Source organism: Cervus elaphus, chromosome 14, assembly GCF_910594005.1.
Source record: "Cervus elaphus chromosome 14, mCerEla1.1, whole genome shotgun sequence".
Lineage (NCBI taxonomy): Eukaryota > Metazoa > Chordata > Mammalia > Artiodactyla > Cervidae > Cervus > Cervus elaphus.
Window position 1 is genome coordinate 41,345,908 of NC_057828.1, and position 1,153,433 is coordinate 42,499,340.

A 1,153,433-nucleotide genomic window follows, 5' to 3' on the forward strand; every position below is an offset into this window, starting at 1 on the left:
ATTCTGTATAGCAATTATCCTTCAATTAAAAAATAAAAGTTAAAAGGAAGAATCCAAGAAAAAGAAAGGATGTGTGCAATGGGAGTAGTGGGTAGAGAAGCAAAATAGAGTGTGTTCTCCTAAACTGAAACTGACGCTGATCTTTTTTTTTTTTTGACCCTGATCTTTTGAAACATGATCAGGTGCACTGTTCTCCCTGCTTCTCAGGACCTGCATGATCTCATACATGGCAGCTCTGCTTCTCTTTCTGTCAGCTCTGTTCTCTGCTTCACCAGCATCTTCCTGCTGACTTCAGCTTTCATCCGGGCAACCAGGGTCAGCCCAGGCCTGAGCCCACCTCCTACATAGTGCCTTTCAGCTCTGCTTTCTGACTCAGCCTCTGTTTCCTAGACCACGTTCTTGAGAGATTTGACTGGTTGATCTGTTTCTCTCAAGCCAACCATACCAGTCAGAGTTTGTCCAGTAGCCTATTGAAGTTCTGCCCTTGAGACAGAAACTCAAATTTAATCCATTTAATTATGTTTTGTAGAGGGGAATGAGGGGACTATTTAGAATAGAAAAGCCTACTGGCCAAAAAGATTTCCTTAGAAGGAGACGTGTGTTATCAAGAGATAGCTAGCAGTTCTTGTTCGTTAATACCTTTCTCACTGTGTTTAGATGATATTTATTACCATGGAAGTAATCTTGGAGAGATGGGGGCTATGTCCCCACTTAGCATGGAGGTCTTGACCCCCAAGGAGCCTCCCTGCACATGCGCAGACAGGGAAGTTTTTCTTGACCTCAGGAGTGGTTATCTTATCTCTACTTCAGCAGAGCTTGGCTTCTGCCTCTAGCTTTGTCCTTAGAGCGTCTGGATGAGAACAGAGCTTCGATTTTACTCAGCTTGACAAACACCAGCTGGGGCCCATCTCCCTCCTACTTCAGAAGGAGAAATGGTGGGACATTCATCTAATAAATATTCTAGGGCCTTCTGTGTGCCCAGCACTGTATTAGACATGGTACAGATATTTCAAATTTAGGGGTTAAGGAGGAGACAGAGACAATTTCCTGATGACTTTGACTTTCCTTCTCACTCACAAAGAGGGGGAAAAAATCAGGTACCCAATAGCCAATAGAAAGAGCATTGGTAAAACAGACTTTTATGAGTTTGGGGGGACTCTACTTATTATTTACATTTTTCTGTAGGAAAATGCTGAATTCTCCTGGCTCACATCAAAGACAAAAACATGCTTCTTTTTTGTTTTACGTTTATTTATTTTTTTATTTTATTGAAGTATAGTTGATTTACAATGTTGTCTTAATTTTAGGTGTATAACACAGTGATTCAGTTATATATGCTAAAAGTTTATAAACTACTAATGGTGCATAATCCACTTGTGATCTTTGGGGTAGAGTCAAGGTGGTTCTTGGGTCTATTATTAATGAAATAAACAGTCAGTACTCAGTGGAGGGGGGATGAGAGTCTCAGGGAGCCCCGTGCTGCAAGAGCAACACATCAGACTGAGCTTGGTGTGTAAAAACACATGAACAAAATCTGTGGGCTTTTGAGAACATTTACAAATAGATAAAATGTTGCCATTTCTCTCTAAACAGTACCTTTGTACATAAACATATTTTTACATGTACCAGCTCATTTTTGTCTTGAACCTTATGATCATCCTGGTAAGTGCCATTAACCTCATCTTACAAAGGAGGAAACTAGTCAATCCATGAATGGGTTACAAAGTCTAGCACCAGCTTTGCGCAGTGGCAGTATCGTAGCCAATGAGGTTTATCCGAGGCGCGATTATTGCTAATTGAAAACTTTTCCCAATACCCCGCCGTGACGACTTGAAATATAGTCGGCACTGGCAATTTTTGACAGTCTCTACGGAGACTGGAAAAAAAAAAAAAGTCTAGCACCACTGCCCACCCCCCCACACCCCACTAGGGCATCTTCCATGCTCTCCTATGTTACTGCTCACCCCCTGTTCCACTTCATCAAAATCATATTAAAATTAAACAATTTTAGCCCTGATCTATATTAAGTTTATACTGATTTTTCCTGACAGGTAATTAATACATATAAACTTTGTTTTCACAGAAAAGCGGAACATTTTCAATAGACAATGATAAAATGTTATTAAAATATTCCTATTGTATTACTTTTAGTCTAAGAGTGGAAGACTAATCATCAGCCTGAACTGGTTTTAAGTGATTACTAAGTAACTTAAAATTTTATTTAACGTCTTCTAATCTTTTTATTATTCCTTATATTTCTGCTCTTCAGGAGTCAGTGCATACATGCTCAGTTGTGTCTGACTCTTTGTGACCCATGGATTGTACTCCCCCAGGCTCTTCTATTAATGGAATTTCCTATGCAGTAATACTGGAGTGGGTTGCCATTTCCTTTTCCAAGGAATCTTCTTGACCCAGAGGTCAAATCTGCATCTCCTGCATCTCTGGCAATGGCAGGGAGATTCTTTACCACTGCACCACCAGGGAAGCCTTAGGAGTCAGTATATTATAGCAAAAGGAGGATGAGACCTAGATATCTCCACACTGTCTGTTCACTCCTGTGTCCCTGGGACACTGGTGAATTGACGGTGCCTCAGTTTCTCCAGACTTAAAATGCTTCAGAAAGTCTTTTTGAAGATCATATGCCAAATTAGACTGAAAGCCTTTAGAGCATATTATTAGGATCTTTAATGCTGGTTATTATTCATTTGTACCTCTAGTGGAGCAAGGAGACCCCATAAGGATGGAAGTTTCTCTTGAATTCTTTTCATGAGACATTGCTGGATGATACAGGAGAAAAGAATCATTTCCTACTAAAATGGCCCTGATCACACACTAGGTACAATCATCTTTCAACCACCTTATTAGATGCTTAGTAATTTCCCCACATGACTTTTGAATAAATTCAGTTTCTGAGTCTCAAATGAAAACACATTTGGAGCAAAAGGGAGTTGGTATGTGCACCCAACTCTTCCCCAGGGTCTGGGCTCCCTGAGTGACTGGTTTACTCCTCATTTGAGTGAAGTTAAGTAAATCTACCAGTCAATAATTCATCAGTGTACTAAATGTACTAAAGAGGGGGATTTCATTACTGGAATATTTTCAGCCATTTGTTTCCTTTTTGAATTCTTTTAGTCCACAGAGAACAGAAAATCTCTTTCCTGCCCATCAGTTAAATCCATGGAACAGATTTCAGTAATGATTCAAAGGGTTTTTAATTAAGAAATTATTGCAATCTATTTTGTTTTTAAAGAGGGAACTATGATCTCCCACCAGCAAAACTGAGAGATGAGAGAATGCCACCATTCAGGCAGGCACCACATTCAGTTACAGTAGGCAGTCTGGGTTTAAGTGAGGACAGTTTGTCCTCTAAAAGCTCAGTGCTGGTAGGGTATATCCAAAGTTTGGGTGGAGGGGGAGGGAGCTCAAAAGAAAGAGCTATCTTCTTTGTGGCTTTTTGTCCTTTATGAAAGTGAACAAGCGTCCAGTATGGAAAATTAGGAAATGATAGTATGTCAGTGACCCCTAAGCATCCTTCTGGGAATGCTGTGCCTTGCAGATTATCTGTGGATGTATTTCATATCCAGCGAGCTTCCTAAACAAGCTCCCAATCTCTCAGGAGTCTTTTCCACAAAATCGAGCTAGCCTATGGTCAGGGAACTCAGAATGATTTTGCTATTAGTACCAGCAAGACTGAATAAAAAGGTAAATCTGCTAAAACAAAACTAAACATGAAAACCAAGAACATAGTGCCATCCAAGTTAAATGTAACTTTGCTTTCTTTCTTTTTAAGAGCTTATAATCTTTTCTATCATTGCAGCATTTGATATTGATTCTGCAGTCTTTCTGAAATATTGCTTCTCTCTTGTTGCACTAATACTGACCTTCCCTGGGTCTCCGATGACCCTCTGATTGCTCCTCCTCTGCCTTAGCTGGGTTCTTGCCTTCCTTTGTTCCATATCTGTGGGTATAGACTGCAAGTTATCACGCACTTTACATTTTAAGTAGTAACTATATCTCACCTGCATTGAGTTTCTGCAATGTTTCAGACATTGTGCTGTGTACCTTACACGCATTGTCCATTTTAACCTCACTGATGCTATCCAGCAAGGCAGCTCTTCTCACTCCCAGCTTATTGGTGAGGAAGCTGAGGTTCAGAGATGACAAGAAATTTGCCCAAGGTAAACAAAGGATTTGAAGCTGTGGAGCCAGGATTTGAAAAGATGACCTTCTGGCTCTTAACCTCCTGCTCATCCCCTGCGTCGTGTGCTTGCCCTGCCCCTGGGCTGTGGTCAGGCGGTGGGATTGACTCCACAGGCCATTGACCTAGGCGCTGTGTATGCAGCTATGGGCTCCCCAGGTGGTGCAGTGGTACAGAATCTGCCTGCCAATGCAGGAGACACAGGAGACATGGGTTCAATCCCTGAGAGGGGAGGAGCCCCTGGAAGAGGAAATGGCAACCCATTCCAGTATTCTTGCCTGGAGAATCCCAGGGACAGAGGAATCTGGTGGGCTACAGTCTGTGGGGTTGCAAAGAGACTACAGAGCTACTGAGCACCGCACCGTGTGTGTGGCTAGGGGCAAGGGAGAGGGTGTGAGCATAGACTTAACTGAACAGACGAAAAAATTAAGAGGCAGTATCTAAGGTCTATTATCTTTTTTAAGATGGAAAAACACTTGATGTGTTTATATGCTAATGGGAAAGCACCAACAGGGCAGAAGGGCAAGTACTGACGATAATAACAGCTGGCCCTTATTAAAAACAGCCGTGTTCCAGGGGCCAGGTTAAGTGCTTTAGCAGGATTACATCACTAATCTTTCATAACATACTTATAAAGTAGGTACTGTTATTATGATATTTTACAGATGAGAAGAGTGAGACTTTGTCCTAGATCACCCAAAGAGGGTGATTTAAACAGAGGGGGATCTGATCCACGAGGCTCAGGAATGCAGAGGTAGATACCTTCCCTGGTACCGGAGGCAAGCTTCTGTTTAAGAAGCACTCAGTAAATGCCAAGACATTATTTACATTACTTTGACACTTAATGATACCCCTCAGGGTAGGCAGATAAATACCTCCATCCCAATCCTCATATTAAAGTGAGAAAATTGAACCTCTGCGGCTAGTGACTTGTTCCAAGTCTTCATCTCTTCTCTTTAAACACACTGTCATGAGTGATGATAAATGTAGGGCTCTGCATCCTCACTTCATTATCAGTATTTGTTTCCAACACTTCTCATCCAGGGAAGGGGAATGAGAATTCCTAGCTCAGGAACTGATGTTCTTGGAGCAATAGTTTAGGATAGTTTGGCTGCACTACCCTCTTAAGAAGGTTTGACTCAACTGTTGGAATTGAGATGCTCCTGGCAATTGTATCTTCGCTTTTGACAGTGGAATTCTTTATTTGAAACTTATTTTATTGAGATAGCAATGTTGTGTTAATTTTCAAAGTGATTCTGTTATATATAGATATATATGCTTTAATATTCTTTCTATGTGGTTTATCACAGGGTATTGAATATAGTTTGCTGTGCTAATCAGAAGGACCTTGTCGTTTATCCATTCTATATATAATAGTTTGCTTCTGCTAATCCCAAACTCCCACTCTACCCCTCCTCCTCTCACCTCTGGCAATCACAGTCTGTTCTCTATGCCTGTAAGTCTGTTTCTGTTTCATAGATAAGTTCATTTGTGTCATATTTTAGATTCCACATATAAGTGATTCTAAGATATTTGTCTTTCTCTTTCTGACTTACTTCACTTAGTATGATAATCTGTACATCCCTCCATCTAGGTTGCTGCAAATGACATTATTTCATTCTCTTCTATGGCTGAGCAATATTCCATTGTTTATATATACCACATCTTCTTTATCTATTCATCTGTAGATGGAATTCATAATCTACTTTTAATGATATAGGTATGGTGCTGTTTATAGCACTCATTTCACTCGATAAGGCAACTGATTTTATTTTTTTCTAAAAATTGCAATGCACAGTATATTTCAGTTTAATCATAAGAAGTTTCTGGGAATAATCAAGAGGTACTAAATAACCGAAAAAATGTTGAAAGAGTATAAGAAATGTAACATAAACTTTTGATGAATGAGAAGCTTAGAGAAAGAAAAAGGATCCCGAGTAAAATAGCCTGCATGCTCTTAATTTTATATTTAGTTGACCAGCAACTAATATCTGAAATGTTTATATTGGTTCCCATTTTCCAAAGCACAATCTCATATATACCTCATTTGCCCTTCACAACAACTGACCTATCAGTTAGGAATACTTTCATCTACAAATAACAGGGAACTTGGCTTGAATAGATGGAGCTTGTTTTTCTCATTTAACAAGAATCTGGGAAGTGGCACTCTGGAACTGGTGTGGAGCCCAACAAGGATCCATGTTTCTTCTACCTCCCACTTTACCAGCCTGAGAAAAATGTTCGCCTCTCACCCTTACAATGTGACAGTTGTTCCAGGCATCACATTGTAGTTCAAGGCTGGAAGAAGGAGGGAGGGAAGGAGCAGGTACCAAGTGCATCTTTGCTTTCATTAGAAAAGCATAAACTTTCCCACTGGCCTTTCATTGGCCAGAACTGTGTCACTCAGCTGTCCTAGCTGCAAAGTGAAAGTGAAAGTCGCTTAGTCATGTCCAACTCTCTGCTACCCCATGGACATGTATAGTTCATGGAATTCTCCAGGCCAGAATACTGGAGTGGGTAGCCTTTCCCTTCTCCAGGGGATCTTCCCAAACCAGGATTGAACCCACGTCACCCACATTGCAGGCGGATTCTCTACCAGCTGAGCCTCAGGGGAAGCCCAAGAATACTGACGTGGGTAACCTATCCCTTCTCCAGGGGATCTTCCCGACCCAGGAATCAAACCGGTGTGTCCAGCATTGCAGGCGGATTCTTTACCAACTGAGCTACTAGTGAAGCCCTAGCTGCAAAAGAGAGTGGGAAATCAATTATTTAGCTTTTCCAGCTCATTTCTAGTGAAGGTGAGCAAGAGTGAAGCATTTTGACAAGAAAGTCTGGGTAACCAACCATAGTGTGGGCCACATAGTATTCTGTACAGATGGGAAAGCTAGCATCCATGCTTATCACTCAAGCTGGGGCACAAATTAGGTGGCCTGGTCTCAGCACCTAATTTCCACTCTACTCCTCAGTCTCTCTAAATTCCTCTTAGGAAGAAGACAATACTTAAAAGTGTAGAGCAGCGGGAATATATTCTAAACCGATCAAATTCAAACCAGTAGCTTTATATCAATGTAGTAAATGATACATTTATCATTGTTGCTTAATAGACATCATTATTATTCTCTTTTCATAAATGTGTGTAACGACTAAGGTTTAAGGATATTGATTGAAGCATTGATTAAAATGGCAAAACACTGGGGGGGGGAATCCTTAATTTTCTTTTTAAAAATTTGTATTTAATTACTTTTTTAAATGTTTAATTGAAGGATAATTACAATATCGTGTTGGTTTCTGCCGTACAACAATGCAAATAAGCCGTAAGTATATACATCCCCTCCTTCTTGAGGCTCCTTCCCACCTCCCCCAGCTCCCCTCTAGGTCATCAGCGAGTGCCAGCCTGAGCTCCCTATGTTATATAGCAGCTTCCCACTAGTTATCTACTTTACACATGGTAGTGTATATACTGTCAATGCTATTCTCTCAATTTGTCCCACCTTCTCCTTCCCTCACAGTGATCACAAGTCCATTTTCTATGTCTGCATCTTAATTTTCAATGAGGGCATTGATTGAAAAAAGCATATACCATAAAGTAGAACAGTCAGGAATAAAGTTTCAGAAGAATATTAATATTTACAATATTTTATCATATGAAAATTGAATTATAACATTGTATATTTAATGTGATGCTAAGTTTATAAACCTATGTTTTATATATAAAAGCTAGACATATAGCAAAATGTTCATAGTGATTATATTTAGGTGATGAGATTATATGATACTTTGGTTTTTATTTTTAATTCTTTTGTAATATAATTTAATTTTTAAAAGCCAGGCTATTGAATGTGAATCACTATGTTGTATACCTGAAACTTACATAATATTGTAAATCAAGTATTCCTCAATTTTTTTTTCATTATCCTCAATTTTAAAAATATTCTAGACTTAAAAAAATAAAAGCCAGCCTATTGAAGTATAATTGACACACAGAAAAATTTACCCTTTTTATGTGCGTGAGTTTTAACAAGTCAATTGGCATGTGTGCTTTTGAGATTACCCATGTTGCTTCATGTATCAGAAGTTCATTCCTTTTTATTATTGAGTAATATTCCACAGTACAGATGCACCATTATATGTTTATCCTTTTACCACCTGGTAGACACTTGAGTTGTTTTCAATCTTGAACTAATAGTAATGTATTAATTTACAAATACTGCCATAACAAAAGTACCATGGACTGTGTGGCTTGAACAACAAAAGTATATTGTTTAGCACTGAAAGAATGACAAGAGAAAAAGAAATTCGCCAACTCAAGGAAATGAAAGGAAGCTTGTTTCCTGAGAAGACTTCTGAGGAATTGAAACTGTCTTTCACCTTGTACAGATTTGAGGGTTGAATTGATACTACCTGAGTGGTCCAGACGGAGAAGGCAATGGCACCCCACTCCAGTACTCTTGCCTGGAAAATCCCATGGACCGAGGAGCCTGGTAGGCTGCAGTCCATGGGGTTGCTAAGAGTGGACACGACTAAGCGACTTCACTTTCACTTCTCACTTTCATGCATGGGAGAAGGAAATGGCAACCCACTCCAGTGCTCTTGCCTGGAGAATCCCAGGGATGGGGGAGCCTGGTGGGCTGCCGTTTATGGGGTCGCAGAGAGTCGGACACGACTAAAGTGACTTAGCAGCAGCAGCAGAGTGGTCCAGAAACCCCACAAGGGGAGAAATAGTGTAAAAATGGATTCCTCATAATATTCTTAGAATGCTTGGCAGAAATGTTGTAAAACCAGAAAGCAGTTTCTATGGGGTTCCCGCAAGAAAAAATATCCCTCCTAAAGATAATTTACCAGTCAGTTCTCAGTTCAGTCGCTCAGTTGCGTCCAACTCTTGGCGACCCCATGGACCGCAGCACGCCATGCTCCCCCGTCCATCACCAACTCCCAGAGCCTGCTCAAACTCACGTAGGCAGAACCCTAGGTCCACTGCAGATGCCCAGGTTGTGTGCTGCACACAGCAGAGGCACATGCACATTGATGAGAACGAAGCTCCTGGGGCTGTGTGTTGTGGTGGCCCGAGAAATCATCTATCATCAGCAAGAACCAGCAGGCACTGCAACAGGGGGAAGCAAGCCCAAGAACTTCATACTATTGTTTTAATAAATTATGACTTAACTAAAAATATGTCTTAAAAAAACAAGTATTGTAAAAATAATTGAAAACTCAAAAGACTGGAGATCTTAAGAAAATACCAAGTTATTACTTTTTCAAAAAAGGAGAGGCAGATTTGAAAAATAAACATAACCTCTAAAAAATGACAAATATGGTCAAACTAAAACCTGAAATATATAGGTTAAATAGCAATCAGATATAGATGAAGAGAAAGCTGATGAGCTGGAAAGCAAATTGGAAGATATTCCAAGGTGGGCACCACAGAGAAATAAAGAGATAGAAAATAAAAGTGAAAGTCTGTCAGATGTCTGACTCTTTGCGACCCCACGGACTATATAGCACATGAAATTCTCCAGGCCAGAATATTGGAGTGGGTAGTCTTTCCTTTCTCCAGGAGATCTTCCCAACCCAGGGATCAAACCCAGGTCTCCTGCATTGCAGGCAGATTCTTTACCAGGAGCCACAAGGGAAGCCCAAAAATACTGGAGTGGACAGCCTGTCCCTTCTCTAGTGGATCTTCCCAACCCAGAAATCAAACTGGGATCTCCAGATGTGGCTTCTTAGCAGTTTTTTCACGATAGAATAGAGACTATTATAAGGCAATAATTTCCTTAGTTTTCTTTATTTGGGGAACTAAAAAAAGAAAATAACCTAGAAAAAATGTCTCCCAAAGAAATATGGACTAAGAATATCAGATTGCAACCCCATGAAAGGGCCTTTTATTAGAGAATTAGAATTAATAGCACTACAATATTGGAAAGTAATTAGCCTCCAACTAATAAAAATAAATGGGAAAAAAAAAAGAATTAATAGCATGGTGGTTTTTCTTTACATGTAGTCCCTGCATCTTAATTTTTTATTTATTAAACTTTTTATTTTGTATTGGAGTATAGCTGATGAATGGGCTTCCCAGGTAGCTGAGCTATAAAAAATCTGCCTGAAATGCAGGAGACCTGGGTTGGGAAGATCCCCTGGAGGAGGGCATGGCAACCTACTCCAGTATTCTTGACTAGAGAATCCCCATGGACAGAGGAGCCTGGTGGGCTTCAGTCCGTGAGGTCGCAAAGGGTTGGACATGACTGAACGACTAAGCACAGCACATAGCTGGTGAACAATGTTGTGATGGTTTCAGGTAGACAGCAAAGAAACCCAGCCATACATACACAGGTGATTAAGTGAAGAACATAGTTGCTGTGAATATAGTTGCTATAATTAGGACAGACAGAATTTATATTTAGGCATTTGATATCCAAACTCTAAATGGAAAAAGTTAAAAAAATTTTATGGGAGAATGGGAGAAATGGTAGTTAAGTGATGATCTTTAATGCTTGGGTTTAATGTGAGAAGAGAGCCTAAGTTGTACCTTGGTGAATAAACTTCATCTTACTCCAAATATTTATTTATATTAAGCAAAATAGTTACAGGGAAATGGGAAAGTTATGCTCATATTTGTACTTTTTGTTATTAAATCACCCTGATTATTACAGTCACATCTGGAGCAAGTTTACGATCAGGGACTCCTGCCAAACACTGGGATCCAATGTTTACTTGGCAATATCAACTATAATCACAAGCAGAATGCCAAGAAGGAAGTCATCAATCTTTTCAGAACTGACTTGTATTTTCAGTTATTACAGTACAACAAGTATCTGATCACAATTTCCTTCATACATAATATAAACTATTGATGGTTGGACCAAGGCAGGAGATACTTAGGATGAAGGCTTTTTGTAAGAAACAACATATTTACAGACATAGGACTGGGCTGCTTTTGGAAGTCATCAAGCAAAAATGGCCTTCAACCAAGCTTTCTTGGAAACTAAGGAAGGAAGAAATCATTCCAAATCTTAAAAGTAGATTGGTAAAAATGTTAGCAACGTGCTTCTGGAAAAGCTATTTTCTCTCCCCATCACCTCCCCTCTTAAAGTAGGGCATACTGTTCAGAATTCGAATCTGCTGGCCAAGTTTCTAGGATAAACAAGACTTTGTGGTGCTAGAATGAGCCCTGTCTCGAAAGCTGACTTAGTTTGAAAACAGGGGTAAAGGAGAGGAAGAGGAGCTCTTAAATGAAAAGGGATATGGAATTTAAAATTAATAATACCTGGATTTCATTCCTGGCACCAGTATTTCTCCAGGCGCTTTTGGACATGTGTTATAAAATCTGAGTCAAGTTGGCTAAGCCCAGACCTGGCTGTAGATCTGAAGAAATCTCAAGTTGAAAGCCATCAAGAAGTGGGATTAGGGCTGAGGGTATAGAGATGAGTTTTAGACAAGAACATAATCTTTTGGGGCGAGTAGGATAATATATACTTTGGGGAAAGCAGGATAATATATTCTTTTGGGGAAATGTAATCTCTTTAGGAAAGGCATAGGAAAACTTATACTACTTAAGATACAGAATAAGAAAAATGTTCCATTGAATAAATCAGATAGAAGAGTAGGATATTAAGTACCAGCAATGAAAGAGAAGAAAGAAAACAACTGGCATTTTTCGGTGTTGTTGTTGTTGGCTAATATTTGCTTGAAATAGAGGATTTTAAAACTTTTCTTTTAGTTCTGCCTTTACAATGATGAAAAGGCCCCTTGATTCCATGGAAGATAAGCAATAAGCATTTCATCTTAAAAAAAGTTGACAGGTTCAGTTTAGCACTTGTCAGTAAAATTGAAGGTTAAAAGGAAAAAGTTACAAAACCATATTTCCCCTAGCTTTTTAAAATAAGCCATTGTTCATTGAGCTACTGTTTTTTAATTAACAAAATTCTATTTTTTATAATGCAGAAAAATATACTTTTTGTCAGCCTCAGGTCCATCCATGATGCTGCAAATGGCATTATTTCTTTCTTTTTAATGGCTGAATAATGTTCCATTGTATATATGAACCACAACTTCTTTATCTATTCCTCTGTGGATGAACATTTAGTTTGCTTCCATATTTTGGTTGTTGTAAACAGTACTGCAAAGAACATTGGGGTGCATGTATCCTTTTGTATCATGTTTTTCTCGGGATATATGCCAGGAATGGGATTACAAGATCATATGGTAGCTCTGTTTTTAGTTTCTTAAGGAACCTCCATACTGTTCTCCATAGTGACTACCAACTTAAATTCCCATCAACAGTGTAGGAAGGTTCCAGAAGGTGAAGTCTTAACCACTGGACCGTCAAGAAGGTCCTTAAGATTTGCCTTCTAATTACAGTAGAAATACAGGTAAGCTTATTTTCTTAGCTGACATTCTCAAGAATAGAATGTTTGTGACAAAGTGACGGGTATTGAAATGTTGCATATAAACACCTGGACTGTGCCTGGCATGGCTTGAGTACTTAAAAAATATTAGTGATGATAACGATGGCCCTGAAGATGACAGAAAGAGAGAAGGGATGGGAAGAGGGTGAGAGGGAAGGAGGGAGAAAAGAGTGAGAGGATGATGAAGACAGAGCATGTGCTGTATTTCTCATGCTCAGAAATGTGTGACACTTGAGTAACCCTGGGTCAGAGCCCGTGACCAGGAAGAAGACAGTGGAAAATAGGGCAGTCAGGTGGGCATAAAAGAATTTGATGGGTATTTCTTCAAAATATTGGTGTTCTTCGTTACAATGATCTCTAAGGTTTAATTCCTTTACACACAGGGCATTTTCTAGTCCCAATTAATATTGACTTGGCTTTGTAGGGGGAAAGAAAAACAGCTATCAGACATGTTGGATTTATTTCCCGGGCAGATTGAAAGTAGATCTAATTATTCACTGACTCAGTTAATGCTTTACACTTCCTCTTAGTGTATTTAGATTCTCTTGATGTCCACACTCATTTTGCATATAGATTCAAAAAGTATTTATTGGATGTAAGGCACTCACTTAAAAGTAGTGCCATTTTTAAGAATTCCATTTTATTGGTGAGGACACTGAGGCACAGAGCAGTTAAATAATTTGTAAAGATCAGAAAGTTATTAAGTATTGAGTTGAGATTTAACCCTAAGTCAGATCTGTCTGCCTACAGAGCCAGTATATTGAACCACTATATTACAGTTTCTGCATAGGCTATCTTTCCATGTTATTATAATATTTTAGTATTCTTTGAAAATGCCAGTGATCATATAAAGTTTTTGATGACTGCAAAGTAAAACCAAATTAATATGACACACATATGTCATGAATCAAATGCAAAATACATTCAGAAAATAAACTAGACTCTGCACTGAATAGTGTGTATGCAGTTTAGTGGACTAAAGAATGAGATTAAAAATGACAACATTAAAAAAAAAAAATGACAACATTTTGATAGCCTTATAGATAAAGCTATTTTTTTACTTTGTTGCAAAATAATAGACTTAACTGGTAACCCAGTTGGTTTCATAAATATATGGAAGACACAGGGTTTGGGCGGAGAAAATGAATAACTCGTAACAAATCTGTTGTTTTGACTAAAAAGGAAAGCAAAGTTTATGTACCACTGAGGAGGTGACAGTAGTTGCACGCAGTTTATGAACTTTACTGCAATGAAGAGTCTTCTGATGCGAATGTTGTCCTGTGCATTTAAAGAAGAGGTAGGAGACTCAGAAAATGTAACCAAGTGATTAAGCTAGTTGGGCTTCCCTGGCGGCTCAGACAGTAAAGAATCTGCCTGGAATGCAGGATACCCGGGTTCAATCCCTAGGTTGGGAAGCTCCCCTGGAGAAGGAAATGGAAACCCATTCCAGTATTCTTGTCTGGGAAATCCCATACACAGGGGAGCCTGGCTGGCTACAATCCAGGGGGTTGCCAAGAATCGGACGCGACTAAGCGACTGAGACGCACGCACAAGTTCAGCTAGTTAAATGAGTAGGTGAGTCTGGGATTATCCGCACATGTGAGCACAGGTCTTCCTGCCATCCCGCAGCTGCTCCTCATGAACTGTGTGCTTAAAACTCAGCACAGGCGAACCACAGCTCCTGAGAGACGGCAGACAGCAAAATTTCTCCTCACACCTCTCTGGTCTCTTTTCCTCTATCCCTCCTTTTCAGTCCCTGAAGCCTCTCAGCAGCATCCTGCTGCTCGCTTATCAGAGGTCAAGAGTTCTCGTGGACTTCCACTTGAGTCACCGAGGTTCTGAGGTACAACCCTTCAGAGAGGTCTCAGCAAGGTGACGCCATCTTGGTTTTGCATCATCCGAAGAGAAGAAAAGGGGCTCACAGCGTGGCAGCAGGACCTTGCCATCTCGTCAGGCTGTAGATGTGGGTACCGCTCTATTGATTTGAAATTGTTGACGTATTTTCTTCTCTTTGGTGAATAGCTGTTGCCCTGAACCTTTGAGGGTCCCGCCCTGATCCTGGGCCCAGTCCTCTCAATTATTTTTCAACATTTTGAATTTTTTGAATATATTGTTCAGGCTAGTGTGTTTAATTCTTTTAGCTAATGACCAAATTCTAATAAAATAAATATAATGAGCTTTGCAGGTCACACCAAGGTGAGTGGAATATTAAGACAAACTTGCCAGTCCCATAGGATAAATGGCTCGTAACTAATGGGTATTGATTTCAGAGGAGTGGGGTAGAAATAGGGCAGTAAATTCTCTGCACTTTGACATTGATGATGATCATTCCCACTCCTTATCCGTGCTCCAAAGGGCAAGGTGAGTGGAAAAATGAGAAAGAGAGTGCCTGGCTACACAGGGTAGTGTTCAATACATATCTGTGACTGAATACTGAACTGCATGACAAGTAGAAGAACCACCTCAGGATATTTGTTTTTATGAGGGTTAAACAAGATAATTAATCAATTATCATACAACAAATGTGAAGCAATTGCTCTATGCCAGAACTAAAATCAAACTGTAATTTTGGTGATTCTGCACACAAGAGAAAAGCTCTTATAATTTGCATTTAAAACTGGCAATGCACATAGAGAATAGACTTGCGGAGATAGTGGGGGAAAGAGAGGGAGGGACGAATTGAAAGATTAACATTGAAACATAGACATTACTATATGTAAAATGGATAGCCAGTGGTTTATGAGTACCACTCAATTGATTTGAAATTGTTGATATATTTTCTTGGCTGCACCAATTTACATTCCAACCAGCATTGTACAATGATTCTTTTTCTCCACATCCTTGCCAATACTTCTTACTTGTGGTCATTTTAGTAGCCATTCTGACAGATGCAAGGTAATGTATCATTTGGTTTTGATTTACATATCTCTGATTAGAGATATTGAGCATCTGTTTATGTGCCTGTTGGTCATCTGTATGTCTTCTTTGGAAAAATGTCTCTTCAGGTCTTCTGCTCATTGTTTAGTCAGGTTGTTTGGTCTGCTATGCAAAATCTTTTAAATTTAATTAGGTCCTACTTGCTTGTCTTGCTTCTGTTTCCTTTGCCTTAGCAGACAAATCTAAAAAAATGTTGCTATGATTTATCCAAGGAGTGTTCTACTTATATTTTCTCCTAGAAGTTTTATGGTTTCTGGTATTACATTTAGGTCTTTAATTCATATTAAGTTTAGCTTTGTATATGGTGTGAGAAAATGTTCTAATTTCACTCTTTTACATGTAGCTGTCCAGTTTTCCCAGCACCACTTATTGAAGAAACGGTCTTTTCTCCATTGTATACTCTTGCCTCCTTTGTCATAGATTGATTGACCATAAGTGCATGGATTTATTTCTGGACTTTCTATTCTGTTCCATTGTTCTGTATCTGTTTTGATTACTGTAACTTTGTACTATAATCCGAAGTCAGGGAACATGATATCTCCCTCCAGCTCTGTTCTTCTTTCTCAGAATTGCTTTGGCTATCAAGAGTCTTTTGTGTTTCTGTACAAATTAAAAACTTTTGTTCTTGTTTTGTGAAAATGCCACTGGTATTTTGATAGGGATTTCATTGAATCTGTAGATTGCCTTGGGAAGTATGGTTATTTTAACAATATTAATTCTTCCAATATAAGAACAGTGCATCTTTCCATCTATTTGTGTCATCTTCAATTTCTTTCATCAGTATTTTATTGTTTTCCAAGAAGGTCTTTCACCTCCTCAGACTTATTCCTAGATATTTTACTCTTTTTGATGTGATGGTAAATGCCATTGTTTCCTTACTTTCTTCTTTCTGATAGTCTGTTGTTAGTGTATGGAAATGTGACAGATTTCTGTGCATTAATTTTGTATCCTGCAACTCTATCAAATTCATTGAACTCTAGTAGGTTATTGGTGGCATCTTTAGGATTATATATGTATACAAACAGTGACAGTTTTCCTTCTTCCATTTTAATTTGGATTCCTTTTCTTCTCTGCTGTGACTAGAATTTCCAGGACTATGTTGAATAAAAGTGGTAAGAGTGGGCATCCTTGTCTTGTTCCTGACCTTAGAGGAAGTCCTTTCAGCTTTTTACCACTGAGTATAATGTTAGCTCTAGGATTAACATATATGGCTTCTTATTATGTTGAGGTACATTCCCCTGTGCCCACTTGTTGAGAGTTTTTTTTTTTATCACAAATGGATGTTGAATTTTGTCAAAAGTCTTTCTGCATCTACTGAGATGACCATATGGTTTTGATTCAATTTGTCAATGTGGTTTATCACATTGCTTGATTTGTGAATATTAAAAAAAATCTTTACATCCTTGGGATAAATCCCACTTGATTACGATTATGATCCTTTTAATGTATTGTTGAATTTGACTTGCTGATATTTTGTTCAGGATTCTTATGTCTATGTTCATCAGAGATACTGGCCTGTAATTGTGTGTGCGTGTGCGTGTGCGTGTGCGTGTGTGTGAGACCTTTGTCTCCTTTCAGTATCAGGGTGATTCTGGCCTTATAGAGTGAGTATGGAAATGTTCCTTCCTCTGCAGCTTTTTGAAATGGTTTGAGAAGAACTGATATTGATGCCTCGCTAAACATTTCATAGAATTCAGCTGTGAAGCTCTCTGGCCCTGTACTTTGCTTGTTGGGAGAGTTTAAATTACTAATTTAGTTTTATTAATGGTAATTGTTTTGTTCACATTACCTATTTCTTCCTGGCTCAGTCTTGGGAGATTGTACCTTTCTAAGAATTTGCCCATTTCTTTCAGGTTGCTCATTTTACTGGCATATAATTGTTCATAGTAATCTTATGATCCCTTGTATTTCTGAAGTATCTGTAACTTTTTAATTTCTGATTTCATTTATTTTTTAAAATTTTTATTTCTATTTTTTGGCAGCACTGGATAGTTCTTCATTACTGCACACGGGCTTTCTCTAATTGTGGTGAGTGGGCACCTACTCTTTGTTGGGGTGTGCAGTCTCCTCATTGTGGCGGCTTCTCTCATTTAAGAGCATGGGCCCTAGGCACATGGGCTCAGTAGTTGTGACTCACAGGCTTAGTTGTTCCACAGCATGTGAGATCTTTCTGGATCAGGGATCAAACCTGGGTTTCCTACATTGGCAGGCAGATTCTTAATCACTGGACCACCAGGGAAGTCCCTAGTTTCTAGTTTTATTGATTTGGGCCCTCTCACCTTTTTTCTTAATGAGTATGGCTAAAGGTTTATCAACTTTATCTTTTCAAAGGACCAGCTCTTAGTTTCATTGATCTTTCCTATTGCTTTTAAAAATTTCTAATTTTTTTCTGCTCTGCTCTTTATGATTTTTTTTCTTTATGATTTTTTTTTCCTTCTACTAATTTTGGGTTTCATTTATCCTATTCCTAGTTCATTTAGGTATAAGATTAGGTTGTTGTCTTCAGAATTTTGTTTCCTGAAGTAGGAGTATATTCTTACAAAATTCCCTCTTAAAACTGCTTTTGCTGAGTCCCATAGGTTTTGGACCTTTGTGTTAATTCTTTTTGTCTCTGGTATTTTTTGATTTGGTTTCTTCAGTGATCCATTGGTTGTTTAGTAGAATATTGTTTAGCCTACGTGTGTTTATGCTTTTGGCATTCCTTTCCTTGTAGTTGATTTCTAGTCTCATTGTGTTGTGGTTGGTAAAGATGAATGATATGATTTCTATTTTCAGAAAGTTACTGAAACTTGTTTTGTGGCCTAACATAAGATTCATCCTGCAAAATGTTCCATGTGCTTTGCAAAGAATGTGTATTCTGCAGCTTTTGGATGCAATATTATATATATATATTAAGTCCATTTGGTGTAATGTCTCATTTAAGACTACTGTTTCCTTATTCTTTTATTTTTGTCTGGGTGATCCAGTCATTGATGTGCACTCTGCTCTGCTGTGGTCACCAGAGCTATATGCTCTAAAGGTGCCCGCTATGTGGGCTGCATGGATCCTTCTCTTGGGGCAAGCTGACTACTGTGGGTGATCTGGTAGGCATGGTTGGCTCCCAGACCAGTTGGTCGCAGGCCCTGTCTTGTGCAGAGGGTGCAGCTACTGACTGGCAGGGCCAGGTCACAAGGTGGCTGGCTGTGGAATCTTGCGTGGGTGCAGGGCTAGTGCTGCCCTACTGGTGGAGAGAACTGGGTTCTGAAGTATGTAGGTGCGGGGCCAGTGTTCCTGGATCTAGTGTCATCCTGCTAATGGTTGAGGCTGGTTCCTGACATGGCTAGCTGTGGGGTTTGGGGTGTCTCAAAGCTGGTGCTGGCCCACAAATGAGTAGGGTGGGATCCTGCGGCAGCTGGCTGAGGGATCCAAGTTGTCTTACAGCTGGGTTGACCTGATAGTGGGTGGGCCTGCAGCCTGGGGAGCCCTCAGGTGGGTGCTGACCCACTGGTGTGAGCTGGGCCCTGCCATGCCAGGCTGCAGGGCTATGGTGGTCTTGGGGCTGGTGTTCACTGGTTGGTGGGTGGGCTAGGGCCCAGGGTGTCTGGTTCCTGCCCACTGGTGTGTGACGTTCCTGAGGCTAATGCTGGCTCGCTGGTGGGCAGAGCCATGTCCTGTGGTCCTGCCAGTATATTTTGGGTGGGGGACTAGGTCCTGGGCCCTGTGCCCTCTGGTGGCCAGCACTGTGTCCTAGACAGGCTGTGGGCTCAGGGAGTCTTAAGGTACTTTCCTGCTGGTAGGTGGAGGTGTGTCCCCACCTGGCTGATTGCTTGGCCTGAGGTCTCCCAGTACTGGCGCCAGCAGGCTGGTGGGCAAGGCCAGGTCCCAGTGCCAATTGGCTAGAGGGAAGACTCCAAAATGGTGCTTGCCAGCACTAGTGTCCTGTTAGAGCCAGCTGCCAAAAATGGATATTTCCAGTGTCTGTGTCCCCAAGGAGAGCTCCGGTAGTGTCTCCCACCTCTCCAGAAGGCTCTCCCAGATAAGCAGGGAGGTCTGATCCAGGTTCCTTTCAAACAACTTCTGCCCCAGATCCCAAAGCATGTGAGATTTCTGTGTGTGCTCTTTAAGGCTTGTTTCCCACAGCCTTCTGGTTCTCCCAAATGTCAACCCTACTGGCCTTCAAAGCCAAGCATCTGGAGGCTCATCTTCTTGGTGCAGAACTCATGGACTGAGGAGCACAGTATGGGGCTCAGACCCATCACTCCTTGGGGGGAACCTCTGCGGCTGTAATTATCCTCTTATTTGTGGGTCGCCTACACAGGGCTGTGGGTCTCAACTTACTGAAATTCTTCCCTTCCTACCCATCTTGTTGTGGTTCCTTCTTTATAACTTTTCTTGGAGATGGTCTTTTCTGCTAGATCAATAGTTCCTCTGTAAATACTTGTGGTTTTGGTGTGCCTATGAGTGGAGGTGAGCTCGGGATTTTCCTACTCTGCCATCTCAGCCGAGGTCCTCTAGAATATTGGATAAAGTCTGTATTCAGAAGTCAAGCAGGAGACATAAACTTGGGATTCATCAGCACATAAATGTTATCCAAATTATGAGATTAGATAAGATTACCAAAGGGCATATGTGTGGTTCAGACCAAGAGTGAATCCTGGAGCAGTCCAATGTTAAAAGTCCAATGTTAAAAGCAATCAGTGAGATAAGAACAAACCAAGCCTAGGTAGCAAGCATAAATGAGAAAAGAGCAATCAGCTGCATCAAACGCTGTTGACATGCAGGGAAGGGGCTGAGAGTGGACCTTCAACTTTAGCAATGCAGAGGTCACTGGTGACTCTGACAAGAGCTTAAGTTAGGAGGCAAAAACTCTACTGAAGTATTTAAGAGAGTGAGTGAAAAAGAACTAGAAATCATAAGCACAGGTATTTTTTCAAGGACTATTGCTATAAAGAGGAGCAAAGACAGGCGGTGGAGGCTACCTGGGGAGGAGAGGCGTATGTTACAGGGGATTCCAGGAGGATGTGCTCATAGGCTCCATGTGCATCTTTTTACACATCCTTAGACAAGACCCAGTCTTTTTACTCAATACACATGGTGAGTGCACTGCGCCTGGCCCTGCTCAATTATGCATCTGGTTACTAGTCAAACCTCTTCTTACACCTGCAGCTGAAAAGCAAAGTGCTGTTCACTGCCTCACAGAAGTTTCCAGCATTGGATAGGTATTCATAAAGTGTGACTGTTGGATTCAGGGAGGATCTGACCTCCCTGCCTGGTTCTCTCATACAATGACTGGTTGGATTACATTAAATACCATCATTCTCAGAATGCACAAACCCAAGTCCTTCCCATCTCCATTCCTGACCACAGTCCTCTATTTGTAGAGACTATACATTTCTGGGTACAACGTGCCCCCAATATCACCCCCTCCCACACCTTTCTGGAGTATGAAAGAAACAAACTTTAGTTTCTGGGTGGAGGGAGGTTGAAGAGAATAAACACTGCTCTGCTGCTGCTAAGTTGCTTCAGTCGTGTCTGACTCTGTGCGACCCCACAGACGGCAGCCCACCAGGCTCCCCCATTCCTGGGATTCTCCAGGCAAGAACACTGGAGTGGGTTCCATTTCCTTCTCCAATGCATGAAAGTGAAAAATGAAAGTGAAGTCGCTCAGTCATGTCCGACTCTTAGCGACCCCATGGACTGCAGCCTACCAGGCTCCGCCATCCATGGGATTTTCCAGGCAAGAGTACTGGAGGAACACTGCTCTAGTTGCCTCTAAAAGCAGCTCATGCAGCTGAGGGGTGGGTGCCAGGTTTTCTGATTGGAACACCTAAGTGTAAGTGCAAGAGAAATTTGTCCCCCCTTACTCTCTTTCAAAAGCATGAGTATTCCAATTGTTTTTTTCTGCAGTTGAGACTCAGTAATTTTACACTGAGACATTCTTAGCAGATTCTGTCAATAGGTTGAGCACTGCACATGGTTTTTGGTGACAGGACATCTTCTATTTATTTTTCCTCCATGTACCTTATTGGAAAACTGGGATGGACTAAACCAGGGTGAAAGTGAAAGTCACTCATGTTTAAGAGTGTACTGATAATGAGAAATTTCAATTTTTTTCCTTCTCAGTTTGTACATGTATAATCATTTCCAGGATACCCACGTGTCTGACTCTTTGCGACCCCATGGACTATACAGTCCATGGAGCTCTCCAGACCAGGATACTGGGGTGGGTAGCCATTCCCTTCTCCAGGGGATCTTCCCAACCCAGGGGTTGAACCCAAGCCTCCTGCATTGTAGGTAGATTATTTACCAGCTGAGCCACCAGGGAAGCCCGAATCAGGTTAGCCAGATGGTATTTCAAGTAAGTTACACTATGAAGTTAAGGCAACAGGTAACACATACTGAATAAGCCAAAAAGTGCTTAATTTTGTTTTCTATGAAATAGTTTATTTTACTGTTTACTATGGAGGGGCTACAAATACGTATCTGACAGGAACACCGAGGACTAACATTTGCAACACTGGTGAAAATGGATATGAAGACTTGAGAGTCTACAGCAAAGGGTGCACGCCATTTACATTGCTCATCTCCCACCATACATCTGAAAACATCAAAGGCACTTATCAAAATGATTAAATAAAGGAGTGTGGAATTTAAAACAATGACATACCCCAGGCATAAGATCAAGTGCTTGAGTTTTCTTAAGAGTTTGAGTTCTGACATTTGACTGATTTATGCAATTTACTTTGTAGCCCTAAAATATTTAATAGACGGTCTGATTTCAAGACCTTTTCAAATGAAAAGAACCTAATGAAATAATGTAAAAATAAAAATTTTTCTTTACCCATTATAAAAGAGCACTACAATCTCCTGGTAAAGGCAAAAGACCCACAGTTATGGCAGTCATGTCACCTCTGCAGGGAGGACCATGGGCGTTGACGCTTTATCAACGGGCACACCGGTGTGTCTGTGATTTCCTAGGCACACTCATCTAGCCAGGTGCACGGCACTGGGCTGGGTGCTGTGGGGACACAAGCACGATGTGATCTGTGTTTTCCCAAGCTTGTGTTTATCCCCTTCAATTGGGTTGGTCATGCTTTCCCTTCAATTCCTACTGACCTGTTCCAAGCAGCTTCTTAAAACAGAGGAGCCAGAATAAAAAGATTGTGTCCCCTATGGCTCCATTTGTCTACAGTATGGGAAGAACAGTGGATGAATTGAGAAGAAGGGCACCTTCCAGCTCCTTCTGACTCAGTATCTTCACACAGCCTTGTGGCAACTTCCTACACAAATATGAGTACTCTACTGCATTCTAAAACAAAAGTGTATAAATGCATTTGGACTGATTTATGTTCTAACTCCTCTCTCACAGAAAAATAAAACTGACTTCAATGAGTCCAATCACATTTCCACATGAAAACACACAATCAGACTGAGAGTTGGTTTTCCTAGACTTAGGAATACTGACTCAATAGTTAGCTTCTAATGGCACTCATTCTCAACATGAGAAAACAATTTCTAGCATATTTTTTAATCTTAGTATGCATACACGTAAGTGTAGAGAGTGTGGATAAAAAGGCTGACAGGCCATCTAGCATGTTTAAGAGTGTACTGATAATGAGAAATTTCAATTTTTTTCCTTCTCAGTTTGTACATGTATAATCATTTCCAGGATACCCACGTGTCATACAAAATTGAAAGATGCCCAATTCTGCTATAAAAAAAATGCTAAAGTTATAATTTTTTAATGCAGAGTGACTGCACATAAAGACTATATAGAAGCCACCCACAGGAGTGCTAACAGAAGGTATTTCTGAATTTGACGTGTACTATTACCCATCCTCCATTTTATAATGTTCCATTCTCACTACTGAACTTCTCTTTAGTCAAGAAATCCCCAAGTTGATAAAAACCTGAGGGTGATTTCCAGTGAGATTTATCAGGATAGAGGAGCAAAAAGACCACAGGTATTACTGGATCATATCTGTAGGAAAAACTAATTAATTAGCATTATCACAAAACTACTGTAGGGCAACAGGTTTCAGTAGTCAAACATAAATCACAAGGGTCTGTTTCCAGCATTATAAAAGGGGTGACCTGATTTCACTGGGGTATCAACTAGTATTTACAAAGCTACTTGGAATTTTTCTCTTGCTCTTCATTGTTGTTAAGTAATGAGAATTTTGATGATGGGGAAACTTCATTTTTCAAGTGTAGGATGATCTGAGCTGAATGAGAAAAAGAATGATTAAAGGAGGGAAGGAAGGCAAGCCTGGCATCAATTTGAACACATTTTTCTTTTTCCTAAGGCGTGTGTCTCCAAGGTTATGATAATAATGTCATAAACATGTCAGTCACTTTAAGGGTCTTAGTACTAATGAAGACTGAGAAGGATGAAATGATAAACTGAGCTACCACTAAACAGGCTACCACTAGTACAAATCCCTAAGAGTAACATATCCACCACCAGTATTCTCAGCAGCAATATATTTAAATACAAAGAGAACTACATATATATGATATTATCATATAAATATTTCCTTTTATTTTTTCATTGTTAAAATTTTTAAAAATTTTGTTTTTATTTCTTTAAAAGCATACTTTATTAAAGAAACACTGGAAATGTGGATTCTTTTTGAGAAATAATCATCTTCACTGATAGATGATATGAAGAAACCAGATTTCTATACTAACCAATAGAAAATTAACCACTGGTGAGTTTAGTTCCAATCCCAAATGAAGGACACACAAAATAAACATGTTAGGACTGATTCTGTACACTCAGTTAAAACAGTTCCATTCCTGAACTATATTAGCTACTGAAATTCTAAAAATGCTCATTTTCCTGGGTATCCTCTTTTGTCAAAGGGTTTAGTATTTACTATGTTATTTACAGTAACTGACATTTACAAAGGATGGAGAAACCAGAGCACACACTCCATAGTATGTAAGACCTTTACCTCTTTTTAAATGTTCTTAGTGGACTATAATGCTAAGCAAATATATTTAGACCTTCTAACTTGCAGGTGTATTGAATATCTCTTAATCTGCTTTCTCCCTTCAAATGTCTTTTCATTCTAAAGAGAACATTTTTGTATCTTAGTACTAATCCTGTAGAATTAAAAAAAAAAAAGATCCTATGTTTCATACATTTTGAATGAAAACAACCAAAGAAATAAACCCTGTATGGACTATTTTTTTTCCTATTTAAATACTGCTACTTTCTATTAACACTATTTCAAATTTAGAGTTACATATACATTGTGAAGACGTCCATGTACACAAGTCTCTATAGAACCTCCAATTTTATTATAAAACTTCCTCACACACACTAGAGAACTATATTTTCACTTTCACATGTTTAAACAACCCAAGAAGGTTGGCATATTTTAAAGTTAACACTTTTTATCATTATAAAAACAGACTGAGATTAATGGTGACCCTAGCATTTGGTTACTGACTGACTGATTAACTAGGCTCCTGACTTCTTCTTATTACTGGCTAATTTCACATTTGATTTTATGTATAACCTGTATTTCCCAGGAGATAATCAGGGAATGCAAAAATCAAAAATCCTAAGCAGGTAATTTTGCTACTTTAAGCATTTCTGGTAAAATAGCTAGTTGAAGTTAAAGAGGAAAGCTACTAACAAACAGAAAATTAAGGGGACAAGTTACCTGTAGATTTCATTCCTCACATTAGGACTGGTCCTCCTTATTGGAGGCTAACTGAAAACAGACTGGACCATGACTTTTAGCTGTATGTTTGGCATTTTCAAATACTCCAATGATGCTCTTCAATAATTTTATTACCTCCAATTTATGACGCCATACTACGCTTTTCACACTTTAAATTTCCCATTTCCATAATCCAAATGTCAAAAAATTACTACACATTCCCTTATACAATCAAAAATAGGTTTACTGGAATGTTTTCAGTTATAGCTGAAGGCAGCAACATTTATAACATTTAGCTTTTGTTACATCTATAAACATGTGAACATTGCTTGCAAAGCAATTATTAATATGAAAAGAATCTTGCAAATATCGATGGAATGGTTACACACATCTTTCAGCATAATGATCTGGTACTCTGCAGAGGCTCCCTGACCACCAGCCTGATCCCTACCTCAATGCAATAAATTCAGTCCTTATGCCATTAAAATAACAGTATGGAATACCCTTATCAGTGTTTAACTATATATATACAACAGTGAATTGGCAAGTATCTAGTTTCAAATTAGACCCTTGGAATATGGCAAAATCAAGGCTGGTTATCTTTGCCTCAAACATAATTATTAAAAGCAACATTTTGTTGGAAGGGAGGGAGATAATTGGACATTCTCAATGCTCCAATTTGAAGTGATACTTGCCTCTTAATTTCTTGAAAAAGAAGCTTTGAAAGTTATATACATGGGTTTCATTTAAATTATGCAGCAACCTTTTATTATTATTGTCCCAGATTTTGTTTAATGAAGATCTGTCGTCAAATCAAGTACGGTATTTCACAACTATAAGAACTGCAAGAGAAAAAAATGGAAAAGAAACATCAAAATCGGATTCATACGCTACTGTGAGAAACAATATTCCTAAATGTAGTTTCCATTGTGAAAAGAAGTAAGTAACAGGGACAATTTTTATCTGAAATGATAGATAACACATGGGAATGGAGAAGCAAAAATGAGACAACCTAAATGTCTAATATTAGCATTTTGATCAAATAGATTAATACAAAATCATAGTATAAAGAGGCTAAAACATTTACTAACATGGGAAAATATTTTGAAAGTATTTACTAGAAAGTATACATATGATTTTAGTTTTTGAAAACATGTTTATATATTATTAATAGGAAAAGACTTGAAGTATATACAATAGTTATATTAATAGTAGCTATCTCTGTGTGCTAAGAGAATGGCTGGATTGTATTTTCTTCTTTATGCCAGTCAACATACCACTGGTTGTTGGTACTGGCAGTAGTTATGTTCTATAAAGTCACCACAAACACTGAAAGAGTGGATACTGAACCACTGTTCTGACGGCAAATAGAGGCTTAAATTCCTGCCAGCCTCTGTCTACAATGTTTCTGACAACCAGTGAGTACATAACCTTGTTTTATACGTTTCTGGGTAGAGACACCTTATTTACTATACAGTGCTGACTCATTAGCCCTGAACTCATGGCCAACAGGACTGTCATGTATGCCTGAACGAAGCTTATCTAATACACATATTTCCTCCACAAGGCACAGTACAGCCTTGTACTCAGCAACACTAGACGGCACCAGAGCACCAGTACCCCTGGGGGCCACTTGAAACAGCAAAACCATTAACAAGATTGACAGAAATGTGAGCAGCGTGGCACTGAACAGACTCTGAAGGGCACCTGTTTACTTCATGAGGTGGGACTGAGGCAGAGCATGACATCAGACATCAGCTGGGAATATGCACATCAAGAGATCCAAAGTTTTCACCTTTCTGACTGCAACTGCCAATGACTCCAAAAGCACTGGGGTAAATGATCAATGCTAACTAGTAGATGAATTCACAAACACAGAATCCACAAATTATGAGGACTGACTGTCTTTCAAACAAAAAAATTTTTTTTTCTGTTTAAAAGTAGTATCACCATGGAATTTTTCAAATGGTTATTCTGAGATACTTTCCGGATCTTTATAAAATCCCTGTAAACACAGAGCAAGAATCTTGGGGGAAAAGGAGATATTAAAAATGATCTGACCAGAAAAGGACAAATATATGATGTAACTTATATGTGGAATCTAAAAAGTAATACAAATGAATCTACATCCAAGACAGAACCAGACTTACAGTCATAGAAAACAAACTTCTGGTTACCAGAGGGGGAAGAGAGGGGGAAAGGACAGATTAGGAAGTGAGAGTAACAGATACAAACTACTAAAAACAGATAAGCAACAAGGACCTACTATACAGCATGGGGAACTATGTTTAATATCTTTTAATAACCTACAGTGGAAAATAATCTGAAAAAATATATAACTGAATCACTTTGTCATACACCCGAAATTAACACAACCAACTATACGAAAAAATTTTTTTAATGATCTGACTTTAAAAAGGATATTAAGGGGGTAAAAAGGAAGGGCAAGAGTTATGCTTCAATGATGGAAATGAAGCTCAAATCCAAAACAAAAATTATCATCTAGAGAATTTATCTGTATTTTCTTCAAACACAGTATTATGAAATGAAGCTGCCATACCTAAAAGTTAATAATAAATAGACAATGAGTGTTATGGTCTTGAGTGTAACAGTAGCCATATATGGCCTCAAACAAATCATGCAGCCCTGTCATTTTTGTTGAGAATCTGATGAAAGATAAAGACTCTCACTATAAAAACGTACATATGCATACTCATGTAAAATTTTATATACAGTTTATATGCATTTTCAGAGTTACAGATTCTAGGTTAAGAGCTCCTGTCTGGGGCCATAAATCATTACTCAACCCTGACATCAATAATACTAGTCAACTGAAAATACATTAAAAAGAAAATTTTTTAAAACTTCAAATCAAATAATACTCCTCCAAATTAATAATCCAGTAAATACTTACTGATAATCACTAACAAAAGGATAACAGCAACCAAAGCCATGATAGCTTTTATCTACAACACACAAAAAACAGAAAAGATTAATGTTTCACTTCTTAATAAAGAGTATCTGTCATTCTATTTACCACATTACACTAACTCGTCAACAATCTCCTTCTAAGAAAGGTTTCCAAATTTTTTTTCATATAAACTTGATTATTTGCATCTTTCTGAAATAATCAGAGTTCCCCAAATTTGAGAAGTTATGCTTGTGTAGATTTTACTGTTCAAGGCTACAGAGTAAACAGTAATAATCAAAGCCTTCATGGGCCTGGTCTTTTTGTCTCTGATTTCACACATATCTCTAATGTAAGGCTAGGAAAAGAACAATCTTTTAGCAACTCTGTCCAAAAATGTCAGGATATTATGAATACCATTGGCATCCAATAGAGATGGTTCAATATACATAGTATAAAGCATTTCTTACAGAAATTATTCTCAAAGTATTAATATATTGGAATTCTGTTAGTTTGTGCTCCCCTTATTTTCTTAGCATTTTTATCTCCATTTTGAGGAATATAATTTAAACTTTTCATGAATAAACCTCATTTAATAAATAACTTGCCTAAGAGCATTCTGTGCATCAGTTTCACAGATAGGAGAAATCTTAAGATTAGTCCTTAGGTACTTAATATTTTAGGTCCACATTATCTCTCTCTATAAAATTGTCACATTCCTCATCTAATCCTACAATGCATAAATTATAAATTGACTAGATTTGAATTCAAACAAAAGTGTTGTTATCATCAACAATTTTCACAGATAATAGATTAAAGATGGTTCATTCAGAAAAAAGGTACCCAGTTGTTATAAACACATGAAACATTCCGGTGGATATTACAACTAGCAACTAGAAGTACCTAATGAAATGTTTCTAAGATAAAAATACTGCTGACATTTTAGTGGCATTATATTCATGACAAGAACAAAGTGACCAAGACAATACACGGAAGCTTTGCAATTTGAATAGCAGGGACCTATCACATGATAACCAAAAAATGTATACACAGACTCAGATCAAATGAATACGGGTACATTTTCAATAGGTGTCTGGGTCCACATTACACTATAAAGTACTTTAGTGACAAAAGTGATCCAGAGAATATATGGAAGCTTTGCATTTTTTTTAAACCTGAAAATATTTCTAAAATAATTTCGAATTTTACAGTAGCTTTTCAAATTTACTAAAAATACATATTAATTTGCCCTATTAATTTGTGCTAGGCTTAACATTTAGAAGGTTTAAATGGAAATATTAATAACAATTTTAAAACACCTAAATAAACAGTTTCTAACACTGGCCAGGAAATGTTTACAACCAAAAATGGCAGTATTCACACATGTTCAAAGTGCACTTCTTCCAAGCGACATGGACAAAAATCTGTTTCTCATTAAACATGTTTACTTATTTATGTTAAAAGTCAGGTTTATTGAGAGATACTTTACATACAATAAAACTCACCCTTTTAAAGTTCATTTTGATGCATTTTGACATCTAGTTGTCAGCCATCACCATCGCAGTTGAACGTAAGACACTTTCATCACTCAGAAAGTGCCCTCATACCCTGCTGTAGTCAATCTCTACTCCTCGACCCTTAGCCAGTGGCAACCTCTTATCTCTTTTCCATTTCTATAGCCCTTTACTTAGTCCTTCCTAAATAATAAGTTAAACCAGAAAATGGCAATGATGTAGAGACTATTAAAAAATATAAATTAAAAATATACTCTAATTTTCCCACTTAAAAGCATGCTATTTATTTGATCTGGACCCCATAAAGTACAAAATGAAAATCTTTAGCCATGGTTAAAAAAAGCTACACAAAATGTACATTATCATTTTATTAATGGCCACGTGAATGAGTCATGTGTATGTATGGGGAGAGGAGGTTAATGGCTTGTCGACCTTTTGTTCCACCAAACTAATTTCCAGAACAGAACATTTGTATAGAAATAAAAAATTTACTCTTTAAAAAAACCTAGAAAATTTAAATTCTGGACAAGAGGAGCAATGAAACTTGTATCTTCCCCTAAGTTCTATTTCTGAAAATAAGAGGATTCAACAGGTACACAGACAAAAAGAAGTAAATCTACCGAAACTCTTGGAAGAAATCCTTAGCATACGTCAACATCATGTTTTGAAAGTTATTCCTAAACTGGAAAATGAGAGACTTTAAAATGATACAAAGTATCAGGAGGAAGAAGATGAGATATGCTCATGACATGAAATTTTCTAAAAAATCTTAAGAGAAACATTTTTCTGCTTGATAAGCAGTAGCCATACTTGATTTAAGAAGTAAATTCATTTCCATAAAATGTTTTGCAGGAATATATCAGCATATAATGATTCCTAATTTTCTTCTTGTTAAAATGTTTTACTTCTTATTCCTCTTATCCAAGTACTAACCATGCCTGACCTTGCCAAGCTTCTGAGATCAGGCAGATTGGTTCAGGGTCGTATGGCAGAAGACTCTCTAGAATAATGAGGGACAGTGGGACTTTTTTAAGCCCCCCCATTTGCCATATGAATTCTGACACATTCAACTGCTTTTATTTTTTTCCTCCTTTCCAAAAGAAAATTATATTTTTCTCTAGCTTGCATTCTATCTTTTAAACATCTGTATGTAATGGTATAGGTTGCTCCAAAAAGGTACTAATAATAAATTATAAGTTAATATTTCTTATAAGTCTAGAGGAAGCTAAATTATTAATAAAATGTGGGTTACTCTCTACGAAGAAACCCATGAAAACAACCTTTCAGGCACTGCTTGATTCCTTGAGTTATTTCTAACCCAAAAGATATTAATTCGACAAATATTCAGAGTTCCACCGTGTCTCAGGCTCAGAATATATAATAATGAGCAACAGAGTTGTAGCCCCTGTCCTTACAGAGCTTATAATCTAGAGGCCCTTTTTCCTTCATGTCTTTGACCACCACTGGATATGCTGATCAACCTATCCAACATCTTCTGATTTACTTACTTTGCATCCACGCCACCACATTTGCCTTCGAAGTTGTTTGGATCTGTTGCTAAAAGCAGTTGCATTATCCGATAAGCTTTCTATATCACATAGAGGATGGAGAGAAGGATTAAACGACATAACAGGATTCTTTTATCTAGTCACACAAAGACAAGAAAATATTAATTTCTACTTCTGCAAATTTATTCCCCTTTAAGCATGAAAACAACATCTTTCCTTTCCTCCACCCACAAACTCTGGCATTCTGTATTCTTTAAAAAAAAAAAAAAAAGGAAAAAGTGGCTGCACATCAGTTTGCTCAATCCACTTTTTTTTTTTTTTTTTGCTCAATCCACTTTTATGATAAGAGTAAGATAAGACTTCTAGGCCCTCAGTGCTTTCAATAAACATGAATTCTGTTAGAAAATGCTCCTTAAAAACTCAAATACTTGGCAGAACTATAGAAAAACTCTACAAGTGGAGAAGGCTAAATTCTTAGATTATATCAAAAGTGATTCTGAAGCAAAATAGTACAAATTTTAAAAGTGGTTAAATAATTTTTTTTGTTAAGTAAGTCTGTCAAGGATTAATCAGACAGTCATTCAGCCATTCATCATTTAAACAATACGTGAGTACCTAATAAGTGTCAGGAACTGTTATAAGAACAGAGACTAACATCTGTCAGTAAAGAAAGGTTACTAAGTCACCAGACAAAGCATAAGATAAAAACACTGGATAGGAAAAAAAAAAAAAAAACCACTGGATAGGGGGGTGGGAGCTAAGAAAAAGAAAAAAAACCACACTGGATAAGTTTGAAAAGTTTGAATACAAGTGATTAGACCTATTTTCCATGAGATCAGGAGAGATACAAAGTACATCAACATAACAGGACAAAAGAAAAAAATACTCTAATTCTTTTCAATAATGAATTTTAATTTTTTCATTCTCAACTGATCAATTAAAGCAATAATACGACAATAAGATGTTTCAAAGTAAAGGGAGCTAATATATACAACTTAACAATGAAGTTTCAAACAACCCAACTGAAAAATGGAGGAAGACCTAAGTAGAAATCTGACTTGTGGTTGCCTAGGGTGGGCAGTGGGTGGGAGGCAGTGGGAAAGGATGGATTGGGAGTTTGGGATTAGCAGATGCAAAAACATTATATATAAGATGAATAAACAATAAGGTCCTAGTGTGGAGCACAGGGAACTATAATCAATATCTTGGAATAAACCATAATGGAAAAGAATATGAAAAAGTATATATATGTGTATATATATAAATGCTGTACAGTAGAAATTAACACACAAATCAACTATACTTGAATAAAATAATTTTTTTTTAAAGTAAAGGAAGCTGAAGTTAAAACATTAAAACCATAAATACCATTGTTCCTAAGACAAGATTTCTAAACTTTGGCTAGAAAAATGGGAGAAGTACACTATCAAAATACAGATTAAGAATTTCAAGAAATATATGAGGTATCTGTACCTGATTTGTCCTGTAGTTCATCTAGTCTCTCCCCTCTTTCTATTACCTTTGTAATATTTTCTTGCATGACATCAATGACTTCATCCACCTGATTCTGAACACTAGTTTAAAAAAAAAGATAAAAAAATAATGTATTCTTGAGAATTTTACAATTTTTGAAAATTTCATTAGACACTATAGAAAATAACAAGTTCTCAGAATCATTCAAGTCTAAAGTTTTTAAGTTTAAGGCTTATAGCAACATTCCTTCCATTTGTGGGCTTGAGTACTCAGGAAATTAAAAGACAACATAATATAAATAAAAGTAATATTTAACTTAAAGGTAGTTTATTCTTAGTCCTGTTTCTACAAATTAAATGCATTGTCAGAAAGCTCAGTAACTGCCTATTTGGTTCATTTTTGTAGCCCCAGTACCTGTTACACTGCTTGGGACAGAGTATGCACTTAAGACTTATCAGTTCAATAAGTGAACAATTTGGGTTTAAGTCCTGCCAAGCACATCCAGCTACTTGAGAAAGAGATATAAGGCAGTGAATGTAGAGATCTGCATTTAACTATAATGGAAGCAGAGCTATTCTTCACCAAGGACCAATCTTGAAATTTCTAGGTAGTTATCTTCCATCAGGTGCAAGAGACAATAGCCTAAATAAGGCCCAGCAGGGTGGAAATGGACAAAATGTATGGCAGCTCCTATAGCTATTCTTTATATCAATATACCTACACTACATGTGATTTTAAAACAAAACCAATGTAACTGAAGGAATCATTATGATCCCAGAATCCCTATAAGCAAAAGACTCCATGGATATAGACAGATTAATTGGTTGACAGATACCAATTAATTAATTAATTGGTATCTGTCATGCAGCCTAGATCAATCCAGCCTGGACCAGAGACGCCATCAACATCCTGGTGCTAAGTTTTAAGGGGTTAAGAGTGAATTGGCCATAGTTAAAAAAAGAAAAACGTCATGAATGGTGGGAAATTTCTAGGCTAAAGGAATAAGAGGAGGGGATATTTCAGGAACCAATGATTAACTGGATATGGGTGAAGGAGTTAGGGCAAGAAAAGGGTAGAGAACTTCTAGATTTATAAACTGAGCAATTGAGTAAATATAGATGATGGTCACTAACTGGAAAAGAAAATTAAGGACTCAAAGGAAAAGCAAGTTTTTGAAGGAAGGGGTGGAGATTTATCTTATTTCCAGTTAAAGAGTCATGCGGTAGAAGAAAGGACACAAGAGAGAACCTACCCTCGAAAATATAAAGGAACGCAGAGAGAAGACATTTTAACGTGTCAGACTCAAGAGTCTGACAGCACTTGAGCTCCCGAAATGTCTAATTATCACCACTATAGGGAAGCTGCATGGTGTAGTATAGAGAGCCCAGGCTCTGGATGCAGACAGATCTGGGTTTGCAATTCAGTGTCATCACTTACTATGTATGTGGCTCTGCAAGCCATTTTGCAAGCCTCTTTGAACCTCGTATTTTCTCACCTTTAAATACAATACAATATTGTAAAGTAAAATTTAAAAAAATAAATAAAATGATGATAATCTTTCCCTTATGAGAATTATATGTGACAGTGTTTTTTAAATACTTAGCATGGTTCCTATTGTTTAGTGTGTGTTTAATGTCAGTGTTCTTCCATTAAGAAAACAAAAAAGTTCATGCTCTGCTACACACACTCATCCCTTATTTTATTTTATTTTATTTATTTATTTTTTTTTTAAATTTATTTATTTGGCTGTGTAGGGTCTTGCTTGCAGCACATGGGCTCTTTTTTTGTTGCTCCTCATAGTACATGGACTTCCTTGCCCTGGGGCATGTAGGATCTTACTTCCCCAACCAGGGATTGAACCCACATCCTCTGCATTGCAAGGCAGATTCTTAACCACTGGGCCACCAGGGAAGTCCCATCCCTTATTTTATAAAGCAAATATTTATTTGCATAGGTAACACCCCATCTTGTGGCCTCTTAAGGTACTGCTGACAAAAGAAGTTTAAAAGGTATGTTGTATTTTTGCAGTTTTATACATTTGCTGTTCATCATGGAACATTCCTTGGGGACCTTATAAAATTAAAACTGTTTAGACCAAGGCTATATATAGTTAGGAGACTTTCTACCCATGGAAGAAAATGTCTACAATTCACTAGAGTGACATTTATAATGCTATTATTTAATTTAAAAGCAAAGGAAACATTCTAAAGAGAATCATAAATTTTTATATAGGCATGTGAATATTTAAGATCTTTCCCAAAAATATTCACTAAAAAGTGACACTGGAATACTAGCAAATCCATTAAAAGGACCTACTGTATAGCATAAAGAACTCTATGCAATATCTTATAATAATTTATAGTGGAAAAGAATATGATAAAGAATATATATACTTTTTCAGATCATTTACATATATATATATAACTGAATCACTCTGCTGTACACTGTAAAACAACTATACTTCAATAAAGGAAGAAAAGGGACACTGGGCATTTTTTGTGGAATTAATGTTATCAGTATGTCAGTCAAATTTGAACAAAGCAACAATGCTGCTGATCCACACCTTGTATGGAAATGTTACATATTAAGTGGTAATAACACACCTTAAACTCACCAGTGCTAGCAATTTTAGTTACTATTCATAAACAAATGCCAGGTACTTGTCCTTGGGCAAGTGATGTGGCATGTTATGCTCCATGATTTTGGGCCATTTCGGACACACGTTTGAGTCATGCCCTGGTTAGATAAGTACTCATGGGGTTGTGCCAATAAGGTTTCAATTGTGTGTTTTGATGACTGATCACCTTCTAAGTAAATCTGATAAGCCTTCAGCTCTAGAGAAAGAACTCAACCGTCCCTTACTGTTCTAAAATTCTGTGATCAAAGTTATTGTGATAATTTACTATGCACATATCCATATTCACATGTATGTGTGCTTGGCACTTACTAATACAGACACAGTCTGCAATACCCACTATTTACAACCAACACTGGCTTAGGAGTTCAGCCAGAAAGTCATACTGAGAAGATTCACTGGGCCATGCTCAGTACCAGGCTCAGTCTGGGGAAAGATGGCAGACAGGAAATGAAGCATATTGGCAGGGAAAAAACAGATGTGTCACCAGTGGAGCCCTCTTCTCCAAGGGCAGGTGAGGTATACATGTGGGTGGACAGAGAAGTCGCCCCGGCTCAAAGAAGGAAAACCTCTCTGCCATGGCATCCTCGCAACCTTGAATGTGTTGTGGTACTTCCAGAACATGAGAGGGTGAGTGACTTGTGAGGCCATCTCTTACTCACCTCTCCATCTCCCTCTGGAGACTGTCATGAGACAGTCTGATGACACATGAAGCTTTCTGCAGGATATATCTGCAGACTATAAACCCCTATAAACCTGGGCTAGAACTGGCTCCTTTGTAACAGGGTATCTCACATCTCAGACTGCAGCCTCCTATAATCATTTTTGGTGTATAGGACAAGAACCCAGGGAACTGACACCTTCAGTTTCTCTTCCTTTGACAATCTATGTGAGTAATGAACTGTCTGGATCTAAGTGGCTCACTGTATCTTGACTGTCGAAACATCCCTTGAAGCAGCAGAGACTCTCTTCTGCTGGCCTCAAAGAAGCGAGCACTGTGGGTTCTACAGCTGCAAGGAAGTGAACCCTAACAACAACTACCTGAATTTGGTCAGGAGCTTCAGATGAGATCAAAGCCCGGGCGACACCCTGACTTCAGCCTTGTGAGACCCTGCACAGAGGGCCCAGCTAAGCAGTGACTGAACCCCTGACCCATGGAAAATGTGGGTTGATAACTGTGTGTTGTTTCAGGCTGCTAGGTTCAGGGTAACTTGTTATGCAGCAAGAAAAAATGAAGACATCCCATTTAGTATACCAATTTGTTGCTACCGTGATTCTGTATTTCAGAATCCATTAACTAGGATTTGGCTAAGTGTGGGCCTATTTCTTCATTCCAACGGCTCTGTGACTAAAACCCAAGTATCTCATCAATAACTTGACACCATATTATAGCACCCTTCTCACTATGTGCCATCTACATCCAGACTTAGGGGAGCAACTACCCTTCCTCAGATCTTGAGCCTGGGCCGTTCGGTTTATCTTCCAGTTTATCTTTTATAGGTGGGTAATTTTCCAGGGCTGTTTCACTTCTCCAGTTGCTCCTGCTCCCTTCTTGTCTGGACTCATATACTTCTTACATCAAATACATTCACTATAGCATTACCCACCATCTACCACCAATAATATATACAGAAAAGCTTTAAACTGAAAATTAAGGAGCCATAAAACTTAGATCAGGGCTTCCCTGGTGTCTTAGTGGTAAAGAATTCACCTGCCAATGCAGGAGACATGGGTTCTATCCCTGATCTGGGAAGATCCCACATGCCTCAGAGCAACTAAGCCCATGCACCTCGAGAGAAGCCACATGATGAGAAACCTGCACATCAAACTAGAGTGGCCCCTGCTCACCACAACTAGAGAAAAGGCCACAGAGCAACAGAGACCCAGCACAGACAAAAATAATAAAATTATTTAAAAAAAACTTAGGTCAATAAATGGGTTAGGATAAGTAATAGAAACGAATAAATTCTGGAAGTATATAAAAAAGATACTGTACTTCAGAAAACTAAATCTATTATGTTGCTTTTATTATCATGCTGAAAATGGGAATCATGTTATAGATTTAAAACCAAAATAGACCTTGAGATTATGCTAAATAAATGAATTTGATATACAGAAATAAAAATCAACAACCAGGAACTGCATTTCCTTAGCTATAATTAAGAGGTAGCTCTGTGAAAATAAAAAGAATGACTGGGTTTTTACAACCTAGAATATCAGTTTACATCAAGGCTCAGCAAATTTTTTCTGTAAAAGATAAGATAGAATAGTTTTTAGATTTTGTGGATCATAAAGTCTCTTGTCACTACTACTGAAATCTGTCATTATAGTCTGAAAGCAACTAAGATAACAGGAATGGCTGTTTCAATAAAACTTTATAAAAACTAGCTTTGGCCCATAGGCTGTAGTCTGCCAACCCCTGGTCCAGGTACAAATATGATAATCTTTTAAACAAATAAGTATCTCACAAACTTACTGCTTAATTTTATCATTTCTGGGTCCAAATCTTGGTCCAGATGGTCCTCTTCTGAAAAAAACCAAAAAACACCAAATACAATTAATAAGGAGAGCATTAAAACAAACAGCAAAGCAGAAAATACACACACACACACGTTGAATTCTAAACATGGATCATTCATCGTAAGGAACCAGATTTTACTAGTATTGATAGGACTTATCAATATATAATCATGCCTGTACTTCACTGATACTTAGTACCGGCTGTCACAACCCAATTCTTCTGAATGTTATCAGTTTCAATATAATTCTTGGTTACCACAGATATTCTAATCATTAAACTCTGAAATACCACAACAACCAAAGTGCTAGGGATTATGAATAACTTTATGATCAATTATAAAATCTGCCTGCAATGCAGGAGACCCCGGTTCCATTCTTGGATCAGGAAGAGCCCCTGGAGAAGGGATAGGCTACCCACTCCAGTATTCTTGGGCTTCCCTGGTGACTCAGATAGTAAAGAATCCACCTGGAATGCAGAGACTTGGGTTCGATTCCTGGGTGGGGAGGATCCCCTGGAGGAGGGCATGGCAACCCACTCCAGTATTCTTGCCTGGAGAATTCCAATGGACAGAGGAGCCTGGCGGGCTACAGTCCATAAGGTTGCACAGAGTTGGACACGACTGAGCGACTAAGCACACAGAACACTCTTAAGTCCAGTTACCTTGAATTTAGGCTCTAGTGAAATGCTAATTTTCAGGGATGAATATAGAGAAAAATCCATTCAAAGCAAAGTTGTTTTTTTTTTTTTTTCAAAACAAAGTTTTTTAAAGTATGTTTTTTGATTACTCATCTTAAACTTAGCAACATAACTAAAGGGAAATGTAGGAGTCTATGAAAATATTAACATTTCTCAAATTATCTCTCCATTAGAGTCAAGTGTTGTATCATTTAAACCAATCCATTTTAACACACTGGAAATAAAAATTGGGGGATATTTTAAGTACTTTTCCTTCTTCTGATGATAGAAAATAAGGTATAAACCACAAAACTCAAAGAATAGGTTCTGACCAATTAAACATTAATTTACCATTTTCCTCTATGCCCAGTCCTTGGCAACCTCCATCCTACTTTGTATCTCTATGAATCTGACCACTGTAGGTATCTCAGATAAGAAGAATCATGTGAAATGTATCCTTTATGAACCACTTCTTTCATTTAGCATAACGTCTTCAAGGTTCATTCATTTGCAGTATGTTTCAGAATTTCCTTTTTAAGACTGAGTGCTATTCCATTGTATGTGCATACCATATTTTATACATCTATCCATTGACAGACACTTGGGTTACTTACACCTTTTTGCAATTATGAATAATCCTGCTATGAAAGTAGTGTTGACTAATCTTTAAAAATTATTTCGGAATGTTACTTGCTTTGTTCCCCTTTCAGTGCACAGACAGAAGCACCGTGTGTGGGAGCTGACTTTGAACAAGTGTGCCAGCTTTGTCAGCAGGCCCTTTGGACGTTGTACACCACTGTTTGGGAGTAAACCTCCAGTGTACACAGCTGGCCTGAAAAGTTTGTTTCTTGCTTACATTCAGGTAACCACTTATTTGGCCAAAGCATCCGACCTTCTTTTCAATGAGTCCTTTGTTCACAGGTAGCTATTGCTGCAGTCTAAGGATTCTCACTGAAATTGGCACTGTTAGCAATTATCTTTGTGACTCTGGAAGTTTTGTTACCTACAGGAAATATTCTTCCCACTTCATCTGACCTTCCTGCCAAAAATGATACTATCTCCTCTTAATGGACTTGCTTTCCCTCCTGTAGGCTCTGTTTGTCCATTGCCTCATGGCTGACAACTACTTTTATAAAGTGTTTTTTATTTGGGGAGGGGGAAGTCTTTACAAAAACAACATTATAGCAGAGGGAGGTAAATGCTTCCTCCCAGGCCTACCCTGCTACATCAACCTTCAGAGAAAACTCCTGCAACAATATGTCATCCTTCCTGCCTTTGCAATTAAAACTGAGGCCCTTTCTAATTGTAACTGCAAAGGATGGATCAAGTAAATTAATTCTGACAGAGCATCAGGGCAATTCAATGGGGACAAGATAATCTTTTCATCAAATGGTGGTGGCACAAATAGCCATATGCCCCCTGGCCCCCCCTAAAATTATCCTTCACTTTACCTCAATTCCATATATAAAAAATTAATGTACAACAGATTATAGACCTAAATGTAAAAGCCAAAATGTTAAAACTTCTGGAAGAAATCAGAGAAGAAAATCTTAGAATCTTTGGGTTTGGCAAAGATTTCTTAAATAAGCAAAAACAATAAAAGAAAAAATTTAATAAACTGATTAAAACTCTGCTCTTCAAAAGATAGTTATGAAAATGAAAAGATTAAATTACAGACTAGGGGTAAATGTTTGTAAAAACATTTCTCTGATAAAGAATTTGTAAAACATATTAAAAAAAAACCTCCTACAACTTCATAAGACAAACTCAGAATTGGGCAAAGGATTTTAACATATACATCATGAAAGAAAACATGAAAACCGTAAATACGCACAAAAGAAGTTGTTTAGCATAATCTGTAGTTAGGAAAATGCAAATAAAAACCATAATGGCATACCACTATACACCAACAAGAGTGGCTAAAATTAAAAGACTGACTATACACAGTGGCGATGAGGATTTGGAACAACCAGAACTCCCATACAATGCTGGTGGGAACATAAAGTGGTACACATCACTTTGGGAAACAGCTGTAAACATATACCAGCCATTTAAACATAAATTTTATGTTATGTATGTTAAGTAAACATACTTACCATCCTAAGTATTTACCCAAGAGAAATGAAAGCATAAGTCCACACAAAACCTGTACACAAATGTTTACAGCAGTTTTATTTATAATAGCTAAAAACTAGAAACATCCCAAATATCCATCAATAAGTGAATGGGTAAGTGTTCATATAATGGACAACTACCCAAAAATAAACAGAGACAAACTACTGATACATGGGACAGCATGGGTGAAACTACTAATACATGTGACCGCAAGGGTGAATCTCAAAATAATTATACAGAGTGAATGAAGCCAGTAAAAAAAAAAAGGCATACTGTATGATTCTACTTATCAAAAAAATCTAGATGATACAAACTACAGTGATAGAAAGCAGACCAGTGGCTGCCCGCTGACTGGAAAAGTGACAGATTACCAAGAGGTTTGAGGAAACTTTTGAGGTGATGGCAATGTTCATTATTTGATTTTTCTGATGATTTCACAGGCATACAGTGGATATGTCAAAATGCATATTGTACCATTTATATGTATTTTACTGTATGTCAGTTACACCTCAATAAAGCTGTAAATCAAACAAAAATAACTTACAGAAAAAAGTCCTCTTCTTCGTCTGAATCATCTTCTAAAAGATTTCTCTGCCAAAAAAAGAAAAAGACTTGAGTTTTCAGATTCCCAGGGGCTTACAAATTGTCAGGGACAGCGCAGTGAAACAATTTCTATCCTGGTGAAATTTCTTAACTCCACGCTTCCAGACAGAGGGAAGGGTAATCACATGTGCTTCACCAGAAGCTAAAAGATAGGAAACTTCAGTGCAGGCTTTCTAAGAAAATGCTTGTAACACAGAATCCTCTGACTGACTGACCCCAAGGTAGAGAGAGGTCACTGAAGCTGATGTGGGAGTAAGGAACGCAGGCAATCAGGAAGGAGCAAGTCCTTTCTCCTCCCTCTGCCTTCCAGTATCTATCTATTTACAGAACCTAAGGAGTCAGGAGGCAAAGGAGAAATGTACTGCAGTTGCAGAGTCCAACTCCAGCATCAGAGAGAGGAGTATATACGGTAGGTTTTGCAGCTCAGAGACAAGGCATAACAATTGGCACCTAATAGTGACTCAGCCCATGAACAGCCCTGTACACATATTTGAACTTCCAAACAAAAACAACTTTATACTTTTACCTTATAAGATACAACTATTTTTCTTAAAATGAGGAACCTTCTCCCCCAAAAGCGAAGATATAAAGTTCCAAAAGGAGGCTAAAGAAGAGCAAAAACGAAATCTTTTCAGCATACAAGACCTCCAACAGTAAATACTTTGTAGGTAGAATGGTGCCTCCCCACAGATGTCGACGTGCTAATCACGGAAACCTTGACTATGTTCCCTTGCATGGTAAAAGGGACTTTGCAGAAGCGATAAACCAAGGATCCTGAGGTGGGAAGGTCAATATGGATTAATCATGTGAGGCCAGTCATCAGAGAGTTCTTAGAAAAGAGAGACGCAGGGACTTCCCAGGTGGCTCAGTGGTAAAGAATCCACTGGCCAATGCAGGAGACAAGGATTCGATCCCTGGTCTGGGAGGATTCCACACGCCCCTGAGCAACTAAGCCCGTGTGTCACAATTACTGAACCCATGGTCTAGAGCCCATGAGCACCAACTACTGAGCCCGCATGCTGCAGCTACTGAGGCCCATGCGTTCTAGAGCCTGTGCTCCTCAAAAAGAGAAGTCCCCACTTGCTGCAACTAGAGAAAGCTCACATGCAGCAACAAAGACTCAGCAGAGCTAAAACCAAATAAATAGATAAAAGTAAACAAACAAACTTAAAAAAAAAAAAGGGAGGCAGAAGTGAAAGAGAGGCAGGGGACACTGGAAGATGTTACACAGCTGGATTTAAAGATATAAGAAGGGGCATGAGCCACACAGGGCAGGCAGCCTCTAAAAGCTGGGAAAAAGCAAGAAAACAGCCTCTTTCCCAGTCTCCTGAAGGAACACAGTCCTGTCAGTGCCTTGATTGTAGCCCAGTAAGATCCACTTTGGACTTCTGGTCACTAGAACTATAAGATAATAAGTTTGTGTTGTTTTAAATTTGTGGCAATTTGTTACAGCAGCCATAGGAAGCAAATACACCACCCGTGTACCTTTTCTGAGAAAATTACCCAAGGAATTACATTGGCTAAGAAGAAAATTCTATCAGAACAAAGATGGAGATTGATATACTCAGTATGTCTAATAAAATATGTGGTCAAATCTAAAGGGAAGATGATAATGTGATTGTGAACTATAATGCACAGCTATTGAAAAAGAAAACATGTAATATAAAGAAAAACTTTAAAAGAATCTCAAACTTTTCTAACAAAACCCAAAAGCAGGAAGAGGAGAGTAAAGTGGGGAAGTAACAGCAAAGTCACATGCTTATCTTGGTGGGGAGAGAAGTGGAGGAAGGGGGAAGAGGCCTAGAATGAAAAGTAGTTCAGAGGGGCACAGTTGTGAGCATGTTGACAGAAAACACAAATTTAAACATTATTGCTAACACGTACGGGTTTCCCATGTGGTGCTATTGGTAAAGAGCCTGCCTGCCAATGCAGGAGAGATGGGTTCAATCCCTGGGATGGAAGATCCCCTAGAGAAGGAAATGGCAACCCACTCTTGCCTGGAAAATTCCATGGACAGAGGAGCCTGGTGGGCTACAATCCATAGGGTTGCAAAGAGTTGGATACAACTGAAGCAACTTAGCATGCACACATGTTAACATGTAAAGTTAGTAAAAGAGAGAGAAGGAAAAGGGGAGGAAGAGAAGAAATTTTTTAACTGTCTAGTGGTCGGGCGGGTAGGGGAAAAGTAAGGAAAAATAATCAACTGAGCAAAAGAAGTTAGGGAAACTTGGGAAAACCTAAGAAATATAATGAAGGACTTCCCTGGTGGTCCAGTGGTTAAGAATCTGCCTGCCAACGCAGGGGACGCAGGTTCGATCTTTGGTCTAAGTTAGATCCCACACGCTGTGGGGCAACTAAATCCACGAAAATCAAGGAGAAGCCCTTGCTTCTTGAAGAGAAAACCCGTGTGCCGCAACAAAGAGACCATGAACTTCAACAAAGACCCAGTACAGCCAAAAAATGAATAAAAATAATATCACGAATATCATTATCTCTATATATTATTATAAATAATACACAAAGAGCAAGAAAAATGAAAAGAGGATTGCTCAATATTCATTTAACAAATATGTTTGAGCACCTTCTGTGTACCAGGCACTGTTCTAAGGACCAAGCACCAGCTTTGAACAAGAGAGACAAGGTCTGAGCTCTTAAAGAAAAATATCTGACAGTGATAAAAGTTATGCAAAGAATTAAAACAGTGATGGGATCAAAAGTGACAGGGTGACTAAATGAGATTAGGCTGTCAAGGAAAATCATTCTCAAAAGGTGAAATTTAGGCTGAGATCCAAACAATATCAAAGAGCCAACCAGAGATTAAGATGAAGAGCATTCACTGCCAGCAGAGGGACCAGCTAGTGCAGAAAATGTCCAAATAAATTAGTTTTCACAATAAATATGAATGGCCTGAATGCTCCTATTAAAAGGAAAAACTGTATGTGAAGTTCAAAAAAAATTCCAGGTAGTATCTGTTTATAAGAAATTGACCTAAAATAAATGTCAAATAAAGAATGGAAAAAAGAGAGAGATGCAGGAGATATACTAGCAAATTCTAACAAAAAGTAAATGACCGGGAAAGAAATCTGCAACATACTTTCAGACTAAAGGGTCTGATATCTCTATTAAATAAAGATCTCTGACAAACCAGTAAGAAAAAGACACAAGACAGAAAAATCATCAAAGGAGAGAAATAGACAATTCCTAACAGAAAAGAAATGGCCAATGACCACATGAAAAGATGTTCAAAATTAATAATATATAGGAAGATACATTAGTGACTTCTTTCAACAAATATTTCTAGAATGCTATTGTAGCTAATAAGTAGCAGACAATCATTACATTCATAACACAGCTTATTTGCCCTGTATACTAAAAATACAGTGTTTATTACAGTTGCCCAATGAGAAACACAATGAAAACCAATGTCTTTACACTTATCCACTGAACAGACACAAGTGCTAAGTATACATTATCACAAAAAGGGTTACGTAATACAATAAGATATCATTTCACACCTACTAGGCAGATAGTGACAAGTGTTGGTGAGCAGAGATTGGTGGTGAGGAGAAATGCGGAGAAATTATAACTGTTACACATTCCTGGGCGGGAATGTAAAAACTGTGCAGTCATTCTGGAAAACAGTTCGGCAGTTCTTCAAAAGGCTGCACACAGAGTTACTATAGTACCAGGTATTTCTACTCCTAGATACTTACCCAAGAGAAATGAAAATATATGTAATGAAATGAAAACAAAACTTGTATGTCAATGTTCATAGCAGTAGTGTTCTTCATAATGGCCAAAAAAATGTAAACAAGCCCCAATGTTCATTAACTGATGAATGAATAAAGTGTGAGACATTCATATATTGGAATGTTATTCAGCAATAAGAAAGAATGAAGTACTGATACATACTACAACATGGATGAAAACATCATGCTAGGAAGTCACTTACAAAAGACAACATAGTGTATGCTCCCATCTATATAAAATATCCAGAATTGACAAAGCTATAGATCTGTGGTTGCCTAGGGTTGAAGGGATGAGAACAGGGGTTGACTGCTAAAAAGTACAGAGTTTCTTTTTGGAAAGATGAAAGAGTCCTAAAATTGACTGTGGTGATGATTATATAATTCTGTACTAAATATTAATTACTAAAATCCACTGAATTGTATACTTTTAATGAGTGAATTGTATGGCATGTGTATTATGTCTCAATAAAGGTATTATCAAAAAAAGTGTAACAGAAAAGAGGAACACAAGTTAAAAAGTTTTATAAAAGTGATTTATAAATTCTTAGAACCAATTATCAAATGTCATGGTCTGATTAACATTCAAAAGGAGGACTCTAAACAGCCAATTTTGTTCAATTCTGGTATCTAATATCCTATTTTTACAGCAAATTGTGGTAGCAGTCAACCAACAATGCAGAAAGGAAGTGCCATTCTTTGCAGTAGAACTGATTCCGACTGCATATCTTATATTGTTGAGTATATACACAAAGTTTATTTTAAAAAGTTTACTAGCAATTTGTCTATTGGTGGATTCTATCCCCCTTCAAGCAAAACAAAAACAAAAACTGCAGAAAGAGAATAAAAGGATCACAAATGATTCCTATACTATACTTCAAGATACCTCTAAATCATAACATGTGGGACAGAAGCTCTTCGTGCGAAAAAGGAGTGTGTAAAACGAAGTCAAGTAGACTATCGGCTGTATAGAGAAGAGACATGCCCTCCAGTTTTTAGCACAATGCCTAGCATATAATAGGTAGCAATATTTATCTGTTGCATGAATCAGCAAATAAAGGAATGGCAGGAAGACAGGAAGCGAGGGAGGACTTCAGGTGGATGAATGAAAAACAACAGCTCTAATTCCTCCCTTCAATAAACCCTTATTGATTACTTATTCTAAAAGAAAGCTATCTACACTATTAGTATCAATGTGATCTTCCAAAATGCTGCATAATTTCTAGATTTATACAACTCTGCATAGAATATTCCAAAATAAACAAGAAATTGAGCATTATATAAAAGCTACTCTGGCTCTGAGGCAACTGCAGGATCAGAATTCTTTATCTGCAATTCCAAAATCTAAAAAGTTTTGAAAACCAAGAGACTTTTTAAGTTTTGGAGTCAAAACTCACTTGGGGAAAAGCTGACCTGAATTGATATTAGCTAATTTATTTATACACTTAGAATAACCAGACATTTCACTGAGAAACATTAGTCTGTTTGGAGGTGCTGCTCTAGACTCCCGCAGAAGACTCTTATAAAATGTGCACTAACTACCTTTGTAAAATCTGAAAAATTCTGAGGAACTCCAACCACATTTGGCTCCAGAATCTGAAAGAAGATATTCTGTATTTATACGAAATTCCCTTTGAAAGACTAGAAAGAAGCTGGGAACAAAATATGGTCACTAATAGAAATAGAATTTGGCTGAGTCCCAATCTAAGTAACATATACTTGCGATGGCACCCCACTCCAGTTTTCTTGCCTGGAAAATCCCATGGATGGAGGAGCCTGGTGGGCTGCAGTCCATGGGGTTGCTAGGAGTCAGACACAACTGAGTAACTTCCCTTTTACTTCACTTTCATTCACTGGAGAAGGAAATGGCAACCCACTCCAGTGTTCTTGCCTGGAGAATCCCAGGGACAGGGGAGCCTGGTGGGCTTCTGTCTATGGGGTCGCACAGGGCCGCACACGACTGACGTGACTTAGCAGCAGCATTAAGAAAACATATAGAATTCAAATATAGCCATAAACATTAGATTTTTCTAAAATTATTTACAAAGGAAAACAAATTTTGAATCTTTCCTTTTTAAAGATTAAGATCCTGAACTTACCCTCTCACTTTTCACAGAACCTGTGACATCATCATCATTTAGGTGGCGCTTGAACTTGGGAGGCATCTTTTTTAATGAGGTACTCTTCTACTTCCCCGCAGGATAAATCTTTACCACCTTAAAGAGAAAATAAATTCCATCAGATTTGAAACTTTGGGGTGCAAGCTAAAGTAGTAAAATCAGCACACAAAGCCCGATGTGATGGGGCCCCCTCCACTTCTCTGACTTCAACTGCTCTCGCTCACAGGGTCTCCGTACCAGTGACCCTGGCCTCCCTCCATGCGAGGACTCAGTACACAAAAAATAGTTAAAACCCCGAGAAAAATGGAGGTAACTTTTAGAGAGCATGTGGAGAAAATCAGTGACAACATTTTTATCAAATGAAACAGAAGACTGCACAGGAGAGGAGAGAAAAACAGGAGATTGTCCCCTTGCAAGTGAGACATCAGATGCTTAAAGATTTTAATTTGGAGTCAGAAGACAGCAAATTCTCTCACTCACTTTTAGTGAGTTGCATCAACAATGATTCCATTTCCCCATCTGTAAAACAGTTATTTCTAGGCTTATGCATGGAGTTGGGAATGGTCATATCAGATTAATACATACATGCAAAAATATTCTGTAAATTATAATGCCCTGTTCCAATGCACACCACCAGATGCTCCAAGGAAAGGGATATGCTTGCTAAGTGCTGGGTTAAACAAAATCAGGTTTTCAGTTTGCTACAGAAAGTCTGTTTTTAAAATGCTTATTTGCATTGAATTTTTCCAGGAAAATGCTTGACTATGCAACATATTCAAAATTTTCTTGAGGAAAAGCTGACATATGCAAACAAGTTTTCAGTATCTTGGACAAGAAGATGGATGAATAATGAGAATAGCTAAGGTGTACTGAATATTTTACTATGTGTTAGGCACTGTGCTCAGTAACTTAGACACATTTTTTATTCTTTACAACACTTCTTTGAAGTAAGCACCAAGAAACCAAGAGAAAACTAAGGCTTGGTAAAAGATAAGTAACAGTGTTAGTCACTCTACTGATTGAAATAGCAGAAAAATAGGCCTAAATTATTAATGACTGTGCATGATCAATTTTAGTATTTACTCAATAAGTTGTCTATCAGGTTACACAATTCTGTTCTATAAAGACCATTTCCCTGTAACAACCCAGCAGCCCTCTTTCCCTTTGCACAGAACAACCTCTAAGATCTTTAAGCATAGACATCAGTTTGGTGGTTAATATCATTCACTTAAAAAAGAATAAACAAGCCCAGAGTCCAGTTTCATAAACCAGATAAAGTAAAAATTTAAGTTGACTTCCCATCCAAACAAATTGATACACTTTTCTTTGATAAGAAATAATTTTCCAAGCCAGAAACTTAATCACTTCCAACAAAAACCAAGTACTTGCTACCTAAGCAACAGCTCTAGAGTTCTTCATTCTACAATATTTCTGTCACGCACATCCGGCATCTGACCCATTTTATTCCTCATACTTTCATTTCTGAATAATTCATTCATGCAGAAATGTTACAGAAAGTATGGAGAAACAGATGACAAAAGAAGCAACCAAAGGACTCGAGCTTTTAATTATACCTGTATTTTATTTATATTTTAAACCCTACAAAAGGGCTGCTTCAACATCCAAAAGCAAATAGCAGGCAGACTTACATAACATCTTTGTGAAACGTACAGTAAAACTACAAGTTTAACGATGAGCAAACCCAAATTCAGGGCCCATAATCCAAGAATCAGCTTCATGAAGGCACAAAATCAACGACTGACAAACATAAAAGCCATCAGCAAAGCAGCAGGCAGATTATTAACTGCACTTAATAATCAGGGCAAATGATGATATTTGCACCAGACGACTAGTAGAAATAAACCATGCTCAGAAATTAGACTTATATATATTCTCCATAGATCTCTCCTGCCCAAAATACATATAAATTCAGGTGTTTGTGTCTAGGTATATATGCAAACAACAGAACCTTCAGCGATGCATTTCAACATCACCAATACATTTTTCTAAAGTCACATCACCATAAGCTTATGCCATCATCATACGTTCACAATTTCCTGTATTTTTTGAAGAGGCAGTACGTAACATACTTCTAACCTGTTGTTTAGTAAATGTTGGCTTCTTTTTTGCTTTACGCAAACAACAAGCAAACCAAAACCCCTAGTATTTCATTTTGCAAAAAGCTTGAAATCTGTAGAGAGGGCTCCCTTTTCCCAGCCTCCGTTCCCTTTCTGATTCCTCTTCCTAAACTCTCATCAGCAATCTTGGCTGGTGCAGTTTCACGGAAATAAGTGACTTGGATGGACACAGCCTGGAGATGTTCTTCACAAAAGCTGTCAAACTGTTAACGATTCACCTCACCCTTCCGGTCATTATAAACGCAACGGGATTGGCGCGCTCTCTCCCCAGTCTTTGAATAAAGAAACAAATCCATCCCTCCAGCGAGCAGCCCTGTCAGTCAGCAGCGCCCCCGCATCAGTCGCACCGGGTCACGTCCCCTGCCATCTGCTCCTGACTCTAGCCTTTTCTACCCCAAGATACGCACTCACATTCCGGGCTGCCTCCCACTCTTCTCCTGTCTTCCCTATTCCCTCCGCTGTTGTCCTCCCATCTCCCCAGAGCACCCTACAATTCCTATTCTTCTCCCCCTTAACCGCCCCTCATTGAACACCCAGGTCCTGATCGTTCTTCCTCGGGGTAACCCGCCCGTCCGACCCCAGCCTCTTCCCACTCTGCGACCCCCGAGGCCGGCCCCTCAGCCCGACGCGGACGTTGGGGGCGGTGGGGCACGGACGTTGTCTCCGTTTCCTTCGCACATCCGCCCCTCCCGTCGGGCCCAGGAGGACGGCCGTACCTGAGTCTCCCGGGGAGCTCCCGGCAGCTCTCCGGGCGGGCGGCGCAGTACGGGCGGGGGAAGGAGTGGGAATCGGAAGAAGAGAGCGGGGAGGGGGAGACAGTGGGCGCGGACCCGGCGTCGGCCGCTCAGCCGCAGCTGCGCCCCCGCTCATCGAGCCGATCGGCCCTCCGCAGCCTGGCGCCAGGCGGAGGGGGCGGGTCCAGGCCGCGGAGATCGTCGAGGGAGTCGATTTCCCCCTCAGCTTTCCTCTTGGAGGCCGCGGCGGACGCGAAGCTTAGGCCTAGATGCCCCAGGTGATTTTATCTGTTCAGGGAGGAAACACAGTCGCGGGTTCCCGGGTCCCAGCCGAGGTCGGGCGTTCCGGGGAGGTGGAGGAAGGTCTGAGAAGTCACCCGGCGCGGGGCGCTGAAGGCCTGCTCGAGACTGGGGTTGATGAGGCGTTAGTAAGGCGGTGCTTTGTGCGGGGTCCATCCCCCGAGCTAATGCAGATGTGCCGAAAAACCGGGACGGCTCGAAGCCTGAGGACTGGCCTTTTCTGAAGGAAGGAGATCTGTGTGATCCCTTGTTTATAGCATCAGAGTTAGACGTGTAGATCTTCAGTGTTACTAATCCCGTCTCCCTATTTTAGACTTTAGGAATCTCTCGTACAAAGAGATTTCCTTGAGGTTGCCCAGCTCGTTGGACATTTTTGCGTCTAGGTAGGACTCCGTGTTCTCTGCCCAGTATGCTGTAGAGTTCTATCTAACCTAAAATGCCTGGGTCCAGACACCACGCAGGCACCGGAGCCTTATAGTGGGAAATCAACCTTGCACATCCATTCTTCTGTTCTCTTGACAATGTCCACCTCCTGTCCCCCCCGAGTTAGTGGTTTATTTAAGTCGATAGTGCCTGGGCATAGTAATCCAAAACGGTTCTAGTATTGTTTTTGTTTTGTCTTGTTTATTATGCATGCCTCCCAGATACGCCCCAGCTGGATTGTTCTTAATCTCTTTTTCTATCAATTTTTTCCCTATATGTCATTTTTACCAAATATTTTTAAGTTCTTTGTTGAATAGTGTTTTGATTTAGTGCATATTTAAGCCAAACAAACACTAAGTGAAAGATACCTTGGTTGTCACTGAGCACCGGCTGGGCTCCCTGTGTTATATATAGCAGTTTCCCACTAGCTGTCTCTTTTACACATAGTAGTATGTATATGTTAATGCTACTCTCTCAGTTCATCCCACCTTCTCCTTCCGCTCTGTGAAAAGTTTTTTATTTTTCCCCTTCTTGTGTGCACAAGCCCTTTGAGTCTGCATTAGATCTTAGGATTCCAGCACTGAGACCGGGGCTCCAGAGATGCAACTCAATCACGTCCTGAGCCAACGTCAGTTATCTGTGCACAGACGTAGTTCTACCTGCTCTTGATTTCCCAGACTGCTCTTGATTTCAGTGATTGTGTTTTTTGGTTCCAGAATTTCCATTAAAAACAGATTCTGATCCCCTGGAGAAATTCTTTTATCTTTTTGTCATTTTTTGGGAAAATTTTTAGGGGGGTGGCTGTACTGTGCAGCATGTGGGATCTTAGTTCTCCGACCATGATTGAGCCCATACCCACCCATTGAGCCCATGGAGTCTTAACCCCTGGACCACCAGGGAAGTCCCATTTTTGAATATTTGAATCAAAGACCTTGCCTGTTAGTCTAATACATGAATTACCTGTGGGCTGATTTCTATTGTGTATTTTTTTCTTGGATTTTGGTGCTATGACTCTCATCTCTGCTGGGTAGGTAAAGATGCTAAGCAGAAAGCTTCTGAAAAACAGTGATTTTCTCATCCTAACCTCCTACACCAAGTATTACAGCTTCCTAATTCAGCAAAATTTTGAGGGGAAACCATCAGGGTCCCTCAGTTCTTCCTTCCTTTCTTTTTTCTGAAATCCTGGCTCTCCAAGATTTCAGTTTTGTCTCTTGAGTCATGTGAGAATCCAAAATATAACTGGGTTTTTTTTTCTTCCCCCCCGCCCCCCAATGATGACCCTTGACCCAGGCAAAGCCCAGGTGCTCAGCCTTCTACTGAGAATCAGTAAGCACCTCCAGCTGGCCAAGGAAAAAACTCTCCATTTTGCAGTTCCCCCTGTGGAATCTTGGCCCCTCCAGCCTCGATGCTCTAGCAGCTCTTGGATTGCTTTATAGAGATGCTGTTTGTATTTATCTGGCTTTTCCATTTATTCTTAGAGAATTGGTGTGTCTCAGTTTACTCCATCAGACCTGAAAGTAGAATTATATCCAAGCACTCTTACACTACTATAGAGAGATAAGCTTACTTGCCATGACTACACAAGAAAATGAGAAGGAGGGGTTTCCAAAAGGAAGAACTTCTTATTCTTCCTAAGGCGGGTACTTAGAACTCATTACTTATTATAGACTCTGACTCGGGGAGGCGGGAGGGGGGTGAAGGGCGGTGAGCCAGAATGAGAAGATTCTGGTTTCTTTAGGCAATGAAGGCACATTCAGTCAGCATTGTTTAATCAGAAATACTTGGGTCAGCTCCCCTTCTGCCACATATTACAGAGTTGGTAGAAAGACAAGTAGGGTATCCTTTTACTTTACATTTTTCTCTCTATATATACATGTATAGGCTGTAGTTAAATCTTTTTGTGCATAATATGTATACAATTACTATTTTCCTTTATTAGACTTCTGAATGTTTTTGTGTTTTTCATTTTTAATCTTTTTTTTTTTCAGCAAAGAAAATATCACATACTCTGCTCATGCTCATTTCAAAGCCTGTAACACAATCCGTGAAGTTGGTCTGAGTCACAGTCATACTTCACTGACATCAGAAATCACAAGGGTTCCTTTATCATAGTTCCTTGCTTTAGGTGCTATTGTCACAAGTGGCATCTGAGCAGTTATTTAGAAGGAATGAAATCATGCCATCAAAATACCTCGAATAGATACATTTCAAACTTACTTCACAGGATGAAAAGTTAAAATGAAAGAAATCTTTCCGTACCAAGTTTTTAAAAATTATAGTCAAGTTTTCTCTATGGATCAAGTTGGCCTCTCTTGTTTATTCTTTACGTAATTATAGATTTAAGGCAGTACCAAAAGGAAAAATTCTCATGACCATGAAGAATCATTCAAGGCCCTCCTATTAAATGAAAGACACTGTATATACACATATACCAAAAACCTTGGCAATCTTGTGAATAGGGACCCCTTATTAATAAAATCATGTCTCTAAATGCCTCAGAATAAAATATGCAGAATTACAAAGGAAGGAAATTTATAATATTACAAAACATTTTAGAAGCAAAATTTGTGATATACAAAGATACATACTTCTTTATTAACTCAAATTTTAAAAAATCTAGTGTCAGGAGTAACATCTACCATTATTTTGAATTAGTAATGAGCATAAACAGTATTTCAGGATATCTGATTGTAATGTGATATGAAAATCTTAGTGATTTCTATTGGTGACACAGTCACTAGCACTACTGAGTGGTTTTAAGGGGCTCCCTTTATAGGTGAAAGTGAAAGTCACTCAGTCGTGTCCAACTCTTTGCAACCCCATGGACTACACAGTCCATGGAATTCTCCAGGCCAGAATACTGGAGTGGGTAGCCTATCCCTTCTCCAGCAGATCTTCCCGACCCAGGAATTGAACGGGGGTCTCCTGCATTGCAGGCGGATTCTTTACCAACTGAGCTATATAGTTGAAGGAATTAACAATTTCTGTTAAGAGATTACTGAAAATGAAGATGTAATTTCTTTCCCATCCAAATTCACAGACCCCTGAATTCTATCCATGGGTCATCAAGGGTCCCCCAGTTTGGAACTCATGCTTTAAGTATTCATCCTCTCCTGCAGAGTGGATGGTACTGAGGGTAAAAAGTTTCTGAGCAAAGAATAAACAACTGTTTCTGCTCTGATACACCCAGGCACAGAACGTTCCCCCTCCTTATTAGAATACTTCTTATTAACACGCTCATAGCTCTGCCTTGCCCAAAGTCATTGCACTATTCCTGAGAATCTTAGAGTCTATAGTACAATAAAAATAGCCTGCCCTGAAAATACAGGCCGAGTTCTTATTAAGTATCAGGCCCTATGCCATATACATTATTCACCCAATTATGCAACCCCATGAGGTAAATGTTTTATTTCCAGTTTACATAGACTCATTTGTAACTCATTTTTCATTCTGAAAAAGTATATTGAACATCTGTTGTCTCTGTTGCTAAACTAGGTGCAATGGTTTAAATACAGACACAGTTGCTGTCTTCAGACTTTATAATATAGCATGAAAGACAGGCAGAAATAAATTACATAATTACATAATGTGATGTAAAAGAACACTTGTTTTGAAAAGAATAAACAAGTGGCTGAGAATGAAGGGGACCTATTTTAAAAGTTAGGGTTGTCAAGAGAGTGGGTAACATTTAAACTGAAACCATAAGTATGAGAGAAACCAGTCATGGATAAAGCAAGAGAAAGAGTATTCCAGGCTGAGAGAATAGTAGGAGCAAAGATTATTAGGCAGGAAAATTTGGCATTTTTAAAAACAATTTTTAAATTGTGGTAGAAAATGCATGATATAAAATTCATCATCTTAACCATTTTATACTGTATAGTTCTGTAGTGTTAACTACATTTACTTTATTGTGCAACAGATCTCTAGAAATTTTTCATGTAAAACTCAAACTCTGCACCCATTGAACAACTCCCCAGTTTCCCCTCTCCCAAACTCCTGGCAGTGAAAACTCAACTTTGTTTCTATGCATTTTGACTACTTTAGATAACTCATATAAGTGGAATAATAATGATGTTTGTCTTTTCGTGACTGGCTTATTTCACTTAACACAATATCCTGAAAGTTCATCCATGTTGCAGCACATATTAGAGTTTCTTTTTTTAAAAACACTAATACTTTTTTTAAAGGTGTATATAATATCCCACATTTTCTTTATCCATTCATCCATCAGTGGATGTTTGGGTTTCTCTACCTCTTGGTTACTGTGAATAGTGCTGCTGTGAACATGGGTGTGCAAATATCATTTGGAGATCTTGCTCTCAGTTATTTTAGATATAAAACCAGAAGTGGGATAGCTGGATCATATGGTAATTCTATCTTTAAATTTTTTTTTTTTTTGAGAAACCTCCATACTATTTTCCATAGTGGCTGCACCAATTTACATTCCCACCAACAGTGCACAAGGGATCCAAATTCTCTACCTCCTCAGCAATACTTGTGAGGGCCCAGGCTGCCCAAGCCCTGCTGAAGAGGTGCATATTGCACAGGTACATGGGGTGAAGCTCAAGGTGGCCAGGGATCTGGAAGAGGGCAAGGGTCTGGAGAGAGGTCAATGTGAGCAGAATCTTAGGGATAAAGGTATATACCTAATCCCAAGCCCTAATCTACTCAATTGGGATATTCCCTCAGAAGACAGATTTCCAGGTGACTCTACTGCCTTGGGAGGGAAGGACTGGGTGGACTGGCTAGAGTATCATTCAATCAGGAGACACCTGGGAGCTCTGGTTGCTAGAGAGGCCTGGAACCCTTCAGGCACCAAAGCCAAACGGGGGCTGACTCTCACCAGTTTAAGGCCGGCACCTCATAATGCTCTTTAGGGCTTGGGCTTCTCACACCATGGAGGCTACACGGTTGGTGGGGATGGTACTGTGCAGGGCCCTGTGGGGCTCCCGGGCACAAGGCCTTTATGTGTCCCCTGTTTTTTGGATTACAGGAAACAGCCTTCATTCGCCTCCCTGACCTTCCCTGAGTTCCAATGGGCAGATTCAAGCAGTTGTTAATTAGGGAAGGGAGGGGATGAGAGACCATGGTCAAACTGTCAAGAACATCCCTGGGGCAAGGTCCTCTTTCCACATCAAGGGATATACACAATATCTTTGAGCCATACTGCAGACACTGAAAACCCCTCCAGGTGGGAGAAGTTAACAATTAATGATGGCATGCTGTCCACAGGCATGTAGACCCCAGGCCAGTTGGATCTGAAGGTTGATGATGCTCCTACTTAACTCACCACCAACCCATCAAAAGAATGTCAGTGGGCTGACCACGCCCTCTTTGAGCAATTACTATAAAACTTCTCACCGTTTTCTCCAAGTTGGGACTCAGAGTTTTGAGAGAGTTAGTCTGCTGTGGCCCCCTTTGCCTGGCAAAGTAATAAAGCTATCCTTTTCTACTTCACTCAAAACCATGTCTCAGAGATTCAATTTGACACTGGCATTCAGAGAAGCTGAATTTTCAGCATCCAGGACTGGCCAGATAGAGCACCACAGACCTGGAAGCCCTGGAAGAACCCACACAAGGACTAAAAAGGAATGTTGTTCCAATTCTGAGCAAACCACTCTCCTGTTCTCAGATGAGTCATGAATATTTCTCCCTCTCTTTACTCAATTCCCTCTCTTTTACCCTGACCCACCATAAATGTGGTGTTTCAACCCAAGTTGAGTTGAGAAGTTAGTTTCTGTATTAGCTTCCCGCCTCTCCATTCTCTGGCCACTGAATAAAGCTGTGCTATTTCATTCTCACCATAGGTTTTGTTATTGGCTGTTCAAATCTGAATGGAAAGAGAACCTTTCAGGCAGGGTGCTTTGACTGAGCTAGGGGCCAGGTGGAGTTCCATACAACCAACTCAGTGACAGCCAGGAATCGGAACAAGGCAGGTGTTAGGAGACACAGGTCAATGGAGTGGACTCTTAAGGATACAACTCATCTGCCTAATTCCAAGCCCTAACTTACACAAATATGCATATTCCCCTTGAAGGTAGATCTAGAGGAATCTGGTCTTAGCAGATTCTGGGCAGGCTAGCCAGAGTATCCTCCAATAGGACACACTGGGAACTATGTTTGCTGAAGAAGCCCAGGACCCCATCAGGCAGCACGTCCAAATGAGGACTGAGTGTCACCAGTTTAAATCTGCTGCATCAGAAGGGTTTTCAGGTGGTGGGCTGCCTTTACCCTTGGGGTTATGCAGGTGGTTGGGAACTGGACTGAGCTTTATGGGCCTGGAAGGCTCTGGCTGCCCGAGGCCAGGTGAAAGGGTACGTACTGGGCATGATCATTCAGCAAGATCAGCTTGGCCGGGAATCCGAAACACAGCAAGTGTTAGGCGTGGCCAGGATATTAATCCTCTTATCAGACATATGACTTGCAAGTCCCCCGTCCCCCCAATAGGTTGCCTCTTCACTCTTGTTTCCTTTGATGCACAGAAGTCTGGTGTAGTCCATTTTGTATATATTTGCTTTTGTTGCCTGTGTTTCTGGTGTCATATCTAAGAAGTCATTGACAAATCCAATGTCATGAAATTTTCCTCCTATGTCTTCCTCCAGGAGCTTTGTAGTTTTAGGTCTTAACTCAAAATGGATTAAAGCTGTAAATGTTATTTTTGTATATGGTGAGAATAGGGTCTGATTTCATTCTTTTGCATGTGCATATCCAGTTTTCCCAATACCAAGGAGTTTGGCATTTTTGTGGATGATGGAGCAGGCCACTGTGTCTGAGTGAGTGAAAGTTACTCAGTCGTGTCTGACTCTGTGACCCCATGAACTGTAGCCTGCCAGGCTCTTCTGTCCATGGAATTCTCCAGGCAAGAACACTGGAGTGGATTGCTGTTCCCTTCAGAGTTTGGTAAACAGAGAGAGTGGTAGAAAAGGAGATTGGAGATGTAGGCAGGGTCTGGGCCATGAAAGAACTTTATAGAACATTCAAAGAGTTTAGATTTCACTCTCAATGCACTGTGAATCTACTGGAGAGTAACATGAACAAATTTATACTTTTAAATGATCATTGTTTTCCTCAAAAAGTTAAACATAGAGTTATCATATGACCCAGCAATTCTACTCCTAGATATATATCCAAGAAAAAACATACATCCATACAAAAACTTGTACATGAATGTTCATAACAACATTATTCATAATAGCCAAAATGTGTCAACAACCCAAATATTCATCTAAGGATAAGTAGAAATACCACATTTTGTTTATCCATACAATGAAATATCATTCAACCAATAAATGGAATGAAGTACTGTTACATGCTACAACATGGATGAACCTTGAAAGCATTATATTAAGTGAAAGAAACCAGTCACAAAAGACCACACACTATATGATTTCTTTTTAATGAAATATCCGGAATAGGAAATCTATAGAAAGATTAGATTAATGATTGCAAGACAGTAGAAATATTTTGGAATTAGATGGTGATGGCTGCATAGCATTGTGAGTATCGAAAACAAAAGTATACATTTTTAAATGGTGAATTTTATTATTTGAAATATATCTCACTGGGAAAATTGCTACATATTTTTAAAAAATCAGTGTGGCTGCTGTGTGGTAAATGGGTTGAGGTCGGACAAGGGCAAAGGAGGCAGAGGGGGCCGTTAGGAAAGGATCAGGAGGCTTGAGGTTTGACTGAATTTACATACTGAGAGACTGCTAGATCTTTCTGATTCTAGATCCAATGTTCTTAACCTCTATACTACACAGTTTCCTGTAACATGACAGGGGTTAAATTTAGCCAAGGGTCCCCTTTCTGCCATCTCTCTCCAAAAATGCCCACACCATATTTCCTAAGAACATTTCTCTTTGAGTTTTCAAAACTAGCACAGCTGCTTGGATGAAATTCCCACATTCTGGGGAAAACTTTTCCCTTCTTAGCATCAGAATAATGAGCATAAAGGTATACTGCTCAAAGATGAGATGGATTAAAGACAGTAAAAAGTTTTGGCACCATTGTTTGAGATGATTTTTAGGGGCAGATCTTCCTTGCATTCTCATGGTAAGAAAAGTATTTTAGTTTTAGAAAGATTACATATAACTTCTTTGTTGCCCTAGAGGGAATTTTGTTCTCCTGGTTTTCTGGAAGTTCTCTGGATCTGAATGTTTTTTTAAAATGACTTTAGGTGGAGCACTGAAGAAATCTTTATTTATTAGATGTTGTTTTAAAATCCTTTTCTTTGGTGGTAGAAAAATATTTTGTTATGGGCTGAGAACAGAGCGCATCCAATAAAATGGGATACATGAGTTGCTCATGGTAGGTGTGCTGAGTGCTAGTTTGATGCAAAAATAATTTATTTTCCAAGGCTTTTTTCTTTTCCTGCAAGATAACTGAAATTTAGGAATAAAATTATGGAGAAAACATTAAAACGTTTCATTGATTTACAATGTCGTGTTACCTTCAGGTGTGCAGCATAGTGACTCTATACATACACATTATTCATTATTTTACCATGTAGGTTATTACAGAATAGTGAGTCGAGTTCCTTGTACAATATAGTATGTCCTTGTTGGTTATCTATTTTATATACATTAGTACTCGCTTGTTAGTCACTCAGACTTCTTCGACTCTGTGCAACCCCGTGGACTATAGCCCACCAGGCTCCACTATCCATGGAATTCTCCAGGCAAGAACACTGGAGTGGTTGGCCACTGCCTTCTCCAATAAATATTAGTGTGTGTATGTTAACTCCAAATGCTTAATTTATCCACCCTCCCCTCCCCACCACCCAGACACACACTTTCTGTTTGGTTACCACAGGTTTGTTTTCGAAATCTGTGAGTCTGTATGGAGAAAACATTTTAATGGTTTAACCTTGTAATCTTTCCCAGTTTCCAGATTGCAAAATACAAAGGCAGGATCCAAAGGGAGGGCTTTATGAGCCTTCTCATGTAGGGGTCCAATGCACAGAGACAGGCCATTGTCTTTGGCATCATTCCCTCATCTTTCCTGGCTTTCTAGTTTTCAAAATGTTATAGCCTGCTGGCCCTGAAGGTAAACAACTTGCCATGTACACTATGCCCTTTGCTTTCTCCCCATAAAAGTGGACATAAATACTTTGTAGTCCATGCATATCAGAAAATTAGAACACAGTGGATGCTACAGTGACAGAGTAGGAAACTGCCAAACAAATAAAATCCTGGGAATCAAGTATTGTACCCAGAGGCAGGCATGGCTGAATTCACTTGGTCACATATAATTTTTCATTTATTTTTAAACAACTGGAGTTTTGCCTTAGTTATGTGTGTGTATGTGTGCATGTATATATGTGTCCATCCCATGAATTCAAAGTAATAGATGAGAAAATTCTTGGTAAATTGCAAGTGATATACAACCTAAAAAATACTGTTATGATCATCCCAATCTTAGGAATCCAGTGTCAGCTAAAGAATGACTTCTCAGGTCAACAATACCTTCAAAAATGGTTGATGCCAGCTAATAAAATGGTACCACGTTATCCCAAGATGTCATGTGTGCCTTTAATTGTTCAAAGACATAGGAAACCATTTATTTCTTAACTTCTCAAATGTGGAAAACAAACCCATTCGCAAAGGAGATTTCCAGTGTAAAATAGTTTCCAGCATTATATGAGACACTCCCTGTACACCAAGGAGAAATTCCTTTCAAACAACTTTATATCCCACTCATGAAGCCTTTTCATGTTTTGGACCGCTAACTCCAGTTGGATACCACTGACAGAATTTGAGAAGGGTATGAGCCCTGGGATAGGCATGCAGGATGGGGAGACTGGCTTTTAGCTCTGGCTCTGGGTTTTACTAGTGTGCTGCTGCTGCTGCTGCTAAGTCGCTTCAGTCGTGTCCAACTCTGTGCGACCCCATAGACGGCAGCCCACCAGGCTCCCCCATCCCTGGGATTCTCCAGGCAAGAACACTGGAGTGGGTTGCCATTTCCTTCTCCAATGCATGAGTGTAGTGACCTCTAAATCCCTTGTAGCAACAGTTCTACACATAGAGACATGCCCTGTTTCTATAGATGACTTCCCCAGTCATCCAGAGGCCTAGGTGGAAGCCACTTTGAGTCCCTCAGTCTTTTTATCAGTTCAGTTCAGTCGCTCAGTCGTGTCCGACTCTTTGCGACCCCATGTACCGCAGCACACCAGACCTTCCTATCCATCACCAACTCCCAGAGTTTACTCAAACTCGTGTTCATTGAGTTGGTGATGCCATCCAACCATCTCATCCTCTGTTGTCCCCTTCTCCTCCTGCCCTCAATCTTCATTTTCACTACTGGAAAAACCATAGACTTGACTAGACAGACCTTTGTTGGCAAAGTAATGTCTCTACTTTTTAATATGCTGTCTAGGTTGGTCATAACTTTCCTTCCAAGGAGTAAGCGTCTTTTAATTTCATGGCTGCAGTCACCATCTACAGTGATTCTGGAGCCCCCCAAAATAAGGTCTGTCACTGTTTCCACTGTTTCCACAGTCTTTTATACCCTATATATGTACTTAGTCATCAAAATGCTTTCGTTCTTCATAAGAACATCTCTCATATTATCACTTCTTTTCAACTGTAACAAACCTGGTTCTCCATTGGCTTCTTGCGGCAGGACAAGTTCAGTCCAAATGCTTGGAACAGAAGAATTCTATTCTTCTCAAAACCTGACCTTCACTTTAGTTTCTAGCTTTATCTTCTGCTGCTCCCCTTCCACTGTAACCTGCCCAACCACACACTTCCTCTCATGTTTATGCTCTGTTCTTTTCCTGTTGCTACTGTAGCAAATTACCAAAAACTTGGTAACTTAAACAATACAAATGTATTACCGTATAGTTCTGGAGGTCAGCAACCTGAAAGTATGGACTAAAATCAAGGCGTCCACAGGGCTGTGCTCCCTCAAAGACTCTAGAAAAGAATCCTTTTCCTTGACTTCTGCAGCTTCTAGAGGCACTTACTTTGACTCATGGTCCTCCTCCCCCATCATCAAAGCTAGCCACACTAAGCCAGTCCTTCTCTTGCTACCACCTTATCTGGTTCTGCCTCCCTGTTCCACTTCTTCCACCTTTAAAGACTCTTGTGATTACACTGGGCTTATCTGGATAAACTAGACTAGTCTCTCTATTTTAATGTGAGCTGATTAGCTTACCCTTTGCCATGTAACCTACCATATTCACATTTGGGGAATTAGAACATGAACATCTTTGGAGGGACATTATTCTGCCTACCACAAGCTCTCTCCCATCCTCTGCCCCCTAAATTGTCAGAAGTGATTTTAATTATCTATTCCTCATTTTGCAACAATCAATTAATTGAATGTTATTACCAAAAAACCTTCTGTTTCAATTAAGTAAGACTAACCGCAAATTACACATTCAGAGGTCTGGATTTATATTTTTAGGGGAAAAAACTCACAATATTGAATGTCTCTATCTAAGCTCAGTTTACATTTTTTTTTCTTTTTTTTTTCATTTATTTTTATTAGTTGGAGGCTAATTACAATATTGTAGTGGGTTTTGTCATACATTGACATGAATCAGCCATGGTTTTACATGTATTCCCTATCCCGAGCCCCCCTCCCACCTCCCTCTCTACCCGTTCCCTCTGGGTCTTCCCAGTGCACCAGGCCTGAGCACTTGTCTCATGCATCCAGCCTGGGCTGGTGATCTGTTTCACCCTAGATAATATACATGTTTCAGTGCTGTTCTCTCAAAGCTCAGTTTACATTTTAAATCATACTGGTTTGAAAAGATATATGCACCCCAATGTTCATAGCAACATTATTTACAATTGCCAAGATATGGAAGCAACCTAAGTATATATTAACAGATGAATGCATAAATAAGATGTAGTACACACACACACACACACACACACAATGGATGGAATACTACTCAATCATAAAAAGGGCAGTGAAATATTGCTATTCGAAGCAATGTAGATAGACTTGGAGGGCATTATGCTAGCTGAAATAAATCACAGAGAAAGACAAATGCTATATGGTATAACTTATATGTGAAATCTAAAAGGTACAACAAACTAAGACTATAATAAAAAAGTAGATTCAGAGATGTAGAGAACTAGTGGTTACCAGTGGGGAGAGGATGGCGAGAGGGAGGAAAGAGGGGCAAAATAGCAGTACAGGATTAAAAGGTACAAAATACTAGGTATAAAATAAGGGACCATGGATTTGCCTGGTAGTCCAGTGGTTAAGAATCTGCCTGCTAATGCAGGGGCCACAAGTTCAATCCCGGCTCTGGGATGATGCCACATGCCAAGGGGAATTAAGTCCGTGTACCACGACTATGGAGCCTGTGCCCTAGAGCCTGTAAGCTGCAACTACTGAGGCCCACAGGCCTTAGAGCCCATGCTCTGCAACAAGAGAAGCCACCACAAAAACTTGTGCATCACAACTAGAGAGTAGCCCCCACTCACTACAACTAGAGAAAACCCGTGCACATCAATGAAGATTCAGTGCAGCCCAAATTAAAAACTAACTAAATAAGCTACAAAGATATATTGTACAATATAGCCAATATTTTACACTAACCATGAATGGAATATAACTTTAAAAAGTTGTGAATCATGGTATTTTATACCTGTAACATATAATGTTGTACATCTATACTTCAGTTTAAAGAAATCATACATACTGGTAACCACTCAGAGGATCCTAATAAAACACAAAATATTTTAATATCTAATTGGCTTAAATTAATTAATGATACTAATGACAACACACCTACTAATTACATTTCATTGGTAAAACTTGAAAGAAATGTTTTACTTATGGGTATTTAAAAAGACAGAGTTTAGTGTTATGTCTAAAGTATTTCTGCATTAGTCATCCAAACACTTTTAGGAAACTTCCCTACATGTTTTAGTTTAAAGTGCTTTGGTTGTTACTGCTTTTCTAAGCTTAAAGAAGGGAGCAGGCACACAAAGGAGATAGGTGAGTTACTTCCCCTCTGGGTCTTAGACACAGTGCAAAAATTAATTGTATTTTTAGAGCATTAAATAAGGGGCTGGAGCTTGGGCTGTGATCGAAATCACTTCTTAAGATCTTTTCCAATATCATTTCCTTATATGAAAGGACAATAGAGACAGAGGGAAAAGAAGCAGCCAAAGGTTCCTGAAGAGAATTCCAGCGGTTGAGAATACTTCTTGGTTCTTTCCTATGTCATCCTGATACTACTGGAACAAGTTTAGGTGTGCAATATTTACCGAAGCAGTAAGATTACAAAATCTTTTAAAATCTTTTTGTCCCTTCCTTAGGAAAGCCTTCTCTAGTCACCCCCTAAATCAAGACATTTCGAAAGAGATCTACTTTCGTGGACGCTTATACTTCTCCTTCACAGCACTTATCCTCAGATCCTCATTACATTTTCTTTTTTTGTAACTATTTGATGTATTCTTCCATACCGTTGTCTTGCTTACTTACTGCATCCTTAGCTTTCACCACAGTGATGGGCTCATATTACACCCTTAAAATGTTGAATCAATACTTGAGGGGAGAAGGCAGAGGCTATGTTGTTTTGTTACTTTGGTATTGGGGAAGAATTCAATAATAGTGTCCTCTGCTCTCAATAAGTGCTCTTTGAAAGAACGGACGTCACACCCCTTAGGAACCCTGCCTGCTGCCGTAGCTGAAGCCTCTGAGGCTTACCTAAGACAAGCCTCCTTCCAGCTCACCTTAAGTAGAGAAGAAATAATGTGAACTCAGCAAGTAGTACATGAAAATACATGTTTTTTCAGGTTCTCACAGAGGGCTTTTAGATAGTCTCTTAAAATTGTGGAGTTGGAAACATCCATTTTGCCTCATCTCTTAACAGCAGTTCTCAAAGTGTGGTCCCTGGGTTTCACATCGTTGGTATCACCAGGGAACTGGTTAGAAATGCAAATTCTTGGGAAACAGACCTGGTGAATCGGCACAGGCCCCTTCCTTCTAAACTACACGTTTTTCCTCTCGGAGGTCCCCTCCTCCAGGGTGCGCCCCGCCAGCGGCGCTCAGCCCTTGGGTGGCTCTCGATTAGAGAGTTCAGAGACGCAACACCGACCGAGGTCAGGAGCTCCGAGCTCGGGCGGGGCTCTCTCCCAAGGCCGGAACGTCCAGAGCTGAGAAGGCTGCCCCCGGGCGGCGCTCCCTGGGACAGCCCGGCTTCCGCCCCGCCTCCGGCCCGCGGCCCCGCCCCGTTCCGGCTCACGTAAATAAACGCGAGGAGCCAGCGACGAAGTCGCCGGTGTGAGGCGAGGTCGTTGCAGCCACTTAGGTGTCAGGGACGAAAATCACTAACCAATGAGCTGCTGGGATAGTCTGGGCAACCGACCAATCGCGAAGCCTCGCACCCGGATATGATAGCCGGTTCTGAAACCGAACTCTGAAAAAGTGTGAGGGGCTCCCCACGTGGGTCGGGGCACTGGGCGTGGATCAAGGGGTAAACGTTTATTAGAGTCAGTGTCTCGCGGGTGCGGTGGGCGTGTAAGGATCATCCCTTTGGATTTTGAGTTGGAAACAAATAAATGAGGCTGTTTGTCCGTGGAAAGAATTCCCGCAGCTCTGTCCCAGAGTCAACGTGTGGGGAAGCCCCTCGGATGAAAACACACAGGGAGCAGGAATCTTGAAGACGCAGCTCGGGTAGTGGGAATATGAATCTCTTACCTAAAAGCTCTAAGGAGTTTGGCTCCGTTGACTATTGGGAGAAGTTCTTCCAGCAGCGAGGAAAGAAAGCTTTCGAGTGGTATGGAACCTACCTGGAACTGTGCGGGGTGCTGCACAAATACATCAAGCCCAGGGAAAAGGTAAGCGCGGCCTGGCAGCCCGGTGTGTGCTCTGGAAAGTAGGAACTGAAAACAGAAATTCTGCATTTGGTAGACCGTGACAGGCGTGGGGGCCCTAACTGGGCCGGTATTTTCAGGATTTCATGCAACATTCCGGCTAAAAGGTAATTACAAAATATCCTTCTACAGGTTTTTCAGATAACAACTTCCACCCCCAGATCATTCTTGAATTAGTAACCTCACAGGAAGAATGAATTATTAAGTAGTGCAACCTCCTAGTGAGGTAGGTAGCTCCTCCTAGTGAAGAAAGTGTGCTTTTCTGTCACTGTGAATGCCCGGGGAACTGGTAGAATCCGTGGCTTTACTGATAAATTAATCTTTTACCAAATAGTTGTTGTGAGCCCACACTTTAAGGCGCTGTGCTCATCCCTTTAGCGGCAAATGCGTTGATATATAAACCCTGGGCACATTCCAGAAGTGATAAGTACAGTAATAGGTTGGACAGAGATGGGGTTGCACTGGAAGTAGGGAAGGAAGAGGGTAGGAAACGAACATTCAAGGAAGAAACTCTAAGAGCCAGATTTTATGTTGAGTGCTGCCTGTGTGTGTGTGTGTGTGTATGTGTATTCTGTCACTGAGTTCTCATAATAAATTTCAAGGTGAGTGATACACGAATTCTACAGATGCGGAAACTGAGGCTCTGAGAGCCAGTTTCTTGCCCAAGATCATAAATGTAGCAAATGGTCATGTGGGGATTTAGACTTAGGCCTACCTAGCTTAAAAGCTTATGCAATTGTCACAGTACTATGCTTTTCCAGAGATGAGGCAGAATTTTGAAGGATCCAAATTGGGAGATTGCTCTGTAGAGAGGGAGGCAACAATTTGTGTTTTAAGTTTGGCTTCAGGAAATAGCAGAATATCATGAGTTGGAACCCAAGACATGAGTGGAATAGGATTATGCCAGACCTAGTTTTTTTTTTTTTTAACTTTTTGTGTTGGGGTTCAGTTCAATTCAGTTCAGTCGCTCAGTTGTGCCCAGCGTTTTGCAACCCCTAGAACTGCAGCATGCCAGGCTTCCCTGTTCATCACCAACTCCCAGAGCTTGCTCAAATTCATGTTCATCGAGTCGGTGATGCCATCCAACTATCTCATCCTCTGTTGTCCCCTTCTCCGTCTGCCTTCAATCTTTCCCAGCATCAGGGTCTTTTCCAATGAGTCATTTCTTCACATCAGGTGTCCAAAGTATTGGAGTTTCAGCTTCAGCATCAGTCCTTCCAATGAATATTCAGGACTGATTTCCTTTAGGATTGACTAGTTTGATCTCCTTGCAGTCCAAGGACTCTCAAGAGTCTTCTCCAGCACCACAGTTCAAAAGCATCAATTCTTCGGCGCTCAGCTTTCTTTGTAGTGCAAGTCTCACATCCATTCATGACTACTGGAAAAAGCATAGCTTTGACTAGACAGACCTTTGTTGGTAAAGTAATGTCTCTGCTTTTTAATATGCTGTCTATGTTGGTCATAGCTTTTCTTCCAAGGAGCAAACATCTTTTAATTTCATGGCTGCAGTCATCATCTGCAGTGATTTTGGAGCCCAAAATAAAGTCTGTCACTGTCTCCATTGTTTCCCCATCTATTTACCATGAAGTGATGGGACTGGATGCCATGATCTTAGTTTTCTGAATGTTGAGCTTTAAGCCAACTTTTTCACTCTCCTCTTACACTTTGATCAAGAGGCTCTTCAGTTCCTCTTCACTTTCCGCCATAAGGGTGGTGTCATCTGCGTATCTGAGGTTATTGATATTTCTCCTGGCAATCTTGATTCCAGCTTGTGCTTCATCCAGCCCGGCATTTCTCATGATGTACTCTGCATATAAGTTGAATAAGCAGGGTGACAATATACAACTTTGACGTACTCCTTTCCCAATTTGGAACCAGTCTGTTGTTCCATGTCTGGTTCTAACCGTTGCTTCTTGACCTGCATACAGATTTCTCACAAAGTAGGTAAGGTGGTCTAGTATTCCCATCTCTTGAAGAATTTTCCATTGTTTGTTGTGATCTACACTGTCAAAGGACTTCCCTGGTGGCTCAGACGGTAAAGCGTCTGTCTACAATGTGGGAGACCCAGGTTCGATCCCTGGATCGGGAAGATGCCCTGGAGAAGGAAATGGCAGCCCACTCAGTACTCTTGCCTGGAAAATCCCATGGACGGAGGAGCCTGGTGGGCTACAGTCCATGGGGTTGCAAAGAGTTGGACACGATTGAGCGACTCTACCACCACCACACTGTCAAAGGCTTTGGTGTAGTCAATAAGACCCAAGTAGATATTTTCTGGAATGCTCTTGCTTTTTTCTGTGGTCCAATGGATATTGGGAATTTGATCTCTGATTCCTCTGCTTTTTCTAAATCCAGCTTGATCATCTGGAAGTTCATGGTTCATGTCCTGTTGAAGCTTGGCTTGGATAATTTTGAGCATTACTTTGCTAGTGTGTGAGATGAGTGCAATTGTGCGGTAGTCTGAACATTCTTTGGCATTGCCCTTCTTTGGGATTGGAATGAAAACTGACTTTTTCCAGTCCTGTGGCCACTACTTAGTTTTCCAAATTTGCTGTCATATTGAGTGCAGCACTTTCACAGGATCATCTTTTAGGATTTGAAATAGCTCAGCTCAAATTCCATCACCTCCACTAGCTTTGTGGAGTTGGTTCATCACTTAGCATCATAGTGATGCTTCCTGAGGCCCACTTGACTTCACATTCCAGGATGTCTGGCTCTAGGTGAGTGATCACACCATTGTGGTTATCTGGGTCATGAGGATCTTTTTTGTATAGTTCTGTGTATTCTTGCCACCTAGGCGATTTAACAGTTTTGCAGTAGTTTCAGGTGAATAGCAAAGAGGACTCAGCCATGCATATACATTATCCCATAATTGGGATATACAATACATATATACAATATACATACATTCCCCAAACTCCCCTGTCACCCAGGCTGCCACACAGCATTGAGAAGAGTTCATGTAGTTTCATATAGTAGTTTCTTGTTGGTTATCCATTTTCAATATAGCAGTGTATACATGTTCATTGCAAACTCTCAAATTATTCCTTGCCCCCATCCTTCCTCTTTGCAACCATAAGTACCTTCTCTAAGTCTATGAGTCTCTTTCTGTTTTTTAAGTTACATTTTCAACAGTAAAACAAATAGGAGATTTCAGTCGTAACTACTGTATTTGGATTCTGTGACTTTCTATCAATTCTTGAGTAGTAAATGTTTGATTCAGAGAAAAGAACAACCATGGTTAGTTTGTTCCTACACTTAATTAATAAAGGCTTGTTTCAGAGAAAAGAACAAGCCTGGTTAGTCGGCTTCTGTGTTACTTGCATTGTTATAGCTAAATGTGATTTGTTACTAGTGAGTTCTGATAGAGCCTAGAATCAACTCTGTGATGGCATTCTCATTCCTTTGCCTTGATCACCTCCATCTTGTTTTTTTTTCTCCCTAGGTGCTAGTGGTTGGGTGTGGTAACTCAGAGCTAAGCGAGCAGCTGTATGATGTGGGCTATCAGGATATAGTGAATATTGACATTAGCGAGGTTGTCATCAAGCAAATGAAGGAGCGCAATGCCAGCCGACGGCCCAGGATGAGCTTCTTGAAGATGGACATGACACAGATGGAGTTCCCCGACGCCTCGTTCCAGGTGGTGTTGGACAAGGGCACCCTGGACGCTGTCCTGACAGATGAGGAGGAGAAGACCCTGCAGCAGGTGGACAGGATGCTGGCTGAGGTTGGCCGTGTCCTGCAGGTGGGCGGTCGCTACCTCTGCATCTCCTTGGCTCAGGCTCACGTCCTGAAGAAAGCAGTGGGTCACTTCTCTCGGGAGGGGTGGATGGTGAGGGTGCACCAGGTGGCCAGCAGCCAGGAGCAGCTGTTGGAAGCAGAGCCTCGGTTCTCCCTGCCTGTCTTTGCCTTCATCATGACCAAGTTCAGGCCGGTCACTGGCTCTGCCCTTCAGATCTTTGAGCTGTGTGCTCAGGAGCAGGGCAAGCCTGTGCGGCTGGAGAGTGCCGAGCGGCTGGCCGAGGCGGTGCGGGAGCGGCAGCAATATGCCTGGCTGTGCAGCCAGCTGTACCGCAAGGCCGGGCTGGGGAGTGTGTCCCTGGACTTGTGCAATGGGGACACGGGGGAGCCACGCTACACCCTCCACGTGGTGGACAGCCCCACTGTGAAACCATCGCGGGACAATCATTTTGCCATTTTCATCAGTGAGTTGGGATTGCTCCCTCTCTTTCCTGAAGGGGGCTGGCTTACAGGGGCTGGATCTGGGGATTTGGTGGATGGGTATGCCTTGGCTGGCTTGATCTTGCAAGGGGGCGGTACTTTGAGAGGTTAGACTGGCCACGGCATAAGGAAGGGGGAGCTGCCTGCTTGAATCTGAGGTTTATGTATTCCCATCTTCCATGGCAAAGGCCTGATCAAGTGTGAGAATGGGGTTGGTCTGTAGAAGGGAGAAGTAATACAGATACATTTAGGCAGGTCAAACTGTTGTAGAGATGTTACTTTGTAACAGAGTAGTAGAAGCAAGAAGCCTTGTAGCCTATGAGCAGCATGACCTGGGGAAGTCTCTATGCTTCTCTGCAGAGTTTTTGCAAACAGGACAGAGTAGCAGCTGAAAAAGGGAGCTCTGGGACCAGGCTGGTTTCCATTCCTGGCTCAGTCCCTTCGGGATGCTACTGGACAAGTCAGTGTTCTTTCTGTGCCTCAGTTTTCTCCTCCATAAAGTGAGGTTGTAACTGTCTTCTGTAGTTGTGAGAAGCATAAAAGTTCTTAGAATAGTGCCTGGCACATGATAAGTTTTACAGACGTTAGTGTTGTTATTGAAAGGGGTAAATGATACCAGGTTCACCTTGGTAATGATCAACAGAGATAGTATGAGGAAATGCTTTCACAAGTAGAATATTCTAGACAAATGTGAAGTATTGATACGTCATGCTGGTAATTGGTTTCCTAATGTGGAATCCATTTTTCCGAGTAGTCCCTTATCCTAACTGTCCACCTAGCACAAATAGCACAGTGGATGTGAGCATGGATTCTGGGGCTGGACTGCCTGGGTTTGAGTCCTAGCTTTGCCAGTTACTAGCAGCGTGAACTCGGGCAAATACAGTAACTTCTGTGTCTTAATTTTCTCATTTATAAAATGGAAATAGTAATAATGCTTCCTGCATCTTGGGCTATTGTGAAGATTTGATTAGTTTCTGTTTGTAAACTGTTTGCAATCATGCCTGGCATGTAAGAAATGTTAGCATTATTACTATTTTTCTTACACTTGGTACTTGCCTCCCTCTCCTTACACACCCACACATTTTTCCACACTGGGTCCTGCCATGGGTCTGCTGGCAGTGGGCCTTGTGCACTAGGGAATTGATAGCCCCTCAGTAGGTCACAGTTGGAGGGGATGGCCTGAACAGGGGCTGGCTCTCTGCCACGTGGGGCATGTTGGTTGTGGGCTTGAACATTTCCTAGGACTCCCTGTCAACAAATGCCTCTTTCCAGTCCCCCAGGGTCGGGAGACCGAGTGGCTATTTGGCATGGAGGAGGGCCGGAAGCAGCTGGCAGCCAGTGCTGGCTTCAGGAGGCTGATCACAGTGGCCCTTCACCGAGGTCAGCAGTATGAAGGCATGGACAGCATCCAGGCCGAGCTGTCGGCCAGAGTCATGGAGCTGGCCCCGGCTGGGATGCCCGCCCAGCTGCAGGTAAGAAGGCTTGGGTAGCAGCTTTCAGGGTCTCTGGAGGTCATATTAACAGGAAGGCAGAGCTTGTCTTGGAAGAAGCTAGGACTAGGGTCTGTGACCTTAGACTGTTTCTGGAGGGCATATCAGCAGCTGAGAGCTAAGTGGGTAGAAATTATGTCCCAGGCAGTGAGCGGAAGGTGAGTGATTGCCTTTATTGAGACCCATAGTAGCATTTGTCTGCAGAGCCTCTTGGACAGCATGAAGGAAGTCTCCATCTCTAGCTCCTCACACTGTGGATTACTCCTAATGCACTTTGCACAGGATTTCCTTGGCCATTTTGCTTCTTAGAACCATCATTGTGTGAGGGAGAATGGGAAAGGGCCAAAAGAGCTCACCTTCATTTTCAGAACATTAACTCTGTGGGTTTGATGTTTCACTAGGAAGGAAACTGAAGGTTTTTGCCAACATGGTGATATGGTATTATCAGTTGACACTGTCTGTCTTGTGCTATCCTGGTCATAAGACAGTGTGATTGACTTTATTGCAAGGACTTTATAGAAAAAGTTTATCCCTCTTGGCAGATGGGAAAGACAACCTACCCAGAGTCTCAGTGCTCTAGTAACAGACCTGGGAATAAGAAGCCCGTCTCCTGGGTTCTTAGCCTGTGGCTCTGACAGATTAGTGAGTCTGCAATGCTTCCTGAAGACTGGGGTTAGTGTCATTAGAGAGAGCCAGAGCTTGTGGGAAGGTTCTTTTGTGAGTTTTCTCTCAAAGTTTGGAGTTCCTCATGATGATTAAATATTTTTGTAAGTCTTTAAAAAAAATTAAGTGTGGAGATTGGGAAAGGAATGGAAAAGTTTAGGGGGAAATGTATTTTTTTTCCTCATTTGTTTTTTTCCTGTTTAGTAAAATGCAGGAAAAAGATGAGACTCACTGGGGGAAGGGAGAATTTTCTTCAAATTTGGAGAGGTTGCTTTGCCCAGGGATTTTGGTACCTTTATCCCAGCTCACATTCCTTCTCTCATGGTTCTGGCCCCTCTGCAGGATTGCTTCTCACTTTCACTGTCTTGGACTCTTGAAAGTCCTTTTAGGAATTACTCTTGAGAAACTCCTGTTTTTCTTGTGGAGAACCAACTGCATTTCACTAATGGTTTGGGGAATCTTTATTCAGTTGGTTTTTGAAAAGATGGATTAAGCTTTTTGAGATCTAGTCAAATGCCCCAGAAAAGTACTTTGACGGAGTGGCGAATCTTTGGAGTCGTTGCTACACAGGACCTTGGTGTGGGGATTCCTCACAGAGACACAAAGGCAAGGGATTAGACTTTCATCTTTCTCAATGGAGCTGGCATTTCGACCACAGCTCTACTGTTCCTTCAGGTGCCCTTCCTGTCTGTGGGTGGGGACATTGGGGTCCGGATCGTTCAGCACCAAGACCACAGCCCCTTGAGCGGCGACTACGTCATCGAGGACGTGCAGGGAGATGACAAGCGCTACTTCCGGCGGCTCGTCTTCCTCAGCAACAGGAACGTGGTGCAGTCAGAAGCCAGGCTGCTGCAGGATGTGTCTCACAGAGGTGAGGCATCGTGGACGTGGTGGCGGTGTCCCTGTGGATGTGATGTGGACAACGTGGGGTGGCCAGAAAGACTTGGGAGCTTGGCGGAGTTGTAGGACAGACCTGGATATCTGTGACCAGAGGCACATGGCTCCGTGGGGCATCCTCCTATCTTCAGGGCTCTTAGGGTGTGAGTGGTGATGAACAGAAGGGAGGTCGATCTTCTCTTCTTGAGCAAAGCCTGGCTCTAAAATGATAAGGAGCGGGGTGCGGTGGTTTACCAAATAAATGTGATCATCGCCTTAATGCCTGGAGTTCAGAGACCACCTATTTTATGAGTTGCTCCATATGCATCTGTGTATTAATTCGGTAGGCCTGCTCTCCTCCTTACAGCCACCTCCTAGCACCTGGTTTAGAGGATTGTAGAGTTGGTGGGTGCCCTAGACGTCACCTAGTCCAGTGCTGTCCAGTAGAACTTTCTGCAGTGAAGTTTATATTCAATATTTAATTAAATATTTAATTTTTAATACCCAGTGAGCTGTGCAGTGTGGATGCTGAGCATAGGAACATGGCTGGTATGGCTAAAGAGCTGCACCTTTAATCTTATTTATTTCCAATGAACTTATATTTAAATGTAAATAGACACAGGTAGCCAGGGTTACAGGCTTGGACGGGGTAGATCCAGACCATGTTTTCTAGGATCCCTTTTAAGTGGTCTCCCAGGTGCTGCTCAGAAACACCCCCTTAAGGGGGAAAGCAGTCATTTGTTTCACCTGCTGTTTTCTCCGGTGTGTATATTTGTACTTCAAAAGCAATACTTGCTTATTGTAATCAGTTCACAAATCAGATGTATAGAGTGGAAGTGAATGCGCCTCCCCTCCACCTCTCCAGTATAACTTCCCAGAGACTCAGGCTTGGAATCTGAAATTGGCTCTTCTGATTCTTGGAAGTTTCCTTTGCTGTCCTGTTGGCAAGGCCATCTGGAAGGAGAGTGAAAAGAGAGAGTTCAGAACCTTATGAGGTCCTGGGTTTGCCCAGAGCTCAGGGTCAGGTGACTCTCTGCAGGACAGTTTTCTCTTGAGGGGTGTCCCCTGGTCAAGTGCACCCATGTTTGCTGGGTTCCCGAGCTGTTGTTGGGTCACTTGAGGCGCAGGTTGGTTCACCTTCGTCTCACAAAAAAATCAGTAAAATTGCTTCAAAGAAGATATTCCCCTCCAATTAGGGTTTCAAGTTTTTTTCCCCCCACTGTTGTCAGGATCCTAGTCTTCTTACCATCACTTAATTCTCATGGGAATGATTTTCCTAAGGGAGTATTGGTGAGAAGAAGGAGAATGTGTTAAAAAGTAATTTAACCTTTCTGATTGTTAATGTTAAATCAGGCTGCCCCTCACACATTGGTGCCCAATGCTGCTGTGGAGTGCAGCTGGTCCCTAGGAAAACGGCAAAACCAGCAGCTCACTGTGTCCTGGTGCAGTTGAGAGAGTAGGGAGAGGAAATGTAAAGGGACCTTTTGTAGGATATTCTGTAGGATTGCCCTTCTGTGAACATTTGTGATGTCCTTGTCCACTGGGGTGGTGTGCATTACGATCTGTGTGATACAGTTGAAAGATGGTAGGTGTTGGAGACAGGCAGTCCCACATTCAAATCCTAGCTGCACTGCCAGATTTTCTATCTGCCGAGAATTAGAATAAGAGGGTTGTTACAAAAGCTACAGGATTAAGAGTCCTGGTACGGTAACTGGCACAGAGGCAGTAATTGGTAACTTTAAGTTCTTTCCACTTAAAAATACTCATGAATAAACTCTCCTGTAAGCAGCTTTATGTTTCCTAAAGAAGTTCTAGCACCCCTCACTCAAGTATTCCCAGTGTTCTCAGTCTTTGGATGTTTTCTTTGCCACTTCCCTTTTCTGACACCCTGGCACATGTTACATGTTGGACCACCAACTCTTTGGGGAAAAAAGCCACAAATTGTACTGTTTGCTAATTTCTGTGCATGAAAATGGCCACCACGGCCAGATTTCAAGCTGCCAACACGTCGCCCGGTTCACAGAACACCTGCATATCTCACCGTTGGTTCCCGAGTCCCAGTCAGCCAGCTGCAGCACACTGCTGCTCGTGTGCCTTACTTTCCAAGGAGTGGCATACCTCACACACAACCTCATTCGTCTCTGTCTCTGATCTAGCCCAGAAGAAACGGAAAAAGGACAGGAAGAAGCATCGGCCTGCTGATACCCCAGAGGACCTCCCTGCAGCTCCGGGGCAGTCTGTTGATAAGAGTTACCTGTGCTGCGAACACCACAAAGCCATGATTGCCGGCCTTGCGCTGCTGAAAAACCCGGAGCTGCTTCTAGGTGAGGAGATCACCACAGCCTTCCACAGTAGGAAATGTGTAAGATAACAGATGTTATCAGGGTTGGCTGCTTTGCAGCTTAAGAACCATGATTACAGATCAACAGATTCACATGTATTCATGTCTTTCTTATTCCCAACTGTCTTCTGCATCATTCATGAACATCCAAGTAACTTTTCCCACAAACTCGATTTGTAATCTTGAAACAGACATATGTGCTGATAGCTACATTTTTTCTTCTATTCATTTATTTAAAAATTAGTGTAAAATTAACTACAGTTTTAAAAATTAATGTATAAAATATCTTCAGTGAAATCTATAAAATGAACGGATCTTAAGTTGTTCAGCTTGATGAATTTTTGCATATCCATATACCCCTATAATCAGATAGAACATTTAAAAATCACATTTCCGGAGAAATACCTGTGTACTTTAGGAAAATTTCTGGCTTTTCAGTGATGCATTATTTGAGTGCCAGATGTAATTCTTTCTTGAATTTCTGCTCTTAAAAAAATCTATAATATAGGTAATACAGTCATAGCCTTACCACTGATAATAGGTTAGGCTCTGACCACAGGAGCAAAAATATTTGTTTCTGTCCACTCTGTACCTGTCTTCCCCCCAAAGTCCCTGAGTATGTCCTGCTGAAATACCCTATACTCGTGATCTGTCTTGGTGCTGTGTGTGTCCCTGGATTCTCAGTTGTTACATTTAATCCTCAGGTTTCTCTTTTTGGTGATTCTTTCTTGTTTCATATCTTCTTTCATCCCCTGTTTCTCTGAACTTGAGTGTAGGGTTTGGGCTTTTGTTTTCCTGTGACTTCTGGAACTTGGATGGATTTCCTTCACTTGGTGGATGTGTCTTCTTAAAGGTAGCTGTGGCCTTTGAGTTGAAAGCTGGGCAGAGGGCATCACATCTACACGCCCTGTGATCATGGACAAGATGTTGTCCATTGTCCCTCCCGTTTCCTAGAAGGGTTTAATGATGCTGATGGTGGGGATTATTGCTGTAATGTCAGCTGAGGGCTTTGCGATGTTTGAGGAACCATAATAATAACATACTGATTGCTCTTCTGGAACTAGTAAAGGAAGGATCATGAGGCCAGGGTTGAGTTTACATATGTTAAATTGACTTCTGAATTTCTAGAAAGAGACAAGGGAGGCCAAGCCTCTAAATCTTGTATCTTCTGGCCAGAGCGAACAATCTGACTGTCTCTTTTGTCCTCCCTAAGGCTGGCGTAGAACTTTACAGTGAGCAGATGGTAACATGATGGTTTTATTCTTTATTACAGAGACCCCACTGGCACTGTTGGTGGTAGGCCTGGGTGGGGGCAGCCTCCCTCTCTTTATCCACGATCATTTCCCAAAGTCCTGCATCCATGCTGTGGAGATCGACCCCTCTATGTTGGAAGTAGCCACCCAGTGGTTTGGCTTTTGCCAGAGCGACCGGATGAAGGTCCACATCGCAGATGGCCTCGACTTTATAACCAGCCTGGCAGAAGAAGAAGGTACTACTGTTGGAGAATTTGGAGAGGTGTTGAGGAAAGATTGATCCAAGGTTGTCAGGCCTGCAAGGGCCTGTAGGATTCATCTTTAAGAGATACAAGCATCATCCCAGTCTTTCACCTGTTGATTTGTTCCCTCATTTGTTGACATATTTATTCAGTAAATATAGAGTGTCTATCATATGCTCAGTGCTGTTAGGGGTTAGGCTATGGCAACAAGTAAAACAGACTGTTTCCTGCCCTCATCATGCTAAAAAATCAGTGGGCTCCTCTTCTGAATCTCTTCTGACCCTGTGACCTTGCCACCACCTCATCATCCCAAGAAAGTCAGTGTCTGGAGCTGAGTGAGGTAAAGGAGAAGAAATGTTGGGGGTGTGTGTTGGGAGATGTGTTCTGTAAATCTTTCAGCTCGAGGTGAAGCCAGAAATGGAGTAAAACATCATTCATGTAGAGGAGTGGTTCTAAGCCCCCGGGGTGTTTGGCAATGTCAGCAGGCATTTTTTGGTTGTAAAAGCACACCCTTACCATTAGGTAGGGATGCTTCAGGCATAATAGTGGGTGGAGACCAAGGATGCTGCTAAACATCCTACAATGCACAGGATAGCTGCTGATGATAAAGAATGATCTGGTCCAAATGTCAGTAGTGCTAAGCTTAAACCCTGATGCAGGTGTTAGTGGGAATTCCAGTAGCCCTGCTGCTGCTGGGATTAAGGCTCTGTCTTTCTCTAATAATTTGTATCCCAGACTTGGACAAAAGGCATGTTAGTGTGTTCTAATAGCTCTGCTGATGCTTTTGCAACTTAATGTATAGGCTCCTGGTGACTGATGTTTTGCAGAGTGTGAGCCCCTTAAGGAGAAGTTAGGTTGGTTCAGTCCTGCATGACCCTGGGGAGTCAGGCCACCCACCCTTCCTAGTCTGCTCATTCTGTAATAGTTGCTCTGGTTCTCGCTGGGTTAGAGCATTTTCTAGGAAGGGTGTGGCAAAACGGGATGCCCAGGGTGAGTATTTTGGTGCTGGAATAGACAGATGCTGCCTTAATTGCAAAGTGAGCTGAACTCTGTCAGAGTTTCCCAGATTTGCTCTCTGAGGCTGCGGCCAGTGAGGGGGCCCAGACCCAGGATAGCTAATACATGTGAAAGCACTTAAAACAGTGCCAGGCTTGTGGTAGGCACTCAGTCCAGGACGTGCTGCCGTGGTTAGGACCTCTAAACCAGATCTGAACAGCCCTGGCCTTTGTCTCTAATAACAACCCTTCAGGCTGTTGGAGGACTCAGTGCCACACGTGGGGGCCATGGCTGTCCTTGGACTTTGATGAGCCAACGTGTTCTGCTCTTGAAGAAACCAAAATCAAACCTGTGCTATGAACAGTGATGGGCATGCTGTAGTCCTAAGTAAATATATATTGATTATTGAATAATCATTAGCACTGTCTCAGTTTGCTAAAAACCAGTTGTTCATATTGTAGGCCTACCCCTTATAAAACCTAACATTCTAGTAAGGAGTGGAACAGATTCATCATCAGTTCTTTCTCACCCATTGAACAAATCCCTTCTTTCTTGAGCCAATAATTGTTCAAGTAACTAGAAAAGATTTGCTGACTTTAGTTTGAGAATATTTTTCTCCTAGGAGGCAACGTATGCTGTTTCCAGAGTTAAGTTAAAGATACCATGTGCTGGGTCAGCCCTTACAGGCAGAGGCAGCTGCTTTGTCTAGATCAGTGGTTCTCATCTCTGACTGTTTCTCAAATCACCCAAGGAGCTTAAGAAAAGTACCAGAGGCTTCTCACTTCCTGTCCCATCTGTTCTTCTTCACCCCAGGAGATTTTAATTCCGTTGTTCAGGAGTGGAGCCCAGGTTCTCTGAGTATTTAGAATTTTCCCATTGGACTGTAGTGTCCTGCCAGGGTTGAAAATCACTGGTATAGCTGGACTCTGAATAATGATCCTGTTGGAGTGGACCCCAGAAATGTGTGTCTGTGGAAAGGGCTTTAAAATGTAGAGGAAGATGAGATGATGGCACCGTCTTAGACACGGGCACTCCCAGCAGAGCCCTGATGAGGTAACTGCTCTGGACTGTGACTTTGGTGCCCTTAGGCACCACATCCTCCATGTCATTCCTGTTGACTTAGCCAACTGTGCCTACCACAGGTCGCAGAGGAAATGTGGAGGAATGTGAATGGTGTTATTTTATCCAGCAAAAACCAGAGACTTGTCTGCTTCTCTTTCCCAGCACGGCCTCACTACGACGTCATAATGTTCGATGTGGACAGTAAGGACCCAACTCTGGGAATGAGCTGTCCACCCCCAGCATTTGTGGCCCAGCTTTTCCTGCAGAAGGTCAAAAGCATCTTGACTCCTGAAGGTATGAAGAACAGAAGGTGGCAAGGGAGAAGGGATGGGCCCTTTAGAAAGATTTTCTTTCTAATGAAAAATGCACGTTAAGTGTGTAGCTTGATTGGTTTCCCCAGATTGAACACACCCGTTTACCAGCACCCCTACAAGACCTCTTACCTCCTTTCAATAACTTGTCCTCCTCTCAAGGATAATCACCAGCCTCACTTCTTTTTCAATAGTTTTATTGATCTTTTTTTGGCTGGGTCTTCGTTGCTGCGCTTGGGCTTTCTGTAGTTGCAGAGAATGAGGGCTGCTCTTTTTTGTGGTGCATGGGCTTTTCACTGTCGTGGCTTCTCGTGTTGTAGAGCATGGGCTCTACAGCACAGGCTCAATAGTCGTGGCGCAGGGGCTTAGTTGCTCCACAGCATGTGGGATCTTCACGGACCAGAGATCAAACCCATGTCCCTTGCATTGGCAGGCAGATTCTTTGGTTTTTTTTTTTTGTTTTTTTTTTGGCAGGCAGATTCTTAATCCACTGAGCCACCAGGGAAGCTCACCATCCTCACTTCTATCAGCACAGCTTAGTTTTATCCATATGGAATGTTCTCTCTTTTCTTTCGCTCAACATGATGTTTGTGAGGTTCCCTCATGGTGTTGTATTGACATCGTTCCTTTTTTGCTCTGGTGTATCACTGGGTGACTAACGTGATTAGGTTATCCCTTCCGCTGTTGGCATTGGGGTTTTTTCTTTTCCGAGGATTTAATAGGAGGTACTGCCATTAACCAGTACTCTTGCCTGGAAAATCCCATGGATGGAGGAGCCTGGTAGGCTGCAGTCCATGGGGTCGTGAAGAGTCAGACACGACTGAGCGACTTCACTTTCACTTTTCACTTTCATGCATTGGAGAAGGAAATGGCAACCCACTCCAGTGTTCTTGCCTGGAGAATCCCAGGGACGGAGGAGCCTGGTGGGCTGCCGTCTATGGGGTCGCACAGAGTTGGACACGACTGAAGTGACTTAGCAGCAGCAACTGCCATTAACATTCTGGTAGATGCCTTTTGGTGAAGTGTGTGTGCAGATCTATTGGGCATAGATGTGGGGTTGTAATTGTTGGATCACAGATTATGCATTTATTCTGTTTGTAGATGCAATCACACACAGTGTCACAAAGCAGTTGTACTATTAGCAGTTCACATCCCTGCCAGCATGTGATGCTAGCAACCCCACGTGTCCTGGACTGGGCAGTATGCTTTTTCATCTTCAGAGCTGCCTGTTTTCAAATTAGGAAACTGAGGTAGAGACTTGCCAGAGTGACACACGATTAGACTTAGGTCTCCAACCCAGGTCTTTATGACTTAAAAGCTGGAGCTGTTAATCCGTATGTTCACAACCTCCCAGGTGTTTTGATTTGGTTTGCAAACAGTTGATTTAGAACCTTTATTGTCACAAATAAAAGTATGTGTTATATATGTCAGGAATATAATTTCTCTCTGAAATTGATACTAATTACTTGGCGGTATTAATTTCTTCTTTCTCAAAGCAATTCTTTGTGAAACAGAGGCATGGAGAATGGTCATATTTGGTAGCAGCACAAGAGAGCAAGAAATGAGTTTGAAACCTTCTTATGGTTCATGCATCCCCTAACTCCTTCTCTTTCTTCATATGCTGTGTGTTCTCGGCACAGTCACTGCTGCCATGGATGTGTCCCTTGCTCCACCTGCCTCCCTGGATCAGGAATGGCTGTATTCCTCAGAGCAGAACCTTGTCTCCGGTGTTCCCTGAACCACGGTCATTCTCTTCCTTTCTCACCCTGCAGGTGTCTTTATCCTCAACCTCGTGTGCCGAGACCTGGGGCTAAAGGACTCAGTGCTGGCCGGGCTCAAGGCGGTGTTCCCCCTCCTGTATGTCCGGCGAATTGAGGATGAAGTCAATGAGATCTTATTCTGTCAGCTGCACTCTGAGAGCAAACTCGCTACACCAGAGCTCCTGGAAATGGCCCGGGCCTTGGAGCAGACCCTGAGGAAGCCCGGAAGGGGCTGGGATGACACGTATGTCCTGTCAGACATGCTCAACACTGTGAAGATCGTGTGAGTGTCCGGACCAGGCAGCCCTCTCAGCTTCCTGCCAGACTGACCTCAGGCTGCTGGCCTGCCAGAGACTGAAGAAATACAGTGTGCATTAAGCCTCGTATTTTTCTTAGTTTCATACTCATCTATGTGCACCCTCCTGCTCGTGAGGTGGCCTGAAGGTCTGGGAGAATAAAAAAGTCTTTGCTCTGCTGTCCTCTTCAGTACTGCTTGGGTTGATCACCTTGGCTTCCTGTGCCACGTCCTTGAGTAGGTTCCCTGCTGGAGCTCCAGCAGGTGTGATGCTTAACAAGTGTGTCCCAAGCTTCTTAGGACTGGAGACACCACACGTGATTACCAGTTTGCTTTGCTTTTTCCCTCTTTTGGTCCTATAGGAACCATCTCAAGTGAGATAGACAGTAAAGCATTTTGTGCCAAAAGACTATAAATAGGGTAGCCTCCCTATAGATGCGAGATAGATTTAAGAGAGCATCTACTTTGTCTCCCTGGAGATGAAACTGCTGCTGACATGCTCCTACGTTTTAAAAATCTGGTAATGCACTTTTCTCTTTTTTTCAATTTTTTTATTAAACTTTTAATTTTATATTGGAGTATAGCCAATTAGCAATGTTGTGATGGTTTCAGGTGGACAGCAAAGGGACTCAGCCATATACATATAGGTATCCATTCTCCCCTAAACTCTCCTCCCCTCCAGGCTGCCACATAACCTGGAGTAGAGTTCCCTGTGCCATACAGTAGGTCCTTGTTGGTTATCCATTTTAAATATAGCGGTGGGTACCTGTGCATCCCAGACTTCCTAACTATCCCTTCCCTCATCCTTCCCACTGCAGCCATTAAGTTCAACCCACTCTAACTTTTCTCATAGCCCAAGCCATTTATTCTGTTCCCCCAGAGGGAGTGAATGTACCTGGCCCCATGACCTCATGTGTCAGAGTCAGCAGTCTGAAGTCTCTTCTATTGGTTTAGTCACATTTACTGAGTGGCAGCTACATGCCAGACTCACTGTAAAAAGTTGTAGTGGAAGTAAAGATGTTTAAGAATGGCCAGAAAGCACAAATTAGTAATAAAAATGAACATGTTCCAGGAACATTTCTAAGTGAGTGATTCAATACACTGTCTCATGTAATTTCAGATAAAGGATAGTTAAACCAAAACTGCATCTAACCTGAATCTCACTTGAACCAATTGAAACTATTATGCCAGTTCATCTCTTCTAATAGTAAGTAAGCCAAGACTAACTTAATAGCAGTGCTATGGGAAATCCACCACCCCAGTTCCTCTCCCCACAGGCCCTTTAAATGGACTCTACCCTTTCGAGGCAAAGCATATTTCAAAACTGTGTTGTCATCCTTACACAGTTTGCAGCTTGTTGAGAAGAAGTCCATATGTGCAGAATAATGTTTTTAGATCACATCTATTAGAAATACTAGGTCTTCTTCAGGAGAGAGTCTTCCCTGGCACCATGTAAAGGGAAGGTCATCTCCTGGCTTGCCTTCTACCCCAAGGGACTCAGATTTGGCATCCTCCATCATTTTCTAGTTTGTAAACTCACCCGGTATTAGGATAGGTTATAGAGGGTCTGAGTTGGAGGGTCCTGTCTGACTGCCCTGCAGTCAGACCACCCTCTAGTGCTGTGCAGACTTTCAACAGCACACTTGGTGGTATAGCCAAGCTAGAGAATTACCAGAATGATGACGGAGTCTCAACTATGTCTTAGGAAGAGTAGTCCAAGGAATTGGGCTCACTGGAGAGAAGCATTTGAGGTGGGAAGAGGCACTCAGGGGTGATGATAATCGTTTTAAATTTTTGAAAGACTGGGTATGTAAGACAAGTAAGGTTGGTTACATGTGTCTGTCAAGGCTGAAGGCTTCCCTGGTGGCTCAGATGGTAAAGAGTATGCCTGCAAAGCAGGGGACCTGGGTTCAGTCCCTGGTCAGGAAGCTCCCCTGGAGAAGGAAATGGGAATCCACTCAAGCATTCTTGCCTGGAAAATCCCATGGATGGAGGAGCCTGGCAGGCTACAGTGCATGGGGTTGCAAAGAGTTGGACACAACTGAGCAACTAACACACTAAAGGCTGAAGAAAGACCAATGGGCAGAATTTATAGTTGGGCATCTTTCAGCTTAATTTCCTAGAAGATTTGTGCTGACAGAGACCACTGTGTTCACCAGGACATGTGATTCAAGCTTTTCTCAAACTGTAGACTAACTTTGCTCAGTGTGGCTCGCTAAGTTGTGAGGAAAGGGTTTTGTGTGTACAAGGCAATGCCATTGGCTATATGCCATCTTTCTCTTTGGAGAGCTATTCACATTTGTGTGGGTGTATGTGTTTGTGGGAGTGGTGTTTCATTTTATTACATATTTTAAAAACTGAAGTGTAACTGACACATTATACTACTTTCAGGTGTACAACACAATGATTCAATATTTGTATATATTGTGAAATGATCACAGTATGCTATTCACTTTTGCATTGATGCAAATGGGTCTTTATAAGAATTTTACCTAACTTAGGCATATGAAGGGCTTCCCAGGTGGCTCAGTAGTAAAGAATCCGTCTGCCTGGAGAAATATACCATATTCATGGATTGGAAGAATCAATATTGTCAAAATGACTATACTACCCAAAGCAATCTATAGATTCAATGCAATCCCTATCAAGCTACCAATGGTATTCTTCACAGAACTAGAACAAATAATTTCACAATTTGTATGGAAATACAAAAAACCTCGAATAGCCAAAGCAATCTTGAGAAAGAAGAATGGAACTGGAGGAATCAACCTGCCTGACTTCAGTCTCTACTACAAAGCCACAGTCATCAAGACAGAATGGTACTGGCACAAAGACAGAAATATAGATCAATGGAACAAAATAGAAAGCCTAGAGATAAATCCACGAACCTATGGACACCTTATCTTTGACAAAGGAGGCAAGGATATACAATGGAAAAAAGAAAATCTCTTTAACAAGTGGTGCTGGGAAAACTGGTCAACCACTTGTAAAAGAATGAAACTAGAACACTTTCTAACACCATACACAAAAATAAACTCAAAATGGATTAAAGATCTAAATGTAAGACCAGAAACTATAAAACTCCTAGAGGAGAACACAGGCAAAACACTCTCTGACATAAATCACAGCAGGATCCTCTATGACCCACCTCCCAGAATATTGGAAATAAAAGCAAAAATAAACAAATGGGACCTAATGAAACTTAAAAGGTTTTGCACAACAAAGGAAACTATAAGCAAGGTGAAAAGACAGCCTTCAGAATGGGAGAAAATAATAACAAATGAAGAAACAGACAAAGGATTAATCTCAAAAATATACAAGCAACTCCAGCTCAATTCCAGAAAAATAAACGACCCAATCAAAAAATGGGCCAAAGAACTAAACAGACATTTCTCCAAAGAAGACATACAGATGGCTAACAAACACATGAAAAGATGCTCAACAGCACTCATTATCAGAGAAATGCAAATCAAAACCACAATGAGGTACCATTATACGCCAGTCAGGATGACTGCTATCCAAAAGTCTACAAGCAATAAATGCTGGAGAGGGTGTGGAGAAAAGGGAACCCTCTTACACTGTTGGTAGGAATGCAAACTAGTACAGCCGCTATGGAGAACAGTGTGGAGATTCCTTAAAAAACTGGAAATAGAACTGCCATATGACCCAGCAATCCCACTCCTGGGCATACACACCGAGGAAACCAGATCTGAAAGAGACACGTGCACCCCAGTGTTCATCACAGCACTGTTTATAATAGCCAGGACATGGAAGCAACCTAGATGCCCACCAGCAGATGAATGGATAAGGAAGCTGTGGTACATATACACCATGGAATATTACTCAGCCATTAAAAAGAATTCATTTGAATCAGTTCTAATAAGATGGATGAAACTGGAGCCCATTATATGGAATGAAGTAAGCCAGAAAGATAAAGACCAATACAGTACACTAATGCATATATATGGAATTTAAAAAAGATGGTAACAATAACCCTATATGCAAAACAGAAAAAGAGACACAGATGTACAGAACAGACTTTTGGACTCCATGGGAGAAGGCGAGGGTGGGATGTTTCGAGAGAACAGCATCGAAACATGTATTATCAAGGGTGAAACAGATCACTAGCCCAGGTTGGATGCATGAGACAAGTGCTCGGGCCTGGTGCACTGGGAAGACCCAGAGGGATGGGATGGGGAGGGAGGTGGGAGGGGGGATCGGATGGGGAATACATGTAAATCCATAGCTGATTCATGTCAATGTATGGCAAAACCCACTACAATATTGTAAAGTAATTAGCCTCCAACTAATAAAAATAAATGGGGGAAAAAAAAAGTATCCATCTGCCAAACAGGAGGTAGCTTTGATCCCTGGGTCAGGAAGATCCCCTGGAGAAGGGAATGGCAACCCATCCCAGTATTCTTGCCTGGACAATCCCATGGACAGAGGAGTCTGGCAGGCTACAGTCCATGGGGTCACAAAGAGTTGGACGCGACTGAGCGACTAAACAACAACAAAGGCATATGAATTCTGGAGGATAGGAAAGTTTGTAAAGTCAAATTCCTTCCAGATCAGGCAAGTAACAAGTGTGTGAAGTGAGCCAGGTGTAAAACAGAAAGGCTCGGATAAGGCCTACTGTGAACCAGAGAATAAATGCCCCATCGAAAGGCGGCAGCTGTTCTTCCAGCTGAGCGTTGTCTTGCAGGAGTGTTAGATCTTTTAAGAGACCTCAGAAATCCTGAGTGGATATGTGTGTGTGAATATTAAAGTGTTGGCCAATCAGAACCTGTCTTCAAGCCATATTCATCCAGTTGGCCGGTCACTTTCCACTGCACAGGACGGTCTGCGGAGCACTTGAGAATCTGGTATACATACAGTGAGCATAAAACAAAAAACAAGCTGATAGCTACCAGTCTCAGAAGTCTGGAAAAGTTGCATCCTGAGTTATGACCTACATTTTCTTCAGTGAGGCTGGTCCCCATCACCTCAGGGATAGTGTACAATTAAAGTTCCCGGTTTAAACCAGTCAGTCCTAAAGGAAATAAGTCGTGAATATTCATTGGAAGGACTGATGCTGAAGCTGAAGCTCCAATACTTTGGCCACCTGATGCGAAGAACTGACTAATTGGAAAAGACCCTGATGCTGGGAAAGATGGAAGACAGGAGGAGAAGGGGACGGCAGAGGATGAGATGGTTGGATGGTATCACTGACTCGATGGACATGAGTTTGAGCAAATTCCAGGAGTTGGTGATGGACAGGAAAGCCTGGCGTGGTGCAGTCCATTGGGTCGCAAAATGACTGAGCAACTGAACTGAACTGAAACTTCCCAGGACTATCAGAGAAGTGAATGTGAGTATATCACATGACAACACCATCACCTCCCTGACCAAGACACATTCTGCAACAATGTAAAGCTGCTGAGGCTGGCTCTAGCTACCCTCACCCTCACCCCACCATCAAGTTTTCAGTGTGTGTCTCCAATATGCCTTCATGGTTCAGCTTGGTGACAGCTACTTCTTGAGTCCCTCTTCTTATAGATAAACTAGTAGCTCTCAGCTTTATGTTGATAGCAGAATGCGTGGTCAGTCGCAAATTCGTGTCTGGCTTTTTGGGACCCTCATAGCCTGAATCCCACCAGGCTCCTCTGTCCATGGGATTTTCCAGGCAAGAATACTGGAGTGGGTTGCCTTTCTCTCCAAGGGATCTTCCCGACCCAGGGATAGAACCTGCATTTCCTGTGTCTCCTGCATTGCAGGTGGATTCTTTACTGCTGAGCCATCAGGGAAGCCCAGATAGGCAGAAAAATGGTCCCCAAAGACATCCTCATCCTAATTCCAGCAACCCGGGAACATGTTACATTACTTGGCTAGGGGAATTAGGCAGCAGAAGGATTTGACGTTGCTAACCAGCTGACTCTAATATATGGAGATTTTCCTAGATTACCCAGGTGGGCCTAACATAATCACAAGAGTCTTTAGATGTGGGTAAGCGAGGCAGTAAAGCCAAATCAGTGGGATGTGATAAATACTTGGCTGGCTTTGATGATGGAAGAACTCAGAAAGCCTCTAGAAGCTGGAAGAGGTAAGAAAGCCATTTCTCCTCTAGAAACTCCAGTAAGGAACGCAAATCAGCAGATAATTTAGTCCAGAGAAATTTCTGACTTCTGCACTGTAGACCTATAAGGTAATAAGTTTGGGTTGTTTGAGCCACTAAGTTTGTGGTAGATTGTTATAGCAACAATAGGAACCTAAGAGAGATGTGTGTGATACACGCTTTTAAAATCTACTCATTTGGCCACTCTCAAATATGCAATACAGTATTATTCCTGGAGAAGGAAATGGCAACCCACTCCAGTATTCTTGCCAGGAGAATTCCATGGACAGAGGAGCCTGGCAGGCAACAGTCCATGGGATCACAAAGAGTTGGACACGACTGAGCAACTAACACTAATACAGTATTATTAACTATGTTGTCCATTACATGCCCATGACTTGCTTATTTTTTTTTTTGACTTGCTTACTTTTTAACTGAAAGTTTATGTCTTTTGACCCCCATTTTGCCACCACTGCAGTCTCTTTTCCCCTGCCCCTCTGCCTCTGGCATCCATCAGTCTGTCCTCTGCATCTACGAGCTTGTTTTCCTGTTTTTAGATTGCACCTCTAAGTGAGACTACATGATAATTTATCTTTCTTTGCCTGACTTATTTCACTGAGCATAATGCCCTCAATTTCCGTCCTTGTTGCAAATGGCACCTCTTCATTCTTTTGTTTTAATGACTGATATTCCATCGTACGTGTGTGTGTATGTCGCATCTCTATCCTTTCATTCATCAGTGGACACAGGTTGTTCCATGTGTTGGTTACTGTTAAATAATGCTGCAGTGGACATGGCAATGCATCAGAATTTTACAAAAGCTTTCTCAGTGATAATGTTGTGCAGCCAAAGTTGAAGCCCACTGAGGGGTAGGTTCTATGAGTGGCTGTGTTCTGAGGTCAGGGGGAGTGTTAGTTGCCCAGTCTTGTCCGACTCTTTGTGACCCCATGGACTATAGCCCACAAGGCTTCTCTGTCCATGGGGATTCTCCAGGCAAGAAAACTAGAGTGGGTTGCCATTCCCTTCTCCAGGAGATCTTCCCAACCCAGGATTGAACCCAGGTTCCTGTATTGCAGGTGGATTCTTTACCATCTGAGCCCCCAGGGAAGCCCTAACTGATGGGATGTTATTCTCATCAGTGTCTATAGCTTAGCTCTGAGATGCAAGCAGAAACTGTCCCTTGGTAACTGGACTGTGGTCTCCCACCTTGTCTCAGAAAAACACCCTGTGGTTTGCCTTTATTCCCATTCACAATACCCTGATATCATGTGTGGGTCCCCTCCCCTTCCCGCCCACCCCCCATACTTAATAGTGCTGCAACTCTGACACCAACTCTGTCATACAATTCAATTCAAATCTGACACTGTCTTTCTGGGGTTAGTGCACACCACACAAGATTGTCCCCTGACCCCACTTCAGATCCCATCTCCATATTGCAAGTCCAGGTTGTCACCTATGCTTCTGATCAATTAATGAGCCTCCCCGATGGCTCAGTAGGAAACACAGGAGACGCAGATTCAATCCCTGGATTGGGAAGATCCCCTGGAGAAGGAAATGGCAACCCACTCCAGTACTCTTGCCTGGAAAACCCCGGGACAAAGGAGCCTGGCAGGCTATAGCCCAAAGGGTCGCAAAGAGTCGAACACAACTAAATACACAGGCATGGCAGTCTAATCAACTGGCTGTACACTGAGGTTCTTATGACCCTCTCCTCAGGTTTGATCATTGGTCAGAGAGCCTCACAGAACTCGGGAAAGCAGTTTGCTTAGATAACCAGTTTATTATAAAAGAATACCACTCAGAACAGCCGGATAGAAACGTTACACAGAGCAAGGTTTGTGGGAAGGCTGTGGGGCTCCACCCCCTCTCTGGGCAGCCCCCCTCCTTGTATCTCCATGTGATCACCCATCCAAAGGCGCTCAGATCCCTGCGCTCATGGGAGCTTTTGGAGCCCTCATCATGGCAGCACCAGCGATTACTAACCCTCCATTCCCCAGTGGGTGGGGGTGGGGATGGGGATGAAAGTTCCTAGCTTCTATCATATCAAGGCTTTATTACTCCAAGACCCAGGTTCTTGGAGTCTTTAATCAACAGAAATGAGTAGGAGGCCTGACGAAAATTGCAGGCAAGTCTTTACTGGAATTCATGCTGCAGCAGGAGGGAGTGAGGACAAGTAACAGGTGCCTGGCTCACTCTCCAACAGGGCAAGCTGGTCTCTTGAAGAGGGTGAAGGTTGGGGCTGATTGCGGTTCAGGCTGGAGGGGTGGCTTAGGTGGTCTGCCCACCCCTTAGTGGGGCTGTGTGCAGGAATCATGCACAGTCCCCTGCTTCTGCTCCTGGCTCAGCAGAAGTGGCAGTTGGGTTTTGGTCTTTTTGTATCTTGTTAATAATTTGCCCCAACTGCACATGCAGGCAGTTATTTTTAGTTCCTTATAGTTTCTTTGTATTCTGTTGCTCCAGGAGATGTGTGTCCAGGTGCAAGCACTGCAGTTAAGGATCCTGGGTCCCAGCCTGCCTCAGCTTGGTCTTTCTGAGGTCTAGCTCTCATCCAGGTGCCTACCAAGAGTCACCCCTTAGAATGAAAAATTATCCTACAACACCGGAGAAATGGCAGCAGTTTTAGGAACTCTATGGAAGTGCCAATGGCAACTCTATGGCAGGTCAGAGACCAATATGAGTCTGTGTGTGCTCAGTCCTATCTTAACTCTTTGAGGCCCCATGAACTGTAGCCCACCAGGCTCCTCTGTCCTTGGAATTTTCCAGTAAGGATACTGGAGTGGGTTGCTATTTTCTTCTCCAGGAAATCTCCCCAACCCAGGCCTGCATTGGCAGGTGGATTCTTTACCACGGCACCACCTGGAAAGAGACTTATATTACCATTTCACACACCTGTACACTGGTGCACACCTCAGCTCTTTGCCCTTTGAGTGGAGGACAGCAGGATGAGAAGGTCGGCTGTTCTAAGGGATGATTTCCTCCATGGAGCACAGTGGCCACTCTCTCCACTGTAACTGGGCCTCAGCGAGCATCCTAAGGACTGCTTAATAAAATCCAAAGACTTGAGTAGAGTAAGTCATAGGTAATCCAGTTTTCTCTTGTGGCTTGGCTTGCCATTTGTTTTTTTACAACTTTGTCCACCAGTAATGGTCAACAAGAAGTAGAATTCTTTTTTAAAAATATTATTTATTTTTGGCTGTGCTGGGTCTCTGTTGGTACATTTGGACTACTCTCTAATGGCAGGTGTGTGGGCCTCTCATTGCAGGGTCTTGGCTTGTGGAGCATGGGCTTAGTTGCTGGGCAGCATGTGGAACCTTCTCAGACCCGGGACCCACCCCATGTCTCCTGCGTTTGCAGGATTCTTAACCACTGGACCACCAGGGAAATCCAGAAGTAGAATTCTTTTTGTTACACTTATTTTTAATTGAAGTCTAATTGCATTACAGTATTGTGTTAGTTTCTGCCAAGCATCAACATGAATCAGTCATAGGTACACATATGTCCTTGACTCTCCCTCCCCCTTCCCTCCCCATCCCACCCTGCTACGAACTGAAAATTTTAAGTTGGGATTTTCTTTTTTATACTCAATAGGCTTTTTTTTTTTTGAGAGGCTGCTCTGTGCCAGACACCATGTTCTTGCTAAGGATCCGTGGAGGAAAGAGATACAACTTCTGTCGTTACAAGCCTCACTAACAAATTGCAACACCTGGATGAATTCTGGAACCCACGCCCTGCCTCCCGCTCCCCCATGTACTTAAAGAGTGAGGAATGTACAGAAGACGGCCAGGTGTTTGGTAAATCCTCTTAGATCCTTATTAGGACGACAGGAAAGAGTCAAGTCTCCGTAAACGCGGCCCCCCTTAAAATGACTGAAGGTGTGGCCGACTGTTTCGTTTTGGTTTTTTTTCCCCTAACTTCCGTCTGAGCTGGTTCCTATACTTCCCAGTAGATGGCGCTAGAAATCACATTTAAGTTCTGGGGTGGCTACAAAATTTCCTTGGGAGAGCCAGATGTCTTTCAAGAACTTGTTCTACCCAAACCACATTTCCTGCTTTTTTTCTCTCGTGTCTGACAGACTCCTCCATTGCCTATTTTTCTCTCTCTACCCAATACCCTACCCACTCTGCTCTTTCATCATCATTTTTTTTTTTCCCTTCCCATGGATATAGAGAGACTGATTTTTCTCCAGGCAAGGAGGTCTGCAATGGTGGAGCATTGCATAGAGGGAGGAACCTCTTTGCCCAGCATCCCTGATTTTAGAAACAATGGTTGAAAGTGGAGCAATGGGATAATTCTAACAGCTTAAAGCTAGGAAGCATATAAGAAATAAAACTGTAACAATACTCACCTGGGCATGTCAAATTTTCTGCCAGATGTCATTTCTATTATAGTAGTAAATTACTAGATGAGAAAAAGACTGGTTTAAAAAAATCAAATTTGATTGAAATAATGGTTTGGATATTTTTTAATGTAAACCTGCCTGTAGTCGGTTGAACAGTGGCTTCCCAAAAGAAACATCTAAGCCTTAACCCCTGGAACCTACACACCTGACTTTATTCAGAAAAGGGTCTTTGCAGATGTAATTAAGAATCTGGAGATGAGATCATCCTGGATTAGGGCAATTCTAAATCCTATGACAAGGCCTTAGAATAGATGGGGAAACAGATGGGAGAGGGGAGACACACAGGACTGAAGGCCATATGAGGACAGAGGCAGTTTGGAGAAATGTATCTACAAGCCAAGGGCTGTCAAGGATTATAAACAGCCAGCAAAAGTGAGAAAAGAGGCATAAAGCCATTCTCCCTCAGTCTCCAGGAGGAACCAACTGTGCCAACATCTTGACTGAGGACGTCTGGTTCATAATTTCAGAGGACGAACTTCTGTAGTTTTAAGCCACCTAGTTGTGATAATTTGTTTTGGCAGCCTCAGTAAATGAACGTTGTTGTTGTTTAGTCACTAAGTTGTGTCTGACTCTTTTGGACCCTATAAACTGTAGCCTGCCAGGCTCCTCTGTCCATGGGATTTTCCATGCAAGAAGTACTGTAGTGGGAAGCCATTTCCTTCTCCAGAGGATCTTCCTGACCAAGGGGTCAAACCTGGGTCTCTTACATTGGCAGGGTGCTTCTTTCCTGCTGAGCCACCAGTAAATGAATACAATGGTCTAACAGGGTTTTGTCCCCGCCACTCTACAGAACCAGAGATTGTTTGGTCTCTGTGTTACCCACAGATGTGTTTAGTTTAGCCTTCACAGGACATTTTATGTGAATGGATTTCTTTGGAAAATGTAGAAACTCTGATAATGCTATGCTCACATTGACCTTTGGCTAGAACTGGTAAATATCTGTCCCTTTTAGATCAGTCATATTTGCTGTCATCCCCACTGTGCTCTATCTCCCCCTCATGTATCTATGCTACATACCTGGTCTTGCAGGGATGTGAGATTGTAGCTCCTATATATGCATCAGGCTTGGTGTGTTTAAAAGATCCAGTCCTCTCCTTTAGAATAAGAGGAAAGAAGTCCCTGATTTTGCAGTCAGTGATTATGGAAGGTTTTAATAAAGCGACACAATGTAGAAGGCGGTTCTGAAATCTGGTTGCTCAATAAAACTACCTGGAGACCATTTTCCATATGCAGATTCTGGACTGAATCCCAGGCCACCTACATCAGAATCTTGGCTATGTATAAGGTGATAGAGTAAGACAGGGGTAGAGACCAGGAATCTGCATTTTTCAAAGCTCTCAGGTGATTCTTGAAGTATGAATTTCCTATCCCACTGGAGATCTTTGAAGCTTGTTTTTTAAAAAGGCTTTTCTCAATAAAATTGGAATGATTTGCAACATTTTGCAGAACTAAGGGTTTGAAATGTGTTAAATTCTTTGTATTTAAGTATCTACAAGTGAAGAGTGGCCAAACAAGGTAATTCCTTTTATTTATCTTATTTAATTTTTTTCATTTATTTTTATTAGTTGGAGGCTAATTACTTTACAATATTGTAGTGGGTTTTGTCATACATTGACATGAATCAGCCATGGAGTTACATGTATTCCCCATCCCGATCCCCCCTCCCACCTCCTTCTCCACCCGATTCCTCTGGGTCTTCCCAGTGCACCAGGCCTGAGCACTTGTCTCACGCATCCAAGCTGGGCTGGTGATCTCTTTCACTATAGATAATATACATGTTTCAATGCTGTTCTCTCGAAACATCCCACCCTCGCCTTCTCCGACAGAGTCCAAAAGTCTGTTCTGTACATCTGTGTCTCTTTTTCTGTTTTGCATATAGGGTTATCATTACCATCTTTCTAAATCCCATATATATGTGTTAGTATGCTGTAATGTTCTTTATTTTTCTGGCTTCACTCTGTATAATGGGCTCCAGTTTCATCCATCTCATTAGGACTGATTCAAATGAATTCTTTTTAATGGCTGAGTAATATTCCATGGTGTATATGTGCCACAGCTTCCTTATTTATTCGTCTGCTGATGGGCATCTAGGTTGCTTCCATGTCCTGGCTATTATAAACAGTGCTGCGATGAACATTGGGGTGCACAGGTAATTCCTTTTAATAAGAGCAGAGAAACAACAGCTAATTAATATTAGTGATATATTTTATTTATCTAGACAGTATATTCATAAAACCTTTTTTCTCTGTTTTGGTGGTGAGCGGGAACAAGCTGAGGTCCATACTGAACTGCTGATGCAACCTGCAGAATACCATATTCCAGGGATAATACTGGTTAAGTTGAGATGTAATCTACAGTTCTGAAACAACTGTTTCTAGCTTTTCTTCTTTACAATAAGGCCTGTATCTCTACCAGTCTCCTGAGGATGCTAGTAGAACCCCCTGAAGGAATGAATAAGGAAATATGAGAGTATTTAAATAAAGTTGTTACCACAATTTTGATCAAGGAAATTTACATAACTTTGGCAATTCTCCAAAGCATTGCATACAAATTCAATTGACAAATATCTTGTTAAATGAGTCTTTCATTCAATAAACATTTATTGAGTGTCTACTATGTGCCATGTACTGTTCTAGTTCCTGTTCTCATGAACTTATATGTCTGATGAAAAACAAACATAGCTCTATTAATACGTGGCAGGTGCTTTTCACAGGAAGCATGCTTATTATATGGATTATATTAACTTTTTTTTTACATTTGAAAGTTTTATCTTTATATATTTTTATTAACATATAATTGACTTACAATATTTTATTAATTTCAGGTGTACAGCATAGTGATTTGATATCCTTTTACATTATAAAATGATCACCATAATAAGTTTAGTTACCATCTATTACTTTCAGTTCAGTTCAGTCGCTCAGTCATGTCTGACTTTGCAACCCCATGGACTTCAGCACGCCAAGCTTCCCTGTCCATCACCAACTCCTGGAGCCTACTCAAACTCATGTCCATCGCCTCAGTGATGCCATCCAACCATCTCATCCTGTGTCGTCCCCTTTTCCTACCTCCTTCAATCTTTCCCAGCATCAGGGTCTTTTCCAATGAGTCGGTTCTTCACATCAGGTGGCCAAGGTATTGGAGTTTCAGTTTTAGCATCAGTCCTTCCAATCAATATTCAGGACTGATTTCCTTTAGGATGGACTGATTGTATCTCCTTGAAGTCCAACGGACTCCCAAGAGTCTTCTCCAACACCACAGTTCAAAAGCATCAATTCTTTGGCACTCACATGCCTCCTGCACTGGAAGTGTGCTGTCCAAACCACTCGACCACCAGGGAAGTCCCAGTATTTGTCCTGAAATCACTGCTTTAAGTATGGTTGACTATTGGTTATTTTTAGATACCTTTCAGTAAGTTAAAGACTATTTCTAGTTTCTAAATATTTTCAAAAATAATAAATAGATATTGAATTTTATTAAATCCTTTTCTTATATCTGAAAGTGAAAAGTATTGGCCACTCAGTCGTGTCCGACTCTTTGCGACCCCATGCACTATAGCCCGCCAGGCTCCTCGGTCCATGGGATTCTTCAGGCAAGAATACTGGAGTGGGTTGCCATACCCTTCTCCATGTATTAATTTAATTTTAAAGGCGCCTATGTCAACATGTCCTGCAGAAAACCCAACTTGACCTCTCACTGAAAATTAGTTCACAAAAGCCATGAAGTGTGATTTTCAAGTTTAATTTCTCTCAGCTGTTATTTTGTTTGTTTGTTTTTTGTTTTGTTTTATAACTTAGAATGCACAAGTATTTGTACAGATTTCTCTCTAAAGACTTTATATTTTTAATGCCATTGTAAATGGATCCTGTGTAGAAATGGGAATGATTCTCTCTCCTGTACTCAGCGGTATTTCTTCATCTTCTAAAATAGCGCTGCCGGGGGCCAGGTCAGGCCTTTCAGAAGCCCGTCAGCTTCTGCCTGGAATGTCCTTGGGTGGCACCAACTTCTCTGCTTCAACTTTGCCCTCATAGACCTACTCTCCCCTCACAAGCAAAGCCATGGCTGCAGCCTTGAGCGCTCCTCACCCATATCAGATGTACCCGGGCTCCTCAGTATCCTCTGTACTGAGGTTCTGCTGGGACCTGTATTAGACGGAGGACCAGAGGTCACCGTGCAGGCACACAGAACAGGGATAGAAACTTTGATCTTTAATATCTTCTCTCAGCATTTATCAAGTACGAGCTAAATACCAGACACCATTCTGGGGCAGTAAGATATATAATCAAGGCCCTTGCATTTTGATGTGCCATCAAATTGGGTTAGGTTGTCAAAGACCATGGCTTTGGGAGGTGAGGGTGGTGAGAAGTGAAGCTGGGCTGGCCTGTCTTCTTGCCTGGCTCTCTAGGGCATTGCTGATACAGAGCTGCCAGCTTAGGAAAATTGAAAGGAGAGATGACTGGGCAGTTTAGCTTTTCAGAAACTGTTTCTGCCCTTTTTCTGGTGAAAAAAGAGCTCCCCTAGCCAGGAATTAAGATCTTATTTGTCTATCGTTGCAAAACACAATTGTTAAAGAAAGCTAGCATTTATGTATGGCCCACTATGTGGGGGGTTCCATACAAATATGTAATTTTTAAGAAGCAGCCTTTGGGAGGTGTAATTGACAAGCCACAAACTGCACATGTTTAAATCATACAATTTAATCTTTTATAACTTGTATATACCCATGAAACCATCACCACAATCAAGATAATGACCATAGCCATCACCCTCAAAATTATTCTTCTGTCTCTTTGTAATGCCTTGGTTCTACTTCTTCCCATCCTAAGTCTTATCTTCAAGCAACCAAAGATCTATTTTCTGTCACTATAGATTAATTTACATTTTCTGGAATTTTATGTTAACAGAATCATACAGTATGTACTCTTTATTTGACTTTCACTCAACATAATTCAAGGTTCATCATATTGTGTGTGTCAATAGTTAATTCACTTTCATTGCTGAGGAGTATTCCGTTGTTTGGATACACCACAAGTTGTTTATATCCTTTCATCTATTGTTTATGTCATTTACAGTTTTAATGGTTAAAAATAAAGCTGCGATGTTTTTGAATGGACACTTGCTGTCATTTCTCTTGGATAAATACCTAAGAGTGGAATGGGCTGTGTCCTGTGGTCGGTGTATATTTCACTTTTTAAGAAACTACTAAACTTGTTTCCAAGATGATTGTATCATTTTACATTTTTACCAGCAATGAGGAGAGCTCTAATTGCTCCGTGTCTTTGTCAACACTTAAGTTTGGTCAGTCTTTTTCATTTCAGACATTGTTAATAGATATGTAGTGGTAATAGCTAATGTTGGTAAGTGTCTTTTCATTTGTTTATCTACCATACTTCTTTGGTGAAGTATCTCTTTGAATCTTTTGCCTGTTCAAAAAATTAAATTATTTTCTTATTCAGATTTGAGAGTTCTTTAGGTATTCTATACTTGTGTCTTTTATCAGATAAGAGATTTGCAAATTTTCTGTCTGTACCTTATCTTTTCATTTTCTTAACAGTATCTTTTAAAGAGCAGAGATTCTTTATTTTGATGAAATTCAATTTACTCTTTTGTGGATTGTGTTTTTGATCCATATCTAAGGAATCTTTGGGCTTCCCTGGTGGCTCAGCGGGTAAAGAATCTGCCTGCAATGCAGGAGAGCTAGATTCAATCCCTGGGTCAGGAAGATCTCCTGGAGAAGGGACCGGCAACTCACTCCAGTAGTCGTGCCCAAAGAATTCAACGTACAGAGGAGCCTGGTGGGCTACAGTTCATGGGGTCCCTGAGTCAGACACGACTGGGTGATTAACACACACACACACACACACACACACAAAATCTTTGGCTGTTAGCCCAAGGTCACAAGGATTATCTTCTCTTTTCTCTTCCTGAAGTTCTATAGTTTTATGTATAGGTCTAGGGTTTATTTGAGTAAATATGCTGTATGGTATGAAGTATAGATCCAATTTGAAAAAAATATATATATATATATATCCTGTTATTCCAGCACCATTTGCTGAAGACTGTCTTTTTCTTCCTAAATTGCCTTTGCACTTTTGTCAAAATCAATTGTTCAGGTATGTGTGGGTCTATTTCTGGACTCCGTTCCATCAAACTATTTGTCTATCTCTATGCCAGTATCACTCAGTCTTGATGAATATAATTTTATACTAAGTCATGAAGTCAAATAGTGTAAGTTTTCCAAAGCTGTTCTTTTCTAAAGTAGCTTTGGCTTATGTAGATCTTTTGCATGTCCAAATGAATTTTAGAATCAGATTGTCAATGTTCACACACACAGGAAAGTCTGCTAGGATTGTGATTGGGTTTGCATTGAATCTATAGATCAACCTGAGGAGAATTTATATAATTAAAAGTATTGAATCTTCTAATCCATGAACACAGTGTATGTATCTTTCCATTATTCAGGTGTGCTTAAATTCCTCTTAGCATTATTTTATAAATTTTAATGCACAGGCATTATATACCTTTGTCATATTTCTCTCTAAATACTTTATATTTTCATGCTATTATGAATAGCATTTTAAAATTTCAGTTTCTGATTATTTGTCATCAGCATAGGGAAATACATTGATTTTTGTATATTGGTCTTATATTCTAAAACTTTGCTGAACTTATTTACTCTAGTAGCTCCCCCTACCCCCAAATTCCATAGGATTTTCTTCGTAGACAATCATGTCACTGGTGAGTAAAGAGCTTTACTTCTTCCTTTCCAATTTTAAGCTTTTTGTGTTTTTATTGCCTTATTGGACTGACTAGAACCTCCGGTACAATATTGAACAGAAATGGTGAGAGCAGACATCCTTACCTTGTTTCTGCTGAAGGGAAAGCATTCAGTCTTCCATCAAAAAATGGCATTGGCTGTACGTTTTTCACAGATTTTCAGGTTGAGGAGTTTTTCTTCTACACAAATTTACTGAGATTTTTAAAAAATCAGAAATGGATGTTGAATTTTGTCAAATACTTCTTTAGATTTCTTGTCCTTTTTGTCTGTTAACATGGTAAATTATCAGATCTAGTCCCTTAAATCTATTTCTCACTTCCACTGTATAATCATAAGGGATTTGATTTAGGTCATACCTGAATGGTCTAGTGGTTTTCCCTACTTTCTTCAATTTAACTCTGAATTTGGCAATAAGGAGTTCCTGATCTGAGCCACAGTCAGCTCCCAGTCTTGTTTTTGCTGACTGTATAGAGCTTCTCCATCTTTAGCTGCAAAGAATATAATCAATCTGATTTTGGTGTTGACCATCTGGTGATGTCTGTGTGTAGAGTCTTCTCTTGTGTTGTTGGAAGTGCATCCTAAAGATCAGTCCTGGGTATTCATTGGAAGGACTGATGTTGAAGCTGAAACTCCCATACTTTGGCCACCTCGTGAGAAGAGTTGACTCATTGGAAAAGACCCTAATGCTGGGAAAGATTGAGGGCAGGAGGAGAAGGGGATGACAGAGGATGAGATGGCTGGATGGCATCACCGATTCGATGGACATGGGTTTGGGTAGACTCTGGGAGTTGGTAATGGACAGGGAGGCCTGGCGTGCTGCAATTCATGGGGTCACAAAGAGTTGGACATGACTGAGCGACTGGACTGAACTGATGGTGAATTATACTAGTTGATTAAAAATATCAGCCTTGGGTTTCTGGGCTAAAGCCCACTTGATTGTGATGCATTATCCTCTTAAAATATTGCTTGATTAGTCAGTGAAAATCATTTATTTGTGTCCGACTCTTTGTGACGCCATGGACTATACAGTCCATGAATACTGAAGTGGATAGCCTTTCCCTTCTCCAAGGGGTCTTCCCAACCCAGGGATTGAAACCAGGATCTCCCGCATTGAAGGCGGATTCTTTACCATCTGAGCAACCAGGGAAGCCCAAGAATACTGGCGTGGGTAGCCTATTCCTTCTCCAGCAGATCTTCCCGACCCAGGAATTGAACCGGGATCTCCTGCTTTGCAGGCTAATCCTTTACCAGCTGAGCCACCAGGGAAGCTCCTAGCTAAAGTTAATTTTTATATCAATGTTCATGAAAAATAGTCAATAATTTTCTTTTCTTGAAATGGTATCAGTGTAAAGCTCACTTTATAGAATGAATTGGGAAATATTTCCTTATTTCTGGGCTTTCCTGGTGACTCAGATGGTAAAGAATCTGCCTGCAATGCAGGAGACCTGGGCTCGATCCCTGGATCAGGAAGATCCAGTGGAGAAGGGAGTGGCTACCCACTTCAGTATTCTTGCCTGGAAAATTCCATGGACAGAGGAGCCTTGCAGGCTGCAGTCTGTGGGGTCACAAAGAATTGGACATGACTTAGCTACTCACACTGTACTTTTTCACTGTCCCTTATTTCTAACTATGTGGAACCATTTCTGCAGAATTGGAATTCTTTCTTCCTTTAGTGCAACTCATTGGTGGATTTTCTGGGTCTGGAATATCCTCTATGGAACTGTTTTAATATACATTAATTCCATTTCTTTGGTAGATATAGGGATAGTCAGGCTTCACAAATTTTTTGAGTGAGCTTTGGTAATTTCTGTCATTAAAAAAATTTCTCTCCCCTGTTTTGATGTCTCCAATTATGTATATGTCAGGATTCTTGAGGTTATTCTATAGCTCAATGATGCTTTGTTTTTTTCATTTTTTCTGTTTTACTTCTGATAATTTCTATTTTTCAGTCTTCAAATTCTCTTATTGTTTTCTATAATTTTCCATCTGCCATTGATCCCATCCACTGTATTTTTTATCCCAGATATTATGGTTTTTCACCACTAGAAGTTTGGGTCTTTTTATATCTTTTTATAGTCTCAAACATATTTAATCTTCCTGTAAGTCCTTAGTTGTGTGAAAAACAATTGTCATAATTGTTTTAATGTCCTTGTCCACTAATTTTATCAGTTGTGCTATTTTGTGGCTGATTTTTTTCCCTCCTCATTATGGGTTGCATTTTTCTGCTTTAAATGCTTGCTGATATTTGATTGGATGCTTTATGGTATGAATTTTGTGTTTTTGAGTGCTGGATATATATGTATACCTGTAAATATTCTTGAGATTTTTTTTCAGGACAAAGTTAAATTACTTGGAAACAATTTGATATTTCGGTCATGCTTTAAGCTTTGTTAGACAGAAACACAGAAGTGTTTTAGTGTAAGGTGGATTTTTGTCTTACTATTGAGGCAAAATCCTTCTGAGTATTCTAATGCCCTATGAATTATGGAGTTCTCTACTCAGGATGAAAGAATTATTCCTGATTCTGTGTGAACTCTGGGTATTGTTTTCCCTGATCTTCAAGTCCTTTACTACATACTTAAAGTGACCCAACCTTGAAAATGCTAGTCAGTTGATCTTTGGAGTCTAATCTCTGTGTCTTCATAGTTGAGCAGGCTTCACATTGACTCCATGGCCTGGGAACTCTCTGAAAACAGTAAGCTGGCTCGGTTGTGGGACTCACATCATTTATTTACCATCAATCTTGATCAGGGGTATCACTGGGCAGGCTGGCCCTGGCTGCAGCTGGAGTATTCCTTTGTCTTTAATTGCTTGATGTCTAGTGTCTTAGAAACCATTTCGTTATATGTTAATATTTTGTCTTGTATTTCAGTTGTTTCAAGTGGAAGGGAAAATTTGGTCCCTGTTACTCCATTTTATTGGAAATGTAAATCACAGTATATCACTTAATCCTAACAACCTCATTTTACAATGAGTATTTTTTTATCCCAATTTTCACACAGGAATATTTTGGTTCAGAAACGTTTAGCTAAGCTAATTAAAGGTAATCCCAGGGCTTAAATCCAGGTGTTTCTTTCCAAAGCCTGAATTCCTCTCACTGTGTTAGGCTCATGGTGTTGTCAGAACGGCATTCAGGGCTTGGATTTAGGTCAGACTCTGACTTCAATGATACCTGTGATCTTAGTCAAGTCATGAATATTTTCTGTGTCAGGGAACCCAAGGGAAACTTCCAAGGCTATGCTTTAGGCCATGACTAGCTTCTCTTCCTATAGGCCACAGTTTTCAGCCTGATTTTCTATCGCCTTTAACCCTAGCTGTAAAGTTAGTTTCCTTTAAAACTCCTTTCTCTCTCAAATGCTTAGTGCAGAGCCTGGCACACAAAGTCCTCAATACATGCTTATTGAGTGAATAAATAAACAGCTGCATGTATGATTGACTGCAGAGAAGAGTATTTCCCACTTGCTTGTCTTCTCCCAGCAACCACAGCAGGAGGGTCCCTGGACACCAGTGGAATCATTAATATCAGTGACCTCCAGAGTCTGGCTCCACTCGGTCAAGCAGGCTCTTAGCTCTCTTGAAACTCTTCCCCCATCCAGTAACATTATTTCTGAATTTTTAAGAGTTCAGAAAGGAATACTATCCAGTATTTTGAACTGTTGGGGAAAAAAGGCACTAATTATAGTTACATGAATAGAAGGTGGTCATTTTTTTGTTCCATCAATTCATGAACCAAGGCCTGAAATTCTGATTGTACTAGTTTTGGACTGTAAATGTCACCTGTCAGCAGGAAAGTCATGAAATTCATAAAAGGACTTTTTTCCCTAAGATCCCTCTGGCTTAAATAGCTCCTGCTGACCAGGCAATGGGATGAGTCAAGGCCCCTGTCTGGCACACTTGGCCATTACCAGGAGCACTTGCCTCCATGGCGACAACTCAGTGGGCTGTGGGATGAAGAGGAGGGGCCAGAATAGAAAGTTCTGCTCCACCCCCTGCACACCTCTCTGTCCTTCAGGCAAGGGACATCCCCATTTATTGCTGAATTCCACAGAACGGTTAGTCTTAGAGGCTGGCTTTTAGGATCCTTGAGAATCCAGTTGTGTTTAACTACTGTCTATGGACCATATGCTGTGTGCTCAGCTGGGTGCACTTCTCGAGGTGGTCTTTGGCTTTCTGTTTGGTAGATGGCTCACTTCTTAATTCTTCTTTCCGAGGAGAGAACACTGAGAGGAAACACGCTGGGGCCTGGGAGGATCAGTTGTGCAAAGGGACTGGTAGCGCCAATAACATAAGGGCCTCTGATAGTTGGAGAAATGCCCAGAAGTTTCTCTGCCCTTTCTGATCCCACCCTGCTCCCTACTCCCATCCCCTGAAAGGCCTGAAAATGCTACAGTGTTTGGAAATTCAATGAAGTAAATCCAATGAAACACATACTGTAAGGGCTTCAATTTGTATCTTAATTGCTTATTAAAATTCACACTTAAAAGTGGATATTTTATATGTGTTAGTCATATCTACATGTTTTTCATTTCATACTTACAGTAGTTATTTGAGATGGATGCCAGAATTTTCTTCAAATGAGGAAACTGAAAAGGGTTAAGGCATTTACCAAATAGGTTAGAAACAGAAATGTATTAAAATTCGGTCTGCTGATTCTAGCTCCAGTGTTCTCACTATCCCCTTTCCTCTCCGAGGGACCTCTTGATGGGCCAGTAACATTTGTTTTAGTTCTTGGGTTTACCTGTCAATAGTGAGCAGCATAGGTAGAAAAAACCCCACTAACATTAGTGTTAGATAAACCTTATTTTAAATCCTGGATCTATCACTTAAAAGCTTTGTGACTTTGGGCAAACTGTTTAACTTCTCTGACTCTGTTTCTTTAGAATAAAAGCACTTGCCTCCCAGGGTGATTATTTTGAATACTCTGAGACATTATGTATATAAATGCCTGGCACACAAAATGGACTGGGAGTAACTATTACTAGACATATAGTTCCCATTTCTTTCACAGTGTATCCTCTCATTCCACTTGAAGCTTCTTTCCATCAAACCATCCCTTATTATTTCAGACCTTGTGACTCTGTCTTTTGTGAGTTATTTCAGCATTTACAACCCCTGCTGTTCAATTTAACAATTAATTACTACTTTATATTCTTAGTCTCTGTCCCTGACTAGTATGGAAGCTCTGGGGAGCCACTGGACTAGGTCTGAGCTCTCTCTTTGTTCTGTGGTATTGAATACATTCTAGGTGTCAATAAATACTTGATGGAGCACAATGGCTTAGATTCTTTGGGTGGTATATCTTATAGTCACAATAGAAGGAAGAAGGCAGATTATCCCAGTGCCACTGGCTTATGCTAACATGTCCAGTTCATATCGTAGAGACTGAGAGGATAAAGGCAGCATTTATAGGTACCAGTTCACCTGTCTGATAAGTGATTTTGGTTCTGTATCATCTGCCCAGGTTGCCCAGCCCACAGTGACCTTTGCACTGTCTCAAACTGGCTGTGAGACCAAACCATGAGTTTCAGAGCATCAGACATTAGTCTTACATCCATTCTGACAATCCTTGGGTCCTTGGGCAAGTCTTATCAGCCCTCTGAATCTGTTTGCTCATTTTAAAAATGGGGATAATGGTTCTTTGCCAGGCTGTTATAAAGACAAGTGAAGAGAAAATCGCTTAGTCATGTCCGGCTCTTTGTGACCCTCATGGACTGTAGCCCGCCAGGCTCCTCTGTCCATGGGATTCTCCAGGCAAGAATACTGGAGTGGGTTGCCCTTTCCTATGAGCTTTATTAAGTGCAAGTGTTGAGTAAATGGTAATGTCCTGTAAAATCTTTTAAAAATTATTTTTAGTAAGAAGGATTTGGATCCTTGTTTTTACTGTTTTACAAAGACAGAGAAGAATAAAATGAGGTAAATAAAAAGAGAGCTAACTTGGAGGCACCCAATTTGTGCTTATATAGAGTCAGGGGGAAAAGGTGAGCAGACAATTTGGGGAAGGACACTTGAAGATACTAGCAAGTTTATGAGCCAAGTGCAGAGAAGGATCATAATCAGAAATAAAAAGGCTTGCTTTTTCAGAGGACTAGAATACTGAGAGAGTTAAGATGGTTTGGGATGTGGGGTGGAAGAGCAAGAAACAGGTATGATTTTAAGGGGTCAGAGATATAGAAAGCACCCATAGCAGGAGTAGAACCTGTGCTAATCCAAGGGGCCATGTGCCAATGATTAGCTATTTACCAAGCCTATATACACCAGGCACTGTGGTAAGTATTTTCTAGTCTGTATGATTTGATTTTCACAACAACCTCTGAGGTAGGCAATACTGCTCTTCCTGCTTTACTGGTGAAGAAACAGAAGCATTGAGAAGTTAAATCATCACAAGATCAGCTCTTATTCTTTTTTAATTTTTATTTTATTTTTGGCTGTGCTGTGTCTTCACTGAGGCGTGGGCTTTTCTCTAGTTGCAACGAGCAGGGGGCTACTCTTTAGTTGTGCACAGGCCTCTCATTGCGGTGGCCCCTCTTGCTGTGGAGCATGGACTCTAGAGCACAGACTTCAGTAGCTGCGGCACATGGGCTCTGTAGTCGTGGCTCCTGGGCTCTAGAGCACAGGCTCAGCATTTGGGGCCCACGGGCTTAGTTGCTCCACAGCATGTGGGATCTTCCTGGACCAGGGATCTAACCTGCATCTCCTATGTTGGCAGGTGGACTCATTACCACTGAGCCACCAGGGAAGCCCTCAGATCTTGTTCTGGCCTGACTGCAGATCCTAACTCACAAGCATTATGTCCTACTCTTTAGAAATTTGTGAGCTTATGTCTCCACTTAATTTGTTTTCCTCCAAATATTTCACTCGGGAATACAAACTCATTCTGTAGGTGAACACACCAGGTGTGTGGTATTGTGGTCTGGGTTGAGAGCTTCTTGCCCTGGAGAAGAAGTGGAGAAAGACCACAATCCAGGACACACACACATACACCTCACGTTGGCTGATTTCCTGGTCATTCCTTGGCAGCAAAAATTTTCCAAAGGCAATATTGGAAACCCAGATGAGCAGAGAGGAAGGGTGGGTGGACTGGGAACTGCTCTGCAGGGGCCCCATTTCTTCTCAACAGTGTGGGTCACGATCACAAGCTGTTCCCTAAAGCACATTCACCTCTTCCTGAAACAGTGCTTATTTCCAGAGCTCTGCAGGGCTTCTTCTACATCCTGACCATCTCCTGGGATGTGACCCTAATATTTCACTCTTTGTACTGCTTATTAACTGAACATGACAGCCTAGTTGAGTAGGATAGGCCTGGAAGAGAAAAGATTTTTTTAATGGCTTAAAGAATCATTTAATCTCAATACGAAAAAGACTGCTCAATTTATGCCTCAGATCTTTTCTTGAGTCACCTCTTTATGGCAATCAACTGTACCTGGTACAGAGATGAATAAGAAACAGCCCCTAGGTCTAATGTAAAATTGTAAATGTGATACATTGTGATTATTACTAGAATAAAAGTTTCAACAATTAAAGCTTCCCTCATTTAGAATAGATTACAAAGTAAAGTCATGAACTTTCCTGTCTCTTTAAGTTTCAAGCAGAAGCTGAATAACCATCTGGTCATGACTGGATTCTTGCATCAGATGGGGACTACATGACCAGAAAATAGTCTCTTGCTGGAATGCTAAGGACTATTCATGCAGCAACTACAATGTAGTGGCATTTCTGGCATCAAGGCAGAAACAACTTGGCAGATATTCCTGGTTGACTCCCCCCAATTTATTCCCTTTCCTAACTAAGAGAAATCCAAGTTTGTCCCAGTTATGCTCAGCTTAAGCTACTCAACTTGCTACTAGGGGTGACTTTGTTACATAGTCTTAAAAGAAGCAGGGGAGGGGGAGGGGGGTGAAATCTGATAAGTGCCTTTTCAGCTTTTACATTTTATCTTTTGTCCCCTCTCCAGCTTTTATTTTATGCTAAGAACATGGCTGTGATGCCTAGAGGTGGAATAGCCATTTTGTGACAAAAACCACTTTGCTAAAGATAGTGAGACAGAAAAAAGAAAAACCTGTTGTATCTGATGCCATTCTAGATACTCTACCACTCTTGATTCCACACATGGGAACTTTTAGTCATAGGAAAAAATAAACCACTATTTGGTTAAATCACTGTAATTGAGTTTCTGTTACTTGTAGCAAGATACACTCTTAACTGATATACACAATACAGTGAAAAAACATTACCTGAGTTTAAATTCTCTTTTCATCATTTATTTATGAGATATTAGGCAAATTACATGGATCTCATGAAATGTCAATCTTAAAGATCAATAATACTTATCTTACAAGGCTTTTGAAAAGATTAAGTGAGATAATATGAATGAAATTATCCAACACATTGCTTGGTACACAGAAGGACCGCAATAGATATTTCTTTGATTTTTTTTTTTTTTTTTTTTTGTAGTTGGAGATCTTGCATGTGGCCCTTGAGACCATTAGAAAAGATGCTCAGTTTATTGACAGGCAGGTTCAATAGTAAGGATGCACAACAGTCCACTTATGTGTGAAAAGAAAATATTAGAAATTCTAAATTCTATTTAGATTTGTTTGTATCTTACCTTTTAAACATTTCTACTTTGCATTTTATCTGTAAGTATAGAAATATATAATTTAAAAATAAGGAAATAAAATGCTTGTAGTGCATAATGAAAGGGGCTTCCCAGGTGGCACTAGTGGTAAAGAACCCACCTGCGAGTTCAGGAGACATAAGAGACAGAAATTCATTCCCTGGGTTGGGAAGATCTCCTGGAGGAGGGCATGGCAACCCACTCCAGTATTCTTGCCTGGAGAATCCCACGGACAGAGGAGCCTGGTAGAGTACAGTCCACAGAGTCACAAAGAGTTGGACACGACTGAAGTGACAGCATGCATGCATGTGGTGCATAATACAAAAAGGTTTGGAGACTACTTCAACCATGACTTGGGTTGCTTGTTTAGAAAAGGAAATTTCTGATCCATTCATTATGATGAGATGACTGCTTTCATGTGGTATGAACAAAAAGCAATGGGAGCACAGGGAGAGTGTATCTAGGTCTGTTTGGGGGAGGCAAGGACAGCTTCCAGAAAAGGCATCACTTAAACTGAAGGCTGAGGAATTTGCCAAGAAAAAGAAGTGTGTTCTAGGCAGAGGATTCAGATGGGCAAAACCCCAGAGCAGGAGAGCTGGAGGGCTCTAGAGACTTGGAGTACTTTGGTTTTTTTCTGTATCATAAGGTATATGGTGGGATGATCAGGAAACATGTCTGGGACCCAACCATGCCACACAAATGTTTAGCTTCATGTTCTTAGCAATTGGGAGGATAGAAGGATTTGAGGCAGATAGACACCGTTGGATTTGTGTGTTAGCTCACTCTAGGAGAAGGGAGAATACATTGCAGGAAACATCAGCCTAGAGAGAAAAGGGCCTGTGAGAAAGCCAGTGTTTTTGACCAGGTATCATGGTGTATCAAACAGAAAATGATGAGGGTCATTGAGGGAGCTAGTAATGGGAATAGAGAGGAAAGGATAGATTTGAAATATAATAAGAGGTTCATGCAAATAAGACTTGATATGCTTTGTGATTGACTGGATATGGGACTTGGTTTTTTTTGCTTAAGTAATTAGGTGAATGCTTGGGCCATTTCCCCAAAATAGGATGCTGGAGGAGGAGGCATTCTCCTGGTTCTGCCACTAGCTGTCTGAAATTGACAAGTTACTTGACCTTTTCAACTCTCATTTCTCTTCATCTATAAAATGAAATTGTTGTCAGCATTAGATATAATGGTATGTAGGATGTACTCCATCAATGAAGGCTAACAATAACCCATGAAAATCATTCTTTCAGATGTCAAAATGCATAATATTTTATTTTTCCAATTAATACATATGCTTTAGCATAGTAAAAATGCATGCATACATCTTCAGGAAGTCTTGAAATGTGTGTGTTTCTATAGTTGTATTCACTTATTTGCATAAAGGAACAGAAAGTATATAAAATAGACATAAATACTTACCTCAGGGATGGAGATGGGAGTATAGGATGTGGGAAGAGTAGATGGGACGATGAACAGAGACATGGGAACAAGATTTTAAAATGCATACCCTTTTATATTGTCCTAATTTTGAATCTTGACTGTATTTTAAAACATTAAAGTAAAACAGTTAGAATGGATAAACAAAACGTTGCTAACGTATAGCACAGGCATCTATATTCACTATCCTCTAATAAACCATAATGGAAAAGAAAATAAAGAGTGTATATATGTGTAAAACTGAGTCACCTTGTACAACAGAGATTGGCAAAGTATTGTAAATAAACTATACATCAATTAAAAAAATCCTGGGTGACTTTGAGTTCAGTCAATTCAGTTGCTAAGTTGTGTCCAACTCTTAGCAACCCCAAGGACTGCAGCACGCCAGGCTACCCTGTCCATCACCAACTCCCCGAGCTTGCTTGCTCTCATGTCCATTGAGTCAATGATGCCATCCAACCATCTCATCCTCTGTTGACACCTTCTCCTCCCGCCTTCAATCTTTCCCAGGTTCAGGGTCTTTTCCAATGAGTCTGTTCTTCACGTCAGGTGGCCAAAGTATTGGAGTTTCAGCTTCAGCATCAGTCCTTCCAATGAATATTCAGGACTGATTTTCTTTAGGGTGGACTGATTGGATCTTCTTGCAGTCCAAGGGACTCTCAAGAGTCTTCTCCATACCACAGTTCAAAAGCATCAATTCTTTGGCGCTCGGCTTTTTTTATAGTCTAACTCTCACATCCATACATGACCACTGGCAAAACCATAGCTTTGACTAGATGGACGTTTGTTGGCAAAGTAAAGTCTCTGCTTTTTAATATGCTGTCTAGGTTGGCCATAGGTTTTCTTCCAAGGAGCAGGCGTCTTTTAATTTCATGGGTGAAGTTACCATCTGCCGTGATTTTGGAGCCCAAGAAAATAAAGTTTGTCACTGTTTCCATTGTTTTCCCATCTATTTGCCATGAAGTGATGGGACCAGATGCCATGATCTTAGTTTTCTGAATGTTGAGTTTTAAGCCAACCTTTTCACTCTCCTCTTTCACTTTCATTAAGAGGCTCTTTAATTATTCTTCACTTTCTGCCATATGGTGTCATCTGCATATCTGAGGTTATTGATATTTCTCCCTGCAGTCTTGATTCCAGCTTGTGCTTCATCCAGTCCAGCATTTCTCATGCTGTACTCTGCATATAAGTACAGGGTGAATAAACAGGGTGACAATATACAGCCTTGATGTACTCCTTTCATGATTTGGAACCGGTCTGTTGTTCCATGTCCAGTTCTAACTGTTGCTTCTTGACCTGCACACAGATTTCTCAGGAGGCAGGTAAGGTGGTCTGGTAGTCCCATCTCTTTAAGAATTTTCCAGTTTATTGTGATCCACACAGTCAAAGGCTTTGGCATAGTCAATAAAGCAGAAATAAATGTTTTTCTGGAACTCTCTTGCTTTTTCAATGATCCAGCGGATGTTGGCAATTTGATCTCTGGTTCCTCTGCCTTTTCTAAATCAAGCTTGAACATCTGGAAGTTCATGGTTCACATACTGTTGAAGCCTGGCTTGGAGAATTTTGAGCATTACTTTGCTAGTGTGTGAGATGAGTGCAATTGTGTGATAATTTGAACATTCTTTGGCATTGCCTTTCTTTGGAATTGGAATGAAAGTTGACCTTTTCCAGTCCTGTGGCTGCTGCTGAGTTTTCCAAATTTGCTGGCATATTGAGTGCAGGACTTTTAACAGCATCATCATTTAGGATTTGAAATAGCTCAACTGGAATTCCATCGCCTCCACTAGTGTTCTTCATAGTGATGCTTCTTAAGGCCCACTTGACTTCTCATTCCAGGATGTCTGGTTCTAGGTGAGTGATCAAGCCATCATGATTATCTGGGTCGTGAAGATCTTTTTTATACAGTTCTTCTGTGTATTCTTACCTCCTCTTCTTAATATCCTCTGCTTCTGTTAGGTCTACCATTTCTGTCCTTTATTGAGCCCATCTTTGCATGAAATGTTCCCTTGGTATCTCTAATTTTCTTGAAGAGATCTCTAGTCTTTCCCATTCTATTGTTTTCCTTTATTTCTTTGCACTGATCACTGAGGAAGGCTTTCTCATCTCTCCTTGTTATTCTTTGGAACTCTGCATTCAAATGGGTATATCTTTCCTTTTCTCCTTTGCCTTTCACTTCTCTTCTTTTCACAGCTATTTGTAAGGCCTCCTCAGACAACCATTTTGCATTTCTTTTTCTTGGGGATGGTTTTGATCACTGCCTCCTGTACAATGTCATGAACCTCTGTCCATAGTTCTTCAGGCACTCTATGAGATCTAATCCCTTGAATCTATTTGTTACTTCTTTCTAAAATATACACATATGTTATCACCTATTCTGTTATCTCCATCATAGAGTAAGAAGCAGAAATCCCTCAGCTATGAGGCTAACATAAACAAAAGGCAAAAACTCACTCTTACATAATACCAGGGTCAAAGGGAAACCAGAAGCCTTAAAAGAAATTCGGAAGCTCATCCTTATATTGAGCTCTTGGGAAGCAGAAACTGTCTTTCCTACCTTTGTGGCTCTAGTACCCTGCAGAGTGGCTGGTACACAGTAGGTGTTCAATAAATGAGTATTAAACTTAATTGAAAAAAATCTAAAAGGGCATGTGCTTCCTTAAGAGTTTTTGTCTGGAGAAGAACTCTGAATTTTGAAAATTAAATGATGACATATACATAGAAATCGAAAAATGGTTAAGAGTAAGGAAATGAAGGACAGGTAGACCTGGGCTCAAATTCCTTTTTTTTTTTTAACCAATAACTGTGTGACCTTCACTAAATCACTTCTCTGAGCCCGTTTTTTAACCTGTAAAACATGTGTGCACACATGTATACACACACACCAGTTTCAGATGGTTAGTAAGACAACTGAATGGGATAACAAAGTAAAGGCCTTAGCACAATTCCTGGCACTGAGTAATTACTCAGTGTTGTTTCACTGAATATGTTATTTCTGACTATGATATCTACTTACTATAACAAAACTTTTGCAAGGTCAGATCAATGGTATAGGTCTCAAACTCATGAAATCTGAGAAAGCCTCAACTGAGAGAGGAACTGAGGTGGAAAAATTGGATGAGAAACTTGTCAGCAGAGGATACTTGGCTCTTAAACCGAGTTCCTTGCTGAAGCTATAACCGGAAGACAAGAGAAAGCTGACTTTGGAGCTGTGGATTCTGTGCGCCACAAAATGATTAGAGCAAAATGCAGTGTTGGCTGGTGGCCTTGTGCTTGTTATCTCAGAAGTGCAGCCCTTGCGTACCTCTATCTGATTCATTTTCAGCAATGTGCTTTTTTGCGTGCGTGGGGTGGAAAGAGGAGGGATGATAGAAGGACACTGAAGGACTCAGGGGGGAGAATATTTGAGGACAGAACCAAATAGATTTCTAGTGCTTTTTACCTCACTAATTGCCAGGAACCTGGATGAGGCAGAGCCTTAGTTTATTCAGCTTTTATGCAGCTCAGCGGACTGTTAACAATATGTGTCTGAGTCATGGGGGGTCAAGTGACTGCAGCTTCTCTGATGAGTCATTGTCTTGCTTCCACTAATGTTGATGGCCAGGGCTGACTTGTTTACTGACAGCAAGCTACAGCTGTCTGCAGGTATAGGCTCATATGCTCCAGACCTCACCAGCAGGACCAGCAGGCTCCACTGGGGAATGTTTGCACTCCTGAAATGTCCTGATGTGGAACAGGAGGCCTGTGTGATGTGATAGCGCCCCTCGCTTTGATTTGATATTGCTGTGAGCAAGTGTTTAGACTGGGAACCCAAAGGATTGAGCAGGAGGTAGAAGGTGTGAATGGTACTAATTACATTGCTCAGGATCCTAGCAAGGAAGATGGCACATTCACAATGGGCAGTTGAGCAGCACTTAAAAGAAAGATTATTTACAAGGCATGGCTTGGGTTGAGGGAAGCAGCAAGGATAGCGTGGGGTCTCTTGGAAAGCAAAAGTGGGGAGCCATTATCAGGTTGAAGAACCAAGGAGAGGGAGTGGTTACTGGAGTTGGGAGGGAGGGGAAAATGGAGAGGGCCACCAGAGAGGAGCTGTTGTCATCATTTAAGGGTCACAGTTGACTTCTGGTCAACCAATAGGAAAGGAATAAGAGAAATAAATACCCAACCTTACTCTCCTCCTGCTCTCTCTCCTTAGATCCTTCCACTGGCCAACTTTAACTGGAAGCCAGTGAGCAAGGGGGCATTTGAGGTAGGTCAGCATCCTGGGAAAGGGAGCAGGTGGAGAAAGGGGAGAGAGGATCTGAAAGGGCAAACAAAATAGTACAACCTCCTAGCTAGACATACCAGTTTCGTCTCTGGCTCTTGGTTTTGCTCATTAGTAAAATGCGGAAATCACACAATCTACTTTGTTATGAGAATGAAATGAGATAGTGTAGGTAAAAAGTTTTGAGAAGCCCCAAATGGTTTCGTGAAGGTTGACTATGAAGTTGTTGAATAGCTGCTATGTTTCAAGGAAGAAAATGTCGTAGTGACCAGAGTAATTTCCTTACTTCCAAGTTGGTTTACCAGCCCTTAATTTTTTTTTTTTCATTTTATATGGGAGAATAGTTAATTAACAATGTTGTGTTAGTTTCTGGTGTACAGGAAAGTGATTCAGTTATACATACACATGTATCTATTCTTTTTCAAATTCTTTTCCCATTTAGGTTATTACAGAATATTGAGCAGAGTTCGTTGTGGCATACAGTAAGTCCTTGTTTGTTTTCTGTTTTAAATGTAGCAGTATGTACATGTCAATCCCAAACTACCAATCTATTCCATCTCTCCCCCAAATCCTTCCCCACAGGTAACCATAAGTTTGTTCTCTAAGTCTGTGAGTCCATTTTGTAGATGAGTTCATTTGTATATATATTTTTTGATTCTGCATATAAGTGATACCATATGATACTGTCTTCCTCTTCACTTAGTATAATAGCCCAGGGCTTCCCTGGTGGCTCAGATGGTAAAGAATCTGCCTGCAATACAGGAGACCCAGGTTTGATTCCTGGGAAGATCCCTTGGAGCAGGCAACCCACTCCAGTATTCTTGCCTGGAGAATTCCATAGACAGAGAAGCCTGGCGGGCCACAGACCGTGAGGTCACAAAGAGTTGAATATGACTGAGCTACTAACACAGCCAAACACAGCATAATCTCTAGGACCATCAGTGTTGCTGCAAATGGCATTGTTTCATTCTTTTTAATGGCACCAGCCCCTCTTGAGACCCTACTAAGTTTATATCCCACACCTGATGCTGAACATGGGAACAAAGATGGGTGGGCTATTAAAAAAAAAGGTGATGACAGATACAAGGCATAGCCACTTATCCCTCAGAAGCCTGTACTATAGTTAGAAAGATATGAAGGTGCCTGTGTATGTACTCTTTTATCTATATATGGAGTGCGTAGAAAGAGATGATGATATCCATGTCTATCATGTGAATACATACACAAAATAATGCAGTCACATGTACAAAATGAAGCAATACAGTTAGAGATGACTAGAGCTGGTTAGGGACAGTCAGAAAAGGGGTCCAGAAGAATGGAGTTTGAGTTGGAATCTGGATCCTGATGTGCCAGCCTTTGACCTGTCCAGGTTGTCGACTTGTTCTCCTTCCATGTTTAGAAATAGATCTTTTCAAAAAGAGAATGAAATATTTGGGTTCTTTGACTTGTCTCTTTTGTTTCTTTTATGTTCAGTGTCAGGCATGGTATTCTGAAGGCACTCAAGAAATGTTTACTAATTGAATCAGTAAGAAATATCTGGTATTTGTGCTATTTTATTAAGTAAGAGAATGCATATGATAACAGCACTTTCTTCAGCACTGGGTTCTGAGAGTTCTTCCAAGGGTGTTTCAAAAACCACTGCATGCAAAAGAGGAGCCACAGTGAGGGAAGTTAGCATATGCTTTTGGTAAGTGATTTGCATAAGATTAGTGTGTGCATAGACTGCAATCTTAAAAAATTTCCAGGCAGAAAATGATTGCTCTCTGGAAGATGTTTAGTTTATTAAGAGCTTTATGACATGTCAGACATGTTTCCTCTATTCTTCATTTCTGGGACTCAGTAGAAAGAGATGAGTAAGGGCAGTGATAGTCTTCTCAAATAATTGTCATGTTATTGAAAAACTTAAAAGCAGTGTTTAGCCCTCAAGCACTTGTCCCATTTATGTTACTAGTCAAGAATTCAGGATGTAGGAATGAGAAGGAATGTTAAATAACATTGTCCAAATTCGTTTGTGCAAATACCAGTGGAAATGATACTGATGTGGACCTGCTCAGAAACACTGCAATGAATGCACAAAGCATTGGCACTGAGCTTTTGGGGACACAACCTGGACACCTTGGAGCCATGCCATGGCTTCCTGGGCTTGGAGATGAGTCTGTAGCTGGTAGGAGCTCTTGAAACAGGCTGAAGGTTGTGGAATAAAAGCACAGCCTGCCCTTCCTGTCATCTCCCTGAAGAAGAAAAAGAACATCACCCACCCACTCAGAAGCCTGGGGGTCATAGAGGATGTCTGTTTCACTTCCAGCTCTCCCCCAGGCTCAGGGCTGAGGGGGGGGGGGCGCTGACATCAGGCCTCTGGTGACCAGAGAATGATTTGTGCCACAGCTCCACCTAACATACAAGACTGCCAAAGCCTGGTAAAGGACCACAAGTGACCGGGTGTGTGTGGGTGTGTGTGTGTGTGTGTGTGTGTGGGTGTGTGTGTGTGTGTGTGTGTGTGTGTGTGTGTGTGTGTGTGTGTGTGTGTGTGTGTGTGTGTGTGTGTGTGTGTGTGTGTGTGTGTGTGTGTGTGTGTGTGTGTGTGTGTGTGTGTGTGTGTGTGTGTGTGTGTGTGTGTGTGTGTGTGCGCCTAAGTGGGCCCTGCCTGTTTAATTTTTTCCATTTATTTTTGTTAACACATAAAAGAGAATTAACCATTTTATTTATTTTTTAAATTGGAGAATAATTGCTTTACAATGTTGTATTGGTTTCTGCTGTACAATGCAAATCATCCATAATTATATATATATATATATCCCCTCCCTCACACCCTTCCCCATCCCACCCCTCGAGGTCATCAGAGTGCTGGGCTGGGCTCCCTGTGTTATACATCAACTTCGTACTAGCTATCTATTTTACACATGGTGGTATTTAGTTCAGTGGCATTTAGTACATTCACAATGTTGTATAACCATCACCATAATCTAGTTCCAAGACATTTTCATCATCCTAAAAAACACTCCACACGCATTAAGCCTTCACTCCCCATTTACTGCTCTTCTCAGTCCCTGGTAACTGCCAATCTGGGTTTAGTCTCTATGGATTTATCTAATCCTGATATTTTAAATAAATGGAACCTATAATATATAGCATTTTATGTCTGGCTTCTTTTTCACTTAGCATAAAGTTTTCAAGGGTCATCCCTGGTGTGGCATATATCAGTACCTCATTCATTTTAATGGCTAAATAATGTGTTTATCCATTCATCAGTTGATGGAAATTAGGGTTGTTTCCACCTTTGGTTATTGTGAATAATGCTGCTATGGAATTCATATGCCAGGCATTTTTGAATACCTATTTTCAGTTTTGGGGACTATATACCGAGGAGTGGAATTGCTTACTGGGTAACATGATGATTCAGTGTTTAGCTTATTAAGGAAAATAGCAAACTGTTTTCCATAGTAATAGCACTATTTTATATTCTCATCAGCAATGTAGGAAGATTCTGGTTTCTCCATATCTTCACCAAGACTTATTTCCCATTAAAAATTCTGGCCATCTGAGTGATTGTGTTCTTTGCAGCCAAAGATGGAGAAGCTCTATACAGTCAGCAAAAACAAGACCGGGAGCTGACTGTGGCTTGGATCAGGAACTCCTTATTGTCAAATTCAGACTGAAATTGAAGAAAGTGGAGAAAACCACTAGACCATTCAGGTATGACCTAAATCAAATCCCTTATAATTATACAGTGGAAGTGAGAAATAGATTCAAGGTACTAGATCTGATAGAGTACCTGATGAACTATGGATGGAGGTTTGTGACATTGTACAGGAGACAGGAATCAAGACCATCCCCAAGAAAACGAAATGCAAAAAAGCAAAATGGCTGTCTGAGGAGGCCTTACAAATAGCTGAGAAAAGAAGGGAAGCAAAAAGCAAAGGAGAAAACGAACAATATACCCATTTCAATGCAGAGTTCCAAAGAATAGCAAGGAGAGATAAGAAAGTCTTCTTCAGCGATCAATGCAAAGAAATAGAGGAAAACAACAGAATGGGAAAGACTAGAGATCTCTTCAAGAAAATTAGAGATACCAAGGAAACATTTCATGCAAAGATGGGATCAATAAAGTACAGAAATGGTAGGAACCTAACAGAAGCAGAAGATATTAAGAAGAGGTGGCAAGAATACACAGAAGAACCATACAAAAAGATCTTCACAACCCAGATAAGTACGATGGTGTGATCATTCACCTGGAGCCAGACATCCTGGAAAGTGAAGTCAAGTAGCCATAGGTAGCATCACTACAAAGTTAGTGGAGGTGATGGAATTCCAGTTGAGCTATTTCAAATCCTGAAAGATGATGCTGTGAAAGTGCTGCACTCAATATGCCAGCAAATTTGGAAAACTCAGCAGTGGCCACAGGACTGGAAAAGGTCCGTTTTCATTCCAATTCCAAAGAAAGGCAATGCCAAAGAAAGGCAATGCCAAAGAATGCTCAAACTACTGCACAATTGCATTCATCTCACATGCTAGTAAATTAATGCTCAAAATTCTCCAAGCCAGGCTTCAGTAGTACATGAACTGTGAACTTCCAGATGTTCAAACTGGTTTTAGAAAAGGCAGAGGAAGCAGACATCAAACTGCCAACATCCGCTGGATCATCGAAAAAGCAAGAGAGTTCCAGAGAAACATCTATTTCTGCTTTATTGACTATGCCAAAGCCTTTGACTGTGTGGATCACAACAAACTGTGGAAAATTCTGAAAGAGATGGGCATATCAGACCACCTGATCTGCCTATTGAGAAACCTGTATGCAGGTCAGGAAGCAACAGTTAGAACTGGACATGGAACAACAGACTGGTTCCAAATAGGAAAAGGAGTACATCAAGGCTGTATACTGTCACCCTGCTTATTTAACTTAAATGCAGAGTACATCATGAGAAACACTGGGCTGGATGAAGCACAAGCTGGAATCAAGATTGCCAGGAGAAATATCAATAACCTCAGATATGCAGATGACACCACCCTTATGGCAGAGAGTGAAGAGGAACTAAAGAGCCTCTTGATGAAAGTGAAAGAGGAGAGTGAAAAAGTTGGCTTAAAGCTCAACATTCAGAAAACTAAGATCATGGCATCTGGTCCCATCACTTCATGGCAAATAGATGGGGAAACAATGGCTGACTTTATTTTCTGGGGCTCCAAAATCACTGCAGATGGTGATTGCAGCCATGAAATTAAAAGATGCTTACTCCTTGGAAGGAAAGTTATGATCAACCTAGACAGCATATTAAGAAGCAGAGACTTTACTTTGCCAACAAAGGTCCATCTAGTCAAGGCTATGGTTTTTCCAGTGGTCATGTATGGATGTGAGAGTTGCACTATAAAGAAAGCTGAGCACCAAAGAATTGATGCTTTTGAACTGTGGTATGGAGAAGACTCTTGAGAGTCCCTTGGACTGCAAGAAGATCCAACCAGTCCATCCTAAAGGAGATCAGTCCTGGGTGTTCATTGGAAGGACTGATGTTGAAGTTGAATCTCCAATACTTTGGGCACCTGATGCAAAGAGCTGACTCATTTGTAAAGACCCTGATGTTAGGAAAGATTGAGGGCAGGAGGAGAAGGGGACGAAAAGAGGATGAGATGGTTGGATGGCATCACCGACTCAATGGACATGGGTTTGGGTGGACTCCGGGAGTTGGTGATGGACAGGGAGGCCTGGCGTGCTGCTGTTCATGGGGTTGAAAAGAGTCGGAGACGACTGGGTGACTGAACTGAACTGAGTGTGTTATTTTGATTTGCATTTCTGTAGTAACTAATAATACTGAGCATCTTTTCATTCTCTGTTAGATTTTAACTCAACAAATATTCTAGAGCTGTACATTTCTGCCCTTGGGTGGATCTGTACTATAATTTACATGGTAAATTCTTTCATATAGATTTCTTTAGCTCTCTTTACGTCATGTGGAGTAGGCTACTATTTGCAAATAGATCCTAATAAAAACTCCTGGATGGTGGTGTGGATATGGAAATAGATGAAGAACCTTTTCAGAAGCAATATTTATTAAAACTATGCTATTATGTGTTTCCCTGGTGGTTCAGTGGTAAAGAATCCCCTTGCCAATGCAGAAGACGTGTGATCCATCCCTGGGTTGGGAAGATCTCCTGGAAAAGGAAATGGTAACCCACTCTAGTATTCTCGCCTGGGAAATCCCATGGTCAGAGGAACCTGGTGGTCTACAATCCATGCGGTCACAAAGAGTCAAACAGGACTTAGTGACTAAACAACAACAAATGCAATTAATAGAACATTAAATTTTTTGGCTCTGAAGTTTTATTTAAAGTCTACTCTAGGAAAACAAATGAGATGGATTGCAAATTTCCCACTTCATGGGCTTGAATGTCTCTTAAAATGGGGCAATTGAAACTCATGAGTTTCAATCTTGCCATTGTTGCTGAGGGACCTCTGACATTTGACAGTACTTCTGACTTGTATTCTATATTAAGACAATCTTCTGTGCTTAATATAGAATTTCCCATTGGCTTTAGTGTGTGGGATAAGGATGAGCTCCTATAAGTATTGGTAGGTCCCTTGAGAAATTTCAAGAAGAAACCCACAAGTGAACTCATTGTGAGTTGTAAGGATCTTCCCATGGAAGCCATCCATTTCCATACATCTGACTTGGACTGGATTTCTCCTTCATTAGGGCCATTCCTTCTTTTTATGCCAACTTCTGAGGCAAATTGATAGGGCAATGTGTATCCAATTAGAGAAAAAGGAAATTTAGCATCCCTAGAATAGTTTTGTATCTAGTTTCATATCATCCCCAGAATAGTTTCACAGCTAGGTTTGTTAGCTACAAAAATAGACCTACATTAAAACAATGTCGAAAATGATATGAAAATAGAAACCATATTGTGTGCTAGTTTTTTCGATAAGTAGGTTAACTCTTTAGAATTCTTAGATTTAGAAGAGATTAAAAAAGCTAAATAATATAGCACTAAGTTCCTCACTTGATTTGGTATTGGACCAACTATTAGGGTCAAGTCTCCAATCAGACCCTGATTAGGTTTATCTTGATTGTAATTTTTTCTTATGGCTAGAGCTCAACTTCTTATCCATAACATTTATCTTTTCCTCCAAAAATGGGAATATTCTGAAATGTTTTTGAGAGCCAAGACTGAATTTTTAAAATAACTATTGTTTATTTTTAAAATTTTTGGTTGCACTGGGTCTTTGTTGCTGCCTTCAGGCTTTTTCTAACTGTTGGCAAGCAGGGGCTACTCCCTAGTTACAGAGTGCAGGCTTCTCATTGCGGTGACCTCTCTTGTTGTGGAGCACAGGTTTTAGGGCTCACAGACTTCATTAGTTGGAGCATGTGGATTCAGCAGTTCCAGCTCTTAGGTTCTAGAGCATGTAGGCTTCAGTAGTTGTAGCTTAGTTGCCCCACGGCATGTGGGATCTTCCCAGATCAGGGATTAACTGATGCAGGATCAACCCTGCATTGGCAGGTGGCTTCTTACCACTGTATCACCAGGTCCAAGACTGGATCTTTATACAAATAGCATTTCAGTCTCACTCTCAAGAAGAATGATATTCTTCTCATTTTGTCACCTAAACTCAGCTTTCTCTAAATTAATCACCTAATCGGTAGGGTCTTTGCTGGGTGCATCTTGTAGGCTGAACATGCCTGCCTGAATGGAAATTGTAAGAATAATTGTTTTTTTCTGGAGGCCAGATATGTCAAAATGATTATCTTAGTCAGGAGAGGAAATCAGATAAGGAGAACTGATGGTGTCCAGGTCATGAGAAGTTTACTAAAGTCTGTTGTCATTTTTCTGCTATGTTCTATCTCCTGTTAGCAACATATAAGGTCATTTTTCCAGAAAAATAAATCAGGTAGATAAATAATCATTGAATGAATCTGCATTAGATGCTTAGATGATGATTTTCTGTGGATAAGTTACAAGGTCTTTCCAGATATGATCATTTTCTTTAGCAGAACTAGAGACTTCATTTCCATTTCTTTGCAGTTCCCTGCTTCTGTGTTTTTATAAGTGAATCTTACCATTCCTCTGAGTCCTCAAGTGCAATCTGCAATTGCACTGATTTTGAGTTGTTGTATCTGGTCTTAAGTATTCTGAGACTGGCACATGTCTTTTAAATTTTATATTGGAGCATAGTTGATTAACAGTGTTGTGTTAGTTTGAGGTGTACAGTGAAGTAATTCAGTTATACATTATCTATTCTTTTTCAAATTCTTTTCCCATTTAGATTATTATAGAATATTGAGCAGAGTTCCCTGTGATATGCAATAGGTCCTCACTGGTTATCTATTGATATTTTAAATATAGTAGTGTGTAGACTTCAATCGAGACTGTGACATATTAAGAATATATAGTGAGATATCATTCCTGCTTCTCATTTGGATATTATTTGTTCAACAGAAATGTTGTCTTCTCCTTGTAGGATTGCAGAGAAATACAGGATACATTGTTTTGTTTTATAGTTTACCTAAGACTGGCAACTCTACTTACTGGGCACTTAGCTGGATTGTACTTCCCATTGTTCCTTACACTTGGGGCTGGCCATGGGGACTGAATCCTACCAGTGGAATGTTTGTAGAAAGTGGTGCGCCGTTTCTAGGACTGGTCCATAAAAACTTCCCTTGTGTCCTGCATGTTTTTTCCTTTTTGTAATTGGCTAGAATGGGGAAAACTTCTAGAGTGACTTTGGAAACCACATATTGAATTTAGTGGGGCTACTATTAGACTGACGGCTCAAAGGAAGACCACCCCATAACTTACTCACTTTTCTATACTTTGTGAGCAAAATATACATTTTTATTGTAATTGGATTATTATGTAGTTTGGGAATCTATGACATTTGACACATAAATAGTTTACTTGACCAATAAATATATGTAGGGGGTTAAGTAATTTTATTGGTAACTTTATTGCTAGAGAAAGAGAGAACTTAGTATGGAATAGCTAATTTAAGGTGGGAATTATTTGTGTCTTCCAAAAGTTATGTTGTAAAAGTGTGACAATAGATTCTTGCTATGTAATCAGTGACTCCAAAACTTAGTGGCTTAAGACAACAGCAATCATTTTATTGTCTCTCTCAGGTTCTGTGGGTGAGGAATTTGGAAAGGACTTGGCTGATCAGGATGTTATATATACTGAAGTTCTATTCAGTTAGTATTTAATGTGGAAACTCATCTTGTGGAAGCCGTGATTTGTGCTGTGGAGGAAAGTCAGAAAAGTAGATGGCAGACTTGCACACACAGATAGGTATAAAATAATATAGAACACCTCGTTAAGGTACTAAAATCATCCATTCAACAAATACTTAAATATCTACTATGCTCCAAGCACTCTACTAGAACTGGATATATAACTGTGAACAAGATAGACACATTCCTTTCTTCATGGAGCATACTTTCAGCTGTGTGTGCCTGTGTGTAACAGATAACAAAGAACTTAGAGTTAATTGTATAGGATATCAGAAGATAAAAATGTGATGGAGAAAAACGAAAGAGGAAAGGAAAGTAGAAATTGTGTGTGAGGCTGTACAATTTTAAGTGCAATGGTCAGGTAAAGTAATATTTGAACACAGATGTAGAAGTGAGTGGATGAGCCTGTGACCATTTGAATTGAATGTTTCAAGCAGAGGGAAGAGCAAGTGAAAAAGTCCACATGGAGGAATGTGTTGGGTATTTTCAAGGAGCATCAAAAAACTCTGTGACTGTAGTAACAAAGTGAGTCAAGGGGAGAGTTGGAATAAAGGCAGAGGGGAAGCAGGATGAGCTGGGGGATCAGAAATGAAGGGCCTTGTAGGTCTTTCAGGCTGAGTAAGATGGGAAACCAGTTGAGAGCTTTTTGAGTAAGTGGGGCATGATGGGGTCTTTGTTTAAAAGGATCAGTTTGGCTGCTGCATTGGGAATGGTTAGTAGGAAGGTTGGGATAGAAATAGGGAGGCCATACAGGAAGCTGTTATAATAATCTAGGTGCTAGATGGTGGTGGCTTAGATTAGGGTGTAATAGCAAAGATGGTGAGAAGTAGTCAGGTTCTAGATCTGTTTTGAAGGTAGAGCTAATAGGATGTCTTGATGGACTGAATACGTGGTGTGAGAGAAAGCCAGAATTCAAGAATGACTTTATTATTATTATTTTTTTTTTTTGCTTATTCAACTGGAAGGAGGGAGTTTCCACCAAATGAAATAGGTAAGAAAAAAATGATTATATGCTGATGGGAATGATCCAATAGAGAAATTTATCATGCGGTAAAGAAAAGAGAATCATTGTGACTGAATTAAGAAGAGAGTAGAATCTAGTGTGTATGTGGAGATCCTGTCTTAGGATTTTCAGTAGTCCATCTATAAAAAACTAGGGAAGGCAGAATATATGGCCAAGAAATAGGATATAATTCCTCATTTGAGAATGAGGGTGGGGAAGAAATGGAGGTCAGAGGAGCCTGGCAGGCTACAGTCCATGGGATCACAAGAGTTGGACACGACTTAGTGACTAAACCACCACCAAGGATAAAGGAGAAAATACGAAATTGGCATCTAGATGCGTGAGAGTGAACTGGCTATTGAAAGGCTGTAGTATTGCCAGGTCTATTTGAGGTTCAGAAATGTTAACATAACGCGGTTCCTTATCAACATGATGGCTTGTTTGTTTGTTTGTTTTTCCTAGCCATTTTTCAGCTTCTTGGGTGCAGGCACAGAGTAGAGAAGATTGGATTTTCGCAGGGCTGGGTTTTGTTAAGTGTGATAAATTGAGAGAGAAGCAAGAGGGTGGAGGGTATAGTAAGAGAGTGTTTACAATGACAAATCATGGCATTTAAACAGGATAATGGAAGCAAAGACATGATGGGGGTGAGGAACAGTGAACACAGATGGTAGAATTGATTGACTGTAGGTCCTAGTGGGGCTGATGGATTATTGCAGGTGGGCACTATAGATTCTATAGAATAGAGTGTGACCTGGAAAGAGAAGTGGATGGAGGTCTGAGTGTGGGATGTTTGAATCTGAGATTATGGTAATTGTAGATGTGGTGATGACAAGGGGAGATGGACTGAGATAGGGTAGAGGACAAAATAATTGTAAGAGAGAGGAAGAGCAAAGAGGACAGCGTTGAAAGTATCAACAGCATGGAATTGGAATCACTAAGAATTAAGACATGCATGTTGTTAGAGAGAGCGGCAGTGGTCTTGAAACATGAGAGAAAATGATCAAGTGGGTAGATGTCTACAAAAGGGAGGGGAGGTGATAATAGACCAAAATACAGATTCAAAGCTGGAAAATTTTAGGGAAAGGGAAAGGCAATGATTTAGAAATAGCAATGAGGAGCATGGAATATACATACTTTACTTTTAGTCTTAAGAATTTAGGTCACTTGAAGGAGACTACCACTAGAGACTACTCCAGTAATCTGTAGACAGTGTCCTCAGGGCAGAATAAGGTTTCTGTTAGTAACTTTGGAGAAAAGTTGAAGGTGAAAGAGAACTTACTGCTAATAGACTGCAGGGTGCAGAAGGCACAGTGGAGGGATTTCAGGAGCAGGAGGAGATGGAGGTAGAAGAGCTGAGCAGACTTATGAAAATAATATCGGTTCCATATTTAACATAAAGATTATCAATGATAGCATGATAAAGCTCTTTCCCTTATTTGCTTCTGACTATTTCTATGAACTGGGCTCTGCTTGCAGCAGGTAGTAGATGTCCTAGTTCTCTCCTGTCTAAAATGGACCTAATTTTTGGAACAGGGAGAAGAAGCAGATAATAAAAGAGCCCCCAGCCAATAAGACTAGACTTAACTTCAATCAATTGCCCTAAAAGGGACTTCTCTGATTTTCTTCTTCTGTTTGGATCAAGACATCTGCATAGGACAGAAAAATCTTTGAAGAGTCCATCTCAATTGCATGAAAGACTTGGCAATGGGAAACTTTTCCCATCCATGGCCATATTTAACCCCTTTGGATTGTGAGAGAAATGGTGTCAGTGGATAGAGGGCCACCACCAACACTACAGCCAGATCCGTCTCCAGTGAGCCACTGTTGAAGACTGATTTTAAAAAGAAAAATAAGGAAAAAAGAAAAAATTTTATCAGGATAGATGATAAATACCTCATCTGAAACATATGCACGCTCATTCACAGAAAACGTAATTGTTTTCTTGCTGCTTCCATGGCCTCCTTGGTGGCGCTGTCATTTTGCAGATGTCAGTGGCCTGAAGGGTCCCCGTGTGTGTGTGTGTATGTGTGACAAATTCCTGTCCTGCAGCAGAATATAAGTAGAGCATGCCCTAATGGAATCAGAGGCATCGCACACTGAGGTTGCAAACTGAGGTTGCATGAAAAGACTTGGCAATCGGAAACTTTTCCCATCCATGGCCAACTTTTCCCAACCATGAGGTTGGGATTCAGTCTTCCCAGTTGAAATTTTATTTTTCAGAACATATTTCTTCAGCAATAAGGTATTTTCTGAATTTTTTACCAATAGAAATAAATAAATTACATAAGATGCAGATGGGGTCCAAGCTGCCTATTACTTTTTATGTGATTTCTTTTCTTTCTATTATCTTAGCTCATAGTAGGCAGCATTTATACCCCTAAAATTTATGTGAGAATGAAAGGAAAACAGAAAAAAATTTTTTTTTCTTCTAGCTACTCTAAAAGAAGATTTTGAAGGTCATATTGAGAAGCCCAGAGAAGATTTTATCAGAATGACTGGTGCATGGAATAGTGATGTGGTAAAATCAAGGGTGTACTGTTTTGATTTTGTTTTTTCCAGGTCCAGCTCTGAGACCTCAAAGTATTGACTTCTCACAATGAATTGTTCTTTGGCAATGTGGATACAGGACTAATTCTTAGATCTGCAAATATTTTTTGAAGACAAGTGAGGATGCTAGCTGGAGGAGGGTCTGCAGGCTGAGAGTAACAGGGTTGAGTGGAATTCCTTCTTGAATGGTCATTACAGAAACTATAAAAGAAGCCTCCAGAGAGTGGGCATTTCTGAAGATCTTTGGTTTCAGAGATACTGTGTTACTTTGCCTACTTTTGACTGAGAATCTGAAAATTCTCAGTCTTACACAAAAATATCCTTGTGTCATGGGCTATCTTGATTCTACTTTAAGCCCTTTTCCGCTATACATGGAGAACAACAAAAGCTGTAAAGCAATTAAACTTAGTTGTAATTTCTACATCAAAGTCAATCTTGGCCCATTTTTGCCACCTAACTTACTGCTTCCTGGATGTTCTTATCTGTGAAAACTCATCTTGGTTTCCATTACTTTGTCATGCTTGATCCCTAGTAAATTGTTACTTTCCCCTACACTTCCCATTTGGTTATTTCTGGGCTCTACCTAAGAGTGAACTCCTCTACAATTCTTTTTTACCAGATGAAAGAATCCTGAAATTGACAGCCATGAATAGTAAGATTCTTGAAGGTATTTTCTCATATAGATTTTTTTTTACAAAAGTCATTTAAAAATTAATGAAAAACCTTTTGGTAATTAATAAAACATATATATAATCCCTGGAGAAGGAAATGGCAACCCACTCCAGTATTCTTGCCTGGAGAATCCCATGGATGGAGGAGCCTGGTAGGCTACAATCCACGGGGTCGCAAAGAGTTGGACACGACTGAGCGACTTCACTTCACTTCTTCACTTCTTCTTCATATATAATCCCTGTGTAGGTTTGGATAGTTATAAACATCTAATGGTGATTTGGTACTATGCAATTTATAGAATATTTTAATGTTCATAATTTATTTTATTCCACAATTGTTCTATGAATTAAAAGGAATGGATATTAATATGCTAATTTTACACATGAAATTAAGGGCAAGGAGGGTGGATAACACAGCTAGTAGGAACCTGAACCCCAGTATGCTGACTTAGGTTTGTGGCAATTGAAATAATTTATGTAAATCCATGGCTGATTCATGTCAATGTATGACAAAAACCACTACAATACTGTAAAGTACTTAGCCTCCAACTAATAAAAATAAATGAAAAAAAAGGAATAATTTATGTAAAGATAAAAGCTGTTCTTGAAAAAAAAAAAAGCTGTTCTTGTTCACAAATAGTACTTTGCTGCGTATTTTTTCAAATTTATTTTAAAATTTTTTATGCAATTTTAAATGGTACACTCTGTTTACAGTTATTGCAAAATATTGGCTATATTCCCTGTGTTGTACATCCTTGTAGCCTATCTTACACCTGATAGCTTATGCCACCCACTCTCCTACCCCCTCTTACTGCCCCTGCCACCCTCCCCACTGGTGACCACTAGTTTGTTCTCTAGGTCTGTGAGTCTGCTTCCTTTTTGCTCACTAGTTTGTTGTATTTTTAGATTCTACATATAAGTTTACCATGCATTTTTCAATATCAATATTAGGTTGGCAAATTCAGGCACTAAATTTTCCCTGTGTCAAGGTTTTCACATGGGGATCCGTGTATGCCCCCCCCCCCCCCCCCCCCGACCACCGAAGCACATGCAGGAAGCATCTCTGGTCGTTCTCAGCTCTGTGGCACTGGCCAAACCACCTGAGCTCTCTAGGGTCTCTGTTTCCTTAATAGAAGAGGGAATGGTGGTGCTATTTGACTGTTAGTTATTACTTCAAAGGCAGCTATGTTGGTCTAATGAAATATAATAACTGACATGAAAATGGTCTGAGGCTATAAAGCAGTACACAAAAGCTGTCAGTGTTGTTCATCACCACTGTCTTTGGCAAAAGGTCCAGGAGGGAGGGAACTGGGGTTCAGTTGGGCGTCACGTGTATGATCAGGGATGAACTTTGCTGAGGTTTACACTTCTGTACAACAAGAGAGAGGAGATGTGGTAAACCAGGCAAGGCGGTCTTGGGGCACTCTCACTGTGGGGTGTTTATGAGGCTCTCTCCAGTCCTGTCCCCCTGCCCCACTTCCAGACCCCCACTTCTGAGCTGGCACTACTGTAGTATTTTCTGTGCTGTGTGTGCTCAGCCATGTCTGATTCTTTGTGACCCCCTGGACTGTAGCCCGCTAGGCTCCTTGGTTCCTGGGGATTCCCCAGGCAAAAATACTGGAGTGGGTTGCTATGCCCTCCTCCAGGGGATTGTCCCAACCCAGGTCTCCTGCATTAAGGCAGATTCTTCCCTGTCTGAGTCACCAGGGAAACAGATAGCTAGTAATGGCTTAAGGTATTTTTTTTTTCCCATTTACAAGTGATGTTTTCCCATTAACATGATACTCCAAAAGTCTTAAGAATGCCTCTACATTGGCAGAATTTTGGAGTCATTACAAGTTTTTGGGAGGGGTAGGTTTGTTTTTATTTTGGATTGTGGCTATCAGTTGGGTTGTCCCCAGATTATCATGCTTTATATTACCATTTCATAAATGCCAGGGGTTATTATTTTTATTGCAGTATAATTTATATAAAACCAAGTGCACCATTTTAAGCATACAGTTCAATGAGTATTAACAAATATACAACCAGGTGATCACCATCACAGTCAAGACATAGTTTCCACATGCCCACCCTCAGCTTCACACTGCTTTCTGTCAATGTAGATTAGTTCTGCATTGTCTAGAATGTCATATAAATGTATTTATATAAAGTGTAATATTTTATGTTGGCTTGCTGATGCCATAAGATAATGACCTATGCTTTAAGCAAACCAAATTCAGTGCATGTAACTACTTTCCTACAATTGTGAATAGGTCTGCACTTTTGTGTACGGAATGAACTCTTGGCTAGTGGTAGTCTGTGGGGTCATGGTGGCCTGGGCTTGTGACATTTTTTTCTCTTTAAATCAGAGAGAAATATTTCCCCTTAAAAAATTTTACAGTTAGCTGGTTACCTGCTGTCAGTGAATGGCAAAGTTTTGGGAATAGGGGAGCTTGCAGACTGTCTTGCTTCTATTTGCAAAGGTCCTTTAACCTTCCATTACGCCACTTCTGTTTTGGATACAGCGGTATGTATATAAACCATTATGGTTCCATCAAATGGCATTTATTCAACTTTTTAAATTGTAAGAATATGCTCATTATAGAGAGTGTGAGAAATAAATAGAAAAGGACAATAATTTTTTCCCATACTTTCTCATACGGAATAACATTAAATTTCTGGGCACATTTCTTTCCAGTTTTCTTTCCTAGACATGGCCTTTTATGTAATATGATAATACATCATATAACATTTTGTACCCTGCTCTTTAATATTTCAGTCATAGTATTTCTTTGTGTCATTAAAAAGTCTTCACAAACCCCTTAAATGGCCATTTATAGCTTATGAAATATGTATTATTTTATTATAATTATATATATGCACATTTGTATGTAGGGAGAGATAGAGATTTATAATTCAATACATGAGAATTTAATAGCACTAGAGGGACCTTCACTTTTAAAAGGAATCCTATGTCCTAAAAACAAAAAAAAGGAATCCTATGTGATTCCTATTCTAACGTTAGTATATAGGGATTATATTTATAGGAGAACACAGTTATACCTACTTGATAGAAGGACGCTCAAACTGGCTACTAAATCAGACTTACTATAGAGAGTTCTCCTTAACCCTTCTCTTACACTTGCCTATTGGTATTTCTGCTCTGCATGTGTGTAGATTTAGCCATGCTTCCACGAGACTACTGGTGAGTTTCCATCTGTCGGATCTCAAACTGACAGACGTTATAGGTGTAGGATATAGGTGTAGGAGATTGGAATGTGCTTCCAGAGTTATTTTGTTTCTTGATGACAGCTGATAAAAAATATGGACAATGAAACTGGGAGTCTTTGCCCTCTCATCACCCCCCAGGCTAGAGGAGAGAAACTCCGAGAGGCATAAATGTCAACTACCATGGCTACAGTATTAAAAGTCTGTATACCTATACTGGATGTTCACTGGGTCTAATAGAACCCAAAAGATGCCCTCAGACAGGCTGATATTGCAGTAAGATCTAAAATCCATCTATGAGAGAATCTTTCGAAGGACCAGAATAGGTCTTAAATAGTACACAGATTAAGAATGTTATTTATGCAGTGATGGTCAAAATGGACAACATGACAAATGCTTAAGTTTTTATTCAGTTATGCTTCATAAATATTTATTGGCCACCAAGCTAGGCTCTGTGGGAAATATATGGAAGATGATTTTGCAGAAATGTGACTGATTTAAAAAAATGAATTCCTGAATTCATATATTGAAGTATGTGATGTTCTTTGAGAGGTTAAACATTTTTCTAGGGATGTTTTTATCATTTCAAAAATTTCTAACTCCTCTCTTATAGCTTGCCTTCAAGCTTATAGCATATTTAAAACAATATGTATATAATATGTGTATGCACATGTATATAGATATATATTTAATTCTTAAAATTAGCCAAAAGTTATTTGGTACTAAGTCCTATGAATGAGGTAGTAGATCAATGTGACTAACATTCTGTTCATCTAAGATGATGAGTGACTGTGGAAAACTGAGTTTGATATTTGGGGTAAGGTTTGTCAATTTCAAAAGAAGAGAAATGTGGTATTATTGTAGTAAGCTTGTTGCTTCTCAAAATGACCCTGAAGAAAAATATTCATTTAAATATAAGAGTTCTGAAGTGTTTATAAATAATTCTAATTTTTTAGCTAGAGAACCACACCTGAAGAAGGCTGTCAACTTTTGGAATCTTCTGCTTTGCCAAGAAGATGGCATGGAAGCAAGTGTCAGTTAGAAAGTAGGAGTTGGCATTAATTACTTGTTGCTGAAACAGGGCTGAGATATCTTGTGATACAGTCAGGAAGCTGGGGTGCCTGACAGGGCTCCCCTTTCCAGCTTTGCACTCACCCTCAAAGGTGTAGGTAGTCTTTCTGTCAAAATTTTCCTCTGCTTTTCAAGTTTTCCCGTGCTAGTTGTTTCATCCAGATTAATTTATGCAAAAACAGTGTCAAGTGTGTCTGTGTGTGTTAAATTTCTCTTGGTTGCAAGTTATTGTAGGATTGATTCTGGAAATAGGAAGTAAAGAAGGAAAGCAATTAGCAAGAGTAGTTCAGGCTGGTTTCTTGAAGTAGTTGTGTGGGGCTGACTTTTACTAAGTTCTGGAGCATAGAGATGGCATCCATCGCTTCACCATGCATGAAATTCAAATGTATATGAGGACGATAGATGTTCTTTTTAGTGCGTGTAACATTGTCTCCTATAGTGAAATGCAAGATACTTGAAGCACAGAGGAAGCAATCTTTTATACACCCCACAGCATATAGAATGCAGGATAGACTCATTAAAGCTCACCTCAACAGTCACCTCTTCACTGAAACTTCCATGACGCTCTCTAGATAGAATTACTGCTTTTCATCTCGTGTTTCTTTAACCAAACCCTGTGTCTTAGCTTGGGCTGCCATAACAAATATAGACTTGCTAGCTTAAATGACAGAAATTTATTTTCTCAAAATCCTGGAGTTTGGAAGTCCAAGATTAAGGTGCTGACCAATTCAGTTCCTGGTGAGGATCCTCTTCCTGGCTTGTAGTTATCTGTCTTCTCACTGTGTCCTAACATGGCACAGAGAGAAAACAAGCCAGCTCTCTGGTGTCTCCTAGGATTAGGGACACATATCCTGCTGGATCAAGGCTCTCCTCTTATTACCCTACTTAATCCTGATTACTTCTTTACTCCACATACAGCTACACTGTGGGAGTAGGGCTTCAGTTATGGATTTTGAGTGTACAATTTAGTCCACTGCACTCTTAGAACACTTATAACATTGTGTTGTAATAATTTATGTCCCCAACAGACTGTGGTCTTTTTATGTGTGAAGCACTGTGTTAGGCTTTGAGAATCACAAAGGTAAATCTTGCCCTCAAGGAGCTTGTCATTAACTGTATTAGCTTTCTATGACTGCTCTAACAAATTACCATAGACTTAGTGGTTCAAAACAACACAAATGTATTAACTTACAGTTTTGTAGGTTGAAAGTCCAACGTTGGTCTCTCTGGGCTAAAACCAAGGTATTGGCAGGGATGTGGTTCTTTAGGAGGCTCTGGGGGATAAAGATAATTTGTTTACTCACCTTTTCTAGCTTCTTGAGGCTGCTTGCATTCCTTGGCTTGTGATCCCCTCTTTCTCCATCTTCAAAGCCAGCAAAGTTGCACCACTCTTCTGTGGTCATAGAAGACATAGCCTGGAAAGGCTTTCTTGTCTTAAACTGGGCCCATCTAGATAATCCAGCATAATCTCCCCATCCAAAGCTATTTAATTTAACTACATCTGTAAAGCCCCACTTGGCCACAGCAGATAAGATGTTCACAGGTTGTAAGGATTAGAATGTTCCAGGGGTTAGAATATTTTGGGGCCCATTTTTCTGTCTACCAGGTTAGTGGAAGACAAAGATGTAAATTAGAGACTCAATGCAATGTGTCAAGTGTCATGTGAAGATCTATCTATCTAGGGTATAGAGACTTGGGAAGCATAGAAGAAGGTAGCTGTTCAACCAATGACAATAAAAAATTAGGCACTGAGAGCAGAAAAGAAGAGGAGAGAGGAGATGGGTTCCAGGGACATATTAGTTTGTTACCAAAGTAACTGTGCTTTTGGATCGTGAATTTTAAATCATTATAACTAGGCTCAGACACATTTTTATTAATCAATAATAGGAATAATAATAGGTTCAATAGGAACCATTGCAATCAACACATTTTTGCCAACAAGAAGTAAGTTTGTTTATTCCTATAGCATTAAAATCTGTGTTTCGGGACTTGATGAACCCTTTAAAAGTATATTCTGCCTCCTGTTGCTTGTGGAAGTTATCCCTGCAAAAAGCTATCAAGATGCTTGAAGAAGTGGTAGTCAGTTGGTGAGAGGTCAGGTGAATATGGTGGATGAGGCAAAACTTTGTAGCCCAATTTGTTCAACTTTTGAAGCGTTGGTTGTGCGATATGTGCTTGAGCATTGTCATGAAGAATTGGGCCCTTTCTATTGACCAGTGCTGGCTGTGTGTTACAGTTTTCAGTGCATCTCATCAGTTTGCTGGGCATACTTCTCAGATGTAATGGTTTTGCCAGGATTCAGAAAACTGTAGTGGATCGGACGGGTAGTAGACCATCAACCAGTGACCATGACCTTTCATTGGTGCAAGTTATGCTTGGGGAAGTGCTTTGGAGCTTCTTCTCTGTCCAACCACTGCGCTGGTCATTGCTGGTTGTCATATAAACTCTATCACTGTATGCATGTATCACACTTGTTTATTCATTCACCTCTTGATGGACATCTGGGTTCTTAGTCTTCTGATTTTAATGGGCATTTTTATACAAGTATTTTTACGGTTAGAGGGAAATTTATAGCATTAAATGCTGAGACTAGAAAAAATGAGTTCAGCAGTACTTGGATGCAATCTCAAAAATGACAGAATGATATCTGTTTGTTTCCAAGGCAAACCATTCAACATTAAGGTAATCCAAGTCTATGCCCCGACCAGTAACACTGAAGAAGCTGAAGGTGAACAGTTCTATGAAGACCTACAAGACCTTCTAGAACTAACACCCCAAAAAGATGTCTTTTTCACCATAGGGGACTGGAATGCAAAAGTAGGAAGTCAAGAAACACCTGGAGTAACAGGCAAATTTGGCCTTGGAGTACACAATGAAGCAGGGCAAAGGCTAATAGAATTCTGCGAAGAGAATGCACTGGTCATAGCAAATATCCTCTTCCAACAACACAAGAGAAGACTCTACACACAGACATCACTAGATGGTCGACACCGAAATCAGACTGATTATATTCCTTGCAGCCAAAGATGGAGAAGCTCTATACAGTCAGCAAAAACAAGACCGGGAGCTGACTGTGGCTCAGATCATGAACTCCTTATTGCCAAATTCAGAGTTAAATTGAAGAAAGTAGGGAAAACCACTAGACCATTCAGGTATGACCTAAATCAAATCCCTTATAATTATACAGTGGAAGTGAGAAATAGATTTAAGGGACAAAATCTGATAGACAGTGCCTGATGAACTATGGATGGAGGTTCATGACATTGTACAGGAGACAGGAATCGAGACCATCCCCAAGAAAATGAAATGCAAAAAAGCAAAATGGCTGTCTGAGGAGGCCTTACAAATAGTTGTGAAAAGAAGGGAAGTGAAAAGGAAAGATATACTCATTTGAATGCAGAGTTCCAAAGAATAGCAAGGAGAGATAAGAAAGCCTTCTTCAGCGATCAATGCAAAGAAATAGAGGAAAACAACAGAATGGGAAAGACTAGAGATCTCTTCAAGAAAATTAGAGATACCAAGGGAACATTTCCTGCAAAGATGGGCTCTAATAAAGTACAGAAATTGTAGGGACCTAACAGAAGCAGAAGATATTAAGAAGAGGTGGCAAGGATACACAGAAGAACTGTACAAAAAAGATCTTCATGACCCAGATAATCACAATGGTGTGATCACTCACCTAGAACCAGACATCCTGGAATGTGAAGTCAAGTGGGCCTTAGGAAGCATCACTACAAACAAAGGTAGTGGAGGTGATGGAATTCCAGTTGAGTTATTTCAAATCCTGAAAGATGATGCTGTGAAAGTGCTGCACTCAATATGCCAGCAAATTTGGAAAACTCAGCAGTGGCCACAGGACTGGAAAAGGTCCATTTTCATTCCAATCCCAAAGAAAGGCAATGCCAAAGAATGCTCAAACTACCGCACAATTGCACTCATCTCACATGCTAGTAAAGTAATGCTCAAAATTCTCCAAGCCAGGCTTCAACAGTATGTGAACCGTGAACTTCCAGATGTTCAAGCTGGATTTAGAAAAGGCAGAGGAAGCAGATATCAAATTGCCAACATTCGCTGGATCATTGAAAAAGCAAGAGAGTTCCAGAAAAACATCTATTTCTGCTTTATTGACTATGCCAAAGCCTTTGACTGTGTGGATCACAATAAACTGTGGAAAATTCTGAAAGAGATGGGCATACCAGACCACCTGTCCTGCCTCTTGAGAAACCTGTATGTAGGTCAGAAAGGAACAGATCTGGACATGGAACAACAGACTGGTTCCAAATAGGAAAAGGAGTATGTCAAGGCTGTATACTGTCACCCTGCTTATTTAACTTATGTGGAGAGTACATCATGAGAAACGCTGGGCTGGATGAAGCACAAGCTGGAATCAAGATTGCCAGGAGAAATATCAATAACCTCTGATATGCAGATGACACCACCCTTACGGCAGAAAGTGAAGAGGAACTAAAGAGCCTCTTGATGAAAGTGAAAGAGGAGAGTGAAAATGTTGGCTTAAAGCTCAACATTCAGAAAACTAAGATCATGGCATCCGTTCCCATCACTTCATGGCGAATAGATGGGGAAACTGTGGAAACATTGGCTGACTTTATCTTTTAGGCTCCAAAATCACTGCAGATGGTGATTGCAGCCATGAATTTAAAATATGCTTACTTCTTGGAAGGAAAGTTATGACCAATCTAAGCAGCATATTAACAGCAGAGATATTACTTTGCCAACAAAGGTCCATCTAGTCAAGGCTATGGTTTTTCCAGTGGTCATGTATGGATGTGAGAGTTGCACTATAAAGAAAGCTGAGCACCGAAGAATTGATGCTTTTGAACTGTGGTGCTGGAGAAGACTCTTGAGAGTCCCTTGGCCTGCACGGAGATCCAGCCAGTCCATCCTAAAGGAGATCAGTCCTGGGTGTTCTTTGGAAAGGCTGATGTTGAAGCTGAAACTCCATACTTTGGCTACCTGATGCGAAGAGCTGACTCATTTGTAAAGACCCTGATGCTGGGAAAGATTGAGGGTGGGAGGAGAAGGGGACAACAGAGGATGAGATGGTTGGGTGGCATCATCGACTTGATGGACATGGGTTTGGGTGGACTCAGGGAGTTGGTGATGGACAGGAAGACCTGGTGTGCTGTGGTTCGTGGGGTCACAAAGAGTCAGACACGACTGAGCGACTGAACTGATGAATAAATTAAGCAGAAGTACTTGTGGGACACTCAGGCAGTGAGGTCTAGGACCAATTTGGAATACAATCTAAGGCTCAGAAGAGTTATTTAAACTAGTCTCTAGTCATTATGTGTAGTTAATGCCATAGGGAAGTCCTCAGGTGGACTAAAACGTTCATGAATTAAATCCTGAGTAGTATGAGTATTTGCAAAGAGGATCTGGCCAAGGAGACTGAGAGAAGCATGACCATTTATCCTGTGTCCCCAACATAAAGCACAAGATCCTACGCAGTCACTTAGTTTGCTAAATTTAAGAGAATGGGAGCAGAATACATGGTTATTGATAGAGCCCATTGGAGGTAGATTAGGAGGAGAAATGGAATGAAGAGTCACAAACGACAGAATGAACTTGGTAGACTGAAGAGGGCGAGGGGTGCCGGGCAAGCACAACGGACTTACCTTTGCTTCTGCAGGGCCAGAAGAACCTAGGGGTTCAAGTTGTATGATTAGGTGGGGTCAGAATACACAGGGCCTGAAACGGATGTCAGATTGAAGAATTTAGACTCCAGAAGGCCGGCCACCGCAAGAAAAGCCAGGGTTCTGGAGTGGGCCGTGAGAACAAGAGGTTTCCTTTCAAGAGGTGCACTCTGGAGGCATTGCACTGGCGGCGGCAGCTGAGCTGCTGCTGCTGCCACTGGCGACAGCGCTGAGCTGTTAGCGGTGGAGTGCTTTCTACTGGACTTTGGTTTACAGTAGCTACTGAAAGGGAACAGTGCTGTCGGCTGGTGCTGCTATTTCATGCCGTTCCCTGACCAAGTGCTGTTAACACTATCTCTGGACCTTGGCACCAGACGACAGAGGCGGTGGCATGTGGCCGCAGCTGGGAGGCAGTGCGTGCGCGCTGGGCGGGGATGTCTGGCTGCGAAGCCTAGCGCACAGCAGCCGCCCATCGCGGCGAGGGCGGGGCGGTCCTGGAATCAGGCCACGCCCCCACTCGCCTGCGCAGGCGCGCTTCGGGGCCGTTGCTGTCAGGAGCGCACTAGAGGCCGAACGGTGGCGGGATCCGACGTCTGGCTGTACCCGGCTGATTGAACCCAGCGCGGCAGCGGCGGCGAGGGCGGCGCGGCCCCGGCTCCCTGCCAGGTCGCAGAGACTAGCAGGGACTAGCGGGCAGCCGGCGGCGCTGGCACAATGGGGAATCGGGAGATGGAGGAGCTCATCCCTCTGGTGAACCGTCTGCAGGATGCCTTCTCCGCACTGGGACAGAGCTGCCTTCTGGAGCTGCCTCAGATCGCCGTGGTGGGCGGCCAGAGCGCCGGCAAGAGCTCGGTGCTCGAGAACTTCGTGGGCAGGTGAGCACGCGAGGGGGAGGGTGGGAGGCGGGGGCGACCCCACTTCAGGCCGCTGGAGCGTCCACGGCAGGAGCCCGAGGCTGGACCAGGGGCTGCAGCGGATCAGAGGGAAGAGCAGCAGTGTCCGTGAGGGCGGGCGGGGTCGTCCCGCTCCGGGCATCCTCTGTCCCTCCCCGCCTGGTGGCCCTCCTGTCTGCCTTTCATCCTGCGATACAAAGCCATTTCCTCCCTGTCCTCCGGTCTGGGAGTCGGGGAGGGGGTCCGCCCCAGGATGACTTCCCCCTCCCGCCCGGTGCGCGCCAGCCCGGGGACAGCCTGAAGGCGTAGCGCTCCAGGGCGCTTCCCAGTGCCCTTTCTGTTTTCCCGGCTCAATATCCTCCTCCTTTTCCTGTCAGCCTCCCCAGGCTCTCCGCGAGGCTGTGGGGTTCATTTCCCCGCCCCTCCCCCCTTGAAGATGCTTTCCTTCTCGCCCTGGTTCTCGGCTCCTGTCAGCTGTCTACTGTTCGAGACAGTCGTCGCCTGCCCCTAGCAGGGGAGGCGGGGTTCGAGGAGAAAGAAATCGTTTGTTGTGGTGAGGCTTTAACCCGCGACGCTACCACACTGTTCTCGCTAAGGAGTCCAAGAATAAAAGGTGGTTGTGTTTGCGTGTGCACCTACTCACAGCTCCAGGCATACGTGAGAGAAACCGAGGCAGAGACTCTGAGAGGGGGGTGCGCTGGGACTTGTGTTGTCCAGGTGCCATGTCATTCCTGCATCATCTCGGAATGGACCAGCATCTTTCTCGCACTCTCTCTGCGCCCCCTTCCCCAGCATCATGTTCGATTCCCTAAGCTTTTATTTGTCCTGTGAACCTTCAAGTTAACATCTGAATTGAAATTATGGTTCCAGGTTTCGTAGTTACTCTTAATTCAGGAAAACCCAAAGAATTCATTTTTTAAATTGGGAATCAGCATCGCCCCCCCCCCACCCCCGCCCCGCACTGAGCAATGCATGAGAGATTAAGTTACCTTAACGGCTTTGCCTGAGGAGTGCAGACATTTGCTAAGAAAAGCCCATTGGAAAGCATTATGAAAGCTGAAATCTGTTTCCTAGTAATAAACTAGGTAGAAATGTACAACAGCTGAGGGAGGGGGCCGGCGACGGTACAATACAGAGACTGTACTTGACTCTTTCTGTTTGACTGGTTAGTGATTTGGAATTCATAAGGTTCGTGGTTTGTTTTTTGGCTTTTCTTTTTTGTTAGTGTTGGTATAAAATTTAGATATTCCCACATATTTGGAAATGGTAGTATCCATAAAGTGTATATTCTTTTCTCTCAGATGATGCTGCCTCTTGAGATGATACTCTTAAGGATATTTTTTTTCCTTTCTGTTTGAACTAGAAAGCTAAGAAACCTAATTTTAAAAAAAGTAAAATTGCTGACAGTTGGCTGTTATCTTTGACTAAGTCGCTTAATCACTTTTCTCGGTTTTATCCTTAATTTTAGTGGTGAGAAAAGTGATGGTAAAGCATTTTGCCTACGTCATCATAGACTTATGGTCAAGTGACAGATGAATCTGTGATTTCAAACGTGTACACAAAACAGTCACATACGTAAGGGTTTTACTTTCTTTGATTTATTGTCAATGAAATTCAGTAAATTTCAAGTGGTATCTATAGTGGAAGTGAGGTTTGGTGAGTTATTTTGGGGGGTTTACAAGCTCCAGAGCTGTTAAGGCTTTAACAGGAAGCCTTAATAATCATTTAACTACTTTTGTTTTTTTAAACAAATGCTTAAAGGTTAAAATTGTAAGTAATTCAAGTGCAATGACCATATTTTTGCATCTTTCATATATTTAGTTTGGATGAATCTGCTTTATAAATGCACTTTTTGTGCAAGAACTTTTGAACCTAATGTCAATTTTATGCACTTATCTTGATTCTGTTCTTCAGATTTTCAAATCCTGAACATAGTCACTGATGCTGTGATAAAATTCTAAACATCTTTCCTCACTAGCTATCCTCTTTCCAGATGAGAATGTAAAAAATCTGAAAGAGTAAAATATTTTAGCTTGAACATTCTTTATGATAGAATGAAAAATAGGGACATTGTAAATATTATGTACACCAGAATATTTACCAGAATACGTTAGTAATATGCTCTTTAAAACTTTACCAATAATTAAATACTATAAGAATGTCAAGTCAAAGGAAAGGATGGGCATAAAGGAAAACCTGATTTAATAAATATAGCAAGGCTTTATTATCTGTAGAGATGACACCTGCCAGGAGAACTTATATATTAGCTGAAAATTTAATTAAAAAAGTCATTTGATTTTAGTAAAGGTTTCAGTCATTGAATTATTGAGGAATCTAATTTCTAATTATAAATGAACCTTAGGGAAAAAGGAGTTCTGTATTTTGAGCAGAAAAAACTGCTCATATTGCACTGTAACCTTTGATCTTTTTATTATCCAGAAAATTTTCAATAAAGAGCATCCTTTAAGAATGAAACTTTCCTCTTTTACATATAGCTGTTTTATTTTTAAGGCTCTGACCTCTATGCAGTTATTGAATGCAGTCATAAAACAAGGGCTCATTACTTGGGTAAATTAGTAGCGTTTGTTCACCATTTAAGCTTGTCCTCTTAAATAATGATGCATTTTCTTCTTAACATTTAGCAATCCATGTTTAGTGGACTGTCTCTTTCTCTGTTTGTTTATATTGATTTTTTTGACACCACTAAATGAATTTGGATGTGAATTTGTTTACTTCATTTAACTATAACTCTAAAATCCAATTGTGGGTTGACAAGTTTTGAGACTGTTATGAATAAAATGAGTCTTGAATGAACTACTTGTTTGTGATTTTCTTGTTAAAGTGATGAATTTACATATTAATATAATGTAATATTCTTTTGGGTGTTCAGATGAGATATACACTCTCCGTGAGAGGCAGCTTAAGGTCTAATGAATAGAAGCTGAGACTCAGTGGTCTGAATATAGGGGTTCACTAGATGGTATGGGGTCTGCCCATTGGTCTGGTTTATGTGTAGAAGAATTTATTCAACTACTTTTACATCCTCCCCCTTTTTTTTTAACAGTGCAGTGAGATGATGACAATGGTCAGTGTTTATAGAGTACTTGTAATGCATCAAGTGCTATTTTAGGTGCTTTTACATAGATAATCTCATTGAATCCTCTTAACCTTCCAAAGAGGAAGGTACTCTTAAGAGTTCCATTTCACAGAAGAGGAAATTGAGATTTAGAGAGTTTGAGTAACTTGCGGAAGGTGATTTTTTTTTTTTTTAATTTGGAGTATAATCGCTTTTGGAGAAGGAAATGGCAACTCACTCCATTATTCTTGCCTGGAAAATTTCAAGGACAGAGGAGCCTGGTGGGCTGCACTCAGTGGGGTTGCAAAGAGTTGGATAACACTTAGCGACTAAACAGCAACGTAATTGCTTTACAACATTGTGTTGGTTTCTGCTATACAACAATGTGAATCAACTATCTGTATACATACACTGCCTCCCTCCCGCCTCCCCCCGCGCCACCGTCCCTCTGTAGGTCCTCCCAGACCAGAGCTGAGCTCGCTGTGCTACGCTTCAGCTTCCCACTAGCTAGCTATTTCACACATGATATGTATATGTGTCAGTGCTGCTCTCTCAAGTCATCCCACCCTCTCCTTCCCCTGCTGTATCCACAACTCCGTTTTTTACCTCTGCAGTCTCTATTCCTGCCCTGCAAATAGGTTCATCAGTACAATTTTTCTAGATTCTACATATGTGTGTTAATACATGATAATTTGTTTTTCTCGTTCTGACTTATTCACTCTATATGACAGACAAGGTTCATCCATATCACTGTGAATGACCCAATGTCATTCCTTTTTATGGCTGAGTAATGTACTATTGTGTATATGTACCACACCTTCTTCATCTATGGGTGGGCACATCCATTCATCTGTGGGTGGGCGTTTAGGTTGCTGCTGAAGTTGAATTTAACATAAAATCAATGGATCTGGGATTCAGCTTGAGGTATCTGGGCTTTATACTTGTGCTGTAAAACCTCTGGGCTGTATTGAACTCCTTTATATTGAGGTTTATCATTTTCTCTGATAAATACTTTTGACTTCTTTCTTTGATCACACTTCAAATGACCGCCTAAAATAATAAACTGCTATAATAATAATTTCATTCATAATTTATTTACATCAGTCTGTCTTGCCTCATTTCACAGAGGGTTTGAGGTGACCCCCTTAAGTAGAATCAACATGAGTTAAGAGATAAATATTTTTCTTTACTATATTAGACATTCTTGAAGGGAGCTCTAAGATGTAATTGAATTATTTATTTAAGTATATGTTGAGAGGGAATATAACTTATTTATAGTGGTGCTAAGTGAAAACTGTACTAGTTGCTAATGTGTAAATGCTTTTTAATGATATACTTGTTAGAAACATTAGTTCTTCAATGCTAATTGTGTAGGCAGAGGATTCACATTATTTTATTCTAGCCTAAATGGTAAAAGAGACTTTCAATTGTGCACAAGTAGGTTTTTTGATGAGTGGGGGTCAAATAAAAGATAAAGTGAGTATATTGAGGGGAGTTTATTTCAATGTGCAAATCTCATATAAGGTATATTTATTTAGTTGTAAAGTTTCTAAACATGGGTATGTTGATTTATCAAATTAGAGTTGTTTTGCTGGAGAACCTTAAAAGTGAGCCATTTGATGCTGTTGTTGAATAGACATGACCAGATAATTTTTTAAAAATTCAAAGTCACTTATATGTCTTAGATACTAATTTATTCTTAAATCCTTTGACTGATTTCACGAGATTTTTAAAAAATTGAAGCAGTAAAAGTTCTCTAATTGCAAATAAGATTAGGCACAGAGCATGCATGTTAGTGAACTTATTAATTCAGAAGTAGTTTTATTTAAAAAAATATCAAAGCATCTGAATTAGTGAATATTTTTCAACAAATGGCTTCCAAGTATTAAAGTTATTAGATAAATGAGTGCTAACAATGAAAATGTGATAATTGTTGAAAATCATACTTCATGGTTCCCAAGAGCCTATTTAAAGTGTCAGAAACATGAACTCTGTTTTTCCAACAGTTAATTGCTAAAACCTGAAATTACAAAGATATTTTTACAGTATTCACATTGTGCAATACACTTTTAGGTTATCACAATTCAGTTGGTAGGATTTAATTGTAACAGTCAATTACTAATAATGCCTGAGAAGCAATATACCTAGGTGAACTGGACTGGATAGGATATCTCTGTTTTGAAATTTACTTATGATTAACAGATATTAAAAAATGCACTGGATTAACTTCTTTAAAAATGAAGTTGGGCAGATGTTGTCACCCAAAACTTTGAAGGAATGGGAACTTAATAGTTAGCTATTCTAGAGAGTAGGTTCTTGGGTCCTTTACCAATGGGACATATATTTAGTAAATTGTTTGTCTTAGGCAGTTGGTACTTTGTGTTGGGCCTAATAAGTAGAGTTAAATTATGATGTTTTGCTTAAATTATGATCAATTTTAAGGAAGGACTGCAAGCAGCTAAAAGAAATAGAAGAGTTTTTCTTTTCCTCTTCCACCAGAGCCACATCAAGAGAACTCTGTGCTAGTGTACTGTGTAGAACAATCCATTTATTTTCTGGATGTCCAAAGTTTTGTCTACGTCTGCTTTGCTTTTTTCTCACACTCAGCATTAATTTAAAAATTCTGTAGGATTATGTTATAGTAAAAATGAACATTATAAAGTGGAAGGAAAAAAAAAAAAGAAGAAAAAAAAGAAAAAAAAAATAAAGTGGAAGGAAGGAGGAGGCCATTTGTTTCGCCTTACTTGTTGGCAGGCATGGATGCTGTTAGACACATTTCGTGCCTTCTGTACCTTATTTTCCCATCCCCATGTTAATAAGGGAGGAGATTCAGGGTTAGAGAGATAAGTAATTTGTGCACGGTCACAGGACTAGCAAGTGGCCAAGCAGGGATTTAGTCTTGGGTGTGATTCTTGTTGATACTCTTGAGAAATGTGGGCAAATAAAGTCAATGAGCGGGTATTATTGAGTTCTAGGTATCCTGGATAAGAATGTAGAAGGAAGTATGAATGTACAGAAGCTGATGTATATATAAAAAGAGAATTGACAGCATAAGGTACGAGACCACAACTTTCAAAGATTTTGCAAAATGAAGACAGTTGGGTATAATGAAAACTAAATGGGACAAAATAATTTATACTGTGTCAATTTATTCCTACAAAAAAGAAAAACCTCTGAAAAACTACAGTTCTGAAATTGAGTTGCGATATAGTAGAAAATAGACAGTATTGGAGATTTCAGTGTCATTTGGCAGCCAGTATAATTTTAGCTCAAGGCTGCATGCACTGAAGTATCGATATCAAAGCAGGGAGGTGGTAATCTATGTCTCAGTGTCTGACTTGACAACAAGGCATTGAATTTAGATTGTCAGTTTATCACAAAGAGACACTGTATGTTGCATAGGGCCTGTGAGAAGAGTAGCAGGAAAGAATAGAGGTTGGGGAGATTAAAAGTATAACTGGATACATTGAGGGTGGGATGGATCAGATCAACTAAGGACCTTTAATACTTAAGGGAGGCGGAGTTCTATTTTTTAAGAATAAGACATTTAGTTAAAGGAGTGGAGTAAGTGGAAGACAAAATGTTAGGGGAAATGTTCTAAAAGCAAACTTGAGAATAGAATGTATTTACAAAGGAAGGTACAGGTAGAGGGAAGTTTGATACTAAGTGATTTGCATTATTGAGTTAAACACCATTCTAGAAAATTAGAAGGTTTATTAATACCAAATTGGTGTTTTTTTTTTTTTTTTTTTGGTCAGAACTGGCTTAGTTTTTTAAAAATGAGTAGTGAAGATAGGCATTTCAGTAGGTTCTATAAGAAACTTTCTTCTGGCTTTACTTTTGCTCACTTCTTGGAGCTACATTGGGATACAGAGAAACGAGATTTGCCCAAGGTCAGAAGTAGAATCAGAGTTGAGTTTGGAACTTGGTGTTTAGAACTGGGAGCCCTGTGGCAGTTCATCATCTTCTCTTTCTCCGCTTATCGCTTTAAAGCACCTCTCCCTCATCTCATCCTCACTACCTCCTTTTCCCATTCCTTTTCATTGGACCAATCTTTCCTTCTCCTTGTTACTCCTCTCCATTACTTTTCTTGACGGTAGACCAGCAATGAATTTTTTTTCCCTCCATACATACTAGGGTAAAGAGACAGGGAACAGGATGTTTCTCAGGCTATTACACTGGTCCTAGTGGCAAAGAACCTGCCTGCCCATGCAGGAGATGCTGGAGACCCAAGTTCGATCCCTGCGTCAGGAAGATCCCCTGGAGGAGGAAATGGCAATTCATTCCAGTATTCTTGCTTGGAGAATTTCCTGGACAGAGGAGCCTGGTGGGCTATAGTCCATGGGGTGGAAGAGTTCGACACTACTGAGCAACCAAACACAACACATAATACTAGAGTAAATTGTAACTTTTGGGAAACAGATGGGCCCGGGAAAAGACTATATGAAATAGTGGATGTTTTCACACTTTATTAATATTTTCCTACCAGCTGTGCATATCTAGAAAGTCGTGCCTGGGTTGGTCACTGATTGGTCTTGCTTAAACTGGGGAAAGCTTCTGAAACATTGTGTGTAAGTTAAGTAATATAATGGAAAGATTATTATTTAAGAAGTGGGTGAGATTTTTGAGAGAAAGAATGACTTATTTAATCCAAGAATTATGATACAGTATTGCTTTAGATTTTGTCTTTCCTGTAAACATCCCTCCTGAAGATTCTCTGTTTCCAGGAGTTTAAAGTGTGTGTCTCAATGCTTCTTTGTGATGGTGTCTTATTTTCATTTCCCACAGCTTAAAGGTCGTGCTATCTTTGGGAATAACACATTGTCTAATAACACCTATTAGAAGTGAGTAGGGCTTCTGCAGCACTTTATTGTCTGTTGTTTCTGTGGCTTGAAATTGAAAAGACTAATCCGTTTAAATAATTTGATGGGTGCTTTATCTTACTTAAGATATTTGTTTTCTTAGATCCTGAAAAAGCCAGAATTTGGAAAGAAGTCATCATATTCTGGTGATTGAGGGCAGGCTTTGCTGCTAGGCATATCAGTCCCACCTCTGACTCCATAATGGATACAAACATGGCGTCTCAGCAAGGCATTGAACTTCACTGAGATTTAATTTCCTCATTTGCAATATAGAGACAGTATTCATTGTTTTATGTGCTTTTGGGTTCCAAGTAAGATGCTGTAAAGTGTGTGACCCATAATAAGCATTTAATAAGTGATTTCTATGATATTGTGATTTATCAGAAAAACATGTATTTCATCATTCACATGACCAAAATATAATTCTCAAATATATTTGGTCTGTGTTCATAGTTTCTCGCTTATAGCTTCTTAAACCCTTGGAATTTCCTAAGTTTTGAAAAAAGGTGTCTTCTGTTAGGTTAATGAGGTGACTTTTGGAAAGCACCCTAGCATGAGAGCCCTTTGCCAGTGGAACCAACCTCTCAGTCTCATCCCTGTGCCTGCTCGTCCCCCAGACCCTCCGCAATCTCTAGGGAGAGGAGAGGGGTTTGAAGTGAAATCAGTTACCAATGGCTAGTGACTTTTTAAAAAAATTTATTTATTTATGGCTGTGCTGGGTCTTTATTGCTACATGCTGACTTTCTCTAGTTATTTTGAGTGGAGACTACTCTCTAGTTGCGAGTGGAAACTTCTCTCTAGTTGCGGTGCATGGACTTTTTATTGTGGAGTATGCCCTCTAGGGCATACGGGTTTCAATAGTTGCTGCTTTTGGGTTTAGTTGTGCCATGGCATGTGGTAGCTTCTAGGACCAGGGTTCAAACCTGAGTCCCCTGCATTGCAAGGTGGATTCTTAATCACTGGACCACCAGGGAAGTCTGCCAGTGGCCAATGACTTAATCTATCACAACTATGTAATGAAGCGTCCATAAAAAAACCAAAAAGGGCAAAATTCAGAGAGCTTTTGGGCTGGCAAGCACGTGGACATTTGGGGAGAGTGGTGTACCTGGAGAAGGCATGAAAGTCCTCTCCCTTTCCCCGTACCTTGTGCTATATGTCTCTTCCATATGGCTTCCTGGTATATACATATTTATAATAAAACAGTAGTAAAATAAATAAAATGCTTCTCTGAGTTTTCTGAACTGCTCTAACAAGTAGTTTGGACCAAGAAGGAGGTCCTGGGACCATCTAATCTGTAACTAGTCGGTTAGAAACATTTCTAACAACCTGGGCTTTAGATTTGGTGCCTGAAGTTGCAGGAGAGGGCGGTCTTGTGGAACTGAACTGTCAACTTGTGAAGTCTGAGGCTTTCTCCAGGTAGATCGTGTCAGAACTGAGTTGAATTATAGGATATCCAGCTGTTGTCCAGAGCACTGCTTATTGTTGGTGTGAGAAACCACCTCCCCATGTTGAAATTGGTACTGGAACCCATTTGTTTAATGGTTATTAGTTTTAGTCTTTTATCTAGAAATGGGCAATTTCTAACTTTTTAAAACAAAAGTACATCTAGGAGAGAGAATAGATAGCGTTTAATGTGCATGGCCTGTAATAGTGCATTCAATAAATTATTGCTGTTAGTTTAAGTCTTTTGTCTAGACTGGACATTTTCTGAAACAAAAGCAAATTTAGGAAAAACAATAGATAGTAATGTCTGTTTACAATTTTTTTGTGCATGTTGGAAGATCACAGCTGCATCAAAATGCTAACTTTTAGATCTAACTTAAAGATTTAAAAATTACAAAGTTTAGTTTTAGATCTTAAAGTATATTTGGATCTTTTTAAAAGAAAGCATTACCCACATTTAGCATCACTCCAGTGTGTATTTAAACAGATACACACAAGTCCAGTTTGTATACTCTTCCCTCCCAAGAGTTCCAAAGTACTTCTCATTTATTTTTATTAATCCTTAACGGTGTCCCTGAGAGTATAGTAAAGGCATGTTTTATTAACTTCAATTTAGAAATATGGATGGTTGAACTGGAAGAAGTTAAGTAACATGCTAGGGTTTGAATGGCAAATACCAGAGATAATGAACATAGTAGAATTAATCACATAGAGATAATACAATTAAAAGGAATTTTGCTGAAATTATTTTCAGATATTCTCCTAGAGAATGAATTTTAAGCAAAGTATTTAATTCTGTGATATTGATAAACCATTCTTAGTATATCTTTATCTTTTGGAAATGTTAGATGAAGTTTTAGGCAAAGATGGAGGTAGAAGTGGGAAAAACAACTGAGTCTGACTGGTGCAGCAGGACTACTTAGCAAGAATATTAGTGAAGGTCAAGGAAGAGAAATGACCTATAGCCAAGGAATCAGGAGGTAAGATAGAAAAATAGTGTCAGGTGCTATTAGACCTTACAGAAGTATCAAACTTCTTGAAGTAGGTGTCGAAGTAATACCCAATGACTTTATTTTCAGTGGAAAGATTCATATCTTGAGTTGATTGACATTTGCACAACTTGTTAACCTCCAGTTTTAGCTCTGAGCTAGTTAACTGGTTCCATTTGGAATTACATTTTCTTTGTGTTTCTAGGTATGCCTCTATTTGTGTAAGAATAGTTTTGGGTTATCCAGAGGAGGCTTAGATCTTTGTGTGTATGTGTGTCTGTTTTTGTTTTCTAGTTAATAAAACAGAAGCCCATTATTTTCATATATTTTAAGGAGAAGAAAAGATTTGAAGAAAAAACACAAATAGAATCTAAAAAGGAGGGAGTTGTGAGTATTTGTGAGTTATTTAGTTTGAGGTGGATTTAATTTATACCCACAGTAGCTGTTCCCTGGATGTTTGTTAAAAGAAATACCTTGGATGAGCTGAGGCAACATGGTGGAAATCAAGGAGAGCTAGGGTTAGTCTGGTCTTTACTGTCATCCCACTGGTCTTCCTCCACTCTCCCTGTGTGATTTAGAGGCTCCATTTTAGTGGTCCTTGTTCATCCTTCATTGCATGGGGATCTTACTGCACAGTTGGTTGCCTTGTCTGTCTGTCCAGCCATTTGCAGTTTCCGTGAGGTCAGGAGTGCTTGCACTTTATTTGTCATCTTCCATAAACAGTGCTGGCAGGTAGTAGGAGCTATATGAATGATTTAGCTATGTGACTGTATATGTTTATCCAAGTTGAAGCATATGTTCTTCATCAATATGTTTGTTGAGCATGGGGTGGATGTTGGACTGGATGCATTTTTTTCAAACAAGAGTATCAGAGTTCCTTCCAGGTAATGATAAGTACTGTATTGTGAAACTTTTGTGTTAGTTGTATATTTGTATATGTGTACCATGCTGCAGTATAAAATGTATTTCTTACTATGGTTGTTCTCAAAATGATTGAATGCCTCTGAACTAGATTAAATCTAATGTTACTTCTAGTCATTTATTTAATTATATTTCCATGGTAGGACATATCTTTGTATAACAGAAGGCAAAATTCACAGTATATTATTTTACTGGGTGAGTTAAAATGAAGATAATTTTATTATTTTTATTTTTAAAAATTAATTGAAAAAGGAATATGCCTATGTGATTACACCTCTGACATTCCAATAGTCCATATAGTAAAAATTGTCTCTCATGAAGATTTCTTATTTATTAAGGTGTTTCATTTAATCTGCATATCTGACAGATTATTTCTGGATTATATTTTCTTTATATGATGTCTATCTGATTTTTGAGGGCATAGAGAGTTTAAGAAACTTGTCTGGTTGTAGGTAAATGATTAAACCAGTTGAAAAAGAACATGTTTGAAAATTCTTTTAGCAGATGGATTTATTCACTCACTGTGTCATTTACAGACCCCTACATGCCAGAAAATGTGAGGTTCTATGCATATAACAGCTCCTTCAAAGAACTTGGTGACTCCAAAGGGTACAAGGGTTGATATGCACAGACTGTAGTTATCAGGGTAATGAGGTTAAGAAACTTGGCTAACCACTTCAGTATTCTTGCCTTGAGAACCCTATGAACAGTATGAAAAGGTAAAAGATTATGATACTGACATATCAACTCCCCAGGTCGGTAGGTGCCCAATATGCTACTGGGGAAAAGTGGAGAAATAACTCCAGAAAGAGTGAAGAGATGGAGACAAAGCAAAAACAATGCCCAGTTGTGGATGTGACTGATGATGGAAGTAAAGTCCAATGCTGTAAAAAGCAATATTGCATAGGAACCTGGAATGTTAGGTCCTTGAATCAAGGTAAATTAGTAGAAGTGGTCAAACAGGAGATGGCAAGGGTGAACATTGACATTTTAGGAATCAGTGAACTAAAATGGACTGGAATGGATGAATTTAATTCAGATGAACATTGTATCTACTACTGTGGGCAAGAATCCCTTAGAAGAAATGGAGTAGCCCACATAGTCAACAGAGTCCGAAATGCAGTACTTGGATGTAATCTCAAAAATGACAGAATGATCTCTGCTTGTTTCCAAGACAAACCATTCAGTATCACAGTAATCCAAGTCTATCCCCCAACCAGTAATGCTGAAGAAGCTGAAATTGAATGGTTCTATGAAGACCTACAAGACCTTCTAGAAAAAAACACCCAAAAAAGGTGTCCTTTTCATCAAAGGGGACTGGAATGCAAAAGCAGAGAGTCAAGAATTACTTGGAGTAACAGGCAAATTTGGCCTTGGAGTACAAAATGAAGCAGGGCAAAGGCTAACACATTTTTGCCAAGAGAATGCACTGGTCGTAGCAAATACCTTCTTCTAGCAACATAAGAGAATACTCTACACATGGACATCACCAGATGGTCAATGCAGAAATCAGATTGATTATATTCCTTGCAGCCAAAGATGGAGAAGTCCTATACAGTCAGCAAAAAAAAAGACTGGGAACTGACTGTGGCTCAGATCATGAACTCCTTATTGCCAAATTCAGACATATTGAAGAAAGTAGGGAAAACCACTAGACAATTCAGGTATGACATAAATCCCTTATGATTATACAGTGGAAGTAACAAATCGATTCAAGATATTAGATCTGATAGAATGCCTGAAAAACTATGGACAGAGGTTTGTGACATTGTACAGGAGGCAGTGATCAAAACCATCCCCAAGAAAAAGAAATGCAAAATGGCAAATGGTTGTCTGATGAGGCCTTACAAATAGCTGAGAAAAAAAGAGAAGTGAAAGGCGAAGGAGAAAAGGAAAGATATACCCATTTGAATGCAGTGTTCCAAAGAATAGCAAGGAGAGATAAGAAAGCCTTCCTCAGTGATCAGTGCAAAGAAATAGAGGAAAACAATAGAATGGGAGAGACTAGAGATCTCTTCCATAAAATCAGAGATACCAAGGGAACATTACATGCAAAGATGAGCACAATAAAGGAGAGAAATGATATGGACCTCACAGAAGCAGAAGATATTAAGAAGAGGTGGCAAGAATACACAGAACTATATAAAAAAGATCTCCATGACCCAGATAATCACAATGTCTCACTCACCTAGAGCCAGACATTGTGGAAGGTGAAGTCAAGTGGGCCTTATGAAGCATCACTATGAACAAAGCTAGAAGAGGTGATGGAATTCCAGTTGATCTATTTCAATTCCTAAAAGATGGTGCTGTGAAAGTGCTGCACTCAATATGCCAGCAAATTTGGAAAACTCAGCAGTGGCCACGGGGCTGGAAAAAGTTTTCATTCCAATCCCAAAGAAGGGCAATGCCAAATCAAACTACCTCACAATTGCACTTATCTCACACACTAGCAAAGTAATGCTCAAAATTCTCCAAGCCAGGCTTCAATAGTACATGAACCATGAACTTCCAGATGTTTAAGCAGGTTTTAGAAAAGGCAGAGAAAGCAGAGATCAAATTGCCAACATCCGCTGGATCATTGAAAAAGCAAGAGAGTTCCAGAAAAACATTTACTTCTGCTTTATTGATTACGCCTAAGCCTTTGACTGTGCAGATCACAACAAACTGTGGAAAATTCTTAAAGAGATGGGAATGCCAGACCACCTTACATGCCTCCTGAGAAATCTGTATGCAGGTGAAGAAGCAACAGTTAGGACCAGACATGGAACAACAGACTGGTTCCAGATAGGGAAAGGAGTATGTCTAGGCTGTATATTGTTACCATGCTTATTTAACTTATATGCAGAGTACATAGTATGAAATTCTGGGCTGGATGGAGGACAAGCTGGAATCAAGATTGCTGGGAGAAATATCAATAACCTCAGATATGCAGATGACACCACCCTTATGGCAGAAAGTGAAGAAGAACTAAAGAGCCTCTTGATGAAAGTAAAAGAGGAGAGTGAAAAAGCTGGCTTAAAACGATAACCCTATATGCAAAACAGAAAAAGAGACACAGAAATACAGAACAGACTTTTGAACTCTGTGGGAGAAGGTGAGGGTGGGATGTTTCAAAAGAACAGCATGTATACTATCTATGGTGAAACAGATCACCAGCCCAGGTGGGATGCATGAGACAAGTGCTCAGGCCTGGTACACTGGGAAGACCCAGAGGAATCGGGTGGAGAGGGAGATGGGAGGGGGGATCGGGATGGGGAATAAGTGTAAATCTATGGCTGATTCATATCAATGTATGACAAAACCCACTGAAATGTTGTGAAGTAATTAGCCTCCAACTAATAAAAAAATTAAAAAAAAAAAAAGTTAACATTCAAAAAGCAAAGATCATGGCATCTGTTACCATCACTTCATGTCAAATAGATGCGGAAAGAGTGGAAACAGTGACAGACTTTATTATTTGGGCTCCAGAATCAGCGCAGATGGTGACTGCAGCCATGAAATTAAAAGATGCTTGCTCCTTGGAAGAAAAACTATGACCAACCTAGATAGCATATTAAAAAGCAGAGACATTACTTTGTCAACAAAGGTCCATCTAGTCAAAGCTATGGTTTTTCCAGTAATCATGTATGGATGTGAGAGTTGGACTATAAAGAAATCTGAGCACTGAAGAATTGATGCTTTTGAATTGTGGTTTTGGAGAAGACTCTTGAGAGTCCCTTGGACTGCAAGGAGATCCAGCTAGTCCATCCTAAAGGAAATCAGTCCTGAAAATTCACTGGAAAGACTGATGCTGAAGCTGAAACTCCAGTACTTTGGCTACCTGATGTCATGAACTGACTCATTGGAAAAGACCTTGATGCTGGGAAAGATTGAGGGTTGGAGGAGAAGGGGATGACAGAGGATGAGATGGTTGGATGGCCTCACCAACTCGATGGACATGAGTTTGAGCAAGCTCCGGGAGTTGCTGATATACAGGGGAGCCTGGCGTGCTGCAGTGCATCGGGTTGGGAGGAGTTGGAAAGGACTGAGTGACTGAGCTGAACTGAGGCTAAGAATTTTTATGCAAGGCATTTATTAGAAAGTTGTTGGCTGGGTCAGGATGATGTCTTCAAATATTTGAGGAGCCATTAATTGGAGAGGGATTAAATTGACTCTGTGTCCCCAGAAGACAGAATTTGAATAAATGGTTGAAAGTTATAGGCAGACAGATTTAAACTTAATGTAAGGGAGACTGCTCAGCAGAACAGCTAAGAAGTCAAATGAGTCACCTGGGGAGCAGTAAGTGTTCCATCCCCAGAAGGATAGAGGCTGGGGGTAAAGACTGACTGGCTTCTTGGCATGGTGTAAATGGGAAGCAGGTTGAGCCTCTTTGAAGGTTCTTGATGTTGAAGGTTCTTGCTATCACATAGTTATGTGTTTATGATTATTACTGGAGGTGGAAGTTTAGACAGAATTTGGACACCTTTAGAGGTGCAGAGTGGTCTGAATGCTTAAAGGAAAATGTTACATGTCTTTGGAGAGTCCAGGAAAGATTTCTTAAGAGATGTAGGGTTTGAAAAGGGTCTTCTTAGGTGGCACAGTGGTAAAGAGTCTACCTACCAATACAGGAGATGTGGGTTCGATCCCTGTGTCAGGAAGAGCCCCTGGAGAAGAAAATGGCAGCCCATTTCAGTATACTTACCTGAAAAATTCCATCCATGGGGTCACAAAAAGTCCAGACATGACTGAGCGAATGAGCAGGGTTTGAAATGAGCATGAGAGAATAAGACTTTGATAAGTTGAGATGGGGCCAGAAGTCACAGACTGCAGCCTTCTCTGACCTCTGGATGGTTCTCTAAGTTTAGTTCCATGCTGCTTAGCACTTCAAGGTTTATGACTGAGTTGTAGTTTTTGGTCCCTGAGGCAGACTGCAAACTTCTATTGGTATTCCCCATAGTTACTTATGCAATTCTGTTTTATATACTTAATTTTTATTGAATTTTCATGAATTGACTTGTTGGCCCAGCTTAAGATGGGTTGGTACTGGACATAAAGATCATGGCTTCTAGAAAGATATTTCTATTTTACACTTAGGAGATAACATTATGTTTGATGAACGAATGCTCTTAGCTGGAAAACTGTTAATAGCCCTTGTGCCTTAGTTTTTGAGTTGTCCTTTCTCTCACCTGAACTTTACCATTTTCTTATTTAAATTCTTTTTTGAAAAATTGAAGTATAGTTGATTTACAGTGTTGAATTAGATTCTGGTATCCAGTATAGTGAAGTGAAGTGAAACTTGCTCAGTCATGTCCGACGCTTGAGACCCCATGGAGTGTAGAGTCCGTGCAATTCTCCAGGCCAGAATACTGGAGTGGGTAGCTGTTCCCTTTTCCAGGGGATCTTCCCAACCCAGGGATTGAACCCAGGTCTATTGCATTGGAGGCAGATTTTTTACCAGCTGAGCCACAAGGTACACTATAGATTCATTTTTTTCAGATTATATTCTAAATTATTATATGATATTGGATGTAATTCCCTTCCATTTTCTTAATGATAGAAATCTACTTATGATTCTCCTATTTTGTCATCTCCCTTCTTTAGCTATGTTGGCTTAGCTCTTTCCTTTCCCATCTTTTCTTTTTTTAAACTTTTTGGCAGTTCCTTGTTGGCATGTGGGATCTTAGTTCTGCAACCAGGGATTGAACCAGCACCCGCTGCAGTAGAAGTGTGGAGTCTTAACTGCTGGACCATCCGGGAAGTTCCCTATCTTTCCAACCCTTGCTATCTGAACTCTTGCTGAGCCCAGGAACAAATATATTTGAATTACAAGGAATGATTATATTTGAAAGGCTGGTCCATCTCAGCATTCCAAAAGCAAGTACATGTGTAAATATATGTGTATGATTTTCTTGAGGAATTTGTCAAAATGTGGGTTCCTGGGTTCCATTCATGGAGACCTACTCATTGGGTCTGGTGTTAAACCAGAGTAATCTGTGTTTTTCCAAAAGCTCCTTTGGTGCTCCTGTTAGTAGCCCCAAAGTCTGGCTGCTTATCACTTCTGCAATTTCTATTATTTCTGCAGCTGTGGATAAGGAATGAAATGTATCTTCATTCCCCATCAGTACACTGAAACTGCCCTTGCCAAGGTCCCTGATCTCCAAACAGATTTACTTTTTAAGTATCTCTGAAATTCATCACCTGTTCTTCATTCTTACAACCAGTGATGCTTAATTCCTACAATCATTGACTGAGTTCAAGTTAGCATCTTTTATCTTCTGGACTACAGGGGTTTACTTAACGCTTTTCCCATCCATAACCCTTCAATCTAACTTGCACATAGCCATGGTGTGATTGATACAAAATTAAAATTAAATGGTATCATTATCTGGGTGAAAACTTTTACAATTTATTTTTAACTGAGGATAATTTGGATCCCTACCTCAAATCATATACAAAAACTAAAAATGTATAGAAGACCTAAGTGTAAAAGTTTAAACTATAAGACTCCTACAAATACAAGTGTAAATCTTAATAATTTTAGATTTGGCAGTGGTTTTTAGCTATGACAATTAAAATATAAGTGAACAAAAAAAATCGGAAAATATAACTTGTGCTTCATCAAAATTAAAAACTTTTGTGCTTTGAAGGACACTATTAAGAGCATGAAAAGGTAACTCAGAGAAGGGGAAACTTTTTTTGTGTGTGTGTGAAGTATATATCTAATTAAGAACTAGTAACCTAACAATAAGACAAATAATCCAGTTTAAAAATGGACAAAGACTGTTTACAATAGCCAGGACATGTAAGCAACATAGATATCCATTGGCAGGCGAATGGATAAGAAAGTTGTGGTACATATACACAATGGAATATTACTCAGCTATTAAAAAGAATGCATTCGAATCAGTTTTAGTGAGGTGGATGAAACTGGAGCCTATTATACAGAGCAAAGTAAGTCAGAAAGAAAAACACCAATACAGTATATTAACATGTATTTATGGAATTTAGAAACATGGTAACGATGACCCTATATGTGAGACAGCAAAAGAGACACAGATGTAAAGAACAGACTGTTCGACTCTGTGGCAGAAGGTGAGGGTGGGATGATTTGAGAGAATAGCATTGAAACATGTATATTATCATATGTGAAATAGATCACCAGTCCAGGTTTGATGCATGAGGCAGAGTGCTCAGGGCTGGTGTACTGGGATGACCCTGAGGGTTGGGATGGAGAGAGAGGTGGGAGGGGGGTTCAGGATGGGGAACACATGTACACCCATGGCTAATTCATGTGAATGTATGGCAAAACCACCACAATATTGTAAAGTAATTAGCCGCCAATTAAAATTTTTAAAAAATAAAAATGGGCAAGGGATTTGAATAGACATTTCTCTAATAAATATATACAAATGACCAATAAGCACATGAAAAGATGCTCAATATCACTAGTTATTAGGGAGATACAAATTAAAACCATGATGAGAGGTCACTTCATGTATACTAGAATGGGTATTATTAAACAAAAGATGAGCAATAACAAGTTTCAGTGAGGATATGGAGAAACTGGAATCCTCATACATTGTTGGTGAGAGTGTAAAATTGTGAAGACACTTTGGATAACAATTTGACAGGTTCCTAAAATTGAACATAGTTATCATAATATCTAGCAATTCCAGTGCTATGCGTTCACTGACAAGGATGAAAACCTAAGTATACACAATAACCTATAAATGAATGTTTATAGTAGCATTACTTGTAACAGCCAAAAGGTGGAAATACTCACAATATCTATCAGTTGATGGTTAGATAGGCAAAATGTGGTATATCCATAAACAAAATGTAGTATATTCATAAATGAAACTTTATTCAGCTATAAAAAGGAATAGAGTAGTGATACATTCTACAATGTGGATGAACCTTGACACCATTATGCTAAGTGAAAGAGGCCAAACACAGAAGACCACATAGCATAGTCTCTTTATATGAAATGAATAGGCAAATCCATATACAGACAGAAAGCAGTTTAGTGATTGCCAGGAGCTAAGGCAGGATATGGAATGGAGAATGACTGCCAATGGATATGGGTTTCTTTTTGGGGTGATGAATGTTCTGGGATTATAGTGTTGGTGGTTGGTACAATATTGTGAATATATTGAAAATGACTGGGACTTCCATGGCAGTCCATTGCTTAAGACTTTGCCTTTCAATGCAAGGGATATGGGTTCAATCCCTGGTCAGGGAGCTAAGATGCCTCATATTCCTGCCCCCCCCATACCCCAAAACATAAAACAGAATAAATATTGTAACAATTTCAATAAATTTTTAAAAAAAAGATCCACATTTTAAAAAATGACTGAATTATATACTCCCAAAGGGTGAACTTTATGGTTTCTAAATTGCATCTCAAGTAAAAGAAAACCTTCTGGTCTAGATTAAATCAGTTCAGGAGAGACTATGGGAAAGAAGGGGAAAAGAAGAAAAGCAGAAGAAAGACACTCTGCAAAGGGAGCCAAGAAGGAGACGCCAAAGAGGTAGGAGGCAAATCAAGAGGCTGTTTAGAACTGAGAGTAGTGAGTGGTTTTACTGGAGTGGTAGGAATCTCAACTTGGAGCCTACTTGGAGTGAGTTGAGAAGGGAATGGGAAGTAAGTGGGGATAATGTGTGTAGATAGCTCTTCTGAGAAGAAGCTACAAGAGGGTCTGAGAAGGACTGTAAAGAAGGCTGAGCGCTGAAGAATTGATGCTTTCAAATTGTGGTGCTGGAAAAGACTCTTGAGAGTTCCTTGAACTGCAAGGAGATCAAACCAGTCAATCCTAAAGGAAATCAACCTTGAGTAGTCATTGGAAAGATTGATGGTGAAGCTGAAGCTCCAGTACTTAGGAACCTGATGAGAAGAGCCAATTCATTGAGAAAGATCCTGATGTTGGGAAAGATTGAAGGCAAAAGAAGAAGGGGGAGGCAGAAAATGAAATGGTTAGATAGCATCACCGACTCAATGGGCATGAACCTGAGCAAACTCTGGGAGATAGTGGAGGACAGAGGAGCCTGGCGTGCTGCAGTCCATCGGATCACAAAGAATCAGACAACTTAGAGACTAAACAACAACAACAGAGAGCATTTTTGTTTGCTAGTGGGAATGATCCAGGAAAAGACATAGATGATACAGGGAAGAAAGACAGGAGAGAGGGTCAGGAAAGTGTTGAGAAAATGCAGTGGGATGGAGCCCAGAAGTTCTGTTGTGGAAAGGCTCTTAAAGAGGAGAAGGGGCGCCTCATCCACTGGGACTAAAGCATAAAGAAGCTGGTTCAGGCATAAAAGGTGTGTAGAGTTGAGAGGGGGAGGATAGGGAAGTTCCAGTTTGTTAAGATGACAGCATTAGCTCATGATAGAGTGAGGAGGAGAGGGAGGAATAGAAAGAAGAAAATGCAGGCAAAGAATATCTGAGGGAATGTGAATGTGAGTTCAGTAGAGAAATATATTCAAAATGTATGTGAAATTGGCCTTTTTGTAAGTCGAAAATAGTTAAGTGGATTCTCTAAAATGCAAGTTTTATCAAGTTACTCTACTGTTAAAATCTGTTACTCAGCTTTTTGGCATGATATACTGTTCCCCTCATGATCGGCCATCTGCCTCTGTCTATTCTCCTTTCTTGCTCCTCCTCTCATTCACTATGGTGTTTAGTCCTACTGCACTACTTGGGGTTCCTAGAATGCATCAAGCCCTTTCATGTCTCCATGACTTAACACATGTTTCTATCTACCTGGAAAGCTCTTTGGGTTATCTTTTGTCTGCCTTACTTTTCAAGAGAGAGCTTTCATCTCTTCTAGGAAGCCTTTACTAAGCTCACAGCTAGAAGATATTCACTAAATGTATGTTGAAAGACTGGAGATGCTTAGAGCTCTGTTGAACTGATCATGAGCTCTTTGAACACAGAAGAATTATCCAGAAAGACAGTGTTGTGTGCACCAAAAGCCAAGGGCTCTTGAGGTTTTGTGGCTTTCTAAGTTTGTTTCTTCATTTGCAAAGTCTATGAAGTGGGTTGTAAATGTGTAGGACATAGACTCCTCAATAAATGAGAGTTTTAAAAATAGTGCTTAAGAAAAGAATTACATGTAGCCCAAGAGAGTGTCACCATGCAATGATCACAAGGATACTTGCCTATTTAAAATGCCACATTTTCTTGGCATGACATTTAAGACAGATTTTGAAAGACCTGTAACTGAAAGCTGTTTTTCCAAAAGGTAATATTTCTTCAGAATGACTTGTAGATTTCCTGGTTTGGAGCTGTGGATGGGTGAATGGAAGAAAACATTTGGTGCAGAAGAAAAATATGTATATTTGGACCTACCCTGCAAATTTTCCATTAAGGTTTCAGCTGCTAGAGGATTAACAAGTTGTGCTAGTGAGGAGGACAGGACCTGGTAACTGGTTAAAAGAAGCTAACGGAGCTTATGCTGAGGCTTACTGGGAGGAGGACAAACTCTCAGTTGTCTATAGAACAGACAGGACTTGTGGAAAATACTAAGTGGAGGCCCCCTGGAAAAAGGAACTTTTCTATTAGGCTAGAGCCAAAAAAGCACAAAGAGGTCATAGTTTATATACATAAGATACATGCACAGAAACTTATTTGGAATGGGGTGCAACATTTATTATTGGAGAGTCATTGTGTGCCTTATTTATTCAGCATCTTTTCCCTTTAAAAATGGTATATAAATTGAATATTTGTAAATTGTTTTCTTATCAGTTTGTATTATCATCTTAGAGATGCTTTAATTTTCAGATTTTGCTCTGCAAAGATTTCTAATTTTTGCTTGAAAAGTTTTTCTTGGCATGTAGTTTGGAGTTTTAGAGTGAGAATCTTTGTGAGGCTAAATTGTTTTATAATTGATCACTCCTTAATTTCTCTTTTATAACAGATGTTTAAAATCTAGCAGGTTTTCTTAATTGGTGAGAAACATTCCTTATAAGAACTTAGCTATCATCACCTCAAATAAAACCATTTAAAATTTAGATTTATTTATATCCTGTTTTTCCACAGACGATTTGAGGCATTAATAGCTTCCTATATTCATTCATTTTTTTTTTTTTACAAATAAGCAATGCCAATATTTATTGGAGAATTATCTAGCTTACTTTCAGTATACTATCATTAAAAGACTATCATTATACTTTTTCAATATATTTTTCAATATACTATCATTAAAAGAAGGACCGATGCTGAAGCTGAAACTCCAATTCTTTGACCACCCGATATGAAGAACTGACTCCTTGGAAAAGACCCTGATTCTGGGAAAGATTGAAGGCAGGAGAAGGGGACAACAGAGGATTAGATGGTTGGATGGTATCACCAACTGGATGGATATGAGTTTGGGCAAGCTCTGGGAGTTGGTGATGGACAGGGAAGCCTGGCGTGCTGCAGTCCATGGGATTGCAGAGTTGGACCCGACTGAGTGACTGAACGGAAAAGAAAAGAGAAATAGAAACAGCAGAGGATACATCACTAAATTGGGCTTTGACAAACATCCAGATTTAAACAGTGCTGGGAAGTCCTGTGTCACAGCACATCTGGGGTCCCAATTGGGAAAGGGTCCCAGGTAGTGGGTCTACTCCAAGGGTGAGACTTCAGCATTTGCAGTTTGGGGTTCCCGCTTAAAATCCCAGGCCACAAACCGATATCATCATTGATGTTTGAGCTAATTGAAGCTCTGGCTTCACATTAATGTAGTTTTTTTGTCTTGTAAAACTTAGAATGTTGTTAGGCCTGGGGATTGGTTGGCAGACCCTCTCCAGGGATTCAACAGTCTCAAGATCCACCCCCTATCCTATCTGTGGTGCCACACAGCTTGCACTCACGGCAGGCTGGTAGTCAGGGCGGTGACAAGTCAGAGGCCTGTTCTGCTTGTTATGGTCTCTGTAGCCTGAACAAGACTTCAATTTTAACTTCCTTAACAGCAGCACAGGCCTTATGCACCATGGAATTCAGTAGTTTGGGCGCATGGGCTTAGTTGCTCTGCATCATGTGGAATCTTCCCTAGCCAGGGGTTGAACATATGTCCCCTGCACTGGCAGGCAGATTCTTTACCACTGGATCACCAGGGAAGTCCACTAGGTTTTATAGATCTTCCAGTGTTATTTATTCTTTAAAATAAAAATTATATTCATGAAAAAGAGGGTATATCAGCTCATACAAGTTACTTTCCTTGGGACATAGTACTTTGGAATATAACAGGAATGCTTGATGTATACTTCCCATGTCATCATAGAAGATACTTTTTTTAAAAAGAAAATAACTGTTTATTAGCATTTTGAGATATGAACTTAGAACTTTTGATTTTTCTAAAAGAAGCAACTCATTTTTGCAGTACAAAATACAATATAACAATATTTGTTCAGGGCATGTGTTAAGATTAGAACCCCATCTTCTGAATTTCCTCTAAGCATGAGAAATTTAACAGTCTGATATTCATACCAGGTTTTTAAAAATTACTCTAGCACAAGTGGATAAAAGTAGATTTTAGAATTATACCATTTTGTCAGTCAGTTCAGTTGCTCAGTCATGTCTGACTCTTTGTGACCCCATGGACTGCAGCACACCAGGCCTTCCTGTCCATCACCAACTCCTTGAGTTTACTCAAACTTATGTCCATTGAGTTGGTGATGCCATCCAACCATCTCATCCTCTGTCGTCCCCTTTTCCTCCTGCCTTCAATCTTTCCCAGCATCAGGGTCTTTTCAAATGAGTCAGTTCTTTGCATCAGGTGGCCAAAGTATTGGAGTTTCAGCTTTAGCTTCAGTCCTTCCAATGACTATTCAGGACTGATTTCCTTTAGGATGGACTGGTTGGATCTCCTTGCAGTCCAAGGGACTCTCAAGAGTCTTCTCCAACACCACAGTTCAAAAGCATCAATTCTTCAGCGCTCAGCTTTCTTTATGGTCCAGCTCTGACATCCATACATGACTACTGGAAAAGCCGTAACTTTGACTAGACAGACCTTTGTTGACAAAGTAATGTCTCTGCTTTTTAATATGCTGTCTGGTTATACCATTTTATACCACATCATAATATGATATAATTTACTTCTGTTCCTCTTACAGTGTATCAAATCTTTTAGAGCATCATCAGAGAAAAGTTAGCATTCACCAAGCAAACTCACTTAGGAGGAAAAACATACCTATTTTATGCCATCAAGCTTAACACTAACTGTTCAAGGAAGCAGCACCATTAAGATGCACTCATGTAGAACTTTATTTGTCTATGTAATTATTGCCTATCAATTAAGTCCCATCATTAAGCTTTTTTTCCCTTAATATATATATTTTATTGAAGCTTAGTTGACTTACAGTGTTTCAGGTGCACAGAAGGTGATTCAGTTATACATATATAATGTATTATTTTTGAAATTATTTTCCCATCATAGGTTATTACAAGATATTGATATAGTTCTCTGTGTGACTCAGTAAACCTTTGTTGCTTGTTGCATATCTATTTTTTAATTAGAAATCTAGCATTCTATTCATAATAAGTCAAACAAGTGGAATCAAATGTCATAAATTTTTTAGTTAGGCAAAAATTCATGTTTACTAAAACATACATAATATTTATGTATACATATATATGCAAAAACTTTTCTACTAGACTTGATAAAGGCTTGAAAAAGAACAAAAAATAACAAGAGGAATGGATAAATTGGAAAAATAAACTAAATTAAATGGGATCATTGAATATAAAATAGAAAAATTGAAACAAACTAGATAAAAGTAAAAGATCATCACATAGTCCAGTTGTTTTTATTTTTTTTTTCCTTTGCTTTTTTTTTTTTTTAATTTATTTTTTTTTTATTAGTTGGAGGCTAATTACTTCACAACATTTCAGTGGGTTTTGTCATACATTGATATGAATCAGCCATAGATTTACACGTATTCCCCATCCCGATCCCCCCTCCCACCTCCCTCTCCACCCGATTCCTCTGGGTCTTCCCAGTGCACCAGGCCCGAGCACTTGTCTCATGCATGTCCAGTTGTTTTTAAAGATGACTGCTCATTAGAAACATATCTGGAGCTCTGGAGAAAAAAACAATACCTGGGCATTTGTATTTCTCAAAACATTTCAAGACAATTCTGATATGCATCTGGATTTTAAAAAGTGATTACAGATTTTTCTATTAAATTGTAGCTTTGGTGATAGAGTTCTATTATTTTTCTGTTGATCAATCTTGATATAGTGGTATTAAGTGAATAATAGTTACATAATCACAATAGTAAAAGATGTTTATCAGTTTTCACAATCAGTAGCCAGACAAAACATAAAAGATAATTACAACTGCATGCCATAATGGGAACATGATTAACTTAACAATATAAAATAATTACATATAATTTGGTGGAGGGGGGGCGTCAAGCAGAGTGATGTGGTAAGTGGAAGTGCACATGTTTTCACCTACCCAACCAGTCTATGTCTTTTGGTTGGTGCATATAATCCATTTACATTTAAGGTAGTTATCAATATGTATGATCCTATTACCGTTTCCTTAATTACTTGGGGTTTTATTTTCTGTAGATCTTTTCCTTCTCTTGTGTTTCCTGCCTGGAGAAGTTCCTTTAACATTTGTTGTAAAGCTGGTTTGGTGGTGCTGAATTTTCTTAACTTTTGCTTGTCTGGAAAGCTTTTGATTTCCCCATCAGATCTGAAGGAGAATCTTACTGGGTAGAGTATCCTTGGTTGTAGGTTCTTCCCTTTCATCACTTTAAATATATCATGCCATTCCCTTCTGGTTTGTAGAGTTTCTGTTGAGAAATCAGCTGATAGCCTTATGGGAGTTCCTTTGTATGTTATTTGTCATTTTTCCCTTGTTGCTTTTAATATTTTATCTGCCTTTAATTTTTGCCAGTTTGATTACTGTGTGTCTCAGTGTGTTCCTCCTTGGGTTTATCTCGGTTGGGACTCTCTGTGCTTCCTGGACTTGGTTGACTATTTCCTTTCCCATGTCAGGGAAGTTTTCAGCTAATATCTCTTCAAATAATTTCTCAGGTCCTTTCTCTCTTCTCCTTCTGGAACCCCTATAATGTAAATGTTTGTGCGTATAATGTTGTCCCAGAGGTCTCTTAGGCTGTCTTCATTTCTTTTCATTCTGTTTTCTATATTCTGTTCTATGGCAATGATTTCCACCATTCTGTCCTCCAGGTCATTTATCTGTTCTTCTGTCTAAATTATTCTGCTATTGATTCCCTCTAGTGTATTCTTCATCTCAGTTTGTTTCTTCTTTAGTTCTGGTAGGTCTTTGGTAAATATTTCTTGCATCTTCTCAATATTTGGCTCCATAGTTTTTCCTGAGATCCTGGATCATCTTCACTATTATTATTCTGAATTCTTTTTCTGGAAGGTTGCCTATTGTCATTTCATTTCATTGTTTTTCTGGGGTTTTATCTTGTCCTTTCATCTGGGACATAAATTTCTCCTTTTTCATCATGATTAACTTTCTGTAATATGGTTTTTATTTTAGCCACTGTGAGACTGTGCTTCTTCTTGCTTCTTCTGTCTTTGCTCTGATGATGAGGCTAAGACGCTTGTGTAAGCTTCTTGATGGGAGGGACTGGTGATGGTAAAAACTGGGTTTAGTTCTACAGCTTCTTTTATAGAGTTAATGGTGAACTCCAAGAGGGTTTATGCCAAGGGGGACCTTTCTGTCCTGCTGCTGCCAGTGCCCCCGTCCCTGTGGTGAGCTCTTCCTGACCCATGCCTCCGTAGGAGGCACTCCAACACTAGCAGGTAGTTTTGGTTCAGTCTCCTGTGGGGTCACTGCTCCTTTGCTCTGGGTCTTGGTGTGCATAAGATTTTGTTTGTGCCCTCTAAGACTGGAGTTTCTTTGTTTCCCCCAGTCCTATCAAATCTTGCTGGCCTTCAAGGTCAGATTCCCTGGGGATTGCCAGTCCCTTTGTCAGATCCCCAGGCTGGGAAGCCTATCATGGGGTTCAGAACCTTCACAACAGTGGGAAAACTTCTTTGGTGGTATTGTTCTCCAGGTTGTGGGTCACCCAGCCGGTGGGTATTGGGTTTGATTTTGTCGTGAACTTGCTCCTCCTACCATTTTTCTGTGGCTGCTTCTTTGTCTTTGGACATGGGGTATCTTTTTTTGGTGCATTCCAGTGTCCTCCTGTCAATGATTATTCAACAGCTAGTTGCAATTTTGGTACTCTTGCAGGAGGAGATGAGTGCAAAAGCAAAATATGATCATTTAGTTTTATTATCAGAAAGGAGGAAGAAACATTCCTATCCATACACTTTCCTCTCAAGCTAAGTCAAGAGTATTTTCTCATATTTTATAGCAACCAGTAGTAGTTTCCTTTCTCTGTGATCTCATCCATTATCGGAGTTCAGCTTGGCAGGTGACTTTGGAATCTTGAGCCTGGATCTCATTTCCATATTGCAGATGCATGCTGAAATTTCCACTTAAATGCTCATACTTTCAGTAAGAGATTCATCATCCTCCCCAGATGGCTCATTTCCTATGTGTGTTAATGCATTTCTGTTCTCTTAATCAACAAACCTTAAAACTCCCATATTTTTTTCAACTCTCCATTCCCCACACCAGCTAAATGTGGGGCTTCTATTTCAGTGGTGCCTTTGCATTTTCTTGGTGTTTTTCCACTTTTGTGGCTCAGTTCAGAACTTATTTTCCTCTTGCCTGCTCCATTACAATAGCTTGTTTAATAGCCTCAGTTCTTCCAGTGTCAACCGCTGTCTACTGCTGCCGCTGCTAAGTCGGGTCAGTCATGTCTGACTCTGCGCGACCCCATAGATAGCAGCCAACCAGCCTCCTCTGTCCCTGGGATTCTCCAGGCAAGAACACTGGAGTGGGTTGCCATTTCCTTTTCCAGTGCATGAAAGTGAAAAATGAAAGTGAAGTCGCTCAGTCGTGTCCGACTCCTCGCGACCCCGTGGGCTGTAGGCCACCAAGCTCCTCCGTCCATGGGATTTCCTAGGCAAGAGTACTGGAGTGGGTTGCCATTGCCTTCTCTGAACCCCTGTCTAAATCGTCTTAAATACTCTTTTCAGAGTTCTCTTAAAGCATAACTCTCATTGTCACTAGCTCCTTTTCCCAACATAATAATATCCTAACTCCTTGGCATGACATTTAAAGCTTTGATGATTTGGCCATCAACTACTTTCAAGCAGAGTCTTCCATTCCTCTCGTCACACACTGTAGGTACCACTCTCCGGAATGTTGCTTTTACATGTTTCATTCTCTTGCATCATTACCCGTACTGTTTCCTCCATCTAGAATGCTTTTGCTCTTCCTGTTCCTCCCATTTTAATTCAACTCATGAAAAGTTTCCTGAGTCTTTGTCATAAACAGTGGATTGTGCTAGCTATTGTGGATTCAGAGATAAGAATGATTACTGTTTTCCTCGAAGACGTCACAACTGTTTTCATAGGCATCAGTAAGTTGATGTTTACATGTTGCTTTCTCTATGAAGCCTTTCTAATTTCCTAGCTTAAATTAACTTTACTTTCTTTCATGTTTTTAAAAGTCCTCTCTTTTTATTTTTTAAACTTTTTATACAGCTTTAAGGGTTACTTTCCATTTACAGTTACTTCAAAATATTGGCAATATTCTCTGTGTTGTACAATATATGCTTGAGTCTACCTATCTTATACCAACTATACCTATCTTATACCCAGTAGTTTGTGCCTCTCACTTCCCCACCTCTGTTGCCTGCTCCTCACCCCACTTTGCACTGGTAACACTAACTTGTACTCTGTATCTCTCACTTATAAATTTTATATAGGCCTTATCTTATGGATATTCTAAATATTATTGTTTTATATGCTTCATTATGTTATAAGCTCTGTGCATCACATTACCTGCATCCTTAGGTCCCTATGCATGACATGCTATAACTCTCATATGGTAGGTGTTCAATAACTTTTTGCAGGATTGCATACATGGTCAGTTGTCTGAGATGATGCACAGGTCCTGAAAAGTAAGTATCATTGTCTGTCAAAGTACCCACAGAGGGTATTCTTAGGGTCCTGTTTGAAAACTTGCTTTTAGGTCTTATCTTAAAAGCTTAGGTGAGTGTTAGTTTCAAAAAAGGCCAAACATTTAAAAAGTTTTCCACCATGTGTGTAACCACACATGCAGTGCAGGCTTTGAAGTCAGCAGGAACTCTACACAGCATGTGGAGAAGAGCCTGAAATAATTTGGACATGGAAAGGAGTCAGACTTTCAGGGAAGGCCTCCCAAAAGGACAAGTGAGCTGAAGATCAGGCTTGGAATGGATTTGAACCAAACTTGTATTCACATGAGAGATGATGGCTTTTCAAATTTGAAATAACTGACTAGTCTGTTGTGGAAATGGTTACTGATTAAGTAACTGAAGAATCCCTGTCTTCCTATCCCCACTATGATTACTTCATTTCATTAAAAAAAAAAAACCCTGTATTTTTTGAAGTCATTTATTTTATTTCATTTTTTATTTTTGCCTGGGCTCCATGGCATGTGGGATCTTAGTTGCTTGATCAGGATTTGAACTCCTGATCCCTGCAGTGGAGGTGCACAGTCCTAATCACTGGACTGCCATAGAATTCCCCTAAAAAAACTCAATATTTTAATATGGCTGTTCACATTTCGAGCCTTCAATATTTGAAATATAGAGGTCAAATCTGTGTTAGGCTTTACTCGGTTGTATCCATGATTCATCCACACCAGGATTCTTCTGCTAGTAGATACTGAAGTATTGTGCTGTGGGGAGATACTGGGCGCATGGCCTCATCTTCATATGTTAATCCTAAACTAAGGTTAGATGTACCTAAAGTATTTTTCATATACTTTTCATATTGTATTTTTTCTGCATTTTCTTTGAATTTGATTTTATTTAAACCTGACTTCTTTGTGGAGTAATGTATGCTTCATATGTATAATTCACTTTGGAAATTATTTTTTCTTTTTAAATTGGAGGATAATTGGTTTATAATGTTGTGTTGGTTTCTGCCATAAAACAATGCAAATCAGCCATAATTTTATATATATATATATATATCCCTTCCTTCTTGAACCTCCCTCCCCACTCCCATCCGCCCCTCTAGGTTGTCACAGAGTGCCAGGCTGTGTCATATAGCAGCATCCACTAGCTGTCTGTTTTGCACATGATTGATTATTTTTGGCTGCACTGGGTCTTTGTTGCTTTGAGAGAGCTTTCTCTAGTTGCGGCGAGTGGGGGCTGCTCTTTATTGCAGTGCACGGGTTCCCACTGCGGTGGCTTCCCTGGTTGTGGAACTCAGGCTCTACATGAGTGAGCTTCAGTAGCTGTGGCTCGCAGGCTCTACAGGGTGGGTTCAGTGCTTGTGCCACACTGGCTTAGTTGCCCCAAAGCATGTGGAATCTTCCTGGACCAGGGACGGAACCCATGTCTGGCCAGGTGGATTCTTATCCACTGTGCCACCAGGGAAGTCCCACTTTAGAAATTATTAACAGGCCCCAAATTTACATGCTTAAGTGTCGAAGGGATTCTTATCATCCCAGTGTTTGGCATTTTTGGGTTCTTACTTCATTGATTACCTTTGATCATATATGGCACGTTTATATAGTTCCTATGTGCTGTCGAAGATACCACAATTTTAAGATGCACCATTATTTTACATACAGCTAAGAAAAAAATCCACTATTATTTAAACACACACTTTCCTGTGTTTTATACTTATTGGAAAAGCTCTCAGACTTTAGAAAAATATTTTTTATCATATGTCACTCATGTATATGTAAGTTGTAAGAAGTTAATAAAATAAATTGGTTAATTATTCCCCAAACTTCTTCATATTGGCTCTAACTTGTGAATTACTCTTCAGTGCATGATTGATGTTTGTGTTTTTCTACCTGTACTGTATCATCCCCCATACTGTTAAGAATGTTGATGGTGAAGCATTTCTTTAAATAGTGCTTCTTATACAATATTTGTATATATGTGGAATCGATGGTACTGATGAACCTATTTGCAGGGCAGGAATAGAGACACAGAAAACAGACTTGTGGACATAGCGGGGGAAGGAGAGAGTGGGATGAATTGAGAGGGTCGCACTGAAACATGTACATTATCATGTATAAAATAGATAGCTGGGGGAAGTTGCTGTATAACGTAGGGAGCTCAGCCCGGTTCTCTATAACAACCTAGAGGGGTAGGGTGGCATGCGGCAGTGGGCGGGAGGTTCCTGAAGGGGGGACATATGTATACTTTTGGCTGATTCATGTCATTGTATGTCAGAAACCAATACAACATTATAAAGCAATTATCATCCAATTAAAAATTTTAGAAAAGTGCTTCTTGGTTGAACAAATGCTGATTCCTAAGATGCAGAAACTTTTAGAGATAACGAGTTTTAGATTTCTTTGGTTCACTCCCTGGGACCCACCCTCCATGGTGAGAGTGTGGAGTGGTGTCCTGAGCTCAGCTCTTGGCATGCCAGGCATCCATCTTCTCTCTGGCTTGCCCAGGCCAAGGGGTAGAAAACGAAACACCCTGAAGTACTTGGTGCCAAGCCAAGTGATTTTTCCTGTTTTCAACCTTGACACTGTAGTCTGTGCATTGCGTGAATGAGTGGAAAATTTTGAGCAAGAAGTAACTTCTTGCCAGATCTATTTGGAATGCTCAAATCCACCTCTTTAATGGCATCTTTGTAGACATGCGTAATTGAGTTAGAAATGTCATAATCTGGGCAATTTTTTCTGCCAGAAATGAAAAAAGAATTAGCTCTCTTGTAAATCAGTATGTATTGGCAACTGTGGCTTGTTTTATTAAGCAAGGAGTAGCCTCTATCTTTTGAAAAATGTGATTTCTTATTTTGTCTTTCATTGATAGAGCAATTGCAGTATGAGAAAAGACAAAAGAAACTTCCTGGTGTCCTTTATATAATTTCTCAAACTACAGTTGCAGGGGCTAATTGTTACTACATGAGCTTTTTTTGAGGCTATGTATTTGAACATCGTGTGTTTGGTCTTATGGAAAAAAAATTTGTGAATGCTTTTGACTACAAACTACCTCTTTCCCCTTTGAATTAGGGTATGTGAAAACAACTGGCACATAGCCCAAGTGCTGTTTCCTTTGTGCTCCCCTATCAGTTGCTACCCTGAACATGCCTGAGGATCTGTCATTTGCTTGCTCACTGCTTGGCTGCATAGGATCTGGCCAAGATCCTATGTTTCCCAAGATCTCCAGTGTGTGAATTTCACTCTTGCTTGAGTTTGTCTCTTCAGAGGCATTTCCTCATAAGGGAAGCAGATAGTTGTGTATGTCATTTGCAGTTAATTATTGAATTGTGCTGCTTCATTCTAGAATCCCTTTTCTTTTGTTTATTCTAGCCATGTTTTTCCTGCACCCATATCTACAAGAAACAAGCTCTTGACCTGAAAATTTCTGGTTGTTTATTTTCTCTTTTTCCATTTACTTAATTATAAATGGATTCATGTCATGAATTATAGTCATTAGTTCTCATGGAGATATGATGCTGAGTTATTATCACTAAAATATTTTACTGTCATACCTTATTTTTATTGTTTGGGAAATTAAAACTGATGCTTATAAGTGATAAATGTTTCGTGCTACCTCAGGCTAGAAATCAACTTATTAACAATTACTTTCAGTTTAATTTAACCTTCAACTAGTTAAAGGTGGAAACATAACTTTACATAGGCTCAAGTTAATTTTTTTAAAATTGTAGTTGATTTACAATGCTCTTAGTTTCTGGTGTACAGCAACGTGAATGCTATATATGTGTATTTATATACTCTTTTTCATACTTTTTTTCCATGAGGGTTTATAACAGAATATTGAATATGGTTCCCTGTGCTATACAGCAGGACCTTGTTGTTTATCTATGTTATATATAGTAGTTTGTGTGTGTCTCTGCTTAGTCACTCAGTCATGTCCAACTCTTTGTGGTCCCATGGACTGTAGCCTGCCAGGCTCCTCTGTCATGGAATTTTCCAGGCATGAATACCAGACTGTGTTGCCACTTCCTACTTCAGGAAATCATCCTGACCCAGGGATTGAACCTGCATCTCTTGCATCTCCTGCATTAGCAGGTGGATTCTTTACCTCTGTCTCCATCTGGGAAGCCCATATAGTAGTTTATGTCTGCTAACTCAAGTTAATTTTTTTTATATGGAAAGTCCTGACATGTCCTGTAATTTTAGGTACAGCAGCTCATATCTGATATTCAGCCTTCTTCACTAATCATATTGATCATAAAGCCATAATTAGGTACCATTGGTGGGAGTTACTAGAAGTGAATATGTATTAATAGTACCTAGGAAGACAAATGTGCTTTGAAGAACTATTTTTGCTATCGGTTCTGATGGCTTGCTTCAGAACCTATTTAAATACTTGTATATTTGCTATCACTATGTTTTCCATTATTATGAAAATATTAAATAGTATCTGTTTGACATAAATTGCCCCCTGTATTCCTTACTGGTTTAAAGTAAAATTGGTGGCATATATATAATTTTTGTGGACTCTTACTGTATCCTCATTAAGAAAACATGACTGAATATGTTAGGCAGAACCAGTTGAAAACTAATGTGTTTATATTTTAATTGTGAACTAGCTGATGATCTGGGAGTCTTTTTCTTATTTGGGACTTGTATACTTTTGAAGTCTCTTGTGCATTGTTCACTGTTAGGCAGAAGGTTCATGCTAGTTGCCTGAAATAGAAAGTAAAGAGTTGAGCTTCAGTAAAATGGTTTCTACTGAACACTTATATACCAATTACTTTGCAAAGCAGATTATGTATCAAGAGATATAGAATGGTTTCTGCGCTCAAAATTATATGCTATTAATAAAAGTAAAAATATCCAGTTTGCACTGGAAATTGTCCTAAGTGGTGGGGCAGAGAGGGTTGTTTGGGATGGAGGTTTGGGGTGGAGGTCAGGGAGGAATTGGTGCCCATTGTTTAGAAATGGGCAATACACAGTTGTATATTGTATTCAGTTCAGTTCAGTTGCTCAGTCGTGTCCGACTCTGTGACCTCATGAACCGCAGCACGCCAGGCCTCCCTGTCCATCACCACCTCCCAGAGTTTACCCAAACTCATGTCCATTGAGTTGGTGATGCCATCCAACCATCTCATCCTCTGTCATCCCCTTCTCCTCCAACCCTCAATCTTTCCCAGCATCAGGGTCTTTTCTAATGAGTCAGCTCTTTGCATCAGGTGGCCAAAGTATTGGAGTTTCAGCTTCAGCATCAGTCCTTCCAGTGAACACCCAGGACTAATCTCCTTTAGGATGGACTGGTTGGATCTCCTTGCAGTCCAAGGGATTCTCAAGAGTCTTCTCCAACACCACAGTTCAAAAGCATCAATTCTTCAGCTCTCAGCTTTCTTTATAGTCCAACTTTCACATCCATACATGACCACTGGAAAAACCATAGCCTTGACTAGATGGTCCTTTGTTGACAAAATAATGTCTCTGCTTTTTAATATGCTATCTAGGTTGGTCATAATTTTCCTTCCAAGGAGTGTCTTTTAATTATAGATATTGAATAGATACAGTACACAGTCATATATGTACTATGTGCTCAATTCCTGGAGCCCTAAGAACAGATGGGTATATTGCTGTTAGGGACCTGATTTTACCAAATATTAAACAATTCTTCATGAAATTCCAAAAACAAAGTACAGTCTTCTCTCAATTTACATGGTAGTTTTATTCTGAGAAAACAAGTTAAATTCTTGTTTGTATATAAAGCAGAATTAGACTCCAGCTCAGATAACTTCACTTATATGGAGGTGTAGAAGATTTGATTAGAAAATTATACAGGATGTGGGGTAGATGTTCAGTGTACAGGACTCGCTCCCTAATTCAGGATGTTTAACATTCCTGGTTCTGCAGTCACTGTGAAATATCTTCATGAATTTTCAGACTTCCCTCCCTTGACAGCCAGTGCCTTAGTGTAATATCAATCACTATGTAACTTCTGTATCCCAATTTTCCCATTTTGTTTAAGTATTTGGTTGTTGCTGTTTTGATTTTTAGCTGCCGAAGAGGATGTTTAAAATGTAATCCTCTAATAAGTCAAAGGTCATGTGTTATTTAAATATTTTCTCCAGGGAGATTAATTCTGTGGATTTCATAAGTAGTATATTCTTTATTCAATTTAGCCACATTTGCTAAGCTAGGTACCATGTAGGTCTGGGCTATGGCTTTTGCTTTTATGTGGATGGCTAATAATAGCCCATCAGGAAAATCAGTTGTGTGATGAGTGTGTGGAGAACTGGACAGATGATAAAACTATGTGGAGGGTTGAGGGAAGGTCAGGGGAAATGACAGAGATTGTTACATTTGAGTCAGGTCTTAAGGAATGAGGATAATTTTAACAGGATTTAGGAGCATACTGTTTTGTAACAGAAAGTTGAATTTCACTATATTCTAGTGTTGGAGGGCCTGTTGTGGAGGCGTGGGTTGGCAGGGGCTCACCACAGGGACAGTGGCACTGGAAGGTTCCCCTTTGGCATAAACCCTCTTGGAGTTTGCCATTAACCTTACAGCTCGGTTGCCTCAGGCCAAACAACTACCAGGGAGGGAGTGACAGCCCACCCATCAACAGATAAGTGCAATTAAAACTTTACTGAGCAAGACCCTGCCCATCAGAGCAAGACCCAGTTTTTGCCATCACCAGTCCCTCCCATCAAGAAGCTTATACAACCACATTAACAAATTGAAAGATAAAAACCATATGATTATCTCAATAGATGCAGAGAAAGCCTTTGACAAAATTCAACACTCATTTATGATTAAAACTCTCCAAAAAGCAGGAATAGAAGGAACATACCTCAACATAATAAACGCTATATATGACAAACCCACAGCAAGCATCACCCTCAATGGTGAAAAATTGAAGGCATTTCCCCTGAAATCAGGAACAAGACAAGGGTGCCCACTCTCACCACTACTATTCAACATAGTGTTGGAAGTTCTGGCCACAGCAATCAGAGCAGAAAAAGAAGTAAAAGGAATCCAGATAGGAAAAGAAGAAGTAAAACTCTCACTGTTTGCAGATGACATGATCCTCTATATAGAAAACCCTAAAGACTCTACCAGAAAATTACTAGAGCTAATCAATGAATATAGTAAAGTTGCAGGATATAAAATTAACACACAGAAATCCCTTGCACTCCTATATACTAACAATGAAAAAACAGAAAGAGAAATTAAGGAAACAATACCATTCACCATTGCAACAAAAAGAATAAAATACTTAGGAGTATATCTACCTAAAGAAACAAAAGACCTATACATAGAAAACTATAAAACACTGATGAAAGAAATCAAAGAGGACACAAACAGATGGAGAAACATACCGTGTTCATGGATTGGAAGAATCAATATTGTCAAAATGGCTATTCTACCCAAAGCAGTCTATAGATTCAATGCAATCCCTATCAAGCTACCAACGGTATTTTTCACAGAACTAGACCAAAGAATTTCACAATTTGTATGGAAATACAAAAAACCTCGAATAGCCAAAGTAATCTTGAGAAAGAAGAATGGAACTGGAGGAATCAACCTGCCTGACTTCAGACTTTACTATAAAGCCACAGTCATCAAGACAGTATGGTACTGGCACAAAGACAGAAATATAGATCAATGGAACAGAATAGAAAGCCTAGAGATAAATCCACGAACCTATGGACACCTTATCTTTGACAAAGGAGGCAAGGATATACAATGGAAAAAAGAAAATCTCTTTAACAAGTGGTGCTGGGAAAACTGGTCAACCACTTGTAAAAGAATGAAACTAGAACACTTTCTAACACCATACACAAAAATAAACTCAAAATGGATTAAAGATCTAAATGTAAGACCAGAAACTATAAAACTCCTAGAGGAGAACATAGGCAAAACACTCTCTGACATAAATCACAGCAAGATCCTCTATGACCCACCTCCCAGAATATTGGAAATAAAAGCAAAACTAAACAAATGGGACCTAATGAAACTTAAAAGCTTTTGTACTACAAAGGAAACTATAAGTAAGGTGAAAAGACAGCCCTCAGATTGGGAGAAAATAATAGCAAATGAAGAAACAGACAAAGGATTAATCTCAAAAATATACAAGCAACTCCTGCAGCTCAATTCCAGAAAAATAAATGACCCAATCAAAAAATGGGCCAAAGAACTAAACAGACATTTCTCCAAAGAAGACATACAGATGGCTAACAAACACATGAAAAGATGCTCAACATCACTCATTATTAGAGAAATGCAAATCAAAACCACAATGAGGTACCATTACACGCCAGTCAGGATGGCTGCTATCCAAAAGTCTACAAGCAATAAATGCTGGAGAGGGTGTGGAGAAAAGGGAACCCTCTTACACTGTTGGTGGGAATGCAAACTAGTACAGCCACTATGGAAAACAGTGTGGAGATTTCTTAAAAAACTGGAAATAGAACTGCCATATGACCCAGCAATCCCACTTCTGGGCATACACACTGAGGAAACCAGATCTGAAAGAGACACGTGCACCCCAATGTTCATCGCAGCACTGTTTATAATAGCCAGGACATGGAAGCAACCTAGATGCCCATCAGCAGATGAATGGATAAGGAAGCTGTGGTACATATACACCATGGAATATTACTCAGCCATTAAAAAGAATTCATTTGAACCAGTCCTAATGAGATGGATGAAGCTGGAGCCCATTATACAGAGTGAAGTAAGCCAGAAAGATAAAGAACATTACAGCATACTAACACATATATATGGAATTTAGAAAGGTGATAACGATAACCCTATATGCAAAACAGAAAAAGAGAAATAGAAATACAGAACAGACTTTTGAACTCTGTGGGAGAATGTGAGGGTGGGATATTTCAAAAGAACAGCATGTATACTATCTGTGGTGAAACAGATCACCAACCCAGGTGGGATGCATGAGACAAGTGCTCCGGCCTGGTGCACTGGGAAGACCCAGAGGAATCGGATGGAGAGGGAAGTGGGAGGGGGGATCGGGATTGGGAATACATGTAAATCCATGGCTGATTCATATCAATGTATGACAAAACCCACTGGGAAAAAAAAATAATAATAATTTAAAAAAAATTAAAAAAAAAAAAAAAGAAGCTTACACAAGCCTATTAACTTCATCCATCCAAGGGCAGACAGAAGCAGCAAGAAGAAGCACAGATAAAGCAAAACCCATAGTACAGAAAGTTAATCACAATTAAAAGCAGAAACCTATGTTCCAGATGAAGGGACAAGATAACACCCCAGAAAAGCCACTAAATGAAATGAAGATAGGCAATCTTCCAGAAAAAGAATTCAGAATAATGATAGTGAAGATGAACCAGGATCTCGGCAAAACAGTGGAGGCAAAGATTGAGAAGATGAAATAAATGTTTATCAAAGACCTACAAAAACTAAAGAAGAAACAAACTGAGATGAAGAATACACTAGAAGGAATCAATAGCAGAATAACTAAGACAGAAGAACAGATAAATGACCTGGAGGACAGAATGGTGGAAATCATTGCCATAGAACAGAATATAGAAAACAGAATGAAAAGAAATGAAGACAGCCTAAGAGACCTCTGGGACAACATTATACGCACAAACATTTACATTATAGGGGTTCCAGAAGGAGAAGAGAGAGAGAGAGAAAGGACCCGAGAAGTTATTTGAAGAGATATTAGCTGAAAACTTCCCTAACATCGGAAAGGAAATAGTCAACCAAGTCCAGGAAGCACAGAGAGTCCCAACCGAGATAAACCCAAGGAGGAACACACTGAGACACACAGTAATCAAACTGGCAAAAATTAAAGGCAGATAAAATATTAAAAGCAACAAGGGAAAAATGACAAATAACATACAAGGGAACTCCCATCAGGCTATCAGCTGATTTCTCAACAGAAACTCTACAAACCAGAAGGGAATGGCATGATATATTTAAAGTGATGAAAGGGAAGAACCTACAACCAAGGATACTCTACCCAGTAAGATTCTCCTTCAGATCTGATGGGGAAATCAAAAGCTTTCCAGACAAGCAAAAGTTAAGAAAATTCAGCACCACCAAACCAGCTTTACAACAAATGTTAAAGGAACTTCTCCAGGCAGGAAACACAAGAGAAGGAAAAGATCTACAGAAAATAAAACCCCAAGTAATTAAGGAAACGGTAATAGGATCATACATATTGATAACTACCTTAAATGTAAATGGATTATATGCACCAACCAAAAGACATAGACTGGTTGGGTGGGTGAAAACATGTGCACTTCCACTTACCACATCACTCTGCTTGACGCCCCCCCTCCACCAAATTATATGTAATTATTTTATATTGTTAAGTTAATCATGTTCCCATTATGGCATGCAGTTGTAATTATCTTTTATGTTTTGTCTGGCTACTGATTGTGAAAACTGATAAACATCTTTTACTATTGTGATTATGTAACTGTTATTCACTTAATACCACTATATCAAGATTGATCAACAGAAAAATAATAGAACTCTATCACCAAAGCTACAATTTAATAGAAAAACCTATAATCACTTTTTAAAATCCAGATGCATATCAGAATTACCTTGAAACTTTTTTAAAAAATACAAATGCCCAGGTATTGTTTTTTTCTCCAGAGCTCCAGATATGTTTCTAATGAGCAGTCATCTTTAAAAACAACTGGACTATATGATGATCTTTTTTTATCTAGTTTGTTTCACTTTTTCTATTTCATATTCAGTGATCCCATTTCATTTAGTTTATGTTCTCTAATTTCTCCACCTCTTTTTTTGGATGTTCTTCTAAAGCCTTTATCAGTTATTGTAGAAAAGCTTTTGTATACATTTATATTAATTTGTATAATATATATCTTAGAAAACTTACGAATTTTTGCCTAACTAAAAAATTATGACATTTTGATTCCACTTGTTTGACTTTGTATGAATAAAATGCTAGATTTCTGATTAAAAAATAGATACGCAACAAGCAAGAAAGGTTTACTGCATAGCATAGGGAACTATAGTCAATATCCTGTAATAACCTATTTAAAGAGGAGAATAATTTAAAAAATAATTTATGTGTGTTTGTGTAACTGAATCACCTTGCTGTGCACCTGAAACATTGTAAGTCAACTGAACTTCAATAAAGTGCCTGCTTCGGCAGCACATATACTAAAAAACTAAACTTCAATAAAAAGTACATATTTTAAAAAAGCAAAATAAGTAATTTATGGAGGAATGAAGAGATGATTCTTAGTTGGAAAATTTTTCTGTTTATTTTCCTATTAGCATTTCCTAGGAAAAGTGAAGTCAAGATGTTCGTAACTGGAACAGTAGGAGGATGGCTTCCACCAATTTTGGCATGCTGACCAGGCCCCAGTTGTACTCCAACTCAGTTTGTAGAACTATGTTGCTTTTCTCCTAGTCTCTTTCTTTAGAAAAGAGAAAATTTGGAAATTATTATCTGTTCTGAAAATTTATAGAAATTGGTACTTAAGAAGTCTCTTTCTCAATATCTGTGTCTCATTCAGGTCCAATTTGGGCAAGATGTTCTCTCTTTGGAGTCAGTTGAAGAGTAAGAATTATAGATGTATTTTTTAATTGGTAGATAAATTTGATAATATTTGGAAAGCATGTTATAAATTGGAAAGGATTACCGAAATTATTCTTCTGATGTTAAGACTGAGGGAGCAGTATAATCATAGCAAAGAGGAGCAAAGTAATTCTATAATTATTATTAGGGTCTGAGTCTCATGTTTGCCATAATTTGTGAAGACACTTGACAAACTTTAACTCACATTTTATTTATAACTCATTTTATTTATTTATAACTCACATGTTGTACTTACTGGATGTGTTTGGATATTTAAAGATATAATGGAGTAGTCCTTTAAGAAATCAAGTTGAAAATATCTTGAAAATTTTCAAGGTGAAAATATCTTGAATGAACTTTACTTGCTGTGAAGTTACTTGATCTCTGTTGGTGACATGTTTCTCATCAGTAAAATTGTATGTATTTGCCCAGTCTGTTAAGAGTTTTTTAAATGGATATACGGCGCACAGCTTGATGCCTGACCTGTTCCACATTTCCATACATGCTTGCCATAAAACATTACTATTAATGTTATTTAAAACCCCCAACTCAACAGATATTTATTAACAGCTACTATGTATCAGACAGTATTTTAAGAACTAGAGAACAAAGCCAATAAAGGGATCATAGATTCTTATTTTCTAGGAACTCACATTCTAACTGCAGAGATGGGTAAGCAATTGGTGTAATAAATAAGTAGATTATATGATAGGTTACAAGATGGGTAGGTCTATGGACCTAAGGAAAGGTGAAACAGGGCACGGGGCGTCAGTATTGTTCAGCGGGAAGAGAAAGCCTTGGAGATGACAGCGTTAATTGTGTCTCTTGAGTTGAGAATTGACACTGCAAATAGTAACATAAATTACTTAAGTTGTGAGAAACTGATCCCAAGCAAAGAACAGATAGTTTTGGGAGTGAGAAGCCTACATCTCCTAAAGAAGTATTCAATCCTTTTGTTCTGAAGAACAGTTGCTATGCTCTAGAAGCTGTGAAAATGCCAGATGTTAACTATTAGGCTTAAAACATGTGAAAAGTTATACACTTTTCCTTTCTCCAGAAAGTAAGAAAAAATAGTATTTTTTATCTTTTCAGTGACAGTAAAATAAGCATTCCTCATAGTATTATCAAATCTTTCCTTTAGGAGCTATTTCCTTTACTTCCTAATGGATTTGCCCTAATACATTATTACTGTGTTTTCTAAAGTAAGAATGTTTCTGTTTTTCTCCTGAGTGTCACTTGACTGCAGGAAAGGAATGTGAGAAGGCCTCTTATCATAGTTAAAGTAGTTATTTAAGTACATTATTTAGTACTTTATGTACAGTTCTTTTTCTGAAACTCACTTTAAAACTTAATGTAATGTGAACTCAATTTTTAAAATTCTTAATCAAATATTAGTTTTTCTGTATTTTAAAATCATGTCACGTCCATATACAGAATATACAAACACTTATGTATTTTTCAGATACGTAGGTGCTCAGACATAAACTTGGCTGCCATTTATATATATATATAGTATATAGATATGTATATATACATATGTAAGCATATTTTAGTAATTAAGTTAATTCAGTTAATCTCTTGTTTGAAAGAATTGGGAAAACCATCAGATTCCTTAAAAGTAAATTAATTGTGGCATTTGTTCAAATCAAAATAATCTTTCAGTAGTGTCTGAGAGTTCTTACGTTTCTATGTTGCAGTGAGAAGGTATACAGTGGTATAATCAATAACACTGGATTTTCAAAAGTAGTTTGAAAATTCCATGCTTTTGTCATCAAAATATGGCATTCAAATAGTTCATTACTTGGCAAATGCATATAGATAATTAGTAAGTCTGAATGACTTGCTATTCTTGCATTTATTCTGCAATTTCTAGAGTTCATGATTGCTTTGTTTGAATTATATATACTAAAGCTACTAAAAAGGCCAGTGTTATTCCCTTGGAATAAGGAAGCAATTGTATCTTTTCCTACTTGGTAGAAAGACTGTCTCTTTTTGAAGACAGGTTGGAACATAGGATGTAAAAATGACCCTTGCATAAGTTATAACTGGACTCTGAAGAAGTAAACCAAGTATTTACTGGCAATATAGAGTTGTGCAGTGTATAAGAGCATTGATCTGAACTTGAACACTGGGTTCAAAATTTTTTCTTGTTGCTTTCTAGCTGATCAATCTTGGGCAAGTTACTTAGCCTTCTGGGCTTTAGTGTCCTCATCTGTGAAATGATTGGAATAATAGTAACTACCTTTAGGATCATTTTGAGAATTAAATGAATTGGTATCTGTAAAGCACTTAAGACAGCTTGTTAAACAAATATAAAAACAGGTATCACAGTAAGTAAAAAAAATGAGTCTTTATCTTTTAAAGAAATATACTGGAATCCTTACTGGTAAAATGATGTGGTATCTGGGATTTGCCTCAAAATAATCTCATAGAAGAGTGGAACATGGGAGTGAATGAGAAAAGGGATGAAACAAGGTTGTTCATGTGTTGGTAACTGAAGCGGAATGTAGGTATGTGATTTATTATACTATTCTTTCTTATAAAAGCTTGGAATTTTCCAATAAAAAGTCAAAACAACAGAAAAGGGCACTTTGCCCCTTCCCATTTTCTTTTTCCTTCCTTCCTCCCTCCCTCCTTCCATATCACTCCTTGTCTAAATCTGGCATACCAGTTCTGTCTTTTTTGGTGTAGTTCAAATGCCACCTAGTGTGAAGCCCTTCTTGGTAACCCCAGCCCCATCCCACCTCTTTTCTGATTAATGTAACCCCCAGACCCCTCTTGGGCCCACCTGTGGCATGCTGTGTGGCTCTGGGATTATTCCCATCTGGATGTTTTTCTTCTAGGCTTAAACTCCAAGGGGGCTAGGATAATCATATAATTCCCATGGCAAACACCTCACATATCACATCTTTGTAGAACAAATAGCATTTGTTGACTATAACTGAGAAAGAATGTAAAAACTTGGTGCCACAGTTTTTACTAAGTACTGTGTTTCTGGATGAAAGATTATTAAGATTTTATAATGGTAGTTCCAAATAAAGATACTTGTGACTTTAAAGTATTTTTGTCTTTTGAAGTATTTCCTTTTATCATTTCAAGGATTTCATTTGGAAAGTTAATGTTGTCCAAGGTTATTAGCTAGCTTACAGAAATATCCATCTAATTCTGGAATATAGGGATTCTGACCTGTGTGATTCTTGTTTTCTGTCTTGTAGTCATGGAAAATAAGATTTTATTTTCATCCGTGACCCACATTGTTTTTTCTGCTTATAGACTTGAATGATACAAACAAGAGTCTGGTATGAAATTAGATAAAGTTAATGTTGAAAACCTAAATCATCAAACTTTGTTTTGTTTCTGGATAGGTCCTACAACCATAGAAATAAAATAACCATAATTTTAGTCATCTAGCTCCCCCCATGACACAGGTAAGGTTTTCTTTTGGTGTATTCTTGAAATATGTAAAACATATAAAATACATTTTGTTAAGTTAAAGTATATTTTATTATTTTAAAAATTATTTATTGACTTATTTGGCTGCGCTGGGTGTTAGTTGCAGCACATGCGATCTCTGATCTCATTGTGGTGTGCAGGATCTTTAGTTGTGGCATGCAGACACTTAGTTGCGGCATGTGGGATCTAGTTCCCTGACCAGGAATTGAACCTGGGCCCCCTGCACTGGGAGCATGGAGTCTTAGCCACTGTACCACCAGGGGACTCCCTAAAGTATGCTTTAAACCCAAAGATTTTATGTCTGTTAAACAGTTGTAACTGGAAACTTTTTTATAAAGCAGAGACTATTTTAAAGCAAAGAATTATAATTAACCTCTCATTTAAGTGTTTTAAGTTTGCTTGTTTATAAGTTGAACTTACTCAAGGTGACGATTCCATTCATCTTAGTCTTTTCTTTACAATAAATCTTTCTTGCTGAATTTATTGCCAAGTAGTGAAATTGGGTTACCTTGAATTTCACCTCAGTTTCTTTTTCATGTATTAATACATCCTCTATAGAGGTGCTAATCTCCAGTGAAATGGTTGAAAGAAGATGCTAACAGCAAAAAGAAGCACTAAGGGCACCAGCAATCTATAAACTAAATAATCATGTTTCTAAAAAAAATTAAAAGTGAGGTCATATTGCCAGCATTTTTACTCCCTTGACTTTCTCACTTGCAGTGGAGAGTAAAGAGTCTCTGACTTTGATTTTCTCCACTCACTGCTGCCTTGCCACCCCAGTGACATGTTCTCATTAACCCAGTTCCTTGACCTTTTAGCTACTGCACTAAAGAATTCAAGTTCACAAGAACTGAATTGCCTCATTCATATGTGCAAGGTTTGAATCATGGTTAAGTTTTAGGCGGGTGTCTGATTATGAACAGGCTGCAAGTGAGAGTGGGTGTTCTTTAGTGAAGATCTGTGCTTGCTAAGCTGTATCATTTCCATTCACTCCTTTGCTCATTTAGCTTTTCCGTAGCACTAAGGACAGTGATTCTCAGTGTAGGCATTGTGAAACATTATGCTATTTTTTGGCTGACTAATGAGGTTGTGAGACAATTTAAAAAAAGAGTTTTCATTTGAAAGTATGTCACATGAAATTATTAAGAAGAATGAAGGAGTAAGTATTGAAGATAAGATGTCCAACAACTTCTCCGAATAAGGATTACTAACAGTTTGCAAAAGTGTTAATGATTTTTTTTTTTTTTTCTTTTTACATAGATGAAACAAAAGGGTGTGAGAGCTTTTCTCTCTCATGCTTTCTTCGGGATAGAGACCTTGTTTCCTATTCCGCTGAGTCCTTCCTTGGCAATTAATAAAGTGCTTTGCACAAATTGAATATTCAGGAATTCACTTGCATTTGGGGCTTCCCCCATGGCTCACTGGTAAAGAATCTGCCTGCAGTGCAGCAGCTGCAGGAGACTCGGGTTCGATCTCTAGGTTGGGAAGATCCCTTGGAGGAGGGCATGGCAATCCACTCCAGTATTCTTGCCTGGAGAATCCCCATGGACAGAGGAACCTGGTGGGCTACAGTCCATGGGGCTGCAAAGAGTCAGACATGACTGAAGTGATTTAGCACACACACAGGCTTAAGATACTTGGTACTGTTGGGACCTTTCATCAGACATATTCTATCTACCTCTGTAAGTGGATTTTTGACCTTAAAGATCAAGTTCTTTTTTTAATGGAAAAAAACATAAATCTTTGAAAAACCAGAAATATCCTGAGGAAATTACCCATCTGATGAGATCCTTTGTCATTCTGGGAAATTATGCTATAACAACTTCTGTAAAAATTTCCTAAAATTTTAACATGGAGGCCCCTATATTTTCTGTCAGTGTTTTTAGATGTAAAATAAAGTAAATAGATTTCATGCTAATAATTTTATCTGCAATATTCCCACAATTTAATATGCTGTCCCCAGATCAAAACTAATGTACTTTTGGCTTATCTACTATTTTGAATCACCTGTATCATTCTTCCCATACTCAGTTGCTGACATGTATTTAGGGTCTGATGTATGAAAGGCATTGTTCTAGTTGTTCAAGGAGGCAAGAGTTGGAAGTAGTTAGGATGTCCTTTCTTTACTACAATTTTCAAACATCAAATCATAGTGAATTTGAGGGGAAAAATGACTGTTGAGTAGCTGTGTTTTTAAAATCTAGGCTTTATTTTTATTGTTACAGATCAGAGAAGAGAACAAAGAATTCTATGATGTGTGCAATTAGTGCTATCCACTGAGAGTCTATACCACTTTAGATTACTTTGGATATTTGAAATCATGAAAGCTTTCAGACAGGCGTGTGTTGGAGCTGCAGATAATGGAAACCACTCTAGCTATATAAGCAAAAAAAAAAAAAAAAAAAAAAGATCTGCTAAGGGAACTGCTGAATTGCTACCTTTATTAAGTTTAAGAAGCTGGGGCTCAGGATGTCTCTTTGCTAATTTCTGGTTTGACCACTTTAGTCACAACCAGTAGTCACGGAACAACTTTTGTCTTTTGGGATGTTCTACTTTTAGGCCTTGATTCTCAATCACACTGCTGCCTGCACTATTAGCTTCAAAGCTGTCTTCTGCTTTCTATTGGTTTGGCCAAAAAATTTGTTTGGGTCTTTCTGTAACATCTTACGGAAAAACTCAAGTGAACTTTTTGGCCAACCCAGTGGATCTAGAGCAGCAAAAACAAAACAAAACACAACGTTGAGTGCTGCTTCTCTCCTACTTAACTTGATTCTGAATTCAGGTGAAATTCAGAATGGTGAAACCTAAACTGTGTTGAGAATGCTAGTTACAAAGGAGTCTGGAAAACAAGGCTTTGGCATTCTAGCCTCTGCAGTATAGGAAGATAAACAAGGAGATTGGAATAGAAGTTGAATTAGCTGGTTGCTTTCTCTACCACAAATGCTCTTACTATTCCCTGTGATTTCTAGGAAATAAATTTAGAATTTGACTAAAGGAAATGATTTTCAGATATAGACCTATATTTTGTATTTACGTCTCCATGCAGATTTTTTAAATAGATTTTTTAAAAAAATAAGTCTTCAGAAGAGTATCTGGTAATTAGCAGTTACATGGTCAGATGTGCCAGCTGGAATCGTTGAAGTATCTATAGGTGTAGTTATAGTTTGTATTCACTGTCTTCTTGTTAGAACTTGGCTATCTTTTGAAATTGAACTTTTCCCACTGATACTTATGCTAGTGAGTTTAATTAAAATTACTATTATTTTTTGCCATAGAGAGCATCAAATAGAGCAAATACAGCATAAACAGTATTAGTTTACTAACCTCTTTAATTTTGTGATCATGATATTGAATACACACTAAGTGTAGTGTAGAATATTCAGCCCCAGGGCAAACAGTGGCAGCGGAGAGTCTGGGGTGCCTCTGTATTCTTAAGTAGAATATGCTTAAGATAAAGCTCTTTCTTTCTGGAGGAACTTAACATTTAAGGAAACGGACAATACATAATGCTTTTTGATCTGAAAATTCTTCTGTCCAGTTTTATCTTTTCATGTAGAACTGAGCAGAGAGGCTGAGGGGTGTGGTTTTCAGCCGTATTTGGGAATACTTATGTGACTGGGAAATTTTCAGATGAGATAATACAAGATTCCAGGCAGAGGGCCAGGCCGAGCCATAAGTGGCACCATAGAACCAGGCTGGGCCTGAGAGAGCTGGGGAGTCAGCATGAAGGCCATGGGGGAAACTATCGTTCTGTGTATGTCACTGAAATGGCAGCCTTTTTCATACAGTATATATGTGTAAATACCAGCACCCAGAGAGCCCTACTTTGATGTGTTGCCAAGCACCCTTGGCCTCTAGTGGCTTACTGAGCAGGGAGAAATTCCAGCCTCAGTCAGAACATCTGTTAGTGAAGAAATTTGTCCATTTCCTACCTCAGTTTCTCCAAGGAGACAGTCTGTTATCTGACCTGAAAATGTTACATACTGTTTTAGGAACCAAATCTTAGAATTTCCTAGAAAATAATGAATTTGCAATACCAATCAAGTGTTATTTCTCTTTAAATAGATTTTTTTCTGGCTTACCTAGAATTATCATTTTTTACTTTATTTTGAAATAATTTCAAAATAGAAAAATTGCAAGAATAGTATGGAAATATTCTGTATACCCTTCACCCAGAGTAACCATTTTTTAATGTTTTGCACACATATCACACATATGTGCAAAAACACTTTTGTGTATCTTTCCTAAGAACAAGGACATTCTCTTAATATAACCACATGAATATATAGTCCCTATTCAAAATTTTCCAGTTGTCCCAATAATATTCTGTAGAGCATATTTCCCTGTAATCAAGGTTCTAAGTCAAGATCACATACTGCATTTAATTTTGGTGTCTTTCTAACTGTCTAATCTGGAACATTTCCCTAGCTTTTCATTTTCTTTCATGACACTGATATTGCTGAGGAGTATAAGCCAGTTATCTTATAGACTAACCATTAATTTTGGCTTGTGTGATTCAATTTTTAACAAGTAAATGCCTTTGTATTTTAATTTGAAAAGCAGGAATACATGAGAAAGAAAACATTCACCTATAATCCTACTAATCCAAGAATATAGTTGACATTGATGTATTTCCTTTCTTTCCCTATTAATATATTTTCTAAATTATTGAGATCATTCTGTATATGCAATTTTTTATATCTGGTTTTATGAGAATTTCCCATCTTATTAAATGCTTTTTGAAAGCATATTTTAATAACTCCCTCATATTCCTTATTACAGTTATAGTGACATATTTAAATATTCTCTTATTGTTGGACATTTAAATTGCTTCAGAAGCTCAGGACATTCCCAGTCTGACTTTTGAGTAAGATTTGCTTGTTCCCAATGTGCCAGTGTACCTGTCTGTTCAGAGTGCTTGTCACACAATCTGTAGTGACAGTGTATTATCATTTTCTCAGTTTGCCTGCTGGGAGATCACAGGGAGTTGAATATAGCTGAGTCAAACAGATATTCAACTTGAATGCGTCTTCAAAGACTTATTGTCTTCCAGTCCTGTAAAAACTTACTGGACTCTGAGAGAAAGAGAAAGCTTCTGGTTGAAAGAACACCCCATAGTTTTTCAGTGGAAATAGCAGCCCATGGATTCCAGTTTGGTTCTGGTGTTCCCTCTGATGATTTGTATCAATTATGAAAGAAGCAGAGGTTGACTGAGTCTGTGGCCTCCTGAAGTGCTTTTTCCCCCTCCTTCAGAATAAAGAATATGCGTCATGTTCTCTGTGATTCTTTTGTTGACACTCCTGTCCAACCCTCCATGCTGGACCCAGCAGGGTTAATCACCCTTACTTCTGAGTTATCCATGAATCCTGTCCTTAGGTCTGTTACTGCCTGTCCTTAGGTCTGTTACTGTAAGCCCTCATGCTGTATTGTGTACAAGTCTGGCTCCCCCATAAAGTTTTGAGTTTTCTATCAGTTAAACTTTGCCCTGTAATGAACTACCGTAAAAGTCAGTGGCTTAGAGCAGTAGCCATTAAGGTAGCTCATGACTTTGTGGAATCAGCAGTTTGGACTGTGCTCAGCATGGCTTAGTTGATTTTTGCTGGGATTGACTCTTTCAGATGGCCACTGGGTTAGCTGGGGGCTGGCTGGTTGATGACTATCTGTTATTCTCTTGGGGTCTCTCATGCTTAAGCAACTTGGGCTTATTGACTCATGGCTGTGGTTTCTTGTTGATACGTGGTTGTGACTCACCTTGTGGTTCCCAAGAGCGTTAAGAGGGCAAACTCTAATGTGCATAGACTTTTCAAATTTCTGCTTCTGATACATTTGCTACTGTCCCATTGTCCAAGGCAAGTCATGTGGCTGACCCCAGGGTCAGTGTGAGAGAGCACTATCAAAGGGTAGAGATACGTGAATGAATGAGGCTGTTTCTTCAGTCAATCCACTATAAGGTCCTTGATGTCAGGGTTGAACTTACCCATCTTTCTACCCTTAGCTTGTATCATGTGTTTGACACAAGTTAGGTCCTTGGTAAAAGTTGAACTGATCTATATAGTTATCTGGCTCCTTTAGCATCTCCCCAGACCCTACAGTATAGTGAGAGCGTTAAGGCAGTACTCCTGGGTGCCAAACATTAGGAGACTGCTTCTGGCTATTGACTGGTTAGTTGATAAGGCACGTTCTAAGGAGAGAAGGTGGGTATACACTTGTTTTTTTTTTTTTTCCTAAGTCAGATTAAAAAAAAATTTATTTTAATTGGAGGCTAATTACTTTATAATATTGTAGTGGTTTTTGCCATACGTTGACATGAATCAGCCATGGGTGTGCATGTATCCCCCATCCTGAACCCTCCTCCCATCTTTCTCCCCATCCCATCCCTCAGGGTTGTCCCAGTGCACTGACTTTGAGTGCCCTGTTTCATGCATCGAGCTTGGTTAAGTCAGATTTTTAATGGAATCCTAATAACCTTTATCTTCTAGGTAAAGCATACATACTTTTATAGTTACCTTGTACCCTTAATTTTCTTAAAAAGATGTCCATGATGTTTATTTTAACCTGATTATGTTCTATAAAACTATTAGGCTGTATTAGAGTCTATTAGGCTGTATTAGCTGTATTAGAGAGCATACAGCTGTGTTTAGACCATATCCTGTAGAGTCAAAGCCTCTGAAGAAGTCTTGAAATTTCAAATAACTAGAAATTGTTCCTCCTTTAGATCTATGCACTGGGGGCCTCTGTTGTAGTCCTCAGACTTTAGCAGGTCTTACTCTGTACTTCCTCTGGCTTCATGGGACTAGGAGTTGGAGGGGTCAGGGATGTGCCAGGGGTCACATTGCCACCTAGAGATTGTATCCTTCCTCCTCCTAAATTATGTTCCAGTGACTCAGACTCCAAAATTTTCTGTTTTCTGTCTAAATGACCTTCAGTTGCTTTCAAGACCGGTGTAGACCTCTTTGCTTTTCTCCTAAAGGTGGATAGATCAAAGTATACTCCTGAGGCCTAAGAGATGGCCAAGGCATAGCATTTGCACAGTGAGGGGTTAAGGAGTGGATGGATCCTGGACACTGTGTTGGGGTGCCCATAACCATGCTTTGGAGGCTCCTGAGGGTGTGGGTTGGAACTGGGTATATGATATGTTGACAGGTTTTAGGCTAAGGGCACTTTGCCTTGAACTGCAAAGGTTGTGGGTGATCTGATCAGGAATCTTGAAAGGCTGTTTGTTGACAGTAGTGGAGTATTCTAGAGTAGCAAGAGTAGTCCTTTGTTTTTGCTTATTTTGTTTTAATTAAGGTATAGTTGATATTGTTGTTGTTCAGTTGCTCAGTTGCATCTGACTCTTTGTGACCCCTTGGAATGTATCACCTCAGGCTTCCCTGTCCATCCATTGACATGTCCATTGACATCTGGGAGATAGTGACCATTGAGTGTCCACTCTCCCTCATGTCTATTGAGTCGATGATGCCATCCAACCGTCTCATCCTCTGTTGCCTCCTTCCCCTCCTGCCTTAAATGTTTTTATATATTACTAGTATACAATATAGTGACTCATAATTTTTAAAGATTATATTCTACTTAGTTATTATAAAGTATGTTATATTCCCTGTGTTGTACAATATATCCTTGCAGCTTATACACAGTAGTTTACCTCTTAATCTGTTAGCCCTGCGCCACCCTTCCCTCTCTACTCTGGTAACCACTAGTTTCTCTTCTATATCTGTTATTTGGCTTGTCTTTTATTTATTAGTTTGTTGTAATTTTTAGATTCCACATACAAGTGATATCATACAATATTTGCCTTTCTCTGTGTGACTGATTTCATTTAGCATAAGGCCCTCCAAGTCCATCCACGTTTTATAAACGGCAAAATTTCATTGTGTTTTTATGGATGAGTAGTATTTCATTAAAGATGAGAGTACCGGACCACCTTACTGTCTACTGAGAAACCTGTTCGCAGGTCAAGAAGCAACATTTAAAACCGGACATAAAACAACTTAACTGGTTCAAAATTGGGAAAGAAGGACAACAAGGTCATATATTGTCATCCTACTTATTTGACTTATATGCAGAGTACATCATGGGAAATGCTGATCTGGAGGAATCACAAGCTGGAATCAAGATTGCTGGGAGAAATATCAACAGTGTCAGATCCGCAGATGATACCACTCTAATGGCAGAAAGTGAGGAAGAACTAAGAGCCTCTTGATGAGAGTGAAAGAGGAGAGTGAAAAAGCTAGCTTAAAATTCAACATTCAAAAAATAAAGATCATGGCATCTGGTCCCATCACTTCATGGCAAATAGATGGGGAAAGAATGGAAACAGCGACAGACTTAATTTTCTTGGATTCCAAAATCACTGCAGATGGTGACTGCAGCCATGAAATTAAAAGACCCTTGCTCCTTGGAAGAAAAGCTACGACAAAGCTATACAGCTAATTAAAAAGCAAAGACATCACTTTGCTGACAAAGATTCATATAGTCAAAGCTATGGTTTTTCCAATAGTCATGTACGGATGTGAGAGTTGGACCATAAAGCAGGTTGAGCATTAAAGAATTGATGCTTTTGAACTGTGGTGTTAGAGAAGACTCTTGAGAGTCCCTTGGACTGCAAGGAGACCAAACCAGTCAATCCTAAAGGAAATCAACCATGAATATTCATTAAAAGGACTGATGGTGAAGCTGAAGCTCCAATACTTTGACTACTTGATGCGAAAAGACAACTCACGGGAAAAGATCCTGATGCTGGGAAAGACTGAAGGCGGGAGAAGAAGGGCATGACAGAGGATAAGATGGTGGGATGTCATCACTGATTCAATGGACATGAACTTGAGCAAACTCTGGGAAAGAGTGAAGGACAGAGGAGACTGCCAGGCTACAGTCCATAGCGTTGCAAAGAGTTGGCCACAACTTAGCAACTGAACAACAACAAAAAGTATTTTATTGTGTGTGTGTGTGTGTATATGTATAATGAATATGGCTTCCCTTGTGGCTTAGCTGGTAAAGAATCTGCCTGCAATGAGGGAGATCTGGGTTCGATCCCTGAGTTGGGAAGATCCTCTGGAGAAGGGAAAGGTACCCACTCTAGTCTGGCCTGGAGAATTCCATGGACTGCAAAGAGTTGGACATGACTGAGCAACTTTCATAATGGATATACATATATATATATAGTGTGTGTATATATATATACACATACCATATCTTTATCCATTTCCTCTATTGATGGGCATGTAGGTTGCTTCCATATTTTGACAATTGTAAATAGGAGTACTATGACATTGGGCTGCATGTGTCCTTTCAAATTAGTGTTGTTGTTTTTTTTTTCTTTTTCTGGATATGTACATAGAAGTGAAATTGCTGTGTCAAATTGCAGTTCTATTTTTAGTTTATTAAGAAACCTCCAGGGATTACCCTGTTGGCCCAGTGGTTAAGACTTTGCTTTCCAATGTAGGGGTTGCTGGTTCGATCCCTGGTTGGGAAGCTAGGGTCTCACATGATTTGCAGCCAAAAAAATCAAAACATAAAAGAGAAGCAGTATTGTAACAAAATTTAGTAGACTTTAAATGACAATGGTCCACATTAAAAAGAAAGAAAAATATCTAAAAAGAAAGAAAAACTTCCATACTATTTTCCAAGTGGCTGCATAGACTGGTCTGTTTTGAATTCTAGGAGTTTTGCTAGAAATCAAAAGACTTCTGAGATGTTGTGACCTAAATACTTCTAATAGATGCTTAACTTACTACACTTTAGGGCAGTAAGTAAATTTGTTTTTTCTTTCGTGAGATCATGAGCTGAAAGTTTGGTTCCTCTTAATATGTGTCAAAATTATGAGTTTGTATTCTCTTTTAGGAAAACTGTCAAGTTGTTAAGCTACTTTTCCTCAATCAATGGTAAAATCTTTTATTTGCAGTCCAAGTAATTAGTGTATGAAGAGTGACAGATAATAATGCAGTAAGTACCAAGTACCTGAGGCTTTAGTGTTTGTTTATCAGTCAGATGGTAATTTAATGGGTACATAATGGAGGGGAATACTAGAGATTCATCATAATGAGGCATTTAAAATAGTTTTAAGAAATAGAAAGCATTTTAAGGGCAAAGCAGATATAAGAAACAATTTAGGGGACTTGGGTGACTAAAATGAATTTTCGTGATGGCTTTTATGTGTCTGCCCCTCTCTTCTGCTTCCCCCCGCCCCGCCCCCGCCAAAATTCCCATGGTCAGTCACTTTGCCTTTGTTATTTACCTTAGGATTTTAGGAATTTAGAATAGTGTAGGAGTTCTTAACAGAAGAGCTGGAGTCAAAGCTCATTGTTTCTGGCTGTGGCTTGAATTTGAAATAAGAAAGGGCAAACATAGAAGTCTTAGTCTTTATAACATGAGTATTAGATTAAGTCATTAGTGGTGAACATATGTCTAGTAATTTCATTTACAAGGCATTTGATTAATGACTATAAGCATTTCTTCAGATTTACATAGCTCTCTTAAAGTTAAAATTTTTTTTGGAAGTTACCACAGAGTTATCATCTTTTTTGGTTTAATGTTTGAAAGAGTCATTACACACCTTACTAGAAAGTTATTTCCTCTTGGTTATAGTAGAATTATATTTTAATGTGTTGTGGTTGAATAACATATTATCATCATATACAAGGGCAAGAGAAGGTAGATTTATCAGGCAATTGAATTACTGGAGATGTAATTGCTGTGAGGGAAATCCCAATTGTCTGTGGGTTATAGACAAAGTGCTTCCTATTTTCTACTGGAGATCTAAAATTGATTAGATTCAGGTCAGCAGACTTCTGCTGCTACTTAAGGAATCAGAGAATTATAGAGATAGAAGGATTTTAGAAATCATCTAATCCAACATCCTCATTTAAAAAGTAAAGATATTCAGGTGAAACTTCTCTTGTTCTAAGTTACGCTGTAGTCAGAACCCAAGAACCATAGTCCCGAGCTAATGACCATTACTTCTAAATACAGAGAGTGTCTGCTCTTTTTTAATATTAGATATACATTCTGGAGGCAATGTCTTTTTCAAATGTTTATTATTCAAAAGGTTTTTTATAATTTTCACAGATGCATGATCAGTAAAGTCAGTTGTTAGCTTGTTTTTACAAGTTCTTTGGTTTGCCTTTATTATTGCTAGGGTTATTGCAAAAGCATCCCATTCTTATGGATCCTTTCCCAGTGATTTGTGGTATCTGTTAAAAAAAGGTAAACTTTATACTTATTTTTATTATGTTTTATTTACTTTACTAAATAGACAATTCTTTCACAAAATCTCTGCTGTTGAAACATTTCTTTGATTGTAGACATATTTATGCAACCTACATATATGTATGCAACCTGTTAATATCAGAAAAAATTTGGGGTTTATTTCATTCATTGTTAATTTATTATAGCTAGATTGTTAACTTATTTTAAAGCATCATCTGATACATAGTTTTGTTTTTTTTTTCATTGTCTTTTATTTCTCAATAAGAACACGTGGAACCTTCAGGATTTATGTAAAACAATATTTACAATCTGAGTTTTAGAAGTAAAAAAGGATTGTGATTCCATTATGCTCTCTGTAACCTGTCTTGTATTTTAATATCCATATGGCCAAGAAATCCTTGGTTATCTGCCACTTAAAGTTTTTTCTTTATTTCTTAGTTTTCATTTTTTTTCTTATTCTATTTCTGTAGTTAGAAGTCAGCTACTTAATATCATTATTTGCTAAGAATTTAGAGGAATTTTTGGTTCTCTTTATGATTCGAAATATCATTTGTTGGTTAAGTGTGAAGAAATAGTAATTTTTTTTTTTTTTGCAGTAGTCCTGAAGCCAGTTTCCAGGGCTCTATAGTGAAAAGATAGTGGAGCTGGGAATAAAACCAAGGTCATATGAAATTCATTTTTTTTTAGAGAAGAGGAAATATCATTTTCCCAGAGAATGAATTTTCTAGCTATTAGAAACAATTAAGAGTTCTTAGTATAGATTATGAAACTGGCATAGATGCAAGAAATAATAGTGATGGGAAACTTCTAGCATTCCTGATGTTGGCTGAAAGTCTAATTCTGCTAAAAGAAGAGAAAGGCAGCGTAATGGAAAGAATCCTGAAATAGGTTCCAATATCTGTAATCATTAACTGTTTCCATCCATGCGGTGTAAACACCTTTCTCCCAAACTTCTAAGATTATTGTGAAGATCAAATGTGGTAAGGCATGTGAAAGTATTGAAAACAGTACAGTACAGATGTGAGTTAGTGTAGAGACAGAGCATCTGATGCATTCTTCTCTCATATTGCCAGCAGTGTCATCTCTTTGAAGGTGGAAGAAGCAGTGGAGGGAATTGTTATCCTGTATCTTTTAATGACTAACAAAGAATGTATTGATGATATAGCTTTAAATGAATTTGGGGAAAGATGCCCTTTGAGTAAACTCCGGGAGTTGGTGATGGACAGGGAGGCTTGGCGTGCTGCGATTCATGGGGTTGCAAAGAGTTGGACACGACTGAGAGACTGAACTGACTGACTGAGTGACTGACCTTAGACTATAATGTCAAGGCAAGACACTACTGGATCAGTTCAGTTCAGTTACTCAATCGTGTCCAGCTCTTTGCGACCCCAGCACGCCAGGCTTCCCTGTTCATCACCAACTCCCGGAGCCTACTCAGATTCATGTCCATTGCATCGGTGTTGTTGTTGGATGGCAACACTACTGGATATCATTTTTTAAAAGTAGATATTAAGTTTAGAGGAAAAGTAAGTATTTTGGAAGGGACTGTGACTTATGAAAATGGTTGATAGTAAAAAAATGAAATTCTGATGATTTACTTGTAAATTATCTAAACAGGAGAGAAAGGTGTGTGGGCAAGGTGGTTTATCTTAACAAAGCCAGTGATAGAGACAATTCTCTAAGCACAAAGTGTATAGAAAATATACCAAAGGGAGGAGCATGTAACTAAGGAAAATTACAAGCATAGAGTTTATTTGAAATGAAATTGGTTACTTTCCTGTAGTAGAATTAGTTCTAAAATATGCATTTACAGAACACATTTCAAAGTTAAAACAATGGCTATGGGCTACTCCTTAACTCTGACTTTCTGGAAAAGAATTCATAAGAAGAAGGTTTAGGCAGGATGGTGTCAGGTTGGCTTAAACTGAGAATTAGCTGAAGTTTATGAAAAGATTAGAGCAAACAAATGAAAATAGGCTAAAGATAGGAGAAAGGGCTTTTGTTTTTTTTTAAAATTAAAGCTTCTTCTAGATGCTAGAGAAGGGGATATAGCCACTTACTAGGGAGGATGAAAAGCCTCAAAGTTATTCTTTACTGAAAATAAATTAACAGAAACTGAGCATTTACCAGGGATAGTTGTAGAAGAAGGTACAAGATTATTACTTAATGTATTAAGTGTAGCTGCCTTGCTTGCATGGATGTCTAGATGTGTTGTAAACATCATAATCTGAGTTTTAAGCCTCAATTTGTCTTTTTCTAATTATAATTTGCCTGCCATTTGTAGCAATTTGTAGTGATATTGAACACTCGGAACTAAGATGTATGGAAAAATTAATGAGAAAAACTACAAGTATAGAAATTGCTATTCTCCAAACCACCCCAGATTATTTGCAGTAGGCTCAATGAATCAAAGAATACTCTTGGGTTCAGTTCAGTTCAGTTGCTCAGTGGTGTCTGATTCCCCACAACACTATGGACTGTAGCACGCCAGGCCTCCCTGTCCATCACCAACTCCCGGAACCTGCCGAAACCCATGTCCATCGGGTCAGTGATGCCATCCAACCATCTCATTCTCTGGCGTCCCCCTTTCCTCCTGCCCCCAACCCCTCTGAGCATCAGGGTCTTTTCCAGTGAGTCAGCACTTTGCATCAGGTGGCCAAAGGATTGGAGTTTCAGCTTCAACGTCAGTCCTTCCAATGAATATTCAGGACTGATTTCGTTCAGGACTGACTGGTATGATTTCCCTGCAGTCCAAGGGACTCTCAGGAGTCTTCTCCAACACCACAGTCCAAAAGCACCTATTCTTCGGTGCTCAGCTTTCTTTATAGTTCAGCTCTCACATCCATATATGACTACTGGAAAAGTCATAGCCTTAACTAGATGGACCTTTGTTGGAAAGTAATATCTCTACTTTTTAATATGCTGTCTAGATTGGTCATAGGTTTTCTTTGAGGGAGCAAGCATCTTAATTTCATGGCTGCAGTCACCATCTGCAGTGATTTTGGAGTTCAAGAAAATAAAGTCTGTCACTGTTTCCATTGTTTCCCCATCTATTTTCCATGAAGTGATGGGACTGGATGCCATGATCTTAGTTTTCTGAATGTTGAGTTTTTTTTTTTTTTTGAATGTTGAGTTTTAAGCCAACTTTTTCACTCTCCTCTTTCACTTTCATCAAAAGGCTCTTTAGTTCTTCTTTGCTTTCTGCCATAAGGGTGGTGTTATCTGCTTATCTGAGGTTATTGATATTTCTCCTGGCAGTCTTGATTCCAGCCTGTGCTTCATCCAGCCGGGCATTTCGCATGATGTACTCTGCATATATACAAGTCTTCAAATAACTATTTTCAAACAGTGTGGGATCTGTTGAGGGCCAGAGAAAGAGAGAGGTAGTTGAACATTAAGGATACCTTGTAGCTCTTGCCTAGAGATCCTTAATCAGACCTCTCTTCCAAAGCTGGTATGTAGTGCCTTAAAATGAGCTGTTTACTTGACTGTGCTTTCTCATTTACATTTTAAGTTCAAATTCTCTATAGTTCACATCAGAAGAGAAGAATGGAGCCTGGGTAGCAACCCCTTTTGGACATATTTAAAGCTTAGTTTGATATTGTACTATAAGAAGGTGCTAAAATAATGATCATAGTGAATCTGTTGTACAGTTTTAAAATTTGGCTTTTTAAAACTATCTTCAGTCTTAAATGGAAGTACTTAGTCTGTGAATTTGTATAGAAATAGCATTTCTAGCCAAGTAGAAAAAAAAAAGACTAGTTTGTTTCTTTTCCTAGAAAACTAACAGATGCTTTCCTAGAGATAAAATGTAATGAAATTTATTTAAAATTGAGTTGATGACTTTCCTATAGTAAAATTGGCTTTATAATATGCATTTAACAGAACATATTTAAAAGTCATAACAATGACTACCAGCTACTCCCTGAGCCTCTTGTATTAATAAGAATTCATACGCAGTTTTAGATGTCAGTTGAATTAACTTATAAGCAACATGCAATGGGGAAAGAAATTGCTAAATTGACCCTTTTTCTTTTGACTCTGCTACTACAAAATAAGTTTCAGAATTATAAAGGTGACATAGTTTATGCTAGAATTGTAACTTCCAGTTCTGTATGTGTGTGTGTGGAGGGGATGGGCGAGTATAAATCTATTTAGGACATCTCTTTGGTCTTGATTATTAGATACCCATTACATCAGCAAAAAATTGTCATGATTCCTGAAGGTAAAATAACAAAGGATATAGTTTCTGAGAGTCATTCCATGTGGTTATTGAGAAATCTAATTTTAAAAATATATTGGTTTCTGAAAAATTTCCCATACAATTGACTTTATGTGGTTTTGCAATCAAATTGTGCTGAGCTCACCAACAGCCCACCCACAAGAGGAAGAGCATCAAAGTGAAAAGGCTACAGTAGTTAAAACATCAGATCTAAGAGTTTCCCATTTAGAAAGCTGAAAGTGGCTGATGTCAACGGACAGTATTTAAGATGAGGCTAGATGCATGAATTTGGTAATCGTATGCAGTAAATATCTTCTCTCATCCCAAATTGTTTTTAAATAAACTTTTAATTTTAGAATGGTTTTAACTTGTAAAGAATTAAACTAGAACACTTTCTAACACCATACACAAAGGTAAGCTCAAAATGGATTAAAGATCTAAATGTAAGACCAGAAACTATAAAACTCCTAGAGGAGAACATAGGCAAAACACTCTCCGACATAAATCACAGCAAGATCCTCTATGACCCACCTCCCAGAATATTGGAGATAAAAGCAAAAATAAACAAATGGGACCTAATTAAACCTAAAAGCTTTTGCACAACAAAGGAAACTATAAGCAAGGTGAAAAGACAGCCTTCAGAATGGGAGAAAATAATAGCAAACAAAGCAACAGACAAAGAATTAATCTCAAAAATATACAAGCAACTCCTGCAGCTCAATTCCAGAAAAATAAACGACCCAATTAAAAAATGGGCCAAAGAACTAAACAGACATTTCTCCAAAGAAGACATACAGATGGCTAACAAACACATGAAAAGATGCTCAACATCACTCATTATCAGAGAAATGCAAATCAAAACCACAATGAGGTACCATTACACGCCAGTCAGGATGGTTGCTATCCAAAAGTCTACAAGCAATAAATGCTGGAGAGGGTGTGGAGAAAAGGGAACCCTCTTGCACTATTGGTGGGAATGCAAACTAGTATAGCCACTATGGAGAACAGTGTGGAGATTCCTTAAAAAACTGGAAATAGAACTGCCATATGACCCAGCAATCCCACTTCTGGGCATACACACTGAGGAAACCAGATCTGAAAGAGACACGTGCACCCCAATGTTCATCGCAGCACTGTTTATAGTAGCCAGGACATGGAAGCAACCTAGATGCCCATCAGCAGATGAATGGATAAGAAAGCTGTGGTACATATACACAATGGAATATTACTCAGTCATTAAAAAGAATACATTTGAATCAGTTCTAATGAGGTAGATGAAATTGGAGCCCATTGTACAGAGTGAAGTAAGCCAGAAAGAAAAACACCAGTACAGTATGCTAACGCATATATATGGAATTTAGAAAGATGGTAACGATAACCCTGTATGCGAGACAGCAAGAGAGACAGAGATATATAGAACAGACTTTTGGACTCTGTGGGAGAAGGCGAAGGTGGGATGCTCTGTGAGAATAGCATTGAAACATGTATATTATTTTTATTTATTTATTTATTTATTTTTTTGTTTTTTTCATTGATATGAATCAGCCATGGATTTACATGTATTCCCAATCCCGATCCCCCCTCCCACCTCCCTCTCCACCCGATTCCTCTGGGTCTTCCCAGTGCACCAGGCCGGAGCACTTGTCTCATGCATCCCACCTGGGCTGGTGATCTGTTTCACCATAGATAGTATACATGCTGTTCTTTTGAAATATCCCACCCTCACATTCCCCCACAAAGTTCAAAAGTCTGTTCTGTATTTCTGTGTCTCTTTTTCTGTTTTGCATATAGGGTTATCGTTATCACCTTTCTAAATTCCATATATATGTGTTAGTATGCTGTAATGTTCTTTATCTTTCTGGCTTACTTCACTCTGTATAATGGGCTCCAGCTTCATCCATCTCATTAGGACTGGTTCAAATGAATTCTTTTTAATGGCTGAGTAATATTCCATGGTGTATATGTACCACAGCTTCCTTATCCATTCATCTGCTGATGGGCATCTAGGTTGCTTCCATGTCCTGGCTATTATAAACAGTGCTGCGATGAACATTGGGGTGCACGTGTCTCTTTCAGATCTGGTTTCCTCAGTGTGTATGCCCAGAAGTGGGATCGCTGGGTCATATGGCAGTTCTATTTCCAGTTTTTTAAGGAATCTCCACACTGTTCTCCATAGTGGCTGTACTAGTTTGCATTCCCACCAACAGTGTAAGAGGGTTCCCTTTTCTCCACACCCTCTCCAGCATTTATTGCTTGTAGACTTTTGGATAGCAGCCATCCTGACTGGCGTGTAATGGTACCTCATTGTGGTTTTGATTTGCATTTCTCTAATAATGAGTGATGTTGAGCATCTTTTCATGTGTTTGTTAGCCATCTGTATGTCTTCTTTGGAGAAATGTCTGTTTAGTTCTTTGGCCCATTTTTTGATTGGGTCATTTATTTTTCTGGAATTGAGCTGCAGGAGTTGCTTGTATATTTTTGAGATTAATCCTTTGTCTGTTTCTTCATTTGCTATTATTTTCTCCCAATCTGAGGGCTGTCTTTTCACCTTACTTATAGTTTCCTTTGTAGTGCAAAAGCTTTTAAGTTTCATTAGGTCCCATTTGTTTAGTTTTGCTTTTATTTCCAATATTCTGGGAGGTGGGTCATAGAGGATCTTGCTGTGATTTATGTCGGAGAGTGTTTTGCCTATGTTCTCCTCTAGGAGTTTTATAGTTTCTGGTCTTACATTTAGATCTTTAATCCATTTTGAGTTTATTTTTGTGTATGGTGTTAGAAAGTGTTCTAGTTTCATTCTTTTACAAGTGGTTGACCAGTTTTCCCAGCACCACTTGTTAAAGAGGTTGTCTTTTTTCCATTGTATATCCTTGCCTCCTTTGTCAAAGATAAGGTGTCCATAGGTTCGTGGATTTATCTCTGGGCTTTCTATTCTGTTCCACTGATCTATATTTCTGTCTTTGTGCCAGTACCATACTGTCTTGATGACTGTGGCTTTGTAGTAGAGTCTGAAGTCAGGCAGGTTGATTCCTCCAGTTCCATTCTTCTTTCTCAAGATTACTTTGGCTATTCGAGGTTTTTTGTATTTCCATACAAATTGTGAAATTCTTTGGTCTAGTTCTGTGAAAAATACCGTTGGTAGCTTGATAGGGATTGCATTGAATCTATAGACTGCTTTGGGTAGAATAGCCATTTTGACAATATTGATTCTTCCAATCCATGAACACGGTATGTTTCTCCATCTGTTTGTGTCCTCTTTGATTTCTTTCATCAGTGTTTTATAGTTTTCTATGTATAGGTCCTTTGTTTCTTTAGGTAGATATACTCCTAAGTATTTTATTCTTTTTGTTGCAATGGTGAATGGTATTGTTTCCTTAATTTCTCTTTCTGTTTTTTCATTGTTAGTATATAGGAGTGCAAGGGATTTCTGTGTGTTAATTTTATATCCTGCAACTTTACTATATTCATTGATTAGCTCTAGTAATTTTCTGGTAGAGTCTTTAGGGTTTTCTATATAGAGGATCATGTCATCTGCAAACAGTGAGAGTTTTACTTCTTCTTTTCCTATCTGGATTCCTTTTACTTCTTTTTCTGCTCTGATTGCTGTGGCCAGAACTTCCAACACTATGTTGAATAGTAGTGGTGAGAGTGGGCACCCTTGTCTTGTTCCTGATTTCAGGGGAAATGCCTTCAATTTTTCACCATTGAGGGTGATGCTTGCTGTGGGTTTGTCATATATAGCTTTTATTATGTTGAGGTATGTTCCTTCTATTCCTGCTTTTTGGAGAGTTTTAATCATAAATGAGTGTTGAATTTTGTCAAAGGCTTTCTCTGCATCTATTGAGATAATCATATGGTTTTTATCTTTCAATTTGTTAATGTGGTGTATTACATTGATTGATTTGCGGATATTAAAGAATCCTTGCATTCCTGGGATAAAGCCCACTTGGTCATGGTGTATGATTTTTTTAATATGTTGTTGGATTCTGTTTGCTAGAATTTTGTTAAGGATTTTTGCATCTATGTTCATCAGTGATATTGGCCTGTAGTTTTCTTTTTTTGTGACATCTTTGTCTGGTTTTGGAATTAGGGTGATGGTGGCCTCATAGAATGAGTTTGGAAGCTTACCTTCATCTGCAATTTTCTGGAAGAGTTTGAGTAAGATAGGTGTTAGCTCTTCTCTAAATTTTTGGTAGAATTCAGCTGTGAAGCCATCTGGTCCTGGGCTTTTGTTTGCTGGAAGATTTTTGATGACAGTTTCGATTTCCTTGCTTGTGATGGATCTGTTAAGATCTTCTATTTCTTCCTGGTTCAGTTTTGGAAAGTTATACTTTTCTAAGAATTTGTCCATTTCATCCAAGTTGTCCATTTTATTGGCATAGAGCTGCTGGTAGTAGTCTCTTATGATCCTTTGTATTTCAGTGTTGTCTGTTGTGATCTCTCCATTTTCATTTCTAATTTTGTTAATTTGGTTTTTCTCTCTTTGTTTCTTAATGAGTCTTGCTAATGGTTTGTCAATTTTGTTTATTTTTTCAAAAAACCAGCTTTTAGCTTTGTTGATTTTTGCTATGGTCTCTTTAGTTTCTTTTGCATTTATTTCTGCCCTGATTTTTAAGATTTCTTTCCTTCTGCCAACTCTGGGGTTCTTCATTTCTTCCTTCTCTAATTGCTTTAGGTGTAGAGTTAGGTTATTTATTTGGTTTTTTTCTTGTTTCTTGAGGTAAGCCTGTAATGCTATGAACCTTCCCCTTAGCACTGCTTTTACAGTGTCCCATAGGTTTTGGGTTGTTGTGTTTTCATTTTCATTCATTTCTATACATATTTTGATTTCTTTTTTGATTTCTTCTATGATTTGTTGGTTATTCAGAAGCGTGTTATTTAGCCTCCATATGTTTGAAGTTTTAACAATTTTTTTCCTGTAATTGAGATCTAATCTTACTGCACTGTGGTCAGAAAAGATGACTGGAATGATTTCAATTTTTTTGAATTTTCCAAGACCAGATTTATGGCCCAGGATGTGATCTATTCTGGAGAATGTTCCGTGTGCACTTGAGAAAAAGGTGAAGTTGATTGTTTTGGGGTGAAATGTCCTATAGATATCAATTAGGTCTAGCTGGTCCATTGTGTCATTTAAGGTTTGTGTTTCCTTGTTAATTTTCTGTTTAGTTGATCTATCCATAGTTGTGAGTGGGGTATTAAAGTCTCCCACTATTATTGTGTTACTATTAATTTCCTCTTTCATACTCGTTAGCATTTGCCGTACATATTGCGGTGCTCCTATGTTGGGTGCATATATATTTATAATTGTTATATCTTCTTCTTTGATTGATCCTTTGATCATTGTGTAGTGTCCTTCTTTGTCTCTTTTCACATCCTTTATTTGAAAGTCTATTTTATCTGATATGAGTATTGCGACTCCTGCTTTCTTTTGGTCTCCGTTTGCATGAAATATTTTTTTCCAGCCCTTCACTTTTAGTTTGTATGTGTCTCTTGTTTTGAGGTGGGTCTCTTGTAGACAGCATATATAGGGGTCTTGTTTTTGTATCCATTCAGCCAATCTTTGTCTTTTGGTTGGGACATTCAACCCATTTACATTTAGGGTAATTATTGATAGGTGTGGTCCCGTTGCCATTTACTTTGTTGTTTTGGGTTCACGTTTATACAACCTTTCTGCATTTCCTGTCTAGAGAAGATCCTTTAGCATTTGTTGAAGAGCTGGTTTGGTGGTGCTGAATTCTCTCAGCTTTTGCTTATCTGTAAAGCTTTTGAATTCTCCTTCATATCTGAATGAGATCCTTGCTGGGTACAGTAATCTAGGTTGTAGGTTATTCTCTTTCATTACTTTCAGTACGTCCTGCCATTCCCTTCTGGCCTGGAGGGTTTCTATTGATAGGTCAGCTGTTATCCTTATGGGAATCCCTTTGTGTGTTATTTGTTGTTTTTCCCTTGCTGCTTTTAATATTTGTTCTTTGTGTTTGATCTTTGTTAATTTGATTAATATGTGTCTTGGGGTGTTTCGCCTTGGGTTTATCCTGTTTGGGACTCTCTGGGTTTCTTGGATTTGGGTGGCTATTTCCTTCCCCATTTTAGGGAAGTTTTCAGCTATTATCTCCTCGAGTATTTTCTCATGGCCTTTCTTTTTGTCTTCTTCTTCTGGAACTCCTATGATTCGAATGTTGGGGCGTTTCACAGTGTCCCAGAGGTCCCTGAGGTTGTCCTCATTTCTTCTGATCCTTTTTTCTTTTTCCTCTCTGCTTCATTTATTTCCACCATTTTATCTTCTACCTCACTTATCCTATCTTCTGCCTCCGTTATTCTACTCTTGGTTCCCTCCAAAGTGTTTTTGATCTCATTCATTGCATTATTCATTTTTAATTGAGTCTTTTTTATTTCTTCTAGGTCTTTATTAAACAGTTCTTGAATCTTTTCAATCTTTGTTTCCAGGCTATTTATCTGTAACTCCATTTTGTTTTCAAGATTTTGGATCATTTTTATTATCATTATTCTAAATTCTTTTTCAGGTAGATTCCCTATCTCCTCCTCTTTTGACTTGGTGGGCATTTTTCATGTTCCTTTACCTGTTGGGTATTTCTTTGCCTTTTCATCTTGTTTAGATTGCTGTATCTGGAGTGGGCTTTCTGTATTCTGGAGGTCTGTGGTTCCTTTTTATTGTGGAGGATTAACCCAGTGGGTGGGGTTAGACGATTGGCTTGTCAAGATTTCCTGGTTAGGGGAGCTTGCGTCAGTGTTCTGGTGCGTGGAACTTGATTTCTTCTCTTTGGAGAGCAATGGAGTGCCCAGTAATGAGTTTTGAGATGGGTCTATGTGTTAGGTGTGTCCTTGGGCAGCCTGTATGTTGATGTTCAGGGCTATGTTCCTGCGTTGCTGGAGAATTTGCGTGGTATGTCTTGCTCTAAAACTTATTGGCTCTTGGGTGGTGGTTGGTTTCAGTGTAGGTATGGAGGCTTTTGGATGGTCACTTATTACTTAAAGTTCCATGTAGTCAGGAGTTTTCTGGTGTTCTCAGGTTTTGGGCTTAAGTCTCCTGCCTCTGGATTTCAGTTTTATTCTTCCTGTAGTCTCAGGACTTCTCCAACTATACAGCCCTGATAAGAAAACTTCTAGGTTAATGGCTAAAAGATTCTCCCCCATTAGGGACACCCAGAGAGGTTCACAGAGTTACATGAAGAAGAGGAGAGGGAGGAGGGAGATAGAGATGAACAGGAGGAGAAAAAGGGGGACTCAAGAGGAGAGAGACAGATCTACGCAGCTGTCTGTTCCCAGAGTGTTCTCCATAGCCCAGTCACCTACAAGGATTCACAGAATTGGATTGGGAAGAGAAGGGGAAAGGAGGAAATAGAGGTGTTCTGAGGTAGAAAACAGAGAGTCAAGATTGGGAGAGAATAATCTTCAGTTTAAAAATAGGGCTTCTCTTCTTTTTTTTTTTGGTAAGGTTATAGTGTATTGAAAATGAAAATTAAGGAGTAGTAGAGGAGTACTGGAGGACTTTAAAAGAAATAAGAGAAAATGAAAAATAGAAAATAGAAGAGAAAAAGGAAAGAAAAAAAAGAAAAAAAAAGAAAGAAAAAGAAAAAAGAAAAAAAAAATTTTTTTCCCCCTAATTAAAAAATCATAAAAGTCTGTGGAAATGAAAGTTAAGGAGTAATGGGGGAGTAATAGGGGATTTTAAAGGAAAATAAAAGAGAAGAAAGAAAAAAGAAAAAAATAAAAAAAATAAAAAAAATTAAAAAAAAAAAGAGAAAAAAGTAAAATTATATCTAGGAGTTTCTCTGGAGCTGTTGCGGTCAGTGTGGGTTCGGCTCAGTTTCAGATAGCTCCTCGTTCCAGCTTACGCTTCTCGATATCTACAGGCCCCTCCGGTGTAGTCAGTGTTTCCTAGAGGGATTTTAATCTGTTGCACCAGTCCCTTCTGAAGCGGTTCCCTTTGTTTATTTGGCTTCTGTTTGCCGGTCTCTTCAGAGCCTCATTTCCGCCCTGACACAGGCGGGGGGAGGTGGACTCTTATTCAGGTAAGCTAGTTCCGTCGCTCTGCGGGGACGGGCTGACGCTGCAGGGAGAGGCTGGCGCTGTGGGGACAGGCTTGCGCCGCGGGGATGGGCTGGGGCTGCCGGGAGGGGCTGACGCTGCGGGGATGGGCTGGCGCTGCGGGGCGGGGCTGACGCTGCTGGGAGGGGCTGGCCCTGCGGGGGCGGGGCTGGCGCTGCCGGGAGGGGCTGACGCTGCTTTCTCCGTCTGCGCTGCTCAGGCTCCCGGCTGTTCTATATGGAGCGCGCCCCGCGCTGCGCGAGGTTCCAGCCCTCGGGTGTTCCACAAAAGCGCGGAAGGAAAAGCTGCGCCTGCTCTCTGTGCCTTCCCCGTCAGAGCGGTCCAGGCAGCCAGGGGCTTGGTGGGCGCACTCTCCCCAGGTGTGGCGTGCCCCCTCCCTTCCGCGGACCCAGTCTCAGTTTCCGCTGGCGCCAGTTGGGTGCGTGCGCCTTCTGCCCTCTGCGTCCCCAGCCCCAGTCCCCGCCCGCGCCGGTCGGGTGCCTGCGCCCTGTGTCTCGCCGCGACCTTCCCCTCCCCCCTGCCTCCTGCCTCCGGCGGGGCTGGGCCGGTCCGCAGCCTGCGAGCTCCTCTCTGGACCCTCTCGGTCTCTTTGTTCTGCGAACGGCCGGCAGTGTGTTCGGGCCGGTTAATTTACTCTCTCTCTTTTGGTCTCCCACAGTTCAAGTTGGCAACTCACAGAAGTTCCCTCCGATTGTCCTCAGGGCACTCAGGCCCGGACCCTACCCCAAGCAATGCCGCCTAAGAGCTCCCGGGACGGATCTCCGTCCTTAGCTCTTTTGTCTCACTTTTTATCTTTTATATTTTGTCCTACCTCCTTTCGAAGACAATGGGCTGCTTTTCTGGGCGCCTGATGACCTCAGCTAGCGATCAGAAGTTGTTCTGTGAAGTTTGCTCAGCGTTCAGTTATTCTTTTGATGAATTTGTAGGAGAGAAAGTGGTCTCCCCGTCCTACTCCTCCGCCATCTCGGCTCCTCCCCTCGAAACATGTATATTATTAATTGTGAAACAGATCACCAGCCCAGGTTGGATGCATGAGACAAGTGCTCAGGGCTGGTGCACTGGGATGACCCAGAGGGATGGGATGGGGAGGGAGGTGGGAGGGGGGTTCAGGATGGGGAACACGTGTAGATCCATGGCTCATTCATGTGGATGTATGGCAAAAACCACCACAATATTGTGAAGTAATAAGCCTCCAACTAATATTAATAAATGAAAAAAAAAAGAATGGTTTTAGATTTACAGAAATATTGCAGATATAGTAAAGAGAATTCTAATACACCCCACACTTAGTTTCTGCTATTACTGAAATTTTATATTAGTATGGTATATTGATATACCAAACTAGCATTGATATAATTTTTTTTTGATATAATTTTTATTAAAGTCTATATTTTTTTCAGATTTCCTTGGTTTTTTATCTCGCGGTCTCTTCTATTCCAGGATCCCATCCAGGATAGCATTCTGCATTTAGTCATTGTGTCTGTTTAGGCTATTCTTGACTTTGAAAATTTATCAGACTTTCCTTGTTCTTTTTTTTTCTTCCATCATATTGACAATTTTGAGGAGTACTGGTCAAGTATTTGGTAGAATGGCTTTTAATTGGGATTTGTTTGATGTTTTTATAATGGAGTTATATGTTTTTTGGGGAAAGAGCACAGAGGGAAATTGCCATTTTCATATCATGTCAAGGGCACAAGCTATCAAAATGACTTATTGCAATTTATGTTGACCATTATTACCTGACTGAAACACCGTTTGCCAGGTTTCTCCCTTTGCATACTATCCTCTTAGGAAAGACATCACCTTGTATAACCTACACTTAAGGAGTATAAGTTTTGTTCCACTTCCCTGAGGGTGGATTCTTTACATAAATTATTAGGAATTCTTCTGAATGGCAGATTGACTTGTTCTCCATTTATTTCATCACTAAATTGTTTATATTAGTATGGACTCATGGATATTCATTTTATACTTTGGATTACAAAACAATACTCCATTTTGTTGTTCAGTCTGTTCCCTTGGGAGCTCTTTCAGTTGGTTTCAGTGTCTCTTTGACCCATTGCTTATTTCATCTTTGTGTGTGTGTGTTCTGAGCATTCCCTTACTTTCTGCCAGTGTAAAATGCTCTGGGATCATCGTTTCCTGCCCTAGTCTCAAAGTCAGCTATTTCTCCAAGGAACCCTGGAGAATGGTATTAGAAACCAAGATATGGATGTTAGCTGTGCTCATTGCTACTGGGATATACTTGCTTCTTGGCCTTCCCAGCTGACAGAACAAGGAGATATGTATACGTGTATACTAACCTATGTATAGTATATACATATGCTGCAGTCCATGGGGTCGCAAAGAGTTGGACACGACTGAGTAACTGAACTGAACCTATATATACACACATGAATACCAATATAGATATTTTAGTGTGTGACCATCTGTATCTATGTTAAACTAAACATGGGTTCATACTGATGTCAGCTATAATCTATTATTATATGAATAATTTACCCTATTCCTCTTGCTTATTTGTAGCTTCCCCATTCCAACAATGAGAACCTTGGCTCCCCTTTCATTTATTTACTTATTTTAAGTTATAAATATATCCCAAAATCTTAAATATATAGTTATATTTTGTATACCTGGTGAACACCTTGGTGACAAAACTCTTGTAATTTTGGCAATAAAACAGTTATATTAAATGGTTACATTCATTAATCCTCTTCAAATATTTGTATTTTCAAAGAAGAGTACATACTAATCCAGATATATCCTACCAAGTGTTAAACTTTTAGGCAGTGTTAACAATGACTTAAAAACTTGTAGACAGGGTAGGGAAATCTTGCTCTCTAAGGCCAGCCTCCCTTAATGTATTATTTCTTACTTTGTTTTGAAACTTCTTAGAGTTAAATTTAAAGTTATCCTCAAGCTACATCATCTTTAGGTAACAGGATTACATTTCTTCATTCAACAAATATGTTTTTGAGCATTTTCTATAAGTGTAATACTGTTTTAGGGGCAGGGTTCCAAACTGTAGATCAGCCAGCTTCTGGGTGGCTAAAATGCTCTTGGAACCAGTGGCTCCCAGACTGCTAAATTTTAAGAGACAGTTAAAGAAAAATGGCATGGATATACTTACCACCCTTTTATTTTGTCAAATCTGACCATTAAACATGAACAACCAAACAAGCAGGACTTTGATCAGGTAAGATTTGTTTTGCCCCTTCTGAATGTCAAATTTAGATTTCTTTTTAGGTACTTTTCTCTAATTAATAAAAGCTTTTCAACCTAATCCATTTTTATTTGAAGGTTATTTTCTAAAACAACTTCAGCTATTATCCTACTCTACAGATGGCAAGGGGAGACTTTTAATGAGTAAAACAGATGTCAGAAATTTGACAGTTGTGAATAATCATGTCTATCTCTTGTCAATCTTTGGATTCTAAGTAAGGGAAATGCTTTGGAGAATCGCTTCTTTGGAAACCTAGGTTAGCACATGGTATTCCGTAGTGAAAGCTTAGTATGAATGAAAAAATGAACCTTCTCAAATCATCTTGTTCATTAATATGGAGGTATAGAATCTAGCATCAGACAAGAACTTCTTTTATGTAACAATCTGGCATTTTCTACATTTTATAGATGAACATAATAAAAGCAAGATATTTGCCCTAGTTGGTGAGTGGTAGAATTTAACCTTGATTTTCTGACATTGTCTTAATTTCTTTATAATAAGACATTATTTTAAAGTTAGTACATTTCTCATTCTCATTTTGATTTTGAACCTAGTTTCACAAGTAAGCTTTTTATTGGACATGAGAAGGCACCATTTTGTGAACCTAGTGATCCTACAAATCTTGTGCCATCACCTCTGAGACCTAATAAAGCTAAAAGAAACAAGTTGTTTTAAGTCTTTAGGATATAAATAAAAATCAAATATATTTATGAAGATATATAGAGATTTATAGAATTTAATCAAGAGATGAGCATTTCATTCTTTGAAACTAATTTTTTTCTCTTAAATATGGTCTTTGAAGAATGTTTAGAAAACACAGATTAAATGATAAGAAAGCAAAAATCACCAATAGTCAGCTGAAAGTTAACCATTTTTAACATTTTGGCATAGATTTAGCTTATAGTATACTGTTACACTATATGATTTTAAATGTAATTTATATGTTTTTATTCTATGTAGAGAATGAATTTTTTCATATTAACTATTTTGTTATACTATGAAAGTGAGAAGTATAAGAAGTGAAAGTGAAAGACACTCAGTCGTGTTCGACTCTTTGCAACCCCATGGACTGTAGCCTGCCAGGCTCCTTTGTCCATGGGATTCTCCAGACAAGAAATGAGTCCGTTGCCATGCCCTCCTCCAGGGGATCTTCTCAATCCAGGTATCAAACCCAGGTCTCCCACATTGCAGGTGAATTCTTTACTGTCTGAGCCATCAGGGAAGCCCAAGAATACTGGAGTGGGTAGCCTATCCCTTCTCCAGGGGCTCTTCCCAACCCAGGAATCAAACCAGGGTCTCCTGCACTGCAGGTGGATTCTTTACCAGCTGATCTACCAAGGAAGCCCCTTAATAGTTACTAGCATTCCATTATGTGATAAAGGGGCTTTCCTTTTGCCTCAGTGGTAAAGAATCCACCTGCAATGCGGGAGATATGGGTTCAATCCCTGGGTCAGGAAAATCCCCTGGAGAAGGAAACGGTAACTCACTCCAGTATTCTTGCCTGGGAAATTCCATTGGAACAGTGGAGCCTGGTGGGCTGCAGTCCATGGGGTTGCAAAAGGGTTGAATACAATTGAGAGCCTAAACAACAACAACAATTGTGTGCTAGGTCCCCCTTTTGCATGTTTGTATTATTTCCAATGACAATTTCACTTTAATTCTTGTTAATTCGACAGGAGATTTTGCTGTTGAGTTTTTAAGAGAAAGGGAAGATGAGTTGTGTTGTGTTGTTGTTGTAGGGCAGCGGTGCCATTAAGTGCTTGAAATCACTGCTCTGGGATTTGTTCGGTCTGCTTGCTTCCCTAGTTGGGCTGCAGGCTGGCGGAGGCCTGTTTGCTGTTAGCCCAGCTGAGAGAGCAGTGGCCTCAGTCGCGTCAGCAGGAACAGAGCCGGCTTCATCTCTGCTCTTTGTCTTGGATTTGGTGCTGGTGTGTTGTCCCCGATGCCGCCATGTGATGGCTTGTAAGCAGCACTACACACAGGATCTGTAACTCCTTTTGAAAGCTCTATTGTGAGATGCTGCTGAGTTTTAATGTAGAGGAGGTTTTTACTAGCATTTTGCTTTTGATTTCTTTCAAATGTGAATATGCCTTCCTCTAAAGAATCCTAAGTAAGGAAAGCAGCTAAAAGATGAGTTAAATTATCCTGTCCTTCAATAGAAAAGTGAGTACTCAGATTTCTTTCTCTGTTTTGCATTGTAGTTAATCACTATGAAAGAGGTGAGAAACATGAGTCGGGGTAGGAACTAGGGACGGTTTCATAAATGAAATGATATTTGAATAGGCTGATAAAGAATGGGTAGGACTGTTGAGAGCAGAAACAGATGACAAGCCCAGAAATTTGGACAGTGGAAGTTACTCAGAATTTTTTTTTTAATTCATAAGATTTTGAGAGTCTGTGATGTTCCAGGAATTATACTAAATGTTGATTATACAAGGATTAATTAGATATGGTTTCTACTTTCTAGGAGTTAACAGTATGGTTGGGAAGGTAGAAAATAGATAAGCATGTATAGGTGGCTTTATAATGTAGTTCTCTGCAAATATAATAATATGGAGTTCAGAATAGGGATATCATAGCCTAGCTTAGGCAAAGTAACAAAAAGTCTTGGAGGGCTAATACCCGAACTGAGTCTTGAAGGGCCCGTGGGCAGGGAGTGAGGATACTACAGGTAGAGAAAACTGCCTGTGCAAAAGCAAGGATGCAAGGAGGTAGACGTAATCTTCAGAACACTACAAAGAGCCCAGTGTATAGCAAAAGAGGATATGGTGAGGTGGTGGAGAATTGGCAATAAGTAATTTATGAGGGGTTGGGTTAAGACAGAGGGGGAGAAAATCAAGGATGATGTCGCAGTCTTTTACTTGGTTGAGTGGTTGGTAGTGCCATTCACTATTATAGGAGATAAAAAAGGAGAACTAGATTGGGACATCACTGTGTTTGGATTGGGACAGGATGAGTTTGGGGTGCTTGTGATATAAGTGGAAGTCTGGAGCTGAGAAGATAGATCAAGATTGCAGAGATCTGATTGGGAACCATTAGCAGGGAGTGGACAAAACCATTGAAGGAGAACGTGTGGAGTGAGAGGAGGGCTGATAGAAACCCAGGAAGGACTAGACAATGGAAGACACTGAGAAGGAGGAGAGAGATTGAAGGCAAAGCAGAAGGGAATAGAGTGAGCGAAGTTAGCTGAGAAAGCATCAGGAAAGGAGAGGTAAACCAAGGAGAGGATGAGAGGAGAAGAAAGGAGAGGAGAGAAAAGTCAGCAATATCAAGTGTTGCTGAAAGAAGCAGCAAGGTAAATTCTGAGAGTCCCATCATCCTTAGACATAAGAAGGTCATGTCCATCCCCAACTCCCTAAGTAGCCCTACCCCCAGCAACCATGAGTCTGTTCTCTAAGTCTGTCTCTTTCTCTTTTGTAGGTTCATTGGTATAATTTCTTTTTAGATTCCACATGTAAAGGATGGACAGGTACACACTGCTATATTTAAAATGGATAACCAACAGGGACCTACTGTATAGTACATGGAACTTGGCTCAATGTTATGTGGCAGTCTGGATGGGAGGGGAGGGGAGGGGAGTTTGAGGGGAATGGATACATGTATATGTATGGATGAGTCCCTTTGCTATTCACCTGAAACTATTACTATTGTAATTATTACCTGAAACTATTGTTAATCAGCTATATGCTCCAATACAAAATAAAAAGTTTTTCTTAAAAAAGGTCCTGGTGAATGGATAAGGAAGCTGTGGTACATATACACCATGGAATTTTACTCAGCCGTCAAAAAGAATTCATTTGAACCAGTTCTAATGAGATGGATGAAACTGGAGCCCCTTATACAGAGTGAAGTAAGCCAGAAAGATAAAGAACATTACAGCATACTAACACATATATATGGAATTTAGAAAGATGGTAACGATAACCCTATATGCAAAACAGAAAAAGAGACACAGAAATACAGAACAGACTTTTGAACTCTGTGGGAGAAGGTGAGGGTGGGATGTTTCAAAAGAACAGCATGTATACTATCTATGGTGAAACAGATCACCAGCCCAGGTGGGATGCATGAGACAAGTGCTCGGGCCTGGTACACTGGGAAGACCCAGAGGAATCGGGTGGAGAGGGAGGTGGGAGGGGGGATCGGGATGGGGAATAAGTGTAAATCTATGGCTGATTCATATCAATGTATGACAAAACCCACTGAAATGTTGTGAAGTAATTAGCCTCCAACTAATAAAAAAATTAAAAAAAAAAAAAAAGGTCCTGGTGATCTTGGTGAGGGCAGTTTTCAGGGTGAAGTAGATTGACTTGATTTATAGTGTTTGAGGCATGAATTAGAGGTCAACGAGGCATGATTTTAGAATAATCTTTTTCAGTTTTTTTTTTTTTAAATAATTAATTTATTTTAGTTGGAGGTTAGTTACTTTACAGTATTGTGTTGGTTTTTGCCAAACCCATCTGTAGAGAGAGTGGTGAGGGATAGAGCAGGTGGGAGGGGATGAGTGAAATAAGGATTGAAAGAGATGATGGTGCTAGTTTGCTTGTATTTTCCCCGAAAGGATGGCAAACTGGAATATTTTTTAAGCGCCATTTGAGAGGGGAGGTTGAAAATGTAGGAGAGAGTCTGAGAGGATGGAAATTGCTGAAGAGAGGTCTCAGAGGGAGGGAGGGGGATTATGAACACAGATGCATAATTGTACTGAGATCTTTCTTTCAAAAATGTCTTAAGTGATGTTAAATATACACATACCAGTACACAGACTATTCTAAGTGGGATCTAACTTTGTGTGTTTTCCTATTTCTACATCTTTACTATTTTGTACACCCCCAAGAGTATGAGATCTGAGCCATTTAGTTTTTCCTGTTATCCAGACATTTGTCTTCTCTCTAGTTTAACCTGTGATGTAAACAATTTCCCCCTAATATCTACTGAATAACCTTTGTAAAAAGTAAAGAATAAAATTTCTTGACATGTACTTCTTGACTTATTAGGGACATGCTTTCTCAAGTGGTGGAGAATCCATGGTGAGAGAACTTCATGGGTAAGGTTTTGGGAGGCAGTACTTTTTGAAAAAGTAAAGGCCTGGAAATTAGGCTCCAGCCCCAGCTCTGTCACTGGTCAACTCCTGTGACATTGGTAAGTCCCTTAACCCCTCTTTATCTCTTTCCTCACTTTTAACAGTTGAGTAGTAAGTGCCATTGTACTTACCATCTTTGCTGTTGAGAGAACTGAAGTGGATAAGATATGTATATTATTAATGATTTGAAATGTATAGAATGCAGTACACATGAAAGATGATATTATCATAGTTGTTCCTTACCTGGATAGAATTCAGAAATCTAAAAATTCAATGATCCCTAGTATTGATAGTTTAACAACTTTGTGAATTATGTGGTAGAAGGCATTTTCACATCCTTGGTTTTCCATGTAACCCTGAAAGAAGACAGCTGTAAAGAAACAAGAGGTGGATTAAATAGGCTCTGTGTAGCCATGGTGATGTAGCAGAGTTCTTCTAGAGTCCCCTTAGGTGAGCAATGCAGACTGTTGCCCAGAACCCACTTGCTTCCACACAACTCTCATAGGTTGGTTTTTTTGCCATCTACACCCAAAATGGAGTAGGAATTGCAGACTAGGAACTAAGAGGAAAGGACTGGTTAAGAGCAGGCACACTTATGGCAGGGTGATGTGACATCCAAAGTATAATGCCTCCTAAGGGGACAATAATAATAATAAAAGCTCACAATTTGTGCAGGATTATCAGGCCTTTTAAAAATCTGCTGTGGACATAGCTATGTTTTAGCTTAATATAATAGGTGATGTTTCAAATGAAGACTTTATAAAAGAAACATTTAAATACTTGATATAGTGTATGTTAAGAATGCCAGGAAAAATATCATATCAATTTTATTTATAGTTTTTCATTAAAATAAAATTTTGACAAAGTGCTAGCTGGGCCCTTTCTCAAAGGGTCTTACTCGACTATTATTTGAAGGATGCCGAAGAGTTAGTGCTCCTTATATAAATTGCTGAGAGATAGAGCTGGTTTCTATCTCTCATGTATATGGTAGATGGTATACAAAACCTGGTGATTTTTAAAGGGAATATCAAGGAAGCTTCATATAGTCAGTTCAAGTTTATATTTCCATAGCACATTTAAAAAAACATCTTAAGTCTATAGTGCCCTATAGGGTCATAAAAATGTTAGTCAATAGTCAGGATTTTTTAAGAATAAAACAACCATATCTCAGACTGTATTCTGACCCTGGAGAACATATTATCAGCATTGGAGTAGCAATTATTCATCTCTCTAAATCTGAGATACAGTGTTCTTTCCACTTAATATCTTTAATTGAAATAGTAACCTATATTAGAAATTGTTAAAATCAAATATGAAAAGTTTCATTAGATTTGCTTTACCTGTTAAATGAGTATTTTAATTATCCTTTGAGAATGGCCAGTGATCAAAATCAGTCTTCTGTAAAATGAAAGTAAAAATGTTTATTATTGAATTGTGGTAGCCCTGTTGACATTCAGGAAGAACAAGCCTTGAAACCTTGTAAGATCCCAAATTCCTGCCATGAGAAATGTTTTTATCTTTTATAAGCAAGGGTCTGAAATCTGGGCAATGGCTTAATATCAAAGTAATGACCTGAGTGTTGTTGATTCAGAAGGAATGTGTTCAGGAGTGATAATCTTTATTAAAAAGGAGAGACTATTTTTTAAATTGATCAAAGACTTAAGTTTATCATTATTTTACTAGCAGTTGGTTTAGTGAAACATTTGCTAGTGTTGACTTGCTGAACATTCGATAAGTTTGAGAAGTTGACTTGCTGAGCATTAGATAAGTTTGTGACAAAGTTGTGTCAGAAGCAACATATTTTGGTGATTGACTTATCTGCTGATGGTGACAGGTTGACAGGTGTTAGGGACTGGACATATAAAAGTACTTTTAGTGGTTAATAACTGCTTGTATTTTTCTGTTCTCTGAGTGGAAATATTATATAACAGTTATGTTAAGAAAAGTGTTTTTCTTAATACTTTTGAGTTTACTGGAAAAAAATTTAAAAATCAGTAAATACAAAGAATTTTACAAGAAATGTGAATGTACTCATCACCTGGAATTAGTAAGTTGTTAATATTTTGGCTTTACAGATGTGAATGGCATTACGAATATGATAGAAACAAATATTACATATGGTGATGTCTTCTTCGTTTCTTTCTCCAGCCCCTTAGCCCACAACTAATCACCACCTTAAACAAATTTGTGTTTGTCCTTTCAGGTTATTTTTATACTTTTACTTCATATATGTTAATAAACAAAATGCAGAATAGTTTTGTATGCTTAAAAAATCTGCATAAAAGCTATCAGTCTATACCTTTCTTTTTTCGACTGAACATTTCAACATTTGTTGAAAGTTATCCCTGTTGATTCTTCCAAATCTTGTTTATTCATTTTAATTGCTGTGTATTGTATCCCACTGTATGACTGAACCATGACTTACTCTAAGAAAAGCCTTTTATCAGGTTGAACTGGGGTGAAAATGGGGTGATACCATAGGAGAAGTACTAATTGAGAGAGTAGAGATAAAATTTTTGTGATATTGATTTTTCCTTTGTACTTGGTGCTTTCTTTCTGAATTTTATTTTTCTGGAGGTGATTTTTTCATTTAAATTTATGCTTCAAGGTAGATGTTGGCAATAATACTGACTTAATATTTTTTCTTTTCATGCTACAATATTTAGAGAGCTTTCCCAAGCATTATCTTATTTGCTAATACATGACATGAGTACTACATTGATGAAAGGCAAGTATACTGTTGCTATTTTACAAATGAGAGAACAGGTCAAAGGGGTTTAGTAACTTGTTTAAGGCCCTGGAACTAGTGTCAGGACCAAGCCCTTTCCTCCTGGTAATTAATCCACTATCCTTTATTTGTAGGACACTGTTAATGTGGGAATTGATGAGAGGTGGGGATTTTTTCTCTTTCTTTTTTAAAAATTTATTTATTTATTGAAGGATAATTGCTCTAGAGAATTTTGTTGTTTTCTGTCAAACCTCAACATGAATCAGCCATAGGTTGATATATCCTGTCCCTTTTGAACCTCCCTCCCATCTCCCTCCCCATCCCAACACTCGAGATTGATACAGAGCCCCTGTTTGAGTCTCCTGAGCCATACAGCCAATACCTGTTGGCTATCTATTTTACATGTGGTAATATAAGTTTTCATGTTACTCTTTCCATATATCTCACCCTCTCCTCCCCTCTCCCCATGTCCATAAGTCTGTTCTCTATGTCTGTTTCTCCATTGCTGCCCTGCAAAGACATTCTTCAGTACCATTTTTTTAGATTCTGTATATATGTGTTAGAATATGATATTTATTTTTTTCTTTCTGATTCACTTCACTTTGTATAATAGACTCTGGGTTCATCCACTTCATTAGAACTGACTCAAATGCATTCCTTTTTATGGCTGAATAATATTCCATTGTGTGTATGTACCACAACTTCTTTATCCATTCATCTGTTGTTGGACATCTAGGTTGCTTCCATGTTCTAGCTACTGTAAATAGTGCTGCAGTGAACAATGGGATACATATGTCTTTTTCAATTTTGGTTTCCTCAGGGTATATGTCTAGGAGTGGGATTGCTGGGTTGTATGGTGGTTTTATTCCTAGTTTTTTAAGGAATCTCCATACCGTCTTCCATAATGGCTGTATCAATTTCAGTTCAGTTCAGTCGCTCAGTCATGTCCGACTCTTTGTGACCCCATGAATCGCAGCACGCCAGGCCTCCCTGTCCATCACCAACTCCCAGAGTATACTAAAACTCATGTCCATCGAGTCAGTGATGCCATCCAGCCATCTCATCCTCTGTCGGCCCCTTCTATTCCTGCCCCCAATCCCTCCCAGCATCAGGGTCTTTTCCAATGAGTCAACTCTTCGCATGAGGTGGCCAAAGTACTGGAGTTTCAGCTTCAGCATCAGTCCTTCCAATGAACACCCAGGACTGATCTCCTTTAGGATGGACTGGTTGGATCTCCTGCAGTCCAACGGACTCTCAAACATCTTCTCCAACACCATAGTTCAAAAGCATCAATTTTTCGGCTCTCAGCTTTCTTCACAGTCCAACTCTGACATCCATACATGACCACTGGAAAAACCATAGCCTTGACTAGATGGACCTTTGTTGGCAAGATAAAGGCTCTGCTGTTTAATATGCTGTCTAGGTTGATCATAACTTTCCTTCCAAAGAGTAAGCATCTTTTAATTTCATGGCTGCAGTCACCATCTGCAGTGATTTTGGAGCCCCCAAAAATAAAGTCTGACACTGTTTCCACTGTCTCCCTATCTATTTCCCATGAGGTGATGGGACCAGATGCCATGATCTTAGTTTTCTGAATGTTAAACTTTAAGCCAACTTTTTCACTCTCCTCTTTCACTTGTATCAAGAGGCTTTTTAGTTCCTCTTCACTTTCTGCCATAAGGGTGGTATCATCTGCATATCTGAGGTTATTGATAATTCTGGCAATCTTGATACCAGCTTGTTGCTTCCTCCAGCCCAGCATTTCTCATGATGTACTCTGCATATAAGTTAAATAAGCAGGGTGACAATATATAGCCTTGACGTACTCCTTTTCCTATTTGGAACCAGTCTGTTGTTCCATTTCTAGTTCTAACTGTTGCTTCCTGACATGTATACTGGTTTCTCAAGAGGCAGATCAGGTGGTCTGGTATTCTCATCTCTTTCAGAATTTTCCACAGTTTATTGTGATCCACACAGTCAAAGGCTTTGGCAAAGTCAATAAAGCAGAAATAGATGTTTTTCTGGAACTCTCTTGCTTTTTCGATGATCCAGCAGATATTGGCAATTTGATCTCTGGTTCCTCTGCCTTTTCTAAAACCAGCTTGAACATCTGGAAGTTCTTGGTTCACATATTGCTGAAGCCTGGCTTGGAGAATTTTGAGCATTACTTTACTAGAGTGTGAGATGAGTGCAATTGTGCGTTAGTTCGAGCATTCTTTAGGATTGCCTTTCTTAGGGATTGGAATGAAAACTGACCTTTTCCAGTAGGGATTGGAATGAAAACTGACCTTTTCCAGTCCTGTGGCTGCTGCTGAGTTTTCCAAATTTGCTGGCATATTGAGTGCAGCACTTTCACAGCATCATCTTTCAGGATTTGAAATAGCTCAACTGGAATTCCATCACCTCCACTAGCTTTGTTTGTAGTGATGCTTTCTAAGGCCCACTTGACTTCACATTCCAGGATGTCTGGCTCTAGGTGAGTGATCACACCATTGTGATTATCTGGGTCGTGAAGATCTTTTTTTTTTTTTTTTTAATTTTTTTATTAGTTGGAGGCTAATTACTTCACAACATTTCAGTGGGTTTTGTCATACATTGATATGAATCAGCCATAGATTTACACTTATTCCCCATCCCGATCCCCCCTCCCACCTCCCTCTCCACCCGATTCCTCTGGGTCTTCCCAGTGTACCAGGCCCGAGCACTTGTCTCATGCATCCCACCTGGGCTGGTGATCTGTTTCACCATAGATAGTATACATGCTGTTCTTTTGAAACATCCCACCCTCACCTTCTCCCACAGAGTTCAAAAGTCTGTTCTGTATTTCTGTGTCTCTTTTTCTGTTTTGCATATAGGGTTATCGTTACCATCTTTCTAAATTCCATATATATGTGTTAGTATGCTATAATGTTCTTTATCTTTCTGGCTTACTTCACTCTGTATAAGGGGCTCCAGTTTCATCCATCTCATTAGGACTGGTTCAAATGAATTCTTTTTGACAGCTGAGTAATATTCCATGGTGTATATGTACCACAGCTTCCTTATCCATTCATCTGCTGATGGGCATCTAGGTTGTGAAGATCTTTTTTGTACAGTTCTTCTGTGTATTCTTGCCACCTCTTCTTAATATCTTCTGCTTCTGTTAGGTCCATACCATTTCTGTCCTTTATCGAACCCATCTTTGCGTGAAATGTTCCCTTGGTATCTCTAATTTTCTTGAAGAGATCTCTAGTCTTTCCCATTCTATTGTTTTCCTCTATTTCTTTGCATTGATCGCTGAGGAAGGCTTTCTTATCTCTCCTGGCTATTCTTTGGAACTCTCCATTCAAATGGGAATATCTTTCCTTTTCGCTTCTCTTCGTTTCACAGGTATTTGTAAGGCCTCCTCAGACAACCATTTTGCCTTTTTGCATTTCTTTTCCATGGGGATGGTCTTGATCCCAGTCTTCTGTATCAATTTACATTCCCACCAAAAGTGCAGGAGTGTTCCCTTGTCTCCACACCCTCTCCAGCATTTATTGTTTGTAGACTTTTTGATGATGGTCATTCTGACTGGTGTGAGGTGATATCTCATTGTAGTTTTGATTTGCATTTCTCTAATAATGAGCGATGTTGAGAGTCTTTTCCTGTGTTTGTTAGCCATTCATATGTCTTCTTTGGAGAAATGTCTGTTTAGGTCTTTTTCCCACTTTTTAATTGGGTTGTTTGTTTTTCTGGTGTTGAGTTGTATGAGCTGCTTGTATATTTTGGAAATTAATCTTTTGTCAGTTATTTCATTTGCTATTGTTTTCTCCCATTCTGAGGGTTGTCTTTTCACCTTGCTTATAGTTTCCTTTGCTGTGCAAAAGCTTTTAAGTTTAATCAGGTCCCACTTGTTTACTTTTATTTTCATTTCCGTTACTCTAGGAGGTGGGTCATAGAGGATCTTGCTCTGATTTATGTCATCGAGTGTTCTGCCTATGTTTTCCTCTAAGAGTTTTATTGTTTCTGGTCTTCCATCTAGGTCTTTAATCCATTTTGAGTTTATCTTTGTATATGGTGTTAAGAAGTGTTCATTGTTATTTGTTTCTAGAAATTTTTTGATTTCCCTTTTGATTTCTGCAGTGACCTGTTGGTTATTTAGAAACATATTATTTAATCTCCATGTGTCTGTGTTTTTTACAGTTTTTTCTTGTAGTTGATATCTAGTCTCATAGTGTTGTGGTTGGAGAAGATGCTTGATATGATTTCAGTTTTCTTAAATTTACTGAAGTTTAATTTGTGACCCAGGATGTGGTCTATTCTGGAGAATGTTCCATGTGCACTTGAGAAGAAGGTGTATTCTGCATTTGTATGGAATGTCTTGAAGATATTTATCAATAAGATCCATCTCATCTAATGTATCATTTAAGAGTTGTGTTTCCTTATCAATTTTCTGTTTTGATGATCTGCCCATTGGTGTGAGTGAGGTGTTAAAGTCTCCTAATATTATTGTGTTACTGTCAGTTTCTCCTTTTATGTTTGTTAGTGTTTGTCTTATTTACAATTGTTAATGTCTTCCTCTTGGATTGATCCCTTGATCATTATGTAGTATCCTTCCTTCTCTCTTGTAATCTTCTTTATTTTAAGGTCTATTTTGTCTGATATGAGGATTGCTACTCCAGCTTTCTTTTGCTTCCCATCTGCATGGAATATATTTTTCCATCCTCTCACTTTCAGTCTATATGGGTCTTTAGGTCTAAAGTGGGTTTCTTGTAGACAGCATATATATGGGTCTTGTTTTTGTATCCATTCAGCCAGTCTGTGTCTTTTGGTTGGAGTATCTAATCTGTTTGCATTTAAAGTAATTATTGATATATATGTTCCTATTGCCATTTTCTTAATTGTTTGTGGTTGATTTTGTAGATCTTTTTCCTCTCTTGTGTTTCTTGACTATATGAGTCCTTTTAACATTTGTTGTAAAGCTGGTTTGGTGGTACTGAATTCTCTTAATTTTTGTTTGTCTGAAAAGTTTTTTCTTTCTTTATCAATTTTAAATGAGATTCTTGCTGGGTACTATAATCTTGGTTGTAGATTTTTCCCTTCCAATACTTTAAATATATCCTGCCATTCCCTTCTAGCCTGCAGAATTTCTGCTGAAAGATCAGCTGGTAAATGTATGGGATTACCCTTGTATGTTATGTGTTGCTTTTCCCTTGCTGCTTTTAATATTCTTTCTTTGTGTTTAGTCTTTGTTAGTTTGATTAGTATGTGCCTTAGCGTGTTTTCCTTGGGTTTATCCTGTATGGGACTCTTTGTGCCTCTTGGGCTTGATTGACTATTTCCTTTTCCATGTTGGGGAAATTTTCAACTATAATCTCTTCAAAAATTTTCTCATACCCTTTCTTTTTCTCTTCTTCTTCTGGGACCCCTATAATTCGAATGTTGGTGCATTTGATGTTGTCCCAGATTTCTATGAGACTGTCCTCAGTTCTTTTCATTCTTTTTACTTTATTCTGCTCTTCAGAAGTTATTTTCATCATTTTATCTCCCAGCTCACTGATTCATTCTTCTGTTTCAGATAATCTGCTATTGATTCCTTCTAGAGTATTTTTAATTCCAGTAATTGTGTTGTTTGTTTCTGTATGTGTATTCTTTAATTCTTCTAGTTCTTTGTTAATTGATTCTTGAATTTTTTCTTTTATGTTTTCAAGGTTTTTGATCGTCTTTGCTACCATTATTTTGAATTCTCTTTCAGATAGTTTGCCTATTCCCTCTTCATTGATTTGGAGTTTTGTGTTTCTAGTTTGTTCCTTCATTTGTGTAATATTTCTCTGCCTTTTCATTATTATTATTATTGTCTTGCTTGTTGTTTTTGAGGTCTCCTTTTCCCAGGCTTCAAGGTTGAATTCTTTCTTCCTTTTGGTTTTTGCCCTCCTAAGGTTGGTCTAGTGGTTTGTGTAAGCTTTGTATAGGGTGAGATATGTGCTGAGTTTTGTTTGTTTGTTTGGTTGTTTTTCCTCTGATGGGCAAGGCTGAGTGAGGTGGTAATCCTGTCTGCTGATGATTTGATTTGTATTTTTATTTTGTTTGTTGTTTAGATGAGGCTTCCTGCACAGGGTGCTACTGGTGGTTGGGTGATGCCAAGTCTTGTATTCAAGTGGTTTCCTTTGTGTGAGTTCTCAGTATTTGATACTCTCTAGAGTTAGTTCTCTGGTAGTCTGAGGTCTTGGAGTCAATGCTTCCACTCCAAAGGCTCAGGGCTTGATTTCCCGTCAGGAACGAAGATTCCAGAAATGGTTTATTATGGCATTAAGTGAGATTAAAACAAATACCCAAAAATGAGAAACCAAAGATGAACCCCAGACAAATGGCAGTTATAAAATGAGGCAAATAATAATTAAAATAATGGAATATACCCATTTACATATATACCCATAAGCAAAATCAAAGCAGTCCAACAAAAATAAAGTACAGTAGATTGACCCAGTGAACAGAGGAAATAAAAAATTATACTTGCCAGTTAAGAATGAAACCAACTAAAGCACAAACTGGAAAACAAAACTAAAGCAAGGTGCCAAGTGGGGAATAAAGCAATGAAAGGGAAAAAGAATAGTAGGAAAAACAAACAAAGGAATAAATGTAGAAAAAATAATAATGGGTTTAAAAAAATTAAAATTAAAAAAAGAGAAAAAAAAAAAAAGGAAAACTCCACAGAACTGCAAAAGCCCAGGTAGGGGTAGAGGTTTATAATGATAAAAAATGTGACTGAGGGAAAAAAAGCTCAAAAGCTTAATTAGATTTCATAGAACCAATCAAATCGACAACTACAACAGAGGAGGGGAAAAATAGAAAAGAGAAAAAAGTTGAAAAAAATCCAAAAGAATTTATAAAACAAGTCAAAACATACGAATAATAAATGTTTTTCTTGAGTCACTGGGATCAGAGTCCTTTCCCTTGCTGGGAGTCACAGTCCCCCTCACCTCCCTAGGATGCCTTCCAACTCTGTGCTGGTTTCTGGACCTGCTGTGGGGGCATCTCAGATTCTAGTCTGGTCCTACTCCTGTGTGTTCTTGCCTCCAATGTCTGCAGCCATCAGAACTAGTGCGTTTTCTTTTGTGGGAACTCTTAATGTCCTTTTATATTTCCCATAGACACAGAGTCTGCCTAGTTGATCATGTGGATTTAATCTTCAGCTTGTACAGCTGGTGGGAAGGTTTTGGGTCTTCTTCCTTAGCCACACTGCCCCTGGGTTTCAATTGTGGTTTTATTTCCATCTCTGCATGTGGGTCATCCACTGGGATTTGCTCCTGAGGCTGCCCTGGAGGACTTGAGTCTGCCCCAGTGAGGGCCAAGTGTGGAGCTGGTGCAGCTGTTTGGGTTGCAGGGATTTTAGCAGCACCAGGTACTCTGGGGAGTTGGTGGCTAGGGCAGCAGGAAATATAGTGCTCTAGAAGGGTATTGCAACCAGCATTGGCCAATATGTTCCAGTTTTATTGCCTGGAGAAACCCCCTGACCGAGAAGCCTGGCAGGCCACAGTCCACAGGGTAACAAAGGGTTGGACACAATCGAAGTGACCCTGTGTGCATAGACACAAGACATTTTTTTGCCTGTGGCAGCTTTGCTCCAGTGAGGGTTGAGCGTGAAGGTGGTGCTGCTGCTTGGCTTGCGGGGACCCTGGCAGTGCAGTATGCAGGGACATGGCCTCTGTTGCAGGAGTTATGGCCCTTTCAGAGTTTTTTTCGAGCCTCTTGTAGCTGGCGATCAGAAGGCCTCTTTGCCCAGTCTCTTTCTGTAGCTCTGCCTGGTTCAGGCACTGAGAGGACTCCCTTGCCTGGGGTCCTTTTCTTTTGTTTGGCACTTCATCATATATAGAGGGGCCCCCCTGGGTGGGGTCCTCCTCTGTAGGTTGGTGTGTCAGGCACTTAAAGGAGCACCCTGGGTGAGGTCCTACTCTGTAGTTCAGTGCATCAGGCGTCTGATGGGCCAGCCTCTCTATTGTTCAGCTGCTGATTCTGGCATGTGCGGAGAGAGAGGCTGTGGTGATGGCTCCACCCTCTATGTGTGACTCAGCAGTATCGCCTTGCTTCCATGGCTGCCTGACTTTCCTTCACAGACATTTCCCACCACAGTATCCTTCCTCATATCCCCTCGATCTGTTTCTCTGCAGTCAACAGCAGCCCTTGCCCAGGGATTGCTCCACAATCCCTAAACTCCAGCTCCCAGCTGCTGTGCCTTCCAGGGAAGCTGCGAACCTGTCTGGGGTATGTATGGCTGCCCCAAGGACTGTCTGATTCTCGTTCCATTTAGGCTGCCACAGATCAGCTATTTCATTCTCAGCCTTAAATGTTTCTCCTCTGACTCAGACAGTTGCCCCCATGTGGGGATTGGACCCCTACTTCAGTTCCCCCACCTGCTGGGGGCAGGTCCAGTCCTACTAGCACTCCTGTTCTTCCCCCTAGTTCCTTTGTCCTACTGAGTTTTGCGTGATTCTATATATTTTTTTCTGCTGGTCATGTATTCCTGTTCACTCTCAGCTAGTGTTCTGCATGCACTTCTGTGTCTGAAGGTGTATTGCTGATGTATCCACGGTGAGAGATGTACTCCACGTCCACCTACTCCTTCACCATCTTGTTCTCCAATTTTCAAGGTTGGAGATCTTAACTGAGCTTGGAATTTGATTATTTATCTCATAGACTTGTCAATTTTGGAAAGAGGACCTTAAGTAACCTTAAATTAAAAGAAGATAATAGCTGATATTCTACATAGGTCTTTAAACACTATAAAATTTTGCTTAAAATCTATTTAAAATGAACCTAAAAATAAAACTACCATGCAACCTGGCAGTTCCACTTCTGGGTATATAGTCAAAAAAACCCCAAACCCCCACTAGTTCAAAAGATACATGCACTCAAATGTACATAGCAGCATTATTTACAATTGCCAAGATATGGAAGCAACCTTAAGTGTCCATCAATAAATGAAAGGATAAAGAAGATGTGGTATGTATATATACAGTGGAGTACTGCTTGGCCATAAAAAATGAAATAATGCTATTTGCAGCAACGTGGATGGACTTGGAGGGTGTTATGCTCAGTAAAAGAAGTCAGAGAGAGAAAGACAAGTACTGTATGATATCACCTATATGTTAAATCTAAAAAACAAAACAAAACAACTAGTGGATATAATAAAAAAGAAGCAGACTCATAGATATGGGGGACTAGTGGTTGCCAGTGGAGAGAGGGAAGAGGGAGGATTAAGAGGTACAAAGTAGTATGTATAAAATAAGTTGCAAGGACATATTGTACAACATGGGAATTATAGCCAATATTTTATAATAACCATAAATGGAGTATAGCTTTTAAAAACTGTGAATTACTATATCCTATACCTGTAGCTTATATAATATTGTACATCAACTATTCTCCAATAAAAAAGTTTAAAATGGTATATTAAAGGCAAAATCATCATAGAACTAGAATTCATTATCCATTAGATATCAGTTCATAGGCCCTGTGTTTATTGTAACTAACTGGTGCTTAGTAGAGGGATAATTGTGGAGAATATTTTATTGACCAAGTTTAGAGTCTTTCAGAGAAACAGATTTGATTTATGCTTGTAGATAATGTGACTCCATTTTAATGCTGGAGTTAAAGGATAATCCTTATATCTATTCTATAAGCTTTGTAACATATATTGTACCTAGCTATACTTTAAGGGACAGATTGGCTTCTGATATGTCAAAAATAGGGGATTATGTAATGGCCAGCTAAAATATATCTAGAATATATATGAGTGCCAACCAGGCAATTATACTAGGTGCCTATAGTCTACTTGGAGGAAAAAAGACTTAGTTACTTATATATATGTAATAGGGCAACTGATCAAGAATTCACTAAGGCATGGTAGAAAAACACAAGTTTGTTGTTTGTTCTGCAGTGTTAAAAGACACATGCAGTCTGTCCTTAGGAATGGGAATGATACTCCATTCCTAAAAATGGAATTCAGTTTTTAAAAAAAAATTATTTGTTTTTAATTGGAGGATAATTGCTTTACAGTGTTCTGTTGGTTTCTGCCATAAAACAACATTCATTAATCAGCTATAGTTATACATATGTCCCCTCTCTCTCGAACCTCTCTCCTACCTCCCACCCCATTCCACCCCTTTACGTTGTCACAGAGCACCAGGTTGAACTTTCTGCGTCATGCAGCAAATTTCCACTGGCTATCTATTTTACATATGGTAATGTCTATGTTTCAATTCCACCCTCCCCTTTGCCTGCTGAGTCCACAAATCTGTTCTCTATGTCCGCATCTCTATGCCTGTTCTCTATGTCTGCCCTACATATAGGTTCATCAGTACTATTTTTTAGATTGCATATATACGTATTAATATATGATATTTGATTTTCTCTTTCTGACTTCTCTCTGTATAACAGGCTCTCGGTTCATCCACCTCACTAGAACTGACTCAAATTCATTCCTTCTTATGGGTCAGTAATGGCAGGATGAAATGATTAGATAGCATCATCTACTCAATGGACATTAGCTTGGGCAAACTCTGGAAGAACAGTGAGGCTCAGGGAAGCCTGGCATGCTGCAATCTATGGGGTCACAAAGAAACATACATGACTTAGTGACTGAGCAACAATAGCAGTAATATTCCATCGTATATATGTACCACAACTTCTTTATCCATTCATCTGTTGATGGATATCTAGGTTGTTCCCATGTCCTGGCTATTGTAAGTAGTGCTGCAGTGAACGTTGGGTTACATGTGTCTTTTAGAATTGTGATTTTCTTAGGGTATATACTCGGTAGTGAAATTGCTGTTTCATACAGGGCTTCCCAGGTGGCACAGTGGTAAAGAATCAGCCTGCCAATGCAGGAGGTGCACAATATGAAGGTTCGATCTCTGAGTCAGGAGAATCCCCTGGAGAAGGAAATGGCAACCCATTCTAGCATTCTTTCCTGGAAAATTCTATGGACAGAGGATCCTGGCGGGCTAAAGTCCCTGGGGTTGCAAAGAGTCAGATACAGTTGAGCATGCATGCATGTGTATAGTGGGTGTATTCTTAGTTTTAAAAAGAAAACTTTGTACTGTTCTCCCTAGTGGCTATATCAATTAACATTCCCACCAATAGTGCAAGAGGGTTTCCTTTTCTTTACATCCTCTCCAGCATTTATTGTTTGTAGATTTTTTGACCATGGCCTTTATGATCAGTGTGAGGTGATGGATACCTCATTGTAGTTTTGATTTGCATTTCTCTAATAATAACCTCAGATATGCAGATGATACCAACCGAATGGCAGAAAGTGAAGAAGAATTAAAGAACCTTTTGATGAAGGTGAAAGAGGAGAATAAAAAACTGGCTTAAAACTCAACATTCAAAAAACAAAGATCGTGGCATTCAGTCCCATCACTTCATGGCAAATAGATGGGGAGACAATGGAAACAGTGACAGACTTTATTTTCTTGGGCTCCAAAATCGCTGCAGCTGGTGACTGCTGCCATGAAATTAAAAGACACTTGCTCCTTGGAAGAAAAGCTATGACCAACTTAGACAGCATATTAAAAAGCAGAGACCTTACTTTGCCAACAAAGGTTCATATAGTCAAAGCTATAGTTTTTTCAGTAGTCATGTATGGATGTGAGAGTTGGATCGTAAAGAAAACTGAGCACCAAAGAATTGATGCTTTTGAATTGTGGTGCTGGGGAAGACTCTTGAGAGTCCCTTGGACAGCAAGGAGATCCAACCAGTCCATCCTAAAGGAAATCAGTCCTGAATATTCATTGGAAGGACTAATGCTGAAGCTGAAGCTCCAATATTTTGGCCCCCTGATGCGAAGAGCCGGCTCTTTGGAAAAGACCCTGATGCTGGGAAAGATTGAACGCAGCAGAAGAACAGGACGACAGAGGATGAGATGGTTGGATTGTATCATCTACTTAATGGACATGAGTTTGAGCAAACTCCAGGATATAGTTTGGACAGGAAAGCCTGGTGTGCTGTAGTCCATGGGGTTGCAAAGAGTCAGACACGCCTGAGCCACTGAACAACAAATAATAAGCAGTGTTGAGCATTTTTTCATGTTTTATTAAAGATGGAATTCTTATTCCCAAGGAAGGTATCCGTGCTCTTGGATGGTCCTAGAATTCATGGTATAGCTTTTAGGATCATCTTGGGTCTAAAGTCTTTGAAAAAATAACTAAATCCTATTGTTGTTGAAAGAGATTGGGAAAGAAATGCCAGTTGTCTTTAGAAGATGGGCTGATACTCTTCCAGGGAAGAAAGACATTGAGTGGAAATCAGAGATAGTCCATTTTTGGGGGAAGTTGAAGCAGGTACCCTAGTTGAAGCAGTTCCTTGGAGGTTTCAAAGTGGGTATGGTTATGTAGGTACTAGGGAGGATTGAGCACTGAGACGACTTTGACATCTACAGTGAAGGTCCTCATGCCTAACTTGGTACAGAATAAGCAATGGAGGCTACAAATGGTGCTAAAGTCACCTTCCACAAGGCTGTGAGGGTTTAGACAAAGAGCATCTCTGGGGCAGGGAGGGGGTGGGGTGGGTGAGTCATCATGGGTCACTGACTACAGGCCTTGCCTTCATTTGTCTTCATTGCATCGCCTTTACTGTCTTTTGGCTTCATTGCTTCGCTTGTGGGACCTTAGTTCCCTTACCAGGGATTGAACCCTGGACCCTGGCAGTAAAAGTGCCCAGTCCTAACCAGTGGACCACCAGGGAATTCCCAGCATCATCTTTAGGGTCTGATACAACTTAAGAGGTGAAGGAAGAAAGAGCCTTTAAACATGTGCCGTGTTTTAGATCTCTCACTAACACAGCTGAATCATGGGCTTGAAATCTGAACTGACTTGAGTTTGAAAAAACCAAAAAGAAGTAATTTTTCTTGCATCTCTTATGTAGTAAAGCAGTTCATAGCTTTATATGCATGTGAATGTATATATGCATCTTTTTCATACCTCCTTAGCACTTATACATCCATCCTGACATGTCTTCATCCCTTGTTCGACTACCTGGAAAATGCTTACTCATCATTCAAAATTCATATCAAATATCAATTCTCTTTGAATAAGCAGAGAGTAGGGAGTCTAAAATAATTCTTGGCTTCCTAATTTGCAATATAGAGATAATGCCTGCCTTGATTTAAATCACAGACTGGTTGTGAGAGTTTTATAAAATGACTTACAGAGACAGAAGGTATTCAAGATTGAGGGAACCATACAAAAGCATGAGGAATTTGGTGTACAGAGAGGCAGGGCTCTAGGGAGACCTGTCTTAATACAGCTGAAGATTTATTTTTAATTTTTTTTTTAAATTTCTGGGTGTATGTGGTTGGGAGGAGAATGAAAAAAATACTTAGTGTGAAACTGGATTTAGGGGAGTATCTTGAAAATCAGGAAGAAGACTTTTAATAAAATGAAGCAGTTATCAGGAAACATTTTCTTAATAGATGAGGGAGCATTTCAAGTCAATTTAGTTTAACACAAAATTAAGTTTATTGAAGAGTGAAGAGGCCGAAGAGATAGGAAAATCAATGTGGATACAAGTAGATTGTTAGGGTAAAAATCATGAGTAAGTTTAAAAGCACAATCTCAATACTGACAATATAATGGGCTACTTTTGAAGTAGAGATTTTTAGCTTCTAGGAGATGAGTCACCTTCTAAGTTTATAGGTAGTATATGATTTCAGGATATGAGGTTGATGAAGGATGGATGTACTAGATTGAATTTCCTGGCGAAGGGACTATTACTGGATTGTTTAATCTTTTCACAATTCTGGCAACAACACAACTTTCAAAGATCAGCCGAAGAAATGAATAAAGTAACTTGTCAAACATTAGTAAGATATTTTTAGGTGCAGTTCAGTTGTACTTTATAAAAAAGTACTTTAAATTCCTTCTAATTTATTTTAAATTTTTTATTGGAATACAGTTGCTTTACAATATTGAGTTAGTTTCTCCTGTACAGCTAAGTGACTAGGCTATATGTATACATAAGAGTTTCTTTTTAAATAACTTTCTCCCATTTCAAAGATCAAGAAGCTCCTCTTCATGTTCCACCATTAACTCAGTCTTAATGAAATGATGAACCAGACTGTCAAGAAACTTTTGTACAAAATCCAGGGTCTGACATAATTCTGAATTTACTATTTTTGTTCTTTAATAAAATATACTGTGATATTATGATTTATAAGAAGTATACATTTGGTCATTCAGATAAGCAAAATATATTTGTCTTACATGCTTGGTCTACATCCACATTTTCTGGTTCACAGCTTCCAAAACCCTAGAAATTTCCTAAGTGATGAGAGCCTTAAAGATACCTTTTGTTAGGGTAATAAAGCGACATTTGGACCTCACCTAAGGATGGGGGCTGATTGCTAGAGAAACCAACCAAGTCATCCTGGATTGGAACCTTTAGTCTCCCCCTCTCCCAAACCTTGGGGGATGGGAGGGGTTGAAGATTGGAGCAATCACCAATGGCCAAGGATTAAATTGATGATGACTACACCAGGAAGCCTCCACAGAAACCCAAAAGGACAGGGTTCAGAGAGCTTCAAGGTTGGTGAACACCTGGAGACTTGGGGAGGGTAGTGCACCTGGTGTGGGCATGGAAGCTCTGTGCCCTTTCTCCACACCTTGCCCTGTGCAGCTCTTCCATTCGGCTGTTCCTGAGCTATATCTTTTTATGACCTAGCAATCTAGTAAATATTCCCTGGCGGCTCAGTGGTAAAGAATCCCAACTAAAATGCAGAAGACATGGGTTCTATTGCTGGGTCTGGAAGATCCCCTGGAGTAGGAAATGGCAACCCACTCCAGTATTCTTGCTTGGGAAATTCCATGGACAGAGGAGCCTGGCGGGCTATAGTCCATGGGGTTGCAAAGAATCAGACACGACTGAAGCAACTGAGCAATCTAGCAAGTAAAATGTTTCTCTGAGTTCTGTGAGCCCCTTATAGAAAATTAATTGACCCCAAGGAGAAGGTTGGGCTTCCCTGGGCTCAGATGGTAAAGAATCCGCCTGCAATGTGGGAGACCTGGGTTCAATCCCTGGGTTGGGAAGATCCCCTGGAGTGAGGCATGGCAACCCACTCCAGTATTCTTACCTGGAGAATCCCCATGGACAGAGGAGCCTGTCGGGCTATCGTCCATGGGGTTGCAAAGAGTTGGACATGACTGCGTGACTAAGCACAGCATAGCACAAGGAGAAGTTTGCAGGAACCTCAGTTTTATAGCAAGTTGGTCAGAAGAACTGGTAACAACCTGGACTTGTGACTGGCATCTGAAACCAAGGGAGAGGTTATTAGAACCTCCAATTTCTAGTCCTGTAGTTCAGAAGCACTGATAATAACTTGGGCTTGCAATTGACATATAAAGTGGTAGGGAGGGGGTGGGAGTCTTGTAGGACTGAACCCTTAACTTGTGGAATCTTATGTGATCTCTGGGTAGATAGTATCAGAATTCTGTTGAACTCTGCTCACGTCAGAATTGTTTTTAGTGTGTGGACGCCCTTACCTACCCTGTACACATAGGAAATTGACTTTCAGAACACCAAAAGATGTACTAATCTTTTATATTTTATGGATATCCTTTTTTTTTGGAAACTTATTTTTGGTCAAAAATTCTTTTAGGAAATGTCCACCAGATGTGACTTCCTGCGCCTTCTGTATTTTAAATATGTCTCTAATAAGTAATAATAATAGGAAGAAAAGGAGCTCACATTTATGGAAGTGCCTTATGTACTCTGTGCATATTATTTAATCCTTTCAACAACCCTCTAGAGTATGTGATGCTATTTTTCTTATATAGACCTCCACCCTGAGACTTAGAGAGCTGTTAGCCAAGGTAATGAGCAATAGAGCTGATATTTGAATGCAGGTCTTCTTGGAAACAAAGTCTGTCCATGTCCCGCTACATTGTGCTGCAAGGCAGAAATAATTCCAGGCAAGCCTTATTTTAAAACATGCCCAGAATCTGACCACCTCTCACCACCTTCACTGCTACCACCATGTTTCAACTCTATCATGTTTTGCCTCTCTTACTTTAACATCTACTGCTTTCCATACTTCTCTCTGAACCCTAGTTTATTCTTAATAGCTGAAGTGATCCTTTAAAATATTAGTCAGATCAGTAGTTCCTGATTTCATATAGAGAAAGGACCCTCTTTCTCCCTCTGACCTAATCTCTGATTTCTTTCCTTTGCTTGCTCCTTTCTAGCAGGCCAGTTACATATCTCCCCAGGATCTGCACAGCTAATTCACTCTATCCCTTCAGGTCTTTTTCTCATTGCAGATGGACTACCCTGACAGACTATTTAAAACTGGAACCCCAATGGGACTTAATATATAAAAATCTAGGGTTTTCAAGCTCTTGATGACATTCTTGAAAACTCTGAAATTCTTTAGTATTAAACAATAACCTTTTAATGTTGAAATCTGGAATTGGAATATATGTAAAATATCACAAACATACATAGTCTTAAGTGGAAGAGTGAAGATGAACCTAGTGTTTTTTCAAACATTGACTGTATCTCTTTGTTAGAGATACATTTTACATTGTGACCCAGTAGATATTTATAAAACTGGAACTGAAGTTTTATGAAATGCTTAACATTTGTACGTGTGATGTACTGGGATATTTTCTATTGATTTCTATTCCTTTCCATTATAAAAAAAAATATGTCATGATCTATAAAATCAATTTCATCACCTACTTACTGGTCAACATCCAATAGTTTAAAACATATTGACTTATTGCATCTCAAATCTCATTGACTCAGGAGAAAAGATGTGACTCGAGCATGGACTGAGAGTGAGAAGTGAAACCTCACTTTATTTTTGAGTTATTGGCATGTTGACTAATAGTGAACATATATGATATTCATATTCATGTTAACAAAATATTTAGTGGCATAAATATGTAATTAATTTAAAGTACTTCTGTTTTGTTAATATTGTGTTAATGTTAATATTGTTCTAATGTTAAAACTCTTGTTAGATGCTACTTTTATTCAATCATTCAAGAGATTTCATTCTGTCTGTCTTTTCTTCCCTCACTTCCATTTTCAATTGATTGACATTTTCTTTTCTACTTATATTGATATTGCCGTGTGTGTGTGCTTAGTTGCGTCTGACTCTTCGTGACCCCATGGACTGTAGCCCGCCAGGCTCCTCTGTCCATAGAATTTTCCTGGCAAGAATACTGGAGTGGGTTGCCGTTTCTTTTTCCAGGGGATCTTCCCAACCTAGGGAATCAAACCTGCATCTCCTTTATTGCAGGCAGGTTCTTTACCTTCGAGCCACCTATTAAATACTAACAATGAGGAAAAATATTTAATGATGAAAAAATAATTTATGCTTCATTAAAGTATCACAATAATAATTCATAAATACATAACCCTATATAGCCTATCACATGGTAAGTTTTTTAGTATCTTATTTCTGAGGACAGAAAATATTTAATACATATTATTTCTGTAATATTTTCTGATATAGTATATTCTCTAAATTTAAAACTTCCTATTATGATCTTAAAAGTAAGAAATCCATATGCCAAGCTCACTTTAATTCCTCCTATATGCAACATTCCAGCCATAATAAATTATTCAACCAATCCCTTCCTCCCTCTCTTCCTCTCTTTCTGCCTGCTTTCCTCCCTTTTCTTCTTTCCTGTAATATTTTTGAGTACCTGCTAGGTGCCATGCATGGTATTAGGGAGAAAATAAAAGACATAATCCTTTGCCTTCACTGGATTTCAACTGAATACAAATATCCCCAGTTGTGGAAGTGAAAGCAGAAAGACTTAAGATTGCTTAGAAAGCCAAGGGTGGGATTGGATCCTGTGTATCCTGATTTACTTCCAACATCAGACACTGATAGAACATTGGAAGTAGCAGAGGCATTCGAAGACATTAGTTCAGTCCTCACATTTTAAAAATGTAGAAAACTGAGTCTCTTATAGATTAAATGATGTGTTGAATTCACAGCTGGAACCTAAGCTGTTTTTTTTGACCAGTGCTCTTTTATACCACCTCCTCTCTTTTTGTGATATTATTGCCTGTCCAGATCCTATGTTGTCATATATTTTTTTATGTGGTTTGTGCTGTTAAAGACCACTTTTCACAATGCACACATTGAACTATAGGCTTTTACCATTATTGGTTTTGTTACTTGAAATTATAATTGGAACAACTAGAGATGTGTCAGTGGAAAGGCAATGAAAGAGGGCCATTAAGTGCTAATAAATGCCTCTCCTCATGGGAATGGAGGTCTTTTCTTTTCTAAGTATTTAGCTCTTTTCACTGGTGCTTTTAAGTGGCTAGAAATAACACTTGCCACACGCTTGTGGAATACTCTAGATGCCAGGGGATTCATTTCATTCTGTATTTGAAATGAACACACTGTAGTTGGAGAATGTTTGTTGGTTTAAGCTTTCATTCCATGTTTTACATTAACCTTTCTCATGGAAAGCAGTTGAACAATACTGAGAGCTCTTAGAGAATGAAGTCCTTAGATAGCTAATGACTTTTCAGGAAGCAGATGAAAAGGTTAAAGTTATAGGTGTTTATTTTGATATATTTCCTTTTCATATCACCCAGAACTTTCCATACAGTGTGGCAAACTGAATCTAGTTTCCCCTAAAGTCACATGCCTATGGCTAGCAAAAGATCATCAAAGAGACTTGTTGCTATGGAGATACATATTCTGAAACAAATTTGGATAATTAATTACTACATAGATTTCAGAATAACTACTGTTTTTGCCTAAAATAATGATACAGATAATGGTGGTGTTGATGATAGCAGGCAACATTTTTTGACCACTTACCATGTGCGAGGTGCTAGTGTACTCATTTGTGGCTGACTCTTTGTGACCCCATGGACTGTAGCCCACAAGGCTCCTCTGTCCATGGGATTCTCCAGGCAAGAATACTGGAGTGGTTTGCCATTTCCTTCCCCAGAGGATCATCCCAACCCAGGGATCAAACCCAAGTCTCCCACGTAGCCTACATTGCAGGCAGACTCTACCTGCTGAGCTGCCGGAGAATGTTACTATAAGTACTGCAGTCTTCTGTGTACAATTTCCAAATGCAGAATCCTCTGAAAAGGAAGTATTTTTGTAATTCATTTCACAAAACTTATATTGACCTAAACTCATTTACTGTCGAACTTCACCTGAGTGATGTGCGGTTATTCATAGTTTGTCTTTATCTCTGTTAGTGCGAATATTCATTTGTTTTGCAACAGATTTATTAGTAGAAAATATATATTTGATATATTAGTCTGTTTAATTTCAGGGTGCTGTTTCAGATTTCATCATACAATATAAGTTTCATACATCATTTTACTGTTCTCACATCAGAAAAAATTAAAAAAAAATTTTAAAGTTAAGTATAGATTTACCTACTTTCTGGTGTATAGTATAAATACAAATATATTTCATATTTGCCACTATGGTTTATTACAGGATATTGAATATAGTTCCCTGTGCTATACAGTAGGACCTTGTTGTTTACCTATTTTGTATATAATAGTTCCTCCCCCACCCCCTTCCCCCTTTGGTAACTATAAATTTGTTTTCTGTGTCTCTGAGTCTGTTTCTCAAATTACAAAAAAATTGAGTTATGTATCACATATGGCCACTGCAGATGAATGATTGTATTATCTCCACCCCCACCCCAACTTACAGATGAGGAAACTGAGCCACTTAGCAGTGGATTCTGAATTCAAACCCAGGCATTTTTAGTGCTAGAATGTGTGCTCTTAACCACTGTGCTATATTGCCTTAAAAATAAGTATTTAAAGACATTTCACAGGAATAATTATTATATTATTTATCTAATAAAACTCTAATAAAGATAAATTCATGTAGGAAATAAAACCCACTGACCCAAACCCAAAGAATGGACTTGGGAGAACCGAGATGCAGAGAGAAGCGCGGTTTAGTGAAGGTCTTGCAAGATCGAGTGTCCGGTGAGCAGGCACACCCAGTGTCATTACAGCAAGCAGTTTATTTCCTAGCACGCAAATCCCTCCGCAGTTCCTCAGTGGCTGACTACTGTGGGGCGAACCATCATCTGGGACTTCGTCTTAGTTTATGCTCTTCCTGTTTATGCAGAGGCCCCTTCCTGACCTCTAGTCTCCCCCCTTCCTGGGTACTTATTCCCGTTCTTATGTTTCGAATTCACCAATGGAATGAGCCCGTGTGAAACCCTAGGCATCTCTCTCTCTCCCTTTGTTTGCCTGGACTTTGCAGTTTTGTAACCCTTAAAGTTGCTACATTAGCAAAAAGTCATTATTCAAGCTAGCTATTGGTAGGTAGTTCCTCTTTCTTAAGTTAGCATTTATTCTTGAAAATGGACCATTAAACATTAATGTTTCTTATATTCAGATTTGAAAAGAATTACTCCATTAATATCTCTCTGTTCCATTTCCTATGTTAAATGCTATCTTAAGCACTAATGGCCATTGATTTTCTAGTAGATTCTGTCAGCTTTGATTGTTTTATCTTGAACCTAATGATGTTCTCCTTTGGACTGCTTAAATTTTCAAAAGCTTGTGTGCTTGTTTTTAAAGCTGGGGTCTTACAAGAAAGTAAACATTGTTGCTAAGACAAATGATACTGTGAGATACTATATACTCTAAACCAGGGTCCTCAACCTTTTTGGCACCAGGGACCAGTTTCATGGAAGACAATTTTTCCACTGACTGGGGGAAGGGGGATGGTTTCGAGGTGTTTCAAGCACATTACATTTATTGAACACTTTATTTCTATTATTATTTTATCAACTTCACCTCAGTTCATTAGGCATTAGATCCTGGAGTTGAGGACTCCTGCTCTAAATAACCAAGGAAACCACCAAGCAGTTTAGTATAGCAAATAATTTGGACAGTAAAAAAAAAAAAAAAAGTCACCTTAGTCACACACTCAGTTTACTGATTGTTGGTGGATATGTTGGTTACATATTACTCTTGACATACACAAATAAGCAATATAATCTAATGGGTATACTCAGAGAATTGTAGCTAGAGAATATAATTCTTAAATTTACTCATTAATATGCCTTCTTTAGTCAGCAGAGTTTATTTAGTAAGCAGGAATTTATTGAATTCTATGTGCTTCTAATGGCTATTTCTAGTACATCTCAGGACCTGGAGCTATTAAAAGTATTTTTCCTAAACTTTCATTGGGAATATAGTTTCAAAGGTAACTTTTAAGGTAAGAAATAGTAAATATTTATTACATGTATATTTAAAAAATATATATGCATGTTTATATATATAAAATCATCTCTTCAAGGTTGAATGCTTTTTCTTATTCCTTAGTTCTTTGATTTTTAAAGTTTTCATAGTCAATGTTATAGGATCACAGAAAAAAGTCAATTAAATGGACAAGAAAAAGCACATTTCAGGTAAGAATATAAAGTGATAGATCACATACATGGTACCTTTATGGCTATATCTTTAATATGGCTATGTCTTTATAGCCAAAAAAAGATATAGCCATGGCTATATCTTTAATTATGAATGTGTATTTTTAAAAAAATCACCCATTAAAATTGATCTTCCCATTAAATTCAGTTTTAATTCCTAGAATAGCTGACTTAATGTGTTTATGAAGTCACCATTGAGCACTTTCTTTATGCCAGGTGCTATGCTAAACACTGGCCTTACAGAAATGAGGTTCCTATCCTAGGGAACTTGTCTAGGAGAGGGGATGTGACTGGGGTTCATGGTACTCTGGGATACAGAGGAAGAGCATCTCAAGATACAGTTATATGAGGAAATGGTTCCTGTACATAGGAAGCTGTGCCAACACTGTATCCTTAAAGGTGAGATGAGTGCAGAAAGGTGCTTTGGGTAAGGGCTTCTGTGGTAAGGAAGTCAACACAGGGGTCTGAATTTAGGGTGAAGTCACTTGGGAACCATATGTTCTGGAAATAAAATGTTTATTGGGAGTAGTGGATGAAGCTTCTAGAGTGTTAGGAGAACTGGATTCAAGGACTCACTTAAAGCTGTCCTTAATGATTGAAAATCTGGTTCCTATTGGCAGAAAAAAAGAAAAAAAAATATGATGTGGCTGTGGCTCTCTGTTTTGTTCTGTGGGAGAAAATGACCTATACTTTTTGGCTATTTTTTTCTTCCAATATCTCAGAAAAAGTGAACACAGACGAGTACAGTATTGGCTAGAGAAGCTTCTACTCTTACTCATACTCTTTCCTTCCAACTCCCTGCCAAGGAACTGGTAATATGCTACACATTCAGGACCAAGGACAGTAATTGGGCCACATTTCTCCAAGTTATTCCTTAGTAGAGGAGGGGTTGAAGTGAACTGCCTAGACCAGCCTAGCCCTAGTCATTGGGGAAGTGTTCTCTCATCCTTGTTTCTCACTGGATGTGGTCTTCTACACGGGCCTTTCCCAGTCATCCTGGTGTTAAAGTTAACAGGTCTAAGGTTCATAAATGGGCTTCATGGAGAAGTGGAACAGGATGTCTTTTGGTTTCTTTGATAGCCAGGCTTTAGGCATGCCTCTTAACTTAGCCAAATGAAGGGTACATATGATCCAGCCCATGTCTCCAGAGTTGTGAAGGGAATGTACTGGGGTTTGAGGCAAAGGCTGTCTGACGTTATTTCCACAATGGAGGACAGAAAAGCCTGGCGACAGTCCATGGGGTTGCAAAGAGTCAGACATGACTTATCGTTTGAACAAAAACAGCAGGAAAGGATGACCAACAGAACTGAGTGTTTGTTTAGTTTCCTGGGTTCTTTTATTCTTCTTTGATCAGTAGTGAAAAGTGAAAGTGAAATCGCTCAGTCATGTCCTACTCTTTGCGATCCCATGGACTGTAGTCTACGAGGTTCCTCCATGGAATTTTCCAGGTAAGAGTACTACTAGAGTGGGTGCCATTTCCTACATGTTCTCAATGTGGGTAAGACTGCCCCTTATGGGTCAAAAATTGATTCTCAGAGGTCAAAAAAGTCTTTTGTTATGTATAAAGTACACTCAGTAATATACTATAGTACATCTGTGGTATTAAATTTAATGAAGGGAAAATTAATGGAGGAAATGGCTAATAAGACCATTATTAGGCCTTATTAGGTACACAATAGTAAAAAAAAAAAAAAGGTTGAGAAACACTTCTAAAGCGTACTCGCTCTCTTTTTAAAAATTTTGTTTTTAATTGAAAGATAATTGCTTTACAGAATTTTGTTGCTTTCTGTGAAACAAACCTCAACATGAATCAGTCATAGGTATACATATATCCCCTCCCTCTTGAACCTACCTCCCATCTGCCTCTCCATCCCAGACCTCTAGGTAGATACAGAGCCCCTGTCTGAGTTCCCTGAAACAAACAGCTAATTCCTATTGGTTATCTGTTTTACATATGGTAATGTAAGTTTCCATGTTACTTTCTCCATATGTCTCACCCTCCCCTCCCCTCTACTTGTGTCCGTAAGTCTGTTCTCTATGTCTGGGTCTCCAATGCTGCCCTGCAAATAAATTCTTCAGTACCATCTTTCAAGATTCCATATATATATATATATATATATATATGTTAGTATGTGATATTTATCTTTCTCTATCTGACTGACTTTGCTCTGTATAATAGGCTCTAGTTTTGGTGTCTTTCTTTTTGTTTGTCATTCTCTTTGTTAGGCAGTAGAGGGCTGGTTCAGTGGCTCATAATAACACCACTATCCTTGAACCTTTGTCTTTTTTTGCTCTGCCATTCTTAGCGCATAGCTTTCATCTTCAAGGTTTCCTTGTGCTGTGAGATGGTTGCAGGAGCTTTGCTATAATGTATAACTGACAGGGAGATGAAGGAAGAGGGAAGGGCAAAAGCTACACAACTGCTGAATTAGATCCTTTAAAGGAACTGTCTGTGATGTCTCTCAACAGCCTCTAATTACATCTGACTAAAATTTAATTGTGTTGACACCTCATTTGTCAGGGAGGCTGGGAAGTGTAGGCTTATTTATTTACCTATTTAAGTTGGGCACATTGCCATTTGCAACAAAATTGGGATTCTGTTAATAAGAAATAATAGGCAAATGGATATTGGGCAGGCAACTAATAATCTGTTTAGTTGTTCCTTTGTCATCCACTTGCACGGCAGCTACGGAGGGTAAGGTATAATCTGATTTAAAATAGAGTGACAGCTAAGTGCCTCTGCTTGATGCTAAGACTCATTAATCTGGTGCTTTAAATTCTTGAACAAACTGACTTTCTGAATAAGCAAATAAAATGGATTAAATATGAAGACATTAAGTTCTTGAGAGCATTTCCTAGTGGGGAGAACACATAGTATTTTGAACTGAGAACTGGCTTCTTCATTCAGTTTACAGATCTCTGACTCAGAAATGTTTGCATTTTGAATATTGCAATGGGAACCATTAATTATTGGTTAACTATATTTAATGAAAACATATTGCTTCCCCTGGCAGAGGGCTTGGCAGCCTACTCCAGTATTCTTGCCTCCATGGAGGCAAGAGAACTCCATGGACAGTAGAATCTGGTGGGCTATAGTCTGTGGGATTGCAAAGAGTCGGACATGACTGAACGACTAACACTATTGCTTAGAAATTTTGAGTTTTGTGAACAAAAGGTAAATTTTGAAATTTTTTAGATGTTAGTTTAAAAAAAAATGCATTGTGTTTCTTGTGTTTGGATTTGCAGCTGTTTTTCGAACAAAATGCTGGTGATGTTTATTGAATACTACAAATTATAGAGTAAATGATAGCAGCAAAATGTGATCTTTTACAAATCTGTAAGTGCAAATATTCTTACTGCGTGCCAAGAATTTAGGGAAAAAGGAAACTGCAGTGGAAAATTTCCAATTAAATGTGTGGATTTTGGCATAATTACTTCCTTCAGCAATTAAAGTGGCATTGTAGTGGCTGGCAAAGCTCCGAGATTAGGGCACGCAAACACAAAGCTGTTTTAACAGTGCCATTGTGTTCAGTGTGTGGAATACATGACCTCAGTGCTTCTTGGGGTAGGGGGTAGGCAGTATTTGGCAGTGACCTGTCTCTATTTCTCTCTGTTTTTCTCTGTCCCTCTTTTCTCTTTTCCTTCCTTTTTTCTAAAATTGGGTTATCATTTTGAAGGACCATGAGATAATTTGACAGGGACTATTTTGGAGCACATAAAATTATATTTTGAGTATAATTTTTTGGAAGAGACTTCTCTGTTTTTAACGAATGATTTTAAAAAGTATATTGGTTCTTGGATTTTTAAAAATGTTTTTTCCTTCAAATTCTATTCTGTGTCTTCAGTTATTCAGTATTATTGACCTCTATGATGTATATTTTGTACTTTGGTGAGTACTATCAGATCTTAAACATTCATAATAAAGATATTAGTTTAAATGGTCTTAGGAAGTTACTGGTAAATTGAAAGCTATCTTGCCTGTTCTTTCTGTCCATATAAAATGTCTGTTGTCTGCCTGTTTGGGGATTAGATATGGGAAAGTTTTCCTTTCATGTTTTGAATATATGGGCAATGAGAAAACATCCTCATTGAAAGCAAGATGTTAGAAAGTGTTAAAAAATAGCACTTGGGCACTGAAGGAGGCATTGGGAGGAGCATAGGGATGAAGGAGCACACACGTGAATAGACCAGTGTGACAGTGTGTATTGAGAGCCTAAGTAGAGGCCACGAACAGGGGGATTTCAAAGACGGCTTCTCAGAGAAGGTGATGTGGAGCTGAGTATTGAGGATTAAATAGGAGTTGGCTAGATGAAGAAGTGAGGAGAGAGCACCCATGAGGGAGCATGGAATGTGCCAAGGAAGGTGCCTGCAAGCTCAAGTGAATACAGAAACTTCCACTAGGAGTCAGGGCTGTTTTTTCTGCTCTGTTTATAGTTTGGGTTTCATGCTAAATACAGTGGGGAAACATTTAATGGTTTAGAGTCTGGGAATGATGTAATGGGACTTAATGTTCCTGTTGAGGTTGGATTGGAGGGTGCTCAAATTGGATGCAGGGAAATTAATTGGGAGATTATTGTGGTTGTCTGTTTGAGACTTGGAGGCACCTGAAATCATGGTTGAAATAGAGTAGAAAGGATGCTTTTAAGCCATATTAAGGAAGAACTAGCAGGATGTGGTGACCAATTTGGAGCATGAAGATAGAGGAAGATGGTGGGTGGATGATTTCCAGATACTTGGTTTGGCTGACATGTATAGATGTCACATACATGTATTGCATATCACATATCACATGGATGTTTGGCTGACACATCATCAACACGATGTGGGTTGTGATTGAGAATAAAGGAGGAGAGACATGTTGGATGGATGATAATGAGTTGAATTGTAGAGACTGATTTTGAGACATCTAAGTGGAGGTGTCTTAAAAGGCTAGTATGACTTTGGGGATACCTTTGACTTCTGATATTTAACTTATTGCTCTGTGCACTCCTTCTCAATCTCTTAGTTTGCTTCTTTCATGTGCTCATTAAGTGTTGGTATTTTCCGGAGTCCATATTAATCACCCTTCTCCACACCATTCCTACTCATCTGTTCTCTTGGCTTCAACAGCCTGCTCCATTGAAGACTCACAGATTTTTATCTCTAGACATTTATCCTGAGTTCCAGTTGCTCAGTCTAACTGTACTTGTTGTCTTAATCTAGATACTCTCTAGGTATCTAAAGATCAGCATGTCCTCATTTTCTCTCATTACTTTTATAGTGTAGCACAGTCTAATGCTCAAGAGCACAGATGCTAGAGTTAGACTTTCTAGGTTTGAGTCTTAGATCTGTCCCTTACTAGCTTTGTGACTTTGAGACGATTATGTAGCTTTTCTCTGCCTCAGGTTTTCTGGGTCCTCCCTGGTGAAGTGAAAATAACAATATATATCTCACAGGATTGTTATGAAGATCAAATGAGAATGATGCCTGGTACACGGTAAACATATCATCAGCTCTAACTAGATCTTTCTGTATGTCCTCTTCTGGTTAATGGCACCACTCTTCAGTCAGGTCCCCAAACCAGAAATGTGAAATTTATCTTAACTCCTTCGTATCAATTCATTCCACGTGAAAGCAATCATTAAGTCCTGTCAAGCGTCTGTTCTCTTTATTGTCTTCTCTCTGTCTTCACTACCTTGACTATCACTGCCTTGGGCTTGACCTTTATCATCTTCTTCCCCAGTGACCTAGACTGGTTAATGACTAGTCTCCCTATTTTTTGTCATTCCCCTTTTCAACATTCTCTGTAGAGTCCCCCTTTCCAACTCTTTGCGACCCCATGGACTATAGCCCGCCTGGCTCATCTGTCCATGGAATTCTCCAGGCAAGCATACTAGAGTGGGTTGCCATTTCCTACTCCAGGGGATCTTCCTGATACAAGGCTTGAACCTGAGCCTCCTGCATTGTAGGTAGATTCTTTACCACTGTGCCACCCAGGAAGCCCGTGACTTTTTTTCCCCCTTTGATACAATATGTAGTATTTTATGAGTTAAACATGCATACAAAATCAGCACACTGCTCTAGACATAGGATTGGCACATTGATCAAAGCGTGGCAAGTCAAATAAATAAAATGTATTATAATAGACCCTAAGGAAGTGTGTCCCACTGTTAGGTTATTTTTTAGCATAATTTTGTTCAGCAGAAGACTGTATTCTCTAGTGGCATTTACAGTTCATTTTTCAATCATGAAATTGAAATTGATCTGTAATTTGATCAATTAAAACTCTTCAGTTCCCTCTTGTTTTCATAGGAATAAAAACAAAAAACAAACAAACAAAAAAACCCTGAAGCTTCTAAAGTCTTCTCCAGACACTTCTCACCTCATCCTGACCTTTCTTTAATACTTACATTTCCATGATGTTCTGTGTTGTGTAGATCTCTCTTCCATGTCTTTATACCTCCTGATCTCCTGTGAAGTCCTTCCTACCTCATGTGTTTCTGAAATAGTTTCTGACTAGTACCCCAAGAAGAATAGATTATTCCCTATGGTGTGTTGGTCCTTCACCTTATCAATCATAGAACTTAACCGTAGAGCTTGTTATGCTTATTGTAGCTATTTGCATGTTATTTCCCACTTGCCACCTCAGCATCTACTTCTGCTTCATTTAGTATGCCAAAGCCTTTGACTGTGTGGATCACAGCAAACTGTGGAAAATTCTTAAAGAGATGGGAATACCATACCACCTTACCTGCCTCCTGAGAAACCTGTATGCAGCTCAAGAAGCAACATGTAGAACCATACGTGGAACAATGGACTGGTTCCAAATTGGGAAAGGAGTGCATCAAGGCTGTATATTGTCACCCTGCTTATTAAACTTATATGCAGAGTACACCATGAGAAATGCTGAGCTGGATGAAGCACAGACCGGAATCAAGATTGCTGAGAGAAATATCAATAACCTCAGACATGCAGATGTCACCACCCTAATGGCAGAAAGCAAAGAGGAACTAAAGAGTCTCTTGATGAAGGTATAGGAGGAGAGTGAAAAGTTGGTTTAAAACTCAACATTCAAAAATGTTGGCATCTGGCATCTGGTCCCACCACTTCATGGCAAATAGATGGGGGAACAGTGACAGACTTTATTTTCTTGAACTCCAAAATCACTGCAGTTGGTGACTGCAGCTATGAAATTGAAAGACACTTGCTCCTTGGAAGAAAAGCTATGACCAACTTAGACAGCATATTAAAAAGCAGAGACCTTACTTTGCCAACAAAGGTTCATATAGTCAAAGCTATAGTTTTTTCAGTAGTCATGTATGGATCAGAGAGTTGGACCGTAAAGAAAGCTGAGCACGAAAGAATTGATGCTTTTGAACTGTGGTGTTGGAGAAGATTCTTGGCAGTCCCTTGGATTGCAAGGAGATCAAAACAGTCCATGCTAAAGGAAATCAGTCCTGAATATTCATTGGAAGGACAATGCTGAAGCTGAAGCTCCAATACTTTGGCTACGTGATGGGAAGAGCCAACTCATTAGAGAAGACCCTGATGCTGGGAAAGCTTGAAAGCAGGGGGAGAAGGGGATGATGGAGGATGAGATGGTTGGATGGCATCACCAACTCAATAGATGTGAGTTTGAGCAAGCTCCAGGAGATGGTGAAGGACAGGGAAGTGTGGAATGCTGCAGTCCATGGGGTAACAAAGAGTCAGACATGACTGAACAACTGAACATCAACAGCCTCCCTCTAAGACTAAGATTGTTTGAATGGATCAGTTATTTGAATTAACTTATTGGAGCTTAAGAGTTATACCTCTTGGCTTTAGTCAAGGGCAGATGTTAAACATTTATTTATTGAACAGACCATCTAGTTAGTCATCATTAATATCTATATTGAACAAAAGCATGTTCATAATTTATTTGCTAAGGGCGAGAATTCTTTTAGCTTTTTGGATACAGTCATTGCTCTTTTTTAGGTTTCTGAGGGTCACTCATTTCGTAATTGAACAGTGATCATATTTCTTGGTAACTAAGTTTCTGGAAGAGCCAATAAGAAATGTTATCAAAGTGGTTCTTAGACCATAGCATGGAAACTGTTCTCTACTTTTTGTTCAGGAATCAGGAAACCATGAAAGAGAATTGACTTATTGCCTCAAGACCAGCTGTTAAGACTGTGTAGGTTAGTGCTTTGTTGAAGTGGGCTGAGAGAAGTAAGGCATTTGGATCACAATCCAAATGCTGCTATGTGGCATAGAGAGGGAGGCACTACTCCTGCCTTAAAATCTGTACAGTGCAATCAACGGTGAGGCATTCAGGCTAAAGAAGGGAGTCAGTTTAATATTACATCTCTCCAGATTACTCTTCTCACTTTAGCTTGAAGGTCCATTTTTGAGGAAAATGGTGCATAATTTATATTCACAGTAATAGTAAAGGCACCGTCACTTTTTCCTGCATTAATTCAATGAAGTAATTTTTTCATTAGATCTGCTTTCAGGAGAACCAACCACCTGAAATTCAAATGGATGGTTGTACTTAGTGATTAATGAATTATTCATGATTCTTATATCAGTGCCCTGGCTCTCTGTCGATTGAGGCTGGAATAAGGAACTGAGATTTCCAAACCAGTGCAGCTGGTCAACTTCAAGGGAACCAATCGGGTGGGGTCTCAGGCACTTCAGATCCACATTTCATTCATGAAATGTTAAAAATTGTCAAAGCTGTTTTTTGTAGATGAGAGAATGCTAAAATATAAGGGAAAACACCCCATAGCTGTATTGTAGCAATAATAATAGTACTACTTTTTTCTGTGGTGCTTTGGTTTTTAAAAATTTGCCATGTGTTGCATTTCATTTGATTTCATAGAATTATTTCAAATTAGTAGAAAAGGAAACTGAGGTTTCGAGAATTTTGCCCATTCCGTGGTAGAATTGGGGCTCTATGCGAGGTTCTCTGTGTTTCATTTGAGGGTTCAGCTCTCACAGCAGGAGTGTGCTGGGCATATGGTTTTCATGCTGCTGTATCACCAGAATGACGTGAATCTTCAGAGAACCAGGTTAATCACTCTTCAGAAGAAATTTCTCTCTGGTGCTTTGTTGCACTCAAATCCTGCTGTGAAGTCAGAAAAGACTTTGAAATGGCAGGATTTGGTTACCAAATCTTTTGACTTTTGGTGGGAATGTGTGTGTTGCAGGTAGAACTGGTTAGAGCCACGAAGTGGGTACTTGAAACCACTATTACTCTTAATGAAAAGTTCTGTTTACTTAATACAAAAGTAGAGATAAGTGTAAGCTATATCTGTTGGCTTACTTTTTAGCCAAACATATGATAATTGTTTGCTATTTAAAACGTATGATACCTTCTCTTTTGCTTTAATGATATTCAAAGGATTGTTACTACATCTACATTATAAACATATGGTCACAAGTATTAGTTGAAACAGATCCCAGCACAAAGGATTTAAGTAACTAAACCTCGTTTTTTCCTTCCTACTTTCCTTCTTCTTTCGTCTTTCTTCCTACCTCTTTCTCTTAAAGAAAATACTTCATTGACTTGTTAAATACCATCATTCAGACCTGTGTATTTTATTCTTGGCATCTGTATAACTGAAACCTCATTCATGGTCCTGATAACTCACACATGGGCCTCTGCTCTTTGCTCTGGAGTTTTGTTCTGTTTTCCCTTTATCCATTTTGATTCTCAAATTAACTTTCTCTTTTTAGGCCTTGGCACAGAGTAGGTCTGATTTTCTTAAAGTGATCACTGAAAACATCCCAAATAGCAAATATTCTATTAATAATATAGATCCTGGAGATTATTAAAAGAGTTTCTAATTATATGTGCTTAGATGTTTTTAAAAAGGCACAATGGTTGTCTGAGGAGGCCTAACAAATAGCTGAGAAAATAAGAGAAGCTAAAGGCAAAGGAGAAAAGGAAACATATACCCATGTGAATGCAGAGTTCCAAAGAATAGCAAGGAGAGATAAGAAAGCCTTCCTCAGTGATCAGTGCAAAGAAATAGAGGAAGACAATAGAATGGGAAAGACTAGAGATCTCTTCAAGAAAATTACAGAAAACAAAGGGAACATTTAATGCAAAGATGGGCACAATAAAGAACAGAAATGATATGGATCTAACAGAAGCAGAAGATATTAAGAAGAGGTGGCAAGAAAACACAGAAGAACTATACAAAAAAGATCTTCATGACCCAAATAACCACGATGGTGTGATCACTTACCTAGAGCCAGACATCCTGGAATGCAAAGTCAAGTGGGCATCACTTAGGAAGGATCACTATGAACAAAGCTAGTGGAGGTGATGGAATTCCAGTTGAACTGTTTCAAATCCTAAAAGATGATGCTGTGGAAGTGCTGCACTCAATATGCCAGCAAATTTGGAAAACTCAGCAGTGGCCACAGAACTGGAGAAGGTCAGTCTTCATTCCAATCCCGAAGAAGGGCAATGCCAAAGAATGTACAAACTACTGCACAACTGCATTCATCTTACACGCTAGTAAAATAATGCTCAAAATTCTCCAAGGCAGGCTTCTGCAGTTCGTAAACTGTGAGCTTGCAGATGTTCAAGCTGGATTTAGAAAAGGCAGAGGAACCAGAGTTCAAATTGCCAACACCTGCTGGATCATCAGAAAACCAACGGAGTTCCAGAAAAACATCTACTTTTGCTTTGTTGGCTATACCAAAGCCTTTGACTGTGTGGATCACAACAAACTGTGGAAAATTCTTAAAGAGATGGGAATACCAGACCACCTGACCTGCCTCCTGAGAAATCTGTATGCAGCTCAAGAAGCAACAGTTAGAACAGGACATGGAACAACAGACTGGTTCCAAATAGGAAAAGGAGTATGTCAAGGCTGTATACTGTCACCCTGCTTATTTAATTTATATGCAGAGTACATCGTGAGAAACGCTGGGCTGGATGAAGCACAAGCTGGATTCAAGATTGCTAGGGATGGACAGGGAAGCCTGGTGTGCTGCAGTCTGTGGGGTCGCAGAGAGGCGGGCCCGACTGAGTGACTGAACTGAGCTGACTGAGATGTTTTTAAAAGAGTGTTAGTCTTTCTTATTTTATCTGGTCCCTTCTAAATGGTTTTCTATGTGCATGTGTGTCTCTTCCTATTAGATTTCATACACCTAAGTACAGACCCATGGACACAGCATCTCTCTAGGATTTCTTAGTTTTTCAGTGAATTTTTTGATAAGTAAATAATATTATTTATTCCAGTAGAATTTTTTTTTTAAAGAGTGAAACAAATCTGTAATTTCACTGTTCTTTATTTTAGTTACATCAATGACATTTCGAATGAAACTTAGCCTTTGGAGTCAAGGAGTAAATTTATTAACCTGCGTAAGAGGCTATTAGAATTTACACTAGTGCTTGCAAAATAAATTTGCTGTAAGTGGAGGAAATTTTGCTCAATTTTATCCCTGTAATGCCCTTTTAAAAAGTATCAGTGGAGCTAAAGCCTTGGGTTTTGCAGCCTTCTCACTGACCTTTACTGGTTGTATAAGCTGTTGTTTACTGAAATCCCATCTGTGTTGAAGCTGTGTTCTGCCAAATTTCCTACAAAACTGATAGTAGTTCCATGTCATTCAGTTCAGTTCAGTCTCTCAGTTGTGTCCGACTCTTTGAGACCCCATCGACTACAGCACGCCAGGCCTCCCTGCCCATCACCAATTTCCAGAGTTTACTCAAGCTCATGTCAGTCGAGTTGGTGATGCCATCCAACCATCTCATCCTCTGTTGTCCCCTTCTCCTCCTGCCTTCAATCTTTCCCAGGATCGGGGGTCTTTTCAAATCAGGCAGTTCTTTGAGTCAGGTGGCCAAAGTATTGGAGCTTCAGCATCAGTCCTTCCAATGACCATTGAGGACTGATTTCCTTTAGGATGGACTGGTTGGATCTCCTTGCAGTCTAATACACTCTCAAGAGTCTTCTCTAACACCGCAGTTCAAAAGCATCCATTCTTCAGCACTCAGATTTCTTTATAGTTCAACTCTCATATCCATACATGACTACTGGAAAAACCACAGCTTTGACTAGATGGACCTTTGTTGGCAAAGTAATGTCTCTGCTTTTTAATATGCTGTCTAGGTTGGTCATAGCTTTTCTTCCAAGGAGCAAGTGTCTTTCAATTTCATGGCTGCAGTCATCATCTGCAATGATTTTGGAGCCCAAGAAAATAAAGTCTGTCACTGTTTCCACTCTTTCCGCATCTATTTGCCATGAAGTGATGGGACCAGATGTCATGATCTTAGTTTGCTGAATGTTGAGTTTTCAGCCAACTTTTTCAGTCTCCTCTTTCACTTTCATCAAGAGGCTCTTTAGTTCTTTGCTTTCTGTCATAAGGGTGGTGTCACCTGCATATCTGAGGTTATTGATATTTCCCCCGGGAATCTTGATTCCAGTTTGTACTTCATCCAGCCCAGCGTTTCTCATGATGTACTGTGCATATAAGTTAAATAAACAGGGTGACAATGTACAGCCTTGATGTACTCCTTTCCCTATTTGGAACCAGTCTGTTGTTCCATGTCCTCTTCTAACTGTTGCTTCCTGACCTGCATACAGATCTCTCAGGAGGCAGGTCAGGTGGTCTGATATTCCCATCTCTTTCAGAATTTTCTAGTTTATTGTGATCCACACAGTCAAAGGCTTTGGCATAGTTAACAAAGCAAAAGTAGATGTTTTTCTGGAACTCTCTTGCTTTTTTGATGATCCAGTAGATGTAGGCAATTTGATCTCTGGTTCCTCTGCCTTTTCTAAATCCAGCTTGAACATCTGGAAGTTCACAGTTCATGTACTGTTGAAGCCTGGCTGGAGAATTTTGAACATTACTTTGCTAGTGTGTGAGATGAGTGTAATTGTGTGGTAGTTTGTGCATTTTTGGCATTGCCTTTCTTTGGGATTGGAATGAAGACTGACCTTTTCCAGTCCTGTGGCCACTGGTAAGTTTTCCAAATCTGCTGGCATATTGAGTGTAGCACTTTCACAGCATCATCTTTTAGGAATTGAAATAGCTCAACTGGAATTCCATCACCTCCACTAGCTTTGTTCATAGTGATGCTTGCTAAGGCCCACTTGACTTCATATTCCAGGATGTTTGGCTCTAGGTGAGTGATCACACCACTGTTATCATCTGGGTCATGAAGATCTTTTTTGTATAGTTCTTCTGTGTATTCTTGCCACCTCTTCTTAATATCTTCTGGTTCTGTTAGGTCCATACCATTTCTGTCCTTTATTGTGCTCATCTTTGCATGAAATGTTCCCTTGGTATGTCTAATTTTCTTGAAGAGATCCCACACTGTTATTACTCACTGAATCATTAAGGAACATTTCCTGTGGTGAGGCCAGTGGTTCTCCTACCATGGTGAACATCAGTCCCCTGGTGCTTGTTAAAGAGTCTAGATGCTGCATCTTTCCCGGATGGATCCTCAGTGTCTGTGTTCAAAATACTTTCTGGTGGTCCTGGAGATACTTTTTGGGAAACATTACCATTGGTTCTGAAATTTAGTTTGAATGGAATTTTGTGATTTTTAAAATTATGACTCTTCTAAAAGTTGTGAAGCATTCTAAGTGTGTTTAAAAGCAGTGTTACAGATATGTTTATGAATTCTCTTTAACATTGCAGAATCTGTACTGAGTTATGTGGCATTGTAGATGTAATTATAAAATACTCTCTTTGCTGTAGATTTATTTATCTAGTGCATATTAGCATGCCATTTTAAAGAAAATGTTTATTTGAAAAAAATCTCCTTTTTAATAAACTCCTTCAGGAATGAAAACAAACAAAAAAAATATCAAATTGCAGTATTTTTTCTGCTGTTACTTCCTACATACCCAACATTTATCTCCACTTAGTCCATCCTAAAGGAGATCAGTCCTGGGTGTTCATTGGAAGGACTGATGTTGAAGCTGAAACTCCAATACTTTGGCCACCTGATATGAAGAGCTGACTCATTTGAGAAGACCCCGATGCTGGAAAAGATTGAGGGCAGGAGGAGAAGGGGACGACAGAGGATGAGATGGTTGGATGGTGTCACCGACTCAATGGACATGGGTTTGGGTAGACTCCGGCAGTTGGTGATGGACAGGGACGCCTGGCGTGCTTCGGTTCATGGGGCCACAAAGAGTCAGACACGACTGAGCGACTGAATTGAACTGAACCCCATGTTTTGTGTGTGACTGTATTGGAGAGAAGTGTTAGGTATTTAGAAGATACAGTTAAGTGTGCCTTTATTACCTCTTAAAATGGACAGTATTTGATGGTGTTAATATTAGTCTTGAAAGTGGATAAAGCAATGAATTTTTTAATTACCAAAGAGTTTAAGGATTAACTTCCACATCAGATGTTTTTCTAAATGTATGTTCTCTGAAAATAAAAAATAGTTGACAATACACAGTAGTCTAAGGCAAATGTTTATTAATTCCAACTAAATGAGAGAATTACATATTCCAGTGAGGTCATTATAATAATGTATGTGTGTTAATATTCAGTATAAGGACCCTTACTCACTCCTCCTTTTTTGTTTTGCAAATACCTCTTTTATAAGATGGGTCTTGCATTGAAAGGTTGAAAATTATGGATATTGATTGGTAAATTGATCAGTGATAAGAATTCCTTTAAATTCCTTAATCTATTCTTTCTTTTTCTTTTTTTCTTAGGGACTTTCTCCCTCGAGGGTCAGGCATTGTAACTAGAAGGCCACTAGTGCTGCAGCTGATTACTTCCAAAGCAGGTAACGAAAAAGGGTGTTTGCTACTTGGATGACTGTATCTGTGATACCTGTTTTCTCATTGCAGGATTTTGGGTCATAGCAGCAAAAATGTTTTGGTGATCATTAGCTGCCTATATGTTTCTCTAAAACACTCCCTTTTTCATTGCATTTTAAATTCCTTTTATTACATTTATTACATTTCAATTCCTTTTATTTCATTTATTCTCACTGTAATATATCTGTAATTTTACGGTGTGGCATAACTTCTAATACCCGTTTGGTATGCTTCCTTTCTGCGCCTATGTGTGTGTGCGTGTCTGGGAATTTTTTTAAAGTAATTTAACGTCCACCTGAGTTTAAGAGATAGACAGGATCCAGGTTGGACATTGACAGTCAGCCAGTGGCCTCTTTGCATTTTCTGAGTGAAGAGATAGGTAGACTCCACTTGGGGAATTTACACCAGCCTCCCATTTGCTCTCGAAAATGGTTATAACATCAGAAACAAGGTAAATAGTCAGTCTTTGTCTCTTGTTAACACCTCAAGGGAATAATCATGGCAAGGACAAAGAGAGGCAAAGACCCTTCTGAGAAAAAAGATAAGGGAGTTCAGTTCAGTTCAGCCCCTCAGCTGCTCAGCCGTGTCTGACCCTTCGCAACCCCATGGACTGCAGCATGCCAGGTTTCCCTGTCTGTCACCAACTCCTGGAGTTTGCTCAAAGTAATGTCCATCGAGTCAGCAATGCCATCCAACCGTCTGATCCTCTGTTGTCCCCTTCTCCTCACACCTTCAATTTTCCAGCATCAGCATCTTTTCCAATGAGTCAGTTCTTCGAATCAGGTGACCAAAGTATTGGAGCTTCAGCTTCAGCATCAGTCCTTCCAATGAATATTCAGGACTGATTTCCTTTAGGATTGAATGGTTGGATGTCCTTGCAGTCAAAGGGACTCTCAAGAGTCTTCTCCAACACCACGTTCAAAAGCATCAATTCTTCTGCACTCAGCTTTCTTTATAGTTCAACTCTCACATCCATACATGACTACAGGAAAAATCATAGCTTTGATTAGATGGACCTTTGTCAGCAAAGTAATGTCTCTGTTTTTTAATATGCTTTCTTCCAAGCTTTAAAAGCTTTAATAGCTTTTCTTCCAAGGAGCAAGTGTCTTAATTCATGGCTGCAGTCACCATCTGCAGTGATTTTAGAATCCCAAGAAATAAAGTCTGTCACTGTTTCCATTGTTTTCCCATCTATTTTCCATGAAGTGATTGGAGCTGGATGCCATGATCTTAGTTTTCTGAATGTTGAATTTTAAGCCAGCTTTTCCACTCTCCTCTTTCACTTTCTTCAAGAGGCTCTTCAGTTCCTTTTTCTTTCTGCCGTAAGGGTGGTGTCATCTGCATATCTGAGATTATTGATATTTCTCCCAGCAATCTTGATACCAGCTTGTGCCTCATCCAGCCCGACATTTCGCATGATGTACTCTGCATATACGTTAAATAATCAGGGTGAAAAGATAAGGGAGACATTACACATTTGCACAAAGTGTCCTTGAAACAAAAAGCCAGAGGTTAATTCCAGGATGTAATGAGTCTTGCTTCTCTCAGAAGCCTTCACTTCAAGATTCATCTTGACTGAGGGGTGCATGAACACCCCAGGGGAGGGTCCCAGGGTAGGTCAGGTGTGGTAAAAGAAACCAGATAACTGGCCTGACTGAAGACAAAGACCTGGAAAAACTGCCTTATAGAAATGACTAACAGCCTCTTTACTGTGCTCCTCCTCACCAGGGGGGACGCCCACACCCTTTCTCCAGGTGTGCATCTCTGCCTTGCTTCTGTCTCAACCAAACAAGCTGTTTTTCCATGTGCTCTCCCACTTGTTGTGCTGTGTCTCTAATAATAACGTTTTAACTGCATTTTCAGTTTCTGCCTCTGTGATAAATGCATTTTTCACTGGGGGCAAAGATATAGGGAAAAATAGCTTGTAGCCTCTAGCCCTTGCTGGTTTGGTGGCTAGGATTCCTGGTTTTCATCCAGGCTACCCAGATTTAATTCCTGGGCGGGGAACTAAGATCTCTCATCATGCCACTGTTCCAAAGAATAGCAAGGAGAGATAAGAAAGCCTTCCTCAGTGATCAAGGCAAAGAAATAGAGGAAAACAATAGAATGGGAAAGACTAGAGATCTCATCAAGAAAATTAGAGATACCAAAGGAACATTTCATGCAAAGATGAGCACAATAAAGGACAGAAATGGTATGGACTTAAGAGAAGCAGAAGATATTAAGAAGAGGTGGCAAGAATACACAGAAGCCCTATACAAAAAAGATCTTCATGACCCAGATAACCACGATGGTGTGATCACTTACCTAAAGCCAAACATCCTGGAAAGAGAAGTCAAGTGGGCCTTAGGAAGCATCACTATAAATAAAGCTAGTGGAGGTGAAGGAATTCCAGTTGAGCTATTTCAGTTCCTAAAAGATGATGCTGTGAACGTGCTACACTCAATATGCCAGCAGATTTGGAAAACTCAGCAGTGGCCACAGGACTGGAAAAGGTCAGTTTTCGTTCCAATCCCGAAGAAGGGCAATCCAAAAGAATGCTCAAACTACCACACAATTGCACTCATCTCACATGCTAGTAAATTAATGCTCAAAATTCTCCAAGGTGGGCTTCAATAGTACGTGAACCGTGAACTTCCAGATGTTTAAGCTGGATTTAGAAAAGGCAGAGGAACCAGAGATCAAATTGCCAACATCTACTGGATCATCAAAAAAGCAAGAGAGTTCCAGAAAAGCATCTACATTTGCTTTATTGACTATGCCAAAGCCTTTCTGTGGATCACAATAAACTGTAGAAAATTCTGAAAGAGATGGGAATACCAGACCACCTGACCTGCCTCCTGAGAAACCTGTATGCACGTTAGGCGGCAACAAAGGAGTATATCAATGCTGTATATTTTCACCCTGTTTATTTAACTTATAGGCAGAGTACATCATGTGAAATGCCAGACTGGATGAAGCACAAGCTAGAATCAAGATTGCCGGGAGAAATATCAATAATCTCAGATATGCAGATGACACCACTCTTATGGCAGAAAGTGAAGAAGAACTGAAGAGCCTCTTGGTGAAAGTTAAAGAGGAGAGTGCAAAAGTTGGCTTAAAGCTCAACATTCAGAAAACTAAGATCCTGGTATCCGGTCCCATCACTTCATGGCAAATAGTTGGGAAAAGAGTGGAAACAGTGACAGACTTTATTTCTTTGGGTTCCAGAATCACTGCAGATGGTGACTGCAGCCTTGAAATTAAAAGACGTTTGCTCCTTAGAAGAGAAGCTATGACCAACCTAGACAGCATATTAAAAAGCAGAGACATTACTTTGCCAACAAAGGTCCGTCTAGTCAAAGCTGTGGTTTTTCCAGTAGTCATGTATGGATATAAGAATTGAACTATAAAGAAAGCTGAGTGCAGAAGAATTGATGGTTTTGAACTGTGGCATTGAAGAAGGCTCTTGAGAGTCCCTTGGACTGCAAGGAGATCCAACCAATCTATCCTAAAGGAAATCAGTCCTGATTATTCATTGGAAAGATGACACTGAAGCTGAAACTTCAATACTTTGGCCACCTGATGCAAAGAACTGACTCATTGAAAAAGACCCTGATGTTGAGAAAAGTTGAAGCTGTGAGTAGAAGGGAATGCCAGAGTATGAGATGGTTGGATGGCATTGCTGACTCTTGTTGATACATATGAGTTTGAGTAAGCTCCAGGAGTTAGTGATGGACAGGTAGCCTTGTGTGCTGCAGTCCATGGAGTCGCAGAGAGTTGGACACCACTGAGCGACTGAACTGAACTTATTCATGCCACTGTTCTCTGTTGCCTTGCCAAGATCACATTGAATATCTGTGTGCATGTCGTTGACTGAAGAAAAAAACATGCACATTCAACCTAACAGTTGAGCGCTGTCTTTGTGTGTGAGTGGGATGAAAAAGAATTTCCAAACTTGAGGCAGAATGAGAGAATAAAGTTTATTAGAGTGGGAGACACTGTTAGAACAGTAGGCCAGCTCAAGGGAGTGTCGACCCCTTTCATGGGGTATTAGCCAGTTTTCACAGCCCCAGGACAGAAGAAAATTCCTACTGGAAGGGTGGCATTTGGTGATTGGTTAAGTTGCTATAAGATGGGTAATAGCTTGAGTATTTTACCTAATATATAGGATCAGGTAACTGCTGGTTTAGATTCCGAGGCTCATGGTGACAGTTGCTATGGGGCTGGCAGTTCCAGAGATTTTTGTTCTGTGACCTTGGTACAAGGCTCCAGACACATGACCTTGGTGTGCACCGAGCTCCACAAGAGTTATGTTTTTTGTTGGTTTTTTTTTTTGGTGGGATTTTTTGCGATTTCAAGCTCAAGAGACAGCATTTCAAGTATCCCTGAGATAACTACTCCAAGAGGCAAGGGGGAAGCTATGATACATAGGAATTTTGCAACAAAGCGGAGGTAGAAGGAACAAAGACTACTGTTAATAAAAGGAAACTGGATATTTCAAGTTTAAGGAATTTAGGGCTTTTCTATGTATGGCAAGATCTGGGCTCAGTGAAATAATTTCTTTGACATGCACCATAGCTATCTGGGGCCAGTATCCTGTGTTTTCACATCCTGAGTTTCCTCAGGGCTCATCTGTCCACCCTCTGGTGGTGGCTGCAATCGCTGATGACTGTGACATCCTTTGTTTACTGATATGGCACACAATATTCTATTTATCAATATGCACAGTGTGTGTGTTATTTGATCCCTGGGTTGGGAAGATCCCCTGGAGGAGGGCATGGCAACTCACTGCAGTATTCTTGCCTGGAGAATGCCCATGGACAGAGGAGCCAGGGGGCTGCTGTTCAGTGGGTCACAGAGTTGGACATGACTGAGTGACTAAGTACACACACACAATACAGGTGTATTTGTATCTATATTTATATCTATATATTAATTTGTATCTAATGTACTGTTTTGCCCCTCTCAACAACACAATAATTTGATAGGCAAATGAGCTTTATTTTTATTTTTTGTTTCTCTGTAACCAATGATGTGGAATTTTTTTTGTGTGTGTATTTATTTGGTATTTGTATTTCTTCTTTTGTGAATTGACTATTTTTATCTTTCCCCATTTCTTTTTGAGGATTTTGTTACTTTTCCTAGCAATTTCTTTGAATATTGAGATTGAAGCACTTGTAGTGTTCATGTCTCATAATTAGTAAAAACCAAGGTAGTGAAGATTTACCCTTATGTTTTCTTCTAATAATTTTATAGTTTTGTTCTTACACTTAGGCCTTTGATCCATTTTGAGTTAATTTTTATATATTGTACAAAGTAAGAACTCAACTTCATTTTCTGCAGGTATATTGTCTCAGGACCATTTGTTGAAAAGACTATTCTTTCTCCATTGTATGTTTTTTGGCACCTTTGTTGAAAATCAATTTGCCATAAATAAATGGGTTTATTTCTGGGCTTTCAAGTCTATTCAGTTGATCTATATCTCTGTTTGTGCCTGTACCATACTCTCTCCTTTTTCAAAAAATTTATTTATATATTTTCGGATGCCCTGGGTCTTTGTTGCTGCATGCAAGCTATCTCTAGTTGTAGCAAGTGGGGGCTACTCTCTAGTTGCAGTGCATGGGCATCTCATTGTGGTGGCTTCTCTTGTTGCAGAGCATGGACTCTAGAGTGTGCAGGCTTCAGTAGTTGTGGCACATGGGCTTAGTTTCCCCTCTGTAGATGGATTCTTCCCGGAGCAGAGATTGAACCATGTCCCCTGCTTTGGCAGGTGAATTCTTCACCCCTGGACCACCAGGAAAGTCCTCATTCTTTCTTAATTACCTTTACTTTGTATTAAGTTTTCAAACTGAGAATAAGTTTTTCTGCTTTGTTCTTCCTTTTCAAGATTATTTTGGCTATCCTGAGTCTTTTAAAATTCTATGTGAATGTAAGAATTGGTTTGTTTTATCCTAGCAATGCAAGATTGATTTAATATCTGAAAATCAAGTAATGTATCACATCAATCGAATGAACACAGAAGTTAGAGGATCATCTCAATAAGCTTAGAAAAAAGCATTAAAGGAGATCTACGCCCTGTCATGAAATACTTGTCAAATTAGGAATACAAAGAAACTTCCTCAAGGACATGTATGAAAAACTTACAGCTAACATTGTGCTTAATGGTGAAAGATTGAATGCTTTTCCTCTAAGACTGGGAACAAGACAAGTATATCCACTATTGTCACTTCTGTTTAGTGTTGTACTGGAAGTTCTAGCTAGGGCAGTTGGGCAAGAGAAAAAATAAAAAACATTCATATTGGAAAGGATAGAGTAAAATTATCTCTATTTGCAGATGATACAATCAAGTACATAGAAATTCTTAAGGAAATAACTAAAAAACTATTAGAACTAATAAATTAGCTCTGCAGGGTTAGAGGACACAAGATAAAGATACAAAAATTAACTGTATTTTTAAATACTTGCAATGCACAATCAAAAAATTAAAGTAAGAAAATAATTCTATATACAATAGTATCAAAAAAGAAACACTACTTAGGAATGTATTTAACAAAAGAAGGGCAAAATTTATACCCCGAAAACTACAAACTATTATGCAGATAATTTGAAAAACGTCCCATGTTCACTGATTGAAAGCCTTAATGATAAGATGGCAATACTTTACAATTTGATCAGTAGATTGAATGCAATCCCTATATCAATTCAGGGTTTCCCAGGTGGTGCAGTGGTAAAGAATTTGCCTGCCAATGCAGAAGACTCAAAAGATGCAGGTTTGATCCTTGGGTCGGGAAGACCCTGGAGTAGGAAATGACAACCCAATCCGGTATACTTGCCTGGAAAATCCCATGAACAGAGGAGCCTGGAAGGCTACAGTCCATGGGGTCTCAAACAGTTGGACATGACTCTTTGAGCAGGTAAATCACAATTCAGCTGACTTTTTGGTAGAAATTGTAGATATTTTAACCTATTTTTTAATGTAAAAAAAGTCCAAGTTTAATCCAAAGGAATGGACTCAAATGATGTCATTGGAAAAAGTAAATTGCTTATAAATCTACAATGTACCAGATAATATTTGAAGTTCTGGAAATATAGCAATGGCTAACCAAAGTCTCTGCCCCTCTGGTGATTTATAGTCTGGTTATATCATTTAAAGTGTATAGAAGGTTTGCTCTTTTTAGTTAGAAATGGAAACATTTATGTTTAACAAAAAGTGAATAGTTAGCATAATTTTTTCCTTTCCATACATAAATATTTTTTTAACATTTAGTTCTGAAATTTATTTTCATGTATGAAGAAATAATTTTTTCCCAGTCTCCTTTATCTTATATTCTATTCTCATTGCAGTCTATTTCTGACTGTCTTATTAGTTTCCACTGTGCCAACACTACAGTGTTGCACCATGTAGCATGTGGACTCTCTGTTCTCCAGCCTAGGTCCCCTATAGTGGAAATGCAGAGTCTTAACCACTGGACTGCCAGGGAAGTCCCTATAGTGTTGTTTAGCAGGTTTATAATTTGCTTTAATATCTATCAGGGATATAGTCCTCCCCCCATTATTTATGGGTTCTTTTCTGTTGTGTCAAAGTTTAGAACAATTTTGTAAAGACAAAATTATTGCCACTAGAATTATTTTAGCTTCAATAGATTCATTTAGAGAATAATTAATTTTTTTAGTTGGAGTATAATTGCATTCCAATGTTTTGTTAATTTCTACTTTACAACAATGTGAACCAGCTGTAAGTATACATATATCTCCTTCCTCTTGAGCCGCCCTCCCACCTGCCATGAGAATAATCAGTATCTTTAAAATATTCATTATTTTTTCCAATACAGGGACCATGCTATATCCTTTCATTTGCTCAAATTTTATTTTAGTAAAATTCTAAAAATATAGCATCCATCCTTTTCTAGTTAGGACGTTCATATTTATTTTGTTGGTCTTGTAGTTTGAATATGGTTTTATTCCATTATATTTTCTAACTCTTCATTGCTGATCTGAGTAAAAGCTGCTATTTTTAATTTTAATTTTTAAATTAAGCATCTTACTCTACATTTGACAGATTAAAATATTTTTAATTGATTCTCTTAGGTATGTTAGTTATATAGTAATTTCATTTGCATTTCTTAATTTATTCAGCAAGTACTTATCATGCAAATACTGGAATGGCTGAGAAAAGAGACTTATTGACCAGAATGTTAATAAGCCTTGTTGCAGTGGGGGCTTTTTGTTGAGTATTGACAGGGAAAGATGTTCTTACACGTTGGACTCTTTTCAGGAGGGACATCATGTGCTTCTTCCTTATAGCCTTTTGTCAACAGTCTCTCAATCTTGTCCCTTCTAAGCCCCTGATCGTTCTTTTACTACTTCCTGTTAATCAGTGAGGATCATACCTCATTCCCCTCCTCTCTCTTCTTGTGAAGTAGACTAGAAATTCACCCCTCATGGAAAAACTTACTGTCCCCACAATCCTTCAGGACCCTCAAAATGAGACTTTTTCATTGCAGTACTCTAGCTGATGCCAGCTGAGAACTGCCACCTCTTTTTTTTTTTTTTTTTTAACCCTAAAGGCACACTGTTCATAGGGAAGTCTGTTATGACTATAGGCTTGGCTTGACTGAAGTCTAACAAAATGACAAAAAGAAAGAAAGGAGTATATATGTCACTGTTCATGGAATTTGCTTGTGCCTTCAGATCCTAACTGGGATAAGTTCCATAAATACTATTTTGTCCTGTTAGATACGTTCATTCAACCAGTGTTTATTGAGTGATTCCTGTATATCAGACAAATACCCTCGTCATCATGGAGTTTGTTTTCTTAGAGAGAAACCAGCAGCAAGTGCCAAAAAAAAGGCCAAACAAACAGAAGGTTAGGCAATGAAAAAAGTGAGCTTTCAAACCATGATGGTATTTGTGTAGGCATAGGGAAGTTAGGTAATTCTAAGGTGGGAGCTGTTTATTTGTTTGAAGTTTAACAGAGGCCAGTAGGAATGGAGGTGGAATGAATGAAGAAGGGTATTAGGAGGTGGGGTAAGGAGAGACAGTGTTGCTGAAACAGGAAGAAAGCTGGTTGGGTAGTGTCCTGTGGGCTGGGACCTTGAAAGGGAACATGATAGGAGGATTAGAGCCTTAAAGTAGGTGCCATTGAAAGTAACAGAGAAATGATAGAGTGATTCTAGGACTGAAAACTAGGCAAGGATAATTCCTGTACTCTTGACAAGCATGAAGGGGTACCTCTTCTATTCCTCCCAAATGGAAAGAGGAAAATGTGGGGGAAACTGCAGGTAAGTCTGTACTTACTGCAGAGTCCTCCTTTGATGACTTCATTTTCTCTAGAAGTGGGAGACAAAGTATTTGCTGATAATGATTAGTTTATCTTTTTATTTCCACCAGTATATCTTTAATTTCTCTTTAATGCCCTATTACAGAACCAGGTTGTGCTCCTAGTTTGATGAAAATGCCTCTTGTGTTAAATTGTGCATATGCTGTTTGCTATTTGTTTTGCCTTTTAATACTATTTAATAGTTCCTATTAAACTATCAAATACTATTTAATGGTTCCTGGTAATGAACTATTTTATTCCTAAATTTTAAAAGATTTAAAAAAATAACATATAGGTATATAATTTTATTAAGTTCATTTTGGCATTTATTGAGATGATCTTTTAAAATACTCAGATACGTTCACCCTTGTGTGTGCTGCAGCTCAGTCGTGTCTGACTTTTTGTGACCCCATGTGCTATATAGCCTGCCAGGTTCCTCTGTCCATGGAATTTTCCAGGCCAGAATCCTGGAGCGGGTTGCCATTTCCTACTTCAAGGGGTCTTACTTTTATAGATTTCTACATTTATTTGATTATAGTAACAATTCTTTTACTGTACTGTTGAAATAGTTTCACTAATTTACTTAGGTTATTTACATTTGTCTCTATACACATCTATCTTGTAGATGTTATAGTGTTATCAAGTGAAAGCTATACTAGTCAGAATAAAAAAATTGACTAACATTCTCTGTCTTTTGACTTCTATTAGCTAGCGGGAGAAGGAGAGGGTAGGACAAACTGACAGAGTAACACTGAAACATATAAATTACCATATGTAAAATAGATAGCTAATAGGAAGTTGCTATATAACACAGGGAACTCAACCAGGTACTTGGTGATGACCTAGAGGGATAGGATGGATTGGAGGGTGGGAGGGACGTTCAAGAGGTAGGGGGTATATGTATACTTATGGCTGATTCTTGTATGGCAGAAACTAACACAACATTATAAAGCAATTATCCTCCAATTAAAAATAAATTTAAAAAAACTACCACTAGTGATGCATTTTGGTTTCTGTTTCCAAAAACCAGAAGGGCTGCTAATGTTGTTTATTACAAAGGGTTATGTCTTCACCTCAGGGGTTTAGAGACAACAGCCATGGGCGGTTAGAACCTGGGCAAGGTTAGACTTGAGACTGTGGTTGTGTGGGGTACTGAGACCTGGGTGTCATGCACATGGGAAATATTAAAAACCATGAGGATACTTAGTGTTCTGGTGCAGAGGTTTTCCTGCCATAACTAGAAACTTTTATAAAAGGATTGCTAGCCCAGGACAGTGACTGTGGAGAAAACTAACAATTTGCTTCCATTTTTGAGTGTTAATTATGTATCAGCAGTAACACTTTGAAGATGCTTTACTTAATTCTTTACTTAATTTTTACAAGAATATTCTGAGATTGATATCATGATTCCTATTTTAGAAAAAGAGCCCCAGCAAGGTTAAGCTATTTGTCCAAAGCTACACTGTTGGTAGGAGTGGGGATTGTTATTAGTATAATATCTTGCTGACACAGTTAATATTGCAGTTTTAAGATAAGAAACTTGACGTGCTTGAACTATATTTTCAGGACACACTTTAGATTTTTATCAGGCATTTTTAATGTTAAGAAATATAAATATGTGAATAATAAGTATAGAAATTGTTTGGCTAATTCATAATTATTGTCTGATTTCCAGCATAATGCCCATATAGGAATATTTAACTGTTTGTCTCCACCTGCTGTTTTGTTAGTTGCTAAACCAGGCCAAAAATTAGTTAAAGGCATTATGTCTTATTCTGTGTGATTTGTTTTAGGACAATTAGTATTTAGCACAGAAGGCATTCCAAGAAATCACTAAGTGTTATGAGAAAGGGGAGGAAAACCACCATCTCTGTAAACATTTTTAAGTGATAAAGTTATGGTAGTTTGGGTTTCAGAGAAAAGTATACCTGAAGGCGTGGCTTGGGAGGACAAGAGCTGGACAAAGCATCAGTAAGGTGTCAGGTGAGGTCTGCAATGTCAAGAGCAAGGCAGTAGGGAGCAGATCTTCATAAGACAACACTGTTTTCAGTGCCTGGGGCCTGCCTCCAGTGCCAAGCTGGATCTGGGTTATGCCAGCTCCCTAGATCAGGCTGTGTACCTGTCTTCCCACCTCTGTCATCGGGGACGTGATGGTGGTAACCTGAATTTGGTCGTGGTAGGAAGATTTATGGTGCTGTGCTGTGCTTAGCTGCTCAGTTGTGTCCGACTCATTGCGACCCCGTGGACTGTAGCCCGCCAGGCCCCTCTGTCCGTGGGGATTCTCCAGGCAAGAATACTGGAATGGGTTGCCATGCCATCCTTGAGGGGATCTTCCCAACCCAGGGATCAAACCCAGGTTTCCTGCATTGCATGTGGACTCTTTACCGTCTGAACCAAGAAATGGGCAAATGCTACAAAGCAGGACTTCCTGCACCAGTGAGCCAACTGTTAAATATTTATCAGCATACCACCGGTTTCCTTCTTTTCAACACCTGATCTTACTGTTTATTGATTAAATAGCATGTCAGACTGTCATTTATGACTGAGTGTAATATTTTGATGAACTACTGAGTATACTGAAAGTGTCACTACTCTAAGAAGTGATTCGTTTGGAGTTTAATATTCCCCCTGAAGGAGAGTTTTTTTTTTAAAGACATCAGACTTCAGATCATTCTCTGCATTAAAAGTCATTTTTAAGGATGTATATAAATAAAGCCTGTAGGTTATGGTTAAGGACAAGTGATTTTTTTCTCCTGGGAAACTTTTCTGTTAAAATATTTCTCTAAATGTTATTATAGTCCTTATTCTCTAAATGTTATAATCCCTCACTCTCCTTTGTTTCAATAACATAAATGTGAGAAAGAAAGGTATTAAAAGTCAGAAATTTTCAAACTGGATTCATTAAAGGTAATTGTTCAAATTACTGAAGCATTCTTTCTTTTGTGGAAGATTTCCTTGCTGCTTCCGTGTGTCAAATATAATAGTTAATCAAAATTTGATTTAACACCTTATAATGTGCCTATGTTTTAAAACTGCCTAAGACTACTTACAATTTATCAGAGAATTATTATTGTTCAGTATTTTGGGTCCTTGATTAGAGTTGCTATAAACAACTGTTTTAATAAAGATGCTCAGTGACAGAAATCAAGTAATTTGTTTTCAAGGCACCAGATAAATAACAGGGTGAGGTGGAGACACTTAGTTCAGGCAGCAGGTCTGAGAAGCAGCAGGAAGGCTTGTGAAGGTGGAGCATCACTGTGTTCTGAGTGATGGACTGCACACTGGGGTCCATCTTCGGGTCAGCATGGAGAGCATTATGAGTCCTGGTGGAACTGAGCCAAAGGGCATTTGAGGAGACTGCTTCCTACGTCAATAGCCAGGGAATCATTAATTTTAGAGAAAAATGTCAACTTTATACAGCTGAGATGTTTTAAAGATGTTTGTACATTAGGTAGACTTTAAATCCTGATTTATATACAGTGGCCAGGACTTGTTTTCTAGTTTCTTAAATTAGACTGACACATACTTAATGGAAACATTCAAGTACCATTTTGAATAACAAATGGTTGTTTGAAAATATTGTAAAACTACCTCTCATTTTTTTCATTTGAATATTTGAGTTTAATTAAACTTGATATTGTAGAATAAGAGAGTCTGTTTTTGCAGAGGATGAAATGTTTATTGTTTTTCATCATATCAGGTTAATCACATGGAAAACATTCTTTCTTAACTATAGGTTTGACCTTGTTCTACTATTTGTTCTACCCTATTGCTTTCTATATAATGTACAGGTTACCACATATAGTGCAGAGTCATAGTTAACATCCCTTAAATATAGTTACTCTTAAATTTTAATGTGCATAAAATAGCATGTAGATTCCTGAGCATCACTCTCAGAGGTTTTGATTCAGTAGGTCTGGGGTAGGGCTCAGAGTTCTGCATTTTAAAGAACTACTAGAGTTCTTCTAAAGCTGTTGGTCTTTGAGTCATACTTTGAGGAACACTTACAACAGTTTCATCTAATTATTTTAACAGTTGTTATCATTTCTTTATCTAGATACCTTTCCTTCATCCATATAGCAGGATCTTTTTGTTGAGGAATTGCCTATTGTTCTTTAAAAAGTTATCCGAATTTTTGGTCATGGAGTCTTTCTATAGGAATAAGCACCATGCTTTGAATGTAATAGGCATTCATTCCGTGCTGAACTGTAGCCTCCTCCTGTTGCCTGGACATCTAGCTCAGACACCAGCACACCTGGCCCTGGTATTTTAAGAACTTCAGGATCTTCAAAGACCAACAGAGGTTAAGGTTCTAAGATCTCCAAGTTGTGTTGTTAATATAATTGAGTTTCCTTCCAGGTGTAAATGTAGAAATATAAAAACCATCCAGGTGAAATCTCCACTCATCCCTTGGAGCTGGGGTCCTCCTCCTTGATTTCTGATAAGCCCAGGAATTCCCATGAAACCCATAGAATGTCACATAGTTATCAAGCACATAATCTTAATTCTGGAAAATGTAACTATCAAAAATAAATTAGAAATATTTAGTGGGGGAGTTGGACAAGAGGGGATCTTAGGTTTTCCAAGAAGTTTGATCACTGGTATAGAAGGGATCAAAGGGTTTCACTTTTCTGGAGGATGCACTGGGTTATTATTCCATGAATACTGGATGGATTATAATAAATGAACTTCCAAAAGTCCTTGGTGGAAGAACATTCTTGTTAAATGGATAGAGATGTAGAGACTGTAAACGTGTACGGTAGGGCTGTATTGAAATACCTCCAGATTTATAAACTATTTCATATTGAGGCCAAATGGTTCTCTTTCAGTGTTCTTATACACTTTTTGAGGGGGAAATAAGGTAGGTAGTACTGTTTAAGGCTTTCAGCCAGGCTTCCTTTAAATCTGGTTTGGTTGTTCTTTCAATATTTCCAGTTCAGTTGCTCAGTCATGTCCGACTCTTTGTGACCCCATGAACTGCAGCACACCAGGCCTTCCTGTCCATCACCAACTCCTGGAGTCTACCCAAACCCACGTTCATTGAGTCGGTGATGCCATCCAACCACCTCATCCTCTCTCCTCCTGCCCTCAATATTTCCTAGCATCAGGGTCTTTTCAAATGAGTCAGCTCTTCACATCAAGTGGCCAAAGTATTGGAGTTTCAGCTTCAACATCAGTCCTTCCAATGAACACCCAGGACTGATCTCCTTTAGAATGGACTGGTTGGATCTCCTTGCAGTCCAAGGGACTCTCAAGAGTCTTCTCCAACACCACAGCTCAAAAGCATAAATTCTTTGGCCCTCAGCTTTCTTTATAGTCCAACTCTCACATTCATACATGACTACTGGAAAAACCGTAACCTTGACTAGACGGACTTTTGTTGGCAAAGTAATGTCTCAGCTTTTTAATATGCTGTCTAGGTTGGTCATGACTTTCCTTCCAAAGAATAAGAGTCTTTTAATTTCATTGCTGCAATCACCATCTAAACCTTTAACAACACATATATTTCCATTTAGGAAGAAAAGTAAATAAAAGTATATTGTTTTATAAAAATAAAGAAAAATATATTTCTTCTTAACAGAAATGAAGAAATAATACATTTCAATAGGATTACCACTCCTAGTTGTGAGGTTAAGATGACTTTTGAGTTGGCAATAATTGGTTGTTTTTCAGGTCTCTATTAAAATGTTAGGGAGACGCTATTGAGGCTTCTATCTGCCTTGAGTTTTCAAAGCAAAAATTATAGTCCTCTAACTTTAGACCCTTTTGGTTTATCTATTATTTACTTTAGGCTTATGTCTGCTTAAAGTAGTTAGACAGTAGAGAGACATCAAGTTCCATAATTTTGGGACTTTTCTTTCTTTTTATTACCTTCCTTGCTCCCATTTTTAAAAAAGTGAGCTTTCTTGAATAATTGATATTGAAGACCAAAAGATAAGCTGTGAAGTTGTAAATACCTGTTCAAATCTGAGAGGAGGAGGTATGAATTATAATAGAAAGAAAATGAATAGACTTGCTTTACATCATGCTCATGGATATAGCCAACAAATGATTATTACTTAACTGCCATTTCCCGCTCTCATTTCCACCACCCCTCCACCTTGGGCTTCTAACAAAAAGAAATCTAAATCAAGCATGTCATGTGTATTTGCATTTGTTAGATGAATCAAGTAGTTTAGAATGCAGCTTTTCTGCCTACTCCTTCTCCGTGGTTCTTGTTTTACCCTTCCTACTGCCATAGCCTGCAGCCTCCTCTCTGTGTAACACTGACTTCAGTAGTTACTTGGCCCTGCTACTGTTGAGTGGTGTGGTCTCTAACTTGAAGAAACTGGTTGCTGTCTGAACAGCATAGGGAAGGTCATAGTTGAGCCACTCTGCTGGCTTGTAAGATGCTTTTGTACTAAATGGTGTTTCCTTTGCAAATGAATTAAATTCACATTAAATACTTTTTACTTGATGGTGTTAGTTGAATTTTAACAATCTCCTGAATATCTGGTGGAATTTCTTCTCATTGTTTTCTCCAAAGTGTATTTGTTTTGTAAATTTTTATCTTCATGTTTTAGCAGTCATTCATTCATTCATTCATCTGTTTGTTAAACAGATTTTAATGTCCGCAGTGTGCCACACTGAGAAGTTGCCAGTTTGTGTCCTGCATACCATGGTTCTTCAGTTTTCCTATTATTTTCATCTTGACATATTTAAAGAAACTGATTTTTTAACCTCTGCGTAAGTAACACAGTGGATAGGATTGTCTCTTTTATTTTAGTTTTTATTATTCCATTACATAGGGATTTGGGGTTAGGCAATATGTTACAGATGTTATGAAAATGAAAAGTAAGACTGAAGCACATATCTATGTAAGGTGTGTTGAAAGCATTTTGAGTCTCCGTCCTTTGGAGAGTCATTAAGGCATGGCCAAATGATTTTCTGTGTTAAATATCCATGTGCACTTGCTACTCTCATTCCTCATTAAAACTCTTTCTTGACATGTATATGATATATCTAATGCTTCATCATTTATTATTTTAATATTATTTTAACATTATTCTGCTGTACATGTATCTACTAAAGTCTGTGTTAGACTCTGTGTAGTCTTTTTATTGACCAGGTATTAGTGCATGATTCAGAATAAATACAAACATAATATAATACATATATTTTGTTTATTTTGACTCACAAGGTAGGTATAATCTTGAGAAGTTGTGTAAATTGTTCCTGGCCTTTTTTATCTTTTCATTATAGTGTATCTTTGCTAAATTGTTTAAGTGGGTGTATTCATAGTAAAAGTAAATGTGTAAAGAACACCTATTAGACAAGTGTTTAGTGAGCACCTTTTCTCTGTTCATGGTAAGCTATTGGGCTTCCTTGATAGCTCAGTTGGTAAAGAATCTGCCTGCAATGCAGAAGACCCTGGTTTGATTTCTTAAGGTTACTGAGAGGTGTACAAGAGATATTAACAGTGTGATTATTCTCACCTATCACACAATTCTTTTAATGTAGGGACTGGGTTATATGAATATAACCACCAGGTCTGAGCTACCAGGGAAGCCCACACTTTGTTTTACTTACTAACTAATTAAAAAGGACATTTATTCATATTAATATATCATCCTTCATCAACTTGCACACATTTTCTTTATATATGTGTGTGTGTGTGTGTGTGTGCGCGCGCGTGCGCTAAGTCACTTCAGTCATATCTGACTCTTTGCAATCCCAAAGGTGGACTGTAGCCCGCCAGGCACCCCTGTCCGTGGGATTCTCCAGGCAAGAATACTGGAGTGGGTTGCCATTTCCTTCTCCATATGTATGTGTGTGTGTATATATATATATATATATATATATATATATATATAACCCAGTCCCTACACTAAAAGAATAGTGTGATGAGAATAATCACCCTGTTAAATACTTGGTGGATAGTGTAATAGCAGAGGAAAAACTATGGGCTAAGAAGTTATCTGACTGAAGAAGGTCTACATATTGCAATTACCAAGTGAGACAGAATAGTGGAAATGAACATTTAGAGGCTGGACTTGGGGAACGTTCTTCATCGGAAAAGTTGGCCAGTCCTTTGCTTGGGTTGCCCCATCTTCACATTTAGACTTCTGTCATGGCATTCATCTTGGTGTGTTATTAACTGGTGTAACTGTGTCCATCCTTCTATAATGTTTGCTCCTCAAAGGTAGAGACCAGTGAACGAAGCACGTCATTCTCATTTATAGTAACCACACTTCATTTTTTGTGCTGTGCTTAGTCGCCTAGTCGTGTCCAACTGTTTGTGAACCCAGGGACTTTAGCCCGCCGGGCTCCTCTATCCATGGGGACTCTTGCAGGCAAGAATAGTGGAGTGGCTTGCCATGCCCTCCTCCAGGGGATCTTCCCAGTTCAGGGATCGAACCCAGATCTCCCACATTGCAGGTGGATTCCTTACTGTCTGAGCCACCAGGGAAGCCCACACTTTGTTTTATTCACATACTAATTAGAAAGGACATTTACTGATATTAATATATTATCCTTCATCAACTTGCACACATTTCTTATTTCTATGTCAGTGCTGTTCTTTTTCTAGTTATCCCCAACAGTAGTGACTTTTAATATTTGTATAATAAAACTGAGTTTCTTGTGGTCTTATGGGCAGAAGTGAATGCATTTATAATCATTTACATTTTTGCATAAGAAGAATTTATGATAAGGAATGATTACTACAATTTGTATTTTGCATTTTTGTTTCTCTTTTTATTGGGGCTGATCTGTTTGTATTTTTGTTATACAGTATTTGGATTTTTTGCTCACTTACTCGAGTTGAGGATACATAGGTTAAGGACTTAAAATAGAAATGCAGAGTAGATTTTGCACAGGTGGCTTTAGTATTTACTGAGTAAGCTCTTGGGGAAAGAGGTTTGATGTCTTAGTCCAGAATGTCTTCAAATGTTGCTTGCTTGATTTTGTTTTAAATGGCATAACATACCTGACAGTATTTTCTGCTTGGAGCCTAGACCTTCGATGTGTGATCCACGTTACTGTCCCCTGAACTACTGGCATTGAGTTTAACCTCTTTTTAAGGAACCATAAGTTCTAGTTGTTAAAGTAAAAATAGTAGAGATATATACCAAACTTTTATGTAAAGAAATAAGTGAAATGTGAAACTAAAACATTTAAATAATACAACCTTAAAGAGATAAAATGACAGATTGTACCAGTGCAAGGAGAAATATTGGGTAAATATTAGATTAATTAAAATGTCATTCATTCATTCTACAAATATTTATTGAGAGCTTCTCTGTACTAGACATGTAGTGATAAAGTGGGTCACCCTGATCTTATGGGGCAAGACACACAATAAACAAAGCAATATAAATTACATAGTATGTTAGATAATGTAAAGTGCTATGGAATAAAAATGCTCATGGTAAGGGGATTGAGATCACTGAGTTGCAATGTCATGTAGGTTCTGAGTGTAACAAAGCCTATGAGGAGCTGAGGGGTGAACCATGTGGCTGTTTTGAGGAAGAGCATTCCAGGCAGAAGCCAGAGACCGTGCAAAGCCCTGAGGTGGGCATATGCCTCACTTTACTGAGGAAAAGTAGGGAAACCAGTGTGGCATGTATCAGAGGAGATTCTTATTTCTATACATTATGGTTGAGGGTTAGAAGTTGATTGGTTGATTTCCTGTTTTTATAAATAGGGAGTAATCATTTGTTCCATAAGTGTATTACTGATTTTTCAACAAGTAAAAATTCAGTGACGTATATTTTAAGAAGAAATTGCTTAAAACAAGGGCTGGGGTGGGAATGCAAACTAGTATAGCCACTATGGAGAACAGTGTGGAGATTCCTTAAAAAACTGGAAATAGAACTGCCATATGACCCAACAATCCCACTGCTGGGCATACACACTGAGGAAACCAGAATTGAAAGAGACACGTGCACCCCAATGTTCATCACAGCACTGTTTATAATAGCCAGGACATGGAAGCAACCAAGATGTCCATCAGCAGACGAATGGATAAGAAGGCTGTAGTATACATACTGGAGAAGGCAATGGCACCCCAATCCAGTACTCTTGCCTGGAAAACTCCCATGGACAGAGGAGCCTGGTAGGCCGCAGTCCATGGGGTCACGAAGAGTCGGACACGACTGAGCAACTTCACTTTCACTTTTCACTTTCATGCACTGGAGAAGGAAGTGGCAACCCACTCCAGTGTTCTTGCCTGGACAAACCCAGGGACAGGGGAGCCTGGTGGGCTGCTGTCTATGGGGTCGCACAGAGTTGGGCATGACTGAAGTGAGTTAGCAGCAGCAGCAGCAATACATATACACAATGGAATATTACTCAGCCATTAAAAAGAATACATCTGAATCAGTTCTAATGAGGTGGATGAAACTGGAGCCTATTATACAGAGTGAAGTAAGCCAGAAAGATAAAGACCAATACAGTATACTAATGCATATATATGGAATTTAGAAAGATGATAATGATAATCTTTTATGCGAGACAGCAAAAGAGACACAGATGTATAAAACAAACTTTTGGACTCTGAGGGAGAAGGTGAGGGTGAGATGATCTGAGAGAATAGCACTGAAACATGTACATTATCATATGTGAAACAGATCGCCAGTCCAGGTTCAATGCATGAACGGGGTGCTCAGGGTTGGTGCACTGGGATGATCCTGAGGGTTGGGATGAGGAGGGAGGTGGGAGGGGGGTTCAAGATGGGGAACACATGTAAACCCATGGCTGATTCATGTCAGTGTATGGCAAAAACCACTACAATATTGTAAAGTAATTAGCCTCCAATTAAAATAAATAAAACAAAAAACAAGGGTTGGCAAGTTTTTTTTGTAAAGACTCAGGTATTTTAGGCTTTGTAGGACACATGGTCTCTGTCTCAACAACTGCTTGACTCTTCTATTGTATCATGAAAACAGCTATAGAAAGTGTGTAAATGGCATGGCTGTGTTCCAAGGAGCTTGATTTATGATCTCTGATATTTGAATTTCATAGAATCTTCACATGCCATGAAATAGTTCTCTATTGATTTTTTTTCAGCCATTTAAAAAATGAAAACCATTCTTAATTTATGGGCTATATAAAAACTGTTGGTGGGTTGAGTTAGATTCTAAGACCAAATAGTTTGCCAACCCCTGATTTAAACATAATTACAATTTTGTTGATTCAAACTAGTATATGATTTTATAGTGTTCAAGGGCTGTTAGTGTGAGCATCATTTATTATTGTACAGTATTTGAAATAGATTGTTTTGGTATGGGTTTATATTAAAGTTCTAATCTCCTTTAAAAGTATGCTGCATCATTGTCTGTTTTTTCAAAAAGGATGATGCACGATTGGAAAAAACATCAAATTATTTGCATTTTTGGTTCATAAGGTTTTATTTAGGTAAGAATTTATTAGACAATATACAGCAGAGATAGGTAGATAAACAGTTCAGAAATAGAATTAATCATTAGAAAATTTTGGTAAGATGACAAATTAAAATGTTTCTTAAAGGGGGATTTCAGAAAATGAATTTTTTCAACACATACTTTATTGTTAATGTCAATTTCTTAAAGATCTTAGTAATTATGAGAGGCTATTTCAAGATTTAAAGTTTGTGATGTATCTTTATTTAACAATGGAGGAGTACAGGAAGTTGACAGTAGAAGCAAAGAGAATGAACTGGTAGATGTTAGATTTTTTGGTGGTCTAAGAGTTTTCTTTTTTTTTTAATGGTTTGAAAACTACTAAAAAGTACATTTCTAAATATTTTTTATTTAGTTTTCACTCTGAAACAAGGGGATAAGATTGGGAACAATGGTAGTTGGCAGTGCAATGGTATGGTATGGTGCGTGTGTGCTTGGTTGAGTCTGACTCTATGACCCCATGGACTGTAACCCACCAGGCTCCTCTGTCCATGGGATTTTTTCAGGCAAGAATACCAGAGTGGGTTTCCATTTCTTCCTCCAGGGAACCTTCCTGACCCAGGGATCTAACCTGAGTCTCCTGTGTCTCCTGCAGGTAGATTCTTTACCACTGAGCCACCTGGGAAGCCTGGTGGAATAGTCTGCTGTTAAACTTTTCCAGTGTAGTTTCCTTTTGAGATACCATGTTTTTCATCTTTAGAAGTTCAATTTGCATTTATTAAAAATATTTTCCATTTCTCTATCATCAACTTCATGGTTTCTTCAGTCTTCTTGAAGAAAGCATATGGCATATCGCTTTGTAATTTCTGTTTCTGTTCCTCTTGAATGAATTTTAACCTGGTTATGGGTCATATTTTCCTGCTTTGTTCATGCTTGGTAATCTTGACTAGATATTGGACATGGTGAATTTCATGTTATATTGGATATTGTTTTAGTAATTTTGAGCTTTATTCTCATGTGCAGTTAACAGGCGTCCATTTGATCTTCTTGAGGCTTTCTTTTAAAATTTGTTAGTATGGGTTCAGAGAAGCTTTTAGTCAAAGGAAAACTTGACCTCATTATTGAGTTTATTTGAAGATATTAGTAAGCATTTCCACTCTTGCACATTGGAGCACGCTCTACTCTGTGCTTTTTGTGAGCTCTGGGTATCATTTTCCCTACTCTGTCCGGTGGTTCTTTCCTCCAGCCTCAAAGCTGTCCTTAGATGTGTTCACTGATCAGTACTCGGGGGACTTCTTTCAGGGTCTTGGGAACACTCTCTCTGTGTAGCCCTGTTCTCATCAGTGTTTCACACCACAAAATTCTAGCTGCATTTGCTTCCTGAACTCTTGAGTTCTGTCTTTTCATCTCAGTGAGAACATTGAGGTCTACTGGGTTCTCCTCTCTGTGCTGTTGCATTGACATTCTCTCCAGGCAGTGTGCTGGAGTAGTTGAAGCATTCACCCTGTTGATTTCTTTTGAGAAATTACTGTCTTGATTGGCTCTTGTCCAGGGTCTGAACATTGTCCTTTCCTGTATTTGATCACATTTTCTAATTGTTTAAGGTGGAGAGTAAATCTAATTACTGATGGAGGGAAGTGGAGGTGAGACTCAGTTAACCATTAAATCTGCTTGTTAATGATCAACACTGAAATCACATTGGTTTGCACTGATTATGAAAACATTGCCAGGGTTATTTTTAGGCATTGGTTTATAGCTCTCATATGATGAAAAAACCTTACAATTATACCTCCAGGTAAAAAGTTTACCCCAAACTATTTCTTTTACCTGTTCTCTTGTTTTTTGGTAATACATCTCTCAATTATGGAAACTACCAAAGAAGTATAGAATATCAAATGGCAAAAGGCATTTTCTCCCAAGTTAAAAACACTAATTTTGCTATAATCTTGATGATGCCTCCTGAGCTACTATAAGGATATAAAGTCCAGATATCTGTATGTAACAGAGGGAATTTTTACCAGGGTACAAGGTAGATGTGTTAGCAGGGGCTTTGAATTGAGAAAGGACTTGGATTTATGGTTGTCATGTTTAGAACCCCACCTTAAAATTTTACTCCATTAGACTCTGCAGATGGTTACCATTGATATGGCCATGTTTTTCAGGGGAGAGGTCAATCTTAGAAAAATATTATCAGGACTATTTATTGGTACTTGCTTTATCAGCTCTTGGCTGCTGAAAAGACTGTTCCAAAGTTGGTCTTCTAAGGAATAATGGCATGTCCAGTAGGGAAAGCTAAATTACTTCATGAGACCTCTCCTCTAGGGATTGTACATCTACCTGAAATAGGTGGCCTTGCTTCAATTCTTCTAACTAGGGTTGCAGTTAAAAGTTAGATGATACCAAGACTGAGAAGCTCACGAGGGTTGTTGTTTAAAGGTGTAAACACATTACATAAATGTGTAGATCACATCTGTAATTTTAAGTTATAAATTATTTTGACTAAATGCCTTTAGCTAATTAAACAAGAAAGGGATTATTAGAGAGATAAGAAAGGAAGCGAATAGCCCTCAGACTTAAGAGCCATCTTATATAGGCCACTAATACCTGGGGTCCTCACTTGTGTATTTCCGCAGACCTAGGGATATTAGAGGGGCTATGCTAAACTTGAGTTAGACAAGGCTGTGGTCCGTGTGATCAGATTGGCTAGTTGTCTGTAATTGTGGTTTCAGTCTGTCTGCCCTCTGATGCCCTCTCTCAGTGCCTACCTTCTTACTTGGGTTTCTCTTACCTTGGATGTGGGGTATCTCTTCACGGCTGCTCCAGCAAAGCACAGCCACGGCTTGTTACTTCAGACGTGGGGTAGCTCCTCTCGGCCACCGTGCTTGTGTGGCTTTGCGGCCGTCACAGCCGCCGCCTTTGACTGTGTGGATCACAATAAACTGTGGAAAATTCTGAAAGAGATGGGAATACCAGACCACCTGACCTGCCTCTTGAGAAACCTATATGCAGGTCAGGAAGCACCAGTTAGAACAGGACATGGAACAACAGACTGGTTCTAAATAGGAAAAGGAGTAGTCAAGGCTGAGAAATGCTGGACTGGAGGAAGCAACAAGCTGGAATCAAGATTTCTGGGAGAAATATCAATAACCTCAGATATGCAGATGATATCACCCTTATGGCAGAAAGTGAAGAAGAACTAAAGAGCCTCTTAATGAAAGTGAAAGAGGAGAGTGAAAAAGTTGTCTTAAAGCTCAACATTCAGAAAACTGAGATCATGGCATCCGGTCTCATCACTTCATGGCAAATAGATGGGGAAACAGTGGCTGACTTTAATTTTTTGGGCTTCAAAATCTGCAGATGGTGATTGCAACCATGAAATTAAAAGACACTTACTCCTTGGAAGGAAAGTTATGAGCAACCTAGACAGCATATTAAAAGCAGAGACATTACTTTGCCGACAAAGGTTCATCTAGTCAAGGCTATGGTTTCTCCAGTGGTCATGTATGGATGTGAGAGTTGGACTATAAAGAAAGCTGAGTGCCGATGAACTGATGCTTTTGAACTGTGGTGTTGGAGAAGACTCTTGAGAGTCCCTTGGCCTGCAAGGAGATCCAACCAGTCCATCCTGAAGGAGATCAGTCCTGGGTGTTCACTGGAGGGACTGATATTGAAGCTGAAACTCCAATACATTGGCCACCTGATGCGAAGAGCTGACTCGTTGGAAAAGACCCAGATGCTGGGAAAGATTGAGGGCAGGAGGAGAAGGGGACGACAGAGGATGAGATGGTTGGATGGCATCACCGACTCAATGGGCATGGGTTTGGGTAGACTCTGGGAGTTGGTGATGGACAGGGAGGCCTGGCGTGCTGCGATTCATGGGGTCACAAAGAGTCGGACACAACTGAGCAACTGAACTGAACTGAATGCTAAAGTAACGCTGATTGATAAGCATCCTTTCCCTGCTGACTTGGCTAGATAATAGGGTAACTGTGAACTTGTGATAAGTATGTCCATGAATATACTCAATACTGTGCAGTTCAGTGAACTATCTCTTACCTGTCCATTTCACTTAGTGGCAGTGGTGTGATTATTATGCAATGACATCTATTAGATGTGAGACAAGAGAACAGAGAGCAGGTTCCTGTTACTCTAATGGCAGCCTGGTGGTAGACAGCATGGTGGGTTAGCAGTTCTTGGGGTTTGTGGATCAGGAGCCTGCACTTGCACTGAGGCTTCATTTCTTCTCTTTATACTTCCAACCTTATCCTCAGCTCAAGAATTGTACTTAATAGGATTTTTGCGTGTGTGTTCGATAGGACTTAGGTTAATATCTTACGGCAAGTTTTGTGTATATGTATATTGGGGAAAGAGGTGTGCATTATCTATCAAGGCTTCTAATTTGACTAGGTCCAGGTATTTTTAAAAAGTACCCATAGTTTAAGTGTTTTTAATTTCATTATAACAGACTGAGAAAAAAATCAGTTTTCTTAGCAAATACTGGAGTCTTTATTTGACTTTAAGAGGTTTATCAATAATAATTTAGGTGTATTAATGATAATAACTTTCCTTAGTGTTTATGTAGAATTTCAAAATTTATCTAAGATAAAGTAGTAAAGTAGTTAAGCAAATTAAATTTATTTCCTTTGGCTCCAGTCTGCCATATCTACATGTATTTTTACTCCTTATGTTATGTCTCCCAGGTCCCTGAGTTTTCATATCTGTTTAGCACCTGGAAAGCCTTTCCAAGAGCATCTGATAAGTTCATTTGCACTCAGATACAAGTAACAGATAAAGTTTAAAATATTGATATCCCAAATGTCTGTGCATTTTAATAGAAAAAAGTGAGAATCCTTACATTATAAAAATTAATCTCTACTAGTGACATTTTCTGTTGGGAAGAGGGGAAGACTTTCTGTCTGTTTTTAATCTACAGGGGCTTTTTCAAGCTCTTAAAACCGCACCAGCCAGGTGGCTACAGCTGTGCTTCTGCCCAAGGTTAGCACCTTAAGGTAATTCCATCTTCAGTTAGTTCAGAGTGCTTTTAAATTATTTCTAATCTTTAAAACATTCTACTTGTAGTGAACAGACAATATTTTAATATGTTTGGCAGGGGATGAAACAAATACAACATTATAGAGAAGTAGAATAGCATATTTGAAAATACTTAGAAAAGGGTTAACACATTTTACAGACATATATTTTTTGTTGGTAAATTGTTTCAGCCCTGACAATTTAAGCAGTCTCACTAAATTTTTAATCAAAGTACTAATTTATAATGGATAAGGAAAGTAGAAGTAAACACTGAGATGTTTTAAGAATGAGCTGTGTTAAGAACTCTTATTTCTTTGAGTGCCTAAATTAAATAATAAACCATCATTTTATTTTTTAGGATTCTGGGTGTTTGAACAGGGAAGGGTAACATGATAGACTGTCAAGTGGCCAATGCCAAGGTGAAAATGTCCGCCATGTATATATAAACTCACATCTGAATGAGCTATTCATTGATCTGGTCACTTTTAGAAAAAGGAAAGCAGCTCTTCTCTGATAACACGGGGAACTGAAAGAAGTGCTGCCAAGGAAAACAGCTACTACATGTTACCGGCTCTGCCAGAACTCCTGTTAACAGGCTTCCTTAAAAAGATGCGTTTCCTGAAGGAGCCAAACTCTTAAGTGGTAATATGACCAAGACACTGTAAGTCACCCTTGTGTTTAAAACAGAATCCAGATAGAGGAAGTACTAAGGTCAAGATTTGTAAACTACAACTAAATTATGAAAATTATTCTATTTCCTAGTATTCATGCATTCAAGAGCTCTGAAAAATGCAGCATTATGTGACTTCCTCAATTATGTAATTTGTTTAAGCATATTGAGTAGGAAGTGAAAATATAGCTACCTCACTTAGATTTTATCTGTTTTTTGTATTAAAGAGGATATTCTTATTTATTATGAAATTTTCAAAAGAGAAAAGCATCAAAGTTACTAAAAACTCAAATCATGTTATTTTTGTAATTAAAGGGAAATGTCACGAATTTACTATTTCGTGAAATAAATGGCTGCTGCATTTATAAAGTGCTATTAATATGGAAATTATAGAATATATTTTTAAATATTTTAAGATATTACTGATTGCACCAGTAATGGAAGCACATTATCCTACCAATATTTGCTCCTAATTTTAGCTAAATGTGTGAATGGAAATGTTGTTTGTGATTCTCCATGCAGGGACAAAGACTAGTAATTTACCAAGGGGGTGGTGGTGAGTGTAGAACTGTGGGTTAAGGCATAAGGAAGTATGGCAAATAAGCAAATGAAAAGATGCTCAGCATCATTAGTCCCTCTAGGGAAAGGGAAATTAAAGCCAGATGGAAGTGTCACTATATACCTATTAGAATGTCTAAAATTAAAAAGACTGGTCGTACAAAATGTTGACTAGCATGTAGAGGAATTAGAGCTTTCATGCTCCATTGGTAGCTAATGTAAAATGGTACAGTCACTTCGGAAGACAATTGGCACTTTCTTTAAAAGTTAAATATATACCTGCCTATATCACCAGCCAGTCCACTCTTATGTATTTACTCAAGAGAAACAGATCCTTTTACCTTTACAAAGACTTGTACACAAATAGCCAAAAAATGGAAACGACCCAAGTTGACTTCATCAGTAGGTGAATGGATAAGCAAATTGTGGAATGTCCATACAGTGGGATACAACTCAGCAATAAAAGAGAGTAACAATGGATACACTCAGCAACATGGGTGACCTCAAAATAATTATACAGAGCCAGGGGAGGGGGAGCCATATCAGACGAGTACATATTTTGTAATTCTAAAATTCTAGAAAATAGAGATTAATCTTAATCTATAGTGACAGAAAGCAGCAGAGGTTTTGGGGGAGAAAGTGTGTAGAGGATGGGATTACAATGGGGAAATCTGGCGGGAGATAGATATGTTCTTTATCTTGATTACAGTGATGGTTTCATAGGTATATACATGTGTCAAAACATCAAATTGTATACCATAAATATATGCTATTTATTGTTGTGGTTAATTTTATGTCATCCTTCCTAGGCTAAGGGCTGCCTAGATAGCCGGTAAAGCATTGTTTCTGAGTGTGTCTTTGAGAGTGTCTCCCAAAGAGAGAAGAGTGGTTTTGAACTGATAGACTGAATAAAGAAAATCGCCCTCACCAATGTGGATGGAATTCCCCCTTCTCCCGTATTTCTCAGAACTTTGGGCTTGCACTGCAACTCAGCTACTAAACTGCCAGCTTTCCTGGCCTCCAGCTTGTGGACAGGTCTTTTGAGTCTAAATAACTGTGTGAACCAATCCCCTCATAATAAATCTTTTTCTATGTATCCTACTGGTTCTGTTTCTCTGGAGAATGTTGACTAATACAGTTGTGTATCAATTATACCTCAGTAAAGCTGTTAAAAATATTATATGTCTGTCTACCCAGTTGCTCTCAATTTGCAGCTTAATTGTATACAGTAACTGCTGCTTATTTTGTGGGTGGGGGACGGAGGGTATGCCAGACGACCCTGCTCATGCTTTGGTCTCTGTGTTCTGTTTCCCCAAAATGTTAGGTGATAAACCCAATGTGACTAATCACATATGTACTTTCCTAAAGTTAAATTCTCTTTCAGATATTGTAAACTCTACTACTCCCATGTTTGCTGAATCCTTAGTTCAAACGGTGAGAATTGGTGGTTGCTTTATTGGTTGTAAATGATCCTGGTGATTCCTCTTTCTTGTTTATTTATTTTTTCACTTGAAACATGAAGGCTATTTTGATAGATCTCGCATTTTGATCTCAAGGCTTTAACATCTTGTATCTCTACCTATTTTGATGGATGTCAGACTTGGAGACTGCTTGGTTATAAATGGTACAGTATTAAAATAGAAACCAAACTTGAAAATATTTGACATGCAATGCTTTGTATTATAAAAGCCTTATTTGTCATCTATTTGCCTTTCTCTTCCTGAAGTATGCTTATATTTGGTAAAAGCATTCTGATTTGCTGAAGTTTTATTTGTAAAGAAATGTTTCTGAATAATCAAAATTTTTGAAGAGGCAGATTTTCTGCCGAGGCAGCAAAACTTGGTGTAAGAAAATGATATTGCTGATTTGTTGTGTGACCTTGGTCAATGCGTAGCACTTTGTCTTAGTTTTCTGTTCTTTGAAATATATGTGGTTTCCAAAGCATAGTACTGTAAGCTGACATTGTGAATTTTTAAGCAGTAGTTTGCCAAGGTATTTTCTCTTTCATTACTTGGTTGCACATTCTTCACTCAGATAAGGTCTTTTGTTTCTCATATGTTGTATCTTACTGTATAGAGATGGCTTGCATGGTAATAGCAGTGATGCCTAACTAGAAAGAGGACATTAAAATAATTAAAATTTTGATGTCCTCTGGAAGTTAGTATACAAAAATCAAGATTTCCATACTAATTTAAAAGATTAAAAAATGTTTTCTGCTTCCCATGTCAACTAGAACTATTTGTTTGAAATATCACCAGATACTTCTTATACAGTTTTCCCAGTATTTGCAAGGCCTTATGGGCATATGGTTCAAGTAAAGGCTTAGCTTCTGTATTGGGGAGACACAGGGCAGAATTAGCAATTTATTGATAAGCTATGCTGTCATGACTCTCAACCCAAAAGGAGTTCAACTTGGTTTGGGTCATCAGAGAAGGTGTTGTGATCTGATCTGGTGCATACTTCAGACAAATGGAGAGAAGCTGGGGAGAGGCAGAATTAAAATTAGATCTTGAAGGTAGGATACATAGAAGTGAGTGAGGAGACCTGTCCTTTCACGTTGGTGATGAGCCTGACTTGGCCAAGTGAGGCCAGGTTAGGGAGAACATGGAAAACTTAATAGAGAAGTTTGGAGTTTTGTGGTTAAAGACAGAAAGCCATTGTAGATTTCTGAGCAGTGAAATACAATGTGTGAAAAATTTAAGAATCTCGTCTTGAAGACTGCAGCATACAAGTTCAAGAGATAGAGGTGTTGACAAGGCAGTGGACAGTTGTTTTCCCTAAAATATAAATAGATTATTTTGGCTTGCTTAGTTTCCTGGATATTGATATTTCTCCCCAAAGCCTGCAAGGTTTGCTTCTGTCTTTCCAGTCTCATTTTCTTTGTGTTGTTCAATCAGTCCTCTATTTTAGCAACAGTGGGCAGCACAGCATTTCTCAGGCTGTTCTTTCTGACTAGAATTCCTTCTGTCATCCTCTCTTTGTGATGTGCTTTTGTTTTCTGAGTCTCAGCTCTGATGCCACCTCTTCTATCACCTTCTCCAACATCATTTTTCCTTTAATGATTTTTGCTTTTCCTTATATTCCATAACTTACAGAGGCTACTCTAATAATACTGATCAGGTCATTCTGTGACTTAGTGTTTATTTGACTCTCTTATAATATCTAGTAGTCAGTGACCTTCTTGATTGCAAAGGCCATTGTACTTGTATACCAAGCACCTAAGTGTAGCTCCAGTAAAATGGTAGGCATTTTTGAAAGTGCTTCTTGACTGAATGAAAGGGTCTCTCTCTATCTTCACTGAATGTTGAATTTGAGGTCTTGTGAGATTACACCCAGTATAAACTTTAGTGGGTGAAAATGCAGTAGAAGTTCATGTTCCATGAAAATTTAATGACATGAAGTTTGGGACATGAAATTTAAATAGGTTGATTAGTAATTTTATTGGTTATTTTGAACAGAGTTATATTACAATGTGAATCATCAAATAACTTATTCAGTTACTACTTTGCTGCTGTAGAAAGCAAAAGGACTTTCTATGACTGGACTGTAATACATTTCTGTATCTTCTGTAACTCTTAGGAAATTATTCTTTCTGTTTCTCAATGTTAATAGCACTGATTTTACTGCCAGTGTATGAATAAAAACACTCTTCTTTTTACTCTTTTATTCTCTCATTCAGAGAGGTAGTTATTATGGCTTTTGGTAAGACATGGCTGATGATTTTAGCCATTTACATAATGGTCCTTTTTTTTTGAGAGAAGATTTTCAGAGCTTTAAAAGAGTCAAGTTCCAATTAAGTAAAAATTGCCATATAAAATAAGAAATGGTTGTTTATTTAATTTGTATTATATGTGGATATCTGGAGGACTAACATATTTGTTCCTTTACACTCATATCCAGTTCCTGAAGATGTATTTCTTTCATATATCATATCCGAGCTGACTGTTATCTACAGATCACAAACTTGGATGTTATTTTTTCCTTTGTAATTAATGTCATATTTATACCTTTAGTTATAATAATCACTTATGAATTTATAAGTTTAGGTGGATTATCTTGCACTTTCAGTGATACCAGTTATCTGAGATTTAAATAGATGAAAACTTAGAGAAGCATTCAGTATATCCTATGCTCAACTCTTTATTTCTATGTACAGTACCTTTCTACTTCCTTATTTTTCCTAAATTTTAACTAGAGGAATGCTAGTAGCCAGGAAGGATGTCAAGAAGATGTAGCTTGGAAAGAAACATCTTCAGGATAAAAAGCATTGAATCCCCTTGAAGTTTTGTTTTAATCTTCTTTAGGAAAGTATGGGATGTGGGGTTGGATTTCCTTATTATTGTCGGCAACATCCTTTTTAATATATTCAAGTTTTTCAGAAAAGCTGATGAAGTATGACATGCATGCAGTACATGTGGGCTTTACCCAGCACATAACTCAGAGGGACAATTGCCCTCCATGTTCTGGACATTAACCTGCAATTGATGTACTTTTAGATCACATTAGTTTTGGGGTAGGGATATTTTATTACTGATTTATATGGAACTTGTGGGCCACTATAACTGCCAAATCTTTGCTTTTCTTTGTACTTTGCTTGGCTCCTCTTCCTGTGTTATTGATTTAAGAGCAGAAACTTTACATTTATTATGATAGTAAATTTCTTTTGTTAAATTTCAATGGTGATTCCAGCCTACTGAGATAATTTGGGTCCTGATTATCTTTTCCAGTTTGGTTACAGTTTTTACTTTGTGGTTGTAATTAGCTTACCATCTAATCATTCCCAAATCATTGGGGGGGAATCATGATTGTCAGAACAGGCTGTAGGACCTTATGAAGTATTCAAAGACCTTGTTCTGCCTTACACATTTCTTAACCATCCTTGACTTCTGGATGCCTACTGATATTCCTTGATGACAAAATGGAAAATAAAGTCCTTTTTGGATAGCAAAGTGGACTGTCAAGCCTAATGCTCTTAAATCACTTCACTGCTTAGTATTCTCACACTCAAAATGCAATTTCCCTTGGGGGCACTGACATTTTATATCTGATCACCTCTCATTTCAATTAGCATGCTTACTCATTTCCTCAAGAAGCAGTTTAGTCCTTAGTGATGAGTCCAGAAGATTCTAAATCATGCCAGTGGAAAACACCAACAGTAGAAGGATAATTTTTAAAGAAAATGTCTTTTCGTACTGTGACATTTCAAGTAGGACAACCAGAATTGAGGAAACTGGGGCAACACTTTGTTATGCAATTTTTCCTGAGATAGCTAAAAATATGTTCTCAGTAGAGAATTAATGAATTGTAGTGATTAGATGTCAAGCAATTCTGTTTTAATTAGGAGTATTTAGCTTACTAATAAATGTTACCACAATCTGAAGGTAGAGAAGGTCTGTTAGGACAGCTTAAATTGATATTCTTTTTTAAAACGTTGGCTCAACATGTTACGATAAAAATTTGAAGCAAGCTTCTCTGTTCTAGTACTACTATGTAATATCAAATAGTTGCAGCTGAATGGACTCTTAGTTCTTACTCTCTTATGAGTCAATGACTTGTGAATAAGTGTTATCTCAGCCAGGGAGAAGTTACCATAAATGTATTGTCTGCATGAATGAATGGCTTAATGCCATGAAAGTTACGCATAGCTGAAACTTTAGAAAATTTGACAAATATCCATTTAGATATAAAGCATTATAAGTCTGATCATTTCAAAAATAATATAATTTTCTAAAATAAGGTCTTAACTTTCATACTGAACAATTATAAATCATTTTTTCAATAATGCTGAGTGTATTGTATATTTCAGGCTCTATGGCAAATACAGAGGATGCAGAGATAAATATGGGATAGTCTTGGACCTTATAGGAGCTCAGAGACTTAGATGGCACAAAATGGCCAATAAAATGATAAAGCTACTATCATAACCATAACAATAACCATAACTATATTTCATGTGACCACAAAGATGTATCCCATTTTATTGCACTTCAGAGATGCTGTGTTTTTTCAAACTGAAGGTTTGTGGCAAATGTGGGTGTCAAGTAAGTCTATCAGCACCATTTTTCTAACAGCATTTGCTCACTTTGTGTCTCTGTGTCACATTTTGTAATTCTCACAATATTTCAAACTTTTAAATTATTATTGTATTTGTTATGGTGATCTGTGATCAGTAATCTTTGATGTCATTATTATAATTGTTTTGAGGCACCACAAACAGTGCCCAGAGATGGTAAACTTAATAGATTAAAGTTGTGTGTGTTCTGACTGCTCTGCCGATTGGCAGTCACCCCATCTCTTTCTTAGACCTTTGTATTCCCTGAGACATAAAAGTATTGAAGTTAGGCCAATTAATAGCCCCACAGTGGCCTCTTAATGGTCAAGTGAAGGAACAATTACATGTCTTTCATTTTAAATCAAAAGCTAGAGATGATTACAGGCTTCCCTCATGGCTCAGTTGGTAAAGAATCCGCCTGCAATGCAGGAGACCCCCGTTCGATTCCTGGGTTGGGAAGATCTGGTGGAGAAGACTACCCCCTCTATTATTCTTGGGTTTCCTTTGTGGCTCAGCTGGTAAAAAATCTGCCTGCAATGTGGGAGATCCTGGCTTCAGTCCCTGGGTTGGGAAGATCCCCTGGAGAAGGAAAAGGCTACCCTCTCCAGTATTCAGGCCTGGAGAATTCCATGGACTGTATGGTCCAGGGGGTCGCAGAGTCAGAGATGATTAAATTTAGTGAGGAATGTATATTAAAAGCCAAGATAAGCTAAAAACTAGGCCTCTTGTGCCAAGCAGCAAAGTTGTAAATGCAAAGGAAAAGTTCTGAAAGGAGATAAAAAGTGTTACTCCATTGAATGCAGGAATAAAAAAGTGAAACAGCCTTATTGCTGATAAGTTTTAGTGGTCTGGATAGAATATCAAATCAGCTACCACATTCCCTTAAGCCAAATCCTAATCCAGAGAAAGACTGTAACTGTAGCTCTCTTTGATTCTCTGAAGACTGAGAAAGGTAAGGAAGCTGTAGAAGGAAAGTTTGAGGCTAGCAGAGGTTGGTTCATGAGGGTTAAGGAAAGAAGACATCTCCATGAAAATGGAAGGTGAAGCAGTAAGTGCTAATGTAGAAGCTGCAGCAAGTTATTCAGATCTGTTGAAGATAATCAATTACGGTGGCTGCACTAAACAGATTTTAATGTAGATAAAATAGACTTCTATTAGAAGGAGATGCCCTCTAGGAATTTCAGAGCTAGAGAAAAGTCAATGCCTGCCTTCAAAGCTTCAAAGGGCAGACTGACTCTGTTGTTAGGGGCTAATGCATCTGGTAACTTTAAGTGGAAGCCAGTACTCATTTACCATTCTGAAAATTCTACAGCCGTTAAGAGTTGTGCTAAATGTACTCTGCCTGTGCTCTAATAACAGGACAGCAAAACCTGTATGACAGCTCATCTATTTACAACACAGTTTACTGAATATTTTAAGCCTATTGTTGAGATCTACTGCTCAGAAAGAAAGATTCCTTTCAAAATATTATTGTTCATTGACAATACACCTGATCACCCAAGAACTCTGATGAAGATGTACAGTGAGATACATGTTGTTCTCATGCCTGCTAACATAGCATTTTTTCTGCAGTCCATGGATCAAGGAATAATTTCAACTTTCCAGTCTTATTATAGAAAAATATTTTTAAAGGCTATAGCTACCCTATATAGTGATTCCTTTGATGGATCTGAGCAAAGTCAATTGAAAACCTTCTGGAAAGTATTCTACATTCTAGATGCCATTAAGAGCATTTGTGATTCATGGGAAGAGGTCAAAATATCAACATTAATAGTAATTTGGAAGAAGCTGATTCCAACCCTCATGGATGACTTTGAAATGCTCAAGACTTCAGTGAAACAAGTAACTGCAGAGGTGGTAGAAATAGCAAGAAAACTAGAATGTGGAGCCGGAATATGTAATTGAATGGCTTCAGTCTCATGATAAAGCTTGAATGGGTGAGGAGTTGCTTCTTACAGATGGGCAAAGAAAATGATTTCTTGAGATGGAATTTTTGCATGGTAAAGATGCTGTGAAGATTGTGGAAATGACAACAAAGCATTTAGAATATTACATAAACTTATTTGGCAGTGGCAAGGTTTAAGAGGACTGACTGTGGGTAAAGTGCTCTCAAACACCGTTATTGATACAGAGAAGTGGTTTGTGAAAGGAAGAGTCAATTAATGCAGCAAACTTCATTGTTATCTTGCTTTCAAAAAATTGCCAAACCCACCACAACTTCAGCAACTACCTTGATCAATTGGCAGCCATCAACATTGAGGCAAGACCCTCCACCAGCAAAAAGATTAGGACTCTCTGAAGTCTCGGATGATGGTTAGTGTATTTCTTTAGCAATAAAGTATTTTTTAAAAATAAAACATTTTAAATTAAGTGTTTACATTGTCTTTTTTTATTCATGATGCTATTACACACTTAATACACTATAATAAAGTGTAAACATAACTTTCACATGCCTTGAGAAGCCAAAAAATTCATGTGGCTTGCTGTGTTGCAGTATTGGTTTTACTGCAGTGGTCTGGAACCAAACCTACAGTACTTCTGATGTATTCCTATAGAGGAGAGATACCTGACCTAACAACTAAGGAGCATGGGTAGCATCAAAGGAAAGCTTTCTGTTGCAGAGAAGCGTAGGCTGACTCTTAATGAAGAGAGGCGTAGGCTGACTCTTTAATGAGTAGAAGCTCGCCAGGTGAATATTGTGTGTGTGTGTGTTTAGAATAACACAGAAAAGGGATGGAATATTCCTGAAAGTGCAACCCACTCCAGTATTCTTGCCTAGAGAATTCCATGGACAGAGGAGTCTAGTGGGCTGCTGTCCATGGGGTTGCACAGAGTTAGACACGACTGAAGTGACTTAGCATGCATGCATACATGCATTGGAGAAGGAAATGGCAACCCACTCCAGTATTCTTGCCTGGAGAATCCCAGGGACAGAGGAGCCTGGTGGGCTGCCATCTATGGTGTTGCACAGAGTCGGACACAACTGAAGCAACTTAGCAGCAGCAGCAGCAGCATTCCTGAAAGTGAGTTGGAAGAAAAGCTTGGAGTTGAGGCATATAGTGAGGTTGCTCAACTATATAGTGTTTGTGTGTGTGTGAGATTGGGATACCATACATGAAGAACCTGTGGACAATGGAGAACCTCAGATGTGTCAGAGTAAGGGGATAATGTAGTCAGCTTTACATACTAAATCGGTTGCTGTGATGAGGAGGAAGAGGGTGAATTGTATGGAACACGACTCAGAGCATGACTCTGGAGTGAGTTGTTAGGTGACAAAACAAGAGCTTGGAATGGGGAAGGACATGGGATGAGGAAGTACATAGGTGGATGGAATGGTATTGGACAGTTTTGGCTGTTGTATTGGAGATGGGTTTAAGGATGCTGGTTTTATTACTATTAGTCATTATGTGTATGTCCATTAAATACCTATGTGTTCTTATGTATTATGAAACATTGTATTAGAGGGATGGGATGGAATGGGAGATGGGAGAGGTTTTCAGGAGGGAGGGGACATATATATACCTGTGGCTGACTCATGTTGATGTATGGCAGAAACCAACACAGTATTGTAAAGTAGTTATCCTCCAATAAAAAAGGATACTTAAAAAAGAGATAAAACTAAAAACAAGATATAGGAAAAAATATATAAACAGTTAGAAATAAGAGCAAGATATCCAGATTTTTAGCTTGGATTACTGAATCAGTGGTGGTGATGTCAAGTAAACTGAGAAAACTGAAGGTTTTTTCAGGAAAAATGATAACTTGAAGTGCTTGAAGCACACTCAAGCAGATGGATATTCAAGTCTGCAGTGTGGGGGAGAAATCTAGGCTGGAAATGTAGATTTGGAAGTCATACAGTTGTGTTTCAAACCAAAAGGTAAGTACAATTACCCAGGGGGAAATGCAAAAATTAGTAAAAGGGGTGTACTAGGGACCACCAGAATTTAAGTGTCAGGAGAAAAAGAAACCCATGGAAAGAAGGAACGGATTGAAAGATAGGAGGAAAACCTAGAGAGGGCATTATGGAGGAAGCCAGTGGGTAGAGTTCCATGAAGGAGGAGTGATTATCAGTGTCAGGTGCACCTGGGCTATTTACTTAAGTGAAGCCTGGAGTTGCGAGGCTCTGCTGACCTCAGTGAGTTCTGTCTCAGAGCAGTTGGGGGACACTAGTTACAGAGGGTGTAGAGGAATGTTTGCAAAAATGAGTGTCCTGAATTGAATTTTGCCTCCACCTCCACCAATTCATGTCAACCTCAGATTGTGACCATATTTCAAAATACATATGTGCAGATGTAAGCAAGTTAAGGTGGGGGATCAAGTAAAGACTTATAATGGGTCGTTATCCAATAACTTGTGTGCTCACATGAGAAGAGAAATTTGGGTACAGACACACAGGGAGAATGTCATGTGACATTGATAGCAGAGATTGGGATGATGTACCCACAAGCTAAGAATGCCAAGGATTAGGCAAGAAATCGTATGCTTGATTTAGATAGTAAATGTGTTTTTTCACCAGTTTATATGTCTGTTTTCAAATGTTGTTGTTGGGACCTCATATATCACAATATTTAAGAAATACACTATGTCTTGTAGTGTGTTTTTGTATAACACTGTTAATGAGCCATATGTACCTGTAAGAACCCAGAAAAATATATTTTTAGCTTTTAACAAAAAAAGAATGCCAAGGATTGCTGGCAGCCACCAGAAACAAAGAGAATGTTATGGAACAGATTCTTCTCTCCAGCTTTTCAAGAGAGCATGGTTGTGCTGACTTTTGGACTTCTATACTACAGAACTGAAACAATAAAATTTCTCTTGTTTTAAGCCACCCAGTTTGAGATACTTTGTTACAGCAACCTTTGGAAACGAATACAGTAAGTGATAGCTAGAGTGTGATCTAGCTAAGGGAGTTCTGCTTTTCATAGAATGGATGAGATTTGCATATTTTCAGAACAAAAAGAGTCAGGAGAATAGGAAAAGATGAAGATAAAGGAGGGGTGGGAAATGCTTGATGGAGAACCCAGGAGGACAAGGGGTCAAGGATCCAGGCAAAGAATTGACTCTGCAATGTAAACTATACTATGTGACCAAAAGATTGAAGGCAGGGTTGAGTGAGGCAGTAGTTAAGTTTGTAAGTAAAGGAACACAGTATCTTTGATGACCTCAGCTAACAAAAGCAGAAGATATTAAGAAGAGGTGGCAAGAATACACAGAAGAACTATACAAAAAAAGATCTTCATGATCCAGATAACCATGATGGTGTGAGCAGTCACCTAGAACCAGACATCCTGGAATGTGAAGTCATGTGAGCCTTAGAAAGCATCACTACAAACAAAACTAGTGGAGGTGATGGAATTCCAGTTGAGCTATTTCAAATCCTAAAAGATGATGCTGTGAAAGTGCTGCACTCAATATGCCAGCAAATTTGGAAAACTCAGCAGTGGCCACAGGACTGGAAAAGGTCAGTTTTCATTCCAATCCCAAAGAAAGGCAATGCCAAAGAATGCTCAAACTACCTCACAATTGCACTCATCTCACACACTAGCAGATTAATGCTCAAAATTCTTCAAGGCAGGCTTCAACAGTTCGTGAACTGTGAACTTCCAGATGTTCAAGCTGGATTTAGAAAAGGCAGAGGAACCAGAGATCAAATTGCCAACATCTTTTGGATCATTGAAAAAGCAACAGAGTTCCAGAAAAACATCTACTGTTGCTTTATTAACTATACCAAAGCCTTTGACTGTCTGGATCACAACAAGCTGTGGAAAATTCAAGAGATGGGAATACCAGATCACCTCACCTGCCTCCTGAGAAATCTGTGTGCAGGTCAAGAAGCAACACTTAGAACTGTACATGGATATTCTGAGAGAATAGTATTGAAACAAGTATACTATCAAGGGTGAAACAGATCACCAGCCCAGGTTGGATGCATGAGACAAGTGCTCAGGGCTGGTGCACTGGAAGACCCAGAGGGGTGGGATGAGGAAGGACGTGGGAGGGGGGATCGGGATGGGGACTACATGTAAATCCATGGCTGAATCATGTCAATGTATGGCAAAAACCACTACAATATTGTAAAGCAATTAGCCTCCAACTAATAAAAAAAAAATAAAAAAAATAAAAGGATACAAAAAAGAAAAAAGAAAAAAAAAAAAAGAACTGCACATGGAGTAACAGACTGGTTGCAAATAGGGAAAGGAATACATCAAAGCTGTATATTGTCACCCTGCTTATTTAACTTATATGCAGAGTACATCATGCGAAATGCCAGGCTGGATGAAGCACAAGCTGGAATCAAGACTGCTGGGAGAAATATCAATAACCTCAAATATGCAGAAGACATGACCCTTATGGCAGAATATGAAGAACAAAAGAGCCTCTTGATGAAAGTGAAAGAGGAAAGTGAAAATGTTGGCTTAGTTCAACATTTAGAAAACTAAGATCATGGCATCCGGTCCCATCATTTCATGGCAAATAGATGAGGAAACAGTGGAAACAGTGACAGACATTATTTTTTTTGGGCTCCAAAATCACTGCAGGTGGTGACTGCAGCTATGAAATTAAAAGATGTTTGCTCCTTGGAAGAAAATCTATGACCAACCTAGACAGCATATTAAAAAGCAGAGACATTACTTTACCAACAACAGTCCCATCTAGTCAAAGCTGTGATTTTTCCTACAGTCATGTATGGATGTGAGAGTTGGACTATAAAGAAAGCTAAGCACCAAAGAATTGATGGTTTTCAGCTGCAGTGTTGGAGAAGACTCTTGAGAGTCCCTTGGACTGTAAGGAGATCAAACCATTCCATCCTAAAGGAAATCAGTCCTGAATATTCATTGGAAGGACTGGTGCTGAAGCTGAAACTACAAAACTTTGGCTACCTGATGCAAAAAGCTGACTCATTTGAAAAGACCCTGTTGTTGGGAAAGATTGAAGGCGGGAGGTGAAGGGGACGACAGGGGATGAGATAGTTGGATGGCATCACTGACTTGATGGACATGAGTTTGAGTAAGCTCCGGGAGTTGGTGATGGACAGGGAGGCCTGGTGTGCTGCAGTCCATGGGGTCGCAAAGAGTTGGACACGACTCAGCGATTGAACTAACTACCTAATTCTGCTGGACATAGGGATGTAGGAGGAGGTTAAGTTAAAAGAAGTAGTGGAGGTTTGTAGTCGTTTTTACGGATGAGGGAGATGATCAGAACAAACTTTGACTGACAATGCCTAGGTCAGAGACCATTAATTTGTATCAGAGATGAACTGTACTATTGTGAAATAGCTTCAGATTGTGCTCAGACTCATGGTGTCACACAGACTCCTGGAGTTGGAGTTTTGTAAGATGAGTGCACTGGAGGGATAGAGTTTCAAGGGAGAAGAGAAGAGAATGTTGGTGAAAGGAAGGGTCACATGACCAGCAGTGGACTCCCAGAGTGACTAGAAAGGAAGAGCTAGAGGATAGAAGGGAGTGAAGAGGCTTTAAAGAAAGAATATATTATTAAGAGCTGTCATGATATTTGCTAAAAATACCTGCTTTTGATCCCTGCATTTTTGACAATGTATGGCTTTTGTCATCTGTGAATGTTTAACATCTCTTATACCATACTCAGGGCTTCCCTGGTGGCTCAGAGATTAAAGCGTCTGCCTGCAATGCGGGAGACCCGGGTTCGATCCCTGGGTTGGGAAGATCCCCTGGAGAAGGAAATGGCAACCTACTCCAGTATTCTTGCCTGGAGAATCCCATGGAGGGAGGAGCCTGGTAAGCTACAGTCCACCGGGTCGCAAAAGAGTCGGACACAACTGAGCTACTTCACTTCACTTCACTTCATACCGTGCTCAAAACTATAGTAAAATGGAAAATAGTCAGTATTGACAAGGGTGTGGAGCAACTGGAACTCTGTGCATTACTGGTAAGAATGTAAAATGATGCAGCCACTGGAAAACAGTTTAGTACCTCAAAAAGCATTGGATACAGCAATTCCAGTTCTGGGTTATGTATTGAAAAGGATTGAAAGGATGGACTCAAACAGATATTTGTACACCGTTATTCATTGTAGTTGCCAAAAAGTTGAGACAACTCAAGTATATGTCAACAGATTAATGGAGAAACAAAATATTGTATATAGATACATTGGAATATTATTCAGCCATAAGAGGAATGTAATCTGATACATGTCACAATATGGATGAACCTTTAAAATATTATGCTCAGTTCAGTAAGACACAAAGGGACAAATATTGTATAATTCCACTTGTATGAGGTACTTAGAACAGGCAAATTCATAGACACAGAATGTAGAATAGAGGTTAGCAGGGCCTGGGGGAAGAGGGAAATGGGAAATTATTTAATGGGTACAGAGTTTCTGTTTAGCATGGTGAAAAAATTTTGGAAATAGTGGTGATTGTTGCACAATATTGTGAATGTACTTAATGTCACTGAATTGTAGAAATAGTTACAACTACACCAATTAGAGTGGCAAAAATACACTGACATTACCAAATGCTGGAGAGGATGTGGGACAACAAGAACTCTCATGCATTGCTGGTGGGAATACAAAATAGTGCAGACACTTTTGAAGATGGTTTAGCAGTTTCTTACATAATTAAACATACTGTTACTATATGATCTAGCAATTGCAATCCTTGGTATTTACTAAAAGGAGGAGAAAACTTATTTTCACACAAAACCCTGCGCATGATATTACAACAAGTTTAATTGCCAAAACTTGAAAGCAACCAAGATAGGTGAATGGATGAATAAACCAAGGCACATCCAGATGATGGATTATTCAGTGCTAAAAGGAAATGAGCTATAAAACCATGAAAAGACATGGAGGAAGCTTAAATGCATATTAATAAATGAATGAAGCCAATCTGAAAAGGTTTCATGCTATATGAAACTATAACTATATTTGACTATATTAACTATAAATATCCTATATTTACTATAAACATGCTATATTTAACTATAACTTCTGGAAAAGGCAAAACTATGGAGAGAGTAAAAAGATCGGTGATTGCCAAGGGTTGTGGGGAGGGAGGGATGAATACAGGCAGAACACAGGATTTTTTGAGTAGTGAAACTATTCTGTGTAATACTGTCATGATGGATACATGTCATCATACATTTGTCCAGATCCATAGATTACTCTTGATTGTGTCCATTCTATGGATCTGGACAAATGTATGATGAAGAGTGATCCTAATGTAAACCATGGACTCTGAGTGATTGTGACGAGCCAGTGCAGATTCATTGATTGTAACAAATGTACCACTCTGGTCAGGGGGAGGTGTTGATGTTGAAGGAAGTTGTGTGTTTGTGAGGATATGAAGTATAGGGAAGCATCTTGTATTTTCCACTTAGTTTTCTGTGAACCAAAAACTACTCTAAAAAATAAAGTTTATTTTTGAAAAGTGATTAAAATGATAAATTTTATATTGCATACATCTTATCACACATAAACCAAACCTCTAATGTATAAAAGAGATTTTTTCAAAGCTGTTTCTTTTATTAAGGATCCTTTGATTCATGGTATTGTATCACATAATTAAAAAGTATACTTTGTATTTTGGGGTATGTGCTATTTTATTTTGTAACCAGTGAGGCTTGAATAAGCGGACAAAAGAGGGGCAGAAAGGCCTCCTCTCATTTAATCCCCTCAATAGTTTCTATTCCTTGAGAACCCCCATCATGGTGCCCTTTGGAGAAAGAAGTTGCTTGTTTTTCTGACCATCTGGTCCACCCAGACACTCCCTGTTGGAGTCCTTGCCCTCCCAAGTGTTTCTCCTGAACAACACTAAAATGTCCCTAGGTCTGTTGCTTTCCCCATGTGGCCACAACTGGTCCATGTTCAGGCATCCTGTCCTTTGCCCTGTTGGTGAGGCTGTATAACCTGGGTGTTCTACTGAGCACAGGCTTGAGCTCTCCCAAGCCTGGCCAGGCGCTAGGTTTTGCGAAGGTCCTTCACTAAGTGTGAGATATGGAAGAGGGCATCTCCCCACCCTGCCCCTCATGGCAAGGAGCTGGGGCCTGAGGGTTTGGTCACTAATTTCTTTAAAGAAATCTCTTTGCAAATGCTCAGTTAGTCTCATCATTTTATTATTATATTTAGGGGAGCTTTGGAGGAGCCCACGAGCTATCAAAAGTCATATCTGGAGCATATCATATCATTTCTTCCTATGGTATTGCTCTCATACCTGAAGGTTTCCACTGTAATTACAGTACTCTTCCTTGAGCTTACAACAACTTGGTAGGGTGGAATGAACTAGAAGCCAGAGGGAAATAACCTCAGGTCTTGTAATTATACCATTTTTTTGGTTTCGTGACTTTGTAAGGAAATCATTTAAGCTTTTTGATAATCAGTTTCCATAAAATCATTTTGAAGATTGAATGACAATGCACTTGAAGGTGCTTTGAACATTATACATATGCTTGTTGTTCTTCAGTCATTAAGTCGTGTCTGACTCTTTGCAACCCCATACACTATAGCACACCAGGCTTCTTTGTCCATGTGCTAAACATGTGCAAAATATTCTATTGTTAATTTAGAAGACTTTCTCTCTCTGCTGTGGAGGCTTCTAATGAACATGATTCTGTGATCATGAAACTCTGAATGGTTTAATTTTTCTATTGGAACACATAAATGATTACTGTATCAAGGTAAATTTGAAGTACCAAATGCAAGATTATGTTATATTGTCCAAGTGTGAACTTTGGTGGTTGTAGCTGGTGCTATTAAGGACTTGTCTCAGATTTTGCTTGCATCTTGAGTCATACAGCTTTGATGGAGGAAAGTGGTATTTCTAGTTACACAGAAATAATCAAGACAATTATTATTATAATCATGATTTTACTGGCTACATTTATATGGCACTTAGCATGTACATGGTTAACAGGTACTTGTCTAAGTGCTTTACATATATGGACTATCTGTACAACAATTATGGGGTAGCTGGTGTTATTATTAATCCCATTTTATATAGTAGAAATCAAAGTACAAAGAAGTTACAGTTCACTCAGGGTAATACTACCTACTTTCAGGGTTGTTGTGGGCATTAACATGAGATAATATGTCTGTCTGTGAATAAAAGCTTGGTATATGATTTTCAGCCATTTAATTTATTCCAAGGGTCAAAAGTTACAGTTTAACTGAGATAATAATACCTGTTTCCCAGGATCATTGTAGGTATTAACAGGAGTGAATGTGTGTTAATTTATGTCCGGACTTATGCAACAGATATGTCATAAAAATATGGGTGTAAGTTTTTGAATTCAAATTCTATTTTAAATGTGATAAGTGAAAAGATTTGGGGTAAGACGTTTAATTACCCTCCAAATTCTCTTTGGGGGTAAGTATGAATTTTTGTAGGCAGTGCATTTCCGTCTCACACAGGTACAGCATTCTAAATCAGCTTTTAAGGCTAATGATGGGTTATAGTAAAAAATCACTATTAGGACTACAGAGAGTAATATATATATATGTGTGTGTGTGTGTGTGTGTGTGTGTGTAGTGTCATGTCCACAACTATATTCTCTAAATTTTCACTGCTTAGTGCTTATCAGTGGCTCTCAATTGTTCTTTAATATCTTCTTTGAGGATGTAAACAAAGAACCCAGTAGCTTTTACCAGATTTCAGTTTGTTTTCTGTGGAAAATTCTTTCCTCAACAGGGCATAAAAATCAAATGAAGAGTTTATCAAATTTCAGCCATTTTATTACTTTATGTTGATCATAAATAAACAATAATCATAGTAATAGCTGACAGTTTTTACATTCGTAGTATGGAATGGACACTGTATCATATGCTTCATGTGCATCACCTCATTTCACATTTTCCCACAGAAAGGGGTGCTTTCTGTCTTCTACATTCCTTCATAAATGCTTTATGCTTTCATTCATTCATCCCCAAATATATTTTTATATTGGTTTGAATCCATGCCGTCTTCAGTGGAAGCTCAGAGTCTTAACTACTGGGCCGCCAGGGAAGATGCTCAAATATATTTTTTTAAATTGGGTATTTGTTATTCTTTTCCCAGCTGTTTTATCCTCAACTTCATTTTTCTGTTTCACTTTGATGCTTTTGTTATCATTTGTAGTTTTAAATGTTCTCTTTTCTCTTCTTGGCTTTCCCTCAATTCTACTTATTACTTATTCTTCTATATTTGCACCCAACTCTTTCCATAAATCTACCATAGCCTAAAAAGACCCCTACCCTTTCTAAATCCACATGGCACTAAGGTGCACCATTTATTTGTCAATTACTCATGATAGTGTTTTCTATCCTGGAATCTTATTTAAATCTTGTGCTTAATTTTCACAAATTTGTCTTCTTTCTCCAACTTGGGTAAGTTCTTCAAGATTGTGAATTATGGCTTATCACTTTTTGTTGTCTATAGTAGAAGTTGCTTAATAAATGTATTTTTTGCCAGAAACTCAACTGCCAGTTGAAAGGATATATTATATTACAGAATGGAAAACAGTCTCAGTTCTGTCACCCAGAAGCATAATGTGTAATTGAAGCCTTGCTCACTAAGGAAATAAAAAACCTCATCAGAAAAGCACAGGTTTTTGGAAGACTGAAAATAAAGTATTTTTGTGATATTAAATTTCTCACTAAAATGAATTCCGGAGAGTAATAACATACTCTCAAGCATCTTATCCAGAGCTTGTCTCTATAACTGATTAGACCAGAAGCGGGAGGAGATGGCTCATAAATTGATCCTAAAGAGATCTGCTGAGAAAAAGATTTTGCTCCATATTGTTGATTCATAGTGAATGAGAAAAAATACTGGCGATTTTCAATGCTGAAAGAGACATTCTAGGCCTCATGTGTTTTTGAAAAATACCGAATAGTAATTCAGTTTTAACTTGGAATTATTCATTCATTCACTCATTTGTTTTTTAGTCATTCCTGTATCTTTAAGGAATGTTAAAGCACTTTCTTTAGCACTTTCTTAGCACTTTCGTTATAGCATTAGAAATGAAATGTATAAACAAATAGTTCTATGCTGTAGAATGTGTCATACATATTATATGAATATTTTAAAACATGTTACTTTGGATTGAAAATCTTTAAGTTTCTTTCTACTGGTAGAATTGCATGAGTTGTACATTCACAGAGGAGAAAAACATTCCTCACAGTTAGTGGAGTGACCAAAGGAAGTTTTTGATGGAAATGATCTTTGAGTAGGACCTTGTTAGGTAGTATTTTGATAGGCACCTATTATAGTCATGGTCCACACTGTTGAGTGTTTGCTATGCCAGAGTCAGTATACTAGATGCTTTAAACACATATTTCTGTGAGAAAGAGTGTACTGCTGAGTTTATACTGAAAATTTTGTGTATTTATGTTTGTACTTTTTAGTGGGGAAAGGTTCCTGAGCTTCCAGAAACATGAACCATAATAGAGAGAGTAGCATGTTTGATTCCTGGACTTTGAGAAATGTACACATAGGTGGGTGGCAGGTGGAAAGAAAGAACTGTTGAGAACAAAGAAGCTGTGAAAGGCTGAGTATTAGACGCTCTTAAGAGGGGAGAGCTTGAAGTAGTGAGAAGCAGTCAGTGTAGGATTTGGTTAACAGATTGTCCTCCGGGGTCAGAATGTCTGAATTTAAATTCTGGACTGCTGCCTCCTAGCTGTGTGACCTCAGGCAACCTATTTATCCTCTCTGAAACCAAAACCGTTGCTGTCTAAATTAGCTATTGCATATTTGCCTAAAGTTTCTTTGGTTATTTGATTTTTTTTTTTATTTACAATGTTGTGTTACTTTTTGCTGTAAGCAAAGTGAATCAGTTATACCCATAAATATATCCACTCTTTTAAAAACTTTTTTCCCATATAGTTCATCACAGGGTATTGAGGAGAATTACTTGTGCTATCAAGTTGGTCCTTATCATCTATTTTTATATATAGTAGTGGGTATATGTCAATCCCAATCTCCCAATTTATCCCTGCCTCCCTTTCCCCCAGTAACCATAAGATTATTTTCTTCATCTGTAACTCTTCTTCTGTTTTGTAAATAAGTTCATTTGTACCATTTTTAAAGATTCCACATATAAGCGATATCATATATATTTGTCCTTCTCTGACTTACTTCATTCATTATGACAATCTCTAAATTCATCCATGTTGCTGCAAATGACATTACTATATTCTTTTTTTACGACTGAGTGATATTTCATTCTATAAATGTATCACGTCTTCTTTATTCATACCTCTGTTGATGGACATTTAGGTTGCTTCCATCTTCTGGCTATTGTAAATAGCCAGACAGTGAACATTGGGTACATGTATCTTTTAGAATTATGGTTTTCCCCGGGTTTCCCTGGTGGCTCAAATGATAAAGAATCTGCCTGCAATGCAAGAGACCCGGGTTCAATTCCTGGCTGGGGAAGACCCCCCGGAGAAGGGAATGACTACCCACTCTAGTATTTTTGCCTGGAGAATTCCATGGACAGAGAAGCCTGGTGGGCTACAGTCCATGGGGTTGCAAAGAGCTGGACACAACTGAGTGACTAACACATACACACACACCCCAGGTACATACCCTGAAGTGGGATTGTAAGATCATGTGCTAGCTCTATTTTTAAAGAAACTTCCATACTGTTCTCTATAGTTTAAAAAAAAGTGGATACTATATATGTTAAACGCTTTCATTCATTTGTTTTTTATATGTATGTGTAAATGTATATGATGTATTTTTTATGTAATATAAATTTGTTGAGACTATATAACTAGTCACTGGGAGAACTTTTATGAAAGAAGCAGACATGGCCATGCCCTTGACCTCATAGCAACCTACAAATGAGGTACCATTTAGAGAGGAGGGAACTGGGAATCAGGCAAGGTGAATGACTTTCCAAGGCACGAGATAAAGAAATGGAGAAGCTTTAAACTCAGGTCTGATTCCAGAGTCTTAAACACTCATGTTCTTGGCTACAGAATATTGTACAGCATGACTGACTCTGCAAGAACATTAGCAGGGGGAAACCTACTTTAGCGATGATTTCCATGCAGATTTGGTTGCTGAAAGAGAAAGGATACAGATACTTTGTGTGGACTCTTATAATGTTATGAAATTACTGAGAAGAGTTATCAAGTAATAGAGTATATTTTCAAATCAGGTTTTAGAATAATGGCACATTTGGATGATCAAGTAATTAATACATTGTTATTGAGATTGTGCTCTTCATTGTGATCCATGTGACACAGTCATATATGAGGACCCTCTAAATAAGTGCACATGTTTTTCAAGCAAGGAGATTTCACTCTTTTTTTTTTTTACTGATTATGCTTTTTTCAATCTTATAATTTCATCTATTTTGCAAAAGTAATTAATTACTTGCATGTGTTGAGATAATTGGTGACTATTGGAGCTGAACATTAATTCATAGGTAAATTGAGTTGGAAAAGCCATAGCTACTGAATTTCAGATGAAAACTTTGTTTTTCTTTATAGGTACCTTTCTTTTAGCATTGTTTAAACTGACTACATAATGTATTGACTTTTGCTAAGTGCCGGGTGGTCTTATGGGAATCTTTTGGGATTAAATTAAAAAATTATTTAAGGGGACCTTTAAAATATTTTAAACATTTATCTCCATTTAGATAATTCAAACACTAATTGACCAGTTCTATTAATTGAGTTTTCTTCATACTAGGGGTAATTTATAGTTCTCTCCCTCCCTCCTTCCTCCTCTTTTTAAGTTTTCAAAATGATTGGATTGGCTCTATTGTTTGAGTCATAGAATAATTTTTGCAATTTATGAAGCAAAGGCATCTTATCAGAAGGGTTACTTTGCATTTTAGTTTTATGCAGTGAATTTTGAATATTATGCCCAAGAACTTTCATGTATTCATAATTTTTCATTTGTTCTGACTTTTGTTGCAAAAATATGTGCTGTCATTACCAAGCTATCCCATACTGACTCTGACTGCTGAGTGCTTGGGCCATAGTTGACAATAAATATTTTTGTATGACTCTCTACAGCACTGAAGTGATTTGTTCTAGTGAGACAGAGTTTAGAGGTGATGTACCTCTCATTTATAAGATTATGTACTTTTATTAAAATTTAATATATCTGGCAGAACAGGCATTCATGGAAAAATGCTTATGTTTTTAGCTAAACATGCTGTGTGTGTTTGTGTGTGTATATATGCAAGTTTGGGCTAGAGGAGAAATTTTTTTTTGGTTAATAATATTGCAAAAAATGCAGTAGATAAAGATTAAACAATTAAATTGTTTTATAGAGATTGACAAACTGATTCTAAAATTCCTAGGAAATGCATAGGATCCAGAGTAGCTAAAATAACTTTAAAATAAAACAAGTTTGGAGAATGAACACTACCTGATTTTAAGACTTGTTACAAAGCTGCAATGTTCCAGATAGTATGGCGTTATACAGCCCAGCAATCCCACTGCTGGGCATACACACCGAGGAAACCAGAACTGAAAGAGACACGTGTACCCTAATGTTCATCACAGCACTGTTTACAATAGCTAGGACATGGAAGCAACCTAGATGTCCATCAGCAGACGAATGGATAAGAAAGCAGTGGTACATATACACAATGGAATATTACTCAGCCATTAAAAAGAATGCATTTGAATCAGTTCTAATGAGGTGGGTGAAACTGGAACCTATTATACAGAGTGAAGTAAGTCAGAAAGAAAAATGCCAATACATCAACACATATATATGGAATTTAGAAAGATGGTAACAATGACCCTATATGCGAGACAGTGAAAGAGACACAGATGTAAAGAACAGTCTTTTGGACTCTGTGGGAGAAGGCAAGGGTGGGATGATTTGAGAGAATAGCATTGAAACATGTTTATTACAATATGTGAAATAGATCACCAGTCTAGGTTTGATGCATGAGACAGGGTGCTCAGGGCTGGTGCACTGGGATAACCCTGAGGGATAGGATGGGGAGGGGGGGTTCAAGATGGGGAACACATGTACACCCATAGCTGATTCATGTCATTGTATGGCAAAAACCACTATAATATTGGAAAGTAATTAGCCTCCAATTAAAATAAATAATTTAAAAAAAACCAAAATAAACCCAGGAAGAAAATGTTCCACATGTCTATATTATCCACTGTGGAACTATCTCCATGGCATTTTCAGACAGTGAATACAGAATGTGAAGGGTACATGTTGTGTTGTGTGTGTTTCAACTTTCTATAGTTAGTATGTTACAGTAAAGGGACAATTTCTATTTAACCACTTTATGAACGGAAAAAATAAATAACAGACTTGTCATAGGAAAAAAAAAGATAGTTTGGCCTTGATATAAATATGGACAAATAGACCAGTGGAACAGAAGAGAGGTAAAAAATAGACCTACAGATCTATAAATAATTGATTTTTAATAAAAGCAGTAAGGCAATTCAATAGAGAAAAGGTAGTATTTTCAACAGTTTTGGAAAAGTGGCATATTCATATGTAAAAACTGAACTTCTATTTATACCTTTCACTGTATACAAAAGTTAAGTTGGCTTTGTTTCTAACAATGACCTTCAGGAATTTGTCATGAAGACATTTGAGAAGCTTACCAAATACACTAAGATATTGTTAAAATATTTAGATGGAATGATATTGCTGGCAAATTGCATGTAGAAGCTCACACTTAGAGAAAATAAATTTTTGTCAAACTTCAAATATTTCCAGCAACATTTAATTCAATATTTTTAGAATGTTTTAGTTGCATATTTACATATGTACACACACATTTATACACTTGTTCTTATATAATTACTACTTAAATTTTATTTATAAACTTCATTTCTGTGTTTAAGATTCTATGGGGAAATTTTTCATTTTTCAAATACTAGGCTTTCTGTTGTATTTTTTGTATTTTTTTTATAGCAATCCGATTACTTGAACTTTCATGACAAAGTCTAGTGATATCACTTTTGATTATAGATTTTTACTTGGCAAATCACCTTGCTTTTTTTCTTCTTAAAACAAGAAATAATGTTGAAACATTTGCTGTTTGTTAAATTGTACATTTAATTACCCTTTAATAATACTGTAATAACTCATTTATTTGGAAACCTCTTCTCAGTTTCTTAACTTAGCTGATTATCAGGAGGAAGCAAGAAGAGTCTTGGGCAGTCAAAAATAATATTACAAAATCTATGATCTAAAGCTCATTTTTGCAGTGTGGCCTTACTCTGGGCATTTCCCACCTCAGTATAGACTCAGACCATACACACTAGGTTATTGGACTTCTCAGTTTAGAATAAAATATAAAGTTGCAAGTTAGAATGGGAATATGTCTTGAAAACAGATGCCAACAGTAAGAAGTGACAGATATAAACCTGATGTAAAGGAAGAGACAATAAAAAAAAAATACAAAGGAAAAAAATTTTTAAACAAAATAACCTATAGCAAAACCCTTCAAAATAACAAGAAATATTTCAATTATGTATAGAACATTGTTTAAGGATATAAGAAACTATAGGATACATACTCAGTTTCTATAAATGCCATTAGTCACTTGCTAGCATTTATTAATACCTTGCCATTTCAACAGCTTTTTAACACTATTGCTTATTCTTTCCTTAAAACATACACTGTCCTTTTGGTTTCCATGATGCCAAATACTCCTGGTGTTTGTTCTCTCTTTGGCCACTCTCTCTCTTTTGCTGATGCGTTATCTTTTACTTGGTCTTTAAAGTTTGCATCTACCCAATGCTCCTTTCTCTGTCATTTTGTATTCTCCCTTGGGCAATCTCTTCTATGCCATGTCTTCATTTACAACTCATGCACCTAGGACTCTCATATTTATAGCTCCTGGGCTAAACTCCAGACACATATTTCTAGCTGACCGCTTGAAACTCTACTTGGATATTTCAAAGGTATAAAACTTAGTATGTCAAAAGCCATATTTAATATCATTTTCTTCTCAATACCCACAAACCTCAAGTGTCCACCAGTGTTTATTTTTGTATTCATTCACTCATTTGTTCTTTAGTTAAAAAAAAAAAACATATATATATATATTGAATGCCCAATAGATGCAATTCACTGTTTTAGGTGCTAAGAGTACAGCAGATAGTGTTTCTGTTTTCATAGAACTTATATTCCAGTGGGTAAAGGCAGGTAGTAAAAAACAAAATCTTCAGGTAATGATTATGTGCACTGAAGAACATAAATTAGATGATATGATGGAGTGTGACTGAGCTGCTACTTTTCTTCGTCTGATCAAGGAAGGCTGTCTAAATTAGAGGTAATATTTTAGGTGGGATAGAGCTACGCATGCCACAATGTGGGTGAAGGGCATACCGGAAGAGGAGCAGCTTGTAGAGAGGCCTGGGGTGGAAACAGACCTGGTGGGCTTGCAGAGCAGAAGACGGCTACTGAAGCTCAACTGTTTGTTTATTTTTGGTTTTGGTTGTGCTGAGTCTTTGTTGGTGCATGCAGGCTTTCTCTAGTTGCAGAAGGTGGGGCTACTCTCTAGTTGCAGTGTGCGGGCTTCTCTCGTGAAGCACAGGCTCTAGTGTGTGAGAGCTTCAGTCACTGCAGCTTGTAGACTCAATAGTTGCAGTTCATGTGCTCCAGAGCATGGGCTCAGTAGTTGTAGCGCTCCAGCTTAGTTACTCTGCATCTTGTGGGATCTTCCTGGACCAGGGATTGAATGCATGTCCCCTCCATTGGCAGGCAGATTCTTAACCACTGGATCACCAGGGAAGTCCTAGCAGCTCAAGTGTTTGGAGTAGAGAGGGTAGAAATAGTGTTATCAATAGAGGTAGACAGGGATCAGACTGTCTAGGACTTTGTAGGCTGGGGAGAGGAGTTTGGATATTTCTGACTTCTCTGGAAAACCTATAAAAAGTTTTAAAAAGGGAAGAGACATGATCTGACATGTTTTAGAAAAATCTCTCTAGCTGCCATGTAGAGAATGGATTCAGTGGAGCCAGAGTGGAATCAGAAAGACCAGTTGGAGGCTTTTATGGTAGTCCAGGTAAGAGTTGGTGTCAGCTTAGGAGGAGGATGGCCACAGTGGAGGCAGTAAGAAGATGTTTGGGAGAAAGGTGAGCAAGGGTTAAAAAAAAAAAGTACCTCTATTTTTTGATTTGGTGACCTGATTCAATGGTAGTGTCAATAATTGAGATGTGGAAGACAGGAGGAGATGGAGGGGATGTGGGTGTTAAAGGGGGAAGGCAATGTTTCAAGGAACAGGAGGAAAATCATGTCAGATGCTGCTGAGGTTTTTGCAGTTTTTGGCCAAGTGCTTGACATGCTTTCTGTTGGTTTCATGTTTTTTCATTTTTTGGGCTTCGCTGGTGGGTAAGATGGAAAGGAATCTGCTTGCATTGCAAGAGACCCGGGTTTGATCCCTGGGTTGGGAAGATCCCCTGGGAGAAAGAAAAGGCTACCCACGCCAGTATTCTTGCCTAGAGAATTTCATGGCCAGAGGAGCCTGGTGGGCTACAGCCATGGGATCACAAAGACTTGGACATGACTGAGCGACTAAAACATACACAATACTTATTAGTCTCTCTTGGCCCTGAAGTCAATGTAAGTGACTTTGGCTTTGTATGCTATGAAAAAGACTACCTCTTATTTCATGATTGAATTCTCACCTTAGTTTTTTGATTGGACTATCTGGATCACTTGGATCTGGACTTCTGTTTTGATTTCCTCTGCCTCAGGAGTACCAGAGCCCTGATCCTAAACCCTAGTCTCTGCAGCTGGCCTCTGAGACCTGCCTAGCACTTACCTTTAGTCTGCTATGAAACCTTGGCCCTTTTTGTTTCCACCCCTTTATTCTTCACCCTCTAACTGAGACCTCTACCTTTCACCCACTATTGGACTTCCTCAGGTTAAATGTTTACTTCTTGAGATTTCCTTTTTTTTTTTTTTTTGATTATTAAAAGAAGGACACAACTGACTTCTGCTTTATATCTGGGTTTGCATAATTCATATCTAACTTGTTTTGTTTCTTACTTAACCACAGTTCTAGGCACCTGGCCTCAATTTGGAATGACTTGAAGGCTTGCTGGAAGCATTTTTCCAAATTGCTTAATGGTATGCAAAGAGAAGTTCTTTACAGAAGAAGGAAGAAATCTACAAGTGTTTTTTAAATATGATAGGCATCAGGGAAACAAAGATGACTCAAATATAGCCTCTGCCTTTAAGGAACTATGTTTTTAAGTATAGTCGTACCAGGTGGTATTTATAGCCAGTGGATTCAGCTAGTTGCAGTGAAAACCATTTTGAGTTTCTGTGTCCCATATACTCCATTTTCATGGGAACCCCATGCTTAAAAACACTGCTATTAAAGCATTTTAGAAACAGAACTCCAGCTAAAGTATGGACAACCCTAGTTCTTAGAATAAAGATTGGTGAGAGGTTATATGCCTGTTTTCCATAATTATTCCTTTTTACTTAACCTTGATTAATTGAAACATATGCATGTTTTTCCCCATGGAAGGGGCATATTGGAAATATTTAAATTCGTATGGTCATGCTGTGCTTTTCACAGATGATTGGAATGCTGCCCAGGCACAAACCATGTCATCCTTCCCCCAAACAATTTGTCAGCTGTTTATCCTAGCATAATTTGTTTTTCATGGTCAGCAGAAGTGACAGTACTAAAATGTTTTATAGGGAAATAAAAATAAAGTGATAGCTCTGATTTTTTAAAAAATATCCTCTTTTTCCTCCCAGATCACTCTTTGATATAAAAGGTATCTTACCCTTTGCTTCAAATGTAGGCTATTTTTAACACTGGGAAAACAGGAAAGATTTTTAAAACTAGAATCTTGTTTTTTGAAACTGAAAACATACTGTGAATTTCAGGAAGATAGGTTATACTGACATGCAGTAGAATTTCATGGATTCATTATTAGGACATAGGCTATATGCACATAACCTTCATCCTTTATAGGAGCTTGTGGCTAAGAAATTTAATCACTGTCCATTCAGGCTGAATTTGGGCTGAAGCCTGGAATTGTTTGAGAAAGAGATCATTCCATGTGCCCGATTACTAAGCATTTAGAATGAAAGGAACACTGAGAACATGCCAAGAGAGCTTGTGCCATTGGAAATTACCTTTCTATGAGACAGAATTTATCTCAGGACCATAAGATGAGATTTGTTAGAACTTTAGACATATTAATTTTTGATATTATGAAAGTCTCAGAAGATACATATTTACCAGTTCTTTAAAAGTCTAACTGTTGATTGGTTAGCTAGACTGTAATAGAGTTTGGCTTGGGTGTTAGAATTTCCTTCATCACATGTGAACACTCTTCTTTAGAGGTAGTATAGTTAAATGATTCATTGCTCTTGTGAAAATCCTTTCCAAGATTTTCATTTATAATTGTGCTTTAGACAGCAGGGAAGTAAAACTGTGACCTTTGAATTCTGCATTGCTCATCAAGATTTATTTAGGACTTGTAAGATGATAAGCTGATTGATGATCCTCTTCAATAACAATTATGGGCAATTGTTCAAAACCATACAAGCCACCTTTGCTGTCCACCTATTTATAGTTTGCTAGAGGGCTGGGATTCCATAACAGGACTGGCTTACCTTGTTGCTATGAAGACTCAGCTTATGACAGTAAAATCCTGTAGCTGTGAATTGTGAATTGTTGTTATAGTTGCTGTGTTTTACTAATAAGAAAGTAGGATATGTGGTCTGACAATTATCACTGTACTATTGGAGATGAGGGGGACATAGACCTATGCGTCTCTGGACCTGGGTAGAGGATGGACTACTGGTAGCTCCCATCTGACAATTTAGCTTAGGTTTTCCCTGAGTTTTCCATCCTATCGGATGAATTATTTCCCAGGAAGCTCTTTGAGACTCATAGAAATGGGAATTTTGTGGTTTCTGCCCCTTTTGTCTTTCTGATATGCTGGACATACCTGAATCCCAGTGATGGATGCAGTTGAGACCCAACTTGACATTCCTGCTATGGTTACTATTAGGTCATTTAGGATCACTGTGTGTGTGTGTGTGTGTGTGTGTGTGTGTGTGTGTGGTATATTGTGGTAAAAATAATAGTATTTGTAGGGTTTAACTAGTGAGAATACATACAGAAATGTTTTTTTTTTTTTCAGAAATGGTTTTTAAAGGTGTAAAATGACTCAACAAAATGATAAATCCCCACTCTCACCTGTTGAATTTCACATACTCCCACCACCATCAGTTCTACCTGTTTGTGTCCTCCATCAATACTCATTATTCTGTTTCCTTTTGATTCCTATGGGATGAACTAGCATGATCCTTTCTAGTGCTTCCTATCCCCTCTTCCGTAAGACATAGCCTCAGCCCTTGTCCCTTCTTGCTTCTGCATCATCAGCTTTCCCTCAAGGCTGGATTAATAGCCTGGGAACATGCTGTTAGTTTACCCACTTTCATAAAACTTCCCCTCATAACCCTCTCCAGATGGCCTTTTACTTCTGTCTTCTCCTTTACAACACAACTTAAATGATTTGTCCACAACCAGTCTCCACTTACTCTCCTCCTAGTCATTCTAAAATCTATTCCCATCAGATTTGCAGCCAACCCACTCCACTCCAACAGTCCTTTTCAACATCCTGAAGGACCCTCAAATTGCCTGATTTTATGATTTGTTCTTAGTTCTCATCTTATGACATGTTGACAGTATTTGATGGAGTGAAAGGTCTCCTTTCATGAAATACTTTCTTTTTTATGGCTTTGAGTCACCTCTCTCTCAGGATTTTCCTTTTTTTTTTTTTTTTAATCCCCCATCATGTTGACCACTCGTGCTTATTCTCCATTTGCTGACCTCTAAATATTGCAACATACAGGGCCCACTGCTCTGACCTGTTCCTTGTCTGTCTCTCATTTACTGACCTAGTGATCTTATGCACTTGCCTAACTTTAATTCCAAATACATATATCTATATCTATCTTGGACTTATCTAGCTTAGACTTCTCCTTAGATGAAAGATTCACATATCCAGCCCCAACGCATTTTTGTGCTGAATAAAAGAAGCCACCATTTCCTCAAGCACTTGACTGCCATCTTCTGGAAAAATTTCAGGATAGATCCACACTTATCAGATAAGACAATGAGAATTGTGTGTCTTTCAGCTGCATGGTTCTCAACCATTGGTGGTGGTTCTGTTTGTCCACATGGGTGATGTGTAGTAAGCATCACAAGCTTAATAGGTCCCCAACTGAAGTTTTACATTTTATTTTGTTATAGTTGATTAACAATGTTGTGTTCGTTTCAGGTGTTCAGCAAAGTGATCTGGTTAGACATATACATATATTCATCCTTTTTTAAGATTCTTTTCTGATATAGGTTATCACGGAATGCTGAGTAGAGTTCCCTGTGCTATATAGTAGATTTTTCTTGATTATGTATCTTATATATAGTAATATATAGTGGTGTGTGTATGTTCATCCCAAGTTTCTGACTTGTTCCTCACCGCACCCCCCCCCACTCCCATATTTCCCCTTTGGTAACCATACGTATGTTTTCAATATCTGTGGGTCTGTTTTTGTTTCATAGATAAGTTCATTTGTATCTTTTTAAAACTTAGATTCCACATATGAGCGATATATGATATTTGTTTTTCTCTGACTTACTTCACTTAGTATAATAATCTCTAGGTCTATCTATGTTGCTGCAAATGGCATTATTTCTTTCTTTTTTATGGCTGAGTTATATTCCATTGTATATATGCACCACATCTTTTTTTATCCATTCCTCTGTTCATGGACATTTACGTTACTTCCATGGCTCAGCTATTGTAAACAGTACTGTTACAAACATTGGGGGCATGTATCTTTTCAAATTGTGTTTTTTTTTTCCTGGATATATACCCCAGGAGTAGGATTTCTGGATCATATGGCAGCTATTTTTAGATTTTTTAAGGCATCTCCATACTGTTCTTCTCCACAGTAGTTATACCAATTTATAATCCCACCAACAGTGTAGGAGGGTTCTTTTTCTCCACACCCTATCCATCTTTTTATTGTTTGTAGATTTTTTGATGATGACCATTCTGACTGGTGATGGACATGAAAGTGGCGTGCTGCAGTCCATGGGGTCACAAAGAGTTGGACATGACTGAGTGACTGAACTGACTGATTCTGACTGGTGTGTGGAGACACCTCATTGTAGTTGTGATTTGCATTTCTCTGATAATTAGTGATGTTGAGCATGTTTTCATGTGCTTTTTGACCATCTGAATATCTTCTTTGGAGAAATGTCTGTGAAAATCTTCCCATTTTTTGACTGAGTTGCCAAACTGAATTCTTGATTCCCAACCTCATCTTCCATACATCTTCCTTTCTTTCAGTCTTTCTATTTCAAAATTCTTCCAATTGCTGAAGTCAACCTCCTTAAAGTCATTCTTAACTTCTTTCTTTCTCTCATACCCTCCTTTAATCCATCAGCAAATACTTTTGGGTTTTCCTTCAAAATTCATTAGAATATAACCACTTCTCAGCACTGTTTATAATAGCCAGGACATGGAAGCAACCTAGATGCCCATCAGCAGATGAATGGATAAGAAAGCTGTGATACATATACACAATAGAGTATTACTCAGCCATTAAAAAGAATACATTTGAATCAGTTCTAATGAGGTGGATGAAACTGGAGCCCATTATACAGAGTGAAGTAAGCTAGAAAGAAAAACACCAGTAGAGTATACTAACGCATATATATGGAATTTAGAAAGATGGTAATGATAACCCTGTATGCAAGACAGCAAGAGAGACACAGATGTATTGAACAGTCTTTGGGACTCTGTGGGAGAAGGTGAGGGTGGGATGATAGGGGAGAATGGCATTGAAACATGTAAATTATCATATGTGAAACGAAGCACCAGTCCAGGTTCGATGCATGATGCAGGATGCTCGGGGCTGGTGCACTGGGATGACCAGAGGGATGGGATGGGGAGGGAGTTGGGAGGGGTGTTCAGGATGGGGAACACATGTACACCCATGGCGAATTCATGTCAATGTATGGCAAAACCAATACAATGTTAAAAAAAAAATAAAATAGCTACTCTGAAAAAAAAAAAAAAAAAAGAATATAACCACTTCTCAGCACTCCCACTGCTCCCACCCAGGTCTCACCTCCAGGTGAGATAATAATCACACCTTTATTATTCTAATAGCCAGCTACTTCTCTTATGCCTCATTGTCTGTTCTCAACACAGCAGTACAGTTCTTTATTTAAAACCTAGGTCACATCATGTTTCCCTTCTATCCAAAACGCTTCAAGTGCCTTTCACATTCATTTAGGGTAAAATCAAAGTCCTTAAAATGGCCCACAGGTCCTACATCGTCTGGGTCTGTACCACAGCTCTGACCTCATCTGCTGCCTCTCCCCCGTGTTCTGTGCTCCAGGCACGCTGGCCTCCTTGCTTTTCCTCCAATATGCCAAGTGTAGTCTGCATCAGTCAGTCTACCGGGATCCTCTTATGCAAAGCATGGCTTCTTGAGTCTTTGCTCAGATGTCAGTTTATCATATCAGAGAAGTAGTCTTTGATTGCACATAACAAAGCAACCTTCCTTCTCCAGTGTTTAACATCCCCCTTATTCAATTTTCTCCATAGCACTTACCTGGCACACACACATTGTTTACTGTTTTACTTCACTAGAATTTAAGCTTCATGAGGCTAGAGACTTTTTTCCTTCACTTTACTATATGCCAGCTTTCTAAAATAGTGCCTGAGAAGTTGTAGGAGCTCAATAAATATTTCTTAAATAAATAAATACTGAAATCCCTAAATCTCTTTGTGGGACCCTATATCTAACAAGATACAGAGGTTGGAGATGGTATTGCACAATTACAGTCTCTGAATTCCAAGATATAAGCATTTTCAGAAGTCCAGGAGTAAATTTAAATCTAATTTGAAAATTGCATTGATTTTACAACTTTCTGGAAGGGTCTTAGTTTCTTAAAGAGAAAGCAAGTAAGCGCCATCTAGTGGCAACAAGTGTGTTGGGCTTCCCTCGTGGCTCAACTGGGAACACATTTCTGTTACTTGAATTATTGACTAGCAATGACATCGAAAATGTAGCCCTTGATCCAGAAGCTTTTTTTAAAAAAATTATATGAACATAATAATTATGATAGCTGGAAGTTCTCAGATTTGAATTTTCCACAGGCTATGTTGAACTGAATAGTTCTTCTGTCTCCTTGCTATGAGAAAGTACCATTCTGTTTCTTCTATATAATTTTTTGACTCATGTTTGCTTTTTTTTTTTTTTAAGTTTTGTTTTCCAGAATCTGGCATTCATTGTTCCTCTTTACTTTTTTTATTGTTTTATCCTCTACTTATCCTTAAACTCTTACACTGGTACTGGCCTAGCTGCTGAATGAGTAAATAAAGTCTCTACTTCTAAGAATTTATAATCTTATAAAAACAGCACTTATGAGGGTAAACATGTAAAAGAAGATGCCAAATGATGCGGTCATCTCTTCAGGCCAGACTTCTGAAGCCTGCTGAAGCTTAATTGTTGTGTGTACTTTCACTGTTGAGGCATAAACCACATCTTATAGTTGTCTCCCTATTGGCCTTGTCATGTAGTGGGTGAAGGTTAAATATTTATGGTGGTAACGGTAGAAAGACTACCAATAATTGTCTCACCTGAGCCCAAGATATCTGGGCCCAAGATACTTAGCCTTAGTCTACATTTTGGGGGAGCATTTTTTCAGCTGGCTGTTAGAGAAATTAAACTATTTGTTAAGACTTGTTCCCTTGTAAATTTATAACATTTTTAGGTCTACTAGTATCAGTTCCCTTTTTTTTTTGAGTTGTGTTGCTTATCATTTACTGCATATCTTTGGAAGCAGATATAGAAAGGGATAGTACAATAGTTTTAAGATGCTACTAAAATTTAAAAAAATAACTAATTTTCTGTTATATAGTTATTTTAGAGTTTTTCCTTCTGCCTATAGATACTGATTTTTTTTTCCTTGCATTGCAGATAAATAGTTTCTTTGTAATATTCAGTCTTTTTTCTTGAGAAAATATCTTTTAATTGCAGAAATGGATGTGGTATTTTGAATAGTATATTTTAAAGCTAAAATATTCCATATATTATTTCCTTTTAAAAGGTAAAACAAATGTTTCTAAATCTTCTTGCTTTCCGAAGCTGTATTTACATAATTTGGCATATGTGGTTGTTGCTTGGCCACTAAGTCACGTCCGACTCTTTGTGACCCCATGGACTGCAGCACTCCAGGGTTCCCTGTCCTTCACTATCTCCTTGAGTTTGCTCAAACTCACATCCATTGAGTTGGTGATGCCATCCAACCATCTCATTCTTGGTCACTGCCTTTTTGTTCTGTCCTCAGTCTTTTCCAATGAGTCAGTTCTTTGCATCAGGTGGCCAGAGTATTGGAGTTTCAGCCTAAGCATCTGTCCTTCCAGTGAATATTCAGGGTTGATTTCCTTTAGGATTGACTGGTTTGATCTGCTTGCAGTCCAAAGGACTCTCAAGAGTCTTCTCCAGCACCACAGTTCGAAAGGATCAATTTGTTGACGCTCAGCCTTCTTTGTGGTTCAAATCTCACATCTGTACATGACTTCTGGAAAAAGCATAGCTTGGACTATAAGAATCTTTGTTGGAAAAATGATGTCTCTGTTTTTTAATATCCTAATCTCTAGGTTTGTCATAGCTTTTCTTCCAGAGAGCAGGCATCTTTTAATTTCATGCCTGCAGTCACCATCCGCAGTGATTTTGGAGTCCAAGAATATAAAATATGTCACTGTTTCCACTTTTTCCCCATCTATTCACCATGACGTAATGAGACTGGATACCATGACATTCATTTTTTGATTGTTGTGTTTTAATCCAGCTTTTTCACTCTCCTCTTTCACCCTTACCAAGAGGCTCTTTAGTTTCTTTTTTCTTTCTGTCATTGGAGTAGTATCATCTGCATGTCTTAGGTTGTTGATATTTCTTCCAGCAATCTTGATTCCAGCTTGTGAGTCATCCAGCCGGCATTTCGCATGATGTACTCTGCATAGAAGTTAAATAAGCAGGGTGACAATACACAGCCTTGATGTACTCCTTACCCAATTGTGAACCAGTCAGTTGTTTCATGTGAAGTTCTAACCATTTCCATTGCTTCTTGACCTGCATACAGATTTCTCAGGAGACAGGTAAGGTGGTCTGGTATTCCCATGTCTTTAAGAATTCTCCAGTTGTGATTTACACAAAGGTTTTGGCATAGTCAATGAAGCAGAAGTATATGCTTTTCTGGAATCTCCTTCCTTTCTCTGTGATCCAGCAAATGTTACCAATTTGATCTCTGGTTCCTCTGCCTTTTCTAAATCCAGTTTGTACATATGAAAGTTTTCGCTTCACATGCTGCTGAAGCCTAGATTGAAGGATTTTGAGCATTACTTTGCTAGCATGTGAAATGAGTGCAATTGTACAGTAGTTTGAACCTTCTTTGGCATTGCCCTTCTTTGGGATTGGAGTGAAAACTGACCTTTTTCGATCCTGTAGCCACTGCTGAGTTTTCCACATTTGCTAACATATTGAGTGCAGCACTTTCACAGCATCATCTTTTAGGATTTGAAGTAGCTCATTTGGAATTCTGTCACCTCTACTAGCTTTGTTTGTAGTAATGTTTCTTAAGGTCCACTTGACTTCATACTCCAAGATGTCTGGCTCTAGGTGAGTGACCACACCATCATGGTTTTCCAGGTAATTAAGACCCTTCTTGTATAGTCTTCTGTATAGTTCTATATAGAAGAACTTCTTTCCACCTCTTCTTAGTCTCTTCTGATTCTGTTAGGTCCATACTGTTTCTGTCCTTTATCGTCCCTATCCTTGCATGAGGTATTCCCTTGATAGCTCCCAACTTTCTTGAAGAGATCTCTAGTCTTTCCCATTCTATTGTTTTCTTTCTTTTTTTTTTTACATTGTTCACTTAGGAAGGCTACCTTATCTCTCCTTGCTATTCTTGGGAACTCAGCATTCATTTGGGTTTATCTTTCCCTTTCTCCCTTGTCTTTTACTTCTCTTCTCCTCTCAGCCATTTCTAAGGCCTCCTCAGACAATCACTTTGCCTCCTTGCATTTCTTCTTCTTGGGGATGGTTTTGGCCACCTCCTCCTTTACAGTTATGACTCTTTGTCCATAGTTCTTCAGGCACTCTGTCTACCAGATCTAATCCCTTGAATCTATTTGTCACCTCCACTGTGTAATCATAAGGGATTTGATTTAGGTCATACCTGAATGACCTAGTAGTTTTCACTATTTTCTTCAAATTAAGCCTGAACTTTGTAATAAGGAGTGCGTGGCTGGAGCCACAGTCAGCTCCAGGTCTTGTTTTTGCTGACTGTATAGAGCTTCTCCATTTTTGGCTGCAAAGAACATAATCAATCTGATTTCAGTATTGACCATCTGGTGATGTCCATGTGAAGAGTTGTCTCCTGTGTTGTTGGAGAGGATGTTTGCTAGGACCAGTGTGTTTTCTTGGCAAAATTCTATTAGCCTTTGCTCTGCTGCATCTTATACTCCAAGGCCAATCTTGCCCTTTACTCCAGGTATCTCTTGACTTCCTACTTTTGCATTCCAGTCCCCTGTGATGAAAAGGACATCTTTTTTTTTTTTTCTGATGCTAGTTCTAGAAGGTCTTGTAGAAGATCTTCATAAAATCAACTTCAGCTTCTTTGGCATTAGTGGTTGGGGCATAGACTTGGGTTACTGTGATGTTGAATGGTTTGCCTTGGAAACAAACCAAGATCATTCTGTTGTTTTTGAGACTGCACCCAAGTACTGCATTTCGGACTGTCTTGTTGACTATAAGGGCTGCTCCATTTCCCCTAAGGGATTCTTTCCCACAGTAGTAGATATAATGGTAATCTGAATTAAATTCGCCCATTTCCGTCCATTTTAGTTCACTGATTCCTAACATGTCAGTGTTCACTCTTGCCACCTCCTCTTCACCGTGTCCACTTTACCTTGGTTCATGGACCTAACGTTCCAGGTTTAGCTTCTATCAGGATAAAGTGGTGATACTCAGAAAGGACATGCTAATAGGATTAGTACGCAGGCTTTTTGTATGTCCCAGCTCTAATTTCTTTGACAGTTGGTTGCTGTTATTTGTTCTATCATTTGGAGGGCCAAAATTCTCTTTATTTAATAGGCTTTGCAGTTTAAAGACTGCTTGTAGTACTTAACTGCTCATCTGAAAATTAGCAATTTTGCACCATTAGAATTTGTACTCTTTTTAACATTTCTCAAGTGTTAACTGTGCTTTTTAGTTACTACCATGTTCTCTCATTATGATGACTGAAGAGGCAATATTGGATACTTTGACTTGTAATTAAAGAAGCGTTGTTTGCTTATAATTACTGCAAGAGTACCTGAATTTTAGGTTGTATTAATTTGTCTTTTATAGAATATGCTGAGTTTCTACACTGCAAAGGAAAAAAATTTACAGATTTTGATGAAGTTCGCCATGAGATTGAAGCTGAAACAGATCGAGTAACTGGAATGAATAAAGGCATTTCCTCCATACCCATTAATTTACGAGTCTATTCCCCACATGGTAAGTAAAATAACAAAATTCCAAATTCTTGTCCTCAAAAATTTTTACTATGTATGTTAATTAACATACATTATTTATATAAAATGGCTTTGTTTTCTCTCAAAAAATCTTGGTGTCTAAGATTGTGCTTAGGTACTTTAGTAAATGATACAATCCATACAGCTCATAGAATTATTTATGGGAGTCAGGAGGAGATAATTTGTAAAAGAGAATTGAGTACATTATTTTACAAAGTTTTCTTTATGTATATTTTAAACTTTTAGAATTCCAAAGAGGAATGCATGAAAACTTCCATTTTTAGTATCTTCAGCTTTTGCAAAAATCTTAGAGGTGCATGGTACTATGGTTGAGTTTTCTTTAATGAATTTTCTTTCAGTCCTATATATTCTTATTTATTCTCTTCCTGAAGAATCAACTGTGATTTTTTTTCTCCCCAGACTGTCAGTAAAAACTTATAAATTAGATAACCAATTCTTGGTGGGTAATACAGAATAGCCTCCAGAATGACTAAGATTTTGGTGGGACAGATTTTCATCTCTAATCTTCTCCCCAGCTCTGTTGCTTTTAAATTGAACCATGAAATGCTCAATTATGACTTCCCAAGAGGACTTGGAGCCAAGTGTATAGAAAGACTTGGAACTTTTGTGTATAGAAAGAACGATAGCTGGGTCAGGCCTGGAGTCACTGACTTAGTAGTTTCCTGGGTTTCCACAATGGGTCTGGCTGTGGAGGCTGTACACCAGCTTCATGACTAACTGCTTTCCAATAAGCTAAGTGACTTGTTGCTGTTGTTTAGTCGCTAAGTCGAGTCTGACCCTTTATGACCCCATAGACTGTAGCCCGCCAGACTCCTCTGTCCATGGGATTTTTTAGACAAGAATACTGGAGTGAGTTGCCATTTCCTTCTCCAGGGAATTTTCCCCACCCAGGGGTCAAACCCGTGTCTCCTGCATTGGCAGGCATGTTCCTTACAACTTAGCCACCTGGGAAGCCCAGGCTAAGTGACTAACACTTTGTAAATAATGCGTAATGCTTTTAAAAGTAAGGACAAACCTTACTCTGAGAATTTTTACACCATTTGAAGGCAAGTACAAGACAGACAGCATACTCACTTATTGTTCTGTGTTTGAATTATAGGCCCCGAGTTACAAACATGGCAACTCTCTGAGAAAGCTATTAGGTATGCAAATCAGTGCTTCTTAAATTATGTTAAAATGATCATTTGGCCTAGCACAATCATATCATAAAAATAGAGAAAATTTGCAAAGCCAGTTTGAATTCTGTCCTGTTTTATTCTATGCACATGTGTTGGAACTCTTCAGATACACATTATATAAAGTTCAGCTTGTTTCATTTCTATGAAAATAACACACGACTCTGCCTTGTTGATATCTTTCAGCATTGATGGTACATGTAATACTTTTTTTCCCCCTTTCCACAGTGTTAAACCTAACCCTGATTGACCTACCCGGAATTACTAAAGTGCCCGTGGGAGATCAGCCTCCAGATATTGAGTACCAGATCAGAGAAATGATTATGCAGTTCATCACACGGGAGAACTGTCTGATTCTGGCTGTTACCCCAGCCAACACTGATCTTGCAAACTCAGATGCGTTGAAGCTAGCGAAAGAAGTTGATCCTCAAGGTGAGTATGTGGCCCATTAGATGAGAGGGAATTAGTTTCAAATGTCAAGAGTTTGGGTATATTTCAAGATAATACAAAATCTCATGACTTGATTTCATTATCAGTTAAGTTGTTATTTCGTTGCTAAGTTGTGTCTGACTCTTTTGCAACCCCGTGTACTGTAGCCTGCCAGGCTCATCTGTCCATGGCTTCTCCAGGCAGGAATACTGGAGAGGGTTGCAATTTCCTTCTCTTAGGATCTTCTTGACCCAGGGATTGAATTCACATCTACTTTGCAGGAGAATTCTTTACCATCGCCTTAGGAAGACCTTTACATTAGCCATTATTAATCTTGTTAGCTCTTTTGTATTTAAGATGCTGAAAGAAAAATAACTGGGGAATATAGTCTAAACCTATACACCTGAGACTGGAGCTTGAAACAAAGCAGGTGGAAGTTCCAGGTGGCTAGATGGGGGACATGACTGGGACTCCTTCTTCAGCATTTGTGGCTTGGGAAAGCCAGAATATGGATTGGGGCTGGAATCTAGTTATAAAAGTGATACTAAAACCCCTGTCTCATAAGCCTTCTTGTCCTGAAGAGACAAGATCATGTTATCTGATTGGAACAGAGATAGCACTTCCATCAGTGGAGTCTAGAGAGTGCAGCACAGTCATATTCTTGAGAAGTCCACACTTACTTCAGCTGAAACTTCATCATTTCAGTTCAGTTCAGTCGCTCAGTCCTGTCTGACTCTTTGTGACCCGGTGAACTGCAGCACGCCAGGCCTCCCTGTCCATCACCAATGCCCGGAGTCCATCCAAACCCATGTCCATTGAGTCGATGATGCCATCCAACCGTCTCATCCTCTGTTGTCCCCTTCTCCTCCTGCCCTCAGTCTTTCCAGCATCAGGGTCTTTACAAATGAGTCAGCTCTTTGCATCAGGTGGCCAAAGTATTGGAGTTTCAGCTTCAACATCAGTCCTTCCAGTGAACACCCAGGACTGATCTCCTTTAGGATGGACTGGTTGGATCTCCTTGCAGTCCAAGGGACTCTCAAGAGTCTTCTCCAACACCACAGTTCAAAAGCATTAATTCTTCTGTGCTCAGCTTTCTTTATATTCCAACTCTCACATCCATATGTGACCACTGGAAAAACCATAGCCTTTACTAGATGGACCTTTGTTGGCAAAGTAATGTCTCTGCTTCTTAATATGCTGTCTAGGTTGGTCATAACTTTCCTTCCAAGGAGCAAGCGTCTTTTAATTTCATGACTACAGTCACCATCTGCAGTGGTTTTGGAGCTCAGGAAAATAAAGTCAACCACTGTTTCCACTGTTTCCCCATCTATTTGCCATGAAGTGATGGGACCAGATGCCTTGATCTTAGTTTTCTGAATGTTGAGCTTTAAGCCAACTTTTTCACTCTCCTCTTTCACTTTCATCAAGGGGCTCTTTAGTTCTTCTTCACTTTCTGCCGTAAGGGTGGTGTCATCTGCATATCTGAGTTTATTGATATTTCTCCTGGCAATCTTGATTCCAGCTTGTGCTTCATCCAGCCCAGCGTTTCTCATGATGTACTCTCCACATAAGTTAAATAAGCAGGGTGACAGTATACAGCCTTGACATACTCCTTTTCCTATTTGGAACCAGTCTGTTGTTCCATGTCCAGATCTGTTCCTTTCTGACCTACATACAGGTTTCTCAAGAGGCAGGTCAGGTGGTCTGGTATGCCCATCTCTTTCAGAATTTTCCACAGTTTATTGTGATTCACACAATCAGAGGCTTTGGCATAGTCAATAAAGCAGAAAGAGATGTTTTTCTGGAACTTTCTTGCTTTTTTGATGATCCAGGGCATGTTGGCAGTTTGATCTCTAGTTCCTCTGCCTTTTCTAAAATCACCTTGAACATCTGGATGTTCACGGTCCACGTATTGCTGAAGCCTGGCTTGGAGTATTTTGAGCATTACTTTATTAGCATGTGCTGCTGCTGCTGCTAAGTCACTTCAGTCGTGTCCGACTCTGTGTGACCCCATAGACGGCAGCCTACCAGGCTCCCCCATCTGTGGGATTCTCCAGGCAAGAACACTGGAGTGGGTTGCCATTTCCTTCTCCAATGCATGAAAGTGAAAAGTGAAAGTGAAATGTCCAACTCTTTGCGACCCCATGGACTGCAGACCACCAGGCTCCTCCATCAATGGGATTTTCCAGGCAAGAGGACTGGAGTGGGGTGCCATTGCCTTCTCTGTACTAGCATGTGAGATGCGTGCAATTGTGCGGTAGTTTGAGCATTCTTTGGCATTGCCTTTCTTTGGGATTGGAATGAAAACTGATCTTTTCCAGTCCTGTGGCCACTGCTGAGTTTTCCAAATTTGCTGACATATTGAGTGCAGCACTTTCACAGCATCATCTTTCAGGATTTGAAATAGCTCAACTGGAATTCCGTCACCTCCACTAGCTTTTTTCGTAGTGAAGCTTCATGGAGGAGTGCAAATGATATCCCCAGTCTGTCTGCCACAAATCTATATCCAGAAAGTTAAGTGAGGCCTCTCTTTCTGTTACAGACCTGGCTTATTTTACAAGCTTATTTTTATTAAATACTGCTTAAAAATTTCCATATGAATATTCATGAATTTATCCCAAATGAACTTCGTTTCTTACAGCTCATTTTAACTCCTGCTTTTAAAGATAGCCCATCTTTACCCCAGTTTTTTGCAGACAATTCACAGTATCTTTGCAGAGAAGAACCCTCAGGTTTGCATGGTTATTAGATCTCCACCAGAGACACACTTTTGTGTGCTGCTATCCTGAGGCTTTGGCTGGTCCTGGACATTACTGAAGCTCCAAAGGAAGAGGGTGAATTCTTGCCCCCATCAGTTCAGTTCAGTTCAGTCGCTCAGTCGTGTCCGACTCTTTGCGACCCTATGAACCGCAGCACACCAGGCCTCCCTATCCATCACTAACTGGAAAAACCATAGCCTTGATTAGACGAACCTTTGTTGACAAAGTAATGTCTCTGCTTTTTAATGTGCTGTTTAGGTTAGTCATAACTTTCCTTCCAAGGAGGAAGCGTCTTTTAATTTCATGGCCACAGTCACCATCTGCAGTGATTTTGGAGTCCAGAAAATTAATGTCAGCCACTGTTTCCCCATCTGTTTGCCATGAAGTGATGGGACCAGATACCATGATCTTAGTTTTCTGAATGTTGAGCTTTAAGCCAACTTTTTCACTCTCCTCTTTCACTTTTATCAAGAGGCTCTTTAGCTCTTCTTCACTTTCTGCCATAAGGGTGGTGTCATCTGCATATCTGAGGTAATTTTCATATTTGTAGTAAAATAATCAAAAGAGAAAAGAAGATGCTGTAGGACTCAATGCAACTTGAGTTTAAATATGAGATATAGAGACATAGTATATTGGGGTTGACAAACATATTTATTTACCCTCTCTGTCTTCCCAATTTCATCCCACTGTGATTAGAGAACATACTTTGTGTCATTTTTATCCCTTTAAATTTATTCAGACTTATTTTATGACCTCTATGGTCTACTCTGAAGAATGTTCCACGTGCATTTGAGAAGAATGTATTTTGTTCCTGCTGTTTAGTGTTCTCTTGATGTTTTCTAGGTCTATTGGTTTATAATGCCATTCAAATATTGTTTCCTTCTTGTTCCTCTGTCTTGTTCTTCTATTATTGAAAATGAGATTTTGAAGTCTCTCATTATTATTGATAAATTGTCTGTTTCTCCCTTCAAGTGTGTTGAGTTTGCCTTATATATTTTAAGACTCTGTTGTTAGTATTTGTAATAAGTATTTGTAATAAGTATTTGTACTTATTATATCTTTTTGATGGATTGACCTTTTGATCATTATATAATGTCCTATTTTTCCTCTAGTAACAATTTTGTCTTAAATTCTATTTTATTTGATTTTAGTGTAGCCACTTCAACTCCTTTGGTACCTGTTAGCCTGCTATAACTATTTCCATCCGCAATTTCAACCTATTTGTGTCTTTTAATATAAAATGTATGTTTTGTAAATAGCATATAGTTGGATCAATTTTTAAAAAGCCTATTCAACCATAACTTCCTTTTGATTGGAGTGTTAGTCCATTTCCACGTAATTACTGATAGAATTTATGGCTGTTGTTTTACTATCTTATGTATGTATTATATATTTTTTGTTTTTATATTTCTTTATTATTGCCTTTTTTTTGTTAAAAATGTGTTTTCTAAAGTACCATTGTAATTACTGTGTCATTTGTTTGAGTATTTTAAAGTTATTTTCTTAGTGATTGCTATGGGATTACAATTGACCTCTTAGTTTAGAACAATCTGGTTTAGATCAACACCAGCTTAATTTCAATAGTATACAAAATTTTTGCTTCCATAGAGCTCCAGTCCATCCCTCTCCTTTGTGTTATTATTATTATGCAAATTATCTTTATACATCATGTGCCTGTCAACACAGATATAATTATTGCTTTTGTAGTTTTCTTTTAAATCAGTTAGGGGGATAAAAGTTACAGACAAACACAAATACATTATATTTTCTTTTACATTTATTTATGTACATTTGTCCCTTGATATCCATGGGGGACTCTTGATTACTTATAATACCTAATACAATGTGATTACTATGTAAATAGTTACTGGTGTGTGACAGATTCAAGTTTTGCTTTTGCCAGCTTTATGGAATTTTCTTTGAATATTTTTGATCCGTGATTTGTTGAATCCATGGGTATAGAAACAGTGAATATGGAGGGTCAACTGTAGTTACCTTTACCAATGTTCTTTATTTCTTTGTGTGGATTTTTTTTTAATTGATTGACTATTTATTTGTGTATTTTTTTAGGCTGCATTGTCTGGCTTGTGGAATCTTAGTTCCCTGACCAGGGATCTAACCTGTGCCCTCTAGTAAAAATGCAGACTCTTTACTGGACTACCAGTATTCCTCCTTTGTGTGGATTTGTATTGCTGTCTAGTGTCTTCATTTCAGCCTGAAAGACTTCAGTTAGTATTTCTTGTAGGGTAAATTTGCTAGTGAGGGGTTCTTTTGGTTTTTATTTGTCTTGGAATCTCTTAATTTCTCTTTAATTTTTGAAGGAAAATTCTTAGTTCATGATCTTTATTTCACCACTTTGAGCATGCCATCTTACTGCCTTCTGACCTCTGTAGTTTTCTGATGAGACATCAGCTGTTCATCTCATTGAAGATCCTTTGAATTTCTTCTCTCTTGTTGCTTTAAAGATTTTCTTTTTGTCTTCTGAATGTTTTATTATGATGTTTATATGTATGAATCTCTTTGCTTTTTTATCTTTCTGGGAGTTTGTTGAGCTATTTGAATGTGCAGTTTAGTTTTCATCAAATTTTGGACATTTTCAGCCACTATTTCTTTAATTATTCTTTCTTCCCATTTCTTTTCTTTCTGAAATTTCCATTAAATGTATGTTCACACACTTGACTTACTCCTTTATTTTCTTCTTTTTTCTATCTAATCCTTGGATGAGAGGAACAATGTCAACTGACTGGTCTGAAGTTTCTTTTTTCTGCTTTCTCAGATCTTCTGTTGAATATTTCTACAAAATGTTTTTATTCCTATTATTTTAATTTCCACCTCCAGACTTTATTTTTTAAAACTAAGCTGTATATCTATATTGATATTTGGTGAAATATCATTCTCTTACTTTTTTAGTTATTTATATATGACTTCCTTTAGTTCTTCAAAAGTATTTTAAATACCTGTTTTAAAGTCTTTGTCTAGTAAGGTTGATGTCTGGACTTCCTCAGAGACAGTTTCTATTGAATATTTTCCTCTGTATGAGGCATACTTTCTTCATACATTTTATAATGTTTTGTTGAAAATGGAACATTTTAAGCAGTATAATGTGGCACCACTCAAAATCAGATTCCTCTCCTCCTCCAATGTTTGTTTTTGTTGTTGGTTGTTGCTGCTATTTGCTTAGTAATTTTCCTGAGCTAATTCTGTAAAGTCTATTTTTTGTTGTTTGTGGTCATTAAAGTCTTTACTCAATTTTCTCATTGGTCAACTAATTATTGGACAGAAATTTTTTTAAATGCTCAGAGCCAGGAAGTCTGCCAGCATTTGCTGAAGAATTTGATGGGCATTTTGGAATATGCCTTCAGTGTGCAGGCAGTTTACAGCTGTGCCTTAGTTTTCACTGTCTGCTTGTATAGACCCTTAAGGTTAGCTAGAGATGAGAGTTTAGGGCTTTCTGAGATCTTTCAGAGAATGTATATAACCCCAGGCATGGCCTGCTAGATTCTAGATTATACAAAATTCAAAGGCCTTTATGGCCATCTCGTTCCCCAAATTTTCCTTTAAAGTTTTTTGGTCATCATCTTTTTTTAATTTTGCCCCAACTGTTACTGCTGCCTGAGGCAGCTGTTATGTTAAACAATTGCCACTTATTGTTTTCCACATGCTTCCTGGGGGAAAAGGTTATTTGTACTGAGGAAACTCTGAGCCAGGTAAAATAAAGAAAAGCCCTATAAATGAGTATTTTAATTACTAGACAAGTTAAATGATTATAGTTTTCTGAAAGTGGTACTTCTGATGTATTCCAACCCCATTCTAGTCCTTCCAGTAGCTTCGGGATGCTAGTTTTTTCACTATAATTGTGGGATTTTGGTCTTTAAGTTTACTGCAGAGCTAAGGAGAGGCGAATGGGAATAGGGAAAGTTGAAACATCACAAATCTTTCTGTTTTTTCTGAGATCCAGAGATTTTGCTGAATAAATGCCCCTCACTTCATTGTAAGCCTTTGATTAATTTTGAGACTTCTAAAAAAGTTGACTTTGACAACTATTGCCTGTATTATTGTTGCTTTTATGAAGGAATGGTCTTTTCAGAGGTTCTATACCACCATTCCTTATTCTAGTCCAATATTCTTTATCCTAATCCTATGTAACTTTATAGGACATTATATGGAAATCAGGACATTTCCATATAAAAGACATTTGAATTGAGATGATGAGGGTAATCTGATTGTGACATCTGTCACCCTGTTAGTCTTCAGGATTGATTTGGTTAGGTTAAAAGTCTGTTCTCATCACTTCATGTACACCTTTCCTGAAGTTTTGCCCTTAGCTAAAGAGGATGACCCATTTAGATAATAGAGGATCATTCTTTGTTCAAGATATCTGAATTATAATCTTATCCACCAGGGTACATAATTATATAGTTTTCTGAGATATGGTCTATTTTAGACAGTAGCTACTTTGCACTGAATTAAGCCTATTTGACATAGGCTATTTTCACCTAGGCAGGATTTGGATATATTTGAATATATACTTGAGAAGGAAGTTTCTGTTGATAAGTTAATTATAAATTATTTGCATAGTGATCTTAAAAGTAAAATCTTTTTTCAAAATAAGTGTTACTAAAATGCTGAGATAGAGTTATACATGTTTTATATTAAAATAAGCTTCATGATAACTTATTCTCCCAGTATATGTGTAATGTCACAGATTTGTAGCTAGACAAAGGTTGAGCTTATCTTTTGAGTAATTTGTGAAAAATGTTTTTACTAACTAAATGAGGATTTTTAGTAAAACTTCAAGAGGAATGACTATGCTGTTTAAAAGGTCAAATTCCTAATCATCAGAATGATATCATGTTTTAATATATTTTTCCCAGTATAGTGGTCTTAAAATTTCAAAGTACTTTTACATACTTTGGTTTTAGTTTCACCAGAATATTTTGAAGTTGGTTATGGTGAGGTCCTATTTTGGGGTGAGGACATTTGTTCAGGTGATGTGTGTGCGTGCTGGCTAAGTTGCTTCAGTTGTGTCTGACTCTGTGACCCTGTGGCTTATAGCCTGTCAGATGTACGCAGTGTTGAATAACATACTTACAACCACACAGTACGTTTGTGATATCTCCTTCCTCCTCATCTAGTACTCTTTGCACTTCATCAAATCACTCTTCAATTAATTGCTTTATTAAATGATATCGTGAAAGAACACAGGGTTTTGAAACTAATCTGTGACTTCCTGGTTATATATTCTTGGGCAAGCTGTTTAACTTTTTTGAGCTTTATTACTTCAACTCTAAAGTGACATTAATAAACCTTACTTCAAAATGTTGCTGTGATAAATAAATAAATTTGTCTGTAAAGATAACTCTTAGTCTAAATGGCTAGTCAGATGCTAGCAATTATTTTCCTTTTGAAAATATTCACGGGACACTACTTTGTTAATAAATTTGTTTGTTTGTTTGTTTGCACTGCACAGCTTGTGGTATCTTAGTTCCCTGACCAGGGATGGAATCTGTACCCCTTCAATGAAAGCGTGGAGTATTAACTGCTGGATCACCAGGGATGTCCCTGTTCTTTTGTTTAGTGTACATCAGTTATAGTAATAATAAATGTATAAAACAATCAGTAGTATTCTGTAATCCAAACTGTTGCCTATAGGAATGTGAATTAATGAGGCTTGATAACAGAACTGTGAAAGAATTATTTTGAGTATTTTAGTAATGCATCATAAAAGTTAAAATAATTTAAGATTCACCAGCGAATTAGTAGATTGACTTTAGGTGAAAGAAGACCTTAGCTAGGTTGAGTCTGGGGTTGGGTGGAAGGAGGAGCATCCTTAACCTGGCTTAATGTGTTTAAGGCATTGTGCCAACTGCTCCTCACACATACAGAGTAAAAGGGGCAGACTAGGATTCTTAACATGGGTTGCTATGATTCTCACCTTGGTGACTACTTTGCATTGATTTCTCTAAGAAATACTTCCTCCAGCTATTTAGAAGTTTTACTCAGGTGTCTTAAAAATTCAGTCACTGCCTTTGTTAGCTAATTCATTAATTTGTTTTTCAACAGACATTCATCAGGCATCTATTGAGCCCAGCAAAGTGTTTGTGTTCAGTAGTGTTAATTCTACATGCTGGACCATCCTACTGGATGCTAGACTAGGTAGATGTACAGTACATATTTCTGATTATTTTTGTGACTCTTCATTACTTAAAAAATAAGCTGTTTCCATGGCATCTTCTCTTATTGTGGGATCATAAAAGCTCCCCCTGCCCCCCACCAAAAAAAAAAAAAGTTTATAGAGGACCTGCTTTATGAAATGAATACTTCTACATTTTAGGGGATGTGATTTAGCCCTCAACATATATTATTAATTCAAGTGAAATGGTAGTGTAATAACACTATGTGTCATATATTATAACCACAAGTATCTGTCAGGTAGGTAGCATTGCCCAGTTTTATGTAAGAGAAACTAAGCTTAGAGACGTATGCCACAATGTGGCAATTATACCAAAGGAGTTCTTGCATTGTTGTGAAAGTTCTAGGCCCACAACAGATTTCCCAACCTGGGTATCCAGAAAAGGAACTGAGAAACCCCAGGGAATTTGACTTTGAAGGCCAGTGGGATTTGATTACAGAACTTCCACAGAACGGGGAAACAGAAACTCTTGGAGGACACAAATAAAACCTTGTGAGCACTAGGACCTAGGAGAAAGGAGCAGTGACACCACAAGAGAGTGAGCCATACTTGCCTGTGAGTGTCCTGGAGTCTCCATCAGAGGCATGGGTTGACAGTGGCCTGCTGAGGGGTCAGGGGCACTGACTACAACAGTCCTGGGAGCCGTGGTGTGCTGGTACAAGGCCTTTTGAAGGAGGTCGCCATTACCCCTACCATAGATTGGCCTCAGGCCAAACTACAGGGAGGGAACACAGCCCCACATATTAGCATAAAATTGGATTAAAGATTTACTTTAATGGCCTTGCTCACCAGAATAAGGCCCAGGATTCCCCACAGCCAGCCCCGTCAGATCAGGAAGCTTTGTACGCTTATCCTCATCCATCATAGAAGAGTCAAAGTAAATACCACAGTCACGGAAAACTAACCAAACTGATCACATGGATCACAGCCTTGTCTAACTCAGTGAAACTAGGAGCCATGCTGTGTAGGGCCACCCAAGACAAATGGTTCATGGTGGAGAGTTCTGACAAAATGTGGTCCACTGGAGAAGGGAATGGCAATCCACTTCAGTATTCTTGCCTCGAGAACCCCATGAACAATATGAAAAGGCAAAGAGAAATGACACTGAAAGATGAACACCCCAGGTTGGTAGTTGTCCAATATGCACTGGAGAAGAGTGGAGAAATAGCTCCAGAAGACATGAAGAAGCTGAGCCAAAGCGGAAACAACGCCCAGTTGTGGATGTGTCTGGTGGCAAAAGTAAAGTCTGATGCAGTAAAGAACAATATTGCATAGGAACCTGGAATGTTAGGTTCATGAATCAAGGCAAATTAAAAGTGGTCAAACAGGAACGAGACGGCAAGAGTGAACATTGACATTTTAGGAATCAGTGAACTAATAAAATTAACAGGAATGGATGAATTTAATTCAGGAGACCATTATATCTACTACTGTGGGAAAGAATCCCTTAGAAGAAATGGAGTAGCCCTCACAGTCAACAAAAGACTCCAAAATGCAGTACTTGGGTGCAGTCTCAAAAACGACAGAATTATCTCAGTTTGTTTCCAAGGCAAATCATTCAGTATCACAGTAATCCAAGTCTATGCGTAAACCACTTATGCCAAAGAACTGAAGTTGAATGGTTCTGTGAAGACCTACAAGACCTTCTAGAACTAACACCAAAAAAGATATCCTTTTCATCATAGGGGTTGGAATGCAAAAGTAAGAAGTCAAGAGATACCTGGAGTAACAGGCAAATTTGGCCTTGGAGTACAAAATGAAGCAGGGCAAACAGAGTTTTGCCAAGAGAACACACTGGTCATAGCAAACACCTTCCAACAACACAAGAGACAACTCTACACATGGACATCACCATATAAATCAGATTGATTATATTCTTTGCAGCTGAAGATGGAGAAGCTCTACATGGCTAGCAAAAACAAGATTGGGAGCTAATTGTGGCTCAGATCATGAACTCCTTATTGCAAAATTCAGGCTTAAATTGAATGAAGTAGGGAAAACCACTAGACCATTCAGGTATGACCTAGGTCAAATCCCTTATGATTATACAGTTTAGAGGTGACACATAGATTCAAGGGATTAGATCTGATAGACATAGTGCCTGAAGAACTATGGATGGAGGTTTGTAATATTGTACAGGAGGCAGTGATCAAAATGATCCCCAAGAAATAGAAATACAAAAAGGCAAAATGGTTAACTGAGGAGGCCTTACAAATAGCTGAGAAAAGAAGAGAAGCAAAAGGCAAAGGAGAAGAGGAAAGACATACCCATCTGAATTCAGACTTCCAAAGAATAGCAAGGAGAGAGTAAAAAGCCTTCCTACATGAACAATGCAGAGAAATAGAAGAAAACAATAGATGAAAAAGACAATAGTCTCTTCAAGAAAATTAGAGATACCAAGGGAACATTTCATACAAAGATGGTGCAGTAAGGACAGAAATGGTATGCACCTAACAGAAACAGAAGATATTAAGAAAAGGTGGCAGTAATACACAGAAGAACTATACAAAAAAGATCTTCATGACCCAGATAACCATGATGGTGTGATTACTCACCTTGAGCCAGACATGCTGGAGTGCAGTCAAGTGGGCCTTAGGAAGCATCACTACAAACAAAGCTAGTGGAGGTGATGGATTCCAGCTGAGCTATTTCAGATCCTAAAAGATGATGCTGTGAAAGTGCTGCACTCAATGCCAGCAAATTTGGAAAACTCAGCAGTGGTCACAGGACTGGAAAAAGTCAGTTTTCACTGGAATCCCAAAGAAAGGTAATGCCAAAGAATGCTCAAACTCTTGCACAATTGCACTCATTTCACATGCTAGCAAGCTAATGAGAGTGTTAATAGCCTTGGTAGGGAGGTCAGAGGCCCCCAGACTGCAGAAGGAAATAAAACTGCAAGTGGCTGATGTTTTTATTATTTTCTCTTCTTATCCTGTATTGCATGGTGACACCTGGTTCCACCTTAACTTTATCTCAAACCTTGTGCTAACCAATGCATTTTTCTCATGGAAATGTCTTTTTAAAGCTATGTTGAACTCTGCATTTGTTTGGAAATCTGCTTTTCTTCAAGATTCATGTCAATTTTTTTATGGCCTGCGATGACTCACCTTGTGCCAATGTTATCTTAAAATGCATGTTGTGGGTGAGGGGCCTGGTGCAAATCTCTCAGTTTTGAGGCATTTCCTTTCTCTTAATTAGCAGTTTGCTAATAGGTATATCGGAGAAGGCAATGGCACCCCACTCCAGTACTCTTGCCTGGAAAATCCCATGGACAGAGGAGCCTGGTAGGCTGTAGTCCATGGGGTCGCGAAGAGTTGGACATGACTGAGCAACTTCACTTTCACTTTTCACTTCTATGCATTGGAGAAGGAAATGGCAACCCACTCCAGTGTTCTTGCCCGGAAAATCCCAGGGATGGGGTCGCATAGAGTCGGACACGACTGAAGTGACTTAGCAGTAGCAATAGGTATATAACTCCTTGCTAAAAACTAACAAGGAGGTATTCTTTCTGTCCCCTTCTGATGTCTATGTCAGAAGATTTCTCTCTCTTTTATACTTTAATAAAACTTTATTACACAAAAAGCTCTGAGCGATCAAGCCTTGTCACTGGCCCTGGAACAAATTCTTCTCCCGAGGCCACAAATCCTGGCGTCATTCACGGATGGTAGCAACAACCTTTCAGTAATGCTCAAAATCCTCCAAGCTAGACTTAAAAGTATGTGAACCAAGAACTTCCAGATGTACAAGCTGGATTTAGAAAAGGCAGAGGAACCAGAGATTAAATTGCCAATATCTGTTGAATCAGAAAAAGCATGAGAATTCCAAAAAAATATCTACTTCTGCTTCATTGACTATGCTAAAGCCTTTGACTGTGTGGATCACAACAAACTATGAAAATTCTTAAAGAGATGGAAATGCCAGACCATCTTACCTGCCTCCTGAGAAACCTGTATGTGGGTCTAGAAATAACAGTCAGAAGTGGACATGGAACAACAACTGGTTCAAAATTGGGAAAGGAGTAAGTCAAGGCTATATATTGTCACCCAGCTTATTTAACTTTTATGCAGAGTACATCATGAGAATTGCTGGGCTGGATGAATCACAAGCTGGAATTGCCAGGAGAAATATCAATAACCTCAGATATGCAGATGAAACCCCCCTTTGGCAGAAAGTGAAAAGGAATTAAAGAGCCTCTTGATGATGGTGAGAGAGGAAAGTGAAAAGGCTGGCTTAAACCTCAAAATTAAAAAACGAAGACATGGCATCTGGTCCCATCACTTCATGGCAAATAGATGGGGAACAAGGAAACAGTGACAGACTATTTCCTTGGGCTGCAAAATCACTGTGGATGGTGACTGCAGCCACGGAATTAAAAGATGCTTTTCTTTGGAAGTAAAGCTATGACTAACCTAGACAGCATATTAAAAAGCAGAGACATTACTTTGCTAACAAAGGTCCATCTAGTCTAAGCTATGTTTTTTCCAGTAGTCATGTATGAATGTGAGAGTTGGACCATAAAGAATGCTGAGCGCTGAAGAATTGATGTTTTTGAACTGTGGTGTTGGAGAAGACTATTGAGAATCCCCTGGGGTACAAGGAGATCAAACTAGTCAATTGTAAAGTAAGTAAATCAACCCTGAATATTTATTGGAAGGACTGATGCTGAAACTCCAGTACTTTGGCCACCGATGTGAAGAGCATCAGATAAGATCCTGATGCTGGGAAAGATTGAAAGCAGAAGGAGAAGGGGATGACAGAGGGTCAGATGTTTGGATGTCATCACTGACTGGATGAACATGAGTTTGACCAAGCTCCGGGTGATAATGAAGGACAGGAAAGCCTGGCGTGCTGCAGCCCCTGGGGTCGCAATGAGTTGAACCTGACTGAGTGACTGAAAGACGAAGCTTCGAGAAGCTATGGAACTTGCTCATGGTTATAATAGCTGGTGAGTAGCAGAACATGATGTGAGCCTACCTGTCTCTAATACCAGTAGGTGTAATTTGCCATTGTATCATTTATCTTTCTCACATCAACAGTATTATAAATACTGGAGAAAAAATTGGTTTGGAAGCATTCATGTTAACATTTGCATCTGAATGCTTCATTATTTTCCCAAAGCATTTGGTGAATATTATCTTCAACTGGTTTAATGTGATTTACTTTTCCTAACAGTTTTCAATATGGCTACATTGCCTTAACTGATTTAAAAATATTGTTGTAGTTGCTTGTTTATTTTTTTAACAAGTAGTTAATGAGCAACTCCTATATGCCATACATCAATTTGGACGTCATGAATACAGTGTAACAAACCAATGTTGGCCTTATGAAATTCACATCCAAATGGGGGAAACAGATCAACTATCCACTTGTCATAAGTGATATGAAGAAAAATAAAATAGGAGAAAGGAAGAGAGAGATACTGGGGATGCTATTTTAGTAGATGGTCCATGGAAGCAGCACAAAAGCAGAGGACTGCTCAATGAGGGAACAAGCCCTGTGAATATCTGTAGGTGGTGCATTCCAGGTAGAGGGGACTGCAGGCACAAAGGACTGCAATACAACTGGCTTGACATGTTAAGGAACAGCAAGAAAGCCATCAAGGATGGAGCTCAGAGGAAGAAAAGTACTCTCTGCAGTCAGAGAGGTAGGTGGGCCCAGATCATGTAGGGTCTTCTAGGCCATGGCAGAGACTTTGTATTTTGTTCAAAGTGTGATGAGCAGCTGCTGGAGGGTTTTGAGTGTAGAGACAATATCTGATTTATGTTTTCATAAGTCAGTCTGGCTGCTGTGAGAAGAAGTGACTAGAAGAGAGGCACAAGTATTAACAAGGGCATCAGTTACATTACTCTTGCAAAGAGATCCAGTGGAGAGAGGGATGATGTGGCTTAGAATAAGAGAATAATGGTACAGAGGGAAGAAGCTGTCAGATTCAAGATATATTTTGAAAGCAGAGCTGATGGTTTACTGATGACTTGCTGTGAGTAAAAGAAAGGAGTCCAAGTTGACTCCAAGGGTTTCAATGGTGATGCCATTTACTAAGATTGGGAATATTAGGAGAGAAACATGTTTTGGGGAATCAAGTGTTCCCTTTTGGACATATAAAATTTGAGATGTTTATTAGTTGCCTAAGTAGTGATGTTAGAGACTAGAATTCAAGGGAGAGTTTCAAGCTAAAGTTACGAATCTGGGAGATATTAGCCTCAAGGCAGTGTAGTGAGTCAAATTATATCCCCCCTAAAGATATGTCTAAGATCTAACCCCTGATACCTGTGAATGCATCCCTATTTGGAAATAGAGTCTTGATGTAATTAAGAATCTTAAGATATATATTCCTGGATTTACAATGCTTCTAAAATCCAATGACTAGTGTCTTTGTAGGGGAAGACAAAGGGAGATTTGAGAGAAACACAAAGAAGGCCATGTAAAGATGGAGATAGAGATTGGAGCTATACAGCCATAGCCAAGGAACTCCAGGAGCCTGTAGAGTTTGGAAAGGCAAGGAAGGGTCCTCCTCTAGAGCCTTTGAGGGAATGATTTGAGGGAATGATTTGAGGGAATGTACTGACACCTAATTTCAGACTTCTGGGCTCCAGGATTATAAGAAAATAAATTCCTATTGTTTTTTTTTTTTTTTTTTTAGCAACTGTTCTTTTTTTTTTTTTTAATTTTTTTTTTTTTTCCCAGTGGGTTTTGTCATACATTGATATGAATCAGCCATAGATTTACACTTATTCCCCATCCCGATCCCCCCTCCCATCTCCCTCTCCACCCGATTCCTCTGGGTCTTCCCAGTGCACCAGGCCGGAGAACTTGTCTCATGCATCCCACCTGGGCTGGTGATCTGTTTCACCATAGATAGTATACATGCTGTTCTTTTGAAACATCCCACCCTCACCTTCTCCCACAGAGTTCAAAAGTCTGTTCTGTATTTCTGTGTCTCTTTTTCTGCTTTGCATATAGGGTTATCGTTACCATCTTTCTAAATTCCATATATATGTGTTAGTATGCTGTAATGTTCTTTATCTTTCTGGCTTACTTCACTCTGTATAAGGGGCTCCAGTTTCATCCATCTCATTAGGACTGGTTCAAATGAATTCTTTTTGACGGCTGAGTAAAATTCCATGGTGTATATGTACCACAGCTTCCTTATCCATTCGTCTGCTGGTGGGCATCTAGGTTGCTTCCATGTCCTGGCTATTATAAACAGTGCTGCGATGAACATTGGGGTGCATGTGTCTCTTTCAGATCTGGTTTCCTCAGTGTGTATGCCCAGAAGTGGTATTGCTGGGTCATATGGCAGTTCTATTTCCAGTTTTTTAAGGAATCTCCACACTGTTTTCCATAGTGGCTGTACTAGTTTGCATTCCCACCAACAGTGTAAGAGGGTTCCCTTTTCTCCACAGCCTCTCCAGCATTTATTGCTTGTAGACTTTTGGATAGCAGCCATCCTGACTGGTGTGTAATGGTACCTCATTGTGGTTTTGATTTGCATTTCTCTAATAATGAGTGATGTTGAGCACCTTTTCATGTGTTTGTTAGCCATCTGTATGTCTTCTTTGGAGAAATGTCTGTTTAGTTCTCTGGCCCATTTTTTGATTGGGTCATTTATTTTTCTGGAATTGAGCTGCAGGAGTTGCTTGTATATTTTTGAGATTAATCCTTTGTCTGTTTCTTCATTTGCTATTATTTTCTCCCAATCTGACGGCTGTCTTTTCACCTTACTTATAGTTTCTTTTGTAGTGCAAAAGCTTTTAAGTTTCATTAGATCCCATTTGTTTAGTTTTGCTTTTATTTCCAATATTCTGGGAGGTGGGTCATAGAGGATCTTGCTGTGATTTATGTCGGAGAGTGTTTTGCCTATGTTCTCCTCTAGGAGTTTTATAGTTTCTGGTCTTACATTTAGATCTTTAATCCATTTTGAGTTTATTTTTGTGTATGGTGTTAGAAAGTGTTCTACTTTCATTCTTTTGCAAGTGGTTGACCAGTTTTCCCAGCACCACTTGTTAAAGAGGTTGTCTTTTTTCCATTGTATATCCTTGCCTCCTTTGTCAAAGATAAGGTGTCCATAGGTTCGCGGTAATTTGTTGTTACATTCCTAGGAACCAATTCAGATAGTGTCTAACTTCTTGAGACTAATTGAGTTGAGATCACGTACATAAATGTTGATAAAGAAGGAAACAAGGCCAAGGAAGTTGCATTGGGGCTTCCTGGTATTTTAGTAGTGGTGAAGGGGAAGAGAAACAGCAAAGGTGACTGAGAAGAATCTCGGGTGGAAACCCAAGTGAGTATTGTATTCCAGAAGCCATGTGTAAAGAGGGTTTCAGGAAAGATACTGTGATTGGCTGTGTCAAATGCTACTGAGAGATCAAGAGGGTGATTTGGTACATCAAGGCCAATTCTACTGCTCATTTTAAGGAAGCCCAGTAACACCATAAGAAATGAAACACAGGATTTGGTAACTATGGGGTATTAGGATTTCCCTTACATTGTAGTGAAGTGGTGCACTCAACCGAATGGCATAAAAGGCAGTGCATTCATATTTCTTTGCCCCTCTTACTTGGCAGTTTCCCCAGCCCTCACAGCTTGTGTTCGGCTTCAAACTTACAGTACTCCTATGTGAGGAACCAGGGGAGGAAGATTCAGTAGTAGACAGAAAATAGTCCTGAACTGTCTTTAAGTCATCATTACTTTCAATTTTTATATCTAAACCAGACTTTTATGTTCTCATCTAATGGTGATGAGGGTAGAGAATTGACTACTGGATTTGGCACATGAAAACCATTGCAGAACTTGGTAAGAAAGGTTTGGTAGGAAAGTGTTCAGTTCAGTTCAGTTGCTCACTTGTGTCCAACTCTTTGCGACCCAATGGAGCACAGCATGCCAAGCCTCCCTGTCCATCACCAACCCCCAGAGTTTACTCAAACACATCTCCATTGAGTCGGTGATACCATTCAACCATCTCATCCTCTGTCGTCCCCTTCTCCTCCTGCCTTCAATCTTTCTCAGCATCAGGGTCTTTTCAAATGAGTCAGTTCTTCTCATCAGGTGGCCAAAGTATTGGAGTTTCAGCTTCAACATCAGTCCTTCCAATGAACACTCAGGACTGATCTTTTTTTTTTTTTTTTCATTTATTTTTATTATTTGGAGGCTAATTACTTTACAATATTGTAGTGGTTTTTGCCATACATTGACATGAATCAGCCATGGATTTACTTGTGTTCCCCATCCTGTACCCCCCTCCCACCTCCCTCCCCATCCCATCCCTCTGGGTCATCCCAGTGCACCAGCCCTGAGCACTTGTCTCATGCATCCAACCTGGATTGGTGATCTGTTTCACACTTGATAATATGGAATAATCTGAGAGAATAGCACTGATCTCCTTTTGGATGGACTGGTTGGATCTCCTTGCAGTCCAAGGGACTCGCAAGAGTCTTCAACACCACAGTTCAAAAGCATCAATTCTTTGGCGCTCAGCTTTCTTTATAGTCCAACACTTACATCCATACATGACTACTGGAAAAACCATAGCCTTGACTAGATGGACCTTTGTTGACAAAGTAATGTCTATGCTTTTTAATATGCTATCTAGGTTGGTCATAACTTTCCTTCCAAGGAGTAAGCATCTTTTAATTTCATGGCTGCAGTTACAATCTGCAGTGATTTTGGAGCCCCCAAAATTAAAGTCAGCCACTGTTTTCCCATTTATTTGCCATGAAGTGATGGGACTGAATGCCATGATCTTAGTTTTCTGAATGTGGGGCTTTTAGCGAGCTTTTTCACTCTCCACTTTCATTTTCATCAAGAGGCTCTTTAGTTCTTCTTCACTTTCTGCCATAAGGGTGATGTCATCTACATATCTGAGGTTATTGATATTTCTCCCTGCAATCTTGATTCCAGCTTGTGCTTCATCCAGCCCAGCATTTCTCATGATGTACTCTGCATATAAGTTAAATAAGCAGGGTGACAGTATACAGCCTTGACATACTCCTTTTCCTATTTGGAACCAGTCTGTTGCTCCATGTCCAGTTCTAACTGTTGCTTCCTGACCTGTATACAGATTTCTCAGGAGGCAGGTCAGGTGGTCTGGTACTCCCATCTCTTGAACAGTTTTCCACAGTTTGTTGTGATCCACACAGTCAAAGGCTTTGGCATAGTCAATAAAGCAAAAATAGAAAGTGTAGAAGGTTCCAAAGCAACTTGGATGTGGAGACAGAATACAGACAGCTTTTCCAAGTTTCATTGTAGAGAGAGAGAGAAAAATAGGGCATTAGTCATTTAAAATCAGAGAATGTTTTTGAAAGATGAGCATTATTAATAGCATATTTGTGTGTTGATGAGAACTGACCATAAGAGAGATAAAATTGGTAAATAAGAATAGAAATAGAATAAATGTAGGAGAAACAGGATAAAGACAGTGTAAATATATGAGAAAAATCCCAGGGGAGTGGAAATGTTTTATGGGCACCCGTGGGAATTCTCGCCAAAGATAGAAGAGAATTAAATTGTTCCCAATTTTAAGAATAGGAAAGGCAGATGATATGGATACAGATGACAATAGCTGGTTAGATTGATTGGTGGAGAGATAGCTTTCAACATATTGAGTTTATTTATGGTAATGTAATACCCACCTCTCCTGATAGGTTCTAAGGGTCACAAAATGAAGACACTATGTTTACGCCACTGTTCAACATGACCTGAGGTGACACTAACATCTGTGTGTTTTATAGATACTGCTGTACCCTCCTTAAGCAGTTCATCATAAAGAGGCACTCAATATTTTCTGTATAAAAAGCAGAAGAGTCGGTGCCAACAATGATACTGATTTATTACTTGAACATGAGATCATTACCCATGAAGTCTCTCATTGTGCCTTTTAACTTCTGGGCACAGCGGTATTTAAGCATTACCCATCAAGCTTGTCATCTGCAATAGAGGGCTGTTCAGAGGCCTTACGAGGGAGACAAATGTGTCTGGAAATTTTTTTATGGTGATTTATTTCACAGCAAATGAATTTCATTTCTAGCATGACCAGAAGTCTTCCTGGAGGATGAAAATCACTTCTAAGAGGAGTGTTAGATTTCTGGATGGGAAAGAAGGCACCATTTTCTCTTGAGATGAAATTTGTGAATTGGTCAGCATTTACCAGGAAGCTGGAGGCAGACTTCTTTATTTGTCCAGCCTACTTCCTCAAGGTTTTGCCTTTCCAAAAGTCTTCATAATCAGTCTGGAAATTAGTTAATAGGTGATGTAAACTGATGCTCATTAACCTTGGGCAACACTTAGCAATTGCCGACACAGTTTACTTTTCTATCTGGTTATGGAGGTGCTGCTAAGTCAAACAGAAGCTTCTAGCATCCAGGCATTAAGTCAGCATTCAGAATATGATGAATATGGTTATAAAATGCACATGTAAGAGCAATTCATAGAAGAAACCTATTTTCCAGGCAGTGTCTCTTTCCTTGAGTCTATTCTCTTTGCCTCACTGGATTCCTGTTTTACCTTGAAATTTTTAACTCTTTTGAAAATGGTCACATATTTAAGCTAATACAATTGTCCCTTAGTGCTCTTGGTGGATTTATTGCCAGAAGCTATGCAGATACCACAATCCACAGACGTTCAAGTCCTTGATGTAAAATGACATAATGCCATGAATACAGTTTGCCCTCCTCACCTGCAGATTTTGCATCCACAGACACTGAGAGTCAATTGTAGACATTAAATAATTAAATCAAGAGTACAAATCCTACCTGGTATTGGTCAAATCAATTAATTTTTTTTTTATTAGTTGGAGGCTAATTGCTTTACAACATTGCAGTGGGTTTTGTCATACATTGACATGAATCAGCCATGGAGTTACATGTATTCCCCATCTCGATCCCCCCTCCCACCTCCCTCTTCACCCGATTCCTCTGGGTCTTCCCAGTGCACCAGGCCTGAGCACTTGTCTCATGCATCCCACCTGGGCTGGTGATCTGTTTCACTATAGATAATATACATGCTGTTCTTTTGAAACATCCCACCCTCACCTTCTCCCAGAGTTTAAAAGTCTGTTCTGTACTTCTGTGTCTCTTTTTCTGTTTTGCATATAGGGTCAAATCAATTAATATTTATGCATGTGCATGCTCAGTTGTGTCTGACTGTTGGGGATCCCATGGACTATAGGCCACCAGGCTCCTCTGTCTATGGAATTTTCCAGGCAAGAACACTGGAGTGTGTTACCATTTCCTACTCCAGGGATCAAACCCTAGTCTCTTGCATCTCCTGCATTGGCAGGTGGATTCTTTACCACTCTGCCACCCAGGAAGTCAGCTGTGTTATTTTTTAAGAAGAAATAACTGAGTGTGTTAACTCATGTTGAGTTAGTTTCTCAGTCATGTCCAACTCTTTGTGACTCCATGCATTGTAGCCTGCTAGGCTCCTCGGTCCGTGGAGCCTGGAGGGCTTCTTTGAGTGTTAGCTGTCCATGGACTCATAACACTTATATCAGTGTTAACTGTAGCCTGCCAGACGCCACTGTCCATGGAGCCTGGTGGGTTTCTATGAGTGTTATCTCATAGAAGACATGTTTTGAATTCTTAAGGGATATGATTTTGAGCTTATTTTTTTTTTAACATAAGTAAGATTCTTAAAATCAATTAGGTTAGCTTTCCCCCTCCCCCAAATGGAGAAAATGCTAGGAACAGAGACTAAAATGTTTATGGTCTTTGACAAAGTTGTTTTACGTCATTTCTGTTTATTCTTAAACATCTACTATTACTAGGCTTAAATAAGGAATACATTAGATGTCTACTGTAATGAAAGCAGGGATCACAGATACATATGATCTTACAGTCCTGTGTGTCAGAACTTTGATAGGAGATGTATGAAATATATCATCATAATATTATAGTCTGAAGTCTGAAAATTACAGATACATGTTTCAAATTCATGTTGCTATTCTGCATTTTTACTTGAATTTTAAGATTTTGATGCATATACAATTCAAATAAGCTTGTTAAATCTTATGTTAGAAATTAGCCTCTTTGCAAAGAGAGTAGTTCATCTGCAATTTATAAATAGGCTTGCCCAGGTGTAGAAGAAACTTCCACCTGAGCTTTAAAAATGAGTGTTGAATCTTAGAATTATATCTAAGATTTTATCTAGATTTATATGTCACATATAAAGTATGTCTAGATTTATGTATATCATAGAAAAGTATGTTGAATCTCAGAGTTGGAAACACGACAGCAGTGGGCCAGGGGTCAAGCCTGAGGTCCTGTGGCAGGAGTGCTTAGTCTGAACTGCTGGACTAATAATGTCAGGCACCAGGGAATATTAATTAGAGTGAAGTATCCCAGAGGTCCACATCTCAACACCAAGACCTGCCTCCATCCAATTGCCTGCAAACACCACTGCTGGAAACCTCAGGCCAAACACCTAGTGAGACAAGAACACAGTCCCACCCATCAAAAAAAAAAAAAAAAGACAGAAAATTGTTATAGATGAAGGAGCAAATAAATGAAAAGGAAATAGGTAACCTATCTGAAAAATAATTTAGAATAATGATAGTAAAGAAGTTCTAAAATCTTTAAAATGGACAAAATGCAAGAAACGTTTAGTACTTTTAACACACAGACCTAGAAGAAATAAAGGCTAAATAAAAAGCAATGGAAAGCATAATTACTGAAATTAAATATACTATAGAAAGAATCAGTAGCAGAATAACTGAGACAGAAAAATGGATCAGTGAGCTGGAAGATAGACTGGTGGAAATAACTGCCTATCAGTGAAATAAAGAGTGAGAAGAATTGAGAACAGTCTCAGACACCTCTGGGGCAATATTAGATGCACCAACATTTGAAGTATAGGGTACCCAGAAGAGAAAGAGAAAGGATCTAAGAAATATTTGAAGAGATATATTCAAAAACTTCCCTAACATGGGAAAGGAAATAGCCACCCAAGTACAGGAGGTGCAGAGAGTTCTATACAAGATAAACCCTAGGAGAAACACCCCAAGATACATATTAAACAAACTAATAAATACTAAATACAAAAGTATTAAAAGCAGCAAGGGAAAAGCAAAAAATAACATACAAAGTAATCCCTGTAAGGCTATCATCTAAATTTTCAGCAGAAATTCTGCAGGTCAGAGGATATACATTTAAAGTGATGAAAGGGAAAAACGTACAACCAAAATTACTCTACCCACCAAGGATCTCATTCAGTTTGCTGGAGATTTTAAAAGCTTTATAGACAAGCAAGGTCTAAGAGACAGCCTTACAACAAATACTAAAGGAACTTCTCTAGGCAGGAAATGTAAAAGAAGAAAAAGACCCACAAAACAAACTCAAAACATTTAAGAAAATGGCAATAGGAACATACATATTGATAACTACTTTAAATGTAAATGGATTAAATACCCTAACCATAAGACACAGACTGGCTGAATGGATACAGAAACAAGACCTGAGTACATGCTGCCTACAAGATAGCCACTTCAGACCTAAGGACACACATACACTGAAAGTGAGAGGATGGAAAAAGATATTCCATGCAAAAGGAAATCAGAAGAAATTAGGAGTACCAATACTCATATCAGACAAACAGATTTTAAAATAAGAACTGTTACAAAAGATAAGGAATGATACTACATAACCATTAAGGGATCAATTCAAGAAGATATAACAATTGTAAGTATTTATGTACCCAACATAGGAGCACATCAATACATAAGGCAAATTCTAACAACTATAAAAGGGGAAATTGACAGTAACTCAATAATGCAAGCTCAGTTGCTTCAGTCATGTCCAACTCTTTGTGACCCCATGGACTGTAGTAAGGGACTTTATTTATTTTTTTTTTTCTTCATCATGTTCCTTCTTATCTGTATCAAAACTCATACTGAACAATGAGTTGTGGGTTGCAAAAGAGGACTTACTTTTGCACTTGTCTGTAAGTCTTTGTCCACAAATTAAACAAAAACAAACACAAGTGCTACAGTAAGGGACTTAACATCCCACCTACACCAATGGACACATCATCCAGACAGAAAATTAATTAAGAAACAAAAGTCTTAAATGACACATTAAGTCAGATGGACCTAATTGATATCTATAGAACATTCCATCCAAAAGCAGCACAGTACACTTTTTTCTCCTAAGTGCACATGGAGAATTCTCCAAGACAAATCACATCTTGGGTCACAAATCAAGTCTCAGTAAATTTAAATAAATTGAAATCATATCAAGTTCCTTTTCTCACCACAATGCTATGAAATTAGATATCAATAGCAGGAAAAAAAACTTAACACAAACACAGAGACTAAACAGTATACTTCTAAATAGCCACTGAAGAAATCAAAGAGGAAATTAAAAAATGTGCTGTGCTGTGCTTAGTCACTTCAGTCATGTCTGACTCTTTGTGACCTCATGGACTGCAGCCCGCCAGGCTCCCCTGTCCATGGGATTCTCCAGACAAGAATACTGGAGTGGATTGCCATCCCTTTTCCACTGAAGAAATCAAAGAGGAAATAAAATAATTTACCTAGAAGCAAATGACAATGAAAACACAATGACCCAAAATCTATGGGATGCAGCAAAAGCAATTCTGAGAGGGAAATTTATACCAATACAACTGTACCGCCAGAAATGAGAAAAACATCAAACAAAGAACCTAAGCTTACACCGAAAGCAACTAGAAAAAGAACAAAAAGTCTCAAAGTTAGTAAAGGAGGGAAATCATAAAGATCAGAGCAGAAATAAATGAAAAAGAAATGAAGACAACAATAGCAAAGATCAATAAAACTGAAAAGTGGTTCTTTAAGAAGATAAACAAAATTGACAAACCATTAGCCAGACTCATTGAGAAAAAAAGAGAGAAGACTTAAGTCAATAAAATTAAAAATGAAAAAGAAGTTACAACAGACAGTGCAGAAATACAAAGAATCATAAGAGACTACTGTGAGCAACTATATGCCAATAAAATGGAAAACTTGGAAGAAATGGACAAATTCTAAGAAATAGTACAGGCTTCCAAGACTGAACCAGGAAGAAATAAAAAATATGAACAGAGCTATAAGTACTGAAATGAAAACTGTGAGCAAACATCTTTCAACAAACAAAAGCCCAGGGCCAGATGGCTTCGTAGGCAAATTCTATCAAACATTTAGAGAAGAGCTAACACCTATTCTTCTCAAACTTTCAAAAAATTGCAGTGGGAAGAACACTCCCATACTCATTCTATGAGGCCACCATCACCCTGATACCAAAACCAGACAAAGATATCAAAAATGAAAGAAAACTACAGGTCAGTATCCTGATGAACATAGAAGCAGAAATCCTAAACAAAATACTTGCAGCCAGAATCCAACAACACAATAAAAGGGATCATACACCATAATAAAATGGGGTTTATCCCAGGGATGCAAGGATTCTTTATGTAAATCAATCAGTATGATACACCATAATAACACACTGAAAGCTAAAAAACATATGATCATCTCATTAGATGCAGAGAAAGCTTTCAACAAAATTCAGCATCCATTTGTGATAAAAAACTCTCCAGAAAATGGGCATAAAAGGAAACTACCTCAACATAATAAAGGCCATATATGACAAACTTGCCGCAAACATTATTCAATGGTGAAAAACTGAAAGCATTTCCACTAGGATCAGGAATAAGACAAGGATGCCTACTCTTTGCCACTATTACTCAGCATTGCTTTGGAAGACCTAGCCACAGCAGTCAGAGAAGAAAAAGAAAAGGAATCCAGATTGGATAAGAAGAAGCAAAACTGTTTGCAGACGACATGATAGAAAACCCTAAAGATGCCACCAGAAAATTACTAGAGCTAATCAATGAATTTAGTAATGTTGCAGGATACAAAATTATTACACAGAAATCCCTTGCATTCCTATTCATTAACACCACTCACAACGAAAAATCAGAAATTAAGGAAGCAATTTCATTCACCATTACAACAAAAAGAATAAAATACCCAGGAATAAACCTCCCTAAGGAGACAAACCTAGATAGAATATTAAAAAGCAGAGACATTACTTTGCCAACAAAGGTCCGTCTGGTCAAGATTATGGTTTTTCCAGTGGTCATATATGGATGTGAGAGTTGGACTGTGAGGAAAGCTGAGTGCCAAAAAATTGATGCTTTTGAACTATGGTGTTGGAGAAGACTCTTGAGAGTCCCTTGGACTGCAAGGAGATCCAACCAGTCCATCCTAAAGGAGATCAGTCCTGGGTGTTCATTGGAAGGACTGATGCTGAAGCTGAAACTCTGTTACTTTGGCCACCTCATGCGAAGAGTTGACTCATTGGAAAAGATGCTGGAAAGACTGAGGGCAGGAGGAAAAGGGGATGACAGAGGATGAGATGGCTGGATGGCATCACTGACTTGATGGGCATGAGTTTGAGTAAACTCCGGGAGTTGGTGATGGACAGGGAGGCCTGGCGTGCTGCGATTCATGGGGTCGCAAAGAGTTGGACATGACTGAGCGACTGAACTGAACTGAACTGAACTGAACTGAAGGAGACAAAATTCTGTATGCAGAAAACTATAAGACCCTGATGGAGAAATATATCATGTACGTGGATTGGAGGAATCAATATTATGAAAATGACTATAACACCCAATGCAATCTACAGATTCAATGCAATCCCTAGCAAATTACCAATGGCATTTTTTCACATAACTGGAACAAAAAATTTTAATTTGTGTGGAAACGCAAAAGATCCTGAATAGCCAAAGCAACCTTGAGAAAGAAAAATGAAGCTGGAGGAAACAATCTTCATGACTTCACACTGTGCTACAAGGCTATGGTAATCAAGACAGTATAGCAGTGGCACAAAAACAGAAATATAAATCAATGCAACAAGACAGAAAGCCCATAGATAAACCCATAAATCTATGGGCACCTTATCTTTGACAAAGGAGGCAAGAATATACAATGAAGAAAAGACAACCTTTTCAGTAAGTGGTGCTGGGAAAACTGGACAGCTATGTGTAAAAGAATGAAATTAAAACACTTCCTAACACCATACACAAAAATAAACTCAAAATAGATTAAAGACCTAAATGTAAGGCTAGAAACTATAAAACCTTTAGAGAAAAACATAGGCAGTGCACTCTGACATAAATCACAGCAAGATCTTCTTTGTCCCACTTTCTAGAGTAATGGAAATAAAAAAAAATAAATGAGGCCTACTTAAACATAAAAGATTTGTACAACAACGGAAACTATAAACCAGATACAAAACCTCAGAATGGGAGAAAATAATTGTAAATGAAGCAGCTGACAAAGGATTAATCTCCAAAATATATAAGCAGCTCATGAAACTCAGTATCAAAGAAACGAACAACAAATCAAAAAATGCTTGGAAGACCTAAACAGCTATTTCTTCAAAGAAGACATACAAATGATCAACAAACACATGGAAGATGCTCAGCATTGCTCATTATTAGAGAAATGCAAATCAAAACTACAATGAGGTATCACTTCACACTGATCAGAATGGCCGTGATCAAAAAACTACAAACAATAAGTGCTCAAGAGCATATGGAGAAAAGGGAACTTTCTTGCATTGTTGATAGGAACGTAAATTGATGCAGCCACTGTGGAACCAGTATGGAGATTGCTTTAAAATCTAGCAATAAAGCTACCATATGACCTAGCTATCCCACTACTGGGCATATACCCTGAGAAAACCATAATTCAAAGAGACACATACCTCAATGTTTATTGTGGCACTCTGCAATAATCAGGACATGGAAGCAACCTAAATGTCAATTGACAAATGATTGGATAAAGAAGTTGTGGTACGTATATACAGTGAAATATTACTCAGCCATAAAAATGAATGAATTTCAGTCAATTGAACTGATGTGGATGAACCTACAGCCTGTTATACAAATGAAGTAAGTCAGAGAAAAATATTGTATATTAACACATATATATGCAATCTAGAAAAATGGTACTGATGAATCTATGTGCAGGGCAGGAAAAGAGATACATACATACTAAATGGACTTGTGGACACAGCAGGGGAAGGAGAGGATAGAGCGATTTGAGAAAATAGCATTGACATGTAACACTACCATGAGTAAATAGATAACTAGTGGGAAGTTGCTGAACAACACAGGGGACCCAGCCTGGTGCTCTGTGATAACCTAGAGGTGTAGAATGGTGGGGAGGGAGGCTCAAGATGGAGGGGATATTTGTATACTTATGGCTGATTCATGTTGTTGTACAACAGTTACCAACACAATGTTTTGAAACAATTATCCTCTAATTAAAAATAAAAATTCATCTTACAGGCTTTGAAAAGTTTTGTTTTGTTTTGTTTTACAAAAAATGTACTTCTTGATATGCTATTTTTGTTGGGAAAAATAACATGCAACAAAAGCATGTTATTATTTTGATTGTGAGATCAATCATGAAATTGACTTGATTCTGAAAAATTGGCTTGATTATGAAATTCATCATGAAAGATAGGAAGAATAGATTGAGAACTTGAATATGGATATAAATATATAGATAGATAAATAGAATTTTAACTCTTTTAGAAAACTTGAATAAAGGAGAAAAATGTGAAGACACTGGCAACAATGAATGTTCTATTAAAATGGAACTTGTTTTTGTCATCCAAATTTTATCAATGTGAAAGTTCACTAGATGTGTATTACTAAAACTGGCAGATTCATTTCTTTGCCACTGGGGGTCACTGTAAAGACGTTGCTTGAACAAGTCTAAAATTTCCCTTTGTGGCATTTGAATGTAGAAATTTTAATGTGGAAAAGAAGTACTGTTTATTAGACTAAAAATTATATAAGAAAGGAAATAGTGTTCTCTTCATTTCATTGCATATTACAGATATGAATCTTAGGAATTTTCTTTATATTGATATATGGATGTGTTGCTTTGCTATTCAAAGTGGAACTATTTAATTAAAGTGACTTTAACATTATAGAAATATTGTATTTTCATGTGGTCCTAGTTTTAAAATTCAAAGAAAATTAAAACAACAATTTCCTATGCAGTTTTATTCCTGAACTGTGATATGACCATAAGCTTCTAACATTCTTATTAACATAGGTGTTCTTTTAAAAGTTGCTATGGAAGCATATCCTATAAGCCATCTCCAGAGTATCTGTCCAAACCAGACCTATATATTTATCTTGTTGACAGTAAAAATAAAAATATGACCATTAAAACAAACCAAAACTCTTCTTTATTTCTCTAAGACTCTCATTCTTCCTGGCTTTCAGGATCTGTTTCTCCCTCCTTCCTCCATCTCTGTCTTCCTCTCCTTTTTCTTTTCTCTGTTCTTCCTCTCCAACATTTCTTGAGTGATTGTTGTAATCCTTGAGTAGAAGGAGAATTATTTCTTCCACTGAGACAAGAGTAAAGTAAAAGCTTTAGTACATGCAGATAGAGCTTCATTTGTATGTATCTGGAGAGGTGCATTTGAAGATTTTATTGCCTATGGGCATAGTTGTTTTTTTTTTTTCTTAAGTAAGAAACAAGACTGTAGGCTGAGAAGGAACTGGGAGTCAGGATGAGGGTAGAGGGATGGTAAGGAGGATAGGAGAGAAGGAAGTTGTGTAAGATGTTTGAGGAGAAGGATATTTTGGATAACTGCTGTGAGGAAAGAGAAAAGGAGAAAGTGGACAACATTGAAGGACTCCATTGAGGACAGATCCCATCTGCACCAAGCTTCAGGATAGCATGACTCCCGGAAACAGTCAGCAGTTAGGGATTTTGAGAGGTAAATACTTGGATTGTTTTTGAGTCAGAATTATGCAGAATCTATCAGGTGGAAGACAAGAGTTGAGGATATTGGAAAAATAATAGTGGGAAAGATGACCTGTAAAATCTTTGGAAGAAGGGAAGAAAGTGAAGCCAAAAGGACCTGTAAACTTTGGGGAGAATGAGATGGTTCAAGGATGAGGTTCTGGGTAAGACTGAAGAATCTTAATGCATTATTCATAGTAGGTGAGTAAAGGAATTGGAAGAATAAGAGTTTGTGATTATAAACAGGAATATTAGAGTTTGTAATTTACAGTTGGAGCAAGTCTAGATAAAATATGTCTAGGATGTTGTCATAGAAAGAAATTGGTCAAATGACATAGGTGAAAATCATTGAATATAAGAGCTGAGGAAACTAAATACATGAAGAGAAATGGGTACATCATCTTCACATACATTGGTATTGCTGGATAGTGATGGAATCTAAGGGTGATGAAGACCATGATGCTAAAACCTACAGTAAAGTGTGTGTGTCTGAGTATTGGAGATGGGTGTCTGGGCATTTGGTAAATGACAGCAACAAGGAAGAAAGGAAGGTGCTATAACCAGATGACGGAAGGCTTCAAAGCAGTGTTTTATGTGAAGGTAGAAGTTGAATGTAGATTTTGGTTTGAAGCAGAACTGAGGAATAAGGAAACTTCATTAACTTTCATTCTCTTTTCTTCCACTTGAGGGACATGAAGGAAAGAACTAGATTTAAATGAAGGCACAGAGGTGAGAGCTATTGTTTAGACTAGAGCATGAGTGTATTGGAGTAATATGGTAACAATAAAGACAGTTCCAGATGGCACAGTGAAAAGGATTGGCAGAAAGGCAGTAAGGGGAGGAAGTAGGCAGCATGCTGAAAGTGCAGCTGTTCTTCTGAAATAACTAAGAAGCATTCTTGAGAAACATTGCCTTAATAAATTACATTAACAAGGGCATAAGAGATATAAAAATTACATTTTAAAGCAGTACAGCCTAATGGTTAATAGCACAAACTCTGGAGCCATACTGCCTGGGCTTGAATACTGGCTCCACCACTTAATAGCAGTGATCTTGGGCAAATTTCTTAATCCTTACATACTTCAGTTTCCTCACCTGTAAAATGGGTATAATTTACCTTCTTTATTAGATTGTTATGAAATTAAATGAGTTAATATCTATATAATATTGAGGAAAGCGTTTGGCGCTTAATAAGCCCTATAAAAATACTGCTGCTGCTGCTAAGTCACTTCAGTCGTGTCTGACTCTGTGCAACCCCATAGATGGCAGCCCACCAGGCTCCCCCGTCCCTGGGATTCTCCGGGCAAGAACACTGGAGTGGGTTGCCATTTCCTTCTCCAATGCATGAAAGTGAAAAGTGAAAGTGAAGTCACTCAGTCGTGTCCGACTCTTCACGACCCCATGGACTGCAGCCTACCAGGCTCCTCCATCCGTGGGATTTTCCAGGCAAGAGTACTGGAGTGGGTTGCCATTGCCTTCTCCATATAAAATATGACATAAAATTAATATGCTTCATTGGTTAAAAAGTAGGTTTGTAGCTGTTGAGTTTCAGATTAGCAGTTATTTTTCCTTCAGGAATTTCTGTGATAAAAGCCAATAGTTGTTGGATTTTCAGGAAGTTTATAGCTATAAAACTGAAGTCTCACTCAGTGAAGTTAACCATTGCTTTCCACTTCCTTCTTGCTAGTTTCTTCTTAGGGTTACCAACATTATCACTTGTCTAAGCCTCCTTACACATTCATGATGTACACCCATAATGATGTACAAAGCCAGAGCCAATTGGATTACCTGTACAGTGGTGTGCATGGGATGTGTGTGTGTGTGTGTGTGTGTGTGTGTGTGTGTGTGTGTGTTTATGTGAAACAGTTTCTGGCAATGGTGCCTGTAGTGAACTATATAATGCAAATCATATTCCCTATTTAGTAGATCCCAGTGGAGCCGATGGACTTAATAGAAACTTTTGCTGTTGGAGAAATTCCTGTTCAGATGAAGGACAGAAGACATGAGGAGCTTGTATCTGGTTTTGGAGTTAAGGGTGACATTAAAATAGATCTGGTGCTATCAACTAGTTTCAAGTTATCCAGCTGAAACTTTAGTTAAAAGAATTTCCACACAGTTGCCAACAAAGTCCCTGCATGGTGTTCTGAACCAGAATATTTTGTAGTCAGCAGTCTGAGCTATCTATTCAGGATTTCAAATAGTTTCCTGAGTGCTATGTGCAGCATTATTAGTTATTGTCTGCAGTAAAAACCCCTGAATGAGAAAAGTAAAAGTGAGAAATATGTAATAGTCTCAGGTCCACAACAATGATGGAATCCTACTGGGCAGGCATTGTGAAGACTTCTTAGCATGGCAAAGAAAGAAGTTTCTTGGTTAAATCCTTCTAGGAGAAACTCCCTTGTCCGCTATCCATTGTTCTCCCAGGGAATTTCTTCTTCTGGGAGTACCTTCTTGGAGTTTCTTCCTTGTCCATTTCCCCGAAGTCATATGGGAAGTGGAAAAGAGGGATTATAACCTTCTCTGAAGAGGCACAGTTTTCATAGCTTGTGGTCTACTTATAAAAACTTAGGGTTGTGGACGTGTTAAGACTCTAACGAAGGCTTTTTCAGTCCAGGCTTTTTGTATCTTTGGGAATACAGTTTCTTAAACTCATTAAGGCTTAACTATCTGCTTATAGTTAATTCCATGTACAAATAACTACAGTCAAAGCTTTTTCCTAGACATAGATCTTAAATCATTTTTTGTTGTTGTTGTTTGTTTACAATTAATACTCTTTCCCTACCCTTCTTTCCTCTCTTTCAACTTATCTTTCAACTTGAAGCTATCTGAGACTATAGGCTTGAGGAGGGTGATAATGTGTTTTAAGTGTACAATTTGATCAGTTTGATATTATGTACACTCATGCAACTACCACCACAACCCAGATAAAGAACATTTCTATCACCTGTAAAGGTTCCCTTGTGTTCCTTTCTAGTCAGTTCCACCCTGTTTTCCTCCTCCTGGCTCTAGGAAACCACTGATCTGCTTTTTGCTATATGTTAGATTTGTCTTTTGAGTTTTATGTGAAATGGAATCATACAGTAAGTACTCCTGGTGTCTGGCTTCTGCTCAGCATGATATTTTTGAGATTCCTCCCTGCTGCTGTATGTTTTAGGTCATTCTTTTAAATTGGTGAATAGTATTTCATTGTGTGGTTCTGTCATATTTTGTTGATTCATTTACCTTTTGATGGAACTTTAGTTTTCTCCAATTTGGGGTGATAACAGATAAAGCTGCCATAAACATTTATGCATGAGTTTTCTATGTTCATATGTTTTCATTTCACTTGGAAAAATACTTATGAGTGGAATTGCTGGACTACTCATAAAAGCTGAGACATGGAAGCAATCTAAATGTCCATCAACAGCTGAATGCATTAAGATGTGGGATATATATTATGGAATACCACCCAGCCATAAAAAAGAATGAAATAACGACATTTTCAGCAACATGGATGGACCTAGAGAGTATCATACTAATTGAAGTAAGTCAAAAGTAGAAAGACAAATACCATATATCACTTATATGTGGAATCTAAATATGACACAAATGAACCTATCTATGAAACAGAAATACACTTAACAAATATAGAGAACAGACTTGTGGTTGCCAAGTGGGAGGAGTTGTGGGATGGGTGGAGTAGAAGGTTGGGGTTAATGGATATAAGCTATTTTGTACAGGATGGATTAGCAACAAGGTCATACTATACAACACAGAAAGCTATATTCAATATCCTATGATAAACCATAATGGAAAAGAATATTAAAGAAAAATGTTTTTGTGTTATCACAGAATCACTTTGCTATGCAGCAGAAATTAACAGCATTGTAAATCAATTATAGTTCTACTTAAAAAGAGTGGAATTACTGGGTAAGTGTATGTTTAATATTTTTAAGAAACCACTAAGCTGTTCTACAAAGTAGTTGTACAAATTTTATTCCCGGCAGCAATGTGAGTGCTTTAGTTGCTCCACATACTCACCGACACTTGATATTGTTAGTTTTATTTTAATTGTAGTCATTGTAATGTCTATGCAGTGGTATTGATTTGCCTTTTCGCTGAGCATCATTTCATGTCCCGATAGGCTACTTGTAAATTTTCTTTTGTGAAGTGTTTGTCTATTTTATTTTATTCTTTTAAATTAATTAATTTAATTGGAGGCTAATTACTTTACAATATTGTAGTGGTTTTTGCCAAACATTGACATGAATCAGCTATGGGTGTACATGTGTTCCCCATCCAGAGCCCCGCCCCCACTTCCCTCCCCATCCCGTCCCTCAGGATCATCCCAATGCACCACCCCTGAGCACCCTGTCTCATGCATCGAACCTGGGCTGGCGATGTGTTTCACATATGATAATTTACATGTTTCAGTGCCATTCTCCCATATCATCCTGCCCTCGCCCTCTCCCACAGAGTCCAAAAGACTATTTTTTACATCGGTGTCTCTTTTGCTGTCTCGCATATAGGGTCATCGTTACCATCTTTCCAAATTCCATACACATGCATTAGTATACTGTATTGGTGTTTTTCTTTCTGGCTTACTTCACTCTGTATAATAGGCTCCAGTTTCATCCACCTCATTAGAACTGATTCAAATGTATTCTTTTTAATGACTGAGTAATATTCCATTGTGTATATGTACCACAGCTTCCTTATCCATTCGTCTGCTGATGGGCATCTAGGTTGCTTCCATGTCCTGGCTATTATAAACAGTGCTGCGGTGAACATTGGGGTACATGTTATCTCTTTCAGATCTGGTTTCCTCAGTGTGTATGCCCAGCAGTGGGATTGCTGGGTCATATGCCAGTTCTATTTCCAGTTTTGTAAGGAACCTCCACACTGTTCTCCATAGTGGCTGTACTAGTTTGCATTCCCACCAACAGTGTAAGAGGGTTCCCTTTTCTCTGTACCCTTTCCAGCATTTATTTTTTGTAGACTTTTTGATAGCAGCCATTCTGACTGGCATGAGATGGTACCTCATTGTGGTTTTGATTTGCATTTCTCTGATAATGAGTGCTGTTGAGCATCTTTTCATGTGTTTGTTAGCCATCTGTATGTCTTCTTTGGAGAAATGTCTATTTAGTTCTTTGGCCCAGTTTTTGATTGGGTCGTTTATTTTTCTGGAATTGAGCTGCAGGAGCTGCTTGTATATTTTTGAGATTAATTCTTTGTCCATTGCTTTGTTTGCTATTATTTTCTCTCATTCTGAAGGGTGTCTTTTCACCTTACTTATAGTTTCCTTTGCTGTGCAAAAGCTTTTAAGTTTCATTAGGTCCCATTTGTTTATTTTTGCTTTTATTTCCAATATTCTGGGAGGTGGGTCATAGAGGATCATGCTGTGATTTATGTCAGAGAGTGTTTTGCCTATATTTTCCTCTAGGAGTTTTATAGTTTCTGGTCTTACGTTTAGATCTTTAACCCATTTTGAGTTTATTTTTGTGTATGGTGTTAGAAAGTTTTCTAGTTTCATTCTTTTACAAGTGGTTGACCAGTTATCCCAGCACCACTTGTTAAAGAGGTTGTCTTTTTTCCATTGTATATCCTTGCCTCCTTTGTCAAAGATAAGGTGTCCATAGGTTCGTGGATTTATCTCTGGGCTTTCTATTCTGTTCCATTGATCTATATTTCTGTCTTTGTGCCAGTACCGTACTTTATTGATGACTGTAGCTTTTTAGTATAGTCTGAAGTCAGGCAGGTTGATTCCTCCAGTTCCGTTCTTCTTTCTCAAGATTGCTTTGGCTATTTGAGGTTTTTTGTATTTCCATACAAATTGTGAAACTATTTGTTCTAGTTCAATGAAAAATACGTTGGTAGCTTGATAGGGGTTGCATTGAATCTATAGATTGCTTTGGGTAGTATTCTCATTTCCACTATATTGATTCTTCCAATCCAGGAACATGGTATATTTCTCCATCTATTTGTGTCCTCTTTGATTTCTTTCATCAGTGTTTTATAGTTTTCTATGTATAGGTCTTTTGTTTCTTTAGGTAGATTTATTCCCAAGTATTTTATTCTTTTTGTTGCAATGGCAAATAGAATTGTTTCCTTAATTTCTCTTTCTGTTTTCTCATTGTTAGTGTATAGGAATGCAAGGGATTTCCATGTGTTAATTTTATATCCTGCAACTTTACTATATTCATTAATTAGCTCTAGTAATTTTCTGGTGGAGTCTTTAGGGTTTTCTATGTAGAGGATCATGTCATCTGCAAACAATGAGAGTTTTACTTCTTCTTTTCCAATCTGGATTCCTTTTATTTCTTTTTCTTCTCTGATTGCTGTGGCTAAAAGTTCCAAAACTATGTTGAATAGCTGTGGTGAGAGTGGGCAGCCTTGTCTTGTTCCTGATTTTAGGGGAAATGCTTTCAATTTTTCACCATTGAGGATAATGTTTGCTGTGGGTTTATCATGTATGGCTTTTATTATGTTGAGGGATAGTCCTTCTATTTCTGCATTCTGGAGGGTTTTTATCATAAATAGATGTTGAATTTTGTCAAAGGCTTTTTCTGCATCTATTGAGATAATCATATGGTTTTTATCTTTCAATTTGTTAATGTGGTGTATCACATTGCTTGATTTGCAAATATTGAAGAATCCTTGCATCCCTTGGATAAAGCCCACTTGGTCATGATGTATGATCTTTTTAATATGTTGTTGGATTCTGTTTGCTAGAATTTTGTTAAGGATTTTTGCATCTATGTTCATCAGTGATATTGGCCTGTAGTTTTGTTTTTTGTGGCATCTTTGTCTGGTTTTGGTATTAGGGTGATGGTGGCCTCATAGAATGGGTTTGGAAGTTTACCTTCCTCTGCAATTTTCTGGAAGAGTTTGAGTGGGATAGGTGGTAGCTCTTCTCTAAATTTTTGGTAGAATTCAGCTGTGAAGCTGTCTGGTCCTGGGCTTTTGTTTGCTGGAAGATTTCTGATTACAGTTTTGATTTCCATGCTTGTGATGGGTCTGTTAAGATTTTTTATTTATTCCTGGTTCAGTTTTGGAAAATTATACTTTTCTAAGAATTTGTCCATTTCTTCCAAGTTGTTCATTTTATTGGCATATAGATGCTGATAGTAGTCTCTTATGATCCTTTGTATTTCTGTGTTGTCTGTTGTGATTTCTCCATTTGCATTTCTAATTTTGTTGATTCTTCTCCCTTTTTTTCCTTGATGGGTCTGGCTAGTGGTTTGTCTATTTTATTTATCTTCTCAAAGAACCAGCTTTTAGCTTTGTTGATTTTTGCTATGATCTCCTTTGTTTCTTTTTCATTTATGTCTGCTCTAATTTTTGCAATTTCTTTCCCTCTACTAACCCTGGGGTTCTTCATTTCTTCTTTTTCTAGTTGCTTTAGGTGTAGAATTAGGTTATTTATTTGATTTTTCTCTTGTTTCTTGAGGTAAGCTTGTATTGCTCTGAACCTTCCCCTTAGCACTGCTTTTACTGAATCCCATAGGCTTGGGATTGTTGTGTGTTCATTTTCATTCATTTCTATGCATATTTTGATTTCTTCTGTGATTGGTTGGTTATTCAGAAGTGTGTTGTTTAGCCTCCATATGTTTGTATTTTTAATAGTTTTTTTTCCTGTAGTTGACATCTAATTTTACTGCACTGTGATCAGAGAAGATGTTTGGAATGATTTAAATTTTTTTTTTTTTAATTTATCAAGGCTAGATTTATGGCCCAGGATGTGATCTATCCTGGAGAAGGTTCCGTGTGCACTTGAGAAAAAGGTGAAATTCATTGTTTTGGAATGAAATGTCCTATAGATATCATTTAGGCCTAACTGGTCCATTGTATCATTTAAAGTTTGTGTTTCCTTGTTAATTTTCTGTTTAGTTGATCTATCCATAGGTGTGAGTGGGGTATTGAAGTCTCCTACTATTATTGTGTTACTGTTAATTTCCCCTTTCATACTTGTTAGCATTTGCCTTACATATTGCAGTGCTCCTATGTTGGGTGCATATATAGTTATAATTGTTATATCTTCTTCTTGGATTGATCCTTTGATCATTATGTAGTGTCTTTCTTTGTCTCTTTAATGGCCTTTATTTCAAAGTCTATTTTATCTGATATGAGTATTGCTACTCCTGCTTTCTTTTGGTCTCCATCTGCGTGAAATATCTTTTCCCAGCCCTTCACTTTCAGTCTCTATGTGTCCCTTGTTTTGAGGTGTGTCTCTTGTAGACAGCATATACAGGGGTCTTGTTTTTGTATCCATTCAGCCAGTCTTTGTATTTTGGTTGGGCATTCAACCCATTTACATTTAAGGTAATTATTGATAAGTATGATCCCATTGCCATTTACTTTGTTGTTTTGGGTTTGAGTTTATACACCTTATCTGTGTTTCCTGTCTAGAGTAGATCCTTTAGCATTTGTTGAAGAGCTGGTTTTGTGGTGCTGAATTCTCTCAGCTTTTGCTTGTCTATAAAGCTTTTGATTTCTCCTTCATATTTGAATGACATCCTTGCTGGGTACAGTAATCTGGGTTATAGGTTTTTCTCTTCCATCACTTTAAGTATGTCCTGCCATTCCCTTCTGGCTTGGAGAGTTTCTATTGAAAGATCAGCTGTTATCCTTACGGGAATTCCCTTGTGTATTATTTGTTGTTTTTCCCTTGCTGCTTTTTAATATTTGTTCTTTGCGTTTGATCTTCATTAATTTGATTCATATGTGTCTTGTGGTGTTTTGCCTTGGGTTTATCCTGTTTGGGACTCTCTTGGTTTCTTGAACTTTGGTGGCTATTTCCTTCCCCATTTTTGGAAAGTTTTCAGCTATTATCTCCTCAAGTATTTTCTCATGGCCTTTCTTTTTGTCTTCTTCTGGGACTCCTATGATATGAATGTTGGGGCATTTGACATTGTCCCAGAGGTCTCTGAGGTTGTCCAAATTTCTTTTAATTCTTTTTTCCTCTCTGCTTCATTTATTTCCACCATTCTATCTTCCACCTTACTTATCCTATCTTCTGCCTCAATTATTCTACTGTTGGTTCCCTCTAGAGTGTTTTTAGTCTCTATTTATTATTAGAGTTATTGCATTATTCATTATTGATTAATTTTTTTTATTTCTTCTAGGTCCTTGTTAAACATTTCTTGCATCTTCTCAATCCTTGTCTTCATACTATTTATCTGTAACTCCATTTTGTTTTCAAGATTTTGGGTCATTTTTACTATCATTATTCTGAATTCTTTTTCAGGTAGACCCCCTATCTCCTCCTCTTTTGTTTGGTTCAAGGGGCATTTATCATGTTCCTTTACCTGCTGAATATTTCTCTGCCTTTTCATCTTGTTTAGATTGCTGTGTTTGAGATGGCCTTTATGTATGCTGGAAGTTTGTGGTTCCTCTTTATTGTGGGGGTTCCTCCCTTTGGGTGGGGTAGGATGAGTGGCTTGTCAGAGTTTCCTGTTTAGGGAAGCTTGCGTTGGTGTTCTAGTGGGTGGAGCTGAATCTCTTCTCTCTGGAGTGCAATGAAGTGTCCAGTAGTGAGTTTTGAGGTGTCTCTGGGTTTGGTGTGACTTTTGGCCACCTGAATTTTAATGCTTAGGGTTATGTTCCTGCATTGTTGGAGAATTAGCTTGGTATGTCTTGCTCTGGAACTTGTTGGCTCGGGTGGAGCTTGGTTTCAGTGTAGGTATGGAGGCTTTTTGATGATCTCTTGTTGATTAATGTTCCCTGGAGTCAGGAGTTCTCTGGTGTTCTCAAGTTTTGGATTTAATCCTCATGCCTCTGATTTTCAGTCTTATTCTTACAGTAGCCTCAAGACTTCTCCATCCATACAGCACCGATGATAAAACATCTAGGTTAATGAAGAAAAGATTCTCCACAGTGAGGGACACCCAGAGAGGTTTGCAGAGTTACATGCAGAAGAGAGGTGGGAGGGTGGAGATAGAGGTGACCAGGAAGAGAAGAGGGGGAATCGAAAGCATAGAGACAGATCTAGCCATTAATCAGTTCCCTAAATGTTCTCCACAGCCCAGAATACCCAAAGAGATTCACATAGTTGGCTAGAAAAGCAAAGGGGGAGGGAGGAGATATAGGTGACCTGGGGGAGAAAAAGGAGAGTCAAAAAGGGGAGAGGGCAATCTAGCCAGTAATCACACTCCTAAGTAAAAATGGGTATAGAAGATTGGATTCTTATAAGAGTTCTTTGTACCTTTGGCTACAAAATTGATAACAAATACCAAAAACCAAAGATTAAAAATCTAGAGGTTAGACTCTCAAAAATACAATATTTAAAAAAAAATCACAAAAATTATTTTAAAATATATATGAAATTTGCTTTAAAAATAGGGTCTTTTTTTGGCAAGGTAACAGTAGGTTATAAAAATGAAAATTAAAGGAGTAATAAAGAACTTAAAAATAAAAATATTTAAAAAATGATAATAGTAGAATATACTAGGAATTTCTCTGAGCTGTTGAGGGCCGTGTGGGGCCAGTTCAGTTTCAGATAGTTCCTTGCTCCAGCTTATACTTCTCAAGGTCTATAGGCCCCTTCCAGTGTAGTCAGTGCTAATGACAGGGTTTTAATCTGTTGCACCTGTAATTGCCAAAGCAGTTCCCTCTTCTTTATTTTGGCTTTCTCCGTTTGCAAGTCTCTTCAGTGTCTAATTTCCACCCTTGACACAAGGGGGCAAAGGTGATCACTCATTTAGGCTCACTTGTTCAGTGGTGCTGTGGGGAGGGAGGAGCGCTGCAAACAAATCTCACTGGCGTGTGTGGGGAGTGCTCGCAGTGCCTGGCCCACACTGGGTTTGCCCTCGCCATGTTGTTGGTGCTTTCCCTGTCCACACTGCTCAGGCTCCAGCTTGCTCTGCAGGGGAACTGTCTAAAGTGGGCCCTGGGTTGCGTGCACATCCCAGGTCTAAGCTGCTCAGGTTCAGGTTCTTGGGTTCTCCACAACGGCACAGACTCGGTTGGGCCTGAGTTTTGTGCCCTTCCCAGGTATGAGCAGCTCAGGCAACCAGGTGCTGGGTGAGCGCACTCTCCCCAGGTGGGCGGTGTGTCTTATCACCTCCCTGATCCCAGCCACTCCATTTCCTGGGTGTGCAGCAGGAGCGCCATCTCAGGTGTGCTGTGTGTTTCCTCGGGTTCTGATCTCTGGCTGCGACCCTCCTGGTGGATGTCAACTGTCCAGGATCCCAGGAAGACTTGGTTAGCAACTGGGAGCCCACTCGCAGTTTGGTAGAGGATGCCATCTCTGGTGCCGAGATTGCCCCTGCCTTCCGGCTCTGGCTATCGCCCACCTGCCTGTCTGCCTCTGGCGGGAGATGGGCCGATTCACAGATGGCTAGCTCTCCTCTGGTATTCGCTCAGTCCTTTGTTCTGTGAGCAGACCCAACAGTGCCTTAGGTTAGAGCTTTTTGTGGGAAAGTTCTCTCTCTCTCTTTCTCTCTCGCTCTCTCTTTTTTTCTCTCTCTCTGGCTATCCCACAGTTTGGTTTGCTATCTCACATTAGTTCCCTCAGATTGTCCTTAGGGCATTCAGGCCCAGTCCTTACCCTGAGCAATGCAGCCCACACCTCCCTGTTCAGCCCCTGCTTGCTGGTGGCGAACGTGAGCGTTTAGGCTACTTCTCCGCTGGGAGTTGCGGTTAGGTGTGTAATCTGTGGGTTTTTGTTTTGTTTTGTTTTTTTCCACCTCCCGGTTATGTTGCCCTCTGAGATTCCAAAACTCCCTACAGATCCACTGATGAGAGGGTTTCCTGGTGTTTGAAAACTTCTCCTCTTTCACAACTCCCTCCGCGGGACAGGTCTCCATCGCTAACTCTTTTTTTCTCTCTTTTTATCTTTTATATTTTGTCCTGCCTCCTTTCGAAGACAATGGGCTGCCTTCCTGGGTGCCTGGTGTCCTCTGCCAGCGTTCATAAGTTGTTTTGTGGAATTTGCTCAGCGTTCAAATGATCTTTTGATGAATTTGTAGGGGAGAAAGTGGTCTTCCCATCCTATTCCTCCGCCATCTTAGGGCTGGCCCCCTGTCTGCCTATTTTAAACTGCCTTCTTAGTATTAAGTTGTGAAGTTTCAAAAAATGCTGATGCAAATATGTTATCATTTAATGCAAATATTTTCTCTCAGTCTATAGCTTACTTTGAAAATATCCTTTCCATATCTTTTAAAGAACAAGTTTTAATTTGGATGATGTATTTGATAATATAATAATTTATTAATTTTTAAAATATCCACCTTTTTTTTCCCTCTCTAAGAAATCTTTGCCTAATCCAAGTTTGCAAAGATTTTTGTCCTATGCTTTCTTCTAGAAATTTTAGATTTAAATTAAGTTTAGGTCTGTGATTCTTTTTGTTTGTGTATTGTGTAAAGTAAAGTAAAGGAGGGTCAGAATTTATTCTTTTCCATGTGGATATGCAGTTATTTCTGCACCATTTACTTTGAACAGGCTTTCCTTTTTTCCATTGATTTACATTGGGATCTTTGTCTAAAATCAATTGCATGTTGTGTGTAATCTGTAACAATGGAGTCTATTCTGTCCCATGGATCTATTGTGTCTATCCCCATGCCAGTGCCATACTGTCTTAATTACTGTAACTTTATATTAAGCCTTGAGATCAGATAATGCAAGTTTTATTCATTATTGCTTTGCTCATAAGTGGTATTTCATCTTTTCATTTGAATTTTTTAATCTGCTTACCAGTTTATCCAAAAGGCTTACTGGAATTTTGTTTGGAGTGACGTTAAATTTAGTAGCTTGTCCTGTCTAAAATGGTAGCCATTAGCCACATGTGGTTATTAAAATTAAAGTTAAAATTAATTAAAACAATATAAATTTCTCAGTCACACTTAATGTCCTGTGCTCAATAACCACAAGTTGCTAGTGGCTTCTATATTGAAAAGTTCACATATAGGACATTTCCATTATTGCAGTAAGTAATTGAACAGTGTTGCTTTAGACCAGTTTTCAAAAAATTGACTTAATGGTATCTAATGCTTCAGTCAATGAATATGGCTTTTTTTCATTTTTTTATGTCTGCTCTGCAGTATATTTTAGTTTTCAGCAGATATGTCTTGCATATATTTTATCAAACTTATGCATTTTATGATTTGGGATACTATTATAAATTATATTAAAATTTTTTGTTTTCCAATTTTTTATTGCTGGTATATAGATGTATACAATTTATTTTTGTATTTTGACCTTATGTTCTGTCATATCAATTAATCTACTTATTAGTTTTGATAGACTTGTGGATTCTTTAAAATATTTTACATATATAATCTTGTTCTCTGTGAATAAGGACAATTTTATTCTTTTCTTTGTAACCTTATCCATTTTTTATTACTATTCTTGCTTGGTTTCACTGGCTAAGACCTCTAGTATACTGTTGCATTAAAGAGTGGGAATAGATAATTGTATTGACCTTTTCAAAGAATCAGCATTTGGTTTAATTGATTATATCTATTTTGTGTCTATGTTCAATTTCATTTATTTGTACTCTATTATTTTCTTACTTCTACTTACTTTGGATTTAATATAATATTCTCTCTGTAGTTTCTTAAGGCTTTAGCTTAGATAATTGATTTTAAAGCTTCCTTATTTGGTAATAGTAATATATTAAAGCTATAAATTTTCTTATGAGTGCTGAATTGGCTGTATACTCTAAATCTTGATAAGTTGTGCTTTTATTCAGTTTAAAATATTTTAAAACTTTCCTGTGACTTCCTTTTTGACCTATGGTACTTTAGAAATATGTCTAAATTTCCTAATATTTTGGCATTTTCCAGTTGACTGATACTAATTTTGGTATGATTTTATTCCTTGTAAGAATTGAGATTTGTTTGTTTTTTACCACATGTGGTCCATTTTGATATATGACCATTATGCATTTGGGAAGATGATATTCTAAAGTTATTGAATGTCTTATTCTATGCCTGGCGTATAGATATCTTCATATATTCTTATTTGTTTATTACAGGTGTGTGTGTTTGTGTGTGTGTGTGTGAGAGTTGCTCAGTTGTGTCTGATTCTTTGTGGCTTCATGGACTGTAGCCCACAGGCTCCTTTGTCCATGGAATTCTCCAGGAAAAAATATTGGATTGTCTGCCATTCCCTTCTCCAGGGGATCTTCCCGACCCAGGTATTGAACCCATGTCTCCTGCATTGCAGGTGGATTCTTTACCATCTGAGCCACCAGGGAAGACCTATTATGGGCATATCTTGAGATATTGCAGATACTGTTCCAGATCACTGCATAAAAACAAATATTGCAATAAAGCAAGTCACATTTTTTTTTTTTTTGGTTTCCAAATAAAAGTTATGTTTACAGTATACTAGTCTATTAAATGTGCAGCAGCATGTGCGAAAAACATGTATACCTTAATTTAAAAATTTTTTATTGATTTATCATACTAAACGAGGTAAGTTAGACAAAGACAAATACCATATGATATTGCTTATAAGCAGAATCAAAAAAAAGTATACAAATGATCTCATTTACAAAACAAACAGACTCACAGACTTCGTTTTCAAAAGTTTGCTTTCAAAGGGGAAAAATTGGGGAGGGTAAATTAGGAGCTTGGGAGTAACATCTTGTCTGCTAAAAAATAGTCACAACCTCTTTGAGAGTTATGTTTTATTCAGTGGAAATTTTTAGGACTTCAAGCCCAGGAGACAGCATCTCAAGTGACCCTGAGAGAACTGCTCCAGGTTGGCAAGGGGAGGAGCCAGGTTATATAGAAGTTTAGCAACAAAGGGCAGGTAGTCTGAACATAAAAAATTATTGCTAATTAAAGAAAACCAGATATCCCAAGTTAAGGAATTTAGCACTTTTCTCTGTAGGGGGTGTTTTCTATGTATTTTTTCCTTTATGTGTGTTGGGTTTTCCTTGTGGCTCAGCTGGTGAAGAAACTGTCTGCAATACGGGAGACCTGGGTTTGATCCCAGGGTTGGGAAGATACCCTGGAGAAGGGAAAGGCTACCCACTCGTTTTCTGGCCTGGAGAATTCCCTGGAGTGTATAGTCCAAGGTGTCATAAAGAGTCGGACACAACTGAATGACTTTCACTTTTTGTAGGGGAAGATGCATGAGTCTGGGCTCACTGAAATCATTCCTTTCATGTGTACCTCGGCTATCCTGGGGCCAGGATCCTGTGTTTTTCACATCCTGAGCTCACTAGAGGGAGTGACTGCAGCCTGATGGCTGTCAGGTCATGCAGATATTCTTCCTGAGTGCCCTTAGGGCTCAGGAATTCACATTTGGAGGGCTGGAATTACAGACAACTGTGACATCCTTGTTTATTCATATGGCAGGAAATACTTCATTTCTCATATATACACTGCTATATAAAAATAGATCACTAATAAGGACCTACTGTATAGTACAAGGAATTCTATTCAATATTCCATAATAACCTATATGGGAAAAGACTCTGAAGAAGAACAGATATATGTATCATAACTGATTCACTTTGCTCTATACCTGAAAATCACACAACATTGTAAATCAACTATAAGATAAAAGTTAAATTTAAAAATGCTTCATTGCTAAGAGTGCCAACCATCATCTGATGATGTAGGGTTGCCACATATCTTCAATTTGTAAAAAGGTGCAGCATCTGCAAAGTGCAATAAAGCAAAGCACAGTAAAATGAAGTGTGCCTGTATTTCCATGTTTTCTTTTCTATCCTTAAACATTTTATGCATGTTTTTAGTAGTTATTTTAACATTATCTGTGAATCCCAAGTTTCTAAGCGAGACACTGCTGACTGATTCCTACCTTTCCCAGCCCCCACATTGTGGTCACATTTTTCCTTCTTTGTGTATCTGGTGATTTTTGTTTGAATCCTGGATGTTTTGAACTTTGTTGAGTTCTGAGTTTTATTTTTTGTTGTATTACTTTTAAATTTAATTTAAAAATTATTAATCAATTTTGGCTGTGCTGGGTCTTTGTTACTGTGCATAGGCTTTCTCCAGTTGTGGTGCACGAATTTCTTATTGCATTGGCCCCTCCTTTTGTGGAGCATGGGCTTTAGAATGTGTGGGCTTTGGTGGCCGTGGGCACATGGGCTTAGTAACCTTGTGGCAAGTGGGATCCTCTCAGATAAAGGATTAAACCCAAGTCCCTTGCACTGGCAAGCAGATACCTAACCATGGGACCACCAGGGAAGTCCCTACTTTTCATTTATTATTTTTGGACCTTAGTTGACTGCAGATAACTGAAATCATAGAAAGTGAAACTGCAAATAAGAGGGAGACTACAGTATGTGGATTCATTTTCTTTAGTTTCTTCTTGCCTTAGTATGTTTTGGAATACAGATTCTCAGTGAAAGAATCACTCTTATCTAAGTATTCCAAATTATTTTTTGGAATAATTCTCCTTTCTCTCCTTTATCTTCTTTTTCCCTTTGCTGTCTCTCTCTTCTCTCCCTTTCTTTCATGAATATTAAATCTTTCAAGTACTTTGCTAGATGCTGAGGATAAACTGGTGAGCAAATAGAGTGTCTACTACCATAACAGCAGTAATTTTTATGTTATCTGTATTTAGTTAATATTTTACCTAGTATCACATGCAGTAATATTACCAGATGACTTTGAAAATGAAGACTGTGCTATTTAGAATTGTTGGAAGTAACAAGAAAATAATGTTAATGGAAAACTTATAGGAAAAAAAGATGAAACTGTTCCTATTCATCACTGATTGCTTTCAGAAGTAAAATATTCCATAGTCCCTTGCCAAACAGAAAGAAGAGCATTTACTTCCACTCCCACCCTGAATACCACCAAAGCCCAAAACAAACAAAAAAATGCATTAACTGAAGGACATCTAGTTTTCTAAGTCTGTTTTTAATTTAGCTGTATACATGTTTACACTAACTCTTCATTGATTTTGCTTTTCATTGCTGTTGTTTCAGTGTACATAGTGTCCCAGATTACTTTTCTGGCAACTGCTCATGTGGTTCATGGCTTGGTTTTGTCCCATTTCTTAATTAGATGAAACAACACACTACCTATAATTTAGTTGCATATATAAACGGAAGAAATGGTAATGTTGTTATAGGAAAATCATTGTGTTGAAAACAAACCTAGGTAACATAGTAGAATGGTATCCTGTTTGTTTTTTGGAATTATTATTCCAATCCTTGTCTAAACCTAAGAAAAATAAATATGCTTTTTACTCATTTCTTCATTTGGTAGAAAAACATTTATTGACTTCCCACTCTGTGTTTGGCACCTATAAGAACTGCTTATGAATATGTATGAAATATGTAGATTAGACATTGTCCTTATTCTTGAAGAGATCACGACTTAGAGGGTGAGAGAGGCAAATAAGCAGATTCCTAGTGTCATATAAGAACTATGATTTCAGTGTACACAGAGAGTTTTGAAGGCACAGAGAAAAAGTTCCAAACTTACATTTTTGGGAGCCTGATTTAGAACCTGCAGGAGAGGCCTGTATAGTATTTTGAAGGATGGATAGGAAATAACCAAAAGAAGAAGAAAAGGGAAGGATACTTGGAGCTGAGAAGGATAGCACTGTGAAGGTGAAGAGGCAAGAATTACTTGCTAGCTATATATCTTTGATGAGGTTTCTGTTTAGGTCTTTCACCCATTTTTAAATAAGGTTGTTTCTTTCTTCCCCTGCCTAAAGCACAAGGACGTTTCTTTTCTCAGATATTCACTGTGAGAACCTGGTTGAGCTCCTGGAGGCAAAACAAAAAAGTATGGGTACCCTCTATGACTGGGTCCCCCTGGAGTTTTTAACTGTTAAGACTGCCCACACTGAACTTCCAGAAATTTATCAATTACAGTTTAGGTTTTACTGCCTGGGTCCTTGGTTCCTGCGGAGTTATCTGCAGGATATCTGGCTTTCTGCTGCAGTAAGCTGTGGTTCTCTGTATTCACCTATCTGTCTCCAGATTTGGGGGGTGGGCAATGGTTTGCTCTGTGGCCTCACTACTCTGATGAATCTAAGCAGGGTTGTTGACTTTTCACTTGTTGGGACACAGTGGAAACTTCCAAGCTCCTTATGTGGTGGACCAGAAATCAGAAGTCCTATTAAGTAATTTTAAAATCATAGCTTTGTTATTTCCTCATTTTATTGATGATTTAGAGTGAACATGTAATGTATTCTCCTCTATGAAGTCCTTTAAGAGTTAAAGGGGATGCTATTAATAATTATCCCAGACATCAAATATAAACTGTGATATGTGATTATCCTCTTGATGTATTTATACCTGATGAGGAAACTAATGTCTCAGAACTGATAAGGGACAGCATTGGGACTTGGATTTTAACAATCCAATATTTGACTTCAGATCTGTAATACATAAGAATCAGAGTATTGAAGTGCCTTTTATGTCTTTTCTATGTCTTTGTCGGGGCTCATAAGTACCCATCATTGTGGCTATTCTTTACTGACGAGAAATAGAATTGAAATACAGTATCATACATTATTTATTAGGTCTTAATTTATTATCTTTATTTTAGTTGGAGGGCAAGAATTTTATTAAATTACTTTTTACCTTATATGTTACTCTATGTAATCTCTTTTGAACCTGGAATTTGTTCTCCTTCCCAGAATTCTGTACTTGAAAGAGACAGCTAGATAAATCTTTGATTCTGTAGAAAAATAGGCCCAGATGATGTAAACAACTTGCCAGATGCCACAGCTCATCACTTATAAAATCTAGCTAAGAATTGAGAAGCTGAAAATATAGTGATTTAAAATGGAATAAGGTTGTCCATCTTCCACACCCGACAGCCCGCAAGCTTTTGAACAAATGTATTTTTCTTTTCTAAGTCTCACTTTCCTCATCTGTGTAATTGAGAAATAATAATATCTATTTCATTGAGTTGTTTCAAGTCTATGTCTGCCACACAATCAGAACTCAGCAAGTGACTTTGTTATTACTTTTACCTACGTCTTTATATTCCCAGTGAAGTGCTTTTAAAACACTTTAAATGTTGCCTTTGAGTCTCTTCTGGTAATATCTTTTTGAGATCAGTATAGGTCTTGAGTCTGCTAGCAGGAGTTCATTGATTATGTAAATTGCCTACTTGTATAAGTAAATGTGAAAAAGGAAATAATTTCATCAGCCATTTCTGGGACATCACTAAGCATAGACTTCTCTGCCTTTTTGGAATTAGAGAGTAATGAGGAAAATACTTTAAAAATTTTAACCCTTATTTTTCATTAATGCTATAAATATATATCAGTTTAGAAAAATCAGTCTCTTTTCCTAACTCTGGATTACTGATTTCCAGAGGTTACCACTTTCAACCCTTTTAACTTTCTTTGATATTTACCTCCATATTTAAGGAGGTAAGACATAAGACAGCCTGATGTCTTATGTGTCTCGCTCATATGCACATATATTTACACACACATATATACACTTACCTCCCCAATTCTACTGATATAGCTATATCATATTTTGCTAAATGAATATTTATGATTCTGGAAATAGTATCCACAGCTGAACCATGTGTGGAATTATGATTAAATTTCCTTTCTTGGGTGATACTGCTGTCTTTGAGGTGGATAGTTGTTTCTTCGTTTGTTTGAACAGTCTATCACCAGTGCATTCCCAGCTTTCCCCACAGAAGTCTAACTCTCTAATTCCTTCAAAGCATTAAGCTTTAAGCATTCTATCACTTTCATTTTTGTTTTAATTGGTTGGGAAAATTATATTCATATCTTTGTTTTTGTCGTGGTCTAGGTGTGGGTTGGAAAAGAATTTCCAGACATGAGACAGAATGAGAGAGAAATACAGTTTATTAGAATGGGAGACGCTGTTAGAACAGTGGGCCAGCTCAAGGGAGAACCAATGTTTAACAGGGGTCCTTAGTCCACTTTTATACCCAGGGTACAAGGAGTGGGGGTCTTGCAGGTCATTTGCTGATTGGATGAGGCGTGTATACTGGGTGGGGGAAGAGTAGGGCAAATACCTTCTCCCTATGGGGTAGGAGGAGAGACAGGTTATACTGTTCAGTTAGTAGTTACAACATGGGGGAGGAAAGGACGATAAGGGTCTGGTTTTTCATTCCTGCATTCCAAGACCCTCCTTGGTTTTATCTGCTCTATTGTCCTTGGGTCACCACAGTTTTCTTACTCTAATCAATATTGACTGCTCTCCTGGCCTTAAACCATCCTAAAATTTACACCGTCCTGAAAATTTCCTTCTTTTTCTGGTTAGATTGGATTCCCTGCTTCTGGATTTCCTTCTGGATTTCTACTTCCTTGCTAGCTTGTTCCCATGTTTGGTGGAACACATCTTTTTAGTAGTCTACCCACCCCCCCTCCAAAAAAAGGAGAAAATGAGGTAAAATATTTTGAGATTTTGTGTGTCTGAAAATAACCTTTTCTCCTGTCACATTTACTGATAATTTAGAATTCTAAGCTAGAAATTAATCTTTCTCTTAGAATGTTGGAAACATTGCTCTGGTGGTTTTTATTTCCCAGTTTCTTGCTGGGAAGACTGATGCTGTGATGATTCTCAAAACTCTTTTTATAGCTTTCTTTTTAACTTCTGTGGGAGATTTTTAGGATATTTTATTTATTTTCTGTATTATTAAATCTTTTACTGATATTCCATATTGTGTGTATGTGTGTTTGTGTATGTTTTTCGTATTTTGTTGGGCACTTGATGAGTTCATTCAATCCCTAAATTCATCTTTCACTTATAGGACATTTTTTGAAGAGTATGTCTCCACATCCCCAACTCTTTCTGTTTGATATTCTCTCTCTTATTGGAATGCCAGTTATTCAGATATTGGATCTTCTGGTTCATTTCTCTAGTTTAAAACAAGTTTTTCCTTTCCTGATATCAACTTCTTTTTGTTTTCTGGAGGAGTTCCTAATTTTGTACTCCAGCATTGTTATTTATGCTCTCATACTTTTAATTTTTGGAAACTCTTTTTGTTTGCTTGAAAATTTCCTTTTACGACATTCTGTTTTTATTCCATGAATGCAATGACTTCTCCTTTCTCTCTGAGGATGTTAATATAAATAATAGTTTTCTTCTGTATTTTGCATTATCTTTGTTTTCTTCAAGTTCAGCTTTTTTTTTTTTTTGATCAGTGTGGCATGTGGGATCTTATTTCCCCAAACAGGAGTTGAACCCATACCCCTGGCATTGGAAGTGCAAAATCTTTTTTTTTTTTTTTAATTTATTTCTATTGAAGGATAATTGCTTTACAAAATTTGCTGTTTTCTGTCAAACCTCAACATGAATCAGCCATCAGTTCAGTTCAGTTCAGTTCTGTCGCTCAGTTGTGTCCGACTCTTTGCGACGCCTTGAATCGCAGCACGCCAGGCCTCCCTGTCCATCACAACCTCCCGGAGTGTACTCAAACTCATGCCCATCGAGTTGGTGATGTTATCCAGCCATCTCACCCTCTGTCGTCCCCTTCTCCTCCTGCCCCTAATCCCTCCCAGCATCAGGGTCTTTTCCAATGAATCAACTCTTCGCATGAGGTAGCCAAAATGTTAGAGTTTCAGCTTCAGCATCAGTCTTTCCAATGAATTTTCAGGACTGATTTCCTTTAGGATGGACTGGTTGGATCTCCTTGCAGTCCAAGGGACTCGCAAGAGTCTTCTCAAACACCACAGTTCAAAAGCATCAATTTTTCGGCGCTCAGCTTTCTTCTAATTCTCACATCCATACATGACCACTGGAAAAACCATAGCCTTGACTAGACAGACCTTTGTTGGCAAAGTAAAGTCTCTGCTTTTTAATATGCTGTCTAGGTTGGTCATAACTTTCCTTCCAAGGAGCAAGCGTCTTTTAATTTCATGGCTGCAATCACCATCTGCAGTGATTTTGGAGCCCCCCAAAAATAAAGTCTGACACTGCTTCCATTGTCTCACCATCTATTTCCCATGAAGTGATGGGACCAGATGCCATGATCCTAGTTTTCTGAATGTTGAGCTTTAAGCCAACTTTTTCACTCTCCTCTTTCACTTTCATCAAGAGGCTCTTTAGTTCCTCTTCACTTTCTGCCATAAGGGTGGTGTCATCTGCGCATCTGAGGTTATTGATATTTTTCTCTGCAATCTTGCTTCCAGCTTGTGCTTCATCCAGCCCAGCATTTCTCATGTTGTACTCTGCATGAGAGTTAAATAAGCAGGGTGACAATATACAGACTTGACATACTCCTTTTCCTAATTGGAACCAGTCTGTTGGTCCATGTCCAGTTCTAACTGTTGCTTCCTGACCTGCATATAGGTTTCTCAAGGGGTGGGTCAAGTGGCCTGGTATTCCCTTCTCTTTAAGAATTTTCGACAGTTTTCGACTGTGTGATCCACACAGTCAAAGGCTTTGACATAGTCAATAAAGCAGAAATAGATGTTTTTCTGGAACTCTCTTGCTTTTTTGATGATCCAGCGGATGTTGGCAATTTGATCTCTGATTCCTCTGCCTTTTCTAAATCCAGCTTGAACATCTGGAAGTTCACAGTTCACGTATTGCTGAAGCCTGGCTTGGAGAATTTTGAGCATTACTTTACTAGCGTGTGAGATGAATGCAATTGTGCGGTAGTTTGAGCATTCTTTGGGATTGCCTTTCTTTGGGACTGGAATGAAAACGGACCTTTTCCAGTCCTGTGGCCCCTGCTGAGTTTTCCAAATTTGCTGGCATATTGAGTGCAGCACTTTCACAGCATCATCTTTCAGGATTTAAAGTAGCTCAACTGGAATTCTACCACCTCCACTAGCTTTGTTCATAGTGATGCTTTCTAAGGCCCACCTGACTTCACATTCCAGGATGTCTGGCTCTAGGTGAGTGATCACACCATCGTGATTATCTGGGTCATGAAGATCTTTTTTGTACAGTTCTTCTGTGTATTCTTGCCACCTCTTCTTAATATCTTCTGCTTCTGTTAGGTCCAAAACATTTCTGTCCTTTATTGAGCCCATCTTTGCATGAAATGTTCCCTTGGTATCTCTAATTTTCTTGAAGAGATCTCTAGTCTTTCCCATTCTGTTGTTTTCCTCTATTTCCTTGCATTGATCGCTGAGGAAGGCTTTCTTATCTCTCATTGCTATTCTTTGGAACTCTGCGTTCAAATGGGAATGTCTTTCCTTTTCTCCTTTGCTTTTCACTTCTCTTCATTTCACAGCTATTTGTAAGGCCTCCTCAGACAACCATTTTGCCTTTTTGCATTTCTTTTCCATGGGGATGGTCTTGATCCCTGTCTCCTGTACAATGTCACGAACCTCCATCCATAGTTCATCAGGCACTCTGTCTATCAGATCTAGTCTCTTAAATCTATTTCTCACTTCCACTGTATAGTCATAAGGAATTTGATTTAGGTCATACCTGAATGGTCTAGTGGTTTTCCCTGCTTTCTTCAATTTAAGTCTGAATTTGGCAAAAAGGAGTTCATGATCTGAGCCACAGTCAGCTCCCGGTCTTATTTTTGCTGACTGTATACAGCTTCTCCATCTTTGGCTGCAAAGAATATAATCAACCTTATTTCGGTGTTGACCATCTGGTGATGTCCATGTGTAGAGTCTTCTCTTGTGTTGTTGGAAGAGGGTGTTTGCTATCACCAGTGTGTTCTCTTGGCAAAAGTCTATTAGCCTTTGCCCTGCTTCATTCTGTACTCCAAGGCCAAGTTTGCCTGTTACTCCAGGTGTTTCTTGACTTCCTACTTTTGCATTCCAGTCCCCTATAATGAAAAGGACGTCTTTTTTGGGTGTTAATTCTAGAAGGTCTTGTAGGTCTTCATAGAACCGTTCAACTTAAGCTTCTTCAGCATTACTGGTCGGGACATAGGCTTGGATTACCATGATATTGAATGGTTTGCCTTGGAAACGAGCAGAGATCATTCTGTTGTTTTTGAGATTGCATCCAAGTACTGCATTTCGGACTCTTTTGTTGACCATGATGGCTATTCCATTTCTTCTAAGGGATTCCTGCCCACGTAGATATAATGGTGGTATACATATATCCCCTCCCTCCATCCCATCATCCTGCCCATCCCACCCCTCTAGGTTGATACAGAGCCCCTGTTTGAGTTTCCTCAGCCATACAGCAAATTCCTACTGGCTATGTGTTTTACATATGGTAATGTAAGTTTTCATGTTACTCTTTTCATACATCTCACCCTCTACTCCCCTCTCCCCATGTCCACAAGTCTATTCTCTATGTCTGTTTCTCCACTGTTGCCCTGTAAGTAAATTCTTCAGTACCATTTTTCTAGATTCCATATATATGTGTTAGAATATGGTATTTATCTTTCTCTTTCTGACTCACTTCACTCTGTATAATAGGTTCTAGGTTCATTCATCTCATTAGAACTGACTCAAATGCATTCCTTTTTATGGCTGAGTAATATTCTATTGTGTATATATACCACAACTTCTTTATCCATTCATCTGTTGATGAACATCTAGGTTGCATCCATGTTCTAGCTATTGTAAATAGTACTGCAATGAACAATGGGATACATGTGTCTCTTTCCATTTTGGTTTCCTCAGGGTGTATGCCTAGGAGTGGGATTACTGGGTCATGTGGTGGTTTTATTCCTATTTTTTTTTAAGGAATCTCCATACCGTCTTCCATAGTGGCTGTATCAATTTACATTCCCATCAACAGTGCAAGAGTGTTCGCTTTTCTCTACACCCTCTTCAGCATTTATTGTTTGTAGACTTTTGGATGAAGGCCATTCTGACTGGTGTGAGGTGATATCTCATTGCAGTTTTGATTTGCATTTCTCTAACAATGAGTGATGTTGAGCATCTTTTCATGTGTTTGTTAGCCATCTGTATGTCTTCTTTGAAGAAATGTCTATTTCGGTCTTTTTCCCACTTTTTGATTGGGTTGTTTGGTTTTCTGATATTGAGCTGTATGAGCTGCTTGTATATTTTGGAAATTAATCCTTTGTCAATTGTTTCATTTGCTATTATTTTCTCCCATTCTGAGGGTTGTCTTTTCACCTTGCTTATAGTTTCCTTTGCTGTGCAAAAGCTTTTAAGTTTAATCAGGTGCCACTTATTTACTTTTGTTTTTATTTCCATTGCTCTAGGAAGTAGGTCATAGAGGATCTTGCTTTGATTTATGTCATGGAGTGTTCTGCCTATGTTTTCCTCTAAGAGTTTTATAGTTTCTGGTCTTACATTTAGGTCTTTAATCCATTTTGAGTTTATCTTTGTGTATGGTGTTAGGAAGTGTTCTAATTTCTTTCTTTTACATGTTATCTGTCCAGTTTTCCCGCACCATTTATTGAAGAGGGTGTCTTTGCCCCATTTTTATATTCTTGCCTCCTTTGTCAAAAATAAGGTACCCACAGGTACATGGGTTTATTTCTGGGCTTTCTATCTTGTTCCATTGGTCTATATTTCTGTTTTTATACCAGTACCATACTGTCTTGATGAGTGTAGTTTTGTAGTATAACCTGAAGTCAGGAAGCTTGATTTCTCCAGCTCCATTCTTCTTTCTCAAGACTGCTTTGGCTATTCAGGGTCTTTTGTGTTTCCATATGAATTGTGGAAGAGCAGAATCTTAACTACTAGACCTCCAGGGAAGTCCCTCAAGTTCAGTTGTATAGTGTTTACTTGTTTTAGATTCATATTAGAGCATCTCCTTGGCTGTCTGTTTATATTTAAATGTGAAATATTATCAGTTGGTGTTCCGTGTGTGTTTATTTGAATTATGGAATGATAGACTTCACAACAATAGTCCAATGTTTTATTTTCAGACTTTTCAACTTTTCAGACTTCAGTAGTCACTAGTCTAAAGCATTTAAAACCATAGCTGTTTTAGAAAGTATTAAGCATTATTTGAGAGTGAACCTGTAAGTCACTCAGTCATGTCTGACTCTTTGTGACCCCATGGACTATACAGTCCGTGGAATTCTCTAGGCCAGAATACTGGAGTTGATAGCCTTTCTCTTCTCCAGGAGATCTCAAACCAGGGATCGAACCCAGGTCTCCCACATTGCAGGCAGATTCTTACCAGCTGAACCACAGGGGAAGCTCAAGAATACTGGAGTGGGTAACCTATCCCTTCTCCAGGGGAACTTCCCAACCCAGGAATTGAACTCGGGTCTCCTGCATTACAATCAGATTCTTTACCAACTGAGCCATCAAGGAAGCCATTGAGAGTGGTTTCAGATAAAAAATAAAAACTTGTATCCAGTTAACCATGTTTAATTGAGAAGCTAAATAAATACACTAAAAAAGATGAATCAGTAGGCAAATATTGTTCATTTTATCTAATGATGGGAGCAAAGAACAAATACAGTATATCTGATATGCTACAAAAAATGTTTAGGTTTTTGCATTATTTTATTACTGAAAGGAACCTTTGATTCATGATTTCCAGCTGTTTCTTTTATAGAAGAGGAAAACTGAGACTCAGAGAGTTAAGTGACTTATCTTGAGACTAGAATCCATGGCTCAGAATTCCTATTTCAGTCTTTTTTCCATTAAGTCATATTTCCTTTTCTAAGCAACAATGAATATGTGAGACTTGTGAGTTTGTTTTTGGTAATGATGGTATCCTGTACCTAATTTTCTTCTCTTTATATTTTGATCTCAAGTGCTCAGACCTGGATCAATAATAAGCTTTGGTTTCTGACATACCCACATCACTGGTCCATGTGTAACCTATTTTTTGTTTTTAATAATGTAATGCATAAAATGAAAGCATCCATACTGTGTGGAATCCCTGAGGGGATAATTTAAATATATAATTTACATGTACATGTAGTACAAAAATAAACTCATACATTTAGAAGTATTTTGGTGAAACAGCTATTTGTTTTTTTCTCTCCTGGATCAAGAGTTATCTTATGGATGGGTGGTTTGGCAGCTCTCTGCCTCATCCTGTTGACATTTACCAGATGGGATAGTTGTGGATTAGAAAACAAAATAAGATGGGGAGGAACAGGGAAGGAACCAGAAATATGAGTGCTTTGCAATTAACATTAAGACATATATGTCTCTGAAACTTGTTGGTCTCTGCAAATTGTGTAATGTGTGGTTTGTTTGTGGTGCAGGTCTGAGAACCATTGGAGTCATCACCAAACTGGATCTCATGGATGAAGGAACGGATGCCAGGGATGTTCTAGAGAATAAGCTGCTGCCACTTCGCAGGGGTAATGTACTGTGTCCTATACAGGACTTTCTTTGATGGTGTGGCAGAGAAACAACTGGGAAACCAATGGGAGGCTGAATTTTTATGCCTCCACATTGCGAAGAATGGATTTAAGCTTAGTTAAACATTTTATGGAATGACATGGTGTTCCCAAATGATGTAGTATAATTGATCCAAAGAAAGAACTATTCCTTCAAACAATAGGAATAAAACAAGAAAAGGAAGGGGTTTGAAGGAAGGGTGTAATTATTCATCATAGTCTGCATAAATGTATTCTGTTTAAGTCCGAATTATTTACTTGCTACTGTCTGACAAAGCTGCATAGAGATTTACTCTATTTAAATGCATAGATCTTTTAAGGACAAAAGGACGTTATTTTGTTAATGCTAAAAAATCAACATTAGCCAAATCGTCCAGCCTTCATTAAATACTGATATCTCAAATTGAGTTTTGTAAGGGGATCTATTCTTCAGAGTCTTAAAATAATTTTGCTTTTCTTATTTGGCCTCTTCGAGAGCTTTAAAATTTCCCCAGAAAAAGAAACCAAAAGTGCCCCCAACTCCATAGGTGTGTGTTTTGTTTTAGGTTACGTGGGGGTGGTAAACAGGAGCCAGAAGGACATAGATGGGAAGAAGGACATAAAGGCTGCCATGTTGGCAGAAAGGAAATTTTTTCTCTCACACCCGGCTTACAGACATATTGCTGATCGGATGGGGACCCCACACCTTCAGAAGGTCCTTAATCAGGTAAAAATTGTTTTTCAAGCAACAAGAACAATTATAAAATATGTGAATGCCTATTTGAATCCATATTTCTTATTTTATACTTTTTTCTGAACTATTTAGCATAACAGTATTAATAGAAATGTTCAAAGATGAATATGGATACTTAGACCCATGCCATTAGTAATTCTAAATGACCAGAATTCACCTTAATATTGTTGAAAGAACAGTGTACTAATCAGAAATATGTATTTATTTACAAACAGTGAACAGGGGAACACATTTTAGCACATGTTTATTCATAATGTATAATTGTCTTAAGGAGTTAAACTTGTATCTCTCTGAAAAGTTGGTCTCTTGGCATCTGTTTTTTTTTGAAATGTCAGTCTGTGATGGTTAAGTTAAAATTTCTTTATGATTTTGTTTAGGATTGATTTGATCCTTAATTTCCAATCTTAAAAACACAGAAGCAATCACTGATCTTCATTCATCTAAGAAACTTTTCCAGATAACCCCTTTCCCCATAACAGATAGAATTAGGTCCTTTGCCTCCCCTCACTTCATGTATGTATACATTTCTTCCATAAAAATTTAGTGTACTTTTTTTTTTCACATATTTTCCAGTCCCTAGTAGAATCGAGTCATTGTCATTGAGTTTAGAGCCTCCACCCCAAGTTTTGATTATATTGACTCAGGTGGTGAGCAACTTTTCTCACAAAAAGTATGCTTTAACTTTTGTTTATGAACTTAAATAAGTCAAGTAGTTAACAGTTGTTCTGATTGTTCCCTCCTAGAAGTTGTCAGTAGAGGCTAACACAACAGTAGGCTACTAGTAACATTATATCTGAACCATTTAGGCAGCAATTGAAGCAGTTTTAGAAAATAAGAAACAGTAGTATACTTCTATTTTAAGTGATGTAACACAGACTAATATGAAATTTGTATTTTTCAATTAAGAGTAGATGAATATTTGGAAGCCATAAAGCAATAATATAGTTGTCATTTAAAAATTATGAACTTGTTTTAGAGAAGGAACTTTGGTTTATCATGCAAGAATCATGATATTCTATCAATGTATTTAGCTCTGATAAAACTATTTTTTGATTTCTGCTTTCATAGCTGTATTGGGCTAAGAAAAATACAGATAAACTGAAAAAATAATAAATGTCACTAAAATAATTAGAAATAATAAAGTTAGAACTATGAATACTGAAAAAGTAGAACAGGTATGATTGACCATTTGGTTATTATAGGTGACTCATAAATTATGGCGTAACTGATTCTGGTTGACTGAAAATTGAATAAATATTATACTAAAGATCTTTCATGTCCTGTATAATCAGTTTCTCTATTGCTTCAAGGATCTTCACACTGTGTTTGAAATTAGGATAATTTTTTTTTTTTTTTTGCCATGCCATATGGCATGTGGGACCTTAGTTCCCCAGCAAGGGATTGAACCCTTGTATTGGAAGCACACAGTTTTAACCACTGGACTGCCAGGGAAGTCTCCTGAAATTAGGATAATTTTATTGCTGATCTTATGTGTACCAACACGTCTGACCCCAAAGGACTCTTACTGTAGCAAAAACTGAAAGAGGACAGGAAATTTTTGAGGAATTGAAAAGAATATCATTATGGCTGGAGGTCAGAGAATGGGTTGTAAGAGATGAATGTGGAGATGAAGGCAGTGGCTGAATCCCATTGTGTTTGTAGGCAAAGTTAAAGATTTTGGCTGTTATCCTAGGAGCCCTGGGGAGTCAGTTGTTTAAGGAATCTGAGAAGGGGAATAACAGTCACATCTGTGGGTTAAAATGATTATGGTGGTTGCAGATAGGAAGATCAAGAGTAGAAATGGGGGAAAAAAAGAGAAATGAGAAGACCTCTCGCTTATGAGTCAAAGTGAGAAATGATGGTAGCCTGGTCTTGGTTAGGGCCAGTGAAGATGGAAAAGAAAGCAGATTTGGGGCATATTTGGGAAAATTGAGAACTTGGCAGTGGATGAGCTCGGGTGGGTGATGGAAAGGAAAAGTCAAGTATAACTCCCAAGTTCCAGGCTATTATGAAATCACCAAAATGGAGAAACTTCTGAAGGGAATATTAGGTACTTGATTTCAGTCATGTTGAGGTTGACACTTCCAAGAAAAGAAGTTAGGGAAGTCAGTCAAGTGGTTATTATTACTCTTAGATTTGGGGTTTGTTCTTGGGCATTGCTACTGGGAATGCAGTCTTCTCCATTCTTTTATTTTCTGCTTCAAAACCATAATGGCAACACATGCCAGGGGAATAACATGAAGAGTCTGTTGGAGGAGTGTGGCATTTCCTCGGTTCTGTCTCGTCCCATCAAAAATTTGAAGTGACAGTCCAGCATTACAGCCCTCGGACAGACTGTGTCACAGCTCTCAGACAGACTGTGTCACAGCTCTCAGGCAGATTGGTGTTACAGCTCCATGTTACACCTCAGTTTTATTTAGAAAATACAGGAAATACATCCTTGAGGTGTGAGGGCATACTGACCCTAAAGACATGAAGAGAAGAGGGGAGAGACCCCCAGCCCTTTGGCTCCTTTTTTTACATGTTTTTTTCCTCCTCCCCCTGTGCTTGCCCTATGTAAATTGGGCTAGCCAGGAGTGCTGTTTGTTCTACCTGAGGTCCTCACTCTGGTCCTCAGACCTTCCTTTGTTCTATTTTTGCAGGCTTTTCCCTTCCTTGTCTTTTAGCCGCCACCATTCTGGACTCATTTTTCCTATTCTAACTACCTAACAAGTCATAACTATGGACAAGGTTATAGGATAAGTATGAACTACTGACAATTAAATAACTTGATTTATTGCATAGGTATATTCAGATAACCTTGAATCTGCCTGCAATATGGAAGACCTGGGTTTGATCCCTGGGTTGGGAAGATCCCCTGGAGAAGGGCATGGCAACCCACTCCAGTATTCTTGCCTGGAGAATCCCCATGGACAGAGCTATAGTCCATGGGGTTGCAAAGAGTTGGAAAGGACTGAGTGATTAAGCACACAGATGGGTAAGCTCAGATAAACATAAATGATTTAAAATGGTTCTTCTGTTAGTTTGGGTCTACTTATTCCCCTTACTTTAAATTTAAAACACACAGAAGAACTATACAAAAAAGATCTTCAGGACCCAGATAATCACGATGGGTGTGATCCCTCACCTAGAGTCAGACATCCTGGAATATGAAGTCAAGTGGGCCTTAGCAAGCATCACTACGGACAAAGCTAGTGGAGGTGGTAGAATTCCAGTTGAGCTATTTCGAATCCTGAAAGATGATGCTGTGAAAGTGCTGCAGTCAATATGCCAGCAAATTTGGAAAACTCAACAGTGGCCACAGGACTGGAAAAGGTCCGTTTTCATTCCAATCCCAGAGAAAGGCAATGCCAAAGAATGCTCAAACTACCACACAATTGCACTCATCTCACATGCTAGTAAAGTAATGCTCAAAATTATCCAAGTCAGGCTTCAACAGTATGTGAACCATGAATTTCCAGATGTTCAAGCTGGATTTAGAAAAGGCAGAGGAATCAGAGATCAAATTGCCAACATCCATTGGGTCATCAAAAAAGCAAGAGTTCCAGAAAAACATCTACTTCTGCTTTATTGACTATGCCAAAACCTTTGACTATGTGGATCACGACAAACTATGGAAAATTCTTCAAGAGAAGGGAATACCAGACCACCTGACTTGCCTCCTGAGAAATCTGTATGTAGATCAGGAAGCAACAGCTAGAACTGGACATGGTTCAGTTCGGGAAAGGAGTACATCAAGGCTGTATATTGTCACCCTGCTTTTTTAACTTATATGCACAGTACATCATGAGAAATGCTGAGCTGAATGAAGCACAAGCTGGAATCAAGATTGCCAGGAGTAATATCAATAACCTCAGATATGCAGATGACACCTCCCTTAGGGCAGAAAGTGAAGAAGAACTAAAGAGCCTCTTAATGAAAGTGAAAGAGGAGAGTGAAAAAGTTGCCTTAAAGCTCAATATTCAGAAACTAAGACCATGGCATTCAGTCCCATCACTTCATGGCAAATCGATGGGGAAACAGTGGAAACAGTGGCTGACTTTATGTTTTTGGGCTCCAAAATCACTGCAGATGGTGGTTGCAGCTATGAAATTAAGATACCTACTCCTTGGAAGGAAAGTTATGACCAACCTAGACAGCATATTAAAAAGCAGAGACATCCCAATGCAGGGGGCCAGGGTTCAATCCCTGGTCAGGGAACTTGATCCCACATGCTGCAGCTAGGGCTGGGAACAGCCAAATAAATAAATAAAATAAATAAATAAAAAAAAAAAAAAAAAAAAAGCAGAGACATTAGCTTGCCAACAAAGGTCCGTCTAGTCAAGGCTATGGTTTTTCCAGTAGTCATGTATGGATGTGAGAGTTGGACTATAAAGAAAGCTGAGTGCTGAAGAATTGATGCTTTTGAATTGTGGTGTTGGAGAAGACTCTTGAGAGTCCCTTGGACTGTAAGGAGATGAAACCAGTCAATTGTAAAGGAAATCAGTCCTGAATATTCATTGGAAGGACTGATGTTGAAGCTGAAACTCCAATACTTTGGCCACCTGATGCGAAGAGCTGACTCATTTGAAAAGACCCTGATGCTGGGAAAGATTGAAGGCAGGAGGAAAAGGGAACGACAGAGGATGAGGTGGTTGGATGGCATCACCAACTCAATGGACATGAATTTGGGTAAACTCTGGAAGTTGGTGATGGACCGGGAGGCCTGGCGTGCTGCGGTCCATGGGGTCACACAGAATTGGACATGACTGAGCAACTGAATTGACTGACTCACTTTATATTTATTATTCTTTTCCCTAGATTTCTATAACTTTTACATTTCTCTTCTCTTGATTCTGAGTTTATTTCTTAAGCCATGCAAAAAGGTGATCTTTTTTCCTGTTAATTCAGACTTAATTATATTATAACAGAAAGAGCATTAGGTAGAGGGCTAATCAATCTGGGTTTATATCCCACCTTTGTTCTCAATTAATTTTGTCCCTCTTAGAAAATCTCTTAGAGAATTTTATTCATTCTAAGCTTGAAGTGTCAGCAGATGACTTCAGTGGAAATGCCAAAGCAAGTGGTTAGGTAGAGGTATCAATACCAGGGCTTTTTATATACAGCCTGTTGAGGGTGTAAGCTAGGGACTAACCACAGTTGGACTGGGGCCTAAAGATGCAGGAAAGAAGAAACACCTGTCTGAGCTATAAGAATGGAAAGGAAGTTAACAGCTGACAGGTACATGGGTATGAGCTCCACTGGTGGTGAGACTTTTGGTTCTGAGAATTCAGGCAGCACCTGTCATTCTCTGCTTCCTTCATTTGTACCACATTCTAACTTAAGGTTCCTTTTGACAGAGTAGCTGATCCAACAGATTAGTCCATACTAAGGTGTCATTAGGCAGCTTCATTAGTAACCTTAGCTGCCTTTTAACAGGGTATCCCAAATGTAAAGAGATAGTCTCAGCGAGTGACTTTAGCTGAGGGAATTTTGACCTTGGGTGTAGGAGAGAGCTGGAACTTCTTACTATCTGTCTACACAGCCAGACTTACATGTGTGTATGACTTTCTAAGGTTTTGACTGATCTGGAAAACAGTAAAGGCCAATTTTTATCTTCTGAGTTGAACTTCCGTCTCTTATATGTGTGCGTGAATTTGTTTTGTTTTATTTAGCAACTTACCAACCACATTCGAGACACCCTGCCCAACTTCAGGAACAAACTACAGGGCCAGTTGCTGTCCATAGAACATGAAGTAGAAGCCTACAAAAACTTCAAGCCAGAGGACCCCACCCGGAAGACCAAAGCATTGCTGCAGTGAGTCACCTTGCCCTTCCTTTGTTCAGCACTTGAAACTCATTTCTTCAGTTTGCTTTTTCCTTAGTCTATTTGTCATGCTAATTTCTAGGTTTTTTTCCATAGAAGTAAAGTATATGAGGCTTTGTATATGTCATAAAATAAGCCTTGAGTCTTTGTTTTCTTAAAGAATAGTTGTCGATCTTAATTCTGTCACTATAAATTTAACCAATTCCCAATCCTCTGTCCAGTTTTATTGTATTTTTCTAATTGGATTCAGTAAATGAGCAAAACCAACAGTGATAACTCAGTGGGATTGTTTGCCCTTAGTCTTTAAAAGTAGGCTAGGTTCCTGTTGAAAATGTCATCTGGATTGTGCAACTGTTTCTCTTGGTGTCACACGTACTTATTATCTTTTTTATTTCAGTCATTTCATATCATCTCTCTCTGTGTATTTTTCAGTGCAGTGAGAATCAAGGATTTAATAAAAAAAAAAAAAGTACAGACAGTAGGGCACATTTAAGTTTCTTTTTCCTATTTGGTAATGATTTTAATGTAGACCTTTAAATACGCAAATGTGAAAACTGCCAAGTGTCTTTTTACTCCTTCATGATCTTTTCTTCTTATCCTTGGGTTATTAGATTTATCCCTGAGGGTTCTTGGGTTAGGATAGCAGAGTTGTTGGAGAATTGCCATCCCCTGATGTCTTTTACCCTCATTCCTTATTTCAGCTCCTTTCAGCCTCATCTATCCTTTTATCCCTGTGCTTCAAACTGCCCCAGGTCTCTCTCCACCAGAAGACCCCCACTGACCAGCTTACATTCCTGGATATCTGAAGTCCATCTCTAAAGATGATGCTTGCCACTTCTTTAAGGCCCCTTTCTCTCTCTGCAGTCTTGTAATCAAATACCCGAATTTGGCTTTTAAAATGCACAACATAATTCCTTTTATTTGTAGGAGGATTTCTAAATGTTCAAATTATTTATGTAACATATTCAGTGCATTATCTTATATTCCTCCATGTAAAAAATAGTAAGATCATACAGAGGAAAAATTTTTTCTCCTGGATTTAACTCTCTCATAGTTTATCTTTTCTTTTTCTTCTTGGCTTTGGTTAAACTCCTATTAAAAGGCTTCAAGTTACAGAGAAAGGAAAGCTATTTCTGTTTAGGCCCTGGGTCATCATCTTAATGTTCAACTGAAACTGTTGTCTTTGTAAAGACTAGGTCTTGCCTCTTTGATTCTATTGAACTCATTACAATTTTCCACAATTAGATTCCTCTCTTGTAGGGAGCTGATTCAGCTCCGTCTTTCCTTCCTGCCTCCCTCCCTCCCTTCCTTTCTTCATTACTTTCCCTTGCCTTGCTCACATCTCTGTATTCTATTTGATGTCTGGCTCTGTGCTATTTACTGAGGATTCAGAAATGAATAAGATTTTTAACCCTCAAGAAGAAACCACAGTAGAGCAGCAGAAACAGATATATAAACAACTAACTGTTAAAATCTGATAAATGCTACATTTCTGGTAAGTATTAAATGTTAAGGGAGCCCAGATAAAGAGCAGATACATGCTAGGAAGGGTGTGAACTCACTTGAATGAGACCCTGAAGTATGGGAGGAGTTTGTCAGGTGGAAGAAGGAAGTCAAGAGAATAGTGTGAACTTTGGTACAACTTGTTCTAGTGGGCCATGTGGCTGGGGTGTAGGGTATGGGAATGGAGTAGCTGGAGGTGAATTTTCAGGGGTTTCCCAATGTTTCATACCTTTCCAGGTGTTTAAAATTAGATTAATATTAGCATGTGCATGAACATAGCTATATCCAATTATATTCTAGAGTTTTAGGCCTAAATATTTGAAGTTCCTTTTACTTCATCCATAATTTTAATGAAAGAGAATAAGATTCTGATTTTAGGTGGCTTGAATTTTTTCTCAATCTAGTAGATTTTGAATTTAAAAATAGCTTCAGTGTGTCAAAACTGAGACTTTCTAAACCTACTAGTCAGAAATACAGCTAGTCATTTTTTCTTCATAACATATTTTTTCGGTTTGTTTTTTACCAACTGCCTTGAGGTAATTCATTCCTTCATTGAACTTTCTGAGTACCTCTCATATGCCAAGCAGGGGATAATAAATCATATGCATGGTCCATGCCCTTAGGAGAGAGACTGACAGATGAGTGATGGTGATGCCCTCTGCTACGTGCTCTGCTGAAGATATGCTGAGGAAGCTGAGAAGGAGTCCTTCATCTGGGTGGCAGGGAGGGGTGGTGGTGGATAGAGTTGTGGATCATGGAAAGCTTCCTGAAAAAACTAATGCTTAAACTGAGTCTTGAAGGACACATAATAATTAGCCAGACAAAGAAGCATAAGCAGAGCAGAAAGGAAAACGAGTGTAAAAGCGTAGAGACGTGGTACTCGTGGGGACCTCCAAATAGCTTCTTTTTAGTTGGTTTGGAAGGTGAGTGGGGGTGAGTAGTAAGAGATGGGGCATCCAGGGACAGACCCTGGAGAATCTTAGCTGATGGGATCAGGAGTTTTAATTTTATTAAATTCTAGGGAGTCATTGAAAAACAAGGCTCGAGCTAGTTGCAAAGGGGCAAGGGTGGAGGGCCAGAAATTTGCATTGTTCTGGCAGAATGAGGTCTGCAGTGTTGAGGTCAGGGGAGAGAGTAGCTCATAAAGTATGAGAGCACTCTACTGGAGCAGTTGGAACACTAGGTGATAGTGATGTCACGGGAGTCCTGGCTCATTTAACTATTTTATATGAAGTTTTATTGCTTAGATGATTTTTTTAAAAAATTTAATTGGAGGATAATTGCTTTAGTATGTTATGTTGGTTTCTGCTGTACAACAACATGAAATAGCCGTAAGTGTATAGATATCCTGTCTCTCTCTCTTGAACCTCCTTCCACCCCACCCTCTATCCACCCCTCTAGGTTCTCACAGAGTGCTGGGCTGGGCTCCTTGTGCTATACAGCAGCTTCCTACTAGCTATCAATTTTACACATGGGAGTGTATTTCTAATTTAAGTATTCTAAAATACCGTTTTATAGTTGCAGCTAAATGGCAGAATGTTTATTTAATGATGCAGATACTTAAAATATATATTTTAAATGGGATGTCTGAAATAAATCTTGATCATGTGTATTTCATATAGTTACATTTTGAGAACTGACTAGGGTGCATTGTTGATTCTGCCAGTAGGTGCCACTACGAACACCAGGAAAAGAGTTATGAGGGATAACCATAGCAAATTCAGGTGAAAAAATGCGAAGCCTTGTAACTTTGACTTGAATTTATTTCTCTTTTGCAATTACAGGATGGTTCAACAATTTGCTGTGGATTTTGAGAAGAGAATTGAAGGGTCAGGGGATCAAGTAGACACCCTGGAGCTCTCAGGTGGTGCTAAAATCAATCGTATATTCCATGAACGCTTTCCTTTTGAGATAGTAAAGGTTTGTACCAAATGTTATTCTTCCCTTTTGTTTCATTTCATTTCTGTTTTCTGTTCTACGTAACTGTTCATAAAATGTTATATGAATGGTATGGGACTAAGATAATTCTTTAAACAAAAACCTCCATACTCAGGTAGTGAAATTCAGGAGGGAAGTTATTTTCTTACTGATGGTTCTGATTTTATTTAATGGAATCTAATGGTATTTCAATAATTCAACAACTACTAACACGTTCCTATGATGCTTATTTGTTGTACAATTTATTTTCAAATGTTTCTTGAGCATCTACTGTGCACCAGTGATCTTAGGTGCCAGGGTTCAAGATAGAGATACTATCTGGGGGCAAAAGACAGAAAATTGACAAATAGACAAAGTAAGAAAAAAAAATCAAGTATTATTACGTAGTGAAATATGAGAGAGAACGGAATTAGATTAACCACTTTTGATGGAATGTTCAAGCAAGGTCTCTCTGACTATGGAGCCCTTAAAGCATGACCAGAATGGCATGAAGAAGTCAGCTATAAGGATCTGGAGGAAGAAGATTGTTTAAGGCAAGATGCCAAGGACAAGGCCCTAAAGCAAGCACCTGTGTAGCGGGTGAGGAACACCTGAGGCTGGTGCAGAGCTGATGAAGGGGAGTGGGGAGAAAATGAATTCAGAGGAAGGAAGTGCCCAGTTTATGCAGAGCTTTCTAGGTTGCGATAAAGTGCTTACATTTAACAATGGGAAGTCCAGGGAGAGTTTTAAGAAAAAGTGTGACCTGATTTGGTTGGTGATTTTAAAAGACCACTGTCTGGGTTGGATTGTAAAGGGGGAAAAGTTATTTGAAGGAGACAAGATGGGTTAAACAGTAGGGCCGAAGCAGGGGTGAATCCACTTTGTGGGGGACCTGAAGTCTATACAATTTGGGGACCCCACCTTGAAGAATGCAAAATTATAAATACACAGGCACAGGGTCTTGTAAGGAATTTATGCAAGAGAGAAGTTCTGAAACTTAAACTTCTTTAGCTTTATAGTAGAAATGCCTCAACAGAGAGGCTTGAGAGAAGTGGATGGATTCATGATTTTGAAGGAAGGGTCAATAGGGCTTGGATTGTTATGGGAAATGCAAAAAAGAGAAAATTCAAGATGACTCCCAAGATTTTGACTTGCACAACTGAGCAAATGTTAGTGTCCATCAGATGAGGAACCTGATAAAAAGTTCAGTGTGCAGGTATGAACCAAGAGTTTTGTTTCAGAGATGTTAAGTTTAAAATGCCCCATAGGCAGCGAGGTAGTTTTAGGGACTATGTTATTTGTCTCACATACAGAGGCATATACTTATGTCTTGGTGTGGGAGGCAGATGGGTAGATAGAAAGTTTCATTAATATGTGTTAAAAAAAGTGACAAACTTCAGCACAGGGTGCTGTGGAAACACAATCCATGGAAATGAATCCCAGCCTGACTGTGTAAGGGAGCTTGGCTTCTGAGCCCAGAAGGTTGAGCAGCTAGTTAAGCAGGAATAGGTGAGGTGGGGCTGAGGAGGAGATTTTTCCAGACAGAAAGGGAGGAGTGGTAAAGGCTGTGGTGTGGAACTAAAGAAGTTCATTGTTCTGTGGCATAAAGTGTGAGGGGGGCGGGAAATGCACAGGCAATGAGGTTGGAGAGGCCAAATCTCAAAAGTTAGGAGCTGACCCAAATGTTCTCTTGATATCCCTTTCAGGTCTAAGCTCTATGACACTTTGATCCTACTTCCAATAAATTTAAGGTACCTAGAACTTCTGGGAAAATTTTAATACAGTAATCTATCCTGTGTAGGATTGGCAAAATATTATTAATTTCCTGTTTTAAATAAATTTTGAACTCAGGTGCTTAACATGGCCAGGGAGAAGAGACAGCCATTGTTAATTCTCAACACAGCTGGACTACTGTTGTACATCAGGTGACACTTATGTATGCATTTGTCTGTGAATACACTTACTACATTCAGCAAAGAATGAAGAATTATATATTTCAAATGAATGGCCAGATTTATGTACAGAAGACATCCTTTATGTGTAGCACTCCTTATCTATAAAAGAGTTAAAATCTGCTGCACTAAAACTCCCAGAAATCCCTAACATTCTGTGTTGCCTTGAACTTTATATAAACAGATGTCTTGACCATCTGGATTTAGGTTAGGAAAGACATGAGTATCCATTTATTAATAACGGAGTCAAGTTATTCTCATTTTTAAATATTCAACAATATTATTATTCAGAGGAATTGAGTGTCATAACTGTGGCTCATTTTGCTTCCACAGATGGAGTTCAATGAGAAAGAATTGCGAAGAGAAATAAGCTATGCAATCAAAAACATACATGGTATCAGGCAAGTGCTTCACGTTTTCCTTGTCTTCAGTTCAAGCTACTAAAAAAATTAGTGTTTATAAATGGCTAGTGAAGTAGCCTTTTCATCATCTGAGCAGAGTAGAATGTAGAGGTGGGAGTAAAAAATAAGAAATAGGAAATTCTTGCTTGAGTTCAATGATAATTTCTAGTATTGTCATATTGTCTTTTTCCACTGAAAAATCAAAAACCCTGTCTGCACTCACAGCACCATGCTCTCGACAGTTGGGGATTTACTGATGAACAAGACCTTGTTCTTCAGGGCTGTATATATATTTCAGAGGCAAAGGCCAGACTTCCTCATAAGTGATCATTACTTACACCAAGACTAGATGGATTAATTTTGACTGGATATATGGAACAAGATTGGGGAAGATTAATGAAGGTGGTTATTTTAAAGTCAAACCTTGCCTGTTTTGAGAACAAGAACGATTTCAACAAGGATAGGTATCTGTGTGTGTAAATGTGAATGTGTGTGTGTATGGGGTAGATGGCGATGCCAAAAGATGTGAGAGGTGAGAGATTGTTGAGGCTGGAGGAGCTGAGAAGGGGCTTAGAGTGGAGGGAGTAGTGTGAGCAAAGACACGGAGGTGACAAAGAGCAGCATGTGTTCATGGAGCAGGGAGCCTTGCATTTGGACTGGAGTTAGAAATATAGAAGGAGAGTGGAGAGGAAGTTGGGAGGAGAACTTGCGCCTGAATTCCCCCTCATACAAAGTGGGATTATCCTCATTTACTTTCGTTAAAGAACTAGGATAGGAAAATAAATGAATTTAAAGCACATTTTGTGAGTTCATGTTTAGAGGGCTAAATACAATGTAATGGAGCATATGCTAAATTGATTCAAGGTTAGAAGACTTAGGTTGCCTACTTCATGATGATCTTACATGAAGGAGGGGGTCCCCAGTCTATTGGTTGGTTGTGTCTCAGCTTCTGCCTCAGGGCCAGCTTGAGACTATTTGGGGAACAGAAGCTGAGAGAGCAAAACTTCACACTGAGTGAGCCTGTGATGGGTGATTTTCCAAAGGAGTTGTGACATTTGAATTTATCCTTATGGAATTTGGAAAGTCTACTCTACAAGTCTCAAATAGTATGGGTAAATATGTAAATATGCATTCATAAAGTAGAAAAGAGAAAACATCTCTAACCATCAACAGGATTTCTAAGTTCCCTATTAATTCTCTTCCCTCTCTCTCAACTCCAGAAGACATTTGGTATAGAAACTGTCTTTTTCTTTAGCTGGACAGAGCTAGTATTCACAGGTATTAGTCTGATAAATGCAATAGAACCAAATTGTGTTTTGGGAGAGGGCTCAAAAAAGTCTTTTTGCTTAACTAAACACAGTGTTTTTTATTTGACTTTTAAAAGTTCTTACTGATTACGTATTTATTGAATGTAACTGCAAAAATACAGTAAGTCAGGATTATAGATTTCTGATTTACATGTCCACCAACAGAAGAGATTGACTGTTACTATTATTCTGGAATTAATTTGCCTATAAGCTGGTTGGTGACTCAGTGGTAAAGAATCCACCTGCAATGCAGGAGCTACGGGTTTGATCCCTGGGTGGGGAAGATCCCCTGGAAAATGAAATGGTAACCCACTCCAGTATTCTTGCCTGGAGATTTGCATGGACAGAGGAGCCTGGCAGGCTACAGTCCATGGGGTTGCGAAAGAGTTGGACACAACTTAGTGACTAAAATGCATGCACACACACACAAAATGATAAGAAGTGCACAATGTCCTGAGTATAACACATGCTAATAGTGCAATTATTTAGGCTTTTAAATACACTTAATTTAAAATGTTTTGTTATCAACTGATTCTATTAGATATTTGAATAATAGAAACCACCTTTCCTCAGTGAGGATTTGATGGTCTTTTGTTCCGCTAACACTGAGTGCCAGTGATGAGCAGGGGATCCCTCCTTGTTGGGAAAACAAAGATAAATGCTCTAATGACTCTTCCTACTAGGATAGTCATAGGACCAAAATATGTGCTCATATCACTGTAGTGCAAAATAAGATGCTGGGGTTCAGAGAAGGAAGACCCAGTCAGTGGCAGGACTATAGAAGGCGAGCTGTAGGAAGTGGTTGCTTTTGATCTGGCCTTTGAAGCATAGGTGGGATTTGGACAGGCTGAAATTGTGGGAAAAGTGAAATGAACATCTTAGATGAAGGAAAAGGCATAAAATATTAGCATGAATATTTTTGTGGAAGGCAAATGGTCTGGTTTGGCTGAAACCTCGTGTGCATGAGAGGAAGGAGGAAAATAACCACAAGGAAGATTAGCGACAGACAGGGGAACAGTTTTAATGTCAGACTAAACAACATGTATTTTATTCTGTATCCAAAGTGGAGAAGTTACAATTGACAGTATAGTATGACTACTACAGTGCAATTAGAAATGGAGAAGGGCACAAAGTGCTAAGTAAATAAGAGACATAGAATAAGGCTGCTAAAAGGAAAGTGTAGAGGAAACTCTCCAAAGAGATACCATAAAATTGAGTGTTGAAGGAAGAGAGGGTAATCAAATAAGGGGAAGGGAGGAGAGTCTAGGATGGGGAGATCAGCCACCAGTGTCTGGAGCCTGCATTATCTGTGGGCATAGTGTTTGTCAGGGTTCAAGATCCCTTTTACAGTAGATTTTTCCCATTGTCCTTTTGTTTAGATGTGAGTAATCATTTTTCATTTTTTGTGAAACACACACACACACATGCATATACCTGCTTCCCTGAGCTTCTGCACAGCATTAGAAAAGCCCTGTTGTGACACCAGTTTGAATTGATTCCTGCCAGATGAAAAAGATCCTTGTTACTTTGGTTATCATTTGTTATTTTTGTAAATTCACAATTTAGGCATTCAGAGTCCCAAGCTAGTTCCACTTAACTGCTTTTTTTTTTTCTCCAGTACCCCAGGATCTCAAACTGGGAACCTCTGAACTTAGTATAATACAGCTCTCTTGGAAAGAATATGTTATATAGTTCAGGAATGTTACTGTTTCAGTGTTCAAAATATGAAGATCATTTCCTACTCCATGAAGGACAAGACGGGATTGTTTTTGGAATACTTTAGAAACAGAAATGTACATTTAGGACATCACTTCTATTGTAGCATTCCTTTGTCCTGCTATGAAAGAGTGAGATGAGACAAAGACAGTTAAATATTGAAGGTCACATTATGGGCCTTGAAAACATTTGGGAAACTGTTTTTTGGTAGTGTTAATCATCTATAGAATGTATTAAAGATATTACAAATGATGCTGTGAATAGAATTAATCACTATGTACCTTTTTAATGAGGATTTTACATGCTCAGTTTAAGTAGCATGCCAATTAAAACATTGTTAAAAGAGTACTGATTATCATTCAATTTAAAATATCTAACATGCTATTTTCTTTCTTACTTCCAGGACAGGGTTGTTTACTCCAGACATGGCATTTGAAGCAATTGTCAAAAAACAAATTGTAAAGCTGAAGGGGCCTTCCTTGAAGAGTGTAGATCTGGTAATACAAGAATTAATCAACACTGTCAAGAAGTGTACCAAAAAGGTAAGTTTGGATTATGTAACTTTCCAACCAGTTTACCCACTTTCCTACCCTGCTACATGTCTCTCTTTCACTGACCCTCCACTTTGTTATGAAGGTTTTGTGTTTGCTCAAGGGGAAGGATTGTAAAAAGTATTGAGTGGGAGTCGCTTTCATGATATTTGGGTCTCACCCATTTCAAAGAGGGTTGTTGTCTTAATCAGGTAAACATCACTTTAGAATAATCAAGTGAATGCCCTAAACCAATTTTTCCTGTGGTGCATGGTTGGGACCCATTGTTAGGGCAAGGGAATCAGTGAAATTGTATATATTGAAAGATAATTTTTCTCAGTTTTAAATGAATCCCACTGGAACCTGGATGTCTGGGAATGGGGCATTGTGGTGTAGTAGTTTAACTGGACCTTTGGGCCTGGGCCCTTATCTAGATTCAAATCCTGGCTCTGCTGTTTACTTGCTGTGTGACCTTCAGTATCATACTTAATCCTTATATTTTTGTCAATTCCTCTGTGAAATGGGATGATGATGATGATAGTTATAATATCACCTCAGAGAAGATTAAACAAGATGATGTCAGAAACCCAAGGTGCACTTAACACGTTGATTAAACATAGTAAGTTATCAGTAAATGGTGGCTAATCTATAAATGGCCATTTTTCTTAGCACCCAGTGTTCTCCTCCTTGTAATATTTATTGATGGAGAATAGTAGGTAAGAGACTTCCCAATCTGGGGCCTCTTCGCTGAGGAACATGGAGGAATTGTGTGGGACATGAAAGGGACACCCCAAATTGAAAAATGTAAGAAGGAAATCATTGATCATGTTAGGATAGGGTAGGCCTAGCCCTATGACAGTTAATGTTGTTACTTCATTTCTTGAAAGTATATTTACTTCTGATTTCATTGGTTTTGTTACCCTTCCCTTTCTGTATGGTTACTGTGAGTAATGTTCCTAAAAAACCAGTGGGAAGAATGAGAGAATGAGTATGAGTATTGGTTCCTAGTTAACTGGTGGAAAACTCAGTAGAAAAGATGTAAGTAGTGAAAGCGGAAAAGAGGCTAAACTTAGGAATTTATAATTGCCAATGCTAAGAGAACAGGAGTTCAGTGGAACTAGCGTGGGGCCCAGAAGTGGCTCCGGAGCTTCAGAGCGCTTCTCTAGTTTTCTTACTATTCTTCTACCTGGTTCCTTAGTGTTCTTTTCTCTTCCTTAAAACGGGAAAAGCCATAGGCATTAAGGAACGGAGGAAAAAGTAAATGGGGAACAACAAAACAGTCTTTATGTCAGTTCTTCACGCCAGCTGTTCCTTTGGAAACTTGAAGCCATTTAATAATACTTCATATCCCTGATATCCTTGCCTTTACCCCAAAATGTGGTCAGTCTTGTCACTTGTGCAGTATTGGTCTCCTCTGAACTGGCTTGTTGAAGTAACTGGTACCATGTTCTCTATTTAACCCCATGGGTTACTGCATACAGGTATCTTCTTCAGCCAAGAGTTTCTCTTTAGGTTGCCCATGCTTTCCTGCTCCCACCAGTAAGACTGCCTTCTTTCTAATGGCCAGTTGTGCTGTTTGTCCTCAAATTTGTTTAGCCAGCTGTCCTTCTAATTTAAATAAATTGAGTAAATAAATTGATCAAATGCAAGAAAGACTTTTGTTTCCATAAAAACTCAGCTTTGGAATGACTTAAAGGTTAGCTACAAAAGCTCTGCTTTGGACTAGGTGTAGGTAGAAAAAGGTTAAAAGGATGTGGAGAGACTTATAAAAACCTAGATGGGCTCTGCATTCAGATTATTTCCCAAGTGTCTTTAGGTTTCCTGTCCACTTTGAAGAAAGCAAAACTGGAAATCATAGACGGAGGATGTGGTTTATGTAAGACAGAAGACACATAACTCCAATCAGCAGATCCATATGCAGAGAACAGGCCTTGGCCTTACATCAAAAGATTGGCACATGTGTGTACATTTATGTTTTAAGTTATATAAAGTGTTTATGGTATGTATGAATCTTTTTTTTTTTATCATTTCCCATTGTATCCAACTTACTGGAAAACCAACAGTCCCGATGGCACAGGATGAGACGGCTTGTTTCTGGACACTTTTTGACTTTTATTCTTTGCTTTCCACCCTTTGAACCTCCCTTTTCATTAAGCTCTCTAGATCAGGCGTGGTTGTATATTTATACTGTCTTCTCAAAACATTTTATATGTTGCCTTAAGTAAAACCTAGCTTTCTTCCTGAGATTCTTATTTACCCTTCAGCTCCCTTCATTGAAGGATATTTATTGGCCCAAACTCAAAGAATCTAAAGGCCAGGATTAGGTATGACTTCTCCATTTGTGGCTTCCAAACATTATTCCTTCACCTTCCTATAACAAGTCTTCCTTCAAGGCCAAGGTGTTACCAGCTCTGGCAACCTTTTCCCTTCTCTTCATTGTCACCATCAAGTCCTGGGTGCTCCCTTGCATTCATCAAAATATTTAGAACTTGGCTTACATTTTTTCCTCTCCATCCTAAACTCACTTTCGGTTCAGGTGACTTCAGTAGAGATCATGTCCAACACCCAGTAGCTGCTATTCTTAAGAGACCTATGATCCCAGTGATCCTCCATTCATTCCACCCTAGCATCCCCACTCCCATGACCTCTTTCTGTCCTTGTCATGGTGGACAAATGTTCTACCAAGAGATTCTTCAGAAATCTCAAATTCTAAATCTAGGATTTTCAAAACACTCATTACCTTCTTTTTGGTTTTCAATTAGTTGGAAAATTAGTAGAAAACCTTAAAGGAGAATTGAAGTTTAGGATCTACTTTGCTGCTGATAAATCTAGCTTGGAAAGCGTGGCTGGGATTTGCTGCTGCAGTGGGAGCCTTCTCTTCAGGCGGTAAACATCAGAGCCCACAGCGTTGGAGAGAGATGTGCTCCCAGAGACAGCACAGCATGTTTCAGCTAACCTCACACCTATGGGCCTCTCCAGAGAAGGCCACGTTTGAGCAGTGACATACTGCGTCTGCCCCATGCAGCAGAGAGCTGTGGGCTGACATAACTCAGGTGCTCACAGGTGGAGAAAGTGACAAGGGCATCTCCCATAATACTTTCTCAAGAGGGAAGAAATGTTGGTGGGTTACCACTTTATGAGTGAGGTGTGAAGGGTGCTGGGGAGTAGGAAGAGGGGTTCTTTTCTACACCTAAAATTATGCTGCAGGCTCCCACCCTTTCAGTTTTCTCACTCCTTTACTCTCCCTAGAAACAATCTTTAAGTTCAAAAAGACTTCAGACCTCTGACTTCTGTTTTTTTTTTTTTTTTTTTGCTTTTTTTTGTTTAAGCTACCTGTCTTCTCCTGATTTTATTATATTTCCTGACCACTGTATCAGTCTACGTTCAATCAGGAGAGAGAAACCACACAGGAATTTGAACAGGAAATAGTTACTAGAAAAATAGTATGAACTGTAACAGGGGCTTAAGTAGTGAGGGATTGGCTAGTAAGAAGGTAAGAGAGGACTTCCCTGGTGGTCCAGTGGTTAAGAATCTGCCTGACAATGCAGGGGACATGGGTTCGATCCTTGGTCTGGGAAGATTCCATGTGTTGTGGGGCAACTAAGCCCACAGCTACTGAAGCCGATGTGCCTAGAGCCTGTGCTCCACAAGAGAAGCTACTGAAATGAGAAGCCTGTGCGCCGTAACAAAGAGTAGTCCCCACTCACCGCCACTAGAGAAAGCCTGCACACAGCAAGGAAGACCTAGTGCAACAACCAAAAATAAATTAGGTAATTAATTTTCAAAAAAAAAGTTAAGAGAATGGCTGAAGATAGGAGTAGAAGCTATAAGGAGCAGTTACTAAGGTGCTACCTTTAGGGGAACGCCCAGGAAAGAGGGACCCTGCCGAGCTAAGACTGGGACCTCTTGAAGAAGACCTAGATGTGGCTCATTGGATGGCAGAAAAGTGTTATGCTGCAGAATTTGCTGGAAATCTGCCCTCTGGAACATGTTGGGAGGGAAAAGGTAACCATGGGGAGGATTCTCCCTGGAGACACTCTTATGCAAATTGTTCAAGGTGAGGGCAGCTCTACCAGGGGTCTGTGACTGCCTTGCATTGAAGTAGGCTTCTATAGCCTGTCTTTTCCTCCAACAGTGTCTCTCCAGGCTCTGCTTCTCCTGATAAAACCTCTCATGGTGCCAGCGAGCAATGAAAAACTACTTTAAGGGCCCAGGATTATTTTCACAGAGAGGGCAAGAAGCTTGAATTTGGAGCTGGGAAGCAATACATTAAGAAGCAGTACATTTACCTTTTGGGCTTCCCTGGTGGTTCAGATGGTAAAGAATCCACCTGCCATATGGGAGACCTAGGTTTGATCCCTGGGTTGGGAAGATCCCCTGGAGGAGGTCCTGGCAACCCACTCCAGTATTCTTGCCTGGAGAATTCCCATGGACAGAGGAGCCTGGTGGGCTATAGTCCATGGGATCGTAAAGAGTTGGACACGACTGAGTGACTAAGCACACATTACTTTAATTCCTTTTGCATTAACTTTGCCATCTGTTGAAACACTGAGGGTGGGCAGATTTACTGTTTGTCTTTTATTTCCCCTTTCCCCAGGTTGGTGATGAGCTTGAAGATAGTTGTATATCTGTGTGGATTAGTGCCACATAATATAACCATCGTCTTCAGCATTTCATTTGTTAGTGACTTGCCGTGTTTGCCACAATAGTGATGTTAAACTTTTAGCACTCTTTTTAAGATGCTTTGCTCATCACTTTCAATAATGATTTCACAGAGAAAACAGAGGCTGTACATGGGAACATTAATTTCTAGCCCCCAAACCTATGTGTATTCCCAGTCATGCCTCTTCTTCCCCTCCTTTTCTCTGTCATGGTGTTAATCCTGACCAAGGCTGGGTTTCTGCTTGTACTCTCACCTCCTTAAGGAGCTTACTCTTTGGATTTCTCGGTTTCCTGAATCATCACCCTCTTCATCACATTTTAAAATAAGTCAGTGTATAAATATATTTATGCCTCTTCTGGCTTATAAGTAACAAAAACCTGTCTTCTGCTCTATTACTGTCCTTTTTCCATGGCCAACATTTCAGCTAAAAAAAAAAAAGTAGTTTATGCTTCTATATCTTTCTCATCTCCATTTAACTCCTTAACCCTCTAAGTTTGTCTTCAACCCACCATTCTATTGGAATAGTTATGACAAAAGTTAACCAGAGACTTGATTGCCAAATTGAATGGGCAGTCTTATTCCCAGTTGTATTCTACTCTTTTTTTGAAGATGACACCGCTCTTGTATTCTCTTTCATGTTTCTCATAATTCTTCCTCCATCTCCTTCAAGAGTTTATCCACTTTTTTTTTTCAATTATTTTTATTAGTTGGAGGCTAATTACTTCGCAACATTGCAGTGGGTTTTGTCATACATTGACATGAATCAGCCATGGAGTTACATGTATTCCCCATCCCAATCCCCCCTCCCACCTCCCCCCCTCCACCCGATTCCCCTGGGTCCTCCCAGTGCACCTGGCTCAAGCACCTGTCTCATGCATCCCACTTGGGCCAGTGATCTGTTTCACCATAGATAATATACATGCTGTTCTCTTGAAACATCCCACCCTCTCCTTCTCCCACAGAGTCCAAAAGTCTGTTCTGTACATCTGTGTCTCTTTTTCTGTTTTACATATAGGGTTATCATTACCATCTTTTCTAAATTCCATATATATGTGTTAGTATGCTGTAATGATCTTTATCTTTCTGGCTTACTTCACTCTGTATAATGGGCTCCAGTTTCATCCATCTCATTAGAACTGATTCAAATGAATTCTTTTTAACAGCTGAGTAATATTCCATAGTGTATATGTACCACAGCTTCCTTATCCATTTGTCTGCTGATGGGCATCTAGGTTGCTTCCATGTCCTGGCTATTATAAGGAGTTTATCCACTTTTGCCTGCCTCTAACCACCAGAGTCCCAAGAATTTGCTTCTGGTTTTCTTCTCTTTTCCTTTCTCCAGATGATATCTCCCATAGTTCAGCTACCACTTAAAACATTGTTGATTCCCAAAGTTATACTGCTGGTTCAAACCAAAATGGTCTACTCTACAGTTTACTGCAACTGCCTCCTCTTCTTATTTAAGGTCCTAAACAGGTCCCCTCCCCCCCCCCAAAAAAAAACCACAAAAACTAAATTACTCCAGTGACCTGCTAACTGATCTTACTACTTCTAATCTGGTCATCTTCAAATTCATCCTCCTCACTGTTATCAAAATGGCCTTTCTAAAATATGTGCACAAATCAAAACCACAATGAGGTACCGTTACACGCCAGTCAGAATGGCTGCTATCCAAAAGTCTACAAGCAATAAATGCTGGAGAGGGTGTGGAGAAAAAGGAACTTTCTTACACTGTTGGTGGGAATGCAAACTAGTACCGCCACTATGGAGAACGGTGTGGAGATTCCTTAAAAAACAGGAAATAGAACTGCCACATGACCCAGCAGTCCCGCTGCTGGGCATACACACTGAGGAAACCAGAATTGAAAGAGACATGTGTACCCCAATGTTCATCGCAGCACTGTTTATAATAGCAGTGCTATTAGCAGATAATGTAAATTATCATATGTGAAACAAATCGCCAGTCCAGGTTCGATGCATGATACAGGATGCTCGGGGCTGGTGCACTGGGATGACCCAGAGGGATGGGACGGGGAGGGAGGTTGGGGGGGGGTGTTCAGGATGGGGAACACATGTACACCCATGACGGATTCATGTCAAAGTATGGCAAAACCAATACAATGTTGTAAAGTAAAATAAAGAAATAATTTAAATAAAAAAAATATGTGCACAAGCAAAAGAACAAAAAAGATCTCAAAACAGCTAAAAAAATATATGTGCACATATTTTTTGCCTGTTCCTTCAAAATTATTTAATGACTCCTTATATCTTAAGAAAGTTCAAATCATTTATGGTTGTTTTTAGTTTCACCATTTGATCCTTGAATATTTCTCCAGCTATATCTGTTGTCACTTTTTGCTTGCTTCAGCCATTCTAAGTGATTTTTTTTATTCACAAAAATTTTTCCTGCCTTTAATATTTGCACATGTGATTTTGTTTGTTTGAAAGTCTCCTCAAGATACAGCTCAATCATCATTTTTCCTGAAAAGCTTCTGTGAACCCTGTCTTGTTCTCCATCTTCACTCCCTTCTTAGTGCTCTAATTGTCACCCTGTGTTTACTTCTGTCATAGCAATTATGATACTGCATTGCAATTTGGAATTTATTTGTTTAGGTGAATGCCTCCTGTTGCTGATGATAAGCTCCTTTTTTTTTTTCATTTATTTGTATTAGTTGGAGGCTAATTACTTTACAATATTGTAGTGGTTTTTGTCATACATTGACATGAATCAGCCTGATAAGCTCCTTTTAAAAAGGGCTGTTTTTTTGTCTTCTTATCCTTGCTACCTAATACAATGATTAACCATACATAAGAGATATTCTATAAATTCTTATTAATAATTTAGATATTCTAAAGTTATCCTGATGCTAAAGAAATCTGTACTTGGTTTTAAAGGAATATTTTATTCTGAGTTAGCTAAAATACTCTTTTTTTTAAAATTTTTTTTTATTTTTTTTTAATTAAATTTTTAATTTTTTTATTTTTTATTTTTTTTTATTTTTTTAAAAATTTATTTATTTTGTCATACATTGATATGAATCAGCCATAGATTTACACGTATTCCCCATCCCGATCCCCCCTCCCACCTCCCTCTCCACCCGATTCCTCTGGGTCTTCCCAGTGCACCAGGCCCGAGCACTTGTCTCATGCATCCCACCTGGGCTGGCGATCTGTTTCACCATAAATAGTATACATGCTGTTCTTTTGAAATATCCCACCCTCACATTCTCCCACAGAGTTCAAAAGTCTGTTCTGTATTTCTGTGTCTCTTTTTCCGTCTTGCATATAGGGTTATCGTTACCATCTTTCTAAATTCCATATATATGTGTTAGTGTGTTGTAATGTTCTTTATCTTTCTGGCTTGCTTCACTCTGTATAAGGGGCTCCAGTTTCATCCATCTCATTAGGACTGATTCAAATGAATTCTTTTTAATGGCTGAGTAATATTCCATGGTGTATATGTACCACAGCTTCCTCCTGGAGGGCTCACATCAATGAGTACTCACCAGAACTGCTTTTGCCAGTGTCTTTATCCCTCCAGTGAGCCAAACCCCCTCACCTCCAGTACTAGCAGGTAGGTCTGGCCCACTCTCTTAAAAGGTCACAGCTTTTTCTCTGGGTCCTGGTGCACACCTGTGTGTACCCTCTAAGGGTAAAGTTTATGTTTTCCCCAGTCCTATGGACGGAGAAGGCAATGGCACCAGTACTCTTGCCTGGAAAATCCCATGGACGGAGGAGCCTGGTAGGCTGCAGTCCATGGGGTTGCGAAGAGTTGGACATGACTGAGCGACTTCACTTTCACTTTTCACTTTTATGCACTGGAGAAGGAAATGGCAACCCACTCCAGTGTTCTTGCCTGGAGAATCGCAGGGATGGGGTCCCACAGAGTCGGACATGACTCAAGTGACTTAGCAGTAGCAGGAGCAGCAGTCCTATGGAATTCCTGTGATCCAACCCTGCTGGCCTTCAAAGCCACATTCTCTGGGGCCTCCTCCTGTTGCCAGATCTCCAGCCTGGGAATCCTGCTGTGGGGCTTAGGACTTTCACTCCTATGGGAGAACTTTTGTAGTGTAATTATTTTCCAGTTTGTGGGTCGCCTACCTGGTGTGTCTGGGATTTGATTTTATCATGATTGTGCCCTTCTACCATCTCCTGTGGCTTCTTCTTTGTCTTTGGATGTAGGGTATCTTTTTGATATGTTCCAGAATTCTTTCTTTTTTGTGTGTGAATGGTTGTTCAGCAATTAGTTGTGATTTTGGCATTTTTGTAATAAGGAGTAAGTGCATGTCCTTCTACTTCGCCATCTTGCAAGTTCCTCTAGCCAATCCTTTTAAAATGATAAAAATCTAGACAGGTTTTTTCTTTCAAGTATCTATTATTTTCCTTACTCCTTGATTTAATGTTCTTGATTTTTGGCCTTATTATGTCTACCTTAAACTTTTTTTACTTTGAAATTGGTCTAATTAAAGTCGTTTGTAAAGCATAATAATCCTAATTAAGGTTGAGAATGCCACACCTTAATTTACTTGACCCTTTTTTAGCACAACCCATGAATAAGATGACCATATAATTTATTGGCCAACATAGGACATTTTTGAGATTGAAATGGGGAACTGTCAGTACTTTCACTTGAATAATATGAGTAAACCAAGACTGCTTCAGGCAATCTGAAATGTATAGTTACTCTCACTGTATTGTGAATATATATATATTCTGTAAGATGGTATGGAAAAACCCAAACTTTTATGCACATACATACATATATATTTATAATCTTAAAACAGTATTTTCATTTACAATTCCTCATGTTGAATTTCTTATGTGTAAAATATTTAACTTTATTTTTCTTAAGCCACATAAATAAACATAATTGAAAAACATGGAATTTATGCATGTTCACATAATAAAGCACAAAGCTAAATTGGGGGAGTGCAACTATTTCTTGGATATGTTCTCAGTGTTGTCTCTGGGACACTGGACGACAAGACAGGGACCTTTGAGTTTTATGAGCTGTTTGGCTTCACTCCAGGGACATCTCGACTTTGGAATTTCTCTGGTGGGCATCATCTTTCAGCTGCTTTTCTCTACCTCCTCTTCTCCAGTATATCTTTGCAGGGTCTTGAGCTTCTTTGCAGGAAGCACTGAGAGGAACAGCTTGTTTTTTTTAACCACAGTTTAGCAACTGTGCCATTTATTGGCCTCGTGGGAAGCCACATTCTTGGATCACCATCATACCAATTAATTGATTTTTTTCCTCTGCTTAGAAAAAAGCTTTTCAAAGAAATAAAAAAGATATGCTAGCTGGTTATTAGAATACTGGGAAAGATTTTTCCTTATGAAGTTCTGTGAGAAGAAATGCTGAATTTTGTGGAATGTTAGGTAAGTAAATATCTGACTCTGAATACACATAACTAAGCAAGTGAATCCGAAGACCTAACCATGACTTTCAAGAACCTGCATGATCTTGCTCCTTTTCATTTCTAAACTCCTCCCCATCTCCCTCCCCACAGTCCACTCCAGCTACACTGGTTTCCTTGTTTCTTCAACAGATCAAGGAGATGTGGTGGCAGGGCCTTTGCATTTCTCATTCCCAGTGTGGGAAATACTCTGCCTCAAGATTCCTGCATGGGTCACATCCTCACTTCTTTCAGGTCTCTGCTCAAATGCCATGTGATCAGAGTCTTTCTCTGACTTTTCTACCTACAACTGCACATGCCTCTCTTTGAACACACACACACACACACACACACACACACACACACACTCATCTACTTAGCAAACTTTTTCTTTGCATCACATATGATCACATGAATTATACTATATACGTCTTTTGTTTTTGTTGTTGGACAGTAAAGGGACTTGGGGCTTGGAAAGTAGAGTGTAAGCTCCCTGAAAGTAGGGACTTGGTTTGTTAAGCTCATTACTCTAGTCATAACCCCTAAACACCAGGTTTTCAATAATAATTATGGAATCAATAATTGAATACAGAATCATGTCACATTGACTTGGTAGGCAATTATCATGTTGGCTAAAGTAGTCACTTGAGTACCTTCCATGAAAGCTTGTAGGAGGAAGGAGAAGAGCTGCAAAACATCATGCTTAAATAGGATTTTTTTTTAGGTCTCTGGATGGATCTGCTCTGGTTTTCAATCTGTACATAAAGACTTATATTTCACCTCTTCTAATGGTTGGCTGTCCAGTCAAACACTTGCTTTGCATACAGCCAGATGCCCCATTTAATGGACCATGGTACTGAGATTTCAAATCAGGCTGTGCATTAAAGTTTGAGTCATTTATTGAGTTTTATTCAAAATTCAGTGGATCAGTGGTAAAGAATCCATCTGCCAATGCAGGAGATATGGATTGGATCCTTGGGTCAGGAACATTCCCTGGAGGAGGAAATGGCAACCCACTCCATATTCTTGCCTGGAAAACCCCATGGACAGAGGAGCGTGGTGGGCTATAGTCCATAGAGTTGGACACAACCTAGCGACTGAGCATGCATGCACATATGAAATTCAGTCCTGGGACTTGGCTAAAAGTCAAGAGATAGGAATCTCACCTTTTAATTTCACAATTCATTAAAAGATTTGTGATCTTTGCAATTAATTCTTAATTTATAATTTACCCTGGCCCCTGCTTTTCCTCTTGCCTTCAGTATGATTTTTCTTGTTCCATTTTAACCACTCAATAATGTCTATCAGAAATCAATGTGAAGTGATGATGAAAACCTGATTATTGTCTTAAGATTTTTTTTTGACCCAGCACCAACCCCATTCTGAAGTTCTGTTCAGATGTTTTCTGAATAACTTAATGAGACAATGGCTCTTCTATCTTTCAGCTTTGTTTCACTCAAGGCTGGACATTTGTTTCAGTTCCTTTGTTGTTTAGTTGCTAAGTTGTGCCTGACTTTTTTGTGACCCCATGGACTATAGTCCACCAGGCTCCTCTGTCCATGGGATTTTCCAGGCAAGAATACTGGAGTGGGTTGCCAGTTTCTTCTCCAGGGCATCTTTCTGATCCAGGGATTGAACCCTTGTCTCCTGCATTGGCCAGTGGATTCTTTACCATTGAGTCACAAGGGAAGCTCGTTTAACTCCTTAGCAACTGTTAAATAACACTAGCATTCTCTTCATTTCTTTGCTTAGAAGAAATGATAAGGTCAGAAACATGAAGGAGAACATACCAAATTACTACATATGTTCTTCTTTCACAGACCCCACCATTTCTTACATTATTTGTAGAAATACTTGAGGTTTGAGATTGGAGAGCGAGCCCACTTGGAGAGAGAAGGAGAGCTAACAGCATTTCTTTCTGACTGCTTTACCCAAGGTCACCTGGATGGACTCTGGCCCTTTCCCTTTTTACCAGCTTTACTTAGATCTTCCTAGACTTCTCATATGTCCACCCCTAAAATATAAAATCATCAATAAATTTACCCTTGTGCAGTTTCTTGACCTGTTTGTACTACAGTTTCTCCTCACCTGTGATCACTTTTGTAAATGTGAATACTTCTGTTTTTCCTTTTTTCATAACAAATGTGTTGTGCCCAAATAAGTATTCTCTCATCTCCTGAATAAAGCCAATATTATGCTACATATGAGTTAAAAATCACTAAGGGTTTTGGGGGCAGATTTTAATTCACATAAATAGAATGAAACTATTGTATGCTTTTATGAGCCTGGCAGGCTACAGTCCATGGGGTTGAAAAGAGCTGGACACAACTGAGCGACTAACACTTTTTCTCTTTCACTTTTCATAAGCAGTAAAATCATTATTGCTACTCAGTTTGTAGTACATGGCCAACAGTGGATGGTTTATAGCATTTTGATCAAAACAGAGCCCATAACTTTAGGTCAGCCAAATCAGTCAACTCAGGTCATGCACATAAAAGAAATTTTATTCTATTTTTAGTTTATTTTCTCATTTATGTTTGGTATGCAACTGTAAACACATGGTTACCTAATAACCTGAGTCTTTGCTTAAGGCACTGAACTAGTTCCTCTTGAAGGTATAGAAATCTTGCCTGACCTTGTATTTGTTCCAAGAGAAACCTAATAGCATGGCTCTCATGATCTGATTAATCAATGATTAATACACTTTATAAGCTTATGATTTATTTTTATTGTATAGGAATGTCTTTCAAGTGATGTTTTTTCTTCTAGGGAAAAATGTGGTCCATGCTTAAAATTAAATTTTTATATTGATGTGTCATCAAAATAATTAAACACTATCCTAAATAATACTTAAAACATTGGATTTTATTAAAATATGTTTTTGTATATAAAAAATGATGGTACTATAATACTTTGTCTCAGAACATGTGCAATTCTGCACATAATTAAAATTAAAATGAAAACAATTAAAATTTTCTCTTAGAATTATATATTTAAATTTTTGATTCCTAAATACATATATGTTGTATTATTGCTCCATTGACTCTTCATTATTTAAGAATATGCAACATAATATCAACATAAGCTATTTAGAAGTAATTTATCACTTAACAGTTGTTCAGCTTTGTCTGGAAGCTTTATTATCATTGTTTAAGCATCAAGTCTTCTGAGGCCTTCTCAGAGCAGATTTAACAACTTACTACTTTGTGTTTCTCCTTGCTTTTTGTGAGATCTTTCTTTTGTATCACAATTATCTGTATAATCAATCTGCCACTCAAAACTGTGTGGTTTTTAGGATCAGGTGCTTTGACATAAAGCTGCCTTTTGCATGTGCCCAGTGAATGTTTAAGTGAATTATTGTGAAATAAATTTAAGAATATAAAATCACTATATCCAATAGCAAAGCCTTAATTCCTTGATCCTGTATAAGTCAATTTGCAGAATATTTAAGTAATTAATACAAGAATAAAAATCTAATGATGGTGATTTCTAGGTTAATATTATTTTGGCATATGTGATTAAAATTTTGATGACTGACAAAATAAATGTGTTCTTACAGTGGTAAGCTTTTAATTCAACATCCAGAGCAAAAGATATTGAAACTTATAATGACAAACATTTGAGAAAACTGATTGCATCTTCAGTAAGAGATATTGAAGAGCAGTGAGGGATTGAAGTGAGTGATCAGTTGAGTATCTGTTGAAGCTAGGTAGAGAGTCAGGCAAACATCAGTGAAAGGGACCCTGTTAAATGAGCTAATGAAATGGGTTGCAGAAAGCCCACTTAGAAGTCATTTCGAAGGTCAGTAGGACGTTTTTGTTTTTTGTCCTTCTTTCTATATGTATCATGAAGAATCGGAACTGGACTATTACATTTGAGGGACAGGAATTAAAATCATCATTTTGATTTTTGTGCTCCCACAACCTTTTTACACTCCTACAAACCTTTTAAGATCAAGCAGTGAGAAACCATATTAACTTCATTACTGGCTTTCAGTAATGCCTAGATCTTTCACTGATTACTGTCTCTGCTGGGAGCCAACACACGAGACCCTACTATTTGCCTTGCCCGTCAGGTTTTCTCCCCTATGGCCTTTTTAGGGGTAGGGTCTCATGTGTTGGCTCCCGGCATATCTCCCTCAATATTTCTCCTCCTTTGCCTCCATGAGGGCAGTCCTTCTACTGTGTTCTCTTTCCTTTTTGTTCCACCTAGAATTTAGGCCCATTTACTTTCAGTTATCTCAATTACTCAATTTAGACTTCCCTGTAGCTCAAACAGTAAAGATTCTGCCTGCAATGCAGGAGACCAGAGTTCGATCCTTGAGTTGGGAAGTTCCTCTGGTGAAGGGAATAGCAATCCACTCCAGTATTCTTGCCTGGACAGAGAAGCCTGGTGGGCTACAGTCCATGGGGTCACAAAGAGTCGGACACAATTGAGCGACTAACACACAAAACACATCTCAATTATACATATAAAAGTATGGCTCTGGCAGGTTCCTTTCTTGGTGAAGTTGAACTTGGAAAGATCAGGAGACACACAAAAAAATCAGCCCCCTGCCAAGGGCGGTAGGTTGGAGGATTCCTAGTTGTTTCTGCTTCATGAGATACTCTTGTCATTTTGGCCTTTCCTTGACATATTGATGTCTGCATATGAGCTTGGGGTCCTTCGTCTATCAAGTATTTAGTTTCTGAATAAATATTTATATTGCCACTCTTTGGTGTTTTAGAAATAGTCTGCTGTAATCCATTTTTCTAAATGTTGTTATAGGCATTCCAGCCCTACTCAGCAGGCCACTATTGCTTTTGCAGTCGCTTATCTGCAGGAGTGTGGTTCTCTGTTAGTGTGGCTATCATTAAAAGCAAGTGTGCACTGATAGCTTGGGAAGATGTCTGAGTGAAGAGGAGGAGCAATTGCTCTGATGGTCTAGTGCATGCTAGTGGTTAGTGCTGCATGTACCACCTAGGTTCTCATTAGTCAAGGAAAAGGACAAACATTCATCAGCTATCTCTTCCATACTTAGAAACTTTTTATAGGTCACATAAAAAATAACTTCCAATATTCTCATAGTATAAAGGATGATGCTATGAGATCATAGAACTTTCCTTGAAGAATGTTTCCAGAACTCAGAATGGAAGCTGCATTTGTATCTTGAAGTTATTCATGAAATAAGCCCTTTAAGGAGCACATATCTCAGGATTCAGCTAGGAGTCTCAGTAAGGGGTAGTGGTTTCTGGTGATCTCATGAAAAGACACTGGGCTGTGAATTTTGAGTTGAACAGGCAGCCAGGTTTCTATGCTCTAATGATGTTTTTATAAAAGTACCTTTTATTATTGTAGAAGAAATTGGAAAATGCAGAGATGTATGTTGAAAAAATTAAAATTATGCCTAAGCCCATCATTCAAAGAGGTTGTTCCTATTAACATTTTGTGATATTGATATTTGTGTAGATTCTTTTCTGTGCACAGACTTACAGGATAAGATGATTTACCATTTATATGTGATTAGTGATTACGTTGGTTCCACGAAGTAGTGCAGCTTGCTATCTTGCCAAGGCACTGGTGTACATCATGTATGCTGAAAAATCCTTGTGTTCAGTGACACCAGTAACCATGGAGCAGTCACATTTCAGGGAGACCTAGCTTACAAGTTAGGGGAAATATTATGTGCTATAGTATTACCCAAGAATTTAGGAATTTTTAAGGTCTTGGGCTATATCCTTGAAGGATATATGATGGCCTTTGACTGTGTGTTTGTGTATGTGGATGTGTGTATACTTGTGTGTAATCAGATTATGTATTTAGTAGCCTGATTTTTTTCTTCACCCAGTATCTATTTTAGACACTTTATCATGTTATTAGATATTATAAATTAGTATTAAAAATCAAATATTAGATATTATTTGGAATGGCTTATTATGTCCCATTAGTAGACCTTAATTTATTTAACATCATTGGATACCTAGGTGGTTTATAAAATTGTGTTTATTTGTCTTATTGTTGCTGTTCCAAGTAATGCTATGATGAATTTCCTTATTATTTTAGAATCCCATGAAATAATTAGGCTGATGCCTGTATGTGTCTTTAAGATTGTTGATACATATTGCCAAATTGCTTAACAGAAATATTATTCTCATTGACATCCCTTCAGTAAGTTTAAACTGTGCTAGTTTTAATATACCTTCATATGCATTGCCTTATAAAAATAATTAATAGCAATTTGACAACATAATGGTTATTATCCTTCTTTGCATTACTCTCTTTATACAGTGTGATATTTCTCCCTGCTTATTGACCATTAAATTTCTTTTTCAATTAAGTCATTTTTTTGCCTGTTTTTATGTAAGGTATTGATGTTATCTTACTAATTTGCAAGTGCTTTTTAATATAAATGGAATTAAAGTTTGCTTGTCATAAGCCATGAATTTGCCCACTTTTCTCCATTTCTATTGCTGCTGTCCTGGTCCAAGTCCCATGATTTCCCACCTGAACCCAAAATTCCTAACAGATCTGCAAGGATCTGCCTGATCTGGCCCCCGTTTACCTTTCTAGCTTTGCCTGAAGACCACACACTTGCTTGCTCTCTGCACTGAATTTCCTTTACTTCTTTGACCACTTCTTGTCCCTGTTTTTCAGCACCTTCATACCGTTCCTGTGCTTGGCAAGCTCCATTCTTCCCACAACCATCCCCACACACCTTTACCTGACTACATCCTCTTTTTAGATTAGGCTTTCTTGAATATCCTTGTATTATCCTTTTCTTCTTCCTCTTTACACTGAGAACAACTATAATTCATTCATTCACTTTTGCAAACTAAATTTTGGCCAATTACCTGAATAATTTATATGGGATAAGTGGTTGACATGTATTATTTCTACAGTTTTGCCAAAAATATGTACATAAAAGCCCATATGTTAGGGGAGAATTTTTTAAAAATGATCTCTGTGGTTCATGGAATGAATCATCCTCAAAGAGTTATAGACATGACCATGAACTCTAAAGTCCTTGGGTTGGAATTCAGGACCTCCTCTGATTTTGAACTGTATAGTCTTGGGCAAGTTATTTAACCTCTCTGGGCTTTGCTTTCCTCCTCTATAAAATGAGGTTAATAATCAGATCTATCTTTTATGACTATTGTACATTTTTGAATGAGGTAATTCATGCAGTGCTGGAACATGGTAAGCCCTCTATAAATGTTAGTCATTATCGTCCTTTTCATCCTCATTTCTGTCTTCTTCATCTTTGAACTTTATTAAGTGCTAGCTCTGTACAGCAGAGTGCTGGATGGTATCCGGGTTTCTGTTTTCTTTGTAGGGAATTGCTCTGCTGGTTTTGAAGTGTTTTATCTCAGATAATATAGTTACTTCTGTTTGTAGTTTGTGAAATCTCTTCTGTCACTCTGCCATTCTTCTTTTGGATATTTCACTTCTGCTTACAGAACGGTAATGCATGTCTTCTGGAATATAACATAACTTATCTCTTTCTTTTTTGGCAGTATAAATATTTGAGTATTAACACTGAGATCCGTTTCTCTTGATAGCTGGCAAACTTCCCCAGACTCTGTGAGGAAACGGAAAGGATTGTTGCTAACCATATTCGTGAGCGAGAAGGGAAGACAAAGGACCAGGTAAGGAGAGACCTTCCCTGGTGGGCAGGGTCCTTGTGGGAAGTGGAAGGTCTCTCCAAGGTTGTTTGGTGGACTCCAAGAGTTGGAGTATCCCTGAATGGAAAAAAAAAAAGAACTGAGAACACTACCACATATGGTTATTTTTATTTATTTATGAATATTATACATGTTTTGCTATACTAACATCTTATGTATGTTAAAAATATAAACATATATAAAGACTTTAGAAAGATAACATTTAAAAGACAGTAATAGGACTTCCACTATTTTTTCCTCAATGCTCTATGAATCATCATGTATACCCTGGGCATGTATTAATGCACACTCCATTTTGAAAACCACTAATCCAGAAACATACCACATTTTTTCTTTGAGATAGGATGTCTTAACTTTTATTGGGCACAGATGGGCACCAAAATATTCATAAATTCCTAAAATGTTTTGTAGAATGTTTAATGCTTTTATTTTATTGTATTTTTTTGCTTGAAGAGACTGGATAAAGCTATTCATCAACTTATCCATGGAACCTGTGACTAAAAAAATAAAAATGTTTAAGGATATTTAAATTATATATAAAAATTTAAAAAAATTATTTAAATATTTAAATAATTTAAAACATTAAGGATATAATGTTTTAAGCATTTCTATTTTGTAAATATTTATACATATGGTTGGTAAAGAGTGACCTTTAAATTGTCTTTGAATCTTGGCTAGCCCTACGAATGAAAGATTATTTTCAGGTGAGGATAATTCGTTAAAAAAGGACTACATGAAAATAATAGAAGCTTCTTAAATTTAGGTAGATGTTTTCTTAGTTACTTATAGCATTTTATAAAGGAAAGCAAAAAGGTTTTCAGATGCTCTTCAATTCCAGGACGCAGCTGCAAGTGTGACCGTGTGGAGAGGACACTGGCCTCCAGCCACATGTTCATCAGAGAATAACGTGTTCTTGAGCAAATCACTTCTCGGGACTGTTGTTTTCTCATGTACAGTGTTGAAATGTTGGTCTATATGATCTCTGAAGTCCTCTGTAAGTTAGAATTCTGGGATTTTGTGGTTCTTGAGTGAGTTGGAAAGGAGGAGAGAAAGAACTGGGTAAAAGGAGGAAGGCAGAATAGAAGAGAGAGGTAGACACAAACCATGCGGAGAGAGACATATGCAACATGCATAGATCAAAAGTGGAAGAAAATAGGCTTTGTGAATTAGTGGAGATAAACAAATCAATATTTAATTATGAGTCAGTAAAAACTAGCCTGGGTCCTCAGGATATACGACTCAAGACCAGGAATTCCCCTGCATACCTGATGTCATGCCTGCTGCTGGACCAAGAAACAAATTCTGGTATCAGCTGTACTTCTGACCTTAAGTAAATAAGATAAACATTTTAATTTGTATTTATTCAATGCAATTCAAATGATAATACATTCTACTTAACTCTTAGGGATCCTATGTAAAAAAAAATACCAAGGAAAAAATAGTACAATTATTATCTTAATTATCTTTCATGTTTATATCTAAATCAGTTGTTAACTTCTTGATGTTTCATGTTTCAGAGATTTGTTTTACTTAAATGACAAACTTATTGTCATGAAGACTGTGGGCTCTGGGTTCAGACTGCCTGAGTTCAAATCCAAGCTCTATCATTTTACTTTCTCTGTAAATGAACAAGTTATTTACACTTGAGTCTCCTCATCTGGAAGTGAATAATAATGGTAGTTAACTCATAGGCATTTTGTGAACATGAAATAAAGTAATCCAAATAAGGTCCTTAATTCTTCCTTAAGTCATCCTTGTTGTTATTCCTAAAGGTCTATGACACACAGTGGACATGAGAACTCTTTTTTTCTTTCTAATTTTGAGAGACTTTCTCCCATCTACCTCTGACGGAGTGATTAATTCATTCCCCAAATGGAGTTAAGGGAGGGAGCAAGCATCTCCCTTCTAAGTGACTGTCTCAGGTGGCCTGGTCTGACAGTTAACCACCTGAAGAAACTGGTGTTTGCTACCAGTAATACAGACATCTGTGGTGTAGAAAAAACGTGCATGTTTTTGGTAATGTGAACATGTCAGTTTGCATAGATTTCACATTTGAGTTCTGAACTTTATGCTGCTTGAGGGCATATGTTACTTCTGAAGTAATTGGTCAGAGAGTGACCCATTTCCTTAGGCCTCTATACGAGAACTGCTCTGAGGTATTCTTGCAGTTTTCTCAAAAAATGGAATTATTACGAGCTTCTGCTCTGGAAACTTCTTGGGGGAAAAATTCTTGAGAATTAAAATTATGAAAAACCATAAATCTATCTGTGAACTTTTTTCTGAAACAGAGGGTTTTTTGGAACTTCGATGTGTGCCTGCTGTTATTCCAGGTGCTCCCATACATCTAAATGCAAGTTGAAATGATTGACTTTGTGGGTGATTACTGCTACCAGGAGTAGCTTTACTTTTCTTCAACTAAACATTCAATAGCTGTGGGTGAGAAAGGCAGTGAGAAACTCAGAGAGTGAAAAGAAGGAGAAAAAAATGTCCTATTTTCCTTTCCATCCCCCACATGCGACCTGGCTCTTTTCCTAGGATGAACACAGACTCCCAGTTTCCAGGAATATGAATGAGAACAGCCATAGTTGCACTTTTTCTTCCACTTTTCCCCTGTGCTGCAATCCAAGTGAATGTGCGTGAACGGCCAAGATACTCATGACAGCCTTTGGCGATGCTGAGAATTATGTAGATATTTTTCTCTTTATGGTGACAACTATTTGTTTGTGCTAAAACATTTATGGTTTATTGATCCAGACTCCTGGCCAAATGGATTTGGGGGTATAAAATTTAATAGAATCTGGCCTTATTGTAGGGAGAATAGTGGCAGTGTCACAGATAATCTCATAACTATCACTCCTCCTAACTCTTTAGTTTTCTTAATTAAGTGAAGAAACAAAACTATATGATGCTATGAAAATTTTCATACAAGTATGATATCGTTGACCCAATAGTGCCTGGGTATTAGCTTTATGTTGGTAGTGGGGATGGTTTGGGGTGATTCATTTACTCTTTTTTGGTAGGCCCCTTGGGGATCACCATAATATTTGGTCAGATGGCCAACTGAGATTAGCCATAAAAGCAGAGACCAGACCATTGGGTAATGAGTGAGAAACAAAAATACTTGGCCATGTATTAACCGTATGGGAATAAATTGCTCCCTTTAAAGTAAACTGTTATTCAAGGCTGGTAGATAGTTATGGAATTTACAGCCAAAACTATTTATCAGGCATGTGTTATGTGTATCATGCTAGATTCTGTGAATAAAGTGATGAACAAGATAAGTATAATCTCTGCCTCCATGGAGCTGACTATCTTGTAGGGAATCAAAACATCAAACAAAATATAGTATAAATAATTAATCATATTTGTGGTAAACACCTCAAAGAAAAGTATAGGGTTTAATAAATAAAAATATAGCCATGATATATAGATTATATGAGAGTAAGTAGTGTCATCCAACCAGGTCTTGGGCAAGGATCAGAGAAGGCTATCCTGATGAAGCACCTACTGGGGAGCATTACATAGACTTTGCCAGTGAACTGTTATCATGGTGCTTTGATGCACTCAGAAGTCACCTTCAGTGAAGCCTATTGATCTCAAGGAGGCTTTCTATTTATTTGGATATTGCCTTTTGGAGTTGGTTGATGGGATACTTCTCCATCTTGCCTAGAGGGAGCTTAAGGAGTTAGGAGAGCAGAGGAGAAACAAGAGATGATGTTGCTATTTTGTGGCTAATGTATAGTGTCTGCAGGAACAGAGTGCTCTGAGCAGCTCCCTGTGACCTTTTTGCCATGTGTCTTTTTATACACATGTCCTTTTGAATGTTACACCTACATTTTAGAGGCATAGAATAATTCTAGGTTCTGTGTTAAGCTGGCAAAGAGTACATGCTTGTAAACTATAATGCTGTTGTCTTCAAGTGTGACTCAGATGTGTCACGTAGATTTTTTTGTTTTTGAATTTAGAGTAAAAATTATGAGAGTATAATGAAAAAAATTAGTGCAACTTTTCATTCTAACTGAAACATCCTTTTAAAATTGAATAAAGATAAATAATTTGTAGACAATTACTGAATTTAGTGTTTGAGAATATTTAAGATGGGTTTTTACTGAAGTGATTTTCTTTGACTTAATAGGTGCTGCTGTTGATCGACATCCAAGTCTCCTACATCAACACCAACCATGAAGATTTCATTGGCTTTGCAAAGTACGTGAAAATCCTTGATTGTCTTATGCATTTCTCCTGCTGGTTTGTCTCAAATATACATTATGAATTTCTCCTACAACCTCATCTTCTTTGGAGAGTACATTCTGTGTCAGGATTAACTCTGAGTCAACCTACTGAGGAGGTCCGAGTCTCATGGCCTTGGGGTCATGTTCTCTGGCTAAGGGAGCTGACTTCCTTATTGTGCAGCATGTGAAATCATATGTAGCTCAGATACGCCTTGTTTTTGGATGATGATCTGCAGTTTGTACTTGAGCCCCCATAGATAAGCAGTAACAGATGCACATTTAAAATCAGTTTGGGAGTAATTTCTCACATAAATTTGAAATATCAAGCATGGTTCACAGTATACATGCTATTTGGACATCCCTAAGTCAGAATATGGGACTTCCAAGGTGGCTCAGTGTTAAAAAGTCTGCCTGCCAATGCAGGAGACTCAGGAGATGCAGGTTTGATTCCTGCGTTGGGAAGATCCCCTGGAGGAGGAAATGGCAACTTACTCCAGTATTCTTGCCAGGAAAATCCTGCGGACAGAGGAGCCTGGCAGGCTACAGTCCATGGGGTCGCAAAGAGTTGGACATGAGTGAGCAATAGAGCGCGCGCGCGCACATACACACACACACACACACACACACACACACACACACAAATCAGAACATAGAGGCTTATTTTTAAAACTGTCTTTTGTGAACTTAGATGTAATATTTTTGGATGAACGTTCTCTTGTCTATGAAGTGTATATACTTTATATAAGCTTGTCTATTTATTGCCATTCTATTATACACGTACTCCGTTATATGCCAATATTCTATTGCTGTATTCACAGATATTGTCAGGGAAACATTTTTATTAATTATTCAAGGTTGATTATTTATTGTGTGACATTTTCAAGACCCTAAATTTACCATTTTTTTCTGCACTTCAGTGGAATCAGTTTTCTAATTGCTTTCAAAGAATTTTGATTCCAACTCTAAAATATGGTAATGGCATGTGAGTGATTTCAACTTTAAGTATATAAAATATAATTTATATAAAAAACAAAGAGGCCTATATACTGTTACTTGTACTGTGTATTCAAGAACAGGGACAAATGAAAAAAATAAAACACAAGAAAATGTAAAGCTAGACTGACCTAGTTTTGCATTTTGACTTTGAGGAAACAGATATTTAGGTCATGTGATCTAAACTAAACAGTGGCCTAAGGAATTTATAGACGTGTTTTGGAAAGGAAGGGCACAGTTATTCAACAGAAAATTGTCTCATTCTAGACTTGGCCTAACCAGTAGTGTACAGTTATTACTAGTGTCTGGTACACTAATTTTTGTTTTTGGTACATTAGTTTTTTTTTTTTTTTTGAATATTCAGAACTGATTTCCTTTTTTTTTTTTTTTTTTCAGTGGGTTTTGTCATACATTGACTGTTTTCTGTCTGTGACTTAGTGTAAAGTTGTTAGAACACAGTGATTAATGTGTTCCTTTGGACAACTGTCTTTTTAGCCACACTGCCCACTCCAGCTTCTAAATAGGTATTTATTCTACAGACATATCACACAGACCTGCTCCCCTGTCTTCTAGCCCTCCTAGCTCTCACCGTCTGAATTGCCCATTTCCTTCTGCAAGATGACCAGTGGGAAGAAACCTAGACTTTGATGTGCCTTCTTGTCCCTAGGCCTGGAAAGGGGACCCAAGAATTTCTACATGATTTTCTGCATAGTCAGTGAATACCCTGTGGCCTGTGCCCAGGCTCTACTCTAATTGCTTCAGTGGTGGTGGGGAATAAGAGCAAAAGAAAAAAAATTATCTTTTAGAGGTTGCTTAATAATTGAAAAATACAGAGAAATGCATGTAAAAATTTAAACTGACACATTCTCACTTGCTTCTTTGAGGAATTTCAAAGAAAAAGAAATTCTTGAGTCATTCGAAATAACAGGAATGCTGCCTTTCATGTTGATTTTTTATTGGTTACAAATGCCTGTTGGATTCTTATAAAAATGTAGCAGATGTAGATATAAACTCGACACCATAACTTAAAAGTGAAAAGGATATCGCAGTGCTGTTCTGTTGTGGTTATCCCAACTTAAGGACGAAAGATAGAAAAAAATCATAACCAGTTTGGAAAGATTCAAATTTTGAACACATTTTTGTAACCAGCACAACAATTTAAATTTCACCCCTATGTTCTCCTTGAAATGTTATCCCTTCTAGTACTTATTTTTAAAGATAAATGTTCAGAGTTTATATTCTCCAGTAAATTTTAATATTTTCTACCTCAGAAGCTGTTGAACTAAATTATTATATTGGTTAGGCTTTCAAAGGTATGTAATTTTACAAATGAAGATACTTCAAGCGCAGCCTTTTGGTGCAGTCTCTCTCTAATCCAGTTAACAGCCCCATTTTTCCAGCAATGAGATAGATTATGAACTTTTATGATATTGGGGGACTAAAACGAAGCATTGTTCAAACTGCTTTAGAAATCCAGCAACTTTGCACATTTCTCATCTAATTTAAACTGAACACCTAAACTTCTGTTTGAAGGGCTGGTCTGGGAGTCAGTGGTCTGAATTCTTTTTCCAGGATTTGCCGCTGATGAGGTTTGGGTTTTGGCAAGTCACTTAGCCTTTCTGTATCTCAGTTTATTGCTCTAATCAAATGGAATAATTAAAAAAAAAATCCGTGTGTTATATGCCTTTCTGGATTGTCAGAAATTGTGTGAAAGTACTTTTGAAAACTGTGGTGTAGTCTGTAAAATTGGGAAAGTGCCATACATACACATTTATACACATATATATACACACGGGGGAATTTTGTTCTACAAGATGCACAGTTTTACTTCATTATGACATTTTAATGACTGGATTATGATTGCCACTAAAAGATTTTTTAGTTTCTGATGTTATCTCCAAATGTAATATTTTGCACTGGGACTCAGAGGTAAATGTTCTTTCCTTTTGAATGCCAAGTTGGAGTACATTTCAGTGTGACATGGGATAATTATGATGATGAAGAAATGTTCATTTCAAAATCACTTTGAGGGGTTGTGGTATTTTTTGTGTGTGTGCTTTTAAAAATTAAAAAAATATGGTTGTAGCTATAAATTTTAAAGTTGGCAGGAATGCTGTTTCCATCAAGGAAGAAAAGTCCAGCCATATTTGAAGACAATTATGTAAGTATTTTTAAGTTCTGAAGATAGAAAATTAAGGTCTGGAGTTGAGGAAAATAAACATTAATTTCATGAGATTTTTAGAGATTTGCCAAAAGAGGAGGACCACCCCTCAAGATTTATAGGATGGTGATGTCCAGAGTATTTTACACATGCAGTTTTTTTTTTTTTTTCCAACTGGGATGACTTTTTGTTCTAAAAGTTACCAAAAAAAGGAAAACAAATTGCTAAAATTAGATTAACGGAAAATTAAGTCACAGAGTAGTGTTCAGGACATCTCAATTCTTCTTTCTGCTATAGAGTTTATTCTGCCATGTTGAATATATGGAACTTTTTTTTTCCATCTCCCAGCTATTTGTTAAACATGGACCGTAAAATATGTACCATGTGTAACGCGTCCAAGTAAGCACTGCTGTAGACATACTTTGGAATTTCCTGATTTCTGAAGGCTTGATTTTTCAGTTGTAATATAGTTTCTGAACCTAAAAGTTTAGTATTCCAGAAGGAAATTTTCCTCATGACTTTGGGATTTAATCTGTCATTCTTCCCGGTTGGGAAAAAAACTCCTACATTCTATTTTTCTTAATACAACATAATTAGTTTTTGTTATTTAAGAGAATGAGCTATTCTAATTATTCCTTTATTCACTTCCTCTCTTTCTCAGTAATCCTGTTGTCTGAATAGAAAGCAAACTTGATAGCTGAATGCCTTGGGGAGTGAACTTTCAAATTCTTCTGCTCTTCTCCATTTTCATGGGCACAGTTTGCCTTCAGAGTTACTAAGATTTATGCAGTCCAGTGGTTTAAGAAAAATGGGCTCCAGATACAGACTGTTAGAATAATATCTCTATGCCACAAGCAGCAGACTAAGGTCTGTTTTTCAATCTGCTGAGTAGGTCTCTCCACCTGTTTTCTCACAGTTGAAATGATAGTGTGCAGATTTCAGTTCTTGTTATGTGAGCACCATGAAAATTCTATGGGTGGTAACAATCATTATATCTCTTTCCTGATCCCCTGGAATGCCTCTGTTACCATTTTACAAAAGGAAGTATATGTGAACCTTGGTACCAAATTCCGGAACAATTGTGATCTTTCCCTTTATATTTTTTTCTGTGTCCCTAATAGATAATCTTACTCCATTATTATGATGTCTCTAGTTCCTATTCTTAAAAGAGAGTGTTCTTTCTCTTACGGAATTAAAACTTAGGTATTAGATTATAGCAAGATCCTTCTTTTGATTCCTTTGCCAATTTAGGAATTTAATGCTTGGTCGCTTACTAGGACTGTTATCAGGTAGAAATATAGGCCTGAGTAACTTAAAGGATGTTATTAATATCACTACCTATTTAAAAAAGATACAAGTTCCAGTGTTTCAAGCACTATTTAAAAATAAGTGGACTTGCACTATTTAAAAATAAGTGGACAAGCACTATTTAAAAATAAGTGGACTTGAAAATGAAATGAAGATTTCATTTTCAAACCTGTTATTTTAAACTTTTTCATCTTTAAAATGAGTCTTAGGAGGTAAGTTATCTTTCTTTTATAGGCCCCCAATTTCTGTAGGGTTTTCTTGCATAATAATTAGCCTGAAACTTCACTAAAGATCCCTCAAGGACATCAATATTATGTAGTTTTCTTCTTCCTTTGGCTTCCATCTAATTGGATGGAGCCAAGCCTACTTGTGATAGGTTGCATTCCTGGGACCCTCAGCAACTGTTTATAATCTTCTTGCTTCAATAGCCCTCCATTGTCTCCTGACTTTTCTCTCTCTCTCTTTTTTTTTTTTTTTAAATTTAAAAAACTAATGTTTGGTAACTGAATAAATATAATTACTGTACTCTGGGTCGTTTGATTTTATTTTTTTCTGTAGGGGCTTTCCTCTTTTGTGAGAATCCAGGCCCAGGTTCCTTTTTATTCTGAAGAAATGAAGCAGCTTCTGGTAGACAGTAATTTTCTACTTGAGGAGGGAATTCCTGCATAAGAAAATCAGCAATGTATTCTGTTTTCAAGCAGCATACATTCTAGGCAGCAGCTTCTGCTATATTAACTCCTGAGTCATCTGGTTTCTGTTTATTAAAGTCAGAAAAGAGATGTGTAGCTTCTTTAAATAAAGATACAGAATAACCAAGCAGCACCTTTGCTCCTCCTGACTGAAGTAGGCGTTTGAATCCTGATTCTCGGGACTGATCAACATGTAAAATAACTTTCCACCCGCTAAATGCCCCCTCCATAATGCCTGATTCTTGTCTTTGCTGGATTTTTTCCCTCCATCTCATTGCTGCAAGGGCTAGTTTTCGTTGCTGTACATTGATTCCAGTCGAAACCTGGAGTATGGAACTACTTCCCCACTCATAGTCTTCTTCCGACTTGAAGCACCCAGCAGTCCTGCAAGCTTCAAGGTAGGAGTGATGGAGTACCCACTTTCCCACAGCCACTGAGGCTAAATACTTCTCGTTGCGAAGTGGATGCCCCGCAACAATATGTGTATAGCTGGGATCAAAGCACTGCTTCTCAATCACTGATCCACCTTAATTAGAGAAAAATTGATACTTTATTGATTCTTAACCTTTTCTGAGGGAAAATGTACCTCAACTATGCAGTGGTGGTGGTTTAGTCGCTAAGTCATGTCCGACTCTTGAGACCCCATGGACTGTAGCCCGCCAGGCTCCTCTGGCCATGGGATTTTCCAGGCAAGAATACTGGAGTGGATTGCCATTTCCTTCTCTATTGACTTTTCTCTTTATGCTGTAGCCATTCCTTCTCATTTTTGTTTTGGAACTCTTTATCCTCTGATCATGGCTTAAGAACTGCTTTTATCAGTATTCTCCTGTAGACCCCTTTCTCACTCATTGCCCTGTCCCTGTCTATGTTACCCCCTGCAGTGGTTTCAGTTACCAGCTTTATCTGATTCCTCTAAATCTAGATCTCCATTCCAGAACTTTTTCTTGGACTGTTACCATATTTTACTACATCCTGGGCATCTCTACTTGTATATCCAATGGAAGCCTCAACTCAGTATTCCCAAATTAAACTCATCATTTGATATAATTTACTCTTCCTCCATTGTTCCCACTCTCTGTGGGTGGTAACTCCCAGTTGCTCAATCAGAAACGTGAGTGCCTTTCTTTACTCTTTGTTTCCCTCATCCTTATTTCCTTCCGTCTTAACCAGGTCCATATGATTCTACCCTATAATATTTTTTGAATTTGTCCATTTCTTCCCATCACTATTGCTACTACTAAAGTTAGTCTTCTTAAAAAAAATAAAATAATAAAGTTAGTCTTCTTTTGGTTGGGTTATTTCAACAGTCTTTTTGCCCCTTGTTGTGTTCTTCCTTATTCCTTCTGGGATTCCTGTTACTTTCAGAATAAAGTCTAAACTTGTTAGTGTGGTTTCCAAGGCCCTACAGAAAATGTCTTTTGCTTATCTCATCAGCCTATTCTATTGTTACTATTCCTGTCTATCCCACCCCCTAACTCTGTGCTCTAGCCAGACTGACTGCTTTTGGATTCCTAAATGCACTATACTCTTGCTGCAGCATATGTCTATGGCACACATCTTCAAATTGTCTAAATTTCCTATTGCAGAGAAACATTAAGAATCTGGTTGTAAATAACTCTGGTTGTTGTTCAGTCACTCAGTCACGTCCGACTCTGCAACTCTGTGGACTGCAGCATGCCAAGCTTCCCTGTCCTTCACAATCTCCTAGAGTTTGCTTAAACTCATTGAGTCCATTGAGTTGGTGATGCCATCCAATCATCTCATCCTCTGCCATCTCCTTCTCCTCCTGCCTTCAATCTTCCCAGCATCAGGGTCTTTTCCAGTAAGTCAGCTCTTTGTATCAGATGGCCAAAGTATTGGAGCTTCAGCTTCAACATCAGTCCTTCCAATGAATATTTAGAGTTGATTTCCTTTAGGATTTACTTGTTTGACCTCCTTGCTGTCCAATAACCTTGGTATCAAAATATTTTCCACAAAAATTTCTTAAGAAATTACTGTAAACCATGCAAGTGGTGAGAGAGGTGAGATGCTAATTAATGCAACACACCATTGGCCATCAGGGAGCAGACCTTGTTGGAGGGGAGTTAGAGACCTGCCTATAACATAGTCCTGTTTATAGAATACAGGCACAGACCCAGAGCTTGTGGAGTTCATGGGAAGGAGAGATAACTGGAGGTTCTGAGAACGCATAATCCAGAAATGGTACTGGCTTTGATTTTGAAGGCTGGGCAGGATTTCAACAGTCATAGGGAGGGGTTAAGGCTGACTGCTTCCTGTCTTCCCTGGTTCAGAGTCGATACTGCCTATTTCAGGGAGGTATTATTTAATAAAACACTTCTTTGATCATGTGACTTTCTGGCTCAGAAATTTTAAATATTTTCTGCTTCCTTCAGTGTAATGACCAAATTCTCAATAATTGGCCCTAACATAGAGTTATTGTACTAGGTGGCTTTTAAGGTCATTTACAAACCCTTCTATGGTCCTATAATTTTTGCCATAATAATTTTTCTTTGTACAGCTTCCCCACATGCCCCATCTTTCTACCTACTAGCTTTGCATATGCTACTGCATTCTCTTAGAATGCAGTTGATTTTCTTCCTCTATTAAAACTTTACTTCAAGTTTTCTATGAAAATCTCAAATTAGATCAGACCAAAATGATCTTTTTTGTTTCTGAGCATTCAGAGAAATTACCGTGTGTGATTTATTTGATAAATGGTCAAACATACCCCTTGGCACATTCTTCTATTATTATAGTCTTTTATTGCATATGCACATGGACATGGATAGAAACAAATAATGCAAAAAAATCTTTTTGAGCTGAGGTAAAAGTGGATTACTTTTCTTTGCATGCTGTTCAGTGTGCTCTTATTTTTATACAATTTAAACACCTTGTTGTATACTTTCAAAATCATTATGTCTCAACATTAAACTAATTAACCTAGTTTGTTCTCATGTGTTTTAATGTTCTGGTGAAGGCTTCCACAGTGACTTGTGTGTAGTATGAATTTATATGTTTAATAACAAATATACACACAGATGATAAGATATGGTGGTAATTATATCCCATGTTTGAAACAGAGGCACTTTTATTGGCTTTCTATTGCAGCTTCACATATTTATTCTTTCAGAGATTATCCCTTTGTTATTTGTGTTTTGTGTATGTATATCACTACCCACACCAGATAAACTGTAGGCTCTCATTACAAGGACCATACCTTATTTATGTTTATATGTTCCACAGAGTGCCTTTCAGATAATTGCTACCCTAAAGTTTTTCACTTGTGTCAAATTAAAACATTATATGTAGCTGTGTTGTACAATATTGCAGAGATAACCAGTTAAAGACCTATCACCAAGGATATATCCAAAGACTTAAATGAACTTCCACGTCCTTACATGGTTTTCTGTGAACACATTTTTAAATAAGTATTTTGAGATACTTTCAGTTCAGTTATCATTACACTCCTAAGGATTATGATAAAGGATATTTTCTAACTAGGCAGCTTATTATTTTTTTTTAATTATGTTATTTAATGGAGTAACCTTAAGTACCTAAATACATCATCAATGGCAGTATCTTTGGATTCAGGGGACCAGTTCCTACAAAAAAGATTATTTTTTTTAGGTGAAAAGTAAGGTAATTTAGTATTTGTTCTAACCCTAATATCTGAGATTAGCTTATAAAATAAATATCTTTTCCCCCTGAATATTGTTACAAGTGATAGATCCTATACATGCATTATTTAGTAGCTGAATATTCTTTCTCAGCAGAACGTCTCTTCTGGTAGATTTCATAAGCATCTGAGAGTGACTTTGCATCTCAAGGAATCTTGGATCTAAAAGGCACTTAAGAAGTGCCTAGTACAATCCCTCACTCCTTGTCTCTGTCTCTCTGTCTCTTAACACACACACACACACACACACACACACACACACTTTATAGCCAAGAAAGCCAAGAAACTAAGGTCCATTTAGGTCATAGTGTTTGCCTAAGTTAGTACAAGGAGTTATCCACAATGTATTTTTTGCTTTATATTCAGCTTCTTTTATATGATTTTAAGGAGACCCATAGATAATTTGAGGGTCCCCGATAGTTCACCTACTCCAAAGTAAACACCTGTAAGCCTGCCATAGTTTGAAGTTACCACTACCAGTCAGTGGTTTATTTTAAAACAGTTCCCCTTAAAAGAACTCCAAAACATAAGTAGATGCTTGGGAGAGATGGCCATATCCATGAAGAAGGCATGGTCACATTGTAGTAGTAGTTTTCCCATTTCTTTCCAGAAGAGAGAGGAAAGCTTGGAGGATCCTGGAGAAAGAAAGCATGGGGTCTGAAGCCCCAGGAGGAGTAGTAGTTTAGATACACTCTGTGCCTCAGGGAACGGTGGACAGTCAGAAGTCAGTGTGGGCCACAGACCCAACCTTCACCTCGTTCACAACCTCACCACAAATACCTGAGTAATATAGATGTGGATTATGAAGAGAAGGTTAGAGAGAGGTGAATCTGATAGTGATTAAGGAAATTACACATTTAACTAAAAACTAGAAAAACAAGAACTGAAGGAGCAAAGCTAAACTCTGAAATTAGCAAAGTGAAAAAGAAAGCTGCACACAAAATATCTTAAGTAATCAAATACAGTGTGGCCTTTCAGCTCCTACCTCTTCCCCTCCCTCAGGTATATGTAGTATATAGTTTTTTATGAGTGTAAGGGGAAACAGCTTAAATACATCATGGGAGATTATAAAAGATTGCCATTTTGAGCAACTGTTCTAAGTGTGGTGTTGATTTCTGATGTGTTACTGAACTATAATATCCCACTACTTTAAACAGTTGGCTGATAACCTAAACCTACCTTTTCTCTGTTTTAGACTATTTCATTGACCTCTGAAACAGCTTTTATAAACAGCTAAACAACTAGTCAGAGGGCTCAGTATTGCTAGTCTTATCAAAATAACCAAAATGAGTTGTATTGTCTTATATTGATATGTGTTTACTCATGGACTCATTGAAAGAAAGCCTTTATTCTTTTGAGAGACAGAGTAACATAGTGCCTAATCATGAGAACTCCGGAGTTAAATGTTGGGGCCATATCTGGAATCTCATCTCCTCTGTGCTTATGTCGTAATACCAGCCTCATTGGATTTCTCATTCAACAGATATTTGTTGAAGCCAGCTATGCACCAGGTAGTTTCTATGCACTGGGGTTATATCAGTGAATGAAACAGGCAAAACCCCCTGCTCACAAGGAGCTTTCATTCTAATGGAGGGAGGCAGATAATAAACACACACAAAAAAATCAGTGGAAACTATAGTGTGTTTTAAGGTGAAAAATGCCATAGAGAAAAATAAAATAGCATAATGAGAATGAGACTCCTAGAGGAAGGGAAGCATTCAATCTTAAACAGGGTGGTTGTGATAGGTCTCACAGAAAAGATAAGTTTGAATGAAGACTTGAAGGAGATGGTGTTGGAAGCCATGCAGGTATATGGTGGGAGTGTATGTGTAAGGCTGGTGGAGGAGCTAGTGTAAAGTCTTTGAGGTGGGAGTGTGCCTGGTGAGGTTAAAAAAAAAAAAAGATCAGTATGGCTGGACCTCTTCAATGAAAAAAGTGGAAAACAGGAGGAGATGAGTCAAAGAGGTGAGAGTGGGGCTCAGGGACTTTGCAGACCATTGTAAGAGTTTTGACTTTTACCCGGAGTGTAATTGTTTTGCACAGCAGTAGAGGGTTTTGAGGAGAAGAATGACATGAACCCCCTTTTAAAAGTATCACTCTGGCTTCTATGTTGAGACTAGACATTATGGGGACACATGTGTAAGCAGAGACCAAAGAGTAAGTGATTGTAATGGTGCAAGTAAGAGATAATGGTGGCTTAAACCAAGGTGGTAGCAATGGAAGTGGTAAAAAGATGGCTGTTTTAAATACATTTTGAGAAGTAGAATCAATAACATTTTTTGATGATTTGATGTGGAAGTAATAGAAAGAGGAACCAAGGATTTGGCTTAAGCACTTGGAAATGAGGAATTGCCACTAATTAAGAAGGGGAAGAATGTAGATAAAAAGGAATTTAGGGAGGATATCACGAGTTCAGTTTTGGTAGATTAAGTTTGAGATGCTCATTAGACATCCAGTTGGAAATGTTGAGTTGTTGAAAACATATGAGTCTAGTATTGGCAAGATGGGTCCAAGCTGTACTAGCACTTGTTAGCTGAGTAACTTTGGGAAAGACAGTTAGCGTTCCTGTGACTCAGTCTCTCCATCTGTTACTATTGGTAACTACCTCACAGGGTTAAAATTTAAATAAAATCACTAATACCTGTAAGTGCTTAGAACATGACATACACTCAAAAAGTGCTAACTATCAATTTTTAGTGCTACAATCTTGTATGCCTGTGGGACATCACAAATACCGTTATTAACATAGCAATACAACTTTTCTTCCTGTGGTGTATTATTTTTTTATATTTTTGATTTGTGATTAACTGGTTGGTTCTAGAAGTTCCACTAAGTTGGTTTTGCTTCCAGAATTAAACTGACCTGGATTTTTTATATTAGCTCTGCCTCAGTTGATATATATTTAATGCCTGTATTTATTTAAGTATCTGTTACTTGCTCAGAAAAAAATCTTATGAGTTTCTTCAGTGCTACTCTCCTTTGCTTTTCTCAGTGCTCAGCAGAGAAGCAGTCAGGTTCACAAGAAAAACACAATTGGAAATCAGGTAGGAATTGTTTAAAAGAATCAGTGCATGCATGCTCCAAAGAATTTGAACTAAATTGCTTGATTGACTTTTTTAACGCAAATTAATCATGTGCAAATTTTGCTGGAAATGCAGCTTTTTCTTTGTTTTGCTTTTAAAGTGTTTGGAGTTAATTGCATTTTTGTTTGTTTGCTTGTTTTGGCTATTTTATGCAGTTAACCCTATTGATTTATTTTAAATAACTTTTCTGCTATTTGCTCTGCTTTTCAAATTTGACTCCTTGTGTCCTACTTTGCTTGCTTATATTACCCCTAAATTTGATTTAACATCAAACTTGTGAGTCAGTTCAAGGTTAAAATATGGTGAGTAGTTGCATGAGCTTTCTGGTGCTGCTGACTAGTTCACACATTTGCACAGCTTGGTAACAGTGAAGGGACAGCTCATAAAGAAGGCAGCTGTTGGATATAAGATTTAATCTCTGCCACGCCAAATCATGTTGGTTAATGAAGATGTTAATTCCTAAGAAGTTCTGATCTTTTGAGTTTTCCTGTTTTGGGCTGACCAGCTGTCTCCAACTAATAGCGCTCTGCAGAGACTGCATTAACTCTGACAGTTTGTTTCTTTTATGTTTTATGTGATAATGAATATTTGCATTGTTATTTCTTTTCAAGTCAAAACAATGATGATTTTATAGTTTTCTTTTTTTTAATTCAGAGGTACAATTATTGAACAAATTGAAACCTCTGCTCTAGAATTTTTTCCATTGTTTTGAAAGGAGAAGAGGTAATAATAGACTTTATTTTAAAAACTTTTTTTTGTGAACTAAAGCATATAATTCTTTGCTATTTCAGGGAACCAATCTTCCGCCTTCAAGGCAAATTGTACGAGCTAAGTTCTGTAAGCTTTACTGTTGCTTTTTCATTTAGCTTCCCAAGGGCACAGTTTGTCTTTAACTGATTAACTCAACTAGCGCTTGCTACTAATTTTTTTAAACTTAGATTGTCTTGTCCATAACACCCTATCATTGAAATAAAAATCCTCTTAAGTGGATTAATCCCTTCACTGCTAATAACTTGCTGTGATTGAAAGGTATGAACTAGTGAATTCTAAAATGCTATAATAATAAACATTTAACACTGTGGGTGCTTTGATATTTCTCTAATTTTAATGGGCCTTAAAATAATTAAAATCATTAATGACCTTCATCTCTGTCCTTTTATGCTATGTTGTTATGAGATGTAAGCCTTTCTTTTCCCCTTGTATGATATTTCCAATAAATGTAGATGACACTTCTAAAAGGTGGGTGAATATTAAACATTTGATTTTGATATACCTGTTGATAACCCTACCCAATACCAATTACTTATATTTATTCTTTTAAAAATAGTAAAACAAAAAGCAGAATTACATTGATTGACATTTTATATGGCTTAAAGTTTTAAAACCAGATGCTATATCTTCACTTAATGGAATTATAAAATACTGTCAAATTACTAGCATAGGCATTAGAAGAAAGAAGCAATTATACTCATTTATAGCATGGGTGAAGCAGCCCTGAAGTCTTTCTTCCAGCTGTGCATAACTTGAAAATGAGATTGGAGGACGGGTGAATTATTTTTTTCATGATGTTTTGGAAGAAACAAACTTTGTAGCTAGGTATTCCTTGGTTCAAATTCTCCTCTGTCACTTAGTAGCCCTGTGGCCTTGGACAAATTGAACCTGAGTTTGCTCAATTGTGTGATGGGAAGAATAGAAAATTTCTCTGCCAGGTGATTGTGAGAACCAAAAATAACCTCCATAATGAGGTTTGCAGCTTACTAGATATATGTCCTATAAAGAGTAGAAACTTTGCTCCAAGCAAGTAGGTGTTGTTTCTTGAAACTTTGGGGAGAAAAAGAATATGAAGTATAAGAAAATTATGACTTATAAAATGAGAAGAATGAAATATTTGGAAAATTAGAAGCTATAGCATCTATTTTGTAGATTACAGTGCCCAGATTAAGTCTGGGTGGGATATAATGATTTTATCTATAAAATTTTGTTCATGGTCAGAAGCTGTATCTCATAGAAGTTTATGCTCATTGGAAAAGCATTAGTATAGTGGCATAAATGCACATTTTGAATTAGATCTGAAAGGAAACTCTGAACATAACGCTTCCAAATGCTAAAATCATGCTAATTGTGTTTCTGTGCCTTTACTTTCACTGAGTACTTCAAAGCCCATGCATTGTGAAAGTTTTATAACTCAAGATAATAGAATTGGGGTGAGTGTTATAATGGAATACAGATAGCATATCCAAAACCTCTGGGGCCAGATGTGGCTTGAAGGTCAGATCTTTCTGGATTTTAGAAAAATATTGTATATATCGTATATTATTCAATATTGCTGTGGGGTCAGAGGCAGTACTCTGTACTTTAAACACATTGTATTTCTGCAGTGAAACAAAGGATAATCACACTAAGTAGATTAAATGAAAGACATAGAAGTTTTTACATCAATTCAAGGTTTTGCTGCCAAATTTCTTCCTGCTATTGTTGTTTTAACATTTCATTTTGCTAGTAAGAGGTTATAAACCTGAATATCTTTCTTTTCAGAATCAAATCCAATAGTTAAATACAATACAATATATTTTAAAGAATCCTTAATTTTTTTCTGCTTCGTGGAAATGAACCATCATAATTTGAAACCCTTTTCTTTATGAATCTGAGTAACTGAGGTTGATTTGGATTTATATAAAAATAATTTTTGTCAAATTTGAATTTGGAATTACATTTCCGCACTTCCAACCTCCTTCCAGAAGCTCTGTTTAAAAAAAAAATTTTTTTTTTTTTTTGCTTATCAAGAAGCCCAAAACCATGGAGCCTTGGAGTCCAGCCTGCTAATTGATGTCAGCTTTTATGGTTGGTGGGACTAAAATACACTGTACTATCCTAGCAAATGTTTCATCCATTCTGATATCCACTTTGGGCTCCTGATTGTAAGAGATGGCTATGCAGAATCTGTTCTGAAATATTTTAGATGGATATAAAGAAAAGTTCCTCCTTAAAGTTTAGACTTTTTGTTTCTGTCTGCCTAGAAATTTGCTTGCTTGGAAATTTGCCTACAAGATGGTGTCAGCAAATGTATGAAAAAATAAATGTGAACACACAATTAGCCTAAAGTTGCACTGCCCAGAAATTTCAGTGTAAACTTCATTCACCTCTTCCCTCATCACATGTGTATTTGAAACATATGGGTGTCAAAAACTATGGTAGACATTAGAATGATGACTAAATCATGGACCCTACTATCAGGGAGCTCACATCCCAGTGGGGATGATGGTAAGTAAGTGAAGTCTGTCCCCCTTTTCAAGGTTAGCTCCTTCTGATACTTTATGGAAACATCAGTAAGAGGCTGGTCCTGAAGACTGAATCTAATGTCACCTTCCCTCCCCCAAATCTTGCCATTATTATCTTGTTTATTATTTTTTTATTTTCTTTCACTAGGACAATAAGCTCCATTAAAGCTGTTTTTGCGTGTATGTGACCATGAAAGCAGTGGAGTATTATTGTAAGGTTTTAAGTGCAATCATAATAATACTTTGGAAAGATCATTCTGCTTATAGTGTGGAAGGAGGCTGTTGCAGACAAAAGATTATGATGATCTAGGCTAGCTAAGCTCTCTGTACTAGGTTTGAGAAGAAGCTGATGAATTCAGGAGATATTAGGCAGGAATTTAGGATATGAGGTAGATATTAGGTAGAAAGCAAAAGGATTTGTGATGAATCAGATGTTGAAGAGAAGTCTGGAAATTGTCAACGGTGCTGTCCAGACATGTGATACAGGCACAGATAAGGTGGTGGTGCTCTTCATGGAGAAAGGAACATATTGAGGAAGGATAGTTACACTGAGTATGAGTCACTGTGGGAGACTGGACTGAAAATATCCAGTGGGAAATTGGATTAAAGTGTCTAGACTTCAGAAGAGACAGAGAACTGTTTATTCCCAAAATAGGGGACCACTAAAGATTTCCAATAGAGAACAGATATCATCTGATTTATATGTTGGAAAGATCTGTGTGTTAGCCATATGAAGTGATTTGGAGGAATAAAACTAAATATATGGAAATTGATGAAGACATTTTTTAAATAATTCAGGTAAGAAAATACAAATGTCAGTGGCAGGAGGTACCTAGGAGAAGGGTAGATTCAAAATATATTTAGAGGATGAAGAGAGTTATAAACAGTTGTGGAGTGGGGAACGGTGTGAAGTCATTCTCCCAGGCTATGGCTAAGGAGGTCTGGTGACAGGGAGTACAGATGAGGGAGGAGCAGATTTCAGTGGAGGTGAGAGAAGTGGTGGTTTCCATTTTCAGATACATTTTTTGTCCCATTGGAGATGTCACTAGAGTTTGAGGTTCACGACTTAGCTAGGCTGGAGATATGTTTTACAGTTGTCAATGTGTACATCATAGATGAAGCCATAGAAGTAGATGAGATCACCTCAGAGAATAAGAACAGAAGGAAATGTGGGCTTTAAAGCAGAGTGGAGAAAGAAGAGTTGGGACAGAGCGAGGAACTGAAAAGGAGCCTCAGAAGTGATTAAAGAGATAGGAAAACTTGGAGAATAGTAGAAGGAAAGTTCAAGGAAGAGAAAGTTTCAAAAAGGGAAGGGTCAAGTAGTATTAGATATTTCTAAGGACTCAGGAAATACCAGGGAAGTTGTCCAATGAATGGACTGGTAGAAGATCCCGTGCATCGCATGGACAACCCACGGTAGTACCAGTCCTCTTGGCCTTGTGAATTTACTTTTCTACTCCACAGCTGGGAGGTAGAACAAAGCTGAGAAAGCAGACAATGGAATTAATACCCTGAACTGAAGTTTTTCCAGGTAGGCAGCTTATAAGGTCAAGAGAGTAAATCAGTTAAAAGTTTTGAAGAAAGACAGGCTGAAATAAGGGATTATATAATATGAATGGTTTTGATAGTCAGGACATTAGGAGAAGTTAACTAACAAACAACACCAGAATTTCAGTAGCTTAGTAACAATTTAATTCACCTTGCTATAACAAGTCAATAAAACTCCTCTAGGTGGGGCTGGATTGAGGCATCCTTGCTTCACGTGATCAGTCATGGACTTTCAATTTCTTTTCATTCTTCAAATAGGAAAGAAAGAAGCCTGAGTGAGGGAGGTTTATAAGGACCAGGCTGGAAGCGGCACACATCTTTTCCATTTCCATTCCATTGACCAGAACTCAGTCATGGTCTCACCTCACTGCAAAGGAAACAGGAAAATATAATCTGAGATTGGGCCCAGAAAAAAGAAAAGACAAAAGATGATATTTATTGAAGATTGAAAGACAACCAGCAAACCAGGGCACTGTTTTTTGTGTTTTTTTTTTTTTTTTTAATTAGAGAAAATATGTACCAGAATTAAGGGGGGAAATGGTAGGGTTGGAGGTTGAAGTCAGTGAACGGGATGTCGTATCTCAAGGTTTAGGACGGAAGAGAATGCCACCTTAAAGTCATAGGTGTTATTGGAATAAGAAGGAGCAGACATTGGAGGAGAGGAATGGCAAATGATAGCTACAGATATTTGTGAAATGCTGTCTTCAGAAGGTCTGCCTAGTAAAGAGAAAGAGCGATGAAATTTTCCGGAATTGAATGTGTTAAGGGTTGGGATATATTGAGGCTAGGAGGATTGATGTGGCTTTTACATGAGCAGGAAGACACAGCTGACATGCTCCTTGGCCCAAACTGCATCCACTTGCAGTTGTACAACTAGGAAGACCTTCTCCTTTGGCAGGGAGCAGAGCAGGTTCTTACAGAGCACTTCCTAATGCCTTGTTATCCATTTTGTTTCCCACCAATGTGCCTTCTGTTACTGTAACTTTAGGATCAAGTATGAAATTTGGTTTTCCCAAACTTACAAGTCTGCTAATAACTGGATTCTCAACCTTCTTGAATTGTAGGTGGAGTTAAAAAGAACTTTTTATCAACACCCGGTCTCTTCTCTCACTCCTTTCGGAAAGCTAGTTTTAGTAGACAGTAGTTATCTTTTCCTTAGGAGCCCTCTAAGTCTAAAAAACCTCAACATACTCTAACATTCTAAAAATTTTCTATTAACATCCCTAGTTCTTCAATCTCTGTAAGTAATAGTTTGAGGCCACTGTTAAAAGAGGTGAGAGTTTAGTCAGTTATTTTGCAGGTGGGTAACAAAGATTGCCAACTTCCTAGGCTACAGAAGAGAGCTCCTCAAGCCCTCCTTCCTTCTTTGTCCTCTCAACTAATTCTACCTTTCAGGGCCTGTCACTTTTAATTCTCACACTCATGTGACTTCTTGGTATCAATATCTATATCAGGATTCTTTCAGATATAAATTTCAGAAGAACTCAATTTAAATGACCTTGGAAACAAAGGTGAATTAATTAATTTACATGATTGAATAGTTCATAGATAGAGTTAAGTACTATATAATCCATGATGCAAACAGTAATCAAGATGAACTGATTTGATACACCATGATGAACTAGACAAACTCTGGCTTTTGATTCTGCTTCTTTGCTGTTGGCTCCATTCTTCCACCCCAAAAGATTACAGTATGGCAGCCAGGATGTTTCCTTCCTAGTCTGAATTCCACAGAAATAGACGAGTCTTCCAGAATTCTCAGAAAAACTCCCTGAGGCTCACTCTGATTGAACAGGCTTGGATCATGTGCTCATTCCTAAACCAATCATGTCCCAGAAAAAGAGATGCACTGATTAGCTTAGAGCAGATCACATGGACTGGAAGTGGAAGTGATTTCCTCTCCACTTGAAGTCAGAATTATTGTGAGAAGAATAGAGAATATATCCTGGAGGAGGTGCCTCAGATATGATGGCTGCAGGTACTTGTTGAGCATTGTCTGTCTTCAGAACAATTTAATTTGGATAATGGGATTCTTGTGTATTTTGTCTTCTTAAAGGAATATAAGCCATCTGAGCCACCAGGGAAGACCATAAGATTTTTAATACCACATTATTATAACCTTATTTTTATTGATTGATTAAATTTAATAATTTTTCCAATTCATCCTCTGACTTTCTATCTCCTTCCTCCCTCTCTTTTTCAAAATAATTCTACTGACAATACAAAGTTGAGAAGTAATATGGTGCATTGATTCTTCAGAGCTGGAATTGTGAAGCCACTCTGTGACCATAAGCAAATTATTTAACGTCCCTGTTCCTCAGATTTATAATTTATAGTACATTGATAAGGATTTTAATTGCCTCAGAAAGTTTTTGTAAGTATTAAATGAGATAATACAAGTTAGGTGCCTAGAACAGAGCCTGGCTGATAGTATGTGCTATGCACAGTACTTCCTATTATTTTTGCTGCTGTTGTTCTATATTTGTATTATTCTGTTAGTCTTCAGAGCAGGTAGTAAAATAATTGCTTGTGTATTCAATTTAAACCTTTTGTCCCTTGAAAGTGGGAAGACTGTTACAAAGTAACAGTGTAATGTTCAGTTCAGTTCAGCTGCTCAGTCATGTCCGACTCTGTGACCCCATGAACTGCAGCACGCCAGGCCTCCCTGTCCATCACCAATTCCCGGAGTCCACCCAAACCCACGTCCATCGAGTTGGTGATGCCGTCTAACCATCTCATCCTCTGTCGTCCCCTTCTCCTCCTGCCCTCAATCTTTCCCAGCATCAGGGTCTTTTCCAATGAGTCAGCTCTTTGCATCAGGTGGCCAAAGTACTGGAGTTTCAGCTTCAACATCAGTCCTTCCATTGAACACCTAGGACTGATCTCCTTTAGGATGGACTGGTTGGATCTCCTTGCAGTCCAACAGACTCTCAAGAATCTTCTCCAACACCACAGTTCAAAAGCATCAATTCTTTGGCGCTCAGCTTTCTTCACAGTCCAACTCTCGCATCCATACATGACCACTGGAAAAACCATAGCCTTGACTAGACGAACCTTTGTTGACAAAGTAATGTCTCTGCTTTTTATTTATTTATTTTTTTTTTACTTTATTTATTTTTTTTTGTTAGTTGGAGGCTAATTACTTCACAACATTTCAGTGGGTTTTGTCATACATTGATATGAATCAGCCACAGATTTACATTGGTCATGACTTTCCTTCCAAGGAGTAAGTATCTTAATTTCATGGCTGCAGTTACCATCTGCAGTGATTTTGGAGCCCAGAAAAATAAAGTCAGCCACCATTTCCACTGTTTCCCCATCTATTTGCCATGAAGTGATGGGACCGGATGCCATGAGCTTAAGTTTTCTGAATGTTGAGCTTTAAGCCAACTTTTTCACTCTCCTCTTTCACTTTCATCAAGAGGCTCTTTAGTTCTTCACTTTCTGCCATAAGGGTGGTGTCGTCTGCATATCTGAGGTTATTGACATTTCTCCCGGCAATCTTGATTCCAGCTTGTGCTTCCTCCAGCCCAGCGTTTCTCATGATGTACTCTGCATATAAGTTAAATAAGCAGGGTGACAGTATACAGCCTTGACGTATTCCTTTTTCTATTTGGAACCTGTCTGTTGTTCCATGTCCAGTTCTAACTGTTGCTTCCTGACCTGCATACAGGTTTCTCAAGGGGCAGGTCAGGTGGTCTGGTATTCCCACCTCTTTTAGAATTTTACACAGTTTATTGTAGTGTGCATATCCAGTAATGGTTCATGGATTAATTTTTTTAATTGAAGTACAGTTAATATGCCTGGAGGAGGGAATGGCAACCCACTCCAGTATTCTTGCCTGGAAAATCCCATGGACAGAGGAGCCTGGTAGGCTACAGTCCACAGGGTAGCAAAGAGTTGGACGTGACTGAAGCGAATGAGTACACATAGAGTTGATATGCAATAGAAGTTAAAGTGTGCACATGGTAATTCACAATTTTTAAAGGTTGTAGTCCATTTATAAAGTATTGGCTATAGTCTGTGTATTGTACAATATATACTTGTAGCTTATTTTATACATAGTAGTTCTCTACCCCTAGACTGCCTATTTCCCCCATGATATCCACTATTGTGTTCTCTATATCTGTAAGTCTGTTTCTTTTGTGTTCTATTCACTTGTTTGTTGTATTTTTCATATTCTGCATATAAGTAATATCATATAGTAGTTATTTTTCTCTGTCTGAGGGTATTATGAAAATACCCTCGAAGTCAATTCATGTTGTTGCAAATGGCAAAATTCCTTTTAATGGCTGAGTAGTATTCCATTTTGTATATATACTACATCTCCTTTATTCATTCATCTATTGATGGGCATTCAGGTGACTTACAGATCTTGAAGATTGTTAACAATGCTGGTATGACATTGGGGTACATGTATCTTTTCCTATTAGTGCTTTTGTTTTTGTCAGATATATGCCCAAGAGTGGAACTACTGGATCGTTCAGTAGTTCTAGTTTTTTGAGAAATCTCCATACTGATTTCCAGTGTTGGTGGCTGCACCATATTACAGTCACAATAATGTACAAGTGTTCCCTTTGAATTTCTCTTATGATCAGCCATGTTGAGCATCTTTTCATGTGCCTGTGGCCATCTGTATTTCCTCTTTGGAGAATGTCTTTTCAGGTCTTCTGTCCACTTCTTAATCAGATTGTTTGTTTTTTTAATGTTGAGTTGAGGTTCTGTCTCTATAGTTCGGATATTAACCCCTTATTGGTATTATCATTTGTAAATATTTTCTCCCATTCAATAGGTTGTCTTTTCATTTTGTCAATGATCTCCTTTGCGGAACAAAAGTTTTTAAGTTTATTTAGGTCCCATGTGTTTATTTTTGCTTTTATTTCATTTGCTTTAGAAGACAGATCCAAAAAATATTTCTATGATTTATATCAAAGAGTGTTCTACCTATATTTTCTCCCAGGAATTTTATGGTTTCTGGTCTTAAATTTAGGTCTTTAAGCCATTTTGAGTTTATTTTTGTATATGGTGTTAGAGAATGTTCCAATTTCATTCTTTTATGTGCAAGTGTCCAACTTTCCCTGGAGTAGGAAATGGCAACCCACTCCAGTATTCTTGCCTGGGAAATCGCATGGATAGAGGAGGCTGGTGGGCTGCAGTCCTCAGGGTCACAAAGAGTCAGACGTGACTGAGCGACTAAGCATGCACATCAAATTTTCCTAACACTGCTTATTGAAGAGACTGTCTTTTCTCCATTGTATGTTCTTGCCTTCTTTGTTGTAGATTAATTGTGAGTGTATGTTTATTTCTGGGCTCTCTATTCTGTTCTATTGAACTGTGTATCTGTTTTTGTGCTAGTACCATACTGTTTCGATTACTGTAGCTTTGTAGTATAGTCTGAAATCCAGGAGCAGGATTCTTCCAGCTCTGTTCTTCTCAAGATTGCTTTGGCTATTTGAGGTCTTTTGTCTTTCCATACAAATTTTAGAATTATGCTCGTTCTGTGAAAAATGCCATTGGTATTTTGAGAGGGATTGCATTGAACCTATAGATTTCCTTGACTAGTATGGCCATTTTAGCAATATTACTCTTCTAATCAAAGAACAGAGTATATCTATTTGTGTTGTCTTCAGTTTCTTTCTTCAGTGTCTTATAATTTTCCAAGAACAGGTCTTTTACTTCCTTAATTAGGTTTATTCCTAGGTATTCTATTCTTTTTTGATATGATGGTAAGTGGGATTATTTCCTTAATTTCTCTTTTTGCTAGTTCATTGTCGTGCTGTGATGTGCTAAGTTGCCTCAGTCATATTTGACTCTTTGAGATGCTATGGACTGGAGTCCACCAGGCTCCTCTGTCCATGGGATTCTCTGGGCAAGAATACTGGAGTGGGTTGCTATGCCCTTATCCAGGGGATCTTCCCAACCCAGGGATCAAACCTGCATCTCTTATGTCTCCTGAATTGGCAGACAGGTTCTTTACCACTAGCCTGGGAAGCCCATCATTTAGTATAAATAAATGCAACAGATTTTTGTATATTAATTTTGTATCCTTTGACTGTACTTAATTCACTGATGAACTCTAATATTTTTCTGATAGTATCTTTAGGATTTTCTATATATAGTATCATGTCATCTACAAATAGTAAGTTTTATTTCTTTCTTCCAATTTGGATTCCTCTTATTTCTTCTCTGATTTCCGTGGCTAAGACTTTCAATACCATGTTGAATTAAAGTGCTCAGCATGGGCATTCTTGCCTTATCCTTGATCTTAGAGAAAATGCTTTCAGCTTTTCACCATTGAGTATGATGTTAACAGTGGGTTTGTCATATATGGCCTTTATTATATTGAAGTATGTTCCCTCTGTGTCCACTTTCTGGAGAGTTTTTCAGAAGTTTTTCCTGCATCTACTGAGATGATTAACGCATTTTTTTTTTTCTTCAGTCTGGTTAATATGGTTTATCACAGTGATTGATTGCAGATATTTGAATGCTTGCAACTTTGGGATAAATCCTACTTGATCATGGTGTATGATCCTCTTAGTTTAGTGTTAGATTTAGCTTGCTAATACTTTGTTGAGGATTTTTGCATCTATGTTCACCAGTGATACTGGCTTGTGATTTTCATTTTCTTTCTTTTTTTTTGGTGGTATCTTTGTCTAGTGATATCTTTGTTTTGCTAACAGAGTGATGCTGGCCTCATAGAATGAGTTTGAAAATGTTTCTTCCTCTGCATCATGGATTGATTTTTGAGTGTAGCTTTCTGAGTACAGAACAATAAAAATGCCTTTACTCCAATATTCTTGTAAGCAGTTTATAACATGTATTTTAAAATAGATGTTATGAATTTTTAGAACCAATCAGCAGTCCTTTATCAAGTTTTTTTAATTAAAAATACTTTAAAACCATTTTTTTTTTGGTAGGAAGAATTGAATAAATTTTTGCTCCAGCTCTCTTGCTTCAAGGCAGCCAATTTTAATGAAAACTCTTTGAATGCTGTAACAGGTGTTTGTGCTTTTTTAAAAAGACATAACTGAATATTTTAAAATTCTTGGAAGATTTGTGGCAAGGTATTATATATACTTTTAGGAACATAGAATGATTATCTGTATTCATTATACACTAAATAGATGTCCCTTATCAGCAAAGAAATATAAATATAATTTTTATTAGATGTGTTGGAATGCATTTTAAGGAAAACATTTCTAAAATTATGCATTTCAAGTTCATGGGAATATAATTTGTCATGATAATACATGCACATATCACAGCTGTTCTAGCATGCACCATGTTTCTAAAATGAGATCTATTGTTCTTAGCTGTTCCTATTAGGATGATATAGAGTTGTTTGTTGCTACTTGGTCTGGCAGTTGAATCTTTAAGTTTATGACCTAATTCTGCGACTGCCATTTTCCTTGGTGTATTACTGTCCTAGGGCTGCTTTAACAAAGTACCACAAACTGGGGTGGCTTAACACATCAGAAGATTATTCTCTCAGAGCTCTGGAGGTGAGAAGTCTGAAATTAAGGTGTATTTGGGGTTATATTCCTTATGAAATCTCTAGGGAAGAAGCTTCCCTCGCCTCTTCTGGCTTCTGATAGCTCCTGGCATTCCTTGACTTATGGCCACATGACTCTTATCTCTGCTTCCATCATCACATGGCTTTCTCCCAATGTGTGTCTGCCCCTGTGTCCTCTTCTCTTCTTTAAGAACACCAGTCATTGGCTTTGGATCTCACTGTAATCCAGTATTACCTTGTCTTAACTGATGACATCTACAAAGACCCTATTTCTAAGTAAAGTCACATTGTGAGTTTCCATGGACATTTTGGGAGACACTCCCTACATTCAACCCTCTACCCTTTGGCTACTTGCAGATTTTCTTTTTTCTTCTTTTTAAAATGGCTTGTTATAATAAAACATTACCTAAGATTTAGCTTTATGATATACTGTTGAACTTTAATTGTTTATTAAACTAAATTTATAATTTGGATCATTGGAACTTTAAAAGGTATTTTCTTTTTCTTTATTATTTTCACTTGATGAAATACTAATACCTTCTGCTACTGGGATAAACCAGCGCTGTTCTCTCCTTCTTCAAGGTGCCATTATTAAAATATTATTTTTATTAGTGTTTTTGAGGGTTGCTTCCTGAGAATTTCTCTATTTTCTTTAAAATTCTATTGCTTACAGGTAATTTATCATGAGGAAAAAATGAAACAGTTATCATTTTTTAATGGTAATACCCAAACTGCCTTTTTCCTTAGTCATTTTCTATGTCATCTAGTCTTCTCTCCAGTTTCACCCCACCCTCAAGTGAGGGCAGGAATGGAGTGGAAGAGGACGGCAGAGAGAAAGGACTGACATAAAGATGGACCCATGAAGTTCCACAAGTATCATGTGGAACTATAAATCCATATTAAGATCTGGGAATCTGCATTTTCAAAATGTACCAAGTAGGAAAGTTTTACTTACTAAAAAAGATGTAACAGAGTGAATGGCTGTCTACTCCCACCAATTCTGTAAAAATCACAGCAGTTAATGTTGATTACATCCGAGTGTTTCTGGTGTGGTTATAGGTACTTTACACACCTTAATTCAGTAATCCCTCCAAGCAGCCCTAAGAGGTAGGTATCGTAATTATTTCAGTTTTACAGATGAGGAAACTGAGGCATGAAGAGGCCAAGTCATGTGTCCAGTCATACAAGTTATACCTGAAGCACCAAGATTAAAATTCAGGCAGTTTTATACTAGATCTTGTCCTCTTAATTACAGTGTTTAACTACTTTTTCTAACATTGCATAAATTGCATCAACAATCTTATTTAATAGTCTCAATTACAGCGTTACATCATTTCAGTCATTCACTATTATTTTTGTTTTTCACTTACATTTTTCTTCATCTAAAGTAAATTGATCCTGAATAGAATGAACTTGGGTTTGTATGAATTAATCTTATTTAGTCATTGCAGGCTGCTATAATAGAGTAACATGGATCTGATGACATAAGCAAGAGACATTTATTTCTTGTGGTTCCGGAGGTTGGACATCCAAGATCAGGGTGCCAGCATGGTTGGGTTCTTAGTGAGGGGCCTATTCTTGTTTGTGTCCTCATATTGCCTTGCATGGTGTGTGAAGAGAGAAAGAGATTCCATGTTTCCTCTTTTTATAAGGTATTAATTCCATAGTGGGGTCTCTGTCCTTATGATCTCACCTAACCCTCATTACCTCTCAAAGGCACTTCCTCTTAATACCATCCCATTGAGGGTCAGGGCTTTAACATGTGCATTTTTGGGAATCACAAAACATTTTCTCCACTGAGTGATAAACAATGGAAAACTGTAATAGCTATTACAGTGTGTTTCCTTTTCATCCCTTAATTCTGTAAAATCTCTCTAAAGGGGTCAATCAATAGCTTATAAAATACAGCAATCTTTATCTTAATAAAATTGACAGAAGTTGGAGTCCATGAAAGCCACATTTATTGTTCTGTATCTTTTAAATCTAGACTTCTACTTGAAATAGCTCTTAATGTTGGTCTCATGATTTTTTTTTTTTCCCAGAAAATACACTGCTGTACTTACTGTGTATTTACAGCCAAGTTAGCTCTCAGTTGAGGGTTCGGGCTGAAAATCAGTGAGGAGAAAAATCCTATCTGTTCAAAACTACCTTGAAAAATCCCTTCAGTAGGCAGAATCTAGCCTTCCATTTCAGTGTAGTCTTTCCTTTGGGCAGTTGAGGCCTGGTTTTGTTTCACCAGGGAATTGGGCACTTGGGCAAACTAAGGGTTTTCCTTCCTGCCTCTTGATATCTCATAGCTACCCTTCCTTTCTCCCCGCTTCCCTCTTTTCTTTCCTCTAGTTTTGTCCTCTTTGCCTCTCTGTCTCTTTTAACATGATGTATTTCATTCCAAGTAAATTAAATGCCTGTGTGATTTGAATTCCCTGGAATTTTTGTAACATGTAAAATTTTATTGTCTCCAACTATTACTTTACTAACCACTTTAATTTCAGACCTGAATGTTCCCCTGAATTATCAGATAAATGGCATCTTAGTGTCTTCCTGTTTATGACTGTTTTCAATGTTTATGGGCATTAGGATTGTATCATTTTCTTGGTCCTGGATACGCAACTCTCACCCTTTTAATTCCCTCTTTTTCAGTCTCCATTTCACTTCTCAGAGAAGAGGTTTCCACTTTATTTCTACATAGCCACCTAGGTGGTAGAGGACCTCCACATGGGTTGCTATTAATACTATTTGGCCCAATACCAAAAATTGTTAGTTTTCTCCCTCAGGCAGGTCTGAAAAAAAAAAAAGTGAAAGTGTTAGTTATTCAGTCGTGTCCAATTCTTTGTGACCCCACAGACTCCTGGCAGACTTCTCTGTCCATGGAATTATTCAGGCAAGAATACAGGAGTGGGTAGCCATTCCCTTCTCTAGGGCATCTTCCTACCCAGGGATAGAACCTGGGTCTCCTGCATTGCGAGGAGATTCTTTACCACCTGAGCCGCCAGGGAAACCCCAAGAATACTGGAGTGGGTAGTTATTCCCTTCTCTGGGGGATCTTCCCCACCCAGGGATTGAAGCTGGGTCTCCCACATTCATTGCAGGCAGATTCTTTACCATCTGAGCCACCAGGGAAGCCCAGGCTAAACCCAGGATAGTCCCATCCAGTCCCTCCCTTCCCCAACACTTCCCATTCCATCTTTCCTGCTCCTGATTGCTGGCCTGGGGAATGCCAGTGGTTAGCTCCTGAATGTCTCACTCAAGTCTTCTATGACTTCATTGTAGTAGAATTGCCCCCATTACCTTCCCTTACCAGCTAGCTTATCATCTAACCATCAGCCATAATCACTTTAAGTAGTTAGTTAAGGATAGAGTTGTTACTCCAAAAGAGCAGAAATCACTGTTCAAAGTTTTATAGCTCTTGCCTCAGTCCTTTCCTTATGCGGACTGTATAGCTTATTTAACTCAGAGTTTCAGTGTAATATATGATTTTGAAGCTTAATTTTTGTTTGTTATAGGAGAAATACATGAACACATTTTCATTGTGAAATAAGTTATGCAGATTAAGTAAATATACCCTTGACTCTTACCCAGTCTCACTCACCTCCATAGTTATAACTACTGTTATCATTTTGGAGCATATTTATACATATACGTGCATATCCAAACACATGTACATACACACACACATAAAGACACATGGATTGTGGTTTTAAAAAATAAAAATGGTCACACATTGTACGTATTTTATACTATACTTGTTTGCTCCAAAAAGGCAATGACTTCTATCTCTTGTTCATTGTTATATCTGTAATACCTTGAACCTGATGCTTCAAGTAGGTGCTCATTAAATATATTTGAAGATGAACTTACTTTATCCTCTTAACAATATGTCTTGGAGATCTTTTCATGTAAGTACACAAGACAGAAGACAACAAAACTTCTTTTACTGGCACATAGTTTTATGATATATTCCAAAGTGTAGATGTGCCAGAGTAAATTTAACCATTCCCCTAAGGATAGGTATTTGTACTGTTTCCAGTTTTTCCAAAACAGTGGAACCAGTTTATAGACCCAACAGCTATTTTTGTATATACCTGAATCCTCAGTACTGGATAATTATGTTTTATATAATTTTGAATGTCCTGATGGGAAGAATAATACATTATTTTGATTTGCATTTCACTTATTGCAAGTTATGGGGCAGGCTTTCAAATATTTAATAGACATTTGTATTCTTTTTCCTATGAAATGTCTGATTATGTCCTTTGACTATTTTGAAGTGACTGTCATATTATTTTCTCACTGATTTTTTTATAGTCTGTATATTTTATGTGTATTATATATAGTACAAATGTTTTCTGCTTATCTATCACTTGACTCTACTGTGTAATATAAAATAAAATTTATAATTTTGATTTAGACAAATTTTAAAATTTTGTGACATTTATATTTTTTATTTTCTTCTCATAGTTTTACAGATTTTTATATGTAGCCTTATGAGAAAATTATTTTCTTGTTGATCACATACATCTTTAAACCTAAGCCACTTATGTCTATAACTTACTAGTGAATTTTTTTCATGACTATGACCACTAGAGTTCTTTCTGAATGAGCTGTTCACTCCTTTGCTTATATCCTCTTTGAAATTTTTCTTTTACTTTTTTGACTTACAACAGAATTTTTATGTAATAATGATATTGCTCTTTTACCATATTTATTAAGAAGGATTTTTTTCATTTTCTTGTGTATGTTTTAATTTTACTGACCAGGTATTTGACTAAAAGTTTTTGTAATAATATCTGTTACTCTTTTTCCTGTCATTTTTTTCACTGCTTTTATGTTTAGAAAGGTAGTGTTCACCTAGAAAGCAATTAAATATTTACCCATGTATTTATAGCATTTTTATGAGGCTATTACTACTGGCATTTGTCTCTGTAGTCCATTTGGAATTTATCATCGAGTGTGGTAGAAGTTAAGGCACTCGCTTGGGGAGCAGAGTGAGGGTATTAAGAGCATGGCTTCTGAAGCCTGACTGCCAGGCTTCAGCATCTGGTTCTGCAACTCACCAGCTGTGGGCAAATTACTTAACATCTATGTTTCTTCCTTTGCAAAAGGGATGTAACTATTGTATCTACCTGGTAGGGTTAATGCAGTAAACACATGGATTCATATAAAGCACTGAGAGCAGTGCTTTGTACATTGTAAGAACTCAATGATTATTGATAATGACAATAATAATTATTATTAAAATTTTATTTCACAGTGGTGAATGTCTAATTACAATTTTTGAATGATCCATGCCATCATAATTGGTTTGCAATACTTCTGTGATTATATAATAATGGCAACAATAGTAGTAATTGTTGCAGCTCACATTTCTTGAAAGCTTAGTCTATGGCTAGGTAATTTGCTAAGTATGTTCCTTACATCAGTGTATGCAGTTCTACAACTCTATGAAGTAAGTTCCATTATTTCTCCTATTTTGTAAATCATATAACTGAAGCTTAGGAAAATTAAATAGTTCACCATAGGTCATAGACTGGATGGGTGGCACAATTCAGTCCAGACCGTGGATGAGCTCTTATCCTAGGACCAGGATCTGGATTATTTATCTCTCTCTGTTGATTTTTGTGCAGTGATACATTTTTAAATTATGGCATATGTCTAATACATTTTAATATTTTCGAGGTCATTTTCTTTCATTACTTTTAAAAAAATGATGGTGATGGCTTTTGTTTTAAAATATACTGTGATAATGAAATTTATTTATTTTTATGCAGTTGATATTTCAGAAAAGAGCCTTGAATTTCATTGAGATGATCATGGTCTTACATACTGAACAAATTATATTATTTGTTATATTGATAGATTTATTAACCATCTTTGCTTTCCTAGTATAAGCCCTATTTGGTCATTAGGGGGTGATTCTTTTGCCATTGAATTAGTTTTCCCTATATTTATTTTAAGATTGATATATTTTGCCTCAGAAATAGTTATTTTTTATAAATGAATGAATATATTCATAAATGAATGAATAAATGAAAAATAAGTGAAAATATAAAAAATTTTATAGTAAATATTTTTCATTATAAATAAATGAAAAAAGAATGACTATGAAATACTATTAAAATTCCTAGTGAAAGAGAAATGTCACAGTGAGGAGAAAAGAAGAATATTTCATGCCTTATTCCTGATTATCTCAACTGTTTGATAAATAGGAAACTGGGCTGTTTGCTGGGAGCTAGGGAAGTGGCAGTTACCTGTTACATGGGAGTTTTAAGAAGATGGTAAAACTCAGTGTAGGTATCAAGTGGAATGTAAAGAGGAGCAAAAAGGCTTTCAGCTGTTGACCATGCTGGGGTCTCACCACCAGTTCACATGCTGGGACTCTAGTGTATAGATGCTGATTTCTTTGTTATACTGAGAACACCCTAGTCCTTTCAATTTAGCAAATTAAGAGATTAGCAATGAGTAAATCATAAAACCTCATTGTCAAAAAAGGGCCATGGGATCTTTTGTCAGTGATGATGTCCATATCCTACTCAGGTCTTTTCAGAAGGTTGCCACTGATGCACTGTCACAGAGAAAACAAATAAACCAAAGCTGAGAAATTCTTGTACGCCTTTCCAATAGAGCTCTTTGGTTTTTGTTTGTTTGTTTGTTGCTTCCCATATTGAAATCAAGTCCACCCAACCTAAGTATGTCTCCAATTCACCATGACCAAGGCAAATTTCAGTTTCTGCCGCTTGAGCACGAATCATTTCACATTCAGCACAGTAACATTACAGAACGTTTCCTGAGTCACAGTGTTTAGCCCAGGATCCTCAAAATACAGAGACATCTTTACATTCTTAAGATATTTCATTGAGAGTCCTGAGATGTATGTTCATAGAAAAGAATGCTCATGCTGACCATGTCGGTTAGAAGAGAAGGACCTGCTCATCAGCCTTGTGGGCTCCATTCTCAGCATCACTCCCAACTCACTACTTTATTTTGAGTTTCATTGTCAGGGACCTAAATGTCATAGCATTTATCCAGGCATTAGTGTAAATTACTGGGACATTTTATCATAATTAAAAAAAAAATTTGTAATGGGATAATTCCATTTAAGAATAATTTTTTCCCCTCAAAAATTTATGTTTTCTGATCTTGTGATTGGTCACTCAGTCAGTTTTGACTTTTTGCAACCCCATGGGCTGTAGCCTACCAGGCTCTTCTGTCCAAAGGATTTTCCAGGCGAGAATACTGGAGTGGTTTGCCATTTCTTCCTCCAGGTTTTCAATCTTAGGATCTCAGATTTCCCAGACAGTAGCTCTGTATGTCAGTTCACAATTTTATTTGTGCTAAGTCCTCCCCTCCTTTGTGAAGTACCTCCTTTTCTTCTCTTTCCAAGCATTTCAATGGGCAGGTCTGTAATAGCTTCATGAAATCATTAACTTTTCCTCAGAAGTAGTTAGCATGGTGTGAGAAGACTGTGATTTAATCAGAGTAGTCCCAGTAGATTAAAAGAGTTAATGCTGGTCTCAGACTTATCTGAAAAATCCTGGAAAGACAAATGTGGTTTATTTTCCTAGCCTATATTTCCTAATTATATACGTGCAGAAAATAAAACTTATCAGAGATGACCTCTTGAACAAAATGTAAAGAGAGCTTTGTAGAGCTTTAGCTAAATTAGGGAATAAAATGTCTTGCCCCCAAAGGAACTATGAGATCTCTTTGACTCAGTAACCAATCCATTCCCACCTCAGGGGATTCCGTTAGGCTGAATTCAGTGGGATGAATGTTCCCAATCCAGGAAATGAGTGTCTTGGTTTCATAATTGAGCCTAAGTTCCTTGAAGCTTTGTACTATACTCTTACCTCACTAAATGATTGGCTGAAGTTTTTGCCCTGATTCTTGTTAAGGTTATTTTCACTCTCAGCCTGTGATGGATGGTCCCTGTGGGTTAATTGTGCTATGGGCTGCCATTTGTTGGAGCACTACTTGGGAATAGCGTACATAAATAAAAATGAGCTTTAGAAATACAAATAGGAATAGGAAATTCAGTCATCATCATCATTTGTTTCTAATGCCTGTGATTGTTCTTTGTTTGCAGTATAATATGAATTCTTTATCTATGGCGTTCTACCATCCCCCAGCTCCTTTTCTGAGTTTTAATTCAAGTCTCTATTGACTTTTTATAAATATATTTTATGAGAAGGCACTGTTGTAACTAAAACATGAGTTTAAGAGCAAGTCATTTGTTTCCTGCCCCAGTTACTAAATATAATCTTCTTAATTAAGGTAAGAAATCTTTAGTGCACATTTGTGTGTGTGTGTGTGTGTGTGTGTGTTTTCTCTTCAAAAATCTTTTCCTTCTCTAGCAACCCTGTGTCTTCTCATTGACCTGCTGTAAAGTGGGGGAGGGGGAAAGGAAAAGGAGGATTTGTTTTCGAGAACTCAACTATCTATAAATGACTTCCTCTTGTTTGGTACATCCATTTGCAGGGTTTCATTTTCAAATGCCTGGTTGCAGGATCCATGTCCTGGAGGAAGGAACCGTGTCATCCTTCACCCATCCTGTGCACGTGGCTTGACCACTGCTCCCAATATTATCTCCTATCACTTCTGGCATTTTTTGTGCTTCTCCTCTTCCTGAAGTTCATAATTCATGTCACTGATTTCCGGTGCATACGGAGTCAGGTTTTAGAAATATGAGACAATTTTAAAATTACAGATGCAAAGCCTAGTGTTTGAGCCAACATCTGCAACTAGTTTACAGGATTAAGCAAAATAGCTGCTCTGGATGGCTGATATTTACCAGGGCCTCTCTATTTCCCATCAGAAATTAGAATGCCTGTTACTTATATGTTCTTAGGTTTGCAACAGAAATCAGGATTTCATCTGTTACATACCTCATTTTATTAAGTTTCCTTACCGAGTATCTTAAGTTACAGCCAATTTTCAATTAGCCATGATTAAGGAAGTCAGGAAGAATATGGGTAATTAAAATCCACAAATAATTAAAAGACTTACTTTAACCAGAATTCAACACTCTCTCCTAAACTTTTTTTGCTGAAATGACAAGCTAGTAAAACATCCGATGAGATTTTCTTTTGTTTTGTTTTGGTGCAAACAAAAAGTCTGAACACGCCACTCCCTTGCTTACAACCACTGAAAAGTACTTCTTTCCAATTAGGATCAAGTCTAAACTTTAACATCCGTTATCCATTCTCTGCCTGCTTCTAGTTCCTTCTCTTGACACTGGCACTGGTGAATTCTGTGCTCGGGCAGTAATGACCTTCAGGCAGTGTGCCCTCAGTGATCTGAACTCTTTCTCTGCTGGAGCTTTTGACGCACTCTTTCCTGTGCTTTAGAACAGCTTCTTTTCCATTTTTTTGCCTGAGTAACAGCTTTTCATTTTCCTTAGTCTATCACTTCCTTAGGAATGTTTTCTCTATCTTCTCCAGTATTTTCAGTCCTCTGCTGTTATGTTCCCAATGAGCCTGTCCTTTTCTCACTGAAGGCTTGTGTATTTTCTTGTTCAATGTTATTCTCGTATTTGCCTGTAAACTCTGTGAGATTAGAGAGACAATTGTCTCTAATCGTCATGTTCAGTACTTTAGTCTGTAACATACAATCTACTTCATGATAGGTGTCAGAACTGCTGAATGAAAGAAAGAATTGCATATTTTAAAATCTGAAGGTAAATGACCAAGTATGTAAATGATCTCTAAAAATATTGTGAGGTTAACATTCGGAAGGGAAAATCTAGAATATATTATAACAGCTTATTAACTTTGAACTTTACTTTTTATCATCCAGAGGAAAATAATTGGGTCTTAATTTATGATTGTTACTCAGAGTTGCCATTTCAGGCTTGCTTCTGGTGACTATTTAAGCTTCCCATCTAAGTACACCACTCAAAAAATGATTACATATAGCTCTAAAATGTGATTCTGATTGTAATAAATTCCAGGCTTATAAAGAAATTGATTTGAACTTGAGTAACAGAGCTAACCACAAAATTAGGCATTGTATTTGGACTCCAGCAGATGCTGTTTTTATTTTAGACGGGAGAGTTCTTCATTTGTCATCATTGGTCTTTAACTAGTAGATGTCTCCTGGACACTGTGACAGTACAGTACAGCCTGCTGCACATTGGCAAAAAGCGCCCGTTGTTGGTGTTCCCTCTGGTTTAGAACCATTATACCAATGATTTATAACTAACCTGTGATCTAGGGAAAGTATAAGTACTTCAAAGGAGAATAAAGTATGGTTTCTACTTTGATAAAATCTATCATTTATTGAACATTTACCAGATGCCAGACATTCTACTGAGTACTTTATGTACATTCACCTCACTTAATACTCACAGTGTCTATTTGAAATTGGGGCTATTAGCACCAATTCCCGGATCAAAATTGAGGCTTGATTAGATTAAGTAACTTGTCCAAGTTCATACATCTATTAAATGGCAGAACTGACAAACAAACCCCAGAAGTCAACTAAGCTATAATCTTACTGGGATAATGGGAGCAAAGCAAACACAATTGCTAGTAATTCAAAACAAGATGAGGTAAGTGCTAAATTCAGATAATAAACAAAGTAAATGTTCCAAGAAGAAAGAGGTCCATATGGGCTACTGGAGCTTTTTAAATTATTTATTAAAATAGTGTTGTGGATTAATTCTTTTTTTTTTTTTTAAAGTGTTCTATTATCCAGAAATGACTACATATATTTGTGTGTGTGTGTGTGTGTTAGTTGCTCAGTTGTGCTTGACTCTTTGCAACCCTTCGACTGTAGCCCTCCAGGCTCCTCTGTCCATGGAATTTTCCAGGCAGGAATACTGGAATGGATAGCCATTCCCTTCTCCAGGGTATCTTCCCAACCCGGGGATCAAACCCAGGTCTCCTGCATTGCAGGTAGATTCTTTACTGTCTGAGCCATTATACTTCTATCTATTACTCTTTGGTATATTTCATTTTTAAATAATCATATCATAAAATTAGCTACCACTTTTTAATGACTGTTTTGTATAAGGCAGTGTATTTATTAAGTGCTTTCTTCTCCAAACACTTTAACTGAAATTAAAGGACAACACATCATCTTGCTTCTTACTATGGGCCAAAACATCCAGGAACTTTTTAAAAACAGGGTCTCTATTTGATATATATTTTCTTCATTGGCCAATTATTAACTTTTAAAACACTTTTTAAATTAAAAAAATTTTTTGGCCATACCTTGCAATTTTTCAGATCTTAATTCCCCAACAAGGGCTTAGTTCCCTAAGCCTGTGTGCCCTGCAGTGGAAATATGGAGTCTGACCACTGATCACCAAGGAAGTCTCTAGCCAATTATTAACTTAAAATTTTTTTGGAAGAAATTTTTTCTACATCTAGAAGATGTTTTGAAGGTACTGACTCATTATATGGAATCAGAGTTGCTTGGGATACTTTCAGCTCTGTTACCCATCCATTCTAATGTGGCTGCTTCCATTCTCCATTAAGCCTCAGAAACAATGCTTGGTAAGGTTGTACAGCCAGCTTGCATCAGTGGAGCCACAGTGGTTATTTAAATATTGATTGCTTTCACACTGGTTCTAACTGGCTGCTCCCCTAGTGCCTGCCTTGCATTAGAGATGCTGAGGTTCCTTTCTCAGAATCCCTGCATCTTCCCCCTTATCCAGAAATTAAAGGCAAAGTTCTGGTACAGAATGGAACCTCCAGTACCTTACTCTAGTACTTTGACCCCTACCCTCCTTCAGATTGGTCATACTTGTATGATGCCATTTTTTTCTTGGAAAGTGTTAGTTGCTAAGTCATGTCTGACTCTTTGTGACCCCATGGACTTTGCCCACCAGGCTCCTCTGTCCATGAATTCTCCAGGCAAGAATACTGAAGTGGGTAGCCATTTCCTTCCCCAGGGGATCTTCCTAGTTGCTAATTATTTTTAATATTTTCTTTTCAATAACCTCCCTGTTACCCAAACCAGGGAATAATTTTTTACATTGAATCTTACTTTCCCTCATAGTATCACATGACCTTTTCAATCCTTTTGCCTTGTTAAAACATTCTCTTCTACTGACCTGTTTTTTCTCCCATCCTTCCAGCCACCCCTCTTTCTCCTTTGTAGGTTCATTCTTTCCTCCCCGCCATTATATATTGGCTTTCCTCAAGTTTCAGACTTTGGTCCTCTTTTCTTCTCACTTGGACTCTCACTTCATCTAATTTTTTCATACCTATGGTTTTAATCACACTGATACTCAACAATTCACAAATCTGTGTATTTGAGAAGAGCTTCTCTATAGCCAGTGGTTTATTTCACATGTTCACATCTTTACATGTTCAGACTACACTCATGACTTATCCCTTAACTAAACATATTCCTCCTACTCTCAGAGAATTTATATCCACAGTTTGTTCATTTTCAGAACATAAATCTTGGGAGCTATCCTTGAGACCTCATTCTCTGTCACTTTTCATCTTCAATTTATCATTGTCATTTTAATTTTTCTTTCTAAACAATCGTCAAATCTGTCCACTGCTCTGTCCATTTCTATCTCACTTGTCAGACTTATGATTGTCTATGACATAGGTTTCCATCCTTAGAAATCTGTCTGATCTCCCTACATTCTCTCTCCTCTCCTCTCTCTAACCTCCTTATCAGACCAGAGCTCAAAAAGGGAATGTTTCACAGTGCAAATCTTATGTTGCTGCCCTGCTTTAAACACTTCAAAGGCTTCCCATTCCTCTCAGGATAAAGACCAAATTTCTTCTTATAAATTACGTGGCCAAGCATGATTCGCCTCCTCTCCAGTCTGTCTTGCATAAGGCTTACTCTTGCGCTCTGTGCTATGACCATCCCATCCCCCACTCCAGGCCCACACCCTTCATATTAGTGCAAGTGCTAAAATCTTCAGGGAGGCCTCTTCATGTATCCTATGCAGGTCAGAGTTCTATGAACGTACTGAACCACTTTTTGGTGGCATCACCAGCCACTGCTGTAATTTTACGTTTATCTGCGTCTTTGCTTGGTATCTACTCCCTCATTTGTCCGTAAGCTCCATGAAGTTCAGGGACTGTGCCTTTTGTTGTTGTCGATCCTTGTATTTTTACTGTGCTGACCGACATATATAATTAGGTACTCACTAATTTTCTAATAAATATTGACTAAGGTGCTTTTTCTTTCTCTCTTAAAGAAGCTCTTTGGATTATTTTTAGTAAAATATTATTATTCTATTAAGACCTTGCTAATTATGTGATGTCTTTTCCTTTGTGTGTGTGTGTGTGTGTGTGTGTGTATTTTTGTCCTTGAATGTGAGAAATAAATGACAGGCTTAGTTCTCATTCTGTTTTGTATCATTTGGAATCTCTTCCACATGAAGGGTTACCATTAACTTCAAAGGGCGCTCTACACATGGAAAAGATACACAGGGGAAAAAGTGAAAAAAGTAGAGCCCTGATTTTCATCATGGTTAATGGCCTGGATCTTATAGAGGTTTAGGTGAGTAAATTCTGAGAATAAACAGCTCACTCTTAGTGAATTCTTCAGAAATAGCTGGGCATGTGGCAGAAATAACACATAAACAAACAGTTGGGAAAATTCTGGGAAACAATAAGGAGGGAAGAAATTCTTCAGGAGTAATTTTCGAGAATCAAGATAATTTAACAGCCTGGTGAGCCACAGAGTCATGCAAAATGCACTCATTATGAGAGTATGAGCTAATGCTCTGGAAGGGAGACTCAATGGAAAGGGTTTCAGGTGCTTTCTTAGGGCAGAATGAATGGAAGCTGATGGAGGTGCCATAGAGGTAGTCCTTGTATTTTTGGGTGGTCCCCCCCAAAAAAAGCCATGGGAAAGTCCTTAAGCTACCTGGTGAGGTTATTTTATGAAGCAATAACTTGGAGTTCTGCTTCACCTACAAAATTTTATTTAAGTGGTTATGGTTTAAATTTATACTAATGTTTTTAACGTAAAGGTTGATTTTTACAGACAAACCGGAAAGTTATTATCTTTTTGGCAGCTGTGTCTTCAAATAAAAAGATAATTTGATATAAATATAAATGTCAGTTTCTTATTTTCAGTCAGTTTTTATTGCATACTATTAATATGTTTTCAGTCAATCACATCAGCTCCTTATTTAAAATAGTCAAGCTTCTTTCATCATGATCAGTTCCCTTGTTACATTCCGGAACTATTTCTTTTTCTGTTGTGCTGTGGAGTTATTGCACTACCTGGTTATTTGTAGTCTGCCTCAGTTTTCCAACATGCTGAGTTCATTAAACATTAAAGGGAATTGTAATAAATTGCTTCTTTAAAGCGAGCAATAATGTGATGGCAATTTACATTTTGAATAACATGAATATTGTAGGAAAGTGTGTATTTATAGAAAAATTGAAGGAGGAAATATAGCTTTCTATCTTGCCACTAATTTTCAACCAGAGTTGACATTTTGGTATATGTTAGTATTTATCCTTATATTAATCAGTTTAATTCAGTCACTCAGTCGTGTCCAACAATTGTGGCCCCATGGACTACAGTACCTCCCTGTCCATCACCAACTCTGGGAGTATGCTCAAACTCATGTCCTTTGAGTCAGTGCTGCCATCCAACTATCTCATCCTTTGTCCATCACCAACTCTGGGAGTATGCTCAAACTCATGTCCTTTGAGTCAGTGATGCCATCCAGCTATCTCATCCTCTGTCGTCCCCATCTCCTCCTGCCTTCAATCTTTCCCAGGATCAGGGTCTTTTCAAATGAGTCGGTTCTTCGAATTAGGTGGTGAAAGTATTGGAGTTCCAGCTTCACCATTAGTCCTTCTAATGAATATTCAGGACTGATTTCCTTTAGAATGGACTAATTGGATCTCCTTGAAGTCCAAGGGACTCTCAAGAGTCTTCTCCAACACCACAGTTCAAAAGCATCAATTCTTCAGCATTCAGCTTTCTTTATAGTCCAACTCTCACATCTATACGTGACTAAAGGAAAAGCCATAGCTTTGACTAGATGGACCTTTGTTGACAAAGTAATGTCTCTGCTTTTTATATGCTGTCTAGGTTGGTCATAACTTTTCTTCCAAGGAGTGAGCACCTTTTAATTTCATGGCTCCAGTCACCATCTACAGTGATTTTGGAGTCCAGAAAAATAAAGTCTGTCACTGTTTCCCCATCTATTTCCCATGAAGTGATGGGACCGGATGCCATGAGCTTAGTTTTCTGAATGTTGAGCTTTAAGCCAACTTTTTCACTCTCTTCTTTCACTTTCATCGAGAGGCTCTTTAATTCTTCTTCACTTTCTGCCATGAGGGTGATGTCCTCTGCATATCTGAGGTTATTGATATTTCTCCCAGCAATCTTGATTCCAGCTTGTGCTTCATCCAGCCTAGGGTTTCTCATGATGTACTCTGCATATAAGTTAAATAAGCAGGGTGACAATATACAGCCTTGATGTACTCCTTTTCTTATTTGGAACCAGTCTGTTGTTCCATGTCCAGTTCTAACTGTTGCTTCCTGATCTGCATACAGATTTCTTAAGAGGCAGGTCAGGTGGTCTGGCAGTCCCATCTCTTTAAGAAATTTCCACAGTTGGTTGTGATCCACACAGTCAAAGGCTTTGGCATAGTCAATAAAGCAGAAGTAGGTGGTTTTCTGGAACTCTGTTGCTTTTTTGATGATCCAATGGATGTTGGCAATTTGATCCTCTGGTTCCTCTGCCTTTTCTAAATCCAGCTTGAACATCTGGAAATTCATGGTTCATGTACTGTTGAAGCCTGGCTTGGATAATTTTGAGCATTACTTTACTAGCATGTGAGATGAGTGCAAATGTGTGGTAGCTTGAACATTCTTTGGCATTGCTCTTCTTTGAGATTGGAATGAAAACTGACCTTTTCCAGTCCTGTGGCCACTGCTGAGTTTTCCAAATTTGATGATATATCGAGTGCAACGCTTTCACAGCATCATCTTTTAGGATTTGAAATAGCTCAACTGGAATTCCATCATCTCCATTAGCTTTGTTCATAGTGATGCTTCCTAAGGCCTACTTGACTTCTCATTCCAGGATGTCTGTCTCTAGGTGAGTAATCACACCATCAGGATTATCTGGGTCATGAAAATCTTTTTGTATAGTTCTTCTGTGTATTCTTGCCACCTCTTCTTAATATCTTCTTCTTCTGTTAGGTCCATACCTTTTCTGTCCTTTATTGTGCCCATCTTTGCATGAGATGTTCCCTTGGTATCTCCAATTTTCTTGAAGACATTTCTAGTCTTTCCCATTCTGTTGTTTTCCTCTATTTCTTTGCATTGATCATTGAGGGAGGCCTTCTTATCTCTCCTTGCTATTCTTTGGTACTCTGCAATCAGATGGATATATCTTTCCTTTTCTCCTTTGCCTTTCACTTCTCTTCTTTGCTCAGCTACTTGTAAGGCCTCCTCAGACAACCATTTTGCCTTTTGCATTTCTTTTTCTTGGGGAGAGTTTTGATTACCACCTCCTGTACAATGTCATGAACCTCTGTCCATAGTTCTTCAGGCGCTCTGTCTATCGGATCTAATCCTTGAATCTATTTGTCACTTCCACTGGATAATCATAAGGGATTTAATTTAGGTCATACCTGAATGGTCTAGTGGTTTTCTCTACTTTCTTCAACTTAAGTCTGAATTTGGCAGTAAGGAGTTCATGATCTGAGCCACAGTCAGCTCCAGGTCTTGTTTTTGTTGACTGTATAGAGCTACTCCATCTTTTGCTGCAAAGAACATAATCAGTGTGATTTCGGTATTGACCATCTGGTGATGTCAATGTGTAGAATCTTCTCTTGTGTTGTTGGAAGAGGGTGTTTGTTATGACCAGTGCATTCTCTTGGCAAGACTTGATTAACCTTTGCCCTGTTCCATTCTTTACTCCAAGGCCAAAATTGTCTGTTACTCCAGGTATTTCTTGACTTCCTACTTTTGTATTCCAGTCCCCTATAATGAAAAGGACATGTTTTTGGGGTGTTAGTTCTAGAAGTCTTGTAGGTCTTCATAGAACCATTCAACTTTAGCTTCTTCAGCATTACTAGTTGGGGCATAGACTTGGATTAATGTGATATTGCATGCTTTGCCTTGGAAATGAACAGAGATCATTCTGTCGTTTTTGAGATTGCATCCAAGTACTGCATTTCAGATTCTTTAGTTGATTATGATGGGGACTTCATTTCTTCTAAGGGATTCTTGCCCACAGTAGTAGGTATAATGGTCATCTGAGTTAAATTCACTCATTCCAGTCCATTTTAGTTCACTGATTCCTAAAATGTCAACATTCGCTCTTGCCATCTCCTGTTTGACCACTTCCAATTTGCCTCTATTCATGGGCCTAACATTCCAGAGTTCCTATGCAATATTGCTCTTTACAGCATCAGACACTTCCATCACCAGTCACATCCACAACTGGGTGTTGTTTTTGCTTTAGCTCCATCTCTTCATTCTTTCTGGAGTTATTTCTCCACTGATCTCCAGTAGCATATTAGGCACCTACTGACCTGGGGAGTTAATCTTTCAGTGTCCTGTCTTTTTACTTTTTCATACTGTTCATTGGGTTCTTAAGGCAAAAATACTGAAGTGGTTTGCCATTCCCTTCTCCAGTAGACCACATTTTGTCAGAACTCTCCACCATGACTCATCCGTCTTGGGTGGCCCTACATGGCATGGCTCATAGTTTCATCAAGTTAGACAAGGCTGTGGTCCATGTGATCAGATTGGTTAGTTTTCTGTGATTGTGGTTTTCATTCTCTCTGCCCTGATGGAGAAGGGTAAGAGGCTTATGGAAACTTCCTGATGGGAGAGACTGACTGAGGGGGAAACTGGGTCTTGTTCTGATGGGCAGGGCCATGCTCAGTAAATGTTTAATTCAATTTTCTGTTGATGGGTGGGGCTGTGTTCCCTCCCTGTTATTTATCTGGGGCCAAACTATGGTGGAGGTGATGAAGATAATGGCGACCTCCTTCAAAAGGTCCCCTGCACGCACTGCTGCACTCAGTGGCCCCAACCCTGCAGCGGGCCACTGCTGACCCAGGCCTCTGCCAGAGACTCCTAGACACTTACAGGCAAGTCTGGGTCAATCTCTTGTGGGGTCACTGCTCCCCTGGGTCCTGGTTTGCACAAGGTTCTGTTTGTGCCCTCCAAGAGTCTGTTTCCCAGTCCTGTGTAAGTTCTGACAGCTCTGTGGTGGGGCTAATGGTGACCTCCTCCAAGAGGGCTTCTGCCATACCCAAGTCTGTTGCACCCAGAGCCCCCGCCCCTGTGGCAGTCCACTGCTGACCCACACCTTCATAGGAGACACTCAAATGCAGTTCTGTCTCATTCTCTGTGGGGTCACTGGGTCCTGGTATGTACAAGGTTTGTTTGAGCACTCTGAGCATCTCTGGCGGGTATGGGGTTTGATTTCTATATGCAACTTTGCCCCTCCTACTGTCTTGCTGGGGCTTCTCCTTTGCCCTTGGACGTGGGTTATCTCCTCAAAGTTGCTCCAGAGCCACATAGCCACTGCTCCAGCGCCTACCATCTTGCTGGGGCTTCTCTGCCCTTGGACGTGGGGTATCTCCCCACTGTCACTCCAGCGCTGCACAGCTCTCACATTATAGAGTGGGTGTTTTCTCTCAGCTTAATATCAGATGATTATATCATAATCAATAACCAGTTTCCAGTTAGGCAAATAGGTTGTTTCCCATTGCTTGCTCTTAGACACTGTACTGTTGCCAACATCTTTGTATGTGCTATGAATTAAGGACTATATCTCTGAAATCAGACTACCCTGGAGACTATTTTATTCACATACTAAGGTTCTGAATTCTCAGAGTGTGCTCTGCAAAGTGGAGCAAAGTGGAAGAAAGCCTGTTGGCAGTGTGATAGGAGCCTGACTGTAGTTTTCTTATTTGTCACATAAGGAAAATAATCAGTTCAGTTCAGTTGCTTAGTCATGTCTAACTCTTAGTGACCCCACGGTCTGCAGTACACCAGGCTTCCCGGTCCTTCATCATCTTCCAGAGCTTGCTCAAACTCAAGTCCATTAAGTCGGTGATGCCATCCAACCATCTCATCCTCTGTTGTCCACTTCTCCTCCTGCCTTCATTCTTTCCCAGGAAAATTATACCTCCCTCAAAGGATTACTATGTGGATTAAAAGAAATAATACACATGGAGCTCTTAGCACAATTCCTGCACAGAGTAGTGTTTATTAAATGTTAGATATTATTTTTTGAATTCCTAGATGGTGTCAAACTGTATGCTTTACTTATTTTAGACCCTTACAAAACTCCATGCTCTGATTTCCTAGAAATTTAAATCCATGGAAGTAACATCCAAACATAAAAATGTCAGTTAGTCAATTCATTCATAGTAGTACTTTATAGAGTCTTGAGAACAAAACAATATTTCAACAAATATTTGATTACTTTGTACTTTAATTTGATTATTCTTTAAACCCCTTTATATGTGCTTTGCTTTACTTGTTTTCACAGCTTCTTTATCCCAGTCATAAGTTTGTATTTTTCACATTATGTCAGCCCACTGGTGAGACTTACCTGGGCATTGTCACATTTGCTTTCATCTGTGGACAAAGGGGCAGAGCTCCTCGCCCAGTTCTTGGTCCATCATAGGCATTCCATACTTGTTGGTTGACTGACTTGTCAAGTGTCTTAGGTGAGAAAAACCTTTGAACACTTCCCTGAATTAAACTTATCTCTTAAAATTGCACATGTGACCAGTCAGAATGGCTGCTATCAAAAAGTCTACAAACAATAAGTGCTGGAGAGGGTGTGGGGAGAAGGGAACCCTCCTACACTGTTGGTGGGAATGCAAACTAGTACAGCCACTATGGAGAACATGGTGGAGATTTCTTAAAAACTGGAAATAGAACTGCCATACAACCCAGCAATCCCACTGCTGGGCATACACACCAAGGAACCAGAATTGAAAGAAACATGTGTACCCCAGTGTTCATCGCAGCACTGTTTACAGTAGCCAGGACATGGAAGCAACCTAGATATCCATTGGCAGATGAATGGATAAGAAAGCTGTGGTACATAGACACGATGGAATGTTACTCAGCCATTAAAAATAATGCATTTGAATCAGTTCTAATGAGGTGGATGAAACTGGAGCCTATTATACAGAGTGAAGTAAGTCAGAAAGAAAAACACCAATACCATATACTAATGCATGTATATGAAATTTAGAAAGATGGTAACGATGACCCTATATGCGAGACAGCAAAAGAGACACAGATGTAAAGAACAGTCTTTTGGACTCTGTGGGAGGAGGTGAGGGTGGGATGATTTGAGAGAATAGCATTGAAACGTGTATATTATCATTTGTGAAACAGATCACCAGTCCAGGTTCGATGCATGAGACAGGGTGCTCGGGGTGGTGCATTGGGATGACCCTGAGGGATGGGATGGGGAGAGAGGTGGGAGTGGGGCTCAGGTTGGGGAACACATGTACACCTGTGGCTGATTCATGTCAATATATGGCAAAAACTACTTATATTGTAAAACCACAATAAAACCAGCAAAAACCACAATATTGTAAAGTATTTAATAGCCTCTAATTAAAATTAATTAATTAATTAAAAAAAACAAAAACAAAATAACAATCTAAAAAAAAAACAAAAACGAGAGAGGGCTGGGAGGTGGCAATGCCAAGGGGTTATGAACAGACTATTGGGAATGATAAAAATGTTACCATCTTGATTTCTAGAGATGGTTTAAAAAATATAAACATTATGTCAAAACTTAATCTGTACACTTTGAACAATGTAGTTTATAAAAAAAAAATTGCACTCATGAACCCCTTTCTTCCTCAGGGTGTGCTTTCTGTGGGCAAGCTAGCTCTGAAGTTGAATAAGTGGGAGAGTGGGGGAGGGAATGGTCCTGGAACTACACTTCTCTATTTATTTGTCTAGATTTTGCAGTCTGAGATGTCACCTTCCTCCTCCATGGCTGGAAAGAGTGAGGAAACAACAGGTGTGCTGTCTTTATCCCCCCACCCCTTGAGGGATTCCTCAGCCTTCCTCCACCTTTTATTCCATTGAGTTTAATCATTAAGTTAGCAGTTAACTAAGGGTGTTGCTAGCTTCCTTTGGGGGAAGAGATCAACAGTCTATGAGCCCTGCTACTACTTTCTAGAAGCATCTCCTCCAATCATGGCTTGTTTGGATCTTCCTCGGACCACTAGTGGAAAGAGGGTTCTGAAATGGGTCTAGATGGCACATGAATAAAGTTCAGTCCAAGGCATGGTTTGTGCTCCAGGTCACATGTTTCCTCCCTATTTTATTCCCTATTTCAAATTACGTGCAGCCATATTTTCCCCCTAGCCTATCAAAGATTCTGCAGTGATCACATGATATTGATAATATAAAGCATTATACCCAGTGATAAAATCTCAACAAAATAGATGTGTCCTCCTTGTGACTATGAGCCCCCTTGTACTATGAAATTCTCAGAAATTAAAGCCCAAAGATTACATTTCTGAAGGAATTTGCGGAGTCTGAAATAGCTGTGGAACATCATATTAAAGTCATCCTGAAATTCTTCCTTTCTGGGTCTCTGTTGCCCAGGTGGAGTTGGTGTTTTTTCAGCAGCTGTACCCTAATCTGGCCTCCATAAAATGGGTTGTTCCTTCTGGGCTTTTGAAGTTGAAATAGTCTCTTGTGTTCCTTACTTCATAAATAAAGCAAAGAGGGCACAGAAAAGATAATCCCAGTACCAGCTCTGCCACAACCAAATTTAATAAGACAGATAGATTCTTTAGCCTTTAAAATTATCTCAGATTACATTATATTTCTAGACCTTTCCCCTAGATATAGGCACTGATGATAGCAGACTTTCAGAGGTATGAATTAAGAGGGTAGACAGAGAAAATCTTGCTGGTTTTAGCCCCACCCTGCTGTCAATCAGTTTTTCTTCTAGTTTGTGAACCTATAAATGTATTGGGGAAATCTCTCTGTAAGTTAAATATTGCTGCCCTGTCCACATATTTAGTCTTGGAGAAGAAAGCTTGAAACATTGCTATTTCAAAGTTTAGGGCTTTGCAGCCATGGCAGACCTAGTCACCGGGTCACATTTGAGTTACCTTTCTCTCCTGTGAAGCGTATTTAAAATGTAATTTTTACTTCCCTTTGGGTTTTGTTTCTCTGTCTGTTGTTATATAATTTTATCTAGAAGCCTTAAGGAGGCTTTCTTCTGCTTAGATGATGAACCCAGAGAAGTTTGAGAACATGTGCTGGGATGGGAGTGTGGAATTGACTCTTGAGTCTAAATGAGCAGCAACTGTCCACAGTTCCCTTCTTGCCCTGGCCTGGGGTAAAGGGTGGCACTGAGGGCAGCTAACCTAACCCTTCCTGCATGCATATGTGCTAAGTTGCGTCAGTCGTGTCTGACTCTGTGCGACCCTATGGACTGCAGGCTGCCAGGCTCCTCTGTCCATGGGATTCTCCAGGCAAGAATACTGGAGTGGGTTTCCTTGTCCTCCTCCAGGGGATCTTCCTCCTCCAGGGATCGAACCCATGACTCTTATATCTCTTGCACTGGCAGGCTGGTTCTTTACCCTAGCACCATGTGGGAAGCCCCTAACCCTTCCTACCCCCCTCCCTGCCCCCTGAATATTGGACTGGCCAAAAAATTCATTCCATTTTATGTAAAAAATAAAGACATTTTGCTTTTTCACCAAGAAGTTAATTGAACAACACATTCACTAGCTGAACTTTTTGGCCAACCCAATAAACTAAAGCTAGAACCTTGAGTTCTCTGTGATATGTTAATATATATGAACCTCAACTGCAGTACAGTTTAAACATAGCAAGTCTAATTCTCCCTTCTGAAGTCTATCAGGCCTTTATTTAGAAAGATTTTTCTCCTTAGAGTTGAATTCTTGCCCCGGGCACACCTGTTTAGGAAAATCTCTGTTGGCCAAATTCAAGGACAAGCAGCCTATGTCCTGAGGAGGCCTGTGCTCTCAAAGGTAGGTCCCTCCTAACTAGCCAGGTGATCTGCCTGGCCTGTGCCCTTGCTGGGCCTCTGCAGTTTTGTACATCCCCCAATGTCAGCCCTGCGGTATGTGACTACTTTTATAGAAGCAGCTACTAACCTATGGTTAAAGCCTTTGGTAATCTCCCAAGATCGAAATATGAAAGTCTGTGGTTACAACCTCCACATACAGGCTGCAACAGTTAAAAACCAGCTGCCAAGCTGAGAAAAACTTGTATGGTCTACCATAACTTAAGCCAAGGTCAGAATGCCCTGCTCACAAAGTTCAAGGCCTAAAGCTTTTCCACATGGACTGTTTTCTTCCCGTAATTTTATTCCTTGTCTTGTGTTTTAATTTTATGATCCAGTGTGCCAGCCAGATGTTGAAGTCTGAAGTTGTCCCTAACATACAGATTTTGCCAACCCTGACAGGGCCTGACTTCATGACATGGAGGAACTAACTAGAACATACAGGCTCACCACTAAGGAGAGGGGTGGGCCACTCCACTCTCTCTCTTCCACTTTTTAAGTATCTGTGTTTGGCAAAAGAAGCTTGGGTCATATTTATAGTCATAAATATTTAAAGATGGTTTGCCTCAAGCCTTACAAATAGGACATGCCCTTTCAGCTTTCAAGGTCCCTTCCAGTCATATATTTATGCTCTTGTTTACTTGGACACTCAAGACAGAATTTGATATTCAAACACAGAGAGGCTGGAAATGGTTATTGTACCAAATGTTAATGGATTTATTTTGGTAATCTTACATTTGAATACCAAATTAATGTATTATATCTTTCTCTATGAAGAGATCACAGTCAATCCCACTTGTCTTAATGTTCTTCTAAAATTTTATTAGTCTTTGACTTTTCCTGCTCCTTCACTTTGTTGTTCTATTAATTTCCTTTTAGTATTCATATCTCTTGTGTTTTGACCAGTTTTCCTTAATACTTGTCTTTTCTTGTTTTGTTCCAATGTTTCTCCTTGATTTTGTGATTTTTCTCCCCCTCAGTTCTTCTGTAGAAAAGTACATTAGGAATTGCTCTTTCTTAATTCTTACTTTGATCTGTTTGTCATTGAGGGGGATAATTCTTTTGTGACCAATATGCTTCTCCCCATCCCCTACCCTAGGAGGGGTTGGGATTGGACCAGAGCTTCTTAAACATTTTTATGACAACTGCTTGCTGACAGCATTCAGCACTGAACACACTTCCATGGGGTTCCTTGTGAAGGGATGTGGGCCACGTGTACTCACAGCATGGCAACTGTAATTATAATCCTCCTTTTCTTTCCAAGTGAGAAAGCCTATTGTAATTAAAGTGACTAATGTCATAGAAAGTAAGAGACACACATAATGTCACACATAGAGATGTGTGTATGATCACTGGATCGGCAAGATCCCCTGGAGGAGGAAATGGCAACCCATTGCAGTATTCTTGTCTGAAAATCCCGTGGAGCCTTTGCAAATTTAATTTTAGCTGTTATTAGTACCTCATTGGAGAAGGCAATGGAACCCCACTCTAGTACTCTTGCCTGGAAAATCCCATGGACAGAGGAGCCTGGTGGGCTGCAGTCCATGGGGTTGCTAAGAGTCAGACACAACTGAGCAATTATACTTTCACTTTTCACTTTCATGCATTGGAGGAAGAAATGGCAACCCACTCCAGTGTTCTTGCCTGGGGAATCCCAGGGACGGAGGAGCTGGTGGACTGCCATCTATGGAGTCGCATAGAGTCGGACACGACTGAAGTGACTTAGCAGCAGCAGTACCTCATAATTTCCATAAAGCTCAGTTGACTATATCCACTGGACTGAATGATTTTTAATAAAATATCCATTTTGCTTATGGCAGTCAATACTTCTAGAAATAGTGCATCTTTGACAGGTGAATCCAGTGATGCCAATAAGATGAGGCAGTTCATTGCTTCACATCAGCTTAAATTCTCCAAACTCTATTTTTGCCTTTACCTACATCAGCAGTCCCCAACTTTTTTGGCACGAGGGACCGGTTTCATGGAAGACACTTTTTCCATGGATGTGGGAAGGGAGTGGATGGTTCCAGTGATGATGGGAGCACTGGGGACTTGCAGATGAAGCTGCATTTGCTCACTCACCACTCACTTCCTGCTGTGCAATAAACCATTATTGGCTCATGACCTCAGGGTTGGGGGCACCTGATCGATGTAGTACCTGCCTTTTTTGTTGTTTATTTTCTGCCTCTGTATTAGCTCCCTCCTGGCCTCATTTCTCTGCCTGGCTTAGATTAAATGGATGATCACCTAAATTGCTCTCTTGCTGAAAACCTTCAACATCTTTACATCCATGAACTTTGGTCACTTGGGTCTAGAACAGTGGATCAGTTCCCACTTATGTTCACTTTTTCTACATTAGGTGTGCAGAGTGCTTTTAGAGATGATAATGTAATTGCTGATTGTGGCCCTGCAGTTTATGGTCTTTATTCTCAGCTTTCAGCCAGTATTTTTAAGACCTTATGTTTTTAGAGAAGTTTTAGGTTTACAACAAAATTGAGAAGCAGAAATGGAGATTTTTTTCATATTTCCTCTGTGCTTGCACATACATAACCTCCCTCATTATCAACATCACTCACCAGAGTGGTACTTTTTTTTGTTAAACCAAAGATGAACCTACATGAACACATCATAATCACCCAAAGTCCATAGTTTAACTTCGGGTTCCCTGTTGATGTTATACATTCTTTGAGTTTGGAGAAACATATAATGATATATATCCATATAGTATCAGAGTATATTCAATACCCTAAAAATTCTATGTCTGTGTGTTAGTCGCCCAGTCGTGTCTGATCTTAGTGACCTCATGGACTGTAGCCTGCCAGGCTCGTCTGTCTGTGGGATTTCCCAGGCAAGAACAACTGGAGTGGGTTGCCATTTCCTTCTCCAGGGGATCCTCCTATGTCTCCCACATTGCAGGCAGATTCTTTACCTCTGAGCCTCCAGGGAAGTCCTAAAACCGTATATGCTCTGCCTATGTATCTCTCCCTGTTCCCACCCGACCCTTGACAGCTACTGATCTCATGGACTGTAGACTGTCAGTCTCCTCTGTCCGTGGGATTCTCCAGGCAAGAATATTGGAGTGGGTTGCTATGCCCTTCTCCAGGGGGTCTGCCCTATCCAGGGGTTGAACCGTGTCTTATGTATCCTGCATTGGCAGGCTGGTCCTTTACCACTAATGCCATCTGGGAAGCCCATTGTCTCCATGGTTTTCCCTTTACCAGAATGTCATATAGTTGGAATTATACAGAATTTAGGCTTTTTGAGTTGACTTCTTTCACTTGGGAATATGCATTTAAGATTTCTCCATGTCTTTTTATGACTTGATAGCTAATTTCTTTTTAGTGTTGAATAATATTCCAATATCTGGATGTGCCATGGTTTATTTATCCATTCATCTACTGAAGGACATTTCAGTTATTTTCCAGTTTTGGCAATTATGAATAAAGGCGCTATTTTGTTGTTGTTTAGCCGCTCAGTTATGTTCAACTCTTTGCGACCCCGTGGATAGCATCACGCCAGGCTTCCCTGTCCTTTACCATCTCCCAAAGCTTGTTCAAACTCATGTCCATTGAGTTGGTGATGCCATCCAACCATCTCATGCTCTGCCATCCCCTTCTCCTCCTGCCCTCAATCTTTCCCAGTAACAGGGTCTTTTCAAATGAGTCAGTCCTTTGCATCAGGTGGCCAAAGTATTGGATCTTCAGCTTCAGCATCTGTCCTTCCAATGAATACTCAGGGTTGATTTCCTTTAGGATTTCCTGGTTTGATCTCCTTGCAGTCCAAGGGACTCTCAAGAGTCTTCTCCAGCACCACAGTTCAAAAACATCAATTCTTTGGCGCTCAGCCTTCTTTATGGTCCAACACTCACATCCACACATGACTACAGGAAAAACCATAGCTTTGATTATTGGACCTTTTTTGGTATACTGTCTAGATTTGTCATAGTTTTTCTTCCAAGGAGCAAGCATCTTTTAATTTCATTGCTGCAGTTATCATCTGCAGTGATTTTGGAGCCAAAGAAAATAGTCTGTCACTGTTTCCATTGCTTCCGCATCTATTTGCCATGAAATGATGGAACCAGATGCCATAGTCTTTGTTTTTTGAATGTTGAGTTTTAAGCCAGCTCTTTCACTCTCCTCTTTCACTTTCATCAAGAGGCTCTTTAGTTTCTCTTTGCTTTCTATCATGAGGATGGTGTCACCTGCATATCTGAGGTTATTGATATTTCTCTGGGCAATCTAGATTCCAGCTTGTGCTTCATCCAGCCTGGCATTTTGCATGATGTACTCTGCATATACGTTAAAGAATCAGGGTGACAATATACAGCTTTGACATTCTCCTTTCCCAGTTTGAAACCAGTCTATTGTTCCATGTCCAGTTCTAACTGTTGCTTCATTGACCTGTATATAGCAGGAGGCAGGTAAGGTTGTCTGGTATTCCCATGTCTTTAAGAACCTTCCACAGTTTGTTGTGATATACACAGTCAAAGCTAGTGGAGGTGATGGAATTCCAGTTGAACTATTTCAAATCCTAAAAGGTGATGCTGTTAAAGTGCTGCACTCAATATGCAAGCAAATTTGGAAAACTCAGCAGTGAGCACAGGACTGGAAAAGATCAGTTTTCATTCCAATCCCAAAGAAACGTAGTGCCAAAGAATGCTGAAACTACCTCACAATTGCAGTTGTCCAACACACTAGCAATGTAAAGCTCAAAATTCTTCAAGGCAGGCTTCAACAGTATGTGAACTGCGAACTTCCAGATGTTCAAGCTGGATTTAAAAGAGGAACCAGAGATCAAATTGCCAACATCTGTTGGATTATAGAAAAAGCAAGAGAGTTCCAGGAAAAAACATCTATTTCTGCTTTATTGACTACGCCAAAGCCTTTGACTGGGTGGATCACAACAAACTATGGAAAATTCTTCAAGAGATGAGAATACCAGACTACCTTACCTTCCTCCTGAGAAATCTGTATGCAGGCCAAGAAGCAACAGCTAGTACTGGGCATAGAACAACGGACTGGTTCCAAATTGGGAAAGGAGTATATCAAGGCTGTATATCGTCACCCTGCTTATTTAACTTACATATAGAGTACATCATTTGAAATGCAGGGCTGGATGAAGCACAAGCTGGAATCAAGATTGTCAGGAGAAATATCAATAACCTCAGATATGCAGATGATACCACCCTTATGGCAGAAAGGGAAGAAGAACTAAAGAGCCTCTTGATGCAAGTGAAAAAGGAGAGTGAAAAAGCTGGCTTAAAATTCAACATTGAGAAAACAAAGATCATGGCGTCTGGTCCCATCACTTCATGGGAAATAGATGGGGAAACAGTGACAGACTTTATTTCCTTCGGCTCCAAAATCATTGCAGATGGTGACTGGAGCCATGAAATTAAAAGATGCTTGCTCCCTGGAAGTAAAGCTATGACCAACCTAGACAGCATATCAAAAAGTAGAGACATTACTTTGCCAACAAAGATCTGTCTAGTCAAAGCTGTGGTTTTTCCAGTAGTCATGTATGGATGTGAGAGATGGATCATAAAGAAAACTGAGCACCAAAGAACTGATGCTTTGAACTGTGGTGTGGGAGAAGACCCTTGAGAATCCCTTGAACTGAAAGATCAAACCAGTCCATCCTAAAGAAAATCAGTTTTGAATATTCATTGGAAGGACTGATGTTGAAGCTGAAGCTTCAGTACTTTGGCCATCTGATGCTAAGAGCTGATTCATTAGAAAAGACCTTGATGCTGGGAAAGATTGAAGGCAGGAGGAGAAGGGGACGACAGAGGATGAGATGGTTGGATGGCATCACTGACCCAGTGAACATGAGTTTGAGCAAGCTCTGGGAGTTGGTGAAGGACAGGGAAGCCTGGCATTCTGCAGTCCGTGGGTCTCAAAGAGTATGATATGACTGAGTGACTAAACTGAGCTGAAGTGACACTGTGAAATGTTTTAACACAGTCAATGAAGCAGAAGTAGATGTTTTTCTGGAATTCTTTTGCTTTTTCTGTGATCCAGCGGATGTTGGCAATTTGATCTCTGGTTCCTCTGCCTTTTCTAAATCCAGCTTGAACATCTGGGTGTTCTTGGTTGACATACTATTGAAGCCTAGCTTGAAGGATTTTGAGCATTACTTTGCTAGCATGTGAAAGGAGTGCAATTGTGCCATATTTTGTACATTCTTTGGCATTGCTTTTCTTTGGGATTGGAAAGAAAACTGACCTTTTCCAGTCCCGTGGCCACTACTGAGTTTTCCCAGTTTGCTGGCATATTGAGTGTGGCACTTTCACAGCATCATCTTTTATGATATGAAATAGCTCAGCTGGAATTTCTTCACCTCCACTCACTTTGTTCTTCGTGTTGCTTTCTAAGGCCCACTTGGCCTCCAAAATGTCTGGCTCTGGGTGAGTGATCACACCATTGTGTTTTTCTGGGTCATTAAGATCTTTTTTGTACAGTTCTTCTCTACATTCTTGCCACCTCTCTTAATATCTTCTACTTCTGTGAGGTCCATACCATTTCTGTCCTTTATTGATCTGAGCTGACTGTGGCTCAAATCATGAACTTCTTATTGCAAAATTCAGACTTAAAGAAAGTAGGGATAACTACTTAGCCATTTAGATATGACCTAAATCAAATCCCTTATGATTTTACAGTGGAAGTGATAATAGATTCAAAGGATTAGATCTGATAGACATAGTGCCTGAAGAACTATGGATGGAGGTTCATGACATTGTACAAGAGGTAGTAATCAGAACTATCCCCAAGAAAAAGAAATGCAAGAAGGCAAAATGGTTGTGTGAGCAACCCTTACAAATAGCTGGAAAAAGATAAGCTAAAGTCAAAGGAGTAAAGGAAAGATATATCTGTCTGAGTGCAGAGTTCCAAAGAATAGCAAGGAGAGATAAGAAAGCCTTCTTAAGTGAACAATGCAAAGAAGTAGAGGAAAATAATAGAATGAAAAAGACTAGAGATCTCTTCCAGAAAATTAGAAATACCAGGGAACATAACATGCAAAGATGGGCACAATAGAGGACAGAAATAATGATATGTGATAGTGAGCATGTTTTCATATGCCTATTTGCCATCTGCATATCTTTGTTGAGGTACGTTAATGTCTTTGGCCTATTTTTTATTGGGTCTTTTGTTTTCTTATTATCAAGTTTTAAGATTTGTTTGTATATTTTGGATAACAGTCCTTTATCAGATATGTTTTTTGCAAGCATTTCCCCCTATTTGTGGCTTGTCTTCTAACGCTCTTGATCCTACCTTTTACAGAGTAGACATTTTTAACTTTAATGAAGTTCAGATTACCAACTTATTTCTTTCACAGATTGTGTTTTTGGTGTTGTGTCTTAAAAGGCATCATCTTATCCAGGGTCATCTAGATTTTCTCCTATGTTATCTTCTAGGGGTTTTCAGTGTTGTGTTTTGTCAACCTTTTTTCTTTTCTTTTCTTTTTTTAAACTGATTCCAATTATGCTGTCTCTCATTCAATTACTAATTGTCCCAATGCTTAACACTATGCTCAAGCCTTCTTTCCAGCTTCTCATCCTTACTTTCCTGCAGATAATTCAGTCTGTTCTCTTATCAAGAGAAATGGAAAGCTCAACTATAACCTTTCTCAACCTTCTATGCTTTTCCACTCAGAGAACCTACATCTACCCTCACGAAATCTTTCAGCCTCTCAGGCTCACAAGATCAGGCAGCTTCATTCCTGTTCAAAGACAGCCCTCTCCCTGTGCTCTTCATCTCATCCACTCCCATCTTCTTTGTCATTACATCATTTTTTCTATATCTCTTACCCTGTCCTACTATTTCTCCTCAGGCAATAAGTGTATTCAATTTTTGCTCATATCAAAAACGAAAAAAAAAATCTGCAAATCAAAAAACAATAGCAACCACAAAAACAACAAAAGCACCTTCTTTGATCCTATGTCTATTCTGGTTTTAACTTGCTTTCCTCCTTCTCTAGAAAAGAGCTCTCTGTAGCCATTGTCTCCATTTTTCACTTCCCACTCACTTTTCAATCCAGTGAACTCTGACTCATCCCACCATCTCACTGCAGCTGGCATAACTAAGACACTATGATGTCTGCATTGCCCTTTACATGTCCCTTTCTGTGCTGAATCTGACACTCCTAGCCATACATTCCTTGAAATTCACCTTGCCTATGGCTTCGTTAGTGGTTTTGAACTCTGAATTCTAGATCTTTATAACTAGTCTCACACACATCTTTATTACTCAAAATAGTAACCATTACAATGAACACATTTTTGCCCATGAGAAATAAGTTTGTTTATTCCTGTAGCATAAAAATCCGTGCTTCGGGATTTGATGAACTCTTGGAAAGCATTTTCCACGTCCTCCTGGTTGTAAAAACATTTTGCCTGCAAAAAGTTGTTGAGATGCTTGAAGAAGTAGTGGTCAGTTGGAGACAGTTCAGGTGAATATGATGGATGAGACAAAACTTTGTAGCCCAGTTTGTTCAACTTTTGAAGCATTGGTTGTGCAACACGTTATTGGGCATTGCTGTGGAGAATTGGGCCCTTTCTGTTGACCAATACTGGCTGGGGGCATGGCAATTTTTGGTGCATCTCATCAATTTGCTGAGTATACTTCTCAGATGGACTGGTTTTGCAGGGATTCAGAAAGCTGTAGAGGATCACACAGGCAGGAAACCACCAAAGAGTGACCATGACCATTTTTTGGTGCAAGTTTGGTTTTGGAAAGAGCTTTGGAGCTTCTTCTTGGTCCATTCACTGAGCTGGTCATCACTGGTTGTCATATGAAATCCATTTTGCATCACATAATCCCAATCTGATCAAGATGTAGTTTATTGTTGTTGCATAGAATAAGAAAAGACAACACTTCAAAACACCGATTTTTTTGATTTGCAGTCAGCTCATGAGGCAGTCAGTCTTTTTTCACCTTTCCAATTTGCTTCAAATGCAAAATGACCATAGAAAGGTCAACGTTGAGTTCTTGGGCAACTTTTCCTGTAGTTGTGAGAGGATCAGCTTCGATGACCCTCTCGGCTGGCCGTTGTCAACTTCTGATGGCTGGCCACTATGTTCCTCATCTTCAAGACTCTGGTCTCTTGTGCAAAACTTCTTGAACCATTACTGCACTCTACATTCCATTAGCAGTTCCTGGATCAAATGCGTTGTTAACATTGCGAGTTGTCTCCACTGCTTTAAGACCCATTTTGAACTTGAATAAAAAAATTGTTTGAATTTTCTTTTTGTCTAACATCATTTCTTAGGTGTAAAATACATATAAAATAAACAGCAAGTAGTAATTCATTAGCAAAAAACATAAAGCAATAAATATTCATTAAAATGATGTATAACTTAACCACATTTATTCAAGAATGTATTCCAATATCAAATGACAAAATTCAACAATGCAAAATTGAAATTACTTTTGCACCAACCTTATATTTTCCCCAGGATTCCACTGTGAGCCACTACTATTTCACACAGTTTTATCAATGCTTGTCACTTATGTATATATACTGATGACTCACAAGTCTAAATGTCCAGTCCTAACATTTCCATTTTGCATCAGAGGTCAGGGCACATCTATTTGTATTTCCCATATGCATGCATGCTAAGTTGCTTCAGTCTTGTCAAACTCTTTGTGACTCATGTACTGTAGCCTGCCAGGTTCCTCTGTCCATGGGATCCTCCAGGCAAGAGTACTGGAGTAGGTTGCCATGCTTTCCTCCAGGGAAGCTTCCCAGCCCAGGAATCAAACTCTTGTCTCCTGCATTGGCAGGCAGGTTCTTTATCACTAGTACCACCTGGGAAGCCCATGTGTCTCCTACAGGTACCTCATATTCAGCATGGCCTTGACTGAATTCACTGTCAACTCCCTCACTTCTAAAACTTGGTTCTCTTCCTCTACTCCTGATTTGGTAGGCCCATGAGTTTCAGAATCATTCTAGAATAGCACAGTGTCCAGTAAAAATATAATAGAAGCCACATTAATAAGAGATATTTAAGATATACTGTGTTAAATAAAATCTATTCTTAATATTCATTTCACCTGCCTCATTTTATTTAACACAGTATATCTTAAATATTATCATTTTCACATGTGATACATTTAAAAACATTTAGTGAAATATTTTACATATTTTTTGTATTAAGTTTTCAAAATCCACTGTGCATTTTACACTTGTCACACATCTGAGATTAAACTAGCCATTATGGCTCAATAAACATATGTGGTTAGTGGCTACTATACAATGCAGTTCTAGAGTCTTTCCTTTCACTAATCCCCCTTTCATCCAGCCATAAGTCCTACTGATTTTGTCTCCTAGGATTTTGTCCAGTATGTTTATTTATTTTTATAAATTCATCATGACATTACTTCACACCTTGGTCATTTCTCACCTGGGTTATTTCAGCAGCTTACATAACCTAGTTTGTCTCAGGGAGCATGGAAAATTCGCTGGAATGCAGGAGGATATAATAGAACATCTAAATATATATTTTTATCTAGAAAACAAAAAACAGTTAAGATTTATTAGTATTTAAAATATATGTGTGTGTGTGTGTGTATATGTATAAATATGTGATGCCAGTACTGTCACTGTGTGACACAGAGAAGTCAATAACAAAGTTATAAATGTAACAAATAGGTTTCTCCCACAAAATAAAAAAATAAAATATTTATTTCATCTTCATATCATACTTTCAAATTTCTTTGTGTGTTTCTGTGGATGTACACAGTTTGGTAGTACAATGGTCATATATACTTAATAAATTTACATGTATACTTGAAATTTATTTTTATTTTGCCAATTTTATCTAGAATTTGGGGTCTGTTGAACTGGATTTGACTCTGATTTTATCCAACTTACCTCTCCAGCCTCAATTTCTTCATACCAACTCATATTTTTGGCATTAAGTGGCTCTTTCCTATTGTGTTCTTTTTTTGTCCTTCTTTATGGAGAACATATAAAGACAGGACTACTTCCTGGTCTAATTTGAATTCTTTTAGGCTCTTTTGAGCTACCATGTTTCCAAGGAAAGCCTATAAACTATTAACATTTTTTAAGTTGTATCCAGTACTCCTTCTCTTACTTAGCATACATCTCTTATTACACTATTATGTTGAAATTATCTCTTTATGGATCTTCATTCCCTATAAAACTATAAAATTCTTGAGGGCAGGGTGTAGCATCATCACCTTTCTCATATTGACATATGATAGGTTCTTAGCAAATGTTTGCTGAGCATGGAGAATCTATTGTTGTTCATCCAATCAACTAAACATATTTTAATTGTAGCAGCAGTGCCATAAATAGGCCAGGCACAAGCATTTAATTTGCTATATTTTATTCCTGTTTCAGTCTCTGTGCTTCCACCATCCCTATGAATCTGCAGTTTTGATTTGATTTTGTTCATTTGATGGGAGAGGCTTCCCTCTAGTTATCTGGGCTTTTGGAAGATATATTATTTTGAATAGTTTAAGAGAAGTTGAGCTTTGAGGAAACAATGCTGTTCTTACTGTAACTTGTATCTTATTTTTAACTTAGGACAAGACTTGTATTCTCCATAGGCTCATATTAAACTAAACATCTCTGCTGATCTGTGCTCTTTTGAAGGTGATTCGCAAGGGATGGCTAACCATCAGCAACATTGGCATCATGAAAGGAGGCTCTAAGGGATACTGGTTTGTCCTTACTGCTGAGAGTTTGTCCTGGTACAAAGATGATGAGGTAAGTCACAAAAATGACAGAATTTTTTAAATTAAAATGCTTCTGTTTCAGATGAATTGATTTTATTGTCATATACAGTATTGAGACTGGTGGTTTTCATTTAGTAGTTGACTTGGGATGTTTGTTTGAATAAACACTGTTTTTTCCTCATAGATTTTAAATTTTACAGTAGTTCCCTCAAATATCTTTTATTTCTTTGATGTACTCACATGCTTGTTTACCTAAAGGAATGGAGTTAGGGACCTGTAGTTGAAAACTTCCTTCTTTGTAAGAATGGCCAAGTTGCTGATATAGTGAAAGCTATTTTCATTAAATAATGTTTTGAAAATACTCAAGGTAATAGATCATCATAGAAACAAAGTTAATAGCAGTGATGCAGAGTTAATAAAGCATTTTGGAATTGTTGCTGTGACATCTGTCTCAAATGACAGGCTTTTGAAAATGTCCAAATCACTAGTCTTCAAGTGAGTCCCAGATAATTGTTTATACAAATTTTTTCTTTGAGAATTTGATATCTATGTAAAAGCATGAATTATGATAATTATGGTGTTCTGGTTCACGTTAAATGTTAATAATTTTGGTCCTGTGACTTATTACTCGTTTAAATCTGATAGTTAGAAAAGCACACACAGACGAAAATCAGTCTTACAGAGCCATTAAAGTGCTATAAAATGATACTGGTAAACTTGGGAGGGCATGGATGGAAATTCAGCAGTGTTTTGGAAATTTTACTAGTTCTGGTCTGAGGTGAGAAGTTTTTGGTGCTTTTAACGCAGCATGCAAACATTGGTTAAGAATACTCTGTGATGGCAAAACTATTTAACAGGTGAGATTGTGTCAGTTGTGTTTAACTGTAAATGGCAAGCATTTCAGAGTTAAAAGTCCTTCCATTCTTGGCTTGATAGCTTTTGAAAACACTACAAGGTACTTTCTCAAATTATTGGGGGAAAGCTTTGTGTCCTGCCTAGTTCTAAGTGCTTTGTGCACAATAGTGTGTGGAATAAGTATCAGATGACCCACCAAGGGCCACTATATTTTCTGCAGTGAAAGTGAAGTCGCTCAGTCGTGTCCAACTCTTTGCAACCCCATGGACTGTAGCCTACCAGGCTTCTCTGTCCATGGGATTTTCCAGGCAAGAATACTGGAGTGGGTTGCCATTTCCCTCTCCAGGAGATCTTCCCAACCCAGGAACTGAACCTGGGTCTCCCGCATTGTAGGCAGACGCTTTACCGTCTGAGCCACCAGGGAAGTCCAAATTAAAAGGAAATCAAATCCTATAGAAAGATCCAAAGGAAATTTCTACTCAAAAGCTTTATTTCAAATGTTTATGTCATATATTTTACTAACTTCAGTCAAACGTGACATTGGTCATGAGTCTGAGGATTAGCACTGGTTTCTTTCCTGGGCTGGCTGCTTAGATAACCCTCTTAATTCTGTGGAAGCTCCAATGTTTAAAGGCTATAGCTTCCCAGAGCTCTGAGATGCCTTCCTATATATAAACATCAGGAAATAGAAAATCTTCTTTTGTGTTCAGTTGCCCTGCTAAATCTTCTCTTAGGCACATTTTGCTTACAAGGATTTAGGGGATTATTTATGTACATTTAAATACAGATTGGCCTCTGAGTCTCTCTCAGTTTTTCCAGGGAAAGCAAAAGACCTTGCTGAAGAAGCATAATAATTATAACTAGTTTTATTTTTATTTTTTTCTTTTTATACTTATTTACTTTTGGCTGTGTCAGGTCTTAGTTGTAGCTTAATGGGCTTAGTTGGCGCACAGCATGTGGAATCTTAATTCCCCAACTAGGGATCAAACCCACATTCCCTACATTGGAAAGTGAATTCTTAACCACTGGACCACCAGGAAATTCCTAGTTTTATACTGATTAATGACTCATTTGCTTTCCTCATAGCTCAGTTGGTAAAGAATCTGCCTGCAATGCAGAAGACCGCAGTCCAATTCCTGGGTCAGGAAGATCCACTGGAGAAGGGATAGGCTACCCACTCCAGTATTCTTGGGCTTCCCTTGTGGCTTAGCTGGTAAAGAATCTGCCTGCAATGCAGGAGACCTGGGTTCTATCCCTGGATTGGGAAGATCCCCTGAAGAAGGGAAAGGCTACCCACTCCCATATTCTGACCTGGAGAATTCCATAGACTGTATAGTCTATGGGGTCTCAAAGAGTCGGACATGACTGAGCAACTTTCACTAATGACTCATTTAATCCACATTATAATCCTAAGGATAAGTACTATAATTATCTTCATTTTTCAGGTAAGTAAATGAAGGAAAAAACATAACCTTTTGAAAAAGTCATTTTTTTGGGGTTCAGTTCTTCTTATGGAAAACACTTGGTGTTGGTGAGAATAACTCACTTACCAAGGTCTCACAACTGCTTGATGACAAAGCAGAAATTTGGATATAAGCTATCTGGCTCAACCACAAATGGAGGCAAGAACCTCCAAGGTGTTGGAGTTTTCCTAGTCAACCTCGTTCCACTGAGGATTTATTAAGATGCGTTCCAGGCATCCTGGCATTGACCTTTTCATGAGTGCTAGTATCAGGAGCTCTGAAGACTCAGATTTGCTACTACCGTTGGAGTATGGCTTTAGGGGTTTTGTTGTTTTCGTTGTTTGGCTGTGTGGGTACTGAAAGAAGCCAGTTGAAAGGCACATGATGCTCTTTGCAGGGAAGGAGGAGGATTTGAGGGCTTGGTGAGCTCATGGTCACCCGTCAGCCCCTCCTCTCTGCTATAAACTCAGAAAAGCTTTTTACAAAATCTCTGCTGCCGAAGTTCTGTCATGAGCACTTGATTACAATAAACAGAAAATACATGTGTGCAGTTATAATAGTAACTGGGTGCCAGAGAACATTTTTATTAAAGGTATATATGTGAAAGGTGGTTGTGTGTGTGTGTCTTGAGAGGCAGGGATGGGTAACAATGATCCTTGAAACAAATTGGGTTGATTGAGGTGAAGAAAGTTAAGAAAAGGGTTGTTTTCCTAGTTTAGAGTAGTTGATAAAAGAGAAAATGACAGGCAAGTTTGGTGCCCTATGGAGCTAACTACTAGACTAATAATACAAAATCAGATATTAAGTGCTCTGAAGAAAATAGGTCAATGAGCTAGAAACTGATAGGAAGAGGAACCTTTAGATTGAGTGTTTGGAAAGAAGAAACACTGCAGCAAAGACTGGAATGATGAACTGTGTCGAAGATTGTATTGAAGAATCCTCCAGGGTGGGAGTGGGCAAAATGGAGGAGGGGTAAGACAGAGAAATAGGAAATAAAATCAGAGGTATCGCATCAGGCCCCACCAGTGATTTGGATTTTATCCTGAGGATAATTGAAAACCATCTGCCTGTGTCAACAGGATGTGGCCTGATTGGATTTCTGTTTTAGAAAGATCACTCTGGCTGCTGGGTTTAGCATGATGTGTGGGATGTAATGTGTATGTGGATGGAGTGGGGTCGGCAAGAAGAAAAGAAGGGAGACTAGCTAGAAGACTGTATCAGTGGTTGAAGCAAGAGAAGATGGTGGCTTGTGCTGGATGGAGGGGAGAGCCCAAGTTCAGGGTCGCAACTTGATGGGCCACATACAGCTACACTGTAGTCATTAGATACTGTTCCTCATTAAGAAAAACTGCTCAAAAAAAGAGGTAGGAAAATTTCCAGATATTAGTGCCTGACTCGTGACCCCTATCTTCAATGTTTTTGTGTCAGTGGGACAGAGCCTTATTCCCCTGGAGCCATTCTCATTTATTCCCATCTTACTGCCTCTTGGCTACCACCACCCTGGTTCTCTATTCTGCTCAGTTTCTCTTACCAGGACTTCCGACCACCGCAGGCCACCTTTGAGCCTGCTGGTGGGACAGAAGGGAGGAGTCAGCACTGTTCCTTGCTCTTCAGCGTTATTCAGTTAATAGTTATTAGCACCTGCTGGGAGATGAGGATGGAAGAGAGGGTATGGGGAAAGGAGGTCAGGAGAAATATGAGGAGGGTGGGGCTTTGAGGTAGTGATCAGTCTCTGGCCTCTTGAATTTGTTCCCTCAACACCCATCCTTTAGTAGCAGTTTTAAATGATGCTTAGATTTCATACCAGCCTTGCTCTCATAGCTTAACTATGCTTCTGGATATGGATTAAACATGTTTCTGCGGGCAACTTTGAAAACCCCAAATTTAAAATTTTCCTTTGTGATAATAAGCACGAGTTCTTACTCAACTTTTGGAGTCAGTTTGTTGGTAAGTTGAGTGTTTGTGTTTTGTTCCTCTGATATCTCTCACATCAGTAGCTACACATTTTGGAAATCCTGTTCCATGGAAGTTTTTCTGTCTCAGTAAAGCAAATGTGACCCTGTAAATATTAAGTTACATGTTTGTCATTTATTTAATAACTTACATTCAAATTAACATAGAGAATTATGGTTTGTTTCTATGGTCTTTCTTATTTCTGCTTTCTTATGTAATTAGACTGATATGTTTTCATTATGATCTAGTTGGCTGTGGAATAAATAGCATATTATGTCATATAAATGGATATGGTTTTATTTAACTTATGACAGGTTTGTAGTAAATGTAAATGGCTTATGAAGTGTACTTGTGATTAAAGAATGGTGGTTCAAACTCTTTACAGGGTGACATTAATTGAACGAAAGACCGTATAGACAATGGTGCAGTGAAAAGGGTAAGATGCTAGAGAATGTGAATTTTCTATGATTAACTGCCAGTGTTGGAACAAGTCAAACTTCTCTGAGCCTCTGTTTTAGCTTTTCAAATGGGGACTATTATTGACCAAATCACCTCAAAAGGAATTTGTACAACTCTAAGAAATCATATGTTAACAAGTGCCTTTATAAACTTTTAGGTATCACATTTATATATTTATTCTTATCATTGCAAGTAATATTACACCCTCCTACAATAATGTAGATGTGAAGAGCTGACTCATTTGAAAAGATCCTGATGCTGGGAAAGATTGAGCGCAGGAGGAGAAAGGGACGACAGAGGATAAGATGGTTGAATGGCATCACCGACTCAATGGACATGAGTTTGGGTAAACTCTGGGAGTTGGTGATGGACAGGGAGGCCTGGTGTGCTGCAGTTCATGGGGTCACAAAGAGTCAGACATGACTGAGCGACTGAACTGAACAATAATGTCATTCTTTGACTCACATGCCTTCTAATTTCCAATTTGTTGTTATTTCCTATTGTGAGATAAGATGTATGGGATCTGGAATTTTTCAGCAGAGAATGGTATGGTTCAGAGAGTAAGATGAAATTCAGATTCTATCTCTTCAGTGGGACTTTTCCATGCTGCCTCTCCTTCAGCCTGTGAGTTAGAGATGGTGATATCAAACTATGTGATTTCCTATCCAAGATGGCAGAGGCAATAGCGTGATAACCCCACGTAATAATTTTAAGCTCGAGTTTGTATGATGGCAATAGTAGGTCCCCAACATTTCCCCTGTTTTCTCCCTATCCTTAAAGTAACTATCTATCCTATCCTTAAGTTTTAGATGGATTCATGAACACCTTCAAACATCTGTGGACCACATGTTTTGAACCATTATTGTGTGTTACAGTAATGATATTTGTAATGTTACTGACAGATGATCTTGATAGAAAGGTTTCCAACCTGTGTCCCAGGCAATGTTATTTCCACTTGTAATCTTCAGAGAATCTATATAATACAACGTGCTTATGGAAAACATAATTAATCTACCTATTGGATGCTTGACTATATATTTTTTGTGCTGTGCTGTGCTTAGGTGCTCAGTTGCGTCTGACTCTTTGTGACCCCATGGACTATAGCCCTTCAGGCTCCTCTGTCCATGGGGATTCTATAGGTGAGAATACTGGAGTGGGTTGCCATGCCCTCTTCCAGGAAATTGTCCCAACCCAGGCATCGAACCCAGGTCTCTTGCATTGCAGGTGGATTCTTTACTGTCTGAGCCACCAGAGAAGCCCAGGACTACTGGAGTGGGTAGCCTGTCCCTTCTCCACTGGGTCTGCCCACCCTAGGAATCAAGCTGGGATCTCCTGCATTGCAGGTGGATTCTTTACCAGCTGAGCTACCAGGGAAGCCCATATTATCCTTTAGCATTATTAGAAAAGTGGCCCTGCACACGTTTCTAGGGGCTATGTAGGCCTCTTCTTGGGTTCATTCTCTCCAGGGTATTCTGTCATTGGGTATACCCCAAGTCAAGGAGGAGCTGGATATGGGGGTGAGGACAGAGCTGGATTTGTGGGCTTACATGTCTCATACATCCCTTGGGGTCTTGGATGAATCCTACTCAGTTCTTCTGATTTCTATCAAAATAGTAACATAAAGATATTTGTAGTACTTATATTTACTAAGGATTAGAAGAAGCAATACAGAAACTCAAACTACCTTAAGTATAACATTAGACAACCCTCTGTGCAGCAGTTTTTAACCAGGTGACGACACCCTACTTAGCAACTCCAGCCTTGTGCTGGCTCAGCCCAAGGAGGGTGCACTGGCCTCTTTCTTTTCCCCTTCCCATCACTCTACTCAATGCTGTCAGTTCGGATTGCCCCAAACTCAAGGTGTTTCCGTGTTTCCTCATTCTTTTATGTGCATCCATTCAGCTCTCCTTAGCATGTAGTCCAGCCCTCGCTTCAGTCTCAGTTTTGTATATCCAGATTAGTCAAAATACTCAACCAAGCCAAATGGACTTCCAGTTAACAAGTTGCTCCTTAGTTCTAAAGTAATTGTAGTTGTAAAAAACATCTCTGCTATTCATGAAACTCATGAAACCCAGGTTTCAATCTGAATGGTGGTCTGGATGATGATCATCATGATAATGGTTAACATTTATCATTTGTAGTTTACCAGGCACTGAGCCTAGTTAATATTTCATGTACATTCTCCATTTTAAAAATGAAGATTGAGACTCAAAGAGAATGAGTAATTTAGCCAGCTACTAAGTGTCAGTGCTATGTTCCTAATCACCTATTTCCCAACAAATATATTCTGAGCACCAGTTGTGTACCAGACACTATCCTGGTCACTAAGGATAAAGTGGTTAACAAGTTTCCCACTCTTATAAAGGATGTGTGTGCGTGTACTGAATCGCTTAAATTGTTTCTGACTCTTTGCGACCCTATGGACCGTGGCCTGCCAGGTCCTCTGTCCCAGGCAAGAATACTGTAGTGGATTGCCATGCTCTTCTCCAGGGAATCTTCCCAACCCAATCTTCTTCAAACCTGCATCTCTTGTGACTCTTGCATTGGCAGACAGGGTCTTTACCACTAGCACCACCTGGGAAGCCCCTTATGAAGGATACTTCTTGATAAAGAAAACATAATCAAGAACACCTATGAGATTCAGATTACAAACTATGAATAAAATAAATACAATGATGTGTTTGACTTAAGAAGTATCTGGGATGGGACTCACAGCTTGGAGAGGGGTGACGTTAAACTGAGTGGTCAGAGAAAGTTTGTATTAATGCCTAAGGCAAGATTGAGCCTGATGAGTATAAGAAATTGAATTTAGGCCACTGTGACTGGAACAGAGAAAAGGATTATATAAATTTTGATCCTAAGAATGATGAGACAACTTTGAAGTTTTTAAGCTGGAGAGTCACATAATAGGATTTGAAATTTTTATAGATCTTTTTGATTGTTTGTAGAGAGTGGATTGGAGGGGGACAAAGCTAGATTGGAGAGTTGCTACAAAGCTATTGTTGTGATATAGTAAGAGGTAATGGCAGCGTGGGCTAGGTAGTTTGAAAGAAACTGATAGAAATCAATGAATTTGAGGGATTTTTTTTTCAGATGGTAAAATGACAAAAACTCATTACGTGTGCCAAGTATTGGTTGATTGCTTAAGTTCCTGCTCAACTGTAAGCCTCCTGACACAAGGAGCCACTATCTTGTACCATGTTCTACCACCAGTAGACAGTACTGATAGGTGATGCTAAGTGACTATTGGTTGAGTGAAGATGTGGTTGAGCAAATAAATAAAGCACAGTATAGTTATTCATCATATCTTAGTATCTTAAGTGCCTAAACCAAATTATTGAATTACAGGGTAAAATTACCACTAGAGACAGACTGTCTTAAATTTTTCTTAATTTTCATCATTGAAGGTTAATGGGCTTTTTTTTTTCTTCTGATCATATAACTTCCTGGAATCAAGATAATTTATGCAGAAAATAAATTTCCCAATGTCATTTTCATATATTATAAATATATTTTGCATGGTTCTTTGGAGGGATTGCCTTTAAAAAGGGCAAGGCATTGGAATAAAATAGAAACTATAATTTCAAAAGGATTTTGGATTCAGATAGTTTTACATTAATACTTAAAATCAGTTTTGGAAAAAAAATGTGATGGCTTTCATTTAAAATATTCCAAAAAAAAACCCCACATTAGAATAGAATATTCTGATTCAAGGAAAAAGAGTCTTATTTTTCTTGATATCAATAAGAAAAGTGTAAATGGTAGTTAAAATCCAATTTATGAATAATGATAGTACATAGTCAATATTTTTTTCCATTTAAGTAGGCCAACATGAAGATTAAAATCATAATGGGAATACTCCTAGGGAAGTAGGGTAATTCAGCAGAAGTATTTCCAGTAGAAATGTACCAACCTTACAGTATTGAAGATAATCCAAAATTTGCATTGAAATAAGGACATTCTTTGGACTCTTCAAAAATTACAGGCCTCATTTTTGTGGGTTGATGTGTTTGGATAGCGTGATAAGGAGATTATATAATTCCCTTGTAGGGATATTTACTTAGTATTGTTTTATTATGTAGCTGTAACAGTTGACACATGTAACTTTGGTAATAGGAAACAAAGTGACAGCTACTATATCCCTGGATGGCAAAAGCTGTGAGACGGAGAAGTTACAGAAATCTTCGGCTCTTTGCATTTGCACTTACACTTTCAAGTTTCTGGCTGTTTCCTGCTAGATCTGTATGTTCCCTCTGATGAGGTCAGGATTGACCCTGTGAACGCTAGTCACACTCCTTGCTCAGTTGTTTTAGTTAGCCAAAGCCTAGGTATTTTTACTTTAAAAAAAATTCTCAATAAATATTAAGATTTAAAACATTTATGTTACTTTAAATTCTTCATGATCACAGTTATATGTGTGCTTTTTCATATACATAAGCTATCTTATGTTATGCTTTTTAATGCAGGATTATTTCATATAAACATTTCCAAGTTCTTGCATTATCCAAAGATTTATAATTTTGAAAAATAGATGGTATTATATTCAACAAACCATAATAGTAAATGCTATCTCAAATTTATTAAAAATACTTATAGACTTAAACCCATTCCCTCATATGTATTATTCATTGTACTCAGAAGTTTATATTAGAAGAAAAATATTACCCTTTCTATTACTCTTTCCTGGAAGAGTAAAAATTTTAAATGTAACTCATTTAACAGATTTACATATCTATAAATATATACATATATATGAATGTAAATGTATATATATGACATTCTTTCAAGCTAAGATAAAAAAAAATATAATACCAATACATTAACCTCCTGTTTTAAGGGAAAATTATTTGAAACATCATCCTGGAGTGGCTTACTACCGGATGAATGTGCTGGTCTGGCCTCCTTAGCTTTCCCTTGGGAGTTTGGTCGAATGGAAAGATCTCCTTCATGTTCTGACCGAGCTATTGTGTCAGTCAGAGGGCTATAAGCACTACATGGCACTGCCTTGCAGTGTCCACATGTGGACTTTTGTCAGATATGTTTGCTACAGATTATATAGAGCATTTATAATTGGGTGATTCTGTATTTTTACATTTTATATTTTGGTTATATTTTGCATTTGTTTATATTTTACGTTTTGTGAACTATTGTTTAGGACTTTATTTGCTGATCAGGGGACTCTTCTTTAAGGTAAAAACCTTCATTGCACAATGTGTTTTGCAGTTGCACATTTTAGCAGATTACATATTTCCTTAGGCCAGATTGTAAATGCAAGAATTTAGTTTTAATCATATTTTTACCTATTAGTTTTACCCAGTCACTGTTTTTATTGATGTTATTTTTAAGAAACAATGGTGTCAGGTTGGTAAAATATCACATAATAATAGAAGTTTTGAACCTGGTGGTTTTTAACCTTATGATTAAATCTTTCATTGTAAAAATGAAATATCTGAATAAAAATAGTTTGCTGTAGTCCAAAATATACATTTGAAATGTTTAGGTTTAAGAAAACTCCCAAAATTTGGTAATCTTGTGCAACATTTTTTAAAGCTTGACCAGTATGTTTCTAAGAAAGAGGAAAACTAGTTCTAAATACTGAGTTTAGTGAATCCAATCAAAGTTGACAAAATTTCTAAGTTTACCCATCTCCCTGCTTTTTACCCTTGAATGTTTGAAATATTCATATAAATAGGCTGACCCTGATCATTTCAATCCAGTTCACAGGGTGTAAACTGAAGTTTTGATATTTCCCAAAAGATATGGCAGAATATACCCTGCATATCCTTTAATGCCTTTCTTTGTTCTTTTTGAAAATAATTGAATTGCCTGAACATTTCAAGGGTTTGAAAGTTTACAGTGAATGGGAGCATGTATTCCAAGTGAATACATGTGCTTTGGCCCCTTAAATACCACCTTAAGAAATATAGTTCCTTCTTAATTAAACAATGACAATAATAAACTTATGTACATCGTGACACTTGGAAATATCAGAGCTTCAATTTCGGCTTTCTATGTATCAAAAGAAGCAATTGCTCTAGTACATTTGAAAATTATGTTGGAAGTAAATACTCTTTTCATTGTGTTTTACCCAGACCCAAGCTGGCAGAGTTTGTTAACTCAAAATACATGGTCCCTGGAGTATTATCTCGTCACTCTTTTTCTTTTCTTCCTCTTTCTCTTGAAAAGTCATGATGTATGGTTTAGTTCCAAAACTAAACTTAGTTTTGGAAGTAGAATTATTAGAATTACTTATTCTTTGTCAAGCATCAGGCTGAAGTTATATTCATTTGGGGGGTGCTGCAAAGCTGTGTACAATCAATGTCGAGGGTAGTAATTTACTGACAACAATTAGGAAAAGAGAACTATAGAAAGCACAGTGATATTTTCAGAAATGGGTTTTATTATATTTCATAAGCACCACTCACTTTACTTTTGGTGGGTTTCAATATTTGAAGAAGAAGAAGAAGAATACATACGAGTTAAGAAACCAACAGATTAAAACTCCAGGCCCCCGCGTCCCTCATTTTGGCTGTAGCTCTTGGTGTAGGTGCTACGGAGTGAGGGCTGCTCTCTCTCAATGGCTGGTTGTCACTCAGGCTGGGTTGTCATGTGACTGCCTGTCTGTGCCTGCTGTACAGGTGAGCGGATGTTCTGCACAGCAAGTGTAGACAGGCAGACACATGACAACTCCGTCCAGCCAGGCCCTTGGTTCCTTCGGGTTTCCTCTGCTCATGGGCAGATACAATCAGCCTGTTTTCCAGATTTGGTGATTTTGGAAGGTCAGGGGAAAGGGAGAAAAACACACAATAGAATTAAACATTAAAACATTATGGAGCTAAAAACAAGTTAGACTTTCGACTTTATTCAGAAAGTTACACTGATACATTTGTTCCAAATGTGCTAACATGGATAATTGACATAACAGAAAACTCACACAGACATTTTCAGGAAAAAACAACAACAAAAAAGACTAAACACACGGTTTATTCTTAAATCCAATTCATATTACTACTGGCCCACATGCAGTCAGAGTTCAGAGTAATTGAACCAGATGTTTTTCCTCTTCACGAAAACTCTGCATATTTTAAAACTGAGGTTAAAGATAAAGACTGTGTTTATACATGTTTCTTGTAATGGATAAGTACCATAACCTTGCCCATGAAAAAGAAGCTTGTCATTTACATGGAAATGGAAGCCATATTCATAATAATTAATGAGCCTAATGTATTTGACAGTTCAACCAGCGGACTTTGGTATCTGATGCTTTGACAGTGGGATTTTCACAAGGGAATGCATTTTCATCAATATTTTATTAAGCAACAGAAATTTATTTAAATTTCTCATATTCTTTTTAATGCAAAGTTTTAGAGTATGGATGTGAAAACCAAATAAAAAGCAATTGTGAGCTTAAGTTCTCCTCCTCTTAATTAACTACAGGGCTGTGCCATGAATCAAGAGGGTATAATCTAAAAGGTTGTTGCTCATAGTGATGCTCACAGTGTGTTTTGGACATGTTAGTGCAGTGCAGTTACAAAATAGTACCTTAAGCATAGAAAAGGAAACTCGATTTCATATCCAAAAATGAAAATCAGACCCTTTAAAAAATCTCCTTAAAATTCGTATAAGAAAGAGTTAATAGTGGTAAGCATACAGTTAGGAAATTTAATTCTGGTGACTTGAGAATAACTCTACTGGTTATTTTAATGTAAATAATCAATTCACATCCTTAGAGATACTTAACAAATTCCTTTGCCCTTTAAAAAATAAAATATGTAGATAGTCAAAATTCCAATAAACAGAATTTCTTAAAGAATAAAACAAAACCTTATTGTCCAAGGAGTGTGTACTTAGGGAATTTTTTCCAAAGAATTTTAAGGAAGCAAATAGTTTGTTATTTCCCTTTAATTGTAAAATTCTGTGAAAATAGAGAAGAGAAAGTTTACGGAGAACAAATTAGATTTTAGAGACTGAAAAAATGACAGTATTCTATACATCTGAATTTTTATGCAGTGATTAGATATGGTACAGTTTTAACAAAAAGTTGGTAAGTGCAACTTTCTATTTATTTAATTTCAAAAAATAAATATCAGATTGTTTCTGGTCATCACTTCTGAGTGGAAGACTTATTATTTTTTCTTGACAGAATCAAAACCATCACTAAACTTGGCTGCTACTTAGATAATTACAAGGCCAGAGTATGCAAAAACAAATACCTTAAGGAACTATTTTGTTACTGTTGCTGCCTTCAATGCAACAGAAAATATTTATGGAGTGATTCACTAACAAAGAGCATATTGGTAGAATTTTAAAATTACTGTAATTCTGTATAGCTTTCCCTCTCTCTCCCATAAATAATTTGATCCAGTTAACTCTGCTCAATTAAAGGAATGATGCATGCAACCTGAAAAAATAGAAAGAAATATTTGTGAGTTTATATTATCCTTTAATATGAAGCAATTCTATTAAAACAAGATATCCCAATATCTTTGTGTCTGAAAAACCATAACTGTTTTTCAGGGGCAAAAAATCTTGCTAAAAAATGATTTTATTCTACTTATAAGATGTTTGGACAATTTATGTTTCTAAAAAATTTTAAAAGCACAATTTTAGTAAGTATGTGGTATATGCACACCTTTTGGTTATATTGAACCTGCCTCTAAGCTTTTGTAAAAGATGGAAGGCTAAAAACATACTGTAGACTTTTTTCTGTCTTCTAAACTGTCCAGTGAATATTAATTCATTATCACTCAAAATAGTAGGTAAAATATAAAAGAACTGTTTATATTCTATACCTTCTATTTTATATATGGTCATATGCCGTTTTTTGGTCTTTTATTTATGACCTTAAGAAAGAAATGCAAAAAATGAATCCTATTCTAAGTCTTTTACAGCAAAATTAAACCAAAGCAACTCCAGGAAACTGGTTGTCACAAAAAGTCAGGAAATTCAAAACTAAGATTTAATTATTTTCCTTAATTTACTTTATTACCTCTATTTATTAAAACTGATAAAAATCCTTAATGAGAGCGCTTCAAACAATTGACAGATATTTCTATCTACATAATTTGTAGCACACCAAGGTTAAAAAAGTAGAAGAAAGCAAATAAGAAAGTTTCAATCTTTATGCAGGAATTTCCTGTCTTTTCTTAGGTTAAAGCCTGACTTCTAGTTATTTTAAGCTGGCATTTATGAGTGATGGTCTCTTAGTTATTATTTAGACATTGAGATGGGTGGGATAGTCTCCGTAGAGAGAGGAAAGTGGGTTGTTTTTAAAAAACAAATCTTTTGTAGAGTAATCAAAAGCTTTGACTTCTCTTTAGTAAGGATGGATGCTGGTGGGTAAGTGAACATTTTTGCATTACCAAATTGTATTTTCTTTGTATGTCCTGTAACAGTTTTAAGACTTCAACCAGAAAAAAGGGGGGTTGGGGAAGACGATTCCTTCATTAGGAGTTTTGTGCCAGAACTCTTTCCCACAAAGTGAAAAACTTGGGTGGTCTGTAGGGTGAGAGGTGGGGGTAGATAGTATATTTTGGTTTTTAAAAAATATAAACACAGTATCTTGGCAGAAAGCTCAAATGCCAAGCAGGAAGGACATTAAACCTATTGACAACTGCAAGAAAGTAACCCGTGTGAAATTTTGTCCCATTGTAAATAAATTTTCTTTTGGTTTTAAGATCTATGGCTTAAAAAAAAAACCCAAAAAACAGTGGGAGTTGAAAATATAAATAAACTGTTTCATATTGATTCTTTCCAATTAAGAAATGATGATGTTGAAGCTAAGGCTCTGAATTTCCTTTTCTTAGATAGCGGAAAAAGTTCTCCTTTTAACTCAGTAACTAGTCTAACTTATCAATCACCATGTGCTAAAATGCAAAGTAACTACTAAGTTCCTAAGAAGTACACTTTGGATGGGCCTTGCAAACAATTTTGTCTTTCTGAAGATGTACAATATTTAATTTTAATACTTAACACTTACCATTATTTCCAGGGGTAGTTTTAGTAGAGGATGTTCATTGTTGGTTAGTTTCCTCTGGAATAGATCCCTTGATTCCTAAAATATTTGTATATTTCCTTACAAAGTAATATCAAAATAAAGTTAAACATTATCCTAATTGCCCTGGAAATAGATAGGGTTATTTTATCATCCATATGTTTATACATGTTGGTATATATACCAGCGCATAAACTACCATCCTTCCTTTAGTTGGCAGTGGTTTATACAGTGAGCTTTTACTTTTGATTTTTAATTTAGTCCATACAATTTAAAAATACATACTATTCCTTCCCATTTGTTAAAAGCTTGCATCAAAAATAGGTTACCCGAACTCCACCGAGCACATGCAGCGGTTCCTCGGCTATGCTTTTTTCAAATTAATAATGTTTCTGCTTCTCTGCTTAGGCCAAAGACACCACCGGGTCCCCTCTGTCTCCAGACTAAAAGTCACCCTGAGGGAAAAAATAGGTGAGGAACCAGTGGTGATTTGTTTCTTTAAAGCAAAAAGGCCACTTAATATGAAAAAAGACATTTAAATTAAACATACGTGAAATGAAAGCAAGTTAGGAAATTCAGTTATTCTATGGAGTAAAAACACAAGACAAAAAACCCTCATATTTGAAAATTCTTAAATATTGCCAAAGTACTTTATCTTCTTTGGTAACTGTATCAAACAGTAAAAATATGTTTCTTGAAAAAATAAACTCCTGTAAAGCTACCTAATAGATTTTTTTGTTGTTGTTTTCCTATGTTAAAAAAAAAAAGTAGATTTAAAAAATCTTACTTGTTCTGTTAGAAATAATTAATAATGGAAGCCTCCAAGATACAATAGAAAACAAAAAAAAAAGGATGACATTACTGAATCATTTAAATGGAAGAAATCGCTGTAATAAATCCTTGCTTTTTGTATTTTAGCTAAAAATAATGAATAAAAGAGAAAACTTTTCTACCAGCTTTGGAATGATCAAGTGGTAACTTTTAAAATAAGTTCTTTCAACAAAATATAACTAGGGGGACACTTTGGTAATCAAATGTTTTGCCAGAGAACTTGTGACAATGTTTGAATTGTTGCAAAATGTATGATTTGGAAAAGGATTTGTTAAGGAATCACTATAACATGACAGAATTTAAAAGGAGGACAAAAGAGGGTACATTCACACAAAAGCCTAAAGAACAGATATTTTCATTATATGGAATTGTTTGGGGATAGATATAAATGAAGGTTAAAGCAGTAACATTTTTTTCCAGAACGTTCTTTAAGGGACCCATCTCTAAAGTTCAACATGGATCGTATTGCACGTATTGCAATCCAGACTTTCTCCATTATTCTCTCTATTGGGATTTCATTCAGCTTGAGGGTTTTCCTCCCTCCCACCTTCCTCCCCCTCTCCCACCCTCCTTCACCCCCAGGACAGCTGGAAACTGACCAAAGAAAACTTTGCTTTCGTTTACAAATTCCTTTTTTATCAGTGGGTTTCTAGACAAAGTACCTTATCATTTTAAGTGCTCAGAGAAATAGAAGCATTGTAAAATATAGCCAGGAAGGCTCAGCTGACCAGCAATTATCAACCATTCTTAGATTTTTAAAAAATGTAATACAGAGATACATATTGGAATATCTGAATATAGAGGTTTTTATTCTCCAATTTATTTGGTTGCTGACTCAATAAGTTCTGGGTTGGTGCTCTTTTCTGGACCAGTCCTATCTGCATTGTCTGGTAGGCAAAAATTCTTGGCAGCCTCTCCTTTTATTGTTAGATAATATTATTCCTGATATTTATATTATATAAAATTTAAGAAAAGCACTATTCAGATAGCATTTTAAAAATAGCAAGTATTGTTTACTTTGGGGCAAAATGGATTCAATCCTGGGATGCTAAATGTTATACTTCAGCTCTCATTCAAATATGTTTTTAAGTCTCTGGATTATCAATTTCAACAATTCAAAACCAGCCTCATTAAATTATTCTTAAGTGTTTGGCGTCTTTTCATATTTCATTTTGAAGTGGGAAAACCTTTAAATTTAAGAAAATACTTAAACTCCAGAAATTGAACAACAGCTAGTAAATCGCAGTGTACCACACATCGTTGCTCTTTTAAAAGTAAACGCAGACCTGTCTGTCACAATCCCGCCTCGGTTTCTCTCCCATGTGAAAGCAAATCGTTGGCTCCCCACCTGGGCTCTCCTGGTCACAGCCCAGGTGAGCAGTCAAGAAGGCCTTACCCACAGGTCTTCCCTCGAGCAGTCCTTTCTCGGCAGTGTCCCCGAGGGCTTCCTGGCCCCTACTGTGCAAAACCTGTGAAGAAAAACACTGGATATGAGATTCAAAAAAGGAGCAAACAAATGTCTTCCTCCTTGGAAACAGCCACTTTTGTCCCCAGCTGTCCATGGCGTTGCTCTCCCTTGCCCAGTCTAACCAATGTGCAGACTACTGTACAACGGCATTGTCCTGAACAGGTAGTCTGAACACTGGGGCGACGGAGCAGGATCTCCAGAAGCTTCCAACTATGCACTTAAAAATCCTCTCCCGGTGTTGGGGAAAAGCCTCCCTTCCTGCACCAGGGGTTGCCTTCGGCTTCCCCCCCGAATTCTGCTGCCCCGACTGAGACTCAAGGGCTGTGATTTCCAGTCTTGACGTGGCACATTTGCTGCAGACTGGGGAACTGGCAATGAATTTAGGACCAGGAAAAGGGGGAGGGCTGGGCTGGAGAGTCCATATATGGGATGATGTCACCCTGGGGAGGTTTGGGTATGCGCTGTGCCGCTGGAGAGACCGCTGGAATCGCCTGCTCTCAGACATGGGTCTGTGCATAAAATGGTACCAGATGTTTTAGTGTAATGTTAAGCAGTCATTTCATCTTCAGGCCAGATTTTTTTCCTCAACTGGGCAGGAAGTGGGCCCCAGTATGGAAAAGCTGTAAAAAAAAAAAAAAAAGTCGAGATGTACAGTTCTGCTGTGGCCAACTGAAAGTGAGTTAGTGTAGAAGTACAAATTTGCTGTCCGATCCAGGCTCGAAAAGTAATTTGAAGATAGAGGGTAGATAAAAAAGTAAACAGTAAGTTGAACACTGGAAGCCAGGGCTCATTTGGAAACCTTTTTGAGCTTTCCTGTGGTACTTTATTTTCTGGTATTTCACTCGTCAGAAAGGGCAGATAAGTTCATTTTTTTTTTTTTTTTCCTCTCTCTCTCTCTTTCCCTCCTCCTCCTCCTGTCTGTTGGATCTGTCAGCAGCTTGCAGGCTGATCTAGACTTGAACAGTAATTATAGCAACTTCCTGAAAGTGAAGCCCCCATGAAAAGTCTGGAGAAATGTTCTTTGTCATGGCCTCTCCATGAGTAATTAGTTCCACATGTGGCCTTCCTCAGCGATTTTGGCTGGCTCTCCGAACGCTGTGCTATAGCTTGACCTAAAGAAACTTAAAAGTTTTCATTTCAAGCCTCCACTATGAAATAACGACTCCGATCTCCTAACAAATTACCTCTGGTAGATCCATGCTATTAGGTACAGCACTGTTTTTTTCACTGGTAATTCCTGGGTCTGTGTTAATATTTTTGTTTTGTTTTAATGGTATTCTACTGCTTAGTTTTATCGGTGGTTAATTAAATCTGTTGAAATTTGCCAAGTACCGCTTGACCAAAGGTTATAACGTATCAGCCCGCTGGCATCTACTTTTCTTCTCTTGGTGATGTTTTCAATTATATATTCTGTTGAATATTCTGATTGTCCAGTTCTCTGACTTCCCGTCCATGGTATTCTGATTGAAGTTTGAGTTGCCTCAAACAAGAGCTTGATTAATAGCCCTTCCAGGGATCAAAATGTGAGAAAATTTCTAGATAGCTTCCAAATTTGAGTGGCCAAACTAAGAAACTTAGAATTCTTTCAAGAAGTACAGCCAACGGAATTAATTTCTACTGACTGTCCGCAATACTTTTTAGAAGCAGAAAAATCTCTCTTTAAAATATGTTGGATTGAATATTTCAGAAGGCTTCAAGTGAGAATTCTCTCAAAGCATTTTCTTGTTGTTAAATGTCTTCTCTTGAATTAACATACCGTTAAAGGGTTCAAAAGTTATTACAAGCCCTGCTCACCTAGGGAGGGAGATTAAATAAGATTAAAATAGAATTATCCAGCAGTTTAGGATGGAACTAAGATATTAGCATTAGGTACATCATTCATAGAGAGATTAAATCATCAGTGGAAATTTGGAGGGATTACTTCCTATCATTGTACTTCTGCTTCCACGCTTATGTTTTCAGGGCTTATTCCATAATAGTGATTGAGCAAGCCCAGTGTGCCTCAACTTCTTTTTCCCCTGTCATTACTTCACAGTATTACATAATGCTAGAAATATGCAAGTGTGACTGTGCTATGCTTAGTTGCTTAGTTTGTGTCCAACTCTTTGCAACCCCATGGACTGTAGCCCGCCAGGGATGGGATTTCTCTGTCTATGGGATTTTCCTAGCAAGAATACCGGAGTGGGTTGCCATGCCCTCCTCCAGGGGATCTTCCCAACCCAGGGATTGAACCCAAGTCTCCCACATTGCAGGCGGATTCTTAACCGTCTGAGCCACCATGGGAAGCCCAAAGTAATAGTTTCATTACATGTGGATACCAATTCTGTCTTTTTTGAGTATGTATATGTTTACTCACAAATCATCATAGAGGAGCCATGAGCCAGAGAGATATTAGTCAGCCAGGAATCTAGCACTCCAGGTATGGGCTTGTTGCTGTCACAAACAGTGAAAGCCTTTCCTCTGCCCTCTATTGAACAGTTTTATTGATGAAACATGCCTTGGGAATTTTTGTAAGGCTGATGAAGGGTGATTCCAATTAGTCTGCTCCATGGTTTCATCTTAGTTCACACATCTATGCTTTTTCAAATATAAGAGATATCTGTTTCTCAAATAGGGTTTTTTTTTAAATGACATTTTATTTAAGGAACTCACTTTTATACTTATTTTTACCGCTTTTGAAGCATTTTAAGTGATTTTCTACAAAAACAACTAGAAAGGTTACGTTCCACTTAGCATATATGCCCATCTCATTGGGCCTCCGAGTGAGGAAAACTTTCTTCCAAATAGTTCAACAAATATTTATTCTTGCCTACTCATGTGCTAGTCACAATGCCAGGGACTGGAATTAAGATGGAAAAGATATGATTCCTGCCCTCAAAGAGCTCACACTTACTTCTAACATTAGGAATGCTAATCTGTGACCAAGTTCAGTTGGAATAAGTCTGCCATGCCTTTATGGAAAGCCCTTGGCATTCACTTAGAAATGACCTGAGGACTTTTCTTAAAGTTATAAGTTAAATATCTAAAATGTGATGGGCTCTAAAAACCAAAGTTAAACATGATAAAGGCTTGCCTTTGAGAACTATTGTTATTTAACTCGGTTATTTCTAAAGGTATTGACCAAAGTGATAGTTTGAATCAATGGATGGTTTTGGGTGACTACAGAATTTGCTCTTTTTGAAAATGTCATGGAAAGGAAGCACTATTTCAGTTGGTTATCATTCCCAAGCCTAGCAAATTTTTATAATTTTTAGAAATTCTCAAACTAAAACCAGGACTGAGTCTTGTTTCTATGTATTTATAAAGGAACAGTGTTATTAGTATTTACAGTTAGAATAGTCTGCGACATCTAGGTATGCACACTTCAGATAGCATTTATATAGCTTTAATTTATTTGGTTGCAAGATTAGTACATGGGCATTATAAAAGTTCAAATAATAGAAAGTATGTAAGGAAAAAGTTAATAATCTTTCCCTCCAACCTCTACCCTCTCTGCTTTTTCAAATTGATGGTAACAGTTTAATGTGAACCCTTTTACCACCTTCTGAATGGTCATTTTATAGCCTCCTTATAGATGACAAAATTCTTTCATATATAGTCTATCCATTTCTTATAATAACTTTATAAAAAAGGGGTAAATATTATGATTCCCATTTTATTGGTGGTGAAATTGAGGCTCAGAGAGGTTAAGCATATTACCTCATGTAATTACAGTAAGTGGCAGAACTCAACTTTTTTCTGACTCAGAGGCTGTGCTGAGAAGCATATTGTTAGCCCACATAGATAAATTTTTCCCTTATTGAATTTGAATAGCACTTAACATCTTGTTAATAATTTATCAGTTATCTGCTGTCTTCTTTTAACTTTGTACTAAAATATTATTATTTCACATGTTTGGATTTTTCCCCCAAGTAGAATATATTAATTGAAGGTAGAAATGGTGTCTGTACTCTCTTTAACTGGCCTAAAGTAGGCCAGTCAGTAAATTATCAAAAATGAGTAAAAGTTACATGGTATGTATGTGATTTCCAATCAAACTTTTATCATGACAATAATTCAAGAATTAAAGGTATACTATTTTTTAATCTTAAATGGAAAATATGGTATAATTTTTAAATGTATGTGTATTACAGTTATGTATCAGGTTGCACTGTTCTTTTAGAAAGAATTGTGAACCTTGGACCAGTCATATTTCCTTACTTATTTTTGGCCTTCTAATCTTCTGGAAGCATCCTGTGTAGCTATCAGTCATACAATCTTGTGTGAAAAGCAGGACCTAACCAAGATGTGGTGTTTCCTCTCTTGTTGTTGTCTCCTTCCCAGTTTGTATTTGAGATAAAAATCTAGTTGACCCCAGTTCATTGCAAATTAGGGAAGATAACCCCACTTAGTTTGGCTTTATGTTGTATGGATTAGCACTTTTTTTCCTTTTTTTATTGGAGGCAATGCTGTCTTCTGGTCACCAGCATTTCCTATTTTTATCAGGGCCCAAAAGGACTGGGAGATTTGTTGTAGCAAAGCTTTCCCTTTTTCTCTCCTTCTCTGACTATCAAACAAATGGCTGCCTTCAGGTCACTGCAGTGAAGTGCCTTCTTAGCCAGAGATGTAACATCAGAGGCTGTAAAAAGAGGAGAAATAGTCCAGAAGAGTGAACAGATTTTCTTTCAACAACTGAAAAAGAAGTTAAATTAGAACACCTGTAAATCATAAGCTTAGTGCAACTGATTTTACAGTCTTCACAAAGCTTGCAAAAGGCAAAGATTGTGAGAAAGTTGATTTTTAAAACGTACATTTACTAATGCATGTTTTGTTTCGCCCGTCTCTAGAATTTCCATTGCTGAGTCTGTTTATTTAGAAATCAGCCCCTAACCAAAATCAGTAAATATTTTATGAGCATTCTTTCCTCAAATCAATTGAGAAAGATAATGTTACGTCTTTGAGTTTTACTAACCACTGGCGTGCACGGCAGCCATTTCTGTATTTAAGAAACATAATACATCCGGCAGACCAACCTTCCTAACTCTGGCTCCTTGAACACCAGTCGCATGAAGGTAAATATATGATTTATGACTCCAGTAAAATTTGAAGCAGTGTCTTGAAATCTTTAGGGGGAGGTTAAAAAAAAAGGATTGGAAAATTAGTGCTGGCCTTTTGAGGCAGATTTTAAGTGAGAGCGTACTAGGAATGCAGTCTGCTGCTGCTTCAAGCCTCGAAAGCTGATGAGCATCATCTGAATGCTATGTACTATGAACTCTCATTGAATTCCACGTTACAGTCAGACTTTAAAATGAGTATTGGCTCACTTGGACAAGAGAAATATGGTGTCCTCAGGTCACTGATAATTTTAGAATATTGACTCCTGATGTCTTTTGACATCACCAATAGTTTATTTCCTTAGTACGACTCAGAAACAAGCATGCATGGTATCAAAAAGGGGAAAATAAATCTGTGTGTGCATCACATAGAGGCTCAGAAAGCACATTTTTCAGGGGTAGAAAAAGTATCCCTTTTGTGGTTGGAAGTGCAAGTTAAGCATACTGGCTCGAAGGAAATATGTGTGTGAAGAGAGCTTTCTGCTTATTCCAGAATACCTGCAATGATGCAGTACATCGTTATAGAAGCTCCAAGTCTTTGTGATGACAGGCATACCTGCATAATACATGGTGCAATATCTTTATTATAGGATGTATAATCTTTTGGTATATTCAGAAGGGAAACACAAATAATTATATGAATTGCTAAAAGGGTTAAATGCAACATAAATCTGTTTAGTTAAAAATATTAAGCTTACCTTAACTGGCTTCCCAATTCTGTTCATTCTCCAGAGAATTTATTTAAGGGATATGTGAGACCATATTAAAATACTTCTTTTCATGAGAAGAGAAGAGAATTTACTTTTATAGATACACGAAAGCACTTGGTGTATAAATTAGTTCATGTTGAAAGGTTATTTCCATGTTGTAAATGAATATGAATCGTATATCTTTATAAAATCACTTATTTGCATATTAAGGAAAAATTGCTTCAATTTGTCATCAGAATCAGATTATGTAACTTCATTGACACTCAGAACTACAATGTAAATGTTGTATAAAAAGGGAAGTATACTGTTTTCCATTTTTAAAGGTTTGTTTTGTTTCTTTTTAATACTTTTTTTTGAGACTGATTTTAGACCAGGCCCTCCATACTAGTTTTTTACATGTGATATAATTTAATCCAACAACCCTCAAAGGTAGGATTTCTCCAAGGTTGCAGTTGAAGTGGAAGCCCCAAGAGACAGTGGAGAATAAGAGTTTTGGAACTGGAGGGTGTGGGCTTGAATCCTGACTTCACAGTTTACTATCTGGAGACCTTGGCAATTGTTTAACTGTAGTATTATGAGCTCTCGTTTCCTCATTTGTAAAATAGGGTTTCTCTGAGGACTAAAAGGGGTAATGTGTGAGAAAAACTTGGATCAGGGCTTGACCCAGACAAAGGCCTCGTGAAGATCAGATGCTGCTGTGAGGACACAACCAGGCCTCCATCTTGAATCCAGCTGTTGTTTAGTCTCTCAGTCGTGTCCGACTCTGTGACCCCATGGACTGTAGCCTGCTGGGTTCCTCTGACCATGGGATTTCCCAGGCAGGAATCCTGGAGAGGGTTGCCATTTCCTTCTCCAGGGGATCTTCCTGATCCAAGGATTGAACCTGCGTCTCCTGCATTGGCAGGTGGATTCTTCACCACTCAGCCACCAGGGAAGCCCTTTGATTCAGTTACTGACCCTCTATTCAAAACCTGGTCCTGTGACTCCAAAATGCAAGCAACACCAAGTACTGTTCAGGAAGAAAGTGTTCTTTTCCTCAAGATATTTATAATCTCATTGAGTAAATAAATCATCTTTGTGTAAAATAGGTAAAAATAGAAGAAAATAGTTGATTCTGAAAGGAAGACAACAGGATTTTAAAAAAACACTGTAGTGGGAGGGGGTCCTTAAGATAACTTTTTGGAGAATCTCTTTGAAAAGTCAGTAATGACCTTCCTCTCTTTTATCTGCTTTTATTATAGTTTTGTATGTATATATTAAAACACATGTGTATGAATGTGCAAGCATGTGTAAGTGTATGTGTGTGTGTATATTTATATACTTTGTAAATATTTATGTAATTTATAAATATTTTTGTATATCTATGTCTCTATATACTTTTAAACTAAACCAGATTTCTGTATGAGAATTACCAACTTCAAAATCAGTTCTTTTCCCATTTTAAAAGCTAAAGCATGTGAATGTTTTGTGTAATCTTAGACGTTAGTTTTAGTGCGTGCACATTTCATTATTTTTTTTGAAAACTCTGCCTACCAGAACTTTATAGCACCGGTTGAAGGTTAATAAGTGAAAATCAGGTAGGAAATGCCTTTGTCATTTTGCAAATATACTGTTTTAAGGGGATTGATTTCTCTGCAGGTGGAGCTATAGCTGATTACATTTAAAAACTGCACACACGCTTTGTGTATGATTGGTTTGGTTTGGGAAGTTTGCTCCCAACCTTCTGCCTTGTAGCAAAATGTTTTCCTCTAGTGCAGTGGAACTTTGTTTCTGTTTCACCTTAGTCTTTTCAAGGGAGAACTAGTCTTGAATTTTATTGGCCAGGATGGATTATGATTCCTTTTGAAATATTGGCTTGCATTGTTGGGGAACTAGTTTGTTTTCTTTAAGGGATCTAGATCCCACTGAAAATGTCTGGGGTGGCCTGGGATGCTGTCTGGCCCAGCGTGTGCATCAGCTCTCTGGAACCCAGGCTTAGAGTTCAACTTTGCATTTTCAGGGCCTCATGAAATTATTACTGAGAAGCTTATCAAAGAACTAAAAGAACTTAAAGTTCTTTTCCCCCAAGTTTTATAACAGAGGAAACAAGAACCAGAATAAACTGTATAAGAGGAATCTTTTGATTTTTCTGAAAATAACTGTCTTCTGCCAGTAGTGAAACCAGTGTAAAGATAACTTACTTACCTCCCTTTTTTTAAATGATTTCAGTCCCTGAAATTTTCAGTACTACATTTCAAGTGATTAGTTTTTGTAAAGTTGAGCCCCTCATTTTTTTTTTAAAAACCTTAAAAAGAACAAGAAAGTCAATGGGAGTTTATTTTCCAGCAAATTTTGTCCAGCCTGTTTTCTAAGTCAGTTTCAGTTATACCTCTGCCTTCATTGCTGTTAGTCTCCCATTAAGGCTTATACTGGTTAGGTTGAATCCAATTTGTTAATGTCCATTCTTACTTCATTGTATTATGTTTTAATTTTATTTTGCTTTGACAATACTTTGTATATTCAGACTTGTTTAGTTGCTTGCCACTTCTGTTGCATTCCTATACTGTGTCACTTTCAGTGCATTTGTCTGTTGTATGTATATGCAGGGTTTCCTGAATGTATCAACTGCCCCAGTTTTTGGCTTTTTTTTTTTTTGGTCACTCAGCTCGGCTTGTGGAATCTTAGTTCAAGACCAGGAATCAAATCCATGTCCCCTACAGTAGAAGGAAGGAGTCCTAACCACTGGACTACCAGAGAATTCCCCACTTATACCTGTGGGGAATTAAAAATAAAAAATGAATTTAATTAAAAATTCCCACAGTGTATATTTCCTTCATATTCAGTATAGGAGAGTTTTAGTGAGTTTTTGTGTATGCTGGTGGAAACTCTTTGGTAAGACCCAAAGTCTGTTAGACTGTTCTTTTTAAGATTATTTCCATAATACCTAATATTCCAAATTCCCTTTGCTTACCTACATCAGTAGAAGTTTCAAATTAACTTTGTAGTGAAACCACTAAAGCCAATTTGCTCCGTGCCTACAGCAGAAGATGTTTGGTGATTTAGTATTTGTGCAGAGTAAAAAAATTAACCGTATAAAAAAAAACTAATTGTATTTGATTTCAAATTTTCATCTTTCCTGTACAAATTCCACTTCTTTGAAGTTAAATGAAACCTTTGCTTTCTTGGATACACCTGAAGTATAAGAGAGGAGCATCAGAATTGATTGGTTCTAGTTCAGCTCTGCCATTTTCTCATTTGTGAAAGGAGAAACGGTTGGGAGGAGGTGGTTGGGAGAAGGTCTGATTTAGATGATAATGTTAAACTAAATCGGGATGTTTTTGAAGACATTCTTCAACAATTCATACAGCAGTGGTTTGGAGAATTGTGACAGCATTGCCTTGGGGCCAGGGGTTATGGCGCTGTAGCAAGTACCATTTCCACCCTTGGTAACTTTTGTGGTGCTGCTGAATATTTAAAGAGAGGAAGATCTGGAAATATTAGTTAAACTAGTCTACTATGTCAGAAGGCAGTGGAATGTACTATTGTACTATGTTATATCACCACCAAAGTGATCAAAAGGCATTCAGGAGAATAGGCTTATTATTAACTTTTGTTCCTTTCTTCTCCTTTTTCCTACTGTTCTGTCTTCCCCCTCTGCCTCTCTTCTGAGACTTTTAGCTCTCTCCTCTTCTCTCCAGCCCCAGTTCTTCCTGTTTATTTCTTTAGGAAACAAAGTTGGAATTGAGCTACCAGTGAAAATATGTATTAGATGGTTTAATGAGATTTTGTTTTTTCTCCTTGAATTTTCAATCATTTTAATTTATCCTGTGTATGCATTGCTTTAAAAAAAAAAAGTCTCCAAATCTAAATTAAATTCTTTTTATGCCCCCTGTGCCTTTTAAAATAGTCCTCCACAGAAGCAGTGACTTTGGAATCTTTTTTTAATATTAGATATCTTTAGAAATAAGAAGAGACAACAGTGAAGTTTTAGATTGATCACACTGTTTTACTTTATTTTTTTTATTTTTGTGACAGCACCGCACGGCTTATGGGGTCTCAGTTCCCTGACCAGGGATTGAACCTGTAACATGGCAGTGAAAGTACTGAGTCCTAATCATTGGACTACCAGGGAATTCCCCTTACCATTTTGCTTTAAATTGGCTTTCTCAGTTCCAGAGACTATTGCACATCAGATATTTCCTGATAACTTTATAGACCATTTCATTCACTCATCCATTGTTGTTTGTGCTCTGCTGTTACTTCTCAGACTGTTGCTTGACTTGTTCTGGTGTTTATGTCTCATCTTTTTCACTTGATTATAAACTTCTTGAAGGCAGGGTGCCACACCTATAGTTACTATGTATGCTGCACAATGGCTTTCCAAATGTAATCAGGTTAACAAAGACATATTGATCAGTCTGAGATTTTCCTGAATGTGAAGAGTCAAAGAAAGGAGATTCCTTCTTAAGTAGGAATCAAGGCAATGCCAAATCACCTTACTAGATTACATTTTTAATGATCTTTATTTACCTTTACAAAGACTTTCAGTGTTAGCTGCAATGTAGAATGCTGTAGTGCACAGACCATTTGTAATGCACTTGAGACTGTGCTTAAAACGTGCCACAAATGCTACAGATGCCATCTTACTTAAAAATCACTCATGGAAGAATATTTTAGATGAATGTCTGCTGGGAAATGACTGCCTGGAGAAATGTGGAAACCACATGAACTTCACTACGTAAAGAAATCTGGTTTCCATTTCTGCACTGAATTTTGTACTAGCAGGAAGAAGATAAGCAAGTTGTTTAAAACCAAAGTGAATGGCAAAGGGATTAAATTTTAAAATCCCATATGTAAATGTATTCTGGAATTTGTGAAATTTAATCCCATCGCATAGAATCCTTTAAGAAGGGAGAAAATATGTTGAGTCTCCCAGTCTTAGATAGCTCAGTGGAATGGATGAGTAATTTTGCTTCCTGTTGATGAGTAGTAATACTCTAACATTTGTCTCGTTGAAATTAAAACAAAAGCCTCTTTCTGGTTTTTGGTAAGCAAACATGCTTTTGAGAGTGCAAAAGGAAAGAAAACAGAAAAACCCTCTTTTTTACTTAGTTTTAGATCACCCCTTTTAGGGATGCGATAATTTTACTGTTTTTAGCTACGTAAAACTCGATATGAGTAGGTGTTTGGCCGGACTAGATGGGAATAAAAATGTTGAACTGTTTCAATGTTCAAAAAAAATATTCCGGAGGTTTTTTTTTTTTTTAGTTTTCTATTTAGTAGCCCTTATACAATTTAAATGTATTATGAAGTTAGCATTTAAGGAAGAATAAACATGATTAAGATAAAGTAGACTATGAATAATTAAAATATAAAGACCAATCATTCAAGTTGTTATTTCTGTTTAATAAATATGACCAGATTGTACACACCTATGTTTAGGAGTAACATACCTACATTTCTGAATTCAGTGGGCCTTGAAAAAAAACACCAGATCAAGATTACAAAATTAAGTTATTGTATACTTAAGTAGATTAAAACTGTTGCTTTCACAATTTAATTTCCGACGTTATGTTGGAAAGGGAGGCTCAGTTGTTTGAGGTTGATTTTATATACTGTTATTTAACATGGTGTTTTTTGCATTTTATTTCATTTTGCTTTTTACTATTTTAATTTTCAATCTGAAAACTTTTAGCTGGCTATACTTAATATCTAATACATAATTTGTCTTAGCCTACATTTATAGCCAAGGTGTCTTGTGTCCTTTGAAAGTGCCATTTTTTAGATAAGAAGTAACAATAAACGAACAGTCACTCAGTTCATTTATTTTCTCATTCATTCATTTATTCCATAAACATTTATCAGACTCCTACCATATTACAGACACTGTGCTGGAGGTGAAAAGATAAATAATAAAAAACTCATGCCTTCCAGGAGTTTGAGATGACTTAAAGGGCAAAAACAGTTGTTAAGAAGAATGATTTCAATCTTTTGGATAAATATGTATTTACAAAAATGTTCAGGTTTATCTAACAACATGCTATTATCTGTTTAAGCACTGCAGGACGAGGGTTGTTTTTTGTTGTTGTTGTTGTTCTGGAGCAAGCAGTAGAATAGTGGCTGAGTGTACAGAATATGGAGCTAGACAGCCATACTCTGGAGCTGGTTGTGTATCCAGCTCTACCACTTACTGCGCTATGTGTTGTTGGGACTATTTACTTGTCATTCTTGTTATTTGTTGTGATCCACACAGTCAAAGGCTTTAGCATAGTCAGTGAAGCAGAAGTAGATGATTTTCTAGAATTCTCTTGCTTTTTCTATGGTCTAACAGATGTTCACAATTTGATCTCTGATTTCTCTGCCTTTTCTAAATCCAGCTTGTACATCTGTAAGTTCTCAGTTCACATACTGTTTAAGCCTAGCTTGAAGGATTTTGAGCGTTACCTTTCCAGTTTTAGTATATGTGCTGCCGAAGTGAGCACTGAGCATTACCTTAATAGCATGTGAAATGAGTGCAATTGTGCAGTAGTTTGAACATTCTTTGGCATTGCCCGTCTTTGGGATTGGAGTGAAAACTGAACTTTTCCAGTCCTGTGGCCACTGCTAAGTTTTCCAAATTTATTGGGATATAGTGTGTAGCACTTTCACAGCACCATCTTTTAGGATTTGAAATAGCTCAGCTGGAATTCCATCACCTCCACTAGCTTTGTTCATAAGTGATGATTCCTAAGGCCCACTTGACTTCACACTCCAGTATGTCTGGCTCTAAGTGAGTGATCACACCATCATGGTTATACAGGTCATGAAGATATTTTTTGTATAGTTCTTCTGTGTATTCTTGCCACTTCTTAATGTCTTCTGCTTATGTTAGATCCATATGGTTTCTGTCCTTTATTGTGCCCATCTTTGCATGAAATGTTCGCTTGGTATCTCTGATTTTTTTTTTAAGAGAGCTCTAGTCTTTCCCATTCTATTGTTTTCCTCTTTTTTTTTTTTTCCCATTGTTCACTTAGGAAGGCTTTCTTATCTCTCCTTGATATTCTTTGGAACTCTGAATTCAGATGGGTATATCTTTCCTTTTTTCTTTTGTCTTTCACTTTTCTTCTTTTCTCAGCTATTTGTAAAGCCTCCTCAGACAACCATTTGGCCATTTTGCATTTTTTCCCCCTTGGGGATAGTTTTGATCACTGTCTCCTGTACTTTGTTACCAACCTCCATCCATAGTTCTTCAGATACTCTGTCAGATCTAATCCCTTGAATCTATTTCTCACTTCCACTGTATAATTGTAAGGGATTTGATTTAGGTCATACCTGAATAGCCTAGTGGTTTTCCCTACTTTCTTCATTTTAAGTCTGAATTTTGCAATAAGGAGTTCATGATCTGAGCCACAGTCAGCTCCTGGTCTTGTTTTTGCAGACTATATAGAGCTTCTCCATCTTTGGCTACAAAGAATATCAGTCTGATTTTGATATTGACCTTCTGGTGATGTCCATGCATAGAATCATCTATTGTGTTGTTGGAAGAGGGTGTTTGCTATGACCAGTGCCTTCTCTTGGCAAAACTCTGTTAGCCTTTGCTCTGTTTTGTTTTGTACTCCAAGGCCAAACTTGCCTATTACACCAGGTATCTCTTGATTTTCTACTTTTGCATTCCTATCTCCTCACCTGCCTCCTGAGAAACCTGTATGCAGGTCAAGAAACAACAGTTAGAACCAAACATGGAACAAATGACTGGTTCCAAATTGGGAAAGGAGTATGTCAAGGCTGTATATTGTCACTCTGCTTATTTAACTTATATGCAGAGAACATTATGCAAAATGCCAAGCTGGATGAAGCAGAAGCTGGAATCAAGATGGCTGGGAGAAATATCAATAAATTCAGATATGCAGATGACACCACCTTAATGGCAGAAGCAAAGATTAAAGAGCCTCCTGATGAAGGTGAAAGAGGAAAGTGGAAAAGCTGGTTTAAAACTCAACATTCAGAAAACTAAGATCATGGCATCTGGTTCCATCACTTCATGGAAAATAGGTGGGGAATCAATGGAAACAATGACAAACTTTATCTTCTTGGCTCCAAAATCACCCCGTACAATGACTGCAGCCATGAAATTAAAAGACGCTTACTCCTTGGAAGAAAAGCTATGACAAACCTGGACAGCGTATAAAAAAGCAAAGTCATTATGTTGCCAGCAAAGGTTTGTATAGTCAAAGGTATTTTTTTCTAGTAGTCATGTACGGATGTGAGAGCTGGACAGTAAAGAAGGCTGAGCACCGAAGAATTGATGCTTTTAAACTGTGGTATTGGAGAAGACTCTTGAGAGTGCCTTGGACTGCGAGGAGATGAAACCAGTAATTCTAAAGGAAATCAGCCCTGAATATTCATTGGAAGGACTGATGCTGAAGCTGAAGCTCCAGTGCTTTGGCCACCTGAGGGGAAGAACCGATTCATTAGAAAAGATGCTGATGCTTGGAAAGAATGAATGCAGGAGAAGAAGGGAACAATCAGAGGATCATATGGTTGGATGGTATCAGTGACTCAATGGACATGAATTTTAGCAAACTCCAGGAGATAGTGAAAGACAGGGAAATCAGGTGTGTTGCAGTCCATGGGGGCACAAAGAGTTTGACACTGCTGAGTTACTGAACAACAACTTGTGATTTGGGGATAAAAGCTTTCTGCATATTGCCTGGTGTTTATTAAACACTTTAATAAATGTTAGCTTCAGGGGTGATTCTCAAAGTATTTAACTAGCAGTATAGTAGGGGCACCAAACACTTAGAACTGCTCTTGGCTGTAAAACCTGATATGACCAGACCAGTGTATATGGTCCAGATCAGCCCAGTTAGCCTCTATTGTTATTATTTTTTCTACGTACTTCTGAACCAGGCTTGAGGCCTCACTCTTATCTCATTCTATGGATCATGACCTGGGACCAGACTCTGTGGAGCTCACAGTCCTGGAGTTTCTAGGTGCCTGCAAGTCATATTTTTAAAATCTTTTTAAGTAACTAGACTTAGTATAGACTTGTTTTTGTATTCCAGAATATTCAGGATGCTTTTCTTAGCTAATAATTTCTAGAAAGACACCAGAGCCAGGCCTTGAAGTCTCTATTTCTTTCCCCTAATGTTGATTGGTAATTGTAGTAGGTTTTATTCTTTTGGGTATTTTTCTCTTCTTTTCCCACTTCTTTCCATTCCTCCTTTCCTCTTCCTCACGTCCTTCCTCTCCTCCCCCTCCTTCTTATTATAATTAGAAAATAATGTCTAAAGCTAGTTGCCTTGCATTCTGTTTTAGAAAGAGATGTATACCATAAGTAAGTCTACTCTTTGCAGTAATTGGTCAATAGTTTGTGATAAGGGTAGAATGGTATAGAAGCATTTGGGGAAAATTAAAAGACACATGAGGTGCAAATGACTTTGTTGTTTTGTAGTCTAATTCAGATCTGTCATTTTCTCATTTGTCAAAGGAGAGGTGGTTGGGAGAAGGCCTGACTTAGATGATAATGACAAAATAAATTGGGATGTGTTTGAAGATATTCTTCAACAATTTATACAGCACCTGTTGGAAAAACTGTACTTGTAGTTTCAATTGAGACTTACTAGTTGCTTTGTTGTTGTTATTTAGTCACTAAGTCGTGTTGAATGAAGCCTTCTAGGCTTCTCTGTCCACGGGATTCTCCAGGCAAGAATACTGGAGTGGGTTGCCATTTCCTCCTCCAGAGCATCTTCCCAACCCAGGGATCAAACCTGGAACTCCTGCATTGGCAAGCAGATTCTTTACCACTAAGCCACTGGGAAGCACTACTAGTTGCTTGTGTGCTAAGTTGCTTCAGTTGTGTCCAACTTTTTGTGACCCCATGGACTGTAGCCCACCAGGCTCCTCTGTCCATGGCGATTTTCCAGGCAAGAATACTGGAGCAGGTTGCCATGCCCTCCTCCAGGGGATCATCCAGACTCAGGGATTGTAGCTGTGTCTCTTATGTCTCCTGTGCTGGTCGGTGAGTTCTTTGCCGCTAGCACCACCATTGCTTAACTGTAGCTAATTCACTTGCTCTCTCTGTTTCATTTTTTCCATCTATTAAATTGAGATGATGATAATAGAATCTTTTTCACTGGATGATGTGAGGATTAAACAAGGCAATATTTGTCAGGCACTTAGAACATAAATTTCAATATAGTCATTTAATTTATTATGCTTATCAAGCATTTAGGATAGAGCTAGCATTCAATAATTTTGCTTAATTTATTCAGCAGCTGTTTAGAGTACTTCTATGTGCCAGATACTTTTCTAGGCACTGGAGATAAAACAGACAAAAATCCCTGCCCTCCTGATTATCCAGAGCAATGGGAAAAAAAAAAATTAAAGCAGAAACAGGGAGCAGAAAATCTAGGAAACACATTGCAGTATAAAATAGAGTGGTTAGGAAACACAACATTGGAGTAACTATGTGCAAGTGGTGAGGGTATGAACACACAGACCGTTGGGGAAAGAGCCTTTAAAGTGGAGGGAAGAACATGTCTGGAGGTTAGTGAGCCTGGAAGAGAATGAGAGAAAGGGTAGAAGGAGGTGAAGTTGATCCTAGAGACCTGTTTAAGATCTGAGTGATGTGATGACTGGCATAAAGAAGAGGAATCAGGAACATACCAGAGGAATCTTAGAGGGGAAGGTAGGCCTTGACAATGAATAATCTATAAGGAAGTGCATGGAAAAAGGGGAACACTCCTGTTAAGAAAGGAACAAGAACATAAACTAGGGTGCAGACAGTGGAGGAGGTAGACTTGGGTTGTATCCAAGATAGCCCTTGTGAATAGAAGGTATGCCTTGGGGTAAGGAGGGACTCAGGATTGAATAAATAGAATGGTATTGGATGATGGAGCATGATGGAGCACCCTGAAAGCTAAACAGAGGACTTTTAGTTTCTGATGATTAAAAAAAATATTTCTAGTCAGAGAAGCAAATCACTGACAAAATCTTAAAGCCCAAATTTAAAATCCATGTATACACTACACTCATAAAGTTTGGTGAACTTTGTTTTCAGAGGCAAAAAATATACAATTAAAATAATAGTTTTGACATATAATATCAAAAAATTGTTATTTTTAAAAAATACATTTGCTCTATTAAATAAAAGGTTCCCTAATACTCTTTAATGTCAATGACAGTTGAAAACATCATGGCTTGATAAACTGGATATTGCTTTAGATCTGAAAGTCATAATCCTTTGTATGTATGTATCTTGGTGTTCTACTGGTTATCTTCTTTATGCCCATGATCAAGCTTTAAACAAGAGTGTTGTTTTGCTGGCTAATGTGTCTACCTGATTTCATACTTGTGAATAATGGTACAAATGAGAGAAGCACATGAGTAAAGTCATTTAAACGGTCACATGCTTCCTTTGGAGAAGTATCTTGCAATTTGAGACTCATTGGCACTATTAATTTATTTCTATCACTTTTAGCTTCCTATTCAATGCCAAGTTATGCTAAAAGGTGATAAGATAAATAAAAGGGGCATTTCTAGATGGGAAAGCAAAAACACCATGTTAGGTTCATCAGACTTTCAGATGTCCTCATTGGCTCATGTACTCATGTATTTTTCCATGTAATCTCTTTAGAAAAACAGCTTTTACTCGTGAATAAGATTCCATCATCAAATAACCTCTGCTGTTGTATTTCAGCTACAATAAGTTCATCTTACAGAATGAATTACAGTCCAAGACCGCCATGGTTAATACTTCCTGACTCACATAGAACTAAACTTGTATTTCACATACACTGGTCTTCCTTACAAATTTAGCATTGTGTATAAACATGGTACTTGATCTTCCAAAAGTGAATTCGATTCAGTTCTAAGCTGATTTTCCTGAAATGTATTTTAAGAAATAGATGATGTGCTCACCAGTTGTATGATACAGCATAGAATATTGAGACTTTTGATTCTGTTCCTGAATTCACTGTGATCCTCTGGCAAGGAATTTGGCAGTGTATGTGCTCAGTAATGGGTTAATGAGTGTCCTGCCTGTCTGAGAAATAGATGCAAAATATCAGCTAATACCCTTAATAGATTTTCACTGAGGGACTCTACACATGTATCAATCTGGTACTCACTGTAAAATGTGAATTGTTTTAAAAAATCATGACAATTACTCTATTAGTAGGTCAACAGGATCCATTAACTTTGGTTGGGGGACTGAATTATTTGCTCTTTTCATCAGTGATTTTGATGACAGAGCTCAGAATAAGTTCATTAGTCTTTGGATGACACTTACTTAGGCAGTGATGTTAACCTCCTGTATGATCTAAATACAGAGTGGCACTTGCTATTCAAACAATGAATAAAAGGTGGGATGCAGATGAGGAAAAACAATGACACAGGGCTAAAGAGAAAAACCAAGACCTCTTTGTTGCCATGGTCCATTTCTTAGCTTAACTTCAGCATTACAAGACTCTTGTTAAGAATTTTTAAGAAGTTTACCGCAACGTTAGAATGAAATAATTGAGTTGGCCAAAAAAGTTCATTTGGGTTTTTCTATTACATTTTATGGGAAAAAATCCAAACAAACTTTTTGGTCCACCCAATAATAGGGATTTGAACTGAATCAATAAGAGCATTTGTTAGAATGAAATATATCAAGAATGATATTTCCCTGCTGCTTGGCATTGGTCATATTTATGTGATACATCCCATTTAATGCCCATATTCTACGAGAGGTATGAAAAATTTAAGCAAAGTACCATAGATGAGCAAGTAAAGTGATTCAGGGTTGGAATCTGGCAAGATGGAGGGGGGGTGGTCCAGGGATATAAATTTAAGAAAGAAGGTGTTGTTTTGACTGGGGAAGAAGCTGAAAATTGACTTAAGCAGCTTAAAATTGACTTAACTGCCTTTAATAAATTAGATTTCAGTGTAAGAAGGATGTTCACCCACATTTCATCTTCCAAGGGAAAGTAAACAAAATAAATTAGTGTAAATTGCTACCAGAGACTTAGATTGAACAAAAGAAAGAACTCCATGGAATTGACTGCTGCTAAATTCTAGGAGGTACTACCATGATAAGTTATGGATTTTCTCTCTGTGATTATCTTTTACAATGAAATTTATCCATCTTGCTTTGCTGATTGCAAACACTATTTCCTAAAAACATGATTCTCTAAGGCAATGTTTTAGCTGAAGTGTATTAGCAAAGGAATTGAAAAATTATTTCTGTCTCCATTGTTTTGTTAAATTTCTTGCTGTTCATGTGCTGCTGCTTAGTCACTTCAGTCATGTCAATTCTGTGCAACCCTGTGGGCTACAGCCTGCCAGGCTCTTCTGTCCTTGGGATCCTCTAGGCAAGAGTACTGGGGCAGGTTGCCCCATGGATCCTCCGTGGATCTTCCCAACCCAGGGATCAAACCCAGGTCTCCTGCATTGCAGGCAGATTCTTTATGGCTAAGCTGTTCATGTAGGCATGGACTTATGTTTGTAAATATTTTTATAGTGGTAGGAAACAGCAATATATACAGTTATTGTGATTGAAAAACAATACATAATAGCTTGCCTAAACTCTGCTTCTAATTATTTATATAGAATTTTATGTAAAGAAAATACTTCAAACCTAGTATAATATAATGGCCTATCTATTGTTGCTTGATTGTCAGCTTTCAGATTTCCCTAAGAGAATCCATGATTTGTAAATTCAAAAAACATGACGTGGGGTCACATAATAGACATAAGGGCTGCTTTCCAATTTATTTGGCAATAAATTCTCACCTTCTGATTACTGTTAGGTAGCTTAATGTAAGATGTTATACTAACAATTACTCAGAAACACCAGCAAACGTGCCAAACATAAAAAAGATGGCTTTCTAATATATTTCTTTTGTTTAAAAATACTCCAGTCAGGAGTGAGAAAGATACTTTTTAAAAACTGTGCTCCTGCTTAGTTACTTCAGTTGTGTCTGACTCTTTGCAACCTTATGGACTGTAGTCCACCAGGCTCCTCTGTCCATGGGATTCTCCAGGCAAGAACACTGGAGTGGGTTGCCATACCCTCCTCCAGGGGATCTTCCTGATCCAGTTTTGAACCCGCATCTCCTGCATTTCCTGCGTTGCAGGCAGATTCTTTACTGCTGAGCCACTGAGGAATCCCTTTTATAAAAAAATACTTTTGTATATTTTTTGAATTTTGAACTATATGAATATCTTGCTCATTTAAAATGTTACCTTATAATATTAAAAAAATTTTAAAATACTTCAGTATTTAAAAAAAATACTGGTTCTCCCATATAATTTACTTTATTTTAACCTATAAATCTTTGCATTAGAGTATTACTCTTTTCATTGTTTTCAGAGCTTCAAGTAAGGTGGCCTGAATAATAGATGCAGAGGACATTTTGAGAATGAATACCTGTCAAATCTTTTAAGTATTACTCTGATAGAGAACCATGTATCTTTTTCAAGGCACTTAACATAAGCAAGCATCTGACATGATTCTGCTTCTTCATGTAAACAGATGTCCTTGAGACTTTATATTGAATTAACCATTTTTTCAAATATGAAAAGAAAATATAGTTAGAAACAATTGAATAGAAGCTCTACTTTCTCTTATGATAAAGGGACAAGAAGAGAACTAGCATTCTTTATTCTTTTCTTTCTTTCTTTCTTTTTCTTTTGAGACCTGAGATAATAAAATACAAGCTAAAGCAACAGGCAGTGTTCAAGGCTATGTTCAGCTTAGGGTGCTATCACTTGGCATTATGACTAGAGGACCAGAAATACCCAGATCCTCTGGAGACCGCAGCAACCACTCCCCTCGTAGTTTCTACAGCAAGAATGGCAAGAAAAGCAAAATAGCACCTCATTGTTTCTGGGGATTTGGCCCCAAACCCCAGCACAAAGAACTCTGGCCAGATGGGCCAGACCACCTATCTTGAGCAGCCACTTCTGATGTGGTGAAGCCTAGTAGCTTCAAACCAAAGCCTTCAAACCAAAGGAAGCCTCTTCTTCCTAAAGTCCATACTGCATTTTTGTCTCATCACACTCCAATCCCCTGTAAGAAAGAATCAAGGGAGAGTGATATGTTTGTGCCTGGGGGAAGTGAACCTTGGCCCTAAAGATCCCAGCTACCTGGGAGGATTTAAACTAGAGGGAGAGCCGGGAACCTGTGTGCTGCTGAGATCTCTGTTCACCCTTCAGCAAAGGTAGCTCAGTCTATCCAACTACAGCAACTCCTCCTCCTGGGGTGGTTGAGGGGCAAGTGGTGTGTGAGGAAGGTGGTGGGGAGGGTGGTCTTAAAGGGCATGTTCTCCAAAGGGCAACAGTCTTGGGGACACTGATGGTGGTGAAACGTAAATGAGCCACACTGCTGCTTTTGTTTCAAAGTCCAAGGCACACATCCCTTGTGTGCACAGGTAACTCTTTGTCCTGAGGCTGAAGACTTGGTGAAATGCAACCTTGTCATTTCAATCAAGTTTACAATTAGGCTCATGATCCTGTTTCAGAGATTGGCTGTTTTCAGTCTGTCCAAAGAAGCAATCTTAGTAAGTCTGGTTACATGTAGGTATGTGTTAAAGACCCAACTAGTCTTTAACCAGATTAATCTTTCAAAAATACAGCTTTATTGGGTGAAGGGTGGACAGGAACTTTCTGTACTGTTTTTCCAGCTCTTAGGTAAGTCTAAAATTATCTCAAAATAAAAAAATGTTTTTAAAAAGTAGAAAATGAAAGGCCAAGACAATAAATGTATTTCAGAGGGAAAAAAAGGTGAAAATATATGTCCTTAAGGGAATAAAGATAATCCTACATGTTTAATATACCAAAAAAAAAAAAATAGCTTTTATGTTGCCACACTGCTCAGAAACTTTTAGTGACTTCCTACAGTTTATAGAATGCAATTCAAATACTTCAGGCTTGGAATTCAAATCTCTCAACTTACGCCCCAATCTACCTTCCCTGGTGAAATAAACTTACCGTAAAATAAGTTGCCATCACCTACCCTGCTCTAAATTTCTAGCCAAACTGGTCTTCTCACTGACCATGGGAATTTCCCTGTAGGATGCCCTCTATCCTTCTATCTCATGAAATCTACAGCAACCCTGAAAGACATCTAAATTCTCATTTCTTCCAGGAAACCTTCCCTAAACCTCCTCAGCCCCAATGTAATAATTCGTTCTTCTGTACTTTTGAAGTGCACAGTGCTTTTATACCTTTAGTGCTTCTATTTATTAAAACTCCTTATTTTATTGTTAATTGGAGGATAATTGCTTTAAAATGTGTTGGTTTCTGCCATACAACAATGTGAATCAGCCATAAAAATACATGTATCCCCTACCTCTTGAACTTGTATCAGTGACCTTTTATGTGCCACGTACTGTGTTGAATGCTGGGAATATGAAGCAAAATTAAAATATTTTTTAAGGAAGCCTTTCTTATTTCCCCATGGCCAGCTTAGTCACAGGGGTTTGTCTTTTGGACTCCACTGCATCTTGCCTTTACTACTGTCTTACTTAGAGGTACCATGCAATGTTATTTGGTAGATGGTGTGTCTGTCTTCTCTAGACTGCAAGTACTTCAGGGTTAGGCATCCAGCCTACTTTCAATGTGTCTGTCATACTCAGAAGAGTGCCTGTAGCAGTGCTCAGAGTATGTGCACTGAGTGAGGCAGCTGGAAGGAAATTACAAGCTTGAAGGTTTGTGGGTAATCACTGGGATGATTACGACTGAGGCCCTCACTTCAGTAGGCCTTTAGCTTTTAAGCAAGCTGCTGAGAATCACATTCTTATGATTTTTTTTATCCTTTTTTCAATCAGTGTATAATTTTAGTCATGATATACATACACATATATATATGTATATATATATCATTATTAGCCTGCCCTATGACCTAGAATTTAAATATGTAGTGATATGGATACATCAGCCAGCATAAAGGTCACTTTACAAATCTACAAATATATAGACTTTTTAAATTCCGAGAATGTGCCCTACCAACTCTATAACAATCTCTAGTAACAGGTATCAAGTCAGTGTTAGAGCTGAATTCCTTGAAGGCAAGGAATCCAATTTGGATTTTAATCCATCTTTGTATCCCAAATATCTAGCACAGTCTATGTGCCTAGAACAGAATGTGTGCTTACTAAATATTTGCAGAATTAATAATTTGAATGATTACAGTTCTTCTCTCTACCCACATCATTTTTTCACAAGCCATTTTAATTTCTTATGGTTTTAACAGAGCTGCTGAAAATGGAACTTAGTAACTTGAATCTCCTCTACTCTCCATACTTTGTCCTCTAAAATCCTGAGGTGACTAGAAGTGGGAGCTCTGAGAATGAAAAGGGTGAAAAAGACTTTTCATCCAGAAATTCATTTTCAGATCTATATGAAATTGTCAAAGTCGAGTTTTTAGTTGCATTTTAAATTGAAAATTTCTCATTACTTACTAACAAAGAAAACTTCATGATTCTTTTACATAGTTGAGGCCCTCACTTATTTCTAGGAATAAATAGACATGCAGTTTAGAAGAATTTATCAAAATCGATGTACTGAAAATTTAAATCCAGCTAGTAATTTAGCTTACATTGCTCTAAAAGATCTCAAAAGAAGCTGGAGTTGAGAGACTCTAAGTTTTAAAACTTGTCTCAATAACTCATATTACCACAGTAAGATTTTTTTAAGTGCCATTTCCTACAAAGTGGAGATTAATTCCTGATGCTTTGAGGGTTTGAGTTCTCTAGATAAAAGACTACAAAGGAAAGTAGGAACATACCATCTCCGGGAATAATTATAGTCGTTAGATTTCATGGATGTTATACTCTCCTCCTGAACATAAGCACAGCTTTGCTCTATTTCGGTATAAAACAAACATTTCCTTATGGTTTTAACCTCCTATATGTTATAATTCACTCTGCAGTATCTGGCAGTGAGTGCTCGGTGAATACTTATTAAATACATGAATGTCTTTTCTGATTGTTAGTTGTTCAGATAGGTCTCCCTATCATTTTTGCCCAGTCTTTTCTCTGAGGGTTAACTATACTGCGAAGGAAAAAAGAAGGAAGCACGCCTTCTGTTTCCTCATGATGGTCCATCGCAGCTCCCTGTATGTGTTAACACAGAGGACAGAAGGAACCTTGTAGATTTTTAACAAAAGATTCAGTGATCATGGCAGGATGGATGCTTTAAACAGGGCTGAGTATACAATTGTTCTGTTATCAAGACAATTGCCTGATTGAGAAGAGCTCTCTGGAAGAACTCCAAGTATGTGTCTGGATTACCACAGGGTGCTGGAGTGATTAGAATTGCTCATGAGCAACCAGTGCCCTGGCTGGTCTTCACAAAGCAATTGAAGTATGTGGGATCCCTGAGAGACATGACTTGATTGAAAGTGTTCTCTTCCTGTTCTAACCTTCTTTGCTTCATTAGAAGTATTAAATGCATAGCAGATCTCTGCACAGGAAGCCCTAATGCAGACCTTACGTTTGTAAGGTGTCCCCAACCAACTTCGTATTGGATGGGCCTCCCACAAGTCTTACTGCTTGTAGAGACCTGCATTGATGACCACTTATAGACATTTAAAAATCAGGTTCGTTTATCAAGTTCTACAAGCCAAAATGCAATAAATGCAGGTGGATGAATCCACAGGTAGGGGTTTATGCTACTACTCCAAGAGATGCAGTTTGGCATACATTTTTGGATGAATATGGTTCATTTATATTTGAATTTCAAGTCTAGTGGCTCAGATGTTTATAAGAGACTAATAAGTTAGGGATGGTGAAACTAGAAGTGGTCTTTGCCTCTTTTTCTTTTAAATGATTATTCCTGTAGTTCAGGTTTCACCTAACTGACAAAGTTTTACCGTAATATGTCTTACTCGGTTATCGTCACCATGCAACTTCCGTTGTAAGATAGAAGTTCCCTGTTTCTGCACTTTATCTGAGGTGAAATTCTATATCAAGTGGGATTTCCCTCACTCCAAATACTTTTAAGAAAAAGAGTCTCTTTCATTTCTCCATCAACCTGAGTGGACTGAGGTTAGGCACTCCCAGCATTGAATGGGTCAAACACCCCTTTATTTGGCCGTTGGGCCCTTGGTTACTCAAATCCTGTCTTCCTAGCTACATTTCCGTGACTGCTGTTTCTCAGGAGAAAAATACTCCCTATGTAATTTTCAGGAAATCATGGAGAATCATATAATCTTTTCATTCTCTCATCTGAGTTTAAATCTCAGGGAAAACAACTTTTTGCCTAAGGCTATTTAGTTTTCAAGTGGTTTAATTATTGTCACTATAGTGACTTTTTTGGCTTGTAAACTCTCTAAATGACTACTAATGCCAATAAGCCTTGTCCAAGCTGTCCTTTAAAATAGTCTAGTTAACTTGAGTCTTGAAGATAGAAAATTGAGGTTAAGAAGAAACTTTAGAAAGGTCTGACGTGACTTGAGAGAAAACTTCACAAATAAGTCTGACTTTGTAGAAAAAGTGTGTTTGTAGCTATCGACATTATTCCATTTGCTAACTGGGTGCCATTGGACTAGTTGTTATTTAATATGAACATCAATTTCCATAACTGTGAAATTACTTGCTGTGATATTTAAATAAAATACCTTTAATTTTTTTTCTCCTTTTAAATAAATTTGACTGAAAGCTTTTATAGCATCAAAGAACTGAGAGCAAAACCCAGTAATATGTTGTTTTGTGGTATGAGAAGAAAAATCTCTTGCAACTCTGTTTATAAACTTAGTTGCATTTTTTTCTAAGTATGTTTAGGAAGCAGGTTTGGAAGGAGCTAGAAGTCCATGTACTACAAAGCAAATTACTTCTACACAAATGTTTTCAGAGGGGAAGAATTAGGCAGTAGAAGAATATCGTGTGAAGAGAAACTAAAGAGCTTTTTGGTTTTGTTTTATTTATGTTTAAGTTCATGTAAATTAAGCATTTGATATATGTTAAATGCATTATTTTTTATGTCTTCCCAATAACTGTCTCAAGAGGAGATACCATTAATATTCTCACTTGATAGATGAGGAAACAGACTTGGGAGGTCAGGTATCTTGCCTCATGTCTCACAGCTAATAAAACAGCAAAGCTGCTGTTTGAACACAGGTGTGTTGGACTTGAGCTTTTAACAGCTAATGGGGAGGGTAGAGGTGAGTGGGGCTGACTGTGGAGCTAGACTGACGCTTACTATGAGACCTGGGGCCTTAATCTCTCTGCAGGTCCTCAGTTTCATCTCTATAATGTGAATGAGTTAATATATGTAAACTCATAACACAGCACCTGGAATATAAGGACTTCATTGTTAATTGATGGTGTCATTGTTATTATGTTATTGTTGTTGTTTAGTTGCTAAGTCTTGTCTGATTGTTTTTGCAACCCCATGAACTGTAGCCCGCCAGGCTTCTCTGTCCATGGGATTTTCCAGGCAAGAATACTGGAGTGGGTTGCCATTTCCTTTTCCAGGGGATCTTTCCGACCTAAGGATTGAACCTGTGTCTCCCACTTTGCAGGCGGATTCTTTACCTCTGAGACACCAGAAAGCCCAGCAGTGTTGTTGTAACTATTTTCTAAAGATGACCACATTGGGGTGATTTATTTAGAATTCATTAATAAAACATCATAATGTTCTTGTTTGCCTTGGTTTTCTTGCAGAAAGAGCTAGGGGACATTTGAATCTGGCCACCTACCCTCACGTGAATGAATTCTGAGAGTCCACATTTGAAGAAAGCTGGTGCATTGTACCTTTTCGTAACAAATCATAAAGAAGGAAAATTGAATTTTTGACTTACTAGGGATCATGTCAGCTGTGTCTTCATTTTATGCCAAACTAAAATTAGAAAAAGGTATAACAGGTGATATTTCTACACTATTGGGAGTATAGTCATGTTATTTTGCATCTGGAATCTTAACTTCTACCCATCCTTGAATTCATAATCTCTTTCTATATCCTATATCTATATAGGATATATATATATCTATCATTCTATATCCTATATATCTTTCTATATCCTTTCTATATTCTATGTCCTGGTCAACATATCTTCTGAGAATAGAAGTTGATAGTTTTGTGCCTTAAAGAACATGCCTCCAATTGCTCTAATGAGTCCAGAGGAAGTTGTGAGGAATAGCACAGAATTTCAAAGAGAAGAGAGTTTATGACTGGTAATAATTAACTAGTGATATTGCTTCTTTCTCTCGTCCTTATTTTGTATTATCATCTTTATTCAAGTTAGGCTGTTTTGACTTTCTGTAAATAGATAAACAATAGAAAAAAAATTTTTCTCTATTCAGTATGATCATGTTGACTTCCCTGGTGGCTCAGAGGGTATAATGTCTGCCTGCAGTGTGGGAGACCCAGGTTCGATTCCTGGGTCGGGAAGATCCCCTGGGGAAGGAATTGGCAACCCACTCCAATACCTTTGCCTGGAAAATCCCGTGGACGGAGAAGCCTCGTAGGCTACAGTCCATGGGGTCACAAAGAGTCGGACATGACTGAGAGATTTCATTTTCATTTTATGATCATGTTAGTGAATAATTTATTATTTTTTATTTAAACATAGAATTTAATGTTGTAAAAGTATATGAGTAGAATATAAGAATGAGGTTACCTGAGTCAAAATTTACCACTTACGGTCAGGGGGTGACTGTGTAGGAAGAAGAGAAATAAATTGGATATGTATTTTTTCTGCACTTCTTTTTCTTTTAGATTTTTTTCAATTTATTTTTATTTGGAGAATAATTGCTTTACAGTGTTGTGTTGGTTTCTGCCATTCAGCAATGTGAATTAGCCGTAACATACATATATCCCCTCCTTCTTGAACTTCCCTCCTGCCCCAGGCCCCACCCCTCTAGGTCATCACAGAGCATGAGGCTGGTCTCTCTGTGTCATATAGCAACCTCCCACTAGCTGTCTATTTCACACATGGTAGTATATGTATTTCAGTGGTAGTCTCTCAGTTCGTCCCACCTTCTCCTTCCCCTGCTGTGTCCACAAGTCTGTTCTCCACAGCTGCGTCTCTGTTCCTGCCCTACACATAGGTTCATCTGCAATTCTTATTTATATGCCATTTTCCATTATGGCTGGACGGCATCACTGACTCGATGGGCATGAGTTTGAGTAAACTCCGGGAGTTTGTGATGGACAGGGAGGCCTGGTGTGCTGCGATTCATGGGGTGGCAAAGAGTCGGACACGACTGAGCGACTGAACTGAACTGATCCATTTAAAATTGTTGAGTGTTGGAGGAGCTGTGAACTGTAGTACCAGTGCTCTGCCAAACCTCAGCTTTTCCTTGGTGGTGAGTGAGGAGATGCAAGCATACTTTAGAAGATGTGCTCATTTCAACTCTACACAGAAGAGTTAGGCTGATGACAATATTGAACAGTGTTTGTTAAACTGACTTAACCAATATTTATTGTAGTCATCTTGAGTTGTGCTGATTTCTGTATCCAGATGACTGATATAAATAAATAGAGTATTGCCAAAAAATAATCCTGTAAAAAGGCATTTTTCTCTCTGTTGTAGAGAGTGGCCGAGATAGGGAATTATATGCCAGACACAAGAAATACTCTCAAGTGTAGATGCTTGGGATCATGAAAGAGTGTGTTCAGGGAACTTCACACATGACTAGAGAACAGCACCTGGAGCCTGGCAAATAAGAGATGCCTGCTATTTATGAATGAATAAATATTTGTTGAAGAAATAAACAGGGTGCCTTGAGAAGAATGATGGGAAACTTGTGTGGAATGTAAAGGGGAGCAGGGTAGGGAGCCTGCTAAAGAGCTGAAACTTATTCCTGCTGGTAAGTGGTTCATAGCTTGTGTGCGCGTGCTGCTCAGTGAGGAAGACCACCTTCAGAGGTGGGCTTCTAAGACCTCACTTTTTCATTTTTGCTACATCTGTGAATACATGCTATTCTGCTGGCGTCTGTCTGCTTTAAGCTGAATTGTGGATTATGTGATGCGATATAGAGAAGGATACAGTGTTGCATGTAAAATGATGATAAGCCATGGTTATAGGTGGAGGAGAACTCTTGAAGGGGTTGAGCAAGGAAACAAAGTGATCAGGCTTGTGTGTCAGAGACATTCTTCTAGTAGATGTGTGGGAGATGGATTACAGTGAGGGTAAAACTGAACATAAGGAGAATGTTTAAGAAGTGAATGTTATTTGTGTGAAAGATGATGGATGCCTGAACTCTGGCACTGACAGTGACAACAGAAAGGGAAGGAAGAGAGGTATTAAAGTTGTAGGAATGACAAACTTTTGTTGCCGTTGGATGAAGGAGCTGAGAGAGAGAAGCCTCAGGGCTGATTCCAAGGTTATTGCTTCAGCAAATGGGCAGAATGGCAGTATCAGTGACCAACCAGAAAATCCAGGAAGTGGTAGGAATGTAAGGGGTAATAATTAGTTTAGGATAAGTTGAGATTATTCACAAGTGTGTGAATCATCCAGGGAAAGATGGCCAATTCCAAATGCAGAATTTTGTCTCAAAAGAGGGCTTTTAATCCTGAAGCTAACCAGAGAGAATGATACCAAGGAATGATTTCAGGGTAAATTAAAAAGGAATAAAACTATGGTTAGATTTACTTGTGATTAAAAGTATTAAAGTTGAGAGTTTATAGTTAATAGCATTCATGTTTGTCATTCAAAGGTTTAATATTGATTACATTTGCTAGGCCTTCACTTTTATATTTACAAAATGAATATGGAAAATATACTCATCTTTACGGAGAAGGAAGTGGCAACCCACTCCAGTATTCTTACCTGGAAAATCCCGTGGACAGAGGAGTCTGGCAGGCTACAGTCCATGGGGTTGCAAGAGTTGGACACGACTTAGCGACTAAACCACCACCACCACCACCACTCATCCTTCAATGGAGACAGCTGCAGGTTAAGTCTTCTGGATCATAGGGCCAGGACCAAGCTAGCATGGCAGTATTTGGAGTCCACATACCTCAGAGGAATTCAGCGTCTTAAATGCTGAACTTGAAATCATGCTGAGGCAACAGTGGTGCCATAACCTTACGTTCTAAGAAGAACTAGATCTGTTGATTTTACTGACTGGAAATATTTTAAATGATGCAATTCTTTATAACTTATTTTCTATGGAGAATGAAGGGAAACTATTATGCTTTCAAAGATTAGAGATTATTTTCTTACAAATACTATAGTTGAACCTTAAATGAATTTGATGATTGAGTATAGAATGTGTTTTTTTTTTTTTTTTTTCTTTTTTCCTGGGCTTGAGTCCATTAACTCAGGAAGGAAATATAAATTAATGGAGCATACATTTAAGTTTTAAATACAAGGTTTTGAGACCTTTCCTGCTTAACTGTAGGTCCATTGTTAAATGAATATGCTCTATTTTGAAATAAATGTGTCCATAAGTGAGTGGAGAAGATTTGAGACTGAAAACACTTTTTTTTTCCCTTGGCAGCATCTGAGATTTGGATACCAACTCTTGATTTTCACTGTTTGCATTAGAAGGGACTGACAGGTTACACCTTGGTGATTTATCTTCCTTGGCTGACATTTTTGAACAAACCTCTTAGTGTGTTATGCTTAGAGTTGGTGTTGTGCTTAACGTTTTCTTTTGTTACTGTTTAATATTACTTGTTAGTTTACCTTGTATCAGAGAAAGAATGCTAAAGTATCCAGAAAAAGCAATGTCTAATGCTGAAGGGTTGGTAGACTCTCCTATGGATGGCACATAGACTGCAAATAGAAAATTTTGTTTTTATTTTGTTTTGTGTTTTCATAAATGGGTGAAAGCTATTGCTGTGTTCCAGTTTTATTCTCTAACGGTAAAGGTACTTATGATAAGTATTCATTATGGATATTAACAAGCATTTTCTCATTGAGATATCCCCGCAAGGCTCAAAAAGGTGCTATTTATCTAAGTTGCATTCTTTCAGGAAGAGATACTTGAATATAGTGAGATCATCATCAACTTGTTAGAAGTATGCCTTTTTAAAAAATTATCTTTTCTATAAATAAGTTAAAACTTAGTTCAGTATATTCATGTATTATTTATAGCCCATATAAATAATATACTATATAATATACATTCAAACAAATAAATATGTAAAGAGCTATAGAACTAGAACATAGTCCTATCAAACAAAAAAATTATTATATTTTTCCATATGGAGTAAATGCAATTCATAAAGCATGCAGCATTCTAATAAGACTACTGCCAGGGAATTATGTTCATAATAACAATCTCTCTGTTCCAATACCATACACTATACTGACTGCTCAGACATCTTATAAGTTGCTGTCATTTCTCACACAGGAGGCACAGTAAAGAGTATGACTGGATCAGTACATATGTATTCCCACTTTTGAAAAAGTAACAGTATTTTGACTGTGAATCTGTCCTTATCTCCTAAAGAACTAACAGTATCATATGGAAGTATCTGTTCATACATTTAATATCAGTGATGTTAGAAAAGACATGTTATTTGAAACCAAGTGAGTAGTATATATAATAAGTACAAATAAGAGACTGGAGAAAAGAAAATCCTCTGAGAACTAATAGTAAGAAAGAAGGCTGCATGAATGAGATGGGAACTGAGGTATACTTTTCTCCTATTTTATTATGAAAAAAATTTTTTTATGATAAATTCTTATTTTTTTTCATTTATTTTTATTAGTTGGAGGCTAATTACTTTACAATATTGTAGTAGCTTTTGCCATACATTGACATGAATCAGCCATGGATTTACATGTGTTCCCCATCCCGATCCCCCCTCCCGCCTCCCTCTCCATTCCATCCCTCTGGGTCTTCCAAGTGCACCAGCCCTGAGCACTTGTCTCATGCATCCAACTTGGGCTGGTGATCTGTTTCACCCTTGATAGTATACTTGTTTCAATGCTGTTCTCTCTGAACATCCCACCCTTGCCTTCTTCCACAGAGTCTAAAAGTCTGTTCTGTACATCTGTGTCTCTTTTTCTGTTTTGCATATTGGGTTATCGTTACCATCTTTTTAAATTCCATATATATGTGTTAGTATACTGTATTGGTGTTTATCTTTCTGGCTTAATTCACTCTGTATAATGGGCTCCAGTTTCATCCATCTCATTAGAACTGATTCAAATGTATTCTTTTTAATGACTGAGTAATATTCCATTGTGTATATGTACCACAGCTTCCTTATCCATTTGTCTGCTGATGGGCATCTAGGTTGCTTCCATGTCCTGGCTATTATAAACAGTGCTGCGATGAACATTGGGGAACACGTGTCTCTTTCAGATCTGGTTTCCTCGGTGTGTATGCCCAGGAGTGGGATTGCTGGGTCATATGGCAGTTCTATTTCCAGTTTTTTTTTTTTTTTTTTTTAAATATAAAAACTAATTTTATTGGGGAACTTTCTTAAACAGATTGTTATTTCTAGAATGCATGGTACGGACATGCAGTCGTAATTCAGGCTCAGGTGCAGATTCCAGGTTATTACAGTCACTTGAATATATAGATATATATCTCAAGTGGTCCTTTTGGCTCTCTCTTCCTATACTAGGTTCAGCTGCAGCAGTTTCAGGCTCCAGGGCTCAGAGATGAGTGTTGTCTCTTGAGTCAAGGACCCAGAGTCTGTTCTCTTGCTAGTTCTGAATATGTTTCCTCGTCCCTTTTCCCCCTTTTCTATCTACATTATGAATGTAATTTTAGCTTTTTGTGTTAAAAGATCACCTTCTTCCATTTTTTTACTTCTTCCTGTTGGCCATGGCTATGGAATGTAGGTGAGCAGGCCTCCTCCATGAAAGGAGATGTGTGTCCATGGAGCAGCTCTATGGGCTGGCCACAGGGCAGAGTCCAGCGCCATCCCTGCCCTTGTGGAGCTTGTGGGCTGTCAGGGGCTCCAGATTATGAGCAGTCAGGTATGTTGCTGTTGTCAGTCACTCAGTTGCATCTGACTCTTTTGCAACCCCATGGACTGTAGTCCGCCAGGCTCCTCTATCCATAGGGTTTCTCCAGGCAAGAATACTGGAGTGGGTTGCCGTTTCCTTCTCCATATTTACAGTTTTTAAAAGAATCTCCACACTGTTCTCCATAGTGGCTGTACTAGTTTGCATTCCCATCAACTGACAAGAGGGTTCCCTTTTCTCCACACCCTCTCCAGCATTATTGCTTGTAGACTTTTGGATAGCAGCCATTCTGACTGGCATGTAATGGTACCTCATTGAGGTTTTGATTTGCATTTCTCTGATAATGAGTGACGTTGAGCATCTTTTCATGTGTTTGTTAGCCATCTGTATGTCTTCTTTGGAGAAATGTCTGTTTAGTTCTTTGGCCCATTTTTTGATTGGGTCATTTATTTTTCTGGAATTGAGCTGCAGGAGTTGCTTGTATATTTTTGAGATTAATCCTTTGTCTGTTTCTTCATTTGCTATTATTTTCTCCCAATCTGAGGGCTGTCTTTTCACCTTGCTTATAGTTTCCTTTGTTGTGCAGAAGCTTTTAAGTTTCATTAGGTCCCATTTGTTTATTTTTGCTTTTATTTCCAATATTCTGGGAGGTGGGTCATAGAGGATCCTGCTGTGATTTATGTCGGAGAGGGTTTTGCCTATGTTCTCCTCTAGAAGTTTTATAGTTTCTGGTCTTACATTTAGATCTTTAATCCATTTTGAGTTTATTTTTGTGTATGGTGTTAGAAAGTGTTCTAGTTTCATTCTTTTACAAGTGGTTGACCAGTTTTCCCAGCACCACTTGTGAAAGAGGTTGTCTTTTTTCCATTGTATATTGCCTCCTTTGTCGAAGATAAGGAGTCCGTAGGTACATGGATTTATCTCTGGGCTTTCTATTCTGTTCCATTGATCTATATTTCTGTCTTTGTGCCAGTACCATACTGTCTTGATGACTGTGGCTTAGTAGTAGAGCCTGAAGTCAGGCAGGTTGATTCCTCCAGTTCCATTCTTCTTTCTCAAGATTACTTTGGCTATTCAAGGTTTTTTGTATTTCCATACAAATTGTGAAATTATTTGTTCTAGTTCTGTGAAGAATGCTGTTGGTAGCTTGATAGGGATTGCATTGAATCTATAGATTGCTTTGGGTATTATACTCATTTTCACAATATTGATTCTTCCAATCCATGAACACGGTATATTTCTCCATCTATTTGTGTCCTCTTTGATTTCTTTCATCAGTGTTTTATAGTTTTCTATATATAGGTCTTTTGTTTCTTTAGGTAGATATACTCCTAAGTATTTTATTCTTTTTGTTGCAGTGGTGAGTGGTATTGTTTCCATAATTTCTCTTTCTGTTTTCTCATTGTTAGTGTATAGGAATGCAAGGGATTTCTGTGTGTTAATTTTATATCCTGCAACTTTACTATATTCATTGATTAGCTCTAGTAATTTTCTGGTAGAGTCTTTAGGCTTTTCTACGTAGAAGATCATGTCATCTGCAAACAGTGAGAGTTTTACTTCTTCTTTTCATATCTGGATTCCTTTTATTTCTTTTTCTGCTCTGATTGCTGTGGCCAAAACTTCCAAAAGTATATTGAATAGTAGTGGTGAGAGTGGGCACCCTTGTCTTGTTCCTGGTTTTAGGGGAAATATTTTCAATTTTTCACAATTGAGGATAATGTTTGCTGTGGGTTTGTCATATATAGCTTTTATTATGTTTATGTTGAGATATGTTCCTTCTATTCCTGCTTTCTGGAAAGTTTTTATTATTATGAAAAATTTTAAACATTCAAAAGGTAAAAGAATGTTACAGTGAGTACCAGCATGCCCTTTACTACTCCCACTGGTTTTTCTTAATGTCTGCTTTATCATATGTAAGATATATTTTAATGCTAGGTAAAGCTTAGATCTAGCTGAAAAGATCAAAGTATGTTTAAGGTTGAGAAAAAGTAGGTTAGAAGATAGGTTTTGTGGTACAATCTCCTGTGATCTCCCTACACACCCTTGTATAATCCCCTCCCATATAGTAACAGGCTTGATCTGTATGGACTATGGTAGGTCCAATAAGCCCCCTCCTCTACCAGTGCAGCCCAAAGATGTGCATACCCTAATCTCCAGAACCTGCATATATGTTATCTTATATGACAGAAGGGACTTTGTATATGTGATTTGTGAATGAGTTAAGGATTTTGAAATGGGGAATATCTGGGGAATAGCTGGTGGACCCAGCTTAATCACAGGGCCCTATAAGAGTAAGGCAGTAGACTCAGTGTTTCAAAGATGATACACAGATGGAAACAAAGGTCAGAGAGGAGAGAGGATGCTACCTTACTTACTGGCTTGGGAGGAAGATGAAAAGACCACAAGCCAAGGAATGTGGGTGGCCTCTAGAAGCTGGAAAAAGAAATGGGCTCTCCTCTAGTGCCTTCAAAAGAAATGCAGTCCTGCCAACTCATTTTATTCAGTACATAATGTGTGTTAGCATCTGTGTGAAATTCTGAGAGTACAACAGTACCTTTATATACATATAAACATACTACAAGTGAAGCTGGCAAGAGAGAGAAGAGCAAGAGGTTGATCAGTAAGTTGTGGAGAATTCACAAGGACTGGGCATGAAAAAGATGAACAGAGGGGAAGCAATTGGAGAAGACAGTGAATAGTGCCAGTCATGATGGTGGCGAGAGAGAGAGAGAGAGAGAGAGAGAGAGAAGCACATCCTGGTTTACTATAGCACCAAATCAGTGTTAAGGATGTAAAAATAAGAAATAAGAATAAGTTACTGGGTTTGGGCATAATTGCTCATTGGTGAAGTTTAGGATTTCATTGTCAGTATGATGATAGGGATAGAAACCAGTTTGCTGGGGGTTAAGGGGTTACCTTCTGGAGATGAAATGGAGCCAGCAGACTCTGTCATTCTTCCAACTACCGAGGCATGGCTACATCATTTTATGTCATAGTCCATAAAACAGAGCAAAAATAGGAATCTCCTTCTAGCCCAAGATATAAGGAGTACTTCGAGCTATGGGGTGATATACAGTAAATACTGGAGTAATCAGTGTGTACTTTGAGTAGAACTAGGTTTGAGGATTGATTGCTGAAATAGTTGGTTTGTGAAGTCTACTTTCAGATTGTCACCTCTAATTTTGCATTAATATAAAGCATCCTCCATCTGGACTAGAATTTGGAATTTTTGTCTATTACTAGTGGTGCCTGATTGTCATCTGTGACCTTTCGTTCTTGTGTTATGAGGTGGAATTTGGTAATTGGTGGTCTTGCAAAGCTTTTCTGACTAGTCCTGCTGGGTCTCAGTTTTGACAGGTTGCTACTCCCATTAGGTTTTAATCAGATGGAGAATTCAGTGTGATGTTAGTATTCACATAGTGCCATTCAGGAAACAAAAATAAAACTGTAGATATGACCATGCTTTGAAAAGTTAAAAGATGCAAGTATTAAATATGTTTACCATCATTATTAAAATGATCAGATGTATTATTCTATTAAAATAATATTACAATTGCTGAAATTAAAATGTCATTGAAAAGAGATAAAGTTTTTTGCTGTGGTTTATTCATCTTCTGTCTAACATATATGAACTTTCTAAGAAAAATATGTGTATGGGTGATATTTATATATATGTTTTAATGATGCTATATTTAACCATTTGCATTTAATTTGTTTGTGGCCTTATTTAATTCTGGACTTATTTTCCCAACATAGTTTTGGAAAAAGGGATCCGATCATTTTCTAGAAATAGCTAGTAAATACTGGGTTACTATGTGAGAAATACTTCTTCATATCTCACCTCTAAATCTTCACAGTGATCTTTTCAGGAAGACTTATTATCTTTTTATATGTAAGGAAACTAAGACTCTGAGAGATTAATTAGCTTTTCACCCATGTATATGGAGAAGAGATGTGAATCTACAACTGGAGCACTACAGTTAGTTAGATATAAACTTAGGCAGTGAAGATCATTTTGCTTAGTTAACACATAATCATATCTGTAAATATTGCATCAATATCATATCATGTCTCTGAGTCAAATTTGCATTGTTTTTGAAGCAGCATTGTCTCTTTTACCAGCTCTCTCTCACCTTCAGCATAACACTTGACAGTTTGCCATGTAGGAATTTTATATATGTAAACTTGTTACTGATTAATCTATGTGAACTAATCCCAGTTAGTCTGGAGATTAGTAACCTAATATACATAAAGGATAAGCTATTATATATTTGGGGATTTTAAATAGAGAGCCGTGAGTAGAGGATAAGATAGATAGTGATGTTTTGTGGAATCCAACGTCTGTTTATACTTCATGGTTTACTGATTTTCTTGCCATCCTTTATCTTGGGCTTCCCAACCTCTGGGATCTAATGCCTAATGATCTGAGGTGGAGTTTATGTAATAGTAATAGAAATAAAGTGCACAATACATATAATGTGATTGAGTTATCCTGAAACCATCCCCCCTCCCAGTTCATGGGAAAGTTATCTTTCATGAAACTGGTCTCTAGTGACAAAAAGTTTGGGGACCTTTGCTTTATCTCATTCATTTGATCCTCACCATCACCATGTGAAGAAGATAGGCCTGATTTTTTCACCTCATTTTACTATAGAGGAAATGGAGGGTAAAGAAGGGGTGTGATTTTCTCAGGAACTTCAAATACATCTACATAAAAAGGATTTTGTTAGATAAATAGTCTAAGGACAACTGGATCCAATGTAATTGCAATACATTTTGTTGCTTATATATCTGAATTTATTATGGATATAGTTTGGTTTAGGCAAGACTTCTCTTCATATAGTATAACTGAGGAAAACAGGAGAGTATAAAAAGTTTCCTTCCTTTTCCTGCAGGGAAATCATACCACTTATTTGAGCCCTAGTTATTATCCAGAGGAAGGCTGCATATTTCTCTAGTGGTTGTATGTTTTTGTGGAGAACTGAAAGAGAAGCTGCCCATATGCTTCCCATAGTGATGTCACCAATCCTAGAACTGTGACCCAGAATACTCTGCTGAGTGATGCACATGCATAGAAATTTGTCTACCTGTGGCATGTGTTGTTTACTTGTGAGAAGGTCACTATATCTGATAGGTTTGTTTCCTTAGTCATGTATGTAACGTAAGATTACAAACAGGGATACATTGTCTAGTTACCAACATTTAAAAATCACTTTTTCATTGTCAAGCAGCATTTACTGAGTACTTACCAAGTACAGATGTAGTGCCAGGCTCTGAGGAACATAGACCTTCCTTTGACTCATTATCTAGACTGTGAAGTCCAAGCATCATGCAAGTGGTTTCAAGTTTCATTTTATCTACAGTAGTTGTTTTAGTATGTTTGGTCTGCTATAACAAAACTAAAGCCTTGGTGGCTTGTAAATAACAGAAATTTATTTCTCAAGTTCTTCAGGCTAGAAGTCCAAGATCAAGAGACAGAAAATTTAGTGTCTGGTAAGGCCTATTTCCTGATTCAAAGACAGCTGTCTTCCCTCTATGTCCTTATGTGGCAGAAGTGGTGAAGGAATTCTCTGGGATCTCTTTTATAAGGGCACTAATCCCAATAAGTCAGGTTCTACCCTCATGACCTAATCACCTTGCAAAAGCCCCACCTCCTGGTATCATCACATTGGGGATTAAATTTCAATTTTATGAATTCTGGGGGACATAAATATTTTAGTCTCTAAAAACAGTTTTGAAAACATATGAAATTTCTCAAAATATATTTTGTAGAAAAGATGCCATTCCACCATTCTAAGATAAATTTCTTTTTTCACAAAGGTGATTTTAATTGTTGGCACATTCCCAAGATAAGGAACACACTCTGTTGATACTCCTTTCAAAATGATCAGATGAAAACAAGGCACACAATGCCAAGCCGCAAACTCTCCTTTGTACTCTTGAGGAATCCTTCCTTATGCTTTAAAACAGTTGAGTTTATACATACATCTTGCTAGTAGGGCAATTCTCTGAAAGATTACACTACTTTCTTTATGTACAATGTCAGTGCCATGATATTAAACAGAAATGAAATATGTGTCTGTGCTTTCCTTCTTAAAAATGTGAATGTATTTCTCTATAGAGTTGTTTTGTAGCTGTCTTGCTCTTAAAGTAATGCCCAACTCCAGGCCTGCAGACTGCTGACACACAATTAATCTCGCAAATTTATGAATGCCAAAGCATGAAGCAAAATGAAAACAACTGGGGGAATGTTTAAGGGAAATAATTGGACTGTATCCAGATGTGCATGTGTAAAACATCACCCCTTAACTCCTCCCCCATATCCTGTCTGAAGATAGGATTTTTTTTTTTTTTTCAAAAATAAACTGAGATTATTTGAAAGAAGTTGTGATCTCTGACCAAATATAAGTAGGCAAAGTTAGACTGAACATAATCATGTATGTCCTTAGTGTCTTTGTTTTTTTTAATTAACTCATTGAATGCTGATGAATCAATTTGCCTTATGGCTGATTGTGGCCACAGTTTCATGCAGTCCATCTAAGGGTAATATGTAAGAATTTTCAAGGATGGGCAGTGAAGTCTGGTTACAAGGGAAAAGAAGTGTGAGAACATATATGTAGTTTTCATTTGTTTGTTATATTAGTCTAAAACCAACCAGAGAAGCTACAAAGCAAAAATAAATAAATAAAAGAATTTATGTCTAAGATGCTTTGGTCACTAGATAAAACACAAAAATGGAGGTAATAGTGACCTAGCAGACATGAAATTAGTTTAGGCCTCGCATTGCTGGGATATGAGAAACTAAAGAACAGGGGTGCTCTGAGTAAGAACCTTCACATGTTGGTATCTGACCATCCTATGTATCTTAAATGTACCAGAGGTGAAGCAGTAAGATACACTTTTAACTTAAATGTCAAGAAATAGTTCCTTGAAAGTATAACCAAATCCACCAATAAATCCAACTAACTTCAATAAAGGAGTTTTCTCCAGAGACTTGCTTTTCTCTTGTTCTGCATCAGAACAAAAACGAAAATGAAGTTAAATTGTCATGAACTTGTTTAGTACTCATTAAGGTAGAGCGTATAAAGACCTCCTGCTGCATGCCCCTTTCTCTGCTTTCCCAGAGACTATCCCTGGGGATTAGAATTCCCAGCCTCATGAGGCAGAATCTTGAGATGGGATTTCTGTTTCTATTCAGAAAGCAGAAACAAAGTAGAGAAACTTTAAATACCCAGTCTTTTACCCTATTTTAGAAAGGATTAAATTCTCAGTGTTTCTGCTGTGGGTGACAGATTTCTATCCTAAAGCTTCAATATTAGAATAGTATCAACACTTCATTTTGAGGATAGAAAAGAAAAGAAAGAAAGTGAAGTCGCTCAGTCATGTCCGACTCTCTGCGACCCCATGGACTTTTAGCCTACCAACTTCTCTGTCCGTGGGATTTTCCAGGCAAGGGTACTGGACTGGATTCCCATTTCCTTCTCCAGGGGATCTTCCTGACCCAGGAATTAAACCCAGGTCTCCCACATTGCAGGCAGACGCTTTACCCTCTGAGCCACCAGGGAAGCCCCATTTTGAGGATAAGCATTGATTAATATCATTCCAATTGTGCAATTATCCAATTTGAAGCCTAATTTTAATATCATCATTACTAGGTATAGTTTCCATAAAAAGGCATTAGTCCATCTTCCTAGCTGTTTTACCAGAGGAACTGGGTGGCAAAGGCATTGCCTTGTACCAGATGCCAGGATTTTAGTGGGAAGTAATGGACCCAGAGAGGGAAAGTGGAGGAGAAGATCACTTGTTTAGTAATTATATATATACATATAGTACTGTGTCTATACCATGTCTATTATTCCCCTCCAGATCATTTCCACATACTACTTGATAGTGATATATTTCAGTTAGACAGTTTGGATTTCAAAAGCAAATAATTTCTGGGAAAGTTAGATATATTGGTTTTACATATGGCTTATCAATATATAATTTCATGATGCTGAAAATTTACAATATTATCCAAAGGTTTTTCAAAACAGTTAAATTATCATAAAGTTTGATGTCTTAAGTGAGAACTTTTGTTTGGGGGGGGGTTGATGAATTTTTTTTTCCATTTATTTTTATTAGTTGGAGGGTAATTACAATATTGTAGTGGTTTTTGCCATACATTGACATGAATCAGCCATGGATTTACATGTGTTCCCCATCCCGATCCCCACTCCCGCCTCCCTCTCCATTCCATCCCTCTGGGTCTTCCCGGTGCACCAGCCCTGAGCACTTGTCTCATGCATCCAACCTAGGCTGGTGATCTGTTTCACCCTTGATAGTATACTTGTTTCAATGCTGTTCTCTCAGAGCATCCCACCCTCGCCTTCTCCCACAGAGTCTAAAAGTCTGTTCTGTACATCTGTGTCTCTTTTTCTGTTTTGCATATTGGGTTATCGTTACCATCTTTTTAAATTCCATATATATGCGTTAGTGTACTGTATTGGTGTTTATCTTTCTGGCTTACTTCACTCTGTATAATGGGCTCCAGTTTAATCCATCTCATTTGAACTGATTCAAATGTATTCTTTTTAATGGCTGAGTAATATTCCATGTTGTATATGTACCACAGCTTCCTTATCCATTTGTCTGCTGATGGGCATCTAGGTTGCTTCCATGTCCTGGCTGTTATAAACAGTGCTGCGATCAACATTGGGGTACACGTGTCTCTTTCAGATCTGGTTTCCTCAGTGTGTATGCCCAGCAGCGGGACTGCTGGGTCATATGGTAGTTCTATTTCCAGTTTTTTAAAGAATCTCCACACTGTTCTCCATAGTGGCTGTACTAGTTTGCATTCCCACCAACAGTGTAAGAGGGTTCCCTTTTCTCCACACCCTCTCCAGCATTTATTGCTTGTAGACTTTTGGATAGCAGCCATTCTGACTGGCATGTAATGGTACCTCATTGAGGTTTTGATTTACATTTCTCTGATAATGAGTGCTGTTGAGCATCTTTTCATGTGTTTGTTAGCCATCTGTATGTCTTCTTTGGAGAAATGTCTGTTTAGTTCTTTGGCCCATTTTTTGATTGGGTCATTTATTTTTCTGGAATTGAGCTGCAGGAGTTGCTTGTATATTTTTGAGATTAATCCTTTGTTTCTTCATTTGCTATTATTTTCTCCCAATCTGAGGGCTGTCTTTTCACCTTGCTTATAGTTTCCTTTGTTGTGCAGAAGCTTTTAAGTTTCATTAGGTCCCATTTGTTTATTCTTGCTTTTATTTCCAATATTCTGGGAGGTGGATCATAGAGGATCTTGCTGTGATTTATGTCGGAGGGTGTTTTGCGTATGTTCTCCTCTAGGAGTTTTGGTGAATAAATACTCTAGAACTATTTCTGTGGCAGTTTAAGGAAAAGACAATGATTCTGGGTTTCATATATAGTAAACATTATGAATTTATTTAGTAAGAGTTGTGCTTGGTCCAGCAGGTGATAAAATCTTCAATTACTAGAATGGTGAAACACATCAGTTGCTTAAAATCATTGACAATTATTTGGTAGTGCATTCAAACACTTTTCTTGTTAGAGAAGCCAAGAGCAGTGTAGTAGGAATGATGAGATTAGTGCTCAAAACAAGAACAACCACAGAAAGAGCGAAATCTGGGTTCTTGACTCAGTGGTACCACTTAGTATAGTAATGGTTTAACCTTGAATTAGTTGCTTGACTTCTATGCACCTGTATTTTCTCTGTATAATGAGATTAGGATCTCTGTCCTGTTCACTGCACAGATTGTGAAGGTCATTACTTTTATTGTGACATCCTTGCAAAATTCCCTACCCTTCCCTGCCTCCTTCACCTAAATTAGCTCCCGCTCTAGTCTTCATCTGGAAAATACCATCTGTATCTGTTTTTTGTTTAAACCAAAAAGTTAGGAGTAATCATCTCTCCTCCCCCTCATTCCATCCTTTGTAATTCATCCGTAAGTCCTGATTTTATCTCAAAATACGTCACAATTCCACTTCCTTCTTTTTAGCTGTATTGCCACTAGCCTGGCTCAGGCCATGGTCGTTGCTCATCCAGATGGCCACAGTGCACTGGCAGTGTCTCCCTGTACTCTTTCCTCTGCACCTCATCACACCCCAGAGTAATCTTTTAAAAGCAAAAACCAGATCTTTTCACTTTTTGGCTTGAAACATTCCAGTGGCCCCAGTCGTCCTTAGGACCATAGAAAATTTTTAGTTTGAGCCTCACACCCTGGTCCCTTCCTACCTCTTTGCTTTCATGAGCACTTCCTTACCTCTCTCTCTCTCTCCCCACATTAAGGGATTGCACTTTTGCTACACCTACCCGCTTTCCATCTTTTCTTTGAATAGTGCTCCTTCTCATTATTGGGCCTATATCCTTTCAAGCTTTAAGGTTCCACATAAGTGTGGCCTTTCTCAGAGAAGCTTTCTCTGACTTCTCCTTCCAGTCTAAATTAGATTTCCCTTGTCACACTCTCTCATGGCACCTTTTTTCCCCCTTGGAGCACTATTCCAATATAGAATTACATATTTATTTGTGTATTTATTCTCTGGTGCTAAACCCAGGGCATCAGGAGCCTTATCTTTATTGTTCACTGCTGAATCTGGAAGGCAGACATACTGTCTGTGTGCAGAAGGCTCTTGAATGGCATTTTGCCATGTGCTAGGAATGCAGAGTTAATTCTGCCACAGTCCCTGGCATCAGGAAACTCACCATCACTTCATGAGAAAGAAAGATGAGCATGAATTATTGTAATCCTTTTGTAGCTCAGAGAGATTTTTAAAAATGACTTTTGAGGTCAGAGAAATGTTTATTTCAAGCACTCATATAGAAACATTCTCATGACTTAAGAGAAGTCTGTTCTCATATGGGGCTTCCCTGGTGACTCAGTGGTAAAACGTCCGACTGCCAATGCAGGAGACACAGGTTCGATCCCTGGGTCAGAAAGATCCCCTGGAGAAGGAAATGGCAACCCACTCCAGGATTCTTGCCTGGGAAATCCCATGGACAGAGGAACCTGGTGGGCTGCAGGGGTGACAAAGGGTCAGACAGTACTGAGCAACTAAATGAAAACAACTTCTCAGCTGAAAGGGGTGTTAACAGTTCAGGCCATTAATCGGTTACTGCTGACTTAGACAGGGGTGTCATTATATATTTAGAGTGGAATCTACCACCAAACCAGAAAATTTGCTGCCTTGTGTTAAGTATTTCTTGCTATTTATTCTTTTCTGTGTGCAACTGTGTGTGAATGTGTATGTGTATCCATGTGTGTATGAACTTTTTATCCATAAGGTTCTGTTCTGTGAGAAGGAAAACATACTTCTTGGTGACTGTTGCTCTGGCTTTCAGAATGCCTGCAAAGGAAAAAAGGAGAATGCAGGGGGAGATGTTGTAATCTAATATGGATATAGAAATAGGTATAAAGAATATGTTGAAAGAATCATTGTCTTCCAGTATAGACTATGTATAAAGTGAGCTGGGTTAACATATACAAATTCTGTGAAATCTTTTAAAATCCTTCCATTACTAAAAGATGTTAAAAATGCTTAAGATGGGCTTTCCTGGTGGCTCAGTGGTAAAGACTCTGCCTGCTAATGCTGGAGACATAGGTTTGATCCCTGGTCTGGGAAGATGCCGTGGGACAACTGCTGAGCCTATGTTCTAGAGCCCGTGAGTCACAACTACTCAGCTCACATGCCATAGTTACTGAAGCCTGAGCACCCTAGAGTCTATGCTCTGCAACAAGAGAAGTCACTGCAGTGAGAAGCCCGTGCACTGCAACTGGAGAGTAGCCCCCACTGGCTGCAACTCGAGAAAAAGTCTGCACAGCAATAAAGACCCAGCACAGCCAAAAGTAAATAAAATTAAAAATTCTTTAAATGCCTGAGATGATCCTAAGCACACTGAAGCAGGATTTAGATGTGCAGTCCAAATTTAGCATCAATAACTTGAATTATTAAATGAAGAAAGTGGTCACAAAATAAATATGAAAGTTATTATATTTATAACAGTTTGTACAGTTTTTCTAAAACCTACTTACTGCATAAAATAAAACCCATCTGTAGAGGTATAGCTGTTTTATTTTTTTCATGATTGGGAAGCTGGTCATTGAAAAATAGAAATTTAGAATTAATTTGTTTAGTAATTGAAAACTTTGGGAATTGTTTCTTCTTCCTTGTGAACATCGCCCTCAGCACAGTATCGAGTACATGATGGGGAGAGCATGGCTATACCCCAGAACATCTCCCCAGGCTAGTTGCTGAGGGCCAAACCCCTCATTTGGAAATTCTTTGTTTCCAGTTAAACCTTGCTCTCTTCACATTGTCTACTTTATATGTCACATCCTTCTGGGAGGAGTAAGTCTGGATGTGGGAAAGGAGGAGAACATCATAGAATTTATTGAGTCCTGAATCTGGGCCATACTCTTGGCAAGTGCATTTCGCTTGCCATCTTGTGTTTCCCCCATTTTACAAAGGTAGAATCCAAGTTTCAGGGAGATTGAGTTACCCTCCTGAGTACTACTTTCCTTGAATGAACTGTAGAACTGAGAGCTGACCCCCTAGTTGGTCTGACTATAAACCTGTGTTCTCTCCTTTGGATGCTCCACATCTCCTAGCAAATTACTTCATGAGATGCTTTTCTCAACAAATGAAAATTACAACAGCAAGATCATGCTAAACATCTGGAATAGAAGCAGTTGTGGTAAAAGAGGGAACAAGAGAGCAGAAAGAGGAGGCTGGAGAGTCTTGTTACCCAGTCCATAAGGAGCAGCTCCTCTGGGCCCTACTTATCAATGGGTCCTGCTATGTGCCTCAGAGGACTCAGACAGACTCTGGAAACCAAAGCTAAAATGATATTAAAGGAGGCTCCTGATGTGCCTTCTTTACTTGCATCAGCAATGAGATTGAAAGGCCCCCTTGGTATATGAATACCTGGAGTTAAAAGACTGCAGAAAGGCATTTAGGCTGTTTACTTTAGGTTTCCTGTTTACATTTGTTCCAACTTTATTCCCTCACTGGGAAGTAAAATTGGACTGAAGAGAAAAAAGACAGGTTGACTCAAAAGGGAAGGCAAACTCCAGTTTGAAAGCAGAACCATTTTTACATTCAAGTTAAACTGTGGATTTAAAACATGCAGCTCTCTATTGGAAACCATTGTGGGTGGAGCACATTTGTAACAAACCTTCACCTAATTCATTCTATATGCTTGGCAGAAGAAAAGCAGAAATAAGAGCCAAATTCCAAAGGGTCTCTAAGGGAAGCAAGGTCACACTGTATTCAGAATTCAGAATATAGCAACCTGGCCTGAACAGAGGATTTTTAATGTGTTTGTGCTCTTAGGAATCATTCTTCTAGAATATTGTAATTGTTTAGCCATTTTATGAAGTTCTCTCATATTGCAAACACTGCTTCAGAGTAGATTAAAAAAAGACTACTAAATAATTTAATCAAGTTTAACTCAGTCAATTTTATAACTGATTTTGAAACTAAAAATAAGATAATGTGGAAGCATTGATTGATTAGTTCCACTGTCATAATAAACTTGTAGAAATATCTTAGAAGTCACTTTTTTTTTTTTGGTCTGAGGAATTTGGCCCATCCTCAAATAAAAACTGTGCTTTAATTCCAAGTGGTCTTATTATGAACAGTTATTGAATTTTACATTGTTTTATAGTTGGCTGTGCTTAATAAACTCATTTGCAAGGTAAAAGAACAAAGATGTGAGAAGCAAGGAAACCAGATTTGTTAATCAGTAACTACAGTGACTGAAGCGACTTAGCAGCAGCAGCAGCAGAAACTACAATGAAAATGGGAATAAACAAAAATGTCACTTGAACTAAGTTTCTGGGAAGATGTTCCAGAGTTTGGGGGATGACAGAACATCTTTTGGGTGCTCAGGGTCCAAAAGGGAGTAAGGACTTTTGAAGTTGTTTTTGCTTACAACCGAATTTACCTCAAAGTGCAGAGTCCATAAGAATTAATTTAAATGTCGGTTACAAATTCCAAGAAATGTGGAGATATAAACCAGAAAGACAGCGTGACCTAGAGAGCTGAACAGGGGTTTGGGAATGTGGACTCTGATGCTGCCGTTGTGCCTGTTTTTTTTTTTTTTTCTTTCTTTTTTTTTAAACTGTGAAGTGTTGAAATATAGCTTCTTTTCTTTTGACCCCCTTAACGTAGTACCAAATGCAGATAAAATGGAGCATGCTTATTTCTGTTTTTCTGGGGAATAATGTGGAGGGGCAGTACCTCCTTTTTTTTTTTCAAGTGATACCCTGAATATTCATTGGAAGGACTGTTGTTGAAGCGGAAGCTCCAATACTTTGGCTACCTGATACGAAGAGCTGACTCATTGGAAAAGACCCTGATGCTGGGAAAGATTGGGGGCAAATGGAGAAGGGGGTGGCAGAGGATGAGATGGTTAAATAGCAGCACCGACTCAGTGGACATGAATTTGACCAATCTCTGGGAAACAGTGAAGGACAGAAGAGCCTGGCATGCTGCATCATGGAATTGCAAAGAGTCAGTCACAACTTAGGGACTGAACAACAATGAAGTCTGTGTACTAGGACGTCCCTGGTGGTCCAGTGGTAGAGTATCTACCTGGCAGTGCAGGGAACACAGGTTTGATCCCTGCTTCAGGAAGATCCCACATGCGGGGGGAATTAATTAAGCCATGTACCACAACTACTGAGCCCGTCCTCTAGAGCCCATGCTTCACAACGAAAAGCCATCTGCAACTAGAGAGTAGCCCCTGCTCACCGCAATTAGAAAAAGCTGGCTCAGCAATGAAGACACGCTGCAGCGAAAACTAAATAAATAGATTGTGATTTTTTTTTAAAGTTACCTTCATGGAGAGAGCAAACATCTGTGCATTGTAATCTATTCTCCTCATATTCTTTCCATTTCTGCCTCTCCACTGAAGTATCAGAAGATCTCCCCAGAGGGACCTAGCAGTTTTATGTCATTATATTTTCTGAGGTCTAGTCTTAGTTTTGAGCAGGTCTTCTTTTCTTCCTCCTTTCTTTGCATCAGAATCCTACCCTTCTTCTGACCTGCTCTATTCTCTTCTCCCACCTGCTTTCCCTCACTAGGAGCCCAGAATGACGACTCTCCCAGTAATTTCTAATACCATTCATTCAGTACCAGCCATATGATCTTTATTCTCTCTTTACTTATTTTTGAAGTAAAATTCAAAGTAAAAAGTAAAATTTTTGAAGTAAAAAAGTAAAATTATTTTACTGCATATAATTTTACTAAACACACACACACACACATACATACCCACACACACATTACTTCCCTGGTGGCTCAGATTATAAAGAATCTGCCTGCCATGCTGGGAGACCTAGGTTAGATCCCTGGGTTGGGAAGATCCCCTAGAGTATGGAACTGCTCCCCACTCCAGTATTCTGACTTGGAGAATCTCATGGACTGTATAGTCCATGGGGTTGCAAAGAGTCAAACATGACTGAGCGACTTCCACTGACTCACTCATACATATATTTAGAATGGAGAGTAGAAATGCTACCTGTTTTAATAAAATCTTAGCATTATGACATATTGCATCAGATCCTTACAAGTGATAATTACAGTTACGAAAATCTCCTACATCACCCTTGGAAATCCTTCTTTCCCCCTCCCCTGCAGTAACCGCTGTCATTTCCAGGCATGGTTCATCCTTTACTCTTCCAAATTTTTTTTTTCCTGAGTATATATCTGATCTCTCCAGTGAGACTATAATTCCTGAGAACAGATAATAGCCTTATTCTTATTTTGGTTTGTCCCACAGTGTTTGGCTCAGTATTTACAGTCCTTAATAAATGACTATAAATGCATGCATGTCACATTACTTGGCTTAACTTTAAGGTTCTCTTCCATATTCTTGGCCCTCGAAGATAGTTTGCATCTTTTTATCAGAAATTTCAGAAGACTACTTTCTTTTCTTTCCTATTTTTTTCTCTTCTTTCCAGAGAAGAAAACTCATACTAAATTTTATATTTCTTTTGGTATTCTGTTGCTCTTCACTTTTCCCATTTCCTTGTAACAGGTATGATTCGTATCCTTGTGTCTCAGTTTGTTTCTTTGTAGGTGTGGGGGAAGTACTCTTGCTTTAAATTACCTTGAACTTTATTCAGATATCATAAAATATATATATGATTAGGTATACAAATTCATTTTTTTTCTCCAAATATTTTTGCTTTACCTTCTGTGTTTATACACTTCTAAAATACATCAGTTTGTCCCTCTTAGTAGAGTATTAGCTTATTGAATGAGTTGATATTATTTGGGGCAACTTATACCTCAAGCGAGATGGTTTATCATCCTAGGTTACAGTTATGTAAATTGAGGCTCAAAAAGGTGAAAGGAATTGCTTAAGGACATAGCTAGTAATTAGTACTAGTAATATTGAATGCTAACATCTCATACCTTTATAGCACTTACCACATTCCAAGCTCTGTTCTATGGGCTTTATGTAAATTAACGACCACATTTTGAGGCACAAATTAGTATCTTCACTTCGTAGATGAGGAAAATGAGACAAAGAGGCTAAGTGACTTGCCTGCAACCATTCAGCTAGTAAATGCTGGGTGGGACTTAAGATCCCAGTAGCCTGGTACCAGAAGCCTTGTGTTACCTCCTACTGGCAGAAACAGAATTCTGATCTCAAAAGTGAGTGTGCTTGTCATTATGCCTCCAGATACTTCTGCAGTATAATTCTTTCCCTAATTTGTTGTAAATATTTACACATCTCTAGCGTTTTGTTCTAGTTCTCATTCTTTTGGCCTGGAACATCCTTTACAAAATCAACAGCAAATTCTGATTAACCCAACAAGATCCTATTCACAATCTCTGTTACTGTCCCTGTGTTCTGAAGTTCTTTCCTTCCTCTTCCTAAATATTCTACTTTTGAACCATAAAATTACATTAAAAAATTAATGGACTTTTTAGAATAGTTTGAAGTCTACAGAAAAACTGAGCAGAGAGCACAGAGTTCCCAAATATCCACTTTCCTCACTCACAGTTTTCCATATATTTAACATCTTTCATTAGTGCGGAAGGAACATTTGTTACAATTGGTGAACTAATATTGGTTAATTATCAGCTGTATTGTTAACTATTATTATTAACTAAAGCTTATAGTTTACATTATGGTTCACTCCTGTGTTGTACATTCTATGGGTTTTGACAAATGGATAACCTCATGTATCCACCCTTACAATTCCAGTGTTGTAAAAATTCCCTGTGTTTCACCAGTTTATCTTTCCTCCACTTCCCTCCTCCAGGCCCCTGGCAACTGCTGATCTTTCTTCTGTCTTTATAGTTTTCCTTTTCAGAATTTCATATAGTTAAATCATATGGTCTGTAGCCTTTTAAGACACGCTTCTTTCACTTAACAATATGCAGTTAAGTTTCCACCATGTCTTTGTGTGGCTTGTTGTTGTTCAGTTGCTCAGTCATGTCTGACTCTTTGCGACCCCATGGACTGCAGTACCCCAGGCTTCTCTGTGGCTTCATTAATACCTTATATCTTTTTATCTCTGAATAACATTCCATAGTGTGGAGATGACACATTTTGTTTACATATTCACCTATAAAGGAACATCTTGGATGTTTCCTAATTTTTTCAATTTTGAAAAAAGTTTCTATAAACATTTATATGCAGGTTTTAATGTGAATGTAAGTTTTCAGCTCATTTGAAAATGAAAGTGAAATTGCTCAGTCACGTCCGACTCTTTGGACTGTAGCCTACCAGTGTCCTCCGTCCATGGGATTTTCCAGGCAAGAATACTGGAGTGGGTTGCCATTTCCCTCTCCAGGAAATCTTTCCAACCCAGGGATTGAACCCAGGTCTCCCACATTGTAGGCAGTTACCATCTGAGCCACCAGGGAAGTCCTGACTTCTGGGCCACCCAGGAAGTCAGCTCATTTGAGTACATGTCAAAGAGCAAGATTGCTAGATCATATGGTAAGAGTGTGTTTACTTTTATAAGAAATTGCCAAACTGTCCTCCAAAGTGTCTGTACCATTTTGCATTCTCACCATCAATGAATGTGAGTTCCTGTTGCTTTACATCCTCACCACTGTTTGATGGGGTCAGTTGTTTTTTTTTTTTTTATTTTTTGATAGGGGGATGGATTTTAACCATCCCCTTAAAAGTTGTGCAGTAGTATCTCATTGTCTTAACATGCAGTTTCCTAATCACATATGATGTTGAGCTCTTTTCATATGCCTATTTGCCATCTGTATTATCTTCTTTGGTGAGACTGTTTAGATCTTTCACCTACTTTTATTTATATGTATTTATTTAACTTCTGCAATTGCTGTGCCTGAATCATTTTGTTTTCTTGATTACTCTCATTTTATTTTCTTAATTATTGCTAATTAGGCCAGGTCAACCCCAAATTCTCCCAAAACTATAGTTGCCAATAATTATATTTTGGTTTCTGCCTCCATATCTGTTGATATGGAAAATTAGCTTTTGAAGCCTATTCTCAAAATGTTTCACCTATTTTTAAATTGAGCTATTTGTTTTCTTATTAAGTTTTAAGAATTATTTATATATTTTGGATACCAGTCCTTTATCAGATTTGTTGTTTTGCAAATATTTTCTCCCAGTCTGTGCCGTGACCTTCCCTTAACAGTGTCTTTCACATAAAAAACAATTTTTTAATTTTATGAAGTCCAATTTAGCATCTTTTTCTTTCATAGATTGTCTCTGGGTATTGTATCCAAAAATTTATAACTCAATCCAAAGTCACCTAGATTTTTTCCTAAGTTATTTTCTGAAAGTTTTATACTTTTGTGTCTTTCATTTAATTCTGTGATCTATTTTGAGTTAATTTTTGTGAAAAATGTAAGATTAGTGTATAGATGTAGTTTTTTTTTTTCATGTATATGTTTAATCATTTCAGCATCATTTGTTAAAAAGATCATCCATCCCCCATTGAATTGCCTTTGCTCTTTTGTCAAAGGTCAGTTAAATGTATTTGTGTGAGTCCTCTTCTGGGCTTTCTATCTGTTCCACTGATCTGTTTTTCTATTCTTTCACTAATACTGCACTCTCTTGATTACCATAGCATTATGGTAAGTCTTAAAGTCAAGTAGTGTTAGCTCTCTGACTTCGTTCTTCTTCAGTATCATGTTGGCTATTCTGGGTTTTTTGTTTTTCTACACAGATTTTAGAATTAGTCAATATCCACATAATAACTTGGTGAGATTTTTACTGGAATTGCATTAAGTATATAGATCAAACTGGGAGGAACTGACACTTCAATAATTTTGTTTTCCTGTCTATGAACATGGAACATCTTTCCCTTTATTTATATGTTATTAAATTTATTCCATCATAGTTTCATCTCTGTGTGTGTTCAGTTGCTTAGTCATGCCTGACTCTTGCAACCCCATGGACTGTAGCCCACCTGACTCCTCTGTCCATGGAATTCTTCAGGCAAGAATACTGGAGTGGGTTGCCATTTTGTTCTCCATAGTTTTCTTCTTATAGATCTTGTATATATTTTGTTAAACTTATGCCTAAGTATTTCTTTATTTTCTTGGTATTAATGTTGTCATAGTTCAGTTGCTAAATCTTGTCTGATTCATTGTGACCCCATGGACTGCAGCACACCAGGCTTTCCTGGTGTTAATGTAAATAATGTGATTTTAATTTCAAACTCCAGTTATTCATTCCTGGTGTGTGGGAAGGCAATTGACTTTTGCATATTAATCTTATATCTTGCAATCTTGCTCTTATCACTCATCAGTTCCAGGAGTTTTTTGGTCAGTTCATTGGGATTTTCTACATAGACAATGTTACCTGCAAACAAAGATAGTTTTATTTCTTTCTTTATAATAAATATACTTTTTGATTTCCTTTTCTTGTCTTATTGCATTACCTAGGAATTTCAGCATGATATAGAATAGGAAGGGAATATTTTTGTCTGGTCCAGATCTTAGGAGGAGGCACCTAGTTTCTCATCACTAAGTATGATGGTAGCTCTGTGATTTTGTAGATATTTCTTGTCAAGTTGAAGATGTCCCCCCATTCCTAATTTGTGAGAGTTTTGATTATGAATGAGTATTAGATTTTGTCAAATGCTTTCCCCTGCATTTATTGATATGATAATAGGATAATTTTTTCCTTTAACCTTTTGATGCAAGGGATTATATTAGTTGATTTTTGAATGTTGAACCAAACTTGCTTACCTGGAATAAATCCCATTTTGTCATGGTGCATAATTCTTTTTAAACATGTTTGGATTTGATTTGCTAATATTGTGTTGAGGGTATTTGTATCCATGTTAGTGAGTAATATTAGGCTTTAGTTTTCCTTTCTTATAGTGGCTTTATTTGGTTTTGATTTTAAGAGTAATGCTGTCCTCATAGAATAAGTTAGGAAGTGTTCCCTCTCTATATGTTTAGCAAAAGATTATAGGGAACAGATATCATTTCTTCCTTAAATGTTTGGTAGAATTCACCAGAAAAACCATCCTTGCCTAATGCCTTAATTTTTGGAGGAAGATAATTATTGATTGAATGTATTTCACAGATACAGACTATATAGGTTGTCTAATTCTCTTTGTGTGAGTTTTGGTAGGCTTTATCTTTCAAGGAATTTGCTAATCATTCAAATATTCTATTTATAAACCATGTATCTATTTTTAAATATGGTATATTTTATACTATATTAGTTTTTATATGTGTTTTCTTCTGCTAAAGTGCAAGGTTCTTGAGAATACAGACCATGTTTTTGAATTTTGCATCTCTAAAACTTGGTACAGTGACTGGACCATTTCACTAATGGTTGAATGAGATTACCTGAAATTCTCCAAGATATTAAATGGATATAAGAAATCCATACAAGAACACCTAATTATAAGAAGAAGAACAGGAGATTGTTATAGAAATGTTTTAAACATTTTCACTTTACAAAAGACTATCAGGTCCTTTTTACTGATTTAGTTCTGTGGTAAATTTTAATGTTAAACTATAGCCAATTTACTGTTTGAGAAAAGGCTGACTAATAGTGAGTCAGAGAAATCTAAAGTTAAAGGAGTTTAATCTAAAATGATGACATTTGTCTTTGGAGGAAGTATTAATAGAATTATAACAATGTGATTCACCCCTTTCCCTAGTTCTAGAAATTATCTGTTGCATAAAACACAACACATCTGAATAGACACAATAACCATATAACCTGAGCCCCACTGAGGAGAACTGATGATTAAAAATTACAAAACAGGAAGTTAGACTTATAATTTAAACTTCTGCTTAGTCTTTGGCTATGATTAAATATTATGTTTGGGACAAAAAATGAGCTGGAGAGTCACTTTAATCTCTGCTGTGATCTGCTAACTGCTATTGTGTAACTTAGGTACCTTGTGTTCCCCAAAGGGTGAGCCACAGGCTGCTTTCTCCAGGCCCCCATGTTTAGATTGGTTGCAAACCCTCAAGTGCTACATCCGCAGAGACTCAGTGTTGCATTTCATTCATGTGTTCAGGCTCTTTTGGTCAGAGAAACCAAAGCATAAACATAGTGCTGACAAGTCCAGGTCATGGAGTGGTTTTTGGTCACTGAACTGCCCAAGCAGGTTATTAGAGAACAACATTTTAGCAGTAGCAGCAAGTTGTTTGTATGATATCTGATCCCAGACATTTTGCATCTATTTAACACTGTATGACTATTTTTGAGACTTGGTGATGATTATGGTAAACAACCAGATTTCCTGGTGAAGTTGACTCTTGTGTTATTTCTCACAGAATTTATCCTAGTATTTATATGTAGTTCTTTATAGCCTTTTGTATATCAGGTTTTTGCTTTTGTATAGCAAAAGTTTGCTTCTGTATAATGGGTTTTTAAAAAATAATCCATGTGTGCTAAAAAATGTTTAGTTCCAGCATTTTATTAAATAATAATTTCGATGCCAGAATATAATATATACAGTCCCTTAGTTGCAAAACTTTGTGATATAGTGGATAATTTTTGATATATTTGATTGCTGAATTGGCTGTTGATATAGTGTATGATGTTTGCAAGGCTGCTTAACCATTTTGACCCTTAATTTCCATAACTATAAAGTGGATCAAATTGTGTGCCACATTTTTAATGATCATAAAAATCTTGGATACTTTTCAAGTCAAGTGCCTTGTACCAAGGGTTTTGTTGCCATTAAATACATATTTAGCAATAGTAAGTAAGCTTGACATGAGGCATTTAAAAAGAAACTAATTGAATTAGGGTTTGTGCCCTACATTTTGAATGCTTATGAATTTAACATTTCTCACTCTTATGATATTTGTGTCCTTCCTCTTTGGATCTCTACAAAAAAAAAAAAAAATGAGTTGTAGCCCTGTCTTACAGTTGGCCCATAAAGTGTTTATATCTTTCTGCATACTGAGGTTTTATTGTCATGAAAAAGACTTTCTTAGCAGTATGTAGTATCTCTCAGTGTTATGGTACATTTTGACAAGGACCATATGTGCTGCCTTTTATATAAATGAGCCATGTTGAGGAAACTTCACAATATAATGGCCTTTGCAGATTTATTTTGAAACTTGAAACTGGTATATGTTGTTTGTTTTATTGTTTTTAATGACACTGGGTCTTCTAGGACCATAGTTACTTTGTATAAACTGTACAAACAGTGTGTTAATTATGCTCAAAAAGAATATACCTAATAGTGTTTATACAAGACCAAGGGGACTTATATAGTGTTCCTAAAATGGCAGTATGGAGACCCAAGTCCAATTATTTCAGACTTGAATTCTTTCTACTTCAATATAATCAAATTTCTATTCCCTTCTTGGGCATTGTTACTTGAATGACTTGCAGACATCTGAAATCCAGTCCATCCAAAACTCAATTTGTTTATTTCCACCTTTACTTCCATGCCCTGTGAACCTGTCACTCTCCTGCATGTTCTGTCTTATTTAATAGCCTCAGCAGCGGCATAGTTCCCTGAAATTACAAACTTTCTCAGGGTCATCACAGTTATCTCTCTTCTATAGAATCTATACTAACTTGTCTTCAAATCCTGACAGTCCTTTCTATCTCAAATACTGCCCCTCCTTCTAGTCCTGTGACTCAGGTCATATTCTTGCCATAACTCCGCTGGACAAATAGAACAGTCTCCTGAATGTTCCATCTTCCACACCATGTTGTGATTCTTAAAACACAAATGTGATCATGTTCCTTCTCTGGGTAAAACCTCCGTTGCCCCTTGGTTCTCCATCAAAAAGAATAGTGTTTTACAAATTAGAGGTGGCAAGATATTAATGACTAATGAATTAATGTTAGTGACTTATATTGAACTTTTTAAAATGTCATAAAGAAAATAGCAGAGTGCATCATATTTTGTAATGATACTATTCTTTGAAACTCTCCTCTAGTAGTACTTATCTATATAAACATCCATGTGTTTGGGTACTGTCTTAAGATGTAAAATGTACATCTGATTGTTGATTACAGTCTTGAAAGTTTGAAAGCCATCAGTATAGAGAATAAGTTCAAACCTTTTTTCCAAGGTTTATAATTACTTTTATAATCTGCGCAGTTTACCTTCCTCCTATCAACTTCATCCAACTCTTCAGAGAAACCTGTTTCTACTTAGGAACTCACCATATTTTCTTTGCATTAGCTTATATTCAAACTAGTTTCTTTAAATTAAATAGCAGTTCTAAAAGGTTTCTGTCTCAGCATCTTTTTAAATTCTGAAGTATTCCCAAAGAACCTTTGTTTATGTGGATTATAGACTATGTCTATTGATACGTAACACACTAGAAATTAAAATGGAGAATGAAAAAAATTTAATTTCTTTAAAATACTCTAAGCCCATTATGTGTTGTCCTAAGTAATATATTTTTGTGGAAAAAAAAAAGCTTTATTTTCCAAAATAGATAAAATTAGAAGAATGACATTGTTTTGCAATATTGAAAATCTCTTGAATGTTTGGCTTGAGAGAAAACAGATGGATTCTCATATCTGCTTCTGCATTCAATCTGTGTTGCTCTGTGTTTAAATAACACAGAGGATATGTTATGTTTGAGGATATGAAGAAAATTCAGACTCTAACAGATAAGTAGTTGGAAAAGTTTTGAGTATTTTAATAATCTTTTCACATAATTGTGTAGATACTCTTCTTTAATACTACACTCAAACTCAGTGAGTGGTAATTTCTTAAGGTTGGTTGCAATGTAGATTTGAAATCATACCAATTAACTTTTCATCATCTATGACATTAAAATGTGTTGCTCTGTCTAATTTTCACTTTGAATAAATCTTTTACTCATGCATGATTTTGCAATATTATACACTGGCCATTTGGGAAATATTGGTTCTTGAATGATGTGTACATCTCCCAAATGTTCATCTACTTTGTTATACAATGTCAAAAAATCACAGTGGTTAATATCACCATGGAGTGCATCAAATAAGTCTTTAAATATTAGGGAGCTAGCAAACTCACAGTGGCAGATACAAATTTTCTAAAGTTTTAATTTTCATATAAAAGCACTAATTTTATGATTGGCAACTAATATTATGACTTGTTTTTCTTGAAATGTCATACAGTTGAATCAAAGTTTCACAGAATAGTAACCTTAGACCCTGTGATTCACTTGAATTACTGTAGTTTGTCTATCAGTGATTCTTTCAAGTAAAAGTGGTGTTCCATGAAAAGAGCATGACTCCAGCATCACACATGTGCTTTTCCTTGAAACACCCATTGAACTGCAGAATGAAGAAGTGTTTTATGTATCCTCCCCCATTTCATCACATAGAACATTAAAAAGTCACATACTGAACGGTCACAATTTTAGAAATAATTTGTATTGCTTTACCAAGGATATTCCTAAGTAAATCTGGCTCTTATTTTAACTGCAAGTGCCTGGAATTGAAGAATATGACTTCACCAAACTAGTGAAGTTTGGTGTCCCAGCCTTGATTTGTTCTCCCAGGGAACTCTGGTCCACACTTTGAGAGCTGTTGACTCAAAATTTTCCCTAAGCTCATTATTTGTTTGGAAGATTGGTCTTAAAATCTTAAGGTTCAAAAGTCATGTCATTGGTGAAGCCTCCTGAAAGCACCCCAGGCTAATATGCCACTTCTTCTGAGTTCCTGTGGTAGCCCTTACTCCATTTCCCTTTGTCCATGAAGTACTTCTGGTAGGGGCTGAGTCTTATTCCTTTACCACTCCACAATGACTGGTATATGCTCAGGATTTATTAATGAGCAGTAAGTCTGCTCACCCTGTTACACAGACTGGTTTTTATTATTCTTCCTCAAGCCTGGCATCAAGTCAGAAGGGGAATAATTACCTGCCTTCCATTTTCTGAGGCAAGCAGGAACATTTTGCCAACATACCCTTAGTGCCACTCCCATAGGCATTAGGAAATATTGATGAAATGCTTAGGGTTCCAGGGCCATGTTATAGTATTGATATCGTGGCACTGATGTAGTTAACTAACACCAAAATCAGTTCTGTTGAATAGCTGCGTGAATGAGTTCCTTGTATCCTTTGGTCCAAACCTTGATACAGGTCAAGGGATAATTTTGAGTAACTCAACCCTAACTTAAGCTATCTTTGAATCTATTAGTCCCCTATTAGATCATTTTGATGGGTCTTTATTTGAATATTTTCTTAAACTTTTATTGCTTACATTTATTCAGCATCTACTGTGTACCAGGCACTGTGCTGAGTGCTCAGGATATAAAGATGAGGAGACCATGACCTTGCCCTCAAGTGATATAGAAGGGGAATGAGAGAAATGCATCTGGATTTGGTTCTCAGATTATAGTGCTTTTATTTTCTATAATTTAAAATCTGAGCATTAAAGGATTTTTTAAAGTATGTTTTATGAATAAAAGCTAAATTGTAAAAATTGTCTTAGATGTTTCAGTGTAGATGCCCTCTCCTTGTATTTAAAATAGTTTTAATTTGTTATTCAGAAATTTGAGGTTCAAGGTCAGGCTTCTGGAATAAAGAAAATCACATTCCTTAACACATCACTTACAAAGATGTATCACAGTATCTCAGCATTAAATATAAATCTTGTATTGGATTCAGGCTTTTTAGCAACACAGAGAAAGTATATTCTTCTTTATCTGTAATATCCCTTTAATAAAAACCGACATTTATTTTCATTAAGAATTATATAGAAGGAGCTTCCCTGGTGGCTCAGTGGTAAAGAATCTGCCTGCCAATGCAGGAGACATGGGTTTGATCCCTGATGCAGGAAGACTGACCTGCCACAGAGCACTTAAGCCGTATGCCACAACTATTGAGCCTGTGCTCTAGAGCCTGGGAGGTGCAACTGCTGAGCCCACGCGCCACAGCTACTGAAACCCTCATGCCCGAGAGCCTGTGCTCCGCAACAAGATAGCACAATGAGAAGCCTGAGAACCAGAACCCAGCCTACCCCCTGCTCTCCACAACTAGAGAAAGGCCCATGCAGCAATGAAGACCCAGCACAGCCAGAAATAATAAATAAGTAAAGTTAAAAAGAATTATATAGTCATACTGCTCAGTTATTGTTCAGTCACTCACTTGTGTCCGACTCTTTGCGACCCCGTGGACTGTAGCACACCTGGCTTCCCTGTCCTTCACCATCTCCCAGAGTTTGCGCGAACTCATGTCCATTGAGTCAGAGATGCCATCGAACCATCTCATCCTCTGTCATCCCCTTCTCTGTGTGCCTTCAATCTTTCCCAGCACTGGGGTCTTTTCCAATGAGTCAGATCTTCACATCAGGTGGCCAAAGTATTGGAGTTTCAGCTTCAGCATCAGTCCTTCCAATGAATATACAGGGTTAATTTCCTTTAGGATTGACTGGTTGGATCTCCTTGCAGTCCAAGGGACTTTCAAGAGTCTTCTCCAACACCACAGTTCAAAAGCATCAGTTCTTCAGCGTTCACCCTTCTTTATGATCCAACTCTCACATCCGTACATGACTACTAGAAAAACCATAGCTTTGATTATATGGATCTTTGTCAGCAAAGTAATGACTCTGCTTTTTAATATGCCATCCAGGGTTATCATAGCTTTTCTGCCAAGGAGCAAGCGTCTTTTAATTTCATGGCTACGATCACCATCTGCAGTGATTTGGAGCCCAATACAGCTTTATGCAAAAAGTAGAAAAAAACAATCCTAGTTTGTCCAAAGAGCTTACTATTTATTTAATGAGGGAATCAGTCAGTTCAGTTTAGTCACTCAGTCATGTCCAACTTTTTGCGACCCCATGAATCACAGCACGCCAGGCCTCCCTGTCCATTACCAACTCCCGGAGTTTATTCAAACTCATGTCCATCAAGTCGGTGATGCCATCCAGCCATCTCATCCTCTGTCATTCCCTTCTCCTCCTGCCCCCAATCCCTCCCAACATCAGGGTCTTTTCCAATGAGTCAGCTCTTTGCATCAGGTGGCCAAAGTATTGGAGTTTCAGCTTCAACATCAGTCCTTCTAATGAACACCCAGGGCTGATCTCCTTTAGGATGGACTAGTTGGATCTCCTTGCAGTCCAAGGGACTCTCAAGAGTCTTCTCCAACACCACAGTTCAAAAGCATCAATTCTTCGGCGCTCAGCTTTCTTCACAGTCCAACTCCCACATCCATACATGAACAATGGAAAAACCATAGCCTTGACTAGACGGACCTTTGTTGACAAAGTAATGTCTCTGCTTTTTAATATGCTATCTAGGTTGGTCATAACTTTCCTTCCAAGGAGTAAGTGTCTTTTAATTTCATGGCTGCAATCACCATCTGCAGTGATTTTGGAGCCCCCCCCAAATAAAGTCTGACCCTGTTTCCAATGTTCCCATCTATTTGCCATGAAGTGATGGGAACAGATGCTCCCATCTTAGTTTTCTGAATGTTGAGCTTTATGAGGGAATAGACCGCCCCCCCCCAAAAAAAAAAAGTTTGTACAAGATCAAGTAAGAATTAGGATTGAGAGTAGTTCAACTACAAACTGCAGTTCTTTCTCAAGTTTGGGAAGAGAGGAAACCAAAAGTAGTAGAGGCTACAAAGTAGATAGCATAGTTTCTGGCTTTCCTCTTTGAGTTTAAGGACAGGATTCCAAAGTTAGTCCCTATGTTTTATCTAGATCATGTTCTGCTGATGTGATGCCTCACTTCACTTGGCTGTATTCACTTGGCTGGGCCACAGTACTCAGATATTTGCTTAAACACCAGTATAATGTTGTATTGAACGTATTTTTTAGAGGTTAACCGTTAAATCAGTAGGTCAAAAAAGCAGATAATCTACCAAAAAGTGGGTAGGCCCCACCTGAATAGTTGAAGTACTTAAAAAAAAAAGACTGACTTTCTCTGAGGAGGAGGGAATTCTGCCTCCAAACTACCTTTGGACTTGAGTTGCAATATAAACCTTTCTGTGGGCCTCCAGCCCAATACCCTCCTCTGCAGGTTTTGGACTTGCCAGCCTCCACAACAGTGTGGACCAGTTCTTCAAATAAGTCTCTCTTTCTGTGTTTCTGTCTGTCTCCTTCTCCCTCTGTCCACACGCGCATGCGCACACACACATACTCAGAGCCTATTCGTTCTATCTAGAGAACCCTAACCAAAGCAGATGGCTTGTCCACATTTTTGGTCTTACGTTAGTCCACAGAAGTCTGACGCTGCAAAGCCAAAGCTTAGAAATCTTAATGTAACATTTCAGATCATGGTATCGATTTCAAAGAACTTGAACGTTTGTGTGTAATAAACTATTTCTATAGAAGATTTCAGCCTTTCCTGGTGGCTCAGATGGTAAAGAATCTTCCTGCAGTGTGGGAGACCTGGGTTCCTTGCCTGGGTTGGGAAGATCCTCTGTAGAAGGGATTGGCAACCCACTCCAGTATTCTGGCCTGGAGAATTCCATGGACAGAGGAGCCTGGCAGACTACAGTCCATGGGATTGCAAAGAGTTGGATACAACTGAGAGATTAACACACACACACACACACACATGCATAGAAGTATTCAGAAGTGATGAGCGCTAGAGATCTGTGGGGAAAAGAAAATGTATCGAACTACATGGACCATGGTAGAAAGGATGGACTGGTGGGAAAAGTAATAGGAGGGAAGGCCTTATTATAAGATGGATTGTGTCCCCTCCCCCTAAACTCATGTTGAAGCTCTAACCCTCAGTACCTCAGAATATGACTATATTTGGAGATAGGGCCTTTAAAGATATGATTAAGTTAAAATGAGGTCATTAGGGTGGACTCTAATCCAATATGAGTGGTGTGCTTATAAGAAGAAGAAATTTGGACAGAAATATACACCAGGGGTGCACTCAGAGGAAAGACCATATGAGGATATAGCAAGAAGGCTGTGATGTACAGTTCGAGGAGAGCCTAGAAGAAATCAGTCCTGCTAACACCTTGGTCTTGTCCTTACAGCCTGCAGAACCATGAGAAAATAAATTTCTGTTGTTTAAGCCACCCAGTTTGTGGTATTTTGTTATGGTAGCCCCAGCATAGGAATTCAGGCCCCAGAGGTGAACAATAATGGCTTTTCAACTTTGCCTAGAATGGGGCATGATTCTGGTGTGTTAGACATTTCTGTTCATGCACAGGCCAAGTCAGTGGATCTCAAGAACTGCCTTGGCTGGGCTGAACTTGCTGGTTTCTGAGTGGCTTAAGAGGGTCGGGCTGATTGTTGCTGTTTGCATTGAAGCAGGGAGGACACTATAAAGCTATAGAGAATCTACCTGCACTGTAGGAGACCTGGGCTCAATCCCTGGGTTGGGTAGATCCCCTGGAGGAGGGCATGACAACCCACTCCAGTATTCTTGCCTGGAGAATCCCCATGGACAGAGGAGCCTGGTGGGCCACAGTCCACGGGGTCACAGAGTTGGACACCACTGAGCGACTAAGCACAGCACAGGGCGGGCGCTCCAACACCGCTCCTAGAAGCCTTACAGCAGCAGTCCTGAGTCTGCAGTGCTCCGGCCTGGCTCCTTGTCCATCTGTAGCTGGAGCTCCAGAAAACTCTTGTCAGTTCAGGCCACAGGCGTCTCCAACAGTCCAGGGAGTTTTTCAGCTTAATATTTCTGAAGTCGTTTTTTATCACCTCAAACAGAACATGTATTTACTGAAGTCTGGGTTTAAAGAGGTAGATTTATAAAATTATTGTTTTTAAATTTTTACTTGTTTCTGATTATGCTAGAGCTTTGTTCTGGCACACGGGTTGTCTCTAGTTGCAGTGAGTGGGGGCTCCTCCTTGTTGCAATGGGCAGGCTTCTCATTGCGGCGACTTCTCTTGTTGTGGAGCAGAGGCTCTAGGCACGTGGGCTTCAGTGGCTGTAGGTCATGTGCTCAGTGGTTACGGCACATGGTTTAGTTCCTCGCCAGCGTGTGGAATCTACCTGCCAGGTGGATTCTTATCTGTTATACCCACCAGGGTACTGGTATTCCCACCAGGGAAATCCTAAAATCATCTTTTAAAGCATTACTAATTATGATATGGTATCAGATAATCATCAAAAGTGCACTAGTCAGTGATTACTTATTTGATGCTTTGCAGTTTTAATAATAATTATATAATAATGTTATTATTGTAGCTAACACTTACAATATGTTTACCATGTACCAAGGACCAGTCTGAGCTCCTTACAGATGTTAATTTAGCAGTGTTTTGATACAGACTTTCTCATTCGATCCTTGTAATAAAGCTGTAAATTAGACAAGGCGTTTATTATTCCCGTTTTGTAGATGAGAGAATTGAGACTCAGAGAAGTTCAGTGATTTCCTTAAGGTCACCCGGCTTGTAAATGGCAAAGCTTGAAGCATAATGCAGTTCTTCAGATTACCAAATTAGTGCTTTTTCTAAACCATTTCTCAAATATTTCATAAACATAATCAAGAGCATGCAAGCATGCCTTTCTTTGCCTTCTTAGGTCCTGAACAGAGAAATATGAGAATCAGTAGGATAGGGAAAATGACATTTGCATCCCCAAAGGACTACTAACTTTGAGGCCTTGTAGGAAGGATTGGGAGTCAAGAACGGAGTCCAAGAAGCACACTGCCTTGCACACCAGAATCTGTAGCGATAGGAGAAAAGAATGAAACTAAGCTGAAACTAAAGCAAAAGGGAATAGTAAACCGGTACAAGAACAATAAATTATAAAGTTACTTCTGAACAAATAAGAAAAACTATAAAGGGAACCAATGTAACATGAAATAAAAAGACTTGGAAAACTTTATTTCACTTATTTGTTTCATTGGTAAGAAGAATTTGATTTACAGGAGGCAAAATTCATCCCTTCAAAAGTTATGCCTTTAAGAGAGAGAAGAAAGAGGATAACATATGTCTGTGCAAAATTTGAGTCTCTAACATACATCAGTATGTTCTTAACAGTATTAAGTATGTCAGTTTCTATACTCAAGTTTCATTCATAGCTATAGCAAAAGAGCCTCGTGAGGGAAGAGTTTAAAGCTAACTAGACAGAGCAAGAAATGGTTAAAGAACACTTGTTAAATCCAGTTGACTTCATCTGCCCTCCCTTAAGTCATAACTCCTGAGCAAATTCAAGATTGCTATTGCAGTCAAAGGGCAGTTGAGTAATCAGAGACCTATATCTTACTGTTTTCAAAAATTAAAAAATATTATCATAACACCTTTTGGTGATTTCAGTATCTGGGGTAGGATAGACTCTACCCTTCCCATAAAGATACTTAGGAAGCAAAGTAGCATTACTGCTACTTGATTAAGTAATTAAGGCTTGAGACAGATAAAAAAAAAAAAAACAACAAAGACAGGGAGAAACTTTTCTGATTATCGTCACTTGATAATTACTAGTATTTTCCATAATCTAAGCAACTCGGCTGTCTAAGAAACAAAATCCAGCTGAAACTGAACTTTCAAAAGTTTTCCTTCTACATTTTTTAAGACCCAGAGCAGGATCTCTGTCACACTCAAGTCCCTCCTGGATGTCTGGAAAAAATCTTAAGAGTCCGGGAGACATTCCAAAATATGCACAGTGACCATTGCCACAGGCGTGAACTTCTTAATGCATTTTGCAGAAATCTCCGCCACGATGAAATTGATTACTGTCTGAAAGGATTTTTTTTTTCCTTTTTTAAAATAGCAAGCAGTGAGAGTATGCCTTTTAATATTTTATTACATCCTTAAGTATCTCATGTGGACTGAAAATGACTGGAGAAAGCTGCTGCTCTGAGTTTAATATACAGTATCCAGTGTAAATGCTTTTTTTTTTTAATTGATATGTTTAGGTGAATGGAAAAAGAAAAAACTCTAGGATTTGTGAAGACTACATAACCCAAGTTGTATATTGATTGCTAAAACTTGAGTTTCTGTCCAGCTCTCCTGCTGCAGATACAGAAATAAGGTCAAGGAATAAATGTGAAGAAGTGGCTTTTCAAGGAACAGGTGGAAATTGAAAAGAAAATGGAACCTGGAGTTTTGTGAGTCTGTCTTGTAAGGATAGTATTTATGAGGATCGAGGAGGGAGTGGGAAGGCTTATTGTACTGTCTTTTACATAATCAGGATTGAATGGTTCAAGTTCTTTAATGCTATCTATTCAATGCAGTGAAGCAAAAGCGTGAATTTGTAGTTGACAAGCAGTAATTTGGGTTTTCTTCACCTAATGCAAATAATGGCAGCAGAACTGTCGTAAGGCTTCTTCTATAGTCATGTAGACAATGTCTGATGAATCAAGAGAAGGGAAAGTGCAGGGAAGATACTGGAATCATAATAAAGAATGGACAAAAGGCACATCAGTTATGAGATTTCTAATTCTTGTTTTCATGGCAGTTTCCATATGCATGTGAGAAACTGTGAGGTTGCTCTTTCTCTGGTATCAGTCATAGCTTAGCCAGACAGCAAACTAGGGCTAGTCACTGCTGCTGGAAGATTTCCTGTTGACAATGATTCATGTGAGCCAGTTGTCAGAAGTTTTGAAGTTCTTAAATAGAAGCTGATTTATGTCTTTTACTGTCATGCAGTCACTGAAGATATTTCATATGATACAAAATAGCTTTGCAGAAAGATTAATCTACTCCCTATCTGTGAACAAGGCTTTACTCAGAATTCATCTGGTCATTCACGGACGTCACATTTTCTGAGTGTTTCATGTGTATGTGTGATGAAATTCTTATACTTATGGACACAGTTTACCATAGGAGGAGGTGTGAGATGCTATTTAAGAACCCCAAATTTTATTTTATATTGTCAGAAGAGACTAAAAAGGCAGCAAAAAATTACACATTTTACTTGTTGTCTTAGAATTTATTATTAACATCACAGACTGATTTTAGTACATAAGAAGGGCAAATAATTCTAATCCAGGCTGAATACACAATTCCAGAAATAGGAGAAATAAAGAGTAGAAGGCCTTTAGATCAGTACTGAAGAGGAAAGAATTTACTTCTTTACGTCTTACCTGTATCCTTCCATATGAAATCATAACCTTTTATCCTTGGAACAAACCTTGAAGATCATATAGTCAAGCATTTTTTTTGATAGATCAAGGAAATTAAGGCTTAGAAAGGTTAATTAGCTTAGCTGCCTCAGGTCAAATACCCACTTGAAGAAAGAAAATCTGAATTTCAAGAAATGTGTTTGCAGCCTGACAAGTCCAGGATTCATTCTTCTCTTCCCACACACTGTCCCCTGCACCCAACTTCTCCCCCTGAATGAGAAGAGAGCAGCAGCAGCATCGCCATCATCATCGTCATCCAGGCAGGGCAGTGTCAACTTTTAGAGGAAGCCCCTTGCACATGAACTGACTATACTTCAGGCCAACAGAGCTAGAAATGACAGGCTAGCCTTGCTGCACTCTTTATCTGCCTCAGAAATTACTTTTGGAGAAAACACTTTGCCATGGTGAATTCAAAAGCATTCATTACTAGAGGAGGTTACAAGAACAGTGGCATTTGAGGTGCCGATAAGGTTGTTTCCTGATCTGGTGCTGGTTGTATGGGAACATTCAATTTGTGAAAATTCTGCGAGTTATGCATTTCTGGATACTTCAACAAAAAGTTTAAAAATTTTGTGGGACAACTAAAATTCATTGTTAAGGAAAGCATGTTGGCATCAAAGAAATTAAATATCACTGGAAATTATTGTATACATATTTTAAAAATTTTAAATAAAAATTTCGACAAATATAGTCATCATTTTTTGGAATGACCAGTGTTTTTATTGTAAAGCAAATTTATTTTTTCAGGTACAAACTTTCTTTGGATGCTGGATCTTTCCTTCATAATGTGTAAGTGCTTTAAAAAAGTCATTTAAAAATAAAAATCTATTCGATGCTTACCATATCTTCTCGCTATGAGAATTATTCTAAGTTACAGCTAAAATATTATTCTAGTAATTTTACTACCATCATTAACAAAGAAATGTTTCTATATGTATACAGATGTATATGTGTACCACACACACACAACACAAATAATTGAAATATGGTAAATATACCACTAAAGCTGCACTGGACATAATTGAATCTTATAGCGTTTTAATTACTGTATACTGTAGTTAATATCCTACAGATATGAAAAATGGCCAGGGACATGCATGAAGGTGAATTTTAAAGTGAATGCATGACAGTGTAGACATAGAGAAATTGCTGAGTAAATTAGAACTTATTAATTATTGAAATTCATCAATATAAAAGAGAAAATGAAAGAATACCTGAAATCAGTATATTTAGTCTTCTTTTCTGTTTCCAGCTTCCAGTGGAGGGTATATTAATCACAAAAAGGACCAAATAGATAAAAATGCACAAAGGAGACCTATGGCATAAAATGGTAGAGTAATCAGTTCCTACCTAATAAAGATTCACCTATGTTGAAAGGAATGAAATGCTATTTAGAAATCAATACCAATTTCATAAACAATATGCAAATGTTTTTATGTTTCAAATGTAGCTACTTTGTGGATATCAAGTAATTAGTACATTTAAATTGATCCTATGTGCTGGTGATATTAGTAGGCTCTTTTAGTTGTAATTCTTTCCAAGCTGATTAGGCAGGGACATTTCTACCCCAGTTTTGAGTGGCAGCTTGTATCCTGTTGGCTTTTGTGCTCAGCCACTAAGTCATGTCCGACTCTCCCTGACCCCGACCCCATGGACTGCAGTGCGCCAGGCTCCCCTGTCCATGGAATCCTCCAGGCAAGAATACTGGAGTGGGGTTCCATTTCCTTCTGGCTTTTAGAACATGTTAAATAACAATGCCGTCTGGAAATGCTGGCATCTGGTAACTTTTCTTTTAAGTGCAAACTTAAATTCTTGGTTACAGTGGTTTGTTCATTTGCCTCCGTGTCTATATGCACAGATCTCTACATGCATCAGATAAATCATACTTACTGGAAAGTAGAATGATTTCTGAATGTACATGAAACCAAAGGGGAAGACAGAATTTTCTGAGCTCCATTCTTTATTAAGTGTGTGTATTTTAGATTAAGAAGTAACCCAAAAGTTAAAAATCTGGAGCATTTAAGTTTACCAGAGCAAGGAATTCCCTGGTGGTCCACTGGTTAGGACTTTGCACTTCTTACTGCCAAGGGCGCAGGTTCAATCATTAGTCGGGAACTAAATTCCCTCATGTTGCACAGCATGGCCTATATATATATATTAGATTCTAGAGTTCTGCCAAAGTATTTATTTACAGAGGTAGTCCTTATACTGTCTGTCACAGAAGTACATAGAGTATATAATATGTAATACAAGCACAGATGACTGTATTGGTTTGCTCATTTAGTGAGGATTGTAAGAGTTTCATATATAAATATATCTGGGGGGAAAATATTCACTCTACTTATCAAAGGATATTAAAATGAGGCAGTGAGCAAAATTTGGAAGATTGACAAATGAACTGGGCTTCCCAGGTGGTGCTAGTGGTAAAGAACCCACCTGCCAGTGCAATGGGGAATTCTTGCCTGGAGAATCCCATTAACTGACCGCCTGGTGGGCTACAGTCCATGGGGTTGCAAGAGTCGTACACGACTAGCAACTAAACCACCACCAACAAATGAACTAAATAAAACCAAATGGGATAGAATAACTGCTAAAATAATAGAATGCTTTAAGAAGGATAAAATTGAACATTTCCCCCTTCAAATTGTATATATCCACCAGTGGGACTTGATAGTTGGTCATGTTTTCTTAATGGAAAGTAGAGCTTAACCCTTAAGACCTTTTGTGACACAGGGCCTGGGTGACTGTCTCATCAGAAACCTAGCCATAGAACCACTGTGAGAATGCCTATGACTTAATTCTAGTTTTGAAAAGCATTGACTGTTATAAATCCCAAAGAATTATAAAACCTTGAGCCTTTTTTCCCCTAAAATACCTGATAATTCAATTGGTAATTTACACTTAATACTATAGAGAAAAAAAAAGAAGAAGAAACAAGATCAGCACATAAAATTGCAAGCATAAATACACTTTGCAACTCTGTGTTAAAGAAGTCAAAGAATCATAGGAGGCCCTAAGAGAAATTAAGAAATTTAGCCATTTAGTTGTAAAATAAGATTCAGAATTCTAGACCTCTTCCAAATATAATCTCCTGAGTATCAACATGTTGGGAAATCATATTCCAGAATGGCTTCTCCATTCAAAGACATAATTCCCTGGGAAGATTCATGTGTATTTTATGTGATTTGGCCCTAAAAATGTTTTTTTAGAGCTTTTAGAGTCAACTACATGATAGAATTTGATGTACGTTGATGCCCTTATCAGTATTTATCTCAGATATATTCTGTTGTAGCAGTGATTATGTAGCAGTATTTATCTGAGGCATTGATCTGCTTATTCCTGAAAAATCCCAATCTTCTTCCCACCCCAGTTTTAAAAAGCAAGGCAAAAATCTGGCTTCCTTATTGGTAATGGATGCTTGAGTCAGGATCAGACAAAAGACATCAACTCATCAGATTACATCTGGAGCCACAAATTTATCTTGTTTGTCTCCAAGTTCGAAAGGTTAAAATGATTCATAGATACTCTAAGCCAAATTAGAGAAAAATTATTAATTCCTTTCAAATGTTTCTTGTAAATGTGATTTAACTCTTTGGGCAAATGTAACATACTTTTTACCTCTGTGATCACCAGTTTCTTTAGAGAAGAAATAACAGGAAACAATATATATATATATGTACACAACACATATTTGTGTGTGTGTGTATTTTTCTTTTTTTAATTTCATGCGCCAACCATACAAAACAATTGTTGGATATTCCTGTGAACTTGGTTTATGCTCAAATTTCAAGTCCAGCATAAGCTAAGTTTTTCACTTAAATACTTCCCTCTGCAGTTAGATATATTCCTAGGTATCACCCTAAAAATGGATTCTTAACATTAAAATTTCATTTCACTATTAGAAAGTCATAATTTAATTTTTTCACTAAATCCTTTCCAAGCTTCACAAGAATATCACTTTATTAATTGAAGTGACACAGCTATGATTATTTGTTCCAATGGAAATAGTCTTTCCTAGAAAAAAAAAGTTCTGTTTAGAATTACAGCCTACAAGCAGTGCCACCCGTGCCTTGATGCTTGTAGACGTTCTGACTTTGTCCTCTTGCATCTATCCTTGTAACGTCTAGTTGGCTGCTGCCACCCTTTCTTATAGGAATTGCAGTGCTAGGGGGCTATTTTCAGAAGTCCAAAGTCAATATGGTGGTTAGGAAGCCATGTGTTAGGTGTAGTTAGGACCTGTCAACCAACTATGCTTTGTTTGGTGTAGAAGTGAGTGAAGATTCAACAGGACAAAGCTTTAAATGTGCTAGAGGCCTCTTTTCCATTAGAGGTGTGTTGCCTGGTTGAATTTTGGCTTCACACTTTCCTCCTTCTCACTGCCCCTTTTTATACCACTTGTTTATTTTGTTTACATTCATTCACTATTCTTCTTCTCCTGACTAACTTTGTTTCTGAAAATTCAACTCTTATTTTAGAAAACACTATATACCAGGCAGTGTTCTATTTCCCCCATGGTTTTTTCCCTACAACCTATCAACCAAACTTTTTTCTGTACTTGACTTTTCCTTGGGAAAAAGACTGAAAGAGACAAAACTTTTCGAAGAAGTGTATGGGGTGGTCGTGGGGGAATCACGTTTGGAAACATACACCGACTTTATGTCTTCATGTTTTTTTTTATCATGTTTTAAACTAGAATGGTCAACAACTATGTATTTCCTGAATTATTATAAGCTAGTCTAATAGTGATAATATTTCATTTCATAATATTTTTGATAATCAAGTAGGGAAAATTTCTAGAGTATTTTTATTATGGACAGATTATGGACTATAATGATAACATCTGGTCATCTGAAATGATTCCTGTATGTTTGAGACATCAGAGCTATCCTTTAACTTATAAAATTTTTTTCTTTTCTAGAGACATAGTCACCGTGGCATACCATTACAGAGAGATACTTTAGTGAGCAATCAAATAGGAGAGTAAAAGGAGGATAGTAACATATTAAATCAGACTCTTAAGAAAAGCAATTTATAAGAAAATAGCTGTGTAGCTCAATCAGATAAATGGAGAGACTGATCAAAACTAGTTAATTGGATGGTTTTGGTTTGTATTAAGTATATGATGAGTTATTTTTAATGTTAGAGAACTATGCATCTTGTTACTCTAGGAAGACTAAAATTAATCTGAGTAAAGGTAAGAACTGAGCAATTGATGTAACATGTGGGTTTATTGTAACAAGTTAAAGAAGATAAATTTTGGCATATTTTTGTTGAGAAAACCTGATTTGCACCTAACATGAAGTTATTTATAATCTTTATATATCCCACTTCTTATGACTGTTCATATATTTTACTATGGAAACACTTATGTGTGGGTTTTGAAACATATGATATATACACAATATCACCTTTGTAAGTTTTGAAAAAAATCAGAATTCTGAAACATGTGGTTCCAAGAACTTCAGGTAAGGAATTAGAAACTTTTGTATAATTATCAACCATCAGGGAATTATCAACTGAAAGGAGAAATGTGCCTGAGCTAGAAGCTCCTCTCTAACAAGTGGAGTCAGTAGCTCATGTGTAAAATGGTTAAATCAAGAAGTAAAAAACATGCATATTATGTAGGGTTATGAAGCAGATGATTTAGATGAAAATTCAAATAAATTTCCCTTTGAAGTGGAGGGGGTTGGAATGAGAGACTTGCTTCTCATCACGTGCTCTTTAGTATTCTTTGAATTGTTAGCACATGCATACATTATTTAGGTTTTAACAAGTTAATCATTTCAACAAGCTTGCTCTGAGTTTGTACAACTTGTTAGGCACTGTATCTCAAAATGTAAAAATTAAATCCTTCAAGAAAAAAAAAAAAAAGAATTCTAATATGCAAACTAGAATATAAACAATGAAACATAATATAAAAAAAGGAAGTGATAATGTAGCTATATAGAGAATAGACTGACTACAGTTTCTAGAAATATGAGAGATTGTAAATAGACATAAACGACTGTGTGTGTCTATGTGTATATGAAGGTGATGGGCCTGGTGAACTGTGGGTAAGGGAAGAGGGAAATCAGACAGAGTTATCACAGTGAAGACTTGTTAGAACCCAAAGTTCTCAATCGAAGAGAGGTAAGAGGGAGATGGAGATGGGGAAGAAGAAATGGAAAATTTTACAATGGAGAGCACTTTTCCATGCTTCCCTGTAGCCAGGATAGACCAACCTGCCCTTAGTTTAGATCTCTCTTCCCTAGCAAAGAGGAAACTGGTTCAGATAGTTTGTTGTTGTTTTTGTTTTCCTGGGCAGGGTTGTGGGGGTGAAAGTCGAGGAGAGAAAGGTGTATTTTATGTAGGAAATCTATGTCCTAATTTTACTCTCAAAATAGAAAAACCCTAAGATATAAGCAAGGAAAATTTTCAGGAAACAGTATAAAGTCAACTTTTTCTAGATTGCAAATTAAATGGATGATGTAAGTGAAACATGGCTCATCTGACCAGGATCCTAAAGTAGGCAAGCTAACTAAATCTCACAGGTGATCTTTAAGGGCAGCCCTAAACCCAGAATTCATTGCACTAATCTGGCTTAAATATTTTAAGGGTGTGAACAAATAAGATGAGGTCACTGATGAGAAAGAGTTGCTTCCGTACCCATATTGGTAGCTGTAGCAGCTGTGATATCTCTTCAAACACCCACATTATAGGTTAAATCCTCAAGTTGAGGCTTTGAGTTTTAGAACTAAATAGAAAATTTTTGAAATATCAGGCTTTTGATACAGCAGAAAGGATGGCAAAGGAATTGTATGCAAAATGATTACAATGGGGAGTGATCGGATACCTTGTCAGTAAATACAAGACACAAAGACTTAATTTAAAAAATGGAGAATGAGGACAACCCTCCAAAGAGAGCTCAACAAAAAAATGCTTCAAGTCCATATAGAGTTAAGAGTGCACATGGGAATGGCAGTGGGGCCTCTGACAGGTGGCAGGGGATGTAAGTTGACAGATGAGCTTTACATTTCTTGAAGACTTTGTCTTTATCAGCGTTCACAGAAGCGGATGGGAAGGGAACAGATGTCAGAAACAGCAGTGCTTCTCAGGGAAGATTAAATGGTAGAGGAAATGGAGATCACATTACCAAATAAGACGAGAAAGGAAAGCAGTGTCTCTAAAGGGCCCTGGATAGAATGACCAGGTGGAACGTGAATCTGAAGTTTGAGGAGATATCTTACTATCATAGTAAGTGTCAGGCTATCACAGGATATACCACAATCACAAGGTTGGCATTCCATTAATTAATGATGGTTATGGGTGGTTCCTTCATTTGTTAATAAAATAGAGCCATAGGGGATAAGAAAACTAAATTATTTCTTTTCATTGAAATATAATTGATTTATAATGCATGTTAGTTTTTGGTTTACAGCAAAGTAATTCAGTAATATATTTATTTTTTCTCATATTCTCTTCCATTATGATTTATTATAGGATATTGATTATAGTTTCCTATGCTATACAGTAGGACTTTGTTGTTTATTTATTTCATATATAGTAGTTTATATCTGCTAATCCCAAACTCCTAATTTATCCTTTCCCATCCCCTTTTCCCCTTTAGTAACCCCCCATACCATAGAAAAGTTTGTTTTCTATGTCTGTAAGTCTGTTTCTATTTTGTAAATAAGGTCATTTCTATCATACTTATTTTAAATTCCACATATAAGTGACATCGTATATTTTTCTTTCTCTTTTGGACTTACTTCACTTAGTATGGTAATCTCTAGATCCATCTATGTTGCTGCAAATGGCACTAAGGAAAATTTTAATTTATATATATATTAAAATTTTGAAATGGAGATATATCTCCATTTCAGAATTGGTGGGAAATTGAAAATATTTTTGCAATGTGTCGGAACGAACTAGAATTTAGGAAGATTTGGGGTTGAGATTGGATTGGATCACAACATGTTACTTTTCAGTCATTTTTCCCCCTTCTCAATGCACTTCCTTTCTTTCCCTTTATTTCTTCCTCTTTCTCCTACTGGGACATGTGGAAATGAGAACTACCATATGGGAAGTCACAAGCAGAATTCAAAGAGAGAAAATTTATTATTAAGGAAATTGCCTATATTGTTATTATATGAGTATATATTCACTAAGAAGACAAAATTAGATTTCTGGCCCATATATTGAAGATCTTTTCAACTAAAGGAACTTGAGACTGGAATTTAAAATACTGACCTCTAGTTCTAGCTTACTCCTATTTAGCACTATGACTTCAGGCAAGTCACATGACCTCTTTCTTCATCTGTAGAGAGAAACCTGAGATAATGTCAGTAATGAATGTTCCTGATGGATTGAATACCAGAGTCTAAGTGGTGATTCTAGTTAAAGCAAATGTCATTCACTGTAATAACAGCAAGGGAAAGGGTGGCTGCAAGAAACAGAAAATTACCTTGATGAAGGAGTTCCTACATTTTTTATCCATTCATTCTACTATTTCTAATTAAACATTACTGGGGTTTTTCTATGCCTGGATATATTTTCTTCAAGATATCCACATTCCTCATTCCTTTACCTCCTTTAGGTCTTCACTTAATGGAGTTTATCATCTCATGAAGCTTTCCTTCTTCCCTATTTAAAATTGTGCATGTATACACAAACATGCATACACCACACACACACACACACACGCACTTTCTTTGGAATTCCCTATTTCCCATTTTATGCTTTATTTTTCTTCCTAACACTGCTCATTTTCTAATATTCTAAAAATGCTCTTGTTTATTTTATTTATATACCCACTGGAAAGTAAGAGAAAGACAAGGAATCTGTTTTGTTCAATGCTGTGTATTTAACATGTAAAACAGAGCTTTTCACTTCAGACCCTCACTGATGTTAAATTCTTGATTATCAAAGTGGCTGAGGGATTCTAGAATGGTTGTGAGTATATTGTTGAAATAGGAATGGAAAGGGAGACTAGGAAAGTCAAGAGTGATAATGGATCCATGACTGTAATTTTTAATGTGTTTTGAGCAATAGGATCTTTGCTTCAGATGAAAAGTTATGTAAGGGCTCTTATTTAAAAAAAGTTAAAAAGTAAACACAGACCCAGTCTGAGTGAAGCAGGTGAAAGGAATATGGCTTAGCCTGCTTTTCTCCTGCAATCTCAAGGTGGTCCCTGAAGAGTCTCTGCACAGATTTTCTCAAATTTACCTAATTTCAAAAATCACTGGGTTACTTTTTTAGAATAGGAAGGAATGAGAGTATAGCAGGAAGTCGATAAAGGGGAAGAAGTTTATATCAAGGAAGTGACAATTGGTAACAGAGAAGTGCAAGGATTTAAGAGGCTGAGCAGAGATAGGTTAGCAAAAGGTCAGTGGGGTCTAGTGAGTGAAGTAGTTTTAATGGTGGTCAGTCACTTGTACTTGTCTCCCACATGAGAAAGAAAAATTGGCTCATGGTTTGGGTTGAGAATCAGATATGTTTAAAAAGAGAAAAACAAAGCCATATTTAGGGGTTTGTTTTGTTGAATTTTATTACTGACAATGACGCCAAAGAACCAACATACAACCACTTGAACTAAATAGAATACTAACAGAGAGTTCTAAACGTTCAAACATGTAATGGAAAAAAAAAATTCCATTGGTCAAAAATCTCAGAAGAGACATAATTCACTCATTCATTAACCAGTAAACAAACAAAATCTAGAAAAAGAGGTATTCATATTCCTTGTTTTTTCATGTGAAGTATAAATTTCCTTTTCTATCAGTAGATCATAATCAAATTATCTAAGTTGTGCAACCTCTCCAGACACACCTGCAAGTTTCACTGTATACTCATTCTTTTGTGAAGGAAAAAGACTTGTGGACACATGGGGAGAAGGAGGTGAATTGAGAGAGTAAATATCTGAATATATACATTACCATATGTAAAATTAGATAGGCAGTGGAAATTTGCCGTATGACACAGGGAACTCAATTTCAGTGCTCTGTGTTAACCTAGAAGGGCGGGATGGGGTGGGAGGTGGGAGGCAGGGGACATATGTGTACCTATGGCTGATTTGTGGCTTCCCTGGTAGCTCAGGCGGTAAAGAATCCACCTGCAATATGAGAGACCCAGGTTCAATCCCTGGGTCAGGAAGAACTCCAGGAGAAGGGAATGGCAGCCCACTCCAGTATTCTTGCCTGGAAAATTCTATGGACAGAGAAACCTGGCGGCTACAGTCCATGGGGTCTCAAAGAGTTGCATAGGACTGAGTGACTAACACTTTGACTTTGACTTGATGACTGATTTATGTTGATACATGACAGAAACCAACACAATATTGTAAAGCAACTATCCTCCAATTAAAAATCAATAAAAATTTTAAATTCCTGGATATCCTTTAACTTTTTATCCATTAATCCTTACAGTTCTTTGCATTCATTAAAATCTAAATTTCTGCTGAGAACACCACATCCTCAAAACTGTATCAAATAGAGAATTCCCTTTTTTCCGTTGTTCTAGCTCTTCTTGCATGTCTCAGACTCCTCAGCATCAAAATATCCAAAATGAAACTCATGACCCCACTGAACCTGTAACTTACCTCCATTTATTATTCCCTATCTAGTGACATCACTTCCATGTTCAATCTTTTGCTCAATCCCTCTTAATCTTCTAAATAGTTTTTCAAATATACATATACTTCCTTCTACTCTCCAGCTTTAGTCCAAGCTAATGATGTCTTCTTCCTTGACTCTTGTAATAGCTTCTAACCTGTTCTACGGTCTATTTCTTGTAGACATTCTCTAAATTCTTGGAAGTCTGCTCTAGGTGTCGCTTCATCAATCACCTCTTTGCTGTTTTCACTGCCATTATATCATTCCATCACCTTTTTATCTGCGCCATTGGAGCATCTAGCCTCCCAGTTGCTGTCTCAACTTTTAGTGTCTGTCTTCTTCTGTTTACACTATATTCTAAAACCAGTGCAATCTTCATAGAGCATGCATGTTTCCCAACTACCCTATTGCTTGTTGAATTAGTGTGTGTGAGTGCTAAGTCACTTCCATCGTGGCCAACTCTTTGCAACCTTATGGAGTGTAGCCCGCCAGGCTCTTCTGTCTATGGCGTTCTCCAGGCAAGAATACTGGAATGGGTTGCCATTCCCTCCTCCAGGGAATCTTCCAACCCTATTACTTTAGCATTCTCTTCTCCAGATGTCTGTCAAAATCTTGTCCCCACTCAAGACTCTTGAAGCTTTTTCTCACCTCCCTTTAGCCTGATGAGGCAGATCTGTCCTTTGAACTCTCATAGACATGATATTCCCTTTTACCATAGACCATAGACTTTCCTGAGAGCAGAGTTCTACATTTATAGCCCCAATCTTGTACTGTCTCTTACATATGGTAAATACTAAATACATTTAGTTAATTTTAGCACATTTTGAGTAGATTTTAGATTTTGAATCTGAGAAAACAGCTAAATTACTTTATTCATTTTAGTATTCTGGAGTTCCACAGTAATCAAATGGAAGCCTTCTTGCATATGAAAGCATGGCTTCACTCTATTTGTTTCATTTCAAAGTGAGCCAGGGTCTTTTACCACCAGAGAGGAAAAAAAGGGGATTAAGCTGAAATTAATGTTTTGATGAAGATGAGGCAGATGGTAAATTGACCTGAGGGAAGCAAAAATAAAAATCAACTTGCCACATGTTAGCAACAGAAACTGTTCATGATTGATGTTCAGTGACTTGGAAATTCTCTTCAGGGCAAAATGCATTTTCATTGCTTACTCACATACATTCTGAGGCATAGATTAATTTCAAAACAAGAACTTAAAGCTATGAGGAACCTCAGACATCAGCTTAGTTTGTGGTTTTCAAACTTTTCTCTCTCCTTTCTTGCTTTCAAGCATTGGAACCCTTTATTCAATCAAAATCTTCTGTGAAATCCCATTATATGAAATAAATAAAAATAGAGTTGTTTTGGTTAAATCAGGGTTGAAGACCAGGATCCAGCCCTCTTGCCTCCGGCCTCTCCAATTTCCATGGTGGCTCCCGAAGCACATCCAAAGAAGTCCAGGAATTCTGGTGATCTAAATTTAAAAACGAATGAACAGGTCTCACCTTTCATTCCTTACTAGAGGAAACAGATTCTGAGAGATTATATGACATGACCAGAATTACAGTATTGGGCTGTGGTGGAACCAGGACTAGAACTTGGTTTCTTGCCACCCAATCCAGTGTTTTTCTCCTATTTCACCATGCTATTTTCTTTAGTAGCACATGCCTCCATTGAGTCATCTCAATTTAGTCTTTATTTTTCCCAATGGCAGCATATTTGAACAAAAAGTTCTGAAGTTTTGCTTTGAGTGTTTTGATAACTTCTACTCAACACGTTAACTAGCAACTATTATCAAATGACCATGTTACCATATTTTCCTATAAAAATGCATTAATAAGTTGGTAGCATGTAGACAGGCAATCCTAAGTATTCTGTCACATCCCAGCCTTCAGGGGAACTTGGGATAAGAAAGGTAAATAGGGTAAAGAACTAATAATTCAATTTTGAGGCCGGAATAGAAGGATTAAAAAGAGGGGAATATATAGGGCTTTTAAAGTAACAAAGGGAACTTGGAAAAGGCTTTATTAACTCCACATTTCCCAAAATGGAAAATACTTCATTAAAAAATTTGGTTTTATTGTAGTTAGAACATCTAACGTGAAATCTACCCTTTTAATAAGTTTTAAGTGTATACCAGTATTGTAAACATACAACGTTGTACAGCAGATCTCTAGAAATTATCTTGCATAATTAGAACTTCATGCCTGTTCATTAGCAATTTCCCTTTTCTCCCACCCACTAGCCCCTGGCAGCTACCATTCTATTCTCCCATTTTTTGAGTTTGACTGTTTTCCATACTTTATATAAGTGGATCCAGCAATCCCAATTGTGGATATTATCCAAAAGAACTGAAGTCAAGATTTCAAAGAGATCATTGCAGCACTATTCACAATAGCCAAGTTGTGGAAACAACTTAAGTATCCATCAATAGATGAACGGATAAAAAATGGGGTATAGAATATTGTTCAGCCTTAAAAAGAAGGAAATGTTGCAATGTGCAACAACATGGATGAACCCTGAAGACATTATGCTAATTGAAATAAGCCAGATGCAAAAGGACAGGTGTGGTATGAGTCCACTTACATGGTCAAAATACTTTAAGAACTTTGCATTGACAAAGTTTAAGAATAGAGAATTTTAAAAATTCAACATCCCACCTTCTAGGAAAAAAACTGCTATTAATCCTTCTTTTAGATACCTCTCTTTTGAATGTAAATGCATGAATTTATAGAATGTAATATAAATATACTATGCGTGCTGCTCTATAACTTAGTTCTCTCAGTCAAGAAAAATCTTGGTGCTCTTTCTACTGAATACAGATATGTTAATTTATTTCATGGTCATGCAGTGTTCTTTTGTGTGGGTTTATCAACCATACTCTCCTCACTTTTAAACTGTAATGATAATAGTACCTACTTTATGATATTGTTGGATGGATTAAATTACTAAATATATGATAAAATGCTTAGAACAATAAGCACACAATAACTGGTAGCTGTTATTAGTATGTGCCATGATTTTTTAGTTAGTCCCCAGTTGATGGACACCACAGTTTTTCAACAATAACAAAGCAAATATCATTTCATATATGTACACTGTGCAAGTACTTTTTTGGCTTGATTCCAAAAATAGAGTTACTGGGTCAAAGCAGAGATACATTTAAAACTTTGGCATTTTCACATTTCATTAATCATTCCAACCAAGGGTGTTTAAAATATCTGTTTCAGAAAGGGATATTATCAGTCTGATATGTAAATATTTACACATATGTAGCTTTAATGTGCATTTCTTTGATCAATAGTGAAGCTTGGTGCCTTATATTTTATTGACCACTTGTCTTTTGTCATCTGAGAAGTGCTAAAACTATCCTTGACCACTTTTCTGTTAGTGTTGATTTGTTCTTCTAAACAGTTTTTTGAAGTTCTCTGAATATTAATTTTTAGTCCTATATGTTCTCAATACCTGTTCTCAAATTGTCATCTGTTTTTCAGTTTTGTCCATTATTTTGTCATGAAGAAATATTTCATATCCATGAGACATTTTATAGTTTCAAGTTTTATGTCACATACCAAAAGTTGGATGTTTTTGTTTTTCACTCCAACCTTACCAGAATTATCTGTACTCTTATTGAACTTTAAGTTGTGGGAGGGAGGGTGGAAGTCAATTCTTCTAAAGTTGTTTATTCAAAAGTCTGATTTGTAATGTCACCTTTATCACAAAGTAAATTCTCAGATATATTTCACCCTTCTATGTTCTTTTCTATTCAACTAATCTGCTGGTAGACTTTTATAACAGTCATAGGATGTTTATCACTAATTTTTATATTAAATTTTAATGTTTGAAGGGTGGTTACTTCTGTTACATTTGTTATGTTTTAGAAATTTCCTGGTTACTCTCAACTGTTTATTCTGCCAAATGAAATTTAGAATCATTTTGTCGAGTTAACTCTCACAAAATTATATTGAAAAATTTCTCTTAAGATTACATTATAGGTATTTAATTTTAGGAGAATTTGCAACTTTAAATATTAGAGTTTTCTATTCAAGATCTGTTTCTCATTTTATGCACGGCACGTTAGCTGTTAGGTTTATTCTCAGATTTTCCTAGTGAATACCCTAGGTAGGTATAATTCATTTAATTATTGATTTGCAGTACCATCTGACACATTGAGCCTGCAGTGTGAATATAAATTTTAAAAAAACTTTCATCAAACTTTTAATGTTTGAAAATCCTGTGTTATAGGATAAAGAAAAGAAGTTTGTTAATGCTAGTAGAAACAATACTATTTTGTGAATAAAAATATAAACATAAAAATTTCTGTTGACAGTTGTCATCAAGGACCACTCCTTTTGCCATTTCTATTACAGAGGACAATTTTTCCAAGCAGCTCAAACATCTCTCACCTACATACAGTTTCAATTTAAAAAACAAACAAACAACAACAAAACTTGTTTGGCCAAGATTTCAGTATAAATTATTTGAAGAGTTAGGTTTTCATTATTCTCCTAGTCTTATCTAATGAAGAAACACAACTCAAGTCATTGAATATGCAGACTCACTAGGGTTGAAAAATAAATACTCTAAATTCAGCCAAACAATCATTATGCTTAATTCCCATTCATCTAACTAACAATTATTGAGACCTATTATGGACAAAGTTAGAAGTAGAAACAGTTCTCTACTCCACAAAGACTCATTATCTAGTAAGAATGACAGAGATGAAACAAGTAATTGAAATACATGTTCTGAACAATTAAACCTGATAAAATCAGTAAGATCAAATGACAATTAAAAAGCCAATGAATACTGTATATGTGTGTGTACATGCATTCGTGCATTAATAGCACTTATTTGTAATGAATAGCACACCTAGGCTGAAATATGCCTGACTAAGGCAGGTTCTGTAAGGTGTAACTGTTAAGTCTTTCTCCCACTCTACATACAAAATGTTGTCAATAACAATCAGATTAAGTCCACCCTATTTTTAAGATCTAATTCTAGCAATAACTTTTAGAATTTTAAAACTCAGATGTTTAATTTAAAAATATGTGGAGAATGATTGAGTTCATGGTACAAAAAAGAACTATTTTTAGTTCTTATTTTTTATTACATAAAATATTTTTATTACATACATATAGATAGATAGATATCTATCTATATATATGTGTGTTACCATAAAGTAGAGTATAATAAAGTAAACACACTCACACACAGAGATTGGGGTTCTTATGTAAGCTTCCAGCATCTCCTCACTAAGAAACTGGCTAGGAGAATGCCGCTTTCATTGTCCAAGTTGTGCCGATTCTTCTCTGTATGTGCCAGCGTTCTCATCCTATGATGATCTGTGCTAGGACATCACATACTTGTACAAGTTCACTACCTATGTACAGAAAATCCTCATCTTTTGCTTTTGTACATGTTTAAAGCTCCATCTCAAGTATTTCTAGAATTTTGTTTCATTCTTTACTTCCTTCTCTGGTGTAGTCAAAGCTATGAGCCTGTTTAACCGGTCATCCTGGTGATGGCTCTGCCATGTTGTGATGTTTCATGCTTGGCCTCCATTCTGAGAACAGCATGTCTGCTAAGCTCTGCCCACTATGAAAATGAGCTGGAGGTTTTGCTTTTAGCTTGGATGCTCTTGCTTTGCATCCAAGCTAAAAAAATTGCCTTTTATCCATTGGACAGGGTTGTGCATGTGATAACACACCTATGGAATTCCATTGAATTATAGACCTCTTTTCCTCACCACAGCAGGAGTTCATGGTATTACTGTCTACCCCAGTTGATTTTTGAGAATTTGACTAAAGCTATGTTCCTCCCACTTCCTCCCCACAATATATGTGCATTTACAAAAGTTTGCATAGTATTTCAGGGAATTGATCACCTTGTAGGGAATCTCCAGCACTCTAGTGCTCTCTTGTTTTCAAGAAAGGACACTTTGTTTAACGACTTCGCATCCACTATCATGTAGGACACATGATATTTGAAAAGTAGAAAAAAATATATGTACTAATAGAATGCTTTAATAAAGTTAGAATGTTCCTTCAAGTGAATGGTATTTTCTTATGCGCCATTTCTTAGTTTTTATAACAACTTGAAGGTTAAATGTCCATGGGAATATCTCTCCTAGACTGTAATGTTTGTAATATTTCTATAAAATGCCTGTAATATTTCCTCTATTTCTTCATTCTCTCTTTAACTCGCTTCAACACAGTTTAGGCAGGTTCTGTTCCCATCCTCCCCCAAAACAGCTCTTCTCATGGTTGTCAATTTCCTATTATCTTCACACATGTAAGAGCTCCAGATTAAAATATCTACCTACCTTTTGAAAAAAAAAATATATATATATATATTTGAATGCCTAATCAGCATTTAAAATTTAACTTTACAAGACAGAATTCAACCTACATGTCTCATAGTCTTCTTTGTTTTAGTAACAGGCAAACATACAAGTCCACCTTTGATTCCTTTATTTTTCTCACCACTCTCCTTACACCTAATCCAGATGCCCTGATTGTCATTCTAATACCTGGATTTTCTTTCTTGCTTTTTATTTTTCATAATATTCCACCATGCAATTTTTTTCATCCTGTTTTTCTTTTTCTAGTCATTCCTTTCAAAGTGATAGCTTTTAATTCACATTAAAGGATGCTTATACTTCCTAGAATTTTAAATATAAGTAAATAAACATAAAATATAATGTTTTATGGAGGAGGGAGAAGTCTTCATTGAGGCCTATTGTAATATCAATGTATAAAGTTGTAATAAGGAACAGATAGGTTGCAAAAATGCTATATAAACTCTTATACACTAAGAAAATCAATTGAGGTTCTTTTCATTCATTTAGACATTGATGTTATTATTATCACTACTGAAGATGAATTTAATGTATCAGTTCAATTATATTCTGTAGTTATGGCACATGGGTCTTATACAAAGCTGGGTGCTATAAATATTGAGAAAAAATAGAGTTACTTAAATAAGTCACTGCCAAGGAGGGGAGGCAGACATATAAGTAATTAAATATGACAGTGAAAGAAGTCCAACAACAAAGACATGTAAATCATAAAATGGAGGCAGCAAGAGGACTGATTGGATGCAGTGGAGGGTGTGTTCATCACCCACCTGCTCAATTTAAAAGCAGGGGCCCTTTCCTTCATTCCCCTCTATCTTTCAGTCCTCCCTCCACCTGATTTGAGTTCATGATTTGCTGACTGTATTCCAAGGTTTGTCAGACCTTTTCTGTAAGAGACAGATAGTAAATATTGTAGGCTTTGTAGGCCACATGTGGTTTCTGTCACATTTCTTTTTATAACCATTTATGAAAATGGTTTTCTCTTTTTTTTCATAACCATTCAACATGGTAAAAGTCATTCTGAACTATTAGGGCCATATGAAAATGAGCGAAGGCAAGATTTAGCCCTCTGGGCTGTGGTTTGCCAACACCTGCTCTCCTCCAAAACCTTTCCCCAAACCCAGTCACTTCCTTTTCAATTGCTATCCTGGTCTGGTCCTGGACCAGGTCTGGTCCTGTCTGTGTTGGAAAGACCCCCGTTTCTTTCCTGCACTACTGCATTCCGTCTCCTGTTTGGTTTCCAGTTCCTACTCTTGGCCCTCCCTGATTCACACTCCACAAAAAGTGGTCAAATGATCTTTTAAATTGTATGTGTCACTTCCCATGTCAAGGAAGGCTTCCCTGATGAACCTATAAAAATTAGAGTTATTAGTAACTTGCACCATTTCTGCTGTGTGTGCTGTGCATGCTCAGTTTCTTCAATAGTGTCCAACTCTGTGACCCCATGGACTGCAGCCCACCAGGCTCCTCTGTCCATGGGATTCTCCAGGCAAGAATACTGGAGTGGGCTGCCATGCCCTCCTCCAGAGGATCTTCCTGACCCAGGGATTAAACCCATATTTCCTGCACTGTGGGCAGATTCTTTACGCTGAGCCACTAGGGAAACCCAGAGTTTTTGTTATACTTAAAAACTGAGGTGTTTTTGTTTGTTTGTTTGTTTTCTTGAGGAGGGTGGATCTTGCTGTTTCTATTATAGGAAAGCAGTATAGTTCTCACCACTCTTATTTTAAGTGTGTGATACTATTTGTTAATAGTTAAAATAAGCAGGGATCTGAGATCTATCTTTTTATATATTGAAATTTAATTATTCTGAATAATGAAAGAGTAATTAAATTTAATTGTGAGTAACCATTAAATCTAATTAGAAATAACTCAGTGTTTAAGTTTAGCATGAGTAAGAAAAGGAGGTGGGGGTGGGAGGGGAGATGGGGCAGCGAAAAGGAGAGTATACACTCTGTCATCTAAAGCAGGATAAAACTCAATATTGTATTTATGTTGTTTATCTCTCTTTGGGTTGCTCTGGGTCTTTATTGGTCTGGTCCTGTCTGTGTTAACCTTTTTCTGTGTGATTAATGAGTTCTAGATGTGGAAATTTCTATAACCTCCAGTTCCTTCTATTACTTTCTACCAGCTTCTTGATGAGGTCTTTTCTTATCCTTAGCAGCTCTTTTTTCTGCTGTGTTTTCCCTTCCTCTTTCTTTGATTCACCCATTCTTTTTTTGTTAAAGGCCCAACCTTATTGTGTCTTTTCCCAGGTAGCCCTAATTCTTCCACTGCTCTATTTTTGAACCCTACAGCTCAGCATTTTACCAACCCAGCTTCTTAAAGGAAGCAGATAATTTGCAGCAAACATTAAACAAAGGTTCAATTACACATGTCAGCATGAATTAGACACATATTGTTGAGATATTTTCAAGAGTTACTCTTTTAAATAGTACCTTCTTTTTCTCAAAAAATGAAAATGCTTTTTTCATCTATTGCCCCTTTGTTCCCATAAAGTTAAGTTTATTTATTTTCATTTTTCAATTTAAGGATTGAGTTTGTGTATTATTATTCCTGCTTTACTTATAGTGAAACTGAAACACAGAGCAGAAAAACAGTCCCCACAAGGACCCTCAATATATGTTCCAGCCAAGGCTGGGCCTCCCAGGTTCTGAGGGCCAGAATTGTGTTTTTTCTCCCAGTCCTGCTGAGGGCAAGTAGAAATTAAAGCAATCCCTAAGCTATGCTCCAAGATATTTATAAGTCAAGGTCATTCGTTTGTACCTATTTTGACCATGTTACCCCTTTTAAGAGAATTACAAATATGCTTTCCCTAAACCAGTGTTTCTCAAACATGGGTAACATGCAAATACCCTTTAAAGAAAAAAAACCTCATCAGTTATGAACATAGACAAACTTTTTATTCATAATATTGCTTATGTATGAGTACAAAATTGTTTTATTTTAAATATCTACAAATATATAAATACCTTATGCTTATCATTCTAGTTTAAAAAAGCGAAGCCAATCAAATTCAAACAGAACTCTATTACCAAGAAACTCTGATTGATAAACAACATTTACATGAGATATGATGACCTTTTGGGAAACCTCATTAGCTAGTCAACAGGAATGTGCTCTGACTGCCAGGCATAGGATATTTTGAGATTAGTATACCCTGTGCTATATGACCCCACCATCCTCCTGCAAGTTTTATCCTACTGAAATGAAGCTCCATCCACCCAAGGCACTGTGATGCAACTGAAGGAATGTACATAATTGATATGTTGACATGTGTCTCTGCTCTTTTTTTTCATTAGTATTCCATAAAGTACTATCAGCGCGTATGCAAACACAGGCACTAAAATTGAGTGCCAGTGTTCACTTATAAAGTGACAATTCAGAAAATTTTTGCTAATTTTATTAAATTTGTTGCTGTTGTTCAGTAGCTTAGGCATGCCCAACTGTTTGTAACCCCATGGACCTCAGCACACCAGACTTCCCTGTCTTTCACCATCTCCCAGAATTTTCTCAAACTCAGATACATTGAGCCAGTGATGCCATCCAACCATCTCATCCTCTGTCATCCCCTTCTCCTCCTGCCTTAGATCTTCCCCAGCATCAGGGTCTTTTCCAGTGAGTCAGCTCTTCCCATCAGGTGGCCAAAGTATTGAAGCTTCAGCTTTACCATCAGTTCTTCCAATGAATATTCAGGGTTTATTTCCTTTAGGATTGACTGGTTTGATCTCCTTGCAGTCCAAGGGACTCTCAAGAGTCTTCTCCAATGCAACAGTTCGAAGGCATTAATTCTTCAGTGCTCAGCCTTTCTTATTGTCCAGCTCTCACATCCATACATGACTACTAGAAAAACCATAGCTTGACTATACATACCTTTGTAGGCAAAGTAATGTCTGCTTTTTAATACAGTGTCTAGGTTTGTCATAGTTTTTCTTCCAAGGAGCAAGTGTCTTTTAATTTCATGGCTGTGGTCACCATCCACAGTAATTTTGGAGCCCAAGAAAATAAAGTCTGTCACTGTTTCCATTGTTTCCCATCAATTTGCCATGATGTGATGGGACCGGATGCCATGATCTTCATTTTTTATTAAATACCAGCACCACATGTTATTTTTAATTCTCACAAGACCCCACAGACTCTGGGGGTCAGGAGACTAATTGGAGAAAATTACCCTAAATATACTGCTTTAAATTATGGAGAAGCAGCCAGAATTTTCTGGTCCAGCCCTGGACTAGGCAGCTCCCTACTAGGATGATTTAAGGGCAGCTCAAGGACCTCAGGCCTACCAAGTAACTAAAGCACTTGAATGACTCAGTCCTTTCAGGTAGAAGAATTGAAATACCCAGTTTAATCCAGTATTCTTCACGCTGACTGTTTGGATATTAAAGTTCCTTTATGTTTTCTATTTAAAAAATGCAAAGGGAGCTTCCCTGATGGTCCGGTGCTTAAGAATTTGCTTTGCAATGCAGGGAACATGGGTTTGATCCTTTGGAGCAACTACGCCCCATGCCACAACTAGAGAGTTAATGCCCCAAGTGCCACAACTAAGACCCCACACAGCCAAATAAATAAGTAGTTAAAATAAATAAATGAATACAAATATATTATCTGGGAAGAATTAATAACAATTGATTTTCTAGCAGGCATTAATTTATTATGAATATAATCTTGCATGAAACAAAGTCTAGCATAACAAGACATAGTAGAGGTGAGTTTGATATCATCATAAATCAGCATGTGTTAGGTATTAACATCTACTTGTATCAGCAATCTACAGTGGTAAACAGAGTCCCCACTCTTGGTTTTTAAAATCTAGTTGGTAATACAGGACAAATGGAGTGAGAGGGAGAGCTTTCTTGGAATGCAGTAGAGGGGGAAATTTACAAACTAGGCAGCAATAAAGCAGTCAATCCAGGCCATCTTGGTGTGGAACCCATAGAGAAACTACCTAAATAGAAGATGTTTGGGGAAAGAAAACAAACCTTTCCTACTTTTTAGTTTCCTAGCTTGTTTTGCTACTCTTGCTTATATTTTTTAAAGTATGAGAGTTTATCTGTATTACAGATAGATGATTCTTTAATTATGGCATTTCATTTTGGTATTTCTTTCAGAACTTGTACTCCCTCCAAGTCATTTCCTTGATCTATTTGGTGTAATCCATTGTGGGAGTGAGGGGGATGAATTAGCGTCATCCTTAGTCTGTAGTCACATTTCCTCTCTCGGGATATGGACATAGTTGGATAGTTCTGGATTGCTTACAAGCCTTCATTGAGTAAGAAAGCAGAGTTTAAAGTTGTTGATATTGTTTCACTGTTTGACATTCTCCTGGCTCAATATTATTCATGTGATAAACACATTGTTTAATGTGTGTTTAGCTCCTGAGCCTGTAATTAACTCATTTCCCTCATAGTTCTATAGTTTACAAGTGTCAATGCTTACTGTTGTAAATATGTTGATACCCACCTTACTATGTTTATTGGTGGGAAGATGATGGCTAATAAGATGATCCCCAAGGAAAGGTAAACAAATATTAGGAATCTCTGATTGCACAGACTTCTATAAGATCTCATTTAATCATCACACCCACTGTGAAGCATGAATTGTCACCAACATACAGAGATAAAATAAGCCTGGAGAAATCTGGTTATTTGCCTAGGTTCACATGGGTAGTGCTAGAGCTCAGATGTAAACCCCTGTGTCTTAATTCCTGTGTGTCTTTTCCCTTGACACATTGGTCATTTTTTCTCAGAATCTGGGGGTAGAGCCTTCTGTGCATGCAGCAAAAGCAGAGAGTACTCTTTTGATTTCTTCTAAAAGTCACTTCACTCTCTCTGTCTTTCTTCCTCCTGCTCCTTTCTCCTCCATGCTAACTACTTTTTTCTTCATCACCCTTCCCCCAGAGACCAGACTAGGAGTCATGATTAGGATTAATGGATAAGAACTATTCCAGTTCTCTTTCCCTTGTCAAAAGCCTGTTTCTGGATGGACATGCATTTGAGCTAATAGCAGTACACAGACCACCAGCTGTGCTCAGAGCAGTGCAGCCAAATGTCATCTTAGGTCCAAGGCTGCATCTCAGAAGACGTGTGGAAGGGGCCCCTCTTTCCCTGTTCCCGTCTTGAATCCACACTCCCTAGGACACAGGGAGAAGGACTCTCTCTAACGTACAGAGGACATGGTACTCCAGGCTGCTCTCCTTCATTTCCCTCAGAAGGAACCTCACTGAATCATGTTAATATCAGTGGAAAGCAGTGGGGGGACTTAGTGCAAAGGACTTCAGGAAAGCTCACTAATTCGGTTGACTGCTCAGTCTTCTTGCTTTTTTCTTAGTGTTGCCTGTATTTGAATGTTTCTTTGCTTAGATGATAGGGGAGAGAGGGCAAAATTGAGCTTTGATTTTTGTTTGTTGCTTAGTGACAAATGTTGGGAGTAAAATTTAAACCATTGAGTTCTGGGAATTGTCAGAGGATTTTATTTGTACATGCCTTCTTGACCTCCATTTTTCTCAGATAAGTAAAAATTATGCAGCATTTGTAAACAAGGTACTTTTATTGAGTTGAACTTTTACACATGTGTGGTATACTTAGCCAAAATAACACTTTTATTTAATGCAATTATACTTCAAGGGTTATGCATGTAGAGTTCTATGTGATTAATATGCACTTGAAAGCATTACAAAGTAAGCATAATTTCATAGTTTGTGGGGTTTCTTAAATTCACTTTGTAATTTAATGTGCAGCCACAGAAGTAAAAATTGAGGGATATTACTACCAGGAATTCATATCATATCATGTACCTTTTCATGTAAACTAGTCACTACTCCAAACTTGCAATTTTCTCTTTTAAAAAAATAATAAATTGTGTTACCTTGGCACAGAGAAAGAAGTGAAGAAATGAGACTATTAAGCATTTGAAATATGCTAATTTTAAAGACCTTGCAATATGTTTTGTCTTGCTAGTACATTTTTTCCTTCCTAGTAACTGAATAGATATAAAATACAAAGTCCCTATACTTAGCTTACTAGTAGAGAAAATTGAACCTATGTAGTTCACTGCAGTTAGTTTTAGAGGTAGTTGTAATAGTTTATGAGCATTCACACTGCCAGGATTTTTTCTTTCTGTTTTACTCGCATTGTTTGCCTTATTTTATTTCTTATGGAGGTGCTCAAATGCTCTCACCTACCCTTTGAATTTTCAATTTAAAGTTTCTTATACATGTTATTTCTTATATATATAAGAAATATATATGTTATATATATATACACACACACACATATATATATATATATATGGTTAAAGACTCTTTTCTTGAGTGAAAAGTCCTAAAAATTCATAACTTCATAGCCCTCCCCTTTCTCACACACACATACACTCACACTCACACACATGCTAATAATCAGTTGGTGTAGTTTTTCTTTTTTTTAATGACTATTAAAATGAGAAATGCTATTGTTCTGTTTTACTGGGTATTCATTTTTGCTAAGACATAGTAAGACATGATGACTAGATATTGCTACTGTATTTTCAGAGTTCTTAATTATCAACAACAGAATCTACTCTAGCTACTTTAAGCAGAAAAACATTAATTAAATGGGATATACTGCTCAAAGAACCTTTGGCGGGGAAAAATTCCAGAAATAGTCTGAGTTTCCAGGAATGGTTCTCCACATTAAATTTCAGAGCTGAGGTTGCCAGGGCGCTGTTGCCCCCACCAGTGTGGAGGCCTCACAGTCAGGAAGCTACCCTGTATTATACAGCCTCTGGATCCAGAGCCATGCAACTTCTGCCATGATCCAGGCCAGCAAAACCCGTGCTACAGACTCTGCCTCTTTCCTGTGTGACTCACTTCTGAATCAAAGTCTGGCGTGAGCGCATCAGATGAGTTGACACTGTCTTATCTGGAGCCCCCGCTGTAATAGCAAGGCTGGGGAGGGAAGGAGAGTTTTGAATTGGACTCAAATGTTACAAGGGAGTTGGAGTGGGTATCGAGACAATCCATTCTCAGAATCCACTTCAGTTAATAGCTGTGATATGTATAATCTCTGATGCTCTTGTACAATCCAGTTGCTTGGAAATTCTTTGTGTGAGTGAGGCTTGCGGAATATAGGATCTCCCTATAAGGTGATCAAGTAGCAAGCTGGCTTTTTCCTTGAAATTTTAGAATACAAGGCATTCTCTCTGAATCTTATTTGGCTTCCCAGAGAAGAACAGTCAATATCCTGCCTGATGGAGGCATAGACATCCATCTGGTTGCTGGCATTCTGGGAGAGGGCAGGAAAGGGGACTGAGGGATAATATTTCAGGATAAAGACTTTCACTAAATTCTCTTGTTTTTATTCCATATTTGCTGTCCCCTGGGTTCAGAACTTCGTTTGTATTATTTTTTTCTCTAGGGAAAAGCCTCTGGTCTACTGCTGGGGTTTAGGAATGGGCTGCCATACTGGGGGCGGGGGATGTCATCAGTTGTTCTGGATAGGGTTCTATCTGATCCAGTCCTGTCAGCCCTGTAACTGTATCCCTCGTGTGGGTACCAGTGCCTCCAAGGGCAAGACAGGACCCAAGTGGGTTGGCTTCTCCATTCTCTCCCTGTCTAGGTATTAAAACGAGATAACTCCTTTCTGTGAAAGAGAAAGTCGCTCAGTCCTCCTGTCCAGCTCTTTATGACCCCATGGACTATACAGTCCATGAAATTCTCCAGGCCAGAATACTGGAGTGGGTAGCCGATCCCTTCTCCAGGGGATCTTCCCAAACCAGGGATCAAACCCGGGTTTCCCGCGCTGCAGGCGGATTCTTCATTAGCTGAGCCACCAGGCAAGCCTGAAAGTTAATGAATACTCCTCTGTCTGCTTTCTCTCTTCCAAAGCCTTTGGGAAATCTCTTGTCCACTGTTTTTTCCCCTTTGGTTTTTTTGTCCTTGTGGATCATTATATTTTTATTCTTTTACTGGTATCATAGAAGGTTCAGAGAAGGGAGAGGCTGTGTATGCATGCAATCAATCTGCTATGCTTAACTATAAGTCCATGAAATTTATTCTTTAGTGCACTTATTATAATCTGTCTTTTACACTGTCAGTCTGGTATGTACAAACACTCATGAATATTGCTTTAAATATAAGGATTACTATAGAAATTAAATATAAACATTTAATAATAAAATCATTAATGTTCTCACTTTCAAATTGTGAAAGTACTTTTTTAGTCAGGGGTAAAGGGAGTCCACATTTTAAGGGTACTAGATGTGCTTGAAATTATAGGGCAATATATATATACCAAGTGCAAAAAACAAATAAAAAAGTGGTATTGCCCAAGAATGCCATGAGAATGGAGGAGGGAGCCCTCCAGTGGGCTTTTATGGCCAGACAGGCTTCCTGGAGGAGGTGAAGACTTAATTGGACTCTAAAGAAAGAGAAGGAACTAAGAAAAGAGCAGAGAGTCCAGTTGGGTAATGGCGAGTATACTTTATTTCCCTTACCCAATAGAGATATTCCAGTGTGTAGTCCCATTTAAGGATCTGAGTGCATGCAGAGAGGCAGCCATGAAGCTGATACATATAAACTGTGGAGTGTTGGGGGCCTCCAAGCAAGCCCATCAAAAGCATACATGGACAGTTTTTTCAGTGCCCAAGAGAAAAATCTAAAGAACTACTATTTACTAGCAGCATGCTGGCTCACAAATGCTGTTTACTACTCAACATTTAATTTAGATTAAAGAAGGATATTAAAGCCCAACTAAAAATATGGGTAGTTTATGAGTTTCATGCTTTGTACATCTCAGTAGTTATAACTTTTTAATAGCAATAAACACCAGATTTTAGTTTTCAACAGCATGTGGAACTAGTATTATGGTATTCTCAATATTTTATAGCCTTTTTCTTTGATATGTTGATTATTTTATAAGTCAGTCATCATCTCTTGAGTCTTTAATCTAAGCAGAACACCACGCCAGCCTATGAGGGGACTCAGGCATATGTGCATTCAGCACTTTGTAGAATGTCAATCATGCAACCAAAAATAAGAAGGAAACAGTTGCTTCCTTCAAGGGCTTGATGCTTTGATAGGAAGTCAGGACATAGTTGCAGAGTAGCAGAGGGGCAAGCTGCATAAAATGGTTAACAAAAGTAATAATAAAGGTAATAATAGTAATGGATTTGCTCTTTCCCTTAGGAGTTTACCTTGCAATTGGAAAGGCAGAGCATGCACACACTTAGGTGAAACATTTGGACACTTAGAAAATGAGACAAAGGTACAAAGTCATGTCGTACAAACCGAGCACACGAGTTCTGTTGAGGGATCAGACTTGGGTGTCAGGAATCCCAGCGATGATAGAGGAGGCCTGAGTGCTGTGGCTGGCTATAGCAGGGGCTTTCGCTCTTTTAGGAGCACTGCATACTTGAGTGAGTTTCTGGTGGATCAAAGTGCCCAATCAGGCAAGCCAGGCATGGCATGAGTGGTTTGAACTGGAAGGACTTGCTAGATTGTATCCATGATTCTGAGAGATAAGTATGCCCAGTTAGAAATCACAGGGATCTGGATGGAGCTACTTGGTGTAGGGGACTTAAGAGTAAGGCGACTCAAACTCTAGGCTGGAAGTAAGAGCAGAGCCGTGGCACTGTGGGAACATCTGGAGAATAAGGCTGGCAGGTGGACCAGATTCTGAAAGTAGGATCTGAAGATCCAGGCCTGTGTTGTTGTTGTTGTTCAGTTGCTAAGTCGTTTTTGACTCTTTGTGACCCCCAGGGACTGCAGCACACAAGGCCTCCTTGTCCCTCATCATCTCCCAGAGTTTTCCCAAGTTCATGTCCATTGAATTGGTGATGCTATCCAACCATCTCATCCTCTGTTGCCCTCTTTTCTTTCTGCTTTCAATCTTTCCCAGCATCAGGGTCTTTTCCAGTGAGTAGGCTGTTCACATCAGGTGGGCAGAGTATTGGGGCTTTAGCATCAGTCCTTCCAAAGAGTATTCAGGGTTGATTTCCCTTAGGAGTGACTGGTTTGATCTCCTTGCTGTCCAAGGGACTTTCAAGTATCTTCTCCACAATTTGAAAGCATCAATCCTTCAGTGCTCAGACTTCTTTATGGTCCAACTCTCACATCTGTACAGGACTACTGCAAAGACCATAGCTTTGACTATACGGACCTTTGTCCTTGGTCACTGCAACTACATTTCTTAGCAGCAATGTCAGGGTGAGACAATGATTCTTAATGGGCAGGTTTTCTCATAGCCCCGCTCCTATGAGAAAAGAGCTACACTTTTAAATCTACTTAATATAGTGGCCTTTGGTGTCAGAATGTTTTTTAAAGAATACCACTGACTTGAAAATAAGTCTACAAATAAGATGGGAATGGAAAAGAAGATAGAAAAATAAGACCTATAATACTTGAAGAAAAAATGTACATTGAGCTAGATAATCTTTTGCAGGAATTTTGATGGAAGAGAAGCAAGAGTGGCAAATAGGCAGCAGTATGTCTAGTGGAGGAAAGAGTTTAGATGAAGACAAGAGGATATGACTGGATGTGTTCCATGTGGAAAGTGAAAATGCATTGACTTTCCTGAAAAGCAGGAGTACCGTGGTCAGTGCAGTGGGTATGTTGAGAATTTGAATTTACTCTGAAGGGCTATGTAGTGTCATCTTGGAAAATGAGATGAGGTGAGAGGAGGAAGCATGATGAATATGTATACTTTCATAACTCTTGTGTCAGTTACTCAGAGCATTAAAGGCTTGCATTAATTTATGGGGGCATCACATTTTTCTTGGCCCTGATCCCCACCCAGAAACCCAGGATAATGTCTCCAGTTTCCTTGTTTGCAAACATTCTGGCCACAGTGTACCAGGGAAAAAAGAAAACATTGTCGGGGAAAGAATATTGATCAACATTATTGTCTCTTGAGCAGCAAGCAAATTATAATAATTGAATGTTCCACAGTATCTCATGAGTTTTCAGGATTCTGAAAAAACATTTAGAACCTCTGGATGAGGGATCTTTTCAACTTGAACTGATCTGTGGGCTACCACCCTGCTTTCGGACAAAGTTCTTGGTTGCCCCGTCATTCTGCCTCCTCCTTTAGCTGGCACCACAGTACCCCCTCTGTGGCCTTCACATATTGTCTGTGTAGTTGTGTCACAGGAATGTTCCATTTGTTGCTCGCAGAATGGTACAACACTGAGAAAGGACAAATAAATGTCAATTTTCAAGTAGGACAAGAGGCATTTAATAAATTAGGAGTATACAATATGACAAATGTGTTATAGAGAATGCACATGATATATTATTAATTATTAGAAAAGGAATGGTCAGAACTGAGAATCTTTCCTCTAGTGAGACACAGCTATCCTCCGCAGCATGAAATATTCTGCTAGTCTATTGTGGAATCTTTTTCTAATCAGATTATTTATTAGCCTGAGAAATTGCCACAATGCTTTAAAATGTTAGAGTGATCCAGTGAAGAATTATAACAAAACTCACATATTTAAAAAATAGATTTAGAACCATTATTACCTATGTCAAAGATATGCTTGATGCCATTACTGTCTTTTAAATGTATTTTTTCCTAGTCTTTTATAATCTAGTCTCTTTTATGTTCTGTCTTTTTTTAAAACTTTGTATCAGTTTGTACCTCTAAGAGTAGCATAACTGCTGCATTTTGTTTTTGTATTGTTTCGAAGTGTATTGGATTGTCACGGTGTATTCATATGTTTAGGCCACAAGATTTTTTATTAATCAAATCAAGTATATTGTTCTAGGTTAGTAAAACTTTACCTAATAAACTGTATGATATTAAGCAAAATGCTGTAAATTAATTCAAAATCAATTTTTGAGAAATTAAAAATAAGTTTTCATATCACATCTTTTTGGATCATTTTTAACATAAGACTATAGGTAGACATGGGGCTTCCCAGGTGGCTCAGTGGTAAAGAATCTGCCTGCCCATGCAGGAGACACAGAAGACACAGGTTTGATCCCTGGGTTGGGATGATCCCCTGGGGAAGGATATGGCAACCTGCTCCACTATTCTTGCCTAGAAAATTCCTTGGCGAGAGGAGCTTGATGGGCTCTAGTCTATGAGGTTGCAAAGAGCTGGACATGACTGAGCGCGTGCACACACACACACATAGGTAGACATAATGGTAAAAATAACATGGGTACAACATAATAGTAAAATTCCATCATGTTGGTGTTTTGTTTGTAATGTATCATCAACAATCAAAGTTTTGCTAACCAATATCCATATAGGCAACAGTATAATAGCTGTTAAATGTAAATAAGTTATAACACAGTCCTTACCCTCAAGAAGCTTCCGATCTACTTGAAGAGGCAAGCTGAACATAAATGGGCAGTTGTATTCTATATGTGTGTGTGTGCTCAGTCGTTCAGTTGTGTTTGACTCTTTGTGACCATAGACTGTAGCTCACCAGTCTCCTCTGTCCATGGGATTCTCCAGGCAAGAATACTAGAGTGGGTTGCCATTCCCTTCTCCAAGGTTATTCTATATAGCCTATGACAACAATTATGGAAAATTTGAAAACTATATAGAAGTCTGTGACTTGCTATAGTCAGAGTAGGCTTCATGGAGGGGGTAGCACTTCACATAAGTTTCTTGTAGAAAACTTCTTGTAGAAAAGAGACATTCCTAGCAAGTAAAAGCAATACAAACAAAGACAGAGGTAAAAATAAACATGTCAGTCAGTCTAAACTTTATAAAGTTTTAATGATCAAAAGCAATGACAGTTAAGCATCTTATACAGATTTTTTCCCATAGAATTTTAATTTGATTCTCAAAATATATATAACTATCAAATATTTTACTCAACATTTGACTTTAATTATTAGACATTCTCAAATTAATTCAACAAATGTTTATAATTTACGCTGCATAAATTTCAGTGATCACTATGCTAGCCATTATAATATATAGAAAGGGAGGAGGGAGGATTCGCAATCTTATCCTTTAAGATTTTGGTGCCTTATCATACAAGAGACCCAGGGTTTGATTCCTGGGTCAAAAAGATCCCCTGGAGAAGGAAATGACAACCCATTCCAGTATTCTTGCCTGGAGAATCGCATGGATAGAGGGGTCTGGTGGGCTACAGTCCATGGGGTCGCAAGTGTTGGACACGACTTAGCAACTAAACCACCATTAGTGAGAAAGATGCACAAGTAAAATGATTCAATGTAGTTATCAAACCAAGGCCACTTGAATATTCCCCAAGTTATAAAATTCTGTACATATCGGTCACCAAGTATGTGAAGACTTTCCAATCCTTTGCATATTCAGGAGCTATTCCTCCACACACTGAACACTTTCTTCATACTCACTATAGCTTCTTCCAGCTACCAAGTTATGTTGATGGTGCTCTGCAAGCTAGAGGTTATCAGTGGACACTTTCTGGCCCCACATCTGTCCCGTATTGATCCTTTTGTTTCCCCTCAAGGTCAGTGAACTTATACCGTGAGGCTATATCTTAATTCCCACCTCCCCTCAATATTGAGCCTAAACTCATAGTTTAATTACTTCCACCTCAGACCGCACTCTTTCACACATTAAAGCCTCCTTTCTTTGGCCTATTCTGTCAATATTTCTCCTCTTTCTTCTAACATTTAGCAAGTTATTTCAAGGAAAACACACACACACTCTCTCTCTCATATTCCCTCTCTCTTTGAACAAAGAATCTCTGTCATCTTTGATGCCTTCCATACAAATAGTACTGACTGTTGTTGTTCAGTTGTCCAGTCATGTCTGACTCTTTGCAGTCCCATGAACTGCAGTATGCCAGGCCTCCTGGTCTCTGTCCATCTCCCAAAGTTTGCCCAAATTCATGTCCATTGCATTGGTGATGCCATCCAACCATCTCATTCTCTGATGCCCACTTCTCCTGCCCTCAATCTTTCTCAACATCAGGGACTTTTCCAATGAGTTGACTGTTCATATCCGATGACCAAAATACTGGAGCTTCAGCTTCAGCATATGTCCTTTCAATGAATATTCAGGGTTGATTTCCTTTACGATTGACCCATTTGATCTCCTGGTTGTTTAAGGGCTTTCAGGAGTCTTCTCCAGCACCACACTTCGAAGGCATCAATTCTTCGGCCTTCTACCTTCTTTACAGTCCAGCTCTCACAACCGTACGTGACCACTGGGAAGACCATAGCCTTGACTATGTGGACCTTTGTCAGCAGAGTAATGTCTCTGATTTTCAACACACTATCTAGGTTTGTCATAGCTTTCCCACCAAGAAGCGGTCATCTGCTGATTTCATGGCTGTAGTCACCATCTGCAGTGATCTTCGAGCCCAAGAAGAAGAAATCTGTCACTTCTTCCACCTTTTCCCCTTCTATTTGCCATGAAATAATGGGCCCGGATGCCATGATCTTAGTTTTTTTAATATTTAGTTTTAAGCTGGCTCTTTCACTCTCCTCCTTCACTCTTATAAGAGGCTCTTTAATTTGTCTTTGCTTTCTGCCATTAGAGTGGTATCATCTGCATATCTGAGGTTGTTGATGTTTCACTGCCTGTCTTGATTCCAGCTTGTGACTCATCTAGTCTGGCATTTCTCATGATGTGTTCAGCATATACGCTAAACAAACAGGGTGACAGGAGATAGCCCTGTCTTACTCCTTTCTCAATCTTGAACCAGTAGTACTTATAACCATCTTATATTGAGAAAAGGAAAGGTATCATGTTTTAAAGTGAAGAAAAGAATGGTGCTGAATGAGTGACATCACCTTTTGAAGCTCTTGAAACTTACACAGAAAAATCTTTTCTTGATCCCCTTTTAAAAACTCTTCCTCTAGAATTTTGCAAATGCTTCCTCCAAAATGTCTATTAAAGATAAAATGTTTAAAATATCAAATTCTATTCCTTGTTTACTTACCAAAAAAAAGAAACATTCTGTACTTTTTTGCTTTTCTTTGCAAGTGTAACCTACTTGAACAATAAAATTAACTGAACATTCTGAGTTCCAAATGAAAAACCTTGACAAAAATTTTTAAATTAATGCATTTGCAAGATGAAGATGTCTCATATAAGGTATACACACATACCTCATTTTATTGTTCTTCACTTTATTGCACTTCCCAGATAATGTGTTTTTTTTTAAATTGATGGTTCATAATAACCTTGCATTGTCAGATAATGATTAGCATTTGTAAGCAATGAAGTACTTTTAAATTGAGGTTAGTAGATTGTTTTTTTAAAAGCATAATGCTATGCTACACTTAATAGACTACCATTTAGTATAAACATAACTTTTGTATGTACTGAGAAACCAAAAAAATATCATTTGACTTGCTTTATTATGATATTGGCTCTATTGTGGAGGTCTGGAACTAAACCTGTAATATCTCCAATGTATACCTATAATTTAAAGTGAATAGAATAAACCACACCTGTTGTATGAATTGAAAGGAGAGAGGGGGTACTAATACAAACAGACATAGAATTAAAACTCTGGGAAAACTCTGCACAGAATAGACCTTGAACTGGACTCTAAATAGTACACTGGGATATAGGGAGAGGTTGAAAGAGTATATCAGGCTGGGAAAGGACTTGTTGGCAAATGTGTATTTGGTTGAAATGGAGACTTCCTACTAAAGAGTAAAGGAGATATTGACAAGTCAGGATCAGACCAATTTGTAGGTGTTTTTCAATTTCTCATTAAGTTTCATGGAACTTCTTCCATAAATAATGGAGAGCTATGAATGTTTTGAAGGTCTATAATGAATTTGACAGAGTAGTTTAAGAAAATTGCCCTCTCTGGTGATGTTAGAGGAAGTACAAGACTAAAAGACTAGATAGGAGGCCATTTATAGCTTCAGGCTTGTGAGATGCCAGGGACCTGAATTAATGTAGTGGGAATGTCAAACAATGGGAGCTATGACAAATGCTTCAAACACAGTGCAGTATAGTCTTGATGTAATAAAGGAGGTGATGGAAGACAATACATCAGAAATGATAGTGAGGTTTCAGACTGGGTGACTGGCAGAAGGATAATTATACCTGATGGCAGAAATGGGGAGGTTGGAAGAGGAAGACTGGATGGCTGAGGGGAAGGAATGTGGTGATAGGTACATGGGCTCATCACTGTCAATAGAAAGTTAATGTGAGCCGCATATGTCATTTAAAATTGTCTAATGGCTGCATTCAAAACAGTACAGATGAAATTATGTTTAATAATACTTTACCTCAATATATTCAAAGTATTGTCATTTCAACATATAATTGATATAGAAGTATTAATGATGTAGTTTTCATTCTTTTTCTCATAATAAATCTTTGAAATCTGGTATGTATTTAACACTTAAAGCACATCCCAATTTGACTAGCTACATTTCAAGGACCTGGTAGTCACCTTAGCTGGAGGCTACCATATTGAACAGTGAATTATTAGAAAGTTTATAGAATTAACAAAGAATATGTAACAAAGGTCTTAATTAAGGTGGTAAGATTCACTATATTTTAGAAATTATAATTGTTTACCCTTTCTCCTCTGTTTCTTTTATTTCAACTATTTCATATTCAAGATGTTATTTTAGTACAACATCATACTTTCCCAGAAGCACCAAAAATTTTAGAGATATCCATGATATATAGCTTTGTGGTTCTCTCATTTAACTCTCCATCTGACTAACAACTTTCAACAAATTAGTCTGAATCTTCTTTTTCTTCTTTTTTTGTCAGTCTTAAAACTCTTGATTAGGAAATAATTTAGCAATATGTCCTCAAAAATCTTGGATAAATGACATTTAGTTCTTTGGAAATGAAACTACATTTTTTTATATTTCTCTGTCTGCACATGTGTGTTTTTCTCCATTGTTTAATATCTGACGTAAACTTGCTGGAGTTTTGGTCTCCACTATACGCTAAAGAATGTAGTACAAAAGAGAGCCTACTTCTATGGAAAACATGCCAAGGACATTGTGTTCCATCTTTACAATGAAATGCAGATTTCCCATTAGAAGGCAAATCCATCATTTCAAAAGGTTGAATAGGATGTGCATTAAAAAAATCCAGCTGCTTAAATTTAGGGCATTGAAAAGCATCCAATACAAAAATGTTCCCCGGGTCTCAAGCATTTTCATTTGATTATGTTTTGGGTAGCTTTTCATTCAGTCTACAATCTTGCCTCTTAGAATTGTGTCCTAAAATAGTCTACAAGTCTTTCAAACAAGTTAGGCCCAACTCTGATGCTTCATTTGCATAAATTATGTATTTTGTTATTTAGAATATCCTTGTATTTGCTATTGTTAATATCTGTAAAAGAAATATTGGAATCTTCTTACAGTGCTTTGATTTTATATATTTATTCTTGGGCTTCTCTCACTGCCATTCAATTTATGTTTTTGGTCTATTTTGTTATCTTCTTTGAAGAGCTTGCCTTCTAGGACAGCCATTTTGTCCTCCAGCCAGCTTCCTTTAGCTTCCCGTGTCACCTGTTCTTCTCTGCCTCACTATTCTAATGTGCTCTACCCAACTTTCCCCTGACTAATTTAGGAATAAGAAGAGGTAAAGGCAGTGATAGTTCTTGCAATAACATTTTCTGATGTCTGCAGACAGCATGGCCCCCACAAGCTGGCTAGGGAGCATAGAAGAATTCTACCCCACACTACTGAGTGTAGACAGATTCTCAAGGAAGAACTGTAGGAGCTGAAAGAACAATAAAGTTTATGTCAAACATATCTGTATGGTGCATGTATTTCTCATAAGCATTGATACTTGTTTATTAAGTCATGGCTAAATCTCTATGCTCTTCTCTTCTGAAATCTAGGCCTGGTATTTCTCAGGACTGTCACCTGAGATATACAGAGGACTACTGTTTAACAAGGGCTGTGTTAAAATGCCCCAAATATTGACCAGGTTTCCTAAACTTGATTATTTGGCTGTCTCCTATTATACTGATTGTTAGGTATTTATGCATGTGATAATATTGTCCCTGGGCCAGTCCATAAAGGTAAATGTTCTAATAATTCTTTGGCATCCAATATATTTAACCAAGATTGGTTTGGTTCCATTTGCAGACCTCCCCTCTCAAATGTCCATTTTCTTCCTAAAGAGTTGTTAATTTTAGAAGATAATTTGTTCTAGTTAATATCAATTCACTTCTAAAGGGTGTTTTTTCTCCCCAAAGAGTTTGACAATTTAATGGAATCTTTTTTTTTTCCTGGACCCACATTTTATTCTAGACTTGAATGAAAGAAGTATTTTCTGTGCTTTATCATAGTTTATAGGGAATATTTCATACTAGGGTCCTTGTGCTTCCAGTCTCCTGCCAGTTCTGGCTATCAAAACTGCTTAGGCTGCAAATAAAATATGAAATGAAATCCATCTGGCATTTCTCATTGAATTAGGACCAGAACATTTTTGTTAAATATTAACAGATGGCTAAATTTTTAATATCAAACTAACATTTTAAAACATCTAAGGGGACCCACATGAGGAAGAAAGGATAGAAGACCATATGTTTTCTCCATCCCTGAGCCCTTTCTTCCTCTGCACTTTCCCTTGCCTCATTCTTCTGACCCATGTATTGAGAACCATTGGCGTCTCCTGTCTCCAATGATTTTTCTTCCTTGGTGTGGTTTGGTGATGGTTTGATGGCTTAGTTGCAAAGTCGTGTCCAACTCTTTGCAACCCCATGGACTGTAGCCCACCAGGCTCCTCTGTCCGTGGGATTTCCCAGGGAAGAAAACTGGAGTGAGCTACCATGTCCTCCTCCAGGGGATCTTCCTGACCTAGGGATCAAACCCGCATCTCTTGCTTGGCAGGAGGTTTCTTTACCACTTAGCCCCCTGGGAAACCCTTGTTCCTTGGTAGCTGGTGTCAAAGTAGTGTATGATGGTATCAAAATATTGTAATCAAATGCTGACCAGCTCAGGTGATATGTGGCTGTGGGCATGCTTCAAGATCTTTTATTAAAGCCAGTTCTCTCTCTCTCTCTCAATAGGAAAAAGAAAAGAAGTATATGCTTCCCTTGGACAACCTGAAAGTTCGGGATGTGGAAAAAAGCTTTATGTCTAGCAAGCACATCTTTGCACTCTTTAATACAGAACAAAGGTAAGAAAATGAAGCAGCTTATGTCTTCACATTTTTTTTTTTTGCTTTGAATTTCTGTGTGTTCCAGGGACCATATTTGCAAGATTTCTTTTGGTCCTACCTTAAAATTTGTTAACTCTTGGGTTTTCCTTTCATTTGTTTTGTATTTTCAGCTTTTACCATAGGTTGTGGATTCAAAAGATTTAAACTTAGAAAAAGGAGGATCTTCAAGTATTAATTAACTGTTTTTAAGCAGGCACCCATGTCATTCTTAAACTACGTTTTGTTACTTTAAAGTCTTCCTTGTTTCGCATTTATTGTTCTGCACTTATAAATAAATTATTCAGTTATAATTTTTAGTAGTATCTAATGGATTAGTATCACTTAAGACCCAATCAGGTATTATGACTAAATTCTTGCATCAGTGAATAGAATTATTCATTTAAGATGAATACAAATATATTGTTCTTTACAGTTTTTCAAAACAGTCCACATTCATTGTCTGCTGTAGCAATTGTGAGGGAAACGATAGAGTACTGTGATTACCACTTCATAAATTAGAAATGTATCTCAGAGACTTTCTTAAGATGACAAAATTATCCCTGAATTTGGGGCTAATTATTGTGGAGTGCCATGATTATTCACTGAAACTAAGTAAACAAATGGAGAAGTAACAGAATTGGATAGAGAAACATAAAAAGATTACGACTAGGCAAAAATAATAAAGACCTTTTCCAAATGAAATTGTTACAGGAAAAAGCTAATTAATTTCTGTGAGTCAGTTATTAAGAAACTAAATCATTAGGTGGCAGGATCTAATTTTAATCCATCTCTCCAGGCTTTTTATCTTTATTTAGCAATGAATGAAGTTCCTTGATTAGGTTCAGTGACTGGCCCAGGGTCAATCACACAGTAAATCAAAATGGGGGGAGGGGAGAAGCCTTTTTTGTACATTCCCAGTCAGTTGCTCAGAGTGACTCATTGTACAAAAAATACTTAGAAAAACCACAAGAGCAGAATGTTTAAAGAATCAAGGGAAAAGAAAATTAAATATAACTCCCCTACCAAATACTGAGAATGAAATTTTATTGAAGTATTTTAATTTAAATACTAATTTGTTATTAGTATTATTTGAGAGCAGCTGGTGAAAAGACACTGAAAATGATAAAGGATAAAAAGGTTTCCTGGGGAGATAAGTAGTGTGTCCTCCACAGGGGCAAAGTTCAGTACTGTTTACATACCTTCCTCAGAGCAGTGGGGAGTCAGAAAGTCCTAAAGCAGTCTTCAGGGGTGTGCTCAGCTTCCTGCTTGGATGCAGAGTGGGAAGTATAATTGCCACACATGAGGTCAAACTAAATTTGAATCTTTGATCAACCTAGAAAGTTAAGGTTATAAAACGACTGAGTACAAAATAAAAAGATCAGATAATGATAGAGCATCTTTTTAGACACAATACAATTATGGATTTATTTTCTTCTATTTTATTGGAATATAACTGCTTTACAGTGTTATGTTAGTTTTTGCTGTATGGTGAGGAGAATCAGCTATGTGTATACATATATCCCCTCCCTCTTAGAACTCTCTCCACTCACATCCTCACCCCAATCCCACCCACCACAGAGCACAAAGCTGAGCTCCCTGTGCTTTATGAAAGCAGCTTCCCCCTAGCTATCTAATTACATGTGGTAGTGTATATACCTCAATCCTAATCTCACAATTTGTCCCACTCTCCCCTCCCCCACCCCCCACCCCGTGTCCACATGTCCATTCTCTACATCCACGTCTCTATCCCTGCCTTGGAAATAAAGTTTATCTGTACCGTTTTTCTAGATTCCACACGTATTCATGAAAATATGGTATTTGTTTTTCTGACTTATTTCACTTAGTATGACAGACTCTAGGTTCATCCATATCTCTACAAATGACCCTTTTTGTTTCTTTTAGTGGCTGAGAAATACTCCACATCTTCTTTATCCACTCATCTGTCATTGGACATTTAGCTTGTTTCTATGTCCTGGCTATTGTAAATAGTGCTGCAGGGAACATCGCGGTACATGTGACCTTTTGAATTATAGGATTCTCAGGGTATATACCCAGGAGTGGGATTGCTGGGTCATGTGGTAGTTCTGTATTTAGTTGTTTAAGGAACGTCCATACTGTTCGCCACAGTGGCTATATCAATTTACATTCCCACCAACAGTGCAAGAGGATTCCCTTTTCTCCGCATCCTCTCCAACAAAGAGAGCAAAAGAGATGAGTGTAAGAAATCTCTGGACTTCTAAAAATCTAGGTATCCTGGAATTCTAGACTTGTCAGAAAGTATTGAACTCTTCAACCGCTTCGCTTGACCTCTATGTGTGCAAGAACATACAGGCATTTTTGCCATTTATCTTTTCCTCTGAAATCTTGACTATTTTCAACTATTTTGGTACTGGCTAGGCCCTCTAGTAGTACAATATTAAGTACAATTGGGAGTCTTTGTTTTTTTCCTGATTTAAAGGAAAATTATTTCACACTTTTATGGTTAAGTGCTTTCTGATAGGTACCCATTGTCAAGTAAAGAAGATTCCCTGAGTTCCTAGTTGCTGAAGTTTCTGTTTTAATCATGATTAGGTGTTTAACTTTGTCATGGATGAGTGTGTTTTTTTTTTTCTCTATGACTTTCTTCTTTAATCTATTCATGTGGTGAAATATATTAATAGACCTTCTTATTGTAAACCATCCTTGATCTCCCGGGATTAAACCTAATTAAATTGTGATGTATTATTGTCTGTTATGTGTCCCTGACTTAAGTTTGCCATTTTATTTAGCTTTTTGCATCTATGTTCATAAGTAAAATTGGCTCATAAATGTTCTTTTTTGTATTGTCCCTGCCTAGTTTTCATATCAAGGTTCTGTTAGCTTCATAACTGAAGTGGAAATAAGTTCTTATTGTTCTTTGGAACACTTTGTATAAGGTGGGGATTGACTGTTAACTGAGTGGTAGAACTCACCTGTAAAATCATCTAGAACTTATGGACAGTTTTGATAAGTAGACTTTTGGCTAGTGATTTCACATATTTAATAAGTATAGATTTATTCAGGTTTTCCATTTTTTCTATGAGTTTAAACAAATTATATTTTTTTTTCCAGGAAATTACCCATTCTGTTTTTTTTAACATATTTTTATATTCACATCAATGATTTCTTAGTGTTCTATTTTTACAAATCTCTGCTGTGTCTGAAATTTGATCCTTTTTTAATTTCTCATATTAAGCCTTACCTTTTTTCACTTGGTCACTCTTTCCAGAGTTGTATCTTTTTCCAGAGAACCAACTTTTGATCCTCAGTTGTATATGTTTTATCTATTTCAGGAATTCTGCTCTCTTCTTCATTTCCTAACTTGTATTTACTGTGTTTTCTTTTTAGCCCATTTTTTCTAACTTCTTTTTTAGATGTGTAGCTCATTAATTTTTATCTTATTTTTTCTTAAGTATACATATAATTGAATAGATTTCCTTCTATGTATTTTTAGCTGCTCACCACAGACTTTGCAACATAATACCTTGGTTACCATTAAGTTCTGTTTCCTCTGATCTTTTGTTTCCATAATCTTTATTATCATTTTTCCTTTGAGTTGTTTAGAACTGTGTTTCATATTTTATAGTGCATGGAATTTTATTGTTTTGTTGTTGTTGATTTCTAATTTAATTGTATTGTGGTCAGAGCATATGATCTAGCACACATGGTAAATTTTCATAAATATTTCATGTATGCTTGAGAAGAATGTATTGATTTAGGAGTACAGGGTTCCATGAGAGTTCTATGAATCATGTTTGTTAATAATATTATCCAGTCTATAGTAATTATAAAAATATAGTTACTATATTTTAAAATCTTGATTGATTAAAAAACTCCACAAATATATACTAGGAAGCTGTCATTATAATTTGTGTAAGAGAATGTTTTGCCTATATTGTCTTCTAGGAATTTTATGGTGTCCTAACGGATATTTAAGTCCTTAAGCCGTTTTAAGCTTAATTTTTGTGCACAGGGTAAAAGGCTATTCTAACTTCACTGATGCACAAGTCACTGTCCCTCTTTCTCACATCACATGTTAAATGGAATGTCTTTTCTCCGTTCTTTTCTCCATTCTCATTCTGTATATTCTTGCCTCCTTTGCCAAGGATTAATTGACCATATGTATGTAGGTTTATTTCTGGGCTTTCTGTTTTTTTCCATTGATCTGTATGTCTCTTCCTGTGCCGATGTCACACTTTTGATTACTGTAGCTTTGTGTATTGTCTGCAGCCTGGAAGAGTTATTCCTCGAGCATTGTTCATTTTCCTCAGGATTGCTTTGGCACTTCTGGATCTTTTGTAGTTCCATACAAATTTTAAGATTGTTTGTTTTAGTTCTATGAAAAATATCACGGGGAAGTTGATAGGGGTTGCATTAAATCTGTAGCTTGCTTTTTGTGGTATGACCATTTAAACAATATTAGTTTTCTAATCCAAGAGTATAGGATATCTTTCCATTTTCTTGAATCATATTTGATTTCCTTTATCACTGTTTTGTAGTCTTAGCATATAACTCTCACCTCGTTGCTTAGATTTATTTGTAGGTTTTTTTGATGTGATTTTTAAACAAGGTTTTTTTTTAACTTTGACTTTCTGATATTTCATTGTTAGTGTACAGAAATGCAACAGATTTTTGTATATTAATCTTGTATTCTGATACTTTGCTGAGTTTATTTATCAGTTCTAATAGTTTTGTGTGGAGTCCTTAGGGTTTTCTGTATATAGTATCATATAATCTGCATATAGTGACAATTTTATGCTTTCCCTTCTGATTTGGATACCTTTTATTTTTTTCCTTGTTTAATTGCTATGGCTAGCAAGTACTATGTTTAATAGAAGTGATGAGAGTGAACATTCTTGTCTTATTGCAAATTTTAGTTGAAAGGGAAGATTTTCATTATGCTGGCTGTGGGTTTGTCATAAATGGCTTTTGTTATGTTGAGGTATGTTCCTTCTGTACCCACTTTTGTTGGAGTTTTATCATGAATGGATGTTGAATTTCATCAAATGCTTTTTCTTCATCCTTGAGATGATGGTGTGGTGTTTGTCTTTTCTTGATGTTGTGTATTGTATTGATTGATTTGGATATGGTGACCTATCCTTGTGACACTGGGATGAATCCACTTTGATTATGATGTATGATACTTTTTATGTGTTACTGGATTTGGTTTGCTAAGATTTTGTTGAGGATTTTTACATCTATATTCATTAAAGATATTGACCTATAATTTTTTTTTTTGGTAGTGTCTTTGTCTGGTTCTAGTATCAGGGTGGTGGTGGCTTCATAGAAGGACTTTTGGAGTGTTTCCTCCTCTTCAATCTTTTGGAAGAGTTTGAGAAGGATTGATATAAGTTCTTCTTGGTATGTTTGGTTGAATTCCCCAGTGAAGCCTTTCTGGACTATTGTTTTCAGTTTTGGGTTTTTTTAAATTATTATTATTACAAATTCTGTTTCCTTCTGGGCTTCCCTGGTAGCTCAGATGGTAAAGAATCCACCTGCAATGCAGGAGATCCCAGTTCAATCCCTGGGTCAGGAAGATCCCCTGGAGAAGGGATAGGCTACCCACTCCAGTATTCTTGGGCTTCCCTGGTGGCTCAGACAGGAAAGAATGTGCTTGTAATATGGGAGATCTGGGTTCCATCCCTGGGTTGGGAAGATCCCCTGGAGAAAGGAACAGCTACCCACTCCAGTGTTCTTCCCTGGAGAATTCCATGGACAGAGGAGCCTGTCTGGCTACAGCCTGTGGGGTCACAAAGAGTCAGACATGACTGAGTGCCTTTCACTATTTCCTTCTAGTGTTTTGTCTGTTCAAATTATTTATTTTTTCTTGATTCTGTTTTGGTGGACATTATGTTTCTAGAAACTTTTCCATTTCTTCTAGGTTGTCCAATTTGTTTCCGTGTAACTGTTTATAGTTTTCTGTGATTTTTGTTTGTCTGGAGGAGTGGTTTCATTTTCTTTCTCTTTACTTTCTTATTTTGTTTATTTGGATTCTTTCTCTTTTCTTCTTGGTGAGCCTGACCAGAGATTTGTTCATTTTGTTTATCCTTTCAAAAAACCATCTCTTGGTTTTATTGTTGTTTTTTTTCTCTATTTTTAATCTCTTTTCATTATTTCCTCTCTGATCTTTATTGTTTTTTTCCTTCTGATGACTTTATATTTTGTTTGTTCTTTTGCTCATTCTCTTAGACAATAGGTTAATCTCTTAGATTGTTTATCTGACATTTTCTTGCTTTTTGAGGAAGGCATGTATCACTATCTAAAGTTTCCTCTTATTACTGCTTTTGCTGCATCCTTTAGATTTTTTAAAGTTGTGTTTTCATTGTCATTTGTCTCCATGTAGTCATCTCTTTCTGATTTCTGTTTTTATGCCATTGTGGTCAGAAAAGATGCTTGAAATAATTTCTATCCTCTTAAATTAATTGAGGCTTGTTTTGTGTCCTAAAATGTGGTCTGTTCTAGAGACTGTTCCCTGAGCACTTGAAAACAATGTATATTTTGGTGCTTTTTGGATATAATGTCTTGTGGATATCAATTATTTCTAACCCTTGTGTCATTTAGGATCTCTGTTGCCTTATTGATTTTATGTATGGAAGATCTGCCCATTGATATCAGTGGGGTTTAAGTTTCCTACTATTATTGTATTCCCATAAATTTCTCCCTTTATTTCTGATGGTATTTGTGTTTTGTATTTAGGTGTGCCTATATTGGATGCATATATGTTAAGGAGTGTAAAGCCTTTTCTTGTATTGATCCTTTTATCACTATATAGTGCCTTGTTTATCTATCTTTATGAACTTTGTTTCAAAGTCAATTTTGTCTAATGTGAGTATTGTTACCCCTGCTTTCTTGTCATTTCCATTTGCATGAAATATCTTTTTCCATAACTTCTCACTTTCAATCTATGTGTATCCTTCACCCTAAATTGGGTTCAGCATATCGTAGGCTCTTATTTTATTGTCCAATCTGTTACTTTACATCTTTTGATCTGCTGATCCATTTATTCATTCCACTGGCATTTGTTTATTATTGATAGATATGTGTTTATTGCAGTTTTATGCCTTGCTTTCAGTTCATTTTGTATTTCTTCTTTGTTCCTTTCTTTTTCTTTTTGTTTTTCCATTTACCATTTGATGATTTTCTTTTGTATTAAGCTTGAGTTCTCTTCTTTTTAGTTTTTGTGACTCTATTGTACGTTTTTGATTTGTGGTTATCTTGGGTTTCAAGTATGTTAACCCATTACTAGATCTACTTGCTTCATACTAGTAGTCATATTAAGTTCAAAGACATTCTACAAAAAAAACCTATATTTTCTAACTCTATTCCCCCACATCTTATGATTTTGATGTTCTCTTTTATATCTTTATGTTTATTCTTTTGCTGTTCATTATAGTTACCATTGCTTTCACAAATTTTTAAAAATTTATGTATGGGTTTATTAAAGTTATTTACTTTCCTGTTTTAAGTTTCTCTTTCCTATAAATTCTTGCTTTTTTTTTTTTTTATTTAGAGAAGAACTTTCAGTATTTCTTTTTTGGATAGATTTAATATCTTGGTATTCTTTTAGTTTCTGCTTGTCTGAGAAATTCATTATCTCTCCTTCCATTCTGAATGATACCCTTGCTGGACAGAGTATCCTATGTTGCAAATTTTTCTTCTTTTTCAAGACTTTGAATATGGTTTGCCATTCCCGTCTTGCTTGCAGCATTTGTATAGAGAAATAAACTGATAGACCTATGGCATTCCCTTGTAATTAATCCTTTGTTTTTCTTTTGCTGCCTTAAGAATCATCTCTTTATCTTTAATTTTTGTCATTTTTATTGTAATATGTTATGGTGTAGGTTTGTTTGGGTTCATCCTCTTTGGGACCCTCTGTGCTTCCTGTACTTGGACATCTGTTTCCTTCTTTTAAATTTGGGAAGTTTACAGCCTTAATTTATTCAAATACATTTTTTATCCTCTTTTCTTTCTTTCCTTTCTGGGATTCCTGCTATGCATAGATTGGCATGCTCTGTATTATACCGTAGATCTTGTGTGTTGCTTTCCCTTCTCATTTATCTTTCTGTCTGCTGTTCTGATTTCCATTAATTTGCCTTCCAGTTCATGTATTTGTTTTTCTGCATTATTTACTTTGTTATTTGTTACCTTTAGCTTGGTTTTCATCTCTGCAGTTTAGTTGTCTAATCTTGATTGGCACTTCTTTATAGTTTCTGGTTCCTTGTTACAGTGATCTGCATTTCTTTCGGCATTGTTTCTTAATTCCTTCAGCAGTCTTATTACCTTCTTTTTGAACTCAGGGTCTGATAGAACAGAGAGGTCTGTTTCCTTGTTTGTTATTTCAGGTGATTTCTCTTACTTGGGAGCAGCTCATCTGCTTCTTCATTTTACTTATATTTCTATGACCCTATGAATTTAAGTTATCTACTGTGGTCTTGAAGGGCACTCTTTATGTGGGAGTGACCCTGAGTAAACAAAAAAGATCTTAATGACCCAGATAACCACGATAGTGTGATCACGCACCTTAAACCAGACATCTTGGAGTGTGAAGTCAAATGGGTCTTATGAAGCGTCACTATGAACAAAGCTAGTGGAAGTGATAGAATTCCAGCTGAGCTATTTCAAATCCTGAAAGATAATGCTGTTAAAGTGCTGCATTCAATATGCCAGCAAATTTGGAAAACTCAGCAGTGGCCACAGGACTGGAAAAGGTTCATTCCAATCCCAAAGAAAGGCAATGCCAAGGAATGTTCAAACTACTGCATAATTGCACTTCTCTCACATGCTAGCAAAATAATGCTCAAAATTCTCCAAGCCAAGCTTCAACAGTACATGAACCAAGAACTTCCAGATTTTTAAGCTGGATTTAGAAAAGCCAGAGGAACCAGAGATCAAATTGCCAACATCTGTTAGATCATTGAAAAAGCAAGAGAGTTCCAGGAAAACATCTGCTTCATTGACTACGCCAAAACCTTTGACTGTGTGGATCACAACAAAATGTGGAAAATTGTTTAAGAGATGGGAGTACCAGATCATCTTACTTGCCTCCTGAGAAATCTGTATACAGGTCAATAAGCAACAGTTAGAACCAGACATGGAACAGCAGACTGGTTCCAAACTGGGAAAGGAGTACATCAAGGCTAACTATTGTCACCCTGCTTGTTTATCTTATAAGCAGAGTACATCATGTGAAATGCCGGGCTTGATGAAGCACAAGCTTGAATCAAGATTGCTGGGAGAAATGTCAATAACCTCAGATATACAGATGATACCACCTTTATGGCAGAAAATGAAGAGGAACTGAAGAGCCTCTTGATGAAAGTGAAAGAGGAAAGTGAAGTAGTTGGCTTAAAACTCAACATTCAGAAAACTGATATCATAGCATCCAATCCCATCACTTCATGGCAAATAGATGGGGAAACAATGGAAACAGTGACAGACTTTATTTTCTTGGGCTCCAAAATCACTGCAAATGGTGACTGCAGCCATGAAATTAAAAGATGCTTGCTCCTTGGAAGAAAAGCTATGACCAACCTAGACAGCATACTAAAAAACAGAGACATTACTTTGCCAAGAAAGGTCCATCTAGTCAAAGCTATGGATGTGAGAGTTAGACCATAAAGAAAACTGAGCATTGAAGAATTGATGCTTTTGAACTGTGGTGTTGGAGAAGACTCTTGAGAGTCCCTTGGACTGGAAGGAGATCCAACCAGTCAATCGTAAAGGAAATCAGCCCTGAATATTCATTGGAAAGACTGATGCTGAAGTTTCATTATACTTTCAGCATGCTTTGGCCACCTGATGCAAAGAACTGACTCATTGGAAAAGACCCTGTTGCTAGGAAAGATTTAAGGCAGGAAGAGAAGGGGACAACAGAGGATGAGATGGTTGGATGGCATCACCAACTCAATGGACATGAATTTGAGCAAGTTCCAGGAGTATGTGATGGACAAGTATTCCTGGCATGCTGCCATCCATGGGGTCGCAAAGAGTTGGACATGATGAGTGACTGAACTGAAATGAAATATGTGATCTTCTTTTGCATGATATTTGTAATCAGTGACTGTGTACAATATTTGTTTTCCTTGATTTTAAGGTATGAAATTTAATTAATCAATGAAGGTATTAAAAAGGAAGAAAAAGTAATCTAGTAGAGTGAATATTATACCTGAAAAAAATGGGTTATAGTGTATAAGCTAACATTTAAACAGACTGTATGATAGTGTATTTAATTCCAATACTTAAGTGCTGGGGGAGCATGGGATTTAGCCAGAAGCAATAGTTAACATCATAGAAGATGTCTCTCATTAGTTTTGGCACAAATTGTTGGAGAGGAAATAGAAAAGAATATCCCAAAAAGGGAATAGTATTAGTCAAAACAAATGGGTGGAAAATGTTCCTTAATCTGTTGCCAGCCTTTTCTAGATGAAAATTTAGTTTCAAAGGCAAGATGGCCCTAGTTTTAAAAAAAAAAAAGTAAAAGCATTCCATTGTCTTCCATAGGGTTTAATGAACTGTACTTTCCCATCTAAGTTTATCTATTTACTATATCATGTAAAGGGAAAATCATGCATCTATCAAGAGCTCATATACTTAGCTTTATTTTTTTAACAGTACGTGAATGATATTCTTTTCATTGATTCCAAGATTATGTTCCTGTTTTCTTTTCTTTCTTCTGAGACAAGATATTAAAAGATGTGTTCTGTTTCCTTGCCTTTAGATGAATTTATCCTTGATTAATTTAGAAGAGATTTTATAAGCGCTTCTGTTTTTTTGTGTTCCCCATTGCTGTTTTCTGCTGCAGTGTTTTAGCTCAATTCATTTAGCCATTCAGCTGACCCATATAAGACACATTGACCTAGGACTTAACTTTCTGTGTGAACGTTAGGATTGGTGCTAACGTGGGTATAAAATATGGCTTTTTAGGGTTCTCTGAGAACTTAAAGATAATCTTGTCTTCCCTTTTCACTTTACAGGTTAAGGAGTTGATGCCTATAACAGTTTAACACTTTTCTCATGTCAAAAAAAGCAGTTAATGACAGGGCCAGAACTGGAACCCAGGTCTAACGTTTCCTTGATCCGTGGCTGTTTCTGATCTGTAGTTTTAATATTAACTATACACCAGAAATTCTGCCTGATATTTTAATTGGAATTGTTCCTAAAAGAGCAACAGTGAAAAGATTTTTACCTTCTTGTGCAGGTATTTCAGTTTGCTGTTAGGTCTTACAAATTTCCATGGATCACTTTTGAGTCTTATTTGCAAAGCCTTACGTGAACTGACCAGTACCCTTGCTACAGTTCCTGAAAAACTATATTAGCCATTACTACTTGTATCACGCATTGTTCCTAAGAGCTCATTAAGTTGCTATTTCAACTTTCCACCATAAAATTTAAAACAGTCACTCTATAGTTCCCAATCATCAGGTGTGTCGGAACTGATACATTTAACATCCTTATTTTAAAAGTCTTCAATGTCCTGGTGAATTAATATGATCTTTATGACTCTGGTGACCAGATTTTTGAGCCATTCTAAATCGTGTTTTAGTGCTAATATTTTTGTAAATGGAAGGAATTGTTACTGGTTGCAGTAACTTCTGTGGTGGAAGAGAGTGAGTTTCACACCTGGACTGATTTAGCCTACAAAAACTCCAGGTAAGAATATGCAACCCTAGCCATCCTCTGAACCTTTCAAAGAGGGCATCTCAGATACCTGGAGAGACTGATAAGTTAAAAATATTTCAATCTCACATTCATTGTGTCACCGTATCATTTACAAAGTCTAAGTTAAAAGATTCCTGAACTTCTTTGTGGCAAGATCGAAACTTAAGATTGGAATGTGCCCCCAGATTTTTGTTTCATGTAATTTTTTAAGAAATGCAACATTTTCTTTGGTAGAAGCACGTCTGGATAATGGTTTCACTGTGCTGGTCTTTATACTCCCAGGCAGGCACTGGTTTTTAAGGTCATGTTAAGGCCCATTTGGTCCCAGGTATGTCAGCTCTGGTAGCCAGCAGAGATCTGTGTCTGTCCAGGGGGTTCATCGAGCAGCCACGTGGTATTTTCAGAGCACCCCTTGGGAGTGTCCAGCTCTGTTTTCTTTTAAATTAAGGCATTCTTTCTTTGATACTGTTTTGTAGCTTCAATTCAGGATATGGTTTACCAACATTACCAAGTGTTCCAATTCACCCCTCCCCGCTTTTTCCTACAGAGAGTGATTTTAGGATGTTTCACTACTCCACTCAGTCCCTAGCACGTTGCCGACACTCAATAAATGTCAAATAATGCTGCACTATAGCAAGTGTGGGCTTTTTAGGCATTCAGAAAAGAATGGCTCTTTCTTCTCATTGTTGAGTGGTATATTTTTCCAATTGTTAGCTGGAAAGGAATTGGAGTCAGGTTTTCCATTTATATACCTTTATTGCTGTTTCTATATTCAAACGTGCTTTGAGTTTAAGTTGTTTGGAAAAGTGCTTAATTAAACAAATATGCTGGGCAAGAGGCGGTATGCAGTGCCTTGTCTGAAAGCTTATGTCTCACTTGGATATGGTGGAATGTCAAAACTGTATTAAAAGGGAATTAATTACTCTTCCATACATAGGGATGGTAGAGGCTCATATTTATTGGAAATTCAATAGAGTAAAAACATATAGTACATGTTACTAGGAAATGAAATATTGTGTATAGGATGCAATGCAATTAAGCTTGTGTTTGGAACATAAATGTGACAGCTGGAAAAGTTATTTTATTTCATTTTACTGTCTGCTGTTGTCAAAAGAATGTTTAAGATGTTTCTTCTTGCTTCATAAAATACTAAAAATACATATTATCCTCTGAATATTCTGGTTCAAGCTTTTTCTTCATCAGATGAAGACTCAGCTAGTAACCAGTCTTTCAGTCCAAGCTGAGTAACGAAGTGTGTGTCATCCTTCACTTTCTCACAGAGTATAGGTGGGTTGTTTTTCCGTGCCATGGGTGTTTATAACACCCTCTGAGCACCTGGTAGAGGAAAGCAGTTTGAAAGTAAAAACTCTTTATCTGTCTCAATTAACATATCCAGTTCATTGTACCCTTTCTGCAACTTCTGTAAAGCATGAAAAGAAAGTGTGGTTTTCCCCATTTCCCTGATAGCTCAGTTGGTAAAGAATCCACCTGCAATGCGGGAGATTGATTGATTGATTGAAAGTCAGTCGTGTCCAACTCTTTGTGACCCCATGAACTATACAGTCCATGGAATTCTGCAGGCCAAAATACGGGAGTGGGTAACCTTTCTCTTCTCCAGGGGATCTTCCCAACCCAGGGATCGAATTCAGGTCTCCCACATTGCAGGCAGATTCTTTACCAGTTGAGCCACAAGGGAAGCGCAATGCGGGAGATCCCGGTTCAGTTCCTGGGTCGGGAAGATCCACTGGAGAAGGGATAGTACCCACTGCAGTACTCCTGGGCTTCCCTTGTGGCTCAGCTGGTAAAGAATCCGCCCTCATTGCAGGAAGCCTGGGTTTGATCCCTAGGTTGGGAGGATCCCCTGGAGAAGGGAAAGGCTACCCACTCCAGTATTCTGGTCTGGAGAATTCCATGGACTATACAGTCCATGGGGTGGCAAAGAGTTGGACAGAACTGAGCAACTTTCACTTTTCTTTCTTAGTATGAAAAATATTCTGCTAGATATGAGATCAACTGGAGTCCAATTCATTGTCCTGAGGAACGCATAAGTAAACTGGTATTAATCAGATGTCAGTGATATTGCTATGAGAAACACTTAAACAACACGATTAAGTAACAGAATGTGTTAAGTCAACATTGTAACACCTTGTACTTCTTTCTAGTTTTAATACAATGGTAAATTAATTAATGAAAAATATAATCCTGTCATGAGTATTTATCTCCACTGCTAGATTACATTCCTTAAGGCAGAGGCTTTTTTTTTAATTGAAATATATCTGGTTTACAATGTTATGTTAGTTTCAGATGTACAGCAAAGTGGATCAGTTATACATATATGTATATCTACTTTTTTTTAGATTCTTTTCCCAGATAGGTCATTACAGAGTATTGTATAGAGCTCCCTGTGCTATACAGCAGGTCCTTATTAGTTATCTGTTTTATATATAATAGTGTGTACATGTCAACCTCAGTCTCCCAATTTATCCCTCCCCTTGACTGTTTCCTGGTAACCCTAAGTTAGGCTGTGTTTGTCTGGCTCATTGCTTTTATCCCCAGGGCCTAACACAGCATCTGGTGATTGTGAGAGTTTAGAACATGAGTAAATGAAAAGATGGATGGATATTAAACTTTCCCCCTCTGATATGTAGAGAAAATATAAATAATGCTAATTGTCAATAAAAAGCATTCTGTAGGTAAGCTCTAGAGAGGCCTACAGCTTCAGATCTGAGGGGGATGAAAATGGAGATAAAGATGAAAACTCTTAGAGGAAATAGTTTTAGTACAAAAAAAGAAATCTATTTAAAAGTAAGAACCTGAGAATTTTAAGTTATGTACAAACTGTATAAACAGGCTTTGTTTGAATTTAGTGTAACAGAATTCATGACAGTTTAAGGGGAAAATATAGATGTTTTCTTGTAAATTGTTTCAACTTTATTCCATAATGTTAATAATATTATTAAAAAATGTTTTATAGATATCTATACTTAGCTTTCTTCTTCATTTCTTTAGCTCTAGCAAAGTATTAACACATTTCAGTTTTTCTGTTATATGCTGAACTTTTGAAAGTTAGGGAGGTGGAGAACCAGAAGGCAGGATTTTAGTTTTCTGTTCATAAGTTTTTGGTCCTTCTTGTTTCTGCTAGAACTATTAAGATCAAGTGGGTCAGACAGATTTGAGGACTTTTGCAGAATTATTGATTGTGAATTCACAATATGACAGTAATGTTTATTTCCCTCTATAAATCTGAAAAGATAAACCCCGTGCTTTCCTTGCCGAGGAGATGGATAGGCGTACATGTTTATTAAGTCAATAAAAGGGCACTTTATATCTTGAAAGCTGTTAAAGCGAGATCTTTGAATCAGAGAACTCTTTTTTGTGTGTCCACTCTCTTCCTTTGTTTCAAGTCTCTCACTGCAAAGATATTTGTTGTCATATGGTTCTGATCTTGCATATTTTCAGTGGTTTCTCAGTTCTTACTACTGCATCTTTTCCCTTTAAGGGTGTCTCTCTAGTTGTGAAATAGCATTGTTAGGAAATCCTAGGTACATCAAAGAGGAGGGGCAAAAATATTTTCAAAGGGGAGCCTGGAGAGAGACAGATTGGAGAACCAAAATTGTCTTCCCATTTGATTTATTTGGTTCACCAACCACACCAGGACAGAAATCAAATATGATTTGGTAATATTTCTATGAACTAAGTCTGTGACAATTGATTTCACAGCTAAGATAAATTCTCATGAAAGCCAACATAATTGCTTGGGTATGAAATGTCTGTGGCTTGAAGCAATCAATTTAAATTCTTCTCTTACTGGTTTTCAACTTAAACTCTGAAATGAAATAGGAGTCTGATGCCCTACTTGGATGACTGTTTCTGCCTTTTCTGAGGGAGAAAAATAGCAAGTTAGTGCTTTTCAGCTCTTTCAAATGTCATTAACAGGCTTTGGAGAAATTCTTCATGCTTAAAACTCCTGTGTGTAGTCCGTATCCATTTTTCTAGGGGAATTAGGTATTGTACTCCCTGGGAGCTTTCGCTGATTTTAAACAAAGGGATTGATAGGATAGACTCAACAGCTTAGATTCAGTTCCTTTCACTAGAATTTCAACTGGAGTTTATCTTAAGCCATTGGTAGCGCCAGCAGAGATTTTGGTCAGTTTCTGAGGCATTCATATTCAGGAGGTTTCCATCCAAGGGCTGTCTTGATGAATGAGCCCAACACGGCTGTGTAAAGTTCAAGAACAAAAAGAAATTATGTCTTTCACAGCAAGTTTACTTTTCTTCTAGGATTTCAGAACAAACACATTGCCTGCTCCCCACCTACTTCCCGGAACAACTATTTGCTGATGGGCAGTCCCCTCCCCCTACCACCCCCTTGAGACAAACTCTGTGGCTTGGGACGGACGTGTGCCTCCATTTGGGGACCATAAAATGGCCCCAACTGTGCTCATTAATGACAGGGGAGCAACTGCTAGTTGCAGACATACTATAGAAAAATATATGCTTGGATCTAAGATACAGTCTCTAAAAGAGAAGCTATAATGGTTAAGTTGCAAGTGAAAGTGACAGATCACCATTACATGAGACGGGTACCAATGACCAATATCTTTAAATATGTGATTGTTTATAAATAAGATTGTATTGCTAGTTTTCCTTACAAAACCATTTTCCCTTTTGAAAGCTGGTCATGCTAAGGAACTGGATTCAGGAAATTAACTGACTTATCTCAGGCTTTTACTTCAAGGAATGAGTTTACCTTCTGGTTATTTCTGATAAGGACAGAAATAGAGTGAGTTGGGGGCCAAAGCTCATACAGTGTGGCCGTGACTTTGTGGCGGCAGCTCCCCCCGCCCCCCCCCCCCACCAAGCTGAAGCCAGCAGGGGGTTAGCCAAGTGTGCAGGTATTTCAGTCAGCAACCTGTGGGGAGAGCTCTTAAGAAATGAATAAGCAAGGGTGTGAAAATTTCCCTAACAGAGTCTAGCCTGAAGGAAATTTCTAAACACTTATATTTCTTTGGCAGTCTTAGAGGCCTCCCAAGAGCAAAAATAAAGAAAACTATGGGCTTGTTTTACTATTGGAATGGTCAGGTTTTTAGTGATGACCTGAAGAATATTATATAACAACCTACATGTTGAAAAAGAAACTTTCGTCAAATAGAAAAAGTCCAAAGAAGGGCTGTTATTCAAATTTGCCGCTGTTGAAATCCAGTTACACTGAACAATGTATCCACGGTGCTCCTGGAGGATACAGTGTTTTCCGTTATTACCAGTGTTACTGTATACTGTCCTGATTATTAAAGCAGTTACTAAAGCTGTAACACCAGGCCTAGAAGTTATTTTGTTTAAAGGCAGGGGGTGGGGGGGCTTTAAATAAAAGTAACACACATACACATATATAAAGCTCTATAAAGATCACTGAGCACCCTCAAATCATGCACTTAAGAATATTCATTATAAGCCTGTTTTTATAATATCAACTTATAAATCAGAAATTTTTTTGTGACCTACTGCATGTGTAATATATTTTTATTTTTCCTCGGTTGATTTACTATGAAACCGACTTACCCATAAAGAATGTACCCATAAAAATGTCCTTAGTGACTATACCTGCTGAGAGAAAATACTGTGAAGGTTTTAATTACATACCTTGCATATAAATTATATTATTCTGCTTCAGTTTGCTGCATTCAGAAGGAAACTATTTACTGGCATGTGTAATTAATTTTAATTAACACACATAGCCTTAGTAAAGGAAACTGACATGGCACAAGCCTTGGTAGAAAATGTTAGTCACACTCTGCAACTAACTCTGAGCAGATGCATGGTTTCATAAAGAAAATATTTGCAAAGCCTAACTGGAGTGAGTTTTTTCCTTTTCTTTTCTTTTTCTAATTTGAAACTGCCTATGTTTATTTCTTAGAACCTGAGGAAAATACTGCTCACTTAAAGGAACTGTCTCAAAAAATACAATTGCAGAAAGTAGTTTTGACTGTTCAAACACAGAATCTGCTTTTTCTATCAGTGTCTTTGTTAAATCCATACCTCATTCCATACTTTTAAATTCTAGCAGGCCAAAGCACGAGATACTACTACTAGATATCAGCCCAAATTTGTTTTATTATAGAATGAGTTTTGCTTTAGAAAACAGATAAATGCTTGAAACTTGGTTACTCTGTCAGTGCACTACGGTAGTTAAAACATTTCTGTATCTTGATGACTACATCGTGGTCTTTAAAATAAATTGGCAATATAAGATCTATACCAATGGCTTTCAAAATTTTTGGTCGATTAACCCCTTTCCACTCTAAGAATTATCAGAGACTTCAAAGAGCTTTTATTTAGATGGATATTGGGAATTCTGGGAGCAAGTTGACTTCACATTATCACTTAAATTTGGTATTTTTAAGAAGAGTATACCACAGAAATTGGCAAGTGCTACAAACCACCATTTTCTGGAAAGCTAGTTGTTAAACATTTATTAACACACTGCCAATTATACCCATTGTTAGAAATTAAAAATGAAACATCAGAAAAGATTAACTGACTAAATCGATTAAAAATAATAGTAATGAATCAACTTCATGACATAAATCATAAGTTTTTATAGAAAATATTTTTTTAAAAGCAGTGGGAAGAGTTGCTTTTTTTTTTTTTTTTACAGTTTTGCAAACTTCTTTAATGTATAGCTTAATGGAAGACAACTGGATTCTCGTATCTAATTCTGCTTTCAATCTGTTGCAATATGTTGTTTTGGTTGAAGTATATGAAGAAAATCTGGCCTCACACAGATCTGTAGTTACAAAGAGAGGAGTATTTTAATAACTTTTCACATTCTTGTGTATTTTCTCTTATCAAAACACAGGTGATAATTTTTAAAAAGTTAGTTGCAGTGTGGATTCTAAAATCATGTCAATGAGCTTTTCATATCCTGTTACATTAATCCATTGGTTTATCATGCACTTTAAATGGGTCCTTTACTAATGAGTGATTTTGTAACATAACACATTTTTGTCATTTGAAAAATATTGGCTCATTGATTTATACAGATCTTCTCAGTGTTTCATAAATCATTATACAGTGTTTTCATTATATTCATTAATATCACTACTAATCTCATCAGAGATGGAAGAGCTGTCAAACCCATGGTAGGAGGTACAAATTTCAAAAATTCTAAGGCTCAATTTTATTATTGATTACAAATACTGTCAGTTGTCTTCCTCTAAGTGTTAGGCTCATTTTGTTCATTTTTAAGAAAATTTCTGCTTAAAACTCAGGTTTTCTTAAACATAGATTAATTACTGGACTTCCAAGTAAAAACAACATCCCATGAAAGAAGTAGGTACTTCAACTTAACAGTTTAATTGCAGAAGTGCCTTTGCTGAGAAAACCACTTCAGTATGCTGCAGAAGTGCTATGCAAACTTCCTGTTTTTGACATAGAATATTGGAAAGATGTAAAAGCTGTAAAGCTCAGTGGTAAAGAATTCACCTTCCATTGCAGGAGACATAGGAGATGTGGGTTAGAGCCCTGGGTTGGGAAGATCCCCTGGAGGAGGAAATGGCAATTCATTCCTGTACTCTTTCCTGGAAAACCCCATGGACAGAGGAGCCTGGTGGGCTACAGTCCATGGGGTTGCAGAGTTGGCCACAACTGAGTGACTGAGTACATATACATATTTCGGGTCTAGATTTTTTTAATTACTAGTTTTGCTACTTCATCAGGTTATCCTTAGATGAAATGGGCTTTTTCTAAAGCTCTAACATCTTGGCAATGAAGACTACAATGACTGTCAGTGCAGCTTCATGACATTGTCTCGATTGGTGCTAAGTCACCCATCCTTGCTCTTGTACCATCAGTGAAAACTTATCTTGTTGTGAGATAAATAATGACATTCAAAAAAATTAGTCTGTACTTTAACTATTTCAACCACACTTATTAATTATTTGTATAAATATGAAGGTCTTTGAGGATTTGTTGGTACAGATATTGGACAAATATAATGAAAACAATTGTCATTCTTGAGATTTATCCATTTTAAGACAAAAGTATAATTCTGCAGGTGAGATTTTTTAATTCATGCTGCATATTAGCAGGCAAATCTTCAATTGGATAAGTTACTCGATCACTGGAAGATGACAGTAATTTCTTTTTACTGACTTTTAACCCAGGAGGTATTCACCAACATCAAGTGCAAAATTTTTAATTATTAGCCTCTCAGCTACAGTGTGTACTTCTCTACCTGTTGCAGTACAGTGACTTATGTCTTAAGACACTTCAAGGGCTTTTTCATTTCTACTTTGAAAAGCTCTAGCAAATACTATTTGGATTTCAAAGCACATGTCATATCTCTGTTTAAAATATGTGGTTTCTATTTTTTAATGTCCAATGATTGGTCTCAAAATGATGCTATAACTTAAGTGGCATTATAATGCTATTTAAAAGTGTTCAATTGTGTAAGAGAGTAAGGTAAATTATAAACATTTATAAAGCCACAGGAAAGAAATGGCTTTCATTCAATTTTTATTTCATATTTATACAAGACAAAAAATGTATACATATATGTTTGTATGTCTCCACATAGGCATGAGAGAAACTTTAGAATTTCAAAATAAGAATGTACTGAATCATAATGAGGTCATGGGGCTTCCCTGGTGGCTCAGATGATTTTCTGTCCCTAATGCGGGAAGCCCAGGTTTGATCCCTGGATTGGGAAGATCCTCTAGAGAAGGGCAAGGCAACCCACTCCAGTATTCTTGCCTGGGAATCCCATGGACAGAGGAGCCTGGCAGGCTACAGTCCATGCAGTCACAAAGTCAGACACGACTGAGTGACTAATACTTCCACTTCCAATGAGGTCACAAAGATAACAGGTATAAATGAGAATAGCTGTTAAGAGAGTAGAAATATTGAGAACAAATGCGTTAATATCTGGAAAAGCACATACTTCCTTTGAAAGTTCTAGATAACATGAGTGCACAAGCTCATCCTCCATTAACTGCTCAAGTATAACATCATCGTATGTTCTCACAGCTTCAGGCAAACTCCTCTGTTCATTCATAAAAGTGACAATGAAAAAATAAACTAATATTATTATAAAAATTGTTTTTACCTTAAGAACCCACTGGAAGAGTCTTGGGGACCCCAAAAGTCCCCAGGCAATAATTTGGGAGCCATGGCAGTTAGGCAATACATGATATAATGATTTTGTGCTATGACATCAGTTTAAGATTTATTTTCATGCTATGATGGCAGCACTTACTGCATAAGTATGTGTATTAGTTGCTTCGAAACTAAGAGTTTTGAAGAACCAAGAATCCACTGTCTACCAGACTAAATTAATTTTTTTTTGACCATGTCATATAGCCTGTGAGATCTTAGTTCCCTGATGAGGGATCAAATCCATCCCCCTGCAGTGGAAGCATGGAGTTTTACATGTCCGCTCTACATTGTCTTAAAATAGGATGAAACATAGCATGTATGGAAAGTCAAGCTGATTTCAGGTCAAGTGGATAAAGAGGTTTATATTAGCAATTAAAATCATGCCATTCAGTCTCCTCCCACTCACCCCCTGAAATAAAATTCAAAACAGTTACGGGATTTCCAGAACATTTGTTTACTCCCCTTATCTATCATTGCTCTTTTACCAGTAATGATGCTGAGGAAGGTGGATGCCAGTGAGAGAAATCATCAAATAGCTTTGGGTTAACAAGGAGATAAAGATGTTGGAAATGTGATGATCTTCAAGAAGCATGTGTGGAAATGCAGATGTGACTAAAGAGAGTAGCCATATCGCCAAGAACATAGACATTTCCCCTGCTCTCTAATTCTGTCCAAAAGCGAAAGTGTCCAGGGCCTCAGTCTCAAATGAGAGGACTTCTCTGATAATCTGGGCAAAGATATAAAATATACCCTTTTTCCTTCCCTTCCACTATGTTAGGTTTGAGAAGTGATAAAAGACAGGAAATATTGAGCAACTATTTTTTCTTTTCTTTTTTTACTAACTGCTGTATATATAAAGGGTTATCTGGTCAATATCCTTTACCTTGACTGAAAACAGAAATTTTAAAAAGGGGAAGTCGTTCAGTTGTGTCTGATTCTGTGACCCCATGGACTATACAGTCCATGGAATTCTCCAGGCCAGAATACGGGAGTGGGTAGCCTTTCCCTTCTCCAGGGGATCTTCCCAACCCAGGGATTGAACCTAAGTCTCCCTCATTGCAGGCGGATTCTTTACCAACTGAGCCACAAGGGAAGCCCAAGAATACTGGAGTGGGTAGCCTATCCCTCCTCCAATGGATCTTCCCGACCCAGGAATGGAACTGGGGTCTCCTGCATTGCAGGTGAACTCTTTACAAACTGAGCTATCAGAGAAGTACATACAAGGGGGCACCCAGATTCACCTTGAATCAAATTCAACCTGGATTCACCTGGAATCAAAACAGTCAGAAATTTAAAGGAGAGAATTTTCTTCTAAAGCACAGCTTTTCAACCTTTCTATGATAAAGAACCTTTAAAAAAAATTGTTTTTAAATATCTTCAGACCAATACATAGTCCCACTGTACAATGAATATTCAGCTTAAGCTGCATGTGACTTATCTCTTGAGTCTAACAACACCTAAACTGGCCTAAACCCTGTTTAGTAAGGCTCATCCACTGATAATGGCTTGGATTCCATGCAGTGTCAGATGACTGCAAAAGCTCCCAGCTGCTGCTTCTCGGGTTCCATACTTTAAATGTATCGTAGACCAGTAACAAGTAGTTCTCAAACCTCAAGTACTGCTCTGCTGTTGGCCATCACAAATACAGGGTTGAATTTGCCAAACACACTCCCTCACAGAGGTTAATTATTTCTAGACAGTTATGGCCTGTCATTTGTGTAGCTGTTGTTAGATGCACAGTGAAGCCAGTTACAGTAATGTGGGCTCAACAGGAAGAATCATTCAAAGGACATGTTATTTACATCTTAGATTAGCTCCCATGGTCCAAATACTGATTTTGGCTTTTCCTATAAAACACAAAATGATGTTAAAGTACTGGATAGATCAAAGGCATGACGACGAACTCATCTCTGTTTTTAAATATTTTTTAAAAATTTATTTATTTTTTAATTGAAGGATAATTGCTTTACAGAATTTTGCTGTTTTCTGTCAAACTATGAATCAGCCATAGGTATACATATATCCCCTCCCTTTTGAATATCCCTCCCCATCCCACCACTCTAGGTTGATACAGAGCCCCTGTTTGAGTTTCCTGAGCCATACAGCAAATTCCCGTTGGCTATCTATTTTACATGTGGTGATGAAAGTTTCCATGTTACTGTCTCCATACATCTCACCCTCTCCTCCCTCCTCTCCATGTCCATAGTCTATTCTCTATGTCTGTTTCTCCACTGCTGTCCTGTTAATAAATTCTTCAGCACCATTTTTCTAGATTCCGTATATATGTGTTAGAATACAATATTTATCTTTCTCTTTCTGACTTACTTCACTCTGTATAATAGGTTCTAGGTTCACTCACCTCATTGGAACTGACTCAAATGTGTTCCTTTTTATGGTTGAGTAATATTCCATTGGGTGTATGTACCACAACTTCTTTATCCATTCATCAGTCAATGGACATTGAGGTTGCTTCCATGTTCTAGCTATTGTATATAGTGCTGCAATGAACAATGGGATATATGTGTCTTTTTCTATTTTGGTTTCCTCAGGGTGTATGCCTAGGAGTGGGATTGTTTTTAAATATATTTTAATGAAGTATAGTTGATGTACAATGTTATATAAGTTACAATATAGTGATCCACAATTTTTAAAGCATATGCTCCACTTATAATTATTCTAGAATATTGGTTATATCCCCTGTGTTGTACAATATATAGTTGTAGCTTATTTTATACATAATAGTTTATACCTCTTAATTCTCTACCTCTATATTGCCCCTTTCCCCTCCCTTCTCCCTGCTGGTAACCACTATTTTGTTCTCATATGGCTCCTTCTTATACCTAAATTGTTAATGAGGAGAAAACCACCTGAGAAAAATGTATTTATTGATACTTCAGCTTTCCTGTTCTTTTCTAAACTAGTTTGCTTGCTGACTTCTTTTGTCTCTCTCTATGGAACAGTTTTTTTTTTTTTTTCCTTCCAGATAACTTGAGTGGTGTAAAACTCAATCAAACTCAATTTGAGAATAAATACTGGTTTCCAGCTTTGGAAATCCAGATAGTGTATTCGAGTCAGAGACCTGAGAGGGAAAACTATCTGCTGCTGTTAATCCTCTAGAGCTCCTGGCTCCATAGGAACACGTGTAGTGTAGTTCCTTGAAAATCATCAGTCAGTTCAGTTCAGTTGCCCAGTCATGTCCAACTCTTCGCGACCCCATGGACTGCAGCACACCAGGCTTCCCTGTCCATCACCAACTCCTGGAGCTTGCTCAGATTCATGTCCGTCGAGTCAGTGATGTCATCCAACCATCTCATCCGCCGTTGTCCCCTTCTCCTCCTGCCTTCAATCTTTCCCAGTGCTAGGGTCTTTTTCAATGAGTCAGTTCTTCACATCAGGTGGCCAAAGTATGGGAGTTTCAGCTTTAGCATCAGTCCTTCCAATGAATATTCAGGACTGATTTCCTTTAGGATGACTGGTTTGATCTCCTTGCAGTCCAAGAGACTTTCAAGAGTCTTCTCTAGCACCACAATTCACAGTATGAGTGATAGTTTGTGTTTGTTGTATTTTTCAAGTCTCAAAAGTAATATTTATTATTGATGCTTTCAACTGGGATTCTTCTTATAAATTAGGGGATCAGAGTATTTCCAGAATCAGAAATGTAGATTCTCACTTTTATATTAGGTAAACTGGTGTAAATTATAATAAACAGTGTGAGAACTCAAAGTTAGACAAAAGGCAAGATACTTTGAGAGGAAAGCATAGCTAACTATTCTATGTGCTCTTTAGGAAGTTAAATATATGACAATAAAGAATAAACAATAGCTGTACAACATAGGGAGTATAGCCAATATTTTATAATAACTGAAGTTATTTATAAATTGTATAAAAAATAAAAGAATAAAAAGACTTAAAAAGAATAATCAGTGAATAACTATACATTTAAGGTTTCAAACAGCCATTAGCAAAGTTTTGCTATCCAGTTTATGAAATTGAGGTTTTTTTTTTAATGTGGCTAGGAAACTCTCAAGAATGTCGGTTGAGGGGGGAAGTTAACCAAGTTATAAGCACTTTATTGAACATTTATAACATGATTGGTCTGTGATAGGGGCTGGAAGAAACAAAAATGGTCCTTGTTCTTTGCATTCGTGAGTTTCATAGTGTATTGGGACGAGTGTATTGGGTATTTCTGTCAATTGAATAGTATAGTAAATGAGATTTCTCATCATCCTAATTCCCTACATTTCCGATGCACAAACTAGTCTTCACATCTGTGTAAATAATCTGAAAAACATTACAAAAAACTTAAATTCTGTAGATCCATCTCCCTTGGCCAGTGAACTAACAATCTTTAGGAGACTCAGAGGCTTTTAGTAGTGAGTAGGAAAATGGCAACTAATTGCAGTATGGGAAAACATGAGGTGTCATGTGTTAGAGGAAAATGATCCAAATTCTGTTGAAGACTCTTAGAATTTGGTTAAGTGCAGTGAGTGGAGAGAACCTAGGAGTGTCTGTAGACTTAAACTGAAAGTACCTAGCAACATGTTGATGTGGTCAGGTGGACATCATCAAGAATGGAAAATGTCCTGCTTTTATAACATTACTTTAAAAATTTCTCAGTCAATTGCAAGAAAAGGTGGCATATAAAAAATTAGATCCTGTGGGTGAAAATTTAAATGACTGATCTGAGATTAGTAGAATTATTTTGCATATCATAGCAAAAGGATTAGGGTTCTTTAATTCTGTAAAAGCAAGAGATGTTTTTAAAGTGCTGAAGCCATTGGATTATGTTACTATGATTCCCCCCCCCCCATGAAATTTTTAAACTATTAGAATTAAGAGCGATCTTTGGATTAAAATATGGCCTGCACTACAGTCCTGTCAATTATAGATCTTAATAGATTATGTTAGCCCCAAAAGGTAGTGCGGGTACATCTCAAACAATTTATATACAATTATGGCTGCATCAAAAATCAGCTGGTTCCTAAGGAAAAGCATCTCTAAGCTCAGAGACTGATTGCAAGGGAGACCCCCTTGCCTCTTCTGATACGTGTCCTATTTTCTCTCTCACATATGGAATGTTCTTTTAGTGAATCCTAGGTTTGACCCAGTTATGCTTTTCTTGTACTCTGTTCAAGTACAGTAGACTTAAAATGACGAGTGCTTATAAAAAAGTACTCTGTGGTCTATTTTCCTTAGATGCATAAATGGCTCTTTTCCTTGCCCAGGGTCACTATTTCCTAATTTTTTATCACAATTTATAATTTATGACCACTTTGCAAGAGTACATGTTACAATTACTGTTTCATAATAAGTAACACATACAATTTGACTTCAGGGAAACATTCACTACTCATTCTTTGACATGCTGTGAAGGATAAGGCAAGTTTCTGTGATTCATTAGGCCTTTTCTTTATAAACACCCTACTTTATTCTGTCTTCAGTTACAAAATCAGGAGCATCAGCATGTGAGATATTGCGTAAGTTTACAAACTTCGCCTGTGTCACATTGCACCATTGGCTTCTCTGCCTTTCTCAGTCTGCTGTGTTTCCATAGTGAACCCTAGCACATGCTGACTAGAGGAGAACCCCAGCAGCTTGGAGTGCGTGGTCTCCTTTGGAGGTTAAAATGTTCTTTCTCTGGTAGTTTGTATTATCACTGTGACTTTTCCTGGGCTATGAGGTCAGTCTCCCCTGGTTTCACCTGGGGAGGTAGGCCAGTTTTCTCGTTGCTGAAATTTGCTTTGCTTATTTTAACTCGCAATCTGGTTTTATAAACACAATCCTGCCAGACTGTGGATCATTTTTCTCCTTTCAGTGTAGGAAATGAATGAGCATACATGTTGAGAAAAGGATTGATGCTTCATCACCTTTGGAGGGTGCAATTCATTTATGAGAAATCTTGTGAATAATAATTTTCCACTGGATTGAAAACTAGCATGGGGCATTTTAAATTCCTTTTAATACACTGATTTTGATAGTCAAAGCTTATTTTGAAATACACAAGTTTTAAAAAATGTTTAATGGATTAACTGTGAGCAGTAGACTAGTATAATACTCAGTACAGAGGCTTTTTTATACCTCTGCCTAGGCACAGGATAGCATGTGAGTATTTGCACTTGAAATTTTCTCATTGGGAATGACCCTGATGCTGGGAAATATTGAGGGCAGGAGAAGATGGCATCAGAGGCTGAGATGGTTGGATGGCATCACCGACTCAATGGACATGAGCTTGAGCAAACTCCAGGAGACAGTGAAGGACAGGGAAGCCTGGTGTGGTACACTTCATGAGGTCGCAAAGAGTCAGACATGACTTAGTGACTGAACAACAGAAATTTACACTTGAATAATTTCTAAATCAATGCAAAACCACTACCAAACTTATGACCTTGGTCTGTTTGCTTGGCTGTTCACAAATCAGTCTTGATCTTCAGTGAGATCCTGAATGCCTCTGTCATCAGTGTCATCAGTATAGATAATTGGACCACTTCTTAGTGCCTTCACCTCCCCATCATGGTCATTGGTGTTCTGGACTTTTGCAGAAGCCTCCTCCTTGGTCTCTTTCCGTTCTTGCTATACCACAGTTAGCATGTTCATTGCGCAGCAACCAGAGAGAGATTTCAGGAGTAAATCAGATCCTACTACATACCTCTGCCTACTAAATTCCTTCAGCACCTTTCTCTTAGGCTTTGGAAAAAAAACTAAACTTGTTATCATGGACCTACAAGGACCTCCTTGATCTGGTTTCTGTCTACTTCTCTGAACTCATTTCTCAGTACCCTCTATTGTTCATCATGCTCCAGTGATATTGGTATCCTTCCTGTTTCTTGAGTTTGTTGAGCTTGATCCTATCTGAGGGCTTTTGCATTTGTCTGGAATGTTCTTCCCCCAGAAATCTCATGAGTCATGCTCCCTCTTTAATTCTTGATTCTTTTCAAATGTTATCATCTCATTTTCTGACTACCTGCCCTAAAAAGGCACTTTTATCATTCTGTCTCCTTCTCCTGCCCTGTTTTTTTTTTTAACTTTTTAATATTTTAAAATATTTTTACTCACTTTTTTGTTTTCTGCCTTTCCCATTTGGATGTAAGTTCTGTGAAAGCAAGAATCTAATCTCATTTGTTCATTGGTAGGGCTTCCCTGGTGGCTCAGACAGTAAGGAATCTGCCTGCTATGTGGGAGACCCAGGTTTGATCCCTGGGTCAGGACAATCCCCTGGAGAAGGGAATGGCTACCCACTCCAGTATTCTTGCCTGGAGAATTCCATGGACAGAGGAGCCTGGTGGGCCACAGTCCATGGGGTCGCAAAGAGTCAGACATGACTGAGCCATTAACACAGTTCATTCCTATATCCTCAGTGCCCAATGCAGTGCCTGACATAGAGTTTTTATTCTGTAGTGAATGAGTGAGTAAGTGGATAAGTGACTGAATGGACTTTGGTATTGCTTGTTATTATCCTTGAGCTTGCTGTTTGCTGGATTTTTTCCTCAGTCTTAAATTTTAGTCAGTATTTATTTAATAGTAACTGCATGTTCTATGAGGATATTAAAAAATGGTACTGAGTAACTATATAGAACTTTATAATTCATTTCGGCATATACTCCTTTGTTGTCATCCTAAAGAGATTTCAGACTAATAGAGGAAATAAAACATTCATGAAAAGTTTGTAAGGAGAGACAACAAAACACAAAATTATTGAAATTAATAGTATCCAAGTTTTACACACACAAATACACAGTGAGATGTGAAAGGAATAGTTCAAGACAAGCATTATTAATTTTCATGAAATACTGTTGTGAATGAGGTAGAAGGACTAGTTGGAAATAGAATTCCATATACCAAGACTGGAATATGGGAAGTCTTGATCAAAGATAGAAGATTGTGTTCAAGGAACAGCAAGTTTTGCTTTGATAGGAAGAGACTATGTATAATTGGCTGTTGTGAAACTGAGTATGATAAGAATTTCTATGTGTGTGCGCTGATGGGGAGGAAATATGTGTCAGCAGAATTAAATTATAGGAAATTTTGAAGCTGGTCTGAAAAAGTTTTGAAGCTAGTGAACAAGGAATTCCTCCAGATTTTTAGAAGGGAGTTGACAGTGTGGAGAGGAATAACCTTCTAATGAACTATATACAATGCAGGCTGAAAAGAGGTGAGTTGAATTACATAGAAAGGAGCCTGGGATCTTGTTGGACTGTTGAATTGACAGAGTTCCAGATGAACTGTCCGCTTGGAATTGGTTTCTTTTCTCTAAGGTCCATAAGTTAATCATCACAATGGCAACTTCTCAAGGGGAGAGTTACCAGGAAAATGGTACCACAAACACAGACTAGGTAATATGTAGGCCAACACCCCCATTTTCCTCAATGTAGGTATGCTTAAAACAAGCTGACTTAGAAGACAGTACATTCCCTGGGCCAGCTCTTTGGTTTCACAAAGTGTTTTAGAGTCCAAAGTGTTGATGCCTGTTGTTTAGCACTGTAAATTATTTTGTAAATAACTATTACAATCCATATAAATAATTATTGTGCTAAGTTGCCTCAGTCATGTTCGGCTCTTTGCAACCCTATGGACTGAGCCTACCAGGCTCCTCTGTCCATGGCAGATTTTCTGTCATGGATTTCTCCTCTGTCCATGGATTTTCCAGGCAAGAATACTGGAGTGGGTTGCCATGCCCTCCTCCAGGAGCTCTTCCCAACCAGGGATTGAACCTATATCTCTTACATCTTCTACATTGACAGGTGGGTTCTTTACCACTAGTGCTACCTGGGAAACCCTAAGTAATTATTGGTAATTTTTAAAGAATATTAACAAACTTGATCTTAATATTTTCTTTGTGAGTCAAGCTGATTTGTGGACCTAATTCTGTAATTTACTCTTGTTCTATTCCTGAATGTTAGCTTCTTTGTTTGACAGTATTGTACTGGTTTTTTCCTCAGTGATATTTTGAAAAATATAATATACTTTTGTTCATCTCACTTCTTTACTCTGAATTTTTAGAATTATGAAATGTTGAGATTGAAGGGGACCAAGAGATGTCATATTTCATCTCAGTCAAGATCATGTCTAAAATATATTAGCAAGATGAAAATCTATTATACTTGCTTCCGTGACTGTTTAGCCCAGTGTTTTTACCAAGCTCAGGACAGAGCGCTATGGAGGAGCAGGAGTTTGTGATTTATCTTGTCCATTGCTCATCCTCACTGATCATTCTGTCTACCTTCTTCTTCACTCCTCCTTTCTGAGTTCGTTACATCATTTGGACATTGCCTTGTGAGCTAATCGCTTTCTCCAGGAACATTTGCATTTTAATGATAACCAGGTACCATACTAAATGCTTGCATACATTATTTCAAATCCTTAAAAAACCCTCTTAGATAGTACTATCCTCTGTTATCAACAAGGAAATCAAGACTTTGAGAACTTGAATAATTTGCCCAAAGTTACAAAACCAACACACAATTAACAAGTTCCAGAGTTTGAATTTCTCTGATTCCAAAGTCTGTGCTCTTTCTGTTCCCACACAGGGTCCTTTTAGTCCATTCCAAACGTGACTCCAAGCAGCCCTGGAGGCTCGGTGAGGGCTCTGGCCTGACGGCACAGAGTGGGCTGAGGGCAGAGGCCACTCTGGGCGGTGAGGGTCATAACCAGGCACCACCACTGTGTGAGTAGCTGTGCTCCTGGCCTGCACTGGAGCCCCACATCAGTTCAGCCTCGCCTCCGAACACCAGGCTCTCCACATCATACATTGATTCTTATAGAAACCTAAAGCTCTCAAGACTCAAAAGAAGGCAACTGTCAGAACCATAACTGGCTGGTCAAAGTTTTGATATGGGATAGGGATATTCTAGGTAGGATAAAACTGTTTATCCCACATAGTGAACATTCACTTTATTTGCTTCTGTTAGGAAGCATCTTTTGTTCAACCACTGGAATGTTAGACTTAAGTCTACTTGGAAGTAGTCTCTGATTTCTTATTTGCAGATACAGTTCATCATTCTTGTCTGGCAACTGTTGCAGCCAGTAGGAACCCACATGTGCTCTTCATACAGAGGGAGAAGGAAAGGACAGTCCTTCAGCCCAGGTACCTAGACAACTTATGGGGCGTCTCAGGTGGTTGAAGTTGGGTCAGACCTGTTTTTATACCCACACAGCTGCAGCCAATGGCATCAACTTGCACCTGTTTACTCCAGATCTCCTTCCTTCCCAGGTACCTAATAGCCTTACTAGCTACTGAGGGAGACATTATCAGAGGTTCACTTGAATTACTGGAAAATTCTTCTTCATATCTCTGTGCCACTTTTTCTCTCAGGTTTTCTATGAGTGGCAATGGCTAATTAATGCAAGGGGCTTCAAAGTGCTGCAAACAGCACTTTTCCTACTGGTTTCTTCTTGAAAACATCTTCCCCTGGCCTTTTAACCTCCTCCGTCTTCTTTTTAGTCACCTTGCAGGCTCTCTTAGTTCCCCCATGGGTGGACTCCATTGCTTTAGTTGGATTCCAAAACTGGGCACTGTGGTTGGCGGGACTTGACCAATGAAGAATAAAGCAGCAATTATTTATATGCTTTGTGACTGATTCTCCTTTGCTACTTTCTGAAGTTGTTTTAATTATTCCTTTCTATTCTTATAGAAAACCAACTTAACCTTTATTTTATTGAGACGTAGAGGGGTCATTTTCTAAGTTTAGGAAGGAAAGAGGTGAATTTCACCAGGAAAGAGCTACGTTTTCTTATTCCTCAGCTAAAAAGAGATTTGGGGTTGCCTTTGTGTTTTCCTTGTGGTTAAAAATGCGCAATTGCTTGTTTTGCAATAGGTTTTGTTCTGTGTTGTATGCAATTTTCTTTTATATCTTTTTTCCCCTTAAAATTAAATCCAGTAAAATATGAAAGAAAGAGAAGTGAAATAATCTCCACAGCTGCTGAGTTTTCCTGGAAGGCAAAGACATCTCAATTTTAAAGTTGGTCTTAAAACATGAAATCATTGTTCTTTCAAACAGCTGTCTGGTCAAAACTCTTTTGTAGTGTACATTTTTAAACAGCAATTTTTAAAAACCACTAGGCGCTTTGTAAAGATTTCCTTTATCTGGGTTATGAATTATTTTCAGTCTTTTGAGTAATCGTTAAAATGATGAAACTTACTGGAATAAAACAGATGTCTATTTTTTCTTTTGTTGTTTAGGAGGAAGAAGGAAATGTCATTGGGATATTGGGACTTACTTCGTACCTTGACAGTGAAGTCTAAATAAATGGTTTTTAGTGTCTTAGAATTCCATTTACTATCAATTTTTGTACGTACTTAAGCTTCATGAGAATAGGGACCTTGTCTGTCTTAATCACCATGTGTCCCTTGGGGCCTCGCATAGTATCTGACACATAGCTTCTCAACCATTGTTTATTAAACAAATCAGTAAATGAATGCCACAGGAACCATTATATGGAATGATGTGTCATATAACCAGATACATAATGTATCCATCTTTCTGTTATATTTTATGGAGATACCTGGCATGAACGTCTTCCTTAATAGAAACTTGGAGGTTGAAGATCTCACAGTCTGCTCTTTTTAAATTAGTCCATTATGGATCTTTTAACTGGGATTTTATGTAAATCAGCTCTGACATTATTTATATTTCTACCACCTCTAGAAGTAATAAACTCCTTAAACAGAAGGTATAGTTCAGTTCAAATGAGGCATAAGTAAGGCTTTAGGGGACCACAAAGAAGAGGAAAATTTATGTAATTAATGCTACCTAGGGAAGATTCAGGGGAAGGATTATTTGGGTTGAGGCTCTAAGGCTGAGTAGGAGTTTGCCAGGTGGTTAAGAATGCAGAAGGACATAAGCAACAATGGATGGAAAGGCCTGAAGGTTGAAAGGGCATACCATGAGACCCTGGTCATAGAACCACCATTATTATCATTATCACCTTCTACATAAATATTACTTCTTCACACAAGACATAGGTTGCCATTGAATTGCTTGATTTTTTTTCTTTTTCTGTTTTTAATGAAGTTCTTGATTTTCTTTTTTCAGCCTGATTTATTTTCTTTGAAGAGTCATTTACATCCATTATGCTAGAAACTGTAAGTGCACCTATAGTGGCTTCCCTACACAAGTTACTAAATAGCCAGGCTTCCTGCAGATGAGGTTTTGACAAACTTTTTGCAGCAAGGGAATTAATGTGTGTACATACAGATTTTGTGCCTTAGGCAATTTTGTGAATCTGGTTGTATGCTGCTCACCCCAATCCTGGTATCTCTTAAGGGAACCAGTGAGGTGCTATAGAGCCAGGAGAGGAGTGGTGCTGGTTACCTGAGTGGAGTTCCTAGTCACAAAGCATCCCAGACTCCCCAGGTTCATTCAGGACATCTTTTTGCAGCTACAAACAGAAGAGTGGCATGAAAACCTATCTTTCCAGTGATAAAGACACATACGAAATGTTCAAAAATGAATTCAAGGAACTGACTTTGATATAATTTGACTTGATAATATCAATAGATAATAATTTTAAATAACTTGAAAGACATATTTTGTGGGGAGACATTGTGTAAAACCACTGATACCACATCTGTGCCAGTCTCTCAATTCTTCTAAAATTTTCATCTACCCTATTCTCTTTAACAGTAGCTCATTAGTGATAAACTTGTAAATATCCTCACCCCAATCCCAGGCTCTGAGAATTCTCAGCAAACTCTCTCTAGGAGTTTGGGGGGCTATGAATCTGTAACTCCACTATTATATCACATGGTTGTTTTTTGGCTTCTTAATCAGTACTGTGCCTTCTAGGAATAGACATTGCTTCTCCTGTGTTGATAGTTACTCATAAATCTTATTTTTTATAACTTTTTAAATGTCTTTTAAAATTTATATAATAATTATTATTAGCTAGTCATTAACTAAAACAAGAGATCCCACGTATGGTGATTCTCAAACAACACATGCCAGGCTAGTGCAGACTGGGCAGCAGTTCGTAACGAGGCATCACACTGCAGGATCGGTGGCTGCTCTATGTTTATCCCTCAGATTTTAGAAATGCTGAGCTTGAGCTTAAGCAGATTATTATCCCAACCTCTTCTGACCTAATAAATGAGACTGACTGAGAATAATTGTGGTTCCCTCTCTGCTTTCTTCACCAGTTACCTTTTATTCCCTTCTGAAGTCTTTCATTGCTTTGGGCTAAATAAAGTTTGGATTGCAACAACATTTTTTTCAACAATATTGTAATATTGGCTAATTTGCTATTGGTTATGCCCGAGTAGACACATGACCTGTGGCTGTTTGGCTTGTCCTCCTATGGGAAAATACTTAACGAGGCTAATAAGCTGTATTAAAATAAAATAAACAAATTCACATGGCACCTTGCATCACAGCCACATGTGGCATGGTTATTATTAATTATCCTGAGACACCAGTCCCACATCTTCAGCTGCCTTCTGGGCATTTTCACTCAGAAAATGTCACTTCCTGTTTAACCCACCTGGAACCAAAACCATTATCCTCTCTTCAAAGCTGCCCCTCACTTTTGGAGTTTTCGGGGGGCCGATAAATCACATGCATTTCTCCTCTTCTCCAGTTCAGATTTGTTGTTGTTACTGTTTTTAAAAGCACAGTAAACAAACAGATAAGGCATGAAACAGACGGATCTAGATCTGTGGTCAAGTGCCTTGTTAATACTTCAGCCCTCAGTAATCATAGACAAAGCTGAGCAGCCACAGGCCTCTCCCACAGGGCAGAACTCACCAGAGCATCTTGGAATGGGAGAGAAATGCATGTATCCTACAGGCACAGGCTTGCTCAATTTCGCTTTTATAATCCACCAATCACATCAGTCAGTCTGTCTCCTCTTTTGGAGGAGAAACAATGAAGTCTGGAGAAAAGGAGCCGGGAGCAGAAAGTCCTTCAGGAAGCCAGATCAAGTTCCTATTAAGGAATCCAGACTTTCTATTTTTATTTAGATTACCTTCTTGAATTGTGTGATAAGATTATTTTAGCATTTGGGTATGAAGAACAATATTTAGATATTAAATGTGTTATATTGCAAGAATTTTTACCTCTTAAATTATCATCTGCCTTCTTTATGATCTTTTTCATCAAAAATAAGACCCCACAATTATAACCCAAACTCATGCTTTCAGCTCTTTTATCGTGACTGTGATTAATGCTGACATGGACCTGGCACCGTGGCCATTGGCAGCCAGAGAAAGTCAGGAGTGGTGGTGACTCAGCTGATTCTGCAGCTGCACTTACAGTAAATGTGTTTTGCAATGCTCTTATATTTTAAAATATTTTTTCTAAAAATTAAGACTTTTTTCATTTAAAATTTTTGTTTCTTCACTGTGTCAAGAAAAAGGAAATATCAAAGCCTGATATCAAAGATCAGTGATCTTTACCCTAAAGCAGTGGGGGACTCTTGATGGGGTTGGGTTTGGCTGCAGAATGGAGACTAGAGGAGTAGAGCAAGTAGAGGAGTTAGTTTTGGGTAGTAGTCCAGGTGAAAGACAGCAGTGGCCTGGACTGAAATGGAGGCAGTGGAGATGAAAAAATGGGAGATTGCCTAGAGGGCTGTATTGGCCGAAAGGACTGATTGAAGTGTGAGAAAAGAGACATCTAGAGTGACATCTACCACAAGCAACTAGGTGGAAGGCAGCACCATTTACTAATATGAGGAAACTTTGGAGGAAGAGATTTTGAGAGTAAATCAAGATTTTGAAAGTGGAAACATCCATAATTTAATGGTAGCTTGAAGAAGAAGTCTGGGACTTATGAGTGGTCAGCTTATACATGGTACTGAGTGCAAATGGTTTCTTTCCAGTACTCCTCATAGAAAATTCTCTTAGGAAAAACCCTACTTGGTAATGGTGGCTGGATATTTTTTCCATTATTGAGGTATAATTGACATATAACATTTATATTAGTTTCAAGTGTATGAGATAATGATTCAATATCTATATATATTGTGAAATAATCTCTGCAAATGTAGTTAAGATCCATCAGCATACATGGTTACAAATTGTTTTTCTTGTAGTGAGAACACAGAAGACTTGCTCTTTAATCAATTTTCACATAGGCAGTACAGTATATTATTAACTGTGATCACCACGCTGTACTTGTCCATGATTTATTTCTTTTCTAATGGAAGTTTGTATCTCTTGCCCACCACCCCACCCACTGCTGTTGACAACCAACAGTCGCATTGGAGAAGGAAATGGCAACCCACTCCAGGGTTCTTGCCTAGAGAATCCCAGAGACAGAGGAGCCTGGTGGGCTGCTGTCTATGGGGTCGCACAGAGTTGGACATGACTAAAGTGACTTAGCAACACCAGCAGCAGTCTTTTCTCTATATCTATGAGGTTGGTTTTTTGTTTTGTGTTTTATAGGATTCAACATAAAAGACAGATCATACAATATTTTCTTTGTGAGAATTATTTTACTTACCATAATATGTGTATATAAACAAAAATAACATTTTCTTTATTCATTCATCCTTTGATGAACACTTAGGTTTTTTCCATGTCTTTGGAGTTAATGTCTTAATTTACTTTGAATAAACCCAGGAGTGAATTGCTGGATCTTATTATAGTTATATTTTAAATTTTTTGTGGAACCTCCATATACTTTTCTGCAGTTAGTGTTCCAATATACCTTCCCACCAACTGTGTATAAGAGTTCCCTTTTCTCCATATCCTCACCAAAAATTACTTCTTGTCTTTCTTTTTTGTTGTTTGCTTTTATAAAAAAATTTTATTTTTTTTTTTAATTGAAGGATAATTGCTTTACAGAATTTTGTTGTTTTCTGTCAAACCTCAACATGAATCAGCCATAGGTATGCATATATCTCCTCCCTTTTGAACCTCCCTCCCATCTCCCTCCCCATCCCACCCCCTAAGTTGATACAGAGCCCCTGTTTGAGTTTCCTGAGCCTTACAACAAATTCCCATTGGCTATCTATTTTACATATGGTAATGTAAGTTTCCATGTTACTCTCTCCATACATCTCACCCTCTCCTCCCTTCTCCCCATGTCCATAAGTCTGTTCTCTATGTCTATTTCTCTATTGCTGCCCTGCAAAGAAATTCTTCAGTACCATTTTTCTAGATTCTATATATATGTGTTAGTATATGATATTTACCTTTCTCTTTCTGGCTTACTTCACTCTATATAATAGGCTCTAGGTTCATCCACCTCTTTGGAACTGACTCAAATGCATTCCTTTTTATGGCTAAGTAATATTCCATTGTGTGTATGTACCACAACTTCTTTATCCATTCATCTGTCAGTGGACATCTAGGTTGCTTCCATGTTCTAACTATTGTAAATAGTGCTGCAGTGAACAATGGGATACATGTGTCTTTTTCAGTTTTGGTTTCCTCAGGGTATATATCTAGGAGTGGGATTGCTGGGTCATATGGTGGTTTTGTTCCTAGTTTTTTAAGGAATCTCCATACCGTCTTCAATAGTGGCTGTGTCAATTTACATTCCCACCAACAGTGGAAGAGCATTCCCTTTTCTCCACACCCTCTCCAGCACTTATTGTTTGTAGACTTTTTGATGGTGGCCATTCTGACAGGTTTGAGGTAATATCTCATTGCAGTTTTTGATTTGCATTTCTCTAACAATGAGCCATGTTGAGCATCTTTTCATGTGTTTGTTAGCCATCTGTATGTCTTCTTTGGAGAAATGTCTGTTTAGGTCTTTTTCCCACTTTTTGATTGGGTTGTTTGTTTTTCTGGTATTGAGTTTTATGAGCTGCTTGTATATTTTGGAAATTAATCCTTTGTCGGTTGTTTCATTTGCTATTATTTTCTCCCATTCTGAGGGTTGCCTTTTCACCTTGCTTATAATTTCCTTTGCTGTGCAAAAGCTTTTAGGTTTAATCAGGTCCCACTTGTTTACTTTTGTTTTTATTTCCATTACTCTAGGAGGTGGGTCATAGAGGATCTTGCTTTTATTTATGTCATGGAGTGTTCTGCCTATGTTTTCCTCTAAGAGTTTTATAGTTTCTGGTCTTACATTTACGTCTTTAATCCATTTTGAGTTTATCTTTGTGTAACGTGTTAGGAAGTGTTCTAATTTCATTCTTTTACATGTTCTGTCCTGTTTTCCCAGCACCATTTATTGAAGAGGCTATCTTTGCCCCATTGTGTATTCTTGCCTCCTTTGTCAAAAATAAGTTACCCATAGGTGCATGACTTTGTTTCTGGGCTTTCTATCTTGTTCCATTGGTCTATATTTCTGTTTTTGTGCCAGTACCAAACTGTCTTGACAACTGTAGCTTTGTAGTATAATCTGAAGTCAGGAAGATTGATTCCTCTAGCTCCATTCTTCTTTCTCAAGACTGCTTTGGCTATTCAGAGTCTTTTGTGTTTCCATATGAATTGTGAAATCTTTTGTTCTAGTTCTGTGAAAAATTCCATTGATAATTTGATAGGGATCACATTCAATGTGTAGATTGCATTTGGTAGTATAGTCATTTTCACAATGTTGATTCTTCCTACCCTGGAACATGGAATATCTCTCCATCTGTTTATGTCATCTTTGACTTCTTTCATCAGTGTCATATTTTTCTGTGTACAATTCTTTTTTCTCCTTAGGTAAGTTTATTCCTAGATATTTAATTCCTAGATATTGTTGCAATGGAGAATGGGATTGATTCCTTAATTTCTTATTTGGATTTTTTATTGTCAGTATATAGAAATGAAAGTGATTTCTGTGTATTGATTTTGTATCCTGCAACTTTGCTAAATTCACTGATTAGCTGTAGTAATTTTCTCATACTATCTTTAGGGTTTTCTATGTAGTGTCATGTCATCTGCAAACAGTGAGAGCTTTACTTCTTCTTTTCCAACCTGGATTCCTTTTATTTCTTTTTCTTCTCTGATTGCTGTAGCTAGGACTTCCAGAACTATGTTGAATAATAGTGGTGAAAGTGGACACCCTTGTCTTGTTCTTGATCTTAGGGGGGATGCTTTCTCTTTTTCACCATTGAGAATAATGTTTGCTGTAGGCTTATCATATATGGCCTTTACTGTGTTGAGGTAGGTGCCTTCTATGCCCATTTTTTGAAGAGTTTTAATCATAAATGGGTGCTGAATTTTGTCACAGGCTTTCCCTGCATCTATTGAAATGATCATATGATTTTTCTGTTTCAATTTGTTAATATGGTGTATCACATTGATTGATTTGCATATATTGAAGAATCCTTGCATCCCTGAAATAAACCCAACTTGATCATAGTGTATGAGCTTTTTGATGTGTTGCTGAATTCTGTTTGCTAAAGTTTTGCTGAGGATCTTTGCATCTATGTTCATCAGTGATATTGGCCTGTAGTTTTCTTTTTTTGTATTGTCTTTGTCTGGTTTTGGTATCAGGGTGAATGTGGCCTCATAGAATGAGTTTGGAAGTGTTCCTTCCTCTGCAATTTTTTGAAAGAATTTTAGAGGGATAGGTATTAGATCTTCTCTAAATTTTTGATAGAATTTCTCCTGTGAAGCCATCTGGTCCTGGGCTTTTGTTTTTTGGGGAAATTTTTGATCACAGCTTCAATTTCAGTGCTTGTAATTGGGTTGTTCATAATTTCTATTTCTTCCTGGTTCTGTCTGAACTTTTATAAGAACTGAACTTTTCTAAGAATCTGTCCGTTTCTTCCAGGTTTTCCATTTTCTTGCCATATAGTTGTTCATAATAGTCTCTTATAATCCTTTGTATTTCTGCATTTTCTGTTGTAACCTCTCCTTTTTCATTTCTAATTCTGTTGATTTGATTATTCTCTCTTTTTATCTTGATGAATCTGGCTAAAGATTTTTCAATATTGTTTATCTTCTCAAAGAACCAGCTTTTAGTTTTATTAATCTTTACTGTTGTTTCTTTCCTTTCTTTTTCATTTATTTCTGCTCTGATCTTTATGATTTATTTCCTTCAGCTAATTTTGGGGGGTTTTTGTTTTTCTTTTTCCAGTTGTTTTAGGTGTAAAGTTAGGTTGTCTTTTCGATGTTTTTCCGTTTCTTGAGTTAGGATTGTATTGCTATAAAATTCCCTCTTAGAACTACTTTTGTTGCATCTTCCCTCTTAGAACTGCTGCTGCATCCTATATGTTTTTAGTTGTGTTTTCATTGTCATTTGTTTCTAAAAGTTTTTTGATTTCCCTTTTGATTTCTTCAGTAGCCTGTTGGCTATTTAGAAACATATTGTTTAATCTTCATGTGTTTGTGTTTTTTACAGTTCTTTCTTGTAATTGATATCTAGTCTCATAGGGTTGTGGTTGGAAAAGATGCTCGATACAATTTAAATTTTCTTAAATTTACTGAGGTTTGATTTGTAATCCAAGATGTGGTCTATCCTGGAGAACGTTCCATGTGCACTTGAGAAGAAGGTATATTCTTCTGCATTTGGATGGAATGTCCTGGAAATATTAATGAGATCCGTCTCATCTAATATATCATATAAGACTTGTGTTTCCTTATTAGTTTTCTGTCTTGATGATCTGCCCATTGGTGTGAGTGGGGTGTTAAAGTCTCCTACTATTAGTGTGTTACTGTCAATTTCTCCTTTTATGTCTGTTAATGTTTGTCTTATGTATTGAGGTGCTCCTTGGGTTTATCCTCAATGGGACTCTTTGCTCCTATTGCACTTATTGACCTTTTCATGTTGGGGAGATTTTCAACTGTAATCTCTTCAAAAATTTTCTCATACCCTTTCTTTTTCTCTTCTTCTTCTGGGACCCCTATAATTCAAATGTTGGTGTGTTTGATATTGTCCCAGAATTCTCTGAGACTATCCTCAGTTCTTTTCATTCTTTTTGCTTTATTCTGCTCTTCAGAAGTTATTTTCACCATTTTATTTTCCAGTTCACTGTTTCGTTCTTCTGCTTCAGATATTCTGCTATTGATTCCTTCTAGAGTATTTTTAATTTCATTAATTGTGTTGTTTGTCTCTGTATGTTTATTCTTTAATTCTTCTAGGTCTTTATTAATTGATTCTTGCATTTTCTACATTCTGTTCTTGAGGTTTTTGATCAGTTTTACTATCATTATTCTGAATTCTTTTTTTGGTAGTTTGCCTATTTCCTCTTCATTTATTTGGACTTCTGTGTTTCTAGTTTGTTCCTCCATTTGTGTAGTATTTCTCTCCCTTTTCATTTTTTTTTTTTTTTAATTATTGTCTTTGAGGTCTCCTTTTCCCAGGCTTCAAGGTTGAATTCTTTTTCTTTTGGTTTCTGCCCTCCTAAGATTGGTCCAGTGGTTTGCGTAAGCTTCGTATAGGGTGAGATTTGTGCTGAGTTTTTTGTTGTTGTTGTTGTTTGTTTTTCCTCTGATGGGCAAGGCTGAGTGAGGTGGTAACCCTGTCTGCTGATGATTGGGTTAGTATTTTTGTTCTGTTTGTTGTTTAGATGAGGCATCCTACACAGGCTGCTACTGGTGGTTGGGTGATCCTGTGTCTTATATTCAAGTGGTTTCCTTTGTGTGAGTTCTCACTATTTGATACTCCCTAGGGTAGGGTGTTGGAGTCAGTGTTCCCACTCCAAAGGCTCAGGGCTCGATCTCTTGTCCTAAAATCCAGAAGTTCAGTTGCTCTCAAGTCCTGCTGAAGTTGGAGCCTGAAGATCAAGTGAAGTCAGCCCTCTTTTCCCTTACCTTAAGTTTGTCTCTGGGCAAGTGTGTATGCATGTGTTAGTGTGAGTATGTGTGTATGTTTGTGTGTGTGTGTGCCTACTTCTTATGTTTTTGATAACAGCCATTCTCACAAGTGTGCGATGATGATACCTCATCATGATTTTAACTTGCATTTCCCTGATGATTAGTGATGTTGAGCATCTTTTCCTGTACCTGTTGGTCATCTGTATCTCTTCTATGGAAAACGTCTATTCAGTTCCTCTGGCTGTTTTAAAAATCAGATTGTTTTGTTGTTGGTTTTGAGTTACATTTGTTCTTTTTAATTTGGATATTAACCCCTTTACCATACATATAATTTGCAAATATTTTCTCCCATTATATATGTTGCCTTTTCATTCTGTTGATGGTTTCCTTTGCACAGCAAATTTTTAGTTTAATGTAATTTTGTTGCCTTTGCATTTGGTATCAATTCTAAAAAATCATCACCAAGACCTGTGTTAAGGAGCTCAATATTTATGTTTTCTTCTAGGAGTTTTATGGTTTCAGGTCTTTAATTCAAATTGCTAATCCATTGTGTATTTGTTTGTGTGTATGGTGTAGGATAGTGGTCTTGTTTTATTCTTTTACATGTGACTGCCTAGTTTCCTCATCAGAATTTATTGAAGGGTCTGTCCTTTCCCCAGTGTATATTCTTGGTTCCTCTGTTGGAAATTAATTGACCATGCATGTACAGGTTTATTTCTGGGCTTTCTATTCTGTTATATTGATCTATGTGTCTTTTTTATGTCATTACTATACTATTTTGATTACTCTAGGTTTATGCTATAGTCTGAAATCAGGGAATATGATGCCTTCACCTTTATTCTTCTTCCTCGAGATTCCTTTGACTATTCAGGGTCATACCTTTAAACATTTTATTGCACTCAATTTTTTAACTTACTTTTTAGCAGTTTTACATATTTATTCATAGGTGGCATTGGTTTATAGAGACATAGACCAAAGTTTGGTCCTTAAAATACACACTAGGTTTGTGAGAAATTCAAGGAGAAAAGTTTATAAGGTCAAATAAACTTGGGGGATTCTACTTAGCATGTTCTTTTCCTGATTCCCAATGTATATTGGCCTATCAATGTTTCTGAGATGTCCTGCATAGAAGAATCTTTCGCTTAAATTTTGGAAAGACCTATAAACTCTCTGAGATCAGAACTATTTTGAAAAAAAATTTGTACTTGTTTTCTAGTTTATCCTGTGGATATTGGTCAGTTGAAATTTTATGATTCTTTTTTTTTTTTTTTTTCTACATAGTTAGAGCTTTCTGAGAAAATTTTTTTTTCTTTTTTTTCTTTTTTTTAATTTTTTATTAGTTGGAGGCTAATTACTTCACAACATTTCAGTGGATTTTGTCATACAATGATATGAATCAGCCATAGATTTACACGTATTCCCCATCCCGATTCCCCCTCCCACCTCCCTCTCCACCCGATTCCTCTGTGTCTTCCCAGTGCACCAGGCCCGAGCACTTGTCTCATGCATCTCACCTGGGCTGGGGATCTGTTTCAACATAGATAGTATACATGCTGTTCTTTTGAAATATCCCACCCTCACATTCTCCCACAGAGTTCAATAGTCTGTTCTGTATTTCTGTGTCTCTTTTTCTGTTTTGCATATAGGGTTATCGTTACCATCTTTCTAAATTCCATATATATGCGTTAGTATGCTGTAATGTTCTTTATCTTTCTGGCTTACTTCACTCTGTATAATGGGCTCCAGTTTCATCCATCTCATTAGAACTGATTCAAATGAATTCTTTTTAATGGCTGAGTAATATTCCATGGTGTATATGTACCACAGCTTCCTTATCCATTCATCTGCTGATGGGCATCTAGGTTGCTTCCATGTCCTGGCTATTATAAACAGTGCTGCGATGAACACTGGGGTACACGTGTCTCTTTCAGATCTGGTTTCCTCAGTGTGTATGCCCAGAAGTGGGATTGCTGGGTCATATGGCAGTTCTATTTCCAGTTTTTTAAGAAATCTCCACACTGTTTTCCATAGCGGCTGTACTAGCTTGCATTCCCACCAACAGTGTAAGAGGGTTCCCTTTTCTCCACACCCTCTCCAGCATTTATTGCTTGTAGACTTTTGGATAGCAGTCATCCTGACTGGCGTGTAATGGTACCTCATTGTGGTTTTGATTTGCATTTCTCTAATAATGAGTGATGTTGAGCATCTTTTCATGTGTTTGTTAGCCATCTGTATGTCTTCTTTGGAGAAATGTCTGTTTAGTTCTTTGGCCCATTTTTTGATTGGGTCATTTATTTTTCTGGAATTGAGCTTCAGGAGTTGCTTGTATATTTTTGAGATTAATCCTTTGTCTGTTTCTTCATTTGCTATTATTTTCTCCCAATCTGAGGGCTGTCTTTTCACCTTACTTATAGTTTCCTTTGTAGTGCAAAAGCTTTTAAGTTTCATTAGGTCCCATTTGTTTAGTTTTGCTTTTATTTCCAATATTCTGGGAGGTGGGTCATAGAGGATCTTGCTGTGATTTATGTCGGAGAGTGTTTTGCCTATGTTCTCCTCTAGGAGTTTTATAGTTTCTGGTCTTACATTTAGATCTTTAATCCATTTTGAGTTTATTTTTGTGTATGGTGTTAGAAAGTGTTCTAGTTTCATTCTCTTACAAGTGGTTGACCAGTTTTCCCAGCACCACTTGTGAAAGAGGTTGTCTTTTTTCCATTGTATATCCTTGCCTCCTTTGTCAAAGATAAGGTGTCCATAGGTTCGTGGATTTATAGCTGGGCTTTCTATTCTGTTCCATTGATCTATATTTCTGTCTTTGTGCCAGTACCATACTGTCTTGATGACTGTGGCTTTGTAGTAGAGTCTGAAGTCAGGCAGGTTGATTCCTCCAGTTCCATTCTTCTTTCTCAAGATTACTTTGGCTATTCGAGGTTTTTTGTATTTCCATACAAATTGTGAAATTATTTGTTCTAGTTCTGTGAAAAATACCATTGGTAGCTTGATAGGGATTGCATTGAATCTATAGATTGCTTTGGGTAGAATAGCCATTTTGACAATATTGATTCTTCCAATCCATGAGCATGGTATGTTTCTCCATCTGTTTGTGTCCTCTTTGATTTCTTTCATCAGTGTTTTATAGTTTACTATGTATAGGTCTTTTGTTTCTTTAGGTAGATATACTCCTAAGTATTTTATTCTTTTTGTTGCAATGGTGAATGGTATTGTTTCCTTAATTTCTCTTTCTGTTTTTTCATTGTTAGTATATAGGAATGCAAGGGATTTCTGTGTGTTAATTTTATATCCTGCAACTTTACTATATTCATTGATTAGCTCTAGTAATTTTCTGGTAGAGTCTTTAGGGTTTTCTATGTAGAGGATCATGTCATCTGCAAACAGTGAGAGTTTCACTTCTTCTTTTCCTATCTGGATTCCTTTTACTTCTTTTTCTGCTCTGATTGCTGTGGCCAAAACTTCCAACACTATGTTGAATAGTAGTGGTGAGAGTGGGCACCCTTGTCTTGTTCCTGATTTCAGGGGAAATGCTTTCAATTTTTCACCATTGAGGGTGATGCTTGCTATGGGTTTGTCATATATACCTTTTATTATGTTGAGGTATGTTCCTTCTATTCCTGCTTTTTGGAGAGTTTTAATCATAAATGAGTGTTGAATTTTGTCAAAGGCTTTCTCTGCATCTATTGAGATAAGCATATGGTTTTTATCTTTCAATTTGTTAATGTGGTGTATTACATTGATTGATTTGCGGATATTAAAGAATCCTTGCATTCCTGGGATAAAGCCCACTTGGTCGTGGTATATGATTTTTTTGATATGTTGTTGGATTCTGTTTGCTAGAATTTTGTTAAGGATTTTTGCATCTATGTTCATCAGTGATATTGGTCTGTAGTTTTCTTTTTTTGTGGCATCTTTTTCTGGTTTTGGAATAAGGGTGATGGTGGCCTCATAGAATGAGTTTGGAAGCTTACCTTCATCTGCAATTTTCTGGAAGAGTTTGAGTAAGATAGGTGTTAGCTCTTCTCTGAATTTTTGGTAGAATTCAGCTGTGAAGCCATCTGGTCCTGGGCTTTTGTTTGCTGGAAGATTTCTGATTACAGTTTCGATTTCCTTGCTTGTGATGGGTCTGTTAAGATCTTCTATTTCTTCCTGGTTCAGTTTTGGAAGGTTATACTTTTCTAAGAATTTGTCCATTTCATCCAAGTTGTCCATTTTATTGGCATAGAGCTGCTGGTAGTAGTCTCTTATGATCCTTTGTATTTCAGTGTTGTCTGTTGTGATCTCTCCATTTTCATTTCTAATTTTGTTAATTTGGTTCTTCTCTCTTTGTTTCTTAATGAGTCTTGCTAATGGTTTGTCAATTTTGTTTATTTTTTCAAAAAACCAGCTTTTAGCTTTGTTGATTTTTGCTATGGTCTCTTTAGTTTCTTTTGCATTTATTTCTGCCCTGATTTTTAAGATTTCTTTCCTTCTGCTAACCCTGGGGTTCTTCATTTCTTCCTTCTCTAATTGCTTTAGGTGTAGAGTTAGGTTATTTATTTGGTTTTTTTCTTGTTTCTTGATATAAGCCTGTAATGCTATGAACCTTCCCCTAAGCACTGCTTTTACAGTGTCCCATAGGTTTTGGGTTGTTGTGTTTTCATTTTCATTCATTTCTATACATATTTTGATTTCTTTTTTGATTTCTTCTATGATTTGTTGGTTATTCAGAAGCGTGTTATTTAGCCTCCATATGTTTGAAATTTTAACAATTTTTTTTCCTGTAATTGAGATCTAATCTTACTGCACTGTGGTCAGAAAAGATGACTGGAATGATTTCAATTTTTTTGAATTTTCCAAGACCAGATTTATGGCCCAGGATGTGATCTATTCTGGAGAAGGTTCCGTGTGCACTTGAGAAAAAGGTGAAGTTGATTGTTTTGGGGTGAAATGTCCTATAGATATCAATTAGGTCTAGCTGGTCCATTGTGTCATTTAAGGTTTGTGTTTCCTTGTTAATTTTCTGTTTAGTTGATCTATCCATAGTTGTGAGTGGGGTATTAAAGTCTCCCACTATTATTGTGTTACTATTAATTTCCACTTTCATACTCGTTAGTGTTTGCCGTACATATTGCGGTGCTCCTATGTTGGGTGCATATATATTTATAATTGTTATATCTTCTTCTTGGATTGATCCTTTGATCATTGTGTAGTGTCCTTCTTTGTCTCTTTTCACATCCTTTATTTGAAAGTCTATTTTATCTGATATGAGTATTGCGACTCCTGCTTTCTTTTGGTCTCCGTTTGCATGAATTATTTTTTTCCAGCCCTTCACTTTCAGTCTGTATGTGTCTCTTGTTTTGAGGTGGGTCTCTTGTAGACAGCATATATAGGGGTCTTGTTTTTGTATCCATTCAGCCAATCTGTGTCTTTTGGTTGGGGCATTCAACCCATTTACATTTAGGGTAATTATTGATAGGTGTGGTCCCATTGCCATTTACTTTGTTGTTTTGGGTTCACGTTTATACAACCTTTCTGCATTTCCTGTCTAGAGAAGATCCTTTAGCATTTGTTGAAGAGCTGGTTTGGTGGTGCTGAATTCTCTCAGCTCTTGCTTATCTGTAAAGCTTTTAAATTCTCCTTCATATCTGAATGAGATCCTTGCTGGATACAGTAATCTAGGTTGTAGGTTATTCTCTTTCATTACTTTCAGTACGTCCTGCCATTCCCTTCTGGCCTGGAGGGTTTCTATTGATAGATCAGCTGTTATCCTTATGGGAATCCCTTTGTGTGTTATTTGTTGTTTCTCCCTTGCTGCTTTTAATATTTGTTCTTTGTGTTTGATCTTTGTTAATTTGATTAATATGTGTCTTGGGGTGTTTCGCCTTGGGTTTATCCTGTTTGGGACTCTCTGGGTTTCTTGGACTTGGGTGGCTATTTCCTTCCCCATTTTAGGGAAGTTTTCAGCTATTATCTCCTCGAGTATTTTCTCATGGCCTTTCTTTTTGTCTTCTTCTTCTGGGACTCCTATGATTCGAATGTTGGGGCGTTTCACATTGTCCCAGAGGTCCCTGAGGTTGTCCTCATTTCTTTTGATCCTTTTTTCTTTTTTCCTCTCTGCTTCATTTATTTCCACCATTTTATCTTCTACCTCACTTATCCTATCTTCTGCCTCCGTTATTCTACTCTTGGTTCCCTCCAAAGTGTTTTTGATCTCATTCATTGCATTATTCATTTTTAATTGAGTCTTTCTTATTTCTTCTAGGTCTTTATTAAACATTTCTTGTATCTTTTCAATTTTTGTTTCCAGGCTATTTATCTGTAACTCCATTTTGTTTTCAAGATTTTGGATCATTTTTATTATCATTATTCTAAATTCTTTTTCAGGTAGATTCCCTATCTCCTCCTCTTTTGTTTGACCTTGTGGGCATTTTTCATGTTCCTTTACCTGTTGGGTATTTCTCTGCCTTTTCATCTTGTTTAGATTGCTGTGTCTGGAGTGGGCTTTCTGTATTCTGGAGGTCTGTGGTTCCTTTTTATTGTGGAATATTTACCCAGTGGGTGGGGTTAGACGATTGGCTTGTCAAGGTTTCCTGGTTAGGGAAGCTTGCGTCAGTGTTCTGGTGCGTGGAACTTGATTTCTTCTCTTTGGAGAGCAATGGAGTGCCCAGTAATGAGTTTTGAGATGGGTCTATGTGTTAGGTGTGACCTTGGGCAGCCTGTATGTTGATGTTCAGGGCTATGTTCCTGCATTGCTGGAGAATTTGCGTGGTATGTCTTGCTCTATAACTTATTGGCTCTTGGGTGGTGGTTGGTTTCAGTGTAGGTATGGAGGCTTTTGGACGGTCACTTATTACTTAAAGTTCCACGTAGTCAGGAGTTTTCTGGTGTTCTCAGGTTTTGGGCTTAAGTCTCCTGCCTCTGGATTTCAGTTTTATTCTTCCTGTAGTCTCAGGACTTCTCCAGCTATACAGCACTGATAAGAAAACTTCTAGGTTAATGGCGAAAAGATTCTCCCCTGTTAGGCATACCCAGAAAGGTTCACAGAGTTACATGAAGAAGAGGAGAGGGAGGAGGGAGATAGAGATGAGCAGGAGGAGAAAAAGGGGGACTCAAGAGGAGAGAGACAGATCTATGCAGCTGTCTGTTCCCAGAGTGTTCTCCGTAGCCCAGTCACCTACAAAGATTCACAGAATTGGATTGGGAAGAGAAGGGGAAAGGAGGAAATAGAGGTGTTCTGAGGTAGAAAACAGAGAGTCAAGATTGGGAGAGAATAATCTTCGGTTTAAAAATAGGGCTTCTCTTCTTTTTTTTTTTTTGTAAGGTTATAGTGTGTTGAAAATGAAAATTAAGGAGTAGTAGAGGAGTACTAGAGGACTTTAAAAGAAATAAGAGGAAAAGAAAAATAGAAAATAGAAGAGAAAAAGGAAAGAAAAAGAAAAAAAAAGAAGAAAAAAGAAAAAAAAAAGAAAGAAAGAAAAAAAAAATTTTTTTTCCCCTAATTAAAAAAATCCTAAAAATCTATGAAAATGAAAGTTAAGGAGTAATGGGGGAGTAATAGGGGATTTTAAAGGAAGATAAAAGAGAAAAAATAAAAAATAAAAAAAAGAAAAAAAAAGAGAGAAAAAAGTAAAATTATATCTAGGAGTTTCTCTAGAACTGTTGCGGTCAGTGTGGGTTCGGCTCAGTTTCAGATAGCTCCTCGTTCCAGCTTACACTTCTCGGTATCTACAGGCCCCTTACAGTGTAGTCGGTGTTTTCTAGAGGGATTTTAATCTGTTGCACCAGTCCCTTCTGAAGCGGTTCCCTTTGTTTATTTGACTTCCGTTTGCCGGTCTCTTCAGAGCCTCATTTCCGCCCTGACACAGGCGGGCGGAGGTGGACTCTTATTCAGGTAGCTAGTTCCGTCGCTCTGCGGGGAGGGGCTGACGCTGCGGGGATGGGCTGGCGCTGCAGGGAGGGGCTGGCGCTGTGAGGGCGGGCTTGCGCCGCGGGGACGGGCTGGCCTTGCCGGGAGGGCCTGACGCTGCTTTCTCCGTCTGCGCTGCTCAGGCTTCCGGCTGCTCTATATGGAGTGCGCCCCGCGCTGCGTGAGGTTCCAGCCCTCGGGTGTTCCACAAAGCGCGGAACGAAAAGCTGCGCCTGCTCTCTGTGCCTTCCCCGTCAGAGCGGTCCAGGCAGCGAGGGGCTTGATGGGCGCACTCTCCCCAGGTGTGGCGCGCCCCCTCCCTTCCGCGGACCCAGTCTCAGTTTCCGCTGGCGCCAGTCGGGTGCGCGCGCCTTCCGCCCTCTGCGTCCCCAGCCCCAGTCCCCGCCCGCGCCGGTCGGGTGCCTGCGCCCTGTGTCTCGCCGCGACCTTCCCCTCCCCCCTGCCTCCTGCCTCCGGCGGGGCTGGGCCGGTCCGCAGCCTGCGAGCTCTTCTCTGGACTTTCTCGGTCCCTTTGTTCTGCGAACGGCCGGCAGTGTGTTCGGGCCGGTTAATGTACTCTCTCTCTTTTGGTCTCCCACAGTTCAAGTTGGCGCCTCACAGAAGCTCCCTCCGATTGTCCTCAGGGCACTCAGGCCCGGACCCTACCCCAAGCAATGCCGCCCAAGACTCCCTTCCCGGGACGAATCTCCGTCCTCAGCTCTTTTGTCTCACTTTTTATCTTTTATATTTTGTCCTACCTCCTTTCGAAGACAATGGGCTGCTTTTCTGGGCGCCTGATGACCTCAGCTAGCGATCAGAAGTTGTTCTATGAAGTTTGCTCTGCGTTCAGTTATTCTTTCGATGAATTTGTAGGAGAGAAAGGGGTCTCCCCGTCCTACTCCTCCGCCATCTTGGCTCCTCCCCCAATTTTATGATTCTTATTTAATAGCCTAGGAATTTGTCTCCAACATTGATACTTATAAATCTACTACCATAAAAGTCTACATGCAAGTGTGTGCATGCTAACTCACTTCAGTAGTGTCCACTTTTTGAGACCCTATGGGCTGTAGTCCACCAGGCTCCTCTGTCCTTGGGATTCTCCAGGCAAGAATAGTAGAGTAGGTTGCCATGCCCTCCTCCAGGGCATCTTCCCAATCCAGGGATTGAACACATGTCTCTTGCATCTCTTGCATTGGCAGATGTTTTCTTTACCACTGGTGCTACCTGGGACACCAAAAGTATACTTAAAATGCCTTAAAATAATTCAGTCTGCTCCCTGTTAAAGTGTTAAGTCTCATTCCTGATTTTGATTGTTTTTCTCATCTTTTATTTACTAGAGATTACAGAGCTGTTTCTTTATTTGATTCATCAAAAAACAGTTAAATTTTACCAATGATAATTCAGTTTTCCATAATTAGTTCCTAACTCTATTATATCCTGCATTTTGCTCTGTCTAGTTTTATAATTTCCCAACTTGTTAAATGCTGACAATGTATTTTTGCTTCTTTTTTAAAACCATAACTTTGATTATATGGACCTTTGTCAGTAAAGTGATGTCTTTGCTTTTTAATAGGATGCCTAGGTTTGTCATAACTTTCCTTCCAAGGAGCAAGCGTCTTTTAGTTTCATGACTGCAGTCACCATCAGCAGTGATTTTGGAACCCAATGTCTTGTAAGATAATAAATGGCACAGGCTGGATTTTAATAGGTGTTTATGGTCTTTATCCTACTATGCTTTAATTAAACTTACATTAATAAAAGTTTACTGTCCATAATGCAGGTAAAGATTCTGCCAGATTTCTTCCTTACGTCTGAATAATATTACATCTGGAGATTTGTGATCAGTTGCTGGCATCTCATTTTCAGAAAATCTATTTAAAATAGAGCAAATTCATAAGAATACAAGACGGATGCAGTGTTATCTAGAATCCTGTTCATATGAGAAATGCTTGGAAAAGTGCAAAAGGGTTGGCTTAGGGACTAGAAGACTTGTGGGACACATTATATCTGGTCTCAGACGTTTGAAGAGCTGTCATCAGCAAGGAGATTAAACTTCACATTTTTAACACTCAAAGACATTCTTATGATGTGAATGAAAGTGGGTTCATGAAATATCAAATATAAGCTGTTGTGGTCATGTTCTCAACAGTGTAAAACTTAAAAGCCTTTTACCTATGTGATATATTTTCTTATGATCATTTTTAACATTGAGATGAATTTTGTTTTTTCAAACTGCAAAACACATAGTTAGATTGATTTCATGGTGAAATCATTCAGAAGCTCATATCTGTGTGATTGCAGCTGAAATAGACTAAACAAAACAAAACAAAAAAATGCAGTCAGTACAAATTGCTGTGGGTTATCTATATAGCTACAGCATGTGGTGAGACCCTGGAAGCTGCATCCACAAAATTTATGAGACTTCCAGTAAATCAGCTCAATTCAGTGTTTTAGACCTGTATCCAACTCTCTTTGGATGTCTAGACACAGCCTAAGATGAGGCTTCAAAAATGAGGCAGCCAAAGCCACCAGAAGCCTTTGACCCTCTTCTAATGTTTCAACCAGATAATTATTTTCCCTCTCAAGAATTTGGCTATCCTTAGAAGGAAAAAAAAAATCAAAATTTTCCATGTGAAGAGCCCCTGAAAGAAAATACTCCGGAGAAAGGTCAGTAAGAATGGGCCAAAGCTGAATTCTTCAGATCTGCTTAGAGAGTGTGGAAAGTCTCTACTGCTCTTCAGCTGGCCAAGCACTCCCATGGCATTTGTCCAACTTTGCCTTCCCCACACCTTTACATCTTAAAGTAACTCATACTGTGTAGTGGAAATGCCTCAGATATAAACCTAAGTAGTAACTAAAAGCTATTTTATAGAAATAATTAGAAAATTAAAAGCTGATGAATTTTGATTCCACCAAGATAATCCATTACCCTTTCTGCTCTGTAGCAAAGATATGACCTTTCAGATTTTCCAACAATAAACTGTCATACTTGGAAGATATATTTACTTTAAATATACCCCAATTTAATTAAGTTTTTCATTCTACTTATTGTAGTTTGCCTCTTCAAACTTTTTAAATTTCAGGTTTTCTTTAGAAAGTTAAGAATCCAGTCAAAAATGGAAAAAGTGGTTTTAAAAATATGCCCAGTCCAATTCATTCCATAGTTCATTTGTTCATTGATACATTTGTTCATTCATTGGACTGCTGTTTGTTTCACAAAGGCTGTATGCCAAGGAATGTGGTAGGCCCAGGTGGTGCCATCTCTTAGCTATGTGATTTGGGGAAAGTCACCTAATCTCTCTCAGTCTCATTTTGCTTAACTGTAAAACAGCTTTATGATCAATTTTACAGAGTTGCTATGGATATTAAAGGAGATGGTTTCTCTTATAAGAGGGTAAAAACTTAGAAGTTTCTCTTTTACCCTTCTCCATCCATCACTCTACCCAAAAAAAGTCATACATACCAGAGTTGGAAAGTCTCAAAAGCACTCGAGTGCAAATGTCAATCAACTATTTGCAAGACTCATGGAGTGAACTAGATTGAAATCCTTTGAGTGACTAGTGCATGCTTTACCCTGATTAAGGAAATATGAACTACATAGTAAAAAAATAAACAAAAAAAACAGAAATTTCTTCACTTACTCACTGAATCAATGTGAGAAATGTGGAGACTGCCCCAACCAAAAATTCAGATATCCAACTCTACTTTGAGCCAACTCATAAAATGAACCCAAGTGAGAATTTACAAATAGAGAAGTCCAGGTGGAAAATGCCTGATGATATGTTTATTAAAGTTGAATGTGTAGAGTTCCATTTAAATAATTGCTTAGTGTAACAAAATTGAATACAAAAGGAAAGAAAGAGAAAAGGAGCCTCAAAGATATGAAAACAATAATTCAGGAATAATTTCTAGGTTTGTATTTCTAGACAGATTTGCAAAGTCATGAGATATTATGGAAAGTAAAAGCTTCTAAATCCCTTAAGAAACCAAGAATTATGATTTTATTCCTAAATGTTATATATAAAAATGAATTCAAGAATGATTTGGAAAACTTTTTAATATAGTCATATACCTGTAGAACTGAAAACCACTAAAAAAAAAAAAAAAAAAAGGAAATAACAAAGGCGAGAAATAAACATGATTAAAATTTTCCTGATTGTAGAAGGTGATTTTCAAACTGGGATGAAAAATAAAAGCCTACTCTAAGGTTAGCATTTATGACAGATATTTCTTTTAAAAACTAAAACAAATAGATAAAAGCAAAAATGTAAAAGAGACAAAGATATGTCAGGCAAATGCAATTTTAAAAAAAGAGAAATTATTACAGTAATGTACAAAAAGCATATAATGAAATCAGAACAAAGAACCACCATTTCCATAAATATATAAAAATGCTCAACCTCCTTGACATGCTTCATCTCTCAATCTTGTCTGGCTCTTTGTGACCCCATGAACTGTAGCCTGCCAGGCTCCTCTGTCAATGGGATTCTCCCATTGGCAAGAATACTGGAGTGGGTAGCTATTCCCATCTCCAGGGGATCTTCCCTACCCAGGGACTGAACCGGGTCTCCTGCATTGCAGGCAGACTACCATCTGAGCCATTAGCAAAGATATTAGAACTTTGATGGAGAATAATTTTTCAATTATAAAATTATTTGCAGAGGTATTCTGAAGATGATAGTCAATATTTTTAAGGGTGTGAGGGTAGTCATTATTCAATAAGTATTTATTGAATACTCATGAGCACTAGTCACTTAGTAAGAACTAGGATGATAGTGTAATCAAATCACCCCATCCAAAATGCCTTTCCACCCACTCCAGTACTCTTGCCTACAAAATTCCATGGATGGAGGAGCCTGGTGAGCGACAGTCCATGGGGTCGCAAAGAGTCGGACATGACTGAGTGACTTCACTCACTATATTTGTTTTAATTTAAGAAAATTTATTTTTGTGTGTTTTATAGGCTTTCTCCTAATATGAATGGAGTATTTTTTCCATTTCAAAGTTATTGGGAGTATTGAGAAAAGTCATTGATTTTTGTAATTTGTCCTGTAGTCAATATTAGTCTTTTAAGTAAGAATCTTATTAATTCTTGTGGTGTTTTGTAAAAACCACTTGAATTTTCCAACTCTTCTTAAGTTAATTTTGTTGATTTATATTTTTTAGTATATTATTAATTATCTCTAGGTTCTTAGTTTTGACATAGGATCGCATAAAGTATTTGATTCTAATTTTCTCAATCTCATATATTTGTGGGTATGTATTCTATCTTTTCTCATTTTTGATCTTGTATTACTTTTGTCTTCTCCCCTAGTTAAAACCATAAATTCATTATCTATTACTAAAAGGAAAATACTCATGGATGTTTTTATCCTTTATATTATCTTAATATTTCCTATTTTATTAGTTTTGGCTTTAATCTGTTAATTTCCTTTCTTTCTATAGATGAATATTAACATTTTTATCTTTTTTCTCTAAATGATGAGCATATTTAAAGCCATAAATTTTCCAAAGCACAGCCTTTGTTGTACTTCATTGGTTGGGTATGATGTATCTATATTTTTTAATTGCTTTCTAAATAATTTATAATTTTGTTTTTGTTTCTTCTGTGATACAAAGATTATCTAAGAATGTGCTTTTTTTTTTCTTGAGTCTTCTTTTTAGAAATTCATTTTTTCTGTTTTTTTTTGCTTTATGACCAAAAAATGTGATTCATAAAATTTCTATTTTTTTAAATTTCTTAAAGCTGATATTGCATATATGTACAAATCCAAGTATATGACAGACTTTTGTAAATGATTTGTTGATGATGAAACAGTCTTTATCTTCTTAAATGATAAAGGAATCTATTAAATTTTCTTCATCAGTTGTATTATTTATTTCTTTTGTGCATTTACTTTTCTTTTATCCACTATGTTTAATTTGAAAAAACCATATTAAAAGCTTTCCATATTTATACTTTAATTAATTATATGCAATAGGTATATCGAGTTTATTTTACATTTTTAAGTAACATTTGCTTCATTTAGTTGTCTACTATGTTACTTGGTGCAAACAGGTTTAAGAGTATTTTCCAGTCTTCGTAAATTGTACTTTATATCATTATATAATATTTCTGTTTATCCTGTTCAGTTCTTTTAAATTCTATCTTGCCTATATTAATATTGCTGCTCAACGCAGATTTTTTCTTTGTTTTCTGTTTGCCTGATATCTCTTTACTTGTTCCTTTATTTTTGCAAATAACATAAAATTGGGCTTTATTTTTTTAACCTACATTAACTGTTTAGCTGACAGAATTCAGTTTACTTTTATTAATTTGGTAATCAATATACTTGATTTTATTGCTATCATTAAATTTTCTTATTCTGCTGTATCTTTTCTTAATTTTCTATTGATTTTATCAAGAGGCTATTAATTTTCCTTGTATTTTTTTTTAAATTGGGGAGTTCTACTGTAGTTTTTATTTTACTAGTATTTAAACTCATCAGTACATAGCCCTATTATTCCATGAGGCAAATTATCAAATATTTCTCTCTCAAGACACTTTCTTCTCCTATTTCTCTTCTTACCCACTTCTTCCAACAATATGAGAACTCTGGGATCTTTTACTTCTCCACTATTCACCCCTGCATCCATCAGAGGAGAACTTGGGCATATCTTTATCTCCTTTCACTCTCCCTCAAGTTTTAGACTATTTGAATTTCTGTTGCAGAACTTTTCTACTTTAGGAGTTTGTATTGAGTCCTTATATTGCAGGTCTTAGATGATCTATCATTCTTTATTGTGATTTGACTCTGAATATGACAAGTTTTGTTGCTCACCAGTGTTTTCTCTTCTCTTAGTTTTTCTTCACCTTGAACATTCTCTACAGGTTCATTGAGTGTTGTTGTAATCCTAATACTGCTTTAAGATCACCCTCAAGTTTGGGTATGTGGTTCTAACCTGGCTGGATGTGGGACTCTGAGTTTGCAGTCCTCTTAAGAATCCTTGAATATTATTTCATTGCTTTCTACCTTTTGAATGCTCAGTCCAGTGCCAGTCTAATTCTTTTTCCTTTTTAAGCAACTTGCTATTTCTTTATAGAAGACTTTTCTTTATCTCAAAACCCAAGATTCATTTTAGCACATGCCTGTGTCATATCTTTTCTCACCAATTCTACCTGAAACAGTGTTTTCAATGTACAGATTTCAGTCTTTCTAAAAATCAGGCTAAATTTTCTTTTTAAAAAATAGTTTCTGTTTTATAATTATTTTTCTCCTCCTATCTTCCTTTTCTTTTTTTGGACCTCCTATTATTTACAGGTTAGTTGTTCTGGTTCTTTCCTCCACACTTCTCTTTCTTTATATATTTTTAACTCTCCTACTGAATCTTAAAATCTACTAATTCTATTCTCAAGATCCATCATCCTTTCCTTCAACTTACTCAACATCTTAACTTAAAAGTCTTTCTTTCTTAGTCCTATAAGTCTTTTTTAATGCTCTCTTGTACCTCTTCAAATACTTATTATTAGTTTATAACCCCCAACCATTCTCCATTGTTGATAGACTGCTCTGGTTGCCTTATTTATTCTTTGTTTCCTCTAGCTGTTAGACCTCAGTGCATGTCCTTTTATTTTCCTTTGCTCATGGTGGCACAGAACCAACTGGTGGATACTTTAAGTGAACTGGTCCCGTGAGTGTGGGGAGGAACAAACATCGAAGTCTTCATGGCCAGAAGTGGGCAATTTATCAGTTTCCTTTTGAAACACCTGGAGAGAGCTTTTCTTCCTCACTAGATTAGAAAAAACTCAGTCCTTCCATACTTCCTTACAGAAAAAACTCAGTCCTTCCATACTTCCTTACAGCCAGAGGATTGAGAACACTCAGCAGTCCTATGATTATTGAGGGTTCGCTCTACTAAGGGGCTTCTACATGCTAGTCCTTGTCTTAAAGTTCTCCTGCTATGGTCCCAAAGTTTTTTTTCATCCCAGAGCAAGAAAGTACCACAGCAGTTATCTAGCTCACACCCTCTACCAGACTACCAGTCCTAATGTCTTCTTGACTTAAGAGTATGTATTTGACCTGAGTTGGAAGTAGAGAGGAAACAAAGCACACTGAAGCCACCATCTTTCTGAATCCTTTGCAAATATAATGATGAGCATAAATTGATATATTCGATACACTACTTAATACTGCTTATAGGCTGGTTGGGAAGATAGGTGTTATCAAAATTAAATAGAAAAGAGAGAGAAAAAGAAACCCACATGTAATACTGAAATCAAAGCTATGATTAGTACTATCAAGGAAAGGTAAATAAAAATATGAAAAATGTATGAAAGAGGAACGACTCCTGTCGTTCAGGGAAGTAATGTCTGAAGAAGCCATGATTAAGCTGAGATACCAAGAAAGAGTAGGAGTTAACTGTGTAGTGAGGGAAGGACAGAGAGCTGCAGCCAGAGATAGCAGTTTATTCAAAGACTTTAGGGGTAAGCATGCCATATTTGAGGAGGTAAATGGTAAGCATGGCAGAAAAAGCAAAGAACAGAGCATGAAAAGAAGCTAGAGAGGAAGGTCATGGTGGGCCGGACTGTGAAGGGCTTTGTAGGCTATGATAGCAAGTGGTCTTTTCCTAAAAGCAAGTAGTATTGGGGTGTTTTATAACTGGGGTAAAAATATCTGATTCACATTTTCAGAAGATAATAAAAATTCCCAGGAGAGAACAAATTTAAAGTGTCCAAGTGATGCTCAGAGACCAGTGAGGAGGCTATTGAAATAGCCCCAAAGAGAGAGAGTAATAAGATGATAATCACTCTACAGGTTGTACACTTTTAGGTAATAAAATCTAAGGAGGTAAATGAGAGTGTGGAAGATGTCCACGGTGCCTCCAAATTATAGGCATTATGCTGATGTTGCATGAAATGGGAGCATCAAGTTGGAAACCACCAGTTCAGTTGTTCACATCAATGCCTTTGATATTAAAGTGAAGTCAATGAGCAGTATGAGTCTGGGGCAGCTCTAGACAGGGGATGTAAATATGTAAGTCATCTGGATTAGGTGTAAACTGAGACTCTTGGGCATGAATGAGAACACCTTGGGAGAGAGAAGAGAAAAGGATTGTTAATCTTGTACCTTGCTAGTATCTGTCTAAATTGAATTATATTCTCTGGAAAAATGGCTAGAATTATCTTTATGTATCATTGTCTTGAAAAATGATTCTGTAACTCCGTTTATAGGAATCTATCCTCAGAAAATAATGATAGTAAGGTAGAAAGACAAAGGCTTATGGATAAAAATATGTAGTTAAGTATTATTTATGATTGCAAATAAAGGAAATTACTTATTGTTAGAAAGTCAAGAAAATTATCATATATTTATGTTAATGAATATTATACCATTATAATTTGATATTTATGAAGATGTAATAGCATAAGTATATGACCATGATATGCTAGTAAGTGAAAAGGACACAAAATTGAGAGAACATCAACTGGATGAAAAATGCATAGAACAAAAGAATATAAAGAAATAAGTTTATCTGTCAATAGTAGAAAATGGATGATTGTATCCAGTTTTATACTTTTATCTAGTTTCCAAATTATTCAAGTATTACATCTTGTGTATTATTTTATTATTAGGAAAGGACATATAAAATTATAATATTGACCCAGTTATAAATATGAACTTCATAGGCAATTTACTCTGTTAAATACTGGTTAATGTTCTTTCCTTTTCACAATATTGATGAGCACTTCTGATTTGAATCCAGCATAGAATTTTTAGCTTTTGAGATATTGCCATAATTCAAAAATTTTATGAGCCATTTAGACTTTTAAATTAACTTTGCAAACTTATATAACTACTAGGCGATGGCAAGTCCGTTCCCCTCAGAACAGTCCCCCATCAGCTGGCACTCAGTGAGTCATACTGAGAGCATTTCTAGTTCCTTCTCTTTCTACTGCTTAGCAGTACAGATGACTCTCAATTCTTTATGAGGGTGTTTTAATTGTATAATACATACATATAGGAGCTTGTTAATTACTTTAAATGCAATAGATTGTTGTTTTTCATTAATGACTGTTAGATAGCCCTCCACTTGTACTGTCATTTGTATCATCATTGTCTGTAGGGATATGAAATCATATTGATTTTGGTTCAAAACTAAAAAGCTTGATTTTTTCTTTTTTTTTTTAACTCCAGGAATGTATACAAAGACTACCGCTTCCTTGAGCTGGCATGTGATTCGCAGGAGGATGTAGACAGCTGGAAGGCATCTCTACTGAGAGCTGGAGTTTATCCTGATAAATCTTTAGTAAGTGGATTGATCTCTTATTTTTAAATTAGTAACCATGTTTGAGAAAGCATAATTCAACATACTTTATGCTGAAGGAACTAGTTCTCAGTTGACTTAATTAATTTGGCATAGTTTTAACTTTTTACTTTGCTTATATTTCTTTTTATCCATTAGACTTCTATTTTAAGAAGTTTACCAGTATATTTGTTAAAGAAAATGCCCAACTTTGCCCTAAAACCTAATGTATGTATGTAATCTCAAAGCATGAGAGAGTTTCTGTTTTAATTTAAAATTTTATTTTCCTTTTTATGTTATTCTACAGTATACTATTCTATAGTATTCATTTAAGCAGTTTATAACATTCTTTATGTAGTCATAGTATATATATTATTAGTCATAACACTTTTTCATATTCTTTAAAATATAATTTTTTATGAAAAGATACCTCCTTTCATTATGTCTGTAGTACCAGTATCCAAAATTAAACTCTGGTTAATGTCACTGTAAGTAAAAAAAGAACAAAAAATATTATATTGCTAGTCCCACTTATCTTTATTAATATACTTCAAGTGTCTTGGAGACACTTCTCTCATTCAAGTTAATAAACAGATCTTCTATTTGTGTTCTTTGGAAAATGTAATATTACACAGACTAGTCTGGATTTAAACTTCAGAATTCCCACCCAACATATGTACACTCAGCATTAAACAGACTCTGCAGATGTGTGGTTCTCACTGCTTCCTTGCTACCCCTGAGATATTGTACTAGCCAGGTTTCCCCTAGAAGTTAAGCACCGAGACTGAGCTTGGGGGGATTTACTTCATCTTGACCTTTGTGGCCCTTAGATTAGCCGTAGATTAGTTTATACGACTGCCCATGCACAAGCTGGGTTATTTCTCGGCCCCAAATAGGTATAAAGTTCTTCTCAAGGGAAAGTCTGAGATGTGAGCACATTGTGCGACAACTGAAGCATCTGGAGGGGATTTCAGACCTGACCATATCCCTGAGGTTACACTGGAATTTAACAGAGTTCCAGAGGTACAGGATAGAGGATTCGTGCCAAAACATTCTCTTCTATGCTGTTATTTTAGTTTTCATGTAGACCTCTTAACCCCATCTCTACCTCCACTTGTCTGGTTAGTACCTAAAACACTGAATCCCCATGACACACCCTGTGCCCTCCAAATGGGGTGAAACCAGACTCTTTCCAGGTGATATGTAGGTCAGGGGTATCTTTGATTTTTGTTGTTAGTTCTAATAGTTACTTATTACTCTGTCCTATCCATTGACGGCTGTGTGTTTAATGTTACAAATGTTCTCTATTAAAAAATGCACATATACTTAATGTTTTATTCATTCATTCTGCAAAAGCCTGCTGAGCCTGTGCTTTTCGCCAGCTATCTTTCTGGACACTAGTGATGCTGAAGTGAACAGTGAGGTCCTGCCCCTCAAGGAACAGACATTAGAGTGGATGAATAACTGTGTAACTGTAAACTGTTATTTGTTAGAATGATAAGTTCTGTAAAAAATTAAAGGGACAGACTGTGAGAATGAAGATCAAGTGAGTTTTATTTTAGTAAAGGTAATTAGGGAAAGCCCCCTTGATTGGAGTAGGCTCCTGAAAGAAGTGGGAAAGTAAATGATGTGAGTGTCTGATGGGGAGTGCTCAGGGCAGAGGGCTAGCAAGTACAAAGCCAGCTCAATGTCTTAGAGCACCAAAGAGTTACAGTGTGTCTGGACAAGTGAAGGCACTTGATAATTTCCAGAAGTGGTCAGTGGCAAGATTACATAGGCCTTGAAGGAAGTGACAAGCATTTGTGCTCTATTCTAGGTGAGATGGGAAGCCATTGGAGGGTTTCAAGCCAGTTAGTGACATGATAAGATTTACATTTTTATAAGGTTGCTATGGCTGAGTGTTATGAGAAGCAGCTCAGCATGTGGGATTAAAGCACAGGCTTTAGCATCAAACTGTGTAAACTGAAATTTCTGATGCTCACCTACAAGCTTGTATAGCCCTTTTATTTTTCAAGATTCCAGTGTCTAAAATGGGGTAACAAGAATCATCTGCGGCATCGTTGACAGGGTTAAGTGAGATAATGTAGGGAAAGCACTGGACAGGGTAAACATAAGTTAGCACTCCATTTTTATTTATGATGATGATTATTATTTTCATTGTAGATTACTTATGTAAGTAAGTACAAGAGAGTTAAAATATTGTGGATATTTATAATATAGTCCCAGTGTGATTGTGAAGACTTTATGATATTTTTTGTCTTCTAAATGTGCTTGGTTATATAAAATGTCTGCATGTGTATATGTGTGTGTGTGTGTCTTCCTTCCAAGAAACTGTAATGTTTGTGAAAATGTTTTCTTAGGTCATGATTTTGTCAACTAAATTTATTTTAAATGTACTTGACAAGTTTGCTATTAAAAACAATTATGCAATGCCTCTCTTGTGAGGGAAATACTGTCTTGGGAAAGCAAAATTACCCTTCCCTCTGTGAACTGTTTTTACAAACCTGAAATTTCATTTATTCATAGCTCTACACAAAAGGAGATACTCAATAAAATATTTGCTATTTTTTCTTAGAATGCTAAATTTTAAGCAAATCTAGAATTGTCCTACACAAACTGTTTTGATTCTTTTACATCATTTTTATTTGCTGATTAACATACATTTGCTACTATTGCTTGGAAAGTCGAGACAAAGGGGCTTTTTACCACATGCCAAAGACATGACAGGAAATTAAACTTGGCAGTATGCCATGAACATTGCTTTTCTCAGCTTTCATCACAAACAATATTTGCATTTCTTCTGCACCATGTAGTTCTGCAGGTTATACTACACAGTTGCTTGACTTTCAGATGTTTCAGTGGCAGCTAACTAGTGAAAGCAATCTAAGTAGGGTACTTATCTAAACATTGCATTTTAGAGCAATCTTAGGTTTGGGGGAAGTGATACTTCTAGGTACAACTATTCTTAATTTAGAAAAATCTGACAAGTCAGAGTAACCTAATAACACATGGCTCTTTCTAAGTAAATTTTTAGAATTTCTGATGTTTCTGTTTTTGTATCACTAAACCATTAAGTCAACAGCACACCAGTCAACCCCTACCCTTATAATGAAACGTTCATGTGTCATACATATATATGAGTCAAGATCAAAAAAATTTTGCTTTTTACATGAGACATCTCTATTCTAACTGGAAAAAATTCTACATAGGTCATTTTTCTAAATTGTATAAGTTTGGATTCATTTAGATAAATATCCATCACGCAAATCTGGATGAACTGATGTTTAGAATAATTTTTTTTGTCCAAACTAAGGTTGAATACTTTTTTATAACAAGCGTTTCCTCATCATATCTTTTTCCATCATGTCCACATGGTGAAATGTTTTTTATGTCACTCATAATATTCTGCTACTCTCTTCCTTCTGGCTTTTAGGTCATTTCTCTTGGGGTTTTCTACAAATTTTTCTTCTTTCTTTCCTTTCCTTCCATCTTCTCCCACTTCCTTCCTTCCCTTCATCCATCACTGTTATGTGGACTCTGAAGATTCAAAGATTAAGAAAAAGGAGGCAGTTCTTACTTTATAGGAGTTCCAAGTCTAGTGGAAGAGAGAGATGCAAATAAATAGCTACTGTACAATGTGAATAAAAAACTGGTGGTTATCTATATAAAGCACAACAGCCCAACTATATTCCCATGTACGTTTTCTAATTACCTTCTGTTTTCTAATCATTGATATATTCTATTTTACCATGTTCATTTTCTAATTACTTTCCGGTCTCTTAAACTTTCTGGACCTAAAGCTAAATGCAGACTTCTTATCTGAGCATCGTGGTATGTGACCCTAAAATGGAAATGAGTCCTGAGTTTACTTTCCCACTATGCCACTGACTTACTCTGTGAATGTAGACATAATATCTCTGACCCAGAACTCTGGCATTCTACCATCACCTGAGCTTTCTGAGCAGCAAGAATATTTTTAAAATATATTTAAACCTGAATTTGAATTTAACAGAATTTTATTTTTTATTTCTATTTCCTTTGGCCACTAAATTGAAATTATACTCAGTATGAAATATATAAGTATGAAATTAATTAAGTACATAGGAATTTACATAGTTTCAAAGTGAAGTTGTTTCTAAAGGGATTAATAGCTTTTTGTTTTTGTTTTTTACTGATGAGATATTCCCTCAAAGATTTGGGGAAAGTTAAAACAGGAGTAGGGACTGAAAATGAGTCCCCCTGAAAATGAGTTCCTCTGCTAAGATTATGACTAACCTCTCTATCCAACACTTTATTCCCTTTCTTGTTCTGCACCATTTCCCCATCAAGATTAAGCAGCATCAAAAAGTGTGTGTGTGTGTGTGTGTGTGTGTGTATCAATAGCTACAGGTCACAATTTCATAATTTTAAAACTTTAATAATATTGTGATCCATGTACATAAATTTTTCCTCTAAGTGTAAATAGAAATAAGTGTGAATTTAATTAAATACCTAAAGAATGTCATATAACAAATGGCTGATTTTCCTGGCACAGTTTTGTCAGCTCACATTATGACTTTATATATAAACATGAAGAAATTCCAGATTCTTCTGTGCATTGAAGTTAGGTAGGCTTGAAGTCAAATCCACTTGTGTTGGAACCCCTACCCTTCCACTTATGTGCCATGTGGCTTAGGCAACTTATTTCACTCTCTGGTTTTTTATTTCTTTTTAAACTCAAAATAATAATTTCTTCCTCGTAATGATTTTGTAGGATTAAATGAATACTATTGCACACCACATCCAGCTTGGTGCCTTCACCTGGAAGAAAGTACTCAGTGCCATGTAGACTTTAATATTGATGTTGACTATCATTAATGTGTCCGTGAAGCTGTACTCAGATTTGTAGTTCCCTTTTCTTTGCAAACTATCAGTGAGATTTGGGGAGAATCTCCCCAATTGTTGGCTGAGGATACCAAACTGTTTAGGAGAGCCTTGAGATTATGCTGCCCTGTGGACAGATTGGTCTCAAAGTCTCCATCATTTAGTCAGGAGTGAGCCATAGAAGCTGTCAGGGAAATGAGAGTCCACGAACCTCCTCCCCTCAGATTCTGGCCGTCTGAAAGGTGCAGCTGCAAATCTCTGCGTAGCCTAGAAACAGATGTGGTACAAATTCAGTTTTGTGTATCTGTTAAGACACACACCTCAGAAGTTTTTACAAGAGTTATTTTTTTTAGCTATATAGACAGATGGTCCTCCTGTCTAGTAGATGATTTCTTTTTTAACTTAATTTTTAATTGGAGGCCAATTGTTTTACAATATTGTGTTGGTTTCTGCTATACATAAGCATGAATCAGCCAGAGGTATATGACCCTCCCTCTTGAACCTTCCTCCCACCTCTCACCCCATCCCACCCTCCTAGGTTGTCACAGAGCAACTGTCATTTTTCATCTCTTAAGAAATCATATACCATCTAGACAGTAGAAACAGCAGCACCCTGGAACTTCACTATACCTCTGAAGTCAGGACTCTCCCAGTCATAATTCATGCTTTTAAGGACTGCCTTGGAGGTTGAAACCATCCCATAATGCACTCTCTTAAGGATATGAGAAAGTCCTTTTGGATAGACTTTACAACCAAATCTTTCTCTGTGGCAAATAACAAATCAGGGAGAAGGTATCTGTTTCACTCTAGGGGGAGGAGAGGAATGGACACAGAGCCCTGTAAGTATTTATTAATATGGTGATGACCACTCCCATGTATTTACTCAGCAGTCTTGTGTACAAGATAGAAAACGCCCATATTCGTCCCACTCCACATAACTTTATTCTTAGCTTATTCAACAGTGCTTCCCACAGAAATTAGAGCAGCTCCATGACCAATAGTTTTTTTTCAATGAAGGGACTTTCTAAATATAAATGCTGCCATACAGAGTAGTGGAGGAATTATAGAGAATTTACAGTTCACCAGTCATGACTGCTATGCCTCTCTCAGAATAGACAACTGGGGAAATGATTGAAGGAAATAAGAAATGGCAAAGCCACACCACGTCTTTCACTTGTATGTTTCTCGTATTTAAGGATTAAGGCCCCCTACTCGGTGACATCACTGTTGCCACTACAAACAGAACCATCTGCCACCGAGCAGGGAAGCCAGCCATTCCCTAATGTGCAAAAATACTTGGTTGAACTCCTGAAACTTATTTGGTAGATCAAAAGCTGCACTGCTCTGGAATGCAATAAACCCCATCTGTTTGAGGTATTTTCAGCACTACTGCACTTCTTTGGAGAACCAAAGTCCCATTATTCTCTAAAATAGTATTCTATTCCTGATAAAGTTCTCTCTGGGGATCTTTATTGTCTTATTGAACCATTGGCATAGTCTTTACAAAAGACTCCTTTTCCCCTGATTTCATTCATTCTGGTACCATTTTTTATGTCTCATATAAGCCAGGGATGTTAATGGTTATATCATGGCCACTCACAATGTCAGGAATCTTCTCTATGCTGTTTTATCAGTGTCTTTAAATTTACATTTTTATTCAATTTGATGGCCTCGATGGTCCTTGAATTAGACATCCTCCTCCCCGCCCACCCCACCCCCTCCCCCGCCGGCCCAGAGTCACCAGCTGGCATTGTTTTCCAGAAAATACACTCTCCTGCAATCATTCCCTTACTGCTCTCCAGAAAACTTTTGTATGTATTACTTCCCCACACACATCCTCTCTTAAAACTAAACGCCAGATCTCCAGCCCAGCCTGTTACTCCACACCCTGTGCTCAGGCTTCTCCACACAGGCACACACTCCACTCACAGCTCTCTTCCACTCTGCATCTCAGTGGAGAGAGACATTCTTCCTGGGCCCCTTGTGAGGAGAGTTCAGATCTGTTCCCTGCCCATATCGCATCACGTCTCCCCCACAGGATCTGACCTTGCGAGGACTCAGGCTGCCCTGGGAGTAATGAATCACCGTTTTATTTTTTTAAGCCATATGTGGGTTAAATTGTTTGATATAAATCATACTCCCGCCGCTCCAGTTTGAAACAAGACAGCCATTTGCCTGCTGCCTGTTGCTGGCTGCTCTCTGTGTCTCTATCCAGAACGTCCCTTTTAGAAACGACTACATTTTTGTGACTAACCTTTCCAGACCCATTTTCTTGAATGTGGACCAGTGTTTATTTTGGCTTCCTCCCCACTATACAGTTTTCACTTCTCATGCCAGCCCAAGACCAAACTCGTAATTTATGAAATAAAGGAATGGTACAGATGGAGGTTGTAACGTGGTCTGCTTGCCCTGTCTCCCCAGAATCACTCACTCCTTTCCTCTGCTCTTTTTCTTTTTTTTCTTCCCCCACCTTCTTTGAAACCAAGGATGCAGTGTTTGTTTAAAAATGCATTGGCTGATGAAATTTTCCACTGCTTGGCATGTTGGAGGAGGGGCTGTCAGGAAAGGGCAAGCCGACATACTAAATACTTTGCCTTTCATGCTAACAGTTCACTTATTACCAATTCAAACCAATGCTTTTTGGCCAGGTTCCCGGTACTTCAAGTATTTCAAGTAGAAAGAAAGGGGGAAATCTCTGTCATAATTTTCTAGTGTTATAAATGTATGACTTCCCTTAATGTAAGTAGAATCTTTGACTCGTCCGAGTTTTGGGTGCTGTATGTATGAATGGGATGTCAATGAAGAGTTACTTATTTTGATTTTGATCTAGCATGAAAAACCTCATGATAAATTAAATTTGTTTAACATATTTCTTTTTTTTTTTTTCCTTGCGGCTACATGCACAGGGGAACAACAAAGTAAGTTCTTTGTCCTCCTGCAGCTCCTCTGTCTCTTCAGTCCCCACTCCCCTCCTGCATGTGCCCTTGGTGAGAGTGTTTCTGTGCTTTGAAATGACTGTCTGTGACAGTACACAAATGATAGAGGGTGTGCAAATGTCAGAGAGAACAGAGCTTGGACTACCATCGTGGCGGTTCATTTTTGACCTTTTGGAAAGGAAATATTACGTTCCTCAGGGCTGGTTATTGGACAGTTCAGAGAGGTTGTTTTTAGAAGGAAAGAGGGCAACACTGAGAGCAAAGATGATGGTTTAATAATGAGCACTCTTCTGCAGAAAGGGTACGACCGTCTGATGAAACTCAGTGCAGCTGACGTTTTTGACCAAAAATCAAAGCTCTCATGTTAATGTGCAGTTATAAAAACCCCAAACTGAAGTCTTAAATAGCAGGATGGCTGGCTTTGTTGGTGAAACCGAACTAGATCAGTGCTCTGGCTTTGAAGGTGCCTTAAAATGGATGGAGGAGGGTGGGGTCAACATTTGCCTTGGCTTCTGCGCGCTTGATGTATTCCAGCTGGATGGAGACCGGAGGGTGTGGGGAGTGGAGGGGGAGACTGAAATGTGTATGATTTGTGAAACCAGGCAACATACACACATGGTGGAAACTATTTTAATGTTGTTGTTGTAATAGATAAATGAGTAATTTAGTAGTTCATAGGGTGACTTGCTTGTTAAAATTTTAATTTAACTTTTCCAGAAGATTAGAACTATTTCTCACTTATATTAGGTATGTAAGAGTAATGTAGTTAGTGAAGATGGTCTTAAGTTTAGCAGGGCGATTTGTTTTTCATATTTTTTTTCCGATGGAGAATTATTAGCTCTTTATCCTACCAGGTGGCCCACTTAAAATAGGCCTCATTGAATACAATAAGAATTGAAAAGAATCTGTTTTATAAGGGTCTGCCTGCATATTTAAGCCAGCTGGAATTCATCAAAATCGCTATTCATAAGCCATACATATAGAATTTAAAACAAATGTGGGAAATCTTGCAGTTTAATTTGATGGAATGTGCTATTATGGAATAAGTTGATAGAGTTGGTATTGAAAATGTGTCACTTTATAAATTTATATCTTGCTATAATTGCTTATGACCCAACTAATAATATTTAATGAAGTTAAAAATAATATTATAAAATCACAAGATAGGCATTTGTGAAGGACCCAGGCGGGTGAACTTAGCCCACTAAAAGTTTACTTTTTAATACAGAGGTATCTTATAAAATTGATTAAAGATTTCTTCTACAAGTAAAGGATAATATTTCTAACTAATATTGTCACTATTGGGGAAAAAACCGTTTGGACAAAATTTTAGTTCTACCACCATATGCTGTATTTTGTTTCTCTTTGGTCCTAGTCACACATTATACTAACTTGCTGTCTAGAATTTCATGTGCTGCATCTCTTAATTGTTTAAATTGCCTGAGTTATGTGAGTGCACTAATAGCAAGCCTATGCATGCTGAGGATCAGGCAATCAGCTGCTGATATTTTAGGGAGGTGCTAACCCTTAGATCATTCAAGAAGCATTTTTTTTTTAATTGGAGGATAATTGCCTTACAAAGTTGTGTTGGTTTCTGCCACACAACAACATGAATCAGCCATAAGTATATGTGTATATATACATACATGTTGTGTCCTTAGTCGCTCAGTCGTGTCCGACTCTTTGCAACCCCGTGGACTGTAGCCTGCCAGGCTCCTCTGTCCATGAGGATTCTGTCCAGGCAAGAATACTGGAGTGGGTTGCCACACCCTCCTCCAGGGGATCTTCCCAACCCAGGGGATTGAATCCAGGTCTCCAACACTGCAGGCAGATTCTTTACCGTCTGAGCCACCAGGGAAGCCGATAGATAGATAGATAGATATAGATAGATAGATAGACAGATAGATCGATCGATCCCCTCCCTCTTGAACCTCCCTCTCACCCAGCCCCATACCCGCCTCTAGGTCATCCCAGAGTGTTGGGCTGGGCTTCCTGTGTTATATAGCAATCAAGAAGCATTTATGATTTGCGTCTGTCATGAGTGATTCACTGATGACTTAAAGGCATTTTTAAAATTCCCCAAAGAAAACACTTTTCCATAGCAGGAGTCATTCATTTGTTCTTCGAAGTAATGAAATGCTCAGTTTAATAGAATTTACTGATTCTTTCAAATAATTATACAATGAGTGATAAAACTCAGATGTTCTAAGCTGCTGCTCCTTAAGGCTAACTCTTGGATGATGCAGAAGGCCCTCCAGAGTCTCCCAGTGCCTGGAGCCCCCATCTGCACTGCGAACATTTGGTACAGTGCTGTGGGGGATCTTTGGGTGCCAGTTAGAGTGTTGGCTGAAGCGTGCCAATGATGCAAACACTTACCGTTTTGATTTTTAACTGATGACCTACTTCGGAGGGACTGATGTGTATTGCCCTTATGCTTTAATTCTTGGTTGCTTATGTTATGAATAAATAATAGTTTGTGAAAAAAATATAAGGCTAATACTTTTAAAATATGATCATTGTACTGACCATGGACTCTGGCACAAAAGAGGCTTCTCAAATCACAGACGGCACATCTGCATGCTATTTTCCTTTTGCTTAGAATTTCAGTATAAATGGACAACACTGGAATACAACTGTGCTGTCTCCAGAGTATAGATCTGGAATCTTCCAAAGGAGAATATGAGATTCTTTTTTCCCTCTCATGCTAGAATGCTTGTTCTGCATTGTCCCAAAGGCAACACACCTGTTTGTTGCCTGCCATATACGTGAGCCAGCTGTAAAAGGTGACTGATTTCAGACTCACAAAGGCTAATTGTTTATTTTGTGAATAGCATTTCATTATTTATGATACTAACCAGATACTAGAGAGAATGAAGCTTGCTCAATTAATGTTTCTTTAGATGAGCAGGATGCATGGATTCATCTTCCTTCATACATGCACACATATACATACATACACGTATATTATAAGGTGTATGGAGCAATTCTACTATTCATTTTCTCAATGCCAGCTAAAATGATCTGCTTCATCCACCTTTGTTGTTGTTGTTCAGTCACTCAGTTGTGTCTGACTCTTTGCAACCCCATGGACTGTAACACGCCAGGCTTCCCTGTCCTTCACTATCTCCTGGAGTTTGCTCAAACTCATGTCCATAGAGTTGGTGATGCCATCCAACCATCTCATCCTCTGACATGCCCTTCTCCTCTTGCCCTTAGTCTTTCACAACATCAGGGTCTTTTTCAATGAGGTGACTTTTTGCATCAGGTGGCCAAAGTATTGGAGCTTCAGCATTAGCCCTTCCAATGAACATTCAGGGTTGATTTCCTTTACTTAGAGTTTGGAAGCTGCTTCTCTAAACTCTCAGAAAAAAACATCTACAAGAGACACAGAGATTTATATTATAAATGCATTATGGGGCAAAACACCAATGGTCATGTTCTTATTTGTTCAAGTAGAGTCTGTCTCCTCCTTCGAGAGGTTTCCCTAGACCATGAATTCCAAGTCAGTGTCTTCCAAAGCAAGACCATAATCTAGGACTCTGAATCAATTTGGTGAATGTGAACAAATATAATATAGTAACAGGGAGGTTTGGACTATTTTTTTGTTGTTTGGTTGGTTCATTTGTTTGTTGAGTACAAATGTAAATCAGAATATCCTTTTCAGAACTGAGCCTTCAGGTAAAAAGTAATCTCCATGTTTTGTCCTAGATAGAAGAGGTTTAATTTCTTTCATTAACTTGATACCCTTGCTTGGTGGACATTTCTAGGAATTTAATGAGCATTTAGTTTTCTTTTTTTGTTACTTTGAGTTTTGGTTAAGTATCTTTGATATTAAATTAGGCAAATTAAAGGTAGAAAAAGCCCTTAAAATATAAAGAATAAAATACTGAAATAAAAACTCTCAAAATTTCTTAATTATGTTGATACATAAATATAAATGAAAACTAAAAGGAATCCTATGTTCAGAAATGAATACTTCAAAAAATTTTAACTTATAGAGAAACACTACAGCTACTCTCCTCTCTTATGAATCATTTATTATATTTAAAAGAGAAATTAACTAGCACCTTAGTTAACATCAGTCTTCTTAAACTAAAGGATTCTTTTATGTCCTCCATGTGGAAATATGAAATGGACTGCCTTGATTGAAGAGAAGGAGGATTTGAAATGGAGAAATAGAACTGAAACATGCAAAAACATGTTAAAAACATGTCATGTTAAAAATAAGTTTTTACTAAGTTCTAGAGGAAATGGCAACTCACTCCAGTATTCTTGCCTGGAGAATCCCATGGACGGGGGGCCTGGCGGGCTGCAGTCCATGGGGTCACAAAGAGTCGGACACGACTGAAACAACTTAGCACAACACAGCACAGTTACATTAAATGCAATAATTTTATCATAGTAGAGGGCTTTGATATTTAAGAAAAAAAGGAAAGAAAATCCAATTTGAACACCTGTTTTAACATTTTAAAAATACTTTGTCTAGTAATTTTCCAACACATTTAGCTAGACAAGTGGACATTGGCAGTCTCATTAGTGGGAAAGGTAGTTATCACCTAGCATGCTGATTTTGGTCAGCCATTGGATTCTAGTCATCATTTGCAAAAATAGAGTGTGCCAAGTCAAATGTCATCAAAATATATTACACTGAAAAACACAGATAGTAAATCCATGTTAATTTGTTTTGCCTCTTGTGCAAATCTTCAATTCCTAAATTCCGGTTCTTGGTCATGTGTGGGAGAGTATAGGTAGGAACTGAAAATCCATCATGAAACCTGGAAATGTCTTATTAATGATGTGTGTTATAATCTTGGTAGATGAAGGAGCAGACAGTACGTTGTCAGAAGATATATTTCCTCTCTAATATTTAAAATGACTGAAAGAACAGTCTTTTTATACTATTTATTTACTTTTGGTTGTGCTGGGTGTTGTTGTGGCTCATGGGCTCTAGAGAGGGGGCTCAGGAGTTGTGGTGCGTGGGCTTAGTTGCCTCACAGATGTGGGATATTCCAGGACAGGAATCAAACCTGTGTTCCCTGCATCGGCAGGTAGATTCTTAATCACGGGACCACCAGGGAAGCCCCTGAAAGAACATCCTAAGTAGTTTAGGTATAGTCAGCTTTATTGGGTTATTTATTTTCTTTGAATAATGTATATTATTTCCTTGATTTTCTTGAAGAAGCAAATATATTTCCCTGGGATTTATGAAGAGCCCCCCTGGTTCACTTAATTTATTTATAACCCAATGAGAATATCATTAAAGTTAAGAGAAAGGAGGGAAACTCACTGGCCTCAAAGTGTTATTTTAGCACTATGTACATGTAAAAATTGTCTGTCTCAATCACTGCAGCACCAATAAATCTTTGGTTCTCTTTTGGCAAATCGGTCTTAAAAGAGCTTGCAAAAAATGCCTACTTTTTGAACCCCCAACTTTAATCTTAAACAGTTGGGAAAAAAGGACAGTTCGTGTGAAGGCAAAAAACTTTGATAAGGGAGGTGGAATCTATATTTTATTCCCAAATTTATTAACCTTGCCACATAGACTCTATAAGGGAGCAAGAATTAATCTGCTGTTGAGAAAACTCATAATGGGTGATAAGACAGGGAACTCTGAAAGATTTTTTTGTGCTAATTTTATATTTTTATTTTCTCTTTCTTTTATAAAACATGACTCATCTCTAATTAATGAGAAATAAGAGAATAATGATGTTTTACATCATAGTTTTTTTTAATATATTTTTCTCATAGTATTTTAGACATCTTCTTTTAGTATGCCCTATGATACTTTTCAAAGGAATTGGTTTAACATTGCTCCAAAATTAAAGGGATTCTTTATGTTTTTGTTTTGAAAACACATTGTCATCGAGTATGATTTTAGAAGTTTCATTGTGATAAGTTTTATTTTGAAACTTAACCCCTTACAGAAGCATTTTAAATTAAAAAGTAGAAATTTATTTCTTTTGGTAGTTTAACTTAATGTGGTTATCACACCATGCAGTGAAATCATACAGATTTGTAGTTATGAGAGTTTAAAATCCTTCTCCCTGTTTTAAGCAGATCACCTGGACAAAAACAAAACTGAAAAAGGAAATGATTTGTATTAGAAATAAGAGCAATTCAAAAGATACATATGTGTATACTAATATTTAAAAGATATATAAATATTAGATATCTAATAAGGTTTAGAAAGCTAGAAATACAGAGCAAACTTTAAATTTGAAAACCTGTTTACTTAGAATCAAAAAAATGCACTCTAGAAATAGATCCAAATGAAAATCAATGCTTAATTTAGAGACTATTTGAAATATAATAATAATAAAAATACTATACAGGAAATACTATAAAATATACCTAGTGTTACACCCAGAGAAAAATTAATAACTTTTAAAAGAATTATTATTTAAATAGAAGTAAATAAATTTAAGAGGTTGGATGAGAGCAACAAAAAAATCTAAGGAAAGAAATTAATGATTAAAGTAAAAATTAATGAATTAGAAAATAGTGAAAAAAATGTGACCTTAAACTACATGCAAATTTAATACTTTTGTATGGTCTAAAAGACAGTAAACAGTTAAAAAGCAAATGACAAATTCATAAAATATTTGCAGCATATATGACATACAAAGTATTAAATGTCCTCAGGATAGAATTGTTTCTATTCAATTCATTTAAGACGTAACAAAACCCAGCCAATCAATCATTTAAAACCAAAAAATAAAAAGTAAAAAGACTGACCACCAGATGGAAAAAAAGGATTCAATTCACTAGCAATTCACAACAGGGATTGTAAATTAAAATAACTGTCCCTACATCAGTTTTGAGCTTTCAGATCGCAAGAAATGAGAAAGGATGGTCATGATAGGTGGTAATGAGGAAGCTGTCCTTCTTATATGTTACAGGTGGCTGAGTATTCACATAGCCTTGCTGCAGTGTGGCCAGTTTGGCATGCATCAGATGCCTTGGTTATGTGCCAATATTTTGGCCAAACCATTCCACTTCTAAAAATTTATTTTTATCAAATAATTTGATAGTTGTCCAAAGATATTTGTTCAAAAATTATTTGGAAACATTTTTTATAATTACTAATGTTTAAAAAATGCATCAGTATCCATCATAGATAATTGATTAAATAGAATATGGTACATCAATGAGATGCTTTAAAATAAAGATATATTTATATCTACATATATAAAAATGTATATGTATATATACATATATAAAGATATAAATATATCAATTGCAATGGAAATTTTCATGATAAATTAACTGAAAAAAAAACAACACCATGGATAGTGTAATGCCATTTTTGCTTTAAAATTTTGTAGGGGATAGTGTTTATATGTAAATATTTGTACATAGAAATTTTGAGACGATATACACCAAAATGTTGATTGTATGGGCAATTTTAAATTTTATTCCAGTGTCATTTTCTTATTATCTTGATAACTGTCTTTTGTGCGATTTTCAAAAAAAGATTTTAAAATACATAGTAAAATGAAAGAGGAAGATACTTAAATGGAGGATGGTGAGAAAAAAGTAAAATACAAAATGATGAAAATAATATTTAGAAGGAGAGATATATTATCATACATAAATGGATTAAACTTCAAAGAAAAATAAAAGGAAATATTAAATAAATAGTGGAAATTAATCATCTGAGACTACAAACTTAGCGTAATAATATAATCTTGTTTCTAATTTTTTTAATGAATACACAGATTTTTGTTAATACCTTTCCCTCTATCCTGCCTGTGCAAATATGCTATTTTCCTCCCAAATTACATATTGTCAAAGAACCATATTATGAGTCTCTGAATGCTCTGAATGCAACCTTACCTTGTTGCCTGAGTCTCAATAATGTCTTTGTTTCAAATGCTCAGATTCCCAGGTATCTAGCCTCCCTATCTTCCTGGACCAATCATTCTTCCTTAAGTTCCAGTTTTGTACCTGTCACCCTCTATGACTATGTTGTGCATAATGTACAAATAATGTATATTGTCTAAGGGTTGTCAGGGAACTGTTCCATGGCCTAATTTCTGATCTTTGATCTTCTGCTATTTAAAAAATCTAATTGAGGCTTAAAGATGAAAACAAAATATTGGGCTAATGAAAAGAATTCTGCCAGATTTAAATTTAAAAGTTGATTCATTTGCCTTGAATCCATTCATTTATGTAACAAAATGTATATTCTGAAAATCAAAAGGCAGACAACAATTGAAGATCTAGGATCAGAATTAGAGTCCCTACTAAGAAATCTCCCCTTGAAGGGGGGTGGAAATCATCCTTTAGAGTTCAGAGAGTCATGTTGGCCTTTGAATGCTTACTCTGTGTTTGCTTGGCTCCCTACCAGACACCTCCAGTTTGAAAAAGAACTGAAAGGCTTAGAGGTATAAAGTATCTGATTTCTCTGTACCATATTTAAGCACAGAGAGATTAAAGCTGATGACAATGAAAGCCAGTGACTTAATCTGACTCTAAAGAGTAAACAGAGTTTAAAAAAAAAGTTAAAATTTGAGAAGACATTTGCAACACATATGGCAAGCAAAGAATTAATATCTTATTTTTACCCAAATTAAAGAGTTTCTTAGAAATCAATACGACAGTAATAAAGATGAAAGAGAGAAGTGGTGTTTAGAGGGGAAGTGGAGGGCCTGCTGAGGCAGTGCAAAGGAGAGATGCTGATAGCTTGGGCTAGGGACAATAGTGTGATAGTGAGAAGCAGTTAGTTTCAGGATATATTTTGGTGGGAGAGCCATACATTTAAGATTTACTGATGGATTGGATCTGAAAAGTGAGAGAAAGAGTAAAATAAAAAAGATTTTTGGATCTTGGATGATGGGTATGGGTTAGTGCCATTTAATAAGATGAGTAAGATAAGGAAAAGAGAAAATGGAATGGGGCATTTTGTTTTGACCATGTTAAATTTGGGATCCTAGTACATATCACTGTTTATCAGGATAGGTTAAGTTATTACTGCTGCAACAAATACTCCCCAAAATCTGGTGGCTTCAAACTACAAAATGTGTTTCTTGCTCATGCTGTGTATACATCTCAACTGTCTGGGACTTTGCTCCTTGCTATTCCCACTTCAAGACTCAAGCTGATAGGATTGTTGCTCATCACCAATGGCAGAGGAAGTGAGTGAAGAGTCACACAAGGACAGTTAATGTTTCTATCTGAATGTGACATGTAATTTCCATTTTCATTGTCCAAAGCAATCCACGTGGCTACACCTAAATACAAATGGACAGGAAGTACCGTCTTACTGGGTACCTTGGAGGGGAGAACCAAATATTTGAATGTCTGTTTAAACATCCAAAGGAAGATGTCTTTTAGGCAGTTAAATATGTAAATCTAAGTTCAGAGGAGAGGTCTTTAGACAGAGATTTGGAAGTTGTTAGATATTGTATTTAAAATCTTGGCGCCTAAGGAGAAAGTATAGAAATGAAAGGAAGAGAACTGAAGACAGAATTATGTATTCCTTAGAAATACAATTAGAAGAAACCAATAAAAGTGACTGAGAAAGAACATTTGTGTGTGTGTATGTATATGTGTATGTACACATACACGTTTTTATGTATGTTTATAAGAGCATAGAGAAAGGTGTAGGAAATGAGTTTGAAGAAAAGAATTATTTTTAACTTCTTTAGCTAGCTATGTGTTAGTTTGCTATTGCACTCATTATTACCTTATAAACTTAGAAATATAGTAAGAAAAAATTTTATACAGAAAATGTATGGGGGGGAAGTCAGGGTGTGAGCATTAACTTTTAAGCAAACTGAGCAGATGAGTATGAGGCAGTTGGTAGGAAGCTAGAAGAAGGCCAAGTGAGCATATGCGTGAACCCAGTTGGTAATAATTACTACGTTGAAGCCATACGCTTGCACATTAAAAATTAAGTGTTCTGAGTGGACGGAGCAGTTTGGCAAGTATCTCAGAACGAAACCTAAAATAAGTCACTCAGGACTCTTGATTTTTTTAAGAAATGGTAAAAAGGACTATCATATTTTAACTTAAAATTGTGTTCTTTTTCTTAAGTATTTGCATTTTGTTTGCCTTACTTGATACATGTTACTTTGTCCAGAATTAGGAATGCACATCCCTTAGTTATTGGAATATTCAGAATCAAGTAAAAGTTCTAAAATGAAAAGAATATTTTTAAATAAGAATTTAGAAGATATATTCCATTATATGCCAACAAATAGAATCAATCCTAAAATAGAAAAGGCTAGTGTTATTTGGGGATATAGCACAAAGTGAAACACTAAAGACCAACTTGACAAAATGACAACACACATTCTTCAGCAAAAATTATTACTATTGACCACTTTTTAATTGAAGAAAGAATCTAATTTGGACATTTTCATTTTCCTCTTTGAAATAATTCACCATTAGTTCCATAAATTTTCTCATTTTATGTCATGGCTTCAAAGAGAAGAATTAGTGACACTTCAAGGAATTGGGGAAAAAACAATTTGATACAAAGAATAAAATAGAACTTTTAAAAAAGGATCAGCTTGTCAAAATCTTTATATCAATGTAATTTTTACCTCAAGTTAGAAATTGGAAATAAGTATTATTTCCACTTAGATCAGTCATTCTCAACTAGGGGTGATTTTGTGCCCTAGGGACATTTAACAATGTCTGGAGACGTTTGGACTGGTGAGATACTACTTAAATTTAGTGTGTGGAAGCCAATATCCTATTATTTACAAGGTAGTCTCTACAATGAGGACTTCTTTGGTGGTTCAGTGGTAAAGAATCTGCCTGCCAGTGAAGGAGACACAGGTTTGGTCCCTGGGTTGGGAAGATCCCCTGGAGAAGGAAATGGCAACCCACTCTAGTATTCTTGTCTGGAAAATCCCATAGCCAGCTGCAGTCCATGGGGTCTCAAAGAGTCAGACATGACTTAGTGACTAAACAACAACTCCACAATAAAGAGTTAGTCACATGTGTTGATAGTATTGAAGTTGATAAACTCTGACTTGGCTTGAAATAAGTATGTAAGATCCTCTCATACCCAATTTAGCCTATGAAGATTTGTACCTATGACCTTCATTAATCAAGCCAAATTCACCTAAAATTGGTTAAAGAACTGGAATCTGTTTAATTACAAATTCTGGTATACAAGCAGTTTACATGCTTCAGCAGTATCTGCTTAATTTGAAAAATATTCCCTGCCCTTTGAATTGATTAATTGCCTTTAAAAGTATGACAATACTGTAAAGATTTTCAAATTTGGGCTTGTATACTTGGACAAGTGGTTCAAGGTCAAGAACTGTGAGTGTTACAAAGAATCGCCTTCACCAACACTTTTTTGTGAACATATGTCTTTCATTAAACAAGAAAAGCCCAATTTTTATAAATTTGGGAAGCTTTTATGTGCTTCCACTAAAAGCCTATTTCAAAACTGGAATTCCATGAAAACAGAAAAAAAGTTAAAATCTTTCTATATTTGAGCATTAGAATGAGACATTAAAAAGAGACTCAGTAAAATGCAGTTAAAACCTGAGCCTTTATCAAGAAAAACTTTTCTAATGTTCCAACTTAAGCTTATTCTTTCCTTTCCATGTGGTCCAACAATTCAACTCATGGATTGTCAAAAGCAGAAATTTTTTTTGAGTAAGGTATGGAATGTATTGTCTGCCAATAAAGTTATTTTTAAGTCACTGTAAGATGGCCAAGACTTCAAGACCCAAAGATAAAGCCACCCACATCAGTTTGCTCAGCCCATATAAAGGCTGAGTTTGTCGAGCATTGAAGCATAATTTTGATGGTTTGATTTTCTTAAAATGTGACAAAATTACTGAAATCAGTTATAGAAGCCAAGTTTTATGAAGGCTATTAACAATTTTATATTTCCAATTCATGTGAAGTGTGGAGAAGGGTTATAGTTATGAGGAATTACAGAAGTATAAGATTTATGGAATTGTGGATTTGTAGAATGCAAATATCACATCAGAAAGTGGCAAACATCTAAATTTCAACTTGGATTCTATAAGATGGCATGGTGGTTGTGGCCCAGGAATAGGTCTTTAACAACAACAGTGCATTATTACAACTGCTTAACAAATAGAAAGGCCTCCCAAATAGTAAAAAAGCAGTATTTAAATTTTAAAGTATCAGACAGAGAACATTAGGCACAAACTTAGCAGAATGGCATTTTGTACATTGGTTAATTTGTGTGATATTCTGCTATGTGTTATTGGTTTATTATTTGTTTATTATCTGTCTTCTTAACTGTACTTTAGACTCTGTGGAGACACGATCCTCTCTCAGGTTTTGTTAACTTACTATACCCCTAGAACTTGGGACATAATAGGTGGTGAGTAAATATTTGTGTAACGATTCAATGAATGAATATAAATGATGGAAGAAACAAGTGATAAAACTGTGACCTTAGACATAGGTTTGAGGGAAGAAGTGGATGAACTGTGAGGACCGAGATGGGTGGGATGGCGGGGGGAGATCCAAGAGGGAGGGGATATATTTATACCTATAGCTTATTCACTTTGTTCTATAGCAGAAACTAGTTCAACACTGTAAAGCAATTATATGCCAATTAAAGGAATTTTTTTAAAAAGTAGGTGAAAATGCAGTGGAAGGAGAAAGCAAGTCTAGATAGGAAAGGTATTGACACTGAGACATAGTAGCTTACAAAACTTCTAGCCATTAGCTTGGTCACCATGATTCATTCACCTAAAATTACTGTAACCAATTCTCCCTTGTACATTAAAATTTTTACATTGCCAGGATATTTACACACCTCATTCTTCAGGGCTAGGCATAATAAAATGCTAATGAAATAAATTTTAGGTTTTTTTTTCCAGTATGTATCAGTTAAATCTGATTGTGCTTTATTCCTAGTTCTATTAACATATTTTGTTCCCTGGGAAAAAGAACTTTTTATATCTTAATTTTTCTCAAAATAGGAATCATAGCATTACTATAAAAAGGAAAACCCTCAGAATTGTTTCATTTTTTCATCCATTCTTTTTGCACTCCCAGGTCAGAGGATGGTCCTCCTTTTTGACAAGATCATCTCTTCTATTTACATTTAGGGCTTTGCTTTATCAGTTATTTCCATATCTTGGATTTTGATTCTCTATCCTACTGGCTTTTTCATAGATAGGTGTATGGATATTAATAGATAGAGATATCTATGTCTTTGTCTACAGATGTATAGACTTTTCTTTCTTCTACTTGGTTTCCCATTTCAAAACTGTATATTTCCCTCTTTCCCTTCACCCATCAGTTCAGTTCAGTCGCTCAGTCATGTCCAACTCTTTGCCACCCCATGAATCGCAGCACGCCAGGCCTCCCTGTCCATCACCAACTCCCAGAGTTTACTCAAACTCATGCCCATCGAGTCGGTGATGCCATCCAGCCATCTCATCCTCTGTCGTACCCTTCTCCTCCTGCCCCCGATCCCTCCCAGCATCAAGGTCTTTTCCAGTGAGTCAGCGCTTCGCGTGAGGTGGCACCCATACGTATCTTTAAGTTAGCTCATTTCGTCCTCACGATTCTGTAGCACAGTGACTCTAGGCTGGGGGCCTTTGGCGATGTCTGGAGACAGTTGTGACCATCACAGCAGGGCTGAGGGGCGCTACTGGCATCTGGTGGGTAGAGCCAGGGTTTCTGCTAACCATCCTGTAAGGCACAGGACAGCCCTGATGGCAGTAGTACTGCTGCTGAGAATCCTTGCGGTAAAGAAAACACTGTCTTCTCCATTCTCGAGATGAAGATCATGAGGCTTAGTCAAGTTTGCTAACTAGCCAAAGATCACATGTCTAATAAGTGAAAGAGTCAGGATTTAAATCAAACTCAGTTTTGAATTTAATGTTCATAAACTTTCTAATGCACATACTCAATTTCAATGTAATTTTAATTATTGTATGTAAATTTAGAGTAGACATCTTAGTGCATGATTCCTCATATTCATATCTGATTCTTTCCTTAGGGTAGATTTGTGGATGTAGAATTGGTGTCGAAGAGAATGAATAGTTATTTTTTATTACTTTCCTCAAAGCTAGAGTAATTCACATTCCTAACAACTCACCTGACTAACCTGCAATGAATATTATCATTTTCTTTTACTTTCATATTTAATCCATGCCAGTTTGATCATCCTTCTTTTCCTTAAAAAAAAAAAAATCCCATCTGCTCAAATACTTTCCTTTAACTGCAAACTTATTGACCCTCCTGATTAGAAGAACAAAGACATGCAGAGTTTTAAGCTCCAGTGTGAGCCGAAATCCAGCTCTGCCACTTAATAGCAGGGTGACTTTGTGTAAGTTTACTCAGAGCCTCTCTCATTTGTTAAATGGAGCTCAGTGACATTCTCCACCTCACAATGACCAAATGAGATAATAATATTTGGGATATATGTAGAATAGTACCAGGAACAAAGTCAGTTCTCAAAAGGTCTTGGCTGTCTTCAGTATTGATTTTTGTGCTCACATGGTCTTTTCAGCTTTGTTAAGGTGCTGTGACCCTGAACCCAGTGGTTGCACTGACTCTCAATATCATCCTCTTTCTCCAAATACTACCCCTTTTCTGAGATTGCTGTTGTTCAGTCACTCAGTTGTGTCGCACTCTTTGTGACCCCATGGACTGTAGCACACCAGGTTTCCCTGTCTTTCACCATCTCCTGGAGCTTGCTCAAACTCATGTCCATTGAATCAAGGATGCCATCTAACCATCTCGTCCTCTGGTGCTCCCTTCTGCTCTTGCCTTCAGTCTTTTCCAGCATCAGGGTCTTTTCTAATAACTCTGCTCTTTAAGGCAGGTGGCCAAAGAACTGAAGCTTCGACTTCAACATCAGTCCTCCCAATGAGTATTCATTGATTTCTTTCGAATTATCTGGTTTGATCTCCTTATAGTACAAAGGACTCTCAAGTGTCTTCAGCACCACAGGTTGAAAGCATCAATTCTTCGGCACTCAGCCTTCTTTATGGTCCAACTCTCACATCCATACCTGACTGCTGGAAAAACCATAGCTTCCATTATACAGATCTTTGTCGGCAAAGGGATGTCTCTGCTTTTTAATAAGCTATTAGGTTTGTCATAGCTTTTCTTCCAAGGAGCAAGCATCTTTTCATTTAATGACTGAAGTCACCATCCACAGTGATCTTGGAGCCCAAGAAAATAAACTCTGTTACTGTTTCCATTTTTTTCCCAATATATTTGCCATGAAGTGATGGGGCTGGATGCCATGATCTTAGTTTTTTGAATGTTCCATTTTAAGCCAGCTTTTTCACTCTCCTCTTTCACCTTCATCAAGAGGCTCTTTAGTTCCTCTTCATTTTCTACGCTGAGGGTGTTGTCATCTGCATATCTGAGATTATTGATATTTCTCCCTGCAGTACTGATTTTCTGATATTACTATTTACCGAAGGCTTACTGTTTGCTAACTCCCTGAAAAGCATCAGTTGGGCTACCTGTTGCTGAGCTAGTGCTTGAAGAAATACCTTCAGAATTTGCTCATAGCCACATCTTTGCTCCAGGTATTCTTATATGTTCAACTATAAACCATCTCCATCTAGGTGTTATAGATTATCCTTAAGTAGTTCTCTCCTTTTATATTTTCTTACATGAAAGTTCTTTTTTTTTTTGTAATTATTTATTTATTTTACTTTACAGCATTCTATTGGTTTTGCCATACATTGACTTGAATCTGCCATGGGTGTACATGTGTTCCCCATCCTGAACCCCCCTCCCACCTCCCTCCCCATCCCATCCCTCAGGGTCATCCCAGTGCACCAGCCCTGAGCATCCTGTATCATGCATCGAACCTGGACTGGTGATTCATTTCACATATGATAATTGACATGTTTCAATGCCATTCTCCCATATCATCCCACCCTCGCCCTCTCCCACAGAATCCAAAAGACTGTTCAATACATCTGTGTCTCTCTTGCTGTCTCGCATACAGGGTTACCATTACCATCTTTCTAAATTTCATATGTATGTGTTAGTATACTGTATTGGTGTTTTTCTTTCTGACTTACTTCACTCTGTATAATAGGCTCCAGTTTCATCCACCTCATTAGAACTGATTCAAATGCATTCTTTTTAATGGCTGAGTAATATTCCACTGTGTATATGTACCACATCTTTCTTATCCATTTGTCTGCTGATGGGCATCTAGGTTGTTTCCATGTCCTGGCTACTGTAAACAGTGCTGTGATGAACATTGGGGTACATGTGTCTCTTTCAATTCTGGTTTCTATGTAGCAGTATTTCCCAAAGTATGTTCAGCCTATTTAAAGGAAAAGAAAGTGTTTTGATGATCAAAAAATGTTTGGATTACTTTACATTCTTTATCTCTCTCATGAAAAACAAAGTATATTAGCTTTTTTTAAAAAAAAAAAGTTGAGTCTTGGAATAAAGAAACATGTAAATATCTTTGACTGTAATTCCTGAACTTACTTTAATCAAACAAATACTCCCCACGCATTTTTAAAAACACTTATCATCATCTTGTAACATCAGTATTTAATGGGGAACCCACTTGTCAAACAGGCAGCAGAACTAGGAGCAGCCTTTAACTTAGGGTTTCTCAGCATGGTCCATCTGACCTGCTCAGACATAATCAGTTCAGTTCAGTCGCTCAGTCATGTCCAACTCTTTGCAACCCCATGGACTGCAGCACACCAGGCCTCCCTGTCCATCACCAACTCCCAGAGCTTGCTCAAACTCATCCATCGAGTTGGTGATGCCATTCAACTGTCTCATCCTCGGTCATCCTTCTCCTCCTGCCCTCAATCTTTCCCAGCATCAGGGTCTTTTCTAATGAATCAGTTCTTCACATCAGGTGGCCAAAGTATTGAAGTTTCAGATTCAACATCAGTCCTTCTAATGAATATTCAGGACTGATTTCCTTTAGGATTGACTGGTTCGATCTCCTTGCAGTTCAAGGGACTCTCAAGAATCTTCTCCAAGACCACTGTTCGAAAGCATCAATTCTTCAGCGCTTAGCTTTCTTTATGGTCCAGCTCTCACATCCATATATTTCTACTGGAAAAACCATAGCTTGGACTAGATGGACCTTTGTCAGCAAAGTAATGTCTCTGCTTTTTAATATGCTGTCTAGGTTGGTCATAGCTTTTCTTCCAAGGAGCAAATATCTTTTAATTTCATGGCTGCAGTCACCATCTGCAGTGATTTTGGAGCCCAAGAAAATAAAGTCCCTTTGCCATACCCCAGGTTGTGAAGTCTGTTATGGGTCCTAGAACTTTCATAACAGTGCAAGAACTTCTTTGGTATAATTGTTCTCCAATTTGTGAGTAGTCTGCTTGGTGGCTCTATGGTGGGGCTCATGGCGACCTCCTCTAAGAGGACTTATGCCACGTGCTGCACCACCCAGGTCTGTTGCACCCAGATCCGCTGTCCCCACAGCAGGACACTGCTGAGATGTGCCTCCGCAGGAGACACTCAAACCCACAAAGGCAGCTCTGACTCAGTCTCTGTGGGGTCTCTGGTCCTGGTGCACACAAAGTTTTATTTGAGCCTTCCAAGCATCTCTGGCAGGTATGGGGTTTGATTCTAAATGCAACTCTGCTCCTCCTACCATCTTGTTGGGGCTTCTCCTTTGCCCTTGGACATGGGCTATATTTTTTTGGTGGGATCCAACATTCTCCTGTCGATGGTTGTTCAGCAACTAGTTGCAATTTTCGAGTTCTTGCAGGGGAAGGTAAGTGCACGTCCTTCTATTTTGCCATCTTTATTTTATTTTCAGACATACTCAAGTTTCTTATTAAAAATGCAAACTCCTGAGTCACTCCAAGGTCTTCTCAATTTTAATATTTGAAGATGGCACCTGGGAATACACATTTTAAATAAAGCTACCAGAATAATTTTAGTACCTACTTTACAGCTGTAGGTGCTAAGAGCAGCCACAGTGTAAGATGCAAACACTATTAATATTTCCCTTCTGTCATATCGAGGAAGATTTTTACACCCATAGCCTTTGATTTTATTGTGAGATACATTGACAAAACATTAAGAAGTATCCCCTAAACTCAATTTTACCAGAAATTCAACTTTCTCGTCACACCCCATCCCAATTCCCTGTCAGCTGTGAGCAATAGCAAATCATTTTGCCAGTAGCGATGGAGGCCGTGAATGCATTCTGTTCCCAGCTCTGACACTGATGGTGAGGAATCATTATTTTTCCTCATTGAAAATGAGTGTTGGCGGTTCCCAGGCTGGAATGGAGATCTTGAGAAGCCCCAGTACATTTCTCCATGGCACACGATCAGAACAGCCACCAGGTATGCCCTGCAAGCTCAAACCAGCTCACTCTTTTCTGTATATTTGCTTGTTCAGGGAGGTCATTACCATATCTCTTTGTACTTTTGTGCTGAGAAGCTCTGAAAATTTCCAGGGAGTTTTCCAGATGAGCCAAAGTGTATAACTAGTACTTCATTTTTATTTTAAATCCAGAGTGAAAATGAATCTGGACGTGACACACCTAAGTAGTAGAAAATTTGTTTGTATAGCTTTATAGTTTTAGTTTTTCTTTCTTTTACCTTTTGCTTTTTAGAACTTTTCTGCTAAATGATATTAACTCATTAAAAAGTATGTTCACATTTTCCTTCTTTTGTGATTTCCATACTTGGTACTCTGCCAAATTTGCCCATGATGTTCATTGACACTTGTTTTTCTAAATAGAAAATACAATTTGATTGATTTCAAAGGAAAGTTGAGGGTAACCTCTGGCTATGAAATGTTTTGGTATGTTAAGTAGCTCCTTTCCAATGTGTGAACGACTATTCCATTCTTGGGATCACTTTGAAGTCTACCTTTAACCTAAATTTCCTTCCTGACTTCTGACAGTATTGTAAGTTTGCACTTGCTGCCCTTGAAAGACAAGGACAGGGTGATGCTGTTCCTTTAAGATATTAACTCAAACTGTATTGTCTATTAATATTTCCATCTATGTTTCTGCCAGTCTGTTTCTACATATTTGCACTGGCTTACATTATCTTAGAAATCCCACCTCTGTCACTCTTGCCCATGCCCTATTGTTAGGCTTAGTCATCTACTGAGAAATCAGTGGGGCCCTGGCCTGGTAGGTTATCTGCTCCATCAAAATTTGCCTATGGGTCAAAGCACCCAGATGTGCAGCAAACACTTAGTGTTCAGTCATATTTCAGGGTAACAGCTTCCTGCATCTTCCTCCCAACTTTAGGGAGCCAGGGTACTTGTCTCAATTTCCTCAGGTAACTCCCTCATCTCCAAGAGGTGAGGGCAGCCTGAGAGCCAGCCTTCTTTTATACATCATTCCTGCTGTCCAGTCTGTTGGAGTTTTATGTCACTTATTGTTTCTCTCATTTCACATAAAGGTTCAGTGAACCTTTATGGAGCATTTGCCAGGTGCCAAGCATACAAAAATTTCTAGGTCCATGACTTCTGTCCTTAAGGAGCTCACTATCTGACAGAAACTTACAGTGTGAGAAAAGGCATGTTCAGGGTTTGGTTCCTAAGGAGCACCCAGCATGGATGGGTGGGGAAGGCAACCTAATGGGTGACACCTAACCGTTGAGGTCAGGCGTGGTGGGACTGATGCCTACACAGCGGGTAGGGCATCAAGGCACCAAGGATGGGGTACTTCATCCTGTGCCACCGAGAAGCTATGAAAGGTCAGAGTGGGGGTTTAGACTGTTTAGTCTAGCTGCAGTGTGAAGGATAAATTTAATGGGAGCCCAGGAGACTTGTCAGGAGATTCTCAAGTAGCCAAGGAGAGAGGTTGTAAGGGCCTGAACCAAGAAGAGTTTTAAAGAATAGATGATGATGTAAATAAAAAGTATGCCCCTTCCAAAATCTTTTGGCTTAGATTTATTCTGGGAATTTAGTATGTCATCAGAATCAGTTGTAGATTGACACATTTCCTTATAAGTTGTGGGTGGACAGCCTCCTCTTCTTAGGGGAAGAATCACTGTGTCCCCATTACTGGTCCCAACTTCTGTTTGTTTGTTGCCATCTCCCAGACAGGTCCCCTGCCCAGCTCCCACTGGGATGCTCTGCAGCTGTGACCATTTAGGTTCATGCTGACCCCTCTTACGAGCTTGTCCTCCCTTCCAAGTGCTCACCAGGCCCGACCTTGCTTAGCTTCCAAGATCAGACAAGATTGGGCACTTTCAGGGCAGTAGGACTGTAGATGAGCTTTTCCTAACCACAGTGTCCGACAAACATTGAACACTCAGCATGAATTTTACCATCTGTATGGCACAAAGTGAAAAGTAAATTAGAATAAATAGTATTAAGCTCTTCTCAATGATTTTGGGAGTGTAGGGTTTCCTCTCATTCAGTCAATGCATTGCAACATTACTCTAGTTAAAAAAAGCAAGCATGTTGTGAAAGTTGTGATCTATTACAGTCTTGTTCTGTGCTTTATTTGTTGCCTTTCAGTAATCTGTAGAGCTGTTTATTGTGTGTGTGTTTTTTATTCCTGATATGAACCAATTTCTTTGTTCTTTTCCTTTTACGTTTCTTCTTTTCTGCCCCCTTACCTCTTTTGGGATCCTGAGAGAGTGGTTTCAAGGGAAATTCTTTAAGAGACCTGCAAAATGTATTTTCTCCATTGAGTTAAAAAAAAGCTCCATAGCAATAAACTTGGTTTAATGTGGTCAGTTTTATCACAGATCAGGCCTGCCCAAGGCAAGGGAGCTCAGCCAGTAATTTGGGAAGCCTTTGAAGCCACATGCACATGTATATATTAACCTCCGAAACTAACCATAATTTTAATTAACATAAAATAATCTAAAGACATGCTGATTAGACACCGTGTGGCTTGAACAAAGCATTCTGGGCAGGGGGTTGGGAAATAGAGAACTTTGACCATTCCTATCCCCTACAGACAGGGTTTTCTTTAATCATTTAGAAGCACATTTTATTTTTTTCAACTTTTTTTTTTTCCTTGCATGATGTTCTTAGAGACCAAAAACAACAAAATTCCAAAAGCTTTTGCTAATTAGGAAGAGAGGAACTGAAACTGTTACAGATTATGTCAGTTAAACCTCACATTAGGGAAAAAAAAAAGTAGAACTCCAGATCTCTTTTAAAGCATATGATTTACACCCTATTCCAGTAAATTGAAGCAGGCCGAGAATTTTTCATTCATTTCTCTTGTGTGTCATGTGTGCCACACTTCGAGCTGTTGGTTCTCCCGGGGACAAAGCAGGAAGAATTAACTGGAGCCAGTGTTGCTTTTTATGATATGTGGTTTTGAGTTTCGGAGCAGCGGAGTGCAGTGTGAATCATGGAAGCAACGAACTGAAAAATCCTCAACCCTCTAACAAAAAGCAGATTTTTTTCCACATTTCTTCCAAGTTTTTATTTCACATGTGAGTCTGAGATAGAAAATACTCGGTAAAACTGTAAGGAAGCCACAGTAGTTCTTGCTGTTTGGGGGTTTCCTGGAGAGAATAGTGTTCAGAATGTTCCTTTTTTTGCCAAAAGGTTTATTATGTGGACTGAAAGGCCCAACAAGACAGACTACACCATCTCCATTTTATTATACATGTTATTTACTGGGGTTTCCCTGAAGAAAGCTCAAGAATTCTTTCCCCATGAGTCACTGACCAAGTGATTGTTTTTTTAAAATATAAACTCTCCTTCAGCTGGTCAATTTGGAACATGGTCTTCTCATCTTCTGTTCACTTTGGGGCCGCTTCGCCTTCATCTGTAAATAATCACGTCTATAGCCAAATCGAGCAGCTTGAATGTAGCCAATTTCTTTCTGTTTTAACACTCAGGTCTAAGAAATCAACAGCCTGGTCAGGCAAGATTCAGAGGATTCCATCCTCTGAATGTGACCAGTATAATTATATTTTCATTGCTTTGGCCAAAGGCCTCTCCTTGGTTTAATTTCTTTTGGAATTAATGAGATGGGGAAGTTCACCCTTTTTCACGGAGAATTGGTGGTGGTTGCTCTGCCCAGACCCCATTCCCTTTTTACCTTTGTGAGTGGGTGAGATGATGTTGACTTCTGCTCTCCTCCTCTTATTGAGCAAGACACTGTAATGAATGTCTTTGGTAGTAGCTGAACTTTCTAATTAAATTTTGACACCTTAACAAATGTGTCAATATGAACATTAATCAAAGTTAACTTTTTCTCCATAAAAACAGCTCTATAATTTCAGTCATCTATTGTACGGGAACAATGTTATTTTAGAGGATATTTCTGAACCCCTCCCCAGCCACTTTCCCAGTGGCTGTAAGTCTGCTGATGCCAGCTGAGTGGTCTAGAGAGCCGGCTAATTACCTCCTTCCACAGCTTTTGATTTGGAGCCCAACTGATGGCGCCAGAGGCTGAACCACAGTCACATCTACAGGCCCCTGATTTGCCAAATGGAATCCATGCAGTTTGTTTCCTTTCTCACAGTGTTTTTACGATGGACTCAGCTCAAACTCGAAATAGACTAGGAATTACTTCAAAATATTAATGGATGATGGTTTAAATTTTGAGAAACTAGGTTTGTGTGTGTGTCCACAAAAGGACACATGTAAACATATGATAAAATTTATTAGACATTCTTTTAATTATTTTCCACTAACTACAGGAATACCAAGGGCTTTTCAGGAGACTTCACATTTTATAGTACAATAAAGTTTTTAATCCATTCTCTTTTGATGACTAATGTGTAAGGATTCATGTTCAAATCAGACATGCCTAGAATTCTTGCTAAACTGACATTCTTTTAAAATATACCTTAGAAAAGAAAACATTATTGTATGCATAGAGGGGTCTTCCTAGGTGGCTCAATGATAAAGAATCTGCCTGTAATGCAGGAAACCTGGGTTCGATCCTTGGGTCAAGAAGATCACCTGAAGGAGGAAATGACAACCAACTCCAATATTCTTGCCTGGAGAATCCCGTGGACATGCCAGGCTGCAATCCATGGGGTCCCAAAGAGTCAGACAAGACTGAGTGACTGATCACACACGCACACATGCATAGAAGGAATAAGAACTCCCTTTCCAGGAGTTTCAGAGGAGTTAACCTGAGAGCCTGAGACCATAACAGTTGTCTCTCTGTTTCATAGAAAAAATTAAACACAAAAGCTTTAGTTTTATGACCTTAAAAATGTTTGTGTCTCCAAAAGTACTTTTTCAGCTGTATATTGCTTTCTTATTTGAGGTTCCTTTGGAAAGAGCAATTGATTATTCTAAAGAAAATAATGTTAGAAAGCAAAACAGTTCTCAGACACTTGCAAGTTAAAGGTTTTGTAAATGAATGGATGGCTTTTCTCCCTATTAATTTGGCTCCAAACACATTTGGAGCACAATGGCAGTAAGTATTTCAAACTCTATAGGGTAGAGTGAACAGAAAGTTAGCTCTCAGTTTTCTTTATTGATGAGAAGTTGGGAAATTATGCATAATTTTAAAGAGCCAATAATCTAAACCATACAATAAGCACATGCGTGCTGTCTCTCTCTGTCTCTCTGTCTCTCTGTCTGTCTCTCTCTCACACATACACACACACACAGATTGTTATCCATTAGAATAAATCTTCCTCATCTCGTTTTCCAAATTTTTAAGTGTAGCTGTGTCCACTTGATTCACTGATTCGTCCCACAGACATTTAATGAGCACCTTCCTTATGTCCAGCTATGTTTGGTGCTGGGTATAAAACATGAAGGAATTCCTGTTCTCAAAGAACTCCCTGCCTCATAGTAGGGGAGGCTGATAAAATTATTTATTATCACCTTTTATGATCATTGCTGTAATGTTTCTGTTAAAGAGCATAGATGTGAGGTGCCTGATTATGTTTTTCTGACAAGCAAAGGTGTGGATCAGAAAATACTTTGAAAAGAAAGTGATTTTAGAGATAAATTTTGAAGGGCACAAGTAAGAATCTGGGAGAAGGCTGGGGAAAGGGGGATAGATCCTGGACAGAGGAGCAGTGTAATTAAAAATTCAGAGAAATGAGAGTGTAGTGGGAGAACTAGAGGTAGATGGCTATGAGTGCTTGAGGTTTGAATGATGATATGCAAAGGAGGCTGAGAGGCAGGGGAAGTAGAGAGAGGACCGACCTCACTGGGTTCTGTATGCATGGGCAGGAGTTTAAACTTTATCCTAAGAGCACTATGGAGTCATTAAAGAAATTTAAACATGTGACCATCTTTAAATTTAATAAGAGTGTTATACTAGGCTAAGTGAGTATTAGTGTATCTAATCTACTAAAATATAGGACTGGAGACTGAAAAACTGTTGCAATAGAAAATGAATGTTGAAATGGGGACAGATAGACTTCTATTTTAAAAGGAATAAACAATTGGGACTTCCGTGGTCATCTAGTGGTTAAGAATCCAGGCTTCTATTTTAAAAGGAATCACCGATAGGGACTTCTCTGGTCATCTGGTGGTTAAGATTCTGCCTTGCAACACCCAGGACATGAATTTGACCCCTGTCCTGCCGTGAAGATCCCACATGCCATGAAGCAACTAAGCCTGAGCCCTGCAACTACTGAGCCCTCAGGCTGCAACTACTGAAGCCTGTGTGCCTAGAGCCTGTGCGCCACAACGAGAGAAGCCACCACAATAAGAAGCCCGCGTGCTGCAACAAAGAGTAACACCCACTCACCGCAACGACAGAAAGCCTGTGTGCGGCAACAAAGATCCACCACAGCCAAATGGATAAATAAATCTTTAAAAATAATAGTAATGGCAAATAGACCAGATACCCTGATGGATACCCACAACACAATTATAGTTAAAATGCTGCATGTGATACATAACGTTTGTTTTTAATGGATTGCCAAATGGATTGAAAGAAAGAATTCACAGAGGCCATAAAACAAAATGAAAGCAAAAAACCTGGCAGGTGAGCAAATGCTAGAACTGATTTTCATTCTCAGGGTTTCACCCAGACTCTAGAGATCTTGAACCTTCATCATGGTGGCCAAAGAAGGCCCGGGGAATAGGTGTAAAGCTTAGGACATTACTGTTTCTAAGGAGTCTAACAAGGAGACTGGCATACAGGCTGGCATTACAGAAAAACAGCAACCTTAATATAAAGGCATAATTAGAAATAGGCCCAGTGTTCAGAAGGATGAAGCAAAGGAATGATCCTTTATTGACCTTGGCACTAAATGGAAGGACAATGGTGCTGGTGATCTGACCCCAGATCCCCTCATTTGAGTGTAAGGTCTGAATTGATGTGATGTGCATTGTGAAAAGCTTCAAGTACAGAATTTAATTTTCCTGGGAAACTAGCATAAGTAAATATAAATCATTTCTGAAAAAATACAAGTTTAACCCAGGTCTTAACTCCCTCAGATAAAGTTCTAAGGAAAATGAACAATTCACAAGGAACAAAGAAAGGAATGACATAAGGAAACAAGCTATAACTAAGAACCAAGAGGAACAACAGAGGGAAATCAGACCATTAAGGAAAGATATTGGAGTTATTAGGCACAGAAATAAATTTAAATGTTTTACATGTTTAAGAAGTAAAAGAGAAACTTGTAACTATAAGTAAGAAAGATCAAGGAGATTTGTGTGGTGAAAAGAATAACTTCTAGAAATGAAATTCAGTCATTGAAATGAAAAATTCAACCAAAAGATTCCAAGAAACAAATTAGACTTAACTGAATAAAGAATTAGTGAACTGGAAAATCTGTAGTGATATGAATACACTGACCATAATAAAGTTCAGGCCAGAATAAAGCCTGAAAAGAAAAAAACTGAGATCATAGACTGAGCAGGTCTATCTAACATATGCCTAATCAGAGTTCTTGAAGGAAACAGAGAATGGAGAAAGGCAGTAGTCAAAAAAGGACTAGCAGAATGTTCAAAGTACCATTGTTTCTAAAAATGAAAATCTGGAAACAATCTAAATGGCCATCAGTAGAAGAGGAAATAAATATTGTAGTATATTTTCACAGTGGAGTTATTGTACAGCATCCCAAACAAGTGGATTATAGTACATTTAACAGTATGCATGAATTAGCAATATAAGTTTAAAAGATTATATACTACATAATTTTTTATGAAATTAAAATAACTAATAAAAAAAAACTCTTTAAGGGTACATATAGATGCAATGAAACAATAAGAAAAGGAAAGTAAGGGAATGATGGTGGTTTTCACAGATGGTTATCTCAGGTGACAGAAACAGAGATGAGTTGGTAGAAAGCACCCTCTGAGTAGATGCAATTATTTAAACTACTAGCCCTTGTTTTGGATAATGAATTCACAGGGACTTATTACGTTATAAAAATAAGTAATTTAAAATCTAAGTAAATAAAATTGATTCATACATTGACCAATGATGAAAACGTGCCATGAACCAAGAATTATGGATAATCCAACTTTATGTACTAGACGTATATTGAGGAAGATGGGAGGAGAGAGAGAAAAAAAGAAAAGGGAACAAGAGAGGAAGGAAGACAGAATTTCATAGAATTGTTTTTTTAATATTTACTTTTATTTGATTGTGCAGGTGTTAGCTGTAGTACTTGGGATCTTCCTTGTGGCACACGGAATCTTTAATTGTGGCAAGTGAACTCTTAGTTGCAGTATACCAGCTCTTAGTTGTGTCATGCCAACACTTAGTTATGGCATGTGGGATCTAGTTCCCTCACCAGGGATTGAACCCAGGTCCCCTGCATTGGGAGCTTGGAGTCTTAGCCACTGGACCACCAGAGAAGTCCTCCTAAAATTGTTAAAGTCTGCCAATTCTCAGAAAGCTCGTAAGTCCTAATAGAATTAGATAATGATAATAAATACACACCTAGGTAAATGATAATGAAAGTATAAGACGAAAGAAAGTGGGGAAAACCACTGGACCATTCATGTATGACCTAAATCAAGTCCCTTATAATTATACCATGGAAGTGAGAGATAGATTTAAAGGACTAGATCTGATAGACAGAGTGCCTGATGAACTATGGACAGAGGTTTGTGACACTGTATAGGAGACAGGGATCAAGACCACCCCCAGGAAAAAGAAATGCAAAAAAGCTGTCTGAGGGGGCCTTACAAAAAGCTGTGAGAAGAAGAAAAGCAAAAAGCAAAGGAGAAAAGGAAAGATATACCCATTTGAATGCAGAGTTCCAAAGAATAGCAAGGAGAGATAAGAAAGCCTTCCTCAGCGATCAATGCAAAGAAATAGAGGAAAACAATAGAATGGGAAAGACTAGAGATCTCTTCCAGAAAAATTAGAGATACCAAGGGAACATTTCATGCAAGATGGGCTCAATAAAGGACAGAAATGGTATGGACCTAACAGAAGCAGAAGATATTAAGAAAAGGTGGCAAGAATACACAGATACAAAAAAGATTTTCACGACCCAGATAATCACAATGGTGTGATCACTCACCTAGAGCCAGACATCTTGGAATGTGAAGTCAAGAGGGCCTTAAAAAGCATCACTATGAACAAAGCTAGTGGAGGTGATGGAATTCCAGTTGAGCTATTTCAATTCCTAAAAGATGACGCTGTGAACGTACTGCACTCAATATGCCAGCAAATTTGGAAAACTCAGCAGTGGCCACAGAACTGGAAAAGGTCAGTTTTCATTCCAATCCCAAAGAAAGGCAATGTCAAAGAATGCTCAAACTACTGCACAATTGCACTCATCTCACACGCTAGCAAAGTAGTGCTCAAACTTCTCCAAGCCAGGCTTCAGCAATACGTGAACCATGAACTTCCAGATGTTCAAGCTGGTTTTAGAAAAGGCAGAGGAGCCAGAGATCAAATTGCCAACATGCATTGGATCATCAAAAAAGCAAGAGAGTTCCAGAAAAACATCTATTTCTGCTTTATTGACTATGCCAAAGCCTTTGACTGTGTGGATCACAATAAACTGTGGAAAATTCTGAAAGAGATGGGAATACCAGACCACCTGACCTGGCTCTTGAGAAACCTGTATGCAGGTCAGGAAGCAACAGTTAGAACTGGACATGGAACAACACACTGGTTCTAAATAGGAAAAGGAGTACGTCAAGGCTGTATATTGTCACCCTCCTTATTTAACTTATATGCAGAGTACATCATGAGAAATGCTTGGCTGAATGAAGCACAAGCTGGAATCAAGATTGCCGGGAGAAATATCAATAACCTCAGATATGCAGATGACACCACCCTTATGGCAAAAAGTGAAAAAGAACTAAAGAGCCTCTTGATGAAAGTGAAAAAGGAGAGTGAAAAATTTGGCTTAAAGCTCAACATTCAGAAAACTAAGATCATGGCATCCGGTCCCATCACTTCATGGCAAATAGATGGGGGAACCAGTGGCTGACTTTATTTTTCTGGGCTCCCAAATCACTGCAGATGGTGATTGCAGCCATGAAATTAGAAGACACCTACTCCTTGGAAGGGAAGTTATGTCCAACCTAGACAGCATATTAAGCAGAGACATTACTTTGTCAACAAAGGTCTGTCTAGTCAAGGCTATGGTTTTTCCAGTGGTCATGTATGGATGTGAGAGTTGGACTATAAAGAAAGCTGAGTGCAGAAGAATTGATACTTTTGAACCATGGTGTTGGAGAAGACTCTTGAGAGTCCCTTGGACTGCAAGGAGATCCAACCAGGCCATCCTAAAGGAGATCAGTCCTGGGAGTTCACTGGAGGGACTGATGTTGAAGCTGAAACTCCAATACTTTGGCCACCTGATGCCAAGAGCTAACTCATTGGAAAAGACCCTGATGCTGGGAAAGATTGAGGGCAGGAGGAAAAGGGAACGAAAGAGGATGAGATGGTTGAATGGCATCACCAACTCAATGGACATGAGTTTGGGTAAACTCCAGGCGTTGGTGATGGACAGGGATGCCTGGCGTGCTGTAGTCCATGGGGTTGCAAAGAGTTGGACACGACTGAGCAACTGCACTGAACTGAAGACTCAAGTCCACACTCTACCAAAATTTATCACACATCATATAGAGAGTATTTTGTTCGCCATAATGAATTCAGACCAGAAAAATAACAGAATATAGGATCCCCCAAATTTGAAAAGCTGGAAAAAAGTTAATAATAATGTTTAATGTATGAACATTTCTGTAAAATTTATATAAATACAAGAAAGAAGAGGGAAGTAACATTTGTATAATGCCCTAGATATATATTAGGCATTGTGCTGGTGTTTTGAAAATCTCATTCAGTTCTCACAACAAATATTTATTGAGTTGCAGTTCTTATTTTCATTTTGTGGTAGAAGGGACCATGGCTTGGAGAGATTAAATAACTTATCCAATTTCACAGAGCTGACAAATGGTAAATTCAAATTCTAGAGTGGTGCCAAGCAGCCCTGTCCAACCTCCCCATCTTCCCAGTAGCATTTTCAATAAATGAATAATATAATATGTATTAGCCAAGATGTCACCAAACAGAACACTTTCTGGGTAACCTTCCAATACCACCATTTCCAATATCAAGGGTTTCTAACCCCAGAGATGTGCCTGGGAGGCTCAGTTCTCCCTTCTCACTTCTCTAGACTTTTTTCCCACTTGGATACTCTGCCAATTCCACCTGCTTGGTCATCCGTTTAAAAGTACAGTCACTATTTTCTAGTGGTGCAAAGGTTTTGAATCCTGATTCTTATACATAAACAAATCATTGAATCTGTGTGAGCCTCAATTTCCTCATATGCAAATTGGGAAATAACACATGCTCCCCAAGGATATGGCAATGATTAAATGAGATTAAATACAGTCCTTAATCCACGTCCTGGCACTAAGAATTTCTTAGTAAGTGATTGCTATGCTATTATTATGTCCTATACAGGTACAGAAAGGGCTTTCATAGTCAGTGGTACTCATTTTCCCTTCCTAGTTTACCTCAGATTAAGTGATCCATCTTTAGCCTACTGGTTGTGATCTGATATCATCTTGGTTGTCATTAATTATAGATTATTTTAATAAGAAAATAGATATGAAATATTCTGTTCTGAATTTCACATTGAGGTAATATAGATACAGTGATATATTATAAATATCCATTTTCTAAGTTAAGATTTTTAAAAAATCCCAAAGATTCATCCCCTGAGTTGAATACACTAGAATGGAATAAATGAAGACAATTTTCACTAAGTTTTTAAAGAATGTATGTGAAAGTTGCTCAGTCATGTCTGACTCATAGTCCATGGAATTCTATAGGCCAGAATACTGGAGTGGGCAGCCTTTCCCTTCTCAAGGGGATCTTCCCAACCCAGGGATCGAACCCAGGTCTCCTGCATCACAGGCGGATTCTTTACCAGCTGGGCCACTATCATACATTACAGAAAGTGAAATAACTATTGACTGTGATAAACTGTAGGCATATTTAGGTTAGTCTGGCCAAAGAGTACGTTTGCCTCCAGGATTTATTTTTCTGAATTAAGTGGTTATGCAGAATCATGTTAATGATACAGTGATTTATGAAGGGGATTGCTATACTGTTGGGAGTTAGAAACAGAAAAACACCAAATCCCCATGTATATAAACAACTCATTCTGAAGCCAGAAGAAGGAAGAGAAGAGGCGGGAAAAAACATCAGACTGAACCATTAAACATGTACATTGTGTGATTCGTGTCCATGCACATACAACTGGTGTTGGTTTCTGGAAATAAAAATGCTTATTGTATTTTCAAATTGTGCAAATTTGATACATCTAAAAGGCAGAGAGTTTTATATTTTGCCTGCTAGAGTAATAACATCATAAAGTTGCTTACCTTTTTCATACCCTTCCATTTTATCTTATTAGTGTATTTCTAGTAGGTTTACTCCCCTGGTGTCTCACACAGTAAAGCATCTGCCTACAATGCAGGAGACCCGGGTTCAATCCCTGGGCTGGGAAGATCTCCTGGAGAAGGAAATGGCAACCCACTCCAGTATTCTTGCCTGGAAAATCCCATGGACGGAGGAGCCTGATAGATTACCGTCCATGGGGTCACAAAGAGTCGAACAGGACTGAGTGACTTCACTTTCACTTTCAGTAGGTGTACTCTTCCTCCTGCTAATGACTTAATATGCTCATGAATCCAGAGAAATGGATTTCATTTTCCTTTGCAAAAAAACATTCTGTGCCACTTTATGTAGTGTTCAGACTTTTAGAAGATTGCTTAGCTATCATGGTATAACTAGAGAGGAAGAAAGGAACTGCTTTGCTTGGATAAAAATTAAGGTAAAAGCAGTTCTCCAAGGAGCACAGCAATACAGTGAAGCCTAGATTATCTGTTAGACTCTCAGAGACTGGGGTGTGCTAGAGGACAAATAGGAGAAGAAGAAAGCTTCGGTTCTCGCTCATGTTATACTTACTTTGTAAAAAGAAGTCCGTTCTCTTTTACACAAGATGCAATACATGAGACCCTTTTATATCAGCAGGAAACTCATCTGTCTGCATAGATGGAACCTGATGGCTGTTAACAGCATGACAAAACACTGCTGAACAGCTCAGGATACAGGGATAAGGAGTATCATTCTATCATTCCCAACTGAAACAACATCAGAAAATGTACGCAGGCTAAATAGAATTATCCAAAATGGAGCCTGTCTGAAATTCCAAGTCTCTTGGAGACAAAAGTGCTATTCACCTCTTCTTCCTTCCTACGGCTGAAATTCATTTGCATCCACTGACATCCTTTAAATTATTACCCTCCTGGGAAAGTCTGAACACCCTGTAGAACACTTATAAACATTCAGTTGTTTCTGATCAGACCTATTTTGTTTGTAGTTCCCCTGACTCTTATTTTAGTATCCCAGCAAAGAAAAATCACTGCCAGAAAAATAGCAAATGTTGACCATCTAGATTCTCTGGGTTTTAGGGACTTCCTGCAACAATTTTAAAATTTGAGATATCTACTTAATGCTTTAAAGGTCATAATTCCAGAAGTCTGGCTTTATCTGACCCTTGAGAATGATAAATCTAATAGAATTTCTTATGCCCAGAGAAAATGCAAAATGGGAACTAGCAGAGTCCAAAAATTCAGCTACAGAGAAATGGATGGCTTTCTCCAAATATCTGTTAAAATCTTACTATAAGAAATTCTAGGGTTTTTTAAGTAAAATTGTTTGTTTGGCAACAAGAATTTAGCACTTTCAAAGCAGCCACATGGTCTGTTCCCCAGGACTCCCTTAAAGATTGCTTTGCTGAGGCTGTTCGACATCTGTCAGCATTTTCAGCATAAACCATCAGCTCAAAAGAAATTCTTCAGTCTGAAACTGGATATATCAGATCCCAGCTCAGGAGTTTTTATGTGTATTCAGGAAAATAAGTTCAGCTGTTTTTAAGCTAGAGCTATAGAAAAAAAAAATCTAATATACCACTTCAAGATATACTTGTAGCTTATACATAGGTAAAAGGAAAACAGACTTCTACCCAACTAAAATGAATGGGAAACATCTAAACGATTTGACAGTTGTGACTTTTTCTTCACATTGTCTTGCTGAAACAGGATGTCTTCATTGGAGCTGGGTGACCACATTCTTAGTAGGATGGTATATGGAACCCTGCCCAGCATTAATCTGGAGGTCAGAATGTGCCCACCTCTTGGCAGCTGAGGATGAATGGCCTAAGTGACAAATTCCATTTCTTCAGCTTCCCAGATCATTGTACAGCCAGAGACTAATACAATACACAGCAGTTTGCCAAAAGGGATCGTGATCCACTGGTGGATTGTGGTTTTGCACAGCTTCGACATACATTATCTTGACATCTAAAATTACTTCTCAGAGTACAGCTGTGCGTGTGATACTGGCCTTCATTCCACTGAATGATCCCATGCAGTCCACTTACAACAGGAATGCACTTTTGAACCAAAAACTGTCACTACAAATCTCACCGAGAGTACAAGAATTCATGAAGAGTTCCAGTTTATTGGTTCGCAAGGATTTGCTTATGAAGTTAAAGAGATCATGTCTTAAAATTGTTATCGCATACAAGATGGAAAAGCCATTTCAGTGAATGAGCTCCGGATATTGATTTTTTTAAGTTAACTTTGTAATGTGAACATTTTTTTCCCTTTATATATAAATGTTAATTGGAAATAGAAAGGTAAGAAATGAGTAGGTCTTTAACATAACAGTCCTCTGTGCCAGGTTCTATGTTGTGGAACTTTTTTGAACTGAAACTTCCTTAAATCACTACAGCATAACCCTCAGGGAAAAAAAAATACAAAAACTCAAAACATAAACAATTAAAAAACATACTAAAATTGAGCAACTGTTTTATATACATAAATCCTTCTGCCCTGATCACAGAGTCTTCTATTCCAATCGGAGTTTCTTCCCCATGGCAATGGGAAAATGTCCCAGTTTTTCTGATGCATTTGTGCTTATTGAACACTGAACTTAGAGCTTCTAAAGCTGAATTTCAAGTCTAGCTCTTCAACTTATATTGTATAGCCTTGGAAAAATTATGCATCTCATGACTTGTAGTTTTTGAAAAAGGAGGTAAATCTACCTATGTTACAACTTTGATCAAAATCTCTAAACAAATTATGTGAGCAAAACAATTTCAAAATTGTATACCTCACATTTATACAAAGTACATATTCATATTTCTTCAAATAGTACATAGAATTCTTACTAACATCAAAGGAAAAGAAAAGTTTAAACTACATGAATCCCAAATAAAATTTGACAAACAAATGGTGGTTAGAATGTAAATTTAGTATCAATTTTAGTATCAATCTTTGATTCACTTATTCATGGTTTACAAAATGCTTTGTAAGAACTAATAGCGATTCTGAAATAGCTAATAATAGTCAACACATAAGTAGTAACACTTAATGTGTTGATGGATGCATCTGTGTGTCTGTAGTATATAAAATATTTTTTGCTATAGAATATTCTGAAGAAAAAGAGAAAACTTTTTCAGAGTTCTCAATTGGTTATTTGGGAACCAGTCAGAGCTCTCAAATGGTTATTATTTTAAACTATACTTTAAAATATCTTTTAAAGGATCTTTTTGAAAGACTTGTGGACTTTGGTTTCCGGCAGATTTTTAGACTAGTTATCTTGACTTCAAAACATCCAGAGATATTGAGGACCGTGTGAGAAATGCTCTTTTTATCCCTGACTGAGCTCTCAAGAAAAATGAGAAATCCTTGGGGTACAGAAATACGAAAGAGGCTGGAGAGCAGAGGGTTAAGCCTGTGGTGAAGCTACAGCTGTTCATGGGGCATTTGCCTTCACTATACCCAAGAGCTTTGAGTTTACATAGTCATTTGAGGATAGGAGAAAAAACTTCAGTGAGAACAAATTGGAAAATTGGAATAAAGACCCTGGCAGGAAGCCGGGTCCTCAAAGAGATACACCTTCAATGAAATGATAGATCAAGAAAAATCTACCGGCCAATAATGGGAGAAAACAAGGAAAATTATTTGTCTCAACCTGGGTTCTGGGTAGAAGAACAGTCTTCCTTGAGAATCCATGTTATCACTGTCATGTGATTTGGGGTTCAGATTTGTACCACTTGCATGGTCAAGCAGATCAAAAGCTGAGAAATTAAAAATGGTCCCTGGTTGGAAACAGTTCTGGGAGCTTATTGAAAAATAAATATTCTCTGGAGGATTGCACCCTCATATCAGACCTAATAGGATTCACACAAATAAAAGTATGCAAACACACAATCCAGCACTTAAAAGGAAGCCATCATGACTGAGTAAAGAGAACAGGAAACAGTAGAAAAGATGTTGGACTATGTTTAAAATGTTTGAAGAAATAAAAAAGTAAACCACAAACTTGAGAAAGGAGTACCTTTTCTTTAAAGACGATGCATATTTTTAAAAAGAATCAAATAAAACTTTTAGAATAAAAAGTGCAGTTTTGAAATTAAAACCTTACAAGTGAATTAAAGACTAAGTAAGCTGAAGAAAGACAGTAAAACAGATTGTATGCCTTGGTGCACTGATAAATGTTTTAAAAGTGCCTCTCTAGAGGTTGGGGAGAAAACCCTTTCATGTAGTATTTGCCAGTTTCCATAGTGTACCTACCCCCACCATAGCCCACTTTAATCTACCAGTGTGATGACAGTGAATGTGGACTAGGGAGGGGATATGCCCAATTGGCTATTGTAAGCTGGTACAAGCCAGTTCCTACACACAACTGGATGTATAACCAAGTTACCCAAAATACAACACAGAAAGGCACAGTGATAGGAAATGTGCATGAGACATAAAGGATAGCATGAGAAAGTCTGATGTAAGTTTAATCATTAATGTCAGTCATGAATTCTAAGATCTAGGAGCAGCACAGGTAACATGCAGAAACATGTGGTAATGAAATTGCAGAACACCAAAGGCAATCTCAAAAGTATTCAGAAAAAAACAAGAAGAGATCAGCTTCCAAGGAACAAAAATTAATACTTCTTGAGAACAACAGTGGAAATAAGAAGCAATGGAATAATTTTCAAAGTACAGACAGAAACATTGTTAAACTAGAAATAGTTAACCTAATTATGTTAAATATTATTATTATTAAAGTGAAAGTATTTAAAGGCATTACCTTAATATGCTTTTAATATGCTTTAATACCTTTAATATGCTTTTAATATGCTGGGAGCAGGAGGAGAAGGGGACGACAGAGGGTGAGATGGCTGGATGGCATCACCTACTCGATGGGCATGAGTTTGAGTAAACTCCAGGAGTTTGTGATGGACAGGGAGGCCTGGCGTGCTGCGATTCATGGGGTCGCAAAGAGTCAGACACAACTGAGCGACTGAACTGAACTGAACTGAATATGCTTTTGCATATTAACAAAAAGCAGAGAGTATCATCAATGGATGACACAAAAGGAACTTTTTTTTTTTCCAAAAGGAACTTTTTGGAAAAGTGCTTTGGGAATATTGGAAAGGAATAAGGACAAAGAAGTAAACATTTAGGTACATTGAAGATGGGGGGGAGGAGACGACAGAGGATGAGATGGTTGGATGGCATCACCGACTCGATGGACATGAGTTTGAGTAGGCTCTGGGAGTTGGTGGTGGACAGGGAAGCCTGGAGTGCTGCAGTCTATGGGGTCACGAAGAGTCAGACACGTCTAAGCAACTGAACTGAACTGAACTGAACTGAAGCTGACATAAAAATAACAGTAATAATTAAAGGCTATATGAACAGTTTTATTTTCCCACAAATAATAAACAGCTTTTTATGCACTTAACTTATTATATTACCACTTAGAAGTTTTAATCATCTTTTGTTCACTTTGACTTATTAAGAAAAAATCAGGAAGAAAATGTTAAACATTGTGGTAAAAGATTTACTTGTTTTCGTCCAAGTTACATTTTGCTGACTATACTAACTATTTAGGTAGGTTTTTTTGGTTCATTTTAAAAATATTTATTTATTTTATTTTTGTCTGTGCTGAGTCTTTGTTGCTGCACACAGGTTTTCTTTAGTTGCAGGGAGCAGGAGCTACTTACTGTCTGGTTGCGGCTTGCAGGCTTCTCATTGAGGTGTCTTTGGTAGTTGCAGTTCCCAGGCTCTAGATGCATTGGCTCAGTAGTTGTGGTGGTCAGGCTTAGTTGCTGCATGGCATGTGGGATCTTCCCGGACCAGGGATTGAATCCATGTCCTCTGTATTGGCAGGTGGATTCTTAACCACTAGACCACCAAGGAAGTGCTCGGTAGGTTTTTAATTTGTAATGAAAGATCCATATATATTGGTAGGAAAAGAACACTCTCTTTTGTGTGTTTCTTGAACTACTCTCACACTACTCTGTAGATGGTCCTCAGCTTACCATGGTTCACATATGATTTCTCTACTTCAGGATGGTGGGGAAAAGTTTCATATTCAGTAGAAACCATACTATGAATCTTGATCTTTTCCTTGGCTAGCAGTATGCTTTATGATCCTCTCTCATGATGCCAGGGCAGCGGCAGGATCATGCAGGTAAACTGCCAACACCCTTGCAGCCATACTGCACCAACACAGTATTCTGCTTTTCACATTCAGTATGGTAGTCAATAAATTACATGAGATATTCAACACTTTACTGAATAAAATAGGCTTTGTGTTAGGTGGTTTTGCCCAACTGCAGGCTAATGTAAGTGTTCTGAGCACACTTAAGGTAGGCTAGGCTAATTTGTGATGTTTGGTAAGTTAGATGTATTAAGTGCATTTTTAACTTAGGATATTTTCAACTTACAATGGGTTTGGGGGAAGTAACCTCACTGTAAGTCTAGGAAGATCTGTACTTTACTTCTGACACCAGATGTGTGTGTTTTCCACACATTAAGCAATTCTGTGACCCCAGTTGGGTATCCTACAATTTAATTCAATTCTGACATTATCTGGAAATGGCATCAGATCATACATGTTAAGGGCTGAGTTCCACAAGACCCTTCCTCCACCTCCCACCTTCAGATGCCAATCAAAAGTCACTTGCTGTGTAAATTAGATGTTCCCACAAACCCATACTCCAATTAGATAATTTGCTAGAGCAGCTCCAGAACTCAGGAAAACCTTACTTACTAGATTACTGGTTTATTATAAAAGGATACAACAGGAACCATCAGATGGAAGAGATGCATAGGGCAAGGTTTGGGGGAAAGGATCCAGAGCTTCCTAGGTGAGCTACATTGTCACCACTGGCAACTAGCCTCAACTATAGGAGCTTTTCAAAAGTCCCCTCATTAGTATAAACTCAGGTGTGTTGAGAGGGTTCTGTTATGAATAACAAAAGGGATCTGTATGGCTCTTATCACATAGGAAATTCCAGGGGTTTTAGGAGCTCTGTGCCAAAAACAGGACCAAGATCAAATGAGTATTTCTTGTTATAAATCCTAGTATCACAATACCTCAGATTAAAATATATTTATTTATACATTGCTGATCTTTGAAAGTGAAAGTCACTCAGTCATGTCTGACTCTTTGAGACCCCATGGACTATATAGTCCATGGGATTCTCCAGGCCAGAATACTGGAGTGGGATCCCTTCTCCAGGGATCTTCCCAACCCAGGTATCAGACCCAGGTCTCCTGTATTGCAGGCAGATTCTTTACCAGCTGAGCCACAAGGGAAACCCAAGAATACTGGAGTGGGTAAGCCTATCCCTTCTCCAGGGGATCTTCCTGACCCAAGAATCAAACCAGGGTCTCCTGCATTGCAGGCAGATTCTTAACTGAGCTATCAGTAAAGCCCAGCTAATTTTGTGAGACTTATGTCATTATCTAGCAAAGATTTCCAACTTAAGGTGAACTGGGAAAAACATTATATTTTATTGAAGTTTATGGTTGTAAAAAAGTTTATCTCCCAAACACTGAGAGTTCAGAGCATTTGTTTCTTCTTGCCCACATGCTGGTGACTTTTTACCACTAGGAGAGTTATGTACTCACTCTGACTCACCAAAAAAAAAAAAAAGAAAAGTTATTTTATCTAGTCTCCAATAAAAGAATCAGGACTCCTTGCAGAGATTCTAGGATTAGAGTAGAGAAAGTACGAAATGAGCCTGGAAAATGTATGGTGCCAGAAAGTAAGTACTCCAAAAATGATGGGGGACAGCTTATGGATATAGGAGGCAACTTAAAGGAGGCTTCCAATTACTAAATTTGGGACAGTTTCAGCAAAAGAGTAATGATAGGAATGGACTATATCCTGTAGAAACCATACTTAAATAATTGACTAAATAATTAAAGGAAGGGGAAGGGAAAGCTCTTCCTTACAATATAATTCCAATTAATACATTTAGAAGAGAAAATAGGGACTTCCCTGGTAGTCCAGTGGCTAAGACTGCACCCCGCAATGCAGGGGAGCCAGATTCAGTCCCTGGTCAGGGAACTAGATCAGTCATGCCACAACTAAAGATCCTACATGGCCCAACTATAGATCCCACTGCAACAAAGACTGAAGATCCCGAGTGCCACAAATAAGACCCAGCACAGCCAAAATAAATAAATAAATATATTTTCAAAAGAAGAAAGAGGAAATCACCATTTACAAAACACCACAGTGATAGTCATTTCTCTCAGGAATCATCAATGGATGCTAAAGTTAGTAGGCAAAAATACGATGAGAAGCAGGATATTTACATGCCCTCAACATATCACCCATAAGATACTTACTAATTCCAAAATGGCAAAACTGTTAGAAACTTTATAGCGGAGGAACCTGGCAGACACCATCTTAACCAAGTGCTCAAAGTTGAATCTCACTAGTTAATGGGATAGATCAAGAGCACATGTCTCCTGATAGAATGCGCTGTGGAGGACATCTCATTCATGTGGTTTTCTTGACAAAAACATACAACCTGGATTAATAATGAAGAAACATCAAATAAACTCAAACTGAGAGACCAAATAACTGGTCAGTACTCTTCAAAATTTCCTGACAGACCATGGTTGTGTGGTTTCATAAGATATTAACATTTGAGGAATCTAAGTGAAGAGTATACAGGAATTCTATTAATTTTGCAAGCTTTTTATAAGACCTAATTATTTCAAGATGAAAATGTATTTAAAAATCAGAGATAGGGTTATGATAGTTTCCCCAAACCTTTCCAACCTCCCTTATTCTCAGAAAGGTCATTTATTAGAGCCCTCCCCTCCCAGCTCTATCTAGAGATATCAATGCAGGGCTTCAGTAGAAGGGGGCCAAGTATAAGGCTGGAAGGAAACAGTTTGGGTCTGAAACACAAGGTCCCTACTGTGTTGAATCAGCATGGCAGAGGCTATTAAAATGCCATCTTTTTCACCCTCCCACTCCTCTCTCTTTTCCTCTAGCTCCATATTCCACGTCCCAGACTGCTTTTAATCCTATTGGGAGGATATGCAGCAAGAAAGAAAGAAAAAATAATGAATGGCTGTATTCCTTGGCACATGAATAACAGTTTCCCTTTTGGGGCTTCAAGAATAAAAAATGAGAGGCTTTTAATCTTGCAAACTTGTGCAAATGTGTGTGTGTGTGTAGATAAAAACGTAAACTACCACTGTGGTAAGAATAATGCTGATTTTTAAAGTCTGCTAAAGCGAAAGGAAGCATTTTTCCAGAATAAGGTACGTTAGAGGCCAGTGGGAAAAAAGAACAGCAGATGATTGTGTTTAGAGCTGGGCGAATTAGGAAATACCCTTTTCATAGTTAACTCTAAATAGATGAGCTGTTGTTGCCAAGATGTGTTTATCAAAAGTCTAGGCCATCTCACAGGATGCAAAATCTGGTTTAGCTGTGTAAAATAGCTCTGTATTTTTATTTTAGCCAAAACTCGGCAAGACTCATAGTCAGTTCCCTCCCCAGTAGAGTAAAACAGCAACAAGGACAACAAGCAAACACGCTGAAACAGCAGAGTAAATGTTGGCAGGAAGCCTGCTGTGATCCAGCCTTGTTTTGTAGAAGGAATCTCTCTCAGTTTGATGCATGGCTTCTCCCAAGTGAACTCCAGAGAGCTTGACTTAAGATAAAATAAATTGAAGTGAAAATAGAATCTTGGTGTTGGTCATTCCTTCTACTTAAAAAAAAGCAGGCAAAATTTCCATGCTCTCGTTGACTCTCTCGTGACTCTCTCATGGGCTGACTCTCTCATGAATGTGGAAATGGTGCAAGACAAAGCCACGGAGAGAACAGTCCGGTGTGAATACAGACCACATGCCTTGTTACTTGTGCTTCTTTCTGGAGTAATCTGTCTTCAGTGAGCGGGCCTCCCTCACTTGGCCAGGTGAGATTCCACCAGGTTGCCTCTCTGGTGACTCAGACAAGGGCTGGGGCATCACTGAATTTACATTAAAAATCCTCCGGGCATCTGGACACCCCCCTGCCCTCCCACACACACACACTTAATAAGCATAAAGTTGTGCACTTCCCTCTATAGTGATGGCGCTGCTGGCTGTTTTTGTTGTTTTTGGCTTTGAGGTCTTACAGACCAGCCAGCCGTTGTGTAAGCATAGTTTGTCTGAATTGCTTCAGGACTAACTGCCTTCTTAGAAGTCCTCTTGCTGTTCATGATTTTGCCAGCAAGCCATTACTATTGTTAATTTAAAATTCCTCACTCTGCCTTTTCTCTGCTATAAGATGGTAAAGTTTAGTAGTCCTTTAAACCCTCAAGATTTTGAGGGGTCTTCAATTTCTGTAATTTGGGGTAGGGGTTTTAAGCCAGTGTAGAACTTGTAAATTTGCTAAGTTTAATCACAATTGGGGAGGAGGTGGTAGTTAATACTAAACTATTCTGCTCATGCTGTTTTAGAAACTTCTGGTGTGTGTGCCTTTTGATTTTTTGCTCATCATACAGTCTATTCAGAAAAATTTTAAAAAAAATTAAGTAGCTCTTGGCAAAAGGTCAAAACCAGCATTGCAGGGAAGGTATTTAAAAGTCTTTTAAGTGTGGCTATTTGTATAAGCAATAACCGAACATTTCTTATGACCAGGGAGGACTATTTTCACAGTCTTTCATGGAAATATTTCTAGACGATCTCTGTGGCTCTTTTCCTTGAGCTCATTTATTTGCTTTGCTTTAGAACAGAGCATTTTAATGAGCAGTTTTATGAGCTTAACCTGCGTTCTGCAAGCTCCACATGACTGGATTCCTGTTACATATAACCTTTGCCCTATTTTCCATTAAAACACAAGACTTTCCTATAATCAACTCTGTACTAAGTAAGACCTTAAAGGAAAGAATGCAATAGATACTTTGGTCTACTATTCAGGTCACTCAGTATGTTTTCAAACTATTTGCTTCCTTGTTGTTTTAAAAATTATATATATGAATATTTTAATCATAAATTCCTTTCTTTTCTAAGATACTTATATCCTCATGGGTTTCATACCTTTACCCAATCCAATATCACTACCTCCCTCTGAGTGAATACCTCTGTGTTTATCATCCACTGAGGCAGGGACAAAGGCAGTATGAACCCCAAATCATTTTCGAAATAGGAACTTGTAAAAAAAACAAATCACATATTTTTTTTTTTTCATCTTATATGTACACAAATGCTAGGGCCTGAAAGTTCCTGCTTATGACAAAGTTAGATAACCATTCAATGCACCTTGACTCCTTCTCTTTGTCTTATAATTGGACATTAAAATAACTATTTTCTATTCTATACATAGTATCCCAGATGTTTTTGTATAGAATGACTTTTTTTCCTCTAACCTAAAACCATCCAAATTTGTTTAATTTTTCTTCCAAGTTCACTTTCAGCGTTTAAATCAGTTTTATTGAGGTCTGCTAGACATTCAAGTTCTCCCTTTCATTTGAGCAGGCTGCAGAACCCCTGGAAGGGTCTAGCAGTCAGGGGAACAATGGAGACATTGTTATTTGTCACAGTCAGCTCCCCTCTCCGTCACGCATTCCAGCCGTGTTTGCCTTTTAAAACTATACTACGGATTTAAGATAGTCTGCGGTTCCTTGTAACACCTAGCTCTTTTTCTATCCTGCTTACTTCAGCCAATCTGTCCTCATCTTATAATCTTTACTTTTTCTTTTTAGAACAAGGAGGGCACTCTTTAAAACAGAGTGAAGTTTAGGATAAATGAAAGGAAATCTACTTCACATCGTGAGTTAGAAACTTATGGAACTCATTAGTTCCCAAAGGTGGTGCTGGCAGGAAATGTAAATGAATTAAAAAACCTCTTAGCCAAATTTATGAATGAGAGCCACAAATGGCTACTAAGAAAACCAGAACTCTGCCTGATTTTTACAACTGAAGACAGAGAGTTGCTCCAAGCCCTCCCGCAGGTCTCTTGAGATCTGTCGGGTCAACTGACCTTGGGTCTGGCCCCTGATGGGGGTCCTCTCAGCACTTGTCTCACGGAGGTTCAGAAAGACCCTGCAGGCCGATTCTGCAATAGGCAACTTTCTTTTTGAAATAACTTTTTTTTTTTTGGTAATGTTCCTTTACCGTTCAACCATCTGCCTACCACAGTGCCAATTATGACTGTCAGTTAGGGAATGGTGACGTCTGTCCAGTGGAAACTAGCTGAGATCACATTTGGATCTTAAAACATTGATACTTTCTTTTATGTAAAGTCAGACCTTTCTTTTTCCTGGGACTTTTCAGGTCTCAGACCATAAATAGCTTTCTTACTTCATCCTGTACTCTATCCTTGGTAGAATCTTCGATCTCCTCACCCCTTTGACTCTTCCCAGATCTGTATCTGCAGGGATTCTTGACCAAGGACACTTGAAAAAAACACAAATGCTCCAGGCCTCATCCCAGACCAAGTAAGTCAGTCTCGGTGGGTGGGGCCCAGTCATGGATATTCTTCAAAATCATCCCATGGCTGTTCTCAGCAGCCAGATTGAGAGCCTGGACTGGCAGGTTGCTATAGGATTTCTCCTCCCCCTGAACACCCTGCTTATCATCTCAGCACCACCTGAGGCATCAGTCTGCCTTACCCCCACCTTTCCACCCCCTGCTGCCCTCCCATGTTAGATAGTCGTTAATGATTTTGGCAGAGCTCACTGCACCAGTCAACAATGCTGAATCTTTATCCTGTCTGTTTTCGACCTAACTCCCAGGAAAAGAGAACTTGCTGCAAAAATATGGTCCCTTGCTGAGGACTTCCTTGGTGGTCTAGTAGTTAAGACTTCACCTTCTAATCAGGGGATATGGGTTTGATCCCTGGTTGGGGAGCTAAAATTCCACAGGCCCCATGGCCAAAAATCCAAAATATACAACAGAAACAATATTGTAAATTCAAGAAAGACTTTAAATATGGTTAAATATATATTTTATGGTATCATATATATATATATATATATATAAAAATGGTCACTTACAACTTTATGATACCCAACACTTGAAGGACCTTCACCTCCTTTGACTCATCTTTTTGTTGACTGACGTGGTACCTGCTCCATATATGATCTTTCTTCACATCAGTCGCTCACTTTCCCTCTAGGCAGGCATGTGTCCTTTTTCTTTTGGAGAACATTGAGGCCAACCAGAGGAAGCTGCCCAATGCCATTATTTCATCCTTCCTCTGTTGTCTTCTTACCCTTCCCTTCAGTCTTCAGGAAGAAAAATTCCACTTGCATTTATTAAACACTGTGGAGTACCAACCATGTGCAATGAATTACACTACAGTTTAAAAGACCTACTAGAAAACAATTAACAAGAATTCATAGAAGAGATGTAAATTCTTAACATGAAGAAATTTAAATAGGTAATAAGTATTTAGGACAGAGAGATCAATTCTGATGACCGAGGGAAAGTTATCACATAGAAAGTTATCACATAGATGGTGACATTTGGGCCAGGTCTCGAATAGTGCAAGGGTTTTAGCAGTCAAGTATTAGGCAGAAAGCACTTCAAATTCAAAAGGACAGAGTGGCCAGAGGCACCAGGTTGTGATGTGTATGATTTGATCTGGAAATAGTGAACAGCTGGATATAGCTGGAATATGGCACAGAAGGTGCCATATTCTAAGTATTTCTTTCAAAATATTTAATCTTTCTAAATATTTCACCTTTACCAATATCCTGAATCTTGTTCATTTTAACATATCTAAAATTTAATATGCACAACTACCTTCACAGGTATTTTTGGCCTTTTGTCTGCTGGCTCCTTTTTTAAACTTTATATATACATATGTCTTCCCTTTCCTACAAGAAATCATTTTGACCTTGATTGCCTTGATATATACCATACCATTTCCTTTATTCCTCTGCCAAGCTCTCAGAGCATGACTTATACTTTATTTTACTCCCCTTTGCATGGTCCTCACCTTACCCTCCTATTCTAGCTGCCAGACTCCTCCCACTTTCCTCATCCCCTGCCTCCCTCCTCACCCCTGCAGAAAGGCTCAGTTATGGATTCTCAGATTATTCAGACAAAAGATCATTGGTCAGTCTTCATTCTCTTTAGCCTCTTAGCAATAGCTGGCATTATTGGTAACAGCATCTTGAAGTATTCTTATCTAAAGTAGCTGGGAGGGTGCTTGTTCTTTGAACTCCTACCCCCTCTTCCACACTTTGGTGGTCTTTGCTAGTACTTCTTCCCCTTCTTAACTGTGGATATCCTAAAATACTTTTCTCTGTCCCTTACTTGTTTCATTCCTTTATTCATTCTTTCACTCTAAGATCATTTATTGAGCACGTGCATGAGGCCAGCCAGGCACGTTGCTAAACACAAAGGTAAATCTGGGTTTCTCTGTGCACACACGGATTTTAGCATGCTTTCAATTCTTATGGTTCCAGTTTCTACCTCTGCATGAGAAGTTTCTAAATCTACATTTTCTGCTTCTCACCTGGACACTCATTCTCTGATTCAAGTTATCCACATTTATATCTTTTGCATCTATTCAAACATAATTTGCTCAAAAATAAATTCATATCCTCAATGAAAATCAGTTTTCCTGCCTCAGATTACTTACCTCAGTCAATGAAGTCATCATTCTAGTCTTCTATGCTGGAAATTGGACTATGATATTTTACACTTATCTCTCAGTCAATTTTGTATCCAATCTGTCACTATATTCTTATTGTTCTTTCTTAAGGATGTCTTTAAGAGCCACTCTTACTCTATTTTTATAGCCACCCACTTGATCCAGGCTTTCATCACCTCATATATACTACTACCATAGACAATAATTGGTCTCTTTATTTCCAGTCTCACCCTCCTTAAATACATTCATCTTACAAACAGCTGCCATAATAATCTTCCTAAAACACCATTTGGTCACATTCTTTCTGGTGACATTGCATGCCCACCACATCACATCTCATCTCTTTAGTCTAACTCTAGTTCTCCACAGTCAGACCACTCATTTCACAGTTCAGCCACTCTCCTTCCACTCAATGTGTTTGTCCTTATGACCTCTCCAATATTTCCCCAAACATATCAAGCTAATTTCCACCTCTTTCCTTTGTTCCTCTTGCCTGCCTACCTTCTTGATGTCTGCACACCCTAGTACAACCAGGTAAAGTCTCACATACTTTCTTTCTAGAGCTTTATCTGGCTCCTGAAAACTCCAGGAATCTCTCTTCTCTTCAAAAGCCAGTTATCCTTAGAGGCTTTTTACCCTACAGCTTAGCTCTTTTTACATGCTACTAGTATGACACATTGTTTCCTGCCTTTTAATCAGCTCCTTCCCAAATAGATGGTAGACTTCTCAGGAGCAAAACTTGTGTTATTCCCTTCAACCTGCCAGGGCACCTAGCAGATTTCTTATCCTATGTTCTGTGCTTAATATGTAATATGAATTAATTGTTATGATTATCTATCCTTCAATAAACTGGTTTAAACCAAAGAAAGACTCTACAAGGACAATAGGAAACAGTATTTACACTGTATATAAAAGGGATCATTTTCCACTCTACAACATTAGTATCTAATCTGCATATCAGTTTTGATGTAGATGTCTCTTTCTGACTCAACAAGAGTCAGTTAAAAGGTAGTCATAGAGACTCTAAATTTAAATATTAAATTATATGAAATACAGGGGTTGTAATAACTCATTAAATGATATCAAGGTGGGACTTCCCTGGTGATCCAGTGGTTAAGACTTCGCCTTCCAACACAGGGGATGTGGGTTCAATCCCTGGTTGGGGAGCTAAGATCCCACATGCTTTATGGTCAAAAAACCAAAACATAAAACAGAAGCAATATTGTACTAGATTCAATGAATACTTTAAAAATGGTCCATATCCCCAAAAAATGACATCCAGGTGAATTCAGTCTACCAAATTCAGATTGGGGAGTTGGATGGAAGCCACAGGACAGATGTCCCAATTATATTTTTAAAAATAAAAAACAACAACAGATAACAAAGGAACCAGAGCAAGAGAGAGAGGAGAAGTCTATAGATTGAGATGAACCTAAGAGACATATCCAGTACTTTGGCCACCTCATGTGAAGAGTTGACTCATTGGAAAAGACCCTGATGCTGGGAGGGATTGGGGGCAGGAGGAGAAGGAGACGACAGAGGATGAGATGGCTGGATGGCATCACCGACTCGATGGGCATGAGTTTGAGTGAACTCCGGGAGTTGGTGATGGACAAGGAGGCATGGCGTGCTGCGATTCATGGGGTCGCAAAGAGTTGGACACGACTGAGCAACTGAACTGAACTGAACTGAAGAGACATATCCACCAGTCACAGTGTACAGACTTATAGGATTCCAATTCGAGCATATAAAGTGAAAAAAGATTTTTTCAAAGATGGTTGGGGAAATGTAATATGAATGCCGAATATTTATAATATTGAGAAATTATTAATATTTTTAGAAGTGATAATAGTACTGGTTATGTTGGTTAAGGGTCCTTTTCTTTTTGGAATACATACTGAAATATATACAGATAAAATTATATGATGTTGGCGTTTGCCTCAAAATAGTTGAGGAAGAGAGGCAGAACAAGGATACCCATGTGGTAAATTATTGAAGCTGGTAAATTATTGAAGCTGAATAATGAGTACCCCCAGGTTAATTTATATTATTCTCTCTACTCTCTCTACTTTTATATGTTTTTAAAATTTCCCCAGTAAAAATATTTTTAAGTAGTCACTGATGTTAAGCAATTCTTATTAAATATTTTGGGGTGACAATGGTACTATGGTTATGGTTTTTGAAAAGGAGTCCTAGTCCTTTAGAAATTAAAAGTCAGACACGACTTAGCGACTAACAGCAATAACAACATGCTGTGTCTACACTGTCCAGTGAGGTAACCACCATTGTTACTGAGCACTTGAACTGCGGCTGGTCCAAACTGAAATATGCTTTAAGAGTAAAATACACACTGGATTTTGAAGGCTTCATACCAAAAAAAAAAAGGAAAGAAAGTAAACTATCCAATGATGTTTTTATGCTGTGTTAGTTTGCTGGCGCTGCCATAGCAAAGTGCCACATACCAGGTGACTCAAACAACAAACATCTATTTTCTCACGATTCTGAAAGATAGAAATCGGTGTGTCAGCAGGATTGGGTCCGTGCTGGCTGGTAGATAGATAGCCATCTTCTCTCTGTTATCACCTGGTCTTCCTTCTGTGTATGCCCGTGTCTTCATTTTTCCTCCTTAAAGGATCACCAGTCACATCAGTTTAAGGCATGCCCTAAGAAGTCTCGTTTTAACCTAAGTGCCTTTTGAAATATGCTACTCCAAATGCAGTCGCATCCTGAGATATGGTACTGAGAGTTAGGACTTCAACAAAGGAATTTGGGGGCAGATACAACTTAGCCCATAAACATATGTCAAAATGATAATATTTTGGATATATTTCATTAAAGCATTATTCAAATGCACGTCCCTTGTTTTGCTTTTTTAATGTGGCTACAGAAATGTGGCTTGCATTTTATCTCTATAGGATGACAAATTTTATTTCTTTGGACTGTTAAGACACTGTATCCATCACCAGTTAGAGGAGTAAGAATAAGTCTTAATTCTGAATAAATTTCTCAGTTTCAATTTAATTTCACTTTTAGTACTTAGTTTAACTGAGGTATTGTTAATGAGCAAAAGCAGTGAGATGGTACATGAAAAATGAAAGTGAAAGTCACTCAGTCGTGTCCAGCTCTTTGCAACCCCATGGACTATACAGTCCATGGAATTCTCCAGGTCAGAATATTGGCGTGGGTAATCATATTAACAGAAAAGAATTAAATTTCCTAAAACATCTTTTAGATATTTTATCTGGATCATCTGGTAAGGCTGTTGAGGACCCTAGAATGTTGGCAAGGTGTATTCACTAAACCTTGGGATGGCTGAAAAAGTTATCTTGAGACCTTTGAGAATTCTGCAGTAGAATCCCGTTGACAACTTTATCAGCTACAGTGTTCAGTGGACCTTGAAGAAATGTAAAACTCTTGACTATAGCTGCTTTTTAAAGGCTTCATTTTTTTTTTTCCCCAACACTCTTGAAAGACATAATGATTCTACCCAAAGAATTTTACCATTGTGTGTTTCTAACCCATTGCATTCTTTTATGTTTATTTTTACGTAGTTTTGCATGTAAAGCAAGTACTCTATTTACACTGAACTTTTAAGATAAGAAAGAACTAAATTAAAGCCACTGTGTACCATGCTGTTATCTTACTATGTATTTTCTCTCTTATGACCTCCCATGCTGTTTTCATAATACTTGAATTTTATCAACCCTGCTCTCCCTAGGACTTAATTAACTTTACTATAATGCATAGTAGTCATCCATGTAAACATTTTTGAAGGACTGAACAACAAACAAATTCTGTTTTATAACAGTTATAATTTTTCTTTCATATTTTTGTCCATCATCTAATCTGTATGAGACCCAGTGTTTCATTGCATAGACCTTATAACCCCTTAATACCCTGATTCTAATGAGAATATCTGTTAAACAAATTGTATGATAGAAGTAATAATTTGAAATTTCCCTGCAGTTATGCATTTTTAGATGAGAATAACAGAATTCCAAAAGCATAGATTACTCTTGTGAAATGGTCATTTTTGTTCCTAGTCTTCAGGTATTATCTTCTTATAAGTGATACCACTAGGATTTTTCTTGTGATCATAACATTTGGTTACTTGAGTATGAAACATTTGTGATGATAGTGATCTTAGAGAATTAGCAGCAGCAAAAGCATCACTCTGAATCAAAGAAGAGCCTTCATCATGATCAACATCATGATGAATTGTTTTATGTCTACAAGGCATTTCTCACCGGACTATCCTAGCAGCATTTGGAAGCATATGTTTCATTTCAAGGTGTTTTCAGATCACTTTTGCTGGTGTGGTGAGCATCAACCCCACCCTAGTCAAGAATGGAGAAGAGCTAATAGTATGTAACAGTTAAGAGGGTACATCCTGTAATCGGATGTATCGCATTCCTGTATCACATTCCCACCCTACCACTTATTAACTAAGTGACTTTAAAGGAGTTTGCTTTTCAGACTCTTCAACTGTAAAATTCAAATAGTAGCAGTAATAAATAATGATATCTACTTCATAAGGTTGCTGTAGGATTAAATGGGTTAGTATATGTAAAGCAGTTTGAATATTCCCTGACATTTTATTGTCATTTAGTGAGATATTTTTTCTCATCCTAACTTTCAATGTGGAAACGTTTTCATATGGTAGAAGTTGGTCTACCAATTTGGTGGAAGAAAAAAAGAAAAAATATAGCCCACTAACTAGTATGTGTACTAATGTAATAAGGATGCATCAGTGTAGTAATGGTGTCCTCTAAGAATTATCTGAGCATCATTTTAGCCCTATAACATTTACCTTGTTGTTGAGATTAACTGCATATTTGCCATCAATTATTATGATCCTTACCTTCAAGAAACTTTCATTTTGGTTAGGGAAGTCAACATTTACATACCTAACTAAGATACAAGACAAAGGATCAAATGTCTAAACTGAATGTTCAGAGGGTGTTGTGTTTTAGAGGCAGCATTCAAAGATGGGTTGCATTTGCACTACACCTTGAAGGATGAGCATGTGGAGATGGAAGAAAAAGGTTTTAGGCTGAGAGGACATCATGACTATCTCTCGATGTTTTCTTCACTTGGAATCTTTAGGACATAGGTAACAGAAATTAAATTCAAGTGTACTTAACTTTTTAAAAATAACAAAACCCTTTACTGACTGGTGTAACTGCACAGTCCAGAGGTAGATAGAGCTGTCAAAGCCAGATCCAGACATTCCAATAATGTCTTTAAATATCTGCCTCTCTCCATGTTTCAGCTATACCGTTCTCTGTGTTGACTTCATTTGCTGGCAAGTTTGAGCCCTATTCACTCTGATGCAGGCTAGCCCTCAGGCTTACATCTTAAGAAGCTCTCATCCTAACTGAGAGGGAGCTTCTCCTTCTAACAGTTCTGACAGATGTACAGTGAGTGGCTTTGCTTGGTCACATTGCCGTCTGTCATCATAGAGGCCAGGCCAGATAGGTAGATTGGTGAGGGGGTACTTGGCCTGATCCATGCAGTCCCATATAACCACTAGAACTGAGTGGAGAGAGGAGACTTCCCATATTTATATTTGGTCTATCAACAGAGGAGGGATGGCATGCCCTTGTGATAGAATAGAGAGGATGAAGATGGATTATTTTTTGACTCATCTCCCTCTCACTTAGAGAATGCTGTGAAGTACAGTTAAATCATTAGAGTGGGACCATTGTAATTTCCTATCAGAGCCTCCTTGATCTTCTGCTTCTCTGAATTCCTATAGCACCTATAAACTCCACTAAGCAATGTAACACTGAATCACATACTGTTTTACAATCTATAGTGAGACTGTGTATTAGCATTCTCCAGAAAAACAGAACCAATAGGATGTGCATGTTTTACACATATCTATATGTCTCTCTATATATATCTGTATCTGTCTGTCTCTGATATTTTTAATAAAGAATTGGCTCACACGATTAACAAGGCTGGCAAGTCTAAAATCTACAGGGTGGATTGGCAGGCTGGAGACCCAGAAGAGTCAGTGATCCAATTCGAGTCTGAAGGCAGTCTTATAGAAGCAGCAAGAGCCAGTGTTGCACATAAAGTCTAAAGGGAGTCTGCTGGAGAATTCTCTGCTGAGGGAGGCCAGTCTTTTTGTCCTATTCAAGCCTTCAACTGATTAGATAAGGCCCACCCATATCACAGAGGACAATCTGCTTTACTCAAAGTCCATCAATTTAGATGTTAATCTCATCCAAAAACACTCTCACAGAAATATCCAGATGTTTGTATCAAATATCTGGGTATTCTAGTCCATGGTCCAGCCAAGTTGTCAAACAAAATCAATCATCACAGATTGTTTTTATGTTTACCTTTATTTTATCTGTTCCTGTGTTCTGGTGGTTTTTCTCTTTGGAAATATTCTAGTTCTTGTTCTGCTATTCCAAAGAGATGTAATTACTTTTTAATCAAAAAGGAAATTTGTATCAATTGATTGTAATTTCAGTTCTTTTAGTAAAAGGGTTTTATTTATGACAAAGTTAAATTTTAAACAGTTAATATTGTTAGTTAATCCTAATAGTTAATACCGAAAAATAACTTTGTCCCTTTTGAAATTACTAATATTATCTAAAACCAAAAATGATGGTGAGGGGAGTGGTTATTTTTGAAGAAACCTTTTAAATTGTTCTGTTTAGACTGTTTATTGTTTGGATGAAAGGTTGCTATTCATGGCAAGCAAACTCGGTATATAAAGATTGGAATTTTCCAAAACTAAATATTACCAATTGTAGAAAGAATTCTTAGTAATACTGTTTAGTAATATTTGATGTATTTAAAATATTTGATGTATTTATATAGGTAATATATTTTATATATCTGTATTTTCCATATTTATAAACTTCTCTGTTATATAAAGTAATACAGGCCTTTAGATTAAAACCTAGATTGGAATTATTATAACTTTTAGGAGGACCTCAACACAGAGCTTGTAAATTTTTAGATTTCTTTAAGAATCCTCATGGGCTTCCCTGTGGCTCAGCTGGTAAAGAATCTGCCTGCAATGAGGGAGACCTAGGTTTGATCCTTGGGTTGGGAAGATCCCGTGGACAAGGAAATGGCTACCCACTCCAGCATTCTGGCCTGAAGAGTTCCATGGACTGTATAGTCCATGGGGTCGCAAAGAGTCAGACGTGACTGAGCGGCTTTCACTTGCACCCACTTCAGTATTTTTGGGCTTCCCTGGTGGTTCCCCTGGTAAAGAATCCTGGTGCCTGCAATGCGGGGGACCTGGGTTTGATCCTGGGGTTGGGCAGATCCCCTGGAGAAGGGAATGGCTACCCATTCCACTATTCTGGCCTGGAGAATCCCCATGGACAGAGAAGCCAGGCAGGCTACAGTCCATGGGGTCACAAAGAGTCAGACAGAACTGAGCGACCAAGCACAGCACAGCACAGGAATCCTTGTATCCATATTTTCTCAGTTCCAGATAAAAGCAGTTGTTTCAGTGCCTCTTAAATGCAAATGCAATGACTTCCAGTTACATAAGTAAAGTCCTCTGACCCCTTTTTCTTCCAAGGCCACTATTCCTCGCTGTCACCATCCAAGTTATTTATTAGAGACTCAGACATATGGGGGCTTCCCTGGTGGCTCAGCTGGTAAAGAATCCACCTGCAATGCGGGAGACCTGGGTTCGATCCCTGGTTGGGAAGATGCCCTGGAGAAGTGAAAGGCTACCCACTCCAGTATTCTGGCTTAGAGAACTCCATGGACTATACAGTCCATGGGGTCATAAGTCACAAGAGTGACCCCATGAGTCGGACAGGACTGAGCGACTTTCACTTTGAAACATGTGGGGCACCGGACAGAAATATACTGTTAGGCAGCTGTTTGGCTAAGTGAGAGTTAAAAAAAAAAAAAAAGATATATAGCTACATCAGAATTAAGATAGGTTTGTTGTTGTTGTTGATCAAATAATTATCTTTAAAATCCTAAAGGTTTTTTCAATGTCTGTTTAATTTCACATTACTCTTACATAGTTTTATAATGTCTATCATGATGTTATGTAAGATGAAGAGATACAAAGCTATAGAGAGAATAAAAAAGTAACAGTAGGTAAAGGAGGAGAGTCAAGGGAGAAAAATAACAGAATCAGAAAAAGTTGGGTCCTGCCTGCCAACATAGTGGTTATCCCCTGTATACCCTGGATATGTACAGTGTTTTCTCATGTTTTAGGGCTATTTCTTACAGATTGGAGGTGCAAGTAAATGCCCCTTTGCTTCCCAGTGTTCTGACTACAAATACCACTCACATCTGTAGACATCTTCAGACTGTTAAAATCTTTATATCAATTGAAATACAATTCTCAATGCAGATAGCTGTTTACCCTTTCCGGGTAAAGAAGAGGCTGAACTCATTTGTAGGAATCTAAGAGATCATGCTGTATAACAATACCCCAGTTATCTGGAGCTCAGTCGCTCAGGTTCCTTCAGAAACAGAAATCCAATCCCTCAGGAAATGGCCTGGATTGGTTAGGTTTTTCCATCATTTATTCCACAATATATACGAAGCTCCTGTTATACGTAGGGCTCTGTGCTAAGTACTAGGGAAAAGTAATGAGCATGTTCTCTCAGCCTGTCTTTGAAATCTTATCCAACTCTGAAGGTCCATCTCAAATGTCGCCATCAGTGAAGACTCCCCAGAAGCCCACAATGCTTGAGCTTACCTTTGACTCACTAATTCATCTGACACTGTGTTTCCCTGCTACAAGCAAGGTTTGTGGTTTTAGGCTTCATTTATGTCTCTCACAGTCCACATTAGACACTGCATAAACATTTGTATTGACTTTATAGTGAAATACCTGTCCCCAAATACCAGACCACAGCCTCAACTATCCTCAAAGGCTTCCTGGAGCGTGTTTCTCCCGCAGTCTTTTTTTATAAGTTTGGTTGCCTTCCTTTCTGGCCTCTGCAAATTAGAAGTGAATGGGAGTGGGGAAAGGTTTTTACTGAAAGAGTCTCATAATGTGGAGCTGGAAAATTCAAAGCAGCATTACCATGGCAACATATTTTCATAATGATGACCTGCTTCACTAAGAAAAGTTAAATGATATTTTTTACCCTTTGTTTGAGAAGGAAATAGCAACCCACTCCAGTGTTCTTGCCTGGAGAATCCCATGGACAGAGGAGCCTGGTGGGCTACAGTCCATAGGGTCGCAAAGGGTCAGACATGACTGAGCAACTAACACACATACACACCCTTTGTTTACAGTAGTGGAGAACTATATAAAAATAAGATGCTGGTTATGTGAAAAAAATCAATTGTGTAAATCTGGAGGTTATCTCCCCAAGTTCTTCACTGGTGAGACGAGACACAGCAGAGCCCCCTTGAGCTCTGTAGTATGTTTATGTGCATATTGCTGCCAGGACACTTTGTATTTCTGTTATTTCACTTTTAAAGAGTGCAGTCCTGTGCCTGTGTGCTAAGCTGCTTCACTCATGTCTGACTCTTTGAGCCTCTATGGATTGTAGCCCATCAGGCTCCTCTGTCATGGAGATTCTCCAGGCAAGAATACTGGAGTAGGTTGCTATGCCCTCCTCCAGGGGATCTTTCCAACCCAGGGATTGAACCCACGTCTCTTTTGTCTCCTGCATTGGCAGGTGAGTTCTTTACCACTAGTGCCACCTGGGAAGCCCCCAAAGAGTGCAGTTACCAGCTTTATTTAGATGGTTTCAAGATCCTCAAAGAAGCCTATGACATAAGTAAGAGCTTTAAGGAAAGGAAGGAGACAAAGACAAAACATGAAAAATAGACATCCTGGTCAAGCCCAGAGTTTTTCTGTAGTGGATGCTTTGAGGTATGGCAGGAATTATTTCTGATCTGGCTTCTTCATTCTTTGACCTGTTGAAGTTTCAGGTCTTTGTGTGTTAGTAGCTCAGTTGTATCCGACTCCTTGCGACCCCATGAACTGTAGCCTGCCAGGTTTCTCTGTCTATGGAATTCTCCAGGCAAAAATACTGGAGTGGATTGCCATTCCCGTCTCCATTCAAGTCTTTAGGAGAAAGCTTTTAAATTAAAATTGTATAAAGCAGGCTGTTTCTTGAATACTGTGTAAATAATATTAATTTTTACAAGCAATTCTGAGTTGTTATTTTTGATTATTTACATTGCATTAGATTTCTCAAACGCTATTTTTAAAAAATTACAATAGGAAGGCCTGTCCATTGTTATTTTTCAAAGGAAAGCTGGTTTTCACAATATTATTCACATTTTGTAAACAGCATCAATGAACCTGCACATAAAAGGTTAAATGTTTGCAGACCATTCTTTTTTTGCCTCAAAGATCAGAGACAAATTACTATTTTTATTTTACATTCCCTTGATGAGGATAATGATAAACAGCTGTCACTTCAGTGCTTCAACTGCAAAGAATCCTATCACAGTCCTATAATTTAAACAAAGAAAAAATACACAGTCATACACAGTATTCATACAGAAAAGAGAATAATAGAGAATTTGCTTAAGGGAGCATTTGCTCTCTGCAGTTACTCGGTTAAAGGAAAAAATTCTACATATGTACATTTCCCCCATTCATCTTAGACATATTAGAAGGGACAATTACTCCTTTCTTTCTAAAATCATAACTTGAATTCTGTGACTCCCCATCATGCCCATGGTCTTATCAGAGTTGTTAAGATTTGCATGTAACTACACATCTACTAGGATTTCCAAAACCTAAAGAGAATTTCTAATTATTTTACTGGTTATTCTGAAATGTTCTTCTTTTTTTTACTGTTGAGAATTGAACTGTTCAGTGTTCTCTATTCACTCCAATTTTTGGTTATTACTTGCATCTGGTTTCAAAAAGTGAAAGTCAATGTCTTTTGCATATTTTGATATGCAAAAATTAAAGCAAAGCTAAAATTTAAGTATAGGATTAAGTGGCAAAATTTAGTGTTTTTATATATGAAAATAGAATTGGTGGTATAATTTTCCTGGTGTTTCATTTTCCTAGAGGTTCTTTTAATAAATACTGTTTATTCCAGTTTTCTCTTTTGGCTCAATCATATTTTTTATTTTTACAAATATAAGTATTTAAATATCATCTTTTCCTAGAAACTCTTTTTACATTTATTATTTTATCTATGAAACTGATTTGACAAATTATGGGTTTTTCCCCTTTTCATAATAGTTCTTGTTTTTTTTATACCTAACAAAAAATAAAAATTGGCTTCACATTGTATCCAGGTATCAAACCCAGGTCTCCCACATTGCAGGCGGATTCTTTATCAACTGAGCCACCAGGGAAGCCCAAGAATACTGGAGTGGATAGCCTATCCCTTCTCCAGGGTGTCTTCCTGACCCAGGAATCGAACTGGGGTCTCCTGCATTGCAGGCAGATTCTTTATCAGCTGAGCTACCATCGTAGCCCCTCACATTATATTCACCTTATATTTATTGAACGTTTCAGCTCTCAGAGCCTCAGCTTGCTCTTAGGTTGACGATAACAGTGGTACCCACCTCCTAAGATTGTGGTGTGGATCTTCTATGTAAAGTGTTTAGCACAGTACCTAGAACACAGTAAGTGCTCAAAAATGTTCCTGGCAGAGAAAGTATGTTGATGCTAAAATGCCATCATCCCCTTTTGTTAAATACGACAGCAAAATCCCAATATGTTTCAGGTCAGAGAGATGAACTAAAATGCATTTTCTCTATTATGGAGATATATATTGCTTTATGTAAAAGATGTTTTCCTCACAAAGCTGAAGGTCATGTATTTTCATTTGATATATACATGATTTCATCGTCATTTTATCCTCCTCACTATAATCAGGGTTTCCCTGGTGACTCAGATGCTAAAGAATCTGCCTGCAATGCAGGAGACCTGGGTTTGATCCCTGGGTCAGGAAGATCCCCTGGAGAATGGAAAGACAACCTGATCCAGTATTCTTGCCTAGAGAATCCCACGGGTGGAGGAGCCTGGTGGGCTACAGTCCATGGGGTCGCAAAGAGTCCGAGGCGACTCAGCGACTAATACTTTCACTTTCACTATGATTAAGTAGTAGTGGATCCTAATTCATCAACTTGGGATTTCTCTCCTCTCCAATTTTGTAACAAATAGGCACTCAGAGATCTTGAAATGTACTGAGGCAGCTTCCTTGATTTAGGCAAAGCCTTTTTAATGTCAACTCCTCCTCCTCTTTCTCTGGTGCATCAAGCTTTGTGCTAGCTGCTGAGAAGGGCGAAATAAACAAGACCCTGGAGTCTAATAGTGGGAGCAGCATAACAAGGCTGGATATAAATCATAGATGGTAGTACAAGACACAGATGAAGTACTGTGCAGGGAATGATGGTGGGTCTGAGGGCCATTAGTAGTTTGTCTAAAATAGGTGATGGTGAAGCTGACTTTTGAAAGATAAAAGGTCTTCACAGATGGGAGGAGGGGATTCCAAAGAGACTAGCTTGTAGAAAACACGGCAATTTTAAAATAGTAGTTTGCTATTTTTATATTATTTGAATTGAAAATGTCTTGTGCTCCAATTTTTCAACTTAAATTTTCATAATGTGTGTTGAGAACCAAGCGGCTCTCTAACTCATTCCATGAATATTCAGAAAGGAAAGAAATAAACTAACATTATTGAGAACCCACAAGGCCCTTGGCTAGATTACTTCATATGCATTATCTCATTTAACTTACACAAGTTTTTCAGAGAAAACTTGTGTATCCCCATTTTAAAGATGGGGAAGCTGAGTTTCAGTTACATTAAATAAGTGAGGTATGGCCACACAACCGGTACCTGATAAAGCCTGAGTTTAAACCTAAATTTTTACTTTCAAATACGATACCCTTAAGACAACATTGCAGTTACCACTGATTCTTAGAATTTAGGCTTAGTGTGGCACACAGTCTGCAGTAGTTTTTAATGCCCTGGGAAGAAGTTTTTTTCACTGCCTTTGCTGACCTTCCCTCTATCACTTTACCACTTTATCACCCTAGCTTTTTACCTATTTATCCCAAACACTATTGAGCTTATATTACAAATTAATAATAAAAGTAAGGAACTCCCTGATTTACTTCTTTCAGTGACCAAAGACCATTTAAAAAAAAATGGGATAGGGATAGGGAAACAACTGTCATTATTGAGACTTCTAATCCCCTCTCTTGCTGCAGTAGCAGTAAGATGCCTCAGAAATGTCCTCCAGTTGTCATCATGAAGTATGCGATTCAACTCTTAGGTTTGGAAAGTAACTGTTGTGTTTTAGAGTGAGCACATATTATTTTAATATTTTTAAGGTGTTAGAAAAGCAACAGAAGCCTATATAAATGTTTAGAACTAATTTCTATCTTTGTTATTGTTGATCTTGTGGCCTACAAATATGCCTTTCACACATACATATTGATCCAAAGTTAACACTTATTTATAGATCCATTTAAGCAATTCAGCACAGTGCTTTGCCGAGAACTGATTGGATGATTAAAAACCTGGCAGATCAAAGTAGGTACATTTCCAAAGAAAATTACTTCATGTCCACATTGGAAGCAATAAATTATATCCCCCTCTTTTCTTGCATTAGTAATTAAATCTTTCCAAATGCTAGAAAGCAGCCAGACCACTAACAATAGTTGTATCATGTTCTGGGGCTTAGATGGTTCGTCCTGACTTGAAATGGAGACCATTTATTCTAAATTGATTTCAATGCCAAGCCAACAGGTCAGCCCTTAATGATGAAGATGCCCAGCCCAGCCTCTGGTGGATAAGCCAAAATTAATTAACTCAAGTTGCAGAGTATAGAAAACAGATGCTTCTCTCATGTTGCACAAATAAATGCTTTGTGTTTGGATGTATTCTGTTCTATTCAAAGAATAACAAGTTGGAAGTTAAAACTGTAAGTTTTTCACAGTGGAGCCAGCCTTTAGTAGTGATGACAGAAGCATGAATTTATAGAACAAATTCCAGCAAGTGCATGGAAAACTGCATTATCCCCTCTATCTCTTATTTTGGCACCAGGCCAGGCCTAGGAGATTTAGTTTTAAATCTGGACTGATCCAAGTGCTGATCCATTCCAGAGCAGACCTAGGAGCTCCAGAACAACACCAAGGTTATTTCTAATCTATAGAATCCCTGGAGACCCCTCCCAGAGGTTTATATCTGCATCAGATGTTTGGATTCAGTTCTTTGGCCAACTTGCAAATGGCTTAAGATTACATTGTTCTCTAGAGGTATGTTGTTAGGTGCACTGTTTATCTGATTGTCTGTCTAAACATTCATTCAGAATCCCAGTATTTTGCTTTTCCTTGATTGTGGCAGGCTAAAGGTAGAATAATAACTGCATGGTTCTGATTTCTTTTCAGAATAAATGGCTGTTTGATAAGATAAAGATGTTACCATCGGGTAGTACAACTTCAAATTCAGTAAACAGAAGTCAATCATATGATAATGTTTGGTATTTTTTTTCTTCTGAATCAATGTGAAATAATCCTTGTTTTTCTTTCCTTTCTGTTAGACTGAAAATGATGAGAATGGCCAAGCAGAAAACTTTTCTATGGACCCACAGTTGGAGAGACAAGTGGAGACTATTCGCAACCTTGTAGACTCCTATATGTCTATTATCAACAAATGTATCCGAGACCTAATCCCCAAAACAATAATGCACCTTATGATCAATAATGTAAGTGTTTATCAGCTGTCTCATTTTTAACTTCTAATCCCATACTAGTGTGGAAATTGCTCATACTCTCTTCAGCTTCTTTGTGATATTTTCTGGATGGTCAAAACACCTATTACGCAGGCTTATCATTTTCCATTACAAGTGGTAATTGACTGAGTGGAAGGGAACTTAGGAAAGAAAACATAAAACTTCTAGCTACAGTAAAGTGGTATTTCCTATTGGCTGTCTCCTCTAGAAGGGTGTGAATTTGCTCATGATAAAACAGAGCAAAAATACTATAGTCAAGGAATAAATTAGTTGCAAAGCCAGGAATAAAACCAAATACCCTGGCTCCTAGGCTTTGAAATTAAAGGCAAAAGATATCTATTCTTTTCTACATATTCATACAGAATATGGTAATACAGTTCTTCTCACCTTCTAAAAATTATAGAGTACTATTTTAACCTAGCAAAGGGCTTTTTGCCCTATCACCATGGATACAAAATCAGTTTCTTCTTCTTTTCTAAGGTAAGATGATAGAACCAAGGATCTCAAAGTAATTGATCTATATTTCATAGAATCTTTCCCTTTTCATGGTTATTTTTACAGCAGTCAGGAAATGATACTTAAATTACATGGTCTGGTTTGGTTCTTTTGGTAGCTACTTTGCTAAACTATAAATAATACCACAATTTATTTGAGAACTTATCTTTTAGATAAGATAGGCTATAATGGGGTGTTTTATAGCAGGCTTTTCTGACTCTTGAAAAGTGAAACACCAATTTATTCCTTATTACCTTCTAAGGACACATTTTTATTTAAATCAATAATATATTATTAGCATTTGCTTGTAACAAAAATTAGATGGTAAAGTAGAAAAGAGCCCCACCCTGGAATTCAGGAGGAACCTGGATTCTATACTTGGTTCTGCTACAAACTGTGTTGTTGTTGTCCAGTTGCTCAGTCATGTCCGATTCTTTGTGACCCTGTGGACTACAGCACACCAGGCTTCCCTGTCCTTCACTGTCTCCCTCAGTTTGCTTACTCATGTCTATTGAATCAATGATACCATCCAACTGTCTCGACCTCTGTAGCCCCCTTCTCTTTCTGCCCTCAATCTTCCCCATCATCAGAGTCTTTTTCAATGACTCAGCTATTCGCATCATGTGGCCAAAGTATTGGAGCTTCAGCTTCAGCATGAGTCCTTCCAATGAATATTAAGTGTTGATATCCTTTAGGATTGACTGGTTTGATCTCCTTGCTCTCCAAGGAACTCTCAAGAGTCTTCTCCAGCACCACAGTTCGAAAGCATCAATTCTTTGGCAGTCACCTTTCTTTATGGTCCAACTCTCACATTAGTCCATGACTACTGGAAAAACCGTAGCTTTGACCTTTGTCAGAAAGTCATATCTCTGCTTTTTAATATACTGTCTAGGTTTAACCTAAGACAGTCCTTTGTGTCTTTCTATTTCCTCCATATATAAAATATGAATCATAAAAAGGTATCTGGCTTAGGTATTTGTTCCCCAAGATAGTATATATGGAAGTGTCAATACAATTAAAAGTATAGTTGTAAGAAACTAATATAGCTGCCTACTAAAGAATTGAAATAATCATTATCCATATATTAAGATTCCTTTCAAAATTCTAAGTTTGACAGTTTGTTGTTCATGATGAATGAGCTCCTTGACTTGAAGACCCCAGTCACATGAGCAGTCTTGTTTTTAACTCACTTTATTTTCATACACATTTCATTTATTCAAACAAGGTGAGTAGAATGCTTTGAAGTATCAGCAGCAGGTAAGCAATGTATTGGAAATATATTGGAAACTATAAATTATATACTTAAGCTTAGTCAATGGCCTGCTGTGTGACCTGAAGCAAATCATTTGGCCCCTCTAGGCTGAAGTCAGTCACTTCTAAAACTATACTAGGAACCCTGAGCTGCCCCCCAGAATTGTCAGAGAACATAATAAATGTGACTCTATGCCATTTTGAAAAATATAAAGTACTAAACAAATAGTCTGTGTATTTTTCAAATTACCCTCTTAACTTCACTTAAATGAGTTCAGGTTGTTTTGCTGTGGAATCCAGGCACTTGCTTATTTAAACATTTTCCTGATTAAGAATCATTTATCTTTTCACTGTTTTACCGAGAGTCATTAGTGCTGCCATCAGTTCAAACGCTGCTCTGCTCTGCACTATATTAAATCATCAGCACAGGAAATAGCACTTCCTGTCTATAGCTGTGAGGAGTGGTTTGACATAAATTAGTCAAAAGGGGAAAAAAAAAAAACTGATTGCAGATCTATCCTACTTTCACCTTCTCAAGAAACACACACACACAAAGAAACATGAGGATAATTGCCCTCACCCCTCACCACTCACTTGCTTTCTGAGATGGCAAAACCCCTACCTAAGGATATTATCCATGGAAGTGAAGTTCTGCTAATTGTCCTCAGGGAGACCTCACATAAGAGTCATGAGAAAGAAGACTTCAATTAAGACTTGATCTCCAAGGTCAAACCTTGAAGTAGAGATTGATAGGAATGTGGAGAAAGTAAAAACATTATGTAATGCTGGATTCTTATGACATTATGGCTATCTTTGTTTGAATATAATTTTTCGTATCTACCAGAAAATAGTTTTACACATCTAGGATGATTACTTTTCTTTGGACATTATTTAATCCACATTTTTACCGTATATGTAAAAGTATATAGAGCTTTCCTGGTGGCTCAGTGGTAAAGAATCCACATGCCAATGCAGGAAATGCAGGTTCAATCCCTGGTCTGGGAAGATCCCCTGGAGAAGGAAATGGCAACCCACTCCAATATTCTTGCCTGAAGAGCCCGATGGAGGCTGGTATGCTACAGTCCATGGGGTCACAAAGAGTTGGACATAACTTAGCGACTGAACAAAAATGAAAGTATATAGTTTTATATATGTGTGTGAATAATATAAATTTATATGTATAATTATATATATGTAAAAATACAAATCCCTTTTTTAAAAAATACATTCTCATGACATCTTATGGTGCAGAACGTCTGATCCCTTTTTGTTCATTCCAAAAGCACCCCTTTGAGTACAAGGAACAGAAACATACTGAACACCCAGCACTGTGTCATACATATGTGTTGATTTTTTTTTTTTTTTAACTTAAAGTGAAGAGATCTTCAAGTGAGAGAATTAATCATAGAATCATAACAAGAAAAACAAATACTTTGACTCCTCATTCTGAATTCCATCTACTTAGCTCTGCTGTTTCTATAAATGGTTGTGGGTGAAAAAGCTAGTTGTTCCTGCAAAACCCATAAATGCCTAAAACCGGGTCCTCTATTTGTTAACTATCACTATTGAAAGCCAGGCTGTGGCCTTTCCTCTATGAAATGGGAATGGCTACTCTGCCTTCTGAAAACGAATATGTTTCAGCCAACTTTCATAAAGTTCAGAATTTGGTGGGCAGTTTCCTTTGAAAGTTTACATTAAGTGTTCTGCCACTCAAGTCTCCATATGGAATTGTTTAAGAAGTTTAAAGCCAGCAATAAATGCCTTGCCTCAGACATACTGTAAGCCTTTGTCTATTGAAATGCAGCAGCTGTTTCATTGCTTAAACATACCAGGTAACAGCGGCACAAAGAAATAGCAAGTTTATGACAGGCGGTTTTTCCGGACAGGCTACAGGCAAAGCGACAGAGTTTTGTTTGAGACTTTAAAGAAAACACACATATAACACCGCATAGCAAGCACATCTTGATGGCCTCTTCTTCTAGCTCACACTACCAGCAGTTCTCGATCAGAGAATCAAGAAAGTGATTCCAGCTTTATTTGAAAAGTGTTAGTGGCAAAGTGGCACTTAAGTCTGTGTTTGAACCAACAGAACAGCCACCTTTTGGGTACTCATGATTTTGTCCAGTTTCAAATGAAGAAGTTGAGGCCCCAAGAGGCTGAGTGACTTGCCCAAGATCACACAGCTGGAGGTGGTAGGATCATGACTAAAATCTACCTTCACGTCTTCTCATTCATGGTCTGATATTCTCTCCAGTTCACTACCAGAGAGTGCATATGGTAAGGTTCAGAACATTCTAAGTCAGTCTTCTCAAACTAGGGGGGTGGGCTCTGATCCCCATAGCATATACATAGGCTGTCTTCCCAGAGGGTTCATTTTACTTGAAAATTTGATTAGGGTTTGTTTGAATATGAGAAACAATGTTTTGAATCTTAACTAGTAAGTAATTTAAAACATTGTTCCTCGTTTTCAAACAAAGCCCAGCTAATACGAAATAGAATGTAAAGTTTTATGAAACATTTTAAGAACCAAATATGAAACCTAGAGGCATTTCACACTTGGTGCCTGTGCCCCTGGACCCCTGGAGGTCCACATTCACTCTCCTTGGCCATTGGCCCTTTGGTGGAAAATTAGTAACACGTGCCCTAGTTTCACAACTTACTGTAACTTTAATGTGTGTGAAGTAGAGTGTTATTTTAAACATTCATTATTTGAAGGGAAAGAGCATCTTAAATACCAGAGCACTGATTTGTTTCCACCAGTCAAGAATTCTGTATCCCGCTCAAGAAACAGATCCCAACTAAGACCCAGAAGCCCCACAAGCCCCACTTTTGCTCCCCTCCACCCCCCACCATCACTCACCACCAAGGGTAACTCTCCTGCTTTCTTACATCATAGATTAATTCTGCCTATACTTGAACTTTGGAATTGTACAGTATGTACTTTTTTCTGCCCATCTTCTTTGCTCAACCTTTGTGAGTCAAAGGATATTCCTTTTCAAAGAAGGAAAACTTGGTTGGTCTTTACCAAAATGAAATCCCTGGGAAACAGAAAGCAGTCTCAAGTAGAAATGAGAAAATTGTGAGATCCCAGAGAATCTATAAATTCTAACCAAGCCCCTCTCTAAAGTTTATCACAATTAAACTTCTTAATTAAGATTTTATAGGTGTATTCATGTGAATGAAACGTATCACTGTGCCATTCTGTGGCCCCTCCTGTCTCAAAACAAAAAGGTTTTAAGGAAATGGTCTTCTTAGTAACTGAACTGTTTGAAAACTCTATAAGTATCTCTTCTGTTTGTGAAGGCTTTAAATGGTTTTAGTAATAAAGACAAAGAAGAAAAAGATTCAGAAATACTGCAGGTTGCTAGAGAAGGGTTAAAGTCAGAAAGAGAGGAAAACATGTGGAACATTTTTAATGACCTCACATTCCTTTACACTGAGCAGAACGACATGGTGCAGTAATGCCTGTTTATCTAGCCTGTGGAGTTTGAACTGGAATGAGGCTTTGTGCGTGAGAATTTTTTGGTGAACCTCACAAAGATGTATAGGTTATAAGGTGTTATAATTAAAGGCATAAAGATTCTTTGAAATCTCACATCCAAGTATAATTAGTTTAGGTCATGTTCTGTAAGGTATTTTCTCAATGCTATCATCTAAAAGGGATCCACTTGGCCTCCAATTGTGCAGAATCCTTGATTTAAATATTTGTACCATTGACATACAAACTGCTCAGAAAGTCCCTGAAGTATCTGGAAACTCCCCAAAGTCCCCCCTACCTTTGTTCCAGTTGTAGCATTACAAAGTGAGGCTAGCAGGAGGAGAAGAGTTTCAAATTTTCTTACATGCAAAATAAATGTTAACTTTGCTCTACATGAACTATGTCACTTGATGCTGGCACTATTGCCCTAGCTGCCTACTTCTACATACCAAATCTCAATTTAGACCTTATGTTATAAAAAGAATAGCTTTTGTTGATGGAGCACTGCCTAAGTGCTAGGCATCAAGCCTACCAGGCTCCTCTGTCCATGGAATTCTCCAGGCAAGAATACTTGAGTGGTTAGCCATTCCCTTCTCCAGGGGATCTTCCCAACCAAGGGATCGAACCCAGGTCTCCCTCATTGCAAGCAGATTCTTTACCATCTGGGTCACCAGGGAAGCCCTGGCATCATGCTAGGCAATATATATTCACTGTTTCACTGAATCCTTTCACCAACTCTTTTTTTTTTATACCAACTCTTGAGGCAGCTCCTACCCTTAACCTCATTTTGCAGATCAGGAATCTGAAACTCAAAAAGGTTAAGTTTTTTGTCCAAGAACTATAAATGTTAGAGCTAGGACTCAAATACATTTTTGAACTGTGACACGTGGCTTGTGGGATTTTAGTTCCCCAACCAGTGGTTGAACCTGTACCCCTATACTGGAAACATGGAGTCTTAACCACTGGACCAGCAGGGAAGTCCTGTAGGACTCAAATTTTGAGCTGTCTCATTCCAAAGAATATGCCCTTAACCACTGTGCTATATTGCCACTTTCTCTTATGCTAAAATCATTCATATTATTTCAGGACATTGCCAAATCTATTGGATAGTAGGTAGGTTTTAACATGTAACATTTTGATGTGGAAGAGTTGATTCAAGGCAGATCTTTGATCAAAATGCCGAAGCAGGCTCTTATTATTTTATTTCGTGGTTTGTTTGACAGTTGCTTCTTAATTCAGATCTGCTTTAAATCTATTCTTGGAAGGACCTTCTTTTAAATTGTGTTTAATAGATTCTAAGTGATACTCCAGGAAGATGTAAAGCTTCAAAAGAGCTTAACCCAACTGATGGTCAATGCCAGGAAACTTGTCTGGTTTTGAGTTTGGAGTCGCACCATCTCTCCAAGTACTTACACACCTCACAGTGGAAGATTTGTGCAAACGTGCATGACTCCTTGGGTACCTACAAGTGTGTTTAGCAGTAAATAAATCTTCAAGGAGGAGAACAGTTCTTAAGCCAAATTTACTGTCTTTTCTCTAAACCTGACTTTCCTTGACTTCCACTCACCCGAACTTCAATGCTTGAAGGGTCTTTGTTCCTTTCTTCCTTGCCCCTCATATCCAAACAGCACCAGATCCAGCTGGTTTTTCCTTTATAATATCATTTATCTGTGCCCATATTTTCTATTCCACAGCAACCTTGCTAAATTAAACCCTTATCATTCCATAAATCTGCAGTGGTCTTCTGACAGAATTCTTTATCTCTACTACCACTCTTGCAAATTCTTTTCCAATCACAGCCAGATTGACTTTCCTAAAACTCTCTTTTATTATTTCACTTACTTGCTTTAAAAGCCTTCCATGGCTCCCCATTGCCAAGTGGATAAAGTTCAAATACTTTTCCTTGGCTTTCAAGGCCTTCACATCTGGCCCCAAGGTTACCTGGCCAAATTTACCTTCTACAGCTATCACACATAAACTTCCCCTTCCACCAGACAGTTGCCTGGATACATCTTATGTATTAGATTGCTTCTACATTTAAATCACTCCTGGTTTACAGAATATGTACAGAGAACAGTTTTTATTTATTTCACAACAGAGCTGTGATTTAGCTGAATTCTCTAATTAGTAGCATTATTTACATGGTTTGATACCTTTAAAAAATAGTGAAAGTTATATAGCAAAGTTACGTTAGAAACTTGTCATTTCTGAGTAACAAATTTAACTACAACCGAGGAATCTTGAGCATCTGACAGGTGTTCTCTTGTCTGCTTGAATTTATAACAATTAAATATACTTGCTTTTGGCCTTTCTTAGATCCAGTGACTCTAGATTAGTGTTAACTTTCTCTTAACAGAGGCACTGAAAAATCCAAGTTGGTTTATTTTTCTAGGCTTAAGTTAAGTGGCATACTTGTGTACCACACTATAATCATGATGCTTAAATGTAAATTATCTTTTCTAGTCACTCAAAGTGAGGCAAGGGGGTCATGGAAAGAGCACTAGACAAGTCCAAAGATGTGGGGTTCAATTTAATGTTGTGTGACTTTGGGCAAGTTACTTAACCTTTCTGAGCTTCATTCAGTTCCTGCATCTGTAAAATTGGGATAATAATACATGCTTCATACATATGCAGTGAGAATTAAATCAGATAACTTGTGAAGACACATTGGATTTCATTGATTCTCACATTCACTTTTTTCCACATTTAACATTTCTGACACGAAGATGCATGTGACACTCAGTGATACCTTGGCATTCTGTTGTAGTTTAGCTGATGGTGGTTTTCCTTTCTTAGTGGCACGTAAAAGAGTGGTGTGTCTCAAAATCAGGGGTGTCTTAGACTTGATGAAATGCAGTTATTGATTCTCTCTCTCTCAAGGCTGTGTGACAATGCCTCCTTTCCATTCTCATCCTGACACAGAATGCCCCTCCCCAAAGACTCACATGAATTGTTCATATTTTAATTTGTTTTCTTATATGGAACTTTATGTCATATAAGCTTAACTATGGAACCTTATGTCAGTCTTCATCACTGTTAAGCTCCGGAAACCAGAGAATGTATCATTTTTTTTTGGTAAATGAACTTGCATAATTATATGATTCTATATTTAATAAATATTCACTTACTGGTACTAATTCCACTTTTGAGACAACATGGAAACCTGGGGTCTTCATAGTATTCCGGTGATTTTTGGTAAAAGATCGGTAAAGGGCTGAAATACCAAGGAATACATAGCTTGTGTTATTACCTAAGTTTCCCTACATCATTGTTTCCTACTGAAAATACCACCACTTACCTCCTGGTACTTTCCCTTGTCTATAAACCAAGCAGCCACAGACAACATTGCAGAAATGCTTGTACAACCAATAGGCCTTATTCTGACGATGGAGGTTTGGTCCTCTTTTCAACTACCTGTTTTTCTTTAGTATCAACAGCCATAAGTCAGAGAGGGAAAATTGTTACTGGCATTGGGAGACTAATGAAGAAAGAAAAGTAAACATGCATGATGTGTCCCCTTTCCCAGAGTGTACTTTTGTGGACTTTGTCCATAGGCTCTGAACCAATTTATCATTCAGTCACTCATTCATTTCCATTTTTCACTTTTCTGCGGTGACTCACCAGGTTAAAGATTTCATAAATTCCGAGCTCCTAGCACAGTTATATTCTTCAGAGGACCAAAATACCCTGATGGAGGAATCTGCGGAGCAGGCTCAGCGCCGGGACGAGATGCTTCGAATGTACCAGGCCCTTAAAGAAGCCCTCGTGGTCATCGGTGATATCAACACAGCCACGACATTCACACCCGCGCCACCACCCGTGGATGACTCCTGGATCCAGCATTCCCGCAGGTAGGAAGATAGTGCCCCCAATGCCAGAGGCCTCCCAGCTAGTCCAGAGTTGTTTTCTGAATGTGGTTCCCTAAACCAATATGAACCTAAAGCAAAAAGAGGAAAAGGAATATTTAAATTCAGGAGGGAGAGAGAGAGTCAGATAGTCTCAGCTCCTTTCAAAAACAAGCACAAAATACCTGGACAATGGCATGTTATATAGCCATTAAAAAGAGTAAGTACTGAAGTGAAAAGACAGTCCAGTTAATGTGAAACTTAAAAAAAATTTAAGTTGTAGAACGTTGTGTACAAAAAAGCAATTTATGCACATATATATATATATGAGAGAGAGAAGATATTATAGAATATAGATTAAAAGGATACCCAGGGAAAGATACTGGTTGTCTCCACAGAGGAAAGGGTGGGGAAGGAAACTTCCTTTCACCTTTTACCCTTTTATAATATCCCTAATGTGTATCTGAGTTAGTCAGACAATGCTTTTTTCAACGTAGTCAATTATAACATTTTTTAAGGATGACTTCTGATGGAGAAGGAAATGGCAACCCACTCCAGTATTCTTGCCTGGAGAATCCCATGGACAGAGGAGCCTGGTGGGCTACATACAGTCCACGGGGTTGCAAAGAGTCGGACACGACTGAGCGACTTCACTTCACTTTCTGATGGAAAGGAGGATGGGCAAACTGCTGTCTCTCTCTGTCCCCAGGTCCCCCCCTCCAAGCCCCACCACCCAGAGGAGGCCGACGCTGAGTGCACCCCTCCCGCGACCCACGTCCGGCCGGGGACCCGCACCCGCCATCCCCTCTCCGGGACCCCACTCAGGGGCGCCGCCAGTACCTTTCCGGCCCGGCCCATTACCTCCTTTCCCCAACAGCAGTGACTCGTTCGGGGCGCCTCCGCAGGTTCCGTCTCGGCCCACCAGGGCCCCTCCCAGCGTCCCGAGGTGAGTGTTCTGCACGCAGCCGAAGTAGGGGGTTCGGGAGCGGGATGCTCATGGGTTCTCTTCTCATAGCGTGACAGACAAAATTGATTTGGAAAAGAAAATGGCAAAGATACTGTCATACACGTTTGTGGTACCCCCTCCCTCCGGAGGGGAATCATAGGAAGATTGCTGAGCCCATGACTCCATTTAGAAACCAATATATGGACTACACTCTCCTTTCTCTACTGGCACAAACTAAATGAACCCCAGAAACTTAGGTTCAGATGAATGACGTTTTGACGGCTGTTTGTAGAATTTGACAGAGAGCTTTGAAATGAAAGAGCCAGTGGCTGGTTTGCTGCAAGCTGTGTGCTCCCTAGGTCACCAGAGCATCACAAGCTAAAGCCTAGCCTCTTCTATTACCAGAGGAATTCTATAAAACCACTGACTTCAAGGAATATTATCCATCTGCCCTCCGAACTTTGACCCTTAAGCCCAATGTTACTAACTTTAATGTAGGCTGAGCAAAAATCTGGCTGATCCATCTGCAATTGTTTTTTATTTTAACACAAACATATGACTTCTGTGTACAGTCACTGACAATAAATAAGACAGAACATTGTACATTTGAATAATACATTTTGGCATTTATAAGCAGATTTTCAGGCTTAATTGTGAAACAAAATAGCTAATAAATAACTGAAACTTGAAACATATATACCACATATATTTGAAACTATAGTCTCACCTTCATACATTTACAGTCAATATATTAATTAGAGATTTTGAAAACAGGGAATTAGGGTTTTTTTTCAACATCAGAAATTTAAAAAGCAAAGAAAATAGCCCATAGAGAAAGCTAATTTTTTAGAAGTTCAAGTCAGAGGATTAAAATATTTGTATATTCCATGAAGGAAAACCTTACTGTGCATGTACTGTCAAAAGAGAAGTGATTTCTGCCCACCCATGAAGTCTGAGTCACCTCACCCTCCGATTACAGTGCTAACATTTATTTCAGTCTTCAGGGCTGTTGGGTGTAATGAAGAGAAGAAGGGGCATCTTAAACCACTGAACAAAGGGAGGTGTAGAGGAATAGAAAGGAATGTGAAATCAGATTTGATTTGCCACAGGTCTTGGGCAACTCAGACTGAGCCACGAGTTCCTCATCTATGAAATAAAGACCCAACAAGGTTGTTGCCCAAATCACATGAGATGGGGTATTTGAAAGAGACTGTAAATTCCGGTGGTTGTAATTGCCATCACCACTGTGGTCCCCATCAGAGAGGATATATGTACTCTCAAATCAGTTTTTTTTCCCTCTAACCTCAGTAGATTTTATTTATAATTTACTTGGAACTGAGCTAAATTCTAGTAATAATAAAAATGATAATATTTATTGAGCTTTCAATGTTTGCTTTGCGTACGTGTGTGCTCACTTTAGTCATATCTGACTTTGGTGGCTCAGTCAGTAAAGAATATGCCTGCAATGCAGGAGACCCAGGTTCGATCCCTGGGTTGAGAAGACCCACTGGAGAAGGAAATGGCAACCCACTCAAGTATTCTTGCCTGGAAAATCCCATGGATGGAGGGGCCCAGTGAGTTACAGTCCATAGGGTCACAAAAGAGTCAGACACGACTTAGTGACTAAACCACCACCCCCACAACGTATGCTAGGCACTGTCCTGAGAGCTCTGCACGTACATGTTTGTTTAATGCTCACAACAACCCCACGAGTTAGGTGATTGTCCATTGTACAAACTAGATGAAGAGGTTAAGCTGTTTGCCCAAGGCACTCAACCCGGCCCTAACAGAGCTGGGCTTCAACATCGAGCAGTCTGACTCCAGAGCCGAGTCTCCTAACCACAATGTCAGGGTTTCTCCACCTCAGCGCTACTGACGCATTTATTGTGCGGGCCGTGCTGTGCATTTTAGGACATTTAGCAGCATCCTGGCCTCTACCCACTGGATGTCAGTTGCACTCACCAAGTTGTGACCACTGAAAATGTTTCCAGACATTGTCACTGGTTTGGGGGAGTTAATCTCCCACCCCTTGAGAACTTCTGTACTACAGCATTCAAAAGACTGTCCCTTCCATGTAATCAAGCATAAAGGTCAGCACTGAGCCTCACTTATAAGCAAAATTAAATTATTGTTTTAGGAAACTTAAAATTGACTGGGAAAAGGTCTGCCATTGTGCCAAGAATGTATGGAGGCCATTGGGGGAGGGCTGTTAGAGTCCCACACAGGAGCCTTGAAGACAGCTATTTTGTCTGTTTAGCTATAAGAAGGAACCAGAGCAACTTGGGGATGCCTGTCTTCAGGAATGAAAGTGCATGTCTTTGCCTGCTCGCTTGGCTGCTTCACCTCTTGGTTTCAGATAAGCTGGCTTGCCAATACCCTTCAGAGATACTGCTGAATGCTAAATTGATTTGTGAAGCCAAGTGGAGTTGCCCTTGGTATTTCTGAGCTTGCTCACGGAGGGTAGCCGGCAGGAATCGGCCTCCGGAGCCTGAGCTGGAGAGGGAAACCTCCAAGTTTCAGTCGTCTGCACTCGGGAATTTATAGGACAACAGTTGTGTTACTCAAAATGTTTAGAGTATTCTCAAGTTAGAGCCAGACTTAATTTGATCTGGCCTTGCAAAGAGTCTCAAATGTAAAACAGAAATGAGAGTTCTGAGTAAAAGAGGAAAGTTGGTTGTTTTCTGCTGAGCCTTCGAGTTTCAGTGCCAGCTCTGCGCATTGGGAGGGAAATCCCTGGAGGGGCAGGGGGGTGGTCACCTGAGAGAAAGCAAGAAAGACTCTGTCAGGATCCTTATGCCTATTAAAGTTTAGCTTTAGATGGAGAATTCTGACCACATAAAGTCTGTTTTTAATAAAAGCCAGAGCAGGAATCCTACCAAATGCAAGCCAGAAATGAGGTTTAAGATTTCAAAAAAAGAAAGAGAGAGGAGAGGAAAGAGAGACAGAGATAGAAAGAAAGAAAGAAAAAGCTGAGGGAATTCTTGTGGAAACTTCACCTTGTTCTATTTATTTATGTATTCTCTTTTCCCTCCATGACTTGCCTCCATTTTCTCTATTAAAATCTAAAAAACTTGAAATGCCATTATCCATCATCTTCAGAAAACCAACCCTTAGCTTTCCAAGAAGGAAATTTAATTTTTTTCCCCAGTCCTTTGCTTTCTTAAGGGCCCTTTCTCCCCTTTTATCTGAAACCAGAAACTCATAATATGACAAGACAGTACAAGGGGTATCCCACCAGCTCCCTGTTGGGCTTTAATATTACAAAGGCAAAAACTGAACTTCTAGCAGCAAAAGATTCTGCTATTCATTGTGTGCCCATGCATAGTTTTCTTCTAGATAATTCACAATTTCATTAGCAGGTTGTGATCTTCACTTTTAAGAGCATATATTTATTATGACCCTGTTTGCAGACATAATGAAAGTGCTTACAGTTGTACAGAAACCATGAGTGTTCTGGGTGTGTGTGTGTTTTTAAAGTGATTATTATTGTATCTTTCCATTCCAATGTAAAGGATGAGGAAGGAGAGAGGCTGGTGGAGTCATTTTTGGCCCAGGTTTTCTCAGCTGCTCAAGCTGTTCTGGTTTATGTGCATGGAGCCTTTCAGTGAGGGAGCTAGAAATATTGCAAACTACATGCCTGCTTTAATTAATTCCTTCTGAACTAGGGAAGCATTTCTGTCCCAAAGAGGCTCACCAACAGGGATGATTCTGCCATTAGAAAGTTGACTGTACACAAATCTGACTTGGGGAACATTTTCTATTGCTAGAAGGTTTGGTGTGTCCCCCTCCTTTCTCACCTCCGTCAGCTTCTCTGCAGGGGCTGAAACCCAGTTGGAAAACCCCATTTAGTCGTGTCCTTGTTTAGCAAGATATTCTTAAACAGACCTCAGTACCTCTTTAGGGGCCCTATTCTCTTACTTGAAGGTCCTAATGTTTGACCAAACACTAACTTTAGGGCTGATATAGCTATTTTCAGTTAACAGCTTCTTAAAATTAGCTAATTGGGAATCACAGCCTTTGACATTAACAGAACAAATTAACTGAATCAGAGTGTGTTTTTCCTGGCAACGGTGAATCTGGCATTATTTTATTCATTTGTCTTCTCCCCTTTCCTTGGACTAAGCTATTTTGCAACGGTCAAAAGGGGATAAGGGTGGGAGGAAGGGTCTCTATCCAAGGAAAAGCAGACTTCACTTACATCATCACCCAGTTTTCTATTTTAAAAAAAAACAAAAAACTTTTTTTTTAAAAATAGAAGTCCTTTCTTTTAACCACCCCCTGTCTCCAAGTCTGATGGTATCTTTTAAAAATGACACAAGTGAATCAGAGGAAAGGGTTAGCTTTTACTCCAGTTCATTCACATGACAGAAACACAGCATGGATATCAAGAGTGCTGCACGGAATGAGTCTCTGGGGAGGTCCATGGTGATATTGGGGTCCCTGCCTTGCAGGGACAGCCCTAGAATAGCATTAAGCTTACCACAGGGCTTCCTACTTGCACTCCTTCCATGACTTAGTTTCCCTGACTTTACATGGAGCACCTTGAGAGTCTTCTCACAGCCCCACATTCTCAGCAATTCACGGTTCAACTAACCATAGCAAAAGATACATCAGTTCTTTATGTGAAGAGACAGTCCATGCATGCATGTTCTTTTCTTTACAGAGGTAAAAGCCCTTTATTCCCTTTAATCTTGTTTTAAATGGTTGACCTTGATGTCTTCTGTACCGTATCTCTTTTATGCATACATATTTTATGCATTGATTTAGCTGACAGGTAACACAGAATCCTTTTTGCCTAGGGATAAGGCTCCCCTGTTTTATTTTGTTTTTAGCCAATCCCCCAAATTTTGAATAAGAGAAAACCTGTGATTCTTATGAATGTGTCTTTGCATCCCTAATATCAAGGTTTGGTGCCATGAAGGACGAAGCTGCCGAGCCTTGAAGTCGTGGGCTCAGGGTTCACGGACAGTTAAGGAACTTGTGGGACTAGCCTGTGTCTGACTCCTCTGCAATCATGTTCTGGAAACATCCTGACTTACTCCCTCCTCAACAGCCCTCTAAAAGCATGAGTTCTTTTAGCAGCTGAGTGTCTTTGGACGAATGATGAATTCGTCTTGTGATTTCTGATTTCAGCCGTGAGCTTTTTATTTTCCTCACCATCTTTCTCCTTTAAAGAACAAAACAGATAAATTTATGATTAGGTGTTCTGATTTTTCAGGAACAGTTTTTATATTTAGCAACTGGATTTAAAAGTCAAGCAAGGATTTTTACAAAGTATAATTGCTGAGACTAGAAACAACTTCAAGGCGTTCTTTCTGATTCTTAATATTTGAGGCATATCATGAGGCTACTGTGTCACAAAATTTGTTACTGAAACCCCAAATGTAATTAATAACTTGTTGTAGGTTTACCATGAGTTGTCATGACGCTTAACATATTTTCATGAACATAGGAATTTGGCCACAAGATGTTCACTAAGGAAAATGTCTTTAATTTTATTTGAGCCTCTCTATTAAATATTTCATCAAAATCATTCAAATACCACAGTGATTCTGGGTGTAACATAATAATTCACTAAAGTGGATCAATGGTTAATGTCAAAGGTTTTCTTTCTTCAGGGTCTTGGTTTCATTCTAGTTCGAGTGGAAGTAAATTAGTCTGGTGGTTTCCTTCTTGGGTCTAGCAAACTTGAGTTACTTTACACAAACATCTCCATCCCACCACAGTCCAGACTGACTGGCAGTCTGTTTAGGCCAGGCTCAGGAATGTGGGAGCTTTACAGCTGTGTCAAGGTAGATTTCAGATTGCCTTTAAGTTTTCAATGTGCTCCTTACCTTACTTTTTCAAACATCTGATATTGCAGGAGGGTACAAGAAAAAGGAAAATAAGAAAGGATCTACATGAGACAGTACAAAAAAGCAGGGCAATAAATATAATAATAGACCATCTACCATCTCAGCCCCATGGTAACTGGCACTGAGTTAACCAAACAACTTCTTCTAGGTCCCTCAACAAATAATAGCAAATAGCTCTGTTATTGTTCTTGTTTGGGGCTCTACATTGCTAAGCTTCAACAATAAAGGGAAAGCCTTTCTGAGTTTCAGGGCAGCCCATCCGCCCCTAGTTTCACCTGATCAAGGAAAACAGCCAGGACCGGAGTCTGGCACAAGAGCCCCTGTCCAGTGAAAACCGCACAGTCAATAGTTATCATTCGTCCTGTAGCCAGTCAGCAGCCAACTGTCACCAGCTGGAATCTGCTGAATGTTCCTACATGCAAGTTGATGTCAGCTGAAAGAAAAGAAAACAATTCTACCCAGTGTAAGCAGACCCACAGTCTTGTAGACTCATGCAAGCTAGTACTTCTGTTTCATCACTGCCCTCTTTTGTCTCCATCACTGTAAGAAAAGAACGGTTTTACGGGGAATGATTTTTCATTTTCAGGCAGTTACGATCAGATGGCATGTTTTTCAATGACTTCAGAGATTCATGGCACAGCATGATCCATGGCTCTTTCACCTCTAAATTTTCTGTAAGCAGCCAGCTCCAAGAATGAGCTTCTGGACGCTTCTTCTTCCCTCTGATTTATCAGTTACAAGGAAAAAATCAGAAGTGAAATTTAGCTTACTAGAGCCCCTTCAGCCAATAAATATCCAGGAAATTAAACATGAAAATGTAAATGCTGCATTTTTCACTCAGAATATGCATTATATGCCTACCTCCAGTTGTATGAGAGAGGAACTGAAAATTTAACTGAGGGTTTGATGGCTGTTGTCTACTTGTCATAATTTTTTATTACTGCTTAAATAGAATTTTTAAATGCCGGACGTTGAAACCCTGAGCTTACTGTAGCCAACATCTTGTAACCATTGTCTAGGGGAACCTCTGAATCTAAACACATATTTACACCCTTTAGTTGCCAAATGAAATCCATCTGGCTTACTTAATGCTATTTCCAAAAGAATATTACACTTTTAGTCTGGCCAGTATTTTTAAATGTAGGAGAGGAGGTGGGGGTGGGGGGGTGTTGGAAAGGCCCTGGGTTTGTTAAGAATCTGCCTGTGTACTGATGCCACATTACCAGTATTTAGATGAAGTTTAAGCTCATGTGGCAACTTTGACCAGAAATAGAATTCCTACAGAGGGCAGTGTTGAAAGCCACAGGCAGGCTCATCATGGCATAATACTTTCTTTTCTTTCTGGCTACTTTTCAGGCATCAGAGCCACACGGTAGGCAAATCCACAAACAACGAGTGCTCTAATTTCTGAAATTATTTTTTAACCATTCCCATAAACACCACGAACTGTCCACTCCTGTTTTCCAGCCAAAATTATCAGCTCACATGAATTGTAGAAAGAACTCATTCCATCCAAGGACCAGAGGGAAAGATGCTTAATCAAAATGGTAAATGGCAAAATTCTCAGTTGCTCATGGTCAATGACAAGGCCAGGCCTTCTTGATTTTAATTGCTCAGACACATGAAGACTTCATAAAGTCAGCATTTTCCCCCGTTGGGATTAAACACTGAAAAACGAGATAATACTGTTCTTGCTGCTGTTATGAGAACCCAACCCAGTAAATGTGTAAGTTAATATAAAATTTAGAAGTAAACTTTATCCTTTTTCTGTTTTTGTTTTGTTTTTGAGAAAGAGAGAATAAGGGAAAGACTAGATAACCACAAACTAGATATATCACCACAAGTGAATCCCCAAGTGTCAATGGCAATTTTGAAACCCAGGAGAAAGGAGACCTCAGGTGGCTCTGAATATTATTTGGAAAATAATCTTATTTTACAATCAAATATGCCAGTTGCCTCCACCATGTAAACAGATACCTGTATTAGGTTTCAGATTTTCATGAGCAGCTTTATCTACATTTCAGTATATTTTACATTCATCTAGCATGAGACTTTTTATGATAAAAGGAGATGGGAAAGCCTGTTTTAAAGATATTTTGCAGCCCAGAGAATCTAAAATGGAATTATTCCACTTGGAAATGGATAATTATGGAAGGTATATTCTGTACCATGTGCATTTTTAAACTTTATATTAGGATTGCTTTTGAAGCCAATTTTAAGAGTGAATGCAGTTTTTCCCTCAAATAAATCTCCTCCTAGTCTCGTGCTCAGGTGTTTTCGCCAGAAAGTCTGCACTCTGCTTTGCCTTTTAGACCACCATTCATGGAGTGAAGCTATAAAAATGAGGAAAACGTCTACTTATTTCTAAAAGAACTAGAATTTCTTTTTACTTCTTAACAGTATTGGAAAGTATTTTAATAACTAAAATAATAAAACTTCATGTGAGGCCAATGCTACCTTAATTATTGCCTCTTGGGGTGGAAAATTAAGGAAACATTAGTAAATGTGTTAACTAGAGAAACCACTGCAGTAATTTCCCTCCACGTAACTGGGTCTAAAGTCACAATAAATCCATGCTATACATATCCTTTGAAAGAAAGAAAAGTTACAGTTTCAGCTGTAATAGGAGTAGTATCAGAACTCTCAGGACTGAAATTAATGGACCATAAAAATCCCTGCAATTCATCAGTGGACTTTGATTAACCTACTTAAATGCTCTCCAGTTCAGTTTAGGGATCTATAATGAGGGTTGTTGATATGATTGCTTGATTTGTTTTAATATTTCAAACACTCTAAACTACCCCATTACCATCTTAATATTCTAAAACTAATAAGAATTTGGAAATTCATTTTGAAGCACCGTATCTTTGAATAAACATGTTGAAATCACGTTTCTCGCTTTTGCTTAAAACTTCGGTGTGTGATTGATGACATCTTGTAGATTTCCCTCTTTTTTTACTATACTCGCCTCCTTCAACCCAGGACCCTTTCCATTTGATATATAGTGTTTATTCAGTCTTGTGACTGAACAGCACATGGGGCATTCATACCAATAACCATTGTTACTGTGTTGTTCCCTTCCCTGTAGAGCCAGAAGTCTCAGCAAAATATTCTTGCGGGTCAGAGGGAATCTTTGCAACTTACAAATACTTTCCCAGTCTCTGTAGACTGTTCAGGATTCTGTCAATATGTTGTTATTTTTATCATTAAAGTTAAGTTTTACATTTTTGTTTGTGGATTTCATACCACTTATTAAAGTGCATTTTGAGATACAAAAATATGGAGCTAGAGTAAGTAAGGTAGTGCTGATCACTGTCTCCAGTCCAGAAAGCAATGTTAAAGCAAAAAGGCAAGGTTTTAGGACTTTTTTTTGTCTTTACTGCATTCTCATTGCATTCCTGCTTTGTACCCCCGTCCTTCTCATCCCCTTTGTCTCTAAGTTAGGCCCTACACCCAGTTATATAGGGCAGTCTTCCGTTGGTTACTTCTGTCGGACACCTGCCTTCTAACTGTGTTTGGCAGGCCCGCCGGATGAGGTAATAATCAGAAGAAAATGTTCTGGTTTTTTGGCCCCATCCACATACAAGATTATTCAAAACAGTTTGCTGTGAGTGAGAACAAAGATGCTTTGAGATCCCTTAGTCTAACATTCTGTGGGGGTGTGGAGGAACAAAACTGTAAATTTTTTTGATCCCTTCTAGAAGAGTGGAAATATAAATTACATCTGCCTTTGCCTATCCTCTCAGTGATGGTTACAGACAGATATATGTAGAAATGAGAGCCTCTCATTTGTAAACATTCTAGCTTTACTCTCTCCAGCCGTCTTCTTGAGCACAGCTCCCATGGTCATTACAGCAGTGTTTTCCTAAAAGCATATTTTGTGAACTATTTCTCCAAGATGATGGCAGTTTTTTGTAAGACAGATGCCTAAAAGACATATGGTTTTCATAGATTTTTCCGTCTAGACTAGCCTTATTTAGTGACTTTTGGCCTGAATTGGTCTAGTTAAAGTTTCTGTAGGAGCTTGTATAAAATTTTTAAATATGGGCATACCATTAAGGTGTAAAACAAAAAGTTTGACTTCTTATTGGCAAACGATTAGAAGGGATTGGTTGAAAATTTCCTTCAGGTTAAGTAATTGTGATCATACTGTGCACCCACTCGTCCATCCCTCTCCCACAACACTGTCCAGAATGGAAAGGCTTACCCCCAAAATCCGGTAACTGTTAAATTCATATACTTCTCACTGTTTTCCTGAGTAAATTCTTTGTATTCCAGTTGATGTGTGTGAGTGTGTTAGAAAGCTGTAATTCTTTCTGCAGACTCTTTACATGGCCCAGGGGACCTATGATTCCTTGCCCTTTTAGCACCAGTTTTTATAAACACAGCATTTCTCTCATTTTAAAAAAAAAGCATCCAACAAGCCGCAAAGTAAAGGAGAAGAACATTCAGGAGTTTTTGTAGTGCCTTCAAACACCGATGAAGATTTCATTTTAAAATGGCAGTTTTTGAGCCAGCGTCAGAAGACTCATTTAGAAGCAATATGATACTTCAAGAAGAAAAGAATAATTTCTACACTTGCCCAGAAATCAACTTTTTGCACCCTGACACCACAGATCCGTGCCCAGTTTAACTGCATCAGAACACGGAGAATTGTGGAAGGGAGAAAATGTGGGCCATTCTGTCTTCGCACTGAGCATTTAATTGGACTCAGTCACATATTTGTTCACTGACATGGCAGCTTGCAAAGCACACCACCTCTCTGTTTTTATGTTTGCTTTCAGTATTTTTGTTTTTCAAGCTTGAACTCTAAGGCATGTTAGAGCTCCTCCTGCTGGAATTTTTTTTAATCACTGGGATTCTAATTAGTAAACGGTACCTCGTCTCCATTTTTTCCTCTCGGGCTGATACATGACCAGAAAAATACCATGTGGTGCACTTAAAACTGGCTTTTTAATTCACTAGATGTCACAAGTCAGGCAGAAATGAAACCTTGGTATAACATAAATCTTCTTTAAATCTTCAGATTCCTCATGCTCCGTTTCTGTTGTTGTTGTTGTTACAAAAATAAGAGGAATTGGAAAGTTAAACTTTTGCATCTGTATTTCTATGTACACATTTACCCCCTTTGAGGTCAGGCCCCAAGTCAGATACTCATGCCCAGAAGGTTCTTGCTGTCTGTCAGAAAGGAGGAAAGGTCTTCCCCACCTTTCCAATGCAGAAGTGAATTTTACAGTTTCATAGAGAGATCCAGTGTTGCCTTTTTCCTCCCCATCCTTGTTTCTTTGCATTTCTTCTCCCTGACTTGAGATGACAAAGCAGTGTGCATCTCAGAAGTGAAAGTTCGCCTCTCCCAGTAGCTGGTCCTTAGCACCTCCTTCCCAACCTCTCCTCCTTCCCCCAAATGTCTGAATTGGCCAACCCCCTCCCCGGGTGCCTGGTGTGGGAGTGAGGGGAAGGGCAGGGAGAAGAGGACAGAAGGCGGTGAAGAGGGTTGGGAATAGCTTTGCCCCAGCTACCATCAGTGGGACTAGGTTTCTCCATACATGCATGTAAGTTCTTAGATCTCTTTGGGGATTTCTTGAAAGAGAGAGAGAGGTAGCGAGGGAGACAGAAGGAAGGGAAAGGAGGAGAAAGAGACAAAGAGAAAAAAATCCTCAGAGGGGACACTGCCTAACTTCATTCAATAACCATGTGCGTGTGAATCTCTTTAAAAACCACCTCCTTTCTCTCTGAAGTTTTCTCATCGCTATATTCCTCTGACCTTCTGTTTCTTTGCATACCTTTTAGTCTTTTTCTCTACCCAACTTCTCTGTTGTCAGTGATATAGTACAGAAACTAAACTATAAAAATTCCAGAAGTAATGCTTTTTAGGAATCATATTTTAAAACAAAAAACTTTCAAAAACTTTGTTTTGTGAATTAGGACTTGGATTAAAACAAGTAGTTTTGCCACTTGTGATCAAAAAATGAGACATTTGATTTCTCAAGCTGACAGTACTTTTTCTAGCTTTTTTACCCCTTTCATACATACTATCTCCTATCCTTGGAATGCCGATACCCTCAACTTTTTCTGTTTTCTTCAAGCCCTTTTAACGCCCCAGCATCTCCAGTCTAAGACTCCAAGTGTCCCTGCAACGCTTGAGGCGTAATCCTGTCGTTGCACTTATCCAACTGTGGACACTGTTTACTTGTCTCTCTTCCCAGCTCAACTGGAAATTCCTGGGCAGTGACTGTCTTTATTTCTGTACCCCTAACACTTTATACAGTACCTAGCTCATAAACAGGGCTTATTGAGTGAATGAAAGAAAACAAATTGAGTTGATATACAATGTTTAATCAAAGTTTATTTTTAGAATTAGCCCAATATTTAGTGTATTTTAAGAAATGATTTAAACGCACACTTTCTCTCTTGTTCTTGTGCTATTCCTTCTGTGCTAAAACTTTGCCTGGCTAATTCTTTTTACAAGTCATAAACTGAGCAGAGTTCATGTAGGCATATCATCCCTTAAGCTGCCTTTTTGCTGCAACCACAGAAGAGGGTTTATCTTACCATCCTTATGGGTAGAACCCGAGTTAGACGTTTAAAATACGGTGAAAGAAGTGTGGCAAGGTGGATTATATGACCAGTTATCTCAGAGACTAGTTTATACAGTATATTATATGTTTGCATCTTCAAATAAAAATTACAGACTGTTTTTCCCCTTATGTTCTTATTTCAAAGTTCATCAGTTGATTCATACTTTCCCAATGACATACATTTAAAAATCATGGGTTCATTTTCACAAGGGGAAGAAATGCTGGCTCTAAAATGTAGCAAGAGTCATATTAGAGAATTTCTCTTGAATCCTTTAAATGTACTCCAACTTCTCTGTTGTTTCCAACATCTACTGTAAACTATTCTTGGACAGTACTGGCTCATTCTGTACCAAAGCTAAAAGGGCCAAAAATATGCTGGATAGCATCCTATAGTGCTTTTGACAATTACAAAATGTTATCTTCCATGTGGACAAAATCATGACTTCATAGCATTTTTCTGAATTTTGCCTTGGACTTTTTAGATATGCAAAACCTAAATAAATGTTCAAATTAAGAAGTAAAGCACAATGCTGTGCTGAAATTTAAAAATACTGTGTCCCACAGTCTGTTCTCTTAGAGCAGACATTAGCAAGAGGAAGTCCTGGGTTATAGTTAGCTGCCTTTCCATTTCACCTGGAGGTGTGCTCCTGTCTGATTTATTCCTGGGCATGTTCACTTATGTCCTTGAATTCCTGCTTAAGACACTGCCCCCTACAGGTGCTGTGAAAGGCTGCAAGCAGGATAAGGAGTAATCTCAGGTCATGGGAAGTTTATAATGTTGTTCAGATGATAAACTATGTATACATGCCTTAAACTTTGAAAAATGATGCAAGGATTAAGTTATTCAAGAGGGTCATGGAGAAGTAAGGCATTTCAGTTCCTGGGAAGGAGATACTATGGGCACCCCCCATTTAGCTGACTCGGAGCCACAGAGCCATTTTTGCCTGAAGCCGCTTGGGAACCAAGCGCAGCAGAGTCCATTGTGCGAGGCACGTGTCATGATTTTAGAAAATTCAGAAGCAGTTTTTGCTTTTGTTCTCTAAGAAATTCATCCTATGTAGCCCTCAAAAACGGAGAAGGCAATGGCACCCCACTCCAGTACTCTTGCCTGGAAAATCCCATGGACGGAGGAGCCTGGTGGGCTGCAGTCCTTGGGGTCAGGAAGAGTCGGACACGACTGAGCGACTTCACTTTCACTTTTCACTTTCATGCATTGGAGAAGGAAATGGCAACCCACTCCAGTGTTCTTGCCTGGAGAATCCCAGGGACGGCAGAGCCTGGTGGGCTGCCGTCTATGGGGTCGCACAGAGTCGGACACGACTGAAGCGCCTTAGCAGCAGCAGTAGCAGCCCTCAAAAAGCAGAGATACTTTACTTCTTGTGCTTAGGTAGACAAAACCCTTCTTTTTTATCTTTTCATCAATAAGGTCAAATGACCCTAAATGCAACTACATGTAAATTAAATTTTGAAACAGTTATATTTTAAAGCTTTATCTATATCTAATAAGTAGAATTTATGGTATAAATTGCATATCCTTTTTATGCAAATAACTGTCCTCGTAGGCAAATATAATTCCCCTAAAAGTATCAGTCTTTGATTTTTTGAGGGTTTTTTTATTTTTTTAAACTTGGGTCCACCTAACTAAATAGGCTGGGCTTCAGTCGTACCTTTTTCAAAGATGAGAATTTGGAATGCATGGTTAGATGTACTCAATGTCTGCACCCACTGCCACGCTCATGAGCAAGCTTTTCTAAACAAGTAGTTATTCTTCTGGTGATGACTAACAAAAAAACTACTGTAGTATAACATCTCAGTCTTTACAAAATAAACCTAAAACCGATTTGACCCATGCTTGAATCTGATTTCCAAAGGTATCAAAGAATTTCTACAACCATTTCTTCATCTTTCTTAAGATATTTTTTCCCAGCACTTTCTCTTTTTCGCTCTGACTTTATCTGGCAAGTGAAATGAATTGCTAAGAAAGCAAGGACAGAATCATTTATTATGTCTTCAGACAGTTTTCAAAGCATGGGACCAGCAGCATTAGCATAATCTGGGAACTTACTAGAAATGTCTCACCCCTATAGGAAGTCTGTGTGGGACCTAGAAACTTCTGTTTTAGCAAATCCTGCAGGGAGTTCTAATGTACAGTCTAGTTTCAGAGACACACCCTTAGAACATGCCCATGTGACTGCCCTATAGAAAGAATCCTGGCCTAAGAGTCCTGATATTTTGTAAGTAAGGAAAGGATGCAGCCTGAGCTACATAGGCCTAGTCTGGCTCACAAACTTATCAGATAGATAAATCTCCCTTTCCATCCTGAAGAGAAAGACAGGGAGGGGCAGAAAGACCAAGCCATGTCAGTATTTGGTGTTACGATACACCCCTGTTAAGATCGGTCACCCATTATGAATACTCAGAACCAGCTAACCAAGAGAAGAGCAAATGAAGATTAAGTTCTCCCATTCTTAGAAGAGAATCAAATGAGACAATAAGAGAATTGATTCATTCTTCTCTCTTATCAATGTAGCCAGTTTCTCCCCCACCATGCCACCCACCCCATATGAACATTCCACTTTCTTAGAAAATGTGTCATTATCCAAAATACTGCACCCGGCCCATCCCTGCAGCTACAAATGCAACTTTAAGTATTACATCTTTCCCTTTGATTTGGAAGCAGAAACATGGCTCTTCTAGCCTAACCATAAACCGCCCACACACCACACAGTGTTTCAATAAACATTAAGTGATGCAAGATGCTCCATTTCAATATAATGGGTAATTTAATGAAGCCCATCTCTCTGCAAAGTAATGGAGGAAAATCTGGTACAAAACAAATAACTCTGCTTGGCCCAAAATAAACTGTTTTATGAGGTGAATGTCTTTGGAAACTCTTTGAATGGTTAGGAACTGGACCAATGAAATGAACCTTAACAGTAAACCTTAAATGTTTTTCTGGTGTTGAAGTTGGCAAACATCTTAGCATTACTTATTAAGAAAATTCACACTGAACAACTTGATGCGCCTCTTGGATTGTTTCCTTTACAGATTATCAAGGGGTTATTGTTTAGAAATAAATGATGCTTATTTCTTCCAGAAGGGTTGACCAGCTCTTTAAGATTTTTAATTACTAAGTATGTGTATGAGTTACTTTAACTTGAAACTAGGCATAGTTTAAAGATGTCATAATTATTTTAAGAGACCATGATGGAAATTTGATCTTTCTTCTTTTTCAATCATTAATTCACCACACAGGGTGCAGTGCCTATTTAGTGCCCTAGGGACTCCCTTAAAGTGCTGATAACGGATAGGTTCTCCTGATTTATTTATTTGAAAAAAAAAATAGCTTGAGCCAAAGACAAAGCCAAGTTCGGGGATATAGTGGTGAACAAGACAAACAAAAGACCTGGCACATTACAGAAAGTTGTATTTTTTTGGTTCCCTGCCTTGCCTTCTTTCTGCAGTTGCCTATTATCGTTGACTTTGTCTCGTTGCATCAACATGGTCCAAAGATAGGAGAGGAGGTTAAGGAGAAGTTGCTCTGCCATCAGAGTATTTTCGATCTTTCTATTCTCTGTCCCCATCATTGAGTCCATCCCTTCCACCTCCCCACTTAATTTCTAGTTTCTTTAACCCCATTATAGACCTACATTCTGCTGTGACTTTCAAATTTTGTATGCCACAATTAAAATCATATTTGCCCCTGCTTTAATCACATTATTGTATTCTCAAGCTCTGAGCCTGAATTACAAAATTTTGCCTCATTTTTTCTGCTTAAAATGGGGTGCTATAGTAAAACCACTTGCATACTTGTCTTAGCCCATTTGTATTCCACTATGAATAGATTTGAATTTTTAAAAATTATGAAGCATAATACAGACCACATAGTACATGCTCAATAAATTATACATGCAATGCATAACTGGAAAGCATGTTACAGACCATCTAGTCTGAGTCTCCTGTGTCATAGATGAGAACACTGAGGCTTAGAGAAGTTTAGTGACTAATGATTATACAAATTGGCAGTTGGAGCTAAAATCCACATCTTTCAATTTCTGTGTAAACTTGCTGTCTCAAATATAAACTTCTGACAAATGCTTCAAAAAAAGTTGCATTTCTGGCCTTGTTGGACCTGCTCTCCTTGAGCTACTCTATAGCCTGTCTGAACATCTTTGTGTAGGTACTTTTCAGTCATTCACTTATTTGTCTGCTATTTAATAAATATTTATTCACTGTCTTCTAACCACATTATACTAAATACTGAATATATGTAATAAATATAGAATATGTGGTCTCTGCACTCAAGAAATTTGCAGTCTATTGGAGGACACAGGCCATAAGCTAGTAAATACATAATGTTAAACAGTTAAGTGCTATGAAATGCATAAAACCATGAAGTGGTGAGGAGTGGTGGTTGGAAATTATCGGATTGTCAGGAAGTGCTGGGTATGACGTTTAAGCCAAGAACCAAAGAATCAGAAGAGAACTCAGTTGCATTCCTTTCTCTCTTGGCTACAACACTTAGTTAAAACTATCATATATGCATGGAACAGTTTCTAGCCCACCATGCTACACTGTATTCTGCCCCTCACTGCATTTGTCAAGTCTACTTTTTTTCAAATAAAATCCCCTAATTAAGTCCATCCCATTATTGAGGCTTCTGGTAGAGTTTTGCTTTTTCAAGTTCAAATTCGGGCCAACTCTCTCGCTCCTCCTATAACTGCTAAAATGCTAAGAATATGTTTCTATAGGTTATGTGACTAACTATCAAACTCCCTGAGGAAGGGCCTATGATTTAGTATTTATTCCAAACATCCACTAAACAATTAAGCAGTCAAATATCCTGTAGGTAGACTTTCTAAGAGTCTAAATCCTACATGCCATTATAGCTGTTTCGTTTTTCTTTTTTTTGCTAGAACAGTGATTTATTTTTTAAAAATACTGTAGTATAATGTAAAGATCAGTGGCTATCATAAGTATTCATAAGTTGCTTCTTACTTCTAAGAGTAACTTTCATTTATTCATTTGTCAAAGGTTCAATGACTGAATGACAACCTCTGAGCTAGACACCACAAGAAACTGAAAATGACTAAGACACAGTCCTTTTCTGGTCAGTGGCAATAAACATATAAACCTAATTCCAGAAATACCTTGGGATGCTAGAGAAGCATAAAGATAGGAAAAGTTAGGTCAGAGAAGACTTCACCAAGGTGGGTGTTGAGGGAGGAATACAGTTGGAGCAGATAAACAAAAGAATCAGAAGAGAACTCTGACTGAGGACATCATTGACTGCAGCACCATGCTAAACACTCTATGAAACAACTCAAGTGCACATGACCTCTGGCCTCTGGAAAGTCCACATCAAAGGAGAAAATGGCTGGGTTCAAAGCCAGGATGTAAGTTAAACACATAACCATTTCAAATGAAAATGAGTAGTATGCTAGTGAAAGGGCAGGTGTTTTTGCATTGTCATAAGCGAAAAGGAAATAACAAGAGGATTTTTCCCAGCAGGAAATTGCCAAAACATTTCTGGCGGTCACACTAGCCGGTAGCCTTTCTGCGGGAAAAGGACTTACTTGTTTATCCAAATTAAACAGCTAGTAGGAATTGGTTTAGTTCCATACTGTGCATATAAAGTATCTGTAGTTACACTTTGAAAAACTGAGTGCTGCTTAAGTGATAAGACTTAGTGTAAGAGGTTAAACTGGCATGCACCTTCCTAAGAAAAAACCTTTCCTCCACAGTTCCGATATTTTTCAGGCACCGGAGGCAAAAGAAACGCCATTAAGATCTATGAGTTTGTGCTTAAGCAGTCGGTACTTTTACCATTAACCAATGATACCTCTTTAGTTTTGATTTTTCCTTGACCATCTAATTTTATCGTATAGCTCTGTAATTCTTAACATTGCATAACCATTTTCTTTAGCTTTTCTAACTTCACTCCTTCATCCTGAGAAAGAGTATTTGATTGGATCAATTTTGTGTGTCCAATAAAGAAGAAAATTTCATGACATGACAGTAATTCCAGAAAGGAGGCGGGAGGGCTCTTTCTGAAAAATATCAACAGGAGAGTCTTATCAAGAAGAAAAGTTTCAATTTGCAGAACTTGTTGAATCTCATTGGCTATAAACATTACCCTCTGAGATATGACGTGTAAAGTCAAGTACACACATAAAAAGCTTATTAATGCATTTAGGAAATAAATGTATGGGTTCAAGAAATAAAGAATATTAGTTGGTATAAAGCTGAAGATTCTCAGATACAGTAATATATCATTATATGAAGTTTATTTATTTAGAAACCTCAGCTGTTAGAAACACCATTACCAATCAGAAAGTGAGCAATATTGTTACTAAAAATAAAACTTATAGGACCCAAACTAGGAGCCAGAGCTCATGCAGTTTACTCAGGCACTCACCCTGAGCCTGTTTATGCTTACTATAGAGAACTCTAGAAACCTTGATTTTCTGATTTTCTAGTACCCAGTAAATTAGAAGTAAAATATAGAATATATTGGAAAAAGCTAATGCTGAGGTCAATGAGAAGTGATAATTAGCATCCTGACAGGGGAAAAAAAAAAGGAAGAACATTACATAAAGGGAAAAAAAAAATTCAAACCCCCTTTAGTCTCTGAGGCCTTACTAGTTCCTGGAGTGGGCATACTCTACTGGCTGAGAAATATGCAGTGCGTTTCTGATGGCTTTTATTTTTTTTTTTTCAGATGGCTTTTAAGTGATTTAATATTTTTATTAGTATTGGGAGGGAGGACTTCAGTTTTCAGAAAGATTTGCGTATGAAAAATATCTCATTGTCATTAAAAAATGCTGGGTGAATGAGAAGTGACAGTATTAAGTTATTGCAGATGGCAGCCATTCCTGCTAGCCTGTTTGTGCATGAGCATGTGCCTGATGGCTCTTTCTCAGTATCTTTGGGATAACCTTCTAGTCATTACCCTACTTGTTTCTTTACCTCTCTCTTTCTCTCTTTCTAGCCGGAGACCACCCCCATCACCAACTCGTCCCACTATAATCCGTCCACTAGAATCCTCCCTGTTAGACTAAACGAAGTGTCTGGCATGGCAGTTAATTACTAATGAATTTTACGAAAGCAAAATATTTGATAACTGTTGCAGTAAATCATGAGTAGTCGCATGTATGGACATCAGTAGGCAAGTAACCAGTTTGACTAATGCATTCATCACTCACCTTCATTGCTCATGGTATGTCAAACTTCTGGGGTTTGACTGTTGAAAACTGCTGACTCTCTAAGGTTTTGTATGTTGTATCGACCAAAGTAGGTTGTATAACAGCCCTCTGCTTTGTGGACCGTTCGCCTACCCTGGCATACATTTGAAATTGCTTTGACAGGTTTCCCACATTACCTACCAGAGAGCCCATTCAGTATAATTCTTAAGAGATAAGAGATGGTGGGCTTAGACCTAAATGATATATACTTATTTTCCTGCATTCTGTTTTGACTGATGGAAATTATTTTGTCTATTATAAGTGTGTCTGCCTACTCCAGGATTACCTGTTTAGAGCCTCTCTCCTTCCTCTTTATTTCATAAAACTGCTAGGAAGTAATTTTTAAAATTAAGATTCCTTAAAAATACAATTTTTCCTGAAGCACAAAGTTGTTTGCAAAGGAAAAGTTAATGCATTGCTTGCTCTAGAAGGCTTCTCATGCCAGCGTGTTTTTGCTTTGTGCTAGAAGCATATTCAACAGTGAATCAAAGCTTGCCTTTTGGTAGTCAGTCAGCAAATTTGGCTAGTTAGTTTCAGAATTTAAGGAAGAAGCAAAATATCACATCTCAAGAAGTATCTGGACAAATGTAATTTCTTTATTCACCTATGTACTTACCTCCTCACAGATTACAGTGTAGGTTAGCATAGAAAATATTTAATTTTTTATATTGATCTGGTTTTAGGCATGACTGACTACTACACTTTGACACTAATTCCATTCTATTTATTTAATTAGAGCAAAAATATGCCTCTCTTTCCATGCTAATATGTAATTCCCTAATGCAAAAATTTAGCCTACCTTTGAAACAGTTTAACTTTTTATCCATTCTAGGTTTCCTTAATAAATCCTGAACCTTATTATAGGATAGCCATATTTAAAAAATGGGACCTGGCATGGAAAAAAAGATGCCCCTGTTTAAGAGCAGAGCTCATGCTCCTGCAGTCAAACAACTTCAGGGTCTCTTTCCAGGCCCTTCCAAAAAATAGTTAAGACATCAAGATTTAAAGCAAATTGGCAAACTCTAACATTTCTAAAATTTACACGTGCAGCTTAGCCTGGGGGTTAATAGTTCAGTCTCGAGGCTGACTTTTGGACTACCTAGGAGTAGATGATTAGCATGTAGGAAACGGCCAGAAGGCAACTGGAATTTTGTCTGCTAACTGTCCCCAGACAGCAGACCAAATATTCACTGCATATTTGTGTCCCATGACACCATTTCATGTTCTGCAGAAGTAAATCAGGTTAACCAACTGAAATGTCTCCCTTTGAAAGCAGCAAACATGATTTGTACATTACCTTAACTTTAATTTCCTGTGTAGTTTATACCCAAAGCAGACACCCGTAAAGTATGAAGTAAAAACTTTTAACCGTTATTAAAAAGAGAACTTGCCAAGGTGAATGGTGTTGTTTTGAACTTATTCTAAAGGGTTAAAACTATGCCACTCAGAAACCAGAGAATACAAGATTTACAAAAAGAGCCCTTCAACTTTTAAATTACAAGTGATTGTATAAAGAACTCCACCCTAAATCGCCACCTTAAATCTTCTCATATCTTATGTTTTCTCCTGGAAAAAAGTTAACTCTTTGTGAATGGAACAGAGGTGCAAAATACATGCCATGTTTATAAAACAGCATTGCCGCTGAGTGGAAATATGTTAAGTAAAAGGAATAGTCTACAGTGAGATCTTTTCAGAAAATTTCCTCTTTTTAGGATTCCCTTTGCTTCTTCCTTTGAATTCGCTAAAATAGGCATCTAATGGATTGTATACTTCAGGGTTTGGCTTTGTGCTATATGTGGTTTTGCATTTTTCTATATTTCAAAAATTTCCTTTGGTTAAAGGAAAATATTGTGGATAACCACTGGTGTGTTCTTAGATCAGCACAAACCATGTCAAAGAAAATTGGAGATTTGTTTTCCAAGTTTCTTTGCACTGGTTTTATGCAGTCATAAACAATGGCATTTGTCACCTTTGGCTTTTGCTCTAGGTTTATAACCCCACAGTTTCCCTGTCTCAGTTGTCTCATCTTGTGTGTACATTTTTGTTTTATTTTACTTCTAAGCTATTTCTAATAGAACCCAGCCTCTCTCCTGGAATTTCAGCATCATATTGGAAAATATTTTCACTTTACTGCAGTACTCTGTCATGTGATCAGTATTAATCCCATTTCCCAAAAGGTTTGCATCCTATTAAAAGGAGATGTCAATGTAAGTGAAGTCACAAGCTCTAGGATGTGCAGAGTTTGGAGGACAGCGTTCATCTCAGGCCTTTAGATGGGAATGTCACTTACTGAGCTTTCTAAGTGTTCCCCATACACTTCAGGTCTTTCGTGTAACTTCCCTTGATTCCTCCAATGTTGCCTGAACAACAGATGTAGCTCCATCATGTCTAGTATAATAAAACATACAGTGATTTTAGGATTTTGAAAAATAAACTGTGTTTATTTGATGGGTAAATCTATTTTATTGTCACATGCTAAATCTTGCATGCTTATTGACTAATTGGACCTGCCATCAACTCAGTTGTGGACAGATGATTGAAATAGTATTGATTTAGAACAGATACATTACATTTTCAGACGTCATCTACCAAAATGACTCCTCTGAATACTGCTTCTAGCTGTAGTCTGTAACATAGAAGAGCAGTAGGGTCTGTTTAATTAGCAAATTGCCTACTTGTTCAGATACGAACACTATTCCAAAACATGCTAATAAAGCCAAGTTCCTGTGATATAACTATAAGCTTTCTGACCTTAGAATTAAAGAGTAGTCATATATATTCATTTTATGACTTTTTAGTATAGACTGTAGCCATAATTCTCAAGTATGAAGTGGGACCTAATACCAGTATGTGACAAATGTTGATGTTTTCTGTGTACACACATACTTTCTATGCATGTGTCTCTATACAGACTACGTGTATAGTATATACATAGTAAATTTGTGTAAGTACGTGTATTTTGTGCCCTTTTGGGCAAGTAGGTTTAAAATTACTTGTTAAAATGCCACGAGCATGAATGTGATTGTATGTGTATCGTGTATATATGTATATGTATGGGTGTAAATATGTATACATGTGCTTTGTATGTGTGAGTATGAATTATTTTTTAAACTATGCTAATACAAGAGTTAGCCTTAGAGTATCTGCCATGATACGTGATAACAGTGGTTCATTTCCCAAACATACATGAAGTGTACAAAATTTTTTTGTATTTTATTCATTCTGAGAGGCACAAGGCTCAGAATTTCCATGACAACATGGTAGAATAACATCTGCAGGCAAAAAATAATAATAATAATCTACAGACATTTACATCTAAATTCACAACATTGCTCTTAAAGAAGAAATTATCTTTGCCAATATAGCTAGCTCATAGTAAGTGTAAGATCTGTAAACCTACCTTTAAGATCGCTGATAGAATTATAAAAATTATTCTTAGACTGCTGAGCTAAATCTTTTACAGCTAAGTTGGTCTATATAGTCATCTTTTTCTCTATGGTAAATGTCAAAATTTTAGAGGGATCTAGCAGAATACAAATAGTGGATTTTTCTGAATAATTGCTTAAAATGCAGGGAAGAAGTTATGTAATACCTCAAAGGCAAGTCATCTATTCACTTTTTCAGGTAGACATTTTTCATTTGTCAGACAGTATAATTATTTGAAATTGACAGGAATCTCCTTAACGTTGAGAATAAAGCTTAAATTGTAGGTCTTTGAACTATGGAACTCAATGAAAGAAGATAATATTTGAGACTCAAGCCATGAGTTTTATATTATTTCACCAAGAGGACTGAAAGCTATGAACTCAGTTTAATGTGAATGAGGCTGTTGATAGTTTCCAAGAAACAGTTATTGGTTCACTAGATCGCTCATTCCTTTCTCAAAAGCTCAAGTGTGTCTTTTAATCTTCAGTCATCCTGTCTAGTTGGTATGTTTAACATTATGTGGTGTTCTATATTGTGAAATTTTAAGATTTTGAAGCATATGTTGTATATGCATTGCTATCTGTATATATGTGTAAGAATGTCAGTATATGTGAGAACAATAGAGAGGGAACTCAAGGAAGAATCTCCTGTTTGTCTTAAGACCTGTTCATATTGGTATATTGGTGAGACTTCTCACCTGTCTAGGCTTCCGTAGTGGCTCAGATGGTAAAGAACCTGACAGCAATATGGGAGACCTGGATTGGGAAGATCCCCTGGAGAAGGGAATGGCAACCCACTCCAGTATCCTTGCCTGGAGAATTCCATGGACAGAGAAATCTGGCAGGCTTCAGTCCATGGGGTCGCAAAGAGTCAGACACGACTGAGCGACTTTCACACACACACACACACACACACACACACACACTCTCACCTCTCTGGTCTGACGTTTTACACATGGCTCAGCTCAAGGCTTCATTTCTTTTTTATTTTTACCCTCTGATTTCTTAATGTAATGTTTTTTAAATTAACTGTAAAATTATTCTGTCTAATCTCTTGCATTGTCTGTTGTCAATTTGATAAAAATGATCCTCCCAATCAGAAATTCCACCATTACTTGATTTCTGTTTAATTTCATATGTATAGCCTTTGTTTTGCTTGCCTATGTTTCTTTTGTCTCCCTTTTCAAAATCAAACTCGTTTTATTGCTTTTTTATATTAAGAAGGAGTGTACAGAAGCAAAATCTTGCCTTTTGTGTCAGTTCTTTAATTAATTTGAGCCAGAATACTTTCCACTGTCTTCTTGACACTTTCAGGATTTCTTAATGCTGATATATATGGATGGACTCTGTGAATGGACATTTTGAAGCAACTTCCTTTAAGTCCTGTATCATTCTAGAAGGTCATATGTACCTATTGTGAAAATGTGAAGCTGTACTACTGAACCTGAAATAAATGATAACATTTGAAGGACTCCCCCTTCTTCATTCTTGTATATATTTGAGTCATGTTTATGCTTATCAGGAAGATCTGACTTGTAAATACTTAGGACTCTTTTTAATCCAGTTGTCACAGAATTACCAGTATGAAGAATGATAGCATTTGGCATTACTGTCATTAATTTGGGGAAGAATGAGATTTTTAAGGGGAGCAAGTTGAACAAATCAAAGGCAGGAGAGTGGGAAACATTTTACTACTGACTTGAAGTTATTGTTTTACTAAGTTAAAGGACACAAACCTTAGGCTGCTGAACTGTGCAGAGTGACACTTGCCAAGAAGCACTGCAACACTTAGCTATTGAAAAGGAAGTGATTCTGAAAATCTAGGTCTACAGAAGGCATTTCTTACAGAAAGTAATTGAGCTTCTGACTCAACAGTTGACCTCCATTGTTTACTCATGGTGTGTTGATGGGAGAAGTTAAACCTTTTTGTTTCCCCAGTATTGAGAATGGAAGAGTGTTCAGTAGTTACACATGTCCTTGTCCTAGCTGAATTTCCAGAGAATAGAGAAAGACTCTGTAAGAAGGGAATGGGAGGGGAGAAATTTTGATTTACTTTCCCTTTGTGTTCCGGAGAGACTCCTTGTGGAAAGATGAATTGGAAAGACTGTTGGGTTAATTCACACTTTCCTGTTGTAATTTCTTTCTCAAGTCTATACATGTTCTGTGAGAGGATCCTTCAGTGTCTTCAGAGGAAGCCTCTTAATGGAAGAAAGAGTCAGGATGCGAATCCTGCTATGCCCTTGTGTTGTATGTGTCTTACTGCATGATTCTTTATTCAGAATTGTTCCTGATAGAAATACCAAAACCAAAGGACCTTATTGTAACTGTTTGGCAGATTTCCATTTGTATTTTTAAAATAGTTCTGACATCAATGTAAATATCTGCCAAATTAGTTTTCAAGATTCTTGTTTTTCTGCTGCACTCTTTAAATCTCATATGGGAAGTACTCATTTCATCACACACCTGACATTGCCCCTTTTAAGGCCATTTCTTGGAGTTCTTTCACACTGAGGCAGCCTGATACTTAGAGAGTGCAGGCAAGAGATGTTGGCTAAAACTACAACTTTAATTTGGAGTTTCCCAAAGTCCACTCCATGGGATTTTAATGTTTTACACATTCATATACCAAGGGCCTCTCGATTAAATATACTTGGGAAAAGATGACTAAAAATTAAAGGTTTCTTTTCTAGAAGACTCTACAGAATCTTTCATATCAGATTACAGGGCTAGTGTCTCCATGTTTCTCCACGTCAATGCTTTGTTCATAGAGCATCTATGAACTATACTACAGGACTAGTGTTCTGAGGTACACGCCTTAGGAAACACTGCTTTAGTGGCTTTAGACCAAGTTCAGTTCAGTCAGTCACTCAGTCATGTCCGACTCTTTGCAACCCCATGAACCGCAGCACACCAGGCCTCCCTGTCCATCACCAACTGCTGGAGTCTACCCAAACCCATGTCCATTGAGTCGGTGATGCCATCCAACCATCTCATCCTCTGTCGTCCCCTTCTCCTCCTGCCCTCAATCTTTCCCAGCATCAGGGTCTTCTCAAATGAGTCAGCTCTTTGCATCAGGCAAATGCATTGAGTGAGATTTTCCCAGTACAGACCATCACTAACACAAAGTTGGGTGATACAATAAAATGTCATCGTAACCAGAGATCCCAATTTAGGACCATCCTCCTGGTATTCTGGTGCTTTGTCACAGTGGGGTCTGACCAACCAGGTAGGTCACATAGGAGCAGGAGGCCTGAAAGCAGATAGCGACAGACATGCCATGAGTCCTAGGGAGCCTTGTGGAGAACTCAGATCATTTTCATTATGACTTTGACTCGCTCACTCCAAAGTGAGAGAAAATACTGAAGGTTTGGGAAAGTGAGACAAGAAAGGCAATAAGAATAGGCGTTCTTCTCAATGCTTCTCTGATGATCTCCACTTTTAAGTCAACTTAGATCTCTCCCTTCACAAGAATACATTGGGGGTCACGTAATTACCTGAGAGAGGGATACTGAGCGAGTCCTAGTATTTTCAGCAAATGCCTTCAAGCACTTCAGCATTGGGTTAAGTAACATAGAGCAGCAGTCCACCACCTTTTTGGTTCCAGGGATTGGTTTTGTGGAAGACAATTTTTCCACTCTTTTGAATTAATTATATTACCCCTAATGTATTCTTGTGAAGGGAGAGATCTAAGTTGACTTAGAAGTGGAGATCATCAGAGAAACATTGAGAAGAACACCTATTCTTACTACCTTTCTTGTCTCACTTTCCCAAGCCTTCAGACTCACCCACTTCTCTGGGATGTGAAGTTATCTAAGTGATGGGCAAAGGAAACAAGCAGAGCATGTTTTGTGAGATTGTAACAGAAGAGAACAAAGTTATAAGGAAGGACTTCCCAGGGCTCTTGCCAGAGGAATGTCACCATAAGAACAGATTGCAGCATTGAGGTAGATCCAAGAGAATGTGGTTAATTCATCATTCTTATGAATAATGGGGTCTTTTATGTATATATGAATTATGCCCCTGTTCCACACACAGTTTTTCCTACCCCTTTACTTCCTGTTTTGGCCAAACAATTCTCTGAAGTTATTTTCAGAAAACTTAAGGAGGTATAACCTGAAATGATCATCTTGACTAGGGAGAATTTGCTTGTACAGTGAATGCTGGCATGATGAGCTTTCAAAAGTGTTAGCAACTCAGTATCCCCATTCAGTAGTCCAAACTCAATACTTCAAGTTTCAATTGTTAGAAGTGGTAACAATAGAAAGTTCCTTTGTTGCCCTTCACATGAAAAGCCCCAATATTTTCAGAAAATGCCTTCAAGCATTTCAGCATTGTGTTAAGTAACATAGAGCAGCAGTACCCAGCATTTTTGGCTCCAGGTATCGGTTTCATGGAAGACAATTTTTCCACTGACCAAGGCAGAGGTTCAGGGGGTGGGGATGATTTCAGGGTGATTCAAATGCATTACATTTATTGTGCACTTTATTTCTAATTATTACATCAGCTCAATCTCAGATCATCAGTCATTATATCCCCAGAGGTTGGGGATCCCTGATATAGAAGATTCTGGAAAAGAGATAGTAAAAAAAAATAAATAAATAATTGCCAAAATCTTTACTAGAAATAGCTCTGAGTCAATGTATGGTGTCATCACCAAGGATGCCTTTTTGGCAATGAGTGGAAAGTTAGATACAGGATGAGTGAAGAGGAAAGAAAAGAGCTAAGGGGATAAACATATACACATTTCTCTGATGATTGAAGCAAACATTCTAGCTGTTCATGAAATATATTCCAAGACATAAAGCTTCTGACGCTTTCTGGACTAGAACACCAAACTCAAACAGCAAAGTGTTTTGGCATATGCTGACAAAATGTCCCTTCAGCACTGTGGACTTGCTGTTCAGTTTAATGGCTCACCTCCCCACCCTGCTGAGGTCATTAAAGTGTTCTAAAGCCCCTTCAGAACTCAAAAATAGTTTCTGTTTGCTGGGCAGGTGATAAATCTCACCAAGTCTGACAGGAATTTAATTACACTTTCTTCACAAAAACACTAGGGATACCCATTACCTGGATCTCTAAAGCTAAAGGCTTGCAGAGACCCCCCACAGTTGAAAGGTTAGGGACCCATAATAAGTTCTTCATCATATAAATGGATGGGAGGCCTCCTTAAGTGCAGCCAGCTTAAATTGGACCAAAGAAAAATTGGTCTTGGACTTTAGGAAAGGTAAGATCATTTTTCACTGCTGCTAAGAAATACCCCGGTCAGCTTGGCTCCATTAACATCTTATAGAAGATGAAAAAGAAGTTTGTTTTTGTTTTTGTTTTTTTGTAGACCTCCTTGCTCCACTCACTGAAGTGTTACAGAAGTAAGATGGAAGTGAGTATGTTGTTGAACACCTGGAGGAATAGCCAAAAAGAAGTCCCACAGGGAGCGGGGTACTGAACTAACCTCACAGTTCTATGGCTTGCTGTAATGTTGAGCTCATTACCAGTTGGGTTAGAAAGAGGAAATTAAATGTAGACTTTTGTAGGAAACCCATGGGAAAGCTTCATTGGCCTGCTGTTTTCCTACTTACAGAGCTGTGCATTGCTGTGTAGCCTTTACTGTATCTTCTCTACCAGCCCATCATCCAGACAGGCTGATGTCAAAACTAACCACATCTCTGGACCCTTCTTTCACAACCCGTGAACCTGACAAGATGCAAGCCAGGCTAGGGATACAGAGAAAGAGCCAGCAAACCAAATTTCACTTACCCTGGACCCAGTTCAGAATAAATCAGAGCTTCAGTTGCACCTAACTCGGAGTCAAAGAGAAATTTTACAAAATCCTCACGTCACCATGAACCAGATATAGCCTCCTAGTTTACCTGGGCCTAGAAAGGCTATCACATCAGGATTTTCACCTGGAGGAAATTCTCATTTGCCAATCCTTTTCTCCAAGATCAACCCCTGATATTTTCCATCTTGTGATTACACTGCTTATCTGATCTCTTGCTGCTTTCTACTGACCCTCATCTTAAAAAAAAATTTCCCCTGTCATATTGCTATATCAACTCCCTCTCCCCCTGTGGAGATTTCACATTTATTGAAATCTTTGAAAATAACTGAATGTCACAAAATCAGGGTTGGGAAACAAATACTCAAGTTATAAAGGTATGTGGCTCTGGTACTGTTCCCAGTTCTCCTGAATACGATTGCATGAATATCATTCCATGGTACAAAATAATACAGGTTTGGAGTGGCCTCAAATGGCTCATTCCTAGCACATGACTGGTAGCCAGGAACCATCCCAGGAGCTGCTTACTATGCCACATGATCTCTCATTTCCCTTGCATGTCTGCATGTTTTTTGTCTGATTTAAGTTTGATTTTTGTGGGGTTATTTTTGCATGCTCTTATTTGGATTTGTTTTCCGGTTTAAACATTGTTTTCTTCCTCTGCATCTGTGTGTTTCTTTTTGTTGTTTTGTTTTGTTTTCACTAGGCGACCCCCTCCTGCAGTGTCTGGACGGCCGTCCTAATCCCCACCATTCCTCTCCCTTTGCGTCTGACAGCATGTCTATCTGTGGCATTTAAGAGCCTTTCATTTGCACTGTGTGTCATATGTACATAGAAACTTTTATTTTTGATCCATGTCTATAATAAAAACAAAGTTTATTCTATATAAAAAATGAAGTGTGTTCCGTTTCTTTTTCTAAAGAAGATCCAAGTTAAAATAGGAGTTTGTTTCAACTAAAACCAGGTAAGGTGAAAAATACATAATTTGACATGTAAAGGAGCTTCAATTGGAAATGACTGATTTTAAGTTCTTAAAGCATTGAGATTTAGGATGATATTTGGTGGAGAATAGTAATCGATCTTCAGTTGAATTGGCTGTCCAATAGAAGAGTGAAAGATGAAGCAAAAATCTTGGGTGTCTAGAAAAGACACAGAGAACTGAATAAATTCAGTCTGCTCCCAGGAATCTCATTAATTATTATTATTGCACCAAGACATTTTGGAGGAGGAGAAGGGGACGACAGAGGATGAGATGGTTGGATGGCGTCATCAACTCGATGGACATGAGTTTGAGCAAGCTCCAGGAGTTGGTGATGGACAGGGAAGCTTGGTGTGCTACAGCCCATGGGGTCACAGAGTCGGACACGACTAAGCGACTGAACTGAACTGAAGACATTTTTCATATTTTCATTGTTTTTTAGGCAATAAAGTACATAAGATTATGCAGATAAAATATATCAGATTATGGGGGAAATTTTTGGTCTGAAACATGTAAACCTCGTATATTCTATTTGGCAAGTTCAGGGGAAAAAACACATCATTTGAGTAAAAGTACAAGGCAAAGAAATGTTGCCACACTGAGAAGATTCCTCATGATGTCAGTAAAGTGCTGGAAGAACAAAATCTTTATGAGTTTTCAGGAAGAGAACTTTTTTTATATCTTAATCCTCGAATGATAATTTCAACACTGAAATTTTAAGCTATCTTTAAAAACAAATCCCAAAGACTTATCCAAATAAAATGATTATTATTAACACACTATTGACTGGGAGATTTTTGTAGAAACAAATATCTGTGGCTGGTGATTTGTTATATAAATGACTGTTGAAACACTCAGAACAATAATGCTTGCGTAACAAAAGATGAATTAATACATCTGTGGTCAATAAGTTGTTAAGGTAATATAGTTTATCCTGCCAAATATGTGATCTGAAGCCTTCCACTACAGGCTTGAGATTTAAGTCAGAGTTTTCTTTTTGAATATTTATTTGGTCTATATTAGAATTTTAAAGTATCTCCTCTTGGATCACTTCTCCACGTGCCTTGCTTTAGCAAAGAAAGAAAGAAACCAGCTTATCTCTCAGGTGAAAGTTTTCATCTTGCATGTTAACACATCAGTGTGTATTTGCATCACAGGTCCAGTGACTGAGAGTTAGAAGCGCTGGTGACTAAGGAAATTCAAAGACACCAAAGCAGAGGGTCAACCAAAGCTCAGCTTTACCTCAGAGTGACTGAATTGATGCAGACTACCACACAGCTTGCAGTCTGTTGCCCTTCCTTTCACCTTCCGTCCAGACATTTAACTTTTTAAATCAGTATTCTTATCATGTAACATTCTCATTTGATAGCATTCTCATCCCAACAGACCCAGAGTTCCTGGGTTATATCACACCATCTCCCCAAACAAACAGAGGTTGTCAACAGGAAGGTTTTCATCCATTCATTTCTTTTTTTAAGTGTTTGGTATTTTTCTACTGTCTTAAATTTGAACTTGTTTCTATGTACGATGGTACACCATTTAGATGTTTAAAAACTTAGATTGACCTGATGACCATGTGAACGTAAAACTTAAGTCATAGTTGAATGAAATGATTCCGTGGCAATCCTAATCCATCTCTTCAACCAACAGGTATGGCTGCATCCTCACATTAGACTGGTGAGAAGAAAGGGGACTGACGGGATAGGGCAGTGGGGGTGGGAAGAAGCCTGGAGTAAAATTAAACTATTTAGAGGTTTGTTCATATTTCTTTATTGTTCATACCATTTCTGTGTTTTATCGTATACCCTTGCTCAGCTCTCCCACCCTCCTCACCCCTCGATATTGGATAGAGAGCTGAAGAAGTACAGTTCTTCAGAGGTGATTCAGGATCTTCGGGAGAAATAAACTATTATATCTTTAATAAATATTCCTAAGTATTCCCATCCCTTTATTTATGTATCAAACATTTCTTGAATTCATAAGAATGTTCTAATTACTGGGAATACCAGAGAAGTTAATAGGATAAAAGTAGCTGACAAAATAGGTAAATAAGAAATTCCAATATAAACTATGACAGGAGAAATTTTTGGACCTTTTTCCAGGGAGAACTGTTACTGACTTCCATGCTAAAGCAACTATTTGAATCCTAGAACCAGATTATCCACTTGACCCAAAGCCTGCTAGCATTCTAGAATGTGGTGATTTTGACCTCTGACAAAGAAATAATAGAACTCATTTCAGCCAATCAGAAACCAAACTTTTCATTTCTCATGGAATAGTATAATAGATGACTCTAAATCACCTAAGTGTGGGTTGAGAAAGACATAGTGGACTTGAAACTGAAGCAGTCTGTTGTTAACTTTGCTTTGGCTTCTAACAAGAAGGCTTTAGATTCAGAAGGTGTCCTGCATTGGTCTTCCACTGGATGCAGTGAGAGGAGTGAGAGTCCTCCAGCCTCTAGCTAGAAACTCCCAGACCACGCAAGAGATGGAGAAGAGAGAACTAAAGGTAGGAAAAAGTAAAAAAAAAAAAAACAACAAAAAAAAACAAAACTTGCCATACTCTCCTTAGAGATTTCCACTGGTAAATATATGTCTGTAAGCCTTGGCAGCCACATGTACACTGAAGCATTTTTCAGCAAACGTCCTCGAAGCTGAGAGCCAAGAGGAGATAAGGAGATAACCTCAGCTGTTCACATACAAACATGGACACCTTCAGTGGGTTTGGAGCTTGGACCCTTCAGTCCCCTTCATCCCTGAGTTTGAAAAATACTGTACTTGTCAACATCTGTTTTATAACTCAGCACTAAGTATGATTTTTTTTAACTCAGAAAATTGATATTAGAATCTTTAGTCCAGTTCCATAAGATTCTGAAATAAATCTTTGCAACTGTGAATCCATTTCAAAGACATGAACCTCATCCACAGAGAGAAAAGATTGCTAAAAAAGAAGAAAACCTCTATAGCCCTTTATAATCCTACAGAATCTATATCTGAATAAATCAGATGGAGCTCAAATGCTACCACACCCCTGTATGTTCCTCATTTAAAGGGACACACTAGCTGCCTTCATTACCATAATATACACCTGTTTTTTTTTTTTTTAAAAAACTTTTTATTTTGTATTGGGATAAAACCAATTAACAATGTTGTGATAGTTTCAGGTGACCAGCACAGGGACTCAGTCATACATATACGTGTATCCATTCTCCCCCCAAACTTCCGTCCCATCCAGGCTGCCGCATAACATTGAGCAGAGTTCCTTGTGCTATACTGTAGATATTTGTTGGCTCTCCATTTTGAATATAGCAGTGTGTACATGTCCAACCCAAACTCCTTAATTATCCCTTCCTCCCATCCTTCCCCCCAATGCGTTCATTCTCTAAGTCTTTTCTGTTTTGTAAGTGAGTTCATTTGAATATATATCTGCATTTTGTTTTTTGTTTTTTTAATTACTATAAATTACTATCAGATTGCAGTACTGTCAACATTTAAGATCAGATTAGGTGGTAGGCTGTTGGATGAGTCAAGGCTATAAACTGCTACTCTCATGGTGTTTTTAATCAAATCACATTTTACAGTACTTCTTATCAGGTCTTGACTCTCACCGCAATTCACATCTTCAGTGATCTTCTTGAGCAGGCACAGAGTAAAGACAGTCTTAACAAGCCCCAGAGTCCAAAGAGACTTATGGATCCTCAAGATAGTAACATTGAAGTGGGTCCTCCCTCTCAAAACAGCTGCTAACAAAGGCTATTTTTGAAGCTCCATATAACACAATGGAAAAACAAGTCTTTCAGATTCTTAAGGGCTTACTTTTCATCCTCCTTTCTGTGACTGTATTTTAGAGGCAGCAAAGAGAAGTTAGTGCCAAGGAGACTGTTCCTTCCTCCTGCTGCTTTTTTCTCTTTTAAAGACAGAAACAGATTCAACCTCAAACACAAAAGCTGCCTGGGGCCTAAAGATCTGTTTATTTTGCAATTTAGAAAGAGCAGGAGACCCGCAGTGTTCTCCCTGACCAGAGTCCAAGTGTTCTTGGGTTCTGCAAAAGGCCCTGGGGCCATCCTGTAAGTGAGCTGGGGAAAAGCAGAAGCAGCCCCCCTTAGCTGGGGAAAGCTAGCTTTTCAGGGGCCTGAGGGGACAGTACCCCTCGACCTCAGCTCTGGTAAATGTGCTCCACCACCCCGGTAAAAGTATAGTCAAGGGACTGGAGAGCTAGTCTGTTAGGGCACAAGACCTCGCTCAGGCTGATCCTGAAACCCAGGTGCCAGCCACTGCTGGTTGATGACAGAAAAGGCTTTCTAGCCTCTTCATGCCTTTATAGGCTCTTCCTCGGACACTTTCCCCTCTGTCATCCTACAGCGAGATGGCACCTGTACTGTGGTGTTGCTGGGCCCCCGGTGCCCAGCAGATGTTGGCCTGTGGGGAAGCAGAGCCTCCCTTATCTCTGGGGAGTCTTCCTGTTAATCACAGTAACAGAACTGGGAAGAAAAGGGCTTTTTGATTTGGCTGGTCATTGCTGTTGTTCTCCAAGTAAATGAGCCAAAGTTAATTGCACCTGTGAGCTGTAAAAGCCTAAGCCAAAAGCAGTGGGCTGGTAAGCTAGCTCATTCCTACAGAACCTCAGGCATTTCTCCTCCACCTCTGGCTGCAGCTAAGCTGGCCAGAGCCCTGTCAGTGGTGTGAGGAGCCGCCCTCCTCAGTCCTGATGGTTCCCAGGACCTTGGTCAAACCCTGGCTCTCACTTCAGCCCTGATCACTTTCCCCAAAATCAAATTTTCTCTAGAAATGGCATGGCCCGCCTATTGGAAGTTTGCATGGTTCTCAGGAAATTAGTCATTAGCGCCCCACAAGGCTCTTGTCCATATGTTCATTTATCTACAAACCTTCAGTTCTTTCTCCCTTATCTCCTGATGATTTTAGCTCCTGTTTCACTGTCATTCTTCTGTCTCAATTCTTGGGGATTTCCACCTACCTGTAGGTACTCCTTCCAACACCCCACTCCCATCTCACTCCTCATTTCCTTGGACTTCACTCCTGCAATGTCGTTGCCCTCCCCCCACCTCAGCTATTCACTTCCAAAGTCACAACCTTGTCTTTTATCTTTTCTCTGGCCTTTACTTCCTGGCTTTCAAACCCCTTGAACTTTGCCCTGTCCTTCATCTCCCTGTTTTTCACCCTTCTTGAGGTTCATTCTCCTTCTTACTCAATTTAAATTCCATGGCCAATCATTATAATCATGCCCATGTATAATTACTGTTCTCGCTTGCCCTTCTCTCAATCTGATTAATCACCATCCTGGGTAAATTCAGCTCCCCATCTGCTCTAGTTTGCACTCATGTAGCTGTACAAAGTCAGCAAAACACAAAGATGCACACACACACAAGCAACTTCACTTTAAATTCATGACTACCAGTCTCAAGTGAGCCCTTCCTTACTACTGCTGGGCATTTATACTAAGCATCCCTAGTTCATCCACTCCCCCAGTGTCCCAAACTGTTTCATATCCCCTCATTCCATCAGTTCCCCTCACTCTCACATCTCAGCTGATTCTTTGCCTCTTACTTCCCTGAGAAAATTGAAGCAATCAGAAAAGAACGTCCACAGATTCCCATAACCTCATCTATCCACTAGCCATCTACCCACTTACCTGCATCTGTATCTACACATTGTGCCTTCCCACTTGTTCCCAGAGACCAACTCTTCTCTTCCTAAAGCCAGTCCCTCCCCATCACCTCTCACTTGCTCAAGAACATGACCTCAACAGTTAAGTCTCCCCTTTCTCACATCAACTGTTACTTTCTACTGTTTTATTTCCTTCAATATACAAACATTCTCCCATCTTAAAAAAAAAATTTCCTTGCCCTCACCTCCCGTTTTGGTTTCTGTCCTATTTCCTGGTTCCCTTTTGATGCAAAACTTCCAGAGAGTTGCCTGTACTTGTTGATCTAATTTCTCTTCTCTTGTTCTCTTAAACTCACTTCAAATAGGTTTCTATTCTCACCACTCCACAAATATATATATATATATAATTTTAAGGGACACCAATCACCTCTTCCTTGCTAAATCCAATGATCAGTCTTTGCTTTCTTGATTTTTCAGATTTTGATCTAATCACAGTTGACCATCCCCTCTTCCTGAATCATTTGCAGTTGGTTTCCAGGATTCTAAACTCTTGATCTTCCTCCTGCCTCAGTGGTTGTGCTTTCCAGGTCTTTTTGTTTATTCTTCTCTCCAACATTTTACTTTGGATTTCTTAGTCCTCTTCTATATGAAATTCCTTCCTAGTGATGTCATCCAGTCACGTAGCATTAAGTGCCATGTATATACCAGCAAATCTTAAACTTATATCTCCATCCCATACATTGCTCCTGAAATTCAAACTCATATCCCCAGCTCCTTACTCAGCATTTCATCTTGGGTGTCTACTTTTCATACATGTCTACATGCCCCAAACTGAACTCATGATGCTCTTCCCCAGAATCTTTACCCAGATCTCCTGGGTCCCCACCTCAATGGATGCCATCTCCATCTTTCAATTTGCTCAGGCCAAAAACCTCGAGTCATTTATGATTCTTCTCTTGTGTTCATGCCCTCCATCTAGTATATTAGGAAGCTCTTGACTCTACTTGCAAACTATATCCAGAAGGTGACTTTTCCACCACTTCTCTGCTATCACTGTGGTCTGTGGCACCATCATATCCCCTGCTTGGATTAATATCAGAGCCTCCTCTAACGCTTTCTGCTTCTACTCTTGCCCCACAGCATCCAGAATGAGCCTAGCCTCCCGCATTCCCTTTCTGGCCTCCTCTTCTGCTCTCCTTGTCCACTTCATTTCAGCCACTCTGGCTATTCCCCAAACATGTCATGCCTTCTGCCTCTGCAGCAGCTCCTCCCTCTGCCTGGAATGCTCTTCCCCTGAGATCCTGGATAATTCCCTCACTTCCTTCCAAACCTTTGGTTAAATGTTACCTTTTCTGTGAGACCTACCCTGACCCCCTTATTGAATTCCATTGCTGCTTTTTCCTTTTTCGTTCAATAACATTTATTACCTTCTGCTTATGTTTATCATCTGTCTCCTCTTGCTAGGATGTATGCTTCATTAGTTCAAGGAACTTTGTCTGTTTTACTCCTATGTAGGTGTATCTCAAGCAGACAGAACAAGCGGTATCTGTCATATAGTTAGTGTTCAGTATTTGTTGAATGAATACATTTCTAGGGTTAAACATCATAAAATGTGAATGGTAGAAAGTGAGTAGAGGTGGGCCTATGTTTTAATAAATAGATGTTGGGGGAAAAGAATAAGGGATTAAGAGGGACTTGATAAAAGCATTAAAAGCAACAGCCTACCAGTTAGCCCTGGATGCATTTCAAGACTTACATTGAATTTCATTATAAAAAGGAATATCAATAACTTCCACAAGATGGCACCATGTCCCAGGCCTGTTTTCCTGCATTCAGAGTGAAATATTGTAAAATTGCGTGACTGGTGCCCTCTGCTGGCTTGCTTTTGTTTTTGTTTTGTTTTTGTTTTTTGACCTTGAGCCTTTGGTTTAAAGATGTAAGTGATGGGCTCCATATACTTCCTTGAACATGCTGTATGAATTCTTAAATCCATGAACATGCTGTATGAATTCTTAAATCCATAATTTAAGCCAGCTGCCCAAAAGCATACTCAAAAGTTTATGGTACTGGCACAGCATACAGGCATAACTGGTACCAGTTTGATTGCCACCCAGAACCACTGTGGTGTAGGGACACTCAGATCCATGCACGGCATCCTAGCTACACCAGTCATGCATCACATCACAAAGTCCAGCATACCTGCTGCCCTCTGTGGCTCTACCTCTCCTTGGTCCTTCCACCTCGACTGTAATCCCTGGTACCATTTTGGAAGGATGGGCAAAACTGCCTCCCCATCCCTCTACCCTTGCACTAGCTTGCCACCTTCCCACCTTACTTATAACTTAGGGTAACAGGAAACAGAGCCGAGAGAAAGGAGTACAGCTTCTTATATAAATAAGTATTTGACAGGTTGGGATTTTTTTAATTGGAGGATAATTACAAGGATTTTTATTCCAATGTTACTCTTCCCTTCCTCCCCCCACCACCCACCCACATACACACATGATAATTAATATTCCCTGGAAATTTAGATCATTAATATCCTACTTGGACCCTTTCAGTGTGGTATAAATTTAGAAGGCTGATTAGACTACATACTTAAGTGATGAGTAACTTTCTCAGGAATTGTCACATTAGGGCCTATCGGTCATTAAGCAGGCCTGCACCCCTGTGCCAGCAGCAGCCCGAAGAAGCTGCCACATGTGAGCTCATCACCCTGCAGGTGGTAATGCCGAAGGGCTTGGGATTTCTGAACATGTCCTTACAAGACATTTATGGCTTTTTTATTTGCATCCCCCACCCCCACTCCCAATTTTTGGATCCCATCTATATCCCTGACTTGTGAAACTTTTTTGGACTTACATGTAGAACGTTTATAAAACTTTTTGTCTTAAGTTTTCTGTTCAAAGTTCAAACGTGTCTCTCCTAGAAGGGCTCCCCCAGTGGCCACCTAACAGTACAGGACACGTGGCATGGGACACAGGGTCAGGAAGATCCCCTGGAGAAGAAAGTGGCAACCCACTCCAGTATTCTCACCTGGAAAATCCCACAGACAGAGAGGAGCCTGGTGGACTACACCCCATAGGGTCACAAAAGAGTTGGACACGACTTAAGAGACTAAAAAACAACTAAACCCCTCCTATATAAGGCATGATTTGGTGAGCAAATAACATTCACTTTCGTCACTAACAGTTTTATAGGCAATGACTGGATCTCTTTTGAGCCTTCCTTGCAGGTGGTTCTATTCTCTAATGTGGTTTCATAGGCCAGCCTCCTTTCCCTCAGATTCCTACCATTTTGGTTATACCAGTTATCCTTCTGTGATCCTTCTCTAATTCCACTATAGACTGGTTGGGAGGCAACCAATTCTGTACAAAGAATTCCAAACACAGAAGTGCTGGATTCTGTTTATATCTCAACAACCTTGATAATGCCCAGAATTCTGAGGCCAGTGTCCTCCAGATACTACATATGTAACAAGGAGCTTGCTTGGGTCTACCACCTCAGGCACCTCGACCTTAAAATGTCCTGTTCTTTTCTTATCTATTTCCAAACCTGTTCTCACTTCTGTTTTCTCATGGTATAGTTATTAGAAACACAAAAATCCACTCAAAGCAGAAGCCCTCCCAGTCATCCTCTTCCCCTTCTACTTTCCAGCATGAATAAACCAAGATCTAAAAATCTCTTCAATCAGAACCCTCACCTCCTTTGCCACTGGACCAAGGGCAGTCCAGACTCTCATTTTTCACTATTGCCACAAAAGCTCCCCATGCTCAGCCTCTGTAGTTCAGCATGAACACTGCTATTAGAATTTCACACACCACAGAAGTGTTAGGTGTGAATCATAGATCCCCCCCCTTTTTTTTTAAACAAAAACTTATTTTCATTGGAGAACTGCTTTACAATATTGTGTTGGTTTCTACCATACATCGGCATTAATCAGCCGTAGATATACATATGTCCTCTCCCTTTTGAGTCTCCCTCCCACCTCAGGTGGGAATCCTATATTCCTTTCCAAAAGCTCCTTCACTTGCCATTGACTCCAGGATCCAATAATTCAACATACTCACCACTCTCAGACCTCACCACTCTCAGCTGCAGCCCATCCATTCTGCGCTCCCGTCCACTGCCAAGAGGTATCAGGCCCTGTGCGCCTGGACATACATCCATCCTTCTACCCACAGATACCTAATCTGAATTGAATCTGCTGCCCCACCCTGCACCCTAATAGCCAACCCACGACACCCCATCCCCTGCCACCTCCCCTCTGAACTACAACCATGAGACTGAATAGGATCAGGCCTTGGCTAATTCCAAATATCAGGTAGTATGACAGAGCTTAACATGATGACACAGGCACATTAATTCATCCCACTGAGAAGTGTTCTTCAGAGTGATTCAAATCTGTGGAACTTTCTGCTCCCCAACATGGATGCAGTTGCTATGTGAGTTCCCTAAAGTTGATCATCAGAAACCCATTCAGATAAGGAAAATAAGACATTTAAAAACAAAAACAATTTTACTAGATGTTTGACAGAAACCAATACAATATTGTAAAGCAATTATCAAAAGTAAATTTAAAAACAATTTATACAACTCTTATTACATTCCACCACTAACCCCTATCTTGTTTCTGATGTGGACTATATAACAATCATGAACCAATTCTGGTCAGTCAAGGCATGCAGAGTAGTGTAGTGGTTACCTTGTTTGGACAGGACATGCTCTCCCGTTTTCCAGCTGCCATTAGCCACACAAAGCATGCCAGCTCCACTTGCTCAGCCCAGGTATTGCTCATCTGGGCTAAAGGCCTTTGCGACTTTGTCTCCCAAACCATCTTTTGCTTGCTGAAATCCCAACCTACCCTCCAAGACTAAAGCTCAAGTGCTGTCTCCTCTAAAAAATATTTCATTACTCCAGCTCTCTTTGCCCTCCAGCCTCTTTGAATTCCCCCAACATTTTGCTTGTGTATATGATACATCATACTCCCCTTGTAGTTAGTGGCATACAGGCTTCATTAAGAACTAAATGGAAATACTTAGTCAAGGTTACGTGACCAACTCTATGATCTTTGGCAACAAAACTGGACACATTATCCAGGGTTCTAGCATTTGAGCTGCAGATAAATAACAGAGCCTGCATTTGGTATACCGAGAAAGGAAGAGAAGTGACTTTACATGCACACACATACACAAATTCTTACTCTCCATGTCCTTACTGTCTGCCTTCTGCTTACAGAAAAATCATGAGACAGCTTGATGTGTTGTTATTTTTTTAATAAATAGAAACCACACCACTTCATTTGTTACAGAGAAGAATGAGAGGCAATAATTCGAGGGCCCAAGAAGCTTTTTCATCCATAAGATAACAGAAAGGATAATCACCTTCACCGCCCAAGCCTTTTGTTAACATTTTCGTTTGATCTCTGATCTCCCACCCACATCAGCGTGCCACTTCCAGAATGGAACTCTGCCTTCAAATCTTCTACTAGTTGGAAGGCTGGTCTATCAGTTTGTCTTAGCAACGGAATGGAGGTCCCCAACTCAGCTGAGGAACCTGGACAAATCTTCTTTGATTTCAGCCTCATCCCAAGGCCCATGAATGTTTTCTTTAAAAAGCTGCAGGCGAATGAGGTAGAAAGGGCAGAGACATGAGATGGAAACCAGCAGAAGGGCAAAGAGTATGGCTCCCACAGCACTGATGGACAGCAGACCTCCTAAGGCTGAGAATGCAAAGAGCAGTGTGACCCCCACATAGCTGCGGGGCGTACATGCCTTCAGTTTCTTCTGTAACATGGGCCACAGGGCAAAAATCTGGATGGCAAATGTCACCATGATGAAGGCATGGAGGGATCGGGGCAGGCGGGAGGCAAGGCAGACAGAAGCAAAGATGGCCATGTTCAAGGACAGTGTGCTGGATACAATGGCAGCATTGGCACCATAGTCAAAGAAGATGAGGTGACCTAACAGCATGAAGACTGACATGGCATAGATGGTGTCAGTGCTGACAGACTCTGTCAGGGTCTTCAGCACTGGCGAAAAGCCATATGTGAAAGTAATGAAGACTAGGGCGCTCTTCAAGTCAGCCCACCGGGTCCGCCCACTCTTCTTCCGTCCTTCACCTCCATCAATGAGATCAAACAAAACATAGCCAATCAGTGAAGAAGCCAGGCCAGTCCCAAAAAGCCACTGAGGGGCGAGAAGACCCTCATCCATATACCACCAGATAACCACAAAAACACAGACACTGCACAGCTGCTGTATCACCACACTGGACTCAAATACCACAGCCCAATATTGGTATTTCCGGGCATAGATGTTTTTCCGGAGCTCTTCGAGGAACCTCCGATCCACGTAGTTATCAGGAAAGGGCTGTCGCTCATACAAGACCTTCTGCCACCTGACCTCTTTGGTGTTAGCTACAGGCTGGGCACACATTATCCTTAAGCTCAAACTCAGGTGACTTCAATCTCCCTTGCAGAAGTCCATGTGGTTCTTGTTCTTTATAAAGTTTTGACGTAAGACTTCTCTGGAAATTCCATGCTGAGTTGTGGTTGATATTGTACTGACCTTCCCTTGCTTTCAAAGGCAGCAACCCAGGCTAGGCCTACAGTAGATGAGTTTGTTCTCTGAGGCAGGACAACGCAGCCAAGTTCCTACAAAAAGAGAGACTATGAATCTATGAAAGGTCAAGGGCAGGACTGAATTAAAATCAAATACTTGGTTTGTTAGAAGCCTGAACAAAATATACATGGTGGCCATCTTATACTATAGATATTTAAACTTCATTTCAGATTTTACATTGTAATTCCTTTTCAGCTGTAACTTATCCAGTGCCTACTATGTGCCAACCTTTGAAGCTTCTTCCATTTAATCTCCACAACCTTGCAAGTTAGTATCAGCCCCACTCTATCTAGTAAAAAAGCTGAGATTCAAAGTGCTTAGTTTACTTCAATTCAAGCTAACAGTGGTAAATACTGGAGCCAGATTCAAACCAAAGTTCTGCCCCAAAGCCTTGTACCTCTAAACCAGTTCTTAACTCAGGAGTTCACACACCCCCGAGGTCTATCGACGGTCTTCAAGACCGTTCAAAAACCCTCCCTGTTAATGCATATTTGTTGCTGTGATTTATGCAAATTTCTAGGACTAGAATCCAAGTTTTTATTGGGTTCTCAAAGGCATCTGTTACTTTAAAAAAGTACAAAAGAACAAAGCTACCGGTCTAAAGAGAAAGGTAAACCTCACAATACAGAAAGACACGAGCTCTATGGTTTGTTTAACCAAAAGCAAAGACTGAAGATTCTTAATCCCTTAACTGAGCTTAACATCCTTTAAAGAGCTATCATCCTACTCATTAACGGCGAAACTCGGGAGGATCGAAGATAATGATCCCCTTTCCACAAAGAGAAAACTAAGAGTCAGAAATACCAAGGTCATCCAGCAAGTCTGAGAAGAACATTCTTATTGCCCGGCCTTATTTCTTCCAAGGAGACCACGGTAGGGTCCGAGGCGCCGAAAAGGGCAACGCCCACCCAAAGGGTGGGGGACAGGGCCGGGTAGGGTGTCCCCGGGGGCGCCCCACTCCCCCTCCTGGGCCTCCCCCGCCCGCCGCCGCCGCCGCCCTTCACCCGCATCGGGCCTGCGGGAGATGGCGGAGGAAGCCCGGAAACACTGACTCCCAATCGGAACCCACCTGCCCGCGAGTTCCTAGGGGTGCGCGGCCGGGGAAGGGCGGCCGCCCGCCTCCTTCCCCATCCGGGGCGCCGGGGTCGCGTCGGTGGCTGAGCACTTCCGGGGCCGCCACAACCTCCGCGGCTAGAGCGCCCTTCCTCAGCCGGTGAGGCCGCGATGTCGCTGCTGCCTCCTCCTGGCCACTTAAGAGGAACTTCCAGTTCCTCTCCCAGGAGGAATGCCCTGAGCTAGGAAAGCTCATCTTCTACAGCGAGACCCGGGATGTGGCATCGTAAGGGCAAGGGAGAGAAGCCAGCCTGGAAGAAGGTTATAAGGGCGACTTGATTGAGCTCCTATTGTGAAGTCAAGCCCTCAGCTAGGGACGTCCCATGCATCCGTGCATCCACTGGACACATACTCAACAAACATCTACAGGTATCATGCACTGTTTCAGGTGCTAGTGATACAGCAGTGAACAGAGGAGACAAGAATTCCTCCCCTCACGGAGATTTCTGTCTTGTGCATTGAGGGGTAAAGTGACGATGTCCTCCTCCTTTCATGGAAGACAAAACTGAGGCTCAGAGAGGTTGTGATTTGTCCAAGGCCACACACTTGGGAAGTAGATTAACCTAGATTAACATCCAATTGTGTATCGTTTAGAAGTGCAGTTCTTTCCTCTGCCGCCTGGAAAGGGAGAGGGTGGAGGGCCCTGTGACTGAAAACAGCCAGACACTTTGAATGGGAGGCTGCTAACATTCAGCTGAGGTTGTGGAAATATGAGAGGATGCATAAACAGATGGGAGTAATGAAAAAGCAAAGGGAGATAGTAGGACACAAGATGTAGTCGATACAAAAGTCAGAAAACCTAAATCCACTTACTAGCTGGGTGACTCAGCAAATCACGCTGACTAAGCTTTTATTTCTTCCTCTGTAAATGGAAATAACATTATTTCCTCTTGGCTACTTAATGGGAGGGTCAATGGGGTCAAATATGAAACATAAAAAATGTGAAGTGCTGACTGATGTATAGCTGCTATTAGCTTACTTTCATCATCCGAATGATGGAAATGGCCAAGTGAAATACATTCTGCAAAATGATCTCTTTCCATTTTCCCCTCTAGGTTTCTGTTCCAAGGTTTGACAAGATTCCCTGGTTTAGTGAGGCCAGCTTCATGAACAAGCCATTAGTGCTCAGTCTCCCCAAAAGGTAACAGCCCAACCACTGAGAGCAAAGATTTCAAGCAAGGTCTCATGGAAGATGATTTCTTAAGGATTAGGGACAATCATCTGAGGGGCATAGCTGGTCGGTTAAGAGGCTAAGTCAAGTGCTTAAAGAACCAGAAAGGAGAACTTGCCCAGCAATCCAGTGGTTAAGACTATGCCTTCCAATGAAGGGGGTGCATGTTGGATCCCTGGTTAGGAAACTGAGATCTCACATGCCCCGGGGTGCCACCAAATTTTTTTTTTTTTAATTAACAACAATAAAACGGAAAGGGCCATGGTTTCTAACACAAAAGTGAGCCCTGAGAATTGGCCTGGCTGGAGGAGATAAGACCTCAATTAACTTCCTTCTGTTCCACTACCACTTAGCAATACAAGAAAATTTTGCCCATGGACACTGCCTTTCAAAACACTTCCATCCTCCTCCTCATCTTACCTTGTCTCCCTGCTTTCATTTGAACTTTTTAAATTTTAACCATCAAAAGTCTAGAATCATAAATTCTTCTCTTCATAGAGTAGCAACTTCCTGTATTTTAACTTTGAGACAATCTCCTCCAATCTCACCAGTTCTGCCCTTTCAAACAAATGCCTGTGGAACATGTGTCTATCTTTTAAAATTGGGGGATTTCATGTGTAGGGAGTTGCCACTTGAAATAACTGAGTTTACTCATTCCTCTCCCATTTCTGATCCCCTGGTGTGATCCCCAGGTGTTACACTCTCCTCTGAAAGGGGAAATAAAAGGAAGGGTAAGTGTGAGGTTAATGTCAGGGTGAATGGGAAAAACCAGGGAAGACTGGGAGAGGACAGGCCAGGAGCTAAGTTTATAGGTACATCATAGGTGAGAAATTGGCTCCCTGGAATGTAAGGTCATTTGCTGGAAAGATAATACTCTCTGAAAAGAGCCTTTCCTCCTTTTGGTAACTTTCATGTACCCTCCTGCCCATGGATAAATGACTCTGCATGAGAAATATTCCCTCCACATCCCCATTTCAATAACATACACCTTTGCTTTGTCTGCTGCCCTTCTTAGAAACCACATTCTCAGTCAGCAGCTAGACAGTTTTGTATATACTCAGAAGCACCTGTAAAGTGCTTGTTGTATGGGGTTTTTTTTTCTCATAACTTGGAATATATCTAGACTCTAGCTAACGTCCTAATATAAAGCAGGCAATCTGAGATTGAATAGACCCAAAGGCTTGTTGACTAAATAAAAACACCAATGACTTAGTTCTTATTAAGAGCTGTTAGCAGTTCAAGGATCAGCATGAGTAATGACAATTTAGCATCTTTTAATTGGGGGCAGGGTACAAACTCATGTGACAGTGGTAGTCAGGTGGTCAGCGTACACGAGTAGAGCTGGCTGAAGGGAACTATAATGAAGGGGAGATCACCTCCCTTCAGGAGAGGAACAGTCAGCCTCTACCCTGGTCAATGCTGTCTGCAGGTATGTGACCCCGTCTGTATTTCCAACAGTAGCAGAAATGTGGATTTCCATGTGAAATGGGTAGTGTCTGACATCTGACTAGGGTAACATCCCGCTATCCCATCCCACCCCACACCTCTTAGACCTACCCCTGCACCCGTGAGCAAAGCATCCCTATGCACGGCTCTCTCACCCCCAGCTCCCTTTTGCCTTGATTGTACAAGCCTTTGGTGGGAGGTAGGGAGGGAGCACCGGAGAAGGCAATGGCAACCCGCTCCAGTGTTCTTGCCTGGAAGATCCCTTGGACAGAGGAGCCTGGTGGGCTACAGTCCGTGAGCTTGCAAAGAGTTGAACCTGACTGAGCGACCGAGCACACCCACAGGGAACAGGGGTGTGAAAAAGGCAGACCAAGAACGCAACTGGGCACTCTCACATGCTGTTCAGTTTCACAGACAGGTCCTGGAGTGTCCCAGGGTCCAGCCAGCTGGGGAGAGAAAGAGTAGTTTTTCCATGCAGCCAGCGTGCTTGAGCCAGTTGCAAAGAGAAATAATTTGACATGGTATGGAGCTCTGCCCATGTCTGTTCTGGGAGGACTTCTCAACACCTCTGAAGAGAAATGGTACTTACTTACTTCACAAGAACTCTAAGACGACTGGACAGCACCTGTGAGGTGCCCTGACTTTCAGAAGGACAAGATAGGAATGGAAAGTCTTTTGAAAGGATTCTCCAAGTCTCAACAGTTCCTAAGGATTGGAAACCCCTTCTCTGGCCATAGCTCAGAGTTCCAAGCTGTTCATTTCTGAAAAAACCCTTTTCTAGGAACTCGGTTGGGAAGTTCTAAATGTGCTTTAAGTATTACTGAGCTTTGGACAAGCAGTTCCAACACAGAACAGTCTGAAAAAGAGAAAGGAAAGTTCAGTGAAATGTACTCAGAGCACCCCTAACTGCCAGTTCTGGACACACACCTGCAGGCTTGGAGGAGGTGAGACCCAGTTCTGAGGGTCACTGCCCACAGACCTCTTCCTTCCAGGAGCTCTCTCTCTCAGGTCAGCCTGACTGTGCTGAAGCCACATCCATCATTCATCTCAAAAGCCCTCACGTCACACTGTGGTCCTGTTTGTTTAACATTCTTGAGAGCCAAAGCAGTTCTAAATGGGCCTCTGATCTCTCCTGGTCAGCATTTGGGTATCAAGTTCAAGGCCAGCTGTTCACTCGTCAAACACAGAGGTGGTAAAGGAGCTGGATCAGACCCACTTCCCCACTCTCCCAGAGAAATGGTGGGAGAAATAAAACAATAAATGCCTCATGAACACCATGTGCATGACTTTGTTATAAATGAACAATGGACAATGAAATCTTTCCTTATAAAAGAGAAGAGGTGTTCTTGGCAGAACTACCAGCATTCCACGCGAGTTTCCATTTCTCGGAGGCCAGGGAAGGCCCAGGGCTGCACACACAGGCTGCTTACGAGGCCCAGGCCCCCTGCACACCTTGGCTCCTTACAGTGTAATTAAACAACCCACAGGGGCCAGCAGGGTGGGCCACCCTAGGAAGAGAACTCTTGTTATTGCTGTAGCATCTCTGTCTCACCTTCTGCCTGGAACGAAGGACTGTTCCAGAGAAGAGTATAGTTGGAGGGAGATGTACCATGGCAGGAAATGGGTGGATCGTTTTAGGATACAGGGACAGAAGCTCCAAGAGAGCAGGCCAGGCTGGAAAGGACTGCTCTTGTTAAATATCAGTGGCTTGTGTGCAGGCCTTGCCAAGAAGGAGCTCTGGGGTACATTTCACCCATTATCTTTGCTTTTCTGAACATTTTTTTTTTCTTGCTTTGTTTGCACACCCTTCACTGTCTCTGACAACCTACAACTGACATTGGTTAGTTCAAAGAAAGGGATGAACTTCTCTGGTGGTGCAGTGGTAAGAATCTGCCTGCCAATGCAGGTGTTCCATCCCTGGTCTGGGAAGATTCCACGTGCCACAGGGTCACCTAAAGTCTATGTGTCACAGCTACTGAGCTCACGTGCTGCAGCTACTGAAACGCATATGCCTAGAATCTGTGCTCCAAAACAAGAGAAACCACCGCGACGAGAAGCCTGCGCACCACAAGGAGGAGTAGCCCCCACTCGCCACAACTAGAGAAGGCTGACACAAACTCAATTAAGATCCAGTGCAGCCAAAAATAAATTAAAAAAAAAAATTTAAGATTAAAAAAAGAAAAACTTAAAGGGCCAGAGAAGCCAGAGTGACTAAAGAGGAGAAATCGTATGGCAGCCCCAAAATGGCCGGGGCCCTCCAGGTTCAGGGTGAGGAGCAACAACTTGGGTGTCCCCCAGGTTCTCTCTGAAGTGCCCAAGGGCCTGACACTTCACACGGGCACCTCCGTTCTAACTTGCTCTTGTTTTGCCTTCTCAGATATCCTCATTCCTCTGCCACTTTTCTGGTTGCATCCAAGAAGGGTATGAATTTGCCAATTTTGTTCCAAGTTCCAGATGTCTTATCTAAGGTACTCAATTATTTTTTAATCAAAAAGAAACCCGAGGCTATAAATAGTTCCAGGATGACAGAGTATGAATACAAAGTGTATCTTATCTCCCTAACACAGCCCCGAGTCTGGATCATCCTCAGGGTTCAGCAGAGATTCCTTAAATGGAGTGAGTGAATACTGCCCACCCCTGCCCCATCCTGTCCTGAGTATCTTAAGGCTCCCATGCACTAGAACCAAGAATAAAGGCATCAGGTTTCAATCATCAAAAAGGGAATCCCCCCCCCCCACACACACACACACAAATTTCATATTGAAGGGTCTTCCCTGAGACCTTCAAGGGACTGCTTCTCAGCCTGTGCCCAGAACCAGTCCGCCTTTCTGGAGTCTCTAACCCCTTCCCCCCACCCCCATGAAGCCCTCTGTCTCCCACCTAAGACCTCCTAAACCCAGGGAAATTCACATTAAGAACTCCACACCTCTCCTTCACCTCGCGGAAACCTGCCACTACTGGCTGCTGGGGGACGCTCCGGGACACTGTGCTGGGGGTGGGGGGGGAGGTTCCCATATGAGGGGTGCTGGTGCAGCGAGCACCCGCCCCAGGTGGAGAAACACAGAGCACCCCGGGGGATGTGAGCCGCGTCTCCACCTGAAAAATCCCAAGTCACACTCCCAGGGCTGCTAAAGGCGGCATGTGAAGCGCTTGGCACGGTGCCCTCCGGTCAGGGGATGAACGCTCCCAGGGCCCTCGCGTTATGTGGTTGAAGGAGATGAGTGAGTCAGACGCCACCCACACAAATGAGTGGGCGCACAGGCCAGGTACCCAACCGCGGACTCAGAAAGAGCGAAGTCCTGGAGAGGAGGCGGGGGAAAAGGTCACCTGCGGCCTAGGGGAGGGGCGAGGGAAGGATGCGAGAAGCAGTGGCACCTGCACTGGATCTGGAAGATATTATTTCCACCTGAGGAGGAAGGGCCGGGGTTGGGGCGGGGGTGCGGGGTGGCCAAGACTTGGAGCCTGGGCTTGCGGCCAGAGCATCCAGGAATCCGGCCGGCGGGAGCGCGGGCCCGGGTGGGAGGGACCCAAGGAGGCGGGTGGACCCCGCCCAGGCACGAAGGGGGCGTTCCAGGTCTACAAGCACGGGAGTGGCGGGGTCGGGGCTGTGCTTGAGAGTCAAGCACGAATCCCCCGAACGCCTTAGGCTGGACGGGAAAATAGGTAAGAAAGGCACGGAGGGGCCTGAGCCGAGACGGCGTTGACCCCTTGGTTGCTGCAGTGCCAGCAAGAAGTCTTCCAGTCACTCAGTCTCTGCAGTTCTTCCTGAGACAGGCTCTCCGCTGCCACCGAGCGCCTCCTCTTCGCGGGTTTGCCCTGGGTCTCCGCGCACCGTGCCATCCTAGGCGCTAAGGCTCTAAGGAGGGGGAGGAAAGCATCAGGAGTGAGAGGCCAGGTTTAGGATTTCACGGCTGCAATACTCTTACGTGACCACTAGATGGAAGCCAAGAGTAACAGCTCCCGCGGCCTACCTTGCAGGCTGAGCCGGGAGGCTGGTTTCTGAGCAGACCTGGGAGGTCACAAGTCCATCGCTCCTGCTGCGACAGGAGACTCAGGTACTTCACCCACACCCTCACCTCCACCTTGTCAGAGACTGACCCTCCACCAGCGAGCGTGTGCACGTGCGTGCGCGGGTGTGTAGGCCAAACAGGTGTAGGGGAGGCAAAATTTTACCTTTGCCGTCTTAGGGTTTGGGGCTGAACTAGAGATTTAAAGGGACAGATTTACGGGAGAAAAAATTATTTACTATAAGTTTTATGTGAAACAGGAGCCTTCATGAGAAAATGAAGGCCCAAAGTAGCAAAATCTGAATGTTTTTTATAGTAGGTGTCAAAATAGGCAGTTGTGCAAGAGTAACTAAACTGTGAGGAGGCTGAAGGAGAACAATTATTTTGAAAAGGTCGGTACAGAATTCTCTTGGCTTCACTTCTTGTCCTTGAAGATAAGAACGTTACTTTTCTTCTGGTATTAGGTCATCTTGTATATGCGGTTTTATCTCCTTTTAGGAAGAAAAGGAAGAGGTTAGAGCACTTTTCTTGCATGTGCTGTTTTTACAGAGCATCTTAGCTCAAAACAAGGCTTAGGCCAATGAGGCAGGTTTGGGGGAGGCATAGTCTGCCACCCTTCTTAGGGCCCTGGGATCCCTATTCTCTTGGGGCACCTGGTGGGTACCTCATATCAGATCTGAATTCAGCACCCAGAGTCAATGGCGAGCCTGAGGCCTGCATGTGTGTGTGCTGCTCCTTTCTAGAGAGAAGCTGTGTTCTATCTCATGGGAGTGGAATGTACTCTCTCTCTCTTCCTTCCTTCCTCCACACCAGGGACCTGTCAGGAGGCTGTGGTAGCCCTGAGATCCTGTCCCCAGGGCACAGGTGCAAAGGTCCTGCCACCTGGCTCCCTTCCTCCTCATCATCATGGGTCAGAAGGCATCGCTTTGAACATCCACATTCCAAGTGGCCTTTGCTGCCCAGGAGCAGTCCCGGGCCAGGGGCAAGTGTGTGTGTGTCTGGAGCAGGACACCTGAGTGCCTCACCAGAGAGACAAAGAAGCAGAGGCTCAGGGACAGAAAGACAGGGGGAGGGAGACAAAGAGCAAGAGAGCAGAAGCCAGACACACAGAAGGGTCCGGGGACAAGAGACGCCAAAAAGGAATCAAGGGAGGAGAGATGGAGCTCACAGAGAAGAAAAACAGAAAATGAAGACCGAGAGATGAGGCCTGACCGTGTGCCCGTTTAAACACCTGTGGGGCAGCTCTTCACCAGGCCGGGCTTTCACCTGCCTGTGCCAGGCATGCACTCGACTCCTCCGGATTCCGTGAGAGAAGAACATGACCACGGTAATTGGATAATTGAGGCCAGGAGGTGACTTACTCAGAGCTCACAGCCCAGCAGAGCGAACATGGGGACGATCAGGGAGCCATGGCAGGAGCCCTTTTGCCTGCTTACTGGGTGGGCTGTGACCGAGTCTCCCCCCAGCGCTGCATCATGGAGTGTAAAGTACCGCCCACTCCCTCCATTCCTGCCCCATCCCGGTCTGCTCTCCTCGACTGGCTTTGTTGTTCCAGTCTAACGAGTCAGAGGGAAGGGGAGAACATTATTCATGTTGCTTTTGGCAGACTTGTGACAAAAAACCCTCATTGACAAACACCGTCCAGCAGCAGAGATGTGGCTGGGAACACTATAGGAGGCAATTCCCATTTTCTGAGAACTCTTATTTCTCTGTCATCGACTCTCAGTTTTTGCAAATTCATGACCCTTCACATACGCCTCATTCCTTCTCCTGTTTGTGTTGATCAAACACGTATAACCACAAATCCAAGCTTTAAAGAACTAACCTGAAATAATGATCTAGATCTAAATAATGATCTAAATAATGAAATGAAAACCAAGTTTAATAAGTCCGGATAATAGTTACACGGCTGTTGATCATTTCGTGTATGTTTGAAATTTTTCCTAGTGAGCAGTAAGAGTACCTCTTAAACTATGCTCACTTTTGTTCTTTGAGATGATTGGTATTGTCCGAGAGCAGGGAAATGTATAATTATAATGGGGGCTTTTTGTTTGAATATTGAACATAGTTCTCCTACTGTTACTTTTTGGCTTCTAAGGGCTGCAGGAATCATCATGTCCTGATATGGACACTAAGAGTGCTCTCTGCCCCTGGGAAAGGTAGTCTTTCTTTGACTCTTTACTCAAAGAACTTTCTGGATGACAGAAACTACATGTATGAACTGCTGGACAAATCTCTTAACCTCTCTGAGCCACAGTTTCCTCACTGTGTCCACTGAAAGGGTGGAAGTAGGTGATGGTTGATGAGGTGTCTCAGTTAAGGCAGGAGTGAGCAGGAGGAAAGGAAGACAGGTGTGGGGTGAGAAGATAGGAGTCAGGCCTGTCAGTGCCCCTCGAATCATGTTTGTGATGGATATTTTTAAAATCGCCATCTGGTGCTTACATTTTTCAGTTTTTGTTAGGTGGACAGGTGTGTGTCTGAAACAGCAAGAGACCGAGAGAGGAAGAGGGAAGGAGAGGGAGAAAAAAAATTCTCTTTTTTTTTCCGTCTAAGATTCAAGGAGGCCCAGCACTTTGGCCACAAGCCAGAGTCCAGGGGCCTCAGCAGACAGTAAGATCAGATAAGAGGCTGTTCCCAGGTGTGAGATGTGGGGCGCAGGCTTTGGCCCTGGGGGTCGGCTGAGCTCTGCATAACCTTGGCCGGGCTCTCCTGTCACCCTGCCGGCTGCTGTCCTGAGGACAGCTGCTCGGGAAATGAGAGCCCCATGGACGTTTCAGAGCCTCTTTCCCTGATGGCTGTGACTCTGCACAAAAGAACACAGAATCCCAAAGAGTCTGCGTTGGTGTCTTATAGACCGGCCAGGCAGGATAGCTCATCACGGCCGCCTCCCACACTGCACATACACCCCTCTACCCCGCAGCCCCCCACCTCCAGGCCCTTGCCTGCCTCTCCAGGTGAGGAGGGATGCAGTGGCTCTTCTGGGGGCAAGGATTGGCTGACAGTGAGTCTCAGGTGGGAATACCGCCACTTTCCTGGCAGAGTGACTGAAGCCACACATCAAAAACTGGTTCTTTCTGTCCCTAGAAAGCGTGGGCAGGATGAGAGTTGGCCTCTGGCCTTTTGGCCATAGAGACCGGCAGCGGCAGCAGGGGACTGGGAGGCCCAGAGCGTTTCAGGGATCGCCCAGTCAAGCCTCTCAGCGCCAGGTCTGGAACCGAGCAATTTGCCTTCCAGCCTTGGCTTTTCTAAGAACCTTGTGTCCATGAATTGGTTGCACACAAACGTCCTGTAATGTTCCCCCTGAAGAAAGTGCTATTACAATAATGATCTTTGCACACATCTGTCTTGTGTTCTAGAAATTTATGGGCATACATGTATGCTAGTCATGTCTATATACCTGATAGTTTAAAATGCTTACACTGACTCATTCATTCAACCAACATGTGTTGAATGCCCACTGTGTGCGACACAGTAGGTTCTAGATTCCGGTACTACTTTGGGTCAGTGGTGATTATCAATACTTCCCTTTGAAACTTGTATTTGTCACCGTATGTGTTTGATCAACATGAAACAGGAGAAGGACTTAGGAGATGCAGGATAGTTGCCCTAGTGATCACAAGCTGCCAAAACTTGGGAGTCAATGAGAAGGAAATAATAAAGAGAGTTCTCTATGGTGAGAAGATTGGAAATCAGCCTCTTATATATCCAAAGATGTGTGAGATACATTCTTGCTCTTAGGAGGAAACAAACATGCTAAAAAGAAAACAGAATAACAGCACAAATTGCAACAAGAGTTATACTAAATGCCTGATGCAATCTGAGAGGCAGACACCCAGGTAAGGGAGTCAGGAGAAAGACTTTCTGAGAAAGAAAGGTCTAAGCTAGATCAGGATAAGGAGTTGCCAAAGCCAGATCAAACAATATATATGACATGTTTTTCCCTCAAATTCCCAAGGATGACAGTCCTCACAGTGTGGGACTTGGGTCACAGGTCCAGATGTTAAATTAGCAAGCTCCTGTCGGGCACCTGGTATGCTTGTTGCTTGGTTCAAATGAGTCCTGTGACTCCAATCCCTGAGGGCTCTAGTGTTTTCTTTTGCAGACACCAGAAGTCTGCAAGAGGGGCAGAATCAACTGCAGGAAACAAAAGCACCTGCTTCTAACTCTACTGAAAACAAACCTGCTATGCTAAGGACCCTCCCACCCCACCTCCGCCCATCCACATCTTCCTCGTCCTTTCAGACCAAGCACAGATGCCACTTTCAGAAGCCCCTGCTGAGTCCTTCAAGGGGACACAGTCTCTTTGCTGAAGGCCCAGAAGTACCCTTGCTTCTTCAGTGATGCCTAGCACATCCAGCCTTGAATCGCAGTTTCAGAGAGGTGTCTTAGTCTCAGAACTCAAAAGACATGACGGACAGGGGGAGAAGCCTGGGCCCCAGGAGGTCCCATGCCCAGGATATCTGGGAAGAGAAGGTAGAAGCTTGAATGGGCACAGAAGAGCAGAGGAGTCAGCCCGGGGTTGGGGTGAGGGTTTGCGGGGGGTCCTCTCCAGCCTCTTCTCACCCCACCCTCCTCCCACACACAACTGGCCATTCCAGGCTGTCCTCACTTACCTGAAGTGGATTTGCCAGGTCTTTCTTCCAAGTCACTGCGCAGAGTTCCTAGGTTGGAGCACCGCCCGCTCTCCTTGCTCACCACCTCCAGCACCCACCTGCCTGTTCTTTCAACCCGCCTCAGAGCTTTCTCGTGACGCCCCACCCCCACCAGGGGAGCTCAGGCCTCCTTTTTGCTCCCGTGGCCTCAGCGTCTTTCTGCCTTCAACACTGGCACATGTCTTGGTACCCAAACACTGGGTGCTGAGCAGGTTGTGGTCAGAAATGGTTTCTTCTTTACCTCCACATCCTCAGTACCTGAGGTTCCCTGGTGGCTCAGGTGGTAAAGAATCTGCCTGTAATACAGAAGACCCGGGTTCAATCCCTGGGTCGGGAAGATCCCCTGGAGGAGGGAATGGCAACCCACTCCAGCATTAATGAATGGACAAATACATGAGTCTGTATTCTTTCCTGGTCTTCCTTTAGGCCAGAAACCTCTTATTCATCTTTGTGACCCCATCTCAGCGCCCTCCACGCGGTGGCGTCACAATGAAGGTTTGTGGCTGAATGAATGGATTAAGTCATTTCCAGTCATGCTTTCACATGCCAACCCACAGTGTGGGAATACTGACTCTTTGAAAATGGACTATGAACATGAAATGTATTTTAAATATCTGTCAGAAGAATCCAACATGGTGCATACTTTACAGTCCTCAGACCCCTCGTAATGCCTCACCCAAGCATATCTCATGGAGCAGTCCGGTAAAGGTCACCTTAGGAGCACGCCGCAGGCACACCCCTGCCACACAGGTATATCCCCATCTTCCTGTTCTGCACACCTGTCTGGACAGCAGGAAAGTGTCACCTGCGGTGACAGATCACCAGGTCAATCAAATGAAAGAACAGCCTTCAGTTGGCAGTAACTGTCTGCTTGTCTCTGTGCCCCTCCTCTCCCCTGTATCTACGCTTCCTAAGACTCTATCTCAGGACTCTGGTGTCAGTGTGAACAGGAAAGGGTAAGAGAGAATCCCCACACGGGATGCTAACCTCAAGTTGCCATCTGTTCCCTAACCAAGCTTTCACCGGCTATGCAAATGAGAAGCCTGCATTTCAGGTGGAAATGCGCCGAAGCCCACCCTTTCCCCTTTCGGCAGAAGTGGAGTCCTAAAGAAAGCAGTGTTTACAGTGAGCAGACGGGTGGCCCCAACTCTCTCTCTGCTGGTGGTTTCTTTGCCTCTCTCCTCTGGGGCGGGACGGGGCTCAGGACCCACACACCGGCTCCGGTTCTGCCCAGGTCTTGATCGCGGCTCTCGGGTGGTGCAGAAGGGCCACGTGGTAGCAGGCAGTGTACGCTTGAAAGCTGATCGCCCCAGAGTGAAGGCCTGACAAGAGAGGATAGGATTTCAGAGGGACTAGAGAAAGCAGATTTGCAGCAGAGAAGTCTTCTCAGGCCATCAGAGGTCCTCAACTAGTCAAGATGGTGGGACTTGTGTATGAAATATAGAAAGTGTCACCTATGAGAGAGAAAAGCCCCTCACACTGAAAAGAGGGACCTCACTGGATTTCAGCCCCCAGGCCCACCCTGCCCCACCCCAACCCCTGCCAGCTGTCTTACGCCTGTGCCGCTGTATGCCCGTGCCCGAGGCCACTGTTTAGTCTGTGGCTCACCCCCTTCAGTCTAAACCCTGTCTGAGTCTAACATCCATCCTGGGCACAGCTGGGACCAGAGTGTTCACCTCTCTTTTGTGGCAGAAGTAACTGTTACTCCTCCCACCCCCCACCCCTTCCCCACTTCTTTGCCACCCCGGTTCCTCACCTCTGTCTGTCTCTGTCTCTCCCTGCAGGCCGGGTGGAACCAGAACCAGAACGACCCCACACTGATCAGAAACAAGCAGCTATGCCCCATGTGTCGAGATGTGAAGATGGTAGGTGAGGGGATGGCAGGTGTGGGCATGGGTATCCCCAGGGCACAGCATTACGCCTTCCGCACCAAAGCCCAGCAGAGGGACCAGGACGGAGCCTGGCAGGAAGGGCCACAGATGGGCAGCTGCCATCCTGGGAGCAGCATCACCTGACCTGGTAAACCTCCCCATTCGCAGCAGACCACAGGCTTGAACCAGAGGGGAAGAGAGGAGTTGAGCTGCTTTGCTTGGACTCAGGTGACTACCCCACAGAGGTGCCGGAGGTTATGGAGCCTCTTTTCTGCCTTGACATGTCTCCAACACAACACTCCAGCATCACAGCCATGAAACAAGCAGCTTCATCCTGGGCTTTGTCATACATTCAGTCACGGCCTCAGTGGTGGTGGAGCTGGGGAGAGAATCTCTGGTACTTCCTGGCTACAGGTGGTTGTTTGTTACTGGTGGTGGGGAATGGTGGGTGGGGGGAGTTTTAGGAAAGGAAAGGCTATCAGGGGGATGTGGGCACCTCAAGAACAAAGCTCTGATATCTGAGTTGCTAAAGAAAGAGGTGTGTTTCAGGAGGGAGGCTGTACGTGTTGGAATTAAGACTTGGGTCAGTGTAGGAATCAGGGTTAGGGGCCTTCAGAGAAAGCATCAGGCTTGGATTGAAGGTTAATTTAGTTGAATGGTTAGGTTTGGGAAGCATCTCTTCAATTCTGATCCTCCTTTGACTCAGGGAGGATGGTAAGGCTAGTTGTGCAGAAACAGGAAAGGGGCAAGGAGTAGAAGAGAAACAAGAGGCATGAGAGAGGCCCCTTTGATGAGTTCACAGTGAAAATGCTTCCACCAAGCAAGTGTTTCTCTGGGTTTTGTGAGTTTGTTGTATGGGATTTGGAAGTGTCACTGAAACTACCAACAAAGATGTACCTGGATGTTACAACCTCCATTCACATTCTGCATAATTAGGATCACAGTGTTCAATATCAGTATTGGCTGGGGGCTGGGAAATTGGGATTGGAATTTCTCCTGGTCTTATTTGTGGAATCACTTGTGTCTACGTTTAGAAGGCCCTGACCCCAGGCCTAAGCGGGCCTTGGCCAGTTGGCTCCCTGGGGACCTCAGCAGCTGTTCTCTCTCTCAAGACCTCTTTTCTGACCTTCACTTTTGCCCAGACCAGCCCTGAGTGGAAGCACACAGCATGGTTTTATCGGAATGCGCAAAGGAAGGGCCTCAGATGCAAAAGTGCCCAAGGGCCCTTCCCTATTGCTGTCAGAACCAGGGTTTGCAGAGCCTAGGGGAAATGAAAAGAGGTTAGAAAACAAGTGCGAAATACTCTTAGCTCACTGTGTATAGTAACAGCTCCACTTCCTTCTCGGCGGGGACGGGGGTGGGGACTGCTTTGTCACTGAGACCCCTCCACTCATGGGGTAGAGTGGAGATGCTGGGAAGGTATAAAAAGACTCGTAGGAGACGTGGGTCCAATCCCTGGTCAGGAACTGAGATCCTGCATGCCATGGGGAAGGGCCAAAAAAGGCAAGGCACTTCCTCAACTTGATGTAGGGTGTCTACCAAAACCCACAGCTAACATCAGACTTAGTGAGGAAGGACTGGGTATTTTCCCCTGAGATCAGGGGCAGACCTGGATATGTACTCTTGCCTTTTCTGTTCACCATTGAGTGTTCATTCTAGTCAGGAAAATTAAGGCAAGAGAAAGAAACTGAAATTAGAATAAAAGAAATTAAAATTATGAAAACATAAAACCATATTTCAAATGATGTGATTTTATATATAGAAAACCCTAAGGGATCCACAAAACATTTACTAGAGCTAATAAATGAGTACAGCAAAGTTATAGGACACAAGATCTGTGTACAAAAACTAATTTTATTTCTAGGTATTAGCAATGAACAATCCAAAAATGAAATAAAGAGAACTATTCCACTTATAATAGCAGCAAAAAATGAAAATAGGAATAAATTCAATAAGAGAAAGGAGAAAATGATATATGAATGACTCATATTAAATGCAACTTGAGTTTGCTAAGATGGTATGTTATATCTATAACTTAGAGGGCAGTTTTGGGCATTGTTCTACATGAGACTTTCTTCCATAGGTGCAACCAAAAACTCTGATAATCCCAGATGATCTGAAACTATCCTTTGCAAATATTATGAATCATAGGTAAGTTAAAGATTTAAATCAGGACACAGATTTATATCTGGTTATATTCTTTTGGGGACATAGGATAGTGGGTTGAGAAATATAATAAGTAAAATGTTTAGGAATGCATAAGCAATGAGTTTCTTGAGTGGTTTCATTTTCTGGTTAAACTGTTAATACACAGTTAAACCAAAAAATAGTTGTTTTTACCTTATTCCCTAAACAACTATTAAAACTACTGTACCAACTGTAATCTTCCTTTCTACCTTCATAGGACCTGTACAAGGCATAGAATAGATTTGTTTAATAACTTAGAACTAAACACAAATTTTCCATGTAGATGACATATCTAATTCATAAGATATGAAAGATTATACATCATTTCTCTTGGGACTGGGACAGCCTCTGATATGTTGCAGTGACTAAAATTACTGTTATCCGTTCCTTTTGTTGTCATTTGCTGCTTTCTTACCAAGATCAAATATATCAGAAATAAAGTCCAGTCAAAGTTTGATTATTTGGATTTCGGGATTTTTTCCTGCATATTACTACCAGACAGGGAAGAAGAATTCAGTTTTCATTAAAAAAAAAAACAAAAAAACTCAAAACATGGAGTCACCCTGGATAAGGCACCAAGATAAGTGGACTTGCCTTGCAGTAGATGGTTGAAATGTAAGCCTACAGTGACCCTTACATATCCAAGAAGTTATATGTGATCTAATGACAATCATTAACTTGTTTCCTCTACAGAGAGCAATGATGTGGGAAAATAAACAGGCCCTTTTGTAACCTAGGATGGACAGTAGTAGATGTTATATTTCTCTGTATGAGTGCAGGGCCATTTGTACAAACTAAGATGTGGATTCAGATGCATCAAAACCATGTACTGGCCCAAGTAGACATGGTGGTGGAGGAAATGGGCATTTGAATGTGACAGGCTCCAGCACTGACATTGCACCAACTCTATACTTAATAAGTGCTCTTAGATCACAATAAATGTAACTCTCATAAATATTCTTTACAGATTTTAAATGGAAAATTGAAAAACTCAGGAATTTCTGAGCTAAAGTTGATTCTTCTATGAAAGAGATTTTTGAAAAGTTTTGACCCAATTTATTTATCTTGTATATTTGGTACTTTAAAGAAAGTCTCAAATCCTGAGTCATTTAATTTTTAAAAAAAAAACAAGGTCTTCTTCCTTTAAAGCTTAGAGTGAAGGCTAAACCAATTCTAAAATCACATCAATCCCAGTAGTATTAGATTGGTCATTTTTAGTTTTTAGTAAAATGAAGGAAAACACCCTACTCTGTTTGAGATTGAGCTTGTGTGACTATAAAGTAAGATCCTGGTTCTGTTTTTAGCTTATAATTTCTCTCCTCACAGTCTCTAAGTATCACTACACATATAGGCTGATGGAATTGCCTTTATTGAAATACTTTTAAGAGACTTCAATTATAGTCATTGTGGGAATTAAATGATGTTTGTTGATTGGAAGGAATGAAGGAAAGAGAGAAGGGAGAAAGGAAAAGACAGGGGAAATAAGTATAAGCAGATAGATATATATTTGTTGTATTATAGTGTAGATAGTTCTTAAACTATTGTCTTACAAACACCACCTTCTTGTTTGCCAAAAATGGGCAATTAAAGGTATTTTTCTTTTTCTTAGTCCCAGTGAATCCTTCAATGGCGATTTAATAAAATTAACTGGCTGGATTGGCCGTATTTTTAGTAGCAAAGTTAAAATAATCTTGAAAAATCTTTGTTGAAATAGATACCAGGAAATGAATGTAGAGGTGTAGTTTGCCCATCCAAGTTTACAGATTGGTCAATCTTTAAAAGTATAACAACTTAAAATAATGTAGAAATGGTTTGGGGCTTCCCTGATGGGTCAGTGGGTAAAGAATCTGCCTGCCAGTGCAGGAGATGCCAGAGATGTGGGTTCGATCCGTGGGTCAGGAAGATCCCCTGCAGAAGGAAATGGGAACCCACTCCAGTATTCTGCATGGAAAATTCCATGGACAGAGGAGCCTGGTGTCTACCATCCATGGGGTTGCAAAGAGTTGGACACGACTGAGCAATTGAGCACCTTTTGGTTGAGAGTCACTTCCAATCTTAGCTTCCAGGAAAAAATAGGCAGTGGTCAAGACATTTTCTCCAAGATTGGAAGATTGTAATAAAATATGCTCAATTTTGCACTTGAAAGGTAGATTGGAAGTGTTGTTATGTTTATTCTTAAGAACTGGAGGATTCTTTCCTTAATCCCTTCTGTTTTCAGACTGTACATGTTCTGACAGTGAAATAAAATACTTTTTAAAATGCAGCTTTTATCAAAATCCATGAAAATAGCCTTAAGTAAAAAGAGCTTCTGAAGTAGTGGTCTTTGACCAGTCATCTCACACTGTAGCCAGGTGGTCTGAACACCAAGTTAGCAGGTGCTGGGTTTGAGAGCCCATCTGTATTTTAAAATTTATAAAGACACATTCCTTTCTGCCAAGCCCTAGCCAAATCACTAATGTGTATTCTTGCTTCTTCCTATCAGAATGATGAGTCTCCATCTGCCAAAAGCCCAGACTGTACCCAAACGTTCTCGTGATGACATCCTAACAGGTTTGCCTTCTTTTGGGGGTACTTGCAGGGGGAAACATACCACCCTCATGGTAACAGAATGGAAAGTTTACTGCCTAAGATAATTACTGAATTTTTTAAATGAATTCCCATTCTCCATCCCTTCTCTTTCACGTGCTGCTTGTTGACCTGCTTCAGTGGGGCACAGCCCTCCCTTCCCTCCAGCCCTCCCCATCCCCTCTTCAGCCCTCACTTGGCCTTGTCCCTGGTGTGTTCCTTCCCAGGTCCTGTCTCCATGCCACGTGGCTCTGCCCCATTTAAAGAGCCCCCTAATCCACTTGCTGAAGAATGTCTATAGATAATTCCCTTCTCAGGCAGTCCTAACAGCCCCAATTAAGGGGAGAAAGGCTGTATGTCCCCACACCTCTGGAATGGCCTTACCAACCCCGAGCCCTCCCTCCCACAGGCTCCTTGGAACACCTGTCTTCTCCTGGCAGCTGCCCAGTGCTATTCTTACATTCACTCACTGGTAATAGAACAAAAGGATAGCAACTCTATCTCTGGCTTCAGCATTGACATAAGTCTTATCTTTCAGAGAAACCAATACAGGGCTGATGAAGGGGGGTGGGTCATTCTTTGGAGTGATGTAATTTAAGGGTTTGATGCAGCAGAGGCTGTCACTTTATGTCCGTATTTTCATCTGCTCCCAGATTACCTGAAGCCACTTTCAGTTTTTCTTTTGATACACACAGTAAGGAAAATCAAGATCACTTTCTTTACTTCATACTGATGGGAAAGTCTAAGCTCTGTCCTGGGAGGTTGCAGGGGAGTTAGAGCCAGAATTGAACTGAGAAGACATCAGAAAGGAAATTTGAGGACAGAAGGGGTATCTTGAAGGAGTGTCAAAAGGGAGGACCGGAGACTAAGGGGACAGCTGAGGTTAGGAGATTTCCACTCTAGTGGATCTCCAATCCCTTCTTACGTATACAGAAATATTGGCCTCTCTCCTGCCTGTCATTTAGCCAAAGTGGACTGAAGAGCCAAGAGTTAAGCACATCCTTCATGAAAGTTCCCCCAATCTGCCTGCAACCACCTCATTCTCTTGAAACCTCGTGAGTGCTGGGCGAATGAATGCATGCGAGGCTGGTTTCAGGGTTCTGTCTTACCAGCCGCACATTCATTTTGAATTTCCCTTAAGCCTGGATTTTTTTCAGGTCTGCCTCACAAAGGATGAAACCTACATGTGCGCACACACTCACATATACTTACATGCCCTTCCCTAAGCAAAAATATTTATTTTCTGATTTTACAGCACAATGTGATAAGATACTTCTCATGAATTTATTAACCCTGGGGATATATTTTCAACTACCAATATAAGAGCTAGACTCACTGAATGTAGATCACATTAAGTTCTCAATAGATATGGCTCTTGCCCATTGTATTCATCCAAGAACCACAGTCTTGGAGGTAGGACTTCAGAGAGTGCTTTTAGAGCTGAGACTTGGTAGATTGATAGTTGATTGCAGTTGCAACCCTTCTGAGTTGAGCTTTGCTCTTGTGTATGCTTTCTGAGGTTAAAAAAAAGGTGCCTAGGAGCAGAGAGACCTGGGTTTAGATCCTGCTTGCTAGACAGGTTTAGCTATCTTGTTGAAACTCTCTGGGTCTCTATGTTTCCACCTTTAAAACCAGAGAAGCATTTTGCCCACTCCCACCCCTGAGAGCCAGACACTCAGTACCAGCAGGCTTCACTTTTGATCGGCCCAGAAAAGCTGCTGACGCTGCCCCAGCCCCACTGGTTTATACAGCTTAGACGTGTCCCTGTGTTGGATAGCCTGTGGACATGCCGCAAATACCAAATGGCTGAGTCATCCCAGAAAACATCACTGCCAATGACTGCCCAACTCATTTTGTTAATCATGACAGTAATCCCTAGTATTTTTCTGGATTCAGCTAAATTTCATAGGTCCTCAATAATTACTAGTGAGAACTAAGTAAATGGAAAGAGCCTATCTCTATTAAGTGATGGGATTTCTTCATCTTGACTTTGGCCTTGAGTCCAGAGTTCCATAAGACTCACAAGCTCTTGTCCATAAACACTGGTGCAGCTGCTAACCACCTGACTTAAGTCTACCACCTGGGCTGGTCTACCACTCCACCAGGGCTAAGATGTGACACGAAGGGTTAGGATTAAGGAGATCTGGCTTCTGATTCTTAGTTTATCATGACCCTATACCTCGGCTTCCTCTTCATTACAGTCATGACACTGAACTGGTTTGTGATCTTCTGACATCTCTTAGCTGTCATTCACCTGGACCAAGGAGCTTTTCCAGGGACTGCAGGACACCAGTTCCCTTAGTCATTCAGTGACTTCCAGTGAGAATATACTATTTTAGGCACTGATGTACTCTCCTTCACAATGAGCGTTCACAAAAATTTTGAAGAAACCAACTATCTGTAAATAAACTGATAACCAAAAAAGAGGTCAGGATGGTAAGCATTTTAAGGAGCCCTAAAATAAATTATTTCATAAAATGAAGGTTCCTTTTGAAATACAAGTGCATTTCCCCTACTGTAGGCTTTCGTAAGATCACGTTTGTTTGTTTGAAGAGCAGAACCACACATGTGTCCCTGAAAAGTCTTCTGAGGATTGTATCCTCTTTTCCCTTTAACTCATGTTACAACTCCAGTTGCACTTTCTCTTCATTTATAATTTAGTTGGCAGTCTCTCTGAATATTTGAGTTTCGTTTCTAAACACTCTTTTCTGACCTCTTTCACCAAGATATGTAAAAGCTTAAGTGTGGTGGGGTAAGATGGTTTTGTTAGAGAGGATTTTCATGTGAATCTTGAATCTATTTTATAAGGTTGAGAAATACTTGGTGACACTGGTTATTTTGAGTGTATTTTAAAAATAGAATCTAAGGAGCCCTTCTCCTTCCTTCTTGCTCTGTTCTCCAGAGAACGTTCACTACAGACTGCCCATTCTGGGCCCCAGGACAGCTGTCTTCCACGGACTGCTGTCAGATGCCTACAAAACCCTGAAAGAGACACAGCTCTCTTCCTTGCCCAGAAAAGAACCAGTGGGCAAAGCAGTGAGTCAGTGAATGGTGGGAACTCATCACCTTCCAGATGCTGAGAGAGAAAGCCACCTCACCAAGTGAGTTTCTGACACTAGTGCCTTCACATCACTTCCTCTTAGTATGAAAAAGGTGACTCAATTTTGCCTTCCTAACCATTGTTAAAATTCTAGTTCTTACCATTATCTTCTCATTTCTCCTAAAGATAAAATAGTTTAATAGACATGATTATAAACCTGTGATGATTAAAATGGAACATTTGAGTGTCATTCATTTTATTTTGCTAAAGAGTCTCTATAATAGACAACAGTTTTCTGTGTCTAAGACATGAATTTTCTGTGAAAATCATTTCTTCTTTCAGGACAGAGGGCCAGAGATGGTTCCAGGAGGTCAGCATGATAAGAATAAAAGAGAGAAATGGTGGTCACCCTTCTGTCCTTATCTCAGTCAGTTAACTCTGATAGATGACAGAGGTTACTGGATTGCAGTAACTGGTAAATGGTAGGTGAAGATTGTGTGTTCATGTCACGTTAGGCTCATGGCTACCCAGGGCTTCCCTGGTGGCTCAGGTGGTAAAGAATGTGCCTGCGATGTGGGAGACCAGTGTTCGATCCCTGGGTCGGGAAGATCCCTTGGAGAAAGGAATGGCTACCCACTCCAGTATTCTTGCCTGGAGAAATTCCATGGACAGAGGAGCCTCGTAGGCTCAGTCCATGGGATCACAAAGAGTTGGACATAGGTGAATGACTAACACTTTCACTTTTTTCACTTTTACTCTTGAGGACAGAAAAAGTATTTGTCTTGCCTTCCTCATGTAACCTCCATTAGTGTCTGGAATGTAACGGATGTTCATCTCATCTGTGTTCAGTCAAATTCAAATCAAATGCTTCTATTCTGTAGTTTGGTTACTTTGGTTTGAGGATGTATATCCAGCTCTGTCACAGTCCCTGTGTGTGAGACAAAGGAAAATTCTAGGCTTGTAATATTATATTTGTGGGCACATATTCTCCATGCCCAGCTTCAGGAAGGCTCATGTAAAAAATGATCCCTTCCATTGCTTAGGAGGCAGTGGCCTTATGGAGTCCCAAGATCCTGTCCAAATGGGCACTGGGCCAACCTTTGGGAATGAACCTCTGTGCTGTGTTTGAAGAATGTAATTCAGAAGTCTCTTAACAGATGGCCTGGTGACCAAACTGACCTCATTTCTTGCACATGCGTGCATGCACAGAGACACTCACACAAACCCCCAAGCCGGAAAAGCTTGCTTGATTACCCTATATTCCTGGTAGGCTATGGATTCTTGGTTTCAGTTCATTTAGAGTTCAAGAATTCCAAAAATAGAATGCACTTCCTTTCAAATGAAGGCTGTATGCATGAATTATGATCCCATTTCAGATAGTTGTCAAAGGACGGATGAAAATGTTTTCTTATCTTTTTTCTTTGCAAATTAACATATCCAGTAAAAGGATCTGGGGCATGCATACCCATATGTTAGAGGAGGGTGCGTGCCTGCAGCACAGTTATTTAGAGCTTTTGAGGTAATCTGAATATTATCTACTTAGACAGATAGAATACATCCTAAATCTCCTTAAGAAGTCTTCACCTAGAATACTTGGGTGTTCCCCAAATCTCACTGAAAAGAATAACATGATGGTATTTGTTAGCATTCTAGCATGGTGACTGACAATGATAGTCTATATTGTGGTTCTTAACATTTTTGATCTTAGGAACATTTTGCACTCCTAAATGTTGAGTGGGTTATATTCATTGACAGTTATTGTGTTATAAGTTAAGATGGAGAAATTTTAAAACACAACAGTACACAAGTACACCTTCCAGTTTCTGTCAGAGTAATAATATTGTTACATGTCATGCAGCCCCTGGAAAACTCCACTGGACCACCGGGAGACAAGAAAAGAAAGGCAAATAACATCTCAGTGTCATTATGAAAATAATTTTGACCTCACAGAAATCCCAAAAAAGGATTTCAGAGACTCCAAGGGTCCCTAGACCATGCTTTGAGAACTAGTAAGGTGCAGGGTGTATGTACCCTTGCAACTTCAGTCTTCCAGGAAAAGGAATGCTAAGACCCTTTCACTCATCTACCTGAGAAATCTGGTCCCTTGGGAGAGATTAGAGAGACAACAACAGCAGGTTTGCAAAGTTTGGAGATATTAACTTTTTGAACATCTTTTACCTCTGTTTGAACATCTTTGACCGCTCTTTCCTCACATCATCTGTTTAACAACCTTAACTTGGTTTCTCAAATAGTGTCCTGGTGAGAAGAGGATAGGTTGACCAGTTGGCACAAGAACTCCAGTTCCCTTTGAACTCTCATTTTTCTATATGAATGCTTGTTAGCTTATTTGTTTTGGTTACTATGAAATCATTTCCCAGAATCTGAGGTCCAAGCCTTGACCCAAGGTGGCCTGAGCCTACTCGTGGTGTCCCATCAGCAGCTTTGCTGAACATTTAGGCAGCTGGTGAGCTTCCTTCACATTTTACTCCTGCAGCTATATCCTGTAATGGTCCTGAGGGCAGGTTGTCCTAGATCGGGAAGTCTAACCCTTGACCACTTCTCCACACAACCTACCCAATGCAGCGATTTCAATTTAAACTCACAAATAGATCTGTATGGATATTGCCTGATTTTTTCTACTGGTGATAATGTTTATAAGAAATTATCTTAAACATGCTTCTCTTTGTACCATGGGGGTTAAATGGTTGAGTCTACCATCTTCCTTGGTGCAATCTCTTCCTTACCTAATTGAATCCTTGGAGGTAATAATTTGGACTTGTCAGTTATTGTTTTATCTACTGCATGTTCCTAAGCTTCATCTACAAACCTCTCATAAATCGACCAGGATAATTTCTTCACAGTAAAAATCTAGTCATAATGTTATTCCTGATTCAAAGTCATGTACTGTTCGGATTAATTTTTTAACATGGATAATCTTGGCTAGATTTGTTTGTTTCAAGGCTAAAGCCTGATTTTTCTGTTTTAAAAATAAATGACTCTTGTTATAATAAAAATCCACAAACATGAGTCAGACTTACTCCTACTCTTTTATCTTCTTTCACCCCAACAGGGAACTTAAAAACCAATCAATCAGCGTAGTTGTTGCCTTACTGCCAGGATTGGAGAGAAATGCTATATTTAGGAGAATCTGTGAAAAAAATCAAGTATGTAACCCAAAGCCATTGTCGTCTCCAGTCCCTAGTTTAACCTTGGGAAATCCCACAGGCCTTTACTGTCTTCTACCCTCCTCAGGGTCACTCGTCTTTTCCCTGGCCCCTGACTGTCAAAGTTAATGTGAGGCCAGTCAGGGGCCTGTTGGCTCCTGGGCCCTGCAATATTAACACTGAAGCTGCCCATCTTCCTAAAAATGTCTAAGAATCATGTAACTCCAAAGAGTAGATATGAAACAGGGTTTGTCAGAATGGCTTTGTCTCCTCTAAGGAAGCCCTGTTGGAGTATCCTGCATGGGTGTAGTTCCTAGGTTGGGAAAGTCTGAGGATGAGGACGACCATACCCGAAAGAATACAGAAAATTTCCCAGAAGAGGAGGAAGCACAGACTTGTTTCTGTTAGTCAGTCTATGAACTACAGTCTTAAGACTCAAGGTTAAACTAGAATGTCTAGAAATAGATAAACTTAATCTCTAGAGAAAACCCAGATGGTCAATCCTGTTTTAGCCATGTCCCCCTCAAACCCACCTCAATTTAGCACCTTAGTAAGCACTGCCGCTGTTTCATAAGTATAATTCTTGTCTCTCTAGAAAATGTGTCACTTCATGAGGATGAGAACAATATCTCATGTTCCCACCATATCCCCATGGGAACTACTCACATTTTAGAGATACTAAGAAGGAAGAAAAGTTCGTTTCTCAATTGCTAAGCAAAATGAAAAAAAAGTAGGAGTTGAGATCCTAGTATTTGGGGCTCTGAGGATACAAAAGGTTTGAGTACTAAGACCCTGCCTTTGAGTAACTTATCATTTCAATTGGATAAATAACAAATGCATACACAAACGAAGAGCATGTGTACAGGCCAATATGGAAACAAGTGTGAGTTACTCTCTACTCTAACTGAACCCTGGTGATTGCAGCAATAATTCTCTCCTAGCACCAACCGTCCAGCTCTCTGGGTAGGAACAAAGATGCAATTGTGTGACTGTGTCAGGAAAGTTGGTCAGAGGAGAGATAGCCATATCCACCCACACAGGATGTTATCTCGCATTCTTTGCCGACTCTTTGGCAAGGCATTTAACTGCCTGGCCAGTGGAGTGCAGAATAGTAAAATTAGGCATTGACAAATGTTTTCAGTTTTGAGGAAGACTTGTTCCTAAACTTCTTGGGATTGGCCTCTGCTCAGTCCTGTGTCTCAGTGACCATCCTATGGGATGTCACATGGCTAGAGTCAGGAAACCCTTACAACCCAGATTCTCACATAGAGAAAATTATGTGAAGAACAAGATGTGTCCAAGCAGCAAGAGAGATACTGGTTCCCATGAGTTGGCTCTCAGGAGTGGAACTGAATGGGTAGAGAAAAGACATTAGCAAAAGGAGAGTTTTCATTTTTCTTTACTCTTTGAATTTTAAACCACAGGAATGGTTTCATTGACTCAAAAACAAAATAAGAGGAAATGAACAACAACAGCAAAAAACTCTGCAAAAGTTGCCAGGGGGCTTTCTAGCTTTAGAATGGAAACCTAATAAACCTATCAACATAATTAATTGTCTTCCTGACAAACAAGACAGTAGAGTCCTTGAATACCACAAAGTTCAGGCAAGCATCCAGGTCAAAGATAAATTTTATCTCTGACCTTTGCAAGTTTTGCTACTGAAATGCTAGTTCTGGCAAATAGTAACCAAGGTCTCATGCTTATGGAGTAACATTTTAAGGTTTTCAAAGCACTTGTCCCTTATTTTACTTTCAAGTTCACCAGTGTTCTCCTTCCATTAAACAGGAGTGGTAATGTTCCACACAGTGCTGTCCGCTTAAGAAACACAGTCCTTGCCTGGGCACCTCTGCAAAACTGCTCATTCTGTCGTAACAAGTGCATCTGCTGGTTTCTTTTATGGCACTGCCTGCATGGGACTAGTCTCTTGCATAAAACCTTGAAATATTTGATGAAATGACCATGTTCTCCTTAGTCTTATTATTTACTTGTTTATTTATATTGATGTATAGTTGATTTATACTATTTGGTTAGTTTCAGGTGTCCAGCAAAGTGATTCAGTTATATATACACTTTTCCAATTATTTTCCATTATAGGTTATTACTATGCTTTTATCATAGGACCTTGTTGTTCACCTTTTTTGTGCATAGTAATGTGTATCTTAATCCCATATTCCTAATTTATCCCCTCCCCTACCTTCCCTCTGGTAACCATAGGTTTGTTTTCTATGTCTATGAATCTGTTTCTGTTTTGAAAATAAGTTAATTTCTACTATTGTTTTAGATTCCACATATGAGTGATATATTTGCCTTTGCCTGACTTACTTCATTTAATAAGATAATCTAGGTCCATCCATGTTGCTGCATATGGTGCCCACTTCTCGTTTAACACAATATACCTAAGATTTTCTAGCAGTCAATCACCTCAGCCTTGTTAGAGTTAAGTCTAAAGTAGCAATTCCTCTGTGGAATCCTCTGCCTTCTGAGGGATGAAACTGGCTGCAAACCAAGCCATGCCAAGCCTCATCTTGGGTTTTCCTGGCTGAGGAATGCCACATGCTTGCTCCAGACACAGGCCTATGTTCTCTCAACCTGTTAGATGTTCAGGGTTATTAGCATGGGTCATGTCTTTGGAATGGGAATCCAGGGTGGGGCCATAAGGAGCCGAGCTCTGGCGTGAAACTTGCCTACCAGGATAGACAAGGCTTGGACGGTTAATGGTAGAAGGTAGGAAGGCAGACTAGACCCAAGAGTGTGGCAAGGTCAGTGGACAAATCTTCCAGCAGTCAGCCTGGGTGTTCTGGTCTGCAGTCAGAGCCCAAAGTGGAGGAGAGCAGCAGTGACCAGGGAAGTGGAGGAGGATGTATGAAGGAGGAAGGGCTCACTTGTAAATATCAAGGGCAGGAGTTCATCATCGTGGAAGTCTGGTTATCTGTGGGAAAGCCCCGTCACAGAACCAGGTTCAAAGGGCTGCCTGTGGAAGGGAGTCTGGCCAGAGCAAAACTAGAGGAAGCCCAAAGGATTCCCATAAGAGCATATCATGATCTATAGGGGAGGAGTAAGAAAGTGCATGCAATATTTTAATATTTTGCATACATACATATTTAAAATATTCTTGTTGTGTTAAAATAGATATAATGAAAGCCAATCTGAACAAAGTCATTTTAGCTGGTGAGGATGTACAGAAACTAGACTCTAGCTCAAAACTATTCTCTTTTGCATATTAGTGACTTTCAAGAGAGTTGTGAAGTTTTTATGTTAAATAAGAAAGAGGGCATCAGTTTCATATTGAGAAACTGTTGGAATGTAGAAGAGAAACATAGAGTCCAGTTCTGGGGAGGGCTTTGTTGCCCCCACGGGCAGTAAGTCAGCCCAGGACTTTCTTCCATTTGTTTGCTTTGCTTTAATTATTTATTTATTATTATTTTTAATTTTATCTACTTTTTGGTGTAGCAGTAATTTCTTCTCATATCCATTACAAGGTAGAACTAAAGAAACAGGTGTGACAAAATGATCTTATTAATATTCAAGCCTGATCTCTATTTATTTTTTTTTACATTTTTTGTAACTTATTTATTTAGTTTTTCCATTTATTTTTATTAGTTGGAGGCTAATTACTTTACAATATTGTAGTGGTTTTTGCCATACATTGACATGAATCAGCCATGGATTTACATGTGTTCCCCATCCCGATCCCCCCTCCCGCCTCCCTCTCCATCCCATCCCTCTGGGTCTTCCCAGTGCACCAGCCCTGAGCACTTGTCTCATGCATACAACCTGGGCAGGTGATCTGTTTCACCCTTGATAGTATACTTGTTTCAATGCTATTCTCTCAGAACATCCCACCCTCGCCTTCTCCCACAGAGTCCAAAAGTCTGTTGTGTACATCTGTGTCTCTTTTTCTGTTTTGCATATAGGGTTATTATTACCATCTTTTTAAATTCCATATATATGCGTTAGTATACCGTATTGGTGTTTATCTTTCTGGCTTACTTCACTCTGTATAATGGGCTCCAGTTTCATCCATCTCATTAGAACTGATTCAAATGAATTCTTTTTAATGGCTGAGTAATATTTCATGGTGTATATGTACCATAGCTTCCTTAACCATTCTTCTGCTGATGGGCATCTAGGTTGCTTCCATGTCCTGGCTATTATAAACAGTGCTGTGGTGAACATTGGGGTACACGTGTCTCTTTCAGATCTGGTTTCCTCGGTGTGTATGCCCAGGAGTGGGATTTCTGGGTCACATGGCAGTTCTATTTCCAGTTTTTTAAGGAATCTCCACACTGTTCTCCATAGTGGCTGTACTAGTTTGCATTCCCACCAACAGTGTATGAGGGTTCCCTTTTCTCCACACCCTCTCCAGCATTTATTGCTTATAGACTTTTGGATAGCAGCCATCCTGACTGGCGTGTAATGGTACCTCATTGAGGTTTTTTTTTTTTTTTCTCATTGAGGTTTTGATTTGCATTTCTCTGATAATGAGTGATGTTGAGCATCTTTTCATGTGTTTGTTAGCCATCTGTGTGTCTTCTTTGGAGAAATGTCTGTTTAGATCTTTGTCCCATTTTTTGATTGGTTCATTTATTTTTCTGGAATTGAGCTGCAGGAGTTGCTTGCATATTTTTGAGATTAATCCTTTGTCTGTTTCTTCATTTGCTATTATTTTCTCCCAATCTGAGGGCTGTCTTTTCACCTTACTTATAGTTTCCTTTGTTGTGCAGAAGCTTTTAAGTTTCATTAGGTCCCATTTGTTTATTTTTGCTTTTATTTCCAATATTCTGGGAGGTGGGTCATAGAGGATCTTGCCGTGATTTATGTCGGAGAGTGTTTTGCCTATGTTCTCCTTTAGGAGTTTTATAGTTTCTGGTCTTACATTTAGATCTTTAATCCATTTTGAGTTTATTTTTGTGTATGGTGTTAGAAAGTGTTCTAGTTTCATTCTTTTACAAGTGGTTGACCAGTTTTCCCAGCACCACTTGTTAGAGAGGTTGTCTTTTTTCCATTGTATATCCTTGCCTCCTTTGTCAAAGATAAGGTGTCTGTAGGTAGGTAGATTTATCTCTGGCAAGCCTGATCTTTAAAGTCTTGTTATTATAATTAAACCTTTAGGTCTAGGATCCAGTGGGAATCGACAGTGCTGTTTTTTGAAGCCCTTTGTGAAGTTCTACCTTGTATTCTCTGACTTGGCTGAGAACCAAACAAAAGAAAATAAACTTCTATTTCAGCAGGGACCTTTCAGTTATAAAAAATGTAAAAATATTTTTTCTTACTCAGGAAAGAAAGATAATTTTCTTCACTCTGTGGAATATTGGGTTTTAAAATCTTATTCCCGAGGTTTGAGAATCTGGTAGCTAGATATGGGCTGTCCCATGAGTTTAGGGGGGACCAGATGATCTTTGGTGACAGAGAAGAGCTGGGGTCACTCTTCAGTCTTTGGGTTCCATTCTGAAATGAAGATTCACCTGGACTATTCCTAGATTATTTAAATGTAATAGTATGTAAATTAAATGTCATTTACAGCAATGGGGATGAACCTAGAGATTGTCATACTGAGTGAAGTAAGTCAGAGTAGAAGTATCATATGACATTCCTTATATGCAGAATCTAAAAAGAAATGATACAAATGACCTTACTTATAAAGCAGAAAGAGACTCATAGACCTAGAGAACGAACTCACTCACCGTTACCAGTTGCAGGGTAATGGTAGTTAGGGAGTTTGAGATAGACATGTCCACACTGCTGTATTTAAAATGGATAACCAACAAGGACCTACTGTATAGCTCAGGGAACTCTGCTCAGTACTATGCGGCAGCCTGGAGGGAAGAGGAGTTTGGAGGAGAGTGAATACATGTATTTGTATGGTTGAACCTGGAACTATCACAGCATTGTTAATTAGCTATACTCCAATACAAAATAAAAAGAAAATATGTAAATTATCATAAAATAGAAATAAAATTCATAAAAGTAAATGTGTACCATTTTGAGCATTTTATATTACTAAGACTTTACTGCTTAAAGAATTTTACATAAGATAAAATGGGAATTTTTTCCCTTAGATTTAAATAAAAAGGAAAAAGAAAGGGATGAGGAAATGGAAGAAGAAAAGAAGTGAGGGGTTCTGGACTTACAGAGATGCACAAAGGACAGGAGAAATTTTTCCATTGATTTAAAACATTTCACTGATCTTGTTGGTTCTAGCAGCTGTTACTGTTTATGAAGATAACACAAGTGAATGAGTTTGTAACCAGTTCATAGATATGGTTATTTAAAAGTTTTTGAATCCAATTTATTTAAGCTAAAAAAATAATCATCCATTTTTTCTACTCCCCATCACCTCTTGTCTCTTATAACCATCAATCTGTTCTCTGTATCTATGAACTTCAGTTTTGTTTTGGATTTTTTTTTCAGATTTCACATTTAAAAGAAAAGATATCATATGGTGTTTGTGTTTCTGATTTGTTACACTTAGCATAATTCCCTTGTGGTCCATTTATGTTGTTGGTTTTGTTCTTTTTATGGTTGAATAATGTTCCATTGTGTGTGTTTGTGTGTGATTTCTTTATCCATTCATCTATTGGTGGACATTTAGGTTGTTTCCGTATCTTGGCTATTGTAAATAATGCTGCAGTGAACATGGCTGTGCAGATATCTTTGCAGGTTAGTGTTTTTATTTTCTTCAGATAAAGACCCAGAAGTGAAATTGCTGGATCATAGAGTAGGTCTATTTTCAGTTTTTTAAGGAAACTCCATTTCTACTAACAGTGTACAGGAGTACCCTTTTGTCCACATCTTTGCAGGCATTTGTTACTTCTTGTTTATTTTTAAATTTTTGTTTGTTTATTGTGCTGGATCTTCACTGCTGTGCAGTCTTTTCTCTAGTCGCAGCAAGTGGGGACTACTCTCTAGTTGCAATACTCAGGCTGCTCATTGCAGCAGCTTCTCTTGTTTTGGAGCACAGGCTCTAGGGCACGTGGGTTCAGTAGTTGTGACTCCCGGGCTCAGTAGTCGTGACTTCCGGGCTCAGTAGTTGTGACTCTGGGCTCAGTAGTAGTGACTCCCGGGTTCAGTAGTTGTGACTCCTGGGCTCAGTAGTTGTGACTCCCAGCTCAGTAGTTGTGGTGCATGGGCGTAGTTGCTTTGCGGCATGTGGGATCCTCCCGGATCAGGGATTGAACCCTTATCTCCTTTTATTGGAAGGTGGATTCTTTACCCCTTAGCCACCAGGGAAGCCCTCTTGTTTTTCTGACAATAGCTATTCTCACAGGTGTCAGGTGATATCTTATTGTGGTTTCAATTTGCATTTCCCTGATGATTAATGATGTTGAGCATCTTTTCATATACCTGTTAGCCATCTATATGGAAACCTGTCTTTTCAGGTGAAGATTTTTAAATTTAATTTAAAAATTTTTAAATTGGATTGTTCGCAATTTTTTTTTTTCTATTGAGTTGTATGAGATTTTTAAAAAGCATTTTGGATATTAGGATATTCAGTAGGTTGCCTGTTCATTTTGTTGATGATTTCCTTTGCTGGGCAGAAGCTTTTTAGTTTGATTTAGTCCCACTTGGTTATTTTTACTTTTGTTGCCTTTGCTTTTGGTGGATGTCAGATTTAAAAAGTCATCACCAAGACTGGTGTCAAGGAGCTCATTGCCTGTGTTTTCTTCTGGGAATTTTGTGGTTAAAACCATACAGGCCTAAAGGCCTTACGTTCAAGTCTTTAGTCCATGTTGAGTTAATGTTTGTTATGGTGTAAGATTGTGGTCCAGTTTCATTCTTTTTGCATGTGGCTACCTGTTTTCTCAATACCATTTCTCAAAGAGACTGTCCTGTTGCCATTGTATGTTCTTGGTTCCTTTGTTGTAAATCAATTGACTGCGCATGCATGGCCTTTTTTCCTGGGCTCTCTGTTCCATTGACCTGTGTCATTTGCTTTACTTTAATTCAATGAACATTCTGTGAAAACTTACTAAGCAACAGGTATTGTGTTGGGTGCTATAGATCCAAGAGTGAATACCATTGTTTGCTGCTCCTGAGAAGTTTGTGATCTAATTGGGCAATAGAGGTAGGTTGACAGATAATCACAATGAAATGTTAGGAGTGCTTTGATAAAAGTCTGCACAGGGTACTAGGAAGAGAGGGGGAGGGCAGAGGGAGTTTCCTAGTTTTAGGGAATAGAAGATTATTGATAGTTCTGAATGTCATAGGGAAGTCAAGCAGGAAAGAAATGAAAAGAAGTCACCAGAGTCCATAATTAAGATGTTGGGGATAACCTTAGTTCATGTATTAGTTGTTAAACTGGATTGCAGTGAGTTAGAGTCCATAATTAAGATGTTGAGGATAACTTTAGTTCATGTATTAGTTGTTAAACTGCATTGCAGTGAGTTAAAGAAAGGAGTTTGGTGATGAGGATGAGAGGAGAGTGTGAAGAGAAGGTCTCTTTAATGTGGGAGAGTCTGAAGCATATTTGGAGCCAAGCCCATGAGCACCTAAATATCCCACTGCTTTGTTTCTGTGAGTTGCTTTTTTAAAAAAAGAAAAACATTATTTATTTTTGGCTGTGCTGGATTTTCATTGCTGCGAGGGCTTTTTCTCTAGTGGCAGGAGGAAGCTATTCTAGTTGTGGTGTAGAGGCTTCTCACTGCAGTGGTTTCTCTTGGTGTGGAGCACAGGCTCTAGGGCACGCGGGCGTCAGGAGTTGCAGCTCACAGGCTCAGTAGTTGTGGCTCACGGGCTCTAGGGCACAGGCTCAATAGTTCTGGTGCATGGTCTCAGTTGCTCCACAGCAGGTGGGATCTTCCTGGATCAGGGATCAAACCTATGTCTCCTGCATAGGCAGGCAGATTCTTTGCCACTGAGATACTAGGGAAGCCCTCCCTAGTGATTTGCTTTTAAGACAAAAAATTTTGTCTTAAAATATTGTTATGGTTAGAATCTCATTGCTAGCATTTTTATCTTATTTTTTATTTTTTTTCCATTTGTTTTTATTAGTTGGATGCTAATTACTTTACAATATTGTAGTGGTTTTTGCCGTACATTGACATGAATCAGCCATGGATTTACATGTGTTCCCCATCCCGATCCCCCCTCCCTCCTCCCTCTCCATCCCATCCCTCTGGGTCTTCCCAGTGCACCAGCCCTGAGCACTTGTCTCATGCATACAACCTGGGCAGGTGATCTGTTTCACCCTTGATAGTATACTTGTTTCAATGCTATTCTCTCAGAACATCCCACCCTCGCCTTCTCCCACAGAGTCCAAAAGTCTGTTGTGTACATCTGTGTCTCTTTTTCTGTTTTGGATATAGGGTTATTATTACCATCTTTTTAAATTCCATATATATGCGTTAGTATACTGTATTGGTGTTTATCTTTCTGGCTTACTTCACTCTGTATAATGGGCTCCAGTTTCATCCATCTCATTAGAACTGATTCAAATGAATTCTTTTTAATGGCTGAGTAATATTTCATGGTGTATATGTACCATAGCTTCCTTATCCATTCATCTGCTGATGGGCATCTAGGTTGCTTCCATGTCCTGGCTATTATAAACAGTGCTGTGATGAACATTGGGGTACACGTGTCTCTTTCAGATCTGGTTTCCTCGGTGTGTGTGCCCAGGAGTGGGATTGCTGGGTCATATGGCAGTTCTATTTCCAGTTTTTTAAGGAATCTCCACACTGTTCTCCATAGTGGCTGTACTAGTTTGCATTCCCACCAACAGTGTATGAGGGTTCCCTTTTCTCCACACCCTCTCCAGCATTTATTGCTTGTAGACTTTTGGATAGCAGCCATCCTGACTGGCATGTAATGGTACCTCATTGAGGTTTTGATTTGCATTTCTCTGATAATGAGTGCTGTTGAGCATCTTTTCATGTGTTTGTTAGCCATCTGTGTGTCTTCTTTGGAGAAATGTCTGTTTAGATCTTTGTCCCATTTTTTGATTGGTTCATTTATTTTTCTGGAATTGAGCTGCAGGAGTTGCTTGTATATTTTTGAGATTAATCCTATGTCTGTTTCTTCATTTGCTATTATTTTCTCCCAATCTGAAGGCTGTCTTTTCACCTTGCTTATAGTTTCCTTTGTTGTGCTAGTATTTTTTAAAATGTACCTCTTAGTGTTACTTGAACCCTCTGGGCGCAGTCCAGGCGGGCTCTGCTCCGTGTCCTCAGCATGCTGACACCAGAAGCCCAGGACTATAAAGAGAAATGAATGGAGCCTGCTCCCCCAGCCAGGGCCCTCCTCCAGCATCCTGCTCTCTGCCTGTCTTCAGACCCCCCTCACACATCGGCTCCCCTCCTTCCTAACCCACTTGGCTTCACAGTTTGGCCCCCACCTCTAGTGCCTCTGAACCTTAGACTGTCTGCTTTGGGTCTGGTAACTGGTCCTCCTCAGTGCTGCAAACTCAGGCCTGAGCCCTGAGAATACCCCTGGCAGTGCCAAGAGTGACCCATCACCTATTCATTCATTGCATGTATGTTTATGAAGCCCATAGCTGGAATACTCCTCCCACTCATTAGCCTATGAAATTACCCACCCTAATAAAAACTGACAATCCCTTACCCTGGTGCTGCTCTTGCCTTTTGAGCTGGCCCACATTCTGTCTGTGGAGTGTGTTTCTCTCTAAATAAATCCACTTCTTACCTGTCTCTTTGTCTCTCACTGAATTCTTTCTGCAATGAGACATCAAGAACCTGAGCTTCATTAAGTCCTGAGATCAGGTGTATGAATTACATGGCTTCAGAAGCAAAGGTAAATCCTCATAATCAAGGTTCTCAATGCTCATGTGATAGCCCCACCAACTCTAGTAATAAAATCAGTACGTTCTAATACAACCAAAGAACACTGGACATCTGGGAGACTTCTTTGTGTGAGGATTTGGACTATAGTTTCTTTCCTATGAGTTTAAATTATGAAGGTAATATTTTATCTATTGCAGCCACTCCAGAATTATAGATGGAGAAACCAAAGTTTCTTAACCATGGCACTGGGTGCTCATTTAGTGCTCCCCAAAGCCACTTCTTTTTCTCTGAAAGATCAGAACTTGTCTGTGTCTGGCAACTTAAGCTCTTCCTGAAATGAGGGAAAGCTACACAGTAGGTTTTATTATTATGCTGGCATCTAAAGGTACAAATATAAGCTGCTGAAGCCATGAGATGTAATGTTGACAGACCCTCACTAGAGACTAATTCTGGGGTCCTTATCTGGAAATTACAGATGCTGGTAAAGGTTTTGAAAGTGAAAGTGGAAGTTGCTTAGCTGTGTCCAACTCTTTGTGACCCCATGGACTATATAGTCCATGGAATTCTCCAGGCCAGAATACTGGAGTGGGTAGCCATTCCCTTCTCCAGGGGATCTTCCCAACCCAGGGATCGAACCCAGGTCTCCTGCATTGCAGGTGGATTCTTTACCAACTGAGCTATCAGGAAAGGAACCATAAAAACTATTGTGAAACAGGAACTAGGTCAGAAGGGTAAAATTCTGGGCTTTTTAGATTTTTTTTTTTTTTTTTTTTTTTACCAGAAGGAATTCCAGAGACTATCTATTTCCTCAGGCCATCTGGCAGGGCTGCTAACAAATCAGATTTTTGCATGGCTCAACCTTTTGCATAAACTCTATTTAAATGTCACCTTTACAGGGAAAACCCTCTTGATTATCTCATCTCTAATAGCCTGCCTACAATCCAGGACATTGAATCCTTTATTCTGGTTTTTAAAATCACAGCAATTATCACTATCCAATACTGTCTAAAATGATTAATTGATGAAACTTGCTTTTTTTCTGTCTTCTCCCACCAGAAAGCAGAGACCTGGTTCAACCAACTCCATAAACCCAGAGCCAGAACAATACCTCTAAAATAGAAACTTAAAAATATTTGTTAAATGACTGAACAGTGAATGAATCAATGAAGAAAATGACAGGAGCTGTAATTATTTTCATTTCAGACAGATCAAATTCCATGTCAGGTTTAGAGCAGGTTTTAAGTGGTTCATTTTCTCTCAGGAACTAGCTGTAATGTTTCTGTATCACTGATCTTAACTTAGTGCCCGCCATGTACAAGGCTCTCAGTAAATCTTTGCTGGATAAAAGAACATATATCGTATACTCCTTAATGATGAGCAGCTGTAATTGTCAAGAAAAGTAATCAGGGAGCAACATACAATCTTAATAATCAAAAAAATATTGGAAAATGCAAATAGATTTTATATGATATGAAAATTGAAAAAGATGAAAGATTTGAAGATTTAAAATAACATTTTTAGAATAAAAAGTGGAAAATCATGAAGGCAGGAGACTTTTAAGAAGGAGAAATTCAAGTTGTCATGGTTGTCCATGTTCCTCTCAGCTCCTTTGTTAAGTAACCTAGGGAAGTTATAAAATCTTCTTCCAGGAGGGCTTTAAAAAAAGAGCACTTTATCCTTGACTGGATGCCTGTGACTTTGCCCCCAGAATGAGGGAAAACCAAGTGGCCTTTCCAAACATCTTCCATCCTCATGATAATTCTTAATTTGGACACTGAGAAACTACTCATTTGTCGTTCAGCTGACATTTACGAAGTATCTTCCATGTGCCAGAGAAGAGCCAGAATCCTTTGGCTGCAAGTGACAGAAACTCAGTTCATACAATTAAAAAAAAGAATGAAAATGTGCTTGAAGGATCCTGGCTTTTCTTCCAGAGCAACTAAGCCACAAAAAAGGCAGGGACACAGCAGACCCCAGGAATTGCTGGAGCCAGGGACCTCACATGGTGGGGATTCTCTCTCTACCTTTTCCCTTCCCCTGCTGCAGACTGCCTATTTCCACGGGGTGGAAAGCCTGGAGACTGATAAGTATCTTCTAAGATTTATGCCGTATAGCCTTTGGCCACCGTAGTTCCAAGCTAAAAAACTGAAAAGAAGGCACCTAGCCCAACTTGGAAAGGCACCCTATCAAATCAAGCAATCAATTATGACCATTGCAATGGGATGAAATAAGTCCAAAAAGATGAAGTGGTGGGGAGAGACAGTTTTCAAAGGAAGGGGGTGGGGCTGAGCAGGCAATACTATATACACTCATTATGGTCTGGCACTGTGTTGGAAGCTGGTCAAAGATGATTCAGCCCTTATACTTGTAAAACCAATGTGTCATCAGCTACCGAACTACACAAAAATGCTGGCAGTAATATCCCTGGGAAGTCTGAATGAGGTGCTGTGTATGGGAGCAGCTGAGTTTGGCATCTGTGAGAAGAACGCCTCCACTTTTTTCATAAGTCGTTTCCCCAGTTCAGAAGGTTGACTGTCCCTTGGAGCTAGTGATGACGGTGGAGGCAGAGGTGATTGTTGAGGAACTGGTTTGTCAGCTCTTCAGAATCTGAGGAGAGAGGTCACTATGACCCTCTTGGGGATGAGCCTGATCAAGTACAGTAGATGTAGAGAACGGGAGGAAACAGGAAAAGAAGAATGTTGTTAATGGAGTTAATATAAAATTAACTCCAAACCTCACTTCCTCGTAGCTCTCCATGTCGTCTTCCATCGAGGAAGGAGAAAGCTAGGGTTTCCTGGAAAATACTGAGAGGGCAAAGCCTTCTGATATGTGACTCTCTGATCACAGACTGCTGTCCTTTCTACTCTGGTTGTGTCTGCTCCGCACTGCCCCGCCCCCACCCCCAGCAGCGCCTGGTAAGAAAGAGGGTATGAGACTGAATGAGCTATTTATGTCCTAGTTTTGTTTCCATGACAACTGAGCTTCAAGCATTGCATTTAGGCCCTTAGAATTCACACCTTTCTGAGGAGGACTCTCTATGTTTGGGGAAGGGATGGAGTTGGCTTCTGGTTACATAGTTGGGCTTTTCAGAGATTGTCCAAAGAGCTGACTTTCTTTTAGAGATATTTTTGCTTTCAATGCCTGTGTGTTTATGTGTAAGTCGCTCAGTTGTGTCCAACTCTGCCACCCCACAGACTGTAGCCCACCAGGCTCCTCTGTCCGTGGGATTCTCCAGGCAAGCATACTGGAGTGGGTTGCCATTTCCTTCTCCAGATCTTCCCTACCCAGGGATCAAACCTGTGTCTCCCACGTTGCAGGCAGATTCTTTACTGTCTAAGCCACCAGGGAACTTCAATGCTTAGAGTAATCATATTCTTTCCCAAGTGACTTGAAATAAAAATTCTTCACTTTTCCCTTTAGACAATGTCTGCAGCCCAGTAATTCCCAAATAGGCTGGTAAGAACCCAGAGGGGTGGGATGGGGTAGGGGTTGGGAGGGAGGTTCAAAAGCAAGGGGACATATGTATATCTATGACTGATTCATGTTTTGATGTATGCCAGAAACCAACACAAGATTGTAAAACAATTATCCTTCAATTAAAAAAAAAAAAAGAACAGCACAGGGTAGAGAACCCCAGTCATTTGTTAGTCAAATGGGAAAGTAGGAGGAAGTGATGCACTGGTGGCAGCTAGCTCAGCCAGTCAGCCCTGTCAGGAACCATCTCTCCTTTCCCTGAACTAGAGTGACCGTCCAGAACTGGATCCTTTCAGAGGAAGAAGTGTCTTAAGATTTCCTGCAAGTGAAGAGACGCATGTGGCAAGAGCCCCAGGGGAACCTGAAACTATCACAACATTGTTAATTGGCTACACCCCAATACTGAATAAAAAGTTAAAAAAAAAATAGTCATGAAGGAGATGGAAGTGTTCAGGCAGATTAGAATGATTAACATCCGTACTGTAAGAATTTCAGTGACCGACTCTGAGTTCTTCCTTTCGGCTTGAAGCAAGAAACCATGACTTAAACATTTCCGGATATCTCGGCAGCGTGGTGCCTGACACAGAGCAGGTGCTCAGTAAGTTTTGATTGATTGACTACTTAAAAGTGATGTTTGATGTTTGCAAACATATCTCAGGAGCTATGCACAGTCTGGGGCTTTCTGAGAGCACCAAACTTGCTCTCTACAAATGAAAAACATCCTTTTAAAAATTTTAAATTATCCTTCATTTAACTCTGATTGATTTTTCTTAATTATGCTCCACGTTAACTAGGAATTTGATTCCCCAAAACTGGTTCCCAATGAAATAGAGGAAATTAGTTTTGTCTCTCATAGCCCTCTAAAGGAGGAGCAACTCATTCTGATACACAGAAGTGGAGCTGAGGATGGGAATTCCTGTGGATTCCCAGCAAAACTCAGGATCGAAATTACAGTGACAGGACTTGCAGAGTTATCTTCACGGAGGGACTATGAAACCACCACAGAAAGGGAGAAACAGAGTCCAGTCAGCGGGGAATTCTCTTTGCTTTCAATTTGTAAACCCCTTAGACCTTACATAATTGACATCTGGAGTTTCCATCTCTTCTTTGTACATGAGAATTACTGAAGTAAATTAGCTTAAAACTGAAGAACAACAGGGAAAAGATAAGCAATGAGAATTGACATTTGTAAATGAAGAAGGACAACCTCAGACATGTTTGTATCTTAGTGGCCAAGAGCAAGGGTGCGGCTGGCAGCCTGTCTAGGGTTTGTGTCCTGACACTGCACCTTCCTGCTGCCATATGACTTTGGGCAAGAGTGTTGTGAGACTGAAATACATTATAGAAAGGTGCTCAAAATATGCCTGGCACATAACAAGTGCTCAATAAATATCAGTAAATCTTACTATTAGAATGCTTTTAAAAGTTTTCTGGGACTTCCCTGGCAGTCTAATGGTTAAGACTCTGTGCTTCCTTCCAATACAGGGGGCATAGGTTCCATCCCTAGTCAGGGATGTAAGATCCAAAGTGCTGCATGACATAGCCAAAAAAAAAAAAAAAAAAATTGCTTTCTAAGCCACAATTTTATTTTTATTTATTTATTTTTTTCATTTATTTTTATTAGTTGGAGGTTAATTACTTCACAACATTGCAGTGGGTTTTGTCATACATTGATATGAATCAGCCATGGAGTTACATGTATTCCCCATCACGATCCCCCCTCCCACCTCCCTCTCCACCCGATTCCTCTGGGTCTTCCCAGTGCACCAGGCCCGAGCACTTGTCTCATGCATCCCACCTGGGCTGGTGATCTGTTTCACTATAGATAATATACATGCTGTTCTCTCGAAACATCCCACCCTTGCCTTCTCCCCCAGAGTCCAAAAGTCTGTTCTGTACATCTGTGTCTCTTTTTCTGTTTTGCATATAGGGTTATCATTACCATCTTTCTAAATTCCATATATATGTGTTAGTATGCTGTAATGTTCTTTATCTTTCTGGCTTACTTCACTCTCTATAATGAGCTCCAGTTTCATCCATCTCATTAGAACTGATTAAAATGAATTCTTTTTAATGGCTGAGTAATATTCCATGGTGTATACGTACCACAGCTTCCTTATCCATTCTTCTGCTGATGGGCATCTAGGTTGTTTCCATGTCTTGGCTATTATAAACAGTGCTGCGATGAACATTGGGGTGCACGTGTCTCTTTCAGATCTGGTTTCCTCAGTGTGTATGCCCAGAAGTGGGATTGCTGAGTCATATGGCAGTTCTATTTCCAGTTTTTTAAGGAATCTCCACACTGTTTTCCATAGTGGCTGTACTAGTTTGCATTCCCACCAACAGTGTAGGAGGGTTCCCTTTTCTCCACATCCTCTCCAGCATTTTTTGCTTGTAGCCTTTTGGATAGCAGCCATCCTGACCTCATTGTGGTTTTGATTTGCATTTCTCTGATAATGAGTGATGTTGAGCATCTTTTCATGTGTTTGTTAGCCATCTGTATGTCTTCTTTGGAGAAATGTCTGTTTAGTTCTTTGTCCCATTTTTTGATTGGGCCATTTATTTTTCTGGAATTGAGCTTCAGGAGTTGCTTGTATATTTTTGAGATTAATCCTTTGTCTGTTGCTTCATTTGCTATTATTTTCTCCCAATCTGAGGTCTGTCTTTTCACCTTACTTATAGTTTCCTTTGTAGTGCAAAAGCTTTTAAGTTTCATTAGGTCCCATTTGTTTATTTTTGCTTTTATTTCCAATATTCTGGGAGGTGGGTCATAGAGGATCTTGCCGTGATTTATGTCGGAGAGTGTTTTGCCTATGTTCTCCTTTAGGAGTTTTATAGTTTCTGGTCTTACATTTAGATCTTTAATCCATTTTGAGTTTATTTTTGTGTATGGTGTTAGAAAGTGTTCTAGTTTCATTCTTTTACAAGTGGTTGACCAGTTTTCCCAGCACCACTTGTTAAAGAGGTTGTCTTTTTTCCATTGTATATCCTTGCCTCCTTTGTCAAAGATAAGGTGTCCATAGGTTCGTGGATTTATATCTGGGCTTTCTATTCTGTTCCATTGATCTATATTTCTGTCTTTGTGCCAGTACCATACTGTCTTGATGACTGTATAAGCCACAATTTTAATAAGGCTATTTTCCTGCTTAAAATACTACTTAAAATAATATTCCAGTAGTTTGTTCTTTACCCCCTGGATAAACTGAAGGTTCTTTAGCATGGCCTGAGGTTTATTCCAGGGCTGCCCCCCACTTACTCATTCCTGGCCTCTCTTCACTGATCAAATCCTCAGCTCCAGCTTTACTTCGAACCCTTGCAGTGCCTTGTGTTCTTTATACATGTTCTTTTTCTTCTGCTTGAAACATCCCTTTCCTACCACTTTCCTGGCTAATGTCTATGTGTTCTTAAACTAGCTAAGATGTCTCCTCATCCAGGAAGCTCCCCCAACACAATTAGCTTGATTTGGGGACCCCCCCCCCAATACACAAACTTTTCTAGTCCTTTGTCCTACTGATCGCATCCCCTAACATACTCTGCTCACATCTTCTCTTTCTCTCTCACATGCTCCTTTGTGAAAAGAAATGGCATCTTGTTGTCCAATGTATTCTCAGCATGTATCACAGAACAGGTGTTCCAAAAAATGCTTACTATCTTAAGAACAGAAGAGGGTTACAAATGAAATATTCTAGAAAAACAAGCAAAGGTAAAGAACAGAAGCCCTCAAGAAAGAGAAATAATTAGTGAAAATCTGTAATTCCTTCACCTCTCAACTCACTTGTACACCCTCATCTGTGCAGGCCTGGGATTTGCTCCTTTATTAACTTCTGTTCTCAAGTTCCTCTGAAGAGAATACCAGGAGTGACATTCTCTGATAACTCAGGTCTTTGAGGGTTACCTGCTCCTGCTTTATTTCCTGTGAGCAACCACAACACCAAGTCTTGATCCTCAATGGAAAATCCAAGCAGTTAGGGTGTCAAATCCTTCTAAGCTGATTATAGTTCTTAGAGGTAAGGAATCCAGGCTTTCCATCATCTAGACAATGCAGAGCCTGTCTTGTAGACTAGCCAGCACTGGATAAATAGTAACAGATTGCTTGTCCCTTTTCTAAGAATCCTAGAGGGCCACAGTTAATCCTTTAAATATTCCTATGGGTGGAAAGACATTCTGTTGTGTATTGATTAGAAACGTGATAGCTCAAGGTCATTCAGCAGATAAGTGGCAGAACTAGGAAGTACCAGGGCCATATACGTTTGAGGTCATAAGTTTGAGCAAACTCTGTCAGTCATGTCCGATTCTTTGCGACCCCATGGGCTGTAGCCCACCAGGCTCCTCTGCCCATGGGGATTCTCCAGGCAGTAATACTAGTGTGCATAGTCTACACCTTCTCTAGGGGATCTTCCCAACCCAGGAATCGAACCAGGGTCTGCTGCACTGCAGGCAGATTCTTTACCAGCTGAGCTATCAGGGAAATAGTGAAGGACAGGGAAGCCTGGTGTGCTGCAGTCCATGGGGTCGCGAAGAATCAAACACGACTTAGAGACTGGACAACAACAAAGGGTCATATAATGCAAGTCAGTCTCTTTTTCCCTTTGGCATTTTAAATTCTGTACACAGAGCTATGGGATAAAAACCAGAGCAGAGGGGCAAGCTAATGAGAAAATTATATGTTTGAACAAGATTTAAAAATAAATGGTAAATAGAATTTATAGAATCCTATGAACCTATACCCAGCAATCTGGAAAGCATTAGCAAAAGCAAATACCCAAGTTATCCAAGGGAATTACCCTACTATCTTTGGGGTTTTTGGCATGAAAAAAGCCCCAAGGATCCAGAGTAAACATTAGGAGAAGAGAAAGAGGAAGAAAAAGGTTTCTAAAGAATCAGGGGCTTGATTTTTCTGCCATTTAATAGACGTTTGATTCTTAGATTAATTGGTTACAAGCTTCTGAAATCTCTTTCTTAGGATGTTTGATCCTGGAAAGCAGAATAGACTTCAGAATATTTCAGTCTCAAGTGTGAATAGACCCAAAGCTTTTTACCTGTCTCTACAATAGACAGACAAATGATCAGGGAACTTGTCAAAGTTAATGAAGTCTCTTCTGGTCCAGAGATTGTATATTACCTATCATTATAACTCTTATTCTACTATGAAAAGTGAAAGTAGAAGTCGCTAAGTCATGTCCAACTCTTTGCAACCCCATGGACTGTAGCCTGCCAAGTTCCTCTGTCCATGGAATTCTGCAGGCCAGATTACTGGAGTGGGTAGCCATTCCCTTCTCCTGGGGATCTTCCCAATCCAGGGATCAAATCCAGGTCTCCCACGTTGTAGGCAGATTCTTTACCATCTGAGCCGCCAGGGAAGACCAATTAGCTGATGCTCAGCAAATCTTGCTAGAAAAAAAACAAAGTTGTGAATGCATAGCATGTTCAGTTAAGGAATTGTGGTCTCTTATTTTTAGTTCTCAATGGAAAAAAACCTGATTTGTAGCATTTGCCACTTTCTGTGGTGTAAATATTCACAGTCAGGCCACTGGCAAGTTGCCAGTGGTGTAACAGTCAGTCAGTCAGTTCAGTCACTCAGTTGTGTCTGACTCTTTGTGACCCCATGGACTGCAGCACGCCAGGCCTCCCTGTCCATCACCAACTCCTGGAGTTTACTCAAACTCATGTCCATTGAGTTAGTGATGCCATCCAACCATCTCATCCTCTGTTGTCCCGTTCTCCTCCCAACCAGCTCACAAAGTTTCCAGAAATTTATCAGCTGGCTCTTGTGACTGGCAGGAGTCAAGTCCAGCAGACCTGTGCTTGTAGCAGTACATTCTTGGATCTCTGTGTACACGAAGCAGAGCAAGACCGAGTGTTTTCAATACATTTAGCCCTCAGAGGGAAAGGGGATTCTATATAAAGCTGGAGGTGACTTGGTAACAGAAATTCTGCAATATGCTGAGGTCTCCCATGTAGAAAAGCACATCAGTAGTGTCCTGGGGGAACTGCCAAGGGCCAGAATACTCCGTCTCTAGCTTACTATGCAAAATTGAAGAAGTGCGTATTAAACTCTCCTCTGCATTCTGCATGCCTTTTCCTCTAAACAAAAAAGAAAAAACTGCTCAGAATTCACAACCCTCTTTAATAGGGCTGAAGTTTATGTGAACAATTAAAAAATAGTAATCCATGTCTAAGTGTGTTCAATCACAGTTACCAATGTAAGCTGTCTTTGTAATGTGGAGATTAAACCAAAGAGGGTTATTTCTTTATATGTGTGTGTGTGGAGGTAGCGGGGGGAGGGGGGTGCTTCCCATGTGGCACAATTGGTAGAGAACCCACCTGCCAATGCAGGAGATGTAAGAGACGTGAATTAGATCCCTGGGTCAGGAAGATCCCCTGGAGGTGAACATGGCAACTCTCTCCAGTAGTTTTGCCTGGAGAATTCTGTGAACTGAGGAGCCTGGTGGGCTTCAGTCCATGGGGTCGCAGAGAGACACAACTGAAACAACTTAGCATGCATGTACCCGTGCATGTATATGTATATATTTATTTGGCTGCATGAGTGCTTAGTTGCAACATATGGGATCTAGTTCCCCAACCAGGGATCAGACCTGGACCCCCCGCATTGGGACACAGAGTCTTAGTCACTGGAACACCAGGGAAGTCCCCAAAAGAGGGCTATTTCTAATTACCTGAATACTTTTATCAAAACCAAGAATACTTTTTGTGTGTGATTGGCAGTAAGCATTCTTCATCAAGATAAATAGATCATTATTGCCATTCTCCCACCATTTCCATCATTCACAGGGTTTTTGTTCAGAGTGTCTCCATTTGTCACGCTGCTGTGTTAATAGGGTTTCCCACTCCTGAGTGCTTAGGGGGAGTGTTTGGTGACAGGTTTCTTAGGGACACGTGTATGTAGCCAGCATGACTTATTTCAGCCAGTTCATCCTGTCCACTGGATGTTCTGGACAGATCAGGAGAGGCTCTGGTTATGGATTACAGGAATGTACCTGGGACCAGGTCCCACCTGAAGCACACGTCCCCCCTCCCCAAGTCCTTCCCTGTCAGGGAGGTGGGAGCCTTGAGTGGAAGGGGGAAGGTGAGAGCTAGGCCAGCAGGGCTCTTTCATTGCACACACTAACCCTACCACACAAATAGACATCATGTAAAAGACTGGCTTCAGCCTGTTCCTCTGTTCACAGAGTTAGTTCAACATCACTCACTGCAGTCTATTTTATTGGCCAAAATTTTTGTTTGGGTTTTACTGTGAGACATTATGGAAAAAGTTGAATGAACTTTTTGGTGAATCCAATACTTTTTACCAGTCCCTTGGTCCTATGTCTGGTCTTCCTCACATTCCCTGTGCTATTGCTTTCTTCTTACTTCCCCAAGATCATTCTTTGAAATTACCCTGCATGTTTGGGTTGGTTCCACTCAGTTTGGTGTAAGAGATAACACAGAATCTGAGGTCAGGTGGTCTGGGTTTGTGCCTTGGCCCCTTCGCTTGCTGGTGGTATGACTTTGGGAAAGTAGCTTGACCTCTTTAAGCTTCAGCTTCCTCCTCTGCAAAACCAGGTCACTACACATCCCTATTTTATGAGTGTTGTGAGGCAAAAATCAGGACATACGTGCCAAGTTCCCAGCAGATGTCTCGGTGGTAGGCACTTGAATATGTTAGCTCTTGTTAGCATTACTTTTGTCCTTGTTATGGTCACTATCATCAGTAGAAGTGGTTTCCACAGCACAGCACTGACCCAAGTGACTTGGAAAAGGTCCACACAGCAGCCCTCACTCACCCTTATCTCCAGAGGGTCCCATGGCCAAGGTCCCTGAGTGAAGTCTTGATAAATGATTAATGTAAAGAGGTGCTTGTGACATCAATTCCAAACCTACCTCCAAGCATAGAACCCTGTAATAATCTGTCCGTTGACATGTCCTGCAAATTTGTCTTGAATAGGAAAATCCTTAATGACTTTTTGATTTTGTTTGCCACATGCTTTGTTACTGCTGACACAAAAGCAGGTCTAGAAAACATATGTCTTTTTTAAAAGTTTACATTTGACAAATACTGATTTCTTGGCATTTAAAAATGACAAATGACTATTGTAGCAATATTGGGAATGAAATGGTTTTATTGTTTGTTTCCCCTCTAAGAAGCTGAACCAGGGATGCTCCAGAGGGCCTCTTGTACCTCTTGTAATTAACGATCAGTCTGGAGTTCTGCTGGAAAGCCCTACCTTTTTTTCACTTCCCTCCATTTATTCTGGGGAAACAGCCAAGCTCCTGAAATAGGGCAGATGCTGCCCGGACTTGACAGGTCTGGATGCCCTTGAAACTGTGGGTGGACTCATCTGTCAGGATCAGGGTTTGGAGCTTACCTTCCAGGTCCAAAGTGTCTCTGAATTTTTCAAGATGCATAAAAAGAGATTCCATGTATGTAGTCATGTGCTACCCTCTATAGCATTGAAACCATGCTTTCTAGACACTCTGACAGCAGACTTTACAGGCATCTGAGATATCTGGAGAAGACAGGAGATGGCCAGGAATAAATGCCAAGAGGATCACTTGGGGTTTTCCAATGGGCAGGAAAGGTCACTGCCAGGGTCGGCAGTGTTAGGACTCCCAGCATTTCCTGATGGCACTGTGACCATTGTATTCTACTCTATCTGAAGCCAATCTCTGCCTTCCTCCCCAAACCTCTTCCTTTAACTCTTGGCCTCCTCTCCACCACCCTGCAGTCCTGTTCAAATCTTCAGTTTCAAAATGGTGGGCAGAGGGGGCCTATGTTTGACAAAAAGGTTCCTGTGAGTTTTGCAAAGGAATCTGCATTCCACAAAACGTGGTCCACTGGAGAAGGGATTAGCAAACCACTTCAGTATTCTTGCCTTGAGAACCCCATGAACAGTATGAAAAAGCAAAAAGATAGGACACTGAAAGATGAACTCCCCAGGTCAGTAGGTGCCCAATATGTTACTGGAGAACAGTGGAGAAATAACTCCAGAAAGAGTGACGAGATGAAGCCAAAGCAAAAACAACACCCAGTTGTGGATATGACTGGGGATAGAAGTAAAGTCCAATGCTATAAAGAAAAATATTGAATAGGAACCTGGAATGTTAGGTCCATGAATCGAGGTAAATTGAAAGTGGTCAAACAGGAGATGACAAGAGTGAGCATCAACAGTTTAGGAATCAGTGAACTAAAATGGACTGGAATGGGTGAATTTAACTAAGATGACCATTGTATCTACTACTGTGGGCAAGAATCCCTTAGAAGAAATGGAGTAGCCATCATAGTCAATAAAAGAGTCCAAAATGCAGTACTTGGATGCAATCTCAAAAACAACAGGATGATCTCTGTTTATTTCCAAGCAAACCATTCAGCATCACAGTAATCCAAGTCTCTGCCCCAACCAGTATTGCTGAAGAAGCTGAAGTTGAATGGTTTTATGAAGACATACAAGACCTGCTAGAACTAACACCCAAAACAGATGTCCTTTTCATTATAGGGCATTGGAATGCAAAAGTAGGAAATCAAGAGATACCTGGAGTAACAGGCAAATTTGTCCTTGGAGTATGAAAAGAAGCAGGGCAAAGGCTAAGAGAGTTTTTTCAAGAGAATGCACTTGTCATAGCAAACACCCTCTTCCAACAACACAAGAGAAGACTTTACACATGGACATCACTAGATGGTCAATACCAAAATCAGCTTGATTATATTCTTTGTAGCCAAAGATGGAGAAGCTGTATATACAGTCAGCAAAAACAAGACCAGGAGCCAACTGCAGCTCAGATCATGAGCTCCTAATTGCAAAATTCAGGCTTAAATTATAGAAAGTAGGGAAAACCACTAGACCATTCAGGTATGCCCTAAATCAGATCCTTTACAATTATACAGTGGAAGTGAGAAATAGATTCAAGGGATTAGATCTCATGGACAGAGTGCCTGAAGAACTATGGTTGGAGGTTTGTGACATTGTACAGGAGGCAGGGATCAAAACCATCCCCAAGAAAAAGAAATGCAAAAAGGCAAAATGGTTGTCTGAGGAGGCCTTACAAATAGCTGAGAAAAGAAGAGAAGTAAAACGCAAAGGAGAAAAGGAAAGATATACCCATTTGAATGCAGAGTTCCAAAGAATAGCAAGGAGAGATAAGAAAGCCTTCCTCACTGATCAATGCAAAGAAACAGAGGAAAACAATATAATGGGAAAGACTAGAGATCTCTTCAAGAAAGTTAGAGATACCAAGGGAACTTTTCATGCAAAGATGGGCTCAATAAAGGACAGAAATGGTATGTACCTAACACAAGCAGAAGATATTAAGAAAAGGGGGCAAGAATACACAAACTGTACAAAAAAGATCATCATGACCCAGATAACCACAATGGTGTGATCACTGACCTAGAGCCAGACTTCCTGGAAGGTGAAGTCAAGTGGGCCTTAGGAAGCATCACTATGAACAAAGCTAATGGAGGTAATGGAATTCCAATTGAGTTATTTCAGATCCTAAAAATGATGCTGTAAAAATGCTGCACTCAATATGCCAGCAAATCTGGAAAACTCAGCGGTGGCCACAGGACTAGAAAAGATCAGTTTTCATTCCAACCCTAAAGAAAGGCAATGCCAAAGAATGTTCAAACTACCACACAACTGCACTTATCTCACATGCTAGCAAAGTCATGCTCAAAATTTTCAAAGCCAGGCTTCAATAGTACGTGAACCGTGAACTTCCAGATGTTCAAGCTGGATTTAGAAAAGGTAGAGGAACCAGAGATCAAATTCCAACATCTGTTGGATGATCAAAAAAGCAAGAGAGTTCCAGGAAAACATCTACTTTTGCTTTATGGCCTATACCAAAGCCTTTGATGGTTCAATCACAACCAACTGTGGAAAATTCTTCAAGAGATGGGACTACCAGACCACCTGACCTACCTCCTGAGAAATCTGTTTGCAGGTCAAGAAGCAACAGTTAGAACTGGACGTGGAACAACAGTTGGTTCCAAATAGGGAAAGGAGTACACCAAGGCTGTATGTTGTCACCCTGCTTATTTAACTTATATGCAGAGTACATCATGTGAAATGCCAGGCTGGATGAAGCACAAACTGTAAACAAGATTGCTGGCAGAAATACCAATAACATCAGATATGCAGATGATTCTACCCTTATGGCAGAAAGTGAAGAGGAAGAAAGAGGAGAGTGAAAAAGTTGACTTAAAACTCAACATTCAGAAATCAAAGATCATGGCATCCAGTCACATCACTTCATGGCAAATAGGTGGGGAAACAATGGAAACAGAGACTTTATTTTCTTGGGCTCCAAAATCACTGCAGATGGTTACTGCAGCCTTGAAATTAAAAGACACTTGCTCCTTGGAAGAAAAGTTATGACCAACCTAGACAGCATATTAAAAAGCAGAGGCATTACTTTTCCAACAAAGGTCCATCTAGTCAAAGCTATGGTTTTTCCAGTAGTCATGTATGGGTGTGAGAGTTGGACTATAAAGAAAGCTGAGCACTGAAGAATTGATGCTTTTGAACTGTGGTGTTGGAGAAGACTTTTGAGAGTCCCTTGGACAGCAAGGAGATCAAACCAGTCCATCCTAAAGGAGATCAGTCCTGAATATTCATTGCAACGACTAATGCTGATGCTGAAACTCCAATACTTTGGTCACTTGATGCAAAGAACTGACTCTTTGGAAAAACCCTTATGCTGGGAAAGATTGAAGGTGGGAGGAGAAGGTGACGACAGAGGGTGAGATAGTTGGATGGCATCACCAACTTGATGCAGATGAGTTTGAGTAGGCTCTAGGATTTGGTGATGGACAGGGAAGCCTGGCGTGCTGCAGTCCATGGGATCACAGAGTCGGACATGACTGAGCAATTGTACTGAACTATATTCTACTGGGACTTCCCAGGTGGTGCTAGTGGTAAAGAAACCACCTGCTAATGCAGGAATCATAAGAGACTTGGGTTCGATCCCTGGGTCAGGAAGATCCCCTGGAGGTTGGAATAGCATCCCACTCCAATATTCTTGCCTGGAGAATACTGTGTACAGAAGAGCCTGTACATGGGCTACAGTCTCTATGGGCTACAGTCCATAGAGTTGCCACAATTCAGACACAACCGAGCAACTGAGCATGCACTATGTTCCATTTCCCTCAGATAGTTTTTTGTCACATCTTGTGGCTGTAGAGCTGCTTAGAGCCCATCCAGTACTCCCACTGTCAAGTCACGAGTCCTCAGCGCTGTCCTTGAGCAGTGAATTTGTATTTTACAAAATCCAATTCAATTTTCTGCAGAACCTTAAGAATTATGAGCTGCAAAATCCAAGAGATGGAAGGTCATCAGAGGTCATCTCTCCCAGTGCCAGGAACCACAGCGCATTTATACAGCGTTCCTCACCTCTCCTCACTGAGAGGGCTGGCCTTTGATTAAACACCAGATGACGGAGTTTGCCTCTTCAGAACAAAAAGGAATATCTGAGAAACAGGAGTGGGGAGGGGAAAAACATCTCATATTTTTGTTCTTTTTAAATTTCATCCTGTTGCATTGATTGCCTATTCAAAAAAAAGTTAACTAGATATTTTGAAAATGCCTTCAGCATGAGCAAACACAAAGCGGATCCTTCCATGTCAGGTGGTTGGAATGGGTGGACAGCTGTTTCTCTTGCCGAGTTGAAATCAGTTTTTGCGTGGCTTCTACTTGTCTTCCCATCCCTCATAGTAAGTGGTAGAGAACCAGCCCACACCTCTTTAGCATCAAAAAAACCCCAAAAAACCAAAAATATCATTCTACCTTGTTTTAGTCATTCCTTCTTGAAGGACAGAAAGGTCACCCACGTTGCTACATCAGATCTCTCATCTAGGAGGACTGGAGGAAAAGAAAAGCTAATTTTAGTATATATGGGGGGAAAAAATTAAAAAGAAGCTAGTCCAGGGATGTTCCCCCTGTGCCGTCTTGTTGAATCTGGCCTCCACTGCTCACTGAAGGTTGAGGATGGGTAGAGCCAAATTTTCCTCCAAAATAAAGAGTCAGCTCTGGCCTTGACCTTACAGTCTGCGGGGACGGAAGGAGAGGCTCCCCGTGACAATGGACACTTCCTAGCAGCCTCAGAGGAGTTTCATGAGCTTCCGTAATAGATTGTAAAGCATTTAGAGGCAGGAGAACACGCTGTTCGCTATCACAGGAGACTTGCACAGACTTTCATCCAAAAGTTTATAAAGTTAATAAAATCAGGGGGCTGATTTTAAGGACATGTTCTTGGACTGGAAAGACAGTGGATAGGCTTAGAGCTTTGTACCCAATGCCTTTCTTAATTTTTATTATCATATCAACAACTTTTGCCTCTCATCCTTCTCCATCCTGAGTCCCTGCTGCTGCTAAGTTGCTTCAGTTGTGTCCGACTCTGTGCATCCCCATAGACGGCAGCCCACCAGGCTCCTCCATCCATGGGATTTTCCAGGCAAGAGTACTGGAGTGGGTTGCCATTCCCTTCTCCGATCCTGAGTCCCTAGATCTGTGCTAAAATATGAAGGAAGCACCAGGATACGTACCCTGACCTGAAGAGCATATATTCATCCAAGAAGGCTGTATGCAGTGAAGTAAGAACAGAAGACCAATTAGTCCTGACCAGGGAACAGTCACCAGGGGCAGCGCTCAGCCCATGGTGTCCCTCTATAGCAGGTGCCCCCACGCCACACACACAGACCATGTGCCTTCCCAGAACTGAATAGTGTCCTCATTTCCCCTTTCCTACAGAAAAACAACCCTACTGACCTATTAGGAAATAGCCTTAGAGGTGTCTGTCCAGTTGCCAAAGAGGTACCCCCCCACACAACCTACCCAGATACCTTTCCAATTTGATTTCCCTTATGGCCACAGGTATGTATTGGGGACCAACTGACTTTGGGAGAAGAGAAAGACTGTAATTATGAGGTTTGAGAAGCCGTCACAGAGAGATTTGTCTGCCGGAGGGATATCGTTAAGGTTCAGATTCAGGCCAGAAGAGCACGCCAGCCCACAAGATGGCAAGTTGACAACGCCTGTTCAGCCCACCTGTGGCGCGCCTGGCCCCCAGCGTGGTGAAGTCTCCAGAGAGCTGGTCTTCCGGGCCCCTGCTCACCTCATCAGAGCTGTAACCACAGGAGAAGCAAGATATCTAGAAAGTCGTCAAGTGGACCATGAGTCTTCTGTTTAAGCCTGTGTTGTTTTGTCTCAGCTCAGGCACACCTCCCATTCATATGTCTACCCTGGGCCAGTTCACACACTGGCAGGCACCTCTTGTTTGCCCAACTCAGTCAATTTGCCCCGATTTAAGCTGGAGCATGTCAAACATGTTTTCACGCCAGTGTTTACTACTAACCAAGCCAAATGACTCAGTTTGTGTTTCCTGCCTTTATGTTCTGTTTGAGTTTAGGAAACAGCCCTTCCACTGGTGGAAGACCCAGGACACTGTGCCTGGTGAGGAGAGGGTGGGCATGCACGAAACATGCTCTAACTATTCAGTGATTACCTCCCACCAGCCTGGTGTTCTGCTTGGCTCTGGGAGACCGAGGATGAATGAGATGCTTGCACCTTCACGTTGAGGGGGAAGGCCGAAAAGTCAGCGAGCCATGGTGCAAAATCAAGCTAAGAACTGGAGCTGCGAAGGCACTGACAGTGGGCATCTAACCCAGCCTCAGTGAGGGCTGAGGCCGGGAAAGGGAGTCAAGGAACCGTCGAGGGGAGGTGACATCCCACTGGCTGAATAGGCATTTGCTGATCCAAAGACAGGGCCAGGCGTCAGGACAGAGGAGATTCAGTGGCCAGGGGAGCCAGTGGGAGGTGAGAAGTAACTGGGTTAGAACCAAGTGATGAGTCTTTGTATCTCAGAGTTTGTTGTTTAGTCCCTAAGTCGTGAATGACTCTCCGTGACCCCCAAGGACTGCAGTGCGCCAGGCTTCACTGTCATTATCACTGTCCTTCACCATCTCCCGGAGTTTGCTCAAACTCATGACCACTGAGTTGGTGTTGCCATTCAACCATCTCATCATGTGTTGCCCCCTTCTCCTTCTGCCTTCAATCTTTCCCAGCATCAGGCTCTTTTCCAGCGATTTGGCTCTTCTCATCAGCTTTTCACTCAGGTTATGATGTTTGTTGATGCCAATTTATATTTATACTCAGCCTAGGTTTAGCGAAAGCTCTCTGTTCTGATCTGTGAAAAGATGGCTTAAAATGTGTGGAGGTCAGGAAAAGCGAAGGTCCAGTTTCTATGCCCCCTCCTCCAGCTCTGGTAGAAAAACAAAGGCCCACTAGCAAGTGTCTATCGTGCTGGAATGTGCTGGCGCAGCTCAGGGGCTTGGGGCGCTCTTTCTCATCCCTCTTTCTCTCCTCTTTTGGTCTGGTGAGCTTGCAGACAGTCTGCATTCTCAGAGCTTCCCCTGTCCGGTCGCATACAGGACTCCCTGCTTAACCAGGCATGCACACCACACAGCTTTCTGCAGACATCCTCCGGAGCCCCCATCACCACCCCAGGCCTGCCTCCCCACCCCGCGTGCCCGGGCCCTGAGAACTATGACAGCTCTCTGGAGACAGCAGGTCTGCAAGAGGGGAGTCACATATCTGTGGGAGGACAGAAGCCCGGGAGAAGATGTGGGATATGATTTGTCGATCTTTTCCTTAGAACCCAGAAGGAAGCAAGATGGTTCATCCCCTAACGAAGAGCCTTAAAAATCTCAAGAGAAGGGAAAGGACCTTCAGATCTTTGTGTCCACAGTAAAAAAAGTTAACATTCTTAGATATTCAGATGCAACTTTAACATGGATTATCTTACTCAATCCAAATGATACTCTTACAAGGTGTTTGCGATTATCATCTCTCTCTGTGCCTCACTGTCCTCTCTAGGGATATAATGGCACCCACCTCATAGTCTTCAAAGGATTTAACACAGATAATAATAGATACATTAGAACTATACCTGGCATAGTAAGCTCTCAGAAAATGTGAGGACTGGGAATTCTTTGGTGGTCTAGTGGCTAAGACTCTGCGCTCCCAATGCAAGGGGCCCGGGTTCAATCCCTGGTCAGAGAACTAGATCCCATATGCCACAACTAATGATCCTGCATGCTGCAACTAAGCCTCAGTGCAGGCAAGTAAAATAAATAATAAAAAACATTAAATATGAAAATATGAAAAAAAGAAAATGTATTTATTATTGTGAGGAATCTAGGGCACAGAGGCTAAGTAATTTGGCCACAGATGATTAAATGAGGCCAAGATTCAAACCCAGGCCGTCTGACCCCTGAGCCGACCTCCTAGTGGCAGCAGTATGACCCTAGCGGTTCAGCTCCAAAGCAGAATGAAGGATGACGAGGGACTGGTGACTTTGGGTTGCTAGAGAGAAGCTGGAAGACCCCTTTGGTTGGGCGGATCAGTGGCTCTCAGACTGCTCCCCAGGCAGCATCCTCAGAATTTCCTAGGGACTTGTTGGAGCTGCCCATTCTGAGGCCCCATCCCAGCTACTAAATCTGAAGCTCTGGGGGGACCACAGCATGCTCTGCTTTCAGGAGCCTTCCTGGTGGGGACTCCAACTCTTAGTTATCTCATACCTCCCATGTGCCTAGGCTCCTCAGATGGACTCGGTTCTCAACCACACTGTGATGAACCATCCTTTTCCAGGAGGAGGTCTAGAAAAGGCTTAGCTGCGGGCTGACCACCCAGGGCTCATGGAAGCCTCCACCGTCCTTGGCATTTTGTCAGAGAGCGGATGGCAGTGGCACTTTCTCACCTCCTCTGATACTCCCTCCAGTAGTTAAACAGTCCTCTGAAGAAACAGGTCTCTAAAAACGTGCATTAAGTTGGCCTCATGGTCACAACACATAGAGACTTCAGTTTTCAGGAACACTAGGTCACACTGGAGAAAACAGACTTGATCCCCAGGTTTTGGTGGTGGTTATTGATCCCCCCCCCCCAACATTGACTGAAAGAGTTTAAGGGCCAGAGAAGCTAAAAAGTGACCAAATGAATTCTGCCCCTTGGGGAGTATATCTATCAGGTGTGGAGGTGGGCAGAGGTATAACCAAGGCTACTGCAGCTTTGAAATTTGGGTAGGATTTCATATAGGTGGTTACAGAAGTAGCACAATTTCCCCCAAGGATCAGGGCAGGAGAAGGGCTGGCCCATGGGGGTAGGCATAGGGAATGGGCTAAATCACGTTCTTTAACAACTTAATATTCTTGAGTGCCTTCGGCCTGGCTCAGTTTGCCACAGGTTTGTCTTTTTTGAGCACAGGCAATATTCATTTTGCATCTGTTAAGTCTTTTAATTCTCGTAAGTGTGGAAGTAGGGTTCATTTCTTCATCCTCTTCTTATAGATAGATTTAAAATAGTGAAGCACAGAGAAGTTAAGCAATTTACCTAGGGACAAACAGCTCTCCAGTGGTGGATCTCGGGTTAGAACCCAGGTATTATAGCAGGAATGTAGCAGGTCCCACGGTGTGATTGCTCTTCTCCAGGCAAGTTAGTGCCCATACCAGGGGAGGGTGAGGAGGAGAACAGGACAGAAACACAAGGCTCTCAGCTGATTCTGGAGCCAGACTCCCTCCCCAGTGGTGCCTCAGCCAAACTCTGCCACATCAGTCCTCTGGCCTGGAGTTTGACACCCACAGCCATTCATTAGAGTCAGGTGACAATGACACATGCGTGCCTTGGCCAGCAAGCATCCTGAGATAGGTAACAAAGTCCAGCTGCCAGCACTGTGCTGCACCTCCCCAGAATGAGATCAGAGCTCAGGAGGGCATGTGACAGAGCTTCCCTGGCTGCAGGGAGTTGTGCCCAGGCCCTGCCTGCCTCTCTGCCCGATAGGAGGGGATAGGGCTCCATGCAGGACGTCCTGGCCCGAGGTGGGGCGCCTGTCACTCCAGGGCAGCTACGTCAGGTGAGGAGGCCAGGCTGACGAGTGTAAGCACGTGTGCTACCACCTGCCCACCCTTCCTAGCAGACAATCAGAGGTTTCTCACTGTGAGTCTTTCTTCCCGGGTGAATTGGGAAGGAGGACTGCCTTCGGGTTTTCTCCCGCAAATGGGAATTCAAAGCCAACAGGCCTCTCCCTGGAAGGCTGCAGACCCAGGCCAAGGTTCCCAGGAAATGGCCAGCTCACCCTGTCTGACAAGTGACCTCTCCTGACAAGTGGCCAGTTGAGTTTCAAAACAACAGTGCCACTGACTAAAAGAAAATTGCCTCTTTTTAAAAAAAAAAATTGTATTTATTGTTGGCTGTGCTGGGTCTTCATTGCTGTCCGGGCTTTTCTCTAGTTGTTACAAGTGAGGGCTACTCTTTAACTGTCATACGCAGGCTTCTCATGGCAGCGGCTTCTCTTGTGGCGCATGGGCTCTAGGGCATGGGGGCTTCAGTATTTGCGATAGCCTGTGGGCTCAGTAGTTGCCTTTCCTGGGCTTTAGAGCCCAGACTTAATAGTTGTGGTGGCTGAATTTGTGGAGTTAGTTGCTCCGGGGCATGTGGAGTCTTCGGTGTCAGAGGTCAAACCCATGTCTCCTGCATTGGCAGGCAGACTTTTCACCACTGAGCTCCCAGGGAAGGCCAAAACTGCCTCTCCTTAAGGAACACGGGGTGGTTCACAGGTGGATCAGAGTTCCACTCTTCAGATGCAGGAATATGGAGGACACTCACACTCATTCCACAGAACCGGATATCTGGTCACCCTTTCCCAGAGGGGCTGATGCATGTGTATGCTCTGCTTACGCTCGAGGGAATTGGTAGCTGGAGGCAGTACAGGAGCCGTCATACTGGGCACGCTTTCTGGGCACAGGCGTGCCTGCCATGGGTCCACCCGCTCAGTAAGAGGGCTCAGGCTGGTGGCTCCTGGCCTCTGCACAGTGTGGGTTTTGCTTCCTTGTTTGAAGGCAATTTTAAGCTTAAATGTATATGGGGGCGGGGGGGAATGTGTTTTTCTATTAGACAGTCTAAAACAACTGGCAAAGGCACAAGGAGCCCTTGTTACCTGGACCAGGATCTGAGGAAATGCTGCTTACCCAGAAGAGGACTCTGGAATAAACTGTTCCTTTCACCAGGCTGGCTCAGGCCCCAGTGATCGCTGAGGGAACAGATGAAAAGAGCCTGAGGGCTGGGAGAGCCACTGGGGCCTCCCAAAACCTGCAAGTCTCAACAGGGCCCCATCCTCCTCCCTAAACCACTCTGGATCACTTAGCTTAAAACCCATCAGTCCTTAAACACCTTCTCCCACCTGCTCAGGGAAGATGTCATCCTTGGTGCCCAGTTTCTGGAAGTTTCTGCCTTTCATTTTTAAGAGTTTGCTTTTTGCTTGGGGTTAAAGATCGTCCATTCGAGAAGCAGGCTGGGCAGGCTCTCCTCCACAGTCCAGCTGTGAGCCCAGGGATTCCTGAGCCTCCATGGGAAGCATCCCAGGTTAGCCCTGGAACTGCTGGTGGACTCATTCATGGAGCAGATCTTTAGGGGGCACCGTCTACATGCCAGGCTTGACCAAAGCCCTGGAGACAGACACGTGAACCAGATCTGCTCTCACAGAGCCTGTGCTGTGCTGGGCTTAGTCACTCAGTCGCGTCCAACTCTTTGCAACCCCATGGACTGTAGCCCGCCAGGCTCCTCCGTCCACGGAATTCTCTAGGCAAGAATACTGGAATGGGTTGCCATGCCCTCCTCCAGGGGATCTTCCCAACCCAGGGATGGAACCCAGGTCTCCCGCATTGCAGGAGAATTCCTTACTGTCTGAGCTGCCAGGGAAGCCCAAGAATACTGGAATGTGTAGCCTATCCCTTTGCCAGGGGATCTTCCTGACCCAGGAAGCAAACCGGGGTCTCCTGCATTGCCAGTGGATTCTTTACCCGCTGAGCTACCAGGAAAGCCTCCTCACAGAGCCTACATTCTAGTAAATACTTGTTTTTTCAGTCATTAATTCATGTTTGACTCTTTGTGACCCCACGGACTGCAGCATGCCAGGCTTCTCTGTCCATCACTATCTCCCTGAGTTTGCTCAAACTCTTGTCCATTGAGTCAGTGATGCCATCCAACCATCTCATCCTCTGTCACCCCCTTCTCCTCCTGCCCTCAGTTTTTCTCAGCATCAGGGTCTTTTCCAATGAGTCCGCTCTTCACATCAGGTGGCCATAAGTATTGGAGCTTCAGTTTCAGCATCAGTCCTTCCAATGAATATTCAGGGTTGATTTCCTTTAGGATGGACTGGTTGGATCTCCTTGCTGTCCAAGGGACTCAATAATATTGCTGTCTTAATATGGTATATTAGGAGGTGGTGATTGCTATGGGAAAAAAAGGGTAACAGGAGTGGGAACTGATAGAAACCTGAGGACCCAAGGGGACCCAAATCAGGAGTAAGTCATTGGACGGGGATGTCTTTTGGCCTGAATGTCACTGCTCCCCTCACCCCAGGACCTTCACTTTTACCAAGAGCTCCTTCTAATGCCCGCCTCTCTTCTTTTGAGCTTTGGGTACTATCCCTTCCTCCACCACCAAATACTGGGCCTCTTCCTCTCTGTTACTAATCCTCCTTATTTTCAAGGTCCAGCTCAAGTCCAGCCTTAGTGCAGCTCCTCAGAAGTGTACGGATGTGTCCTGTCTCTGAGCTCTGTAAAAACATTAAGCCAAGCAAGCGCTCCTGCTCTTATCTTGTCTCCTGTTGGCCGATCAGTGTCTTGTCAGTGCATTCTGTTAAAGAAGACTGCTGCGCTCTCAGCGTGTGGCCTTGAATAGAAGAGCCTTTCGTCAGCATACTGAGTGGCTCCAGTGCACTTTCCTTGGAGAGGACTCCTCATTGCCAGGAAGCTGCAGCTTTTTCTACTCAATTGCTAACCGCCCCCTCAAGCTCTCTCAGTTGAATCTCCATTTGACAAGAATTTGCTCAGCTTTCCCCTTCCTCAAAGCGAAAGTGTTAGTTCCTCAGGCATGTCCACCTCTTTGCAATCTCATGGACTGTAGCCCTCCAGGCTCTTCTGTCCATGGAATTCTCCAGGCAAGAATACTGGAGTGGGTAGCCATTCCCTTCTCCAGAGGATCTTCCTGACCCAGGGATTGAACACAGGTCTCCCACATTGCAGACAGATCCTTTACCATCCAAGCCACCCAGGGAAGCCCGAAGCACACACTGGGCAAGGGCAGGATTTGAGCCATGCATTCAGAGAACAATGGATCAGCAGTCCATTGCCTTAACCACTCGGCCACTTCATCCTCATCTCTCCTCAAAACATAGCCTGTATCTTTATCATCTCCTTCTTATCTAAGGAGAATTAGTGCTGATTGTGGCCAAGACTAACTGCTTCATCTACATGGCTGCTCATGACTCTGGCAGTCTTGTTCTTTTCATTATCCAAAAATTCTTGTTCATTCTCTTAAAGTACTGACTCCTTCTTCTTTTTTTTTATTTTTTTTTTATTTTTTTTAATTTTTTTATTAGTTGGAGGCTAATTACTTCACAACATTTCAGTGGGTTTTGTCATACATTGATATGAATCAGCCATAGATTTACACTTATTCCCCATCCCGATCCCCCCTCCCACCTCCCTCTTCACCCGACTCCTCTGGGTCTTCCCAGTGCACCAGGCCGGAGCACTTGTCTCATGCATCCCACCTGGGCTGGTGATCTGTTTCACCATAGATAGTATACATGCTGTTCTTTTGAAACATCCCACCCTCACATTCTCCCACAGAGTTCAAAAGTCTGTTCTGTATTTCTGTGTCTCTTTTTCTGTTTTGCATATAGGGTTATCATTACCATCTTTCTAAATTCCATATATATGTGTTAGTATGCTGTAATGTTCTTTATCTTTCTGGCTTACTTCACTCTGTATAATGGGCTCCAGTTTCATCCATCTCATTAGGACTGATTCAAATGAATTCTTTTTGACAGCTGAGTAATATTCCATGGTGTATATGTACCACAGCTTCCTTATCCATTCATCTGCTGATGGGCATCTAGGTTGCTTCCATGTCCTGGCTATTATAAACAGTGCTGCAATGAACATTGGGGTGCACGTGTCTCTTTCAGATCTGGTTTCCTCAGTGTGTATGCCCAAAAGTGGGATTGCTGGGTCATATGGCAGTTCTATTTCCAGTTTTTTAAGGAATCTCCACACTGTTTTCCATAGTGGCTGTACTAGTTTGCATTCCCACCAACAGTGTAAGAGGGTTCCCTTTTCTCCACACCCTCTCCAGCATTTATTGCTTGTAGTCTTTTGGATAGCAGCCATCCTGACTGGCGTGTAATGGTACCTCATTGTGGTTTTGATTTGCATTTCTCTAATAATGAGTGATGTTGAGCACCTTTTCATGTGTTTGTTAGCCATCTGTATGTCTTCTTTGGAGAAATGTCTGTTTAGTTCTTTGGCCCATTTTTTGATTGGGTCATTTATTTTTCTGGAATTGAGCTTCAGGAGTTGCTTGTATATTTTTGAGATTAATCCTTTGTCTGTTTCTTCATTTGCTATTATTTTCTCCCAATCTGACAGCTGTCTTTTCACCTTACTTATAGTTTCCTTTGTAGTGCAAAAGCTTTTAAGTTTCATTAGATCCCATTTGTTTAGTTTTGCTTTTATTTCCAATATTCTGGGAGGTGGGTCATAGAGGATCTTGCTGTGATTTATGTCAGAGAGTGTTTTGCCTATGTTCTCCTCTAGGAGTTTTATAGTTTCTGGTCTTACATTTAGATCTTTAATCCATTTTGAGTTTATTTTTGTGTATGGTGTTAGAAAGTGTTCTAGTTTCATTCTTTTACAAGTGGTTGACCAGTTTTCCCAGCACCACTTGTTAAAGAGGTTGTCTTTTTTCCATTGTATATCCTTGCCTCCTTTGTCAAAGATAAGGTGTCCATAGGTTCGTGGATTTATCTCTGGGCTTTCTATTCTGTTCCATTGATCTATATTTCTGTCTTTGTGCCAGTACCATACTGTCTTGATGACTGTGGCTTTGTAGTAGAGTCTGAAGTCAGGCAGGTTGATTCCTCCAGTTCCATTCTTCTTTCTCAAGATTACTTTGGCTATTCGAGGTTTTTTGTATTTCCATACAAATTGTGAAATTCTTTGGTCTAGTTCTGTGAAAAATACCGTTGGTAGCTTGATAGGGATTGCATTGAATCTATAGATTGCTTTGGGTAGAATAGCCATTTTGACAATATTGATTCTTCCAATCCATGAACACGGTATGTTTCTCCATCTGTTTGTGTCCTCTTTGATTTCTTTCATCAGTGTTTTATAGTTTTCTATGTATAGGTCTTTTGTTTCTTTAGGTAGATATACTCCTAAGTATTTTATTCTTTTTGTTGCAATGGTGAATGGTATTGTTTCCTTAATTTCTCTTTCTGTTTTTTCATTGTTAGTATATAGGAATGCAAGGGATTTCTGTGTGTTGATTTTATATCCTGAAACTTTACTATATTCATTGATTAGTTCTAGTAATTTTCTGGTAGAGTCTTTAGGGTTTTCTATGTAGAGGATCATGTCATCTCTGACTCCTTCTTCTAAGCATCCCAGCAAGTTGAAGTCTTCCCAATTAAAAATAAGAAAAAAATCCTCGTATTTCTTCCTCAAATTACTACCAAATCATTTCAGAGGGAAAAGTGAGTTAGAACATGGACTCTTGAATCAAATTGCCCACAGTTTAAATACCACTTCTACTGTTGCTAACTGTGGGTTTAGACAATTTACTTAAGCACTTGATTCCTCAGTCTCTTCATCTGTAAGAATGGGGATAATCATAATAACAACTATCTCATCATGTGGAGGTGAGAATGAAGCAAATTAATTGTTTGTAAACCACTTAGAAACAATGACACCTTATAAATGCCATGTAAGTGTTTGTTAATTAAAATAAATAATGGCTAAGCATTAGCTATTATTACTTCTTTCATTTCTTTGGTCTTATTTCTTCTTAAAGCTACCATCCAATCCCTCTATTGCCTTTCATCACTAAATTTCTCAAAAGGATGGCTTACCTTGCAGATTCTCCACTAATTGCCTCCAGTTCCTCATGTATTTCATTCCTCAAGCCACTATAATACTGAAACCACCCTCTTCAAAGGTGCCGATGGCCTTCTTGACCTGTGACACCACAAAGTCTCTTTTCCTTTCATTTGCCTTCTAGTATCTGACTTAGAACCTCTTCCTCCCATTGGAGAATCCAATCCAGTGCCTTGTCAGCCATCACCTCTCCACATACGCCATCCCTTAACACAGCCTTCCCAAAGGTTCTCCTTGCCTTCTTAAGCTCCTCCCTCTCCCTGGTGATGCCATTCATACTCCTGTCTTCAGTTATTGCCCAGATGCCATTGACTCTCACACCTATGAGGCCTGACATTTTCCCCCTGAGCACTAGCCCAAAAGCCTGACTTTCCAGACAGATAAGATATCCTACCAAATATTCAATTACAACATGTAAATCTTCTCCCTCTCATGTGTTGCTACAACTCTCTGTTTCTGGCATTTAGTCTCCAAAGTTTGAAATCTTAGTCTTTGTTGTTCTATACCTGTACATGCCTTTGCATTTTACAAGTAAGTTTTCACCTCCCTTAGTGCAGTTGTTCCTCACGATGACCTTAAGAGCATTAATTGATGAGTGATTTAGCAAGTCTCAATTTAGATGAGTCTTCTTTCCTCAGACTGACAAAATGAGTATATTTGCCAGTTCTTTTAAGAAAGGCTGGTATAACTGCTTACAAAGGAAGAAAACGAGGCTCATGAAAGTTAGGTAGCTTGTCAAGGTGTTGGAAGGGTCAAGTACAATAGTAAGTGTAATGGAAGCTTCATGGACCATAAAAAATGTTGAAAATACAAGGTTTTAATGATTACTAATAAAATATTAAATTATTGCTGAAACAGCACATTTGGTAAATGTCATAAGAGAAGTACTGTGTGTGTATCCTCATTCAATCATATCTGATTCTTTGCAACCCCATGGACTATAGCCTATGAGGCTCCTCTGTTATGGGATTTCCCAGGCGAGAATACTGTTGAGAATTACTAGGTGCATAAAACACAGAGGGGAGAGAAAGATTTCAGTTTGACGACATTCTAAATGACCAGAGGCAAAGTCTAGCAGTTGCCAACTTAGCTGGGCCTGGATGATGCATTCAGAGACTTTATCCTCACCTCCCCAATATTCCAGGTGCTACACTGTCACTAGGGATGTCCCACCATTATTTGACTAAGTGACTGAGACACAGTCCTCTGGAATGTACCAGAGGAAGCCACCAAAAGCTTGTCTCATTACTTCTTGTGTTTTTTTAAGTTATTTAAGAAAAATTAATCTTGTTTATTTTTATTGGAATAGGTTGACTTACAAAATTGTGTTTGTTGGTGGTATAAAGACTCTTGTCCACTTATACCCATATTATAGCTATTCAGCTGTGCTTTTTTTTCATATGTTAGTTATTACAGAGTGTTTAGTATACCACTCTTGCTAAAGTAGGTCCATGTTGATTATATATTTGTAATGCTCCTTTCCCCAGACTGGAAAAATGAACATATTGCCAATGCTTTTAAAGGACTGTTGTGAGGATTACTGAGATTATGCTTGTACAGGGCTTGAATTCCTACTAAGAAGAATGCTGAACAAATACTGAGCATGTGTGCATATATTCTGTTGCCTCAGTCGTGTCCAACTCTGTGCAACCCATGGACTGTAGCCCACCAGGCTCCTCTGTCCATGAGATTCTCCAGGCAAGAATACTGGAGTGGGTTGCCATGCCCTCCTCCAGGGGAAGAGCATAGTCATTATTTAATCCAATTGCCATTTATTTTAATAGTTACTCATGAATAGTGATATCTTGAGAACTAGGCCTAAAACTGGAACAACTATGAGCTATCCAGTCACAAAAGTCAGTGGGTACACATTTACCTAGGAATGGAGTCACAGAAGGAGATACAGTCAGTTTGCTCTGAAAGCTGAAAATAAGTTATGTCACATTTATGTTCAGATCTCTAAGCGGTCCTGTTGCTGGTGGTCTGGGGAGATGCCACCTTCTCTGCCTGAGTGGTCATCAGATGATGTCCAGGGAGTGCTCCAGCCTGGGCCACTTTGTCCCAAGAAAGGGGACAAAAAACTAGAAAGAATAGAGCTGGTCTCAGCTCCCCAACAAATTCACGATCTGTGGATGATGTAAGAAAGCTTCATTTCACAAATCACTTTATCTGAGTTTAAAAGTAAGGAGAAACCTCTTCCAGGTCCCCCAGATCTGCCCTGTGGGTTGCAGTGGATATAAAGGTCAGAGAGGTGGAGGAATAGAACTGAGCCACTAAGCAGGGAAGAATTCATTTAAGTCTCTGGGTTTGGGGATCCAGCCTCTTTGTGTAGGACTCTCTGGGGCCAGCAGCTTTTCTCAAGTGTCTTCTGTTACCTGTTTCCTTGAGCACCCCACCCCAGTGTTAGGTTAGGAATACTAACCTGGAACAACAGGATCAAAAGAAATCCCTAAAGTTTAGTCCAGAGCAGGACAGCTAGATGGTGGGAGGGCCAGCTGGAGAGAGGGTCTCATCTCTAACATCAAAGAGGCTGTGGGGAAATAACCTACAATAAGGTGCAGCTGAAAAGTGACACGCTTACCTAGAATTCTTTCCCACTTGCTTCCAGTTGGAAAGGGAAACCTAGCTTATGATATCAAACCACTGTCACTGACAAAGCCAGGAGGACCATGGATCCTCCACCATGGTCCTGCCGAGGCCGCACTGCCTACAAGCTGCTCCCAGCCGCTGACACAGCACACAGGACACCGTGAGGCAGGCCTGTTCCTACAAGACTTGGGACTCTTCCAACAGGTGACTTTGGCTCAAGGACATCCTGTCAGCTTGGCCAAGCCTTTCTCGGAACTCGGCTGCAGTCCATGACTCTTCCTACCCATTTATCCTTCCTTCTTCCTTCCCTTCACTGTTGTCAGACCTGCATGATGGTCTGAAAGCTCTCCCCAGGGTCTGTTCCTTCCCCCTTTTTCCTTCACAGGCACCAACCCTGTGCATCTCTATCACATCTAATCCTCTCTTGGATTTGCTAAGAGGACCTGAACTCACACAGTCATTAACAATAATATATCTATTGCATTCTCTGGGGAAGGTGCTATACCAAGACTGAGGGATGAAGGGAGCATACAGAGATACAGGGCACAGTCCCTTGCTCTTTGGAAGCCTTTCATTGAATAGCTAAAATGATTCCCACAGATACAATCAATTCAGTTCAGTTCAGTTCAGTCACTCAGTCATGTCCCACTCTTTGCGACCCCATGAACAGCAGCACACCGGGCTTCCCTGTCCATCACCAACTCCTGGAGCCTACTCAAACTCATCTCCATCGCATCAGTGATGCCATCCAACCATCTCATCCTCTGTCATCCACTTCTCCTCTCGCCTTCAATCTTTCCCAGCATCAGGGTCTTTTCCAATGACTCGGTTCTTCGCATCAGGTGGCCAAAGTATTAGAGTTTCAGCTTCAGCATCAGTCCTTCCAATGAATATTCAGGACTGATTTCCTTTAAGATTGACTGGTTGGATCTCCTTGCAGTCCAAGGGAGTCTCAAGAGTCTTCTCCAACACCACAGTTCAAAAACATCAATTCTTCGGTGCTCAGCTTTCTTTATAGTCCAGTTCTCACATCCATACATGACTACTGGAAAATCCATAGCTTTGACTAGACAGACCTTTGTTGGTAAAGTAATGTCTCTGCTTTTTAATATGGCCATCTAGGTTTTCCATAGCTTTTCTTCCAAGGAGCAAGCATCTTTTAATTTCATGACTGCAGTCACCATCTGCAGTGATTTTGGAGCCCAAAAAATAAAGTCTGTCACTGTTTCCATTGTTTCCTCATCTATTTGCCATGAAGTGATGGGACCAGATGCCAGGATCTTAGTTTTCTGAATGTTGAGGTTTAAGCCAACTTTTTCACTCTCCTTTTTCACTTTCATCAAGAGACTCTTTAGTTCTTCTTCGCTTTCTGCCACAAGGGTGGTGTCATCTGCATATCTGAGGTTATTGATATTTCTCCCAGCAATCTTGATTCCAACTTGTGCTTCATCCAGCCTGGCATTTCACATGATATACTCTGCATATAAGTTAAATAAGCAGGGTGACAATATATAGCCTTGATGTACTCCTCTCCCAATTTGGAATCAGTCCATTGTTCCACTCCCAGTTCTAACTGTTGCTTCTTGACCTGCAAACAGATTTCTCAGGAGTAGGTCAGGTGGTCTGGCATTTCTATCGTTTTCAGAATTTTCCAGTTTGTTGTGACCCAACAGTTAAAGGCTTTGGCGTAGTCAATAAAGCAAAAGTAGATGTTTTTCTGGAACTCTCTTGCTTTTTTGATGATCCAGCGGATGTTGGCAATTTGATCTCTGGCTCCTCTGCCTTTTCTAAATCCTTGAACATCTGGAAATTCATGGTTCACGTACCGTTGAAGCCTTGCTTAGAGAATTTTGAGCATTACTTTGCTAGTGTCTGAGATGAGTGCAGTTGTGCAGTAGGTTGCACATTCTCTGTCTTTGCCTTTCTTTGGGATTGGAATGAAAACTGACATTTTCCGGTCCTGTGGCCACTGCTGAGTTTCCCAAATTTGCTGGCCTTTCACAAAGAATGAAAGCACAAAGAGTGAAAGAGTGCAGCACTTTCACAAAATCATCTTTTAGGATTTGAAATAGCTCAAGTGGAATTCCATCACCTCCACTAGCTTTGTTCGTAGTGATGCTTCCTAGGGCCCTCTTGACTTCACATTCCAGGATGTCTGGCTCTAGGTGAGTGATCACACCATCGTGGTTATCTGGGTCATGAAGATCTTTTCTGTACAGTTCTTCTGTGTATTCTTGCCACCTCTTCTTAATATCTTCTGCTTCTATTAAGTCCATACCATTTCTGTCCTTTATTTTGCTCATCTTTGCAGAAATGTTCCCTTGGTATCTTTAATTTTCTTGAAGAGATCTCTAGTCTTTTCCATTATATTGTTTTCCTCTATTTCTTTGCACCGATCACTGAGGAGGGCTTTCTTATCTCTCCTTGCTATTCTTTGGAACTCTGCATTCAAATGGGTATATCTTTCCTTTCTCTGTTGACTTTCACTTCTCTTCCTTTCTCAGCTGTTTGTAAGGCCTCCTCAGACAACCATTTTGCCTTTCTTTTTCTTGGGGATGGTCTTGATCCCTGCTTTCTGTACAATGTCATGAACCTCCGTCCATAGTTATTCAGGCGCTCTGTCTATTAGATCTAATCCCTTGAATCTATTTTTCACTTCCTCTGTATAATTGTAAGGGATTGGGTTTACAGATACAATGGTGAACAATAAAAAGAAGTATATGCTTTAATATAATATTGTTGTCATCTATTTACACGATGGTTTCCCTTTCTCTATCTCAATGGGACCAGTGTTTTTTAAACTGTAAATCAAGACTCATTAGGGAGCTGTAAAATCCTAACAGTGGGTCACAACCAGCATAATTTAAAACAAAATAGAAGAAAGCAGAAGGTAGCATACATTATAAATATTATATGTGAAACTCTTGCATCTATATATACATGTGTACACACAAATATATGTGTACAATGGACTTTAAAGTAAAATAAAATATAATATTCCTTACTGGAACACCATTAAGAAATTCTGAAAGTGAGTAAACTCAACCATAACCTTCCTGAGGACAAGAACAGTGTCCTTATTCAGGGCTCTAGTTCCAGGATCTAGAGTAGTGCCTAATTACATGCAGGCACTCCATAACCGTTTGTTGACTATGTGTGCTTTTGATGGCTAACTTTAGAAGGCCACTTGACTGGGCTTAGTGATGCCCAGATAGCTAGAAGATCATTATCTCTCTGGATAGGTCTGTGAGGGTGTTTCCGGAAGAGATTAGCGTTTGACTTGGTAAGGCTGAGTAAAGGAGATCAGCCTCACCAATGCAAGTGGGCATCATCCCATTCTTTGAGAGTTTGAATAGAACAAAAAGGTAGAGGAAGGGTGAATTTTATTTCCCCTTGAGTGAGTATATCCATTTTCTCCTGCCTTTAGACTTCAGTACTGCTGGTTTGTGGGCCTTTGGACTTGGAATTACACCACTAGCTCCCCTTGGCTGTGACTCCATTACTGGCTTTTCTGAGCCTCCAATTGGTAGGTGATAGATTGTGAGACTTCTCAGCATCTATAATCACATGAGCCAATCACTTGTACTAAATCTCTTTTAAATTATCTGTATATCTCCTATTGATTCTATTTCTCTGAAGAAGCCTGCCTAATATGGTAGTGAATAAGAAAAAAAGAGTCAGTTTACAGAGGAGAGAAAACCTTAGTTAGAACTTGAAAAAAGGACTGGATTTAGAAAAATGGAGAGAAAAAGGATGAAGATGCAGGGGGCATGATCTGAGGTGAGAACTAAAGGTCAAGATGCTCCTGATATATTAGGGAGATTGAGTAGACCTATTTTTTTTTTCCCCCTTTGGTTTAATGACTATCGGTGTGGAAAGAGAGTAGAGAGGAAGAAGACGTTGGCCAGATACTTATGTCAAAATGGCCAACACAGTTCTCCCAGCACGTGCTTTTGCAATGATAAGGTGATAAGGTAATAATGATAATGGCAAAATCATACCCAGAACTTACACAAAGCATTTTTCAGAGGTCTCCGAGCACATTACCATGCTGCATGACTCATCCTCTTGAGGATTCTGTGAGACAGGTTTGGGAAGTTTTCAATCATCTCTGTTATTCAGGGAGGGAAACCTGAATAGAGGCAGTGAGAATGTCTTAATTCCACATCCCTATCATGAGCTGGCTGGAGTTCTTTGTCTCCCCATTTCAGCTACCTCTTCTAGAGCCAGTCTTCATTGTTAAGGTATGTCCCAGACCCCTTGTAGATGGGATCCCTTGTAGATGTAGATCCCTTGTAAGTCCATAGATGTGTATCTTGTTCAGGCAACTAACTGGACTTAAAGCCTTGGGAAGGAAGAAGAGTTACATCTTCTCTTTTAGTGATATACAGATATTTCTCATTGACACCTGAAATGAAATCTGTGTGTCTAAAAGTAAAAGAGTCAAATGACACATGGGTTTTTAAGTGCATTTCCAGTCTAATAAGGGTTCATTCTGTTAGCCTACTGGAGTCTTCTGCCTTTGAAATCCATCACTTTCTCTCTCTTTAGACTGTTCCTTTGCCCTTCTTCCCTCTTTCACCATCAATAAGACATGATACATAACTCCAGATACTGGTTACCAAATCTAGTGAAAAAATTGAATGGTTCACAAACCTCCTCAGCCTCCACTTGTGGCCTTTTATTCTTCATGGCCCACTGTACAGATTGGATCTCCAACCCAAAAGTTCCTTAAAGACCTTTATACTTACCTTAGTGCAGGTGCAGGGTCAGTAATGGCTTCTCCTAGTTTTCCCAGAGCTCAGTTGAACAGCAGCCTACTTGACCTCTTAAAGGTCATCTGAGCTTGCCAAGAGTTTTCTAGAAGTATTTTACCTCTTTCTGCTTTACTAAATCAATCAATATTCCTCCCGTGGTTTAAATGTAGACCGCTCTTATGTCAGGTTCATTCAGGTTAAATCAACGAAATGTGCAATGATATGATCGGCCATGGCTTCTACTTTATTTCCTAGCTGCCCCCAAGCAAAATTGGCCATGCCTAATGCCAAAAGGGAAGCACAATGTATCAGGAAGAATGTGAACTCTGGAGTCCTGCTTGGTTTCTGGTTTTGCGGCATCTACCGGCTTCTCACCGTGGACTTGGCCCTTAGATGACCCTCTTTGAATCTTAGTACACTGCTTTAGTCTTTCCCTTCAGTGCCTAGCAGAGACCTAGACTCAAAGTACATTCACAGTGAGTTCTGGTCCACTTGATGTAACTGACCTGCCTATATGACATTGTAGTAAGCTTAAAGCTTCTCCTTCTCCAAAGCTGTAGCTCAGTCAAAGTCATCAAGGAGCGAAAGAGACTGGGCATAGGAATGGTTTCTGCAGCAGCTGAACACTAGCTGATACTTTCTTTCCTCTTCCTTCTCCCAGGACTTCTTCCTACCTGTTGGAGCACTCTCTGGTCTGGTATTGGAGGGTGGGTCACACTCTCAGGGAAACTCCTAAAGTTTATACCAGAGGCTGACTCCTTCCCATGACCTCAACAGCAACTGGAGTAGGAAGAAATGGAAAACTGAAAGAAGCACTATGATCTCTAAAGCTAAGACCAAGTGAGAATGCCCCTAAGGGACATGGTACCATCAGGTACTTATATGGGAGCAACAATGGAAGAGCAGCAAGAATGCTGTAAGGATGATGACATGCCCCACTCGCCACCACCCCGACCTCACTAATTCTCCCACAACTTCCCCACATATGTGCCAAGATCCAGACATACTGGACTACTTGCAACTTCCTGAAAGTGCCTGCTTTTTTTTTTTTTGGCCTCTAGGCTTTTCTTTATGTTATTATTCTGTCTTCCTAGCTGCTCTTCCCAGTCCTTCCCATAAGTAGGACTTCCTCCTACTTATCCTTCTGGGTGTGACTAGGTATCAGTTTCCCTCCTCTTGTTAACCTTCTGCCTCATCACCATCCCAGACTATGCTCTTAGAAGACTTTTTCCCTGTCTCCATACATCACAAGTGATATTGTAATTGTTGATTTATAATCACCATTCACTGTTTCCAGAATGATGACGGCAATGAAATCGTAGATGCTATGTGTTGAGCACTGCCTATGTTCCGAGTACTATATTTTATGCCATTAATTCTCATATCAACCTCATGTGTAGGACTGTTATTCCCACTCTGTTGTTGTTGTTGTTTAGTTGCTAAGTCGAGTTCAACTCTTTCACGATGCTATGGACTATAACCCACCAGACTCCTCTGTCCAAGGGATTTTTCAGGCAAAAATACTGGAGTGGGTTGCCATTTCCTTCTCCACGGCATCTTCCCAACTCAGGGATCCAACCCTAGTCTCCTGCATTGGCAGGTGGATTCTTTACAACCAAGCCACCAGGGAAGCCCTGGTGAAACTTAGAAATGAAACTTAGAAAGGCTTTATCTGCACTTACACAGTTAATAAGAAGCAGGATCAGGATGAGAACAGAGGTCTAGTTTTCACCCATTGGGCTGTGCACAACCTCAAGGCAGAGATACATCTTTCATGTCTGTAGCCTCAGCGTCTAGCACAGTGCCTGGAATGAAGAGCAGATGTGCTCAGTAATGTATCTGATAAATCAGTAAATGAATGGTGATGAATTGCTGTCACAGTCAGCCTTGATAATCTCAATATATATTTCCTGGTCCTGGATAACCATTTTAGAGGAACAGTTACATCTAAAATAAAAAGATACTTCAAGGACAGCAGCAAGAGAGTATTTTGTAACTTGACTTTGAGTACATTAGACATGATTGAACTGGACTGAGTTAACTGGGATAGATTGCTGTACAAAACAGGTCAATGGACTTCCCTGGTGGCACAGGGAATAGGAATCTACCTGCCAAAGCAGGGGACACATGTTTGATTCCTGGTCCCAGAAGCTTCCACATGCCTAGGAGCAACTAAGCCTGTGCACCGCAACTACTGAACCAGTACTCTGGAGGCCAGGATCTGCAACTACTGAGGCCCACATGCCTAGAGTCTGTGCTCCACAACAAAGAGTAGCCCCCATTCACTGCAACTAAAGAAAGCCTGCTGGCAGCAAAGAAGACCCAGTGTAACTAAAAAGAAATAAATAAAATAGGTTAAGTATCCAATGAGGAAATGAATATAGATAAATTGTGTCTACTCCCAGGAACTACTACAAAGGGTTTAACAGAGTCTAACATTCTGCTGAGGCAGGGCCTTGGGCAAATAGCTAGGCTTTATTTGCACAATAAACAAGTGGTCCCCAGTATGAGCTAAATTTCTCAGCCAGGAAGGCTGCTTGAAAAGCAGATCTGGGCTTAGAACAAGTCTGAAGCAGTTTTCTCTGTTGTAGGAGAATGAAAGAACAGATAATTATTGGTGGAAATAATCAACCTGAAGAGAAGAGGCTTAGAAAGGCTTTGTCCTTAAACAAGTTCTCCCAGACTTGTAACCAGTAGGTAATTCCTGGAGATCTAATGCACAGTCTTAATAGACAATACTGTATTTTAAACTTCAAAGTTGCTAAAAGACTAGATCCCACTTGTTCCCACCTCAAAAGAAGTGATAATTATGTGACACAATAGAGATGATAACTGCTGCTAAGGTGGTGATCACACTGTAATATATAGCTGTATCAAATCAACACATTGCACACTTTTAAATTCTTACAATGTCAATATGTCAATCATATTTCAACTTTTAAAAAAGTGCTTTGGTTTCATTTCAAATTAGACTACATTCCACCACTGAGGTTGCCTACTTAGAGGATCAAATTGCTGCTATGGAGTTTAGATTTGAATATATTTATTCTAATTTTTTAAATCTCCTAAAACTTTAGGAAATTATAAAACAGTTACTGAGATACAGAATTAGTACATCAGTTAAGCATGTCTACTCACTAAGAAAATCAATTCCTGAGCGATAGAGCTGATGGCAAGGAATCATGACAATTTATTCCAGTTTTGACAGTTGATAATATATATGAAAGCACGTTCACATTTGTAAAGGGAAAACATAGCTGATGTAGTTACACAGTATTCTAAAAATCCACGACAATGGAATTTCATGTAATTGGATGTGAGTCTGGAAACCTGACCAATCAGCCACTAAGAATAGTATTATAGGATTTTTTAAAAATATCTTTTTAAGTTTTAGACTTCTTTGCTTATGAAATGTAGTTATGTCCAATCTACCTACCTCACTGGGTGGAATGTATGATCAAATGAGATCATGAGGATTGAAAATGTAGACACCATCTTTCCCCCTTAACCAACAATCAACATCTCAAGTCCACTTCCAAGGGAAGAAAGTAAAGTAAAGGGTACTGCGAATCTTCCTGTGAATCCCTGTGAAGAGAGAAAAGTAGATAATGTGGTGTCTTGGCTCACTATCACCCCACAACCCGCCCCCTCCCCCGCCCCCAGGATGAGTCTCAGTGAATCACTAGCCTTTGATACAATAGAAGCAGGTTTTTCAGAAACTTTATAGCATATTTCCCTGTTTCTGCCTGCTGCTGCTGCCAATGCTAAGTCGCTTCAGTCGTGTCCGACTCTGTGCAACCCCATAGACGGCAGCCCACACCAGGCTCCTCCGTCCCTGGGATTCCCCAGGCAAGAATACTGGAGTGGGTTGCCATTTCCTTCTCCAATGCATGCATGCATACTAAGTTGTTTCAATTGTGTCCGACTCTATGTGACCCTATGGACAGCAGCCCACCAGGCTCCTCTGTCCACAGGGTTCTCCAGGCAAGAATACTGGAGTGGGTTGCCATTTCCTTCTCTGTTCTGCCTAGAACATCAAACACTTATTGTATCTACCTCATGAAAGACAATGGGCTTTAAAGGTGAAAAATCATAGTCCCTGTTCAGGAGTAAAATTGCACTGGGAAGTGATCCCGAGAAGTTTCAGACAAGAATAGTTCACAAGACAGGCAATGGGAAGGAAGATCTTTCCAAGCTAATTGTATCAGGGTCAAGATTAATTCAGAAACTTTAGAAGATATGTTTAAACTAAAGTTGAATGATTGCTCTCATCACTGGACAAGATGCATCAGATCTCATTTTTTATGAAGTAAAATAACAGATCCTGCGGAATGATGGAGCATCTTGGTTGCTTTGGAGATAACCTGGATTTCATTCCCAAGCTTTCTCAGATGTGGGGTTTCAATAATAAAGATTGCAGTAAGACACGGTGCTCATGCTCAGTCGGGTCCAACTCTTTGTGACCCCGTGGACTGTAGCTCATCAGGCTCCTCTGTCCATGGAATTTTCTAGGCAAGAATACTGGAATGGGTTGGACTGGAATGGGTCCTACTCAAGGGGACCCTCCCAACCCAGGCATCAAAACCAAGTCTCCTATGTTTCCTTCATTGGCAGGCAGATTCTTTAACACGGTGCCATGTGGGAAGCCCCAGTAAGACATACAAAAGTGACAAAATGATAGAACACTGGAAAATAACAGAAATGGGTAGGCAACTTCAGGGGAATTGTAATGGAAGAGAGATGGCAGATCATGGCATTAAATCAGCACATAAACTATGTATTCACTTTGCAGCAATTACCTTACTAATCAGTGTGAAGGTAATCTAAATGAAAGATTTTAAAAAGTTAACGTCTAAATTCAAGTTTTTTTATTAATGTGCTATTTAGTTTGCTTAAATCTTCTTTTATAGTGTCTAATTGAAACGTGGGCCAAGACTTAAGTCTGGTAACATTGAATATTGAATGGATGAAGGTTTGTCCTTGATCTTCTTTTAATCCTTTACTTTGGGCACCAAACAAAACCTGCCTATGTTGATGAGAATCCTGTGGTCCACACCTTTCCCTGACCTGTATACTCCATCAGCATTTGGGTTCTGAAGCTAGTTTCAACATGACCCTGCTCTCCACTGAGAAACAGAACCAGTGAATCAACAGCAGTAGAGCCTCCATTAAAGGAGAAAATAGAACTGAAGAGAGATGATTTAGGGAGCTAGGAAGAGAAGCAGAGAAGCCAAAGGAGAAATGAGGTTAAAAAAGGAGATGCTGAAGAGTGGTCTTGGACACCTGAGAAGAATTGGATTTAATGATTTAATGGTTAGAATTGCTGAACTGAGTAGAATGAGAGGAGAAAAGAGAGAATGCAACCTGATAAGGAAAGAAATCAGCCCATGAAGAAGTGGAGACAAGGTTATAATAACGGCGATAACCAGTGTTTATTGGGGAGCTTAGCTGTGTGTCTAGTATTCCACTAAACGCGTGGCACATTTTATCTGCTTACAGAGACCCTATTAAATAGGTACTATCATTATCCTCGTTTTAGATGAATATTGCAATACAGAGCAAACAGTAATTTATGAAAGTGGGCTTCCTTGATGCCTCAGTGGGTAGAATTATCTGCCTGCAGTGCAGGAGACAGGAGACGCAGGTTCGATCCCTGGGTTGGTAAAAACCTCTGGAGAAGGAAATGGCAACCCACTCCAGCATTCTTGCCTGAAAAATCCCATGGACAGAGGAGCCTGATGGGCTACAGTCCAAAGAGTCACACACAACTGAGTGACTTAGCACACATGAATTTACTACATGGTGCTACTGATAATCTGGAGCTGATGAAGCTCAGATTCAAACTCAGAACTGTTCAGCTCTTGACTGCCAGGCTGTTGTGCCTCTCACTCTAGGTTTGCTTGATTCAGAGGAAAGAAGTCATTTTATCTGTATCTCATGAGGAGAATGTGGTCTGGGGGAACTTTTTGTCAAGATAATGAGGATACGAGGATCTATGTGAGCAGACAGGAAAGGAGCAGTGGAGATGGAGGTCAAAGATACAGAGAGATGAGTCTACTAGATGGAAACTTGCAATTGATGGGATAAAATTTCCCAAGGGTAGAAAGAGTTCTGATTACAAACTGCTAGATGAATTAAGACATAAGACAAGGAAGAAAATGCTTACTGGGTTTGATGATTAGGAAATAATTTTGTTTGAAATAGCTTTAAAACTCAGATTTCACAAAGGAAGTCAGTTGTTAAGAAATATTCAGTTATTTCTCAGATGAGTTATGCACCCTGTCAAGTAGAGTCAACAATAGCACTGCTTGTCATTTCTAATTATCTTCTAGACACTGATTATAATGATGAAAAACAGTTTATCATTACCCTGCCACGTAAAATAATTATGTTGCTCTATTCATCTGAGAAATTGTATTCTTCAGGTAATCTCTGGATAGATAGGGCATGTCAATTAGAATTCTTTTGATTTTAAGGATCAAGAACACAGCTGGAACTAGCGTAGGTAAGAGGATTGCCATGTCTGCCACAGCCAGACCCAGGAAGGCCAGGGTTGCAGCCAGCCTTGGGAGAACTGGAACTGGGACTTGGGTATCAGTAGGAGTCTCTCTTCTCTCTGTTTCTCTGTGCTGCTGACTTCATGTGTTCCTACTCCAGGCTGCAGTCTCCATTCCTTCCCTGCTAGAAAGAAAGGCATTTCTCCCAAACTCCAGTATGAAAATCTCAGGGGAAGCCTCAGAGTGCACTAACCCAGGTCACATGCCCAATGATGGGGCCAGTGACTGACCAGGAGAGAGAGGTCAGCTCCCATCCAAACCACGTGGGGCCAGGTGCAAGGTGAGGAAGTTCACTTCTTCTAAAATAAGGATCGGGATGGGGAATACATGTAACTCCATGGCTGATTCATATCAATGTATGACAAAATCCACTTCAATGTTATGAAGTAATTAGCCTCCAACTAATAAAAATAAATAAAAAAAAATAAAGTAGGGGAATAAGGAAGAAAAATAAAATAAAATAAGGAGATGCTGTTCCCAAAAGAAAGAAAGGGTGACGGTCAGAAACAAATAAAACAAATCCACTGCCTGAGTGTGGTCAGCTCTTTTACTGATGGGGAAAGGGAAGCACAGAGGCATCAGAAAATCAACTCAAGAGTCCTCTTGAGTCAGAACTGACAATAGATGTTGGTTCTTTTCTTAATTAATTTTTTTATTTAAGGATAATTGCTTTACAGAATTTTGTTGTTTTCTGTCAAATCTCAACATGAATCAGCCATAGGTAAACATACATCCCCTCCCTTTTGAACCTTCCTCCCATCTCCCTCCCCAGTCCCACCCCTCTAGGTTGATCTACTCATCTTCCTGCTAAATTATTCTGGCTATTGTGCTAAATGTTGGGTTCAGTTTTGGTCATAATTATTTTGCCCTCCAGTTGTATTCTTTGTGAGCAAATAGAAACATGTGGCTAGGAGTACATATTTCTGGATATATCCTCAAGAGTCAGCTTCCCTCTTCTCCATAGAAAATAGTAGGAAAAGATTCATAACAAATTTCTCCTGGGTCAGCAAGACTCTGTTTGCTTCAGGCCTGTCTTCACCTGGCTTATTCACAGTGATCTCAGAGAGAGCCCCACCTGCAGAGTCATAATGAGTGAGCTAAGAAATAGGCAACTTCAGCTCCAACCTGTCTGCTGACACAAGCCTTTGAACTCCCATTTCATCTTTCACAGTTCATCTAGAGTGAGGATGTTCCCTTCCCTGTCCTGAGAATATAGACATTTAGGCTCTCTGGAGCATGGTCGTATGTCCAATTTGTGTCTCTTAACTTTAAATATTCTTAAGGAATTGGCATATTTTGCAAAGCTTTAGGATATTTTTTCTCCTCATTAATGAAAGGAATTTGCAAAAGTAATGATTGGATACTCAGAAGTAAAGCAGAACACAAGGATTATCATTATAGGCAGAGCTCTTGGAAATATACATACATGAAAAGAAGGCAACGTGGGCTTGAATAATGCTTATGTCTCATTTATAGTGTGCAGACCTTAGACTGAAATGCTGAAAAGATTTATTGAGAAGAACCCAATTCATTGCTTCATTGTTGAGAAAATAAAAGGAACTTTTCTATTAACCTCCAAATTAGTAAGTACAGGCTTCCGGGTGGCACAGTGGTAAAGAATCTATCTGCCAATGCAGGAGATGCAAGAGACCTGAGTTCGATCCCTGGGTCAGGAAGATCCCTTGGAAGAGGAGGAAAGGGCAACCCACTCCAGTATTCTTGCCTGGAGAATTCCATGGACAAAGGAGCCTGGCAGGCTACAGTTCACAGGGACACTACTGAGCGATTAGTAAATACAACACAGAAAACATGGTCCTTGACTAGGAGAACAGCTTTTAAGACTGAAAATAGTCGCAAGGGCATTTTTCAAGTATTTGGTATTCTCTGCCACCACTGATTCAGACTCAGCTGATGTTTGTGACTGACTGCTCTGTTCTGGCACTTTGCTGTTTGCCTGTGTTACCTCATTTGATTCTTGCTTCAACTTCAGAGGAGTCTAAGCATTTTTATTGTACAGAGACTTAGGGAAATTCAGATCCTAAGTAAGGCCTCCTCAGTGTAGAGTGAGGAGTTGGGGTTCTAGCATCAGAATCTGGTGTTTCCTGATACTACAACTCTGACCCTTGTCTTCATTTTATCGGAGTCTGTGAGGTGTATCAACATGTAGACATCAAATAGGAATAGGAGTAGGAGTGAGCAGAGAAGTATTCTTTCTTTGCTAATCTTAATTTTATGAACAAAAATTTAGTCATTTGCAGAGAAATAGCAGGCTAGAGCAAGCATAATTTGAGCAGTCATGAGGCATGATCTGAAACCATCTGTTCTTTCCCATGTCTTTGTGTGTGTGTGTGTTTGCTTTTTGTAGTGTCAACAAGTTCTGTGTGTGGCAGAAAGGCATGAAAGATGAAACAGCAGGTTTGAATTACAGAGTTGTATGGGTCTGGCCTATCCCCCCACTCAAAGAATTTTATTTACTCATTGAAAGCCTTGTGCAACATGTGTTCAAAGACAGCTGGGTCTTGAACGAAGCGATATCACACTGGTGATATCAGAGGGTCACGGAGCCATGTGGGACCTTAAGATAAAAACACTCCTGCACAGCCTGTCCCAATCAATACACAATGTGCCAACTTCACATGAAATGTCCTTTGGCAAATAAAAAGGTTCTCTTAGGGAAATATGGGATGGATACATGCTGGTTTTTACCTCCAATTAAAATAGAGTTATCAAGTAGACTATTAAGGAACAAAGGTCAGTTATTCCTAAACACATCACCCTAATACTATAGCTAATTTCACTTTTGTATATTCCCTTCCTAGGGACATCATTGTCTTTAGGATGCATCACTTTGGCTCCTGTGATCTCTTTTGATAAATGACAGTTTGCAAGAGTTGGAATGCCTGACCTTGTGGTTTATTTTGCAAGCCTGTGGCCCTCAGCAGCATGATTGCATGGTTTTTTTTTTTGTTTTTTTTTTTTTAATTCCCTGGTGGTATCTAGATGTTCAAACCCATATCCTAAGAACAAAGTGAGTATGCTAAGTAACAACCATTTCTCTGTAGCCCAGCTCTGCCCAGTTATTTCTGGTACAAAAGGCAGACCCCCTTGGACTGCTTCCTGATCAAGCATTTTTAGTTTCTTAAGCAACTGCAACAGGAAGGTGTGAGACAAGGCCTCATTTCCTAAGAGGCATTATTTTTTGTCAGCCCATTGCTCCTATCAGTATTCAGCTCTTAATTTTTACATTTTTAAATAAATCCCTTATTTTTTCTTAAAATAGAAAAGTCATACTCTAAACTGCACACTCATTGCTGCCAGTAAAAGAAATGAAAAAGGAAAAAGGTATAAGAGCTCTTCCACTATTCAATAGGTTACCTTCGACCGTAGGTCAACACTTCCAAGCTTGTTTCTCTACAAACACACGGGAGGACAGAGAACATTTCACAAGGGGGATCTTAATGCGCATAAAGTTGCAGGACTCACCCCCTTATATTTTTTAATATTTATTTATTCATTTGGCTGCACCAGGTCTTAGGGGCAGTATGCAGAATCTTCGATCTTCATTGTAGCATGCAAGATCTCTAGTTGCAGCATGTGGGATCTAGTTCCCTGACCAGGGATCAAACCTGAGCCCCCCACATTGGGCACACAGAGTCTTAATCCCTGCATCTCCAGGGAAGGCTCTTGCCCGCTTCTTAGTCACTCCTTCCTCCTCTCCCCCAGCTTCCCCCTCTTCTTTTGTTTTTCTTTCTCCCTGTCCTTGACCGTATTCTCCCTTCTCCCCTCTTTCCCCTGTATGTTTCTATCTGAACAGTTTTTTAATACTGTAAGAATATTAAGATTAATGAAATAATATTTGAGTGTTCTGATGACCTTAGGGGAAGGGTCTTTGGATTTCCTTGTTCTCTTATAACTAATGTCTTCTCTGGGAGTGAACTGTTCATCCATCAAGCATATTAGCTCTTCTCCAGCCAGATAGCCATCTGCTGGTCTTTGAGAAGTAAGAGGTTCATTAGGTGATTTTTTTTTTTTTTTCCCAAGATTAAGGCTAAGGATCTGTATGGCTCCTTACTGGAAGGAAATGGAAACAGTTCCACCCAGGGCTGCTGTCCATGGGTAAAGAGGAAAACAGGACTATTGAAAGACTGAAGAGGCATTCAAGGCCTTCTATTATATGCCCCAAACTACCTTTACAGCCTTATCTCCTGTAGTCCCCTGACATGCCTGTAGCCTTCTCTCAAGGTAGACTGAACTTCTTTCTCTTCCCTTAGTCTATGAGGCAGGCCCCAGACCTTAGCTTATATGCTCTTCCTACTGCCTGGAAAACACCATCCCATTCCTAAAACACGACAGGCACACACATGGGACCTCACATGCTCCTTCTACTGGAGGAAAGTGCATCTATCCATGAAGGCCCCATCCTCGGTCCATCTCTTCCTCTGCCTTCCTAGAGTATCTCATCTCGCTCCATTTCTTCTTTTCTTCTCTGAACAGCTATGGCACTTACTTGTGTCAGGCAAAAGTTCATCTCCATGATGAAAGCATACTGACAGTGAACCTGAAGATGATGCTCTTGATAAAATTTAGCATGCTTTAAAAAAGTGGTATGTGTGTGTGTCTTAGTGAGGAGAGGGTGAGGAAAGTAGATGATGAAAACAGAGAGACTAGAGAGAAGTGATGAAAGTAAAATATCACCTTCTGGTCCTGATTGTGTACCTTACAGAACCCTTTTTCACTAGTCCTCTTGTATAACTGTGCTAATTGTCTCTCTCTCTTTCTTCACTTTGGCCTTCATCCTGCAACTGTCAGTCTTACTGATGGTAGAAACTCAACAAGGCTTCTCAAACTCCAGGTCAACATTTTAGAAACATCTTTTCCATTTGGAGAGACCACTATACATACCACACACACACACACACACACACACACACACTCACACACTCTATATCCCAGATGGCCAAATGTCCACTGAATTGTGCTTAACTTCCTAAATGCTGCTGCTGATGTTGCTTTTGGCTCCTTCTGCATCCTCTTGGCCAAAACTGAAACCTGAATAGTTTATATTCTTCTCCCTTCCCTTCTCTAGTCTTTTCCTGAAAGTTTTAACTTGGTATTATAACAGCTTCAGGCAGTGTCCGTCTTGTCCTGCAGTCTAGTCTGTACATACGCTGAAGGCTTTGACACATCAGACAAAACCACCTGGCACTTTTGTTCTCTAGTGTGTTTGTACCCAATCCTTACAGTTTTGGGATAACATACTCTTAATAAGTTGTGAAAGATAAATTGTCAAAAAGCGTTTTTGAATACCCTATTTTGCTTCTAGAGTAAAGACATATTTGTGAAAGATAATGGAAACCTTGTAGACCTTCAGATAAAATCCTAAAAAGCATTTATATATATATATACACACACATATATATATTCATAGCCATATACATGTCAAACATGATCATTAATAACTCATGTGGTTTATTTATTTATTTATTTATTTTAATTGGAGGATAATTATAATATTGTTATGATTTTGCTATATATCAATATGGGCTTCTCTGATAGCTCAGATGGTTACAAATCTGCCTGCAGTGCAGGGGACTTGGGTTTGATCCCTGGGTTGGGAAGATCCTCTGGATAAGGGAATGGCAACCCTCTCCAGTATTTTTGCCTGGAGAATTCCATGGACAGACCACGGGGTCGCAAAGAATCAGACATGACTGAGTGACTAGCACACTTCATAGGTATACATGTGTCCCCTCCATCCTGACCTGCCCTCCCACCTGCCTCCCCACCCTAGCCCTCCAGGTTGTCCCAGAGCACCAGTTTTGAGTACCCTGTGTCACGCATCAAACTCACACTGGTTATCTATTTTACATATGGTAATATATATGTTTCAATGCTATCCTCTAAAATCATCCCGCCTTTGCCTTCTCCCACTAAGTCCAAACGTTTGTTATTCCTGTAGTTTTGTGATGAAAGAATAATGAAGCAAATATGTAAAATATTAGGAATAAATCTTTCCTTCCTTCCTTCCCCCTTTCCCTTTCTTTCAACAAATATTTGATACCTACTATGTATACTATTTAAGCTTTCCAGGTGGTACTGTGGTAAAGAATCCACCTGCCAATACAGGAGATGCAAGACATGTGGGTTTGATCCCTGGGTCAGGAAGATCCCCTGGAGAAGGAAATGGCAATGCGCTCCAGTATTCTTGCCTGGGAAACCCATGGACAGAGGAGCCTGGCGGGCTGCAGGCCATGGGGCTGCAGAGTCGGGCCGGACTGAACACAGCAGTACGTACACACGCGTATTCGCTGCTGTAGGGAATGCTCATGCTCACTGTCAGATGCTCAGTTCTATTTGACTCTTTGCTTCCCTTTGGACTATAGCCCATCAGGCTCCTCTGTGTGTGGTATTTTCAGGTAAGAACCTGCTATATATGTATTCAGTACTGTAGGGAATAGAAAGATTAAAATACTCATCTCTGTCCTAAAGTCACTTTCAGTCTGTTAGGAAGATAAGGAATGATGGAAAAGATTATATGATACAGATATTAAAAGATTAATACATAAAATGTCATGAAGTAATATGTGATTGTGTAACAAATAAGTGGCATGGGGGATTAGTGCTATGATTTTGAGGTAGACATCTTTGTGGGTTAGGTGGTCCCAGCAGGCTTCCTAGACAAGGAAGAGTTTTAGCTGGGCAGAAAAGAAAGTGCAGGACCATTCTGATGGTGGGAACTAAACTAAGTAGTGGATTAACAGACTGTATGTGGAATTAAAATATTGTATTGATAATGTGGTTTCAATGAGATTTTAAAAACAGATGCTTAGAAAAAGGAAGGACCAGGAATACAGAAAAATACTAGCTGGTTGACTTTGAGCAGTGGAACGATTGTTTTCTTGGTAGTATCTGTATTTTCCAAAGTAACTATCATGAACGTGAAAAAAATAAGATGTGATGAAACACTGAAAAATCATGCATCAACCTCTGTTGACTTTTTGCTCACAAATCTTCTAGTGACAATACAGGATTATTTCTCCTAGCTCATGTTTACAACAGGCTGCTCAATTATTTTTCTCACAGAAATGTGTGTGTGTGGGATTTCCATGATTAATATTTTGTTTGATATGTTAGGTAGCTTTTGTGTTCTCTTCTTTTCAGCATATTAGCCATTGTTCCAGTTATCTTCTGAGTAATAAAATCATCTCCATACCTAGAGGAGTAAACAGGGCTTTGCTGTGCTCATGGGTTCCATGGATTGGACATAAGGGTATGCAGGGAGGATTCATCTTTGCGCCATGATGTCTGGGCCCTCTGCTGGAAGATGAAAGGTTTGGGGTGACAACAGCTGAAGTCTGGGATTATCTGAAGGCTCCTTCACTCAGACATCTGGCAGGGGATGCTGACTGTTGACTGGAATGTAAGCTGAAGCTATCAGCCAGAACATCTCCATGTGACCTCTCTGGGTCTCCTGGGCTTCCTTAGGAAGTCGTTTTCTGAGGGTGTTTCCAAGTAAGAGAACCAGGCAGAATCCATAGCTCCTTATTTATTTATTTGTAAGAGGTATTAGCTGTGGCATGTAGGATCTAGTTCCTTGACTGGGGATCAAACCCAGGCCCTCCTACATAGGGAGCATGGAATCTTAAAACTGGATCACCAGGGAAGTCCCTGTGTCTTCTTTTCAGATCTTCGGTGACACAACCTTGGAAATCACACAGCCTCACTTTCGCCACAGTGTGTTGGTCCAGGCAGTCACAAAGCCTACCTCCCCATCTAGTTTCAAGGGGAGGAGAGATAGTCTCTGCCTCTTCATGGGGGAGTGACAAGGTTCCAGAAAAACATGGGGAACTAGACAAGTTTATGTGACAATTTTCAGTTCAGTTCAGTCGCTCAGTCGTGTCCAACTCTTCGTGACCCCATGGACTGCAGCACGCCAGGCTTTCCTGTCCATCACCAACCCCCAGAGCTTGCACAAACTCATGTCCATCGAGTTGGTGACACCATCCAACCATCTCATCCTCTGTCATCCCCTTTTCCTCCTGTCCTTCTCCTGATAAGGGCAATTTTGGGAAGATACAATCTACTATAGCTGTTGTCATGTTTTTTCTTGCAGTTAAGTCAGTTGTACCCAATTGCTGCTGAAAAAGCCAGATGAGCCAGATTTTCAGGCCCAGATCTTTTTTTTTGATAGCTGAGAGGTCTCTTAGTGCAGTGGTATCAAGTATCTGCTGCAAGTTGCTTTCCCTCTAAAGAAAGGCCTCACTTTCATCACTGAAATGGTTTGGTTTATAGTCTGGGAACTGCTGCTTATTAATATGTTGACCAAGACCAGAAAGTTCTGTTGAGAGATACCCTGTCTTATTGAAATTTATGTTCTGTGTTATATTTATGTCAGATTTTTTGTTTTCTTTTGGCTATGCTGCATAGTACATAGGCTCTTCATTCCCCAATCTGGGATCAAACCCCGTGCCCTCTTCATTGGAAGCTTGGAGTCTTAACCACTGAGGGACCACGGGAAGTCCCTTATGTTATATTTGTAAATACATATATAAAGCCATTACTTGAGTATGGAAGGACAAAACAGACCCAACAGAGGGAGCAGGGAAAGAAGGAAAGTGAGTACATGGGAGAGAGGATGAGTGGAAGGAGCTTTTTTTAAAAAATATCTTCCACTCATCGTTGCCAAGTGGGAGATCTAGGTTGATAGCAGTTGGCTCCTGGTCAGCAGAAGATTAGCAGAATGAACTCCAAACCATTCTGCTTAGGTCTGAGATGCAGAGGTGAAATAAAAAAATGAGACTCCAGCCTTAGGATGTTTACCTGTCTCAGTGAGCATGGGGAAGAGGAGGGCAAAGGAAAATCTCATACATATATACTTCACGTTCACTCTCCAATGAGAATGGGAGTTGTTCATTAGTCAGAGTGGTGGTACAACTTAAAAACTGACTAAATTAGAATTAAGTTTATCAAATTTCCTCGCAGCCACACTTTTAGTCCTAAACAATGGAGATGCTTTATGTACTCCTGTACAGATAATGGCTCAAGGAGACGAGGGACAAATGTCTTAGAATAGATGTTTTCAAACTTATTTGACAGCAAAAACCACCTCTTATGTATGGATTTTAGGGACTGTCTTCTGGAGATTCTGATTTTGTATTTGTAGGATGGGCTTAAGAAACTATACTTTGTATAGAGGATTCCATTACAAGGAAAATTTAGAAAATTGAGATCTAGGAGAAATTGCAGTTGACCAAAGAGGAGTGAAAACCCAAAGAACTGCTTGTGCAAATAAAAAATCAGAAGCACAGCTCACTATATGCTTTGTGCACCTTTCACAAGTTGACTGAATCTACATCAGCAGGATTGCAGATAAATACAGTAAAAATAAATTAATTCAAAATATATCTGTCAAGATATTTCCAACAAATGTGAGTCTCTGACTAAAAAGTAGAAAGTTACTCACAACTGTGCAAATAAACGCATCACGTTAATTTTTTTAGCCTATAAGTAATTTCTGAAAAAAGGTAAAATCGAAAACATACAATGTTTAAAATAAATCAAAGTCATTTTAAAGGATTCAAAATTTAAATTCTCCTCATAATGATCAAAAATCCCTTTCATCTTCATCCTTATTCTTCAGGAATAACCTTTCTTTTTTTTTCTCTTTCCAAACTTCTTAGAGTATGTTTTTGTTTTCAATCATATCTTGGAAGATGGGACTTTAACTACTGACAGTCCTAATCAAGTCCTATAAAGACTGACTGTTTCTAAACATTCTAAAAACATGAGACTAATTTTCTATCTTATATAAGTAAAATAAGGAGGATCATATTGCTTCACTGTAGCTTTGAGTGAGGTTTTTTTTTTTAATGTAGTTGTAATTTTAAATGAAAGAATGCACACAAAAGCTCGACCTCTGAATATAAAAGAAGCCCAATAAATTTAAGTGTCCCACTTTATGAGTCATTGTCAGTATCACCAGTATCTTCCTCATAGTTTGACTCCGTTCAATGGCTCCTTTGTACCAAGAATCCTGCTACGTGCTGCGGGGGTGACAGAGGTGAAATAAGATACTTCCCACCCCTCCGTGAAGGACACGATAACTAGTGTATGTCAGGATGTAATAATCCACACTAGACTGCAAAGTGCAGGGATGGCACAGCAGGATTCTGCCACACTTTATAAAGTGGCTCTTCAGCTGGCCTACAAAAAGTTTCTATATAAATGCAATAATCTCCACAACTTTCCCTAGAAGCTTCCTTGTTACTCTTCATCAATTATTTGGCGATGTGGAATGATGAATGTTTAATGCTTTCCTATGGAACAGACTTTCCCAATGTGTTCAGTTAAATGGTTTGAGTCATTTCAGGGTCACGTATTAAAAGTTGTTTTGTGGAAGGAAACTGCAAAGGCTCTTCAGCGCTGGGATACCTTGAATATTGTTCCATGCAGATCCTTTAAAGATTTACTGACTGACATGCCTTAATATCCCATTATCTCCCTGTGCAAAATGAAGAGGTGAAATTACTTGATCTATATGACAATCTTCACAGTTTAGGCCTCAAAACAGGACAATGACTGAACAAGGAGGCAAAGTAAGTATGCCTCAATTATCCAAGTAGTTGCTTCACTTCATGGAACAGTAGAAAGATGGTTTAAAAATAGATACAGATAACAGAGGGAAGCAGAAATTTTTAGGCCTGGAAAAAGTTACATTTTAAACACTAAATAGGTGGTTCTGAAAGTAGGGGTAGCCGGAACAGTTCTAATAACTGGCTCTCCTATTCTAAAAGAGAAAAATAATCAATAGGAAAGTGTTCATTTACTCCACATCTCCACTTTTTCTTATCTTCTTATATTTGACTCAGATTTTCAAGTCTAGGCGCTGAATGAACAATTGTGAAATCCACACATCATAGCAGATAGTTTACTTTGCTCCACAGATCCAGTGCAGACAAATGGAAAAGGAGAAAAATATGAATACATGAAAAATATGAGCTTATTTTGCCACAAATCACAAACACTATAATAAAATATCTTAATTTGAGGGAGAACCCTCATGGGAACTAGGATGGATCCTAGTGGTCAGCATTCCAGGCTCTCGTTGCTGTGGCCCAGTTTCAATCCCTGGTCGGGGAACTGAGATCCCACAAACCATGCAACATGGCCAAAAAAACAGAAAAGAAATATTAAATTTTTAAAAATCCAAAGTTATACATGCACATAAGAACCAAATAGTTGTAACAAAGTTATGAAAAAAGCAATTCCCTACTGCCCACCTTCTATTTCTTCCTGTTCAAAAATCAACTGCTTCTACTACTTATTGTCAGCTATTTTCATATTTACCTCCATATCCTAAAAAACATGTTGCTATTTTTTGTTTCTGTTTTTCCAAGTTTTAGGCATTATTGATTGACTTTCAGTTATGGAAGCTGAAGATTTTGCTCTTTTTTCTTTTTCCTGACCAAGAACTTCTACCAGAAACCTATAATCTTTCCAATCCTCCCATCCTTCTCATGCAGTTATGATTTTTTTTTTGGATTTAATTTTACTGTTTGTTATTAAGATCATATAAATGTTAATCACAGATGAAACTTTCCTGCATGGCTGTTTTCTAAATTGTTATGTTTTAGTTTTCTAAGTGCTTCTCACTAATTCAACTCTTTATTTCATAAACATCTAAGTTCCCACCAAATCACTCAGATCCAGTAGATGTTCTACAGATGTCATCTTCTTGACGAGGTCTCTCTCAGGGCTGCTGACCTGCGCCAGTCTGCATGACTGCCTCCTTCCTATGTCTCGTTCTCAGCTGTCATGCTACATTCTTTCTTCACTATCACCCTGGGGATCCCTTTCACCTCTTTCCTCTGTGCTGGATTTCCCGTTTCCTGTGTCAAATGTCTTCTTCTTTTTTTGGTTTCCTCCCTTGTTTTGGTAGAACAAAATCTCTTTTCATGAGAGATTCCCAACAGGTAAGTTTATTGAGATCTTGCCTGTCTCAAAAATGTTTTTATCCCCCCTTGCACTTGGGGATTGATTGATGGCTTGAATAAGCAGAGAACCCTTGGTTGGAAAGAACCTTCCTTCGGTATTTTGAACATGCTGCTAAACTGCCTTTACGCCCTCCATGTAGATGTAGACAAGTCTGACACTAGTATTAGTTCCTGACTCTTTGTGCATGGTCTATTTTTCTCTCCTGTCTCTAAAATGTCTGTGATCTTCTCTTCGCCTCCATTGTTCTCAAATTTCACAGTGGGGCACCTTAGTGTTGGCTATTTTTATCTAGTATGCTGATCACTTTGACTAGGGAACTTTCAATACAGAAACTCTGAACTCTAGGAAAATGTCTTCAAAATTATTTATGTCTCCTCATCTATGTCTTCTCTCTTCCTCTGCTACAGATATATGTCTGGACTTCTTGGATGAGTCCTTTATCTTTTTGTCTACTTTCTAGATGATTTCCGTAACTTTATCTTCCAATTTTTCTCTGTCGAGTTTTTTTATTTCATAGCTTTACTTCCTAAGAGTTCTTGGAAGATGTTGTTCTTGACAGGTTCCTTCTTTTTAGTATCCTGCTCCTATTTTATGGTGGCAATATCTAGCACTGTTAGAATGTTATTTCTTTCTTTGATTTAAGATTTCTTCTCACTTCATAGTCTGATTTCTTCTCAGTTCAAGTTAACAGCTGCTCCTATTTGTTCTCTCTCTTTGAATCTTTGAAAGTAAGGTGCCGTCACTATGACATTTCACTCTTCAATATTTCAGCATATGTCTCCTTAATGTGAGGACATTTCCTACATAATGGCATTACCATATCTAAGAAAAAATAATTTATTAATTAATGGCCAGTCCTTATTCACGTTTTCCTGATTGTCACAAAAAATACTCTTCTTCTTTTTTTTTTTTGCATGATACTTTTGCTTTAAACTATGCTCAATTCAGCTCAGTTGCTCAGTTGTGTCTGACTCTGTGACCCCTTGTACTGCAGCACGCCAGGCTTCCCTGTCCATCACCAACTCCTGCAGCTTGCTTAAACTATGCTAGATGTTACCAAATCCAAGCTTTACCTTTATCTTCCCCTGATAATAAATCTATAGTTTTTTTTCCTTCTTTTGCTGGTGGTAGGGGAAGGGCACTCAGCTAGCCATGTAGAGCAGTGGAGTGTCTCTATTTTTTAATTTGCAACCCCTTTCTACTACATACTACCAAACACACATACCATTAACCTTACTTCCATGGTACTTTGTGTATTGTTTCCTGAATGGGCTTTCTGGGGATTCTGTGTCACAAATCGAGCCAATTTTTGCCATTTCCTGTTGCTAAATTAGGGTTCAGTTTTTTCATGTCTGCTATGTTGAAGATTATTATTTATTGTTCAAAGCAGAACATATTTGAAAGTAAAAGTTCCCACTATTATTAATTATGCAGGACCATCAATAAGGGTAAAGCAGAATTGTCCTTGGAAGGTCACATTAGGAAGTTGTTTCCTTACCAATATAATTTTCAGCTTTAAAGTTTTGCTCTTTTGATTCTCTCACCTGACTTCTCCATCCTTGTGACTTTATGTACAAAGTACAAATAAAACTTTCCTGTTGTTTTATGGAGTTTTGTGAGTAAAGGTAATTGTGTGTGTTCAACTGTATTATTTTTACTCAATTTAATGTTCTTGAACTCACTGTGATCACTTTGTACTTGGCATCACTTTTTGGTATTTTAATGTTCTTGAATGTCTTGTTTCTTGTTCTTGAAAGCTATCAAAGGGGATAGCATCTCTAATGCTTAGTCTTTAAAGTTATCATATGATCTAACATGAATTATTTTATGTAGATATTCAACAAATACCTGTTTCTTTATTTTTTGTTTAGAACTCACCATCACTGATTATGTCAAACACAGAGTACCAAATAAACATCAGGCAAACCAAAATTATAAGGTACATGGTAAAAATTGTGAAGGTAGTTTTTAATTAAATTATAGACTTTACTGTTCTGTATACCTAAAATAGGTTCTCCTCACATCTCTATCTATTCAAATACTACTCATCTTTCAAAGCTCACCTTGAATCTACTACATTTTCAGGTCTTCCCTGATAATTTCCTTGAAAGAAAAAAATTTCTGTTTCCTCTAAAATCTTGTGACACACATGATTTGTATTGTTTGTTGCATTTATTTCATGTCTTATATATCTTATTTCCCCTAGTGCAATGGCTTTCACTTGATTTTTACTGCAGCCCACATGAAGACATATGTTTTACATTGCAACTTAATATGCATATACATATATAACAGAACACACACTAACACACATGCATACATATGCATATATATATGACATTTATATCACCGAAACAGGAGTAGCTGAGATAATATTACCCCTTACTGAGACACTGATATTTTATAAATTGTTACCTTTTGCTTTTTAAAAAGTTCTACTGATGTCCCTGAAAATTGATTACTTGACTCTCTGATGAGTTGTGACTCACAATTTAAAAAATAATGCCCTACTGCAGGGACTCTTGACTTAGAATCCAAATATAAATTCACTGGTCCATGAACTTGGACAAAAAATAATTATGTCTTTACTTTCACTAACCTTTTACTGAAATTTAGAATTCTCTCTTATTACAAATGTAGGTAACTAATCTCGGAAATTTGTCACTAATAGAAGTCTTCATTGTCACATGATGCATATTGTAGGTATCTTAAAATACATTTTAAACTCATCACTCTTTTGATGATTGAAAATTGCCACTAGCAATGGTGGTTTAGTTGCTAAGTCGTGTCCAACTCTTGCAACTCCATGGACTACCGGTAGGTAGCCAGCCAGGTTCCTCTGTCCATGGGAGTTTTCAGGCAAGAATACTGGAATGGGTTGCCATTTACTCTTCCAAGGGATCTTCCTAATCCAAGGGTGGAACCCATACCTCCTGCGCCTCCTTCTTGGCAAGTAGATTCAATTACTAATCACAAATTTGCTTTGAAATAGTTTCACAATTGTATTTCAGTTTAATTGGTTTCCTGTGTAATCTATTATTTTATTTTATTCCCTTACAAATACTCTGAGGGCTTCCCTGGTGATTCAGACGGTGAAGAATCTGCCTGAAAATACTCTGAGAAGGGACTCATGTGTATCATGAGCCTGCCAAAAGGGTGCAGTCTGGAAGATTAAGAAACTACAAGAACACTGAATTTCCTGGAGACAGATAATCTACTGCAGCACCTTTCATATAAAAAAAGCTCAATAAATATTTGTTGAACACGTTATTTCTCCAGATTATTCAAGGATAATTTAGACCCAGAAAAGTTTAGTCACATACACGTCAAACGGTGTTATGCTAAAAAGCTAATTTGGCTACTTGTAGTGGAAGAGAGGGAGAAAGCACTGGCAACACACTCCAGTACTCTTGCCTGGAAAATCCCGTGGACAGAGGAGCCTGGTGGGCTGCAGTCCATGGGGTCGCTAAGAGTCAGACACGACTGAGCGACTTCACTTTCACTTTTCACTTTCATGCTTTGGAGAAGGCAATGGCAACCCACTCCAATGTTCCTGCCTGGAGAATCCCAGGGACAGGGGAGCCTGGTGGGCTGCCGTCTATGGGGTTGCACAGAGTTGGACACGACTGAAGTGACTTAGCAGCAGCAGCAGCAGTGGAAGAGATAGTTGGCTAGTATCTCTAGTCAGTTGCTAAAACTTAGGGGTTTGCTATTCCTAGGAATTGAAAATATTGGGCAGATTGTAATTTGGTATGATTAGACAAATGAAATAGTAACTAAGTAAAAAATAATTTTTTGGGCTCCTGTAATAAAAAAAAAACATTGTGTTTTGCATATATAACACATGACCTCTTTGCATAAGGAATTGATACACTGCTTGGGGAAATAGACATTACAAGAACTGAGAATACAGGGGTTTCAGAACTTGGCAAGCAGCATGGTCTGTGAGAAGGTTGAGTCCTGAAAGGAAACAGTGGAGGATATGTCTTATACTGTCAGCTGAGTTGGATCCTGGGAAGCTTTAAAAGCAGGACTTTATTCAACAAATATTTACATGCTATTGGAGATTTTCTTTCTTTTCTTTTGGCATCAAAGAAAGGATGTGATGGGCAAAGATGTTTGTGTTTGCATGAGCTCTTTTCTTGGCCTGGAATGCTCCTTCCCTGAATCCCTGGGTAGCTTCAGATCTCCACCCAGATGTTTCCTCCTGGGGAGACCTGACCCTTGCCCACGCAAGACATCCACCCATCGGCACCCTCCACACCCCTCAGTCTATGCATCTTCTTCCCGACATCTTGTCCTCTACGCGAGGTTCCTCGCTGTCCCAAGGGCTGGCGCTCCAGGTCTGGGATGGTGCCTGGCCAGTGGCAGGTGGCCACATGGACAGTACCATCCCCCACATGGCTGCCAGCACTGCCACCCACAGATCTTGAGAAAGTGGGTGCTGTGTTCCTTCCATAGGACGTGGGCACCGTTAGGACCCATTACATCCCAGGTTCACATCCGAACTCTGATGCTTGGGTGTCTTTGAGGAAGTTACTTAGTGTGCTCATATCTCAGTTTCTTTATCTGTAAAATGGGGACAAGGCTGGTGCCTATCACATAGTGTCACAAGGATTAAATTAATTAATATGTGAAAACACTTAGCACAGCCCCAGCACGTGGTAATGACACCATGCAGGGCCCTGTGGGGCTCCTGGGCACAAGGCCTTTCTGTGTCCCCCATTTCTTTGATTATAGGAAATAGCCTTCATTCAACCCCCATGAACTTCCCAGAATTCCAATGGGCAGAGTCAAACAAGTAGTTGTTAATTACGGAAGGGAGACCAGGTAGAACAAACTGTTAAGAGCAGTGTTGGGCAAGGTCCTATTTCCCCATAAAAGGATACACACAACAATATCTTTGAGTTATTTTGTAGATATTGAAACCCCTTCTAGGTGGGAGAAGTTAACAACTAATGATGGTAGGCTGCCCACAAGCATGTAGACCCCAGACCAGTTGGACCTGAAGGTGGATGATGCTGACTCCTACTTAGCTCACCACTAACACATCATAAGAATGTCATGAGCTGATCCTGCCCTCTTTGGACAATTGATATAAAACTTTTCACTCTTTTCCATAAGTTAGGACCCACGATTTTGAGGACATGAGCCTGTTGTGGCCCCCTTTGCCTGATAAAGCAATAAAACTATCCTTTTCTACTTCATCCAAAAAAAAGGATGTGAAGGAGGTAATGTTTTAGGAAGCTTCACCTGAGAGCATTATACAGGAGGTACTGGGGGACATGGGCTTCCCTGGTGGCTCAGATAGTTAAGAATCAGCCTGCAATTCAGGAGACCTGGGCTCAATCCCTGGGTGGGGAAGATCTCCTGGTGAAGGGAATGGTAACCCACTCCAGTATTCTTGCCTGGAGAATCCCATGGACTGAGGAGACTGCTGGGCTACATACAGTTCATGGGGTTGCAAAGAGTCTTGTGCAAAGGACACAACTAAACTACTAGCACCCCTGAAGGACATAGCAGTTAGAACTCTTAACATGTCATCATCAGTTGCTTTGTTTCTCTCCCTTTTGGTAAATATATATTTGTAAATGCTTGCCAGATGCTTCCACCAGAACCTAAAGCTCAATACTATACTTCTAAACTCAAACTAATCTTCCCTGCTGCTGCTGCTAAGTCACGTCAGTCAGTCATGTCTGACTCTGTGAGACCCCATAGACGGCATCCCAACAGGCTCCTCTGTCCCTGGGATTCTCCAGGCAAGAACACTGGAGTGGGTTGCCATTTCCTTCTCCAATGCATGAAAGTGAAAAGTGAAAGTGAAGTCGCTCAGTCATGTCCAACTCTTAGCGACCCCATGGACTGTAGCCTACCAGGCCCCTCCGTCCATGGGATTCTCCAGGCAAGAGTACTGGAGTGGGTTGCCACTGTCTTCTCCCTAATCTTTCCTACAAACCTGCAACTCCTGACTTTTCTATTCATGTCACGACCACATGCCTTCTCAGAAATCCTCTTAGATTTCTCCCTCTCCATCATCCACTTCCTGAGTAATCCTTTCTCTGGCTGATTTCATTACTGCTAAACTCATGTATTTTCAAAGTAGACATTGAAAAGCCAATGTACCCAGTTGAGAAACCATGTTATAGCATGGTTAACCAGTGATAGAAGACTAAACTGGTGGTCATAAAGTGCAAAGATTTTAAGGGGAAATCTTTTGTTATTTGCAATATAAACAGAACTAAACAGACTGACATTGCAGTTTGTGATTCTTCTGTTAAGAAATTGAGTTCTCAGGCTGTCCTAGAGAAACAAGTTTTTCTTATCTCCCTCTGAATTCTACCTTTAGTTCCTCAAGTAGCTACATCATCAGCGCTCTAACATAGATTTGGTAAAGTAGTTTAGGCTCTCCTCAGGCAAGCAAGCAAGTTTAGTTGGTCAGTCATATCTGATTGTGATCCTTTGGACTGTAGCCCCTCAGGCTCTTCTGTCCATGGGATTCTCCAGGCAAGAATACTGGAATGGGTTGCCATTTCCTTCTCCTGGGGAATCTTCCCAGTCCAGGGATCAAACCCGCGCCCCCTATGTTTCCTGTATTGCAGGCAGATCCTTTATTTGCTGAGCCATTAGGGAAGCTCTCCTCAAACAAGGAGTGGCTACATAAAACAGGCATGTGCTATTCTATGCACATATCCACACACACTCAAAGAAACAGCAGCAAATGGAGTGAAGACAAATAGTAATAAATCTCCATCTCTACTGTATCTATATGTAGATAATATTTTTAAGTGCTGATCACCACATTCACCCTTCTTCCCATCTGGTTTAGTCCCTTTTCTTGTCTCTATATTAGTCTTTTCTCAGTTCTCTGGGCTTTTACTGATTTCCAGGGAACTTTTGTCCTAACTAGTTTTACTCTGGAAGCATCTAATTTCATTGAGCCTCAGCTGTTCCTCTGTAATACACAGTGTCTCAGTATTTTATAATATTGAAAAGGGCAAATAAGTTTTCAACAGATTCAAAATATGTCAAAGCTTGCTCACCAAATACTACCAACTTGAACAAATATGTCTTCTCTGGGGATTTTAATTGTGATTTATATATGAGACAAAGTACAAAGGAGCTGGCCAGAGGGGTTGACTTCTTATCTGAGATCTGCTTGTTCTTTTTCACCATGAGCAAACAGAGTATCTGATTTTTATCTTGGCAGGGACTTAACCTGTCCAGAGTTCCTATGTTTTTAACCTTTTAAGAACAGGAGAACTCCTGTTCACCATGTGTCTTTTCCTTGGTGACTTCCTAAATAATCCAAGAATCTGCAAGGCACATAAGTTTTATGTGTGTAGTCAATGCTTTATAGATTTTATAGAATTGGGTGGTTCTGTTATAGGAGGGTTTCCCAAGCTGGGCACTTTTGACTTTTCAGGGCAAATCATTTTTTGTTGTGTAAGGCTGTCTTCTGCATTGTAGGATGTAGCATCCCTGGTTTCTACTCATTAGACGTAGCACTTCCTCAGTTGTGATAACCAAAAACATTTTTAGACATTGCCAATTTACCCTCAAGGGAAACAATTGCTGCTGATTGACAATCACTGTAGTACAGTTAAGAGGTGGTAGATGGTGGTTAGTTAGCTTGCACTAAGATTAAATACACATTTTTCTTGCCATTTTCTGGCATATAGTATATATTTGAGTATGAGGACAGTTATCTATACTCAGTTTATATGATACTTACTTATTTTATCACATTTATTGTGTTATAATAAAAGTTCTTCCATTATTTTTTCTCATTATATTCAACAACCATGCAGAAAAACATCTATTAGTTTTTCAAAGGTCAGCTCCACGGAACTCCTCTTATCCTCACTATCTGAGGCCTTAAAACAAAGAAGAATTAATGCAAATAGAAACTCAAATGAAGAACTTAATTTATGGGGAAATTAAATTTATGCAGAAGCAAGTTCTATTTTATGTAGTGATGGTAGAATAAGTGTTATGTCCAGCCACTACTTGAAGAGAGGCTGGGATCTAGACCTGGGAGTCAACTGTATAGCTGAGAACTGAAATTATGAAAAATCCTAGAGAAAAATGAAAAGCTAAAGGGACTGAAGATTAAACCTTAACATGAAGCTATGGACATGAAACTAGCTAAAAGAGAAAAGGATATTTATTGCTTGAAACAACAGTAGCCAATGATTCATTAATAAAAGGGAATGACAACCCTATCACAGCGGTCACTCTAAAGGTCAACTGTAGGAAAAACGAAGAAAGAAGGGAAAGAAGGGAGGGAGAAAAGAAGGAAGAAAAATTCTATCTACTAGTTGTATGTGGACTTGTGGGTTTGGAGTGAGAAGGACAGGATACAAGAGAGGCACCTGATAACTTGTCAGGCTTGAGATGAGTATGTATTCTAACAGAACTTTGTTGGCTGTGATCTATGGAGAATCAGCTCAGGAGCACCTGCTCTTTGTCCTGAATAACCTAGTTCCTGGAGTGAAAGGAAAAGGGTGCCTAACATGGTAAAGAATGTAAAATAATCCCCATACTTCTTTTGTCCCTACCTTCCTTTAAATTTACATATTAATCATTTGATACTGCTCTTGGGCTAGTTAACTGCTTGCCTACTGCAGTGAGAGAGATAAAGAGCCTTTATTGTCATATGCCAAAGGGCCATGAACAGATCATTCTAGTTTTTGCAAGAAAAATTAGTTTAGGATAAATTCCTCTAAAACCAAATCATGCTTTGTATTTTTTAAAAAATATCCAGTTGACTTATAGCAAGAATTTTAGAATGAGTCAAAACATTCAGTTTCCTGGGAATACAATTAACAAACAATTCAACCTAGAAGGTTTACAAAGAAATTACATGGCTCAAAATTAGATGGGACATTTTACGGAGTCTTTTTTCCTTCAATCACATAAGCAATAAGTGACTCATACTTTTTAATAACACTTGCTTTGACCATTGGACAGTCGGACAGTTGGAGTCTCCATTCTCCCATTTGTCTGGATGCTTTCTGGAGAAGGTAGTTCCGAGTTTCTGATAGCCAAGACAAAAAGGGAAACATCACTGAGTTATATTTCTTATTTTATAAAAGAAAATAAGCGACTCGGTAGCGACTAACCTCCCTGGTAGTGTCAAGAGTCTGAAACAGATGTATCGCCAGAGATAGAAGGAACACGTTAGGCCAGAGGCCAGATGTCTTCTTCCCAGATGAGAAGCTAATGCCTCTTTCCCTATACAATGCTACGTTAAGGGGCGCTTGGGAAGAAGAGTGGTTAAGAATTGCGGACTTTCAGGCAGAGGGTCCCTAAACTAGCTTCTGAGAGATCTTTAGAAGCCTCAGGGGCATAAAAATCTCGGGTGGGTACATTGCTCGTTTTGCAGATTGAGAAGCGGTCACTTTTTGGTCTCAGACGGTAGCGAAAGACGTGTGAAGGCGACCACTTCCCCCGCTTTCGGTGAACCCCAGAACTTGAAACTCCCCCAGCAGGAGCCGCAGTTTTCCTTTCTGGCCCCACCACAGCGAACCCAAAGCACGAATCCAAAAGAAAACAGATGAATCGAGCCGATTCCAACAGAGGAATCCGGCCGGGTGCGAAATTCGCCCTGAGGCGGAAAAGATGAGAAAGTCGTCCCACTCCAACCAATCAGATTAGAGGAAATCTTGGCACACCCCCCCCCCCCCCCTTCCCGCCAGCCAATCAGCATCTAGTTCGATGGGCCCGGCCCACTGACACAGGGAAAAAGCCTTTTAAATTTTATTAGTATAGCTTTCCCCCGCCACCGTCATTCTAGGCCTTTCCACAAACTGCGGTCAAAAAAGGAAAACTGCATGTAACAATTCCAAAGCTGGTCAGTCTTGCGGTGAGAAGCGAAACCACAGACCTCTTAAAACAGTGATACTAAGAGGGACAGGGACAGGGAAACGAGGGTTCTGGAGAGAAAACTACAACTCCCAAGGGCCTTTGCGCGGATTACGCGCGCCCCGAGCAAGAGGGCGGACTAGCGTAGGAAGGAGACTGAGGGTCACGAGGCTGCTCTAGGACTTCCTGAAGTGGGCGGGACTTGAGGTGGGCGGGGCAGTGGCCACCGCGGCTCTCCCGCTTTGTGTCCTCCTCCCTCGGCCTCAGCCGCCAGAGACGTCGGAGGGGGCGTGGCCCGCGCGGAGGCTGGTGGGGGAGCGAGCGCCGCGGGACGTGGGTGACGCGTCTCCTTCCAGCTCAGCGGTGTGTGAGGTGTCGCGGCTCCGCTGGCGATTGGCTGTTGAGAGGCGAGTGCGCAGCGGCCGTTGGTCGCCGGCAGCACGGAGCGAGAGCCGGGGCGGGCGGGGGGGATATGGGGGGGCAGCGGCGGTGGCGGCTGGAGAAGGCGGGCGCGGACGAGCCGGCGGCCGCGGCAGCAGCGGCGGTCCCCGGAGTCGTCCTGTGAAGCGCCCCGGTCGGCGCCGCCGTGGGCCCCTGGGAGAGGGCAGCCAGCGCTCAGGAACCGGTCCTCCAGCGCCGCAGCCCTTCGGACTCTCGGTCCCATCCTCACTCTCCTGCTCCGGCTCCTCCATCTTGGCCTCGGCAGTGGCAGCTGCGGGGAGGATGTGCCGCCTTCTGGCAGGGGGAGGAAGGAGGAGAAGATGAAGAAGTACCGGCGGGCCTTGGCCCTGGTCTCCTGCCTCTCTCTGTGTTCCCTAGTCTGGTGAGTAGCCGCGACCACACGGGAGTTTCCCGTGAGGGGAGACGGGGCAGGGAGCGGCCCAGGTCACACCCCCAAATCATCCTGGCTTTTGGGGTGCGGGTCTCCGAGGCGCCTATGAAGCAACAAACACATTATTCCGTGACTTCCCGGCGGACTGGCCTGGCAGCACTCTGTATGGAGGTTTTCATGGTGCATTTTGGAATTTACAGAGTCTTAAGTGGCAGAGGAAGCGTCCGGGTGCCTTTGTACCCAGTTACCCTGGCCCTTGGCGATGGAGAGGTGTTTGGGTAGTGTTCAGATAGAGACTGGCTAAGTTGTTCGGTCTTAGTACCAGCCACTTGTTTTCATGGTGTGCGAAGGGCAGAAAGCGTGTCGGATGTGGCGTGTTCCCTACAGGCGATTTTAAAAACGTGACTTGTGAAGGTGAGTAATGTACAAACAGTAGTTCTCCTGGCCCTTTTCTCTCCTGGTGTTTGCCTCGGATACTCTTGGGGTTGCTGTTCTTGGAAACTTTGGGGGGCGTTATGAAGCACTTTTTCCAGGGGTAGATGATAAGAAGCTGTTAAGTAGAGTGTGTCTTAGGTGTAGTGTGCACGGGTGTTTCTGATAGTGTGCCTTGGATAATGTCCCTTAGTAATGGAAGGATAAGCCCTGCATTTTGAAGGCGAGAAGAGGCTTTGTCTATAAGTTTATATATGGAGTTTCTGTTAATCCCTGGCACATTTGGGTTTTTGGGGAGGAGCAGAGAAAGCTTACCAGTCAAAGGATCGTTACCATTGCACTTGAAAAATCCCTTCTGTACTCCGAGGGGATTTCTTCAGAGTTGTGTGATGTTTGCTGATTGAACAGATGCTTCTGTCAAAGTGATTTACTGTTACATTAAAATCTAGGTAAACTATGTTTCTTGTTTAGCTTATTTCTACAAAACACCGACAGTTTTTTTCATTAGTGTGGGGTGTCTAACGGATTCCAAAGACACTGAAGTTGTACCAGAAAATAATAGATAAATAAGAAGAAAAGAAAACACTTGCCTGGCTGAAGAATTTTGAGTGGTAGGTTGATAGACGTTTTAGAGAACAAGAAATTTGACCTTTCTGATATTTACTCTCAACCCTTTAGTTAAGACCAGTGTTACCTCACCTTAATACTTACCAGCATCACGTTGGGTACAAAAAGTGGTTGTAGGAAGTGAGTACACTCACCTCATTTTAAATTTAAATTTGTGCATGAGAGAGGGAAACCTGTATTCATAACCACTTCTTTCTATTGGCTGTTTAGTTGTAGGTTATGCATCTTTTCTCTTTCTTCCTGATCTTGCCCATCTTTAGATCATGTTATTATTCTTCATTACTTTCTGAAATGGTTTAGGGCAAAGAGGTTATACTTTTCATTCACATTTAAAACACACCAGGATCTCTGATTTTTTTTTCTAAGTTGAAATATAACATTGTGTTATATTTCAGTTGTAGAACATATTGATTTGAAATAGTTACATATTGTGATATGATTACCATTGTAGCAGTAGTTAAGCACCTCTGTTGTATTACATAGCCATTCCTTCTTGTGGGAATAATTAAGATCTAGTCTGTGAGAGTTGGACTGTGAAGAAGGCTGAGCGCCGAAGAATTGATGCTTTTGAACTGTGGTGTTGGAGAAGACTCTTGAGAGTCCCTTGGACTGCAAGGAGATCCAACCAGTCCATCCTAAAGGAGATCAGTCCTGGGTGTTCATTGGAAGGACTGATGCTGAAGCTGAAACTCCAATACTTTGGCCACCTCATGCGAAGAGTTGACTCATTGGAAAAGACCCTGATGCTGGGAGGGATTGAGGGCAGGAGGAGAAGGGGACGACAGAGGATGAGATGGCTGGATGGCATCACCGACTCTATGGGCATGAGTTTGAGTAAACTGCGGGAGTTGGTGATGGACAGGGAGGCCTGGCATGCTGCGATTCATGGGGTCGCAAAAAGTCGGACACGACTGAGCGACTGAACTGAACTGTGTCTCAGCAAGTTGATAATTATCACACAATGGTATTGTTTATACTAACTGTACAGTGGTCTTCAGGACTAGCTAATCTACCAGTTGCAAGTTTCTCCCCTTAAATGGAATTGAAAAAAAATTAATTGGTTGGTGGCAGTGAAATCAAACATTTCAGTGTAGTTTTAAAAATCATTTGTGGAATTAAATTAACTGTGCTTCTATTGCTTTAATTTCTGTCTGCCTTTTGCTTAAGCTAATCTCAATACGGTTTCTCAACTTGATTCATGAGAAATAGTGATGAGCTCACGACTTGTTCAGTTGCTCAGTCGTGTTTGATTCTTTGCGATCCCATGGACTGCCAGCACATCAGGTTTCTGTCCTTCACTGTCTCCTGGAATTTGCTCAGACTCATGTCCATTGAGTCGATGATGCCATGACCTGTTAGGGGAGAAAAAACCAGTTGGCCTATTGAAAATAATAGTCATAAAGTTCTGTAAAGTTTGTTGATTTTCACAATAAAAATGGATGTTGATGGTTTAAGTAATGCAAAATTTAAGAAACTTTTGTTTAAGAAACAATTGGGTTAGTCTGTTTTGAGATTTGTTTGCACTGCCAAATTCAGAGAGATTTTAATTGCTCTTTACTGAAGTGGTGGGAAGGCATTAAAGTAGAATATTAAGGCTTGAGAATTTTTTGGAAGGGTCATGATGAGATCAGGAAGAGGAGTGGTGTATGGTGTGATTGGCAGAGACTTCCTTGGGAAATTGGAATAATGAAATTAAGTCCCTGACTCACCTGGCGATCTGGTCCTTGCTGCAGTCTGGTCTGTTAGGTCATTTCTCAATATCTCCATTCTCCCTTAGCCTAATGCCATTGTAGGGTTCAGCAGGTTTTGCAAAAGAGTTATTTTTGTCTTTGTCATTCATAAAGTGTTCCAAGATTTTGTGATTCATTTCTTTTTTAAGTTGTATCATTTTGTAGATTTTTGAGTGCTATATGTTTATACTATAACACTCTAGTTTCTGAATTTCCAGCCTCCTCATCCTACCAGTATTACTGCATTTTGTAACCACCTTATTTATATTGTCACATATTTACAGATCTTGATTATGTTTCCCCTCTCCTTTTGTCTTTCCAGCCTGGAGTCCTAACCTTAGATTACTTTCACAGAAGACCCATCCAATCTTTATTATTCATTCTGGTTGCTATTTTTTTCCTTTTTTCGTACTTCTATGTGATTATCAAGTAGCACAGAGTATTTTAGGCATATATGTATTATAGCTAACAGCAAGAATAATTATGATAGCTATTATTTATTGTCAGATACCTCTTTGTCAAGCCTGTGGTGTGTACTTTGCACATTTTAGCACCCTAGCACCTTTAATCTTCACAACAACCTATGTGTATTATTGATAAATTAATTTTACATTTTATAGTTGAGGAAGTAGAGAAGTAACTTGGCTAAGGCAAAGCAGCTATTAAGTTCTGGAGCTTGGATTTGAACCTAGGTTGCCTGATTCATAGGATCCTGACTGCTGTAATCCTTTGACTATGGGCCAGAAAGCCTATATTGTAGTTATGGCTCCATCACTTAGTAGATCTTCGTCCTTGGACATGTTTTGTGGTGACTTCGAATCTTATTTCTTATATCCTAAAAGTGGGAAAACTAATTCATTCACAGCCCATAGGGTTGTTAGGATGGTAATATGAGAGAGAATATATATGGTAGATCTTTGTAACATAATAAGGGTACATTATCTCTATATTTCACCATAAACTCATTCAGCAAAGGTTTTTTGCATGCTCATTATGTACCAGATGTTGTTACTGGCATTGAAAACCTGAAAATAGGGTGACCAACTTATCCTGGTTTTAGCCGTAAAAGCCCCAAGTACCAGGAATCCTCTCTGTTAGTTTCCTATTGCTGCTGTAACACGTTACCAAAAATTTAGTGACTTAAAACAACATACATTTATTATCAGTTTTGGGGGTCAAAAGTCCAAAATAAGTCTTAACTGGGTTAAAGTCAAGGTGTCAGCAGGCCTGGTTCCTTGAGACTCTAAGGGGAAGAATCTACTTGACTTTTTCAGCTTCTTGGGGCTGCTTGTATTCTGTTGATCACCATTTTAGAAAGGAAAAAAAACACTCGCCTTAAGTGGTAGATATTCAGATTTTTTTGTGTCCTCCCCTCATCAGAAATTAAAAGACGCTTACTCCTTGGAAGGAAAGTGATGACCAACGTAGACAGCATATTAAAAAGCAGAGACATTACTTTGTTAACAAAGGTCCGTCTAGTCAAGGCTATGGTTTGTCCAGTGGTCATGTATGGATGTGAGAGTTGAACTATAAAGAAAGCTCAGCACCGAAGAATTGATGCTTTTGAACTGTGGTGTTGGAGAAGACTCTTGAGAGTCCCTTGGACTACAAGGAGATCCAACCAGTCCATCCTAAAGGAGATCAGTCCTGGGTGTTCATTGGAAGGACTGATGTTGAAGCTGAAACTCCAGTACTTTGGCCACCTGCTGTAGAGAACCGAGTCATTGGAAAAGACCCTGATGCTGGGAAAGATTGAGGGCAAGAGAAGAAGGGGACGACAGAGGATGAGATGGATGGCGTCACTGACTCAATGGACATGGGTTTGGGTGGACTCCGGGAGTTGGTGACGAACAGGGAGGCCTGGTGTGCTGCGGTTCATGGGGTCACAAAGAGTCCGACACGACTGAGCGACTGAACTGAACTCATCAGAAAAACATTGTGTATATAGCTTTATTATGTTCTTAATTGTTTATAAGATTTATACATGTGCAAATATGGTATTAGTATATTTATATAACTAATAACAGTGTACGTAATAAGTGACACAAATTAGGTGATTAAGAAAGGTGAGAAAGAAAATAATCTAATACTTTGTTAACAGACGTTTTTGTCCTTATTTAAAAAGTAATAATTTGGTGAGAGATGTGTAATTGACTGAATAGATTATTTTACATCATAATGGGGATGAATAATAGCTTGTACTTAGCCCTGCGATTTTGTTATTGGCTTATGCTTGCCTTATTATTATCTTTGTGGGAATTTTTTTCAGAGCCACTTCTCCATGTTGTGAGAGTCAGTTAAGTTAAAACTAAATAAGTTAATCCCTAAATCTGCTTCATTGGACACACGTAAATGATATTGCATCACAATATGCTGGAAGTAAAATATATTTTATGGTTTACTGTTTGTGGAACTTCCGTTCTTTCCTTGACTTTCAGACTGTATAGTCTCTGCCGTTATGACTGGCTGACCTTTAGATGGAGTGTGAATCCTTATATTAATCTTGGTAAAGCTAAATAAAAGTTAACTTTTTTTTTTTAGAGTATTTTTAGGTTCATAGCAAGATTGAGCAGAAAGTACAGAGATTACCTTTAATACTTGATCGCTGCCCCCACCACATGCTTAACTTCTTGCATTATCAGCATCTCCCACCAGAGTGGTTTAATTTATTTAAGGCTGAAAAAAAATCTCTTTTTTTCTTTTTTGCACCGAAAAGGATCATCTTGGAAGAGCTCATATTTAGAGCTAATGAAAGAAGAGCCTGACATTTAAACGATTCTCATACATTTGACTGATAGTTACCAAAAATAGTGTAAAAGGTCTTTAGGAACTCAAAGGGAAGACTTTGTATTCTATAATAGATATGATCTATCTCTAGCTGTGTGTCCTTGGACAAGTTACCTCTGTGAGCTTCAGTTCTCATCCATAAAATGGTTTGAGAATGGTGAAGTGGCAGTCACACTAGGGGAGAGTTGATAGATAACCTAATTCAGGGTAGTCTGTTTTGTTGGTGTTTTTGGCCTTAGTATTAATAGTAATTTTTCTGAGGGTATGCCACCTAGTTTTCATTGATTTAAGAGGTTTATTTCTTGGTTTGTAATTTTGTCTCTGTACCCTTTATTTTGCTTTTTCTCTGACAGTTTTGCTGGTTTCTTGCTCATTTGTTAATATGCATAAAGTGAAAGGAAAGTGAAGTCACTCAGTTGTGTCCGACTCTTTGCGATTCCTGGACTGTAGCCTACCAGGCTCCTCCATCTGAGGAATTTTCCAAGCAAGAGTACTGGAGTGGGTTGCCATTTCCTTCTCCAGAACCATTTCCTTCTTCCCAACCCAGGGATCGAACCCAGGTCTCCCACATTGCAGGCAGATGCTTTACCATCTGAGCCACCTGGGAAGCTTTGAGTGAGCAGAAAAATAAGAAACTTGATTTTTTTTTTTGTTTATATTTTTATAAGCAGTATTTTTTTTTTTTTCCTTTTAAAGATAATGATTAGAAATTTCCATGGGGGAAAAATTTTTCCTTGAAAATTTCCAACTCTGTCTTTGATCCGGAGATTTTTTTCCCTATGTTTTGTTTCTATAACTTTTTAAAGACTCTAAATCTGCTTCTTTTCTGAATCAAATAATATTAAAAATAAGGAAAATAATAAAATAACCCTTCTCCAAATTATTTGATGACTTTAAAAAAAAGTCTGTCTTGTTCTGGGAATGTAATGTTCAGCATGGCAAGTGTACGTAATGATAGTGTATTGTATGTTTGAAAGTTGCTAATAAGAGAGTAGATCTTAAGAATTCTCAGAAAAAGCCTTTGTACTAGTGATGGTGGATGTCAGCTAAACTTTTGTGGTGATCATATGGCAATAAATACTAATATTGAATCATATTGTACACCTGAAACCGATGTAATGTTATATGTCAATTATATCTCAGTAGAAAAAGTTAAATACTTTCTTCTGGAACTATGTGAAAAAGCTTGGGAAGAAAGTTTATTTTTAGTCTGGGATATACATTCCATAGAAAATGTCTGGTACTTAAAAGAGGTCTTGGGTTGTTAAAAACAGTGTCAGCTCCCTTCAGACAAATGAGATGAAACCAGATTGCCTAAATAGGAAAGTCTGTGAAAGAAGGTGTTTGATGTCTTTGTGTAAAAGCTGAACATTTGTCTTCAGTAAAAAATATGGTAAATAATTTACTTATAATATCCTTTGGAATTATTTTTTAAAGAACTGGATGTATTTCATAATAGCCTCTTTAGATTATTAAACATTTGAAGATGTATTGGAATAGATGCAAGTAGTAGACAGTAAAAAATGTGTTGGCAGACATTGAAAAAAACAAAAGATGTCAGCACCAAACTTACCTTTGGATGTTGGTTATTTCATTTTTCAGCTATTCATGAACTCTTTCAAGTTTTCTTTCACTTTTCTCAACAATCTGAATAGAGAAATGAATCTACATGTATACCTAATAGTCTAGTGCTTTTTAATCAAAGGGAAGAGATAAGTTTACCAAAAATTTAAGTGCTTTATTATTCTCTCAAGTCATCTTTATGTGGAAACATTTGTATATTTGAAATATGTTAGTGAGAAACTAAATACTCTTTGTTGGAAACAAAGATTATACTTCAGTGCCAGGTGTATGTTCACCTGTTTTGTTTTCAAGGCTGTATTTTAAGTAGTTTCAGAAAATAAAATTGTACATGTCTCAAGGGAATGAAAATTGCTTTTGCGTATTTGCAGTATGTCAGTCCTTTGGTATACATTTGTTTCATAAATGCTGAGTTTTTTGAAAAATTTTGATTTTTAGGACTTCGTTTTTGTAATGACTCAGTTAAAAATTATTTTATATTTTTCGTAAAAGTAACACTTTGTTAGAAAATGTTTTGTAGCATTGACATAGCTTATAAGTACTGAGTTTATTTTGTATTTCTTATTACGGAGTATTTGAAATCAGTAACAGGAGAAAATGTGTAAAGTGCTTATTAAAACAGTGCTTTGCTCTTAGTAAGTTGTTATTATTCACTCAGTCTGGATACTTTGGCAGAAGTTGGATCCTAGGCTGAGGTATCAGAGTTCAGGTATAGGAATCCATATGTTTGTTCAAAATATTATTTGGTTGCCAACAATATATTGAGTGTGGTGGGGGTTGCTAGAGAAGCAGGAGACTTGAGCTCTGCCCTGAGGAGTATACAAGTTGATGTCAGAATATACAAAGATATTGGTGTGAAAATGGCATGAAACCAAGTTAGAGCTTGACTGTAATCCTTTCTTTCCTGTGTTAACAGTGAACCTTTTTGGGTACTTATTTTTGTTCTAAGTGCTTTATATACACTTAACTCAGTTGACTTTATTAAACTCTTTTTGAGATAGTCACCACATTTTAAAGGACTAAGAAAGGCACAGAAAAATTAACTAACTTGCCAAAATTGTCAGTAAGCAATGCTGGAATTTAAGTAGCCTTTGAATCTGAGCCTGTGCTCTTAACCACTATGCTGTGCCACCTGTAGGCTGATAGGTGGCCTTAGGCAAGTTTCTCTACCTTTTCTTTGTCAGTTTTCTTATCTAAAAAATGAGGTTGACTGGATTGACTCAATGAGGAAGGAATATTGGAATTATTCATTCATGAAGCTTTAAAAAAAAAATGCCTAAGCCACTTACCTTGGAAGTTTGGTAAGTTTGGAATATTCTTTTGTGTGTTCCAGTAGTTACTACTAAATTAAATGAATTCTGAGACTTTTCTTTTGAACTTTTAACATTCTGAGATACCTGATTTGAGCATTAGTGAACAGTACAAAAAGCTGAGTTGGTTAGTAGGGGCTTGAAGAGAAAAACTGGATAGGAGTTGTCAGGTGAGACTTGGTTTTATGAGAAATGACATCTGTGGTTCATAAAACTTTGCTTCAGTGGAGTGCAGGCGCTTCACAAACTGAAAGAAGATATACTGGTGCTACTAATATGAATAGTGGCCTTTCCCTAGTTTGCGTGTGTATGTGCTTCTGCTTGCCTGCCTGCAGTGGGCAGATAGAACTTAATTGTCAGGAGAAATGAGAAAGAGTTATGGGTAAAGAAGACAGTGTACTTGATATGAGTGGAAATGATAGTAAGCAGACAAACCTGAGTAGGAAATAAAGTCATTCCTTGGTATTTGGGGGAGGGATTGCTTCCAGGACTCCACCTCGATGTTTAAGTCTGCTTTGTAAAATGGCATGGTCACTTTGCCCTCTGTATAAACGGATTTGGAACCTGTGGATGCGGAGGGCCAAATGTTTTCTGGAGATTGTGATGGGTTGTGTAAGTTAAACCAAGGAGTTAGACAGCGAAGATCCAGCAAGAGAAGTGGTGTTTGGAGACTATTATTTTGACATCATTGTATTAGGTATTTCTCAGAGAAGAACTGATGGAGGGATGATCACTAAATGAAAAGCAATTGGAATAGTTGAAGTTTGTCATAACAAGGACTTAACTTGGCAGTAGAAATGAAGAGGGTGTGTTGAACAGAGGTTTTGAGCAAGTCAGTGATCAGGTTTGATGATAGGTTGGCAGGTTGGCAATGCAGTAGAAACAGCATTGGGCTATGATTCAAAGGAACTGGGTTTTGGTTTGCCTCTGACCAGCTCTTGGTCTTCAACACTGCCTTTCAGTCATCTATCTCAGTGTCAAAAGATGTTTACGGAGGCTTCTGTTTGCCGTGTTCTATGCAGGGTTCTGGCGGACAAAACAAAGTAGCTGCTTTCGTGGAGCTGACTGTGGTTGAGAAAATAAATTCTAGGGTCTAAAATTATGAATCTGAAAGTTCAAAGAGAGGAATGAACTTTTTTCTTTTAACTTGGGCAACTAGAGGAATTTGAGTGTTAAAAAAGAATTCGAAGAGTTGCAAAGAGAGAAGGAGCTTTTAGTTGAGATGAGTAGAATATCCTAGTGGCGACGTTGTATGAGTGAAAGTCGCTCAGTCGTGTGTGACTCTTCGCGGGCCCATGGACAATATAGTCCATGGAATTCTCCAGGCCAGAATACTAGAGTGGGTAGCCTTTACCTTCTCCAGGGGATCTTCCCAACCCAGGGATCAAACTCAGGTCTCCTGCAGTGCAGGCAGATTCTTTACCAGCTGAGCCACAAAGGAGGCTACAAGGGAGACGATATATATAGGCACTTAATGCAGACTTCAGTAAAGATGACACTTTGGCTGGAGCTGTTCTCCTAGAGGGGATCGTTTAGGAAACAGAACCTTTTGAATGAACATGGAGTTGCTGCAGATACTTAGAAACAAAGAAAGGTGACAAGCAAACTAAGGCTCTGAAGAGAAGGAAGAAACTAGGGAAAGAAGTTTAATGAGGTCAGAAATATAATAGTCTCAGATACCCTGAGAAGCTTGAAAATTGAGAAAAGGACCTTGTTTTCAAAAGAGAGAGGTGATTGATTAACTTTTGTGAGAGGAAATAGAAAGTATTTGGAGAGTGGTAGGTGTGAGTTCATATACATTTGTTTGGCAGCCAGAAGGAATGCAAGAGGTTGGAGTAGCCTCCTGTATGCTTCAAATTATCCAACCCATTTCCATCTGAGGTTGATTTGCTTCAAATTATCCAACCCATTTCCATCTGAGGTTGATTGAATTCTAAGATGCTGAGGGTCTCCTGCAAGGGACTTGAGCATCCATGGATTTTGGCATCTAAAGAGGGTCCTAGAACCAAGATACCTAGGAACAGCTGTTTTCACTACTTTGGAATTTGATAAATGAGAGACGATGACAGGACAGCAGCTGATAGCAACTGCTGCCATTTGAATGCATATTCTATGCCAGACTAAGCATTGAACAAATAGATTCAAGGGATAAGGTTTGATAGAATGTCTGAAGAACTATGGGCGGAGGTTCGTGACCTTGTACAAGAGGCAGTGATCAAAACCATCCCCAAGAAAAAGAAACCCAGAAAGGCAAAATGGTTGTCTGAGGAGGTCTTACAAATAGCTGAGAAAAGAGAGGTGAAAGACAAAGGAGAAAAGGAAAGATATACCCATCTGAATGCAGAGTTCCAAAGAATAGCAAGGAGAGATAAGAAAGCCTTCCTCAGCGATCAATACAAAGAAATAGAGAAAAACAATAGAATGGGAAAGATCTCTTCAAGAAAATTAGAGATACCAAGGGAATATTTCATGCAAAGATGGGCTCAAATAAGGACAGAAACGGTATGGACCTAACAGAAGCAGAAGATATTAAGAGGAGGTGGCAAGAATACACAGAAGAACTGTACAAAAAAGATCTTCATGACCCAGATAACCACGATGGTGTGATCACTCACCTAGAGGCAGACATCCTGGAGTGCGAAGTCAAGTGAGCCTTGGGAAGCATCACTACGAACAAACCTGGTGGAGGTGATGGAATTCCAGCTGAGCTATTTCAAATCCTAAAAGATGATGCTGTGGAAGAGCTGCACTCAATATGCCAGCAAATCTGGAAAACTCAGAAGTGGCCATAGGATTGGAAAAGGTCAGTTTTCATTCCAATCACAAAGAAAGACAATACCAAAGAATGTTCAAACTACTACACAGTTGCACTCACCTCATGCTAGCAAAGTAATGCTCAAAATTCTCAAAGCCAGACTTCAACAGTACGTGAACTGAGAACTTTCAGATATTCAAGCTGGATTTAGAAAAGGCAGAGGAACCAGAGATCAAATTGTCAACATCCACTGGATCATAGACACAGCAAGAGAATTCCAGAAAAACATCTACTTCTGCTTTGACTACACTAAAGCCTTTTACTGTGGATCACGAGAAACTGTGGAAAATTCTTCAAGAGGTGGAAATACCAGACCAACTTAACTGTCTCCTGAGAAATCTGTATGGAGGTCAAGAAGCAACAGTTAAAACCGGACATGGAACAATGGACTGGTTCCAAATTGGGAAAGGAGTATACGTCAAGGCTGTATATTGTCACTCTGCTTATTTAACTCATATATAGAATACATCATGTGAAATTCTGGGCTGGATGAAGCGCAAGCTGGAATCAAGATTGCCGGGAGAAATATCAATAACCTCAGATATGCAGATGACACCACTTAATGGCAGAAAGCAAAGAGGAACTAAAGAGTCTCTTGATGAATATCAAAGAGGAAAGTGAAAAAGCTGGCATAACCTCAACATCCGAAAAATGAAGATCATGGCATCCAGTCCCATCACTTCATGGCAAATAGATGGGGAAACAATGGAAACAATGACAGACTTTATTTTCTCGGGCTCCAAAAATCACTGCAAATGGTGACTGTAGCCATGAAATTAAAAGACGCTTGCTTCTTGGAAGAAAAGCTATAACCAACCTAGACAGCATATTAAAAAGCCGAGGCATTACTTTGTCGGCAAAAGTCCATCTAGTCAAGGCTGTGGATTTTCCATTAGTCATGTATACATGTGAGAGTTGGACTACAAAGAAAGCTGAGCCCTGAAGAATTGATGCTTTTGAATTATGGTGTTGGAGAAGACTCTTGAGAGTCCCTTGGACTGCAAGATCAAACCAGTCAATCCTAAAGAATATTCATTGTAAGGACTGATGCTGAAGCTCCATTCTGACTTTGGCCACCTGATGTGAAGAGCTGACTCATTAAAACAGACCCTGATGCTGGGAAAGATTGAAGGGAGGAGGAGAAGGGGGCGACAGAGGATGAGATGGTTGGATGGCGTGACTGATTTGGTGGATTTGAGTTTGAGCAAGCTCCGGGAGTTGGTGATGGACTGGGAAGCCTGGTGTGCTACAGTCCATGAGGTTGCAAAGAGTCGGACACAACTGAGCAACTGAACTGAAGCATTGCACATGCATTATTTCATTTTCCTGTTTTACAGTGTTTATATTGAGACTTATGGCTTTTGTAATTAGTTTGCCCAAGAGAATGTGCATAATAAAAAGGGGAACCCAGGATGTAAGAGTTGGTTTATAAAGAAGGCTGAGCACCAAAGAATCGGTGCTTTTGAATTGTGGTGCTAGAGAAGACTCTTGAGTCCCCAGGACTGCAAGGAGATCAAGTTAGTAAATCCTAAAGGAAGTCAACCCTGAATATGCATTGGAAGGACTATTGCTAAAACTCCAATACTTTGGCTACCTGATGCGAAGAACTGACTCTTCGGAAAAGACCATGATGCTGGGAAAGACTGAAGGAAAAGAAGGGGGTGGCAGAGGATGAGATGGTTAGAAATCATCACCGTTTCAATGGACATGAATTTGAACAAACTCTGGGAAATAGTAAAGAACAAGGAAGCCTGGAGTGCTGCATTCCATGGGGTCACAAAGAGTTGGACAGGCCTAAGTGACTGAACAACAACAAGTTTTGACTTTGAAGTCCATGCTCTAGCCACTACACTACAAAACTTTGTCTCTTGGGGCTGTGATCTAAATCAAGGGGTAAACATTGCCCCTCCTTTGTGATAGTTCTTATATTTGTATCTGCAGTAACTAGCCTTAATAACATGATCAGTTCTTAATATAATGGATTAATGTTATTTTCTCACCTTTCTTTTCATTTGTCTGTTGACTAGAGAATATGACATGGGAAATGTAGCAGTACAGAAAGATGATAGGCTTTGGAGAGAGATCTGGATTGGCTGAGTGACTTTGGACCAATTAACTTCTGAGGTTAAGTTTCTTTGTAAAAGTTAAATTAATATTTTAATGTAAACAGCTTGACACATTAAAGAAAGACTGTGTTCTCTTCTAGAGACATCAGATACTTAGGATCGGATTGGTCATACTCAGTTCATGCTACATTCTTTATAGGTCCCCCTTTTCCCCTCCACTTTACATCGTTACTCTTTTATATTCTATCTTCATTTTCGCTTCTATCCTCCGCACCCCCCCCCCCCCATGTTGGGCATTTACCCTGAAGTATATTTGATGTGTTTCTCCAGTTAATCTTCATGTATTTACTTAGATTTCTGATTTCTTCCAAAAATGATGTTTTGTTTATATGTATTACAATTTGCATAAATGGTATAATGCTATTAATCTCATTCTTTTTCCTGTTTCCTTCTGCCTAACACTTTTTTTAAAAAAAACCCTAACTTGTTTTAGTTACTGGAATCACCATTATGTGAATTCTGAGTAGTGTGGCAGCTGCCTCAGGAAGGGCTGATGTCATTTATTCACTGAGTATTTATTGAGCCCTTTGCATGTATGCTGCTTCTAAAGAGAGACTTTATACCAACAAATGCATTTGGGAGTATTCTTATTTTTTGCTGTCCTAATACTATAGACTAATTAGAGTGGTTTTGTGATTAAATCTTAATTATCTGGCAAGGTGAACCACTTGCCTTTGCTTTTTTTGTTAATATAGCTATTCTCAGATCAGTTTTTCCATATTTAGAACATCCTTCAGGTTTTTTTCTCTAGGATTTTCTTAAAAAATTTTTTTTTTAGTTTACAGTAAATTTACAGTGTTGTGTCGGTTGCAGGCGTGCAGCAGAGTGATTTAATTATACATATGCATATATCTGTTCTTTCTCATTTTCTTTTCCCACATAGATTATTGCAGAGTATTGAGTAGAGTTCCCTGTGCTATATGGTAAGGATCCTTCAGGTTTTTTGATAAGAATTATATTGGAGTGCTGAATTAGTTTGGGGAGAATTGCTGTCTTTACTTTGCTGTCAACAGCACTCCATCCATGAACATACTAGATCTTCAGTTGTCTTTTCATTTTATGGTTATTATTAGAGTTAACATTTTTTCCTCTATAAATGGTTGTGTAGTTTTTAAGGTTAATTTCTAAATTATTTTTTAAAATTGTTATTGCTAATGGCTTATTTTCTATCTTCTTATTTCTGGGGAGGAAAATATTGGCTTTTTTGCTTATTTTTAAAATTGAAATAATTTATATACAGTTAAGTGCACATGTTGTCAGCTGTATAGTTGGATCAGTTTTGACAAATGCATACATCTGTGTAACTCACACCCATCAAGATGCAGAGCGTTTCTATCACTCCAGAATGTTTTCTCATGTCGCATTCTATAGAATTCCCTGAAGCAACTGGCAATTTGATTTCTGTCACCATGGATTAGTTTTGCTACTTCTGGAAACCTATTTAAATAGAATTAATATAGTATTTATTCTTGTGTCTGACTTCTTTCATGCAATGTAATGTTTCCAAGATTTATCCATCTTATTTCATTCATTAGTAATTCACTCTTTTTTATTGTGAGAACTGGTATAATACATTGTATGAACATACTACAGTTTATTTATATTCTCTGTTGTTGAGCATCTGGACAGCTTCCAGGTTTTGGCTATTAGGAGTAAAAGCTACTGTGGACATTTTTGTACACATAGTTTTCATTTCTCTTAAGTACATAAAAGTGGAATTGCAAGTACTGAAACAGATGGATATCTTATGCTTCTGGAGATAGTACCCTGAGAAAGACACATTGCTTATGAAGGATTCCTGCCAGGAATATCTAACGTGAATCTGGTCATGATGAAACATAAGACAAACCTCAAAAAAGGACCTACCATGGTCCTTTTAAATACCATTTTAAAAATAAAAGGATTATGTCCTTCAAAAGTGTCAGTACCAGTTTCATTCTTTTACAAGTGGCTGACCAGTTTTCCCAGCACCACTTGTTAAAGAGCTTGTCTTTTTTCCATTGTATATTCTTGCCTCCTTTGTCGAAGATAAGGTGTCCGTAGGTTCATGGATTTATCTTGGGCTTTCTATTCTGTTCCATTGATCTATATTTCTGTCTTTGTGCCAGTACCATACTGTCTTGATGACTGTGGCTTTATAGTAGAGCCTGAAGTCAGGCAGGTTGGTTCCTCCCATTCCATTCTTCTTTCTCAAGATTGCTTTGACTATTTGAGGTTTTTTTGTATTTCCATACAAATTGTGAAATTATTTGTTCTAGTTCTGTGAAAAATACCGTTGGTAGCTTGATAGGGATTGCATTGAATCTATAGATTGCTTTGGGTAGTATAGTCATTTTCACAATATTGATGAACAATATTGATGAACAGTGTTCATCACAGCACTGTTTATAATAGCCAGGACATGGAAGCAACCTAGAATGCCCATCAGCAGATGAATGGTTAAGAAAGCTATGGTACATATACACAGTGGAATATTACTCAGTCATTAAAAAGAATACATTTGAATCAGTTTTAATGAGATCAATGAAACTGGAGCCCATTATACAGAGTGAAGTAAGCCAGAAAGATAAAGAACATTACAGTATACTAATGCATATATATGGAATTTAGAAAGATGGTAACGATAACCCTATATGCAGAACAGAAAAAGAGACACAGATGTATAGAACAGGCTTTTGGACTATGTGGGAGAAGGCAAAGGTGGGACGACCTGAGAGAATAGCATTAAAACATGTATATTATCAAGTGTGAAACAAATCGCCAGCACAGGTTGGATGCATGAGACAAGTGCTGAGGGCTGGTGCACTGGGAACACCCAGAGGGATGGGATAGGGAGGGAGGCGGGAGGGGAGATCAGGATGGGGAATACATGTAAATCCATGGCTGATTCATGTCAATGTATGGCAAAAACCACTACAATATTGGGAAGTAACTAGCCTCCAACTAATAAAAATGAATGAGAAAAAAAAAAGTGTCAGTACCACATAAGATAAAGGCCAAGAAGTGTTGCAGGTCAAAGGAGGCTGAAGACACAGGACATGGTCTTAGACTTGATTCTGTGCTCGGGGTTGGGAGGGGGAGGGGAATGCTGAAAGGACACTACTGGGGACACAGATTATTGTGTCAGTGTAACACTCAGATTGTTAATTGTAGTGTGGTTGTGTAAGAAAATATCCTTATTCTGAGGAAACGTGTACAGAGATACTTCGAGATAACATTACATGGAGTGGGGAAAGAGAGGGCCATGAACTTGCTGTGAGAATGGCAAATGATGGGACAAATGGGTCACAATAGGTAGGGTTTGCAGTTGTTCTTTGTACTATGTTGGCATTTCTTCTGAAAGCTTGAAATTATTTCCAAATAAAAAGTAGGGGGAAAAAAGATTGGGATTTCCTTTTCTTTAGATAAGGTCTTGATTAATCCACTCAAAAATTTTAAATTATTGTCAGTGAATTCCAATTTTTATATACTTTGTCCCAATTTTATTTTTCTAGAAACATCCTTGTCTTTTGAGTTTTCAAATATATTAGTATATATAGCTGCTAATATTTTATAATTTTTAAAAATATGTTTTGCTTGTGATTATTTCATGCTTTTAGATCATATTTTGTTAATTCACATCACCAACTCTCCTTTACCAGTTTTTCCAGAGGTTTGCCTTTTTAATATTTTCCTTGGAGAACCAACTTTTGGTTTTAATCTTTTGGTTTGGTTTTTATTTCAGTGGTTTCTGTCCTTAAGGGTATTCCTTTTTTCCTTAGATTTAAACTGTCCTTTATCTTCTTGAGAGAGTAGCTCTTTTGTATTCAGTTTGTCTCCAGATACGCTCAGGATAGTTTTCCTGCTGCTGTTTTACCTGCATCCTACCAGTTTTGACGTGTAGTCTTCTGCTCTAATATTTTGTAATGTGCCCTATATTTTCCTCTTTAACAAAAAAATTATTCTGCTTTATAATTTAGTTTACAGACTTTAGAAGGTGGTTAGCTGTTTGTAGCCTAAATGACACTCAGATGCAAATTTTACAAGACTTTTAATTACACTACTCTAAAAGTTAATACCTTTCCATATGAATGGTGAATTCATGCCACTTTAGCGGGGGGTGACAACAAGAGACAAATGTCCTCTTATTTTCCAGATTCTATTTTTTGAGTTTGTGTGTTTGTGTGAGGGCGTGATGGATGGGTGGTTGAGTTGGGGAGGTAGTGGTAGTGTTCGAAGCAGGAAATGGGGCTGATGGGAAGAGGAATGAAATGTGATTGAATTTTGTTCCTGCTATGTGCTACAAAACAGTTCCCCTAAGAACCCTCATTAGTAAGTATTTATTAAACACCTAATGTTTGCAGGTTTTGGCTATGTAGGGAGGGGCTAAAGTAGTTAGGAATATGAAATTGATTCTCAAAGAGTTTAAGTGTAAGAGGATATACTTGGCTCACAGTCAATTTAATCAATAGTAATAGAGTCTGAGGGGAGAGTGTCAGGGGCTCACAGACTGCCATTTATCTTGCTTGATGTGATTTTTGGTGCTGAATGTCTTAAAAGTTTTGAAAGTAATTTCATCAGGCTTGGGGTTTTCACAGTACAGTTTTTGAAAGTTGCTTCAGTAGTATGGAATCAGATCCATTTAGTCATGCAGTAAAGTGCCCTCAGCTATTTTAATGTGACCCACTGATTCTTAATGATGGGGCATGCATATCTAATTCACCTGGGAGAACTTGTTGACAATAGAGATTCATTCTTCTTCAGTGTAGTTGGTGTAGGTTTGTGTTATTTTACTTTGGTGATTTAAAATTTCTTGACAGTTCTTAGTTGGTGATCATTTTTATCTATTTTAGTCTTTTTTCTTATACACAAAATTAAGGATATCTTTGCAGGTCTGTCTTTAATTAGCATCTGTCTTTATATAGGGACTGATATATTAGAGGTAAACAGTGATGCTATTGATAAAGCTATAGGGTAGCTTTATCAATAGGGTAGACAAGCTAATAATGTATTACACACTGATGTCAGGTGTACTAGGGTTCTTCAAAGAAATAGAACCCACTTGATATGTAAAGTGAGACGTTGGGTCACATGATTATGGAATCTGAGAAGTTCTACTGTCTTAAAGCTGGAGACTGAGGAAACCCAGTGGTATAATTCAGATAAGTCTGACTGCCTATTAACCAGTGAAGCAGAAGATATAATCCCAGTAAAAGGGCTAGAGAACATGAGATGCCCCAGCTCAGATAGTGAGGCAGGGGAAAAAGGGCAAATTCTTCTGATCATTCCCTTAAAGGATTAGGTGATGCCCACTCGTATTGGGGAGGACAGTCTACTGAGTCCACTGATTCATATGTTGTTGTTGTTCAGTTGCCAAGTTGTGTCTGACTCTTTGTGACCTCATGAACTGCAGATTTCAGTGCTAATCTCACCCAGAAAGCTCCTAACTTTGGATAATGGAATTTGATTATGTGATAGTAAAAATAAGTCTCATGAGATTTAATGTCTTTTGGCTGTCTTAACACTAACTGTGAATATTGGGATTTATATATACATGCAGAATTACTGATGATAAAACTAGTATATGCTCGTAGTAGAAATTTAGAAAGTATAGAAAAGAATAAAAAAATTAAAGGGGCATAATCACCAAAATTCTAACACCCATAGTTTTGGATATCTGAAACTTCTTGCTGTCCCAAATATGTGTATATATACACTGACAAATACAACTACAAACACCCATGTGAGAATCAATGCAAAAGTCTGTCAATAAGGAAATTTTAATAAATAATGATATATCTGTATGAAAATTTGAATAAGTAATATATTCTTATGGCTCAAAATTCAAAAGACTTAGGGTATTAAAAAGTGAAAAATACCCATCTATCCAGTCACTCAGTTTTCCACCCTGGAGGCAACCAAGGTGGTGCTTTTTTTCCCTTTTGTTTTTAATTCTTTCAGAGAAATTTATGCACGTACAGGTGCCTTTAGTACACAGGTGCACACATAGTAACATACTGTATGCATATGTTGTTATGTACTTTGCTCTTTTATTGGATTTTAATTTTTATCAAAATGATGTTTTCATAACAAAAAGTCAGATAGCTCTACAAGGATTTTTGTTTAATTGCTTTTGCAAAGAAGTCAGTCCTTCATCCCTCTTTTCTCATTTTTCCTTTTCAAGGAAACCACTTTGATCTTTTAGCTGATGAATTTTGTTTACTTCTTTGTCTCTAAAATAATTGTTTTAAGTCAGTTTTAGGTATGTTACTGCAAATGATCAGATTCTCTTGGTAATGTAGTTCAGTCACAATTTGGATTAGATCAGTATTCATGACTATAAATGATACAGCTGAGCCATGTAGTAAAACATGGTTACTTTTCCTTTTTCTGTTCTACTTTTCCATTTTCATGGGGCTAATATTTGACTTGTGTTTTCTTATTTTTCTCTTTAATTACAAATTGTCTGCTAGTTATGTAGATTTGTTCTTGAGATTTTCAGAGACTCCTCTCAGTTGTGCTGTTAATTCCATCCTCCAAAAGAGGACTCTTCCAGAGCTTCTGATGACCTCCAGTTTAGTTTCCGTTGCCCTCTGTGTACGTTCAGCTGTCATCCACGGAATTCTCTTTGCAGTCACCCTGGGAATTCCTTTTTGCTCTTTCATCTCACTACTATATTGTAATTATTGTGGTTTCTTAGACGTCTAATTTCCCCACATTAAAATCTTCTTGACTATTCTGTTTATATAAACTTTAGAGTCAGTTTGTCTGATTTTTTTTAAAGCTTTCTTTTTTGCAACTTCAGTGTGTGGTTTTCAAGTCTTCCATATAACCTTGAATTGTGTAAAATTGACTTTTTTTTCAACTTAATATCAATTTCAAATATTTTTACTATTAAGAACATAGAACACGTATGTGTATTTGTGTAGAACATTTCTCGCTAAGTTTATATTTGGTATTTTATTGTTTCTATTATAAATGGGGACTTTTCTTCTGTTAACTCTTATAACTGGTGGTGATGATTTGAGTAGAGTATCTGTTGATTTCTTTCTTAATTTTATACCTAGGAATATTATTTTATACCCAAGCCTTCTTTTAACAGTTACTTTTTAGTTTTCCAACCATATAAACTCATCTACAATTAATGATAATTTTACTGTATCCTTTCCTGTTTTTATACTGCCTTTGTCCTCGTATTATGTAATACTACTAGTGATAATGGACATTCTTGTCTTATTTCAGATCTAAATAGGGGTATTTCGGTTTCTTCACTGATTATGATAGTGACTCTTAGGCTTATGTGTTATGCATGTATTATATATTCCCTATGTTAAATATCTACTTATTACTATTTTAGTGACTTTCAAAATCTTGATGGCTGCATAAATTTATCAAATGTTTTTTTTTTTTTTTTTTAATTTTTTTATTAGTTGGAGGCTAATTACTTCACAACATTTCAGTGGGTTTTGTCATACATTGATATGAATCAGCCATAGATTTACACTTATTCCCCATCCCGATCCCCCCTCCCATCTCCCTCTCCACCCGATTCCTCTGGGTCTTCCCAGTGCACCAGGCCGGAGCACTTGTCTCATGCATCCCACCTGGGCTGGTGATCTGTTTCACCATAGATAGTATACATGCTGTTCTTTTGAAACATCCCACCCTCACCTTCTCCAGATAAGCAAAAGCTGAGAGAATTCAGCACCACCAAACCAGCTCTTCAACAAATGCTAAAGGATCTTCTCTAGACAGGAAATGCAGAAAGGTTGTATAAACGTGAACCCAAAACAACAAAGTAAATGGCAACGGGACCACACCTATCAATAATTACCTTAAATGTAAGTGGGTTGAATGCCCCAACCAAAAGACAAAGATTGGCTGAATGGATACAAAAACAAGACCCCCATATATGCTGTCTACAAGAGACCCACCTCAAAACAAGAGACACATACAGACTAAAAGTGAAGGGCTGGAAAAAAATATTTCATGCAAATGGAGACCAAAAGAAAGCAGGAGTCGCAATACTCATATCAGATAAAATAGACTTTCAAATAAAAGCTGTGAAAAGAGACAAAGAAGGACACTACATAATGATCAAAGGATCAATCCAAGAAGAAGATATAACAATTATAAATATATATGCACCCAACATAGGAGCACTGCAATATGTACGGCAAACACTAACGAGTATGAAAGAGGAAATTAATAGTAACACAATAATAGTGGGAGACTTTAATACCCCACTCACAACTATGGATAGATCAACTAAACAGAAAATTAACAAGGAAACACAAACTTTAAATGACACAATGGACCAGCTAGACCTAATTGATATCTATAGGACATTTCACCCCAAAACAAGCAACTTCACCTTTTTCTCAAGTGCACACGGAACCTTCTCCAGAATAGATCACATCCTGAGCCATAAATCTAGTCTTGGAAAATTCAAAAAAATTGAAATCATTCCAGTCATCTTTTCTGACCACAGTGCAGTAAGATTAGATCTCAATTACAGGAAAAAAATTGTTAAAAATTCAAACACCTGGAGGCTAAATAACACACTTCTGAATAACCAACAAATCATAGAAGAAATCAAAAAAGAAATCAAAATATGTATAGAAATGAATGAAAATGAAAACACAACAACCCAAAACCTATGGGACACTGTAAAAGCAGTGCTAAGGGGAAGGTTCATAGCATTACAGGCTTACATCAAGAAACAAGAAAAAAGCCAAATAAATAACCTAACTCTACACCTAAAGCAATTAGAGAAGGAAGAAATGAAGAACCCCAGGGTTAGCAGAAGGAAAGAAATCTTAAAAATTAAGGCAGAAATAAATGCAATAGAAACTAAAGAGACCATAGCAAAAATCAACAAAGCTAAAAGCTGGTTTTTGAAAAAATAAACAAAATTGACAAACCATTAGCAAGACTCATTAAGAAACAAAGAGAGAAGAACCAAATTAACAAAATTAGAAATGAAAATGGAGAGATCACAACAGACAACACTGAAATACAAAGGATCATAAGAGACTACTACCAGCAGCTCTATGCCAATAAAATGGACAACTTGGATGAAATGGACAAATTCTTAGAAAAGTATAACTTTCCAAAACTGAACCAGGAAGAAATAGAAGATCTTAACAGACCCATCACAGGCAAGGAAATCGAAACTGTAATCAAAAATCTTCCAGCAAACAAAAGCCCAGGACCAGATGGCTTCACAGCTGAATTCTACCAAAAATTTAGAGAAGAGCTAACACCTACCTTACTCAAACTCTTCCAGAAAATTGCAGAAGAAGGTAAACTTCCAAACTCATTCTATGAGGCCACCATCACCCTAATTCCAAAACCTGACAAAGATGCCACAAAAAAAGAAAACTACAGGCCAATATCACTGATGAACATAGATGCAGAAATCCTTAACAAAATTCTAGCAAACAGAATCCAACAACATATTAAAAAAATCATACACCACGACCAAGTGGGCTTTATCCCAGGAATGCAAGGATTCTTCAATATCCGCAAATCAATCAATGTAATACACCACATTAACAAATTGAAAGATAAAAACCATATGATTATCTCAATAGATGCAGAGAAAGCCTTTGACAAAATTCAACACTCATTTATGATTAAAACTCTCCAAAAAGCAGGAATAGAAGGAACATACCTCAACATAATAAAAGCTATATATGACAAACCCACAGCAAGCATCACCCTCAATGGTGAAAAATTGAAAGCATTTCCCCTGAAATCAGGAACAAGACAAGGGTGCCCACTCTCACCACTACTTATCAAATGTTTTTTGGTGATGATAATCTTGAGTTTTTGTTCCTTGATATTTTTGCATAGTAAAGTAAAATATATTTTAAACCATTTTGGAATATCAGAGCTAAACTCTACTTGACCATAACAGTGGTGTGTTAAATCTTTGATATGTTAATGGAGAGTTTTTCTTTTTTATTTTCTTTAGAACTTTCGTGTCTGATTTCATACGTATTATTAACCTATAGTATTTATATATATGTACTGTTTCTGTTAATTTTTGATATCATTGTTATGTTCCCTATAAAATAATTTGGAAGCTTTACTTCTATACTTTGAAATGGTTTAGGTAGCTTTAGCATTATCTGTTCTTAAATATTTGGTAGAATTTAGAATATCAGTGGCATCTGGTGCTTTTGAGGAGGTTAGCTGTTTGTCAACTTTCTCTGTTCCTTCTGTGATAATTGTCAGATACTTTTATTATTGTGAAGTATTTCCTGTTTTACCTTTGTGAGATTAATGATGCCTTACTTGGAGTGCTGATAACACTGTTTATATTTTTCTTAGGATATTAAACAAAAAACCTTTGTCTTATGTACATTTGTCTTCATCATTAAATTGTCAGATTGTTAAGAACATTAGGATAAGAACCATCTGTTTGTCTATTGCCTCAAATTCTGGTTCATGGTATGGAATATGTTGATTTAACAACCTTATTATTTTGTTTTTTTCATCGTGACGGTGGATGTTTTACAGGCTTCCCAGTTGGCATGTGTGTTGTAAAGAGAGTTCTTCAGCTTCATCTTATTACTCTCAAGATGACAGTTGTGCACTAGAAAATGAAGATGTACAATCCCAGAAAAAGGTACCTTAAATAAAGATGAAGTTGTAATTTGTGTATTAGCTTTCTGTCTTCTCAAAACATTTGGAATAAAGATATTTCAAAATACTATGACATTATTATTGATGGAAATTTGTAACTTTCTTTGCTATACTTTGAGGAGTTACTTAGGTAATTCTGAAATTAGCCTAAATATTTATTTATTCTTATTGCTTGTATTTGGAATATTGTAGTCCTACAGTAAGGAGAAAAATAGTACCTGTTCAGAGAACTGAAAACTAGGACTCTCTTTTTAATACTTCAACTACTTAAAGTGTTTCTAAAGAAACCTGAGTCTTATAAATTAAAAACTATTAGAAATGAGAACTATAGGGAGAATCTGAAATTAATGGCTATGTACTTTCTTTCATATAATTGGGTAGAGTGAATAGACAGAGTCCAGAAAATCTGATGGTCTCTAAATAGTTTATTATTTTATCATTTTAAATGGTAAAAGGTGATTATTGACTTCACCTAGATTTGGCTCCCCCTCATCCCCCCCGAAAATCAATGTACTTATTTTAAATTAGAGGAATAATTTACATATACTGTAAGATATTCATCTTTGTATCCCCTTCCCATCCCCAAAGGGACCAAAATTTGCTGTTTCTTATTAAAACACTCAGACCATTTGCTTTGTGTATAGATACATCATAGCTCACAAAGTAATGTTTTAATTTTTAGTAAAATGCCATAAATTTTGCACAACTAACTTCCCCTCTTCCCCAGCAGTATCTCGTAGATACCTTTGTATGTTACTGTATTATTCTGAATAGCTACATTTTTATTCCATTATATGGATATGTTAAATTTAAGCATTTTTTTAACTGACAGGCTGTCAGCTGTGTTTATACGTGCATGTTTGTGTCTGCATTTGTGTGTGTGGATGCATAAACTTAATTACATGCTTGGGTGTTTTCTTTTTTTGGCATGATGTTTAGAATGGATTTAAATTTCTGAGTTATACAGGATCTGTTTCAAGGATGGAGCAGTTAAAATTTTGAAGACTCTTGCTGGATACCTCTCCAAAAAAAGTATAATTGTATGCTTCAATGCACAATCTGTAAGACTTAAAGCTAATCTCTTCTTTGATGAGAAATAAGACTTAAGAATGAATTTAAGCAAAGTGTTAAGGAAGGGGAAATAGACATTCTTTCAGTAAATATTTGGTTACCTATTATGTTCTTTACAGGCTTAGAATATGATGGATATGAACTTTGCTTTTATGAAACTTATATGCTAGAATATACATTTAAAGACAATATATCTGAAATTCTAACTTAACAGTATCAAAAGAGATGACACAAAAAGCTGTAAGCATATATGTTTACCATATATGTACTGATTTTTTTTTTGTACTGATCTTAACTGTGTGTCTGACATACAGTGCTGGGTGGTAGGACCAAAGTGCTTATTAAGAAATCAAATGTAGTGTATATTTGGAAGGCAGCTATGCTCATTACTATACCGCTAGTGTATACATGTAGTATACATTTGAAGTGAAGCAGTAAGGAGAGTAATGCATGAAGGTAGACAATAAGCATGGAAACAAAATTATTAAAATCACAATAAAGTGTTTTGGTTGTATAGAAAGACAGTCTTAATATTGCTTCAGGACTATTTTGTGAAACAATTTTATCCGTTGGCCTTTTCTTTGTTGCAACATAGGATGAAAGAGGGGGAGCTGTCAATGCTGAATTATCGGGAAAAGTAGGTTCAAGCTTACCTGTTCCTCCAGAAGAAAACAAATTAAAAGATGACTACATTGTGAATGTACAGGTAAGGTTTATTACTTTGATTTTTTTAATGATATGGCCTTTCAAACCACTTCACAACATAGAATACCTTTATTTGGTCAACATATTGTGTATTTTTTTTCCCTTTCTTTTTCTGATCCCATGCAACTGGCTTTAATACTAGTCACCTGGTAGGTACTGTTTTTGAGAAAATTCAAAATTACTGATGTAATAATAGTGAATGGGACCATTTTCCTTGTAGTATAGGTTTGGTTGTAAATCTTTCTTTTTAGGTTCTATTTTGACTCAGTATAATTTATCTTCTCTCAGGTTTTCAGATGTCAGGGGACATTTTTTCTGACTTAAAGTATTTGTATGTAGAATACAGATTATTTTGATAGCAAAATTTTATCACTTAGTGTGGAATATTAATAAATAATCATTAACTAATAGATTGAGTATGTTTTTTCCCCTTTTCTCTCATATTATATCCTAAATATTATTTTTCATTCTATATACCAGATTTTATGAAATATTTAAAACTAGACCAGAGTGTAACTTGATCAAAATGTTGCTGCATCTGGAAACCATTTAATATCAGGAATAACTGAAGAAACTGGGGATATTTGGTCTGGAAGGAAGAAGGACTAAGGAAAAACTAAATATCTTAAATATTAACAAAAATAAATTTCAGCTTAAAAGGAGGGGAAATGCTCTTAAATAAAACACAGCCAGAGTTATTTTATGATTTAATTGGGTTATCTAAGGAGATATAGTACATTTCATTTTAATGAATTTTGGAGGACGTTTGGAAAAAATTTGTGCGTAAGGGAAAAGTGATCTCTGTATTTATATGAGTATCCAAAACAGTCTTGCCATTGTTCATTTTCTTGAATTTTTATCATGGTATCCTCTTGTTCAAATACATTGAAGTGTTTACTGCATCTCTAGAGACCTATGCTGTTCAGTACAGTAGCCACTGTACAGAGCTCCCTGTGACTCTTGTACATTGGAAATGTGGATAGTCCTGGTTGAGATTTGCTGTAAGTATAAGATTCACATCGATTTTGGAGACTTAGTATTAATAAAAGAGAAAAGAGAGTATAAAATATCTTACTAATTTTTTATGTTGACTGATAATGCAATATTTGATGATAATGGTTCTTTTCTTAAAACCTCCATCATAAAATGCAAACTATTTGTATTCCTTTGCTAATTTTTCATTCCAGTGTAAATTCTTCAAATGATTACATTTTATTTGATATTTTTACTTTATAAAGAATTTTTATTTTATATCACATTGTTTATTTTATATTCTTTTGTATTTATATTCTTTTATATTTATATTTTTATATTCTTTTATATTTATATTCTTCTATATTTTTATTTTATATCACCTTCTTTATTTTATAGTCTTCTGACTCTGCCTCTTTTCTTTCCGCTGCTGTACTGGCTTCTGCTTTTCTTCAGAGTCCCAGTTTTTCTAGTTAATAGTAGTCCTTAGATTCTCTTTTCTTTGAACTGAGCATGTGTACCTCTCATTTGATACTCAGTAAGTATTGTCTACTGTGTGCTAGGTACTAGTACGTGCTAGGCTCTAAGAGCATGAAAATCAAGAAAACATAGTCCTTACTCAAGACATTTATAATGGAATTGAAGAAGAGAAATAAATAAGGGAAATTAAGGTGTTACAGATGCTGTGATTAAAGTCTATACAGATAACAGTGGAGGCATAGAAGAAGGGGAATGGCTAATTCTATATGGAGTTGGTTGGTGGGGGGAAGTACTTATAAGACGTTTTCAAACATAAGTAGGTATTAAGTATGTTTCAGATTATGTTTTGGAAGAGTGAAACAGAGCATACAGGCCTTAAAAGAGCAGCCAGAATCATGTATTGCTTTGTAATGTTACTTATAGATGCCTTGTACTGTTATTTGTTGATATACATTATCTTCTAAACTGCTCAAGGACAAAAAACTATGTGGTACACTATTTTATACTATTTTAATATATACTATTATATATTAAATACTAGTATATAGTATTTTATACTAGTAAATAGTAATACTATTTAATATATACTGTTTTATATATTTACATAGGATTTCTGTGTTGCTGTAGGCTACATTAAGGTAATTATAGTAAGAGAGAAATTTTTGTAGGTCCTGATACAAAATAGGAAAGAAGAAAGACAAGCTGCTTTGTCCTGGTTTATGAAATGCCATGACAAATCTGTAGAGCCTGTATTGTAATATGAAATATATTCCTTAGGGTGGTCATGTTAGAAGAAGAGATTTTTATAAAAGTACTTTCTTAGTGAACATTATATTGTTACTTTTGAGACATACTTTTTATAATATCCTATTTCAAATAAAGAGAGAATTTGTTAATCCCAACATTAAATATAACTTACTTTTTTAGAAACAGGATACAGAGTCAAAAAAGTTAAGTCCATCTGTGACTGAGACACTCCCTACAGTTGATCTTCATGAAGATTCTTCCAGTATACTTGTGGACAGTGAAAATACTGAAAATACTTCCAGTTCATCTACCTCAGAGATCACTCCAGTCTCAAAGCTTGAGTAAGTTATTACAAAGAAAAAAAGAATATCATTAGATAATGACAGAAAAATTTCTTTGATACTTAAATTTGACCTTTATGCTGTATAGCAGACCTATATAATAATGCATGTGTTTTGTGTTTTTATTTTTTAATGTAATGATCTTATAGCATAATGAGTATTTATTCTTCTGTCTAACTCAGGGAAGTTGATTATATCCCAGCCATGAATTATCTGCATAATATAGGTAAAGTGAGATTCTTGTTTAAGAAACATGGTACTTAACTGAATAATCTTTCCTATAATTATCAAAAATTCCAATGTCAGAGTATTCATTTCCATTAAGTATTACTGTGTCATTCCATTCATTGTATGTCTTTGTATCATAGCTAATTTTTTCAAGCTTGATAATAAATATTCAGAATATTTAGATATATTTGTAATATTTTTGTTTCTTTTTCTCTCTTTTTAAAAATGTTTTATACCATTTTTACAGGCTACTTTTCATTTTCAGTTATTACAGAGTGTTGGCTATATTCCCAGTGTTTATACCACGCACTGGAGCCTGTCTTATAGCCAGGACTCGTGCCTCCCACTCCCCACCCCTGCAGTGCTCCTTCCTGCAGAAAAGGAAGGACCTACCCATTTGAATGCAGAGTTCCAAAGAAAAGCAGGGAGAGATAAGAAAGCCTTCCTTAGCGATCAGTGCAAGAATCAGAGGAAAGCAATACAATGGGAAAAACTGGACATCTCTTCAAGAAAATTAGAGATACCAAGGGAACTTTTCATGCAAAGATGAGCACAATAAAAGGACAGAAATGGTATGGACCTAACAGAAGCAGAAGATATTAAGAAGAGGTGGCAAGAATACACAGAAGAACTATACAAAAAAAGATCTTCATGACCCAGATGATCACAATGGTGTGATCACTCACCTAGAACTAGACGTCCTGGAATGTGAAGTCAAGTGGGCCTTAGGAAGCATCACTACAAACAAAGCTAGTGGAGGTAATGGAATTCCAGTTGAGCTATTTCATATCCTAAAAGATGATGCTGTGTAAGTGCTGCACTTAATATGCCAGCAAATCTGGAAAACTCAGCGGTGGCCACAGGACTGGAAAAGGTCAGTTTTCACTCCAATCCCAGAGAAAGGCAATGCCAAAGAATGCTCAAACTACTGCACAGTTGCACTCATCTCACATGCTAGCAAAGTAATGCTCAAAATTCTCCAAGCCAGGCTTCAGCAGTATGTGAACTGTGAACTTCCAGATGTTCAAGCTGGATTAAAAAAAGGCAGAGGAGCCAGAGATCAAAATTGCCAACATCTGCTGGATCATCGAAAAAATGAGAGTTCCAGAAAAACATCTATTTCTGCTTTATTGACTATGCCAAAGCCTTTGACTGTGTGGATCACAACAAACTGTGGAAAGTTCTGAAAGAGATGGGAATACCAGACCTGGAATACCAGGTCAGGGAACACCTGACCTGCCTCCTGAGAAATCTGTATGCAGGTCAGGAAGCAACAGTTAGAACTGGACATGGAACAACAGACTGGTTCCAAATTGGGAAAGGAGTATGTCAAGGCTGTATATTGTCACCCTGCTTATTTAACTTACATGCAGAGTGCATCATGCAAAATGCTGGACTGGATGAAGCACAAGCTGGAATCAAGATTGCAGGGAGAAATATCAATATGCAGATGACACCACCCTATGGCAGAAAGTGAAGAAGAACTAAAGAGCCTCTTGATGAAAGTGAAAGAGGAGAGTGAAAAAGTTGGCTTAAAGCTCAACATTCAGAAAACTAAGATCATGGCATCCGGTCGCATCACTTCATGACAAATAGATGGGGAAACAGTGGCTGACTTTATTTTTTTGGGCTCCAAAATCAGTGCAGACGGTGACTACAGCCATCAAATTAAAAGATGCTTGCTCCTTGGGAGAAAAGCTATGACAAACCTAGACAGCATATTAAAAAGCAGAGACATTGCTTTGTCAACAAAGGTCTGTCTAGTCAAAGCTATGGTTTTTCCAGTAGTCATGTATGGATGTGAGAGTTGGACTATAAAGAAAATTGAGCATTGAAGAATTGATGCTTTTGAACTGTGGTGTTGGAGAAGACTTTTGAGAGTCTCTTGAACTGCAAGGAGATCCAACCAGTCCATCCTAAAGGAGATCAGTCCTGAATATTCATTGGAAGGACTGATGCTGAAGCTGCAACTCCCAATTCTTTGGCCACCTGATGCAAAGAACCAACTCTTGGAAAGACCCCGATGCTGGGAAAGATTGAAGGCAGGAGGAGCAAGGGATGACAGAGGATGAGATGGTTGGATGGCATCACTGACTCAATGGACATCAGTTTGAGTAGCCTCTGGGAGTTGGTGATGAGGGATAGGGAAGCCTGGAGTGCTGCAGTATGTGAGGTTGCAAAGAGTTGGACACGATTGACCTGAACTGAACCCTCCCCATTGGTAGCCACTAGTTTGGTCTCTATATCTGTGCGTCTGCTTTTTTTGGTTAGCATTCACTAATTTGTTGTATTTTTTAGATTCCACATATAAGCTATCTCATACAGTATATATCTTTCTCTGACTTATTTCACTTTTAGCATAATGCCCTCCAAGTCCATCCATGTTGCTGCAAATGGCAAGATTTCATTCTTTTTTCTTTTTGCTAGTTAGTATTCCATTGCCTGTGTGGATATGTATATGACAGCTTCTTTATCCTTTCATCTGTTGGTGAACACTTAGGTTGTTTCTGTGAGTTGGGAATTGTAAATAATGCTTCTGTGAACATTGAGTACATGTATCTTTTCAAATTAGTGTTCTGTTTTTTTCGAGTACATACTCCAAGTGAAATTGCTGGGTCATAGTTTTAGTTTTTTGAGAAACCTCCATACTGTTTTCCACAGTGGATGCACCTACTTAGATTCTCTCCAGTAGTGTGCTTGGGTTCTCTTTTCTCCACATCCTTGCTGACATTTGTTACTTACTACTTTTTTTTTTTTTTTAATTTATTTAGTTTTGGCTGTGCTGGATCTTCATTGCTGTGCATGGGCTTTCTCTCAGTTGCGATGAGTGGGGATTATTCTCTAGCTGCAGTGCACAGGCTTAGGTGCCCCATAGCATAGGGAATACTAGTTCCTGGGTCAGGGATTGAACCCAGGTCCCTCCATTAGGAGGTGGATTCTTAACCACTGTACCACCAGGGAAACCCCTGTAAACTTTTTTTTTTTTCCATTTATATTTATTAGTTGGAGGCTAATTACTTTACAGTATCGTGATTTTTGCCATACATTGACATGAATCAGCCATGGATTTACATGTGTTCCCCATCCCGATCCCCCCTCCCGCCTCCTTCTCCATCCCATCCCTCTGGGTCTTCCCAGTGCACCAGCCCTGAGCACTTGTCTCATGCATCCAACCTGGGCTGATGATGTGTTTCACCCTTGATAGTATACTTGTTTCAATGCTATTCTCTCAGATCATCCCACCCTCGCCTTCTCCCACAGAGTTCAAAAGTCTGTTGTGTACATCTGTGTCTCTTTTTCTGTTTTGCATATAGGGTTATTGTTACCATCTTTTTAAATTCCATATATATGCGTTAGTATACTGTATTGGTGTTTATCTTTCTGGCTTACTTCACTCTGTATAATGGGCTCCAGTTTCATCCATCTCATTAGAACTGATTCAGATGAATTCTTTTTAATGACTGAGGATTAATCTCAAAAATATACAAGCAACTCCTGCAGCTCAATTCCAGAAAAATAAATGACCCAATCAAAAAATGGGACAAAGATCTAAACAGACATTTCTCCAAAGAAGACATACAGATGGCTAACATGAAAAGATGCTCAACAGCACTCATTATCAGAGAAATGCAAATCAAAACCTCAGTGAGGTACCATTACACGCCAGTCAGGATGGCTGCTATCCAAAAGTCTACAAGCAATAAATGCTGGAGAGGGTGTGGAGAAAAGGGAACCCTCTTCCACTGTTGGTGGGAATGCAAACTAGTACAGCCACTATGGAGAACAGTGTGGAGATTCCTTAAAAAAACTGGAAATAGAACTGCCATATGACCCAGCAGTCCCACTCCTGGGCATACACACCGAGGCATACACACATCTGAAAGAGACACGTGTACCCCAGTGTTCATCGCAGCACTGTTTATAATAGCCAGGACATGGAAGCAACCTAGATGCCCATCAGCAGACGAATGGATAAGGAAGCTATGGTACATATACACTATGGAATATTACTCAGCCTGTAAACTTTCTTATAATAGCCGTCTGATAGATATCTCTTTGTGGTCTTGATTTTCCTTTTCCCTAATGATTAGTGATGTTGAAAGTTTCCTTAATTTAGAAAGTCTCTTGTACTTCTAGCTTCAGCAACATTACAAAGAACAAAACCCCCTTTTTAAAATAGTATATTAAACATATCCTTTGTCAAATGAGTTAGCTTATATAAAACATATAGGACAGTATCTGGCATAGAGTAAGAATATATGCGTCAGTGAATATAATTTTTATCATCACTGCTGTTTTTCTGCCACAGGCACTTTTTAGATACATATTCTTTTCTAGAATATGAAGGACTGGGTTGAAAGAGTTGTACACAAAGATGGTACAGTTATTATTTAGGAGTTTGCCCTAGTAAGGGATGAGGGAACAGAAGACATGCTTAAAAATAATGATAGTTTAAAAAATTTTTAAATACCTAGTATTTAAAACTTAGCATTTAAACACTTAGTATTTAAGCCTAGATACTGTATATCTGAACAGTACATCTTATTTTCTCATTATATTGAACATGATTGTCTAGTGAAAAGAAAGGTAGGGAAAAATACTAAGGTATATATATTTTAAATGAAATTATAAAAGTGCTTTAAGAACTTTAGTGAAGCAAAGTGACAAAATCAAATATTAACCTATAACATTTTGTTTTAAATTTTGGTAATTAGTTATTTAGAGGCCAGGCAAGGGCACCAGCAGATCAACGGTCCACAGTTCACATGTTTTAAATCTTTATACAACTTACAATATGTGAGTTCTTGTAAACCCTCTGTAGAACTATAAAGCATTTTTTCCTGGCTTGAATTTGTTTTGGAAATCACTAATATCACTTTTAACTTACATTGCATTATGTTCATTAAATTGTCAGATTGTCTTTTTTGTTTCTATTTTAGTAAAATAGAAGACTCTGGTACTATCCCTATAGCCAAGCCAGGGGAAACTGAGCAGTCTGAAACGGATTGTGATGTTGGTGAGGCCCTTGATGCAGATGCTCCAGTTGACCAGCCTTCCTTTGTCAGTCCACCTGAAAGGTGAGTGTGAGCTGTTGTTTGCACTTTATATGATTCTATAATAAATGGCAGTGTCACCTTTGAGTAGACTTTGGTGCATACTTAGTTCAGCTTTATGATTGAGAGAAAACTTACTTCTTTGTGCTCCTTTCTTGGTTTACTTTGTATTCATGTACACTTTTTATAGTTCGGATTTGTGTATACTTGTTATTCAGCTGAAATTTATTGATTTAATATGCCTTTTGATTTCAAATAGCCTTGTCGGCCAACATATAGAAAATGTGTCATCTTCACATGGCAAAGGAAAGATAACAAAATCAGAATTTGAATCAAAAGTTTCATCAAGTGATCAGGGTGGTAGTGATCCAAAATCTGCATTGAATGCTTCTTCAGATAATTTAAAAAATGAGGTAGGTAAACAACATGCACTCTCCTACTTTGTTACACAGTGCATTTTTGTTTTTAACTAATCTTGTAATTTGTTAATCATATTTGCCATAAAGTTAGGGGATCAATAGTTAGTGATGAATGTGGAATTGAGGTGAAGTGTGCTCCCAGAGAGCAAGTGGTTACTTCATGAAACTATTGCCAGTGTAATGTTCGTACATAAAGTTGTCCCAAATATGAACTCTCTTTGGTTATATTTAATTATAAATGGTTTTCTGCCACCATAGACTGTTTGGTACCAGAAGCATAAAGCCCTTTTTAAAGCAATTTTTAAAGAGAACTTTGTAGAAGTTATGATTGTTTTAAGTATCTTCAGATTATAACTCAGTAATACAGGGTTAAATTTAGGCTCTCCAACTAGAATTATTTTAAAGGAACATTTTACCCTTTGTTATTTGTGTGCAAAATACACCTAGACCAGCTTATTTTAATGAATATGATTCTTAAAGGCAAGGCTCATCCCTGTATAATAGTTTTATTTTCTTTTCTCCTTTTGACTTTTACTTTGACTTCATGTAGAGGCCAGTACACAGGCCAGTACAGAATTTCCTGAAAGAATGTTGGCAGAGAAGTGTATTCCCTTCATCTAAGAAATAACTAAATAAAAGAGAGAAAGACCACTCTATGAACTTAACAAAAACAAAACGTGGAATTGGAGTTCAAAGTACTGAGTGCCACGTCTGTATTTGTTTGTTTCTCATTTAACTTTTCTGTTCTCCACCTTTTCTTTTACATATTTTCTGTGGTTCTGCATTCATCACTAACTAAACTTCATTCTGGAGACCTGACCATCATTGGGCTAGCTGTCTGTAATGCTTCTTATAAATGTAGGAGGTCAACATTTCATAGTCCGAGATCTTGTAGGAACAGTTGCCCAGTGAAACCAAGTCAAGTGTGTGTTACAGTTCAGTTGTCAAATACCGCAGGCATAAATAAAATTAGACAAACATTACAGAAATGTCTTCTTTAAGCTATTTAAGTACCAAATGTAGAATTCAAGCATGGCAGCTAGTTTTGTCCAAGATTTGCTTGTTTGCCTTGACCATTCACAGCAGTGTCTTCCAGATCCTTGAGATAACAGGGATAAGCTCTCCCATCACACAGACTTAACTGGGCAGAACTATTCTGAACTGGATAGTGTATAGAAGTATTGGACACTTTATATGTTTGTTCTCTGACAGTTTTTCTGGAGTATTAAATAATTTAGGAGATAATTAATTAAAAGGATTCCATTCCTTTGCTTGTTATAATGCTTTGCAAAGTAATTTTATTGTGTTGTTTAGTTTTTTTATTTGTTGCTGAGAGGTGGGAGTGATTGCTCTGTCTGGCCCTCAAAGAGTATGTGTGTATTCTTACTTTTTATTGTATTTCTTTTAGTATTTGGGCTTTACTTTCAAGCATCTCAACTAGATTAATTTTTATAAATATTTGTTTATTTTCTCACTTAAACTAAATTTTTACTATTTAATTTTTAAATTAGTATAATGCTGGTTTTTTAGTTTCATTTTCTGTGTATTATTTATTAAATAGCTACATACTTTTATAAGTTTGTGTGTTCTGCAGAACACTCCCCACATGGAGGTTGTAGAGGAACCAATTTGCTAGCTTGTCTTCCTAAAGAGAGATTATAGAAATTTGTGTTGATGTATTATACTAATATACAAATTAGCATTAGTACTCAAAAATGTACCCTAATATGAGATTTGTGCCATTAACTGAAGTGAGTGAGTGAGTGTTAATTTCTCATTTGTGTCTGACTCTTTGCGACCCCATGGACTGGAGCCCACCAGGACAGAGCTCCTCTGTCCATGGAATTCTCCAGGCAAGAAGAGTGGGGTGGGTTGCCATTTCCATCTCCAAGATTTACAGTCTAAATAGATTTTGTATACTTCTCAAGGCATTATTAATAAATGCATTATGTATTGTATTAGGAAGACAGAAATAATGTTAAAATGAAATCAGTATCCTTGCATACATTCTTCCAATTAAGGTTAAAATGACAGATTGAATTGTATGCCCTCTCTAGTTACATTTTTTCTCTCTGCTTCAAATATAACCACTATCTTGAATTTATTTATTTATTTTTTTTAACATTTTAGAGCATGTTTTTAAACTTTTTTTCAAATATTCATTGCTATAAACAATACATACTATCAGTCGGCATATTTTGAAACATAAAATGATATCATTCTTAAATATCATTTTACTCAACATTTTTTTGAGTTTTGTTTATTCTTTGTTTTCACTGTTAAATTTGATTCTACCACAATTTACCTGTTCTTCAATTCATAGATATTTAGGTTATTTCTAACTTTTTGACATTATGAATAGTGCTGTAATAAGTGTCCTTATGCTTATTTTCTTAGGCACATATGTATGTTTTCATTGATATTTATATGTAGGAATTAAATTATTGGGTCCTAGAGTATGCATATCTTTAATATTGCTAAATGTCATACTCACTTTAGCAGTCTCATAGATGTCCCATGGCTCAACAGGCTATCACATTTTAACCTCCATCAGATTGGCATAATTTATTATCTTTAGTTTTCATTTGTATTCCCTGATTTTACTGAGAGTGAGCATTTTGTATTTTCTGTTTACTCAATTTGCTGTTCCTCTTCCACTTTTCCCCATTATTGATTTGTAGGCAGTATTTATGGTTAGTAATAATCCGTTGTTGTCTGAATGTGTTTCATATATTTCTGTCTGTGGCTTATTGAACTGTGTGGTTTATGGTCTTTTGATATATTTAATTTTCAAATTTTAAGCTAGCCAGATGTATCAGCCTTTTAAAAAATGATTTCCTTCATCTTGCTGAATCCTGGTATAGCCTGAATCATGAAGATATCTTTTCTATACTTTCTTTAAAGCTTTGCTTTTCACATTTAAGTTTTTACTGCCACCTTAAAATTTTATATAAATGATACTTTTATTTTTAATTTTTTTATTGAAATCTTCTCTAGTGGCTCAGCGGTAAAGAACCCACCTGCCTAAGCAGGAGCTGCATGTTCAATCCCTGGGTCCGGAAGATACCTTGGAGAAGGAACTGGCAACCCATTCCATTATTCTTGCCTGGGAAATCCCATAGACAGAGGAGCCTGGCAGATACAGTCCATGGGGTTGCAAAGAGTTGGATACCATTTAGTGACTAAATAACAACAGCAACAATAGCTGATTGATAGTGTACGAGAGTCGGACACTACTGAAGTGACTGAGCACTGTTGTGTTACTTTCTTTTGTATAGAAAAGTGAATCAGTTTTATATATACGTATATCAACTTTTTCTTTAGATTTTTTCCCCATATAGGTTATTACAGTGTTCCATGTGCTATACTGTAGGTCTTTATTAAGGATTTAGTAGAATCAGTATGCATGCATACATGCATGCTTAGTTGCTCAGTACTACATCTAAAATTAGCTTGCTTTAATATATATTATTTTAATGTAGATTTTAAGATGGATGCACGGCCATTATAGCATCTGTACAGTTTTTGTATGGGTAATTGTTGGCTTATGAAATTATATAGAGTTTTTTACAACCCATGCTAATGTTGCTAACATATGGAGGGGTTCATCCTGTGGTACTCAGAAGGTTTTAATTCTTCAAAGAGAAACTCAGCTTTTAAGTTAAACCAAAACTTTCCTTTGTATGTTTTTGTTTTTTCCAAAATACCATCATTCATTATAAAATTGGGCTTCTAGTTTAATTTGACAGAAACATTTCTATTTACTAGTATAATTTATTCTATTTTCTTTGTATTCTTTGAAATCTGAAATCTTATTTTTGACATTTCTTTCAGAGTTCTGATTATACAAAGCCAGGAGAAATTGACCCTACACCTGTTACAAATTCCAAAGATCCAGAAGATATACCAACATTTGATGAATGGAAGAAGAAAGTTATGGAAGTAGAAAAAGAAAAAAGTAAGAAAGCACTATAATGTAATTTTTTTTTTAAGGGATTGGTTTAAATATGCAGTTTCTCTTTTTAATTGGTAAAATTAAAACTTCTGAAAACTCTTTAAAGGTAAAACTTACCAATACGCTTTTGGTTACCCACATGGCATTTATCTGTGTCTGTGTCTTACTAATCTTGATTAAAATCCACTATAGTAAATTATTAAACAAGGCTAAAATAAGATAAAGTCACTCTCAGTTTGTAAGAGGAAAGTTGAAGCCTGGAAAGTTCTCAGTCATAAAGCTTTAAACTGTAACCAGAATTGGACTAAAGTATTACACTTTCTCTTTGTCGTTAAAAATCAGAGTTAAAAATTATTGTTGGGGTTAGTGATGGATAAACTTCTATCCTTAATACAATAAAATGTATATGCAAAAGTTTCGATTCTCATAGTAAACTTCCATTTTGTGAATTATACTAAGCATAAGTCAAGTAATGTGGATTTTTGTAGTTAATTTACTAAGGATAAAAGCTATTTCATATGGGTTTTAAAAATATTCTCTTTAGTATTAAAACCTGGACTCTAGATGGTAGCCTGTTGTTCTTCAGATTGTTTGCTGTGGGTATTTTCAATCATAATCATCATATATATATGTTCATAATAAGGTTTGTCTGCAGGTCAGTCAATGCATCCATCTTCTAATGGAGGTCTACATGCCACAAAAAAGGTCCAGAAAAATCGAAATAATTATGCTTCAGTAGAATGTGGTGCCAAAATTTTGGCAGCTAACCCAGAAGCCAAGGTACTTAAGTGTAAAATTCTTCTATATATATAGGAAGCTAGAGATTTTATTAAATATAAGCAGTGGTTTCCTGGAAACTATATTTTGACATGAGCTATTTTCCTAATCCACTAATAAGTGCAAGATTATGCTTTTAAAGACATAATTTCTTGCATGAATTCTTAATGTATTGGTTGATGCATTGCACCATATTTTTTTTTTTTAAGAGTAGTTATAGGTTCCCAGCAAAATTGAGAGGAAGGTCTAGAGATCTGCCATATATCCGCTGTCCCCACATGTGTTGGTCTTTTCCATTACCAACATCTCCCACCAGAGTGGTACATTTGTTATAGTTGATGAATTATATTGACAGATTATTATCCCCTGAAATCCATAGTTTACATTAGAGTTCACTTTTATACATTCTGTGGGTTTGGGTAAATGTATAATGACATGTATTTGTCATTATAGTGTCATATAGGGTATTTTTACTGTCCTAAAAATCCTCTGTGCTCTACCTATTCACTTCTTCCTTCCCCCAACTTTTGACAGCCACTGATCTTTTCACTATCTCCCTAGTTTTATCTTTTCCAGAAAATCATATAGTTGAAATACCATATGTAGCTTTTTCAGACTGACTTCTTTCACTTAGTAATATGCATTTAAGTTTCATCCGTGTCTTTCCATGACTTGATAGCTCTTTTCTTTTTAGTATTGAATAATACTCCATTGTCTGGATGTGCCATAGTTTGTCCATTCACCTACTGAAGGGCATACACTTGGTTTTTAAACTTTTAAAACCTGTGTTTTAAAAGGAAATAGCTAATAGAAAAAATCATTTTTCTTCTATAGCAACAGACATTTAATTTTAGGTGTTTTATTACAAGCCTTACTTAGCATAGTATAGACAAAACTTGTAAATTTTAGCCGCTTTTATGCTTTCTTCCCAGGTGTTTCAGTCTCTTAGGTATATTTTAAGATTTAAAAATATAGAAAACCTAGAAAACTTGAGAGTTGAAATAAATATTTTTCTTTAAGTAATTTATTCCCTTCCCCCTTTTTAAAAATAGAGCACATCTGCTATTCTTATAGAAAATATGGATCTTTATATGTTGAATCCTTGCAGCACTAAAATTTGGTAAGTAATATAAAATTTAATAAAGTATACTTTATATATATATATAATATTAACCTTTTATGTTAGGGTTAGATTGATTTGTTCATATAGTCACTTAATAAGCACTTATGATTTGTTCATATGTCACTTAATAAGCGTTTATGATTGGTGCTGGTACTATACTTTCCTTAGGTCCCGGGGTATAAAACTGAAGACAAAATGTCTTTCCTTTTAGGGATGTCACACAAAATTGACAGATCTAGTTCAACAATTATCAAATAGTATGAAAAGTATGACTGAAAAGATACTATAGAAACAGAGATGATATATAACTTCAGAAGAGAATGCGCTTGCTAGAAGAGGTTATTTATGAGCTGAATCTTGAAGAATTAATTCCTTGAGTTCATAAGTAAGTCACAGATAAGGGAGACAGAGGTATTCAGGAATTGTAAGAAGGGACCAGCACTAATAGGAGCAAATGTCTTCTGGGCAGCTGTAAGTAGGAGCAAACTAAAGAAGCTGTTTTAGTGATTACAAGAATAGAGGTACAACTAGAGTAATCATGAAAGATGAGTCAAGAGACTCAGTTGAGCAGTAATTAGGCCATTCATGCTATGTATACACAGCTTAAAAGTTTCTGAGGTTTAAATTATCTTAAAGACCATGGAGGGTAGTGTTTGTTTTAAGTAAGGAAATGACATGACCTCACTGGCATTTTGGGAAGGCTTATCCTCAAAAGATGGCCTACAGCATAGTGCAGTTGGAAGCAGTGAAACCAGTTAGGAACCTGCTGTCATAGCTCATGTGGAAAATAAGGGCTTTAATTAAGGCATGGCAATTTCGATAAAGAAGAGAAAATCTGAAAAATGTTTATAGAAGTTAAAATTGACAGCTTTTGCTTAGAAATTGGATGTGAAGAAGACAGAGGCATCTGATAAATCTCCCTGGATTTTGGCTTCATTGCTTCAATCTAATTCTTGCATTAACTAAGAATATAGACAAAGAAACTTATGGGGGATATATGGGGGAAATAATGTTTAATATGCCAACAGTTTTATTAGATTACTTGATTTCGTTGATCAAAAGCAGCTATTTTAAAAAAGAATTGAGGTAAATCACCACCATTTTACTGATTGATTAATGATGTGGTGTAGTCATTAAGTTGTGTCTGACTCTCTGCGACCCCTTGGACTGTAGCCTGCCAGGCTCCTCTGTCGTGGGATTTCCCAGGCAAGAAGACTGGAGTGGGTTGCCAGTTCCTTCTCCAGGGGATCTTCCCAACCCAGAGATTGAACCTGCATCTCCTGCTTGGCTGGTGGATTCTTTACCACAGCCTCTTGGGAAGCTTGTTTTCCTCTTTAGATAATTGTTTATTCACACTTTTCCCTCTGATTTACAATAATACATTTATCATGAAGTTCTCTTATATATGGGAATTTGTTTCTGTACTCTTTGTCCTGTTCCTTTGATCAGTTTATCATTACCTGCAGAAACATCACATTCTTTAGCTTTATAAATCTTAATACCTGGTAGGGCAAGTTTTTGTACCGTATTCTTCAGGACTGACTTGGCTGTTCTGCCGCTGCTTTCTTTTCTTTTGTTTTTTTCTGTTAAATCTTTAGACTTACTCTTTTGAGTTCCCCAAGTATCCCATTGGATTTTGTTTGGGATTGTATTGCATCTTTTGCTGACTTTTAGATATTGAGTTTACTTATCCTATATAGGGCATATCTTTAAGTTGTTTTTAATGTCTTTCAATTATTTTGTTTTTTCTTTTTAACTTTTCATGAAAGTATTTCATGAAATACTTTCATGAAAGTATTGTGTATCTTTTGTTAAATTCATTTGTGGGTATCAGCAGGAAACTAACACAACATTGTAAAGCAACTATACTCCAGTAAAAATTAATAAAAAATGCATTGGTTGTTAAGTTTTTTGTTACGATTCTAAATATCTTTAAAAAATGATGTTGTGTTGTGTTTAGATATCCAGTTTTTTTTTTTAATGTATGAGTCTTAGATCCAGCTACTTATTTTATAGTCTCTTATTTTAATAGTTTATGTGTAGAATCTTTGAGGATTTCTGCATAGAAAATTATAGCTTCCCTACACATTTTTCTCCTTTTTAAAATTTTCTTATCCTTTTATTGTATTTTACTTTCTTTTTGTCATCGCATGCTGGCTAGATCATTGAGAAAATTGTGTGTGGTGATAGTAGGCAGTTTCATCTTACTCCTTATTTTGAAGGCAGTGCATCTCACCTAATACTTATAAGATATGTGTTTTGCATTTTTTTTTAACTGACGTGTAGGTGATGCTAGTGGTAAAGAACCCATCTGTGAGTGCAGGAGATGCAGAGATGCAGGTTCAATCCCTAGGTTGGGAAGATCCCCTGGAGGAGGGCATGGCAATCCACTCCAGTGTTCTTGCCTAGAGAATCCCATGGACAGAGGAGCCTGACAGGCTACAGCCCATAGGGTCACAAAGAGTCAGACAAGACTGAAGTGACTTAAAGTACGTAGTTGATTTACGAAATTGTATTAGTTTCAGGTGTACAAAATAGTGCTTCAGTATTTTTCTTGATTATATTCCATTTAAAGTTATTACAAAATAATGAGTGTATTTTCCCATGCTGTGCAATGTATATTTGTTGCTTATTTAGTCTGTGTGTAGTATTTTCTGTCTCTTAATTTTGTACCCCTATGTTGTCCCTCCCCTTCCCTCTCCCTCCTGTTAGCCGTGACTTTGTTTTATTTTCTTCTTGTCGTCTGTCGTGGATGGATCGACCCTGAGTTCGTGGGGTCCTTTCTGGGCTCTCTGTCCTGAGCCGCTGATCTGTGTGTCTGTTTCTGTATCTACCGTGCTGTTGTGTTTGTTGTATAATCTGCAGTTAGGGAGCATGATATCTCAAGCTTCTTTTTTCTCAGGATATTCTAAATTTGAATCTCAACTGTAATGCCTTCCATGCCTCAGGGAAGATGTTAATTTTAAATTAAATATGTGATTTCAAAAATATGGCATTCATGTGACTTAAACTCAAACAGGTGTTCAAAAGAGGTAGAGGAGCTACAATACACTTCCAGTCTGTCATCTATCTTCCTATTCAGTGTTAAATTTTTAGATACCTTTTTATTTTATTTATGCAAAAACATAAAGATTTTATTTATCTCTCAGTTTTCACAGCAGCATATTATACATAATATTTATCACCTTGAATTAAGTTTTAACTTAAAATTTTCTGGTCATGTTTCTATTTCATTCATACATAAAACTTTTTCTTTTTTTTTTTTGGTAACTTCATGAAATTCCATTATATGATTGTACCAATTTAGTCTTACGTTGATAGTATTTGGGTTGTTTATAGTAATCTTTTGCCAGAACAGACAGTTATTATAAGCAAGCTTGTGCATGCATTGTTTTATACTTGTGTGAATAGATGGGAAGGTTTAAAAACCATATTTAAAAGAAGTAATTATGAGGCTGTATGCCTGCTAAGTTGGTTTAGTCGACTGTATAGCCCACCAGGCTCCTCTGTCCATGGGATTCTCCAGGCGAGAATACTGGAGTGGGTTGTCATGCCCTCCTCCAGGGGATCTTCCTGACCCAGGGATCAAACCCTTGTCTCTTAAGTCTCCTTCATTGGTAGGTGGGTTCTTTACCACTAGCGCCACCTGGGAAGCCCATACATGAGACTGTGTAGGTTTTCTATTTCTTCTCAACTTAGTTTTAGTAAATTAGTTTGGTTAATTATGTTTTTCTAGAAATTTGTCTTTAATCCATTTTGAAGGTTTTTGTAATGAAGTTGTTTATGGTATTTTCTTACAGTTTAAAAATCTTTTCTTTATACCTTTGCAGATTAGTCTAAGGTCAGCTCTGTTCTTTCACAAGATTATTTTGGCTATACGGGGTATTTTGTGTTTCCACATAAATTTAGAGTTATGCATTCTAGTTTTATAAAAATGTCATTGGCATTTTGATAGGGATTGCATTGCATTTGTAGTTTGCCTTGTGTAATATGTTCATATCATCTAAATTTTGACACGTGGTATTTTATCAAAGTACTCTTATGTTTAGGTCTGCTACTTTACTGATCTTTTAAAATTTCTGACCTACTATTAATTAAGAAAAGCATGTTGAAATTATATGTGTCAGCTTTTGTACGTAGTTTTACAAATTTACATGTGGTGTTATCTACCTCTAAGAAAATATAAAAGATGAGGCTTAGATAAAAAAGCATTTTAAAATCAACTTTTATGAGGAACAATTACATACGTACTACTAATTATATATATATTATGAGTGTTTACTACTTTAATATAAGTTTTAGAAATGTTCAATCTTCTTGGTGAATTGACTGTACACCTGGTAATACATTTGTCCAGAAATTTATTTTAATAGTAATATAGCTTAGAAATTGAGAACGTTGTATGCAAAAGAAGTAGAGGAGAATTTGCTTTTTCTTCTTAGTGCTCTTAAATAAAAAGCAAAATCTGAGTCTGATTTTCTTTAGTTTCCTCTCCCTTGGGTGTAGAACAGTGTTTAGGCTTTGGAGCCAGATAGATGTGTCTTTTAACTTTTAACTTTGTTACTTAAAACAAATGACTCTTAGTTAGGGCTCTTGATTCTGCCTTTTTAACAGAGACTAATGAACTGTGGTTTGAAAAAGATAGTTAATTTTCTCTGACAAAAAAACCTCAAGTTGGTATGTGGGGCAGGGGTATAATAGAAAACAATTAAGGGACACATATACCTTCTGTTATGTTTTTCTACCACCCCCAAGATATTGTCCCTGACTGCACTGCTGTGATGATTTCTTCCTATCACATCCTCATTCTGACCTGTAAGGTGGGAGAAAGCAGAAATAGAGGTGGCAGCTCCCTTTTGAAGGCTTGACCTGAACGTTGCACTGGACGCTTCTGCCCACATCCCATCACATAATTAAGTAACATTGCCAAAACTGGGAAAAACAGTCTTTGATTAGTGACTGTATGCTTGGCTACATCTTTGGAGAGGGGAACAAGTTCTGTTTTAAAAAGGCAGAAAGGAAAAACGTGAAGTAACCAATTGAATAATTCTGTAAAATAATCTCCTATGCATTTTGGTTGTAAGAAATTAAATCAGAGCATGGACATAAATCATCTAAAATGATAGCTGACACAGACTAAGCATTCAGCAACTGTTAGTATACTTTTCATCAGGAGCTGTTCTCTGAATCATGGCTGTTCTTACCATCTTCTGGATTCAGTTCTGTTTCTCCCCAAGATTAACACAATATGTTAATTGTAATGCTTTTAATTTAACATTTACTTGTCAGTGTATATAATCTCCTTTGATATAATAATTAGTTTATTAAAGTATTGATTAGAGTCCTAGATGTCATGAGTATTTCTTTCCCCAAATGCCATGCTAGATGATGTTGTGTTTTTTTTTTTTTTAAGATGTAGTTTTATTTTACACATGTAGAACCATACTGTTAATGTTTTCCTAAATAGCAATATTTCGTGGCATCTTTTCCAGGTCCATGATACGTATCTCAAATATCATTTCTTTTTTTCAAAAATTTCACACACGTGATTTCATATAGTTCTATAATAACCTTTATTTTTCTTTCCCTACCACTATTTGCCATCCCCTGTTCCATCTTCCCGCCGATAATCGCTAGTTTGTTCTCTATACCTGTGAGTCTGCTTCTTTTTTGTTTTATTCACTAGTGTGTTGTTATTTTTAAAAACAGTTTTATTGAAGCATAATTGACATATAAAAAACTATACATAAATTGTAAAATGTTAAAGTGTACAATTTGATAAGTTTTGATATTTATTCATCTATGAAGCCATCACCACGGTGAAGGTAATAAACATATGTCTCCCCCAATATTTTCTTCATGCTCCTTTATATTTTTTCCCTCCCAGCCCTTACCCCCATAGCAATTACAGATCTGTTTTCTGTCACAATACATTGGTCTGTATTTTCTATATTTTTATAAAATGCAATATATAGTTTCTAGTACCATTTTTAATAGCTGTTTGGTATTTCATTGTCTGAATGGGGCCATAATTTGTTATAGTTTCTAGTACCATTTTTAATAGCTGTTTGGTATTTCATTGTCTGAATGGGGCCGTAATTTGTCAACCAATCCTCTATACTAAACATTTAGGTTGACTTCCCTCCCGCCTAGCTCTCACTTTTATAAACTGTGCTTCGATATATTTATTAAGATGCATATACAGGGTGATCATTTGGAACTGTGTGTCCATAATTAAATTTCTAAGAGTATATTGCTGAATGAATAGCTGTGGTACATTTTGAGATAATACAGAACCTGGACTAGTCTAGAGGGCAGTTTGGCCATATTATCTCAAAATGTACCACAGCTATTCATTCAGAATCAGTATTTTTTTCCCACTAATGCTATGGCTTGGGAAATACTTAGGGATGTTCTTTCTCAAATCCTCTTCCTTCCTTACATTTTTTAATGACTAACTTAATGGAGGTCTAGTTTATGTAAGCTGTGAATGTCATGTTTAATATGGATTGTTATTCTAGTTGGTTTATCTAAATAATTGTCTTGTGCTCTTTTTAAAGGTTTGTTATTGAACTCTGTGAACCAATTCAAGTAAAACAGTTTGATATTGCAAATTATGAATTATTTTCTTCTACTCCTAAAGACTTTCTGGTTTCTATCAGTGACAGGTAAATTCTAAAGCTGGTTTCTATGGAGTTAATATTGGATTTTCAGAATAAAAATTTTAAAATGGGTCATGTTTTAAAACTTTAATTATTTTTTGTTTTAATCAACTTGTATCCATTTGTAAGAACAGTAATAATATTGTTGTAGGGTAGTCATTTGTTAGTTTACTTTCATTAACTTATATAGTGCTTATATCAACCCTCTGATGTTATTCCCTTATGAGATGAGGAAACAGAGAGAGATTAAATAGCCTATGTAGGTCATGTGATTTGTGAGTTGGACAACCAAGATTCAAACATAGATCTCTATGACTTTGAAGTCCTTACTTTTAATTATTATGCTGTATTGCTTCCGAATGTTTCTTTAAAAAGTTATTAAAAACATATGAGTATTTCATTTTACCTCATTTTATAGCATATGTTTTTGTTAAAGTATATTTTAAAAACTTTGGTATATATGTGTGATTATAAGAGAAACATGCATTCCAAGGAATTTGGTAGAGAATCCCAGTTCTATCAATCAAAGATACCTGTATTAACATTTTAATACATCCCTTCCAGTCTTTTATACACATTTATATATTTATAGTTCTATCAAAAATCAGTTTCGATGCTTACATCTTGAGAATATCCTTTTTTTAATTTTAAACACATCGTTTTTAATAAATACTTGATATTTTCCTCCAGATGGAGGTATTTGTTCATTCCATAAATGCTTTTTGAGTGCCCACAATGTACCATGTAGGATGCTGTTATTTACTTGATCCCTTTATTACTGACCATTAAGAGTTTTCTGTGGTGTTTCTTCCCCTACCCTACATGTAGCATTGCCTATATACAGTTTTCAAAATGATTTCTCAAGATCTCTTACTCATTTTTCTTTAACTAACTTTGCTCAGATCATTTCCTTTTTCCCCAAGCTGTAATTTTCTTACCTGTCAAATGAATGTGTTCAGCTATGACAAGTAAAGTGTGTTTTTTTAATGTGATAAGAGAATACTCATTACTTTGAGGGATTCTATAAATTCTGTAGTAAAGAAAAACAGTAGTTTGGGATTTTGCATTAGATTTCCTTTAAAATGGGAAAAGCTGTGTAAGTGCTGTGAAATTCAAATATGATAGTAAAGGATTTTTTCTGTTTCCCTTTCAACCAGTACTTATGCTTTATATCATTGCACACTTCAGTTCAGTTCAGTCGCTCAGTCGTGTCCGACTCTTTGCGACCCCATGAACTGCAGCACGCCAGGCCTTCCTGTCCATCACCAACTCCCGGAGTCCACCCAAACTCATGTCCATTGCCATCCAACCATCTCATCCTCTGTCGTCCCCTTCTCCTGCCCTCAATCTTTCCCAGCATCAGGGTCTTTTCAAATGAGTCAGCTCTTCGCATCAGGTGGCCAGAGTATTGTAGTTTCAGCTTCAACATCAGTCCTTCCAATGAACACCCAGGACTGATCTCCTTTAGGATGGACTGGTTGGATCTCTTTGCAATCCAAGGGACTCTGAAGAGTCTTCTTCAATACCACAGTTCAAAAGCACCAAGCTGATCACACACTTACTGGTACATAAAGAGTAGTACCTCATCCTTCCGAAACACTCTCTTGGCTACTTTCTGTTTTAAAGCCTCCAGTTTACTTGGAAGCCCTCTAAAACTCCAAGAGGCAATCCTGGTCCTTTTTGTCTTCCTCTTGTCTTCTATTTGATAGTGTGATTTTTCAAGATAGTCTTTCTTCATAAGGAGAGACCTGTCAAGAGTTTAGTTGGAAAAGGAAATGTATTTATTCAACTTGATGCTTAACTCATATTTAAACTATGTTAAGTGAATGTGTTACCTGGAGAGGGGAAAAAAAAAGTACAAGATCTGATTTGAAAATGATAAGACCTCTCAATGTGTGGTTTATGATTTTCTAAAAAGGAATGTTAATATTTTTTTTTTATTTTCTAGATACCCCACAAACAAATGGATTAAGCTGGGTACTTTCCATGGTAGAGATGAGAGGAATGTCCAGAGTTTCCCTTTAGATGAACAGATGTATGCAAAATATGTGAAGGTAATGTTTATCTGTACAGAACTATGTTCTATAATGAAACATACCTGTTACTTATACTTAGTATCTCACCTGTATAGAAATAAGAAAAATTAAGAGGAAATGTATTGCTGTATTCCTTTTAATAAAATAATTCTTTCTTGAATATATTATTTTATGGGACAGATACTAATACATTCCCTTTTATGTAACTGGAAACCTAGGCTAGTTTTTTGATATCTGTGGCTTTGATGAAATTCCAAATTATAACTCTTTAATATTTTTGAAGTCTTGATATGACATATCATCTTTATAGTATTATATTTCTTTATATTTTAAAACCTGAATCAGTTACTCACTGCTGGCTTTAAAGCAGGTCTGGTTTCTTATTAGAATCTGATTCTGAGATTTCTATTTTAATGCCCAGTTATTTATCATTATAGCTTTTTGTCTTTTGTATATTCAGGTGAAATATTATATGTCTAAGTAACAATTTCAAATAAAGTTTTAACTGTTTAAATTCCTGCTGCAACCTAAATGTCCATTAACAGAAGAATGGATAAAAAAGCTGTGGTACATATATACAATGGAATATTATTCAGCTATAAAAGAGAACAAAATAACGCCATTTGCAGCAACACGGATAGACCTAGAAATTGTCGTACTGAGAGAAATAAAGACAGTGAAAGATAAATATCATGTGATATTGCTTATATGTAGAATCTAAAAAATGGTACAAATGAACTGCTTACAAACAGGAATAGAGCTACAGATGTAGAAAACAAACTCATGGTTAGCAGGGTGTAAGGTGGAGGGTAGGAGGAGAGGGAAACGGGCAGACTGGGACTGACACATGCAGACTCTGTCATAATGTCAGTCACCGGTCAGGACCTGCATGCAGCGCAGTGCGGGAGACTCCGCTCAGTGCTCTGCAGTGACCTGTGTGGGTGAGGATGCGAAGAGAGAGAGAGAGAGAGAGAGAGAGAGAGAGAGAGAGAGAGTGTGTGTGTGTGTGTGTGTGTGTCCGCTCAGTGCTCTGCAGTGACCTGTGTGGGTGAGGATGCGGAGAGAGAGAGAGAGAGAGTGTGTGTGTGTGTGTGTGTGTGTGTGTGTGTGTGTCCGCTCAGTGCTCTGCAGTGACCTGTGTGGGTGGAGAGAGAGTGTGTGTGTGTGTGTGTCCGCTCAGTGCTCTGCAGTGACCTGTGTGGGTGAGGATGCGAAGAGAGAGAGAGAGAGAGAGAGAGAGAGAGAGAGAGTGTGTGTGTGTGTGTGTGTGTGTGTGTGTGAGAGAGAGAGAGAGAGAGTGTGTGTGTGTGTGTGTGTGTGTGTGTCCGCTCAGTGCTCTGCAGTGACCTGTGTGGGTGAGGATGCGGAGAGAGAGAGAGAGAGAGTGTGTGTGTGTGTGTGTGTGTGTGTGTGTCCGCTCAGTGCTCTGCAGTGACCTGTGTGGGTGAGGAAGCGAAGAGTGTGTGTGTGTGTGCGCACGCTCAGTGCCCTGTAGTGACCTGTGTGGGTGAGGAAGCGAAGAGTGTGTGTGTGTGTGTGGAAGCGAAGAGTGTGTGTGTGTGTGTGTGTCCGCTCAGTGCTCTGCAGTGACCTGTGGGTGAGGAAGCGAAGAGTGTGTGTGTGTGTGTGTGTGTGTGTGTGTGTGTGTGTGTGTGTGTGTGTCCGCTCAGTGCTCTGCAGTGACCTGTGTGGGTGAGGAAGCGAAGAGTGTGTGTGTGTGTGTGTGTGTGTGTGTGTACCTGATAGACCTTGCTGTACAGCGGAAACTAATGCAACATTGTAAATGAACTGTACTCTAATAAAAGCCATAAATACATTTCTACTTCTTCCCTCACCAGTGTTGAGGTGGAATTATCTACCAAAATAGAATTATTATCACTCTTGAATTGAATTTAGACAAAATATGGGAATTTCTTACTCCTCTTTATTTCCTCCGTTTTTTTTTTCTTTATAATACTATAGTCATACCTTAAAGTACAACTGTGTTGTTAGTAAGACCTTTTGGAATGACAGCAGCTCTAATTTTCTTCTTAGTTATTTCTTCTTTCAATGTGAAAACTTATACCTGCCTACTCCTCTCTCGGGATTTTACTGTCTGTGTCTTTTGTAAGCATGTATTAAATTGGCTTCTGTAAATGGGTAAACTTGTAGTATTCCTACTCTCACTATAAAAATACTTGTATAAAAATGCTGTTTTTTAAAGTTCAGTTGATATTTTCAGTTAATGATTCAACAGTGTTCAGAAAAATGATGATAAATTTTCAGTTTCTTTTTAAAGTGAATTCTGAACCAGTTTAATGACCTTTTTATGTAGCAGTTTCTACACTGTGATGCCGAAAAAAATATATAAAATACTTTGGCAGATGATACAGTTGTACCTGATTTTGCAATTAAAACAACTCACATGTTATGAAATAGTTCCAAGAATCATTCTTTATAGTGTCTACTTTGTTAATAACAGAACATTTTATTGGTGATACAAAAAAATCCTGTATAAAGCTCCCTACTTTGTCCTCTTTATAATGGGAGACTATAGAGCATTTTGATGACTGGTTTTCTTAAAAGCCTTTTTTGGTATATTTAAACCTAAAAGCAGAAAACATTTACTTCTGATTCTTATTTTATACTGATAAATGTTATATAAGTTTACTTGAGTTTTGCTCATCCCAAAAGAATTAAAACCCATATTTAAAAAATGCTTTTTAATCGCTTATATTTTAAAAATGAATTGATAAATATCCTCTAGTTCTATAAGTTATACTTAAAATAGCAGCATATCAGAAATCCAAGTTTCCCCAAAATAGTTTGTGTACAGTATTGTGCAAGAATAAATATTTTTTATTATGTTAATCTTTTTATCAATATGTATGTTCATAGATATGTATAGCTACATACATGTATCAATGTATTAATATGTAGGTATATACGTGATAACATTTATAATATTTAGTGTAATATAAGGCAGGTTATTTCTAGATATGCTTTAATTACTTTTAGAATGCTTTCATATCTAATGGATAAATAAAACAGCAGCAGTGGATTTTAGGTTAAAGTTAATTTATTTCATTACAGTTGCACTATATTTTCTAGTTGTGATGGTAAAAATAAATGCAAATCATTGCTTTGGTTTCTGCAAAGAAATGAGTACTACAATGTTATCCATCACAGTATATTGCTTCCTATAATTATACAATATAATTTACAAATATTGAATGTTGCTTATGGCATGTTATTCAGACTTTGGAACTGATTTCTTTTTCTTTTCCTTTCTCTTGCTTCAGATGTTCATCAAGTACATAAAGGTTAGCAACCTTCTCTTTTGCAATATTGAATAATAGGGCATTGCATATTATTGCGTGGCAAAGAAAAAGCTTTACAAATACTAGTTTTGGGGAAAATTAGGACTTTATTTTTAGAAATGTCATAATGAAAACACTGGATATTTTGTTAGATAATCTCACATACACTGTGCTGGCTTCCCATTTTGTGTGCTTTTGTTCTTTAGGTGGAGTTGGTATCACATTTTGGATCAGAGCACTTTTGTCCATTAAGCCTTATAAGGTAATACAGAGCAAAAAAATTTACCAAGTGGTTTAAAAAGAAAAAAAGGCAACATAAAAATTCCAGTGTATTTAAAGTGAAGAAATAATTTGTTATTACGTGCAGATAACACCATAAAAAATATACTGCTAAACCTTTCTTCCTTTTGCATACAGTTTAGAAAAGTGTAAAAATTTAGATAGGAATCTGGCATGTATCATTTCTAATTTTTTTGATAATTTATATTCATAATTATATCCTTGAGAAAAGTATTTAAAATTTTTTATGCTAAACTATATATATCTTGCAGTTTCATTTTGTATCTATCAATATGATTTGATAATGATTGTAATAGTATATTTCTGATTTCTTTAAACTGCTATGTAAGTTTCACAATCTGAATAAACCGAAACTTGTGAATCCTCCTTAAAAAAAAAAAATTTCCTTTGTTAGGAAAAAAGAACCTTCATTTTATGTGTTCGGTTTAGCTTGCTTGATATGATGATAAATAAATGGGAACGTCTTAGGCCAATAAGTCATTGGCTTACTAGTCATTATATTTTTAAATGCCTTAAATAGATTAACATTCTAATGAAAACAGTGGATTGAAAGTCATTATTTTTGAGTCCAGAAGTTAATGACCGTTAAAACATAACCAAAATTATTATAGTTTGTCATTTATTATGAAGAGATGAGTCTTAACAAGACTTCAATGAAAAACTTCAATGAAATTATTGTTAACAGGGTATTTGGCACTAGCATGGTGGAAGAATATGAAGAGATTGCTGATTCCCAGTACCAGTCAGAACGTCAAGAATTATTTGATGAGGACTATGGTGAGTGATTTTAAAAAAGTAACTAATTATGTATATTTTTTTGTTTTTTAAATGGATAAATGTAGGTCACTTAAAAAGATCACATGATGATTAGTCTTTAGTTTTTTCCTTGTTTTTAACCCTAGTAACTAAGTTTCTCCTAAACCTATTTTCTAAAATAATTTTCTGTTGTTAGTCAGTTATTTGTGACTTGAAACTCCCTTCCATTAACCCAGTGTTAATAAATTACGGTTATATCGCTATGCCAGGCCCAAAAGCCTGTTACTCAAAGGCAACTGACATAGTAGAATTGAGCATGAATTTCTTTGATTTGCCTTTAGCCTAAGAGCAAGCATATTGAGACATGAGTTTTTGAGAAATTCCCATGAGCCTGCAGAGGTCAGAGAATGTTTTATGACACCTTTCATTTCTATTTTATTAAGTTCTTGTTTTAAGATGTCTTAAACTGTAGTCTGAAAAATCTAATTTTTGCATTTCCTAGTTTTCCCATAAGTGAAGTGATTTACTAGGGGTTGGTAAACTACACTGAAAGCTTGAATAAAAGTCTTATAAATGTGATTAAAATTTTTGTGAGCAGTAGAAATATATTCTTTGGTTTTTATCTGTTTGATAAATGGCTTATGAATTTCCTTTTTTGTGAATGTGCTTGAAACTAATGAAAACTGTAAAATTGTTTTGTCAACTGACTTGACAAGACTTAATTTGTGCTTTTAAACATATCATCTGAGATAGTTGTCAGCATAATTAACCTTCATTTTCTCTTTGAGCAGATTACCCACTGGATTATAATACTGGGGAGGATAAGTCCTCAAAAAACCTTCTTGGTTCTGCTACGAGTGAGTATTTGGGGGTTTTTCTAGTCACTATTATTAAAGTATATCTCAACTTCTATTTCCTGGCATATGTGAACATTTTGTTTTGAAGTTTAGGGGACTCCTTCTGTCCTAGTGTTGAACTTTTGAGTTGAAATCAAAGAATACTTTTCAGAAGTATTTTCATAGGAGTAAAATAGAAAGAATATATGTAAATAAAGAGGAGAGGCAAAATGCAAGCATAGGTCAGTTCTTTTACAAAAATGAAGTAGTTATATTTTTAGAAAAGTTCCTTAGAGTGAAGAATGGGATATGAATTTACTTGGGGAAAGAATTATTAAAGAGGTCCTGGACCATATAAATAAGAGCATCTAGGTAATCATACTTGGTAGGAAAGGAGTTTATTTTAGAAGTGGTACTCATCAGTGAAATCCTACCAAATGAGGATTTGTTAATGTATGGGTATGGTTAGTTTCCTGATTAATTATAAAGCATAAAGGCTGTTCTTATTCATGATAATGATGATTCCCAAGCAGTAACAATAATAGCAATAATAATACACTCTTTGTAAACTGAAAAAAGAAGTGACTAAGATATTAGTTGTTTAGCTTCTTGTCTTGCCAAGCTATTATCTGAACTTATAGTTAGGCTAGCCAAGTAGACTCCTGGAAAGACCTTTACCTACTGACAGTTTATTTTTACTGTTAGAATGCAGATAGGTATACTTTACATTTGTTATTTTTGGTTAGTCCCCCAAAATAAGGCCTTTTTATTTGGAGGTTAATAATTGAATTTAATGAAAGTAAATCTTAGTATAACATAGAAGATGATTTGTGCATTTTTCTTTTACTCTTGAGTTGTTTGAATCCCAGGCTCACTGTGTATATTGTCCTCATAGCTTTTTAAGGTACTCAACCAGTAGTATCTATACCTAAGTAGATATTTGGGTGGCTACACTATATGGAATTAAGAGTCACTTGTCTTTCTTTTCATGTTTTATCTTTTTCCCTTTCTTCCCTTCTTGTCCTCTCCCTCTCTATAGAAGACTATAGATTTCAGTAGACTTTTTTAGGGAATAGGAAAAAGAATATTAAAAAATAACTGCATAAAGGGAATGTTTTTATGTAATATTTAACTTTGTGGTAGATTAGCTTAATATATTTTGACTCTGTTCCTACTCACCTGACTTTTTAGATATTATTGACTGCTTTTAAGTGTATCCTTAGCAATATCTGCTGATGATAGCATTAAAAACAGGTGCCTCAAAAATAAATAAAAAATAAAAACAGGTGCCTCATTTGCTATGGGGTATTTTTTTAGGAGTGAGACAATGATGCTGTTTTATTTAATTGGATGTTAATATGTTTGTTCGTGTCCTTAAATTTGTAGTTTAAAAACTACATTATGTAATAGTCATCATATAATAATTCAGTAATGCTGATTTAGCTGTGAGGCGGCATTGTTATTTTAAGGGTCAGAAAATAGCCCCAGACTAAAAGTTCTCTAGTTTTTGGTGGTTACTGGGAACAAAGGGGCACCTTCCAGAAGTAATGATTTACTATAGTTTTAGATAAGGGAAATTTTTGTTGATAATTTTGCTTTCTTTCTCTATCTTCCTATGGGATTAACTCCCAAGACAGCATTAAAATGTTTTCAGTAGAGGACATTTCCCTATTTGTAATCACTTCTCTGGCTGATGTATTATTTTAATTAGTGAGATGTAGAATTTTAATTATTTTAATTAATGAGACATAGAATGAGACATAGATCCTATTTTCTGGATCTTTTTCCTTGAAGATATGTTTCTTGGTAACACATTTCATTTTTGTTTCCATGGCTTTCTGGAAGAGCAGTCCATTTACCTTCCAGTGTTCCTAGGTATTGAAAAATTTTGTATAGTGAGACAAGGTGGATGGGAGGATATCAGCTGAGCCCAAGCATGAGAGGTTTAAAAAGATATCCATTTCTTGGCGTTTCAGAACAAGAGAGGCAGTAGTAGCTGAGTGATAAGACTTTGCTGTCATTAAGTTAATAAGCATGACCTAATACTGATCCCTTCGATACCTATATCCTTCTGATTTTCTCTGAATAGTCTAGACTGGTTTTGAGCCTGAGCTAGGAACTTCCTTCAGTGCAATATAGGAAGAAATAACAAGGTGGAATCAGGCCAAAGAGCTCGTCTCTGGCAGTGGAATGTCTGAATTTGACTATAATCATCACCACTTTCTAAATTAGCTTGAAATTGGCCAATTTTGCACCTAATTTATTTTTAATATTTACATAATATCTCCAAAACAGAATTCTGTGCCTTTAAAAGAGAAACTCTTTTTTTCTTTTGCTATTGAGTAGTTGGTAGTCACAGGAAATATACATCACCAGAATATGTTGCTTCTAATGGGACTTGGTTGTCAAAGAGTATGCATGCTGCTTATTTAGACATTTTTGGTATTATATAATTTACTGAACTTCCAGAAAGGGAGAGACTGCTATCTTAGAGCAGCATTCTTGGCTTTGTATGTATGCCAGTTCTGGGACTCTTCTGCCTGAATCTTTCGTTTACATTCTTGAGCCAGAACATTTAAATATTTTACATCAACAGAAATTCTTCGTATCAATCTGCTCTACTTGTGCTTGGTCATGTGGGTCTTCCAGGCCACTCTCTTCTTTGATATTCTTGCAAGTCTGCCTTTACTCCTAAATATGATCTGTATTTTATTAGAGTCATCAGATTTGCTCAGGGCCAGATTTCTGCTTCTCTTTCTGTATAAGTTTAAGACAAAGTGTAGTTTTTGTTTTAAGTCAGAATACTTTTTATGAATGTATTTATTTTAAGATCCTAGAAGGAACAGAGAATGAAGGTAGGCGTGTTGCAGTTAGTAGCTCAGTACACATAGGAGGAAGTAGTTTTTTCACCGGTTTGTCTTCTTGTGTTGTAGCAGAGGCATTTGGTTTTCTATATCAAAAAGAGCCATTGGTGTGTTGGGGACTTAGTGTATATAACATATTGATATTTGGTCCCTAGGAGAGAGTTTCATTCCTAAAGTACTGGGATGGGATGAAAAGTTACCCAATTCAAGAGAAAGGAATTGGCAAATCCATGAGAAGTTGAGAGCAGGTGTCTAGCATGGCGCTATATTCCAAATTGTCACTTTTACCCTTTAGCCTTTCTGAAGGCTTTTCAGTGATTAGATTATGATCGTGACGAGTAGTCATGTGTTTGGATGCAAAGTGAGACTGGTAAGAAAATTCACAAAGCTGCTTTCTCGCAAAAGAAAAAAACTGTATTTGACAGCATCCTGTGAACATAGCAAGATTATTTCTTATACGTTAGATGGGCTGAGAAAGAAGAATTTGCCAGATTTTACTTTTGTTATATTTTTGTTATATTTTGTTAATATTTTTAAATGATGAGTAGTATGTATAAATCTTCCTTATTTTAGGTACTAGTATAAAAATTTACATTAAAAAATAATACTCTAAAACTTTCTTTACACAGATTAACAGATACACACTTTTAAAGCTTTTAATAATAATACCAAAAAATTTAAATGCAAAAATTTGAAATCTGAGGTAAGATTGCCCTTTGAAGCAAGCACAAGGGACTTAGAATATAGACTTAATTTCAGAATTTTGGTTCCCTGAGCAGTCAGTTGTGATTGATCTTCAACTGTTAGGCTACTTAGAGGATCAGATACTACTGTTGCAATATTCAGTGCAGTTCAGTAGCTCAGTCTTGTCCTGACCCTTTGTGACCCCGTGGACTGCAACATGCCAGGCTTCCCTGTCCATTACCAACTCCCGGAGCTTGCTCAGACTCATGTCCATAGGGTCATCCAACCATCTCATTCTCTGTCGTCCCCTTCTCCTCCTGCCTTCAATCTTTCCCAGCATCAGGGTCTTTTCTAATCAGTTGGCTCTTCACAGCAAGTGGCCAAAGTATTGGAGCTTCAGCATCAGTCCTTCCAATGAATCTTCAGGACTGATTTCCTTTAGGATTGACTGGTTTGATCTCCTTGCAGTATTGGTTGACATTAAAATTTGATTTATGAGGAAATAGAGTTTCCATTGCTACTTAATTTTTGTTTATAAGGGAATGGAGTTTCCATTTCCTGTTTTTATGCTGAGGTGTCTCTTTAGCCTAAGATCTAAGACTGCTTCTCTGTTTTAACAATTTCCCAGGTGAAAGGACAACGGTTGACCTATAATCCTAGATATTTCAAAAGCAAATATAAAGCTTTTGTGTGTTAATGATTAGAAACAAAGTACCACTGCTTGTTGTCTTTCCGATTATAGAATCATAGTTATGTAAAGTTTAAAATTAATAATTATGTACTACTAGTTATCACATTTAAAAGTCTAAAATCTCCTACTGTTTTTACCTGTCATAAAGCATATGTTTATAGTATCAGCACCAGGTGACAGTGCTTGGCTTGTTCCCAACCTTCTGGATATGCTAGCTTTTCCTTCTTTAGATCCTTTCCTACTTCTCACATCTCTGGTTTTCATGAAAGTGTGATGAAAACTCGGATCTCTTTTAGGAAAGGAAACCAAATTGGAAAACAGTGATGAGGTTTAATATGTAGCCCCTGCCAGATGTTAGTATTTTAATGGTAGAAAAACCTGGTGAATTACCTTCTAGTAGAATTTCAGAGATTAGATTGGAGTTGGAATTTAATTTTCTGTGAAATTACATTAAATTACTAGAAGGAAGTCTTCTATTCCAAGCCAGCTTTTTATGGAGTTGTTATATTTCGTGGTCCTCATGTATCTTCAGCCATTTATGTAGATACTAAGGTTTGTAGCACTTTACTCATCATTGAGATAACCTCTTTGGAAAGAGAGGAAGAATTAGAAAGTATGCAGATTGCTTTACCTACAGCACTTAAGTTTTATGACTTTGACTTTTAATTCATCTTTCCATGCCCATATTCACCCAGTTCAGAAGAGAATTTGTCATTTATTGTCCATAAAACATTGTTACAAGTCATCAAAGGAATGATTCTATGCAGTGTCAATTTGGGATTTAACCATATTACTTAGATATTTTACATTCATAGTTGAAAACAGCCTTTCTGCTGTCCTTTGAAGAATAATCTTCCCAACTTATTTATTTTTACCTATGAAAGTCACATGTTTAGGAAAAGGATTTTTTGTTTGTTTTTGGTTTAAACTGTAGAACCTTTTCTTTTAAAAAAAAAAAGGCTTTGCTGTAAATTATGGGTTTTGGTTGTCACATTTCATTCCTGTCTCAGTGCAGGCTATATGCTGAATTATATTTGAATCTTATGATATGCGGAAGGTAGTATTTGCTAAAAGGTTTGGGGAAGTTTTGTAAAAAACAAGTATAATTAGATTTAAAAATCCTTCTGAACATAACAGATTTATATATAATACTTTTTGCCTGAAATTTGTATCCTTTATTGGACTAAAATAGTAAGGTGAGCAAAAAGATAATTAGTCCAAAAAATGCAAAGAGACCATTACAAATGGTTTTTTACTATCTGATATCAAGTTATATGAAAATATTTAGGTGTATTAGTATTCTCTTCTGATTGAATTTTGTTTTAGATGCCATTCTAAATATGGTGAATATTGCCGCTAATATTCTGGGAGCAAAAACTGAAGACCTGCCAGAAGGTACCTAATCATTTTATGGGTCTTTTAAATATATGATACTCCAGGGGTCTTCCTAGTTAGTAAAATTAATTAATAAGCCAAGCAGTTTGATTTTTTATTTAGAAATATAGAAACCATTCAAAGGAACTTGCCAATCTTCTATTATTCATTGTTTATTTGAATTTCACAAATTCTCTTTAATAAATAGGTTCTTGTCTATATAAAAATCATTAATTTGATTTTTCACTCTTAACCTGCTGTAGAAGTAATGACTTTATCCTTAGTTCTTTCCTGAGGTTTTGATACTCTAATGGTTACTTGAAGTATGCTTTTATTTATCAAATAGCAATTCAATTTAGAAAATAATAGAAATATGAATATTATGAACAAGGGGAAACAATCTTGCCCTTTTTTTGTTTTCAAAAATACTTCACTCCAGTTATAAAATAAGTCATGGGGTTGTAATATATAACATGGGGAATGCAATGTGGTGGCAGATGGCAGCTAGACTTATTGTGGTGATCATTTTGCAGTGTATACAAATGTCAAATCGCTACATTATACACATGAAAATGAATATAATGTTGTATGTCAAATATACTTCAATAAAATTTAGTACTAAGTGCAAACTTAAAATGTCCCATTTATTTCTTCTTATTCTCTTTAGTAACTCCAGTATCTTGTTAATCATGTAAGATTACACAAAACTCATAGTTATCTTACTTGCTTTAATTTTCTGAGAAGTTGAGAAAGAATATGCACTACTTATAGTTGTGACTTTCAATGATTATTTCTTTTTAAAAGAACTTGATGGGAAAAAAAAAGCAGAGTCTGCAGTAGTAAACCTGTTTGACTTTTTTTCTTCTCCCTTGAGAATCTAAAGTTCCTTATTTGTTATAGTGAAATATATTCATGATATAGCTTTTTAAAATTAAACTCAATATGGACATCTTTCTTAAATTAGGAAATAAAACTATATCTGAGAATGCTTCTGCCACAGCTGCACCCAAAATGCCTGAATCAGCTCCTGTTTCAGCTCCTGTTCCATCACATGAGTAAGTTATATTGGGATATTAGAGTTCTATTAAAAGGGAGATATACTTGTACGTAAAAAGGTACTTGTGATTTGTGGGAAATGAAAAACTAAATCATGGGACAGACATTCCACAGCCACTTATAACATCTTCAAGTTGCTTTTTGTATACTGGCAGTTCACCGTAGATAGACCAAATATGTGTTATTTTGCTATAGTGTTACTTTTATTATTTACAATACTTAATCTTTTCCTTATTGCAAATAATTAACTCAGGTATAAGTTTGAGGACAAATTTTAAAGGCCTGTTTTTATTAAGTTCAGATTTAAAAGCCTTGATTATTTATATATCTCTGCTATGCCTAGAAAGCAATAAAGGGTACCTGAAATACTTAAAGCAGTGATTTTTAAATGATGTGTTGGTCACACAGCCTTAGAGTGTTCAGTTTCTGAAATTGAATGATACAGGTCTTTCCCGAGGTTGCAGTGGTTACTTTGGGCAGGGATATATATGCGTCAGTCAGTTCAGTCGCTCAGGCGTGTCCTACTCTTTGCGATCCATGGACTGCAGCACCCCAGGCTTCCCTGTCCCTTACCAGCTCCCGGAGCTGCTCAGACTCTGGTCTTCCTAGACCAGAGGTAGAGGTGATTAAGGTCTGTTTGTGCCTCAGCCTCTGATCTGAAATAGGTAGGCTCATTGATGATTTGGGTTATTGGGGTAGTCTGGTTATAGTTATTATAAATTTAGCTATGTATATTTCGTTAGATATACTCCCTGTAAACTTTGACAGACATTTCTCTCAGAGGAACTGTGCATAATGAGATAAGATATTTACATGAGACAGTTCAAGGTAATAAGTGATGAATCCTGCAATGAGTGTGCTTTTGAGCTGTAATTCCAAGGTACTGTGTTAATTTAAAAATGAGATTTTTGTGCTTTGAAGGGCACAGTGTCAAATTTGTGTTTTCCTGAAATATAACATTATGTGTTACTGATTCCTAGATGGTCCTAAGAAATCTCTTTGGGATAGAAATTCTTGACGTTTCTAATTATGTGGATCTGTCTCAGTTTTGTAACTAGGTTCTTCAGTGACTAACACATAATAGTATGTCTTTGTTTTTCAAAACTAGATTAATTTTATTTTACACATAGATGTACACACACACACGTATATATTTACATTTACTCGTGTGTGTGTGTGTGTGTGTAAATATTTATGAAAGTTACCACATCAAGCTAATGTAACAGTTTTTATTCTGCTTTAGAGTTTTGTTTTTAGTAGATATTCTTGCATAACTTTCTTTACTTAATGTTTCTTCATGTATGTTTGTTTTAAATTCTTTTTGATGATTATATGGCAGTTCTGAAAAAAAAGAATCCATGATACAGTATCACTCAAAGTTTTTATGAAACAACTTACTTTCTTTTCCCAGGTTTGAGTTTTTTAAAGTGTAACTCTGATTAGAGTGTATACATAGATGATAGGGCTTCCCTGGTGACTCAGGTGATAAAAGAATCTGCCTGCAATGTGGGAGATTGAATTCGATCCCTGATCTTCCCTAGTTGGGAAGATTCCCTGGAGAAGGGCATGGCAACCCTTCCAGTATTCTTGCCTGGAGAATCCCCATGGACAGATGCAGTCCTGCAGTCCATGGGGTCACAAAGAGAAGAACATGACTGAGTGACCCAGCACAGCACAGCACAAGATAGTATAACTTAATTTTTACCAAATTAATTCAATTTAGTTGTAAGAAATATTGTGTAGAGATTATATACAGCTGTCTATCTCTATCATCTGTTAAGGGAAGCTTAGCCTAATTATGTTTTAATTTAGTCTGTTTACTATTTTATTGTCAACAAAATGAAAGTCCAGCTTTTAGATACTGTCTTTTAAAAAAATTTCTGTAGAAAAACATTTTTTTTTAAAATGTGGACCGTTTTTAAAACCTTTATTGAATTTGTTATGATATTACTTCTGTTTTATGTTTTGGTTTTTTGACTCTGAGCATCTGTGATCTTAGCCTCCTGACCAGGGATCAAACCCATACCCCTGCATTGTAAGGCAAAGTTCCAGTCACTGGACTGCAAAGGAAGTCCCTAGATACTGGTTTTTTTTTTATTCCTACTTTGCTGTTGTGATATTAGACTTCATTTAAAGACATTTCCTGACAATTTTAGTAGTGTTTCACAGTAGGAAAATTTGCATATGAAGATTTCTTTTTGGTATTCAAATTACTTTGTTTTTTCAAATTATACCTTTGTTGCTACAAAGGCTTCACCTGGAAATTCATTACCTTTATCTTGGAAGGGACCATAGATATTACAATTTACAACACTGTTCCCACCAGCTTGAATTCCCCGCTCTTCCCTACTGGACACGCATACTCCAGAGCCCAAAGATAGGACTAAGTTAGTGACACTAGTAGTTTATTATTAGCCAGGATTTTCATTACAATGGTTAAGTATTTAGCTTTCAGTAATTGAAAATTAGCCTAGATAATACTGAGATTATTTGGGGGGAGTAGGGATATTTTCTGTTTTCTAAAGCAGATAATCCTCTGTGTGTGTGTGTGTAATGCCACATTGAAATTCCTCAAATCTCCATAGAGAAATGATCTTTGAGAAATCTGCAGTTGACTCTTGAATAACGGGTTTGAACTGTACAGATCTACTTACACGTGGATTTATTTTGTTAGTAAATACTGCAGTACAGATGATCTCAGTTGGTTGAATCTATGGATGCAGAGCTGAAGTATAGAGGAACTGTGGATATGGAGGACAGGCTGTGAGTTACACAGTGTGTAAGGCCAGCAACTCTGACTTGCTGCATACGGTTCAAGGGTCAACTGTAGGATGACTCTTGAAAGTAGGATACTCAGGCACAAAGTGCATTCGTAGTAAGGTCCTGGCTTCTTGTTCTAACTGGGACTTCCATAGCCCTTGGGTAGCTCAATTTCTGATATAAGGGGTGAAAGCTTGTGATATTGGTGAATATGGGAGGAAGGGTACTATATTCACTAAATGGAAATATTCAGTAAAGGTACTATGTTCAGTAAATGGAAATATTCACATAACTATTCTTAGAGATTAAAGAAAAACTTGATTTGGTAAATATGGTGATTTGAATCATCTGGCTTGTCACTTGATAGATTATCTTTCTGTTATCATTCCTGAATAATGCTGTTTTTATAATGAAAGTGACTTGAAGGATAGTAATTCATTCAAAGTAAATTTGAGTGTTTTCTGTCCTTTCCCTTCTTTTTATCTTATGTGTGGTGCATTTATTTTCCTTAAGCATAATTATGGATATGTATTTCTAGGTTTGAAACCACTGGAGGACATGTACCTGACACCGAGTCACTGTCACCAGATCCTACAAAAGAAAGTCCCATTGTACAGCTAGTTCAAGAAGAAGAGGAGGAGGCAAGTCCTTCTACAGTGACCCTTCTGGGCAGTGGCGAACAAGAGGATGAAACATCACCTTGGTTTGAGTCAGAGACACAAATATTTTGCAGTGAACTCACCACAATTTGTTGTATTTCTAGTTTTTCGGAATATATATATAAATGGTGTTCAGTTAGAGTTGCTTGTTATCGGCAACGCAGCAGAACTGCTCTGAGTAAAGGAAAAGAGTATCTTACATCAGCTGAACCACCACTAGTACTTCCTGAAGAACCAGTAGATGTTTCATTATTGCAGCCTCCAGGTGGAGAACCAGACAGTAAGAATAAGGAAAAGGAAGCTGAAACCATTGTTCTAGATGATTTAAGTGGTGTGCTCCAGGAAGATTTGATTAATCACACTTTAGATGCAATTGAACTTGAACCAAGCCATCCTCAAACTCTTTCTCAGTCTGTTCTCTTAGATGTTACTCCAGAAATCAACTCATTATCTAAAATAGAAGTATCTGAGCCTATTAAATATGAGGCAGGGCATTCACCATCACAAGTGATTCCCCAAGACAGTTCTGTTGAGGTTGATGATAAAACAGAAAAAAGGTCTGAGAGTTTTAGTTCTATAGAGAAACCAGCTGTGATCTACGAAACAAAAATACTTGATGAAGTAATGGATAATGTTGTAAAAGAAGACATAAACTCCATGCAAATTACCACAAAGCTATCTGAAACAATAGTGCCACCTGTAAACACAGCTGCTGTGCCAGACATTGAAGATGGGGAAGCCAAAATGAACATAGCTGACACACCAAAGCAAATTTCAACTCCTATTGTGGATTCTTCATTACCTGAAGTAAAAGAAGATGAACAGTCTCCAGAAGATGTCCTTTTAAGAGGGTTACAGAGGACAGCTACAGATTTTTATGCTGAATTGCAAAACTCCTCAGATCTAGGATATGCTAATGGAAATCTTGTACATGGATCAAACCAAAAGGAATCAGTATTTATGAGACTTAATAACCGTATTAAAGCCTTAGAAGTTAACATGTCTCTCAGTGGTCGCTACCTGGAGGAGCTTAGTCAGAGGTAAGCTTTCTTATGAATTAGCACAATCCACTTTGCACGGTGAGTTAATTAGCAGAGTATATTCTGACTAAAGGAGAGGATTTAATTATCTCATGATTCCTTGGTGGCTCAATGGTTAAGAACTTGCCTGCCAATGCAGGAGACATGGCTTTAATGCCTGGGTCAGGAAGATCCCCTGGAGAAGGAAATGGCAACCCACTCCAGTATTCTTGCCTGGGAAATCCCATGGACAGAGGAGCTGGGCAGGCTATAGTCCATGGGGTCGCAAGAGATCAGACATGGATTAGTGGCTAAACAATGAATGTAGTAGTAATAAGCAACATTTTAGCTGGAGACAGAAAGTTATTTGGATGTTGGTCAGTAATTTTAAGAAGTGATTTCCATTTTTAGAAATACTAAGTGACATAACAAATTTGTATTATCTGTATCAGTTTCTCCTTTCTCCTGTTGCTTAACTTAGCTACTTTTGCTGTTTGATTCCCACAGCACTCATGGTAGAATTTTTATAGACCTTAAAGCTCTTTGTAGAACTTGACTAGGTATTATTTGAGAATTTAAATAAGATTGGAATAGACTAAACTAGATGATTAGGCAACATTTGAACTCTTTCAGCAAGTATCCAGAATCTTAGTCCTAGTTGTAACAATATACCTTCTTGTGCTTATAAAATGCCAGAGGCAATGCCAGTTTGCTTATGCAGTGATGAAGACCCCCGGCACAGTTCTCCACTTACGCCAGTTTTTTTATTGTTGTTGTTCCTTAAGTGTCATTGTGCCTTAGGACTTTCCCAACATTTTGTAACCACAAGGCACTTAGTGCCCAGAATTCTGAAATACTACCTTTTCCTAATCCTCTTAAATTAAAATGCTACTAATGAAATGTCCATAAAGTCATTATTATTTGCTAGAAGATATTACTTCTTAATTCGTGCATATAATTTATTGGCAAATTTTATGTGGGTGTGTGTGCATGCTTGCATCATACTTGTTCAAGCCTCTCCCCACTCCCACCCTTTTTACCCCACTAAAGGAACCACTGAAATCATGAATGATAAACCTTTTTTTTGAAATGTAATTGATGTGGAACATTATATTATTTTAGGTATAACAATGATTTGATATTTGTATATATACTAAATGATTACCAAACTAAATCTGTTAATATGATCACCATGTAGTTACAGGTTTTTTTCCTTGTGATAAGTTTTAAGATCTACTCTGTTAGCAGCTTTCAAATATACAATCCAGTATCATCAACTGTAGTCAACATGCTATACATTATATTCTTATTCAGTTAAGTTCAGTCGCTCAGTCGTGTCTGACTCTTTGTGACCCCGTGGGCTGCAGCATGCCAAGCCTCCCTGTCTATCACCAACTCCTGGAGCTTACCCAAACTCATGTCCATTGAGTCAGTGAGGCCATCCAACCATCTCATCCTCTGTCATCCCCTTCTCCTCCTGCCCTCAATCTTTCTCAACATCAGGGTCTTTTCAAATGAGTCAGCTGTTCGCATCAGGTGGCCAAAGTATTGGAGTTTTAGCTTCAGTGTCAGTCCTTCGAATGAATGCCCAGGACTGATCTCCTTTAGGATGGACTGGTTGGATCTCCTTGCAGTCCAGGGGACTCTCAAGAGTCTCCTCCCAACACAACAGTTCAAAAGCATCAGTTCTTCGGCGCTCAACCTTCTTTACAGTCCAACTCTCACATCCATACATGACCACTGGAAAAACCATAGCCTTGACCAGACGGACCTTTGTTGACAAAGTAATGTCTCTGCTTTTTAATATGCTGTCCAGTTTGGTCATAACTTTCCTTCCAAGGAGCAAGCATCTTTCAATTTCATGGCTGCAGTCACCATCTGCAGTGATTTTGGAGCCCCAGAAAATAAAGTCAGCCACCGTTTCCACTGTTTCCCCATCTGTTTGCCACGAAGTGATGGTACTGGCAGTCATGAAATTAAAAGCCATGCTTTTGAACTGTGGTGTTGGAGAAGACTCTTGAGAGTCCCTTGGACTGCAAGGAGATCCAACCAATCCATCCTAAAGGAGATCAGTCCTGGACGTTCATTGGAAGGACTGATGTTGAAGCTGAACCTCCAATACTTTGGCCACCTGATGCGAAGAGCTGACTCATTTGAAGAGACCCTGATGCTGGGAAAGATTGAGGGCAGGAGGAGAAGGGGATGACAGAGGATGAGATGGTTGGATGGCATCACTGACTCAATGGACATGGGTTTGGGTGGACTCTGGGACTTGGTGATGAACAGGAAGGCCTGGCGTGCTGCGGTTCATAGGGTAGCAGAGAGTCAGACATGACTGAGCAGACATGACTGAACTGATGGGACCGGATGCCATGATGTTAGTTTTCTGAATGTTGAGCTTTAAGCCAACTTTTTCACTCTTCTCTTTCACTTTGATCAAGAGGCTCTTTAGTTCTTCACTTTCTACCATAAGGGTGGTGTCATCTGCATATCTGAGGTTACTGATATTTCTCCCAGCAATCTTGATTCCAGCTTGTGCTTCATCCACCTTAGCCTTTCTCATGATGTATTCTGCATATAAGTTAAATAAGCAGGGTGACAATTTACAGCCTTGACATACTCCTTTTCCTATTTGGAACCAGTCTGTTGTTCCATGTCCAGTTCTAACTGTTGCTTCCTGACCTGCATACAGATTTCTCAAGAGGCATGTCAGGTGGTCTGGTATGCCCATCTCTTGAAGAATTTTCCAGTTTGTTGTGATCCACACAGTCAAAGGCTTTGGCATAGTCAGTAAAGCAGAAATAGATGTTTTTCTGGAACTCTCTTGCTTTTTTGATGATCCAGCCAATGTTGGCAATTTGATCTCTGGTTCCTCTGCCTTTTCTAAAACCAGCTTGAACATCTGGAAGTTCATGGTTCACGTATTGCTGAAGCCTGGCTTGGAGAATTTTGAGCATTACTTGGCTAGCATGTGATATGAGTGCAATTGTGTGGTAGTTTGAGCATTCTTTGGCATTGCGTTTCTTTGGTATTGGAACGAAAACTGACCCTTTTCCAGTCCTGTGGCCACTGCTGAGTTTTCCAAATTTGCTGACATATTGAGTATAGCACTTTCACAGCATCATCATTTAGGATTTGAAATAGCTCAACTGGAATTCATCACTTCCACTGGCTTTGTTTGTAGTGATGCTTCCTAAGGCCCACTTGACTTCACATTCCAGGATGTCTGGCTCTAGGTGAGCAATCACACCGTCATCATTATCTGGGTCATGAAGATCTTTTTTGTACAGTTCTTCTGTGTATTCTTGCCACCTCTTCTTCCTATTTTCTGCTTCTATTAGGTCCATACCATTTCTGTCCTTTATTGAGCCCATCTTTGCATGAAATGTTCCCTTCGTATCTCTAATTTTCTTTTTTTTTTTTAGAATGATTATTAACAAGTTATTTATTTTATTTTTTTAATTTTAATTTTTATTTATTTATTTTTTCAGTGGGGTTTGTCATACATTGATATGAATCAGCCATAGAGTTACACGTATTCCCCATCCCCATCCCCCCTCCCACCTCCCTCTCCACCTGATTCCTCTGGGTCTTCCCAGTGCACCAGGCCCGAGCACTTGTCTCATGCATCCCACCTGGGCTGGTGATCTGTTTCACCATAGATAGTATACATGCTGTTCTTTTGAAACATCCCACCCTCACCTTCTCCCACAGAGTTCAAAAGTCTGTTCTGTATTTCTGTGTCTCTTTTTCTGTTTTGCATATAGGGTTATCATTACCATCTTTCTAAATTCCATATATATGTGTTAGTATGCTGTAATGTTCTTTATCTTTCTGGCTTACTTCACTCTGTATAATGGGCTCCAGCTTCATCCATCTCATTAGGACTGATTCAAATGAATTCTTTTTAATGGCTGAGTAATATTCCATAGTGTATATGTACCACAGCTTCCTTATCCATTCATCTGCTGATGGGCATCTAGGTTGCTTCCATGTCCTGGCTATTATAAACAGTGCTGCGATGAACATTGGGGTGCACGTGTCTCTCTCAGATCTGGTTTCCTCAGTGTGTATGTCCAGAAGTGGGACCGCTGGGTCACATGGCAGTTCCATTTCCAGTCTTTTAAGAAATCTCCACACTGTTTTCCATAGCGGCTGTACTAGTTTGCACTCCCACCAACAGTGTAAGAGGGTTCCCTTTTCTCCACACCCTCTCCAGCATTTATTGCTTGTAGACTTGGATAGCAGCCATCCTGACTGGCGTGTAATGGTACCTCATTGTGGTTTTGATTTGCATTTCTCTAATAATGAGTGATGTTGAGCATCTTTTCATGTGTTTGTTAGCCATCTGTATGTCTTCTTTGGAGAAATGTCTGTTTAGTTCTTTGTCCCATTTTTTGATTGGTTCATTTATTTTTCTGGAATTGAGCTTCAGGAGTTGCTTGCATATTTTTGAGATTAATCCTTTGTCTGTTTCTTCATTTGCTATTATTTTCTCCCAATCTGAGGGCTGTCTTTTCACCTTACTTATAGTTTCCTTTGTAGTGCAAAAGCTTTTAAGTTTCATTAGGTCCCATTTGTTTATTTTTGCTTTTATTTCCAATATTCTGGGAGGTGGGTCATAGAGGATCTTGCCGTGATTTATGTCGGAGAGTGTTTTGCCTATGTTCTCCTCTAGGAGTTTTATAGTTTCTGGTCTTCCATTTAGATCTTTAATCCATTTTGAGGTTGTTTATGTGTATGGTGTTAGAAAGTGTTCTAGTTTCATTCTTTTACAAGTGGTTGACCAGTTTTCCCAGCACCACTTGTTAAAGAGGTTGTCTTTTTTCCATTGTATATCCTTGCCTCCTTTGTCAAAGATAAGGTGTCCATAGGTTCATGGATTTATCTCTGGGCTTTCTATTCTGTTCCACTGATCTATATTTCTGTCTTTGTGCCAGTACCATACTGTCTTGATGACTGTGGCTTTGTAGTAGAGTCTGAAGTCAGGCAGGTTGATTCCTCCAGTTCCATTCTTCTTTCTCAAGATTACTTTGGCTATTTGAGGCTTTTTGTATTTCCATACAAATTGTGAAATTCTTTGGTCTAGTTCTGTGAAAAATACCATTGGTAGCTTGATAGGGATTGCATTGAATCTATAGATTGCTTTGGGTAGAATAGCCATTTTGACAATATTGATTCTTCCAATCCATGAACACGGTATGTTTCTCCATCTGTTTGTGTCCTCTTTGATTTCTTTCATCAATGTTCTATAGTTTTCTATGTATAGGTCTTTTGTTTCTTTAGGTAGATATACTCCTAAGTATTTTATTCTTTTTGTTGCAGTGGTGAATGGTATTGTTTCCTTAATTTCTCTTTCTGTTTTTTCATTGTTAGTATATAGGAATGCAAGGGATTTCTATGTGTTAATTTTATATCCTGCAACTTTACTATATTCATTGATTAGCTCTAGTGGTTTTCTGGTAGAGTCTTTAGGGTTTTCTATGTAGAGGATCATGTCATCTGCAAACAGCGAGAGTTTCACTTCTTCTTTTCCTATCTGGATTCCTTTTACTTCTTTTTCTGCTCTGATTGCTGTGGCCAAAACTTCCAACACTATGTTGAATAGTAGTAGTGAGAGTGGGCACACTTGTCTTGTTCCTGACTTTAACGGAAATGCTTTAAATTTTTCACCATTGAGGGTAATGCTTGCTGTGGGTTTGTCATACATAGCTTTTATTATGTTGAGGTATGTTCCTTCTATTCCTGCTTTCTGGAGAGTTTTAATCATAAATGAGTGTTGAATTTTGTCAAAGGCTTTCTCTGCATCTATTGAGATAATCATATGGTTTTTATCTTTCAATTTGTTAATGTGGTGTATTACATTGATTGATTTGCGGATATTAAAGAATCCTTGCATTCCTGGGATAAAGCCCACTTGGTCGTGGTGTATGATTTTTTTAATATGTTGTTGGATTCTGTTTGCTAGAATTTTGTTAAGGATTTTTGCATCTATGTTCATCAGTGATATTGGCCTGTAGTTTTCTTTTTTTGTGGCATCTTTGTCTGGTTTTGGAATTAGGGTGATGGTGGCCTCATAGAATGAGTTTGGAAGCTTACCTTCATCTGCAATTTTCTGGAAGAGTTTGAGTAAGATAGGTGTTAGCTCTTCTCTGAATTTTTGGTAGAATTCAGCTGTGAAGCCATCTGGTCCTGGGCTTTTGTTTGCTAGAAGATTTTTGATTACAGTTTCGATTTCCTTGCTTGTGATGGGTCTGTTAGGATCTTCTATTTATTCCTGGTTCAGTTTTGGAAAGTTATACTTTTCTAAGAATTTGTCCATTTCATCCAAGTTGTCCATTTTATTGGCATAGAGCTGCTGGTAGTAGTCTCTTATGATCCTTTGTATTTCAGTGTTGTCTGTTGTGATCTCTCCATTTTCATTTCTAATTTTGTTAATTTGGTTCTTCTCTGTTTCTTAATGAGTCTTGCTAATGGTTTGTCAATTTTGTTTATTTTTTCAAAAACCAGCTTTTAGCTTTGTTGATTTTTGCTATGGTCTCTTTAGTTTCTATTGCATTTATTTCTGCCCTGATTTGAAGATCTCTTTCCTTCTGCTGACCCTGGGGTTCTTCATTTCTTCCTTCTCTAATTGCTTTAGGTGTAGAGTTAGGTTATTTATTTGGCTTTTTTCTTGTTTCTTGATGTAAGCCTGTAATGCTATGAACCTTCCCCTTAGCACTGCTTTTACAGTGTCCCATAGGTTTTGGGTTGTTGTGTTTTCATTTTCATTCATTTCTATACATATTTTGATTTCTTTTTTGATTTCTTCTATGATTTGTTGGTTATTCAGAAGTGTGTTATTTAGCCTCCAGGTGTTTGAATTTTTAACAATTTTTTTCCTGTAATTGAGATCTAATCTTACTGCACTGTGGTCAGAAAAGATGACTGGAATGATTTCAATTTTTTTGAATTTTCCAAGACCAGATTTATGGCCCAGGATGTGATCTATTCTGGAGAATGTTCCGTGTGCACTTGAGAAAAAGGTGAAGTTGATTGTTTTGGGGTGAAATGTCCTATAGATATCAATTAGGTCTAGCTGGTCCATTGTGTCATTTAAGGTTTGTGTTTCCTTGTTAATTTTCTGTTTAGTTGATCTATCTATAGTTGTGAGTGGGGTATTAAAGTCTCCCACTATTATTGTGTTAGTATTAATTTCCTCTTTCATACTCGTTAGTGTTTGCCGTACATATTGCGGTGCTCCTATGTTGGGTGCATATATATTTATAATTTTTATATCTTCTTCTTGGATTGAACCTTTGATCATTATGTAGTGTCCTTCTTTGTCTCTTTTCACATCCTTTATTTGAAAGTCTATTTTTATCTGATATGAGTATTGCAACTCCTGCTTTCTTTTGGTCTCCGTTTGCGTGAAATATTTTTTTCCAGCCCTTCACTTTTAATCTGTATGTGTCTCTTGTTTTGAGGTGGGTCTCTTGTAGACAGCATATATAGGGGTCTTGTTTTTGTATCCATTCAGCCAATCTTTGTCTTTTGGTTGGGGCACTCAACCCATTTACATTTAAGGTAATTATTGATAGGTGTGGTCCCGTTGCCATTTACTTTGTTGTTTTGGGTTCATGTTTATACAACCTTTCTGCATTTCCTGTCTAGAGAAGATCCTTTAGCATTTGTTGAAGAGCTGGTTTGGTGGTGCTGAATTCTCTCAGCTCTTGCTTATCTGTAAAGCTTTTGAATTCTCCTTCATATCTGAATGAGATCCTTGCTGGATACAGTAATCTAGGTTGTAGGTTATTCTCTTTCATTACTTTCAGTACATCCTGCCATTCCCTTCTGGCCTGGAGGGTTTCTATTGATAGATCAGCTGTTATCCTTATGGGAATCCCTTTGTGTGTTATTTGTTGTTTTTCCCTTGCTGCTTTTAATATTTGTTCTTTGTGTTTGATATTTGTTAATTTGATTAATATGTGTCTTGGGGTGTTTCGCCTTGGGTTTATCCTGTTTGGGACTCTCTGGGTTTCTTGGACTTGGGTGGCTATTTCCTTCCCAATTTTAGAGAAGTTTTCAGCTATTATCTCCTCGAGTATTTTCTCATGGCCTTTCTTTTTGTCTTCTTCTTCTGGGACTCCTATGATTCGAATGTTGGGGTGTTTCACAGTGTCCCAGAGGTCCCTGAGGTTGTCCTCATTTCTTTTGATCCTTTTTTCTTTTTTCCTCTCTGCTTCATTTATTTCCACCATCTTATCTTCTACCTCACTTATCCTATCTTCTACCTCTGTTATTCTACTCTTGGTTCCCTCCAAAGTGTTTTTGATCTCATTCATTGCATTATTCATTTTTAATTGACTCTTTTTTATTTCTTCTAGGTCTTTATTAAACATTTCTTGTATCTTTTCAATTTTTGTTTCCAGGCTATTTATCTGTAACTCCATTTTGTTTTCAAGATTTTGGATCATTTTTATTATCATTATTCTAAATTCTTTTTCAGGTAGATTCCCTATCTCCTCCTCTTTTGTTTGACTTGGTGGGCATTTTTCATGTTCCTTTACCTGTTGGGTATTTCTTTGCCTTTTCATCTTGTTTAGATTGCTGTGTCTGGAGTGGGCTTTCTGTATTCTGGAGGTCTGTGGTTCCTTTTTATTGTGGAGGATTTACCCAGTGGGTGGGGTTAGACGATTGGCTTGTCAAGGTTTCCTGGTTAGGGAAGCTTGCGTCAGTGTTCTGGTGTGTGGAACTTGATTTCTTCTCTTTGGAGAGCAATGGAGTGCCCAGTAATGAGTTTTGAGATGGGTCTATGTGTTAGGTGTGACCTTGGGCAGCCTGTATGTTGACATTCGGGGCTATGTTCCTGTGTTGCTGGAGAATTTGCGTGGTATGTCTTGCTCTAAAACTTATTGGCTTTTGGGTGGTGGTTGGTTTTGGTGTAGGTATGGAGGCTTTTGGACGGTCACTTATTACTTAAAGTTCCATGTAGTCAGGAGTTTTCTGGTGTTCCTAGGTTTTGGGCTTAAGTCTCCTGCCTCTGGATTTCAGTTTTATTCTTCCTGTAGTCTCAGGACTTCTCCAACTATACAGCCCTGATAATAAAACTTCTAGGTTAATTGCGAAAAGATTCTCCCCCGTTAGGGACACCCAGAGAGGTTCACAGAGTTACATGAAGAAGAGGAGAGGGAGGAGGGAGATAGAGATGAGCAGGAGGAGAAAAAGGGGGACTCAAGAGGAGAGAGACAGATCTACGCAGCTGTCTGTTCCCAGAGTGTTCTCCGTAGCCCAGACACCTACAAAGATTCACAGAATTGGATTGGGAAGAGAAGGGGAAAGGAGGAAATAGAGGTGTTCTGAGGTAGAAAACAGAGAGTCAAGATTGGGAGAGAATAATCTTCGGTTTAAAAATAGGGCTTCTCTTCTTTTTTTTTTGGTAAGGTTATAGTGTATTGAAAATGAAAATTAAGGAGTAGTAGAGGAGTACTAGAGGACTTTAAAAGAAATAAGAGAAAAAGAAAAATAGAAAATAGAAGAGAAAAAGGAAAGAAAAAAGAAAAAAAAAAAAAGAAAAAAAATTTTTTTTCCCTAATTAAAAAAATCAGAAAAATCTATGAAAATGAAAGTTAAGGAGTAATGAGGGAGTAATAGGGAATTTTAAAGGAAAATAAAAGAGAAAAAATGAAAAATAAAAAAAAATTAAAAAAAATTTTTTTGTTTTTTTTCTTACTTAAAAAAAAAAAAGTAAAAATATATCTAGGAATTTCTCTGGAGCTGTTGCGGTCAGTGTGGGTTCGGCTCAGTTTCAGATAGCTCCTCGTTCCAGCTTAACCTTCTCGATATCTACAGGCCCCTTCCGGTGTAGTCGGTGTTTTCTACAGGGGTTTTAATCTGTTGCACCAGTCCCTTCTGAAGCGGTTCCCTTTGTTTATTTGGCTTCTGTTTGCCGGTCTCTTCAGAGCCTCATTTCCGCCCTGACACAGGCGGGCGGAGGTAGACTCTTATTCAGGTAGCTAGTTCCGTCACTCTGCGGGGAGGGGCTGGTGCCGCGGGGAGGGGCTGGCGCTGTGGGGACGGGCTCTGCCCGGAGGGGCTGACGCTGCTTTCTCTGTCTGCGCTGCTCAGGCTCCCGGCTGTTCTATATGGAGCGCGCCCCGCGCTGCGAGAGGTTCCAGCCCTCGGGTGTTCCACAAAAGCGTGGAGCAAAAAGCTGCGCCTGCTCTCTGTGCCTTCCCCGTCAGAGCGGTCCAGGCAGCGAGGGGCTTGATGGGCGCACTCTCCCCAGGTGTGGCGCGCCGACTCCCTTCCGCAGACCCAGTCTCAGTTTCCACTGGCGCCAGTCGGGTGCGTGCGCCTTCTGCCTTCCGCGTCCCCAGCCCCAGTCCCCGCCCGCGCCGGTCGGGTGCCTGCGCCCTCTGTCTCGCCGCGACCTTTCCCTCCCCCCTGCCTCCTGCCTCCGGCAGGGCTGGGCCGGTCCGCAGCCTGCGAGCTCTTCTCTGGACTTTCTCGGTCCCTTTGTTCTGCGAACGGCCGGCAGTGTGTTCGGGCCGGTTATTTTTCTCTCTCTCTTTTGGTCTCCCACAGTTCAAGTTGGCAACTCACAGAAGCTCGCTCCTATTGTCCTCAGGGCACTCAGGCCCGGACCCTACCCCAAGCAATGCCGCCTAAGACTCCCTTCCCGGGACGGATCTCCATCCTTAGTTCTTTTGTCTCACTTTTTATCTTTTATATTTTGTCCTACCTCCTTTGGAAGACAATGGGCTGCTTTTCTGGGCGCGTGATGACCTCAGCTAGCGATCAGAAGTTGTTTTGTGAAGGTTGCTCTGCGTTCAGTTATTCTTTTGATGAATTTGTAGGAGAGAAAGTGGTCTCCTCGTCCTACTCCTCTGCCATCTTGGCTCCTCCCCTCTAATTTTCTTGAAGAGATCTCTAGTCTTTTGCATTCTATTATTTTCCTCTATTTCTTTGCACTGATCACTGAGGAAGGCTTTCTTGTCTGTCCTTGCTATTCTTTGGAACTCTGCATTCAAATGGGTATATCTTTCCTTTTCTCCTTTGCTTTCCACTTCTCCTCTTTTCACAGCTATTTGTAAGGCCTCCTCAGACAACCATTTTGCTTTTGTGCATTTCTTTTTCTTGGGGGTAGTCTTGTTCCCTGTCTCTTGTACAATGTCATGAATTTCTGTCCATAGTTCATCAGGCACTCTGTCTGTCAGATCTAGTCCCTTAAATCTATTTCTGACTTCCACTGTATAATGGTAAGGGATTTGATTTAGGTCATACCTTAATGGTTTAGTGGTTTTCCCCACTTTCTTCAACTTAAGTCTGAATTTGGCAATAAGGAGTTCATGCTCTGAGCCATAGTCAGCTCCTGGTCTTGTTTTTGCTGACTGTATAGAGTTTCTCCATCTTTGGCTGCAAAGAATGTAATCAAGCTGATTTCAGTATTGACCATCTGGTGATGTCCATGTGTAGAGTCTTCTCTTGTGTTGTGGAAGAGGGTGTTTGCTATGACCAGTGCGGTCTCTTGCAAAACTATTAGCCTTCCCCCTGCTTCATTCTGTACTCCAAGGCCAAATTTGCCTGTTACTCCAGGTGTTTCTTGACTTTGTACTTTTGTATTCCAGTCCCCTGTAATGAAAAGGACATCTTTTTTAGATGTTAGTTCTAGAAGGTTTTGTAGGTCTTCATAGAACCATTCAACTTCAGCTTCTTCAGCATTACTGGTCGGGGCATAGTCTTGGAGGGTTACTGTGATATTGAATGGTTTGCTTGGAAATGAACAGAGATCACTCTGTTGTTTTTGAGATTGCATCCAGTACTGCATTTTTGACTCTTATGTTGACTATGATGGCTACTCCATTTCTTCTAAGGGATTCCTGCCTACAGTAGTAGATATAGTGGTCATCTGAGTTAAATTCACCCATTCCAGTCCGTTTTAGTTCGCTGATTCCTAGAATGTCGACCTTCACTCTTGCCATCTCCTGTTTGACCATTTCCAATTTACCTTGATTCATGGACCTAACATTCCAGGTTCCTATGCAATATTGCTCTTTACAGCATTGGACCTTGCTTCTGTAACCAGTCCCATCCACTACTGGGTGTTGTTTTTGCTTTGGCTCCTTCCCTTCATTCTTTCTGGAGTTATTTCTCCATTAATCTCCAATAGCATATTCGGCACCTACCTACCTGGGGAGTTCATCTTTCATTGTCCTATCTTTTTGCCTTTCCATATATTCTTACTACTTCCTAATTTTAAGTTTTACCTTTTGCCTACCTCTACCCCCTGCAATTGACAGTCACTAGTCTGTTCTCTGTATTTATGAGCTTAAGATTTTTGTTTTTAATTCCACATGTAAGTGAGATCATATGATATTTGTCCTTCTCTGACTTGTTTCACGTAGCATAATGCCCTCAAGGTCCACACATGTTGTCACAAATGGCAAAACTTCCTTCTTTATTATGGTTGCATAATATTCCATGGTATACACATACCACATTTCTTTATCCATTCTTTTGTTGATTAGTTAACTTCCACGTCATGGCTATTGTACATAATGCTGCAGTGAATTTGGGGATGCAGATATCTTTGCAAGATAGTGTTTTTTGTTTCCTTCAGATAAATGCTCAAAAGTGGAATGGCTAAGTTATATGGTAGTTCTGTTTTTAATTTTTTGAGATACTATCATACTGTTTCCTGTAGTGGCTACACCAATTTACATTCCTGCTGACTGTACAAGGGTGCTTGTTTCTCTACATTCTCTCCAACATGTTATTTTTTTGTCTTTTTGATAATAGCTATTTTAATAGATGGGGAGGGGGTGATAACTCATTGTGATTTTGATTTGCATGTCCCTTGTGATGTTGAGTATCTTTTCATCTTCTTCCATGTATTTGTTTTCTTTGGGAAAATATTCAGATTCTCTGACAATTTTTAAATGGTTTGTTTTTTGCTGTTGAGTTGTATGAATTCTATATGTACTCAATATATTGGATATTAACCCCTTATAAGATTAATTAATGGCTTGCGTATGTTTTCTCCCGTTTGGTAGGTAGCCTTTTCATTTTGTTGATGATTTCTTTTGCTGTGTAGCTTTTCAGTTTGGTATAGTTCAACCTGTTTTTGCTTTTATTGCCTTTGTTTTTGGTGTTAAATCCAAAAAAATTTCCGTGACTGAATTGAAGGAACTTTTACTGCCTATGTTTTCTTCTAGGAGTTCTGTTGTTTCAGTTTTTACATTAAGTCTTTTATACATTTTGGGTTTTTTGTGTATGGTGTAAGATAGGGGTCCAGTTTCTGTTGCTTGTGGGTGTTTGGTTTTCCTAGCACCATTTATTGAAGTGACTGTCCTTTCCCTATTGTATATTCATAGATCTTTTGTTATAAATTGACTGTGTATTTGACTAGTAAATCTTCTGTAGCAACAAGGAGCTTAGAATTGCTGCTGTTGAGGTAGCAGATACCTCAAGGGACCTCTTTATTTTACCTTTATAAATTTTCCTTTATTGCACAGACCTCAGTAAGAGTCATTTTCAGAAATATGGCTTCATCTCATATATTGAAATCAGAAGTGTATTTCTAGTAATAAATTAGTAAATAAGAAATTAAAACCAGTTTAAATCAATTCTTACTCCACAGGTACCGAAAACAAATGGAAGAAATGCAAAAGGCTTTCAATAAAACAATAGTGAAACTTCAAAATACTTCAAGAATAGCAGAGGAGCAGGTTGGTCATCTTTATGTCTTACTTTTTACATAAAGTTCCATTGAATTTTATAGGCTCTCTCTGGTAAGAAGGATCAGTAATGTTGTTCACTTTTTCCCTGATAGTTGATGATTACTCTGTAATACAATACTTTCTAGCTCTTAGAATCAGTATATACCCAAGAGAAAATTTTCTTGAGCATTATTCGTGTTACATTTCTAGATTTGTATGTATATATATGTGGGTAGAAGTGTAGGGGACTTTTTTGAAATTTTGTTAAACTCTAAAATCATTTTTGGGTTTCTATATAGACAATTTTTGTTTGTAAGTAAGAATAGCTCTATTTCATTTTAATCCTTGGACTTTTTTCTTCTTGTTTAATCTTACCTATTACTTAGAGCTATACAGTGATGCAGTAGGACTGGTGATAGTAGCCATTTCCCTGTCTTGTTGATTTAAGGGATTGATTTCAAGGGATTGATTTTTGTATTTCACCATTAAATGTGATGTTCATGAATAATTTTTTTTTATGGTTTGTTACCATGATGAAGAAATTTTATACTTTTCTAAAGGCTATTTGGGACTAAAGGATGATGACATGAGGTAAAAAATTCTCAAGTTGCAGAGTTATATCTTACTCTGAATTTGTGACACATAATTGTGGTTCCAAGTAAAGTTCTTCCAACCTGCCTTTTTTTTTTTTTTTTCCAGTTGAGGTTTGAAAGTTATTTGCATATTCTAAGTATAAGTTCTTTATCAGACACAGGCTTTGCAAATATTTTGTCCCAATCCATTACTTGTTTTCTTATTCTGTTAAAAAAGATAGCTTTTAAAGAGCAGAATTTGTTAAAGCCCTGTTTACCTGTTTTCTCTTTGCTCTACAGAAACTTTGCCTAACCCAAAGTCACAAAGATTGTTTGCCTCTGTTTTCTTTTAAAATTTCTATAGTTTTAATTTTACATTTGGTTTATGATCTATTTTAAATTCTATGTGTTACAGTGTTATAAAGTATGGATCAAAGTGCTTTTTTGTGAGGGCTAGGGGATTGAGAAACATGAATATTCCTTTCTTCCAGCATCATTTGTTGAAAACACTATTTTTCTCCACTGAATTTTCTTTGCACTTATTTTAAGTCCATTCACCATATACATGTGGCTGTGTTTCTGGGTTTCTCTTCTGTTTTGTTCATCTTACTTATCTGTCTTTTTGTTTATACTACACTGTTGTGATGGCTAACTACATAGGAACTCTTGAAACCAGATAGCGTGAATCCTCCAACTTTGCACTTCCTTTCCAAAATTGTTTTGGCTAATCTGGATTTGACTAACACAGATTTTAAAATCAATTTGTCAGTTGCTACCAAAAACAAACAAAAACCTGTTTGGATATTGATTGGGATTGTGTTGAATTTATAGATCAATTTGGAGAGTTGACATTTTAATAGTCTTAAGTCCTCTGTCCCATGAACGCAGTATTTATTTAGTTCTTTATTAATTTTAATATTTCCCTCTATATTTTCTGTTTGCTTTGTATGTAAGTCTGTGTTTTATGAAAGATTATTTAAGCACTTTTTAAATAATCCTGTGTACCATTAGCACTATTGGAAGTAAATCTTGATTAGAAGTGTTAACCAATATCATAAATTTAATAATTTGTCCTTTAAAACTGTGTACAGTTTATCAGTGTTTGTCAAATGTGAGTCAAAAGAAACAGTTTAATGACTCACATTCAGCATTTTAAAAAGATGAAATAGGATAGAAAGTACTACAGTAGATCACAGTGAGGGAAGTAAGTGAAACTTTTTGTTACAGTTTTATACATCCACCTACTCTCCACCCCACCCCCCCCCCCCCCCCCCACATAGCGGAGACTTAAAACTTATTTAAATCTAAAGTTGAAACATTTAACTTTAGAATCATAAATGACTATGTAGATATTTCATAAAAGATCCTAAATTAAAGTGTTAGATTTCCTTGACTTCTTGCTGCCTTTTCCTTCTTCCAAAATTTACTAGTAAGTACACATTTTCAGTGCAGTCTGCTTAATGTAGGTTCATGACCATGAGCATATTGCATAAGCTTCTAAAATATGCATGTAAGTAATATTTTAAATAAAGACATGTTTGTTGATTATAAGTTTCTAAAATTCTGATAGATGGGTGTTCTTGATGAATTTCTTTTCACTGGTGATAACCTAGCTTTGATTAGATGATCCATTGTCGTTTTTTGACTGTGACTTCCTAAGTTTCACCCTATCATGCTGTGAAATAGAACTTTTAAAACCTTCTTGGTATGAGCCTGCTTTGTATCCAGAAACATTCTTCAAAAATTTTTCAATATGTCTTTGTATTGACTGCTTTGGTTTAGAAAAATCACACTTGACAAAATGACGATTTTGCAGATAGCTGGTTATATACTGGCTTACACATATGGAGCCCACATTAACTTGAGAAGTAGTTTATGAGAATTTGCTAGGCAATATTCTACATGGTAGCGGTGAATGGCAAAAGGTGTTTTTGTTTGCTCAGATAGGGGAGGAAGGTTGAATAGTCTTAATTAGATTCTTAAGGGTTTTAGATTTTTTTAAAAATTTCTGGTCCAGATTTATAATATTCATTCATTAAGAGCTACCTATTAATATGTCACTCTACCTTGAGGAATTTAACAGTTTTTCTAGATTATTTTATTTGAATTTATAATGTAGCTAATGTGTACATGAAACACAAAGGAAAATATTTATTTCTTCCTTTATTATAGGATCAGCGGCAAACTGAAGCCATCCAATTGCTGCAAGCACAGCTGACCAATATGACACAGCTTGTTTCAAATTTATCAACAACAGTAGCAGAATTAAAACATGAGGTAATTGTTATTGACGGTACTGTAGGAAACAGTGTCATAAAGGTTGGCTTCATATCTAAGAACTTTAATCCAAGAAGATTGTCATTTATAGAGAACTTTTTCAGAACACCAGAATGTGGTAGTTTAAAGTTATGGAAATACATTAATTATCATAATGCTTTGGCAAACATGGCTTTCATAGCTTAGGTCTTACCTACAATACAGTTATAAAGCAATTCTATTAGGTCTTTTGAAAACCATTGGTAGGTGCAGTATATACTTCATTTTCAATTCAGAAAGGCTTATTATTAAGTTGCTTGCTGCTGCTCAGTTGTGTCCAGCTCTGGGACTCCATGGACTAGAGCCCACCAGGCTCCTCTGTCCATGGGATTTTCTAGACTAGAATACTGGAGTGAGTTGCCATATCCTTCTCCAGGGGATCTTCCCAACCCAGGGATCAAACCTGTGTCTCTTGCGTTTCCTGCATCAGCAGGTGGATTCTTTTATTTACCACTGAGCCACCTGGGAAGCCCCATTAAGCTGCTTAATGAAACAAACTTTTCATTGATTTAAGAAGCATTTATTGCAACACAAGTGTGTGTCAGGCATGAACTATCCAATCCTTGGTTTAGGCATACAGCAGTCAGTAGCACCTGTCAGAGAATGAAACGTATATGTGTGAACTGCTGGTGATTTAAGTGTTGCTGCCTTAGCTCAGGTGATGTTGGAAGGCTTACCTGAGGAAGTGGCATTAGAACTGAGTGCTCAAGAGAAGTTAGCATGCACACAGAGCTTGGGGTCAGAACAAGCCTGTTAGTAGCACAAGTAGGACAAAGGACCTGTGATTAAAAACAGTGTAATATGTTTGGGAAAGAAGGCTGGTGTGCAATATATAACAGATACCATTCCACGTTCATTCATGGAGAGCTACCTCATCCCCGGATTCTGTAGTTTGCAGTGTGGCCTGGCATTCCTGTGGGTTTATGCACTTAGCCCCTGAAGCCAAGTGCATAGTTTCTAATGTTTTGCTTGATAATTAATTTTGCAACAAAGGTCTTAATTCACAAAAAAAAAAAAAAAGGAAGAAGAAAACTGGTGTAGCTGGAGCAGAGTGAATGTGAGAGGTGAGGGTAAGAAATGAGTTCAGGAAATCGGCAGAGACCTGGTCATGTAGCCCTTTGCAGGCAGTTTAGGGTTTGAATTTTATTCTCATCATTGCAAAAAAAAGTATTAAGTAAAGAAGTAACATGGATCATTTCATCGACAACACTTTGAGAGCTCCCTACTTGCTGCTCTGTGGAAAATTGCTTCTTAGAGACCATCTAGACAGCAACTAGGGAGGAGACCAATTAAGGAAGCGATTGAAATAGCCTGAATGAGGTGATGCTGGCTTGGTTTAGGATTTTAGAAGTGGGGAATAGTGTGGAGTTGCTAAACTCAGGATATATTTAAGAGGTAGAAGGACAAGCTTGTGGGGAATTTGGATGTAGGTCATAAGGAATTAAGGGTGATCTTTAGGCTTAAATCACTAGGTAATGGGTGGTTTAGTTTTGTATGAGAAAGACAGGAGCATTTTTTTTTTCTCACTCAAAAGGATAGTACAAATGATAAAAAATGAAATGTATGTGGCAGAATGTAAGATTGGAGAACATAGGTGAAAGGCATACATATGTTCATTGTACTATTTTTAAAACTTTTCCATGGGTTTGAAAATTTTTAAAGAATTAGAGGGGGAAAGAAGAAAAAGGAAAACGTTGCCTTTGTAGTATATTTTCAAAGGACTTGCCCTGCATATATGGTTTTGAAGAACTTTGAAAAAAAAGTTTAAAATGGTTTGTCCTTTGAACTTTAGATTTCAGTGTTTTTTCCTAATATGATTTTCAAATTGTTATTAAGCTCTCTTCTCATCTCAGGTTTCAGATCGACAAAGCTATCTTGTCATATCTTTGGTTCTCTGTGTTGTCTTGGGACTGATGCTTTGTATGCAGCGTTGTCGAAACACATCTCAATTTGATGGAGATTATATTTCAAAACTTCCTAAAAGTAATCAGTATCCAAGCCCTAAAAGGTAAGTCAGCATTATTTAACAATTTTCCTCTTATTTGAGAAACTTGAGCAAGTAAAAGATACTGAGATAATTTCTTTCGCCATGTGATTATCTTGAAACCAAAATGTTAAAAATATCATTGGAATAAGTAAGAGGGTCCTGTGCCTAGAAGGTTCTGTAGACTCTGATAGAGAAAACACTAAGTACATAAAAAACCCATGTAATGGTTATGAAAGATACTTCAACGTGGAATTCAAAGGGGGAGGAGGAGAATAGGTATTTTAATACAGCACCTTTTAGAGAATAATTGTTGAATTTTTTTTTACATGTGTTATCTATAACTGGAGTGTTAACCTTAGAGATAAGTCCTATATGGCATGTAGTTTTCTAGCATTCACCTAACCCCAAATACAGAGTAAATTATATGTATTTTACTCATTGTTCCCAATGTTGATTTTTCTTAATGTTAGGTGTTTCTCTTCCTATGATGATATGAGTTTGAAAAGGAGAACTTCATTTCCACTCATCAGATCCAAGTCTCTACAGTTAACTGGGAAAGAAGGTAGATTTTTGTGCATATGTAACATATATATAGAAAAGTGAATCTAGCTTCCTTCTAGAACAAGTATAATGTCAATGTTGTGTTGGAGACCGTCTGCAACCTAACAGTGGGTGGGAGTGGCCTTTATTTGTGCTGTGTCAAAGCCACTACCGTTTCCACACTCTTATCTTTGTTCCTAAAAGCCCAGAGGGTGGGGCGGGGGTGCTTAGTTTAATTAGCCATTAATTAGCCATTGATAGCCTGTTTGCACATGCTCCTGTTTAGAAGTATTTCTTTTTAGAAAGGGGTGTTTGAGAAAGTTCAACAGATATGGAAAACCTGAGTGTGCTCCCATAGTATCCTGTGCTTATCTGCCTCCTCTTCCTATACAGGTAGGACCCCTTTTGTCTCTAGGACTGTGGGGCACTTTATGAAAAATAAATCTTTTTCTCTTTTACAGTCCAAGGTCTATAATAGTATTCCATAGTCTAACACCTGATGAATACTTAATAAATGAATGAATGCGTACTGAGTGGCTTTCATGTATCAGTACTTTTTAATAATTAGTACTGCAATTTGTGCTTACTGAGACATATCTTCATAGAAATATTAAAATAACCAAATTAATTGTATATTTCAGCTAATGCTTTTCTTAATAATCATTGGATCTTTATCTTTAGGATTTAGTAACTGAGCAGTGTGTTTCAGTTGGTTAAATATTAAGGCAATCATTCCTGTGCTGCTCTGGTTTACTGTTACCATGAAACTTTATGGACTTAATCCATTACATGTGTGTTTCCTTAAAACTAGTAAATTTCTTCCTACTTCCTGCTCTTTTTTTTTTCTTTTGGCTGATATGTCTTTTTATAACTGAATTTTTTTAATGAAGTGTAATTTGTACAGGATTTTATACTTAATCATTTATAAAATTTGGTGGATTTTCACAAACCACACATAACTATATGACCAACACCCAGATTAAGAAGTACAGCATTATCTAGCACCCCAGAAACTTCCTTGTGCTCCTTAATCACTACCCATTTCCTCAGTAGAGTCACTGCATATTTTGATAGTGTGAGATTCACCATGTCATTGAGTATAGTTGTAGTTAGTGTTGCCTTATGCAAACATACTACACATTATTCGTTTCCATTGGATTATTTTCTTGCATACACACATCTGTTGGGTATATAGCAGAAATGGAATTGCTGGATCGTAAGATTGTGTGTACTCCACTTTAGTAAATAACTACCATACAGTTTGCCAAGAATGTTGTGTGAACATTCAGCTGTTTTTTAGAGTTCCATTTGTTCCACATACATATTAAGATTTAACATTTAGTATTGTTGATCTTTTAGCTGTATTCGTGTGATTATGAAATATCAATATTTTGAGGTGTTTTTCCTCCTCAGCATTTCTCGTCCCATTCTAAATTAGTTGAAAGCCTGACTTTTCTTCATGTAACTCTTCAAGGCCAGGTAGTATAGTCTTTTGTACCTGATAGTAGTATTACTTGTATTTTAAACAACTGTATCATCTAGGTTCATCTTTATAATTTAAGAAGTTGAGTATAATAGAAAACTAATTCTGATTCTGCTATTCATTAATTCATTTATTTCTTCTCCTAATTTGAATTAAATCTCTTCTTATGACATTTACTATTGGCTACTTTGATTTTAGCCATCTTGTACTTGCCTTATTTTTAATTCCAAACTCTATGAGAAGGGTCCATTTCTTATTTTGTTTTCTTATTGTAGTAAAAAGACATACAATATAAAATTTACCATCTTGAAATTTAAATTTCTCTTAGAAATGTAATTATTATGTATATACTTTAGTAATGTTTAGTATGTTCACAATGATATAAAACAGGTCTCCAGAAGTTTTTCATTTTGTAAATCTGGAACACTGTATTTATTAAACAACTACCTTTTTTCCCCTTCCTCCGAGCCCCTGGTCACCGTCAATGTGTTTTCTGTTCTTGTGAATTTGAATACTTCAGATACCTTATATAAGTGAAATCATATACTATTCATCTTTCTCTGACTGGCTTATTTCACTTAGCATAATGTCCTCAAGTTTCATCCATGTTTTAACATGTGACAGGATTTATTGTTGTACAGATAGATACTATACTTTGTTTATTCATCTGTTGATGGGCACTTGGGTTGCTTCTGCCTCTTGGCTATTGTGAAATAACACTGCTGTTAACATGAGTGTGCAAATATGTCTTTAAGTCCTTGCTTTCAGTTCTGGATATGTAGTTGACCCTTGAACAGTGCTGGAGTTAGGGCCACCAAATCTGAACAGTTGAAAATACATGCATAATTTATAGTTAGCCCTCCATATCTGTGGTTCCTTCATATTTGAGGTTCTGCATCCATGGAGTCAGCCAACCACATATTATGTAGTACTGTAGTATTTACTGTTGAAAAAAAATCCACATATAAATAGACTCACATATCCATGTATAAGTAGACTTCAAACCCATGTTGTTAGAGGGTCAACTGTGTACTCAAGCGTGATTGCTGAATCATATGGTAGTTCTATTTTTTGAAGAACCTTTACAGTGTTTTCCATAGTGCTTGCACCATTTTACAGTTCCACCAACAGTGCATAGTGGTTCCAGATTTCTCCACATCCTCACCAATACTTGTTTTCTGTTTTGATAGTAGCCATCCTGATGGGTGTGTGGTGATACCTCATTTTCCTTTTGATTTGTGTTTCTCTGATGATTAGTGATGTTGATCATCTTTTCATTTGCTTGTTGGCCATTGGTAAATCATCTTTGAAGAAATGTCTATTCAAGTCCTTTGCTCATTTTTAAACCAAGTTATTTTTTGCTTAATTATAGGAGTTCTGTATATTTTGGATATTAATCCTGCATCAAGTATATGATTCATAGATAACATTCTCCCATTTTGTAGGTTGCATTTTCACTCTGATGATTTTGTCCTATGATGGACAAAAACTTTTTAAGTTTGATGTAGTCCTCTTTGTCTGTTTTTGCTTTTGTTGCTTCTACTTTAACTGTCAGATCCAAGAAATCATTGCCAAGGCCAGTGTTATAAAAGTTTTTATAACTTTTTGGATAAAGAAACTTTGTAACACTGGCCTTGGATGTGACATTTAAAGTACAAGCAACAAAAGCAAAAACAAAGAGGACCACATCTATTTTGAGTTATTTCTTGTATATGATGTAGGATAAGGGTTCAGCTTCATTCTTTGCATGGGGATATCCAGCTTTCCAGCACTGTTCATTGAAGAGACTGTTCATTCCCCATTGAATGGTCTTGGCACCCTTGTTGAAGGTTATTTGACCATTTGCGTGAGGGTTTATTTCTGGACTGTTTTTTTTCCCCCTGTTGTTGTATATGTCTGTCTTTATACCAGTACTGTTTTGATTATTGTGTTTGAAATCAGGCAATGTGAGTCCTATAACTATTTTTCTTTTTCACAATTGCTTTGCCTATTTAAGGTATTTGGGATTTGATAGGAATTTTAAGATGCATTTCATTAAAAAAAAGAATGCAGCTTAATCTATAGATCGTTTTGGTAGTATATGGACATCTTGGACAATATGAAGTCTTCCAGTCATGAACATGAGATAGTGTTCAGTTTGTTTGTACCTTCTTTAATTTCTTTCATCAGTATTTTATAGATTATACTTAGATTTGCATCTCTGACTTTTGTTGAGCATACAAGTAGACCTAAACTATTTTGATTTTTGTAATACATTTTTGTTGTGAAATATGTGAAATACCAATAAGTGCATAAAACTGAAATGTACAACATGCAGAGTAATTATAAAGTGAACACCTGTGTAACTAACACCCAGATCAAGAAATAGAGCAAGACCAGCACTTTTGATATTGCTTTTTGTAGACGTAACTATCTTGACTTTTGAATTAGTTGTCATCTTCATTTTCATAAGTTTTACCATCAGTGTTTGTGTTTCTCAGCAATATAATTGGATTTTTGCCTGGTTTTGAGCTTTTGATAAATGAAATTATACTATATATACTCTTTTTGCCTTCTTTCCTTCAGCATTCTATTTGTAAGGTTCATATACATAATTGTACTTCATTTTCAATATTGTATAGTATTTCAGTAACTGACTAAATTACAATGTAGTTATCTGTTCTGCTGTGTTATTTACAGTTTGGGGCTATTACAGATAATGCTGGTGTAAACATTCCCTTTGTTTGTATATAGGCACAGAGTTGCATAAGTTTCTCTAGGAATGTTTTTGTTGTTGTATTGCTAAGTCGTTTCCTACACTTTTGCAAGCCCATGGATTTTTGCAAGCCTACCAGTCTCCTCTGTCCATGGGACTTCCCAGACAAGAATACTGGAGTGGGTTACCATTTCCATCTGGGGTGGAGGGAGTAGGGGATGGAATCTTTCTGCCCCAGGAGTTGAAGCTGCCTGCTTGGCAGGTGTATTCTTTGCCGCTGATCTACCTGGGAAGCCCCCTCTAGGAATATTACCTAGATGTAAAATTGCTGGGTTGTAGAATATGCTCATCTATAAGTTATAAGGTAAGAGCAGAGTTTTCCACAGTGGTCATGTCAGTTTATCCTTTCACCAGTGCCTTGAGAATTTCCGTTTTCTACACTTTTGCCAGTGCACAGTCAGAATTGTCAAGTTTTAAAGTGTTTGTTAACCTCATTTCAGTTGTAATTTGCATTTACCTGATTACTAGTGAAGTTGAGCATGCTTACTTAGGCCTTTTAATCATTTGACTTTCTTAGACATTGAAATTTTTGCCTGTTCTTTTATTTTTTTTTTTATATCTTTCCTGTTGGCTTATAGTTAGTTTTAAAATTTGTATACTAATTGTTAGTTCGGTAATGTTGCAGATAATCTTATTTCACTCTTAAGGCTATTTATTTGTTTTCTTTTACATGGAGTCTTTTTAAATAAGAAAAAGAAGCTCTTAATTTTAATGTAATAAAACTTATGAAATTTTTTTTCCTGGTGTAGTTAGTGCTTTTTCTGTCTTGTTTAAACAAATTTTTTTCTTTGTTTTTTTTTTTTTTTTTTTTACTGTTTATGGATGATAGTCTCTTATAGTTCTAGTGTTGGTTTTTATTTTTAGATTTCTAAGATAACTGGAATTGATTTTTTGTATGTGGTTTTAGGTAGGGAATCCATTGTAAAATTTGTATGAAATTCAGTTGTTGCTCAGCCATTATTGGGTCTTTGTTTCCATGTAAATTTAGAATCATTTATTAAGTGTTTCATTGAAAAATTATTAGGCTTTTGGTTGATTACATTGACTCTACATATCAATTTGGGAAAAACATAGCATCTCTTTGTACTCTAAAAAGTCAAACTTTTGAAAGCTTTGTTTCTAGAATATTTTTTGATGCTGTAGAAGATGGCATTTTGTGCGCGTGTGTGTGTATTGCTGGTATGTAGAAACACAGTGGATTTTGGTGCTATTGACATTTGCCATATTCTTTGATTCTCTTCTTGCTGGATCTTTGGATAGAGGAGTATTAAAGTCTCCAGCTATAATAGTAGGTTTTCATCTGTTTCTTCTTGTAGTTCTACCAGTTTTTGCCTCATATATTTGTCATTCTGTGAGATGCATACACATTAAAGATTGTTATGCTTTTTGGATAATGGACCCCTTTATCATTATGAAATGTCCCTCTTTATCCTGAATAAATTTCCTTGCTCTGAAGGTTACTCTCTCTGAAATTAATATGCCATTCCTGCTTTCTTTTGATTTGTGTTAGCATGGTATATCTTTTTTCATCCCTGTTCCTTTAATCTATATCTGTCTTTATATTTAAAGTGGACTTCTTATGAGCAACATATGGTTCAATCTTGTTGTTTGATCCACTTTTACAGCCTTATAAATTGGTGTATCTAAATACACCAGTTTAAAGTGATTTGATATTTATCCGACTATATTTGCTATATTTGTTACTGTTTTCTATTTGTTGCTCTCATTCTTTATTCCTGTTACTATCTTCCACATTTTTTCTGTCTTTTGTGGTTTTAACTGAGCATATTATATGGTTTCATTTTTTTCCTTTCATAGCATAGGTTAAAAAATTTTATGACTTTTTTTTTTAGGATCTCAGAGTTTACAGTATACATTTACAGCTAATACAAGTCCATTTTCAAATAACACTATATTAACTCTAGAGGTAGTACAGATATTTTATAATAACAAAATATTTCTAATTCCTCCCTTCCATCCCTTCTATCAGTGTTGTCATTCTTTTTACTTTTACCTAATCTTGTCTATTTACATAAGCATACTCAAGTACTTTGTTGCTGTTATTGTTTTGAACAAATTGTTATGGATTAAGAATAAGAAAAGTAAAAGCTTTTATCTTCCCTTCCTTTATTCCTTCTCTGATGCTCTTCCTTTCTTTATGTGGAGCTGGGTTTCTGACCTATCTTATTTTCCTCCTTTCTAAAGAACTGCTTTTTAACATTACTTCTAAAGCAGGTCTGTTGGCAATTTTAGGTCCTCAATTTTAGCTTATATCTTTGATTTTTTGAAATTTGTATATGATATGCCTGGTTGTAGTATTTTGGGCATTTATCCTGCTTGTTCTAAGTTTCCTGGAGCTGTGGTTACTGTCTGATGTCAATTTGAGGAGATTCTGTCATTATTTCTTAAAATATTGCATCTATTCCTTTCTCCCGTCCTTATCCTCCTGTATTCTCATTACTTTTACACCTTTTATAGTCATCCCATGGTTTTTGGATAGTCTGTTCATTTTTTTTTTAAGTCATTTTTCTTTTTGTATTTTAGATTTGGAGATTTCTATCGTCACATTTTCAAGTTTAGTGATTCTTTACTCAGTCTATTAATGAACCCACAGGCATTCTTCCTTTTTGTTCCTGTGTTTGATCTCTATCTAGCATTTTTTAAACTCCTTTTTAGAATTTTTCTGCTTATATTATCCATCTGTTTTTGCATGTTGTCTGCTTTTTTTCAATTTACATCCTTAATGTATTTTTTAAAAAAATTCCTGATCTAATAATGTCAACATTTCTGTCAAATCTAACTCTGGTTCTGATGCTTGTTTAGTCTTTTCAAACTATGTTTACCCTTTTTAAAACGCCTTGTAATTTTCTGTTGAAAGAGGAGTATAATGTATAGGTTGTCTCTAATTTATGATGATTTGACTTAATTTTTCAACTTAAGATGGCATGAAAACAACATGCATTCAGTAGAAACTGTACTTCGGTTGTTGATGTGTCCTTGGCTAGTAATATGCAGTATGATTCCATATTGCTAGACAGTGGTGGCAAAGTCTCTGGGCGAAAATGACTTGTGTTTCCCTTGACGGGTCTGGATTCCTGCTTTTCCTTCAGTTGTGGCCTGGGATTACTTACTTCCTTAGTCTTGACAGCCTGAGTAAGTGCTGTTGCTGCTGCTGCTAAGTCGCTTCAGTCGTGTCCGACTCTGTGCCACCCCATAGATGGCAGCTCACCAGGCTTCCCCGTCCCTGGGATTCTCCAGGCAAGAACACTGGAGTGGGTTGCTGTTTCCTTCTCCAGTGCATGAAAGTGAAAAGTGAAAGTGAAGTTGCTCAGTTCTGTCCGAACTCTTAGCAACCCCATGAACTGCAGCCTACCAGGCTCCTCCATCCATGGGATTTTCCAGGCAAGAGGACTGGAGTGGGAAGTGCTGTTAGTGTCTTACAAAAAACAAAAAATACAGAAAGCATTTGTATTTAATTGCTTTTAGTGGAAAATTCGATCTGAAAACCATTAGCAGTCATTCCTAGAAGTAGACATCATATTTTTTTTTTAAAAAGCAATTTGAGTGAGATTAGTAATCTAGTAGAAATGACTGTTTAAAGGAATCATTGGATATTTTCATATATTTGATGACTTTCTCAACAAGTTTCTAAGACATAATGTGAAAAATTATAATTCACTGAGTCATGTTATTAGTAAATTTCTGGCACGTGAAGTTTATTATGAATTTGTTACTTACAGACTTATGCCTGCATCAGACAATAAATCGTTTACTTTTAGTGGGTTGAATAGGACTAAAATCTTATAGCCCCTCTTTTATATGTACATTTATCTTGTCAGTAAAGCTGTCCTGAATGTGCTTAAAGTAATGAAACCTTAGAAATCTAGTATTTCTGATTTTCTTATCGTACCAGAGTGTTCTGGTATTGGTCACAATAAATCATAGTTTTGATCACAGTAAATGATAATAATAAACAATTAGAAAAAACTTCTTAAACTTCCTTTTGTGTGTATGTTCCTTGAACTGACTTTCATACTGTGTGCTTGTTGCACACAGTTAACCCATAATTGCAACACAGTGTAGACTTTATAGTCTTTTAGAAAAATATTCATATGATCTGTAAGTTTGGTATTAGCTTACCTGGTAATGTTGCTTTTGTTATCAAGTTCAGAGGGTAGAGGCTTCCCAGGTGGCTCAGTGGTAAAGAATCCACCCACAAATGCAGGAAAAACTGGTTCTATCCCCAAGATAGAAGATCCACTCTAGTATTCTTGCCTGGGAAATCCCATGGACAGAGAAACCTGGTGACCTATAGTCCATAGGGTTGCAAAAGATTTAAACACGATTTAGCGACTAAAGAAGAGGGTAGAGCTGGTCCAAAGAAGGATCCTTACTGTGTTGGCTGATAGCCAGCTGTTAGTTAAAAACTTAAGTTATTCAATGATGACCAGTCAAGCCCAGGATAAGAATGGTGCCCTCTTCTACCTTGTTGTTTTAGGCTAATTTCAAATGCATAAATACTTGTTTAACCTGTTACAAATATAAATTCACTGGTTCTGTTATAAAAATAATCATAAATGGATAATAGTTATAGTATTTAATCATAGCATAATCTACTTTACATTTTATATCTGCCTTTTTGTTTTTTCTTACAGTAGATCCAAGTGATTTGTACATTGTAGAACCCCTCAAGTTCTCTCCAGAAAAAAAGGTAATGCTTTGTTTCCTTTCGAGTGTATTGGTGTGTTATGTGGATGTAGATGAAGAAATAGCTGAAAGTTTTACTATAACCTTTACTGGCCCTTAAACTTACTGTTTATTTTCAATTATGATAATGATTTGTTTACAGGGTTGCAAACTGTGGCCCATAGGCCATATATGGCCTGTTATTTATTATGATCCTGGAACCATGTTTAAAGGGTTATAAAATAAAAGTGAATATGTAGGAGAGAGAGTATGTGACTTGAAAAGCCTAAAATACTTACTGTCTGGCTTTTACAGAAAAAACTTGCTGACCCCTTGTTGATAGTCATTCTTTATTATCAGTGCATGTCAGGCAGTGTGTGTACCTATTCCTGTAATCCTCATATCAACCTGAAAATGATACTTTCCCCGTTTTTTAAGTGAGAAAACTGAAACTCAGAATTTATATCTTCTTTAAATGACCCATTAAAGAGGTGGCAAAAATCAAAATATACTTAGGCTATTTTGGTTACAAAGTGTGGGCTTTTCCCATTTTGTCTCTGAAAGTAAGTTGTACTTATTAGAGGTCCAGGTAGCTCAGTGGTAAAGAATCTGCCTGCCAATGCAGGAGACACAGGTTCTATCCCTGGGTCTGGAAGATCCCCCAGAGAAGGAAATGGCCACCCACTATAGTGTTCTTGCCTGGAAATTCTCATGGAGTGAGGAGTCCATGAGGTCACAAAAGAGTCAGACATGACTTAACGACTAAGCAAACATTTGTCTCTAGGCTAAAGAGCTTGACCATTAAAACCAAATAGCCTAGGATTCAATCCTAACCTGGCCACTTACTACCGTGTAACTTGGACAGGGAATCAAACTTATGAACCTTGGTTTTCTCATTTGGTAGCCAAGGACAAAATGCTCACCTTTCAGGGTTAGTAAGATACACATGAAAGCAACTGGAAGAATATATGGCACATAATAAGCATTCAGATACCTAGTGTATATTCAGAGGTGACAGATAAATGAAGAATTTGGTTGAGTAGTATTACAGAGTGGAAAGGTAATTATGGTAGTACCTGTATAGAACATAACAGTGTGTTTGGCTCTTTATAATACTTTCACTTTCCACCAGGAGGTGGCACTTTACTCCAGTAGCTCAGCTCTCTAAATGTTTGATTAGGTAACTATCAGAGGTCTAATTCCTACCCTTTCTTTTACTTGTGTTAAAGAAGAAACGCTGCAAGTACAAAACTGAAAAAATTGAGACCATAAAGCCAGCTGATCCATTGCACCCTGTAGCCAATGGAGACATAAAAGGAAGAAAGCCTTTTACAAACCAGAGAGATTTTTCTAATATGGGAGAAGTTTATCACTCTTCCTATAAGGGTCCTCCATCTGAAGGAAGCTCAGAAACTTCATCACAGTCAGAAGAGTCTTATTTTTGTGGCATTTCAGCTTGCACAAGTCTGTGCAATGGACAGTCCCAAAAGACAAAAACTGAGAAGAGGGCTTTGAAACGAAGGCGATCTAAAGTCCAAGACCAAGGAAAATTGATAAAAACTTTGATACAGACTAAGTCAGGATCACTGCCGAGCCTGCATGACATAATCAAAGGAAACAAAGAGATCACCGTGGGAACATTTGGTGTTACAGCAGTCTCGGGACATATCTAAAATTAATCGAACTTTTCATATTGGAGACTTTTCTTTGTTGTTCTTTGAAGAACAGTCTGTGGTATTTGAAGGGTATGGGGAGGGAGAAAATATTAATGGGAAAAGTATTCAGAAATTATGGTTTCTGCCTTTTTAAAAAGTAGGTGGGATTATGTCAATCTTGGTTAATGAGCTGCAGTTTTACAAGACTGATCACTTCCTACAAGGACAATGGTAGACATTTTATAAAGATGTTTTTTCACAGATTAATTAATTAATTACTGGGACAAAAGTAATTTGGAAGCCCAGTTCCTTGGGTGGGATAGGAATGAAAGCCTAAACCTCTTCCTTTAGCTTTGTTCCTATTTCTTGCACCTTCCCATATTTATGTGCCTTTTGTCTATTTATAATGCCACTGGAAGAGGAGGGAGAACTTTTTCTGTCATTTGATTTCTTTTATAACTTTGTTAGTTTTTTGAAGCTGCAAACACTACAAGGCTTTAAAGTGATCTGCGCCTGGCGTTCAGTAAAGACAGTGTAAAGATCCTAAAGACTTGGCCAGGTAGACTTGTTCAGCAAACTCACCTGAAAACAGACACTTGATGGAATTTTTTGGTCTATTTTTTTAGGTAAGTGGTGATACTTTTAATGTTACTTTCAGTTAACTTATTCACACTAATTTTCTTTGGTTACTAATTCAGTGAGAGGAAAAAAAACTACATGATTTGTTTCTTCAAATGATTGGTAATTTGCAAATAATTTTTTTTTAAATAAACTCACGTGTTAAACACATTTAGCCACTTTAAGGGTTTCCTTTAGCTATGTTACATTTTAAACATTCACAATAAGCACTAATCCTCTTGACTTTGAGGTCGTTGTTATTCTCTTACAAATGGAAAATTTGGAAGTTTGTCCAGTGAGTCCAGGCCTCATAATCACTGCCTATGTACATACGCGCAGAACCAGCTAGTGAGTTTGTCTAGCCTTGTCTAATTGGTCAAGTCTAAAGGGATTATTACTCCTTGGTGTTTGCTTTGTATTGGCTACAAATGTGCAGATATACATGTGTGTTGTCAGTGTGTTTATATTCATTTTGTCTCTTTTCTTTAAAAATAATTGGCAGTGACTTTGAATCAAATGATTTCTAAGTATGTGTTTATACAGTAATGGAGTAAAAGTGGAAAGTTTCTTTTTGAAAGGGAGAAAATTCACTGTTTTGTGTTGTAAGATTTAAGTTATAAGTTATTGAGCACTTTTAGTAATAACTGTTTTAAACTTGTCTAATACCTTATGGGGGTATTGTTCATAATGTGACTTATTTAAAGCCTCTTTTGTTTGTTTAAGTTGCTGCTTTAGGTTAACAGTATGTTTTAGACGATTTACATTTTTTTCCAATCTGTACAATTAGCCATTCAGAGCAAGAGGGCCTGATTGTATAGAAACCCACTGAAAAGCGGTCCAGAGAGAGCAGAGGTAGGGCGGGGAGTTACACCGCCTGTGTGCAGCGACCAGGGTTGTGGAAAGATGACTTCCAGTGATGTAACTACGGAGCTGTAGTGCCATTAGAAACTGTGAATTTCCAAATAAATCTGAACACTTGTCTTTATTAACTACTGGCTCTTCTGTTCTTTGAAGGAGAACTTACAGACTTAATACTCTGAACATAGGTTCATTTTTGTCACTTTTAAAATTAAATATGTCAGCATCTTGTTAAATACTTGATTACATTCAGCCAGCTACAAACTGATTGAACTTTCACATAAATATTTTGTTCCCTATACAGTCAGAATTTCACCATTTCAAACACTGAAAGAGTTTTAAATATTCAGTGGATTACGCATATTGCCTTTCTCTTACTAGGTGCCATCTCTAAGACTAATAATTTTTAAATTTTTCATATATATATAAATATAGCACATTTTATAATTTGGGGTTTTTCCTCTCTGAGATTATACTTACATGAGGGATAAAAGCATAAAGTCTTGCCAATAATAGATTTGTGCCTGGTGAGAAGCAAATTATATGTGTGTGTGTGTGTGTGTGTGTGTGTGTAAAATAGGCTTTCAATGTTCCTTGGTAATCAGCTTCATTTTATTTCTTCTGATATTAAAAAAGCTTTAAAACAGTAAGAAGAAACCGAGGGATCTCTAACAGCAAGAATACAAAGTAAAGAAGTCCTTTTAAGTGGATGTTTTTTTCAGATAGAGTTATAAAATTTGAGGAATGAAATCATTTTATTAGGTAAGCCTTGCACAGAGAGGTAGCAATTCTCTATTCTCTGCCACTACACCCCCCCCCCCGACTCCCATGTTGCACGCTGACCTTTGCCAATCAAGGATTTCTTTCTCCCTAGCAGCAACTGTTTTCAGCACTGTATTGCCAGTCACTGTGCTTATTTTGCCACTTACTTGCCAGTTTTTGATGTGCCCCTAATTTGAATATGTAAACTTGTCAGCATGAATATAAAGTAGATATAAATGTATATTTGTTACCCTAGTCAAACAAATTTAAAATCACAGTATAATAAGCAACATGTCCATTTGGAATTGTTTTAATTCTCCATTTTATAGAACAAAATCATACAACAGAAGCATGAGACATGCCTTCAAACAATACAACAATGATGGCTTTCTTAAGCTCCCTTTACACCCTGATTTTTCTTATCCCATTCCCAAATCACTTTTCTTTCACTAAAAGGAAAGTTCTCTTTGCTGTAGGGGAGGGGAAAAACTGACAATCTCCAAATAACATTTTCAAATAAACCTTATTTTTTGCTAGGGCAAAGACAATGCTTCCTGTCTTTGTCCTTGACTTCCAGGAGTGACTGAAAGATGGACTTCGCTTTTACCATTTCAACTGAACACCCTTAGAAGTCAACAGCTACAGGAGAGGAATCACGACGGTGGAGGAGTAGAACGTGGACCTTATACCTCCTCCCACAAATACAGCAAAAGTACATCTATGAGTGGCATGATTCACACTGAACATCTACTGAATGCTGACAGAAGACCTCAGACTTCTAAAAGGCAAAAAAACTTCCATGTAACAAGGTAGGACAAAAGAAAAAAGAGGGAGAAAGGAATCGGGACAGGACCTGCACCCCAGGGAGGGAGATGTGAAGGAAGAAAGGTTCCCCAGCCCTCGGAAGTCCCGTCACCTGCAGGGAGATCAACCTAGTTGGAGGGGGAGCTTCAGAGCCTTGGAGGAAGAGTGCAACAACTGGTTATAGTGGAAGGACCTGCACAGATGGTTCATACCTCTGCCCCGTGTACCCTGGCTGACATGCTCATCTATTTGTGTGGGGAGGCTAGGTGCCAAAGCTCAGGCTTCAGAGTCAGACCCAGGGAGAGAGGGATTGGCAGTGTAGAGATAGCCTGAAGAGGCTGGAGAGTGGCAATAAGCGTGCACTCAGAAGAGGCGGGGGCCTGCCAGAGAGGTAAGACACCATTGTTGGGTGGGGGGGGCACGTTAGAAGAAGGGCAGGACCACCATAGGAGCTTTGTTTCCTGTACCTGGGCTCTCAGGCAACAAGACACCACCTAACATGAGCTCTGGGGGTAGGTGCAAGCTGCTGTCACCATTATGGGTTCCAGAGATGAGCACAGGCCACTCCCATAACTAGGGACCCATGAGCAGGCACCAGTTGCTCTCCTTGGGAGTAGGCAGGCTGTCACTGCTACTGAGAGACACAGGAGCAAGTGCCAGCTGCTCCCCCTGCTGTCCTGGGACCTCATGGACACTGCTGCCCCTGGGAGGCCTGGGAGGGGGTCCTGATCACAGTCCCTGCTGACTGGGAGTGTGTATGGGCCTTTGGTGTGCTTGCACACCAAATACCAAGGCAATAACAGCAAGCACACACTGCCAAAAAAGGCAGCAAGCATCAAAACTAAAAGTGGTCTTTCAATTCCAGACAAGGTGGCAGGAGTAGAACGACTTGAACTTAACCTCCTCTCAGAAAAACACCAAAATCGCAAATAACTGCTTAAAGACCATTGGCAAAAAAGACTGGAACCTACCAAAAAAGATACTTTACATCCAAAGACGAGGTCTCAATATGATGGTAGGAGGGGCCCTTTCACTGTGTAATTTTATCACAGAGGTTCTCTCCAGGAGTGAGATCTGAGCCCTATATCAGTATCCCAAACCTGAGGGCCTGGCATCAGGATGAGGAGCCCCCAGAGCATTGGCTTTGCAGGCCAGTGGGGCTTGAGTGCAGGAGCTCCACTCCTGGAGGGTACACACAAGATTTCACATGCGCTAGGACCCAGGGCAAAGCAGTGACTCCACTGGAGCCAGAACTGTATATATAGGGGCTTTCCTGGTAGCATAGTGGTACAAAATCTGCCCACCAGTGCTGGACATGTGGGTTCGATCACTGGGTCAGAAAGATCCCCTGGAGGAAGAAATGGAAATCCACCTCAGTATTCTTCCCTGGGAATTCCCATGGACAGAGAAGCTTGGTGGGCCACAAAGAGTTGGACACGAACAAGTTTGGCCTTGGTACAAAATGAAGCAGAGCAAAGGCTAACAGTTTTGCCAGGAGAACACGCTGGTCATAGCAAACACCCTCTTCCAACAACACAAGAGACTACTCTACAAATGGATAACAACATATGGTCAACACTAGATTGATTATATATTTTACAACAGAATATGGAGAAGCTCCATACACTCAGCAAAAAAGCAAAAACAAGACCTGTGGAGCAGACTGTGGCTCAGATCATGAACTTCTTATTGGAAAATTCAGGCTTAAACTGAAGAAAGCAGGGGAAACCACTGGACCATTCCAAGGATGACCTAAATCAAATCCCTTATTACACAGTGGGGGTGGTGAATAGAGTGCCTAAAGAACTATGAATGGAGGCTTGTAACTTATAGGAGGTGGTGACCAAAACCATCCCAAAGAAAAAGAAATGCAAGAAGGCAAAGTGTTTGTCTGAGGAGGCTTTACAAATAGCTGAGAAAAGAAGTGAAAGGCAAAGGTGAAGTGGAAAGATATACCCACTTGAATGCAAAGTCCCAGGGAATAGCAAGGAGAGATAAGAAAGCCTTTCTAAGTGAACAGTGTAAAGAAATAGAGGAAAATAGAACAGGAAAGACCAGAGATCTCTTCAAGAAAATTGGAGATATCAAAGGAACATTTCACGCAAGGATGTGCGCAATAAAGGACAGAAACAGTAAGGGCCTCACAGAAGCAGAAGAGATTAAGAAGTAGCAGCAAGAATACACAGCTACAAAAAAACAATGACCCAGATAACCATGATGGTCTGGTCGCTCACCTAGAGTCAGACATCCTGGAGTGTAAAGTCAAGTGGGCCTTAGGAAGCATTACTATGAACAAAGCTAATGGAGGTGATTCAGTTCCATCTGAGTTATTTAAAATCCTAAAGGATGATGCTGGTAAAGTGCTGCACTCTTTATCTGTCAGCAAATTTGGAAAATAGCAGTAACCACAGGACTGAAAAAGGTCAGTTTTCATTCCAATCCCAAAGAAGGGCAATGCCAAAGAATGTTCAAACTACCATAGAATTACTCTCATTTCTCATACTAGCACGGTAATGCTCTAAATCCTTCAAGCTAGGCTTCAAAAATACATGAACTGATAACTTCCAGATAGATGTACAAATTGGGTTTAGAAAATGCAGAGGAACCAGAGATCAAAGTGTCAACATTCGTTGGATCATAGAGAAAGCAAAGGAATTTTAGAAAAACATATTGCTTCATTGACTACTCTAAAGCCTTTGACTGTGTGGATCACAACAAAATGTGGAAAACTCTTCAAGAGATGGGAATACCAGACCACCTTACCTGTCTCCTGAGAAACCTGTATGCAGATCAAGAAGCAACAGTTAGAATCAGACATGGAACAACAGACTAGTTCAAAATTGGGAAAAGAGTACATCAAGGCTGTGTATCATCACCCTGTTTATTTAACTTATATGCAGAGTACGTCATGTGAAATGCTGGGCTAGAGGAATCCAAGTTGGAATCAGGATTGCCAGGAGAAATATCAACAACCTCAGATATGCAGATAACACCACCCTTACGACAGAAAGCAAAGAGAAACTAAAGAGTACTGTGATGAGGATGAAAGAGGAGAGTGAAAATGTTGGCTTAAAACTCAACATTCTAAAAACTAAGATAGCGGCATCTGGTCCCATCTCTTCATGGCAGATAGAAGAGGGGAAAGTGGAAATAGTGACAGATATTATTTTCTTAAGGACTTCAAAATCACTGTGGATGGTGACTGCAGCCATGAAATTAAAAGACACTTCTTGGAAGGAAAGCTATGACCAACTTAGAGAGCATATTAAAAAGCTGAGACATCACTTTGCTCAACAAAGGTCTGTCTAGTCAAAGCTATGATTTTTCCAGTAGTCATGTATGGATGTGAGAATTGGGCCAAAAAGAAGGCTGAGCACCAAAGAGATGATGTTTTCAAATTGTGGTGTGGGGGAAGACTCTTGAGAGTCACTTGGACTGCAAGAAGATCAAACCAGTCAATCCTAAAGGAAATGAACCCTGAAAATTCATTGGAAGGACTGATGCTGAAGTTGAAGCTCCGATACTTTGGCCACCTGATGTGCAGAGCCAGCTTATTAGAAAAGATCCTGATGCTGGAAAAGATAGGGCAGGAGGAGAAGGGGACAATAGAGGATGAGATGATTGGATAGTATCACTGACTCAATGGACGAGTTTGAGCAAACTCCAAGAGATAGTGCAGGACAGGAAAGCCTGGAGTGCTGTAGTCCATGAGGTTGCAAAGAATCAGACATGACTTGAGTGACTGAACAACTATATATGTATGTATATGTATATATACATGTATATAATAAAATACTATTTAGCCTTAAAAGAGAATGAAGTAATGCCTTTTGCAGCAACATGGATGGACCTGGAGATTATCTGACTAAGTGAAGAAAGTCAAACAGAGAAAGACAAACTGTGTGATACCACTTACATGTGAAATGTGAAAAATTGTACGAGTAAACCATAGAAAACATAAGTAGAATCATGATGTAGAAAACCAGCTTATGGTTTCCAAAGGGGAAGTAGAGAGGGATAAACCGTGAATCTGGGATTAAGAAATGCACACTACTATACATAAAATAGATAAACAAGGACTTACTGTATAGCACAGGGAGTTATATTCACTATTTCATAATATGAGAAGAGTATGAAAAAGAAATATATGTATAACTGGACTATACACCTGAAACTAATACAACACGGCAAACCAATTCTACTTCAGTAAAAAGAAAAAGGATGAGTTTTTTTTTTTCAAGAGATATTTTATTCAATGAGGTAAAATATTTTGTGATCATTATGTATTCGGGATGGACCACCACAACCCTTAACCTTGAGGGGTAAGGAAGTTTGCACAATCCAATTCTAAGAACCAGGCAACACTCAGTAGAAATGAACAGTATTTTATCACTGGTCACGAAAGGTCTGCTCTCCCTAGGAGCAGGCAATCAGAATTCTTATCTATTATGGTTTATGGAACTTTAAAGAGTAAGTATAAAAATGACTCAAAATCCCCACATGAAAAAGAATATTGATTTGAGGGAGTGTGAAATGTTAATGTGTCTCACATCAAAGAGGCTCAGCTTAAATATAACAGCTAGTAACACAGCAGAGAACGGAAATTGTGGCTCTTCTTTTCTCCCCCAAGAGTCTCTGATCTCCCCCTACAGCCCCAGAGCACCCTTCACATGAATCGCACAAGGCCTACTAGGGTTTTGAGCTGCATGTTTCTATGAATTCCAGAGTGACCCAAGTTTATCCACTCAGAAATACCTTAAATATTTATCACAGGGCCATATTGCCTATCCCAGGCTAACTCTGGCCATTGTTTGCCTAATTAGGTGTGCGCCATTGCTCAGTCATGTCTGACTCTTTGCGACCCCATGGACTGTAGCCCACCACGCTGTTCTGTCCGTGGAATTTACAGGCACGAATACTGGAGTGGGTTGCCATTTCCTCCTCCAGGGGACCCAGGGTTCGAACTAGTATCTCTTGCGTCTCCTGCATTGACAGGTGGGTTCTTTACCACTAGTGCCATCTGGAAATCCCTGGCCATTGTTTGCCTAATTATAGTTAGAGCAAATACAGAACCGTAGGCATTTTAGAGTGTTGTGGTTTTTTTTTTTTTAACTATAGTATGGATCAGTTTAGAGCTATATCTCTGACAGCTTCTCCCATGACTCAGTGATAAAGAACACTTTGCAGTGCAGGGGACGTGGGTTTGGTCCCTGGGTCAGGAAGATCCCCTGAAGGAGGAAATGGCAAACCACTCCAGTATTCTTGCCTGGAAATCCTATGGACAGAGGAGCCTGGCAGACTACAGTCCATGGGATTGCAAAAGAGTCAGACTCTGCTACACACACACACATACACACTGACAGCTGTTTGATTGTAAAAAGAAGTAATCTTCTTTGCATGTTATCAGGAGTGAGAGTCTGAACTGTAAACTTATTGAGAGACTATTGTCTACAATAAAGAAATGATCATCTATTTTTGAAAAGTGGCTGTGGATCTGTATTTCTATTCTGTAATATTCATGAAAGAGGAGTCACATAACAGAAAGACAATTAAATGAAATTTAAGGAAATGATTTGCCCTCAAGATTGCCACTGGGGAACATTAATTACTAATAAATTTTCAACTTCCTATAAGAAAAATTACAGATGCAAACTTCCACTGGTAGTTAGATGAACTTACTTCCCCCTCATCACAAGTTTTATAGGTGTAGGACTTTTTCTGTGGAATCAAGTAGCTTAACTGATTTATTACCTTTGGTTCAAAAAGGATCCAACAGATGACACTTTATTGCCCGACCCATTTCAAAGCTTTTCCCTATTCAAAACTTTTCCTGAGTAACAGCACCCAGTACTTTGTTTTTATTTTTTAAATTTGAATAAACTTTTAATTTAATCAAATATATATCCAAAATATTAACATTTCAGCATGCCACCCAGTACTTGAAAACCCTCATAGATCCAAGAATACATTCTCCTAATGTATTTAGAAGGGCCAAGCAGACCCAGTCCAGGTGCTGCTGGGCTATGTCAAGTCTTGTCTCATTTTCTTTCATGGCATAGCCTCACAAGAAGAGAAAGTCAGTTCTATCTGATCTCCTGCCTTAGTCTGGGCCTGCTCCTGTCTCTCATGAGCACAGCTTGGACAAGTCCATGTGGACATCCACATATTTGCCTGCACACATACATGTGACTTCCATGAAACAAACCTCATAACTTTCAGATGAAGACTGTGTACATGCTCATTTGGAAGAAGATGTTCTAACAACGTTCATCCTTTCACATATCCCTGTACTATTTTATCATTATAGTATAATGATAAAAATTTTCTTAGATATCTGTCTCCTCTCCCTCTCTAAAACTGTAAGGTTTCTGAGATTAAATACTTAAAAGGATATGCCTTGTTCAGTTATGTCTTAACTCATGTTCAGTTCATTTCAGTCGCTCAGTCGTGCCTGACTCTTTGCGACCCCATGAACCACAGCACGCCAGGCCTCCCTGTCCATCAGCAAGTCCTGGAGTCCACCCAAACCCATGTCCATTGTGTCGGTGATGCCATCCAACCATCTTATCCTCTGTCATCCCCTTCTCCTCCTGCCTTCAATCTTTCCCAGCATCAGGGTCTTTTCCAATGAGTCAGCTCTCCGCTTCAGGTGGCCAAAGTATTGGAGTTTCAGCTTCAACATCAGTCCGTCCAATGAACACCCAGGACTGATCTCCTTTAGGATGGACTGGTTGGATCTCCCTGCAGCTCAAGGGACTCTGAAGAGTCTTCTCCGATACCACAGTTCAAAAGTATCAATTCTTTGGTGCTCAGCTTTCTTTGTAGTCCAACTCTCACATCCATATATGACCACTGGAAAAACCATAGCCTTGACTAGACAGACCTTTGTTGGCAAAGTAATGTCTCTGCTTTTTAATATGCTGTCTATGTTGGTCATAACTTTCCTTCCAAGGAGCAAGCGTCTTTTAATGTCATGGCTGCAATCACCATCTGCAGTGATTTTGGATCCCAGAAAAATAAAGTCAGCCACTGTTTCCACTGTTTCCCTGTCTATTTGCCATGAAGTGATGGGACCAGATGCCATGATCTTAGTTTTCTGAATGTTGAGCTTTAAGCCAACTTTTTCACTCTCCTCTTTACTTTCATCAAGAGGCTCTTTAGTTCTTCACTTTCTGCCATAAGGGTGGTGTCATCTGCATATCTGAGGTTATTGATATTTCTCCAGTTAAATTCTGTCTAAAACATCATTTGGGTTACTTTGCCATTATGATGCTTCCCCAAGAAAAAATGCAGAGGCCTCAGGCAGGGCTGTTTTAAGACAGTCTGTAAACTTAGGAACCTCATTCTAGTGAGCAGGGGTTGACAAGAGAAATGCAAAAAACAGCCATTAATATAATATCATGTTTAAGTGCTCTAGTAGTGATATGAGGAAAAATTGTAGGAACACAGAGGGTGTACCCCTGCCTGGGCAGAGCAGATTTCAGAGAGAAATTGAATGAATAGGAGTTTCCCAGGCAATGGAAGCAGTGGTGGTGGACATTGTTGGGCAAGGGTTGGAATTGGGACTACCCTGAATGGCAATCAGGAGGGCATTTTACCCACAAAAAGGCCCCAAAAGCTCAGAGGCATAACGCACAATGAGCTTCATGACCATAGCTGGTCACTAACCAGATGGACTTCAGTTTCTCTCCCAGGGCAAAGATCATCAGATCTTACCTCTCTTCTTGGCTTTCTCTTATTATATGAAGATGCCATTATTGAAACACCACGTGAGTTTTTCTGCTTATGGAGATTAATTAGTAGGTGTGGGGCCTCCAAATATAATCTCTTCTCTGTTGTTACCAAACCAAACTTGGGTCCGCTTGCCCGTGAGAGTAAAGCCAGTCTCCAGACACCAGGTTGTGGTCAAAGAAAGGGCAGCATTGGTTGCAGGGTGCCAAGCAGGGAGTTCGGGACAGCTAGTGCTCAAAACCTGTTTGGTGGCTCAGACAGTAAAGAATCTGCCTGCAGTGCATTAGACCTGGGTTCGATCCCTGGTTTGGGAAGATCCCCTGGAGACGAGAATGGCAACCCACTCCAGTATTCTTGCCTGGAGAATCCCATGGGCCAAGGAGCCTGGCAGGGTGCAGTCCATGGGGTAGTAAGAGTCGGACACAGCTGAGCAACTTTCATTTCACTTCAGTGCTCAAAAAGCTTGAACTCCCCAGTGGATTTCAGCGAGGCATTTTGCATCTCAGGGCATGGGATCAGCTCATGGACAATTCTCTGATTGGTTGATGGTGAGGTAATAGGGTGGAGTTATAGGGTTAACATTGTTAATCCTCAGGCTCCAGTAGGTTGGAGCCTCTGTGCTTGTATTAAGTAATTTCTTCCATTTGGTGGTAGATTTTCCCTGGGTTGGAAAACTCCCCTGAAGAAGGGAATGCAACCCACTCCAATATTCTTGCCAGAAGAATTCCATGACAGGGGAGCCCAATGGGCTATGGTCTGTGGGGTCACAAAGAGTCAGACACAACGGAGCAGCTAACACTTTCACTTTCACTTTAGCATCTGTAAAACAACTCCGGAAATGTGCATCAGATACTGTTATCTAGGTACTTCCGAGAGGAGCTAAAGCAGAAGACATGGGATCCCCCATAGGGTCCCGCTCAGTTACATTGAGACTGGAGGCTTATGTTTGAGATAATGGCCAACTGGGATTAAGAAAGTAGCCTTTGCCGTGAATATGGATCCTTACAGGTCCTTTCTATGATGGGTTAACCAGTTGAATTAATTTATATGTCTATAATCTGTGACACTTTAGGAATTTTTAATCCCTTTCAGGCAAGGGGTGGGGAAAAGTGCCACTTCCTCATTTTCTTCATTGCCTTTTTCCATGAAGCACATAGAAAAAAATTCCAAAGACAAATAAGCTTGAGGCTGGTGCACTGGGATGACCCAGAGCGATGGGATGGGGAGGGAGGTGGGAGGGGGGTTCAGGATGGGGAACACATGTAATCCATGGCTGATTCATGTCAATGTATGGCAAAAACCACTACAATATTGTAAAGTAATTAGCCTCCAACTAGTAAAAATAAATGGAAAAAAAAGACAAGAGAAAAATCTAAATTTTTAAATTGGCATGTGCTGTGCTTAGTTGTGTCCGACTCTTTGCAACCTGTGGACTGTAGCCCTCCAGGCTCCGCTGTCCATGGGATTTCCCAGGCAAGAATACTGGAGTGGGTTGCTCTTTCCTTCTCCAGGGGATCTTTCCGACCCAGGGATGGAACCCGTGTCTCTTGCGTCTCCTGCTTTGCAGGCAGATTCTTTACCACTGAGCTACCAGGGAAGCCTCAGTAATTGGCCTGGGAAAAACTAAAGACACAAATGACCAGGAAGATTGAGTTCAGAAGTCTGGATCAAAACCAAGATAAATCTTGACACGTATTTTATTTCAGGAAAATTTCCCTCTTCCATATTAACTCTCCCTTATGGAAGAATTAACGTCACATCAAAGAGGTGACCCACCTGGAGGAAGGATTTTCCTTGAGTAACTCAAAGACTGAGGACACATGTGGGATCCACTTCTAATTATTCAAAATGTTTCCAGGTGTGTGCCTTACAGTAGAGGGGAGTGTGGTGTAGAGTGTGAATCTCTCTGCCTAGGGATCCGTTGGGTTTCCCTGGACACCCAACCTTTGAGAAGCAAGGGTCTGGGATGGAAGTTCATCTGAGCTTGGAGAAGGTGTCTGAGGAACCTGAAAGTCCCTGCAGAATTTCAAGTTAATTCTTATTTGTCTTTTGCTTTTATCAGTTTCTCAAATGACTCTTTCACTCTCAACTAGGTTTAAAATCCCAAGTTTGACAAAATGTATTTTAAGTCCTTCCTGCCCCTCCCCCTCCTTTTTAGGGTCAGGGTCAGTGGTGGGAACAAATCTGGTGAAGTTTCTTTCTTTTTTTTTTTTTTTATTAGGAAAGTGATTTCCTTTTTTAAAAAAAACATTGTTAAAAATTTATTTGGCTGTGCCAGGTCTTTGTTGCGGCACACAGGATCTTCATTTCAGGATATGACGACTGAGCCGGCAGAAAAACTGCATCTTGTCTCAGCCTGGAGAGGTAATAAAAGACATTCTTACACAAAGTAGGGGATGGGGGCTGGTTGCCAGAAAGACAACCCCCAATTTCTGGGGAGGGTAGAGGGGCTGGAGATTGAATTAGTCACCAGTGGTCAATGCTTTACCCGATCACACCTACATAATGAAACCTCCATTAAAAACCCCTAATCAATGGCGTTTGGAGTCTGAGGTTGGTAAGCACAGGTGTGCTAGGAGGGTTGTGTGACCTGAAACAGCATGGAAGCTCGAACCCTGTTTTATAGCCAGACAGTCAGAAGTATGGGAGGCCCAGGACTTTCGATTGGCACCTGAAGTGGGACACAGTCTGTGAGATTGAGCCCTTAAATGCTGAGGCACTCTGGGAAGTTAGTGTCAGAACTGCATTGAGTTGTTGAATACACAGTTGGTGTCTGGAGAATCAGAGAACTGGTTGTTGGTGGTGGAAAAATAACTCCTGAGTGAGACTTTCATCATAGTGATTCTCAAAGCACATTCCCATGGGACAGTGGTGTTTGTGGAGATGACTGAGGTTTTCTGTGGTGATTGATACTTGAATAATGATAGTTTTTAAAATTTGCTGGAAAAAAAGTGTAGAGGTTCTCAAATTGTGCTTCATGAAAACAAAATTCAGAGATCCACTTAACACCCAGAGAGGCACATTCAGTGCCTGACCTGATGTGAAATAACATCTGACTTGGTATCAGAGAACTTTGTTCAGCAGCAGGGAATCCAGGTATTCTGTCTCTAAGACTAGTATGAAAAAGCAAGTAGAATTTGGTTCTGATTTTGATTTGGCTATTTATAAACATTTTCACCATGTGCAAATGTTTGACCATTTCTAAGTCTCAGTTTTCCTTTCTTTTACCTAGTTTTTCTTTTCTTTCTTTCTCTCTCTCTTCCTTTCCTCCTTTCATTTTTCTTCTTTTCCCCTCTGTCCCTCCCTCCCTTCCATCAATTATTACCTACTATCATCTATCATTTCCATCTCTCCATCTATGGTAGACAAACTACTCATCAGTACCTATTTTCTTTTACTTCTAGGCATTTAGAACATATACACACACCCTCCCTCCCTCTCCCCCTCCTTCCCTCCCTCACTGAGGAGAAGTGATGATTTGTGTTCTTTTCAGCAGAAACACTGAAGAGCTGGTGGCAGTGTTCCATCTTTCCTTCTCCCTGCTGACAGTGTAAATGTGATGCCTCAGCTGACTAGGGTCCCTGAATGAAGACATAGTGGAGCCCAGCCATTGTGCACTTTCTGTGCATGAGAAATATGCTGTTGTGTTAGTCCAGTGAGACTTGGGGGTTATTTGTTGCTTAACCCACCTTCACATGACTAATGCATCATCTTGCCTTGTTCCAAAAAGAAGTTAAAGTAGCTTAAAAGAGAAATAGAGCACAATAGGATAAAAAAGTAACTGAGTAAATTAAGGATAATATATAATAGCATTTACCTCATAGAATTATTGGGAGAAGACATAAGTATTTATCAGTTGTGATTGACAGTAGATGTAAAATATGAGACTTCATTTCATTTTTATGTTTGGATCTTTCTTTTTTTTCAAGATTTACAACAATCTTTAATGATAAAAGAAAGAAAAGGGAAATTCCAAAGCTCTTATTCTTACTTTAAAAAGAACTTCCCAAGTATTATACTTTTCAGAAAACAGATAACAATTCAAATATTATTACAAGGACAATGAATTATGAAATGAATCAGTCAGAAATGGAGAATGTTAGAACTTAACAGGTTACATTCACAGGACAAAGTGGGTCCTTCCTTCTATATGATGGTCCCTCCCCATCCCAGAGACCTCTTTCACTTTCTGCTATGCTCAGGGAGCCCTTCCTTGGAAGGAAGCCCTTCCTGTCCTCAGGGACCCACTTACTTTACAGTTACAACCCAATTTCTTCCACCCCACCCACATTATCACCCTAGTTTACTTATTTTTTCCATTGTACTTATCAATATATGCCATATTACATCTTTTTAAAATTTACTTGATATCTTCTCCAACCCTGGAATGGAAGCTCCATGAGGACAGAGGCCTTTATCTACTTTTGTTTACTACCGTATCCTCAGCACCTATAACAGTGCCTGACGTTTAGTGTCAGTGCTCAATAAAGTTTTTTGATTAAGTTATTGACTTGATAGGAGTTTCCAGAATCCTTAGTGCAGACACCAAAATGAATAAAATAGCCAGTTGCCTGGCACTCTAGAGTTTGTGTGACCAAGACATATGCACCACACAGAAATGTCTTCTTCATGTAGACCCTCCTTGACCTTGATCTGTTAATCCATACCTTCCCTGTCTCCTCCCTTTCCTGTGTTCTGGTTGTGAAAGATGCTACCCACTAGACAGACTTTAACAAAAATAATAATGAAAAGTAAAATTAAATAATGGTTAACATTTATTGAGCACTTATGATGTGCTTGCTTCAAGGCTAAGTAATCCCATTCATAGTTTAATTTGAATTTCAAACACTCTAAAGTTAGTACTATTGTTGATATTTTCCTTATTTTAAGGATGAAGAAATTGAGTCTTAAAGATGACAAATAATACCCTTAAGGCCACATTCTGAATAAGTGGCAACGTGTGTGTTTCAGTTACCTTTGCTCTGTAACAAGTCACCAAAACACAGTGGCTTAAAACAATTTACTAATATTTATCATGGTTCTGTGGGTTGAAAGGGTTCAACTGGCTGGTCCTTGCTTGGAGTCCCTCATATGATGGACCTCTTTGTATGTAGTTAGATGGGTTCTGAGCATCAAGATGGCTTTCACATGTCTGGCATCTCAGTTGAGACACTTGGGGACTCTGTCTACATGGCGTCTCCCCATTGTTAGCTTGGGCTTCCTCCCAGCATGGAGGCCTCATGGTAGTCCAACTTCTTGTGTGATGATTAGCTTCTTATGAATTGTCCTTAGGAGTCACACAGTGTCACTTCTGTCTCATTATATTTGTTGCATCGTAATAACTCAGTTTCACTGTGGAAGGTCATAAATACCAGTATTTATGGGTATGGGTCATTGGGAGATTATTTTGGAGAATTGCTGTCACGTTGGGATCTTTAAACCAGACATTCTGAACTCAGATTAAGAGGTTGCAAACCCATTTATCAAGATGGAATAGCAGTTGACATGTGAAGAAGGAAGCCGCCTTGCTTGTCTTGCTAGGACAATTGAGATTGGAAAAGATCCTGGTGAACTCAAGGGGCAGTCTTATTAAAAACCACTAGCTATCTTTACGGTTACCGTCAGCTGAATTGCCTGGCAGGACTACAGGATCCGTATTAATGCATCCTCTGATTATTAAAGGGAATCTTGAAACCTAGTTTGTTTGCTTTTATAAAATACCCTAATTTAGATTTTTTTTTTCCCACCTAGGCTATTACAGAGTATTGAGTAGGTCCTTGTGCTATATAGTAGGTCCTTATTAGTTATCTATTTTATATATAGTAGTGTAAATATGTCCAAGAGTGGGTATATGTTTATGTATAATTGAGTCAGTTTGCTATACACCTGAAACTAATACAACATTGTAAATCAACTACACTCGAATAAAAAATTTAAAAATACCCTAATTTAAAAAGCACAGCATAGGTCAAGCAAAGCCCTCCCATGTTTGGCCCATGGGCTGCCAGTTTTTAAAAAATTTTTATTTTATATTGGAGTATAGTTGACTAACAATATGTGTTAGTTTCAGATGTACAGCAAAATGATTCAGTTATACACATATCTATTCTTTTTCAAATTCTTTTCCCATTTATGTTGTTACATAATGTTGAACAGGGTTCCCTATGCTATGCAGTAGGTCCTTATTTATTTTAAATATACAGTTCAGTTCAGTTCAGTCGCTCAGTCGTGCCTGACTCTTTGCGACCCCATGAATCGCAGCACGCCAGGCCTCCCTATCCATCACCAACTCCTGGAGTTTACTCAAACCCATGTCCCATCGAGTCAGTGATGCCATCCAGCCATCTCATCCTCTGTCATCCCCTTCTCCTCCTGCCCTCAATCCCTCCCAGCATAGGGTCTTTTCCAAAGAGTCAGCTCTTTGCATGAGGTGGCCAAAGTACTGGAGTTTCAGCTTCAGCATCAGTCCTTCCAGTGAACACCCAGGACTGATCTCCTTTAGGATGGACTGGTTGGATCTCCTTGCAGTCCAAGGGACTCTCAAGAGTCTTCTCCAGCACCATAGTTCAAAAGCATCAATTTTTTGGCACTCAGCTTTCTTCACAGTCCAACTCTCACATCCATACATGACCACTGGAAAATAGTAGTGTGTGTATGTGGAGGAGGAAATGGCAACCCACTCCAGTGTTCTTGCCTGGAGAATCCCAGGGACGGGAGCCTGGTGGGCTGCCGTCTATGGGGTTGCACAGAGTCGGACGTGACTGACGTGACTTAGCAGCAGCAGCAGCAGCAGTGTGTATATGACAATCCCACATTCCACATTTATCCCTCCCCCACCTTTCCCCTTTGATAACCATAAGTTTGTTTCTTAAGACATTCATTTGTATCAGTTTTTTAGATTCTGCATATGAGTGGTATTATATGAATTTGTCTTTCTTTATCTTATTTCACTTAGTTTGATAATCTCAAGGTCCATCCATGTTGCTGCAAATGACTTTATTTCATTATTTTTAATGGCTGAGTAGTATTTCATTTGTGTGTGTGTGTACACATCTTCTTTATTCATTAATCTGCCAATGGACATTTATGTTGCTGCCATGTCTTGGTTACTGTAAACAGCACTTCAGTGAACATTGGGGTGCATGTATCCTTTTAAATTGTGGTTTTCTCTGGATATGTGCTCAAGGATGGGATTGTTGAATCATATGATAGCTTTGGTGAGCTTCCCAGATGGCGCTAGTGGTAAAGAAGACACCTGCCAATGTAGGAGACATAAGAGATGCGGGTTCTATCCCTAGGACTGGAAGATCCCCTGGAGGAGTGTGGAAGAATATACTTTTTAGTCTTCATATTAGCTCTGTTATCTTGTTCAGTTCAGTTCAGACACTCAGTCCTGTCCAACTCTTTGCGACCCCATGGACTGCAGCACACCAGGCTTCCCTGTCCATTGCCAACTCCAGGAACTTGCTCAAACTCATGTCCATTGAGTCAGTGATGCCATCCAATCATCTCATCCTCTGTCATCCCCTTCTCCTCCTGCTTTCAATCTTTCCCAGCATCAGGGTCTTTTCCAATGAATCTGTTCTTTGCATCAGATGACCAAAGCATTGAAGCTTGAGCTTCAGCATCAGCCCTTCCAATGAATATTCAGAACTGATTTCCTTTAGGATTGACTTGTTGGATCTCCTTGCAGTCCAAGGGACTCTCAAGAGTCTTCTCCAACACCACAGTTCAAAAGCATCAATTCTTCAGTGCTCAGCTTTATGGTCCAACTCTTACATCCATGCATGACTACTGGAAAAACCATAGCTTTGACTAGATGGACCTTTGCTGACAAAGTAATGTCTCTGCTTTTTAATATGCTGTCTAGTTTGGACATAACTTTTCTTCCATGGAGCAAGCATCTTTTAATTTCATGGCTGCAGTCACCTCTAGAGTGATTTTGGAGCCCAAGAAAATAGTCTGTCACTATTTCCATTGTTTCCCCATCTATTTGCCATGAAGTGATGGGACTGGATGCCATGCTCTTCGTTTTTTGAATGTTGAGTTTTAAGTCAACTTTTTCCCTCTCCTCTTTCACCTTCATCAGGAGGCTCTTTAGTTCCTCTTCACTTTCTGTCATAAGGATGGTGTCATCTGTACATCTGAGGTTATTGATATTTCTCCCAGCAATCTTGATTCCAGCTTGTGCTTCATCCAGCCCAGCATTTTCCTTGATGTACTCTGCATATAAGTTAAATAAGCAGGGTTACAATATACATCCTTGAAGTATTCCTTTCCCAATTTTGAACCAGCCCATTGTTCCATGTCCTATTCTAATGATTGCTTCTTGACCTGCATACAGATTTCTCAGCAGGCAGGTAAGGTGGTCTGATACACCCATCTCATGACGAATTTTCCTCAGATTGTTGTGATCCACACAGGTAAAGGCTTTGGCATAGTCAATAAAGCAGAAGTATATGTTTTTCTGGAATTGTCTTGCTTTCCTATGATCCAGTGGATATTGGCAATTTGATCTCTGCCTTTTCTAAATCCAGCTTGAACATCTGGAAATTCTCAGTTCATGTACTTTTGCAATCTTGCTTAGAGAATTTTGAGCATTACTTTGCAAGCATGTGAGATGAGTGTAATTGTGTGGTAGTTTGAACATTCTTTGGCATTACCTTTCTTTGGAATGGGAATGAAAACGGACTTTTTCCAGTCCTGTGACCACTGCTGAGTTTTCCAAATTTGCTGGCATATTGAGTGCAGCACTTTCATAGCATCATAATTTAGGATTTGAAATAGCTCAGCTGGAATCCCATCACCTCCACTAGCTTTGTTTGTAGTGATACCTCCTAAGGCCCACTTGACTCTGCACTCCAGGATGTCTGACTCTAGGTGAGTGATCACACCATTGTGGTTATCTGGGTCATGATTATCTTTTTTGTACAGTTCTTCTGTGTATTCTTGTCACCTCTTCTTAATATCTTCTACTTCGGTTAAGTCCGTACTGTTTCTGTCCTTTATTGTACCCATCTTTGCATGAAATGTTCCCTTGGTATCTCTAATTTTCTTGACAAGATCTCTAGTCTTTCCCATTCTATTGTCTTCCTCTATTTCTTTGCATTGATCACTGAGGAAGGCTTTCTTATCTCTCCTTGCTATTCTTTGGAACTGTGCATTTAGATATGTGTATCTTTCCTTTTCTCCTTCGCCTTTTGCTTCTCTTCTTTTCTCAGCTATTTGTAAGGCCTCCTCAGACAACCATTTTGCCCTTTTGCATTTATTCTTCTTGGGGATGGTCTTGATCACTGCCTCCTGTACAATGTCATGAATGTCTGTCCATAGTTTTTCAGGTACTCTGTCTATCAAATCTAATCCCTTGAATCTATTTGTCACTTCCACCATATAATCGTAAGGGATTTAATTTAGGTCATACCTGAATGGTCTAGTGGTTTTCCTTACTTTCCTCAATTTATGTCTGAATTTTGCAATATGGAGATCATGATCTGAGCCACAGTCAGCTCCTGGTCTTGCTTTTGCTGACTGTATAGAGCATCTCCATCTTTTGCTGTAAAGAATGTAATCAAGCTGATTTCTGTATTGAGCATCTGGTGATGTCCATGTGTAGGGTCTTCTCTTATGTTGTTAGATGAGGGTGTTTGCTATGACCAGTACGTTCTCTTGGCAAAACTCTATTAGCCTTTGCCCTGCTTCATTCTGTACTCCAAGGTCAAATTTGCCTGTTACTCCAGGTGTTTCTTGACTTCCTACTTTTCCATTCCAGTCCCCTATAATGAAAAGGACATCTGTTTAGGTGTTAGTTCTAGAAGGTCTTGTAGGTCTTCACAGAATCATTCAACTTCAGCTTCTTCAGCATTACTGGTTGCGGCATAGATTTGGATTACTGTGATATTGAATGGTTTGCCTTAGAAACAAACTGAGATCATTCTGTCATTTTTGAGATTGCACCTATGTACTCCTTTTCGGACTCTTTCGTTGACTATGAGGGCTATTCCATTTATTCTAAGTGATTCTTGCCCACAGTAGTAGATATAATAGTCATCTGAATTAAATTTGCCCATTCCAGTCCATTTTAATTCACTGATTCCTAGAATGTCGATGTTCACTCTTGCCATCTCCTGTTTGACCGCTTCCAATTACCTTGATTCATGGACCTAACATTCCAGGTTCCTATGCAGTACTGTTCTTTACAGCATTGGACTTTGCTTCTATCACCAGTCACATCTACAACTGGGTGCTGTTTTCACTTCGGCTCCGATCTCTTCATTCTTTCTGGAGTTATTTCTCCACTTTTCTCCAGTAGCATATTGGGCACCTACCGTCTTGGGGAGTTCATCTTTCAGTGTCATATATTTTTGCCTTTTCATTCTGTTCATGGATTTCTCAAGGCAAGAATACTTAAGTGGTTTGCCATTCCCCTCTCCAGTGGATCATGTTTTGTCAGAACTCTCCACTGTGACCTATCTATCTTGGGTGGCCCTATACAGCATGGCTCAGTTTCATTGAGTTGGACAAGGCTATGATCAGTTTGGTTGGTTTTCTGTGATTGTAGCTTTCATGCTGTCTGCCGTCTGATAAGAGGCTTATGGACGCTTCCCGATACTGCTATCTTGTAGCTCTGCTCTTTCTTGTGTAGCCATTCTCATGCCTCTAAGACAAATATTTTGTCCGACATATCAGCCCACCTCAGATGTTGGTCTTCACACAGAACAACTCCTTCTGATTCCCACATAATCCCTTGCTAGCTCAAGGAAGTAGTGTACACGTACATTTCATTTCCCTCAGATATTTGCCTTTGTTCCTGATTTCTGGTCTTTGTGATGCTCCACTGAGCTGTCAGATAAGCTTCTAATAAATATGCTCTCACAGTTTCCTCAGGGAATTACTCTTTCATGAGCTCTCCCTGCACTGTCTCTCATAATCCTGTGTGTTTGTGAGAATTATTTCAGTGCGACTCCAACAGAGGAGGGCATGGTAGCCCACTCTAGTACTCTTGCCTGGAGAATCTCACAGACAAAGGAGCCTGGTGGACTACATAGTCCACAGGGTCACGAAGAGTCGGACATGACTGTAGTGACTTAGCATGCAAACATGCATGGTAGCCCTATTTTTACCTCCATACTGTTCTTCATAGTGACTGCACCGATTTACACTCTCATTAATGTTGTAAAAGGGTTCCCTTTTCTCCATACCCTCTCCAGCATTTATTGTTTGTAGACTTTGATGATGGCCATTCTGACTGATGTGAGGTGATACCTCATTGTAGATTTGACTTGCATCTCTGATAATTAGAGATGTTGAATGTCTTTTCATGTACCTCTTGTCCATCTGTATGTCTTCTTTGGAGAAATGTCCATTTAGGTCTTCTGCCAATTTTTTGATTGAGTTGTTTGTGTTTTTGATATTCAGCTGTATGAGCAGTCTGTAAATTATGGGCTGCCAGTTTGTAAATGCTGCTCTAGGTCTCAAAGTTCATGTCCACACTCACTAGTGGAACACACAAGACCCTCATGGAGGCTCGGGCTACTCTGCCTGACTGTCTAGTTTCATTTCACACTCCTGCCAGCATTCATGTATTCAGCAAGTATTTATGATTCCTACTACATTCTAAGCATGTTCTAGATGCTGAGTGTATAGCAGAGAACAAAGTCCCTGCCATCAGTGGGCTTATGTTCTAGTTGAGGGAGACAGACAATACACAAGTGAAGGTAAAATATGGCAGATGGCGCCAAGTACCATAGGGGAAATCACAGCAGGGTGAGCTCCTGCCTGGCAGCTTGCAGAATGCGCCTTGCTTTCCTCTTCTGCTCTGTGTCTGCTGGGAATGACTCTCCCTTCCTTGGGGCTTAGCTGCTTGAGACCTAACAAGCATCACAACCTCTGAAATATTTTCTCTGACCCCTACCCTGCCCATGGAACATTGGTGACCCTCATCCTGGTTTCTGTGGCATCGGTCCCTGCTCTCACCACAAAGTTTAAGTATATAATTGCTTTTCAGTATCTCTCACCAGATAGTGTGTAATCATTTGAGGGCTTCTGTATTTCCTGAGTATTTTATAAATATTTGACAATCAAAGGGACATCTTTGTGAAGGTCTTTAGTAAGGGAGTTGCTGGGTGGGAGGAGAATCTTCCTGCTCTCTTTTCTTCATGCCATTTCCCAGTAAGAAAAGCATTTTTTTCTGCTGTCAAAACAGAATGGTGCATGTGGTTACCTAGAAAACCAAGTTAAAGGACACACATTGTTTGTGTCCTTTGGTTTAGGGGCAGCTTCTTAATGAGTGTAAAATACTGTCTTTATTATCAGTGAGTCAAAGGCAGCAAAGCTGACTTTACCTGGTTGTGAAACAGATACTAGTATACCCATCATGTTTGCACATTCACATATCATATTTGTACATTCATATTTGCATATTCATACACATATCCACACACATAAGATGAAGAATGTATGTCCTGTGCCAACAGGCTGGGACTTCACTATGTGTACTTACACTGTATGACTTAGGTAAACAGGATGTGTATTTGTGACTGACAAGCCTCAAACACTGAGGCGGCTCCTGGCACAGCTCCACCTCTGACCAGCGTGTCTGACTTGCTCTGCGCTGTGGTTGCATCTGGCTGCTGCCGCCTGAGTTTCCGTGGTTAAAGCCTCCTTTGTCTAAAATTCTGAGAACTCCAGTGCCGGTGCCTAGAGGCTGGCCCGGTTTTCTAGAAGACCCAGGGTTGGGGCTCCCTCTGCCCGTGTGCTGCCACCCCTGGAACAAGATGAGGGCTGATTTTCTGTTTCTTGAGCGGAGCACACACTTGTTCCACTGCACTCTGGAACACCTGAGATCTGGAGCCAGACCACAGAGGGCTGTGGGCAGGGCAGCCTCTGATGTGTCTCATCTCTGGAAACCCTGACTTTCAAGCTATGTCAGAGCCACCCCAGAAGAAAGTGACCAGGCTTGAACCCCAGGTGATGGGAGGAGGAAAGAGTAGCCTTGGGCAACTGGGCAGCTGGCTGGGAAGCTTGTGCCCTGAAAGGGTGGTATCGGGGAAAGGCTCACCGATGGGCATTACTTGTGTGTGCCTTACCTTGGAAGAGGAGGGTTGGTCGTGGATGGGACAGTCGGAGTTGCAGCTGCCACTGACCTCACTGCTTGGGGAACAGGCAGAGCCAGGCTGGTAGGACTGCCCAGGGGTTCTGATCACACTGAGCAAGGGAGATTCGGGTCACAGATCATATCTGCAGTTTCTCTTCTCTTCTTGTTTATTTGCTTCCTATGAGCTTTAAGTTGAATACACCCAAACTTTTTTTTTTTGTTTAAATATCAAGTTAAATGAGTGAAGATAATTCTTCAAGTCCCATGTCAGAGTAAACCTCCTCAATGAAGCATTTCCTCTGCTCCCAGCTCTGTCCATTCCTCCACCCTCAGTCCAAGTAGGATTTAACCTCCTTTTTAATACAACACTAATTTGAAGGTGTCTAGAATGTTTATCACACTTGTAATGCAGTTACTGTTACATGAGGACTTCTCTGCTTCAACACAGCTTTTCTGACCATGGGGAACCTGAGCTGGAGGACTGGCTTGCTCCATCTGCCTCCCTGAGGTGGGTGGTGAGGGTGCCACACATAGGAGCTCAGTGATGAAGAGAGGAACCAAGGGGCTCCGAGACGTGCTCCTTTCCCTGGCCCACTGCTGGTAACCGACCACCAGCACTGGCCACATTCAGGGAAGGAGATGGCCAGGAGATCTTTTAAATACGTTTCAAATAAATGAGGTTGGTAGAACACATGTCATGACATGGCATGTGTCATGTATCTTTTTTTTTTTTTTACAGAAATGTATCTTTTTTTTTTTTTTACAATTTGACATTGTTTAATTATTAGGAATATTCAATAGAATGAATGCTATATGTGATATGTAAGTATATACAAACACATTTGTACATACATGCACATTATTTATATATATATATTTTTAATTAGTATTTTATGAAATCATAACTACTAATAGATGACATCATGACATCACTGTGCAGTCTTTTGACTGCCCCCAACTTTTATAGCCATTTTATAATCTGAGAGCTACAAACAAGATCCCCACTGGTGGTTTACTGTGTAAATTCCCTGAGGACAGGGTGTAGCTTGTGTTCCACTTTATGCCCACAGTGGTTTGTGGTGCCAGGTGCTCAGAGATATTGATGGAATGACTGATCGGCTCCGGGCTTTATGGTGGCACCTCAGTCTAATTTGTTTTTTCTTTCATTCAGATGCAGGGGGTGAGGTGGGGTGGGATGGGGCTGATGATCATCAGGAAATCAATCAGGAGGGGCAATGAGAATTCAAGCCATCTGCCCAAAAAGTAGGATTGCAATCAGTCCTGAAGGTCTAATGTTGTGCTTTTGTCAAAGGACTAATGTCCACCCTGTTTGTTCTGGATAAACACAGGGAGGGACAGAAGTCATGGAAAAGGAAGGACCTTGAGATCGGGGATAGCTTTTATAAAAAAACAAACAAAAAAACCTTGAGGTTTGAGCAATGGAGAAAATGTGGCTGATGATGAACCCTGATTCAGACTTCTTTAGGTGCCTCTAAAATACAAATTATGTTCTGGGGACCTGGAAAGCATTGTGGGAGTTAGAGGAGCTGAAACCTCATCAAAAGCAGTTTCATGTTCTCACACTGAATTTCACTGGAAGGTTAGGTGGGTGGAGGTCTCTCTGTCAGCTCAGGATGAGCCCTGCTCTCCTGGTGAGCTCTGCTCTGCCACCCGGCATCCCTAATTTTTTGGGTAGTGTTGACCTTTCTTCTTCTCACGGACTGCCAAGACTTAGGCCAGTTGCCCCAAACATTGTCACTGCCCTTTCATTAAAGCTCTTACTCTCTTTAAGCAGTCACAGAGATTTGCACTTTCTCTTGTTTACTTGCTTCATATGAACGTTCAGTTGAATGGACCCAAACTTTTTTTAAGACATCAAATTAAATCAGTGGAGATAATTCTTCAAGTCCTGTCCCAGAGTTAACCTCCTCAAGGAAATATTTCTTCTGCTCCCAATCCTGTCCATTCCTCCACCCTCGTTGTTACGGGTTTATTAGGTCTCTTTTGGTTTTAAGTGACAGAAACCCAACTCAAATAGGCTTAGACTTAGAAACAAAGAAAATTTTATGGCCCTTGCAGTTTATAAAATTTAGGGATAGATCTCCAAGAGTAAGGCCCCCTAGATTCAGATACTCTGGTAATATCCTCAGGTACTTACCTTTGCCCCTCTTTCAGTTTTGCTCTTAGACACTGCCACATAGATGACTAGACAAGCAGGTCTAGGCCTCCTCTCTGTGTTATGGATAACCCCTGAAGAGCAAGAGTACTTCTTTCCTAATAGCTCCAGTGAGGTTCCAGAGCTGCTCAGTAATGGCCTAGCTTGGGGCACTTGGCCAGCTCTGACCCAGTCACTAAGGCCACTAAAACTCATGGTTTACTGACCAAGTCTGAGTCCTGAGTCCATCCCTGGAGCAGGATGGCATCTGGGTGGAAGCAGCTACAACTGAACAACAGAGACAGGGTAGAAAATTTCTCAAAGAAAATTGGATTGTTGTTACCAAAAATGGGGTGATGATTACAGGGTAAATTACATTATAGTGAACAAGCACAGACACTCTGTAATGATTTCTGTATCCTTCCTACATGCAAGAGTGTTCCTATAGAAACATGTCTTTCCATCTAAGCTTTCCATCTAATTCCTAAAATTGCATCTCCCATTCCTCAATACCCTCCTGGTTCCATTTAAGAGCTGGTATTTTTTTTTTTAAAGAAAGTTGGATATTTTCTTGTAGAGAGTGTTCATCAAGAGGGAAAATACCATTTCATTTTTTTTTTTCCAATCCAGTGAAATAATCAAGAAGCACAATCTCTGCTCCTCAGTGAGGACAAACAAAGTTTCTAAAACCACCTGGGAACAAAAGATCATCATAGATTTATCTGAATGGAACCAGTATGTCATGTGGTTTGAGCCCCATCTCCAGGGTGATCAGGGTGTTTGGAGCCTGTAGTCAGATGTACCTGGCCTTGATGAATGCTGGGAGACTGGAGGTTTTGGCCCTGACTCTGCCATTCACAACCTGTGTGAGACTGAGTAATTCACTTCTTTCCTGGGCTTCAGTTTTCTCATCTATAAATGTTAAGTTTTGGACATTTTCTCTCTAGGGTACTCCACTTTATTTCTGAAGTATTTGATTTTTGGTAGACACTCAAAATCCATAATGCTCTTAATTATGGAGTAATTCACTTCTTTTCTGGGTTTCAGTTCTCTTATCTCTAATGTTAGGTTTTGGATGTTTTATCTCTATAGTGTACTGCACTTTCTAAAGTATTTGATTTTGGGCTGACATTCAAGTCTATAAGACTCTGGGTTAAACCTCCTCCATATTTGTATATGGCAAAACTTAGGCACTGCAGGATTAAATTTTAAAAACATCTTCCTGCTTGATTCAAGAAGAGGAGTGTTAGTGACAATAATGCTCAACACTTCTTTCAGGACAAGAGATGTCACTAAGTCATGGACGTCTTTAGATCCAGTGTGGGCTAGACTTAGTTTCTGGGACATAGTCAACCAACTATCAATTGTCCACTGACCTTGTGACGTGAAACTACCCACAAGAATGAGCAGATGCCCCCTGCGTGCCTAAACATGGAGGATATGAGACAGGGAGGGAGAGAGACGTTTGTGCACAGGAAACAGGAAATTGGGTCTATTTCGTGTTTAATCATTCTGAGATATTTCATTAATGGAAATGAAATACTGCCAGCCATGATGCTCATTTCAGTTTGGAAAGGTCTTTTATCTCAGATTTCCAACTGGACAACTAAGAAGTTATACTGGATGATCACACTGTGTTGAAACCCAAGGCAGGTCCATGCCTGGTACAGACACATTGTAGATACAGAGTGAAAGAAAGAATGAACGGATGGCTGGATGCTAAGATGAATTTCAGTTCCAGCTCCGTGACCTTGAGCATGGGGATCTCTCTTCAGGAGGGAAGACAGCACATAAGTCCAGGAAGATGTGAAAAAAAAATGGAGAACACAGAAAATACGTGTCTGTAAACTGGAGAAAGGGTCTGTGGGACAGGAGAAGAGATGTTTGAACCGAGAGGTCATAATGCTTAGCTTCTGCCCCTGAGACCCATGAAAGGAAGCGCTTCCTGCCGTCCTCTGACCACTTCCTCAGTGTCCCTCTCACCACAGTCCCCCGACTCTTCAACTCTGCGGAGTTGGAGTTGAAACAATTGATTGAAGGAGTGTTGGGGAAATGAAACTGCTTCAGTGGCCACCGTCACTGGGTCCTTGTCTGTGTCTTTATTCTCTGCCCAGCCCTCTCCAGGCCCTCCCTCTGTCCTGTGTGGTGATATGGGTTAACCTGAGCCCAGGGAGAGTGAGCAGGGCCATTGCAGGCTGTTAAACACACTCACATGTGCACACACACATACATCCTGACCTGTGTGTGAACCTGCATTCTGTGTCAGCTGTCAGAATGTAGGTTCACACGCTGCTTAGGGTGCAGATGTGAAAGCAGGCCTTGCCGTGCGGGAACAAGGGTGGTGCAGAGCTGCGAGATAAAGGAAACCCCAGCACCTTTGCCCTCCCAGCTGGAATCCCTACCTTCAGAGGGCTGGAGCCCGAGGAGTGCCAGACCCAGGGCTGAGGTCCCCCTTTCTGTACAGTCAAATCACCTTGATATGTGAGTGATGTGATATGTGAAGATGAAGTGCATTGTAGGATCGGGGTTCTCACAAGTTAGGTATCTGCAGAGAGGAAGCTGATTCAGTCAGTGGGTCAGTCACCCTCCTGGGGATGCATTTAGGTATCTCAGTGTACATGAAAACCAGTTCTGTCAGGGGCAGGACAGACCTGCTATGGACAGCAAGATGCAGAGGTTAACCTCTGCAATGGTGATGGGGGTGGGTTTCTGGAGCTGGCAATAAAAAGACAGGCAGGCTGGCCTCTGCAGTGGTGAAGCATGGAGCAGGAGATGCCAGGTAGGTGCCTTGATAGACTGATGGGGCATTTACCAGGGGACTGGGGCAGGGTGCCAGGGCATGGCCCTGGAAGGAGAATCTGGCAGGGCAACAGGCCTAGGGAAGACAATGGCGGGCAAAGCAGGCCCGAGTGTGAGAGGAAGGGGCACAAGGGATGCGGGAAGAAAACCCCATTCCTGGATGCAGTGTGTTATGGACACTGGACATGGACAGCCTGGGTTTGACCCCAGGCCCTGCCACTCTTTTGAAAAATGATTTAATCTTTCTGAGCTTTGGTCTCCTTATTGCCAGTGGGGCTATTTAACCTAACTGGGTTATTTTGAGGAACTGATATGAGAATCCACATGAAGGATCTGATTCAGTATCTGGGTACTCTGTGACACTCAGGATCCTATTCTTTTGGCTATAATTTATTATTTTATTTTTTTTGAATAAGGACTTTCTCAGTTACCCATTGCTTCACAAAAGACATGAGAGCTAAATATTTTTATAGTGGCATACCAGATATACTCTTTTCTAAAAGTTACTGACATATTCCATTTGATTTTTAGGAAAGGTTAAGAGAATAGATGTTTTACTGGATGCTCACTGTGTATTTTCTCATTTAGTCATCAAATCACCATATGAAGTTTATTATCATCATTAACCCCATTTCACAGATTAGACAACAAAGGTACAAACATTAAGTAACTTATTCATCATAATGTAGTTTAGTTATAGGTACAGATTTAAGCCCTGGTGTGACACTCGGTAAGCATTGCTGGGGGCACCAGATGGTTGCTGGTTGATAAGAATAAGGGTATGAAGTCACAGCACAACCTGTAGCCCCAGCGCGACAGGAGTGCAGGTCTCCTGTGATTTCCTGTTCAGAAGTCGGTCTGGTCCCAGAGCTCAGCCTGCAGTGTCACCACCTATAACCTGCAGTAAGTTTTGGGTGAAGAGGGTAGACGGATTATGGAGCCATTAGGTCACCAGAGCTGGGAAGTGGGCTGCCCTCCCTGGCTCCTTGCTGCTTAAGGACTGATGCTCTGGCGTGCTGACTCAGCCCATGGCACATGGGAAGGACCAGATGGCGCCAGGCAGTAAGTGCTGTAACTGTGTTCTTCTGGGTCTTGGTTTTTGTCAGCTGCAGTTGATTTTCTGAGGATTTAGTTTCCTGTTTGGGCGGGAGAGGCATTAAATCCATTTTGGACTGATTTTCAAGAGCAGCAGCTTTCAGCATTTCAGTTTTAGTTTTCTGGATGACTTTGTGCTTATGGGCACGGGATATTGGGAATCTGATCATGCCCAGTGTCCACGCACTTCTCTGCCTCTCTTTGTCCTTCTTCTTGCCAGTCCCTCCAGTCTCTTCTCTTTCCCCAGTTTTCAGCCTCCCTTTCCTCACTAAATCTTTATCTTCTGGGTCATGGCTCTTTCACCTCCACCTTCCCCTGTCCACACCTTTTCCTATCTGTCTTTTGATCTTCTAACCAACTTCTCCCTCATCACAGAACTATGGTCTTTGGAGTAGAGGGGACCTCAGAACATCTAGTGCAGCCTGAGCCCCAGCTCTCTGCCAGCACATCATTATCCCAAGCTTAGGAATCTCCCGGACCTGGGAACTGACCCCAGCCCAGGGTGGCTTGTGCTGCGTTTGCAGCGCTGTGACTCTAAATACAGTGGGGCTCCACTGAGGAAAGAAGTTGTTCCCTCTGCCTCTGAGGAAGTGGAACCTTCTACTGTTTGGTTCTAGTTCTCCTCCACAGGTCTGTCTATACAAGAAATGCTCAGGGGATATTTATTGAACATTTCCTGTGTGCCAGCCTCTGGGCTAGAGACTACAGATTGCAAAGTTGACTTGAAAGTGTCCCAAAAGTTAAGATACTTGTGTTTAGGAAATAGGCTAGATTTCCAGTGACATGGTGTGTTAAGTGCTATAATAAACAAGCTGCAGGAACCTTGAAGGAGGAGGGATTCACTGTGCCTGGGAAGGCCTCACAGAGGAGCTGATGTCCGAGCTGACGTAGGGAAGAAGAGTTTACCAGGCAGGACTTGGGGACATGGGGCTCCATCAGGCAGCTTGACTAAGATAAAACGGACTGAGGTATTTAACTGGAAGGAGTGAAGAAATGGGCTGGACTGATAGATTCACTAGGAGATGAAAAAAAAAATCACGTGTGACATGATGTAGGAACCACACACAGGTGGTGCAAAGAGTTCTGGGAGCAGGAACCCTGAGTAGAGGTGTGGGGGTCCAGCACTTCCTGTTGTGAGAGGACAGCCTTGCTGGGTTCCGGTTACCTCTTCCGTTGATAGAGGCGACTGCAGTACCGGGCTGTCTGTCCTGTGGTGGGGAGAGTAGGGGGTGGAGTCTGAGTATTCAGTCCAGGTCTCAGTCGTGGAGTACAGTGCATTTAGGGAGGTAAGGAGAGCTAAGCGGTTGCGAGTGTGGCTTCAGAGACAGGTAGACCTTGTAAAACAGGAGGCATGGAGAAGTGGGGACTAGGAGTTTAAAAGTGAGAACAAGAAACTTCCACATGGAATTCAGGTTCCCTAGAATGATAAATAGGGATTTTCATGGCATGTGTTTGGGGAGGGGGACTTATTTGTCAAAGGCATTCTAAAGGCATGTGAGAATCTGCAGGGGTGCGGGGACAGCGTTGAGAGGAAAAACCTAGAGTCACAGTGGAAGACCTGAATTCATGTCTAAGCTCAGCCTCTTCATAGGTTCTTTAGCCTCTCAAATCACTTGTAAAATGGAGATAAGATAATTTTTATCATGGAGGGCTGCTTGAGGGTAAAATAAGGTAATGTATAGAGTTCCTGCTTCCATGGTCGCTCAGACGGTGAAGAATCTGCCTGCAATGAGGGAGACGTGGGTTCGATCCCTGGGTCAGGAAGATCCCCTGGAGGAGGAAATGGCAACCCACTCCAGTATTCTTGCCTGAAGAATCCCCATGGACAGAGGAGCCTGTCCAGGGGGTTGCAGAGTTGGACACTGAGTGACTAAGCACAGCACAGCATAGAGTTCCTAGCTCAGCACCTAGCATATAGTACATGATAAGTACCTTGTTTCTTTCCTTCCCCTTTTCCTCCCCACCCATCCCAACTGAACACTGAGTAAGTGGTTGACCAGGAGGAACAGGAAAAACTGGATGGATTTGAGGTTGGGCTTCCCTGGTGGCTCAGAGGTTAAAGCGTCTGCCTGGAATGTGGGAGACCCTGGTTCAATCCCTGAGTTGGGAAGATCCCCTGGAGAAGGAAATGGCAACCCACTCCAGTACTCTTGCCTGGAGAATCCTATGGAGGGAGGAGCCTGGTAGGCTACAGTCCATGGGGTTGCAGAGTCGGACACGACTGAGCGACTTCACTTTCTTTCTTTTTTCTTTTCAGTGGTAAAGAGCTGACTGCTAGTGCAGGAGACATAAGACACGTGGGTTGATCCTTGGGTTGGGAAGATCCCCTGGAGGAGGAAATGGCAACCCACTTCAGTATTTTTGGCTGGAGAATTCCATGCACAAAGGAACATGGTGGACTACAGCCCATGGAGTCAGACATAACTGAAGCAACTTAGCATGAAAATGACCACAGGGACAGGACTTACCAAATTAGGAGCTCCTGAAGGAGTTGTGTATGACCATGGCTTTGTCTTTTCACCCTTCCGTGCAGCTTGCCTCCTGTTAGGTGCTCAAGACGTGTATGGATGGAACTGAACAGAAACAAATGCTTCCTGTGTTTCATTTCCAGATGTAGAAGGTGTGGTGGGGAAGCACCAGGAGATAGGGTGGGATTTCTTCCCAGTTCTTCCTCCATACTGGTTGTGGTTTGGGGAGAATCCTCTTACCTCTCTTGAGCTCAGGTCCAGATCTGTGAAGTTAAGGACTTGAGTCAGTCAGCTCTCCCCTATTCCAGCATTGAGATTCTAGGACTTTACTGTAAGGTTTCAGATTGGTCAGACATCGCTAGTTTGCAAAGAAAGCTCAGTGGAGAGCACCTCATTTATCAAATTGCAAACTGGTACAAAGCCTAGGGCTCTTCACTTACTGGGCTGTGGCTGTCCCACCATCGGTAATAGATAGCGAAACATATCCAGACTCAGAGGCAGTATGCTCAAATTTTCTTCTCATGAGACCCTGAGGTTAGAAGGCTCTTCCAGCTGCATAGCCCTGACTAACATCTGCTAGACGCTCAAAGGAAACAGTGGGTGACAAAAACAACGACTTTGACATTTAAGTCAGTCCTTAGTGCATGTGACCTTCCCACAAACCCACCATGACACCATGACAAATATGAAGAAGCATTTCAAACATCAATAAGGGTTCTTAAAAGAGCCCACAAGTCCTAGGTCTTTCCAGTCTTTTTTCACTTCCAGTTAATTATTGAGCTATAACTGGCATATAGCATTGTATATGTTTATGGCGTACAACATAATGATTTGGCATCACTATGAATACATCATGAAATAATTATATACATTTTGTATACATCATGAAATAATTATCACAAGTTTAATGAACATCCATCATCTTTTATAGATGCAAAATTTAAGAAATAGAAAAAAAAATGTTTCCTTATGTTGAGAACTCTTGGGATTTACTCTCTTAACAACTTTCATATATAACACAGTGAAAGTGAAAGTTGCTCAGTTGTGTCTGACTCTTTGCCACCCCATGGACTACAGCCTGCCAGGCTTCTCTGTCCATGGAATTCTCTAGGCAAGAATAATAAAGTGGGAAGTTGTTCTCTTCTCCAGGGGATCTTCCTGACCCAGGACTCAACATATAACATACAGCAGTAATTATATTTATTATGTTGTATATTATATCCTTTATACTTATATTTGTCTTACAACTGGAAGTTTGTCCCTTTTGACTGCCTTCATCCAGTTTCTCCTCCCCCCAAAACCCTGCCTCTGGTAACACAAATCTCATCTCTTTTTCTGTGAGTTTGTTTGCTTTTAAAGTATAATTGAGCTACAATACTATGTTAGTTTCTATTATTTGATATGTCTATATATACTAAAATGGTCACCATGATAAGTCTAGGTACAGTATGTCAGCATACAATGATACTGCATGATTCTTGACTATAGTCTCCTCACTGTACACTTCATACGTGTGACTCATTTATTTTGCAGCTAGAATTTTGTACTTAATCTCCCTTACCAATTCCTCCTCACCTGCCCCAACCCTCCTCTTCTCTGGCAACCACCTGGTTTTGCTCTGTATATATGACTCTGTTTCTGTTTGTTCATTTGCTTTTTAAAAAAATTTATTTACCTGGGGGATAATTACAATATTGTGGTGGTTTTTGCCATACATCAACATGAATCGACCATAGATATATGTGTCCCCTCCCTCTCGATCCCCTCTTCCGCCTCCCTCCCCACCCCACCCCTCAGGTTTGTCACAAAGCACAAGCTTTGGGTTCCCTTCACTATACATGAAACTCCCACTGGCTATCTGTTTTACATATTGTAATATACATGGTGGTGGTGGTGTAGTCACTAAGTCATGTCCGACTCTTGTGAGCCTATAGACTGTAGCCCCCTAGTCTCCTCTGTCCATGGGATTTTCCAGGCAATATGTTTCAATGCTATTCTCTCAAATTATCTCACCTTCTCCTTCCCCAACTATGTCCAAAAATCTGTTCTTTATGTCTTTGTCTCCTGCTTTGTTTTTTAGATTCCACATAATAGGTGAAGTCAGATAGCATTTTTCTATCTCTGTGTGTCTTATTTTACTTAATACCCTCTAGGTTCATCCATGTTGTCACAGATGGCAAGCTTTCATTCTTTTTTATGGCTGAGTAATTTTCCCTTATATATATCTTCTTTATCCACTCATCTGTTTCTGGGCACTTAAGTTACTTCTATATCCTGGCAGTTGTAAAAAAGGCTGCAGTGATCATAGAGGTTCTTATGTCTTTTGAATTAGTTGTTTCCTTTTCTTCAAATAAATACCCAGGAGTGGAGTTGCTGGATCATATGGTAGTTATTTTTAATTTTTAAAGGAATCTCCAAATTGATTTTCATAGGAGCTGCACCAGTTTACAATTCTTTCCACAGTGCATGGGTGGGAGTTCTCTTTTCTTCACGTCCTTCCAAGCACTTGTTGTTTGTCTTTTTGATAATAGCCTTTCTGACAAGTATGAGATAATTTCTCATTGAGGTTTTGACTTGCATTTCCCTGATGATTAGTGATATTAAGCATCTTTTCATGTGCCCGTTTGGAAAAATGTCTGTTCAGATCCTCTGCCCATTTTCAATTGGTTGGATTGTTTGTATTTTTGATGTTGAATTGTATAAGTTATATGTGTGTGTGTGTGTGTGTGTGTGTGTGTATGATATTAACCCCTTATTGGATATATTTTTTGCAAATATCTCTTTTTACTCACTCTCATTTAGTAGGTTGACTTTTCATTTTGTTGATAGTTTTCTCCATTATGCAAAAGCTTTTTAGTTTGATATAGCCCCATTTGTTTATTTTTGTTTTTGTTTCCATTGTCTGAGGGGACATTTACAAAGAAAAAAAATTCTACCATGACTGTTGCCAAAGAGCTTATGGTTTTTTCCTAGAAGTTTTATGATTTCAGGTCTTAAGTCTTTAATCCATTTCAAATTTATTTTTGTGCTCTGAGAGAGGAATCTAGTTTGAGATTTTTACTTTAAGAGAGTAATCCAGTTTGATTCTTTTGCATGTAACTGTATAGTTTTCCCAACACCATTTATTGAAGAAGCTTTTTCTCCATCATATATTCTTGCCTCCTTTTTTCATAGATTAATTACCCATAAAAATGTTGGTTCATTTCTAAGATCTCTTTTTTCCCACTGAATTATGTGTCTGTTTTTGTGCCAGGACCATACCGTTTTGATTACTCTAACTTTGAGTGTAGTTTGAAATCAGGGAGCATACTTCTAGTTCTCCTTTTTTTCTTAAGATTGTTTTGACTATTTGGGATCTTCTGTGTTTCCATAAAAATTTTAGAATTATTTGTTCCAGTTCTGTGAAAAATGCCATTGATATTTTTCTGGGGATTGCATTGAGTCTGTAGATTACATTGGGTAGTATGCTCTTTTTAACCATATTAATTCTTCCAATTTATGAACATGGGCTATCTTTTCATCTGTTTGTGTTGCCTTCAATCTCTTTCAACAGTGTCTTACAGTTTTCTGAGTACCATTCTTTTGCCTCCTTAGTTAGACTTATTTTTATTCTTTTGCAGTGGTTGTAAATGGGATTGTTTTCTTAATTTTTCTTTTTGATAGTTTCTTGTTAGGAAATAGAAATATGATAGACATCTGTATGTTAATTTTATACCCTGCAACTTTACCGAATTCATTGATGAGTTCTAATATTTTTTTGTGTGGTATCTTTAGGATTTTCTATGTATAGTATCATGTCATCTGCAAACAGTAACAGTTTTACTTCTTCCTCTCCCTTTTGGATTCCTTTCCTTTCTTTTTATTGTCTGAGTGCTGTGGCTAGGACTTACAATAGTATGTTGAATACAAGTGGTGAGAGTGGGCATCCTTGTCTTGTTCCTGATCTTAAATGAAATCTCAGCTTTTCACTACTGAGTATAATTTTGCCTGTGGGCTGGTCATACATGGCCTTTATTATGTTCAGGTATATTCTCTCTATAGCTACTTTGTGAGAGTTTTTTTTTTTTTAAATCATAAATAGATGTTAAATCTCATCAAAAACTTTTTCTGCATTTATTGAGATTATCATACGATTTTTATTCTTTAATATGTTAATGTGGTATATCACATTGATTGGTTTGTGGATACTAAACCATCCTTGCATCCCTGATATTAATCCCACTTGATCATGGTATAAGATCCTTTTAATGTATTGTTGAATTTGGTTTGTTAGTATTTTGTTGAGGATTTTGGCATCATGTTCATCAGTGATACTGGCCTGTGATTTTCTTTTTTGTGTGATATCTTTGGCTAGTTTTGGTATTAGGATGATTCTGGCCCCTCATAGAATGAGTTAAGAAGCATTCCTTCCTCTCCAAGTTCTTGGAATAGTTTGAGAAGAATAGGCATTAACTCTTCTCTAAATATTTGGTAAATTTAACCTGTGAAGCCATCTCATCCAGTTTTCTTTTTTTTAATTCCTAATTCAGTTTTATTACTGGTAGTTGATCTATTCATATTTTCTATTTCTTCCGGTTCTATCTTGGGAGATTGTCCATTTTTTTGGTGTTCAATTGTTTCTGGTAATCTCTTATAATCCTTTGCATTTCTGTGGTATTGCCTGTAACTTCTCCTCCCTGCCTCCCTGGTTTTATTCATTTGGGCCCTCTTCTGGATGTCTGGATAAAGGTTTGTAAATTTTGTTTACCTTTTCAAAGAACCAACTCTTAGTTTAATTAGTCTTTCTATTGTTTTTTCAGTGTCTATTTCATTTATTTCTGCTCTGATCTTTATTATTTTTTCCGACATTTTCAGTCTTAATAGATATTGTCCTATCCTGTCTCTTACTGGCCTATAGGCAGTGGGCCCTCAGCCCTATATACTTGGGAGCACTGCTCACAAAGCAGCCTTGTTTCGTAATCCCTCTTACACTGTGTCCTTTTTGGATTAGAATTTTGACTCAATGCCAACAGGCTGTGTGACTTCAGGCAAGTCCCTTAATCTATTTAAGTGTCAATTTCTTCATCTGTATTCATATAATCAGCATACGTTTATTGAGTGCCTCTAATACCAGGCACTATTATTGGCTTGGAATGTTTTTTCATTTGTCTTTGAAAAATTAAAGCAATTGGTCACTGATAAGATTTAGGGAACCAGTGTGTGACCTCCCACATTGTTCCCAGCTGTACACTATGTATTGCTGTGTTGACATGCAGAGACTGAGAGGAAAATATGGTCAGTAAGCCGAGCCATACCTCACCTACCATGTCAAGGTCAGCCACCAGGGTTCTAACTGCAGGAGAACATGATGAATCTCCTGAGAGAAATAATAATACAATGAAATGGTATTAAAACCTTTGAGCAAGAGAGATGATGGCGTCTCTCCCTGACTTCTTAGGACATACTTTGGGTAGAAAGGAGGTCATCTGGAGGCAGGAAAGACCAATGAGTGCTTGGGATCCAGTTGGATTATTAATGGTAACAGGTGCCTTTGGTAGTAAGTCTGTTTTATTTCAAATGTCTTTTGGCTTGTCTCAGGTTTAAAAGCCAAAAGCTGATGGGAAATTTAGAAAGTGAAACATAATTTGAGTATTCTGTAAAATCACTTTGTGAGGAGCCTATAAAGAATTTCAACATTTATTTTGAGTGCATATTAGTTGCCAGACACTGTGCTGGACTGGGTATACAGTTGAATGTGATGTGATTTTATATCTATACCTATCAAATAGTGATAAGTACCAGAAGAGGGGGAAAAAAATCCCAGAGAGAGAATACTAACTGGAATTATCTCCTTTAGATGAAGTGACAAGTGAAGACCTCTTTGAGAAAGTGATATGTAGTTTAGGATCGAAGGGTTCTAGCACCTGGTCAAATAAAAGTGGGGCAGAGGTGGGGCAAAGAGCTTTCCAGGCAGCATCTTAGGCATAGATCCTGAGGTAATGAAGAATTTGCCCCATTTGATGAACTGAAAGGCCAGTGTGGCCTGTGTGTGGTGAGAGAGGAAGGGAGTAGAAAGGGTTAAGCTGGAGAGCTGGGAAGAGCCCAGATAATGCAGGGTCTTGGAAGTCATGATAAAGTGCTCAGATTTTACTCTAAAGGCAACGGGCAGCCACTGAAGTGTTACTTTTAAGAAGCAGATTTACATGATCAGATTTACACTTGCATCAGTGACAACTCAAGAAGTGACATGACCCACCTCAGTGGAAGGTGAAGAAATACAATGTTGTCATGATTCCATAATAAGTCAATGAGAGGCTGATAGCATGTGTAGGGTGTTATCAGCCTGTGGAGCACATAACATCACTGAATGAGGCTGCAATAGAATCTTAATTCCCACTAAATAGTCCTGTTCATGACCTGGGACCCTCTTGGAATTATTAATTCAGCCAACATATGTTGAGTTTTTACCCAGTGATGTTGAACAAAACAGACGCAGTGTACTACGTATAATTTGTTAATACTCAGTACTACCCCTGCCTCTTTATCCTCTTTCCTGTTCCCAGGAGCATAAAGCTGATAAATGAAAATTCCTCCACTCCATTGCAAGTGAGATTCCAACTGGATTCCATCAATGAGAAGAAATTGCATGAGATTTGGAAAGTAATGGAGGAGAAGCCACTGGTTGTCATGGTAGTTACTGAAGAGTGTTTGTGGACAGCAGTGGTTTGGGGTTTTCCTACAGATTTCTGCTATTCTCCTAAGAATCACCAGTATCAGTGTTGGATGCTGAAACTACTGGTTGTAGCATAAGTTTGAACTTCAAAGTTTCCTGAAGTTGTCCTTACGGACCTTTGCTTGCCCAATCTTTAATTCCTGTATTAATCCTTTCCCCACTTTGCATACTTGGAGTGGCTTCTGTTTTTCTGTCCAGACTCCAATTAATACACAAAAGACAGGGAAAAAATGAGACTAGTCTTGACATCCAATAATACTGTTGTATGGAGTGGCAGGGATGAAGGATAATTTTGGCCCCATTGCTGCTGTCATCCACAGTCTCCAGATTTTCGCCATTCAAGTTGCTGTGACCTGGAGAAACAAGAGTTATGCTTGATAGCTTATCCTCCAGTTCAGTCTTTTATACTAGAAAAGAACATCAAAGTTACCTTTATCTTAGAGACAAGAGATCAAATTGAAGCACAAAGAAAGTTGTGGTCATCCATCTCCTGAAGTGAGTTAAAAAGCCTTCAATATTTTACAGATTTTCCTGAGCCGATTAGATTGTGAAGTGGGAGTAGAAAAGGGCCACCTATAAAAAGAATAGAAAGAGCACACTCTTTGCAGATCAAATAGACTTAAATGTGACTGAAGCCTGGCTCAACCTCTTGTCAGGGTTTACTTTTCTTCTCTGAATCTAATTATTCATTTATAAAGATAATATACTCATTTTCATAGACTTATTCTGCATATTAATGATGGTGATGATAAATAATAATTACTGCTAACAGTTGTAAAACATGTACTATATTCCAGACACTCTCCTAAGTGCCTCATGTGAATCAACTCATTTAATTAACCCTCACAATAACACTAGAGGCAATGGATGTAAAGAATATAGCAGGGCTGACAAGATGACTTATGAGCATGGGTTTCTGATTCTGACCCTTGAAACAACTCCAAGAAACAGGCAGTGTCTTGATTGGCCTGAGAAACTGACATCAACCTGAGAAGCTCTTGAGGGGAGAAGAAGGGGTGGCTGGATCTCAGCGTACATGTGTGTGTACGTTTGCAGCAGCTCAGGGGAGAAGAGGGTCAGATGCCACACGGAGATGGGCCAGGCCAGAGCTTTATGATTCTGTGTGTTTTCTTTACTATCTTGCTTGGTTATCATTTTGAGGCAGATAAACAGCAGTGGATGCCCAAAAGCACTGGGGGAAATATCAATATAGTGCTGGAATCTGGCTGAGATGGGGAGGAGGAGTCAACAGCAGGTGTAGATAAATGACTCCAGCTGAGGAAGAAAATCTCTGAAAAAAAAGAGCAATGTCAGGCAGACCCTCAGTAGATTTTCCTTGGCAAGGTAGGTGACAAACAGGGGATGATTTACCTCAGATTATAATGCCAGAGGCGCTTCCTCCTAAGGAGGGACCCACTGCCAACTCTCTAAGCTCACTAGGAGGGGCATGAATTTCTCCTGGATTCCTGGGCTTTAGCCACCTTCACCTCTCCCTCCCTCTAGCCCCCACACACATGCTTCACATTATGCTCTATGAGAACTGAAACTTGCAGGAAAGTGTAAGCTCGCAAGGAAAAGTGATCAGACATATGAGGAACACAGTGCTCTAAAAGAAAGACAACACCAAACAAGTTATACCAGGCAAAGAAAATTAACAGACCATAGAAAATAAGTTGAAAATAAGCATGAGAAATACCTTCCAAAAATATGAAGGTAAAACACAACATTAATCAAGGAAAACAAAGAACTGGTGGAAAATATTGGATTTGAAAAAATGTAATAGTTGTAATAAAAATCTTAATGAATTTGTTAAATTTTAGAAAAGATATAGCTGAAGAATGTATTGGATGTATTACTGAGCTGGAAGATATCTGAAAACTTCAAAGCATCAAGAAAGTAGATAAAAATTTTGAAAGAAATCTTAGTTGCAAATTTTAGGGGGAACAACTGTCAGATTTTGAGATGTATATCCAGCTAAACTACCATTTAAATACTAGTACAAAGGAACTGTAAGGATCCATCACAACCCAGAATTAAAATTCTGGGCAGTACGAACATGATGAAGGTGATGGTTGGGGAATGGGACTATAGTTTGCTCTCTCTCCTGTGAATTTACCTTATATGGACTACTTCAGTGGACTTACTTGCCCTCTAGCTTCTGATTGAATTTGCCTAATGGGAAGCCCCAGCAGAAGAGAAGGACCTATCCTGTAGTAGAATAGGATATTTATTCTCTAGGTCCACCTTGGACTGGCTGCAATTCTTGACTCAAAGTCACAATTCCTGTTTAGGCTGTCGTCTTTGTACACATCTGTCCTTCTTAGGTACCAATAACTTATCTTTCTTCTTAACTAGTGGTCATAACAACCCTGTTCCTTCTAGTGCTAGAACAGTATTCCATTTTCTTTTTCATTTCCCTACACCTTACTTATATGGTTGTCCCTTTTGCTAAGCCCTTCTCAAGCTATCCTAATTTCTGTTCCATCTGTTTACTGATGACATTCTGATGATATAATGGGAAACTTTATTGATAGAGTTATATATTAAAAACAAAAATCTTTGAAAAATATCATACTTATTGTGAGAAACTTTAGAACAGTCTCTCTCTCTGTGGTTAGGGACAAGATATAGATACCCATAATCACAATTACTGTTTTATATAGTTCTTGAGGTTTGGGACAATTCAAAAAGGAAAGTAAAAGAATGAGGCATAGGATTAGAAAGGGAGATTAGAATTTCTCGTTGTATCCACTAATAATGTTATGTATATAGGAAAGAAAACCCCAGGAGTCAATAGGCACACTACCAGAAATAAAGAGAGTTCCATAAGTTTACAAGAGTCTAAATTATTACAGAATGAAGAGCATTTATTTAAATCAGAGTCATTTATGACTACAAATGATTATGAACAAAGCTAGTGGAAGTGATGGAATTCCAGCTGAGTTATTTCAAATCCTAAAAGATGATGCTGTGAAAGTGCTGCACTCAATATGCCAGCAAATTTGGAAAACTCAGCAGTGGCCACAGGACTGGAAAAGGTCAGTTTTCATTCCAATCCCAAAGAAAGGCAATGCCAAAGAATGTTCAAACTACCACACAATTGCATTCATCTCACACACTAGCAAAGTAATGCTCAAAATTCTCCAAGCCAGGCTTCAACAGTTCGTGAACTGTGAACTTCCAGTTGTTCAAGTTGGATTTAGAAAAGGCAGAGGAACCAGAGATCAAATTGCCAATATCCGTGGGATCATCAAAAAAGCAAGAGAGTTCCAGAAAACATCTACTTCTGCTTTATTGACTATGCCAAAGCCTTTAACTGTGTGGATTATAACAAACTGGGGAAAATTCTTAAAGAGGTGGGAATACCAGATGACCAGACCTGCCTCCTGAGAAATCTGTATGCAGGTCAAGAAGCAACAGTTAGAACTGAACATGGAACAATAGATTGGTTCCAAATTGGGAAAAGAGTACATCAAGGCTGTATATTGTCACCCTGCTTATTTAATTTATATGCAGAGTACATCAAAAAAATGCTGGGCTGGATGAAGCACAAGCTGGAATCAAGATTGCTGGAAGAAATATCAATAACCTCAGATATGCAGATGACATGATCCTTATGGCAGAAAGCAAAGAAAAACTAAAGAGCCTCTGATGAAAGTGAAAGAGTAGAGGGGGAAAGTTGGCTTAAAACTCAGCATTCAGAAAACTAAGATCATGGCATCCGGTCCCATCACTTCATGGCAAATAGATGGGGAAACAATGGGAACAGTGGCTGACTTCATTTTCTTGGACTCCCAAATCACTCCAGATGGTGACTACAGCCATGAAATTAAAAGATGCTTGCTCCTTGGAAGAAAAGCTATGTCCAAACTAGACAGCATATTAAAAAGCAGAGACATTACTTTGCCAACAAAGGTCTGTCTAGTCAAAGCTATGGTTTTTCCAGTAGTCATGTATGGATGTGAGAGTTGGACTATAAAGAAAGCTGAGCACTGAAGAATTGATGCTTTTGAACTGTGGTGTTGGAGAAGACTCTTGAGAGTCCCTTGGACTGCAAGGAGATCCAACCAGTCCATCCTAAAGGAAATGAGTTCTGGATATTCATTGGAAAGACTGATGCTAAAGATGAAATTCCAATACTTTGGCCCCCTGATGTGAAGAACTGACTCATTGGAAAAGACCCTGAAGCTGGGAAACACTGAAGGCAGGAGGAGAAGGGGGCGACAGAGGATGAGATGGTTGGATGGCATCACCGACTCAATGGACATGAGTTTGAGTAAGCTCCAGGAGTTGGTCATGGACAGGGAATTCTGGCGTGCTGCAATCCATGGGGTCACAAAGAGTTGGACACAACTGAGCAACTGAACTGACTGACTGACTGGATTGTAGCCCATCAGGCTCGTTTGTCCTTGGGGATTCTCCAGGCAAGAATAATGGGGTGGGTTGCCATGTCCTCCTCGAGGGGATCTTCCCAACCCAGGGATCAAACCCAGGTCTCCCGCATTGTAGACAGATTCTTTATTGTCTGAGCCACCAGGGAAGCCCCTGAAGGAGATTAGTGCCCTAATGAGAGGCAGAGGAAATCTTGCTTCCTCTCTCTTTCCACCCTATGAGGATACAATGAGAAGTCAGCCATCTGCAGTGCAGAAGACAGTCTTTTAATGACTTAATCTTGGAAGTGCTATCCCAACATGTCTGCTTTATTCTATTACAAGTGGGTCAACAAGTCCAGTCCACACTTAAGGGGAAGGAATTATGAGAAAGTGTGAATACCAGGAGGTGGAGGATCATTGGGTTTATGTAGAGGTTGCTTACCACAGAATCTAAAAATACCCCAGAAAATGACAACGTTTATTATCACAACAAAATTATAAAATATCAAGCAATTAATCTAAGAAAGAATGATAAGACCATCCTGGAGAAAAATTTTAAAAGTCATAAAGGACAGATGAAAAGCTGTTGATAGGGCAAAAACATTGTAAAGAAAATACTTCACCTACATTAGTACAATTACAATAAAGAGTCCAGTAGAACATTTTAAGACCATGGTAGTTTTTCTTTTCCTAATAGATATAGGAGAGAATAAATATACTCAAGTTAATTTTGAAAAAGAGAAAATTTTGCCATACTAGCCTCGACATTTTATAAAGCTATAATTGTGAAAACTGTGGGACCCTCGTACTGGAATAGAGAAATAAATAAATGAAACAAAGATAAGAGTCCAGAAAAAGACCCAACTATATGTACAAACTTCAAATATGATAAATATACCACTGTAATTCACTTGGAGAAAAGATGGATTATGTTAAGAAAACCAATTCACATGTAGAGAAAAACAAAGATGAACTCATGCACATCTCTTTAAATCTCTGTGACTGGCAGTCCTACCTGCTAAGAGAAATCACCAACTCTGAATCTTTCTGCCCCATCCATCCTCAAGGAACCCTGGTTCCAGAATCAGAGATGCAGGTAGGAGGGGAAAGGTGAGAAGGAAAGAAACTTCAATTTGGATGAGCTGCGAGCTTGCTGACTTTTTGATTTATTTATTCAGTGCCTCTCCCAAGAGCAAATACACAATTTTTTCCCTTTAGCGATCACAGAGGTACCATCTATTTGTAAAAGATTATTTTTGCTAATTCATAAGGTTCTGGTAGAACCCCAAACTATGATGGGCCCCTGTCATTGTTTATCAGGGTGTTTATTTTGCTAGGAACTTTACCAACCTGTGATGCTTGGAGTAGCATTATCAAAGAGTGACACCCAGGTTTAAGACTGCTCCCTTTGTCTATTTCAGTTCAGAGTTCTCTCTAGGGTTGGAGGGCATTGAGCACGTTGGGGGCAGATATTAGGATTCTGACTGTAGCTAGCACAGAATAAATCAAGAAAAGAAGCAGGACAGAGGAAAATGTGAAACTACAGCATAATTCTTATTGAATAAGTCTAGAATTTTCTGTGGGAGTTTGAGATAGAAAAGCACCATGGTCTTAGCCTGAAATAGAGGAATCCATCGGTGCACCTGTTCACTGGTAGCATCTCTCAGGATACTGGACGTCAGACATTGACTTGTACTTTTTGCTGCAATCTCTCCTCTCCTTCCTGTCTTTTGTTCTTAGTGAAAGAAGGTAAATTACATTAAGTCTACAGCCAAATTGTTTGTGAGAAGATACACTTTATTTTCCCACAAACACAACAAGAACAGTAACATTTGTTGAGTGTTTACTTTTATGTTGAGGACTATTTTAAGTGTATCAAATGCTGTGGCTCATTTAATTCTCATATTGCTCATTCTTATACATGAGAAAACTGTGGCACAGAGGAGGGAAAGTGACCTGTCCAATTCACATAACTAATAAGTGGAAAAGCTGCAATTTGAACCCAGGAAGTCTCACAACAGAAGCACACAACCCTAACCATTTTACTAACCTCCCCATCCAGGATATAGGGGATTTTTTCCATTTATTTGAATCTTTGCCATTCTCAGGAAAACTTTTATAGTTTAAAAATATGATTCTATACAACTGCTATTAAGAATTACTTCAGAATACTTTAAGGGTTGTGTTTTGGTTGTACATAAGGTGGAATTCTTAAAATTATGTTTTCTGATTATTAATTATAAACTTACTATTTTTTTTTGGCTATGAAGAAATCCATATGTGAATTTAAAAGCATGTTAACTTTGCCCACCTGTAAGAGTGAGAACATTGTGCCGTGTTAGGGAAATTAAAATGGAGGAAGTCTTGTTTAGGCTTCAGAAACAGGAGAACAGGTTTCTGACCAGCTTCTCACCTGCCTGCCCAGATTCCATGCCTGTCTGCATGCACAGCAAGTAAGGCAGCACTTTAGATAAGAAAGGGAGCAGGTCATGGAATTGTTGAGCCCCTGAGGGTCAACAAAACCCACCCCGGGGCCCAACAATCCTAAAATGCACAAGGTAAAATGAGCATTTAAAAGTTCACTTCAGTTCAGTTGCGCAGTCGTGTCTGACTCTGCGACTCCATGGACTGCAGCATACCAGTCCTCCCTGCCCAGCACCAACTCTCGGAGTTTACTCAAACTCATATCCATTGAAATAGTGATGCCATCCAACTGTCTCATCCTCTGTCGTCCCCTTCTCCTCCTGCCTTCAATCTTTCCCAGCATCAAGGTCTTTTCAAATGAGTCAGTTCTTTGCATCAGGTGGCCGAAGTATTGGAGTTTCAGCTTCAGCATCAGTCCTTCCAATGAATACTCCGGACTGATTTCCTTTAGGATGGACTGGTTTGCTCTCCTTGGTGTCCAAAGGACTCTCAGGAGTCTTCTCCAGTACCACAGTTAAAATGTTACAAAAACCATAGCTACATTTTTAGGTGCAAATTGATGATGGTATCAGTTTGCAACCTCGGATTATAAGTGGGAGTTCTTGAAACTGCAATTTGGAGTCTCACCCATGAGGTGGACACACTGCCCAGGACCCTTTCCCTATTGGGACTCCAGATTGCTGTTAATGACAGACTTCTAAGCACTGTTCAAGTCTGGATATAGGTCAGCCCAGTTTGGTGATGTATATGCTGTTATTTTTCTGTATTGTTTCTATCTCTCTTCTTTTAATTATTATATATTGAAATTAAGTCAAATGATCTCTTTTGTTGTTTTGTTGTTTTTTTCCCACTTATTTTTATTAGTTGGAGGCTAATTACTTTACAATATTGTAGTGGTTTTTGAATACATTGACGTGAATCAGCCATGGATTTACATGTGTCTCCCATCCTGACCCCCCCTCCCACCTCTCTCCCCATCCCATCCCTCTGGGTCTTCCCAGTGCACCAGCCCTGAGTACTTTTCTGCATCCAACCTGTGCTGGTGATCTGTTTCACACTTGATAATATACATGTTTCAATTCTATTCTCTCAGATCATCCCACCCTTACCTTCTCCTACAGAGTCCAGAAGTCTATTCTATACATCTGTGTCTCTTTTTCTGTCCTGCATATAGGGTTATTGTTACCATCTTTTTAAATTCCATATATATGCATCAGTATACTGTATTGGTCTTTATCTTTCTGGCTTACTTTACTCTGTATAATGGGCTCCAGTTTCATCCATCTCATTAGAACTGATTCAAATGTATTCTTTTAATGGCTGAGTAGTATTCCATTGTGTATATATACCATAGTTTTCCTGTCCATTCGTCTGTTGATGGGCATCTAGGTTGCTTCCATGTCCTGGCTATTATAAACAGTGCTGTGATGAACGTTGGGGTACATGTGTCTCTTTCAGATCTGGTTTCCTCAGTGTGTATGCCCATGAGTGGGATTGCCATTTCATATGGCAGTTCTATTTCCAGTTTTTAAAGGAATCTCCACACTGTTCTCCATAGTGGCTGTATTAGTTTGCATTCCCACCAACAGTGTAAGAGGGTTCCCTTTTCTCCACACCCTCTCCAGCATTTATTGCTTGTAGCTTTTGGATACCAGCCATTTTGACTGGCGTGTAGTGGCACCTCATTGAGGTTTTGATTTGCATTTCTCTGATAATGAGTGATGTTGAGCATCTTTTCATATGTTTGTTAGCCATCTGTATTTCTTCTTTGGAGAAATGTCTGTTTAGTTCTTTGGCCCATTTTTTGATTGGGTCATTTATTTTTCTGGAATTGAGCTGCAGGAGTTGCTTGTATATTTTTGAGATTAATCCTTTGTCTGTTGCTTTGTTTGCTCTTATTTTCTCCCATTCTGAAGGCTATCTTTTCACCTTGCTTATAGTTTCCTTTGTTGTGCAAAAGATTTTAAGTTTAATTAGGTCGCCTTTGTTTGTTTTTGCTTATTTTTGCTTTTGTTTCCAATATTCTGGTAGGTGAGTCATAAGGATCTTGCTGTCATTTATGTTTGAGAGTGTTTTTCCTATGTTCTCCTCTAGGAGTTTTATAGTTTCTGGTCTTACATTTATATCTTTAATCCATTTTGAGTTTATTTTTGTGTATGGTGTTAGAAAGTGTTCTAGTTTCATTCTTTTACAAGTGGTTGACCAGTTTTCCCAGCACCACTTGTTAAAGAGGTTGTCTTTTTTCCATTGTATATCCTTGCCTCCTTTGTCAAAGATAAGGTGTCCATAGGTATATGGATTTATCTCTGGGCTTTCTATTTTGTTCCATTGATCTATATTTCTGTCTTTGTGCCAGTACCATACTGTCTTGATTACTGTGGCTTTGTAGTAGAGCCTGAAGTCAGGCAGGTTGATTCCTCCAATTCCATTTTTCTTTCTCAACATTGCTTTGGTAATTCGAGGTTTTTTGTATTTTCATACAAATTGTGAAATTATTTGTTCTAGTTCTGTGAAAAATACCGTTGGTAGCTTGATAGGGAGTGCATTGAATCTATAGATGGCTTTGGGTAGTATACTCATTTTCACAACATTGATTCTCCCAATCCATGAACACGGTATATTTCTCCATCTATTTGTGTCCTCTTTGATTTTTTTCATCAGTGTTTTATAGTTTTCTATATATAGGTCCTTTGTTTCTTTAGGTAGATATACTCCTAAGTATTTTAGTCTTTTTGTTGAAATGGTGAATGGTATTGTTTCCTTAATTTCTCTTTCTGTTTTCTCATTGTTAGTGTATAGGAATGCAAGGGATTTATGTGTGTTAATTTTAAATCCTGCAACTTTACTATATTCATTGATTAGCTCTAGTGATTTTCTGGTAGAGTCTTTAGGGTTTTCTACGTAGAGGATCATGTCATCTGCAAAAAGTGAGGGTTTTACTTCTTCTTTTCCTATCTGGATTCCTTTTATTTCTTTTTCTGCTCTGATTGCTGTGGCCAACACTTCCAAAGCTATGTTGAATAGTAGTGATGAGAGTGGGCACCCTTGTCTTGTTCCTGCCTTTAGGGGAAATGCTTTCAATTTTTCACTGTTGAGGATAATGTTTGCTGTGGGTTTGTCATATATAGCTTTTATTATGTTGAGGTATGTTCCTTCTATTCCTGCTTTCTGGAGAGTTTTTATCATAAATGGATGTTGAATTTTGTCAAAGGCTTTTTTTCTGCATCTATTGAGATAATCATATGGTTTTTATCTTTCAATTTGTTAATGTGGTGTATTACATTGATTAATTTATGGATATTAAAGAATCCTTGCATTCCTGGGATAAAGCCCACTTGGTCATGATGTATGATCTTTTTAATATGTTGTTGGATTCTGTTTGCTAGAATTTTGTTAAGGATTTTTGCATCTATGTTCATCAGTGATATTGGCCTGTAGTTTTCTTTTTTTGTGGCATCTTTGTCAGGTTTTGGAATTAGGGTGATGGTGGCCTCATAGAATGAGTTTGGAAGTTTACCTTCTTCTGCAACTTTCTGGAAGAGTTTGAGTAAGATAGGTGTTAGCTCTTCTCTAAATATTTGGTAGAATTCAGCTGTGAAGCCATCTGGTCCTGGGCTTTTGTTTGCTAGAATGTTTCTGATTACAGTTTCGATTTCCTTGCTTGTGATGGGTCTGTTAAGATCTTCTGTTTCTTCCTGGTTCAGTTTTGGAAAGTTATACTTTTCTAAGAATTTTTCCATTTCTTCCAGGTTGTCCATTTTATTGGCATAGAGCTGCTGGTAGTAGTCTCTTTTGTATTTCAGTGTTGTCTGTTGTGATCTCTCCATTTTCATTTCTAATTTTGTTGATTTGGTTCTTCTCTCTTTGTTTCTTGATGAATCTGGCTAACGGTTTGTCAATTTTATTTACCATTTCAAAAAACCAGCTTTTAGCTTTGTTGATTTTTGCTATGGTCTCTCTTTTTTTTTTGCATTTATTTCTGCCTTAATTTTTAAGATTTCTTTCCCTCTACTAACCCTGGGGTTCTTCATTTCTTCCTTCTCTAGTTGCTTTAGGTATAGAGTTAGGTTATTTATTTGACTTTTTTCTTGTTTCTTGAGGTAAGCCTGTAATGCTATGAGCCTTCCCCTTAGCACTGCTTTTACAGTGTCCCATAGGTTTTGTGTTGTTGTGTTTTTATTTTCATTCATTTCTATACATATTTTGATTTCTTTTTTGATTTCTTCTATGATTTGTTGGTTATTCAGAAGTGTGTTATTTAGCCTCCATATGTTTGAATTTTTAATAGTTTTTTCCCTGTAATTGAGATCTAATCTTACTGCACTGTGGTCAGAAAAGATGACTGGAATGATTTCAATTTTTTTGAATTTCCCAAGGCTAGATTTATGGCCCAGGATGTGATCTATTCTGGAGAAGGTTCCGTGTGCACTTGAGAAAAAGGTGAAATTGATTGTTTTGGGGTGAAATGTCCTATAGATATCAATTAGGTCTAGCTGGACCATTGTGTCATTTAAAGTTTGTGTTTCCTTGTTAATTTTCTGTTTAGTTGATCTATCCATAGGTGTGAGTGGGGTATTGAAGTCTCCTACTATTATTGTGTTACTGTTAATTTCCCCTTTCATACTTGTTAGCATTTGCCTTACATATTGCAGTGCTCCTATGTTGGGTGCATATATATTTATAATTTTTATATCTTCTTCTTGGATTGAACCTTTGATCATTATGTAGTGTCCTTCTTTGTCTCTTTTCACAGCCTTTATTTTAAAGTCTATTTTATCTGATATGAGTATTGCAACTCCTGCTTTCTTTTGGTCTCCATTTGCGTGAAATATTTTTTTTCCAGCCCTTCACTTTCAGTCTGTATGTGTCCCTTGCTTTGAGGTGGGTCTCTTGTAGACAGCATATATAGGGGTCTTGCTTTTGTATCCATTCATCCAGTCTTTGTCTTTTGATTGGGGCATTCAACCCATTTACATTTAAAGTAGTTATTGATAAGTATGGTCCCATTGCCGTTTGCTTTGTTGTTTTGGGTTTGCATTCATACAATCTTTCTGTGTTTCCTGTCTAGAGAAGATCCTTTAGCATTTGTTGAAGAGCTGGTTTGGTGGTGCTAAATTCTCTCAGCTTTTGCTTGTCTGTAAAGTTTTTGAATTCTCCTTCATATCTGAATGAGATCCTTGCTGGGTACAGTAATCTGGGTTGTAGGTTATTCTCTTTCATTACTTTAAGTATGTCCTGCCATTCCCTTCTGGCCTGAAGAGTTTCTATTGAAAGATCAGTGGTTATCCTTATAGGAATCCCCTTGTGTGTTATATGTTGTTTCTCCCTTGCTGCATTTAATATTTGTTCTTTGTGTTTGATCTTTGTTAATTTGATTAATATATGTCTTGGGGTGTTTCATCTTGGGTTTATCCTGTTTGGGACTCTCTGGGTTTCTTGGACTTGTGTGACTATTTCCTTCCCCATTTTAGGGAAGTTTTCAGCTATTATCTCCTCAAATATTTTCTCATGGCCTTTCTTTTTGTCTTCTTCTTCTGGGACTCCTATGATTTGAATGTTGGGGCATTTCACATTGTCCCAGAGGTCCCTGAGGTTGTCCTCATTTCTTTTAACTCTTTTTTCTTTTTCCTCTCTGCTTCATTTATTTCCACCATTCTATCTTCTACCTCACCTACTCTATCTTCTGCCTCTGTTATTCTACTATTGGTTCCCTCCAGAGTGTTTTTGATCTCATTTATTGCATTATTCATTTTTAATTGACTCTTTTCTATTTCTTCTAGGTCCTTGTTAAACATTTCTTGCATCTTCTCAATCCTTGTTTCCAGGCTATTTATCTGTAACTCCATTTTGTTTTCAATATTTTGGATCATTTTTACTATCATTATTCTAAATTCTTTTTCAGGTAGATTCCCTATCTCCTCCTCTTTTGTTTGGCTTGGTGGGCATTTTTCATGTTCCTTTACCTGCTGGGTATTTCTCTGCCTTTTCATCTTATTTAGATTGCTGTGTTTTGGGTGGCCTTTCTGTATTCTGGTGATCTGTGGTTCCTTTTTATTGTGGAGGTTTCACCCAGTGGGTGGGGTTGGACGATTGGCTTGTCAAGGTTTCCTGGTTAGGGAAGCTTGCATCAGTGTTCTGGTGGATGGAGCTGGATTTCTTCTCTCTGGAGTGCAATGGAGTGTCCAGTAGTGAGTTTTGAGATGTGTCTATGGGTTTAGTGTGACTTTGGGCCTGTATATTGACGCTCAGGGCTATGTTCCTGCTTTGCTGGAGAATTTGTGTGGTATGTCTTTCTCTGGAACTTATTGGCTCTTGGGTGGTGGTTGGTTTCAGTGTAGGTATGGAGGCTTTTGGATAATCTCTTATTACTTAATGTTCCCTGTAGTCAGGAGTTCTCTGGTGTTCTCAGGTTTTGGGCTTAAGCCTCTTGCCTCTGGATTTCTTATTCTTCCAGTAGCCTCAAGACTTCTCCATCCATACAGCACTGATAATAAAACTTCTAGCTTAATGGTGAAAAGATTCTCCACCATGAGGGACACCCAGAGATGTTCACAGAGTTACATGAAGAAGGGGAGAGGGAGGAAGGAGATAGAGGTGAGCAGGAGGAGAAAAAGGGGGATTCAAGAGAAGAGAGACAGATCTAGGCAGTCCTCTGTTCCCTAAGTGTTCTCTGCAGTCCAGAACACCCACAGAGATTCATAGAATTGGGTTGAAAAGAGAGGGGAGAGGGAGGAAATAGAGGTGATCTGGGGGAGAAAAAGGAGAGTCAAAAGGGGGAGAGAGTAATCAAACCAGTAATCACATTCCTGAGTAAAAATGGGTACTGAAGGTTGGATTCTTAAATGTCCAAAACTTATATCAAATACTGAAAAATGAAGATTACAAATCTAGAGTAGAGGTTAGACTCTTAAAAATACAATATTAAAAAAAACAAAAACACAAAAAATTTAAGAAATATATGAAGTGTGCTTTAAAAATAGGGTCCCCCCCTAATTTTTTGCAAGGTTATAGTGGGTTATAAAAATGAAAATTAAGGAGTAATAGAGAACTTTAAAAAAAAAGAAAAAAGTTTTTTTAATAAAAAAAATTAATAGTAAAAATATATCTAGGAATTTCTCTGGAGCTGTTGTGGGCAGTGTGGGTTCAGTTCAGTTTCAGAGAGCTCCTTGTTCCAGTTTACACTTCTCGATATCTATAGGCCCCTTCCAGTGTAGTCGGTGTTAACTACAGGGATTTTAATCTGTTGCACCTGTCACTTCTAAAGCAGTTCCCTTCGTTTATTTGGCTTCTGCTTGCAGGTCTCTACAGTGTCTAATTTCGGCCCTGACACAAGTGGGCGGAGGTGGTCTCTTGTTTAGGTTCACTTGTTTAGTCGTGCTGTGAGGAGGGAGGGGCACTGCAGACAAATGTCACTGGCCTGTGTGGGGAGCACTCACAGTGTTCCGGCCACTCTGGGTTTGCCCCCGCTCACGGCGTGTGTGCTTTCCCCCATCTACACTGCTCAGGCTCCAGGCTGCTCTACAGGGAGCAGGCCCTGAGTTGCGTGCACTTCCCAGGCTTAAGCTGCTCAGGTTCAGGTTCTCAGGTACTCCACAAAGGCGCAGACTCGGTTGGACCTGCGTTTTGTGCCTTCCCATCCAAGCAGCTCAGGCAGCCACGAGCTTGATGAGCGCACTCTCCTCAGGTGCAGCGACTTCTCCCCTCCCCATCCCTGCCTCAGTTTCCGGGCGCGCCGGTCGGGTGCACCTTGTGTCTCTTCTGGGGAGCTGATCTCTGGCTGTGACCCTCCCGGCAGATGTCAACCATCCAGAATCTCAGGAAGTCTTTCATTAGAAACTGGAATCCTGTTTGCAGTTTGGTAGGGGATGCCGTCTCTGGGGCCGTGTTTGCCCCTTTCCCCTCCCCCCTGCCTCCTGCCTTCTGCGGGGGATGGGCCAGTCCTCAGTCGGCTAGCTCTTCTCTGGAATTGCTCAGTCCTTCCTTTGTTCTGCAAACGGATGGCAGTGCCTTCGGTTAGGGCTTTTTTGCAGGTTAATTCTCTCTCTCTCTCTTGCTATCCCACAGTTTAAGTTGCTATCTCACATTAGCTCCCTCCAATTGCCCTCAGGGCATTCAGGCCCGGGTCCTTGCCCCAAGCAATGCCGCCCACTCCTCTCCGTTCCGCCCCCACTTGCTGGTGGCGGATGCGGGTGTCTCAGGTACTTTTCCGCTGGGAGTTTCTGTTAGGCATGTAATCTGTGGGTTTTGTTTATTTTTCCTCCCAGTTAGGTTGCCCTCCGAGATTTGAAAGCATCCCCCAGACCCGCCTGTGAAAGGGTTTCCTGGTGTTTGGAAACTTCCTCTATTATGACTCTCTTCCCGGGACAGATCTCTGTCCCTAGCTCTTTTGTCTCTCTTTTTATCTTTTATATTTTGTCCTACCTACTTTCAAAGATGATGGGCTGCTTTTCTGGGTGCCTGATGTCCTCTGCTAGTGATCAGAAGTTTTTTTGTGGAGTTTGCTCAGCATTCAAATGATCTTTCGATGAATTTGTTGGGGAGAAAGTGGTCTCCCTGTCCTATTCCTCTGCCATCTTCTGTTTTGTTGTTGTTGTTCAGTCATGTCTTCCTTTTTGCGACCCCATGGACTGCAACACACCAGGCTCCTCTGTCCTCCACTCTCTCCTGGAGTTTGCTCAGATTCATGTCCATTGAGTCAGTGATGCTGTCTAACCATCTCATCCTCTACCATCCTCTTCTCCTTTTGCCTTCCATCTTTCCCAGCATCCGGGTCTTTTCCAATGAGCCAACTCTTCACATCAGGTGGCCGAAGTATTGGGGCTTCAGCATCATTCCTTCCAATGAATATTCAGGGTTGATTCCTTTAGGATTGATTGGTTGATCTCTTTGCAGTCGAGGGACTCTCAAGAGTCTTCTCCAGCATCACAATTTGAAAGTATTAATTCTTCAACTCAGCCTTCTTTATGACCCAATTCTCACATCTGTACATGACTGCTAGAAAAACCATATCTTTGACTATATGGACCTTTGTTGGCAAAGTAATATCTCTGCTTTTTAATATGCTGCTAGGTTTGTGATCTATTTCCTTCAGAGGAGCAAGGTTTTTTTTTGTTGTTGTTGTTTTCTTAATTTCATGGCTGCAATCACTGTCTGCAGTGATTTTGGAGCTCAAGAAAATAAAATCTGTCACTGTTTCCACTTTTTCCCTTTCTATTTGCCACAAAGTGATGGGACTGGATGCCATGGTCTTAGTTTTTGAATTTTGAGCTCTAAGTCAGCTCTTTCACTCTCCTCTTTCACCCTCACCAAGAGGCTCTTTAGTTCCTTTTCACTTTCTGTCATTAGAATGGTATCATCTGCATATCTGAGGTTATTGATATTTCTCCTGGAAATCTTGATTCCACCTATGATTCATCCAGCCTGGCATTTTGCATCATGTATTCTGCATATAAGGTGACAATATACAGGCTTGTCATACTCCTTTCCCAATTTTGAGTCAGTTGTTCCATGTATGGTTTTAACTATTACTTCTTGACCTGCATGCAGGTTTCTCAGGAGGCAGATAAAGTGGTCTGGTATCCCAATCTCTTTAAGAATTTTCCAATTGGTTGTAATTCACACAGTCAAAAGCTTTAGGGTAGTCAATGAAGCAGAAATAGATGTTTTTCTGAAACTCCCTTTCTTTCTCCATGATCCAACAAATGTTGACAACCATAACAGAGGTAGCAAACAGATATGCCTAAAGGGCCCAGGAAGGCCATTTCTCATAGTGAGGTTCATGGGAAACACAGTGGAGGCTTGTTGCAAGCCAGGCAGCCTAGCATACCCATGTCCTGTCCCTGAGAGCTGCAGCAGTGGCCCTACTCCAGCTGATTGGATTTGCAGACAGGGCCTCCAGACTGTCCAATATTCTAGTGTTTCAAAACCTAATATGACTATAACATATATGGACTATCCCAATGTTTCTGAATGGCCTACACAACAAAAATTTATTTTTTCAGTTCTAGATGATAGAAGTCCATGATCAAAGTGTTGGTAGGGCTGGTTTCTCCCGAGTCCTCTTTTCTTGGTTTACAGATAACCACCTTCTTGCTGCGTACTCACTTGGTCTTTTCTCTATACACATGCATCCCTGCTGTCTCTACCACTTCTTCTTCTTCCTTTTTCAAAAAATATCTGTTTATTTATTTTTGGCTATGCTGGGTCCTCGTCAGTGCATGGGCTTTCTCTAGTTGTAGACAACACAGGCTTCTCATTGCAGTGGCTTCTCTCACTGTAGAGCATGGGCTCTAGGGCATGTGGGTTCAGTAGTTGCAGCTCTCAGGCTTAGTTGCCCCATGGCATGTGGGATCTTCCTAGAACAAGAATGGAATATGTGTCCCCTGCATTGCAAGGCAGAGTCTTAACCACTGGACCACCAGGGCAACCCTCTACTTCTTCTTATAAGGACATTAATCATGTTGGATTAGGGTCCCACTCAGATGACCTCATTTAACCTTAATTACACTTTAAAGGCATTATCTCCAAATACAATTACATTGGGGGTTGGGGTTCGGTGCTTACACTTTGGAAGAACACTATTCAGTCCATAACAGCAGTCCACTGTGAGTCTCAACAGTAATCTTTTACCTCAGGCATCAGTGGTTGGTTTATCTTGTGTTACTGAAAGTATCGCAATGCCCACTGCTTTTCTGGCCTGAGTTCTAGGTTCAGCAAAACAGAGATAAGTGCCTGCATTATGGACTATCCCTTTTTTTTTTGAGGAGGACAGTAAATAGAAATAAACAACATTGTAAGGCACAAGCAAAGCAAGTCTGAGGGCCCTGTGAGACATATGGGCCACTGGTTTGCAATCTCTGATCTATTAGAGAGTATAGAGTAGGCAGGCAGGTTTGTAACCTGTAAACTATGTTGCTTTGCTGTGTCAGGGTAAATAGTACTTGGGTGTGGGGGGTGATTCCCTCCTGCGAAAGGTAAGACACAGAAGTGACTCCTCTGGCCATGACTTGGTGCTTTTGCCCCACAGGTCACTCTCCTTGTAGCTGAACAACAGCCGGAGCCCACAGCGCTGCACTGATACTACCCACTCTCTCAGGGCCTGAGGACAAGGAGCCCACCCTACCAACCTTTCGGGGAGCAGGGCAGCAGCGATTGGGGTTTTGAAAGCTTTCATCAGAAAGTTGTGGGCGGAAACTTCCCGGGGGTTTGCTCTGAGCTTCTTGAGGCTTCTCAGGTTGAGATGCAGAGTGAGTGGGTGTCTCTTTGAGAAGCCGAAAGAGAGAACGAAAGAGAGGTGTTTCCCTTGGTTCTGGAAACTCTATAAAGAGAGAACCGGCTTCTTTCTCTTGAGCAGTCAGAAATTGGGCCTCTGCACGACTGAGGAAGAGGAAAACCCTTGGCTGGAGGCTGGCCTGAGGCATTGGATGCCATGCAGCAGCCCTTGAATTATCCGTACCCCCCAATCTTCTGGGTGGACAGCAGTGCCAGCTCCCCCTGGGCCTCTCCAGGGTCTGTCTTCCCCTGTCCGTCCTCAGCGCCAGGAAGGCCGGGGCAACGGAGGCCACCCCCACCGCCACCCCCACCACTGCCGCCACCGCCACCCCTGCCTCCGCTGCCGCCGCCACCTCTGAAGAAGAGGAGGGATCACAACACAGGCCTGTGTCTCCTTGTGATGTTTTTCATGGTTCTGGTGGCCCTGGTTGGATTGGGGCTGGGGATGTTTCAGCTCTTCCATCTACAGAAGGAGTTGGCCGAACTCAGAGAGGTAAGCTGCCTGGGGGATTGCCAGTGCCCTGAAGGTGCGGCGGTGGGGGATGGGTGAAACTGCCCTGCTGCAGTGCGGGAGGAGGGCGGCAGGAATCCACATGGACCACACTTCGCTTGCAGCATACTTCTCAATCCTTTCTTCCTGTCTTAGAAATGAATCACGCTAGCCATCCTATTCCACCTGCAGAGAAATGGGGGCTCAAATGGGTGGAAGGAATATTTTCTTTCTTGGGAGGGATCAGGATCAAATTAGGACTGGCAGTTAAGAGTTCTTCCTTTCTCAGTTGGCTGATCATCTGAGAAAGGAAGAACTCTACTACCTACCTCATACTTGACTCAAGAAAGAAAAGGAACTTGGCATCTGAGAAGTGAATTTGTTCAAATGCACAAACTAAATTTCCTTGAAAGTGCTTAAAAGTATTAGAACTATTTCAAATCACAAAACTGAGGCATGGATAGGTACAACTGCTTAGCCAGAGTTTGAGTTAGGAGAGGTTCTGGGTGCTTAGATCCCCTTTCCAGTGCTTAGTTTATTTGACAATTCTTCCTTTGCTTAAAGAACTTCATAATTATTATATATCTTTTCTCTTTTGCCAGTCCACCAGCCAAAGGCATACAGCATCATCTTTGGAGAAGCAAATAGGTGAGTTTTTTTACGCCTGCACATTGAGTTTCTAAAAACAGTCCTCAGCACTGAACCATGGTGGAGGAGTACCTTGAATTCCATCTTATTCTTGGGCATATATAGACTATGGAAGAGAAATCCTAATCATTTCTGAAATCTCTCATCATTTTGGTTCTTGAAGCTGTCCTAAAATATGAAGTGAGTTTAACTGTTCAAAATTAGTTTAGTTAAGTATCACAAAAAAATCCAAAACTAATTTCTACTTGAATTTGGAAAGAGAAACACACATGTACAACCCTGGACCTTTGCCCCCCAAGCAGCTGGCTCCAGGCCTGCCCCCTTCCTCAGGCCTCCTGATTCCCATGCACAGGGCGGTGGCTATAGCTCCTCAGGAGAGAAGGGGAGGTGCAGGCAGACACAGCTGTTGCTGGGAAAGATCCTTGCTCTCCTATTTAAACTCTATAAGAGATTACTTAAGAGTCAGACCTGATTCAAAATTTTAATAGGTTATATTTCAGCTTTTAAAGAGTGGGCAACCAGTCATCCACATTAGGGTGATTCTTTTGCAGCCGCTGGAAAGCTTGGAGGAAGACGTTAGGCATTTTTCAGAGGGTGGTCCTGCTTCACTCAGAGACAATCATGCACTACTTTTGATAATAAAGGGAAATCCTCTGTGTGAGATCCAGGACAGGAAGATGACAATATTGAACATCGGCCTCCTAAAGTTTCAGGACATAGTTTCGGAAACTGTGGATTTAGAATACTCATTAAACTAAGATGGAAAGGAGCTTAGAGAACATCCGGTCCAGTCATCTCATCTTTCAGAAGAGAAACAAAACACCAGACGGGTTAGTAATGTGCCCAAGACCTCTGCTATGGAATGGGGCTGAGAAGGAACTCAGGCTCCTGATGCCTTGTCACCTCCAGCTCTTACCAGTACGTGCTCTGGCCCTGTGACACAGGGAAACTCCTACTCCTATCTGTCTCTGATGGCCATGGAATGAGAAATAAAGACGACAGGCAAGATGCCTCTGCAAAGACAATAAGTAAATCTCATCCTTATAAATTGGGAAGAAGAGAGAAGATAGCACTGGTCATCTAGTCAGGGAAGCCTGCTCCAAATGCTCAGGCTGTGCCTGAGAAACCCAAGTCACCCTATTTCCCTGGAAGGTAGGCTCTTGTAGGAGCTATTGGTAGGGTCCTCTGGTTTCTAGTTCTGGGTATGAACCTGTAAAGAGAAATTCCAGATGTACCCAAGCAGAGTACAAATGTTTGTTAGAAGAATAAAGCTTCTGGAGGATTTCTAAAATGAAATAGCTTTGAAGATCAGTGGAATGTGGCCGGTAAAATGGGCACCAAATTACTCATCTTTCAACACTCTCTAGAGTCCTTTTAGTGATTAAAAATCAAGTTAGCAGATGAGTCAGGTCAACCTTTCCCACTAACAAGTATTAAGTGTCTTCTTTAGACCAAACCACATGGGCCAGAAATTGGTGTGTTATCACACAGAAATCAAATTAGCAACTCTACTAATGAGATAAGAGATGCAAATTTTAAAAAGGGGGATACCTAGGTTGACCCATCTAATTAGTGAAGTTTAAAAAAATAAAGCCCAATTGGCAAAAAAGTGAGTGAAAGAGTCTGCTTAGTGACAGTCAGCGGGCATGTCAATTGCTATACCTTCTCTAAACAGCAGTTGGGAAAAATATATCAAAGGATTAATACTGTTAATTTACCTTGTAATCTCATCACTAAAGCTATCTAAAGAAAATAAAATGTGCCTGAAAATTTATAATAAGGATGTTCACCACTTGCTTATAAGACTATTTCTAATAAACCATTTAAGAGAAAGTTAAATGCCACTCAATAGGAAATTAGTTAAACACATTACAGTGTATTCACACAAGAGCATAATATGCAGCAACTAAGACTGCATACTAGAAGGACATTGAATGTCATAGAGATTGTGTAGTCCATATTGTTAGATAAAAAGACAAGTTATAAAACACTGTGTTTAGTTTAATATTCACTCTTTAAATACATATGCATATTTTCATATTCTTAGTAAGCATCTAGAAGGACTTATACTCCAACAGGTTAACTGGGAGGTACTTACTACTGTAGATTATTTAAACTTTCTTATTTGGTTCTCTGTCATTTTTCCACAGTTAACTCATTGGCTCTTTTATTCATTCACAAATGTTCTTGGAGTGCTTCCTGGATGCCAGGCTGGATGTGGGTTAGTGGGTGATGATAGAACAAGAGAGACAAGGGGCCTGCTCTCATGGAGCTCTTAGCATGCTAGAGAAGATAAACAAAAGTAAGCAAACAGACAACATACTTTCAAGCTGTGCTAAATGCAACCTAAGATAGAGTGGTCTGGAAAGTCCCCTCTCTAAGGAGGTGTTGTTAATGTGGGTGTGTGTATGTGTGTAGGTGGGGTGGGAGGCTGGGATAAGCAGTCCAGCACTGAGAATGGCATGTACAAAGACCCTGGGGCAGGAAACAGTCTATCACCAAAAGTGTAGGGTATATTTCTACTTTATTTATTCCAGCATTTATCCAGCAGATATTTTTATTGAGTACCTTCCATGAGACCAACACTGTGAGGGATATAAAGATAGACAACATGTGGTTCTTTGTTCCATTTCCTGTCAGTTCATGGCTGAATGCCAGATAGCTGCACAGATGGTTTGTGGTATAGGAATGTAGAAGAGACTCAGTTTTGCCTTTCCTGTTCACTAACACCTCATTCATGGTGTGTGGTCTTGGGCAGCTACAGAGGGAATGACTGCTCACATCATAGTCTCAGTTGATTGGAGCATCCGCATACCATATGGAGTTTTACAGACTAACCATGAGGAGCCTGCTAGGGATGAGCACTCGTCTATGCAACTTTCTTCAAAGTCTAAGTTAGCTGAATTTATTAGCCAAATGGTAGTGCTATTCCACTGAAATATCTCAAGTCAGAGAAATAGTATCTATTTTGAGAACTGTTGTCTATTTTAAATCTTTCAGTTTAATTTAGCGAACATGTACTGATCACATGCCTTGGGTTAGAAACTGAGCTAATTACTCTGGTAGATTAAACATATAGTAAGGAATTTGTCATTTATTTGGAGGAATAAGATGAGTCATACAGTTGCCATAAAAAAAAAAAAAAAAAAAGGCAAGTCAGAACCGACAAGAGGGTGAAGACAGAGTGCTTCAAGGTTTCAAAGGAAGGAAAAGTCATATTTGATTAGAAAGGCTTGGGAAGGTTTTCCAGGAAAAGAGATATTTTAGATGGTATTTGTAGTGTCCATAGGAATTTGACACAGAGTTCAGTTTGGGAGGGCATTCCAGGCAGGAAGAACAGCGTGGACAAAAGCACAGAGGCAGGGAGGCTGGGTGTGCTCAGAACTGTTGTTTGGCAATGTCCAGTGTGGGTGAGTAAGCCAGAGAAGGCTGGACAGATGGGCAGAGAGCATGTGGTGGGGAACACCTGTATGCAATTACATGTTTAATGAGGAGTCATTTGAGGTATTTGAGACCTTAGAGTAATCTGGGGCCAACTGTAGAATGCCACTGGGGAAGACGAGGTGGCCTGGACATTAGCAGTCTTCTTCAACCTTTGTCCTTGTAGTCCTGAGGGTAGCAGAGCCAGAGACGAAAGAGCCCTGGATTTGGACTCAGGAGACCTGACTGTTGGTCCCATTCTGACACTGAGTTAGTAGGTCTTCTTGGACAAGTCACCCAACTTTCAAGCTCATTTTCCCATCTGTAAGATGGGACAGTAATCTCTACCTCAAAGGATTGTTGGGAGTTATACATGCAATAACTTATATGGCAGGTCTTTATAAACCAATCTTTATATTGTTTTGTAGTATATTATAATTTATGCATGTCTATCTTAATTTGACTCCTTTTTACCTCTCTGTTTCTGAAATATAGGCTGCTGTAAGTCCTACAGTTTGGACTTGAATGATTAGTGTATGTTAGACTGTTGCCATTTATGCTTATAAAAAATATCTTTTATTTAAATGCCCTGTTTAGAGTCCCACAAAAAAGAATAGTAATTATGTCACTTTTACATGTATCTTTCATCTTTCTATAATACAGGTCATCCCAGTCCACCCTCTGAGAAAAAGGAACTGAAAAAAGCAGCTCATTTAACAGGTCTGTATCTGGAGGGCCGTCCTGGGAAAGCCTTTGGCAGAAAGCAGAGTAGCTGGTTGCTTTCCGTGACTGTGCTCTGAGGGAGCTGATACTTTCCAGTGACAGTAGTATTTGAAACCCAAAAGTAGTCACATCTTTCTAGTTACGTCAACACCACACACACACACACACAGGGTGGCTCTGCTCTGGGCAAGGCCCTGCTCGAAACTGGAGAAATGGAGCTGCTTATGACATGATCCCTGCTCATAAGGAGCTCACTCTCTTCACTCACTCCAAGGACCGTTAGGGAATTTGGGACACAGGTCCAAGAGGTGAGAGCTGGGGAGATGGTGAGCAGTGAATTATTTCAATATGTGTTGCCCTGGTTTTCTGGAAGGGTTTTACTCTGCTTTGTCCATGAGCTGAATTAGAAGGGAGGCTGGGTCCTGGCACACATGATTGTGCAGTGGAGTGATATGACTTGATAGCCAGATAGTGAAGTCCACCAATATCTGCAAGGTGGATGAGTATCACAGAAATGGGCATGCTGCTGTCCCTGAAACTATGTCAGCAGAGGCTATAAAATGATCCAGTTTAGATCAACAGATATTTCTTGGGCACGTGCTGTGTGCCAAACCTGGGGCACATGGAGGTGGATCACACATGGCTCCTGCCTTCAAGGAGCTTAGAATCTAATAGGGAAAGACAGGTATGAAAGCAATATTTCCAGCATTCTCTGCTTGAAGTAGGTATGTATACCATGCTGTGTGGATACACAGGAAAGGGGATTTTTGCCCACACTGAAGAATCTTTCATGTAGGTAAAGAGTTGGACTAGATGATTCCTAAGGTCCTTTTCACCTTTAGAACTTCAGAGTTCCTTGGATTTGACTTCTCCTCTCATGAAGAGACTCAAACTCTGGCAGTTTGGATGCTAGTTCTGAACCTCTGTTCATAGAATCTCTGTTTCAGAGAGCTAAAATCATCTTAGTCTTTTCTCACTGTAGTTGGTTAGAGACATATGTTATTGACCCAGTTGTGTGGATGATAAAATTGAGGGAGCCAGTTTGATAAACGTGCTGAAGAAATTCAGTAACAGGTCAGGTCTGACCCATCACCCAGTTCTATGTCATTTAGGGAAAAAGCACTTGCTCAGGGAATGGTCCACAGTTTTTCCTTGAAAGCTTGGTCTGTGGGATACATGAGCGTTCCTGGCTGAAAGCTCCTCTCTGGTTTGATTTCAGGCAAGTCCAACTCAAGATCCATCCCTTTGGAATGGGAAGACACCTATGGGATTGCCCTGGTCTCTGGGGTGAAGTACAAGGAGGGCAGCCTCGTGATCAATGAAACTGGGCTGTATTTTGTGTATTCCAAAGTGTACTTCCGGGGTCGGTCCTGCACCAACCAGCCCCTGAGCCACAAGGTCTACTCCAGGAACTTTAGGTACCCCCAGGACCTGGTGCTGATGGAGGGGAAGATGATGGACTACTGCACTACTGGCAAGATGTGGGCCCGCAGCAGCTACCTGGGGGCTGTATTCAATCTCACCAGTGCTGACCATTTATATGTCAATGTATCTGAACTCTCTCTGGTCAGCTTTGAGGAATCTAAGACATTTTTTGGCTTATATAAACTCTAAGAAAAGCACTCTGGGATTCTCTCCATTATGATTCCTTGTTACAGGCCCTGAGAATATTGTCCTGAATGTTTTCTTAAGTCCACTTGAGGTCATGAGAGAAGACATGAACCAAGAGGATCTTGAGACTACAGAGTCCAGCAGGTCTACAGTTCCTTATCTCACCTAAGGTCCACAAACCAGACAGGAGGACTATGTGTAATGAACATGAAACTGGGCTGCCATGTGGAGAAGCAAAGGCAGGGAAAAGTGACTACCAGTTGCTTGTGCCAGCAACTACACTCATCTTAAGTGGCCTAGTGCATTTGGACACATTGAAAATGGCACCTTTTAACTCACCTCTTGGGGTGGGTCTACTGTCTACCTCAGGGGAGGCTGTCTTTCATGTATATGGATGTGACGTGAATGTATAAGGGATGGGAAAAGAGGACCAGGCTTGCATGATAAGCTAAAGAGACTGAAAGGCCAGTGTCCCACTGGCAGCATCTTTATTTCTAGATATACAATCTGAGCCATCAGGTGATGTTAACAGAGAAGCAAAAGAAATCTTTTGGGAACTCAATACACTCCCTATACAGCATGTATATTTCCAGTGCAATTGTAGGTGTGTGTGTGTGTGAGTGTGAGTGTGAGTATGTGATGAGAGGGTAACATAAGCAGAAAGAATGTGGAAATTGGGAAGGGCATGTTAGAATATGGGCTGCATTTGGTGGTAGATTTTGAATGCTTTTTGGTAACTAACTCTAATAGTCTTCAAAGCTCTTTGTCAGTTATTAATGTTGTTTTCCCATAATATAACCATATTTATATGTATTTTGTACATTTTTAATGAAAGAATACCCATAACAAAAGCTATATTTTATAATATAGGTAGACATTATGAGTGTTCTATTTGGAAATCACTAAGGTTTGTGTATTTTCTTTATTATTTCTTTTCTCCATGGCTTCCTCATTCGTTATGACTTAAGCCCACTTAAAGAAGAATTTACTAGTGTGAGAAGAGTTATGAGGCAAACATTTGCATCTTTGCCAGGTTCTCCTCTCCTCACTATATTCTCTTTCCCTTCTTTCTCCTACTACCCAGAGTTTCCATTACCAGTATTATTGCCAGTGTTAAGCTCACCCATTTCCCATAAATTTGATGACAGTTTGTCTTTTCCTGGGGGCAGAGACATGGCACAATGCAAAGGGCATAGACTTTGGGCCTAAAAACCTGAATTTGAATCTTTGTTCCTCTACTTAATAACTATGCAGGTCACTTGACCTTTTTTGGACAAAAGGGGGGAGTGATACATACATAAAGTATCTGATACATAGTGGAATGTCAAAAATAGTATCTTCCATTATTAATAAGGGGAGGTACTTCATTCTGCAGAAGAAGCTACAAATCTGAGAGATCCATCCAAACACCTGTTTCTTGCCTTCTCACCTTGGTCAGTCACAATGACCTTTTCTTATTTTGTCCAAATGCCCATTACCATGACTTCTCCTTATACTTTGTCACTGTTAAAAATAACACTTATGTTAGAATTTGATTTCAGTACCTTATTTTCACAACACAATCTCCTATAATTCCAACTCAACTGATCCAACATATTCCTTCCTAAAATATATATTTTTCCATATTTGGCATTCAATTAACAAATAGTATCATTTTCTTGCTTATCTATCACCTCCTTCTTAATCTTCACTCTTTTCTATATTCAGCTTAGATTGCATGATCTGTCATTACATTTGGTACCTTGGAAAGACCTTGAACTCCAAAATACTCTATTACAGTCACGATTTTCTTCTTGTAAAAATCTCATTTTCTTTATTCTGGCATCCTAGCAGCTGGATGTTGCTGGAGAAAAATGACTCAAACTGATTGACTAGTTTCATTTTATTTTTATCTATCATCTACTTAAATCAGCCAATCAATTATTTATCTCTCAGTGAATTATTTCTGTCTTTTGATTGATTTGAATAGATAATACATGCACATAGTACAAATTGTAAAAGGTATACGAAGATAGAGGATGAAAGTAAGTCCTCTTCTCATCCTGTCCTGTGGCTCCACCTCTGCCCACAAGGAAGATCACTGTCTCCTTCTGTAGCTTTTACGAGATGGTCTATACATAAATACGACATCACTTTTTGTCAGGGTTTCCCAACCTCGGTTCTATTGATATTCTGAGCTGGTTAATTCTTTATTGTGAAGGTTGTCCTGCCTGTGCATTGTAGTATGTTTAGCAGTATCCCTGCCTTCCACCCACTAGATACTAGTAGCATTCCCCTCCCCACCATGTGTGATAACCAAAAATATCACCAAATGAGCCCAAATGTCCCAGGCTGGGAGTGGGGAGACAAAATCCCTCCTGGTTGAGAACCACTGCTTTTTATTAGTGATCAGAGATTTCAAATCAGCATTCAAAGGCCAACCACTTTTTCTTCAGTTTCTTCACGAGCATTTTTTTTTTTTTTCTCTGTTTGAGACAATTACATCATGTCTTTTCCTCTTGTAAACCAACCACATCCCCTCCTCCCACCATGGAATCTCACTTCTACCACTGAAACACAAACCCACCTGCATCTGAATGATCTCTTTCTTCCATCCGATACAGAGGAGGAAGAGGACCATCTATTTGTGCACTAGACTCATTTCCTCTTCCCTGCTTTACCTGTTTAAAAATTTTCTTCTTTCTTCTGGATATTCAAACTAGCTGTCTATGAAATAATGCCCACTAGCATGTAATACATATATACTCAAGTATTTCCTTTCACTAAAAGACAAATCAAACCACAAAACAACCCAAACCTTTCTTTAACCTTCCTCTTCCATCAGTAATGGCTTCATTTCTCATTTTCCTGGTAGAGACAAACATCTGAGAAGGTTTTCTCCATACACATGAGCTCCATTTTTTTTTTTTTTTTAGCCAGGAATCTGGTTAGGTTATTTATTTGACCACTTAAAAAAATCTTTTTTTTTTTCCCTATTAGAATAAAAGTTCCAAAAGCAAGAGCTTTTCTGTTGTATTTGCCTTTGTATTCCAGATTACCTAACTCAGTGCCAGCACATATTAGGTGTTCAATAAATATTTGTTGACTAAATAACTTTAATCATAAGGCAAAAGCCTTTCAGTGGATATGTTTTTCACAGTAGTGAACCTATAGCTGTGTTGCCTTATGGATGTGTGTGCATGTTTATCCATCTTTGACTAGATTATCCAATGGGAGTTTGAGGCTACAGATGAAAAAAAATTGTGCATCCTAATTCATGGAATTAGAAAACAAGAAAGATCTAGTTGGTCCTTGGAATTACCAGGAGCTTTTGGGAGAATGTTGAGGAAAAATTCTAGGTAATTAGAGCTGAAACTGTCATTTAGAAGATACTTAATAAATATTTGTCTTCCCTGGTAGCTCAGACAGTAAGGAATCTGCCTGCAGTGCAGCAGATCTGGGTTTGATCCTTGGGTCGGGAAGATCCCCTGGAAAAGGGAATGGCAACCCACTCCAGTATTCTCACCTAGGAAATTTCATGGACAGAGGAGCCTGGCAGGCTATAGACCATAGGGTCGCAAACGGTCGGACATGACTGAGCAATTGACACTTTCACTTTTTCAATACATATTTGTTGAATAAATTAATGAACAAAACCAAAGGTCCAGATTGGAGTATGTCACCTGATCTCCTTAAAACTCTTCTGTTGATTAATCTGCTTTATATGGTAAGGTTTCTGATAAGGTACCTCATGGAGAAAGAGAGGTATTCACCCTCCTTTTGGCTGATTGTCTGTACTCCCAACCCTCACAGTGAAATTTTCCTCATCAGTTTCTTCTTCATATGGCTCCATCCATTGGAGTAAACTGGTTCTAATGGTCACGGGAAGTTTGCTGGACCATTTTTGGGGGTCAGTGGGCACTTCTAGATAATGGTATTAGAGCAAAGAGGAAATAGGAATGATGCTGGGCATCCAGAGGGGACCTGATGCCGTTAGCTAGTTGTGGTACTACTGATCCTTTTATGCATCTGAGTCTGCTCTGCTAGGACGCCTTTGGGATTTTCTGAAGACAGGTTTGTAACTTACTATGCTTTAAATGGAGAAGGAAATGGCAACCCACTCCAGTATTCTTCCTGGAGAATCCCATGGACAGAGGAGCCTGGTGGGCTATAGTCCATGGGGTCGCAAAGAGCCGGACACTACTGAGTGACTACACTAACACTAACGCTTTAAATACTCATTTCAGGGAAGAGGTACTAACAGTTTCTTTAGCTATTTTTCTGTAAGCAGGAATACAGGGATGTCAAAACCCTAAAACTTTTTGGATGTGCTCAACAAAAATAGAGTCTGCCATTGTTCCCTTATGAAATGCTAAACCCAAACTAGAACACTTATTTAAAAAAAAAAAGTCACCTCTGGTTCAGTAGTTTGAGGTTTTCTTTCTTTTCAAAGAACTAAAAACATAGAAAACCATATTTTTTTTTCTTAGCCCCCCAGAGTGGTGACTTTGTATTCTCTGAAGTAGGTTTTGACTTACCACAGCTTTTCAGAAAAAAAAGCTTTACTGGGACCATCACTATGAGAATGACTAACTTGAAACAACAAATCATTGGAAGATGTTGAATTGGTTAGAGAAGCTGCTTCCTCAAAGCCAGACTGTAAGGTTTCCTTAAGGAGGTTAAACTGTAGACATTTCCTGGTTCTTATCTAAGAAAGAGTGCTGTTAAATTATATGTTAAATTACATTTTTTCAAAGGTGTTTGGTTAAGTTCTGATGTTAGTAAAGACATTTTTTTACTTTCTGTCTGTATGTATGTATTTGTGTGTTTCTTTTCCAGGGTTTTGAATCACTCAGAGGCAGAATGAGGTAATCCTAGGAAAGCTGAATTAAAGCCCATTCCTTTTGAGCCTCCAGACTCAAAAATGGACCTTATTCAGAAATAATATAACTACTGATAGTAGTCAGGAATCTTTGGGATTCATCTATAAACCACCAGCCTTGGAAATATAGACCACTAAGTGGGTATTTTGCTCCTTACGGTTCACCCCGAGGGTAGAAAATCATCACCTCAATGACAACTTTCTTGCTGTTGCTAGTTTTCCCTTTGCTGGGAGACATTTCTTCACTGTTCTACCTGGTACATCTTTAGAGAAAAGTGCACTGGGCAGGTCTCCTCTCTCTCGGAGACCCCTTCAACTCTACGGGGTCCTCCTTTCTTCTCTTTCTCAGTAGAAGGACGTGAACCTCAATCACATTCTGATGTGATTGTCTTCTGTTCTAAAAGTTGTCTTAAGTTTTCTGAAAATTTCAGGAAAGACCTCCATTCTTTGAGCAGTCCATATGATATTAACAGCAGGTTTCCTGGCTCTCACCTGGGTTCTGGCAGTGCATGTTCTCTGAGGTACTCCTATTGTGGACCATCTGCGTTGCCCTCAAGGCACTCCTACCACAAGTTGCTGGGTGTACACAAATTTTATTGACAGTTTGGGGCTAACGGATAGAGATTACATTACACACACAGTGTAAGTTACACCTAAAACTGAGTGTTAGACATCACCAGCATCCTGCAAATTTGCTGCAGTTATTTCCTTAAATGTGTCACTCCAAATCCTAGTACTTGAAAGGAAGCATAAGTTCATTCATTCAAAAACTGTTTATTAAAAAAAAAACCAACTGTTTATTGTCTTCCATCTACCAGAAACTATCCAAGATACCATGAGTATGACCAAAAAAAAAAACCAAACAAACAAACAAAAAAAACTCTTGTGGAGTTATGTTCTAATGGAGAGATGGTAGACAGACAACAAAAAAGAAGCAAGTATCTAGTTAGTCATGGGCTTCCCAGGTGGCGCAGTGGTAAAGAATTTGCCTGCCAATGCAGGAGAGGCAAGAGAAGTAGGTTCAATTCCTGGGTCAGGAAGATTCCCATGGAGAAAGAAATGGCTACCCACTCTAGGATTCCTGCCTGGAGAATCTCACGAATCTCCTCCTCTCAGAGGAGCCTGATGGGCCACAATCCATGGGGTCACAAAGAGTCAGACATGACTGAGTGACTGAGCACACACAGTAAGTGCTAATGAAGAAATTTTAAGTGAGATAAGATGGTGGAGAGTGGCGAAGAAGGAGGGGATTCTTTGATAAGTGCTGAGGGGATACCACTTAGAACACATCAAGCAGAGAAATTAAAATGCAAAGGCATAAGACCAAAAGGTGTTTGGTGTGTTTGGTATATGGTTGGAGTGGAGTGAGTTGAAGAAAACTCATTGGAAAGGTTACCAGGGGCCAGATGAAGTAGGGCCTTGGAAAATTTGTAAAGGAGTGTGGATTTTATTCCAAGGGTCATAGAAAGTCTTCAAAGGGCTAGAAACAGAGAGTGATGTGACCTCTAGTTGTTTCCGGAGAACAGCCTCTGAGTTGTAGGGTGCTTTAGCACTCCAGATTGGAGAGGGCAGTGGCTTGAACCAGGGTATTGAGAGTCAATTTGATGTTAACATTGAACAAATTTGCTAACAGATTGGATGTGGGACATGAGGGAAATGACAGTTCTTTCATTTTTTGTCTGAGCAATTGGGTGGATGGATGGTGGTGCAGTTTATGTAGTGTGGTTTTGCTACTCTTGAGTAGAAGGTATAGTCTGTGATGGAGGCAGGAAACTCTTGTTTGGGGATTCTCTCATGGCTCAGTGATAAAGAATCCACCTGCCATTGCAGGAGACATGGGTTTGATCCCTAGTCTGGGAAGATCCCACAGGTTGTGGAGCAACTAAGATCATGTGCCACAACTACTGAACCTGTGCTTCAGAGCCTGGGAGCTGCCACTACTGAGCCCATGTACCACAACTACTGAGGCCCATACACCCTAGAACCTGTACTCTGCAACAAGAGAAGCCACTGTGAGAAGCCTGCATACTGCAACCAGAGAGTAGACCCAAGAAATGCCCATGCAGCAATGAAGACCCAGCACAACCAAAGATAAAAATAGACAATTTTTTTAAAAAAGAAAACTCTTGTTTCCTGTTACACATCCTTGGGTTTGTACCAACAAGGACTAGCTCTTCACTGATAGCCGAAGGCATAAAAAACAACCAGCCTTTAGGTTCTGCTTGAGTTCTCATAAATATAAGTTCTTTATAATGGCCTTAAGAAGGAAGAAAGACAGTATATATTAAGATTGCCATGTATAAACCTGAAATTGCCCCAGTTGCCAAAAATTACTCATTGCAGATCTTAAGTTAATAAGTAATCTTAGAAATAAGGCAAACTTTCTTTTAATGTAGAAGTCCCCTTTGCCATATTTCCAATAAGTGGAACCTGTTTCCAAACATATCCTCTATTTGAAAAGTTCCAGAAGAGAGGACTCACTGAACTGTGAGGAAACCCATTTCTGTACTGGACTACATTACATTTTAGAAAGTTATTTCTTAGATTGAAGTCCTCTACACACTGGTCATAGGTCTTTGCTGCTTAATACTCCAGTAGAATTTTATGGCTTGTCAAGCTCTCTCATGTACCTTATCTTGTTTGTTTTTCACTAAACCCTGTAAGGTAGACTGTTATCCTCATTTTATACACGAAAACAACTGAAATCCTGGAAAGTTGTGAGCCTTGCTAAAGGTGACGTGGCTACGAAATGGTGGAGGTGGGACTTAACTGTAATTATCTCACCCTATGTCTTAAGTTCTTTCCACATGCAAAGAGATTTCTTAAAACTGTATCATAAAATGACACTCAACATGAGCCTCATCTCATTAATTTTCAGTGATTCATTATCTCCTTGCATTTCAATGAGTCTCACTTTGCCTAGTACCAATATTCTTCATTATATCATATTGTTATATATAACATACATTATATTGATGTAATCCTGTTGACTTTGATATAATTCTGATGTAACTGTTGATATGGTTCACAGAGTTTCAGTGCTGAGACTTGCTCTTTGATTCTTCTTTTCTTTCTTATCTCTACTGTGTTCTATATGATTTGCCCCTACTGCCCCTCTGCCAGCACATAACATCCTGGTTTTAATAAGATAACAGGGAAAGAGATTGAGCTTGGGGTCAGAAGGCCTGGGTTTGGGATCAGCCTCTTCTATATGTGGGACCTTAAATAAGAATGCCAATTTCTATTCTTATGACCTTATAGGAATAGTGTTAATGCCAAATGGAACAAGGCTACATTGTGACTTGGAAAATCACTCCTGAGGTAAGTCATTAGAACTGCTATATTCCTCAGCAACTTTCTTGATATGTATGCATGCTTAGTTGCTCAGTCATGTCCAACTCTTTGTGACCCTATGGACTATAGCCTGCCAGGCTCCTTTGTCCAGGGGGATTCTCCAGGCAAGAATACTGGAGTGGGTTACCATGCTCTCCTCCAGGGGGTCCTCCCAACTGAGGGATTGAACCCAGGTCTCCAGTATTGTAGGCAGATTCTTTACCATCTGAGCCACCAGGGAAGCCCCAACTTTCTTGATAAAGTCACTTTAAAACTTTCTTACTTGCTTATAAAATCAATTATCCATAATCCTATCATGTATGAATCCCATCAAACATAAAAATACTATTTAGGAACAACATCTGGGTAAATCTCATTCTGAGCTAAAGCAATAATATTTTATGTCTTTATGGCTTAAAAACACTTTCTCACATGCCTCTTGCTTTTATTGTTTTAAAAAATATATGAGGTAATACACATAAAAGCAGTTGGCATGTATCAGATTCTCTACAAAGTTAGTTGAATATATTGAATGTTTTCTGTGTGCATTATATTCACAGCCTAGGGTGATCCATTTGGATGCCTATTTTTCAAGCCTGACATATGATTAAATAGAGTGATTTAATTCTATTTAACTCACTTTTGACTGGTGATATATAACACTTTAAGCTCTTTGCTATCTTATCTATAGCTAAAACCCTCTGCTTAACTCAGGGCTGTCTTAGGAGACATGAACTGCTAAGGAATCTACCTTCTTCAGCCACTCATCATGGAAGGGATAGAACTTCTTACTGCTTTTGTCCTAGCCTTGGCTTTCCGTGAGTGAACAAAGCGACAAAGTGAGTTACCAAGAGGCACTCTTGATGTTATTGAACTCTGAAAGTGTCCACTCATGTAAGACACCACATGCAAGACAAGAACCTTTGCAAAGGAGACTAGAGAGCTGTAGAGGCATCTGTTGATATCCTTTCTCTGGGCAAGGATCTTTTAGTTTCACTTGGTTTAGGTCTCAGTCTTTTTGTATACCTCACCATAAGACTACCACCCCTGCACCACTTCCAGTCTCTGGAAAGGAACTTGGTACACATTTTCTGGAGAGGAAGATTCTCTAAGTCGCTCCTGATTGAAAGAGAAGGCAGGTGAAAGATTCAGGAAGCTACAAAGTTCTCTGGTCTTAAGTAAATGAACTAAGAATCTAGATCTTTGTAACAGATTGAAGACTGTAGATTAAAGAAACTGGGGATTCCAATAACATGAAATGTGTCTTATTCTCACCCATGTCTTCATTGAGAAAAGAAAACAGCTTTGACTCAGATGATGAGAAAGAGACCCAAAGGTGTCAAACAGAACTCTTAAAGTGTGAACTACAAGGGAAGATAGTTTAAACCTCAGCATCCTCTTTGCATCATTTGGTGGGTTGTGTTCTGGCTTCTAAGAAATTCTGGAGGCTTCTGCAGGGATCAGGAGGGTGGCAAAGAGAAGAACACCATGCAAGGGGCTAAGATGGTTCATATGTCTTTTGGGTGGCAAAGTGACTTTTCTAACTTTCCAGAAGAACATGAAAAGATTGCTCTGTTCTGAGAGTGGGAGCAGGAGTATAATCAGTGTTCAGGTAGATGAAAGTACATTTGAGAGGAAGATGAATGCATTTTTTCTGCCCTAATTCTAAGCCCACGTTGTCATATCTTATGGCTCACAAGATGGGTAAGAATAACCAACTTTTACTCAAAAATGTGTCCCTGTGCTTAGCCATTCAGTCATGGCTGACTCTTTCCAATCCCGTAGACTATAGCGCACCAGGCTCCTCTGTCTATGGGGATTCTCCAGGTAAGAATATTGGAGTGGGTTGCCATGCCCTCCTCCACCACCCAGAAATCAAACCTAGGTCTCACACATGGCAGGCAGATTCTTTACCATCTGAGCCACCAGGAAAGCCCAAGAATACTGGAGTGGGTAGCCTATCCATTCTCCAGGGGATCTTCCCAACCAGGAATCAAACCGGGGTCTCCTGCATTGCAAGTGGATTCTTTATCAGTTGAGCTACCAGGCAAGCCCTTTACTTAAAAATAGTGGGGCACTTATCACACAACTTAATTCTTGCCCTAAGCTAAGCCATGAAGTATGAAGTATGTAAGTATGTAAGCCATGAAGTATGTAATCAGTTGTAACTTATTGACTCCTTTTTGTGAGGATTATGCAAAGCACCCAACATTTATGTTTACTAATCCCCACAGTAGCTCTACAAATCCATTTTGCAAATGACCAAAAACAGATTTAGTTTCAGAGAGGTTAAGTAACTTTCCCAAGGTCACATGGTTAGAGAACTAGGGTTCAAGACCAGACTTTTATTATCCAAAAAAAAAAAAAAATCTTAATCAAAGCAAGATCATATTGCCCCACTATATTACCAATGTTCTTCATTCATTCATTCAACAAACATTCATTAAGCAACTACTAGGTGCCAAGTATTGTTCAGAGGATAGAATAGCAAACAAGTCAGGTAAGTTTCTCACTTCTTTTAAACTTACATCCTCGTTGGGAGCATGAGTGGTGGAGAAAATAAACAGACAAGTAAATAATAAATACCATAAACACTATACAGAGAATTACCATAGGGTGATAAGGTAAACAGAGACTAGAAAACTATGTTAGTGGGAAGGCCTTTCTGAGAAGGTACCATTTAAAATAACAAGGGCCAGGAATGCAAAAATGAAGTTAAAGTGCATTGCAAGCAGAGACAACAACTTTTTCTGGGCTTACTCTTGGTATTTTTGAGACCATAATGCATCTAGGAATATGCTGAGATTTTTTAAGGGCTTAAATGCAAATAGGTCCACTAGTTACTTGACAACTGTCAGCCTAAACAAAGAGGTAAACTGAGGCAAGCTCAAGTTACTAGAAATTAGATTTATTTGAGAACAGTAGAGGAATTGCTATTTGGGAATTAGCAATTACACATGTGCTGTAGCAAGTTATAGGCAAGTCTGTTGAGGATTTAGGGTGAGCTATATTTATAAGCAAGGAGTGTGAAGAAGGGGAAGTTCAGGGAGAGTCCAAGAAACATGTTTTTTGGCTTGAGGATGGAGAGAGATTCTTGGCAGATGTTCACTGGTCAGGTAATAAGTCTCAGTCTTTCATAAACCAGACGTTTATAGGAAATCAGTCTCTTGGTTCTTGAATTCCATTCCTATGAGGGCACATGCATGAGGTCCACCGCTGCATATCCTCCAGTTCCATTTTAGATTGAAATCCTTTCACACAGCTAAACATATCCCCCCAATATTTCCAAACTTCTCCCTGGCATGGCTCCTAACTTCCTCCTTGTTGAAAACCACCGTCAAAAGTGATGGCTGCAAAACAGGAGTGGGCTCAGCACGTATTAATAGCAGGAACAGTATGAAAGCTCATAGGGCTGAGTCTGGGGATGGCAAGAGACGATGCTGAAGAAGTAGACAGGAGCCCAGATGATGCAGGGCTTTCTAAACTGGGGTGAGGGGTGTAGGTTCTAGTGGAAGCCCCTGAAAAGCATAATAAAAGGAGAACTGGAGAGAAGTGGAAAGTTTTGATCTGTTAGTTTTAGTAGTAAAATTTTCAGGTCTGTTGATTGGGTGTTGGGTGCATGGAAAAGAGATGAATCAAGGATTACACCTACTATTTTCTACTCTGTTTCCTTTACAGCACCTATTGTAATGATTTCCTAGACTTTTTTTTTCCTTTGTGTATTTTTCCAATTAGATCCAGGTCTGCTTTTGTTCTGGTGCTCAATAATATTATGTTGAAAAAATGATTGAACAGAACAATATGGACATCTCTTTCTCCAAGCATATAGATCTACCTCTTTCTTTTCTTTTTCTGTTTTCATTTCTTAAAGTCTTTTATTTGTTATAATATTACTTCTGTTTTATGTTTTGGTTTTTTGACCTGAGACATATGGGATCTTATCTGTCTGAAGATGGAGTGAACCTGCGCCCTACTGCATTAGAAGGCAAAGTCTTAACCACTGAATGGCCAGGGGAGTCCCTCATCTATAAAGTTTTTTTTTTTTAAATTGGAGAATAATTGCTTTACAATGTTGGGTTGGTTTCTGCCCCACAAAACAAGTGAATCAGTCATAAGTATACATATGTCCGTACCCCTGTGCCTCCCTCCCATCTCTCCCCCATCCCATCCCTCCAAGTCATCACAGAACACCAGGCTGGGCTCCCTGTGTTATACAGAAACTTCCCACTAGCTATTTATTTTCACATCTACCTCCTTCTTCTTAATGGTTGTGTGCATAGACCATCAGCACATCTTGAGTCATTTCTCTATGAAGCGACATTTGATTTGTTCCCAAAGTTTAGCTGTTTCAAAAAAAAAAAATGCCATAATGACTATGTTTATATATGTGTTTGTGTACTTCTGCTAGTATTTCTTTAGGATAGAAAAATTGAATTGGAAGGTATAAGCTATATAGTTATGACTTTCAATGGGTATTATCAAATTGCTCTGTGAAAAGTTGTACTAATTTTCACTCCTACCCACACCAGGTGAGAATGCCTTTTCTCTATAGTGTAAGCTTTATTTATATTATCATTTCTAAAACTTTTTACAGTAGCAGGCAAAAAAATGCTCTCCATAATTTGCTTTAAAGTATTTTCGAAGTTGAAACTCTTTAATTTTTGGCTTTTTTGCCATTTGTAGTTCTTCTTCAGTGAATTACCTAATATAATTTACTCTTTAAAATTAAGCTGTTGTATTTTTATTAGTAGTTTACAGCAGCTCTTTGTGTGTTACGAATGTAGCTCTTTCTTTGTCAGTTACATGTATTACAAAGGTGTCTTCCCATTGTGTCATTTGTCTGGTAACTTTTTCCATGTAGAAATGTTTAATTTTTAAAAGCAAATCTATTGTTTTCTTTATGGCTTCTTGTCACACTTAGACTTCCCTCACCTTATACCTACAAATACATATTTCTCTATTTTCTTCTAATAGAAAGCTTTCATTGTGCTTTAGTTCCATAATATATTTAAAAATCTACTTCTGTATAGTGTGAGAGAAGTAGTACACAGATTTCTCAAATCAGATAATGGATAACGTAAGTCACACCACGCTTTAATTTCCCATTCATTTGAAAGGACAACACAGTCTTAGACTAAGCTCCCCTTATACTTGGGTTTGTTTCTGTTTAAAAAAAAAAAAAAAAGGAAAAAAAGTCAACAGGCTTAAGATGGAACCACTTGTCCCCAGAACAGCAAACCTAGACTTAATTGCAGCTTCTACTTCTCTCAGGAATGGAATTTCTGGAAATTTCTGGTCAGCACTGATGAGGTAGCTTTGCCTGAAACTTTCTTTTCTTTTGCTAATAACCTCCTTGTCCTGTTCCATTTCTGTAAAAGCCATCCATTTTACACAGCTCCTTGGAGGACTCTCCTATTTAATAGATGGTGTGCATCTCAATTCATGAGTTGTTGGATAAAGCTAAATAGAAAGCAAAATTGCTCAGTTGAATTTTATATTTTAACTGTTCCAAACTCTCTCTTCTGTTCCTTTAGTCTTTTTGTCTGTTATTGGACTAGTCATTCTATTTTGATAACTGCATCTTTATGACTTTTTGTTGTTGGCAACTTTTATATACTTACTCTTTGTGTGGAATTTATAATCAGCTCCTCCAGTACATCCCTCCCGCTCATTCACTTACCTGCCAAATCCTGTTGAACTTTTGATGGGAATTATATAAAATTTATTATAATTTAATTTGGAGGGAATTTGACTGCTTTCCACTATGAAGTCTACCCTTCTAGGAAAATATGCTGACCTCTATGTCAGGCAATTTACACATAAGTTTCATTGTATCTTCATACGAACATTATTTGGATATTTATTATCTCTTTTTACAGATGAAGAAACTAAGTCTTAGGTTAGTTTAATTGTTCAAGTTCATATAGGCAGAGAGTGGGTAAAATGAAAATTAAAACCCAGGTCAGCAGACCAGCAAGTTTCCAAGACTGATTTTCCTTCCATTCGTGTATTTGTTTCCAGTGTCAGACGAGGAAAGAGATGGGGAAGGCCTGAATTAGAGTAATAGCAGTGGAGAATATAAGCCTGATTTGAGAGATGCTTAGGATTCAGTGATTTATTGGGTTTGGGGTAAAGAGAGAGATAAAGCTGGGGCATATAGGATTAACGGGTTGGGTGGTGGAGGCATTCACCAAGAGATACAACATGGGAGAGGAGCAGGGTCTCTGGGGAAGGTTGTGAGTTTCATTTTGGATATGTAGCTTTTGGTGTCATTCAGAGGTGATTGGAGGTCTGCATGAATTGTAGTGGAAGGATATGGGCAAGGAGAGATGAAGATCCTAGTAAAGGAGTTGTTTAAATAATCCCCAGACCGCTAGACCCCTACAGTTTTTCACTGGTGAGACAGGCCTCTAAATCTTCATGGGATGCATCTCCCACCCTCTGGAGTGTTTGTGTCTTACCAAGGCCTTCAAAATACCTGCCATTTCTTGCTTATCGCAACTGATTAACATGGTGCCATATGCAGAGTATACTAATATATGTTCAGATGGTCCAAGTCCCTTTAGATTATATTATGACAGAGGGAGAGAGAATCACCTTAGAGCAAAATTATAACTGCAAAGTATTGTCCCTTCCATGGAACATGAACTGTTTCTGCTCTGTTGTCTTGATAATATGGAAAAGAATTCTTTGGCCAGATCAATGATAAACACTTTGTTGCTGAGACAGTGCCAATGCGCTGTAACTAAAAATAGCATGTCTGTCCCCACAGCTGCACGTTGAGGTAGTATGGATGGAGTTTGTTGCAGCCCATTGTCATCCTCTAGGATCCACATGGTTTCCTTATGAATCAGACATGAACTAAATGGAAATATGATGAGGACTACCACTCCTGTCATACCCCTGCCTAGCATGCAAGATTGTTTTGATTTACCATCTCAGCTGAAAGGTAATGGTGGTAGAGTTTGGTCTTCCCACCATAATATGCCATGTTGTGGAAGACTCTAGTTTGCTCTAATGGCTAAGAGGAGGAGGTGGAAGCAAATTTTAATCTTTGAAAGTTTTTTTTTTTTTTCTTGTAAGGCAGAGGCCTCTGTGTCATCTTCAAATAAGGGGGAATGTTAATTTTTAATATGGAGGAGTGGGCCTCTTTTGCAGGCCCAGAAAGGTCAAAGGAATCTGATGTTTCAAGGATTTTTAGAGCATTGACCTAAATGTCCTGTTTTCCAGTCTCAAGGTACCATGCTTTTTGAAGCAGGGTCCTTCCTCTGGCATATTGGACTTGTCAGAGTTGAGATTTTAAACTTGTCTGGAGCACACTAAGGTTAAGCCTGGGACCCAATTCTCAGATTGTTTTAGAGTTCTAACCTCCAGCTTCAAGGGTTAGTCTTTGATGTTGTCCAGGAGGCCCTTTGACTTTCTCGTTCCTTAGCGCTGTCGACATTTTGAGCATGAGAATAAATCTTCGTTGGGGATGATAATGTATTGTGCGCTGTTGGGTGGTTAGGAGCGTCGTACCAGAGGCCAGTAGCAACCTCCACCCCCCACCCTCCCAGTTGTGGCCACATCTTCAGATCAACCAAACACATCTTCAGACAGCGTCAGATGTTCCCCGGTTGGGGCAAAACTGACTGTGTAGGGAACCACTGCCTGAGATAAAAGGACGTTAGGGTGGGGCAAGCGGATATTATGTGCCTCAACTATTCTGATGTAATATGCCCTTCACCCACACCCCCGAAACATGTTGAACCTGGCTCTGTCCAAACCTTAGAGCACACTTATATCTGTAGTGGGTAGTGTGGTGCACTGCCCACGTTGCTTCAAGACCGAGGCACACATTTTCAAGCAAGGAGAATGTTGGCCACGGAGGGTTCACAGCTGATGGAAATTGCCCTCAGCTGAAGGCAGCTGCCTTCTGCAAGGTTTCACACCCTCCCTGTAGGTGTCTGCATCAGGGATGGGCTGACATGATGGCACAATGCCACCGCCACAGTTTAAAACAACCAGATTCGAAAGGCGACATTCTGCATGATTCCATTCATACAATATTTCAGAAGAGACTAAAACCACAATGGCAAAAATCAAATCAGTGGTCGCCATGGTGAAGAGGGAGTGGGGACTGATCACAAAGTCATGTGAGAGAACTTTTGGGGATGATAGAAGCATTTTATATCTTTACTGTGGAGGCAGTTACATGAGTGTGTGTGTGTGTGTCAAAATTCATAGAACTGTACACTAAAAAGAGAATTTAACTGAATGTAAACTCACCTTGATAAACTTAACTTGGAAAAAATATTAAAAAAAAAACAAAAAAACAATTTTCAAGGGCCATTCTACTCCCAGTGCTCCCCATAGGATAGGTTGTGGTCTTTGTCACAACTTCTTTGCAGTTCAGTTTCTCCCTTTGTCTAGTCCTGCTTATTTCTCTCCCAGAAATGCAGTGTTCCTGAGAGCAAACACAATTAAAGAGATCTTCCACAAATCTCTCTTTTGGTGTCTATTCCCAGAGAACCCAACCTAAGAAAGTCAATCTGAGAAGGCAGACAAAATAGGATTTTAGAGTTGTATAGCCCGTCAGCTAGCTAGCTATAAGAATCCTGTTGTTACTGTTCTGATAGACGCTGGTATGTGGTGAAAGTGAAAGCTGATCAGTCATGTCCGACTCTTCATGACCCCATGAACTGTAGCCCACCAGGTTCCTCTGTCCATAGGATTCTCCAGGCAAGAATACTGGAGTGGGTTGCCACTCCCTTCTCCAGGAGATTTTCCTGACCGAGGGATCGAACCTGGGTCTCCCTCATCACAGGCAGATTCTTTACCATCTGAGCCACCAGGGAAGTGATGAGACAGGTGGTGAGTAGTACAACATTGCTTAAACTTTTCATACAGAGTGAAGTAAGAAAGAGAAAAGCAAATATTGCATATTAACACATGTATTTGGAATCTAGGGAAAAACGGTACAGATGAAACTATTTGCAGGGCAGAAATAGAGATACAGATGTAGGGAGTGGACGTGTGAACACGGGGACAGATGGGATGAATCGGGAGGTGGGACTGATGTATGTGCCCTGCCATATGTAAAACAGAAAGTTAGTGGGAACCTACCACATAGTACAGGGAGCTCAGCTCAGTGCTCTGTGGTGACCTAAAGGAGTGGGATGGGGTGGGTTGGAAGGGAGGTCCAAAAGGAAGGATATATATACACACACATACACACATAGAGCTGATTCACTTCATTGTACAGCGGAAACTAGCACAACATTGTAAAGCAACTATGCTGCTGCTGCTGCTGCTAAGTTGCTTCCGTCGTGTCCGACTCTGTGCGACCCCACAGACGACAGCCCACCAGGCTCCCCCGTCGCTGGGATTCTCCAGGCAAGAGCACTAGAGTGGGTTGCCATTTCCTTCCCCAATGCACGGAAGTAAAAAGCGAAAGTGAAGTCACTCAGTCGTGTCCAACTCTTCGCGACCCCATGGACTGCAGCCTACCAGGCTCCTCCGTCCATGGGATTTTCCAGGCAAGAGTACTGGAGTGGGTTGCCATTGCCTTCTTCAGTTTAAAAAAACACAACACAACTTTTGTTGGGAACCGAGATGGGATACAAGTGAAGAGGATATACTGACAGGTGCAGTATCGCAAGCATTTGAGAAGTTCAGTTCAGTTCAGTCGCTCAGTCGTGTCCGACTCTTTGCGACCCCATGAACTGCAGCTCGCCAGGCCTCCCTGTCCATCACCAACTCCAGGAGTTATGTCCCTTGAGTCGGTGATGCTATTCAACCATCTCATCCTCTGTTGTCCCCTTCTCCTCCCGCCTTCAGTTTTTCCCAGCATCAGGGTCTTTTCAAATGAGTCAGCCCTTTGCATCAGGTGGCCAAAGTATTGGAGTTTCAGCTTCAACATCAGTCCTTCCAATGAATATTCAGGACTGATTTCCTTTAGGATGGACTGGTTGGATCTCCTTGCAGTCCAAGGGATGTGAAATTAGAAAAAGACAGTAAGAATTCTGATGATGAGAAAAGTTAGTAGTGCTGAGGTTGAGAATGCCTGATCTAATGGTTTCAACTGCAGATGATTTTTCCTTGAGTCAGTTGTTGATTAGGGTTTATAAATTCAATAATTTCTTCCACATTATTAGATGGAGTACTATAAAAAAGAGCTTTTAATGATCACCTAGGTTTACTTGCTTTCTCTAATTTTAGGATAATAGAACAACCAGCTCTAGAATGATACAGTTGGCATAGTCAGAAAATCATTATAGTTTTCACTGCAGGCCTAGATTAAGTACAGATAAATTAAAAATTTAAAAATGAGAATCAATAAGATTTGATAAACAGTTGCTGAAGGTAGGCAGAAGTTATAATGACTATTGGTTTTCTAACTGGGTATATAATGGTGCCAGACATTAAATAAAAGAGAACAACAAGGATGAAAGACTTGGAGTTATTGAGTTTGAGAAGTTTAGCAGATTAAATATCATTCACTTCCTTTTCTCAGCCTCTATGAGAAAACTGCTCTTCTTTGAGCCTTTGATGGTGTTCTTGGGTGCATGGCTTGCTTTAACTGATAGAATGCGGATAAAAATGATAGCTGCCCTTTCAAAGCCTAAGCCATAGAGGCATTGTTTATTTGTGCTCAGGGAAGGAACTTCTACCACCTACCATGAAAATAAAAAGCTCTTTCATTTTGGGTCCCAGAACAAAACACATACAGAGCAAATCTGAGCTTAACCCACACTTTGGAGCAGAACTGCCTAGCCAAGCTCATTCTAGATGAGCTGAACTGCAATCAACTGCAGATTCATGAGCGTGAGAATCAGTGTTTCTTTATCATTGAATGTGTGGTAGTTTATTATGTGGCAATAAGATGGAAACAAAAACCCTGAAGGACACACGTGAAAATGCACAATATGGATCTGGATATGCAGGTCTCAAAATTAAGAGAGGATCACAAAGGGAAAAAGAATAATGTAAGAGAAGAACCAAAGTCAGAACCTAGGGAACATTGATAAAGCGGCCATTTGTCATTTGGACATGCTCAGTTCTGAATGCTGAAGGTATTTTCCTCTGTGATTGTATTATCCACTTTAGGTATAAATGTGTGTGTGTGTGTGTGTGTGTGTGTGTGTGTGTGTGTGTGTGTGTATGTATGTATTACTATAAGAATTACCTGTGTATTCTACCCAGTCACTTACAGCTGTGATATATACATGGACTCTGGATTACCCAGATAAGATAAAATACCAATCTGTATTTTTGGCCGCACGGCATCTTTGTTGCTGTGCATAGGTTCTCTGGTTGCAGTGAGCGGGGGCTACTCTCTAGCTGTGGTGTGTGGGCTTCTTAGTGTGGTGGCTTCTCTTGTTGCAGAGCACAGGCTCTAGAGTGTGGGCTCAGTAGTTGTGACACAGCATGTGGGATCTTCCTGGACCCGGAAACAAACCTATGTCCTCTGCATTGGTAGGCAGATTCTTAACCACTGGACCATCTGGGAAGTCCCAGGGTTGGTCATAATACTATGATTTTAAAAGGGAAATTGCTCTTGCTTCTCTTCATTTTACATCCCAGCTTCTTTGCTTGGCTGAATTTTGCCTCCTTAACAAGACATCTCTCCAGACTTCCAGGTCAGTTTCCATTAGAAGTCACTCAGTATGTCAGTCTTTGAAACTGATTAGTCAATTTCTCTTTCCTCAATATTCAGTTGAGAAAATTTTGTTTTTTGTTTTAGGGCACTGAAGAATCAATTTTATTCTGCAAAGGTTGGGGGCTCCTATTTTACTTTAGTGCTCTCTCTTTTCCTCTTCTTTCTCTTCCTCACTCCCTCTCCTCTCCTCACTCCCACTCCCTCTCCTCTCTCACTTTCCTCTCTCTTCTCATTGAACGCTCCCCCCCTGAACTGCCATTCTGCTCCTTTTTGTAAGGACATTTTCTAGTTCCTTGAGGTACTAAGAAGAGGGTTAAGAGCTGTTTTTGCTCTTACACCCCAATTCTACAAGTATAAAGGAAAGTTTTTTGCATATTAGTTTTGTTTGTTTTTAAAAATAGTATCGATAACACAATTTTCATCTTTTAAATGCTGTTAAATGTTCCTGTTAGCTACCAGAATCACAATAGCATCATTGACCACAAAACATGCTTTCATTCTAATGGGGCCTGGAGCCTCTGCTCTAAATCTAGGTGGAGACAGCCACAGAATTGCATGTAAACAAAAGTTCATGAAGTGGGTTGCAAATGCTTTCTCCCAACCAACTCTTCAGAGCAACTTCCTGTTCTCATGAGGAACAAACCAGAACGAATTGCTTTATGTAGACAGGATAGGAGAAAGATAGTGTCATTTTCTCATCTGAGATTATGACTCGACACTCATCTACTTAGTTCAGATCTTAAACAGAAAGGGGAAGTTCTGATAAATAGCTAGTTATGAGGGAAGATTATGCATTTAATTTTAGAAACATTGAATTTCAGAATCTAGTGAGTTTTTGGAACACAGAATCCAGTTTTGAAGTGCATATCATTAGGCTTCGAACACATGGAGTTTGAGGTTCAGCAAGATTTTCCTATGGAGATGTCCAACTGGCAGGGCTGACATATAGAAGAGGTGGCAGGGCCAGAGTTACAGATTTGGTCATTACTCATATGTTTGAAGCTTTGTGAGGTGATGGGGAAACTCATGGATTGCCAAAAGAAGGGATTGAGAATTGAAGATTGAGCCTTGGGTTATACCCAATTTGGTGCATGGAAGGAGAAAGTGAAACCAAGAAAAAAAAAAAAAAAAAGATGAACAGATATGGTAGGGAGTTTGTGACAATATAGCCTTGTGCATGCCAAGACTGATAGACTTCTGAGAAGGTAGGTATGGTTATGTAACTGAGCAAGGGCTTGTGTGCCCACAAGGCAGAAAGCCAAACTCTGGTAGCAAGTGTTTGCAGCAAAGTAAGGATTTATTTGCAGGGAGTTAAGCAAAGGAATGGGAGACAGGACTCAGATCCATTCCACCTTGGTCTTTGAGTTAGGGATATTTTTAAGGGGAAGAACAAAAAAAACTGGGATAAATCATCATCCTGTGACATTTCTTAATCATGGTTTTAGGAGTCAAGATGTGTCCAGTTTATGATTCTCTAGCCAGGTGGTCCATGGCTTAGGGGTCTGTGAGCCTATCTTGTCCTGGAGAAGCAACTTTAGTTTGTACATTAATATTGAAATATAACAATAGCAACTTTAGTCCATTAACAATATTTAGGGACAACTGCAATCTTAATCATCCAATTCTGGTTGATTAGTGCTCAGCACAGAATTGACGTCAGGGGATAAGAAACGGAAAAAAGTACTGGATAGAAAGCTGAATCACAAACTCAGTAAGATAACTTGTTTTTAGGAGGACTTGTTTTCAGTTATGAGTGTCTGCCATGAAAAAGAGACCAGTAGCACAAAGGCTGGGTAAAAGCCCTCTGATTAGGTGATGAGGAGGCACTGGGAACCTTTGAGAGATGATTTCAGTGGAGTTGTGTAGACTGAAAAACAGTGTCAGCAATTAGGGGGAAATTCATTGATGAGGAAATGGGTGAGAGGAAGACAGACAAATTTTCAAAAAAATATAGGCAGGAAACAAAGAAGAAAAAGAACTCCAGGATTAAAGTCAGATTTATCTGCCCTGGTAGAAAAAACTCCAGGGATCCTCACTGCTCTGACATTGGAATACTTAAGATTTTGTGACATTTATCACCTTTTAAAAAATGTGTAATTTGTTCTATGAAGACCTACAAGAACTTCTAGAACACCAAAAAAGATGCCCTTTTCATAATAGGGGACTGGAATGCAAAAGTAGGAAGTCAAGAGATACCTGGAGTAACAGGCAAATTTGGCCTTGGAGTACAAAATGAAGTAGGGCAAAAGCTAATAGAGTTTTGCCAAGAGAACGTACTGGTCATAGAAAACACCCTCTTCCAACAACATAAGAGAAGACTCTACACATGGATATCACCAGATGGTCAATATCAAAATCAGATGGATTATATTCTTTGCAGCCGAAGATGAAGAAGCTCTATACAGTCAGCAAAAACAAGACCAGGAGCTGACTGTGACTCAGATCATGAACTCCTTATTGCCAAATTCAGGCTTAAATTGAAGAAAGTAGGGAAAACCACTAGACCTTTCAGGTATGACCTAAATCAAATCCTTATGATTATACAGTGGAAGTGACAAATAGATTCAAGGGATTAGATCTGATAGACAGAGTGCCTGAAGAACTATGGATGGTCGTTCATAACACTGTACAGGAGGTGGTGATCAAAACCATTCCGAAGAAAAAGAAATGCCAAAAGGCAAAATGATGGTCTGAGGAGGCCTAACAAATAGCTGAGAAAAGAAGAGAAGCAAAAAGCAAAGGAAAAAAGGAAAGATAAACCCATTTGAATGCAGAGTTCCAAAGAACAGCAAGGAGAGATGAGAAAGTTTTCCTCAGTGATCAATGCAAAGAAATAGATGGAAACAATAGAATGGGAAAGACTAGAGATCTCTTCAAGAAAATTAGAGATACCAAGGGAACATTTCATGCAAAGATGAGCACAATAAAGAATAGAAATGGTATGGACTTAACAGAAGCAGAAGATATCAAGAAGAGGTGGCAACAATACACAGAAGAACTATACAAAAAAGATCTTAATAACCCAGATAACCACAATGGTATGATCCCTCACCTAGAGCCAGACATCCTGGAGTGCAAATTCAAGTGGGCCATCACTATGAACAAAGCTAGTGGAGGTGTTGGAATTCCAGCTGAATTATTTCAAATCCTAAAAAATGATGCTGTGAAAGTGCTACACTCAATATGCCAGCAAATCTGGAAAACTCAGCAGTGGCCACAGGACTGGAAAAGATCAGTTTTCATCCCAATCTCAAAGACAGGCAATGCCAAAGAATAGTCAAACTACTGTACAGTAGCACTCATCTCACGTGCTAGCAGAGTAATGCTCAAAATTCTCCAAGTCAGGCTTCAACAGTACATGAACCAAGAACTTCCCGATGTTCAAGTTGGATTTAGAAAAGGCAGAGGAACCAGAGATCAAATTGCCAACACCCATTGGATCATCGAAAAGACAAGAAAATTCCAGAAGAACACCTACTTCTGCTTCATTGACTATGCTAAAACCTTTGACTGTGTGGATCACAACAAACTGTGGAAAATTCCTAAAGAGATGGAAATACCAGACCATCTTACCTGCCTCCTGAGAAATCTGCATGCAGGTCAAGAAGCAACAGTTTGAATTGGACATGAAACAATGGACTGGTTCCAAACTGGGAAAGGAAGGAGTACATCAAGACTGTGTATTGTCACCTTGCTTGTTTAACTTATATGCAGAGTACATCATGAGAAACACTGGGCTGGATGAAGCAGAAGCTGGAATCAAGATTGCAGGGAGAAATAGCAATAACCTCAGATACGCAGATGACCCACCCTTATGGCAGAAAGCGAAGAAGAACTTAAGACCCTTTTGATGAAGGTGAAAGAGGAGAGTGAAAAAGCTAGCTTAAAACTCAACATTCAAAAAATGAAAATCATGGCATCCAGTCCCATCACTTCATGGCAAATAGATGGGGAAACAATGGAAACAGTGACAGACTTTATTTTCTTGGGCTCCAACATCATTGCAGATGGTGACTGCAGCCATGAAGTTAAAAGATGCTTGCTCCTTGGAAGAAAAGCTATGACCAACCTAGACAGCATATTAAAAAACAGAAACATCATTTTACCAACAAAGGTCCATCTAGTCAAAGCTATGGTTTTTCCAGTGGTCATGTATGGATGTGAGAGTTGGACTATAAAGAAAGCTGAGCGCCAAAGAATTGATGCCTTTAAACTGTGGTGTTGGAGAAGAGTCTTGAGAGTCTCTTGGACTGCAAGGAGATCCAACCAGTCAATCCTAAAGGAAATCAGTCCTGAATATTCATTGGAAGGACTGATGCTGAACTTGAAGTTCCAATACTTTGGCCACCTGATGTGAAGAACTGACTCATTTGAAAAGACCCTGATGCTGGGAAAGATTGAAGGCAAGAGCAGAAGGGGACAACAGATGACATGGTTGGATGGCATCACTGACTTGATGGACATGAGTTTGAGCATGCTCCGGGAGTTGGTGAGGGACAGGGAATTCTGGTGTGCTACAGTCCATGGGGTTGCAAAGAGTTGGACATGACTGAGTGACTAAACTGAATTTAACTGAATTCATTACAATTTTTCTTCACATTCTAAAGAAATGCTCACTTTGATAACTAACTGTATTTTCCTCATTTTGTATACTACTTTATATAAGTTTCTTTTTGTCCACACTTGGATCTTCTAAAGCAAGGATGAATATTCATGTAACAGACTTCTTTTCTCCCATCTTCTTGGATCCAAGAACAGTTTTGGTAGACATGAGTTCTAACTCTCCCAGTGAATGACTAAGCAGATGTGGCAATCAGCTTACTCTGATTCTTGAAAGGGTACTTAATTTTGGCTCCTCTCAGTGCTGACCTTTTTTTCTTTTCCATTAACTGCCCAGGAAGACAAACTGCTTTTCAGATTAGCTGCTATTTTTTAAAATATTATTTATTTATTTTTGGCGACACTGGGTCTTCATTGCTCTGGACAGTCTTTCTGTAGTTGCAGTGAGTAGGGGCTACTCTTCATTAAGGGCTTCTCATTGTGGTGACTTTTGTGGAGCACAGGCTCTAGGCGCAGTCTTCAGTAGTTGCAGCATGTGGCCTCAGTAGTTGTGGTGTGTGGGCTCTAGGGCACATGGGCTTCAGTAGTTGGGGCTCTCAGGCTTGGTGGCATGTGGAATCATCCCAGACCACAGATCACACCCTTGTCTCCTGTGTTGGCAGGTGGGCCCCCATCCACTGTACCACAAGGGAAGTCCAGATTAGCTGCTATTACTTTGTAAGGTACTATATTAGGTGGGATTGGATGACTCTTTGAGTTCTTTGTCAACTTGAGGCTCTATATTTGTTTCAAATAGCAGGACTTCAAGGGAAAGAGGGGCACAGCTTGAAGATTCAACTAGCATTTATGACCAGGTAGGAGAAGGGGTGGCAGGGAGGGAATGGCATGAGGGAGGATGTGAGCCACTCTGAGGCAGGGTAGGGGGCCAGCATAGCAGGGTTTGTCCAGGTGAGGAGTCTGGGGTGGGCGTGGCTGGGTTTTCTGGGGCTGACCGGAGATACAGGGCTGGACTAATAGAATGAGGGAAGAGTGGAAGTTATGCCTGGAGGAGACAGGAGAGAAAGCGGCACAGAGAGGGGAAGGCAAGGTCAGAGATGAGTGTGGCCACCTCGGAGACACCTCCAGAGCACCCTGCTCACAGGAAGAGCTTGTTTGATCACTGACTCATTGTGTGGCCTGCCCTTCCTGTGCTGCTGTTTCCCCTTCTGTGAGATGAGAAGCACAACAAAGGGCCATGGGGAGGAAAAACTAAAAAAATAGACCAAGACGCTGGTGGTGGATATGTTCCTCTATGGTTTCTACGGTAATAATTCTGGGCTGAATTTAAAAAAAAGAAACCACAAGGTGTGTAAAATACACATCCACTTATTAGTAAAATGCGTTTAAATTGATTTTCCTCTTTCAGGGGGGCTGTCACTAGAAGAGATAATTCTCTTCGAGAAAACCCCTAGTCAGGAGGTCTCTGGTTTGTCACTGAAACATAGAAATTGAGTTTGGCCCACACTTTTTTGGCCATAAAGAAATGGCAAACACATGTTAGTTCTTTTATTCACAATAACATCTATTGAGAACTGACCATGTGCCATCTGCCAGCGTTGTAATCGGTAGTGAGACTACAAAAATGGAAAACATAGATTTAGCCATAAACAAGTATAGGAAATATGCAACTAATTACAGCCACAGGAGATCGAGGCTCTATTCCACAGGTGTGTGCCAGCTTCTCTGAGAGATCAGACAAAGGAGCCAGGGATTCAGGTCACAGAGGTCAGTACCAGTTCCAGAAAGGAGCTGATGGGTGAGCTGGTTCCTGAACATGTTCAGCGAGGAGGTGCAGAGGAAGGGTGGGAGGACATGGGAGGAGAACTGTGCCACTTTGGCATTAAGTCTCAAGCCAGACTATTAGAATGACAGTTCCTTAGAAGCTGACCCCACATTTGATTCATCTTCATATGTCCCAGGGACTTTTCCCAGACCTTTGTCCCCAGCGGCATCCCAATATACATTCATGTTTGTCCAATTCACTCCTTTGTCTGAAAGGATTCAGTAGCTTTCCATGATGATGGATAAATTCCATTCTCCTCTTCTAGACTCTGAAGCCCTGTGTGATCTGTATCTATCTTGAACTGCTCTTCCCTTCCCCAGCATGACTCCATGACTCATCATGATTGGCTATTTCTTATCCTCCAGGTTTCCATGCCAACCTTCTTTCCCCAGAGAGGTCTTGATTTATCAGCTAATCTAAGTAGATTCCTCATACTTTATCCTGATGGTCTCCATTTTTGTACCCTATTCCTAAAATATGGCTTCCCAGGTGGCTCAGTGGTAAAGAATCCACCTGCCAATGCAAGAGAACCCAGGGTTCAGTCCCTGGGTTGGGAAGATCCCCTGGAGAAGGAAGTGGCAACCCACTTTAGTATTCTTGACAGAGGAGCCTGGCAGGCTATAGTCCATGGGGTCACAAACAGTCAGACATGACTGACACATTACATTACATTCCTAAAATATTTTTCAAATAAATGAAATGTTGATTGAAACAAAATAGTAATAATAATATAAGCTAAAATTTATTGAATTCTTATTATATGTTTAGCATTATGCTTCTTTCTTTTTTCCTTTCTTTACCTTTTCTTGTGCTGAGAACACTAAATCTACTCATTCCAGAGGTAGACACATTATTAAGTACAGTTATCATGCTTCACATTAGATCTCTAGAAATTATTTATCTTCTAATGGAAGGTTTGTGTGTTTGTTGGATGCTTACTTCTTTATACACAATTACCTTATCTAGTCCTCATAAAAATCATATAAGGTAAGTACTATTATTATTTCTAATTTATAAAAGAGGAAACGGAAACTTAGAGAGGCCAAACAAATTGACCCAGGAACCACAGCTAATGATAGAGTGACAGTTTAGAAATCAGGATGTTTGACTTCAGAACCTAGACTCAAATGTATTAAGGCCTTTAAATACTGCTTCTTGAATGTGTTTGAAAGCTCAAAGTGTTTAGCAAATGATTATCGTATATCTATTTCAGATCAGTTTTGTGTTCTATGAATTTTTAAATGATCAAGGACATTAATCTAGAGCCTTCTACTGCAATTCCTATTATCATCTATGGCATCAAATGATAGTCGTTGTTTAATAGCAAAAGGGAATATGAGCTGGATTCTCTCCTTTCTCTTCCTCAAATTTCTGTTGGCTACAAGTCACGTGATAGCAATGCGTTTAGGTGAGTGGAGGGCTCCAAGGCAGTGCATAGGAACATTTATGTGCATAAGAATGGCCTGGGAATCTTATTCAAATACAGTCTCTGATTCATAGGCCTGAGGTAGGGCCTGTGAGTCTGCATTCCTAACAGGCTTCCAGGTGAGCCCATGCCACTAGCTGGGGATCACACCGTGAGCCGCATCTTCTAAGGGTGAATGTAACATAGAATACCTGGGCTTTTCTTCTGTCCCCAACAAGGCAAGTGAGTTCTAGTAACTGGCACCCAGACACAGACCTTGGTGGGATAGGTAATTACACTGGAATTTAATCTCCAGGAGATCAGCATCCTTTCCTTCCTTCTTTAGCGTGTTTCCCATTCCTAACACAGAATTAGAGCTTGATGATTATTGAAGGTAGAGAATTTGTCCTTGCTTGGGCATCGATAAGAATTCATCATCTCAGTCTTCCATTTCTTTCCAGTTCTTAGGCGAGTGAGTAGAACCCATATTGCAGGAAATTGAAAGTTCTTTCCTGTACGGTTATCCACATAAAAAGTGACAGGTGACCTATGTGAGAGAAGGAAAAAGAAAATGAAATCCTAAGACTTGAACTTCTACTTCGATTAACAGTCAAGTCCTTTTTGGGTTTGAATGTCCTCATTTGAGGTGGTATGCAGTAGACAGTTCCCTGTTGCTCTGCAGTGGAGGGGGCTGCTGAACACATTCATCCACTCATTCAGCATATATGTGGAAGCATCATTCCAGGGACTTGAGATATATTGGTGAACAAAGAAGACCTGTATCCTCACAGAGCTTTTACTGCAGTTGGTGGAGACAAATAGTAAATTAAATAAATATTATATGCTATAAGGTTATAATGGCTCAGGAAAAATGAGATGTATAGTGAGGTAGGGGAACTATGGAGTATGAGTGGAAGCATGTTATAATATTAAATAACATGGTCACAGTAAGTCTCATTGGAAAAGTAATATTTGGGGAGAGACTTGACAGGAGTAAGGGAGGAAACCAGGCAGATTTCCCAGGCAAGCCTGTTGCCAGGCAGAGGTGACAGCTGGTGTAAAGGACCCGAAGCAGTAGAGTGGCTGGAATATTCCAGGGAGAGCAATGAGGTCAGTGGGTCTCAGTTCAGTTCAGTTCAGTCGCTCAGTCATATCCAACTCTTTGTGACCCCATGCACTGCAGCACACCAGGCTTCTCTGTCTATCACCAACTCCTGGAGCCTACTCACTCAAACTCATATCTATCGTGTCAGTGATGCCATCCAAACATCTCATCCCCTGTCATCCCCTTCTTCTCCCGCGTTCAGTCTTTCCCAACATCAGGGTCTTTTCCAGTGAGTCAGTTCTTCACATTACGGGGCCACAGTATTGGCGTTTCAACTTAGCATCAGTCCTTCCAATGAATATTTAGAACTGATTTCCTCTATGATGGACTGGTTGAATCTCCTTGCAGTCCAAAGGACTCTCGAGAGTCTTCCCCCACACCACAGTTCAAAAGCATCAATTCTTCAGCGCTCAGCTTTCTTTATAGTCCAGCTCTCATATCCATACATGACTACTGGAAAAACCATAACTTTGACTAGATGGACCTTTGTTGGTAAAGTAATGTCTCTGCTTTTTAATACATTGTCTAGGTTGGTCATAGTTTTTCTTCTAAGGGGCAAGTGCCTTTTAATTTCGTGACTGCAGTCACCATTTGCAGTGATTTTGGAGCCCTCCCAAAATAAAGTCTGTCCCTAGTTCCTCTGTTTTCCCATCTATTTGCCATGAAGTGATGGGACAGGATGCCATGATCTTAGTTTTCTGGACGTTGAGTTTTAAGCCAACTTTTTCACTCTCCTCTTTTACTTTCGTCAGGAGGCTCTTTAGTTCTTCTTTGCTTTCTGCCATAAGGGTCGTGTCATCTGCGTATCTGAGGTTATTGCTATTTCTCCCTGCAATCTTGATTCCAGCTTCTGCTTCATCCAGCTTGGCATTTTGCATGATGCACTCTGCATATAAGCTAAATAAGCAGGGTGACAATATACAGCCTTGATGTACTCCTTTTCCTATTTAGAATCAGTGTGTTGTTCCATGTCCAGTTCTAACTGCTGTTTCTTGACTTGCATTACAGATTTCTCAGGAGGCTGGTCAGGTGGTCTGGTATTCCCATCTCTTTAAGAATTTTCCACAGTTTGTTGTGATCCACACAGTCAAAGGCTTTGGCATAGTCAATAAAGCAAAAGTAGATGTTTTTCTGGACTTCTTTTGCTTTTTCTATGATCCAATGGATGTTAGCCATTTGATCTCTGGTTCCTCTGCCTTTTCTAAATCCAGCTTGAACATCTGGAAGTTCATGGTTCACGTACTGTTGAAGCCTGGTGTGGAGAATATTGAGCATTACTTTGCTAGCATGTGAGATGAGTGCTACTGTGCGGTAGTTTGAACATTCTTTGGCATTTCCTTTCTTTGGGATTGCAATGAAAACTGATCTTTTCTAGTCCTGTGGCCATGCTGGGTTTTCCAAATTTGCTGACATACTGAGTGCAGCACTTTCACAGCATCATCTTTTAGGATTTGAAATAGCTCAGCTGGAATTCCATCACCTCCACTAGCTTTGTTTGTAGTGATGCTTCCTAAGGCCCACTTGACTTTGCATTCCAGGATGTCTGGATCTAGGTGAGTGATCACACATCATGGTTATCTGGGTCATGAAGACCATTTTTGTATAGTTCTTCTGTGTATTCTTTCCACCTCTTCTTAATATCTTCTGCTTCTGTTAGGTCCATACCATTTCTGTCCTTTATTGTGCTCATCTTTGCATGAAATGTTCTTTTGGTATCTCTAATTTTCTTGACAAGATCTCTAGTCTTTCCCATTCTATTGTTTTCCTCTATTTCTTTGCATTGATCACTGAGGAAGGCTTTCTTATTTCTCCTTGCTGTTCTTTGGAAATCTGCATTCAAATGGGTATATATTTCATTTTCTCCTTTGCCTTTTGCTTCTCTTCTTTTCTCTGCTATTTGTAAGGCCTCCTCAGACAACCATTTTGCCATTTTGCATTTCTTTTTCTTGGGGATGATCTTGATCACTGCCTCCTGTACAATGTTGTCAACCTCCATCCATTGTTCTTCAGGTATTCTGTCTGTAAGATGTAATCCCTTGAATCTATTTGTCACTCCCACTGTATAATCATAACGGATTTGATTTAGGTCATACTTGAATCGTCTAGTGGTTTTCCCTACTTTCTTCAATTTAAGTCTGAATTTTGCAATAAGGAGTTCATGATCTGAGCCACAATCAGCCTCCAGTCTTGTTTTGTGTGCTGAGTGAAGTAAAGGATTGAGGAAAGTTGTAAGAAGTGAGGTCAGAGAGGTAAGAGAGTAGATGAAGAATTATTCAGGTGGGTCCTTGTGGGACTCCATAAACACTTTGGTTTTTATTCTGAGTGAAATAGGGAGTGTTAGAGACTGTTCATCTTAGGGTGATATGACCTGATTAGCATTTTGAAAGTATCACTATGGCTTCAGTGTCATGAATAGGCTATGGGTTCAGTTCAGTTGCTCAGTTGTGTCCGACTCTTTGTGACCCCATGGACTGCAGCATGCCAGGCCTCCCTGTCCTTTACTATCTCCAGAAGCTTGCTCAAACTCATGTCCATTGAGTTGGTGATGCCATCCAACCATCTCATCTTCTGTCGTCCCTTTCTCCTCCCGCCCTCAATCTTTCCCAGCATCAGGGTCTTTTCAAATGAGTCAGTTCTTCGCGTTAGGTGGCCAATTATTGGAGTTTCAGCTTCAGCATCAGTTCTTCCAATGAACGTCCAGGACTGATTTCCTTTAAGATGGACTGGTTGGATCTCCTTGCAGTCCAAGCAACTCTCAAGAGTCTTCTCCAACACCACAGTTCAAAAAAGGCTATGGGTGGGCAAGGGCAAAACCAGAGAGACCTGTAAAGAGGTATGGCAATAATCCACAATGAAGGAAACTATAAGAAAGGTGAAAAGACAGCCTTCAGAAAGGGGGAAAATAATAGCAAACTAAGCAACTGACAAAAAATTAATCTCAAAAATATACAAGCAGCTCATGCAGCTCAATACCAGAAAAATAAACAACCCAATCAAAAATTGGGCCAAAGAACTAAACAGACATTTCTCCAAGAAGACATACAGATGGCTAACAAACACGTGAAAAGATGCTCAACATCACTCATTATCAGAGAAATGCAAATCAAAACCACAGTGAGGAACTATCTCATACTGGTCAGAATGGCTGCTATCAAAAAGTCTACAAACAATAAATGCTGGAGAGGATGTGGAGAAAAGGGAACCCTCTTACACTGTTGGTGGGAATGCAAATTTGTACAACCACCATGGAGAACAGTGTAGATATTCCTCAAAAAACTGGAAATAGAACTGCCATACAACCTAGCAATCCCACTGCTGGGCATACACACCGAGGAAACCAGAATTGAAAGAGACACATGTACCCCAATGTTCATCGCAGCACTGTTTACGATAGGTGGGACATGGAAACAACCTAGATGCCCATCAGCAGACGAATGGATAAGAAAGCTGTGGGACATATACACAATGGAATATTACTCAGCTATTAAAAAGAACAAATTTGAATCAGTTTTAATGAGATGAATGAAACTGGAGCCTATTACACAGAGTGAAGTAAGTCAGAAAGAAAAACACCAATATAATATTTTAGCACCTATATATGAAATTTAGAAAGATGGTAATGATGATCCTATATGCGAGATGGCAAAAGAGACACAGATATAAAGAACAGACTTTTGGACTGTGTTGGAGAAGGTGAGGGTGGGATGATATGAGAGAATAGCATTGAAACATGTATATTACCATATGTGAAATAGATCACAAGTTCAAGTTCGATGCATGAGACAGGGCATACAAAGCCAGTGCACTGGGACAACCCTGAGGGATGGGATGTGAAGGGAGATGGGAGCGGGGTTCGGGATGGGGGACACATGTACACCCATGGCTGATTCATGTCAATGTATGGCAAAAACCAGTACGATATTGTAAAGTAATTAGTAATAAATAAATTAATATTTTAAAAAAGAGGTAAGGCAATAATCCCCGTGACCAGGGATCAGGGCATTGGGAATACAGGGCCTCAGAATTTTTGATCTGAACATTGGAGGGATGGAGTAACAGTAAACTAAGGTGGAGACATCTCAGGGGAAAGATTAAGGGTTCAGGTTTGAGAGGTGATGAAGGATTCTGTTTCTGTTGAATTCCAAGTGTAAATATGAAGTGGGCAGTTGTGGAAGTGTGATTCTAGAGTTCAGGAGAGAGGTTTGCACTGGGTGTAGAAATCTGGGAGGGAGGCCTGGCATTTAGGAGATCTTTAAAATTATGACATCGGATAAGTGATTGTTGACAGAGAAGAACAGAGGACCAAAGGGCTCAATCTTGGGATAGATACTCCAGCATTAAGAGGTTGGGAAGAAGAGAAGGAACCAGTAAAGGAGATGGAGAAGGGATGACCCATGATGTAGGAGGAAACCAGAGTTTGAAGTCCTAGAAAGCAGGTGACACAAAAATATATCAAGGAGTAGGAATGACCTACTACGTCATGGTGAGAGATGTAAATTGCTGAGCACTGGTCAAGGGAGCCAAGCAAAGTGGGGGTCACTGAGGACTTTGAAGAGAGCAGGTATGGCAGGGTTATGAGGACTAATGTCTGGTTGGAATGAGTTTAAGAAAAGAATAAGAGAAGAACAATTAGAAACTTTATACAGGGACTCACTTGAGGACGTTGGTAATTAAGTATAGAATATTATCAAAAGACACAATCATGTGAGAAAATTTGAGAAAGGAGTGGAAATCAATGCCATAAGGCAAGATGAAGAGTTGTACGGAAACTGGAAGTTTTTTATTGGCATAAAAATAACAGGTAGTCAAGGTGATGCTCACATCATTTTACTGAGCTTTCAGTATGTCATTACAAACACCAAAATAAAATTTCCTACCCACACCTCTGCATTTCTCTAAGGAGTGTTAAAGCACCTGTAAACTTTTACATTTGATAAAAAATGACAGAAATGGTTTTGGGGGAAAGTCATTCCTTAGTCTTGTAAATGGAGTAACTATATGAGAGGACACAGCCAACCCAAGAGAGCTGATTCTGACTGGTGGAGGTCAGCTCCTCAGCCCTTTTCCCTAAACTGTCTTGGTTATTCAGGATGATGGCACCTTGTTCTTCTCCCCATTCATTTGGAAATGATGTTCAACTAGTAACCTTTTATAGATACAGGATTCTAACTGGATTGAATGGCAGCTTTCTTTATTATCTGCATTCTAGATTCTTTATTCTTTGTAATGGAGTACATGGGTAGAAATCAGCAATTTAGAGACATGGATTGGTAAAGCGGGGGTAGGCTTCAGATTAGTTTCTGGTTGTCACAGTGACTTTGGAAAAATTACCTCATTTTATATTTTATTTGCAAAATGAAATGACTGGATTTGATCATCTCCTCATAGTAACATTTACTTTTAAATATTACCAAGTGCCCTTAAACAGTCAGCGCTGTGCTAGATGCTGCACTTCAAGTCTTTAGCTTACAGCCAAGTTGGTGAGACAGAATTTACATATAAAAGGTTAGATGACCACAAAAGGATTTGGAACCAAGGCAGTCCCAGGCTTGCTAAAGGCCAAGAAAAGTAAAAGTTTTAGATCACCCTTGCTCTGAATTACAGGAAGGGAACATCATTATGGGATGAAAAGTTAACAGCCATTTCCAAAGAAGGTATGAGTCAAGAGTTGGACTCACATTCCTTGAAGGATGGGCAGGAGTGGACCTGGTGGAAAGATATGGCCAAAGGCAAGGGGCAGTAACATTCTTGGTGTTCAAGAAGTGATAAATTGACCCCTCTCTGGCTAAGGCTGAGCAGATGCTTCATGGTTAGGGGGAGGTTAGGGCACAAATTAACGGATGGGGCCAACAAATCCTTTTAAGATCTCCTTTTAGTCAGTAGTTGTGATATTTCCCCTTAATGAAACTTTAATGGCGTCACTAAGAAGAAACATAAAGAAATTATTCATCCTGTCAAAGCCAACCATCCCCCACCTCCTCCTTGCTGTAAGCGGAACTTGTAGAGAGAACAGACCCAAGATGGGCAGAGAGAAAGAGAGGGTGGTGCCCTGGGCTGGTAGTCAGGGTCAGAGCCTGTCTAGACTTTTAAGAGAACACTCCTTGAGCCTGGGCTGTTTCTTGCAGCCTTCCTTGTGTGCGGAGAGAAAGGGTTTTTGTAGGTCAATCCAATGTATAAATGACCCTATTAATTAAGGTAGCCATGGCATAAGCAATATATATGTACCTTCTCTACACTTCTGTAACTTGGATCCCTTGTGTTAGGAGAAAGGACACAGGAGGAGCTTGCTGGCTCACCCAGCTCAGAGCCACACAGGGAATTCACAGGCAAAGTGCTTGTGCCCTGGGAGGGTCTGAGGAACGAGGATGAGTGTGTGTGGGCATTGAAGGAAGGGAACATGGGCACGATGTCCAAAGTAAAACATGCAAAGAGAGGACCTTGGCTCTGCCCCTTCCACTGCCACGTTCCCTGCCTGGATGGCACTCTTCATGATTTCTTCAGGCCCCTTCCAGGTGCACTTTCAGTGACCCTCCAGGACTTCACTTCAGGAAACTAACCTCTGCTTCTCTAATACACGATGAGCCAGTTGTCAAAACCAAACTTCCTGTTCCTAACTGCTCCTTCTGCTGGCCTACCTGTCTGAGTTCTCATTCTGAGTGAACAAATGATCCTTTCCTTCCAGAACAAAGGAAAGTTCTTCTGTGTGAACCCTTCCACCCTCCCCCCACCCCTAGTGAAAATGCATTTCCTGGCCTTGTACTGTGGTCTTGTCTGAAGATAGTTTTTGGTTGAGGTTTCAAAAACCCTTATAACGAACAAGGGCTCTAAGTAGACTGGCTTAGATCAGAGTTGATTTTGGTAACTTCTCTCAACTGCTAGACAATTGGGATGGATGATTCATCTTGACAGCTCTGGTGCTGTTTTTTACCATAATTGCCAGAGATAATACAGATTATGCAGAAAGAGGAAAATAGTGAGTAGTGTTTGAGAAATCAATCAGTCAGACATCCTTCTCTGTCTCATAATGCTTTGGTTATAGCTATTGGACAATAAAAGATTTTTTTAAATGAATCTTTTTTTTAAATTGAAGAATAATTGATTTACAATATTGTATTAGTTTCAGGTGTGAGGCAAAGTGATTTGGTTATATATACATATATGCATGTATGTATATATGTATATACCCATATGTATACATACATATGTATTCTTTCTCAGATTCTTTTCCATTATAGGTTATTACAAGATATTGAGTTTAGTTGATATTGAGTTTCCTTGAGTTTCTCAAGGAAAATATAATTCAGGTCACTTGCATGTCCCTGTATCTTCTATATAGTAATCAGTAGTTATTAACTATATACAGCAGCAAATATAAGTGACACAGATTTTTCCCAGTTGACAGTATACACATATTATTTAATCGTTGCCGGTGGACACACCCAAGGCATTTTCTAGGGCTGCTCTGTTTTCCTGTGTGGACCTGACCAGCAGGGCCAATGAACAATCACATGCTGAAAAGGCCAGTGATGCCCTTTGGAACAGAATGAACTATGATTGCCCAGATGATGTGACTTTTATCGGAGAGACATAACCTGTACTGAGCGTGAGAAACCCAGGCAGCGGGACAGAAGCCTTTTTTAGGTTCAGTGTTAGTTTTTGACCTCACTGGAGATCACTTCCAGTCATCTCAGCAGGGCAGAGTCCCTGTGCTGTGATCATCTCGATGATCTTCAGGAAAGAGGACGTGCAGCACCCAGTGGGCCCCCACAGGCAGCTGAGTTGCCGAGTCAGCTGGAAAACCACAAGGGTCAGGTGTCTGTATTGATCTTGGGGGCTCAGTTCTGTGTCTGACTCTTCTAACTACCCGGATTCACCACTGTAAATTAGATCCCCAGAGCCCACTTGAATCATTGACCAGCATAATCTTCTACAAAGAGAGTCAATTTTTTGGTCTCTCGTGTACCTCCTCCCCCTGCTTGTCACCTCCTCCACTTTCCCTGTCCTGAATTTCAGTAAACAGCCTTGCCTTCTCCCTTCTTGCCCAAGCCAGAGATGTTGGGGTCATTGCTGATGACTAGTTCTTCACCCCTATATCCAACCCATTATCAAGTCCACCATTTATCTGCTTTACATCCCTTTAGATACTTTCCCCTCCTGGTCCTTTTTGGCCTGCCTTTCTGCTGCACTCTTGAACTCCATCCATCCATTCATCACCCTCTTAAAATATTCTTTTAAAGTCATATGCCTGACTGTGCCCCTCACTCCTTTACCATGGTTTTTTTTTTTTACTGACTTAAGAATTTAGCTTCAAATTCTTTTTTTATATATTTAATTTTATATATATATATACATATATTTCTTATTTAATTTATACTTTTTATTTTTGGCTGTGCTGGGTCTTTGTTGCTGCACGGATTTTTTTCTAGTTGCAGCAAGTGGGGGTACACGGGCTTCTCATTGCAGTGGCTTCTCTTGTTGCAGACCACAGTTCTAGGGCATACAGGCTCGGTAGTTTCACCTCCCTGGGTCTGGAGTGCAGGCTCAGTAGTTGTGGCACATGGGCCTAATTGCTCCACGGCATGTGGGATCCTCCCGGACCAGGGATCGAACCCTGTCTCCTGCATTGGCAGGCAGACTCCTTACCACTGAGTTACCACGGAAGCCCTAGCTTCAGATTTGTAACACGGCTTACCTACTGCTCTGGCCTCAAGCTACCCATGTAACTACATTGACTATTATCCTCCAGCCCCAAGTGAATCTCCCAGGCTCTCTGCTCCAAGCAATTGTTGTTGTTTAGTTGCTAAGTTCCTACTGACTCTTTTGCAACCTCATGGAGTGTAGCCTACCAGGCTCCTCTGTCAATGGGATTTCCCAGGTAAGAATATTGGAGTGGGTTGCCATTTCTTTCCCCAGGGGATCTTCCTGACCCAGAGATGGAACCTGCATCTCTTGCTTTGGCAGGCAGACCCTTTATCACTAAGCCATCAGGAAAGCCCACTCCAAGCAGTACCTGATGGTCATCAGTTCCTTAAATATGACAGATGGCAGTTTCTTGCTGCCTCCAGGCCATCCCTTTACCTGAAAATTACCAACCATTACTCCCTCCCCGTCAGCTTCCCACACATACAGTCTTGACTTGGAACAACTCCCATTTGCTCTTCAGGTCTCAGCTTAAACATCACTTTCTTTAGGAAAACCTCCTCTGATTTCTCAGACTCTGTTAGACCCCCTAGTTATCAGTGACTCTGATCCCCAGTATTGCACACTAGAATTTTCTGAACAGTATTTGTGTAGCTAGAGAGTATCTTCTGCACTGGACTATATACTCCATAAGGGGGAGTTCCTCTTCTTTTCACCCCTGTGGACCCAGGGCCTGGGGTGGTGTCTGACACCTAGGAGGAACCCCAAAAAATCCTCTGCTTAATGCTGACTGTCTGTATCAGGATAGTTTGCCAGCAAGTTTGCAGCATTCCCAGACTCAGATGTCCTTGGAAAATACAATGTGATTCTTTCACATATTGGAAAGTTCACAGTGAGGGTAGACTTCAGGCTTTGTATTGATTTTTTTTTTTAATTGGAGGCTATTTGCTTCACAATATTGTGGAGGTTTATGCCATACATTCACATGAATCAGCCATGGGTATACATGTGTTCCCCATCCTGACCCTCCCTCCCACCTCCCTCCCCATCCCATCTCTCAGGGTCATCCCAGTGCACCAGCCCTCCTGCCTCATGATTTTACAGCCCAGATTGGTCCTAGGGGACCTTTCCCTTCTGCTTCCTACCATGCTGGCTTCTGCTTGGGTTGTTTTCCCTGTGTGGTTGTCAGTTACTTCCCAGAGCCTGCCTTCCTGCTCAGCCACGCTGAGAAGTTAATGACCAGAGTCAGGCACCCTTTATAAGGAACCCAGGCTTAGGACTTCAGTGCAGAAGCAGCCCAAATATTGTTCATGGTGCTCCCCACCTCCTGTACTGCTAGTTCAGCAATGATTTCAAAGACCCCCAGCACGGTTCCACAAAAACTAGCACTCAGTGGTGGTCCTTATTTTTTATCTTTTAAATAAAAGTGTTCCACCACCTTCTCAGTTTAGTGAGGGCTTCTCTGGCCTCTTTTAAAACACCTCCCCCCACTGAGAACCACAACCCTCCCCCAAAGACCCAAGCTTATAGATACAGGGAACAGATTGATGGTTTTGAGGGGGTGGTGAGGGGGCAGGGAACAGATGAAATGGGTGACAGGGGTCAAAAGGTCCAAATTTCCAGTTATAAAATAAATAATTCATGGAGATCATTTCACAATATATACATCAAATCATTTTGTGGGCTACCTAAAACTAATATAATATTATGCCAGTTATACCTCAATAAAAAAACTAAATTTTAAAAAGTGAAGGAAAATGAGTATGACAGTAAAATTGCCATTAAGGCTGTTCCAGTTCTTACTTCCCAAGGATTCAAATTTAAGCACTTTTGAGTAACTCCTCTTTACATGGAGAGCTAGAAATTAACTGTTAGTTCTTGAACAGGCCACCTATATGTTGGAAAAGGAGAGGCTGAGGAAACCAGCAGGCCATTCCAGCCTGGTAGGTAGTAGGTTTAACAAACAAGGGAACTTGCAAGGCTTGTCTTGGATGCTACAATTTGATTAGCTCTCTGTACCTGCCTGCCATGTGCTATAAAAGTTTATAAGACACAGATTTAGAGAACAGACTTGTGGACACAGTGGGGGAAGGAGAGGGTGGGACGAATTGAGAGAGTATCACTGACATCGCCAGATTCCTCTGTTCATGGGATTCTTCAGGATAGAATCCTGGAGTGGGTTGCCATTTCCTCCTCCAGGGAATCTGGCTGACTCAGGGATTAAACCTGCGTCTCCTGCATTGGCAGGTGGATTCTTTACCACTGGGCCACTCAGGAAACCCCATATATATTTTATGGTTGATTTGTGTTGTTGTATGGCAGAAACCAACACAACATTGTAAAGCAATTATCCTCCAATTAAAAAAGAACAAAGCAAATTAACAAAACTATCACAAATACAAGAATATATATATTTAAGAATATATTCTTAAAAAAGTTTTTGAGGCCTCAATGACGTTCAGTCACATATTTAATCCAGATGGTCTCAATAACACCTAACCCTCCCAAGGCTGCATCCTTGAAAACAGTTTCAGCTATGGGAATGGTGGGCCGATATAAGCTCCAAGGATCAGCGAAGCAGGTAAGGAGGTTCAGAGTGTCCGGATCTAGCTCCTGGATCAGCTGATGGCCCTGTCCTCTCCATGACCACCTCCAACACGGCTGGCTTCACCTTTCCTGAAAGAGGTATGGAGGCTTCCTGAATCCTTGGCTGCTCTAGTAACTTTTAAAATATTATCTCATGTTCATTTTAAAATCTTATGGAGGTGCTTGTGTTCTAAATCAAAACAAGCAGTACTTAACATGTTTTTCCCTTAGGTAAATTCAAAATATTTTGAATTTAAGTATACCGAGTTTAAACATCATGTTTTAAGTTTATTGTTGTTTAGTTGCTAAGCCATGTCTCACTCTTTGCAAGCTATGGACTGTAGTGTGCCAGGCTCCTCTGTCCATGGGATTCTCCAGGCAAAAATCCTGGAGTGAGTTGCCATTTCCATCTCCCGGGAGCTTCTTGACTCAGGGATTGAACCCGAGTATCCTGCATCGGCAAGCAGATTCTCTACCACTGAGCCATCCCAACAGCAGCATACTGACTTTAAATTTCATATTTTAAGTTAGAAGAGCCTTAAGGCTTTTCCAAGAGTCTGTTGGAACCAAGAGTTAACAGAGATACAATATTTAAATTTAAAAAGAATTGCATATGAAGTGAGAAAGCAGGGAGGGGAGACCACAGATCTCAATAGTAAATAATTCAGTTGGTTTTAGAGGTAAAACTACTGGCATATACTGTGTCTAGGACTTAATTCACATTGAATAACTTACGCTTGGACAATATCATAATTGAGAAAATGAAGATCCTTGGTTGGTGGCTTACTGAAAAAAATTTATTCCTGGCCAGAATCAGGTTCTGGCATCAGGTTGGGCATCAGGTTCCAAATGTGCTTATAATTAGAGCTCATTTTCCCTGACTTGCCTGTTTTTTGTTTTTTTTTTCCCTGCTTGTAACTCGATTAGACTGCCTCATTGTTCTTTTCACCTGTGTGTGTTTCATTTTTTAAAAAATTTCAGTGCTTTAAAGATACTGGAGAAATCTGTTTCTTCTCAAGTCAGAATTCTCTCTCCGAGTGGGAGGAAGAGGCGGGGGTCACCATGGGTATTCCCTGCTCTGCGGATTTTTGAGAGAAGACACCTGCTTCAGCTGGCAGGCTGAAAACAAGCTGAACAGCTGAAGCTTTTTCTTTTGATCGCTCCCATTAGGTAGTATTTTCCCACCTCACGGTTTGCTGAGCATTGATTTCCACTGCAGATAGAAGCTACCTGAGCGCGTCACTCTTTCCCTCTATTTGTCAACTTTTACTTTTTGTTTAGTCAGGCAACCCCACAGGGGTGGAATCTTATTCATTGTTCCAAGTAGTGCATCGTCAGAAAACCTGAGCTTGTTTGCAGAGTCCTTGGTGAATAAAATAACTGTGTCTCTGGGGCTTCTTAGCTGTAGGTCTGATGGCTGTTTTCCATGTTAGTTTTGTAGATTGGGCTGTGTCCTCTTGATGAGGTTGGAGGATGAGGTGCGGGGAGAAGAGATGAGAGCATTGTTTTTTCCTTTTCTGCTAACCTAGGCTTAAAAAAAAGATAGCCGCAGAATACTTGAGAGTGTAATCTGGCTTTGAAGTCCATGCCTCTCCCCACATGCACGCTCATTGATTCAGCAGCTGGGACTGGCTGATTGGGATAACTTCTTCTTTTAAAGTTGCTCTAGCAACAGTTGAGTCTGCATTTTCCTAACAGACAAGCTTCATTCTGTAGTCAAGAATATTTGAATACTTTTCTCTTCGGGCTGAAGGATAAAATGGAATAATGAGAAAAACACAAATCGGTTTCATGGAGTAGAGAACTTGACACCCAAGCCCTGAAGACTAATATGATAGAATAAAATAGCTTTATGTAGTTGAAAAACTAAATTCATTCTGAAAAAGCTTAATAGCTTTTAAGAGAGAAATTGGTTTACATAGTTCATGTGTTCCTCCATTTTCAGTCCAGCAACCAGAGTGATATTTAAAAAAAAATAAACTTTTCACCTGTATTGGGCTTCCCTGATGATCCAGTGATAAAGAATTCACCTGGTAATGCAGGAGACGCGGGTTCGATCCCTGAGTTGGGACGATCCCCTGGAGAATTAAATGACAACCCACTCCAGTATTCTTGCCTAGGAAACCCCTTGGAGAGAGTGTTGCAGAAACCAGTACTCCAGAAACCAAGCACCACACTTGGAGAGTTGGAGAACTCAGGTTTATTACGCTGGCGGGCCCAGAGGAGTTAACACTCCAGTCTCCGAGCCCTGAACAAAGGGGTTATAGAGTTTTTATACATGGACAGGCATGATTAAGCGGGTTTGCAGGAGCTGGGTGATTGCAAAGAGCAGGACAAGGGTGAGTGAGATAAACTATAGTTCCTAGTATTGTGAGTCCCCGCTTTCTGAGACTGTATGACATACATGACCCAGACTTTGTAAGAAGCAAGCTGATTTACAGAGGCAGAATGAGCAGGAGGTTATGTAAAATTTTAACTTTTCCTTTTCAAGAGGAGACTGGCAGGCTACAGTCCATGGGGTAGCAAGAATCGGACATGACTCAGCAATGTTCACCTGTATTAAATCCTTCAATAACTTCCCAGAACTCTGAAATTTAAAGTCCAAACTTTTGTTCATGGCCTTTCTAATCAATGTTTTCTGGTGCCTGCCTACTCCCCAGCCTCATCTCACGCTAGCTTCCCTGATGTCCACTAAGGGCCAGCCACACTGGCCCCTTCAGTTGCTGCAACCATCACCCTCTCTTACCTCAGGGCCTTTGCACACACCATTTCTTCCACTTGAAATGCTGCTCTGTGGCTCTTTACAAGGCTATTTCTTTTCATCTTTTGGCTCTTTAGGCTATCTTCTCAGAAAAGCCTTCCATAACCACGCTAATGAGGTTCCTCTATTATTTTCTATTACTGCATTCTGTTCATGTAATTATCGATTTGCTTATTTTCTTGTGTATCAGTCTTTCCCTGTTGTACCACAAAGACTATGCCTGTTCTTTTTCATTTCCTTTTATTTTGAGATAGGCAGATGTTCTAGAAGAAATAATTCTTTATAGATTTATTTACATAAAACAAGGAGGAAAGATTTTAAATGTTCAGTATGATTTTGACAATTATGTACACCCATGTAACCACCACTCATAGTGATATAGTATTTTTTCATTATCCATGAAAGTTTTCCTCATGCTCCTCTCCTTAGTTCTTCACCAAAGGTCACCATTTACTGATTTACATTACTTTACTTTTGCCTATTTTTGGCTTTCTTTCAACACAATCTCTAAGAGATTCATTCAAGTTGCTGTAGATATCGGTTAACTCCTTGTACTGCTGACTACAATTCCATTGTATGAATACCCTAAAAGTTGATTCTCCATTGTCTTGTTGATGGCACTTGGGTGGTTCCCAGATTTTGGAATAAGGCTGTTATGAACATTCTTGTCCAAGTATTTTTATGCTCATATGTATTTGTTTCTCTTGGACAAGCACCTAGAAGTGGAATTACTGAGTCATAGGGTAGATGTATATTTAAACTTCTAAAAAATGACCAATATGTTGTCCACGTTTGTTTTATTGAACTAAAACATACCTGATTTCTATTTCAGGGCCTGACAACGCAGTAGCTATTTACTCTCTTTGTTGAAGGATTTAATGTTCTTCTCAGTGTTCTGAATGCCTGAGAGGCATCTGTCAGTCATTTAAGGATGGCATTTTTATAGAAAATTATAACTCTTAAGGTACAACTCAAATCATTATGATAGACTTTAAGGATACTATGCAAGGACAATTTTGAAATTAAGCTTCAGCCTTAGTATTTTGATTTGTTTTGCCCTTTTTTCTCTCTCTTTTTTTTTTTTTCAATTGACCACTACTCCATAAACAGAAAACCTTTCCTGCCCTTTGCTTCCATATGTCAAGCTCTACTGTGGGTTATGGATATGGGTTTTAATCTGAAGAGGTCAAGAGTACTCTCTAAGGAGAGCTCAGTTATGTGGGGAAACTGATGGCTAAAGTTAATGTCTAGAGTCTTCAGAGGGTCCAGGGCAGAACTGAGGTTACAGTGGTCAGCTTGGTCTTGGTGGCCTCGGCTTGAAGTGGCTTGAAGCAGGGATTTGGTTCCTGGCCAGGGTTCAAGGTCAGATCATGGCAGTGAGAGCACCTAGTCGTGACCACTAGGCCAGTGGTCAGGGCAAGACCCTGGCCTTTCAGCTTTGCAGAAAAGAATTCCTACAAAGACAGAAAGTAATGAAATAAGTAAGCTGTTTATTAGGAGGAAAAATAGTACAGTATGTGTGGCTAGATACATGAGCAAACTTGGGGTCATGGCCTCATGACAGTTTAAATCACTTTGTTTTGGGTATTTGTCTGGGTATTTGTTCCAGATTTTCTTTGGCCAGTCATCTCGCTTTGCTTGGCTCTGAGTCCGTGTGTGGTTTATCTCAGGGTCCTCCCATGAGTATGCGTGTGTGCACAGCTCTCAGTCAAGATGGATTCTGGCAAAGAGGCCTATGGGTAGATTAAGCATCACTTCCTCTCTGACCTCCAAAGAGTTTTCTAGCCTAGAAGGTTTCCTTGACTGAGAATTATATAGTCTCTTATCTTTTATCTGGGCAGGGCCCAACTTCCTTTCTTGTCTTGCTGTGTATATTTTGGAGTTTCTGTCCACAGGGAGTGCTTTCCCTGGGGGGACCCATCTACCTCCCATCTGGAGCTGTCTTTATTCTTTACCAGGAACTCACTAAGAAAACTCATTACTTCCTCTCAATTCAGTGAGTCAGGCCAAAGTTGACATTTAGTGGGTGGAGACAATGGGTGCCTCATTTAGAGTGAAGTCTCAAGGAGTCTCATTCCTGATTTGAAATGACCCACATGGGTTTACACTTCTGTCTCAGAACCTTTATTCCTTTGATATGTGTGTATATATATATATATATATATATATATATTTTTTTTTTTTTTTTTTTGGAAGCTTGCAAAGTCCTGGGGGTGTTCTATGAACAGGTGAGTGAACCTGGGCTGTGGGGAGGATGGGAGTGAGGCTGGGAGAAGGAGAAATAGTGTAGTGGGTGGGTGGCAATTACATTGATTTAAAAAATCATGATGCTGGTTTCCTGTGTAACTCTGCGTAAGGCAAAGTCCTTCTGCAGTTCATGAATATTTGCATAACAGCTCATTAAAGTGGGAGAACTGAATCACTGGAATGTCTTGGGGGCAGTTTATTTCTATCAAGACTGGTGGAATTTTTCTGTGGTGGGCATGGCCTATTAAGGCCCTGTAACATAACAACTTATATCATCCCATGCAGAAGCTCCTCTGTTTCTGGCAGATGATTAGGGGTTGCAGAGCTCATGAGCACTGACTCAAAGTGTCTAGAAAGTAAATGGGGGAAGTAAAGACCATATTAAAAAAAAAAATCTTTTCCCCAGGATAAGAAAGCTCTCGGAAAACATCTAGATGGAAGGACTTAAAATATTTCTTCAAAACCATTAACAAAAACTTGTTCATCTTTCTCACCTTTCCTACTTCAAAAAATGTTTTATGTCAACTTATAATTAAAGTTTTAACAACTCTAAGTTGTTAAAAGTTACAGCATTTGTTGTTGGTTCAGTCGCCAAGTCATGTCCTACTCTCTGCGACCCCATGGACTGCAGCATGCCAGGCCTCCCTGTCCATCACCAACTCCTGCAGCATGCTCAAACTCATGTCCATTGAGTCGGTGATGCCATCGAATCATCTCATCCTCTGTTGTCCCCTTATCCTGCCTTCAGTCTTCCCAGCATCAGGGTCTTTTCCAAATTATAGCATAGGCCAGCTAAAATGGTTTAACAAACTATTTTAAGGGAAGACAGGCAGTTTTACATCAAAACTGATATCATGTTGTCAGAAAATCAGGTACTAGACTTAGCTCTGATCTTAGTAGCCTTAGGAAAACAACTAAAAAAACAGACTTAGTCCTTGTTATTTGATAAAGGGAATCATAAAAATCCATTTGGAGGTTGTTTTTTTTTTGGTATTGAATTCCCAAGAGAAATTAACTTAGTCTTATTATAAAGGCTAATAAAGAAGTGGACATGTCTGCAGAAATATCCTATGAGTAATTTTCTCTCACATTCATGATCCTTCAAAATTCAAAGGCATAATATTGTGCTCACTTAAGGAGTTTGTATGGAGTCCTAAGCTAATATGTCTTGTTTAAACATTATTTGACACAGAATCATGAGAATTTATTGCTGGAGTTCTTTAACTTTCTTATGCTATGGACCTCTTTTTAAAACACCATTTTATAGATATGAAACAAAGAACATAGAATTACAATGAAATCAGTTGTATTGAAGTAAGGATATTGATATATTTGAAAATTTGTGATATATTAATTATTTGCAGACATGCTGATATCTTATTTAATATGCTAAGTATTGTAGGTTAACATAGGGATAAATGTAAACACTGTTTCAATGTTTGTACAACTGTTAATGTGTTAAGGAAGATATCAGTGATCTCTGATAGTTACAGATATGGCTGATATTACTGTGATTTATTTCCTACAATCATAAAAGATGTGTTAAATACCAGTTCAAAGTTAATGAAAAATCAAGATGCATTTTTGTTTTCCCCATTCTGGTTCAGGAATCCTCTCTATTCTATCAATGGGCTCCTTGGGATCTATGAATACCATGTTAATGACCAGTGATTTAGAGCTGGGGTCCCTAACCTTCACGCTGGGGACAGGTACTTCCTGTCAAATCAGCAGTGGCATTGGGTTAGAAATAAAGTGCATAATAAATGTAATGCATTCAAATCATCCTGAAACCATCCCCCTCTATCCGTGGAAAAATGATCATCCGTAAAACTGGTGCCTGGTGTCAAGCAAGGTTGGGAATTGCTGCTTTAGAGGAACTGAAGATAGGTAAAGTAACTCATCTTCATTTGTTTTGGTCAGGAGCTTAATGAGTTGATCCAAGATTCCTTGAGTGAATTAAGTAAAGATGTTCTTTATAAATGAAGGGAGATCCATCAGCTTTAGATTATGAGAAACAAAGTTGATGCTATGAAAACATTTCTTAGTCTTCTACTTGATTTGATTTCTTTATTTTTAATTATTTCTTGAACAATCCTTTAACAATAATGAAAACTATTTAATTTTCTTATGCCCTGGCAAAAAAAAAATATGGATGTTAAGAATAAATGAAAGAATGAGTGAATAAATCTTTTTCTTGATATTTTTATTCTCTAGCTTCAGTTCTTTAAGTAAATCTTTCTCCAAGCTGCTAACAAGTAATAAATGTATTAGATGGAATTTCCTTTCTCCTCTCAATTTATTGGCTTATGGATATTCCAAAGCTTTTAGCCAAAGAGAAAGAAAGGAGAAATCATGGAACTGAAAGATAAGAAAATTGTAGCAGTACCAGACTTAAGCAAAATTCTTTTTTAAGGAGGATACCAACAAATGACAGTCTGGTACTCAGAAAGTCAAGAGGAGTGAGGCCTTCCCTTCTGCTTACCCTTTCCTCTTCTTCATTTTTCTTCTGCTTTTCCATGATTCACAGCTGAGAATGCAAAGACAGAGCAGAAGGAAACGAAGGGGAAAGCAGAAAGGGTGGTGAGAAGGAGGAGTGGGAGGAGACAAAGGAAAGTAATCTCTATTTGTGCCAAACATTTCACTAACAAGCCATCATTCATGGACCAGTTGGAGCTCTTTAGTGTATACCTATTGAGTGGTGGGGTTTCTAGAATGGGTTATCTTAAAGTGTGGACCAAGGACCACCTGTAGTATTTTGTTTCAAGTACAGTCTTCTAGGCCTCTCTCACAGCCTACTCAGTCAAATATTCCTGTGCATTTTCACTAGCTTTCCAAGTGGTTCCAGAGCCCTTAAAGTTGGAGAACTACTGATTATGATGAGAGAGCAAAATATGCTTGACTCTTGCTAAGGCAAAGTAAATCTAATTCTATCCCCCTCTGCCCCCCTCCCCCACTTGTTAGGCAGGAAAGAAAATATGCTCTTTCACTCACAGGTATACTTACTGCTCTGGAATTCAGAAATTTTGACATATGGCCAAGCAACAGCTGTTTTCTTCCTTTTGGGCCATTATTAGCAAGGAAGTATGATAGGCAGCACTCTTAAGTTAATTTGCAGGAACCTCATGCCCTTCTCTTTAGTATATAAAATAGAGAAGGGGTAGAAGTAAGCTCTCCTGCTGGTCCTAAGTATGGAAGTGTGTTGTGAGGGGGGGGGAGGATTTTTACCCATGAGTATATGCTGATCATTCTTAGATGACAGGAAGTAGAGCCAGAATCTATATATTCAAATACATTTATATTATCCAGAGAAAAAGAACTATAAAAGCAATTTCCAAATAAGTTATATTGACTTTCAAAAGCAAGTTCTCTATGGTATTACCTTTTTTTTGTCAGCAAAAATTACTTTGGCCATTGTAAAAATCCATTTTTCCATCTTATGAGGACATTCTGTAAAGCTGGGGTTAGGCAGTCCAAACCTATCTCACTTACCTAGATATATTCTAGCGCACTTTTCCATGCTATTTTTTAGTTCATGATACTTCCATTAATTCCCAGGTCACACCAAAGTACACATGAAGGTCCTTCCCTATTCAGTTGTCTCTCTAGTGGTATTCAGAGAAGGCAATGGCACCCCACTCCAGTACTCTTGCCTGGAAAATCCCATGGACGGAGGAGCCTGGTGGGGCTGCAGTTCATGGGGTCGCGAAGAGTCGGACACGACTGAGCGACTTCACTTTCATTCATTGGAGAAGGAAATGGCAACCCACTCCAGTGTTCTTGCCTGGATAATCCCAGGGACGGCGGAGCCTGGTGGGCTGCAGTCTATGGTGTCCCGCAGAGTCGGACACGGCTGAAGCGACTTAGCAGCAGCTAGTCGTATTCTACACACCATGATCAGAAATGAAACTTCCTTAAATATAAATATGAAAGTAAAACATAATAGATATGACTCTACTTGAACATACAATGAAATTAATGGGCTAGAAGTAAACTACAAACCTCCCCCTAGAAATAAATAAAAAATTTAAAAACACAACGGTAGACTTTGAAACTTTTATATTTGAAGTGAAAATAATGTTGACTTTAGAGTTTCTCTTTGGTCTTCTTTTACCTACAAAGTGAGCATTTAAAAACACACAGGGCTGAATTTTTTCACCACCATTCAGGTTATCTTTTAGACATATGGTATGAATTTGTCACATGAAGATCATTTCATTTGACACTTCAACAATTTAAAAACTCCCAATAGAGCATTTAACTCAGACACGGACTGTTTTCTTGGGACCATTGGGATTTAAGGGGATGAGGCCTAAGTGGCCTAAGTACTGGAGAAATCATCTATTTCAGAATGATACCGTCTTTCTGTCAATCATCTGAATGGTCTGCTTTCATGTTTTTACAGGTTAGACTCCTTGTCCTAAGAATTAGTTAATTTCACATTATCCTGTAAATTTTTGTCATTTGGGGGAACTTAATGTTATAGTGTCGCTTCAAAATATAGTGTCTTGAAGTGTGACTTAGTGATTTAACATTTGTAAACTGGCTGAAAGAGACTTTGAGAAGCCTACCACACCCATCGTCTTACACAGACTTCCACCTCAATAATGCAGCATAGATAGGTATGGGTTCATATATATATATATATATATATATATAAATCCTAGAAGTTGCTAATATCACTCCTAGTTGCTGCTTTTATTTCATGATGCCCAAGGTTTCTTTGATAAATTCCTTCATTTATCAATTGCCTAATAGGAGCAACTTTTAACCATGCAAAACTGACAAGAGTCTGTCTTAACTGGCTGTTGACTGGCTTCCCCTTTTTTCTTATAATTGTAGACTGCCATTTCTGCTCTGCTGATCTGGATTTGGTTGGTCTAGAATTGAAAGCTTATGAAGGACAGCTGGATTTTAGTTCAGTGAATGATAACATTTAGATATTTTACCCTTTTTAGGGAGAAGGCTGTAGAGGGAAGTTAGAAAGAGCATTTGTAGATTGCTGACCTAAATGTGGTCCCAGGGACTGCTCTGTTGACCAGAACAAGGGAAGTGATCTTCTCCTTTCGGTACTAGATTGTACTTGGAGCTCACGTTTGTTTCAGTAAGTCCCCTGTGGGAGTGTCCTGGACAAACTGGCATGTCCAATGTAAAATGATCAGGACACATGAAGAGATTTGGAACCCTTGAGTAGAGAGTTTAGAAGAACTAGGGTGTATATCCTGGAGAAGAGTAATAGACATCATAGGCATCTTCAAGTAACTAAAGGACTGTGATGTAAGAAGTTTTAATTTTGCTCCTTATGTGACTCCAGACAAAAAAACTAAGGCCCATGGGGCCTTGCTGTGGTTGGGGAGGTGGGGAGGAGTTGCAAGGAGTCAGATTTCTCTTCAGTGTAAGGAAGAAATTTTTTAAAAAATTTATTCATTTTTGGCAGTGCTGGGTCTTCATTGCTTTGCATGGGCTTTCTCTAATTGCGACCAGGGGGCTACCCTTCGTTGGGATATGAGGGTTTCTCATTGTGGCGGCATCTTTTGTCGCTGAGCACAGGCTCTCGGGCACGCAAGCTTCAGTAGCTGCAGCACACAGGCTCAATATCTGTGGTTCACGGGCTCTAAGAGCACAGGCTCAGTAGCTGTGGCCCATGGGCTTAGTTGCTCCACAGCATGTAGATTCTTCCCAGATTAGGGACCAAATCTGTGTCCCCTGCATTGGCAGGCAGATTCTTATCCACTGTACCACCAGGAAAGTCCAAGGAAACTTTTTTTTTAACCAATTCTCCGTATACAGGACATTTTGCTTTGAGGTGTAGTAAGTTCTCCAACACTGAGGGTATACAAGCACAAACAGGACAGCAATTAAGAGTTATATTATAGAAAAGACTTCAGCAAGGAAGGTTTGATCAGTTGACCTTAAGTTCTCTACCAAACCTTCAGATTATATTTTAGGAAATTCAGTCTTATAATCTGATTTATAGTTGAAAAAACTGATAAAAAGAAGCAAGGCATGGTGCGGGGAAAAGGTAGATTTAGGTTCTAGTCTTGCTCTTGAACATGTTAGAGTTGTGACCTTAGGCATGTTACTTTAACCTCTGGGTCTTCATTTCTTTAACTTGAAAATAGGGGTTTTGTACTAAGTGACTTCCAAAGTTGCTCATAGCACTGACACTGATTCTAAGACGGAGTCTACAATTATCTTGCTCTTCTACTTGAGGTCTGTGTCCATGAACCACCTCTTCACAGCTCATCTAGGGGCTCAGGGGCTCAGCAGTGACCTCTCCTGATGGACTCTTCTATGTGCCTCCAGTGAGACACCTGGCCAGTGGGTCTAAAATGCAATCCAGTTGCTCCTTCAGCAGAGTAGGGCTCTGGAAAGAGGTGGAATCAGAGCAGTCCTGATGGTCATGTGGCAGACATGTTCTCAATCCAGTGTTTGTCATGAAAGTAACAAAGTCAACTGACTTGTCCATCATTCAACAGTTGAACTTAGTAGACTGTAATAACTGTTCTTATATCACTCAGTAGTAAAGCTATGGTTTTTCCATTAGTCATGTATGGATGTGAAAGTTGATGCTTTTAAACTGTGGTGCTAGAGAAGACTTGAGAGTCCCTTGGACAGTAAGGAGATCAAACCAGTCAATCCTAAAGGAAATCAACTCTGAATATTCATTGGAAGGACTGATGCTTAAGCTGAAGCTCCAATACTTTGGCCACCTGATGCGAAGAGTCGACTCACTGGGAAAGACCCTGGTGATGGGAAAGATTGAGGACAGGAGGAGAAGGGGGCAACAGAGGATGAGATGGTGGGATAGCACCAATGACTTGGAGGACATGAGTTTGAGCAAGCTCTGGGAGATAGTGAAGGACAAGGAAGCCTGGCATGCTGCAGTCCATGGGATTGCAAAGTCAGACACCAGTTAGTGACTGAACGACCAGTGAGGGTTCAGTTACTAATCTGTAGACTTTTGGATTTGCTCTATAGAGACATATGAAAACCCCTAAGAGGTATTATTTCTATCCCTCCTGGAGAATCTGTGTTGGTGTCATTTAGAGCCTTATCTTGCATCTTCCTCCACTCTTGCCTCTGCAGGGTTTCCTATCCTCGCCCCCTCTTCTCTCTCCCTGTGACTGGCTGTCATGTGGGTGGAAAAGTGCAGAGACTCATCTTGTTTTGCCCCTCTTGGGGAGACCGATTCTAAAGTACAAGCAGAAAACCAAATATCATGATCGAAAAAAAATTGCTGAAATTATTTTGAACAGTCAATAAGAAAACCATGCAGCAAAACCCACATCAAAAGCCCAGTCGTTGGGGTATACCTTTCAAATTCTATTAACTGCGGAGGCCATGTACAGGGAGGGAGCTATAGAGGTGGAGATGTTTAAAGAAAGAAAATGTCAGATTGATAGTGAAAAAAAGAGTGCGACAGAATATTTCCACCACCGAGAATAAAGAGTTTAGCTTCCAAGAGGTGTATGTGACCTCTTATTGTTATTTTACTTTGCGAGAAGATACTTCCAAAAAGTCTTTGTGGTGGATCCCTCTGGAAAGTGTTTTGATGAACTTCACTTCCATAGGCTTTTCTTGTTTTGTATTGTCACAAAGGGTAATTTTATAGGTTTGGTTAAGTGGACAGAAAGCAATTTGAGCATAGTTGGGGGTGGGGACATTTGGGAATCTTTTCTAAGTAGAATGTGAGTGGAGACAGGAATTCTAAACTGGTATCATGCAGATGTTTCAATAATGCTGTAGGTTTGTTTATGATCACCCTCTTACCCTCTTGGAAGTTTGCTATGAGCCATATATTTACACAGCCACTGTCACAATGTTTCCTTTGACTCTGCTTTGCCTGGCAATGTCAATGACTAGACAAATACTCTGTGATATCACCAGAGATCCAGAAATGACTGTGTCTAAGCATAGGAAATAATCAGAAATCCATAGTGAAGACACATAATTGATTCCTGGACTTGAAGTCATTCTAATAGTTCACTTTTGAAATCAAATAGAAAAATCTTATTTGCACCTGGGAGTTCACATCGTCAATCTAGTAACATCTTAGTCCAGTGAATATGTGATCAGAAGAGGCTCTTTAAAGAGTTCCATAGAAAATGTGAGTATAAAAGAGAAAACAGCAGTTCCTAGCTAAAGCCAAAGGGAAAGAGGCATTCCCCTTCTTTGGGATGTTGGCATGTGAAAGTTGTAGTTTGTAATCAATAACTAAGACTTGGGGGCCATGTCTGCATGCTTAGTTGTGTTTGACCCTTTGTGACCCTTTGGACTGTAGCCTGCCAAACTCCTCTGTCCATGGGGTTTTCCAGGCAAGAATCCTGGAGTGGGTTGCTATTTCCTTCTCCAGGGCATCTTCCTGGCCCAGGGATTGAATCCATGTCTCTTGTGTTGCAGGAGGATTCTTTACCTGGTGAACCATTGGGGAACTCCCTGCATGCCCCCACACCCCCTGCCGCCCCGAGGTTTGGGGGCCAGAAAGCTCAAATTTTCTTACAAATGGTATAATATTGGGCAATTTTTTAAAGTTCTCATTTTCTTTTTCTTAAAACAGGGATAAATGCTAGTGCTTATCAGTTAAGATGCCTTTGATTGTGAATAATAGAAAACTCAAGATAGTTTAAGGGAAATAGTTTTGAAGTAGGCCTAGCTTCAGGTGTGGTTTGATCCAGCTACTCACAATTTCCTTGGGCCTCTAGCTGCATTTCTTTACAAATCTCTTGCTGTGTCTTCCTTCTTGCATCAGTTATGCCCTCAGACTGTCTTTCTTCAGGGAAGCAACAATGGTCATGCAGTTCTAGACCTTACACTCTCATATCCCACTATCTAAAAGAAGAGAGTTCTCTTCTGGTAATTCCCATGGAAGGAGGAAGAACCTTCTTTCCAAGAAGCCCTCAGCAAATGTCTCCAATGTCTCCTATATCTCAAAGGCCAGAATTAGCTCATGAGTACACTCTGAACAATCCCTGGGCAAAAGGGGTGGGATGACAGACATAAGGGTCACTTCCAAAGCTGAGGGTGGTGTCAAACCCACATCAACCACCATGTGAAGACTCTAGGAGAGGCAGTTCCTCAAAGAAAAATATGAATCTTGTTCCAGGAAAAGGGGGAGAAAAATGATGCCAGGAGGCAACCAACAACAGTTCCCTAGATGGTGGTTGTAAATGTGTTAGAAGGGTTCCTGACCGCTCAAAGGAATAGATAAACATAATAATCACTGTTTATAATTTTCTTTTCCTCCTTCTCCAAGGAAATCTTACATAAATTTAGTAATGATTCAGGAACACTGTCTCTCGGTTTTATGGTTTAAAGAGAGAAAGCTTTGAAGTTAGACCAGGATTTGAATTCCAGCTCTGCTAGTGCTATGATTGTGGGCAATTTCATTCTTTGAGCCTCAACCTCCTTCACTAAACAAGGGAAGGAGTGGTAAATAATATCTGCTTTTTAAGCTTGACTTACATAAATGTGATAGAGTTGGAGTGAGGCCCAAGTTAAAGTTTGTACAGTGGTAGAATCAATAGAACAGTGACTTGTAGTTAGAAATGTATACTGGTGATTTCATCTGCTCTCATTTTTAATGTCTATCCTTTGCCTGATGACTGCATATGTGACATTTCTCCTTCAGGGATATTGAGACATTGAATTGAGAGCTTTACAAGTTTAAATTAGGAGGATGTGTGGGGATATATCATAATGTGAAATCAGAGGACACATATTTCCTCCTCCCCTACCAGACTGATTCTCTCATATATGGCTCTTATAAATAATTAGGAAATATTTAACTAATTTTGTTTGTATCCATTCATCCTTTTCTTGTTTCTTTTCATTTTGTTTCTGCCCCTGCATACATGTTTGGCTTGCTGGTACTGCCTAGTGGCAGCTGTAGGTACTGCTTAATAATGCTTAATAATGGCATTAGTCTTCTTAAAAAAATTTTTAAACCATTTTATTGAGGTATGATTGACATTAAAAACTATACACATTTAATGTATGTAATCTGAATGTGGAGAAAAGTGTGGGTGTGTGTATTTGCACCTAGTTTTACTGAGCTCCTCAGAATTCTGGCTCTGGTGTTGAGCTAGTACATAGCAGGATTAGGTCCAAGTGATTAGCAAAATGAAAAATAGCCTCAACTGAGGTTTTTCAAAGTTGTTCTGTGCTTTTGTCACTAGAGAGAGAAAGCTCATCCGGCCACAGCCCTGAGAGAGTGAGGACAGTGAGAGCCTGCACCTGGCCTCCCCAGGCCCCCTTCTGTGAGATCCTGAGGTTGTACTGTCAATCCTGTAGTCCCACTGTGTCTTTCGTCCGCTTAAGCTTTGTCATTTGGGTCCCGTGAATTTTCTTTAATGATCCAGCTCTGTTTAACTGCCACTGATAGGGAAGGAGTAACTCCTAGGCTTCCCTGGTGGCTCAGGCAGTAAAGAGTATGCCTGCAATGAGGGAGACCCAGCTTCAGTCCCTGGGCCGGGAAGATCCCCTGGAGAAGAAAATGGCAACCCACTCCAGTATTCTTGCCTGGAAAGTCCCATGGATGGAGGAGCCTCGTGGGCTGGGGTCGCAGAGAGTCAGACACGACTGAGCAACTAACACTACTACTACTTGCTGCAGTGACGCTTGTTATTAACTTTGCAGCTTGGGTGATCTATCCAACCTCTCTAGCTGAGGGTTTTAGGCAGTAAAATCAAGAAAGTAGTATTATCTACTATATCCCTCTAACATACTTCTTCTAAGATTCAAATGAGATATGTGTGAAAGACTGTGATGAAGTGTAAAGCATTATATAAATATTTATTATCTCAATTATTGTTAAAAAGTACTGCTAGTAGTACTGCGTGTACTTAATCTTAGTGATAGTTGTAATACTCTGAAGTGATTGTAGAATAACTAGCCAAGGTAAGAGTATAGAAACCGCTGGAATTAAGGGGAAGGTCAAGAAAAGGCAGCATTTGAAAAAGAAAATAATGAAAGTCAACTGATAAGTGATACCCTTTGCAAAGCCATTTGTAAAAGCCCGCTCTGAGGAATAATTTCTGTGTAGCTGATGTGAATTCAGGAAATATACAAGTGCAAATAAGAAAAGTTAAATGAAACTCATTTTTACTAATTAAAATGTACATTGTGGTGACAATCTACATTAAGGTAGCAAGCATTTTTTCTGTTTTGCCATCATGATTCCTGGTGAGAGATCTGTTGTGAGTATCAAATGTTAGAGCTTGAAGGGACTGTAAAGGACATTCGATCCATTCGGTTCCTTTACTGTAAAGATGTTTTAAAGATAAGGAAAACTGAGATCCAGACAAGGGGTGAGACTTTTCTGAGATCAGAGGCAAGTTATTAACAGAGTTAGGAGCAACACCCAGATGTGATTCTCCATCCCGTGTTCTTTCAGATACACGGTTCGGTAGGTTCAATTAAAGTCCCTTGCAGCTGAAAGAGACACATGCACCCCAATGTTCATCGCAGCACTGTTTATAATAGCCAGGACATGGAAGCAACCTAGATGCCCATCAGCAGATGAATGGATAAGGAAGCTGTGGTACATATACACCACGGAATATTACTCAGCCATTAAAAAGAATTCATTTGAATCAGTTCTAATGAGATGGACGAAACTGGAGCCCATTATACAGAGTGAAGTAAGCCAGAAAGATAAAGAACATTACAGCATACTAACACATATATATGGAATTTAGAAAGATGGTAACGATAACCCTATATGCAAAACAGAAAAAGAGACACAGAAATACAGAACAGACTTTTGAACTCTGTGGGAGAAGGTGAGGGTGGGATGTTTCGAAAGAACAGCATGTATATTATCTATGGTGAAACAGATCACCAGCCCAGGTTGGATGCATGAGACAAGTGCTCGGGCCTGGTGCACTGGGAAGACCCAGAGGAATCGGGTGGAGAGGGAGGGGGGATCGGGATGGGGAATAAGTGTAAATCTATGGCTGATTCATATCAATGTATGACAAAACCCACTGAAATGTTGTGAAGTAATTAGCCTCCAACTAATTAAAAAAAAAAATCTTTTTAAAAAACCAAACCAAAAAAAAAAAAAATAGAGAAGGTCTCTGACAGTAAGGATTTTATAACTTAATGCAGGAAACAGGAAAGAAACCAATTATACTAAATGAGATGAGAGATATCATAAACATATAAGCAATATATCAATACATTTTTGGGAAAACATTTAGAGACAATTTATCCTCTATAGAAAAACTTCTCATGTGTGTATATACAACAATGATCATTTTCAGTGCTTAAAATAACAGGCAAAGTTCCTAGGAATCCTCCTGGTATGGTGGCCCAAGGCCCCTTGGGTAACAAATATAAAGAGGCTGTGGTGCTTGTGGCATCAAAATGGAAATCCTTGACATACACACACTGTTAATACTACATATAAAGTAGATAACTAGAAGAATCTGCTGTATAGCATAAGGAACTCTACTCAATACTCTGTAATAGCAGATAGGGCTTTTCTGGTGCCTCAGGGGTAAAGATTCCCCCTGCCAATGCAGGAGACATGGGTTCAATCCCTGGGCTGGGAAGATCCCCTGGAGAGAGAAATAGAAACCCACTCCAGTATTCTTGCCTGGGAAATCCCAGGGCAGAGGAGCCTGTCAGGCTATATCGTCCATGGGGTTGCAAAAGTTGGAAATGACTTAGTGACTGACCAACAGTGGCCTATAGGAGAAAAGACTCTTTTCAAAGGGTGGACATATGTATATATATATATGTAACTGATTGCCTTTGTGTACACCTGAAAACAACACAACATCGTAAATCAGCTATACTCTGATTAAAGTATAAACAAACAAAAACTGTTTTTGAAATATCCTTTTAAAAAAGATGGAAATCTTGAGAAACAGACTTGAGACAAAGGCTACCTTTGTCCATCTCTGTTGGACATGTTGGAGAACTCCCCAGGATGGCAAGATCATCACCCTGAGGTTGTGTGGAAAGAAGGTACTTGTTTTATCTTGGGACACTTGTTACCTGTTGGTGATCACTGGTTTCCAGGATGGTACCAGGATATTTCAATCCCCTCCAGCCTCAAACTCAGGGATTTATCTACACAGTGGGCTGTCATACACAAGCACTTAAAGAATTGTAGGAAGGAAACTGATGTTTACTGAACTTCTAATGTGGCCAAACGTAGCACTAGATGCTTTATATTGTGTAATCTTATTACTCACAACAAAGCTTGAGATAGTTAGACTTGGTTTGACTATAATTTCAGCCTTCCTTGAATCCCTCCTTACCATTTGCTCATTTCATGAGTATTTTGTGTGTGATTTCAAAAACCCTCTTTCAGGAAGGGGCTTCTCTAATTCTTCTTCCTGAGCTAGAACCTTGTTAGGAGCCTTTAGGAACCTCCTCCTTAGCCAGAACCTTTCATTAAGAAATTGGAAATGACCCATGTGTCTATCAATAGATAAATGGCTGAAAAAATTATGAAATACTAGGAACTATTAAGAACAAATACTGACCTGAAAACATGACTATAATATATTTTTAGCAATTTCAGGTCAATAGCATAGCATGACCTTAATACAAAACTGTGTGTGTGTGTCTAAAATTATACAACAAACTGTTAATCATGGTTTCCTCAAGGAATGAACTTGGAACAAGTAGGGATAGAGGCAGGCTAAAAGGGTGTTGGAAATAAGAGGAACTACAACACATCTTTTATTTATATTGTATAATTTTCACATGGTGAAATTATAAGCAGCTTTTTTTTTAAAATTTTTATTTATTTTTTTTGTCATACATTGATATGAATCAGACATAGATTTACACGTATAAGCAGCTTTTAAAAGGATTATGAAAGTCCCTTTTATCCTTGTTTTGTTCTATTGGGTTTCAAATTGGAATCATCTATATTCTCATTGTAATAGCAGAGATTTGGGGGAAATGATTCACTTTTTAACCTTCTTTTATTAGAGCCCTCCCTTAGACGCTGGCGTGACCTGTCAGCCTACTAGCAGACGCACGGTACTGTCTTCAACCCTGCCCTTGGACCAGACTCAGGCACAAGGAGTCATTCTGTGTTTGAATAACTTCCTTCCCTTGTATTTGAGGTTATTTGGTAGATTCTACAGATGTATTCAGACAAGAACTGACCTTCAGCATGAATACAACTGAGGCTATTATCTCTGACCTTGGTATGTAGGAATTATTATCTCCATCATATGACTGAGGCAGTTCAGAGAAGTTGAAGAGGGCACTGAAATTAAAGAGTACAAAATTGCGTATATGACTTTAATTACCTGCTAGATTGCCAGATGAAAATATGTGGTAAATGGATGAAACAAGAGTTAAAGTGAAGTAAGTTCACACAAAATCTTATTTTTGATCATTTTAATGTGATCATTAAAGTTCTGAGTGATTTTTGTCTGATTTATTTTTATGACTATGAAAAAAGGCAGTTATTAAATACTGTTGGTGATTTGACTCTAAAACCAAAAATTAAGACTAATAATTCCAAAGTGCCTTGGTCAATTTAATTGAAACTATCCTGAGATTTCTATGTTGAGATGTTAAAATTTGCAAGTGCTGATCCGCCTGATTTGATTTCTAAAAGTTCTGGCTCCATCAGTGTGTAAGGCATATAAGCCTGACAAACCAGTCATTTTACTTCCCTGGTATCCAGTTTTCTGGTCTGTAAATTGAAGTGTTTGAACTAGATAATCATCAAGATTGGCGTTATTCTGATTCGCTGAAAGTTCTCTTTGGTTCACAGCTTACTTACACAGTTAGATAAATTTACTTCTGAGAACTCTTCAGCATATTCTCTTAATATTAATGTCAAAATTGCATAACTATCTTAAATAATAAAGTGGCTTATAAGTAGATTAAATGCTTTCCTGTACTTTATTACTGAGTTCTTATTGAAGTTAACTTGTCAAGAATTAGTTAAAGCTATGTTTGGTCTAATTTATCTCTACACAAGTATTTCAAAAATATTATATAGCAATCTAAGACTAACATAATGCTTACCCAGAAAAAATAACTTTTTAAAATTATATTTATTTAGATAAAATAATCAAATTCTTAAATAAAAACTATTGGAAAAACTCTACAGAAAGACCTAAAACTGTGGGAGGAGTATCTTGCTCTTTCCCATATTCAGCATGTGATTGTGCAGGTTCTATGCTGCTCTGAATAATAAAGATTTGGATCTAAGAAGAGTTGCTATACTTATTTTATCCAAAGAATATGTCATCTTCATTATCATTATCAGTAAAAATAAAATTGATCTCCTTTATTTGTCCTCCTATGTGGTGAGGCGGTATCTATACAACATCAAATTATAGAATAATTGAATTTCAGAACTAAAATGGACTTTAAAGACAATGTATTCAAACCAGCTCATTTTATTTCATAAAGATCATTCAAATCCCAGTGATAAGTTTCTTTCTAATATTGAAGACACTCAAAGATAGTTGTATCCACTTACTTTTCTCCTATTTTATTTATATGTGCATGTATTAATATTCATTCTATTTAGTATATATTTCTGAGTTTTCACAAATGCATGCAGTCATATCATTACCAATACAACCAAGATACAGAATGGTCATCACCCACCAATTCCTTATATAGCTCATGTATCAATTCTTCCTCCCATTGTCAACCCCTAGCAACCACTGTGCTCTCTATTACTGTAGTTTCAACTTTTCCAGAAAATCAAAGAAATGGAATCAGACAATATGTAGCCTTTTCAGTCTGGTTCCCTGCCCTCCCCGCCCCCCACTTAGCACCAATCATTTTTTGGAGATTTATTTATGTTGTTGTATGTATCAGTAAAATACACACTTTTTGTTGCAGAATGGTATTCTATTTTATTGATGTATCATGATCTGTTTATCTAGTCACCTGTTGAAAGACATTTGCTTTTTCCTAGTTTTTAGTGATTGTTAACAAAGCTGCTATAAACATTTGCAAATAGGTTTTAGTGTGAACATGTTTTTATTTTGGGAGGGACAGGTAAAGTCAGTGAGCAAGTAAGGTCAGTAGGCTATTTAAAAAAAAATTTATTGGAGTATAGTTGTTTTATAGTATTGTGTTTCAGGTGCATAGCAAAGTGAGTCAGTTATACATATATCCACTCTTTTTAGATTCTTTTCCCATTTAGGTCATTAGAGAGTACTGAATATAGTTCCCTGTGCTATGTGGTAGGTCCTTATTATCTATTTTATATTTAGTGCTGTGTTGATGTCAATCCCAATCTCCCTATTTATCCTCCCCCTTTCCTCCTGGTAACCATGTTTGTTTTCTATATCTGTGACTCTATTTCTGTTTTGTGAATTAGGTTCATTTGTATCATTTTTTTAAGATTCCACATAAAAATGATATCTTGATATTTGTATTTATCTGTCTGACTTACTTCAGTCTGTATACCAATCTCCAGGTCCATCTTCGATGCTGCAAATGACATTTCATTCTTTTTTATGGCTGAATAATATTCCATTGTATATATGGACCACATCTTCTTTATCCATTCTGCTGTCGAGGGGCATTTAAGTTACTTCCATGTCCTGGCTATTCTAAATAGCACTGCAATGAACATTGAGGTATATGTATCTTCTCAAATTATGGTTTTCTCTGGGTATTAGCCCAGGGATGGGATTGCTAGGTCATATAATAGCTCTATTTTTAGTTTTTTAAGGAACCTCCATACTGTTCTCCATAGAGGCTGTACCAATTTACATTCCCACTAACAGTGTAGGAGGATTCTTTTTTTCCCACACCCTCTCCAGCAGTCATTGTTTGCAGATTTTGTGATAATGGCCATTTTAACTGATGTGAGGTGATACCTCATTGTAGTTTTGATTTGTATTTCTCTAATAATCAGTGATGTTGAGCATCTTTTCATGTGCTTCTTGGCCATCTGTATGGTATGGCTTCTTTGGAGAAATGTCTATTCAGATCTGCCTATTTTTGAATTGCTTTTTTAATTGAGCTGAATGAGCTGTTTGTATATTTTGGAGGTTAATTCCTTGTTGGTCACTTTGCAAATATTTTCTCCCATTCTGGGTGTTACTATTTTTGATTATGGTTTTATTTGCTGTACAAAACCTTTAAGTTTAGCTTGGTCCCAGTTGTTTGTTTTTGTTTTAATTTTCATTACTCTATGGTGGTTCAAAAAATCTTGCTGCAATTTATGTCAGGATTCTGCCTATGTTTTCCTCTAAGAGTTATAGTATCAAGTGTTACATTTAGGCCTTTAATCAATATTTGAGTTTATTTTTGTGTATGGTGTTAGGAAGTGTTCTAATTTCATTCTTTCACATGTAACTATCTAGTTTTTCCCACTTATTGAAGAGACTGTCTTTTCTCCATTGTGTATTCTCCTTTGTCATAGATTAGGTGATTGTAGGTGAGTGAGTTTATTTCTGGAATTTCAATCCTATTCCACTGATCTGTATTTCTGCTTTTGTGTCAGTAACATACTGTCTGGATGACTGTAGTACAGACTGAAGTTAGGGAGTCTGATTTCCTCTAGCTCCATTTTTCTTTCTCAAGATGCATTGGCTACTCATGGTCTTTCGTGTTTCCACACAAATTTTAGGATTTGTTTCTAGATTCGTGAAAAATGCCACTGGCAATTTGATAAGGGTTGCACTGAATCTGTAGATTGTTGGGTAGTATAGTGATTCTGACAATACTGATTCTTCCAATCCTAGAACATGACATATCTTTCCAATTGTTTGTGTCATCTTCAGTTTCTTTCATCAGCCTCATAGTTTTTGGTGTGAGTGTTTTGCCTCCTTAGATAGATTTATTCCTGGGTATTTTATTTTTCATGTGATGGAAAATGGGATTGTTTAATTTCTCATTCTTGTATTTCATTGTTAGTATAGAGAAAGGCAAGAGATTTCTGTGTATTAATTTCATATCCTGCAACTTTACCAAATTCATTGATGAACTCTTAACTGGTAGCATCTTTAGGATTTTCTATGTATAGTATCATGTCATCTGCAAATAATCTTCCCTTGTAGCTCAGTTGGTAAAGAATCTGTCTGCAATGCAGGAGACCCAAGTTCTATTTCTGGGTTGGGAAGATGTCCTGGAGAAGGAAATGGCAACCCACTCCAGTATTCTTGCCTGGAGAATCCATGGACAGAGGAGCCTGGTGGGCTACAGTCCACGGGGTTGCAAGTGTTGGAGAATACTTAGTGACTAAACCACATCTGCAAACAGTGACAGTTTAACTTCTTTTCCAGTTCGTATTCCTTTTCTTCTCTGTCTTGCCATAGAATTCTAAAACTATGTTGAATAAAAGTGCTAAGAGTGGACATCCTGTCTTATTCCTGATCTTAGAGGAATAAGCTTTTGATGATTGAGTATGATGTTAGCTGTGGGTTTGTCATATATGACCTTTGTTATGTTGAAGTAGATTCCATCTTTGGGCTTCCCTGGTGACTCAGATAGTAAAGAATCCACCTGCAATGCGGGAGGCCTGGATTGGGAAGATCCCCTGGACGAGGGCATGGCAACCCACTCCAGTATTCTTGCCTGAAGAATCCCATGGACAGAAGAGCCTAGAGGGCTACAGTCCGTGAGGTAGCAAAGAGTTGGACATGACTGAGTGACTCAACACAGCACAGCACAGGTTCCTCTATGCCCACTTTCTGGAGGGTTTGTCTCTTCTTTTTTTAAATCATAAATGGGTATTGAATTTGAATTCAGCTTTTTCTGTGTCTATCGAGATGGTCATATGGTTTATATTCTTTGTTATGTGGTGTATCATAATGATTTAATAAGATTGTCTTTTTATTTGCTTAAGAGTATTTTGCAGAGCTCAAGATTTTAATTTTGATGAAATTCAATTTGCCAATTTTCTTCTTTTTTGATCATGCTTTTGTGGCCATATCTAGGAAGTCCTTACCTAACCTAATGTCACAAATACTTTCTCCTTAATTTTCTTTTAGGAGCTTTGTTGGGCTTCCCTGGTGGCTCAGCTGGTAAAGAATCTGCATGTAAGCCAGGAGACCTGGGTTTGATCCCTGGGTTGGGAAGATCCCCTGGAGAAGGGAAAGACTACCCAGCCTAGTATTCTGGCCTAGAGAATTCCATGGACTATATAGTACATAGGGTCGCAAAGAGTTAGACACAACTCAGTGACTTTCACTTTCATTTATGATCTTCCCTGGTGGCTCAGTCAGTAAAGAGTCTGCCTGCAATGTGGGAGACCTGAATTCAATCCCTGGCTCAGGAAGATCCCGTAGAGAAGGAAATAGCAACCCACTCCAGTATTCTTGCCTGGAGAATTCTATGGACAGAGGAGCCTAGTGGGCTACAGTCCATGGGGTCACAAAGTCAGGCATGACTCGGTGACTAACACTTTCCGTTTCAGGAACTTTATGGTTTTATGTTATGCACTGAAGTCTTTGATCTTTCTTGAGTTAAATTTTTTATATGATTATGATGTTTTATTTTTCTGGATATGAATGTATAATTTTCCTAGCACTATTTGATTAAAAGACTTGTTTCTTCAGTGAATTGACTTTTACCTTTGTCAAAGTCAGTTGACTTTATATGTGTGGGTCTATATCTGAACCTTTTCTTCTCTTCCATTCATCTAAGTGTCTGCTCTTTTGTCAGTAACACACTATCTTTCTTATTGTAGTTTTGTAGCAGGAATTCAAAGTCTCATTGCTATTGATATTTTGGTCCAGGTAATTTTGTAGAGGTTATTATAGGCTATTTAGCAGTATGGTTGGCCTCTTCTTTCCAGACATCCCCTGAATCATGACAATAAAAAAAAAATCCCCAGACATGGCTGAAATGAACTAAGGGAAAATATCATCTCTGGTTGAGAACCACTGATTTATATGGTAAATCTTGAAAATCATACGGTTTGCTTCTTTTTTCTAAACTGTTGGCCATTCTAGTTCCTTTGCTTTCTCACATAAATTTTGGGGTTGGTTCGTTGATTTCCACAGGAAATCCTGCTAGAATTCTGATTGGGATTATATTGAATCTGTGCATCAGTCCAGGAAGACGGGACATCATAACAATATTGAGTCTTCCAATCCATAAACACAGTATATCTCCACATTTATTTAGGTCTCCTTTGATCTTGTTTTCATTAATGCTGAGTTGTTTTCAGCACAGAGTATATTGGTGTATGTAGATATGTGTGTTTGTATCAAATATACATTTCCTAAGTATTTCATTTTTATGCTATTATAAATAGCACTTTTTAAAAATTCTAGTTACTCTTTTTGCTACTATTAAGAAATACAGTTGACTTTATATATTAATCTTATATTCTGTAACCTTGCTAAACTTGTTAGTTCTAAGAGTTTTTCTCATAGGTTCGTTGGGATTTTCTCCATAGACAAATAATTTTATTTCCTCCTTTCCAATCTCTGTGTTTTTTCAATTCCTTCTCTTGCTTTATTGTGCTAGTTAGGTATGGCGACAGCTGTTATTGTTGTCTTGGTGTCAATACTAGGGAAACAGTCATTATTTCTCCAGAAAGTAACATTAGTGGTATACTTTTTTGTAGCTGCCTTTTTCAGATTAACAAAGCTTTCTTTTTCTTTTGATAGTGATGCTGAGAGTTTTTAACATGCTGGACGTTGAGTTCGGTCAAATATTTTCCTGCCTCTATTGAGATGATTGTACAGTTTTTCTTTTAAGTCTGTTACGATGAGTTATACTGGAGTGATTTTCAAAAGTTGAAACATCTTTGCATTCCTGTGATAAACCTCTCTTGCTCATAGTACATAATTCTTCTTCTATGCTCCTGGAATTGATAAAATCTGTTGAACTTTTGTGTCCATATTCAGGAGGGATATTGTTTTGTAATTTTACTCTCTTGTAATATCTTTGTCTAGTTTTGGTATCAGGCTAACACTGGGCTCATAAAATGAATTTGAAAGTTGTTCCTTCCTATTCTGTTTTCGGAAAGAAATGATATAGATTTGGTACTTCTCCCTCATATGCTTGGTTGAGTTTAATAGTGTGTTCCTCCTGGCCTGTATTATTCTTTGTTGAAACTTTTTAAACTTTGTATTCCATTTCTTTAGTAGAATATTCAGTTTACTTATCTCCTCCTGAGTGATTTTTGGTAGTTTGCCTTTCAAGAATTCATTCCATTTCATTTAAGTTGTTGAATGGAAGCACTTAAAGAAGTTGTCTGGAGTGTTTCCTTAATCACCTTTTAGTGTTGATAGTATCTATTGCGATGCCTACTCTTTCATTCTTGATATCGATAATTTGTTTCTAGCTCAGTCAGTCTGGCTAGAGGTTTATGAATTATTTTTATCTTTAGATAAAATTGGTTTTTATAAATGTTCTTTATTCTGTATTTTCAGTATTTTTTATGCTCTTAATTGTATTCCTTTCTGTTCAATTTGTATTTAATTTGCTTTTATTTTTCTAGTTTCTTAAGATGGAAGCTTAGAATTAGAGGCCTTTCTTATTTTTCAATATAAACACTTATACCATTTATAACTTTTCCTGTGAACATTCTTTAGTTGCATCTCCCTGTCCAGAAATATTTGATATGTGATATTTTCATATTTGTGTAGTTTAAAATACTTTATACATTCTCTTGAGACTTCCACTTTGACCAATGAGTGAGTTGTAAGGATGTGGTTTAAGTTCCAAAAATTGGGAAATTTTCAAATATCTTTATTATTTTTAGATTTAATTCCATTATGGTCAGAGCACACTGTGTGCTCTCTAGTAGTCTTCTCAGTTGACTATTATTTGTGCATTGTCCAGAACAGAGGTAAGTAATTTTTTTGGTAAAGTGTCAGCAAATATTTTTGACTTTTAAGACCACATATTTTATCCCTCAACTACTGATTTCTGCTTTTGTGGCACAAAGACAGCCACAGAAGAAATGCAAACAAATAGGCATAGCTGTGTTCCAACTAGACTTTATTTATAAAATCAGATGGTAGGTTGAATTTGGCCTGCAGGTCATAATTGCCGACCCCTGATCAACCTTGGTGCATGTTCCATGTACACTTAGAAATGTATATTCTTTTGGATGGAATACTTTATGAATATTAATTAGGTAAAACTGAGCAATAATATTCAGGTCTTATTAATTCTTGATTTTCTACTGTTCTGCTGATTATGGAGGTATTTTGATGTCCCCAAGAATAATTGTGGATTTGTGTATTTTTCCTTTTAGTTCTCTATTTTTGATACATGTATTTTGAAGCTCTGTTGTTTGCAGTATACATGTCTGGATTGTTTTGTGTTCTAGGTATATTGACCCCTCTCTCTCCCCAGTAATAGTCCTTGTTTTGACCTCTACCTCGATACTAATATAGTCATTCTCACTTACTTTAGTTGTGTGATGTCATGTTTTATCGTTCTCCATCCTTTTACTCTAACCTGTATATCACATTTATAGAGTTTCTTGTAGACAACATGTAACTGAGCCTTTTTTGTTTTTCCTATCTGACAATCTTTGTCTTTTAATTGGCATGTCGAGACCACTTACTTTGAATGGAATTATTGATATGGTTGGATTTAGGTGTACTCTCTATTTATTTTAGATTTTCCTTTTCTCTGTTTTTTACCTATTCACCATTTCTCTGGTTTTTCTCTAGTCACCATTTTCTGCCATGTTTTAGATTATTTGTGTTTTTTTTTATTATTATATTTTATCTCTTGGCTTTATGTCTTTGTATTTTTTTTTAGTTGCTCTTTTACGTCTTTATAATATACATATCTAATCTTTCACAGTCTACTTAGTATTTTACCACTTCAAGTAAGGGTTGAAGTTTTAATCATGTAGTTTTCTTTATTTTCCCCTCTCCCTTTATATTAGTTTTCATGTGTATTAATTACATTTGGGCTCCCAGGTGGCGCTAGTGGTAAAAAACCCACCTGTCAATGCAGGAGACATAAGAGATGCAGATTTGATCCATGGGTTGGGAAGATCCCCTGGAGAAGGAAATGGCAAACCACTCCAGTATTCTTGCCTAGAGACTCTCATGGACAGAGGAACCTGGTGGGTTATAGTCTGTGGGGTCGCAAAGAGTCGGATACAACCGAGCACCTGACCACACACACCAATGTATTACATTTACATGCATTGAAAATCCCATCAGACAATATTATAATTTTTGCTTTTATTAGTCACACCTACTTTAATGAATCTAAGAGGAAGAAATAAGCTATTTATTTAAATATCTATCATTGTTGTCTATTATATTATTGCTCTTTCTTAATCTCCATGTTGTATCACTTTCAGTTAGCCTGAAGAAATTCCTTTAGCGTTTTTCTTAGAGCAGTTTTGCTGAATATGAATTGTCCTAGTTTTCCTTCATCTTAAAATGTCTCAATTTCATTTTCCTGCTAGGCATTTCGTTAGCTAAACACAGAATTCTGGTTTACTAGTTATTACATTATAGTTACTTTAAAAGAAAACTGTGTCACTATCTTCTGGTCTCCATGTTTTCTGATAAGAAATCCACAGTAATTTGAATAATTTTGCCTCTTTTTGTAATGTGTCATTTTCCTCTGGTTATTTTCAAAACTTAAATTTGCAGCAAATCAAGAATTTTTTTTTATTATAATGTATGGAGATATGATTTTCTTTGACTTTAACCTATCTGGGGTTTTCTGAGCCTTTTGAATTTATAAATTTATTTCTTTCACAAAGCCTGGAAAGTTTTCAGCCATCATTTCTTCAAACAGTTTTTCTGTGCCAAACCCTTTTCCCCTTTTCACATTTTTCTGTGATTCCAATGACATAAATGTGAACCTTTCGATATTTTCTTGAAAAAATTTTTTCTTTCATTTATTTATATTAGTTAGAGGCTAATTACTTTACAATATTGTAGTGGTTTTTGCCATACATTGACATGAATCAGCCATGGATTTACATGTGTTCCCCATCCTGAACCCCCCTCCCACCTCCCTCCCCATCCCACCCCTCTGGGTCTTCCCAGTGCACCAGCCCTGAGCACTTGTCTCATGCATCAAACTAGGACTGGTGATCTGTTTCACCCTTGATAGTATACTTGTTTCAATGCTATTCTCTCAGATCATCTCACCCTTGCCTTCTCCCACAGAGTCCAAAATTCTGTTCTATACATCTGGATATTTTCCTTTAGGCTTGTTCCCCCCCACCCCCACCAGTATTTTCCCTTTCTGTTCTTCAGGTTTGAATAGTTTCTGTTGATCTGTACTAATTTTCTGACTCTTTGCTTTTTTTTAAATCTCCCTTGAGACCACCTAGTGAATTTTGTATTTCAGATATTTTTCGGCTCTAAAATTCCGCCCCGCCCCCCCCCCCCCCCCCCCCCCCCCCAGTTTCTGTTTCTTTACTGAGAGCTTCGATATCTACATTTATTTCAGGAGTGTTTGCTTCTTGGAGTCTGGTTACTATAGCTGGTCTAATTTTTGTCTGATTCCAACATTTGTGTCATCCCACAATTGACTTTCATTGATTCTTATTTTCCTGTAAGTTGTCAAATTTCCCTGGTTCTTTGCTTGTCAGTAGATTTTTTTTTTTTTCAATTGTATCCAGACATTTTGGATTTTATATTGAGAGTAAGTCCTATTAAACTCTGGATAAGGTTTTTCTTTTGGTAGTTAATCTTTAAATTTAGATTGCGAGTTTTCTTTCATTTTCTCTGCATGGCCTTTCAAGGTCTTTGCCCTTCTGCTTTCACTCTGCCCCCTGCATGGGCACTCAGATGAATTCAGGACACGTGGCTTTATCCACAAAATGTAGAGATCTCCCTCTCTGACTCTCTCTCCAGGAGCTCCTTTTCCTGGTCATCTTACTAGAAAAAGTTTATTTGAAGTTCTAGTGACCTTATTACCCATAATTACGTATGACTGGGGCAACCCTCAGTACCAAGTGGTGAGAATAAAGCGGGAGAGAGGGGGAAAAACATAAAAATCATTTCTCCACTCTTTTTGTATCACAAGGTTCCCTTTATTTGAGTTACTTTGGCCAGAAACATGGATTTTCTCCCAGGGATTTTGGTGCTGGAGTAATGGTGATTACATTGCAGATTCATGATTTGGGTTGCCCTTGGTGCATGACTGGAAGGAAAAATAGGAGAAAAAAAACAAACAAACAGTGGAAATCACTTGGGTCAAGGTGGGAAGGCAAAAGAGGAAAAAATACCAAAGAAACTCATCTCTATATGAACTTTTCAAGTTTAGGTTCCCCTCTCTAATCTTCTTCCAGGTAGTTGCTTTCATGTGTTTGCCCATAGTTTTTCTGTAATCGATACAAGATACAGGCTGCAGTGGGCTTGCTCCACCTTGGCTGGCAATAGGGGTCCTTCATATTTATTCATATTTGTGATGATTATTAATTGCTCACAGTGTCTGATACCTAGAAGATGATCAATGAGTATGTTTTGATTGAAAGGATAAATGACTAAAAATTGACGGAGAAAAGAAGGAAAGGAGGAAAAGGGAAGAAATAGGAAATATTGGAAAGAGGAACAGAGGGATGAATTTAGAATGGTTCCTAAGATTGCAATGGTTTCAGGCATAATTCTACATTATGGTCACTAGATGGCAGTAGAAACCAAGGTCTACTTCGCAGTCATTTAAAAACATACTCAACAATGATTATATTAACTAACAGATTAGGAAATGAGAGGAGTGGTTGTGGAGAGCGGGTGGGCATGAAAATTAATGAGAGGCAATTTCTGGCTTTCAGGATTTCACAAGTTAACGGAAAGAAAGACTAACCATAATGTAAACCAGACTATGGTAATCCTACAGTAGAAGTGTAAACTAATATTAAAGTAAGACCGGAAGGGGGATTAATTCTGATTTACAAAAACTGAAGAAGTCTTCACTGAACAACTTTTGTGGTTGGCTTTGACAGTTAGGTAAAGGTTGAATATACCAGGTGGAAAGAGGGAGGTGGCAGAGAGGAGGAGGTATTCCAAACAGAGGGTACAGATCTGGGAAGAATAGAGAACATTAAGTACTGAAGTGTGGCTGCAGCATAGCATATGTGAAGGAAATCATGGGAATTGATGTTGGGAAGCTGAGTTGGCTTCACGTTATGGGAGTTCTTACTTGGGGGAAGGGTGTTGTCTCTGACTCCTGTGTACATGCTCCCATCTCTGGCCTGGGTGCTGGGTGGGCTCACGGTGCTTGGCAACAGTCCTCTGTGGTGGAGCAGCCTGTCCCAGAGCTTTGGACAGCTCCTGCTGGATCAGAAGCTCAAGACTCACATCCTCTAGGGGCCGGGAAGGAAAGTACATGAGTGCCTTGGCTGGGTGGGCACCCTGCCAGATGCGGTCAGTCTGAAGGGCCTGGATGAAAGCTTTTTATCACGTGGTGACCCGGACCTGGTATTACTAAGTCTTCCAATTTTTCAAGAGACTTCGGAAATCCAAATTCATATGAAATTTCCTGATTTTGATTCATAGTTTAGGAAGCACAGAGTGAGCCAGTCAAAACTATCTGTGGGCTGGAGTGGGCCCCTGGGCAGCCACTTCTTCCTGAAAGTCATCTGTAAGTTCCTTTCCTGATCTCTGTCATGGCTGAGGTCCAGACCTGAGTGTCCACGGAGGGAGTTCCTCTTTGCTGATTTTCCTGTCTGTGTGTGGAAAGGATTCCTAATGTCATGTCTCAGAGAGACTCCTCCCAGCCCTTCCTATGAGCTAGCCCCTACTCCCGGCCCTCTGGCTCCCCCTCTATGTAAAAGCCCCCAGGCTGGCCACTCGGGGCAGTGGCTGGCATGCAAAGCTGTGTGTTCCTGGTGTTCGCCTTATGTCTTCAGGCACATCAGTGCAGGTTTTCACAGTGACCCTGATGGTTCTTTGGTGCTCATTCAGAAGTTACCGTGGTCTTCAAAATTTTCTTTTTGAATTTATTGGTTCTTTAAGCTTCTAGGTTGCATTTAAAATAGGATAGTCTACTTACATATCTATATATAGATTTTAATCACTTACTATTTCTTATTAATTAGAACTGGGGGAGAATTGGGGGTTTGTGTTTCCCTTGCTGATGCTGTATTATAGTTCTATGAATCCCAAAGGGTGATCAGTATTCTTTGTTTCCTGAGTCTATAGAAGCTGGGAATCTGGTTCAAGGACTCTAGGGTGCCTGAGAAATGGAGGATGGAGAGGCAAACGATGCAGGTTCAGAAAGCAGACAGGAAGCTTCTTTCCCTCTTTTTCTTTTGCAGTGATCAGAGCTCCAGGTAGCATAATAAGAGTCAGAAAGTCACAGCAGAAAAGAATAGGTCCTGAAGCCACACTCTCTCTGAGGTTCTATTTCAGTTCTTCCCCTGATAAGCAAGGTGTCTTTGGGGACATCACTTAGCTTCTCTGTGCCTTAGTCTTCTTACCTGTGAAGTGGTGATATTAATAAATTATCTCATAGAGCTATCTTGAAGATTAAAATGGCCCAATGTTCATGCAGAAGGTAAGCAGATAGGTATTTGTGTGTGTTTTTTAATATGAATGTTGCTGTAGCATTTACTTTTAAAGACCAATTACAGACAAAATTGAAGAACCAACAAGATGCCCTTAGGAATTCCAGCTTCACTTCTCCTGCAGGAGTAAATACTTCCTTTGTGTGTCTATGTGAGCATGTATAGAGGTTGAAAGTCAGTGGTGACTTGTGTCCTATTTGGTTATGAATTTTCACTAGGTGGCATCAGAGCATCATGAGAAGTCACAGAATTCAATGTCCTACTCAGACCGCAGAGCAGAGAAAAGCAAGTGGTGCTGGCTTGAAGATCTGTCCATTGATGTTGATGGAGTGTTTAAGTTTCCTGCTATTATTGTATTCCTGTCAGTTTCTCCCTTTATGTCTATTTATGTATTGGGGTGCCTATATGTTGATGAGTATAAAATCCTCTTCTTACATTGAGCTGGCCTGGCTCTATCAGGTAGTCCTTGGTTTTGCTGGAGCTGGCCCTGTACTCTTGACTAGGCTGTGGTGTTCTCTGGTTGAACAGAAACAATTTCACACAACCCCAATATCTGACAAGGTCAGTCTGCAACCACAGTGGGCAAGGCAAAAAAAAAAAAACAAAAATTTACTCATTAATCAGGTCTGAACACAGATACAAATGAGAGCATGGTCAAAAGTGAGCACAAAAATGACCAAACATGCCAGTAATCTGATGAATATGAGTGGGTGAATCATATTTCTTTGTTGATTAAAGTTTGGCCATGTTTCATTCCTCACGCATTCTTCTCTGGTGGCTCAGACAGTAAAAGTCTGCCTGCAATGCAGGATACCTCTGTTCGATCCCTGGATCAGGAAGATCCCCTGGAGAAGGAAATGGCAACCCACTCCAGTATTGTTACTGGAAAAAATCGCATGGATGGAAGAACTTGGCGGGCTACACCCATGGGGTCGCAAAGTGTCAGACACGCCTGAGCGACTGACACACAGCACACATTCCTCATACCTTCTAGGTAAGAATTATCGGGATATGCAGTCAGAATCCTGACAGTAGCCCACCCAGACCAAGGCCTTCTTTCCTTAAATCCTCCCTCCAAATCCCCTAACACAAGGTTCGGTAAGAGAGTGCTGGATGTTTGGGAAGAAGATAGAATCGGAGAAGAACATGCCCCAGGAAATGGAAAGAAGGATGAGGCCTAAACCTCCCTGCTTCACAATGGGACCTTGGGAAGGCCCTCATTTCTCTGTGTTCAGTGACCAGAAGCCAAGGACCCTGGCTGCATTTGTTGCTGACATTTGTCCTCTGTTCCATATCTTAGCAAAGAACCTGTGGTCCTCCAGAAGCCTGGCTGTCTGGAATGGGGAATGAGTTGGTTCAGCCCACTGCCTCTTCTCCTTCCTAAGCAGCTGACTACTACTTCTGATGTGGTTTTGTGGTTATATAGTAAGCAGCACTGCTCATGTGGACATGGTGTACTTTCAGTTTCTGAAAGTGAGTCATGTTGACTTTCCTCTTGGGAGTAAGAGTGACCCTTGCTGAGAAGGACTATATGACTAGAAAGAAGAAACACCAGAGGCCACCAGTGCCAGAGAGTTTACCACTGTAGGTAGTCACTAGTTTCTGGGAGTGGTATGTGTCATCTCTGTAAGCAAGGTGAACTAGGAAGAGGAATTTGGTTTTGAATCTTCAAATATTTGCCAATGTTTGAAGTATTTCTTTATTCTCACTCATCCACTGGAATGATGCCAATGGCTAAAGAGCTCAGGATCTATAGATGGACTCAAATAAATTTATATTTGATCAGTTGGTATATGATGGGGAGGGTTTCCAAAAGGATTATTTACTATTATTACATCTTTAATTCTTGGGTCTACTAACAAGTCCATGATACTGCACCACTCAAAAAGGTCCTAAGAAATCATGGCATGTCTGTTGAGAATCAAAGTTGAACTTGTAAAGAGCAATAGACAAAAGAAGGACTTTCTTCTTTGTGGTTCCATTTGGTTAAACTTTCAAGAAAGTATGTAAAGCCAGGAGGAAGATATGAAGCAGTCATGTCACTGCTTCTGGGCCCTTGATAAACATTTTTATTTAGTTGTAGTGTTCTTTCACACTGAACCAGAATGTAGCCTCAAGACACTTCTTATCACTGTGCTCCAGATAGCCACTACCACCAGATCCCAGTGGGCATCTAGAACACCCCAATGTCTGTTCTAGATTCTCAGTTTAACTTTGCTCTTGAGTATCCAGGTTATGGGAGTGCCACATCGAGGAGGTTGCATTTCTTTCCTCAAGAAGTAAATCCTTTTTAGTTGAAGAAAAGAGCAAATGGAATTATTCTTGAATTCTGCATCATGGATCCATCAACTGTTACCTATTGCCTTGTTAAGTTATTTGGGTGATAGTAAGAGAGTTATGAGAAAAGGCCAATAGTGGAGAAAGATGAGACATTCTAAAGAGTTTGTATCTAAAAGTATACAAATACGGCGGCTACTTCATGGGGCTGAATTTTCAAGGCAATATAACATTCAATTCTTCTTAGGTATTAGGCCTGTCATTTGGTAGTTGCTATGAGGTAGGGGGTAGAATCTATGAGGGCAGATTAGATTCAATAAGGAGACTTATTAAACTTAATATTTTAGAAGATTTAGCATGTGATAGCTATTTATGCATTTGCCATAAAATGTACTTTTAAAATCATAATATATATATATTAAATACAGTACCACCTGAGTCTTGGTCGCACTTAATAGATATAAGCTCCAGATTACATAAGCAGGAAAGGGACTTATTGGAAGGCAATTGCTTCAGAGAGGCAGCAAGAAGGTTAGAAAACAGACTTCCATCAAAAGACAGTTGCTACACTTATGTATCAGGAGCTCTGTGCTTATGACATAAGAGCTCTGTGCTTGTCTGACTTCTCTTCAGACCAGGAGTCCTTAATCTTCGGTAGCGTGAACCCATTTGGTCATCAAATGAAGTCTATGAACTGCTTCTCAGGATATTTTAAAATCTGTAAAATAAAGTATGCAGGCTTTCAAAGGAAACCAATTATACTGAAATACAGTTATCAAAATACTAAAAAATCCTGTGTGTGGGATATATAGCAACATATATGCTTCTTTATTAATGCATTAGATAAACTTAACTGGTGACTCTAATTAATGTTGTAGCTTCAGCAGTGATGAGCACAAGTGTATCTTAGGTATCTGCTGGTGGCTTACAATATCTGTAAGGATTATAAAGAAGATGAAAATACTTAGTTGTAATTGCGACCTTGTCTCCTACTGAAATTAATACTACTGGGGTTAGTTTATTGCCTACATTCTTAACTGAAGGAAATGAAAATTTTTAGTTAGAAATTAGAGGAAATAATAGTGTATATATTTTCAATTCAATTTCATGGATTTCCCTTTATTCTGTTTATAGATTCCAGGTTAAGAATTCCTATTTTAGACTGTGAGCTCCTTGATTTGTACCTAATTCAACTTTGTGTGTATGTGATTCCCTTTTATGAAACATCTGTGTGTATTCCTCTAGGTGGGTAGCTTTTTCGTCTGTGATGAATGGAACATTATTTTCCCCCCCCAAGCACTCATGGAAATAACTGAAAAATGAAGCAACAGATCCCAACCATAGTACAGATCATCATTCAACACTGGTGATTCTTGGCTTACTTCTGTCTGGAAGAACTCCGGCTCAGCTCCTCTGCTCACTGTATTCTCCTTGTTTTCCCAGTCATATCAGCCGAATGCTATGGTGCAGTCTCCTGTGGTTCCACTATGGGAGCTGGATGCTATGCTGGGTTAAATGGGTAGTGATGCCCTAATATTGTCCTCTGAGAGGACACGGGTTTTACAGTAGTGGTTGTCCACCTAACCCTTTCTGAGGAAAGGAAACTAACTTCTTTCTTGACAGTCACAATGATTTTCTCTCATCATTATACTACTATCATTGCCCTTGATTTATCAGAGGATTTCTTTCTATCTCCCATTGGCCTACCTTCAGCTTCTCTGCCTTCCAGTTGCCTATTATTTCTTGTTTTACAATTGTGTTAAATGAACTTGTACTTTGTATGTGTTCAGTACGAGTCTATTATGACAATATTAATTGTGTTTCTTGTCCTGTTAGTAACCCAAATATCTATTACTTACTTGGATCTTTATATTTGCATCTGTGGTGCTTTTACTACAATGCCCCATGCTACAGTTCAATGACCCTCTGAAAGGAAAAAAATAGAACTGAAAATGACTTACAGATTGGACACTGTTATGTTTGTCTCCTTCCTGCTGTCTTTATTTCATCATGAAATATGGAAATAAAAACAATGTCAAATGTGAAATCATGGCATAGGGAAAAATTCTTTGATTTATCTGGTGGATAAAAATAGTAACAACAACAATAATAAGTTTTCCTAATGACCCAAGCTTTTTTTTTTCTTTTCCCATTTATTCTTATTAGTTGGAGGCTAATTACTTTACAGTATTGTAATGGTTTTTGTCATACATTGACATGAATCGACCATGGATTTACATGTATTCCCCATCCTGATCCCCCCTCCCACCTCCCTCTCCACCCGATCCCTTTGGGTCTTCCCAGTGCACCAGCCCCGAGCACTTGTCTCATGCATCCAACCTGGGCTGGTGATCTGTTTCACCCTAGATAATATGCATGTTTCGATGCTGTTCTCTCAAAACATCCCACCCTTGCCTTCTCCCACAGAGTCCAAAAGTCTGTTTTGTACATCTGTGTCTCTTTTTCTGTTTTGCATATAGGGTTATCGTTACCATCTTTCTAAATTCCATATATATGCATTAGTATACTGTATTGGTCTTTATCTTTCTGGCTTACTTCACTCTGTATAATGGGCTCCAGTTTCATCCATCTCATTAGAACTGAGTCAAATGAATTCTTTTTAATGGCTGAGTAATATTCCATGGTGTATATGTACCACAGCTTCCTTATCCATTCGTCTGCTGATGGACATCTAGGTTGCTTCCATGTCCTGGCTATTATAAACAGTGCTGCGATGAACATTGGGGTGCACGTGTCTCTTTCAGATCTGGTTTCCTCGGTGTGTATGCCCAGAAGTGGGATTCCTGTGACCTGAGCTTTGAAAAGCTAATAGGTATTGCTGAATATTTTTCATCTCATTGATCAAAGCATTTACTTCCAAGAATGACAAAGTTGCTTTGAACTCAGAATATGAATGCAGAAAATTCATTCTGACCCACTCCACTCCATTTATTCCATAAACACTTTTGGGGGGATTGTTTGTATACCAGGAACTGTGGTTAGAGAACTTTTAGAAGAGACTGCTGTGAATTAGATCATATACTGGTATGGAATCACAACAACGCTGGGATACTGCAGAGATTATTATCCTTCTTGAAGAGATGAGGAAACGGAAGCACAGAAAATGGAAATGACTTGATTAAAGTTGGCCATCTATTTTCTGTCAACAACAGAGCTAGAGTTCTGAGATTCTGAATTTGTATCTAGTTGTCCTTCAGAAGCACAGACACAAGTCCATAAAGTAAAGTAACTTTTGAAGATCACTCTCTTCCCAAACTATTTTTATTGAGTTCTGCTGAAACCAACTGTTTATTCACTGTAAGTTCATTTCTCCTTAGAAGAGCACCAGCCAAAATCTCTGATTTGAGGAGCTTGAGTCCAGGCTTACCTTCAGTCATTCTAGACCAGTTGACTATACTTTTTTTTTTATACTCAGGATAAAATAGAATTCCTTTCAGCATAACTGTCTCTTTCTTCAAGGCATTCCTATGTGACTTTAGTAAGTATTCATTGAGCAGGTGCTATATGTAGAGTTTTGTACTCCTATTCACTCAGATGCCCATTCCTTGGGGCTTTTAAGCTGGAAAGACCTAAGGAGAGAATTACAGAGTTATCAGATATGGTGATCTGAGGTGTTTTTAAGACATAAACTACTACTGAGGTATGGCCTCAAGGGAAGAAAAGTTGATCTACTCTTTCTCCTATTCTGTATGAAATTGTATTTTGACCATTTCAGTAACTATTTGTGTGAGCACAAAATGAACTGAACTTTTGTTATGTAGAAATAATTATTTGAATATAAGATAAAGAAATAATTTCTTGTTGCTTCGTTTTTCTTCCTTCCCTCTTTGTTCCCTTTTTCTATCTCATTTTTCCCAAGAAATACTGAGTTTAGAACCAACAAAGGAAGAGAGAGATTGTATGAATAAAACATGACTTTTGCCTCAAGGAGATAGATATACGTTCCAATGTAACGCAGTGTGTTTTTCAGTAATGAAGCTATACATAAATAATTGAACCACCTAGCTACTGGGTTTAGCCAGAGGAAGCTTTAGACTGTGGGTGAAACCTAAGTAGAGTCTTAGACAATTGAATAAAAGTTTGACAGATTATTTGTGCTTATAAATTAAAAACTCAATGTGCTCCAAGAAGTGTTAGAAGTTGCACAGACTATTTTTCTGGTTACCTTTATTAGTCGTGAGGGAAAATAAAACTTAGACTGAGAACTAGAAAATGTTCGAGAAGCCTGACTCCAACTCTTAAAATTTGGCCTTTAAGAAATTGGCCAGTGACTCTGAGGCACTACCCATTTCTACTAGAGCATTTCCTGCTTGTAGATGATCTGAGGGTTCTGGTGGGAGGTCTTTAGAACTGATGCCTGGCATATTCTCTCCCCCAAATATAGTCTTAGAAAAGCTCTTATGGGGCCCCCAACAACTCAAAACTGAAATTGTTAGTTAAACCACAGCTTTAACTACTCAGCCCCCCAAGTCTTCAGTCATACTTGTCAATTACCCCTACGCCCACACAGAACCTGCCTTTTTTGCCGGGGTGATGCCAGTAAACCCATCTCTGACTAGGATCAGACCATATAGGAGGCTTAAAGCCCTATGGGATTTTCAGAATGTTTAATAGGGTGTCAAAACATCTATGGGGGACGGCCCCTAGAGACCCTGTGCCAACTAACTTCTACCCACCCTCATGCATCACATATATATGGCAGCTTTATTCTGAAGTTCATTGGCAGTAAATTCTTATGAATAAGTATACAACTTAAAAGAATGATCAATTAACTCATTTCTGGAGACGTTTCATTTTTAGGTGGAAAAAGCCTACTGACTAAACTTCCGGGGGATCAATTTCCAAACCAGTTCAATTTCCAAACCTTCTATTCCAACATGTGTGTTCATTGCATGAGACTATTAATACTCAAACTAATACCCTGAAAAAAATTGATTGCTGGCTGTTTTGTACTTCTGAATGCCAGAAATATTAGAGCAATAAAATTTTAAGCAAAGAGTTAATGGTAGATCAACTATAGAATTAACTTGGAAGTTCTCTATGTGTTTGGGTGAATTGATTTCTTAATGTATGTATTTCTTAATCTCATATTTTTTTAAAACAAGTTTTAGAAGCACTGTTTTCTGAGACAAAAAGAAAACGTGTTCAATTAAAAAATGCACAGAAATGATACTTCATTACATTATATACATTTAATAGCTTTTATTTCTTTGTTCTTGATTGTTTCACACCTTATTTCCAAATGAACATAAAGAAAATAGGTGCAAAAATAAATGCTTTGGCTCAGCTACAAATTCTACCTGGATTTAAACACAGTTGCAAATCAATCACTTGTGGACCTTTTTTTTTTTCCCATTTATTTTTTATTAGTTGGAGGCTAATTACTTTACAATATTGTAGTGGTTTTTGTCATACAGTGACATGAATCAGCCATGGATTTACATGTATTCCCCATCTCGATCCCCCGTCCCACCTCCCTCTCCACCCGATCCCTCTGGGTCTTCCCAGTGCACCAGGCCCAAGCACTTGTCTCATGCATCCAACCTGAGCTGGTGATCTGTTTCACCCTAGATAATATGCATGTTTCGATGCTGTTCTCTCGAAACATCCCACCCTCGCCTTCTCCCACAGAGTCCAAAAGTCTGTTCTGTACATCTGTGTCTCTTTTTCTGTTGTGGAACTTTTTAAAAATTACACTTCTCTCTCCACTATCTGCAATTTTTATTCACCGAGTCTGGGATGATGTCTGAAAAGATTGAAAGATGTTTTCAAAGTGATTCTGATACTTTTCCATTTTGAGAACTACCAGTTTAGATTAATTTTTAGCCCTTGCATTCCCCATTTTACCTCTTCCCAGTTTGCGGCTTAATATTTATTGAGGGGACTTCCTTGGTGATCCAGTGGCTAAGACTCTGCACTCCCAGTGCTAGGGGCCAGGTTTTGATTCCTGGCCAGGGAACTGGATTCTGCGAGCTAGGAGTTCACATGCTCCGTCTAAAAAACCCCACGTGCTACAACTGGGACCTGGCACAGCCAAATAAATGAGTAAATAAATATCTTTAAAATATATGTATGTATTGAGTAACTTTTCTTTGCCCTTGATTATTTCACATCTCCTTATTTCAAAATGAACACAAAGAATTTGGAGGCGATGTCTGGCAGTACCTAGACATCCAGTAGATCCTAGTCAGTTGGTTAGACTATAGCATAAAGTCCTGTAGAGGAGAGAGGTCCAAGGAGGAGAAAGTGGAGAAATTTGAGTATCCAGAGATCAAAGTGGGAGGTGGATAGACTAGCTACCTGATGGGGATGTAGAAGTGGAGTCAGCATGTGTGTGCCTGCTCAGTCGTGTCCAACTCTTTGTGACCCCATTGACTGTAGCTTCTTAGGCTCCTCTGTCCATGGAATTTTTCCAGGCAAAATTACTGGAGTGGGTTGCCATTTCCTCCTCCAGCGGATCTTCCTGACTCAGAGATCGAACCTGAGTCTCATTCATCTCCTGCATTGGCAGGTGGGTTCTTTACCACTGTGCCACCTGGGAAGCCCGGGAGCTGAGTCAAGGGCACTGCTGGAAGGCTGCGGAGAGTCAGTTGTTATCTAACTCTTCCTGTTCACAGGAATGATGCAAAGGATTATGATTCTTAGGGTGGAGCGTCTTGATATTTTGCTTAGTTGAATCCTTGGCTTCAGAGAGGAGTTGATCATCTCACTCGGACCTGCTAGAATGGATTCAAACTACAAAAGGGATTGACAATCTCCATTCAAATGGTTCCACAGAGCTTTAACTCTCAATAGAGTGTTGAATTGCAATCTCTCTATTTTTATCGTGTAACTACATACAGCTGAGAACATCACTGTGAACCAGGAAGTAAGCATCCATCATTAGTGGAAAACTGCCCAAAGAAGTGAATTGTGAAGGATAGGACTCTTGAACACAAACATTTTGGTCCTACACCAGCACTCTTTTCTGCTTCTAACTTAAGCTTCTGACTTGAGTCTGCTGTCACCCATGGATTTGAAATTTGATGTCCTCTCAGTTTTTTGCTTTCCAACCTTGGAGGAATTTCCCCAGCGTCCCAGCACCCCTTGAGTTTCACTCCCCACTTGAGTTGTAGCTTTCCAGGAGTTCTGTTGCTTCCTCTTCTTTCTTCCCCATTTTTGCAAACACTGCAGCACAAGGACTCTTCCTCGCCTTTTATGAAACCACATAAAGTCATAACAAGCCAATGATAATTCTCCAGCAGCTATATTAGACTTTTATTCTTTCTGTGTGTCTTGGGAAAGGGTGTAGGAATTTGTCTCAAATTTGCTTTATTTGTAATGGAGATATGTGATCACTGTTCATTTTTTTCATTTTTTGTCTTGGTACTACAAAGGTAATTAGTTCCTGAACCTTAGTGACACGTTTGATGGATGAGGATGAAATGAAATGATTTTCAGAAATGGTATTTCCCTCTTAAGAACAAAATGAATTCTCTTCAGAGAAGAACAATTCACATGATTGTGAAACAGAATGTGATTTCTGTCTTAAAACTACTTGAAGTGAATTGAAGTGAAGTGACAGTTGCTCTGTTGTGTCTGACTCTTTGTGACCCCACAGACTGTAGCCTGCCAGATTCCTTTGTCCATGGAATTCTTCAGGCAAAAATACTGGAGTTGGGTTGCTATTTACCTTCTGAAGGGGAACTTCCTGACCCAGGGATCAAACCTGGGTCTCCTGCATTGCAGGCAGATTCTTTACCACCTGAGCTACCAAAGGACCCATAAAACTACCTGAAGCACTAAAATTTCTACTAATCTGGAATAAGACAAAAGTTAATTTTGGTAGATTCACTGTGTATAAAAAGGATGCCTTCATCATAAGCAGCATTTTAAAGCAACAAATAGCATTAAGGGTTGTTTCAAATGTAAAACACAACCTCAAAGGACAAAGGAAAATAGAAATTTGCCGAAGTTTACCAGAATGTCCATATATACAAATTTACAGGTTCAATTTTCATGCCATTAGCTCTTGAGCCTAGTAGACAAACATATTTAGGTATCATTTTTCTTTTTAAGTTAATAGACTTTATTTTTTAGTATAATTAAAGAGGTTTACAGAAAAATGGAGAGTTGCCATACTGCTCCTTCTCACATGCTCTCACATGCAGAATTTCCCTTGTTCTTCACATCTTGCATTGCTGTGGTGGATTTGCTGCAACTGGTAAACCCATATTGATAAATCACTATTAATTAAAGTCAATAGTTCACATTAGGGTTCCCTATTTGTGTTGTCCAGTTCTATGGCTTTTGACAAATGCATAATATCCTATATCCACCTAATGGTACTGTATTGAATAGTTCTATCATCTTAAAATTTCCCTGTGTTCTGCCTAGTCATCCCTCCTTCCTTCTCCCTGAATTCTAGCAGCTTGGAATTTAGGGAGAATGGACAACACAGTACAGACTGTTTTTACTGTCTCTATAAATTTGCATTTTTCTCAAATGTCATGTAGTTGGAGTGATATAGTATGTAGTCTTTTCAGACTGGCTTCTTTCACTTAGCAGTATGCACTTAAGATCTTTCCATGACTTGGTAGCTCGTTTCTGTTTATTTTATGAATGTACTATACTTTAATGTCTTCACTTATTGATGGACATCTTGGCTGTTTCTAATATTTGGCACTTATAAGTAAAACTGCTATAAATGTTCATGTATGGGTTTTTGGGTGGACATAAGTTTTCAACTCATTTGAATAAATACCAAGGGGCACAATTTCTGGATTGTATGGTAAGACTGTTTAGTTTTGTAGGAAATTGCCAAGCTGTATTCCCTTCAGCAATGAATGAGAGTTCTTGTTGCTCCACATCCTAATTGACATTTGATGTTGGATTTGGATTTTCACCATTCTAATTATTGTGTAGTGGTACCTCACTGTTGCCTTGATTTGCAATTTTCTAATGACATGTGATGCTGAACATATTTCCATATATTTATTTGCCATCCATATATCTCCTTTAGTAAAAATGTTAGTTCAGAGCTTCTGCCCATCTTTAAATGGAATCCCAAAGTGTTTATTAATTAATTAATCAAAAAGTTTATTTTCTTATTGTTGAGTTTTAAGAGTTCTTTATAAATTATGGATATAATTCCTTTGCCAGATACTTGTTTTGAAAACATTTTCTTCCCATCTGTGGCTTGTCTCTGCAATTTCTTAAGGGATTGTCATTTTAAAACTAGGTGTGTTATACAAATAAGCAGTTTTCTTGGTTTTCTGGGAGTGTCCAGTTAAAATGTTATGAAAGAGGAAGACAGGGAGATTTTATTTTAGTAAGAAAAGTTCTCTTAACTATGATATCTTAAAATGAATTATCACAGGGACCCAGAGGAACATGTAAATGTCAAAATTCATAGAATACAGTGGACATTGTAGGGGTAATTGGTGTCCTTTAAGAAGTAAACCCATACTAGTGGGACATGTATGTTCTCGCACAGGCCTAGTGCTCATGACTTTTTATCCTGAAACTTCTGCCTTGCACTCACTCTATTCTTTTAATTTCCTTCTCTCTTGACTTATTGATCACCCATCATTTACATCTCAGTCTGAACCCCTCATGTTTATTGTCCAGTGCATGGTATTGAATCAAGAGCTTGGGCTTTCTTAGCAGATAGGTTGAGCTCAGCTCTCTGCTCTGTAAACACAAGCTATGTGACTTTAGGGAAGTTGTTATCTTTTTATAGCCTGTTTCCTTATGTGCCTGCCACACAGTTAGTTGAGAAGATTAACTACTATGTGTAAAACATTTAGCATTGTGCCTGGCTCTGGTACTCATTAATGTGTGTCTTCCCCCCCATCCTTTTTACTTTTGCTGTATGTTCTCCCTACCTTTATAGCCTATAACTCTGACTTCCAGTTTTCCTTGTTTGAGGCTGAATATTTCTCCAAATAACATTGAAGGTGATAACTCCTTTCCTTCCTCCCAAGCAATTCCTCTCTTTTAAGTGTCCTGTGGTCAGCCCCACGTGGTCTGTTCTGGTCTCTTGGTAAAGCCCCCAAACAGACACAGTTAACTGGGTCTTGGACCTGCAGCTTCCCTTTCTCCTTTAGCTGTTGCTATTTTTACCCTTTTTAGAGGCACTGAATTCATTTATACTGACAAGTGTTTAGTGATGAACTACTATGTACTTAGCATTGTGATGTAGTTGAGGGGCTCACAAAAAGGAAGATAATGTCTGCCATTCAGATTGAAGATCTACTTGGAGAGACAAGATATAATGGTAAAACAGACCCCAGTATTAGACAGGGTGTGTCTAAAGGTTAGGTACAGTCACATGTGAGCTGGTGCTTTTGTAGTATTCACTGGTATGTCATCCAAGTGACCACTACCCAGGTTTGGGCCCCAGACTCGACCAAGAGAGATACCTGTTGGCTAAAGGAATCCAGAGAAATGAACACAGGCTTGATAATGAGGGACAATGAAGTGAGGAGATTTATAGCGTGATTGGAGTCAGTAGCTGGGGATCATTGGAGACTATAGAAACCAGCTGCTCTGAGGAGTGGGAAAGAATCTATTAGCCGTAGGTTCCTAGAATAGGAGAATCTTCACTTTTTCTTTTCTCCCACTTTGTTCCTACCAATTTACTGTTAGTTTTATGGCTATGGACAAACATTTAGTGAGAACCAAAATTTGCAAGACTTCCATTATGAAATAAAATTACTAAATTTAATGTCAGAGTTTGCCTTTAAAAAAAAATTCAAGGCTTATTTTTTTAAAAAATACCCAACCTGGGTGCAAAGACTACTTTAGAAATCTTACAGAATGAAAAAAAAGTAAATGCACAAGAAAAATGAGACATTGGGGGAACAAAAATTGTGGGGGATACTAGATGAATCCAGGAGTGAACTTAGTTCACTATGTTTGTTGGAGTTGGGCCTGTCTGGGAGCAAACCAGAAAAGTGAATATGATTGTTTACAAAATTTTTAGGATTCCCTAGGTAACAGTCAGTCTGTGGTAGGAAAGTAAGAGGAAAGTAACCATTCCTGATACTAGGCCATGGAAAGTTTTTTCCCTCAGGGTCTTCACATACAGATTTAGAATTTAAAAATTTGACTTCAACTTTTGTAAGAATTTCATTGTACGAGGGAAGGAGGAAAATGTTTACTAATCAGAAACCATCATCTTTGATTTCTTTACATCACAGTTATACGATTTTTTGGTGCTCTGTGACAACCATACTTAAGGCTGATTAACATTGTTGTATGGCAGAAATCAACACAACATTATAAAGCAATTATCTTCCAATTAAAAAAAATTAAAGGGTAAGTTAAAAAAAAAAACCTTTGCTTTTATACAAAAAAATTTATAGGGTTTCTTTTCTACTTGAATATACCCAAGACCTCTCCAAAATTTCCTCATGATCAACAAGGGAATAGGGAGGGGTCCTCATGATATTAAGAAAGGAAAGATGAGACATCTTGACATTCAATCCCCCGTATTATCCCCTCTCCCTTACCTTCTGCTATGGACAATTCCTTGTGGCTCAGCTAGTAAAGAATCCACCTGCAATGCGGGAGAGCTGGGTTTGATCCCTGGGTTGGGAAGATCCCCTGGAGGAGGGAATGCTGCCCACTCCAGTCTTCTGGCCTGGAGAATTCCATGGACTGTATAGTCCATGGGGTCACAAAGAGTGGGACACAATTGAGTGACTTTCACTTCACTTCATGGATAATTATTTTCCCCTTAAAATTTGTATGTTGAGGTCCTAATACCCAGCACCTAAGAATGTGACTGCATTTGGAAATAAGGCCTTTAAGAAAGTGACTAAGTTAAAATGATTTCATTGGGGTGGGCCCCAATCTAGTGGGACTGATGTCCTTATAAGAAGAGATTAGAACACACACAGAGAGCGGCCCACCCCTGGTATGCACAGAGAGGCAACCATGTGAGGACACAGCAGGAAGGCAGCCAAACCTGCCAAAACCTTGACCTTGGACTCTGAGCCTCTACAACTCTGAAGAAACAAATTTCTGTTGTGAAATCCATCCAGTATGTGATACCCTTTTATGGCATGCGTGTGTAGTCACGTCAGTCGTGTCCAACTTTTTGCAGTTTCATGAAACATAACCCATCAGGCTCCTCTGTTCATGGAATTCTCCAGGCTAGAATGCTGGGGTGGGTAGCCTTTCCCTTCTGCAGAGAATCTTTCTGACCAAGGGATCAAACCAGTTTCTCTAGTGTCTCCTGCATTGGCAGGCAGGTTCTTTACCACTAGCGCCACCTGGGAAGCCCTAATAAATGACATACCTTCTAATTGGTCTTATATGCCACTGCAAGATTCCCTTGGCTTAAATTTACTTTGATCATGTCAGTATTCTTTTGAAAAACTGAAAGTTTAAACTTCCTATTCTCATATTCATGATTTTCAAAAATCTGACCCCAATCTGCCTTTCCCCACTTAATCCACACTACACAAACCTCCTCTAGTAAAACAGCTCCATATCATCTCCCATGTGTGTTTTGTATTTTATGCATTTGTATCTCTCCTCATTCTATGTGGAATATTGAAATTTCCATCCTTTGAGATCTTACCCGTCCCTCAGTAGCCATCATCTCAACTTCCCACTCACCTACAAAGCCTTTGATTATCTTAACTATTAAAAGCATTTTTTCCTCTTCTGAGTTCTTACAACATTTTGTCATTATTTATTCACAAGTCTTATTCATCCTGTTTGAGGGTAAGATCCTGAAAAGTGCAAGTCGCATTTTTATGCTTATATGTAAAGTTCCTAGCAAAACAACTTTCAGAGAGAAGGTGATTCATTCATTTATTCATCCATACATTGGATGAATGTACATTATCCATACATTATCCATCCATATACCCATACATTAGCCACGTGTTATATTAGTCTGTAGAGGATACAACAGAGAACAAAACAAATGTGGTCTTTGCCCCAGGGGACTTGCGTCCCATTGGAGGTACAGATAAATGAGTGATCAAGTAGGTTAGAGGTTGTTATTAGTATCTCGATAGAGAGTAATGTCATGACTTATTTCAGATAGTGTGCTTTGGGAGGGCCTGCTAAGGAGATGCCACTGAAGCTAAGACATGTAGAGAATAAACCAGCCCCAAGAAGCAGGTTAAGCAAGGAATGAATTTGTGCTCCAACTAACATGCTTTGAGCACAGTAAACAAGAGGGAGCGTGGCTGGAGGTGAGGGTAGAGAGGAGGAGACCACTAGGTCCTGCAAAGCCTTGGGAATGGGCTTTGGGTTTTCTTAGGAAGTCTTCAAAGAATTTTAAGCAGGGAGGGGTCATGGCATGCTTTAAAAATCTCTCTGCTATGCAGAGAATGAATTGTAAGAATGAAAATGTGGAGACACATTAGGAGACTATTGTGGTATCCAGGTTAGAAGTGGTGGGTTGCAAATGAGGGTGGCAGTGGAGAAAGAAGTGGATGAGGTGTAACATTTTGGAGGTGGCCTTACAGATGGATAGGATGTGGGGAAACCGAAGAAGGAGTACTCCAAGATTTCAGTTTCTATTAACAATGTTTTTCCTTATTTAATTGTAAAATAGGACCTAATCATTAAAAATAGTCTTACACAATATACACATACACACACTATAGGAAAATAAAACCTCCCAACTTTGTTAAATTCTGCTTCCCAAATAGCTCAGTTGGTAAAGAATCCGCCTGCAATGCAGGAGACCCTGGTTCGATTCCTGGGTTGGGACGATCCAGTGGAGAAGGCATAGGCTATCTACCCCAGTATTCTTGGGCTTCACTTGTGTCTCAGCTGCTAAAGAATCTGCCTACAATGCGGGAGGCCTGGATTCAATCCCTGGTTTGGGAAAATCGCTTGGAGAAGAGAAAGGCTACCCAGTCCAGTCATCTAGCCTGGAGAATTTCATGGACTATCCATGGAGTTGCAAAGACTCAGACATAACTGAGCGACTTTCACTTGTTAAATTCTACTTGTCAAGGACAATATCTTTAATAGTTGCATATATGTTTAACATACATATATATACACACACACATATTTTTAATGCTTGTGGGTATATGTGTGTAGTATAAAAGGAAAAGAATGTCATTCAAAACAAAAACCAGCTACAGCCACCTCTAAACTCCCTAGCATAGCAGAAGTTTATCTTAGGTAAACAGTGTCTTACTTAGAAAAATTACCTTGGAGGCCTTTTTGGTGAGTGTCTTGGGGAGAGAGGGGAAAACAAAGGGAAAGGTGAATTACTCTGAAAAACCAAGTGAGGGGATAGCCTGATCTGTGGGTGGCCTGGGATAGAGGTTCTGAAAGTGAAAGATGGAGGGAGGGGGGACACAGATAGAGGGGCTATCCAGTAGGGGGCTGAGGAAATCCTTGGTATGTGGTGGATGTGATCAAGGAACTTTAGAACAGGAGTGACGCTTTTATTTCTACGTGGTTCCCAGCTTTGCTGGACTCCCTCCTAAATTTTCATTAAACTTCTGTTACATATGACAGTTTCTAGTGGTGATTTAGCTTAAGTTCAGTTGTTCAGTCGTGTCTGGCTCTTTGAGACCCCATGAATCACAGCACACCAGGCCTCCCTGTCCATCACCAACTCCCGGAGTCTACCCAAACCCATGTCCATCGAGTTGGTGATGCCATCCAGCCATCTCATCCTCTGCTGTCCCCTTCTCCTCCTGCCCCCAATCCTTCCCAGCATCAGGGTCTTTTCCAATGGGTCAACTCTTTGCATCAGGTGGCCAAAGTATTGGAGTTTCAACTTCAACATCAGTCCTTCCAAAGAACACCCAGGACTGATCTCCTTTAGGATGGACTGGTTGGATCTCCTTGCAGTCCAAGGGACTCTCAGGAGTCTTCTCCAAAACCACAGTTCAAAAGCATCAATTCTTTGGCACTCAGCTTTCTTCATTGTCCAACTCTCACAACCATACATGACTACTGGAAAAACCATAGCCTTGGGTAGATGGAACTTTGTTGGCAAAGTAATGTCTCTGCTTTTTAATATGCTGTCTAGGTTGGTCATAACTTTCCTTCCAAGGAGTAAGCATCTTTTAATTTCATGGCTACAATCATCATCTGCAGTGATTTTGGAGCCAAAAAAATAAAGTCTGACACTATTTCCACTGTTTCCCTGTCTATTTGCCATGAAGTGATGGGACCAGATGCCATGATCTTAGTTTTCTGAATGTTGAGCTTTAAGACAACTTTCTCACTTTCCTCCTTCACTTTCATTAAGAGGCTTTTTAGTCCTCTTCACTTTCTGCCATAAGGGTGGTGTCGTCTGCATATCTGAGGTTATTGATATTTCTCCTGGCAATGTTGATTCCAGCTTGTGCTTCTTCCAGCCCAGCATTTCTCATGATGTACTCTGCATATAAATTAAATAAGCAGGGTGACAATATACAGCCTTGATGTACTCCTTTTCCTATTTGGAACCAGTTTGTTGTTCCATGTCCAGTTCTAACTGTTGCTTCCTGACCTGCATACAGGTTTCTCAAGAGGCAGGTCAGATGGTCTGGTATTCCCCTCTCTTTAAGAATTTAGCTTAATAGGAAGTTGGTACTTAGCATGAGCAAGGCAGTCTTGGCAGTCTTGTGACTGATTGCCACAGGTAGTGAGAGTCAGGTAGTTGAGAGTAAGGAGAGTCAGGCTGCAGAGTAGACAGGAAATAGATATTATTTATCTCTGTTCTATGGATGAAAAATTCCCTCAGTTTGAAACTTAGGTACTTGTGCCATTTTATTTGAGTAGTTAAAAAATATTTTATCCCTAAGGGTGGGCAGCAGAATCTGACTGTGTATGTGTGTGTGTGTGTAACATATGAACTGTGTTCAGCATAGATCCAGGTATCTGGCTATAGTTCTTTCATTATTTAAAATGCATCAGCATCCCTGGCAAGGTATGACAAAACCAGTAACAGGCAAGAAATCTTTGCATTTTTAGGGTCTTGGATGGCCCCATAAGTAAGAGTTGGCAGCATTGTTAGGTGACTTTTAAATTTGGGTTTTTCAACTATAGGTTGAAGTTTTTCAACTTCAGCATTAATTATTCTGTATTTGAAAGGTCACTAGAAACCAAGAGTTTTTTTTTTTTTTTTTAAATAGTGTTGAAACTGGAAAAAAAAAGTTTAATCAATTTCCATTCAAACCAAGCTCCCTTCTTGCATTTTTCCCCTTTGGGGAGGTTACAGGGTAGATAGAGGTTGTGGGGAACAGGGCGATTATTGTTTTTGTGAAACTTTTTGGTTGACTCTGACCTTTATGTTATAATAGAAGGTAGGGTGTTCTGTATTAAATGGAAGAAACCTGTGGTGAGGGAGCAGAGAAACCGTAATAGGGGAAGCTTAGATATGACCTAACAGAGAGCCCATATTGTCTAAAGAGAATCATTTAGTAGCAGTAGACAAGTTCTAAGTAGGACAATAGAATGACCTGTAGCTGAATTCCAAAGATCAGTAGTCCAAGGACATTTCATAGGCTTGAGAAATCTGTCTTTCCAGTATTGATCAATACCACTCTCTTTCCCGCTAGCTATATTCAGAGCTCTCATTTTTTTTCATTTTTATTTTTTTAATTAGTTTCTTTTAATTGGAGGCTAAGTAGTTTACAATATTGTGGTGGTTTTTGCCATGCATTCACATGAATCAGATCTTCTTGATTCTCATTCAGTTTAGGAAAACACTGGCATATTCAGATGCTTTCAGAAGAACAAACAAAACCTTCAGGGTTACTCAAATCCACCCACAGCCACATCCTTCCAAACATGCTTATTTCCATAAGACCTTTATCTTTAGAAGATGGGAGGAAGGAAGAGATGTGAAAGGTTTTAGATCCAGTTCACCCTTTAGTATTTCCCAGATATATAATATACATAAATGATAAAAGTGAGGTTTTCTTCTTGGTTCAGTTGTTGATCTTGGGAAATTTCTAAAGAACCTAGGTGTTTTTTGTAACAAAGAACCCCAGGGCATTGTCAGGACTAAACTACTTTAAATCTTTTGCATGTTATTAACTTAATAAATGATTTTGCTTTCAACCTTTGTTGTTCTAGGTTATATACTTGCTTCTAATACAATGTGATTATTTCAGCTTTTTTTGTTTTTTTTTTCATGAGATTCTTATTTTGTTTGCAGTTAGATTTATCACTTTCTAGGGTGTTCCACAGAAAGCATAGTTGCCTTGGGACAGCAAATCTTCATGAAAGTAATGATTGACAGCTCATTAGAAGGGAAAACCAAATAACCAAATGAACAGTCTGTTTTTCCCTTTCCTTTAGGCTCAATCAAAAGAATCCACAGTAAGGCTTCAGAAGGTGCTACCCCTAATCCCAGCTGGGGAATTCCTTGGTTCTTTCCAACAATTATGGTTTACCAAGAACTGTCCTTACTTTGTGCTGTGATCTACAGCATCTATAACACCATGCTTGCTCAAGAAGTTGCCTGCTTTTTGACATGAATGCCTACCATGTTTAGGCAAGAGCAACACAGAAGCAGAGAACTCTTTTAGGACAAGGATAGTGTCTTATTCATCTGTTCATCCCTAGGGCTTAGAACAATGCTTGGGACAAAGTCAAGTGTTAAATGTTAATTGCTCAGTCATGTCCAACTCTGCGACCTCATCGACTATAGCCCCCCAGGCTCCCCTATCCATTGAATTCTCTAGGCAAACATACAGAAGTGGATAGCCATCCCCTTCTCTAGGGCATCTTCTCGACCCAGGGATTGAACCTGGGTCTCCTGCATTGCAGGCAGATTCTTTACCATTGAGCCAACAGGGAAGCCCAAAGGGACACTATTTACCAAGGGTGTCGAGGAAGATCACTTTGGGACTGATCTCAAAATGGTGCTACTCTGCATCCTGGCTGCACGTTGGGAAACATGTTCCTGGTTCTTTGGTAAAGAACTCTGTGAATTAAAATACCAGGCCTTCTTTGGGGATTGACTCTGAGCTGCTGGGATAGTAAATTGTTAATGACAGGAGTTTGGAAGTAGAAGTCACAGTGGCGAGATTTGCAGCTGCCAATGGCTGGTCTCTTAGCTCTGGTGGGAGCAAGGACCCACTGCCAAGTGGTCAGTGTGTGCTGAGCAGAGTAACGATCATAAGGATAGAGGCTGCAGTGAGAGAGGTTGGCATCTATTCAGCGGAACAGGAAACCCTGGGATACCAGGGAAAGGTAAGAGTTGGGAGTTTGGAGCCCATGTCAACAAAGTTCAGGGATTAAGGAGGTCAAAGACACTCAAATTGCTGTCCATCATGGGCAGATCAGGGCCTGGGGTAGAACAGGGTGGTCACAATACTCATAGATCCATTGAGTCAAACAGTTGATTTGATGAACAGACAGAGATGTCAGTTGACTTTCTTAACAAGTCCATGATTCCATCGTTTTAGTGAGAGCAGATGATTTGTGAGTTCCCAAGAGAAAATTGTGCTTTGAGCAGAGATGCCATTTTCCCATGAGGGAGGGGTGTTTGAGCAAGTGTGTTCTCTATATGAAAGGCCTCTGCAGATTAGATCAGATGTGCAGTTGGGGTTTGCGTAGGGGCAGCCCACAGGTGAGAAGCACCTCATTAAGTGTGTGTCTGAGTGGGCTGAGCAAGTGGGGGAGGTTGTGAAGAGCCCCACAGGCTTCAGAACGTTGTCAGCTCCAGTCCCATGTGAGTGGTTGGCTGGCTGCCCATCTGCTGCTGGGTCTCTAGTGCAGCTCCACGTGCGCACTTTGAAAGTGTTCTCACATGTAGATCCTGTTTATGTAAGAAGTTAGATCAAACACCCCCACAGTGCTTTAAGTACACATTGGAAGGGTATCCTCTTACCCCTGCCGTGACTCAATACACAGAGCAGAAACACTGCTCTGTTCTCTAGACTCTGAACTTCTAAAGTGGAATCACTTGACAATCACAGAAAACCATCCCTGTCTCAGTAATTGCTGTCCTGGCCAGCTAACCTACCTGACTTGCCTTGCTGCAGGGCTGGGGGTTATTGATTAAAGAAAAAAAAAATTTTTTTTTTTTTGATGGACTATTTTTAAAATCTTTATTTAATTAGTTACAATACTGTTTCTGTTGTTTATGTTCTGATTTTTTTTTTTTTTTTGGCTGCTGGGCATGTGGGATCTTAGCTCTGTGACCAGGAATCGAACTCGCACCCCCTTCATTGAAAGGTGAAGTCTTAACCACTGGACCTCCAGGGAACTCCCAGAAAAACCAAAATTAATATAAATGAATCACTTTTTCATGTTCACTTTCTTCCATTCTGAAGCTCTCCTTTCTCTTTTTAGTATTTTCCTATCATTTTTCTCTTCAGTTAATGGGAATGAATTGCTCAACAAACTTGTTATTCAAACATGAGACATCTTTTTGCTCTTTAACTATTTGTTTGAACTGTTACACATTTTCTCAGCAAGGAAGCCAAAATTTCTCTTGAGGTTCTCCTACTTAAATTGCCTAGTAACTTCAGGGTTAACACCATGTAAAAATAGAGAGAACTGGGGTCTGGTCAGTTCCTTGCTTACCACCACTGGGGACTGTGGAAAACCAGTTCTGCACCGCTCTCCAGCAGGGCTTGTCCCCAGCAGCAGTGGTACCCTTGGTGGCCCTGACACCTCCATTTTATGCAGTGGTTCTTCATCTGCACTTGGCCTCTGTTGGATATGGCTCTAGCAGAAAGCTCTTTTGGTTCACATAGACAACCAGGGGCAGAAACTGACCAACACTGAGAGGTTTAGTTGGGTTCTAATAACTACAGTGAAAAGAGAGTCAACTTTCTCCACCCTTTCTGGTGACCATTATCACCCAAATGGTAGCACTTTTTTTTAACGCCACAGAAAATTCAACCTCTCTTTAATACTTTTCTCCTATGAAAATAGTGCTTCATTGCAGTGGACAAAATGCATTTTTTGTAAGACCATTTTCCTCCTGTTCACATAGGAAAACTTCATTTTCCAGCCTTCCTTGCTTCAAGGTGGAAACTGTGATGGGAAACACAGAGAATGTGGGCCCATGTGCCCTATTGTCCCCAGGTTTTGCCATAAAACCTTTCCACGTGCCCTTTCCTTTATCTGCATGGCTGAAAGTAAAGGATTCCAAGATGGTAAAGCCATGAGTAGGGAATAGCCTGAGCCCTGAGTCACTGCTTAGAGGAACGTCACCTGTTAATAGGAAAGTAGCCAGTCTGCAAGATCTCTTGGGAGCATGAGAAATATGTCTTTATTTTGTGAAGTCTTGAGATTTGGGGGTCTAATTGTTATCATAGAAGAGTCTATCTTTCTTTAACCAGTACACTTATTACTCAAGGCAATTTGCCACACCCCTAACCCAGACAATGTCATCCAGCTTATTTTTGCATAAGCAAGAGGAATCTTTTATATTTACCCACCCTGAACATAAAGGTTTGCTTCAGACGGACTTGCTTACTGACTCCTAGACTTAAAAGGGGTTGACATTTCTAGGACTATACCTACATCAGTCAGGTTGGCTCAGTTATACCATGATAAAAAAATGATCTCCAAATCCAAGTGGCTTCTATCAATAAAGGTTTATTTCTCGTTCAATTTACATTTCCATCCCTGGTCAGTTGAGGCTCTTGCTCCATATCTTCATTGCGAGACCCAGAATGACGATGCAGCCTCTATTTGGGGCATGGCCAGGCTCATGGAAGAGGGAAGTGGTACCCAGTGAACTTCATGCTGGCTGTTAAACTTCTGCTTGTAAGTGACAAGCATAACTTCCGCTTGCAGTTGATGGACCAAAGCTTACACGGTTAAGCTTGATGTCATGGAGGATGACATATAATCCTGCAGGAAATAATACCACAGAAAGGGGAACTGGAATGTCTGAAAGAATAACAACGTCATCTATCAAAATCCTCAAGGTACACCCTTCTTGTTTTTGGTCTTGATAGGCAACCTGTTATTTTTTGAAAGGTGTAGATAGATGCTAGTGGGAAGTTGCTTAACTTAAATTTTTTGAAAATACATTCTTCCCTAGTGTTGAGTCCAGAAAGAGGCTTACTTCTTAAAGACAAGAGTATCAACTAAGAAACTCAGTGCTCTTTATTTTTATTGGAGTATAATTGCTTTGCAGTGTTGTGTTTCTGCTGCACAACGAAGTGTATCAGCTATATGTATACATGTATCTCCTCCCTCTTGGACCTGCCTCCCACCTCCTTCACATCCCACCCCTCTACCAAAATTGTTCTTGGATCCAAGAATATGGGAGAAAAGGAGTCTGTTACATGAACATTCATCCTTGGTGGAGAAGATTCCAAGTGTGGACAATAAGAAACTTACATAAAGTAGTATGGAAAATACAATTAGGTACAAAAGTGAACATTTCTTTAGAATGCGAAGAGAAATCATAATTAATTCAGTTAAGTTCAGTTCAGTCACTCAGTTGTGTCCGACTCTTTGTGACCCCATGGACTGCAGCACACCAGGCTTTCCTGTCCATCACCAACTCCCAGTACTTGCTCAAACTCATGTCCATCGAGTCGGTGATGCCATCCAAACATCTTATTCTTTGTTGCCCCCTTCTCCTCCTGCCTTCAGTCTTTCCCAGCATTACTCAGTGCTATTTAAACAACATTTTACAAAGGGATACACAATCTCCTTTGCTCCCTTTTCTGGTCAGCTTCTCTTTTTGTTAGCCTCATAACAGAATAACTTTCTTGGGCTATATCAGTTTTTTATTGTTTCTGTTACAAGTTATCACAAATTTAGCAGTCTAGCACCCATTTATTATCTTGTAGTTCTGAAGCACAGAGATCCAGTCGCAGCATCCAAGACTTTGAGTCTCATAGGACTGAGATGAGGCATCAATAAGGGTCTGGAGCTTGCTTCCAGGCTCATTCAGGATTTGGCCAGGTCCAGTTGCATGTTGACCTGAGGGATCTGTTTCCTTGTTTGCAATTGGTCAGAGTATGTTACTAGTTTCTAGAGGCCACCAATATTCCCTGACTCATGGTCCCCTTCCTCCATCTTCAAAGCCAGCAACTGTGTGGGTTGAGTCCTCATGCTTCTAACCCCTCTGACCTTCCCCTTCTCCCTCATCTGGCCTCCGCTCACCTCTTCAGCCACACCTCTCTGAATCCTCTGCCTCCACTTCTGCTTTTAAGGACTCATGTGATTATGTTGGGCCTACCCAGATAAGCCAGGGTCATCTTGCTATTTTAAGCTTAGCTGATGTGCTATGCTAAGTTGTTTCAGTCACGTCCAACTCTTTGTGACCCTGTGGACTGAAGCCCTCCAGGCTCCTCTGTCCATGGGATTCTCCAGGCAAGAATACTGGAGTGGGTGGCCGTTTCCTCCTCTAGGGGAAGCTCAGCTGATGAGTGAACTTAATTCCATCAACAAACTCTCTTCATAGCAGTGCCTAGATTAGAGTTTAATAGCCAGGAGGTGAATCTCAGAGAAGGGTGGGGCACTTCCTTAGAGCTGTGCCTACCAGGTGGGTTTTAGTTATATCTGGGCACCAGGGAATTGGAAACTTTCCCTTTCATCCTTTCTTCTTGTTCTCAAGTCCAGTAGGTTTGCTGGTATAAAAATCTAGGAGAGAAAACTCTATAAACTAGGCAAGTCCTAAGCACAGTGACTTCCCTGACTAGAGCTTGAAGTTAGGAACAGAACTTGACACTCTTTTCTACCCAGCACCCTACAACTTGTGCCCAGTAAAGGGTCTATAGAAATTTGCTGTTTCTGCTGCTGTTGCTATTCTTGCCTTGGCTGCTGAAGAATGAAATAAGACCCACATCTACAGAAGTTTCAAGCAAATTCAGAGGGCCTGTGATGTATTATGTGAAACACAGTCTTTTAAAATAGCTAAATTTCTAGCTCAGAAAATGGTCCTTCAGGATGGCTCTCAAACTTTTCCTACCCATCAGCCTCAGCCTACCATGTAACCTCAGTTTGCGGAGGAGTGGGGTGAATGTGCGTGCATGTTTATTTATTAATGCGAAACCTGAAAGTGTGATGCTTTCTGAAATTATTAACAGAAAACTTAGGTGGATTCTAGTGGAAGACTCTTTTACTCCCTGCTTCATATTCTTCTGTGTCCCCCATGGAAAGGAAGTTCCTTTCATCCTTTCTGGGATGAACCCTTCCATCCTTTCTGGGAAGTACCTGCAAGGGGGTTTCTGTGTTTCTTTCCACCCCTTACATGCTTGTCTCCAAGAGAGAAGGAATAGCTAGTCTTATGGGGAAGAGTCTGATGTCCTCTGGCCTGGGTCCAGTGTCTTAGAGAGTAGAGGATCGGACTTTCTTCTTTCTCCTACACTGACTACAACATGGGTAGGTAAGAACAGTGTGCTCCCTCCTCTTCCTCTTTCTGTATGAGAGTTGTACCAGGGTCAGTGCTGGAGTTTGCCCTCTGGAAGCAGGCCCAGACATAACTTTACTCTCCTGGGCTTTCTTGGTTTCTCTGTCCTACTGTTGATGTGACTGTGAATTAGCTGGGTAACAATATATGTCATCTTCTTAACAGACTTGATTGCTCTCCCAAGCTTGGGACTTAAGAAAGTCCCATTTTGACCTCAGGTCCATGGTGAGTGTTTTAGCAAGGAGTTCATTACTACGGGGGTTATTGGGCTTCATGAATCAATATTTAGTTCCGATTTGGCACACCCTGAATTTACTCAATGATGACAACCCAGAGAAGAGTTGGAGACCAAGATTAGTCTATCCTGGTCTCCAGCATTATAGATATTTCTACAATCTTAAGGTAACAAAGAGGACTTCTTAAATGGCTGGGTTGACTGCTATTGTTATAGTTAGACAATGAGTACAATTAATATTCAAATTAGCCTAAAAAAATGCAAAAAAGATGAAACCCTTAAGTAGAAAGATAGGTAAAAGATCCATTTTGGGATCTGGTCCTGCCTCTCTCTGCCTCATCTCTTGTCACCTTGACCTTCTAGCTTAGGTTTTTGTCCTTCATCCCGCCCACCCCAGAATGTGCTAGGCTGGTTGGTCCCTGTCTCTGAGCATCTGACCTTGCTATCAAATCTCTGTTTTATTTCCTTCATAGCAATTTTAATCATTGATTTTTTTCTTTTAAAAAATTTGTTTACATGATGGGTTAATTTGCCAGGTCTACCAAAACAAAGTAGTAGAGATTGGCAGCTTAAACAACAAAGTTATTTTCTTACAATTCTGTAGACTAGAAGTCCAAGATCAAGGTGTCAGTATGGTTGATTTCTTCCATTTCTCTCCTTGACTTGTTGATGGCCATCTTTTCCATGTTTCTTCACATGGTCTTCCCTCTGTATATGTCTGTGCCCTCAACTTCTCCTCTTATAAGGACGCCAGTCAATTAGGACCCACATCAATGACTTTATTTTAACTAAATTACCTCTATTAAGATCCTGTCTCCAAATGGAGTCACATTCTGAGATGCTGGGAGGTTAAGCCTTCAGTATGTGAATTTGGGAGAGTCACATTCAGCCTTTAACACCTATATATGGTTTATGTTCTCACTACCAAAATATAGGTCCTTTGGTACAAGGTATCTCTTTTGTTAGATGCTGTGTCCAAAACACTTAGACTTGTGACTGGTGTGTAGTTGGTGCATGCATACTCAGTTGCTTAGTCATGTCCAACTCTTGAGATCCCATGGACTGTAGCCCATCAGCTCCTCTGCCCACGGGATTTTCCCAGGAAAGAATGTTGAAATGGGTTGCCTTCCCCAGGGAATCTTCCTGACCCAGGGATCAAACTCATGTCTTCTGCCTTGGCAGGTAGATTCTTTACCATTGCACCACCTGGGAAGCCCATATAGTTAGTTCTCACTGTATAAATATTTGCTCAATAAATGGAGAAATTTGAATAGGTTATATACCTGTAGAATTAAGACAACTTGGATATCTATAGGATTGATGGTTGATAATATGTGAAGAGCAAGGCAGGAAAATCTTAGATGATTTCTAACTTAGATGATTGAATGCCTAGTGGTGCTTCTCAATGCAATAAGAAGCACAAGAAAAGGACTGGGGTTTGGGGAAAAACCTTGCACATGCTGAGTTAGAGATAATTTGGAATACATTCAAGTGGAAATGTTAAGGAGACCTTTATATGTATGGCATGTGGAGAATGCAGTGGAGAGATCTTGGTCAAAAATATAGATTTGAGGATCATCAGTTCATATTAAGGACTAAAATCAAGATGGCAAATGAGATCATCCATGGTAAAGAAGCTGCCTGCAATGCATGAGACCCAGGTTCATTGTGAAGATCCCCTGAAAATGGGAATGGTTATCCACCCCAGTATTCTTGCTTATAAAATCCCACAGACAGAGAAGCCTGTAGCCAGAGAAGCCTGGCTACAGTCCATGGAGTTGGAAAGAGTTGAACACAACTGAGTGACTAACACTTTCACTTTCAAAAAGAACATAGGTAGAAAGAGACCTAGGAAAAAAGCAAGGAAAAAACTAAGGTTTAAGGGTTGAGTAGAGGAAGCAAAGTTTGAGAACAGAAAGAAGAGATCAGAAACAGCATATCATAGAATCCAAGGAGGAAAAAATGTTGAAAGTCATGGTCACCTGTGTCAAAGGATAAGAAGTGTTTCTCAAAGGCTATTCCAAAGAATAATCCTTGTCAACCTTGCTGACAAAGCTTGTCAACCTTGCTGACAAAGCTCCATATAGTTAAAGTTATGGTCTTTCCAGTAGTCATGTATGGATGTGAGAATGGAACTATAAGGAAGGCTTAGCACCAAAGAATTAATGCTTTTGAAGACTCTTGAGAGTCCCTTGGACTGCAGGGAGATCAAACCAGTCAATCCTAAGGAAATGAATCCTGAATATTCATTGGAAGGATTGATGCTGAAGCTGAAGCTCCAATACTTTGGCCATGTGATGCAAAGAGCTAACTCATTAGAAAAGACCCTGATGCTGGGAAAGATTGAAGACAGGAAGAGAAGGGGATGACAGAAAACAAGATGGTTGGATGGCATCACCAACTTGATGGACATGAGTTTGAGCAAGCTCTGGGAGATGGTGATAGACAGGCATGCCTGGTGTGCTGCAGTCCATGGGGTCGCAAAGAGTCAGACATGACTGAGCAACTGAATAACAACAAACTGGTTTCTTAGGTTGGTCACAAGACAAGAGGAAAATTACTTAGAAGGAAGGTGTGGCTTGGACTGGATAATTGACTAAAAACTATTCAAAGAGCAAAGATGATAAGCAAGCTGTATCTGAAATAACCAGACTAAAGAGTTGAAAGTTTATCAGCTCATATGAGACAGCAAATCTATCAGGATTCACAGTGGAAAGACCCAACATGTGGCTAACCAGACAACGTGTTCAAGACAGTGGGTAGCTTTTAGAGTTGCAATCTTTTGGGTTAATTTTATCACTGTTGTCTGAAAGCAGCCCTACTTAAGAGTTTTTGTTAAATAACAGCCTAAAGGTCTGAGTCTATGCATTCTTAAGGTATCAGTAGCAGTGGAAACCAGTCATAAAGCATACTTTATGATTTGGATTTTCTGTTTAGGTTATTCAACAGGAAGGCAGTTGTCATTGTATTGATGGAAGTACTTCTCTCCCTACTGGATGCAAGAAGCTCTAATTCAGGAAAACAAGACTATTGGGAAAATAGTCTTGTGTCAGTTATGAAGATGTTGAGTTTTTGGTGTCTATGAAAAGGTCAGTTAGTTTAATGCCTCACCCTAGAGTTTAAGAAGGAGATCTGGGTTGGAGGCAAAATATCTGGTATTGTCTTCTCCAATAGGAATGGACAAGATCACCCAGGAATGGTGTACTGTGCTTTTTATTACTTAGAGCAATATGCCAGATAGAGAAGGAAGTGAGTCTGAAAGGGCTAACTGGGAGAAACTTGAGAGGGCTATTAGATTGGTGGATCTGGTTAAGATGGAAAGCAGATACAGGGAGGGTAGCTGAGTGAGAGAAATGGAAGAGTAAAAGAGACTGGGGTGACTGACTTTAATCTTTTGAATCTAGAGAAATTGTGATGGACACAACTATAGATGTGTCTGAGGAGTGATTGGCAATGAGGAGAGGTCCTGTAGAAAAGGATTTTTAGGGAAGGGGGAGGGGCGGCACAGAGTAGCTCTAATGATGGAAGTAGAGGAGAGGTTAAACCACAAAGGGGCTTCAGACATGAAAGGGAGGACACTAGAAAGGTGAAGGATAGTGGACTCCAGTATGGCGGAGACAACTGGTCCCAGATGCCTTCATGAGAGACCCCTGTAGGTAAACTCACTTCAGTTCTTTTAGAGTCAGTCACAGCTTGAGATAGCTTATGGAGATATACATATATATATATATATATATAAAAGATTATTTCTATATTTACTTTTGGTTGTGCTGGGTCTTTGTTGCTGCACCTGGGCTACTCTCTAGCTGCAGTGTGCAGGCTACGCATTGTGGTGGCTTCTCTTGTTGCAGAGCATAGGCTGTAGGCGCACAGGTTTTAGTAGCTGTAGCACACAAGATTTAGTCGCTCAGAGGCATGTGGAATCTTCCTGGACCAGGCATCGAACCTGTGTCCTCTGCATTGGCAGGCAAATTGTTATCCTCTGTACCACCAGGAAAATCCAGGTTACATTTTTGAGGGAATATTGATTGTTCAGGGTGTGGCAACTCAGATTTTTGCGAGTCTCCATTGCATTGGTTCTGGGGTCAGAGTTGTTGATGTGCAGACTTACACTAGGGCTTCCAGGTAGAGGTCCTTGTTATGAGGGATCTGTAATCCAGGAGTTGTACCCAGTGCAAGGAATCCATGCTGATCATTTTTCCCCTGAATCCCTTCAAATGTAGCATCCATCCTATGGGATTTCTGCAGGCTCAGATAGGGACTGGGAGAGAAGCAGGGCTCTATCTAACTTATTTCTGAGTACTCTAAAATCACTGTGGATGGTGACTGCAGCCATGAAATTAAAAGATGCTTGCTCCTTGGAAGGAAAGTTATGACCAACCTAGACAGCATATTAAAAAGCAGAGACAATACGTTGCCAAAAAAGGTCCATCTGGTCAAGGCTATGATTTTTCCAGTAGTCATGTATGGATGTGAGAGTGGGACTATAAAGAAAGCTGAGTGCTGAAGAATTGATGCTTTTGAACTGTGGTGTTGGAGAAGATTCTTGAGAGTCCCTTGGACTGCAAGGAGATCCAACCAGTATATCCTAAAGGAGATTAGTCCTGGGTGTTCATTGGAGGGACTGATGTTGAAGCTGAAACTCCAATACTTTGGCCACCTGATGTGGAGAGCTGACTCGTTTGAAAAGACCCTGATGCTGGGAAAGATTGAGGGCAAGAGGAGAAGGGGATGACAGAGGATGAGATGGTTGGATGACATCACTGACACAATGGACATGGGTTTGGGTGGACTCTAGGAGTTGGTGATAGACAGGGAGGCCTAGCGTGCTGTGGTTCATGGGGTCTCAAAGAGTTGGACACAACTGAGCGACTGAACTGAACTGAAATAGGAAGTAAATGGAGGAACAAAGTTGAAGATAGAGAATGGAAGCTTTTTGGAGCATTGTATGTTGAGATAAAAGTTTAAAGAGACCGAATGAATATCAGGTATAAGGTCAGAGCCCAATGTGGGGCCAGAAGTCACTTCCAAATTTGCCAAACCAAGGAGATGAAATGAGATCAGTAAGTGACATGTATTCCAGAAAAAGAGAGAATGGTAAGATATGAAGTGGGTAGAAAAATGAGGTCTAGTTATCAATATTAGGGTAAAAGAAAAAGGAATTTGGTTATGTGCCATATAGCATATGATTGGTGTGGTATTAATAGTATGACTCACCTTTTAAAAATAGAAGTAGTATAAATAAAAAATAAGCCAAAATATTGTTGCATCAGAGAATTAACTCTTGGCAACTTCTAGCTAGCATGGTGATCTTGAACAACCACTTAAAGTCTATGGCACTGTATGTTTTCATCTGTAAAAATTAAGCAATTGGGTCAAGTGATCTCTTGAAGTTTCTAGTAGCTCTGTGATTCTACAGCATTTATTCTTTCATCTTTCAGACCCCTGCCATCTTCCCCCAACCCCCTCTAGGGTCCCATATCACACTGAAGGGGTCAGTGGCTTTCATGCAAGGCCAGCCTTAAAGATTTGTTTTCTTTCTAACATTTAGAATTGAAGTAACTGCAGACATTTGGAGAGGCATAGCTCATATCCTACTGAAATTTAAATGAATGACCTAACTTCTCTAGAAGGTAAGATGACTACATTGTTTATATTTTGTTGTTTGTTACCAGGCAATCAGTATGGACTTCATTGAAATATCGTGTGTCAATTGTATTTCATGCTTTAATCACACTGGCAGAGAAAAGAGTGTAGTTGCTGCTTTGGAGAATGGAGGAAGCCGGAAAGAAGGTAGAGTGAAGACATAAGATGACAGTGGGATGAAATCCAGGGAAGAGAGAAGGTCATAGAGCTGAGAAGGAATTGACTTTTCTTCATATTAAGGGTGGCAGAGGGGAAGAATTCAGCTGATCACCTGGGGCATCTGGATCCAGGAATAACAAACCATATGGTGTTCAACTCCTTCAAAATGGTGAGTTTCATAAGCATTCTAATTTATCCAATGTGGACATCGCATAGTCAGAAGATGTATTCTGTGAACATTTCTTGATGGAAACAGGCCAATCAAAGTGAAGTATTCCAAAATAGCCTTTGAAAGGACCATGTACCTTTATTTGAGAAACTGAGCTGACAGGATTTGGATGAGGTGTTATATATATTTTTTGTTTTTCTTTTGAAATATGAGAGTTGGCTTGGACTACACAAACTATTTTCTTCTCATTCCTATATTACCAAACATTTAAAAAGTGTCAACAAGCTGCTGTTTTTCTCTGACTGGCTTATTACAGGAACAATATCCTACAGGAAGGGGAGCAGAGTCATAGGCAAACTTAAAATTTTACTTATGGCCATGTTGTCTCTTAATGCCGATTTCACAATAGATTTTTCTCTATATGACATACACATCCCTTCCCCACTTCAGTACTTGATAGTAACTCACTGCTTATAAGGAGATTAAGGATTTGCTCTCTTCTCATCCCTTTATCTCATCCCCTTCCTTCTAACAAGCTGAATTGTATGTGAAGGTTATCAGAGGGATTCTTGGTTCACCTTAATTTGCCATCTCCAAATCATAACTTATTTTTAAAAAAATTCGATCCCCAACTTCTTAAACATTGCAGCAAATAGCTATCAATGCTACCTTTAAACACATCCTGGAAGCAAGTAACATCTGAGCAGTTCCTTTTGACTCCAAATTATTAGATTCTGTGATCCTTTTGTGATTTTAATCGGAAATGGGGGTGAATACTGATAGGTGACTATAATCTACAGGGGTAAAGAAATTAGAAAAAAGATGTGGGCATAACAGCCTTGAAAAATGCATTGATATATCTTTAAGAGAACATATTTTTTAGGGTATAGTTTGAGTTGAATCTTTCATAATCTGGCTATCTTCTGTATAATTTTTCCTATTTTCCCTCTAATCAGCACTACATTTAGTAAATTTACTAAATTTAATATTCAGTGATGCTTTCCTTCATTAAAACAACCAGAAGAATTTTTTTTTCTCATCTGGATATCATTAAACATGGAAGAAATTAGGGACAATTAAACAAGAAATGATTCTGAGCCAAGTTTGACATTATAAAAAAAGCCTTCAGAGAGCTTAATTTAACTTGCACATGACCCACCTGAGAGCAGGAAAATTATTTAATTCCAGACAAATTTAGTACAATTCTAGAAGTATATGATCTAAATTTCACGCTGTATTAACTTTTTTCACTTAAGAATTGATACAAGTTACTTCATGATTGGTACACTGGGTTAGAAATTAAAAGATCTGAAATTTGAATAAATAAGACAGATAAAGACAATGAAGTATGAAGAACTATTAAAAGAAAGTTTTGCAGATAACTGCTTCTTATCTTTAATTCAACTTTTTAGAAACCATTACTGTTTTTAAAGTTTGAAAAATCCCTTCTGCTACATCACTCCCTCTTCTACTCTTTCTCTTCCTTTTCTTGTGCCTGTACATGAAATTATTCAGTCACAACTTGACAGTAGTCTGCTTACATTTGTTTGGACACAAAGGAATTGCGTTCTCATGTGTGAAAACCAGTCCCAGTTCAGCGGGAAGGGAATTCAGTTTGGATCTCAAGACCCCAGAGGAAGTTCTAGATTTTCCTTTTACAAGTTGTGTGACTTTAGGTGAATCATCTAACTTTTTGAACTTCATTTTATCATTTGAAAAATCAAGACAATAAAACTTATTCTATGAAGTTCTTATGAGGATTATGTAAGATATTTATGAATAATACTTTACCCAGTAGATTGCTACTCAGTTTGTAATTAAGGAATTAATCAGATTTAGAAACTGAAACAGACATGTGGTAATTCATCTGAGGGTCTTCTAATGCAGAACTCACACATTTTCCTGAAAGGCCTTGGATTACATCACGTGGCAAAGTTCCTTTTTGTGTAAATGCTACCTGTGGGTGTAATCACTTGTTAGCATCTGGTTACTTTGTTACTATTTTCTGGTTAATTCTGAGAGGGAAATAGTTTCTGTCCTGGCAGCATTTTTCTTTTATTTTGGTGCTTTTTGTCAGATACCTGTGAGATACTTTTCCCCCTAAGTGCTGACCTTTATGTTAATGTGGGATGAGATATTACAGCAAGATAAGAGCTCCACAGGGTGTAAATAAATGTCACTTTTCAAATAGAAACCAGCATATGTGCTAGAAAAGAAAATCGAGATTTTTAGCTGGCCCTGTCTTAGAAACAGTAGGCTTTCTAGTAGAAGAGGCTTCACATAAGGATCTGTAGGTGATGCAGAATAAAACTTAAACTACTGAAAAACCTAACAAAGCAATATTTCCCAAGATTATACACTATCTGCAGAAGATAATAGAAACCACTAAATTTATCACTCCATTTCATTCCTCAGGACCTCAGATGTCAGGAAAAAGATCAAGATCATTAACTCAGATGGTCCTTCTATTAGTCATGTGTGAGCTCTAGGACCAGCTAATTGTTACCAAAGAAACTTTGCTCAAGTTGGGATGAGTCAAGCTATTTTCCTTAAAGTCAAACATCTTAAAGATGGATTTGCTAATAAGTTCTTTATTAGGTTGCTTTCACTGTAAGTTTATTTTTAAATGGTAATACCCTTGAGTTGGCTTTAAGTAGCTCCTGATATGCTGGGCTGGATGAATCACATGCTGGAATCAAGATTCCTGAGAGAAATAACAACAACCTCAGATATGCAAACAATGCCACTCTAATGGCAGAAACCAAGGAGGAACTAAAGAGCTTCTTAATGAGGGTGAAAGAGGAGAGTGAAAAAGCTGGCTTAAAACTCAACATTCAAAAAAATAAGATCATGGCACCCAGTCCCATCATTTCCTAGGAAATAGAAGGGGAAAAAGTGGAAGCACTGTCAGATTTTATTTTCCTGAGCTCCAAAATCACTGCAGATTGTAGTGACTGTAGTGATTGTAATGACTGTAGCCATGAAATTAAAAGATACTTACTCCTTGGAAGAAAAGCTATGACAAACCTAGACAGTGTATTAAAAAGCAGAGACATTACTTTGCTGACAAAGGTTCATCTAGTCAAAGCCATGGATTTGCCAACAGTCTGCATGGGTATGAGAACTGGACCACAAAGAAGACTGAGCGCTGAAGACTTGATACCTTTCCAACCGTGGTGTTGGAGAAGACTCTTGAGAGTCCCTTGGACAGCAAGGAGATCAAACCAGTCAACCCTAAAGGAAATCAATCCTGAATATTCATTGGAAGGACTAATGCTGAAGCTGAAGCTCCAATACTTGGGCCACCTGATGTGAAGAGCCAACTCATTGGGAAAGATCCTGATGCTGGGGAAATTTGAGAGTGGGAGTCAAAGGGGGCAACAGAAGATGAGATGGTTAGATAGTATCACTAACTCAGTGGACATGACTGTGAGTCAACTCTAGGAGATAGTGGAGGACACAGGAGCCTGGCGTGCTGTGGTCCATGGGATCACAAGGAGTTGGACCCGACTTAGTGAATGAACAACAACAACAAATAATTCTTTGGTCTTGATTTTGGCTTTTCTTACCATAAAAAACTGAGTCTGAGAATGGGCAGATTTCTGTTCATGAGTCATAAAACAGCATTGAGTATTTCTATCACCATTGAAGACATTTTGGCTTTGAGAGAAGACTTGTTTCAATTCTAGTGAAGTTTTCTTGATAACCTTTTGACTCATGCTAGGACTTCTTTGACAAATATGGGCACCATCTGGATTCTTGACTTTGCCCTTGTCCCTTATCCCTGAGCTAATTTTTTAGAGCAAACAAGTGCTACCTAGAGGTGTGCGTGGGGTGGGAGGGTAGGGGGGGTTGAGAGAAAGAGGTATGATCCTGAGTTGCATTCCATGTATTCTAAGAAAGTCCTCAGGGAAGATCAGCCCCTTTGCTCACACTGATAACCCATTTGTTAGCACCTTTTAAAATGGACTTTTCTCCTTTTCTTGTGTTTATTTTCCTCACTTTCTCTGAGATCATTTATCAAATAAACCACTTGTACCCAAGTGCTTCTGCTTTTGAGTAACCCAAACTAAGACAGAACCATTAAAAAAAAAAAAGCTCCTTTTGACATGAAAATCTAATGCAAAAATGTGTTCATACTATTTGAAAACAAAGAAAATCCATATCTTTGTAAAAGGAGAAATCATAAATAACCTAAACCCAAATTAAAAAAAAAACTAGGTAGTTGTCAAATCACACACACATACACACCACATACAGACACACATATCCCACACTCAGATTGATCTAAAAAGTGGAAAACAACTTGAGTTTAAAAAAGGGACATACAAAAATAAAAAGCCAGAAAATAGAAAAAGTAAGATGGGAGATGGTAAATTAGAAATTATTGTGCTCGCATGTAGGCTAAGTCACTTCAGTTGTGCCCAACTCTTTGTGACCCTATGGACTGTAGCTCACCAGGCTCCTCTCCATGGGGTTCTTCAGGCAAGAGTACTGGAGTGGGTAACCATTCCTTTCTTCAGGGAAATCTCCTGACATAGGGACAGAACCTGCCTTGTTTACATTTCCTGCATTGGCAGGCAGGCTTTTTACCATTAGTGCCACCTGGGAAGAAATTATTGTGAAAACAGTCAAGAATCAGTTCAGTTCAGCTGCTTAGTCTTGTCTGACTCTTTGCAACCCCATGGACTGCAGCACGCCAGCCTTCTCTGTCCATCACCAACTCCCAGAGCTTACTCAAACTCATGTACACTGAGTTGGTGAATTCTTCAGTCAAGAATAGAACTGAAGAAAAGAAGTAAGATGCATTAGGATCTGGGGAGATTGATACAATGAGAATGAACACAATTTTATATACTTATATATAACATAATTATACTTTGCAATGTGTAATGACATGATGTATGTACTTTGTAAACTGTTAAATACTGAAATTCATACTCAAAGCATTATTATCAACAGGGTGCATAGAAGAATGGTTGTCAATGAAGTAGATGACCATGGAGGAATAATACTGCACTAGAAGCCCTCTGGGTTTTTTTATCCTAGTTTACCTAAATTTTCTGACATTTGGCAAGTTAGTTTCTCTGGATGTATGTTTCTTGCCCTTGGAAGAAATGCAATGACAAATCTAGACAGCATATTAAAAAGCAGAGACATTACTTTGCATACAAAGTTCTGTCTAGTCAAAGCTATGGTTTTTCCAGTAGTCATGTATGGATGTGAGATCTGGACAATAAAAGAGGCTGAGCACCAAAGAATTGATGCCTTTGAACTGTGGTGCTGGAGAAGACTCTTGAGAGTCCCTTGGACAGCAAGGGGATCAAGCCAAGCAATCCAAAGGGAAATCAACCCTGAATATTCATTGGAAGGACTGATGCTGAAGCTCCAATAATTTGGCCACTTGATGCAAAGAGCCGACTCACTGGAAAAGACCCTGATGCTGGGAAAGATTAAAGGCAGGAGGCAAAGGGGACAACAGAGGATGAGATGGTTGGATGATATCACTGACCTAATGGACATGAGTTTGAGCAAACTCTGGGAGATGGTAAAGGACAGGAAAGTCTGTGCTTTCATTCTCAGCCCATGGGGTCACAAAGAGTCAGACACTACTGAACAACTGAACAGCAAGACCATTAGATCAACGTGAACTCAAGTTTTACTAAAAATTTTTATTCAATTTTAATTGTATTTATTTAGCCATACCATGAGGTATGTAGGACCTTAGTTCCCCCAACAGGGGTTGAACCTGTACCCTCTGCAGTGTAAGGGTGGAGTCCTAACCGTTGGACCCACCAGGGGAACTCACATTGCATTCAGTTCTTTCTTTTTCAAAGTTTTTTCAAATCCATTATAAAATTAGGGAAGTCCCCATGAACTCTAATTTTATAATGGATATGAAAATACTTTGAAAAATATAAAATTGCATGCAAATGTGAAAACTTATTATTTTAAAAAGTAGGATGTGAGAGTTAACATTTACTTCTCTTAAATTCATTTGGGCCCCAAAGATAAAGAGCGCACCTCAAGAGAGTAGAATTTTGTCCAATCTAAAGTTCTCTGGTTGATATTTCCCTTTTAAATATTCCCTCATACCTAGTTTCTTTGTTCACTTATAATCCTTATGCAGTTAAATGTCTGATTTGAAGAACCCTATGTGTGATTTCCTTTTCTTATCATAAACCCCAAACACAGCATTGATCTATCTCAAGATGGCTAAGCAAACTAGTAGTTTGTACCCCTGGAAACCTGGAAAAGTTCTGGTGTCCCAAGTGCTTCAAGGAAGACTGTGCCACAATCTCTTGGTGAAATCAATTTCTCCCAGATTTTTCTTGGATATCTTTGATTGTAGATTTCTATAATATGCTCGGAGTTGTGAAATGTGTAACTAATTGTGCAACAGAATTATGAAAGTGTTCCTTCCCTTACGTAGCTTATAGCATGAGGAATTAGGAAGAAAAAGTCCATCCATGAAATTAATAGAAACAAATACAAGTTATTACTAATTCAGATACTTACTGAAAAGCTTCTTTAGGATCACTCTAGGTGTTTTGCAGGGAAAGTAATTCAACCTTGTTTCTGAATACTACATTATAGCAGTTCAGTCCATTATGGAGGTCAGAACTCTTAATATTATTGAGCATTGTCCTTTGAAATTATTTTAACAAACCACCTGATAGAGTGGGAAGGTGAATGTCACAAGTAATTCCCCTTCTTCATTCTTCTTTTTCCTCCACACCCTATCAGGGAAAAACCCCTCCTATCTCTAGAACTTGCACGAAAAACCAGTGAAATAATCCGGCGATACTAAGATTAGTGACCCAACCCCTGCTTAACTAGCACATTTCAAAACCACATATGTCAAGGTCTTCTCTACATATAGGTCAGTGTGTGGTTTCCTCCGCTGTGGCTACTCTGGGAAGAGAAAGCAACAGTTTTCTTATTTAAAAAAGGTGCTCGATGTAGCAAAGACTAAGGGGGGGACTAAGGGGGGGATCGTGGGCTGAAAAAAACACAGGAGGACCTGAAGGTCATCTTATTCATCTGGAAATTCTCCCACTGGCCACTGTTCCGCTCAGGCCATTGCTCTTGTTTTGAGTAAACTGGTTCTGCTGTAGTTGAACAGGTCCCATGCTGAGGAAGGGTGGTGTTGCTTGGTGGGGGAAAGTGAGGAGATGGCCATCAACATATGTGGGCTGGATACCCACTTTCTTGTGTCTCTTACATCAACAGTCAAGTATTGCTGCTAAGAGACCCTTGAAGACTGAGGGAGAAGGGAAAAATAGTAGAGGAATACTTCATGAAATAGTAGAGGAATCCTGGAGGAGACAGGGGGAGATAAAGACATGGTGACTGCTTATGCGGGGTTGGGGTGGGGGGCGGCGGGAAGGTATTCTGCTTGTCAGTGTCTGAGTGGTGGATCATGGGAAATACATCAGGGCATTCTCAAGTCAATTCAGGAAAAGGGCTGATTTTAAGTCAAGAACAGGGTAAATTTTTCCATGCTTCTTTATCATCAGAAGAGATCTTGGGTTATAGTCTGTTAGGTAATTTCTCCTCCCTTGGGGCAGAATAAAGTATTGGTTAAAAGTTCAGAATCTAGAGCAAGAAAGTGTGATTTAAAAATTGATTTCCAGCACTCACTAGCAGTGTGATCTTTGACAATTTATGTAACCTCTCTATGCCTCAGTTTCCTCTCACTTGTATAATGGAGATAAAAAAAGTGTCATCTCACAGAGAATTACAAGGGTTAAGTGAGTACGTAGACATAAAATGCTTGGCACAGCATCAGCACTTAGGAGTTATTTCCCATGGAAATCACCTGCTAACCGTCCCCTGCCCCAGCCCCGCCAAGCCCAGGCTGCACAGCCTAGTGGTGGAATGCATGAGATTTATAGTTAGATTGGATCTGGAGTCAGCTCAATTGTGCCCCTGGCCTGCAGTAGGATATGGGACAGCTTATTTAATCTTTCTAAGCATTGTTTACTCCATCTGTAAGTTGAGATAATAGTGATATTTACCTCATAGTTTGTTCTGAGCAATGAATGAGATGATTTACACCAAGTGCCTCTTGCAAGATCTGGCAAACAGTAGATGCCACTTCTCTAATACATGTACACCTATCACACACACAGACCACATTTGCACACACAAAATGGTTTTGCATCTTACAAGATTGTCTCTTCCTTCCTTAAAAAGAAAACCCTAAGAAACATCATCTTTCCTAAGGCAGTGCAGAATAATGACCCCGAACTGATTACTTATGCCCAGGTGGCACTAGAGGTGAAGAACCAGCCTGTCAGTGCACAAGATGTAGGAGATATGGGTTCCATCCCTGGGTCAGGAAGATCCCCTGGAGGAGGGGATGGCAACCCACTCCAGTATTCTTGCCTGGAGAATCCCATGGAGAGAGGAGACTGATGGGCTCCAGTACATAGTGTTGCATAGAGTCGGACACGACTGAAGTGACTTAGCACCCATGCACTGGGAAAAATATATCCTTTTCAATTCTCCCTTACATTTTCCCTTTCTAACCACTATGTCGGGAGCATCAGACCAGGGAAATTGATGACAAAATAGGAGGGGAAAGAGAAGAGGACCAAAGCTGACTTAGCATGTGTCTGCTTTTCTCATGAGTAACTGCTTGCCTGGACTGGCTACATAATTTGCAGGGCTCAGAGCGAAATGAAAATGCATGGCCCCATGTTCAAAAGCATTAAGAATTTCAGGACAGTGACATCAGGGCATTAAACCAAGCACATGGCGCTCTACAACTTCATAGCCACAGACCTGTAATGCTGGCCCTGCTCTCAGTCCTAGGGCAGCTGGAGAGGGGAGGCACTGAAGCCCCTTTTGTTGTTGGTTTGAAGCTAATTTCTCTGTTCTTTCCATCTGAGTCTAAATGAGCCATGTGGGCTTACTTCCCAGGGGTCTGGGAGCCTGGAGACTGGGAATATGAAGTATCAGATACCCCCACCTCTGGGGGGAGGTGAAGAGAAATTGGGTTAGAACAGTCTAACCCAATCAATCAATCAATTTGATCAGTTCATAGGAAATCCTCACAATTGTAGGGATTGTTATACACAGGGGTGAAAAGTATAGTAATACCAGTCATTAGAGAATATTTGTGGGTGTGTCTGTGGTCTATAATGATGTAAAATGGTCACTTTCATGGTCTTAGAATCAGTTCAGTTAATTTCTTCTGCTTAACAAAATTTTAAGCTCTTAAGAGGATTTATCTACCTCTTTTATTCACTTATTAGGGAAGTGAAAGCTTGACCTTCCTTCTAACCTTGTTAGATATTAGTCGTATTAGCTTGAGGGCATTAGGAGGAAGATGAGAAGGATATAGGCGGTAAACACGTTGCAGTCTTCGTGCCTGCATGCATGCTAAGTCGCTTCGGTCATGTCCAACTCTATGCAACACTATGGACTATAGCCCACCAGGCTCTTCTGTCCATGGGGATTCTCAAGGCAACAATACTGCAGTGGTTTGCCATTTCCTCCTCTACAGGATCTTCCTGAACCAGGGATGGAACCCGAGTCTCTTATGTCTCTTGCATTGACGGGAGGTTTCTTTACCACTAGCGTCACCTGGAAGCCCATTTCAGTTTTCAGGAGCTAGCAAGGCATATCATCCTTTATAGCCATATTATCCATATCCTTTTATCTATTTTGTACCTTGCAGGGAGATTTGGTGATGAACTTTAATTCTTTGAGAGACTAACAAGAACATATAGGACAGAGGAGCCTGGCGGGCTGCAGTCCATAAGGTTGCAAAGAGTCAGACGCTTAGGCTCTTTAATTCTTTGAGAGACTACCATGTGGCTCAAAAAGCCTATATGTCCTTGTTCTGTGACCAGATTTGGGGGGGTGGGCCCTGGAGACACAGCAGCAGAGACTCTGGGAATGGTTGTGGGGATAAATAGGGTAGAGAAGGGGGTTTCAAGGAAAGCTGCTAGAGTTAGAGGAAGGAGAAAGGTGGTGAGGAGGAGAGAGTTTTGGGGAGAAGGAGGTACTGCAGTGGGGGGCTGGAGAGAGGAAGAGAGAGCCCTGGAATAAGGAAGTCTAGGTTGAAAGGTTCTGAAGTTAACTTATAGGTTAGGAAGTCCCAGGAGGAGGGGAATAGCAGGCCCTTTCCTTTCCTAGATGAATAGAAAGCCCTGACGGGCCACGGAGAGAACTCTATTCATTGTAGATCCACTGGCACTTCAGTTCAGTTCAGTTCAGTCGCTCAGTCGTGTCCAACTCTTTGCGACCCCATGAATCGCAGCACGCCAGGCCTCCCTGTCCATCACCAACTCCTGGAGTCTCCTCAAACCCATGTCCATCTAGTTGGTAATGCCATCAAGCCATCTCATCCTCTGTTGTACCCTTCTCCTCCTGTCCCCAATCCCTCCCAGCATCAGGGTCTTTTCCAATGAGTCAGCTCCTCGCATCAGGTGGCCAAAGTACTAGAGTTTCAGCTTCAGCATCAGTCCTTCCAATGAACACCCAGGACTGATCTAAACCTGTATGCAGGTCAAGAAGCAACAGTTAGAACTGGACATGGAACAACAGACTGGCTCCAAATAGGAAAAGGAGTACGTCAAGGCTGTATATTGTCACCCTGCTTATTTAACTTATATGCAGAATACATCATGAGAAAGGCTGGGCTGGATGAAGCACAAGCTGGAATCAAGATTGCCGGGAGAAATATCAATAACTTCAGATATGCAGATGACACCACCCTTATGGCAGAAAGTGAAGAGGGACTAAAAAGCCTCTTGATGAAAGTGAAAGAGGAGAGTGAAAAAATTGGCTTAAAGCTTAACATTCAGAAAACTAAGATCATGGCATCTGGTCCCATCACCTCATGGGAAATAGATGGGGAAACAGTGGAAACAGTGTCAGACTTTATTTCTGGGGGCTCCAAAATCACTGCATTACCACTCCTTAACTCTTTGGATTGTTCACTACTCCTCCCAGCAATTCAGAGTTCTTACCTGGAGAATTCCATGGATAGAGGTGCCTAGTGGGCTACAGTCCATGGGGCCACAAAGAGTGACTAAGACCCCCCCTCCCCCGCCCCAGCAATTCAGAGAGAGAGAGAGTCCTTTAAATGCAAAGCCAGGGTAGGCAACATGGGATTTCTAATCCCAGTCTGAGCCAGACCACAGATTTCAGGGGAGTGAGTGACTGAGATGGAGGGAATAGGTCAGAGAGAGAGAAGGAAAGCACACATGGAGATCAACGATGGGTAAAAAAGGAGGGAGAATGCAGGGGACTGGGTGGGGTAGAGTGAAGCATGGGCATTTTTGTCTGTTATTTCTTTCCTAATTTTTTAAATAACAATTTTAAAGTGATATTTGCACACCATATATCTCACCTTTTAAAAGTATATAATTCAGTGTTTTTTTTTAGTAATGTTAAAAGGTTGTACAACAATCACAACTAGAATTCAAGAACTTTTTATCACCCCCTGTAGTCACTCTGCATTCTCCCCTTGCCCCTAGTCTCTGGAAACCACACATCTGTTTTCAGTTCCTGTAAATTAGCCTGTTCTAGACAGTTCATGTAAGTGGAATCATACAATATGCAGTCTTTTGAAACTGGTTCCTTTCACTTACTAAGTTCTTTAGGTTCATCCATGTTATAGCATGTTTTGTTTTCACTATTTGGCTATAATAAATAATGGTGCTAAGAACAATTTTTTAAAAAAAAATTGGGGTATAGTTTCTTTACAATGTTGTGTTAATTTCTGCTGCACAACAGCATGAATCAGCTATGTATACACACACTCATACACATACATACATACATGCATATTTCCGTTTCTCTTGGACCTTGCACCCTGCCCTATCCACCCCTCTGGTTCACCATAGAGCACCAAGCTGAGCTCTCTGTGCCATACGGCAGATTCCCCCATCTATCTGCTTCATATACACCGGTTTTTGTGTGAACATATGTTTACATCTCTCTTGGGTATGTAACCAGGAGTAGAATTGTTGGGCCATGTGTCATTCTGTGTTTAATACTTTGAAGAACTGTTGCACAGTTTTCCAAAATGGTATGCTAAGCTTCTCCAGTCTACCCCATGGACTATGGCCCACCAGGTTCCTCTGTCCATGGGATCTTCCAGGCAAGGATACTGGAGTGGGTTGCATTTTCCTTCTCCAAAATGACTGAGCCATTTTAGAACTTCACCAGCCATGAGTTAGAGTTCTAATGTTTTCACATCCTTGCCAGCACTTGTTATTTTGTCTTTTTGCGTTTAGTCATCCTAGTGGGAATGAAATGTTATCTCATTTTTTTAAAGTATAGTTGATTAACAATATTATGTTAGTTATAGGTATACAGAAAAGTCATTCAAATATATATACACACACATATACAGACTATTTTCCATTATAGATTATTACAAGATATTGAATATAGTTCCCTGTGCTATACAGTAAATGCTTGCTGCTTATCTATTTTATATATAGTAGTTTGTATTTGTTAATCCCATACACCTAATTTATTCCCCCTTTCCCCTTTTGTAACCATAGGTTTTTTTGCTATGTCTGTGAGTCTGTTTCTGTTTTGTACATAGATTAATTTATATATATTTTTGATTCCATTTATCAGTGACTTTTATCTTTATCTGACTTAACTAAATATAATACTCTCTGGGTTCATCTGTGTTGCTGCACATGGCAATATTTCATTCTATTTTATGACTGAGTACTATTCTTTTGTGACCCCATGGAGTGTAGCATGCCAGGCTTCTCTGTCCATGGGATTTCCCAAGCAAGAATATTGGAGTTGGTTGCCATTTCCTTCTCCAGGAGATCTTCCCAATTTAGGGATTGAACCCACATCTCCTGCACTTGCAGATGGATTCTTTACCACTGAACCACCAGGCAAGCCCTATGTGTACACACACACACACACAAACATGTACACATACAACACACGTACATATGCCACATGCTCTTAAGTCAGTCATCACCTGGTGGACACTTGGGTTGTTCCCATGTCTGGCTATTGTATTAATGCATAGTGCTGCTATGAACATTGGGGTACATGTATCATTCCGAACTGGAGTTTTGTCTTTTCTGGACATATACTCAGGAGTGGGATTGCTGAATTACTTGGTAGGTCTATTTTTAATTTTTAAGGAAGCTTCATATGGATTTACATTTAAAATATTTGTTCTTAAATCACTTTAAATAATTAATTTTACAAATAATAAACAATTAATAAAACTGGGTTCTGTTTTTAATTCTCAGGTATTGCTATTTTTTTCTATTTGATTTAATTTTAAAACTTGAAGTATAGTTGATATACAATATTAATAAGTTATAGGTGTATAACATAAAGATTCACAATTTTTAGAGGTTTATATTCCATTTATAGTCATTATATAATATTAGGTATATTCCCTGTGTTGTAGCTTATTTATCTTATACATAATAATTTGTACCTCTTTATACACATCCCATATCATGATTCTCTCCCACGCCCACCATTCTCCTCGCTGGTAATCACTAGTTTGTCCTCTGTATCTGTGAATCTGTATCCTTTTTGTGGTATACAAACCATACAATGGTTTTTTAGATTCTACATATAAGTGATTGTCTTTCTTTGTCTTATTTCACTTAGCATAATACCCTTCAAATCCATCCGTGTTGTCGCAAATCTCTCATATCTTCTTTATCCTTCCTTTGTTGATAGAAATATAAATAATGCTGCTATGAACATTAGGGTGCGTGTATATTTTCAAACTTAGTTTTTTTTTTTTTTTTTTTAAAGATATACACCTAGGAGTAGAATTGCTGGGTTATATGAAAGTTCTATTTTCAGTTTTTTGAGAAGCCTCCCTACTGCTTTTCACAGTGACTGCACCAATTTACATTCCCACCAATAGTGTGTGAGAGTTCCCTTTTCTCTATATCCTCATCAACATTTTTTGTGTTTTGGCCATCTGCATGTCCTCTTTGGAAAACATGTCTATTTAGTTCTTCTTTCCATTTTTAAATCTTTTTTAAAAAACATTGAATTTTTTTTTGTAAAGTAATTTATTTATTTTAATTGGAGGCTAATTACTTTACAATATTGTTGTTGTTTTTGCCATACATCCACATGAATCAGCCATGGTATACATATGTCCCCCACACATGTATGTTAACATTGAATTAAGTAAGTGGTTTATATATTTTTGATATTAATCTCTTACTGGCCCTATCATTTGCAAATATTTTCTCTTATTCAGTAGGTGGTCTTTTTGTTTTGATGACTCCCTTTGCTGTATTAAAACTTTTAAGCTTAATTAGTTCCCATTTGTTTATTTTTGCTTTCATACCCTTTGCTTTAGGAGACAGATCCAATTATGTCAATTTATGTCAAAGACTGTTCTCCCTAAGTTTTCTTCTGGAGTTTTATGGTTTCTTGCCTAACACTTAGGTCCATTTTGAATTTATTTTTGTATATGGTCAGTCAATCAGTCAGTTCAGTCGCTCAGTCATGTCTGACTCTTTGAAACCCCATGGGCTGCAACACACCAGGCTTCCCTGTCCATCTCCAACTCCTAGAGTTTACTCAAACTCATGTCCATTGAGTCGGTGATACCATTCAACCATCTCATCCTCTGTTGTCCCCTTCTGCTCCTGCCTTCAATCTTTTCCAGCATCAGGATCTTTTCCAATGAGTCAGATCTTCGCATCAGGTGGCCAAAGAATTGGAGTTTCAGCTTCAGCATCAGTCCTTCCAATGAATTTTCAGGACTGATTTCCTTTAGGGTTGACTGGTTGGATCTCCTTGCAGTCAGAGGGACTCTCAAGAGTCTTCTCCAACACCACAGTTCAAAAGCATCAATTCTTCAGCGCTCAGCTTTCTTTATAGTTCAACTCTCACATCCATACGTGACTATACACATGACTATATGGTTTCTTTTTTCCATTTATTTTTATTAGTTGGAGGCTAATTATTTTACAATATTGCAGTGGTTTTTGCCATACATTGACATGAATCAGCCATGGATTTACATGTGTTCCCCATCCCGATCCCCTCTCCCGCCTCCCTCTCCATCCCCTCCCTCTGGGTCTTCCCAGTGCACCAGCCCTGAGCACTTGTCTCATACATCCCACCTGGGCTGGTGATCTGTTTCACCCTTGAGAGTATACTTGTTTCAATGCTGTTCTCTCAGAACATCCTACCCTCACCTTCTCCCACAGAGTCCCAAAGTCTGTTCTGTACATCTGTGTCTCTGTTTCTGTTTTGCATATAGGGTTATGGTTACCATCTTTTAAAATTCCATATATATGCATTAGTATACTGTATTGGTGTTTATCTTTCTGGCTTACTGCACTCTGTACAATGGGCTCCAGTTTCATCCATCTCATTAGAATTGATTCAAATGAATTCTTTTTAATGGCTGAGTAATATTCCATTGTGTATATGCACCGTAGCTTCCTTATCCATTTGTCTGCTGATGGGCATCTAGGTTGCTTCCATGTCCTGACTATCTCAAACAGTGCTGCGATGAACATTGGGGTACACATGTCTCTTTCAGATCTGGTTTCCTCGGTGTGTATGCCCAGGAGTGGTATTGCTGGGTCATATGGCAGTTCTATTTCCAGTTTTTTTTAAGGAATCTTCACACTGTTCTCCATAGTGGCTGTATTAGTTTGCATTCCCACCAACAGTGTAAGAGGGTTCCCTTTTCTCCACACCCTCTCCAGCATTTATTGCTTGTAGACTTTTTGAATAGCAGCCATCTGACTGGGGTACCTCATTGAGGTTTTGATTTGCATTTCTCTGATAATGAGTGATGTTGAGCATCTTTTCATGTGTTTGTTAGCCATCTGTATGTCTTCTTTGGAGAAATGTCTGTTTAGATCTTTGGCCCATTTTTTGATTGGGTCATTTATTTTTCTGGAATTGAGCTGCAGGAGTTGCTTGTATATTTTTGAGATTAATCCTTTGTCTGTTTCTTTATTTGCTATTATTTTCTCCCAATCTGAGGGCTGTCTTTTCACCTTGCTTATAGTTTCCTTTGTTGTGCAAAAGCTTTTAAGTTTAATTAGGTCCCATTTGTTTATTTTTGCTTTTATTTCCAATATTCTGGGAGGTGGGCCATAGAGGATCTTGCTGTGATTTATGTCAGAGAGTGTTTTGCCTATGTTCTCCTCTAGGAGGTTTCTAGTTTCTGGTCTTACATTTAGATCTTTAATCCATTTTGAGTTTATTTTTGTGTATGGTGTTAGAAAGTGTTCTAGTTTCATTCTTTTACAAGTGGCTGACCAGTTTTCCCAGCACCACTTGTTAAAGAGGTTGTCTTTTTTTCCATTGTATATTCTGGCCTCATTTGTTGAAGATAAGGTGTCCATAGGTATATGGATTTATCTCTGGGCTTTCTATTCTGTTCCATTGATCTATATTTCTGTCTTTGTGCCAGTACCATACTGTCTTGATGACTGTGGCTTTGTAGTATAGTCTTAAGTCAGGCAGGTTGATTGCTTCAGTTCCATTCTTCTTTCTCAAGATTACTTTCTCGAGGTTTTTTGTATTTCCATACAAATTGTGAAATTATTTGTTCTAGTTCTGTGAAAAATACCATTGGTAGCTTGATAGGGATTGCATTGAATCTATAGATTGCTTTCTGTAGTATACTCATTTTGACAATATTGATTCTTCCAGTCCATGAACACGGTATATTTCTCCATTTATTTGTGTCCTCTTTGATTTCTTTCATCAGTGTTTTATAGTTTTCTATGTATAGGTCTTTTGTTTCTTTAGGTAGATATACTCCTAAGTATTTTATTCTTTTTGTTGAAATGGTGAATGGTATTGTTTCCTTAATTTCTCTTTCTGTTTTCTCATTGTTAGTGTATAGGAATGCAAGGGATTTCTGTGTGTTAATTTTAAATCCTGCAACATTACTGTATTCATTCATTAGCTGTAGTAATTTTCTGGTAGAGTCTTTAGGATTTTCTATGTAGAGGATCATGTCGTCTGCAAACAGTGAGAGTTTTACTTCTTCTTTTCCTATCTGGATTCCTTTTATTTCTTTTTCTGCTCTGATTGCTGTGGCCAACACTTCCAAGACTATGTTGAATAGTAGTGATGAGAGTGGACACCCTTGTCTTGTTCCTGACTTTAAGGGAAATGCTTTCAATTTTTCACCATTGAGGATAATGTTTGCTGTGGGTTTGTCATATATAGCTTTTATTATGTTGAGGTATGTTCCTTCTGGAGAGTTTTTTTTTTTTTTTTATCATAAATGGATGTTGAATTTTGTCAAAGGCTTTTTCTACATCTATTGAGATAATCATATGGTTTTTATCTTTCAATTTGTTAATGTGGTATATTACATTGATTGATTTGCTGATTGATTTGATTTGATTGATTGATTGATATTAAAGAATCCTTGTATTCCTGGGATAAAGCTTACTTGGTCATGATGTATGATCTTTTTAATATGTTGTTGGATTCTGTTTGCTAGAATTTTGTTAAGGATTTTTGCATCTATGTTCATCAGTGATATTGGCCTGTAGTTTTCTTTTTTTGTGGCATCCTTGTCTGGTTTTGGTATTAGGGTGATGGTGGCCTCATAGAATGAGTTTGGAAGTTTGCCTTCTGCAATTTTCTGGAAGAGTTTTAGTAAAATAGGTGTTAGCTCTTCTCTAAATTTTTGGTAGAATTCAGCTGTGAAGCCATCTGGTCCTGGGCTTTTGTTTGCTGGAAGAGTTCTGTTTACAGTTTCGATTTCCGTGCTTGTGATGGGACTGTTAAGATCTTCTATTTCTTCCTGGTTCAGTTTTGGAAAGTTATACTTTTCTAAGAATTTGTCCATTTCTTCCAAGTTGTCCATTTTATTGACATAGAGCTGCTGGTGGTAATCTCTTATGATCTTTTGTATTTCAGTGTTGTCTGTTGTGATCTCTCCATTTTCATTTCTAATTTTGTTGATTTGGTTCTTCTCCTTTTGTTTCTTAATGAGTCTTGCTAATGGTTTGTCAATTTTGTTTATTTTTTCAAAAAACCAGCTTTTAGCTTTGTTGATTTTTGCTATGGTCTCTTTAGTTTCTTTTGCATTTATTTCTGCCCTAATTTTTAAGATTTCTTTCCTTCTACCAACCCTGGGGTTCTTCATTTCTTCCTTCTCTAGTTGCTTTAGTTATAGAGCTAGGTTATTTATTTGACTTTTTTCTTGTTTCTTGAGGTAAGCCTGTATTGCTATGAACCTTCTCCTTAGCACTGCTTTTACAGTGTCCCATAGGTTTTGTGGTGTTGTGTTTTCATTTTCACTTGTTTCTATGCATATTTTGATTTCTTTTTTTACTTTTTCTATGATTTGTTGGTTATTCAGCAGTGTGTTATTTAGCTTCCATATGTTTGAATTTTTAATAGTTTTTTCCTGCAATTGAGATCTAATCTTACTGCATTGTGGTCAGAAAAGATGACTGGGACTATATGGTTTAAAAACCATAGCTTTGACTAGACAGAACTTTGTTGGCAAAGTAATGTCTCTGCTTTTTAATATGCTATCTAGTTTTGTCATAGCTTTTCTTCTAAGGAAAAAGCATCTTTTAATTTCATGGCTGCAGTCACAATCTACAGTGATTTTGGAGCCCCCCCCCCCCCCCCAAATAAAGTCTGTCACTGTTTCTATTGTTTCCCCGTCTATTTGCCATGAAGTGATAGAACCAGATGCCATGATCTTAGTTTTCTGAATGTTGATCATTAAGCCAGCTTTTTCACTCTCCTCTTTCATTTTCATCAAGAAGCTCTTTAGTTCCTCTTTGCTTTATGCCATAAAGGTGGTGTCATCTGCATATCTGAGATTATTGATATTTCTCCCAGCAATCCTAATTCCACCTTGTGCTTCATTCAGCCCAACATTTCACATGATGTACTCTGCTTATAAGTTAAATCAGTGGGTTGACAATATACAGCCTTGACGTATTCCTTTCCCAATTTGGAACTAGCCTGCTGCTCCATGTCCAGTTCTAATTGTTCTTTCTTGACCTGCATACAGATTTCTTAGGAGGCAGTTAAGGTGGTCTGGTATTCCCATCTCTTTAAGAATTTTCCACAGTTTGTTGTGATCCACACAGTCAAAGGCTTTGATGTGGTCAATAAAGCAGAAGAAGATGTTTTTCTGGAACTCTCTTGCTTTTTGGATGATCCAGCGGATGTTGACAGTTTGAGCTCTGATTCCTCTGCCTTTTCTAAATCTAAAATATTAGGAATATATTTAAAAAGGAGCTCCCCTGGTGTCTCAAATAGTAAAGAATTTGCCTGCAATGCAGGAGATCTGGATTCAGTCCCTGGGTTGCGAAGATCCTCTGATGTTTAACAAAAGAAATGAAAGACTTTTTCATTGACACTACAAAACATTGTTGAAAAATATTTTTAAAAGACATAAATAAATGGTAAAACAACCAATGTTAACAAATTGGAAGACAGCATTTTTGAGATGACAATAGTC

At 38.9% G+C, this 1,153,433-nt stretch overlaps 7 protein-coding genes, 2 long non-coding RNA genes and 2 other non-coding genes across 34 annotated transcripts; 7 read left to right on the forward strand and 4 right to left on the reverse strand.

Moving 5' to 3' along the window:
- The first annotated feature begins 1,735 nt into the window (after positions 1-1,735).
- LOC122708423 lies at positions 1,736-1,876 on the forward strand. Its single transcript, XR_006345195.1, has one exon. It is a non-coding gene; the product is annotated as a U4 spliceosomal RNA (small nuclear RNA).
- Positions 1,877-21,938: 20,062 nt separating this feature from the next.
- Positions 21,939-51,351, reverse strand: VAMP4 (vesicle associated membrane protein 4). Of its 3 annotated transcripts, XR_006344947.1 has the most exons (9): positions 49,863-51,351; positions 46,988-47,104; positions 41,084-41,130; positions 37,705-37,755; positions 32,594-32,694; positions 31,121-31,200; positions 28,105-28,156; positions 25,886-26,032; positions 21,939-23,741 (listed from the first exon to the last, which is right to left on the reverse strand). XR_006344947.1 is itself a non-coding variant. In XM_043923835.1 (8 exons), the coding sequence occupies exons 2-8, from the start codon at positions 47,051-47,053 to the stop codon at positions 26,004-26,006; spliced, it is 426 nt and encodes a 141-aa protein (XP_043779770.1). In that variant the 5' UTR covers positions 47,054-47,104; positions 49,863-51,351; the 3' UTR covers positions 21,939-26,003. The 3 variants fall into 3 exon arrangements, 2 of the variants coding, with proteins under 2 accessions (XP_043779770.1, XP_043779769.1); XM_043923835.1 differs by having other exon boundaries at positions 21,939-26,032; XM_043923834.1 differs by lacking the exons at positions 21,939-23,741; positions 25,886-26,032 and adding an exon at positions 26,069-27,750.
- A 13,590-nt stretch (positions 51,352-64,941) lies between these two features.
- On the forward strand, positions 64,942-81,133 carry METTL13 (methyltransferase 13, eEF1A lysine and N-terminal methyltransferase). The gene is made up of 8 exons (XM_043923997.1): positions 64,942-65,410; positions 68,889-69,648; positions 70,937-71,136; positions 72,493-72,688; positions 74,850-75,017; positions 76,308-76,523; positions 78,750-78,881; positions 80,671-81,133. Exons 1-8 carry the CDS (start codon positions 65,258-65,260, stop codon positions 80,943-80,945), a joined length of 2,100 nt encoding a protein of 699 aa, XP_043779932.1. The 5' UTR covers positions 64,942-65,257; the 3' UTR covers positions 80,946-81,133.
- Positions 81,134-136,457: 55,324 nt separating this feature from the next.
- DNM3 (dynamin 3) lies at positions 136,458-758,805 on the forward strand. Of its 11 annotated transcripts, none has more exons than XM_043924629.1 (23): positions 136,458-136,785; positions 251,696-251,769; positions 316,148-316,297; positions 317,739-317,942; positions 374,655-374,753; positions 375,338-375,498; positions 381,180-381,322; positions 384,619-384,754; positions 387,037-387,104; positions 390,531-390,669; positions 408,255-408,341; positions 412,513-412,583; positions 424,429-424,480; positions 425,311-425,340; positions 471,474-471,587; positions 591,532-591,641; positions 651,193-651,304; positions 659,071-659,082; positions 718,829-718,993; positions 727,869-728,095; positions 728,799-729,035; positions 757,470-757,514; positions 757,716-758,782. In XM_043924629.1, the coding sequence occupies exons 1-22, from the start codon at positions 136,625-136,627 to the stop codon at positions 757,489-757,491; spliced, it is 2,574 nt and encodes an 857-aa protein (XP_043780564.1). In that variant the 5' UTR covers positions 136,458-136,624; the 3' UTR covers positions 757,492-757,514; positions 757,716-758,782. The 11 variants fall into 11 exon arrangements, with proteins under 11 accessions (XP_043780564.1, XP_043780563.1, XP_043780559.1 ...); XM_043924628.1 differs by having other exon boundaries at positions 758,620-758,773; XM_043924624.1 differs by lacking the exon at positions 757,470-757,514 and having other exon boundaries at positions 758,620-758,791.
- On the forward strand, positions 340,582-347,262 carry LOC122708305. The gene is made up of 3 exons (XR_006345108.1): positions 340,582-341,094; positions 344,696-344,701; positions 347,253-347,262. It is a non-coding gene; the product is annotated as an uncharacterized LOC122708305 (long non-coding RNA).
- LOC122708390 lies at positions 341,740-341,866 on the reverse strand. The gene has a single exon (XR_006345170.1). It is a non-coding gene; the product is annotated as a small nucleolar RNA SNORA40 (small nucleolar RNA).
- Positions 482,667-489,068, reverse strand: LOC122708304. Of its 2 annotated transcripts, XR_006345107.1 has the most exons (4): positions 488,508-489,068; positions 486,610-486,735; positions 486,266-486,340; positions 482,667-484,687 (listed from the first exon to the last, which is right to left on the reverse strand). It is a non-coding gene; the product is annotated as an uncharacterized LOC122708304 (long non-coding RNA). The 2 variants fall into 2 exon arrangements; XR_006345106.1 differs by having other exon boundaries at positions 486,610-489,067.
- A 10,970-nt stretch (positions 758,806-769,775) lies between the features above and the next one.
- On the reverse strand, positions 769,776-772,361 carry PIGC (phosphatidylinositol glycan anchor biosynthesis class C). Of its 2 annotated transcripts, none has more exons than XM_043922865.1 (2): positions 772,209-772,361; positions 769,776-771,171 (listed from the first exon to the last, which is right to left on the reverse strand). In XM_043922865.1, exon 2 carries the CDS (start codon positions 770,951-770,953, stop codon positions 770,060-770,062), a length of 894 nt encoding a protein of 297 aa, XP_043778800.1. In that variant the 5' UTR covers positions 770,954-771,171; positions 772,209-772,361; the 3' UTR covers positions 769,776-770,059. The 2 variants fall into 2 exon arrangements, with proteins under 2 accessions (XP_043778800.1, XP_043778801.1); XM_043922866.1 differs by lacking the exon at positions 772,209-772,361 and adding an exon at positions 771,944-772,196.
- A 107-nt stretch (positions 772,362-772,468) lies between these two features.
- On the forward strand, positions 772,469-843,854 carry C14H1orf105 (chromosome 14 C1orf105 homolog). The gene is made up of 10 exons (XM_043922894.1): positions 772,469-772,478; positions 772,551-772,621; positions 773,308-773,393; positions 777,247-777,337; positions 785,313-785,393; positions 787,483-787,550; positions 790,069-790,136; positions 793,054-793,252; positions 793,534-793,673; positions 842,559-843,854. The coding sequence occupies exons 1-8, from the start codon at positions 772,469-772,471 to the stop codon at positions 793,197-793,199; spliced, it is 621 nt and encodes a 206-aa protein (XP_043778829.1). The 3' UTR covers positions 793,200-793,252; positions 793,534-793,673; positions 842,559-843,854.
- Positions 843,855-870,746: 26,892 nt separating this feature from the next.
- On the forward strand, positions 870,747-967,353 carry SUCO (SUN domain containing ossification factor). 7 transcript variants are annotated; one of them, XR_006344822.1, is made up of 25 exons: positions 870,924-871,135; positions 895,059-895,167; positions 896,851-896,961; positions 899,340-899,500; positions 904,669-904,806; positions 905,042-905,195; positions 909,036-909,159; positions 909,800-909,936; positions 910,986-911,053; positions 917,617-917,724; positions 919,667-919,772; positions 923,036-923,056; positions 923,260-923,315; positions 924,039-924,130; positions 924,901-924,966; positions 930,511-930,579; positions 931,523-931,613; positions 934,913-936,073; positions 949,674-949,761; positions 952,497-952,601; positions 954,494-954,648; positions 955,098-955,189; positions 955,470-955,560; positions 964,061-964,116; positions 965,321-965,377. XR_006344822.1 is itself a non-coding variant. In XM_043922862.1 (24 exons), the coding sequence occupies exons 1-24, from the start codon at positions 871,074-871,076 to the stop codon at positions 965,762-965,764; spliced, it is 3,774 nt and encodes a 1,257-aa protein (XP_043778797.1). In that variant the 5' UTR covers positions 870,747-871,073; the 3' UTR covers positions 965,765-967,353. The 7 variants fall into 7 exon arrangements, 6 of the variants coding, with proteins under 6 accessions (XP_043778797.1, XP_043778799.1, XP_043778793.1 ...); XM_043922862.1 differs by lacking the exon at positions 955,470-955,560 and having other exon boundaries at positions 870,747-871,135; positions 965,321-967,353; XM_043922858.1 differs by lacking the exon at positions 955,470-955,560 and having other exon boundaries at positions 965,324-967,353.
- A 397-nt stretch (positions 967,354-967,750) lies between these two features.
- On the forward strand, positions 967,751-1,030,614 carry FASLG (Fas ligand). 4 transcript variants are annotated; one of them, XM_043924277.1, is made up of 7 exons: positions 967,751-968,793; positions 978,798-978,883; positions 1,004,672-1,004,798; positions 1,022,665-1,023,402; positions 1,024,002-1,024,047; positions 1,028,131-1,028,187; positions 1,029,410-1,030,614. In XM_043924277.1, exons 4-7 carry the CDS (start codon positions 1,023,067-1,023,069, stop codon positions 1,029,802-1,029,804), a joined length of 834 nt encoding a protein of 277 aa, XP_043780212.1. In that variant the 5' UTR covers positions 967,751-968,793; positions 978,798-978,883; positions 1,004,672-1,004,798; positions 1,022,665-1,023,066; the 3' UTR covers positions 1,029,805-1,030,614. The 4 variants fall into 4 exon arrangements, with proteins under 4 accessions (XP_043780212.1, XP_043780210.1, XP_043780213.1 ...); XM_043924278.1 differs by lacking the exon at positions 967,751-968,793 and adding an exon at positions 976,170-976,557; XM_043924275.1 differs by lacking the exon at positions 1,004,672-1,004,798.
- The last annotated feature ends 122,819 nt before the right edge of the window (positions 1,030,615-1,153,433 follow it).

Coding starts and splice junctions, on each gene's coding strand:
- FASLG (XM_043924277.1), top strand. CDS start 1,023,067: ATGCAGCAGCCCTTGAATTATCCGTACCCCCCAATCTTCTGGGTGGAC. Junction 1,023,403..1,024,001: donor AGTTGGCCGAACTCAGAGAG/GTAAGCTGCCTG, acceptor CTCTTTTGCCAG/TCCACCAGCCAAAGGCATAC. Junction 1,028,188..1,029,409: donor AAAAGCAGCTCATTTAACAG/GTCTGTATCTGG, acceptor GTTTGATTTCAG/GCAAGTCCAACTCAAGATCC.
- DNM3 (XM_043924621.1), top strand. CDS start 136,625: ATGGGGAATCGGGAGATGGAGGAGCTCATCCCTCTGGTGAACCGTCTG. Junction 425,341..471,473: donor TTCCGCCTTCAAGGCAAATT/GTACGAGCTAAG, acceptor GCTCTTTTGAAG/GTGATTCGCAAGGGATGGCT. Junction 729,036..748,459: donor GCCCCTCCCAGCGTCCCGAG/GTGAGTGTTCTG, acceptor CTCTCTTTCTAG/CCGGAGACCACCCCCATCAC.
- PIGC (XM_043922865.1), bottom strand. CDS start 770,953: ATGTGTGCCCAGCCTGTAGCTAACACCAAAGAGGTCAGGTGGCAGAAG.
- METTL13 (XM_043923997.1), top strand. CDS start 65,258: ATGAATCTCTTACCTAAAAGCTCTAAGGAGTTTGGCTCCGTTGACTAT. Junction 65,411..68,888: donor ACATCAAGCCCAGGGAAAAG/GTAAGCGCGGCC, acceptor TTTTCTCCCTAG/GTGCTAGTGGTTGGGTGTGG. Junction 78,882..80,670: donor AAGCATCTTGACTCCTGAAG/GTATGAAGAACA, acceptor CTCACCCTGCAG/GTGTCTTTATCCTCAACCTC.
- VAMP4 (XM_043923834.1), bottom strand. CDS start 47,053: ATGCCTCCCAAGTTCAAGCGCCACCTAAATGATGATGATGTCACAGGT. Junction 32,695..37,704: donor AGAAATGATAAAATTAAGCA/GTAAGTTTGTGA, acceptor TTTTTAAACTAG/TGTTCAGAATCAGGTGGATG. Junction 31,201..32,593: donor TGAACTACAGGACAAATCAG/GTACAGATACCT, acceptor TATGTGATATAG/AAAGCTTATCGGATAATGCA.
- SUCO (XM_043922862.1), top strand. CDS start 871,074: ATGAAGAAGTACCGGCGGGCCTTGGCCCTGGTCTCCTGCCTCTCTCTG. Junction 911,054..917,616: donor CCTTGCAGCACTAAAATTTG/GTAAGTAATATA, acceptor CTCTTTTTAAAG/GTTTGTTATTGAACTCTGTG. Junction 923,057..923,259: donor TGTTCATCAAGTACATAAAG/GTTAGCAACCTT, acceptor TTTGTTCTTTAG/GTGGAGTTGGTATCACATTT.
- C14H1orf105 (XM_043922894.1), top strand. Junction 777,338..785,312: donor TTCCAGATGTCTTATCTAAG/GTACTCAATTAT, acceptor CTCTCCCTGCAG/GCCGGGTGGAACCAGAACCA. Junction 790,137..793,053: donor TCGTGATGACATCCTAACAG/GTTTGCCTTCTT, acceptor TCTGTTCTCCAG/AGAACGTTCACTACAGACTG.